Source organism: Ambystoma mexicanum, chromosome 2p (assembly GCF_040938575.1).
Source record: "Ambystoma mexicanum isolate Mex_15411 chromosome 2p, UKY_AmexF1_1, whole genome shotgun sequence".
Lineage (NCBI taxonomy): Eukaryota > Metazoa > Chordata > Amphibia > Caudata > Ambystomatidae > Ambystoma > Ambystoma mexicanum.
Genome location: NC_090923.1, coordinates 159,602,315 through 160,755,747, shown reverse-complemented (window position 1 = coordinate 160,755,747; position 1,153,433 = coordinate 159,602,315). Strand labels below are relative to the sequence as shown.

The window sequence follows — 1,153,433 nt, the reverse complement described above, 5'->3', positions numbered from 1 at the left end:
TTAATAATACATTTCTGGCATCAGATTGATAATAGCCAATTAAACACAAGGTTGGAATAGCAAGGTGCACTCGCGCATCAGGTTGATCAGACATGGGCTTTGAATAGCTAGAAACAGATTTCTGGATAATTAAAGTCACCTTATTTCATTTTCACACATCATCATTTCCGTTATGCACAACTCACAGCGCCATTCGCTACGAGCAGGAACTACATTAATTGTACAGACATTTCTGTACAGGTCATCGCGCTCTACGCAATGATGCCAAGTTAAAAGTAGGAAACTGCACCCGCAGCGTCCTGTTACCATTGGCAACGCAGTCGCCGGATTGCAGCTACACTGGGAAAGGCAATAGCGAGCAAACAAGATTCCGGCAAGTAAGTGACGACCGGTAGTGATTATACAGTGAAGCGTGAGTCTTCAAAAGGGATAGGGATTTTAAAATATGCATTCTTACCCACAGGTTTGGGGGCACACATGGATATATATGCCGGTGAACTCTTGGGCCACGCCACAAGTATGCTACGCACTCACAGCGCTTCACAAGTGGAGAAGATTACTTCATGTTTACAAGGTACGCTTTGGGTATCACTTTTTTACCAGACTCGAGAAACTACAACAGTTTCTAGTAAAACTGCATTCTTTTTGATTACAGAACCACTATCAGCATGTGCAGCAAGTGTGGAAGACACAGAACATACATGATAGAACATACATGATAGCTTTCTTGTTCTTGAAGCTAGTCCATGAACACAGAATACACATAAAGTAACAAGCCATTTGACACATATTGGCAATTGTAACTTGTGTACTGTTTGTGAAGCAGATTAAACACAGACTGGTGACTGCAAGGCATTCTTTGAAGTGAGACACAGTATATTGAATAGAGATATTGTTACTGCAGGTATGTGTTATGGGAATTGTATCATAACAAACATTTGTGTTGTAAGATGGTATATGCTTAGCATGTATTGCCGGTGAGTATAACCCCTTATTTGTTAATATATTTTAGAAAACGCACTGAGGATGGACAGTAAGTCCAAAACGCATCGGCTGGGGCCTCTGCAAAAATGAAACAATTCAAATAAAAACATTGTTGAAAAACTTTGAAAACACGCGAAGAGCATCATTTCGTACAACCTGAACAGGTTGAAGTTGCAGTGTATTGAAGGATCAAGAATTCAAGTTTTACATTTGCAGTAGTATTTACTACACATCAGAGAGTCTAATTGAGCACACCTTTCCCTTACGTCTCTTGTCCGCCATTACGTTGTTGCTGTTGATGCTGCCCATTTTTAATCTTTTTTAAGGAAGGAAAAATCTAAATTTATTTGGGCACATCATGAAATATTCTGGAAGCTGCTGAATTCCCTCCACTAGCTCCTCGTATGGTCCTGCAAATACCATAATAAATTCACTCACATTTAAATATTGCATTCCTGGCGTTGAACACACTATGCCTTCATTAGTGAATGAAATTGTTATGTTCAATTTTGTCATTAAATCTCGATCTAGTATATTGACAGGTGTCTGCCTTGAATATAATAATGGCACAGACATGTCACAATCGCCTATAGGGGCTATGGAAATTTTTCAGTAAAATTAACTCCACTTGTAGCTCCTGTGAAACCTTAAGTATTCATGGCATTCCCAGACATCGTAAATTTCCCCTCTCGGATACATGGGCGTGTTGCATCCGTGTCTACTAAAAAAGAAAAAGATTTGCCTCCTATGTTGATGTCAGTGCTTGGTTCCTCTTGAGGATTGGGCATCACAGATAGAATCAGAAACATGAAGTCTCCCAGTGAGCTGTCCTATTGTGGATACATTCTCATCCTGCTACCTGCGAAAAGGATTCCCTCCATCGACAGTGACACCCCCTATTCTAGGAGTCATTAACTGTCCCATGCTTGTGCCTTGCTGTAACTGCATGGGTGAATGCTGTGACTGCCCTTGTGGTGGATTCATTGTTTTCTGCTGTGGTTGTAAATCTTGCTGCATTCTCTACACCTGTGTTTGCTGCACTGTTTGATTTTGGGCAAACCATTCCCCGTTCTGTTGAGTGTATGCCGGTGGGTTTGTGTTCCCTCTTGAGAATTGCCCTTTTTTGCACAAATTATTGACTTCTTCTTAACTTCTACATGTGCGACCAAAGTGCCCTAACATACCACATGTCCAACATATAGGAGGTCTCCTTATTTGTCCTTCATGCATGCCTTGACTACCATTCTGCGTGTTTTGAAACCCATCTTGGTTATTCTGGAAATGTCCCTGATTATTCTGAAAGCCTCTACCTCGAAAGCTTCCCCTTCCCCATGGTACGAATCCATTATTACATAGCTCGTACTGTCTTTGGTTATTCACCTTTGGCATGCCTGTTGTTTGCTGTGAACTCCGCTAGTCAACATTGACCCTTCAATGGAGTATTTTGACAATTTCATCAGCACTAATTTAGCCTCTTCATTTTTCCCAGCATCGTCTTTCTTTTGATTCTTCTGTTGGAACCGTCTCTAATAATGTGCAATGGTCAGTTGTATTTCTGACCATGGCTTCACTTCCATGCCCACCAATTTCTTGAGCTGCTTTTGCACAGACTCTGGCAGTCCTTGGCACAATATATGATAAAATACTGGTATAGATTTCCCCGAAACTTCGCATGTCTCCAAAGCCCACTGCTCTTGGAAATTCTGAATGTAAACAAGAGGATCATCACCTTCCGGCATCTTTTTCGCCATTATAGATCCCATATCTGATGTGTCTGGATACAGCACTTTAAGCGCTTTCCAGACCACTGGCCTACAGTTATTGAACTGTGCTCCATCATGCACAGTACTTAATGCATTAACACTCGAATATCTTGCGCTTGACCAAACGTCATCAGCTCTCTCCCCAAGGATAGCGACTAGGAGACCTTTAAAGTCCCCTATAGCTAACGTGTTTCCACCTGTCATTTTCTCTAACCAATGTATCCATTTCCCAGCACCAGATGTTAAACCCGGAAGTTTAGACCATAAATTGTCCTTATCCATCTGTGGCCAAGGTATATACTGTGGCCTGGATCCTCCTTTCTTTAACAAAGGAAACTGCGAAATCCAGGATTCACATTCGTCCCCCATCGTCTGTCTGGTCATAACAGGGGCAATGGCTCTGCACCTCTTCCTTCCTGCCAGTGACCTTAATCTGCTCACATAAGATGGTGAGTCCCCCCTCTCACCATGGGATCTCTCTTTCTTTCGGCCTACCCATTTCTGGGGCTCTGATGCCCGTGAGATATATTGGTCTGGATCAGACCATCTTACTTCCTTAGCCATTGAAAAACATCCTTCAGGACCACATGCATTATCTCCTTCCTCCCCTTGGAATGTGTCTCTGTCCTCGTCTGACAGAGCCTGTCCCCAACTTGTGTGGCTCCTCTCCTCTTTATCTCTATTCAGAGTGAGTCTATCTAAAGACAGCTCTTTAGGCTCAAAACTACATGAGCCTCCCTCTTTATCATACAACTGTGTGCTTTCGAGTCGATCGTTTTTATTAGTTCTCATCGCATGATAGACTTTATTGATTGCATCCCCAATGCTTCTAGAGTCAAACTCCTCCTCTGGATTTGCTCTAGACAGGCCTGGTATTGGTTCATGTGCTGGGAAGAATTATTCTATGTCCTCCCATGCTACAATTGGTTTAGGCTTGATTAATTCCTTTTCTATACGATCAATGTTGCGTGCTCTCAGCCTCCTTTTTTGTTCTATTTCATAATCAATCTCTCTTCGCTTCCTTGCTTCCTCTCTTACCCTATTTTCCTCCTTCCTTTTCATATCTCTTCTCTTGTTTGCCCTTTTCCTCTCTTCATCTCTCCATCTTTGCATTCTTTTATCCCTTCATTTCAGTTACTCCTTTTCCTCTTTCTTTCTTTCTAACTTTTCTCATTCTTCGATTGTTCTCTGTCTGTTGTCATATTTTCTTTGCTCCTCTGCTCTTTCCTGCTTTTTCAGTTGTTCATCTTGATACAACTGCTCCCATCTTTGTCTATCCTTTCTTTTTGCCTCATCTTCTTTCAATTGTTCCTTTCTTTCTTTATCCTTTTTGTCTTGCTCATCTCGATCTTCCCCTTGTCTTACGTCCTCGATGCTCTTACCTTCAGATTTGGGCAAAATCTGACCACCCATCCATTTGTTCTGTATGAGCGCTACCTCGTCAGTCTTATCTTTTTCCTCCTTTCCATCTCTTTATTTCCCATCCTATATCTAAGGATGTACTCAGTTGATCACTTCTCTCCTTATCGCATTCCTCCTCGTCCCTTGAGACCTTAGTGTTAGCATCTCTCTCAGTTATTTTTTCTGCACCCTCATCACTGCTTTGCGCAGGTGACTCATATGCCTGATTGCTGTACCCTGTCCTTGTTTAAGTTCTCTCAATGGATACAATCCGTCATCTTTCTTGCTTTTGCCGTTTATTTTGGGTGCGGCAGGGGAAGAGAAGGCTCCTCACCCCCCTCTTTGTATATAGTATCCAGTCTTCAGGAGGCGGTTCTTTCCTTTCCTCCTGGTACATTTTCCAGAGCTCTAAGCTGGTTAACCTTTTGTCTAACTTTTTTCCCATGGATGCTGCATGCAAATATGTCGTCCAATGCTGCAAAACTGCCTTCGATAGTGATCCTCCTTGTGGCCATGGCGTTAACATATGCTGTGCCCTTAACCCGTTCTGCACTGTACTGCCTATGTTTGGGTGCTTGTTTTCTCAATTGCTTGCAGACATGTGTACGCGGAGTAATATCCTCCATTTTGACTTGTCACACTTGACTATCAATACTCACCTTTACTCTTTGCACTTTTTCAAAAATACATTTCAAGAAAATAATACAATATGAGCGTGCAACAATCGTTGCAGCGCCAAACCCTCTATATCACGTTTTTACTTCAAGCTATTTATTCACTAAACACCATCAATTCAATTCCAACAAATAAATAATGCACTCTTAAATCTCGTGTTTTTCTTATTCACGTTTCTCAATTCCTGTGTTATTTCTTCACCATGTACAATCATATAAAACAAACAGACAAACCACAAATAGACAAACCAACATACTGAACCGTCCACATATATCTTAGTCTATATCCTCAAGACTTATCCTCTCTTGCCCCTAGAAAATACCCCAATTGGGATGTGAACCGTCTTCTTTGGATTGTCTTTAAACAAATCTGTAGCCTACGTCATCTGCAAATGGGACTCTAGATACAGTTCCTTTTGTTACATGCTTATGATGCAGGACACTGGGCGTACTCTTATTGTGGCTCCTTTCCTCTCGATTTCTCAATTCCATGCCCTCTCCTCAAGTCAATTACTTAATAACTCGACGCTCATTGTCTTGAGATGTTTTCACCCCAACCTCCATCGGTTACTTGTTTTCCCCTCATCACTTTCTCCACTCACTGCCCATTCACAATTTTGCCACCTCTCTCAGTTTTTACTCACCATTCGATTTTTCGACTTCCGACTCTCAGGATCGACAACCCTTTATCAGCTGCTTCAACCTTCCGTTCGTTCAGCTTCCTGTAGAAGTCGGGCAGGGATTTCATACAAACCGAGGGACCCGTCTCACCTCTCAAGCTTGATCTTAAAAACTGGTTCCACTATCTACAGGGAGCGTCACGTCTTTTCAGCCGAATGGCAGAGGACGTCCAATATCGCCGGGACCCAAAAGCTTACCATTTCAATGGGTTTTTAACCATCATCTCTGCCACCAAATGAACTTGGAGACCCTCAGCCCTTTAAGACGAGGTAGCAATACCTTTGAGATGAATGAGGATGCAAAAGTTACTCAAACATCAATAATCGAAACGACTTAGGTAGTTGGCAAAAAGTTATGTTTTAAGATCAATTATCTAAAACAGGGAGAACAACAGACATCAACGGACATCCCATCGCATGGTCTCTCAAAGCTTTTCATAAAAAACACCATAGTTATAGTAAAAACTCATCATTGATGACATTAACCTACGTATTAACTAACGTCATCCTATGTGGCAAACTACTTCTCCACCTACGTTAGCAGCATGCAGGCCCAGGTGCTGGTGAGCTGGTCATAAACATAGCTTCTCACCAATTAGCATATCATCCATCATCACCTCAGTGGTCTGCTTTCAATTAAGTGTTTTGAATTCGGCCTTGGAAATGTTCCTTGCTCTGGAGAATACAGTGGTGTGAAGGCACGCTCTGCCTCCCTGCGTAGGTGTGGTTTGTCATGTTTGTGCACCTTCATCCTTCCACATTACTGAAGACCACAAAATTAAGCTTTAGTGTATTACAATACTATTATTTAATGAACCTTCTGATGTTTTCCTTGTTTTCGTGTATGTCTTTTGAACAGGAGTTTCATTCCTTCACACAATTGTAACTAATTTCTGTTCTTCTCAGCCTGATATGAGCATGACTGCTTGGGGCTCATCCAGCCTCGCCCTTCTGAGATTCACTCCTGTATTCAATTGCTTTTCAACTGCGACACACTGGATAGGCCTTCTTTTCCTGGTCCAGCTCTGCTATTACAAGTAGTGGAGACATCCATTGTTTACTCACTCCTATATATATATGTATACGTTGGCGCTTGCCTCAAACTATTCACTTTAAAGCTAGCCTCGTGAATACTGTGTCTGCTTGCGATTCTTTGCATCTGTACACGTGTAAAATGACTTAATATCTTCATTATTTCTGTAGCATAAGTATTTTCATCTCGAGCCCGAGATGTCACTTTTCTTTGAAACTTTCTTGATGCATTTATAGAATATCTGCATTCTCTGGTCTCTGCATCTGTTCTGTGCAAATCAGTCTGGCTTCGTGTGACGTGACCAATCTTCTGTCTCATTCATTTGTCCTGTTTCTTCTGGGATTTCATTCAAATGGCCATCATACTGTTTTGTATGCAGGTATGGCTTTCTCGATGGGAACCTTGCTTCCAAGATTCTCATGGGTATCAGTATTTCCACTGGTACTATGTGTTTCACACTCTGGTTCCCAACATATAGGCAATATGAGTGAGGTGCTTGAGGTGGGGGTGCTTGGCTCCTTCTCTACAGACCTCATCCAGTGCTATGGGTGAGTAAGAGGAGAGTACAAGGGAATGTGAGATGGGAGCCAAGGGAGGCCTGGGAGCTGGGGAGGGAGGATGAGGGTAGTAGAGAAGAGTGAGGAATTAAGAAGTGGGAGGCCAGTGTCATACATAGGGTCAGAGATTGCAGGGAAGAAGTGGAGACTGCAGTAGGATTGGTGAGTTCCTTGCAGATTATAAACAGGTCCCCCGTGTTGTTAGTAGCCCCAGATATGTGGGCTTATATATGGGCCATCTTCTTCAAGCGGATGGAGAGTCTGTATTGCCTTTGGAGCAGGTGGCAGGCCAGTCTGTCAGAGGATGTGTCTGAAGCCACTTCCGCTCAGCAACTCAGAGAGGCTAGATCTGAGTTATACTAGGTGTTGTTCTTGGAGGCTTCATGTGGATCCTCATGGCAGGGTCAAGGATGTCCAGCGTGTTGGTGATTGAGAGGTGGAGATTAGCAAGGGCAGAGTCAGTGTGGAAGACCAGGGGTGGGAGGGTGAATGAAAGTGGTGGCAAAAGCAGCAACTGACACTCGCTTCATCAGTCGAATGACAGAGAATGAGGCTGGCAGTGCAGGCAGAGGCTTAGTCGTGGAACCTAAGAGATCTACGTGAGAAAACAGGAGATCATGGTCAGACCAGGAGAGGAGTGTAGTGAGATGGTTGGAGATAGGGACGTCTGCTGAGATGAGAGCATCCAAGGTATGTTCGGCTGGGTGCGTCGGACCGGAGGGATGAACGGGGAGGGAAAGAAAGTCACAGAGGCTCTGAAAGAGTCTAGTGCCGAATCAGGAGAGTCAAGGTGAATATTGAAGTCTAAGAGAAGGAGAAGCTTAGAGGAGGAGGCAAGAAGAGAAGAGGTGAGGTCAGACCACTCTGAGAGGAAGAGGGAGACTGAACCAGGGGTCCTGTAGATGGTGGCAAGAGTCAACAGGAGGGTTGGAGAGACACCAAGCCTGCAGACGAGGCATTCAAAGGAAGAGTAGTTCTGAATGGGAATGATAGTAGCAGGGACCCATTCAGGGAAGATCAAGGCCACTCCACCTCAAGACTGGTTAGGTCTAGGCTTAGAGAGGATCTTGTAGCCATCAGGGAGGATTGTTTCAAATGCATTGACAGTGCTGGCAGTGACAGAGAGAAGTTGAAGGTAGCAAGGTCAAATTCTTCAAGAAAGAGACATAACAGAGGAGTGTTTAACAGCAGAGCAAGAGTTGAGCATAGCAAGGTGAACTGGCTGCCACTTATGAAGGTCTTCCGAGGAGGGGTACAGGAATGTGGTACACCTGTCAGTGGTGGAGAAGGGACAAGAGAGGTGGCAGATGGAGGAGTGGCAGGAGAAGGGAGGAAGTTGATGAGAGACGGAAGATGCCTATCAAAAAGGAGGAGGCTGGGCTTAGAGCCCTGGGCCTTTACAGTGCTATTCTGATATGACGCACATATACACAAGTGATAGACAATATTGATGCACCTAGAGGATGAGACGCCTGCAAGAGTACTTCCTATCTGGAGCCACCATTAATGGGCGATAGAGAGAAAGGGGAGAGGACAGAGATCTGGTTTGTAGAGAAAAATACCAACCCTACCAAATCACTGATCTCCTACCTATCCATCATGCACCTCCAATGAATAGTAAAGTGGGCAACCCATGCAGCTGCACACATACTGGAGGCAATCTTCTTTATAAAAAAAAGCTAAATACAACAGCGCTCCAAGCAAACATTCTCTAAAGTGACCACCTTATTATACCTTCCATGATTCATGCACCAACAAGACTACTGGCCGCCGACAGAAAAATAACCCCAACTGAGAAAAGAAATTAGAAATCTCTCGACACCATGAAACTCAATATCATACTGCAATCCACACAACCACTCAACTAGCCTCTGGACACACCACCAACAGTAGAAGGAATCAAAGTTACCAAAAATGGATCACAGAAGTACTAGACTCCGTAGTACTGAAGAAACTCTTTTCCCCCTCCCAGAAGAAAATAGCTGCAAGATGGTTTGTACTGCACCTATGAGCCCTAAAGTAAACAAGCGGAACATTTGAGCAAACATGGTGGAAACATTAGAACCAACAGGACAGAATCACGTCCAAAGGCAAATATGGCCCCATAAAGCAGAAACCCAAAGAGCAAAGAAACTACACTGTGCCGAAGGAATCAAGAAAGCAAGAAATGCATTAAAAGAATGTTCAACATCATCAATGAGATAAGAAACCCAACATATTGGAATAACATTCCCACTCCATAGAAGAAAATCTGTGAACACCTCGAAAACCACTTTGAACACAAAATCATAAACTTCCACAAAGTCATCAACAAAATCACCAAGGACATAAGCAAAAATATCACCAACAACTCTACCCAGGAGGTAAACACAATAGTGAATTTCTTCCTTCCAATCTCGTCAGAAGACTTCCCATAACTAGTGAAGGAAATCATCTCCAAAAACATCCTCAGCAACGTGGCACCAGCAGAACAGTTCTGCAACTCTAATTACTCATGACTGATTTGTAGATGGTACATGCAGTCTTGAACAGTATCCTGACCTAGAGAAGAAGCCAATGTACTTTGCTTAAGATGGGGCTGATTCGGTCAAATTTCCATGCACCTTTAACAAAACACGCTGCAGCATGGTAGACTGCTTTTAGGGGTGCCAAGTGAGCAGCTGGGAGCTACATCAGGAGCCCCTTTCCCGCTTCAATGCGTGAGACCACAAGGGCCTGCACTTCAGTTTGGAAGTTCGGAGGTGAGATGGTGGACATTTGAATCCAGTACATTTGGGCCTTTTTGGCTATGTGTTTCTGCAGTCAATGCTGAAGGCTAAGGATTTTGCCTAATCCAGGAGTTGTGGATCAAATCCATCTAAGAGCATATCATTGAGCCATTGTTGGGCAAGTTGGTGTTTATTGAGGGGAACAATGAGGATGATTTCAGTCTTGGATGGGTTAAGTTTGATTTAGGCAGTAGACACTCAGGACATGATGATGGCTAGTTAATCGCAGAGAGGACTGATGTCCTGGGGGCTGTTCACTCTCATGTACAATTAAGCATTGTTTGCATGTTCGTGGTTGACTATTTTGGGATCTATAAGGAGAGTGCACAGAGGCTCCATGTAAAGATTAAAAAGGATTGATGAAAGGATGGAGCCTTGTGGGACTCCAGAGAAGACTGAGAGTCAGTTAGAATTCAACACGTTCATCTGGATGGCCTTGTGTCTCCCCGGGAGGTAGGAGGATCACCAATTCAGGACAGTTCCAGAGAATTGCATCATGTCAGTGAGGAGGGAGAGGAGTATGTGGTGGTTGATGGTGATGAATGCAGCCGAGAGGTCAAGGAGGACTAGGAGGCATGAGTCACCCTTATCCATGATTTGGAAAGCATCATCCACCATCTAGATGGTGGCTGTCTCAATGCTACACTTGGCGCAGAACCCTGATTTATAGTCATTTAGGAGGTGAAGTTGGTCAATTCCGGCGAGTAGTTGTGTAGCGACTACTTTTTTCAAGATTTCAACAAGATTTTGCCAGTAAACTGCAGGTTCCTAATGGGCCAGTAGTTGGCCAGGTCGTCTGGCTCTAGGAATGCAGATGAGACTCAAATCATCTACAAAATCAACATTATCAAGGACACAGACCTGACCACAGTCAATTGAATCTGACAGCTCAATGCCTGGATGAGCACCAACAAACTTAAATTAAATACAGACAAAACTGAAATCATGATCACACTGTACAACCTCCGTATACACTCGCATACACCATGGCCGGCTGTGATGATAACCAGACCCGAAGCCTTCAAAGTAGTCAAAAATTTCAGAATGTTGATGGACAATGTCTTACTACTGGAACATCAGATCAACCCAATAGTGAAGAAATGCTCTATAACACATTGAATGTTTAGGTATGTGTGAAATAAATGGGATACGGACCAGGGCATGTTAACTACTTGTGATTTCACTGACAACTATACCCGCTTATCCTCTTATTCTGTCCTTTCATATATAAGCGGCACACCAGTGGCTCCTAGGACTAGAGGCAGTGGTGCAGGGACAGATACAGTTGTGTGCTTTCCCTTTCTTTTGCCCAATCCCTCTCTCTGGGATTGGTGGTCTTGGTCTGATACATGAGCTATGAGAGTACTACATGTGTTTAATAATTGAACGTTGTGTAGACTTGTCTGTTCCATTTGGGTGTTATAATTCATGTCTTAGTCTTTGTTCACTGGGCAGGATGTCACCGTACTAAACTGTTGTCTTGTTTTCGAATTATGTATTATTTTTTCTGATCTTTGAATTAAACATTCCATATTTGATTAAACCAGCAAATACTAACTTCAAGTTATGTTCTCTGACTTTACAATGAGGAGCGCTTGCCTGTTGGGATTCATTTATTCAATTTGAGAACTGAAATGGATCACTGCTTTATGAATTTACTGTAATTGCTTGATTTGATAGGCCGGTCTACCCACATACAAAGCATTACAAAAGTACATTTTAGGGTTTATCAGGGTCCCTTCTACATTAAGCAGATTCTCAGTTTCAATGCATGGTGCTGCTCTGCATAAAAGATGAAGTTTAAAAAGGGCAGTTTTAAGTATGTGGTTAATCTGTTCTTCCATGCCAAAATCATGGTGCCAGGAAAATCCATTATTTTTTCACTTGCCAGGCAAATCCATAGGGATATAATACAGAATCATAATTGATGGTAAATTATTGGGAGAGTGAAATTTGGATTTAGGGCCTAGAAGAGTACTTTCAGTTGTAATGAGGTTTAGCTGTAGAGCATTGTCCAGCATCCAAGTTTCCCCTTCATCCGGACATTCCACCAAAGCAATAATTTTCGCATTAATGAAAACTAGGTTCAGATAAATCCTAGTGCCGTCAGTGTATGCATGACAACTTAATTTAGATTGTTCAAAAATATCTTACAGTTGTCTCATATGAATGTTAAACAGCAGCAGAGATAATGGAGAGCCCTGACAGACTTTGCATGACTTACATTGTCTAGTGTCCAAATGAGGACCATGTTTAACCTGTTGTGTCCTATCAGCCAAACCGGCTGTTAAGTCGAGCATAACAAACAAGGTAAAACTGACATCATCTGCCTGTTTGGGATTTCGTTCCAAACGTGTAGTAATGCCATCTCTGTTCCATGTCTAGGGCGAAAGCCGGATTGCAGAGGATTTAGAATAGAATTAGCTTCAACAATATCCTGTAAGTGGGAAGATACCACTTGCCCTAGTATTTTAGCGAGGCACGGATTTCCTGCAACCAGTCTGTAATTATGCAAAGCAAGAGGATCTAAGGAAGGCTTTTTTTAACAGAGCGCAATATTTGCTGAAGAACTGAGGTCTAGCAATGACATGAATCTTGAACCCAAACAATATCTGAAAATTACCTTCAGTGGATTAGCCTTTTCAAACATCAAAACTCTGAAACTCCCTTCTAAAGAGAATACGCACCATAGAGGAACACCTGGCCTTCAGGAAAGCAATGCAAACATGGCTTTTTGATTTGCTGACGTAACCCACCCAAGCATGGCTCCAAGTCAAAGAGAATCCAGCAGCTATATTGCAGAGATATACAGCACCAATGACTGATTCTCAAGTTAGGATTTCAGAGCTACGTAACCCAAATGATTACGGCTACCAGTCAAAGAGAGACCACTGGACAGGGGTCCCTGTTTACCGAACAAACAACCTGTGTGACGATAGCTCAATCCTACAATACAAGGATCAGCCTGCTCTTCCCATCAATCCTACTAGAACTCTCCATAATACTGCAAACACACTGCACACTTCACCAAATAAACCCTCTCACATGATTGTGGTTGGCTCAAGGGGAACATCTAAATATACTTTCTATATGGGGATGGGATGTGATAGGACATCGACTGTCAGGTGGACGACTTAAGTCCACCTCTAGTGCAAGTCATCTTCAACACTTATTAAGTACACAGTGCCTCATTGGCTTTCAAACTATAAGGCCCTCAGTTATATGGCCTTCTACAATTGGTTGACACGCTCATGCAAGTCTGGAACATTTGGTTCACTTAGCAGCATGTGAACTCAGACACAGATGCCAGGAGGTGGACATGACTTTACCTCCCCACCCAATCAGCTCAACGTCTCTCATCACACATGCCTTCTGCCATGTAGACTGTCTTTGAATGTGACCTTGCAGTGTACTCTTGTCTCTCGGAATATAAGGGAGTGTGAGCATGTGCTTATCATAGTTCTGGAACTGCATGCCCAACTCTATTTCCATCCTCGGCTCATGTGACAGGAGACCGCAATTCGGCCTGGTTTGCAGCATTTAATTGTCTTAAATGAATACAACTTGGCACTCATGGTGTTCTTTCTCTGCACCTTGACAAGGAGCAATTCAGCTTCTCACGTTTGCTGCCTTTGAGAATAGATAACCGGCCTTGGCTTGCTCAAACTTTGATACCAGGCAAAACAGATTCATCATTCGAGTCCACGATCTTCAGCTAATTCTTTCCTGTGACACACATCTTTCAATCCTTCGTTCTCTGTGGGTCTAAACTTACTAAGGTTGTGACACCGATGTCCAGCTTCTATATAATGGCACTTTACCTGCAGTCTATTCACTACGTATAGCTAGCTTCTGTGATCACTTAGTCTACTTGCGTTTCTGCATCTGTACATTCATTTGAAAGGCTTGCATTTTCTGTAGTGCGTCACACACATGTAATCTTCTTTCCGCAAAGAAACGTTCACTCGGTTCTTTACTTCATCATCAGCTTCTATAAGGTCCATATATACTCTTCTTCTCATCTTCTTAGTGTGTCACTCTTGTTTCTTGTGACACCACCAGCTTCTCTTTCTCTCATTTTCATACTCCTATGGGGATTTCCTCTAAGAGATTTTCATCTATTTGGGCATACATCTGTCAAGCCTTCTTTACAGATACCTTTTCTCGAAGACTCGACGCACAATAGTCACAACTGCTGGTGTCAAGCATGGTACAACTTCAGGTTTCCAACATACAGGTAGTAGGGGGGTGGGACTTCCTGCAGAGGCGTTCGGCTGCTCCTCTACACTTATTGACCCTTCCGTGCATTGAAAAAAGCTCATTAGAGCTATGTCCTGCTACAGAATCCATTTCCATCCCCAAATAGTGAGAGACGTGGGAAGGTGTAGGCTAGGCCTCGGGGGTACCTGCATATGCATTAGATAAATCTACAAGCTCAAAAAAGCAACTTTAAAAAGGAAGATTCCTTTACTACACAATGCCCCACAAGGGTCACTGGGAAATAGTTATGTCACATTGCAACACACGTGATTTTAAGAGAATTCTCAAGGAGCTTATGTTCACCACCCTCAAATTCCTGACTAGCGGCCTTGCATCAACCTACAAAAGTAGATGCCAACAGATGGGATGTTGTGAGTGCCCCTTAGATAGAAAGGTTGTTTGGCTGCAGGGTTTTGATTTTGTTTTGTGAGAGTAACCGAATGTATGTTATCCTGGTGCTAGCACAATGAAGAAGATTAGGGCTGTGAGAAGACTAGTATTGTGCTATCGGAGTTGATGCCGTTCTAACGTAGAAGCCTTTGTCAATGTTAGTGGAGTTGTTGCAGTTAGACTTCTTTTTCCTCTTAGATTTCATTGGTGATTTGACCATTGGATTCCTCTTGTCCTCTGACGAGGCCTGTACCTGTGGCATTCCTACGAAAGTGAGTGGCTAAGCCATTTCCATTGCCCAGGTGTCATTGCTGGCATGTAGCTGAGAGAACGTACACTAACTATCGACACCAAGTGGTACATGTCTCTTTAACGTGACAGGTCAATGCTCACAAACAATCCTTACCTGTTTTTTTGCATGTAGCAGACTAAAACACTCTTACAAACACTCTAAAACCTACATAATTATTAGCCCTGCCCATATTTTCTCCCCTAATGATCCCTTCATTCAATAACTCTCCTCTAACAATTTCCTAAATAATATAACATTTGCTTTAACTGTATCTCATAGTCACACCTCAAAAGCCCCACTCCTGCCAAGCCCAACTGCTCCGAGGGCCAGCCTGATCATACCCCTGCCAGAAATACTTGTTCCTCCCTGAATTCCACCAATCTCTACAAACCACCTATAACAATGAGTAGCACAATTTAACTTGCCCCTTTGGGCCTAGAGTGAATCCCTCCTTAAATGTTCCTGCTCCCTACCTTACCCAAATAGGGACAGAACACTCGTTTTATTTTAGTCCCCACACCATTCTAACAGCATGTATTCACCAGACCCACCCGTTGCAGTCCCCTCTCCCCCAGTCCTACAGCATAGAACACATTCCTCAGTCCTGATAAAATCATAGGAAATGCCTCCTCATTAATACAATTCTGAACCAAAGCATCAATGTGCCAATGCTCGCAAAATGTCTCCATCCCTTCAATTATCTCCAGCTGTGTTCTGTGACTGGCCGTAAAATTCCATGTCCATTAACCACATCAGTGCAGTAGGAATACCCTCCACATGATCTTCTGTAATCCCAGCCACACTGCCCCTGATGCCAAATCCTTCTCCCTCAAGTGTAAAACCACAACATGGGGATCCGCATATCTTCCATGTTGTGCAGAAAGCATGGACAGGAACTGTCACCACAACATTCCTTCCAAACATAACAACATCGACATTCCAGCCCTGTAGCCCAGCTACAACTTGCAACCAAAGGTCCTCCTTTCTCTGTGCTGGCCTGCCCACTTGACAGTAGTATGTCTGCAGGTCCCCACTTCTGGCACATACCCTCTTTCATCTCACTAGAAACTGCATGGTCAAATGAAGGGGGGGATTAATGCAGTGACCTTTCACTCAAATGCCCTGCCCCAAAACCTACTGCACATTCAACCTGAAACTGTTACATTTCCACCACCACAACCTTTGCAACTATCCCCCAATCAACCCAACCTGGCATGATCCGTTGCCACCACAATCCTGGATGAATGTGCTCCAACCTTCTTCACCCCCAATCCTAACTAAACTAACCCCTCTCACAACATTGTTAATAGCCCTAACTACATCGACATGAATAAATCACCTGTTCTCCCATTCCCGTCCTCCTTTCTCCATGCCACTTTCTCTCTCACTTTGCACCATGCCGGCGTAATCCATATTCCTCTCCAAACATCCACTTGCTCAGGTGCAGGCCAATAAACGACTCACTCATCATCACATCACACAATATCAACCAACCCCCTTCCTTCATCCCAAGTAACTCAGACACATAGCATGACCCATAAACCAACAGAAATATAACATACCAGCCTTCGCTTTCCTGTTGGACTTCCATAGCCCTCCCTACACCACTAAAATCCCCCTAGGAATAATCAGTAATTGCTTTGTTAAACCCTTCCATCTGCCGTTTTTGTTCTGCCAAACCTTCCAACATTCCCATTTCTCTTGCCGGCCACCAGGACCATTTACCATATACTACTGGCTTGTCCAATGTTCCTGATATCCTCAAATGCAAATTGAAAAGCACCACACCATCCTTTCTCAACTCTCATGCTGGACTTCCTTTGTATCTTGTACTCATGGTGGCTCTGAATCATGCTCTTCCCATCTTCATCTTGTATCCTGGCTCACAACATGTGTTACTACTGACATCTGCAATTGTATTCGCTCTCCCCTCTTGCTTCTCCACTCTTTTTGACTGCTTACTCTCTGTTCTCCCCTCCTCTCCCTTTATCCCTTCCTATCTCCTCCCCTCCTCCCCTTTCTTTCTTCTATGCACTTACTCTATCAGAATTGTCCCCGGGCCTAGCATGATTGCAACCTTGTCTGTCTCCCCTCCCTTCCCCTTACCCCCAAACCCCTCCAGCACAATCTGAAATGTTCAGGCCTAATACGATAGTCGCTTGTTTTTTCTGCACCCCTCTCTCACCTTTTGTTTTTCTCCAGCTCTACCAGAAATGTCATCAGGCCTAGTACGGTAGTCACCTGTCTGTTTCCATATCCTTCCCACTCTCCCCCTTCCTTCCTCATCTATGTCTTAGCTCTTGCACTATCTGAAATGTCGTCAGGCCGAGTACGATAGTTGATTTCACATCCTTACTGTTCATGGCCTGTAAGAATGTCATTATATTCCCTTATTCCCTCCCATGCCTTGAAGCGCTTTGAAACACATTGTGTATAGGTGCAATATAAATAGACTATCATATCACATCATATCATAAAAAGCCACCACTCCCTTCTCACCCTGACACCAAAACTGTCATACGGACCATCCAATAGTTTCTCAACATCAATGTCAGCAAGGACTTCTCTGCAAACTGCATTTTCCTCATTCCGCAAGGGACCACATATCTGTCATGATGCCTACCCCCGAGCATCCGGATCGAGTCCATCAGCCCCGGGAGCAGGCATCCAGATACTTATTAAAACCCCCAACAGCCCCGGCTGGGGGCTGTTTGGATTCAGTCCTGGCGCCATAGGAGCCAGGCTCATAGACTTTACTTACCTTATGCAGACCATGCTGCAAATGAGTCCAAGCCAACGTGAGGCCTGGATGGGACTATTTTATTACAGGGACTATTTTTTACTCGGTTGTGGTTCTGGGGAACTTCTTACCTGGGACTACTTTGCAGGCTATTTAAACCACGCCCGAACGGCAGCTCATGCTTCGTGTTATTCTGCATCCAGCAGCGTAACACTCACCTTGTCTGCAAGTCAGTTTCCAGTCTTCTGCCACGCCCGCCTCGAATCCGGAGCTCCTAGACAAAAGGAAAAGAAAGGAGAAGAGGTAAGATCACTGACATTATTTGATTCCTTACCTGATTCCGGACCCAGCACATCTCCGAGCCTGGAAAGGACATTATTTCAGCACACGTCGCTTCGCCAGCAGCAGTGCCGCTTTATACTCACCAGTCCACCGCATCTTTCAACTCAGTGCTGCCTCCATCATTTTCTTCGTCGAAACCCAGCAGCTACGGGGAAAACAAAAAGAATAACAAGGTGAGCCGAGAAAACCGACAAAGACAATCTCTTTGCCACCATAGGCTTACCTGCTTTACCACTGGAGGTATTATCCTTTAATTCGCCGCATCTTTCTATGCCGCACCTAAAGGGCGAGAAAACAGCAAGTTAAACTCATGCAACTTTTACCGGATAGTGGCCCTCATTACGACCCTGGCGGAAATCGAAAAACGATGGCGGAAATGCAATACCGCCATCGAATACCGCCCGTTGCGATTATGACCCGTCACCGTAAAGTACGATGCCATTAGCGACACCGTAGTGAACGCCAACGCTAACTGCACCAAGTACGCGCACGCGCGCACTGCGAAACCGTAATCACCACCATGGCGCAACGGTACGGGAATTCTGACCCTAGCGGACATGTACCTAACGCCATCAAGCATGGCGGAAAGTACCATTCCGCCATGGTGATAAGTACGGCATCGCAAACCAACCGTAAAAGGCCCTACTGAGTGCCTGTACACCACTCCCTGGCCACATTGCACAACTCCTCGTAGGTGCAATGAAGTCAAACAATGCAACCAGTCAAATGTACAAGTCACCCATGCATGCCAACGAACAAATGAATGTAGGGGCTCCAAGTGCCTTGTGAGTGGCCATCCATATTAGCCATGGCACCATTGCCGTACTGATGCAGCACAGGCATGTGAAGCTCCAAGTACAGCAACATGAACTGAAAACTGAGACAAACAAAAACAGGCCCCTCATCGCTTGACACCAGTGCAAGGCAACATACAAAGCAGTATCCTGAGTGAGACAGCACCAGCCCTGTACTCCTGCCAGTAAACAAACCAACCAGCAGCATAAGCACGTACCACACAAGTTGGCAGAGTGACTGAGCAGCCAGGCACATCTCAAGAGGGGCCAATGGGAGCAGCAGGGCACATATGGCACGAATACAGAAGCCATTCCAATGGACATGACCTCAGTCACCCTCCAAGAAACGCACGCAAACACAGGCACCTGTGACCAGCCATATTCTGAAAATCACATCATTCCACCAATCCACCTGGCCGACCGGCATCTGTTACACAAAAGCCAATCCCCCTCCCATGAGCATGACATCATTAAAACAGTCATAATGGCAGCCCCTATCCCTGACCTTTCTGGCCTTCGTAGGCAATCGCGCCCAGTACAGTACCACGCAACTATGCTCAGAAGGCCGAACCCAAAGCAGATCTCCTCACAATACATCGCTCCACAAATAGGAATATGCTACATTACTTGCAAAGAATAACGCTACAAGGTCAATATCATAATCAAAATTTAATGCACAACAAAATCACCCGGGCCATACAGCTATTAGGTCATGAACTCCAAATCATATCTCATAATTGTGGGCTGCATCCGCAATAAATGACCAGCTTCTTCTTGTGTGACGCCCTGTTCCTCCATGGTACACAGGGGCTACATCCACGTTCAAAAAGGCAACATGGAAGCGCCTAGAACCGCAGGGCCGTCCCATTAGGTAGGCACTAGTCCAGCTGAAAGCTCGAAATGTTGCTCCTAGCCACTAGTACTGCGTAAGGGCATGTGGGCCATTGGCGATCGTCCCATAAGATCGTAATGGTGCTCCACTGATTAACACGAAGCAGCAGGTGTCGGGAGTAAAAGCCATCTGCAGGAGTGGCATACAGATGGCAGCGGCAAAAGGGGAGGAGATACCTGTCACCCAAATGAAACGAAAAAGAATAGTATGGGCATCTGAACTCCATTTGAATTACTCACTTCAAAGATCACACTAAATCCACAGCCATATGCATGCTAGCCCACTCAAAAGGATTATTCGCACCCAATAATCACTTGCGAATCATAACTATATAAATCGAGGTGAAAACACTATTACAAACGAGTGTTTGTGTGCATGCGTCTGTTAAAACAGAATCCATTAGATGGGATTAGTAACGTGCATAGACACAAGTGTTTGAAGGCGCGTCGAGACAGGGAGGGTTCAACAAGGGCAGATAGACAATGGTCCCACTATGGCAGCCCTGCATCACATAGCGCAGAGGAAGTTGATAGATTCCAAAAACCCATGTACATGGCAGACTCTCTATTAAATCATCTGTCCATGCATCCATACATCATTCCCTCATCCCGGTATAAAAACGCCTCATTATTTACTCACATAACATTAGAAATTTCCATTGAAACTGTGCTTAATGCAGTCTGCAAAATCCACTGTGCTCCAGGCCGGAATTCTAGTGTTGTGAAGTAACATGTATTTGGGAACGTCCTGCCTTATCCTCCACTACGCTATTGCGCATCCCATACTATTCATATCAATCATTGCATTCTCGGCATGGCCCCTGTCCCAAGGACATTAAACAATAGAACTTTCTATCTGCAGTCAGACCTGTGGCCGTCTCCTCGCCGCTAGCTGGAAACCGAAAGCGCTGTCCTTCGAATTCCTCATTTGCAACATCACGTCGAAAAGGCATCAATGACCGCTTGAAATCACAAATCCATCCATTTAGTGCGGCAGTGTGTGAAAATGGCAACTGGCTACACTCACAAATGGGACGCCCCGCCCGTCGGTGAACCGCGGTACAGAGCTGCATGAGGGTCCACCGTTAATCGAGTACTACATTCCACTGACCCTTCACAAGTTTGTTCCCGACTGCAAATATAGTATGTGAAACAATGGGAGCATAGCAGAATTAACATATGAAGCGATATCTCACTGCCATCGGGATGAAATACATGATTGTAATAGCAAGATGCCATGCGTCGATTTGCAGCGTTGTGTGCGGGACGTGCTCGCCCAAAGGGGATTGCAGCTTGCACAGGTGGAATGAATCACCACAGGTGGAGGCTATACAGCTTGGAAACACATAAATTGCACACCCAACCCCCTCCCACAACCACACCCACTCCAAAATGCTGCCGGCAGGACTTGCGATGTTGGCCCTGGGGGACCTGATAGCACTGCAAGTACTCCAACTTCAAGAAGAAGACGAACACCAACTACTACAACAAACGGCCGCACAGAGGAGACGCAGGAGGAGGAGGAGGGCAAGGCAGGGCCAGCAAGGCCCACCAGCACAGCCACTACCACCACGCAGGCAGCCCGCAATCCCACGCCTCCGAGCACATCCGTTCAACCTCACTGATGAGCAGATCCACACCCTCTACCGTTTTGACCGGGACACCATAACCGTCATTGTGGACATGACACACGCTGACCTTGTCAGCATGATAGATAGCCCAACCGCCATCCCACCCCTACTGAAGGTGGTGTCTGTACTCCACTTCCTGGCCACAGGCACCTACCAGCACACAGTCGGACAGTTGCATGGCATTTCACAGCCACTGTTGTCACGGACACTATTGCAAGTGCTCGATGCCCTCCTGAAGCACACAGACGACTACATCTCTCTACCACGCTCGGAGCAGGAAATTACGAACACAAAAGTGGGATTCCATGCACTTGCCGGCATACCGGGTTGCATTGGTGCCATCGACTGCACCCATGTGGAATAGGTTGTCCCACATGCCATGGAGGCCCAGTACCGCAACCGAAAACAATATCATTCTCTTAATGTACAAATGGTGTGTGACTCAAACAGGATCATTACACATTGTTGTGCCTGATTTCCTGGATCAACCCATGATTCCATGGTCTTACGGAACTCTACAATACCACGCTACATGGAGCGACATGCAGGGAACAGATCCTGGCTACTCGGTGAGTCTCATTTCATGCATGATAATGTGGGGTATGTGATGCGGCAATGACCTGCCAGGAAGGGGGGGGGTGCTTACGTAGCAATGTCATTCCTCAAACATCCTTTATTGTCCACATACAGGTGATGCCGGGTATCCACTGAAGAGATGGCTCCTTACACCACTCCGGAACCCACAGGACCAGCATGAGGAGGACTACAACCATGCCCACTCACGTACCCGTGTAGTCATAGAACAGGCATTCGGCCTACTGAAGGGTCGTTTCCGCTGCCTCAGCAGGTCTGGCGGGGCACTCCTGTACCGCCATGAGAAGGTTGCTAAGATGGTCATGGCATGTGTCATGCTACACAACATGTGCATACGTAGAAATGTGCCCATGCCCCCTGACGCAGAACTGCAAGCACCAGAATATGGTCATGATGTGGGTGGGGATGTGGCAGAACCTCAAGGAGTCCGCGAGGCACAGGAGGGCCGTGAAATTCGTCAGATTATCATAGATTCATGCTTCTAGCACTCACGCCTGGTGGTTGATACATGGACACGGGAGTTGTGGCACTGTGTGTGTCTGGAACATGCACAATATGGACTGTACGCCTATGATGGCCTTGTACACAAAGATCAATGTCCACACATCTCATTGGATGATTGTGAAATGTTTATAGCATATGTGAAATTGTGTTACACACCCCATCGACCCGCCACCCAAGTAAGCCCAACACACCCCCTCCACCCTCCTACCTCCCCCCCGAACACCAGTGTCCGAAGATGCTCATTGTCAGTGGACAGACGCTATTGCAAGCCCCCTCTCCGGGTATCAGGGGCACCCCTGCCTGTGGAGCGCAGGTTCCTCCCAGATCTACGTTGGGGGCTGCCCTGGACGGAACTTGCAACGGATGATGTCTCTGCCTGCTCACGTCCATGCATGTCCCTAAGGGTTTGTGAGAGCTCAGTGAGCACACGGCGCACAGCGGCAAGTTCAGCACATACGTCTTTGGACGTCACATGCAGTTCCCCCCTCAGGCTCTCGGTGCTTCTCTCCATTTGTACTCTCAGGCTCTCGGTGCTTCTCTCCATTTGTAATCTCAGGCTCTCGGTGCTTCTCTCCATTTCTGCCCTTAGTGTCTCTGTACATGTTTCTATGGCTGCCTTGGTACCCCCACATTCATCAGCATGCTCCTTGAGGAGCGTGGCCAGTTGCTGCTGTTGCTCGATCACCTGGTCGAGGGACTGTTGCCTCTGCTGGGCCATGGCCATTTGCGGTGGTGTCACAGAGGGGCTGATCACCTCATGTTGCCTTGACACAGGGCTTGTGGGGGATGGCCAGTCGTCGTCTTGTGAGTGCCCCTGCGTGGTATCCTCATGTTGTACGGGATGAAACAAACAGGGGGATTGAGACAGGTCATGGATGGATTGTACATCGACATCACCGTTTTCTGTGTCGGAGCATGCTGCCATTAATGCAGTGTCACCTATGGTGCTGCTGCCACCAGAAGCAGTGCCTTCTGTGGCATCCATTGGGGGGGCCTGTGGTGGTGGTGGTGTTGTGGCCATGCTGGCTGCTGGGGTGCCTGTTGAAGTCCCCTCCTGTGTGCTGCCACTTGATTTGTGCTGCAGCCGTGTCTTGATGCGTGCAGCTGAGGTGGAGGGTCTTTGGCCGTTGGTCTTGGCCCTCTTTGCAGGTGTGCTGGTAGGGGTGTCCTGGAGCTCGTCGTTTGAATCGGACCCTGTGGTGGAGTAAAGGAGGACGAGCGTTATTAATGGGTCTGTGGAAATTGGAATGGCAATGTATCACATGCATTGGGGTGGTACCTGAGGGTGATTTGGGTCAGGGCCTTGGAGGTAGTTTCATTTTTGTGTGGATTGAGGGTGCAGTTGTATTGCAGCCTGCAATTAGGGGGTGCCTGCTGCACGTGTAGAGGGTGTTTTTAGGAATTTTAAATATTTATTTATTTAATTTGACTTTTAATGTCCGCTATCAGGCCAATGTAAGTGGACGTTCTCCTGGACATGTGTTTCTGTTGCACTATGTGGACACATGGTACTTCACATGATAGAACATTGTGGTTTTAGCATAGTTTTATTTGGGCCACCTACCTGATTCTTCGGATGTCTGCACTCCTTTCTCCATCCCTCCGACTCCCTCTATGGTCTCCATTCCAATGGTGGAGGCACAGATTTCTTCCCAGGGGGTCAGCTTGATGGGTGATTCCGATCCTCCCCCGGTAGCTGTGGCAATGTTACGGTTGGCGGATAGTATGCTCCGTACGCGTATCCGCAAGTCGTCCCATCGCTTTCTGCATTGCTGTGGGTTGCGGGGTGCGGTCCCCACCGCACTTACCCGCTGTGCCACCAGGGCCCATATGGCCTTCTTGTTCGCAAGTGCCGTCCTGGTCATTTGCGTCGAGAAGACGACGGCAGCATTCTCCTGGAGGGTCTCTGTGAGCACCGTGAGTTCCTCACGTGAGAAGTGGACCTGCCGCTTGCGGTCGCACGCTTTTTTCGCTACTTTTCCCATTGTTTTGGTTTCACTAGGGTGGATGACGGGTTGGCATGTCTCTCAGGGTAGTATTTTTAATGGTTGTGTGAATGTTCTGATTTTATAGGTGTACGGCGTGCTGTTTCCCGTTCCGGGACCATGTTTTTGCTTCCGTTTCCGTATATTTACGGTCACCGTATTTTCCGATTGCCGCTCTTTACGGTGACCGCTATGTCCGGTGGCGGTATTGCACCTAGGTCGCCGTACGACGGCGGTGAGGGGCGTTTTGGGGACATTTCCGCCATCGCGGACTTTGCACTTCCGCCAAGGCGTACTGCTCGTGCCCGATGGGTCAGAATTAGCCGCACTTTACTCTGTCGTGCCATGGCGGAAACGCTATTTACGCTATGGCGGTCAGGTCAGTTGCTTTCCGCCAGGGTCGTAATGAGGGCCAGTGTTTGGTAATACAGACTCTTACCTGAACGCCATCAGCTGCCTCCAGGCAGTATACTTTTGGACCCAGCTGCAACCTAACGAGGGAATGGAACAAGATTGAACATCGGACATATTGAACTTTTGAACTTTATAGACACTGGAGTCAATATTCCTCCGGAACTCCTCCAGTACCTTCAAACCAGTTAAGTAACTGGTATCTACGTGCCCCTGCATGCCATGCAGGCTGGAGAGCTCATCATTTAAAAACATAAGGTGAGGTTACCAAGAGGGGATATCGGAGGTGATTAGTGGGGAGAACGAGAACAGTTGGGGGGGGCCATCACTAAAGTCCACAGGTGGCTAAATCCCTTTCTCCACTTGCAGGAGAATACTTCTACGAGTCCAGCAGACAAGATTAGGCGGGCCAGTCCAGACTGTCATCTCTTCACTACGCATCACGTTGGTGGAGACCACAGCTGTCCGGGTCCGATCAACGCCCCTGTGGGAACCAGGTGAGCGTAACAGAACACGAAGCCTATCTACAAATCCCCACCCAGGCGTAATGGAGACCTCAGAAACCGACCAATTAGCCAAATTGTTAGGAGAACTTAGGGCAGAAGTGCACTCCGCACGCCAAGAAACTAATGCCCTCAGGAGAGAACTGATTGTGTCAAAGGAGCGCACTGATGATCTTGCCAGACAACTGCTGCAAAACCAAGTCGGGCAAACACCACTACCTGGACTTGGGGGGAATTCAACCCCTGTTTCATCGAGCAGCCCTGTGCAAGTGGTTCTACCAGGGAGCATTCCTTTAGCTCCACCTAAACGCTTTGCTGGGGACCCGAAAAGGTTCGCCGTGTTCATGAACCAATGCCGCTTGCACTTTTTATGCAGACCAGGAGCTTTTCCAAACAACTTAGTGGTCCAGCTAGACCACCGACTTCAGAATAGAAAAGCTGATCGAGCTAAGTTCGAGAATCGGGTATTGGTTAAACCCAATGTTACTCCCCAAAGGAGCAGATGCATCAGAACCAATGCAGATGGGGGGGGTGGGGTTAAGGGACCCTTAACTCAAAAAGAAAAAGAAAGGAGATGACAGATGCAGTTGTGTCTGTACAGTGGGGCCTCGGGAGATTTTCTACAGGATTGCCCTATAAAACCATCCAAGAAAGTAGTCGGAGTTGCTGATAGAAATCAAACAGAGCCTGATTCGGGAAACGACCACGCCCGACAAGCGTAGAGGTCCGCTTGCCGAGCTTAAAAAAGGACACTCAGACCTTGCACCTAATCATACCAATGGTCCTTATTGATCCAAGGCATGCAGTTACCTCAGGAATATCAAGAATTCCAGGATGTTTTCCAAAAAGAACAGGCAAACACCTTACCACCTCATAGATCATACGATTGTCAAATCGACCTCATACCCGGTGCCCAACCTCCATGCAGTAGGATCTACGCCCTTACGGAACCCGAAAACCGTCACCTACGACAATACTTGGACCAATACCTTGCTAATGGCATCATTCGTCCATCTAAGTCCCCTGCATCTTCAGCTTTATTCTTCGTGCCCAAAAAGGAAGGTGACCTCAGAACGTGCATAGACTACCGCGCATTAAACCAGATCACGGTGAAGAACCGATATCCATTGCCTCTGATCCCTGAACTACTAGACCAAGTAAAGGATGCTTGCATCTACACTAAATTAGATCACCGAGGGGCATACCATCTCGTACATGTAAAGAAGGGCGACGAATGGAAGACCGCTTTTTGCACCAAGTACGGATTATTCGAATATCAGGTGATGCCCTTCGGGTTGTGCAATGCACCAGCAGCCTTCCATTATTTTATGAACTATGTCCTTCGTGAACTCATTGACGTCTGTGTTGTCGTATACATAGACGATATTCTAGTGTGCTCCTCCTCAGAATCAGACCATGCTAAGCGCGTTCGTGCTGTCCTTGATAAACTACGCCACCACAAGTTATATGCAAAATTGGAAAAATGTGCTTTTCATGCTCCAGAAGTTGAATTCCTTGGATTTATCCTGACTCCAAAAGGAGTCCGAATGGACTCTCGAAAGGTGGACGCAATTCTCAAGTGGCCATCACCCAGTTCAGTTAAAGGGGTGCAAAGCATGCTTGGATTTGCTAATTTCTACTGCAGATTTATTCCTGACTTCTCATATGTTGTACACCCCATCACAGCACTTTTGCGAAAAAACAAATGCTTCTTGTGGACCGAAGAGGCTGAAAAAGCCTTCAAAGAACTGAAATTGAAATTCACGTCGGCACCTGTCTTAAAGCATCCACGCCCGAGCTCCCATACATAGTTGAAACCGATGCATCCAGTTTAGCCATGGGGGCTGTCCTGTCCCAGAAGGATCCGGAAACCGGTCAACTTCATCCATTTTGGTCCAGAAAATTCTCGGCCCCCAAATTAAATTATGTGGTTACCGATAAAGAGTTGTTAGCCATCAAATCTGCCTTCAAGGCTTGGCGGCATTATCTTCTCGGTGCCAGGCATACCATTACTGTAATCGCCGATCACAGGAACGTGCAGTATTTAAAAACAGCCAAGGCCCAATCACCGCGTCAACTTCGATGGGCCTTATTCCTTGCCGAATTCTATTTCGTGATCACTTATCGACCAGGTTCTAAGAATGGTAAGGCAGACGCTTTATCCCGAATTGGGATGGGAGAAGCATATTCGAACCCGGAACCAGTGCCTATAATTCCTGAACAAAGATTTCTTGGGATAACTACTCTACAGAACTTAGAAGATATTCATTTAAAGATCCAACAACTTTTCGATTCAGCAGCCCTGCAGGACTGGGTTAAAAAGGGCCCAGATTATTCAGTTTTCAATGACCTAACTTACTATCAAGGGCATCTATTTCTACCACACAAGGAACTACAAGAACAAGTCATCTCCAATTACCATGAAGCTCTGATGGAAGGGCACCCAGGTATTGCAAAAGCTGAAGCTAAAATTAAAAGACAATTCTGGTGCCCCTCCTGGCAAAAAAATGTAAAGTCATTTGTACTGTCTTGTGGCATCTGTGCCCAGAACAAAAGTCAAAAGAAGAAGCCAGCTGGTCTTTTACAACCTTTAGATATTCCACCCACACCATGGCACACTTCGTCTTTAGACTTTATTACAGATCTACCGCCATGTAATGGATTCAACACCATTCTAGTTATTGTGGATCATTTTTCCAAGATGGCCCACTTTATTCCTTTAAAAGAATTAACTTCTGCTTCAATCTTGGCCAAGGAATTTCTCAAAAATATTGTTTGAATATATGGATTTCCTTCCGTATTGACCTCTGACCGAGGTAGTCAGTTCATTTCGCAATTTTGGCAGAAGTGTTGTCAATTGGCACAAATCGACGTAAGGTTATCAACCAGTCACCATCCCCAAACCGATGGTCACACGGAGAGAACTAACCAGACTCTTGAACAATACCTACGTTGTATGCTCCACCAAACCAAAAGTAATTGGAAGGACATTTTATGGATTTCTGAATACGCATACAATAACTCTGTACATTCAGGAACTGGACAAAGCCCCTTTTATACCATATATGGACATCATCCTCGAACCTCAGAACTCGATTCGCCCCAGCATTTAGAAATGTCGGCAGTAACTCATCTGCATTCTACTATTACACAAGCTTTTAAAGAGGCAACAAAACATTTGAAACAAGCAAAAGAGAAATACAAGAAAAATGCTGATCAACATAGAAGTGAGATCCCACCATATTGAATCGGAGACCAAGTTTGGCTGGCTACAAGACATATATCTCTGAAAGGAACTCAGACTTTTAATCCTAGATATTTGGGACCTTACACCATTAAGGCCATTATCAACCCGGTGGCCGTCAAATTAGAATTACCCTCTAATATGCGGATTCATCCTGTCTTTCATGTTTCACTTCAAAAACCAGTTCAACCTGGGACAAGATTAACCAAACCACTTGACCCCATCCTAATAGATGGAGAACCTGAATTCGAGGTAAAAAACATCCTGGACTCTAAAATGGTTAAATCAAGACTTTTTTATTTAATCGACTGGAAGGGTTACGGACCACAAGAAAGGTCATGGGAACCTAGTGACCACGTTCATGCTCCTCGATTGGTGAAAAGATTCCATCGGGACTTCCCAGACAAGCCAGGGCCAAGGGGAAGAACAACTTTAGGAGGGGCCTTGGGGGGAGTGCTGTCATGATGCCTACCCCCGGGCATCCGGATCGAGTCCATCAGCCCCGGCTGGGGGCTGTTTGGATTTAGTCCTGGAGCCTTAGGTGCCAGGCTCATCATAGAAATCCGTCCTGGCGCCATACGCGCCAGGCTCATAGACTTACCATATGCAGACCATGCTGCAAATGAGTCCAAGCCAACGTGAGGCCTGGATGGGACTATTTTATTACAGGGACTATTTTTTACTCGGTGTGGTTCTGGGGAAATTCTTACCTGGGACTACTTTGCAGGCTATTTAAACCATGCCCGAACAGCAGCTCATGCTTCGTGTTATTCTGCATCCAGCAGCGTAACGCTCACTGTGTCTGCAAGTCAGCATCCAGTCTTCTGCCACGCCCGCCTCGAATCCGGAGCTCCTAGACAAAAGGAAAAGAAAGGAGAAGAGGTTAGATCACGGACATTATTTGATTCCTTACCTGATTCCGGACCCAGCACATCTCCGAGCCTGGAAAGGACATTATTTCAGCACGCGTCGCTTCGCCAGCAGCAGCGCCTCGTTATACTCACCAATCCACCGCATCTTTCAACTCAGCGCTGCCTCCATCATTTTCTTCGTCGAAACCCAGCACCTGGGGGGAAAACAAAAGGAATAACAAGGTGAGCCGAGAAAACCGACAAAGACAATCTCTTTGCCACCATAGGCTTACCTGCTTTACCACCGGAGGTATTATCCTTTAATTCCCTGCATCTTTCTATGCCGCACCTATAAAGGGAGAGAAAACAGCAAGTTAAACTCATGCAACTTTTACCGGATAGTGTTTGGTAATACAGACTCTTACCTGAACGCCATCAGCTGCCTCCAGGCATTATTCTTTTGGACCCAGCTGCAACCTAACGAGGGAATGGAACAAGATTGAACATCAGACATATTGAACTCTTTGAACTTTCTAGACACTTGAGTCAATATTCCTCCGGAACTCCTCCAGTACCTTCAAACCAGTGAAGTAACTGGTATCTACGCGCCCCTGCATGCCATGCAGGATGGAGAGCTCATCATTTAAAAACATAAGGTGAGGTTACCAAGAGGGGAGGGCCATCACTAAAGTCCACAGGTGGCTAAATCCCTTTCTCCACTTGCAGGAGAATACTTCTACGAGTCCAGCAGACAAGATTAGGTGGGCCAGTCCAGACTGTCATCTCTTCTCTTCACGTTGGTGGAGACCGCAGCTGTCCGGGTCCGATCGACGCCCCTGTGGGAACCAGGTGAGCATAACAATATCCTGCAGGAACTCCTCTGCTTCGAGTGCCAACCCATAACACATCTGCCACTTTGAATGAGACAAAGAATCGCCTATGGCATTCTTCATCCCTGCAATGTGCTGGATCCTGTAAAATATTATTTTACTGGATGTGATGCTTTGCACTGAAATATCAAATCCTTAATGCTAGATATACAACACAACATAAACAGAGAAAACACGCTATGTTGTGGGCTTTAATGAAAGTGAAATAATGAAATGCAATGAAACATTTGTGTTAATGATGCCATGTTTCCTAAGGAAAATAAATCAAATGTAAATGAACATCAGAATATTTACATAACACCAGATGTATAATAATAATAATAATAATAATAATAATAATAATAATAATAATAATAATAATAATAATAATATTTGTATTACATGAACACATTGTGATCATATATTATTAGTAAAAGGATAGCTTGAGTTGACTGTTCCACCTTTCATTAAATGGGATAGAAGCTAATATAGACCCAACTGGAATGTTCAACTTAGTGGAAACTCAAGACCTGTTGTTGCAGAACTCTTTCTTGAAAACAGGAAAGTCCAGACACCAGTACCAATCTGATCAATGTATAGAAGATGTTAAGATGAACATAACTTTTCTGAGACCACCAAAGTAAGGATGCATCTTATGATAACTGTAGGGTGATAGTCTTGGGGATGTTTGGAAAGCATTTGTCTAAATTGTAATTATTGGTAATCTATATTATAGACAATGTTGAATACAGTTGTCGCTTAATTTTGTGGTGTTTTTCAACTCAATAAAATATGTTAAAAGAATTAGTGGCCCATCTTTGTGTACGTAGGACAAAGGCACTTTTTCCAAACTACAATAAATACATCTAAATGTGGGTTTATGTTCAGAATCAGGCTAAAACCTGGTCCCATCTTTCTAAGCTAATTTAAAAGTCAACAATTTCAGTGTATTAACTTCTCGAGCGCCTTATCAAATAGATGCTTACACAGACATAGAATTCAGCTGAGGTGTATGAAAGTTGACTCACTTCTCTCCTCCATTTTTCCTCTATCTTCTTATTTTTCCTTCCAAGTGACTAATCTTAATTGTTGAAGACTCATGGCTCTGCCCTTATCATTTTATCTGTTATTGTACTTCCGCTTTCAGCACTCCAGGCTATTTCCTTGAACTAATTTTTCATTCTCTCTTCTCGAATCTTCTATTTTAGCTACTTCCTTTTATTCTTCTGTTCGTTCTCTCATCTTTTTTTTTTCTTTTTCTGCTCTAAAGCTCACTTCCCGTCCCACTGTTTCATCCTCCTCTCTCACTTTTTCTTATTGTAATCTTAAACCATTTCACACGCTTACCTTTATCCTGTCTCACCCTCTTTCAACATTCTCCTCTCTGTCAGCTGACTCAGCTCTCATTCTTCTCAATTCTAATCTTTGTTTACATCTGATTCGCTTTACCCGGCCTACCCCTTTTCTTCCTCAACCTCTGTACAGCTCGTCAACGGTGGCTTACTCCCAGTCTTCTTTATCTACGTTCCTCTCTTTGCTGTGCTGAAAAGCGTTGGAAAAAATCCTGTTCCTCTCTAATGTCAATTTATTTTCATCCCTACATTCATCTTTTGACAGTGCTCAATTAGCTGCTAAGAAACAATACCTCTCTGACCATATTCTTTCTTATTCGACCAGTTTTTACAAGACCTTACTTTTTTTACCACATTTCACCAAAAATGTAGATGGGGTTTGGGATTAGGTATTTAAAAAGGTGGGGGGGTTGTGGGGGAGTTTGTGGAGGATCTCCCACTACATTTATTCTGGTGAAATGTGGTAAGAAAACTTCAACAAATGTGTCTTAAGCAAATTGTTGTGAGGAAACTTCATAGATCCACTGATCCTGTTTACTTTTACTCTGAAAAAGCTGCTCAACTCCGTTCTTCTCTTGAATCCTCATCTACTCCCTCATTGCTACCCAACACTCCTTCTCTTCTCTCACTCTTTGGCTTCCTCTTCTGTCTAATTCTGACACTAATCATCTTCTTACTCATGCCTTCCAACTTCGTCTCTCGTTCAATGGTCTTTCCATTCTTGACCTCCATTTTTAATTTGTTATGCTCTACATCTACTTTCACCAATAATTTTTAACATGATATAATTCTCAAAATTCTAAAGAAACTGTCCTGAGATACATCTCTTCCCTCTAATATCCGTTCTATCTCCCTTAATCCATTTCTATCTAAATTACTGAAGCAAATTGTCTATACTCACATTTCTTCCTACCTTAATCATCATTTTCTTCTCTCCCAATATTGGCTTTCAACAGAAACTAAATCACGTCTTTGTGCATGTCATTCTAAATTATCTTCTATTCTTATTCTTTTGGATCTCTCAGCAGCTTTCAATAGAGTCATTTACTCTACAATTCTTAGCACTCTTTTTTCCATTCCGTTCTGCAATGATTTCATGCTTACCTGTCGTAGCAAGTTGTCTCTGTTTTCTATGCCGATACATGGTCCTTCCACTTCCTCTTCAAAATGGGGTTTCACTGGGCTCTGTCTTGGGTATGATCGTTTGATATGATCGTTTATTTATATAGCGGAAAGGAGGAGAGAAAAGAGAGTAAGCAGTCAAAAAGATTGGAGAATCGAATACAATTGCAGAAGTCATTAGTAACACATAATGTTGCAAGCCAAGATACAAGATGAAGATGGCAACAGCATGATTCAGGGCCACCATGAGTACAAGATGCAAAGGAAGTCCAGCATGAGAGTTGAGAAAGAGTGACGAACCGTGAGGGCCACCTTTTTTCACTTCACCCTAGTCTTCTTTCTTCTCCAACAGCCTTATTTGGTTATTCCTATAATTTCTGCTGATGACTCCCAGATCTTTGCTTCATTCTCTACACGTACATTTACTTTCAGATTATCTTTTGGCTATCAATTCCAGGGTGCACTTAAGTTTCCTATATTTCAATGTTTCTAAAACGGAAGTTCCTTTCTTACCTTCCTCTATCATTTTCCCCTTCCCTCCCACTTCTTTCCTTTCCACCCCGGCTCCATTCTTTTTCCTCCTCTGCATATAAACTAGCCATCCTTTTTGATTTTTTTCTTTCTTTTTCTTTACAAATGTCCAATGTGTCTTGGTCATGTTACCACCTATTCAGCAGTCACAAAATCCACTTCTTTCTCACGTAATGCTTCTAGTTATTTATACTCTTGTTCTTTCCAATCAGGACTACTGTTCTCCCTACATATCATGTTGTTCCTCTTCACTTGGTCTTTACTCTGCCATTCACGAACTTCTCAGTCTTTCTGTGTCATTACATTTGCTCTCCTTCAACCCTTCAAATCCTGTCTTAATTTTCACTTCCTCTCTATTGTCTTAGCCGTTCCTTTCCTTTCCTGCATAATCTATGTTTATTCTCCCTCATGCACTTTAGTTTATCAATCCATATTCCTCCTTGCTGCACCCAGACCTCTCTGTGACTAGTTATCCTTTCCATTCTTCATCTTTACTTGCTCCTAAGCAAGTAACTTGTTACTTCTTGTTACTTCTTTTTATTCATTCTTCTTCCACTTTTGTTCTGTTCCGCTTCTGCTAGAAACCCTATTAGCTATCTTAATCAGCCTAATATAATTTTGATATTATTCATTTCTCCTGTCATATATAGGGATTTGTCAAAAGCGCTCTATAAATAAATAAATATAAATACAAATACAAATAGACAAGATCACCTTTAAAAGAAATGCTTTTAAGTGACTATAGGAAATACAATTTTTGGTTGTAATTTCTGAAGCATGAGTGATCCGAAAACGGATTAAGATTTGGATTCAGCAGAACAACAACAATCATATACAAATAAAAAAGGATGCATTATAATCTGTGATATATGCAAATTAATAATCCTGTTAAATTTGGATCTCACTCACTAAGGAGGGGGGCTACATAGTAGCTAGCAACCCCCCGACCCTCTTTTGACTCAGAACATTTAGTACAATGTTGTTACAGCGTCAGGCCTTTTTTGCTGAGTTTTTTGCTGAAAATATTTGGGTAAAAAAACTAATTGAAAAATATGGGGGATAGGTAAAGGGGTATATGGGGGAGGGGTGTGTAGTGAATAGGGACTAGATAATAGGAAAGGTGGATTGGGGAGGACCCACCTCCTCAAATAAAGACAATAATTCAATGATTTTTTTCATCAGAATAATTTCTGCAAAAAACTCTACAAAAGAAACTGCTGATCTTAGAACATAGAACCTAAAATTCAACACTGCAAGGAGGAGGGTCCTAGTGGGTGTGAGAAAGTGAAGGGAACTTCCCAAAGCAGGACCAGATTGCTTGAGACAGAGTTGGGAGCAAGTGCACGGAATGGAAGGAAGACCTTACCTGGCGGAGATGCCTGAGGTCAGTCTGTGTCTTTTACTTTCTTGGCCCTTGAAAGACAAAGAAGAAGTGAGTGCCTTTACAGTGATTGTAAAGTGCTTCAATGCTTCCTGAATCTATCATGATATGATATGGCATTTGTAACGTGCCTATACACAAGTGTTTCAAGGCACGCCAAGGCAAGGAAGGGGGAACAGAGGGAAGACAGAGACAACGATCTTAATAGGCCAAGTGACATTGAGATTGTGCAATTGCGGGGTAGCGGGGAGGGGTAAGGGCCAGAGGAAAGGGGAAGGGGCAGTGCTGTACATGGGATCAAAACAATAACAAGAAGTGCAGGTGCAAGGGTAAGTGCAGACTGGAGGTGTCCAAAAGTGCAGGTAGGGGGACTGTAGGGTTACAGATACAGTAAAATAATAATAATGTGATCCTAGATGATTTAGACAAATTTCCCAAGAATGAATGAAATCCCAGATAACAATTATAATTATTTCTGGGCTATATCACTGAAAGGGGTAAAATAGTGCAAGCGGTATGTGCTTTCTGATGTATAATTAAAATTGATACTCAATGTAGCCTCGCCATAATAGGACTCTCCTCCTGTAACATCCCAAATTGAAATATGCAATAAGTCCTTTATTTAGTGTCTGTTATAGTCAATCACAACTGATAAAAGTGAGAGAATGAAGTGCTTTTGTGCCTGCATTTCAACAAGAAGCAGAATTCTGTGAACCCAAGCCTTTACGATTATTTCTAACCAATTCCACATTACAAAAACTATTCAAAGGTATCTTTGTGTAAGTTAGAGACCACTATTTTGTCACTGATAATTTCCAGCATTGTATATTTTAAACAGCCCAGTAATATTTCTCTAATGCCAATACGTATTAATAATTTCAGGGGAGAAAAAAGTAAATTGTCCCAACTTTATTCTGCGAACTGCTTAACCTTTTGATATGGAAGGTGTGTTCAAAGCTATTTTCTAGTGCTTGTTATTTATAATAGTCATTTACACTGTTTTTTTCATATCTGGATATGTGTGCGAATTGAAATGAAAACATCCTTGAGACAACAGCCGGCAAGTTGCATTTTCCTTTCTATAAAAAGGCTGCCAGTGTCCATCGTTCATTCTGTGATTTATTATTTTAAATAAAACAACATATTCAGACTAAATCAGCCTGTTTTGCATCTCAGGTTGCTGGGTAGAATTGCTACCATGGAGGGGGAAGTAAATGAGTGTGATTCCTACATTAAAATAATTTCTATAAAAATAAATATTTTTCATGGATAAAGTCATTCCACTCCTAAAAATGTACTGTTGTCTAAGCAACACAGATTCACACCCTCAGCTATGTCCAAACCTTCTTATCCTGTGCTGACATCATGCTCACAACCTGCACTACAATAGTATTGTAATCATTGAAATTCAGACTCTGGTTAACCAAAGCTTCACCCCACGAAGCCGATGCCACCACCAAAGGATACCATTCCAGAAAAGCAATACTTCATTTCCTCTCCTTCCACTCACTGTTCCGCACACCACTTCCCTTGCAAAAGCACATTAAAAAAGCCTGTGCCCCTCACAGCATTCAAGCGAATCTGAAGCGGGCATGCAACCAGGCCACCTGTTAGAATGACTTACCTGGAAGTCCTCCCTCACTTCTCCCAACATTCAACCTCTCCCATGATGGCCTGGCTGATATTCCTGTGAAACATCCAAACTACCACCAAAACAGAAATGTTTAGATGATCCTGCACAACCTGAGCTCTCTTCCTTCCTGTGTCCTCCCTTTTCCAGTAAAGAAAACCTTGCTTGGTCACGCTGGTGCCTATAGCACAACTTCACAGGCCTAGCTCTCAATACCCACATGAAGTCCCTCCCCCAATGCCTGACAATGTCTGCAGCAAACTTGCTTCTGCTGGGTCTCTAACCTATTGTTAGCTTTAACATGATTGAATCAAGGGAAAAGGTGGGCCCCAGCCACACATTATTTGCTGAAGCGAAGGGATAAAGGGAGCAAGGTGGGTGTGTTCAGATAGAAAATGAAGAAAGCGGCCCCACACCAGTTAAGGTGGCGGTGCTATTGAAGTAGTCAGAGATGTTTCTGGACAGGGAAGGGGTAATGCTGTAGTGAGAAGGTTTTCAAGAATAGTTCATTTTGGAATAAAAGGGATCTTATTTGTGGCAAGGGGCCGGGAATCTGAGTTCAGTAAAAGACATGCTGGAGGCAGTGTGAGGGTGCTGTTGCAGTACGAAGTGTTGGTGGGCCTTTTTACAATTTGGACATTGGAATACCTGGTAGTGCACCCACTGAGAGGGGGTAGCACTACACGATGAGGCTGATCAAGTGTTGGCTCAAGCATCACTTACCTTGGCCTGAGGGTTACTCAGTAAATGACTGGGTAGCAGGGGGGGGGGGTGGGGGATGTAGAGTGGCAAAAGGTTAGGAGTGGTTTCAAATTCCGATGTCCCTATTTGGGGGTGGGGCATGCTGATGGACTGCTTTGTGTCAGGATCTTTTTTCCAACATTGTAACACATCTGCAGAGTGTGTAGCTTGGTGCATGATGGAATGTGCACTGTACTGCATTGCCTGGATGATTTCCTGTATGCAATGAGAGGAGAGGCAGCTGGTAAGAACCAGCCACCTCTCCTATCGCTGCAAACAGGAAATCATCATGCAGTTGGCTGCAGACAGTGTCATATGCCACTTCCTATTGCGTAGGATGCTCCTGAAAAGGCTGGGAAGGCAGCAGAAGCCCAAAGCCCACTTCTGATAGTGGTACCAGTGGGAGCTACATATTGTAAACACAGTCACCTGCAAAGGCTTCACTAACCTGTCTGGGAAGCACTCACAATGGACGTTGTTTAATTCTCTATGAAGTCTTAATTACAGATCATTGCTGGCCCTATATGTCTCTTGGCCAGTTCCTCTTCTTCATGCTTCATTCCATGTTTACACTCAACCCCTCTATGCAACAGCTTAGCGATTTCAACAAACTCCTCTTTCCATATCCTTTCTTTTGTGGCTGTAGTCATGTGATCGCCATACAGGCATACATCTTTCTGTTTTCCTCAATCCGTTCCTTTACCACAGTCCCCATTACCAGACCGTTTCCACTTTCCTTTGATGCTCTCACTTTTCCTTTTGCCTTCACATGTTCAACAGTCCCCTCAAAAGCGGTCTCAAATGCATCCATGCCGGCTCATTTATACCCGCTAAACATTTGAAGGCCTACCCCTACTGACAACTTCCTCATCCACCCTCCACACCCCCTACTCCAAACTGTCAGCAGCCCTTCAACATCTTCATCTCACAGCAGTCGGCAACCGTCGTCAGCCACTCTCTTCCTTTGGCATTCACAATCCTGAGCCATCTTTGCTCGCCACTTAGGTTTGCTTGCTCCATCTTCATGAGCTGGTCCCTCCACACTCGCTTAGTGTGACCTAATACTACTAGAAAACTCCTCTATATTCATTGCACACTTGGCCGGGTCTTTCATGAAATACTCACATCTAGGTCCCATTACCCAAAGCTGGTGCACCTAGGTTCCTCTCCTTGGCCATTCCTGACCACCCTGATCTCGCATTCTTCTAAATTGTCCTCACAAGGTCCTGGGTCTACTGACCCTCCTGATTAGTAGCACTAAAACCTACTTGAATAAGATTACAGCATCCCCATCATTCCTCTCCAGCCATGCAACTCCTCATGTGGGGTGAAATATAGCCCCTGAATGCCAAAAATAAAGAGGTTCGAGTGATTTGTAAATCGCATTGAGATCAGCACAGAAATGGTGATGTCAGACATAAGATAGAAGCAGATTCTCAAAACATGACATACGTGATGCCATCATCAAGTACGGATACACAGGTAATCCAGGCTTCTCTCATCGCTCATTACTCCCTATTGCACCTTTCACTATATTGCAAGCCATTTGATTTGTCATCAGCAGCCTTAGTGTTCAAGAGACTTAAAGACTGAATGTTGAGAGGCCCAAAAAACATCTTGTACTTTCAAGATGACATACTCATATATAGTGACAACAGAGAAGAGCACAAGTCAGCACGAGCCAAAGTCCTTCTCAAGCTGTGAGAAACAGGAGCAACATTTAAGAAGGAAAAATACATCATTGAGTCAGGATCCATTGAGTACTTATGTGAGAAAGAGTTGGGCTCTAGTATCCGAAAAAACTCTTGCACTTCGCTCAGGTTTATTGTGGTCCGGTTGTATAATTGCTAGGTCACTGGTGGTTGGAGGTATTGGTATAGTTAGGAAAAAATTGGTTCACGGATATCTCAAACTTTGTTTGTGGAAAAGGATAAATATCCACACAGTTTTGCTAGTTTCCATGATATTTTATTAGGAAGAAGACATATAGGGCCTCAATATGAGTATGCCAATCCAGTAACAACAGTGCTGGTAAGCTACCGGCACTGTTGTTACCGGACCAGCATATTCTGAGTTCTGCGAGCGGGTGCCTTACCGCCCCCCAAGTCTGACCTGGCAGGCCGAACGGCACTTCCTCGCAGAGCTTGACAGTAGCACCGGCACCATTATGAATGGTTCTGGTGCTATCATCCTCCCCATTCCTATTGAGTTCTACGGGACTCAATGGGAATGGGGAGTTCGTTTTCTGGTGCCGTTTTGCCGGCACGGCTACCGCCGGACTCATAATGAGGCCCATAGTCTTTTTGTGGTCCTGTTCGATCTGCGGACAGACATCTGATTGGCCAAATTGGGGACGTGAAGTCCGCGGACATTGTGCATGCCCGCTGATTGGATGGGGGAAAACGTGAAATGCGTCAGTTTTCTTGAAATGCTCGCCATGTTGGATTTGCTGACTTTTGCTGGTGTCTGCAGACACCGCGGCGAAAAAAAGAGAAAAAAACGCAACATTGCACTTCTCAAACTCAACAAACAATCTCTAGGGATGTGCGGGGATGAGGATGGGATGGGATATGGCCATAAGAAGCCAAAGAACAGGTGTTTTTCATCCCCGGAAGTCCGCAAACACTGAGATGTCCTGGGACAGTCCTGTGTCCTAGGACATCTGTACCTATTTCTGCATTAGAGGGTTGGTGAAAAGCGGTTTCTGGATGGCTTATAACTTTGGCGCCACTCATTGAAATTGCAAGTAATTTTGGAATTTCAATCTGGACCTAGTTCTGCATGGTTTTGAAAAGTCTTGTGGGATTCTGTCAAGAGGGGGCAAAATTAGAGGGGGGGTCCCAAAATATTGTAAAGGCTTACAAATATGGTGCCATTTGACGAATCTGCACAACAGTTGTCAAAACGATTTTGGATCTCCATATAAATGGTTTTCTAAAGTTTGATGGGATTCTGTCAAGAGGGGGCAACATTAGAGGGGGTTAACAAAATAATGTAATGGCTTATAAATGTGGTGCTATTTGATGAATCTACACAAAAGTGTGCAAAAAGATTTTAGATCGAGATATAAATGTTTTTGTAAATGTTGGAGGAATTTCCTCAAGAGGGGGTGAAATTAGATGGCTTATAACTTTGCTGCCGTATGACGAATGTGGACAAATGTTTTCAGAAAGATTACAGACCCAACCTTCAATGTTTGTGTAAAGACTGAATGGATTTTGTCAAGTTGGGGCTAGGTTATATGACTATTGTATGTATGTGCATACAATTTGACACTTTTGAAAAAATAAAACTAGGGCGGATTTCAAGAAAACTCATGCAAGGAGCATTGGCAAGGACATTAAAGCATGGTTTTACAAATGTGCCTGTGTTTTATTTTTTGACAAGTGTCATAATGTAGGTACAAAATAAAGTGATATACCTTTGGTGACTGAGGTATAGCCTGTGGCCATGGGCAGTGGCCAGATTGTCCGGATTATGGTATAAGGTCATGAAGCGGACAATTTGGATACTGGCTAGGACCGCGAGGGACAAAAAATGGTGTTAAAGTGGCCATGTCCACCTGGGACCGTCTATGTGGTAAAGTAATTCAAAAGTAGGATAGGTTTGAAAGGGAATAAAATGTGCTTGTGGTAATATGGTCATAGGATTCTGCAGGCTGCCATGGAAAGGGAAGAGGGGATCTGTACGAGGCCCCACCTTCTCTTTACATGGTGGCCATCTTGGAAAATCCTTCCTTCCTACAGCGGGACGCGTAGGAAGAAAAATCTATTTTTTAGCACCCCATGTTCCTGCTTTGGGAACCAGGGGTGCTAATGGACTTTATCCCCCATTGAAAGTGAATTGTTGTATTATTTCTTTATTTATCCTACTTCCTTCCCACCTTATCACCATTCTCCCTCCTACATGGCCTGTAGTCTCATGGTTCGCTTTCATAGAAATCTGAACCTTCAGTAATTTCTCTATTCCACAGCCAGGCGCCATCTGTTGGACATCTGGAAAACCAACTCCCATCACATCTTTCACTCTACAAAAACTCATCCCTCCACTTTATTCCTCCTCAAAATGTATTACTGCTCTATTCTCCAGCTGGGGCTCCCATCTTCTCTTTTGTTCCTGTCGACACTTTTTAAATTGTACCACCTGCACATTCTTCTGTCATCACCCACCTTTGTACACTGACTTCTTGCAGGATGGCTATCTATGAATAATTGCTCTGCTTCGAAACCAATTTCTAGGGATCCCTTTATTGATAACACCCTCACCAGGTGGATGCAGTCTACGTATATTCTCTGCCTCGCATTCCTCACTGATAACCCCTCTTCAACCTAACCATTGCCGGCCCCTGAACCCCTGCTCATTTCCACGTCTTTGCTCATTTAAATTCTCACAATTGCAGCTCGCACGATTTAGCAATCAAGGACAGGCTAATATTATGTGGCTTTGAGAGCCCCCTCAAGAACCATCTACACTCTCCTCCATGACTATATCACTAAGACAATTCCAATATACCCCACTGCACCACTGTGACTATTAGACTGTATGTTTGTACATAGCTGGAAGTCTATATTTTATATCTACCTTATCACGGTGCTTCTAATTGCAATATTTCTTGACAGAAAATCCTACCTGTTACTGCACTGAGCCATTCATAAATTAGTTGAAAAACTGGTGAACGTATGTTGTCCCCTCTTTAGAAGTATGGGATGCTATCGACTGGGTGTGGGCATGTGGTCTGTATGCTGAACCAACTGGCTCAGGGGGAGAGCTACTTGCAGGTTCCATTAGATGATAAAGTGTGTGGGAGGACGTGTGCCTACACCTGCAAAGTACCTACTAATGCTAGATATATTATTATACATTAGTACCCAGCGAGGGACAATCAGATTGTAACATGCAATCTGATTGGCCCTCACCAGCGCTTTACCTGACCGGGAATCGCTCTCCCAATGTTCCTTTCCTTTCTGTTCCCGGCGGGGGTGTGGCAGCCACTCAGCCAATGAGGAGGCTCAGAACGGGTAATCCCTGTTCCGAGCCACCAGGTGGCTGGAGGCTGCCATCTTCCCCCCCGGGGATCGAGGTAAGTGTTGCCCCTCCATCCCTCAATCCCTCCCCCAATCCAAACAATCCCCTCCCTATCCTCTCAACACCTCTTGCCTTCTTTTTGGCCCATTTTGGGAGCAGATGCGCTGGTAACACTTCTGTCCCCAGTGCATCCGCTCCCGATCGGCGGCAGGCCGTCATGGGAAGGAAGGAGGGACTATGGCGGCCATTTTGTTCGTTTACATTTTCCCTTTGTTTTAAAGGAACACCATGGAAAGGGAGAAGGGACTACTACATGGCAGCCATTTTGTGTTTAATGCATTATACAGCACAGTTTCTGAGAATAATTGGCTAAAAAGCCACAGTGATTGTAATTGTTTGTAGGGTAACACCAGTTCAAAAATCCAATTGCATGCAAGTCACCAACAGTGCACAGGAACATTCATTATTTAATTAATTGAAAGTTTTTTCTGTTAAAAATGTCATGCCACAAAGAAAACATGTCCAACTGGCTTCACATTATAGACCAGTGCAGGCCACATTTAGACATACCTAGACTGGTTGCACCAAAATGCCAGTTGAATCAGTCAACCATGCCATCCTGCTCAACTGTGTCCGTGATAACCTGGGTACCACTGGTCAGGCTCTCGTGTGGCTGACCTCTTTCCTCTCCGACCGACCCTCCCAGGACCAACTTGGATCCTTCCTCTCTGCTATCTTTTTCTCTACCTGTGGTGTCCCCCAGGGGTCTAACCTCTCTCCCTGGCTGTTCAACCAATACCTGGCACTCCTGGCCCACCGCATCGCCGCTCTGTGGCCTAACCTTTAGTGCTATGCGGATGACACCCAGCTCATCTTCAGGCTACCCTCGGTCTCTTCCTCTACTTCCCTCATCTCTGACTGTCTGCCTGCTATCCAGGAGTGGTGTGCCACCAATGACCTTTACCTTAATGCCAGTAAGACTGAGAGTCTCCTCATCAGCACACCCGCTCCCTCCTTTCCTGTAGCTCTCTGGCCGGCCTCTTTTGGCCTTCTTCCTGCTCCCACTGCGAGGCTAAAAACGTTGGGGTAATCTTCTACTCTGCACTCTCCTTCTCTCCTCACATGTCTGACATCTCTAAGAAGTCACACTACCAGCTGCACCTCTTCAGATGTATTCTGCCTTTCTTCTCCTTCCCCCAGAAGCTCACTGTCTCCAGAGTTCTGGTTCTCTCTAGGCTGGACTATTGCAACAGCCTCTTTCTAAATCTGCCTGCTTCTACTCTCCGCCCTCTGCAACTTATCCAGAACAGGACTGCAACACTTGTCCTTGGCCTCAAGCCCAGGGATCGTATCTCTCCAGGAATGAAATCTATGCACTGGCTCCCAGTGGCTGCAAGGATTAAGTTCAAAACCCTCTGCATTGTCCACAAGGCCTTCTGCGGCCTGGGGCCTCAATACCTTCAACTCTCTCTTCCTAAATACCTTCCTTCTCAAGCTCTTCACTCTTCTGCCTCAAACTCCCTCAGGGTCAGTCGTTCTCCGAGCAACAATTTGGTGGTAGATCTCTTTTCTCGGCTGGGTCCTCCCTCTGGAACAGCCTCCCTGCCATCCTGAAACTTGAGGAGAATCATCTTCTGTTCGGGAAGCACCTCAAAACCTTTCTCTTTGCTTCTGCTTTTTCTCCTCCTCTCCCTTGCTGACTCCTTGGCTGACACTGAAACTACACTGGTTACCTGGCCACCCTGTGATCTCAGGTCCTGTTTTCCTCCTCTTCCAGTTGCACTCCTGCACTGCCTTCCTGGCAACCCCCACACTTGGGGACTGTTATCTGTATCCCTACAGCCCCACTACCAGCACTTGACACCTGATGTCCGCACTTACCCTTGCATTTGCCACCTGCTGGCCGTACTTTTACTTATTGTTTATTTTTTCTTATCCCATGTACTGCACTTTCCTCTCGCATTTCCCCCCCGCACTTTTCCTCCCTCCACGTCCCATGCACTTGCGCGATCTGAATGACACCTGGCCTAGTAGGATCGTTGTCTGGCTTCCCTCTGTTCCCCCTCCTGCGCCTTCAAAAACTTGTGTATAGGTACGTTATAAATGCCATATCATATCATATCATATCATGTTAACACTTATCATGGTTGTTTTATCAAAGATGCCCTGACAATATACAATGTCACAATAAGAAATGGCTAGACTGGCAGCACCCAAATGCCAGTCTAGCCAGGTAATTACACATAGCAGGACTGCTTTATCAGAGATGCCCAGTTAAAAAAAAAGAAATCAAGCCTCTCTAGCCAGCAAAAGGGGGGCCCAATTGCTTCAAAAAGAAACGACCGAGCTGGAACATAAATAATGTCTTTATGAAGGCAGAGTGACTTCAAGAAACTATTGATTTTGGGGGGCGCTGTTGAGCGCGATACAAGATGGCCGCCTAGAGCGCGAGCTCCGTTCCAACGAACATCCTTAACAAAACGATCCTAACTTGGAGCACCCCGCGGATGATTTTGAAGAGTGGAGGCTGCAGCGGAACAATCCTGCACTCAACGGCAGAAATCCTGAAGAAAAACGCTATTGTTGGACGGAAATAGAGTGCATGCAACTGTTGGCGGTGAAAGTTGGGAACGCGGGCCGCCTCTCAGATACACGCGGGCAGTGGAAGCAACCGCAGACGCTCTAGCCGGTAGACCATAGAGGTCCAGCGATCCGACACCGACAAGCGAACGAACCAAAGACCACTTCCCACAAGCTGAGGCGACCAATGTGTCTGTGGAGGGAAGAATAACAGTGAAGGTGCGGCAGGAACGGGTGAGAAGTGTTGACGTCACAGTAATCCAAGCGACACGTACCGAACCCGCCATTAAGCTACGTATTGTGAGTGCTTCGGGAAGGAGACGGTGCGATAGAGACTGCTGGCCCTGGCCGCGAGGACAGCACTGATGCCTGATAAACCGACGAAAGGAGCGGGTGCTAGGAAAAGGGGCCCAATGGACTCGTTCACCAACAGCCAAGGAACGGAGTCGATGGCAGAAACATCCGCCGCCCCTAACATCGGAACTGAAGCTGTAAGTGAGGTCGACAAGTTAACCACGATTGTACAAAATGGCTTCCTCGCGATAACCGTGAAACTGGACGATATTGTCTCAACTATTGGGTCATTGAAGGCAAGAATGGATAAAGAAAGCTCCAGAATAACAGAAGCCAAAGGCAGAATCAGTAACAACGAGGACACTATTGCAAGCCATGCTCGAGACACAACGCAACTAAAAAACTACTTTCTCCGAATACAATCTCGCTCAAGAAGAAATAACATAAGAATTGTTGGGGTGTCTGAAAAATTCGGCAAGGGAGCTATGGAACAACAAGTAGAAGATCTCCTACAGACCCTCTTCGGACCTGAAACTTTTTTGGAACACTTTCTGATAGAAAGGGCACATCGCACACTGGCTCCAACATCAAAACCAGGGGCGCCACCCCGCACGATCATAGCGCGCCTCCTAAATTACAGGGACAGAGATACAATTCTTAAAAAAGCCCGTGAGCAAGGCATGCTACATTATGAGGAGAACCGCATCCACATATACCCGGATTTCTCGGCAGGCGTCCAGGCCAACCGGGAGAAAATGGACCTTTAGTTGAAAAGTTGAAAAGTTGTTTTGTTGAAGGTCGAACAGATAATTGCGCCATGCACGTTGTACGGCATTTGGATAACACTGTAATAATGAGCAGATACGATGGCGGGGGGCACTGACAATGGCAAGGGGATAAAAATCAGACTGCTGTCGTGGAACGTCAGGGGGCTGAACAAACCCTCCAAAACTAGGAAAATGGGAACTTACATTAATAGACACTCACCCCATATAGTCATGTTACAGGAGACACATACACAAGGCCCCGGCAACACAAGTATACTGGCCGCATGGGGCAAGCAAAGATACCACACAGAATATTCCACTCAGGCACGAGGAGTCATAACCATACTACATCCATCACTGGGATTCCAGACCAAAGGAAATAAAGAAGACCCCCTGGGGAGATATGTACTGATCTGGGGAGAGGTTGCGGGGAAATCGATCGCGTTGGTTAACACCTATGGCCCCAATATAGATGACCCAGACTTTTATCTCAATATACTGGAATTACTGATTACACTAGATACTACTAGTATTATCTGGGGGGGAGATTTCAATTTAATACTAGACCCAAATCTAGACAGATCCTCCAGAGCCAAGCGGGTGCGGTCTAAAGCGTCTATAATCCTAGATCAGGTTATGCCACAGCTGATTCTACGAGATGCCTGGAGGGCGCTGCATCCGGATGCGAAGGAGTACACATACTATTCAAGCATACATGACTCGGAATCTCGTATAGATTATTGGTGGGTGTCGGAAGACATGTTGGGAGGGTTAGAAAGCTGTGAAATATACCCACGAACATTATCTGACCACTCCCCAATATCCCTGGACTTGATGTTTGGGGATGTGCCGAAACCGCAGATGAGATGGAGAATGCCCACTAATATACTCAAAGACCCTAATATCGCGGAGGCACTACATATAGAAATGGAAGAATTCTTCAACAACAATATCGGAACAGTGAATAGATATTCAACATTATGGGAGGCTTTCAAGCTCTGGGTTAGGGGATCCCTGATCTCCAAAACCTCGGGGCTGCTTAAAGTGGTGAGACAGGAACTAACTGAAACAGAAACGCGGCTTCGGCAATTAGAGAGCTCTTATAGCGAGACCCGAAATAAGGATACGTTAGCTGACATAAATCTGACATAAATCATCTCCTAAAGGAATTTAATAAGCTTGCCATGAGAGAACTGCAATACATAGCAGCCCCAACCAGGGCACGTAGATATGGGGAGGGGTACAAGGCGGGAAAAGCTCTGGCCAATATCATCAGGGCGGATCGCCAACACACTCCGATAACATGTATTGAAAGCACGGAGAGTAGAATGGTGACCGGGAGTAGATCCATTAATCTTGAATTCCTGCAATTTTACCAGAAACTGTACTCAAACGCAGACGAGAAAACTGTATCGGAAATACAGGCATACTTGAATAACCTTGAATTCCCGACCCTCCCACCAGACACAAAAATGGCCCTTGATAGCCCAATCACAGAGGAAAAAATCATAGAAGCCATAAAAGCATTGCATTCGGGAAAGGCCCCGGGATCTGGCGGGCTGGGGGTGGAGCTATACAAAGAATGTGAAAAGGAACTTGCCCCAATCTTGTTAAAAGTATGGGAGGAAGTGCTGGAACTTGGGGAGCTCCCCGGATCCATGCGAGAAGCTGTAATAACAGTTTTAATGAAGCCCTGCCGTCCCCCACAAGATATGTCATCGTACAGACCATTATCACTCATCAACGTCGACGCTAACATTTTCGCCAAAGTCCTGTCAAATAGACTATTACCAAGCATGCCGTCACTGATTCATCCAGATCAGAACGGATTCATCCCTACAAGATCCACTGCGTTCAATTTGCACAGACTGTTTGCAATAATGGCACAGATCGACCCAGAGGCTCAAGCTGTGGCGGTGTCACTGGACGCCGAGAAAGCATTTGATTCAGTGTCCTGGGTGTACCTATTTGAAGTACTAGGAAGATTTGGAATAGGTCCCAATTTCATCAGCTATGTTAAATTACTGTACAAAAAAACTGGGGCGAGGGTCCTTACAAACACTGTGATCTCTGAATTCTTTGCACTGGGCAGAGGTACCAGGCAGGGGTGTCCATTCTCACCAATATTGTTTGCACTGACCATTGAACCAATGGCCATAATGATTAGGCTAAAACACTGGGATAAAGGAATAAGAATGTCCGGCCCACCCCAATCGATTTCTTTATATGCGGATGATACTCTATTATACCTTAGGAACCCTGAGACTAATTTGGCACCTGTAATGCAAGATATAAATGAATTCGCTAAATACTCAGGATATAAAATAAACAACGAAAAATCCGAAATACTAACACTGACACCTCAAACCACATGCCCGGGATCCACGGGAAACCTTAAGTGGGCAACCTGACACATCCGATATTTAGGCGTGCTAGTGTCCCGTGACAAAAACACACTCTTTGTAGACAACTATGGAACGATAATGCAAACGTTGAAGGCAAAATTGCAAACATGGGCCAAGCTACCCATATCCCTAAATGGCAGGGTTGTGATCCTTAAAATGGTCATGCTCCCTAAGTTATTATATTTATTCACTAATATACCAATCTGGCCAGGCAAAACCTTCTTTGAGAAAATAAGATCAATGGTGGTCTCCTTTGTGTGGGACGGGAAAACCCCTAGAATGAAATGGGAAAAACTCACTGAACCTTATTGTACAGGGGGGCTAGCCGTGCCGGATTTCGAGCTATACTATCTTGCAGCGCAGGCGCAGTTTGCGAAACATTGGTATGACCCCGAGGATAGATCGCCCCATATATGGCTTGAGAAGTTTGCAGCACATCCCATAGACCTCCGTTCTATAATATTTTATTCTCAATATAAAGATCCTTGTCCCTTCGATCCAGTCGGGACCACGGTACGTGCATGGAAGGCCTTATATAAAAAATTGAAGATAGATACCCCATATGACCCAGATGTACCCCTTTGGAAATACCCCGGCATACCACCCACATTGGATAAGACATAACAAAGACACTGGGACCCAGACAGGAAAATCCAAATGCGGGACATGTTCCCGAATGGCAGATTTGTAACGCTCGAGGAACTCAGGGAGGCGTTAGGAGGGGAACCAACCAAAACACTTGAATACCATAGGATGAAATCTGCATTTAATGCACGCTGGCCACTCTTCTCGGCCGAGCCACCATCCCATCCCTGCATACAAGCTGCCACATCTGGTACGGGGCTGGGAGTCTCTAAACTTTATGCACTGGTACAACTACACACACCCACCACAAACCAGGTAAAAGCCAAATGGGAGGAAGACCTGAACTTGAATATCCCGGAAGAAAAATGGCCGAAATACTGTATGCTTACCAAAGCTGTATCCATGAACGCAGGGCTCAGACTTATTCAGTTCAAGATCTTAAATAGACTGCACTACACTCCTGCAAAGATGGCCAAGTTCTCAACGACCCACTCGGGGGACTGCCCTAAATGCAAGGCTACCCAAGCGGGAACATATCACATGTATTGGGAATGCCCCCCAGTTGCTACATTCTGGAGAGAGGTGGCGGGGATACTTGAAGACATTACGCAGGTCCCTGCGGACATGCATCCACCGAAATACTTGTTCGGAGATATAGGAAAACAAGGTGAAAAGATCAGACAACTATTCAATATAGCCTGTGCTGTGGCCAAACAGTGTATACTGAGATGTTGGACAAGTACCTCTCCGCCAAAAACTGAACATTTTATTCGTGATCTGGCCTACATAAACGAATGTGAGGAACAATACACCATGACTGTGACAACGAGATGTCGCCCCAAGGACATATGGGCCCCGCCTCCGATGAGGAACCGCCTGTGTGAATTGTTTGTACTATCTCTGATCTATGCTTTTGACAATTATTGAAGTGCATGTACCAACGTATGCGGGTGCAATGAGTTTAATCTGTGTTGATCTTCAGTAACAATAAAAAGAGTTTAAAAAAAAAAAAGAAACTATTGATTTTGGAAGTCATCGGGCTCCCCCCATACCATGACATGGAGGCCTCTAGCCTGTAGGCTTCCACGTTAGCGGGTGGGAGTGCCCTTGGACTTCATAAAAAATAGTATTTCTAGTCAATCTGCCTTCATTGTTATAGAAACAATGTCTTTATTAAGGCAGAGTGACGTCAAAACAAAAGTATTTATCAGTTTTTTAAAAAACTAAAAAGAATTTGTCTCAGGGGCCCACTCCCAGGACATGTGAGGGGCCCCTGCCACACCAGTTCAACCACCACTGCTGTATAGGAGTATTCCGAGCAGCACAAACGGAATTAACTTGTTTGCAGTAATTATTGGGATCCTGTCACGGAAGACACAATGGGTGATGTAAAGGTTTTGAAGTGTTTCATCCATGCGACTGGGAGTCAACAAAGGTGTTGGAGTACTACTCGTGCGATATATTCCCAAATTTCCACTCTTGGATACAGCACTCTGATCAGTGTTGTTCTCTTTGTAGGCAGTTCAGTGGGTGTTCCACTGCGGTCATGACTGCCAGCGTTCCTTTTAGCGAAGGTCTGCAATGACATCTTGTGACAAATGATTCTTTGATAAAGGAAGCCTATTTTTGTATTTTGTGGCTGGATGGTCCGAGGCCTATCCATGCATAATCCAATGTTTTTGATGGATATGTTAATTTCCATGTTGTCCAACCACTATTTAGCTGTGGATTATGCTGTTTTGATGCTGTGGAGCATGAATTCAGTTTTGTGTGGGTACAGTTTGTCATTTGGTTGTCATCAAAGTCTATTTGCGCCTTGAAACACGTGTGTATAGGCGCGTTATAAATGCCACATTATATCATATCATTCATAGTAGGTAGCTGGCAATATCTGGTTTATTTATGGTTGAAGCTTGTGTTGTTTTTTCAGAAAATGAGTATAATAGGTGTCATTGTGTCAGATGAGCAATATGTTTCTGAGAAGGTCCAAGAGTGAGGTCAGGCTGATGTAGAAAGGCAGGTGTAACCAGGTGAGGCCCTTTGTTGCCCTGCAGGTTCTCTTGCTGGGCAGGAGTGGGGATTTGAAAGGAGGCCTGCATGTCGTCTCTGTCCTGTTAAGGATCATATAGTGAAGTATAGATCCCTCCATTCATTTGTCCTGTTTTTACAGTCTCTTTGTGTTTGTGTTCTGCGTCCTGATGCCTGCGGGCTTTGGCACACTATTAATAAACAAATAAATAAATAAATAACATATATCCGTAAGTCTTGGAAGTAGGATTTCATGGTGGCGAGGGTGCTTGGTTTCTTAGCTTCAGTGCTGTTCTTTCGTGTTTACCAGATGCTTTGAGAATTCCCTTTGAATGGTGTTTTCTGTTTGGAGATTCCTGGAGGACGGAGTTCACAGAGTCTTCAAGTCACAGAGACATGATGACCAACTAAGGAGGCAAACATGAGGGATGCCAGCCGTCACAACACATGGGAACATGTTTTCCAGGTTCAGCCAGTTGGAGAATAGTTCAGGATCGCAGCGCCAGAGGTTCAAAAAAAGGACACCTCTCCAACTAGGTAAACCATTCTCCCAACCTTCTAACTACAAAGTCCTGGTGCCAAACTAGTGAAGCCTGCACGCCTTTAAACCTGAACAACTCCTCTGGTTTTCAAGAGTGTGGACAAACTTCAGGCAGATAGGTGAACAGCGTCATCCAGTTTGGGAAGAGGATAGCATTTTCAGTGTGGCCAGATCCATCAGGCTGAATTTGACACTACTCCCCAATGGGAGGCAGAGAGACTAGTAATGAAAATGGGACCCAGGAACCGTGGGAAAAACAGGTGATAACTGCGGTTCTGCAGCAGGAGAAAAAACATAGATTCTACGCAACCATTTTTCTTGTGCCAAAACCTAATGGGAAAGTCTAGTTAGTTCTGAACCTGACGAATCTGAATCAGATTGTCGATTTGCATAAATTATAGATGGAAACTGTGATTGGCTAGCATTGATACATCCCCTGGGTTCATATAATCACATTCACATACACAGCAGTCATCAGAGGAGCTTCAGGCCTGCAGTGAGAGGTTCTCTTTGGCAATTCAAGGTGCTTCTATTTGGACAAAAACGTCTTTGAGTGTCTTCACAAAAGTCTTTAGCCCAACAATGGCAGAGCTACAGAGGTAGAGAATCCATGCGTTCTCGTATCCATTGGAAGAACAGAACAGCATCAAGACATCACGGACATGGAGCACACAGGTGCATTCATGCTAAAAACCCAAGGTCTGCTGTTAAACCACAAGGGAAACCAATGTATCTCTGTCGGAACCTGACATTCGCTGGGGCCAGATTCTGTACAGCAGGGAATCGATCCTTCTTTCAAAGGACAGGCCACCGAATATGCACAATCTGATGCAGGGGGAACAGGCCACTGGCAGGAAAATGCACCAGGTGCAGGGCCATATGGAAGCTTGTGTGTTTGTGGCCCCCATGTCCAGGCTCCACATAGGGCCCCTCAAGAACCACCAGCTCAAGCATTGGGATCCAGGGTCACAGGACCATGAGCCACAGATCCCCATTTAGACATTGCTAAGGGATTCAATAGTGCAGTGGTTGGCGTAAGGAATCTCCACAAAGGGTTCTAAAGGCGCAAGTGCCCCAGGATGGGGAGCTACTATGGGGGAAGGCTGGTGGCAGGAGGAATGTAACCAGCAGGAGGCAGATGGGCACTGCCATTGGAGGCAGCTGACATCAATGTTCATGGCACTGTGAGTTTGTGTACCAGCATGTCAAGGCACATCGGTCATAGTAAGGCCTGACACTATAGTGGCATGTGTGAACAGGCACACGGGCACACAATCACAATCCCTGAGCAGGGTTGTTGCTTTCAGTTGAAGCTGCTCTCAAAGCAGTCCATATCAATGGGGTGGACACTTTTAAGGTGGATGAACTGAGCAGGCCTCTTCTATCCTGGGAGTTTGATTTAGAGAGACGAGTGTTTCAGAAAGTCTGGAAGAGATGGGACATGCCAATCCTAGTTATTTTTGCCCTGGTTCCACTTATCTGTTCTAGATTCCAGGTGGTGGATGCACGGATTGTGGATGTGATGACAGCCAAGCGGACCAAAGGGTTATTGATCCGCCATTGGGGGGTTTGGAAGTTGTGATATGGAGATAGAAGAGACAGGGCTGCACGCGGTGTATTTCTGTATTGTGTGGTTTAATGGACCCATCCATCCTTAAAAGCTATGGTATATCACAACTAAGTACTGCAGCGAGGAAGAGGTTTGGACCCGTTACATGCCTCACAAGTACTTTGATGAGGAAGAGAAGGACTAGGAGCAATGAAGATTACCAGCAAGTAAATCCCAAATGTACAGTTTTCGTAGCAAGGGGCTACCGACCATCTCGATATTTGAACAAATATAGAAATAATGTTTTTCGTCTGCACTTTTCAGACATAAATGGTGACCCGGCCGCAGGCTATATAATGCATTACATCACTGCAACATACAGCTGTTCCTTGACTGTATGTCCATATGAAAATTAAAATATTAACCCAAGTACCCGGTACCCAACCCACCCCTTTCCCCTGCACTTTTCCCCTTCCCTCCAATGGGTCCCTAATGGGACCTAGATGTGAGTATTTCGTTCTCAATGTCACCTGGCCTAGTTGGATCGCTGTCTCTGTCTTCCCTGTTTCCCCTCCCTTGCCTCGTCGCACCTTGAAACACTTCTCTATAAGCGTGTTATAAATGCCATATCATATCACATCATACATGTAATCCAAATCTTCGTGTCACAGCACATATTAGATGTAGACTATTGCTCTTGTTCACAATCCGCTTTGCAGACAACATTTAGGGCATCATTTCGGTAAAACATAATGATTGCATGCAGGGGCCCACCAACGCCTGCATTTACGTGTTGCTGGTCGCATGCATGCAATTTGTAACACTCCCAAAGAGGAGTGTACAAAGTAAAGACATTTTACTTTTACTCCCCACTTTGAGAAAAATGAAACTGCCTGCAAATACGCTTTGCAGGCTGTGTTCTGGAATTGATTCCAATGGGATCCACCTGCCCGTTGGTGTAAAAGCAAGGCGTGTTCCATTGGGATCTTTGCTTTTACGCCTGCGTGAACATCCCCTGCAGGTTTAAAGCCAAATGCTCTCTTGAGACGTGAGAGTAAAGCAAGACAGACATGCAGCATGCGTGCTTTCCTATTGAGAGTAAAGCAAGAAAGACATGCAGCATGCGTGCTTTCCTATTGAGAGTAAAGCAAGAAAGACATGCAGCATGCGTGCTTTCCTATTACGCTCCACGTTCTTTTAAAATTATTTCTAACTCCATTTGTTCTTCTCGTCTCACATGAACACCTGAGTGCACCTGCACTGCAATTTAGACAATCGGGGTTTAACTCATAGGGGCATCATTCCGAATTAGGCAGAGTGGCAAAAAAGTGGTGGTGAGCTTCAGAAAGGGGGGGAGGGGATGCTATTATTTTTAAATCCGCTCTTATACTGTCTAACTTTCATTGCTTTGACTGGGAACAGTAATCCCAAGTCTACACATGTACTGTATCCCTCTTACCAAAGTAGCTCTACCTTGGTTTCTGAAGCTCGTCAACATTCTAACGTATTCATTTTCGGTTGTTTTAGCATTTGCTGTAATATTTCTGATAACCCAGAATGTATTAAGATGAATGAGATATGTCATTATTCCGTCTCTCACAACCTCGGACACTGTTTGGACCTCGTTCTGTCCAGAGGGCTTATTCTATCTCATCAAGTAAACACTTCAGTTACATGGTCTTATCACTCTGTTGTTGCCTTCTCCCTTTATTGAATATGTGGCCTCTCCCAAAGTTCCCCCTGCGACTATTACTTTCTCACGTTGAAGAAAGACCTTCATACCATTAAAAGCCCACAATTAGTATCCGAACAAATACCTTTTCCTCCCTGACCTTATTGGCAGTGATGACTATCAAACTAACATGTCCATTCTAAAGAGTTTCTGTGATCTGAAAGTACCACTGAAACTCAAGAAAACAATCCATTGTTTTTAGACTCCATTAAAATCTGAAAAGATCTCCTCGCAAGAAAGAGAACATCTGTCACAATACCAACGATCCTATGGATCGTCAGACTACTAAATCAGCACTGGCGACCTACAAGATAGGAATTTTAACTGCAAATTCTCTGTTCTTTCAAGAACAAATTGACCTTACGGAAAACAGGTCTGAGGAACCTATTATCACATTAAAAAACGTAACGTCCCCTGTGTGTGTTTGAACTATGGTATCTCCAGCCCTTAATCTGGCAAATTAATTCAATTCCTTTTTTCATAATAAAATCAACTCCATTAGCTCAAGCATTAACACACAATTTTTGAATTCTCAAACCTCCACACAAAATCTAGAATCTCCATCTCTGTCTTTGTGACGAATCAACTTTGGGCACCAGTGGTCCAGTGATGAATATCGGTTTCTAAACCATCAATCAACCCCACATCACTAGTACACCAGAAGGGATTCAAACAGATTGGAATACAAGAGAATTATAAGACTTCCTTGTCAAATTTTGGCAACGTGGACGGAATGGCAGGCTTATCTCTGAAAGGTCGTGGATAGATGGTTAGTTGCAACACTGCAAAAATACAATTATTACCTAATGATAAAAGGGAATGTCCATTCAAGGTTGTGTACAAATATCTACTTTATTATTACTACAACAGACAGTTTTAGCACACTACCATTATAACCCACACTGTAAAGGCACACAGATGCCAGACAGTTTCATGAAGGAAAGGGATGCACTCTGGAAACTGACAGGAGGGTAGTTGGTAAAGTAATCAATCGTATAGTTCAAGATTATTTGGTTCCAACACCAAAGGGGCAAAGGGTTCTAACTTTCTCTAGGGGCCTTCGGGAAAAGGACCAGGGGGGCAGAACCACAATGTACCTGGTGCTGAAGAAGTTCTTGGTGCTCAACAGTGTTGAAGCGGTTCCAGGGCGCTTCACAGCCCTTGAGACAGAATTAGTGGCAGGAGTCAGCTGTGGGTACCAGGCGGCATAAAGTTTGGCAAGCGGGGCTAGGCAAAAGTCTGCATGGCGGCTCATGGCCAGGAATCGTTGTCTTGGTGCTGGTTGGCGGATCTTGAATGCTGGTCGAGGAGTCTCAGACAGCTCTTGTGACTGTGGCGTGACAACAGTCAGGGTTGCAGCCGGAGGCGGTTCGAGGACTCAAAATTGTCCTTAAAAAGATGGACGCTGGATGATGCTTGTGTGGCACTCCTCCTAGCTTCGTGTCCATTCAAGGCGGTCGTCCCAAAGCTCAGGAGGGTGCTAGCAGGCAACCGCCTTGTCCTTTGCCCAGAGACTCTCCAGTACTTCCCACCTAGGAAGCTTGCTGTCAAAACATAGCAGGTCACGGTGTGTGTTGGCTGGGTACCGGTTCTGAAGTTGCTGGACGGCTCATCTTCCTCTTTTCCCTGGGAGATGTTTAGGGGAGGGATCTTGCTTCCCTCTTGGAACTCCTAGCCTTCCTTCACTGGCAGAAGATGTAAGGTAGACTGTACCTTCAGCCCATGTCCAAATGAGTCCTTCTTGATACTCCTTGAAAAGTCTTCAGATGATCTACTAAGTGAGGGGTTCAGCCCTCTTTTAAAGTCAAATGGGCCCCAGTGATTGGTGTAGTCTAAGCCTACCTTAATGAACCAATCCTGAGTTCACACCAACAATCTTCTGTTATGCATGAGGTCAGGACCAGAGTGCTCTGCTGACCCTGACGTCTATGGAAACAAGGCGAGTCACCACACACGATAGAGACGCCAGACACGAGGTTGTATTCCCAAAGCTAGGGTTTATTGCAAACAAAAGTCTCAGTTGGCCAACTCGGTCTCGACGCCCCGCGACGTGTATCTCTAGACCTTGTGGGACGCAAGAAAGCGAATTACGTACATCAGTTACATATATACAAAATGCATATCAAACAATCAGCTATGTCATGGTTAACACCCCTCTTCATTTGGTTTCTTTGAACTTGGTGTGACGATGGACATCTCCGGCCACTATGACACCTTCAAACATCTATTCTAGTAACAATTTGCAATTTTGAGTGCGTAGGCATCTTTTGGTTATTGAAGAGAACATGGCGCTTCTGTTCTTGGAAGCGAGCTACATGCAGAGGGGGTTACATTCCGGACCTTGCTATCTATCAGGTGCTATTCGCGTCCTGGGAGCCGACATGCTCTTAGAGGGCTCAGCAAAGGGGGGCCGTTAGAAAAGCATAATTCAAGCCTTTAGCGGTATTATTCTAACGTATTCTACCATATAACGAGACTGGCTAGCAGCTGTGAAATGATTAAATGCCCTGCGGTTCTGCTTCAAGGCTACATTAAGGAGGGAGCCGGGCATTCTTCCTGGCGCTGCCTACGTTTGTGTTTCAGCGAAACTTTTGTTATCCTCTCGGCCCTGTGGCCTTGTCCTTTTCATATACAGACAGCATTGTTCCTCAGTCAAGCAGTGTAAGCGAAAAATATACTGCAAAGCAATAGGAACAGAAAGCAATGAGCAATGGTTAGAAAACAAAATGGCGATTCTTGTTACATCAAAATGGCTGTTCATTAGAACTCTCGAAAACCTATATTCTGTCGTATCGTGCATGAGACGGTTGGCCCACGGCCACCAAAATACGTTTGCGGTTTCAAATTAGATTTCTAGACTGACAAACCCTCCTTTGGCCGTATGCCAAACGTTTCATCTATTTATTGAAACCTCCTCTAGTGATGATGAATCTGAAGTACTTATGTCTGAATCTCGCATGCTATCGTGGTCATCATTGCCTTCAGTAATATCTATTGCCATCAACTCTTTCATTACTCTCATCTCATTTGGGTCTGGGCTAGTACGATCATGAGGTTGTTTTTTCTTTGTTATCATTTGCATGCATCCTTCCGTACATCCCTCTGTTACCTCTGTACAAACTATGGGTAAACAATGTATACAACAGCAACACGTTAGGAATATTCCAAACACCACTACTAGTATCCAGATCAGCTTCCATCCCCAAGATCGTAGTATTCCCCAAAACCAAGATCCTATTTCCCAGTTCCCTTCTCCCGTGGGGAGTTCAGAGCTTAGAACGTGCATTTATTTTCTTTGCTTCAAAGATCGTGGGGGAATAGTCATCGACAAAAACGCAACATGCTGATCCCACTATTTTGCAAATTCCTCCACGATCAACCAGGATTACATCGAGAGCCATTCCCAATGCCTGTGCACCCGCGCGCGTACCCAAGTGGACCAAGTGCCTGGCTGTTTGGCTGTTTGGCTGGCGGCGGCGGTGCTGCGGTGTGTTGCCTTTATTGATTGATTGATTTATTTATTTATTTATTTATTTATTTATTTATTTATTTATTCCATCTTTGTTAATAGGGGAGCCGCTACTTTGTGGCTTCAAGTGTAAATATGAGGAAACTTAAAATTCAGCAGTGAGCACAAGACGAGCTAGTCTTGCCCGTGCTGCTGCCCTACCTTTGCCTGAAGTTAACGATGAGGAGGTCGAATTGCTGCAGTGTGCACATGAGTGCTCCCTGTTGGGTAAACAGAATGGGGGGTCATAGACTCCTCTCAGCCATTATTTGGGGATGAGGAGATATCTAATATTATGGGTGATAAAAGCAAGGCTTTGGGTTCTGGCATTGACTCTGAGCTGCAGATACCTGATAATGACAACGGTTTTCCTAGTGATTTTAACTATGATAATTTGCTGGATTTATCTAATCAATTTCCAAGCCATGCTCTGAAATCCGCTACAAATATGCCTGACACATCGGCATCTGATTTCTCTATGATGATGAGTCTCTTTAATCGGCTCATACTTACTGAATTGCGGAATCAAACGAAATCTATTGGGGATTTAGGCTCTGAAATTTCTTTGCTCCCTGGTAAATTATCTGATTCATTGAGTAAAATTATGACGATAAGGCTGGATGACAATCTCAGGCCGAATGCTGTTAGCTCTGGACCTATAAAGTCTCTCTCTGTTCAGTCAGTAGATGAGATTATTGTTATACCTGCTACTCAGGATTCTGCTGTGGGGATCGGCATGGGTAGTACCAAGTCCGATTCCGCGGATAAAGCTCAATCTGAGCAGGTGGGGAATGTTCCCGGACAGATAGAGGAGCGGGGTATAAATGATTCCAAACTCTCTAAAAGACAGGGGAAAAAGTTGGCCAAATTGAAGAAAAAAAATAATAATGGTTATAAGCAAGGAGGGCAGATGAAGTCTTCTAGAAAATTCCTCAGAGATCTCACTTACGATGAGGTTGCTGAAGTACAACTAGTCGGTGTAGAGAAAAAATTGTAAAGCAATAAGTCTGTAGGAATGAAAGACCAACATTTAAAAAAAAGTAGAGGTATTGATCAATTCACACAGAGTTCCTATTCTGAAGGGGACAATCTACTTTGTGATATTCTGAAAAGGAAAAACCACTGAGATGATCTATATGAGATCTTTAATTCTGCCTTGCCATTTGTATCCTCTGTGGAATCACAAAGTCCTCTAGAGGGCGAAGATATTATTCTGGCTAACGAAAAAGGGTCTGTCATGCTTGAAACAAAGACTAGTAAGGAAGGTGTACTCAGTCATGAGTCAATCCCAGTGAGGAATCATGTAGCTATTTCGGTTAATACTGGAATGGGTAGTTACGATTGGAAAATCGTATCGGGTAAAATACCTAATGACATAAATACTGAAGCAAAAGAGAGAGAAAGCGCTGTTAATCCTGTAAAGTCTGTCAGACATGTCTCCAATATGAGTAATGAGAGGGACATCAAACAGATTGTGAATAATGACACCTTCTATGAATCCCTAATAAAAACACTTAAGGAAAAACACTCTAAAGACCTGTCTAATATGCTGGCAGGACAAACATTGGGTACAAATGATGTTGAAAGCTACGAGGATTACTGTGCTGATCGGGGTGAGGGGAGGTCTGGAATGATTAATCCTAGTGTCCAAGAAAAGGGTATCGAACAGCCACTGGATTGCCCGATGCTTGACCTAAAAAAACCTGTAAGGCCGGAGCTACCGGGGCTTGTTCTGACAACACTTTTTAATGACCCTACTATGCCCTAAATAGGCCATTTATACTATCATTATTGGGCCAAATTCCTGAACTTAGCCTGATCACTTCTGCCGACATTGACTTAGTTGACTACATACATAGACAACGTCTCGATTACGTTCGTCTAGTTATTCCATCACCTTTGGTTAGAAATCTTCTCCTGAAAGAGGCAGAACAGCTTCAACGAAGAGGCTATGGCCTCTTTGAATATGTATATGCTCAACCATTAGTAAAACAGTCGCTCCTAACCAATAGTGGTCAAGCGAAGGGATTGTACCATAATAACGTGGTGGGGGGATCTGTGCCTGTAACTGAGAAGTCGGATACACAAGACTGGAGGTGGCTTGCCCTGACCCTACGTGAATCTATTGATACTCTTAAAAAACTGGCGAAGCCCCTTTAGTAACTGGAAAAATAATTTTGAAAATACTAAGCTGGAATTCACGAGGATCTATGCATCTGCTACACAATTCCAGCCTTATGAACGATCTAGCCCGATATGAGTTTGTCGGCATTCAAGAAACCTGGTCTAGGGCTCACCTTTGCTGGGAGGGTTTCACGGTTTCGTCACTAACCGCAAAAGGGGGCAGGCGTGGTAGACCCAAAGGTGGTCTTATAACGGAAGTGAAAAATGTCATTGACCCTAGAATCACGGGTGAATGGGCTTTTTCGGACCACTTTTTAGTGGTGGCCTACATATTAAAGTTTAATGCGGTGGATACTGCATTTCTGTTAGTGAATATATATTGGAACCAGGCAGATTACTCTGATAATCAATCAGGTTGGAATTGTGGAATTTGGGCCCATTACTTGAAACCTGGTTGGTTGCTAATCCTGGGGGACACATTGTGATTGTTGGCGACCTAAATGCTGATATTCCCGCTGATTCTCCTCTTGGTGACCTGTATACTGGTAACTATGAGACCGTATTACCAGTAGTTGACAACCCCAAGGGTCGAGGCAGAATTTGGTCGCATTTTTTTGAGATCTGGGGATTGGTAGTTGTAGCTAATCCTCTTCCTACTTGGAAAGCGCAAGGTTACAAATCCAATATTGATTATATTATTTGCTCGGTGTGTGTGTTCAACTGTACTGGAAGGCTGGACATCATTGATACTAATCTCAGTGACCACTGTATGCTCTCTCTTGAATTGGTCACTGTGGGTCACTCAAAATCAAAAATGATGTATAATCATCCCTTGGAAATTAATCATCCGGGGAATAGAATTAAGTGGACTGAGAAAAAAAACTGTTCATTCACTGCCACCATGATTAGAGATTATGAGACCTTTTCTGATACTCAACGGGTCGATACATACTCGACTGTTAAATTTACAGACTATATTACTAGATCTCTTAGAAAAATGGAGGATTCCTCTGGCAAGAAGAATATAGGCATTAATTTTTCGACCCATTATTTTGATGGGGCAGTGAAGGACAGGAAGTGTCAAATGAGGAAAGAGATCAGACAGGCTTGGAAAGTGGGGTATAATATTACTGATACTGTGGCTATGGTAAAGAAAATAAAGCAAAACTATAAAAATTGGTCCATTCAACATCGCATGGTTAAATATCAGAGGGATGGTGAAATTATGTTAAATTCCCTACGAGGACATAACTCCAGCAATTTCCGGAACTTAATTAACAACCTTGAGAAACCTCAGAAAGAGTTACTTCTCAATCCTATTAACAAATCTACTTGGCTGGGACATTTTGCCGATCTTTATCACACTAAAAATCATGATGTAAAAGATGCACTGAATTGTGGATCCCAATGGCTCTTGAAATTTAGTACGTGGGACATTGTTGATTTAATATCTAAATCTAAAAATTCGGGTGCGCTTGGGCCGAACAACCTTTCCAATAAAATTTTCAAACGTGAACCTCTGATATGGGCAAAACTACTCTTTAGTTTGTTCAATAATATACTACAACCAGAGTTCTTCCTCTGTCATGGAGGGTTTCTATTATTATCCCAATTTTTAAGAAGGGTTCCCGACAATGTCCCCTAAGTTATAGGCCAATTGTAATTTTGGATCCAGAATCCAAATTTTTTGCTTCAGTTGTATTGAAGGAAATTCACAAGTGGATGCTTGATGAAAAAATTCTCGACATTAGACAAATCGGCTTCAGAAAAAATATGGGAACCAAATGTGGAGGGATGATACTTAGCTGCCTGCGAGCTGAAGCAATGAAGAAGGGTGCTTTACCTGTCTATGTTGCGTCCATGGACTTAAGCTCCGCTTTTGATTTGGTGGACAGGACGACTCTCTGGCAGAGACTGAGAACATTAAATATGCCTACAATTCTGTTTGATGTAGTCAGGGCTATATACTCAGATACAGAAATAAGGGTAAGATTGGATGCTGAGGGTACTCTTTCTGATGCACTGACTGTACACAACGGTCTCCGTCAGGGCTGTAGGTTGGCACCCACAATATTCAACCTTTACGTGAGTGGTGCAAATACTGCCCTGTCAAATAAAGGCCTCGTAGCTCCCAAAATACAGAACATCCGTTTAGCATGGCTAGCGTACGCTGATGACTTCCTCCTTATCGATAACACAAAGATCGGTCTTCAAAGATTGCTTAAAGCCTTTGAAGAATTTATTTCTTCTCTACTGCTGAAGATTAACTCGGCTAAAACTGTGATAGTTCGTTTGGGCAACAGAAATAAGAAGCTGGACTCACTTACCTGGTCATGTGGTAATTCCCGTCTTAGAGCTCAGCCTGTGTTTAAATATTTAGGTTTTGTTATATCAGGGTCCAACTTAAGATCAGTATTTATAACGCAACTTAGATTCAAGGCGGACATTACAATCCGTCAAATGAGAGTAATCGAGTCCAGATATGGCAGATTCACAATGAGTCCTCTGAGAGAATTCTACACGAAAAAGGTCATGCCTAGATATATTTATGGGGCGGAATTACAGTCTTTAAAATACGAGGGCGATTGGCTGTCCACGGAGAGTTACATTTGGAAATCTGTTTTGTATTTTTTACCTAAATCAATCCCTTTTGAGTTAATTCTGTATGAATTTGGTCTAAACTCTTTATTGGCTTACGTAACCTGTAAAAGGCTAAGGGGTCGATTCATGGAATTAATGTGCGCCGAAAATTCCCGCGCAGAGGTGCCAAAACGTGCGATTCACAGTAAAAGTGCGAAAATCGCAATGCAAGTGCGAAAATCGCAGGGAAACCAGCGCACACCGATTCATGGAAGTCTGTGCGCGAGAAAAACATTGGATGTGCGCTGAAAATGTGCGCTGCGTACGCCGGCGCACAGGTCATCCAACAGCGTGCGCCACGGCCACTGCGAAATCGCACATAGCGCGGCGCACATCACAAAAGTAGGCGGAACACGGGGCGTAACACTCGGAATGGGGAACAACGCGTGAAAATATGGGCGTCACGGGGGAAGTACAGGAGGCAAGTGCGCGGAACGCCCACACGCTCCCCTACAACCCGTATTCATGGAATCGAATAGGGCAAACCAGCGCACGGTCTAAGACGCGCACAGAGCCAAACAAGTACGCCACAAGAAAGCAGGCGGTAGCACCCCTGTGCCTGAAAAAAATGTGCGCCAAAATGTGCGCTAACAAAAAGCACCCATATACAGCCATGATGAATGGTTCATACAGTGGCCCTCTAGGACAAATGAGGTGCAAAGGGGTACCGACAAACACGGACACCCGCCGTGTGAAAAATAGCGTGTGCGTGTGTTCCTGGGTGTGCGGGAAGTTCCACACGCGATTGGCCTGGGTACGTGTACTTCGGGGTGCGCGGGAAGTTCCACATGCGATTAGCCTGGGTACGTGTACTACGGGGTGCGCAGGAAGTTCCACACGCGATTAGCCTGGGTACGTGTGTTTCGGGGTGCGCGGGAAGTTCCACACGTGATGGGCTTGGGTACGTGTACTTCGGGGTGCGCGGGAAGTTCCACACGCGATTGGCCTGGGTACGTGTACTTCGGGGTGCGCGGGAAGTTCCACACGCAATTAGCCTGGGTACGTGTACTACGGGGTGCGCGGGAAGTTCCACACGTGATTAGCCTGGCAGCCCACACCACAGGGGACTACCTTGCACCCCTGCTCATGTCCCACAGGCAACCCATCTACCATGGCCATGCCCACCAGCCAACCCACATGTCACCTTGCACTATTGATCACCAACACATGTCTCCCAGCACCCCCACCCCCCAGCATCCAGGCGCACCCTCCACCAGGCCCCCATACATGTCTCCCACCACCTCCACCCCGCAGCAGTGCAGGGCACCCTCCACCAGGCCCCCACTCATGTCTACCACCACCCCCACCTCCCAGCAGTGCAGGGGCACCCTCCACCAGGCCCCCACACATGTCTCCCACCACCCCCACCCCCCAGCAGTGCAGAGCACCCGCCACCAGGCCCCCACACATGTCTCCCACCACCCCCACCCCCCAGCAGTGCAGGGCACCCTCCACCAGGCCCCCACTCATGTCTACCACCACCCCCACCCCCCAGCAGTGCAGGTCCACCCTCCAACAGGCCCCCACACATGTCTCCCACCACCCCCACCCCCCAGCAGTGCAGGGCACACTCCACCAGGCCCCCACACATGTCTCCCACCACCCCCACCCCCAGCAGTGCAGGGCACCCTCCACCAGGCCCCCACACATGCCTCCCACCACCCCACCCCCCAGCAGTGCAGAGGCACCCTCCACCAGGCCCCCACACATGTCTCCCACCACCCCCACCCCCCAGCATCCAGGGGAACCCTCCACCAAGCCCCCACTCATGTCTACCACCACCCCCACCCCCCAGCAGTGCAGGGGCACCCTCCACCACCCCCCAGCAGTGCAGGGCACCCTCCACCAGGCCCCCACACAAGTCTCCCACCACCCCCACCCCCAGCAGTGCAGGGGCAGCCTCCACCAGGCCCCCACTCATGTCTACCACCACCCCCACCCCCCAGCCACCAGGGGCACCCTCCACCAGGCCCCCACTCATGTCTCCCACCACCCCCACCCCCCAGCAGTGCAGGGGCAGCCTCCACCAGGCCCCCACTCATGTCTACCATCACCCCCACCCCCTGGCAGTGCAGGGTGAGCCTCCACCAGGCCCCTCACTCATGTCTACCACCACCCCCACACCTCAGCTACCAGGGGCAACCTCCACCAGGCCCCCACACATGTCTCCCACCACCCCACCCCCCAGCAGTGCAGGGGCACCCTCCACCAGGCCCCCACTCATGTCTCCCACCACCCCCACCCCCCAGCATCCAGGGGAACCCTCCACCAGGTCCCCACACATGTCTACCATCACCCCCACCCCCCAGCAGTGCAGGGGCACCCTCCACCAGGCCCCCACTTATGTTTTCCTGCACCCCCACCCCCCAGCAGTGCAGGGGCACCCTTCACCAGGCCCCCACTCATGTCTCCCACCGCCCCCACCCATCAGCAGTGCAGGGCACCCTCCACCAGGCCCCCACTCATGTCTACCATCACCCCCACCCCCCAGCAGTGCAGGGGCAGCCACCACCAGGCCCCCACTCATGTCTCCCACCACCCCTACCCCCAGCAGTGCAGGGGCAGCCTCCACCATGCCCCCACTCATGTCTACCACCACCCCCAGCCACCAGGGGCACCCTCCACCAGGCCCCCACTCATGTCTCCCACCACCCCCACCCCCCAGCAGTGCAGGGGCAGCCTCCACCAGGCCCCCACTCAAGTCTACCATCACCCCCACGACCCAGCAGTGCAGGGTAAGCCTCCACAAGGCCCCCACTCATGTCCCCCTGCACCCCCACCCCCCAGCAGTGCAGGGGCACCCTCCACCAGGCCCTCACTCATGTCTCCCACCACCCCCACCCCCCAGCATCCAGGGGCACCCTCCACCAGGCCCCCACTCATGTCTACCATCACCCCCACCCCCCAGCAGTGCAGGGGCAGCCTCCACCAGGCCCCCACTCATGTTTTCCTGCACCCCCACCCCCCCAGCAGTGCAGTGGCAGCCTCCACCAGGCCCCCACTCATGTCTACCACCACCCCCACCCCCCAGCAGTGCAGGGGCAGCCTCCACCCGGCCCCCACTCATGTCTACCATCACCCCCACCACCCAGCAGTGCAGGTTAGCCTCCACAAGGCCCCCACTCATGTCCCCCTGCACCCCCACCCCCCAGCAGTGCAGGGGCACCCTCCACCAGGCCCTCACTCATGTCTCCCACCACCCCCACCCCCCAGCATCCAGGGGCACCCTCCACCAGGCCCCCACTCATGTCTACCATCACCCCCACCCCCCAGCAGTGCAGGGGCAGCCTCCACCAGGCCCCCACTCATGTTTTCCTGAACCACCACCCCCCAGCAGTGCAGGGGCAGCCTCCACCAGGCCCCCACTCATGTCTACCACCACCCCCACCCCCCAGCAGTGCAGGGGCAGCCTCCACCCGGCCCCCACTCATGTCTACCAGCACCCCCACCCCCCAGCAGTGCAGGGGCAGCCTCCACCAGGCCCCCACTCGTGTCTCCCACCACCCCTACCCCCCAGCAGTGCAGGGGCAGCCTCCATCAGGCCCCCACTCATGTCTACCACCACCCCCACCCCCCTAGCCTTGCGATTTGCCTGGGTACGTGTATTCCTGGGATGCGCGGGTAGTCTCCCATGCGATACCAGCAGGCTACTTGTATTACGGGGTTCGCGGGAAGTTCCACACGCGATTGCCCTGGGTACGTGTATTTCGGGGTGTTAGGCGGAAACCTGTGCAGTTCCCTCTGGGACCACTGCAAAAGATTTAGGACTACAGGTGTTTGGCAGTAAACCCACTTGGTAGCAGTCTGTACCACACAGATTCACTTGGTAGCTGTGGCTGAGCAGTCAGACTTCCCTCAAGAAGAGTCAGGCAGTATGTGGAGTATACAAAATAGGGCAATCTACACAGTAGAACAAGCAAACACGGAACAAGGCTTCAGTGTAAAGATATAAAGGTATTTATTTATAACGACACATCTATAGAAAACACTCTGGCACTAATACGGCAAACACTTCAATTGCAATTACTCTACGCAGAAAAAGATCAATCCCCCTAACAATAGTTCGACAAGTCTAGGTTTGTCAGCATCACTTATTTGCAGACAGAGGTGTATGCTTTAATCTAGATGGCACTCTAGTATTCGTTAGGTCGGGAGAGAAAAATAAGCAGGTTATGAAATCAACACGGTTCCAATACTTTACGGACAAATGCAAGGCAAGAAGACAAGAACCACTGTAGATCATAAAGTACAGAGGCCAGGCCTACTCGGAGAGAGGCAAGGCGATATGTCCCAAAAAAGTATCTTTGTGGAAATGCGTTCGAGTCTTTGTAGCAAATTGTTATCGGAAGATCAGACCAGTTCGGAACAACACACTAGAGAAAGCTTGGAGGCGACCCTATGGAGAGGCGAGGATTAAGACACCTCACTCTATCCGGCAACAAGGGAAGCCAGGCGGACACAGTACCTTGATTGTGGAGAGACAGCTCCGGCGGGGGCAGTTGTTCCTGGTGGTGGATGCACGTCCGGTCTTTGCCAAGAGAAGAGATGATCTCGTCGTCGAAGGAAAGCTGAAGATCGGTGCACCACCAGGGAAGAGACCAGCCGCGGAGTGCTCCGTCACAAGGCACCACCTTTTGGTCGCGGTACAGGGGTAGTGGCTATCCGGTTGCCGAGGTGTTCTGCACGGGCAATTCGACCACTGCGTCCTGAGGCGTAGAAAAAGCAAAGGGGACTGGTTGTTCCCACCAGTCAGGGGAAGAGACTCTCCGGCAGGGAGATCTCCTCTGTCATCGGGAAGTGGTGAATCGATTCCGCAGGGCTCCACCGGAGGTGTCATCGTTGCAGGTCGGCTCAGCTTTACCCTCGTTGGATTCTTAGGTACTGTGGCGACTTCTGAAGATCCAGTCCCAAAAGCCCTGCTTTTATGCAGAAAACCCCCATTCATTCAGCCTAGCTGTCAATCAACACACGCTAAGTGGTGAGCGGGGAGGCTCACCACTTGGGCCAATCACACCAGAGTGCGACCGGAGTTGGCAAGGCAACTCGGTCCAGGGTGCCTAAACCCCCTCCCACGCCCCTGTGGTAACCCAGACAGAATGGCACCACTTTGGAGGGTCTCTGTACAGAAGCCCGCCAAAAGTGGAACAAAGGGCTCATCCTTTGGTTTAGGAGTCACAGAGATGAACACAGACGCCATTTTAAAAAGCTGAGTTCTGGCAGAAAATACCATCTGATAGACTTATTTAAGATAAGTAGACCGGTGGTATGTTAGAGATTAACGAGAAAAAGTATCAATCTCCAACAATGAGAAGAATCCCATAGGGTTATATTCGGGGTCGAATATAACAAGTAGTTTCCACTGCCACCAGCCAAAACTCAACGAGGGTGGACGGGACAGTGCCTCCTCGAATAACAGACCTAGGAGTAATCGAATTACCCCTACTAGTACGTCCACAATAGGATGGTTTGTACTAGTTCTGTTAGTAAATTTAGGTCTAGTAAAGCCAATGGTGACTTTACATGCCCGGGGAGACAGTAGTCAGTCCCCGGGTATGGAGTCTATGATGGAGGTCCGCTAGGACGCCCCAGTGTTACGGCATGGAGGGTGCGGTGTAACACACATAGCAAAACATATGAGACCCTATGGAGTAAAAGACCCCATAGCCCATAGAACACTTTGACATTCAAAGGAATTACACACATTCATGTCCAAGAGTGGGAAAAAAAGAGTCTCACTCTTGGCAGGATGGAAAAATACAAACTCCAGAAATCCAGCAAAGCTGCTGGGTGTCTCACTAGGTTAGGAAATTCAGCCTAAACAGAGAATTCTCCCTAACATGGGGTGCGCGTGAACTTCCACACGCTATTGGGCCTGTGAGAGTGGGGTACGTGTATTCCAGGGGTGGGTGGGAATATTTACTCGCGACTGGGCCTGGGAGAGCGTGTTATGTGTATTCCTGGGGTGGACGGGAAGATTCACACGTTCGCCTACAACGAGCCGAAAAATAAATGGTCCAATCCTGAAACACTTACACCAGCATGAAGCAGGCGTACGTCGACCCGCGCAGCATAAAAGTGCACGCAAACAACAAACAAGCTCAGATGCCAGGATGAATATACCGTTCCTAGCAGCAGTGGCTGTGAGTTACCAAAGGAGGAGGAGGAGGATAGTGAGGGCCTGAATTTTCACTCCCAGAACCAGCCTTTTTGGGATGCCTGATGACCAGGTGTATGGGAGGTACAGGTTTCCACCACACATAATACTGGACCTGGTCAGTGAGTGGGAGGATGACCTCACATCACCCACCCTGTGCTCCCAAGCACTCAGCCCCCTGGAGAAGGTCCTCAATGTACTGCACTTCTTGGCCACAGGATCATTTCAGCGGACAACTGCCATAGTGGGTGGGGTGTCACAGGTCACGCAGTCACGCTGCCTACACCAGGTCTTGAACATCATCACTGCACGCCCATCAGTCCGTAGGCACATATACCTGCCCAGGTCACCTGCAGAAAGGCAGGCTGCCGCCCTCAATTTCTACGGTGTGGCACAATTCCCCAAAGTGCTAGGTGCCATTGACTGCACCCATGTGGCACTACGTCCCCCCAGGGCATCTGAGCACATCTATAGGAACCGCAAGCACTGGCATTCCATCAAGGTGCAGGTAGTATGTAATGCCAAGGGAATCATCACCTCAGTATATGCCAAATGAAGCTGTCCAGGGTCCACACACGACAGCTTCATTTACCGAATGTCTACCCTAAGCCGGGACCTAGAAGCTGGGCGGCATGGCAATACATGGCTGCTTGGTGAGTATGAATGCCACTGCACATGCATGCATGTCAGATGCAGAGTTATGTCACTACCCCACTAATGATACCCATCACCTCCTCACCAGGGGACAGTGCCTACCCTCTGAGCACCCACATGATGACGCTAATTCGGAACCCCATCACGCCTCGTGAGGTAAGATACAACACAGCCCATATTGCAACCCGGGGCGTAGTGGAGCGCACATTCGGAGTGCTCAAGTCACGCTTTCGCTCCCTTGACCGTTCTGGCGGGCAGCTGTTATATGCGCCCCCAGTAGTGTGCAGGATCATAGTGGCAGCATGTGTCCTGCACAATGTTGCAACACGCCGGGGCCTGGCTGTGGACATGGTGGTGCCCCGCATCCCCAACCACATGCACGCCCGCTGCGCATGGGAGGGGAAAGGGCACGGGGTGAGGCAGCCCGTACGCAGCTGGTGGCTAATTACTTCACATAGAAATCACACCCCTGTGGAGTGCACACAGCCCTGGCACATACCATCTGATAAGCAATGATGACTCGACCTGACAATTATGACGAACAAAGGGACAGTCAACTGTCAGAACCATAGCAGCCTGCGCTTCAGGTCATTCCAGCGCTTGTAGCATTCAGTAGCTGTGCGCCTCACGATTCCAAGGGCACTTATGATGTCCGCAATGGTCTGCCAGTGTGCCTGACGTTGTGCAGGTGTGGTCTTGAATCCTGCAACAATCACCATTTCACGGTCATGTGCGGACACATACTCTACAAGTGCATTCAGTTCGGCCTCATTGAAGTTGGGCTTCCTTGACGGGCCGGACTGTGTAGCCGTGTCTGGGGCATCAGCCTCTACTGGACGAGCACTCTTCCTCTTCCGCTTGGAAGGTGGTGGGGATCCTGAGTGTCCTACGCTGCTCTGGACACTAGGGGCAGGAGCCCCGGTGGACTCTGTACTAGGAGTGTGGGATTGCACACTCAGCATGGGAGTTGGTGCAGGCATTAGCTCAAGTGTGATGGTGTCAGGGGGAATGTCAGCATGATGGACTTGGACCAACACTGTCCTGGCTGGGTGTGTGAGAGGTGGGGTGGATGGAGCCGCAGCTGCCCCTGCAGCCTCCCCAGCCTGCCTACGCGGGGCAGCAGATGACCTAGCTGCCCCTGATCCAGGTGGCCTGATGACACCAACATGCACCGGCGCACATGGCCTAGACCTGCTGACCTGGAAGTCAGCCATGAGTCACCCTGTGCCAGGTCTGGTTCCACAGTGGGCTGGTCCAACAAGGGCTGAGCATGGATGGTGTCAGCCACGTTAACCTCAACCAGGGGGGGGCATGGGTGTCCCTGACTGCTCCTCCACACATGGGGGGCTAGGGGCACCCTCCCTGCAAGTCACGGCCACGTCCCCTACCGGATCCACCACGGCCACCACTTGGGGCTCGACCACCTTTGCCACCCTTACGGCTTGTTCGCCTCCCATCCATGGCACTGATGTTATTGTGCGTATGGGAGTCGATGTGAACTATTGTCCTGGGCAATTGGGGGTCAAAGGGGTTGGGTACCAGATGGTAATTGTACCCTAGTGCTCTAGCAACGCACAGGCACCCCAAAAAAGGGAGATAAGGTGCACGCAACCCCTCCTAGACCACGTATGTGGAAGAATAAACCTGCACTACCCTGTGGCACCCAGAAACACAAGAATGAACGTATGCGTGTCACACGCAGCCTAGAATGACCTCTGAAGGGGTACGCGACACACGGGGCAAGCACAGATGTTAAATACGTGCGCGACTCACCGTCTGCCAGGAACAAAAGCGTGAAAAATATGCGCGTGTGCGCGTTGGCAACACCCCCGCCAAAAGAAGAATTGTACGCTGTGTGAGGAGACAGGACAACAGTAGACGGGAACACTGTTTGAGGAAACAGGCCCAGGAAAAAGAGGAAAAGAGAAAAAGCTGTCAGAGGTAACAGGGAGTACAAACTTGAAACGCCGTGAAGTAAATCGCGTGTGAACCGACAAGAAGTACAGATTTCACCCACTCGCTCTCCACGAAAAGCACGTACAAGGAAATGGCGTTCTACACGTACCTTTTATACACACGTCACAGACGCGCATACGCGATGATGCCATTTCCACCAATTACACGCTTTGACACTCGGATGTGTATCTTTTTTTTTACACGCGCCATTCTCTACGGCCATGCGCGTGATGTCACAGCTGCGCATGGGGGCCTTTGGGCCAATGAAATCACGTATGCATGCAGACGCGCTTACGCGCTAAGGGCCTTTCCTCGAATTACACGCAGACGCGCAGGACTTTTCACGTGCCAAATCACTCCGTATCAAGCTGGCCACGCGTAAGCACACGGAAGACGATGCTCCTGCCCAGAAAGCCGATTTACTGCCCCCCAGAGCCCCGAGCACGCTCCCACCTGCCATCTGCTGCTGCCTGACTGCCTGCTGCCCACGTGCCCTGCCATTTGCTGCCTGCACATCAGCCAGGGGTGCTGTTGCTGTGACCACCCCTGCTGGAACCGAAGACTCCCGACTGGGATTGCATCACTCACTCCACAACCCAGCCCCAGTTGCCCACCCACTCCTGCCTCTGGGGTTGTCATGTCGGGTACTGCAACATCTGGCACCACTGACAACCCCCGGCCAGAGAGGCAGAGGGGCACCCGCTTCAGTGCCAGGGAATTTGCTGTCCTGGTGGAGCAAGTCCTGGGGCAGTATGATGCCCTCTACGGAAGTGTGCGCGCCGACAAGGAAGGACGGACTCGGATCTGGACGGACATTGTGACTGGCATCAACGCAGAGGGGGTGGCAGTCCGCGACTTCCAACATATCAAAAAGCGCTGGGAGGACTTCAGGTCCAGGACCCTCAACAAGGCCCGGCGCCTCTTGAAGGCAGCGGATGCTAAGGGGCGCCGGGGCCACTTGCCGGAAGATCAGATGAGGGTCCTGGAACGCATATCCCCAGCGCTCCACGTCCAGGTCCTTGAGAGGCAGACCCGTCTGGAGTCGAGCGGTAAGTGTACATGCATCATGATTGTAAACTGTGCGTGTGGTGATGTGCCAGTAGTGTGCCGGTTGCACATCTGTTTGTATGGGGAAGAATAAACCCATACAGTATGGGTGGGGGTGTACAGGACCATGAGGCTAACACATGCGAGGGCTGTCATGTGTGAGACATGGATGGTGCTTGTGTGTGTAGGCTTGCATGCCAAATGCAGTTGTGTGGGCACACATGTTTGGATGAATGTGTATGTAAGTAGGCATGTTCGTGATGTCACGCATGTATGTTGTTTTCAGCTGCATGTATCAGCACTGTGTACATGTGCATGTGTGTGTATTTGACAAGGGTGCAACAGTGATGCAACATGGATGCATGTGACAGCGGGATGTGGAAGCCTGATTGGCAGATGTGACATGGATGCCCATCGGAACACTGCGACAGTTGGCTGAGGTGTACACATGCATGCAAGTGTGGTGGTGTGCGTGCATGTGTGGTGCACTCCCTGTGTTGCATGTGATGTCTGGCTCACCTTTGCCTGCTCATGCTTTTGTATGTGTATGGATGGTGCTGGCAGTTGCGATGTGGCTGTGGTATGGCTCATGTGTGCAAGTTGAAATGACATGTGTGTTGCCAATTGTGATGGCATGTCTGAGGTTTGCCAATGCCACTCATGTGCAACTGTCATGTGTGTATGTGTCCATTGTACAGCGCCCTGATGCCTGTGTTTTATTTCTCCCTGTCTGCAGCGTCAACTGATGAAGAGGGCGGAGAAGGTGCTGTGGAGCACAGCGGCGGGGATCGCACCGCCAGCCGGAGACGCAAGGCCCGGCTCCCCTCCCAGGTTGTGATCTCGTCGGGGAGTGAGGAGTCTGGTGCCGTGTCCCAGGCCGCAGCTGCCGGGGGGAGGTCCAAGAGGCGGAGGTCGGAGTTGGACTCCTCGGCAGCAGAAGGGGCAGCTGGGACACCACAGGGCCCAACGGGGGAAGATGGCATGGGGTCATCCAGGTTGGTGGGGGGTTTGGTGGAGGAGGAGGCCATGCAAGCAACAGAGACGGGGTCTGGAGGTGGGGATTCCACTGGTGCTAGTGGTGCAGTGCAGGACCAGGGACTGGAGGCATCACAGGTCGCCGCGGAGGTGCCTGTGTGCAATCCTGTCCCTGATCCTGTCACTGCATCATCTTGCACCAGCAGGGATGCCTACGTCCAGACCCGTTTTCAGGCAGGGGATGAGCTCACGACAACTGGCCTTCCTCTGCCTGCAGACGTGGCTATCCGGGTTCGGGTTGAGCCTGTCCTGACTGGTGTGATGTTGCGTCAACGGGCCATGCGAGGTGACCTGCAGTCTTTTCATGAGGAGACTGCACGTCATCTCAAATGGCTCGTTGACCGCGTCGGCCTACTGGGACAGGTCACCCAGGCCGGATTCCTCCGTTTGATGGGGCTTGCTCAGACCCCCTCCTCAACTGAACCCCCTATACGCCAGTCGTCCTCCGTGTCATCTTCCCACCCATCAGTCACCTGGGTGCCCTGTGGAGCTGCCTCTGACGGTGTGGCCAGGCTGGTGGAGGAGGAACCCCTGCCACAGTCGGGAGTCGGACGTCCAGCAGGGGTGGCCACATCAACGACTGCACCCCAGCCAGCGGAGGATGTGCAGGCAGCAGGAGGCAGTGCACGGGCAGAGGCACAGCAGCAGCAGCAACGTGGTGGGAGCCATGATGGCTCGGGGCCTTCGACATCGGAGGGGCAGGCATCGGCCGGAGGGCAGGAGGACCCAGGACGGGAAGTGTCTTCCGTGTGGCAGCGGTTGGGCCACGCCATAGATGCGGAGCAGCAGGGGGCGGAAGAGGCACGGCTCACGATGGTCAGGGCGGAGAACTCCATGCGGAGGACCCTGAGGCGGGCCGAGTGCCTCGAGGCAATCCGCAGGGAGTTTGGGGTGAACATGTGGACGGCCCTGCGGACCCTCTGGGCCATGGAGGAGGACCGCCTCTGGGACATTGAGCAGGAGTTCGATGATGCCCTGACCCGGAACATCCCGAAGTGAGCCGTTGGACTAGCCCGCTGCCCTTTTAAATAGTTCTGTAGTTAGTGTTAGGTTTCCTTTGGTTTAGCATTTTTTTTGGACCTTTTGGACAATGGGCCACATTTTTGTATATATATTTTTTTTTTAGGTAGTGTTATTAGATAGGTTTCATTTCTTCGGTTGGGATCATGGACCCTGGATTGTTTATCTGTATATAGTTGACTTTTGGATTTTCATTTTTTTTTTATGATTTCCCCATGGAGCAATAATGGTTTTCGATTTTAATATTCCATTGGATTTACTTTTGCGGACTGTGACTTTGGACACCTTTCCTTTGCATTATGATTTGTGGTTTTGCATTATTTCACGTACCTGCTGTTTTTTTTATTTTTATTTCCATTATTGTTTGTTTATTTTTGATTCAATCTATGTTGCTTTTAATACATATTGTTTCATCAAACTTCAATGTGTAGTATCATCTCATTGGTTTCATGCATATCATGATATGGGTTTTGACATTTACTGACTCCCATTGGGTGTATGTGAGGGACATGTGTTCATTTCCAAACTTGCAATTGGGGTTCTATCATGTTTTTGCCGTTTCTAAGTGGGTGGATGCAATACTCAGGTGGGTGTTTGGCATTTGGAGGCTGACCATAAGGGCCTGGGATCTAGATTGTGGTGACATTTTGGCTGGGGGACATGAGTGGGGGCCCGGTGGAGGGTGCTACTGCACTCCTGGGGGGTGGGGGTGGTGGGAGACATGAGTGGGGGCCTGGTGGAGGGTGCCCCTGGTGGCTGGGGCTGGGGGTGGTGGTAGACATGAGAGGGGGCCTGGTGGAGGCTGCCCCTGCACTGCTGGGGGGTGGAGGTGATGGTAGACATGAGTGGGGGCCTGGTGGAGGGTGCCCGTGCACTGCTGGGGGGTGGGGGTGGTGAGAGACATAGTGGTGGCCTGGTGGAGGGTGCCCCTGGATGCTGGGGGGTGGAGGTGGTGGGAGACGTGAGTGGGGGCCTGGTGGAGGCTGCCCCTGGATGCTGGGGGGTGGGGGTGCAGGGAGACATTAGTTGGACATGAGTGAGGGCCTGGTGGAGGGTGCCACTGCACTTCTGGGGGGTGGGGGAGATGGTAGACATGAGTGGGGGCCTGGTGGAAGGTGCCCTGCACTGCTGGGGGGTGGGGGTGGTGGGAGCGATGAGTGGGGGCCTGGTGGAGGGTGCCCCTGGATGCTGGGGGGTGGGGGTGGTGGGAGACATGAGTGGGGGCCTGGTGGAGGCTGCCCCTGGATGCTGGGGGGTGGGGGTGCAGGGAGACATGAGTTGGACATGAGTGGGGGCCTTGTGGAGGGTGCCCCTGCACTGCTGGGGGGTGGGGGTGGTGGGAGACATGAGTGGGGGCCTGGTGGAGGGTGCCCCTGGATGCTGGGGGGTGGGGGTGGTGGGAGACATGAGTGGGGGCCTGGCGGAGGGTGCCCCTGGACTGCTGGGGGGTGGGGGTGGTGGGAGACATGAGTGGGGGCCTGGTGGAAGCTGCCCCTGGATTCTGGGGGGGAGGGTGCAGGGAGACATGAGTTTGACCTGAGTGGGGGCCTGGTGGAGGGTGCCCCTGCACTTCTGGGGGGTGGGGGTGATGGTAGACATGAGTGGGGGCCTGGTGGAGGGTGCCCCGCAACTGCTGGGGGATGGGGGTGGTGGGAGACATGAGTGGGGGCCTGGTGGAGGGTGCCCCTGGATGCTGGGGGGTGGGGGTGTTTGGAGACATGAGTGGGGGCCTGGTGGAGGCTGCCCCTGGATGCTGGGGGTGCAGGGAGACATGAGTTGGACATGAGTGGGGGCCTGGTGGAGGGTGCCCCTGCACTGCTGGGGGGTGGGGGTGATGGTAGACATGAGTGGGGGCCTGTGGAGGGTGCCCCTGGATGCTGGGGGGTGGGGCTGGTGGTAGACATGAGTGGGGGCCTGGTGGAGGCTGCCCCTGAACTGCTGGGGGGTGGGGGTGGTGGTAGACATGAGTGGGGGCCTGGTGAAGGGTGCCCCTGGTGGCTGGGGGGGGTGGTAGACATGAGTGGGGGCCTGGTGGAGGGTGCCCCTGGATGCTGGGGGGTGGGGGTGGTGGTAGACATGAGTGGGGGCCTGGTGGAGGCTGCCCCTGGATGCTGGGGGGTGGGGGTGGTGGTAGACATGAGTGGGGGCCTGGTGGAGGCTGCCCCTGCACTGCTGGGGGGTGGGGGTGGTGGTAGACATGAGTGGGGGCCTGGTGGAGGCTGCTCCTGCACTGCTGGGGGTGGGGGTGATGGTAGACATGAGTGGGGGCCTGGTGGAGGGTGCCCCTGCACTGCTGGGGGGTGGGGGTGGTTGGAGACATGAGTGGGGGCCTGGTGGAGGGTGCCCCTGGATGCTGGGGGGTGGGGGTGGTGAGAGACATGAGTGGGGGCCTGGTGGAGGCTGCCCCTGGATGCTGGGCGGTGGGGGTGATGGTAGACATGAGTGGGGGCCTGGTGGAGGGTGCCCCTGGATGCTGGGGGTGGGGGTGGTGGTAGACATGAGTGGGGGCCTGGTGGAGGGTGCCCCTGGACTGCTGGGGGGTGGGGGTGGTGGGAGACATGAGTGGGGGCCTGGTGGAGGCTGCCCCTGGATGCTGGGGGGTGGGGGTGCAGGGAGACATGAGTTGGACATGAGTGGGGGCCTGGTGGAGGGTGCCCCTGCACTGCTGGGGGTGGGGGTGATGGTAGACATGAGTGGGGGCCTGGTGGAGGGTGCCCCTGGTGACTGGGGGGTGGGGGTGGTGGTAGACATGAGAGGGGGGCTGGTGGAGGCTGCCCCTGCACTGCTGGGGGGTGGGGGTGATGGTAGACATGAGTGGGGGCCTGGTGGAGGGTGCCCCTGCACTGCTGGGGAGTGGGGGTGGTGGGAGACATGAATGGGGGCCTGGTGGAGGGTGCCCCTGGATGCTGGGGGGTGGGGGTGCAGGGAGACATGAGTTGGACATGAGTGGGGGCCTGGTGGAGGGTGCCCCTGCACTGCTGGGGGGTGGGGGTGATGGTAGACATGAGTGGGGGCCTGGTGGAGGGTGCCCCTGCACTGTTGGGGGTTGGGGGTGGTGGGAGACATGAGTGGTGGCCTGGTGGAGGGTGCCCCTGGATGCTGGGGGGTGGGGGTGGTGGGAGACATGAGTGGGGGCCTGGTGGAGGCTGCCCCTGGATGCTAGGGGGGTGGGGGTGCAGGGAGACATGAGTTGGACATGAGTGGGGGCCTGGTGGAGGGTGCCCCTGCACTTCTGGGGGGTGGGGGTGATGGTAGACATGAGTGGGGGCCTGGTGGAGGGAGCCCCTGCACTGCTTGGCGGTGGGGGTGGTGGGAGACATGAGTGGGGGCCTGGTGGAGGGTGCCCCTGGATGCTGGGGGGTGGGGGTGGTGGGAGACATGAGTGGGGGCCTGGTGAAGGCTGCCCCTGGATGCTGGGGGGTGGGGGTGCAGGGAGACATGAGTTGGACATGAGTGGGGGCCTGGTGGAGAGTGCCCCTGCACTGCTGGGGGTGGGGGTGATGGTAGACATGAGTGGAGGCCTGGTGGAGGGTGCCCCTGGATGCTGGGGCGTGGGGGTGGTGGTAGACATGAGTGGGGGCCTGGTGGAGGGTGCCCCTGGATGCTGGGGGGTGGGGGTGGTGGTAGACATGAGTGTTGGCCTGGTGGAGGCTGCCCCTGCACTGCTGGGGGGTGGGGGTTTTGGTAGACATCAGAGGGGGCCTGGTGGAGGGTGCCCCTGGATGCTGGGGGGTGGGGGTGGTGGTAGACATGAATGGGGGCCTGGCGGAGGCTGCCCCTGCACTGCTTGGGTGTGGGGGTGGTGGTAGACATGAGTGGGGCCTGGTGGAGGGTGCCCCTGGATGCTGGGGGGTGGGGGTGGTGGTAGACATGAGTGGTGGCCTGGTGGAGGCTGCCCCTGCACTGCTTGGGTGTGTGGGTGGTGGAAGACATGAGTGGGGGCCTGGTGGAGGGAGCCCCTGGATGCTGGGGGGTGGGGGTGGTGGTAGACATGAGTGGAGGCCTGGTGGAGGCTGCCCCTGCACTGCTGGGGGGTGGTGGTAGACATGAGTGGGGGCCTGGTGGAGGCTGCCCCTGCACTGCTGGGGGGTGGGGGTGGTAGTAGACATGATTGGGGCCTGGTGGAGGCTGCCCCTGCACTGCTGGGGGCTGGGGGTGGTGGGAAACATGAGTGGGGGCCTGGTGGAGGGTGCCCCTGGTGGCTGGGGGGTGGGGGTGGTGGTAGACATGAGTGGGGGCCTGGTGGAGGCTGCCCCTGGATGCTGGGGGCTGGGGGTGCAGGGAGTCATGAGTTGGACATGAATGGGGGCCTGGTGGAGGGTGCCCCTGGATGCTGGGGGGTGGGGGTGGTGGGAGACATGAGTGGGGTCCTGGTGGAGGCTGCCCCTGGATGCTGGGCGGTGGGGGTGCAGGGAGTCATGAGTTGGACATGAGTGGGGGCCTGGTGGAGGGTGCCCCTGCACTGCTGGGGGGTGGGGGTGATGGTAGACATGAGTGGGGGCCTGGTGGAGGGTGCCCCTGGATGCTGGGGGGTGGGGGTGGGGGTGGTGGTAGACATGAGTGGGGGCCTGGTGGAGGGTGCCCCTGGTGGCTGAGGGGTGGGGGTGGTTGTAGACATGAGTGGGGGGCTGGTGGAGGCTGCCCCTGCACTGCTGGAGGGTGGGGGTGATGGTAGACATGAGTGGGGGCCTGGTGGAGGGTGCCCCTGGATGCTGGGGGGTGGGGGTGGTGGTAGACATGAGTGGGGGCCTAGTGGAGGGTGCCCCTGGTGGCTGGGGGTGCAGGGGGACATGCGTTGGTGGGCAGTAGTGCAAGGTGACATGTGGGTTGGCTGGGGGGCATGGCCATGGTGGATGGGGTGCCTGCGGGACATGTGCAGGGTAGGCCCCTGTGGTGTGGGCCTCCTGCAGGGGCCGTGGAGGGTGTAGAGGGAACACCTGGGAGGACCCACACATGCAATTCACGTGTGGTGCTCCTCGCCCACCCCTGGAATACACGTACCCTGATGGAATCGCGTGTGATACTTCCTGCGCACCCCTGAAATACACGTACCCTGCTGCTTTTGCATGTGATACTTCCCGCGCACCCCTGGAATACACGTACCCTGCTGCTTTTGCGTGTGATACTTCCCGCGCACCCCTGGAATACACGTACCCTGATGGAATCGCGTGTGATACTTCCCGCGTACCCCTGAAATACACGTACCCTGCTGCTTTTGCGTGTGATGCTTCCCGCGCACCCCTGGAATACACGTATTCTGCTGTTTTTGCGAGTGATACTTCCCGCGCACCCCTGGAATACACGTGCCCTGATCGAATTGTGTGTGTTACTTTCCACGCACCCCTGATGTACACGTACCCAGGACAATCGCGTGTGGAACTTCCCGCGAACCATTAAAATACACGTTCCCCGCTTGGCGTTTGCTGTTTGGCAGCCCTGTGAACTGGTCCAGGGTTAGAGCAGCCCTTTGTGATGATTTGGGGATTTTGAAGGCTTTTCCTTGCGCGAGGGCGTTCTTGGGGGCGTAACTGGCATTGCTGCAGGGTCGCTGCGCCACTCTGCGCCACGGCTGGTTTCGGAGGCTAAAATCCATGAATACGCTGTGCGATGAAAAGGATTTTTTCGCACGCAGCTGGCGCAGTGTATCGCACGGGGACACTGTGCGCCAGCCGCGTGCGCCATTTTTGTGCGAATTTCTATGAATTACCCTGTAAAGCTGAGGAGGAAATCCATGTCTAGTGAAATTAATACACTCCACTGTTGTGTAGGTCAGGACATTGGTAACCCTTTTATACAAGAATTGAATGCCGAAACTACAAAGACTCTGAAATCTCTAGGTATGTCAGTAACGTCTCTTAAGAATAAACCCACACGGGTGAAGGAAAGTGTGATAGGGTTTGACTGGTTACATACAAAAAATAAAATCCTGGACTCTAAACTCTATCATTAAGTATGTGCATTGAATAAATGGTTGCCAGTCATGGAACAGTATTTAGCCAAATATCCCAGTAAACGGATAAGAAATGATTTTATGCGTTTTAGATTTAATGTCATTGCTACAAACCAGGTCAATTCCATTAGATCGACTGTGAAAGGGTCTTGGAACTGGTGTAGATTCTGCTGTGTAGAGGGAACGGTTGAGAATCTACAACATATCTTGCTGGTGTGTCCAGCACTTAAGGCCAAAAGACTTAAATACTTCAGTCAATATGTATCGAATACTGCTAATGTGGATAGGGATTTCATCTGGTATAGAATGCTCCATTGTAGCAAAGGCAATTTAAACATTAGGGTTGCAACGTTCTTGAGAAATGTTTGTGATCTCTTTTAAAGGGTATCGACTGTATTTAATGGGAGAGAATGTTAATCCTATTTGGTGACCTCTGTCTTCTGCTGTTTTTTTTTTCTTTTTTATTTGTACTTGCTCTTTGTACTTGATTCTGCATTTTTTCTTATGTGATTGGTACTTATTTTATGTCAAAGTTGTGTAAATACGTTTGAGAAAGTGTGTTCTTTTAAATATTTTGTAAGGTTTATATAAACCATAACAAATAAATAAATAATACATATCTGTTGTTGTGTTTATTGTATTCTTTAGGATTCTGGACAATTGCCTTATATTATAGGAGTTCACTATCTGTCCTAAGAATGGAACGAATGATTTTGCTACATCAGTTTCTATCAAAACACCGTCGTCAGTCCTTTTGACTCTAGTTCTGGATAATTTGGCTATGGCTGCTGTTTCCAAGAGGAATACTCCTGGGAACAATAGCCCAAGATAACATGTACCTCCCCAGTTTCTGGGCAACCAAGGGTATACTTTCTCTCCACATATAAAATAAACTGGATCACCTACTTATACTGGTTCTATTTCCCATTTTAGTACCACCGTATTCATACAACCAGTATATGTTCCGACCGAAAAAGATCCTTTCTTTTTCAGGCAAAACGCGACAGTTCTTGGGCTATAATTCACAATGTAAGATGGGGAATCGCATCTTTGTTCCCTTCTGTTCTTACATCAAAACGTCATTACAGATGTTTTTTCTGGCGGGGACAATCTATCTCATCTATTTTGTCGTGTTATTTTACATGTGCTTGTCCTCGTGGGCTCTGGGGCTATTACTTGTGCTTTATGGAAAATGGAACAACCCACAGGCTTCATTATTATCTCCTCAAACTCATTCATGTTGGTTCTGTCCAATTGACCCGTACTACTCTCATTCCATTTCCCATAGAACATTGCACCTAAAGATGCACTACATGCAGAACTTAATGGTAACGGCTGCACATACCACCCTATTCCTTTCCCAGCGTGCTGTGGTAAATGGGCACATACCCAGCAGTTTGTTTTCGTCAGGATTGCATGTGTCATGTTCATGATTAATAATAATGTATTATTCCCAAAACCTTCCCTGTGTTCTTCTTCCATTGGGGGTAGGGTATAAGTGATCACCTGAACCGGGCTTTCAGTAGCGGATATATTAATTATTGGTAAAAACATTTCTAATGGGCGTATTGTTTCTACTCACCATAATATTAGGGCTGTTGATATTGGTGCTACCATGCTCATAAAGCACATCATTATCGTTAGTGTCAGCATACAATTTGTTTTACCATGCGTTTTTCTTAAAGTTATAGGCCCTCATTACGACCCTGGCGGATTTCGCGGTGCTAAATGCACCGCGGAGCACGGCGGAAAGCCGTTGAAAGCGCCATGGGGGTTGGCGGATTTACCACCCCATGCCGACCTTGGCGGAGCGGTAAATCCCCAATCCCCATTCTGCCCTTCCCCATTCCCATTCTTGCCCCATAGGGTATAATGGGAGTGGGGAAGGCGTTAATTACGCCACCGTGAAGTACGGTGGCGTAATTAACAACGAGGTCCCTTAGCGCCATGGATTTCTCCGCCCGGTAAAACCAGGCGGAGAAAGGCTCCATGGCGCTACGGGAACTCGTAGTAGGGCGGACGGGTCCGCCGCGAATAACGCTGGCGTAAACCCACTCCGCCAGGGTCGTAATGAGGGCCATAGTCTTTATAACTGCCTCATTTTCAGCAGTGCTGGTGCAGGAGGAGGCTGGAACCGGCCCTGGCATGTTTCTCTTCGTCCTTCTTTTTCCTTATCACAGTTCGTTGTGGATATCTCTCTTCGTCGCGTTTGCTCTGATGTCTATAAATTCAATGAAATTCTCCCAGTTCAGTTTTGCCTGTCCTTTTTTTTTCAGCCTGGATTCGATTATTCGTTTTTAGGCGAGATCACTTGTCCCTTCTTATACTGCTCAGAGGACCTTTGATCAGTTTTTGCCTCAGTATCATGCGCGCCCAGCTTGTCCGCTCTGGTTCCTGACGCATGTACTGTTAATCAATTATCTCACTTGCCATAGTACCATGTGCGCCCAGCTTGTCCGCTCTGGTTCCGGACACATGTACTTTTATGATCGCACCGAGGAGCCGCGAGTCTTGAATTGTCCGACTTGCACAATTCTCACGCTTCTCTCCTCTACACCCCTGGTTCCTGCTCTGTCCATGAGCTGAACCAGAGGTTGACATAAACACCAAAAGAAAAAGAATGCAGATCACCTTGTCTTCCGAGGCCGCAGGTTGTATCGCCTTGCTCCTGGTATCGTATGATCTGTGGACAGTGCCGGTGCACTTTCAGATTCAGGCTTGAAGTCAGCCTGCAGCGTTTCTGCAGGTGCTGGTGTGCGCTGCGCCAATGGTGCAGATTCGGTCTTTGGCGTGCTGGCAAGTGCTGGTGGGCGCCAAAGGGGTACACGATTTGTTTCTGCTGGTATTTGCAAGGCAGATTTCACGTCGGTCAGCAGTGATGTCGATTCTGCTGGGCAACGTTGGGGCACTCTTTGCCCTTCCACCGATTTGGCAATCGTCTCAGGCTTTGTTTCGAGTTTCACTTCATGTTTTGGCAGATCAGGTGGCAGCTTACTGGTAACAGTTTCTTTTGTCTCTGCGACCGCTGTCTCTTTCCAGTCATCGGTGTCAGGCAAGACTTTCAGTGCAGTTGGAATCTTCTTGGCATGGGTGGTATGGATCCAGGACTTCCTTCCATCCACCCTGATTGCCGTTTGCATCGCCAAAAGTACTTTATAGGGCCCGCACCACCTGGTTGCTAATGATGATTTTCTTTCGAAGTTTTTTAGCAGCACCCATTCACCTGGCTCCAGCACGTGCCCCGGACCGGTATACCGCACGGGTAATGCCTCCTGCACCTGCTGATGAATCAAACGCAATTTCTGCATTATAAGGACACAATAAGTACTAAGCACAGGATGTTCTATCTCACTCAGTCGTTTTGGCTGAGGTGTGCACCATACATTTGCCGGCCTCCCCATTATGATCTCGTATGGGGAGAGCCCAGTTTTAGCCTGTACAGACACACGCATGCATAATAGTGCTATTGGTAATGCATCCACCCAACTCAACTTGCTTCCCGCACAAATCTTGCTAATCTTTGATTTAAGGATACCGTTGTGCCTCTCCACAAGACCGGCAGAACTCGGATGCCTTGAACTGTGGAATCTCTTATCAATCTGGAGACCAGCACATATCTGTAATACCACTGCACCCACAAAATGTGGTCCATTATCGGACCATAGGACACGGGGGAAGCCAAATCTGGAAAAATACTCCTTCAACATTACTTTTGCCGTACTCATTGCTGTGTAGTCTTTTAAAGGATATGCCTCCACCCACTTACTGAATGCACAGATTACCACCAAGACGTGTTTTAAGTTTTGGCACCTTTCTATCTCTATGGAATCAAAATGAACTACCTCAAATGGCATGGAGGGCGGGCCAAAACTTCCTGTTGGTGTCACTGTTCCCTTTCCTACATTGTGTTGTAAACACGTGATACAGTTTTGCACCAACCTTTCTGCATTCTTTTTTATGTTTGCATTCTGCCATACTGTAGAAAGGTGCTGTATCAATTTCTTGGCACAGATGTGCGTAGGACTGTGGGCCATTGTGACCATCGCAGTCACATATGAATTTGGCAACATCCAGTTTCTAGTTTCCTTGTCCACCCAACAACCCTCCAAATCCAACTCAGCAGATCCCTCTGCCCATCCCTGTATTTCATTGGCCGTAGCCTCGGCCTGCATTTCTTTGATAGTCACAACTCCATCTTCTATCATACAGGGTACTTCCTCTGTCTGAACAGTCATCATCTTAGTATTTAAATCAGTGGCAGTTTGTTTTGCAATCCTGTCTGCAAATGCGTTTCCCTCTCCTATTTTGCATGTTACTTTTTTATGTACCTCGCATTTCACTATTGCTAGGCGCTTTGGAAACGTGAGTGCAGACAGCAATCGTACAATCAAAGGGGCATGTTGAATTCTGGCACCATGTGATGTCAGAAACCCTCTCAGAGACCAGAGTCATCCAAAATTATGAACCACTCCAAACGTGTACTGACTGTCAGTATATATATATTCACGTTCAAATTTTCAGAAATCTCGCAGGCTCTGGTTACTGCTATTATTTCCGCAGCTTGTGCTGAATAATAGGGGATTCTTTTACTTTCTACAACACTCTCTAGGGTAGTGATAGCGTATGCGGCAGTTGTCGTGCCATCTGGTAATTTAAAACATGAGCTGTCACAAAATAACTCTCCATCCGGCTCTTTCTGTGGAATATCACTTAAATCAACTCTCCCCTTGGTTTCTTCCTCAGTGACCATTAAGCAATCGTGGGGGGGTGATTCATTCTTCCCAATTTCTGTTATGGTTAATGGCATTAATTCTGCAGGATTCAAAGCGCTACACCTCATAATTTGGATATGGGGCGCAAACAGGATAATCTCACATCTTGTCAATCTAGCAGAGGTGAGGTGTTGCGTCTGTGTTCTATTTAATAGAACGTCTATGGCATGTGGCACCATCAGAATTAGAGTGTGCCCCAATACCATCCCTTCCGTTTGTTTCACTGACGCAGCAGCCGCCGCGGCAGATCGCAAACATCGTGGTAGTGCGCGCGCTACGGGGTCCAGCGCAGATGAAAAATAGCCCTTCTTTTTGTGTCTTTGGAATAGGCATACAAGAAATACTTTCTATGCGTTCTGGCGTTAGTCTTCTCCCTCCTTTCGAAAGTAGGTAGCCCGAATAAAGTACCTCCTTTCGATTATACTGAAATTTCTTCAAACTAGATTTATGGCCATGTGTCGCTAGGTGTGATAGTAGTAATACAGTCCTTTCTTTACAAATCTCCTCTGTCTCTGCAGCTAGTAATAAATCGTCTATGTATTGCAAAAGTACACAACCCACGGGTAATTCCAGCATGTCTAGCTGCTCTTTTAATGCTCCACTGTAAATTCTTGGATTTTCCGTGTAACCTTGTGGAATCTGTGTAAATGTAAATGATCGTCCTCTTAATGTGAACGCGAACAAGTATCTACTGTCCTTGTCAACTGGAATACTAAAGAATGCGTTCTTCAAATCTATTACACTAAAATATTCTGCTGAAACAGGTATCATTGTCAATATTGTAGTGACGTCTGGCACTAAAGGAAATTGCGGATGTACTACCTTGTTTAATGCGCGTAGTTCAATTATGAAACGGTATGGTACCTCATTACCTCCTTTTTTATAAACCCGAAGGATCGGGTTGTTACATGTACCGCCTGTGATTTCCTCTATTACCCCTAATTTCATCAAATCGGTAACAATACTCTTCAATCCTTTCTCACCTTCAACCGAAATTTTGTATTGGGGTATTCGCGGTAGGGTAACACCTTCTTTTAAAATAATCTTTACTGGCTCTATCTTTAAACATCCAACATCGTTGTCATGCATTGCCCATATACAGGATGGCACTTTACTTAGTTCCCTGGTAATGCTTCGGACATGAATTCTGACACAGGGGCATCGTGTGGCCATATCGTTAGAAACACTCCGTCTGCCGTGCAAAGTATAACAGAACCTAGTTTTTTCGACAAATTCAATCCCAACAAATTTTCTCCACAATTTTCTGTTAGAAGGAAAGGACAATGTTCAGTGAATGGTCCTGTGGTAACTGGGACTGGTTTGGACACTGGGTTTATGACTGGTGTACCTGCGAACCCTACAGAAATATTCTTTTGCCCTGACAGTGGTATATTCGGAACCAAGTGATGGTCTATTGAACACTTCTGTGCTCCTGTATCTACAAGAAAGCAGTGTTCCTCATTCCCGACTCTCATTTCTACGTAGGGTCCTCTCTGATTCACAGGAATAGACACTGGTTCCGACCCCTGGTCTGGGCTGTCCTATTGGGGAAATAACACATCGTCCGATGTGTAATCATTACTATTACTGTAATACGTGTTTGGCTGTGTATCAAAAACATTTCCACTCTTCCCTCTAATTCCCCCATTCTGATTTCCATATTGTTGATTTTGCTGTCCCTGACTCTGGTTTGGGACATTTTGGTTTTGGCCTTGGTTTTGATTACCTCCATTATTATGATGCTGCTGCATATTATTCCTATTTGGTCCATTCGCTCCTGGATGTCCTCTATGCTGTCTCTTTTGACCAGACCCATTTCTGTTCTGTAAATGCGGGCATTGCGCTCGCCAATGTCCTTCATCTTTACAATATGCACACTGATTCGGCCCCACTGTTCCCCATACATATTCGAACTACTCCTCGCTTGTGCGTTCCCTCGCCCTCTATTATGTCCTACTACTTGCTGCATTAATACCCGTCTCTTGATTAGACATTCCTTTAAGTCTGCCCCCACCTGTTTTAGCAACGATAATTCGTTCACCATCTTCTTCTGCTCCGGCGATGGTAACTGCTGCCGTTTATTATGCGACCCCTTTTCCTTCTTCCCCGGTCTCACGACTTCCCTACTCCTGTACCCCGGTGCAGTAAACACTTTGATAGGTGCAGTAAATGTTTTGACATAATCATTATCTAATTCATCTCTAAGCTCAAAAAAGTCTATACACATGTTCTCTTACTTCATCCCTCTTCCTACAGCGTGCTAATGCATTCAGATCTAACAATCGCTGCGATGGTAATTTACCAATTAGCTGTTTCCATCTCTCCACCAAATATTCACCCATGCATTCCAACACTACCTGTCTTTCGTTGCTTCTACGAATTTCATATATCGAAGCCAATGTTGCCGTCCCATCATTCCCGTCTATATACATCTCTGCCTGTTGCTGCAATTCCACCTTCCTCTCCTTGCTGATTGCACTGCGGGTTACCCTTGTGCACTGCCGTTGGTCAGTCCCGCCTCTTGCCCCCACGGTTTCAACTTCAACCCCGGGAGGAACGGACGGTACCGAGTCTGTGTCTAAGGTGGGGGGTGTGGATGGGACGATGGGAACAGCGAGTGTCTGTTGTGGGCCTGGTTGGCTAGTAGGAAGTGTTACGTGTGTGGTCTGTGGCTGTGGGAGGGCTTGAGCTACCGGAGGGGGAGCTTGAGCTACGGGCGGGGTCTGGGAAATAGTTACTAACGTATCTAGTCTTTCTTCTGATCTTGGGCCTTGTTTTGTATGAGTCAATATATTTTCTATTAATTCATCTGTCATGTGTAATTCCTGTTGTGGGTATATCTTTTCTATATTCAACTGGTCACGCCTGCCTGCCGTTCTTAGACTCTCAGTCCACTCCTCCTCTTCTTTTTCTTCCGCTTCCTCACCCTTTGATTTATGCCTGCGCGCATGCTTTGCTCTGCTTTTAAATCGGAGCATTGCTTCCCTTCTCCAGTCTTTAATAGTTTCAAATGCCGCAGGGCGCGCTTTCTTTCTGATCAACACCCTTTCCAAGTTATCTATCCTCGCCATCTCAAAACTACCATTAATCGGCCACTGGTGGTCTTGTTGCTTTCTGGTTTGCCTATGCCAAGTCTCACAGAATATTATCGCACCCACTCCATACTTCACATACATCTCATACGCCGGCGTTCCCCAAGGTGGTACAATTTGGACATCTTCCAAAGATTGTCTACCACAACGGAAAAACCCTGCTAAGGTGGGCAATACCCCAGGCATGTTTCAACCTTCCCCTTGGTTAATCAACCTTACCTAGGGCGTTTGATTTTGCAAAGTCAACTCTCAACCAATATCAGGATGCTATGAATCAGGGAATGACTCACCTGATAAATCAAGTCGTCTGTATACTGACGCACCAAAGGACGTTGTGTCTGCGTTTCTTGGCTTCCGCCTTGTTTCGGGACCCTCGCCTCCTTGTTCTCTAGCCAGGCACGTTGATCAGGGATCAGATGTGTGCCGATCTGCAAATGAGTCTCTCATCAGTTTTACAGGGCGCCCCGAACACCTCTTGATCCCGGCTCGATCGTCCCATCCTCGCCGATCTCTGCCTTTCTCAATTACAACGTTACGCGAAGGAACAAGTGGGAGAGGGTCCCTATTCGGGCGCCATCTTGAAAGGGGCTCCTAGGGGACCCTGACGTCTATGGAAACAAGGCGAGTCAACACACACGATAGAGACGCCAGACACGAGGTTGTATTCCTAAAGCTGGGTTTATTGCAAAGCAAAAGTCTCAGTTGGCCAACTCGTTCTCAATGCCCCGTGACGTGTATCTCTAGACCTCGTGGGACGCAAGAGAGCGAATTACGTACATCAGTTACATATATACAAAATGCATATCAAACAATCAGCTATGTCATGGTTAACACCCCTCTTCATTTGGTTTCTTTGAACTTGGTGTGACGATGGACATCTCCGACCACTATGACACCTTCAAACATCTATTCTAGTAACAATTTGCAATTTGTGAGTGCGTAGGCATCTTTTGGTTATTGAAGAGAACATGGCGCTTCTCTTCTTGGAAGCGAGCTACGTGCAGAGGGGGTTACATTCCGGACCTTGCTATCTATCAGGTGCTATTCGCGTCCTGGGAGCCGACATGCTCTTAGCGGGCTCAGCAAAGGGGGACCGTTAGAAAAGCATAATTCAAGCCTTTAGCAGTATTATTCTAACATATTCTACCATATAACGAGACTGGCTGGCAGCTGTGAAATGATTAAATGCCCTGCGGCTCTGTTTCAAGGCTACATTAAGGAGGGAGCCGGGCATTCTTCCTGGCGCTGCCTACGTTTGTGTTTCAGCGAAACTCTTGTTATCCTCTCGGCCCTGTGGCCTTGTCCTTTTCATATACAGACAGCATTGTTCCTCAGTCAAGCAGTGTAAGCGAAAAATATACTGCGAGGCAATAGGAACAGAAAGCAATGAGCAATGGTTAGAAAACAAAATGGCGATTCTTGTTACATCAACATGGCTGTTCATTAGAACACTCAAAAACCTATATTCTGTCATATCAAGCATGAGACCGTTGGCCCACGGCCAACAAAATACGTTTGCGGTCTCAAATTAGATTTCTAGACTGACACTGCAACAGAACAGACAAGGGGGTGACAACATATACCTATGAACCACCCATCTTCCTCTATGTTGTAGATCAAAGTATCTCTCTGGTTAACTGAGCCCTCTCTAACTCTTGATTAAAGTGCATGTAAAGTGCCCTTGAAGTATATTCTTGGAGCAGACTTCCTGTCTCCCCCAAACTACATACTTCTCCCCTCTGAAAGGGGTCAGCTCTGCAGGGGATTGTTTATGGTAAATAGTGGACCCAGGCATGCATTTTATTGCCTTTCATACAGAGGCGTGGGAACTAGCTTCAAGTTGACACATTTCACACCAAAAGGGTGTTAGCCATGCCTTCCTGTTGTCACTCTGGCATTCAAGCCCACTTGGCAGGCCTGCCTCATTTATCTCTCATTAGTATGCACTGCAACCAGCCTTAGAACAAAGGAATGCTTATCTATGGAGCCTTTGATATTTTATTTAGGCTGGTCATGGCTGGAGCAAGGTGTGCCTTCCCCCTTCTTGGAAGGCTTTGATTACCCATGGCTGTCACATTCCATGTGAATATGACAGTAGAAGATGGCGCCTGTAGGCTGTGTCTTCTCAGAGGACAGGTGACTATGTGTTTGGTGTGGGAAGCAGATAAGATGGGTGTGGAATGTACGCCCAGGCAAGAGCACTCTCCCTTTGCAGATGGTCAAATTCCCAACAGTCTTCTTCAATACTTTCTAAATGTATGTTTACTCCAGTTAAAGTGGGTGCTATTGAAACTTTGATTCAAAAACTCAAACCCACAAATCCAATCAATCACTTTATTAACTGTAAAAGACCATTAATGCCCACAAATTATGATTATGATCCTATGCAGGCCTATCTTGCAAGGCAACATGCTTCACATCATAAAGGCTTTCTTGCTGCCTTTGTTACTGTTTCACTAACCCAGGGCTGTGTGCCCCAAGATGTAAAAAAAAAAAAATGTTTTGACCCCTTTGTTGAAAAAGCCTTCCTTAGATTATAATGTGCTTTCCAATTACCGTCCCATTGCCGACCTGGCTTGGCCATCAAAGATCTTAGAAAAAGCTGCAACAACACAACTCTAGAATTGTCTAGAGTAGAATAATATCCTTGACACCTTTCAATCCGGGTTCAGATCTGGACATGGTACTGAAACAGCCCGAGTGGCTGTATTAGATGACATTCTCAGGGCCGCTGATGATGGAAACATGAGTTTGTTGGTCATGCTCAACCTGTCAGTGGCGTTTGATACTGTTGATTCTAAAATGCTTCTGTCTAGACCTATTGAAGTGGCTCTCATCTGGGAAGAATCGTTGAGGTGGTTTTGCTCTTTTTTATCAGATTGGGTCCAAGTTGTCAAACTGGAAACTTATTATTCTGACAACCTATCTATTTTCTGCGGGTCCCAGGTGTCGTCTCATTCCCCAGTGTTGATCAACATTTACATTGGACCATAAATAAACATTTTGGCTGAGTTTGACCCGAGTTATCACTCATATGGTGATGACACACAGATTTATGTCAGACTAAAATCTCCACCAGAAGCCACTAACCAAAGTCTGGCACATGCAAATGCAATACAAAGTTGAATGCTTGAAAATGAGCTCCAACTTAATCCATCCAAAACCAAAGTTATTGTTTTTGGTCCAAAAAACCCATTGACAGACTTCCATTCTAGGACCCTATGTCCTGTCTTTTTTGACGTCCCAACCTCCTTTGCCTTTAAGGTAAATCATTTAGGTTGTATATGGCAGGAATCTTTAAGATGTAATTCTCATGTCACTTACATTGTTAGATTTGTTTATTATCAACTGAGATTGCTGAAACCTGTCCTGTCACTTATTACCAAACCAGATTGCTCGGTAGTTGTTGGGCCAATGGCTAGTTCCAGACTTGATTATTTTGGCACTCTTCTTCTGGGTGCCCACGCTGGCCAGTTACATTGCCTTCAAATTACCCAGAATGTTGCAGTTCGGTTTATACATAATCTTCCTAGATCTACCTCTGTGTTTTTGCACCGGGGAAAGCTACACCGGCTGCTGGACTAACAGAGGATTGAGTTTAGGCCCCTCTGTTTAGTATTCAAATGGATTTAAAGCATTGCTCCCAGCTACCTGGTTTCTAAAATCAACCCTTATCATCCTTCGCGCTCCCTTCGATCCACTGAACAAAATCTGCTGATTATTCCTTTCTCTCATTTTGTGTTTCGGGAGATAGGTGCTTTTCAATCAGATTTCCCTCCTCGGAAGTCACTGCCTGCCCAACTTCTGAAGTTAACCCCTCTGACCCTCTCCCCAAAAAAGTTGAGAACTCATTTGTTTCAATAATTTTACAGTCTCATGGTTCTTCCACGATTTGAACATCTGCACCTAGGTGGAGGTGCTGCCTGTTTCCTTATGGATTTGCACAATATAAATCCAAAATCATTCAATCTTTCACCATAATTACTGCTCCACCAAATCCCGAGTTTGGCCTTGAAGTGGAGGATTTGGCTCCAGCAGCTTGCTGTGCCCCATGTCAGTGAGATTGACCAACTTTCTGCTCGTCCTCTTGCCATTTTTTGCCCTATTGTACTTCCCCGCTCCTTATCCCTCCCCTGTTCATTATCCCATCATTCACTCCCGTTCTCCTCTTGTGACCATAACCACCCCCTTTGGCTTTGTTACCATCTTTTCACTCTTTCCCTTTTCCCCTCCCCACTCAGGGCGCTTGGTCCCTGGCCCCTACTTGCAGTGGACCAGACAGTTCCCTGGCCCCTACTTGCGGTGGACCAGACACTGCACTCTCTTTCACCTTCATGCTTTCCTTTCATGCTGCTGCACAGGTTCTCCAGTATGTAAGTGTTTGTGATACACCACTGGCCTCTGGGCACCACAGGGTGTGGTAGTTTCACATAATGTTTTTTTACCAACATTGACCAGTGATTTTATGCCCCTTTTACTCCTGTATGCATTTTCTAACGTCACGCCTCAGTATGAGCTTTGATGCCACGCCTCAGTATGAGCTTTGATGTTGGTTTCTCTTGAAACACTCATCTACGGCTCACAGCCTCCTTATTCAGTGTGTGACAAGGCTCTCAGCCTCCCTATTCAGTGTGTGACATTACTGAGGAGGCAATGGTAAAAAGACATCTATGTGTCTGTGCTTATCTGTGGAGACTCCATGACACTGAGGCCCTAGTGCCACTCACACTGTGTCGCTCAGCGCCAAACACGGCATTGTCCCCCTATGTTGTATCGGATATGGATCACAAGTAAATCCCCTAGGGTTTGCATTCTGTTGCTACAGGTACTTTAATAAATGCTTTTTTGCTTCGTAATGACTGGGAGCTTAAGAGCGGGCCTTTTAACCAGACCTTGATGACCTCTTATATAGTCATTCCTGGGGCTACATGTTCACTGGCTCACTAAGATAAAACAGCTATTATTATTATTATTATTATTATTATTATTATTATTATTATTATTATTATTATTATTATTATATATACTTTCATAGCACAAACCTAGTAACAGGAGTACTGTGCGGGTAATAGAGCAAAGCATTGGTAGCGAGAATTAAACAAGTTATCAAGTAAACATTAGTAATAATTACTAATAATTAGAGCTAAACAGAGGGGGGTCTGGGAAACTCTCTACCAGCACGAACACAGCCCATTGACTTGTTCTTGGGTGGATGGCCCCTGGGAGAGTCTCAACCAAGTCTTTAGCTCACTGTTCTTTTCACAGAGAAGACATTTCCCTGAATATCAGTCTTTGCCCTGCCCAGGGGCAGTCCAGCACCGAAATGCTAGGTAATTCTCCTCTGAACAAGAGTACCACAGCAACCCCATACATGTGTTTCAGCCTAGTTGGGCATCATCAGTGAGGTGAAGCTGTGCCTCTCTAAGAGCAGTGAGTAAGGGGTCCACGTCTGGTATTTAAACCTTGGGGAGTGTAGGGGAGGACAGGCCTTGAGGGCCCCCCCCTCTCCTGCATTATCCTCCCCAGGTGAGGACCATGGCTCGATGAGCGTCCCCTCATGCCACCCGGGCCCAGGTGGAGGAGGGCTCGCCCGCCGATGACATTGCCCCCACGTATCCATCATACACACACACACACACACACACTAAAGTTTAGATAGGCCTAGAAGCCATCGTGCCCAGCAAAGATGGCGTGAGTTCAGCACTCTGTAGCGCGGCCCCCACCTTTGGAGGGCTTTCCAAGCATCCCTGCCGCCGCAGCACCATGGTAGATCCGCTGCGAGCGCGTTCCCATGAGAAAGCCGGGTATGAGCCAACCCGAGATGCTAACACTGTAACATTTCGTCGTTCACAATGTAATACTGCACCCCGCATGACCTGGCCCGCGAGGCCGGGGCGACGGGGAAGAAACTGTAGCATCACTATCTGAAGAAAGTAGAAAATAATTCAAGTATTGGTATTAATGAACTACCTCTTTTTAAACAGGTTCTGTAAACTGTGAATTGATCATAAAGATGTAACGTTTATATGATGTCACCCCAGGTCTGGACTAATGCTGCTATAACCACAGAGAAAGATGTCGACGAAACGTATAACCTTTATATGTATAAGTGTTCTTTCAGTTTTATGTAGAAACCTGAACTCGTATATGTTTTCTTAGTCCCCCGTAGCGGCTAGTATCAATCTCTGTAGGCCATAACCTAGAACTACCTCATGTAACGTCTAATGTACATAAAATAACCAAACAGTGAATATAATGTTAGGTAACGAAAAGGTACTCAGACTGAATATATGAACGAAATGCTCAATGAACTTGAAGTATATATGTATGGCACCGTAGTTTAAGGAAGACAAATGATATAGAAGTTTTTGTATTCAAAATTCAGCAACACACGAGGAAAATACCTTTTGTGAATATATGCAAGGCCATTCTCCCTCCCACCCTACGAAGCCTGCCAAATAGAAGAAAGCTAAGGCCTGTGCCGTGCTCCCCCACCTCCCCCGACCAAGCTGGAACCGCTTCAGAGAGTCAGAGGCCCCAACACAGCATCCAAGGCCACCGGCCGCCACCTGTGTTATTTACAGCACGGTAATAAATTCACGTTTGAATCCACTGATCTACCAGCACCCTCTCGTAAATCCCACAATCCCCCAGACCACCCCAAGAAGTCTGACCCCGCACAAACACTACCCCCGACAATGGGACAAGACACAGAGCCCCCTTCATAGTAGCCTCTAACTTAGTAATAAAACATGTACCACCCGGCCCAAGCCCCCAGAGCCCAGCCCCTCGACCTGAAATACCAGACGTCAGAACACCGGTAAATCCAATAGATGACCACCAGACCCCTCACAAGGTGCATTCCTCCTGTGTTGTATTTCATTGATTGAAAGATTTACTGTAGAAGTTAGATATGAGGTTTTAAGTAACTGCAATGTGCATGATCTAGGGCACCCAAGTCAGGGAAGGTATTCATCTTTGTCACAGGCTGCCCCAGCGAACCAACACCGCCCGGATGACCTCAAGCCGGCCTGCCAGGCCCAACCCTACCCACGAGGCTGACCAGTGACGTCCTCCCACCCGGACCAACCAAGCTGCAGCAACACCTATAGTTAGTCGACGCCACCCAATCCCAATTAACTTGTGCCCCCTATAGTGTGTAGGTTCTGATGACGTTTTTTGTATTAGAAATACGCCTGCCTTTGCGATTGTCAGGCAGAGCGCTCTCGGAGGTTGCAGAGTTCTTTGCATGCCATATTCTTTTGATAAACTCCCACTTACGCTCACCCGCACTCTGTCTTGGCCTTATTCCCATTACGGGAGTGTCCATTATTGTCTCCCATTGCGGGGAGGATCGTGCTAACTTGGGGGCGCTTCCACTCAGTGGTGACCCCGATAGCGTGATTTTTCCAAATTATTTTTCCTGAACTCCTTTTAACGACCCCCTTTTGGCACGAGAATCTCCGGTCAAAAAGGGAAACGCACGGTGAGCCGGCTCCGGGAAGCTACCCGCCAATGGCGACCGGTACGCTTAGAAGTGCGCACTCAAACTAGAAGGGGTACGGGATCCCGGTTGCAAAATCCCCTTTGAGTACCGCTCGCCGGAGCCGGGGCTGACTGTTGAGCAGAAAGGCAACACCGCCTGGACGGACCCAGTTTCGGAGACTATCGGTTCAAGACGGGCACGTGAGTACCGAGTGCGAGCGATCATAAAGGGAGAGGGAGGGGAACTTGTGAACAGGAGAACGTGGGCAGATAGAGGAGGGAATCACGGGTGTCTACTAAAGACAGGTCTTAAAACTTTCTTTATCTTTTCTTTGCATATGGCCATTAGGAGTAAGAAGTAAGTGAAGAAGTAGAAGTGACGGAAACCTAGCTCCGAAAGGGGGTGGAAGGCGGCGCCGCATAGTGCTATCTAAACTAGTACTGGGAATATATGAAGAAGTAAAAAATAAGTTATTGGTGTCTAGCAAAGGGAGACACTTAGGATACTTTTAGTGATTGCTACTCTTTCTATTTCTTTTGTTTCCGTTCCACGGGGTAAGGGGTGAAAGTGAAAAGGGTATAAGATAAATATACTTGTAGAAGAACTATAAAATAGGGAGCACATTTGTAGGAGTGGGGATTAAGTAGTGGCACGTACAGACGTGAACACAGTAACCTTAGCAGAAAAACAGGGACAGCTGGCCAGGGAGGAAAGGGAGGAAAAAGACGAGGTGTGAATGGGAAAGTACTGTGAGGGGTGCGCGCACCGTGTGAGTATTGGAGACGAACGGTTGACCGCGAGGGGGGTGCCAGAGAGTGTTGGCCATAACTAGTAGTTGATTAGTTGTAAGTGAAATCACATGAGAGTGTATGGGAATGGGAAGGAGATGAGTTGTGGTGAGTGAGAAAGGATTTGCGCAGTGAATAAATTTGGGTGATATCGTTGAGACGTCCGCTCTTGTCTGTGCCATAAAGGTATACATACACATATCTACACCTACCTAAAGGTAAAGGAGGTGGACACGGTCGTTGCTAGTGATTTAGAATATGGGGGCAGAAACTCCCTTGTCACATATTTGTAAGAGCCTACCGGGGTACGCTGAACGAATAAATAAATATCACGATCAATGGGTAACAGAATTAAAAGGGGAGGGATTGCCCCAGATTTGGCCCGAGGGAGGGTCTTTTGACAAAAGCGTTCTTGATATGGTACGAACATGCATTAGCCTCAAGTACAAGGGAAAACAATGGCAAAACAGGAAGGAGATATTAGACCTCTGGAGACTGTTTGAGGAAGTACCCCCACCCAAAGATCCGGCACCAAATGTCGATCTGCCGTCCACAACAGACAACCCACTCATGATCCCAAGAGGGGAAAAGGACCAGTTAAGCACAGAACAACCAACGGAGGTGATTAGTTTGTACCCAATATTGAACAAGCCAGCCCCTGCAGCAGGATATAGTGATCCCACTTATGTGCCTCCCCCCACAACTGTTACACCACAACGACCAACAGCCCCCCCACCATATGAAAGCACTAGAGAACGTGCCCAGGCAAGCACACAGAGAGTGAATATAGAAAAGCTAACGAGTGACTTAGAATCGAGGCTTTCTGTGGCCAGGGATGAACTTTCGAGAATAAAGGATATATGTGAGCGCACAGCATGCGCCCCTACACTGTCAGGACATACGTCTAGAGCGTCAAGCGAAGGTAGACATATTGAGGACGGATGGAAAAAGGGGGAAATACTGTTCAGAATTGAGGAAGAGCCGACACGAATAATAGAGATGGGAGCAACAGAGGGGAGCATTGGTGATGTATCGCGGCAGAGAGGGATCAGAGAGGACTTGCTATGTGATGTTAGAGGAGAGGTGGACGAGAGTGATAGGTTGAGCATGGCAGTAGGAGGGGAAAGCGAGGAGGTGGACGGTGCATGCTCGCTAGGGACCATAGATGATGAATGGATGGGACGACTAAGAAATAGAGTGGGGAGGGTGGCGTCATTGAAGTCAGCAGCGACCAAAGTAGGGGAGGGTGCAACTCCAAAAGGGAAGTTACAACTTCCGTTGATACACAGAGGGGGGGGGAGACCAAACTATATACCCTGGGCCCAGATGGACAAGGCCAATTTAATGAAATTATTGCCCCCATTGTCAGGAGGGGCGAGCAAGTGGATATATGCATTTGAGAAACATACCGCCGGGATACCGTTGGCAGTAGGCGATGTGAAAAGCCTACTGGTATCCGCAGTAGGAGATCAAGCTGACAGAGTATGGGTTAAGGCTGGTTTCCCGGGCGTGACGTTGGATTGTGATCGCCATGACGGGGCTTCCTTTAATACAGTGCGAGCAAGGGTGTGGGACGCACTGCGGGAGACATTCCCAGATACCCCTGATTTACAGTCAGTAATGCAATGTACAATGAATGACGGGGAAGATGCTATGGATTACATTCTCCGGGTGCAGGAGATGTGGAGAGCGGAAACGGGTACGCCCTGGCATCAGTCAACGTCTCTGTTTTATTTTATCATCAAGAGAGGGCTCCCAAAAGAGGTGCAGAAGGCACTCGACAAGATAGCAGGCGTTGAGGCGAAGGGGTGGCCAGAGATCCAAAGCATAATAGTACACCATTGCAAAAGAATAAAAGAAAGAGAGAGGGAAGTAGCACAGAAAAGGTTGGCAGACGAAGCGAAGCTGGTACAATCAAAGCTAGTGAAGGTTGCAGCAGCGGTAGCCGGGCTCCCACTCATGAGGGAGGGAGACGAAGGGGAGGAGGGGCAGATAGCAATACAAGGGAGAATAGCAGCTAATTGGGCCGGACAAGGCCAGCGACAGTGGAACGAACAAGAGCAGAACGGAGGTCTAGCGTGGCAAGAGTGGGCCCCACGAGGGGGAAGAGGTGGGTACAGGGGCCGAAGAGGAGGACAAGGGTATGGAGGAATGGGAGGAAATGGGTGGCAGGGTCCCAGAGGTCCACAGGGGAGCTGCTGGAATTGTGGGAGATGGGGACATTACTCAAGGGAATGCAGAAGCAGACAAAACAACGGGTTTCAGGAGACAGAGCAGTACGGTCACCCCCACCCAGGAAGCCCATACGGCCTCCCCATGGGGCAATACCAACAACCAGAAAATGCAGGACAAAGAAGTAACGCACAACTACACGGACATCAGTACAGAACACAAAACCACCCACAGAATAATGACAATATACAATACACGCCAGGTAACACTTTCGCCACAGTAGCTAATGGAGCGCCTGCCCCCGCACCTTATAGCGGCGTGTCAGTAGTTTCGGGGAACATTTTTGATCAAGGGGGGGCAATGAGACACCCCGCATAGGACAGCCCACAGAGAGCACTTGCGTGTCCAGTACTATCTACGACCCACAATGCATCAGAGGAACCATTGATAGGAGCGCAGATAGGAGACAAGCAATTCATATTCATGGTGGATTCGGGAGCGGAAAAATCATGTATTAAAGAGGGCCGGTTCCCGTTATCTAATAAAACGTTAGAGACGCAGGGGTTCTCTGGGGCTGTAATTGAAGTTCCTTACACAGAGGCATTGGATGTGACAGTGGGGGGTAAAACAGTGAAAGCACCCTTACTGTATTATGAACGCTCTCCCATTAATTTGCTGGGGAGGGATCTCTTAAGCAAACTAAATATGACAATATCATTCACCGAAAGTGGTATCGTATGTTCAACACCTGGCATATGTCCCCTCCGCATAATGGCAGTGATACATGGCCACACAATCATGCAAGAGATCAGAGGGTTACCAAGAAATGAGGAGATGTTTATTGAGGGCATGAGAACATTGGCTCTTATAGTACCAGAACTAAAAAGGATGGATTGGAGGATCCCAGCCGAATTCCTTTTCCGCCCCATAGTGAGCCCCGACACAGCTCCCGGGTCAGTGCTATCGTTGGATTTACACGCAGTACACGTGTCAGCAAACAGAATATGTGTGATTGGTATTGACATGGAAGGATGCGAATGGCGGACAGTACTGTGTACAAATGCAAGTATCCCACTGCGGGAGCTATCGGACGAGGAGCTATTTTCCGACACTGAGACAGATGGCGAAATAGTGATGGAACTAGCAATGCCGTGCGACATTGTAGTTACAGCCAGAAAAACTCAAGTTGAATTAATGGCAGTAGTAGGAGCACCACATACATTTTTTGATGACGACATGAGGGTAGTACCAACTAACATATGGACAAATGGCCCCCACGATGTGGGGTTACTACATGGGGTTCAGCCTGTGGTAATAAAACTGAAACAGGGAGCAATTCTACCCAGGGTAAAACAATATCCATTGTCACGCGAAGCAGAAGAAGGGATCAAAGAGACAATAGATGCACTGCTAGCGCAAGGAATAATAGTGCCCTCAAACTCCCCATGTAACACATGCATTTACCCGATTAAAAAGGCGAAGGGAGGTTCCTGGAGGATGATACAAGATTTACGCCCACTCAATGATGTGATTCAGAAGGAGTTCCCTCTAGTGCCGAACCCGGCGACAATACTATGCAGTATTCCAAAAACGGCGTCCCACTTCACGGTCATTGACTTGAAAAATGCATTTTTCTCGATTCCCTTAGCAGAAGAGAGCAGGTACTTAACAGCGTTTACACTAGGGGGGAGGAGGTTCGAACATTGCAGACTACCACAAGGATATTGCGAGAGCCCAAGCATATTCAACAGGATACTACATGAAGACCTGGGGAACTTGTCTGTAGAAAGCACGGTGATTCAGTACGTTGATGATTTATTGGTTTGTGCACAAACTGAGGAAGAGTGTAGAAAGGATTCAATAACACTCCTGATATTATTGGCCAATAAAGGGTACAAAGTGGACAAGGGTAAGTTACAATACTGCCTGACAGAGGTCCTATATTTGGGACAGCTGATATCAAAGGATGGCAAGCGGATCATACCAGACAGGGCACAGGCGATTAGAGCAGTTGGGGAGCCCAAAACAGTAAAAGAGATGCAGAAATTCCTGGGTATGTGCAACTACTGCCGAGCATGGATATTGGATTATGCAGCATACACAAGGCCCTTATTACAGGCACTCAAAGAAGCCCAGCAGGAAAACAAACACATAGAATGGACAGAAGAAATGAACACATCATTTAACTCACTGAAAGAGCTGATATCAAGCGCTCCAGTACTGGCAAATCCAGATTATGGGCGCGAATTCTTCTTATTTTCGCACTGCAAAGGAACACTGATGACAGCAGTGCTGACACAAAAGACATCGTTAGGGCACAAGCCACTGGCTTACTATAGTGGCACTCTAGACGCAGTAATGCAAGGTCATTTCGCGTGCGAGCAATCCCTAGCTGCAGCCGCGTTCGCTATTGAAAAAAGTGCCACGATAGTAATGGGCTGTCCTGTGACACTATTTGTGGAACACTCACTCTTTGCAATATTAGAGCGATCAAAGAGCACATTGACAACACAACGCGCCACAGCATATGAAATAATATTGTCCAGTGCAAACATCCATATAGTAAGATGCAAAACAGTGAACCCAGCCACATTCATCACAGAGGCGTGCACCATAGAAGACATGCAGAACCACAACTGTGCAACATACACAGGTGACGAAGGTCAGGACCAGGTGGTTTTTGAGAATGCCCTAAACGAGGGAGAGGTGTATTTCGTGGACGGGTCAGCCTCAATAGACATGGAGACAGGAGAGAAACATGTGGGTATGGCAGTGGTACGATTAGAGGAAGGTGAATACGAAACACTAGTGCAACACCGCCTCCCATCACACTATTCAGCCCAAGCAGCCGAACTAATAGCACTAATAGAAGCATTGCATGCAGCTAAGGGATGCGCAGTGACAATATATACAGACTCAGCATACATGACAACAACAGTACACGGAGGGCTGGCACGGTGGGGGCGGAGAGGGTTTCGACGAGCAGATGGAACACCGGTTCAGCATGCAGAATTATTGAAAGAACTGATTGAGGCCCTGCAAGACCCCACGGCAGTGGCCATCGTAAAATGCCAAGCCCACACTACCAATACAGATCTTATATCTTTGGGGAACGCGGCAGCAGACGCCGCCGCCAAAGAAGCTTCATATTTTCAGAAAAGTGAGGTAGGAGGGTACATGTTGCACCACACAACAAGCCAAGAGGTCCCCACAGGATACAACATGATGCCCACACAAGAAATAATAGAGCTGCAAGAGGGAGCTAGTGCAGAAGAAAAATTGCTATGGACTAAGAGGGGATGCAGCAAATCGCCGACAGATTTATTGTGGCGACAAGAAAGTTCAGGAAAAGCCGTGATGCCAGTCACATTGTTAGAAATAGCATTTCAACAACTACACTTCCCCGCACATAACGCAAAACAACACATAATGGCGGAGATACAAGAAGATTGGTTTGCACCTTGCCTCCAGGAACACATCACAAGGCTGACATTGGAATGCACGACATGTCAAATTTATAACTCAGGTATGACATTGCGCACACTGAGAGGTACGATACCAAAACCAAATGGCCCATTCAGAGAGCTCCACATCGATTATGTAGACATGGGAGAAAGATGTAATGGGGCTCGCTACATGATTGTGGTTGTATGTCCATTTTCGAGGTGGGTGGAGGCAGGTCCCTGTGCGCGTCCTGATGCGAAGGGCGCCGCAAAGTTCCTAGTACGGGAAGTATTCCCACGCTGGGGAATTTGCGAAGTCATTCGCTCAGACAACGGAACACATTTTGTTAATGAACTATTCAAAGAAGTGACTACGTTATTGGGAATAAAGCACAAATTATGCTCGATTTATCATCCTCAAAGTAATGGCGTAGTGGAAAAGATGAACGGCCTGTTAAAAAGCAGATTGTCAAAACTGTGTTTTTCCCTTAAAAAGACCTGGATGTACTGCCTACCTTTGGCCCTGTTCGAATTGCGCAATCAGCCAAGTAAAGACCACCATTTGTCCCCACATGAGATCGTCACGGGAAGGAGAATGCACACAGCGCACTCGCCTCTCCGTGAGCGTTCTGATGCACACAGAAGCGCAGCGATATTGGGAGAGGAGTTCACAGAGTACTTGAAAAAACTAACACGGGCGGCGCGCATAATAGCGAAGCAACTCGCCCCCCCCTCTACAAGAGAGGAGGGGAATACAACAGAAACAGTAACACTACCTGACAAACCATTACAGCTAATGCCCGGTGACTTTATATATGTCAGAAGTTTTGTGCGAAGGTGGAATGCGCCACGTTTCCATGGCCCTTATGAGGTAGTGTTTTGCACGCCCACAGCAGTAAAGGTGAAGGGCCTAAGATACTGGGTGCATTTGACAGACGTACGCAGAGCCTATAGCGCCGTGGAAGGTGAGGTGCAGGACGAGGCACAGGCAACAGCAGACAGTGGTGTTATGGAGAATGAGTGAAGGTGATTTTGTGTATGTGCAGCGATTGACAATGAATGCAACTGATGACATGGCATTCGTACGGAAAAAGAAAAACCTTTTTTTTATTTTTTATTTTTTTTTTTGTGTTCTCTCATTTCTTGAAATTTTTCTTTCTTTTGAAGAAGATTTTATATATATTATACAATGATCTAAACGTATTGATTGCAAATACCCTTGTCTGTGGAAACAAACCCTTCCCCTACCCACGTCCATTCTTTATGAAAAAAAAAAAAAAAAGTTAATAACGTCATGGAAATGTTTACATGTCTGTACTTAATGCACTTTTGTATCTCAAACAGGAATTACCATGACATCTAATGGGCAGCCTGCAACTAATAGATTTGTTAGGATTAGAGAAGTGTTGATAGATAGACTTACATATTCATACGAATGCGGATTGTCAATTTGTGTTATTGTGTTCTTCCTATCAATATTTTGCCTGGTGACATATTGGTTTATAGCGTTCATCTCTATCGAGATGACCGAGGGGGGAGGGGGGAGTAACATCACCCGAGCTCCTGGGAGCAATACAACCACAAGTGTAAATATAAAAGAAGGTGATTTTTTAGTATGGGATGGATCACACTTTGTATGGGGTTACTACACTGAACCACCAACTGTCGCCCTGTCAAACTCAAGAGGTATACAAACAGAGATGGAAAACAACACAATGTCCACACCTGAAATGTATAGCAGCCCCACTACCCTCCCCACCCCATTAGAAGAAAGTGATTTGTTGTTTATTGAGGAAGATGGGAATGTTATAACTATGACAGAACATAAGGAAACATATCAGAAGATTGACAAGGGGGGTGGGAAGGAGGAAGGGGGGCCCATTGTTTCATTTACCAAAAGCAGACGTAGGAGAAGCAAGGACAGTAGGCGGAGAAGAGAGACAAGCAGGAGGGGGTATGATGAGTACTATGGGTTAGGCTTAGACAAAATGGAAGACCCTCGGCACCCCCACCAAGCAAATAAATGGTATGCTGATATGAGTGCCACAGCCAAACAAACGACAAATGAGAGCTGTTATGTCTGCTCGCTCATTCCCCATGCATCAGGCACACCTAAAGTGTTGTTGCCCAGAGAATTGCCCATTGTAGATGCCCAGTGTCTCCTTCATCTCACGCTATGCCGAATAAAAAACACCTTCCAGGCACACGACGTCACTTTCAAGATTATACAGACGGAAAAAACGTGCTACCCAAAAGCAGCTGGAGTGGTATGTCTCAAAGAACCATTTTTTGTGATACAAGGGACACTATTTTCTGAAAACAAATGGAAAGATGAAGAAGTACTGTGCAAAGCGGAAGCACTGAGAAGTGTCCAACCAGCCAGAATGCGATGGATAGAAGAAACATGCACACCAGTATGGAAGGAGCACATTTCCAAACTGACATGGGTAACAGCAATGGAGAAACCCTTCAAACTACAAAGTGAGATCAAGAACGAACTATGTTTTAAGGGAGAAGGAAAAGTGGCAATAGGGACGAATAAAAACTGCAACAAAACTCTCACCATCCCAGACATGAGAAAAGGAACAGCCGCATTAATGGACACATACTGGGTATGTGGGAACCAGGCCTACTTGCACCTTCCCCAGGCATGGAGCGGCAGCTGCTCGATGGCCACTCGAGACTCGGCCCTAATGGTGATTCCAGAAAGCCACGTTGATGAAAATAAAAGGACGCCAGGGAACATGCACCAGGGTGCGGTTCCTCCCACTGCAAAATCACACCTCTATGTCCTGTCCTCCGGAGGGAAGGGAGAAGAGCTATCACGGAACAGACGGGCATCAAATTACATATCTCAAGCTTCATCCGATTTATTGGCACAGATCCCAGACAGGTACCGACTGTTCAGCTCTGTAGAAACATTCTTTGCCTCGCTGATTTCAAGTGTCCAAGCAAGGGCAAATGCAAAATGGCTCCAGATAACACGGTGGGAACTAATTCAATTAGCCAATGACACTGAAGAAGGGTTCAACATAATAAAAGTAGAACTGCGAGCTCTACGCCTGATGACCATGCAGAACAGGTATGTTCTGGACCTGCTGACAGCGATGGACGGAGGTGTTTGCCGAAAAATAGGAAGTGCCTGCTGCACTTTCGTACCTTCTGAAGACGCGGAGAATGGTTCCTTATCCCACGTGATCGAAGCAGTACACAATCTGGGAGAGAAGATGAAGATGGAAGGTGGAGCAGAAGCCAGCACGTGGTTCGACAATATCTTCTCCTGGGTTCCCTCTTGGCTTGGAATGACGATGAAATTTCTGGTACCAGCTGTGGTGTTTCTCCTCGTGGCGTTCTGCCTGTGCCAGGTGGGCCTCCGATGTTGTGCAAATGCGGTCCCTAACGGCGCAATGATGATGGTGACAATGGGCAACTCTGGTGGTACAATGAGGGCAACACAAGAAGTACAGGTGCAGACAGGAACAGACAACACCCCCCAGTACCGGTTAGTGCCTATGTACCGTGACAAGTACATAGTAGACAAACTATGGCACACCACTATCAAGGAACCCCGAGACGTGGAATTAGAATGGTACACAGAGGTCTGGGTAGATTTGAAGGAAAGTGGTGACTGTATATATTTAACGTGCACACCAGACGAATATGCTAGAAGAGGGGAGAGCTTGAGGGGGGTGTGCAGGGCATGGATGCCCATCAAGGGAACACCTGCATGGGATGACGCAGTAATAGAGGAACAAGAGTGCAGAAGGTTGGAAGGCCTGAAGAATTCGTTACTTTAGTAACGAAAGGGGGGAAATGTAGGGGAGGACAGGCCTTGAGGGCCCCCCCCTCTCCTGCATTATCCTCCCCAGGTGAGGACCATGGCTCGATGAGCGTCCCCTCATGCCACCCGGGCCCAGGTGGAGGAGGGCTCGCCCGCCGATGACATTGCCCCCACGTATCCATCATACACACACACACACACACACACTAAAGTTTAGACAGGCCTAGAAGCCATCGTGCCCAGCAAAGATGGCGTGAGTTCAGCACACTGTAGCGCGGCCCCCACCTTTGGAGGGCTTTCCAAGCATCCCTGCCGCCGCAGCACCATGGTAGATCCGCTGCGAGCGCGTTCCCATGAGAAAGCCGGGTATGAGCCAACCCGAGATGCTAACACTGTAACATTTCGTCGTTCACAATGTAATACTGCACCCCGCATGACCTGGCCCGCGAGGCCGGGGCGACGGGGAAGAAACTGTAGCATCACTATCTGAAGAAAGTAGAAAATAATTCAAGTATTGGTATTAATGAACTACCTCTTTTTAAACAGGTTCTGTAAACTGTGAATTGATCATAAAGATGTAACGTTTATATGATGTCACCCCAGGTCTGGACTAATGCTGCTATAACCACAGAGAAAGATGTCGACGAAACGTATAACCTTTATATGTATAAGTGTTCTTTCAGTTTTATGTAGAAACCTGAACTCGTATATGTTTTCTTAGTCCCCCGTAGCGGCTAGTATCAATCTCTGTAGGCCATAACCTAGAACTACCTCATGTAACGTCTAATGTACATAAAATAACCAAACAGTGAATATAATGTTAGGTAACGAAAAGGTACTCAGACTGAATATATGAACGAAATGCTCAATGAACTTGAAGTATATATGTATGGCACCGTAGTTTAAGGAAGACAAATGATATAGAAGTTTTTGTATTCAAAATTCAGCAACACACGAGGAAAATACCTTTTGTGAATATATGCAAGGCCATTCTCCCTCCCACCCTACGAAGCCTGCCAAATAGAAGAAAGCTAAGGCCTGTGCCGTGCTCCCCCACCTCCCCCGACCAAGCTGGAACCGCTTCAGAGAGTCAGAGGCCCCAACACAGCATCCAAGGCCACCGGCCGCCACCTGTGTTATTTACAGCACGGTAATAAACTCACGTTTGAATCCACTGATCTACCAGCACCCTCTCGTAAATCCCACAATCCCCCAGACCACCCCAAGAAGTCTGACCCCGCACAAACACTACCCCCGACAATGGGACAAGACACAGAGCCCCCTTCATAGTAGCCTCTAACTTAGTAATAAAACATGTACCACCCGGCCCAAGCCCCCAGAGCCCAGCCCCTCGACCTGAAATACCAGACGTCAGAACACCGGTAAATCCAATAGATGACCACCAGACCCCTCACAAGGTGCATTCCTCCTGTGTTGTATTTCATTGATTGAAAGATTTACTGTAGAAGTTAGATATGAGGTTTTAAGTAACTGCAATGTGCATGATCTAGGGCACCCAAGTCAGGGAAGGTATTCATCTTTGTCACAGGCTGCCCCAGCGAACCAACACCGCCCGGATGACCTCAAGCCGGCCTGCCAGGCCCAACCCTACCCACGAGCCTGACCAGTGACGTCCTCCCACCCGGACCAACCAAGCTGCAGCAACACCTATAGTTAGTCGACGCCACCCAATCCCAATTAACTTGTGCCCCCTATAGTGTGTAGGTTCTGATGACGTTTTTTTTATTAGAAATACGCCTGCCTTTGCGATTGTCAGGCAGAGCGCTCTCGGAGGTTGCAGAGTTCTTTGCATGCCATATTCCTTTGATAAACTCCCACTTACGCTCACCCGCACTCTGTCTTGGCCTTATTCCCATTACGGGAGTGTCCATTATTGTCTCCCATTGCGGGGAGGATCGTGCTAACTTGGGGGCGCTTCCACTCAGGAGTCAGAAAGACACCCTTGTGCCACTGCACTGAAGGTGCTGTGTGACACACAGAAAAAGATTATGCCTATGGAGTTGTTTTAAAACTCCATAACCAAAGACCTGTCATGGGTGCCGGATCCTGGAGGCAATGGCACAGGTATAGGTGGAGTGGCCATTACCTATCGCATCACGTCTATCCTTCATCACATAGTGGCGACCTAGTCTTTTTCACGGCTCAGTTTGACGTGCGGACTGCCGGGAAGCATTTAGCTCCTTCGCTCCCGCCATTCCACGCGTTGCAATGTCGGAGTTTTCGCTTGCCGATTGTTCTTGTGCTTCGTTACAGCGCTATCACTATTGTATTTTTTGCACTCTCGGTGCTACCCCCCTTGCTAAGCCACTCCACGGCAGCTTTCTGTCTCATTCCACTCTCTCTTACCTGGCCTTCATTTTTCGTGGTTGTGCGATCGTCTTTTCCTGCGTCTGCACAACACTTGGTTCCTTCTTCTATTCTTGCTTTCCCTTTTCCTCCTCCTCCGCTCTCGGAAGCTCCTTCCGTGGTCCTTCTGAGCATTCTGCTCTGTTTGCTTTCCTTCCGGCTGTCTGCCTTTTGCGGTCGTCAGTTTTCCCTCTACAGCTAAGAACTTGTTTACCTTTTTAGCTGACAATCACACCGGAGCCAGAGTTCCTGCGAGACTGGTACCAGAGTTCGTTCTGCTTCATCATTCTGCTGCGGAATTCCTAACACCTGCTCCTGCCCTTCCGTATACTCTTCCAAGACCTGACACATCGAACTTCAGGGTTTTTTGTAGCCTAAGGATTTTTCCATGTTTATATTTACCTGTTTCGGTGGTTGAGTCACAGGAATCCACGGCTCACCGGTGGCAACTGTGGCTTCATATCGAGGCAGGTTTCAATCACCTTCTTCATTTCAATATTGGGAACCTGCAGGATACAGTACGGAGTCCAGTTCCACAGTTGAGGAGTCGGAGGAGGGTAGCGGGTCAGACGAAACTGAAGTGTTTTGTGATAGTTGTGACAGTTTGCAATGCCCACCAGAAATGGCCTCATCAGAATAGGTCCAGGAACTTATAAATGTAGTGCAGTCACTCTCGCAGGAAGTACAAACCTTGAAGAACGAAAACTGAATGCTTCAGCAGATTTCTCAGGAAGTCCAGACCTTGAAGGCAGAGAATGTCGTACTGAAACAGATGGTCACTCATCGGGAACGCCAACCCACACCTGAACTACCCCTGATACCCTTATCATCGGGAAAGTTTGATGGTACATCGAAGAAGGTTAAGGAATTTCTGGATGCCTGTAAAATATACTTTACCTTCAGACCCCCCTTATATGCTACAAACCAAGCCAAAGTAGGATTTCTTATTTCCAACATGACAAGAAACGCTTTGGCCTGGGCTACCCCTTTGGTCACAGGTGAAGATGCCATTCTTCTAGACTTTGATGGGTTTCGTACACTCATAAAACAAACCTTCGAGAGATCAGAGATTACGTTCACCACATGCAAAGAATTGCTAGACGCCCTTCAAGGTGCCATGGATGTGCTATCTTACATTTCGGTATTCCAAAACCTGGCAGCCCAGGTGGGATGGCCTGAGCAGGCTCAGTACGCAATATTCAGATGTGGTCTTAAGGAAGAGGTCAAGGATGAACTGGCCAGAATTCCAAGACCGTCCACTTTCTCTGAATTATTGTCATCCGTTCTTCAGATTGAACATCGCATTCTTGAAAGACGAAGTGAACGTAGACAGATCAGAAATACATTTCTTTTTGGACCGATACCCTACACTCCGATCCCCTCCTTACCTGTAAATTGAGATGAACCTATGCAGATCGGAACTACAAGAGGACCGTTGTCAGCATAGGAGAGAAGACGCAGAAGAGAAAGAGGACTGTGTGCATATTGCGCACCAGAAAACCATTCAATCCAAAACTGCGAGGAGTTACCATCTCGTAAGTCGGGAAATGACAAACCTCGGAACTAAGAGGGAATAGTATCCAAGGGTCTGCTGATATCTCAAGTCCTTATGTTTCGTTATCTGTTTCTCCTTCAACACAAATCAATGCTGAAGATTCTCGACTCATGGTGGTATCCGTACAGGTGAAGAACAAGGAAAGCTCGATTGAGGCACTAGCCTTATTGGATTGTGGAGCGGCTGGAAACTTTGTCGACATCCATTGGGCTTAGCAGATGGGCATTCCACGAATGAGAGAAGACGGAAGATCAGAAGGTAGAAGGCGTAGATGTTACCCCATTGTCCTCCGGACCTATAACTCATATGACCGATGCCCTTCACACGAAGATACTACAACATTCCAAACTCATCTCTTTTGACCTAATCTGCGCAGCCCACTTTCCGATCATCTTGGGAATCACCTGGCTATGCAAACACAATCCTCAAATTGACTGGGCTCGCAACCAGTTGGCTTTCGTTTCTGACTATTGCACAGACCATTGTCTCTCTCAACCCAACGTAGTCAAAGTTCAAGCTTCTAACACTCTCCAAGGCAATTCAATAGGGATCCATACCTTACCCGTGGAATACTCTCAATTCCAACAAGTGTTCTCCGACCAACCCTTTTTGGAGCTCCCTCCACACAGGCCAGAAGACTGCGCAATCGAGCTGGTGCAAGGGGCCTTGGTTCCTTTTGGTCGCATGTTTTCCTTGTCTCAACTGGAAAAAAAAGCCCTCCGCAACTATCTGCACAGCAACATACAGAATGGTCTCATTCAACTTTCTAAGTCCCTTGCTGGGGCTTCCTTGTTTTTCATCCCCAAACGGGATTCAGACGAATTAAGACCATGTATAGAATTTCGTGGGCTGAATCAGGTGACAATTCGAGACCGGATCTCCTATGCCACTCATCACGGACATTCTGGAGGCAGTGCAGGGAGCTAAAAGGTTCACTAAGTTGGATCTTCGTAGCGCATACCACCTACTACGAATTTGCCAGGGAGACGAATGGAAGACAGCGTTCCGTACCCCTTTAGGCCAATATGAATATCAAGTGATGTCCTTTGGCTTAGTCAACGCTCCCGCCATCTTCCAGAGATTTATGGACAGAGTTTTTTCAGATCTAATGTTCATTATGGTTATCATCTACTTAGATGATATTTTAGTATTCTCCAAGGATCCATCTCAACATTCACGTCATGTATCAGAAGTACTTCAACGCCTCCAGTCTCATCACCTTCTGGCTAAACTGGACAAATGTGAATTTGGAGTCCAAAAGATACAATACCTAGGTTTTGTCCTTTGCGAATATGGAAAAGCTATGAACAAAAGGAAGGTTGCCGCCATCCTTGAATGGAAGACTCCCACCTCGGTAAAAGAAATTCAATGATTCTTGGGTTTGGCTAACTTTTATCACAGATTTATCCCTAACTTTTCAGAAGAGGTGTTGGCCATTACTTCTCTGTTAAAGAAGACCTCGGGCCGTTCCATTGGACCAATGAAGCCGAAAGTAGTTTCCAACATCTCAAAACTCTATTCTGCTCAGCCCCCATTCTTAAGCAACCGGACCCATCCCAACATTTTATCATAGAGACAGACGCATCCGCCTCAGCCATTGGGGCTGTCTTACTCTAGGAAGAAGCTGGAATTGAACACCCTATCACCTACCTTTCAAAGACATTGAATCCCAGTCAAAGAAATTATTCCGTACTGGAAAAGGAGTTACTTGCCATGAAGCAAGCGTGTGAAGAGTGGCGACATTTACTTGAAGGAGGTGCTCAAACCTTTACTATCCGCACAGATCACCGCAACCTCAAGGTGCTATAATATATGGAGTGCATCCATTCCCGTCAGGCTAGATGGGCTCATTTTTTTAAACAATATGACTTCCGAATCTGTTACCACCCGGGTAAAATGAACATATTGGCTGACGCTCTATCCAGGAGAGAGACCTCCGGGGGTCACCTAAGTTTGTTCCAGAACCTATGTTCCCCAAAAAGGTGATTGCTTCAGTAGATACCTTCTTACCAGGAGATAAGGCAAGCCACTGCTCGAGAACACAAGGAGCATTAGGTAATACCAACAGGCATCAACAACGAATATGGGCTCTGGTTTACGAAGGGTCTTATTTACATCCCGGAGGGCAACCTACGCAAACTGGTGCTAAACTGGTGCCATGATCTGCCAACGGCAGGACATCACGGAGTAGCAGGTACCTTGGACTTGCTACAACGTTCCTATTATTGGCCCAATTATAGAAAGGAGGTGATTGACTACCTAAGGAATTGTCCCACTTGTGCCATGAGCAATCCATCCGGCAAGCCGAACAGACTCCTTGAACAATCTTCCCTTCCTACTTGTCCATGGAGTATAATCACTACGGACTTCATTGTGGAACTGCCACCCTCTGAGTCATGCACCTGTATTATGGTCACCATAGATACTTACTCCAATATGGCCCATTTCTCTCCATTACCCAAACTTTCCACCGTGGAAGAAATGGCAAGTGTGTTTCTTTGAGACATTTTCCGCTTACATGGCTTACCGGATAAAATAATATCAGACAGAGGAACACAATATACTTCACGGTTTTGGAAGGCAGTATGTCAACAACTAGGGATCGAGAGAGCACTTTCATCTGGATTCCACCCACAAACCAATGAGCAGACAGAAAGGGTGAACGCCACCCTGGAACAATATCTCCGCTGATACTGTAACCAGCAACAAGATAACTGGTGCAGTTACTTCCCACAGCGAATTCGCATATAACAATGCCAAACACTCCGCCATAAATATGTCTCCTTTCTATTGTAACTATGGGATGCACCCAAAACACCTTCTCCTTGTGCCAAGAAGACCAACTAATTTACCTGCCATTGAAACTATCATTGACAGGATGAGAGAAGCACACTGGACAGCCAGGTCTAGGTTTAGAGTTCGCTACACAAACCTATAAAAGACAAGCAGATAAACATTGCCAGGAAGGACCGGATTGGAACATGGGTTCCAAGGTTTGGCACTCCAACAAATACCTCCCAAGTTGGGCTCACCCCTCTAAACTGTCACCTCGGTTTCTCGGTCCTTTCCCTATTATTTCGAAGCTTAACCCGGTGGCCTATAAACTATGGTTACCACACAACTAGAGATGAATTCACCCTGTCTTCCATTCCTTTTTGCTCGAACCTTAGCTTCCCATTCTAATGACTGCTCAACCTCCAATTACAAACACTTATTGGCTGATTCGGAAGAGGAATATGCATTCCTACTCTCGGAAGCTGCTTGCGCGGTCCTTTCAAGCTTTCTGCTCCGTTTGCATTCCTTCTGGCTGTCTGCCTTTCGCGGTCGCCTGTCTTCCCTCTGCTAAGGACTTGTTTACCTTGTTTACCTTTTTACCTGACGATCACACCGGAGCCAGAGTTCCTGCTACACTGGTACCAGAGTTTGTTCTGCTTCATCATTCTGCTGTGGAATTCCTAACACCTGCTCCTGCCCTTACGCATACCCTTCCAAGACCTGGCACATCGGACTTTGGGGTTTTTTGTAGCCTAAGGCTTTTTCCCTGTTTATATTTACCTATTTCGGTGGTGGAGTCACAGGAAGCCACAGCTCACCGGTGGCAACTGTGGCTTCATTTCGAGGCAGGTTTCATTCACCTTCTTCACTTCAATACCGGGAACCTGCAGGATACAGTACGGAGTCCAGTTCCACAGGTGAGGAGTCGGAGGAGGGTAGCGGGTCAGACGAAACTGAAGTGTTTTGTGATAGTTGTGACAAGAACACAAAAATAAAACACTCACAAAATACATGGTAGAGTGGGGAAAAAAGGCTCACACTAAATCCTAGAAATCCAGCAAAGTTGCTGGGGGTCTCAAAAGGTATGGGAAATTAGCACATTTTGAGAATCCTCCCTAACACTCATCCCCCCCAGACTAAGGGACAGGAAGATTTAATCCACTCCTGGATGAATCTCCTTACTCTAGTCGGTCAAACATCCTGGAGAGACCATCAGCATTTTGGTGGTGACACACTGACCTGTGTTCAATGGTAAAATCAAACCCTTGCAGGCTGATTGACCATCTCAGTAGTTTGGGGTTTTCCCCTTTCATTTAAATCAACCCTCTCAAGGGTTGGTGGTCAGTCTGAATCACAAAAGTAGATCCATACAAGTATGGTCTAAACTTCTTTAGTGGCCACACAATAGCAAAGCACTCACGCTCAATGGTTGCCCACCTTTTTTCTGGTTCCTTCAGCTTCCTGCTGATATAGCAAATGGGGTGCTCCCTACTTTTCTCATCCAGTTGACTAAGGACTGCACCTATACCTGTATTTGAAGCATTTGTCTGCACAATGAAGGTTTGGTTATAGTCAGGAGCTCTTAGGACTGGAGCTTGACAAATGGCTTTCTTTAGGCCTTCAAATGCTTGAATGCATTCCTCATTTCACCTGACCTTTTTAGGGAATTTGGGAGAGGCGACCACATTCAAGGGAGAAGCTATGGTCCCATAGTTCTCTATGAAGTTTCTATAGTACCCAGTGAAACCAAGGAAGGCTCTCACCTGGGTTTGAGTAGTAGGGGTGGCCAAGTTTTGTACAGCTTGTACTTTGCTAGGCAATGGCCTGATTTCACCTCCTCCTACCTCATGTCCAAGGTAGACCACTTTGCTCTGACCAATTTGACATTTACTAACCTTTATGATCAGATGGGCCTGCTCAAGAGCTTGAAAAACATGTCCTAAGTGGTCAACATGTTCTTTCCAAGTAGGGCTGAAAACTTCAATGTCATCCAAGTATGCCATGCAGAAGTTCTACATCCCATTCAGAACTTGATTAACCATCCTTTGGAATGTAGCAGATTAATTATTTAGTCCAAAAGGCATTACCTTAAACTGGTAGAGGCCTGCTAGGTTCGAAAATGCAGTTTTCTCCTTGGCATGGTCTGTCAGTGCTATTTGCCAATAGCCTGAAGTGAGATCAAATGTACTGAGGTACTTGGCTGGACCAGGTTTATCCACCAGCTCAGCTGTCCTTGGTAAAGGGTGGGCATCAGTCTTTGTGACTGCATTAAGAGCTCTATATACCACACACAAAATCTCAACTCCTTTGATCCTGCCTTTGGTACTAGAACAACTGGAGGAGACCATGGACTGGTAAAGGGCTCTATTGCCCCGAGATCAAGCATCTTGTTGACTTCCTCCTTTATGTGGGATCTTAAATGGTCTGACATCCTGTAATCTCTGCTTTTACCAGGTAAACAGTCACCAGTGAGAACATCATGCTGGCCCCAAGGGGTCAATCCTGGTGATAGTGAAACAGGGGGGCAAAGTGATTTAACAGAGACTTGCACTCATCCTGTTGTTCAGGTGTCAAGTTAGAAGAGAGATTAACTCCTTCTATGTTCTTGTCTAAAGGCTGGCCTCTGAGTAGGTCAGGTAGAGGTTCACTCTCCTCCTCCTCTTGGGCTGAAGCTAGAAGCAAAGCTCCCACTTCTGGTTTTGAGACATAAGCTCTTAAACAGTTGGTGTGAAAGACTCTGGGAGCCTCTTTAGGATTGCCTACGTCCACCAGATAGTTGACCTCTCCAAGTGTAGGGGTCCTATCCATTTGTCTTGTAAGGCCATCTGCCTTGTAGGTACCATAACTAGAACTAGCTGGTCTTGAGAAAACTCAACCATCTTGGCCTTCTAGTCATGCCAATGCTTCACCAGAGCCTGACCTGCTTTCAAGTTATCTGAGGCTTCTGCCATCATGTGTGACATTCTCCTCTGGAAACCTATCACATAGTCAGTGACTCTCACTGGCTTGGGGGAAGGAGCACTCTCCAACCCCTCCGTAATTAGGGCCAAGGGGCCTCTAACTAGATGGCCATAGAGAATTTCAAAGGCACTAAATTCAACTCCCTCCTGATGGACTTCTCTATAAGCAAATAGAAGGCATGGCAGTACAAGGTCCCACTTTCTCCTAAGGGGTTCCTCTAAAGCACCTATCATGATCTTCATTGTACGGTTGAACCTCTCTACCAATCCATTTGTCTGAGGATTGTAGGCCGTTGAGAACTTTTAAGTTACTCCACAGTTTTTGCACATGGCCTGCATGTAGTGGGACATAAAATTGAACACCCTGACAGAGATAACTTCCTTAGGAAAACCTACCCTGGTAGAAATAGCAAATAGGAGCTTAGCAACAGCCTGATCTGTAACAGTCCACATAGGTATAGCTTCAGGATACCTAGTAGCATGGTCTACTACAACCAGGATAAACCTGTTTCCTGAAGATGTGGGAGGGTGTAAGGGCCCAACAATGTTGATTCCTACCCTCTCAAAAGGAACTCCCAACACTGGGAGAGACACCAAGGGTGCCACATTCTTGGCTCCACTCTTGCCAGAGGTTTGGCAAGTGTGACAGCTCCTACAGTACTTATCTACTTCAGACTCCAACTTAGGCCAGTAGAAATATAAAGAGAGCCTTTCCTTGGTCTTCTTAAAACGTAAGTGACCAGCCAGAGGTATCTCATTGGCTAACTGTAGGAACTGGAGTCTGCTTTCAAGAGGCACTACATGTCTTCTTTAGTCCCCTGGGATAGACTCAGTCAGTTCACTGTAGAAGAGGTCATCTTCCCAGTACAACCTATGCTTCCCTGGCTCTTGCCCATCCAGCTGGGAAGCTGCTTGTTGGCGAAGACCTTCAAGAGTAGGACACTCTCTTTGACCTCTGCTGAAGTCTGCCCTACAGGGTCTACCTTCTGCCAGTAAAGACTGCAGCTCAGGTCTGCAGGATCCAGATCTCCAACAGGAGCAAGGTCCTCTTCCAACTCTGATTCCTGAGCAGCTGATTCAACCACACAAGGTTATTCCAAACACTCAGCCTCAGCTGGTAGAGGAGTCACAGGTGGGACTTTGGAAAGTCCTCTCAGGGATGTCCTATTGGTAGCACAGGAGTGCTGGCTGGTTTCTTCCTGGAGGGTTTGGGATCCCCCTTTTCCTCCTTTTTCTTTGACATTGAAGTCAGTAATTCCTGTGGACTAGGAGTTATACTTTCTTCTATAATCTCCTCTTGAGAGCCTTTACAGGTACTCTCTCTGGCCTTCCTAGTCTGCTCCTGTTTCCTTTTGCTGGGAGGCCTGGGGTGCTTGATACAACTCCAAGAGTGTTTAAGTCATTCCCCAACAGGACGATCCCAGGTACTTCACTCTGCACACTTACAGGTATCTTGACAGTCATGTCATTGCACTGGAAGAGCGCTGGTAACTGTGGAAGCATTTGGACAGGGCCTCCAGCAAGCTTAGTTAGGAATTTGAGTGCCTTAGCAACATCCTCAACCTTGAAAATTGATTCATCAACTATAGTTATGCTGGCCCCTGTGTCTCTGATGGCAGGGGTCTCCTGACCATTCACAAGAACACTGTCTTTGTAATACTCTCTAGTGTTGTCTGGAATAGAGTTATACACATCTACATTCTGCTGTTCCCACAGACCCAGGGATACTAAGAAAACACTGGCTGAGACTTTCATGGGTTCCTCAGCCAGTAAGGGAAGGTTTCTACTTTCCATTGGTACTTCATCCTCTGGGGAGAAGGCTAAGGAGACAGTGTGGATCCCTGAAGGTTTACCCCTTACATCTGGGATCCCCTTTCACATGGTCAGTTGATCCACAAGCATAACATTTTCCAAATGTCTTTATGAATGGGGGTTTCTTCTGACCTCCTTCTGGTTTGGCACCAGGAGGTACACTAGCCTGATTCGGTTTCCCTGGTGGCTTACCCTTGTTATATTTAGGGCCCTCTTTTGGATTGAAGGTATTAGAATCCTCTTTGGGATCTTTCTTGTGCTGCTTCCCCTCATCCTTCTTCTGAGTTACCCCAGAATCCTTGTGAGTGGCCCTGTTGGCAACCCACAAGTCAGCAGCCCTTGCTAACTTCTTTGGATCAATTTCCTTAGAGTCAGCCAAGTGCTGTCTCAGCTCAGGAGAGCAGGCATCATAAATAGATTCCAGCATAAACACATTTCTCATACCTTCATAAGTGTTCACTCTGTAACCCTTAACCCATCCATCTAAATTTTCAAACAATCAGTCACCCAGGTAGCCCAAAGTGTACCATCATGCTTTTTGATGGTCCTACACCTCTTAAGATACTGAGAAGGTGTCTTCCCAAATCTATATATCAAAGCTAGCATCACAGTTCCATACTCGTTTCTGTCTATATCCCCCAACTCCATTACCACAACAATTGCAACATGGAGTAGCCTAGAAAAAGCTAAGGAATCAGCTGATTCCCTGTAATGTCTTGAATCCCATGTTTTTTTTCAAAAGCAGCCAACCAATCCAAAACATCAATCTTAACCTCATACATACTTACTGCATCTTTGGGCATGTGAGGCCTCTTAGGACTGGAAGACCTAGAAACTCTGGGAGAGAACAGGTTTCAAGGGACAACTTTTTCATTTCAAGTGCATGGCTCAACTCCATTTCTCTGAAATTAAGTTCTTGATGTTTGCTTTCAGTTTGAGCTTGGATTCTTTTCAACTCTAACTCAGGTCTCATTCTTTCTAAAGAGACGCATTCAGGACTTATTGTTGGACCTGTGGGGTCCCTGTGGTCAAAGGCTGAGGCCTATGATCAGGTAGAGGTCAAACAGGGCCTACATTGTGAGACTCTTCTGCCTCATTTAACTCATCCACAATATTAGAGCTGGGCTCTGACATATTATCATCCTCATCAACATTTTCCACATTTGGTGCAGGGGTGTGGCTTTCAGACCCACTCCTCAGATTTTGGTATTCTAACAACTTGTCTATCAATTCAACCTTTTTGCCTTTTACAGTGAGATTCCAAGCTTTACACATATCTCCCAATTGATCAACTGTTAAAGTGACTAGGGTCTCCTGTCTGTAGCTTTCCATATCAGTCATGATAAAACAATTGCTCCTCTAGTGTTGCTTAGCCTTGTGAGGATTATTTGAACAAAGGTAAAAGTAGCACTCTAAATGTAACAAGTATACTTTATCCTCACCGAACAGTACATGCAATTAAGACTACAAGTGTAAGCACAATTTCACCTTTGGTACAAGCCTGTAGTACACAGTAAAGTGGTAGTGATGGCTGAGCAGCCAGACTTATCTCAAGAGTTTAAGTGAGCAGTAGAACAAGTTACACAAAGGACTAACTAATACAGTGTCTCAAACAAACACTTACTCAATGTTTCTTGGTAAAAGAATATACATGTATTTACTCAGTCAGTTTGAAAACATTACACTAGCAAGAGTAGCTCAATATCCCGCGCTGATAAACCACAAATACACAACCGGTAAGTAAATGAACAAGTTTAGCTCTCTTGAAGTGGGAGCAAAATGGCACTTCATATACTTTTAAAAGGGGTAAAAAGACAAGGTTATAAGAATCAACAGCACAAATGCATTCATCGGCAGGGCAAAGGGTTTCAGTAAACTACAACCATCAATTCATCTCATAGGCTTGGGCCAAAGTCAAATGGTTCAGAGTCTTTGTTTTGGATAGCACAGTTCTGGTAGTAACGGTAAAGTCTTTGCCACGGTTTTTAGAAGAATTTGGGTAGGCGAAAAGTTTGACGAATGTTTAGGGAAGGACAAGCCTTCGAAGTCGGTAAAGTTTCATGCACTTTCTCGGTGGCCGAAAAGATTTCCGGTCTGCGTTTGCACAGTACCTTGTTAGTGAAGAAAAGCTGTAGCTGAGGCAGTTGTTCCTCGCAGTTCGAGCAGATCTCGCTGTTCCTGAGCTTCAGTCGTAGGGATAAGAAAGAGGACGTCGGGAGGTTCCTGCACTGCCCAGGGATGAGGTCAAAAGCTTAGCAAGATGTGAGTGCCTTAAAGTCCACGAGCTGGTTTCCTTCCCTCTGGCTATCCGGTTTTCAACAGCACTCTGATGAAAATCCGACCAGATGGGGACGGTGTCCAGATGGCTTGCGAGTTGGTTGTTCTCACAAAACTCAAGGGAAGAAGGTAACCTTGAAGGGCTTCTCTGTCAATGCAGTTTCAGGCAATTCAGACCTGCAGCACGGCTTCACCAGTCGTCCAGGAGTTGCAGCAGTCCTCTTCCTTCAGCTCGTCTTCCCTTCTTTAATTCCAGTGGTCGACTCTGCTTTCCAAGTCCCAGAGACCTGCTTTTAAACAGTTTTCCCCCATTCATTCCAGCCTGGCTGTCACTCACACAGCATGGTGGCTGTCCTTGCCGGACAGTCAGCCGGCCAATCACACCAGAGTGCATTCAGGTCTCCTAGGGGAATAAGCACAGGGAGTTTTGTGCACCTCCCTCACATCCTGTCCAACCCAGACACTCAGGCGCCAGAGGAGGGCTTCAGCACTGAAGCCTCCCAAAGGCCAACAAACAAAGGCACCAAACCTGGTTTGGCGCACATAGAGAAACACAAGAAGGACTTTTCTTAAAAGAAATGGCGAAAAAAAGATGACCGGAGTCTGTTTTTACAGATAGGACTTGGGCGCCATATTGAAAAACATGGCTGACCCGATTTTTAACTACCATTGTTAGCTGTCGTGAAAAATCACGGTAGTTGATCTAAACCACTGCCACCAAATGAAGCCATTTAAAGGAGGAAAAGGTAACATTTGACTGTTACATGAGTGGTTTGACTCAGGGGAAGCTAGGCAACCCCTCCAGCACTCCATAGGAAGATAGGGTGTGCTGGGTCAGTAAATTTAAAAAGACTAGTAAAGCCAATTTAACTATACATGCTCTGGGACACAGTAGTCAGTCCCAGAGAAGATATTTAAACCTTGGAGAGTCAGAAAGAAACCCCTCTGCCACTGCACTGAAGGTGCTGTATCACACACAGAAAAAGAGGATGCATATGGAGTCGTTTTAAAACTCCATAACCAAAGAACACAAAAGTAAAACACACACAAAATGAAGAGTGGGAAGAAAAGGCACACACTCTTCCCAGGTAAAAAATTAAATCCTAGAAATCCAGCAAAGTTGCTGGGGGTCTCGAAAGGTAAGGGATATTAGCACATTTTGAGAATTCTCCCTAACAGAGCTAAAAGACCAGGAAGGTTTTTACATGGGGATCAAAAAACATAGATAGGGAGGAGCGAGACGGTATATACAAATGGAGACAACAGATATAGAAAGGCAGAGAAGACGGAAGCCAAACTAGAACTAGCAGAGAGACAAAGAGAGGAGAGCTGGAGAAACAGAAGCACATGGAGGAAGAGCAAACAGTAGTAGAATTGCAGGTGGAGTGAAGATGAGCAAAGTGATAGGAGGGGAACCCAGTTAGAACAGCAGACATATAAAAGGGACAAGAAGAGAAGTAATACACAGTTTAGTAGCATGATCCAGGGGTCTCCTGCATAGAAGTGACAGCAGATCCCAGAGGAAACAACAATAGAAGAGCAGGGAATAGTACATTGAGAGAAAAGAAGAGGTCCAAGGACTTGATACATGAAGCCCATGGGCATACTAAACATACATGGAAGTATCATGGTTCAATGGAACCATAAGAACCTAATTGCCATTGACTCATTCATCCCGACTTCAACAGTGAGCAATGCAGTTCTTCAACAGAGTCCAGCACTTGGAGGGGTGGCAGGGTCTCTGACTTGTTTTACCACCTGTTCAGGCACTCTCCTCATGCCCTACATCATGACAACATTCTTTCAATAACTCGAGGCACCCAACTCTGGTTCGTGCACCTGCTCCCACTGCCCACGGGCCAATCAGTCTGCCTCTCGATCAAGCTATCTCACACCCTGATCCTTCTTCCACATAGGCACCTTAATTGCTAGGTTGGCTGACAGACATGTGGCTGACATCAATGTTATCTTAGGAGAGAAGGACATTGATGTCTTAGGAGCAACAACAATATGGTTTCCAGGAAACTCGCCCACTGTAGTCGACATTTTACTCAGACTGTGATGCAGAATTCACACTAGTAAAACATTAAATAAAGCTGTAGGGTGAGGGTGCCCTCAGCCCAAGGGATAAGGTCTCCATACTAGGGTTTACAAAATGGACACTAGATCTTTTGAGGGTATGATGTCTTTTTACCTCTTACCTTTGTATGCATGTTAAAAAGATTGAATTTCAGATGCCGCCTCTCTTGTCCACCCACTGCAATGTGCAGCAGCACCCAGAACCATGAAATCGCTGCAGGCGGGGAGCAGACATTAGCCATGGTAACTGTGGGGGGAAGCGTGAAGGTGTGTGCAGGAATCAGGGGTGATCACCCCCATGGCAGATGGGTGGTATTTAACTTACCCTGGTCCTGGGGGTAGGAGGTTGGGCAGGGAATAAGCTTATGGGGTTCAGGGGTTTAGACCGCCGATGTATCATGACAGACTGAGGGGGTTGGAGGATAGGGATTCAGGGGTTCTGGCAAAAGGCCGCCCTCTGAAGGTTTCTCCTAATCGGCCTAAGAATCGCTGTCTTTTTTGGATGTGGCCTTCAGCAGGCAGGATTTCGAACTTTGCCAACCTTTATTGAACTTTTTTGATAGTGTGGCTTGTAAATGCCTACTTGACCCCAACAAATTACTTACTTTACATAGGCCTTTACATGGGGAGGGAGGATAGCTCAGGGGCAGCACGTTTGTCTTAGAAGCAAGTAAATCATTACGACCCCGGCGGTAAGCGAAAAACGATGCCGGTAAATGATTACCGGCATCGTTTACCACTAGGTCCGATCATGACCCGTGAAAGTGCTATTAGCGGCATCGTAGTTAATGGTGCCGCTAACAGCACCAAGTTCGCGTGCACGCGACCTTCCATGCCGTAAGTACCGGCATTGCGCAAAGGTAGGCAAATCACGAACCAAGCGGACATGCTCTTAACGCCATCGCAAAGGCCGTTAAGTACCTTACCGTCATGGTGCTAATTCCACCATCGCGAACCAAACCGTAAATGGCCATGTGCAGTGTTCCCAGCTGCTACAGGTGCACAGAATCAGCACATGTGGAGGCAATACAGACTCACCAAGTACAAAAAGAGCACACCCCATCCCTTCCCACACCCAGTCACACTCCACAATGATTCCAATACGACTAGCAATGTTGGGGCTGGAGGACCTGATTGCAATGCAAGTGCTACAACTACAACAACAACAACAGGCAGAACAGAGGAGACGCAGGAGGAGAAGGAGGGCAAGGCAGGGCCAGCAAGACCCACCAGCACAGCCAGTGCCACCACGCAGGCAGCCCCCAATCCCACGCATCCGAGCCAGTCCATTCAACCTCACCGCTGAGCAGATCCATACCTTGTACCGTTTGGACCGGGACACCATCACCACCATCGTTGACATGATACACAACAACATCGTCAGCATGATAGAAACACCCACCGCCACCCCCCCCTACTGAAGGTAGTGTCCGTGCTCCACTTCCTGGCCACAGGCACCTGCCAGCACACAGTGGGGCACTTGCATGGCATTTCACAACCATTATTCTTACGTACACTGATCCAAGTGCTCGATGCCCTCCTCAAGCACACAGATGACCACATTTCCTTGCCACGGTCTGCCCAGGAGATTGCAAACACCAAAGTGGGTTTCCATGCACTAGCCGGCATACCTGGTTGCATTGGTTCCATCGACTGCACCCATGTGGAATTGGTGTTCCCACATGCCATGGAGGTAGCGTACCGCAACCGTAAACTATTTCCCTACATGCAAATGGTCTGTGACTCCAACAGGATCATCACACATTGTTGTGCCGATTCCCAGGATCAACCCATGATTCAATGATCCTGCGGAACTCCACAATACCACGCTACATGGAGCGACATGCAGGGCCAAGATCCTGGCTAATCCGTGAGTCTCATGTCATGGCCATGGAAATGTGAAGTGGGTAGGTGATTGATGTACCAATGCATACTTTACCTGGCTGAAAGGGGGGGGGGTGATGCATACTTTACCTGGCTGAAAGGGGGTGGGGGAATGATGCATACTTTACCTGGCTGAAAGGGGTGGAGGAATGATGCATACTTTACCTGGCTGAAAGGAGGGGGGGTGATGCATACTTTACCTGGCTGTGAGTAGCAGAGGCAATGGAGCCAGCTCATACCCTAAAGCAGCACAAACGTCAACTGACACCTGTACACATAATGCCCGATGTAAGCAGCCATACCATGTGAATGAAGGTGTGTCTCAACCATGACACAACCATCTGCAAGTGCATTGTACCGATTCGGACCACATTGACTTCAACGAAATGCACCGACATGCAATGACTTTAGCCAATACACGGCACCAAACACCATCAACTGAAAGGCCAGTCCCCTATAAATGCGAACAAAGGAGGCACATGACGGACAAAAACATCAATACACCACTACACAGACACTAAGGCCCCAAAAAATTCCCTATCAACATTAGTAGTGCTCAGTGGGGTCATCATGAGGCTGACAGCAATGTTGCCATGATGAGAGCGTTGATATCACAGGACACCTGCCAGGTCACCAAAACAAACGCCATGAACAAACACATACATTGGTTGATGGCATGCAAAACAGTCCATGAGAGGAATACACATATACCGGTCACATAGTGTGAATCCATTTGTGCATGTGAAAGTGGTACAAAGTAACAGTTGAATGCATGCCATGGCGGCACGTCATGTTTGGAATTTGATGTCATGACTGACACATACATTGTTGCCCACATACAGGTGATGCAGGCTATCCCCTGAAGAGGTGGCTCCTTATACCAGTCCGGAACCCACAAAACCAGCACGAGGAGGACTTCAACCGTGCACATACACGTACCCGTGTGGTGATTGAGCAGGCATTCGGCCTACTGAAGGCACGGTTTCGCTGCCTCAGCAGGTCTGGTGGGGCACTCCTGTACCGTCATGAGAAGGTGGCAAAGATCATCATGGCATGTGTCATGCTACACAATATGTGCATCAGACGAAATGTGCCCCTGCCCCCTGATGCAGAACTGCAACCACCTGACGATGAGGATGAGGAGGGTGGGGATGGGGCAGCACCTCAGGGAGGCAGCGATGCACAGGAGGGGCGTGAAATGCGTCGGACTCTGATCAACCAATGTTTCTAGCACACACGGATGGGGGGTGTCACATGGAGATGGCAATTGGGGCACTGTGTGTATCTGGGATATGGACACTGTGGACTGTTCACCAATAAATCATACATACGCAATGAGCAATGTCCACAAATGTGATTTGTGATCAAGAAAAAATTGTATTGTAAATGTGAATTCAATTAACACACCCACTCCCCCCTCCCCCCTCAACTCCCCAACTCACCCACTCCCCCTTCCCCCCTCAACTCCCGAACTCACCCACTCCCCCCTACCCCCTCAACTCCCCAACACACCCACCCCCCCTCCCCCCTCAACTCCCCAACACACCCACTCCCCCCTCCCCCCTCAACTCCCCGCAAAAGTACGTGGATCCCTGTGTCGAAGTGCCTAATGTGGAATTGATCCACTGGGTGGGCTCTACTGGCAGCCCCTCTGCCGGCCCCCGGGGCACCCCTGCCTTTACTCCGCAGGTTCCTGGCCGACCTGCGGACGGGGCTGCTTGTGGCAGAACTGGCAGCAGAGGAGGTACTCGGCTGCTCGCTAGGACGCATGTCCCTCATTGTCTGTACAAGCTCAGAGAGCACGTGCCGCACCGCGGCAAGTTCGGCACAGATGTCCTTGCTGGAGGATTGGATGGCTGCCTTGACAGTCTCGGCACATCTTTGCATTTCAGCACTGGCACCTCCACAATCGGCCACATGCTACATGAGGAGTGAGGACAGTTGGTGTTGCCTTGTCAATATTTGGTTCAGCGACTGTTGGTATTTTGGGGCATTGAATGAGGCAATTGCCGTGCTCATTATGCTACTTCCATCCTCCACACCTCCCACTGGGCATGGAGTGGCTGGCCAGGAGTTATCAGGGGATAGCCCCTGTGTGTTATCAGCGTGCAGGCTACATGGGGACAGGTCGGGGGAATGAGGGTGGGCAGTGGGGGGACATTCTATGTCATCCTCATCATTCCCCACATCACTATCAGAGCAAGCTGCAATGGCAGCAGTCTCCCCAATTGTACTGCTTCCTGCAAACACATTCCCTTCAGTGGCCACCAGTTGTTGCATGTCTGTTGCTGGTGGTACCATGCTGCTTGCCTTGGGGAAAATCGCTGCCCTGGGCTGTGTTGTGGCAGTCAATTTTGGCTGCTGTGGGTTTTTTTTGGGTCCAGCAGAGGTGGAGGGTTGGTGTGGTGTTGCCTCTGGCCTGGCCTTCTTGGCAGGTGTGGTGCCAGTCTCGTCTTCGCCGGGGTCCGAATGGGAGCCTGTGGTGGAGCAAAGGAGGGAAAGTGTTATTGATGGGTCTGCGGACATTGAGCAGGCATTGTGATGACTGCCATGAATTTGATGAATGGATGGTGCACTTTGGAGGCAGTGACATACAGGTTGTCTCCCTTTTGGGTGGGTTAAGCATGCAGGAATGTGGGTGCCTACAGTGGAGTGTGCATACTGCATGTGTACAGGGTGTAGGTCAATGATGCCTGTTGGCAGTCTTCTGCTGATGTGTTGCGTTAACCCTATTGGGCAACATTGTGATTCCCATGTAAGTGGACTTCAGGGAGTTTAGCATGGCTTAATTTGAGGCACCTACCTGTGTCACCTGATGTCGGGGCTCCTCTTTCCATTCCACCCCCTCGATGCTCTCGATGCCAATCGTTGTGGCGCATATCTCCTCCCACGGCTCCATTTTAATTGGTGAGTGTGCTCCTCCGCCAGTCGCCATGCCCATGTTTCAGTTGGCCGACAGTATGCTCCTTACACGGAGCCGGAGGTCGTCCCACCTTTTACGGCACTGTTTGGTGGTGCGGGGTATTGTTCTACTGCACTGACCCGTTGTGTGACTAGTTCCCATATGGCCTTTTTCCGTCCTATTGCCGGTCTGGTCATTTCAGTGGAGAATAGGATGTCCACGTTTTCCTGGAGCGTTTCCGCCAACATTGTAAGCTCTTCCCTACTGAAGCGCTCCTGCCGCTGCCGATAGCAAGATTTGTTTTACAACTTTCGGCATTGTGCGGATGCATGGATGTGGGTGAAGTTTTGTGCCAGATCTCGGGGTCAGATGTGCACTGGTTGTGGAGGACTGCAATGGATTGTGTTTTTAAAGATGGCCGCCGTGCTCTTTCCCGTTCCGGTGCGATGGCGTAAGTTCCGGATCCGCTTCTTTACGGTCACCGCTAATAGTGATCACCGCTAATAGCGGTCACCGCTATTTGCGGTGCTCGCTAATATCGGTGGGTAGGGTGGCGGTGAAGCAGCTTGCACGGCATACGATGCCGTTAGCTGACGTTTTTGGGACATTACCGGCATGGCACAGATGACATTACCGGCATGGCGCAATGCTCGTGCCCGAGAGGTCGTAATATACCGCTTTTAACGGTTCCAGACCAGCCAGGACACGTTAGTTGCGCCATGCCGGTAATGTCCATTACTTACCGCCGGGGTCGTAATGAGGGCCAATGTGGTGTAACACCAGTTCAAATCCAGATCCTGCACTTAAAATACACTCCCTGGTAATAAGCGCGTTATAAATAAACAATAAAATAAATTCCATTATTTTTATCCTAGTAGATGGTCTGACTTCATGGCGAACCTGCAGTCCTCATCCTTTGGTATTTTAACGTGTGTTTGGACTTACTAGAAAATATTTCGAAGGCCATTTCTATGAATCACTGCATGCTATGGCTATCGCCATCCAACCTTTTATGGCCACCCACACACGCGGTTAACCTCAGACATTTTTTCTTCCTTGAGGCATGCCCCCTGCAAACTTTCATGTCATATTGCAGAGAGCACCATTTGCATGTGTCAGACTGGCCAGATCTGGACAATGAGCTTTTGTCAGACCTATGCATCGAGTTTCTAAAACCGTCTTTGTTGAAACATCAAAGGGAACATCTGTCTCCAGTTGCCCTCCTGAAGTAGCACTTGCCAGACTACATGATGCGAACATCAGAACACTTGACCCCCCTTGCTCCTACAAACATCAGAAAAAGAAACCTCCACCGAAAAGACAAAACATGTTCGATACTAATTTGGCTTGGACGAGAAAAAGGCTACAGAACATCTTAGGCTTAATAGTGATGTGCAGGAGGACACAATTAACTTGAGAGGCCTCCACTAGACGAGATGATTGAAGGAACAAGATTTCTGCATAACCAAACCTCTCTGGGAAAAAACACGTCTCCTGTCGTTTTCAAGTTTTCCAAAGAACCTTGTGTTCTCCAGAAAGTATTTCCATGCCTGCTTCCTCCAAGGAGCTGGCTGACCACTAATTTACCTACTTCCACGATAATGTGAGGTCAGTTCCTGCTAACATTACTAGTTATCAGCATTCCTTTCCCCTTCATCAACATGCACACAGCGCATACCATCTTCAGCACTTTCAAACATGTTACTCCTGTGAAGCTTGCTAAAACAGTACAAGAAAGGAAGGCTTAATCTGATCAGTCCTTCCCTTGTCCTGCCTCTACTATTGTAGTGAACAATTCAACCCTCTGCCCTGGTTAATAACTCCTTAGCTTGGGCTGTTTCTCTCAGAACTTGAAGAAGACCCATTTGCTCTTTTGAAGAAACCAATGACCCCACGATTTTGCCCAACATACCTTTCTTGGGTAAAATCTTGGATAAAATAGTTACCCAACAATTGCTGATGTACAGTGAGGCTAACAACCTACTACACGACCACCAGTCAGGTTTCTGACCCACCAGAACAGGGGCCTGCATCATTTGGCTCAAATTATGTTTTGGACAACTACTACCATCGGCCCTAGACATCATAGTCAGTTGTGAGGGATCGTGGGAGTTGTCGTCCAAAACTGCACGGGTGCCCCAAATTGCAGACCCATGCAGAAGAGGGACTGAACCAGCCTGACTATTTATAAAGGGTCAGTACTTGTGCTTATTTGACATTGATACTCTAGTTCAGGGGTGTTTCTAGGTCTGAAAAAAATCTGGGGCTAACTAATGTCGGGACTGTCGGGACTTGGGGCTAGCTACCATTTTGGTTGTAGTCCATGAGCTTTTACATGGAGCTACAAGCAAAAGACCCGAGGCTATAACCCACTCAGTGCTCCCCTTGCATCGCCTCTGCCCTAGATCTCCTTACCCTTCTTCATTAGTGAGTGGCAGCTGACATGGTGAATTTACATAATCTGCAATCCGCCTAAGATTCCTCTATGGCATCAATGGTAGGGCACTAGGTTTGATTGCCTTCTTTCTCCAAAACAGAGAATTGCAAGTCAGGTCTGTGTCCTTTCATTCTAAGCCTAGCTTCCTCAACTAAGGAGTCCCCCAAGGCTCTGCTCTTACTCCTTGGACCTTCAAAGCCCACTTAAAGTAATTTGTTGCACCCTTCTCTACATTCTTCCAGGACTTCGCTGATGATGCCCAGACTGCTTTTAAACATTGCGACTCCATTTCAAACCCCATTGCCCATATTGTCCCGAGTGTCTCACATCAGTGACTGCAGGACTGACTACAGTGAATGCCTCAGGGCATCCAAAAACTGAGATCAATTACTCTGGCTTCTCTATCCATGCTGTTCTCATGGCTGCCTACCAAGGTTGCATTCCCCCCCAGCTTTTGCAAGTCTGGCCAAAATCTTGTAGCCCGTTGATGTGTTTTTCTCATTTGCTCCACAGTTGTATTCCTTCACAATATGGCTGACTCCGACCTGATGCTCTGAGACCACAGAAGCCAAGCCCTTATAACTCTTCCCTGGCTCCCACTCCACACACATCATTTCAAAATCTCTCAGTAACATACATTTGACTTAATGCAGAGTGGGGCCAGTATATATCAAACAGAACTTCACTAAATACTGTCCTGACAAGCACATATGATCCGCTGGTTCCTTCTCATTTCAGCAAAGAAATTAACAAGAAAGGAAGAAGACTATTGGGAGAAGATTTCTAGGGACTGCTGGAATAGCATTATGGAACAACCTACCCATTGTTAAAAATGATATAATATTGTTTCGTCCTCATCGTATATGTTGGCCTATGCCCAGTCGCTTTGCGAGGAAATCCGTATTGCAAGGTCGAGACCTTAAGTGAATCAAGCCTCCATTTTAGGTTAAAGCTGCCATTTTAGTTTATCGTGCAAAGTCACCCTGTGGCCTAAAATGGCCGACCTGTGTTCTCTTGTTCTTACTTTAACCTCTTCAACCTTTGTAGGAGAGTTAATGTCCAACCTGCCTGCAGGCTACATGTTAGGGTCATGTAGATCTTGTCCTTTGTTGACCTCGGGATCAGGGGATTACTTGAATCAGCGATGTTAACCTACAAGTATACAAGAACAATAACGCTATTTAAACATGACATGCGAAACATTTGTTTGACCTGCATTAAAGCAAATATGTAAAGAGAGTAAAGTCAAACCCAGAGAATAATAGTGCTTGTTGGTAAATGTCTTAAAAAGTATACCGCATGCACGAGATATGTAAATTAGGAATGAACCTGGCGCGAACCCTAGCCCAGTACATGATTAACTTGTAGGAGGCTGGACATCATTATATCGGTATAAATATGCTGATGTCCAGCTAGCAATCCCTGTTCACTGCTCACATTGAACCTTCTGGTGGTCTCTGTGATGTACTGATGGCCAAATAGCTTTTTGTGTACTTTGTTTTGTAAACTGTACAGTATTGCAATAAAGATTCTTTGGGAATCTTTACAAGCCTGTGTTGGTGTATTTCTCTTTGCATGGTGTAAAATCCTTAATGTTGAATTTTCTGATTCCACAGATGAAGCCCGAATAGGGACCCTCAAGATTGACTTCGTCTCATTGAAGGTTGGCTCGGCTATCGGACCGGGATCGGACGGTGCCAACAGAAATGGCCCCTCTGGACGAGAAGTGAATTCCTCGACAGAACCGCACAATCCGATCCCTGGACGGTGAGCTGTAGCCCGAGACGACGTCTTGACGAGGGTCCATATATCGCGGTGGGTAAATTTGCCAAAATCACCAGACACGTGGGTCCTTAGAATTGTCCTTAGTAACCCGATCGGGCCTCCCAGTCCTTTGGTAAGGTGAATCGTGACCCGGTTCTTAATTTAACCCTGACAATTTGAATTTGGCGCATTGTACTCGCGAGCACAATTATTTGACCAGGTAACAGCAGAACTCTGATATGCCTGGGAAATTGTCTGCCTGCTTCAGGGCATTATTCCGCAGCGACAGACAATCTTTGGAAGAAAGCCGTCCCGCACCACAGGAGGGGTCGCCGGCATGTACTATGTACTGTAAGAAAGGCTTTGGTAGTATAGCATTTAATGACATTTGGCACAGACAGACCAGACATAACTCTAATCCTTCGGTGGCCAACCAATGGTAGCTTTGAAATCCCTCATATAGAATATTTAGAGTCTGTATTGGTAAAGAAAAAGGCTATACCTGCAGCATTTGACGCATTGCACAATTGGAAAACAGAAGCTTGGCAGCAACAAAAGAGTAGAGAGAAACATATGCATCGACATATGATGAGTGGCGAAAAGGCACGGTTATATGATCAAAATAAACAATTGGAATCAGTTAGGAACATGGACGGAGCATTTCAATTAGGCATTCAGAAAATGTACCCTTCAAAAGATTTTCATACGTCCGATGAATTGATTAACAAACTTTTGCATGAACGAAGGCCCGATGCCTCTGCACCACCCCCGTACGTCCCTTCTCCTGGTGCTTTGCCCCTTCCTGTTGTTATTCCTCCTCCTATAGTTCCTCCGGTCCTCCCTGTTGTTCTTCCTATTGTTCCTCGAGCCGCCGCTCCTTTGCCTGCCCCCTTGCCTACACCTGTTGACATTCAGAATGTGCCTACTCTTCCTCTTTCAAGTGATTCCGTATCGCTTGTAGTAGAACAGGGAGCAGGATCAAAGGTTGTGACTCGTAATACTGTATCCCCAGATAAAAAGAATGAATTGATTGCTTGGGCTAAACATTGTATGGAGAAGATGAACAAGCTGATGTTTTTTCCACACTCGAAAATGTAAAAAGTATTCCTGAGAAAAATGTTTTTATTGAAGGGTTGGGGATTCATTTGAGTATAATGTGGAATAGATTAAACAATGTAGATCTCCCACAAGGGTTATGGGATTTGAACGCCTTAGCGTTGTCTAGAGATACTGCGGAGCAAGTATATGAGCACGTCAAGAGGATTTTTGTGTATAGGAAGGAGTTGGAAGAGTTACAGAATGAAAAAGCAGATGGTGATAGTTTAGGTACTATGTTCTTACAGAAACGGTTTCCTCCTCGCCGTGAATTGATAGGTGAGGAAGCGCGAATTTGTACAACGGATGCGATAAGATGGATTTCGGATTTGTCGATAACTCCAGATGAAGTATATGACACGTATGGTCAGTATACGTTAGAAATGCAAAAGAAAGTGATACAGGTTATGGTAGAATACCTGTAGAATTACTGTGTAAAAGAAAGATTTGTTGTCCCGCAGAATTGTTGAGTGTTTATAAGAGAGCCTTTTTGATTGATACTTCTTCGACTGCTTTAGCGCTTGATTTGGCTCTGTTGCTTAGTAAGCGTTCAGAGCTACCTACTTCTCAGTTGCCTATGAGAGAGGTCCCTCCGACATTTGTCCCGAAAGTTGAGATTGTGGCCGATGCCGCACGAGGAATAGTCGCTGTAGATATTCCTGCACATTACGTATCGCAGTTTGTTCACGTCCCGACAGGAAGTGAACACCATAAAGCAATCTATTCCTGATATAAGAAAGAATCCGACGGGGTTCTATAAAGAAATAGAGTCGGTTTTACAATCATCGGTATTCACTTAAGTGATATTGATTTATTATTTCCCGTACTCCTGCCAGTTGATTTGTGGAAACAGATTAGGACTGTAGATGATGTACCTGGGTTAGGAGATACATGGGATAACATGGTTAGGCTCGACAGAGAAAGACCAACTGGTGAGCGACCACCTCAAGTGATTTTAACTTTGCCTGATAGGATTATTGTAAAATTAAAAACTATAGTTCCTGAAAAAAGAATCATTTGGGACAAGCTTACAGCCTGTGTCCAAGGAAAATCGGAGGGTGCTACCGAGTTCTTCAATCGGTTCGAACAGGTATTTTCAGATTTCAGTGGAAAAGACAGATTATGTCCTCCGAAAGCGCTTGGCAGGTGTAGTCTCAATCAGAAGTACTGCACATGGCTCAGTACTATGAAAATCGTGTGAATGATGAAAAGGAAAAACGAAAAAAAAAGGGGTGACCTGAAAACAAAAGTACTATTGCAACAGATCGTTATAAACCCTAGAGGGGGTAATCAATTTAGAAGTCAATACATTCCACAGGAAAGTATGCCCCTGGCGCCGGTAACCATTAACCAGTGAGCCTATTGTCGACGGAAGGTCACTGGCGCGCACAATGTCCGACCTTGCAGCAAAGGTCATTTGGGAACATGGGTAGACGATGCAGAGGTCGCCCAGGTGCAGGGGGCCCTGGCAGAGGTCAGTTTGCGCCAGAAGCACATCAACCTTCTTCACAGGATAAACTAGTTTCAAATGTGAATAATAGAAACATTTTTGAAAACCCTTCTGCCGCTTACCTCTCTGAAGAGCTTCCTTTTGATGACATTCTGTTTCGTTAGGATTGCCCGAAGCAGGATTTGGGACCAACGCCTATTCCCGTTCATCAGAAAGGCCCCTACGTTGAGATGGCGGTGGGAAATAGGAAGCATCTATTTTTAGTAGATATGGGAGCACAAAAGTGTTCCATTGACCATTCACGGGTTCCAAACATTCCCCTGTCAGGGCAGTCCAACGTTTCCGTAGAGGTTTCAGGCACACCTGTAGTTTGTCCAGTCTCTTTGCCGGTACCGATAACACTGGGTTACTTCACGGAGCAGTGTCCAGTTCTACTTACTACAAACTGTGGGGAGAATTTGCTGGGGTTGAATTTGTTGAAGGAATTGAATGCAGTAATATATTGCTCTCCGGACGGAGTTCGGTTAACAATTTCACCTCAGCAATCACTCGCCTCTCAGTTTTTGACTCAACCTTTACCGCCAGAATTCAGTAACATTCCGGAATGCTTATGGGCAATTGATGATAATGATGTGGGCATTCTTCAAATTGAACCTGTTAAAATTATTCTGAAACATGGAGTAAAATTGCCTCGCATCCCACAATATAAGATCTTGAAGGCAAACAGGCTTTGAAGTGTATAGTTTCTGATTTTGTACATCGTGGAGTAATTGAGGAAATTACAGGTAGTTTGTGTAACAGCCCGATTTTGCTACTTTATAAAAAAGGTGATAATGCAATTCCTTTTCGTTTTATAATTGATTTGCGTGCAATTAACTAAAATGTGGCTCCTCAATTTCCCTTTGTACCTGATGTTACAACGATACTAACTATGATTCCGGCATCTGCCACTCACTTTAGCGTTGTTGACCTCAAAAACGCGTTTTTCAGTATTCCTATACATAAAGATAGTAGGTATTTGTTCGCGTTTACCCTAGGTGGACGCTCGTTCACATTCACTCGTGCACCACAAGGGTACACTGAGAGTCCAAGTATTTATAGTAGAGCATTGAAAGAGCAACTCGATACTCTCGAGTTGCCTACTACTTGCACGTTACTACAGTATGTAGATGATCTCCTCTTGGCTGCTGATTCTGAGAGTGCCTGTAAAGAAGGCACTATGTTGTTGCTTTGTCATCTAGCAAAACATGGCCACAAAGCTTCACTCAAAAATTCCAATATTGTTGTCAGGAGGTCACCTATTTAGGCTATCTCCTGTCAAAGGAGGGAAGAAGGTTGACACCTGAACGAATAAAAACTATTTCTGGCATGTCTGTCCCAAATACGCAGAAGGAAGTTAGAGCCCTGATAGGTATGGCTTCTTACTGTAGATTGTGGATCCCTAACGATTAAACCAATGCTGGCTTTTACAAAGAAGGGCATTTCTTTGCCGTTGCCATGGACTTTGGAACACCAGACAGCATTTGATTTGGTCAAAACCGCGCTGTGTTCGGCGCCGGTTTTAGGAACTCCAAATTATGAAAAGGTCTTCGTGTTGTATGTGCATGAACGTGATGGATGTGCTTTGGCTGTGTTAACGCAGGAACATGGAGGGTAGAATAGGCCGTGCGGCTATTTCTCATCCGTCCTTTATCCTGTTGCATGCGCTTTGCCGAGATGTTTGAGAGCTTTCACTGCTGCGTCTGTAAAACAGAGTGAGGGAATGGTCCTGGGTCATGCGTTAAACCTAATGGTACCTCACTCTGTAGATATTTTATTGAATAGAACTCAAACGCAACACCTTACTTCCGCACGATTGACAAGATACAAATTGATCTTGTTTGCTCCCCACATTCAAATTCAGAGGTGTTGTGTATTAAATCCGGCTGAACTTTTAACTGTCCTGCAAGATACTGTTGATGGTGATGAAACGTCACACGATTGCCTTTACACTACAGAACAAGAGACTAAAGGTAGAATCGATTTGAAAGACATGCCTTTGAATAGCCCACAAGGAGAGCTATTTTGTGATGGCTCTTGTTTCAAACTTCCGAATGGTACATCAACGGCTGCTTATGCCATCACTACTTTAAGCACGATTGTGGAAACCAAAAGAATTATGCATAATTCCATGCAGACCGCAGGAATTATAGCATTAACTCGAGCTTGTGAACTTTCTGAAGGGCTTACAGTAAATATATATACCGACAGTCAGTATGCCTTTGGGGTAGTTCACAACTTCGGTAGACTTTGGAAAGAACGAGGTTTCTTGACCTCACATGGCCCAAAAATACAGCACGGCACTTTAATAGTGCAATTACTTTCAGCGCTCGCACTCCCTGTTCAGTTAGCCATTATAAAATGTACAGCACATCAAAAGGTTACAGATGATATAGGAAAAGGGAATGCTTTCTCTGATCAGATAGCTAAACAAACTGCCACTGATTTTAGTTCAGAAATGTATGCTGTAAGAGAAATTGTAAATGTTTGAACTTTTGGTGAAAGTATCGATTCTGTAAAAGACATTCAAGCAGATGCTACTATAGAGAAGACCAAGAAATGGGTCGAGGGTGCAGGGAGATTGGATGGTGGGGGTGTTGGGTGGACAATGTTGAAGGAAAATGGTTACTCCCTGACGCCTATATTACAATGATGGTCATTATGGCTCATGGTCCGACCCATGTCTGCGCGCGTAAATTGACTAAAATGTTACACAGTGTATGGGCCAATGATAAAATTTTCAAAATTGCGGAGTGCTTTGTCCAAGGGTGCATGGTCTGCTTGCAGCACAATGTAGGAAAAGGTACCTCGACTCCTAGAGGAAGTTTCGCTCCACCTTCTGTTCCGTTTGGTTATCCACTTTGATTTTATTGAGATGGAACGTTGCAACAATCTTAAATATGTGTTGGTTGTCATTTGTGCATTTAGCAAGTGGGTTGAGGCCTTCCCTGTTAGAGATGCAACGGCCATAACCAAGGCAAAAACTCTGTTGAAAGAGTTCTTTCCTAGGTTCGGGCTGCCGAGAGTCATCTGGTCGGATAATGGGCCACACTTTATCGCTGCTGTAATCCTACAAATATGTGAAGTATTACAGATTGATAAACGGTTCCATTCAGCCAGACATGCCCAAAGTGCCGGATTAGTGGAAAGGCATAACAGCATTATAAAGAACAAGCTCGCTAAAATGTGTGTTGGCACCAAGTTAAAATGGCCGGACGCCTTACTGATCGTGTTGCTGTCGATGAGAACAACCCCTCAAACTAAGACTGGGCTCTCTCCCTTTGAGGTGGTAATGGGGAGGCCTGCTAATATTTGGGGTATGCCAAAAAGTCGCTCGTTGCGGGATGCAGAGAATGTGCTTCTTTCATATTACTGTAACCAGTTCACTAAAAATCTATTTTCAATTTATCACCAGGTGCGAGAGGCATTACCTGTACGGTATGAGGGACCCGGTCACAGTCTACGAACGGGGGACTGGATCCTCACGAAAGTTTTCGAGAGGCCGTCTTCCCTTGCATCTCGGTGGAGGGGTCCCTACCAGGTCCTGCTAGTCACCCAGACTGCTGTGCGGGTAGCCGGGCGAAAGAACTGGATACATGCAACACAAACCAAACGGATCCCGCAGCCCGTGCCCTACAATACAGAAGACACAGAATCCCTTTCCACTGCTGTAATCAACATGCCCGAAACAGCAACAACCGACAAGAGAGTATCGGAGACCGTTCTTGAATTCGTAAGGCCAGACAAAACGGCCATCTTGCCTCTGCACCCTCCAACAGTGGTACTTCCGGATCAATCATTTTCTGATCCCATTTCCGTTCACTCGCCACCTCCAGTGGGAAGTGACGACATACTTTTTTCTGACCCTTCAGCACCGGAAATTGTGAAATATAATTTACGTCCAAGAAGATAGACGTACGGCACGGTTTGACTGTGTGATTGAGGAAATCATTTGAGGGCTTGCCTTTTGGCCCGACTGTACGAAAGGATTCTGTTGGCTAAGGGTTGTGGGAAAGACATTAAGAAGACGTGCGACTGGAGTCGCCAGCAAACGAACAATTGGTGTTTTTCGATTGAAGACTACAATGCCTGCACCCGCTAACTCTCGCACTGAACTTTTAGATAAATATGTGACTAGCAGAGACAATGATCAAGCGTGTAAGGGGACCCCAAAAATGTATTGTTGCCTTTTAGTAATAATAACTGGGTTTGTAGTAACTATTGGTTTTTGGTTATGGTACCTTTTTACCTGTTGAAAATGTATCTGTTTTCCCCACTCCTTCCGTGCAATTGCATACCTTGTCGCCTAGAGATTCTTCGCATAGACAGAACTATCAGAATAATACTCTTCTGTTAATAATGAATGCCACTCATGCAATTTTTAATAGGACCAACTGCTGGATCTGCTCGCATCTACCGCAACATGGGGATAAGGGGCTAGGTTGGTACATTCATCCTTTACCTTTGACAACTGCTTGTTATGCTTCTCTTAGAGCACTATTCTTTGGACGATGGAATGACAGCATCTCAGGGAGCTTTGATGGTACAAATTTGAATAGCTTTGAAAAACGTGTTTTGATGCCCCTGGGATGCTCACTGTTTGCAAATAGGAGTATGCCAAACGTTGCTTCTGTTAGGCCCTCTGATAGATTGTCTTGTCCTTTTCAGTCTTTGATCTCTTTCAAAATGGCTCCTATAGGCAATAAGGATGCCACGCCTCCATCTTATTCTGTTAACCATAGCCCCAATTCAGTTTCCTTCTGCATACAGAGGAATGCAACACGGTCAATGGGTGATTTTAGAAAATGCGCCAACGTTGCGAATTTGACTAGTGGGAACAGACCTCTGTACGTAGGTGAACCTGTCTATTTCGTTTGCGGTAATGTGGCATTTCCATGGTTGCCCAGGGATTGGCAAGGAACTTGCTATTTAGGGATTCTATTACCTGGGGTATTTATGACCAGTACTGCAGAAATTTCGAAGACTCGTCCACAACGAGATGTGAAGGGGGATACTCCAGCGCAAACTCTAGGAGACATCATGAAATCCTTTGTGCCATTTTTTAGGCAAATTATGAATTCAGAAGATATCAGGGGACTAGCGAGAGTACTGGAGAGAACCATCAACCGGACCACTGACATACTCTATAATATGACGTTAGAACAGAAAGCGATAAGATTAGTAGCTCTTCAGAACCGGATGGCATTAGATGTCATTCTGGCAGAGTGTGGAGGAGTATGTAAATTGGTGGGGTCCGCTTGCTGCGTTTACGTATCAGACTCCTCTCCAACGATCTTTAGGGCAATCCAAAATCTACATTTTCTTAGTTCGGAAGTACATGTTCCTGAGGGAAATTGGGAACTTAGTGCTTGGTTTTTGGACCTCCTACGGTCGTGGGAATGGAAGTTGTTTTCGGCCCTGCTGATTATCTTGGGTACTTTTCTATTCCTTTGTTGTTGTATACAGTGTCTCCCTGGTATATGTTCGGAATTAGGGGGGTGTTGCGCGCAAGCAACAAGTGTATTAGGGCATAAAATATACGCCCCAGATAAGGTTTCCAAGGAGTACGTGTTGAAAGAAACTCTAGTGTCTGATCTAATGGCAATAGATATGTCTGATAATGATTCAGGGTGTATAGACGTTGAAATGTCAAGTTAGTTGCAAAGTGATTGAAGGTTGTTTAGCGCTTGGCATAGGCCAAAAGGAGGTTTTGTTAAAACTGATATAATATTGTTTCGTCCTCATCATATATGTTGGCCTATGCCCAGTCGCTTTGCGAGGAAATCCGTATTGCAAGGTCGTGACCTTAAGTGAATCAAGCCTCCATTTTAGGTTAAAGCCGCCATTTTAGTTTATCGTGCAAAGTCACCCTGTGGCCTAAAATGGCCGACCTGTGTTATTTTGTTCTTACTTTAACCTATTCAACCTTTGTAGGAGAGTTAATGTCCAACCTGCCTGCAGGCTACATGTTAGGGTCATGTAGACCTTGTCCTTTGTTGACCTCGGGATCAGGGGATTACTTGAATCGGCGATGTTAACTTACAAGTATACAAGAACAATAACGCTATTTGAATATGACATGCAAAACATTTGTTTGACCTGCATTAAAGCAAATATGTAAAGAGAGTAAAGTCAAACCCAGAGAATAATAGTGCTTGTTGGTAAATGTATTAAAAAGTATACCGCATGCACAAGATATGTAAATTAGGAATTAACCTGGCGCGAACCCTAGCCCAGTACATGATTAACTTGTAGGAGGCTGGACATCGTTATGAAGAAACTGTATAAATATGCTGATTTCCAGCTAGCAATCCCTGTTCACTGCTCACATTGAGCCTTCTGGTGGTCTCTGTGATGTACTGACGGCCAAATAGCTATTTGTGTACTTTGTTTTGTAAACTGTACAGTATTGCAATAAAGATTCTGGGAATCTTTACAAGCCCGTGTTGGTGTATTTCTCTTTGCATGGTGTAAAAGCCTTAATGTTGTATTTTCTGATTCCACACCATCGCTAAACCCTGTAGATAATCCCTTACTGTTCAGTTAATAACTCCACCTGTTCGTACAGCACTTAGAAGTGGGGGAATCCTCAGGAAGTGCTACATAAGAGCTCACATGAATAGTGTAATTTGTACAGTGACCATCCACCTTAGAAAAGGTATATGTGTGCTTGTAAACCGGGCCAAAGGAACAGGTGAGATACGCCATTGTCCTTCCTTGGCAAGTGCGGCACTTTGTAAGGAATCCCTGGTTTACTGATGTTGCTGTGCAAGGACATTTACCATTGGTGGATGGCTGTGCCTACGGTGATTAATGGTTGCCGAACTAATCACCTATTGTTTCGTGCATTGAGTAGATGCAATATTGTTTTTGTGTAAATAGGATCAGTGCTTTCTTCTTTTGATGACATATATGGCAGCTGGAGGCAGGCCGCGCCGAGGTCTTGTCAGTGGTACTGGGAGATCAGAGTTCTTGGCTTCACCGTGGGGGAACGCTCTGTGATACCAGGCTAATCTTCTCTTCTTCCTGTGCGTCTGTTCCGTTACCTTCACAAAATGACAATACTGGCAAATAGAACAAGTGCTGACATTAGCTTCTATGTACAAAAAACTGAAAGGAGCAGGAAAACACTAGCCTCTTGACCAGAGTATTATAATGTCATCAATAAACTGAAAAAATATGTCCAGAGAAAGAAATATTTATAGTGCTGTATCAAAATTTATTTAAAGTGATACAAAATTGAAAACATTGTGACTAAATCACAAAGTATTAAACACTAATCACTTAAACATAGCAAAACAGCAACTACAATATGCCTAAAATAGGCTAAAACATCATCACACATACTTGCCATTCATGGTGCAACATTCAAACACAACTCATCATACAGTGACAAACATCCAAAATGCTAAAAGACAAGAAAACCATACTAAAAACATATGGGGAAAAGGAATTCATAACTGTTCCCCACAATAACAAACATTATTATCGTGTTCACAAGCAATAGAATCAATTGACAATCTATTGTCAGGGTGGATCAAACAAAGTTCGCATCCCTGTAAAATGTACAAAGAACAAAGCACAAAGATCGCATCCCTGTAAAATGTATCTCGACCGGTTTCGACGTATAGTGGTGGTTGACACAATGGGCCTCATTCCGAGTATGGCGGTAAGGGATAGCGGCCACCGGTAACGAGACCGGTGGCGGTGATCCCTTACTACCATACTCCGAGTTCCCTTTGCGCCCTCGCCCTTAACGCCTGCTTACAATACAGAAGACACAGAATCCCTTTCCACTGCTGTAATCAACATGCCCGAAACAGCAACAACCGACAAGAGAGTATCGGAGACCGTTCTTGAATTCGTAAGGCCAGACAAAACGGCCATCTTGCCTCTGCACCCTCCAACAGTGGTACTTCCGGATCAATCATTTTCTGATCCCATTTCCGTTCACTCGCCACCTCCAGTGGGAAGTGACGACATACTTTTTTCTGACCCTTCAGCACCGGAAATTGTGAAATATAATTTACGTCCAAGAAGATAGACGTACGGCACGGTTTGACTGTGTGATTGAGGAAATCATTTGAGGGCTTGCCTTTTGGCCCGACTGTACGAAAGGATTCTGATGGCTAAGGGTTGTGGGAAAGACATTAAGAAGACGTGCGACTGGAGTCGCCAGCAAACGAACAATTGGTGTTTTTCGATTGAAGACTACGATGCCTGCACCCGCTAACTCTCGCACTGAACTTTTAGATAAATATGTGACTAGCAGAGACAATGATCAAGCGTGTAAGGGGACCCCAAAAATGTATTGTTGCCTTTTAGTAATAATAACTGGGTTTGTAGTAACTATTGGTTTTTGGTTATGGTACCTTTTTACCTGTTGAAAATGTATCTGTTTTCCCCATTCCTTCCGTGCAATTGCATACCTTGTCGCCTAGAGATTCTTCGCATAGACAGAACTATCAGAATAATACTCTTCTGTTAATAATGAATGCCACTCATGCAATTTTTAATAGGACCAACTGCTGGATCTGCTCGCATCTACCGCAACATGGGGATAAGGGGCTAGGTTGGTACATTCATCCTTTACCTTTGACAACTGCTTGTTATGCTTCTCTTAGAGCACTATTCTTTGGACGATGGAATGACAGCATCTCAGGGAGCTTTGATGGTACAAATTTGAATAGTTTTGAAAAACGTGTTTTGATGCCCCTGGGATGCTCACTGTTTGCAAATAGGAGTATGCCAAACGTTGCTTCTGTTAGGCCCTCTGATAGATTGTCTTGTCCTTTTCAGTCTTTGATCTCTTTCAAAATGGCTCCTATAGGCAATAAGGATGCCACGCCTCCATCTTATTCTGTTAACCATAGCCCCAATTCAGTTTCCTTCTGCATACAGAGGAATGCAACACGGTCAATGGGTGATTTTAGAAAATGCGCCAACGTTGCGAATTTGACTAGTGGGAACAGACCTCTGTACGTAGGTGAACCTGTCTATTTCGTTTGCGGTAATGTGGCATTTCCATGGTTGCCCGGGGATTGGCAAGGAACTTGCTATTTAGGGATTCTATTACCTGGGGTATTTATGACCAGTACTGCAGAAATTTCGAAGACTCGTCCACGACGAGATGTGAAGGGGGATACTCCAGCGCAAACTCTAGGAGACATCATGAAATCCTTTGTGCCATTTTTTAGGCAAATTATGAATTCAGAAGATATCAGGGGACTAGCGAGAGTACTGGAGAGAACCATCAACCGGACCACTGACATACTCTATAATATGACGTTAGAACAGAAAGCGATAAGATTAGTAGCTCTTCAGAACCGGATGGCATTAGATGTCATTCTGGCAGAGTGTGGAGGAGTATGTAAATTGGTGGGGTCCGCTTGCTGCGTTTACGTATCAGACTCCTCTCCAACGATCTTTAGGGCAATCCAAAATCTACATTTTCTTAGTTCGGAAGTACATGTTCCTGAGGGAAATTGGGAACTTAGTGCTTGGTTTTTGGACCTCCTACGGTCGTGGGAATGGAAGTTGTTTTCGGCCCTGCTGATTATCTTGGGTACTTTTCTATTCCTTTGTTGTTGTATACAGTGTCTCCCTGGTATATGTTCGGAATTAGGGGGGTGTTGCACGCAAGCAACAAGTGTATTAGGGCGTAAAATATACGCCCCAGATAAGGTTTCCAAGGAGTACGTGTTGAAAGAAACTCTAGTGTCTGATCTAATGGCAATAGGTATGTCTGATAATGATTCAGGGTGTATAGACGTTGAAATGTCAAGTTAGTTGCAAAGTGATTGAAGGTTGTTTAGCGCTTGGCATAGGCCAAAAGGAGGTTTTGTTAAAACTGATATAATATTGTTTCGTCCTCATCGTATATGTTGGCCTATGCCCAGTCGCTTTGCGAGGAAATCCGTATTGCAAGGTCGTGACCTTAAGTGAATCAAGCCTCCATTTTAGGTTAAAGCCGCCATTTTAGTTTATCGTGCAAAGTCACCCTGTGGCCTAAAATGGCCGACCTGTGTTATTTTGTTCTTACTTTAACCTATTCAACCTTTGTAGGAGAGTTAATGTCCAACCTGCCTGCAGGCTACATGTTAGGGTCATGTAGACCTTGTCCTTTGTTGACCTCGGGATCAGGGGATTACTTGAATCGGCGATGTTAACTTACAAGTATACAAGAACAATAACGCTATTTGAATATGACATGCAAAACATTTGTTTGACCTGCATTAAAGCAAATATGTAAAGAGAGTAAAGTCAAACCCAGAGAATAATAGTGCTTGTTGGTAAATGTATTAAAAAGTATACCGCATGCACAAGATATGTAAATTAGGAATTAACCTGGCGCGAACCCTAGCCCAGTATATGATTAACTTGTAGGAGGCTGGACATCGTTATGAAGAAACTGTATAAATATGCTGATTTCCAGCTAGCAATCCCTGTTCACTGCTCACATTGAGCCTTCTGGTGGTCTCTGTGATGTACCGACGGCCAAATAGCTATTTGTGTACTTTGTTTTGTAAACTGTACAGTATTGCAATAAAGATTCTGGGAATCTTTACAAGCCCGTGTTGGTGTATTTCTCTTTGCATGGTGTAAAAGCCTTAATGTTGTATTTTCTGATTCCACACCATCGCTAAACCCTGTAGATAATCCCTTACTGTTCAGTTAATAACTCCACCTGTTCGTACAGCACTTAGAAGTGGGGGAATCCTCAGGAAGCGCTACATAAGAGCTCACATGAATAGTGTAATTTGTACAGTGACCATCCACCTTAGAAAAGGTATATGTGTGCTTGTAAACCGGGCCAAAGGAACAGGTGAGATACGCCATTGTCCTTCCTTGGCAAGTGCGGCACTTTGTAAGGAATCCCTGGTTTACTGATGTTGCTGTGCAAGGACATTTACCATTGGTGGATGGCTGTGCCTACGGTGATTAATGGTTGCCGAACTAATCACCTATTGTTTCGTGCATTGAGTAGATGCAATATTGTTTTTGTGTAAATAGGATCAGTGCTTTCTTCTTTTGATGACATATATGGCAGCTGGAGGCAGGCCGCGCCGAGGTCTTGTCAGTGGTACTGGGAGATCAGAGTTCTTGGCTTCACCGTGGGGGAACGCTCTGTGATACCAGGCTAATCTTCTCTTCTTCCTGTGCGTCTGTTCCGTTACCTTCACAAAATGACAATACTGGCAAATAGAACAAGTGCTGACATTAGCTTCTATGTACAAAAAACTGAAAGGAGCAGGAAAACACTAGCCTCTTGACCAGAGTATTATAATGTCATCAATAAACTGAAAAAATATGTCCAGAGAAAGAAATATTTATAGTGCTGTATCAAAATTTATTTAAAGTGATACAAAATTGAAAACATTGTGACTAAATCTCAAAGTATTAAACACTAATCACTTAAACATAGCAAAACAGCAACTACAATATGCCTAAAATAGGCTAAAACATCATCACACATACTTGCCATTCATGGTGCAACATTCAAACACAACTCATCATACAGTGACAAACATCCAAAATGCTAAAAGACAAGAAAACCATACTAAAAACATATGGGGAAAAGGAATTCATAACTGTTCCCCACAATAACAAACATTATTATCGTGTTCACAAGCAATAGAATCAATTGACAATCTATTGTCAGGGTGGATCAAACAAAGTTCGCATCCCTGTAAAATGTACAAAGAACAAAGCACAAAGATCGCATCCCTGTAAAATGTATCTCGACCGGTTTCGACGTATAGTGGTGGTTGACACAATGGGCCTCATTCCGAGTATGGCGGTAAGGGATAGCGGCCACCGGTAACGAGACCGGTGGCGGTGATCCCTTACCACCATACTCCGAGTTCCCTTTGCGCCCTCGCCCTTAACGCCTGCTTTGAGCAGGTGTTAAAGTCGAGGGCGCAAAGGGGCCTCCAAGCCAATAACGGTGACCGTAATGAACGGTCACCGTTATTTGCATCTTCCCCATTCCCATTGAGCCCTATGGGGGCTCATTTGGGAATGGGGAAGAGCCTTGGTGAATGGGGAATTACCGCCCCGCCAACCTTGGAATGGGGCGGTAATTACGCCATCCACCAAGGCGCTGCCGGTCCGGGTACGGCGTCAACCAAGGCATTAATAGCGCGATTGGTTATCGCCGTACTCGGAATGAGGCCCAATGTCTTCCTCAGGAGGTAGATGTTACCATTCTGATGACTACCAGGCTGTTGTAAAGGCCAATGTAAGATGGTGAAGCCAGCCTCTCTTGAGATTACAGGACTGTAACCTGAATCCCGCTCAATAGGGCTTAAAGAGATCCAAAGCTGCATATGTCAAAGAGCAGCACAAATTTACCGAAAAGATCACAGCCGTCTGTTTTTGCTTCATAAGACGATTGCCATGTCTAGCAATTGACAAGTAAAGAAAAGCTGTCTCTTCGTCCCGCAGTAACTTCAAAATGGAAATGCTAATCATGCGTGTGGAGGGCCTACACGAAAAAAGCTTCTATGTAGCCACATAAAATGGGCAGTCGAATTGCTGGCTTCTACCACTGACAGCCTGCCTGCTTTCATGGCTTCTTGAAGGATGAGAATACGTATTTAGACTACACGAGGGGCGGGCTCCAACCGAGGCCATTTGATCCTCCGCTGTGTAGTGTGTCGCGCCCTGGCTCCCCTTTGTTAAGCGTGGTGTGCCATGCGTTTAACACTATTTGCACTCTTTCTTTGGCATTGCTTGTAATTCGTTTTATAAGCATCTTTGGTGAAATTCACACTGATTATCATTTGCAATTGTGGCCGGCCTCACATTTCCCAAAATGAGTTAATGGTTTGAATGCATTTTATTTTTGTCTGCTATTTTGCATTCTCTTTCTGGAAGTCTAAATCGGGCTATCAGCAGTACAATTCAATTGTTGCAAAGACAGAGTGAAACAATTGGCCTTGTAATTCCATCGCTAAAAGGGTACAGTGATGTTGTTTGCAATGCTGGCATCTTATTGGCTGGCTCCCCTCTAGATCTGAGACTCCTTCAAAAACACTTCTATTTTTGAAGTCCGTGTAATGGCATAGAACGCTTCTGTTGCAGAGAGAGGGGTTGCCTGCTATTTCCTCTGCATTGATAAATAGAAGCCTGCATCTTCTCTGCTGGGGTGAACAGCGCTGTATATCTGCAACCATATCCCAATCACAATCTCCTGTGTGGACGGCTTCTCAACTGGCAATATACCTTTTGGCTTGCAACTTGCGATTGTTATCTTTCATTGGTGGTGATTTAAAATGTGGGATACTTCAAGCAGTCATTAGAAATAGGCTCTCTCTATCAGGAAGACTGGACATCACACAACTGAATGAGTGGGAAGAGATGTAAATGTAAGAAATGGGAAACACTGTTTGATTTCAGCCATACATACCATTTGAGCAGGGATGAGTGTCAACATTGTGGCCTCTCAGTCAAAGCATTGGGCCTCATGACACCTTGCCGGTATCCTGGTGGCTAGGCTGTTACCGTTTCTGGCACTCGGTCCGGAGACATTGCCGCCGATTTACGAGTGCCTGTGGTGCGGTGCAAATCCACATTCATGGAGTCCCATTGAACTCCATGAGGGAATTTGCTGTCATTACCGCCAACTGGCATTGCCAGTGGCGGGAATGAGGGATTTTATTGCCGGTAGTCTAAGGTGCTCCACTGTTACCTGTATTCAGGTGGTGTGGTAAAGTGTCGGTATCTGTGGATACCTGCACCTTTTTACCAGACCGCCTGACTCGGAATGAGCTCCATTGTTGTGGCACATTTTGCTCCTTTACAATGGGGCCTGATTTTCTGATTACAGGGTAATTGGGACTCAAGCAATTACCGCCAAACTTGAAGGAATTTTGAAGCAAATATTTTAAGCAGTAATTTTGCTGCAGTAATTCCTAAAGTTCTTGGTCCTAATTTGGAGAAAATACTCCTGCCATGAGGGGGAGATACCTCCTTCACATTTGCACCCAAACTGGTAGAATGGTGGTGTGGTAAAATTATAAAGAATACTATTACTTCCACGTATTCAATGTTCTGCTATACTGTTGTCACATGGGGTTCCCATTGGTGAGGCACCCTATGCTTCCTCCTAGAATGGCCTTGCCATAGAACCAGTCTTGTCTATAACAGCTTAAAATGGTAGAAATTGCAGCAAATGTATGGGCCACATAATTATTGCGTGATACTAGGAATCAGATGTCAAAACTCTCAATATGACATTTGGAAGACAGATCACGTGGGCATCGACATCCTTTGCAATTAAGTATTTAAGAGCACTTGAGAAATGTAACATACTGCTTTGTACCAGTGAGCAACAGCAAATGCACCTCGTGAACAGTTTAGAAATATCCTGCCATGGTAATGAACAGACGTTATACAGTGATCAAGGACAGCACCACCTCAGAACGTGGGCATGACGGTAACCCACTCAGGGTAAAGAGAAGAGAGTTAGTCGGGCATTGGAACTAAGGATGAGACAATTAAAGGAGCCCTTGAGGCAGCGATCCCACCGGAGCCCTTCCTGTTTCTCCAGGGCTCGGAGGCTAAAATAGTGGGGCAGATCAGCAGACAACGCAAATAAGTGGTGGCCAGGGAATGTCTAGGGGCGCTGATGAGATAAGGTTTCTAAGGATAACACTATAGTGAGTGACATTGGCCTAATAATTGGCCTGATTGTGGTCAAGCAAACAAGGAGAATTGTGCACACCTGAAACCACTTGAAGCGGCACATGTGTATAAAAAGAGGAGAGCAGCAGCAGCAGCAGTGGCGGCGGCAGCTGGAAAGCCAGTACAGCTCGTGGAGCACCAGAGGAGAATGGAACGCTGAGATGCTAGAGGAAGGCATTGTGCGGTAAAGTGTAGATATGTAACGAGGTAGCTGTCTATTCAGGAAGTCAGAGTACGAGAGAAAGAAGGGGGCCATGAAGTTGGGCAGTCTTTTTCATATGGCAAAGAAGTGCTAGATCCCCTGAATGGAGGCGTACTTCAGGGGTGACTGAGGGGCAGGCGATGAGACCCTGACCTCAAGTCCCAGAAAGCAGCTGACTGCAGCTAAGAATGTGGCAACCAGTGAGTTTCAAAGAGTTATGCTGAAACCCGGTACATGTAAGCTAAGCAAAGACATTACAATGTATCAGGAGTGCTCGCGTGCAGTCGGCATGTCTCAGAAAGCCTCCACATGAATTTGATTGAAAAGCAAATGTACTACACTGTATCAGGAGAGTTTGCATGCAGCCGGCATGTATCCGAAAGCCTCCAATTGAAATATACTAAAAGCCTTGAAGTTCAGGAGTGCTTGCGTACAATCAGCACGTCTTTAAAAGCCTCCAATTAAAATTAACTATTAAGACGCTGGCAGTTAAATGTGAAGGCGAGGAGAGCTAGCAAAGTGGGAGCAAAATGCTGAATGAATAGGTTTATGTTAAAACAACAAACCCACATTAAAGCAAAAGCGAGAGACCTCTCTCTAAGAAGACATTGTGACCTTTTGAGCTTAAATGCATTTCCATGGTGGCAGGAAGTGGGGCAAGGACTACTGGTTGCATGACCTGTAATGGGTGGGCTGTGTGGCTCATAAACAGTGCCTAGACAAGGGAGGTCCCAGCCCATCCAAAAGGAGGGAAGGGAATCCTTGAGCCCTTATGACTTTTATGTTATGAAGCAAGGTGGGAAGGTTAGGGTAAAACCCTGAGCACCCTTGGAACTGTGTTCATCGTGTACCCAGCTTGAAGAAGAGCCTTGAGCTCCTTTGGAACTGTGTTTATTATGCATCCAGCTTGGGGTAGAGCCTTGAGCTCCTTTGGAACAGTGTTTATTGTTCATCCAGCTTGAGGAAGAGTCCTGAGCTCCTTCAGAACTGTATTGTGCATCCAGCTTGGGAAGAGCCCTGAGCTTCTTTGGAATTGTGTTTATTGTGCATCCAACTTGGGAAAGAACCCTGAGCTCCTTTGGAAATGTGTTTATTGTGCATCCAGCTTGGGGACGAGCCCTGAGCTCCTTTGGAACTGTGTTCATCATGTACCCAGCTTGGGGAAGAGCCTTGAGCTCCTTTGGAACTGTGTTCATTATGTAGCCAGCTTGGGGGTAGATCCCTGAACTCCTTTGGAACAGTGTGTATTGTTCATCCAGCTTGAGGAAGAGTCATGAGGTCCCTTGGAACTGTATTGTGCATCCAGCTTGGGAAGAGCCTTGAGCTTCTTTGGAATTGTGTTTATTGTGCATCCAGCTTGGGAAAGAGTCCTGAGCTCCTTTCGAACTGTGTATATTGTGTATCTTGCTTGGGGAAGGGCCTGAGCTCTCTTGAAATTATATTAATTGTGCATCTGAGCTTCAAGCTTGGGGAAGAGCCCTGAGCTCCTTGGGGACTTTGTTTATTGCACATCAGAATTTGAAGCTTGGGGAAGGGGAGCCCCAGCCTCTTAAGAACATTGTCCCTTTGAACTGTATCCTGAATGTGGAAAAGGGAGCTAGGGATTGCTCCAGTCTTTTACTTTAAAACACTATTTTGAGTTAGACTATCCCTGTACTACATTGAGGTGTTGAATGTGAGGTCAAGCATAGGTTGTAACATAATTAGGACTTTTAGACACTGACACTCTCTAGTTTCTTTAGGTAGGGCAATTCCCATGATAGCTATGGAGCAAGTTAGGCACTACATCCATCTTGATACTTTTATAAACGTTTTTGAAACTGTTACATTTGTTGACTGTGTCATCTCTTGATACCATGCCTGTCTCACACAGTACACCATTAGTAATGCCATCTTATCAAGGGGATACAAAAACAAATATTTGATAAACCCGATGTTGTGTAGCTAAAGAACAGATGTTGATAACAAATGATGTGTCATCGGTTATGTTAGTAGGAAAATAGGCAGAATTGCAGGTGGTGGGAATTTTAGCATAACAAAACCCTTGGAATTCAGTGACAAAAACTTTAGTTAAGGGACAGTAAAGGTGAATATGTTCAGTGCAACAAAACCCTTGAAAAATGGTGAAAAAAACCCTTAGTTTAGGTGACATTAAGGACCCAATTTAACGTCACAGACCCCTGGATTTCAGCATGGGCTTAAAGCTACACCACCTTGCCTATCAGGCCCCCATTGTGCAGCCTGTATGCACCATGATAATATCACAAATGGCATCACTGATGATATCAATAGCAAGGCTTTATTTGTCTCGACACTATTAAAGTGCAACAAAAGAACAAATATACAAATTAGTACAGCTTAAGATCATTATTAGATATAGAAAAGGACAATAAAACAACTTAATGGAATAAGCACATGATAATATCATTACAACGTATACCAATATGGATACATCTAATGAATTTTATACGGGTATGTTTGATATAATAAGCACATTTAATTAAGAAGAGAAAGATCTTCTGTTGCACATTATTGGGTAAACCATGTATATAATCCAAAGAAAGGAAAAGAAATAAAACGTTAAACATATAAATGCCCTTCTTGTCATTAATTGGTTCAACCAGCTTGCTTGTTGGTAAGTTCAACGTACAGCTAAGTAAATGGCATCAGGCATATTGGTTATGCATGACCTTCCTTCTGATTAAAAATGCAGTATGCAGATAATTAGCTAACGCAAGGCACAGTGGCTTCGAATTCCATAGCTTTAAGAAGCCCAGAGCGTCCCCAATCTGCCTGAATCCATTTGCCCTTGGAGCTGGTTTAATCCATTTGCTTCTTGACGAAGAATATCACTGGTAGACAAACAAAATGGTGGGGATGTCCAATGATAATTTTGCAATTTGGGCAATTCATTTGGTTCTCATTGATCCCATGAGATGTATGTTTGGTCACCGGTAATATGTCTGGGTGAAACATTGTTATTAGTGGTCTCTGTACTGGCGTTTCCAGCCAGTACAGGTGATCGTCAGAGTTCCAAGTCAATCTAATGGTCAGGTATTGTCTCGGTTTAATACCTAGAATGTCAGGATATAAAAAAGGGGTGCGTTCCTTATTATAAAATGCCAGGTTTACTAATTCTTTTGTTTTGCCATCCATAGTATCAGGCTCTTTATACAGATGGAGGAGGTCTAAGCTGTTATAATGAACTTTACCCATTTCTAATTGCTTTCTGATAAATCCTGGGCTATTGCCCAAAATACTTTTTTATGTAGAGACAATTCAGTGATTGTGTTCATATGAACACAGAAAAGGAGGGGTTCATTGTAGTTGCATAGAATATTGGGCGTATAGCTACTTCCATATCTGCCTAGATTGCACACTAATTGTCTATCAATGCATTCCCATCGCTTCATTTGATCTCACCAGTGGCTGTTGTCCATGATACGGATGCATAAATAATTGATTGTGCAAACTAATTGTACAGTTTCACCATTCAAAGAAAAGAAGGCTTTCACTTTCTTGGCCTTTGGGTGTTGGCAAACCATGGCCACTGTTTTTGTGTTGTGAATTTTCATCCTAAAATCTGAACTAAACTATTCTTAAACCATAATCTGTTTTCTAATGCCAGCTGGGGTTTTAAAAATAAGGGCACTATCATCTGCATAGAGCAGCAGACCAATTATAGTTCCATCAATGGAAACAGCATAGCAAGAAACGTTTTGGATCATAGCCGCCAAGTGATTAATATATATTGCAAATAGAAAGAGGGCAGGGACACATCCTTGCCTCATTCTGCTATTGGTCAGAGAGGGATCAGTGGTCTCGCTGTATTTTCCAAATCTAATACTTGGTTTGTTTTGTGATCAAGGGACTGAAGTCCTCTTAATAATGGAGTTGGCAAGTCTAAAACCTTTACAATTTCCTATAATGTTGTTCTATCAACAGACAGTATCATAAGCTGTTTTGAAATCAATAAAAACTGGTTCCCTTTTTACATATAGAGATTTAGAAATGAAGCCTGTTAATAAAAAATATTGCTCAACTGTACCCTTGCCCTTGATAAAACCCCATGAAATAATACAAATTTGTCTGCCCACTTTTCCAGGCGTGCCAAGGAGATTTTTCCATTCATTTTCGCATAGGAGTCTAGTAAGGAAATGGGGCCATACTTAGTGGGGGAAGAGGAATTACTTTTCTGAAAAATTGGTATTATTGTTGCACTTGACCAGGAATGGGGGGGCTGTGTGCTTTAAGATAATAGTGTTAAAAAACGAAGTGAGGAAGGGGCCACATATTCCTGGTTCATTTCTGTATATTTCAACCGGGCCCATATCTGGTCCTGGGGGCCTTATAATGCTTCAAGGATGTTATTGCTTTCCCTCCCTCAGATATATTAAATGCCAATATATTGTTACCTGACCCATTTTTCGCTGGGGCTCTGCCTGTTGATGCCATACTACCATCAACCATATTGACGAAGTAGAGGTTGCAGAAACATTCAGACAATTTCTCAACAGAAAAAATTGGTGTGATTTCTGGGGTTTTTCCAGCATTGTTTAGTTGGAACACTATTCTCCAAAATATGTTTGGATCTTTATCAAGTGGTGCTTTAGTTAGAGCTTCCCAGTGTTTTAGGGATAGGGAGCCATACCTTCTCGGAAGGGAGCCCATGTATGACCTGCTGTATGACCACACATTTGTCATCTGGGAAGTCGCAGCCTATGGCCATCTCCCGCAGCCGACCATGGAAGTCGTCAATACTTTCCTGTGGGTGTTGTCTGGCCTGGCTCATTTTAGACAGCTTGAAGTCTGCGCTTATCTGGGGATTGAATTTCCTCGTGAGGACAGCCTTCGATGTAACATAGTCGTCTTCTGTGCCTCGATTTGGGAGTGCGTTGTAAAGTCTCAGCATCATGATGCCGAGGTTGAGCATGAGGAATGTCCTCTTCTTCTCGTCAGCAGTGATGTGACGTGCTTTTAGGCTCAATTCGAATTGCTGCACCTATAGCTCCCAGCGGAGACCTGCGCAGTGACCAAATGGCTCGAACGGCTTCATAAAAGCACCTTGCTTGGTATCTAACCATGTGCTGGTGTCTGGATTATGGTACTGTTGCCTGGGCTGTAACTTTGTCAGGTTTTCTGCCATGTATGGATTCGGGCAGGCGTCGTGGTGTGGGGCGCTCAGGGAGGCACGCGTGCTAGTTGGGGTTCGTGACCCACCCAGGTGTGCCTTGGGCTGCTCTTTGCAGGCTTTATTTGTGTATTCCAAATGCTGGGCAGAGCACTGCCTTTGATGTCCTTGCTGGGTGGTTGCTGGGCCTGGCCAATGATGGGGTGTAGAGCTCGCTGCAGCACTGTCTGTGGCTGCTAGCTTGCAGGCTGCCAGGGCTCAAGGTTCACTGCTGTGACAGTGCTGTAGCCTGCAGGCAGGCAAATGCTATAGTTCAGGTGTGCCAATGCTTGATATTGGCCTGAACGTGAGGGTCTGTAGGCCAAATATGACTCCTGAGGCCTTGGGTGGCCTGTGGGCTTGAAGCAGTGCTGCTTTCTGGGGCCTTGTGTGGCATGTGGGCATGAAGCAGTGCTTACAGACTATTAACGCCACACTCCGTTTGTTTCTTAGCCCGGAACTGCCTCCCATCTGTGGGGGCGGGGCTTTTATTGAGATGCCCTGCTTCACCGCGTTACGGGACGCAGGGCGGATACAACATTCCTCCTTTATTTCAACTTAACTTAACATTAAACAAAACATGTCAAATACCGTTATGCAACTACTTAAACTACAAAACCCTGGTGCCTCCCCTCTTGTAGTTCTAGTGGGGCAGGCTACCACACATAGGGCCTCATTACAAGTCCGGCGATAACCAATGGCGCTATTAGCGCCATGGTTGCCGCCGGAATCATAACGAGTCCGCCATTGGTGAATGGGGAAATACCGCCCCATTCCAAGGTTGGCGGGGTAGTATTTCCCAATTCACCAATGGCCCTTCCCCATTCCCATTTTTGCCCCATAGGACTCAATGGGAATGGGGAAGGCGCAGGTGATGATATCCTGATCCATGCTCAGGACAGAGGAGAACACTTGAGGAGACTACAGATGCTCCTGGGCAGACGACTAGAAGATGCTGGGTTTACTATTCAGAAAGAAAAATGTGAATTCTTCAAAACAGAAATATCATTCTTTGGCTACAAGTTCAGCAGCACTGGCATTTCCCCGGACCGCCAGAAGGTTGCCGACATACAGGCTGCGAGTCCGCCCATGACACCCACTGAAGTGCGCAGCTTCCTGGGGATGGCCACATACTGTGGGAGGTTCATCCGGAACTTGGCCACTCTCTCTGAACCCCTTCGAGAGCTTACCAAGCTTAACACAAAGTGGGAATGGGGGAAAGCGTATCAGGAAGCTTTTGAAAACATCAAAGAGTCGCTGTCCGTGGACACAAAAATGGCATACTACGACACTGAGCTCCCAACTGAACTATTTGTGGATGCTAGCCCTGTCGGCCTAGGGGCCATCCTCATGCACGTCACCAAAGAAGGTGAGAAGAGGCCCATTACATACACGTCAAGAACTCTCACAATGACAGAGCAGCGATACTCTCACATTGAGAAGGAGGCAATTGCCGTACTTTGGGGGTGTCGTCACTTTCATCTCTATCTGTATGGCAGAAGATTCACGGCAGTTACGGATCACAAACCCCTGTTGCCAATCTTCATGGGCACATCCTCTCACCCACCGGCCAGAATAGCCAAATGGCTGTTACACCTCCAGCAGTACAATTTTGAATTGGCCTATCAGCTGGGAAGTGGAAACCCAGCGGACTTTCTCTCAAGATACCCTCGAGCGGCGACTCCACAGGAAATCCAAGTAGCCGAAGAGACTGAAGAACACATCTGCCAGGTTGTGCATGCCATGAGACCAAAGGCTGTCAGCATCGATGACATTGAAATTGAAACACACAAAGACCCATGCTGCGACCTGGTGAAGGATGCCATCATCTCAGGCGACTGGAAGTCTTTCATGAAGAACACCCACAACAGGACAGCGGATGCAAAGGCGTTCCTCATAGGGATATTCACCATACGACAGGACCTGTCGATCCCCGAGCAAGGATTGCTGCTCAGGGGAAATCGCATCATCATCCCGCTGAGCCTCTAGGACAGAATAGTGGCGCTAGCCCATGACGGCCACCAAGGGATGGCTCGGACGAAGGCTCGAATCCGGCACCGAGTGTGGTTTCCACAGATAGATGAGAAGGTCGAAAGGCTAATCAAAACCTGTCTACCATGCCAGGTAACCGGAGCTCCACCGGATCCAGAACCAATCCAGTCAGCAGAACGAGGTTTTGGCAGATGGGATGCAATCAGCATCGACTTTTGTACACTGCAAGAAGGCCTGTACCTCCTGGTGGCCATTGATGATCACTCCTGATATCCCGAAGTCGAGGTAGTTGAATCCATGGCAGCGGAGGTGGTCATCCCTGCCATGGAGAAGATGTTTGCAACACATGGACTGCCCACAACAATCAAGAGTGATAATGGCCCCCCATTCCAAGGGGAGGAGTTCAAACAATACCTGCAGGAACTAAACATAAGATACCATCACATCATGCCAAGATGGCCCCATGCGAATTGTGATGTTGAACGGTTCATGAGGACACTCAACAAAGTGCTGAGGTTATCAAGAGCAAATGCCAGCCTGCAGAAAGTCGACCTGCAAAACTACCGGGCACCCCTCACAGCACGACTGGTGTCCCGCCAGCTGACCTCATGTTTGGCACAGTCATAAAGTCTTCCATTCCACATCACCCCAGCAGGAGCCCGGACAGATTTGACAAGGAGCGCACCGAAAGAAAGAGAACGGGAGCCAACGCACACATGAGTGCCAAGAGGAGGTCGAAACCATCCGACCACCAGGTGGGCGACCAGGTGGTCATGCTGCGGAACCTGACAAGGTCCAAACTGGACTCCCGTTATGAGTCGCTCCCATGGACTGTCAGTGAGAAACAAGGGACCATGATAACTGTAAAGACAGGATGCCGACAGGTAACACGAAATGCGTCGTGGTTCAAGGCGGTGCCACGCAACCTGTGGACTGATGGCGAATGTCACCAAGAAGATGAAGAACCCCAGTCGAACGAGGGAGACCCCGCTCACCTTCAGGATAAGGAAGAAGTGGGTGACAGGACGTGGGAGCAGTGGAGCGAACCTGACATGGGTGAGCTGGACATGGAAGGTGAGGCACCCAGTGAGACAGTGGGGCCCAGCCCCAGAGGGGGCGATATGTTTTAAGAACTGCCACCAAGCCGCCCCCGCTCAGCTCAAAGACTATGGGCCTCATTACGACACTGGTGCTAATGGGTTAATGGTGCTGTAAAAGGCTGCGGCGCCGTTAACCCATTAGCGCCTGATTACGAGGTCCCTTTGCGGGACCCGACCTTAATGGCTGGTCTACACCAGCTGTTAAAGTAGGCACCCGCATAGGGACCTTAGTGCTAAGTACAGTACCGCAATTTGCGGTACAGTACCGCAACTCTTGACCCCGTGAGATCAGCCAAAGTCTCGTCGAGAGTAGGTGTGATGTGGCGCTCCCGCTTGATGGCAGTGTTCGGAAGATGCATGTCTATACAAATCCGGACTTTTCCCGCTGTTTGGGTTTTTTTGTGACCACCATCGGGGAAACCCATGGTGTCGGCCCAGTTACCTCTTCTATTATGCCAGCTTCTTCCAATGCTTTAAGTTCTTTCTCCACGCATGTGGAATGGGGTCCTCCTGTGTCTTACGGCCTTTGGCTGGACCGACTCGTCTATGTGGAGCTTGATTGTCTTTCCTTTCAAACACCCTATCCCTTTTTGCAGGTTGGGATACTGTGCCAGGATCTTCTCAACCTCTTGTGCTTCCTTCACTTGACAGATGAACTTGACTAGCCCTAGGTCTTCAGCTGCATCCCCACTCAGAAGGCATTCGATCCCCGCATTTACCACATAGATTTTTGACGGTAACCTGTTTTCACCATGGCTGAGGGTGGTGCAGAATCTGCCAACCACCGGTAGGGGCTTCCTACAGCCATACGCAAACAGTAGAGTGTCTGTGTTCTTCAGAACCGGTCGTGGTTGCAGTGTTTGAAATGTACTTGTGGGCATAACATTTACGGATGCTCCCGTGTCTATGGTCATCCATACCTGTTGGTTTTGGAGAGTGCCTGGCATTTGCGCCTCCGGAGCCCTTTTTTCTGCGTCGCGTGTCCATGATCCAGGGCTGACACCAGGTAGACTTTTCTCCCTTTCTTCCACTGTTCCCTGCCAGATTCTTGTTGGGTCCCTGTGACGTCATCCCCTTCTTCCTCAGTCAAAGAGTTTGTCGTTTCGACTCGCCTTGCACTCGCTTGCTTCTTTTTCTTGGTCCCGCTCTTCTCTTGAGGATTATTTGGGGGCGGTAGTGGGGTAACCGATGAATGGCACACCTTAGCATTGTGGTCTTTTCTGCAACATGCCCCACATGTTGTTCCTTGCGCCGGGCAGTTTCGCCTTGTGGTGACGACATTGACAGATTGGCCGCAAGTCTAGAAGGTGTGCCGGGCCTGGGGGTGGACGTGCCAGTCGCCATTGCAAGGCCTCACTGTGTCTTGATGGGGTTTGTTCCCCTCACCTTAATGCGTGTCCTCAGGTGACTGTGCCCCTCCGTGGTTGAAAGTCTCAAACTGTGGTGGATGGGCCAGCTGCCTTGATCACACGTGTATGGAGCGAGTGTGAAGGCCTCCCGCGTTGCGCCATGGTGCATCTGACCGCTGGAAGGCAGTGGGTGGATGTTGCACTCCTTTGTGGTTATTCTTTGGGACTGTGTCCCCTCCAGCCAGCTGTGACCCGTGTTGAAAGGGCAGCTCGATGGGCAGGGAAAAAAGAGAAAAAGAAATGTTTTTCTTTTTTTGGGTGGGGGGTTTTGTGTGCCCCCGCCCCCCACTGGGTGTCCAAAAATGTTGCGTGTCGCTGTATATTAGAAACAGCTGGCATTGCGTCAAACGTGTGGGGAGACAGAACGTGGATGGCCTTGTCAGTAGGCCGCAGTGGCGCAGCTCCGGCGGGAGCGAAATAAGACACGCCACACTCCGTTTGTTTCTTAGCCCGGAACTGCCTCCCATCCGCGGGGGTGGGGCTTTTATTGGGACGCCCTGCGTCACCGCGTTGCGGGACGCAGGGCGGTCACAACACCGACATGGGATTGACCTGAAAGTGAGGGATATGCTTACCGCGGGCATGTGGCGCCTTTCTCCACTGACTTGAATGCTCCATTGTGTTCGCCGTGTCCCAGGCACCATGATGGGGGAAGGGCGCGACTCTGCAGTGAGTCTGCAGGCCCTGGGGTGCCTAGAGCGCAGCAGTCAGCTGCTGTAGTGTTGCCTGATCAGGTGGGGGCCGCAGCGGGTCTGCTCTGGTTCTCTGCTTTGTCGCCAGTATGATGAGGGATAACTGAGGGACAGGTGGGGCCTGCAGGCGGGGCACACTGCGTGGTAAAGAAATTAGGGACACAGACGCGCTCTGCTGTGGTGTCAGAGCGGTGACTGCCTTGTCGAGCTTTCTCGCTCTCTTTTATTCATTCCTCCCATGTGGTCTATCCTGACCCCATCATCACGTGTCACGTGGACATCACATTTAGCAAGAGCGCAAATAACCCACACCAACCTTAGCTGCACATGGACTTGTCATTTGCTGAATACAAGTGAAATCACATATTAGTGCAAAATCTCTCGTCGCTCAAAATGGTAACTGTCCAAAAAGGCTCCTTATTCAAACCTATACATTTGTACACCAGACTTCAGTACTTTTTGGGACTGCAGGTCCTAAACCATATAGTAAATATTATAAATTGGGCATATGGGAGGACAATACCCACCACTTAAAACTGACCACATGTGGCAGTCGCTGTTATTTCCAGTTGTAAACAAGAGTTATTCACAGACAAATGGTGGCCTCTGGGTTCTGGTGGTTTGCTACATGAGTGCCATATAAAAGCGGGCAGCTTATGCCACCCTTGGCCATTGTGCACACGGGCCGCAAAAACTCAGAATAGCACTCTTCTATGAGACTAACTCGATTTATTTTCAGATCAAGGGAAGGCCGTGGCAGTGGCACTGGTCATATCCACCCAACTATTTGGCCTTCCCTTGATCTGAAAAGAATCGAGTTAGTGGTTCAGACTTCTGAACGACGAATGTAGGCAAGCACGTCACAGTTAACTTAACTAACTTTACTTACCTAGTTGCTGGCAGGCCATGCACGTGGTGGGCCTGTTCTAAGGGAAGCTCTTCTCCAAATCTCCAAACAGCCAACCAAACTCAGCAGTACGTTGCACCAAAGTGAGTGGCAAGGACGCATCTCCATTGTGCGCTCATTGACCATCACCCAACTCACACTCAATGTGATTGGCTGGAAAACAGCCAATGCAATTCCGAATATTCTTTTTGCTATGGGCCTAACTGTAGGTCAGATTTTTGGTGTGCTTTTTGCGCACATATTATGTACTGGCAGGGTCCTCCCGCTAGCACCCCGCCATCAGTCCAGATTGTCATGGGTTACGTAGAGCGTGTGGAGCTACGTGCTCCACAAACTCTACAGTACAACAAAAGATCTGTAAAACAGGATGCTCCCCCCCTGTGGCAGCCGGCCCCGGGCCCAGACAGCCATTGAAGATGCAAGAGAGCGACTGCCGGCAGATCGTTATTTATTTATAGTGTTATTGCTGCCATGTCACGCTCCTGCATGCAGAACAGGTTCAAAACTTCAGAATCTGTTCTGCAGTCGTTCAACATCTCGCGCACTCCCCAGGGGCACTGGCTGGGGGGGGGGGGGAGGGAGCACTATGAAACCCTTCACCCTATGAAAGCAGCCGCCAATGAAATTAGTGCTAGAATTAGCATGTGTTTGTCCCAACTGTCTTTGGTAAAGACGCCTCGTCGTGAGTTTGCTGGTAAAGGGTCTGCCAAATCACAGGCTTGGCAGATTTTGGCTCTGAGCTGGGGGAAAATCTGTGGCGATTTTGCCGATTTTCGGTGCTATTACTGCCAGTGGTAGTACCGCCGGCGGTAATAGCGTCGAACATTCCCCATTGACCTCAATGGGGAATGGGAAATTCCTGAATGGGCCCAATGGGGAATGGGGACTTACCGTTCTGCCAAACCTGTGATCCGGCACTAATAACGCTGGGGGGTTTGGCAGTAGGGCTAATAGCACCCAACTCGTGATGAGACCCTATATACGGGCACAGGGTCAGTGTTTCAAGCTTACTTCCTGTGTACAGTGCTTGCACTTGGCAATTGCATGGGTTTGTCAATTCCTGCACCCTTTTCCGCTGTCTCTAGGTCAACCTTACTATGTATTGGCTTTTATCCGATTAACCCAGTAATGCAAAGGTGGCCAATACTCTTCTCATTATGTACACAAGTACACTCCCATGACCTTTCTTTTAAGGGTCTTTCCTCTCCCTTGCTCTAACCTACCCACACAGCCCCCCTCAGCATCCAATTATCAGATCTATGACCATGGAGACCACAGCCACAAAATGAAGCGCTGTGATAGTTTTGTTTACGTAAACAGGCCGTAGTATAGCCTTTGCTTGCAGACAAGGCATTGGCCTGTTACAGTAAATGTTACAGTAAATACAATTGGAATCTCTTGGCTTGATCCAATATTAAACCGGTGACTGGGGCTCTGTTGATAGCAGCTGGACCGACCCAATGACACACAGCTATCTGTGTTTAGCCTATTAAACAATGCCGGCGCCAGAAGGAGAAAATAAATGTTTTAATTTCTGACCCTAGGGTATGCACACTCAGGGCCCGATTCATGGATTTATTTGCGCAGAAAGTCCCCATTTGTCGATTCATGGAACACCATGCGCGGGATTTACCTGGGACTTTGAAGAAATCTGCGCCAGTCCAGCACGTCACTGCAACACCACAAAGACGTTGCATGAGACTTCAAGTGAAGGGCCGGCAGGGCCTGAGCAGCCACCTAAAAAGGGGGCAGAACACGTGGAATGAGGAAGAACAAGTGAACATGTGGCCATTACAAGGGGCGTTCCACTGTCAAATAATCACGCCGCACATACGTGCGCAAAAAAACTATATTCATGGAATTAAACAGGGATTGCAGGCGCGTGAAAAAGTACCCGCAAATCCCCAAACACCTACGCCACGCATACACAAACAAATGCATAAAAGGCATGCACGATCACACAGCCACGATGAATGCATCATTTGTTGCAGAAGTCATCCTGGGATACCACAGGAGGAGAAGGGGGAGGATGGCCAGGGCCCGGTTCTTCCACCCAAAGACCAGCCTTTTTGGGATGCCTGATGACCAGGTCTATGGCAGGTATAGGTTCCCCCCATATCATCCTAGACCTGGTGACGGAGTGGGAAGATGACCTTACATCACCCACCCTGTGCTCCCAAGCACTGAGCCTCTTGCAAAAGGTGCTCACTGTACTGCATTTTTTGGCCACTGGCTCATTCCAGCAGACCACCGCCATAGTCGGTGGCATTTCACAGGCCGTGCTGTCTACACCAGGGGTTGGCAATAATAACTGCACGTCATTCTGTCTGCCGGCATGTATTTATGCCCAGAACACCTGCAGAAAGACAGGCTGGGGTCCAGGATTTTTATGCGGTGGTGCACTTCCCAAAAGTGCTAGGTGTCATTGATTACACCCATGTTGCTCTATCTCCACATTGGGCAACAGAGCACATCGACCATAACCAGAAACGCTGGCACTCCATCAATGTTCAGGTTGTGTGCGATGCCAAGGGCATCATTACTGAAGTGTATGCCAATTATCCTGGTAGCACACATGATAGTTACATCTTCAGGATGTCCACGCTACACCAGGCCCTGGAAGCTAGGAAGCATGGCAACACATGGCTCATTGCTGAGTATGAATGGCCATGCACATGCATGCATGTTACACACAGACAAATAGAGAATGTCAACAAATGGCAATGACAACCATTCTCACCTCTACAGGGGACAGCGCCTACCCTCTGAGCACACACATGATAACACCAATACGCAATCCCAACACACCTGCCAAGGTAAGATACAAAACTACCCATGTTGCAACTCAGGGCATAGTGAAGCGCACATTTGAAGTTCTCAAGTCAGGTTTCTGCTTCTTGACCACTCTGGTGGTGTGTTGATATATGCATCACCAGTAGTCTGCAGGATCATTGTGGCAGCATGTGTCCTGCACAATGTTGCAACACAGCGTGGCGTCCCGGTGGACATGGTGTTGGCACTCCATCCACACCCACAGGCCCATAGCTCGCATATGGCTGGGCAAAGGGCACGCAGAGAGAATGCAGGTACCCAGCTTGTGCAATCATATTTCACCTAAAATCCCTCCCATGTGGAGCGCACATGATCCTGATACATCCCAGGTGCCATTCAATGATTACAATGGGCCAATCCACTGTGCCCACACAAACACCCTGAGAAAAGAAAGTGCTAAATTGTGTGCATCCCTTACAACTAAAACACATTTCATTTTGTGTTTCCAAAAAAAAACACATTGAAGAGGGAGTATGCCACTACCACCATGCCTCCCAATCAATTAAATCATCTCTCTGTCACCAAAACCATCCCATATGTAATGTAAAAGGATAATTATACTGTGCACCATACCCACTGTAGTGGTCTCCTCCTGCTCTGTTGGATCTGACTAACTAGCATACCGGTCAAATGTGTAAGCATCAATAAATAAAGAAACATCATGCCTGAGCTGCATGCCATACATGGCTTCAGCTATTCACATGTACACGAACTTCAACAAGCACAATTACTAATATAAGCACACATGTCCCAGATTGTGCATGATTCACACAAACATGTCCCTATTGTGGGGTGTACAAAAGAAGTGCAGTATTGACCCACAAGTTCAACATTCCATAACGATCAATGTAATGAACATCTTACCTGTCCCCTTGGCATACAGTTGACAGCCAAATTGCATCCCATGAAATAGCCATCATTCCCTGATGGAAGGATCTGTAGACAAAGAACTAAATGAAACATAGTGCAGCTAACACATACATGCCACAAAAACTGAAGACCCACCGGCACCCATCAGTAAAATACCACACATGCAAACAACTCACAAGACAACCATCAACATGTGTCCAAGCACACATGCACAACCACCTGCACACCACATGCAAATCAAATATTAAAACACACACACTGACAAACAACATTCCCCATACTGCCTGTCCCCCAACATATCCACATTCATTAGTCAATGGCACATACACAATGTATGCATCAGTCAACATGCTGCATGAAAATGTGAAGACATCACAAATGCAGATAAATTATCCCATCAAAAATCTGGTACACCCCTAAATGACTACCAATGACTTAATAATGCATTATATCGCCTGCATAGTATTGAGACAGTGATCTGAACACAGTCACGGGAGCACATTATTAATAAACTCATGTATTGGTCATTTGTTCGGCACTCATACAAGTAGCCCACATTTTTCTAAGTGCACACAGGGCAACAGGGTGGGGACAGGGGAAGGTAGCCAGTAACAGATAAATAATAGATTCAATATTACAAACAAATCATGAAAATAACTGGGAGGGGAGGCAAACCCACTACGCTTTGTGAGTATTCCCAACGTGCAAGTGTACAGGGGAGGGTGATAAGGGAAAAGATCCAGATTTGTTCATGGAGAGCAGCTCGACATGAAGTGCTAAGTAAATAAAAGATAAACATAAGTGCAACCTCCCGTGATGATGCTGAGCGTGAGCAAGTGCAGTATATACACAGTTGCTTTGATGATACATGTGGGGTGTCAGGGCCCCGAGGACACATAAGCGACCTGCACATCAGGCACGCTACTGTATGATTAGCATGGAAGAGAGGGGGAGAAAGAAGAGGAGAAGAGAAAGGACTTGAGGCCTATTGGGAACTTAAGGAGGTCCTGCTCAAGATGCAGAGGGAGAGCGAGGCTATTACACAGAAGGCAGCACACAGAGGAAATGGACACACCAACAGCCTTTTCTATACCAGAGTGTTTCACATGCAGGGAGTTGTTGCCTGAGGAACGCAGGAGTCTAGAAGGGGAGTATTTGATCAGGAAGCGTTGAAGATAGAGTGCTACCCAGCCCCAGATAGTCCTCTGGATGATACACATGGATTACAATGTAATCTGTGCTGAGCCTGTGAGCCTCTAAAGGCTTTTTTAGTGCATGAGAGATGTGGTACCTGGGCCAGAGGACAATGATAAGACTTGCTGCCCCAATCTGGGTAAGCTGGAGGGGTCGCAGGGTGGACCAAGGAATAATAAGGAGGAGGCTGTTGCAGTAGTGTAGCCTGGAGAGAACCAGAGTACAGGTAACATTGATTCTCTGGGCTGAAGTGTGGAAGGGTACAGTTACTATGAGAAGGAAGGGCTAAAAGTGGGCCTTCTCGACAATGTGCAGAATATGAGTGATGAGGTAAAGGGGGGGAGTCGAAGATGACTCTAAGATTCCTGGCTTCGGATGAGGAGGCAGGAGAGGAGCTCATGGAGGAATGACACAGTGAATGGAAGAAGTAGGCTGCAGGGGATTCAATAAGGAGACTTTTGCTTCGGATGGCAAACAAGTCGAGGTCATTTGCAGTGTACCAGACCAGGATGACGGAGAGGCAGTCAGGGTGAATGAAGGTGCAAGTGTGTCAGTAGGAACTTTGCTGAAGAGTGGTGTGTCGTCAGCATAGCACTTTAATTTGTGGGAGAATGTGGCAATGAAGCATTGCAGCAGGGAACTGTATATGTTAATGACGCAGGGCAAAATAATGGAGACCTGAGGAACGCCACAGGTGGAGGAGGGAGTAGGGTAGGAGAAAGGGCACAGAATGGTTTTGTAGGAATGGTTGGTTAGGAGGGAGCTAAGCAAGTCCACTGGCTGCTCATGAAGCATTTTAATGAGGATGGAAAGATTCACTGTGTCAAATGCAAATGAGATATCAAGGAGGATGAGGACAGCAGGGGATTATGAATTGAGGGATGCTAGCAGTTCTTCATTGGTGTTCAGGAGAGCAGTGTCTATGGATCAGGAAGGTTGGAATCCACACTGATGTACATGTACACTTCCAACAAGTGCGTCCTGGGCGTCCATATGTGGGAGGGCAAACTTCTCAAAACAGTTTCCTCAGGAAGGCAGTGATTGAAATGGGGTGGTAGTTGGCTGGGCAGAAATTCTCTGCAGAAGGTATTGTAAAGATGGGATGCACAAGGGAGTGCTTGAGCGAGGATGGGAATGAAACTACAGCAAATGAGTGGTTACAAAGGGACTGGGAAGGAGTAGGTTCAGAAGATACAGTGGATGGGTTGGCAAGTTGGCATCACATTTTGGAGAGTGCAGCCGTGATGCAAACCGCTACAATGCAAGTACACAAATACTCAAATCTTCGCCACTCACGGCAGGACCATGCTTTATGCATAACTGCACAGAGGCCGAGGTCCCAATGGAATGCTGGCCACTGCGGGAACTGTTATGGAATACATAAGCAGACAACACAAAGCAATGTGATACATATATCAAGAATAAATGCATCCTAAATGTAGGATGCAAACCAAAACAGCATGGTGAATGCAAACTTCATTGTCACAGCATACAATTGGTCAAATACTGCATTCAATCGAATGCAGCAGTACCATGCACCCAGCTGTGGTGAACTTGAAGCTGCAAACAACATTGTGCAGCATGCATGATACATGCAGGAGAAACCACCAACACCAGTAACCCTAATGTGCTGGTACACAACATAGCATCCCACAAATGTGTATCAATACCCACATGTGTGTGGCTTTCAACTGGTGCTGCACACCGTAATGATTGATCCATAATCAAGACAGCTCAAATGCGCTGATGATCCATAAACCCACAAACATGGCAAGGGATGTGAAGTGTCACTCATTACACATCACCAAAGTGCCATGAGACATACATCAGAACAACCAGCAACACCTGTCAAAGGCCAAACAGGCGGCCATGGTACCCACTACCAAACACCCGTGAAAGGCCTACATAGTTAGAAAGCCCTTAATGTATCATTAGAAAACAGTGGCCCCACCAATCCATCGAAACTACACCATACCCAGACCCATCATCAGAAGCACACCCTGTGAAACATGCACCCATTAAGAAGTACTGAAGGCCCACAAGACAAGTCAATCCCAAGTGAACACACACAGTGCTAGACTCCCATCCTTCTTCCTTTCTCACTTGACTTCCCTGGTGGAAGTCCTACTTCACCTGCTACCTGCATCCTTCTACACTCTTCATACAAGCTGGACTCATTCATTCTGGGGTAAGTCTGGTTCCTGCTTACAACAATGCACACTTTGGCGTGATTTATTTAATTATTTACCAGAATTTATGCGCAGATGCTCTTTAATACCTGCTAACTTCCCTCGTCATTCTGAATCAGCTGGAAGTGCAAAGTATGAGTTTTCTCATGTCTCCACAACAAAGATCCACCATGCTTTTACCATTTGCCATTTCCCTCAAGTCCTTGCAAGATGGCCACATTGAACCAGAAACAGAGTTATGGACTTTTGCTCCCACTGCCAGCCCCCACTGTGATTGGCTGGCCTGGCCCATTTCAGCCAATCCCAGCAACCAAGAGGCAGGAGAGGCCTGTTGTACTAAGGCCTGAAACAAAGGCCCTGTCTATCCCTGTCTACAACGGCAAGCGCCAAGCTGAATAACCGACTTGCCCCATCTTTCACTTCGCATTAAGTCCATCTGCGGGCTGCCTTTGAACACTGTGATTCTGAACTCATTAATCTGCCAACGATGGATCCGCAGCTGCACTCTTTGAATCAGTAACGCCTCAGTGCAACATCACCACATTTCCAAATACAGCGTTTCGTGACTTTAATTTGTACTTGGCTAGCCGTTATCTGCATTCTCTATAATGTACGCAAGATACATTACCTCCCTACCCCACTAAGGGTTGACTTCGTATGACTGCCACATCCACTACCATCTACTCTACACGCACTCCGAACCTGTCCCTCCCGTGCTGTGATCTTACAACAGATCTGTTATCAACCTTTCAGTGCTATCGTACCTTTCCCTTACTTCACTTCCTGTCCCCTCGCGCCATTGTTAACCTAATGACAGTATGTCTGTGCTGGCTGCCTTATTTTTGTTGTAAAAAGTATTGCTGTATTCTTTATACCTAGTTCACATCCATAGGTCTTCCATCCTGCTGTAACATTATATACTGATGTAGCACCCGTAGCTTGAGGTGTGGGTTTCTAAATGTTGCACTTTAAACTTAGGCCACACTCTACGTACTTGTAATAGCATGTTTTGATGTATCACCCCATACCATCAGGTGGGGCTTTGCAATTTATGCATCTAACCTTATGTCACACTCTACCTACTTGTAATAGCATGTTTTGATGTAGCACCCCTTACCATGAGATGAGGCTTTCCAATGTATGCACACTGGACCTATGTCGCACTCTACCTACTTGTAATAGCATGTTTTGATGTAGCGCCACGTACCATGAGGTGAGACTTTCCAATTTATGCACACTGGACCTATGTCTCACACTACCTACCTGTAATAGCGTGTTTTGATGTCACACCCCGTACCATGAGGTGAGGCTTTCCAATTTATACACACTGGACCTATGTCTATGCCGCACTCTACCTACTTGTAACTTGTAATACCATGTTTTTGATGCAGCACCCCGTACCACGAGGTGAGGCTTTCCAAACTGTGCATCTAAGCTTATGTCGCACTATACCTACCTGTAACAGCATTTTAATGTAGCACCCTGCAATAGGAGTGGAAGCTTCTCATGTAATGACTGTAACCTGACATTCATGGAACCTCTTTAACCGACATTTTAAGCCAAATGCGCCTGGACACCTCTGGGTTTTGTGCACTTAATAAATGACAAATAAATACAAATAAATAAATACAAAAAGAGTGTCTGCTAATGCCCTTCACTTACCTGTACAGGCTACACACCTGCTTGCATACGATGCACACCATCTGGGGACTCTACCCCTAAATGCAATAACATGAATAGTAACAACAGAAACAACATGCACATCCATGACAACACATGATTTGCTACTGGAAATATGCAGAGACCACCCACTGCAGGACCAACACAGGGTGCCAGAGGGTGACAGGAAATAGATGGTGATCAGACCAGGAGTGCAGTGTACCAAAACAGAGAGAGGAAGAGAGCGTGACACTGAGAGGGAAGCCCAAGGAAATCCCACATCAAGGAGTGCACATGCTAGATTGGAGATGGGCAATGAGATGCTCTACAGCACAGCACGTTCATCCATAGAGGACTTCCCCAAGGTAGGTAACACAGTGACATGAGCACCACTTAAATAACCATACCAACATGTTAGCAGCTAAGTAAGACATGCAGCACCAATGACACATGCTCAACATGCAAGACAGTGCTCATGGTTACCCATTGACTGCGCCGGCATGGTGTGATTCCCACATCACCTTCACACGGAGCTGTACCCCCTAATCAGGTACAGGAGGGACAGTGCCTGGTGGAGGGCATGGGGATCTTGGACGTCAAAGGGTGCAGTGTTTCTCCCCAGTACAGCAGTCACCGCCAGATCACGGTTTACTAAAACAACATGGGAGAAGACATTACAACAAGCATAGTGAAGTACCATTCACACAGCACACATGTGGAATGGAACACAGAAACCAGATATACCTGCAGATGCCATCCTGTGCACCACCATGCAAACAATCAAGTTGACCTCACTATGCATGCCTGCATGTCCACCACTGCAAACATTATGGCCTTGAGATGCTAACAGCACACCTCAAGGAAAATATAAGAACAAAAATAAAAACATGAAAGTGCAAAGAAAAAAATACAAAATACAAAAATTAAAAATGTCCATCGTGGACCGGGGGGTTGAGGGGGGTCGCACCCAGGAAGGGCAGTGTCAACTGGAGGTAAATAAAAACTCCATGGGTTCACGTACCACACAGCTATGGTGGACTGGGAGGCTTGTCTATGCTGGCACCACCATCCTGCGATGAATCAGAAGGTGGTAGTGGTGCTTGAGGCTGACTACACAGTGCCCTAGCCTGGTCCCCGGTGGCTGCGGCCATGCGTGATACTGATGAATGCACCAGCACACCGAGGGCTTGGAGTTCACCATGCACAACATCACAGTGTGCACGGAGTGCCGCCAAGATATTTATTTATTTATTTATATTTATATAGCGCACAAACAGCCCAAGGGCATTGAGGCGCTGTTACGTACAATAGCTTAGTTACAAGGACACAGGAATAGTAACATTCAATGGCACATTCTGAATACAATAAGGCATAATACTGATATTAAGACTGGTACAATTGGTCATAACATTCCTGCATATGCATGGTGTCAAATGAGAGGTATTCAAACTGGTGAGACGCCCCTTATGTAAAGAGGGTGGTTTTTATGGCTATGCGGAAGGCGCTGAGGGAGGCCTCACCTCGGATAGTGGAAGGTAGGGCGTTCCAGTGAGCAGGTGCGAGGTATGGGAAGCTGGATCTGCCCGCTGTGGCTCTTTTTAGTAGTGGCACAGAGAGCATGTTGGTATATGGTGATTTGGTTGGCCTTGTAGAGGGGACGGGGTGGATCCTTTGAGAGAGGTAAGCAGGAGCAGTGAGGTGAATGCACTTGTGGGTAAGTGTCAGTATCCTGCCTCACTGTTATCATCTCCATTTGGAACAGTCTTCTGTTTTCTGCCTCTTCCTCATGGACTGCAGATCTGTGGGCCAACAACTCTTGCCTCAGGGCTTCCCTGTGTGACCAATACTCTGCAAGCAGGGAGACCTGCAGAGACCTCAGATCTGCCCGGCGGCTCCTGCTATTGGCCTCCATGCAAAGCCTGTGGGAGCGACATGTGGACCGCATTACCTACAGCTGTTGCGCCACCTGTGTTGTTGGTGGGATCATGGAACTGGCCAACCTATCCATGCCCTCTGCCAAACTATCTAAGGCAGCACGCTGTTGGGTGCAGAACGCAACATCTGCTGCTCCCACACGGTCTGCCCGGGCTGCGCACCTCCCCCACGTGTGCAGGGCCCAGGCCTGCCTGACCCAAGGGAGCATGACCATTGCTGTGATGCCACTGTCTCTGGCTGCAGGACTGCAACCCTCCCTTGGACATTTGGCCCAGGACCAGAAACCAATACATGGGAGCATGGCCTTGCATCTGTAACCACTAAAGACAGCCCTGGCACCACTGACTGGCATTGTGAAGGCACCTGACCCCCTGCAGACTCACGGGCCCCAGCTGTTCCATCATTTGGTGCACTTACCTCCACCAGCATTGAGGACTGCACATCTGATTCAGCGACAGAGCTACTCAAGTCCCAAGACTTAGTATAGTATACTGAAAGTCCCAGGATGGTCTGTAGCACCAGTGGATTCTCATTGCCTGCCACGACACGTTGTCCACTGATGCTCTGGACCGACACAGACTCTTTTTCCTCCTCTTCCTCCTCCTCTGCATCTTGTGCCTCCTCACCTGCACAAAGACAGAAATGGACATGAGGAGTCATGTGCAACATGTCTACAGTAAATATCTGTATCACATTGCTGTCATGCAACAAAAAGCAGGACATGTCACCATGAGAGAAGCAGCATCCACACACTATGTACAAGAAGCTATCTGAGCATGGCATATGCAGACTGGCAACAACTTTACATGTTCAGGCCCATGCAGCCAGTGGACACATTGGCAAACAAACATGGTTCTTAGCAAGCACATTATGGCACATGGCACTGCAAAATATTGACTAATACCAGTGAAATGGGCATGGTCATGTGGCTCGGTGGCATGCTATTACATGGCATGTCAACAGGTAGACACACATATTGACACCAGCGTACGCATCCATCACATGCCACACCAGTGTTGGACTGGCACAGGGACTGCACACAATGGGAACATGCCCTAAGTGTGGAAAAAAGGAAACAGTCCCAGGTATTTATTTATTTATTAGAATATATAGAGCCCACAGCAGCCCTTAGGCATCGTGGCGCTGAAGTTGAAGTATGACTGCAAGAGTAGCATCTAGCCAAGGTCTGTGAAGTGGAGAGAGTAATTAAATGCAGTTGGAGATAGGAAGAAGGTACAGTGAACCACAAGAGGGACAGGGGCATGGACCCATGGAGTGTGTGGTGAGTGTGGCGGGGTAACAGGTATCAGGCCTCACAACAAATCAATTCTGGAGTCATTGCCATGGCACGTTGTTGTTTCATGTTTCAGATATTGGGTGGATATGCTAGTGGGGGATGAGTACTGTCACATGGCCATGTGCAACTGGTGTACAACACATGGGTTGTATTCACTCTTGAGTACACTGGACAGGAGTCAGTACACCACTACATGCTTCAGCCAAGGCAGGCATTCAAATGCAGGCAGAAGCGCAACACAATCATACATCTTTGAACCCTTATGGTCCTTTTAATTAAGGTAACACATCGTACGATGGATGGGATGGAGAATAACTCTCACATCAAATAAGAAGACCGACGCTGGAAGTTAGCAAAATGTCTGTTTTATTCTCAATTGTCTAAAACAGGGAGTACAACAGACATCAACGGACACCGCACAGCATGGTCTCAATGCATTTCATAAAAACATTAATTTTATAGCAAAAACTCATCATACGTGAAGTCATACTACGTGGTACACTTCAAAAACCTACACAGGATTGTGATTGGATTAAGGGGAGTATCTTGGTATACTTTCTATAAGGGATTGGATTGTGATTGGGTCTCTATAGTCAGGTGGGCAACCCATGCCATCCCTTAGTGCAAGTCATCTTTGACAGTGATTAGAAGCACAATATATCATTGGCTCTCAAACTATAAGGCCCTTTGTTATATGGCCCTCTGCAATTGGTTGGCATGTTTGTACCATTCTGGAACATTGGATTCTCTGGCAGCCCGTAAGCTGGTACCTCAGGTGCTGGTTGGTGGACTTGACCGTACCTTGCAACCCAATTAGCCCATCATCTCTCATCACTCATGACTTCTGCCAAACAGATTGTCTTTGAACTTGGCCTTGTAGTAGCTTTTCTTCCCTGGAAATATAAGGGAGCGTGAGCATGTTCAGGCTTGCATGCCCACATCTCTTTCCATCTTGGCTCAAGTGACAGGAGACCGCGAATCGGCCCATTTTATAGCATTTGATTGTCCTGAATAAAGAAACTTGGCACTCATGGTGTTCTCTGTTTGCAACTTAACAAGGGATGCATCAATGTCTTATATTCACTGTTCTACAAGGACTGATAACCAGTTTTGGCTGCTTTAGCCTTTAGCACCAGGCCAAGCAGTCTTCCTTTGGTCCATCTTCAAGCTTCTGCTTATTTCTTTGCTGTGACACACACAGCTATCAATCCGCCTTTCTCCACGGGTTGAGCTTACTAAATTTGTGACATTGAATCCCTAGATTCTACATATATATATATTGGTGGCACCGCCTGCAGTCTATTCACTACGTATAGACAGCCTTTACGATTACTTAGTCTACTTGCGTTACGGTATCTGTACAGTTAGCTCAGGAGTCGCCTCGGGAGGATAGCTCAATGGCAACATGCTCACCTTGGAAACAAGACGACATGGAGCAACATAGGTTCGATCCCAGGGTCCGCACTTAGAAACCTCTTGATATTAAGCATGTTATAAATAACTTATCATATCATAAAACGACTTGCATTTTCTGCAGTGCTTCTTAACACGTGCAATCTTCATTCCGTACATGAAAGTCTTCTTAATTATTTACCTCGCCATCAGATTCTATAAGTTCTATGCCTTCTCTTCCTTGGTCATCCTTCTCAGTGGGTCACGCTAATTTCTTGTGATGTCACCAGCCTCTCCTTTTCACATCTTCACACTACGTCTGGGAGCTCCCTCATGAGACTGTCATCTCTTCGAGGATACATCATATAGCGTTTTTTAACTGGATAGCTTGTCTCAAAGGCTCTTCGTGGAATAAGTACAATAACTGGTGTTGCACATGTCGCAATTTCCGGTTTCCAACATATAGGCGGAATAGTAGTAGGATGTACTGCAGAGGTATTCAGCTGCTCCTCTACATCTTTGTTATCGTTCAATACACGTATTCAGGATACACAAGCTTGGTCACTCATCGGATGTGCCCTTGTAATTTGGCAGGCCTCCCACTCCTTGCACCTGCTCCGGTAGAATAAATTGGCTCATAGTCTCCTCATGCGGGTGTGCACCTCCTTCTCTGGTGACCCACCCTCCAGTTGCTATAGCAGAGGCAAGGTTGGCACCCATCTTGAACTTGGTGTGACGGCTGAGGTCCTTCCGGCACTTTATGACCTGAGCAGCAGTGTGCTTCTCATATACTAAGGTGTTTATCTCATCCTTGACATGCTGCCAATGCACCATACGCTGAGCAAGTATATGTGTGCTCCCTGGTTGCAGGCACATGTCATGGTGGAGCTCTGTCACATAGTCCATGAGTATCTGGAGTTCTTCATCATCAATGTTTCTCTTCCTCAATTGCGTGGCACCCCAGAAATTGCAGTATTCCACTCGTCAGTCTACTCCCCTTCGCACGTATGGTCAGAGTTGCTTCTATGCGTACTTATGTATCCCCGAATCTGGCGTGCTCAATGCCAGCGCGCAGCGCATGTCACATAAGTTACGGGCCTTTCCTCAGATTTTATGTGTCCATGTGAATTCCTTACGCACAAAGTCACATGACTCTGTTTCCGGCTGCCCACGGAATAATACATGGAAGACCCATGCTCCTGCCTCCGAGCCGTTTAACCTGCATACTACTGCCCTGAGCTGCCTCATACCTAGCCAACTGCTGCTGCCTGCCCAGTGGGTGTGCCTGCTGCCCACCTGCCTTGCGTTTTGAGTGTCTGTTGTCCAGCCATTGTCAGTGCTCCTGTCCTTGGCTCAGTGACCACCTTAGCTGCTTCATTGGACTCCCAGTGTGCCATACCACCACCAGCGGTCCGCAGCCCATCTCTAGGACCACTTTGTCCACCCACACATGCCTTGGGGGTTGCCATGTCTGCACGGTCATCTTCAGACAAAAGTGCCAAACTCATGGCAGTGAGGCAGAGGGCTGTCAACTTAACTGCCAGGAAAGTTGACATACTGGTGGAGTAGGTCCTGGAGAATTTTGATGCCCTCTTCAAGCCACAGATGCAACGTGGCAAGGAAAGATATCAGTGGATCTTGGACAAGATAACAGATGGCATCAACGTGGAGAGGATGGCTTCCGAGACCTTCAAGTCTGTGCACAAGTGCTGGGAGAACCTAAAATCCAGGGCCCACAGCAAGGGTCTGTACTTCATCGAGGCTGGTACTGCCGCAGAGGTGCACCATGCATGCAGGTGCCAGCTGTCCATTACCAACATGCGGGTCCTGGAGAAGTTTTACCCAGCGCTGCACACCCAGGTCTGCAAGTTGCATCAACGGCTGGGATCGACTGGTGAGTATCCATGGGTTGCTATGCTCTACAGTGCATGTGCATGTTGCTGCATGTTGGGAGTGAGCCCCTTAGGCTTGCAGCAAGTATGCGTCTGATACAGATGTCTGCGTGCATGCCCCAGACAATGCTTTCCATGTGTGCATTGGACCATATGTATTTTAAATGAGATATCTCTTGCATTGTGTGTTGTACTGCTGCTTTTCAGAACGTTTACATGTTTTGTTACTTGTGTCTGATACGTGCCCGTGTGACAGGTGCGACAGTTGAGGTAGTGTTGCCAGCATCATGTGCATGCATGATGTTCATGTGTATGTGGCAAAGATGGAAATGTGCGACTGGCCATCACTCACACCTGGAAGTAACTCTTGCATTTGGATTTCTGACGTTGTCATGTAGCGGGATTACAGTTAACGGGACTCTGATGTGATGGCTCATCACACTGCTTGTGGCCTCTCTGTTGAAGTGTGTGCATGACATATGTATGTGCACATGATGCATGTGCGTGTAGCATATGCAATTGATTGGTCATTAGATGATGTGAGTTTCTGGAGTTATGGGCACGCATGTATCTGCATGGATGTGGATTGTGCATTTTCATGTGTGTGGGGGTGGAGGATGATGGTTGTTCACTTGACTAGTCAAGTTTATGTGAATGTTGGTATTGCCACACATACATTGGTGCAGTACACTGATGTTTCTGTTCTGTGTCTCCTTTTCCACAGTTGCATCTGATGAAGAGGGCGGAAACAGTGCTGTGGAGCAAAGCAGCAGGGATGGCTCCACAAGCCAGAGGCACAAGGGCCAGCCACGCCCCCATGAGAACACATATTTGGGGAGCGAGGTGGGTGGGGCATCGCTGGGAACCATCAGACAAAGCTGCTGGGGGTAAGTCCAAGAAGGTGAAGTTGGGAGTGCACTCCTCAGCAGCGGAGGGGACAGGTGTTGCCACACAGGTGCCATCCATTGCAGAAGATGCCCCAGAGTCATCCAGTTTGGTGGGGGTGGCCATTGAAGCACAGCCCATGGGGTCATGTGGGGGTGTTGACGTGGTTTTACCTACAGCAGTTCTGTCACTGGGGCATGAGGCTGTCAGGCCACCCTGGTGGTACCTGTGCAAATTCTTGTCCCTGGGCGAGAGGATGCAGCTGTATGCACCTGCCAGGATGCCTCCACCCAGACCCAGCCCCTGGTGTCGACTGTGTCCACACATACTGACACCCCCTTACCATCTGCTGTTGCCATCCAGGACTATGTGCTACCCCTGCAGGCCGGGGTGGCGAGGTGTACAGCTGTCATCTGCGATGATGTGCAGGCTACACGTAAACTGCTTGCACGTCCTCACAATGAGGAATGTCGCCTCCTCAGCTGGCTTGGAACATGTTCCGGTTTGTGCTGAATGAGCTGTTCACTAATGTGACCCTCTCCTCGTCTTCCTCCTCTCTGCGCAAGTCATCCTCCGGGGTGCCTTCTGGCCAATATACCACGAGGGCCCCATGTGCACCGGTCGCATTCACATTGCCCAGTGTGGTGGAGCCAACATCCTGGCCTGAGTTGGGAGTCGAAGGTCAATTAGCTGATGTGGTCACCGACAAGCTCATCGACAATGGAGGGACAGCAGGTACCCAGAAGAAGGGCAGGGGCCATACTACACCCCAGGGTATTGTGAATAAACAAATATTGGTCCTCTTGAAATTATTGTGAAGATTACCAGTTATGAACATTACCATATAGTTTCAGGTTGTAGTAATATCACTCTTAAATTTTCTTTGCAGATATACCGAAATCGTATTAAGAAAACAACCACTATTAGAATGAGTTGTAAGAAATTCCTCCTATTAGAATTAGTTGTAAGAAATCCCTCCTAAAACATGTTGATACATACCTTCCCCTAGAAAACTATACCTATTGACTGTCTAGTTACAGTACCTTGAGTGTGCAGGGGACGCGAGGGGTCCACAACCTGTGGATACCCTCTCTTCCTTTGTTTTCTAAAACTCACAACCTAGTGTCAGGGTTGTGGCTCTCTCCTCTGCACCTCTTTACTAATCAAAAAACTATCAAACAGGTCATTTCCTGAATGACTTAGGTGTGCATATGTGTTCATTTCTTCTCTCATGCGTTGGTCAACCTCTACCACTGGAATGCAGTAGTGGTACATAGTTGATATTCCATAGTTGCTGCACAATTCACCAGTCTCTGTGAGTCATGTTCTCTCTGACTGCCTTCCCTTTACCCATGCATGGACCAGTCATGTTATAGTTCCCTGACATGTATTTTGCCAACCAGCTCATTCATGCTCAGGCTGTGACATGCCTGGCCATTGATTGTGGATCTTGCAACAAGTTTTGGTATATTTGCTTCTGTTGTTGGGCACACATTCTGTCAGTGTGCTTTGATGCCATGGTAATGTGGCATGGGCAGCATGCACATGTATTTGTACTCACTTGTCACATGTGCATGTTGGAGGATTATTAAGGCCTGGAAGGGTTTGTGAGCAGATGCTCCACTCTTGGGTGGACCCCCGTTGATTGCAGCTGTTTGGGTTTGCAGGATACATGTTCATGTTGCCATTCATGGTGCTGTCACACCATGGAAGATCAGGTGAGCAACAGACATTCACTGCAGTGGTGATGTGTCAGACTGTCAGGGTACTGCCTGTGGGGGGTGCCCCATCTGTAGGGGGTTATCTGTGGGGAGTGTCGCGTCTGTAGGGGGTTGTCTGTGGGTGGTGTCCCGTCTGTAGGGGGCTGTCTGTAGGGAGTGTCCTTTTGGAGGGGGTTGCCTGTGTGGTGTGTCCCTTCCAAAGGGAAGTGCCTATAGGGGGTAGCCCATCTGGAGAGAGCTGCCTGCGGGGGTGTCACAGGTGAGGGGGGCTGGTGTGTGGACTACAGTGGTTCATGTGCAGTAGGGTGGTATGTGGTTAGGATGGGTGCTGAGGGTGTAGGGTTTTTAAAAGGAGTGTAGCATGCACTTACGAGGGCGCATGTGAGTTCGCTGGGGTACGGGCTGGGCTTGCAAGGGAGGGCACGTGTTTTCTCTGGGAAGAAGCCTGGGTTTGCAAGGATTTGTCGCCTGATTTCGCTGGGGTACAGGATGGACTTGCGGGGGAGGGCACGCGTTTTCTCTGGGGTGCAACCTGGGAATGCAATGTTATGTCGTGTGATTTTGCTGGGGTACGGGCTGGGCTTGCAAGTGTGGGCACGTGTTTTCTCTAGGGTGCGTCCTGGGATTGCAAGGATTTGTCACTCGATTTTGCTGGGGTACGGGCTGGGCTTGTGAGGGAGGGCACGTAATTTCTATGGGGTATGGCCTCGGATTGAGAGGTTTTGTCATGTGTTTTCTCTATGGTACAGCCTGAGATTGCGATGTTTGTCACACATTTTCTCTGGGGTGCTTGATGCTGTACCAGGGACGGCACAGAGGCTTGCGCCGTGTTATCCTTTAACTTGCTTTTTGGTCTGCGTGTGGGCGTTTTGGGGGTGTTCCTAGCACAGCTTGTAGTTACTTGCACGACGGCTAGTAATGCGTCTTGAAATCCATGAATACATGTGGTGCGCAACTGTTTTTCTACACCGCGGCTCGCGCAGGTTCTTTCTTGCTGTGCATCCCTTGTGCCATTTCTGTGCCAGATTCCATGAATCACGCCCTCAGTGTGCTGCAGGTCCAATATCATACTGATGCCCTGGGTTTACTCAGTGGTCAACGTAAGCTGGAATGACCGGTAGCAGTGTTCCACTACCTTTATTTTTTACTGTTACCAGCTCCACTACTTTTTACAACCATTTTAACCATCCCAGAACTGTTCTATATGAAGTTAAAGCACACTTCTCCACTTTACGACTGAATATCAGTTATAGCTAAACTGATATCTATTTCAACTCAATTGGCTGTCAAACAGATTGATGCAAGTCTTGAAAAATGTGTTGCACGTTGCTCCTTGCCTTCCTTCTCTGTCCCCCACTGGAGTCAAAGTTCCACTACTTATTTGGTACACTTTCATCACTGGGTTTACTTTGCAGTATCAAGCAAATGACCTGCAGTCACTTGCAGGAATAGGTCTGGCTTCAATACACACAGGTGAATTGGTCATAAATGGCAGGCATGGGGCTGCCAACGTATAAAACATGTGATTTTGAGTGAGCTGATAGGTATGGAATGTATACAACTTCTCCAATAGCATACACATGCGGTGCGTTCAGGAATGAGGTTCAAGGTTTTCAAAATAACAAACGTGCTGTTTTATCAGTTGGGGGGTCTGGGACTGGATCAATATAAAAAAAAGGGCATTCCGATGGACAGCCTGCAGGCAGTCCTTCGCATGCCTACAATTGCACAGCACGAGACGTATTCATGGATTAGATTGCTGGGAAATGGCCCCCGAATTCCTTGATACGATCCGCCACCCGAAGGCAGGTGTAAGTACACTTGTGCATTGAATTTTCAGCAAAGAGGTGGGGTTGCATGTCGGATTTTGGGTTGCGTGTTTGCAACCGGGGTTCCAGACATATTTAGGGGTGCTCGTAAACAGTGTAGCGGGGTGCAGGAACGATTTACTGGAGTTCGCACGCAGATTTTTTACTGAGTTCAGACCAAGTTATGATTTTTCATACTGAGGTTGTCGGGATGCCAGTAACTGTTATGGGGGACCCTGCACAGGGATGTGGGCCTGCTTGTGGAGGACCCACAAACTGTTTGAAGGGTGTGTGTATTCGTGCCCAGGACAGCACGCAAAGATGGCTAATCTAGCTGTTTATGCTCTGTGTGTGGACATTTTGGGGATGTTCCGGCAGCAACTTGTGAATATGGCTACTTGGTGCGAACAATTTCATTAATACGCACGGCATGCATTTTTTTATCTGCACGCAGGCTCGCACTGTGTCCTTCTCGGCATGCATCCCTGGTGGGATTTTTGTGCACATTTCCATCAATCGGGCACTTAGAGGCTGGATTCGGGCGTAACTGGCAATTTAAAAATAAATAAATAGGTGATCTGGTATACGTTGATTGGCATGGGCCAAGTCAAATATTATAGGGATGCCATAGAGTCAGCTGACTCACATAAAACTAGCCAAATGCCACAAAGTGAACCTTCTCTACTGCACACACACATAGCGTTTTTATATAGCTTGAACCTACACTGGAAAGAAAGCAACGGAGTACTGCACAAGAAGGGATTGCATTGATAGGTTAGACTAATATGGACACAATAAGAAGGATACAATATGATGATTATGTGTGATAATCCCAAGAATAGAAATCGGTCTTTTTTTGCATGCAGCCTTTAATATTCAGGGTTAGCACATGGAACCCAGCATTCTGATAAAAAGAATTGCACAGTATATTGATATTGTCTGTTGGTTTGTGCTTCATGTTTGTTTACATATGTATTGTATCAAGACTCCTCTTGGCACAATAATTATGTAAAGAAACCAGACTTTAAGGTGCTCTCTGGAGGGCTGCATCTTTGTACGTTGAGAGTTGGGCTGTTGAGTAGCAGGGACCCCCAGTGGCCCTATGTCGCAATTGTTTGTTTGATGTTGGGTGGATCCAAGTTTACTCAGGCTATCTGGAACAAGCACAATAACACGTGTTAGGGTCGTTGGAGCAGCTCTGCAGATGTTTTTGGCTATGACTTGTAAAGGTGCAAATGTGCAAGTCCGACACAGTGGTGGCAATGTCCACCGTCCCATGTCCAAACCTATTTCTGTCCCTTACACTCTAGACTAACTAAGGAAAAACTGGGTATCTTCTTGATCAAGAAGAAGGTTTCTCGCATCAAAATTCAATTCTTGATTAGCAAACACAGCGCGTTGTGTTTGAAATGAATGGTTTTTGATGTTAGATGCTCCTCTAAACATACCAAAAACAAGATGAATAAGGGGAATACCCTGCCCTCCTCTTTTCTTTCACAGTCTGTCTTATTTCACAAAGAAACACAGTTCCTAAGTATCAGAGGGGGAGTATCTTCCCCTGTTCTTTCTTCAGGTTCACAAATGTAACATCAAGTCTGGCTCACTAGCCTGCCAGACTTGACTGTATATCTTAGTGTTCCAGAAAATGTCTTTTCTTTTGGCAATTGGTCCTTGACCCCTATTTTTACTTCTCACACTTCTCTCTCTCTCTTGTGTGGGTCCAAGACCTCTCTGGGTTCTCTATGGATCTTCCCAACTTGTTGTGTGACTTTGCTCTCTTTTGTGTTGGTTCCAGACCCCTCTATCTTTTCTCGGAACATCTCTGACTTGTTGTGGGTCCCAACACCTTGGTTGCATACTTCTTCGGGTTTAAATGGGTCCCTGACCCTTGAGCTCTGCTGTTGTGGGACTTCCTCAACTTTGTATGGGTCCAAAACCCTGGTGTGCCGCTCTTGTGGGGCTTCCCCCCGCCTGTTCATGTGTTCCAGACCCCTCTCTCCGGATTATGGCATGTTGTACCGAGGTCTGGTTCATTAACCTGCCAGGCACTGTTTCTCATATGTAATTTTCCCCCAAGTACTCATACGGTGGAGATGGGGTTCTTCAGCCTTCCCCAACTGTCTCCTCCATTCTCCCTTATCTCTACCACTGGCTACAGCAACCCAGATACCTTTTGTGTCATTACCGGCTTGCTCAGGTGGATTCACAGAACTATGTATTCCTGTTGCGGGATTCCGCATGCCTTCCAGCAGTCTGTGAATGTCTTCACATTGTTCCCAGGTCTGCTCTCTCTGTGTGTCTGCTTCTGGATCCAACCGCGAGTTCCGACTCCTGGTTTCTCACGGACCTCTGATTCTCCAATCTGGGCAATGAAGAACCCAGGGTGTGTTTGGCCAGGTTCCGTCAGCCTTTCCTGATCTCTGCGGCGAGGCTCTAGCCTACTCTTGGTTCCTACAGGGAGAATCTGACAAAGTACACAATCCTTCTTCCTTTTTTATGTTTGGCTCTGGTTGACTGTACCCCAATGTTGGTTCCACAGTGTGCTTTTCCCTCCTTGTCTGTTCTTCTTCGTGTCAGTGGTTGTATGAACTCCATCTGCGTAGCCCTTACTCGTCCTCGTCCCAGTATGGTCTATATGGTTGCGGGTCTTCTACCCTACAGAAATACACAGATGTGAGGGGGACCTCAATGGATTGAGTGGGGTGAGAGGAAAGAGGGGACAGGGATGGAGGAGGTGCATACCGCGTTCTCCCAAGGCAGTCGTCACTGGTCCCATAGAGAGTTTCCCTCCCCAAGAGATCCACCCGCTGAGTGCCACCCCCAGGGGGACTAGCGGTAGCGGCCTCACCTCCCTGGCCTCATGGGAAGGTGCTCCCCCTATGGGAGCAGTGACAATACCCTGGGATTCGTCACAGACTCCCATGCTCTCTCATCATTGACCATGATGGCTAGAATTGATGGGAACTAGTCTGAAACATCTAGAGAGCCAGAGGTTGCAAAGCCCTTATTCATGCGGCTTTGCCGCCCGCATGTGTTCCTAAATTGCAAATGCTGACTTTTTTTTCTTTAACTCAGACCTATCCCTTGTATTTAGGGGATTGCCCCCCATACCTTCCACTAAATAGGACTGATCCCTGAAGTAGATGCAGCTGAGCATCTCAAAACAAAAATGCTGTTGGTGCGGTGCATTTCAGCGGTCTGCGCGTTGCATGCTACATGTTAAAATAAGGACAGCCTATGAATCATGTCTAGCGCTGTGTATGTTAATGTGCTGCTGAGTGCCAAGAGTTTGCATATTACATTTCAATACTTTATTAAAGGTATTGCTTCCAGACAGATCCGGGCCGCCTGCTGGTGGCTCGGCGCGAACCCTGCGCTGGTTCCATTAAAAATTGCCACTTTTGCAATAAAACGTCTTCTGCAGAAAAGAACGATTACCTCTTTATAGAAAAGGACACGAATCATTTTTAGCTCTTGACACGCTGCTTTATAGCTTATCCCTCCCCGAACTACCCCCCGCCCCCCACCCGCCACCCCTAGAGGTAGGCGAATGGCAGAGGTTTTACGAAGCAATGTTCTGACCCCCCGCAATGATAGAGCCTCAGGTTAAAAATACACTGAAGCTTTACATGAAGCGAAGGGACGTTTCAAAATAATTACATTTGTTGAGGGCAATACTTTCTGGGGACTTCTGACTGCCAGTCATATTATATGGAAGGGGCGTGTTGTTTTTATGCTGAGAACCCCCACCACACACTCCAACTCCTAGTGACACTCCTCCAAGTGTTCTCTGGAAGTAATTGTGTCCCACTGTTCCACTCGTGGACAAGCTTTTCTGAACTGTGTATGAGTAAAGCGGCGTGAGGCTGTTTCGAGCTTATCTCAACAAAAGAGATTGTAATCATTTTGAATGATCCGAATCATGTGAAGCTGAAACTTTAAATGATTCGAAAGATATGACCTGCTCCAATACATAGGTGTAGTTGTTGGGTCCACATACCTCGATTATTTAAACATTTTTTTCTGTTTTCTTTTAATTTCCTTTGCTGTGGTTTTGTTGCTAAATTGGTTTCAAGAGCAATTATTCTGATATTAGCTTTTTGTGGGTGATTTGAAGTTAATTTAATTTCAACCACTGGGTGAGTATGGTTTGTTCAAGAGATGTGTTTAAATAGCTGCACAATTTCCATCAGTCTAAACCACAAACGAGGCCAATTGGTCCAAATTGCCGCACACGACAGCTCTACAGTGACTGAACTGATTGAAATGTATTCAAGGCATTATGCTAATGCTTTGTACTGTAATTTGAGTGAGTACTCCAGCAGTGACCCAAGGTAAGAGACATGCTCCTTACAGAAGCTCAGCTCCATTCCGTGCAGTAATACCCTCTAGCAGTTGTTCGTACTGAGCAAATACTGAAGGCTGAGGTGTGCTACAACGAGAACACTTCTACGTGGGTTCACTGTTACAATATTCAAAGAGGTAAGTTTCCACACCACACCCTACCTGAGACGGGGTGATCTGATCCCCACTGTTTCCTCCCCTGGTTACTTGTAAATCCAATGCTGGCTATTGCCCTCCCTCCCTCCTTCTCCTGTTGTTAGATCCCCACTCCCTTGTTTCTCTGATCCCTAAACGTATTCTTCCCCCCATGATTGTAAAGCTCTCCATTGCTTCACTAAGCTAGGTCTGTGATCAATAAATATAATAATAATAATAATAATAATAATAATAATAATAATAATAATAATAATAATAATAATAATAATAATTGGTGGAGTCTGTTTGATTGTGGAATTGTCAACCTTTACCCTTTTTTGATTGTGGGGTTTTCCCCATCCTTCCCAAATCACCCCTCCCCCTTTACTGACATTTCTGGTACACAATCCAGCTATGGAATGAAAACTATCCCACAGTGAAAATAATACATTGAAACAATACTGCACGTAAAACAGTCAGTACAATTGAAGACTGCACTGTTAACGTGTTATTGTCTAAACAAATTGACCTGAATCGAGTGAAAAGAAACATTTCAAAGTTCATAGGTCGCAGCAGTTACCATTTCACATTTGCAGTGCAAGGAACTTAAATCACAGGCAGTCCACATATAAAGTCAACTACACCTAGATGGGGCCATGAGAAAGCTAGCAGTATAAATGAAGCAAACACAATGTAACTTTAAAAAACAAACATTGGCAAAGCCAATAGTTTTGGCATTGGCAAAGCCAATAGTGTTGGCGTTTACTGCTGTCCTTTGCATTTTGCATTTATACGCACCAGGGTACAAACAGGATAGTGCAAAGTTTAAAAGGAGGACGTGATAAGGGGTGGAGGTGTGGGGGTAGAGATCAAGGGGGTAGGGAGGGTGTGTGGGGTAGCGTGCATGGGGTAGTGTGGTGGGTGGCAGGGAGTAGGGAGCGTAGTGGTAGGCTGCGAGAATGGAGATAGAGAACAGCAGGTGGACGGCTGGAGGTAGAGAGAGAGGGGGAGAGTTGGTGGTAGGGAGTAGAGAGTGGGGTAGCGAGGGTGGGTGGGGTAGAGGGAGAGGGGGTAGGGTGGATGGATGGAGGTACAGAGAGTGGTGGTAGGGTGAGTGGGTGGATGGGGTAGAGACACTGGGGGAAGCATGGGTGGGGTAGAGAGAATCGGGGAAGGGTGGGTGGCAGGGGGTAGAGAGTGTAGTGGGAGGTTTGGTGGTTGGGTTGAGGTAGGGAGAGTGAGGGTAGGGTGGGTGAGTGGGGGTACAGAGAGTGTTTGGAGGGTGGGGTGGACAGAGTGGGGTAGGTTGGGTGGGTAGAGATAGGATGGATTAATGGGGGTAGGTTGTGTGGGTGGGTGCAGAGAGAGTGGGGATAGTGTTGGAGGGTGAGGTATGCAGAGTGGGGTAGGATGGTTGGTTGGGGGTAGGGTCAGTTAGTATGGGATAGGGTGGCTGGGTGTGGGTATACAGAGTGGGGGTGGGGCTGGTGAGTGGCAGTAGAGAGTGTGGGTGTAATGTGCATGAGTGGGGTTAGAGGGAGTTGGGTGGGGTCATTGGGGTAGAGAGAGTGGGGGTACGGAAGGTGGCAGTAGAGAGAGTGGGTTGAGATGTGTGGGTGGGGCTAGAGAGTGTGGTGGGTTAGAGAGTGTGGGGGTGGTGAGTGAGGGTAGAGAGGGTGGTCAGTGGGTGTGGTAGATAGAGTTGGGTGGGCAGTTGGGGTAGAGAGAGTTGGGGAAGAGAGAGTTGGGGTAGGTGAAGGAAGAGAGAGCAGGGTCAGGTGGGTGGGTGAGTGTAGGGTGGGTCAGTGGATGTAGAGAGAGTGGGGTAGGGTGTGTGGGTTGGGGTATGGTGGAAGGGTGTAGAGAGGTTGGGTTAAGGTGGATGGAGATCAAAATGGTTGTTTCCATTCCAGGATGATTACATCAAGACTGCACAGATGGAAAAGGAACCTGCATGGAAGAGCAAGATGCTTACATATCCGGAGACAGGACTGGAAGAGGTAACCATTGCAGAAATGAAGAGGATGAATGACCCCGATCAAATGGATGTAACCAGATGGCCTGGATGTTGGGAACAAACTCAAGTTTTAGTGAATGGTTTAGTGAAATCCAAGAAGAGATGGGGAGATGGTCTGATGTCCTGTACAGCACACTTACTAAAGGCAGAATAAGAACGAGCAGTAGATAGACTGAACAATGGATGCTTTAAACCATGGGCTAAACATGAGTCAGATCCTAGGATCATGATCCCATTGGCGAATGAGACATTGTGCTTCCGGAGAAAAGGGAGAATTCATGTGGGAGATAAAAAAGACTGCAAAACTACAGTTGATGTCTCCAGAATGGGAGCAGGGACAGCCGTCCTAATGGATCATTATTGGGGTTGTGGGTTCAGAGCCTGCATGAAGCTGCCCAAGATTGGGGAGGAATGTGTTCCTCAGAGCTCATCCATGTTCCAGTGATAGTGATTCCTCAGAGTGACCTGAACATTGGAGAATTTCCAAAAGTAGATGCTCATTTAAGAAGCAGAAGCTCACTTGAATTTCTCAATTGAATTGAGAGAGGGAATTATTTCTCAGCAAATTTAATAGAAATCTTTGAGGATATTCCTTATGAGCACAGATTGTTCATCAAGACTGCTTCAGCATTCACCAGTATCTTTATGCCTGGAATCCAGACGATGGCCAATGCCAAATGGTTGTAGATTACCAGATGGGAACTTCTGCAGACCATCAATACCACCATAAAGGGATTCAATTCTATCAGAGAAGAGCTCAGAGCCATAAGATGGATGACCATACAGAACAGATATGTTCTCGAAATGATCACAGCAATGGAAGGAGGTGTTTGCACCAACATTGGGCCATCATGTTCCATGTTCATACCTTATCACGATGACGGAATGGGACCTTGACAGAGGCAATAACGTTGCTGACAAACCTGCACAACGAGATGTAAGACGAGACAAAAGACATCATAGATGATGGATGGCTCACGTTCATTTTCTCATGGGTCCCACAGTGGATGGTGAACATCTTCAGGTTTCTTGGAGCAGTATTGGTGATGGTGATATTTGGATTTTGTGTGATCAGGATAATAATTGCACAGTGCAAGAAGACAACAAAGAAGTTGGTAGGAATTAAGATCATGATGGATGTCAAAACAGTGTTGACCCAAGGAGTTAACAGCTGAAGATATCAGAAAATACATATTGGCCAGCATCATAGCACCTTAGGGAACCTAGTTCCTATATCCGAAGAATCACAAGAAGTATGTGGGATGATGGGTCTATTCTAATCCGAATTGACAGTTCAGTTTCATAACTTGGAGTCTTGATGAACATGTAAAATCAGCAGGATCCCTAAAATGAGTGATGAAGATCTAGACCCTGAAGAAGCACTTCTTTGAGAGAAGAAATCAAGATGTGGAGCCCGATGAAGGTGTGGTTGATGGATCAACCAGAGGGTGGGAGTGTAGAGGAGCAGCAAACTGCCTCTGCAGGATGGCCCACTCCCCTACTGCTTAGATGCTGGAAGCAGGAAATTGTTCCATGTTTGACGCCAGCAGTTTTGACTATTCCACGTCAAGTCTTCGAGAAAAGGTATCCACTAAGAAAACCCTATTAGCCATATCCCAGAAGAGATGATAATCTCTTGGAGGAAATCCTTGAAGGAATAGGAAAAAGAGAGAAAAGGAAGTTGGGGCATCACAAGAAATGAACATGAAGCACTGAGAAGGCTGGCTGAAGAAGAGAATGTTTGGACCTTATATAAACTGGTGACAAAGTAAGGAATCGAGTAAACTTTCATGTGCTGAAAGAAGATTGCACGTGTGTAAAGCACAGGAGAAAATACAAATAATTTTTTTTATTTTGTTTTATTTTTATTTTTTTATTTTTTTTAGTTGAAATTAATCAACCTTTCAAATATAAATACAAATACATACACATGTAAAAATTGGTAAACAATTATACTTGAAAATGAAAAGGAAACAAGACTATAACAAAGGATAACAGAAATACATGAATAATCAGGAAAAATTAAATAATAATCAATAAACTCCATAAAATGGTTGAGTACTTAGACCCCATTCACTTCACTTGGGCTCTAAGTTTAGACTTAAAAGGAAATTTACAGTAGCAATCTGTAATGTCAGATACCCTGAGCCCAAAATAAGAAACCAGGACAGGTCTTGAGTTGCGAGCTGTAGATAATTACAATGTCGCGCAAAATGTATTTCGCGCAATGGGCAAAGTACTGAGCATTCTGTAATGAGATGCCTCATAGTTTCCCAACTGTTTAATGATGTGCAAAAGCGGCAACAATTTTCCAAGTGGCTCAACAATTTCCTTTTGCAAAGCAACTCTCTAGTGCTCCATAAATTGAAGCGTAATTTCAAAATGTGGTGGCGATAATTTGGAGATGGACAGCGTACTAAGTATGATGGCAAGGTACGCATTTTTTTGTGTGGAAATCGATTAGCATCAGCATCATGATATGCAAGACATCCATGTCGAGTAGCCATCCAGTCTGTATAATATACTTTTGCTTTTGCTTTGTCTGGATTTTGTATCAGTAAATCTATTGATACCTCTGCTTTGATTAGTATGCAATAAACGGACATTAGCCACGATTTGATGAATGGATGTTTACTTGAAAAAATATATGATGAAATATATTTTAGGAGGACTTGCGAAGTGGTAGATATCAAGCATTTTCTAAAGAAGGCGCATTTGCGCCAATTAAAGAGGGCCTGTAATGAGATCAAACCAAGCTCATACCTTAACCAGGCCACTGGGATGCAATTTGGAAGATGCAAAATATGACGCCAATATTTTGCCTCCCATTTTGCCAACTGCAAAAATGGGATGTCTTGAAAGGTTTCTAGGCCATAAAGTAACCCTGGAACTGTTTTTGCAGTCCAAAAATGCCATGCAGGTAGTACTGAAAATTTGCCATATTTATGCATTAAAATGCTGGCTTGTGATGTAAAGGATGTTAGTCTTGTTTCCAGACGTACAAGATGGCCTGGCCTGCTGGATGTTTCACATTCTCAAACATGATGCCCAAATAATTATAGAAAGGCACCCTGTTAATCGGAAGGTTGTTCTTTGACCATACGTATGAAATCGGGCTACGCCTTTTGGACAAAAAACTACAATTTGGGTTTTAGTAAGATTCACTTTTAATTAATTGGTAAAAGTGTAGTTATAAAAGGTGTTTAGTAGTCGCTGTAGTCCTACTTGTGTCCTGGAGATTAAGACTAAATCATCTGCATAAAAGAGAGTTTGAATTGAATGGCCGTTCAGTTTGGTCGAGTCTGAAACAACTTTTGAAAGGTCATGTCTTACATCTTGGATAAAATAATTGAAAATGGCGGACGCTAACAGACAACCTTGTTTAAGGCCTCGTGAGGTTGGAATTTGTTGTGACAACAAGCCATCTAGGGATAAGCGGACTTTAATCGAGGTGTCTGAGTGAAGGCCGTATATGACATCTACCAGAGTTTCTGGGCATCGATCTCTTTGTAATTTTGCCAAAAGGAGCACCCGACTGACAGAATCGAAAGCTGTGTTAAGATCGATGAAGGCAAAGTATGCTGATTGTTTTTCCTGAAAACATTGCAGTTTAATAGCGTTTAGGGAGAATAAATGTATTGAAGTCCCCATACCTGCCACAAATCCGGTTTGATGGGGATCACGCAAGTGGGCGTGAAGGGTCCAGGCATTGAATTCAGCAAGGATGATTTTTGCAAATACTTTCCCGGGGGCGTCAAGAAAGGCGATCGGCCGATAGTTTGCTGGAAGGCAACGATCGCCCTTCTTGAAAATCGGGATTATAATGGAAGTTTTCCAAGAGGTAGGTATTTTGCGCGTAAGAAGAATTTTTTTAAAAATGAGGTATAAGATATGTGCCCATTCTTTTGGAAATGTCTTAAAGTTGGACAGCCCGTCTGGACCTTGAGCTTTTGATGAGCTGATTTGTGTTATGGAGGAAAGAATTAACCCTTCTGACAGTTGGAGTTGCCATGAAGAATGGGTAGCCGATGTGTATTCCAGGTTGTCAAACGCCGGATCGGCATATAAGACCGAAAAGTGCGTGATCCATTCCTTTTCAGCAATGCCGTTAATTTGGGCGTTACCCTGTAAATTGGTCTTATGATTATTTAGCATCTGCCACATTTGTGCCGAGTTTTTGTTCCTCATAGCAGCGAGCATGGAGATGCTATCATGCTGAAACTGTAGAGATTTCCTCTGTCTGAGCCAGTTTTTGTAACGGCATTTAGCAGTGTTCAAAAGTTGTTGACAAAACGGACCATTCTGGGAGAGTATTTGTTTCCTGATTTTCCGGTATTCAGCTTTTAGATTTTTAATTGCTGGATCGAAGATATGCGGGTGGCAAACACGGTTATGCTGCAAATTGGTGATATTTTGCATAAAGGCTTTTAAAAGTTCTTTGCAAGACACCCCATTATTGCACCACTCATTATCTTCCAGAATGGTCGTTAGAGTCTGTATCCTCTGAACGTTCCATTTAAGTCGATTTCTCGCAGTATTGACAGTTGCCATGGCGTTGTGTGCCTGACGTCGCAAGACGTGTGCAAATGACCATGCCAACTGTGCGACTTAGAAGCAATGATCGCTGTTTGGATGAGGACGAATAGAAAGGCGTTGGACTTTTTGGAACAATATAGGGCTCATGTATATGTAATCCAGTGTGCTGGTACTAGCTCCCCGATGCCAGGTATAATTTGATTGCATGTCCCCTCCACTGATCCATTTAACCTGTATAGATTTCTGTCAGACATCAGGTTTGTCCATTTTAAGGCCGATGGAGAGGGGTTGGATATGTCGCGACAGTCCAAATTAAGATCCCTTACAACAATGATGTGAGTAACGGACTTTCTGGAGAATGTAAGATTCAAAATTTCATTCATACCATCGAAAAAATCTACGTCACTCATAATGAGGGGATTACGATAAATATTTACTAAGGCTAGTTCTTGGGAGTGGCCCCAAATGAGAACTAACTGGATCTGGGCACCTACTGAAGCCCAAGGAGCGATAGAAAAACCACTGGCACTATGAACACCCACTAATAAGCCTGATGAGGGACGTCCTCTACTTGGTCTGGCCGGAAGGAGCAAGATTTCATAGCCATCCCACGCCGAGCGAGTGATTAGCCAGGTTTCTTGTAGGGCTATTACACAGTAGTGAATTTTTCAAAGGTGGAGGGTAGATGAGAATGCCCCCTCGTGTTCCAACTCAATAGATGAATCTCATCTGTCTCGTCTACTATTAGTGGTTACTGATGATTAGCGCCATCGGTCTGGGCGCCGGAGGGGTTTCGCAGAGCTCCACAATAGATGTTGGATTTGTGCCTGGGCTGGTGATTTTTCAAATCGTTTAAATAATTGTACAGATGCAGCAACACAGGTAGACTAAGTGATCCTAGAAGCATAGGAAATAGACTGTAGGCGATGCCGCCATTATACAGAAGCTGGACATCGGTGTCACAATTTTAGTAAGCGCAGACCATGAAGAGAAGGCTGAAAACTGTGTCGAAGCAAAGAATTAGCTGGGAGCAGGGAAGAAGTGAGAAGGTCTGTTTGTCCTAGTGTCAAGACTGAAGGCAGCCAAGAACTGGTTATCTATCCACAAAGAAGAGTGAAAGTGAGAAGCTAAATTATCATTCGTTAAGGTGCAAAGAAAAAACCGTATGAGTGTCAAGATTTTTTAAATCAAGACAATGAAAAACTATAGAAATGGGCCGAATTGCGGTCTCCTGTCACGTAAGCTGCGATTGGGAATAGAGTTGCCAGGCAGTCCGGAACTTGATAAGCATGTGCCAGTACTCTCTTATATACCCGGAGACGAGAAAACATTGCAAGGCCAAGTTCAAAGACAATCTGCATGGCAAAAGGCATGGGTGGTCTAAGCTCACATGCTCACATGCTGCTAAGTGAATTGAATGTACCAGAAGGGCACTAGCGTACCAACCAATTGTAGAGAGCCATATAACGAAGGGCCTTATAATTTGAGAGCCAATAGAGTACTGTGTCTCTAACAACTGTTGAAGATGACTTGCACTAGGGGTTGGCATGAGTTGTCCACCTGACTGGAGAGACCCAACCACAACCGATCCCTTATAGAAAGTATAGTTAGATATCCCCCTTGAGCCAACTACAATTCCCTGTAGGTTTTTCTTATTTGCCACGTAGAATGACATCACTTATGATGAATTATTAGTATATAAATGTGTTTTTATGTGAATTTCACTGAGAACTTGAGTGAACGTCCGTTGATGTCCGTTGTAACTCTCTGTTTTAGATTATTGATAATAAAACAGTAAAAAGACTTTGCCTTCTTCCTGAGTTGGTCTGATTATTGGAGTACGGAGTTATTCTGTTTCCCATCACCTGCATGACACGCTACTTAAATTAAGGACCCAATGATCATTACCCTCCACGAGCACACCAACTCTCACATTTGGAACATGTTAAAAGCAGCCAGAAATCCATTTTATATGGCCATTACAATTCACTATGTTGTAGGTGGAGGAATTTTATATTACCGAAATCGCCTGGAAATGACCTAATAATTTACACATCAATCAAAATTAGTGTGACATATGGTTGCTGAGAAAAAGCACTAAATGATAACAGTCCTTTTAAATTAATAGCACATCTTTAGGATATGCAAATTGAGGCCTCCTGTCTCCTGCGCCATTTGCCTCTCTGGGCCAGTGTTTTTAATAGTCTCTTTGTTGTTTGAGGTGTAGGGTGCAGATCACAAATGGGGGATGACATCTGGCATCCTGTCTTCTCACCTTTTGATCTGAAAAGCTTCTATTTTCTTGTATTGTTTTTCTTTCCAGGGTTCATCATTGATTATAGCCCCTGTGTTCACACCTCCCCCCTACATTCCAGTCATGCACCAGCCAGAGCATTTGTCTGCTCCACACTGCCCTTAGAGACAGCAAGTCTGGCGAACACTTGGTTTTCAACACCCTTAGCAGGACACACTTTATTGCAGTTGTAAATGGCTGGGGCTTGTAAAAGCCAGGCTTGCCGTGGCAGAGTTCTTTGTGAAGTTTGCCCACCAACAAGCCAAAAAGGTCTGCCTTGGGTCTAAATTAAATCTTCATGTGACCCATAGAACAAAGTTGTTCTTTTCCCTTGTTGTTGGTATTTTGCATGTGAAGCATAATATGTATTACATCTTATTTACACACACCATGCATTTTCCCTGACCTCTTTTTGTTGGCAGGGGAACATGTTTCTCATGCCTTGCTTTAACTAACTTTAAAGAAAGGGAAAGAACTGTAATTACTTTGTCTGGTGCTGCAAGCCACTGAGCGGCCTCGTTGCCTTCCTCGCTTGCCCTCACCTTGTCCCTCCTCCTCCTCTCTCCATGGTCCTGATTGGGCACTAGGCCCTTTTATCTCCAGCAATCAGGGCAGCCATCGGCCCGGTGCAGCTCTATGGCAAAGGACCCCAAGGCTAAGGACAGCTCCAGTGTGGAGCCCCAGATGTTGTCTGCCGGTGTCCGCCGAGGGAGCAAGGAACCTGCAGCCATCACTCTGCTGCAACCTATCAAGTAAGGGGCCAGGTTGGTGCTGAACCCACCTTCTAACTGGTCCACTCACCTCCAACTCCTGGTGAATACATATCCGTACTCTAGCATCTTAGTAACCTGTTGATCAGACCTACTATACTATTCCCAGGATAGATATCCTCACTTTCTGCTGTGTAAAAAGTTTACAGTTTATTTGCAATCTTTTGAAAATTGAATCTGGGTGTTTTGCATTGCTGCTTTGTCAAAAGTTGACTATTTTTAGCAATCTTTTGAAAGTTGAATCTGGGTGTTTTGTATTGCTGCTATGTGAAAAGTTGACAGTTTTTGGCAATCTTTTGAATGTTGAATATGGGTGTATTGCATTGCTGATGTGTAAAAAGTTGACAATTTTAAGCAATCTGCTGAAAGTTGAATGTGGGTGTTTTGCATTGCTGCTGTATGAAAAGTTGATCATTTGTAGCAATCGCTTGAAAGTTGAATCTGGGTGTTTTGCATTGGTGCTGTGTAAAACGTTGACTGTTTTTAGCAGTCTTTTGAAAGTGAATCTTGGTGTTTTGCCTTGTGGGGTTATTCCTGACTGACTATTTCACATGCCCCCCCTGTGCGTAGCCCACTGTGTGACCCTCCCCCTCCTGCACGTCCTTCACTGCAAACTTTTCTGCCTCCTTCTCCTCTTACCTCATACCACATTATATGGTGCTCTCCTATCTTCTCCAACTGCTACTCTATCTCCTACCCAATCCCTCTTACTAAGTCTGAAAAGACTAAGTTCAATGGGGTATTGTGGTCTCCAACCCAAGCCTCCCTATCGCTGATACCTACACCAGTGCTTCCTCCAGACTCTTAACAAAATTCTCTTTGTTGTTCTCTCTCCTGACCTATGGACCACTCATATGGTCTCTGTTCTCCCTCCTTTTTTCTCTTCTCCCATTAATGGTGGCACCCATGTGGAAGGTCTTCTTTGCCCCCTTCCACTCCTCCAATACCATTAGTAATGACTATCTGAATGGTACCATCTTGGTCCAGGGCCCTCAGCAACAATCGCCTCCTTTTTCATAGGCGCTTCCCATGTCTTGTCAACTTCCACCCTTCTCCTGATATTCCTTCTGACACCTCTCTGGCACCCTCCTCTTCCTCCTCTGTCCATTTTCAGGCCTCTCTACCACCACCGTAGGGCATATCTCAAGCCTGTACCCCGCCACAGAAGTCTTTAAAATGTGGCAACATGCTCCACATCGCTACTCTAAATTATAGATCTGCTGTAAAACACTCCTCTGACATCTGCAATCTCCTTGAAAATCTCAACCTCAATGTCCTTGTTCTAACTGAGACTTGGTTCACATCCAGTTCTGTCACAAGTTTTAACAATCCCCTTCCTGAGGGCCACAGGATCCTCTCCGTACCCAGAACCAACCGCCAAGGAGGTGGAGTAGCCTTGATCTTTCCAGAATGGGTCCCTGTCTCAATCATCCCTATGAAGTCCTACTTCTCCTTTGAATGCTTGGACTGCAGGCTCTCTACCACTCCTGGCCTCTCTCTGATGGTGGCCACCATCTACAGGTCAACTGGCCCGGTCGCCCTCTTCCTCTCAGAATGGCCTGACCTCTCATTGCCTCTATCTCTCAACTTCTCCTACTTGGAGACCTCAACATCCATCTGGATGCTTCCAACCCCTCCTCGGGGCTCTATTTTACCCTCTGGCCTGACTCACTCTTCCGGGCACACCGTGGATGTAGTCATCTCTTCTGACATCCCTTTTCCAACCCTCTCACCACTCCTCTCTCGTGGACCGACCATTTCTTGCTTTCCTCCCATCTGTTGCTTTCTGTCCCCCAGGTGAAGCCTACCCCAGCACTGCCACCAATCTTCTCTGTCATCCAGACCATGAAGTGTGTGTCAGTGGAGGACTTTGCCACTACATTCTCTCCTCCTCCTACACTTGCGACTGACTCACACTCTGACACAACCCGCTCAAACCTGCATCTTGCTATCACTAAAACTCTTGATGTCCTTGCCCCTGTCATGAGAATCCGTCTGAAGCCTACCCCCAATTGCAACCCTTGGTATGACTCTTACCTTGCCACTCTAAAAGGAGGGCATTGGGCACATCCTCTGACAAACTAGCCTGCTGCCTGCTCAAAGTCAATACAGACTCCCTGTCCTGTCTAAGGAAAGAGCCCACATCCAAGCCAGTGTCTCTGTGGTCTCTAGCAACATTGCAGAGCTCTTTAAAATCTGCAAGGAGCTGGCCAATCCTGTTGCAGTCTCCATCTCTCCTGTTCCCTCCCAGGACTTCTGCACGGCTCTGTCCTCTAACTTCACCACTAAAAGTCAGGACATCCTGCACTCTCTCTTCCCCTCTTTTTCCTCTTCCTATCCCTCTACCTCTCCGGGCCTCCTGCTGACTGCCTCAGCCTCTCCTCTTCCTTTCTCCTTTTTTTCTTTGATCACTCCTGATGACATTTCTAGACAAGTCCAAGCTATGAAAGTGTCATCAAAGCAGGTGCTCCCTTGCTCCAGCCATGGCCTATTTCTGCAATCACCGATTTCCCACTGGAACTTTTCCCTCCCCATTAAGCACTCCCTTGTATACCCCTCTTGAAGATAACTTCTGGTGATCCTTCCTTTCTGGCAAACTACCGTCCGATCTCTGAGCAAACTCTTACCAAAGCTGGCCATCTCCCAGCTGACCCACAACACTTAATCTGTTGGTTGTCTCCATGATCATCAGTCTGGCTTCAGAGCAGGGCATGGAAACTGCGCTCCTGAAAACCTGTGAAGACCTGCTCTCCAATCTCGACTCTAGACTTCCTTCTGTCCTCATCCTCCTCAACCTTTCCTCTACGTTTGACATTGTCAATCATGCCATCCTGCTCAATCATCTCTGTGAGAATCTGGGCATCACTGATCAGGCCCTTGCATGGTTACCCTCATTCCTCATAGACTATGACCTCTGATCCAAATGGGTTCCTTTCTCTCCTCCACCTCTCTCTCTGCATTTGGCATTCCCCAGGTCTCCAACCTCTCACCCTGGTTGTTCAACCTCTACATGGCTCCTTTGGCTCTCCTCATCTCTACCTTCTCCTCTAACTTTCAGTGTTATGCAGATGACACTCAGCGCTTCTTCAGGCTCCCCATGACCTCCTCTCCTGTCTCACTCATTCCTGATTGTCTTTCCCGATTCAGGAGTGGTGCAACTTCAACAATCTCTGCCTCAATGCCAGCAAGACCGAGATCCTCCTCATTGAGTCCTCTGCTCCCGCTTTCCCTCTTTCACTCTGTTCACCCTCCTTGGGCCCTCTCCCTGTGCCTTCTTGTGAGGCAAAAAACCTTGGGGCCATCTTTGACTCCACTCTCTCCTTCTAGCCTCACTTCACGGACCTCTCCGAGAAGTCCCACTACCAGCTGCTTCTCCTCAAAGGTAGTCTGCCCTTTTTCACTTACCCCAGAGGTTCAGCATCTCCAGAGCCCTGGTTCTCTCTCTATGCTGCACTACTACAACAGTCTCTTTCACAACCTTCCTTCTCCTACTCTCCACCCTCTGTAACTAATCCTGAACAGGACTGCGAGAGTTGTCCTTGGCCTCAAGCCCAGGGACCGTGTCTCTCCGGCCTTGAAAACCTTCCACTGGCTCCTGGTAGCTGCAAGCAATCAAGTTCAAGACCCTCTGCAGTGTCCACAATGTGTTCTGGTGCAGGGCCCAGCACTACAATCAACTCTCTCTTCCTAAACATTGCACTTCTCGAGCCCCTTCGCTGAGCTACCTCCAACTCTGTGATGGTCAGACGCTCTCCAAGCAGAGAGTGGGAGGTAGATCTCTCTCCTCTGCAGGGGCTTCCCTCTGGAATGGCCTCTCTGCCCCTCTCAAAATCAAGCAGGACCACCTCAGATTCTGGACGCAGCTCAAGACCTTCCTATTCGCTTTTGCTTTCTCTCTTTCTCTCCCCTGCTGACCAACCTGTCTGCTGTGCTGACTGGTCTCTTTGCTCCCTCAGAAACTAACGGGCACCAGGCTCCTTCTCTTCTTGCAAGAACCTGCCCTGCCTTCAGGCCTCCGTGGACTTTGGGGTTGTACCTGTAACCTTACAAACTCAAGAAGTGCCTCCTTGCACTACCCTGAGCTGGCCCCCGGCTGCACTTACTCAGAGCATTGCTGCCCTGACCGCATTTCCCCCTTTCGCTCCCCTGGCACTTCTCCTCTGCCCCCCCCACTCTTGCACTTGCACGATCTGATTGACACAAGGCCTAGTAAGATTGTTTGTTCATCCTCCCTCTGTCTCCCTACCTTGTCTTGTTGTGCCTCCAAACACTTGTATGCAGGCATGTTATAAATGACTCATCGTACCATATCATATCAAGAGTTTACTATTTGCATGAGTTTGTGACCTGGTGACAGTGGCAAATTAGATTTCCCCCAGCAGGGTTTCCGTTTCTATGAAATCTTCCTCCAGGTCTCTGGTTTTAGCCAGTTCATCAGCCAGGTAATTCCCAGTCTTATCTGGCCCCTCTATTTTGGAATTACCTCTTATCTTCTTCCAATAGATGGTCATCTCATTGGAGATCACCAAATCGTCAATGCGCTGTATCATATTAGCATGCTTAGGGGGTTTATTGTTGGCACAAAGCATACCTTGATTCTTCCAGTTAATCAGGTGCTCCACAAACTCATTCCTAACATAATCAGATTCAGTGATTATGACCATTTCATTGAGTTGGCGGTGCACTACAGTGAGGTTGGCTTGATAAATGGGCATGAACTCTGAAACCTGACTACTTTGGGGTCCTATTTTTTCAGGGTATCATTCACCCAAGCATTCTCAATGCCAGCCACCAGTTATTTTTCCCTGTTGTTGTCAACATGGTATGAACACCCATCCACATAACCTGGGGGTATCCCCTGGCAAGTTTCTTCTTCATAGACCTTGTGTGGGGAAGTTAAGTACGCCTCCAGGTTGTTGTTGGTCATTAGACTTTCAGCCTTGCCAACCCTTGAGCTAGGGACTCTTCCTGTTTTGGCCATTTCTGACCTCCACAAGAAAGACTTGCATGGACAGAATCCAGGAAGTAATTCTGGAATTACTAGCATTCCCCGCCCGGATTCTGTAATCTTGTAGATATTGCAAAGGTTGGTGAAGAGTCTCGACAATGATGTGCTTCCCCTGTTGGAATGGGCAGTAATATTTTAATGCCCACATCGTTGCCAGGAGTGCCTTTTCTCAGTTATTGATTTTTTCCTCCACAGAAGACAAAGTCTTGCTCGCGTAGTAGATGACTTTGTGGACCTTGTCGTGTTTTTGATACAACACCGCTGTTAGGCAAGTATCAGAGAATCCCGTCCTCCAGAAAAGCTCCTTGTTCTTGATGGTGTAAGCCAAACAAGGAACCTGGGAAAGGCTTCTTTTATAGTTGTTTAACTGACTCAGCTTGTTCCGGATCCCACTCGCACTGGACTCTGTCCTTTAATCAATGGACCAAGCAACAAGTGACCTCTGCATTGTCTTGAATGAACTTCCAACTATAATTAGTGAGTCCAAGAAGGCTTCTTAATTCCAACAGAGTAGTATGTTTTTTAAAAATTTCAATAAGGCTTCCACTTTCTTCACCTGGGGATTAAGGCCCTCAGGGGTGATCTTGTGCGTAAGAAGTTCACTCAAGTATTACACCACTGTGCCTTCTTAAAGGATAGTTTGGCTCCAGCTTTCTGCAACTGGGTGAGAACATAGCAGATTTCTGCTATATGTTCCGCACAATTGAGCTCTTGATCAGAACATCATCTACATAGGCCAGGTTTCCCGTTTCGCCCAAGTCGGGCATAGCCTTATGTAGAAAGATGTTGAACTCATTGCTGGAGATTATGTATTAAAAGAGGGTTCGGGTCCACATGTATTGCTGCCCCTCGAAGTTAAAGGCAAGCTTGTACTGGTCTTCCCTATCACGGGTACTGTCCTGTATACATTGGTCAGGTCAATGCGATGTACACCTTTAACCCCATGATCGATGTAGGGAAGTGGTGATCATGACATGTGGACCCGTTTGTTCAACTCCCTCAGGCCTGCACATAGGTTTCATTGGCTGTTTGGTTTGAGTACACCCAGTACCGGGTTGTTGAAGGTACTATGGATAGGACAAATTATCCCACTGGATTCTAAGTTCTAAATAATCTCTGGGAGTGGCAGATGGACGTGAGAGGTAACCAGTATTGTTTGACAAGTACTGAAGCCATCTCATGGTGTGTGGGTATAGTGGTTGAATTAATGGATGTGCGTCCACAGTTGTATGAGTCCACTGAAAGAATATCTTGGAAGACCTGTTTTAGCTTTTGTCTTTGCTCCTCAGTTTCACGGGCATCAGCAAGATTGATCCTTTCCTCAGCCATCTGCTTGAAACCTGGAAAGATCTCGGGCTTGGCAATTTCAGCAGTATCCTCCCGTCGGTGGTGGATCTTTTGATAGTGTTGACCTGGATAGGGAATTCAAGGAAGTGGTCCTTGACTCTGAACACTACCTCCTCCCTTGTAATGTCACAGATCATCTCTTCCACCCCAAGGGAGTGAAATAGTACACTATGAAATTCCCCCTATGCCAAGTAAAAATCTTTTCTGGAGGAATACGGGTGCTGATGCCGAAGCAGTTGTTTAGGATTGGTCCCATGATTTCATTACCTAAATCAATAGGGTAATGTTGGGCATCAACTGCCATTCCAATAAAGGTGCCTGCACCCAAAGTGATACTTCAAGGGCTGCTGTTATCCACCAATATTCAAATGTTTTTGTGTTATAGGTCTACTAGAGGTGTCGGATTTAAATACAAACCTGGTTGTTGGCAATGGGAATTGAAATGTATATCGGCGTACTGATGTTTGAGGTTCTGTCCTTGTTTAATTTTGAGAGAAATAGTGAATTGCCACACCTGTCCCGCGATTTTAACCTCTTCCTGCACTTTATCTTCAACGCCATAAGGCAGCAATTGATCTGACCAAAATGATTTTTCCATGTTGTCAAACTCCAGTCGGGACCAGACTTTATTATTAATTAGGTCCAAATTGATTACGAATTGTTTGAGAATATCACTGGCCAAATAAAAGGTGGAAGGAATATCTTTCATGACCCAACAATTATGTTCTATGCTTTTATTGCCAATGTAAATCTTTAGCATACACCTGCTAGGGGTTTCCAGACCTACTTCCCACTTGTCAATCAATTTAAATGTGGGAATGGTCTGATCTTTTGGGAGTTTCCAGAATAGTTCTACGCTGATGAAGCTCCTACCATTATTCTGGTATACTCTGTAGAGCACCGGCTCCTCCCCCTCATTTAACTAAATGGGGACAAACAACTGTTCACCCTTTTTCTCAATGTCTGAGCGAGTTCTTCCTTGTCTGGTTTCATGGGACTCAATGTTTCTTCTGATTTTGAACTGGTGTAGTATTTTAGGGTGGCCTCTTCCAGTGTGGATTGCCACTTACAACTGGGAGAAAGGCTGATTTTCAAGAATGGAGAAGGGTTCCCATCACCAGTTTCTTCTCCTAAAGAGATGACAGTGATGTCCGGAACTTGGTTATTCTTGAAATGGAATTCTACATTGACCAATTAAAGGACAGGCACCATTCATGCTTACATAAATGGTACTCATTTTATAGGCCGGTTAGTCTGGGTCCAGTGGACCCTGTTTACACAGTCGATCACAGGTGATAACCTCCTCAGGAGATTATTCCCCAGTTAACAAGGTGTGCCCTCTAGAATCACGACTATCACCGGATGTTTCAGGCGATGTTGCCCAATTTTTATTTCCAGATCTGCAGTCCCTTCAACAGAAATATCATTCCTGTAGAAATTTTGGAGTTGTCCAGGAAGTGGTGTGTGGGGAATTTGGTGACTCTCTCCCGTCCTTAATTTAGTTGGTCAAAGGCCTTTTTGGACAGGAAGGTAGCTTGGGATCCAGTGTCCCTTAGAGCTGATAATTCACACCAACCCTGCACACTGACCGGTGCATACACTTGGCCTTCTTTCTCCTGCAAGGTGCAAAGCAAGTGTGAGTTATTTGACAGTCCGGTGGTCTTTTCTTAATATTAAACTCCGACACTGTGTGATATTGGGCAATTTTCTGTGTCGGAGATAGGGAATCTGTAAATACAATTGTGCAACTAACAATGAGTGGATTTGAGCAGTCCTCTTTCTCATCTGATTCTTTGCTGTCCCCCTTTTCATGGGGGTAGTTTTAGATCCTGTTTGGGAAAAGGACACACCCTCAGTTTCAATTCTGTCGGGCTCGCCTTTTGGGGGTTAAAGAGTTTCTTGTTCTCAGTCGGGCTCCACACGTACCTTGTCCCACTCAGGGTCTTTTGGGGCCCATTTTTCTTTGGGAGGGATCCCCCGTTACTGAAAGAGAAGATGTCCTTACCTGAAACCTCCAGGGACTCATTCAAAGCAAATGATCTGGAGCTTCTCTACAAGGTGGGTTCTCTTTTGACTTTTCCTACTCCCTCTGTTCTTTAGGGTCCAGCTTTTTGGGGGTTAGATATTCATATTCCTGCACAGAGGTTCCCAGGTTTTCGTTCGGGTGGGAAAGGAAGCTTGCTCTAGGGTTTGGCAACTCCCTTCATCCTGGTACCCCTCCTCAGGAACCTGTTGGTTGTCGGAATTTTGCTTCCATCAGTTCCCCCCCGGGGCATCAGCCACAGGTGTTGGGGTGTTCTGGGCAGCAGGTTCCAGCTGAAGGTTCGACAGAGCCCTCAGCATGTGTTCCAGATCATTTATCAGATGCTGGACCTGTCGCTCTAGTTGGGAAACATTTTATAAGTTGAAAGGAGGTCTCTGGTCATACCTCTGCGCTGCGCTGAAAACCTGGGTATCCCTGATCAGGCTCTGGCCTGGCTGACCTCTTTCCTCTCAGATCGGCCCTCCCAGGTCCAACTTGGGTCCTCCCTTTCATCTATCTTCCTCTCTACCTGTGGTGTTCCCCAGGGGTCTAACGTATCGCCCTGGCTTTTCAACCAATACCTTGCTACGCTGACGACACTCAACTCATTTTAAAGCTGCCCTCTGTCACCTCCTCTCCCTCTCTCATTGCCTTACTGCCATTCAAGATTGGTGTGCCGCCAATGATCTTTGTCTGAATGCCAGCAAGACAGAGATCCTCCTCATCGGCACACCTTCACCATCCTTTCCCCTCCCCTCTGAAGCACTCCCTTGTGCATCCTCTTCTCAAGAAACACACAGCTGATCCTTCCTGTCCAGAAAACTATCGCCCAATTTCCATTACTCCCTTTCTGAGCAAACTCCTGGAAAAGCTGGCCATCTCTCAGCTTAACCTTCATTCAGATTCTGTTGGTTGTCTCCATGACCACCAGTCTGGCTTCAGAGCAGCCAGAAGCACGGAAACTGCTCTCCTCAATATCTGTGAAGATCTGCTCTCCAACCTTGATTCTAACATTCCCTCTGTCCTCGTTCTTCTTGATCTCTCTTCTGCCTTCGACACGATCATCCACACCATCCTGCTCAACCGTCTCCGTGATAATCTGGGTATCACTGATCAGGCTCTGGCCTGGCTGTCCTCTTTCCTCTCTGATCGACCCTCCCAGGTCCAACTGGGGTATTTCCTATCATCTATCTTCCTCTCCACCTGTGGGGTTCCCCAGGGCTCTAACCTCTCACCCTGGCTTTTCAACCACTACCTGGCAACTCTCACTCACTGCCTTGCCATTTTCTGCTCAAATTTCCAGTGCTACGCTGATGACACTCAACTCATTTTCCGGCTGCCCTAGGCCACCTCCTCTCCCTCTCTCATCTCTGACTGCCTAACTGCTATTCAAAATTGGTGTGCCGCCAATGATCTTTGTCTGAATGCCAGCAAGACAGAGATCCTCCTCATCGGCACACCTTCACCATCCTTTCCCCTCACTCTCTGTCCGGCCTCCCTTGGCCCTCCTCCTACCCCCACCTGCAGGCTAAGAACCTCGGGTCATCTTTGACTCCAGCCTTTCCTTCTCCGCCCACATCTCTGAGGTCTCTAAAAAGTCAAATTTCCGACTGCACCTCCTCAGGTACTCTGCCTTTCCTCTCCTTCCCCCAGAAGCTCATGGTATCTCAAGCTCTGCTTCTCTCTAGCTTGGACTATTGCAACAGCCTCTTTCTAAATCTCCCTGCCTCTACTCTCCGCCATCTGCAACTAATCCAGAACAGGACTGCGAGACTTGTCCTTGGCCTCAAGCCCTGGGATCGTATCTCTCCAGCTCTGAAATCTCTCCACTGGCTCCCAGTGGATGCAAGGATTAAATTCAAAACCTTCTGTGTTGTCCACAAGGATTTCTGGTGCCTGGGTCCAAAATACCTTCAGCTATCCCTCCGCAAATACCTCCCCTCTCGAGCTCTTCGCTCCTCTACCTCCAACTCACTCAGGGTCAGTCGTTTTTCTAAGAAACGAGCTGGGGGTAGATCTCTGTCTTCGGCTGGGGCCTCCCTCTGGAACAGCCTCCCTGTCACTCTAAAACTTGAGGAGAACCATCTCCGGTTCCGGAAGCACCTCAAGACCTTTCTCTTTTCTTCTGCCTTCGCTCCCCCCCTCCCCTGCTGATCTGTTCTCTCTTGGCACCGTGCACCTGGCCACCCTCTGTCTTTTGGGCCCAGGTACCTGCTCATCCTGCCACCCTCCCGCACTGCCTCCGGGCCACCCCTTGCACTGGGGTCTGTATCTGTACCCATACAGACCCCCTTTTTCTTCCTGCACTTATCAGACCTACCCTGTCTGCTGCTTTAAACTTAGCACTTGCAAATTGCTGGCTGCATTACCACTGTTTGTTGCCTTTATTATTTATTTATTGTTATTTATCTGTTTCTCCTCTGCTTCGCACTTTCCACCTCTCCCCCCTTCCATGCACTTTTCCGCTCCCCCCTCTCCCATGCACTTGCGCGTTCTCAATGTCACTGGGCCTAGTAAGATTGCTGTTTTGTTCTCCCTTGCCTTGTTGCGCTCTGAAACACTTGTGTACGAGCGCGATAGAAATAAAATATCAATCAATTAATCCTGGAAAATGTAACTGTCCCTTCTCCCAGAATAGTTCAGGTATTGGAAGTTTCCCCCATAATTTTCCAGTGGTATTTTGGATCTCCCAGGACACAATGGTCCGACCACCTTCACCTCTGCTTGGTATAGATGAATATTTCAACCTGGGTCTCCCTTCTCCTGGGCTTGGGATCTATTTTCCTGGAAGCGGGGAGAGAGAGGATTATTCTGGAAGTTCTGGTTTAGGGAGTACCTGGAGAAAAATCCAGGTTGGGAGGTGGAGTAATACATTTTTCCTGAGGGAAGTTTGGAGGGAAGTGTACCGGGGCAGTACTTACCTAGTCGCCCCCTCCCTGTGCTTCGGGAGTGTATACATACCCCAGGATTGACCTATTACCCTTGCATCTTGGACTTACATAGGTGGCAGGGTCAGATGGGTCACCATTCTGGCACCCCGCCTGACTGTCATTCGATTGAGCTGGGTCAGAGGGTTTCCTCTGCTTTCATTCTGCTTGTTGGCAGAAGGAGTATTTTGTAGGCCCCCCCATCTCCAGATCCAATGGAGGGGTCGTTTTTACCCCGGGCACCTTTGCAGCGGCAGGTGTAGTAAAGGGTTTAGGTGTTTTGGGGTTGTTTTTACTCTCAGTGGGCTTCTGGACCTTCTAGATCCTGGTGGACTGTTCAATCCCAAATTTAGGGTCCAGTGCTCATGAAAATCCTGCACCAGCTGAGTCATGATGTATTTGGGGAGTGCATGGAAGTAGGTGGACACAAACTCCCTACTATTGGTGTTCATATGTTTTGAAGTCTGCACAAATGCTCATTTTAAATGCTGCACAAACTCCCTCGGTGCCCAGTCTTCCCCACATTGCAAGTTATATGCTGCCTTATGGGCCTCTTGTGCTTCCCGGTGTGTGCAACAATATTTCAATATGGCCAGCTCTTAGGTGGACCATTTGTAGTGATCCTGATCCTCTAGCCCTGCAAAGAAGCTGGAGTAGTCGGGGGGAAATGTCCACTTGACAAACTCCATACAATTTACATCATTTTTTATTCTGAATGATGTCATAATTTACTCATAAAGCTCTAAGTGCTTCCATACTGAATATTTTGCATTCTTGTGATAGGGATTCAAAAAGCTCTTTATGGCCTTTATCTGTCTAATTGGCTCTTTAACAAAACCATTCTTCTGTTTGGCAGCCTTCTTTGCCTCTGCACCTGAGTCTACCCACCTTCTGACTCAGAGCTGCTACTGTTTGTAGTGCATTCCCTGTCCTCTATGCGCTCCCAATCTCTTTGAGTTTGGGAATGCCTCTCAGAGTCAGAGGGTCTGGACTACTCTCTCCTATGGTGCCATGAACTCTCAGGGTCATTTCTCCTGTGGTCTGCTTTTCTGGGCAAGAGTGCACCCATTTGCTTCACTCTCCTTTACAGGTAGGCTGGGGGAATACCCCCATCCCTCTGAATGTGCAGAGGATTTCAGAATACTCTTCCTAGGCCAAAGCTTTGAATCTTCTGTTTCTACCAAGCAGACTGAGTCGTCCCTCTGTACATTTATTTTCTGCCAGTGCAACTCCCGGATTTTCTCATCATAGGAGTCTTCATGGTCAGAAGTACTCCCAGTGGTATTTTGGATTTCCCAGGACACACTGGTCCGGCCACCTTCCCTTCTGCTTAGTATAGATGAATATTCATCAATATCTAATAATGATTGGCTTTCTGGCTCATTTGGGCCAGGCCTCATGTTTCCCAAAAGGTAGGGCATGTATGAGGTTGGTTGCTGTCGGGAAATATGAAGTTGTGGCTATCTGGCTTGGGGTTCTTGGTAGAGAGGGTGTCACCCCTTTATCAGTGGGCGCTTTTCCATACTCTGACTGGTCAGGGTGCCTTAATGATTCTTTGTATTTTTCAATTTCACTTGTCAAACTATCACACATGCTTCTCTCTGTTGTGATTTCTGGATGGTATTCAGAGAGCTGGCTTTTCAACTCTGAGACCAAGGCCTGTGTAGTCTTGAGCACCCTGCTCTGAGCCATGACTCGATAGTTAATTTGCTGTAATTCCTCCTGAAATGCTTCATTTTCTTTCTGGGTGTCCTGTATGATGTGTGCATATTCCAGGCACTTGTCTTTCAAGAGACTGATCTCTTTCTCCAATGCGCCCCTACAATTTGCTGCTTGTGAGAGGTCAGCCTCTATTTGCTTCACATGCACCACAAGATCCCTGTGTTCCTCTCTAATTCTGGTCAGCTCCTGAGAGTCTGACAATTCATTTTCTGCATCATCGTCTTTTACCAGCTGCAAATTCTGTTGCTTCAGAGTATTTACATTCAGAGGCATTTCATCAAGCTCTTGTTGAGAGTCCATCTGTTTAATGATAAACAGACGATTTTCCTTCTCTAATTGCCTGACTCCTTGTTTGAGGGCCACACGGTCATCTAACAGCCCTCTATTATAAATAGTATGAACATTTACCTTATGTTACAGTGTGCTTATATTTTCCACACACTCTTTATGCGCATCTTGCCATGCAGAAAAATGCATTTCACTCTCTGCGCTCTCTTGTTGCCACATTGTGTGCTAATTTTTCAGTTGCTCAAGGAGACTTTCTTGGTTTAATTCTAAGATGTGGCTCTGTTGTGCTTATTTTCTAACTGTTGAAGTTCTTGCTTGGTCTCTTTCAAAACCACAGTCTGATTCTGCACACAGGCCTCACTCTTTGGGAATCGTTCTTCCACTAACTGTAAATGAAAGTACAGATGCACTGTGAACCCAGCCATTTTAATCTGATCATCACGAGTTGTTTGTGTCATGCTAATGTCTTTTGAACTTGGTGTAACAGACCATTATATTGCCGAATGTCAGCACTTACAGAAGTAATCTCCTGAATCATTCCTGTTTGTCAAATGTCATGTTCTCCCTCATTCCATTCCCCTCTAAGGAATATTTTGGATAGGAGATGCTTCCTGGCATCCTTGACTTTAATTGTGCTAATTTTTACAAATGGCATTTTTGCAATTTTTGTAGAATTCCCTTTGTGCAGGTGCAAAATCACTCTGTTCCCGTTTAATTTCCACTCACAATGCCAAATCAAAAATCAATTCATACTCAGTTTTAATTTATCACCTACATCTCCCTGGAACTCAGGGTTCAAGTACTCACGGCACTTTAACAAAACAAAGATGACTTTCCCTCCACCTAAATGAAATTACATCAATATGAATAGTCTGTCACAATCCACTATCACAATGCACTTGTCATGAATCAAAAATAGCCAGCCAAATCCCGGCCATGAATCCTCTAATTTGTAATTTTTTATTGATGGTAATTCTTTTATCCAATCATATCTCAGCCTCATGTCATGCCCCGTGGGTCCGTCCCCCTGAGCTACCAATGAGCCAAGAATCAGGCCGGTGTGCAGTAAATGTATTTATTTATTTGAATTATAGGTAATAGAAATCACACTAAACTACACACACCATCTTCTTTGTGACTCACAATTAACTTCTTGTTACAAAAATAAATCACACCAATGGGTTGGGAAAATTCAAATCACAATGATTTACTTCATACAAATTTAAATGCAAAGAACACTATGCACTAGTCAATTAACAGAAATAATGATGTGTGCAATGCTGTGCAATTTCGATTTTCCCACCTGCTTAAAAGGCTAGCAGTTCTGTGGACAGATCTGGACAAATACATATGGCAATTATGATTTCACCCACATGTTTTCCTTAAAATAAACACATGGTGATTTAGCAGTGTGTTTTTGAGACCCCCCCCCCTACTTTGGTCTGTGTCGGGGAAGCCACACAGAAAAAATTGGATGATTTAAGAATTTGGGATTTCAGACACTCCCCACTTAAAGACCTGTGTTGGGGAAGCCGGACCCATAGGATTAACCAATTAAATTACAGTCTATAGTTTTCAACACACACTGGCAAGGAGCTTAGTTGATTTAAAATTTTAACAAGAATCGCCTCGTTCTGCCAAGGGGAATTAATTAAATTAATTTTTTTAGTTGAATAGGCTAAGTATCTACACAGGTTTTCACCCTTACCTCCCCCCGCCCAATATAAAGGGAAATGATTTAAGGCCAGCAGTTGTCCCTACCTTTTGGTTGCAAGGAGTTACATTCTACTTACACAGAAACCCTCTGTTTAAAGTTCAGGAAAGCCAGCTTCATGTCAGGACTCTCTGGAAGGACAAGGTGGGTCTTGCCACTCCACTCTCAAGGATGACCTCCAGCTCTCCACCACAGGCCTCAGAAAGCATTTAAGCCTTCCCAGAAATAGACAGCTCCACTCAGAGGCAATCTCTGCAAAATCTCCTATGGGTATTTCCTGCAGCTGTCAGATGGTAAATTTCGGCAGCTCTCTCCCCTCCTCATAGTGCATCCATTTTATATAGTAGTGATGACAACATCAAGTTTACAATCTTGGGGAGTATCCTGCAAGAGTTCTCGCAAATAGGATTGGACAGTTACCCTTCTCTCTGCTTCTGAATCCATCCCATCTATAAGGACAGTTTTAGGAGTCTGGAACAGACATATGGAAATTCCCATTTGTTAACCCCATGTGTTCTCATGTCAAGTGTTTGGCAAAAACGAGCTATGTGTCAAACACTTTGTGATTTACTAGTAACTGCCATAATATATATATATTTTCAGATTCAGCTAATTGGGTGAATTTAATAAAACAACATCCGGGTCTGCACCATGTTGCACTGATGTTTGGCAATTCTCTGCTGTTTTCACAAAAAGCATAATCATTAGGAACATGCAATTAATTCCCATTCCTAATTTTACCCTGCACCAGCACACCATCTCTCACATTCAGGACATGTTAAAAGCAGCCAGAAACCAATTTTAGAGCGCAATCACAATTCCCTAAGTTGCAGGTTGAAGAAGTTTATATCTACAAAATCACCTGGAAATTACATGAAAATTGATATATCAATCAAGAAAGGTTGACTTATGGTTGCTGGAAAAAAGTCCTAAATGATAATAGTCCTTTTAAATTAATAGCAAATCTATGCCTCGCTGGGCCAGTGTTTTTATTAGTCTTGTTGTTTGAGGTCTAGGGTGCAGATCGTAAATGGGGGATGCCTTTGCTACACAGTGATCCCCCGCTTACACTGTGATTAGGTTTAATGGATATTCACCATTAGAGTTTGCCTCTGTAGACCCTCCTTGTGGATTAGAGCATCCATTCTGTAACGCTCACCTGACTCCCAGGGAGACGCTGACCAGGTATGGGCTGCTGCGGCCTCTTCTAAGGTGATGCGCAGGACTCGGAACACCAACTGGGCCGGACCCCCAAACCTTGCCTGTCTGATGCGTAGGAAGGTCTTTCTGTAGATGGGGAAAAGGATTTTAATCACCTGCGGAGTGACGAGTCGAACCCCTCCTTTCCCCTTTTACTCTCTCTTCAACCACCTCTGAACCTTCCCGTTAATTCTCACCTTAAGATTTGAAATGACGAGCTCTCCATCCTGCTTCTGGTGCAGGGGTGCGGTAGAATCCAGTTACTTCACTGGTTATCGGACGGGCATTCAGGTCCAGTTGCTTCACTGGTTTTTTGGATGAATAAGGCGCTTTTGTAAGTATATGACTTATCAAGTTCAAGGGTTGTTCTCCCTTCCTTTTTGGCCTTTATTTTCAATGGACTGCTTTTAGTCTTTTAGCGCAGGTGCAGAGTGAAGATTCCACGTAGAGAAGACAATTCGCTGTGGATAATTCAGGTGAGCTTATGTTGGGGTGGTTTTTCTAATGTCTGTATGTTCACCCACTAATGCGCGTGTTCTTTTTTCCCCATAGGGGCCGGGGTGTGGTACTGCCAAAAGGCGTGCCGACCCGAGATGAGGAAGGATTCTCCCCCACCAATCGCCAGTTAAGCCTTCTGGCAAATTAGTTTTTTCCCAATGTTTTCTCTGGCTCACCTTTTGTTCTTCTCTTTTCCTTCCTAGGTGCTGGAATGCAGCGAAACATGCGGATGGTCGTAGGAGTACGGAATTCCTTGTGGACAGGCGAGTTGAGCGCAGCGCTGCAACGAGCAACGCAAGGAATCCAAGAATAATGTCTTTTCCTTTAGGATCGTCGGCGTGTTGGCTCCGGATCCCATGCAATATCAGGTAATGTCCTTTATTCACCTTCTCTTCCTCTCTTCTTCCTTTTAGGTGTTCCAGGACTGAAGCAGGCGTGGCTGGAGTCAGGATGCAGGAGCAGACACGGTGAGCGTCCAACTGCTAGGAGCAGAGCAACGCGAAGAGTGAGCTGCTGTCTGGGCGTGGCTTAAATAGCCTCTAAAGAAGTCCCAGGTATGTATCCTTCCCCAATCAGGTATGTATCCTTCCCTGACCACGCCCAAGTGGCAAAACAGTCCCACAGGTAAAGTAGTTCCTTTCAGGCCTCAAAGAGGTCTGGATCTGGCAGCATGGTCTGCATCAGGTAAGTCCACCAAAAGCACTCCCTTTATGAGCCTGGAGCCTACGGCGCCAGGACTGATGTCCAAAAAGAGCCTGGCGCCTACGGCGCCAGGACTGTGTCCAAAGGGCCCCTATTTGGGGTTGCTGGACCTTCCCTTGGGTACCTGATGTGTGCTTCCGGGGCTGCCGGTCTTGGACTGGCTCTCCGGGAGTATGCATCATGACACATTCCCAGCTTCCTGATTGGCTGGAAGCTGTGACAAGAACAAAGGAGAAGCATAGAATGTGTGTTTCTACTTAGGCAATAAATTTGGACATGTAGGGGCATTACCACGTCAAGTTATGGGCAATGCCAAGGCGAGGAAGAGTAAATGATGTTACCATCTGGCAGGCTAGGAGAGGGGCAGCTCCCCCCACGCCTGCTCCTCTCCCCCACAAGTGCAGAGACAGGCAGTCTCTGTCACACAAAGCCGAGGAAGGGTGAGGTGCGAACAAACGCCTCACCCTTCCTCCAAACAACAAGGTGCTAAGCACCTACGGAAAACCAACAGGCACGCAGGGCCCAGGTTCAAAGACCTGCCCCCTCCTCAGGGGGCCAGACATGTCGGCTATCCGGCCGGGGGCTGGCACACAGCCCCCACTACTATACACATCAAAGACCCAGGGCTACCCCGGGTCTTATAAATAAGAGCAGAATGCTCTAAGAGAACACAATCTGTCTGTGGACCCTGAATGGGAACCCAAACTGACAGGAGGTTCGCTGTTCACTCAGCGTCTTCCACACTTTGCTTCTTTAGTAGTCTTTAAAAGTTCACTGCTTACGCAGCATCTTTTCTTCCCTCCTTTGAACATTGTACTGTTCAGAAAACGTTCAACTACAGGCGAACAGCGAGAAACCACGCTGAAACAGAAGACACCCCGGGAAGAACGCGTGTAGAAGCAGGATCCAAGGTCGGCACGAATGAGCGCGGAGGAAAAACTATTTCAGCTTTGCAGACCTAAAAAGACATGGGTCCCAAGCGAAAACCACGGGAACCTCCAGCACCGTCACATGAAGCGAAATTACCCCACTTGCTAGCAGCCATGGAGGCAGCGGAGCACTACGGCTGGGCCTGGATCAGAGAAAATATGCACGGCTTACCAAAAGAAGGGGTCCCCATACCAACCAGTCATGTGGACAAGACGACACCGTCAAAAAGAAGGAAGTCTGCGGAAGGCATGAGAAAAGGTAACAAAAAACAGTCTAAATAGTCTGAGAACATGAGTGAGATGCAGCAATCATTACTAGAAATTAGGGGCAAACAAACACTTCACACAGCCGAGTCAAGGCATGCAGACCCCACCTCACCACTAGTACCGGACATCACAGTTACCACCCCCACACCAGCAGCAGCTGCAGCAGCACCAATACCAGCAACACCAATAACACAGGTGCCAACAACACCAACATCAGCCGTCACAGTTTTAACTACGCCAACTACGACAGCTCCTGACACAATGGGTGCTTTAAAAGCATGGTCAGTCCCCATTACAAATACCCCAGGACAGTCTGGAGCAAGCAACAACAACCCATCAGAAACGGTTATGATTAGTAGTTCCCAATTAGATCAAAAACTTAAATCTTTCCAAACAGAAATATTGAACAGATATAAAAGGTGTCTAGCATGGAACATTGACACAACAATCAAAGAAGCCATATGGGCGAAAGAGTTCATTGAGATCTTTTCGTTGATAGAAGCCCAATGCAAAGAACGCGTGTAGAAGCAGGATCCAAGGTCGGCACGAATGAGCGCGGAGGAAAAACTATTTCAGCTTTGCAGACCTAAAAAGACATGGGTCCCAAGCGAAAACCACGGGAACCTCCAGCACCGTCACATGAAGCGAAATTACCCCACTTGCTAGCAGCCATGGAGGCAGCGGAGCACTACGGCTGGGCCTGGATCAGAGAAAATATGCACGGCTTACCAAAAGAAGGGGTCCCCATACCAACCAGTCATGTGGACAAGACGACACCGTCAAAAAGAAGGAAGTCTGCGGAAGGCATGAGAAAAGGTAACAAAAAACAGTCTAAATAGTCTGAGAACATGAGTGAGATGCAGCAATCATTACTAGAAATTAGGGGCAAACAAACACTTCACACAGCCGAGTCAAGGCATGCAGACCCCACCTCACCACTAGTACCGGACATCACAGTTACCACCCCCACACCAGCAGCAGCTGCAGCAGCACCAATACCAGCAACACCAATAACACAGGTGCCAACAACACCAACATCAGCCGTCACAGTTTTAACTACGCCAACTACGACAGCTCCTGACACAATGGGTGCTTTAAAAGCATGGTCAGTCCCCATTACAAATACCCCAGGACAGTCTGGAGCAAGCAACAACAACCCATCAGAAACGGTTATGATTAGTAGTTCCCAATTAGATCAAAAACTTAAATCTTTCCAAACAGAAATATTGAACAGATATAAAAGGTGTCTAGCATGGAACATTGACACAACAATCAAAGAAGCCATATGGGCGAAAGAGTTCATTGAGATCTTTTCGTTGATAGAAGCCCAATGCAAAGGGAAAGATGCTTTTAGGGGCCCCAAAAAGATAGAGGAGAAAGCCATAGTCAGAAACGCCCAGGTAGAACAGAATTGGGACAAATGGCTACAGGCTTTCACCATCTTGGCAACTATTTATGAAGAAAAATTCCCCCACGATGGCAGAAAATTATGGGCATACGTGGACAAAATCAGAGAAGTAAAAATCGCTCAAAAAGTGAAAACCTGGCTAGCACACGACATTAGATTCAGGAGAAGCATGTCAGAGAGGCCAGCCATAGAATGGGACGAGGTCCAGAACGACTTATACATGTTAAACGCAGAGCCCCTTTCAGAAGAAGAGATTGAGCAGATAACCACCAAAAATAGCAAAAACTCACAGGGTCCCAGACCCTCCGACAATGAAAACCACAAAAAGGGGGAGCAGCCCTTTCGGAAGAACCAGCCATGTGGGCCTAAAGCTAATACCCACAGGCAGTACAAAATCCATTCTCAGAAATCCAACACCCCTTGTAAAAACTTTGGGAAAAACCAGCGGACATGGGGAAAAGAATGCTGGTACAAACACACGTGCACAAACTGCAACGGTGATCACGCAGCAAGTAACTGCACCAGACTACCAGCCAAAAATACAAAAGAGTAGCATCAGATGAATCCTGCCAACCCAATGCCTAGCCCCGGGCTGCTCACCCATCAACCAGACAATTTTAGAGAGGCCCTCAGGAATTATCCAGACAAAGAAACCAGAGAAACTATCCGGCAAGGGTTTTGTCATCCCGTTCAAGGGCATCAGGTCACTGAATGTTCCAAACAACCTGAAGTCAGCCAGGGATAACTCACAAATGGTCGAAAGCAAAATTGAGAAGGAATTATTATTAGGCAGGATTGTGGGACATTGGGACCGCATGCCTCTCAAAGAGTACATAATATCGCCTCTAGGACTGGTCCCCAAAAAAGAACCTGGGAAAATGAGGCTAATTCATCACCTATCGCATCTCAAAGGCCAACCACTAAACAACGGCATTCCGCACACGGAATACGTGGTATCATAAACACACTTTCAAGAAGCGGTAAGACTCATACAGGAATGCGGCACAAATGCCCTGATGGCCAAACTGGACATCGAATCCGCTTTAAGATTACTGCCAGTTCATCCAGACTCACAGCGATGGCTAGGTTTCACTTTTAAAAACAAATTTTATGTAGACAGGTGCCTTCCAATGGGATGCGCAGTATCTTGCGCCCTATTGGAACAATTCAGTTCCTTTTTTCAATGGGCCTTTCAAAGCAGAGACCAGGGTCCAGGATAGTACACTAACTTGATGATTTCATGGTAATGGAGCCAGCAAACTCTGAAAAATGCAACAGAGCCCTGGCAACGTTAGAAGAAAGGCCGCGCAATGGGGCATCCCCCTGGCAGCCGAAAACATGACCAAGCCAGCCACCAACATAATCTTTCTAGGCATTGAAATAGACTCCGCAAAGGGCCTATGCAAAATTCCAGAAACAAGAATAGCATAACTCCTGGAAAAAATATAAAGCTTAACAACAAAAGACAAAGGCCCAGTGAAAGAAATCCAGTCCCTAGATGGAAGCCTCAACTTTTCAGCCCGAATTATCCCTCAGGGGAGGGTATTCTCCAGAAGTCTGGAACTAAAAATCAAATCTTACACCAAACCCCACCTACACATCCGACTAGGCGCAGAGGTGAAACAAGATCTGGAAATTTGGCGAAATTTCCTTAAAGATTTTAACGGGACAACACTTTGGCGTACGCCATTGAACACATCGACAAAAGCAGTTCTTTTCACCGATGCAGCCGGGAGCAAGGGGTTTGGAGCCATACTAGACACAGAATGGGTGGCAGGACACTGGCCCATAACATGGCAAGCTGCAGGGTGGACAAGAAACATCACCCTCCTAGAAATATTTCCCATCTGGCTTACTTTACACATCTGGGGCAGGCAGCTAGCGAACACGGAACTCTTGGTCTGGTGCGACAACATGCTCGTGGTAGGCTCCATAAACAGAAGATCCACTAAATGCCCTTTAGTGCTGAAAGTCTACGAGCCATTACAGCGGTCGCACTACAAGAAAACATTGTGGTCAAAGCAAAGCACATTGCAGGAGCAGACAATAATATTGCAGATGCTTTATCTCGCTTTCAGTGGCCAAGATTCTGGGAGCTAGTGCCGCACGCCCACGAGCAGACGACGCCAATACCAGCAGAATGCTGGGCAATAATGGGAACCAAAAAATAACGGCATCAAGGCCAGCGCCAAAGAGCAATGGCCGGGTTGCCCAACAAGAACCAGGCATCTCAAAAACGGGTGCCAACAAAATAACGGCATCAACGCCAGCGCCAAAGAGCAATGGCTGGGGTGCTCAAAAAGAAACAGGCACCTCAAAAAGGGGTGCCAACAAAATACCGACATCAACGCCAGCGCCAGGGAGCGCAGGCTGGGATGTCCAACATGATACAGGCACCTCAAAAACGGTGCCAACAAAATAACAGCATCAACGCCAGTGCCAAAGAGCAATGGCCGGGTTGCCCAACAAGAACCAGGCATCTCAAAAACGGGTGCCAACAAAATAACGGCATCAACGCCAGCGCCAAAGAGCAATGGCTGGGGTGCTCAAAAAGAAACAGGCACCTCAAAAAGGGGTGCCAACAAAATACCGACATCAACGCCAGCGCCAGGGAGCCCAGGCTGGGATGTCCAACATGATACAGGCACCTTTAAAACGGGTGCCAACAACTCGCTGCCCATAGAAAGTTTGAATCCTGGCCAAGGGTTCTTAATAGAGATGGCAGAGAGAGCACTGGCAAGCACTACTGCAACTCCATACAGTAAATGCTTACAAACGGTATTTAGAGCCACAGGGTTAAACCATGTCGAGTTAATAACGGTTAAAGACATAGAAATATTCTTAAAATGGGCGCATGAGCAGGGCTTTAAGAGGGACTGGGCAAAAAGACACCTAGTAGCAATCTCATATTTCTCAAAATTACGTGGTGACTCAGATCCCACCCAGAACGCCCTCATTTCCTACGCTATGAAAGGATGGGCCAGAGTGGAAGGGCCCCAGATAGACACTCGCCGCCCCCTCAATTTCCACAAACTGGTAAAAATAGCAGACCAGTTGGAAGCCATATGCTGGCATCCATATGAGATCGTACTATTCAAAACAGCATTTTTTCTGGCCTACTTCGGGGCCTTCCGGGTGGGAGAGCTCATTGCCTCCAGCACCAAGGCCACAAACGATTTAGGCGTCATGGAAGTCAGGGTCAGACAAGACAGTGTCAACATAGAAATACAAAAAACAAAAACTGGGGCCAAAAGAACCATTAACATTTGTTACATCGACGATGCAATAAACTTCCCAGTATGTATCACCAACCTTTATTATGCACAAAGGCCCCAGGTTGGCGGGAGGTTTTTAATCCACCGAGATGCCTTGGCACTAAGCCGCTACCAATTTAAAAGGGTGCTGATGAAAGCGATCTGCAACGCGGGATGGGACCCACAGGACTTTGGTACCCACTCCTTCAGAATAGGTGCCGCCACCTCGGCGTGGCAGGGAGGCCTGGCTCCAGCACAGCTAAAAAACATAGGGGGATGGAAGTCAGATTGCTACAAAAGATACATCAGACCACAGCTAACATAGTCATCCCCGTTTCGTTTTCTTCCCAAACCCCCCCTGCAGAACAAACAGGCGACGGGAAGACCTCGCTCAACTCAGCATGGATTGTCGGCCACTCATTCGTCTTCAGGACAGGCCGATGGGCGGAAGAAACCAAAGAAGAACCGCTGTTTAAAAATACCATCGCTTCATGGTGGGGTTACAGGGGCCTACGGTGGGCCGACAACCACGAAACACTAGCAGAGCTGGTCGCATACAGAGACCCGCCTGAATTTCTCATAATACACTTGGGGGGCAATGACCTGGTGAACTCAGGAAGGAGAAACTTATTTGAGGAAATCGCTCCTCCTTGACGGGCATTTCCCACAGCTGGAAGGAAATGGAAATATATGGCTGGGGGCGAACTGTTACAAATCCGTAGACATTGCTAGAAGAAAACTCAACAGGGGAATAGAGAAATTCTGTGCAGCAAGAGGGCTGGGTTTCATAAAACACCCGGCCATTACCCTGGGTGATCCAGATCTTTTTCACAAAGACGGCACCCACTTATCAATCCAAGGCATGGAACATTTCTTTCGGGAAATCTCGGCAACTCTCGCATCTAGAGGCTGTTACTAGGAGATACTTTCGGGGGAACACAGCCAGCCGGTAACCTGCCGGTGTGTGGCGGCACGGGCCAGAGGGGGTAACCTCAGGACCCGGTGCCCAAAAGTATGATATTGTTATATGTGATTATTTGTTTATCTGTATAACCATATCTGTACAATAAAATCCTACAGACTTTTATTGCCAACACTTGACAAAATGTTGTGAGACAAATAATTTTGGGTGAGGGTCGGGGTTCGGCTTACAACGATGCATGCATATGGGTTCATCAGTTATGGCAATGCCGCAGGGCCACCCAAAGCGTGGCAGAGTAAATGATGTTACCATCCGGCAGGCTAGGAGAGGGGCAGCTTCCGCCCCCACGCCTGCTCCTCTCCCCCACAAACACAGAGACACGCAGTCTCTGTCACACAAAGCCGAGGAAGGGTGAGGTGCGAACAAACGCCTCACCCTTCCTCCAAACAACAAGGTGCTAAACACCTACGGAAAACCAACAGGCACGCAGGGCCCAGGTTCAAAGGCTTGCCCCCTCCTCAGGGGCCAGACATGACGGCTATCCAGCCGGGGGCTGGCGCACAGCCCCCACTACTATACACATCAAAGACCCAGGGCTTCCCCGGGTCTTATAAATAAGAGCAGAATGCTCTAAGCGAACACAATCTGTTTGTGGACCCTGAACCGGGACCCAAACTGACAGGAGGTTCGCTGTTCACTCAGCGTCTTCCACACTTTGCTTCTTTACCACAAAACCCTCCCACCCTACAAATAAGGGAGAATAACAAAGGAAAGAAGTACAGGGCACTGTACGGTGTCCACAACGAGTCGTGGGACATGAGAAGGCGGCACGGGCCGGGCCAGAGGGGGTAACCTCAGGACCCGGTGCCCAAAAGTATGATATTATTATGATATGTGATTATTTGTTTATCTGCATAACCATATCTGCACAATAAAATCCTGTGGACTTTTATTGCCAACACTTGACAAAATGTTCTGAGACAAATCATTTCGGGTGAGGGTCGGGGTTCGGCTTACAACGATGTATGCATATAGGTTCATCAGTTATGGCCTGGAGCCGAGTTACAGGTTTGAGCGAAGCACCGGGCCATTACAACAGACTGTGGCAGACATCTGACATTATGATTGGTTACTTGTTTATCAGGATCATGTAAGGCAAGTGCATCAATGCAAAGATTGTGGAACTGACAGGAAGAATTACAGATTTGGGTAAACAAAGTGATGTTTACCATGCACAATTCTAAATTTAAAGTAACAGGCATTTATACTAAGCCCACTTACATTGTAGTCATCCATCAGCACAGAGAATCGTCGGAGGGGATACTGTATTTTAAGCCGACACTTGGACTCATCACACTACCATCTACACCATATGCTTTCTTTGCAACCTGTTCAAATGCACTACAGAGAGGGAGCCACTATAATGGGGAGAGAGAGAGAGAGAGAGAGAGAATATAAAACCATGCTTGGCCCACCTGTGACCTGCAGTATATTTGAGCAATCGTGTTATCCCTATTCACACTGCATGATAAAGAACATGCCCAGTGCTGTCTACAATCCCTGCCCAAATCCCCAGCTGTAATTGAAAGCAAAGCATCGGAGGCGTTTCTTCTGTAGTGTCTTTGTTGGTGCTCTGAAGGATGTAGTCGAAGGCACACAACGGAAAAGCGTGCGAGGCTTTGCAGCTTAGGTTTACTGCCAACCGGGCAGTGATGCCGAACGTGGAACACACAACCACTATTCATACGAAATCCCAAGATTAGAGGGCTGCAGGGGGCTCTGCAGGACAGCAATCCCCCCATCCAAAGGGTAAGTCGCCCGGCTTCATCGCGGGTGCCGGCTATCATCATAGCCAGTCACTCTTAAATGTCGAATCCCTCGGCTTACCAGCAGAAAGTTCTCACACTGGCTGTCTAAGACCCGGTGACTTTCCTATGCACGCATAGGCGGCGAGTGCAGGGGGTGGTGGGGCAAAAGGGGCTCGTGTCCCCTTAGCACCACGGGCCAACAATTCACTTTGCTCACAATAGCTGTGCCAACTGTGGTAGCTGGATGTTTTTAACCAGTAAAACAATCCTGGGGGCGGGGAAATAGGAACCCTTTGATGAACATCAGATACATGCGGGATAGGAGAGGCTCTGCACCGCAGGTAACACTGGTATAGCGTGTGTATTGTTTTCGGCCAGGGATGTGTTTCTGCAAGCTGTAGACACACGCCAGTCATTTGCAGCCAGGTGGGAGTGGAGGAGAACTAGTTACACCTGAGTGTATTTCCCTATGGCTGTAGTGCACTCGTGTTTGCTCAAGTGGAGGCTTGCAACAGTTTAATCACATATATAAGGCCTCGATAGGAGTTGTGTGGTGACGATAACACAGGCGGTGTTTCAGAATACCTCCTGTTTTAAGTACTGTGGGTTTTGCATGTGCTCAATACCGCCTGCTTGTTCATGGTGGCGCTATCTCTACTTACAATGGTGGCTTTGTCCTATATGGCGGTAATATGGTAATACAGCTTGTCGCCAATGAGTTCCAATGGGACTCCGATATGGGGAATGACAAGAGAACCATAGGACTCTAATTGAGCCGCTAAATGACTTTTATGCCATACAGTAAAAGTACGTTGGCGATATTACCTGTGGTAATACCGCCAACAAGTACTGACGCCCATAATCTCCTAATCATGTGTTGTTTTTAGCTAACACAGTATTCTAGCATTTCTAAAGGAAAATACTGTTACAAAGTAGACCCAATGTAGTAAAATGAAAATCACCAGCTGGTTTCTGTAATTAACTATGCATTAACTATGCATCGTGTTTTTCTGTGGGACTGTAACTGACATTCACATTGAGCTTAACAGTAAGATGCGTGGCTGCAACAAATAATGACTAAGAGCAGGTGATGTTATATTATGCTAAAAAGTGTTAATACTGCGCCATGTCACCATTGAGTGGTTTCTTACGGGAGAGGCTTGGCTGGAAGTGGTCGTATTGTGCCCGTGATGGGGTCCCAAGGCAGAAGTCTACGAAGGAAAGAAAAAGCGAATGAGTGAAGTCGTGGGGGAAAGATGGTATAAAGAAAACAAACGGGGGGTGGGGCGAAGGGAAATGGAAGGACGATAGTGTTTATAATTGCGTGGGTGCTCGTTGATCCATCTAAAGTTAATCACAAATCTGGATTTCAGAAATTCAGGGGGTCAATTCTCAGGTGTCTGAAGCAAAGGAGATTATTGATTTGAGGGCAGATTCGGAGAGATGACTAGTAGCTTCCTTAAATAGTGTGAGGCTTTGTGATGGCCTTGCAATTTGATTAAGCCGATCCTTTAAGTAGCCCCCCTTTCATCGCCCCAATGCACATATATCTCCAGACTGATATATAATATATATATATATATATATCTATCAGTCTGGAGAGATATTAATGGCATCTTGAGTGGTTCCGTGTAAAGTGTAAGAGGATTCGCCATTCCAGGATAATAACATGACAACTCCTGTACAAGCCAGGGCTTGAAACATGTCTCATCCCTTACTTAGCACATCTTAGTCCAAATGACACGCCCAAACGTATTGATGGCCTGAACCTGGGCCCCACGCCATCAGTAAGCAGTATTGCCCCCCCCCCACTGAGGGTGTTACAGCTATTAGCAGCCCATCAGGTGTGCAGTAGTGCAAATAACTTTTTATTTTTAAAGTTGTGCAATGGCGCAGAAGCCTTTTCACAAGGTTAAAAATACTACAAAAACAAAAGATGCATGAAAAATAATGAAAGGAAAACTACTCCTAGTCCTTTCTACCTTTCCATGGTAGTCAACATGGACCGCAGAAGGGGGTGGTGCAGGAAAATGGAGAGAAATGAGCAAGGCAGCCAAGAAGGTAAGGGATGGGCAGTGTGAGAATTAGGGAAACGTGTAGCAGAGGGCCAGGCTAGTGGGGTTGTGTGCCTGGGAGGGATGGAGGCTCAGAGTGGGGCTTTATCAAGAGTTAAAGCCTGCATTATGTGCTCACTGGGAGGCCAGTTTATGTCTGGGCAATGCCGAAGGGCCGCCCAAGGCGAGGCAGGGTAACTGATGTTACCATTCAGCAGGCCAGGAGAGGGGCAGCCACCGCACCCATGCCTGCTCCTCTCCTCCACAGCTGCAGAGACACGCAGTCTCTGCTACACAAAGCCGAGGAAGGGTGAGGTGTGAACAATCACCTCACCCTTCCTCTAAGCAACAAGGTGCTAAGCACCTAAGAAAAACCAACAGTCAGGCAGGGCTCAGGTTCAAAGACCTGCCCCCCTCAGGGGTCCAGACAGTCGGCTACCCGGCCTGGGGGCTGGCGCACAGCCCCCACTACTATACACATCAAAGACCCATAAATAAGAGCAGAAAGCTCTAGGAAAACACAATCTGTTTATGGACCCTGAACGGGGACCCAAACAAACAGGAGGTTTGCTGTTCACTCAGCGTCTTCCACACTTTGCTTCTTTAGCTATCTTTAAAAAGTTCTCTGCATCCGCAGCGCCTTTTTCCCCTCCAATCCGAACATTGTCACTGTTCAGAACTTTCCATCATGCAAGGCGAGCAGCAATCGTGGACGAAAGAGAAAGGGTCTCTGGGATTTACGAGTAGAAACAGGACTCCAAGGCAGCCCGAGCAAGTGAAGGAAAAACAAACAAGGCATAGACGGCCATCACAATTTGAACAGTTTTTTGGTGAGCCACTATGCTGGGTTGTGAGGGAGGGGAATGTTATTGTTACAAAGCGGACGCTAGTATAAACATTCCACGGGCAGCAGGCGAAAAGAAGATCCCAATCGCCGCAGAGCGCCTGTTTTCTCTTGTCAATTGCAAAGTAAAAGTAGAACGTTTTTCAGCCCCCGGCAGCCGCCGAACGCACGCCGTTTTTTTGTCAATTACTAAAGTGAAAGTAGCAAGTCTTTGAACCATGCCACTTGGGATTTAACAGTGTAAACCTCTCGCATTAGACCATAACTACACAATAAAAAGGGCCCTGAGCAAGAATAAGCAGCGCTCAGATGCCCAAGATCTCATAGCACTATATAAAGGCAGAAATGTTAAAAACCAGATAGCCATTGCCCTGGTCATTTGAGCTAATACATGATTTAGGTGACCACGGAAAGGGTCCAGGGTAAAAATAAGCAGCGCTCAGACACCCAATTATTGTTATAGCATGGCAAATAAAAAGATTTTGAGCTTAAGAGGGCTTCCAAGGGGCGACAAAGAGGCTGGGAATCAAGCCAGCTCACGAGCAACAGGGGTCCAAAGCTAGCAACCACCATACAGGGCAAAAAATAAAAAATGCACAAGGGCACAGGGGCAGAACCAAAATTACTGGTCATGCCAAAGAATTTTTTGTAATCAGACAGGTCAAAGAATCATGGGCCCCAAGCGAAAATCATAGGAAGCTCCAACACCTGCCCAGAAGCCCAAATCACCCCACCTATCAGCAGCCATAGACGCAGCTGAGCACTATGGCTGGGCCTGGGGCACAGAAAATATGTATGGCCTACCAAAAGAAGGGGTGCCCATACCACCTGATTTGGAGGACGACACAACACTGCCAAAGAGAAGGAAGTCAACAGAAAACACGGGAAAAGGTAACAAAAAACTTTCTAAATTATGCGAGAACATGAGTGAGATGCAGCAATTATTGCAAGAACTCAGGGGCAAACAAATACTTCCCACAGCCGAGCCTAGGACCACAAACCCCACCATACCTCTAGAACCAGACATCATGGTGACCACCCCCCCACCAGCAACAACTACAGCAACACCAGCCCCAGCAACACCAGTAGCACAAGTGTCAACAACACCAGCAATAGTCACCACATGTTTATCTGCGTCAGCAGCGGCAGCCCCAGACACAACAATTAAAGGCTTGGTCAATTCCCAATACAAGCACACCGGGGCAGACAGGGGCGAGCAACAACAACTCACCAGACATGGTAATGCTTAGCAGTACCAAATTAGACCTAAAACATAAATCTTTTTAGACAGAAATACTGAACAGATACAAAAGATGTTTAGCATGGAATATTGATATTACAATCAAAGAAACAATATGGACCAAAGAGTTCATCAAAATCTTTTCACTTATAGAAGCACAACGCAAAGGGAGAGATGCTTTTAGGGATCCCAAAAAGATAGAGGAAAAAGACATAGCCAGAAAGGCACAGGTAGAACAGAATTGGGACAACTGGCTACAAGCCTTTGCCACCTTGGCACTATATATGAAGAATAATTCCCCAATGATGGCAGAAAACTATTGCCATACATGGTTAAAATCAGAGAAGTAAAAATCACTCAAAAAGGGAAAACCTGGCTAGCTTATGATATTAGATTTAGGAGAAGCATGTCAGAGAGGCCATGCATAGAATGGGACGAGGTCCAGAATTACTTATACATGCTTATGCCGAGCCTCCAACAGAGGAAGAGGCAGCACAAGCAAACCCCAAAAATAGCAAAAATACACAGGACCCCAGATTTGCTGACAATGAAAAGCACAAAAAGGGGGAGCAGCCCTTTCGGAAGAATCAGCCATGGACAGCTAGGTCCAACAACCACAGACAAAACAAGAATCACTCCCCAAAAGCCAACATCCCATGCAGAAACTTTGGAAAAAACCTTTGCACCTGGGGGAAGGAATGCTGGTACAAACACACTTGCACAAACTGCAGCGGTGACCACGCAGCAAGCAACTGCACCAGACTCCCAGCCAAAAATACAAAGGATTAGCACCAACCCCGCCCCGCTAACCCCACGGTTAGCATTAGGCACAACCTCCATCGACCCAAACAATTTCAGAGAAGTACTCATGAGCTACGCAGGCAGAGAAACCAGTGAGGCAATCCGGCAAGGTTTCACCAAGGGTTCCACCATTCCTTTCAAGGGCACAGGGTCTCAGAACATCCCCAAGAACCTGAAGTCAGCCAGGGACAACCCACAAATAGAGCAAAATCAAGAATGCAGGACCCTGGGACCACATGCCCCTCAAAGATTACATAATATCACCACTAGGATTGGTCCCCAAAAAAGAAACCGGAAAATGAGGTTCATTCATCACTTGTCCTATCCTAAGGGGCAATCACTGAATGAAGGCATTCCGCACACGGAACCTGTGGTATCCTAGATGCATTTCCAAGAGGCGGTAAGACTCGTACAGGAATGTGGCAGGAACGCCCTGATGGCCAAACTGGACATTGGATCCGCGTTTAGGTTACTGCCAGTCCACCCAGACTCACAGCGATGGCTAGGTTTCAATTGTAAAAACAAATTCTATGTAGACAGATGTCTCCCCATGGGGTGCGCAGTATCCTGCGCCCTCTTCGAGCAATTCAGCTCGTTTTTCCAATGGGCTTTCCAAAGACAGAGACCAGGGACCAAAATAGTACACTACCTTGATGATTTCATGGTAATGGGGCCAGCAAAATCTGAAGAATGCAACAGAGCCCTGGCAAGGTTAGAAGAAATGGCCGCACAGTGGGGCATCCCCCTGGCAGCCGAAAAAACAACAAAGCCAGCCGCCAACATAATCTTTCTAGGCATTGAAATAGACTCCGCAAACGGCCTGTGCAAAATTCTAGAAACAAATATAGCATAACTCCTGGAAAAAATACAAAACTTAACAACAAAAGATAAAGGCACAGTGAAAGAAATCCGGTCCCTAGCTGGAAGCCTCAACTTTGCAGCCCGAATTATCCCTCAGGGGAGGGTATTCTCCAGGAATCTGGAACTAAAAATCAAATCTTACACCAAACCCCACCTACACATCTGACTAGGCGCATGGGGGAATTTCCTTAAAGAGTTCAACGGACCGCACTTTGGCACATGCCATTGAATACCTGGACAAAAAGGGTCCTTTTCTCTGATGCAGCCGGGAGCAGGGGGTTTGGAGCCATACTAAACACAGAATGGGTGGCAGGACACTGGCCCCATTCATGGCAATTGGCAGGGTGGACAAAAAACATCACCCTACTAGAAATATTTCCCATTTAGCTAACCTTACACATCTGGGGCAGGCAGCTAGCGAACACGGAACTCTTGGTCTGGTGCAACAAAACGGCTGTGGTAGGCGTTCGCGAATGCGGACGGATTTGCACCGGATGCTGTGCCGGAATGAAAGAGGATGGGATTGAACCCATGATATTGTTTGACTTGCTGAAAAGCTTCGTTACAACTCATAAGATAATACCATTTAGCCCTGATTTGAAAAAGACGACTGCGATCGTCGAAACACGTGTCATCAAAAAGGGCACTTGCATAATATAAATTCACAATTTAAAAAATCAGACGCTGACTAAAGTGTAATCTTTTCGTTTAAAAACGGGTGTATGAATGTTTCCAAGTAACCCCCTTGTTACCTTTGTTTTCAAAACAGAGTAGAGGAACCATTTTTTTCTCCGATGTTACACAATTCATGCGACCAACACTGAAACCTTTCATAAAGAGACAAAGGGGCGCTGAGGTCTACTTTAACAAGTGTCCGTTGTCAAAAAGGTTCTTCAACTGAAATTGATTTATTTAACTAAGCCTGCCACAAGTAACAGGCCGCGATGCCCCTGGGCTGTATGTGTGCTATAAAAATGGAAAAATGGATAAATAAATAAAAAATTGAGGGAGGAGCTATCTTACAAAGTGAAACTCGACTCAACAGTGTTCCATGTAGGCACACTAATATGGGATGCTTTTCAAAACCTCTCTTGGTAAGACGTGAGTGATGCTCCAACTCATCTCTTCATTTGATCCAACCTGCCTCACTCAAAATGTGAGCATATTTGACGCATATATTCAGGTGACCTTTCCAGCACCAAGTGGGCAGCGCTTGCAAACACAGAAGTGGAAGGGGTGTTTTCAGACATTTTACAGGCGCATCTCAATTTGCAAATGGGATGAGCGGTGCAATGCATGGAAAACAAATTCATCAAAATGAATTTGTTCGGAACAGGCACAGGGAGATATGCAATGACTAGAAGCATGTGTTCTGACCTTTCTGCGCATTTCTTTTTAGAGAAGCTATGCAACTTTTTCTTTTTTTTAAATATATTTCACAATGATGGACCAGTTAATGGAGAAACACGTTCCCAAACCCCGCAAAGGAGCAGGAAGCCTATACTACATTACTGTAGGGTGCATCTAACCAACACTAAAAGAGTCAAATAATTTGTCCAGTAAACTATTTGCATAGCCATAAAGCCCCTGAGCAGTGTGCAGGCCACTTTTGAGAATGCAAAAGATTGCTTGATGCTTTGAATCAGACCATAATTATACACCTGGGTGAAAGTTATAAAATTAAAAAGCAACAATGTATGTTACTCCCAGGAAGTGTGAACGTACTAATTAACAACAATGTTCCACTATGCATCTCTTGTGATAGTAGTTCACTTTAACCCCTGCTTCCAGACTAATCAAATGTTCTGACCGCAAGGCTGTACATCTTACCATCACTTGCAAAGGAAAGAGCTACAAATTAGCTGAGTTTACACATGGACACAATCTCTCTCTCACACACACACGCAATAAATACACACACCAAAATAAACACAGGTCCCCACAAGACAAAGTTGTAAAAATTGGCATAGGTGTTGTTTAAGTTGTTTTAAGTCATTTGGAAGAAATTACCATGTGGGGATTTGGGTTTAGGTCCCCACAGCGAAATCAAGTCACCACAGTGTGTGCGTGTTTTCATACCCAAGTCCCAACAAGGATAGTAACACACACACAGAAGTGCGCGCACGGACACACACACACACACACACACACACAGATCTGATCCCTTTATGCATCTTCCAGCTCCCCACACACAGCTCTGTTTGTTTCCCTTTATTAACACCAAACCGTAAAGATAGTGAGGTGTATGATGGCTGGTATTATGTTTTGGGAGGATAGTTCAGGGGCAACGTGCTCCCATTGGAAGCCGACACAGAGCAAGACAAGTTCGATCCCCGGGTCCGCGCTTAGAAACCTCTGGGTATTAAGCAAGTTATAAATGACCATTCATATCATATCATGTTTAAGAAGGCCTATCTGATTTCAATGGGACGCTGGAGGGATTGTGCCATTAAAACCATAATGTGTTCACACTCCTTGGACCATGCACCTGTTATTACGGCCAGGCATTTCTTTCATTTCTATAATTTCTAATGTTCCTGGTTAGCAAGTAATGGCAACACCTGGGCACACAGATCAGCCTCTACCCATTGATCAGCTTTGAGCATAAAGCGGAACAGGACTAGTGACAGGTCTGTGATCAAGGAGCCTCCTAGATCCTGCTCCAGACTTTTCCCTTCATTTGAATCAGGGTGGAGAATGCGAGCACCAAGGGCAGGGCTATTCCGCTTCATTTAGCGCCCTGCCCAGTGACTGCCCACATGGTACATGAGAGAAGTCTATATGTGGCATAGAGCTGCATCTTTGACACATGCACAGTTACGCTCAGGGCCAACCAAACATTTTGGTAGCTCCTTGTGTGGCTTAATTAAAGGCACCTATGTCCCCTTTAAAGGTTGGGGTGGGAGGGAGAAGGAGAAGGTTGGATAGTGACCAAGAGAGCATGAAAGAGAGAGTTATTTGGAGGTGTAGAGATGCACCCCGCTAAATGAACCAGCCGTCATTACAAACAAATATTACTTGTGCAGTGCTTAGTCAAGCTCCATTTCAAAATATCATGATTACTCTGAACCTCACTCCAGTCCCAGCCCAAAAAAGACAATGGAAGACAATCATGAGCCTCATTACAAGTTTTATGGTATCTCTGTGGTAAATTCGCGGAGATACCACCAAATGGAATTACCATTACCGCCACCTGGTCTGGCGGTATTACTGCCGGATTACAAGAGGGGGTAGGCGGTGCTAGTCCCCATTAATTAGAGTCCATAGGACTCTATGGGGGATTTCGGCAGAATTACTGCCAGCAGTAATTTTGCCGAAATGTATGTACTGTGGAGGAAAACTCCACCTCTCTGTCAAACTCGTAGTTGGGCAATGCATGTTACAGAATTGTCTCAAAGTGAGATACATATGGCTGAGGCCAAGACCATACTGCTTCATTAGGGAAATGAAAACACACAGATTTGTCATAATTCTGTACAGGGAGGTGCATGGCGGCACTGTGAGACTCTATGGAGTGTGGGGTAAAAGGACAGCCCCAGAGCGACAGAGATGGAGAGCCCATGCTAGGCCCCATTGTGAGTGTGAAGCTGGTTAAATGCAGAGTTCAATTGAAATACAAAAGCCAGTACAAAACAGTGATTTCAACATGAGGCCTAGTGAATGAGCGTGAATGGGCCTCCCTCCATTTTGTTACAATGTTAAGGCATTCAGCCGGAAAAGAGTGAGACTTAGAACTGGAAATTTGTTAACTGCGACCGATGGATACCAAGAACATGTGGTATTTCAGATGCTTACTTTGTGTAAATGCCCACTTTGACAGATTCAAAACTGCAACAGTGCACATGGAAAGAAAAATACCTTGGAAATACTGTGCATTTGGAAGCTAAAAAGGAGGAATGATGCCTTACCTTTGAAAAGTAACGTCGAAAGACAAATTAACTTCATGAGAAATAAAGAGACTTAATTTCAGCACATGAAAATGACAATATTTATAAGGAAAGGCCTATTTGGTTTTTGCAGAAATGAACACTGGCTTCTTATGTAACTGTGGCATCTTTGTGAAGAATACCAAGAGTGAACTTATTTCTCTTTATATAGCATATAAAGAAAGATTATATGTGACCAACAGGCCCTGGTACAGTATCGAAAGTCACATGTAGAGAGTGGGTAAATGCAATATGCTAGTCTTTAAGAATTGTGAACTGCAACTTGTTTTTCTTTCTGAGCTGAGACTTTGACCCCAAGACCTTTGGGGCTGGGCCCACCAAGGAAAAAGGTCTGGTTGTCAATTTAAATGCTAAAATATATAAAGAAGTAGATTGAAATTATGTGACTTAGAGATAACATGACCAAAAGAAATGACCTTTTAGGTCAGGTTTAACATAAAATGTGCATTAGCTCTCAACAAAAAGCCTTTCGAACCTCAGGGGGAAAGGGTAAGTGTTGCGAAGTACTTGTTCGGGAGTGTGTTTGGTAAGGAGGGAGATGTGTTGTGAAGTGCTTGGTTAGTCTGATGTGGTTTGTCATATGATTTATGATGTCACCTGAGTGCCTGTGGAATGTTGATGTATGAGTGGGAGAATGCTGTGGTGAGTGTTCCATGTTGAGTCAGTTGGGCCCTCCCTGCCTGGGTGATGGGTGCCGGTGTTTTTATGTCTTATTCCTGATGTCCAAATCCTGTAAAATGTAACTGAAGAAACTGAAGTAAACTTACTAAGAAGTAACCTAAAGCAGCCTGGACTGTGCTTTATTACAGTAAGATAAACATTGGCCGAGCAGATGGCTGGTCACATGCCTCAGGAGAAATGGAAACTGGGAAGAGAAATAAAACTACCTCTCATAGAATTCAGTGCCATTGATTAAACATTGAACACACTTTCCTAAGTTAAAAGTGCATTGTGTGCCCTATCGAGCCCACCTGGGGTTCCTTTTAAAGGGGATAAAAAGCCAGTTGGGACCATGGAAAAATAATTTTTGTGATGTACATAATTCCAGTTATGATCACAATTTTGATTGTGGTATTTTCATAAATCTGAGGTACTGGAAATATTGATAGACTAATAGACGGTGAAATTAATGTTGGAAGTATATAGTGTCAGAGTTGTAACTATTTCGGCACAGTAGCAAACCGCAAAACATGGTGGCTCTGCCCAGGAAAGCAGTGCCAAAATAAAATTAGTATTGTCCGACCCGCCATAAAATATAGAACTCAAAAATAAATATATTCATGTGGTTATCTGAAAGATCAAGGGAGTTGCCACATTGTGAGATTTTTCAGAACACAAAATGTAAAACCCACATGTCACTTTGGGATGACAAATCTTTCTCCTCCCACAGCCTACATTATACATATCTCCCAAATGCAGGTCCTATCAGCAGCAAGTGTTTGTCTTGATGGGAGTGGAAGGGAGAGAGCTAGCGCATCCTTACTGTGGGAATTATGTCAATGTTGGAGTGTCATCCGCCCTACAAGAGGGCATGTTTGCATCAGAACAGGGCTTTTTCACTTTATTTCGGGAGACAGCATGCTGACAGACTCTTCCAAGGAACAACTAACAGAGACACCTCAATCCTTGCATTGGAGACAGTGACAGAGAAACCTAGAAGCCAACTGGAACCCAAACCAGAGGAGCCAGAAGGAGTTGGGTGCAGACGGAAATCCTTGACTGAAAGCCCTTAACCAGATCTGCGCTGTCCTCAGAGGAGCCCTGCTGTTTTCTCTGACTCCAAGCCTCCAATGTAAGTAGACCAATCCAAAAGCCATCAATTGGGTGGGGTGCTACCTGGCTTAGCCCTTTCCATTAGTGGGTAGGCGGGTGAAACTGAGTAGGCCCTTGGCACATTGTATTAATCCAATTCAAATGAATTCCACTATAGAAAATCACCCTATCCAATTAAATTGTATTGGGCCTCATTACGACCCTGGCGTTGGACCATGGTGCAACCGTAAATTACGGTGCCGTAATTAGCACCAAGGTCCCTTAGTGGGTTGGACTTTAACGCCTGCAAAAAGCAGGCGTTAAAGTGTGAATCGGGCGTTAAGGGTTTAACAGCGCCGCTGCCTTTTACGGCGCCGTTAACCCCTTAACACCAGGGTTGTAATGAGGCCCATTGTGTTGGGAAGAGCCCGACTTAATCCTTTCCATTAAATTGTGGGGTGGGAGAAGCTGTGTAGATCCTTAGTGCATTGAAATTAAATCAAATAATTCCCATATAGAAAATTACGGGATGAGTGATGTTAGAATTTGGAACTAACAAAGTTCATGCCCAGTGTGTTAGAGCCGGTATATACCATAAAGAATTGGGTGACTGTCCTTCCAAAACCCCTGACTCCTGTCTCAAAGGGAGGTGTCCATAACCCAAAAATAAGTCATCCTAAATGTTACCTTTCAAGTGAATGTAGAGGGTTCAAAACAAAACTTCTTATTTATTACAAGTGATTTCAAAGTCAGAATTACAAAGCCTTACATCTCTTTTGTATGTGTGTTGCAAACCAAATTTCCCATTTATTCCCTTGTATCCCAAACCAGAATTACCAAGCATTGCTTCTTATTTGAATGTGTGGTGAAAAACCATTTCCCTTTGAGTACCTTTTTCCAGTCTTGCATTTTAAGTGAAAGTTGAAAAACAATGTCCCCATTTGAGTTCTTTAATCCCAAATGTGCCTTTCAAATGAAAGCTTAAAAACAACATTTCCCATTCATTCCCTTGCCTCCCAAATAAGAATCCCAAAGGACTGCCTGTCCGTTGAATGGGTATTGCAAAAGATTTTTCCATTGTATTGTGAATGGTGTCTATTGGTAAAACTGCATTTAAATCTGTTGTAAGTTGTGACTGCATGTTTCAAAATGTTACTTGTGTCATATTGAAACTGTCAGTCCTCTAAACCTGTGTTAGTCAATTGCTGCAAGACATTTGGATTTGTGATATTATGTAGTGCCAAAGCATTGGTGGCGGACATTGGCTGCTAGTCTTCTTTGTCAAACCTTAAATAAATAGACAAATATATATTCTTACTATACAACAGCCTAGTTCCTAGTCCATTAGTGACATAAGGTATTTGTGCGGTGGGTGCGAGACGGGTTGGAGGCCTCACCAAATTGAATCTGTAATACCACTTTATGTGCGTGTCACCTTGCTTTGGGGGGAAATGAACTCCCGGACTTGAGTGTGACCGCATAATAAACTGCAACAAAGCTGGGGGCTCGTGGCCCGGTTTTGCTTGAGAGTCTTCACTTGTGACAGTGCAGTAGCAGCAGACTATTCATTTGGGTGTAATTGCATTGCAGTGGATGGAAAATTGTGTTGCATTGTGATGGTGCTGTTCAGACATGTACCCTGGGTTCCAAGGCGGTGTATAGAAACCACAGTGTTGATATTGAGTTGTTATTGTGAGTGGAAACTAAGCAGGAACAGGGTTGAGATTTTTTGCCCTTGAATTGAGAGTATGTCAGGGGCAAAACACATTTCAGAATGAGCTCTGCAGAAATCAATGTGGCCATGAAGTACCTCCTATCCAAATTGTTTATTAAAGGTGAATCAGTAGAACAAGAACACAAAATATGGCAAGCTAGAACGATGCAGGAGGTTACCCCTGCGAATGTTGATACATGGCAGGATAATGGGTTGTTACATTAAGCCTTGACAAACTTTTACATGACACAGACCAGTAAAGATGAGCAAATTAATATTGCCCAGCTCACAGCATATATGTACTTCCATATGACGATCATGGAAGAAATATACCAGGATAGTGTGGCCTGTGTGCAAAACCAGTCTGAGCATTTGAATCAAACCCAGAGAGAGTTGAATTAATTAGAAGAAAAAGCGCAACAGAGCAAAAATTCAGAGTCAAAATTAGAAAATATTATTCAACAGCTAAAAGATGAGTTAGTGACACAACTGCAAGCGAATGCAGAGCAAGAGGCTCAATTTTCTGCACTGCAAGGGTAGTATCAAGAATGTGCTGAAAACCTGAGTGCAAGTCAACACAAATTAAATAAATAGGTTGTTCACAATAGAACTTGCTTAGAGGACATTTTCTCATTTCAAGCACAGAATAAAAAACTGAAAGCTGAAAACAGCGAGTTAGTCATTAGGGAGGTTAATTCTCACGGTGAATTTGATCAGATGCACCAATATCTGAACATTTTAAAACAGCAGAGAGAGCAGTTGAAGGAAGAAAATTACAAATTAAGTCAAGAGAGTAGATCCCTTTTTCAGGAAGTGCGTCAGTTAAGGACGGACATGGAGAAAAGTGAGTTATGCTCTCAGGAACTGACTGACATGAGGCTAAAAAATGCAAAATGAATGGAACATGTGAGGCAAGTAGAGATTGCCATAGAGCAGGCAACACAGTGTCAGGGATGGCACTCCATTAAGAGTGGCACAGGACACCCAAAAAGGGTTTGGGTGGTTGTGCCTAAATAAAGTGGACAGAGAAGCATACACACAGCAGAAAGGAAAGAGAACGAAGAGTAGGCAAGAGTAGCAAGGAAAGGTACAGAATGAATTCCCTCTTGGGGTGTATGCAGATATAGGAAAAGAGTATTCCACGAACCTTAGGAAATACTCAAGCCTTCTGCACAGTTTGCTATAACAGAGGCCCACGCTGTTTGCTCATGACTTGGAACAGCAGCTATGAGTGTCTGTAATGTAGAAACGAGACAAGGGAAAGGGCAGAGGTTGACTGATGGGAACCAAGAGACAAGCTCTGTACAAAAGGGTCTACAAACAGGACAAGAGAAGATACTTACAGACAAATCCAGGAAAAGGAGGTTGATAGCAAACTAGCAGAAGGAAATGAAGGGAAAGTCGTGTAACAGGATAGGATAGCAGAGGACAGTAAGGAACAAGGTTGAGAGCTCAGAGGAGCAGGAAAGCAATGAGCAAGCCCACAGGAGCAGGGCTGTAAGGTAGAGAGCCCAGAGGGAAAGGGCTTAGGGCAGCAGAGTAAAGCAGGATGCACGGCAAGGAACCCAGAAGGACCGGGCAGCAAGGAGTGAGCCCTGAGGGGCAGGGCCGCTGACCGTAGAAGTTTGCAGAGGACTGTAGAGGGCTGCTAGGCCGAGAACCCAGCGGAAAAAGGTAGGTAGTAAGCAGCGGAGCGTGATCAGCTGCAAAGTAGGAAGCCCAGAGGACAAGGGCTGTAGGCGGCCGGAGTGAGGCAGGCTGCAGAGCAGGGAGCCCAGAGGACAAGGGCTGAGACTGGAAAGCAGCAGAGCGTGATCAGCTGCAATGTAGAAAGCCCGGTAGGGCAAGGGCGGAGGCTGGAAGGCAGCAGAGCGTGATCGGCTGCAATGTGGAGAGCCCGGCAGGGCAAGGGCGGAGGCTGGAAGGCAGCAGAGCGTGATCAGCTGCAATGTAGAAAGCCCGGTAGGGCAAGGGCGGAGGCTGGAAGGCAGCAGAGCGTGATCGGCTGCGATGTGGAGAGCCTGGCAGGGCAAGGGCGGAGCCTGGAAGGCAGCAGAGCGTGATCAGCTGCAATGTAGAAAGCCCGGTAGGGCAAGGGCGGAGGCTGGAAGGCAGCAGAGTGTGATCGGCTGCAATGTGGAGAGCCCGGAGGAGCAGAGCTGTGAGGAAAAGAGCCTGGAAGGATATGGCTGTAGGCAGCGAAGAGTAACAGGCTGCAAGGCAGGAAGCCCAGAGGAGCTGGACTGAGGCAGGGAGCCCAGAAGGCTAGGGCTGTAGGCAGCAGGGTGTAGCAAGCTGCAAGGCAGGGTCCAAGCAGGAGTGATGGTAAACAGCATACAAAGATCCGTAGAAAGACACGAAAGGTGGAGGAAGGTCTCTCAATGCAAGAGGCTGAGCCACTGCAGGCAGCAGCCTTTTATACTGCCTAGCCCAGCACAGAGGCAGGCTAATTGGTTGCACCTGGCTAAGCACACCTGCAGACAATCGGCCACCTCCCTCTCTGTTCCTGAGTTGGTGGAAGCAGAGCCAATCCCTAGGGCTTCTGGGGGGTGTAGTTCCTTTGATGACCAATAGGAACAGCCAGGAATCGATGCTTATAGCCAAGTGCATTGTGGTATGCGTAGTTTGTTGGAAAAAATAATAAAGCACCAAAGTCTCGCAAATGGGAAATAAAGTCCCCAAAGTAAATATAGATTGATCCAAGAGTCTGTTGTAAATAAATGATAAACAAATAGTCCATATTGAGCGCAAATGGATGCGCCCATGGTGCAGGCATGACAGTATGCCCCTCTCCAGGCCCCTCTCCAGGCTCCCTGAAGACCGACCTACAAGAAGAATGTCTGTCACACCGTGCAAGAGTCTTAATCCAAAAAGGCACATCATGAAGCACCAGAAACGGTTTAAGGTTGCAAGGTGAGAGTCTTGAATGATGGAGACAGTACAAATGTTGTGAACTTTAGATGTAGAAATCAGAAAAGACAAAGTCTTTGGAACACAAACCCCAACTGTGTGTGCATGAAGAGAGGAACTGCGAAAAACTGCTGCAGGCTCCATGATAGATTTTGCTTTGACGGGCAACAGTATGATGTTGGAAGGTGAAGACATGATAGATTTTGCTTTGACGGGCAACAGTATGATGTTGGAAGGTGAAGACATGGGTACAGCAGAGTTGGTAGCTTTAGGAAGTTTTTCCAAGACATCCGGAGCAGCCATGACAACTTTAGGGTTAGCCGCAGAGAGTTCAGGAGTACCAGCGGCGGTTTCCCCATGATTAGTAGACAGTTCAGAGGTTACAGCAGCAGTGAGATCTTGAATGGCTGTAGAGAGTATCGAGGCTGTAGCAACTGGGTGTGTGGGTGCCATGAGAGAACCAGCGGGCTGGAACGCACCTGAGACTGGTAGAGTAGAGTCTGGCAGTCTTAGTGCTATAGATACACCAGCAGGAACAACTGGAGCAGTAGTCTTAACAGGGAAACCCTTCGCTGACTTTGCAACAGTTAGCATGGTGGATGTAGGATCAGGAAGAGAAGGTGCTGCGGGATCAGGTTGTGTAGCAGAGGATTCTGCTGCAGCTAGCACAGCTGCAAAGGAAGTAGAAATCTGGGCATCGGGAGCATCAGAATTAGCAGTAGCTTCAGGAATCACAGTAGCTATAGCAACCTCAAGATTTGCAGCAGGGACTTCAGGAGACTCAAATGTGGCAGGGAGTTTAGGAGCCACAGCATCAGGAAGATCATGAATTGCAGTTGGAAGTACGGGTGCTGTAGCAGCTACAGACAGTTCAGGTGTTGCAACCACTGGTAGATCGGGTACCACAACCACTGGAGATTCAGGGGGTATCAATGAAACTGGAGATGTTGATTGCTCAGGAGTGTTGTCTGATAGCACAGCCACACTTTGGCAAGCCCCGCTTGCCAACTCAGCATGCTCGGTGTGAACTGCGCCAGTCTCCTCAGCTGACGTTGTCATTCCAGAAGAGGTTGTAAGTGTGAGTACTGGACAATAGGCAAGGGTGAGGGCGGAACCATCCTTTGACTCAGAGGGATTTCCAATCAGAAGACCACCCTTGTTTTGTGGTGTAATGGCTGTGTGAGTGATTTGACCCACCGGAGGAGTTAATTCTTTTCTGTCAGTACAACAACCTGAGTTTCTGTGGCTGGAAGGTGAAAGAGCTGTGTCAGTCTTTAGAAGGGATACATATGCTATATTTAGGTCTTCCATCTGCTTGGTATAAGTCTGTATACTTTTCTGCATGGCAATTCCAGGCCTTATCATGTCGATCTCTAAAGATAAGATGTCAGGTGTTGGACATAGTGTCAGATGGTCTGGTGACTTGTGTCCCTTCAAAAGATTCTTATAATGCAAATAAACAAAGTCATCATAGAGGTCTTCGGTCTTTCTTTTAAGGCGTAGGAGTTGTTTGTGTAGCAGGTAAGTATCATTAGTTTGATCTAAAGCTTCAGAAGCTGGTGTGGCAGAAAATTTGGTTGTAGCAATGGGAAGACTGACCTTAGGGTTATTGTGGTTAGTAGATACTGTGGAAGCATTAAGACAACCGATGGTTAGTATAGGTCTTTTGTACCCAGGACCAGATGCACAAACCTCAGGATAATGACTGCCTTGTCCTGTCAAATAAGGGTTTCCAGCATTCTGGGGAGCTTGCCAAGCTGATCTTGCGCATATCACTCTGGCAACAGCGCATTCTGGTTTAGAGTCTCCCACAATGAGTGCTATATCCTTGGCTGTTGCGGTGTTAGAAGGCTTGTCAGAAGACGCAGGAGTGTTTTTCACTGTTTGGTTTAACAAGATCTATAAGAATTCATTATCTTGCTGTAGCTCTGCAACAGATAAAGACTGCGGATCATAGTCGCAAATGTCATAATAATTGTACATGGAAGAAGGGTCAGCTAGCCAGTGAGTATAGTACCGTGCTTGTAAATCTTTGTGTTTACTAAGGCGAGACTGTCCTTTAGACTAAGGTTCTTGTTTGCTGTCTTTAGGGAAACCATAGGTTTATGCAAAGGTTTCTTAACCCGAAAGGAAAGCATCTTTGGTCTGTGTGTGCCTTTCCGGCCTATGGAACAAGACATTTTTGGCTCTTGCATTCTGTCAGGGATAGCACTCTATTAAGAGTGGCACAGGGCACTCAAAAAGGGTTTGGGTGGTTGTGCCTAAATAAAGTGGACAGAGAAGCACACACACAGCAGAAAGGAAAGAGAACGAAGAGTAGGCAAGAGTAGCCAGGAAAGGTACAGAATGAATTCCCTCTTGGGGTGTATGCAGATATAGGAAAAGAGTATTCCACGAACCTTAGGAAATACTCAAGCCTTCTGCACAGTTTGCTATAACAGAGGCCCACGCTGTTTGCTCATGACTTGGAACAGCAGCTATGGGTGTCTGTAATGTAGAAACGAGACAAGGGAAAGGGCAGAGGTTGACTGATGGGAACCAACAGACAAGCTCTGTACAAAAGGGTCTACAAACAGGACAAGAGAAGATACTTACAGACAAATCCAGGAAAAGGAGGTTGATAGCAAACTAGCAGAAGGAAATGAAGGGAAAGTCGTGTAACAGGATAGGATAGCAGTAAGGAACAAGGTTGAGAGCTCAGAGGAGCAGGAAAGCAATGAGCAAGCCCACAGGAGCAGGGCTGTAAGGTAGAGAGCCCAGAGGGAAAGGGCTTAGGGCAGCAGAGTAAAGCAGGATGCACGGCAAGGAACCCAGAAGGACCAGGCAGCAAGGAGTGAGCCCTGAGGGGCAGGGCCGCTGACCGTAGAAGGTTGCAGAGGACTGTAGAGGGCTGCTAGGCCGAGAACCCAGCGGAAAAAGGTAGGTAGTAAGCAGCGGAGCGTGATCAGCTGCAAAGTAGGAAGCCCAGAGGACAAGGGCTGTAGGCGGCCGGAGTGAGGCAGGCTGCAGAGCAGGGAGCCCAGAGGACAAGGGCTGAGACTGGAAAGCAGCAGAGCGTGATCAGCTGCAATGTAGAAAGCCCGGTAGGGCAAGGGCGGAGGCTGGAAGGCAGCAGAGCGTGATCGGCTGCAATGTGGAGAGCCCGGCAGGGCAAGGGCGGAGGCTGGAAGGCAGCAGAGCGTGATCAGCTGCAATGTAGAAAGCCCGGTAGGGCAAGGGCGGAGGCTGGAAGGCAGCAGAGCGTGATCGGCTGCGATGTGGAGAGCCCGGCAGGGCGAGGGCGGAGGCTGGAAGGCAGCAGAGCGTGATCAGCTGCAATTTAGAAAGCCCGGTAGGGCAAGGGCGGAGGCTGGAAGGCAGCAGAGCGTGATCGGCTGCAATGTGGAGAGCCCGGAGGAGCAGGGCTGTGAGGAAAAGAGCCTGGAAGGCTATGGCTGTAGGCAGCGAAGCGTAACAGGCTGCAAGGCAGGAAGCCCAGAGGAGCTGGACTGAGGCAGGGAGCCCAGAAGGCTAGGGCTGTAGGCAGCAGCCTTTTATACTGCCTAGCCCAGCACAGAGGCAGGTTAATTGGTTGCACCTGGCTAAGCACACCTGCAGACAATCGGCCACCTCCTTCTCTGTTCCTGAGTTGGTGGAAGCAGAGCCAATCCCTAGGGCTTCTGGGGGGTGTAGTTTCTTTGATGACCAATAGGAACAGCCAGGAATCGATGCTTATAGCCAAGTGCATTGTGGTATGCGTAGTTTGTTGGAAAAAATAATAAAGCACCAAAGTCTCGCAAATGGGAAATAAAGTCCCCAAAGTAAATATAGATTGATCCAAGAGTCTGTTGTAAATAAATGATAAACAAATAGTCCATATTGAGCGCAAATGGATGCGCCCATGGCGCAGGCATGACACACAGGCCGAAATTGCCCACAGGGAGGAGATTAGTCTCCTGAAAAAGACGCACTCTGAATATTCGCAGACAATACAAGCCTCACAGAAGGAAAATTAGTCCCATTGTGAGGAGAACAAGGGACTAACAGACCAATTAATGGCACAAAATAAAATGCTAGAAGCCACTCAAGCACTGGTGTCAGAATTGAAAACTCAGGCCTCTGTATATCACCAAGAGAAAGGGGCTGAGAAAAACAAAGGTGAGAGGTTGGAAAAGGAAAAAAGCCAAATATAAACAGTCTTTGAGGCACCCCGACCAGTCAGGGTATCGAAAGGCACCCTCCGATCACGGAGTGTTGACCTCTCTACCAGGGGCCTTAAGCCATCTCACCACCTCATATGGAGATCTGGGTTTGTTTTACCGCAGATTAAATGTCAGCGATGGAAATGACTGCATGAGTAATGTACGTTATACAAAATTGTTCGTACGGATTTCAATCAGGCAATACACTCTGCTCTCGGCCTAGTGTACAGCGCAATGGAAAAACTTATTTGATATATAGATTCAATTATTTGAAAGATGTACCACTCGTATCACACCCCTTATTTAAAAATACCCCGGGTCACCCTGGACCAGGAATCAGGCTGGTTTGTAAAAGGTATTATTGATTTATTTAAGATCAAAATCACAATATATATTTTAATAGGTAAAAAACAATCACCAATGGGGTGAGAGAGCACTGAATAATATCTTTAATACACTGGGAAGAAGTAATGAGCAAAACAAATGCAGCACAGAAAATAATACTTTTGTGTTGGTCTCAGATCAGATAGCACTATGGTTAGAAATTACCCCTGAAACACTCATCAACCCCCAATAGCCAATGCAAAGAGATGGAAGGAGAGAGCAGGCATTCGGGAATAGTACAGATCAAACAGTGTCTCACTTCCCTCTTCCCCCCTTACACAGAAAGAGAAAAATGAAGTATGCTTTTCAACTGTCAGTATGACTTTTAAAGTGGCTGAGCAAGAACTCTAAATGTGTGGAAATATGGTTACATTATTCTAAATTCCTACGGGAGCCGCTTGGAACAGTTGCACACAAGCATAAACAATGATTTAGTCAGCAGAAAACATTTGCAATCTTAAAATCCAAGTCGGAAACAAATGGAAGCTATTTCACACGTGTAAAAACTTCTCAAAATGAAAACTTGCTGCAAACCTTTCCGTGCGCGATATTCGCCATAACGGGAGAATCGCACTGTTTTGAAATGCGGTTTTGGGTTCTATGGATAGCTATGGATGTTAGGAACATGTAGGAACTGAGGGAGCTATAGAGGTTTTAGTGAGCGTCGTATTTCAAAAATATAGGCGCGGATTTGGACAGAGGCTTTAGTATTAAAATCAGAAAAATATTGACTATGGACTAGTGCATCCAAGCTAAGCCACCAGGGCGGCACAACGTAAGAGTAAGGAGTGATTTGCGACTCAATCCTGGTTCCTCACTGTCCAGCTTGGAGCGCTAGGCTGGTCACTCAAATAAAATTAATAGATCAAAGTTGACAAATGACTAGGAAAAAGATGCTTTTACAGATCGACAGAATACGAATTCACTACGGATACTGATTATGGAAGTAAGGATAGTTCAGAGGTTAGGAGGGGACAAGATAATGCATGGGAATCAACAGTTTCTAGCTTTCACAAAACAAAATGGATTTAAAATTTTGGACCATCAGGATTCTGAACCGTCACGATTCTGGACCATTGAATCAGATCTATCAGGGACTGACAGCTGGGCACATCGGACTGGACAGGGTCAGCAAGGTGCTCTGGTCACAGCACGGAACAGGGCGGCACGGGATCAGCCCTTCTTGGTTCTGAGGATATTTCAATTCAGAAGGCAAGCATTAACAGCACGCCCAGCTGTATCATGATGCTTCCCCTAGGCTTTTGGGGTTCTTTTCTAGAATCTGAGGCCTAGCTGAGAATGGTTCAGCTATGCAATAGGCCTTTGCTTAGCCAAGTTTCTGGAGTCTGGAACAAGGAAGATGTAGATTTCAGCAGCAGGGCGCTCAGCCAGCAGACAGGAGAGTGAGTGGATCAGTCTGGGTCCCTATGTGTTGTCAATTTGTTTCTATATATCCTTTAAAAATGACATCACATAGAGGGTGTAGGGGCCGGCTTAGCTAAGCTTGCCCTTTGAGCTGGGATAGGGTCAACACTTCATCTCCGCCTTGCATTTGGGGTGATTTGATCAAGGCCGGCTGATGTCACATTTTATGATTTTCTTTACAGTCCTCAGAGACCTCCCTTTAGCCACTGGTCTCAAAATCGGATTTTACACTAAACACTCATTTCTACATTAGTCACTTTAAAACAAATTACACACAAAGATGCCATATTTTGTGAAGCATCTTTTCATCAAAATCTCGCAGCTGTAGGATCTTGTTTTAACTTTCCACGGAATTTTGTCCTTTTCGCTATGAACATAATTTCCAATTGTTATGGAACTTTCCACAAATGTGTGTGTTTAACATGGGAATGAGTGTATAAAGTTCCCAATTCTAGCAGAAATGCAGACACCATTAACCCACATTTCTTGCCATCCCTGTTCATAATAAGCTACATGGTTGTGCTAAGTTTTCAAAGGTAGTGCTAAAATGTAGGTTAATTAATCTGCCATTTTTAAATTTTGTACCCCTTTTGATAATAAGTTATACATTACATATCCTGTTAACACCAAATGGTCAGTATTTGTCATTCCTTGAAGCATGCGGTGGCCCCCTCCTTTGGGATTTGCTTCTGTCAGCCAGGAGTTTTCTGGACTGCAGCAGTTTTACGGCCTTTCACACCTTCAATCTTCTGAGTTGGAGGATGTCCATTGTTCCTTACCTCTCTATAGACAAAAGTCTGGGCTACCCAGCGATTAACACCTCCCCGTGAGTTTCTACTGAGAGGAAGGCCCTCCTACCAGGAGAAAAACCTGCTTTTCCAGTTCTGGCAGCCCCATTCAGGCTAATTAACTTTTAAATCCAGCAAAACCAACTTTGTTGCATCAAACATAAGTACATTATTTTCTTAGCCTTAAAATCTGTGGGATATAAACACAACTAATATCTATATTCCTTCTTGGCAACACTCCTTTTTCTGTTTGCTAATCCAGCAGGCTTTTGAGTTTTAGCTCTGTAAGCGACTTCAATTCAACACTACAGCTAAGTCAATGCCTAGTCTGGGATGCTAATGGAAGCCCTTATTAATGTATTTTTATGTCCAGTTCATTTACTCTGGATGACAACCCTTATATAACACCCCTCTCTCAGAATCCCCCCGACCCCGCTGAGCCAAGAAGTAGGTTTGTTTTGCAAATTTAAAAGGTTTATTTGAAAATTAAACAATATATATCTATCACAGTTTTATAGTAAATTAATATTTGATATCACACTTGAGAATATGATGTTGATCAACAATGGATAATGTTATAGTGGTACACTCTTTTTAATGGCTTAGAAGTTGATATAGAGAGGATAAAGTAGCTGAGAATGCTTTTATGGCTTCACGGACAATGCAATGATGAATGAAATTGCAGTACAGAAAATAAACTTGATATGACTTCAACAAAAGACAATGTAATCACTTTTCTTTGACAATTCACCACCCCCCCCTCTATGCAAGGTAAAGAGATGGAAGGAAAGCACACAGTTCTCAGGAATGCAATCAAATATAATTCAGTTCCCCCCTAGCAAGCTTAGAGGAAAACAGGTAGGAGTTTTAAATACAGGCAAAATCCTTTTATGTGGTTGCAATTAAGTGAAAAATATGCTAAAAAGGAATTTAATTCCCTATAGAGGTTCAGGGTGGGTGAGAGCTACTTATATTAATTCAGGATCACTTTAGCAATGCTCTATAAATCATTGTCAGGTTGCACACGAATTTCAGCAAGGAAAGCAAGGACAAATATTTTTACACGTGGCTGAAATTAAGGAAAATGTCAAATTGCGGCAAATCTAGTCGCGTGTGCAATTACGGAGGCACTATAAGGTCGGTTTTAGGTTTGTTGGAATGCTTAGAATATTAGCTTTAAGATGACAGTTAAAACTCGCTCCTAGCACAAACGGTTCCGGAGATACGGCCGATTTAGTAAAGGTAGTTTTTCGGATTTGGAATTTTAAAGCTCAGAATAACAGATTACATTATTTTAAACTAAGAGATTGGTTTTGGCACAGTGCTAGCTGGGTACTCACACTAGATTTTGGACAGGAATGCGACTTCGTCACCGATCGGGTCAGGATTGGCTGGACTTCTGCTAGCAGTTCTTCACAGCGATCTGGTCTCTGGTTCTCTCTGGTTCCGGATACAGCACTGCTTTCTGGTTACTGCTACAGATTCTTGCAAAAGTTCTTGGCAACAAATTCAAACAGCTCGCCCGGCTGTTGAATAGTTTGGTTGGTTTTGAGGCCTGCTGAAGAGGATTCATCTTATGGATTCAGGCCTCTCTGCTACAAATTCTGGAGTTAATTTCTGGTCTCTGGAGATTGATGGATTTGAAGTCTGGAGTCTCCCGGCAAAGCGTCCCGCAAGAAAGTGGAAAGTGAATGTCTCTACCTGGGTTTCAATGTTCCTTATACTTGTTTTGAAAATGGGAAAATGGGTGTGTGCCTGGGCCTAGCTAAGCCTGCCCCTCTCACTTATCATTGGCCAAGCTTTCCTCTCTCCCTTGATTGGGGGAGAGAAATGGAGTGTCAGAGTGATGCTGTAGGTTTTATGGTCAGAGGAACCTCCCCTTGTTAAATTGCACACAAATCTATTTCTGACCCAAATACATATTTATCTATGTACCATTTTTCTAATATTATAGGTCCAGTTAACATATTTTCTGTAGCACCAAACCATCCGATCCCTGTCTTTGTACGATGTTGTGTCCACTTATGACAGAATTCTCCCTTTTTCATCCAGATAACAACCTCTAAAACTTTCCAGATTTTACACAAATGTGCACCAGGGATATGGGTTTCAGATGATAAAGTGTCAGATTTTTAGCATGCATACATTTGGAGTAACATCCTTTTTTCTGCTACTATCCCCAAGAACATGCCACAGGGTCCTAACACCTCTTAAAATGTGCACAGAAAAATCCCAAGAATGATGATGTTATTTATATAATTTTTACAAGTCCGCACTGTGAATTATCCATCTTTTTAAAATCATGCTCTGGCCCCAAAGGGGTGGTGGAATTTCTGGTTTATCCACTTCCCCCAAGCTCAGCTTGCTTCTCACAGGCACTGCCCCTCCCAGTTTCTCCCAAGAGGAAGCCATTTTACGACCCCCCCAATATAACATTTGCCTGAGTCCAGGACAGGGCTTTGTTCAACTTCCTGCAGTCTGCAGGTACCACTCCCCTAATTCAATCAGAGAGGTGTCACCTCCTTTTGGTGGGGGCAGCAGGATGCAGCCAGGCCTGGGAAGAGTTGTTGAGCCAGTTCAACTCCTGTCGGGGGTAGTTGTCAGGCAGAATTCAGCTAAATGTCACTTTAGTTCCCAGTTTTCTACATTCAAATCCAACTTACAATTTATGCACATGCAGCTAGAATGCTGATTCTAAGTTCAAAACTATGACATTTAAACAATTGCAACCTATGTGACACTCACAAGTAGGTCACTAATTTATTCTAAACATTTCGATTTTAGTGGCTTTAAACCCAACTTCACTTAAGCTGCTGACATCCCCAGCTATTTTTTATATATACATTAAATAATGACTTCCTTCAAGTCATTTCAGAATATAGTTTTACATTGTATCCACCTCTTAGCAAGTCTTTCCTTGGCCTGGTTTGGGTTCATTTGTTCAGTTTTACACAAAAGTCTGGTGGTTTTAAAACGCCGGCTTTCTGATAGTGGTGAGCACCAGTATTGCATCCATTTTTGACATTAAGAAAATGAATTCCCCACAGTTCGGGGTTGCTTTTGGCAATCAGCATTGCCATTCCCAATGGTTTCAGGCTACTGTGTGTGTAGCCCAATGGTGGTTTTAGGCAGTGCCCTCCTATGCTCACAACATAGGCAAAAATGGGTGGCAGCCTATTCTTCATGTTTTCCCTGTGCATTCTCTGGGGAGTTCTGGCCATCATGATGTTTTCAATGCCAGTACTGCACAGTTTTATGGTAAGGCTTGGACGCATGGGTAAAAACATCCCACAAGCCCCCCCCCCGCTTGCGATGACCATTTTGACCTTTCACTGATGGAACTCCCAAGATCTGGGATGTTCACCTCATCTTCTTCCAGTTCCGTAGATGGCACAGTTCAGCATCTTTTCCTCCATCCGGTTGGATCGATCGGTTCTCCTTGCCTGTCCTGATGGGAATATTGGCCGGTACCCTCGGATCTTTGCTCCCTGTCTCCGGGTCGTTCTCCTTGGTCAGTCTCCGTGGTTTCATCTCTCCTAGGATGATAAAGCAAAAGCGGCAATACCTATTCGTAGACATTTCTCCACCACTATTAATGGTGGGGCGGCATATACATTTTATACATCAGGATACATTTTTCAGTCTTATTTTAAAACAAGATATAACATGAAACATTTTTTTTCCAATCATAATATTTTAGAGACTATATGTGGGATATTTTAGGATGGGAACTGAATTAATCTGGAGCGGTCCCCTCTGGTATTGCAGAGGACCCCTCCAGTTGCTGCAGCGTGTGCCTGGGATGGCAACACTTTAGCTGATTTATATGTAGCCACTTGTCTTCCCCCTCTGCCGAACTGCCTTTGGGGATGCGGATCTTGTAAGCTACAGGGGAGATTTTGTCTATAATTTCAAACGGTCCCTTCCATGTAGGCAAACATTTTCGCTGTTTGGCCTGGTTCCTTTGGAAATTGTATAGGTAGACCCGGTCTCCCACAGTATATTCCTTCCTGGTGGTCTTCAGGTCGTAGTGGGTTTTCATGCTATCAGCTGATCTTTCTAGATTCCGCTGAGCATAGGCAAAAGCATGCTGAAGGTGTTTCCTTAAATTCTACACATACTCATGAGTTGTGGAGGCATTTATCAGTGTCTGCTCTTGGGTCCTGTAGAGCAAATGCTGGGGAAGCACCATCTTGCGTCCGGTCATCAACTCAAATGGTGACATTTTAGTTGCAGATGAAGGGGTAGATCTGATGGCCATTAGGACCAGAGGTAATCGGATATCCCAACTTGGCCCAGAATCTGCCACAAACTTTTTTAATATGCTCACAATGGTTCGGTTGTATCTCTCTACTGCTCCAGAAGAAGCTGGCTGGTAAGCAATGTGTAGCTTCCTTTTAACCCCCAGTATCTCCCACATCTTTGTCATTACCTCACTGGTGAAGTGGCTACCTCTGTCTGACTCAATCTTTTGAGGTAGACCAAAACGGGAAAAGATGTGGTTAATCATCAGGGCAGCTGCTGTTTCTGCCTTGCAATTTGGGGCCGGAAGACATTCCACCCACTTGGTAAACAAGAATGTGACGGTCAACATGTACTTGTTTCCTCTAGACGAGCGAATTACAGGGCCTACGAAGTCGATTTGCAAATCTGACCATGGCAGTGTCATCCCCCTCTTTTGGAGAGGTGCATGGTATGTGAGGGATGATGGCTGAAATTGTGCACACACCAGACACCCCTTCAAGTATTGGTCGAGGTCCTGCCCCATGTGTGGCCAGTATGCAACCTCTCTTAAGATTTCCAGTGTTGTGTGAAACCCCCTATGACCGGCGGTGGCCGCATCATGGGCGTGATTTAACATCAGGCTTCGGAATGAGGTAGGGACCACCCACTGATCATGGCCAGCTTGGGATTTCCTTACCAACAAACCGTCTTGGATTCGGAACCTTTTTGGACATTTCATCAAAACTCTTAGGTCCTCTTTCCCAATGTAATCGGTACCCGTCAGGGGAAAGTTCTCAGGTTCCTCAATGTGTTGGTAAAACTTAACAATTATTGGATCCCCCTTCTGGGCCGTAATTAAATCAGCATCAGGGGCCTCCTTACTCCATTGTGCAGTTGAAAGATCATTGTGAGCATTTGTCTGGGACCTAGTGATACCAGTGACCTGGATTTCCCCCAACAGGGACTCTATTTCTATTAGATCCCGTTGGATGGCCCCGGTTTTGGCCAGCTGATCAGCTAAGTCATTTCCAGTTTTGTCTGGTCCCTCTACTTTGGAATGACCCTTGATCTTCTTCCAGTAGAAGATTTTGAATTAACTTCCCATGTTTCAAAGGTTTGTTATTAGCACATAACATGCCTCTGGTTTTCCATTTGACCAGGTGCTCCACGAACCCGTTCCGTACATAATCCGAATCTGTGATTATGACCAGTTCGTGGAGTTGATGTTGGACAGCAGTGAGGATGGCCTGATGCACAGCCATCAACTCTGCCACCTGACTACTTCGGGGACCAATTTTGTATCCAGCGGATGGTTCTGGAAACTCCTTCACCCATGCATTCCCTACGCCGGCCACCACTTCTTTCTCCCCGTTGTTGTCAACATAGTAAGAGCATCCATCCACATATACAGTGGACATTCCCTCACACTTGTCTTCTTCAAAGACTTTGTGGGGGGAATTAAGGTATGCCTCCATATTGTCCTTGATTTTTAGACTTTCGTCCTCGAGACAGTTTCCTCTGGCACAATCATGCAAGTCAGCCAGACCTTGCGCGAGGGGACTCTTCTTGTTTTGGCCATATCTGACCTCCACAGGAAAGCCTTGCATTGACAAAATCCAGGAAGTAATTCGGGAATTACTCACATTTCCGGCCCGGATTCTGTCACTTTGGAGATATTGCAGAGGCTGGTGTGGAGTCTCCACTATGATGTGTTCCCCCTGGATAAACGGGTGGTAATTCTTCAATGCCCACACCGTTGCCAGGAGTGCCTTCTCACAATCATTGAATTTCTCCTCCACAGAGGATAAAGTTTTGCTCGCATAGGAGATTACTTTATTGACCTTGTCATGCTTTTGGTATAATACTGCCGTCAAGCATGTATTAGAGAACCCAGTCTCCAGGAAGAACTCCTTGTTTCTGACAGGGTAAACTAGGCAAGGCGCTTGTGAGAGGCTTCTCTTGAGTTGTCTTACTGCCTCGGATTGTTCTGGACCCCATTCCCACTTGACCCCCCCTTCAAGAGATGAATCAGGGGTCTGGTGATCTCTGCGTAGCCCTCAATGAACTTTCTGCTGTAATTAGTCAGTCCAAGGAGGCTCCTTAGTTCCCGCAGAGTGGTGGGGTCTTTCAGTTTCTGAAGTGCTTCCACTTTCTTTTCCTGGGGACAGAGACCTTGAGGAGTAATCTCATGCCCTAAGAAATTAACACGGGTTCTACATTACTGTGCTTTCTGAAAGGAACATTTTGCTCCGGCGGCCCTCAACTGTGTCAGAACATAACGGATCTCCGCTATGTGTTCCCCCACAGATGAACTTTTGAAGAGGACATCATCTACATAAGCCAGGTTACCCCTCGCACCCAGGTCGGGCATGGCCTTATGTAGGAAAATGTTGAATTCATTGCCGGAGTTGAGGTATCTGAAGGGAGTCCGGGTCCATGTGTACTGTTGGACCACAAAGGTAAAAGCCAGTTTGTATTGGTCCTCCCTACTGACAGGCACGGTCCAGCATCCATTGGTCAGGTCTATTGCTGTGAATACCTGTGACCCCTGAATCTGCGCCAGCCCTTGGTCAATGTAGGGCAGAGGCCATCGAGAAGTGTGGACCCGTTTGTTGAGCTCCCTAAGGTCGGCGCAGAGTCTCCACTGGCCGTCTGGCTTCAATATTCCCAGCACCGGATTATTGAAGGTGCTGTGTACTGGACGGATTATTCCCCGGGACTCAAGGTTCTTAATTATTTTAGTAAGGGACTCCATGGATGCGAGAGGCAAGCGATATTGCTTCACAAACACTGGAGTCATGCCCGGGTCCGTGGGAATTGTTGTTGTGTGGATGTCGGTGCGACCACAGTCATATGAGTCTACCGCAAAGAGATCTTGGAAATCCAAGAAAACTTGTTTCAACTTTTGCTTCTGTTCCAGAGTCACACAGGCATCAGCTAGGTTGACTCTTTCTTTCACCATCTGCCTGAAGCCTGGAAAGATTTCTGGTTTGGCTATCTCAGCGGCCTCCTCCAGCTGGGTGGAGAAGTCCCTGGTCAGAGTGCTGATTTGGACTGGAGGCTTCAGGTGGGAAAGGCAGCCCTCATGGACCTGGAAAATCACCTCATCCCTCCTGAAGTCACAAGTCACATCTTCCTTACCATAAGGACAAGAAGTGTACACCAGGAAGTTCCCCCCATGCCGGGTGAAAATCCTGTCTGGTGTTGTATTGTCATCACTGTCACTGTCAAAACAGTCCTTGGGGATTGGTCCTAACAGTTCATTTCCTAAATCAATGGAGAAATGTCGGTCATCAACCGCCATTCCAATAATGGTGCCTGCGGCTAGAGTAATACTCTTTAAGTCGCTGTTATCCACCTCTATTGGAATGGTGTCATGTTCTGTGTTGACTAATGGTGTTGGGTTTACCCCTAATCCTTGCTGTTGGAGAGAAGCATTTAGATGAATATAAGCATCAGGGTTTTTCAATTTTTGTCCTCTTTTAACTTTCACTTCCATGGAGAATTGTCGGGTCCTTTCTGGGATGGTGACTTCCTCTTTAAGCTGAATTTCAACTGCATAAGGTAGCAATTGAGCTGACCTAAATGCCTTTTCTTGATCATCAAAGCCCATGGGATTATCCGCTAATCGGGACCAAGCTTTGAAGTTTATTAGGTCCAAACTAATGGCGAAGCGATTGAGAATGTCACTGCCTAAGTAAAAGGCGGCAGTGACGTCTCGCACGACCCAACAATTATGGACTATGCTCTTGTTGCCAATGGAGATTTTGAGCATACACCTGCTTGGCAGGAGATGTTTGGAATTGGGTGTTTCCAGATCGATTGCCCATTTGTCTATCAGTTTGAATGTGGGAATGGCTGGATCTTTTGGGAGTTGGCGGAACATGGCTTCGCTGATGAAGCTCTTACCGTTGTTCACACACACTCGAGCGAGAACAGAGTCCTTCCCATCATTTAACTGAACAGGGATGAACAACTGCTCTCCAATTTGCTGAATATCAGCCAGGCTCTGAGCTGATTTATCATCTTTCTGCACTATGGGAGTGGGAGTGTCTGATTGTGGATTGGTAAAGATTTTCAGAGTATTTCCTTCCAGTGTGGAATACCACCTTAAACTGGAAGGAAGGTTGATTTTCAGAAATAGAGAGGACTCCCCATCACCAGTCTGTTGTCCTACTGCTATTGCTGTCACGTCTGGAATTTGGTTGTTCTGGAAGTGAAATTCTACTTGGTCATATTTTTGTTCAACCATGTGGCAGGTGCCATTTAAACTAACATGGTTGACACTCTGTTTTAATTTTATTGGTCGGCTAGTCTGGGTCCAGAGGACCTTGTTTACACAATCTATTAGGAGTGACAACCTTCTCAAGAGGTCATTCCCTAGTAAACAAGGGGTGCCCTCTGGAGTCACTACTATGACCGGGTGTTTCACCTTGTGTCGCCCAATTTTGATGTCCATATCTGCAGTCCCCTCGACGGGAATTTCCTTCCCATCAAAGTTCTGGAGTTGTCCAGGAAAAGAGGTGAGAGGAATACGGTAATTCTCCCCCCTTCCTGCATTTAGTTCATCAAAGGCTTTTTTGGACCGAAGGGTAGCTTGGGATCCAGTGTCCACCAGTGCCAAAATTGTACCCTGCCCCTGTACTAGTACTGGGGCATAATATCTTCCCTCCTTCTCCTCAAGGGGGCACAGATAATGCACATTTTTGGACAACTGGTGGGCTAATTTTCTGGTTTTGGACATTGCTAGCAAAGAGATTTGGGCAGAATTCTGTGGAGAGCCTGGGGAATCTGAAAGAAAAAGTTGGCAACTGGAAATGGTTTCGGGTTCTGGGCCGCCCCCCCCTTTTTGGAGGCAGTCATCAGGATGGGTTTGACCCATGGGATTTTGGTATTGTTGGTTCTGGGATAGAATGATGGGCGGCGACAGCTCAATCCCCACATCTACCCAGTCTGTTGATTCGGTTTTAGGTTCCCCTGGTTCCGGTTCTGGGCCGCCCCTGCCTTTTGGGAGGCAGTCACCAGGATGGGTTTGAACCAGGGGTTTTTGGTTTTGTTGGTTCTGGGATAGGATGATGGGCGGCGACAGCTCAATCCCTGCATCCACCCAGTCTGGATTGGAATCTCTTGGGACCCATTTTTCCTTGGGAGGAGTTCCCCCATCTCTGAAGGAGAAGATCCTTTTCCCAGGATCTTCTGAGGATCCCTCTCCCTCAAATTGGAAGACCTGTACCTCCTCCACAAAGTGCGCCTGTTTGGGTCCTTTGTTTCTCCTACCCCCCTCTGCTCCTTGGGAGGCAGGCTTTCAGGGGCAGGAGATTTTGTTTCTGGTTCCTGGTTTTCCAGGGGCTGTTTACAGGTTGGGAAGGAAGCTTCCTCCAAGGCTTTACACCCCTCTTCCCCTTGTGCCTCCTCCCTGGGAACCGGTGGGTTATCGGGGTGCTGCCCCCGTCATTGTTCTGGAGCACCAGGTCCAGAGTTTGGGGCATTCTGCGGTGGCATGCTCATCTGAGAGTTCTGTTGAGCCCTCAGTATGTGACCCAGATCCTGTGCCATATTTTGGACCTCAAGTTGGGAAACCCGCTCAGGTTGATACAGGGTTCTGTTTATTCCCCTGGGCTGATCCCAGGAAGGGTAGCTATCCCTTCTCTGGTAATACCCCAGGTTGGGAAGATTTGGGTACCCCTCCACCCTTGGCCTCCCCTCTCCTGGATTAGGATGTCTGGGCTCAGGGAATTGGGGAAAGAAGGATGGATTGTTTTGGGGCTGGAAACCTTGTGGATACCTGGGAAAAAAGTTCTGCCCAGTGTTTGGGGAATTTCTGCCCTCCTGTGGGAAGTTAGGAGGGAAGTTCCCTGGGTCAGGTGCTTGGCTGGATCCCCCCCTTTGGCTGGAGGAGTCCACACATAACCCAGGATTGGTCGGTTTCCCTTGTAGCGGGGACTTATATAGTCAGGGGAGCGGGACACCCCATTTGTGGGACTACCTCCTCGACTCCCTGTCTGTGACTGGGCCGAGGGCCTTCTGGGCTGTGAATTATGTGGTGCAGGCAGGTTTGTAGGCCCCCCCATCTCCAAATCTAAAATGGGGGCAACCTTTACCTCTGCCACCTTGGCAGCAGCAGGGGTGCTGTTGGTTTTGGGGTTTTTCTGCGCATTACTTTTATTTTCTATGGGCTTCTGCACCTCATAGATCCGGGTGGCTTGCTCAATGACCCAGTCTAAAGATCTTTTCTCACGAAAATCTCTCACGAGCTGGGTCATTATGTACTTGGGAAGAGCATGGAAAAATGTGTTGATGAATTCTCTGCTGTCCGTGCGCACCCTTCTGGTGGTCTGCGCAAAGGCACGCTTCAATTCTTGCACGAATTCTTGTGGGGCCTGATCCTCCCCACATTGCAAATTGTAGGCTGCCTTGCGAGCCTCTTGTGGATTTCTATGTACAGAAAAATGTTTCAAGATGGCCGCCCTATCTGTGGACCATCTTGAATGGTTTTGGTCCTCCAGCCCCGCAAAGAAACTGGAGTATTCAGGGGAGAATGTCCATTTGACGTACTGGATGCAGCTACTGCTGTCTTTCAAATGGAAAGTCTCCATCATTTGCTCATAGAACTCCAAGTGTTCCCAAACAGAATACTTGGCGTTCTTATGATAAGGCGTAATAATACTCCTGATTGCCTTAATCTGTTTTAAGGGGTCCTTAAGCAAGGCCCTTTTCAACTTATTGGCCTTTTTGGTTCGGGTAACCTGGGTCCATTCATCCTCTGATTCAGGAGCACCGCTCCCAGAGGTGCCCGTCTGATCTTCCAGGTTTTCCCAGATTCTGCGAGCCTGGGAATAGCTGGCAGAATGTGGGGACCTGGTCTCCTGTGTCCTCTGATGCTCAGAGGAGTCTTCAGATCCCTCCTTGCTACCAGGATTTAATGGGTACCCCCCCACTGACCTAACTGGGCAGAGGTTTTCAGGATGCCCTTAGTGGGCCTGCTCTCCTGGGGTTCCCCACTAAATTGCACTGTACTTAGGTGCCCATACCCGGATGCCCGCCCATCCATTCCTGGATGGTACTGGCCTATGAGCACCATCCTTTTAGCTGGGTAGTAATCTGCCATCCCATTGGCCCTGTGCTCATGTGCGCCAGGGGACATGGGGGTGGCAGAGTCCAGGGACTGAGAGAGATGAAGGCCTCTGGTACTAGGGCTTCTGAGGTTATGCTCAGGTGTTTTCCTTTTCCAGCGAACTTCATCTCTGTCAGCCCCTGCTCCCTGTTGCAATGCAAGAGCCTGCGCTTTCAGTTACTCAGTTAAGGCCTTACTAGACTCTATCAGTATCTCCTGCATGGCTACCTGTTGCTGGAGCCTATCATTGTGCTGACAGAGAGCCTCATTTTCTCTCTGTGCCTCCTGATTGGTCCTGAAGTACTGGGCCAGTCTTTGCTGCAGGAGGGCTACCTCCTGAGTCCCATCCCTACTGGCCTGCTCCTTTCTTGCCAGAGCCTCTTCCACCCTCCTGGTGTGCTCTAACAGGTTCTGATGCTCTTTTTGGAGGTCACCCAGCCCCTGGAGGGCCAAGTGATTTTCTTCGTTTTTCTTTTTAAATGGCAGACTTCCTGGCCTAAGGTGTCCCTTTCCTGACTAAGAGTCTGCATCTGTGCCGCCAGGTCGTCCCTTTGCCTTTGAAGGGCACCAGCTTTCTGGCACTCCTGATCAAACTCTGCCTGGGTATCCAGGTCTTTCAGGATCAGTTTATTGCTCTCTGCCTTTTCCCTATCTAGGTGGCTTTGCAGGGTGACTACCTGCTCAGCACATGCCCTATTGAAATCTAATTGTTGCTCCAGCTTTTTCTGGCTCTGCAATAGGGAGTCCAAACCTTCTTGGTACCCCTTCTGCAAGGCCAGAAATCTGGTATTCTGGTCAGACTTTTCCTGTTGCAGGATACACATGTCCTCTTTGATTTTAATGAGATACTGTCTGCTCTCATTTTCTGACTCCTGGCTTCTGTGCATCCTCTGCTCAGGTCAGATTGGGCCTTCTCTAACGCGATCTGTTGCCTATTTGCCTATTTGCCAGATCTTGGCCTTCAGCACATTTGTCCTGCATGGCTCCCATATATAGATACAAATATGCCGCTATCCTAACCATCTTGTCGTGTTCATCTTTAGCTTTAGGAGCCATGTATAGTTCACTCAGGGCCACATGTAAGGGACCCTGATCTCTCCAGATATCTAACCCAGTTGCCGTGACCTGTCGTGTGATTGCCTGCAACCACGCATCCTGGCCCTGCTCAGTCCATTCACCTCTCACAAATAGCTTATGTAAGAAGTGCTCTCTGGCTATTTTGATGTCTACCAGTGTCGTCATTCTGGAATTTGAGTTCCTGCCTGACTTACAGAAGTTTGTATTTAATTCTGCAAAACAGACCGTTTCCTTAGAGCGTTCCTTTGAGGGGTGCTTTCACAGTGTAAAACAGCGTGGTGATCTAACCGGATATGTGTATCCGGTCAGTTGACACACTGTATTAAGCTGCACAAGTGGTAAACCTAATCCGACCAATCCCGGACGAGCCCCCACTTTGTAAGCGACTTCAATTCAACACTACAGCTAAGTCAATGCCTAGTCTGGGATGCTGATGGAAGCCCTTATTGATGTATTTTTATGTCCAGTTCATTTACTCTGGATGACAACCCTTATATAACACCCCTCTCTCAGAATCCCCCCGACCCCACTGAGCCAAGAAGTAGGTTTGTTTTGCAAATTTAAAAGAATTATTTCAAAATTAAACAATATATATCTATCACAGTTTTATAGTAAATTAATATTTGATATCACACTTGAGAATACGATGTTGATCAACAATGGATAATGTTATAGTGGTACACTCTTTTAATGGCTGTACTAGTACTGGGGCATAATATCTTCCCTCCTTCTCCTCAAGGGGGCACAGATAATGCACATTTTTGGACAACTGGTGGGCTAATTTTCTGGTTTTGGACATTGCTAGCAAAGAGATTTGGGCAGAATTCTGTGGAGAGCCTGGGGAATCTGAAAGAAAAAGTTGGCAACTGGAAATGGTTTCGGGTTCTGGGCCGCCCCCCCCTTTTTGGAGGCAGTCATCAGGATGGGTTTGACCCATGGGATTTTGGTATTGTTGGTTCTGGGATAGAATGATGGGCGGCGACAGCTCAATCCCCACATCTACCCAGTCTGTTGATTCGGTTTTAGGTTCCCCTGGTTCCGGTTCTGGGCCGCCCCTGCCTTTTGGGAGGCAGTCACCAGGATGGGTTTGAACCAGGGGTTTTTGGTTTTGTTGGTTCTGGGATAGGATGATGGGCGGCGACAGCTCAATCCCTGCATCCACCCAGTCTGGATTGGAATCTCTTGGGACCCATTTTTCCTTGGGAGGAGTTCCCCCATCTCTGAAGGAGAAGATCCTTTTCCCAGGATCTTCTGAGGATCCCTCTCCCTCAAATTGGAAGACCTGTACCTCCTCCACAAAGTGCGCCTGTTTGGGTCCTTTGTTTCTCCTACCCCCCTCTGCTCCTTGGGAGGCAGGCTTTCAGGGGCAGGAGATTTTGTTTCTGGTTCCTGGTTTTCCAGGGGCTGTTTACAGGTTGGGAAGGAAGCTTCCTCCAAGGCTTTACACCCCTCTTCCCCTTGTGCCTCCTCCCTGGGAACCGGTGGGTTATCGGGGTGCTGCCCCCGTCATTGTTCTGGAGCACCAGGTCCAGAGTTTGGGGCATTCTGCGGTGGCATGCTCATCTGAGAGTTCTGTTGAGCCCTCAGTATGTGACCCAGATCCTGTGCCATATTTTGGACCTCAAGTTGGGAAACCCGCTCAGGTTGATACAGGGTTCTGTTTATTCCCCTGGGCTGATCCCAGGAAGGGTAGCTATCCCTTCTCTGGTAATACCCCAGGTTGGGAAGATTTGGGTACCCCTCCACCCTTGGCCTCCCCTCTCCTGGATTAGGATGTCTGGGCTCAGGGAATTGGGGAAAGAAGGATGGATTGTTTTGGGGCTGGAAACCTTGTGGATACCTGGGAAAAAAGTTCTGCCCAGTGTTTGGGGAATTTCTGCCCTCCTGTGGGAAGGTAGGAGGGAAGTTCCCTGGGTCAGGTGCTTGGCTGGATCCCCCCCTTTGGCTGGAGGAGTCCACACATAACCCAGGATTGGTCGGTTTCCCTTGTAGCGGGGACTTATATAGTCAGGGGAGCGGGACACCCCATTTGTGGGACTACCTCCTCGACTCCCTGTCTGTGACTGGGCCGAGGGCCTTCTGGGCTGTGAATTATGTGGTGCAGGCAGGTTTTTAGGCCCCCCCATCTCCAAATCTAAAATGGGGGCAACCTTTACCTCTGCCACCTTGGCAGCAGCAGGGGTGCTGTTGGTTTTGGGGTTTTTCTGCGCATTACTTTTATTTTCTATGGGCTTCTGCACCTCATAGATCCGGGTGGCTTGCTCAATGACCCAGTCTAAAGATCTTTTCTCACGAAAATCTCTCACGAGCTGGGTCATTATGTACTTGGGAAGAGCATGGAAAAATGTGTTGATGAATTCTCTGCTGTCCGTGCGCACCCTTCTGGTGGTCTGCGCAAAGGCACGCTTCAATTCTTGCACGAATTCTTGTGGGGCCTGATCCTCCCCACATTGCAAATTGTAGGCTGCCTTGCGAGCCTCTTGTGGATTTCTATGTACAGAAAAATGTTTCAAGATGGCCGCCCTATCTGTGGACCATCTTGAATGGTTTTGGTCCTCCAGCCCCGCAAAGAAACTGGAGTATTCAGGGGAGAATGTCCATTTGACGTACTGGATGCAGCTACTGCTGTCTTTCAAATGGAAAGTCTCCATCATTTGCTCATAGAACTCCAAGTGTTCCCAAACAGAATACTTGGCGTTCTTATGATAAGGCGTAATAATACTCCTGATTGCCTTAATCTGTTTTAAGGGGTCCTTAAGCAAGGCCCTTTTCAACTTATTGGCCTTTTTGGTTCGGGTAACCTGGGTCCATTCATCCTCTGATTCAGGAGCACCGCTCCCAGAGGTGCCCGTCTGATCTTCCAGGTTTTCCCAGATTCTGCGAGCCTGGGAATAGCTGGCTGAATGTGTGGACCTGGTCTCCTGTGTCCTCTGATGCTCAGAGGAGTCTTCAGATCCCTCCTTGCTACCAGGATTTAATGGGTACCCCCCCACTGACCTAACTGGGCAGAGGTTTTCAGGATGCCCTTAGTGGGCCTGCTCTCCTGGGGTTCCCCACTAAATTGCACTGTACTTAGGTGCCCATACCCGGATGCCCGCCCATCCATTCCTGGATGGTACTGGCCTATGAGCACCATCCTTTTAGCTGGGTAGTAATCTGCCATCCCATTGGCCCTGTGCTCATGTGCGCCAGGGGACATGGGGGTGGCAGAGTCCAGGGACTGAGAGAGATGAAGGCCTCTGGTACTAGGGCTTCTGAGGTTATGCTCAGGTGTTTTCCTTTTCCGGCGAACTTCATCTCTGTCAGCCCCTGCTCCCTGTTGCAATGCAAGAGCCTGCGCTTTCAGTTACTCAGTTAAGGCCTTACTAGACTCTATCAGTATCTCCTGCATGGCTACCTGTTGCTGGAGCCTATCATTGTGCTGACAGAGAGCCTCATTTTCTCTCTGTGCCTCCTGATTGGTCCTGAAGTACTGGGCCAGTCTTTGCTGCAGGAGGGCTACCTCCTGAGTCCCATCCCTACTGGCCTGCTCCTTTCTTGCCAGAGCCTCTTCCACCCTCCTGGTGTGCTCTAACAGGTTCTGATGCTCTTTTTGGAGGTCACCCAGCCCCTGGAGGGCCAAGTGATTTTCTTCGTTTTTCTTTTTAAATGGCAGACTTCCTGGCCTAAGGTGTCCCTTTCCTGACTGAGAGTCTGCATCTGTGCCGCCAGGTCGTCCCTTTGCCTTTGAAGGGCACCAGCTTTCTGGCACTCCTGATCAAACTCTGCCTGGGTATCCAGGTCTTTCAGGATCAGTTTATTGCTCTCTGCCTTTTCCCTATCTAGGTGGCTTTGCAGGGTGACTACCTGCTCAGCACATGCCCTATTGAAATCTAATTGTTGCTCCAGCTTTTTCTGGCTCTGCAATAGGGAGTCCAAACCTTCTTGGTACCCCTTCTGCAAGGCCAGAAATCTGGTATTCTGGTCAGACTTTTCCTGTTGCAGGATACACATGTCCTCTTTGATTTTAATGAGATACTGTCTGCTCTCATTTTCTGACTCCTGGCTTCTGTGCATCCTCTGCTCAGGTCAGATTGGGCCTTCTCTAACGCGATCTGTTGCCTATTTGCCTATTTGCCAGATCTTGGCCTTCAGCACATTTGTCCTGCATGGCTCCCATATATAGATACAAATATGCCGCTATCCTAACCATCTTGTCGTGTTCATCTTTAGCTTTAGGAGCCATGTATAGTTCACTCAGGGCCACATGTAAGGGACCCTGATCTCTCCAGATATCTAACCCAGTTGCCGTGACCTGTCGTGTGATTGCCTGCAACCACGCATCCTGGCCCTGCTCAGTCCATTCACCTCTCACAAATAGCCTATGTAAGAAGTGCTCTCTGGCTATTTTGATGTCTACCAGTGTCGTCATTCTGGAATTTGAGTTCCTGCCTGACTTACAGAAGTTTGTATTTAATTCTGCAAAACAGACCGTTTCCTTAGAGCGTTCCTTTGAGGGGTGCTTTCACAGTGTAAAACAGCGTGGTGATCTAATCGGATATGTGTATCCGGTCAGTTGACACACTGTATTAAGCTGCACAAGTGGTAAACCTAATCCGACCAATCCCGGACGAGCCCCCACTTTGTAAGCGACTTCAATTCAACACTACAGCTAAGTCAATGCCTAGTCTGGGATGCTGATGGAAGCCCTTATTGATGTATTTTTATGTCCAGTTCATTTACTCTGGATGACAACCCTTATATAACACCCCTCTCTCAGAATCCCCCCGACCCCACTGAGCCAAGAAGTAGGTTTGTTTTGCAAATTTAAAAGAATTATTTCAAAATTAAACAATATATATCTATCACAGTTTTATAGTAAATTAATATTTGATATCACACTTGAGAATACGATGTTGATCAACAATGGATAATGTTATAGTGGTACACTCTTTTAATGGCTTAGAAGTTGATATAGAGAGGATAAAGTAGCTGAGAATGCTTTTATGGCTTCACGGACAATGCAATGATGAATGAAATTGCAGTACAGAAAATAAACTTGATATGACTTCAACAAAAGACAATGTAATCACTTTTCTTTGACAATTCACCACCCCCCCTCTATGCAAGGTAAAGAGATGGAAGGAAAGCACACCGTTCTCAGGAATGCAATCAAATATAATTCAGTTCCCCCCTAGCAAGCTTAGAGAAAAACAGGTAGGAGTTTTAAATACAGGCAAAATCCTTTTATGTGGTTGCAATTAAGTGAAAAATATGCTAAAAAGGTGTTTAATTCCCTATAGAGGTTCAGGGTGGGTGACAGCTACTTACATTAATTCAGGATCACTTTAGCAATGCTCTATGAATGATTGTCAGGTTGCACACGAATTTCAGCAAGGAAAGCAAGGAAAAATATTTTTACACGTGGCTGAAATTAAGCAAAATGTCAAATCGCTGCTAATTTAGATGCGTGCGTCAAGCGCAATTACGGAGACACTATAAGGGGTAGGTAGCTTTTAGGTCCGTTGGAAAGCTCAGAATCTTAGCTTTAAGATGACAGTTAAAACTCGCTCCTAGCACAAACGGTTCCGGAGATATGGCCGATTTAGTAAGGGTAGTTTTTCAGATTTGGAATTTTAAAGCTCAGAATGACAGATGACAGTTTTCAGTTTTAAAGATGATAGAATGACCCGATTCTAGGAGGCAGTTCTAATAGGCTAAAATAGTTTGGATTACATTATTTTAAACTAAGAGATTGGTTTTGGCACAGTGCTAGCTGGGTACTCACACTAGATTTTGGACAGGAATGCGACTTCGTCACTGATCGGGTCAGGATTGGCTGGACTTCTGCTAGCAGTTCTTCACAGCGATCTGGTCTCTGGTTCTCTCTGGTTCCCGATACAGCACTGCTTTCTGGATACTGCTACAGGTTCTTGAAAAAATTCTTGGCAAAGAATTCAAACAGCTCGCCCGGCTGTTGAATAGTTTGGTTGGTTTTGAGGCCTGCTGAAGAGGATTCAGCTTGTGGATTCAGGCCTCTCTGCTACAAATTCTGGAGTTAATTTCTGGTCTCTGGAGATTGATGGATTTGAAGTCTGGAGTCTCCTGGCAAAGCTTCCCGCAAGAAAGTGGAAAGTGAATGTCTCTACCTGGGTTTCAATGTTCCTTTTATGTGTTTTGAAAATGGGTGTGTTCCTGGGCCTAGCTAAGCCTGCCCCTCTCACTTATCATTGGCCAAGATTTCTTCTCTCCCTTGATTGGGGGAGAGAAATGGAGTGTCAGAGTGATGCTGTAGGTTTTATGGTCAGAGGAACCTCCCCTTGTTAAATTGCACACAAATCTATTTCTGACCCAAATACATATTTATCTATGTACCATTTTTCTAATATTATAGGTCCAGTTAACATATTTTCTGTAGCACCAAACCATCCGATCCCTGTCTTTGTACGATGTCGTGTCCACTTATGACAGAATTCTCCCCTTTTCATCCAGATAACGACCTCTAAACCTTTCCAGATTTTACACAAATGTGCACCAGGGATATGGGTTTCAGATGATAAAGTGTCAGATTTTTAACATGCATACATTTGGAGTAACAACCTTTTTTCCGCTACTATCCCCAAGAACATACCACAGGGTCCTAACCCCTCTTAAAATGTGCACAGAAAAATCCCAAGAATGATGATGTTATTTATATAGTTTTTACAAGTCCGCACTGTGAATTATCCATCTTTTTAAAATCATGCTCTGGTCCCAAAGGGGTGTGGTTTTCCAAAGCACATGGTGGAATTTCTGGTTTATCCACTTCCCCCAAGCTCCGCTTGCTTCTCACAGGCACTGCCCCTCCCAGTTTCTCCCAAGAGGAAGCCATTTTACGACCCCCCCCCCATATACCATTTGCCTGAGTCCAGGACAGGGCTTTGTTCAACTTCCTGCAGTCTGCAGGTACCACTCCCCTAATTCAATCAGAGAGGTGTCACCTCCTTTTGGTGGGGGCAGCAGGATGCAGCCAGGCCTGGGAAGAGTTGTTGAGCCAGTTCAACTCCTGTCGGGGGTAGTTGTCAGGCAGAATTCAGCTAAATGTCACTTTATTTCCCAGTTTTCTACATTCAAATCCAACTTACAATTTTTGCACATGTAGCTAGAATGCTGATTCTAAGTTCAAAACTATGACATTTAAACAAGTGCAACCTATCTGACACTCACAAGTAGGTCACTCATTTATTTTAAACATTTCGATTTTAGTGGCTTTAAACCCAACTTCACTTAAGCTGCTGCCATCCCCAGCTATTTTTTATATATACATTAAATAATTACTTCCTTCAAGTAATTTCAGAATATAGTTTTACATTGTATCCACCTCTTAGCAAGTCTTTCCTAGGCCTGGTTTGGGTTCATTTGTTCAGTTTTACGCAAAAGTCTGGTGGTTTTAAAACGCCGGCTTTCTGATAGTGGTGAGCACCAGTATTGCATCCATTTTTGACATTAAGAAAATGAATTCCCCACAGTTTGGGGATGCTTTTGGCAATCAGCATTGCCATTCCCAATGTTTCAGGCTACTGTGTGTGTAGCCCAATGGTGGTTTTAGGCAGTGCCCTCCTGTGCTCACAACATAGGCAAAAATGGGTGGCAGCCTATTCTTCATGTTTTCCCTGTGCACTCTCTGGGGAGTTCTGGCCATCATGATGTTTTCAATGCCAGTACTGCACAGGTTTATGGTAGGGCTTGGATGCATGGGTAAAAACATCCCACAGCTCACTTTTATATAGTTTCATTAGTAACTTCTCTGACAGCTGTCATTCTGGCGGCCCAGGGTACTGCACCCAGATTTTGGCATAGAGGCTGTCACTTTTCAGACTTTTTTATGTTTCACATGCATGTTTTGCTCTTCATATTAGGACTTTGTATGTTTACAATGCTTTGTTAGATACCTGAATTTTAGCACCAGGCAAGATTTTAAATGTAAAAGTGTAGTGTTATAGGCGTTTTGGAGTTTTTAGCAACAAAGCAAATGACATTTGTAGGCACATTTTGTGGTTTCACTTGCACAGTTCTGCTTCTCTGTCTGCACTCTGTTTGCTGGTCAGGGGAACCACTGGCACATTTCTGCAGGGTGTGCTCTATTCCACCAGGCATGCACCATGGGTGGCAGGTTGTGCATCCCTCTTTTTGTGTGCTGAAGCACATGGTTTTGATAGTTTTTTGTAGGTTTTGGGCACGCAAAATGGTTTTGCCGCCATTGTTGCTGTTTCTTTCCCCATAACTGGCATGGTGATGCCGCATAGCATGACGGAGTGGGTCAATACATCCCACAGAGCCTGCCCTACCGACTTGTTTTTGACTGCCCGTCAAGGGGAAGTCGGGGATATTGAGATGTTCTTTTCTTTTGTCCATGTGGAGAAAGTCAGCTGCTTCTCCCGTCAGTGCTGGAGGCGACCCACTCTCCTTGCTGGTTCTGGTCAGGAGTATTGCTGGTTCTGGTTGGGAGTATGGAGCGGCACTCTGGGCTCCTTGGGTCTTTCCTCCCGGTCCCCAAATGGTCCTCCTTGCTAATCCCTTTGGATGATTCTTAGTCCAGATGCTAGAAGATAGAACATAGCATGGTTATGGATATTTTCCCACTATTGTGTACACACGTCATTTGGGGATGTCAGCATTGGGAAAGACAAGTGCATGGATTATAATCGACAATATTCCCCATCTATGTTTACTACTGGTCTTAACACTCTTCTTGCACATACATGGTGAACCTTTAGTGATTCTTCTAGGTTTCTAGGTTTTCCCCCTCTGGGTTTCCGGTTGGCTCCTCTATTTGCCGCAGAGTATGCCTGGGATGGTAGCTCTTCAGCTGGTTTATGTGGACCCACTTGTCTTCCCCTTCTGCCAAACTGCCCTTTGGGATGCGGATTCTGTAGGCGAGTCCTGGGATGGTCACCTCTCCTCCATTTCTGAAATGCCATTAATAACTAGGGTCCAAATTAATATCCAGTTGGTTGAGGAGGTCCGGCTCATTTTAAAGGTGTAAGGAACACCTCGCACAACCCAACAAGTATCTATCATGCTTTTGTTATTCCTAGAAATTTTGATCATACAACTGCTAAGAAGAGGATGTTTGGAGCGGGGTGGTTCTAGATCCCTTACCCATTGCTGCACTGACTCTACGGTGGGCAGGGGCTGGTCTTTTGGGAGTTTTTTGAATAGTGCTTTGCTGATGAAGCTTTCTTCCCTATTCAAGTCAACTCGGGCGAGGACAGACTCCTTCCCGCCATTTAACTGAATCGGTAGGAAGCGCTGTTCACCCTTTTTCAGAATGCCAACTAAGTTCTGAGCTGGTTTGATGTCAATTTTGGCTATGAACTTGGGATTTTCGGATGGTACCTCAGTGTAAAATTTCATTGTATTTCCCTCCAGGGTGGAATGCCACTTGAGACTGGAAGGGAGGCTGATTTGCAGAAATGTTCACCTCACCGTTTGGTGGTCCCATAGCTATGACGGTGATGTGGGGTGTGTCATTGTTCTGAAAGTAGAACCTAACTAGGTCCGGTTTTTGCTGAACCATGTGTCCACAAATAAGGCCGTAAATCTATGTTTTTGTCTCCCTAGCTTTTCCCACTGTTCCCTTTTACTGTTCTCTTTGGTCCCATTCCCTTTTCACCCCACAGACCACATTCTGGCTGCCACCCGGTTGTCACAATTTGCCTCTATCTGCATGGACAATAATTAGTACCTTAAAACTTCTTTGGAGGTGTTGTGAGCGCAGTATAAGGACACATACCATAACATGTCAAGCATTTGCCAAGCTGGGCAAAGTGAAACAGCTCTCTGATTTGTAAAATACTATTGGAGTAACATGAATATAGTAAACCCAAATCCTGGCTTGTGTTCCATGCTCGCTAGAGAACATCAAGCGAGTCAGTACTAGGCAGGAGCATGGCGCCTATTCTAAGTGAAACAGCACCCTGGGAATTCTGGGATGCGTCCAATATTAGGCAAAACCAGCAAAAGACCCGCATTTCCTTGCATCTGTTCTGTTTCTATTTCTTTATTAAAAATGCAAACTGTTGGGTCTAGATGCCCTGTACAAAGGCCACATTAACAGCTTGAGTAGACCATTGCTGGGTGCTTTACAAAACCTTTACAAAATCATAGTTAATACATAAATCCACCTGGAAGTGTTGGCTAATGAGCTGGAAACATTACATTAGGGCAGCACAATGCAGACTTTAACTACGTCTTCAGTAGCTACCGATACATATGGATATTGATTTGTAAACATTTTTTCTTTTTGAGTGCATTTTTTTTTAAGGGCCGCCTTGTTGTATTGGGGTTCCAGCATGGCGGAGGAGAGGGTGAAGTATGCCAAGGTCAGCACGCTCCCGCCCTCCACCAACTAGAATGTTCTGGTGTGGGAATGAGCAGTGTTCTGCTGTGCTCCTGACCCTCCCAGAATCTGCATATCATTTTTGTGGATAAGGTGATCTACACATTTTTAAAACGCAAGCACCGCTGCACAGCGAATCATGTGTGGTTAGTTTGGCATATTGGCCGATGCAGTACACACATATGAATAAGAACTGCAGTTGCTACTGCCATCTACAGGCGACTCATGGAAAAGCTCCATCTGTGCTTGAGGATGCTTTAAACGCCTGATTTATAGAGTTGTTTGCACGGTTCAATGTGACTTTGCACTGCCAACAGAAACCCTGATTCATGGAACTGTGCAAAGTGTATGTTTGCAGTGCAGTCAGTGCAAAGTCATGTTGCACTACAAAAATGACTCTACTCTTTGCACTGACTTTCCACTGCAAAAATACACTTTGGACAGTTCCATGAATCAAGTTTGAGTCGGCAGTGCAAAGTCACTTTTCAGCCGTGCAAAGTCACTTTGAACCGTGCAAAAAAATCCCTGAATCGGTCCCTAAGAGGCCAACCAGGGAACCTTAAGATCAGGGGCTCAGTGGACTAATGCACCCGAAAGGTACACACCGCCCTCTCCTGGCGTGAAGAATTATAAAGCTGCATGCACATCAGTGGTGGTTTAGGCTTGTGAATACATCTTTATCGAAAAGAAGTATACCCATGTGGGCAACATCCAGTTACAGCTGTTCTCCATCACTCCCATACTAAGATAGCTCGGTGGGCTGAGAGCCTGCATATCACCACATGTTCAAGTCTCAGCAGGCTGGACTCAGTTTTAATCACTCTGTGGTCAATAAAATGAGTAGCATACAGCTGGATAGTCTAACACCTCTTGGAAAATAGCAAGACGAGACGTAGTGAATATTATACACAGTAGATATTATTTCCAGTAACTACCACAGATTGTATGTATGCATTTATTTATTTATTTATAGATGTAGTGAATATTATAAAAAGTATATATTATTTCCAGTAACTACCACAGAACTGCAGCTTTTTAAGGGCCTGTAGTGTAAAGGTTTCTGCAATGCAGCACCATGTTTTTGGTTAACAGGATGAGTATCAATGTATTATTAACATTATTAGTATTATATAATTATTATTATTATTATTATTATTAATATTATTATTATTATTATTATTATTATTAATATTGCTGTTATGTTCAACATCGTGATAGGTTTTACTGTTTGCAGTTTGGGAGCAGCAAATTTGCCTCAGGCCGTATTTTTATGTTATACAAGTAATGAAAACCTATTGCTTTCATTTGGCAAAATACTTTATAAGCAATATTTTTGAGGTTATGGGCTTTACATTATTGAGGTCCCATGGCCCCCATAAAGCAAACATGCCGAAGTATTTTTTAGAAGCTCATGCTTGTGTATGGTTACTTATGATGCCACCAGCGCCCCCACGCATTGGAATTAGGGGTACTCCATATGCCCCAAACTAAAGCATGATGCCTTTGCACACCCTAAGTCCCAGGGGCGCCGAGTATGGGGGGGCTGCGGGGCCCAGGCCCCCCCCCAGCAGAATGAAGTCGGGGCTGACACCCCCTGCCCCGCAGGCCGCAGAGAAGAGACACAGTATGGATGGCCCTTTGTTCCATCCACACTGTGTCTCTCTCTGGCGGCCCGGGTAAAAGCGGGGATAAACGATGTTTAGAAATTTTGGGACGGATGCAAAGCAAGAGGCTCTTGCTTTGCATCTGTCCCTCAATTTCTAAAAATCGTATTGGGTTGGGTATACTTCAACATCTGTGCACCAGGGTGCACAGATGTAGAGGTACACCCAACCCAAAACGACTTTTAGAAATGGAGGCACAGATGCAAAACAAGTCTGTCCCTCAATTTCTAAAAATCGTTTTGGGTTGGGTATACTTCTACATCTGTGCACCAGGGTGCAGAGATGTAGAGGTACACCCAACCCAAAACGACTTTTAGAAATGGAGGCACAGATGCAAAACAAGTCTGTCCCTCAATTTCTAAAAATCGTTTTGGGTTTGGTGTATGTGTACATCTGTGCACCCCTCTTGGCAAGAGGGGTGAACAGATGTAGAGGTACACCCAACCCAGAAGGAATTTTAGAAATAGAGGTACAGATGCAATACGAGGGAGGGGCAGGGAGCAGGGGCGGGGAGAGGGCAAATGAGACTGTTGTCATGTCTCTGAGTGTGCACGTGGTGAGGGTGAATGCTATGGGCGTGGAGCAGAGGCGTATGAGCCAGCACTTTCTAGTAGAGCAGCCATATTTGAAATGGGGCAATGCTGGTCCTCGTCAGTTAGCTCGCTATACTCTTGATGGGATAGTACTGCTGTAACAGGGCTTCTATAATTGTTGAATCTTCTCAGGGATAATACTATGCTTTTGTTGAGGCAATGATAGTTCATCTTAGTGGGGCTGCTATACTTTTGATGGGATAACATCAACACCTCTCAGTTGAGCTGCTACACTTTTATTGACAAGGCCCCTGCACTTCTCAACAGATGTATTTCTTTTTATTTTAATTGGTTATTTATAATGCGTGTACTACCCAGAGGTTTCTAAGCACGGACTAAGGGAGTGAACCTGTGTTGTGCGGAGTGAGGGAGTGAACCTGTGTTGCGCGGATCGAGGGAGTGAACCTGTGTTGCGCGGACCGAGGGATCGAACCTGTGTTGCTCTGTGTCGTCTTGCTTCCAAGGCGAACAAGTTGCCCATGAGCTATCCTTCCGATACTCTAAAGATCTGAAGTACATTTAATGATACAGAACCAGAACTATTGAGCAAGTCTGTCATCCTCAGAATAACTCAACACTGTTGTGGTTATACAAGAGCTCATATATTTAAAGGGATGGAATTACTCAGAATGTAGCAGTGCCATTCAATAACCCAAAGTTCTTAAGCATAGATAATGGAAAAATACTACACTTCTCACCATTGGGACAGTACTGCCACTTCTCACAGAGGCTTCTACACCTTTTATGGGGCAGCACTGGTCCAGCCTACTGCTCACATGCTCAGAATTGTCATTTCTCAGCAGGACTGCAACACTATACCAACACTTGAGGAGAACCATCTCCGGTTCCGGAAGCACCTCAAAACCTTCCTCTTTGCTTCTGCTTTCTCTCTCCCTCTCCCCTGCTAAAGTCTCGACTGAATCTGCACCGAATCTGCAACTGGGCCTCTCTCACCGACCTCGGTCCTGGTCCCAGCCACTCTCCTCTTGCACTGCCTCCCTGGCAACCCCTGCACTGAGGGACTGTCTCTGTATCCCTACAGCCCCCCCCCCTTTCCCAGCACTTGTCTGCACTTACCTTGCACTTGCCACCAGCTGGCCCTATTTATTTACTTATTCTACTTACTTGTACTGCACTTCCCCCCTCCCCTTCCCCTTGCACTTTTCCCTTCCCCCTACCCCTGCACTTGCGCGGTCTGAATGACACCTGGCCTAGTAGGATCGTTGTCTGTCTTCCCCTTGTTCCCCCCTCCCTGCCTCGTCGCGCCTTGAAACACTTGTGTATAGGCGCGTTACAAATATCATATCATATCAGTGTGTTCTGTATGTTGAGTGCTTCTTCACCACCAATGTGGATTCATGGCTCTCTCCCAGTGTCTAAATAGTAGATCTGTCTACATTCAATTGGCAACAGGCATGTCCGGAGCGGCCTGCTGTCCATAAACTGCCGCTCAGGATGTTGGGAGCGTGATGGGGCAAGGGATAGAAGGCTCAAGCCTGTCGGATAGCAGAATCAGCAGGGTCTTAAAACCTGCTCACTCCTTCTGGAGGGGCCATGGGGCAAAATGAGGTTGATCCCACATACAGGGGGTTGTTACCCCTTTATCTCTCTTGAATGAAATGAGCTCTCTCAGACACAAGTTATCACCCCTGCACACACATTGAAGGAATATGGATCTATAGATCGAGAAAACTGGAGTGACAAATAAGAGTGTTTTAACATAAATATAATTGTCTTCCCAGACTGGAGACTAACTCCATTAATATACATGGGGTCACTGAGATGACCAAGAGTGAAACTGTACGTTCAGTTGTGAGATTACCAGCAACGGTTGATACTATGCTCAAAGGAGTGAGGTGCCCACTCAATATATCCAGGGGTGGACTGGCCCATAGGGAACTCTGGAGAATAGGTGTGAGACCCATCCTGAATGCTTGCCCAAAGAGCCTTGGCCAGAGTTTCACACTGAAGAAGTGAGCATGTGATCCGGGGTCAGCAGCCCACACACACGCAGGGGATTCCCATGCTCCCACTTGCGAGATTTGCACCAAATTAGTGAGATTGTGCTCCAAGGTAGGAGGCACATGCACAATCTTTGCTCTGACGTTTGACACACTCACAGGTTGGGACGGCATTTCGTTCTCCCATCCTAGTTGTGTTGCTCTGCCTTTTGAGGCCAACTACAACCTGCATGATTATAGAGGGGTGGAGTAGGGGCAGTGATGGCCTACTGGAATGTAACTCGAAGGCTTAAATCTCCTTCTTACTTGACTTTAGTATATGCAGTACATGCTAGCCAATGTTTCCACTGTTCTGCGCTGTTCGCGCCTCCATTCCCCCAGCGCGCCGTTGCACCAAGTTGGCGACTACATGCAAATTTGCGGTCCTATAACTGCCAGTGATGTCACTTCCTGTATTTGGGCCCCAGTCCCCCCCGCCCCCCCCCAGGAAATTCATAAATCTGCTCCCCTGCTAAATCCAACAACTGAGAATGTGAGCTGGGGCAAAGCGAACCGGTATCACATCCGCGGCAGTCTTATTTGGGGTCATTCTAAATGGCGCCCGCAGACTAGCTTGCAAACCATGGGTATTAATAACCTTGTGCACGTATAAAGCCTCAATGTGTGTTGGGCACCACCCAGGGCTAGACTGGCCTATTGGGAACTCTGGAGATTTCCCCGGAGGCCTCTGCATCCTGGGCCTCTTTTTTGTTGTAACCTATTTTATTCCCACATGTTCTCACAGGAAAAGGGTGGGGCCTGCTGACAATGTGCAATCAGGGGCCACTTTGAACATTATTTTGGTTGCCAGTCTACCCCTGGTATGGTCTTTGCTGACAATCGTGGTAATTCCCCTTTTTCCCGGAACGTGCCACTGTATACCACATCCACAGTGGTGCATGCTCAATGGCATGTATCTCGCCTCCGCTCATGGAATCAAACAGTCACATGACATGCGTCATGCTTCGAATGTAATGCTGCAGACAACTTTATTCTGCAGAATACCCATTTGCGAGGCCTGTAGACACCTTAAAAGGGAATGTTGTGTGGGTGAGCACCTGGTGTGGGGTGGTGCAACACACTCCCTAATATTTTAAGTGATTTCAATCCACTGTGAATAATCATATATTGTCATATGTGGTGGTACGACCTGTGAGCCATCTATGTTATGTTATGTCATGTTATGTTATGTTAAAGGTTTTTGTACCACGCATGGATGCAAATACAGCTCCATCTGATGGACGTGGGCCTCTGCACCCACCCCTGCAGGTGGGGGTCTTTGCGTTGGATTCTGATCCCTCATCACACCGAAACGAGATGGAATATGATTCCCTTGCTACTGTGCAGTGAAACGCATGGAAATCCAGGATCAGCCTTGAGGATAGCCTCAGTGTGCGCATGCGCCTGGAGTAGATTATCAATTGTGGCCGTAGCTGCCACATTGTAAATGGATCTATGGACTGCGTCAGCTTTTTCATGTGGTAATAAACAAATAGGCACAGTCCGCAAAAGTCCAACTTCTCTGCAGGGAGTCAGAATATGGAGCCACTGGATCGGCTTGATGGTTACTTGCACACTGTCAGATTCAGAGTTCCTGCCAGGTGTTCACAACCATGCAGCCAATCCTCCTAAAACCATCAGGGCCTTTCAACCTTTTTACTTGAAATGGAACCCCAGCTTCAGGTAGGCCCCAATCAGCTGCCCCAATGTTGGCAGTCTTATAACACAGCAACATACTTCTTTAATTCAGGACACCTTCCGTGGGCAACCCCTCGTTATTTGATTGATCTATGGACCATCGCTAGAAGCGGAGGATGCACTTTTTGGACTTCTGTTGGCAATGGAGTCCATACCAAAGTGCTTTGTGGTGGTGAAGACATCAGGCATCCTCGCGTCTAGAAACACTTGTGAACAGGCACGTTACAAATGACTTATATTATATCCAAGGCTGTGGTGAACTTCGTCCCCTAACCATACCCTGGCAACAGTGGGGTGACTGCTACTGTACCAAGGCCTCTCTGCTGGTTGCACTGGAACAGGCTCCTTTTCACTGGAGGTGGAGTATCCCCTTTAAGTGGCAGTCAACCTCCCTGGAGTTGGAGTGTAAAACAGAAGCACTCCCCTTGTTCTGGAGCACCTGAATTGGAACTCCCAGCAACCCAAAAGCCTTGACACAGGTGGAATCCTGTTTTGCCCTCTCAAATTGCTTTTGCCCCATATCAGTCGTACTTGCTTTCAGCTTCTGGAGAAATCCAGATGCTGGCTTGACCCATTGCTGTGGACTGTCTCGAGCAACTTCACCTCAGGGTGGGCCTTCTGCGGAGCAACCGATACAAGCTTGCTGATTCAACCTGCTAGAAGTCATCGAACTTGCCATCATGAATGCTGAGTCGTCCCAGCAGAAGAGATCTTCTCAGCTCCAACTTGACAGCTTTTGGACCATTGGAAGACATTGGCCCTCATTAGGAGTAAGCCAGTCTGGGATAAATACCGGTAAAACAGCCGGTACTACCGGCATTTTTCCCAGACCAGCAAACTCCAAGTCTGCCGGTACGGGCAGTGAACTACTGGCAGGCCTGACCTGCCAGGAGTTCAGGCCCCTGCCAACAGCGTAATCACTGAATCACTGGCACCGGTAATAGTAAGGCGAGTCTACCGGTAACCTGCCGATAGCACCAGCGGGTTACCAGCAGACTCGTATGAGGGCCATTGACTTACCACTTCGAATCTCCTTCACACCCAATCAACAGCCCTTGCCTGCTGCATCTCAAGCCATCCAGATGCTGGCTTGAACCATTGCCATGGACTGTCTTCAGCAACCTGACAGCAGGCTGGATCTTTGTGGGAACAACCAATTTGAGCGCCAACACCATCTTCGTGACCATCATGAATTCTGATTCAACCCAGCAGAATCCATCATCTTCCATCCGACTCGACTGCTGCTTGAACCACTGAAAGGGTACGACGTCCTTTTATCACGGGATGTTTTTTTCACTGGGGTTTCACCGCAATTTTTTTAATGAAAAAAACTCATCTGATTTTTAGGGGGTGTAGGCAAATATATATATGGAGTGTGGGTGTTCGAGAATAGCAAAAAAATTAAAGGGCATGGGAGTTGAGGGGAGAAAACCCAAAAATAAAAAAAAATAAAAATGCGATGAGTTTTTTTCATTAAAGAATCTGCAGTAAAACCACCAGCGAAAAAACATCCCACAATGAAATGACATGGAACCACTGAAAGACATTGGGCCTCATTACACGGAAGGCGGTAAGTGTTAACGGTGACCGGTAAGGGTACTGGTGACCGTTAACCCTTACCGCCTTACTACGAGGTCCCTTTGCGGGAACCGACCTTAACGGCTGGTGTAAACCAGCCGTTAAAGTTGGGACCCGCAAAGGGACCTTGGTGCTAATTACGGTACCGCAATTTGTGGTACCGTAATTAGCTCCTTCCCCATTCCCATTATGCTCTATGGGGCAAAAATGGGAATGGGGAAGGGCCTTGGAGGAAGGGGGAATTACCGCCCCGCCAACCTTGGAATGGGGTGGTAATTCCCCTTTCCTCCATGGTGGTACCGGTATGGTACCGGCGGCAACCATGGTGCTAATAGCACCATGGTTTACCGCCTACCGTGTAATGAGGCCCATTGTCTCGCCATCTCGAATGCAGAATCAACATTTCGGGAGCCAGCACCGCTGAACTAACACATCGCTGTCCACCAGTGGGTCCACATCAACACGGAAAATCTCAACATTGGCTCAATAGCAGCTAGTAAAGTGCCAAGAAGCCTTGCTCAATGCTGTCAAGCCCCAATACAACAAGAAGGTACTGTGAATGTATGCTATGGCATGTGAAGGTATGCTATGTCAAATAAACTGAATGGTATCCGGGAATCTATAGTAACCAAAAAAGTACCTCTGATACCCTGGTCACCCACACAGGTATTAACACCTTTATTAGGGACCCTAATATCCCTATCTTTGACTTTACTCCCATAACAGAAGAGGAGTTAGCATCCATTATCAATAAACTCAAGGCAATCAATTGTACAGGGGATCCTTGTGCCTCGATAATTATCAAAACATGTCCCCCCACTCTTGTTCAAGCCATATGTAAATTTGTTAATGATTCATTGCAGAACTGTACAGTCCCAGACGAGTTGAAACAAGCGTGGGTTACGCCTTTATTGAAAAAACCCAACTTGGATCAAAATGTCCCCGCGAATTATAGGCCTATAACTAATACCCCTTTCTTGCTTAAGATACTGGACAGGGTAGCCTATATTCAAATAGCGCAACATCTTAACTCCCATCCTATTCTCAATCCCTTCCAGTCGGGGTTTAGACAAGGCTTTGGTACTGAGACCTCGGTTCTGGACCTTAAGTCACAACTTCTCCATAGAATGAACTCCCAAAAGGTCTCTCTTCTGATCTCTTTGGACCAATCGGCAGCGTATGACCTTGTCGACCATGCCATATTAGCAGATAGGCTCATGTCTGTAGCCAACTGCTCACAGGCAGCCACCAACTGGTTATTATCATTTCTGTCCAACAGATCTAGTAGGGTTTGTGCCAACAATGCCAAAGCACCAGCTATTCAGTTACTATTCGGAGTGCCACAGAGCGCTAGTCTGTCGCCATGCATTTATAACATTTTCATGTCTCCATTTTTTGCCCGCCTTGCCCAGGAGGGCATTCTCTTTTCCAACTATGCCGATGAAACGCAATGTGTCATCCTTCTTACAGGCCAGCATGATGAGGACAAAAAAGAACTCAATCGTATCTTTGCCATCATAGAACAATGGATGATGTTGAATAATCTTGCCCTTAATCGCGCAAAGACAGAACTCATGGTTGTTGGATCTGATAGCATTGTAGCTAAATTAGACCCAGTTTACAAACAATTCCAACTGGGAGACGCACTAATCCCTACTTTGCCCATGGTAAAAATCCTGGGCGTGGTCTTCGATCAATCACCCAACATGAAATCCTATGTGGCTAATACTGTATCTTCTGCCACCTATTATAAAAAACTGTTGTCTCATCTGCGACCTTTCATTTCTCAATCCAATGCAGATACCATCGCCCCAGCCATTATTGGCTCCAAACTGGATTATTGTTGCAGTCTATTAGCAGGCTCCAGTAAAAAAACTATTAACCGTCTTCAGGTGGTCCAAAATGGAGCAGTTAGAGTGGTTTCTGGTCTTGCATACAGTGCACATGTCTCTGAGGCACGGCGAGCGCTACACTGGTTGCCGGTGGACTCTAGAATCTCCTTTAGACTTATGGTTATCACTTTCAAATGCCTTAAGGGCATGATGTCCTACTATCTTCAAAGCTACATTGGAATAAAATCCTCGATTAAAAATCTTCGATCTAACAACCAGAACCTGCTCCACCAGCCCAGAGTTAAAAGCAAAAAAGCACAATGCGGGGCCTTTGCCTATGTGGCGCCGGCTCTTTGGAACACTCTGCCAGATCATTTGAGAAATTCAACAGCTCTGACTATCTTTAAGAAAGGCCTTAAAACTTTCCTCTTTAAATAGTTACCCTCTTTCTGCGGTTCCTTTCTCATAAGATTTCCCGGCCTTCTCTCTTTTTTGTGTTTTGTCTGCACCCTCACACCCATGGGTCTATGGTCGCGCTATACAAATGTAATAAAGTAAAGTATGAAGAGATCTTGTCCACCTGGTCCATTTTTAGGACCACAGTGACTTTTTAAACACTCCTTTCTCTCCCTTTTCCTCTACGTTTTCCTTTCCTGCCGAATCTGATTGCTTAAATAAGCGAGCACACCTACCCAGAACGCCCTTTCTCAAAAGTCTGCATTCTCATAGATGCAGCTTAGCTGCAGAGGTTACTTCTAGTTTTTTTTCTGATCAGTTGAATGCATTTATATATTTAATTAAAAGCCTACATTTTTATAGAACCTTGATTGGATATGCATTTATTTTGGAGCCATTGTACGTAAGTTGTTTGAGTTGCCTCTGTCATCAGCTCACATCACCAAAAGAAGCAAAGGAGGAGTACCTTTTGGGCTGTGCCTGTTTCACCTGCATTGTTGGGGTCGTTGACCGTTTAGTAGTAGTGTGGGGCTGAGTTGGCGGTTCAGCCACTACTTATTCCGAATACTCCCGCAGAGCAGTAGTCATTCCGTCCAACGAAGATGTAAGGGAAGGCCTTTGTTCGGCTCCATTCTCCAGAATCTGTGCCTTCTTTCAAATTATAAGGGTACAGACTCGATTTATGGGGGGGGGCTAACAGTGTCAGGCATCTACTGAACTATTAAGTTCCAACTGATACCATCTGCATCTGCGATCCAGTGTCCAAACACCAATGAGACCCAAAAGAATACTGTAGTAGCCCTTTGTAATTGGTCAACTGGACTATCCGGGAACTGATTGGCACCTGAGTTTGTGCACCTGCTGCAGCGCAATCCATACAACCTGCAGGACAATGGTTCACTCCCGACTATTTCATATGGCTTTGGTGATAATGGCATCTACGTATGAGTGTAGTATTACATTTTACGTATATAGGGTCATGAAGTAAATACTTACAAAAAAACATGATGTTATGTACAACGCTCGTGGATAAAACGTGTGTTATCCCGTTCCAAAAACCTGCTCGAAGGTGATATATTGGGCTGAAATGATGGGGGTGTTTCATGAACATCACTTTTCCCTCTCTCCTCCCCTCCGCAAGAAGCTGCTTTATTCCAAAAGCATTATAAGTATTAGCGCAGTGTCACCACCCTCAATTATTCACAGCAATAGACGCGGGCATTGACAGAGCACGCAGGCATTAATGCAGTGCAGAACTCTGGCGGTGGGGGCGGCGGGGGCGGCATGGAGCCTGCTAATTTATTATGGCTGATTACGCAGACCAGCAGAGACCCAGGGACTGGACTTAAAATAAATGCGCAAAGACACCATTCATCAACCGGGACCATAAACTGCCTAACGTGGTCCTTCAGTCTCCCTGGGACTTGAGCAGGCAGCCAGGAGCGGAGACAACTCTGAGCGCCAGCGAGCCCGCGAGCAGCAGAGGTGACGCCCCTCCTCGCTGCCCTGCGCAGATGCAAAAAGGAGGCTTTCAGCACAGATAGCTCAGTGGGTTGAGTGCGTATTGCCAAAATCGGTGTCCAATCTTACATTTATATATTCGGAAAACATCTGTTCTTACCCTAGGCATACAATGGACCCTTTCAGTTGGTTTGATTACCGATGACAAAACGGGCGATGCTTTTGTTAATATGGGCCGTGCGTGTAGTCAATATCAGTCTTGTTGCGAAGAGTTTATTTCCACATCTCCCCCAAAGCAATACGGGGTGTAACTAGGTAGTAATGCCAACATAGACAAGCCTTTGCTCACATTAATGAAGGGGACTCGTGGATACTGTGGTGACGTCTAAAGGAAACAAAGCAGTTTAGGTATTTTTTTTTAATCTCCCATTGACTAGTATTAAATAAACATAATTTTTCTCTTTGTAAAAAGTGTTTTTAAAATGGTACTTGATTGGGTATGAAGAGAGGGCCCCTGGATTGCCCCTCTTCGCACCCATAAGCATGACAGCACAAAGAGCCACACATGCAAGATACCAATCACAGTTTGGCCAGCCCCCAGGAGGGCCAGTGACATCCACACATGCAAACAGATACTCTCCCAGACAACCATTCAAACCTTATCCAGCTGACGTCTTCCTGGATACAGGTGCCTCATTGATCATGGATGGAGGTGCCTCACTGGACCTCATCGACTAATGACACATGTCCTTCTGTGCTGACGTCATTAGAGACACCACGACATAGTAACGTTAGCTATAAAGCAAACTCGCATCCATGCACAAAGTTACACAGACACACACATGCACACACGAAGAACAGGCTTACACAGTTCTGTAGATAGAGGACAGATACATATATATACTGTCACAAGCCTTTATTATTTTCTCTCATTAGCCAAATTCAGAAACTCAGAAATGCAAGGAACCAAGAGATGCAGAGCAAGCTTACAGAGGCTTATTGCAACTAACCATATGGAACAACAGGATCGTGTAATGGACCTCGACGAGCCAAAATACTACTAACCTATAAGAAGAATAGCACCATATAGACATATAGCAATTATAGCATAACTATAGTAAAATTACATGAAGCCACATGCCTCAGAACGAGAGGCAAAGAAAAGCAGAATTAGGCTGCACGAAGCACCAGGGCGCTCGCAGCCAAGTTCAGACACGGGCCGAACCTTCCTAAGCCTCAGAAACAAGGATCCAACCGGCAAAATAGCAGAATAAATCCTCACTAATTGCAGACCAGGAAGCTCAATTTTGCAGTCTTCACCCACGTGGTGCAGCCGAGCCGAACAATGGCCATTGACTCGTGGTGGGAAGAAGAGCAGTTCTCAGCAAAGCAGACACGAAGTGATACATGTGTTGTTTTACAGTGTTGCAATCCGGCAGGCACTCTCTAAGGCAAAGTGGTAGTGCTGATGGCAACAACAGGGACACATAGGCCCCGATTTACAGAGCATTTTCCTGTGGGATTGTGCCATTATAAAACGCTCCTGTGAATCAGGCCCATAGTCTTTCTCATCACCTTGAGAAGGTGCAGGGATCGATGAGAACAGAGCTGGGTCCAAGGCTTGAGGAGACCAGCTCCAGCCAATCAGGGAACATAAATCCAGGGGTGGATGGCAAAGGGCAAGGGCCAATGGTAATCCTGAGAGCCTGCAACAATGTAATAGATAGTTTCTGGGGAAGGTTCAGAAAAGCCACCTGACATGAGAGGGCCAGTTAGATAACATCTATATGTGCTGGCCAATCATGCATGCTCATAGGTTTTAGGGGAAGAGCCCGGACATGTGACTCAGACCTCGACAAAAGTCTTTGACACGAGTTAAGGAGCCCTGATTGCTGGAGAATTCTGTTTCTCCTGTATGATCCCTGTCTGTTATGGAAAATAAAGGACAGTTCTAACTTGCCCTTGGCTGAGGCTTCCGTCTGTTTACCGGTGGAGGGTTCGTTGGTTCGTGGGTGCTCTGAATGGTGAATGCGTGGTGTGAACCCCGGTCCTCTCCGGTATACCTAAACAAGAGGTAAGACCACTTGCATAGCGCACAGTGTGACTGAATTCCCCCTACGTTAAGGATTTAGCAGAAAGCATGTGACCGCCGAGTTCCCACATACATGGCACCTCTCCAAATACGAGGGGGTGGGAGGGGCCGGTACCTCAGTGTATTTCTAAATGAGATCCCTTTCTTCAAAGTAACTCAATATGCTAATAAAAATATCTCTGTTTCTTTCTGGCCCCTCTCTACCATCCCACTTTGACTTTTGGGCTATCCTGTCTTTCTATATCTGATATACTGCACCCAGTACTGCTAGGTTTGATTCTGCATTCTGGGACTAGTAGTTTTGCTGTTCCAGTTATAAGTGACTACGTGCTGCAGAATGCATAGGAACATCAGAATTGAATAAACTGCTTCAACTAGCCTAATTTTGGACAAGCGCATAGCTCAATGACTCACATATGGAGCCGCATGTGGTCATTATGAGCACTCCAAGTTAGAAACTGACTGATATTCCGAGAAGTTTTCCCAGTTAAACCAGAAAGCCTGCAGGTGCAACCATACCTGCCAACAGTGCAACCAGGGGTGGACTGGCCTATAGGGAACTCTGGAGATTATACGGGTAGGTCGCTGCCCCCTGGCCCGCTTTTCTGTGGTAACCTATTTTATGTTCAAATGTCCTCATAGGAAAAGGGCTGAGCTTGCTGAAAATGTGTAGTATGGGGTCACTTAGAACATTATTTTCAAGGCCTCTTGTCGTTCCCAATCCACCCCTTACTACAACTTTATCCATTCCATTCTGGACTCCCTAGTTCACTACTACATTTTGGGACGTGTAGTCCTAGGAATATAATGAGTAACTACAGGACTACAAAACCCAAAATTCAAAGTTAAATGCAGGACTGGGCTAGCGTATCCCAAATGGAAAATGGTTGCAGGTCTATTACATGTACCTTAGTCACGATAAAATGAAAAGGTAATATGATATGACCCGGGATTCGAACCTGTGTTGCTCTGTGTCGTCTTGCTTCCAAGTCAAGCATGTTGCCCTGAGCTATCCTCCAAAGAGGGATGAGGTGGTGTATGGACTTGTCTGGTCTAGGCATGGATTCATAGAGCTACACACTGGGATAGAGGGATACTTGCCAACATGGCCCATTCCAATCTGTAGGTGCTTATCCAGTCCTGTTTTGGCCTTTTGCATTCTGTGATTTGTAGTTCCACAAAACCCATTATAAAACTCGGACTACAAATCCCAGAATGCAAAGAATAAAGTAAGCACCTATAGATTGGAACAGGTCATGTTGGCAAATATGTTTTTTACGGGCAGACTGAGGTCTGATGACGCTATTCAAAGGACTGTAACTGTCCCTGCACTCTCTGTTCACAAAAACAAGAAACCAGAAATGAAAACAGGAGCGGGTGGGGGCCAAGGAAATACAGTTGACACAGGGGCCATAGATTATGCGTCGTCCTCGTCCTATTTTTATCAGCTTGTTATGAAACTTGTTGCCATTAGCTCTGGCCGGTCTTGTGTTTTTAAAGGTAATCTGATATCATGAGTTCATTCCTTACTCCTCCCCCTCCCCACAACTCACTCCACCACCTTATCACAGTGTCCTTCTTCCCTGTCAAGCATGCCTTGCTGGCGCGGCCGCACACTTCCTGGCGCGACCCCGGCACTTCCTGCTTCACCTAAATTTGAAGTTGTCAGGCAGGAAGTAAGCCTTCTTGTAATCTTGCTGGACCCTGGTGATCTGCTGCCGCAGGTCCTTCTCGGTGCAGCCGTATCCGTTGAACGAGGAGCCCCCGAAGATCAGCTTCCCCCCTCGGTACATCTGTTGACAAACACAACAGAGAACAAAAAAACATGGTCAACAAAAGCAGCACAGTGTCTGGGAGGAGTGAGGAGGGCGCCTGGCACTTCCTGTTTTCCACGACTTGTGTGAAATGTGCGCGGGCATGGCGTGTGAATTCCCTCTCTTTGCTAGCACAGGACTAGCATTTAACATGGGTGTGAACACATTTTAACAGGCTAGGTGAAATTGGACTTGCAGCCATTTAACATCGGAATGGGAGTGGTTTGGTCATCATTGCTGCAGAACATATTTCATAACATGACCCATTCCAATGTGTAGATTGTATCCAGTTATGTTGTTGTTCTTGTTTTTTGCCTTCAGGGATTTGTAGTTCTACTTTTCTCATTATAAAACTCGGACTACAAGTCCCAGAATGCAACAAAAAAAACAGGTCTGGATAAGCACCTACAAATTGAAATAGGCCATGTTGTCAACTATGACATTTAATGGAAAAGAAGGTTTCCTCATGGCTGCGGATTAATGAGAACATTCTGGGCAAACATCGCCTGAATCACCACTTTTGCAAACAGAGCAAAATTGGTAATGTCAGGCCTTTTCCTGCCCAAAATGTAATTTTCTTTCAAAGACATTTTGACCAATTAAGAGCTGCAAAGCATTTCTGCCGGATTTGGGACACCTTGTCACATGGCCATTTTTGCTGCATTTTCCGCCGTATTTCTGATGTGGGCTAGCCCTCCTTATCTCCCACCCACGCAGGTCCACCTTGCACCCCATCCCTCCAGTAGCTCAAAAATCATTTATAACTGTTCCCTAACCCACCCCTATAAAAAAACATTGCAAAGCCGCCATTTCACCAAAAGCAGTGAAATGGCTACAACAAGGTGAACGGGTACCTTTCTACTCTATTTGACTGAGGTTTTGAGCGGTAAAGGGAAATTCACTCAAAAAGTAATCTGGTAAAATAAAATACATTCGACCCGTGAAGCGAAAATGGGGGTGCATTTCACCGATTTCACTTCACTGCGGTTACTTTTGCCCGCCCCTTCACTGCCGTTACTTTTGCCCACCCCTTCACTGCGGTTGCTTTTGACCGCCCCTCCACACCAGTTACTTTTTTCCGCCCCTTCACTGCGGTTCCTTTTGCCCGCTCCTTCACTGTGGTTACTTTTGCCCTCCCCGTCACTGTGGTAACTTCTGCCCACCCCTTCACTGCGGTTACTTCTGCCCACCCCTTTACTGCGGTTACTTCTGCCCACCCCTTTACTGCGGTTAATTTTACTTCTGCCCACCCCTTCACTGCGGTTACTTTTGCCCGCCCCTTCACTGCCGTTACTTTTGCCCACCCCTTCACTGCGGTTGCTTTTGACCGCCCCTCCACTCCAGTTACTTTTTTCCGCCCCTTCACTGCGGTTCCTTTTGCCCGCTCCTTCACTGTGGTTACTTTTGCCCGCCCCGTCACTGTGGTAACTTCTGCCCACCCCTTCACTGCGGTTACTTCTGCCCACCCCTTTACTGCGGTTAATTTTACTTCTGCCCACCCCTTCACTGCGGTTGCATTTGCCCGCACCTTCACTGCGGTTACTTTTGCCTACCCCTTCACTGCGGTTACTTTTGCCCGCCCCTTCACTGCGGTTACTTTTTCCCACCCCTTCACTGCGGTTACTTTTATTTTTGCCCACCACTACTGTCATAAAAGGTGGCTCAATAAATAGCACGAGTGAACAGCTCAGTAAAACCAAACGTGGGCCCATTGACAGCACTGGAGGGTCCTAGTGACAGCACAGTAGGGCTCATTAATCCCACAGTGGGCTTTGCCGACATCTCTGTAGCCTTCAGAGGTCGTATAGTAGATGTCCATGGTATTGCTTTAAGATGCAGTGATAGGCTGGGAGGATATCTCCCGGGCAAAGTGTTTATCTTGGAAGGAAGACAACGCAGAGCAACACAGGTTCGAATCCTGGCACCTTGCTTAGAGACTCGATTTCTGGTTTTAAGCGCATAATACAAGAGTAATTAATTAATTAATTAAAATAGGGGCCAGAAGGGCTACATGGCATATCTTTAAGTCAAATTGGTGAGATAATAACCCTAAGGGACATTGCAATAACGCTTATTGGCAGCACAATGAATGACAATAGACATGGTGGCGGAATAAAAGCAGTGGGGTCAACAATTTCACAACATCATGGGCCTGCAACCTTCCGCAATAAGGCTCGTGTATTCACAGTTGGGCCAATAACATCATATGCCTGGTGATAGAGGGGGAGGGCTCAGTGACATTGTTGAAAGGCTCAGTAATTCTACATTAGGGGTCGGAAACATTGTTGTAGTGCTCAGGGATTGTACAATAGAGATCTCAGATGGGCTCAATGGCATGAATTGAATGGACCCTGATGGGCAGGAAGGATAGCTCAGGGGCAAGACAACGCAGCGCAACACATGTTCGAATTCCGATCCTGCGCTTAGAAACTACTGTTGTTGGCATTAAGTGGTATAAAAGAATAATTATAACAATTATAACGTAGCACACTGAAAGGATTTAGTGACAACACGATGAGCCTAGTGACTGTAATAGCACTAAATGTAATAAAGACTTAACAAATATCACAACACAGCAGGCTAATTGGTACCAGTAGATCAATGAAGTCAAAAAACGACTTCAGTGATGTCATGTGTAGGCACAGTTAGACGAAATGATATCACACGGAAACAGGGTGAATGCCAATGACCTCGCATTAGGGATGCAATGACACCGGAAAGAAAAATCTTCAATATTATTACAGAACTGCATAAGGCTATATAATTCAAAGACAACTCAGCACAGATATCACCGCACAAAAGGTTGAAATAACAAAGGTTGAAATAACATCACAATTGTCCTTACACTACATGACGCTGGGGAAATGACATCCCACCAGAATGAATAGGACCTACTGACATCCAAATCCGACACAGCAAGCTCTAACAATATCATATATTGATCAACAACATACATCAAGCTGCATTGCCCTTAGTTGGATTATATGTTTCAACAAATCAATACCATATGTTTCATTAGAACACACAGGGCCCCACAGCTGTTCAAACTGCTTGAAAGACCAGTTGCACCTACTAGCATAAGCGAAAGGTACGTGTTCCTTCGAACCTTCGGCCTCACTGCACAAACCCTTGCACACTCCGTCTTAATTTGCCCCATTCCCCAAAAGAATAAATTGAATGATATATCTACCCCTACGCCACGCCCATGCGGAATTGCCCTTATCCCGGCTGCCATTTCATTGCCAGCAATCTTAAATATATTTTGTGGGGGTGAAAACATGGGTCGTATGCTCATCTCGACCAGTTTCCTCACGCAACAAATAACCATGGGGAATCCAAGTCATTTAGCCAAGGGTGTTATAAGCTAAAATGATGAGTTTAGGGAAGTGAGGGGAGGGGGGGCATATCAGCTGCTCACAGCCTGTTGCCCTTGTTGAAGGCCTATGTGCAGTGAGGACTTACTAACTTTGATGGGAAGGCTGTTAGCTCCACTGGAGTGTTCAAGAGCTCCTGTAAACAATGGGGAGGAATAGGGCCTTAACCACTGTTACAAGGCTTGCTGTTTCTCACACAACATTCCTCAACAATGGTCAGAATCTCCCTCAACAAACATTCCACCATGGGCAATGCTGAATCCAATGTTCTAAGCGTTTTCTCCATCGGCTTTATTTAAGCAATATGCCCCAAGCGGCGGGGGCATTACCCACTCCGGTAATGCCCGGGGCCCATAGTTATAAGGCCGAGCGAAGCGAGGGTCTTAACGAAGGCCCTGGGGCATTACCGGAGTCGGTAATGCCCCCGCCACATGGACCATATAGCTATTAGTACCCCAGGCCACAAGATCTGCATGACTGGGGCTCTAAAAGCATTTCTTTTGTCCCGAAACGCTGCAGCGGATGTGTATATTGCCATTAGCACCCCAGCATGCTCTCTGGGGAGCTTATAAGGTATTTTATTCAGTGGAGAAATTGTGCGGTTGATGTTCCTTTACTTAAAAAACAAAACAAACCTATGGCCTCCATGGACGTAGGGAGAAGGGAACTACAGGTAGTCTCTTCCGGTGGCGGGGAAGCACTGGAATAGTGAGTGTTCCTGCCACCAGCGAGCAACAAGTCAACCGTAGGGGTTGGGGTGGGAGAACATGTGTGGGGGAGGTGGACATTTGGGGAGGCAGGGGGAAAGGGACATGGGAAGACTTAGCTTGTGCCGAGCAGGGAAGATGGCCACCTCCCGCTTCGGAGGAAGCTCACAGCAGTGCCATGAGTTATAGCCTGAATTCCGAGCTTCCACACCCCACGCCGGTATAACCTGTTCTTATGACTTCTTGCCATTGTATAATGGCATAACAGGCCTGGTGTGAAGACTGTAAAATATGACATAGTCCTGTACTGATGTTATGCTCCCTCAGCTTTACCACTAGCCCATAACTCTAATATAGACTGATTACACATTCACGGCCATGCCACAGCTGGTCTGCGATACGATGGAGATACTAGGTCCTCTGGCTAAATAACAGAAAGGAGAATGATGTTGTAGGTTAAGTAAGAACATGGGAAGACTAGAGACTTTACACCATCTGTTTATTACCTGGAAATCTACACTAGCTTGGAGGCGAGGTTTTTTTCTTTTCTTGATTTGTGAGATATCTGGAGTTTTTAGACTCAAAAGCTTTCTGAGTACATTTGTTGAGTGTGTTTTAAACATCCTTAATTTTACACCTTGTTTTTCCTGGTCGTGGTTTATGGGATTAATAAAAACCAACCATGGAAATGAGGGTTGGAAATGCATGGATGACACAATGTACATTTTATATTATGGATGAGATGGCTTTTATTGTATGATAAACCTTAAGGTACCTGGTTGAGACCCTTTTCTTCCAGGCATCAAAGCATACACAACATAAACAGGTGACCAGGAGCTACAGTTTCAGATAGACCTGGGTACTATAGTTCAATAATATGAGACCCACACAACTTAATACCAAAAAATACAAATTCAGTTTATCAAATGAGGATAATTAAAAACACATTTTCCCACATATTGCACATAAGCAAATCAAACAGGACTCTAAGTAACTATAAATCCGGCAGTGAATATACAATAGAATCACCAGCCCACATACTGGAATACTGGACACTATACATGCATAGGAAACACTAAACCACATGTGTGGTAGTTTGCAAGAAACAATGCACTTGATTAAATTATAAATCAGAGGCCCTCTCTTATTTACAGCTTTTCAAATATATTTCTTATTTGCATATTTGTGCCTATTTTACAATATAATTATTTCTTTGAAACCAAAATATACATGCTGTGTTGCGGCCTAAAAATTAACAGTTCGTATGCACCGAGTATGGAGTGCTTTCATCAGGACTGTGGAGAATCCGATTGCATTCCCCCCCAGGAACCTCTCATGTGGCAGGGGAAGGCAAGCACTCACTGATCCCGACCTTGGAGATGGTGTACTGTGGTAGGATCACATGGGTGGTGGTCAGACCGGGAAGTCTGCGAGGAACCCCTTTTAACTTTCCCCATAACCCTGCCATTGTGATGGCCTTTGGCCATTTTGAAGAAGTAGGCAAACCAAATTTCTCTAAAATGGACCACATGACCCATAGTCCCTCGGGGACTGTGATGAAGAAGAGGGCTGGAGAGGCATGTAGGAGGCAAAGACAGGCAAGCAGCCCTAATAGCTTTTGGCAAGGTCAGGCAATTAGTTCTAAGGACATGTACCTGAAGCCAATTAACCCACCTTAGGGGCATTAAAAGCTGCCATAGGAAGGAACAGTAGAATGAAGCTGGAGAAGGAGCTGTAAGGTCAGCAGTAGTAGCCGATGAAGCAGAGTATGAGGCAGGCATTTCACTAGGAAGTGTGATCACTGAAGGGACGCCGGAGCAGAGGAAGATCAGATTTCACCTGCAGGCTCTGCGTTGGCCATGTGCTCACAAACTCTGTTTGACTGTGGTTGCATTGGAAGAGACTGGAAGAAACTGGCAGTCTTTACAGATGCATCTAATTGCTGTGAATGCAGAGCTGAAGTTGTGCATCCACCCGAGGTCCATGGGCAGAAGCAAGCTGATAGAAGCTGGAGAAAGGAAGACTCTCCATTATTGAGGCCAGATCTGAGACACCCATGAAGCAGATGGGGTTTGGGTTCCAAGAGTGCTTGTAGCAGTAGTAGCTGAAGAAATTAAGTCAGGAAGTAGAAATAGCCTGCAACGTAGTCGGTGAATGAAGCTCCGGAATCCAAATCATCAGGAATACCTTGCCGGTAACTGTATCCAGTTTAATTGTTGCTCACGTTTAAGTAAAGGTGAGTAGAAGTTGTTCGCAGCCATGGGAAGTCATTCTAACAAGGGAACTGTATCACACACTTATCTCACCGAAGTTAAAGTACCTGCATGAAGATAAAGCATTTCTTTTTCCCATTGTTAGATTTAAAGTGTCGACAAATGGCCACGTGTCTCCGATTAAGGAGTACGTTGCCGGTAATGTTTATGAAGTAAAAGCTGTCTTTGCCGCAGTCTTACAAGCCTATTTAATGTCAAAGAGAGGTTGAGCATTTGAAACCGTGTTTCCCGATTTTTATTGCAGCATAATGCTGCTTTACGTTGAAGTTTGTCATCAAAACGTAGTCACGGGTACCTAAATTATTTTCTACAGAGAAGTTTGATTCTTGTAACATATTGAACAATTATTTAACAGTCGTACAAGTTGCTGAAGGCAGTATAAGAACAAGCATTACCCATGCCAGTAGAAAAAACCCTTTTAAGGTGAAACTAGCCAAAATAAAAACTGAACACCATTGTTTGAGTGTTGTTGAAGCTGTTGTAAACCCAGAGTCCTCTTATATATGGGTGACAAGTGTAAGGGAGGCATGGTATCACAAGTATGACACTGACACAAAAGGTACACGTTTCAAAACCTTTATTAGATTCTTGGGTTTGGAAAAACTCCTATGTTGCCCTATAGCTAAGATGATAATAAAGAAAACACAGTCCTAGTCAGTCTATGTCAAATCAAAATGGCCTATACTAACAAAACCTAATGCCTGCCCTATCTCTTATACAAAAAGTGTTTAAAGGGGATGTGTATGCAAAGAAAAGTCAATGTTATAACATAAAAGAACAATGTCATTGAGTCAGCTCTCCTCCCCACGTTCGACAGCATGGAGTAAGGCGACCCACGTAAACAGGATGACACACTCTGGCTCAAGTTATCAAAAAGGGCAGTTCAAAACGTGGGTCGAGGCCCGCTTGGCCTGCAACATAAACGTCACTTATTCCAGCTTTCCAAAAGTTCTGTCACAGTTCAACAATAGTTGCTGGAGTTCTCTTTCTAAATGGCTCGGACCTCTCAAGGTATCACTAGTTCACGTAGGCCTCCCTCAGTGAGGCTCAGACCTTTTATTCAAAAAGTACCTGATTAAAACCTAGATCTGTCTCAGCTGGGCTCGGACCTCGCAATCACAGAACTTGCTTGGGTTCCCTCCCCAAGTTTCATTCACACTCTTTAGGGGTACTCTTTCCCTAACATATTTCATGTTTCTAGTCTCCCTCTGCCGGGCTCGGACCTTTCACTGATGTCGAAGACTTTCGAATGTGCAAGGCTTTCACCATAGACTGCGCAGGACCATTTGAACTTTCACTTGAGCTTTCCATTATTGTTATTTCCCACAAATTCTCTTGGTATTGGTAGTTCTATACCTCAAACAGAAACGTTCAAAGAAATCTTCCTCTTCAAGCAATCACCTTTTAACTTCCCCTTTCGTTGGGGTTAATTTTGACCATTGCGCATTTCAGATTGTGTTCACTTTGCCACTTTATGACAAGACATCAAACATTTCTCTGAGACTTTCAAGTGTGCTATTTCCTTTCCCCGGAACCTTCCGCTACTCTGTATCACTGGCTTCACAGTTATCTGTATCTTACAAGTTCCTCAATGGTTTGCTTTCTTTCGCATCTCATCAGCACATGCGCAACCTTCAATCATGCGATACACTTTTAGGACTTCAGTCTTTCTTGACACAAACCAGTCTTTCATTTCTTCCTCTAACTCACCAGTTGGGTCCATTCCTTTCTTGTCTTTGCAGCTTTGATTCAAAAGTCAAGGTTAATACTACAGGTTTGGCCTTACCTCCATAACTGTATCGTTCACCTAAGCGGGTCGCTGGCGTCTATGAAACACAATGCAGGCTACTTCTTCTCTGGGATTTGGCTTTCTCTGCGTATCATTCATGGTTTCTCGGAGGCAACGACCTCCTGCAGGGATCTTCATTGCTTTCCTACCACTCGCTCTGGTCCCCCGATCGGTCGTCCTGCTCCAGTGGGGTCGCCTTCTCCCCTGGAAGATCTGCACCTTCTCGTCACTCACCTTTCTGTGTGTCTTTATGTTCCACCTTTTATCTGTGTAGGGGGGAGATACTGGGTTTCAGATGAAGGTGATTAAGATCAAATGCCGGACTTTGCCTGACCTGATTAACGGGACATGTCCAATGAGCTATGTAAGGGTTATCCTCTTTAGTCTCAGTCGCCCTCTTCCCCACCCAGTGTTTATGTAGAAAGGGGGTGTTGGGACATTGGAGAATCCTAAAACATAGGATGGGGTATGGGCACAGGAAAGGGTGGCATCCCAAATCTCACCATCGGTTGACACACCCCCACTCCTTGAAGATTCCCCACCGAGGTGATTCTCCTGCACGGGTCCACCTCCAGGGTCTGGATCCAAAGGCGATGGCCGTGCCCTGGCCACCTGAGAGAGAGATCCCCGGGGACTAGCAAGTGAGACACCCTTTGGTTTCTCATACAAGGTTATCCAAGGATGGAAGAGTGGCAATACAGCTTTTGGGTAACCACTGGAGACAAGAAGGTGTACATGAAGCTGGGGAAGTGAGCTGGGTGCTTCTTATAAGAAATCATTTCTAAATCTGTAGAGCTTAGACTGTTCAAGTCAAGACAGAGAAGCAGTCTGGGAGCTAAGACAGATTTTGTGATAGCTGCAAGACAGAAGGAAAAGCCAAAGAGACTGCCCTTTCTTACCACACAAGAAAGAAGAGTGCCTTGCCAACCTGTAGAGGTGAAAGAGTCTTGGTAAAGTTGCCCAAAACACTAAGTAACAATGGAAGTAGTTGAAGCTGTCTATACTGTTGTCATGACATTATTATCTGAATTTCGTAGGAGCAGAAGCAGACTGTGGGGCCAAGAAGCCTCCTCTCACAGTATCATTGCCAGAAGGGAATTTCTAGAGAGAGAGCAAACACTAAAAAGAAGCATCCTGACAAACTACATTCAAGCCGATGCAGAAGTTACAAGAAGAAGAGTTGTTGTTAAGCAGAAGTGGTACTTTTGTCCTAAACATTTTCCATTCTTTCCTGGAAAGACGTTATCCAGTAATACCATTGTTGTTTTTGTTTTCTTTGTGGAAATTGGAAAGAGAATCTTTTCATCAAGCGAAGAAGGAACTATTACCTGTGGATTTATTCTTGTGTGAACTTTTGTTTCTTTGGAACTTTTCAAAAACTGATTTAAGACTTAATTTTCCTTGGGCAAAAAATGACTTTGGGACATTCCTGGGGAGCAAGATCTGGCGAGGCCAAATAGAAGTCATCCCAGACACTGGTTATTTGATAATCCTTTATTTATGTTGTTTATATGTTACTTTGAATGTTTTGTTGTTTAGTGTGAGGGTTAGTTTTGTGTATTCTATGAGGTTTTCCCTTAGATCCTAGACTAGGTAGGGAATTCCCTGGTAGTGTAGGTTTAGTTAGGGTTTACTTTATTTTTTTGCTTAAAATAAAATGTCAAACCTTGAGAAAACTAAACATAGTTGTGAACCTCACATTACTGACCCTCACTGTACAAACATATATTTTGATAAAGGCTTCCTGTGTTCCTAAATCCCAGTGATAAAAACGACACACTTCTGTGAGAAATAGGGGTCCATCTGAATTTATTTATGTAATGAATTAATCAAATTATAATTTAAGAGATGAAGACAAATATAGCAAAAAACCACCCTCCTACCTTGAGTGGGCTGCTCTTAGGACTTTGCAGTTTCTTTTAATATGAGACGGTATGAATGTACTTTTTCTGAGTAGACAGGTCTCTAAATGACCCTATAAATGAATAAATACATAAAGCTTAAAATATTTCTGTCTCCAAGCAGTGAAGCATACATTAGTTCATGATATAATTATCATCATTAGAAATGGAGACATGCTCACCTTCTCCTTAAATTAGGAACAAGTGAGACAGAATTGGAGGTTCCTTGTATCTCTCTTATGTTTCTGTGGGAGATGTTATATAGACAAAGAGCCCAATTCATGTAATCGGGCGCACAAATGGCACAAGGGCTGAGTGCCGAGAAGGACCCTGCGCGAGCTGTAGCACAGAAAATTGTAGGGCGTGCCATGTGTATTCATGGATTTAAAGACGCATTACTAGCCGTCGCGCAAGTAAAAACAAGGAACACCCACAACACGCCCACAGGCACACCAAAGAGCAAGCAAAAGGACAAAAATAGCACAAGCCTCTGCGCCACCCCCGGCCCACCATCCGGTACCCATGGGAGAAGCACGCTTCACCTCGCAAGTCCATACTGCACCCCAGTGAAATTGCGCGTCTCACCTCCCAAGCCCAGACTGTACCCCAGCGAAAATGCATGCCCTCCCTCGCAAAGCCAGAATACACCCCAGCAAAATCACGCACCTCACCTCGCAAAGCCCAGGCTGTACCCCAGCGAAAACACGTGTCCTCCCTCGCAAACCCGGGCTGTACCCCAGTGAAAACGCGAGTCCTCCCACGCAACCCATACTGCACCCCAGCAAGAGCGCTCGCCCCACCTCGAAAGCCCAGGCTGCACCCCAGTGAAAATACGGGTCCTCCCTCGCAAGCCCAGATTGCGCCCCAGCGAAATCGCAACCCTCACCTCGCAAGCCTAGGCTGCACCCCAACGAAAATGCGGTACCTCCCTCGCAAACCCAGACTGCACCCCAGCAAAATCGTGTGCCTCATTATAATTTGACTAATTCGTTATCTAAATAAATTTATGTAGACCCCTGTTTCTCACAGAATTATGTCTTTTTTATCACAAGAATTTAGGAACACAGGAAATCAAAATATATTTTTGTCCTGATTCGGCATCCATACTTGGTGCATACAAAATGTTCTTTTTTAGGCCGTCAAGTGTTTATTTTGTTTTCAAATAAATAATTACATTGTAAAATAGTCACAAATATGAGAATAAGAAATACAGTTGAAAACCCATGAATAAGAAAGGATCTCTAATTCATGATATAATCAAGTGCATTGTTTCATGCAAACTAACGAAAATGTGGATTCGTTTTCCTGTGTACTTATAGTGTCCAGTAGGTGGGCTGGTGTATGTGTTGTATGTTCACTGTCCCATTTATGTTTACTTAGAGTCAGGTTTGATTTGTTTATGTTACTATGTGCAATATATATGTGATTAAATATGTTGTTAATTATCCTCATTTAATACATTGAACATTTATTTTTTTATATGAAGTTGTGTGGGTCTAATGTAATTGAACTATAGTACCCAGGTCTATCTGAAACTGTGGGCTCTTATCACCTGCTTATGCTTTGTACTGTATTGTATGATATAAATTAGATGTTTTAAATGGAGTATATTAATATATATTTTTTATTATTGTGATATAACACATTGAGGTGCAATGGGTATACGTCATTTTGTATGCGTATTTGTGAAAGGTTTGTTTCACACTAAACATTAAAAAGCAACACTAAACAGTTAACATAAATGTAAAACTCAAGGGCATTACAACATGGCGTGATGTTATAACAGTCAGGCTCTATTAAATCATAACACAATAGGACTTGATAACTTCATTTGGCTTGACAGTGGGGGTCATTACGAGGTTGGAGATAGCCATGGTGCTATTAGCACCATGACTACCCCCTTACCGCATTCTGGGTCCGGGTTCCCGAAATAGGGACTTACCGGGTCATTCCAACCTTGGAGGACCCGGTAAATCCCCATTCCGGGAACCATTCGCCATTCCCATTCAATCCCCCATAGGGCTCAATGGGAATGGGGATGGAGCTAATAACAGTACCGCAATTTGCGGTACCATTAAAGGGTACAACCAGGCGTTAAGGAAGGGACCTGCTAAGGGACCTCTAAATAGGGTGGTAAGGGATTACCGGCACTGGTGTCCTTACCGGTGCCGGTAATCCCTTACCACCTACCTCGTAATGACCAGCTAAATAGGACTAGACTAGACCTCAACGATACCATTGGAAGGTGAAATTGAAATAAAACATGCCTAAATGACATTACAAGCAAGCCCAACATCCCTCCATTTATTTATTTATGCATTTATTGCAGCACACAAAACCCTCGGTATCGCAGTGCTAGTTACATTGGGGTGCATTAGTTAAGTACATTAGTTATATTGGGTTAAGAGAGGTGCATGAAAAGTTACATTTTACAATAGAAGAGGAAGTTAAAAGAGGGGTGTGGGGCAAGGCAGAGGGGGGTGCAGTAGTCTTAGGTGGAGTACAGTCAGTTGAACAGCCACGTCTTCAGGTTTCAAAGGAAGGTCCAGTAGGCCTGTTCATTCTGAGAGTAGGTGGCAGATTGTTCCAAAGTTTTGCTGTCATGACCGGGAAGCGCTTGCCCCCTACTGAGAGGTGGTTGAACTTGCGGGTCCTCAAGAGGTCAGAATTGGACAATCTCAGAGGACATCATAGTGACATCATAGTACAGTTTGATAACATCACAACAATATGTCCTTATGGCATCTCAGAAAGCATGCAATGGTATTTAATACATACAATTGTGTGATTGCTAGGATGAAGTTCCCTGCCTGCTCCTAAGGACCGTTGAGGGGACAGGCTTCCAAACCGTGCCAGTAGATATTGACCCCAGGTTTGGAAAGAGGAGGATTTCCTGATCACCTATCTTTGGGGCCCATCACAATACAGAATACAACCATGGTAACCCAGTACGGGACAGCCTTGGCCCTCCGCTGTACTCCAGCAGTGCAGTACATAGCAGTATGGGTAGTATTCACCCTTTCATGGACCCCGGTAGAGCATCCAATGGCAGACACAATAATCATGATCCTCCCCAAATGAGTCTGATGCTTGTTCTAGGCATTGCTAAAGTCCAAGCGAGGGAAAACAAATTCTTCCATTCAATCACTGTCTGTTTCATTCAAAGGATGGAAGCAGTGTTGGTTCTGATTCTGTGATAGTCCTACATGTGGTGTCAGAGAAGTAATTGCAGAACCCAAGTGAGATGCTCTGGGAGCTCCAGAGATCTATGCCTGATACAGTTTTGCAAGTCTGTGCATCTCCAACCATAGATTTTTCTGCCTAAGAGCAATGCCGTCATCTCACGGTGCCGTGACAGCAGATTTAACCACAGCACGCACAAGAATCTTCTAGCAGAGGGTTCCCTCACTGGAGATACAATCTTGCCAATTCACCACGGGCAACATTCTCTAGATATTTAGTGATTTTAAACACCTTACCCAGCATTTTGTAAGCCTATATTTAACATGCTAAAGGAACAGCAGCCCTCGATCATGTACAGGCAGCCATAGTGTGGTGGATAAGTGCAATGCAAATGTCAGCCAGGCCCGATGAAGGCTTGGTCCGGCCCTTTAAGCCCAATGCATGGCCAGGTGCACCCAAAAGCAGCAGCTAAACTCACCCCTGCCCCAATAACAAGACATAGAGACTGCATCTTGCCTTAAGACCAACCCAGGAAGGAGAACACGATAAAAAGCATAGATCCTAGTCAGCAAGTGTGGTTTGGCAGAGCATGAGTCTGGCAGTGGCTGGCGATTGGCGAGAGTTGAGCAAGCAGGTGCAGGAGGAAGGTTGGCCAGCTGTAGGAAGTGGTGAGAGCTAAGAGATTGAACAAGGAGATGGCATGACTCAGGGTTCAGGAGAAGGTGGCACCATCAAGTAGAATGGGTTGTAGTCACGAGGAGATGGTAAGAGCATGGGGAGAGCATGGAGAGAGTAGGCGGTGGTAATATGTGGCGGTGAGAGTGATAAAGAGGTAGTGGAGGTGGAAATGTGAAGCGATATAGAAAAGGGAGAGGTAGGCATATCAGGTGGTGAAAAATGTACATAGTAGGTGCTGGTAGGAACATGAAGTGGTTACAGTGGGACAGAGGAGGGGCTGATAGCACCATGAGGTGGAGTAAGAGATGGCCCCTGAGGTGATACCACCAAGAAGAGACAGTAGTAGTTTGTGAGATTTACACCAGGGGGTGCAAAAGCTAAGTGGAGGAGGTGGCATCAAGGGAGGAGAAGGATGAGCTAACATCAGGAACTGAAGGTGGTACAGAAGAGGAGGAGGTGGCATCAGGCGAGAAGGATGAGCTAACATCAGGAAGTGCAGGAGGTGCAGAAGAGTAGGAGATGGCATCAGTGGAGGAGAAGGACGAGCTAACATCAGGAAGTGATGGTGGTACAGAAGAGGAGGAGTTGGCATCAGGGGAGGAGAAGGGCGAGCTAACATCAGGAATTGAAAGTGGTACAGAAGAGGGGGAGGTGGCATCAAGGGAGAAGGACAATCTCACATCAGGAAGTGAAAGTGGTCCTGAAGAGGAGGAGGTGACATCGAGGGAGGAGAAGGATGAGCCAACATTAGGTAGTGAAAGTGGTGCAGAAGAGGAGGAGGTGGCATCAAAGGAGGAGAAGTATGAGGAGGTGGCATCGAGGGAGGGAGAGGACGAGCTAACATCAGGAAGTGAAAGTGGTACAGAATAGGAGGAGGTGGCATTAAGAGAGAAGCAAGACAAGCTAAAATCAGGAAGTGAAGGTGGTACAGAAGAGGAGGAGGTGGCATCGAGGGAGGGAGAGGACGAGCTAACATCAGGAAGTGAAGGTGGTACAGGAGAGGAGGAGGTGGCATCAATAGAGAAGAAGGACAAGCTAACATCATGAAGTGAAAGTGGTCCAGAAGAGGAGGAGCTGGCATCAAGGGAGGAGAAGGATGAGCAAACATAAGGAAGTGAAGGTGTTGCAGAAAAGGAGGAGGTGGGGAAGGTGAGACTGAGAAGGAGGATGAGAACAGTTTGGCACCTTATATTGACGTCTCGACATTGCTGGTCCCTTTATGTGGGGAGAGCGTCACTCCCCTAGGACAGCAGCATTAGAGGCCTGGATTGAGGTCCCATTCTTCCTTCACTCGCTATCTTCACTGAGTGCCCATCACTCCAGGTGCCTGACACAAGGAAGAACAAGTCAATTAAAGGACGGCCCTGTATCTGCACGGACACGAGGCAATTTACATTCAATTAAAAAGTGTTGTTTCCAAAAGACTGATTATGTGTGTGGGGGTGGAGAGTGCAGAAAACGTCCCTACTCACAATAAATGGAGGAAAGAGCATGGGATTAATACAATTTGAGCTGGAATGTTGAATCAATGGACTGTGTTATTGTGTGGGCCGTGGCGCATTTATTGTACAAATATTCAATAGCACTCATTAAAAAATTAAGAAATGATAAACCTAATGTTAGATACCAAACAGAGTATTGTAGAAATAGAAGACAGACTTTGTTGATAGAACCCCCTGGTCGCAGTTTACATTCTGTATTGTTGCATTGCTGTTGGAGTAGACCTAATGCTAAAGTAATGAAGTACCTTTGTGTGAAGCGTGTTTGAGCTTACGTGTGCAATGACAATGGAACACTAATCAATAAATATGGGGTACTCATGGAATAGCTTACTTCAAATCACTGGAAAACTTTGTGGACTTAAAACCTCTTATGATTACGGATGATTAGCCTAAGGGGAAGGATGGGGTGTCACCCCCCATCTGAACGTTCACAATGGGCGCTAGTAACTGGCACCTGACCTTTTATGTGCTTCCTAAGTGACCCAGAAGCTGTTTAAGTGGTCCTTCCTCGTTGTCATCTCCACAGCATCTCCTAAGGGTGCTCCTCTCTCATTTGTCGACCGTGGCGGCCATATTGAGTGTGTTTGTTTTCCTTTTACAAATTGGATTTTGCATGAATGGATAAGGTGTTGCAGAATTAACAACAACACATACGCTAAAGTGAAAACAGTGTTAGCACCCTCGGTGACAAGAACGCTGAATACGCGTTTGCTCTGGGTCCCAGACCTGCCACAGGATAGGCCAATTGCGTGAAAGTCCCAACGGCACTTTTCTGGGAGGACACAATTAAAGTGCAAGTGCTATACATTTGGAAGGTGCATGGCACTCATTCAGAGGATGGCGTAATCGGGCAACAGTGAGAGGTAATGGAATTACTGCTATTTCTACTGTTCTGACATATTGCAACATTGGAGGCATGTTGGAGTAAATACCTCTAACATTTGTCTGGTGGTATGAACTCCAGAGGAATTAGGGAATTATTGCTGACACATTTACTTCTGGAGGTAATGTATCCAAAAACTTAACACTGTTTCATCAAACCAGATCATTTGTTGAATTTTCCACCAAAATGGGTGGCGATCCAGGATCCGAGGTTGGTGGAATTACTAGAGCTAATTAGACCAAACTGGAAATGTGGTCCCATTCCAGCAGGTTATTGTTTTCAATGCTATTATCTTTATTACTGCAGATTGTGCACATCTTTTTCAGTATTGAAATGGAGTGTGTGAGCCCCTCTACTGAGAATGAACATGCATCAAATACCCTGTTCTATGGGATTCCTCCACTCAGGGAGGGTCTACAACCACGTTTTATCTCACTGCATCCTTCACAGAGGAGAAATAACCATTTGCATGTCAGTCTTTGCCCCATCCACAAGGGCAGTCCAGCACCGAAATGCCAGGCAAACCTCCTCTGAACAAGAGTACCAACAGCAATCCCAGACATGATTTTGGGCCTTGTTGGGCCTCCTCGGAGGGGCGAAGATGAGCATCTCTAAGCACTGGATTACCCTTGGTTACCTATGGTGAAACCCTAAGTTTTACAAAATTCAAAAGGCAAGTAGGAGCCCCTCTACAGGGAACAAACATGGGTCAACCACTCTGTTCTATGGGATTTCTTCTTTTTCAGTATGTGTGTGAGAAGGGAGGGAAACGGTTGAGAAGACAAGCATTGGTATCATAGCACTCAAGTAATCAGTGCTTGAAAAACATAGCACATACCTGTTTTAAATTGCCACCACCTATAAAACAAACTGGTACTGTTCATTTATAAGCATGGAAGTATTTATGTGAAGTGGTAGTAGACTCTGACTATACAAATACATGTCCTGCTAATAAGTGCTTGAATGGCCACAATGTAAGTTTACCTAAGACATGCTTCTAAGTGTCTGTGATATGGCCGGCAGTCTTCCTGGAATTTTCTTCTTGCATCAGTGCCATTGTAAGTACAGGAGTCCTTATTGTTTTGTTATGTTATCCATTTCGTACTGAAGTACAGCGCAACTGACACCAAAAGACAACCTGGCGCTAACAAGACTAAGAAGACACCGACGGCCGGTCGTGGGAGATCAAAAGAGCAGAGTTTTAAGGCACGTCTGAATTGCAGATGGGCCACCATGGACCGAAGTGCAATGGGCAGGACATTCCACAGCTTGGCAGCCCTCACTGAGAATGAACGGCCACCAATTCGGACAAACCGAAATCTGGGCACAGAGATGATAAACCTGTCCCTCGAGCGCAGAGAACAGCTAGGAACATAATGCCAGAACTTATGCTGCAGGTACTCGGGCCCCACAGCATGAAAGGCCCTTTTTACAAGACACAGGGATTTGAAGTGCACACGCTTGGCCACAGGAATCCAATGAAGAACACGCAGAATAGGGGAGATGTGATCCCTGAATGGAGTGCCGGTAGCCAGCCGGGCAGCAGAATTCTGTAATATTTGTAAGTGTTGTACCAGATAATCTGGTTGCGCCAGATACAGGGAGTTGCAGTAGTCAATGCGACTGAGAACTAAGGCTACAACTATCGGGGCCCGACGATGACTGGGGATAAACTGCAACACCTTTCTCAGAGTCTTCAGCTGGAAATGGCCGCCTGGCACACTGAGCTGATCTGGGAAGACATGGAGAGCGAGACAGAGAAGTTAACACCAAGATATTTAACAACTGTAGCAGGGACAGGGAAAGAACCAATAGATGAAGGCCAAAAGGAGGGAGTCCAGGGAGGTGGCGGAGGCAGATCCCACAACCAACACCTCAGACTTACCCCCATTCAATTTGAGCCAGTTGTCACTCATCCAGCTCCCTACAGCCTGCAAACAGACCCTCAGCCGAGTGGCATGGGAAGGGTGGAGGAGATCTAGCCGTACTATGATCTGAGTATCATCCGCGTAAGAGTATCATCTGAAGCCATGGGATCAGATGAGAGCAACAAGAGGCTGGATGTAAATATTGAACAGGGCGGGCGAGAGGGAAGAACCCTGAGGAACCCTACAAAGCAAGTAAGATAGAGCCGAGAGGAAACACTGAAGATATAGTGACTGAGAGCGATTGGAGGGGAAGGAGTGAAATCAAGAGAGAACCGAACCAGAGATCCCAGCGGCAGAAAGACGACAAGATCAGGATGGAGTGGACGGCAGTATCAAAAGCAGCCGACAGATCTAACAAAATCAATGCTGCCACTCCACCCTGGTCAGAAATCAATGTCAAATCACCCATCACAGAGACCAAAACAGTTTTGGTACCCTGACCAGGTCTAAACCCTGACTGAAAGGCATCAAACAAAAGCGTGTCTTCACAGAACCTCCCAAGCAGGGGAGCAACCAATGATTCTAGCAGCTTCAAAAAAAAGGAAGATGCGAGATCAGTCGAAGATTAGCCGGAATCAAAGGATCAAGAGAGGGTTGAGCAGAGGAATAACCAAGGAGTGTTTAAGCTATGAAGGAATTGTACTTGTAGAGCAGGAGTGGTTGATAGCAGCCACAACATTGGGTACAATCAGGGGCAGAATTTCTTTCACTATTTTCAGAGGGACGGCATCAATAGGAGAGGCAGATTTCATTCTCTCCACAGCCGAGGAGACGTCAGAAGTCGAGAAAGAAGGAAAAGAGTCCCAATGGGATGCAGAGACAGTCAGAGTTACAGGAGTCTGCAGAGCTGCTGGGTGGGTGGAGAAGTGCAGGGGGGGGGTATTAGAGGTACTAGTACAGTCCCAATATAAGTAAACAAGTCCTTATTAGAAGTGCTAGAAAAGTTCAATCATAAGTAAAGGAGTCCTTATTAGACGGTCTAGTACATCCCCATCATAAGTACAGGGGGCCTTATTAGATGTTCTAGTATAGTCCCATCAAATATACGGGAATACTTAATAGAAGTGCCAGCGCAGTCGCACAATAAGTGCAGGAGTCCTTACTGGAAGGGCTAGTAGAGTCCCATTATAAGTACTGTTTGGCCACTAGAACGCAAGGTCTATTAGTCTGGGGCCATTTGGTGGCATGGCCGCCCGGTCAGGTCACCTTTATTTTGTGCAGTCGTAACTTTGGTTACTTGACGTTGTTTAAACTTTGGCTGCCCGGCTGTGTCTGTGCTCTAGTGGTCAATTATGCGTGTGTTGCGTTTTGCATCATACGCCTCTGACCTCCCGGCGCCATCTCAACGCCCCTTAAGGCTCCTCTAGTTCTCCCTTTTTAGTCATTTAGGGCCCGATTGATGGAATATTTGCCCAGTTCAAAGTGACTTTGCACTGACGACACAAACCCTGATTCATGGAACCGTGCAAGGTGTATGTTTACAGTGCAGAATCCGGGCCAAAGGGTATCAGGTTATGAGATACCCACCAATAATATCGCCATATACATAGTCGTCGGGAAACGGCATAGGCAATCTTATTGATGAGGTTAATATTAGGGTTGAATCGGAGCGGGAGATGCAGGGGTGTACCCTGCTACCTTTAAAAAATATGTGAGTTGCAGGGGTGTCCCGCGCGGGTTCCATAGGGTAATATAGCGGCAAAAATATGGTGCCATTCTTGTATGGCGATATTTTTGCAGCGATATTAACACATGGAACCGGGCAAAGTCAGCGCATTCATTTTTGCCGTTCAGAATGACTTTGCCTGGACTTTTCATGGCAAAAATACACTTTGCACAGTTCAATGAATCAGTGTTTTTTTCAGCAGTGCAAAGTCACTTTTCAGCAGTGCAACTTCACTTTGAAACGGGCAAATATTCCATGAATCGGGCCCTTAGAGTTTTTAATCGCATTAATCCTGCAAAGTTTCATTTGCTTGACCCTCATTTGAACGGTATTGGCTTACCTTTACTCTTTCATCTTTTATGGTGGTCTTCTCTCTTTTCTCTTCCATTCTCTTCAGTTGTCAAGTTGTCATCAAAACTATTATTGTACCAATTCATTAATTATGTACAATGCTTAGGTGTAGGCACTTTAAAAGAAAATACAAAAAAAATACAACTACGAACTAAGGGATCCATCCAGAAGAATGATGGTGCAGACTCGTCATAAGTAATACTGCCTCACTCAATGGTGCAGTGAAGCACTCATTATATGCACACCGATCTTGCTGAGGTGTGCTACTAGAGTCCATTAGTAAGCATTGTGGCCCTGCTGGGAGGTTCCAATATAGTCCCATTACAGGTATGGCAGTCATGCTGAAAAACGATGGGCGCTGTCTGAATAAAATAGCCTGCTGGAAAGGTCTATGTATACCCCCATTAAACAGCGTAACCCCTATTGAGAGCTCTGGACTATCCAATTAAAAGAATTATGGTCCTGCTGGGAGATGGTGGAGCTGTCTCATAAACGAGTAAAACAGCCCTGCTGAGAGGTACCGGAATTGCCCATTTAGCAGCATTCGTGCCCTGCTGGTAAGTGTTAGCACTTTACTATTAAAAATATGGCCGCTTGTCTGAGAGGTGCTGGTATTGCCTCCACCAAATGATTGGATCAGACACAGTATTGCTCCCTTCGATGACATGCTGGCACTGATTCTGCTTCGATGACATGCTGGCACTGATCCTGCTTGAGATGGAATCTTTTCTGGACCAGTTCGGTATGAAAGACACACGTGATTTTATTTCGATGATGAGGTACAGATATGCAGTGCTGGAAATTGACAAAAAGTACATGTGCAGCCCCCGCCACTTTGTGTGCGAGGCTACAGGGGGCTTAGGGCGGGGCTGGGTGTCGATTAATGTGGGTTCCCAGAATGCCAGGTGCTGGGTGATTTGCATAAAAACGAGTTCATTTTGGGAACAGCAAATATTTCAAACGTAGTTATTCAAGCATGCATTCCTTCTGAGAATGCAAAGCAAACTGGGTACTGTGCTCGTTTCATCTATCAGACTACTCACCATAACTGCGAAATCTGTGCGAAGGACAAGATATATATATATATATATATATATATATATATATATATATATATATATATATATAGCTTTGGATCGTTTTTCTGCACGGGCTTGCACGGCGCCAGTAAAAACAGGGCAACTACAGCTGCGCAGTTTCCTACATCACAGCGTTCAGGTGAGTTAAGTGGGCGCAGAGGGTGTTTGGGCCTCGGCTCTCCAGGAAACTGCGCCAAGGCAAGACAATTCTTGCCAGAGCGCTGCTCCGTCTTGTTCCGGCCCAATTCCTTCCCTACAGATGTGCAGCAAGAGTATCTTGACTGAGAATGAATTGCTGTTTTTCAGACATTTTAAATGTACTGGGCACTCCCTCAATTCTGCTCAAAGAGCCAGTTTGGTTTCATTATGCGATAAGAGGGGTCACCAGCAAAGGCTGTAGTAGAACTGATACATGCAAAGCCCTGTTGATAAAAGCCATCGGGCCTCATTACTACTTCTGCGGAATGCGTTTAACAGCGCGGGTAATGGTGCCGGCGCTGTTAAACGCATTCCGCACTATTACGACGTTCCCTCGCGGGACCCGAGGTGGTAGTCTGGTAACGTCCAGAGAGGGTCCCGCGAGGGGACCAGGGAGCTAACAATGGGCCAGTCGTAATGTTAGCTCCCGCACCCATTCCCATTGAGCCCTATGGGGGCTCAAATGGGAATGGGGAAGGTCCGGGCCCGGGTTCCTGGAGGGAGGAATTACCGGGCCCTCCAAACTCGGAATGGTCCGGTAATTCCCCATTCAGGGAACCTGGAACCGGACCCGATTTTGGAGGCAGCCATGCCCACCTCCAAAGTCGTAATGAGGCCCGATGAACTTTAATTTCCGTTGACATCTTTCCTTTGACATCTTTACTGCCAACGTTTTTGGTATTTTGCATCAGATGTGTTATTAGCCAACTCAATGTTACCTATGGCCTCTTACAGATGAAAGGCTGAGTCGGGTCCACTGGCATGCATACCCATGTATGACGTGAACTAGAGGATGGACATGGATCTTAGCTGTGAGCTGATATCTTACCGAGCTACCTTTCCAGCCAGTAAAGGCAACCATATGTAATTACTACTCTAAGAATTGAAGCTGGAAGGTTTTGTCTAACTTTACAATTCTTGGATAAAGTAGTGTTCTGTGTTGTTATATCTCCCTCTAGCGTCCAAAGAGCGGGACAGCGTACGTATATTAAATATCAAGTTATCAGCATTGGAGCAGCAGTCATTGTGCAAAAAGAGTCAATTCTCACACCCCATCACGGGGCTCATATTTTTCAGCAACGTTATTTCCGCATCAGACAAGCGCCCTGACTCTGCTTGTGCTACTCAGTGTATCTCAACGGCAGGGTAAACGTAGACCAGCAAAGCACTCAGCTATCACCCCACGAAGAACCCCGCTGTAGATCCCCGAATCCCAGGAACCTACCTATCACTTCCCCAATCTTAAACGTATCTATGTGATTTGTAATACAACTATACATCGAACGTTAAACGCTGAATTCGTTGGGTTCTGAAGTAACTCTCTTTTTGTCTTCTTAAGTTTCATGATGTCATGGGTGAGTAAGACATCCAGTCCTGTTTTTTCATGGAATCCTATCACTAGCTGTTTTCCTAAATTTAAAATGGGAAAGAAACACTTGCAAGATTCACAATTCAAAGAAAGAAAATAGGACTGATAACCGAGTGACGTATGCATTGGGAAACTTGACAGCTGTAGTAATGGGGGAGGAGGGATGGGCGACCACCCCCACTCACCTACTGTGCTCCCACTTTTCACTTCCTCCCAACTATATTATCCCCGGGACACTACGCACAGCCCCCCCGCCCCCTCATCCCAGTCCCACCCCCTCTCCCCCCAATCCCTCTCCATTTTGTTCGGGTTATTTTATCCAAACGAAATGCATTTTAAATGGGGTTTGCTTTAGTTCGTGCTATTTTCTGTTTTTCCCACATGTAACCCACCCCCACCTTCTAAGCCACTAGAGCACATATTTTACAAGCACCACTTCATGTGCTTCAAAGTATGCCCCACTACAGTTCTTTCAATCGGTTTATCGCGTGCCTATTGCAACCTATATATTTATAGTTTCAAATAAAATCCTCTGGCAATGATGTGTCATTTCACCGAATAAACTTTGACTTCAGACATCCAAGCAGAGGATTCGGTAAAGCTCTTGATTATACATGTCAATTATTTCAAGTGTCTTGTCGTTCCTCCCCATGCAGACTAAGCAGCGCAGAGGATGTGCTGTTTTTACGGGCCCCATTTTTGGAAATGTGCCGGGCACATATTCTCAAAGGTGACCTGCGCATTTCGGGACTATGTTCTAGTGTTCCATCCTCCGTGCAAGCTTTCGCGCTGGGGGTGCACCCCTGACACTATGACAGGCTCCCAGAGCACAGTGCAATTCACAATGACAGTGACCTAAAGAAAAACCGAATTCTATGCCTGTTTCAGGGTGAAACTGCTTCTGCCCCCCTGCCCTGTTAAACTCTGCTCCCTTGTTTCTCGGCTTCCCTCACTCTGCCCCCTCCCCCCATGATTGCAAAGCACTCTGTTGCTTCCTGAAGATGGATCCACGCTCAATAAATGCCCTAATAATAATAATAATGCACAGCAGGATCTGGAATGACCCGGCCATGCATTGCACATCCCCCTGCACCTGCTAGTTGCAAACAATTGCGGGGGATGTGTTTCATTTCTGCACATTTTAAACGCATCCCATTTTTAATTGAGGATGCACAGAAACACCGTCTTGTTGGTGCATGTGATGCTGGAAATGCATCGGAGGGACAGGGCCTCCGTATCCTTGTCCTTTACTGCTTTTTATTGTGTGTTCTGTCATGTTTTCCGCGCAGGAGTTCATGTGGGACTCCTGGCAGTGCAGCTCTCTCTCTTTTGGTTTGGTGAACAGACCCGTGGGATACCCTTATGGCACCCATGGGTAGGGTTACCACCCTGTGCCCCTAGTGTATGTATTTGGGCACCTGTGTGTGACCCACAGAGCAGGGTACGGGCTGGTGGCAGCTCTGTGCTGAAATGACTGGTGCCCTGAGCGTCCTCCATTTTGGGATGCCCAGGCCCTGTCATTGGAATCGGTAGATTCCAGATGGAGACAAGATGGCCCCCATGGCCTCTTGCCTTCCATCCCCTATTACCTTGATCTTTCCGAAGTCCCGGGAAGCCCTGCCTCTGTCCCTTCCACCTGGCTGGCTGTTGGGTGGAAGTTCGGTGGAAGTTCTGTATATGGTAGTGTGGGGATGTGCCGACCAGACTGGCTGGATCCTTCTCACCGACCGTATGTTGTCGGTATGCCTGTGGGTGGGACCTGGGTGAATGGAGTGTGTGACGAATATGCATTCTATGTTGTGGCCGTCTAGTATCTGGTGTTTGACACAATGGTTGAGACAGCCCTGCCTGAAACCGGTATGAATGCAGCTTGGAGTGTTGAATGGCTCGGTACTTGTCCCAATACACATAACTTGTGAGTGTCTGGAGAGGAGTGAATGGCCTGAATACCTTGTGTGCCTGATTGGCTGCCTGCCTGCATGAATGCCCGTAGTCGTGATTGGATGCTTGAGTATGACCCAGCGGAATGAATGGGAGATAAACAGTATATCTGGGGACCTATCACTGCTAGGAATCGTGTTCATAAGATGAAGTCCACTACGACGAGTAACTGGAGTAACTGAAGCTTAACCTTGAGCCCTGCTGGACGAGAAGAATTGCTGTTGCTCTCCTTCGCAATCTGAAAGCTGCTGTGCCTCAAGAACTGACCCAGAGAGGACCTGGTAAGGCGCCCTCTTCCCGAGCTACGAGGATTGTGCACTTTTGATCTTTGCCTAACCTCCCTGGTAGACAGATCTTCAGCAGGCTGCCGACCTGATACAAGGATTGCTGCGGAACTCCAAGTAGAAGCGCCCGGACTGTTGTCCACCACTGTTGCCGACCGCCATCCCGGACAAGGAGCCGCCATGCTCCCATTGCCTAAGAACTTCATTGATCCAAGGATGCTCTCGTCCGCATCGTCGCCGCTGTATCCTGCCGGAGAAGGCCTGACCGTCGACGCACCGAGGAGCATCCACCGGTGGGTTTCCCGCCACCCAAGGACCACAGAGACGCCGACGACTCGACGCCCTTGCTGGGCCACAGTTCTACAAATCTTTGCGGTCCAGACCTATTGACATCGAGGTGCCCCGCACGCCTCTTCCTTGCAGGACATTTACGCTTCCCCGTCAACGAGCACCGCTAGGAACGGCGCAGCCACTTCACCGTCGTAGCTCGACCTGTTCTCCGTCGGACGTTCGCCGACCCATGACTCCTGTCTTAAAGGGAGGGCACTCAAGAAGGGTTGTCGATTTCCCCGATGAGGAACGCTACAACCATTGGTACTTTGGAGTTGCAGAACTATTGGAAAGGCTAGTGGGAGCAATATATGGACTGGGCTTGTATCTTTCTTCTACAGGTTGCCCAGGTGGGGGGATCTCCACACAGAACTGTGTTTAACAGTAGTTACCAGTATTCTGCCAATTGTTCCACCATATTGCTTTCCTTCCTCTCTCTACTGCTGGTTTCCTCTTTATTTTGATCTGTGTGTCATTCTGACCGTATGCACTTCCATGAGATCTAATAATGTTAGTGGCACCACTTTAGAATTGTACATATCTACCATTGTTGATTTCCAGTGTATAAAGTGAGTTATCGTGATCGTGTATATGACTTTGAATATTAATTATATAAAGACTGTGTTTTAACTGATACAGTGTGTGGACATTCCTTTGTGGGTGCTCGGGGACTACACTGTACTTAAGAACCAGCTCGCATCACCTCCCGAGAAGCTAGGCCTTGATTGCTTGTCCATTGCTACCGTAATAGAGAATCTTGGCAGGGGTATCTGTGCCTCCCCTCCACCATATAGAGAGCGGAAGTGCAGACCCCCCCTCCGGTCCTTACAGTGCACATCTTCAAAGGGGGTAGGCAAAGGGCATGTAAACGAACACTGGCAGAATGAACGTGACTGGTGCCCTTGTGTTCCATCACATTCTATGAGGTCGATTCACAAGCTCGATGCTATGAGTTATCCTTCACTTACCTCTAAGGAGGCCTAATGGATAAGTTACAATGAGTAACTCTAGACTTACTCCTGGAGAGGGCAATTGGCTTCACAAAGAAGTCACTATGAGTAAGTCAGGAGTAGCGCAGGAGTAGACCCTTTGTCGTGATTTGGCGGAAATATTTGGCATTTCGATAAAAGTCGCAGAGAGCAGGTTTCGAGCATTGGTCATTCAGATTGTCTCTGTGGTGATCTCCCCCAAGCAGGGCTCAAGAGAATGATCCTGCCATGTTGTGCTATTGTGATTTATACCGTGCGCTGCTGCCATTTTCATGGTTGCCAGGCGCTCCTTGCCGCTGGGCACTGGTGGACTCCACTCACTGCGGAGGCAAAGTGAAAGCTTGTGTCTGTTATTATTCTTTCCCATGTTCTTAACTATCCTTTTGTGTGACACCGTCTAAATGACCAGCCCGGGGTTTGATCGCTGTTTTCTCTCCTCCATGCGTTGCCCGTTCCTAGCAGTGTCACAGCACGACTTACGTTGGCTCCGGTAACTCAAAAGCCTCACCAGCGCCCACACATTTAAGTCCTTACACGCCATGTTGCATTAGGCTGGGGTCAAGTCCTAAAAATTAAAGTGGGGGGACTCATCAACAAATGCAATGGGATGTGACGTCACCAGAAATATGCACATTTCATTAAATTGGCTTTGCATAACCACCCAAATTGCAAGGGACGAATGAGATCTGCCTTTCATAAAATAAACATGCACACACAATCAAAGGAGGATATTTTCTTCTAATAGTGTTTTTGAAAACGTTAAAAGGTGTTTATGTTTTAAACTCCAGGAAAAAATACAAATGTTTTCCCTGGAACATGCAGTACTGAAATGCGACATTTCACCTTTAGTTGTTTGTTATTTTTCATCAGGTTATATAGTACAGCCGTGAAATGCCCAGCCTGCAAACCTGACGAATGCAGCTGGATCCCCGAGGTCTGCTTTAATTCATAAATTCAAAGAGGACATTGAATGTTTCTCAATTCAGCTGGGAGGGGACTGAGTCCACCATGTAAAAAAAGTGGGTGGACTCCGTCCCCCGTATGTACCCTCGAGTTGAGCCCTGCCATTAGGCCTTCGTGTTTAGCTCTTGCAAGCCTAACGACTACCCAGGAGAGAAAAACATGGCACTTTCTTATTAGTCCCAGCGAATAGCTGGCACTTGAATCTTCTCTACAGAAAACTTACGTCGGTGTCAAAAGCGGAACCGGTTGGGGAGGAGGTATTGTGAAGTAGGACAGGGATGGAGGAAGGGGACGGGGCTGTCAGCAACAAGGTTATCAATTTTTGCCACCTTCCACCACTTTGACGGTGACCTCCATTGCGACATCCGTGTTTGTATTTATCTGCGTGCCGATGCTGCGCGGCAGCGATATGATCGACGGCTGAAAGGTGCCGCAGTAAATGAAAAAGTAAGCTAATGACAACAGCGTAATCCATATGCTCGTCAGCCAGATGAGACAAAGCAGGGTCTACCGCCACATCTGTGATTTACAAGGTGGCCAACGAGGCGGGAAGGAGCACTCAGTCAAAGGCAGAGTGTGAATGGCGCCACGTGCGATTGGGACGCCTGCGCGAGCCGCTTCAATTGTCTAGGCCTTTGTTCCATTGAGTCCTAGCGAAATTAATCAAAAAAGGGGCACCCGATAAGTGGCGCACAATCGTGAGTGACCTCGGAAAAGACTAATTGTCCTGTCGGATCCTGGCGATGGTGTCAGCGGCAAACAATTGGATGGGCAAGGAGCAATGTCTCAGGTAGTGCTGGAGCTGGCAGGAAGTAGGTCGAAGATCCCGGACACTGTGATGGTTCCGCTTTACATTTATCTGGTGGCTTTCATCCTGTCAAGTCTCATGTCACTCTAATTGTAGCGGGAAACCCGTGCGAGGCTCTTCCTGACTGGATGGAAGCCTGGCTGGTTGTTCCCTGTTTTGGGTTCCCACTTCCGGACCAATATGCATGACCAAATAAATGATAAATTAACAAAAAATGACAAAAGGCGTATATTTCCCACTTTATTACTACGCCTCCTGCCCCGACTGTTGATACATAGGTATGATATGATAGGTTATTTATAACGTGCTTAATACACAGAGGATTCTAGCGCGGACCGGGTATCGAACCGAACCTGTGTTGCTCTGGTCGTCCTGCTTACAAGGCGAGCACGTTGGCGATAAGCTATCCTCCAGAGACCCATCAAATCGAAACATTCCGATCTCCGGGACCTTCAATAATAAAAACAGCAGGAGCGCTCTCGCATTTTGGGTATGCACTCATTTCCATTCAAGGACAATCGGATCTGCGTTTATCAAACCCTCAGAATTGTAGAAGGTCATGTTATTGTTGTCTAAACCTTAAAAGTTGAGTAGGGGGTTATTCTAGTGGTCTGCAACCTTTGCCTCTCAAGATGGTTTTGGACTAAACCTACCACCAGCCCTAGCGAGGGATCATGCAAGCTGAACTAAACAATAATTTACAATACTAACAGTTTTGTGTAGGCATTGGAAATACATTTACCACGCACTGCTGTAGTGGTATTAAGTGGCCATCAATAGTAGCAGCTGTAAAATGGTGTGAGCACCTGGGCATATATTAGCAGTGCCTGGCAAATGCCTAATACTTATACAAAAGCCAAAACTGCTGACTTTGCCAATGCCTATTTTTAACAGAATGTCTGTGAAGGACATGAATAGCACTAATACATTGAGTGGCTGAAGGCAGACCTGGTTAAGACATGTTTATTACACCAGTAGCGCCTTTACAGCTCCAGTTAAGTCATTAACTATCAGAAGACTTCTTAGAAAAAACATTTGCAGGCACTTCAAGCATAAAGTATGATGATACCTGGGAGGATGGCTCAGCGGCAACGTGCTTGCCTTGGAAGCAAGACGATACGAAGCAACACAGGTTCAATCCCCGGATCCGCGCTTAGAAACCTCTGGGTATTTAAGCGCATTATAAATACTCCGCGCTTAGAAACCTCTGGGTATTTAAGCGCATTATAAATACGCAACTAAGACAAAAAAAACAATTAAGCAACTAAAAAACAAACAATTCCTGTAACAGCACCTCAATCCCCGCGGACTGTGTGAGCGCTTTAAAAAAATGCAAAAATAAAATAACAAATAAATACGGCTTGATAAAGATAGCTCAAAGAAATCCTGGAGGACGTGTTTGAGGTGGGGCAGGAAGTGTGTGGGAATGGCCATAGCGATTAGCATGATCATGGGTGGGTAAATAACCAAATAACACCTACAAGCTGCGCGTCCCTCCTCATATGCCATTTCTCCCTAGTTGTACTCTAATGCAATAGCTTTGGCTTATAGGTTGTGCTTTATTAGACAAAACTAAAAAAAGGATCTTGAAAACCGCAAATCGCAGACACACGTTCTAGTAGAAGGATATTTATCAAATGGTCAGGAATGAGACAGAGAAGGGCCATGAGAATTAATAAAAAATACACATAAATGGCCTGAATCACAAAGTATGCAATGGAGCAAATCAGTGGATGCATGTCAGCATTTCAGATTTGCACCTGCTGCAAAATACATGACAAATCCTAAAACCAGAGAAAATCCAGGATTCCTGAAGCATTTCTGAGAGGCCCTGCAGCAAATTGTCGTTCATCGTATTTGCAGTTAAGCAGCAGATAAGTGGCATGGAAAGTGGTCTGCAGGGAATATTTCTTTCCTGTCTATTGCTGGAGGTGTGTCTTTTGCCTGCTGGAGAGAACACTGCATCTACAACTCCCCAGTACACAGCGGAACACAGAGTGGATAAGTGGCACGGAAAGTGGTCAGCAGGGGGTGCAGCGGTAGCAGCATCAAATCGGGAGCCTTGTTTCGTTTCGCTGGGCGTTGAGTAAAACCGCACGGAAAAGTGCTTCCTGAAATTTTCATAACAAGATACAGCGCACCAGAAGTAAGAAAGGAAAGGGAAGAGTTCCTAACCCTGCAGCAATCGCAGCACGGCGCTGTGCTTCTGTTTATTCATGTTATGATTAACTTATCTACACGCAGCTTTTTAGCAGTGACTGTGGGGATTCTGCCCTTTGAACCGTGTAAGTTAGCGCTATAAACGGCGAGTGCGGGGCATCCGCCCTTTGAGCCGTGGTGGCAATTGCAAAAGATTTGCATGCGACAATACATCAAGCAAGACCTTTTGCAGTAGAAAATAACTATTACAACGATGAAACATCACTCTTCCCGCAAATCCACTCTGCGCAGCTCTACTGCCCGCATTCCATGTATCAGTAAAAAACAAGGCGCACTGTTAAAAACAAAGTGTGCTGCAAATGAGAAACCACAACTCAAGCAAACACACCTTTCTCAATCCGCCTTTACAGGCTTTTCTGAAGCCAAGAACTCCAATAAAAGCAAACACTCCTCTATACCCTCGACTGAAATGCTAGATAACACACTTTCCCATGCAATAGACAATAATAACTCCCTTTTGAAGATGGCTGCCGGCCATCAGAGTGCATCCATTGGAGGCAGAAAAGAACCGCCCAACAAAAATAACGAGGATGATTTTATTGATATGGAGTTGACGAATTCTTCGGACTTGGCAGCTTTTGCATCGTCCACAGGTTCCTCAGATCTCTTTGAAACTAGTTACGAAACCAGGTAACTAACGCACCAGTAAATGAGGACATATGGACAAGCATAGCGCCTGATTCTAATGGCATAAACATCATTGGGGGTCATTCCGAGGTTGGAGGTAATGGAAAAACGATGCCGGTAAAGGATTACGGGATCGCATACCGCTCTGGGCTATTCTGACCTAAGACCCCGCTATTAGAGGCACCGTTAATAACGGTGCCTCTAATAGCAGCATGGGCGCGGGCACGCAGCCCATCATACCGGCAATACCGGCATGCCGCTAATGGGAGGAAATCACAAGTCAGACGGACAAGCAAATACCGGCATCATGAAGGCAATAATAGGGGATACCGGCATGCCGTTAATACTGCCACAGGTGCACACAATCAACACAGGTGGAGGAAATGGAGTCTGGGCCAGTACAAAAGGAGCACACCCACACACCTTCCCACACCAAGATGATTCCAGTAGTATTAGCAATACTGGAGCTGGAGGACATGCTTGCATTGCTACACCAGCAACAACAACAATAGCAACAGCAGGCACCACAGAGGAGACGCAGAAGGAGAAGGAGGGTGAGACAGGCCCAGCAAGCCCCACCAATGCAGCTAGCAGTATCACACAGGCAGCCCCCAATCCCTCACATCAGAGCCAGTCCTTTCAAACTAACCCCTGACAGATCCACACCATGTACCGTCTGGACTGGGACACCATCACCATCACCGTGGACATGATACACAACGACATTGTCAGCCTCATTGAAACACGCACCGCCATCCCCCCTCTACTGAAGGTAGTGTCGGTGCTCTACTTCCTTGCCACAGGCACCTACCAGCACACAGTGGGGCACATGCATGGCATATCACAACCCTTATTTTCTCGCATTCTGAACCAAGTGCTGGATGCCCTCCTCAAGCACACAAGGGACTACATATCCCTACCACGGACTCCCCAGGAGATTTTTGATACAGAAGTTGGCTTCCATGCACTGGCAGGCATGCCAAATTGTATAGGTGCCCTCGACTGCACCCACGTGGAGTTGGTGGTCCCGCATGCCATGGAGGTGGTGTACCACAACAGCTAGCAATACCACTCAATCAATGTGCAGATGGTATGCGATGCCAGCAAGATCATCACACATTGTTGTGCCCGATATCCCAGATCAACTCATGACTCTATGGTCCTGCGGAACTCCACGCTACCACGCTTCATGGAGCGACATGCTGGACGATGTGCCTGGCTGCTTGGTAAGTTGCATGACAGGCACATGCACTGAAATGGGGGGAGAGCTGCAAACACCACCATGGTGTCAATGTTGATGTGACAGCACTATGTGCACATCACTAAACAGTGTGCCCCAAAGCATCCCAAACAGAACATGACACCAAAATCCCATAGGAATGAAGTAAGGGCGACACCTATCACAACATGACAAACAGTAAACCACCCAACATCCCACAACATGTGCACCAATCATCAGCAGACCTCACCCTCCATAACACCATCCAGCAGCATGCAGTGAATATGCACTATGTTGCTGTCTCCAGCAAATCACCACACAGGACAAGCATCCATGGGAGTGCATTGAACAGGACCACCAAGGGAATCCATTGTCTGTCACAGGGCCGCCACAACCACAGGAATGTTACATGTCACCATGGGAAAAATCAGCGCTAAATGCCTAATATTGCAGAGCCTACTGCCAACGCTCCCAGTCAGAAAATCATACAGAACACAACACATAACAAATTTGACTTGAACACCACTGTATGCGTACACAATGCATGAGCAACAAGACGGCAGTGCACACCGTGTATCATCTTGAAGATGCAACCCACACCATTATTCCATGGGTACAGGACACATTGAGGGTCTAAAAATGGCGTGCATACAACTAGGGACATGTGCGTGTGACCAACGATAATCTGCAGGCATGTGTGACTAGTACAGCTGTCCATCATGAATCGACTGACATATACCTTTTTTTGTCTCCCATGCAGGTGACAGTGGCTATCCCTTGAAGCCGTGGCTCCTCACCCCTGTCCAAAACCCACAGAACAGGCACGAGGAGGACTACAATTGATTCCACACCCGTACCCGTGTGGTCATTGAGCAGACCTTTGGCCTGTTGAAGGCACAGTTTCGCTGCCTTAGCCGGTCGGGTGGGGGAACTCCTCTACAGGCATGAAATGGTGGCCAAGATCATCATGGCATGTGTCATGCTGCACAACATGTGTAGCCGACGGAACGTGCCCCCTCCCCCTGACATTGAACTGCTACCACTGGTGATGATGAAGGGGATGAAGAATATATGGCTGCACATCATAGCGGTGCTGATGCACAGGAGGGACGTGCTGTGCGTCAGTCAGTGATTGCACAATATTTCTGACACACATGGCTGCAGAGGGTGACATGATAGTTGGATAGAGGGCACTGGGTGTGGGGGTACATGTACACTATGCACTGTATATGAATAAATGACACATGCGCAATGATGAATGTCCACTCAAGTAATTATTTATAACACAACCGGTGTATTGAAATGTCCAATGAAGATGAAAGTGCAGTAACCCTCCACCACCCTCACCTCCCTCACCCTCCCCCCACAACTCCCCCACACACCCTCACACCCCTACCCCCAACTCCCCCACAAACCCTTCCGCCCTCCGCCTCCCCCCCCAACTCCCCCACACTTGTCCCAACAAGCGTCTATTGCCTTCATCAGGCTGGGCAGTCTACTTCCTGCCACTCCCTGCACCTGGTGGCGGCATGTCCGGCGGCGCAGGGTGTGCGCTGACCTGCATAGTGGGCTAGTCTGTGTGGAGCTTGAGGACGATGGGGTGGCCGCCTGCTCCCTTTGGGGGGCGGACGCTGAGCCTCCATTGCATCAGCAAAGCGGCTGAGGACCTGCCGCAGGGCTGATACCTCCTTGCACAGTCTACTTGTGTTATCGGCAATGATCTTGCCCAGAGAGGCGGTGTTTTCGCACCACTCCTGCCTTGCTTGGGCATTGTCAGTTACGAATTGTTGCACCAGGGCAGTTAGGTCCTCCTGCCACAGCACCCCCGCCGGTACACCTGTAGAGGTAGAGGGTGCTTGGGTGTCATGCACAATTTCGTTTGGCTCCCCTATGGGACTCATGGCCCCTTGGTTGTACTCCCCCCCCAGACTGCTCTGGGGTGGTGGCGTGGTCAGAGTCTACTGATGTCAGCTCGGGGGATGGTGCCGGACTTGGTGTGCGAGGCAGTTCGGAGGAGTCGTCCTCCACGGGCACCCACACCTCTTCCTGCGCCTCCTCCTCAGCCAAGGGTGCTGTAGCTGCAGCTTCCCCAACTGAACTGGACTCTGCTTAGAGTGCAGCTTCAGCTGTGTCCTGTGCCAGTGTGACTGGAGTTGCGGGGACTCTGTCGACAGCCCTTGGTGGCACCAGTGCCGTGGCATCCGGAGGTGGTTTCCTCTGTGGTGCACGGCGAGGCTTGTGTTGGGCTTTTGAGGTCGAAGGCCTGTTGCCCTCATCCCGGGCCCTCTTCCGGGGTGTGGTTGGCTGTGGGGGTGATTCCCGGGCCTCGCTGTCATGGTTTGAGCCTGTGGGGGTCGAAGAGAGGGACGGTATAAGTGATGTTTTGAGAAGCATCATGCATACATTTGTATTATTGCTCATCTACACAATATAGGGTAATAGGCAGTTGAGTTTAGATGATCATGTTGCTTGCTATATGGGTGGGTAATGCAGGCATACGTAGGGGTCACTCATGTTGGGGCAGACCTATGCTATGTGACATGCATATTTGTTGTGGCCTGCATGCAGTGTGACTTATGCCATTAACATCTTAGTGTGGTTTGTGTAAGGTATGGCATTGCCTTGCTGCAGGCACCTGCATGTGTCTGTTCTGCGTACGACAACGATGCTGGGAATGTGTGTGTATTGGGCCATGGCTTGCCTCTTTAGACAGACATATTGGTAGACTATCATCAGACTCTGCATCACAGTGTTCCCTTAGGACACTCACCTCCTTCCGTCGATGAGGTGGCGCCACACTCCATGTCTCCCACGCCTTCAATGGCCTCCATGCCGATCAGGCTTGCACATATGTCCTCGCACCGGGACAGCTTTATGGGAGAGCTTGCTCCTCCGCCAGTTGGCATGGCCTGACTCCTGTTTGCCGAGAGGATGTTGTGGACTCGCAGGCACAAGTCATCCTACCTCTTCCTGCAGTCCTTGGTTGTGCGTGGGGTGTTGCCACCCGCGCTTACTTTTAGCGCCACTAGTGCCCTGATCTCCTTCTTTCTGATGACAGTCTCCCTCTTGAGGCTTTGGGCAAACACGACATCGGCATTCTCTGCCAGGGTCTCTGCCAGCATGGTGAGCTCATCTTCGTTGAAGCACTCCTTACGCTGGCGTGAGGCACCCCTTTTCACATCCTTGGGCATTGTAGTGTTGTAGTGGAAAGAATTTGGCACAGAGCAATATTATACAGGTCCTGGCTGCTGAGGATGGCAATGGATTGTGTTTTTAAAGATGGCCGCCATGCTCTTTCCGGTTCCTGTGGGATGATGCTAATTCCGGTTCTGCTTAGTTACCTTGACCATTATTAGCGGTCACCGCTGATAGCGGTCACCGCTAATAGCGATGGCCGCTAATGCCATCTTGATTCATGCCGGTAGTGCAATCTGCGCTTTACATGATGACCCTAAGAGCCTTTTTCAGGACTTTTACGGCATGACGGCAATGTCGTTACCGGCATGGTGCAAAGCTCTTGCCCGCAAAGTCGTAATAGCCCTCTATTAGCGGGCTCTTACCTACATGGACAGAGTATTTGCTCCATGCCGCTAAGGACAGTTACATACCTCGAAACTCGGAATGACCCCCATTATCTCGAAAGTGGATGCCCTATCAATTCTATTAGCCACTATAACCAAGGATCAAACGTACCTCAAAACTACCCTTACAAAAGTGATTGAAACAATAACATTGCTTGCAAAAAATCTACCAAGAACAAAAAAGAGGTAGAGCCAAGGCTTCTATCTAGCTAGGAAACAATGAAAACCTAAAAGGAGTCAGATACACAAAACCGAAAACAGTGTGCCCTATTGCAATTGTAATGGATTGAATTCAGACCAAGAATGTACCATGTGATTTTGTAATAGATTCAAGTTGTTTTCTAAAGTACAGTTTTAATTTAAAACATCCTAAACAAGCATACGATCACATTATTATGTAAAACAACCAATCTGTTCATAACTTAGAGCACAATTGTTGCTCCCACACCCTCTCATCTTTCTCCTCCGCAAACCTCATCTCATGTAAGTCACACACATACCATACTTTCAAACATAAAAAGGAAAACACAATAAAAAAAACAACATATGAAGAACATTTAAATAAAAATATATAGAACACAACAAAGATTTGTCTTCAATTTCCAAAATTCATGAATTGGATTGGAACCATATTTAAGTAAGGCCTCCATCCTTAATAACCGATATGTTCAATTTGCATTAATCATGTGTCCTCTGGCATCGTCAACTCGAGTTTCAGCTACAAAAAGAGGGTCCTAGATGTGTAGCGGAGGACTCAAAGGAACTCCTCCGATTGGTGAACACTTGTATTCAACCCATGCGGATCTTGTGGCTGCTACTAGGGACAAAAAATTGCTGATGTGATGGCAGTTCACTGGGAGGGCCGATCCTCCTATATTTGAAAGGTACTGATTCAAAGTACCCGCAATGCTACATTTCGGCTGACCGGGTCTCGAGCTGTAAAGAGAGAATTCTATTCAACACACTAATGAAATCTGTAGATCGAAAATCTATCGGCTGATCCAAAATTAAGGAAATGAGAAATGACCACCTTACATTTAGTCCTGCTCAATGTCCTTGAATTAAGGTTCACCAACCAGAAGACAACTTTCATTGAGCCTACAGAGTTCTTTTGTATTATGCTTTTTTTACTGCTCATTCTTATAACTGTCTGCGGATGTCATTCTTATAACTGTCTGAGGATGTCTGTAAGGTATTCTGCATGACTTCAATGCTACTGCACTCCTGCCCAAGTTCTGACTGTCAGGCAGAAACCTGTGCAGTTCCCTTAGGGACCACTGCAAAAAGTTTAAGACTACAGGAGTAAGCAGTAAACCCAATTGGTAGCAGGCCGTAGCACCCAGATTTACCTGGTAGCTGTGGCTGAGCAGTCAGACTTCTCTCAAGAAGAGTTAGGCAGTATATAGAGTATACACAATAGAGTTAAAAATACAGTAGCACAAGCAAACGCTGACCAGAGCTTTGGTATAAAAGTATATAATTATTTATTTAGAAACACACTTGTAAAAATACACTGGCACTAATATGTCAAGAAAGTTCAAACACAGTCACTATAAGTATATACATCTCCCTAGTTAATTATTCGACAAGTCTAGGTTAAGACACCACTTATTTAGCGAAACAGAGGTGAGCGTGTAACCGTAGATGGCACTCCAATAATTTTTTTAAAAAGGGAGAGAAAAGGCAGAATAGGAAAATCACACAGTACCAACACTTTTAAGAAACCACAGCAAGTCAAGAAAGGCATGGTCTACTGTAGAGCAAAAAGTTCATAGGCCAGTCCCACTCTTGGAGAGAGCAAGGCGGAATGTGCCCAAGATCACACAGTAGAAATGCACTCAAAGTCTTTGCAGAAAAGTCAAAAGAGGTTGGATCAAGTCAGAAAGGTAATGTTAGCAGGTCTGACGTCACCCCAGGATAGAAAGTCAAGGATTTACGGGACACTTTGGACAATCTGTTGCAAGGGAGATCAGGCGGGACACAGTACCGGAAATGGTGAGAAAGCTCCAGCGGAGGCAGTTGTTCCTGGCAGCGGGTGCAAGTCGGGGCTTCGTCCAGAGGAAGAGATGATCTCGACGTGGAGGAAAGCTGGTGGTCGTTGCACTGCCAAGGAAGAAACCAGCTGCAGAGTTTCCCAGTTAAAACGTACAACCCTTTTATTCGGAGTAGTGGTGAAGCGTGACTATCCGGCCACCGGGGTGCTTGGCACGGAAGATTCAACCACGAGACGATCCTGGAAGGCGAAAAAGGTGAACTGGTTGGTCCCACCAGCTCAAAGGAAAGAAGACTCTCCTGGAAGAAGATCTCCTCTGTCGTTGGGGAAGTTGTGAGTTCGTACAGCAGGGCTCCACTGGTGGTGTTGTCGTTGTAGATGGCTCGGCTTCTCCCCTCTTCGGATTGTTTAGGTCCTGTGGTGACTTCTGAAGTTCCAGTCCCCAAAGACCTGCTTTTATGCAGCAAAACCCCCATTCATCAACCTAGAATGTTTTGCGTGGTATTCACTGCCACCAGCCAGAAACTCGACAAGGGGGGACTGGACAGTGCCCCCTTGGAAAACAGACCCAGGGGCAATCGAATTACCCCTACCAGTACTTCCACAATATGATGGTTTGTACTGGTTCTGTTCACAATTTAAGACTAGTAAAGCCAATGGTGACTTTACATGCCCTGGGAGACAGTAGTCAGTCCCAGGGTATGGAGTCTATGTTTGGGGGTCACTATGACACCCATGTGTTACTGCACTGAGGGTGCTGTGTAACACACATACCAAAAACACATGAAGCCCTATGGAGTAAAAGACCCCATAGCCCATAAAACACATTACATAGTCAAAGGACATTCTCAAATCATGCCTAAGAGTGGGAGAAAAAGAGTCTCACTCTTAGCAGGAGAAAAAAATAAACCCCAGAAATCCAGCAAAGCTGCTGGGGGACTCACTAGGTTTGGGAAATCAGCCTTAACAGAGAATTCTCCCTAACACTGACTACTTGGTTTCTAAGCTGAAAAAGCCTCCATACTGAAAACGGCGCGCAAATTGGAAATATAGTCTATCATGAAAATATGCAAATGCTGAACATGCCCCTGTTCTGAACAATCCTTAAGTTGAAATACTCCATGCCGGAAGTGGCCCTTGTTGCTCTATGTGAAATTCTTTTCTACATTTTTGACATCTTGCTTCGATCTTGTTTGCTCTGACCTAGTCCATTCTTTAAATAAAAACAAAGAGGTGATGGCTGGAAGGTTTAGAATGAATCTTGCGTTGCTCTGGGCAACCTTCCAGGCCATCATTTTCCCCTTCCAAGCCATTGCATAAGGGGAAAGACCATGATATAATATGATATGATATGATAGTTTATTTATACAGCGCCTATACACAATGTGCTCCAAAGCGCTTCAAGACAAGGGAAAATACAATGACATTCTTACAGGCCATGAACAGGAAGGATGTGAAATTAACTATCGTACACGGCCTGACAAAATTTCAGATAGTGCAAGAGATAAGAAATAGATAAGGAGGGGAGGAGAAGGAAATGGAAACAGACAGGCGACTACTCTACTAGGCCTGCCAACATTTCTGGTAGAGCCAGAGAAAAATAAAAGGTGAGGGAGAGGGGGGCAGAAAGGGAGGGGAGGAACACAACAAGCGACTATCGTACTAGGCCTGACCACATTTCATATAGTGCTGGAGGGGGAGGGACAACTAAGGGGAGTCGGGAGGAGACAGACGAGGTTGCTATCATACTAGGTCCAGGGACAATTCTGATAGAGTAAGTGCATAGAAGAAAGTAAGGAGAGGAGATAGGAAAAGGGAGAAAGCGAGAGAACAGAGAGTAAGCAGTCAAAAAGAGTGGAGAAGCAAGAAGGGAGAGCGAATACAATTGCAGAAGTCAGTAGTAACACATAATGCTTCAAGCCAGGATACAAAATAAAGATGGGAACAGCATCATTCAGGGCCACCATGAGTACAAGATGCAAAGGAAGTCCATATGCATATCAGGCTTAGCCCACCCGGAAAGGAGCAGTCCAGCCCGAACGCCAGGTCACATCCCTTCTGCACGGGACCACAAACATCCCCAGACATGTTTCGGCCTTGTTGGGCCTCATCAGTGAGAAGTAGCTTAGTTATCTAGGCCTAGCAGGCACGGCGCCCACATCTGGGCATACCTGTCCAACCTGGGGTGACAAAGCAACACAAAGAGGTGATGGTTGGTAGTTTTAGAATTAATCTTAATCTCTGGCATTGCTCTGGGCAACCCTCCAGACCATCATTCTTCCCCCGCCAAGTCCATTCTGTCCCTGGGCTTTCCTGATATCCTTGCCTGAGCTTCCCCTGGTTATTTAGTAATATAACTTAACCCTTGTTGGACCTTTTGGGCTTGGACATCAAGACAAAGGAACACCCTCAAAATCCCAATAAAGTATTGTGATGAACAAGCTGACTCCTATGTCAGTTTGAATAAAGAATGTTCCTGCCCCAACCTCCCACTCAATGATCTGGTCAAACTCCCTGTTAATATGATTGTTACAATTCTATGGCAACTTGTAAATGCCTTGGGCCCTGATAAAATACTGTCCCTCTCTTTCCTTTTCTTGATACCAAAAACCATCTGCCGAAGTGTCTGCAGATGTTATAAATCGGCTGTATTCACGCATATTCGGCTAATGACTTTGGCTTGGACATTTTGCAAATTGGAGTATACATTTTTTGGGGTGTATGCACTGCACTGCACAGAGCAAGCACAAACCATTTGCTAAGTGAAAGAGATACAGTGTACTGCTTTCACTACACTTGCTGAGTCACCAGAGACCAGGGGTTGTAATTTGCAGCACCCTTGGTACTGGTGACTGCTCCTCTGATCCATGCATTACACTATGAAGCAGTTTCACCATTTCGACCCCTGTCCATTTGAGATTGCAGGATCACAACAGCTGGTTGAGTCCAATAAAAACCAAGAGAATGAAGAATGGGCCAGTGGTGAACAGTATGCAGGGTTTTATATCCTTGTACAATGGGTTTCAAAACCATGACCTAACTGATAATGGCGTGGACCTCTGAACCCAGGCCCAGGCTCCTGCATGTCCAGTTGCACCTCGCACTGCCCCCGGCTCCCCTAGTACTTTTGGTCTGTATCTGCAACCCTTCAGTCCCTTCTCTCTGCACTTGTGAGCCACCCGCTGGCGGCAATTGTGAGTTAACTGCACTTTCCCCTTCCCCCTGGCACTTCTCCCATTCCTTCTTTCCCACACTTGCGCAATCTGAATGACACAAGACCTAGTAAGATCCTTATTTTTTCCAGCCTTTGTTTCCCCCTACTTGTCTTGTCGCGCCTAGTAACACTTGTGTACAGGCGTGTTATAAATGCCACGTCATATCATAATTATTAGCCAGATAGCTGGATAGCACAGATATGCAATCTGATTGACACAAGGTCTAATAAGATTGTTATTTTGTCCTCCCTTTGTCCCCCCCTCCTTGGCTTGTCGTGCCTAGAAACCCTTGTGTACAGGCGCGTCATAAATGACACATCATATCATATTTATTAGCCAGATATCTGGACAGCATAGATATGCACACCTAGCAGTGGGCAAAAAATATTGCAAATTGCAGATCAGTGATGTGTAATGACAGCATTGGCTCATGATTGGCGACAATGGTAGTCATTGGTGAATTGGTGAAAAGGTATATACTCAAGGTGGGCAGAGCTACTATTGGTCATAATAAGATAGAGTACGCTGGAGGTGGTTTGAGACATGAAGTTCATGCAGCTCAGTGATACTTCAAACACATATGATGTAATGCATTGTACGTGTTGGGAACTGACAGTCATATAAAAAAGGCAAAAAGACAATCTCAATTTTAGGCACTACAACTGCTTGAAATGTGCATTTCTTGTACGTGTGAGTAAACAAAACACTTGCGCTTCTAGGCTCACAATCATTGTCATCTATGTTTCAATAGAAGGCAGTTTTACTCACAGACACAAAAGCAGGATATGCGGTTTCTACCACATCCACTGTTACTTAGGTTGCTTGCCAAGTAAGAAACTCCTCAGCATATCCACAAAGACCAAAAAGGGACCTAAGCAGGGTCAACCATGTGTGATTATAAACAGTCTTGCAACCTCGGTTTAGGGCTTGATGTGCTCATGGTAGAGTGGTGACTCACAGAAAAGTGCATGATATGCATGCATTTGAAAACCTAAAGGAAACCAGAGATACTGCTGTGGTGCGATCAAAACACAAACCTATTTACATTATTCATTTAATGCGTGATTAGAGTGCGTCCACTTACAAAACAATGAGTACACATGGAAGAAAACATGCATCAAGCTCTATGTGGTAGCTCCGTTAAACCCGACTGCATGCAGGGACATCATTTGGGTGTTGCCAGGGGTCGTGGCAGCAACCTCTGAGGTATCCCTTGTAACACCCAAACCTTATTTTTCTTACGAATGGAAGCACATTAACTGTGGTCAGCGCCATGTGGCTCTTTGTTTCTGGAGTGGCTGGCTTTCTTGTTCGGGCCTCTTAAAAAAAACAGGTGGTTGCACAAGTGTAACCCTTTGAGCAGTGACCCTAAATCAGAAAGAATAGGAATAGCAAATAATGTATCTTTCTGAAATTCTATAGAATAATTGCTCGACTCATTGAAGGTTTATTTCAGGCACACTACAGGGGGTGAGTCACTGATTTAGTCTGTTCTTAAACACCTCAAATTCACAATGCAGACAAACACTTCCAAAAAGCATTTAGAGTAGAACAAGCATCCATTTTGAACTACGTATTTTGCTTTTCGCAAGTTGCAGTTATAGCATGTTTATTTCTGCTGTTACGATCATCACAAGACATTTCATCTCAGTGTCCTGGTTCACTTCACAAAATCCTTGTGACTAAAAGCTTGTGTGCAGTGTAGAAATATTTGACCATAGCACGATAAGTGGCTCTTGATTCCATTGTGCCACAATTAATGTTTTGTTGTAATATGTCTATCTTTCCTATCTCCTTGGCATGCTGTTCAGGATGTTTGTTTGCATGTATCAGGGAAAGAGTGCCCAGAGTGCGGTATGCTATGTGGGTGCGCTGCATTTGCTGCACTATTATACATTCAATTCGTTAATACAGTGTTATGAACCCTCCCAATGGTGTGTATTTTGTCAACCTCTGAAGCCTGAAAAGTAGATCCACGCAGGCTTCACATGTTACCAACGTTGCACCAAACCTGCAGATGAACCGGCCTGCTGTTAAATCTCAGTTACTTAGTTTAATGATTTCCGCTACAAAGATAGCTATAGCCAATATCAGTGGGTTGAGTGCTCTCTGCTGGGGGGGGGGAGTGTGTGTGTGTGTGTGTAGAAAAAATTGTTGCTGTGCCAATTGTTAAGATAACTGTTCAATGTCAACCTCTATCTATCCAGAAAGTAAGTTTGTATTCTGGAATTAAATAGTTTACTATTTTATTGAAACCAATCACATTCAAACCTATTGACAAAGAGAAAGAAACAACATAAGGAAGAGAATTCTAAATCAATCTGTATTCAATCTAGTAAGCAGAATAAATGGACATATATATTACAATAAACCAAAAACAACATCAAACATTCAAAGACATGTTTATAATAAATGAAATATATTTTTAACATACAGCTAATGTGTGTAAATGAATAAAATTGTGAATTGATTCAAAAACAAACAGACCTAAATATGTGTTGTACAAATAATCATCATAAAACATTGGCCTAAAAGCAAACACATAAAGAGGAAGGAAGGAGGAAGAGGGGGATGATGGGAGTGGGGCAGACAATTGAGAAAAACAAGAATTGGCAATCATGTAAACCAAGGAAAACTGAAATTAAATAACACTAGGATTGGTGGGGGAGAGAGGACAGGAATATTCAATCCTTGCCTCCTGGTGGAAAAACCACTAAAGCTAAACGACAAACTTGGGCTAAGTACTTCAAGTGTGGCTCATCTTGATGATTGTCACTAGTCAACCGTACGCCTCAGGGTCAACTCTATTTGCCGAGGTTCAATCTGCCAACGCAGTGGGGGAAGAATTGAAATAAATGAAGAGTCTAATATACTGGATGTGCTCCAAAGACCTGTAGGCCCCACACAAATCTTGCGTTTCGGCAGGAAAAAACCCAGAATACAGTAGGTAAATGGTAACGCCTTCCTCAGGGCAGCAGTCATGAGTTCTGCAAAGAAAATAGAAAGTCTAATAAAGAGAGATGAAATGTAACTTAATTTGTTAACTAAGTAGATGTTAAGCTCAACCTGTCAAAGGTGAATTTAACTAAATAGAGAAAGATATGATTTTATCTCTACAAGAAACAAGCTTATATGTGCAACTCTGTATCTTACATGTCAGAGTTGAGGTGTGCTTTATTTCCTTGTTGTCACCCATGCATCGAAAGAAAGAAAAAGAGGAAAAAAACACCACACGTGGACCTAACTCATACACTGGTCACCATGTGTGTTAGTATGCCATATTAAAAAGGAGGTTCGTGGGTACCTCTGTTCAAAATAGGTATATTGGCGGTGATCCTAGCACATAGTCCTGTTTGCTAGAAAAGTTCCATTGTGCCCATCCTCGGGTGTGAGAGTGGCATGGACGTCAGTCCACAATGGTCTGGCATCGGGCGAAACAGTAAGGCACTGCCTGTCTGGAAAGACTGTTTCAGCATCTTCAGGTAGGGGTACCCGGGCCATAAGAGAGGAGAGGAAAGGAAAAAGAAAAAGAAAAGAAATTAGCCGACTGAAAAAAGCTGTTTGCAACATATGCTAGTGCAAATATGCCTATAGGAAGGACCCGGGAGTTGTGTAGAGTGAAGGATAATTACCTTGAATACAATCGCCGTCGGTGCCCCTCGACACACTGGTGAGGCTCCCAAGTAGGTGGATTATGGTGAGCGGCACAGGGCGTGGTGCACTCGCTGTCATGTTCCTATGGAAATACAATTGCACCTCGTTGTCCGGAACTGACGCCCGGTAGGAACAAAGAAGGAAAGGAGACGACAGGAAAAACAAAGGGAGAAAATCACTTATTAGTTGCTGGCATATGATTCCTGTTTCTGAGAGAAAAACAGGAAGGAGTCACAAACGTTCTGTGAGAGGTGTACGTGGTACCTGTGCAGAGGAGACTGAGCAGGCACGCTTAGGCAGCTAGCAGGTGCTACTGACGGAGATCGATTTCTCCTGGAGCTGGGGATCAGTGTGCTCTGGACAGAAAATAGTCCAGACTGGCTTTGGCTCGTGGTTGCTATTGGAAGAGGGATGATGCGTTTATCGCTAGTCCATTGGAGCGTGTGCTGGACACGGCGGAGTTGGCTGGGCGTGGTCTCCTCCACCAATGTTTGGCGTGGCTGTGACGTATGTGGAACAAAGTGAAAATGATATCCAATGGTTGCCAGCTCAAACAGGAGGAGAGGGGCTTGTCCCAAACCATTGTTTACAGTGGTGCATATAATCGCAGAGTTGGGCAATGAGAAAAGAAAAAGAAAAAGTCTTCATGTCAAAAGCACAACGATGGTGCTAAACTCGAACGGGATGCAAAGGGGGAAGGCGGAAAAAAACGGCTTGCCCGTGCAGTCCTAAATCCCAGAAATGTGTCACGTTGAGTTACCAAGCCTGCAGATCGGGGAGGTCCCCAACCTTCAGTCATAAGGTAAGGCCCAGGGGGGAGGCGGTGAGCGTCTCAGTTGGTTGACTCCCTGTTATGATTTAGGTGCTGCTTTTTGAGCATGCTCCTGCCCGTGTTCGCGTGAGAGACACCCTTGTGGTAAAAAAGCAGATATATGTTGAATCCAAATTTTGCTGTGTGTGGGATTGGCCTATGTTGAAAGCACAAGCTAGCGCCTTGGGATTGCATAATGGCAGGTATAAAAGTGGTGTTTGCTAGGGGTCCAAACTTCACCATATTGCATTTGGAGCTAAGATGCATGCACCAAGTCTGTGTACAACACAGTCTCTGGTGTGCCTGGAGCGGGGGTGATTGTGCACTAAAACCCACCTCAGACATATGTTGGTGTTAATAAGGTCACATGTATGGGTAGTGATGTTCATGTCTGGGGAGTATACTTCTCGTTCAGGCCATTCTCAAAGGTATTTAAATGATAGATCCACCTGCTTTCCAAATTTAGAAGTCTGGTCTGGATGTTGGGACCAAGATTAATTTTTTCTATAACCCACCACTGGAGGTCGCCGGCAGTGTGTCGGGTCTCCATGTAGTGGGCTACTAAGGGAGATGGTGTGTGTTTGCATCGAATTCTAGAGCGATGCTCTGAGATTCTGGTCCCTACTTTTCGCATGGTTTGACCTACATATCGGTACCCGCATGGGCACTCGATACAGTACACCACCTGACTGCTCTTACAATTCGAGAGGTGTTTTAGGGTCCATTCCTTTGCTCCAATGGGGAAGGTTTGGATTTTCTTAGTGAATCTGCAAACAGTGCATGACCCAAAGCCCCAATTGTGGGGTGTCTCGTACATACATGGAGTGAACTAAATGCTCCTTAATATTTCTTGCTCGCTTGAAAGCGAACTTAGGTATCAGCTCATCTGGCAGATCTAGTTTGACTATTGGCCAGTATTTGTAAATCACCTTTTTGATCTTAAAGGAGAAAGGCCCATGTGTTGTCACACATGTGATTCTGTCTGCCAGGTTTGAATCCCGGCAAAGCAAACTCAGCCTTTCTTCCTTCTGAGGTCGATAAATGAGTACCAACACAGGTTGGGTGATATTTTATGTATATTTGTTCTATATAAATCACTTAAGCGGGAGTGCTATATACTAACACATCATTATCATTTGGCCTTGGACGTTTGCTTGTATTCACAGTAATTTGGTGATATGGGCATATACACACGGATATTAACGATACATATAGTGATCTATTCTAGTATGAAATGTATATCAAATTACAGCAATGTTGTAACCATATTTTTCGTAGTGTACTTAGGAACAATAGTATGTGATGTCACTTCCTGTTTTGTCAAGGGATGAAAGGTCGTGTTCCATCACTTCCCATGATGCCTCTTTGGGGTGTGGTCAAATGACATCACTTCCTGTAATGTCATCAGAGGTAAAGACTGCATGTAAGCTTATAACTGTGCTATGCGTCTTTTTCTTTTTTTTTACACAGGTTATCTTTCAAGAGGGCAAGACAGCATTACAAAAATTAAGAGGTGAGAAGCACAAAGGGGCATGGCAGGAGGTCTAATTGGGGGTCGCGCTGGTGAGAAGCAGAAAGGGGCATGGCAGGAGGTCCAATGCGGGGTCTTGCTGTTGAATGGCTTGAGCGATGCCGTGGCTGGTGCTGCGTTTCAACTTGTGCAGGCGGCCTATTAAGAAGATAGACAGGGCTTTCGGCTGCCAAGGCCGCACGGAGTCGTGATGGGACACAGAGGGCAGGTGCGAGAGGAGTGGGGAGCCAGTACAGCTTCGCAACAAAGGCTGTGAGAGCTATCTTGAGTACCGGTAACCTCCTGCAGCCTGGAGAAGTCCTGGTACTCAATGTTATAATTAAGTAGAAGCGCCGGACCTAAGAGTGTACCAGGTAATAAAGTCCCATACATAATGTCGCTGGGAAAAGCCATTGGTTAGTACCGGACCATTTAAAGCACTGGAGACAAGAGTTTTCATCCTGGGCACGGGAAGCGGTTGCAGGAACTATCGGCATGGCGCAGCCTCTTCTCATGTTTTAGGGAGGGACTAAACACATTTCTGCTGCTTTGATTAGGCATAGGGGCCATTGCGTCTATTAGCTGACGTCCTTTCCATTGTTTCGTTCTTGAGTTCAGGTTAGCCGGGGATGCTTCTTTATGGGGTTGCTTGCAGCTTCACAGGGTTTTCTATTATTAGGAATTATCTGTATTAGTCGTGATGATGCTTTGTAGTTATTGCATATGTTATCCTTTTGTACAGTGTTCCCAGACGGAACTGGGCGAGGTTCACTCTATATCTAACATTTAAAAATATATATAAATACCTGTATTGCTATTTACTGTCTCCCTAGCCCCCACCATGTCATGCTTGTTTTGTGTGTGTTTTGATCAGCAAGTACCAAAAATGATATATGCACCGCTTTTGATAAATGGCATGTCGAAATGAGATGAAAATAAAGAAAATAAATTGCGTTAACCAAATTTTCCGTTTCTGTATAACGCCATTGAAAAGTTACATGGTTGCCTTAGGTCTGAATTATATAGCCATGTGATTGGGTTAGTCTAAGATTAAATGAGCACTCTGTCACTTTCTCTTGCAGTCCTCAGATAGGGACGACATTAAGGGGTCGCCAAAATTATTTTTTTTAATTGTGGATTCTGGGCTGTGGCCAGCAGCATGTGGCTCTGTGGGCCAGCCGCATGTGCTTCTTTGTTTCTGGAGTGGCTAGTCTTCTGATAGCTATAGCCGTCAACATAGCTCAGTGGGTGGAGTGCTCGCTGCTGCAATGTGTTTGTGATCTACAGGTTGCAGGTTCGGCTCCTGACAAGGTCAACTCAGCCTTTCATCCTCTTGAGAATGATAAATGAGTGCCAATACAGGTTGGGTGATAATGTATATTTGTTATATATGAAGCGCTTAAGCGTAAGTGCTGTATAATAACACACTATTATCGTTTGGACGGCTGCTTGCATTCACAGTAAATTGGTAAATTGGCCTATACGCGCTGATATTAACGATACATATGGTGATCCATTCTTGTATGAAAAGTATATCACTTTACAGTAATATCGTAACAATAATTTTCATAGTGTACTTAGAAACAATGCTATGTGATGCCACTTACTGTTTTATCAAGGGGTGAAAGTTTGTGTTCCATCACTTCCTGTGATGTCACTTTGGGGTGGAGATCATATGACTTCACTTCCTGTGATGTCAGAGAGGTCAAGGGTCATGCAATGTCACTTCCGCTATCCCTGGCATTTTGTTGAAATTACATCACTGCCCTCAGAGGGGTTGTTCTTAACAGCAGCTTGGTGAGTCTTGTTTCTCTTCCGATTTTTGCAGAAGGCAGCACTGGATTAACACCAGATGGGGAGCATTTTCCATTAAACAGCATCCAAAGTAAGCCTTATGTCAACGATCCAATCTATCGTTAGCATGCACCACAGACATTCCAAAGATAGTGGCTTAAGCAGAGCTGCTGCAAGCATAGGCAAGCTAGGAGCTTGCTTGGAGCTGCACAAAAGAGGGTGAATCATGTCTGTCATATTTTCATGGGTGTATGTGGTTGAGATATGCAGTCATGTTATGCTATGTTAAATTGTCTTGTAGCACTCACCGTTACCATTGGCATAGACTCTAGGCACTCGCGGTTTTCCATGAGAAAGTGTATTGGGTTGGGTAGGTTAGTGAGGGAAGTGGGAGTAGGATAGGGGTTGTGCTTTTCTGTTGGTGACTGTAGAAACAGGAGGAGCTGGTGTCTAGTGTGGGTCTGCTTTCTAGGTGTGTTTAGATTGTGTGCAGTGGGCTATTGTGTCCGGGTGGGCAGTGTCCAGTCATAGGGTGTTTATTTGCAGCAGTTAGTTTTGTGGCAGATGTGTTTTAGTGAGATTAGACTGATCCGAGCGATTGTGTGAATTAAGTGTGGAGTATGCTGGAGAGGAGTTGGAAGTGTGGGGGTAGTAGTGGGTGTCTTTTCTTTGGTCCCCATTGGTTTTGCTGGCAGTGTCTAGTTTGTGCTGGACATTGTGAGTTTAATAGCCATGTTGGGGGATGTATTGACCCACTCTGCTATACTATGCGGCCTCACTCTGCTATCTATGGTTCGAGAAACAGTAAAATGGTGGCAAACCTTTGTGCGCGCCAAAACCTCCAAAACCGCGTTTTTCAACACACAAATAGATGACTGCACAACCTGCCACCCATGGTGCATGTTTGGTGGAACAGAGCACACGCTGCAGAAAAAGTGCCAGTGTGCTCCATGACAAGTAAACATAGAGTGCAGAGGGAGAAGCAGCGCTTTGCAACTCCAAAATTTGTCTGTAAAGGACATTTACTTTGCTGATGAAACTTCAAAATGCCTGTACATAACAATTTCCAACACTCAAAATGTTGTTTGGTGCTAAAATTAATTTAATCTAATGAAGCACCGTGAATTTACAAAGTCCTGAAATGTTAAGAGCAAAATACCTTCTCAGCAAAACTGGATTGCCTGTGAATGACAACTCTTTTAAAAAATCTGTGTGCAGCCACACTGGGCTACCTGTGAGTGACAGCCCCTGTCAAATGGGCTCTCCTGATTAAACCTTAAGGTTGTCTAAACTAAAGGTCTGCCGGATTAGCAAATATAAAAGGACTGTTGCTGTTGCTGAAAGGAACACGGATCGCAGTTGTTTGATCCCACAGGTTTAAATCAAGAATGTAAATTATATATGTTATTTGATGCAACAAGTTTGTTTTATGCTGCATTTCAGGTCAAGAAATTAAGAATTAACCTAGGCTGGCTGGACCTTCAAGGGGTTGAAAAACAGGTTTCCACCAAGGGGAGGGCATTGCTCTCAGCAGATGCTCACTGACACATGATAATTGTGGGGTATGCCAGACTTGTGTCTGCTGCCAGGGACTGAACAATGGCAGATTCTCCAGGCCAGGAAATGGACGTGTGAAGAGGTCATAAACTACGCTTGCATAAGGAAATCCCAAAGGTGAGGGCTGCTGCTTGCCTCCAGAGACAGACAAAAGGCTGACCATTTGCTGCTAAAGAATATGTAATGAACATTTTTAGAGATGTATAACTCGCTATCAGAAGTGGTGAAAAATATAAAACGGGCAGATTTGTTCATCTAATTTTTATCCCTACATTTGAAAAGTTGGTGGAACTGTGCAGCATATTCTGAACAGGAATGGCAATATATGTGGTTTTATGGGAACTGTATTTATGCTAGAATTGTTAAACTTTGCACACACATTCCTATGGTAAACGCGCATATTTGTAGAAATTTGAAGACATTTTGGAAAATGTTTTCATGGCGAAATGGACAAAATGCTGCAGAAAGACGAAACAAGGTCTCACAGCTGTGACATTTTGATGAACAGATAATCCATAAAATATGTAATCCTTGTATGTGATTTTTGTAGAGGTTACACATGTATAAATATGCATTTAGGACAAAATTTGATTTTGATACTAGTGGCTAGGGGAGGTTTCTAAGTATTGTAAAAATCAAACCATAACCCTGACATCATCTGTCTTTGATCCAATCACCTGGATGCAAGGCGGAGATGAGGCTCTGATCCAATACCATTTCACAGGGGCAAGTTTAGTTAAGCCGGCCCATGCACCCATTTGGTGATGTCATTTAACAGGATAAATAGGACATCTGACAACACATACACACACTGTCTCTTCTGATTCCAGTGAATCATTTTGATCCAGCATTCAAAAGAAAGCCTTCAACATCCTTCTAGATCCAGATGCCAACAACCAGGCCAAGCAGTAGCTGAACCATGTTCAGCTAGGCTTCAAGCCTCAGCTAATCCTCACAACCCAGTGCGGCGCTGTGGTGGGGGGAAGCATCCTGAAACTATTTGGCTTGCTAACATAAATTCTTGCCTGCTGAACTCGCCATCCCGCTGATCTGAAATATCCAGAAACAAGAAGGGCAGATCCGGCCTAGCTGATGGGCTGTCCTTCCCTGATAGACACGATCCAATTGACCAGACCTTTGACAGTCCAAAAAGCTTAAATTCCATTGGATTGTGAGTATTAACAGGATGCTAGAGAGCTATTGCATACCTTGCCTTATCTTGTTCCACACTAATCTCTGAACTCTCCTTACTTTCATAACCAGTAAAAGTGTCAAAATCTTTAGTGCTATCCTATCCTGTCTATTTGCTAAAGCATCATTTTCATTGTTATTTTTATTTGCGTAACTCTTATCCATAAATCACACTTTGAGTGCTTGGACTGGTTGCGCCGGGGAAGGCGCTGGGGATCTGTTACTGAAGTCATGAATCAGTCTCAGAGCTTACTTCATCCCAACCTGGTTGTCTAGTTTGAATGCTCTAGTTTTGAGTAAAAGCATAATCCATATTTTCTGGTTTTAAACTGAATTTGCGTCTTTATTTCGAAAAACACCTCTCACTAAAACCTCTATAACTCCCTCCGTTTTAAAGATAGAAACACAACTCCCACTGATACCTAACATCCTTAGCTATCGCCACAACTAAAAACTGCATCGCGGAACAGTGTATTTGACCCGTTTTTCTTCAATATCGCATAGTAAAAGTTTGCTGCGAATTTGCAATTTCAGCCAAAGTACACGTGTCTTTTGCCCATTTCAAAGTGATTTCTCCATCCCATCCTGATCTGAAGTATATCTTGTGGTTCATATTGTAGCCCATGCATGTTAGGACCTGATTTGTGTTGCTTTCTTTAGAATTTGTCTCCATTTTAGCATTTTGACCATTTTGCAGTATTTCACCAAGCCATTTCACCTGTCATTTCAAAGTGTCATTTGCCAAAATAAGGTTTTCTCTCTTGTATGGGAGGGAGGATTACCTATAACTCTAGACATTTTATTTCATTCCCGAAAACCTGCTGATTACTCACATTGTGTAGGATTGCTCATTTGTATTTATACAAAACTTTGCAGGGTTAACATGAACCTAAACGCTATCTGTGTGCAAAACAAGACTGTTCTTTTTCTCTGTGTTTTCTATTTTAACTCCTTATAAGTGAATTCAATTGCTTGACTTATATTTCTGAATTGTATTGCCACCTTTTGGGTGATTGTTGCCCCATATACCTATCTATAGTAAACCTATGTGTGATTTGAATATTAAATAAATAAATAAATATTTACCTTTGCAAACTAGCCTGATTTCTGGTTCAGTGTGACCTGGGGGGTATTTTGAGAAGGGTGTGATATGACTGGTATATCATGCAGAATATTGAACTTACAGACAAAAATAAACAAGGGTTTCATTTGCGCACAACATGCTGGACGAGACTTGGGTTTGTGCCTGATTGAAATTGCTTACAATATTTTCAGTCATTTTAAGAAGGCGAGGTGGTCTTCTGTCATTCTAATTTTCTTCGGTAATATTAGCAATTAGACGTGAGAATGTGGTTCCTCTGAATTACCTTTTATCGTATTGTTTCATTTGATTTTGTTCGCTATATCTTAGGTCTCTTCCTGGTTCGTAGTGGTTGATTTTGGCCAGAAAGAATTCACCTCCTTGCCCATATAATGATGTGTGGGCAATGCAGAGGCCTTTTAAGTAAATGTGCTTTTTTGCTAGCGGTAGCTGTGAGAAACCTGAAGGTGTCTCACCCGCTAGTCACGGGGGATATGTCATCCAGGTGGCCAGGACACTGCCATCACTTTTGGATCCAGTTCTTGGGGGTGGCCAGTGCGGAATGAGCACCTGGGTGAGGGGTCTTCGGGCAATGGAAGTGTGGGGCACTGGATGGTGAGATGCAGTATCACCTTCCCTGTAACACCTTTTCCCCATCCTTCCAGGCAGGATACCTAGGAACTCAAACCCCCAGCCCCTTTCATGACACAAACACTTTCTCGTGGTCAGTTCACCATAATTGACAATGGACTAACACCAGCGCCATATACCTGACATGTCCCAATATCATGGTCAGCCAAGGTGAAGCAATTACTGATCATTACACGCACCTGATTTTCACCACACTTCCCCCACACAGATCAAATGCGGAGCACGAAAGCACTCTCTGAGCGAGGAAAAGCACACAAAGAAACAGCAGTTCCAAAATGCTCATATTTTAGATGGTCTGTTGCATTGTTTCCTTTTTTGTTCTAAGGTAGTTGGTGATGTTGTCACATAGTGCTTGTGATGGGATGATGCCTTTGTTGCAGGATGTAGGGTTTTTGATCTCTTTGATGATTCTGAAGAGTTCTTTTTGAGGGTTTATTGCTGATTGGATTATCGTGGTGTAGTATGCCTTCTTTTTGCTTTGAGGACTGCCGATTTGTATATTCTGAGTTGTCTTTAGTACTTGATTTTGTCAGATTGAGTGTAATGATTTTCCCCCAGTTTTTCCAGTTTGCGTTTTGTTTTTTTAAGTTCTCTCAGCTCTTCAGTAAACCACCTTGCTGCCATCTCCCTTTGCAGGGGCTTTGAAAGGTTCTGCTGGTGCTAGTTGGTCTACGGCCTTGGTGATCCAGGTGTCAAATATTTTTTCCATTGAGTCCGGTGTCATTCTGTTCAGCTCGGTGGAGCTCAGTTGAGTCGATTCCAGCAGATCTGTTAATGATTCCAAGTCAAGACTCTTCCAGTTTCTTTTCCTTGTGGCGTGTAATGTTGCCGTTCCGGCAGTATGCAGGTTTGAAGTTTGATGGAGAATGGTATCAGGTAGTGATTGCGCCTTACCATTGGTGTCAGTGAGTTGGAGGCACAGAGTCCTTTTCTGCAGTAGATTGCACCCAGGGTGTATCCAGCATTGTGATTGGACCTGTTTACTATTTGCTTGAAGTGGAGTGTTTCCAGTAGGGCGCAGAGTGAGTATGCTGTGGTTTCGTTCTCTCTTTCAATCCAGATGTTGCAGTCACCATGGACTATTAAGTTATCATGGTAGGTGGAGAGGTTGGTGATGGAGTCAGTGAGTTTTGTTGGAAAGTTCGGGTTGTAGGATGGCGGCCTATAGATCAGAAGGAACACTATATTGGCTTGGGCATTGAGTGTGATCTTGACAAGGAGAGATTTGCAGTATTCTATGTCTGTTGATTGGAGTGGTGCGGTGCAGATGTATACTTTGTGCCCCCTTGCGTTTCTGCCTCCTCTTTGGTTTTCTCTGTTGGCGTGAATTAGTTTGAAATTGCTTGGTATGGTTCCACGTGGGATTGTGTTGTAGTTGTCTGATAGCCATGTTTCTGTAAAGAAAAATGCGTATGTTTCTCCCTCGCGTAGGAGGTCATATATTTCTGTTTTGCCTTTCTCTATAGATCTTACGTTGAGAAGGCTACAGTGCAGTGTGTCTATATTCCCTTGTTGGTTGCTGTCTATCCTATTGTGGGTCCCAGCCGGTGTGGTGTTGGTCAGGTTTCCATTTCTTGGGATTCTCTCTTGGGTGTTTTTGTGTACTCTGTTTCTTTGTTGAGGAGTTCAATTAGGTTGATGGCAGTGGTGCTCAGTTCTGCTTTGTGGTGGTTGTTTGTTTGTGTATGGGGACTTTCTTCCAGTATTTGGTAATGTAGGGGTTGTTAGTGGTTATTGACTCGATTCATATTGGGGTTTTGATGATGGTGTTTACCAGATATCTGTGTATTGCGTTTTGGTGTTTATTTTGGCGTCCTGTTGGAGTCCAGGTTTGTTTGGTTTCTTGCTTGTGGGTTCTTTGTCGGTTGTTTGTTATCCATTGAGTTCGAGTCGCACGTAGAGAAGTAGCGTGAGATGTATTCCTGTTTGCTCTTTTCTTGGTCGGAATCCAGGATTCCTGTGCGGTGTGAATTCTGGAGCATAGGTTGCATTCTCGCTACTACTTCTGTTTTCCTTTCTTGTTTCTTTGTCTTTCTTGTACCAAGACATGTTGGGGGTATATGTTTATTGTTTAGGGTTGAGTTTGTGATGTCTGTCAAGTTGCCAGATGGTAGGAGGTGACGCAGCAATCCTCCCACTGGGCACAGTGGTCTGCAACCTGCAGCTGTCCAGATGTTTTGGACTACAACTCCTATGCTCACTCATCATTGAATATGCAGACTAAGGTTCATGAGATTTTTAGTGCAGAAAACATGGCGAGCAAAATGCTACAGACCCCTGGCATAGAGCATATAGTTTTCCAGCTGCACTGGACTGGGTTATGCTAGTGGCATTTTGAGTAGGCTAAGGACACAAACTATAGCAGAGCGAGCGCAGAATTTTAGCAAGCTTAATGTTTGCACATGTCCCTTGGCTGTCTCATGAGTGTTAAAAATGCAGACACTGCCACTGGTATGGGAGATGCTAGTGACATTTTGGGTAACCCCATGGACAAAAACAGAAGTGGTGCAGGCTCAGCACATCTATAGTACATGCTTGATTGTTGCACATCTCCATCTACTGTCTTGTGTGTGGTGTGGGACCCTCACAAAGGTATTGCAGCTTTAAGGGGATGTGTCCCTCCCCTGTGTGTTGCTCTTTGATGCCCTTTTAACATGAGCCATGACTGTGTCATGGCCAAAGCTAATAAAAGGAGCCCCTGCATGTCCATGACAGGCCACCCACAACATGCAGTGTGTGCTAGATCACATGAGGGAGTAGAGGAAGGGGTGCTTCGTCAGCTCAAAGCCGGACATTTCGGCACAGGCCTTTCAGAGCTGGGCGTTTGCCAATGCAGGTTTGGCCAAGGCAGTCACACGGGGGGACAGGGGGGGCAAACTGCCCCATGCCTCACGCTCAGGGGGGGCCTCGCGCAGCTGCTTTGCAATGCAGACTGACACTGTTGTGTGCCTGCGGCGCGGCTTTTTATGAAAAAAACAGTGTTGTATGTTTTTCTCTTGGTATCCGGCCGGCGGCGGCGGCCCGTAAAACAGAGTGACTGAGTTGCACTGCCCTTCTCAGCCCCTTGCAAAGTTAACTTGCAATTTGCTTTTGCCCGCCTACGCCGCCAGCAGCCAGGATGGTTGGCGGACCTGAACTGTATCTGCTATCAATGCAGGGGGTGGTGGAGGGGTTGGGCTGGCTGGGGCCAGGGGAGGCAGCATAAATGAACAAAGCAAGGTAACACTCATTGTTACCATGCTTTGATTTGCAGCATGCATGCATGATGTGTGCATCGTAAATTATGATGCATGCATCAGGCAGCATATATGCAAACCAATTATGCAACAACAAGAGGGCCGGGGTCCGGGGGCAATGGACGGTCCGTCCGGTGCTCAGGCCCGGCTTCCGCTCCACCTCTGTCGGCTCACAAAGAGACAACAAGTGTTTCTTTGCAATTGCAAAGACCTATCGTCTCGATGTGCGATAAGATTCACAGCTGGCCTCCTGAGCTGGGCAAGCGGCGTGCACATGAAAATTGCTTTCAACTTTGCACTGCCAAGCAAACAAACAATTTTTTTTTGCACGCGGCCACTTTGCGAAGTTGAAAGCAACTAAGTAATGAAAATGCGGCGCCAAGAGTCTGTGCAGCCACCAGCACTTTATGCCTGCGTGCCCGCCCGCCCCTATATTATGCTCTGACCCTGCCTTCTGCCCTGACAGACTAGTAGCTGGCAACAGGTGCTAGAGGACTGGGCTGCAGAGAGCAACGCACATTGACAGATCGAAGGAGGAGGACCAGTCACACTCACCAGTGCCGTCTGCCAGGAGTCCAGGACAGACCACACCAGGGACATGGCCGAGGACTCGAGTCAAGGACAACTTGGTGGTCCAGGAGGACAGGACCAGCCCAGGTCGAGGGGGAGGCTGGCCAGGCTGGGGAGTCCGCCAGGAGTCCGGGCCCAGAAACCTTCGAGGAGCAGTGACACCAGTGTAGCAGCCAGAGGGCCGGCCGCACGCCCGCCACCTCCCCCTTACCCCCCCTGCCAGCCCAGGAGTGCTGAGGGCATAGAGAGCGGCACTCAGGCAGCCACCCACACTGAGCCAGGCGGCCGGCACAGGCGAGGCGAGGGCGAGGTGACAGTGACACTTGGAAAGGTAAGAAGAAGTTAGGAAAAAACGTCTGCCTGCATCTTTCCAATATAAAATGTTTGTTAACTTGTTTTGCAAACAAACGGTAACATACAGTGCGAGTCAAATAGATGCACGCACTGGCAGCAGTAACTACATCATTAATATTATTGACTGCCAGGGCCGTAACAAAGGGGGGTCAGGGGGATCAAACTGCCCCGGGCCTCGCGCTCAGGGGGGGCCTCCCGCAGCTGCTTTGCAATGCAGACTGACACTGTTGTGTGCCTGCGGCGCGGCTTTGTGCATTTTATGGAACATCACATCCCAGTGACTCTGACAACACCAGAACAGTGTTGTTTGTTTTTCTCTTGGTGGCCGGCCGGCGGCCCGTAAAACAGTCAGAGTGACTGAGTTGCACTGCCCTTCTCAGCCCCTTGCAAAGTTAACTTGCAAGTTGCTTTTGCCTGCCCACGCCGCCAGCAGCCAGGATGGTTGGCGGATCTGAACTGTATCTGCTATCAATGCAGGGGGGTGGTGGAGGGGCTGGGCTGGCTGGGGCCAGGGGGGGGGGAGGCAGCAGCATAAATCAACAAAGCAAGGTAACACTCATTGTTACCTTGCTTTGATTTGCAGCAGGCATGTATGATGTGTGCATCGTAAATTATGATTCATGCATCAGGCAGCATGTATGCAAACCAATTATGCAACAACAAGAGGGCTGGGGCCCGGGGCGACGGACGGTCCGTCCGCTGCTCAGGCCCGCTTCTCCGCTCCGCCTCCGTCGGCTTACAAAGAGACAACAAGTGTTTCTTTGCAATTGCAAAGACCTGTCGTCTCGATGTGCGATAAGATTCACACCTGGCCTCCTGAGCTGGGCAAGCGGCGAACACATGAAAGTTGCTTTCAACTTTGCACTGCCAAGCAAACAACCAATTTGTTGTTGCACGTGGCCACTTTGCGAAGTTGAAAGCAACTAAGTAATGACAATGCGGCGCCAAGAGTCTGTGCCGCAACCAGCACTTTATGCCTGCGTGCCCGCCCGCCCCTATATTATGCTCTGACCCTGCCTTCTGCCCTGACAGACTAATAGCTGGCAACAGGTACTAGAAGACTGGGCTGCAGAGAGCCACGCACAGTGACAGATTGGAGGAGGAGGACAAGTCACACTCACCAATGCCGTCTGCCAGGAGTTCAGGACAGACCACACCAGGGCCGTGGCCGGGGACTCGAGTCAGGGACAACTTGGTGGTCCAAAAGGACAGGACCAGCCCAGGTCAAGGAGGAGGCAGGCCAGGCTGGAGAGTCCGTCAGGAGTCTGGGCCCAGAGACCATCGACGACCAGTGACAGCAGTGTAGCAGCCAGAGGGTCGGCTGCTCGCCCGCCACCACCCCCTTGCCCTCCTGCCAGCCCAGGAGGGCTGAGGGCATAGAGAGCGGCACTCAGGCAGCCACCCACACTGACCCAGGTGGCCGGCACAGGCGAGGCGAGTTCGAGGCGACAGTGACACTTGGAAAGGTAAGAAGAAGTTGGGAAAAAATGTCTGCTTGCATCTTTCCAACATAAAATGTTTGTTACCTTGTTTTCCAAAAAAACGGTCACATACAGTGCGAGTCAAATAGATGCACGCACTGGCAGCAGTAACTACATCATTAATATTATGGACTGCACAAAACCCGCCGTAAGAGGCCATTAGCAAGCCCATACACACATTAGCCTCACTCTGACTACGAGATGTGCTGGAGCGCAAAACTGAAGCATGACAGCAATCACCTTGCATTTCTGCTTTGATTTTACAATGCCCTCATTCGAAAATGACCTCCCTCAATGTCCTCATCACATGAGCCGTAGTAGCACAATTACAACTGCCTCGGTAAGAGTTTCACTGAAGTGCAACACAACTCTTGCAGCACCGCAGTGGCTAAACAGTCATGCCCCCCTGTTCTTTAGGCATGCTTTGTGGCAGTGTGCTGAGTGCTATCGCGTCTATGTTGTGCGTCAGCCCTACCAAATATGAATAAGTCCTGACCGCCAGGTCTCCAGCCATCTATATTTACATAATAAATATGCAATTTATTTGTGCGCTTCCAACAAAGTGCATATCTGCATAAATATCAGACCTGCTGCCCAGATCTTACGTGCTGACTCTATCTCAGCTCAGAGGAGATCTGTCAGAACACACGATTATTAATGGCACAATGTCCGATTTAACCACCATGTCCTCGCATCCTTTACCAGCCAGTCATCAGCACCCTTTTACTTCCCCACCTTTCTATGTGTGCTGTCCCTCTCTCCAGCAGGAGGCGCCCCCCCATGCTCTCCTTCCAACATGTTGCTCTGGAAGCTGAACCCAGTACTGCTGTACTCATCATAGGTGGGGTGGTAATAGTAATATGGCGGTTTTTTAAATGTTCCTTGTTTTTAAAAAATCACTTGAGAAGAACTGACTACTGCTCTACAGGGGTAGAGGGGTGAGTAGAGGCTGAACCGCCCACGATGCATACAGCCCTGGTAATATAGGTTGCTAATACAAATCCAGGGGAGACACACAAGGGGGGGTCAGTGGGGGTCTGTGGCTCCGCCGCTTCGGCATCATGACTCCTTACAACACGGGCCCGCCCATCACCGCTGGGCCCAATATCTACTTGACTACTTCTAATTGTATGCATTGTTTGCTTTGCACAAAAAAAAAGATTCCAGGCAGCAGCCTTGAAGAGATGCGCCTGTGCGGGCCGCGGGGTTGAACTAATTTTTAAGGAATTGAAAGGACTGCATTCCGTGCAGCTGGCACATGATGTCCTTGGGAGATGCTTGGCGTGTGGTGGCCTGGGGGTCCCAGAACCACGTTGGGGTGCTGTGCCCCCTCCCCCACGCCAGAGAGCAGGGCAGGGGCAGAGAAATCGTTCTGCAAACTTGGCATCAACGTCCAGGGGATGCGCGGGTGTTGGAAGATGCGAGGTTTGATGCACTGGGTTTGAAACTCTGGCAGACTTGGGTGCATCTGCCTCACTCAGGGCATGAGCTGTGGAGGGAGGCCCCAGCCGAAGAAAGAGATCTGCCCTCAACTCTTTGCTTGAAAAAGTGACTGACCCTCAGAGAATTGGAGGTGGCGCAGTGGAGAGTTCATGCCATCTTATATATATTTATTCATATGATACAAAAGTTAGTCTGGCATGAACCTTTCTTCAGTAGAGAAATCTAACTTTGCTGTAGTTGATTTGGCGTTGTATTAATAAACCATATTTGGGATCCTGCACACAAACTCAAGGGGAGATTTCTCGAGTCTCCTGTTTGCGGAGGTGCCGCCGCTGGCCGAGTGCAAAAAATTGTAAGGGGGCCTCACCAAATGTTTTGGCCCGGGCCTCACCACATCTTCTGACAGCCCTGCGTTTGGTGCAGGCCCTCCTTCAGCATGCCCTGTTGGCGACGGCCAGCAGGGCACAGAGAGGGGGAACCTAACACCAGCACCGTTTTTTGCATATACTGATATCCAAAACACTAATAAATGTAGTTTTCTGGATGACAGTATATTCAGGGAATGCACGCGGCCCGCTCAACAAGCGAGGATAACCTGTCAGCCTGACTCGCTCAGCCGGCCGTGCACTCATCCAGAAAACTAGATGTATTAGTGTTTTGGATGTCAGTATATTCAAGGAACGGTGCTTGTTAGGTCTCCCTTTGGCGTGCCCTGGTGGCCACGGCTAACAGTGCATGCTGAAGAGGTACCACAGCCACCGCCAAAACATGTCGTTACGTCATCGTCAGCTGCTTGTGCTCTGTAATCGGTGATGCTCTGATTACTTACTGATAATCTTCATTACTTCTAGTCCTACTCTTCCTCGTCACAGTACTTACTTCATGAGGCCCCTGCCTCTGACACAGGACCTTCTTCTATTTCTTTAAATTCCTATAACTCCTCCCCCACATCCACGTCACTCAGTTTCATATTACCAAGCCGGAGCATGGGACCTTCCCCGCAGGGAGGGTGAGGAGGGTCGTCAGTAATGTGACGAGGAAGAGTAGGACTAGGAGTAATGAAGATTACTGGTAAGTAATCGGAGCATTACCTCCACATCCACTCTTCCTCGTCCCAGTACTTACTTCATGAGGTATACCAAAGCAGCAACGGGGAAAAGGTCCCAATGAGACACAGAGCTAAAAACACTGCAGCAAACACACCCACAATAACTCTTAATTCACATCCCCACAGACAAAACTCCAACCACGAAGGAACCAACCCCCCCGAGTGGGAGAAACTGAACCCATAGTGGTTGATGAAAATGCCTAGACCAGCCAAGGCGGTAGCCATACAAATCTCTTGCAGAGAAAAACCCTCCTTGCATTGGCCCACGAAGCCGCCAAACCCCTGGCGGACCGCCCCTGATCGTGCGCAGGCACAGGCAGGCCAGAAGCCACATAGGCCCAGGAGATCAGAACCCAGAACCACCAGAAAATGGAAACCACAGATGCGTTATGCCCAGCCCCAGCCGGACCAGAAGCAATCAGAAGACTATCAGATTGGTGGAAAAAAGCAAACCTAGCCAAATACTCCAACACGTCCCGCCAGACATAATGTTAAGCCAAGCCACCTCCTCATGCATTCTCGGATCATGAAAGAAGTCAGGGAGAACCAAATCCTGAGAGGTGTGAAAACCAACTTAAGGGAGGAACTTCGGACCACACCTCAGCACCACCGAGTCTGGCAGCACCCTCAGGAAAGGAGGGTGACATAAGAGAGCCCCAATCTCCCGAAGCCTACGGACAGAAGCGGATTTCAGTGTAAGATGTTTGATATCAATCTCGGAAAAAAGGCTCAAAAGGAGGCCCTTGATGGAACCGTAATACAAGAGGGAGATCCCAAGGGGGAAGCCCTTTATCAGCCCAAGGACGGGAAGAAGAAAAACCCTGGAGCAACTTCCCCACCAACACCTCCCCATTCAAGTGACCATCAGAGCCCCCCAAAAGGAATTTCATGGAGGCCCACTGAGAGCAAAGCCTGGAAAAAAACTGCCAGGCCCCTGTCAAAAGCCCTTCTCAAGGAATCGAAGGATAGCAGAGAGGCCAGAATGCAGGAGAGGGATCCCAGACTGGCCATACCAGTCTCAGAAATGGCTCCAATGCCTGCCGAACACCTTCAGAGTGGAGAGTCTAAGAGCATCCATTTTGTACTCAACTACAGGATTTGAGAACCCCTGAGCTATCAACCTAGACTGAGCAATAGCCACACTGCCCATTGCATCTGGTGGAATTCCAACCGCAGATCCCCTTGAAGGGGACACGGCCACCTCAGAACCAGCCAAGGTTCCTAGGACTGAAGCTACAACAGAGAGGGGAGCCAACTCTGGCGGGACCAGAACTGAGCTAACAACAACACAATCACCCTGGACACTCTGATGCGCCAAACCACCCGGGGCAGAAGGGGAATAGGCGGAAAGGCATAAAGGAAAACCCCAAGGCCACTGTACAGAGAGGGCGTCCATCCTCCAATCCCCCCAGCCTGAAACCAAGAGGGGAACGTCTGCTGAGGCCGGGGATGCAAACAGGTATAGAACCGGGGACCACAATCTGACACAGGTCACCGCAATGACCTGGGCCAACAGGACCAGTTCCGCAGAGGAATGAAACCAGCGTCTGAGAAGATCCTCTTGAACATTGTCCACCCTTCTGATACGTGAGGCCACCGAGAGACACCAGATGTGATTCCTCCCAGGTGCCTATCAGTGCTGCCAGAGCATTCACGGAGCGGCCGGAAGCCCTTTTGCAGTTGACATATGCCAATATGTCCAGCAACTCCTCATAGTACACCAGAGCTTGGACAATGGCACAACTCTTGCCAATTGGATGATCGCCAGCTCTCCCCAGATCTCACAACCCTTGAGCTGAGAGGACCCCCAATGTAGACCCTTTCTGCTGGCGTTGGTAATAAGAGAGGCCACAGGAGGAAGGAGCATGCACACCTCAGTCTGTAGACCTGAAACCCCCCGCCCCCATAGCAGGGAGACTCGCAGCGCTGGGGACACTGAAAACAAAACTACGAAAGCCGAGACGTCGGGAGCCAGTGGGAGAGACTATAAGACACCAGGGGACGTAACCGAAGACGGGCTCAAGGAACCCGAAAACACGCAAGACGCCACGTGCCCCGTAACTTCAGCAACAGGCGAGCCGAGACATACTGCCTTCTGAGAACCCAGCCCAGACCAGCCAGCAAGCGCCCCCCCCCTGCTCAACATCCAGAGTACGCTCTCCCCAGACGTCCGGACAAGCAGTGCAGGGTCTTGAGACCCATAAGCATGTGACACATGCTAGAAGGCATACGGACCAGGAACACCCACAAGTAGAAAACTTGACCCTGAACAGGGAGAGGAACGGGCAAGACTGTAACCCACAACAACCGTTCGGAGAGAACGGATCCCATGGCCAACTACTTGGACCATGAGCTGTGTACCAAAGTCCTAACCATGCAAACCTGGACAGGAGAAGACAGGAACGACAACTGATAACCCCCTCCGGAATGTTAGGGAGAATTCTCTGTTTAGGCTGAATTTCCTAACCTAGTGAGTCCCCCAGCAGCTTTGCTGGATTTCTGGAGTTTGTTTTTTCCCATCCTGCCAAGAGTGAGACTCTTTTCTCCCACTCTTGGACATGTATGTGTGTAATTCCTTTGCAATGTCAATGTGTTCGATGGGCTATGGGGTCTTTTACTCCATAGGGTCTCATATGTTTTTCTATGTGTGTTACACCGCACCCTACGTGTCGTAACACGGGGGCGCCCTAGCGGGTCCCCCACCATAGACTCCATACCCGGGGACTGACTACTGTCTCCCCGGGCATGTAAAGTCACCATTGGCTTTACTAGACCTCAATTTACTAACAGAACTAGTACCAACCATCTTATTGTGGACGTACTAGTAGGGGTAATTCGATTACTCCTGGATCTGTTACTCGAGGGGGCACTGTCCCGTCCCCCCTCGTCGAGTTTTGGCTGGTGGCAGTGGAAACTACTTGTTATGTTCGATCCCGAACATAACCCTATGGGATTCGTCCCATTGTTGGAGATTGATACTTTTTCTCATTAATCTCTGACGTACCACCGATCTACTTATCTTAAATAAGTTTATCGAGTGGTATTTTCTGCCAGAACTCGGTTTTAAAATGGCGTCTGTGTTCGTCTCTGTGACTCCTAAACCAAAGGTTGAGCCCTTTGTTCCACTTTTGGCGGGCCTCTGTACAGAGACCCTCCAAAGTGGTGCCATTCTGTCTGGGTTACCTCAGGGGTGTGGGAGGGGGTTTAGGCACCCTGGACCGAGTTGCCTTGCCAACTCAGGTCGCACTCTGGAGTGATTGGCCCAGGTGGTGAGCCTTCCCGCTCACCACTTAGCATGTGTTGATTGACAGCTAGGCTGAGTGAATGGGGGTCTTCTGCATAAAAGCAGGGCTTTTGGGGCTGGATCTTCAGAAGTCGCCACAGGACCTAAGAATCCGACGAGGGTAACGCTGAGCCGACCTGCAACGACGACACCTCCGGTGGAGCCCTGCTGAGCCGACTCACCACTTCCCGACGACAGAGGAGATCTCCCTGCCGGAGAGTCTCTTCCCCTAACTGGTGGGAACAACCAGTCCCCTTCACTTTTTATTCGCCTCAGGACGCAGTGGTCGAATTGCCCGTGCAGAGCACCTCGGCAACCGGATAGCCACTACCCCTGTACCGCGACCAAAAGGTGGTGCCTTGTGACGGAGCACTCCGCGGCTGGTCTCTTCCCTGGTGGTGCACCGGACTTCACTTTCCTTCGACGACGAGATCATCTCTACTCTTGGCCAAACCCGACGTGCATCCACCACCAAGAACAACTGCCCCCGCCGGAGCTGCCCTCCACAACAAGGTACCGTGTCCGCCTGGCTTCCCTTTCGTTCGGTTCGAGTGAGGTGTCTTAATCCTCTCCGTTCCGCTGGGTCGCCTCCAAGCTTTGCTCATTCTTTGTTCTGAACTGGTTCAATCTGCCGATAACAATTTGCTATAAAGACTTGAATGCATCTCCACTAGAGACTTTATGGGACATCGCGCCTTGCCTCTCTCCGAGTAGGCCTGGCCTCTGAACTTTATGATCTATTGTGATTCTTGCCTAACTGCCTTGCATTTTATCCGCGTAGGATTGAACTGTGTTGACTTCATAACCTGCCTATCTTTTTCTCTCCCTTCCTAACTAATATTCGAGTGTCATCTAGGTTGAGGTATACACCTCTGTCTGAAAATAAGTGGTACTGGTAGAACCTAGAGTTGTCGATATTTTGCTAGGGGGATTGATCGTTTTCTACTTCGTAGATTAATTGTGTTTGATTTGTTTGCTGTGATTTGCTTTAGTGTTTTCCATAGATGTTGTGTTATAAATAAACACCTTAATATCTTTACACTAAGCCTCCTTGCGTGTTTGCTTGTCTTGCTGTGAAGAATTGCCCTATTTTGTATACTCCACATACTGCTCAACTTTTCTTGAGAGAAGTCTGACTGCTCAGCCACAGCTACCAAGTGAATCTGTGTGGTACAGACTGCTACCAAGTGGGTTCACCGCCAATGCCTGTAGTCCTAAATCTTTTGCAGTGGTCCCAGAGGGAACTGCACAGGTTTCCGCCTAACACTGGTGTACAGCAGTGGGATTTGTATCGAGTATACAGTTTAGAGTGCTTTTCGACACTGTAGGATAACTAACCACAAAGCCTAGCACTAAAAAGCAAACTTTAACAAACATGTCTACGATGGAAACTTACAGTCAAGAATCCTTGTCAGGTGAAAATACTGAGAGTCTGCGAGCTCTCTGTAGGCAAGAGAATCTTTCTGTAAGAGGCAAGAAGTTAGAACTAATAGAGAGATTGCTGGTGAACCAAAGTCTGGGTACTGGTTCAGAGGAACCACTCTCCCCAGCGAATGTAGACGACAGTAATGGTGTTGATCTGAATCGTAATTCTGATAATAGCGATGAAGAGGCTGACGAGGACGGAGAGGCTAACGAAACTGTCTCCCCCGCTCCTCTACCTGCCTTACCAGCTGTGCCTACGGGGCCCATACCAGGTCCCACAAGTAACCCTGCTTATTTTGAACTTGAAAAAATGAAGCTCGAATTAGAATATAAACGGTTCTTGGCTCAATCTGAACGAAACCAAGAACTCGAGTTCAGACGGATGAATGCCCAGGCTGAGCAGAAGCAAGCTGAGTTAAGACTCAGAGAAATAGAACCTAATCACGAATTAGAGATGAAAAAGTTGTCTATGGAAAATGCTTCTCTCTCCTCTGGTTCGTCTAGGAGCTCCAGTCCCAAAAGACCCCGGATGCCGAAGGAATTAGTGGGTATGTATGAACCGAGATTGGATGTGTTGGATTGGTTGAAACTGTTTGAATACAATTATGGGCTCCAGGACATCACCGGGAATGCGTTGCTTCCCTGGTTGTTCTCTAGGCTCCCTCCTGTTGCGACTGATGTGGTAATGGAGTTGGGGGAGGCGGATAAGACTGATTACGAAAGTGTGAAACTAGCTTTGATAGCTAGATTCGGGAAGACCCCTTCCCAGTATCTTAAGAGGTTTAGAACCCTCAAAAAGCATGATGGTACCCCTTGGGCTACCTGGGTGAGTGAAGGGTTGAATAACTTAGAGGGATGGATTAAGGGTTACAAAGTGAACACTTATGAGGGTATGAGAAATCTTTTTATGTTGGAGTCTATTTATGATGCCTGTTCTCCTGAGCTCAGACAGCACTTGGCTGATTCGAAGGAATTGGATTCCAGGGCACTAGCTAGGGCTGCTGACTTGTGGGTTGCCAACAGGGCTACTCATGAGGATTCTGGGGCAACTCAGAAAAAGGATGAGGGAAAACAGCCTAAAAAAGACTCAAAAGAGAATTCGAATAACTCACATTCCAAAGAGGGCCCCAAACAAAACCAGAAGGATAAGCCACTGGGAAAACCACAGCAGAATAGTGTGTCTTCTGGTGCCAAACCGGAAGGAGGTCAGAACAAGCGACCATTCCAGAAAGCATTCGGTAAATGCTTTGTTTGTGGCTCGACTGACCACGTGAAAGGAGATCCCAGATGTAAGGGTAAACCTTCAGGGGTCCAGCTTGTCTCCTTAGCCTTCGCTCCAGAGGAGGAAGTCCAAATGTCAAGTGGAAACTTTCTACTGCTAGCTGGCGAACCCATTGGAGTCTCAGCCAGCGTTTCTTTAGTATCTCTGGGGTTGTGGGAACAACAGAATTTAGATGTCTATAATTCTATCCCCGATAATACTAAAGAGTATCATAAGGACAGTGTCCAGGTGAATGGTCAGGAGACTCCTGCCATTAGGGACACTGGGGCCAGCATAACTGCGGTGGATAAATCGATTTTTCAGGCTGAGGATGTTGCTAAGGCACCCAAACGCCTCACCAAGTTAGCTGGAGGGCCTGTGCAGATGCTTCCCCAATTACCAGTTCTCATCCAGTGTAACGACATGACTGTGAAGATACCTGTCAGCATACAGAGTGAGGTACCAGGACGCGTACTGTTGGGTAACGATTTGAAAACTCTCGGAGTTGTATCGCATACTCCCAGACCTCCTAGTAAACGGTTACAGGAGCTAACCAGACCCGCACGAGAGAGGACCATGCGCGGTACTCTCCAGGAGATGATGAAGAAAGAAATCACTCCTGCTCCACTGGAATTGTCGGCCGCTGTCTCAAAGAAATCAGAAGCAAAGGGGAAACCTAAGAATTCTATCCCGAAACCAGCCACCAGCATTCCAGTGCAGCCGACACGGACTTCCCCGCGGTTGTCCAACGTCACACCCGTAACTCCACCTCCAGCCGAGGCTGAGAGGGAGGTACAACCCTGCGTGGTAGAATTAGACTCTGAGGAAGAGCTAATGGAAGGCCAGGAACTCATTGGAGATCTGGATCCTGTTGACCATCCTGAGCTGCAGTCTTTACTGGCAGAAGGTGGACCCAGCAGGGCAGACTTCAGTAAGGGACAGAGAGAATGTCTAACTCTGGAAGGTCTTCGCCATCAGGCAGAAGCTCAGGCTGAAGGGCAAGAGCCTGGGAAATACAGGTTGCACTGGGAAGATGGCCTCTTTTACAGTGAACCAACCGAGTCTGCACCTGGAGACTACAAACGCCTTGTAGTACCCCAAGAGAACAGACCACAGTTCTTGCAGTTAGCCCACAAGATTCTTTTGGCTGGTCACTTGAGTTTCAAGAAGACTAAGGAAAGGCTCTTGCTCTACTTCTATTGGCCAAAGATGGGGGCCGAAGTAGAAAAACACTGCAGGAGCTGCCACACCTGCCAGATCTCTGGTAAGGTTGGATCCAAGAACGTGGCACCGTTAGTGCCTCTCCCGGTTGTGGGAGTCCCATTTGAGAGAGTAGGGATTGACATCGTTGGTCCCCTTGATCCTCCAACCTCCTCAGGCAACAGGTTTATACTTGTTGTAGTAGACCATGCTACTAGGTATCCTGAGGCAATTCCTTTGAGGACTGTTACAGCTCCGGCTGTGGCTAAGGCCCTCCTTGGTATTTTTACCAGGGTCGGCTTTCCTAAGGAAGTAACTCTGACAGGGGGTCAAACTTTATGTCCCACTACATGAAAGCCATGTGGAAAACCTGCGGAGTAACTTACAAGTTCTCAACGGCTTACCACCCACAAACCGATGGGTTGGTAGAACGGTTCAACCGAACCATGAAGAGCATGATAGGTGCTCTAGAGGAACCCCTTAAGCGTAAGTGGGACCTTCTATTGCCATGCCTTCTCTTTGCTTATAGAGAAGTCCCTCAGGAGGGAGTAGGTTACTCTCCCTTCGAACTACTCTATGGTCATCCCGTCAGAGGTCCATTGGCCCTGATTAAGGAGGGGTTGGAGAGTGCTCCTTCCCCCAAGCCAGTCAGAGTGACTGACTACGTGATAGGTCTCCGGAGGAGAATGTCGCACATGATGACGGAAGCAAGCGATAACTTGAACGCTGGACAAGCATTGGTCAAGCACTGGCACGATCAAAAGGCTAACATGGTTGAGTTCGCTCAAGACCAGCTCGTTCTCGTTATCATCCCAACAAGGCAGAGGGCCTTGCAAGATAAGTGGATGGGACCCTACCGAGTAGTGGGTAAACTCGGAGAGGTTAACTATCTGGTGGACTTGGGCAATCCCAAGGAGGCTCCGACAGTCTTCCACACCAACCGACTTAAAGCGTATGTCTCATGACCTGATGTAGGAGCGTTGCTTCTAGCATCATCCGAGGAAGAAGAAGAGAGTGAAGCTCTTCCGGATCTCCTCAGAGGCTTACCTTTAGATGAAAAAATTGAAGGAGTGAATCCTCCTCCAATCTGACACCCGAGCAACAAGAAGAGTGCAAATCTATGTTGAATCAGTTTGCCTCTCTGTTCTCGCTTTCACCAGGCTTGACCTCTTGGGGCCAGCACGACATACTCACTGGTGACTGTCTGCCGGTCAAAAGCAGAGGATACCGCATGTCAGAAAACGTACGAACCCACATCAAAGGTGAGGTCAGCAAGATGCTTGATCTCGGGGTAATAGAGCCCTCTACTAGTCCATGGTCTAGCCCAGTTGTGTTAGTACCAAAGGCCGGATCTAAAGAACTTAGATTCTGCGTGGATTATCGAGCTCTTAATGCAGTCACCACGACTGATGCCCACCCTTTGCCAAGAACAGATGAGTTGGTGGATAAACTTGGCGCCGCCAAGTTCCTCAGCACATTTGACTTGACGTCAGGCTATTGGCAAATAGCCCTGACAGACCATGCCAAGGAGAAAACTGCATTTTCTACCCCCGTTGGCTTATACCAGTTTAAGGTAATGCCTTTCGGACTGAAGAATGCACCTGCTACGTTTCAACGAATGGTAAACCAGGTTCTGAATGGTATGGAGGACTTCTGCATGGCATACTTGGATGACATCACAGTGTTCAGCAATTCCTGGGAAGAACATATAATCCACCTGAGAGATGTTTTGCAGGCTCTTGGACGAGCCAATCTGACCATAAAGGCAAGTAAATGCCAAATTGGAGAGAGTAAGGTAGTCTATCTTGGGCATGAGGTAGGCGGTGGAGAAATAAGGCCTTTGCTCAATAAGATTGAAGCTGTGCAAAATTGGACAACACCGACTACTCAAACCCAGGTGAGAGCCTTCCTAGGACTCACTGGGTATTACAGGAATTTCATAGAGAACTATGGGACCATAGCTTCTCCACTGAATGTCATCTCCTCGCCCAAATTTCCTAAAAAGGTTAAATGGAACGAGGAGTGCAATCAGGCTTTTGAAAACCTGAAACAGGCTCTTTGCCAAGCCCCAGTAAACAGAGCTCCTGATTACCGCCAACACTTCATTGTGCAGACAGACGCTTCCAATGTAGGGATAGGTGCTGTACTCAGTCAACTGGATGGGAAAGGTAGGGAGCACCCCGTTTGCTTCATCAGCCGCAAGCTGAAGGATCCTGAAACAAGGTGGGCAACAATCGAAAGAGAGTGCTTTGCTATCGTGTGGGCTCTGAAGAAGTTTAGGCCGTACTTGTATGGTTCTACTTTTGTTATTCAGACTGACCACCAACCCTTGAGATGGTTAATGCAAATGAAAGGGGAGAACCCAAAACTATTGAGATGGTCGATCTGCCTGCAAGGGTTTGATTTCACCATTGAGCACAGGTCAGGGTGTCACCACCAAAATGCTGATGGTCTCTCTAGGATGTATGTCATCGACTAGAGGTATGAGATTCATCCAGGAGTGGTTTAAATCCTCCTGTCCCTTAGTCTGGGGGGGCGAGTGTTAGGGAGAATTCTCTGTTTAGGCTGAATTTCCTAACCTAGTGAGTCCCCCAGCAGCTTTGCTGGATTTCTGGAGTTTGTTTTTTCCCATCCTGCCAAGAGTGAGACTCTTTTCTCCCACTCTTGGACATGTATGTGTGTAATTCCTTTGAAATGTCAATGTGTTCGATGGGCTATGGGGTCTTTTACTCCATAGGGTCTCATATGTTTTTCTATGTGTGTTACAACGCACCCTACGTGTCGTAACACGGGGGCGCCCTAGCGGGTCCCCCACCATAGACTCCATACCCGGGGACTGACTACTGTCTCCCCGGGCATGTAAAGTCACCATTAGCTTTACTAGACCTAAATTTACTAACAGAACTAATACCAACCATCTTATTGTGGACGTACTAGTAGGGGTAATTCGATTACTCCTGGATCTGTTACTCGAGGGGGCACTGTCCCGTCCCCCCTCGTCGAGTTTTGGCTGGTGGCAGTGGAAACTACTTGTTATGTTCGATCCCGAACATAACCCTATGGGATTCATCCCATTGTTGGAGATTGATACTTTTTCTCATTAATCTCTGACGTACCAACGATATACTTATCTTAAATAAGTTTATAGAGTGGTATTTTCTGCCAGAACTCGGTTTTAAAATGGCGTCTGTGTTCGTCTCTGTGACTCCTAAACCAAAGGTTGAGCCCTTTGTTCCACTTTTGGCGGGCCTCTGTACAGAGACCCTCCAAAGTGGTGCCATTCTGTCTGGGTTACCTCAGGGGTGTGGGAGGGGGTTTAGGCACCCTGGACCGAGTTGCCTTGCCAACTCAGGTCGCACTCTGGAGTGATTGGCCCAGGTGGTGAGCCTTCCCGCTCACCACTTAGCATGTGTTGATTGACAGCTAGGCTGAGTGAATGGGGGTCTTCTGCATAAAAGCAGGGCTTTTGGGACTGGATCTTCAGAAGTCGCCACAGGACCTAAGAATCCGACGAGGGTAACGCTGAGCTGACCTGCAACGACGACACCTCCGGTGGAGCCCTGCTGAGCCAACTCACCACTTCCCGACGACAGAGGAGATCTCCCTGCCGGAGAGTCTCTTCCCCTGACTGGTGGGAACAACCAGTCCCCTTCACTTTTTATTCGCCTCAGGACGCAGTGGTCGAATTGCCCGTGCAGAGCACCTCGGCAACCGGATAGCCACTACCCCTGTACCGCGACCAAAAGGTGGTGCCTTGTGACGGAGCACTCCGCGGCTGGTCTCTTCCCTGGTGGTGCACCGGACTTCACTTTCCTTCGACGACGAGATCATCTCTACTCTTGGCCAAGACCCGACGTGCATCCACCACCAGGAACAACTGCCCCCGCCGGAGCTGCCCTCCACAACAAGGTACCGTGTCCGCCTGGCTTCCCTTTCGTTCGGTTCGAGTGAGGTGTCTTAATCCTCTCCGTTCCGCTGGGTCGCCTCCAAGCTTTGCTCATTCTTTGTTCTGAACTGGTTCAATCTGCCGATAACAATTTGCTATAAAGACTTGAATACATCTCCACTAGAGACTTTTTGGGACATCGCGCCTTGCCTCTCTCCGAGTAGGCCTGGCCTCTGAACTTTATGATCTATTGTGATTCTTGCCTAACTGCCTTGCATTTTATCCGCGTAGGATTGAACTGTGTTGACTTCATAAACTGCCTATCTTTTTCTCTCCCTTCCTAACTAATATTCGAGTGTCATCTAGGTTGAGGTATACACCTCTGTCTGAAAATAAGTGGTACCGGTAGAACCTAGAGTTGTCGATATTTTGCTAGGGGGATTGATCGTTTTCTATTTTTTAGATTAATTGTGTTTGATTTGTTTGCCGTGATTTGCTTTAGTGTTTTCCATAGATGTTGTGTTATAAATAAATACCTTAATATCTTTACACTAAGCCTCGTTGCGTGTTTGCTTGTCTTGCTGTGAAGAATTGCCCTATTTTGTATACTCCACATACTGCTCAACTTTTCTTGAGAGAAGTCTGACTGCTCAGCCACAGCTACCAAGTGAATCCGTGTGGTACAGACTGCTACCAAGTGGGTTCACCGCCAACGCCTGTAGTCCTAAATCTTTTGCAGTGGTCCCAGAGGGAACTGCACAGGTTTCCGCCTAACACGGAAGGAGCCCATTATCCAGGAAGCCAAACCCCACCGGTCCCATACACCTCCGAGAAGATAGAGACGAGGAGCCAGGGAAAACCGCCAGTCACTGCACTTGCACCAGAGGAAAATCTCAGGACGTTGAATCATGCCTGTGCCACAATATAACAGCATGCTTGTCAGCCCACAAAAAGATCCGACTTATCAAAAGGAAGATACAGGACAGCCCAGAAGTCCAGTAGACCATGGCCCCCCCAGCCGACAGAGGAGCCACCAGGCTGGCGTCAAAAGGGCAGAGTACTGTCACAAAGCGGGGCAAAGCAATCCATCCCGGATAGCAGACATCAAAGGCAACCCCCCACCTGGGGTATGCCTACATTGGAAAAACCCACTGAAGTGACATCCCCCTCCACCGGCACCAGCGGCTCTGAGAACACCTCTAAGCACAGACATGTGCCACCATGTGCCATATTACTTCCCACAAGTCTGAGAGGAGGCGTGAAAACAACACGTCGGCACCGGAGGACCTAGGTCCTAAAAGAAGAGACACTGGGAACCCTCTGAATGGCCATTACGTCCATGATGCATTTTCTATAATTCCATGCCGGACAAGGGAAAAGAAAATCATCTCCTTTGACCTTCCCTCGTGCAGGTCAGAGGAAGAGGACAGGACAAGGAGTCTGCGTCCATAGCTAGCACAGACCCAAACACACCACTAACTCGCCACATGACTGAGAGGTGGCTTGAGCCCTGTATCCAGTAGCTGGTAGCCCCAAGCTCTAAATTGTTCCAATGCGTCGGTCTAGGAAGGATGAAGGGCCGAGTCAGCACCGTAGAGACTCGAACCCGAAGTGTAGACTATGTCAGGCCGGTACCCTTCCGGCCACTTGCAGACATGTCCAAATCCACGCTGTTTTCACAGGCTGCACGCAAAGAATGCAGCCAACATCCGGTGCATCCTGGGCTGCGTGTGTCTGAGGAGCGAGTGGTATGTGACATGCCTTTGACAGAACAGAGCACCCAGCACTTTCAAAGACTCTCTGCCACTGTCACCCCACGACAAGAAGCAGAGAGGCCTCACAACAAAAAGGGAAGGCTAGCCCATACTGCCAAGTGCTTGCCATCATTTCCAATATAGATGTGTACACAGAGCACGAGGAAACGGCATGTCGAAGGAGTCAAGATGGCCATACCAGCAGGAGAGGGGAAAAATATCAAGCACATTCCTCCCCTCTCCTTACCTTCCCCCAGAGAATGCAGCTAACATCCGGTTCATCCTGAGTTGTGTGTGTCTGAGGAGCGGGTGGAATGTGACATGCCTGTGACAGAACAGAGCCCCCGCACTTTCAAAGACTCTCTGCCACTGTCACCCCACGACAAGAAGCAGAGAGGCCACACAACAAAAGGGAAGGCTAGCCCATACTGCCAAGTGCTTGCTATCATTTCCAATAAAGATGTGTACACAGAGCACAAGGAAAAGGCCTGTTGAATCAAGGTGGCCAGAAACAGGAGGAGAGGGGAAAAACATCAAGCCCAGTCAACCCCTCTCCTTACCTTCCCCCGGGCCGTGCAGGACCCGGGACACAATGCTCATGCTGCGGTCCGGAGCCCAGCAAAGAACTGAGCGAGGCAATCCCGCTCAACTGGGACCCCAAGCCCCGCAGGTGGCCCAGGAGCAGCGCCGCACCTGAGGGAGCTGAGGGCCCCGCCAGACAGCCCCCCCAGGGGGCCAGCAATCGGTGCTCCCCAGTGCCCCGCACCATGAAGAAAAAGTCCAACATGCCGGAGGCAGGAAAAATTAAACTGAGTGACGTGGATGTGGGAGAGGAGTTATAGGAATTTAAAGAAATAGAAGAAGGTCCTGTGTCGGAGGCAGGGGCCTCATGAAGTAAGTACTGGGATGAGGAAGAGTGGACGTGGAGGTAATGCACCAGCGCCGCCTCGAGGCCTTGGCTGGAATTTGGCAGCAGTGGCGCCTGTGCTGTTGGCTTCACTGCACTGGCAGAAGAGGCAGGCAGAGAATTGGCCTTTTCCAGTGCCAATAGCGGGAGTATTCTCCCTGGCCACTGCACTGGCTCTGCAGGAATGAGCAAAGATTTGTAGTGAGAGCAACGCAGCGTCAATACACAATCTGGAAACAAGGGCTTAAATACATTCTGCACCCCTGGCCCACCGCCTCAGGAAGCCCAGTGCATTCACTATTTATTGTTTGCTCTTTTTGAATGTAAGAAAAACAAAGCAGTCAAATTGCCATGTGTCATGTGTGATATCTTAATCCAGTCTTCCTTTTTCCATTGCATGCTCACAATTGTAGTTTTGTTATTCCCATTGTAATTATGGGACTACAAATCCCAGCATGCAAAGTTGAGTCAGGAATGGCTCATGGTATCACGCAAGACATAGGTCCCCCTGGTAGCTATGACAACAGTTTTGTTTAATTGAGAGGGATTTTACAGCACACGCTACCACGGTCCGGTTAACACCCTGGGTGGGGTCCCAGTTCGCGACCTCTACAGTGGTGATGTGCGCAGTATAAAAGCCAATTAACATAACATAACATTCTGCTTGTCATTGTAATATCAGTTTCCGTTGATCTGTTTGTGAAATTATCGTTAACAATCAATTAAACATCAATGGTATTTAAAATGTATAATCTATCACTATTTGTTTATCAAAAAGGGCACCTGGTTGATGCCTTGCTCTACCCAGGTGGGTAGTCACGTATTAAAGAGCAAAATTGAGCAAGGTCATAGAATAACTGGCTAATTAATGAAGGGTGAACACACACCTATGGGGGTTACACCTTGGTAAGTGTGTACAAGTAGCCATGAATGACTTCTGACAAAAAAATATCAGGACAGTTAAGGGTACTGCAGTTGGATTTTTAATAAAACTGCAGTTTACGTGTTTTTAGATGCACTTGATAGAGAGTAACACAAGATACAACAGTATTTACACATTTTGAAGGTATAGTAACCAGTTTGTGAGTGACAAATTTCAAATATTTGTAACGTCTTTTCAATGCTTACACATCCACTGAGTGGTCCTTTAGTGAGGTGATAGCATGTGATAGTCAGCACATATACATCAAAACAATGAGGGGTTGAACAAGGACAACGCAAACAATATAACAGTCAACACGACAGTGTTTCGGCCAGAAAGTGAGCTTGGATGAGCTCTGATGGTGTGGCCTTCATCAGGACGAGATATTCCAAGGCGGGAAGTATCTTGTGAGGTCTGTTGAAATAAACAGACGGGGTGTTATAGGAGTGGGCACATTCGTTGGAAACTAGCACAGGTAGAGGTATCAATACATGAAGGACCGGTGCTTACCAGAACTTCGGAGCGCAGTGGCTCAGGGAGCTGCAGTGTCAGCAGTGAGGATTTTCGAGGTCCTAGAAGTGGCCATTCCTGTGGAAATAGGAAGGGCATGGAGGCTGTATTTAGCCGTATGGAGTAGTGGAGCAACTAAGGATAAAAGGGGTAAGAGCAAGCTTACCTTGAGGGCCTGTTGCCGCGCATAATATGGGTAGAACAGACGAGCGTGATTAGTATGCTGGAGTCAACCGCAAGCGTGAGGGTCTGCGGAAAGAGGGGAAACACGGGGCTAGGATAAAAAAGCCTCGGAGTATGTCAAGTGTCAAGGTGCAAGTGAGGGTTGGTGAGACGTGCAGGTCACAGATAGCCACGAACCAGGTGTGGCTGATGCAAGCGTGTGTGTTCTAGTGTGATTAAAAATCTAACTGCAGTACCCAGAACTGTCCTGATATAGGCTTGCTCTTACCCCTTTTACCCTTAGCTGCTCCACTACTCCATACGGCTGAATACAGCCTCCATGTCCTTCCTACTTCCACAGGAACGGCCACTTCTAGGACCTCGAAAATCCTCCAGTGTACTGCTGACACTGCAGCTCCCTGAGCCACGGCGCTCCGAAGTTCCGGTAAGCACCGGTCCTTCATGTATTGATACCTCTACCTGTGCTAGTTTTCAACGAATGTGCCCTCTCCTATAACAATCCGTCCGTTTATTTCAACAGACCTCACAAGATACTTCCCGCCTTGGAATATCTCGTCCTGGTGAAGGCCACACCATTAGAGCTCATCCAAGCTCACTTTCAGGCCGAAACACTGTTGTGTTGACTGTTATATTGTTTGCGTTGTCCTTGTTCAACCCCTCATTGTTTTGATGTATATGTGCTGACTATCACATGCTATCACCTCACTAAAGGACCACTCAGTGTATGTGTAAGCATTGAAAAGATGTTACAAATATTTGAAATTTGTCACTCACAAACTGGTTACTATACCTTCAAAATGTGTAAATACTGTTGTATCTTGTGTTACTCTCTATCAAGTGTATCTAAAAACACGGAAACTGCAGTTTTATTAAAAATCTAACTGCAGTACCCAGAACTGTCCTGATATATTTTTGTCAGAAGTCATTCACGGTTACTTGTACACACTTACCAAGGTGTAACCCCCATAGGTGTGTGTTCACCCTTCGTTAATCAGCCAGGTATTCTATGACCTTGCTCAATTTTGCTCTTTAATACGTGACTACCCACCTGGGTAGAGCAAGGCATCAACCAGGTGCACTTTTTGATAAACATTTCAGAGTACAGCCCGTGGCTGTGGGCTTTTGCAACCGTTCCCTACTCTCCAGGAAATCCTTGCAACTTCCTAAAACAAAGAAAGAAACAATCCAGACAACATGACACTTTCTCCACCATCAACCTACATCATGGAGAATGTCAACATCTTGTCTTATTCAGATGATTATTTTAAAAAACTTCTGGGGACCACTTCCACTCTCAGCAACCCAGAAGGCATACTCACCCTTGGCCTCGCCAAAGACGAATTAGAAAATATTAATCAAAAGAAGAAGAAACTAATACTCACCGAAATGCATGGTAAATTTATGCTACAATATTTCAAAGCAGGCATAATACCAGAGGGTTTACAAGTGAAAAATATACCACGTGTCGTCACCGACAACCCCAAATTCAACAAAAACTTCTGCGGGGTCAGTAATAAATGCAGCCGTGATTGGCTGATCCTTGTCATCGACACAGCTGATGAGGAATGTAAAAAACAAGGCACCGAACTCATGGAAATGGAAAAGAAATTCCAAGAGGACGCCACCATCAAAGACGCCAAACTTAAACTTGTGAAGCTAGGGACCGAAATCGACAAATTCAAAGCCATCACCGTCGAAAGAAAGGCACAAAAGTTCAAGAAGGACTTACAAAACTATCCCGAGGACAAAACGTACCCTTACCTCCGAGAGAACTACTACTTAGAAATCCAACAACAAGGCACCTTTAACAGAAGAAATCGCGGTGTCACTTTTTCAGGCAGTTCGTCCAACAGCAGCAGAAGTGCCAGTGGAGGCTCAGGCAATCAACAGCACCCACAGCAACCTTTTTTTCCCAGAGGCATGCAACGAGGACGCCCCAAGAGGAGATCGACACAACAGGGACCACAAATGCGCACCTGACAGTGGTACAACAACCAAGGACAACAACAGAGAGGATTCCCATCTTGAACCTATCCAACCACATGATGACGACCGCAGAAATAAACCTCCTGGAAAAGGGCCTATCATTTCTTCCTGTGGCCAAGGCCCAAGCATTCCACACAGAGGTCGAACTCAAACGCTTTTTTCGCAACATTCGCCTCAAATACTTCTTTGAGGTATACTTACCTGAACATTCACCCTCTGGATCCAACCCCCTGGAAAGGGATAAAGAAAACATCACAGGATTAAAAATTAAATCCACATTCATGCCACCACCGCACACTATCCCCTGTGAATTCGACACTTATGAGAAAATGGTGACCAACGCGATCCGGAGAGGTCTCTCCAAAAGGAATTTCTATTCGGATAACCTCTCGACAGAAGAAAGAAAGGCCCTCTCCTCACTTAAAGCCAATCACGATATTACCATCAAACCGGCCGACAAAGGCGGGGGTATTGTCATCTCCAATACCACGGACTACGACATGGAATGCTTACGTCTGTTGAGCGACGCCAATGCGTACTCACCTCTACACAGAGATCCAACCAAAGAACTGCAGGAAGAAATTTTGAGCCTAACAAAACCGCGCTCTACAAGAATCCTGGATATGCGACGAGGAACATCGATTTTTGAACAAAAACCACCCACGCATTCCAGCATTTTATATACTACCGAAAGTGCACAAAAACCTCACCAATCCACCCGGTAGACCCATTGTCTCCGCTTGTGATTCTATACTTGAACCCCTTTCGGTTTATACCGACTTTTTTCTCAAACCCTTTGTCAACAAAATGGACTCCTATCTAAAGGACAGCACATATACCATCCTTATACTGAATGAGATTGATATGAAACCTGAATACATCCTGGCCACCCTGGATGTGGAAGCTCTGTACACATCAATACCCCAGCTAGAAAGCTTGGAAGTACTGAAACTTTTTCTCGACACCAGAAGCAACATCACGGCAGTCCCCACTGACTTCATCTTGGAGTGTGTCAGATTGGCCATGACCAAAAACGTTTTCTTGTTCCGAGACCAATTGTACATACAGATCAAAGGTCCTGACATAGCGAACCTATACTTGGCCCATTATGAAACAGAACACATCTTGTCAGCACACAATCCCTACCAACAGAACATCATCCTTTGGAAGAGATATATCGACAACGTTCTTCTCATCTGGAAAGGCAACCCTGAAGATCTGATGGCTTTCCATGGATGGCTCAACCAGCGGAACCAACACATCAGATTCACCATACATTGGGATTTCCATGAGATCGATTTTCTAGATCTGCACATCTACAGATCTGGCAACCATTTCAATACGGAACTATTTCGCAAAGCCACCGATAGAAACACCTTGCTTCATTTCAACAGCTACCTCCCGGAAAGCATGAAGTACAATTTACCATACGGACAATTCCTTTGCATCAGAAGAAACTGCACCGAACACACCTCGTTTGACAAACATGCCATTGACCCCCAAACCAGACTTGCCGATAGGGGGTACCCCAGGAAAGCCATCAAGAACGCCAAGAAGCGGGCCGCCAACACCGACTGCACGATATGTCTCACCAAAACAACTAAAAAGGAACTTGACAGACTGGTATGCGTCACTACGTTCAGCCCACTCAGCGACCTCATCAAAAAGACCGTCAAACAACACTGGCCCATCATCAGAAACACAGGATCACTACAAAAAGTACCACTATTTGCCTTTAAGAAAAACCGGAACATCAGAGAATCCTTGGTACACACCTTCATCGAGCCCACCAAGTCCACAAGCACCCTATGGAATCTTCCACCCGTACAAGGCCACTACCGATGTGGCAAATATACGTCTGCCAATTTACAGAGAGTACCAAAAAATTCAAACACAATGACATCAATTGGACTCTGCAGGACCACACGAATTGCAATACAAAGCAGGTCATATATGCTATAACATGCCCATGTGGACTCATGTATGTGGGCAAAACCATGAGACCAGTGAAGACCAGGATATGCGAGCACCGCTCGTGTATAAAAAACAAAGTACCTGATAAACCACTGGTAGATCATTTTGTCAAGAAAAACCACACCAATATGGACGTTAAATGGGTGGTAATTCAGAAAGTTTCTGCCACCATCAGAGGGGGAGATGTCGACAGAATCTTGACCCGTTTAGAACAGAAATGGGTTCACAAATTAAACTCTGTCAGGTCAGGTTTAAACATTTGTGTAGAGTGGAAACACTTCCTGTAATTGAGACAATGCCTCCACTCCTATTTGACTTCATGTGGCACTGCTGGACTCTGTAAATGCCTCCCCACTGGGTAATATGTGCCTTCTTCTGTGTCAATGATAAACATAACCACCATCAATGAGGCATATCCTGTTCTACCCATATTATGTGTGGCAAAAGGCCCTCAAGGTAAGCTTGCTCTTACCCTTTTTACCCTTAGTTGCTCCACTACTCCATACGGCTAAATACAGCCTCCATGTCCTTCCTACTTCCACAGGAACGGCCACTTCTAGGACCTCGAAAATCCTCCAGTGTACTGCTGACACTGCAGCTCCCTGAGCCACTGCGCTCCGAAGTTCCGGTAAGCACCGGTCCTTCATGTATTGATACCTCTCCCTGTGCTAGTTTTCAATGAATGTGCCCACTCCTATAACATCCCGTCTGTTTATTTCAACAGACCTCACAAGATACTTCCAGCCTTGGAATATCTCGTTCTGATGAAGGCCACACCATCAGAGCTCATCCAAGCTCACTTTCTGGCAGAAACACTGTCGTGTTGACTATTATATTGTTTGCGATGTCCTTGTTCAACCCCTCATTGTTTTGATGTATATGTGCTGACTATCACATGCTATCACCTCACTAAATCCACTGGTTTCCACCCCAAGGACCACTCAGTGGATGTGTAAGCATTGAAAAGACGTTACAAATTTTTAAAATGTGTCAATCACAAACTGGTTACTATACCTTCAAAATGTGTCACTACTGTTGAATCTTGTGTTACTCTCTATCAAGTGTATCTAAAAACATGTAAACTGCAGTTTTATTAAAAATCTAACTGCAGTACCCAGAACTGTCCTGAAATATTTTTGTCAGAAGTCATTCACGGTTACTTGTACACACTTACCAAGGTGTAACCCCCATAGGTGTGTGTTCACCCTTCGTTAATCAGCCGGGTATTCTATGACCTTGCTCAATTTTGCTCTTTAATACGTAATCTATCACTAAGACACCCCCATGCTTCTATTCATGGTCAGTTAAAAACCTAGACAAAATTGGGGCAGGTCTGCAGGGCCCCCATCATTTTGCTTTATGCCATCCTCTGGATACATGCCCCTCTTAAAAATGTAATTTTAGAGGTCGATGACTAGGGATGTTATGTGGGTGCAGCAGTACCTTACACGCCGTAGTTGGGGAAATTGAACGGCAGGGATGATGGCAGACAGAAGGGAGTAGCAATTAGAAAGGCGCCTGGATGTTCAGCTTCGTGGAGGTGTTAAGTTCAGACAAGTGCCAACCTTTGACTTCCACGACATGGGCATACATTCCCCCCCACCACACATGAAAGGGGCAGACACCTCTCCACCACTCACAACAGGGGCAGACATTCCCCTCACCCCTCACGACAGGGGCAGACATAACCCCCACCCCTCACGACAGGGGCAGACATTCCCCCACACCTCTCACGACAGGGGCAGACACCCCCCACCCCTCACGACAGGGGCAGACCCCCCCACCCCTCACAACAGGGGCAGACATACCCCCAACCTCTCACGACAGGGGAAGACATCCCCCGCCCCTCACGACAGGGCCTGACATCACCCCGCAGACATCCCCCGCCCCTCCCGACAGGGGCAGACATTCCCCCACCCCTCACGACAGGGGCAGACATTCCCCCACCCCTCATGACAGGGGCTGACATCCCCCCCACCACTCACAACAGGAGCAGACATTCCCCCTCACCCCTCACGACAGGGGCAGATATTCCCCCTCACCCCTCATGACAGGGGCAGACATCCCCCCACCCCTCACAACAGGGCCAGACATTCCCCCCACCGCTCATGACAGGGGCAGACATCCCCCCGCCCTTATGACAGGGGCAGGCATTCCCCCACCCCTCATGACAGGGGCCGACATCCCCCCACCTCTTATGACAGGGGCTGACATTCCCCCCACCCCTCATGACAGGGGCAGACATTCCCCCACACCTCTCACGACAGGGAAAACATCCCCCCACCCCCCATGACAGGACCAGACATCCACCCCACCGCTCATGACAGGGCCAGACATCCCCCCATCCGTCACAACAGGGGCAGATATTCCCCCCACCCCTCATGACAGGGGCAGACATTCCCCCACACCCTTCATGACAGAGGCAGACATCCTTCACACCCCTCATGACAGGACCAGACATCCCCCCACCCCTCACGACAGGGGCAGACATCCCCCTGCCCCTCACGACAGGGGCAGACATCCCCCACCCCTCACGACAGGGGCAGACATTCCCCACACCTCTCACAACAGGGGCAGACATCCCCCCCACCCCTCACGACAGTAGCCGACATCCCCCACCTCTCATGACAGGGGCTGACATTCCACCCCACCCCTCACGACAGGGGAAGACATTCCCCTACAACTCTCACGACAGGGGTAGACATATCCCCACACCTCTCACAACAGGGGCAGACATCCCCCGCCCCTCACGACAGGGGCAGACATTCCTCCCAACACCTCACGACAGGGGCAGACATTCCCCCCACCCCTCACGACAGGGGTAGACATTCCCCCACACCTCTCACGACAGGGGAAGACACTCCCCACCCCTCACGACAGGGGAAGACATTCCCCCACACCTCTCATGACAGGGGCAGACATCCCCCCATCCCTCACAACAGGGGCAGACATCCCCCCACCCCTCACAACAGGGGCAGACATTCCCACACACCTCACAACAGGGGCTTATATTCCCCCCACCCCTCATGACAGAGGCTTACATTCCCCCCACCCCTCACGACAGGGGCAGACATTCCCCCCCGCCCCTTACGACAGGGGCAGACATTCCCCCTCATCCCTCACGACAGGGGCAGACATCCCTGCACCCCTCACGACAGGGCCAGACATTCCCCCACCGCTCACGACAGGGGCAGACATCACCTCACCCCTCACGACAGGGGCAGACATTCCCCCACACCTCTCACGACAGGGGCAGACATCCCCCCATCCCTCACGACAGGGGCAGACATCCCCCCGCCCCTCACAACAGGGGCAGACATTCCTTCACACCTCACGACAGGGGCAGACATTCTCCCACCCCTCATGACAGGGGCTTGCATTCCCCCCCACCCCTCACGACAGGTGCAGACATTCCCCCTCGCCCCTTACGACAGGGGCAGACATCCCCCCGCCCCTCACGACAGGGGCAGACATTCCCCCCAACACCTCACGACAGGGGCAGACATTTCCCCCACCCCTCACAACAGGGGCAGATATTCCCCCAACCCCTCATAAAAGGAACAAGTACTCAAGTGAAGGGCTGGCAGTTCAATGCTTCCTCAACAGGTTCTTGGGCGAAACATTCAATTAAAATAATGTAGGCGAAATGGTGGACTTAACTGGACATCTGTCAGAATACACTGGAAAATCGCCTTATGATTCATAAGCAGTTTTGAACACACTATATATTCAAATACTTCAGATATCAATTGTGGCAGTGCAGGTGGTGAGAAGAGTGAAGAAAAGGGGACTACAATCCTAGTGTGACCTAACATCCGGGGTGTCTGAAGACTAGAAATGCTAGTGTCATCAATATATAACCAAACAAGTATTTAGACCATTGAATAAGCGTCATGAACTGTTGCAATGTATCATTTATTTCACTCGACTGTGATAGAACAATGCCTCAACAGTGATATTGACATGAGGGACCAAGCACACTTTTCGGATTATACCATGCACTTTATAAATGAGTATATATTATAATTATATTTGGAGCAGAATGAAAAAACTATTGAACCATAGATGAGTCAGTCATTTTATATGGCAAACACTGAACTTAATCACGGGTGAGAGAGTCTCAGTCTTGGCATTTAAGAAAAATATGGTAAAGTGGAGTGATTTGCTCACAATCACATTGCAGCTCATGTCCCATATGTGTCTTACGTTAATGGAAAGCTTAAAAGCCTTGAGTAAGGCTTTAACTCCTACCATTAACGTCAAGCCACATTTTTTTAAAATTTTATTTATTTTTTTTATTTGAAAGAGACTACAGTTTAAACACAAGGAACAAACTTTTGTTTCACGGAAAAAGGAAGAGAGACAATTCATCCAAATCCTCCAAAAACCAAAGGGAACATGTTCCAAAGCAAAAATTCTTAACGTTCACTCTCTCATTTCTTAACACTAAAGTCTCACAACTCATTATGATCATTCTTGGCATGATCACGAAGTCATTCAAAAAGACACAATTTTAACAATAGTGAGCTACATTAAACATCTACTTTCAAGACCATGTAGTTCACAATTGCATAGACGAGTTTTATATTGTTTCCGGAGATGCTCCTAGACCACCACCCATCCATATCTTCGTCTAGAGGGGCAAACTTTACAAGAGGTAGTGAACGTTGGTTAACTGTCTGTTTGCACTCAATTAACAGATGTTTAGAGGTTTCAACACACATACCACAAAAACGGCAAAGATTATCTTTTATATATGTGTCATTCCTTTGCCAAAGTATTTCTTTTGTTTTCAGGATGTTTGTCCGAAACCTAAGAAATTGTTCACGATGATGGTGAGATGGGCAATGCAATAGGTATCGTGCTTGTTCATTTAATTTTTTATGTTCGCATCCCAAGAATTTTATTGATTGCAACTTTTTTCGTGATTCCTGATTTACAATCCAAGCCCAATTTTCGAATTTCTTTTTGGCACATTGTGGGCGGTTTAAAATCTCTTGATTGTTTATGTCAGCTGCCGTCAAAAATGACAGTAACTTGCAAAACCATAGGTTAAGTAGATTTTGGCTATTAGGAGCATACTCATTGTTAAAAATGTAGTATGCCGGTGCCGGTGACTTTAAGGCCATCTTACGCATTTCGCAATTGAGTTCCAAACCACTCTGATGTGCAGCAAATTTATGGCTAGTTCGTGTCTCAGTATCGTCATTGATGTTGTTTGTGGCAACCTCAACACATAACGCCAAAAACGCCCTTCCAACAATTGCCAGGTTTGTTCGCTTATGTTCCACCCTGCCTGAGCACCGAAAGTTATAACTGGGACAACTTTTTGCAAGTAGAATCTGAGGACAGGTTCCAATGAAAACTTTCCATAATTCTTATTGATTTTCGCCCCTTGGAGGGCAAGCTTCATCATTTTTGATTTTAATTCTTTGACCCATTGTTATTCGCAGATGGAATTGTTAAATTGGATCCCTAGGTATGTATCCTATGGTATCAACCGAGGAGATATGGGCTTCGGCGACTTTCCACCTAAATGCTTTGTATTTCTTATTTTTTACGTTTCCAATTGACACAATTTTTGTTTTTGATGTATTTATTGTCAATTCATTTGTGACCATATACTCCTGCAAACTCACAAGAAGGCGCTGAAGTCCTATTTGGGTTGTGTCCATCAGCACCAAGTAATCCGCATATATGATGCATTTGATCGATATTTGATTTATCGTTGGTGAAGAAAACAAGGAACATGTTCGAGGTGGTTTGGCAGGTCAGCCAGAAATAGTTTAAAGAGCTCTGCAGCAAGTGGACAACCTTCTTTGACACCTTTATGTGTCAAGATGATGTTGGATAACATGCACTGTTGTTTAATCGCACTCTGATAGATGTTTGATCATGGAGGGCAATAATTGGTTCAAGAATGGTTGCCGGACATCGCCATTTTGACAATTTTGCCCAGAACAGGCCGCGTTTCACACTGTCAAATGCCTGTTTCATGTCTATAAATGCAAAATTAATTTTTCCATTTGCCTTTAGCGTTTCCAGTTTCTAGATGGTTACAATTAGCAGATTTACATCAACCCCAATACCCTTCGTGAATCCGGTTTGGCATATAACCGCAATCTGCGAAACCTCAGCCCAGTTTGCAAGTTTTAATCGAAGACTTGACCCAAAGATTTTACCAATCGTGTCAAGAAGAGCAATTGGGCGATAGTTGTTTGGATGATCCCAATTGCCCCTCTTATGAATTGGCACCACTATAGCAGTGGTCCACGATTCAGGCAATTTTTTTTGACACTGCAATTTTGGTGAACAAGTTTCCAATAAAGTGTGCCCACTCACTTGGATGTTTTTTTAGAGCCACATTAGAGATCAGATCAGGTCCGGCCGCATGTGAGTTTTTTTAGTGCATTTATGGCTCGGACATCTCAACGTCCCACTGAGTGTTGGCAGCGATAGTCATTGACAATGTCGAAAATTCAGACTTCTGAAAGACCATGGAACAATGCGTGTCCCATGCGTCTCCTGAAATGTTATTTATTAGACTTGGAGTACATTTTGAGAGGTCCATGTCCAAAATCCGCCAAATTTCTCGTGTATTCCTTGTCATGAGCACATGTAACATTTGGTCAGCACAGTCCTGATCAATGACAATAGCATGTGACTTTGCCCAGTTTCAATAGAGCGCACATCTTGTTTTTACCACGTCTTGAACTTCTGCTCTTGGTAGGCACCTTCTTATTACTCTCAGATCTTTTCGGAATGCATTTTTTGCTTCATGTTGCACCTTGATGTATAGATGTCAATGAGACCGCCCATAATACATAGACGATTTTGTAGCAATAGTGAAATCTGTCAGCAGTGGAATATAATCAATTCCTTGTGTGGCTGGAATATTCATTAGCCTCATCCCAAGACCTTGAATCTGATGTCCATTTAGTCGAAGACGGTTTCCCCTAGAGTTTGTTTCCAACACGTTCTTATATCAAGCGACAGGAGGAGTCGAGTCCATCATACAACGAAATTGCAGAAGGCTGTGGTCACTGTATTTCATTTTCAGGATTTGTAAACTAAGATCTTTGATTCGATGTTTCTAGATACCCATATATAATCGAGTATACTATGTGTTTTATCACGATGCCATGTTGGTTTTTCGAGGGGCATCTCCTTTTACAGTGCCATTTAACATGGATAAATCGCACATCTTCACAGCGTTCTGCCATCTCTGCCCTCTTTCCTCAACAGCATCATCCGGCAGTCGCTTGTAAGTCTGCAAAATTTGTTCAAACTGGAACCAGGAGCAATTTATGTCTCCACAGCAAATAACTGACAAGTTGTTATGAGCTAACATGGCATCATCTATCAGCTCTGAGATTGCATTTATGAAGACTTTTGTGCTGATTTTTGCTGGATTCCAGTATCCGTTTATGATCAGTAGGTGCTTCCTGGCTTGGATGCTTTTTTCCATCTTATGGATTATTGTACCTTGCACATATGGATTTGGATTTACAAAAGCAGGAACTGACCATGTTTGTGTTATTCTCACCATTGTTATTAAACCTGAACTTCGACGCCCTTTAGCATTTTTTACAGCAGGATTTAATAAGGTGGTGAACCCATCACACATTGGAGTTTTGCATAGCCATGTTTCCTGTAGACAGATGACAAACACACGTTCCAAGGGGATTTCAAAATCGTTAAATAAATGTTTAAATCCACGTGTGTTCCAGGATAAAAACAGAAATGTACACTCATGTTCTGTCAGTCATGGCTATTGCTGGGCCCAAGGCCTGTTCAGGTTTGCTTTTTTTTGTTGATAAGTTTTTTGGCAAGTTTCGTTCTGGTCTTAAGTTCTGGGAGATGCTCATAGACTGCCGTAACACTTCAGAATCAACAGGTTTCAATTGGTGTTGGTTTGCCTCTATTACTTTGTCATGTTGTGATGATTCTTCCTGGTCAGGTTCAGAAGAGATCTCAAATCTAAAGAACAGCAGATAATTGCTGGCTCTTAAAAGAGTACTACGAACACCTGCTGAGTTGATATGTAGAAGCACCTGAGCCGAGGATTTTTCAGTTGCATTTTCAACAATCTTTATATCATCTGATTCAATTTTGCGCAGCAATGGAACGCACATGAACAGTTTCATTATGTTTGTTCGATTTAAGTTTACTTCTGTTTCTTCACTTTGAATATTTTGGAAACGTAGTTTACGGCAATGATGTGCTCCTTTACTTGAATTTGTTCTCATGAACCATTGTTTTAAAGTGAACACGCTTGCGTTGATTTGACGTAGTAAATTTCGGATTTATCTGAGGGTCAGCACCAGACGCAAGATTTACCTTTGCTGTAGCGTCAATATTTATTTGAGAATGCTCAGCCAAAGATTTCATTACAATAGGTATCACATTATTTGATTTCTGAGAGTGTGCCTGAGTTATAGCTGATTGATGGCAGCTAGTAGAAATGGACACGTCTTGTGCCTCATGAATTGAATAAGTGGATAAATCACATAGATTTATTGAAGTGGATGCAGTTGTAGATGCAGTTGTAGCGCCGCTTATCTCAGAGTCAGAGATTCTTCTTCTACGTTTTAAAGCTGGCTTTTGTTTGCCTTGGACGATATGAACATGGGTATCCTTTTCTGTGGCAATTTCTGGCGTTTTCTATTTTGTGCCATCATTACGTTTGAATAAGCTTAATCTTGGCGGAGAAGATAGATTTATTACAAATTTCTTGGTCTTTGCGTGACCAGCCAATTGGTCTTTCTTTGCCAATTTCCGAATTGCGGCTTTATCTGATGTTTTGTTCGCAACCATAAATGTTGTATGTAAGGTTGTCTTAGCCACACCAGTAAAGATACCAAAAGACGAAAAGTGGTTCTCAGGCACGGCCATTCGTGCTTGAATATTGTCCTGGATGTCTACGTCTCTTGCACCTTTGGTTCCATCATCAATATTTGAGCTCCTTAGCTCACTAAGAGGTTTTTCATTTCCGTTTATGGTTTCCTGCGCCAGCGAGGTTTGAGAAAGATCTTCTCCAACGGCCGTATTGAGTTTATTCAATATCTGTCAAGGCTCAGCCGCACCTACATTGGTCAGAATGGCCTTGTCAATCAAGATTAAGTTCTGATCTAGATCAACAGGAACTTGCAGCACGTTTGATACTTTCATTTTAGCTTCCATTGGGCAGTTTCCAACACAGCCACCAGAATCAGAACATTGGCTCTTACGCATCAACTTGATAGCTTCCAGCAAGCCTTAAACCAGATTCTCATTTTGGCAACGGTGTCGGGTGGCCAAGTCACATTGCCTCTGTTGCCACTCCACGGTAAGGTCGGCCTCTGCATGTATTTTTTCTTTTAGATACACGTTAAACTTTTCTATTTGTTCAATTTTTTGGTTCAAATTTGACAACATTGCTCTTTGATCCTGAATCCTTTCATTTAGGGCGTCATAAAGTTTCACAAATGGTATCAAGGCTAAAGATGATGCAGCCAAGACATTATTATGAATTTGCATAGCGGCAGCTGAGGAAAGACTGGCCTTTGCGGGTGTATGGCCGGGATTTTTAGCCCCAATGCTCGAATGACTCGAAATATCCTGAATTGGCAAGTGGGCTTCCACTGTGTGCACTTACTTTGTGCTGACCCAGACCTTTTGGCACTATTGATTTTCCTCATGGACGCCATTGGCGTACTCGTATTTGTCTCGGCATGCTCTAGAACTTGAGAAGGCAAAGTAACTCTCAATGATTTCATTGTTGACGCATGCGTGTTATTTGATTTTTCCGGCCATGCTACTGCAGATAAGGTTGGTGAGTCCGGAGCTGTAAACTGGACCAAAGGGTTCCATATTGTGACCCTAAGTTTCCATCATCTTGCAAGACAAGTTTAGACAGCGCCATGGATGTGATGACCTTGGAGGTCTGCATACAACCAAGGTTGTTCTTTCTATGCGGGGCGTCGGCAAATTCATGGTTCACATTAATTTCATCAGACAACAATTCCGACAGATTTAAAGTTTGTCTTACAGATTTGTCATAAATATTGTCGCTGGGCATGGCATGATAGCGTAGCACTTTTTTCCCATTTGGTGCCTGGCCTCTTGAGCAGCATGTAGTTGAATCAATTGAAAACCTTTCAAAGGAGCACTTAAAGCTCCTTGCACACTACCAACGCAACCAGATATAACATCAGAGTTTTTGGCTAGAACACTAAATCCATCTGTTCATGGAGGCACTGATATCGCTTTCAGCTGCTCTACACACTGGTTGTAAGCATTGCATTGAGGTCTCACACATTTTTGGCCATGAGCCATTTGGGCTTTTCAGAGTGGTTTGTTCAACTTCATTTGATGTAAGTGCATCATTTGGAACTGCCATCAAATCTGCATCAGTAATCTCGAATGGCGAGTAAAAAAGCTAGAAATGGTCTCCCGTAATTCGCAGATCAAATTAGAGACAGGTTCCAGATTGTTTAGCGATAGCATAGGAATTTGAGAGGGCACTAGCAAGGGAGACGCAACATGGCTTACTAGTTCAATCAGATTTCCCGCATGAATCACAGGTCCGCAGCTGCTGCTGCTGTCATTTGCAGGCAACGTATCGGGAATTATCAGTACCTCAGACGAGTCTGCCTGTAAGCTAATTTCCATTCTGGCCACAGCCGCTGCAGACTTTGCAGACTCTTCAGCCGTGACCCTGGTTAACCTGGCAGATTTGTCCATCGGCAGAGCAACAATCTGTTTGCTTACCTTACCGTCTGTAGATTCTGCTTGTTCGCAGCTGTCCAGGGGTTCAACATACGGCGCTGCTGCAATGTTTTGTGGCGAGTCTGAGGCCCAGTTTTTTTTTTGAGACAGTCTGCCATAGATGCACCCTGTAGCGGACTGGGGCAGACTGGGGCAGACTGGGAACTCAGTGCCGGAACTCCGCGCCCACAGTCAGTTTTAATAATGAACACAAAAGCTGGACTTCAACATGTCGTGCAGCTCCTCAGGCAAAAACACGTAGCAACTGGGGCAGACTGGAAACTCGGTGCCGGAACTCCGCGCCACGCTCCGCGCCCACAGTCAGTTTAAATAATGAACACAAAAGCTGGACTTCAACACGTTGTGCAGCTCCTCAGGCAAAAACACGTAGCAGACTGGAAACTCGGTGCCGGAACTCCAAGACACATTTTCAATCATTTGTATGACTTCCCTTCTGCCATACAAATGCTCAAGCATTTGCGCTGCTATGCATTCTCATGCCGGCGCAAATGCTGGAGATCACTATAGGGTCTGCTGGCTTTATGCACTATCTTATGCACCATACTTGCATGGCAGGCTGATTGTACAATTACAATTAAACGCTGCCCGACATCCATGTCAGGCAGCGCTTTATTGTAATTGTGAACGCTGCTTACCATGGTAAGCAGCGTTCACATTTGAGAGTAAATGCTGCCTGGCATGCAATACACCATCTTCCGTTCCATCACCAGTTGAAGAATCAGCATGCAATGCGTTCTATGTAGTTGTCTTTCAAGAGTAAACTAGTACCCTGTTCAGTAATGCTGACTTGCAAAGCACAACCTTGCATTCTAAATCCTCATAACAATATATAGCAAATCTAATGAAAACCGGCTTACAAAAACAAAGTCTTCCGAAGAAATAACAGGGAGTTGGTCACTCCAACAGGGATTCAAACAGGCTCAATAGCAAACAACTTCCAGACAGATCAGAACACTAGGGACTCAACCAAATGAGCTACCTTTCCAGCCTCGCAAATCATCACTGAGTATATTTGGATCCAGAGATACTGGCCAGTATCACTGCATTAGCATTAGTCAGAGTCTCTGTACATTACTTCAATTAAAAATAGCATTTAAAGTTGGACAACTTCGACTCTGTCAACAATCTCACTTAGGACTTTCAGTCAGAAGCCGAAAACTGTAAACATCTCTATGAGGGCAAAGTGAGGTTAGAGTCAGAAACTGTAAACGTCTCTATGAGGGAAAAGTGAGGTCAGAGTCAGAAACGGTAAATTGTAAACATCTCTATGACGGAAAGTGAGGTCAGTCAGAAACTGTAAACATCTATATGAGGGAAAAGTGAGGTCAAAGACAGAAACTGTAAACATCTCTATGCAGGAAAAGTGAGGTCAGACTTGAACATCGAAAACCATTAACATCTCTATAAGGTCAGAGTCAGAAACCGAAAACGGCAAACATCTCTAAGCGGGTAACGTGAGGTCAGAGTCAGAAACCAAAAACCATGAGCACCTCCAAGCCAGCAAAGGGAGGTCAGTGTCAGAGGAAGCAGTTTCCCCAATTACCCAGTGTCCATGCTGACGGTGCTCACACTCAATGTACGCTAAAGGTGTGAGACTTTAAATTCGCATTCCAGTGCCTTGAGAACATGTATTAACCTTGCATATCAAATGCAGGCTGGCCAGGAGCATGCATGTTTTACTGCTATGTTTTGTAAGCCTATCAGAGAACCTCATGCCTTTGGGGGGATACAATGGCACAGCCGGAGCTTTTATTGTTCTAATGATTGCAGTCTGGGTGTTGTAGTCTGGCGACACTTCCGTTGAATGAAATGGACTGAAGAAATACTAAAGTCAAAGTAATCTCCAATGCAGGATGGAATAGTGTCCCTGGAGCTCTGGAGTCATTGAGTAGCCTGAGTGCTATGTACCTGAGCTCAAAAGGGAATGTTCTTCTCTCCAGTATCCAGTTAAAGAAATGGCTAGCTCCACTTTGCTGTAGAGGACACCACCAGCCAGTTCTGGTTTTGCACATTGTCTGCTGGGATTTATAGTTTCATTTTTAGCATAGAAAAACAAAGACCTACAAGTCCCAGCAAGCATCGTGCCAAAGCAGAATTGGCTTAAGTTGTCAAGTAGCTTGACATGGAGCCTCTTTGCAGTAATGCAATGTTAATAGGTTCCAGACTGAGTTGTATTGGCGCTCTTGCCCTGGTTGCTACCAGCGTCCCCCTCAGGCCATGGAAAGGGGTAGCAAGTGTGATGTCAGGGTGATTTAACGAGTGTTTCCTGAGACACCCTTGTTCTCTGCTGTCCTGTGCCCCACAAACATTCTCTCTAAATCTGTCTCACAAGTGGCCAATGGGTGGGAGTACAGCAAATAGCACGTGGAGATGGAGGCATTGTGCTGCAATGCAGCCATGTGATCTTTGGCAGGCATTCTGAGTTCTTCTTCATACATGAGTATGACGGCATTTAAAACACGTTGTTAAATAATATCGCGTAATGTAGCGAACTACATTTTCTGCTTTAAAATTAGACAAGCTGAAAACAATCCGAGTGGCCACTTCTCCATTTTAGCACTGATTTATAAAACTAACCATTTAATTTTGTTCTCTTGCTGAACTGAAAACTTGTCGCCCAGGACGGAAAAAAGTATCTATACCAGGTGCCAACAACCTGTGGCTTTCCAAGGGTTTTGGACTTCCACTCCCATGTTCCCTCACCATTGAATATTCTGTCACGGTCTGATGGAACTTGTAGTCCAAATATCTTGTGAGCCGATGGTTGCAGTGCCCTGATTTATACTGTATGGCAACCATGGATTTCTGTACAGTGCTGTGAGTTGAAGTGATGTGAACTCATCTTTTTGACTAACTATGTGCTCTTGGACATATCTCAGCGGTACGCTGCCCCTGAGCTTCTTAGATTACTGGCATGTTGTGCGGGAATCGAAACTTCATTAAGGCAATGGTGGTGGGATGTACATGTTGTCATTCCTTTCTGTTCTCTTAAGAGAAGTGACTCAAGGACTTACCAAAACCATACCGGGTCTGGCACGATTTCGCCCAACTAGCAGAGGTGGGTCAGACATCAAAGGGCTGTGTACATCATACTGGACAAAGCGATGCGGGTCACGTAGGCTCTGCAGAGGAACAAAGAGTGATGAATGAATGAAAAGCCCATAAGTGCAAATAATAATCATAATAATAGCATACGGATAGTATGTAGCACGTCTGATTGCTCCCATTTCTTTGTGCTATAATAATTTATGTTCTGATTACATTCGAACACACTGTACAGCTTGACACACTTGTGTTGTTTTATTGAAGCATTCACTTTCAAGTGCATTTCACTTTAAAATGTATGAATGCACAGGTGTCATGTCTTAGCATGTACATTCCAGTCTATCTGATTAGGCGTTGCCTCCTAGGTGTCACTTTAGTAATACTTACTTGCAAAGGGAGCAGAATACACCAGTGCTTTCGTAAAGGGCCAGTGCGCCCTCCTTTTCTATCTTATGCTTCTGGAAATGTGATTTGTTTAAAGGTGAGCATTCTGTGTGGTGTGCCATAGTTGCAGTTGGTTGATCTAATTGGTAATCTCTAGGAAAAAACATTATGATATGATAGGTTATATATAACGCGCTTAATACACAGAGATTTGTAAGAACGGACTCGGGGATCGAACCTCTATTGCTCCGTGTCATCTAGTTACCCCTGCGCTATATCCCCGCGACAAGAGACCCACATGTCTGAGACTTGTGTTTTCTTTGATCTACTTTTCTTTCTCAAAGAGTGTGTGCATTTGGGCGTGCTTTTTTCCAACTTTAATGATTGTTATCACTTGTGAGCTTTCTTGCTAAGGACTTGGCATGCAGTGTATTTGGGCATTTGCAGCCGCACAAGACTTGTGCTAGCTCTGCTTGAGCTAACAGAATTAACACTCGCGACACAGCGCACATGCTGCACCAGTAAGCAGAAAATACGTGTTTAGTTTCTGAATCCAAATTATGTAACTCCTTACCACAAACACTCAGCGGCGAAATAGATCTCCAAATCAGTCAATGTAAGACCACTCAGTAGACAACTAGTCATGCCACATCCTGCACACGCACACTAAGTATTGATGCCAAACTAGCTAAAATCAGTTTAGTATCTTTCGATTTAAACATATTTTGCACGGTGCAAAATACGTTTAATTGGTGCAAAGTGAAAACACGCTGATTAATGGAACAGTGCAAAGTGTCTTTTTACCTTGCAAAGTCACTTTGCACGTCAAAAATACACTTTTTATTCTGTTCCATGAATCAGAGTGGAGCAGTGCAAAGTGTATTTTTACAGTGCAAAGTGACTTTGCACGACAAAGACTCTTTGCACTGTTCCATGAATCAGGGTGTTCGTTGGCATCATGGAACAGTGCAAGCATAAGCACATAACATAGCGAAGAGGCGAGTGGCCTGAGTGTAAAGAATGAGCAGTCTATAGACATTGCCAGCCAGTTCGTAGGTGGAGGAATGACAACAGTGTGGCTTATGGCGAGAGGGCCGGGGCCTCCAGTTCATGAAGCCACAGTTTGGTTTTTGTTTTGAAGGAGTGGATGTGAGGGACATTTCTGAGAGCATTGGGTAGGGTGGTCCAGAGCTTAGCCGCAAGGACTGGGAAGCTCGAGCCTCCGGCTGTCTGCAGCTTGAAACTAGGAATAGTCAGTGTGTGAACCTGAGCCGATCTGAGTGGCCTGATTGCTGTGTGTTGAGTAAAGCACGTGGATAAATAGGCAGGGACGGCATTGTTCTGTGCCTTGTGAGTTAGACCGAGTGCTTTGAGTGAAATGCGATGCGTGACGGGAAGCCAATGCAGGCTGCGTTTAGTGTTAGAGATGTGAGAACGCCTGGGTATGTTGAGGGCTGCCCTTATGGCATTATTCTGGGTGACCTGGAGTTTATCAAGGTTTCTTTGACTGGTCCCAAGGTAGAGAGCATTACAATAGTCGATTTTGGACATGTTGAGGGTTCTGGCTAGGATCAAGCAGTTGCCCAAAGTCAAGAAGGGGCGGCACGCTGTGATCAGTTTACAGGTATAAATTGACGCTGAGACTACAGCATTGGTTTGTCTATTGAGGGACAGAGTGGAATCTAAGTAGATTCCAAGTGTTTTAGAGACGTTGGAGACTTTGATGTCATTCCCGTTGATAATAAAGGATTTGTATTTGGGGTCAAGTTTAGTGAGTTTGGCATGAGAACCTAGGATGAGTAACTCTGTTTTTTCATCATTGAGGCAGAGCCCATGATGTGCCATCCAGGCCTTGATGACTGTGTAGACTGCATTGAGGGCTTTGACATCGGTTACATAGTCGTCGTGATAGGGGTGAGTATCTGGGTGTCGTCCGCATAATTAGTGTAGGAGACACCCAGATAGTCAAGTATATCAAATAGCGGTTTAGTAAACACGTAGAGTGTGGGAGATACACAAGATCCTTGTGGGACTCCGCACGGGACGTGTGCTGGATCAGCTGCAGCTAAGGAAGAGAACACCCTCATGGTTCTGTTCACAAGGAAAGAGCTGATCCAGGATGTGGCTGCGTCGGAGAAGTCAGCAGCAATCTTGAGATGGTGGCAGAGGATTTGGTGATCCACCAGATCGAAGGCAGCAGAAAGATCAAGGAGGAGCAGGAGCGCCTGTTTGCCCTTGTCTTTCAGGTCCTCGATTTGGGTTTTCAAATCAATTAAGGCTGTCTCAGTACCGTGTCTGGGACGAAAACCGGATTGTCTAAGCCCTAACAGATTGTTGGTTTCGAGGTAGCCCTGGATTTGGAGATATGCTGCACGGTCCAAAATTTTGAGAAGGCATGACACCGTTGTAATGGGCCTGTAGTTGGCGGGGTTGCTGGGAGCGAGATTCGGTTTTTTGATTAAAGGGATGACCCAGGCATCCTTGAGGTTGTCAGGTACAGTGCCCGATTTGAAAGAGGCATTAATGAATGATGTAATGAATGGGGCAAGATCATGTGCGGCTTCCTGTATGACCGGTGCTGGGCAAGCGTCACATTGGTAGTTGGAAGGCTTAATCTTCATGATAATATTTTCAACTTCCTTAATGGTAAGGGGTGTGAAGCTAAAAGGTTTGAAGGAGTGAATCGGTGAGGGTTTTTGTGGGATGGGGGGTTACCTGTTGCATCAGAGAGGTGTTTTTTTTCGTATTAATTTTGGCTTGGAGCAGGGCAATTTTAAGTAGTAGTGCCTTTTGAATGTTAGAGCACCACTCAGTGGACTAGAGTTAATGGATAATAGTAATTTGTGATGATCAGACTAGGCGCATGGAGACACAGAGGTTACGTTAAGCACACAATTCATGTCTGCAACCCAGTCAAGAGTGCGACCCTTGATATGGGTAGGCTCACTAAAATGTTGGATGAGGCCAAAGTCGTCCTGAACACTCGCTAAGTCAATGGCTTTGGCCTCCACGAATGAAGAGGTAGGGCCAGGGTGCCTGCAGATGAGATGTACTGTGGCAGTGTGATTGGGTGATATTGGCATTTTGATGGAGAGTAGTTCCGCTGAAGGCAGCTGCAGGCTGTTGACAGGTCTGAGGTTGAGCGAGCTCTCAAATATGAAGGCTAATCCTCCTCCCTTCTTTTGATTGGTGTCCCTGTCACACCTGATAATGGAGTACTTGTCAGGAATGGCCAGGGTCAAGGCAGGGCCAGAGGCCACATGCAACTAAGTTTCCGTAATTGGGAGAAAGTCAAGGTTTTCCGTGACAATGAGGTCTGCAATATCTAGGGCATGCGCGGGGACGGAACGTGCGTTGATGAGCGCCCTTTGAGTTTGAGGGGTTTGTTGGTGTTGTGGGCAAGAAGGGCAGAGTCACTTTTAGGTGCTTGGAGGGCAGGGGTTTTGTTATCGCTAGCGTTGGAAATTCTGTCAACAGTGGGGTTGCACAGGTGGTAGAACCAATGATGACATCTGTAGGCTAATCTTTGGTGTCTAACTGCGGTGATACACGGTTGACTGGATAGGTTCGGTGATGTAGGTATGGTGCAGTGCAGCAGTGGGGGACTAGTAGCAGCGGCGTGTGCCTGAGATAGGGAGGAGTGGGAGCTTGCAGCAGTGGGCACAGTATAGTGTCTGGCTGGCGTAGCTATGTTGTTGAGTGTAGTAGATTGGCGGGGGTGGTTGGTGGCGCAGGCGAGCCTGGAGTTTCTAATGGGGGTGGGGTATGGTTGATTAGGGGTAGGTTTGGTGGCGAAGTGAAGTAACCAAAGAGCCGGCGCGTTTAGATAGGGATTGGGGCCTGTCATGAGGAAGGCGAGAGATAGATCGTGTGGTGATGTTGTGCAAATTGTGGGAGAGGGCGAGACATGGTGCTGGTCGGTGAACTGGAGGAGCGGAGACCAGGTTAGGGCCTGAATGGTGAGCAGTTGGTAGGTGGCAGAGAGTAGAACGGGAGTATAACGCATTTTAGAGGCTAAGTCCGTGGTGGAGTGAAGTGGGAATAGACTGGGAGCAATCAACCTAATCAGGGGTCAGTACGGTGACCAGGTGAGTGCAGTAAAATACACGATAGAATGGCATGGAAGGTGCCGCTATAGTCAAGGAAGGGCAGCCTATAGAGGCACAGTGCATAGGCTATGCAGAATGCACTACAATTACAGGTGCAACTATCAAATGGCGGTAATGGAATGGTGGGCTACACAAGGATAAAGTACTAACAAATGGAGGCAATCAAATGGAGGGCTACACATAGGTTAGATGCAACAATCCAATGGCGGTAAATGGCGGAAAATCCATGTTTTACACCTGCATGTGTGCCAATTCCGCAGCAATTGCTCGAGAGAAGATATCCTCTGAGAAAACCCTATCAAATGAGGAGGAGCTGGTGACATCACAAGACAAGAGACGAGAATGACGCCCAGAGAATATTGGCTGAAGACAAATGCATGGATCATACAGAAACTGATGACAAAGTTAAGAATCGAGCAAACTTTAATATGCAGAAAAGAAGATAGCATGCACACTGCAGAAAATGCAACTGTTCAATGACTGTACAGATGCTGTAACGCACGTAGATTAAGTTATCTTAGAAGCTGGCTATTTGTAGTGAATAGATTGTAGTCAAAGCCGCCATTGTGCAGAAAATGGACATCAGTGTCATGAAATTAGCAAGCCAGGAACCATGTAAAAGAAAGGCCGAGAACTGTGTTGAAGCACGAATAAGCTGAGATCATGGAAAAGAACGAGGTGGCTGTTTGGGCTGGTGTCAAAGCAGAAGCAAATCAACTCTGATTATCTATTCTTGAAGATGGTCAATGTCAGAATCTGAATCATCCCTTGTTAAGGTGCAAAGAAAAAACACCAAGCGTGCCAAGTTTTAATAATTTAAGATATTCAAATGATGCAAAATGGTCTAAATCGTGGTCTCTTGTCACGTGAGCCAAAGATGGAAATAGAGTTGAGCATGGAGTTCTAGAACGATAGTGAGTGCCTGCACTCCCATATATTCCCACAGACAAGGATACTTTCCAAGGTCAAGTTTAAAGACAATCTGCATGACAGAAGGCTTGGGTGATGAGAGATGAAGGGCTAATTTGGTAGAGAGGTGAAGTCAAGTCCACCTCCTGGCACCTGGGTATGAGCTTACGTGTTGCTAAGTGAACCGAATGTTCCAGACATGGCACAAGCGTGCCAACCAATTGTAGAGGGATATATAATGAAGAGCCTTAAAGATTGAGAGCCAATGATATACTGTGTACTTAATAGTGTTGAAGATGACATGTTTGTAACGCTCACCTGATTCTCGCAGAGGCGCCGGTCTTGACTGGGCGACTACCGTATCTTCAAAGGTGATGTGTAGCACCCGGTTGGCTCTTTGGGCTGGACCTCTGTGCACTGTATGCCTGACGTGTAGAGTAAGATGTCTGCAGATAGAAAATATGGGGTTAATGAACTGGGGTTATTGGGGTGTCCCTATCTCTTTCCTCTTCTCCTCTCCTGTAGACCCCCAAAGGTTAACGCTCTCACCTTAGGTAAGTGAATGCCGAGCTCTCCATCTGCCTCGGGGCAGGGTGCTGTAACCAGTTTCTTCACTGGATAGGTAGCGCAGGCCTCTTGACTTCAGAGGACTGCTGTCCGTCGTTTACTGCACGAACGGTAAATTTCGAGTCATTCAAATGTCTTTAAAGTCTTTAGTAATGATGTCTCTTGTTTTGCAGGGTTCCGGCGATGGCGGATGACAGGCTGAAGTGAGTTGAAGATGGAGCCCGTGTGATGAATAGAAGCGCCTGGAAGCACGTAAGTAAGCGCTTGTTGCCTGCTTCACGATGCGCTCTAACTGTCTTTTTATTTTGCAGGTTTGAGTTCGGAGCGGCTGCAGGGTGCCGGAATACCCACTGGATTAGATGTGGAAAGGAGTAATGGCACGTGAGTATTAAAGTTCCCCAATGTCTTTAAACGCACCTTGTTTTGTCTTTCAGATGCGGGATGCAGCGCCGAAGGCCTCCGGAGCGTGCGAAGAGTTGGTAAGATTTTGCCTTTCAGATGCCGGAATGCTAACCTGTTCTTTCTTGTCTTTATAGGTGTTGCTGAAGACTGGATTCAGGATGGTAAGCCTTTGCCTTTCAGATGCCGGAATGCTAACCTGTTCTTTCTTGTCTTTATAGGTGTTGCTGAAGACTGGATTCAGGATGGTAAGCCTTTGCCTTTCAGATGCCGGAATGCTAACCTGTTCTTTCTTGTCTTTATAGGTGTTGCTGAAGACTGGATTCAGGATGGTAAGCCTTTTTCCTTAGGCCCAGGACCGGATGCAGAAGACACGATGAGCGTTCTGCTGCAGAGGTTGCAGAATAACGCAAAGCAAGATTCATCCACTGGGTGTGGTTTAAATAGCCTCCTGTAGTGCTTAGGTGTCTCCTTCCACAGCCACGCCTAAGTAAGAAAAGAGTTCCTGGTAAGAAAAGAGTTCCTGCCTTCCAGAAGAGTTCCAGTGTTCTGAATCTAGGGAGTGGCTCCAGCCCCACCCAACAGGAAAAGTAGTTCCAAACAGAAGAGGATCAGAGGCTCAACTGGCAGACAAGTAAGCAGCATGGTCTGCTGAAGGTAAGTCCACCCAAGCATTATGAGCCCGGCGCTTCCAGCGCTGGGACTGGGCATATTTATGAGCCTGGTGCCACTGGCGCCAGGACTGGGTCCAAAAGGTCCCAATTGGGACTGGTTGGCACTCGGAACCTGGGTTATGGATCTGCTTCCAAGGGAGTTGGGAAAACCCTGACCTTTTGGAAGCAGAGATCATGACAGTACCCCCCCTCAAGGCCCCTCCCAAACCGGGCTTCTCCGGGGGTTTTGGCTTGTCAGGAAATGTTCGGTGAAATCTTTTGATTAGGCGAGGAGCGTGGACATATTCAGCAGGTTCCCAGGATCTCTCTTGGGGGCCGTAGCCTTTCCAGTCAATTAGGTAGAATAGTTTAGATTTGGAGATCTTGGAGTCCAGAATGCTTTTGACTTCAAACTCGAGTTCTACATCCACTAGGATAGGTTTTGGAGATTTGGTTAGTCTGGTTTGAGGTTGCACGGGTTTTAATAGAGAGACGTGGAAGACCGGATGTATCTTCATGTGCGGGGGCAAGTCCAACTTGACCGCTACTGGGTTTACTATGGTAGTGATGGAATAGGGACCAAGGTATCTTGGGTTGAATGTGCGTGGCCCTTTTAGAGATAGATATTTGGTGGATAACCAGACTTGATCCCCTACTTGATAGTGAGGGGCTTCCTTCCGATGTTGATCTGCTCCTTTCTTGTATTGTTCTTTAGCCCTTTGAAGGTGAAAAACAGCTTCCTTAAAGGCTTGGGTGATTGTAGAATGCAGGTAGTCTACTGCTGGTGTTTCAAGATCTTGGAGGGGATCCAACTCCGAGGTTCGAGGGTGACTGCCGTACAAAAGAAAAAACGGGGTTTTCCCAGTTCCCGAATGGACAGAGTTATTGTAGGCATACTCGGCTATCCAAAGGATATCTTTCCAAGTTTTTTCAGTTTGTTGCAGCATGCAGCGTAAATACTGTTCCAGAGTTTGATTGGTCCTCTCAGTTTGTCCGTCGGTCTGAGGGTGGTGACTGGTCGATAGTCTCACATCAATTTGAGCCGACCGACAGCAACTTCGCCAAAAATGAGAAATAAATTGACTACCTCGATCCGAGTTTAGAACCGAAGGAAAACCGTGCAGTCGGACGATGTTTTCGAGAAATTCTCGGGCCAGAGTTGCTGCTGTTGGCAAGCCTTTGAGCGGAATGAAATGCGCCATCTTGGAGAATAAGTCCACGATTACTAGAATCGTATTGTATCCGGAGCATGGAGGTAGATCGGTGATGAAGTCCATAGAAAGCGTATGCCAAGGGCGAGGTGGGATGTCAATAGGGCGTAAGAGGCCTGCTGGTCTTTCCTTTTGACTCTTGTTTTGGGCGCATACTCCACAGGACATTATAAAGTCTCTGATATCTTTTTTCCAAGACGGCCACCAGAAGTAGCGCTTGATCTTTTCTGAGGTCTTGGCTATACCGGGATGACCTTCCATTAAAGAGTCGTGATAACAAGAGATTACTTTTTTCTGTAAATCTGTGCTGGGTAGGTATAATCGTTCTTGGAAATACAATAAGTTGTCCTTTACTGCAAAGTCCTTTCCCTGCAGATGCCAATTCTGTATGTCTGCTGGAGTTACAAGTTGCCTGGCTTTATCCTTAACTTCCTCTATGGATTCTGTGGCGATTACACCCAGAATTCTTTGTTCGGGAATGATTGGTACAGGTTTAGGGTTGACCAAGTGTTCTTCCACTCCCATCCGAGAAAGGGCATCGGCTTTACCGTTCTTTGTACCAGGTCGATAGGTAATTATGAAGTCAAACTCGGCAAAGAATAATGCCCAACGGAGTTGTCTAGAGGATTGGGCTTTTGCGGTCTTCAAATATTGCAGGTTTCGGTGATCCGTAATCACAGTAACGGTGTGTCGGGCCCCCAGCAGATAATGCCGCCAAGCCTTAAAGGCAGACTTGATAGCCAGAAGTTCCTTGTCAGTAATCGTGTAATTGATTTCAGGAGGCGAGAATTTGCGGGACCAAAATGCCACGGGATGCAACTGATTGGTTACCGGGTCCTTTTGTGATAGAACTGCCCCCATGGTAAGGCTTGAAGCATCAGTTTCCACGATGTAGGGGAGTTCGGGGCGAGGGTGTTTTAAGATTGGTGCAGAGATAAATTTAGTCTTCAAATCCTGGAAAGCTTGTTCCGCCTCGGTAGACCATTCAAAACGTTTGTTTTTCTTTAACAAGGCAGTGATGGGCTGGACTATTCGAGAGAATTCGGGGATAAACCTGCGGTAAAAGTTAGCGAAGCCTAACATGCTTTGCACACCTTTTACGGAGGATGGTGATGGCCATTTGAGAACTGCATTGACCTTCTTTGAATCCATACGCACTCCGCCAGGTGATAATATGAATCCCAAGAATTCAACTTCAGTCACGTTGAAAACACATTTTTCCAACTTAGCGAAAAGTTTGTGTTGACGCAATCTTTCGAGGACCATTTTCACGTGTTTCCGATGTTCAGATTCCGATGAAGAATAAACGAGGATGTCGTCGATGTAAACAACAACACATACATCTATGAGCTCTCTGAGGACATCGTTCATAAAATATTGAAAGGCGGCCGGGGCATTGCAAAGTCCGAAGGGCATGACCTGATATTCAAATAGCCCATACTTGGTGCGGAAGGCCGTCTTCCATTCATCGCCCTCTTTTACTCGTACCAAGTGGTAAGCTCCTCTAAGATCCAGCTTTGTATATATGCATGCTTTTCTGACTTGGTCCAGGAGTTCAGGGATCAAAGGTAACGGATATCTATTCTTAACGGTGATCTGGTTCAGGGAGCGATAATCGATACAAGTTCTAAGGTCTCCTTCCTTTTTTGGAACGAAGAACAAAGCTGAAGAAGCAGGGGACTTGGAAGGACGAATAAACCCATTTGCCAGGTATTGATCCAGGTATTGTCGAAGGTGAAGGTTCTCAGGCTCAGTGAGGGCATAAATTCTACTACAAGGAGGAGTAGATCCAGGTATCAGGTCTATCTGGCAGTCATAAGACCTATGAGGAGGTAGAGAGTTAGCCTGATCCTTCCGGAAAACATCTTGGTATTCTAGGTATTCGGGAGGTAACTGGGGAGTCTCTGAAGAAATTGCGGCCAGTGCAACACCAGGTGGAGGGTGACAAGTAGAGACACATTCTGGAAACTGGACCGTTCTTGCTCGCCAATCGATCAGAGGATTGTGTTTCTCTAACCAAGGTATTCCTAGAATAATCTGAAACTGAGGGGCCTTGATCACATCGAACACGATCTTCTCATGGTGTCCATCTTGACTTACTAGCGTCACCTCTTGAGTGGTATGCGTTACTGGCCCGGAGGCTATCTCCGTACCATCCACCGTAGTAATGACGTCCTTTACAGCCTTGGGACAAAGAGTTAGATTCATCCTCAAAACCATTTCATGATCCACATAATTGCCGATGGCACCGCTGTCGACGTAAGCTTCAATTGCATGTAATCGATCCGGATTATCAGGGCTAATGAGGACCATAGGTATCACGAAATGCGAGGTCACGGAACTGGTTTTCACGCTCGGCAAGAGGACCTCTATTCTTGTCGGGCGAGGTCGTTTCCCTGCTCAGAGTTTGTAACTTTGGTAACTGCAGCTCCTACTGCCTTCTTGGCAGGTTTCACCGGACAGTCTCGAAGAAAGTGCCCTGAGTTTCCGCAATATAGGCATAATTGCAACTGTTTCCTCCTTTCCCGCTCCCTTTGTGTTAGAGGACCTTTCAGACCCCCTATTTGCATGGGTTCCCCGGAGTCTACTCCTTTGGAAGGAGTTGGCGGTTTGGAAAATACTCGAGCATCAAACTTGGAACGATCGGCCTTCCTGTTCTGCAGCCTGTGATCTATTTGAACGACCAAGTCTATATAATCCGAACAGTCTTGTGGGGGATTCACTACTTGGGCTAAAACGTCTTTGAGCTCTCCACGTAGACCTCTATAAAACAGCGTAATCCTTTTGTCCTCAGGCCATTGAGTTTCCACTATTAGTCTATTGAAAGATGCAATATAAGCCAAAAGGTCTTGATTACCCTGTCGCAACGAAAGAAGCTCATTGTCCAAGGCCTGCCCCTGTGAATGTCTTGCGAACAGTTTTTCCATACTAAGCTGAAAGGCTTGAAAATCATGGAGAACCGGATCATCTTGATTAACTAGAGGGATCGACCAGTCTGCCGCATTGCCACTAAGGTACGAAAGTACAAAAGCTACTTTTGCTTGATCAGTTGGAAAGGCTGCTGGCCGGCATAAGAAGTGCAACCGGCACTGATTGATAAATACTGCAAACCTCTTTGGGTCACCAGAACATCGTTCGGGCGGAGCCAGAGGTACATTCCCAGGTAGGTTGATCTGCACTGGATTCATAGAGGATGTTGAAGGAAGATTTGCCCCTGATGCGGGTAACGGGGTCTGTCCGGCATGTGACTGTAGCACTTGTCTAGCAAGATTGTCTGTTCTCTCCTTGGAAATAATTAGTTCCCTTCTTAGAGCATTCGTTTCCTGACGAGCTGCATGCACTTCTGCCCTTAATTCCCCAAGTAACCGGGCTAGGGGGTCAGTATCCGAGATTTCCATAGCGCCTGGGCGAGAGTTTTGCGGTAGGCTTTGCGTTCTGTAACGCTCACCTGATTCTCGCAGAGGCGCCGGTCTTGACTGGGCGACTACCGTATCTTCAAAGGTGATGTGTAGCACCCGGTTGGCTCTTTGGGCTGGACCTCTGTGCACTGTATGCCTGACGTGTAGAGTAAGATGTCTGCAGATAGAAAATATGGGGTTAATGAACTGGGGTTATTGGGGTGTCCCTATCTCTTTCCTCTTCTCCTCTCCTGTAGACCCCCAAAGGTTAACGCTCTCACCTTAGGTAAGTGAATGCCGAGCTCTCCATCTGCCTCGGGGCAGGGTGCTGTAACCAGTTTCTTCACTGGATAGGTAGCGCAGGCCTCTTGACTTCAGAGGACTGCTGTCCGTCGTTTACTGCACGAACGGTAAGTTTCGAGTCATTCAAATGTCTTTAAAGTCTTTAGTAATGATGTCTCTTGTTTTGCAGGGTTCCGGCGATGGCGGATGACAGGCTGAAGTGAGTTGAAGATGGAGCCCGTGTGATGAATAGAAGCGCCTGGAAGCACGTAAGTAAGCGCTTGTTGCCTGCTTCACGATGCGCTCTAACTGTCTTTTTATTTTGCAGGTTTGAGTTCGGAGCGGCTGCAGGGTGCCGGAATACCCACTGGATTAGATGTGGAAAGGAGTAATGGCACGTGAGTATTAAAGTTCCCCAATGTCTTTAAACGCACCTTGTTTTGTCTTTCAGATGCGGGATGCAGCGCCGAAGGCCTCCGGAGCGTGCGAAGAGTTGGTAAGATTTTGCCTTTCAGATGCCGGAATGCTAACCTGTTCTTTCTTGTCTTTATAGGTGTTGCTGAAGACTGGATTCAGGATGGTAAGCCTTTGCCTTTCAGATGCCGGAATGCTAACCTGTTCTTTCTTGTCTTTATAGGTGTTGCTGAAGACTGGATTCAGGATGGTAAGCCTTTGCCTTTCAGATGCCGGAATGCTAACCTGTTCTTTCTTGTCTTTATAGGTGTTGCTGAAGACTGGATTCAGGATGGTAAGCCTTTTTCCTTAGGCCCAGGACCGGATGCAGAAGACACGATGAGCGTTCTGCTGCAGAGGTTGCAGAATAACGCAAAGCAAGATTCATCCACTGGGTGTGGTTTAAATAGCCTCCTGTAGTGCTTAGGTGTCTCCTTCCACAGCCACGCCTAAGTAAGAAAAGAGTTCCTGGTAAGAAAAGAGTTCCTGCCTTCCAGAAGAGTTCCAGTGTTCTGAATCTAGGGAGTGGCTCCAGCCCCACCCAACAGGAAAAGTAGTTCCAAACAGAAGAGGATCAGAGGCTCAACTGGCAGGCAAGTAAGCAGCATGGTCTGCTGAAGGTAAGTCCACCCAAGCAGTATGAGCCCGGCGCTTCCAGCGCTGGGACTGGGCATATTTATGAGCCTGGTGCCACTGGCGCCAGGACTGGGTCCAAAAGGTCCCAATTGGGACTGGTTGGCACTCGGAACCTGGGTTATGGATCTGCTTCCAAGGGAGTTGGGAAAACCCTGACCTTTTGGAAGCAGAGATCATGACAATGTTTTAGAGGTAGGCATAAGTTGTCCACCTGACAGTAGATATCCAATCACAATCCCACACCTTATAGAAGGTATACTTAGATGTTCCCCTTAAGCCTATCACAATCCATTGTAGTTTTTTCTCATTTGCCACATAGTATGACGCCATATGTCATCTGCCCTTTCCCAAGAATAGCTGCCAAGAGACCTTTTATGTCCCCTATGGCCAACGTATTCCTCCTGTAATTTTAAGGGGAACATCTAAGTATACTTTATATAAGAGGTGGGATTGTGATTGGATATCTACTGTCAGGAGGACAATTTAGATGTTAGATGAAGAAGAATTTGATGCAGAAAGCATCAGGGACAAGATTGATAAGGTCTACCAAGAATTAAAGGAAGGTAGCAAGTATGGAAGTCGAGGGAGGAGGGACCAATCCCTAGTATTTCAATCACAAAGCGAAGAAGAAATTCTGTTCAGTCACGCATGTAGAGCATTGTCCTTAAGCAGACTGAACCTAGAAAAAGGTGAAGAAGGTAATAGTCGCACTAGTTGGGGACAAGACATGACATGACAGATGAGGAAAGAGAATCTACCCTCGAGGCAGGAGGAGAAAGCGTGTGTGCCCCTGAAGGAAGCCTGCAAATGGACAAATAAGTAAGATGGTTGGATTTAGAACAACCTAAGGATAGGACGCCAGAGCCCATACCATATCCAGAGCATCCCCGGGGACAATCGTATAGTGAGAAGGGATAATTGCCACCATATGTGAGCAGGTTAAGATCACTACCAACAAGAAGACAGGCGGGGACAATCGTCCCTGCCATGGAAAGACTGATGATGGGATCTGACTGTGGGGTGGGGATTACGCAGTTTCCTTTATTGTAAAGCAGGAGCATGACTGCAGTATATTCCATGACCGCAAATGGATAAGGATAATTTAAGGTGTGAACTCCTTGCTGGGAAATGGATATATGAATTAGAAAAAATTACAGGAGGAAATACGTTGGCCAAAGGGGACATAAAAGGTATCCTGGCAGCTATTCTTGGGGAAAGGGCTGATGAGATATGGAGGAGAGCAGGATATTCAAGTGTGACAACACAGCGCATGACGGAGCACCGTTTAATAATTGTAGCGCATATGTCTGGAGGGCTCTCAGGGTACAGTACCCCGATACATGAGATATGGGTGAAATTATGACACGTAAGATGAAGGAAGATGAAGACCCTATTGCTTTTTTTCAGGATATTCAAGAAAATGGTTGCCTGAGCTAGAACAGAGGCAGATGAAGAAACAAGTGGGAATGGAGGCAAAGAGCAAATAACAGGGGTAACAAGGGATAACAGGCTTATCTCAGTTCTATGATCTGAACTGTACAGAACCAATATTTACTTTTACATAAAAGATCATAGAACTACTGAGTCCGTGTTGGAGAGTTCAAGTGTGTACACGCCTATACAACCTTAATTGCATACCTATACAACATAAAGGGCCAAATGTCCGTCTACAACAAATGCATGAGGTGAAAAAATTCAATTCAACTCACTGGACACAATGAAATAGTTAGCATTTTTATTCATATATCGAAAAAATATAAAAATCATTTAATCTGATCTAAAATTCATCAGCAGTGCCACTAACAATACTTTTCCAGATTCGATTTTTGAATAAATAACCAATCTGGTTGGGCACAACATAATCATAACATCCCACAACAAATACACCAGGCATACTTCATTCATACACAATCAAAACAATCTCACATCAAAAATGTAATACATTCAAATTTTAACATTTATATCAACAATATAAAACAACTGTGTAAAATACAATCACTATTCTTTGTCACTAAGAATGGCGAAATCTTGACGAATCGACAACCACCAGATGGATAAATCAATACTGCTGTTGTGATATAATCTCATCAACAAAGGTGTTGAACACAGTTTAGGATTCCCCAACCCAGATTCAGCTGACGATAGTCCATCATTGTCCGTTATTACAAGAGAAAAATAGGAAGAAACATCAGACTAGGAAAATTGAGGAAGCCAAATTAGTTGATAAAACATTGTCTACATTTGCCATAGAAGGTGCAGTAGTGACAAGTGGAGAAGGATTGGGAGTAAAGTAAGCAATGGGTTCATCACAGGCAAAGAATCAATGCCAGATGTATCAAGGTGGATATGGGTTTGAGGTATGGGCTACAGAGCTAGAGAAGGTGGATTTCGAAATAATCAAGGTGGGTTTCAGAATACACAGATGAAAATCAGAATACCCAGGGAGGAAATAATCAAGGAGGGCTTGTCAGATGGACATCATTATGTTATGTAATGTTATTTCATTTATAAGGCGCCAAAGCCCGAAGGCATCCAGGCGCCGGAAGAAAAGAAAGTAGGCCCTATCTAATACACATAGGTAGCTGGATCAGAAATTATGAGAAGAGGAAAGTCTTTAATTGTTTCCGAAACATCAAAAGATTGTTTGTATTACGCAGAGACACCGGAAGGGCATTCCAGGCCTGTGCGGCCTGTACATGAAAGGCGCGGCCATTGCCACAAGCTCTTTTCACTCGATCTACGTATAGAGAGCAGGTTTTAGCTGAGCGAAGAGATCTGCTAGGTACATATATCTTCAACCTATTCTTGAGATATATGGGCGCATCACCATAAATACATTTATGGCAGGTTGTCAAGAGCTTGAATTGTATTCTAGCTGAAATTGGCAGCCAATGGAGACTCCTCCTAGTTGCGGATGTGGGCTCTAAGCGCTTCATCAGAAAGACAATGCATACTCCAGAGTTTTGAATCTTTGGAGTCTTTGTAAGTCAACTTTCTTCGCCCCTCCCAAAAGAGCGTTACAATAGTCCACTCTAGGCAGTATTACGGCGCGGACACATTTTTTTCGGTCCCCAGTATGTTAGACTTGTGGGATGACAGAGCATATTGCGCGCATATGTGGGAGTCAAGGGAATGTACAAAATGGCCAATTTTCAAGAGGGGGGACAGCTTATCCTCCACCATATAGTACACAAACTAGGGAAGGGTTTGCCCAAGATCAGAAAGTGTATCAGCCACAAGCGCCATGATTACAGCAGGTACAGCAACAAGAGCAAGTGCAAATTAATCCACCACAAGGGCAGTCGCAACAAGCTCCCATGCAGACACAGCAGTATGGGAACACAGGACAAGTACTGACACCCAGAATAGGTCACTGTAGTAGGTGGACATTCTTTCACAGGGATGGGGATGAGCCTGTACCCACAATAGGACAGCTCACATGGTGACTTGATGTATTCAGTACTATCTGTGACACCAGACCCCCAAGAGGAACCAAGGGTCGATGTGACGATAGGAGGCAAATCCTTTTCTTTTCTAGTTAATACTGGAGCAACTTATTCATGTAAACGAGAGGGAAAATCTCCAATGTCGGGAATTGCCATTCCTGACCTCTCTCCCAATGAACTGTGGTGACAGTTCCCCCAGTAAACTTTTTCCATTTCCATTTGCTCACACCTGACCAAAGCAGGACATAAAAGTGTTGTAGGCGAGCAGTTGGGTTATATGATGCACTCCTGACTACAAAATGAGCAGATAGCATGAGCCTGCCCCATTTGCTGATAGCTTCTTGTGAGGCAGATGGTATACATGAACTAGTTCACACCACATACATTGAGCCCCTTTTCCTGGGGACACAAAGGACCACTATCCCTTTTAGGGAATGAGCTTTGCACTGGCATGTAAACAGGGGAGGACTGGTAACATTTGGCCTGGGGGTCAAGTTTACTTTTCTGGCCCATAGTGCTATGACCCAAGCCCGCAGTGCAGCGGCCCCAACTTCCAGAACAAGTAAACTCAATACCAGCCTCTCCCCCCTCCCCACACATTCTCAAGTATATATAGTTGACATTACTGACATTACTTTCCTTTTGTACAACATATTTTTTAGTTCTGTTTGTGGTTTCTAAAAGACCTGGACCACTGGAAATTCTCCCACTTACCAAAACGTTACATTATTTCACCAGGATAATATGGTTGGTGAAATGGAAAATCTGGGATTTGAGTTTTCAATGTGTTACAATTTGTAATTTGACAGCAGGCTACATCCCCTCCCATCTTATCTTTAGTTTTAGAGCACTGTAAAGAGGAGGCAAAACTAGAGAATTCATTGGTCGAGTAGAGCATTGCTGAACCGGGGGTCTGAGTTTGCTCTCAGAGTCAAGCATGACAAAAGACCCATCCCATACCTGACTTCCTGCCTCCCTAGCCCACAACACAAAACTCATACCTGCACCCTGTGTACCCACAACCCACAACCTAAGACCCTCATTTGACATCCTGCCTCCTCACCAGTATGCTTCCCATAGATTGATAAAAGTATTTATAGAGTAACACTATAGAGAATAAACCCATATGAGTGAGACTTTCTCTACAGATAGTTAAGGAAAATAAGGCAGAGTGATGAATCACATAATGGATGAAGTGGGGAAGGTTGGGATTTGGGCCCTGTCTTCCCAGTTCCACAGTTTCCAATTCAGAAAGCAGGGGAGACTTCATCTTCTCCTATTCTATCTTCAATATTAGAAACGCGTTCTGATACATTTTTATCCAAGGGATAAACTAGTATATTGTTCACTAAACATTGTTTTCAAAGCACCAATGTATCTGCAAGGGGGAAGCCTAATAATCACCTGTATCCTGAGGCAAATACATTTGAGAAACAGAGTAAGATTATAATTATAATGAAAACCTACTACAATTATAATTAATCAACTGTGTATACTTTCAATGCACCAACTCACATGATAGAGCAACCTGAATAAATCGAAGAGAAGTAGTAATTGAAACATATGTCATAAAGCAAGTATGCATCACATGATCAAAAAAAAAGAAATGGGGTGAAGCCAGTCCCACAATCATGTGCAGTGGCATATAGGTAAGACAAAGCACCACATTCTCAATGCCTCCAGTTTCTTACAATTAACTTTAAGACCTCTGTTCTCCTTTCGCTCTATCGTTTAACTATTGATTCAATCCCTTTCCCTTGTCCACATTGCTCAGTCACCAATTTGTTGCCACTCAAGCCCTTTAATTGCCCATCACACCAAGCCCATCCCTTGCCCCTCACAACCATTGTTCCCTTGACTTACAGTAAGACAATAGAGCACCTTAACAAAAAGCTGCGGTCAGGGTCTTGCTGGTGATTGTGGCTATGGGGTCTGCACTTGGATAATGCAGAGCGAAAGAGGACGAAGTGACGTGCCTTTATTGTGCTCCCAAGTTGAACTTTCTTTGAAAGTTGGCTGCATATTCAACTCACAGAAGCAGAGAGAAGTTGAAGGGGAATACGGCTTGGATCTTGTGATGGAGATGAAGCAAGAGCAAAGTATTATATTTATATGTGTTTTCAAATAATGTGGAGTGTGTGTGTGTGTATGGTTCAGTTTATGTGTTTGAGTGTATTTGTGAAAGTGTAAAGTATAGGTGTAAGGATTTATATCTCTTCATGTGACTTTGTATCTCTATATCTGAAGCTGCAGTTGATTTGCATGTGTGTCCTTTGTTGGTCAAATACAAGAAGAGTTTTCTGAACAAGACATTTAGGCGTTAAAAACCAACCCGCAAAGGGACTGCGGCACCATAATTAGCGCCTTCCCCATTCCCATAGAGACCTATGGGGCAAAAATGGGAATGGGGAAGGGCAATGGGGGAAGGGGGAATTACTGCCCCACCAACCTTGGAATAGGGCGGTAATTCCCCTTTCCTCCAAGGCGGTGCCGGTATTTTACCGGCATGGACCAAGGTGCTAATAGCACCTTGGTCCTCCGCCTACTGTGTAATGAGGCCCAATGAAAAATAATCACAGACTTAGGGGGTCATTTAGAGTTGGGTGGTAACAGTAAAATCATCAGTATTTGGCAAATACCATAGATTTTACTGTCCACCCAATTCAGTGGTTGATTAAATATCATCAATGGTATTCGATGGAATATTGGAGGTGGTATTTTAGTTAGATTTTTTGCAGATAATCCACCTATTTTGACATCCACCTTGCTGTTGGAGTTAATACATCCAAACTGTCCCCATTTTGTTTAAATCTTTTTGTTTACTGTACATAACGGAAGCACAAGTGCTTCCCCTCAACACAGTGAAAACAGTTACAACTCGCCATGTTGAGGGCGTAAAAAGGAGGGCATCTCTTATTGGCTCCTCTCACCGCTTAACCCATATAATGCATGGAAGGGCCAGATTGTACCCTTTTGTGCATAAAGAAAATCAACAGTAGTGATATGAGCCACTACTTACATAATCCATTTCCCCCTTCACAATGACGCTGAAATAAAAGTTAAACTTTTTTTTTTAAATGTTCATCATTGGAGGTGCTATTTCTGAAATAGCACTGGAGTTATTCCAGTAATAGCACCTCTCCTGGTGGTAAACTTTGAGTAGGCCGGATTTCCAGAAATACCAAGGTTGGAGCTGGTAACTTTCTTCAGCGGTATTAAGAAATCTGCCCAACTCTGAATGGCCCCATTAGTTTGTAGTCTTCTAATAATTAATACCTGATTATTACACCTTTCTTTGTATGCTTTTCAACTGTGTCCAAAAGTAAGTAACACAAACAGCTCAACAGGTGTTTCTACAACCACTGTATCAGTAACATCCATAGGAGTTATTTAGGGTGCTATTAAACTCTTTTTGTATGAAAACATTGGCAATCAAGAAATTCACCCGAATAAAGGGGAAGCATTCACATAGAATAAGCCGAGGACAAACTCTAACACGATATGGACGCTTACGTCATTTGCTAGTAGGAGTTGTGATAAGCTGCTATGGATTGCAACTGACCAATGATGTACAGGGAGCAGTGGTGTCAACATCGCCATCCAGGGTCACAGAATCTTATTTGAATGCAGACATTGCCACTGGGTGTTGTGAATATGCCCCTGCAGCTTATACTCCTCTCCATCTCTCTCACTGTGAAGGCCCATGTTTGGGGACCATCCAGGCACATAACATTGCTGAAATCAATGTCTCGGGAGGATAGCTCAGCTGCAACGTGTTCGCCTTGGAAGCAAGACGAGAGGGAGCCACACAGGTTTGATCCCCGGGTCCGTGCTTAAAAACCTCTGGGTATGAAGCGCGTTATAAATAACCTATCATGTCATGGCAATGTTTCACCCCTTTTACACAGCATGGCTAGATTCTGAAGGATTTCATCCTTTTTAATTATTTCTTTTACATTTTGAAGCTCTGGCGCATAGGGCAGCGGCCCATCCAGCCTTAGGGGACATTTTCTTTTTGGCCCCCTTGCCAGTCTTCCCCTGCGTGTAAAAATAAGAACCACCACTGAAAAGAGGATTTGATGTGAAAGGTATACGTCAGCACTGGCAATCTGTCTGGCACAGGCACCCGGGCCAATGGCCCTCCCTGGGCTGAATAATTCATTGCTTTATGTGGAGTAATCACATTTCACAGTAAATGTTTGCAGAGCAAAGCAGTTCCAGACACACAAATGGAGGATTCGGATCTATCAGACGTGACACCGCTGCGTTTGCAGCCCGTCCGAGGCAGCGCCTTCGCCACGGCGCCAGGATTTAATACCCGTGTTAAATCAAATCTTGGGGAGGGGTCAGCGGTCGCTCCGATTCTCAATTTGTCTCTTTATCCAATGAACTTCATCATGCCCTGTAATGTCATGTTGCAAGGCCTGTGCGGATTTTATGCCACACAGTGTCACAGTGCAGCCATTTTCTTTCTCTACTTCTGTGATATGACAGCAATAGATACGTCATGCGCAATAGGCGCTCCATAACAGCACCAGCGTTTCGGGACAGAAAAAGATTGCTTGTAGTACCCCGGTCACGCAAACTTTGCGGGCCGGGATACTAATAGCAATAGAACCCTCGTGGCGGGGGCATTACCGACTCTGGTAATGCCCCAGGGCCTTCGGTAATACCCCCGCCACTCGGGTTCTATTGCTTAAGTAAAGAGTATTTTGCTTCCTACTTTAGCCAGTTGGTAGTATAATTATATTTTAAGGGGTAAAAACGTAGGGCCATGTTCACTAATTATACTAAATTCGGGCCTAAGTTGCACGGATACACTGAGTATGAGTACCTACATGAAAAAGCCGTATTCACTGAGCCCATCACCAGGAGGATCTTACACGAGGAACAAAATCGCATGTACGTCATACCTGATTCACTAAGAAAAGACAGTACTGCCGTTCCATCAGCCAGACCCTTACTAGCCGACTCTGCCCATCCACTTGGAAGAAAGAAAACACTCCCAAAAGTTACAAATACCACGAGCAAGCACGAAAAAGCACTTTTTATTTTATTTTATTTACTTTTTTAAACATTATTTTTTAAAAAAAATTGTTTTTAAGAGGTTATGTTTGTGAGGCCCAGCTCACTGCTCGTGTACTTTGTAGATCCCACCGGACACAGAAACAAGTCCCCTTCTCTTGGGCTTCACCAGGAACAGAACACAGGCCTCTTGACTTGGGGTTACACAGAATATACTCAGGATAGCTCTAGCGCAGATCACGAGTGGATGCGAACAGCAGCCGCAAACCCCATCCACCACCTCAGCCTCCCACACTCTTGCTGGGATTACAGCCGCGCGCCACCACGCAGAAAAAGCACTTTTACCAGATCACCCATACATCAACGCCACGCATCCACCTCAGAAACGTCTATCATGCACTGAAACAGCTCTTGCATCCCTTACACCATCATTTTTGTACACTGTAATATGTACTGCCTTCTTAGCGCCGCGATACCTCTGGGTCTGGGTGCTACCAACAAATACAATAAATGAATAAAATAAAAAAATGTTGCTGTCGCGTTACAACTTTGGCAGCACCAATATTTTCGTGAACCACAACCAAACAACACAATCAAGCACAACAAAAAAAAACACTTTTACAAAACACTTGTACATCTACTCAACATATTCAGTAGTCAAACACCTCTGGCACCACACAAACACCATCAAGTTGCTCTTGTGAGATATGAGAAATGAGAATCCCTTTGGGACCCCCCAATATTTCAGTGAATCGCAACTAACTTACACTTGCCATCGACACACCCTCAATTTCATGCAAACTCCTCCAGACACACCTAATATTTTTTAACCACCCACCCCGATACAGCCTGAAAATCCGGAATAGGGTGCAACCGTTCCACCAGAGGGACAGGCATGCCAGCATGGCCAGATCCATCTCTACCAAATGAAGAAACTGACAATTCACTTTTATGCAGCAGATACATATCAAGGTAATTGGCCCATACAAATGTGAACATCAAAGGCTGGTGCTATCATGCAGTAACAGCAACCCCTATGACTAGTGCTCTTTCTACCAGCTGCTAAGTAATTATAAACAGTATTAAGTGCACACAGACCTCTCACACAAATGTATTTAGAACAGAAAACACCGCATATTTTGATTTCACTATTTTATGATGGCCAGTGGAGGGCTCCCCAGAAGCCTACATGAAGGTTGCACAACTTCAAGTGTCGATGGAGGTCCTAGTGTGCTTTTGTCTGCAGCACATCGTGTAAATCCACCAGCCTGCCAGAGCACCAGACCACCATCAACAATAGGGCTGTTCTCTATGAGAGGGTCACAGGAGGATGTCAATGCCATGGCCAACGTGGGCCAGAGATCCGAAGAACTGGGAAAGTCAGTGGAGTAACTTTGCTGAAAATGTTGGGGCCAGGGGGCATGGCATCTAAAGGCAAAGGGCCTGTGCCTAATGAGGGGGACAAAAATTTGTGCCCTGAAAGTTGGGGGAACAAGCACCCTTGCCCGCTGCTATAATGACGCCCATGGCAAAAGTAATTGAACAATGAGTGGGAATGTTGTATCCAAGAACATCAGGTCCCTCACCTGTGAAGGAAAAGACGGATCCTCAGACTCTGCTATGGAGATACTCACCCACTGCGAGCAGGCCATCCCTGCCAAGAGGCAACAAGAATCACAGACCAGGAGAGGAGGATCAGAATGCCAAAAGCAGCTAAGAGGTAAGGTCAATATCTAGGCAGTAACACCCAAGGGCCTGTCACACATCTCACTGTGGGCACAATCACCAGACACCACAGCCATATGGGAACTATGGAGTGCAATGGGATGGGATGGACTGTACAGCCCTGAGGGTACAGCAGATATTTCCTATGGCCTACTCACACAAGTGAACATGAAATGACAAGTCTGGTCCTGCCTGTGGCATGATGACATCAATGGATTTAGGATACATGTGCAATGTCACAAGAACAGTCTGAAATTCCTACAGTACATAAAAGGGAGGCATCATAACCCCTTGCACTGTGCATGAAGCCCTCAAGGGATGGTCGGGGGTGGGGAGTGCACTCTTTCCACTGACATCCTCGAATGCAGGACCAGGTTAAGCACAGCGTAGCAAAGGTCAACAGAGTGTTGACAGTTCACTAGTTCTATTAGGGATGATTTATCACATTATTTTATTTATTCATTTATTTATTTAATTTGTATTTTTAAAGCGCTCACACTGCTCGCGGCGCTGTTACAGGAATTGTTTGTTTTTCAGTTGCGTAATTGTTTTTTTTGTTGTCTTAGTGCTTAAATACCCAGAGGTCTCTAAGCGCGGACCCGGGAATCAAACCTCTCTTGCTTCGTGTTGTCTTGCTTCCAAGGCGAACACGTTGCTGCTGAGTTATCCTCCCGAGACATTGAAACTGCCCACCCCTGTCTGAATGTACAATTCTGTGTATCACAATACTATAGGTGGCAATAACAGCCTGCCACACAAACTATTATATGCACTGGGAGACCAAATGAATCATGGGTAGATGATCCACACGCAAACACAGAGGAGATATCAGTACAACATCCATCTAGTGGCGGCCCGGCCATCCCATGTTCAAATACATGCCAGACATGAGCCTATATCACTTGCCACACACCTGTGTCCATGTACCTCATCCCTTGGGGACAGAAAAGGCATGTAGATTGCACTCACTACCTTTTCAAAGCTCAAGACACTTCTGCACCAGGCCCTTAAATGTCAGGGTCACTTCTCCAATGCATCAACGTGCCCCTAGGGCTGCACACCACATAACTGGTGTGCATTGACCCCCCCCCTCTTTCCTGGGCACATTTATAAATCCCAGTACCATCCACCCCTGCCCTTTACATTGCTAAAAGTTGCAAAACATCCACAACCATGTTCATCCTCACTCTGTGCTCCTCCTGAAGCCACACCAAGGGACCCCTCCCCAGTCACCCTCACACCCCATCCCATTCACCAAAGACAACACCCTCCCTCTATAACACCTGCCACCGCCTACCTGACAAGCTCATGCAGCACATTTCAAATGAACCGTGTGCATATCCACTGGTGCCACTACAAGCAACAGTGCATGGACATCCCTGCAGAACACTGTCCAGGAAGCATGGCTGAGACGTGCAAAACTCTACCTGGATCCTAAACTACAACATCCTTCACACAACCAAAAGGTCCTTTCCAAGTAAGGGCTCGAAGCACGTGTGCCCAGCCACCACACTCTGAGGATACACAGCAACCGCAAGAATACCAGCATGCAGCTAGGTCCCACACTGGGCGGTGTGAAGATACAGGAAGGATTTGGCTGTATTGCAATCCTTACCTTACTCCATGTCAATAGAAGACTGGAAAAATGCACATTGAATAACAGACATGTAGTAGTACCCTAACACACTAATGGTGTCTGTGAATGCTTCAGACCATTGTGAAAAGATTTGTGAAGATCTTGTCACGTGTCTAAAGCAATATTTGTGTTTTGAGGGGTGCCCTAACAGAGCACTGGAGCACTCCCACCTTTCTGATGTGCCATTCAAGTATTTTTGTAGAATTTTACGTCGTTTTTCTTTATGATTTTCAGAGTTTTTCGTAAGTTTGGTGTAAGGTTGGCAGATGTAATTCTGTCTTTTGCTGAATAGGGTATATGCCTGTTGAGGAATCAGAGTAACATATACAAACGTATCTTTCGCCATTTGTCATGACATATGTCCTACTCAGTCATTTACCCAAAGTGATTTGGTTCATTAGTTCTCACTCCTGACTGGCATATTTTTAATCTAGTAAAATATGTTGTCGTTGTTTGTATTTTTTAAATAGCACTTTTACTTGAAATTCAAGCAGTATTTATAGCTTATCAACTCTCGTAAATGAAACGAAGAATTATTACTGTAGCAAAGGTCTTCTTTGCGAAGGTGCTGTTAATGCCACTGTTTTGAACACATCACCAAAGCATTGGCGGTTACATAAAGGGACAGGCATGTGCTATGTTAATATGCTTTTATACTGCCCCAAGTCACTACCATAGTAGTATCCGAGGTCTTGTCACGGGAGTGCAATTAGTAATTGGTTCACAGTGTTTAGGAAATACAGCACCAACCCTGTCTGAATGGGGACAATTGCACTATTTCTGTCAAAAGTCACAGAATCACCGTTAAATAATAAGTAACTCTTGTGCTTCATCACACATCATAACACTCCTTAGTGAGAGCACCCCCCAAAACACAATCATAATTCTCAGTGTTTTTGATTGAAAAAGTTCATTTTCATTCCTTCACCAAATCTTGTTATATTGGCTGCACTGATGCCGCACCAACTGGTTTTATTTATTTCCTTATGTCCTTCGTCAGATCCCACTTTTCACCAGAAATTCGTGGTGTGTTTCTTAGAGAAAGTACTTTCTCCCCTCAATCCTATAAGTTAAATTTAAAAATTGCTGGAACATGAATTCCCATTAGCCTCAAGATCCTGCTCTTTACCCTTGTACACTTGTGGGCTTTAATGCCCTCTTCATGACATATGTTACATTCCAGTAACATATGTCAGATGAACTGCTATTTCAAAATGTAGCGGCTTTCCGCGTGTCAGTGGTGTGGTTTACTGTGCCCCCTGCAGGAGTATTAGCAACATATGGAAGTGTGTTAGCTTATTTTCCCTAGCATCTCTATACTTTGTACTCCAGGTCCAGAAAATTAATTATGTGATTGCCAAACCTGAGCTAAGAGTGGCACACTCAAGAATAGACTGTATGTAAAGTTGAGGTTTGTTGGTAACAGACGATAAGGAAATGAAGTGGTCAAACTCAGAGTGCAAAATTAAAAAGACTTTGCACCTTGATGTCAAGAATGTTAATGTTAAGATTGTGTTCCATGGCATGTCATACTGGACTTTATTTTAGTTTGCTGTGAGACAGGGTGGTGCCTTACTTGGAAGTAGAATAGGTAGAGAAATACTTACTCTTCTACAGGGAGCTCCCTACAAAGGATGTGTTCATTAGACTATGGGAGAAGTGGAGGTGATTGTGGGACCAGACAAGGTAGGTAGAGAGAGTACAGACAGATGTCCATCTTTCTGTGTGCTGTGCAGTGACAGACTGTCATGCTACTCTCATATTATGTTACTATGATTTCACAGTTAATGTGAGGGTTTTGCAAGCTTTGTGCATAGCTTAATGCCACAGAATGTCTGCTTATCTCTCAAGCTTCTAAATAACCCAGAATCTCTCCTGAAGAGTATTTCACATTTAACGGGTTTAGACCTCTTGTATTCTTTTACTCTTTTCTTTGTGTTTTCCTAGAGTTGTTTGACTGTCTTTTACTCCTCAAATGTTTCTCAATTTCTCTGCTGAAAATTCACCTTGCTTCCGTGCTTCTCGCTGTGCTATGGATGACCTTGCACACTGCCGTGTCCGGATAGTCATACTTGCGCTCTCCTTGACAATCCATCTAGTAACTTACCCCGCCCGGCACACTTCTCTTTTATTAAAATTGTTTTCTATTCACTGTATAACTGCGCTCCCGTTGTCAAGACACAACTTCTTTACTGGTGCAACCTGTTAAGGTATTTAAAAGGCAGGGTACACTCCAGACCAGGACTCTTGCTACAAGCCCGAGATGCAGCACAAAATCAAAATACTTTTATTTTATTTATTATGAATTCAATTTGAGAAGGCACCCAACCCGTCTCACACCCACCTTTACAAACACCCCGGGTCACAATGGACCATGAACCAGACTTGGGAAGGAAAAACACAGTGCAGCCAAATCACACGTGGAGAAAATGCATTTGCTTATTTTCACAGGTTTAAAATGACAAAACATCCTGAAAAATGGGTTAAACAGACAAAATCGGAATGCGGTTTTGTTGCTAAGGCACAAATGAACATCACAGGTGTAATATGAAAGTGAAAGGGTAACTCTGAATGGTTGACAGAATGAGATCCTTAACGGGAAAGGAAACTCGGTTTAAAAAATGGAGGCAGTTGCACAGGGAAAATCGGTTTGGAAAGGAAATGACAAGTTTTACTGAAACTAGATTTTAGTGGTTAGAAAAGAGGAACGCCACCTGTAAAAAGGTTAAGCTGCAGTGTCAACCCCCTCACACTGTGTGCCTCTTTATGGGGAAAATAATTAATTTATTCAAAATAGTACTAAGGACTTACACAAGGCCTGAAATGAGTTCGAAAGAATGGCGCTAACAATTCTGATATTTTAAGTATTTTTAATAGGTCACTGCACACAGCGGTGGCTCTCCCCAAAGGGGGCGGCTGGACCTAATCTGGTCACTGGACAGAAAGGTGGATCAGCTGGGCAAGCAGGTAGCAGGGCAAAAGCCGGCCTGGTCACAGGATACTCCCAAAAGGGTACCACAACTTTTTCCCCTTTCTCCCTGAATTATTGGGATTTGTGTGGGGGTTTTCTACATCAGTGGCTCTGCCTGAATAGGGTCAGCTAGCTCTGGCCTGGCAGTGGAATTTCGAATCTTGCAGGGTGAATCTGGAATGTCTTGATCTCTGGATGTGGGGGGAGGCAGAAAAGTCAGAAGAGAGTCTAGAGCTCCCGATGCCCCCCCTTTGTATAAGGAGCATGACATCAGAGGATTTTACTATGGGGCTGACTCAAGCTAGACACACCTCTTAGAATCAGATAGGTCAGCCTGTAACTGTTGCCGCCTCCCTGTAATCAGATTGGACTGAAGGAGGTGACTCAGTTTTATGGTGGGTGTTTTTACAATGCGCTTTTTTCTACCAAAGTTACTTTTACCAAAATCAGTTATGGAACAAAACACTCATATTTACAAATGCCATCATCAGGAAACTTATTTGGACAGACTATATATCTTACAAGACACATGCTGATCCAAATCCCAAGACGGTATAATGCTTTTTAGTCATTCTGGTAATCTTTCGCCATTTCCATGGAAAATAGCTCACCTAAAATTCTACAATTTTATATATGTATACATATTATCACTGGCCATGTTCTCATTCATTTTCAAATTTGTACCATGTATGTTTTCCCCATAACTCACATTGTCCTGGGGTTTGCGTCTCCAACATGCTAGGAAAACCTACAACATTCTATTTTAATGGAGCAAACATGACATTTAAATGGTCATAATTTCACATTAATATGTCTTTTGGTTACTGAAATAAATGACATAACCTGCATAGTCTCTGAAATCAACTGGGCTGGCGTTGTGTTCCAAATATGGGCATTGCTTTCCAGGCCACAAGCACATGTCAGGCTCTGGTCAGTTTAGCCCAGCGTTGTCAAGGATTCACCTTTGAAGCCCTTCAGCTTGAGTTGAGGGGAGGTGTCACCAGGAATTCACACCTATGTATCTTGGCAATCCATTGTTACATTCTTTTAGATGCTTCCTCTTGGCCCATTCATAGTTTCCAGGGGCTGGCCACTTGGGGGAAAATGATCCTGTTCCCAAGAAAGAGAGGGCCCTTTGAAGTCAGGGCCTGTTAAACCAGTTCTGCTGGTTTCACAGCAATTGTATTTATTTATTTATTTTTCCCTTAACCAAAAAGCAAGTCTTTTAGAAATAAATATTATGTATATGTTTAAAGCAAGCCCCCATTACATTTCTATGCAAGCATAGGGCCTTAGTTTAACATTTCACTTTTTAAAAAGCATGTTCTTGTTTGTCAAAAGCACCCTCTAACACGTGGTTTAATTCTTCTGGGATGTCACTTTCACTAATGCGGTTTTCTCTTGCATCTAGATTCTGAACATTATTTATAGCCCTAGTCAATTTCTACTACACAGGAATCTGTCCAAGGCATTGAAACTAACATAAGCAAAGAGAGAGAGGGCTTCTTATGAAGGGTTTGTCTGGGTTATTTTGTTGCAAAAAGTAAAGCATTTGCCATACGGCCTGGAGTGGAGCTCCTGCTCTTTCTCAGATGTTGTCTGACGCCATTCAGTGAGGAATGCTGCCATTTGCTGGTGTGCACCCTGAATATGGGTGTACATGAATGTTCTTACTGGAAACAAACTGGGTAATGTTGAAAAGATGAAAAGAGCATCAGTGCGCAGTCATTTTAAATGCCGGACATTTTCTTTTTCAGTGGGGAGTTTTGAGCTGGCAGCATAGCAGCGCTGCCTTTGAATTATTTTCTTCGGTGCACATAAGGAAAACACTGGCAGCCATTCTCACAGTGTTCCATGTTCCACCTCGCCCCATATGTGCCTGGTAAAGACAGCGCAGCCATTATTTTGGTGACTGCAAAACACAGTTTGGTGCAAGGCAATGGTGCTCACAGTCCTCGCCAGGGCCCTCTCATTGCTTGGGCCTGCCATGGCAATGGCTGGCGGGCAGTTACTGGCCATGTCAGCACCCCGCCGCGGGGGTGAATGCCACATTCTTGGAGCTACAGTAACTGCAACCTCACAAGTCAAAGTCCTGGAAGAAAGACAGTTTCGAATCTTTTCTCAAGATTCTATGTTAACTCACACCTGCCTTTTCTTTTATTAGTGTGTCATAGTTTACAATAAAACCTTTCACACAATACAAACACGAAAATACAAAAAAACAATACAACTGCAGAAATACCATAAAATAGATGTGCAATTCATCCTCAAAGTGAACTAAATACCATATAACATTTCATTAATACTTTCACTAAAACGCTTTCCAATTCTATTAATTCATTATTTTAAAATAATCAAATTAATACTAGATAATAGCAGCTAAAGTTCATTTCCTGCCACTAATTGCTGCCAAAATGCTTGCTTGTTTAGCCATTCGACATCCTCCACAAATTTGCCCCAAATATGTCTTCTTAACTGTTTAGGTGACAGACATTCTATTACCAGGTGGACCAAACATTCACAAGTACCTAACATGTCACAGTGTTTACAAATTAACTTCCCACTTTCACTTTTCCCTCTAATGTTATTAATTTCCCCAGTGGGAAGCACATTCCTCCTAAATCTTACGAATGATTCACGTCAATGTGAATATGGAATTGTACGATATTTTGAAATAACTCCTACTCTTCTAATATCCGAGAAAAGGCGCTGATATAATTTGTATTTACCAAATGGGAAGGGGAAGTAGATGACACAAACACATGGAGAGGGAGATGTTGTCATTTTTCTTTTTATCATCAGATGGGTTGTACATTTAAGGCCAAACGTGATGCTCCTATCTCATTTAATATATGCCTCACTTTTTTTTACAAAATCACATAATGGTTGCTGCCTCTTTTGTTCTGTTTTTTAAGATCAAAAACATCATATAAAGAATTTTTTTGTGGGAGTAAAAGTTTAGCATAGAATATGAGTAACTTCCATTGATGCAAACCCAGCTCACACCTCAGATTATAGCTGGTATACAGTTGCTTAATCTCAAGACCTTTTTCCAAATCAGACCTTCCACGTTACTAAAATCTATTCCTCCTGACTTGAAGTTGATTTCAGTCCCATATAGAAGGGGTGTGGTGACTTTAGCCTTGTAGAAATTGATCTTAGCTGAATTGAAAACTGACCATATCAATGGTTTATGTTTCATTTGAGAAATTATGTTATTTGCCTTTTCTAGCAGGTTGTTCATCAATATTACTCTTGAGGGGTCAGATCTCAATTTAACACCTAAATAAATAAGTTTTCTTGTGGTTGCTAAATTATGTTGGGGTGGGACCAAGCCTGATTTGCATGTGGTCTTTCCCCTTCTGTAATGGCTTGGCAGGCTGAAAAACAATGGTCGGGAGGGTTTCCCAGAGCCGTAACTGTTATTATGAATAATGTAAAACCTTCCAGCCATCACCTGTTTTCCTTAAGTCACCCTGAGTGGGACGGGTATGCCCAGAAGTGGGACCTGAGCCTGCTGGGCCTAGAGACCCAAGCTACTACTCATTGATGACGCCCAACAAAGCTGAAACATGCCTGAGGATTCTGTGGTCTCGTGCAGAAGGGATGTGACCTAGTAGTTCATGTTGGACTGCCCTTTTTTGGGGGGGGGGACCAATACCGATTTGCATATGGTATTTCTCCTTCTGTAATGGCTTGGCAGGCAGAAAAACGATGGTCGGGAGGGGTTCCAAGAGCTGTGCCCATGGTTATGATTAATTCGAAACCTTACAGCCATCACCTTTTTATTTTGCTAAATTACATTAGCCAGTTCTCCATGTGAAACCATATTTTGCCCTTGGATTCTTAGAGAATCTTATTATTTTTGTCCTTACATTTTGTTAAACTGAGGCCTTTTCTCCCACTATCCAGGAATCTCAAATAAAGGTGTATTTCTGTCACTGCCTGCCATTTTGTTAAACATAGGCCTTTTTCCCCACTATCCAGGAATCCTAAATCTAGGTCTATTTCTGTCACTGCCTGCCATTTTGTGAAACAAAGGTCTTTTCTCGCACTATCTAGGATTCTCAAACCGAGGTGTATTTCTGTCACTGCCTGCCATCTTGTAAGGCGTAGGCCTTTTTCTCTCACCGTCTAGGAGAATATAATCTGGGTGTGTTTCTGTCACTGCCTGTCATTTTGTGAAACCTAGGCCTTTTTCTCCCACTATCCAGGCATCTCAAATCTAGGTGTATTTCTGTCACTCCCTGCCATTTTGTGAAACTTAGGCCTGTTCTCCTACTATCTAGGAATCACAAACTGAGGCATATTTCTGTCACTGCCTGCCATCTTGTGAGGTCTAGGCCTTTTCTCACACTGTCTTGGAGTATCAAATGGGTATACAGTCTTTTCAACGAAAAATGTTTCATTGAAAGATGTTTCATCGAAAATGTTTCCTTGAAAGATGTTTTCATCTAAAAAATCTTCCACTGAATTGTTTTCTATGTAATATATTTGTATGTATGTTTGGGTGGGGTAAAGGCTTACATTTGGAAAACAGGGGTTTAGTGGGGGACCCACCAATAAAAAAATAAATTAAAAAATGGGAATGTTTGGGGTGTTTTAAAGGGCAGAAAATGGGTTTGGGGGGACTCCCCAATTAAAAAATGGAAACATTCGGTAGGTTTGGTATACAGTTTTTCGATGAAAGTGTCATTAATTTACATTAGATGAAAAAGTTTTCAAAGAAACATTTTCGTTGAAGCATTTTTTCGATAAAAAAAAATTTGTTAAAAAGACATGTAACTTCTAAAATCTAGTTGTGTTTCTGCCACTGCCGGCCTTTTTGTGAGGCCTAGACCTTTTCTCCCACTGTCTGGGAGTCTCAAACCTAGCTGTGTTTCTGTCACTGCATATAATGAAATAAAGTGGGCACCACACTCTGTATGCTAATATTAAGAACTCAAAAAAAATTGAGTCAAAAATAGGACCAAAGCTCAAATGGATGCTTACAGGAGCTGGCTGCAATAAGTCTGGAGACACCCTGACTCATGAATGCAAGAACCAAAGAAGGCTAGATAAGAAATCTAGTCAAACAGCCGCTCTCCGTACATACCCTATACGGGTGGTATAGTTTAAACTTAGATTGAAATGTAAGTTCTCTTCTTCTTATGCATAAGTTCAATAAAGAAACACTTGAGCGAAAGTAGTAGTGAGAGTAATATGTTTATCAAAAACATATATTTCGAACAATGAAAAAAAGAGAGAGAAAATCACTAATTCTGTCTTAGTGAGGATACAGCTGCCACTTCTCATATTTTAAATAGACTTTGTGTACCAATGCATTTCGGAGCAAATAACTCCTTCATCAGGGTGAGTCTAATCTAATAACATAGAATTGGAATATATAACACATGACATATAAAATAACGTAAAAAATGGCGCAATATACAACCATAAATCACAATAGAAAAAGAAGGTAATAAATTAAAAATCACATACCAAAAAGTAGATGAGGGTTCAGGTCAAAGTAGAACATGTAATGAAATGAAGTAGACAAAACCAAGAGTCAATAGGTGCAAGTAACGGGGGAGTATAACCATGTAAATGGAGGGAAAAACAATGTAAATGGACTCTCGAGAAGTGTTTGGCCTCGTAGAAACAAAAATCTACAATCACAAGCAGATTATTATATGTGATCTGTTGTCGGTAACAGCAGCGTGCAGAGTGCAGCCAAATCGATAAAGCTGTAAGAAGCAAAAGTGTGTTTTAAGCGGAGTCAGGGACCCTGATTGTCTTCCAGGTAATCATTGGAGACGACTCTTTCTAATCACAGCGCTACAGCGCCTCATTGACTCCGCTTAAAACACACTTTTGCTTCTTACAGCTTTATCGATTTGGCTGCACTCTGCACGCTGCTGTTACCGACAACAGATCACATATCTGCTTGTGATTGTAGATTTTTGTTTCTACGAGGCCAAACACTTCTCGTGAGTCCATTTACATTGTTTTTCCCTCCATTTACATGGTTATACTCCCCCGTTACTTGCACCTATTGACTCTTGGTTTTGTCTACTTCATTTCATTACATGTTCTACTTTGACCTGAACCCTCATCTACTTTTTGGTATGTGATTTTTAATTTATTACCTTCTTTTTCTATTGTGATTTATGATTGTATATTGCTCCATTTTTTACGTTATTTTATATGTCATGTGTTATATATTCCAATTCTATGTTATTAGATTAGACTCACCCTGATGAAGGAGTTATTTGCTCCGAAATGCATTGGTACACAAAGTCTATTTAAAATATGAGAAGTGGCAGCTGTATCCTCACTAAGACAGAATTAGTGATTTTCTCTCTCTTTTTTTCATTGTTCGAAATATATGTTTTTGATAAACATATTACTCTCACTACTACTTTCGCTCAAGTGTTTCTTTATTGAACTTATGCATAAGAAGAAGAGAACTTACATTTCAATCTAAGTTTAAACTATACCACCCGTATAGGGTATGTACGGAGAGCGGCTGTTTGACTAGATTTCTTATCTAGCCTTCTTTGGTTCTTTCTGTCACTGCATGCCATTTTGTGAAACCTAGGCCTTTCTTGCAATATCTAGGGATCTCAAATCAAGGTGTGTTTCTGTCACTGCCTGCCATTTTGTGAAACCTAGGCCTTTTTCTACCACCATCTAGGAATCTAAAATCTAGATGTGTTTTGTCACTGCCTGACATTTTGTGAAACCTAGGCCTGTTCACTCACTATCTGGGAATCTCAAATCTAGGTATATTTCTGTCACTGCCTGCCATTTTGTGAAACCTAGGCGTTTCTCCCATGATCTAGGAACTCACAATCTGGGTGTGTTATCCCATTGCCAACCACTCTATGAGATATAGGCTTTTCCACCCATTATATCTAGGTGTATCCTATCAGTCTGCCATTGTGTAAAACCTAGGACTTTTCTCCTACTATCTAGTAATCTCAAATATAGCTGTATTCTATCATTGCCTGTCTTCATTGAATCAACGACCCCCCGTTATCCAAGGAACACACAGCAATGACAGAAAGCTAGTATCTGAAGCTAGATCACTGCCCAAGCTATCCACAAACCTGTAGTTGACCTCCCATACCCAACTGTGCCACCCCTCCCAACGCATAGTATCCTGCTTAGACAGTCCGCCCACAGATATAAAAAAAACCTGAACCTAACCCACTAAGGGGACAACCTCCCTTAGAGGGCATCCAGCGATCACATAGCAAGAGTATAAAACCCACAATCATCCAAACACAAGACCCTACAGGTGGTCTACTGCCCCTATAACTCAATACCAAAGAGAATGAGAACAAGAACATATCCACATCCTCAACCTCCTCCAGTAGAAGCTGTTACAAATACAGAACGCATCCCCAACAAACACTACAACAGAACAAATAGCATAAGATAAAAAGCCCTATACCTTACAACATACCTCGCAACAACTGCAGACCCATGAAACTTCAATGCCACCAACATGTCCAGACATGCTGAGAACCTATTGGAAACCCGCAAAATAGATGAGAGGACCCAAGAAGAGAAAAGTATGATAACAACGCCCTTACTCCATATATTACAAAAAACACAAGGGCACCGCCAACGACCACAACTAAACACAATAGATGATGAAGCTGTAGAATTCATCAACCCAACTATCAATCTAATGGACCGCCTCAACGACAAAGCAGACTACACAGAACTCCAACCAAACCTCAACATCAACACAGAAACACTCCAACCATACATCCGCAAGACAAAACAAGGATCAAAAAACAAACCTAACCACGTCAAAAAGATCCACTGCAATCTAATCAACGCTAGGTCAATGTCCAAACATGACACTGAGATCTATGACCACCTATGCGACGGAGGTATCGACATCCTATTCATAAATGGCCCATGGCTAGACGACAATTACAAAATCACACTCCATAACTGCCTTTCTGCAACTTCAAGTGCTCACAAGCAAACAGAAAAAAACAAAAGAGGAGGAGGACTAGCAATAGCATACAAGGAACACCTGAAAAGTAAAACAGAAGACCCGTTAAGCATACAAAACTGCAAATTCATAATCCTTTTCCTATCAACAAACCCCAAACCAAATCTCAATTTCATTCTGATATACAGAGCACCAACATACGATGCAACCTTTGTGGACACCTTCACGGAAGCAATCAGCAACCTAGCCATTGAACAGGAACACCTGTTAATCCTTGGTGACTTCAGCATATGGTTTGACGAAGAAACCACAAGCACACAAAAATCACTAGCCAAACAACTGAAGACAATGAAACTACATCAGCTAGTCAAAGGAGCAACTCACGTGGCGGGACATACACTAAACGCAATCTTTGCCAACAAAAACCTCATTACCACGGCACCAGCAATACAGATCCTACCAAGCGACCATCTCATTATCCCCTTTGTGATCACAATTGCCACACAAACAACCAAACAACCGGAGAAACTGCCAACTATCATGAAAATAATCTGGATGTCAATCAAAAATAGCAACCTAATTGAACTACTGAAAATCAACAACTCACCAGCTCCAAAAATGGATGGAGCTGACCTTGACAACAGAACTACTTCACAAATGGATCAACAGAACAATAGAACAATAGTCAAAATGTACGTACATAAAATAATCGTATAACTTATCTCCCTGTTGACAAAGTTCAAACTTTCCAGAAAAATGCAATTATGCGTCTATAATCTTTCTAAAATCTTCTGTGCACATTCGTCAAATGGCAACAATGTTATAAGCCATCAAAAAATATTGAAACTCCCCTCTAATTTTGCTCCTTCTTCACAAAGTCCCATCAAACTTCACAAAAATATTCAAATCTGGGTCTTACATCATTTTGCAAACTTGTGTGCAGATTCATGAAATGTCACCAAATTCATAAGCCTTTATTTATTTATTTATTTTAATATTTATATTGCGCCGGTAGCTCGCGAGCCTCAGGGCGCAGAAACAAGGACATGAGAACGGACGGACAGATAGTGATTAGACAGAGCGGACGGGACAGTTACACAGAATTAAGCTAACTGAGGTATAGGCAGTGATGGCCGTTTATTTGAAGATGTGGGTTTTTACCTGTTTGCGAAAACGCGAGTAGTTGTTTTCCAGTCTAAGGTGGTCTGGTAGGTTGTTCCAAAGGTTGGCTGCAAGGGTTGGAAAGGCTCTACCTAAGCCACTTTTGAGTTTGTGTGGTGCCGTAGCAATTTTACCAAGTTGGGATGATCTCAGTGTTCTATTAGGAACGTATGGTTTGATCCTAGTTTTTAAGTAGGTTGGAGCCTTTCCGTAGATGTATCTGTGAACGATGGTTAAGGTTTTGAAATGCACCCTATCTTCGATTTTCAGCCAATGAAGCTCCCTTCTGGAGTTGCTGATATGCTCTGTTTTAGTTTTGAGCTTGACAATTCTTACCGCGTTGTTCTGTACAATTTGGTAGCTTTGTAGGCATTGCTTGGAGGCACCCAGGACTAAAGTGTTGCCATAGGCAAGGTGCGACAAGATGGTGGCTCTTGCTATGGTCGCGCAATTTTCCTCACATATGAATGGTCTGATGGCTTTTATTAGGCGGAGGTGGTAAGCACAATTTTTTTTGATGAACTGTACTTGGGCGTCCGCACCCAACAATGCTTCTAGCAGCATACCTAGGGTTTTAACCTTGCTTAGAACTGGAATGGTGGTATCTTTAATGTGGAAGGATGTGTAGGATGAGGGTAGCTTAGCACGAGCAGAGGATGAGCCGAAAATCATGAGTTCCGTTTTTTTTCCGTTTAGGCACATCCAATTGGAGTCCATTGGAAATATTTTGGGACCCCCCTCTTCTTGTGCCCCCTCTTCACAAAATCCCACTAAACTTTGCAAAAACATTCAAATCCGGGTCTTAAATCTTTTTACAAACCTTTGTGCGGAGATCACACTGTCCCCCTGGCCAATCGGAGGTGTGTCCGTGGATCGAACATGGATGTGAAACCCACGGGTCTAGCCCTTGTAGTCTTTCCCTGCTTCCTGTTGAGTTGCTTGTCTCTTCCCTTTGGTGGAACCTTAAAGTCATTTTATTCATTTATTTATGTATTTATTTGTTACTCATGGATAGACGCCTACACAACAAAATGGTGTTTCCAGGCACCACAAGGCAAAGTGAGGGGTGGTGGGACAAGGTGAGTAATTAACAATGGCAAATCCAGTAAATAAACAATTGTGGTGCTACTAGGCCTTGTGGTATTTGGACGTGCAAGTGCAGTGAAGAGAAGTGCAGGAGATAGGGAAGCTGGGAGGGGGGGCAAGGTATGGGCAAGTGCTGGTGGTGGATGGGGGGAAGTGCCAAAGGGTGCCAAAGGAGAAGGCCACTGGCTAAGTGCTATGGCAGAGCAATCCCAAGGGTGGGATGCACAGCCACCAGGCAGAGGGCCCACAAGAGCAGTGTTGATGGAGGGGGGGTGCTGGTGTTGACTGGGTAGAAGGTCTGGTAACCTGTGAGTTTCATGAGGGACCAAGCCACCAGTCCCAGTGGTAGTGGGGTGATTAGCAGAGAAGGTGAAGAGGGAAAGAGGTAGAGAAGAGCAGAGTTTGAGGGGTTTATGCAACTTAAGGAGGTCCGGCTCAAGTCTGAGAGGGGCAGGGAGGCTTCTGTAAGAGAGAGACCTGTCCCCCACTCTCTGCTTGGAAAAGCATTTGACACGCAGAGAGTTGGAGTTAGAGAAGCAGAGGGCTTAAGCAGGGGAGTATTTAAGGAGAGAAAGTTGGAGACAGCATGGACCCAGTCTCCTTCATCCCTCACATCTTGGACCTTGCCAAGAAGGCCCTCTTCCAGCTCCCCCTTCTTAGAGGCATTCTCCCTTTCGTGGGGAGGAAAGGGGTAGATTGAGGAAGATGATGTTGCAGTAGTCCAGCCAATAGAGGACCAGAGCTCTGGTGACATTGAGCTTCTGGGGAAAGTTCAGGAAAGGGAGAATGCCTCTAAGAAGGGGGAGCTGAAAGAGGGCCTTCTTGACAAGGTCCAAGATGTGAGGGATGAAGGAGAGACAGGAGTCGAAGGTGACCCCAAGGTTTTAGCCTCACATGATGGTGAAGTTAGAGGGCCCAAGGAGGGTGGCCAGAGGGTATGAGAGAAGCAGGTTGCATGTGTCCCAACAAGAAGGATATCCATCTTACTGGCATTAGGACAGAGGTCATTAGTCGCACAACATGTCTGGATGGCGGTCAGACAATCGGGGATGAGAGGAGAGGAGGAGGTGGTGGAGGGAAGTTTGAATGAAAGTTGTGTGCCATCAGCATATCATTGGTAATGAGGAGAGAAGGAGGAGATCAGGTGAGCCAGAGGGGCGAGGTATATGTTGAGGGGCCACAGCGATCGGATAGAGCCCTGGGGGATGCCGCAGGTAGAGAGTGAGATGGTGGAGGGGAGTAAAGGGCCCAGTTGCAGCTGGGATGGGTAATTAGTGAGTAAAGAGGTCAGCCAGTCCAGGGCTCGGTCTGCGATGCATTGTATTGCAGTACACACCTTATAAATTAACAATGAACAAACAAAAAAAGTAGAGCCTTGGAGCATGGTGCAATGCTGGGATATTTGGGAAATAGAAGAAGCGGATAGTTCAGAAGTGGAGGCCCATGAATAGATTTAAAACTAGAAGAAGACAATTGAATAGGGATCACTGATGAATAGGAAGGTAGCCAGCACGTGGCAGTGGGCAGAAAAAGGAGAGCAATAGAGGTTTTAAAAAGTGTGATTTGAAAATTCGAGCCTTTTAGTAATGGGTTGAGAGTTAAAGGAATATCACAGCCTCAAGTAAGGAAAATTACTTCTTTACTTAGGTTGTTGTTACAAGTTCAGGATGGTAGGAACACAGGTAAGTACATTAGGTAGGAGAGATACAGAGAAACCCACCAGAGCCCTCTCATCCAATCTGCTCACTTCCAATGGACACTTCAGAGAACACTCAAAGAAAAACACTCACTCAGCATTCTGCATCCCACATTCCACAAGCAACCACGGCCATTCCACAGCTCACATGCTCACAGCACAGGCGCAACTGACTGGGAGAAGCAGGTTACAACAATTGAGGCTTAGGAGGAAGCTGAAACAATCATCAAGCCTGCTGAACAGAATGGGGCTCCTTGATGCATGGTCAGAATTTCGTGCCAAATATATTACATAAGGAGAATGTGTGCGAAATAATATGCTGGAACACTGACATCTTTATGAACGCTTGGAAAATGTCTGCTAAATCAAATCCAAAAGTCCTAATATGCTCATGTGTCTAATGTAACAGTCCTGATAATGATTCTGTTGTGTTTTGATACTGTTATTGGAAAATATGTGTGACTGACAAAGGCAAGAATTCCTGTATACACTGTTTTTCTTATTTTCTCCCACATGATTTTCTGCCGAAAATGCTTGTAACTGAATGTCAAAACTTTTACTTTAAAATCCAATAAAATTGAAATTAAAAAAAAAACTGTGGCACGTCCATTAGTGCCACATTTTTCCAATAGCTGAATTACCACCACTTTTATGGCTCCACCTGTGATAATTCCCCAGAACCACCTGTGGAGTCTTATGGACTCCATTAATGGTGATGAAACCCTGTCATTGCCACACTTGTGATCTGTCACTGATTCCATCAGACTGAGTGGTGTTAACAGTAAATGAATCTGGCAGACATACCTCCAGAATGTCATTATCAAAATGTAACACTCAGATCATGTAAAACAATAGCAGAGTTCCTCGGCTTGGCTTTCACTGGCGTTATCTCTGGTCTGAATGGATCTATGTGATGTTGGCAGATCACATTTATCATCCTTGCCTCCACCACTCCTGCACCCCCTCCTTTTCCTTACACTCCTCACTAGTCTATTGCCACCCAATGCACACTTGTTCCATCCACTTTCGGTTCACCCTTTGAAATCAGTAAAAGAGGAAGGACCTGCTGGAGCGATGTCACACATGCCATACCGTCATGCTACCACTGCAGGCAAATTGAATGGGCAGTATTTTTTATAATCATGATTATTAGGGTATTTGTTGAGTGAAGACCTAGCTATGGGAAGCAACAGAGCTTTACTAGTCACAGCGGGAAGGAGACGGTGAGGGAAGCAAAGATACAAGGGGGCAGGGAGCTAACAATGGGTGAGGAGGAGAGCCGGCGATCTGGCAGCAAGGACTCTACAAGCAACCAGAGGAGGACACAGTGGGGAGCAGATCACCCAGAGTCAAGCTAGGAAGGGAGTGGAGGGTGTGTGGGCAGGAGTATTGCACCGGCGTATTTGGAGCTCAGTGATTTTTAGAACGTATTTTCACTGGGTATGAATATGAACGGTTGTAGGTCATATGGTCGAAAACAAAAGGATCGAATGCCTTTTGATCGACACTAAAATGATCGGAAAAAATGGTCGTTTTTTTAAATTTTATTTTACGGGGGGGTTCCCCCAAACCCCCAGTTTTCTTTATTAAAAACATTTTTCTACCAACCCAAACTAAAAAATATATATAAGTAATTAAATAAAAAAATTCAACCTTTTTTTCGACCATTTGACTGTCGATCAAATGGTCATTCGATCCTTTATTTTCGACCATTTGACTGGACACCATCTGAACACATCAACACTGCAGTGCAAGGGGGCAAGAGTGTCACACACCTGACACCTGTTACACACTATTGTTTTTGTTAGGCAAACCTTTCTGAAACACTGCAAAGACCTGTTCACACATGATCATGTTGAAGAACATAACAGGGCTTAAACATAGAAGGGAAAGGTACACCGTTAACAAAAAACAGAACTTGTCAAAACTAGGAGGGAATTTACGACACAGGAGCAAGTAAGAAATAGAATACAGAATGGGGAAAAGTAACATTTACAACTAAACAGCCTCTAATGCACCTTTACCACATTGTTATTATTCTTGCATGAAAATCAATTTTTGAGAAATGAACTGCGCACCTGAACACAGGGCGACCACCTGTTCCGTTGTTCTGCTTGGTACATTTCATACGTGATCGCTTCCAGCTTTGCTGACAGCTTTGGCATCAGCGAGGAGACGATGACAACCAGCAAGGTCTGGAGAGGCCCTGCCTTCCAAGCTTCTAGGAAAGTATCGTACTCCAAGTCGGTGACACTGGGTATCCCAAGGATGCATTGGCAACGCAAGCGTTCCCGACATCCGCCCAACCATTTACGCAGCATATCTGGGCATTTCAAGTACAGCGGGGTCGCCATTGCGGGATCAGCGTGGAACCTGGAAAGACAAGCAACTCGAATCACAGATCGAACAGAAGGAGAAAGACAGGAGATACTTTGGGCAAAGTAAAAGAGCTCATTGTATATTAGTACCAGCCAATGAGGAGCCTCATAACAGAGCTAGAGGCTGCTATCTTCCCCCGGCAGATACCCCAGCATCCCCTTTGCCCAATCCCCACCCATCATTTCCACATCTCCTCTCCCCCACTCCACTTACCTGGGCTTCTCTGTCCTTCTCTGTTCTCTGAACACTAGTGATCCCGGTGCATCATCGCCCGGCAATAGCCGCCATGGAAAGGGAGAAGGGACTACATGTAGTCCCTTCTCCCCGTTTCATGGCAGGCATCTTTTTTTCACCTCCACTTTTCAATGACTGCCATGGAAAGGGAGAAGGGACTACTAAAGGGCCTGTCAACAAACCATATAGGAATTCAGCTGGCTAGCCCTTATCTTGATACTCGCAAATTATTTTTTACCCGCTAAAGTGTTAACCATGTTAAACACACCTGTTAAGCCAAATTTGCCTCACACAAGTATCTCTCTACAAACTATCTTCTTCCTTCATTTTGTCAGACTGTTGGTCAGTTTGATGTTCATAATGGGTTAACTAACATCCACTTGAGGACCTATCTAGTAAAAAATTCATAACTCAATAACGATTTCCCACATCTGGAACCTTTCAAGAACTACAGTGACTGATTAAAAGCTCTGAATCAAGCATGACCACTTGAAATTTCTCTTGGCAACTTTCTCCCACAGCCAAGGCCTAGATTGCTGGCTCTCTATTAGAAATAGAATGAATAATGAATAAGATCCAGTAGACCCTAGAAATGGCCATTGCTAGACCATAAAGAATTATTCAGATGTGGTTTACACCTGAACGAGCTGTATCTAAGTGCTTTAATCAACATATAGAGTGCATATGGAGATATGCCTATTGTATTTATTCGAGATCAAAATATAGAAGTCCATAATGGTTTCTGTCGTTTTCACTGCCCCGTCTGTCTAAAGGGCTATTCAGAGTCGCTGCAGATTTGCTAATCGGCTCAGCCATAGTGACTGACTAGACTCTTGCCAGTTTATTTGAGAAGGTATCTGAACACAAGGTTCATGAAAGCACTGCACCCAAACTTACCAACCCTTAAGCAATGTTAATGCCCGGTAGCAAAGAGCTGCTTTTCAGGCTCTTTCGATGGTCCTTGCCCACATAATCGGATTAAAATGCGTGGCCCACTCGTCATCTCCTCAAATAAGTTAGTCAGTCAGAATTAATTAATTTCAGATACAAAGATCCATAAAAAGCAACAGCAATTAAAAATGATACAAGCATATATACAGAAACAGCAAATACAATAGTATGTAGTCCTAAATCCCCATGAAACAGGCCGCGATCACCACTTGTGGAATATGGCAACTCTGGATCATTAAGATCTGGTAAATGACTGCTCTCTTACTCAATCAGGGCCCAATTCGTTTCGGTAATGAAGACCTATTCTGAAGTTGGCGCGTTCTTCCGAAGTCGGTATAAATGCGCCACTTATGGAATATTATGTGGCGGTTGCTAGGATGGGTGGGAAACCAATCTAGCAACGGGCAAATTCTTTACCAGCCACTTAAGACAGGTATTCTTGTAGCACTCCTCCACTTTCAAATGTGCGCTAAAGTGGCACACAATTACGGTACTATTTTGGTGCCGGTATTGTGGAGGAGTGCCACAGGAAGCCGATCACAGTGCCAATGGGTGGCCAATTATATTGTTTGGGGGGTGAGATAGGTGGGACAGTAATAAAAAAAATGTAAAAAATATAAATATATTACATAAAACAAATGTGCTGCGCAAATACAGCACAGACAAATGTCCCATTCCATGCTGCAGTACTGTGGTGGAAGGAGGGAAGAAATCTCTCCTTCGACCAGAGTACTGCAGCATGGAATGGGACAGTACACTGGCAGAGCCATGAATTCTGGAAATAAGGAGCTCACACTAGTGAGACAACATGATAGCCAACCATGTGGAAGACACGTTTAAATCCCAATGCTGTTAATGAGGTGAAAGAGGAGTGTACTTTTCTGGGCAGCAATTTCATTAAATAATGAATATGTCGATATTTAAGGAAGGTGCTCATGCATACCCGTCTTCTCGGCAGCACTTTCGTAAAATAATGATTATGCTGTTATTTATCGAAAGTGCTGCCGAGATTTCTCTATTGCGCCAGTTTTACCAAAAAACAGTCGCAATGAAGGTGGTGCACTACGAGGATGCCTAGGCCCACTTGAAAATAGTGGTGGAGTGGTGGAATAGTGGTGGAGCCTAGACCTGGGCATCCAGATTTGGCACAATCTGTGTTTAAAGATTTGTTTAAAGTGCCATGCCTGGCTGAGAAATTCCAGGTTTAAGCCCGAGAATCGTGCATCATTGATTAACAAACCCGTGGAAGATTCCAATCTGTTTGGGAAAGCAGTGGACGATGTACTGGAGACTGCCAAAAATGAACATGGGACCCTCGAATCTTTGAACCATATTACACAAAGACCTTTTCAACAAAGATGGGGAAGTTCTCGCCGCTCCTTTCGCAGACAATCGTATCAATGTTCCCCACATAATCAGTATGACTCAGGGAACAATTGGTCTTCGGGACAAGGTTCTAACACCACCACTTTCCCTCCAAGAGGACCACGTCAGGGAAGGGGTCGCAATGCCATCCCTAGAGGGTCCCTGGCCTCTGGCCAAAAATGACTCGCGTCCGGGTCAATTCCCATGCCTCTTCAGTCGGGGGACAATTAACCTCATTCCTGCATGCATGTGAGGGGATCATATCAGACCAGTGGGTGCTCAAGACCGTCACTTATGGGTACTGTTTAGAGTTCAGCCGGCCACCTCCTCGTACAGACCACCAAAATCCAGGCGCCTGAGGTGCAGATCCTGCAGGATAAGTGCGCTAACAAAGTCGTCCCTGTTCTACAGGTAAACAAGGATATTTATTCAGTGTACTTCCTTGTTACCAAAAAGGATCTAACCGTGCACCCTGTTCTAGACTTGCACCCAGCGAACAAGTTTGTCAAACCCCTAAAGTTTTGTATGGTGACGCTGCAAGAAGAAATTCCTCTTCTCATAAGGGTAGTACATGGCAACATTGGACATGAAAGATGCATACTTTCATATTTCAATGTTGCCCGCACACAGAGTACCTAGTGCTTGCCCTCTATCATGAGCCCTATCGGTTCAAGGTCCTTCCCTTCGACATTGCCTCGGCCCCAAGGGTATTTACAAAGGTACTGGCAGAGGCTCACCCGCGCAGGCAATCCATACCAGTTTATCCTTACCTCGACGACTGGCTCATAACAGCGGACTCCTACGAAACATGCCTAGCAAATACTCAAAGGATGGTCAACCTTTTATTCAGTCTGGGATTCTCCATAAACGAGAAGAAATCCAGCCCCAACCGCAGCCAAGTCGAGCAGTTTCTAGGGGCTCTTATTCAGACAGAAGACGACTTGTCTTCCCCTCCAACGAGAGGGTGCAAAACATGCTGTTTCAAATCCCTCAGTATGTAGTCGGACGCGAGGGGACGGTACGCAAGGCCATGTGACTGCTAGGTATGATGGCGTCCTGCATTTACTTGGTTCCTCACGCGCGTCTGCACCCCATGCAAGAGTGGCTAAACAGCCAGTGGTCAGTCCAGCGGACTATGGGACGATCTAGTGGTTGTCTCGGTAGCCCTTGTTCTCTCTCTGAGGTGGTGGTTGAGGGAAAACCTCTTGAAGGGGGAAGACCTTAACCACCCCCGCAGTAGAAGCCACACTCACGACGGTGGTGGGGGGGCTCACATTGATCAGACGGTGCACAGGGTTTGGCCCCCAGTGGTAGCTTCCAACCACTTAAACCTGTTGGAGCTACTAGCAGTGTTCAAAGCACTGAAAGCCTTTCAGTCGCAGCTACAGGGAAAGACAGCACTGGTCCTCAAGGACAGCACCACAGCCATGTACTATCTGAACAAGCAGGGGGGCAATCATTCTCCAGGGCTGTCCAAACTATCTTGGAACATTTGGAAGTGGGCTCTCAAAATCAAGATGTTTCTATTGTCTGAACACGTTCCAGGGGAACTCAATCTTCTGGCAGACTTGCTCAGCCGGGACTTCCCACTGCCCTTAGAGCACGAATGCCGACTACATGAAGACATAGTCTCCAACGTGTTCGCAGAATGGGGTTTCCCAGAGTTCGACTTGTTTGCAACTCTGGAAAATTCACAATGCCCAGATTACACCTCCAGGTGCCATCAGAACTAATCCAAGGGGAACGGTCTCTGGATAACATGGTCAGGGAGATTTGTTCACGTTTCTCCCCCCACCATCCGCCACCCAACTCCCCTGCTCAACAAGATTGTGCACAAGATGCACCAGGAACCAGTTACTATGATTCTTGTGGCACAGTTATGGGCACACCAACCCTGGTTCTCCCATCTGATGGAAATGTCTTTCCTCTGAAACTGCCTTGCCCTTACAACATGTTTTCTCGGGACAGGGGGGAAACGCTCCATCCATGCCCTCGAATGCTCAAATTAATGGCCTGGCTGCTGAAATTGGGCATCTCCAGCTTTCTCAGAGATGCATGGATATACTCTGAGGCAAGGAAACCTAACACGGACATTTCTACTCCAATAAATGGAGTATTGTCATATGGTGTAATACCAAGGGCATCAATCCGATTGAATGTTCCTCTTCACATTGTGTTATACCCGACTCAATGTTATACCCGACTCACCTGCTGTACTCGGGTCTTGTATTCAATTCACTAAAGGTTCACTTAGCTGCACTTTCAGCCTACACTATGTCCCAGCAGAAAGTGTCTTGGGGGACGATCCCAGTTATTAAAGAGTTTTGGGCTCTCAAGTCAGTCCTTCCGTCCCTCAAAGGCAAAGTGGTGAGGGTCTTCACTGACGATACCACCACAATCTTTTACATCTACAAGCAGGTGGGCACCAGATCTACGGCGCTTTCCAGAGAGACGCAGGAATTGTGGCACTGGGCTGTAGCCCACAGGATGTACTACAGTGGTACTGTTAATCACAGAAAGAGTGAACAATTAACATTCAGTGTTATAGCTAAAGTGGGTCGTTGTGAACAAAATTTTTCCAACCTATCTATATCACAGTAAATAACCCTGAGTGCACCCAATCCGTCAAGGTCTGCCAGAAGCGACACCCGTGCACCGCCCAGCCCTCCTGGCAGTCCTGCCTCCCGTCCCCACCCCCCAAATCATCCCACCCTCCACCACATCCCCTACCCATCCCCTTTCCAAACAACAAGCCAGAGGGGCACGATGGAGAGCCAACCACCCTAAAACCACTGCTCCTCCGAACCCCTCCACCGATCAGCCTACTATGATCATACCCGCTCCCCTCACTAGCCTACCAGGCACACCCTGCACAGCAATCATGCACCCCCCGCTTTTCCCATCAACCCCCACCATCATCCCCCCGACCGCACCCTTTCCCCTCCCTAAAAAGGGCACGCCTAGCCCTAGCAAGAGCAGAAGCCTCATCCCTCTCCCCCTCTGACCACCTACCCTCTCGCACACACCAATCACAACAAAGACACTAAAGAGGAAACGTACCTGGTCCCCCTCAATCGCTCAGCACTCATCGCCTCCCCTGTCTCGACCCACCACCTCATCCCCCCAATCACCACCCTCCCCCCACGCCTCACCCTGCCTAAAGCCCCTCTCCCTCGATTTCTCACCGACCACAACTGAAACTCCTAACCCCCCCACACCCCTCCTTCAAATCCCCCGTGCCAAACCCAATCACCCTAACACACGCATCCAGCCACTCCCACCCGAAACCCACCACCGTTTCTGCTCGACCACTCTTCCCATCCACCATCAACCACCCCAACCTCTCGCTCTCCAGTTTCCACCCTCCCCCAACCCCATCTCTGCAGCTACGATGCCAACCTAATCTACCGAAGTGAATTGCATCCTATTTAATGCCCGATCCGTAACAAAAAACAGACACAGCATCTTTGACCTCCTCACCTCTGACAAATCAGACCTGGTCTTCATCACCGAAACCTGGTTCTCTGACGACTTCGCCCCTATCACCAATGAAGCCTTCCCCCCTCACTACTCCCTCATCCCACTGAACCGTCGATCTAGAGGAGGAGGAATAGCATTCGTCTTCAAGTCTCACTTCCATGCCTCAATCGTCGACAACCAACCTTCCATTCCTTCCTGCGAATTACTCCTCGTTAAACTATCCCTTTCCCCTTCGTTCTCACACAGCTTCCTAATAATCTACAGACCCCCTGGCTACGATAGACAATTTGCAAACAACCTCTGTGACTCTATCGCCACCCTTCAACTAAACCATCCCAACCTCACCCTTCTAGGAGACTTCAACATATGGCTCGACATTCCCACCAACCCTATGACACACTGTCTGGTTGACGGCCTAGATGCAATTAACCTCCAACCGCACATAAACCGCCCGACTCACTATAAAGGACACACTCTTGATGCCATTTTCAGCTCCCACAACCGGATACATCTAAACCCCCCCCACCCCTATCATCTGGTCTGATCACTTCATGGTTTCTTACGCCATTCTCTCACTCGACCCGCTTGCCGTACCCGAACCCGAACCTCCAAATCTACGCAAATGCTGGAAGAAACAAATAATTCTTCCTGACCTAGCCAACGCACTCCTCCATTCTTCTCCGCCTCCCTGCCTACTCAATAATCAACTATCCCCCAACGCCTTTGACTCATGGCTCAACACCTCACTAATGCCCCTCACACCCTCTTGCAAACCATCAGCCCACCGTGGCCTTTTCCCTAGTTGGTTCACACCTGAATTGAAGACCAGTAAACAACTATATAAATACCTAGAACGCAAATGGCAGAAAGACAAAACTCCCCTGAGCAGATCCACCTTGGCACGGCACCTTCATCAGTACAAGGCCGAAATCTGGAAAGCAAAAAAAGCCCACTACAACTCCCGATTCCTAAACTGTAAAAACCCCAGCAAAGAACTTCACAAAATCATCACCGAATTCACCAAACCGAATTCACCGTCCCGACCCCCTCACAATCGCTGTGTGACTCACTCTCCCTCCACTTTTACACCACAGCTCTCGAAAGAACAAAGGCCCTAACCAACAAACAAGCTCCCCTACACCCACCAGGCAACCCACCACCCATACCCCCCATATCAGCCAACCCACCGCCGGCGACCACTACCCAACCGACGTTCGACTCCTTTAGTCCAATATCACCCGACCAATTCCTCAAACTTCTCTCTGCCCGCAAACAGTCCGGCTCTCCGCTGGACCCTTGCCCGGCCACATCCCTCAAAGAAATTTTCACTTCTACCTGCGCAGGAGAACACGCAAGATCCATCATAAATGACTCCCTTTCCTCAGGAATTTTTCCCGACGCATTCAAAACGGTTCATGTCTAACTTTTAATAAAAAAACCTTCCCTTGACCCTCTCGAGCCCAAAAACTACTGCCCCATCTCAAACACAAGGTTCCTTGCCAAACTCATCGACCGAACCGCCTACTCCCAACTAAATGCCTTTGTCGAAGCCAACAATCTCCTAGACCCCACGCAATCAGGTTTCAGAGCCCGACACGGAACTGAAACCACCCTAACCTCAATCTGGGAATACCTTAAAAACACGGCAGACTCCGCGGGATGCACCGCATTAATCCTTCTTGACCTATCTTCTGCCTTCGACACAATCAATCACTCAATCTTCCTTGACCGCCTCCACTCCCTAGGAATTCGTGGAACCGCTCTCAAATGCATAGCATCCTTCCTCAAAAATAGGAACCAAATAACCCTACTCTCCACCTATTCCTCCCAAGTCCGACCAATTGACACAGGAGTTCCACAAGGAGCAGCCCTCCTGTTCAATCTCTACATGGCCACCCTCCCACGTATAATTCGTTCACACAACATCCTGTGTTACAACTACGCTGATGACACTCAACTAATTCTAAAACTCCTGAACTCAAAGCCCAACTGTCGACCTGACCTTGCTTCCTGCCTTCTCGACATAGAGCTCTGGATCACCACAAATCACCTCTTGCTAAACCCCTCCAAAACCGAAATCATGGTATGTGCCAACTCTGAACTTCTTCCACACCCACTACCCTGGCCATCTGCCATGGGCAACTCACCGACTCCCTCTTATTCAGTAAAAAACCTTGGATGCGCCCTAGACTCTGACCTAACACTCTCGCCCAAATTCAACACCGTCTCAAAGTCCTGCCACTACCACCTTAAAAAAACATAGGCACATTTTTCCATACCTCTCCTTTCCCAACAGACTCTCTGCAGTCCAATCAATTGTTATATCAAGACTGGACTACGCTAACCCCTCTACCTCGGAGTCCACGCATACCAACTGACTAAACTACAAAGAGCACAAAACGCTGCAGCCAAACTCCTACTAGCGCTCGCCCGAGAGACCACATCTCCTCAGCCCTGAAAACTCTGCAATGTCTCCCGGTTACCCAAAGGGTGACCTTCAAAACCTTATGCATTTCTCACCGAGCACTGCATAAAACCAGACTTCAATATCTTCAAGACAAACTAAAACCCTATCACCCTCCACGTACTCTAAGATCAAGCTCAGCTGGCCTCCTAGTCATACCTAAAACAAACTCAGTCAGGTTAGGTGGATCATCGTTCTCAGCCATGGCCCCCACGCTGTAGAACGCACTCCCACCCCACATCCGACTCACTGAAGACCTCATGTGTTTCCGCAAATTACTGAAAACTTGGCTCTTCCCCTAAAACCGACCCGAACTCAAACTAACCCAAACTGGATAACAGCATCTCAATGACTTAACCAAATACTAGATCATAAATAGCAATGCAGCATCATGATCAAAGCGAGAAGTCGAAAACCAATTAATCACTATTTTTTTTTTTTTTTTTTGCTTATAACCTCATAGGTTTTTTTTATTTTTTTTTTATTATTGTTTCGGTAGTAAATTTACTTTACACCTTTACAAATATTAATAAACATAAAAATACATTAAAAAAGCCTATTATGTACATAAAACGAATACAACCAAATTTCATTTACTCTAAAAAGACATTGAGATAAAACCTTTCAAGTATACCAAGACACTGTGTGTACAATCATAAGACCTCTACAATATACTCTAGACGTATACATCATAACAGGCCGACGTCCACTCAAAACACCCTTACAGATAATAGGGCAAAAGAGAAGAAAGAAAGAAGAAAGCCGCAACAAGCAATCAATCAAAATTCAACAACACAAAAAAACAGAAACAAATACGGCAGTAAGTACAGATACCAACTAATTATAACGTTCAAAATTTCTTACCTATGCGGGTGGGCCAAACCTATGCTGTTAAAACTTACATAATTCATCGGCAACAGCTGTTCTTCAATCAATGTAACAAGTCTAAGAGTTGCTAAAATAATGGCATTCGAGGATCCCTGCATGCATCTTATCCATATTAAGTTGGCTTCAAAGCTCGAGTAAGAAAAGAACAGAGAAGCCAAACAGTACAATCTTTGATTCGCAAAAAATTTACAGTAAATAAATAGATGTTCTAGCGTTTCATTTTCAGACCTATTCAGACAAAATCGACATCCATGCCTCTTTGCCAACTCCCCATACCCGGCCCAAGACCGAATGCGCGCTCCCGTGTGGATAAGATCCAAACGGAACCGCATATAAGTCTGTCTGGCCCTTTTTTCCGGAAAACATAGGATATAGGGCAACCTTGGAATAACAGCGTGTCTAAACATTGCATAGGTCGTGAAGGAGGAGTAACCCCCAATCTTGTCAGAATTTTGAGCCCAAGAGTTGCAAAAGAAGCGAGTTCTAACTTTACTTGGAGTTCTAGTCAAATCTTTCATAGTCATATTAAGCGACTCCAGAGTCTCCATTATTTCTTCCTTTGCTTCCCGAACCGAAGCCGGGCAATTTTTTTCCAACATTATCTGAAACTCCTCATAGAGTGAGTTAGGGGGAGGCAAAAGAACTTTACAAAAGGCATTTACCTTCCTCCAAAGATATTTGTCGGCTAAAGAATAGAGTCCCAACTCGTGTAATATGATGGAATTTGGTAGATAACTTGGTAGCCCTAGAATTTTCTTCCAGAGTTGACCTTGAATCTGGTTTAACAAGGGCCCCAACTTCAGCAGGCATATATCAAGAGTATAAAGCAAGATGGGCTCTATTTTCATCGTGTAGAATTGAATGAGGGGCAAGAGAGAAAAGCTACAGTATTTAGCGTAAATTATTCGCATTTGTCCCATTAGCGGGCCAAGCTTCGCTTTCAACAAGGCCCGCCATCCCTCAAGTGAGTTCCCGTTAGACAAGTGATAGCCCAGGTAAATGACCGCGTCCTTCCTAGCAATGGACTGCTGATTGATAGTGAATGTAAATCTAGGCAGTTTTTTTTAGCCGTGAAAATCATAATATGGGATTTCGCCGGGTTAACTGTCATGTTATTCAGCAGACAATATTCGTAGAATGTATTTAGTTTGTTCTGCAGACCAAAAGGGACTCTGTCGAATAGAATAATATCATCAGCAAAGGCTAACCAATGCAAACGCATGGTACCCAGTATTACGGGAAATGAATTAGTCTCTTTCCATAGATTCTCAATATCTGCGAGATATAGATTGAATAGAGTTGCGGCCAGATTACATCCCTGTTTGACCCCTATTCTCGTAGGAATATTAGCAGAAAGGAGCCCCTTAGCATTAATCCGAATTTGACATGAGGTGTTTGTATGAAGGGCAGCAATTAGGGCCACCAAGGTGGATGGAATGCCATAAGCCAACATCTTGAGCCAAAGGCGAGCTCGAAGGACATTGTCGAAAGCACATGTGAGATCAATGGCAGCCATATAAATGGTGCCCTTAGATTCTCCGTGCACAGCTCTCCTTAAGTGTGCTAAGATTGAGGCATTTAATTGGGTACCCATTGCCCTACGAAAACCTACCTGAGCTTTAGACAAGATATTAAGGTTCCTTATATGATTTTCTAAATCAACCAAAATTAGTCGTGTAAAAATTTTCGCCGCGGTGTCGATCAAAGCAATAGGTCTGAAATTCGCGGGATTGCTTAACACCCCCTTTTTATGTATGGGAATGATAATGGCTATAAGCCATGATGCTGGAATGATCCCGGTGTGATTAATCGACTGATAACATGACAGTAAATACCTAGCCCAAAAATGGGGATCGGATTTGTACACACAAGGGGGCAGCCCATCAGGGCCGGCAGCTTTTGATGGATTTAGTTGCTCAATTGCCCATATAATATCCTTTACTTCCCAAGGACAGATCACCGGAAGAGACAAGTGCACCGGGATGCACTCTGATTCAGTATACCTATCCGGTAGAGAGAATTTCAAACTAAAGAACCCCTCCCATTCTGGGCCTAAAATAACCGCCACCATACGAAGATCGGCTTTTCCTACAGGATTTCTTAAAATGGCCCATACGTCTCGGACTTTTTTTTTACACAGCAGGCCAATCATGTGTTGGTTGGCTAGAATATGGGCTGCCCGACGCAACAGGGTTAGCTGTTGCTTATAACGCGCCTCAATCATGTTTTTTTGGCGATTGTATGCATACTGACATATAATGCGCTTCCTTAGTATGCGAAGATCGCAGTTTCTTTGCTTTTTTAGACATGCGACCTGGATAACATTGATCTGGGCAATCCCAATATTCGACTTTCCCAAGGGATCTTTCGCAACATCTACCAAATGCATATGGATCATTTTAGCATTAATTGCGTTAATTTTGGTCGCATTCTCTGTGGAAACTTTAGCGTCCCAATTCACTAAAATATCCCTACTTACCAGAAATGACACCTTCCTGCAGCTGGCAGGATTCCAATTGACAGATATTTTATTTCTGTCACATGACACTAGGGCTGCAGGGGCCGAAGCTACATAACATTCCCCCCCCATATGCAAGCGAGAATATAGCATATGATGATCACTCATATCCAGATCTAAAATCTGTATGGGTTCAAGCAGCCCAGAGCATGCTTTCGAGGCAAATAAATAATCAATAAGTGAGGTGGATAGGCCTCGCTGCCAAGAGAACTGAATGGAATGAGAAGCCAATTGAATTGGATAAATCCCCCATGAGTGGAAGAGCGATAATAATTTCTGGCCTCTGTCCTTGGCCTGTTGCGTATAGGCCGAACTACTAGAAGAGGGACGTGTTGTATTCTTTAGATATAGATAACAATTCAAATCGCCTCCGATCATGATTTCATAGTCAGGCCATTCCCTAGCTGCATAGTTCACATTCCCTGTTGCGCAGTTTGTTTACTACCTAAGGACACCACTCCTGAGGACTCCTTTCATTACTCTAGACTCGAGAGCGGGCTTAACGTGGGTGCCTCCTCAGGGGCTACCTGGAGGCTCTTGCAATTAGGCCCATTAGCTCTTTGCAGGGCGACAGTCAAAAATTTTGCGGCTGTTCTGGACCATTTAGCCGAGCCCCCGGCTATCAGCCGTGACCAGGAGGTTTCCTCATCCAACATCTTGGCTTCGTTGAAGAGTGGTGTCAGGTAGGATTGTCTCTCATAGGATAATGCTGGACAAATCATTAACAGATGTCGGAGTGATTCTCGATTGTCCGGCACACTACATAGACGGCACTCCGCTGATGGGGACAGCGCTCTACTACATAGAATTTCTCTAGTAGGCAGTAAGTTCAGCCGTGCCCGCATAAAAGTTCGTCTTAGATTTTTTTCCGGCAACTTGTCACAGTACTTTAAGGGTTCCTTTAGGCGATTGTGCGAAGGGGGTAGGTGCTTTAGTGATTTGAAAAGAAGAGCTTTTTCGTTTGTACAGATCCAATCTTGCTGCTCTAGCTTAGTTTTGACACGGCATGGGTTTGAAATCAGTATTTCTTCATCACACACTACCGCCTCCATAGCGATCTTGATTTTTTTTCCCAATTCACCAAGGCTTTGCAGTTCCGTCCTTGTAATTCAGCCGCCACGATTTTGAAAATTGGGGGGGAGCTTTGGAGCAGGATTTTCCTGTATAGTTGCATTGCAGATATGGTCACCACCGCTCCAAGAGATAGCAAACCTAAATCTCGACGGATTGCTGGAAGGGGAGCTGACTTAGGCAAGCCTAATACTGATTTCCAAATGAAGCCTTCTAGGCGCGGCCATAGTTCATCCGGGAGATTGAGGTTTGCCGCCATGCCATAAGTAATGGTTGGAACTACTTTAGTTTTGTAGAATTGTAGGGCGGGGAACCACGAGAATTTTCCAAATTTCCCATCGACTGCCCGCATTTGAGAAGTTAGGTTTCGCACTTTCGACCAGAGTGAGTTTTGGAGTGAGTTTTCACGGAGCGTGTTGTCAAGCATTACTCCGAGATATTTATATTCGGTTATGACTTCGATTTTAGTTTGTCCCAAAGTCCAACTGAAGGTTGATTTTGTGCTCTTTGTTGATTTAGAGAGTATCAGGATTTTGGTTTTGGTTTTGTTGATTTGCAGATTGTTCATGCTCATGTAGGCCGCCACGTTGGTCAACTGGCGCTGAAGGCCGATTGCTGTTTGGTCCAGTAGAACCAGGTCGTCGGCATACCAAAGCCTGGACACTTTCTCCCCTCCTACTTTAGGAGGGAATGCTCGCACCATTTTCTCAGACTCTTGATAGTCCCCAATAAATGCAATAAACAGGGCCGGGGCCAGGGGGCATCCCTGTTTGACTCCCCGTTTGGTGTAAATCATGTCGGAGAGGGCCCCTTGCTGGTTTAGACGGACCCTTAACGATGTTTCCGTATGGAGCGCCAGGATGGGGTCGAGAATTGGTCGCGGACAGTTCCATGCTGTCAGTTTGGCCCATAGCTTATTACGATCTACTGTATCGAAGGCCTGCGAGAGGTCTATTAGTGCCATGTAAACTTTAGTAGCTCTTCTCTTTGCGTTGGCCTTGATTATACTCAGGATCAGAAGATTAATTGCCGTTCCTGTACCTTTTTGGAATCCTGTCTGGAAACAGTCCGTGGCTGGGGAGATGGCGGCCCAGTCCTTGAAGTGTTGTAACAGCAGCGAGGCAAAGATTTTACCAATTATATCTAGAAGTACAATCGGTCTGTAGTTAGCCGGTTGGTTTCTATCGCCCTGCTTAAATACTGGTACTAGAATTGCCTCTGTCCAGGATTTTGGAACTTGCCTCTGGGTCTGGCATTGGGTAAAGAGTTCGGAGATTGCATTTGCCCATGCTGATGGATACTTTTTAATATCCACATTTGTCAGTCCATCCGGGCCCGGTGCCCTTGAAGTTTTTAACTTGCCAATTGTTCTTAAGATGTTTTCCTGATTCTCTAAATCAATCCATGGGTATTCCCCTCCTTTTTGAATCTGGTGGGGCGAGTCCCCTGGTCCGCGGTATAAGTCTGAGTAGTGGGAGATCCAGTTTTGTTCAGATACTGAACTCGAGAGTGGTGGCGCTTTTTGGCAATTTCTATTTCTGAGCAATGTCCAAAAATCTTTGGTCTTTCTCGTCGCCCCAATTACCAGCATGGCTTCCGCATCCTTCTGGTACAGTGTTTGGCGATGATGTTTTAGCCAAGCCTTGTAAATCTTCTCGCCAGTGCGGTATTCAGTCCATGCCTCCCTCTTCCCTGCCTTGATCGCTTTCTTTTTTAGCTTTCTCAGCTCCAGTCTTTTTGTCACCACCTCTTGGTTGAACGTGTGGACATGATTTGGAGGGTTTTTCACCTTGCCTCCAAAACTTGTTTTGTAGGGCACAAGCAGCGATACATATTCAGGTCTTCCCTCTGTTAGATTTTCCGGCGGGGCCCCCCCTTTTTGCTTTAGAGCAATTTCCAACCCTCTCACGTTGTTAGATGAGAGACGAAGTCGGTTTTGCTGCATATTCGAGCTTACCACTGGTAGGTAGTGCCTTCTTGCGACCACTACCCAACCGACGTTCGACTCCTTTAGTCCAATATCACCCGACCAATTCCTCAAACTTCTCTCTGCCCGCAAACAGTCCGGCTCTCCGCTGGACCCTTGCCCGGCCACATCCCTCAAAGAAATTTTCACTTCTACCTGCGCAGGAGAACACGCAAGATCCATCATAAATGACTCCCTTTCCTCAGGAATTTTTCCCGACGCATTCAAAACGGTTCATGTCTAACTTTTAATAAAAAAACCTTCCCTTGACCCTCTCGAGCCCAAAAACTACTGCCCCATCTCAAACACAAGGTTCCTTGACAAACTCATCGACCGAACCGCCTACTCCCAACTAAATGCCTTTGTCGAAGCCAACAATCTCCTAGACCCCACGCAATCAGGTTTCAGAGCCCGACACGGAACTGAAACCACCCTAACCTCAATCTGGGAATACCTTAAAAACACGGCAGACTCCGCGGGATGCGCCGCATTAATCCTTCTTGACCTATCTTCCGCCTTCGACACAATCAATCACTCAATCTTCCTTGACCGCCTCCACTCCCTAGGAATTCGTGGAACCGCTCTCAAATGCATAGCATCCTTCCTCAAAAATAGGAACCAAATAACCCTACTCTCCACCTATTCCTCCCAAGTCCGACCAATTGACACAGGAGTTCCACAAGGAGCAGCCCTCCTGTTCAATCTCTACTTGGCCACCCTCCCACGTATAATTCGTTCACACAACATCCTGTGTTACAACTACGCTGATGACACTCAACTAATTCTAAAACTCCTGAACTCAAAGCCCAACTGTCGACCTGACCTTGCTTCCTGCCTTCTCGACATAGAGCTCTGGATCACCACAAATCACCTCTTGCTAAACCCCTCCAAAACCGAAATCATGGTATGTGCCAACTCTGAACTTCTTCCACACCCACTACCCTGGCCATCTGCCATGGGCAACTCACCGACTCCCTCTTATTCAGTAAAAAACCTTGGATGCACCCTAGACTCTGACCTAACACTCTCGCCCAAATTCAACACCGTCTCAAAGTCCTGCCACTACCACCTTAAAAAAACATAGGCACATTTTTCCATACCTCTCCTTTCCCAACAGACTCTCTGCAGTCCAATCAATTGTTATATCAAGACTGGACTACGCTAACCCCTCTACCTCGGAGTCCACGCATACCAACTGACTAAACTACAAAGAGCACAAAACGCTGCAGCCAAACTCCTACTAGCGCTCGCCCGAGAGACCACATCTCCTCAGCCCTGAAAACTCTGCAATGTCTCCCGGTTACCCAAAGGGTGACCTTCAAAACCTTATGCATTTCTCACCGAGCACTGCATAAAACCAGACTTCAATATCTTCAAGACAAACTAAAACCCTATCACCCTCCACGTACTCTAAGATCAAGCTCAGCTGGCCTCCTAGTCATACCTAAAACAAACTCAGTCAGGTTAGGTGGATCATCGTTCTCAGCCATGGCCCCCACGCTGTAGAACGCACTCCCACCCCACATCCGACTCACTGAAGACCTCATGTGTTTCCGCAAATTACTGAAAACTTGGCTCTTCCCCTAAAACCGACCCGAACTCAAACTAACCCAAACTGGATAACAGCATCTCAATGACTTAACCAAATACTAGATCATAAATAGCAATGCAGCATCATGATCAAAGCGAGAAGTCGAAAACCAATGAATCACTATTTTTTTTTTTTTTTTTTGCTTATAACCTCATAGGTTTTTACAAAACATGTTTCGAAGTTCACATTCCCTGTTGCGCAGTTTGTTTACTACCTAAGGACACCACTCCTGAGGACTCCTTTCATTACTCTAGACTCGAGAGCGGGCTTAACGTGGGTGCCTCCTCAGGGGCTACCTGGAGGCTCTTGCAATTAGGCCCATTAGCTCTTTGCAGGGCGACAGTCAAAAATTTTGCGGCTGTTCTGGACCATTTAGCCGAGCCCCCGGCTATCAGCCGTGACCAGGAGGTTTCCTCATCCAACATCTTGGCTTCGTTGAAGAGTGGTGTCAGGTAGGATTGTCTCTCATAGGATAATGCTGGACAAATCATTAACAGATGTCGGAGTGATTCTCGATTGTCCGGCACACTACATAGACGGCACTCCGCTGATGGGGACAGCGCTCTACTACATAGAATTTCTCTAGTAGGCAGTAAGTTCAGCCGTGCCCGCATAAAAGTTCGTCTTAGATTTTTTTCCGGCAACTTGTCACAGTACTTTAAGGGTTCCTTTAGGCGATTGTGCGAAGGGGGTAGGTGCTTTAGTGATTTGAAAAGAAGAGCTTTTTCGTTTGTACAGATCCAATCTTGCTGCTCTAGCTTAGTTTTGACACGGCATGGGTTTGAAATCAGTATTTCTTCATCACACACTACCGCCTCCATAGCGATCTTGATTTTTTTTCCCAATTCACCAAGGCTTTGCAGTTCCGTCCTTGTAATTCAGCCGCCACGATTTTGAAAATTGGGGGGGAGCTTTGGAGCAGGATTTTCCTGTATAGTTGCATTGCAGATATGGTCACCACCGCTCCAAGAGATAGCAAACCTAAATCTCGACGGATTGCTGGAAGGGGAGCTGACTTAGGCAAGCCTAATACTGATTTCCAAATGAAGCCTTCTAGGCGCGGCCATAGTTCATCCGGGAGATTGAGGTTTGCCGCCATGCCATAAGTAATGGTTGGAACTACTTTAGTTTTGTAGAATTGTAGGGCGGGGAACCACGAGAATTTTCCAAATTTCCCATCGACTGCCCGCATTTGAGAAGTTAGGTTTCGCACTTTCGACCAGAGTGAGTTTTGGAGTGAGTTTTCACGGAGCGTGTTGTCAAGCATTACTCCGCGATATTTATATTCGGTTATGACTTCGATTTTAGTTTGTCCCAAAGTCCAACTGAAGGTTGATTTTGTGCTCTTTGTTGATTTAGAGAGTATCAGGATTTTGGTTTTCGTTTTGTTGATTTGCAGATTGTTCGTGCTCATGTAGGCCGCCACGTTGGTCAACTGGCGCTGAAGGCCGATTGCTGTTTGGTCCAGTAGAACCAGGTCGTCGGCATACCAAAGCCTGGACACTTTCTCCCCTCCTACTTTAGGAGGGAATGCTCGCACCATTTTCTCAGACTCTTAATAGTCCCCAATAAATGCAATAAACAGGGCCGGGGCCAGGGGGCATCCCTGTTTGACTCCCCGTTTGGTGTAAATCATGTCGGAGAGGGCCCCTTGCTGGTTTAGACGGACCCTTAACGATGTTTCCGTATGGAGCGCCAGGATGGGGTCGAGAATTGGTCGCGGACAGTTCCATGCTGTCAGTTTGGCCCATAGCTTATTACGATCTACTGTATCGAAGGCCTGCGAGAGGTCTATTAGTGCCATGTAAACTTTAGTAGCTCTTCTCTTTGCGTTGGCCTTGATTATACTCAGGATCAGAAGATTAATTGCCGTTCCTGTACCTTTTTGGAATCCTGTCTGGAAACAGTCCGTGGCTGGGGAGATGGCGGCCCAGTCCTTGAAGTGTTGTAACAGCAGCGAGGCAAAGATTTTACCAATTATATCTAGAAGTACAATCGGTCTGTAGTTAGCCGGTTGGTTTCTATCGCCCTGCTTAAATACTGGTACTAGAATTGCCTCTGTCCAGGATTTTGGAACTTGCCTCTGGGTCTGGCATTGGGTAAAGAGTTCGGAGATTGCATTTGCCCATGCTGATGGATACTTTTTAATATCCACATTTGTCAGTCCATCCGGGCCCGGTGCCCTTGAAGTTTTTAACTTGGCAATTGTTCTTAAGATGTTTTCCTGATTCTCTAAATCAATCCATGGGTATTCCCCTCCTTTTTGAATCTGGTGGGGCGAGTCCCCTGGTGCGCGGTATAAGTCTGAGTAGTGGGAGATCCAGTTTTGTTCAGATACTGAACTCGAGAGTGGTGGCGCTTTTTGGCAATTTCTATTTCTGAGCAATGTCCAAAAATCTTTGGTCTTTCTCGTCGCCCCAATTACCAGCATGGCTTCCGCATCCTTCTGGTACAGTGTTTGGCGATGATGTTTTAGCCAAGCCTTGTAAATCTTCTCGCCAGTGCGGTATTCAGTCCATGCCTCCCTCTTCCCTGCCTTGATCGCTTTCTTTTTTAGCTTTCTCAGCTCCAGTCTTTTTGTCACCACCTCTTGGTTGAACGTGTGTACATGATTTGGAGGGTTTTTCACCTTGCCTCCAAAACTTGTTTTGTAGGGCACAAGCAGCGATACATATTCAGGTCTTCCCTCTGTTAGATTTTCCGGCGGGGCCCCCCCTTTTTGCTTTAGAGCAATTTCCAACCCTCTCACGTTGTTAGATGAGAGACGAAGTCGGTTTTGCTGCATATTCGAGCTTACCACTGGTAGGTAGTGCCTTCTTGCCTTCATAAGACCGCCCCAGGACATCTGCAGCTGATTGTGGTCACTTTTTGGTGTCCGGTATACTGTGAAGTCCGTCAGATACGGGATCAAACCTTCGGTGATGAAAATGTAATCGAGAGTAGCCTCCGCACCCGGCCTTTCCCATGTTGGAATTTGGGATTTATCCTCCACCAGTTCTGCCACATTGTACAGCTTACGTGATTTCATTAATTCTGACCACGCTTTACCTCTTTCATCGGCCACGGGATAGGAAGGCTTATCATTTTTGTATTTGCCGGTCACACATTTTGCATTCAAGTCGCCGCATATTATTACGTGGGGGACCTTTAGGTCGATTGTAATTTTATCGATGATATTCGCAATCTCCGTACAGAAGCCCTCAGTGGAGACTCTATCCGGGTTCCAGTATAGGTTGATTATTGCTACTTCTGATGTAGCGTCTATGGCTAGATCCCGGGGACGGTGATTCCAAGATACTAGAGTTGTTAACATGCCATAATCTTCAGCTATCTTCTTTATACCCGAGATTCCTGAGCCTACCCGGGTTGCCGTCAGTAGGCCAGCCGATGGTCGCCCCTGTAAGGACCTTGTTGCTGGGGAAACTTCAATTTCGTAGCCGTCTAACGCCGGTTTTCCCAGGAGCCAAGTTTCTTGAAGGCAAATAAGATCGAAGGCTCCTAAGTTAGTCTCACTTTCGGTCATTAGATGGCGATGACCTCTTGTGTTCCACGATGCCATATGAAGGGGTAGTTCTTTTTGCTTAGTGGGCGGCATTTCCTCCCGTCCCATAGTGGCGTTGGAACACGATGGTGATTGCTATGCTTTGGAGGGGCGGGCAATAAGGTCTTGAACCCACTTCCACGGTTTCAATTGAGATCCCTCTTTGTTCTGCACTGTTTTCGTCTGTTTGCCTAGTTCTTCCTGGTATTGCTTCTCGTCACTTATTCCTTGAGCTTTCGGTGGATCTGTGGGTCGACTGTTCCTGTAATTACTATGTTCTTTATTTTCATAATGGTTAGACGGCCTGAATTCTCCCCTTACATTAGTCCTTGAGGACCACTTGGGTTTATACGGTGTCTTTTCTGCGATGTATTTTGCGGGATGATGTAGGGTCGCGCCATTTTTCTCTCTCTCGTGGGTTTGGTGTAAGGGCATTGGGATTCGAAGTTTTTCTATTTTCAAGCCCATACGATGGAGATCCTTTACAACTTCTCTGGAGAGATCAAAGGCTGCCTTACTCTTCACATGGAGGTAGGCTTTGGCTCTGTGGTCCCGGTGGTATGGTTCCACAAGTATAAGATCAGCTGATCTTAAATTCCGCAACGTGCTTATCTTTCGCAGCAATTTCAGGACTGTGCCTCGGTTCAATACTAGATAAGTATCCTTTGCAGAGGTTTGCTCTAATTTGAAGAGTGTTGAGTCGCGTAACTTTTCTTGTATCTTTTCCTTTGGCTTTCGGTAACTACCTATCGATTTATGGGATTGTAATCGAGTTTTCTCCTGGTGCTGCCGTTGATTTGGCCCGCAGCTTGTATCTTGGTCTGGTTTACATGTTCTTGGTATTTCTTGTTCTTTAAGGGTTTTTAAAGCCTCCAGGGCGATGCTTGGTGAATTTGCCGGTGAACTATGAGTACGAGACCTTCGGCCCCCCCCATTAATGTTTGTTACCTTATTCGGTTGTGGGGTCGATTTCTCCGACGAGGGTTTTTGCGAGCTTGTCGTTGGTGCGCTGATTTTTTCCGATGTTGAGGGCCTCGCCATTTCACCGACAGAGTGTTGCGAGATGTTCAATAGATCCTGATCGGACTCATTCCCACTACTTACATCGAGAATCAGAACTGGTCTCAAGATAGTTGAAGGTTTCTCTGGCTGTACGACGTTATTTGGTTGAGGTTTTAAGCTCCCCTCATCTCGGCTTTTCTGTGATTCTGGTAGTTCCCTTTGAGTGGTCTTTGCTTTTTTGTCCATTTCCAGTACGCTTTTCCCCTTTGTTTGTTTTAGATTAGTCGTAAGCCGTCCGGCTATGACCTGTTCCTGGTCGTGGTGTGCAGTTTTTTTTACTGACTTTTTAAAAATGGGGGCGGTACCCATGCTGCTGCCACTTTCTGTTGCCTGTATAGCCTTAGAAGAGGAAGTGGTCCGGCTGTTTTTTGCTTCTAACTCGCCTCTCAGTAAGTCAATTTTCCCTTCAAGGTTTGCGGCAATCCTATTTGAGTTCCGCTCAACGGTCGTTAGATATCCTTCGATGAAGGTTAGTTTTTCACTCATTGTACTTATCATAGACGAGTTGTCCTTGAGTGCTTCATGAATTGACTCATACAATTTGCAAAAGGGGTTTAGGGCTATTGTCACCGCCGACATTATTGACAGTAAATCAGCTTTATTTTTAGAGGGGGTGTCTTTCTCTGTCATGCTTGGAATTTCGCTTAGGCGCCTCGATTCCTTGGGGGTTTTTGTCTCTCTCTCGATTATGTGATGAACCAGCCTTTCTGTTGTCCTTCTCTTTGTTGGTGGCGGTGCACCGAGAGTCATTGAGTTGCTTTCTCCTAGTGGCCTCCCTGAATTTCCTAGAATGTGTGGGTGTATCCAAGCATATTGGTCATTCGCGGTAGATGAAGTCTGCTCTTCTCTTTCACTAGGGGTGGGTGGGCCATCATCCCGAGGTTTTGAGAGAGCCTCCTCTGACTGTAATGCTTTTTGAGATTCATGCACTTCACCTCTCTCAATCGCTTGGTGAGCGGAGGTTTCTTTAGCACTTTGCTTTGTCCTTTGATGGGGCGAGATGTTTTCTAAGTCACTGCTCTCCTCGTTGTCTATAGGTGGGGCAAGGTTCGCTGAGGTGCTATTTGCGAACCCTTGAGGGATGCCCTCGATTTTCCTAGATTTCAGTTTTGGGGAGGATTCCGTGATAGCCTCAAGTATTTCAGCGTCTGAAAGTTCCGGCTCCATCTCGTGTTTCCTTTTGTGCTGTTGGATGAAATAGTCTTTGAGGGATGATGATATCAGAGGAGTTGCTAAGCGATTGATTCTACCCTGTACTCGTGCCGGGGCTTTGCGGGATTTTTTCCCTGGCACCTTTTCCAACCTTGCTTTTGCTGTTTTTCTTTGCTTTGGTGGAACTGTTCTGCGTGGTACTGGAGATTTTACAAGTGGGTCATACGTTTTAGGGATCTCGTACTGATAGGCCAAGTTCTGTTGGCTGGGGCCTCCACTGCCACTTTTATGTAGTTCCTGTATTTGTTGCATGGGCTGTGGGACCTTCTCTAGTGTTTTCACCTCAACTGCTGCGGATGGGGTGTGTTGGTCTGAATTTTCGCAAAACGAGTCATCCTGGGGTGTAGTTGGCTCCTCCTCGGGTACTTCAAATACTGAGTAATCTGATTGGCTGCCACTCATTGCTGATTTTTCAGCTTCAGGGTCAGAGCTCTCAGCCAGGTCTGAGCTGTTTGCCCTACTTTCAGTTTGGATTGCCTTGGTGATAGGTAGATTAGACTGGTTGGAACAGCCAATAGGTGAGTGTGTACTTTTCAGTGATTGGTGCATTTGGACGGTAGTAGAAACTTGGGAAATTGGAATAACTTGGTGATTGGAGGCGCCCTCCGCATTCGACTTCCGGACGACTGCGTGAAAGCGCACTCCTGGCTCTGTAAGTCGATCAGCGGTTCTTCTGTCTCGAGAGCATTTTCGTGATGATAGATCAGGGCGTATGGATTCTTGCCTCGCCCATACTCCGACAGTCTCTGCCGGGAGATCACTCGCCATAGTGGTTGGACCACCGGGCGTTATGTGCTCCGCATTTTTGAGAGGGCTCCGTGTGATAGTAGGGGGGGGAAGGACCCCCTTCCAAACTGCACCGTTCTTCGCCTCCCCTTCCCTTTTGTCGCTTTGATCTGCTACTGGTAGCGAAGGACCATCCAAATACGTGGGGTCCACAGAGGGACTCTTGGAGCCGCCTAATTTCTTTGGCCTGACGTCGGCCCGATGCCTATACAGGGATGAGTTCATTTGCGTAGAAGGCACGGGAGGTGAGGGGTGTGAGCAGGGGAGATGTACGGGGGAGGAATTACTCCCAGTTTGTGGTTGCCCCTCTCGTGGCAGCGCTCTCTGTGTTTTCAGAGAGTGTTTATTTAACAGCGTGTGCTCCTGGCACTCTGGGGAGACAACAGTGTCGAGTGCCAGTTTGCTGCTGCGCAGACGGCGACTTATGTCATCTTCCGACGGGGGTGGACAAGCCATCTCACACTGGGAGAGTTCGTGAGTGGTTGGCACACCGCTTTAGGGCTAGGTGGGGGAGGGGCTTTCCACGTATGCCACGGAAAGATGTAAGTAAGTGACTTAACGTCTGTTGCTTCCCAACACCCTACCGCACACTTGCCTATTCCTCTCCAGGTACCCGCGCCGTCCAGAGCCGAACAGCAGCCAAACAGCTCTTTACGTGTGAAATGCAGTGCCCTTTACTCCGCAGTCGGGCTTAACGCCGCGAGGGTGTCTGGGGCTGCTTTTTAAAGTTGGTAGAAGTCACGTGACAACACACGTGACCGTGGCAGAGCTCCACCTCCTCCAGGAAGTGGGTGAACGCCGGCAGGATACTCGGCGTGTAGCAGAGGTGAGTCAGGATGCAAGCGTTCAGGATAAACACCTAATCACTATTTGTTAACTAAAAAAGGACAAACAAAATAGAATGAGTAAAAAGGATCAAACCTGCGAAGTAGATATAAAGAATACGTTGTACGAGAGCGGTAAAGTGGCTGAAATTAAGGAAATGGACAAAGTAAATGTAATGGACAAGAGGATCAATGTGGACGTGAAGATTAAAGTGGATAATAACAATTCAGTTAACCCAAAGATCTCAAATAACAATAAAACGAATAACAATACAACATCAAGATCCAAGCGAGAAATCGACAACCTCTAATGTAAACTGAAAGGACAAACAGAATAGAATGAGTAAAGTAGATCAAAGCGGTGATGTGGATAAAAAGAATAAATTGTACGAAAACAGTAAAGCGGTTGAAATTAATGAAATGGATGTAATGATCACAATGAACGAAAGGAACAAAATGGACAAAATTAATAAAATGAAGAGGTGGAAAGATGAATACAAGAGACGGATGAGTACACAGACAGATGGCATGGAATGTATGAGTGCATGGTATAAATGAAAAGTACAGAATAGACGATTCGAGTAAACGAGACGGGGTAGTGCATGGGACAGATGGAGAGCACCGAACAGATGGAGTGCGTGCGACATGGGCTGAAGCGATAATGCAGGATGAATGAACAAAGTGTGTGGAGCGGTTGAAGTCGGTAGAGTGAATGAAGCGCGTAGAGTGAATGAAGCACGTAGAGTGAATGAAGCGCGTAGAGCGGATGAATGTGCTGAGCAGATGAATGTGCAGAGCGGGTGAGTGTGTAGAACACATGAGTGTGTAGAATGGATGAGTGTGTAGAACGGACGGGTGCGTAAGAGCGGATGGGTGCGTAAGAGCGGATGGGTGTGTAAGAGCAGACGAGTGCGTGGAGCGCATGTGAGCGCAAAATGAATTGAGGACATGGAGCAGATGAGAGCGTGGAACAGATAAGAGCGTGGTGTGGATGTAGGTTGTGGTGTGGATGTAGGCTGTGTTAGTGGATAATAGAGTGGAGAGGATGTAGGGTGCCGAGCAGTTTTAGGGTGTTGGGTGGATGCAGAGCGTGATGTTGAGCAGATGTAGGGTGTTGAGCGGATGGAGGGTGCGGTGGTGTTGAGCCAATGTAGGGTCATGAGCGGTTGCAGAGTATGGTGCGGGTGCAGAACGGGTGTAGTGCGGATGAACTGGGTGGAAAGGATGAACTGGGGGAACGGATGTACTGGGGGGAATGGAACGGTTGAAGTACATGGATGGAACGGGTGAAGTACGTGGTTGGAACGTGTGAAGTACGTGGATGGAACGGATGAACGGGTGTAGAATGGGTGAAGTGGGTGGACGAACGGGTGATGTGTTTGGAGCGGACGAAGTGGATGGAACATGTGAAGTGGATGGAATGTGTGAAGATGACGTATGTGGATGGATGATGCATGGAGAAAGTGTAATGTGGGTAGAATGAATAAAAGGAGCATTGCATAAAATGGCTGGAGTGCATAAAATGGCTGGAGTGCATAAAATGGCTTGGGGTGCATGGAACGGACTGGAGTGCATGGAATGGACTGGAGTGCATGGAACGGACTGGAGTGCATGGAAATAGAACGGTATTGAGTGCTTGAAATGGTCATAATGCATGGAACAGTCAGAGTACATGGAACGGATGGAGTACATGGAACTATATGAGTGGGCCTGATCCCAAACACCTAAGGTAAACCACCATATCACATCTCCACGCTTACTCTCTTCTTTACACCACCACTCAACTAGAACACAGCGATACTATGACACCATTCGGTATAGCTGTTCTCATACCATCTGCCTCATACTCCCATCACCCAAACTAAACACTGCTGGTTACACACCCTCTAGCCTAGGCGTTCTCCTCAGGCCTAACGCAGCCAGAATCAGTTTGGATAAAAACCTGCCAGAACGAACACATACTCTTGACCTCTCAACTGCTAAGAAGCAGCTATCACACGAATACCACACCAGCTGCAAACAAATTCCGGTGCTCACACGCACCTTTGAATCTCTCTATTCTCTCTACTGACATGAACTTCGGTTCCTGAGGGCGTTCAACCTACCAGCACCTCGAGACCATACCAATAGTACATAAGGCGCTATATAAATGCAAAGTAACATAACATAACAGTGATTTTTGCTCTTTAGTACATTCACTTCGTCAATTTACAATCGGCCCTCAGATTCTGTTTCCATTTTTGGCGAAAGTCATAACGAAACAAATACAAAAGCATACAGGATATGTTAATTATAGCCTGGCTAATTCCAGTTAAGCCTTAGACAAGGAGGAGACACTGGGTCGGTGTTTGTAATTGTTTGGAAAACCTAAAAACAGGTGATTGATGTTGCATAGTTGATGACTTGGTTGAGTTAGATTTGCCATCAGCATTCAACGCAGTCAACCATCAGAAACAAACACTCAGCCTCCATAACTCGCCATCCATGACTGTACGCCTCAGTGGGTGCAGCATATCCGATTAACAGGGGTCAACCCATAATTATTGCCCAGTGAATTTGTAAAACACTTGTGGCTGTTCTTTTCATCCTTCTTTCCTTTCCATCTGTCTTTCTACCTATTTCCACACAAAACCCTTCACCTAACTCTCCCTCCTGCCTTCCCTTTTTCTTCCTTTTCCCGATTGCTCCCTCAATTTTTCCGCATTCTTTCACACCCTCTCAATTTCATTATTTTCCTTTGTTCCTCCCATTTTATTCCAGAGACTGATGTGTGCACTTGTGTGCGTGCCATTTATGGATCATCCCTCACTCCCACAAGCACATCTTATGTTTTGAGGCCATTATAAGGAGTGCCAAACAAATTCTAAATGGAGTACACTATCGTTTAGAAGCCAAAGTAATTTTAAATAAAGCTCACAATCGAATTCGACGAGCAGCATAAGATGCCTGTTGCCCGGCTGTCTAAGAAATTACCCAATAGCCTTTTGATGTGGCATTTTGTGCATGTTAAAGACGTGCCACCACAAGAGAAGCACTATGCACTGACTTTAAATGTAAGGAAGCACAACAAGAAGAATTTTACCAGGGAAGTCATGTCTCCTCCCAGTCGACGTGTCACTATAGCCCCTAGATTAAATCCAGACAACTATATAGCTGACCTTACCTTGCCAATGCGATTGCATAGACCTGACAGTAGACTATGCAGTAGATTTGTACCATTCACCAGTCTCACTGATGCTGGAGTTCTAGAGGAGCTTCCATCCAGTGGCCAGAGTGTGTCACTGTCTCCAAATACTTCATGGGTGCAATGGCAATCTGGCTGAGACGTCCCGCTTGGAAGCTGACCTGATCTGTGGTTGATTATTTAGGGCTGGAGGATCGCTCATCAATGCTCTCCCTACCTACCTGTCGGGTACAACTACGGAGAAGCTGCACGCAGCAAGCGCGTTGCAAAGTGCTTTGTAAGTGCAATTGCAGTCTGTGTGGACTGCGGCGGATAAGCATATATGCCAATCCTCCCGATTTAGGCAGAACACTCCCGACTTTTCAGTTAAATATTTAGCTTTTTGTTCATGTTCTCCTAATAAATTAAATAAATTATAGCCCCAAATAATAAATAAATTATAGCCCCAATGCATTCCTATGGCAAAATGTACATCTCTCTGATGAAATCTCCGTCCAAGGTGTGTCTGAATTTTGGCATGTATGGATAAGCCAGAATAAGTGAGGTAATAGAAGGTGACCAGCTGGTGGAAGTGTGGCCTTCGGGTGACGGCGAGTGCCTTAACTGTGCTAGTGGTAGACACTTTTATTCCTTGAAACACAAGAAAAGCGCCTACAATCTTCGCTGTAGAAGAGCGTTAGAAAACAGTGCAGCAAGACAGTCAGTGGACAATATGGCTAATGAAACACTGCACTCTGTAAATGCTCACGAGCATGCTACCCAATCTTGCTCAAGATAACCCACTACAATGAGGAAAATTACCCACTTCTTTTGCTCAGGTGGAAACCTTAGTTAGGCCATTAACAAAAGCGCTGACGGGGGTGAACACAGTGAGGCTCAGAATTCCAAATCCACTGTTGGGTACAATAATTCATTACTTAACCTGTGTTACTCCCTCCAGACTGAAATCATTGACAACTTCTGACAAGAAAAGGTGTTGGCAGGCAGTGGACCTGGTGAACCGGAATTAGAAGTACGTGTGAACACGTGACAGTCTTTAAAGGATAGTCTGACAGTGACTCCAGATCTATTTGCTGATAGTATCAGTGAGAACAACGATGGCTCCATTCCAGCAAGCTCCAGGATGACGTCTTTTCACCCTACAATTTGCAGTTAAAATTGTATTAAAATGATTTAATAAGATACATGACGACATCTGTGCCCACGCGTAATCCACCAACGAATGTAAAAGAACCTGAAGAAATCAGGGGACCTGCATGAACAGGTGGTAAAAAAATAGTACGATAAACCAGAAGAGCAGTGGGAATGTGGCTTCTATAGAGCTGGTAGTTATCAGGAGAGATATTGCAATCATACCAAATATAACAGAAGGAATGACATTGAAATGAAGAAGGAGATCATACTACAGGATGGTAGGTTTCTCAGAAGGAAAGAAGGAGATTGGAAAAAGTAGATGTACAGATGAGGCATCAGCTGAAAGTTTTGTTGAGGAAACTCAGAGCTCAGGTACTACAAAGAAGGCGAGGAGAAAAGCTAACCACCGCCTATAAAGAGCAAATAAGAAGGAGGGCACCTTAAGAAGCAGGGTGTTAAAAAAACGAATGTTTACGAAAATAAGAAGACTTCCAATGTGAATGAGGTGGAACCTTTGACTATAAGTGCAGATTTAAGCCAACAGGGTTTGATAGACAGATGTTCCACTCCTGAGTTGGTGGTTGCCATTACTGCTCCTGTTGGACATTTGCAACTGAAAGCTAATGATGGTTACGTGAATCCAGAAAGTGATATTAAATCTTAGGTTGGCCTACAATCTTTCACAATTAGTAGTGTATTCCATGAAACAAATGGTGCATGGATTAACCGTTCACGTGTACTACATGTATTCATTCCCTGTTGATTCCAACTCAATGAGTGTTAGATACTAGAGGTATAGATTATATTGGGTTTATGACAAATGCCAGCAACAGGGCCATTAAGGTCCAATGCTATTCAGGTAACAAGGTTCAGTTTATTAGAAAACATCTGCCTGACTTTCTCAAAATTGGATATGATCTGTTCGTCCGAGGTGGGCCTAGTGGTATGAAGGATGGAAGACAGCCGCATATGCGATATACATATTTAAAAATGTCCATGCCTATTGGATGTAAAGGCTCCAGTGTCAACGGCATGGATTGTAGAAGGGCCCTTAGGACATTGGGTTTGTTTTTCTTTTGGCACTCCGCACATTGGTGACAAAAGCGTGTCGCCTGTCCATATACCCCTGGCCAAAATAATCTTCCAAGTATTTTCTGTATTGTTTTCTCGGCTTCCAAGTGTCTCTCTCTTTCACTTGCAGGTGCACTTCCTCCAGTTCTGTGGATCGATACTTGGCAGATAGTATCAATTGTCTAACGGACCCCCCTCCAGGTTTAGTCAGAGCCCGATAATATAAACCATTACTTTTAACAAGGACTGACTCCCTTTTGAAGATAATTTAACCAGGGAATTTGAGTGCAAACATCCAACGTCAGCAGTTCCTTAATAAAGTGATGTGTCAGGGGTAGCTTTGTATTTGACCAAAGTGTAATCCAGAATAATAGCAGTTTAAAACTAATTTGTTTGTTTATGTAATCTAAGCCAGTTTCCTGATGTAGCAAATATAACGAGGCACATTTAGCCACTCCAAAAAGCCTGCGTAAGGAGAGATTTGTTTTCATTTGGATTGGCGACACAGGAGACTACCCCCAGACTTCAGCACCATAAGCACTGATTGCAGTTGACGTAGCTTGGTAAATGGGGAGAATTGAACCAAAGGTCAGACCTCCAGTGGCCATCCCAAAGTTAATAATAGCTCCATGTGCTTGAGCAAGTTTAGTGGCAGAGCAGTTTATGTTTATTCCCTCCAATTCACTGCATTATTAAATACAATTTGCAAGTATGTACATTTAGAAACCCACTATAATTTACAAACAGATGCCTTAATATAAGGTAGGTTACCAGCGTGGTCACCCACACACATTAAGTTAGAATTGTGTGCAATCAAAACCAGATTGATGGGAGCCATATAACTAAAGTATCCATTTACACATTTTTGCATGGCATTTGGTTTGCAGCCAATCCGACAACACCATCTGTGTAAGACAGGACAGGGATATTTTTGCCTGCCATTCTGGGCATGTCCTTTGTTACTTTGTTTAGGTCAAGTGATAATGTATTTACATGAAGATTAAATAATAACAGGGCCAACACACACCCTTGCCTCACTCCACACAGCACACAGAATTATTTGGGAACCCTGACCATGCCCTTGTTGTCTAATCTCACCTTAGTCGTAAGGTTGTATGTAGTGAAATTAGTAGGTTATGAGTGGCCCAGACACACCAAACAAAATGCAAAATAGACCACAATTTGCCCGTTCATATTATCGAATGACGAACTTTGGTCCATAAACCCTAGGTAAATTGAACCGCCATAACCCAGGATACATTTGTCCAACAATAACCCTAGATTGAGGGCCTGTGCGACAGTCCCCACTCCTTCTCTGAATCCAAATAGTTCCTCATAGAAAATGTTGCTAGTATGTGTCCAGTCATTTAAACGACTTGATTTACTTATGTTGTGAGCCCCCACGAGCACCACAAAGGTAACTACAACCCATCGTCTGGTACTCTTGTTTCCCCCTAAGGGGAACTTGACAGATACTCCCTAGCTACTTCCAAGCTCCTTATCTGTCCTTCTCCTTCTTTTTTTATCTACAGGTTGCACATGTACTCTATACTGTTCCACTGACATAACAGTGTATGATTTTAATTTGGATTTTCGTGATTTTTATTAACTCTCCTGATGCAAGTTCTCTGAGTAAAGCTACCAAGAACAGAAACATGTCGAGACAACGTCCTGGATGTTTACAGGATTAGACCAACTGAGATTATCAAATAATAATCAGAAACTGTACTACATAGCTATTAATTTTCTGAATGTATTATATATCTATGTGTCACCTTACCATTTGTTGGAAATTGACGAAATCCTTTATTAGATGTTGATCTTAATAGAGTTTATGCATAGGAATTTATGCTCTGATATTAGTGGTGTGATTTAGAATTTTTTTGTGTATTAAAGATTTATTAAGTATTTTAGATACCTGATGGTGGTGTACGACCGGTTATTGAACTCTGTCTCCTATTATATATTGACGTTTTCCCCTTCCGGGTATAGACAGAGTAGTTTTTTAATTCCACGCCCAAGTGGATAACTAACTACCGGGATTCCTCTTTAACTAATCATAATAAGTTTGGTGAAGCCATGGACATTTAAAGCTGTGATCAGGCACACCATGTTATTTGAGCCAGGACCCATTTATAAAGGAGAACTTTAAGCTCTACTCGACAGATAAGTGCTACTCAGTAGATGATTGCCATGGTTTATCAAAGCTCCTATCCAACAATGTTCCAGAAAAGGGGGCACGAGTACAGCATGTGCACCCACCTAAACTGATTAGACTATCCTTTGAATACAAGCTATTGAAATGAAAGAGAAAATAATGAGACTTCACATGTTCCTGGACCTTGAAACACTCTTCCGTCTGTTCCTGTCCAGTTGATTCTGTCTTCTTGGATGACCCAAACTGGAGGATCTCAAGGAGGCTTTCAGTTCACGCTCAGTCCCTTCCGGACATTCAGGTTTTATCTTTTGGCCCGCTGGCCCAAGTCCAGACACAACAAGGCATTCCAAGAGCCTCTTGTTGCTCTGCGGTTTCGGCGAGTGATCCGTAGAAAATGCACCTTGCAAGAGAAAGAAACATTAGCACAGTCAAACGTCATGCCATGACTGAAGCATAGCAATGCACAAGTGATGACACATTCATTAAAGTACTAAACATAAAACAGTCGCACACTTAAAAAAAGTAAACAAAATGAACACGTTTTATCTAGCCTGGACATCAGGGACTCTCTCCAATAAAATGACAACAGAGGAAATCAATTGCAACTGAGTCACCCACAGAATGGTCAATTTCAGCAAATCACAATGCCAGAACTGTACAAAAGGAAGGAGTAATGCACATCAGCAAGGCGGACATGTATTCACCCACGCTTGCCACAGACTCCTAGCCATAGCAGTACTATTAGCTAATCTTGATGTCTCTATGATAGAAAACCTACAAATGGCATTACAGCCTATTAAATAGATACATGAAAGAGGCATGGCAAATTCACATCTGCCATGTGGTCCTTTGTCATGTAGCGTTGCCACTCGCCCGGATTTAGTTTCAGCTGCTCATTCCATGTTTTTTTTTTTTGTATATTAGTTTTTATTTTTATTTTGACAGGGTCAAGCATCAGTTCAGCGTAATAACATGAGGAAGATACCCTCCAAAAATAGCCAGTGTCCTTTTACTTTGGCAGTTAACGGTCGAAACTGTGATCTAAACTTGTAAGGCCTGGACCAAGTGGGCTATTACAATGTAAGCTCGGTACCTTTCGAGCCTGTGTCACTCCTCTCATGTTTATCATTTTGCCGGGCCGGTCCTTTCACTGAAACATATTATGAAACTGCGACCATTCCGATTCCACTGAGGAGCTGCCCCTGTGGATTGCTGCAGTAATCTTTTCCATTAGGTAAATGTCCTTTGCTGTGGTCGACCACTCTGGCAGTGTGGAAAGGGACCCCCTTTTAGAGAATTTGGCCCGACACGCACGTGCTGCCAGTAGGAGAAAATGTACCAAGGATGAGGGGGCATCCCATATATCCTCACCTTGTTCTAAGCCAAAAAAACAATAGCATCAGGTTCAACCTGAGCACTCCCCCACCTGCGTCCCCTATCCAACCCAGAACACCTGCACCCTGGGGCAGTCCCACCACATGTGCCAGTAGTTGGCCCTGGCTCCACATCCATGCCAGCAGTGAGGATTGACCGCTGCAAAACATTCTGGAGAGGCGCATGGGGTCATACTGCCAGCAATGGAGCAGCTTTATAGCATGAAGCTTTTACTGACAGGAAATTGATGTTTTAAATGCCCGCCTGCACATCTGCCTCCACAAGTGGTCTTCCAATACCATGCATAAGTCTCTCCTCCAGCGTGTTCGGAGCCGCTGTATAGACCTGTCCCTAGACTCCAATAAAGCTCCATAAAGGCAGGAAATGAGTCCTTTCATATCTGAATGCTCATCCAGGACCTTCTCAACCAGCATGAGGTCTCTCCATGTTTTAACTGTTCCAGGAGTGTGATGATTCAGATGCCAAAATCTGAGATGTCAAGCAAAAAGGGTTAGCAAAAGCAAAGAATGGAGAGGGAAAATGAGGGAAGAGGGAAGAGTGAAGAAATCAAAATAAGAGGAATGATATTTAATTGTAAGGAGGCGCGTGAAAAGGACAAGTGAGAAAGATGTGGACGGGATAAAGATTAGAGAGGGCAATACAGGTGACAGAAAAGACAGACTCAGAGAAGGAGCGAGAGTGTGTTGTAGAGGGACTTCAAGTGAGAATGAAGAGCATTGAAGGTGGGAATAGGACTGGTAGTGAGGGAATCTGCAAAAATTAGTGTGAGGAAGGGGATCTTAAGTGAGGCTGCAAGAAGAATGGGCAGAAAGAAATAGGGAGACAAAAAAAAGACATGGGGAGAGTTAGTGAGATGAGAAAGAGGGAGATGGCCAGAGAGAGTAGACAAAGGAGAAAGAAGGTGGCGAAGAGGTTGAAAGACAGGAAGGGATTGGTAATGTAAGAGAAAACGAGGCCGTGTAGTGGGAGAAATGTGAAAGTGGGAGCGAGAAGGAGCAGATACGACGAGGGGGGATATGTCAGACTACCAGAGTTAAAGGAAGGCAGATGACATGGTCGTCCGGAATATAGGGGGAGCGAGAGTGAGACAGAGAAAAAAACCAGGGAAAAGGAGATAAGAAAAGGAGGCGAGAGAGAGGGTAAAGGGCAAAGGAAAGTGGAAGAGTAAAAAGAATGGTTAAGCGGTACAGACTAACGGTAAGGTGAGAGAGAGGCAAAGTGAAAAAGACATTGAGGGAGGCAGAGAGGAGAAAAAATGGAAAAGAATAATGAAAGGTAGCTACAGAGTGAGGAAAGGGAGAACACAAGAGGGTAATTTGAAATGGCTAACACTTTTATTAAATAATTTATAAACAAAAGATGCTGCAATGGGGTGTGTCCATGGCATATTGGCGGGTCTTCATTTCCAGGTGTTTTCGTTAAGCAAAGGTGGTGAGACCCGAGTGTAAAACATTCAGGTATTTCTGCATTTTTCGCCAGCGTCATTTTGATTGGTGAGATTTCGATGCTCTGATTGAAACAGAAAAAACAAAACTACAAGGGCCAGAATACAAAGTACTAATCCCTGAAAAATAGGACTCGCACAAGCTGCCACACATGACATGAGGTCAACTCGAAGCCATGTGCAGTCCACAAGGATTTTATAAAGCGGTCATGCTGTACATTTCCGATATGAGTAATAAGGAAGAACATATCCAGTGTTTTGAGCATAAACACTGTAAACATGAGTACCAACGACTGAATTATATGTCGAGACAGAAGGCGAGGTATTCTTCTTTATTACTGCTCCAACAGCATTTCAACTCAAACACATTTTTTAAAACTTGAGAACACATTTTTTGTTTCCTCTGATCCTTTCTGGATGCTAAAACACAAAAAGTGGTAATAGAGTTTTAAAGCCAAGGAAAAATGTCTCTAGGAACTACCAATCCCCATAATCCCTGGGTTTTGAGTAGTCCCGGGCTGCCCCACTGCTCTACAGTGATGCTAGGCCCAAACTACAAGGCCATTGCGGGAGGTTTAACTACACCCAACATGTGACATTATTTACTGTCTGGTAGGGTTCTATGTCATTCCATCTGCAGAGTTTTTTTTGCAATTTATGGCTGAGAAAACGTATCAAATGTTTTATTTTTGTATTTGGGGGATCCCCCAATCCTCCACTTCCCAGTTATGTACTAACTATTCCCCACACCCCATACCGCTTATATCCCTTTACCCCTCCCCCCCGCTTTTTTAGTATGTTTTTTTCCAGCGGCAATGAATAAAACCTGGCAATGAATGAACGTCATACCGTCTGGTGGTAGGGGCCATTAATACCAGTCTAAAGATAGTTCCTGACTCTTTGAAAAAAAGAAATTAACCCTGTGAGCTTAGTTTTATTTTATTTTCAGGGGCTCGGTTTTAAAAAAAAAAATTAAAATTTAATTTGTGTTTTAAATGTCCTAAAATTAAAGCATACTGATCTAATTGCACACTAACATTTTTCATGCACAATTGTATAAGCAAAATATGTAAAATAAGAGGTCAATTATATGTATATGATAGGTTATTTATAACGTGCTTAATACCCAGAGGTTTCTAAGCGTGGACCCGTGTCGTCTTGCTTCCAAGTTAAGCACGTTGCCTCTGAGCTATTCTCCCAAGGGAAGTGTCAAAAGAAGCCAAAACAAGCCAACATCTTTGCCTACGCCCAAGACTATGAAAACTGCTCGCCTTTAGCATCAGATTCGCCCCCAGGCTCCTACAAATCAGAAAAGAACTCCAGACCCACCTCTTCAAGGAATCTCTCTGCATCAATACCTAGGTTCTCATATCGCCCCTCGTACCACCTGACTCGCTAGATGCTGTCCGCCCTTCTCCTCCCCGATACAGCTGTACACCTCCTCTGTGCCCCTCTGTACCCTACACCCACTGTATATCTGTTCTGTTGTTACCGCTGAAAACTGCTCTTTTATGCATCTGTACTGTTGTATAACTTTTCAAAGCTCTCCGTTGCTTCGCAAGGCTAGCTCTGCGCTCAATAAATATAATAATAATAATAATGTTAACATCAGAGCTAGGTGCAAACCTCTCCACCGCTGCTAGGCTGCTTTGTTTCATAAGGCTGTGTACATGATTGTTTGGTTTGATGTGGCTTTTCAGACCTGAGTAGACCTGTTGTGATTCCTTTCTGCCTCAGTAGCTCACATACTACTCTAATACTGATTTGTTTGTTTGTTTGTTTGTTTGTTTATTTATTTGGTAATGCGCACCAAACCCTTGAGTAACCGGGCGCAGCAATGTACATGAAGACTTAAGATTGTTACAATATTTGGCATGAATATGGCGAACACAAGGCAAAAAGAAATATATACAGTAATACAATATTTGGCATGAGTATACCGAACACAAGGTAAAAATAAATATATACAGTAAAGTATACAAACATGTGTGCAAGTACAAGACATGGCTTAAAGGAGTACGAAGCATTCTAGCAAGACTATCTAGTAGCTGAATATATGATTAAGGTCATAGGTCAAACTATATCATATACTTGTAGGTGGGTGTTAGTCAGGTTATGTGTCATTGGCTAGGTATCATATACTTGTAGGTGGGTGTTAGTCAGGTTATGTGTCATTGGCCCGCAACCAGTTAATTATTTTGTGTCTATATTTAGGGTACGGTTGTTCAGTTCTAAGGTCGAGAGGTAACTTGTTCCAACAGTGAGCAGCTTTGACTGGGAAGCTAGTTGCTCCCGCGGTCAATCGCTTAAACCGGGGAGTTTCTAGTTTAAAGGTGTTGGCCGATCTCATGGGTCGCGTGGAGGTTTTCCTCGTAATTTTTTCCATAAGATACGGGGGCTAGGTTGTTCAGACATGTAGAGGTGATGGAAGCTGTTTTGAGTAAGATTCTGTCTGTTATTTTTAGCCAATTAACCATGATGCAGGCAACCTGCTGATATAAAATCGGGTGCTAACCTCCTGAAAAATGCATGGTACATGGAGGTTCATTAAACTCTAGGAACTTGCATAGAGCTGCATCTTGCAACACGTGGGTACGAGCGCGAAATAAATAAAATATCAAATATCAAAAATATCAAAATTTCAGATGTGTGATTAGTGAAGCTCCAAGCCCCTATTGCTCGACTGAACCCTGTGCCCAATGAAACTATTATACTCCAATCTGAAGAGCCTCCCACCCCATATGTCCGATGAAGTATGTTTTTGGGGGCAACTTTCTATCTTTGTGCATACACCTGCTCGGGAGGATAGCTCAGGGGCAATGTGCTTGCCTTGGATGCAAGATGACGTGGAGTAACACAGGTTTGACCCCTGCGTCTGCACTTAGAAACTTCTGGATATTAAGCACATATAAATAACAAATTATAATTACAACTCTTGAGATACTAAAACCTACTGCACTCTCAAGTTTTCCCGTTTTGTGCAATGCCTGAAATGGTCAGGTAGACTGAAGGGATGCTGATAATACCGTTAAAATAATACAGCAACAGCTCGACTCGTGGTCGGCTATCTACTGGCACATTGGGAGGAAAGGTCACAGACAGAAGAAGATTAGTGCTGGAGCGCCTCATGTAGGAAGATGGGGGCTATGCTGTATTGGCAATGAGAAATCAAATATCCTGCATGGGTTTCAAGAATAACATTGACTTTTGTTTTGCCTTACTGTACATTGATATACCTGTTTAAAATCATTGAGCATCAGCTATAATCTTCAAAATAAGAAACACGAAAAATAAGACACAGAGCAAGGACACATTTCAGAGTAGAAAGCAAATGGTAAAAGGCAGCGTTCAGCCCTAGCACAGGGCAGCTTACACAGGACTGAAAGAAATCATAACATGGCAAGCACTGGCCCCACAGCATCTCAGTTTAGGTGGAAGTTTAGTAGCCAGGGAGTCTGAGAAACAACACAATCGGAACAAAACTCAGCAGACCAAGACATAGGTGGGAGCTGAAGAAGGCAGACAGGGCAACTTGATGAAAACCAAAATGGCTGTCCTAACTCTTATAGCCTCCATTTCATTTGACACACCTCCAGGGGTATCAGCCTCAACCAATCACGGCTGAGTCATCCCCACAAGGTACAGATGCAAGCAAGCAGTTTGGGAGCCAGCACAGACGAGGGGCAAGAACACAAGAAAAAGATGAATAGGCCAGCTTATTTGGTAGAGTGCTGTAGAGACGATTGGTTATGTTTGGAGACAGCTGGAGAAAAGGGGAGAGAGTGGAATGGAGTAAGTAGAAAGGGAATTAAGGAGCAGAATGGGGGAGCGAGTTAGTGAGACTTTAGACGGGGAAAAGAGGTTAGCGAGCAGGGTACTATATCCCTGAGTGAACAGGGCACTATATCTCTAAGGGAGTTTGAGGAGGACTTTTGGGGGAAGTTGGGGGAGATTGGTAAGCCCAAGGAGGAGGCCGGAGGGGTGTTGGGTGTGGTTGCTAAAGTTAAGAAAGGGGTTAGAAGGTAGTTGGGGGGAGGTTGTGAAGTTTAGGGAGGAGGTTGTAAAATGTAAGTACAAATGTTGTTATAGGAGGCTGGTGAGCAACCGTAGGAAGGAGGGGTATTTAGAGAAGGAAGTGTAGTGGAGTGGGAAGTGGCTCAAGAGTGTATGCCAGAGGTAGTTAAATATCCTGGACTGAATAGGAAGACGTAAAAGATCAAGAGGTGGAAGGGGAAGTACAATTTGGAGTGGAGATATTTACATAAAAGGAGGACAGAGGAGGGATGAAGGAGATAGTGGTGAAAGAGGGGATGGAGGCCCATTATCAAAAATTAGAGGAGGATGAGGATCAGGAGAGAAAACCATGCAGGAGAATGAGGATCAGGAGAGAAAACCAAGGAATGTTGAGAGAGAAAGGAAGACCTCAACTGGCAGGGATGGGGTAAAGGGAGAGGCCCTGATCTGAAAGGGCCAATGGAAGCTAAAAAAATGAGGTTCAAGCATAAAGCACTGAAGAAAAGAGGGTAGGTCTAATGCTTGGTCTGTCGGCCATCCCCCCTACACTCTTCTGAAACAGAGTCCCCCTCCTGGAAAAGACCAGGGAGAAACCACATGGAACAACAGACTTTACTGGATCTGGATAGTTTCTAGGCCTCTTGTGTACATGTTAGGGGAATACTGATCAGGGGATTTGTTCATAAGGAATGGACTCATATGCCTCTATTTACTTGGCTGAAAAGTAATTCTCTCTTCTAGTCGATTGAGAAATTCAAGAGATCTTCTCCTTCTCAAATGAGTCTCCACTGAGCATCCACTTTTAGAAATTCTCCAATGTTCAGGTCACTCTGAGGAATCACCAATGCTGGAACATTGATAAGCACCAAGGAACACGTTCCTCCCCAAGCTTTGGGCAGCTTCATGTAGGCCCTAGGCCCGATCCATCAGAACAGCTGTCCTTGCTCCCATCCTGGAAATGTCAACTGTAGTTTTGCAGCCTATGTTATCTCCCACATTCTTCCTTCCTTCTCTTCGGAAGCACAATGTCACATTTGTGAATGGGATCACAACCACTTAACCTGATTCATCTTCTACCCATGTGAGCAGTTTGACATACTTATCCCATGACTGCAAACCAACGTTCACTCCCTGCACCTCAATAAATGATCTGCACTGGACATAAGCCCTTTTTCCCTTCTATTTTATCAGGGCAGTACATTCTCTTCATCTCTTTAATGATCACCTTTTCCTGTCCTGCTGCAGCATACACAAGCATTGTGCTCTTCCATTCAGGTTCCTTTTCCATCTGAGTAGTCTTGATATAATCATCATGGTATGGAAATAACCATTTCAATCTCCTTCGCAAAGTGGCCCAACTTCCCTGGAATTGTCTTCTGGTCATGCATGCTTTAAGATGAATGAGGCATCTGGTATTGTGTTCTGGAACTTCTCTGGAGATGAAAGTTCACACTGTATTCATGGCATAGGGTATGAGAGCGCAGACGTAGCAACTCTCCTTAGATGTTCTCTTGCCCACCTTTCTCAAGTGCTGATACCTCATAGTATTACCCAAGTGTGCTGCATCATCTAGAGAAGTATTTATCCCCTCATTTTCTTCCTCTGCATTTCTCTTATGTCTCACAAATTCAAAGTTTGAATAATACTTATGAAGTAAATCAAAAACAGTTCTCACAGTGGAGGGAACCATAGAAGCCTCTGCCTCAGTGGAAGTAAGCAAATCAAAAGCAGTTACCATATGTTTAACTGCTTACAACAGGTATGCACCATGAAATGAATCTGGATACTGATCTCATTTCCAATTTCTAATCAAGAACTGACTTTTAGGCATAACTTTGATACATCAGTGTGTTTCTAAAGTTAATCTCCAAGCTACTGAGATTTGCTGCAAGTCTTTGCACTCCTACTAAAATATCTATAAGGAGTGTCCTTGTGAATCGCAGTTCAGGATAACTCCATCATCCACTGGTAGTTGCTTTATCGTCCTTATTTGTCACTGATTGAGTCTGCACATGCTGAAATTCTTCTTCTTGTCTTGCTTCTGGATTGACAAAGGTGGGAGGGAGAGTCTCACTTTTGCAGACTTTCACTTCTCCTAAGTGAAGCCAAGCTCATCTCCCTTGGACCTTCACAGCTGAAGGATTAATATTTTTAATGCAAAAGGGACCATTAAAACGTGGTTTATGCCACTTTTGGGTAAAGTTCTTGATGAGGATCAGATCACCAACATATAACTTAGGTGGCAATAAAAGTTCAGTTGAGTTGGTTGTTGAATTGTCTTCTTCTGTGTTCTGAGACCGACCCCCCTGGTGCTTGACTTTATCTGAAATGAGAGAGATGCTAGTGGTCATACATGTCAAATAGTCATGCAATTCATCACCTAAGGTTTTAGCTACACTTTGGGCATCACCTCTACTACTAGACAGAGGTGTAAGAGGTGTTCTCATTCACCTACCTGTCACTAGCCCATGAGGGGTGAGGTGATGGTCTGAACCTGGCTGATTCCGAAGGGCACATAAAGCTAAGAGGAGGCAATATAGCAATCCCTTCTTCAAAGTCAATTTAATCTTGGCTAGACTTTCTTTAAGGAGGCCGTTGAGTCTTTCACATTTCCCATTCACTTGTGGGTGATAAGCAGAGGAAAACGTGTGTTTTATTTTCCAGAGAAGCCCTATTTATTCAAATAGCTCATTAACTAAATGTGCCCATTGTCGGATCTGAAATCGATCGGTTGGGACTTCGCGTTCGCAGGCAAGTGGAGTGTGTACACACACTACATTGGGCATATTGTACTCTGGTGTCCTCCAGCTAGTCGACACCACAGAATTCCAATTTGGTATTGCTGGGATTTGGCTTCAGGCATTTTTTGTACAACCCCATTTGAGGGGGAATATCTTACACATCTGACTTTTGGTCCTGAGGAAGGCGTTGTTTGTTTAGATCTTCACACCAAAACGTATTTGACCACACCTGACTGACCTTCTTTGGCTGACAGCGGTGGACACTGTGTCTATACTAGTTAGGCCAGATCTTACATACGTAGACCTGAGCAGCACTGTAAGAAGTGGTTGGCAAGTGTAAATATATAAACTAAGTTGACACTAGCCATATATTCCCAAACCCTACAAGGAATAATAATTGCTTTTTCTTTTCCTGGGCACCCATGGAATGTACATTGGTGGACTTCCATAACTAAAATAGGGTGAAAACTGAGTAATCCTATAATATCTTTTTGACATAGGAGAAGAATTTAAGTCCTGTGATACTCAGAGTTCTTGTTCAAATGGAAAGTTTTTCTTTTTTCATTTGTTTGTTTTTTCAAACTTTTTAGTTCTTATTGCTTTTGTTTTATTTGTTTTCAAATTATTATTGTTTTCTATGGTGCATGATTCATTCAGATGCTGTCAATTTGACTGTAATATGTTATGTATGTAAAGTTGAGCCCGTTTTCAGAAAACCTTGTAAAATGTTATTGAGGCTCATGTACAAAAGATTGTTTTATGCTTTCTATTAAATAATGAGAAATATCGTTTCGCTTATGGTTAGATTTCATATCTACTCAAGTGACAAAATTAAAGCAATGACCTTTCCATAACATAAATGACATGATTACATGCAAATAAGATGTGAATGTATAGAGATAGAGAAAACGAGGACACCGTCTGGAATTAGAGAGTAGCATACCCAGACAGGAGTGATCCTTCTCTGAAACAGTTTTGTGCAAATCCTGCCAGGATACCATCTGGAATTAAGGAATAATATATCCAGACTGTGATAATCCTCTTTTGGAATAGTTCTGTGCAAAAATTGCTTGTCCTTTGAGGTCAGAGAAAACGAGGTGAGCATCGGTAACGTGTATACCGCATCACTACTACTTTATACCCTGTGGGGACATTATTTGTTGTTTTTCATTGTCGGATCTTAGCACTTCACACACACCCCATCTCAGGAAGACTTTGCACACTAACAACGTCACTCGTCACTGCGCAAGTGGCATCAAGGTGTGTACATGTACCTGCCTTGATCCACCTAGAAAAGGGACATACCACCACTAATAGATACCTATATCCATTACACACCTGCAGCATATCAACATGTCAATATGTAAATACTGAAATGGACCATTCAGTCGAGGTATTATCCCTCTAATTGTTCTGAATGTATGCCCAGCAGTAAACAATTGACACACAATGCAGTTTATCATAAAGAGCACAACATGTTCCAACAAACTTGGAATGAACCGGTATTGTGCAATTGTAGCAGCAAGACTCTCCCTAGTTACATGCACAGGGTAATTCAGCTGTTCAAGCGTGACCTTCAATAACGCTACTGCAATCACCGGCTTTCCAGTGCTATCTTGCCGCCATAAGGCTTCTGTGGGGGATAAAGAACACCCCCTTCGTTTCCATAATTCCTGTTGTGCACTCCCTTGAATCTTCATTAGTTGGGTTATCGATAATTTATTAAGCCCTTCTTGCATTAACATGGTTGTAACTACTCTCTCTTTAATATTCTCAGTATCAAAAGTCGAAATATCTGTAGAATATGCAACCCTTTTAACTTCTACATCTGCAGCTTCCTTCCCGCAAGAGATAAAATCTGTTTGCATTGAATGCACAGCACATTTAATGATCTCTATGGCCCCTGGGAGTAATAGTTCCTTAATAAGCCTGTCTAATATGTATGCGTGCTGCACCAGAGTACCGTCTGTACAGAGGTAGCTCTTTTTTTTCCTCCTTTTTCAACGCGCTAGTCCTGCGTGTACGTTTGACATCACATAGGCGGAGTCACTGTACACTGTCACTTCCTGCCCTTCGTGTTTCTCAAGCGCGACAATAAGCGCCACCAATTCTGCTGCTTGCACTGAAAAGTAAGAAGGTAGCCTTAAACTTGCTACAACTTCAAATTCTCCATTTAATCTGTCTCTCACTACTGCTGCGCCTGAATGTCTTTCCCCACTAGTCTGATCCATTTTCGAAGAACCGTCAATAAAGAGAATTTCTTCTCCTGCTAAATCATTTTCCTTGACACGGGGTAAATCATCATAAAATTCAACACAATTAGCTCAGTCATGCACATGCTCACCTTCTTCCACTGGCTCAGCTATAAAGGTAGCAGGATTCACTATTTTACATCTCACAATCTAAATTGTTGGATTCAAATTTATTACTTTATAAGCTGAAGCTCTTTAGGATGACAATGTGCCTTTGGGTTTCTCTAAAATGGCAAACAGGGCATGCTCCATGATGAGAGCCATAGAGCAGCCCATAACAATACTTGTAGACTTCTAAATTGTGAATGTGGCAGCTGCCAATGATAGTTTTCAAGGAAAGTGTTCTCTCAGGACTGGGTCTAAAATCCCACTGTAATATGCTAAAGGCTTGTACCCCAATGTAGTTCTCTGTGCAAGCACTGCTGTCACGACTGTCCCATTTGTGTGCGAAAATAGATAAAATTCCTCTGCATAATTGGGCATTCCCAAAACAGGGGCGGTGCAAATTGCTTTTTTCAACTCCTCAAACCCTTCCTCCATTTCCTCAGTCCATTCTATTTTTACTTTATCCACTTGTGCTTTATTTAAAGCTTGCAAAAGGGGTCTTGTGTATGAACTATAATCAAACACCCAGGCTCTAACATAGTTGCATAATCTCAAAAACTGTGTCATCTGTTTCACTGTATTTGGGTTCGCAGTTTTTATAATCGCATCAGCTCTTTCAAGTATCACCTTCTTTCCTTAATGCAAAATCAACTGCCCTATTTATACCACCTCTTCCTGGCAGTATTGTAACTTCTCCTTGCCTACCTTATATCCCTTGTCTGCTAGAATAGTCATCAGCTCAATAGAATCTTGTCTGCACTCATCTTCCATGGTGCTACAAATTAAAATGTCATCTACGTATTGTATCACTGCACTCTTAAGATCAATATTGCCTAAATCCATCGGCAGGACTCTGTTAAAGATCGATGGGCACTCACAGTACAAAGTATGTTTCAGTCGAGTTTGGCAGAAAAGAAAGGAAGCAAAGTCTTGTGAGTTTTTGTGCAACGGAATCGCGAAAAACAGATGTTTCAAATCGATCACCGTGAAATATCGAGCTTCCACCGGATACTGCACAGTAGCGTGGCCGGAATAGGAACTAAAGGAAACTCTGCATCTACAATCTGGTTAATCGGTCTCATATCTTGTATAAATATCCACAATCCTCCCTTAAATTCCTTGATCGGATTCACTGTGGTATTACACAATGATTCTGATGGCACTAGAATCCCTTGTTTCATCAATGCTGAAATAGTTTGAAATATACCCTCATCAGCCTCTCGAGACATGGGGAACTGTTTTGCTCAAAGTAAACTCACTCCTGGCTTCAGTTCTATTTTAACTTCCCCCATTCCCTTCAGTAAACCTATGTCGTAAGGGCCTGTAGTCGGAAGGACACTTGGCACCTTCTCCAAGTCTTCCTCAGAAAATGCTGGACGCTGCCATATTATCGCCATTCGCTGTGGGACTTCCCTCTTCTCTATTCTTAACTAGTATGTGATCCTCATAAAGAACAACACTTCATAGTCTGTTTGGTATACCCTAAACATATAATCATCAGTGATGTCAATCAATCTATACCCTTCTTCGAGATCTATTACTGTTCTCCATGGTCTACCCTCATTGTCTACTCCTTCGAGCATTGCCATTTCCCTTCGGACTATGGCTGCTTCTAATTCGATAGGGATCGTCTGTCCCCCCTCTTCATCCATGGGGATTCGTGGTCTGAACAATAACTCATCAAGTATCCTCACAATCTTTCTCACTAAACCAGGTCACCATGTCAATAGAATGATCAATCCATACAGAAAAATCTCTGGATCTACTGGAACGCCCCGCAGAGCCACTTGCCCTGTGAATGCCAGTATAAATTTGCCCACATTTAAATAGTGTATTCCTGGAGTGGAGCACATTATTCCTTGATCAGTGAATGAAATTGTCATGTTAACTTGTGTCATTAAATCTCTTTTCAAAATGTTAACCGGTGTCTGTCGTGAATATAACATAGGAACAGACATGTCACACTCTGAAATAGAGACTGGTAATTCATTAGTAAAAGGAATTCAACTCATAGCCCCAGAGAACCGTTGAGCATTCATGACAATTCTCGACATTGGACATTTTCCCTCTCGTATGCACGAACAAGTAGCCCCAGTGTCTACTAGAAAAGAAAAGGATTTGCCTCCTATCGTCAAATCAACCCTTGGTTCCTCTTGGGGTCTGGTGTCACAGAGCTATCCTATTGTCGGTACAGGCTCATCCCTGTCCCTGAGAAAGTATTTCCTCCTACCACAGTGACACCTCCTATTCTGGGTGTCAGCACTTGTCCTGTATTTGCATACTGCTGTGTCTGCATAGGAGCTTGTTGCAACTGCCCTTGTGGTGGATTTATTTGCACTCGCTCTTGTTGATGTACCTGCTGTACTCGCGGTGCTTGTGTCTGATACATGGTGTGATCTTGCATAAACCCTCCCCTTGTTTGTGTGCTATATGGTGGAGGATAAGCTGTCCCGCCCTCTTGAGAATTGGCCATTCTGTACATTCCCTTGGCTCCCACATACGCGTGCAATATGCCCTGTCATCCCACAAGTCCAACATACTGGGGGTGTTCGTCTGACAAGACCCCCTTGGTTAAATATTCCCTGGGTACTCTGATTCTCGTTTTGTGCATTCTGAAACCCACCTTGATTATTTTGGAGTCCTCCTCCTCTTCCTCTATAGCCCATACCTCTGCCGCGTGGCACAAACCCATATCCACCTTGATCCATCAGGCGCTGATTATTCACCTGCGATTTACCCACTGCTTCCTGTATTTCCAATCCTTCTCCACTTGTCAATACCGCTCCTTCGATGGTAAATGTTGACAGTTTCTTCTGAACTAGCTTGGCTTCCTCGATTTTCATACTCTCATTGTTCTTATTTTTCTCTTGCAATAGTCGACAGTGATGCACAATCGCCAGCTGTATCTCAGCCCATGGTTTTGCTTCCATTCCCACTTGTTTCTTCATCTGCCTCTACACTGGCTCAGGCAACCCCTGGCATAAAATGTGGTAAAATAATGCCACAATTTCTTTGCATAGCTCACGAGTTTCAAGTTGCCCTTTCTCTTGAATATCCTGTCCTGAATGTAAGCAATAGGGTCTTCATCTTCCTTCATCTTACATGTCATAATCGCACCCATATCTGATGTGTCAGGATACTGTGCCCTGAGAGCCCTCCACACATCTGCTCTACAATTATTAAATGGCGCTCCATCATGTGCAGCGTTTTGTGCTGTCACACTTGATTTTCCTGCTCTCCTCCATGTGTCAGCAGCTCTTTCCCAAGAATAGTTGCAAGGAGACCTTTTTATGTTCCCTAGGGCCAGTGTGTTTCCTCCTTTCTAATTCGTATATCCATTTCCAAGCACCCGAAATGAAATCCAGGAGCTTACATCTTTAATTATCCTTGGCCATCTGCGGCCATGAAATATACAGTGGTCTTGCTTCCCTTTTTTCCAATAAGGGAAACTGCGTACACCCTAACCCACAGTCAGCTCCCATCGTTAGTCTATCCATGGCAGGGACGATCGTCCCTGACCATCTCCTTGATTGTAGTGATTTTAACCTGCTAACATATGTCGGTAATTCTCCCTTCTCACTATATGATCGTCCTTGAGGATGCTCTGGATATGCTATGGGATCTGGCATCCTATCCTTAGGTTGTTCCAGATCTGACCATATTATGTCTTTAACAAATTGCAAGCCTCCTTCAGGGGCACACGCTTTCCCTCATTCTATCCCAAGACTGGATTCTCTTTCCTCGTCTGATATGTCTTGTCACCAATTAGTGTGACTATCATCCCCTTCACCTTTATCCAGATTCAATTTACTTAAAAACAATGACCAGCAATCATCACTGAACAGGCTTTTCTCCTCTCTTTGTAATCGAGGCATTAGGGATCGATCATCGTTCCCTCGAGTTTCATGCTCGCTATTTCGTCTCAACTGTTCCTAGGCCTTATCGATCCTCTTTCCTATGTTTTACTCATCAAATCTTTCCTCGTCCAACACAACTCTAGATGCCCCTGGCGTTACTTCCTTTATCGGACAGAGCTATTCTGTTCTGTCCCATCGTATTTCTGGGCTTGGTCCTACTGGTTCCTTAGGAATAAGACTGGTATCAAGACCCCACTGCCTTCTTCTTCGTTCTATTTCTTCATCTAGTGCTCTTCACTTTCTCACCTCTCTCCTAATTCTTTCTTCCTCTTGCCTTTGTTCTTCTCTCCTTACTCCTACCCTTCTTTCCTCTTCTTCCCTTCGTCTCTGTATTTTTTTGTCCCTTAATTTCTGAACTTCCTCCTCTTCTCTCTTCCTTTCTCTCCTATGCCTGTCTTCTATTGCTCTCTGTCTATTGTCATACCTTCTTTGTTCTCCTGCCCGTACTTCTTTACTCTGTTGCTCCTCCTGATACATTTGTTCTCGTTGTTCCCTGTTCTTCCTTTTCTGTTTGTCTTCTTTTAATCTCTTCTCTCATTCCTTCTCTCTTTTTTCTTGTTCATCCTTATCTTCTCTTTGCCTAACTTCCTCAGTGCTTTTCCCAACTATTTTAAGTAACATCTGTATACCCATCCATTCATTTTGCACAAACACTATCTCGTCAGCTTTATCATCCTCTCCTTTCCATGTCTTAATCTCCCTTTCTATTTCTGTCGACAGATTTGACCGCTCACTCCTTTCTTCCTTGTCCTGTATGATCTTACAGATCTCTTCTTTTCTTTACTCTCCTCTGGACTATCATCGCTGCTATAAGTGGGAGGTTTGTATATTGGATTACTATACCCCGTCACCACTTTCAACTCCTTTAAAAGATACAACCTATTTCTCCCGTATCAGCACCTTTTACTTCAAGCAAGGTGAGGGGAGTTGAGGGCTCAACACCTTACTCTTTATGCTTACTGAGCATCCACTCTTCAGTGGGTGGATCCTCCCTCTCTTCCTGATACATTTTCCAGAATTCTAAAATCACTAATCTTTTCTCTAATTTCTTCTCCCTGTACGCAGCATGCAGGTATGTTGTCATGTGTTACAATACCACTTTTGACAATGATTCCCTTTGTGGCCACGGCACCAACATCGTATCTGTCGTGCCTTTCACCCATTCCTCACTATACTGTTTAAGTTGGGCATGTGCTTTGGCAGTGTCTTGCATAAGTGCATAAGAGGAGTGTCTTAATGATGACAAGTCTCAATTGACTGTCAATACTTACCAGACTTAAGAAATAACCTTTATACTTTTACTTAAATCATCACTTTTTGAAAGCCTTTAAAACAACAAATATGAGCGTACACCCTCAATCGCCGCTAAAGCCTCTGATTTCTTAATTAGCTATCTGTACCTTTGATTGGTACCAACCTCTTTGCTATGCTATAGCTCCTCAACTTTTCTTCAATTACTTCACAACTTTTATCGCTCTTCAATATTTTTACTCAACACACATTTAGACAGACTAGTCGACTCTACACATTAATACACAGGAGGAAGCGTGTCGGAAGCGGCCTCTTGGATTGCTGGTTCTGACCTTTGCTACGTGCTTCCGCGGACTGTGAGGTGCGGCTTGACACGGCTTGACACATTGATTAGGGCCCTTTCCTCTGAATATTGGGCTCTGTGAACGCAGTGGCTGAGACGAATTGAGGAGACCTGGTTCAATGTTTTTTTTTCTTCTTCTTTTTTTCTTCTTTTCTTCCCGACCTGAAATTTGTGGGCTGTGCGCTGTCCCGGGTGCCGGTAGTGGCGTGGATACTAGCGCTGTGATTTGGCAGTCCCCGGTGACTGATTTGCTAGGAGATCAGCCTTGATGTTTCCGGCTGACCGGGGGATTGAGGAGCCGAGAGCCCTGTTACACACCAGTGAGTACTATGGTGTGCTCTGTTGCCTGCGGCCACTTAAAGTGAACATTGCACAGCCCATTGCCTGGTGCACTGAGGGGAGTGGTTTTGTAGGGTCTTTACTACTTACCAAGTAGCAAAGATTATGACAGTGTTTGAAAGACTTAAGGAAAAATCTGCTCACAACACCGCTTCAGAGTAGGTGAACACTCACATCTTGGGCGAAGTTATCACAGAGTTTCCCTGACAAGTCCATTGTAGGTGCTGGTCCAGTGGAAAAAGAAGGAAAAGGAATAAACATGGGGACTGCAGGCAGATTACCTTTGACCTGTATATGCAGGTAATATCAGAGGCTATAAACTGTGAATACGAAGATTCTAGGCCCCCAGGCCTGAGGCCCAAGGAACGTTGAAGTTTGACCCCTTCTCCTCCTTTTGCCCACTCTCTAGGAAACGCCGGGCTGTCTATCCATAACAATGATGCGCAAAGGGCATTTGCGGAAAGCTATTGCCCTACAAAACGCCCAAACCTACGAAGCGGCAACAAGTATGATGTACTAAATAAATTCAAAAATTGATCAGCCCTCCCAAGCTGATATCACAGCTTTTTTTGGAGCACAAGATATGCGCCTGCACAGACACTCATCTGAGGCTCGAGAGGCAGACAATAAATTACAGAGAGCATCACTGGGAGGAGAGAAAAAGTTGTCAAACATAGAAAGTGTGGAAGATAATGAGGGCATTAGTCTGTCCTACTCTCCAGATATGACAGTCTTCGCCTCACATTCTGACTCTTCTGATACATCTTGTAGGTAACTGAGTCGGTTACAGTAGGAGTTACATCTATGGTTGATGACCTTGTCACAAAGAACCTGCCGATGGCTATGGAATGCAAGCTAGATGCTCAAGTCGTATTAATGGCTACCATAAAGGAGGAGTTGGGGGCCAGACAAAAGTTCTCAAACAAGTTGCTAGATATACTAACAGATCTGCACAAAAAAGTGGATTGCATCATAAATGATAAAGCCAAGCAGGTAGAAAGGGAACGAGGAAAAGAGGACATTATAATTGGAAAACATAAAGGGCAGCAAAAGCAAGGTCAATTGGATAGAGATATGATACAGGAGGACAGGGGGCGTATTGGTAAGGACAAACCAGATTAGGATTTCGAGGAGGTCCGAATCTCCCCACCCATGGAATTAAAGAAGGCTCTAAAAAATAAACAATTGCCAAAGGAGATATATGCAATACCTAAATTGAAAACTTTGGCACCTCAAAAGCAGCTTAAGATGTTTGAGTGTAAAGCTCTTGGTCACCAGAAAAAGGAGGGTCTAGACCTAAAGGCGAAGAAAGGACCTACAGGTACAGAGGAAATAAGGAATAAGCAAATGGCACAATCAACAGACACACTTAAATGCGACCAGAAGATGGATAAAATATTGCTCCAAAATCAAAATATAATAGAATTGGATGGGGAAAGGAAACATTTGCCAATCGCTAAGGACATTGTATATAGTAACTCACCGGGGGCACTAGCACAGATCGAAGATGACTACAAACTGCCAATTATACATCCCGGTGCATTGAAAGATGGTGGCACATGGGTGATATTGGAAGAAAATGCACCCACATAAAAAAGCCCATTTTTAAATCGAAAAACTCTTCTGGCAATTTTTAAACAACTGAGATACCTGGACTATATACAACCTAGAGATATTCTGCAAATTGAGCTGACGGAAAGCAATAGTGAGACAAATTGGGCATTGATCGAATTTTGGTCACCCTTAGTGGTGGCCTTATTGAAAACACTCTGAAATGTATTGGCAGGCTGGCAACACTCTAATTGCATGTCAAATAACAAAAGGCACAAAAGTGGTACAGGGTGACAATGTAAGGAATGGGTGTACTACCTTAAATTTACCAACAGAAAGAGATGCAATGACAGCGTTACAAGAACAGAACTTGCGGATAACGCCCAAGGTCATTACTACCACGCTATGGATGCCTATGAATGCATGTAGTGGGGCCAATTGACATGTGAAAGATACTGGAAATCTGTTGTGGGCCTCTTGGAATACAAGAGGTCATATTTCATTCATAACACATCCAATGGTCCAGCTCCTGAAGAAGGAAGTGGACATATTTTTTTCCAAGAGACCTGGTGCATAAAAAATGTCTATATAGATGGGTACCAAATCCTGTACAAGAAGGCCACAAAACAAAACAAAGGTAGGGCTAGTGTGGGACTGGCTATAGGGGCTATGGCATATCTAAAACTAGAACCCTGGACAACGACAAAGGATTCTCCTAGTGTGCAATACTCCACTTCGGTGCCAGACGATAACATCCTAATTATCAATATCTATGACCACACGGGGGGGTTGCTGTACTAAATTAATACAAGATATAATAACAGAGGCCATCACTTGTTGGACGGAGAACACCCCTGGGGTAGAATCAACCTGGCGGGGGATTTTAATAGAAGATTGTTCTCTGCTCCAAATGGCCCCAAAATGAGGCAAAAATACAATTGGCAATCATTATTTGAATTTTTTTATTTGGAACCCATGGGAATGCAGCCAATTAAGGAGACTGAACCAATCTATACATGGTCAACTGGCATACTCAAATCCTTAATCGAATATGTGATTATGGATAGAAGGACGCACAAAATCTCGAGCTCCATAGTGTTATCCATAGTGGAGTTAGTGATCACGGTATGCTACGTTGAACATCCATCCAAAACTAGGGGCAGAAAGAGTGGGAAAAATGTGTAAATGTCCTCCCAAAAAAAGCGGGAAATATATTACGATGGGCACAAAAAAAGACATAGAATGTTTAAATTAAGTTTTAAAAATAAGCGAGGTAAAATTAAATTGCCTATTTACCAACACAGAATAGAATCTAGAAGAAGTAATCAAAGTTATTATCCCAACATATGTAAAAAAAAATTAAAGGGACCATCAAAGTAAGAAGAAGCGTATCTGAGCACATTGGGTCTTGATTTGAACGCTATATGTGAACGACTGTATAATGTTTTTGTCATCAAAAAGAAAGCACGCGAAAGGGACATGATATCGGATATTGACTATTTGAGTAAGCTCCCCAGATACAAAGAGTACTCACATCAAAGTTTTGAGATTGGTAAACCCAAAAGCTACTTAACAAAATGGTCAAACCCATCACTTAGGAGGTTTACTTTGCAACTAAGATTTAACATTCTGTGCTCTAAAGAATACATGAATAAGTGGAACAGAGTAGCTCAAATGGGCCAAGATGTTATGTGCAGGCATTGATCCATAGAAGTTGAAACAAGTAGACATTTATTAACTTCATGTACTGCACTGAAACCCCTATATATCAAAGTATATGGGGGCATTGGGTCTTCTATAGAGTTTAAAAGTAGTGATCAATTTTGGTCAGATCTGATAGGGGCGGAACCAGTAGTATACAATGCTGCGGCCTATTATATATGGAATATGGTGATTGGATAGATCAATTGATAATACTAATCATAGGTTACGGTAAAAGGCATAGCATGTACAAACTAAAAATGAACTAATAATGTCAAAATATTGGTATTTGAGATTATTATGTTTTGCTTGATTTGAAGTAGCATAGAAAACTACTTTTTTAAAAATGTGTGTTTTGTTATATATGCAAAAGTTGTTCGTTACTGATTATAAACTAAATGCATAAATAAAATATATTAAATAATAAATGAAAAAAACATGAATAAACACTGTGATCACCTTTTCATCTCTCGCCTTTACTTAAACCCTGTACATGGTTAGAGACATTACCTTACACAAACCTGTTTGCGCATTATACATTTCACTCTACTCCCGTTGGAGTTTGAAATGTCTCCTTCTGAAGCTCCCTTGAGCCAGGAGTCTAGGCGATTTTCTTCTTCACTCAATATTTCCCTGTTACTCAAAAAGTATCACAACCCCATCCCCTTCATTTGCCATTCCCCTTAGTCTACTCGCCATTTGTTCGTTAATTGACTCGAGGCCTTCGGTATTGATGCCTTCTCCAATCTGACCACTTCGCCTGCCATCCGCAGTGCGCCCGTGGAAACCGGGCAGGGATTTCTGCTACTCCTACTAGCACCTCTCTGGCTCAACTGCCACCTCCTCCCTTGGCTGCCTCTCTGGCCCCTCCCTCCTCCTCTTTGGATACTATCCAACCTCCTGCTACCACCTTTGCCCACTCTCTGGCCTCTCTCTGACTGTGGCCACCATCTACAGGCCTCCTGGCCAGGTTGCCCTCTTTCTCTCAGAGTGGGCTGCCCTCTACTCCTCTCTCCTTGCCTCTACCTCTCCTCTTCAGTGACCTCAACGTCCACCTGGATGGGTCTAATCCCTCCTATGAGCTCTTCCAGAACCTCTGCGACACTCTCTCTCTTTCCATTCTACCCTCTAGTCCGACATACTCTACAGCACACAACTTGGATGTTCGCATCTCCTCAGACATCCCCCTCTCTAACCCTCTCACCACTCCTCTCTCTTGGACTGAACACTTTCTGCTTTCCTCTCACCTGAACCTCTCTGTCCCTCAGGCAAAGCCCACCCCAGCACTGCCACCTACCTTCTGGGTAATTCAAGCCATGAAGCGTGTGTCAGTGGGTGCCTTTGCCTCTACTTTCTCCTATTCCTGCAGCAGACTCACACTCTGACACAGTCCTCTCTAAACTGCATCTTTCTATCTCCAACGCTCTGGACATCCTTGCCCATGGCATGAGAATCCATCTGAAGCCTACTTCCCAGTCACATCTTGGTATGACTCCGAACTCGCCAACCTGAGACGCAAGTGCAGGGTGGCTGAGAGAAAATGGAGGGATTCAGGTGCAGCCTCTGACAAACTGGCCTGCTGCCTGCTACAAAGGCAATACAGACTCTCTGTCCTGTCCAGGAAGAGAGTCCATATCCAAGCATGTGTCTCTGTGGCCTCTAACAACATGGCCAAACTCTTTAAAATCTGCAAGGAGCTGGACAATCCTTCTGCAGTCTCTACCTCTCCTGTTCCCTCCCAGGGCCTATGCACAGCTCTGGCTTCTCACTTCACCTCTAAAACCCAGGATATCCAGTCCTCACTCTCCTCTTCCTCTCCCTCAAACTCTCCTGGCCCCCCTCTGGTCGCTTCCCCCTCTCCTCCTACTTTCTCCTCTTTCTCTCTGACAACACCCGATTGTCAGGATTTCATGATAAATTAATGGACATCAGAGATAATGAGGCCCACAATGAATTATATGGGTGTTCGCAATGGTAGGTACGTTTGGGAGTACATTGCACAGCCCAACAGTCGTTTATAGTTTTCTTATTTGGTAATCCGCGGAGCCGCAAAACTGAGCTTGATTTGAAAACAGGTGTAAAAGTAGTTTTGCAGTGGATGTCAAATACCCTTGGTTGTGTTATTTCTTCTTGAGAGGGGTGTTAGGTGCGGGCAGGGGGATTAAGGGGATAAGATATGATGCAAATGGTTGTTTAGCTTGTATGATGATTCTATTGTGGCTTGTGTATCTTTCTGTGAAAACCAATCTAAATATTTATGCTGACAATAATCAGCCAGACCGCCTTTCGTGTCAGAAGCGGCTGTACGGAATACGAGTTCAGTGTTCTCTGCTCTTGTGCAGTGAGGCTTGACACATCCTGTGAATCACATCGGTGAGACCTTATTCTAATGGTTTTGGCCGTTTTGCCCATTTTGGAGTTGGAGTTGGCGTGACAAATCATTACAAACCACTACCAGCCTGTGCTGTCATGAGCCTCCAGTGGCCTGGTGGGGGTGAGTAAGGTGTGCACGGGGTGAGCCAAGACCGACTGTGGCAGTGCTGTACTGTGCTGCACCGTAGCTGTGCCGTGGCTAGAGGCTAGAGGAGGGAATACGACCACGTCCTCACTCCAGCCATCACTTCAGTGATAGCAGATCATTTACAGGCTTTAGAGCTCTAGAGCAGCAGTGACAGAAGGATATGCAGATAACCACGAAGACTCTATGAGCGTGCCCGTAATACTCTTAAGTAAGAAGAGATTTTTTTTTGTGGATCCTGAGGAAGGGCGGTCCCTGCGGGAAGCTGACTCCTTTTACCTCCTTTTGCTCTCTTTTGTCCCCAGCTTGTTGTCACAGCTCTCACATCTAACTGCGTGTCGCTGTGGTGCAGTAGGTTTTGCAAATGACTCTTGCAATTAGTGGATGAGGTAACCGTATGGGACCCCTGCAATAAGCTATTCGGTCCTGCACTCTGTTAAGGCTGTGTACATCCAGGAGACTGTGGGGCTTTGCCCTTTGATCATGGGGACAGAGCAGCCTCGATAACTTCACACTCTATTTCACATGATCCTGATGACTCCGATCAGACTTCAAAGGACTCTGTAGTGGACCACATGAAGTTACTGCCTAGGTTGGTGCTTGGTGCTTGGTGCGGCAGTAACCTTCGGAGACTGTAGGGCTCGGACCTTTGATCCAGGAGGTAATCCGGTAGGTGAAGCAGCTTTGGAACCGCTACTGGTAAATGAGGACCAGGACTGGAACTGTGCTATATCTATAGGTGTATTTTGGTTTTATAGGAGAGTAGTAGTGGTAATCTCCAACTACCACCCAATAAGTCTTAACTCCCACCATAAGCTGCTGTAAGTTTCTGCAAGTTGCCGGCCGCCTTTTGCTTACAAATGCCACAGGGAAATTAATCTAAAGAGTGTAACTGGGAGACTGTGGGATTTTTTCCTTTGATCGTGGTTGCATCGAGTAAGAAGAAATTGTTTGCTTCTTGTTACTTACACAACACAGATTAGTTTCCTGGTCTGCCAGATCCACGACTCTTTGTTCTTTTTTTCCTGTTGGGCCATTTCTGGAAATGGACCGCTTGAGTGGAAATTTTAGTCCTTCCCGGATGGCCTTCATTACAACATGAAGATGCCATTCTACAAGAAGGGTCCACAATATAACTATAATGTATGAAAACAGAATGGCAAAGTCTGTACGAGAATGGCCGACAGTGCCATGGGCAATAGTAGAACGAAAAAGCAAGTGCCAGTTAGCAAAGGTGCAATAACAACCTTTTTCCCCACGAAGAAGAACTCGACCGTACTGGAAGAAACTGAACCAATTGGACATAATGACAGTAACCGCCAAGATGTGACTAACTATGGGGATATTGATAATAATTCTCTTTTAGAGTTATGTCTGTACATGCAAAGATCGATGACTCCAGCTCCAGTGCAACCTTTGGAGAACAATTCCCAAGGACTACATGGCGAAGAACGTCCTCTCTTCTCAGCACCATCATATATACCCTCAGCCTCTCATAATTTAGCTATAAATATAGAAGTGTTAGCGACCGGAATAGAAACAGAGGCAAATGAAGCTTTGTTTCCATGTCCTTCTGCTACGGTGGAATTGCAATCTACAATGGCTTTGTTACAATTTCCATTGAAATTATTGTTAAAAATGTGCAGTTGTATTCTGGAGACCACATTGAATATTGCTCCAATGAGTACCACTAGTGAAAACACTAAAGATGAGGGTGAGTGTAACCTATCTGAAGCTGTACGGAATCTAGCAGAGGCTGCTGTGAACACGGAGCCTGAGCTGAATACCATGTATATAAATCAACAACATTCTTCTCACGAAAACAACAGCGATTGGCGAGAAGGGCAGCTATGAGCAAATGGGCATGTACTGTTCCGTCTCCACTCGCTGAAACTGCTCTGCTGTAAAAATGCACAAAAAAGCTAAAAAGAAAGCAGCAATAGCAAAAAAACTTTATTCAAATGGAGTGGGTTGGTTGACTAGTTTACTTATCCCTGACAAAGATAATGAGTCTTCCGGTGAAGAGGAGGAACTGCCAGAACCAGTGCCTTAACCCTGCGAGGAAATGAATAAGATCTCCGCTACCCTAAATAATTGCTTATAAAATGGCCCCTTAAACAAGGAAAACACCAAAGTCTACTTCAACGGATAAAGCTCATCTTGCTGGACAGGCTGGCAACAGAATTTGTGTTATTAAGAATTTATATCAAATTGGTGACCGTGACTGCCTCACAAGAACACAAATTTTGGTCAGATTACATTCAGTACCACAGTTGCGAGTCCTGAGATCAGAGGACTTTGAGTTTGTTGAGCCTCTAAATAGACAACATTCAAATGTATAAGCAATCCATTGTAAGTTTCTAGCGACAGCGCAAATGTTACGCAGCTACAGGGAGAGTCTGTTGGAGTCTGATGTAGAAATTGATGCTGATCCTGAGAAAGAAGACCTTAAATGGCCTAAGAAGGACACAACGGAGCACAAGAACACGCTTAGTGTGCCCCTACTACTGATCGGGAAAGAGGTTCAGATGGTAGATGTTCAGAATATGTTAAAATGGCTTGCATAATCTCTTCCGGTGGTTGTGCAAAAACAGTGAAATTGTTCGATTATCTCCTGGAACTGTAGAGCTTTTAGCCACTTGTTGTCCCCATCAGGCTCACTTTCCAACATCATTAATCATACATACATGTATCTGTAAAACTGAAATCTGAAACTTGGTTAACCTCATGTATTGTACTGAATGGTTATTCGATGTATCAGTCCCTATCAAAAAAGGGACTTCGAAGAAGACCTTATGGGGGATTATTATTGGAGTATCACACACTGTAAAATCAAGTCATAAAAATACATACCTGGATGACAATCTTATTGCAGTTGAGATGGAAAGTTACCATGGAGACACCATGGAAAGAATCCTGTTACTTAGCCTATATAATCCAGTGGTAGCCAATCTGAGAGAGTGTATTCAGGAGGCCTTACACAACAGCCTTATTCCATGGACGTTGGTCCCTGGGAATAAAGCTATTATCGTCACAGCTGACTTTAACTGTCACATGAGAGGGGACAAGGGAACCTCCATTAACCCTCACGTTACAGCTAGGAGTGAAATGATTCACTCTGTGGAGGACCCCGAGGGATTGTATTGGCTAAATATTTTTGGTAGCTGGGACCTCCAAATGGTAAGCAGAAGGACTCTTAGCGACTATCCTGGCAAAAATACCTGGAAAAGTGGCAGCGCTCAAAGTACGCTCAATTATATGTTTGTTAGTCGTGAAACAGGGTCCCGGGTTAAGGACATGGAGGTAAGCTCAAATGAGTAGAGCAACCATGATTCATTAATACTAACATATGCATTCAATGATGCCCACTAAAATGTTAAGCCTATGGGCAATTTGAGGGTAAACCACTCTTCGATCCGCATTGGGCTGGTTGGGAAGAAACATAGATAAAGCAGCACATGCAGCGTCTACAGAGTCTACTTCCAACTATAGACTATTTAAGGAAATGTGGGTGAATGATATTGTGAAGTGGATTTCTGCTTTTGAGAGCGCCCACGCTAGCTCTACTGAAGGGATGATAGCCATAGATACTGCTAAAAGTAAACCCTATGACAGAAGAATAAGAGATGTGAAAAGGCAACTTATATCCGAAATCCGTAAGGCTTAAAAAACCTGTATTACTTTAGCATCCTATCATTCTACTGTTAGGGCGTTTAAGAATAAATTCAGATCTTGGATTAAACTAAAGAGACACACGAAGAAGACAACTCAATGGCAGGAAACGGTTCAAGTGTTGTGCTCTAAAAACACCCGAAGTATTTGTGCATTACTGGGGGAAGCCAGGGGTAATAGAATAACTCCCATGGTTAACCCTATTGGTGCCCATCAATGGGAGAGTTTCTTGGAAAGTCACTATATTCCCACCTGTGAACAAGGTACGGCTGTAGCAAATCCTGCTCCGCCATGTTCTCCCTTCAGAGTAACTATTGACCTGCTACTTTCCAAGATTAAAAACTTAAAATCCTTCAGAGCGCCAGGACTTAATGGTCTGGCCAATATTGTGCTGAAGAATAAGCCGGAATTTTGTGCAGGCCTACTTAAAATCCTATTAGAAAAAAAGATACTAGTAGAAGAACACATACCTGTATCTTGGTAGACTGCCATACTAATCCCGGTACACAAGAAGGGTAATAAGATGGAACCGGGAAATTATAGGCTCCTATCTATGCTAGATTGCACAGGTAAACTCTTTGCAGCTCTTCTATGGCATGAGTTACAAGAATGGGTTGACAAGTCAGGGCTGCTTAATCGATTCCAAAGTGGATTCAGACAAGGCTATTCAACAACGCACAACCTTGTTATCATGGACACTCTGCACGAGCACTGGGAAAAAGGGTAACCCTCCATTGTATGCCCTTTATGTGGATTTCAAAGCAGCATTCGATCTGATGCGCAGAGAAAAACTGTGGCAAAAGTTAGAGTCATTAGGTTGCCCTGAGGGATTGCTGCATTATTGTCATGATTCCTGCCCCTCATGTCCCCAGCCCTCCAAGATGTCAGGCTGGAGCCAGGCCACAATCACCTACATGGCCCTCATGGGCCTCTCCATCCCTCCAAAGACCCACTTGGAGTCAGACTTGGCGCGTGTGGCACCAGACTCACTCCCATAGGATAACATTGGGGATTGGACTTGTAGTGCATTGATGGGGAAATTATAGGCTCCTATCCATGCTAGATTGCACAGGTAAACTCTTTGAAGCTCTTCTATGGCATGAGTTACAAGAATGGGTTGACAAGTCAGGGCTGCTTAATCGATTCCAAAGTGGATTCAGACAAGGCTATTCAACAACGCACAACCTTGTTATCATGGACACTCTTCGCACGAGCGCTAGGAAAAAGGGTAACCCTTCATTGTATGCCCTTTGTGTGGATTTAAAAGCAGCATTCGATCTGGTGCGCAGAGAAAAACTGTGGCTAAAGTTAAAGTCATTAGGTTGCCCAGAGGGATTGCTGCATAATTGTCATGATTCCTGCCCCTCATGTCCCCAGCCCTCCAAGATGTCAGGCTGGAGCCAGGCCACAGTCACCTACATGGCCCTCATGGGCCTCTCCATCCCTCCAAAGTCCCACTTGGAGTCAGACGTGGCGGTTGTGGCACCAGACTCACTCCCATAGGTGTAACATTGGGGATTGGACTTGTAGTGCATTGATGGGGACAAGATGGATGCCTCCACATATTTCGGTTCCCAGAACTGCATGTGGGGTCTAGTCTTTTGGGTGTGGTTCAGCCCAGAGACACCTGGGATACCCAGAGACTATTTAAGCCACGCCCAGGTTGAGAAACATGCTTTGTGTTTTCTGCACCTGCAGTGTGACACTCAACATGTTCGGATTGGTCTCCAGTAGGCCTGCATCTTTCTTCTGCACTCAGCTCCTGCAAGAACAAGAACACTGTTAGGAGCAGCCTTACCTTGCAGCGCTTCTGCCCATCATTCATCGCTCCTTCTGTTCTGGGCATCTTCGGCGGTGTCATTCCCATCCCGGCATGCCGCTTCCTAAGGAAAAGGGAAAAGAACAGAAAAAAGGCATTAGTAAGCATTCTGCAAACCTTTTCTCATTTTTAAATACTGTACGAGCTTCAAACGCTTACCTCAATCCCAGCCACTCTGTGGCAACTCTGTCTCCGGAACTTCTCATCCATCTGCAAGGGGGAAAAGACACTCCAGGTTAGCGTGGAAACATCTAGAGGCGCTGCATACCGTGCTTACCCACCGCATTTGTTCTTCATAAAGGCATCCACGCTGAAAACATTGCGGCACCTAAAAGACAAAGAAAAATAACTCAGTTCAATGCAAATACAAAAGGGGTGCAACGCGCATCACGCTCTCACTCACCTTCAGCGCTACTCATCTCAGCAGCACGCCGCCATCCCCGGACGCCGGCCATCATCTAAGGAAGGAAAGGAACAAAGTTAGAGAACTGTTCAAAAGACTCATTATACTTACCTGTCGGACTCTTGTCAGTGAAGTAACTAGGCAGCAACGAGTCCGCATCAATCAATGTGCCCCTGCGCTGAAAGCAGGATGGAGAGCACACTATCCAAGAAAACAAGGTGAGCTATGGATCAAAGGGAATGGTTGGACCCCGGGGAAGAAGGGGTTCAAGCACACAGAGACAATAGGGAGTTAAACTCTACTAATCCTGTGTTTCAGGCCCAGTCTCCAGTCGAATAGCCTCCAGGGAAGGGTTTGAGGTCGTAAGAGGTCAGAACAGGCTGAGTGACGTCCCCGTGGATACCAGGTGAGCGTTACAATTATTTGAGGTTGCTCCACCAAAATATCACTGTGTCCCTTAAACATGATTCCTAGGGGACTATGACTAACCAGATAATACAGAACAGAGGAGTCAAACAGGGTTGTGCGGACCCATTACTTTACAATCTCTTTGTTGATGATCTCCCTGTGGCTATCTCAACAGTTCACAATTGTCCCCCCTATAATTGGTACAGACAGAAGATTGTCCAGTACTAGCTTATGCTGAAAATTTAGTCATCCTGAATCACAAATTCAGTGGGCGCCATAGATCCACTGAAGCATTATGGGCTTATGCGGAAGACAACGGATTAACAATAAACCGTGAGAAAACTCAATGGATGGTGATCACGGGCAGGAAGATCACTCACCTTAGATTAATGGTTCGAGATCTGGAGATTTATTATACGCCCCAATATAAGTATCTAGGCATTGAGAAAGATGTCAAGGGAGACTATATTACCTGTAAACATGCTTGTATAGCATGGGATGCTCAAATTACAGCATTGGTACACCGATTCACTATCAACCATGGTGGATACACTATCTGGGGGGCTCGTCAGCTGTACCTACAGGTATTTGTCTCGATGGTAATCTATGGTCTTGAATCACTCCTGTCAATTGATCTAAAATAGCTACAAGTAGTAGAAGGTACATTCTGGAAGAAGATCTTATGTCTCCCTACATGTATACCTTTGACCATAGGTATACACGTATACCTATGGCCTATTGCCATCATTAGGTTAGAATTGGGACTCTTATCATTAAGATCCCCAGTAGGCATTATAGAGAGAGTTAACTTGAATAAATTGGATACAATCCCAATTTTTTAAACGAGTAAAGAAACTACTGCTTGCCTAAGTGGTTTCAACTGCTAGGGTTGAAGCATTTCCCACTATATTACTTCCAAAAATAACAGTATATATATATGGATTAAAAGAAAATAATGTTCAGTTAGAAAATGAAGAACAACTTCAAATGTGATAGTCTGTGAGCGTTGGAATGTGGAGGGATGACAGTATCTCAATCATACCAGCTCGGTTTTCTTTGCGGTTTTCTGGAGTCTGGGCAGAACGGGGCAGCAAAACAGCACTTCAGAAGCACTTCCATTGATGTGCGTGAGCAGTGAGCAAATGTGTGCGCTGTGCTTAAATGGGGCTTCTGCGTAATGTGGGCAGTGCTTTGCAGGGCTCTGGAGTCTGGACAGTACGGGACAGTGAAACAGCACTTCAGAAGCACTTCCACGAATGTGTGCATGCAAATGTCCACTCGCTGTGTTTAAATGGGGCTTCTGGGTAAAGTGGGCAGAGCTAAAGAATTTTTCACTATAATGCTTCCAAAATTAAAAGTATATACCAGCTTGTTTTTCTTTGCAGGTCTCTGGAGTCTGGACAGCACGGGACAGTGAAACAGCACTTCAGAAGCCCTTCTACGAATGTTTTTGGGATTACCCTTGTCACCCCCAAACATCTCATGCTACAGAAATGTAGGTTTACCTTTTGTAGAGGACCAATACCTTGTATCCCATTTCCTTGTGAAAATGCTTGCTAATTCAAAGGGCCTACTATTGCAGTCTATAATTAATGATATTCGGTATAGTGACCATATATTTTCTATTCATTGAATTAAGAATATAATGAGGATTTTGGGGAACATTTATCTTCACTTTTACCCAATTGTCTGCTGTAGTGTCAGTGAATAAGTTGAGTATTGCAGCCCAAAGAGCCTGGTTGTTGTTAGACTACACCACAACCAGAAAATGTTTAAACTTGATGAAAACCTGACTTAAACAAATGTCATGAAGCTATTTCATGTAGTCCTGGTGCTCAAGCTTCATTGCAATTGGTCACCGCATAGCAAAGATTGTATACTGATAACGAGACTAAGATTTTACTGTTGGGTCTGAATTCTTTTAGATGTCACCAGTCAGCTTTTTAGGGTGTCTCCAGGTTTTGCCCTTTTTGTATTTTTCTGAATTAAGAAGAAACATGCATTTCCTGTTTTCCAGCCCAATTTACGATTTTTGGTGGGTAAGATATTTCTTATCCCAATTTTTCGGATTCTTCCATTCAGGCAATGTCACCCTGCACTGTTAGTTTTACTTTAGGCTCATTATTCAATTTGTACATGTTCTCTTTTACATTTGATTCAAAAAGCAGTTGCCATGAGACTCAGAAATGTGCAGCACAAGTAACTTTTTTTATTCATATAGTTTCTATATGTCTGTCTGTAATCATTTAATAATGAATTGTATATTTTTGTGATTGTAATATTGTATGCCCTCGTTGTATCGCTGTTAGTCCAAAATAAACTTATTGAACTCAAATTACAGAATTTGATTTCAGACCCCACTAGATCATGGATGGAGTAGGCTGCAGAATGGAGAATATCCAAAGTACGATAGTATCGGTATAGCCAGATCAATGATATGGTCATTTATACTATTTCCATTACTCTCAAATTTTTAAATGTGTTTCATATTATTATTTAACGTGCTGTGTGGAAGGTTTTATGTTAAGCCATATCACACAAAATAAATACAATAAAATGCAAAGAAAAAATTCAAAAGAGGATTCTTGTACTGAATGTTTGGGCCATGGGCAATGATTTTCTCATCCACTGGCCTTCCAAAGCTGAAACGCAGGGCGTGACCAGGGAGTAGTCACATAGTGTAGCCCCTACCTGCAAAAATCATCAGTGTCCTGACATACTGTGACACCGTCTGCTGGAAAACTCTCTTGATGCCAGATGCTGCTGAGCGGTCGTCATGGCCTCCCTTTTCCATAGGTTTCATGGAGAACATCTATAAGAAACAAAAGAAGAATTTGACTGTTTCCACTGAGACCTGCTGAGAACCCATCAGAGCTATGCCCTCACCTAACTATCTCATTCATTACATAGTCTCCCGCACTCTTCGTTTGATCCACACCGTGCTTGAGAACTTGCATTGCAAGCTCCAGCTACTTAGATTCTGTCCAAGAATCAATCACCATCACAGCACAGACTACTCTATCAATGCAGTTGGTCTCTGAGCCCAAATAAATCATTATAAGGTGCATCCAAGGCGTTATTTAATTAAAAGTGCATACACAGGCTGGCACTTACATAAAGCTTAGTGGGTAAAAGCAGAATGGGTAAAGGGAACATTTACTATCCGCGCAGAATGGTGAATTCTACTTCATCAGAATTGGTGACTCCCTGTGTAGCAATCGCTACTGAATTCTTGATTCAATTAAAACATGTGCTTATTAATACATCTCCCTAAATACATAAGAAACATTTTAAAACGTAATTGCTTTGTTAATAGTCTTTTATTGGCATTCCATCTCCCTTCTTTTAAAAATTCACCGGTGCATTTCAGACTAGAACAGAAGCTAGAAGCTAGAACAGAAGCTGGCTACTACATGGTATCATCAAGGGGAATTGTTCTTCCATGGATGTGGCAGGCTACTTTACCAAGTACTCCAGTTACTAGCAAAAGGTTTGTGGTGATGTAAAGTGTATTCATTAGCTGATATAGCCCTGAGGATGGACTGTTCTAGTCCGAAATGCATTGGCTTTTGGGTTCTGCACCTGTACATTTTTTTTAAAGAAGGCAGATGGAAGGCCAATAAAACACTATTAACAATCCAATTACATTTTACAATAGTTCTTATGTACTTATGGAGATTTATTGTATTAATAAGCACGTTTTAATTGAATTAAGAATTAGTCACCAGTTCTGATGAATGAGATTCACCAGTCTGCTCGGATACTTATTACCCTGGAACAGTGCATTACAGGTTTGGTTGCCCCCAAATACTGTTCATGTTTGATCAAATCTGATAGCAATGTTGTGCTCACACTACTCACATAGGGGAAACATTTACCTCATCTAAGACTGCTCTTGTGCTTCCACCCATATGCTATTAGAGACAGAATGCCACAGGGAAATTACAGCCTAAACCTTATCATTCAGAAATTATTCTATTAAATGAATATCTCCTGTCGGCACTGTTATGTTTCGGAAGATTCAGAAGATTTATGAAATTATATGTGAGAAGAAATAGTTTGAAATCAAATGAATTCAGATCTGATTTTAAAACATAAGTTTGGTAACACATGTCTATGATTTAGCCAGGCCTCTTAACGTACGTAAATTAAGTCAAGGTAACTCGTATGAGAGTATAGCAAGGTTTCTGTCTAAAATGATGTTTTTGGTCGTTCAAAACACTGGCAACATATAATATTGTGAATGTGTAGAGGAGCTCTCCACAGATGGTAAAATACCATCTGTGGAGAACCTTGATCTGCAGTTCTCTATGCTTTGTTCAGATGGACCCTTTCCATGCACTACGGTATACCCCGTCCCACTCTTTAGGCGTAAGGATCCTCCCCAATTCTGTTTCCCATTTGTGCTTGATTGGCCCACCTCGTCTGGGCAGGGGGTTCGACAAGCATCCCATTAGTTTCCCTAGAAGCCCTTTCATCCCGCCTGCTTCCAAGAGTTCTCTCTAGCACTGTGTGGGGGGTCTTGTCACCCATGCTTTCATAGCCGGGTTTTGAACCCAATGTTGAAGCTGGTGGTAGCAGAATCATTCCCCCTCACCTAGCCCAAAGAAGGACTTGCAGTCCACAAACTCTTTAATGGTCTCCCCTTGTGCCAGGTCCCCTATCTTTCCACAACCCTCCACCTACCACTTGTTAAACCCTCTATCCCTGATGGATGGCATAACATCTGTATTGCCATGAATGGGTGTAAAGTGTTCAGGGCATGTTATTTGGTTACTTCTTTTGGAGATCATGCCCCATGCTTCCATCATGCCCCTAGAGATCTGTTTAGGTACACAGGCTTGACCCTTTGAGTTCTAGTCAGCCAGGGCTGTTTTCATAAATGATCCCCAGCTATGGCTTGTTCTTTGAAGAACCAGTGCTATATAGCACTGGTTCCCATTGGTGAACAAGCGCTGTGGAAAGCGCGAAACACGTCCATCCTGGATTGTTCTTTTGGTGTCCTGCCTCTGTTGTTTTTGTTAATGGTCGCTTCTTTAAAATATGTATTTTTTTGTACACAATAAACTTGCAAGTATTTATACTTCGAATTTCTGGCTCACTTTTTCGAATGAACGGGGCTCTCTGGTTTCTTGTTTCATGGCCTTGAGTGCGGGCTAAACTGTTCCATCTTTGATGGCAGTTTTCCTCTTGTTTGTTTTTCTGATAATTGCATGCAGCGTTCCATGCTCAGCTTGCACCGGGAGACGCTTATGCTTTCCGGCGCATTCAGTCTCACTTGGCTTTGTGAGCTGTTCTGCTGTTGCTGGTGACGCATTGTTTGTCCATTGGAATTTGGCAACGACCCCCATCTGAGTGCTGGACTGGAAGCATCCGACCTTTTGTGGCTGTTCTACCTGTGCCGGAGGACGCGTACAGCACGGTTCACAGGTAGGTGTGGTTTTTCATGTTTGGTTTTCCCCGATATGTACTAATGGGTATAGTGCTGTTTGCCTTTTCCGCACCAGCGTTCTTCTCTCACACCAATCCTTATTGGCATTAGTTTGGTGAATTTATTCTCCTACAAGTTTGGTTTTGTCAAGCTGTGTTGCCAGTTGCTCTGTTCATTTTTCTAGCCAGCTTCTTCCAATATTTTTTTTGGTTGTTTATTTTTCCGCCATTGACTTTTACAACATGCAGGACACCAGAGAGGCAGCTTGCCTATTAGAGGCAAAAGATTTATTTAGTGAGCAGCAAACATTGCCATCAGGTGTTAATATTATTAATGCCAAAAAGAAGAAAGAAGATAATATTAGTCAGGAATTAACTTTACTTAAATACACAGAAAAGTTATGTAGAAATATCGAAGTGGTGGGAGGAGCATTCCCTGCAAAATTACTTGGACATTGGTTGTGTACCTAGAGGTCTGCATATTATGACAACACCGTCATTTGAGGACCAGGATGCAGAAATGCTCGAAGAATGGGGCGGAGCTAGCAAGGACTGCTCTGGTGAAATATGCCAAAAAAGATTGATTAACTGCATTACAACATCTTGAAAAAGCTGAAAAGGAACTGAAAGAAATTCCAGTTACTGATGAGGGTAATAAACTGTGTGCCAAGAGTGATGAGTCACTAATCAATTATGAAGATGATATTAAACAAAGGAAACAAAGAAAGTTCATCAGGGATAAGCTGGGCTACAAATCTGGCAGGGTATTCTCATTTGCTAAGCGATTCGACCCTCAACGCAAGAGTACCAAACAACAACCCGCAGCACAGGAGCCTTTGGATGCTGGAGTCATCTCGTCGGAATCTGATGTTTCAAATTCAGAAAGTGAGGAGCCTGTAGTAAGGTTGAATTTTTTAGAAGAAATGCGACTCCTGTGCCAAGATGGCAAAAATGAAAAACGTGGCATGGGTCGCGGAAGTGGCACAGGAAGAGGAAAAGGTTACAAAATACCGGCGGCAAGAAAACCCGCCGAGACCAGCGTGGGAGACGGCTCAAAAACCAATCAACAGGGCAGATCAACACATTTTGGAGCAAAACAATGAGACCCACCATGAATAAATGCCAAATTATAAATCTCTCTTCCCATGTTCAAACCAACTCCCAATTGGCACTTTTGTCCTTGGGTCTAAACGTTTGCCCTACTACCTTTGTACAATCATGACTTGACTTTGATAAATTCTTTCGGAAGATCAAATTAAACAAGTTTTTTGCCATGAACCCTACCAACAGTAGGCCATCTCCACTACGCACAGGTCGCACTGATCTTTGTATTTCGGATGTTCCCTCATTGGTCAGTTTGGATTCACTTTATGATGACTCTGTTGATCCCTCCAATTTTGACTTTTCAGACTTTGACATTGATCCAAACTGAGATGTTCGTACCAAACTTAAATCGAAATCCAGATTTAACCCACCCATTCCGGATGGGGGTTGTATTGAAGCTTTTCACGATTTATGCGTCAGTGATCTCCGAAAATTACGCAAAAGCTCTATGTTTCATCATAAACAAAATCTCACCCTGCCCCAATGCAAAGCTATGTCTGAGATGGAGAACTTGCTCAATATAGTGATTAAACAGGCAGACAAGGGGTCTAATATTGTATTACAGGAGTGTGTCAGTTATGTGGCAGAAGCAAACAGGCAACTTCATGATCATTTATGTTACCTCCCTTTACCTGCTAACCCTTTTGCAGAGATCCAGTTGAAATTGACGTCACTGTGTACCAAGTGGTTGGAGCATGGTTTACTAGATGAGGATTTGTGCAAATTCCTTGTCCCTTCTTGTTTCACCAGGACACACAAATCTTTAACGCATCCACCTGGTAGACCCATTGTCACTTTATGTGGTTCATTGTTAGAGCACTTGGCACAGTTTATAGACGACTCTGATTTTGTTTGTTTCAGTTTTACCATCTTATTTACGCGATACCAAGGATTTTCTGCAACATATTAGTGACATTCCATGGGAAGAGTGTCTTATTTTAGCCACTTTAGATGTTGTTTCGTTATATACCTCCATCGATCATGATATAGGGTTGAGGGCCTGCAAGCATTTTATGGATTCACGTTCTTCAAACTTATTGAGTCACACCACTATGGTTCTGGAAATGTTATTTTTCTGTTTGACCAATAATGTTTTTTTTTTTTAGGGTTCTTTTTTCAGTCAGATGAGAGGCACTGCGATGGGCAGCACATTTGCGCCCTATTATGCCAATCTCATGATGGGATGGTGGGAGGCCACATTATTGTCTGATTTGATTTCTGCTCACTTTCCCACACAGATTATTGCATGGTGGAGGTAAATTGACGATGTGTTTGTTATTTGCAAAGGCACTGAACACGACTGGTTATCATTTGTCAGACACATAAATATCAATCAGGTGAATTTTATTTTTACTGAAGCACATAGTGTGACTGAAATTGTGTACCTAGATGTCAATGTTAGTCTAGACATCTTTGGTATTCACACTTCCCTTCATAAAAAAATCCTCCAACACCGGTTTACCCCTGCATGCCAGCAGCAGCCATCCACCAAGCTGCAAGAAAAGTATCCCATATGGGGAGTTCATCTGCTACCATTGGAATTGCACTGAGGTAGGGCAATTTGATCATTTTTGTGCCTTAGCAGCAGTAGATTTTTGGAATCAGGGATATGCCAAAACTGTTATTGAAACTGCTTATAACAAGGCACGTGCCCTGTCCAGGGATGCATTGCTGCATGGCAATAAACCCATTAAGTCTGCCTCCAATGACGATCCATGCCTTATTATCACCTATGACAATTCATCTGCCCATGTTAGGAAAATCATCCAAAATCATTGGCAGGTTTTAAGGCTGGATAAGGACCTTCTTTCGGTTCTACCTACACGACATACTCTAACATACAAAAGAGCTTTGTCTCTTAAAGACAAACTGGTATCCAGCTTTTTGTCTCCTTTACCTAATGTTTCCAAGGCTGCCAAATAGCTTGCTACTCCTGCTGTGGGGTTCATAAAATGTTCAAAATGTAAAGTTTGCACACATGCTGTTATACAGAAATTCTTAATTCGCCTGTGACTTCCATTCATTACGACATTAAGCCTCTTATGGCCTGTGACACTGCATTTGTGGTTTATGTCTTGTGCTGCCCCTGACAGAAATGGTATGTGGGGAGCACCTCATGCACATTGAAACTTAGAGTATTGCAACATCTGAGGCTATAAAAAATTTGGACCCAGCGTACCCTATGGCTAAGCATTTTAAGGAGAAACATGATAATGACTTTCGTTTGCTAAGCTTTTTTGCAGTGGCACGAGTCTTAAAATTACGACAGCTTGAAATCAAGTACATTCTTGATTTTGACACTAAGATACCCAACGGCCACAACATTGACGAAGAGCAGTGTAACTTCTTGGGAGTCTAGATTGTCTGTTACAAGGGATTTTTCTGTGTTTTGATATAATTCTTTTTGTTTCAATTCATTCTTATGCTTCTTTGATTTTTTCATGTACATACATATTATTTTCTATATTTTTTGCTCACGATGCTCTGGCAGTTGGTCTAGATCTTAACACTGCTAGTATGAGGGTTTAGTTTTCCTCATATATACCTTTGTTTTTTTTACATTGGTTGCTGCTTTTTTACTTTCTTTGGGTCAATGGGGGTCTCTCATGGTGTATTTTCATTGTTTATGGGTTTTTTTAAGCATTCAGTGTTTTTCCCTTGGTCTGTCTCAACGTAATGTTTATTTATTATGTTGGCTGGTAAGCGTTGATATTCTACTATTGGGCATTATCGTTATTATCTTTTTTTCACAATCTGTTCAGTCGTCGCATTGTATTTGCATTTGCACTTTTGGAGTGCTTTTTGATGTTTTTATTAGTCGTGTATTTTTACCCATCTTTATATTGTGTTTTAGCATTGTATTTCAGTGTTTGCATTGTGCTGTTATTTTGCTGCTATTTTGACTGATGTAATTTTACTCAGTCATTGATATGCACTTGCACTTTATTCTGATTTTAATAACTGCTATACAATATTTTTGCACTTTGCCAATATCTTGCTGCTCCAAACATTCGACTAATGCATTCTTGCTGAGTCATCGATATGCACTTGCACTTTATTGCAATTATAATGTTGCTATATAATGCCTTTGCACTTTGCTAATACTTTACCGCTTCTTAAAATCGTGCATTGTGCTTTTAATTTGTGATGTTAACACTGTATCTGTTGCATTTGGATGGAAATACTGGTTCAGTGTTACATCTTTAATTATGTTGCATTTCAGCCGTTGTACCATGTATGTCATAATGTTGCTATTTATCATTAGCATTTAGACTGTCATTTATGCGTTCATATTTTTATTGATTCATATGGACGGACTTGCTGTTTTTTTTCATGAATAACAATGTGGCTTATTTTATTGCCATTTTTCGAATTAACTCTGGTTGCTCTTTGCTGCATTTTCTGATGCATTTTAGGTTTTCAGCATGATGCAGGTATGTGGTTTTTACGTTACAAGATGTCTGCCGCCAGCATTACCTTTAGACATATACCTCTATTGGGTCACAGACACTATCAAGGGACTTAAACTGCTACTTATACCATGTTTAATCACTCCCCCCCATTGGTGAACAAGCACTGTGGAAAGCGCGAAACGCGTCCATCCTGGACTGTTCTTTTGGTGTCCTGCCTCTGTTGTTTTTGTTAATGGTGGCTTTTTAAATATATATATTTATTTGTACACAATAAACTTGCAAGTATTTATACTTCGAGTTTCTGGCTCACTTTTCCGAATGAACGGGGCTCTCTGGTTTCTTGTTTCATGGCCTGGAGTGCGGTCTAAACTGTTCCATCTTTGATGGCAGTTTTCCTCTTGTTTGTTTTTCATATGTCTATATATTATTCAGTGAAACAACTTTGTTAAAGGGACGTTATGATTACAAGTAAAACCGAAAACCCTCAGAAATTCACCAGTTATGGTAAGCTAAGCAACCATAACTCACGCCACCACCATGCACTGCTAAGACTAACCCTCAGGACTTCAAAGATGACATCACAAATGTCATTGATGACATCACTGATGACATCACAAATGTCATTGATGACATCACTGATGACATCACATATGACATTAATTTGGATGAAAAGTCCCTAAAAGGGGTTGCGTTTATAATGTTGGTAACAAGATGTCAGGTGTGAAGAATGTACTCATCTAAACAAAACATGGCCACATGCTATACCTATACCTCAGTCACCAAAGGTATATTTCTATATTTTTTACCTACATTATGAAACGTTTCAAAAAATAAAACAAGGACACTTTTGCAAAACCATGCTTTCAGGTCCTTGCCAAGGCTCCTTGCACAAGTTTGCTGTAAATCCACCCAGTACTTTGGGCTGCAGCCGCAAGCAGAATTATTTTTCCCATTTAAACCTAGAACTTCGGCCATGCTGCATGATCCAATGAGCAAATTAGAGTACACGAATAAGAAGTAATTGCAGGGTGGTAGAATGGGTAGATCACTGCGCTTGATCTAGTACTGTAACCAGATTACCCTGTTGCTGGTGATGGGGTTCTTCCTTCATCAAGTGTTAGGTTTGGAATAAAATAGTAAGCCCTGTTCACCTGAGCGCTTGGTTGTTTAATAAGTAACTGTTGTCGTAATAAAGCAGTTTTGAAAACTATTGTTGGTGCTGTATTTATTGTTAGTCAGCCGACATGTGTTTAGACCCTCTAGGGTCTTTGTCAAGGCGTGTGGATTGTGGGCCTGTCATTGCTGCGAGTTTGTGGAAATGAGTCTGGGATGCAATCCCAATATATTTTCCCAGTATGGTCGCAAATAAGGATGGTTCATGATGTGGAGGGATTGCCTGGTAACCACATGGGCTCCTGGTTCGGTGTGCTCGGTAATGAATTGCTGATTAGCATTTATCTCTGAGCCTATTTGGGGTTTGCAGTATATGCAGTGGTAGTCATGGTGATCTGTTGATGCAATCCTTAGAGGCTGTAGCCAATGGCAGAATCTTTTTGTCCATTCAAACCTATCCCGATTTCGAAAAACGTTACCACATAGCTACTCCCTTGTGGCCATTTGCATTTTAACCCCATTGCCTGTCCCTTGTGGTCATGGCCAGTAGCCAGGTTGTCTGAGTCATGGCCTTTGGACATGACTCTAACAATATGGCCACTGCCTATGGCCCCAGGCCAAACCTCAGTCACCAAAAGGTATATCACAATTTTCTGTACCTACATTATGACACTTTTAAAAAAAATCAAACACAGCCACATTTGCAGAACCATGCTTTCAGGTCCTTGCCAAAGCTCCGTGCATGGGTTTGCTGCAAATCCGTCCATGTTTTATTTTTTGAAAAGTGTCAAAATGCACAAATCATATCACTAAGCCCCCAATTGACAAAATCGATTCAGACTTTGGACGGACATTCAATGTTGGGTCTATAATCTTTCTGAAATATTTTGTGCACATTGTCAAATGGCAACAAAGTTATAAGCCTCTAAAAATGTTGCAACCCCGCTCTAATTTTGCGCCCTCTAGACAAACTCCCAGAAAACTTTGCAAAGCCATTCAAATCTAGGTCTAAAATCTATTTGCAAACTTTTGTGCTGTTTCGTCAAACGGCACTACATGTTTTCTCCCGCTTGGCGAAAAAGCACCAAACATTGCAGAACCATTCAGAGCTAGGTCCGACATGATACTGCAATATTTTAAGTAGTTTTATTGAGTGGCGCCAAACTTATAAGCCATCAAAAAACTGCTTTTCACCAGCCCTGTAATTCAGAAATATATATGGATGTCCCCCAACATCGGAGATGTCCGGACTGTTTGCGGACTTGGGAGATGAAGAACCACCTGTTTTTTGGCTTTTTATGGCCATATCCCATCGCATCCTCATCAACCCTCACTTCCCCAGAGATTGTTTAATTAGTTTGACAAGTGCAATGTTGTATGTTTTATTATGATTTTACGGCGATGTCCGCGGACAACGGCGGCTGTCCACAAATCCAACATGGCGACCGTTTCAAATGTTTTTGATGTACCTCACGTTTTTTATTAACCAATAAGCGAACACGTCCGATGTCCGTGGACGTCACACTGTCCTATGGACCAATCAGAGGCCCGTCTGCAGACCGAACATGGAAGTGAGTCCGCGGACCGAACCTAGATATCATTAATTGATTTGTACCTACTTTTTGGCCATTTAAAAAAAAAACTACTGTACGGATTTACACCAAATGTACTAAAGCACGCTTTCAGGACCAAGCTGCTGCACCTGGTGCAAATTGGTAAAAATCTGTCCAGCGGTTTGGGCCGTAGGCGTGAGCAAAGCTTTTTTCTCTCAGTCTGGATATGCACACCTCACTGGTAACTTCTAATAATCATCCACTGTCTATACTATGGCAGGCATAGCTTTCTCCTAGCTTTGACTTGGTCACCTGTATACCTGTTTGAGCACTTTTGTATTTTTGTTCAGAGGCAGCTAATGTGACTTGTCTGTCGATTCTGGGTTATGTGCACCTTTTTCATATAATTTGTGTCCAGCCTTTCTATCAGCCTTTATATCAGCCTTTATATCAGCCTTTATAGTAGTGTACTGCTAATGTTGGCCTAATGCAACTTGATTATCATTATGATTACAGCACAAATGATGAGGGTAAGGAGAGTGAAAGGTAGTACCCGTGCTTATTTTCATCATGGTGAGGCAGTATTTCAAGATATGGGTTGTGATCGCAGCAAAGGCAGCGCAACCAGATATTCTGGATCTCTTACTTCCATTGTTTTGCTGTAGGGGGGGCTGCAAAGGTGTATGTGGCTGGGCTCGGGCCCCAAACTTGCTTAAGATGGTGCTAATATTACTAGACTAATCAGCAGCCCTTGACACAGTCCACCATGCAACCATCCTTAAAAGACTCCAAGAAATAGGAATCAGCAGCATTGCCATTGCTATAGTTAAAGATCTTCCCAATGGAAAGAACAGAAACAACCTGGATAACCCCTTTCAAATCAGCACCAAACACACCAACCTGCAGAGTTCCACAAAGCTCATCAATCACACCACTGCTCGTCAACATCCACAAGATCCCATTCATCAACCTCATCAAAAAGACACAGACTCACCTGCTCCAACTACATAGACGACACACAAATCATCAATAAAACAAAACTAGTGGAGATCCATCCGAAACCCTTATCAACTGCCTCACAGAAACAAATGAATGGATGAACACCAACAGCCTTAAACTCAACCTGGACAAAACAGAAATCATGATCATGCCCAAAGACTCGTTGAACAAACACCACATTCCATAGCCTAGCAGCCTGGCCAACTGTCCCGCTTTCCTGGGACTGCCCTGCATCCTTTAAGAGCCGCCATTCTATCGCACTGAACACACACATTTGCCCCAAGTCGACGCATGATTGATGCCGGGATCCTGCACGATTCTACTTGCCCAAACTCAGCCTGATCAGCTCACATCTATGTTCGACCACCGGGTCTGACTGCGTCAGGCCACCAAGAATTGAATGCAGGTACTGTTTAGATACCGAGGGGCCTGGCCCACATTTGCAAATGCAAGAAGCGTGATTGCGGAAGATTGCTTTCCTACTTCCCCTCAAAATGGGGGAGCCAGCAAAAGAGACATTTGCAGTTCATAAAGAAAGTTAGTACCTTTGTTCCCTCATGCATACCACCTTCGCTTGCTTCATACAGACTGACCATAGTCTTTGGACCAGCCTTGCCTGACCAGCAGGTGAATGATACAGAGCCACGTATGCATTGTTAGTCTGGCCAATACCAAAAGGCTTTCAGTATAAAGGTATTTAAAATGGTACTTAGTTTAAAAAATTAAACCGTGTTAAGCACTAACGCGCATGTTCTTCAATGTCTCACCCTCCCTCCCTTACCTTCTGTCTCTCCCCCCCCCCCCCCGCGTTTCATCCTTCCTACCCCCTGCAATTTGAAGTACTCCTGCATGCAGCACTTTAAACCATGGCACGTATTAATATGACATTGCATAAGCTATAGCTACATAACCTAAGCTAACACGTACTAACATGAATTATCAAGAGATAACATAACCAAAGACAGGAGTCTACTGACTGCGGATCTCCATATTTAAAGGACAATGACTCCCATGTTCCCTCACCATTGACTGCACTGACTAAGGGTGTTGGGAGTTGTAGTCTAAAACATATAAACAGCCAAGGTATGCAGACCATTGATCAAAGTGATCATAACAAAAAGGAGACTTGAAAAGTAAATGCTGGGTGCAAAGTTCAGATATTTGTTTTATAAGCGTGATTGTACCTCACAGTTTTTAGCACGAGGAAACACGAAAGCATTTCTCACATGAGTCCTTTCCTTGTCTGCAACGGTTAACCCTTTCCAGACATGGAACAAACTGATGGCTCAGCTATTCTTTAGCAGTAAATGATACATGAATGCATAAAGCAGTGGGGGCAATGGGAACACGGAGACGTAAAGAACACCCAATTAGCGTCAAAGTTTAGAGGAGCGTGGCGCCCCATCAGCCTCCGGGGCCATCCCATGGGGGCATAAAGCATTTTAATTGAAGTACCCCTTTGTGGCAAAAGAGCGGATGCAATATAAATATTCTGGAGTGAACCAGGAAAATGGGGCGTGGTTTCTGAGGCGGCGAAGGGTAAGTCAGGCAACTCTGGGGTTCTCTGCAAAGGTCAACGGTGCTCTCGGGAAGCAATTTGAGAGTCCAAAGAGTCAGGGAGTGGGGGTGGGAATAGGAAGCAAGGAAAGGATTTCCCTGTTCTAATGTTCTTTAATGTCACATGCTTTTGCTGACAATGAAAAAGGCGCCTGTGGAATTATGAATAGTTGAAAGGTCACTGTCGTGCTACGGAAACAAATGGTGCACAAGTTTGAAGCGGTTCCTGTCAAAGGAACACTTTGTCTGAGCACATGGTTTTTTCCATACATTTTTTGCTGCAGAGAAGAGTAGGGATAATAAGCAAAGTGGGGGAAATCAGATTATGGTTAAATATACTTTGGATATGGAAAAGGGAGGAGAGATTTAATTGTGGTCTGACGTTACAACTTTTGGGACAGAATTCGCCCGAGGAACTCTCAGGAGGACGCGGAAGAGAACTGTTTTTAGTTTTTCACTCCTTAGGGTGATGCTGTTATCACATGTAAAGAATAGACATATGTAGACAATGCTCTGTTGATAAACAACATGTCAAACACTGCTCAGCCATTCATCGTTTTCTCACTGGGCTTCACGCTCACGTCTCCAATCAACAGTGGGGTTATTGGTGGAGCATCTGGGGCAGTTACTCCATTTAGTTTTGCACTCATTCTGTTTTCATCGAGTTATGATGTGCTGACTGAACTTTGGGCAGCGGCGGGTAGGCTACTAGAGGAAACACAGAGAGCTCTGCAACATGTTGCTTATGAATGTAGAGTCTGTTGCTAGAATATAGTTGTTGGGTCCTTTCTAAAGGTCTTCACTGATAGGGAGTGGACGACCCTTCTTGTGATCACCATCCCCATAGCTTTGTCACAGTGGCGGTCTTAGGAAACAGGGCTAGTGATTGAGTGAGCGGGAGAATCCATAGTAGCTTTATACATTCCGACAGAATGAGGTGCGTCTTCAAGTCTCTATGAGAACCCGGAACCTTACGTTAAGATTTAGAGTTCCAGAGGTTGAAGCGTAGGGCGTGGTGTGTTCAGGAACCTAATCGTTGGAGGCTGGACTCTGGGTTCACGTTGGCAGCTAGGGCTTGAAGATCTTAAAGCTATAACAGGATTGCGAAGACATACAGAATTGCAATACATGTAAACAGATTACATTGTGGGCTTTCCTTGATCTTTAGCAAGTGGACAAGTCTCCTACTAGATATGATATGATAGGTTATTTATAACGCACGTAATACCCAGACGTTGCTAAGAGCGGACCCGGTGATCAAACATGTGTTGCCCAGTGTCGGTGTGCTTCCAAGTTGTGCACGTTGCCCTTGAGCTATCCTCCCGAGCTATACTTCTTCCTTGTCATGTGATACTTCTAGCTTTCCATCCTTCTGTGTCAGTGATAGTCTACAGTGAGTTTGAATTCCCCTCAGCGACTGTTCTGTCCCTACCGTGAGTTTCTCTCCCTCCATTCTTAAATCTCACATTCTGGACTCAGCTTAGAAATACCCTCCGCTTTACTTTCTCCAGTACCTCCATCTGCTTCCTAATCACTGGCCCACTTTTAGTAACTCCTGTAAAGCGCTTCAGCAAAAACGCTACACAGATTCAAGGAAATGAATACACATAACTAACAGCAAGAGAAGCAAACTAAATGGGCCAACTTCAAACAAATGGTGCCCTGACCAGATTTCCAACTCATGCCACAGCTCACCATAAACCAGACCAGAACAGGGAAGGATTGACTAAATATTTTCAAACATTTTCTAAATAAATCCAGGTATTTGAATGCAGAGGAAAAGGGGCTCCACAGTTGCATCAGTAAGAGTGTGGCCAGTTGATACTTGACTCATCTAAAGGTGCACTTAGGTGGTTAATCAAGTTTTAGCTTCCTGTGCAATACGTATACCTTTAAATATTAGTCTGGTCCCGCCCACACAGACAGTCCAGCCCTGAAATACTTGGCAATTTCCATCTGTAAAGAGTACCAGCAGCATCCCCAGACTTGTGTTTGGGCCTTGTTGGGCATCATGGTGCAGCATCTATCCAGGCAGCGAGAGCAAGGATTCCATCCCTGGATGACCCTTACCAACTCAATATGAACTCCCAAATCTGTGAAAGCCCCTTTACCAGATTTTGCAATCTCATCTCATTTTGGGAATGGGCAGGACTTTTTTTTTCAGAAACTGGCGTTCCTAGGTCCAGGGCATAGGGGTTGGATGTGGATCTGCGTGTCCTAAAATATGTGTTAAGAATACACAGAGCTAAATGTTATGCTAAGGAAGACTAGTGGTTGTGTAGTGATTGCCTGATTGTCTGCACTGTTGCTAATTAAATACGGCACTTTGATCTGGAAAGCATATCTTACAGGCGAAGCATATAAATTACACAGAGACAGAGACAACAATGAATTGTAATTAAGGGAGACCTGAACATTAGACCTCTGCATTGTGGTTCATATAGCCCTTAATCCCCTGAATACGCTCTAATTTGACCAAGCTCACGGTGTCAAACCTCTTTCAAGGTTCTAGCACACAGGTTTGAACCAGGGTGACATCGAGACTATATAAGGCCCCCAGCCTTTAGGTTCATGATCCGTTGGTAGTGGTTGCAACCTGCCAACCTCCAGATGCGTTAGCCTACAAATCCCATCATCCTTAGGCAGCATAATGAGTGGTGAGGAATCAAGGGAGTTGTAGGCCAAAGGAACTGGCCGTATGAAGGTCTTCAGCATTTTGAAACGCTCGTGGCTCCTTGGACATGTAGGAAAACGGAAGGGTTGGAATTGCATTTTGAGTGAGGTAGTCACAATCACTGCCACTTACCTGAGTGATATCACACCATGCCATTTTTTGGTGGTGGGAGTAGAAAATCAGGGGCTTGTAGGACCCCCAAATGATGTTTTTGATTTAGAAATCAGAAAAGAAAAGTGACACGTGACCGTAGTTACACAGTATGCGCGTGACTTTTTAAAGGTGAGGGTGAGAGAAGAAAATCAGATGTCTGACTTGAGTGTGAGGCCAGCACGTGATTTGTTTTGGGTGAAAAATAGTAGTGAGTGGAGTATGGCAGCCGTAACTGACGGGGACGTGTGCCTTTAGTGTATAACATTACACACATGATCCTTTGAAGAGAGGGCGCGTTAAGCCTGCAATGTGCTACTTACAGACCAGCTTTAACATCTAAGGCCAGTCGGCATAAGTTACCCAGAAGGTCATGGCTGCAGCAGAAAGCAAATGTAATCTCTGAAGATGTGCTATAAATATTGATAGGAAATCATAATCTAATGGCCACTTGAGAATACCGAAGCAAACCAGCAACTGCTGACACTCTGCAAGCCATTAAGAATATGACTCACTTGGAAGAGCGGATGGGATATTTAAATTAATAGGAGGCATGCATCTGTCCGTAATATACATATTGATGTCACACTGAAGCATTGATTAGTGAAGGATCCGGAAAGGTTAAGGTTAGTGTGTCTGTGGGGAGGCACTCCATGCACATGTTCTCCTGCACCAATGGCTGCATTTCTGTTGTCCTTTTCTAGGGTTTCGAAGATGACATGAATGTTTTGCTAAACAATCAAGGTATGTGGAACGACATTGATGTGTAGGTGGACATATTGACCATGCATTCGTTTGTTAAGCAGTGACTTCGCCAGTTAATAGTGTGGCTGTGCTGCATAGCATCAAAAGGTATAAGTATAATGTGTCATAGAGTGTGCTTTCAAATATCCCCTACAGCACAAGTCACATACCTTGTGCCCCGCCTTCTCCAACCCCAAGCGCAAACCCTATCCCTGGCACCTTGCCACTTCACACTCCCACAACACAAACAACCTAACTGGCATCTTGTCTCCCCTGACCGCTGCAATACAATAGCAACATCCTCCAACAACAAAATGCATGTAATGACCTAATTTGGTCGGATAAGGCACAGTGAGATGCCAATAATTTGCCCAGGATCACACAATTTAGTTAAGAGGGGAAGCCAGAAATGTGTATTTGAATTTTGATTTATTTGACTAACACAGAGGTCAATATCGATCAGAAATGACTTACAAGAACACATTTACATTCCCACGAAAGTTGACTGTACAGTAGCATATTTAATGAGAGTGCAAAAAACTAGGACATATACGAGGGACAAAACAAACAGAAACAAACTGTATATAAGAAAACAGATGACTTACAAAGGTAACATTAACCTAAGGGGGAAAGTTCTTCAAATTAAAAAGTACTCCTAATGAAATATACAACATTACATTCAGTGTCACTGGAAGCAGTGGTGTGGTCAGGTAGGGAGGATGAGGGAAAGGCCAGGGGTAGCTCCCTCTTTAGCAAGTAAGTGAAATTTAAGCCAAACTTTAAAGAGATGCACAGTTGGGCTGGCATTGATTGATATGGGCAGCAAGGTCCAGTGGAGTGGCGTGAGTAGGGAGAAAGCGTGGAAACGAGAGGGGGTACAGGGAGAGTATGAGACGCTGAGGTTGAGTGCCGAGGAGGATCAGATGGTGAGTGAACTGAGATGCAATCCAACAGGCATGGAAGAGCAAGACCATTGATAGCTTTGTAGACTAGGAGAAGGACATTGGAAAGAGAGAGGTTGTGCATGAAGAGCCAGCCAGCATGTTGTTGGTAGGTAGACATTGGGGAGGTTCTGGGTAGGTTGTAGGGCGTGCAACTAGCAAAGCCAAGGACTGTGTTCAGTGGGAGCTGTTATGGGTACCGTGTGCTGTAGAGGAGCAGCCGAATGTCTCTGCAGGAAGTTCCGCCCCCCTCCTACCTATATGCTGGAAGCCAGAAATCGTACCATGCACAACACCAGTGGTTATGACTGTCCAGCGGAGAGTCATCGAGAAAAGGTATTCATTAAGAAAAAATTGGGCTTCATTAGAAGTTTGGCGGTAGCCTTGCTGGAAAAACCGGCAGGCTGCCGCCAAACGTCCGAAATTTTCTGGCACCTGCGAATGTGCAATTCCGGGTCATTATGGCCCTGCGGGACCCGGTAATTGACCATTTGCAGGCACCAGAAAAAAAGATGCTACCCATTCCCATTCAGCCCTATAGAGCTGAATGGCAATGGGGAGATGGGATGCACCGGCACCGTTAGCAATGGTGCCGGTGCGTCAGACATGCTATGCTCGCAGGTGCCTTTCTGCCTTCCAGGTCTGACCTGGCAGGCGGAAAGGCACCCGCGAGCTCAACTCGTAGTTTGCTGGTCCGGGAACTACAGTACCAGCATGCTTACAGGTACAGCAGTTTCCGCACCGGCAAACTTATATTGAGGCACATTATCTAATGTATCCCCGTAGAGATGAAAACCTGTTGGAGGAGATCCCCAGAGGAATATGAAAATGAGAGAAAGAGAAATTGATGACATCATAAGAAATGAGTGTGAAATGAGTGTGACCCACAGAGAAGATTGACTGAAGAAGAGAATGTATGTACCGTATTGAAATTTATGAGTAAAGAATCGGGTAAACTTTCATATATGAGATAAGGATTGCATGTGTGAAGAACACTACAGAAAATGCCAATCATTCAATAACTGTAAGATGCAGTAATGCAAGTAGACTAAGTGATCATAGAAGCTGGCTATACATAGCGAATCAACTGCAGGCGAAGCCGCCATTGTATAGAAGCTGGACATAGGTGTTACAATTTAGTACATTGAAACCCATGGAAAGAAGGCAGAAGCTGTGTCGCAGAAAACAAGTATCTGATATCGTGGAAAGACCTGGAAGAGCTGCCTGGACTGGTGTCAAGACTGAAGCAGCCAAGAACTGGTTATCTATCTTTGAAGAACAGTGAGCGTGAGACACTGAATCATCCCTTGTTAAGGCGCAAAAATAAAGAACACAGTGATTGTCAAGTTTATTCATTTAAAATGCTAGAAAAAGAGATGACTTGCGGTCTCCTGTAACGTGAGCCAAGGATGGAAATAGAAGTTGGGCATGCAGTCCAGAACCAAGATAGCGCATACTCACACTCCCATATTTTCTCCAGAGCGCAAATACTTTGCAAGTTCAAAGTCAATCAGCATGGCAGAAGGCATGGGTGATGAGAGATGTTGGGCTAATAGGGTGGAGAGAAACGGTCAAGTTCACCTCCTGACACCTGGTGTATGAGCTTACGTGCTGCTAGTGAGCCAAATGTTACAGGAAGACACAAGCGTGCCAACCAATTGTAGAAGGCCATGTAACAATGGGTCGTATAGTTTGATAGCCAATAATGACTATGTGTCAAATAACTGTTGAAGATAACTTGCACTAGGATGGGCTTGAGTTGTCCACCTGATAGTAGACGTCCAACCCCAACCCGACCCCTTATTGAAAGTATACTTAGATGTTTCCCTTAAGCCAACCACAAGCCCCCAGAGGATTCTGTTTATTTGCCATGTAGTATGACATCACATGTGATGAGTTTTTGCTACAAAAGTACAATGCTTTATTAAATGCTTTGAGAGATAATGTTGTGCGACATCCATTGATGTCCTTTGTGACTCCCTGTTTTAGACAATTGATAATAAAACAGTAAATGCACTTTGCCGGCCTCCTGAGTGGTTTGATTATTTGGTGTAAGAGTTACTCTGCATCCCATCTACTGTACGATATGCTACCTTTTTAAAGGGTCATGAGCTCTCTTGGTAGCAGTGGGTACGCTTTAATAAACCTAGCACAATTGTAGGTCACAGAAAAATATGACACCAACACAGAGCTGGGAGAATTAAACCTCTTCTTAATTCTTCTCCTTCTCACGTACTGCCCCGCCTCTTCCTGTCACATGAACACATCCCATTGCCCAGGATTGGCAGACATAGACATGGGACAGTACACTACATATCCCCCTTACCTAAGTCAATACATTTCACATTATTCCATTTCCTTATTCCACCTTAGTGGTTTTCTAATTGCTCTCTTCGATGGACTCTGTGACACTGTCACTTCTGTGACTCCACTGCTACAACTGTCATCACTATCTATGTCATCATCCATACAGTCGGAGCAACTCCCTTGTGAGCTGGCTACAACAGTCGGCTCTTCATGAATAGGAGTGCCTTCTGCAAGTTTCCTGAAAAACTATGAGTTTCTGATGATGAAATTATCAGAACCTCCAGCCAACACTGTGGAACCTTGATCTGATGTCACAATCAATGACTTTGGATCAAATGCAGAGACATCTTTCTGCAACTGAGGTTGACATACTAATATAGAGTCACCTACTTGTATATTCATTTTCCTGGCTTTTCTCTGACCATCTGCATAGCTCTTCATTTTTATTTTGCTGACTTCATCCTTCTTACGAGCACGCTTTTTCAGATCTGGGCAGACGACTGGATCAACCACTTGTGCCAAGCGAGTTTGCACAACCCGGCCAAACATACTTTCTAAGGGACATACCCCCGTAGATCTATGTGGTGTGTTCCTGCAATCCTGCAGCAACGTGCAGATGGCTTACGTGAAAGACCCTTGGGTGATGGCAAATACCTGAAGAGTCCACAAAGGGGTGATCCTGTGGTGTTGCAACCCCAAATATTCTGCGAACATAGAAAAATCGTGCACGCTGAATGACAGACCATTATCCCACTTAACAGTTGAGGGAATACCATAATCGGCAAACATTTTTTCTAAAGCTGGAATCCCTGCATCTATATATTAGTCAATGGTCCAGACATGTCAATAGTCACTTCATCCCACACTTTCAGTGGTAATGTTGTCATTTTTAGAGGTACCAGGAAGTGCGAGGGGCCACTGACTTGCAGATGACACAATTCTCAAGTCTTCTGTATGTTGTCGTCCATTTTTTTCCTGAGCTGTCTCTAAGTGGACTCAATACCTCTTTGCTCCACTGTAAGGAAATATTTTAATTTCTGGGTAATGTTCCTTCTAGTTGTGAACCCCCCTACCGTTTGCTGTTGTCTGACCATCCTAGTCTGACTTTTTCCAGTGGAGACCAGCCTTCTGCAGTACTCTGCTGGACTTTTGCTCTTTTTGTTATTGGGAATCTGAAGTGCCCTTCAGACTGTCAGTACTGAGAGACTTTGTTTCCCTTAGTCTTTCACTTTGTTGCTATTTCTTACCAACATTTTATCAGTACCCAATGTACCTTTCAGTACAGAGCGCTGGGGTGCCTTTTTCTTTTTTAAGGCCCTAGACATACTAGACATCCTCGAATGATTTTTGGTGAATGTACAAGTGTGCCCAGAAAAGAGCTGGTGGCATCAGTTACTTTTAAAGGTCTAACCCAGGCGGGCTGGATGGCACCTGACCGCAGAGCCATACTTTGCCGGTTCAATAACAACGGTGCTGGTAGGCGTACCAGCACCGTTGTTACCAAACCGGCACAGTCGTAATGAGGCCCAATGGCTTACCTAGGTTCGTACACCTAGCATTCCTAGGTCTGGAATTAGGAGATTCTGCCTGAACCCGAGCATACGCTGTCACCGTTTCACCCCGCTGTGGTGACAAACATTGTGGGTGCCAGGCTGCTATGCCTCCCTGTGCTCTAAGACAAGCAGCAGTGGAACTGGCCCGATCCCTTCTCCAGAAGCGGAGAAATCTCCACTGTCTCGCCACAGACTGAGGTCCCAGAACGCAGACCCTGAAAGCCGCTGCGACACGCAACTACAGGTTTGGAACAGGCGAACAAACTGGACTTGACTGGTGAAGTTTGGTCCGGAATGCATCGAATGTCGGTAAATACTTGCATCCCTTACTGGTGGCCCTTGCGCATCCACACATTTTTATGCCTGAGTTTCCTCTGAGGGCCACTCTCATTTTTGAAGGTAGCCTGTGCTACCAAGCTATTCCCAATTCTTGGAATTCACTCTGCCCTCTTGTGGAGACCCTCCAAGAATCGTGGACCTTATTCTTCATCAACTCACTCAACTTCCTGAGCCCGTACAGCCCCCTTAAGAAGACCGGTTTTGAACTTAGCCCCACGGGCACTGAATGTACTTTTGAACGCACGGCTCCACACGTTTTAGGGACTAGACTGTCTATTAGTTAGGGTTTGATTTGTTGAAGGACTGCTTAAAGTATGGCTCTCTACTTCTGTAATATTCCTTTAGGCACGGGTTACTGTATATATGTTTCCTAGTTAGTGTTGTGTTAGTTTTGTTAATATTGCTGAGATTAACTTTGTGTTTGAGATAAAAGGCCTGTAAAAATGTATTTTTTATATATACACCTGACTGAGAGTCATTTGTTCTGTCGTTTACAGTGTGTTATCATTGTAGGCTTTTCGATCACCCTCAACATTCCTGAGACCTATTCTTCACCGCCGCCAATGCTACCTTGATTGGTCTGGCTTGTCCAGAAGGTTACCCTGTTCCAAGAAACTAGGCAGGCTAGCCTTCTGAACCTCTGCCCACCCGCTTAGAGTTCAGAAATCCATCTTAACACCCACATGCGCAAGTCCAATTACTCTACCCTGCAGAAACAGAGGAATGACAATTCTGTTTTCCTTCAACAATAATCCCTGCTGGAAACGTACAACACGTACTTCATGAGATCAAACGTCTTCAGCAACTACTGTTCATTCTCTGAGAATGTTTCTTCAACACTACATGAGTCATGCCACCTCCCTGACATCACCTTTTCTTTGACTCACGTCAAAACACTGTCTTGGCTTGACACCTTGACAATCTCTGGAATAGTCATTGATTTTGGAAGTGCATTGTCGACTATGTAGTTATTGTACTGATCTGCCTTTGAAGAATGTCCTCTTACTTTGCCAGAAGTGTGTATCTGGACAGACAGGAAATTAGCTGGATTGTTGTCGTTCCCTGGCCGGTGTATGATAGCAAAAAAATATTCTTGCAGTCTGAGTCCCCAAAGTGCAATCCGCTGAGGCATTCGGTTTGCCATATATTGTTGCAAGCGTCTGATGATAGGTGACAATGGCGAATTTCTTCCCATATAAAAACAGGTGACAATGTTCACATGCCCACAATACAGCCAGGATCTCTTTCTCAGGCTGAGAGTGGGCACATTCAGCAGCGGATAAACCTCGACGTGGATATCCAAATATGCGTCAGGGCGAAGATGAGCCTGGTTTGAAGTGCGCTAGTATGGCTCCTAAGCCTACAGGACTTGCATCCACTGTCAGCTCTGTTTCCAAGTCAGGATCCTAGTAAGCCATGCTAGATGCTGACAAGATGCATGATTTTAGCTCACTAAAGGCTTCTTCGCACTCTGAAGACCACACAAATTCCTGTCCTTTGCTAGTAAGGAGTTGCAACAGTGTACTGACCGAAGAAAAGTCTCAGAATGTATCTTGTACAGTAACTGTCCATTTTCAGAAATGACCACACTGCTGACGTCGATGTGGGGGTGGATATAGCAAACCAGGGTTTGCACCTTCAATGGATCAAGCTGTAAGCCTTCTCTTGAAAATATATGCCCAAAGAATTTCAATGTCGAGTTACTGAAATCACATTTGGCCATATTCAGTGTCAAATTATCATCCTCAATCGCAATACACACTCATTGTCGAGTGTCATCATGGGCCTCCAGTGTGGGCTCCATCGATAATGTTGTGTGATGGGCTTAACATCTGTGGTGAAGTGCAGCTTAATCTGCTTCTCTTTTAGTTTTCCCAAACACATGAACAGTGAAGGGAACATCTTAGCAACCATGTCCTTTGGGGTTGTAGTGTATGCTGACATTATTTGATACATGATATGCCCTAGCTCCATCTTCATGGCTGATTTGAAACTGAGGATACTTCCTCCTGGTACTTTCCCTTTCGCAACATAAATGGTCAACTTCTCTGACTTGTCTTTATTTGAGCAGGTTGCTTCAAACATCCGTCTGCATTTGAGTGGCATACTAGATCCGTAGGAATATATGCCAATGCCAGGAGCTTGCAGTGTATTTGAGCCATTAGTACGTGTCTTTGTTGATCACATTCAAACAAACATTCTTGTGCACTTCCATTTAGTTGAAGGAACAGTGTTCAACTGTATTCGACCACTGTCTTGTTGCCTATGCCATAGACATGACCTCTCTTGTGATCACCACACAAAGTTGAATCAGAGTCCTCCTGACATTTGGGAGAGGATGCTATGTACCTTATCTTCTGTCATGTATGCTTCATTCTCTTTTCTTCCGGAGTGGATACTCTTCGATATTCATTTAATCTTCCTGTGTACCTTCTGGCCCTCTGAGGAGATTCCCAACATCTTTCCGCAGAACTTCTTCGTCTGGGAGTGTAAGACTGCTGTTACTTTCAGCAGGAATTATCTGTGCTCCTTCTTGGGTTTCTGTGGTCCACTGATCTCAGGAAGTATTTAATATTTTTGCACATTCACTGGAAATGATTCTCACCTCCGCAGGCATCACACAAATGACCAATGGCTGGACACGGTCCAACATGAGGGAAATTAGATCCACAACGTTAGCATTTGCGTTGCTCTTTATCGACCTATTTATCGGTCGTCTGGACCTGACATATGGGTGCAGCAGCCGACGTATGTGATATTGCCCTTGAACTCTGCTTGCAAGGAAATTGCCATGTCAGTTCTCGCTAGCATTAAGATTTCTTCGAGAGGTCTGGTTTTCTGCAGTAACTTTTTCCAGAACTCTGCAGACTCATAGTCTGCTATCACTTGTGATTATAGGGCTTCATATGTCGACTAGTAATTGAAGCTACAATATTTAACTCTCTTTCTTAACCTCATCACAATTGTGTCCAGAGTTTTGCCTTTCTCTTGTGTGGTTGTGTGATATAAATGGCTCTCATAATCAATATTCCTATATGGAGCAAAATAGGTGTTTAATGAATCAATTATTCCTTAAGATGTGTCTGTGGGAGCATCTGGCATCTGAAGACAATGAACCTCATTAGGAGTTTGGAGGCAGCCATGCCCTTAATAAGGGCATGGCTGCCTCCATACTCGGGTCCGGGTCCGTGGCCCCTGAATGGGGAAATACCGGGCCATACCGACTTTGGAGGGCCCAGTATTTCCCCATTCAGGGAACCCGGACCATCCCCATTCCCATTGAGCCCATATAGGGCTCAATGGGAATGGGGAACATGCTAACAACGGGCCTGTTAATGACGTGCCTGTTGTTAGCATGCTGGTCCCCTCGCGGGACCCACAAAGGACGTCTGGTCTGACCAGACGTCCAGAGAGGGTCCCGCGAGGTGACCTCGTAATGAGGCGGTACAGGGTTAACACGCTGGCACCTTTACCGCCGCCGTTAACCCCTTACTGCCTCACTTGTAATGAGGCCCAATATATTGTACTGTTGGTGCCCTACAGAGTATATGAGTATGCCGCACAATCCTATTTCTTCTCTTACCCCTGTGGCATCAATATAGATGTATACTTCCTTAAACCATTGTGGTGCAAGACTTCTGGTGTCTGAGATGTCAAATGGTGGTACAGCTTGTAGCTGCAGAGACTCATGACCCCCATCCACTCTACTTGTTAAGATGGGCGAGAATATAGACGGGTTGGCGCTGGTGCTGTCGCTGGCTGAGTCACTTTTTGACATGATGAGTCTTTATTCAGGTTCTACTAGCAGTACTGGCCTGTCTACTGGCCTTTCTTAATGTGGCTTGTTCATGTAGACCTTTTCTCCCCACTGGGCCTGCCTTTCCGGGCTTTCCTGATGGGGAGTTTGAACAAATGTGCTGTAGGCCTTCTCCCCCAGCGCACCAGCAGGCAGATGCTGCAACGTGTGCACATGCTTGTTAAATGAGGCACTGGTGGCTGGATCATATATATACATGTCTCTAGAGGTGGCTCGACAGGCTCGACATTCCCCTTTTATTGCGATGCACCACCTGGCAGTCGGAGCTACAGCTGAGCTGCTCTGATGACGGCCGCTCTAACAGATGGGTGTAGGCACACCCTGCAACATGCCATGACAACCGTTCCAATGGGCCTGCAGGAGAACACCTGCACATGATGGCGGGTTGCGGCCTGGCGCGACACTCCGGATATTATCCGATACTACGCTGCCCACCTCTGCATATAACTGCAGGCACGCAGTTCACTCCTTCATCGCCAGTGTTATGCGTACAGGGAGCGTACACTTGAATGAACCTAGCACAAGTGTAGGCCACAGCAAAATATGACGCCAACGCATATATGGGGAAATCAAACATCTTCTTTATTAATCTCCTACTAACGTGCTGCTTCCACCTCTTCCTGTCACATGAACACATCCCACGTCCCAGGATTGGCAGACATAGACATGGGACAGGACACAACAGGAGCAAGTAGTAGAGAGGAAGGTCAAGGAGTAGTCAAGTTTGCTGAGCACAAGAGTGGAGGTTAGAGTTTTTTAAGTGAGGTTAGTAAGAAATTGACATATTGTCGGAATGTCAGCGAGGTTAATACGAGCAGCAGAAGTGATAGCAGTGATGAATCATTGCAGTTGTAGGTCACTATCAAAAATTACCCCAAGATTGTGAGCCTAGGGTGAGGGAGCAAGAATGTCAGGCGAGAATGAGATTGGAAAGGCGAGGGAGGGATGGCAATGGAAGATGGGAGAAAGATGACTTCAATTATTGAAGTGTTCCGCATGAAGCAGTGAAGAGCCATCCAGTGATGAATTAAACTGAGACAGTTTGCAATGTATTCTGAAATGGCTGGGGTGAAGGAGGGAAAGGAGAAACATACTTGAGTGTCATCAGCAATATGGTGATAGTGAGAGCCAAAGGATGAGATAGGTCTTGAGCCCAGCCGGCAATTTCAACACTGTATTGACCACATATCTACTCAGCACTAGCAGAAAAACATGTCTTAATGTATTTCTTTAGAAGCTAAAATAATACTTTGCTTTAAAGAGAGTATTTTAAAGTACAGAAACAGGTTTATGAACCAACCTGGCAATTAGACAATTTACATGCAATGTAAAAGGGGCATGAGTGCACCTTTATTTTCCACATCCCGAATGGAAAACTATTGGATGAAGAAACTGAATCTGAACATTCAAGACTAAAAAACACACAACAATGAATCTGTGTGATAAAGTCACCTTAAAGTCACCTGATAGTAGTCATTGAGGGTGGGACACAGACATGTAGCTTGTATTATTCATAGTTTGATGATAATGTCAAGTTCTACAAAGAGGCGAATCCTTTTTTTTTTTGCCTGTCAAACCAGCAGACCTTGCGGGACTGCACTAAACAGTAGAAAAAGGGTTTCTATTTTGTGACTCAGTTTGTCTTGGAAGAAGGCACATTGTAGCTTTGGGTTTCATATAAAAGGGGCTTGTCGGAAATAATGTTCCATTCCTAAATTGCCACTGCATCTGCTCCCGTAAGCCTAAAAACCTCCCCTTTAAAAGGTGCAGGAGAGAATGAGACAATGTGACAATGTGAAAAGGGGTTGCAAGTCCCAATGGAAGGCATCCTTTTATGACAAAGCTGGTGGTGATCAATGCCCGTCTGAATATAAATGTGCTGGAGTGTAGGTCAGGATGTCAGGGTGTCAGGACATGGCAGGTGCTATCAGTGGCCAGCATCCTGAACCTCGATTCAAGCTCAACCCAGCAACCTGGGTCAAGCCCTGCCCGACTCATCTACCTCTAATAGCAACAGTGTGAAAAGTATTCCCCTAAAAAGACTCCTGTTCAATAGGTACCTCAGCTGAGAGTCTGAATGACAAACGTCTGACCTACTGATGCTGCAGGAAAGCTGACAGCCATTAAGGATTGCAGGGGCAGTGTCAGGAACAGAAGCAAGCATGGCCCTTCCCGAGACATGTTTATTTCCTGTTCCCTTTGTCCCTTATCCTTGCATGCCTTCCTACCGTTCCAGCAGTAACTTGCAGGTTGCAAGCAGACAGCAGGGCAAGCCTCCACCAGCTCCCCTTCCTTTACAGCCTGCTCTTCCACTTGCAACTTTCCTGGGGAAAAGGGATGGATGGAACCTTAGATGAGGACTTCTTTTCCTGACTTCTGTTCCTTGAAGTGCGTCTTGGGAAGGCTCTCATGCTCTTCATGTTCATCTGCAGGGGAGCTGACATGATGTTTGAGATGCCGGGATGGAGGAGCAATACCATTCTCTCCCAAACACTGGCTCCACCAGGACCTACAACAGGCCCGTTGCCCTTTTCCCCCACTCAGGAGCTGGCCTGATGAGGGTTGGCTAGGGTGTGCTATATAAGTCCATTGAGGATATGCTGAGCCTAATCAACTCAGCCTATATTGATTGATTGTTTATTTATATAGCGCCTATACACAATGTGTTTCAAAGCGCTTCACGGAGGGAGGGAACATAGGAAAATACAGTTACATTCCGTTAAAGTCCTTGAAACAATACAGAATGTGAAAAATAACTATCATAATAGGCCTGTCGACATTTCTGATAGTGCAAGTGCATAGACAAGTAAGGCAAAGAGGGAGGGGAAAAGAAGGCGAACAAAGCAAGCAGTAACATTACTATGTCTGACGACAATTGATGTAGTGCAGGAGGTATACAAGAGGAGGGGTGGGAGAGGGGGTACGGGGGGATACGAGTAGGGAGAAGGAGATGAACAAGGCACGCTACTGAGCACATTTGTCAATGACACATTTAAAAAGCAGGGGTGGGGGGAGGAGGGAGAAGAACAAGGGGGGAGGAAGGGAGACAAACAAGCTGCTGTCAAAAGTCAAGGGAACAGATGATAGGAGTAACTTCTAGGAGGGGAAAGGCTGAGAGGGAGAAATAAGTAGGAAGGGGAGTAGGAAGATAGTAGAATAGGAGGGAATAATGGAGGGGAAAGGGGTAGAAGGCAGGTAAGGGACGGTGCAGGGGGGTACACAGAACCAAAAAGGGGGGGAGCAAGGCAGGGTGGAGGCACACAGACACTCACGGGGGGCTGGGGGTATACAGACACTCACAGGGGGGGCATGGGGGTACACAGACACTCACGGGGGCATGGGGGCACACAGACACTCACGGGGGTCAAGGGGGCACACAGACATCACGGGGGGCATGGGGCACACAGACACTCACGGGGGGCAAGGGGGCACACAGACAGTCACGGGGGCATAGGGGCACAATTTAGAGGCAGATTGTATATTTTACCATGATTCATGAAAAGTCAATCCTTACCCCCAGCAGTGTGCGATTTGATGGGGAGTCCAGCGCAATGGTGTCCAGTGCTGGGGGGCAGTGGGAAGGGGCTCCATCAGGGTTGAGGGAAGGCAGAAAGATGAGAGGAAATGGAGGCGGGCCCCGTTGTGGGCCTCAGGTGGTGTGGCCGGCTCCCACCTCCCAGCTTCAGCCACTGGCTATATATGTAACTAACTCTAATATTAGGCGTTAGTAAACAGTAATATCTGATGTACTCCTGGTTCGATAGAAAAAGGCCACCCAGCGGATGTTGTAGCATTTGGACATCTAATCAGCATTGGGACCAACTGATTACAAGGCATTTAGAAGCAGTACATTAGCCTTGAAAAAGACCTGCATTAGTCGAAACATGTGTTGACTGTGATGTCACTTTTAATGTAGAAAACACCAATAATAATAAAACATTTCTAAGATGGTTAGCCACCAGCTTTTTCTGTATTCACCTGGTATACAATATTATATATTGGGAATGCACGTTGGCCAGGACAATAATTTGCTTGTTTTAAAGCTTTGTGGCGGTTGGGCGTCGCAACACCCATGTCCAGACCTGTGCCGTCCACCTATCAACCAATTACTTTTGAAAACCCTATCCGGAATTGCTCAAACCTACAGGAGCCCATTTTTGCATTAACTGTATTTATGAGGTTGTCCTTGGAATATTATATCAGCCCCAGACATGCAGGGATGACAAGCATGTAGTGATCTAACCTGACAAGTGAAGATATAATTGGCATATGATGGCAGTACCTGGTAATATGAGGCATAGAGTCATGTGTGCTGGCTTAAGAGGCAATGCCCAAGGTCTGTGATGTCTATAATATGACTGCCTCAAGCGTATCATGATTGCACCCAGGGCATATTAATGCAGTACTCAAGTTAATACATAGTTGGTAACTGAAATAACCCCTTTTCTGCTTCAGTAGCTCTTTGGTTTTCTAAATCCTATAATAACAGCATTTTTCACTTGGACCAATAACGTCACTTATTAAGCCTCATCATTAATGGGGCGGAATGGGAAATGGAGACGTGAATGTGGTGCATAGTGCATGTATGCCTCCATAACCTGTTCTTCCCACTTTTAGTGCTGACACAAGTTGGAGGAATCGTACAGAGCAGAGATAGACTCACGTCGTGCTCACCTTCCCTGTCCTGTGTGAGCACTTTATTTGCCGTCTGCGTGGGATTTTCATGCAGAATGGAGTCCCATGGAATCCGCTCCGGTTTTGCTCCTGCTCAAAATCGGGCATATCCTATAGGAATCCATTATTAAACACCAAATGAAAAGCGTAATTTTCAGGTGGCACTTGTCCATTAGAAGGAGAGGATAAAGAAAGAGTAAAAGAGAGATTGCTTTGCTTTTAATTATTCATTTTCCCCTTCGCCTTGTGGGTGCTCAGAATTGCACAAAGGAGAGCACTTAAGTGCTGACATTGGTAGTCTCCTGCATGCAACATAGATTTGTTGTAAACTGTGGCTTTACTGTGATGTCACAGTGGCCAAATATGCATGATGTCACTTCCTTTAACATCACCTAGATCAAAATCATGTATTGGCATTTCCTGTTATGCGTATTTGAAACAACAAAGGATTCGGGGAGGATTAAATGTCTCCTGTTTGTTTCCACACATGCACCTCTACTCCATTTAAAAAGCTTGTATCTCCTATGAGTAAAAAATATACCAAAAACGGGAACACATACAATAATGTAGTCCAAAAAACAAATGTTTTTCATGAATTAACACAATATTTTTTGGAGATAATATACAACTACTGCACCGTCTCACTACTATGGCCGACCCCTAAGGCTCGGCCCTGCGTTGGTTTAAATAATTTCATACAAAGGGTCAAAATTGAAATTTTATCTCCAGCCCAGCGGTACTGGATTGTGGAGTACTTCAGGGGTCCACACTTTCACCTAATTTGCTTAGTAGTTATATGAGACCTTATCTCTCCGTGATAAGTGGACCTAAAGTTTTGTTTTCATACATACGCTGGTGACACGAAGGCTTAAATGTATGTCGGGAGGTTGGAGGAAGCTTTCAATCCAGCTTACTAGCCATATGGAAAAATTAGAGGTTATATGAACTCTAGTGGTTTAATACTTAATAAATAACAAACAATATGCTTAGGTCCACATCATCTATTTCATGCGCATAATACAATTCCAGTGACAGCCAGCTATATCATATGCCACCAAAGCAGAACATTTGGGAGTCCGATTGAAAGCTGTACTGGGACTGAAGACACAGAGAAATGCTGTGAACCAAGGTGCCTTTCATAGAATATTCCAACTTTTGTGTCTTGGTCAACTCAAAATTGGATTGAACCGACACCCCATCTACCATTTTTAATGGAGGCAACTATCAGCTGGGTGGTCAGTCAGTCGCAAGTAACCAAAAGGCTAAGAACTGTCGACCGGCCACACCAGGCTACAGTTTTTATAGACAGAAACCACACAATTACAATATATATTCCAGAAATTAAGTAAATGCAAATCTCTATTCTCCTACTGGATCTCACCATTTACAAACCTACAGAACAACATGCATTACCTACTATTGGTTATTATATTACACAATGTTACAAATCTGTCCTTGTCCAGATGACCTAATTGGGCAATTAGTAAAAAAGTGAAATCGGCACCTCGTGGCAACAATAGTAGATACACTAACATCCTTTCCCATGACACCAGACATCTTGGCACCCTAGACCATCCCCAGATCTTGCAGCTTCCTCACTTTGAAACATATCTTTGCAACAACCACATTGATACATGTTGCTGTCCCCATTACTCATCCTTCTAGCTAGGCTAAAGCCAGAAACTGTTAGTTTGCAGGATGATCATATCACTTGGGATAGAGAGATCCTCATACAAAAACAGGTAACAGAGGCCCCACTTTCGAGAAGTTATTCCTTGTATTAGTTGTGGTACCAAGCCAATCCGCCACAAACTTGGCAGTACTAAGACTTCAGAACCACATGTTTGAAACAATAACTAAAATAATTAATATTTGCACTGCCTTGCTATCCAGCCATCTACTTGGCAACTTGTAAAAAGTTCTCTTGAATGCAGCAGAAATAAGCCCCAATCCAAAATGGCTGAGACACTAATACAACATGACATAAATACCCACATTACAATGGCAGAAATACTCACTTTTTTACTATTCTTGCAGCCCTTATTTCCCTTTACATTTATGGTGCTGGATTTGCATATTAACCTCTCCCTCTAGTTAATTTATTGACTAAAACCGCACTCTCTTTCATCTTGTCAAAATGAGTTTTTGGTACCCACATTTTAATAACATTTTGCACATCTCTTCCATATTCTTCAGGGCTGCATGGTAAAACAACAGCAATCCCCATCCCCTGTGTAATCAACATAAGTTTCAATATAGATTTCAGGGTAATTTGGAGAACAAATCGTGTTCCTCATAGACCAATTGGATGCTCTATTCTAACCAGGCAATGCAGATCTTCGCCAGTCCATTGTTCTGTTTGTGGCTGAATATTTTTCAAAAGGGGCGTGTCATTGACAGGTTTCAGTGTGAGTGACATCATGGGCATTGTTTTGAACATTATATTCTTGGAGCAAAACAAGAACAGGAATCAGTAGTTTCTAAATATTCCTCATCCATGAGGGAACCCATGACAAATCTGACGTGAACCAGGCATTTTCCTTCACCCCACCCTCCTTTCTTCTGGTGCACACAATGTGCATTGCATGCACTGCCTGTGTAAGAGTGCCATTGTCTGTGTTCTTGGAAGTCTAAAGTACAGAAGCAAAAGACAGACACAGGAGTGGGAAGTCTGATGGCATAAACTTTTATTCAAAAGAAAATAAGGTGAAACCTACCCAGCCCTATTACTAAGAGGGGTTTCCCAGCCTCAAACCAAATACTAAGGATTCTGTCAGGATGTCTGTAGAAAGTATACAGTCAACCATCCTGTGTCCAAAACCTATTTCTTTCCCTTACCATATCAACTAAACTAGAAAGAATGTGGGTGCTCTTGATCCAGAAGAATTAATTAGAGATCCATTTGTAGGTGGGATCTTTGCCTGAGAGAATTACTCCCATCCCCAGGTCTCAGTTCCTTTTCCAATTAGGGTTCAAAATTGGGGAAGACAAAGGGCCTCGTTATGAGTGTGGGGGTCAGAAACAAGTTAAGCTTACCAGCACCCTTTTTTCTGGACCGCTACACTACGAGTCTGTCTGATAGGGCCATCGCGCCCGGAAGGTCTGACCTACCAGGAGCAGCGCCCCCAGTAGGCGGACTTGTCACAGAAGCTCTGGCACCATTAGCAACTGTGCTGGTGCTTCCGTCAACCCATAGTCTCCAATAGGACTCTATGGGAATGGGAGTTACAAAATCCGGAGCCTGACTTCCCGCGCCACCGGGACTTGTAATGTCTCAGGGGCACCAGGAAGTCAGGCACCGGATTCAGTGTTATGGGGTTGGTGGCAACCCGCTGCTCCCACTGGTGAGTTACCACCAACCTCGTAATGAGGCCCAAAGTTCAAAAGTGCAATGACATAAAGTTCCAAATTGTACAAAAACAAGTTCAAAAGTAGCAAAGTTCTCTGGCTCAAGAGAAAGCAAATTTCCAACTTAAAATGTTGACAGCAAAAGAATGGTCCCTTATCTTTGTCTCACTCAGGCTTCTCACTAGGGTTACAAAAACCAGGGGGAATGACTCCTTTCCCCCAGCTTTCTTTACGCTCCTTGCAATGTCAAGAGAATGCTTTACTTCTCTTGGCTTCTCTCATGCAGTTCTCAATGTCCAGGGGAATTACTCTCTTGCCCTCGTTTCTTTCAAACAGTTCTCACAACACCAGGGAGGATGATTCTCTTCCCCTGGCCTCCTCTTCACAATACCACAGAGGATTCTTCCCTTCTCATGGTCTCCTTCTCACACATTACCAGGAAGCACGCTTCCCTTCCCCTTGTCTTTTCTTCAAAATACCACTTAGGACGCTTTCCTTCCCTAGGTCTCTTCTTCACAATACCAGGGAGGATGCTTAACTTCCCCTAGTCTCCTTCACACACATTACCTGGAGGATGCTTTCCTTCGCCTGGTCTCTTCTTCACAATACCAGGGAGGATGCTTAACTTCCCCTAGTCTCCTTCACACACATTACCTGGAGGATGCTTTCCTTCGCCTGGTCTCTTCTTCACAATACCAGGGAGGATGCTTAACTTCCCCTAGTCTCCTTCACACACATTACCTGGAGGATGCTTTCCTTCGCCTGGTCTCTTCTTCACAATACCAGGGAGGATGCTTAACTTCCCCTAGTCTCCTTCACACACATTACCTGGAGGATGCTTTCCTTCGCCTGGTCTCTTCTTCACAATACCAGGGAGGATGCTTAACTTCCCCTAGTCTCCTTCACACACATTACCTGGAGGATGCTTTCCTTCGCCTGGTCTCTTCTTCACAATACCAGGGAGGATGCTTAACTTCCCCTAGTCTCCTTCACACACATTACCTGGAGGATGCTTTCCTTCGCCTGTTCTCTTCTTCACAATACCAGGGAGGATGCTTAACTTCCCCTAGTCTCCTTCACGCACATTACCTGGAGGATGCTTTCCTTCACCTGGTCTTTTCTTCACAATACCAGGGAGGATGCTTAACTTCCCCTAGTCTCCTTCACACACATTACCTGGAGGATGCTTTCCTTCGCCTGGTCTCTTCTTCACAATACCAGGGAGGATGCTTAACTTCCCCTAGTCTCCTTCACACACATTACCTGGAGGATGCTTTCCTTCGCCTGGTCTCTTCTTCACAATACCAGGGAGGATGCTTAACTTCCCCTAGTCTCCTTCACACACATTACCTGGAGGATGCTTTCCTTCGCCTGGTCTCTTCTTCACAATACCAGGGAGGATATTTCCCTTCCCCTGGTCTCTTTCTCTCACCTTGTTTCACATTGCTTTCAAGTCTCTGGGTTAATGGTTCCAGACCCATAGAGTTCTTTCGTGATAGTGAGGCAGACCCGGGTCACTAGCCTGCCAAGTGCCATGACTCTTTCTTTCCTGATAGTATGGCAGACCTAGTTCACTATCCTAGAAAATGCAAAAAGAAATTGCACACCCTATGTTTTCAATAAAATGTTAGTCTAAATTCAAAAATTCAAAGCTCCAATGGCTTGTCCTATTGTTAAGTACTCTTTAGGGGTGCGGGGGAGAATAACAAACAATCTCGGTATCAAAGGTCAGTAATATCATGGAAAAAATGGCATTCCTATTGAGAATAGGAACTCCCGTCCCCTGCACACCTCTTGATATTGGACCAATAGTCCAAACAGAATTTAAACAGATGTTACAATTTTCACTCATTTTTTGATTTTCAAACTATTAAATTCATCACTCATTTAATTTTGCATTACTTAATAGAAAGACAAATTTCAATACACAAAATGTTGTCTGAAGAATATTTATGAACATAATATTTTTTAGTAGTACTTAATATTAACGAAAGTCAGAGTTCAATTCACTCAAAGATGTGGAAAATACAAAAACATTCTCAGTTCAGAGCTCTACGCGTTTCGAGAGTGTGCCTCTCTTCTTCAGGAGCAATAACTATTCCTTTGAACACCGTGTTTCCTAATGATCCTGGTAATTCAAAAATATTCTAAATGTAAGTTTCAACGAATGATTTCTGTTCCAAACACAAATCAACAGTATTTTTCTTTTCTCTTGTCTTTAAGACTTCAAAAGCCCATTTTGATGTGGAATTGTGGAAACGTCATCTAATGAGACAGTTTTCTGGTGTTCTGTAAATAATAGTGATATGTGCATTAGATAGCAGTTTAACTCCAATAGTCAATGTGGTGTTATTAAGGTAAGTTTCATTATTCCTACCTGTGTGTTGTTGTCAAGGCCTGTGCATTTCCGAATTCTGAAGTAAACTGTTTATCGTCGTGTCTCTCAACCATAATGCCTAGTCAGCTTACATTCTACATAAATCATAGTAATATGTGTCAGACTACAAACATATGCTTTTCCAATTCTGCAGATTTAAGTTAGTTCTCAATATAAAAGTCAATGTATTACCTGTATGTCGCAGTATGGATGCTAAGAATATTGACAATTCCTCGCCGTCCCAACCCAGGAGTTGATACCCGTTTAAGAAAAATCTGCACGAATGAGAACGTGTATAAATATTTCTAGTAATCAACTGAGTCAAGGTCAATTAAATAATTCCCCGAGCTCCTTCTTACCTTTGTAAAGGAATTCCCTCGCTTCGAAAATGTCCAGCAGCCTCTTCACAGGTAACATAGTTTGCTAACCATCTATGGCTATTTAGGGGGTAATTCATAGAATTTAGCGCACAAGTGGCGCACACGGTTGGCGCACAGTGTGCACGTGCGAATCTCTGCACCAGCCGCGTGTGCTAAAATCCTTTTCCGCGCACAGCGTATTCATGGATTTCAGCTTCCAAAACCAGCCGTGGCACACATTGGCGCAGCAACCCTGCAGCAGCACCAGTTACGCCCCCAAGAACGCCCCTCGTGCAGGGAAAAGCCATCAAAATCCCCATTCCAGCGAAAGGGCTGCACTAACCCTGTACCAGCACGGCAAGCGGGAAACGTGTATTACTGGGGTTCACGGGAAGTTTCACACGCGATTGGCCCTGTGCGAGCGGGGTACGTGTATTACTGGGGTGCGCGGGAAGTTTCACACACGATTTTAGCAGGGTACATGTATTTCAGGGGTGCGCGGGAAGTTTCACACGCGATTTCAGCAGTGTACGTGTATTACTGGGGATCGCGAGAAGTTTCACACGCGATTGGCCCTGTATGAGCGGGGTACGTGTATTACTGGGGTGCGTGGGAAGTTTCACACGCAATTTCAGCAGGGTATGTGTATTTCAGGGGTGCGCGGGAAGTTTCACACGTGATTCCAGCAGTGTACGTGTATTACTGGGGATCGCGGGAAGTTTCACGCGCGATTGGCCCTGTGCTAGCGGGATACGTGTATTACTGGGGTGCGCGGGAAGTTTCACACGCAATTTCAGCAGGGTACATGTATTACTGGGGTTCGCGGGAAGTTTCACACGCGATTGGACCTGTGCAAGCGGGGTACGTGTATTACTGGGGATTGCGGGAAGTTTCACACGCGATTGGCCCTGTGCGAGCGGGGTGCGTGTATTACTGGGGTGCGCGGGAAGTTCACATGCAATTTCAGCAGGGTACGTGTATTACTGGGGATCGCGGGAAGTTTCACACGCGATTGGCCCTGTGCGAGCAGGGTACGTGTATTACTGGGGTGCGCGGGAAGTTTCACACGCGATTGGCCCTGTGCGAGCGGGGTACGTGTATTACTGGGGTGCGCGGGAAGTTTCACACGCGATTTCAGCAGGGTACGTGTATTACTGGGGATCGCGGGAAGTTTCACACGCGATTGGCCCTGTGTGAGCGGGGTACGTGTATTACTGGAGTGCGCGGGAAGTTTCACACGCGATTGGCCCTGTGCAAGCGGGGTACGTGTATTACTGGGGTGCGCGGGAATTTTCACACGCGATTTCAGCAGGGTACGTGTATTTCAGGGGTGCGCGGGAAGTTTCACACGCGATTTCAGCAGGGTACGTGTATTTCGGGGGTGCCGGGGAGTCCTACACGTGATTTGGCAGTGTGGGTCCTCCCAGGTGTTCCCTGTACACCCTCCACAGCACCTGCAGGCAGCCCACACCACAGGTGACTACCCTGCACCCCTGGTAATGTCCCGCAGGCAGCCCACCCAACATGGGCATGCCCCCCAGCAAAGGCACATGTCTCCTTGCACTACTGATCACCAACTCATGTCCCCTTGCACCCCCACCCCTCAGCAGTGCAGGGCACCTGCCCGCAGGCACCGATACATGTCCCCCAGCCAACAGATCATCACAATCTAGATTCCTGGTCCTTATTGGCAGCCTCCACATGCCAAACACCCACCCAAGTATTGCATCCACCCACTTAGAAATGCCAATTACATGATACAACCCCAATGGCAAGTATGTAAATGAACACATGTCCCTCACATACACACAATGGGTGTAAGTGAATGTCAAAACCCATATCATGACATGCATGAAACCAATGAGATGATACTACACATTGAAGTTTGATGAAAAAAATGTATTAAAAGCAACATAAATGGAATTAAAAATAAACAAACGACAATGGGAATTAAAAACGAAAAGCAGCATGTCCGTAAAATAATGAAAAACAACAAATCATAATCCAAAGGAAAGGTGTCCAAAGTCACAGTTCAAAAAAGTAAATCCAAGGGAAAAACAAAATGGAAAACCATTGCTCCATGGGTAAATCCATGTCAGGTTTCCTTCCCCTATTCAGGCTATTTTCCCTTATTCAAGTTTCCTTCTCATTATTTCTCTTTATTAATCCTTTTTAGATTAGCCTTATTTGGGTGGGAAGTTTTCTATTGTAGTTGGTGTGGCCTTAACTTGCTGATTCAGAATCCTGGTTCTGACCCAAGGCAAAATGGAGTCTCACAGTGACAGCTCTGATTGGTTAGAAGACACTGCAGAACAACAATGAACATTCTAAACTGTCACTCTGTGCCTTTCATCATCTAAACCCCAGCTGAGAGGACGTGTTTAGTGGCTGCTCCTGCTTTAGACTTGGGCCTGGTGGATTTTATCCTTCAGGCGTTAGCAGTTGAGCGGCTACTTTCTTGGGGGTTTCTGGAGAAGCTATCAGTTGTCAGGAATTTGTTTTTGAAGACAGGAAACTCTGAAGATCCTTATGAATTCACTCTGGAGATGTGACTTTGTTTGTACTGCAGCTCTGTTCATCTTAATGACATTTCCTTGAAAATTCGTAAAAAGTTATCTTTGTACTTGTACTATTGAACTCCCTGAGTGCGCTTGAACGCTATTTGAAAATACGCGTACTACTTGTAATCTGAAAATATCGTTTAACCTTTGCGCGTGCGAGTGTATTCATCTGCGCGTGTGTTTGCCAGCGCGTGTGCTCCTTAGCGCGAGAATCTGTTCGTCGCGTGAGAATTCAAGAGCGCGTGTGTTTTCCAGCGCGGGTGCTCCTTAGCGCGAGAATCTGTTCGTCGCGTGAGAACTCAAGAGCGCGTGTGTTTTCCAGCGCGGGTGCTCCTAGCGTGAGATTTATTCGTCGCGTGAGAACTTTAAAGCGCGTGTGTTTCCAATGCGTGTGCTTCCTTGCGCGAAATCTGATTGCCGCGTGAGAACTTTATAGCGCGTGTGATTTCAAGCGCGTGTGCTTCAGCACTAGAACTCAATTGCGCGTGTGGTTTCTTTCGCGTGTCTTTTTAAACGCGTGTATTCGATTGCGAGTGAACTCATTGCGCGTGGATTATAAGGCGCGTGTGAATAGACGCGGAAGTTCATCAACACGGAAATTTTTTAGCCCGTGTGTTTTTCTGCGCGTGTTCTCGTTTGCGCGTGAATTCTACTTTACGTGGTTAGGCAAGCGCGTGTGTTTTCTGCACGTGGATTTTGCTTTCCGTGCGCGTGTTCTTCAACGCAGGAAGGTTTCAACGTGAACTTCATCTGTATGGAAATAACCCGCGTGTGAGTTTAACACGTGTTTCTTCAAGAATTCACAAACTCAATGGAATTGTAAATAGTTTGAAAATACAAAAGAAAAGTTTGAAAGAAAAGGAAAGAATAAATAAAGACAATTTAACTGGACATCTAATGCATTTTGGAAAAGAGACAATGAACTATACTTTCCAGATTTGCCTAAAGTAAGAAGTGTCTGTGAATTTCAAGAGTCTCAAGTAAGAGAGATTTTCAGCTTCTTAACAAGCTTCTCTAAGAAATTTCAAGAGAAGAGCCAGGTATGATTCTTAATTATTAGTTAAGGATTTAAAGTCTTTCCCATTCCTAAGGTTAAGTAAGTAAATAAAGGAATTGTATCTGCTTTTCTTATATCCTCTGCAGGTTCAGCTCTGGTTAGCCTTGACGCAGTCTGCCTGGTGTTGTTTTGTTATCCACTTCCCCCTTTCCCTTTGGGGTGTAGTTTACAGAGCTGAATTGAAATCTAGTTCTGGGAATTACATTTCAGGGGGATCGTTGGGGGTTCAGCAGCTTCCGCAGACACAGGACCTCTTAGCCTGACAATCCAAAAAAAAAGTATAATCCAACAGTCAACTATATGCAGATAAACAATCCAGGGTCCATGATCCCAACTGAAGAAATGAAACCTATCTAAAAATACTACCTAATAAAAAAACTATTTACAAAAATGTGGTCCATTGTCCAAAAGGTCCAAAATAAATAAAAAAGCAAAGGAAACCTAACACTAACTACATAACTATTTACAAGGGCAGCGGGCTAGTCCGACGGCTCACTGGTTGATGTCATGGGCCAGGGCATCATCAAACTCCTGTTCAATGGCTTGGAGGCGGGCATGTTCCCTGGTCCCGAGGTCTCGCAGGGATAATGCGAATACCCTCGAGGCACTCAGCCCACCTCAGCGCCCTCCGCATGGAGTTCTCCGCCCTGACCATTGTGAGCCGTTCCTCCTCTGCCCGCCGCCGCTCTGCACCTATCTGCTGGCCCAACCGCTCCCACACGGAAGACACTCCCATTCCACGGTTCTCCTGCCCTCCGGCCGATGTCTGCCCCCCTGATGTTGATGGCCCCGAGCCATGATGCCTCCCACGTCGAGCCTGCCGCTGCTTCCGACGCAACTGCCTGTGCCAGCACGACGGCATCCAGGCTGATGGAATCCACCGACGCCGTCGTGCACGTGCCCTGCCCGATGATGCCGTCACATCCTCCATCTGCTGGGGTCCAGTTGCTGGTGTGTCCACCCCTGCTGGACCTCCGACTCCTGACTGTGGCAGGGATGGGATCCCCACCGAGTTGGCTGCGTTGGTCGGGGCAGGTCCACAGGAGGCCCTGGTGGCATCTGGGCCGGAAGACGGCATGTAGAACGACTGGCGCATAGCCTCCACAGAGGAGGAGAGGGTCGCCAGAGTGGCCGACACATGTACAAAACCCCCCACCACGGCCGCTACCAACTGGGCCATGTTGGCACGGTGCTCTTCGTGATGACGTGCGTGCTCCCCCCGGGAAGCACGCACGTCATCACGAATGACACCCGTGCGCAACGTGACACCAATCAGGACCTTCTCCATACGGCCAGGGGTCCCCTCGTCCGCAGGTGGAGGGGAGTCAGATGACATGGACATCCCCCCTACCTGCGGACGGGCGTGGGATGGGGCATCCCTGCTGGTGCATGGTGGTGCAGTCACAGTGTCAGGGACAGTGACATGCACAGGCCCCTCCACGGCGACCTGTGCTGCCTCCTGCCCCTGCCCCTGGACTGCACCACTTGCACCAGCAGGGATGCCCCACCAGGCCCCATGTGCGGCTCAGTAGCGGCCTCCTCCTCCTCTGTGGAAACCACCAACCTGGATGGCTCCACCCCATCTTCCGCCATTGCAAGCCCCTGTGGGGGCTCATCCACCCCTTCCGCTGCAGCCGTGGGGGCATCCCCGCCGCTTTGCTCCACAGCGCTGTCTCTGCCCTCTTCTTCACTTGGCGCTGTGTACAGGGAGACATAGATCACAAGCATCAGGGTACTGTACAATGGTCCCCTAGATAGGAAGCAATAGCAGATGAGTGGCACTGTCAAAGATCACTTCCTCATGTCCCTCCACAACACATGGGTCAGTGCAGGCAAAACACATGCAGGAACAGGCATGGCGCATGCTATGGACATTAGCATACATGTCCAAGGAACTCTTGAAACATACAATGTTGTTTTGGAACTCACATGCATCATGGGTCATGCCCATCACATGCACACACTTCACCGTAGTTTCATCCATCTGGACTCGTACACCCCAGACACAGTGGATGCAAGGATAACTAGGCTGCATCAGTGATTCTGAACATTGTCACAGACATGTGCCATGCATCCATGGCATTCACAAGTCACAGACACGCAGGTCAGACACACAGACATGGACACCATACATGTACATGGCTTCAGCACCCATCCCTCACCCCCACCCATGTCCAGGAACAGAGACTGGCATGCTCTCATGTGTCCATTCCGCATAGGGCTCCCCATGTTGCATCTAAACACATACACCAACCGTGTGCTTCACACATTACTGGTCTCACATGCATGACCATGATGTCCCTGCACACACACATGCGTACATGGCCTATGTCACACATACAGGCAAGTATCAGACAACCAGCACACTGCAACATGCCCTGTCTCACACAGCAATGCATGGCCACTTACCGCTCGACTCCAGACGGGTCTGCCTCTCAAGGATCTGGGCATGGAGCGCTGGGTGTACGCGTTCCAGGACCCTCATCTGGATGGTACTCATGCTGCCCCGGCCCCCCTCCACGAGGCGCTGGGCCTTTATGAGGGTCCTGGACCTCAAGTCCTCCCAGCGCTTCTTGACTTGCTTGATGTTGCGGGTTGCCACCCCCTGCGCATTGATGGCAACCACAAAGTCGTCCCAGATCCTGTCCCGTCCTTCCTTGTCGGCATGTGATGATCCGAAGAGGGCATCATAATGCCCCAGGACAAGCTCCACCAGCACACCAACTTCCTTCTGACTGAAGCTGGTGGCCCTCTGCCCCTCTGGCTGGGGGTCGCCAGTGGTCTCAGATGGTGTTTGCCCTGACATGGCGACCCCCGAGGCAGGCGTGGGTGGGCAACTGGGTCCTGGGGCTGGGCTGTGGAGCGATGGTATCCCAGTCGGAGTCTTCTGTTCCAGCAGGGGTGGGCACCGCAACTGGACCCCTGCAGATGGCTGATGTGCAGGCACCAAATGGCAGGGCACAAGGGCAGCAGGCAGTCAGGCAGCAGCAGATGGCAGGTGGGAGCGTGCTCGGGGCTCTGGGGGGCAGTGATTCGGCCTTTTGGGCAGGAGCGTGGTCTTCCGTGTGTTTTCGCGTAGCCAGCTTGATACGGAGTGATTTGGCACGTGAAAAAATTGCACGTGAGCGTGTAATTCGAGGAAAGGCCCTTAGCGCGTAAGCGCGCCTGCACGCATACGCGATTTCATTGGACCAAAGGCCCTTCAAGCGCACGGGCGTTTCAGCGCGCATGAAAAACTGCACGTCCGCGCGGGAATGCGTGTAATCCGAGGAAAGAGCCCATGCGCGTAAGTGACGTGACGCGCGCGGGCGTTTCCCTCAGCACGGGTTAAAGTTGAGCGGGGGCAGCTGTTCGCTGTACGTGCCTTTCGTGGAGACCGATGTGTGTTGCTGCTTCCTGTTGTTTCGCGCGCCATCACAACTTCACAGCTATCAAGTACGTATCTCTTCTTTTGGCGGGGGTATTGGCTACGCGTGTTTTTCTGCATCGCACTAGTCAGACGGTGAGTCGCACACGCTATTTTTCCCACTGTGGGTGCCCCTGTGTATCGCACCCATTTTCGAGGTCATAGTAGCCTGCGTGTCCCACGCGTACGCGTTATTCGTGTTACTGGGTGCCACTGCGTACTGCGGGAGGTTGATTCCACGCACGTAGGCTGCAGGGTTGCGTGCACGGTTTTACTGCAGTTTTGGGGTGCCTGAGCATTGCGTGACCCGTCACTACATCACCGTGGTCACATACAGCCTTGCAGGTGCAGGGGGCTGTTAACATCTTGCTTCCCACCCCCTTCACCCCAATTGCCCAGGTCAATTGTGGTGTACACCTCCCATTGGCACTACTCCATCTGTGCCGGCACTACTACATCTGTACCATGGTTGGGAGGCCACCAAAGGTGAGGGGCGCCGCAGCTGGGCGTACTCCTCATGGCGGGCGTGGTCGGGGACGTGGCCGTGGTGACCAGGGAGTAGGGGGACTCCAGGTTGTCCAGGGCAGCCACAGAGGGGGAAGAGGCAGGGGTGCGCCACTTGAGCACATGTTGTGCCATGTGTTGGTGCAGTCATGCCACCACCCCCTGTGGTTCCGGGGGATGCAGTTTCTGCATCTGGCACTGGCGACTGTGTGACCCGGCAGTCCGTTCCATCAACTGCCATGGGCCCAAGGGTAGTGGTAGCTGCAGGTGCAGCTGTGGGCACCGCCACCCAGGCTCAGGGTCTGCCAGCGAGGCTGCGTTGGCACTTGAGGAGCCCTTGGTAGATTTCCAACAGGCCACAAGGGAAACCATAGGGGCACGTAGGGCTGATCTGACCAAGATACGTGTCCCTGGGGCAGTTATGTCATCTGCTGCCCCGAACAGCCGGGTGTTGGCAAGTGCAAGGGCAGATGCACCCAACAACACCCCGGTTGTGAATCTGCCAACCAGGACCGTTGCGGTCAATGACCCTGCCACAGCGGATGTTGCTGCGCAGGGTCCATTAGAGGGCACCCAGATGCCACTGACACAAGTCAGGCCTTTGGTCGTCCCACCACCTGCCACTCCCTTGGCTCAATCCACCGAACCCACTGGCCATACTGGTCAGGGTGGCATTAGCCAGCCAGGGTCTGCGCACAGTCCGAGAGGAGGAAGGTTGCACCTGCAGCACAGGCTGGGACCCCACACACAGCCACAACCTCCTGCACGTCGAGGAAGAAGCCTTTCTGCAAGCAGGAACTTGACTTCCTCGTGGACTACGTGCGGGGCCACAGCCGTGACATGGTAGTGGGTGCCAATAGTCAGACTACGGCTGCCCACCGTGACACCCACTGGAAGCATGTTGCGGAACATGTCAGTTCATTCGGCCATGAGGTGCGCACGGCGCAAGAGTGCAAAAAGCATTTGAATTACCTCAAACGCAGCGCTAAGGCTAAGCGTGCCTCAAATTACAACTTGACTCTGGTGACTGGCGGTGGGCCTGCACCAGAGGAGGAAGAGCTCACTCTGCATGAGTCACTCATTGCAGAGTTCATACCACCTGAATCGGTCGAAGGAGTGGGAGAGATGCTGGACTTTGATGCCCAGTCCAGTGAGTGTTGATGTGTGTTTGTTGAGGACGTGTGCGTTTTACTTGTGGGATGTGTTGTGCATGATTGCCACTACATGTGACGTGTACATGGTTCTGATGTTTAAGTAATGCAATGCTTCCGTGATGCATGTCTGCTCTGCTGGATGGTGGACATGTGGAGCAGACGGGGACTGTCCGCATCACCACTATTGCACCCTACTCTCATGCTGGTTACCAGTATACCCCTACGGTCCATGTTCCAGCTCACTGGCCCTTCTGCATGTGGCGTGGGGTGACCTTCCTCTCAGCCAAGGCACAATGCCATAGCATGACTGACGTGCATGTGTCATCTGCCTGCATGTGGGGACTCCATGTAGGCATGCTCCCTTGCCCCTCCTCCGCCACTCTGCACCCCAGTTCCACCTTTGCACTGGTCTGCTTCAATCTTGCCATTGTGTACTTTCCTGTTCATGCGTCCTGTCTACATGCTAACTTCCAGCGTACAATCTGCCAGACATATGCTGTGTGGTACAGCCTTAGTACTTGATGCAGGGTATCTCACTTGTACTGTGCATAGGTCAGATGCCCCGCAGGGACATGAGTGCCCATTCATGCTCCATGTGCATTGCACGCATGCCCCTATGTGTCCTTGACTGGATGATCACTGTAATACAAGTCCTGGGTGACATACATTGCATGGCATCTCATCAACCTTCCCATGTCAACTGTGGCTCAGTACTGCGTTGCACGCATGTTTAGGGTCTGACAATCTGTGTGGGTCACAGGCCTCAGCCTGTTTAATGGCCAATGACTCTGTCCGACTGTTGTAGTGTCTTCTTCACACGTGGGTGGCCTACAGAGTTTTCATCATGTGTCCTGCTTACTGTCCCATCATCATTTGCAGTGTTGTCATTTGAATCACATTAAGCTGTTGATGCCAGTCAACACTGCCTGTCAATACACAGGCCTATGGTCAGCCTTTTGATACCATGCTAGGCATCCCTGCTTTTGTACTTGGGTGGAGGGGTGCTTTGCTTGTAGATATGCTACCCATTAAATGCACAGTGCACGTGATGCCTGAATTTGACCTTGCACTGCCTTCACATTTCCTGACACACACCATGGAGTCCTTGTACATGTAGGTAGTGAGTGACATACACATTTGCTGCACTGCATAGACCCATTTCTATGCAAACTGCCACCTTTCAACAGGTCTGATCACAGAAGCAATTTAAAGTTGACCCAGCATGCATGCCAGGTTCTATTTTGTGTGTCACATGTCTGCCTGATGTGTTTGTTGTCGGTGTGTGTGTGTGTTGTGTGCTTCTGACATGTGTAGTGACCTTTTTTCTCTCTATTTTTTAGGTGATGACGTAATGGAGGTGAAGGATGGTGTTGTCATGCCAGACACAGGGTTGTTACCACTACATCAACCCGGCACAAGTACGGGTCGGCGGGTGCCACGAAAACTCCAAGTGCTACAGTCCATCTTGTCTCTGGCTGCATATGAGTCCAGCCCTGATGACGACTCTGACATCCATGTCGAGTTGGATGAGCATCAAGTCCATGAGTCAAGGGTGAGTGATTCTGATGTGGACACTCCTCTGTCCGCAACACCTGCACTGCGGGGTCAGACAGTCTTGGTTCCTCCGCCCGTGGTGGATCGGGACGCAGGGTCACCCTCCACACCAGTCACTGATGTGCCTGGGACATCACGTCGATGGGGGCATGTAGTCGTGCAGCCGCGGGAGGTGCCAACACAGCGAGGACACCCAGTCCTTGGGTCCCGCAGGGGTCAAGCCCAGCAACGCGGTCGCCGCGTGCAACCGCAGTTTACTGAGTGGGAGCAAGACATGACTGCCAATTCAGAACGGCAGGGGGCAGCAATAGAGAACATCACTGAGAGCATGGAGCGTGTGGCCCGATCTGTGCTCCCCCCTGCTAGGCAGGTGCTTCTCCAGCAGCAGGCGGCACGGTCCACGGCCCGCTCGCTCAGGCTGGGCATGGCAGCCTCAGACAGGGCACGCCAGGCTGAAATGTCATCTTTGCGTAAAGCAATTTCTGCTCACGCAGAGGCGCACATGGATGCCCTGAGGGAGGAGTATGCTTCCCTCAAATCCACTCTGGGTGTCCTTATGATGTCCCAGAGGCAGCAGGCAGAGGAGAGGTTTGCACAGCTTGAGCGTACCATCTCGGCTGAGCTACAGGCTTGCCGGGAGGTGCAGCGGTTGTCCAGCCAGGCCTTGCAGGAGGGACTCTGTGTTACACATGCTACCTTGCAAGAGGAAGCACGTGTATCACGTGAGGTTCTGCATACAGACCTACGTCACATCGCCACACAGAACCAGGCTCACCCGTCCAGCTGACTTGCTGCCGTCGAGGGGCAAGCTGCACCTAGGCGTGGCCAGGCTACTGTGCCACGTCCTCCTTTCCAGGATGAGCCAGACTCGGACGACCATCTATCTCCCACATAGGTCGGGCTGTGCAGGCGTTGAGCCCATGGAGGTTTTTTTTTTTTGGCTCAGCATCATCACATGTGGGTGTTGAGCAGCACCCTGTACCTCCCCCCTCCTGGGTGCCTCCCCTCCCCCCCGGGTCGTATGTGGCCATTTTTGATTTTTCTTTTAGTTTAGTTAGTTAAGTTTCTGTTTGATAGTTAGTTTAATTAGGTAATGTGGGTTTTTCATAGTTAGTGTAATTAGTTAATATAGTTTAAAATTGCTTGTCTATTGTGCTTTCATGTGACGGTGCGGTGCTTTGTGTCTTTTGAAAGCATCCACTGTCTGTTCCAGCTGGGCCCTTCAGGCTTGTCTTGTGTATATGTTTGCTGCATGGGGTCCTTGACTCATATATGCCACTCCTGCCTCCTTTACCCATGGGCTCGCAAGGATGGTTCAGTGTAACAGCCTATTACACAAGGGCTTTGGACTGTCATATCTGTGGCATGTCTGGTGCTGTGTAACTTGTGTTAACACCCCTAGTTGGGATGATTGCGGTGTTATTGACCACTGTTCTGCTTTTGCTAGATGGGGTGTTTCATGATTAATGTGTACATTCATTGCTATGCATTGTGTAGTATGTTTCTTATCTTTACTGTACACGTGCTTGTTGCGATTCATGCCATAGATAGTGTGTTCCACACTTTGGATGTGAAAGACGGACTGATGGTGTGATTTCTGATGTACGTCTCTGACATGGTCCAGTAATGAGATGCCTGAAGAGACACACACAGATGACTTTAAAGCATTAATCATGTGTTTCATGCCCTTTCTGCAGGGGGATGAGCCTCCAGACCACCTTTGCCAGCAGACATGGCCCATTGGACGTCTGGACACGTTTTTTGGTGCCGACATGCACATGTGTGCGCAAGCAGAGGCACAGGGATTGCAGACATACATCCTAGAACTGCTGACATGTTCCAAGGAACTCCAGGCAAGTTGAGCAGCAGAGGGGGGCCACAACACAGCAAAGCTTCCACTAGGCCAGTTGCACATGCAGGCTTAGTAGCAGCACTGAGGATGAGCTTGGACGAATATTGGTGTTGAAGCACACAATACAGCTCAGATGTGTTGGTGGACTGATGGCTGTTGATTGTAAGGTTGTCTGGGGCACCTGCAGGGGCAGTGGCACATACCCTCCGGTCCACCATGGGCCATTGAGGCACTTGTATCACCCATGTAGCCTTCCGAGACATGGAAAGGAGCAGCTCACAGGGACATAAAGCAAGGGACAGACTCGGGTGCAGTGCATTTCATTTCCATGTCCATTTTGAAACATGCACTGCCTACTTTGTTTCGGTCATGGTGGAACACGACTTGTTCTGAAGTCATACCTTGCTATATGCGTCTGTCTGCTTGCCCAGGGAACATTGCATGTTGTGTGAATTGTGACACATTGGTGTTCCATTTTCCACGCACACACCGGCGGCTGACTTACTGCATTGACTGTGTATGACCCATCACAGGGGTAATGTTACATATGGGTACGAAGCATCCACACCAGATTGTCTGTTTGTAGAGTAGTTTGTTGCTATGGGGCATATTTGGTGGTGTGTTTTTGTGTTATGGGCACGCACAGATTATTAACTGTGGCTCTCTTTGCAGCATTGAAGTGCTCCTGTAACCGGACCTGAGAGTGCGCAGGCAGGAGGCCAGCACTCAAAACCAGAGCTAAGTGTCTTGTTGTTTTTCTTTCAAACTGCTCTGCATAGGCTTGCAGGGGGGGTGCAATAATGCATGGATGAATGTGTAATTCAATTTGGTATGTTTTTTTTTCCCTAATCACCCCGAGTCCTATCCAATTCTAAACCCTTTACCCTCTACCCGGTGTTCCTGCTTCCCGTACCTATCCAACCAACGTTCCCTAACCCTCTTTCCCCGCTGGGGTTGTGTATGCATGTGTAAGCCCCAAGCTTGCAGGAGCCGAAACCCTAGAGGGGGCGGTTGGTTTGTGCCACTCCTAAGCCTGGACTCCGGAAGGCCCTGACAATGATGTACAAGTTTATTAGGATTGTGTATGTGTTCATGCAGGTAGTACATTTTCGTGCATTCCCTACTTTCACGTGTCATTCCTCCTCCCCTCTCCTGCCACTCATTCCAGTTATCCAGTGTGCCAACGCCTGTCCCGACTGCATATCCCTGACCCTCCTTCCCCACCAGGGTCTCAGAGGCCTGTGTGAGTTTGACCTTGCAGGCACCCGGGCCACGGTGGGGGTGGTTGGTTTGTGCCACTCCTGCGCCTGTACACGGGAGCTGTGACAGTATACATCCGTTCGTGGTGCATCATTCTATGTTATGTACCACACATGGTTCACATCCTGTTGTGACATTGTTTTACTGTGCTACCTGTGCACATCATTCTGGTAGTACTTGGCCTTTGTGAGGTACTGCTACATCAAGTCATCTACTGGAGGCTGTTCTGGTTCGTTTTTCTGCCTTGGATTTTGTGTTTTTGCAAATCAAGGAGGACTCTGAGGGTGCAGGCAACTTTTTACGAACAAGGTGGGAGATTGTGACGAAGGGGAAGGGTGATCCTGTGGCCAGGTGAAATTGAGGGTTGAAGGCTCCATGACCCAGGTGCAGTTGTTCAGTGGGTCATGGTGATTTGTGAGGGAGGGGGGGGGGGTGTTTTGTTGTTGATAGTTGCCTTGCCCTGCAGTGTGATGGGAACCCTGTCATTGTAATTGTGGTATCCTATGTACATGATGTGTTCTGCTGATCAATGCCTGTTCATGTCTTGTGTTTACCTTTCAGGTGTGAGGGGATAGTTGTGGTTTGACATGCTGGGGTGTACACATGGTGAATGTTCACATGTGATGTGTAGAGGACACTGATGGCCACTTGATTGCACATGCATATGTTGAGTGCATGTCCTTACTAACCCACACACTCGCACTATGATGCACTACATGTACAACCACCCTTGGATATCCACGTGTACACTCTGTTTGCCTTCTGGTGCCCACTGTGTCCCTGCAGCACATGTTCTGTGACCAATTATGGATCCTGTACATGCCTAATTTGCTTTGTGATGTGGTTTGTCGCTTAGATGTGATGCTCAGGGTGTGCATCACACACAATAGCTGTTCACCGTGCTGTGCGCTGAGCAGTGTGTTGCAGGAGTTGGACACAGCACACAGAAGCTGCAGTGTTTATTTTGCAATGCACAATGTGCATGTAGACAGGCATTCATTGTTATGTTACGGCTACAACTTTTGCAATGCATTTGAGAATGACTTATTTTGGGTGGGAAGTTGTTGGTCAGTCATTTCATCTGATTCCATGTCAGGCATCATTGTCTGATGCCAATGTACATTTTTAACATGACAATGTGTACTTTATTGGTACTGTGTTGGTGTATGGCTATTGCTTGCCATGTCATGTTGTGGTTTGGGAGGGTTTGAGTGACATAACAGTGATGGTCATGGCCTGTTTCACAGGTGTGTGTGATTCACACCTTGCATGTCAGGGTCAGCCGCTTCTCGAAGCAACGATCTGGGGGTAGATCTCTCTCCGCGGCAGGGGCCTCCCTCTGGAACAGCCTTCCTGCCTCCCTGGAAGTTGAGGAGAACCATCTCCGGTTCCGGAAGCACCTCAAAACCTTCCTCTTTGCTTCTGCTTTCTCTCTCCCTCTCCCTTGCTAAATTCTTCACTGAAACTGCACTGAATCTGCAACTGGGCCACTCTCACCAACTTCGGTCCCTGGCCCAGCCACTCTCCACTTGCACTGCCTCCCTGGCAACCCCTGCACTGCAGGACTGTCTCTCTATCCCTACAACCCCCCTTCCCAGCACTTGTCTGCACTTACCTTTGCACTTACCACCAGCTGGCCTATTTATTTTTTTTTATTCTACTTACCCTGTACTGCACTCCCCCCCTCCCCTTCCCCTTGCACTTTTCCCTTCCCCCTACCCCTGCACTTGCGCAATCTCAATGACACCTGGCCTAGTAGGATCGCTGTCTGTCTTCCCTTGTTCCCCCCTCCCTGCCTCGTCGCACCTTGGAACACTTGTGTATAGGCACATTACAAATGCCATTTCATATCATATCATATGTCATATGTGTGCCTTTTGGTCACACAGGATAGCTTGTGTTTAAGTAGCTAGGGATGCAGACAATGTGGCACTTCCATGGCAACAATCTCAGGGTGGTAAGGTTGTGACAGTTGACTGTCTCTTTTTCATCATCGATTGTCACCTGGTATGTGCCAGGCCTGTGTGCACTCCGCAGGGGTGGGAGTTTAGGTGAAAAATGTGGCCACAAGCTGGGTCCGGGCTTCCTCGCCACGTGCCCTGTCCCCTCCCATGGGCAGCGCCTGTGCCTGTGGTTGGGGATGTGGGGGCACCACCATGTCCACCGGTACGCCCTGCCGTGTTGCAACATGGTGCAGGACACATGCTGCCACAATGATCCTGCACACTACTGGGGGTGCATAGAGTAGCTGCCCGCCAGAGCGGTCAAGGGAGCGGAAACGTGACTTGAGCACTCCGAATGTGCGCTCCACTATGGCCCTGGTTGCAATATTGGTGGCGTTGTATCTTACCTGGGGTGGTGTGGTGGGGTTCCGGATTGGCGTCATCATGTGGTTGCTCAGAGGGTAGGCACTGTCCCCTTGGGAGGTGTAAATGGTTGTGATTATTGAGGGTTGTGTATTTGTGTGTGTGTGTGTGACATGCATGCATGTGCAAGGGCATTTGCACTCACCTAGGAGCCATGTGTCGCCATGCTGCCCAGCTTCCAGGGCCCGGCTCAGGGCGGACATTCTGTATATGAAACTGTCATGGGTGGAGCCAGGGTAGTTTGCACAGACAGAGGTGATGAGTCCCTTTGCATCGCATACCACCTGTACATTGATGGAATGCCAGTGCTTGCGGTTTCGGTAGATGTGCTTAGTGGCCCTAGGTGGACGTAGGGCCACAATGGTGCAATCTATGGCACCGAGCACTTTGGGGAAGTGTGCCACCCTGTAAAAATCCAGGACAACGGCCTGCCTTTCTGCAGGTGTTCTGGGCATGTATATGTGCCTGCGGACTGAGGGGCGCGCTGTCATGATTGCCAAGACCTGGTGTAGGCAGCGTGACTGCGTGGCCTGTGAGACCCCCCCCCCACTATGGCAATAGTCCGCTGAAATGACCCAGTGGCCAAGAAATGCAGGACACTGAGCACCTTCTCCAAGGGGCTCAATGCTTGGGAGCAAAGGGTGGGGGATGTAAGGTCATCTTCCCACTCCCTGACCAGGTCTAGGATGATATGGGGTGGAAACCTATACCTGCCGTAGACCTGGTCGTCAGGCATCCCAAAAAGGCTTGTCCGTGGTGCGAAAACGCATACCCTGGCTATTCTCCTCCTCCTGCCGTGTCCCACGATCAGTGCTGCGACAAATGGGGCATTCATCATAGCTGTATATACGTGTTTGTTGTTTGCGCGCACTTTTATACTATGCGCGGGGACGCTTCCGCCTGCCTTCGTGTGGCGGACACGTTGACGACTGTGTGCGTCTTTTGCTGTGCGCGGGTTTCCCGTATTCGAATCCATGAATACGGGTTGTTCGCGTGCGTGTAGGCGTTCCGTGTAGTTCCCTGCAGTACTTCCCCAGTTACACCTTATTTTTCACGCGTTATTCCCCATTCCGCGTGTTACGCCCACTTTTCCGCCCACTTTGGTTGTGTGCGCCGCGCTATGTGCTCTTGCTGTGCGCGTAGTGCACGACGTTTGGTGGTGTGTGTGCCCGCGTGCGCCATGCAAGGATTTTGCGCACGGACAGGGGGAAACATGCGCAGCGTCTTCCTTGAATCGCACGCGTGCGCTGGGTTTCTCACGCTTGTGCCACCTTGCGCCTGCTTGCGCTGGGATTTTCGGTGCACGTTTGTTCCATGAATTGACCCCTTAATGTCATGTGACATGAAATACGATCTTGGTCACATGATTTCCAGGATTTCTGGGAATTGAAGTGCCCACAGGCATACAAATTCCTCAATGGTTAGGTAATATTGTTGGAAGACATATCGTCATAAACGGGTGCATTTGCTCTATTAATTTCTTTGTTATTTTGTCACACTTGACAGAATAAGTTCCTTCATTTTCAAATTCTCCTACCGCTGTCTCCCAGATGAAACGATTCACTTAACTTATTGTCATATGACATATAGTTTCAGTCATGTGCTTTCCTGAGCTTCTGGGAGTTGTAGGGCCCACGGGCAAATAACTCACTAGATCGTTAAATAATATTGTCAAAGCATGTACATTATAAAGTTGTCAACGGGTGCATATATTCTAGATGTTATCTCTCATTTTATCACACCTAACATCCGTCAGTCCATCTTCTTTAATTATCGTGATATTCCATCTATAAGTATGGAATTCTGGGAAATGTAGTGTTTTTCACTATGTGGTGTCTCAATCCATATTCATTATTCATACTGCTCTCTTGCAGCAATGTTCATAATATATGTGGGTTATTAAACTATAGATTATTTCACCTTGATATTTCTTGTACAACACTATGAAAACAAATATGAAAACAAGTATTGGTAACATCAATCAGTCTTTCTCACAACAACAAGGACTCATTTCATCGTTATTTTTTTATATTGTTCATAAGAATGAAAACATGAAAACAAGTATTGGTAACATCAATCAACCATTTTCCAAGTAACAAGTGCTAATTTCATCGCTATTTTTAATATTGTTCATAAGAATACATTCAGAGAGTACTCTTCGTTCATGCCTCCGGGTTCTAGGGCATCTAATTTGTGTACCCAAAACATCTCTCTACGGGATAGGATTTGTTGTAGATTCCCTCCTCTAGCTGGTCGTGTGAGGATTTCAAGAACTACAAATTTGAGTTGTGAAATTGTATGTTTAGAATCTCTAAAATGTCTTGTGACTGGTGACTTCAGATTTCCTGTTCTTATGTTAGACTTATGTTCCGAAATACGGTCTTTTACCCGTCTCAGAGTCTGGCAAACATAATACTTGCCACATGGGCAGATTAGTGCATATATAACACATTTGTTCTCACAAGTGGCAAAATGTTGTAAGTTAATCTTCTAAACCTGTGTATCGATGTTTGATTATTGGACCTTTTTGTACATTGTTACATTGGCTGCAATTTAAACAAGGAAATATTCCTTTTTTGGCTTCAACAAAAACTGTTGTTGTGTTGTGCTTGTTCTCTCTGCCTTTACCAGTGAGTCCCGTAGGTTTCTCCCTCTAGTATAGGCCATGAGTTGTGAGTCCAGTCTAGTAATTTTCCAATTTTTATATAATGTCCTTTTGATTTGTGTATTCTTGGTGGAGTACTGTGACAAAAATATTCTAAATTTAAGTTTCAACGAATGATTTCAAAGTTTCAACAAATGATTTCTGTTCCAAACACAAATCAACAGTATTTTTCTTTTCTCTTGTCTTTAAGACTTCAAATGCCCATTTTGATGTGGAATTGTGGAAACGTCATCTAATGAGACAGTTTTCTGGTGTTCTGTAAATAATAGTGATATGTGTATTAGATAGCAGTTTAACTCAAATAGTCAATGTGGTGTTATTAAGTTAAGTTTCATTATTCCTACCTGTGTGTTGTTGTCAAGGCCTGTGCATTTCCGAATTCTGAAGTAAACTGTTTATCGTCGTGTCTCTCAACCATAATGCCTAGTCAGCTTACATTCTACATAAATCATAGTAATATGAATTCGGAAATGCACAGGCCTTGACAACAACACACAAGTAGGAATAATGAAACTTACCTTAATAACACCACATTGACTATTTGAGTTAAACTGCTATCTAATACGCATATCACTATTATTTACAGAACACCACAAAACTGTCTCATTAGATGACGTTTCCACAATTCCGCATCGAAATGGGCATTTGAAGTCTTAAAGACAAGAGAAAAGAAAAATACTGTTGATTTGTGTTTGGAACCGAAATCATTTGTTGAAACTTACATTTAAAATATTTTTTGAATTACCAGTATCATTAGGAAACACTGTGTTCAAAGGAATAGTTATTGCTCCTGAAGAAGAGAGGCACACTCTCGAAATGCGTAGAGCTCTGAACCGAGAATGTTTTTGTATTTTCCATATCTTTGAGTGAATTGAACTCTGACTTTCGTTAATATTAAGTACTACTAAAAAATATTATGTTGATAAATATTCTTCAGACAACATTGTGTGTATTGAAATTTGTCTTTCTATTAAGTAATGCAAAATTAAATGAGTGATGAATTTAGTAGTTTGAAAATCAAACAATTAGTGAAAATTGTAACATCTGTTTAAATTCTGTTTGGACTATTGTTCCAATATCAAGAGGTGTGCAGGGGACGGGAGTTCCTATTATCAATAGGAATGCCATTTTTTCCACTAGTTCACTATCCTGCCATGTACTGCAACTATGAAGATGACGGATGATGGTAATCTTCATTGGGTGCTGGTCCCAGACCCGTTTTCCTTGTTTTCTTTTTTGGGGGCTCGGGAAGGTTACTTTGCTTCTGATATTTTCCCTTCTTCCTTGTTTAGCTGAGGAGTCAGGGTATCCCACTGCTCCCATCTGCCCCTACCAACTGTCCCTGTCACCGCTGTACTTTTAGTGTCTCTCCCTGTAGCTTGTGGTCAGTCTTGGGGTCTTTCTGCTTCAGTTTTGGGCTTCTGCAGTCTTCTCCCCTTCTCTGGTGTAGAGCGGCAGCTCTGCAGCATGTGGTACCTCACAGAAAGCGTGTCACCTCTCGACCGCGCAGTCCCCTGGCTTTGCCAACCTTGACTGCTGCTTCTCCCTCTAGCTGGATGGTTCTTCCACCTTGGACCGCTTGGGAGTGCCTCTGCAGCGTCAGAAAGACACTGTTATGAAGCCCTTTCTGTTTGTCTGCTTCTCTGCCAGTTCCTCCAGGAAAGGCTTGAAAACACTTCCTGGTTTCCCTCTTTTATTTAAACTATAGTCAGACCAATCAGAAGCTGGCAACCACTAGAATGCTAAATGCAGTTCACTGGAGTATTCTTCATGCCTCCTCCTCTTCATCACAGTACTTGTTCGAAGTTGTCTGGACTGCCCATGTTGGTGCTGCGGGGCACTCTGCATTGCTCTGCGCATCTTCTTCATCCCAGTAGTGAGATTTTCACTCGTCACTAAGTTGTCAGTGTTCTTCCTCATCTCAGTCTCTAAAGGTGATCTACCTATGTGACCCTTACTCTTGCTCGTCTCAGCACATCCCAAGGACTGTGTGTTCTCTATCATACAGAGGTATGGAAGTGTGAAGGGAAGATGCATCTTGAGTGGGGTAAGTGGATTTTAGAGGGGACAAGGTATGAGGGACATACCAGGTTCCCTCCAAATGGTTGTCTCTAACCTCATAAGAAGTAGCCCCTCCTTTTGAGCAGTGACAATGCTTTGCTCTTTGTCACAGAAGGTGTATAAGTACAACGTTTAGTACCCAGTTTCATGCAAACTCTGCCTACTATTGTACTTAGTAAATCTAAAACATAGCGATTCTAAAGTGTGGTCCGCCTAATCGCTTTCAGTTCTTCCATTATGGCATTCAGCCCATTTTCGGTTTCATTTGCCATTTGTATCAATTCCCACCTCTTTATTTGGAGACATTTGACATTGGCCGATGTTTGTATCCCAGGAGCAAAATATGATGCAAAAACGTTTCTGCTTTGCTATATCATCTATATTCCTCAGCTATGTCATTGAGCTTATCAAACAGGTCCTCAGACAGGTAGTTGCTACGGTGGTGATGTTGGAAGCCCTAACAGCGCAAGACCCACTGATGCATTAAGTACATGGGCCTGGTCATCAGGAGTTTGCAGATTGCTGTGAGGTTAACTTCTGGGATTACTAACATGGGGGTGTGCAGTCTTGCTACTGCACATGTTCCTCTCCAGGATGGTGTAATTGCATATAAACCACCCCTCCACAAACCCAGTAAATGTACATGAGTGCTGCGGCACCCCCTTCGATGTCTGGGAGGTCAACCCTCATATTACACTGCTTGTTAGGGCCCACAAACACACTGCAATTGCCTCTGAACCACTAGGAGATTTATGTAAGTTTCATGATCATTGTTAGTGGTTTATATTGATCTTTCCAAGTCCACATTATTCCCAGACATTTAATTGTAGTACTGCATTATTTTGCAACCCAATCATCCCTCCTGTGTTACACCCAATCAGTACTTCAACCCATTCATTTTTTTTAGAAAACAGCACCTTTAATTTGTAACCAAGGTATACTTCTGCAGTGATGTTACCTACTGCATCAGAACACCGGAATCTAGGTTGTACCACAGAAACAACCCCATTCTTCCCCTCACCCTCTGTTTGATAGCTAAGAATAATATCCTTCAAGCTATCTCTCTCTATCATCTTTTTCGTTTTCTATTGTTTTCTTCATATACTGTTGTTATCAATTCTACCCACTGTACTAGAACCATGTGTCCTTGAATCATCCCTCTGACCGAACATACAGCCAGGTTCACTAAACACTGTACCACCGCTGGTGTGGTTCATCTAGGTGTGGCTGTTGCATACGGGATCAATGAACAAGCAAATCAAGGTTTGCTCGATTACTCTCTTCCCACAGCCCTCATGTGGCAGTACCACATGCTGTCATCTGCATGGTGATGCACATCCTTTGATCTACCTGAAAAAACACTTGGGTTAAAAATAATCCCTCCAAATTCTAGTCATAGAAACACTAATATTCACTGGTACATCTGCAATATTAATGCCATTATTGGCTCCACCACTAGAATGAAAGCATATGAATTTGACCATGAAGAAAGATAAAGACATAAGGCAGAATAGAAGAACAATGTAAGGCATATACATTGTAATATTGTCAGTAGTCTTTGGAGGCTGTGGAGAAACAATGATGTCCAACCGCCTAAATGGACGTATTTTGTTTCCTACGGTTAAAGGAATGTCACTCATATAATTATTCCCCCTTCTTCGTCCCCCTGCTGTTGGGGGCGGGTGGTGGTGCTCTTCTCTTTCCTGACATCGCTGATGTGGATCCATGTCATCTTGCCACTGACTTTGACGGCTGTGGGCGCGGCATAGATGACATTGGCCCTCATTACGACCCTGGCGGAAAGGGGTTTACGCCGGCGTAAACCATGGCGTACCTTTCCGCCCGACTACGAGTTCCCGTAGCGCCATGGTGATTTTTACGCCTGCTTTTTGCAGGCGGAAAAATCCATGGCGCTACGGGACTTGTCGTTAATTACGCCACCGTAATTTACGGTGGCGTAATTAACGCCTTCCCCACTCCCATTATACCCTATGGGGCAAAAATGGGAATGGGGAAGGGTAAATGGGGATTGGGGACTTACCGCCCCGCCAAGGTCGGAATGGGGCGGTAAGTCCGCCAACCCCCATGGCGGAGTTGGCAGCTTTGCGCCATGGACCATGGTGCAAATTGCACCATGGTTCTCCGCCAGGGTCGTAATGAGGCCCATTGTGTGCTCCCTCAAGTATAGGGTCCTTCCACTTGCACAAAAAGTTCTGTATCCAAATACAATCTCCTGGAAAGAGCTGTAATGGCTGTAGCTGTGACGATTGTGGCTGTTGCTGCGATGAGTTGGTCACTGGTCTTTTTGGTGGGGCCATACTGGCGAGATATACATCTGACAGATTTTTTTAGTTCCCTAAGATAACGCCCAAATTTATCACATAAATGTCTGCAGAATGATGTGCATCAGTGGCCGTGCGTGCGGGTGTTAGGGGTGTATGCAGCCTCCTATCAGTATCTTATGCACTGTAAGGTGATGATCAGAACCAGACTGTTTCTTAGTGCAAACAAGGCAAGCAGCAGACAGTGTAACCAGCTTGTGTGCAGAGTATTGCATAATTTAGCAAGTCTTAGTTTTAATAAAGCATTTGAGGGCTCCACTATTTCATTGGCCTATGGTGGTAAATTGAGCACAGTTTGTGCTTAATGCCCAATAAAGAGGAGATCTCCTTAAACATCTCATTGAAAAGGTGAGCCCTGTTGTCTGATCTCGGGACATCAAATTTCCCCACTGGGGGAATATTTCACACACTAAAACCTTTGCTGCCAATTTGGCATCGGGTTGAACACAGGGACCTGCTTCAAGCCATCGGGAGAATGGGCACACAACAACAATTAGATAACAAAAGTTACTGCACATGCTAACCATGTCCATTTACCCAATGTACAAGTGTTGAAAAGGCCTGAGGGGTAGGGCAATGTTGCTCTCAGGGCCCTGAGTGTGTGACCTGTGGTGTACATTTTGCACATGGTACAATTGGATATGAAATCATCAATGTGTTCTTGAAGGTTTGGAATGAGCTACTCTTCCTGTAAATATGCTGCAATGTCCTGTTTGGATGTGTGTGCAGGGAAGTGCAACTGCTCAAGGGAAACTGTAAGTAATGATTGGAGTATAACACGTTTCCCTGAAATATTCTGTCTCCAGTTAGATCTGTGGGGGACAATGTACACCCTCTCTTTGCCCATAACTCCTTCTCCTGCTGGGGAGCTTGTGCATGTAGTTCAGTAATTTGGGCCAAAGGGATTGCATTGTAAGGAACAGTGACTTCAACTTGCTGTAATACTACCTCATGTAATACTGCAGCATTGGAATTGTCTGAGTATGCTGCTTCTTTTGCTGCTAGTTCTGCTGCACTGTTTCCATAAGCAATTGGGTCTGTATTGTGTATGTAGGCTGTGCACTTAGCTACCGCCACTGCTGTTGGGAGTGCTAATGCATCAATTATCCTGCAGTGTCGAGCTGCATGCTGCACTGATGTGCCATCTGATTTTTTTTTTAACCATCTCCTACGTCATCTGGATAGACCTGAATGTACCGTAGGGCTGACATATGCTAAATCCATAAATGGTGGTAGGACACACTTGGGATAGTTCTAATGCTCTTATGAGTGCTACAAGATCTGCTGCCAGTGCAGTCATTCTTTTACTAACACCTGGTAGTTCCCTGATTCAAGGCTTACCACTGCTGCTTCATGTGTCTTTTTCCGTGCACTGATTGATTGTTGATAAACCATCACCGAAGAGTATCTTCTCCATCATAAGTGCGTCTTCTCTAACGTGGATAGTGTCATCTGTAATCTCTTCATTTGCAGCACAATAATGCACTATTTCATCAGGCTGTACATGCTCTGCAATGAATGTTGCTGGATTGACAGTGTGATACCTGACAATGTGAATGGAGAGGTTGGACAAAATTACCTCATACCCTGATGCTTGTTGTTTGGTGAGAGGGATTTCGATTTTTCTAATATTGGAAAAATTACCTGCTCCACATATAAGGGGACCGGGCATCCCATAGTGATGGTGGATGATTTATATATAGTAAAGTCAGCGGCTGCTAGAGCCTGCTCACTTGGGAAGTGTCACTGCATGACTTGGTCTAAGAGCCCACTCTTATAAGCCCAAAGCTTAAGTCCCATTGACTTTCATTTGGCGAGATCATGTCGTGGCCACAGGACAAGAACCACTGTTAACATCCCCTAAAGGGTCCAGTTGGATTCAGTCCTGGCACCTTTGGCACCAGGCTCATAAAAAAGTGTGCTCTGCAAACTTCTTTCCTTGGGCACGTGTTATTCCATCACTTAATGAACCTTCATGTGTATCTGGGCCGGTCGTGGCCATAGGAATACATGGAGCTGCACGTGTAGCATCATCTGGGAGTAGCAGGGTGGAACCATCTAGCAGAGCAAGGGGGCGTGGCCAGACCAGGCTATTTAAGTCTGCCCCACCCGCATGCCAGTGCTTCGTGTTAATCTGCTCATGCAGCGTAACGCTCTCTGCGGCCTGAAGAAGCATCTTACCTGTTTTCCATCTGAACCAGCAAAACCATCGCTGAGGCGCATCTTACCTGTTTTCCATTAGAACCAGCAAAACCATTGCTGAAGCGCACCTTACCTGTTTCTAGCGAACCCCTCGACCAGAGCGCATTCTACCTACGCTTGAAGCGCCTATTTCCAGCTTGCAGCGACTCCATCCACTGACTAGAGCGCACTTACCTGGCTCCAGTATACATCAGCCAGCGGTGTGCCTTACCTGATCCACAGCTCGGATTCCGACTCGGAAGGGTTCTACACAGTCAGGATCCTCACGGTTGCAGGCATAAATAATCGGCTGACAGGTCTTCTTATCGCTGATCCTCTCCAAGCGCCTCCAGGCCATACCTGCAGGGGAAAAGAACAACAAAGGTTAGAAACCTCATAAAGACATTCTCTAAGGTTGCGCGCCATATCTCCATCGTGCTTACCTTAAGACACCAACTTACCATCTATTTGAGAATACCGTGGGCTCTCCACCAGTATCACGGCTTCGCCGGGCCTTCATCATCTATTCGGCAGAAACAGATATTACTAAGGGTATGAACATTAATCATGTGAAAAGACATTGCTATGAATACGAACAATAATCGTCACTAAGAACTCTTACCTTCAACGTGGGTCGGTCACAGCTGGCCTGGGCCGCCACTTCCAGGGCCAATGAAGCAACTAGGTCCTCTTGAAGCGCCCCTGCTGATGAGAAGCAGGACAGAGAGTTCACCCTCAGAATACATCAGGCGAGCTTATATGGGTAAACGCTTACTCACCTCATTCTGGCACAAAGGGTTTGAGGGACGTCACGATACCACCACACCCTTTTCATTGCCTCTCATGTTCTCGCAGGGGCAGTGCCAACATCCAGAGCAGTCTACTTGGCAGCAGCTGGGGGAGAGAACAGATCCAAGGTAGCCTAATCCAGGGAGGGCTCCAACCATGCCCCAAAGTCCCCACAAAGACCAGGTGAGCGTAACAGGACAGCCGTCATTACTTGGCCATTAGAATCTGAGAACAGGAAGAATTCTCATTGTAATCAGGTGTTGCTAAAACTGTTGCATTACTGATTGCATTTCTAAGTTCCTGAAATGATTGGATCATCTCATCTGTCAAAACAATGGGTCCCTTAACTTTCTGTGCTTCCTTCAACCCATGCAATAGGGTTTTGGTGTAAGTTGAATAGTCAAATATCCATGTGTTCATAAGTCCATTTGCAATACTCTGTTAAAAATGCTAGGGGATTCACAATAACCTTGGGCCAAATGAGTATGTTGGAATCTCTGACCCCTATAAGTAAATGCTGGGAGGAATTGGGACTCAGGGTGTAATGGGATGGAGATCTTGTGATCTACTTCAGTGATAGTAGTTGCTTCTGTGGGGATGTTGCACAGGATGGTGGCAGGGTTGGTGACCACTGGGAATTCTGCCTCTACAATGTTTTTCAATGCGTGGATATACTGAACCATCCTCCAAGATTACGCATTTGCATTTTTGAGAGAGTAAATAGCTGTGGTACATGGTGATTCTGATGACTGTATTATGCCCTGCTGCCATAATGCTACAATAGTGTCATAGATAACCTCCTCTGCCTCTTTTGACATAATATACTGCTTTACTCAGGGCAACACTGCACCTGGTTTGAATTTGATGCAAATCACCCTAATGCCCTTTAACAGCTCTACATCGTGGAGGCTACTGGTCCATAACTCACAGGTACCTTCTCTAAATCTCTCTACATGTGTGGTGGTAATGTCTCGGCAAGGAGTGTAGTGTGGGGTACTTCTCTGTGATCTACAATTATCTTGAAAGGTATGGAGATTTCAAATATAATTTCTCCCTTGTCCTTGGTGTCTTCGAACAGCCGTTCGTTGGACTCATCCCTCAATCGCTATGTTGGGTCAATGTTCAATGGGAACTGTGCGTCATTTAAGAACTTCTTTATCAAAACCAGATAGGATTATAATGTCTGCCTTGGTGATCAATGATTCCAAATATAGCTTGATAATGGCACCTGGTGCCCATTCCTTGGGGGCACATGTTATGATTAGAAACTTGGCAGGTATGCGCCAAATCTTGCCTTTAATCCCTGGCATCCAACCTAATACAATTGTTACCCCGTAAAGGATCAAATCTAGATGGAGCGGTATGCCCTGCAGGGAGCTTTGGCTGAAGAGTGCTTGTATTATTGCTACAGCTCTTGCATGGTATGTGAATGGGGTAGAATACATTATACCCTCCTCTGTGAATGAGATGGTCATATTCAGCTTGCTCATTAGGTCCTTGCCCAAGAGGCTGACTGTGGCGTCTTGTGAATACAATAAAGGTACTAGCCCTTCTTGTGTGCCTACAGTGATGGGTAAGTCTTTTGTGAAAGGAATCAATAAAACAGACCTAGAAAATCCCAACATGTCCATTATTTTGTCCAACAAAGAGAACCTCCCTTCCCTAATACATGACTTGGTAGCCCCAGTGTCAACCAAAAAAAGAAAATGTTGATCTCCTATCTTCACTCCAACTCGGGGTTCCTCATCTGGCTCGGCAGTTACTGATAGTACTGGGCAGGTCAGAGCTCTCTCTGGGATGTCCTATTGTGGGTGACCAGTCATTTTGGGACTGGGAAAAGATTTCCCCCAAACATGCTTGTCCCTGTGTAGTGAGGTTTCCTCTCCTGTGGCTAGGGGTTCTTATCCTACAGCCTAGCCGGTGACAGCTGCATATGTGACTGGATGAGATTTGGTGCTAGGTATTGTACTGGCTACTACTGCACGAGACCTGGGCTTCTGAATCTATTGCGCTCCAAGTGTAAAACACCTATATCATCTCAACTGTAAAAAGGCCCAAAGGAAGACCAAGGGGAGGACTTCTAGTGTGGATTGATATTACACTAGTTTGGAAGGTGGTTGACTGTTGCACAAATTCACTGGACCTACAACTCCTCTGCATAATAACTGGAGAGGGATAAGGCATTGGGGTATGTAATATTTACCAAGGGCCCCTAGCACCCCAGGGAATGGAAATGCTCAAAGAGCTAACAAACTCAAGAACCCATCACACCTCACAAAGAAACTGCACACTTGTGGCAGAGGATGTGAATTTACAGATCGAACCATTAAGGGAAATAAAAGGCTTATGGGAGGACCAAGCTACGGCTTGGGACATAGCCACTTTGATGGCTGCTCCCCCAAAAGAGTCCATCGACTATTAGTAGAGTCAGCTAGTTTATTATTTAACCTACATTTGAGGCCATGTAATGGACGGTTACCCAAAGACCAGCCAGCTAACTTAACGTTTAAAGGATGTAATGGGTCTTCCCATATAGATTACATTTTTTTCAGGCAATGAGTAGGCAAGGGTCTGTAAATTTGAGGTGTGTGAGAGATCAGAAAGTGATCACAACTTCTAACAACTGGTATCTCAGGAATAAGGATGGCTATAGATAAAACACTTATTCCCAAATAAAAAAGTATTCAGTTATTGATAACACGCTTAATACTGAGAGGTTTCTAAGCACAAATCTGGGGTTTGAACCGGTGTTGTTCCATGTCATCTTGATTCCAAGACAAGCGTGCTGCTTCTGAACTATCCTGCCGATATTAGCACATTTGATCCCCTACATGTGATCCCCCACATTTCATTGCCAGGAGCTAGAATAAAGCGGAAACTAGTGACCAAAGCCAGCTGGTAAATTGGTGCCTGTGCTAAGGCTGAAAAGAAAACTTGTTTGCTTGATCTGATTTAGAGGTGGACAAAGCCAAGTTGTGCCTTCTAAGAGCTGATTATAGGAGCTTATTTACATCTAAAAAAAGGGACTTTGTTCTGGACCAGTGAAGTACTGGGGAAGGGGATAACAACTTATTTGGGGAAACTCATAATCAATAAGGAGCTGAAAGGTGATCAGACCCAACAGTGTTCTGTCACTGCTGATGCTTGGCAGCCCCACTTCACCAGCCTGCATAAGTGCCCAATGACGCAACATCCCTGACTCAAAATTGTGATGTGTCTATAATGACCTACCCAACAACTTCTTTATAACGATCCATGAAGTGGAGAAGGCACTGAGGTCCCAAAATAGCAGAAGAGCCACAGGCCCAGATCTAATACCGATTGACATTTAGAAATATGAGGAGGGGATATGGGCCCTAACCTTATGTAAAACATTTAATGCAGTAATTAGTGTAGGGATGGTCCCCAAATCTTGTCAAAGTGCAGTAATAATACCCATATATATATAAAGTGTGGCAGGGATCCCCCTGCAAATTACCGCCTGATTTCCCTGCTTGACAGTGCAGGGAAAATTTTTTGGGGGAAGGTCATCCTTGGCCACATACAAGAATGGGTGGACACAAATCATGTCATCGGTGACCTCCAGGCAGGCTTTCGGAAAAATAAGGGGAAGGTGGAGCAATATTTCTTGCTGTTCTTACTGATTTTCGGAAATACACTGCACTGTGGAAAATGAAGCTGTACGCTGCGTTTCTGGATCTGAGAACAGATTTTGATTCAGTTTCCAGTACATTTTATGGCAAACCTTGTTAACTTAGAATGCCCCCCCCCCCCACAGTTAGTTTCGATCATAAAGCGTTTATACACAGAGAACTATGCCACAGTGTGCTATGGCCTCAGGGGTGAGCAGATGCAAACCTTTGATGTTAACAAGGGTGTAAGACAAAGGAGTGTTTTGGAACCCATGCTTTTTAGCATATACATCCAGGAGATCATAGACACAGCCATCGCTATTGGATCCAGTTCCTGGGGGTGAAACAGTACGGGAGGATCACCTGGATGGGGGGTCCTCGTGAAGTGTAAGTGGGACACCGATGGGTGTATCCCCCTTCTTAGGACAACTTTTCCCCAACCTTCCACGTAGAATACACAAACACTTTACTCCACCCCTTTTCCGAAGGACGACGGACTAACACTCGAGCCATTTACCTGACATGTCACAACAAAAGGGTCAGGCAAAGTCAGGCAATTGACCATAACCACATCCACCTGATGGCCCTTTCCCTTCCCCACTGGGATAAAAGGTGGAGCACAAGAGCACAATACGAACAAGGCAGACCGCACGTCCAGGGAATAATTTTGCATGGCGGTTTAAGAGGAGGAGAAAGACGGTGCATACTGACGGGGTGACAAGGAGAGAAGCGACCTTGCCCTTTCCGACCAAGGCCCATGAGACCTCCACAGCAGGAATTATAAGACTGTGAACAATAGGCAGCGTGTGTTGCAGAACATGTCAACGTACACAAGACCCTCCTCTGCCGATGACCAAGCCGGGGAGAGACACTTGTCTCTGTGGTACCAACCTTGACTTCACAGAGGATGAAAGCCAAGCAGTTCATCACAGTCGATAAGAACCCAAACTGTGTTGAACGAAAAGTAGCAAATGGCTAATTGAACTTCGAAAGCATAAAGAGCGATTGATGGGAAAGGGGGAAAACCAGCAACAGGGGAGTCCGGCACCATGTGGGTGTCCACTTAGGAAACTGTGGGTGATTACCCGATTATTGAAACTACCATAACCAGAAGGCCTTGAGAAAGGTGAGAAGAGAGGTCAAAGTGGTCCTACAATGGTCTTGTAAAAATCCTCTGTACGGTCGAAAGTCTTTGACCGACAGAGGATTGTGAAGGTAGGGGAAGTGAATCCTGCATCATAAGAGTTGAAGCAAACTGCGTGATTGACAAGATTGGCAAGAGTGAAACTGAACGAGGGATGCCAATAAAGAGGGGCAAAGTCTAAAGTCCCGAAATACAGTGCGTTGACAAGAGTGAACCCGGCCGAGGGATGTCCACAGTGAACTGTTAAAAAAGACATTAAGATTTGTGTATGAAACACATAAGATAGTGTTGAAAGTCATAGTGAACCCGGCGGAGGGAGGCTAACAATTCAGAAGGGATCTGCGCACAGAAGAGGGGGATTGAAGGGTGAAAGGCATCACCCATCGTGCAAGCAGAAAAGAGCTCTTTTGTTTTTTATTTTGATACATCACATCCACAGCAGCAAGAGACTTTGGAGATTTAAGCACCGATTGCCCTGATTGCTGAAAGCTGAACTGTTAGCTCATGCTGGGAAAGCCCGAGCGTGTGCTGTGGTCCAAAGTCCTACCTTATCCCGTGCTGATAACATGTGGAAGGGAGACCTCAAGTACCACATCCTGACTTATCATTTGTGAACACTTCCTTCTTTCTTAAGAACATTATCCCATACTTCTTTTTGTATTCAGCGTAAGGACTGACAATACATTTTTCTTAGTATAGGCCCTTTTATTTGACACAACACCACTAGGACTGCCTGATTATTATTTGATGGTAGAAGCTTTCTGCCATCTTAGATTTAAGTTTAGATTAGGCATTTTTCCAACCTACCTTTGCAGTTTAATAAACACCCTTGAACTGTGATCATGAGAAATACCCAGCAATGTTTTATGCCGACAATGAGGTGATCCTGGCAACCATGCCACAAGGTTTGAAAAAGTCAATGCATGTTTTTATGTCCAAATATGAAGATGGACAACTCGACTTAAATACAGACAAAAGCAAGGTAACGGTTTTAAAGCCTCAATTCACCAATCAGTCAATAGAAGTGAATGAAATAAAACTGGAGCAGGTCAGACACTTTGACTATTTGGGTGTCAGGTTTCAAGAGTTGGGAGGCTGGACATCTTAGATGGATGGGTCAGGCACTACCTTAGGGATTAAATCTTTTTTTATTAGGCACGGCAGTGATGCAGTGTCGCGTTTACTTTACCTATATAAGAAACAATGGGCCTCATTAAAAGTCAGCCGGTCCGGAAACAACGATGGTGGTAAATCCGCCGCCACCGTTGTTTCCGGACCCGCTGATTCCGAGTCCTGCAGGCAGGAGGTGTCACTCCACCCACCTGCAGGTGGACATGGAAACACTGGCTGTGTCAAAGACGGAACCAGTGTTTCCATGGTCCTATGGGACTCCATGGGGATGGGGAGTTACAGAATTCCGCCTCCAGAATTACCAGGTCACCAGGGTTGTAATGCAACGGTGATTCCGGAATGGTATTACCGGTCTGGCAGCAGCCTGCCGGTTTTTCTGGCACGGCTACCACCAGACTCGTAATGAGGGCCAGTGTCTATCTGTATCCACCTATGGCTCTGAGCTGTGGGTTGCATAAATACAGGGAAGCTGGATACACCGGAGCACAAGTTCCTGAAAAAAATGGTTATGATTCCCAATAGTGCTCCATCAGAATTGGTCTATTTGGAACTTGATGTTAGTTTGTGACCTGGTTGCCCTCAAGCCTGCCCAATATTGGGTAGGACTTTGGAAAACAGAGGGTTTAGAGAAATACCGGGATGCTCTGATCTACCTAATGTCATTGGAAGGGTCAAAAGCTTCAAATGAGCTGTACACATAAAGAATGTTCTCCAGGGCCTAACAGCAAAAGGACTACGGGAATGCCTGGAGGGCAAAATTTAATTGGCTTCTAAGAGTTTGAAAAAATATGCAAAACAAAGAGCAAAGGAGCAGCTTGAGGTGAAAGCAACGTCCCTAAAACTTGAGGCAGATTACCTCATGTGTCGGATGATGCCTGGGTCTAACAAAATTGTACCAGCATATGAACGATCATTGTATATAAGCCTGAAGTTGGGAATATTTCAAACTGCTTCTTTCTCAAAATCATGGACCGATATGGGGATGGAAGCATGCCCCATGTACGTCACAGTAAATGAAACTATGACACATTATTTGTTGATCACCCCATGACCTTAAACCTTATTTGAGACTGGTCTTGAGGGAAGCTGTGATCCGCTTCACAGGTGAGGCTATGAAGTTTCTAAGATCCATATGGCTCCTTCACTATATGGATCAGGGTGGCCCCTATATGCTGATGTTGCTGGACCTTTCCGCTGCCTTCGACCTGGTAGACCACTTAGTTTTGGTCTCCAGGTTGAAGGAGGAGGCGGGTTTCTCGGCTCCGGCAGCCGCATGGGTCGCCTCTAACATCACAGAGGCTAACCCCATGGATCTGACGCAGGGAGTCCCGCAGGGAGCCTGTCTTTCACCGATTTTCTACAACATCTTTACGGTTCCCTTCCTTGACATTTTGGACAGTAATGACATAGAGTTCACCAATTACGCTGACAATACTCAGTGTATCATTCTTATCACAGGTATTTTCTCGGCTGACAAAACTAAAATCAACTGGATATATGCGCTGATCCAAAGCTGGATGTGTGTTAATAGATTGGCCCTTAACACCAACAAGACAGAACTTATGCTTGTGGGCACTGATCCAAAAATTAACAAACTGGAAGACTTATACTCCCAGCTTGTGATTGATAATTGTGTCATAAAGATAAAAACAAATTAAGACACTGGGGATTTACTTGGACTGTAATTTGAGCATTAAAGCGCAGTTCAGTAATCTCGTGTCCTCATCCTCTTACTATATTAAACTATTTTCTCATGCACGCCCCTTCCTCTCGCAAACCCGTAGAGAGACGTTCACCAGAGCACTGATTAGCTCTAGGATAGACTACTGTAGTAGTCTTCTGATCGGTCTTCCAAAATGTGAAGTGAATAGACTGCAGGTAGTTCAGAACAACGCTGTCAGGGTTGTTATGTGTGGGATGTTTTTACCCATGCATCCAAGCCCTACCATAAAACTGTGCAGTACTGGCATGGACAACATCATGATGGCCAGAACTCCCCAGAGAGTGCACAGGGAAAACATGAAGAATAGGCTGCCACCCATTTTTCCCTATGTTGTGAGCACAGGAGGGCACTGCCTAAAACCACCATTGGGCTACACACACAGTAGCCTGAAACCATTGGGAATGGCAATGCTGATTGCCAAAAAGCAACTCAGAACTGTGGGGAATTCATTTTCTTAATCCCAAAAATGGTTGCAATACCGGAACTCACCACTATCAGAAAGCCGGCGTTTTAAAACCACCAGACTTTTGTGTAAAACTGAACAGAGGAATCCAAACCAGACCAAGGAAAGACTTGCTAAGAGGTGGATACAATGTAAAACTATATTCTGAAATGACTTGAAGGAAGTAATTATTTAATGTATAGGTAAAAATTGTAAGTTTGATTTAAACTGGGAACTAAAGTGACATTTGGCTGAATTCGGCCTGACAACTACCCCCGACAGGAGAAACCTGCTCAGCCACTCTTCCCAGGCCTAGCTGCATCCTGCTTCCCCACCAAAAGGAGTTGACACCTCTCTGATTAGATTAGGGGAGGGGCACCGCAGGAGGTTGAACAAAGCCTTGTCCTGGACTCAGGCAAATGTTATATTGGAGGGGCCGTAAAGTGTCTTCATCTTGGGAGAAGTGGGAGGAGAAGTGCCTCTGGGAGCCACCCGAGCTGGAGGCGGGGGCAACAGAAGCTTCCCCCATTTGCTTTGGAACCTAAACCACACCCATCTGGGCCAGAGGATAATTTTTAAAAAAGATGGATAATTCATAGTACGGATTTGTCAGAATTATTTAAGTAATATCATTATTCTTGTAATTTTTCTGTGCACGTTTTAAGAGGTTTTAGGACCATGTGGTGCATGCTGGGGGGTTGCTAGCGGAAAATAGGGTCTTACTCCAAATGTCTGCATGTTAAAAATCTGACACTTCATCAATTAATGTCCATACTCCTTGCGCACATGTGTGTAATTTTTGGTAAATGTCCGATACTGGTAAACCAGTCAAACCACGCACACACCCACTTCCAAAACACATAAAAAGAGACTGCTGGGACAGGTAGAGACATTCAATTCCATTTTCTGCGGGACGCTCTGCCGGGAGGCTCCAGACTTCACATCCATCAATCTCCAAAGACCAGAACTTTACTTCAGAACTTAAAGCGAGGGCCTAAACCCACAAACTGAGAACTCTTCTCAGCAGGCTCAGCATCCTTAAAATCATCTGCAAACTATTCCACAGCTGGGCGAGCTGTCTGAATTCTTTTGCCAAGAACTTTTGCCAGTACCCAGAAAGCAGTGTTACATCCAGAATCCACTTGATCCGGACCAGAAAGCAGAGCAGTATCCAGAACCAGAGGCCGCTGTATCCAGAGAGGCTAGACCAGCAGAGCAGAGCTGAGCAGAACCGGTGCCTGACTGACCCGCCGAGCAGAGAGAACCGCCGCTGGACGTGTTGACCAGATCCGTGACGAGGCCTATTTCAAATTTATATTGTGAGTACCTAGCAGAACGGTGCAGAACCAATCTCTTACTTAAAATAATCTAATCCAAACTATTTTAACCTAAGTAGAACTGCCTCCTAGTAATCCTGTCATCTGCCATTCTAAAGCTGCGAGCTGTCATCTGTCATTCTAAAGCTGCAAACTGTCACCTGTCATTTTGAGTTTTACTTTAAATCCGAAAATCTACCTTTATTAAATCGTCTATATCTCCGGAACCGTTTGTCCTAGGAACATGGTTTAACTTTCATTTTAAAGCTGTGATTCTATGCTTCCTAGACCTCCTATGCCGTATACTTTTCCCGCAATCGCGATTTACGCACTCGCGAAATTTACTGCGATTTGCGGTTTTGGCTCAATTTCTCCACTTGTCAAAATAGAAGCTCCATTCCTTCCTTTGTTAAAATCCGTTTGCAACCTGGTAATAACTCATAGAGCATTGCTAAAGGGAGCCTGAACTAATACCAACAAGCATCTCTCACTCACCCTGAATCTCTAGAGGGAATTAAAATCAGTTAGCACATTTTCCCATCCATTGCCATCACAGCTAAAAGCATTTTGGGCCTGTGTTTCACACTTCTACCTGTTTCCTCTAAGCTTGTTGGGGGGGAACAGAATTTCGTATTGTATTTGATTGCATTCCTGAGAACTGTGTGCTCCTCCTTTCATCTCCTTCCATTTCTTACATTACATAGGGGGGGGGGGTGAATTGCCAGGGAAAAAGTGATTACATTGTTGTTGGTTGAAATCATATCAAGTTTATTTGCTGTACTGCATTTTATTCCACCTTGCATTTCCTTGAAACCATAAAGCATTTTCAGCTACCTCATCCTCTATACTACTCCTAAGTAATCAAGTGTCCCACTGTAACATTACCCATTATGGATCCACATCATATGTCTCAGTGTACTATCAGATATTAATTTATTATAAAAGTGTGATATTCACATATTGTTTAATTTTTCAAATAAGCCTTTTAATTTGCAAAACAAACCTACTTCTTGGCTCAGTGGGGTCAGGGGTATTCTAAGAGAGGGGTGTTATATAAGGGTTGTCATCCAGAGTACATGAACTGGACCTAAAAATATATAAATAAGGGTTTTCCTCAGCATCCCAGACTAGGCATTGACTTAGCTGTAGTGTTGATTGAATATCGCTTACAAAGTGGGTGCTCGTAACCGGAGATTCTGGGTTAGATCTATCACTTGTGCAGATTAATACAGTGTGCTAACTGACAGGAGACATACATCCGGTCGGATCACCACGCTGTCTTACGCTGTAAATCACTCCTCAAAGGAACGCTCTAAGGAAACGGTCTGTTTTGCAAAAATAAAATACAAACTTCTGTAAGTCAGGAAGGAACTCAAATTCCAGAATGACGACACTGGTAGACACCAAAATAGCCAGAGAGCACTTCTTACATAAGCAATTTGTGAGAGGTGAGTGGACTCATCAGGACCAATCGGTCTGGTTGCAGGCAATCGCGCAACAGGTCACTGAAACAGGGTCAGATATATGGAGAGATCAGGGTCCCCTACATGTGGCCCTGAGTGAACTATATATGGCCCCTAAAACCAAAGATGAACATAATAAGATTGCCAGGATAGCGGCATATTTGTACCTATATATGGGAGCCATGCAGGACAAATGTGCTGAAGGCCAAGATCTGGCAAATAGGCAACAGATGGCGTTAGAGAAGGCCCAATCTGATCTGGACTCTTCTGAGCAGAGGCTGCTCAGGGGCCAGGAGTCAGAAAATGACAGCAGACAGTACATCACTAAAATAAAGGAGGATATGGATGTGCTGCAACAGGAAAAGGCTGACCAGGATACCAGATTTCTGGCCTTACAGAGGGAGTACCAAGAAGGTTTGGATTCCCTACTGCAGAGCCAGAAAAAGCTGGAGCAACAATTAGATTTCAATAGGGCAGGTGCTGAGCTGGTAGTCACCCTGCAAAGCCACCTAGATAGGGAAAAAGAGGAAAGCAATAAACTGATTTTGAAAGACCTGGATACTCAGGCAGAGTTTGACCAGGAGCGCCAGAAAGCTGGTGCCTTCCAAAGGTAAAGGGATGACCTGGCGGCACAGATGCAGGCTCTTAGTCAGGAAAGGGATACTTTAGGCCAGGAAGTCTGCCATTTAAAACGGAAAATGGAAGAAAATCACCGGGCCCTCCAGGGACTGGGTGACCTCCAAAAAATACACCAGAACTTGTTAGAGCACACCAGGAGGGTGGAGGAGGCTCTGGCAAGAAAGGAGCAGGCCAGTAGGGATGGGACTCAGGAGATAACCCTCCTGCAGCAGAGACTGGCCCAGTACTCAAGGACCAATCAGGAGGCACAGAGAGAGAATGAGGCTCTCTGCCAGCACAATGATAAGCTCCAGCAACAGGTAGCGATGCAGGAGAGACTGATAGAGTCTAGTAAGGCCTTAACTGAGGAACTGAAAGCGCAGGCTCTTGCATTGCAACAGGGAACAGGGGCGGATAGAGATGAGGTTCGCTGGGAAAGAGAAACTCCTGAGCATAACCTCAGGAGCCCTAGTACCATCTCTCCCAGTCCCCTCGCGCACATAAGCCCAGGCCCATGGGGATGGCAGATTACTATCCAGCTAGAAGTATGTGGCTCATAGGCCAGTACCTCCCAGGAATGGATGGGCTGGCATCCGGGTATGGGTGCCCAAGCACAGTGCAATTTAGTGGGGAACCCCAGGAGAGTAGGCCCATTAAGGGCATCCTGAAAACCTCTGCCCAGTTAGGTCAGTGGGGGGGTACCCATCAAATCCTGACAGCAAGGAGGGATCTGAAGACTCCTCTGAGCATTACAGGACACAGGAGACCAGGTCCCCACATTCTGCCAGCCATTCCCAGGCTCGCAGAATCCGGGAAAACCTGGAAGATCAGACGGGTACCTCTGGGAGCAGTGCTTCTGAGTCAGAGGATGAATGGACCAGGGTTACCCAAACCAAAAAGGCCAATAAGGCAAAAAGGGCCTTGCTTAAGGACCCATTGAAACAAATAAAGGCAATAAGGAGTGTCATCACGCCTTATCATGGGAACACTTGGAGCTCTATGAGCAAATGATGGAGACTTTCCATTTGAAGGACAGCAGTAGCTGTATCCAGTACGACTTTCTCACCAGAATACTCCAGTTTCTTTGCAGGGCTGGAGGATCAAAACCATTCAAGGTGGTTCACATACAGGGTGGCCATCTTGAAACATTTTTCTGTGCACAGAAATCCTCAAGAGGCTCGCAAGGCAGCCTACAATTTGCAATGTGGGGAGGATCAGGCCCCACAAGAGTTTGTGCAAGAGTTAAAGCATGCTTTTGCGCAGACCACCAGAAGGGTGCGCACGGATAGCAGAGAATTTATCAATACGTTTTTCCATGCCTTACCCAAATACATAATGACCCAGCTCGTGACAGATTTTCATGAGAAAAGATCTTTAGACTGGGTCATTGAACAGGCTACCCAGATCTATGAGGTGCAGAAGCCCATAGAAAATAAAAATAATGCGCAGAAAAACCCCAAAACCAACAGCACCCCTGCTGCTGCCAAGGTGGCGGAGGTAAAGGTTGCCTCCGTTTTAGATTTGGAGATGGGGGGGCCTAAAAACCTGCCTGCACCAAATAAATCACAGCCCAGAAGGCCCTCGGGCCAGTCACAGACAGGGAGTCGAGGAGGTAGTCCCACAAATGGGGTCCCCCGCTCCCCTGACTATGTAAGTCCCCGCTACTAGGGAAACCGTCTCATCCTGGGTTATGTGTGGACTCCTCCAGTCCAAGGGGAGGGATCCACCCAAGCACCTGACCCAGGGAACTTCCCTCCTAACGTCCCCCAGGAGGGCAGAAATTCACCAAATCCTGGGCAGAACTTTTTCCCCAGGTATCCACCCAATTTCCAGCCCCAAAATCATCCATCCTTCTTTACCCAATTCCCTGAGCCCAGACAACCTAATCCGGGAGAGGGGAGGCCAAGGGTGGAGGGGTACCCGAATCTTCCCAACCCAGGGTATTACCAGAGAAGGGATAGCTACACTTCCCGGGATCAGCCCAGGGGAGAAAATAGAGCCCCGTATCAGCCTGAACGGGTTTCCCAGTTAGAGCGCCAGGTCCAAAATATGGCACGGGATCTGGGTCACATACTGAGGGCTCAACAGAACCCTCAGATGAGCATGCCACCGCAGAATGCCCCAAACTCTGGACCTGGTGCTCCAGAACAATGACGGGGCAGCACCCCGATAACCCACCGGTTCCCAGGGAGGAGGCACAAGGGGAAGAGGGGTGTAAAGCCTTGGAGGAAGCTTCCTTCCCAACTTGTAAACAGCCCCTGGAAAACCAGGAACTGGAAACAAAATCTTCTGCCCCTGAAAGCCTGCCTCCCAAGGAGCAGAGGTGGGTAGGAGAAACAAAGTACCCAAACAGGCCCAGTTTGTGGAGGAGGTACAGATCTTCCAATTTGAGGGAGAGGGATCCTCAGAAGATCCTGGGAAAAGGATCTTCTCCTTCAGAGAAGGGGGAACTCATCCCAAGGAAAAATGGGTCCCAAGGGATTCCAATCCAGACTGGGGAGATATGGAGACTGAGCTACCGCCGCCCATCATCTCATCCCAGAACCCACAATACCGAAATCCCCTGGTTCAAACCCATCCTGGTGACTGCCTCCAAAAAGGGGGGGGGAGCCCAGAACCAGAACCAGGGGAACCCACAATGGCTCTGATCTCCAGTTGCCAACTTTTTCTTTCAGATTCCCAAGGCTCTCCACAGAATTCTGCCCAAATCTCTTCGCTAGCAATGTCCAAAACCAGAAAGTTAGCCCACCAGTTCTCCAAAAATGTGCATTATCTGTGCCCCCTCGGGGACAAGGAGGGAAGATATTATGCCCCGGTACAAGAACAGGGGCAGGGTACAATTTCGGCACTGGTGGACACTGGATCCCAAGCTACCCTTCTGTCCAAAAGGGCCTTTGATGAACTAAATGCAGGAAGGGGGGGAATTACCATATTCCTCTCACCTCTCTTCCTGGGCAACTGCAGAACTTTGACGGGAAGGAAATTCCCGTCGAGGGGACTGCAGATTTGGACATCAAAATTGGGCGACACAAGGTGAAACAACCGGTCATAGTAGTGACTCCAGAGGGCACCCCTTGTTTACTAGGGAACGACCTCCTGAGAAGGTTGTCACCCCTAATAGATTGTGTAAACAAGGTCCTCTGGACCCAGACTAACCGACCAATAAAATTAAAACAGAGTTTCAACCATGTTAGTTTAAATGGCACCTGCCACATGGTTGAACAAAAATCTGACGAAGTAGAATTTCACTTCCAGAACAACCAGATTCCAGACGTGACAGTAATAGCAGTAGGACAACAGACTGGTGATGGGGGGTCCTCTCTATTTCTGAAAATCAACCTTCCTTCCAGTTTTTGGTGGTATTCCACACTGGAAGGAAATACTCTGAAATTCTTTACCAATCCACAACCAGACATTCTCACTCCTATAGTCCAGAAAGATTTGAAATCAGCTCAGAGTCTGGCTGATATTCAGCAAATTGGAGAGCAGTTGTTCATCCCTGTTCAGTTAAATGATGGGAAGGACTCTGTTCTCGCTCGAGTGTGTGTGAACAACGGTAAGAGCTTCATTAGCGAACCCATGTTCCGACAACTCCCAAAATATTCAGCCATTCCCACATTCAAACTCATAGACAAATGGGAAATGGACCTGGAAGCACCCAATTCAAAACATCTCCTGCCAAGCAGATGTATGCTCAAAATCTCCATTGGCAACAAGAGCATAGTCCATAATTGTTGGGTCGTGCGAGACGTGACTGCCGCCTTTTACTTAGGCAGTGACATTCTCAATCGCTTTGCCATTAGTTTGGACCTAATAAACTTCAAAGCTTGGTCCCGATTAGCGGATAATCCCATGGGCTTTGATGATCCAGAAAAAGCATTTAGGTCAACTCAATTTCTACCTTATGCAGTTGAAATTCAGATCAAAGAGGAAGTCACGATCCCAGAAAGGACCCGACAATTCTCCCTGGAAGTGAAAGTTAAAAGAGGAAAAAAATTGAAAAACCCTGATGCTTATATACATCTAAATGCTTCTCTCCAACAGCAAAGGTTGGGGGTAAACCCAACACCATTAGTCAACATAGAACATGACACCATTCCAATAGAGGTGGATAACAGCGACTTAAAGAGTATTACTCTAGCCGCAGGCACCATTATTGGAATGGCGGTTGATGACCGACATTTTTCCATTGATCTAGGAAATTAACTGTTAGGACCAATCCCCAAGGACTGTTTTGACAGTGACAGTGATGACAACACAACACCAGAATGGATTTTCACCCGGCATGGGGGGAACTTCCTGGTGTACACTTCTTTCCCTTATGGTAAGGAAGATGTGACTTGTGACTTCAGGAGGGATGAGGTGATTTTCCAGGTCCATGAGGGCTGCCTTTCCCATCTGAAGCCTCCAGTCCAAATCAGCACTCTGACCAGGGACTTCTCCACCCAGATGGAGGAGCCTGCTGAGATAGCCAAACCAGAAGTCTTTCCCGGCTTCAGGCAGATGGTGGAAGAGAGGGTCAACCTAGCTGATGCATGCGTGACTCTGGAACAGAAGCAAAAGGTGAAACAAGTTTTCTTGGATTTCCAAGATCCCTTTGCGATAGACTCATATGACTGTGGTCGCACCGACATCCACACCACAACAATTCCCACTGACCCTGGCATGACTCCAGTGTTTGTGAAGCAATATCGCTTGCCTCTCGCATCCATGGAGTCCCTTACTGAAATAATTAAGAACCTTGAGTCCTGGGGAATAATCCGTCCAGTCCACAGCACTTTCAATAATCCGGTGCTGGGAATATTGAAGCCAAACGGCCAGTGGAGACTCTGCGCCGACCTTAGGGAGCTCAACAAACGGGTCTATACTACCCGATGGCCTCTTCCCTACATTGACCAAGGGCTGGCCCATATCCAGGGGTCACAGGTATTCACAGCAATAGACCTGACCAATGGATACTGGACCGTGCCTGTCAGTAGGGAGGACCAGTACAAACTGGCTTTTACCTTTGGGGGCCAGCAGTACACATGGACCCGGACTCCCTTCGGAAACCTCAACTCCGGCAATGAATTCAACATTTTCTTACATAAGGCCATGCCCGACCTGGGTGCGAGGGGTAACCTGGCTTATGTAGATGATGTCCTCATCAAAAGTTCATCTGTAGAGGAACACGCAGCGGAGATCCGTTATGTTCTGACGCAGTTGAGGGCCGCTGGAGCAAAACTTTCCTTTCAGAAAGCACAGTGGTGTAGAACCTGTGTTAATTTCTTGGGGCTTGAGATTACTCCTCAGGGTCTCTGTACCCAAGAAAAGAAAGTGGAAGCACTCCAGAAACTGAAGGATCCCACAACTCTGCGGGAACTAAGGAGCCTCCTTGGACTGACTAATTACAGCAGAAAGTTCATTGAGGGCTACGCAGAGATCACTAGACCCCTGATTCATCTCCGGAAAGGGGGGGGTCAAGTGGGAATGGGGTCCAGAACAAGCCGAGGCAGTAAGACAACTCAAAAGAAGCCTCTCACAAGCGCCTTGCCTAGCTTACCCTACCCTGTCAAAAACAAGGAGTTCTTCCTGGAGACAGGGTTCTCTAATACGTGCTTGACGGCAGTATTATAACATGACAAGGTCAATAAAGTAATCTCCTATGCGAGCAAAACTTTATCCTCTTGGGGGAAAAATTCAATGATTGTGAGAAGGCACTCTTGGCAACGGTGTGGGCATTGAAGAATTACTGCCTGTTTATCCAGGGGGAACACATCACAGTGGAGACTCCACACCAGCCTCTGCAATATCTCCATAGTGACAGAATCCGGGCCGGAAATGTGAGTAATTCCCAAATTACTTCCTGGATTCTGTCAATGCAAGGCTTTCCTGTAGAGGTCAGATATGGCCAAAACAAGAAGAGTCCCCTCGCGCAAGGTCTTGTTGGCTTGCATGATTGTGCCAGAGAAAACTGTCTCGAGGACGAAAGTCTAAAAATCAAGGACAACATGGAGGCATACCTTAATTCCCCGCACAAAGTCTTTGAAGAAGACAAGTGTGAGGGAATGCCCACTGTCTATGTGGATGGATGCTCTTACCATGTTGACTACAACGGGGGGAAAGAACTGGTGGGCGGCGTAGGGAACGCATGGGTGAATGAGTCCCCAGAACCCTCTGCTGGATAAAGAATCGGTCCCCGAAGTAATCAGGAGGCAACATTGATGGCTGTGCATCAGGCCATCCTCACTGCTGTCCAACATTAACTCCAACGACTGGTCATAATCACAGATTCGGATTATGTACGGAACGGGTTCGTGGAGCACCCGGTTAACTGCAAAACCAGAGGCATGTTAGGTGCTAATAACAAACCCCTGAAACATGGGAAGCTAATCCAAAATATTGATGATCTGGTCACATCGAATGGGATGACCATCTACTGGAAAAAGATCAAGGGTCATTCCAAAGCAGAGGGACCAGACAAAACTGGAAATTACTTAGCTGATCAGCTGGCCAAAACCGGGGCCATACAAGGGGATCTAATAGAAATAGAGTCCCTGTTGGGGGAAATCCAGGTCACTGCCATCACTAGGTCCCAGACCAATGCTCACAATGATCTTTCAACTGCACAATGGAGTAAGGAGACCCCTGATGCTGATGTAATTACAGCTCAGAAGGAGGATCCAATTATTGGTATGTTTTACCAACACCTTGAGGACCCTGAGAACTTTCCCCTGACGGATACCGATTACATTGGGAAAGAGGACCTAAGAGTGTTGATGAAATGTCCAAAAATGTTCCGAATACAAGAGGGTTTGTTGGTAAGGAAATCCCAAGCTGGCCATGATCAGTGGGTGGTCCCTACCTCATTCAGAAGCCTGATGTTAAGTCACGCCCATGATGCGGCCACTGCCGGTCATAGGGGGTTTCACACAACACTGGAAATCTTAAGAGAGGTTGCATACTGGCCACACATGGGGCAAGACCTCGACCAATACTTGAAGGGGTGTCTTGTGTGTGCACAATTTCAGCCATCATCCCTCACACACCGTGCGCCTCTCCAAAAGAGGGGGATGACACTGCCATGGTCAGATTTGCAAATCGACTTTGTAGGCCCTGTAATTCGCTCGTCTAGAGGAAACAAGTACATGTTGACCGTTGCATGCTTGTTTACCAAGTGGGTGGAATGTCTCCCGGCCGCAAACTGCAAGGCAGAAACAGCAACTGCCCTGATGATTAACCACATCTTTTCCCGTTTTGGTCTACCTCAAAGGATTGAGTCAGACAGGGGTAGCCACTTCACCAGTGAAGTAATGACAAAGATGTGGGAGATACTGGGGGTCAAAAGGAAGCTACACATTGCTTACAGGCCAGCTTCTTCTGGAGCAGTGGAGAGATACAACCGAACCATTGTGAGCATATTAAAAAAGTTTGTGGCAGATTCTGGGCCAAGTTGGGATATCCGATTACCTCTGGTCCTAATGGTCATCACATCTACCCCTTCATCTGCAACTAAAATGTCACCATTTGAGTTGATGACTGGACGCAAGATGGTGCTTCCTCAACATTTGCTCTACAGGACCCAAGAGCAGACATTGATAAATGCCTCCACAACTCATGAGTATGTGGAGAATTTGAGGAAACACCTCCAACATGCTTTTGCGTATGCTCAGCGGAATCTAGAAAGATCAGCTGATAGCATGAAGACCCACTACGACCTGAAAACCACCAGGAAAGTATACGAGGTGGGGGACCGGGTGTATCTATACAATTTCCAAAGGAACCTGGCCAAACAGCGAAAATGTTTGCCTACATGGAAGGGACCGTTTGAAATTATAGACAAGATCTCCCCTGTAGCGTACAAGATCCGCATCCCCAAAGGCAGTTTGGCAGAAGGGGAAGACAAGTGGGTACATATTATTCAGCTGAAGTGTTGCCATCCCAGGCACACTCTGCAACAACTGGAGGAATCCACTGGAATCCCAGAGGGGGCCACTCCAGAGTAATTCAGTTCCAACCCTAAAATATTCCACATATAGCATATCAAATTCTGTGATTCTTGTATATATATATATATATATATATATATATATATATATATATATATATATATATATATACATGTTCTTGTCTCCTAATTTAAAAAAGAAAATGTACATGGTCATATCTTCTGATTTATAAAATGTATATGCTTGCCACACCATTAATAGTGGTGGAAAAATGTCTAGGAATGTGTATTCTCGCTTTCCTTTGTCATCCTAGGAGAAAGAAAACATGGAGACTGACCACGGAAGGCGACCTGGGGACCGGGAGCGAAGATCCAAGGGGCCCGGGGTACCGCCCAATCCTCCCATCAGGACCAGCAAGGAGAATTGATTGATCGACTGGAGGGAGGAAAAGATGCTGAACTGTGCCATCTATGGAATTGCAAGAAGAGGAGGCGAACATCCCAGATCTTGCGAGTTCCATCAGTGAAAGAACAGAATGGCCATCGCAAGAGGGGGGGCTTGTGGGATGTTTTTACCCATGCATCCAAGCCCTACCATAAAACTGTGCAGTACTGGCATGGAAAACATCATGATGGCCAGAACTCCCCAGAGAGTGCACAGGGAAAACATGAAGAATAGGCTGCTACCCATTTTTTCCCATGTTGTGAGCACAGGAGGGCACTGCCTCCATTGGGCTACACACACAGTAGCCTGAAACCATTGGGAATGGCAATGCTGATTGCCAAAAAGCAACTCAGAACTGTGGGGAATTCATTTTCTTAATCCCAAAAATGGTTGCAATACCGGTACTCACCACTATCAGAAAGCCGGTGTTTTAAAACCACCAGACTTTTGTGTAAAACTGAACAGAGGAACACAAACCAGACCAAGGAAAGACTTGTTAAGAGGTGGATACAATGTAAAACTATATTCTGAAATGACTTGAAGGAAGTAATTATTTAATGTATAGGTAAAAATTGTAAGTTTGATTTAAACTTGGAACTAAAGTGACATTTAGCTGAATTCGGCTTGACAACTACCCCCGACAGGAGAAACCTGCTCAGCCACTCTTCCCAGGCCTAGCTGCATCCTGCTTACCCACTAAAAGGAGTTGACACTTCTCTGATTAGATTAGGGGAGGGGCAACGCAGGAGGTTGAACAAAGCCTTGTCCTGGACTCAGGCAAATGTTATATTGGGGGGGCCATAAAGTGGCTTCCTCTTGGGAGAAGTGGGAGGAGAAGTGCCTCTGGGAGACAGAAGCTTCCCCCATGTGCTTTGGAACCTAAACCACACCCTTCTGGGCCAGAGCATAATTTTAAAAAAAGATGGATAATTCATAGTATGGACTTGTCAGAATTATATAAGTAATATCATTATTCTTGTGATTTTTCTGTGCACGTTTTAAGAGGTGTTAGGACCCTGTGGTGTATGCTGGGGGGTTGCTAGCGGAAAATAGGTTCTTACTCCAAATGTCTGCATGTTAAAAATCTGACACGTCATCAATTAATGTCCATACTCCTTGCGCACATGTGTGTAATTTTTGGTAAATGTCCGATACTGGTAAACCAGTCAAAAAGCGCAAAATGTTGTCATTTTTGAATGCAAGCCCCAGGAAGATCCAAGGCGGACAAGCATGGACCATAAGGAATATATAATGTGTACATGTAATTTCAACAAATTGTGTATCTGGGAAATATGTATTTGAATCAAATATAGATTTGTGGGCAAATTGACCAGGGGAGGATCCTCTGACCCATAAACAGACCTCATCATGATGGCAATCCATTTCCTTCTCATACCAACAAGCATCTCTCACTCACCCTGAATCACTAGAGGGAAATAAAATCATTTAGCACATTTTCCCATCCATTGCAATCACAGTTAAAAGCATTTTGGGCCTGTGTTTCAAACTTCTACCTGTTTCCTCTAAGCTTGTTGGGGGGGAACTGAATTTCGTATTGTATTTGATTGCATTCCTGAGAACTGTGTGCTCCTCTTTTCATCTCCTTCCATTTCTTACATTGCATAGGGGGTGGGGGGGTGAATTGCCAGAGAAAAAGTGATTACATTGTTGTTGGTTGAATTCATATCAAGTTTATTTGCTGTACTGCATTTTATTCCACCTTGCATTTCCTTGAAACCATAAAGCATTTTCAGCTACCTCATCCTCTATACTACTCCTAAGTAATCAAGTGTACCACTGTAACATTACCCATTGTGGATCCACATCATATGTCTCAGTGTACTATCAGATATTAATTTATTATAAAAGTGTGAAATATATATATTGTTTAATTTTTCAAATAAGCCTTTTAATTTGCAAAACAAACCTACTTCTTGGCTCAGTGGGGTCAGGGGTATTCTAAGAGAGGGGTGTTATATAAGGGTTGTCATCCAGAGTACATGAACTGGACCTAAAAATATATCAATAAGGGTTTTCCTCAGCATCCCAGACTAGGCATTGATTTAGCTGTAGTGTTGATTGAATATCGCTTACATATGGCAAAAGGAGATCAGACCATATCTTCCTGTCTAGAATGGAGCTTCATTGGATTCCTATTTAGGAACGTATTCTCTTTCGCCTCTTGTCCATTTCCTTCAACTGTCTGAAAAACTCTGGTCCTACTTACCTTAATGACAAACTTAGGCTTAAAGCCAGCAATTATAGCCTCAGATCTAATGGTCTCCTTCAGCTAATTGTCCCAAAATGCAGATTATCTCAGACAAAGGTTGAAGCCTTTTATTATGTGGCTCCCATTGCTTGGAACACCCTTCCATTGAAACTCAGAACTGAAAATTCTAACAGAGTGTTCAGGAAAGGACTTAACACCTATCTGTTTAATTAACCTCTTCTTCTGTCCTGAGATCTTGCCTTCTGGCACTACTTTTATCATTGTTGGTAAATTCTTTTGGACGTCCTGTTTGTTTCTATATGTTGTTTAGCGCCCTTAAGCCTTAGGGTTAGTGGATTTGCGCTATATAAATTAAAAAATAAATAAATAAGACAGTTCACGTGTCCTCTTGTGTTTGCAACAGCGCAATATACACATAGGACACGGTTATAAAGAATAAAGGCTGTGAAACAGAATTCAATACAACAAAAGGTGATCAATGATGATGCCCCTAGAATTGCAATGTATGTTATTATGGGATCTGTGTAACTCTGATGTATTATGACATTTATTGCAAGCATTGTAATTAAAAAGAGATAATCCAGGAATGGTATTAGGAAATGGTATTATGTGTCTGCTACAGTATGCCTTTTTTATCACTCTGTTAAATAACAAACCCGATTAATCTTGATAATTGTAATTTAGAATAACCGGCCTCATGATCCCCATTCCGCAGACTTGACTTCTCTGAAAACCTCTGAAAACCTCCTCTTCCCCTCTGGAAACCACCCTTTTCTCTCTACCAGCTTTCGGCCCTTCTGCCTGGGGCTATGTTCAGCTTACCCTTCCATGGTGTTTGTTAGTACCGCCCCTTACATGCTCAATATAGTCATACATGCTCAACATAGCATAGTTTATTCTGCACTAGCTTTGCTTTTGCCGTCTGGGTTTGCTCTGCCCTATCCTTGTCCTGCTCCCGTTTTTGTCTGCAATAATGTGTTATGTGTGCCTGTATCTCTGGCCATCCCTTTGTTTCGAACCCAACCACCTTATTCAAATCGGCTTGTACCTCTGTGGGGAGACACCTGCATAACATGTGATAAAGAAATGGCAATCATTTTATCCCAAGCCTCTCCTGTCTCTAACCACCACTTCTCTTGTAGCTGTTGGATATAGAGTGCAGGGTCCTCATCTACCTTCATTGTGCGAGCCATGATAGAATGTCTCTCAAAATGTTCCATATTTGTGCATGAAAGTTGTTAAACAGAGCACCATCATGGGCGGTCTTGCCACCCACGGGATATATTGTCACTCCTTGTACACCGCCCTTTTCCATATATTATCAGCCTGCGCTCCACACAGGGAGATGAACAAACTCTTTAAATCTCCTACAGCTAAAGTGATTTCTGATGTGTGCTTCTCTAGGACATAAATCCACTTGTCAGCTCCCGTGGTGAGGAAGGGCAAGGTGCGCATTAAGTTGTTCCAATCCATGAGGGGCTAAGGTACATAATGAGATTTTCCTGGTCCCTTCTGCAGCAACGGGAACTGTGTTCCTTATTTTTTATACTAATATCCTTCACTTCTTACCTTTGGCTAGGGCTATTCAACCAAGACTGTCTAATACTGCGGCCCCATGGTGTTACTTCCTCCAGTTCCTCTATCTCCCACCTATCGTCATCGTCCTCCATTTCTCTGTCAGTATATACACTGAGTCATAGTCTACACTGTTGTTGCGCTCATTCATATCTGTGGACCCCCCGTAGCCTTCCCTAAGTTAGGTGCTTCCTCCCTTGCAACTATCTGAGGATCTTGCATAGCTTAAATATCAATCTTAAAAATAATCTGTGTTGCCTCCATTGGTCTGTGACTATCGACACACACTGCCCCTTGTCTTGCACCTGTCTGCTTTTGCCAGCTGCTCGTCTGCATTCTATAATGCTGCTTCTAATTGTTGGCGAGCCTTATTCTCTATTTCTAAAATCAATAGGTCTCTTGTGGTGTCTCTGAGTTTCCCTAATGTTCCCTATGTGTCTTTGGTTGGGGTGAGAACTGGGTTTTAGTGTATACTATGGCAGGCTGTAGGGGCTAGGACCCATAAGGGCGAAAGGCATTGGCCTGACTGTGCACCTGACTAGATCCTCCTTTACTATTTCTGGGGCATTTCTCTTCCTCTACAAATAATTTTCATAGATCAAGTATGATATTTCTATTTTTCAACGGTTTCCCTTTCTTTGTTGACAATAAATACTTGTGGTTATGTTCTAGTACATTCTTATTTTGCGTGCCCTCTCCGGGCCATGGTCCAAACAGTTTACCCACTGGTCTCTGCACCCATTCTTTTCGGGACTTTAAAACATTTTCCTTATATTGTGGATGTGCTTTATGCATTTTTTTAAAAATATTTTTATTGATTTTATTTCAACAAACAATACACACCAAACCTACAGTGCAAATTATAATTTGAATATACATTGCTGCATACAAGTCCACTGTTTCTTCCCTTCCCACCCCGCCTCCTAGCCTACTTCCCCCCATTTTCCGTTGCTACATCATGCAGTAGGGATTCCTTTCCATCAGTGCCTGTTGAATCCCGATCGCTTCACTCGTCATACGTGGGCCCAAATAGTTCAGCTATCAGTTGCCTCCAGCTTAGTAAGGCTCCGGCCTCTTCCTCCACACCACTACACGCTTCTTGCCACTCCATGGTTTCTGCCTCTGCCTCTGCCCATTTTTGTAGATCTTTCCACCACGTTTCCAGACTGAGTCTATAACATGCTTTCCACCCCATAGCGATTTTTCTTTTTGCTAGAACATACGCCAGATCTTTCAATTTGCTCACATGCTTAAGTTTGTGTGTTCTAGAAAACCCTCCTATCAGGCGAGCTCATGCTGCATCCACCTCTATTTTGACCCCCTTTTCTCTCTATTGTTGGACATGACCAGAACATATGCACCATTCCAGCGTTTTCTTCATTACATTTGGGGCATGATTGTCGTCCCGCGTTTTTGAATTTGGCTATCCTTTGGGGTGTCATGTACGCCCTATGAGTTATATATAAATGTATATGTTGTAATCTGGCATTTCTTGACACTTTTTTATGATATCCTTGGGCTCGCTCGACATCCTCTCACTCATCAGGGCACCCACTTCCTTTTCCCAGTCCAGTCTGAGTTGCAACACTTCCTTCCCCACTTTGGTCATTATCATCTCATATAATCTAGTTTTTTCATGTCCCCCCTCTGCAATATCATATATCGTGTCTATGGTGGCATCCAGTTATTCTGCTAGTACTACTTCGGACCAGGTCTCTTTAATTCGCTGCACCACCCCATGATATGCGATATACTGCCCCGCGTGTAACCCCGCTTCCTCCACCAGCCCCTCAAAATCCCATATATTCCCATGCTGCCACACATCACCCATTGTTGCTATCCCAACCGGTTCCCAGTGCTTCCTAATCATTAGTTTTAGTTGCTTTTCTTTTCCTGCCAAAGCAGCCAATGGAGACTGCGGGGAGCACGGGGTTGGATTCTCCATCAACTGACTGGCTCTCCGCCATATCTCCCACCTGAGCATCATCATCCTCGCACGTCCTTCCATCTCTGACCTGGGCAACCACATCACCACCACCAACCATTTTCAACCAATACCTGGCAACTCTCGCCCACTGCATTGCCATTTTCTGCTCATATTTCCAGTGCTACGCTGACGACGCTCAACCCATTTTCAGGCTGCCCTCTGCCACCTCCTCTCCCTCTCTCATCTCTGATTGCCTAACTGCCATTCAAGATTGGTGTGCCGCCAATGATCTTTGTCTGAATGCCAGCAAGACGGAGATCCTCCTCATCGGCACACCTTCACCATCCTTTCCCCTCACTCTCTGGCCAGCCTCCCTTGGCCCTCCTCCTACCCCCACCTGCGAGGCTAAGAACCTTAGGGTCATCTTTGACTCCACCCTTTCCTTCTCCACCCCCATCTCTGAGGTCTCTAAAAAGTCAAATTTCCGACTGCACCTCCCCAGAGGTACTCTACCTTTCCTCTCCTTCTCCCAGAAGCTCATGGTATCCCAAGCTCTGGTTCTCTCTAGCTTGGACTATTGTAACAGCCTCTTTCTAAATCTACCTGCGTCTACTCTCCGCCCTCTGCAACTAATCCAGAACAGGACTGCAAGACTTGTCCTTGGCTTCAAGCCCTGGGATCGTATCTCTCCAGCTCTGAAATCTCTCCACTGGCTCCCAGTGGATGCAAGGATTAAATTCAAAACCTTCTGCATCGTCCACAAGGCTTTCTGGAGCCTGGGTCCAAAATACCTTCAGCTAGCCCACCACAAATACCGCCCCTCTCGAGCTCTTCACTCCTCTAAACCAACTCCCTCAGGGTCAGTCGTTTTTCTAAGAAACGAGCTGGGGGTAGATCTCTGTCTTCGACTGGGGCCTCCCTCTGGAACAGCCTCCCTGCCACTCTAAAACTTGAGGAGAACCATCTCCGGTTCCGGAAGCACCTCAAGACCTTCCTCTTTTCTTCTGCCTTCGCTCCCCCTCTCCCCTGCTGATTTGTTCTCTCTTGGCACCGTGCACCTGGCCACCCTTTGTCCTTTGGGCCCAGGTACCTGCTTATCCTGCCACCCTCCCACACTGCCTCCGGGCCACCCCTTGCACTGGGGTCTGTATCTGTACCCATACAGCCCCCCTTTTTCTTCCTGCAGTTATCAGACCTACCCTGTCTGCTGCCTTAAACCTAGCACTTGCAAATTGCTGGATCCACTGTTTTTTGCCTTTATTATTTATTGTTATTTATCTGTTTCTCCTCTGCTTCACACTTTCCACCTCTCCCCCCTTCCATGCACTTTTCCCCTCCCCCCTCTCCCATGCACTTGCACGTTCTCAATGTCACTGGGCCTAGTAAGATCGCTGTTTTGTTCTCCCCTATTCCCCTCCCTTGCCTTGTCGCGCTCTGAAACACTTGTGTACGAGCACGATAGAAATAAAATATCAATCAATCAAACCACTTTTAAGAAAAATGGGGCGCAGTCCTGTCGGAACAACATGGATTCCAAGATTGGTTCCTCAGAGAGCCATTTAGCTACATATTGTAGTTGGCTTCCTATATAATAAATTTCGTAATGTGGTAATTTTATGCCTCCTTTCTCATATGAGTTCTGCAGCTTCCATAGGGCCACTGTGTTCCTTGTCCCGTGCCATAGGAATTCTCTACATATGCTGTTTAACCTGTCAAAGAATCTTCTACGTATCAAGCATGGGATGTTCACAAACCATTGCAACAGTCTCGGCAGCACCACCATTTTGAGCATTGCCCCGTCCCATCATCGCCAAGGGGAGCTTTACCCAGAACCTCATACTATTCTCTATTTTCTTAACTGTTTCCTCTGTATTGTGTGCATGTTCTGCTTTTCCACCGTATGATATATGTCTATCCCAAGATATGAGAACGTGTGACCTCCCATGGTATCTGCAGGATCGGCAACTGCTCCAGCGGGATCCCTCTATATCTGCCCAGTGGAAATACACAGGATTTTCCGGGGTTCACAGCTATGCCTGAGAGCTTTGCAAATTGCTCCATCACTTCTAATATGTATTGGAGGTTCTCCTCCGGATATCGTAAGTACAGTAACATATCATCAGCGTACAAGGAAATTAGATGCGGTTTCCCTTTTATGGTGATGCCTATTACATCATACTGTTGCCTCAGATATATTGCCAGGGGCTCTAGAGCCAGAATGTACAGCATGGGGGACCATGGGCATCCCTGCCTAGTTCCTCTACTGAGTTGCTATCTCTCTGATATTATCGCTCCTGTCTTAACCCTGGCTAGCGGTGCGCTGTAGCCCATATATTACATTTAAGATATCCCGGCCCCACGCCATAATTGGCCAGGGCCGCAATTAGCCAAGGCCATTTGACCGAGTCAAAGGCCTTTATTGCATCTAGCCACACTATCGCCAACTCTCCCGCGTCGCCGCTTGCATATTTAATGACTCAGTGAAGTCTCCTGAGGTTGTTAGATATGTTCCTATTGGGGACATAGCCGGTCTGATCGGGATGTATTAGCTTATTGATGACCCTCCTCATCCTGTTTGCCAAAACCGCTGTTAATATTTTACTGTCTTGGTTCAACATTGGGTTTGGGGAGTGGTATAATAATCTCTTCTCGTAGGGACGATTCCCTACTTCATATGCCTCATTAAGCACTCTAATGGCGGAGGGAGTACCTCATCTTTATACAATTTATAGAATTCGCTTGGGCGTCCATCAGTCCCCATGGTCTTACTAGTGGGTAGCTGCCTCACTACCTCCTCCAATTCCTCTAGAGTAATCGGTGCGTCCAGCTCCTCCCGCTCTTCTGCACTTATTTGCGGCAGACCAATATTCTCTAGCGTTTCTCCTATCTCCTTGCTGTCGCTTCCTTCCTCGTCTCCGTACAGGCACCGATAATAATCTGCAAATTCCTTATTAACTCCCTCTTGAGTATCTACTATGCTCCCATCTTCCTTCGCTATCGTTCTAAGGGGTCTAGGGGTTTCGTTTTTATATAGGCATGCCAGAACTCTCCCTGGTTTATCCCCTCCTGCATGCTGTCTCTCTATATACTTCTTGTAGTTGAGGTTGCATAACCTTTCCCAGTATCTCGCGCATTTCTATTTCAGCTCTAGTACTGCTTCATTATCTGCTTTGGTATTACCCCCCCCCTTTTCAAAGCTATTTCTAGCTCCGTTTCCGCTTCTTGCAGTTCAGCCAAGATCCCACCTTGAAGTCCTTTGGACTTAGCTATGGCTATCCCCCTCACCACTATCTTAAAGGCTTCCCAGAGTGTGCCCGCTGTCTCTACACTGCCAATATTTATCTCAAAATAACTATTTCCTCTCGCATGTCCTCCCTAAATACATTGTCTTTCAACGCCTCTGCTCTCAGGCGCCATGTCGGTATCTTGGCTCTCGGGGGCCGATATTGCCATACTAGCGTCAGCAGCGAGTGGTCGGAAAGGCCCCTCGCCTTGTACTCGGCATGCACTATTTCTATCATAAGTTCATGTGTAACAAACACATAGTCCAGTCTAGTATGTAGGTTCTGAGGGGCTGCATAGTGCGAGTATTGTCTATCCTGCGGGTGATGTGCCCTCCATGCGTCATCTAACCCAAAATCTGCTAACAGTGACTGCAACGTCCTCGTAGCTGGAGTGGGTCTATCTATCTTGGTGTCCGATCTATCTATTTTTGGGTTTAATACACAATTAAAGTCTCCCCCCCAGATCACTGCCCCCCGCCCCCGAAGCTCCCACTGAGTTTACCATATAGGGTTCTGAAGTATGCCGCTGTGTCCTGATTTGGGGCATATGTGTTTAGAATAAATATCTCTCTGTTTTCCACTAGCCCCTTCATTACTACCATCCTCCCATCTGGCTCCACTGTAGATTGCAATAGCTGCAACCGGACATGCAGTGCCACCCAAATAATTACCCCTATGGCATAGGCTGTGTATGTCGCTCTCACAACAGTCCCCTTCCACTTTTTCCGAATCACTTCCAACTTCTCTTTCGTCAAATGGGTCTCCTGCAGCAAGGCTATGGGGGTCTTTACGAGTTTGGAGGTAACCATGGCGCTATTAGCGCCATGGCTGCCTCCAAACCTATACCAACCCCGCCCTGGTGAATGGAGGTATTACCGCCCCATTCCAAGGTTGGCGGTGTGGTAATTCCCCATTCACCAGGGCCCTTCTCCATTCCCATTTGAGCCCCCATAGGGCTCAATGGGAATGGGGAAGGCGGTAATAATGGTACCGCAAATTGCAGTACCGTTATTACCTCCAAAGTCCCTTTGCGGGTCCGTCCTTAACGCCTGGTAAAACTAGGCTTTTTTTGTCCCTGGTCGTATCTTAGTACTCTGGCTGCAGCTGCAATTTCCTTTTGTTATAGCCTCATTTGATGTCTCATGCTGCGCCTCCACTTGCCCCACCACTCTCCTGTTATACCAGTTCTTCCTGGTGCGTAGTAATTACAGGCTTGTTTGCCCTAATGTCCACTACACCGTTACAGGAGTGTTGCACTCACTCACTCCGCTATGTGCAACCTCTCAGGGGGGGCGGACACACACACCTCTGCCTCCCCTTTCAGGAGACCTCCTTGCCTACCGACCTCTGGGGGTTAGGAGGAGGCCCATGACTGTCCGCTCCCGTTCCCCACTAATCACTCCCCGCTTCTTACTTGACGGCTTATCTCTAAGCCTCTGCGTGGGCACAGGCAGTCCTGTGCAACAATCGTTATGTTATGTCACCCCTTGAGCTCTGTTCCTGGGCTTGACTGCCTCCGGTTGCTGCCTGTGCGGTGCACAAGGTTCCCACAGCCTCCGTATACAGCGGTGCGCACCCAGACTGCCTCCCTAGGAAATGTAACACGGCCCGTCGTGTTACTCAATTGTTCTAGAGGGCATGCCTTCCAGATCGCATGCCCTCTGCTTCTTGCCTGATACAGGTAACACGCGCAGCGGTAGGCTTTACTTCCTCCGATGTCCGCTCCTTCTCCAGCGTTACACCGACGGCTCGCAAGCCGCAGGCCCCGCCATGCTGCTGTTCCAGCGGGGGTCTACGCCGTCAGCTGTGCACATCATGCGCTTGTTCGCTCCACCGTTCCCGCTCCAGGAGGGCACCCTGAGGCTCCTAGTGTTCACAGGGGCCAGGGTCTGCAATTCGTTTCATCCGCCCTCAGCTACCGTCATCTACGCGCTTTGCCTGCTGTGCCGCGTAGCCTCCAGCAGTCTCTGCTCGCCCTTGGATACCATGATTTCCGCCTTCTTATTTGCGGGCCAGTGCAGGCCAGTGCAATTATGTTTATATTGTCCCTGTGCACGTCTTCTCATGGCAGCTTATGTAGTGTGCCTCCTCCGGCAGTCCGTTCCACTTTTGCTACTTATGTCATTACAGGTCATTACAGGTCCCTTTGTCCCGAAGACGCTGCCATCTTGTTGTTGTTGTATCCTCTCTCGGTCCGTGGCACAAAGTGTCGGATCCTGCGTTCCCCTGGGATCATTTGCTCGCAGATACTTGCTTATTGTTCCAGTCCTCTTCATGCATCCATGATTTTATTTTGGTGCCGTGGTCTGCTGTCAGGCAGCTCACACTTCCCAGAATCACTTGCCGGATCACGGAGCTCAGTAGAGATGCAGCCTACTCCATGGCTTCCAAGCCACGCCCCCCGAAGTGCTTTACACATATGCTCCAATGGAGTATCCTTATTAACACAAGGTTCCATCCTCACTCGAAACAAAAATCCACAGATACCGGACTATCAGTGCCTTACTTCCAAAACCAATTACTCACATAACTGTCACAAAACAAACCCTACACTTGTGCAATTGCCATACACTCCTTACTCACAGCCACCTCTATTTGCACAATGTGCTAACAATGCCTCACAACGAATACCTCTATTTACACAATTATTTATTACATATTTCTTTACACAATGATGTAGATCCTTCTTCTGCCCCTTTACCTCGAGGCAAAGGCACTCAACCCTCCTCAAGTTCCCTTGACTTCTGGAACTCAGGGATAACCTTTCCTTTCCTCATAGGACCATTACTTTGTATACAGCCCTGTTTCCCCCGCTTTTTAACAGGGGCTGCCCCACATTAATGCATCACTTTGCATCACTTTATGATGTCATCTTTCCCTGCATCCCAGGATCATCTCAACCCTTTGTTAATACTCATGCAATATTGTAAAACGTTGTCTTTTCTTGTCTAGAGGAGTTTTCCCTTGCTATTTCTTCAACTCATAAACAACAGCAATTCACAAGCAATAATACAAAATTTCAAGAACACTGTGTTTCATACAAAATGTGCATTCACTTACTATGTGTCCTCTGAGGCCCCTCAGTGACATAAACAACAAAATTACAATATATATTCCAGATATTTCGTAAATGCAAATCCCTACTCTCCAACTGGCCCTCGCCATTTACAAACCTAAAGAACAACATACACTACCCTACTCTATTGGCCATTACTCATCCTTCTAGCTCAGCAGTCCTAAGACTTCACTAGAGGGCAGTAGAACCAAAGCCTGATTCAGAATTTTAGCAGAGCCTCAACCTGAGGCTTAGTTCACACCAGGACACCTATTTGGCAACTATTGTATTTCCGTCTGACTGATGCTAAAAAGACATAAATCATAATTATTCCATGTGCTCAGATTCCCTGTGAAAAGCTTCATGAGAAAAGATAACAGGAACTTTATCTTTGAAACAATAACTAATATGATTAATATGTGCATTGCCTTGCTTTCCAGCAACCTACTCAGCAACTTTAAAAGTTCTCTTGGATGCGGCAGAATCAGGGCCACATCCAAAACGGCTGAGACACTAACACAACCTAACAACAATACCCGCATTAAAATGACAGAAACCCTCACATTTTTTGCATTCTCACAGCCTGTATTTCCCTTTAAGTTTAGGGTGTTTCACTTTCATATAAACATATATACAATCTCCCAATAATAATGTGTTAACACATGAACAATAATAGTTTTTTGTACTCCACAAATATGTATGTGTTCCAGGTTTTTACGATATGTGTTTACTAATTGTTTACCAATTGAATACAATATGATACAGTTTTCCTAAGTTGAGGAGAGGTGTGATTGGAACGAATAAGATGCATTTTTCGGAAATATTTCTTTTAGGTGGATATTCGTTCTCTGCCTGTCTCATCCAGAAACACATGTATTAACCCATTATTCAGATAGAGTACCGGTTGCTCTGTTTTTTTTACTGTTATGTCTGCTGACACTGCTGCCACATCATATTTTCCTGCCATTTTTGGTGAAATGTTGTCACCAAAAGGTCCTTCAAGTATATACAGCCCCTTTCATGACTAGGTACCATGAGTCTATTTTTTTACCCACTGCTTTAAAAGAGACGTAGTTTTCAGAGAATGCACAAATATAAAAGTGTAGAAATAAAAGAAAGACACAAGTGAGAGAAAGAAAACAAATAACAGAAAACAAGCAAAACCGACATTGATATAAAAGATATAATATGCAAAAATGTGTTAACTCATTTTACTGTGGGTCTGACAGGTATATAATATGTTGATGTGTTATATGGTGTACATAACATGAAGTGTTCCACCATTGAGTTTTCTTGAATGTCCTTCTCAGTTAAATGTATTTCTATATGGATGGGTATCCTAACCTGGTATCCTGCTCTGTGTATCTGACGCAGAATTAGAACACAAAAAACAAAATATAATTAATGGTTCAAATAATTGTTTAATGATCTCCAATGGTTCAAATACTTGTTTATAGTGTATACATCGTTGCTGAAATTGCATTTACACATTCTGTTAGTCAAAAATTAAATAATGAACAACAGTTAAGACATTAAATAACATACAGCCAGGGGACAGTATCCTTGGAAAACAGAAAATGAAAAGGTGAAAAAAAGAAGAAGAGAACGTACACTGGAAGGCCCAAACTATATTGATGGCCTAAATCGTTGCCAAGTCTTCCTCAAAGTAGAATTAGTACATGAATAAATAAAGAGCAGGAAAAGACTGTAGGGAAAATTAATGTTTAAAGAAAGAGAATACAGATATTTTTTGTTCCTTATTTTGCAATTGTTTTTAATTGAATATTATGCATAGAACTGTTTCTGTTCACACTCCATCAAATGAAAAAACATGTTCTATTTTGTATAAAGTTCACTATATGCAAAGGGTCGGATGGGTTTTTTGGTTCCACGTTTGTTTAACACATCATTTTTTACCACTGTTTTCTTACCGCAACTTTGTTATGTTTTTGTTTTAACTGAATGGGTGAGTGTGTTCCTCTTGCACCTGTCACTAGAATCCCACCCACTCGTGCACCTTCTCCCACACCAATATTACTTCACCCACACCTACTCCCTGTACTTTACAGAACACAATTCTGTAATACATGTTCAGTCAAATAAATCTAGGTGAGATTTGAGTGGTAAAAAGACTGGATTTGCATTATTTTGCCAAAAAAAGGATAAACCCTGCAACAAAAGATAATATTAAAATTGCACACAATTTCGTTTTTCTTTCCATAATCTACACGTTGAAGTATTTCTAAATTAAGTCAATGAATTACATTTCTATAGGAGGTCATTGCTTTAATCTGCATTAAAGAAACCCGCAGTGTGACATTTTAAATAGCAGCACTATACATCAAGAACATAATTAGCACCCTTGCATAAACCCACAATTAGATGAGGCCAAATCTTGGACAATTTCAGGTTTCTCTCTAAATCAAGGTCAGGCCAGGGGGGCCTTTCATTGTGGGCCATGTGGTACGTATAGCATAAGCACTTCATTCTTTTAGGTGAACTCTATTCCAGCCTAAGAATATATTAACCAAAGTCACATGGAAAACACAAGGGCTGAATCTCTGTAGCAAAGCCTGGCCAGATGCCAAAGCTGCTCTAGATATTGCTCTAGATATTGACAATTTCACCCATGGCCTCCCAAAACTCTTAAACAAAGTGCAAGGCCTCTTACCGCATGGGCACCAAACTTTGAGTAATGCGTTGACAACGGCAGTTCACTGACAGAGTCATCTGGACTGGTAAACAGAAGTGTCATCAAGCCAGTACCTTCAATATGGAGTAGTAGGTTTGCATTGATCTACGAAGGAATGGGCAGAGAAGTCAGTTAAGTGCCGGTACACTGAGCTGCAACGTTGGCAGCTATGCATCAGAGCTCAGTCAGTGGTACATTTCTCCATCTATAAACATAGTCACACAGGCGGAAGAAATAAGAACATGGGTTCTAATGGTTACATTGTCAGCCAGACAACTGTAGACAGAATAGTTTTAATCCGGGTTTCTCCAATTGAGCGTTCCACAGCCCCATAGTCAAATCCCCTTTGTGTGCCTATACCTAATGGGCCTCATTCTGAGGTCAGCAGTAACCCGCTGGTGCTACCGACCCATAAACACTGAATCCGCCGCCTGACTTCCCAGTGCCACCGGGACATTACAAGACCCGGCGGAGCGGGAAGTCAGGCGGCAGATTCGGTAACTCCCCATTCCCGTGGAGTCCCATAGGACTCCATGGGAGTGGGGAGACGGAAGCACCGGCACCATTGCTAACCGCTCCTGCCGAGCTCTATGGCCCCTACAGGCAGACTCGTGACCTTACTGGCACCCTTGTGTCCAGACAGCCACACTCCGAATGAGGCCCAATGTCTTTTATTTACTATAATATGAGAGCACTTAGAGACAGTCTAAATCCTAGTAATACAATAGTGCAGGAAGAGAAGGGAAGGAAGGAAGGAAGGAAGGAAGGAAGGAAGGAAGGAAGGAAGGAAGGAAGGAAGGAAGGAAGGAAGGAAGGAAGGAAGGAAGGAAGGAAGGAAGGAAGGAAGGAAGGAAGGAAGGAAGGAAGGAAGGAAGGAAGGAAGGAAGGAAGGAAGGAAGGAAGGAAGGAGAAAGGTAGGAATCTGAATTAAAAGTGCTAGCACATAGATGTTATATAAGTTGTTATAATCAATGTGCTGTTGATTATAACTACTAGTGCAGAGGTATGCCGTGGGGCATAAGCGCAGCGCTCATAATGTTAGATTGTAGGGCCTGCAGTAACTTTAGCTGTGGATAAAAGGAGACCCAGATCAAATCCTCCACCTGTAAGAATGCAGCCAGCAGCCATACCACTAGTCTCAGCACCATGCAGCTTTCGTTGGGTCACAAGGAATGCTGCCAACCACTTCACCACTAGCAGCTGCAGTAGCCTAGCATTCATCGCACTGCTAGGCTTCGTCTCGCAATATACAGCATCACAATGCTGACACTTTCTGCTAAGGGGGTAGCGTCTAGGCTGATGCAGTTATATGTAACATCTCCACGTCATCATACCCATCCTAGAGCTTGCCAAGTTGTCTCTAAATGAAAACCTGAGATGTCTTTCTGTTCTGTTGTTATTTAATGTGAAGTTGCAATATCTGCATGAAAGGCTGCGGCATACGGGAAGAGCATTTCCCCTTCCATTATGCATTTTGCCAGTTTCTTTTGTACCAGTTTATTTTCTGCTTTGGCAGCCTTATCTGATGCCTGTCTCTCACTTTCCTGTTCTTGTTTGCAATAATGCACTATCGTTGCTTGTATTTCAGGCCAGACCTTAGCTTCAATGCCCACAATCCTATCTAGGGATGTGTGTACTTCTGTCTGCAAACCTTTAATCAATATGTGATAGAATAACGTTATGCATTCATCCCAGGACCTTCGTTTCTCTTATGTCCATAAGTCTTGCACTCACTTTATATAGTGTGCCGGGTCATCGTTGTTTTTCATTTTATGGACCATTACTGTCCCCAGGCCATAACTGTCAGGATACATACTTCTTAGGTCGTCCAGATGTGCGCTCAACAGTTGTTAAGTGGAGCCCCGTCATGATCATTTGTGCTTAATTGTACCCCTTTGTAACCTGTCTGGTTCAATATTTCGTCTGACTGCTCTCCTATGATCGTAGCGAATAAGCCTTTCGTGCCCCTGATCGCTACTGTCACCCCACCACCTTTTTCTCCAGTGCCTGTGTGCATTTACGGGCCCCTTCCACAAAGGAGGGCAGGCTGCATATTAGGTTGTCTCGGGCTGTTGTCTGCCATGGCACATTGTGCTCTTTCCCTCGCCCTTTCTGTAGTAAGTGGCACCTGCACTACAGGGAGGGTTTTTCTGCATGAAACATATGGCAGCAAGGGAGCTAGATGCAGCCGCAATACATGCCACAATGGGGAACACAACCACAAAGGAATAACATGAATGGGGGATGTTTTCCTATGGGACGAGGATACAAGCAGCGAGGATGAGGGGGCGATAGAGGATCAGGGTATAGAGTGTTCGGCCCATGTGAAATATGCCGGCACTGGAGAAAAAGATGGCGGTGGTGACATTAGCGATCTGGGACATGAAAAGTTTATTTGCTGCGACCATAGGTGAGCAGTCAGACAAAATATGGAACCAGGCAGGTTACGAAGGGGTACAATTAAGCACAAATGATCATGACAGGGCTCCATTTAACAACTGTTAAGCACACATCTGGGAGGTTCTAAGAAGTATGTATCCTAACAGTTAAGGCCTGGGGACAGTAATTGCCCATAAAATGAAAAACAACGATGACCCAGCAGACTATATAAAGTGAGTGTGCAAGACTTATGGACACAAGAGAAACAAAGGTCCTGGGATGAATGCATACCGTTATTCTATCACATATTGATGAAAGGATTGCTGACAGAAGTACATACATCCCTAGATAGGATTGTGGGCATTGAGGCCAAGGGCTGGATTGAAATACAAGCAACAATAGTACATTATTGCAAATGAGAACAGGAAAGTGAGAGACAGACGGCAGAAAAGGCTGCCAAAGCCGAAAAAAAACTGTTGCAAAAGAAACTGGCAAAATGCACAATGGAAGGGAAATTGCTCATGCCAGCAGCTGCAGCAGTGGCACCTTCACCACAGGGAGGGTTTTCCGCATGGAACATATGGCAGCAAGGGAGCTACATGCAGCCGCAATACACACTACAACGGGGAACACAACCACAGGGGAATTACATGAATGGTTTTTTTTTCTATGGGAAGAAGATACCAGCGGCGAGGAGGAGGGTGGGAGATAGATGGTCAGGGTATAGAGTGCTCGGTCCATGTTATATATGCCAGAACATGGGGCACGTAGTGCCTACCTGTCCTTTGGTGCAGCAAGCTCTGCCACATGTGATACAAGTGGCACAACAACAGGGGTACAGCACAGTAAATCCACAATGGCAGCAGATACAGCATCTCTATGCACAACCACAACAAGCACCGATACCCACAAAGCAGGGTGGGACGCAGATAGACAGAGAAATATTGGATGGTGGGAAAATAGCGCAAGCAGTGACACAACCTCCAGCAGTGGTGGCAAGGACTGCAGTGGTGCTAGGACAGAACACTGTGTGCCACCATATCGGGGTCAGAGTCGCAGGGGAAATTCCTTTCCCACTAAACAACATGCAACAATAGGGGAGCCTGAGTGTGTCCAGATCTAGCGGTAACTGATGACTCCAAAGAGAAACCCGAGGTGGCAGCGAAAATAGGACAAATAGAGTGTTCCTTTTCTTATAGATACAGCAGCAAGCAAATCCTGCATCAGGAAGGGGGTCTTCCCATGATCAAACAAGGTGATGGATATGCATAGCTTCTCTGGTGCGGTGGTCACAGTTCCAGTTACAAAAGATTTACCACTAAAAATTTTGACGCAACAAATTGTAGCACCACTACTTTATTCTAAAGACACACCTATCAATATACTAGGGAAAGATTTGCTCAGTATGATGAATGCAACAATATCATTCACAGAGAAAGGGATGGTATGCACCATGCCAGGTATATATTACACACGCGTGGCCACACTCCTCTTGGTGGTGCACGCACAGAGCACTCTGCAAGCACAGCCCTTGTACCCAAGCCTGTTCCTGTATGTGGTCGAGATCTTGCTAGGTTGGGTCCTGGGGATACAGGGGAAGATGTTTAGATTGGCCTCTGAATTCTGTTCAGACCACAGTGCCAGAAGGAAGACATAAAGGGGACAACAGTCGTACTACAACTAGAGGATATGTAAAGACATGGTGATCCTGTGTGGGACAGATAATGACAACATGGAATGGCACACACTGCTATGCATCGACACTACACTGACAATAACAGGAGTATCGGATGAACAATTGTTCTCCGATGAGGAGGAGGGAGGATAGATGGTATTTCAGATGCAGTTAATGGAAAAGCTGATACCAATACTAATGCAGCTAGTGATAAAAGGGAACAAACACTCAGAGTATGGAAATCGATATAATATTGTGACCCCAATCGCATTGTTTGAATGTATGTTGGCCTACGCCAAGTTGTCTAAAGAATACTATGTACATAGGTTCCGCGGCAAGGTCTTGACCTTATTGTATTGTGTAAGCCGCCATCTTTGATCTAGCCACCATTTTAGGTACTCTTGCAGTGTGGAAGTCACCCTGAATCACAAAATGGAGGCCGAATGACATCTTGAGTAAGACTCCGGCCATGGTGACCTCCGCACACGTGAATAAATAATATGTCCGCAGGCTACTTGTTAGGGTCACGAACTAAGACCTTGTCCTCTCTTTAACCTGTGTGTAAATATATAACTGTATCAGTGGAACTGATCAAATTATGTAAATTGTGTGTTTGACCTGGCTACGAACCCTAGCCACAGTTCCAAGAATGGTTAACTTGCGAGAGGGCTGGCCAATGCAGGACAAAACGTATAAAAACCCAAGCATCCCGATGATCGGTCTCTACCACTTTCAGTGCGAACCTTACGTTGAAGGTTCGCGTGTTAGTCAGAGGGCCGAATAGCTATTCGAATGTCAATTGACTTTGGTAACTTTGTAACTTTGAAATAAAGCGCTTTGTATGTCCTTTGTAACCTGTGTTGGTGTGTTTCCTCTTGGGCTTCCCGGCCTCATATCAATTTCTCTGTTTCCACAGTTGGCGCCCGAATAGGGACCCTCAAGATTGATGCCGGATCATTGAAGGTTGACGCAGACTATCGAATCGGGATCGGACGGTGTGATTCTGCGGGCCCGACCGATCGAGACGCGATACCTCGGCAGCGCTGCACGATCCGATCCTTGGGCGATAGTCGTGCGGTCTGACACGGCATCTTGACGAGGGTCCAAATCCGAGGCGGGCAGATTTGCCGAAACCACCGAACGCAGGTAAAAATTCGTTAGTTGAAGTCCTTTGTAAACCGTACGGTCCTCCTTAGGTTTGGTCAAGTGCAGTCGTGACCCGGCTCTTAATTTAACCCTGACAATTTGGCGTATTGTATCTGCAGACACAATTATTGGACCAGGTAACACCAATTCTTTGAGAAATGCCTGGGAAATTGTCTAGCTGCTTTAGGGCTCTGTTCCGCAGCGATCGACAATCTTTTGAATTTAGCCGTCCGGCACCACAGGAGGGGTCGCCGGCGTGTACTATGTACTGTAAGTATGGCATTGGTAGTATTGTATTTAATGATATTTGGCACAGACAGACCAGAAATGCCTCTGAATTTCAGTGGCCAATCAATGGTAGTTTTGAGATCCCCCGTATTGAATACTTAGAATCGATCTTGCTTAAGAAAAAGGCTAGGCCAGCAGCCTTTGATGTGTTACAAAATTGGAAAAAGGAAGCATTGCAGCAGCTTAAAAGTAGGGATAAACATGCACGTCGTCATAAAACAAATGCTGAAAAGGCATTGTTGTATGACAAGGAAAAACGATTAGAAGAAGCCCAGAAAATGGATAGAGCTTTCTCGCTCGGGGTCCAGAAAATGTACCCCTCTAAAGATTTCCATGTTTCCGAGGAGTTTATTGAGAAAATATTGAACGAACGGAGGCCTGATTCTTCAGCGCCACCTCCGTAGGCTCCTGTTGTGGGCACCTTGCCCGTTCCTGCTATTGTTCCCGTTGCTATTCCTACTCCCCCTGCGCAGCCTACTACTCCTAGTTCTTTGGTTGTCGCTCCTCTGTCTATTACCCTGCCTCTCTCCCCTGCACCCTTGTTAAGTCCACCTACACTTTCGATTCCGGGGAGTCCTGTGTTCGTTAAAACAGATCCCGGTGCAGGGTCAACAATTGTGACTCGTAGTACTGTTCCTGCGGGCAGGAAACAGGAACTATTCGCTTGGGCTAAGCATTGCATGGAAAAAGGTGATCAAACTGAAGCATTTTCAACATTATCTAATTTGCTCGATTTTCCCGAGAAAAATGTTTTTATTGAAGGACTGGGGATTCACTTAGGTGTAATGTGGGGTAGATTGCAGACTTCGGATCTCCCACAAGGGGTGAGAGATCTGAATGCTTTGGCACTTTCGAGGGATACGGAGCAGAAAGTATGTGGACATGTTGATAGGTTGTTTGAGTTTAGGAGGGATTTTGAAAAGTTACAAAACGAGGATGATGAGGACGATAGGATATATGTACAGAAACGGTTCCTTTCGTGCCGGAGATCAGCACCTGAGGAAGTACGACTTTGTACCAAAGACGCAATTCGATGGATCTCGGATTCATCGATACCGCCAGATGAGGTGTATGACACATACAGTCAATACACGGTAGAGATGCAAAGAAAGGTAATCCAAGTGATGGTACAGCACTTACAGGAGGAATGTATAAGGAAGAAGGTTGGTTGCCCCATAGAGTTATTAGATATTTGTAAAAGAGCTTTTTCGCCCGACACTTCTACAGCTGCTTTAGCGCTCGATTTGGCCCTATTGCTCAGTAAGCAGTCGGAGGTCCCTATATCTCAGTTGCCTATGAGAGAGGTCCCTCCAACCCTTGTCCCAAAAGCAGAAATCCCCACCGACGCGGCGGCTGGTACTCCCGCGGTGGATATCCCTGCACATTACGTATCGCAGTTTGTTCACGTCCCGTTCTCTCGACAGGAAGTGAACACGATTAGACAATCAGTCCCTGATATTAGGAAAAACCCGACAGGGTTTTATAAAGAGATAGAATCCGTCTTACAGTCTTCTGTGTTCACCTTAAGTGACATGGACTTATTGTTTCCAGTGCTTTTGCCAGTTGATGTATGGAAACAGATACGGACAGTAGATGATGTGCCGAGGCTTGGGGATACATGGGTAAATCTGATTAGAATAGATGGGGAACGGCCAGCTGGTGAGAAACCACCCCAGGTAATACTTACCTTACCCGATAGAATAGTTGCTAAACTAAAAACTATAATCCCAGAAAAAAGGATTATTTGGGACAAGCTTACGGCCTGCGTCCAAGGGAAAACTGAAGGTACTACTGAATTTTTTAATAGATTTGAACAGGTGTTCTCTGACTTCAGTGGACAGGATTTAGGCACAGAGTCGGGGAAGAGGTTGTTTGTGGACAAATTTGTACGTGGATTGTTGCCCGACATCCAGTCACAAATTATGTCCTCAGAGAGCGCTTGGCAGGCAAAATCTCAGTAAGAGGTTTTGCATATGGCTCAGTATTATGAGAATCGGGTTAATAATGAAAAAGAGAAAATCGAAAAAAGAAGGGGCGATTTGAAGACTAAGGTATTGTTGCAGCAAATTGTCAGAAACCCCAGAGGAGGTACGACACAGACTAGAGGTCAGTACATTCCAAGAGAAAATACTCCTCTGAATTCTATAAATATTAATCAGTGTGCTTATTGCCGCCAGGAAGGTCACTGGCGAGCACAGTGCCCTGCCCTTCGTCAAAGGTCAGGAGGCACATTTGGAGGTATGGGTAGGCGACCAAGGGGCCGCCCCGGAGCGGGGGGCCCTGATAGGGGTCAACTTCTACAAGATCCACAACAACCTTTTTCACTGGAAAATCAGACTCCGAGTATGGACTCGAGAAATATATTTGATCACCCCTCTGCTGCCTATCTTTCTGAAGAACTTCCCTTTGACGAAGTTCTGCCTTACTAGGATTGCCCGAAGCAGCGTTTGGAACCTTTACCTATTCCAGTTATTCAGAAGGGCCCCTACGTTGAATTATTGGTGGGGAATAGGAAACACCAGTTCTTGATTGACACTGGAGCACAAAAGTGCTCCATTGACCATTCTAGGGTTCCAAACATCCCACTGTCAGAGCAAACAAACTTTTCTATAGGGTTCTCTGGTATACCAACTGTTTGTCCGGTTTCTGCGCCGGTATCTGTTTCTTTGGGTCCTTTCACAGACCAGTGCCCTTTTCTTCTTACTTCAAACTGCGGAGAAAATTTGCTAGGGTTGAATTTGTTAAAGAAACTAAATGCAGTGATTCATTGTTCCCCTGACGGAATAAGATTAACAGTTTCACCACAGCAACCCTTTAACTCCCAGTACTTGACCCGACCTCTACCTCCCGAGTTTGACATTGTCCCGGAATGTTTGTGGGCAATAGACGACAATGATGTTGGGATATTGCACATCGAGCCTGTTAAGATAGTCTTGAAACATGGGGTTAAGCTACCGCGCATTCCGCAATATAAAATTTCAATTGAAGGTGAGCGTGCTCTGAAATGCATTGTCTCCGATTTTGTACATCGTGGAGTGATCGAAGAGATTACAGGTAGCTTATGTAATAGCCCGATCTTGCCAGTATATAAGAAAGGCGACAATGCAATTCCGTACCGGTTTATAATAGATCTTCGTGCTATTAACCGGGTGGTAGCCCCACAATTTCCAATCGTGCCTGATGTAACAACGATCTTAACAATGATCCCTGCTACGGCTACACACTTTAGTGTCGTAGATTTGAAAAACGCCTTCTTTAGTATTCCGATACATGAGGAGAGCAGGTATTTGTTCGCGTTCACCTTGGGGGGACGCTCGTTTACATTCACAAGGGCACCTCAAGGGTATACTGAAAGTGCTAGTATCTATAGTAGAGCCTTAAAGGAGCAGCTCGACACCCTTGAATTGCCACCTACTTGCACGCTGCTTCAATATGTAGACGATTTGCTCTTGGCTGCAGACTCTGAGAAAGCTTGTAAGGAAGGCACTATATTGTTGCTTGTTCATTTAGCTGAAAATGGTCACAAAGCTTCACTTAAAAAATTCCAATATTGTTGCCAGGAGGTTGCCTATTTAGGCTACCTCCTGTCAAAGGAGGGGAGAAGATTGACACCTGAACGAATAAAACACATTTCTGGCATGTCTGTCCCAAAAACACAGAAGGAAGTCAGAGCCCTGATAGGGATGGCATCCTACTGTAGACTGTGGATCCCGAATTTTGCCCTAGTGGTAAAACCGATGTTGGCTTTGACGAAGAAGGGCATTTCTCTGCCACTGCCATGGGAATCGGAACATCAACGATCATTTGAGCTTCTCAAAACCGCGCTGTGTTCAGCACCGGTTCTGGGTACACCAAATTACGATAAGGCCTTTGTGTTGTTTGTGCATGAATGTGATGGATGTGCTTTGTCTGTGTTAACACAGGAACATGGAGGGAAGAATAGGCCGTGCGGCTATTATTCCTCCGCCCTCGATCCTGTTGCATGTGCTTTGCCGCGATGTCTGCGCGCTGTTGCTGCTGCAGCTGCGTCTGTAAAACAGAGTGAGGGGATGGTCCTAGGGCACGATTTAATTCTGATGGTACCTCACTCTGTTGATATTCTATTGAATAAAACTCAAACGCAACACCTTACCTCTGCCCGGTTGACAAGGTACGAATTGGTCCTATTTGCTCCTCATATCCAAATTAAAAGGTGTTGTGTTCTCAATCCGGCTGAACTCTTACCTCTCCCGCAAAATATTGTTTGCGGTGATGAAGGATCACATGACTGCCTGTATGCCACCGAACAAGAAACAAAGGGCAGGATAGACCTCTCAGATACTCCTTTGGAGAATGCGGAAGGGGAGCTGTTTTGCGATGGCTCCTGCTTCAAACTTCCGAATGGCACATCTACAGCTGCTTATGCAGTTACTACTTTGAACAAGATTGTTGAAACTAAAAGGATTCCGCATAACTCAGCGCAGGCCGCAGAGATTATAGCGTTGACCCGCGCTTGTGAGCTCTCCCAAGGGCATAGAGTCAATATTTATACGGATAACCAGTACGCCTTTGGGGTGGCTCACAACTTCGGAAAACTGTGGTCGGAAAGAGGGTTTCTGACCTCACATGGGACCAAGATTCAGCATGGTCCCTTAATAGTACAACTACTTTCAGCGCTCTCACTCCCTGAACAATTAGCGATCATGAAATGTGCAGCACATCGCAAGGTCATAGACAATGTGGGCAGAGGAAATGCTTTTGCAGATTTGATAGCTAGACAAACAGCCACAGACCTTAGCACAGACATGTACACCTCAAGGGAAGTGAGAGATGTTTGTATAGTAGATGAAGGCATTGGGTCTGTGCGAGACATGCAGACTGATGCCTCAGTTGAAGAGTCTAGGAAGTGGGCTGAAGGCATGGGAAAATTGGATGATGAAGGGTGTTGGGTGGACGCATCCAACGGGAAATGGTTGCTTCCTGATTCTTATGTGTTAGCAATGGTTACAATGGCACACGGTCCAACGCATGTGTGTGCCCAGCAATACGAAGATATTACAGCAGGTTTGGGTGAATGATAAAATTTTGGAAACTGCAAAGAGACATGTTCAGAATTGCATGATTTGCCTGCAGCACAATGTGGGTAAAGGGACAGTGACTCCAAGGGGAAGTTTCGGGCCCCCCTCTGTCCCCTTTGAAACCATTCACCTTGATTTTATTGAAATGGAGCGATGTAATAACTTGAAATATGTTCTTGTCATCATTTGTGCTTTTAGCAAATGGGTCGAGGCTTTCCCTGTCAAAGATGCTACCGCTATGACCACCGCAAAGATCCTGGTGAAAGAGTACTTCCCTCGATTTGGGCTCCCGAGGATAATTTGGTCGGACCACGGCCCCCATTTCATCGCAGCCGTAATGTTGCAAATATGTGTTGCCCTAGGGATTGAGAAACGTTTTCATTCAGCTAGGCACCCTCAAAGTGCGGGGTTGGTAGAGAGACACAACGGTATTCTGAAAAACAAGCTTGCAAAAACATGTGCCGACACTAAGCTAAAATGGCCCGACGCTTTACCTATTGTGTTGTTAGCTATGCGCACCACACCCCAGACTAGAACTGGGCTCTCTCCGTTCGAGGTGGTAATGGGAAGGCCTGCTAATATCTGGGGTCTCCCTAAACCTAAAGCCCTGAGTGATGTGGATAATGTATTGCTCATAGATTACTGTAATCAATTGACTAAAAATCTGTATTTCATTTACCACCAGGTGAATGCTGCCTTACCTGTACGGTTTACAGGCCCAGGACACGATATACCACCCGGTAGCTGGATCCTGGTGAAGGCCTACGAGAGGTCTTCCTGTCTTGCGCCTCGCTGGCGCGGACCCTACCAGGTATTATTGGTCACCAGGACGGCAGTGCGGGTGGCAGGAAAGAAGAACTGGATACATGCAACGCACGTTAAGAAGATCCCTCACCCGACGCCACACGCTACAGAAGAAACAGAACCCCTCGCTGGTGCTACAATCTCTGATCTCGGAGTAGCAGGCAGCATTGTGAGTGCGTCGGAGAAATTCTCTGAGCCTGAGGAGCTCGGGGAGCCGTCCATTTTGTCTCTGCACTCTCTTGATCAATCACTTCCGGAAAATCTTGTTTCGAGCTCTGCGACTTCCGTCGCCACCGACACGATGCTCCCCTCAGGGACCGACGATACTTTGCTTTTGGATTCAACAAACTTGGGTACCATCAGGTACAACCTTTGACCACGAAAATAGAACTACGGCACGAGTATCGTGCATCTGGAAGGAAAAGAGTGATTGAAGTACTGTTGTCTTTCTTTTTTTCGAACAAAAGAAAAAGAGGGTTCTGTTGGCTAGGGTTGGGAAGGACTAAAGAAATCGCGCGGCCGAAGTGCCGCCAGCAACGAACATTGGGGCCGTCGATCGGGATGACCATGATGCCTGCCGCCTTCACCGCTGCTCCCCGTATTGAACTATTAGATAAAGAGGTGACCAAATCGAACAATGAACAATGTGCCTGGGCCCCGAAAACGTACTGTTGTGTTCTCGTTCTGATTATTGTTACTTTTGCAACTGCTGCCGTGGGACTTTGGTATTTTGAAGAAATTTATCCTTTGAAGCCTCTGTTACCGACCAAAATCGTACCAACTGTTTTGACTCCCTCTGTACACCTTCACACTCTGTCCCCTAGGGACTCTCGGCATAGACAGAAATATCATAATAACACTTTGATGATAGTGATGAATGCTACGCATGCTATTTTTAATAAGAGTAATTGTTGGATCTGCACTCACTTACCACAACATGGGAACAAGGGACTGGGATGGTATATACATCCCTTACCTTTAACAACTTCTTGCTATGCCTCTCTTAGAGCACTCTTCTTTGGCCGATGGAATGATAGCATCTCAGCGAACTTCGATGGGACTAATTTGAATGAATTTGAAAAACGTGAATTGACTCCCCTGGGATGCTCGCTTTTCGCAAATAGAAGTAAACCTAACGTCGCTTCTATTAGGCCGTCTGATAAACTATCTTTTCCTTTCCAAAATCTAGTTTCTTTTAAGATGGCTCCGATAGGCAATAAGGATGCCATGCCTCCTTCTTATTCTGTGAATCATAGTCCTGATTCAGTTCCCTTCTGTGTACAAAGAAATGGCACTAGGCCAATGGGAGACTTCGAGCCTTGTGTAAATACTGTAAATTTGACTGGGGAAAATAGGCCTTTGTATGTAGGGGGACCCGTTTATTTTGTTTGTGGTAGTTTAGCTTTTCCCTGGTTGCCCAATGATTGGCAGGGGACTTGTTATTTAGGGATATTGTTACCAGGTGTATTTATAGCCAGTACCTTAGAGGTATCTAAGGCTCGCCCGCGACGGGATAGTAATGGAGACACCCCTGGACAAGTGTTCGGGGATATAGCCAAATCAGTAGTGCCCTTTTGGGGACAAATAGCAAATTCAGAAAACATTAGGGGATTAGCGAGGGTGTTGGAGAAAACGATCAACCGGACCACGGACATACTTTACAATATGACCTTGGAGCAAAAGGCGATAAGATTGGTAGCACTTCAAAATCGAATGGCATTAGATGTCATTTTAGCCGAACGAGGTGGAGTATGTAAATTAGTGGGGTCCGCTTGTTGTGTTTTCGTACCAGATTCTTCGCCAACAATTTTTAAAGCAATTCAGAATTCACACACTCTCAGTTCTGAAATCCATATCCCTGTAGGAGACTGGAACCTTAGTACTTGGTTTTGGGATTCTTTACGTTCTTGGGGGTGGAAGGTGCTTTCTGTCATTTTAGGTATTTTAGGGATTCTGTTAGTTCTTTGCTGTTGTTTTCAATGCCTCCCGAGTATATGTGGAATGATGGGGGGATGTTGTGCTCAGGTAATGAGCGCGATAGGGCATAAGATATACACCCCGAAGACAGCATCTAAAGAGTTCATGTTGCAAGAAGTTCTTATGAACAACTTTATGGCTATTGACATTTCGGACAATGATGCGGAACCTATGGATGATAATGCTTTCAGTTATTTTCGAAAGCATTAGGAAATGATGTATTAGCACTTGGCATAGGCCAAAAGGAGGGTCTGTGGAAATCGATATAATATTGTGACCCCAATCGCATTGTTTGAATGTATGTTGGCCTACGCCAAGTTGTCTAAAGAATACTATGTACATAGGTTCCGCGGCAAGGTCTTGACCTTATTGTATTGTGTAAGCCGCCATCTTGGATCTAGCCACCATTTTAGGTACTCTTGCAGTGTGGAAGTCACCCTGAATCACAAAATGGAGGCCGAATGACATCTTGAGTAAGACTCCAGCCATGGTGACCTCCGCACACATGAATAAATAATATGTCCGCAGGCCACTTGTTAGGGTCACGAACTAAGACCTTGTCCTCTCTTTAACCTGTGTGTAAATATATAACTGTATCAGCGGAACTGATCAAATTATGTAAATTGTGTGTTTGACCTGGCTACGAACCCTAGCCACAGTTCCAAGAATGGTTAACTTGTGAGAGGGCTGGCCAATGCAGGACAAAACGTATAAAAACCCAAGCATCCCGATGATCGGTCTCTCCCACTTTCAGTGCGAACGTTACGTTGAAGGTTCGCGTGTTAGTCAGAGGGCCGAATAGCTATTCGAATGTCAATTGACTTTGGTAACTTTGTAACTTTGAAATAAAGCGCTTTGTATGTCCTTTGTAACCTGTGTTGGTGTGTTTCCTCTTGGGCTTCCCGGCCTCATATCAATTTCTCTGTTTCCACAAGAGGAGGATCTAAAAAAAGTGCCAGTGAAATTATGGACGAATGGGCCCCATGATGTAGGGGTACTGAAAGAAGTGGGGGCTGTAAAGATAAAACTAAAGAAAGGGGATTTATTGCCACATGCAAAACAATACCCATTGTCCAGAGAAGCAGATGAAAGAATATTTTACTTTACATGCACTATGGCAGCAGGGCATTGTCCAGACCTCCACATCACCATGCAACACAGCAATATAGCCGATAAAAAAATCAAAGGGTGGATCATGGCATTTCATCCAGTATCTGCGCCCTTTAAACAATGTGGTTGAAGCAGAATTTCCTTTGGTCCCGATCCCCGCCACAATATTGTGCAACATCCCGACAAAAGCGAAGTATTTGCTGTCATTGACTTGAAAACCGCATTCTTTTCTATTCCTTTGCACCCAGACTCAAGATACGTAACTGTGTTCACCTATCACAGGACAAGATTCAAACACACTTGTTTGCCTCAGGGGTAGTGCGAGTCACCTAGCATTTTTAACAGGGTGATCCAGATGGACCTGTGCAATGTACAAATGACAAGCACATTGATTCAGTATGTTGATGATTTGCTAATATGCAGTGAAAAGGAGGAAGAGTGTAGAACATAGTCAATACACCTTTTGGCATTGCTAGCAGAAAAAGGATACAAGGAGGACAAGTGAAATTGCAGAATTGTCAAAAAGAGATTGTGTATCTGGGACATGTAATATCTGTTGAGGGGCTGTAGAGGAGCTGGTTGACATGTTATCCCTGGCCCCTTGCCACTCAGGCAACCATACCGAATGTTCCCTTGCACTGAAAGGATATCTTCACACACCAGTGGACATCATGGATCGTTGAGTGAAATCTGATGAGGGCAGAGTGACGTCATGAAGGGCTTATATGGAGACGTACTGAAACAATATAAAAATACTCAAGAGCAAAGATGTAACTGAAGTAACAATACTTGTAATTAAAGATGAAGAAATCATATATACAAAGAAGATAAATTAACTTGCTGACTAATAAGTGTATATATGCAGAAATGCAAGGTAGATGAGACATATAGAAGCATGCTGCAGAGGAAGACATAACGTGGCTAGGAAGGCCCTGATGGAATGGTGGATGTTGAACTTGTACTAAAACCAATCGAGCTCCATCCGAGACAGACCAGGGATGCAGATCAGGAAATGTTGAAAAATCAGCTTTCTGTGAGAAATAAAGAGGAGTCTATTTGGCCTGGGATCAAGGATGCTATTTCAAGAGATAATTGCAAGGCACAAGGGGAGTCAAAAAGATAAGCAATGTACGTAAGACATATTTCTCTTGGATTGAGGAAAGAAGAAAACATCTACAATAGCCAAGCATTGGACAATTAAAAATACGCAAAGCCTATACAAGATGGAGGGAGCCAGTCTCGAGAGGCAGAGAGGTGTAATGACACCCAGTATAATTTAATCAAATAGCAGTAAAAAAAAGCTCAAAAAGGACACTTTTGTGGACTCCTCACATGTGATTCAGAAGTCAAAAACAATGGTTATTCATTAAGCTTTATATGAAGATAGTGGGTGCCTACACTCCCTTAAATATCCTAGAATGAGATACCTTGGCTTGTGGCTGGACTGATGAGAGACAATGGACTAATTGGGAGTAGTCTGACGTTACTCTAAGCACCTGGGGTACATTCTGCTTACATGCTGCTAATGAGCCGAATGTCCAAGGTTGGGACAGCATGCCAATTAATCACAGGGTCTATGAAGCAGCGTGCTATTCAATGTTGCATAGGCCAACACGCTGCCATTTTTCTGCTAAGTCAGTATTATACATATTTAGAGGTGGTTCGAGGCATGCCTGGCAGATAAGGGGCAACCAATGGTGTCATTAACACTTATGTATACTATAGGTAGATATGTTCCCTTAACCTATCCCTCCCTTCAATAGATTTTATAGTTTGCCATCTAGGATGACATCATAGATGATGTACATTGAGATATAAAACCTCTGTATAAACAAGTTTATGTGTGAGTGTGTGGACTTCAGCCTGTTGTTCACCAAATTGCCCTACTTCATTCTATGTTATAATAAATGAGTACTCTGCCATATTCTTTGAGTCTGTCTGGTTATTTGGGTCTGAGATCTTTATTGGTAATTCCATCTAGCACAAGTAATGCTTCATGGTGCTAGAGCACAGGGCGCAGGAAAACACCAGAGAGGGTACAGGCGGCTCACTCCACAGCCCGCCCATGCACGGTGAAGGAAATGTAGAAGTTCCTGGGACTCTCCAAATATTGCAGGACATAGGTGTTTGATTACAAAACCCCTTATGCAGGGCCTTAAAGAGGCACAAAAAGAGAAAATGGAAATAAAATAAACATCAGAAATGAATGAGAACTTCACAGAGTAAAGGAAGCACTGGGCCACGCTCCACTGCTGGCCATCCCGAATTGCAGATAAAAGTTCTATTTAGTCTCACATTGAGATGGTTCAGTGATGAAGGCAGTCCTCATGCAAAAGAAACCCCAGGGACGCAAGCCCATGGCATATTACAGCAGTATTCCAGACCCAGTAATACAGGGGCACTTCCCCTGTGAACAAGCGCTTACAGCTGCGGAATTTGCAATAGAGAAGGCAGCAACAATAACCATGGGGTGCCCCATAGTATTGTACATGGAATAGTAGCTATTTTCCATTCTCCAAAAAATCAAAAAGCACATTTACAACTCAGAGGGCATCAGGTTACAAAGTCAGGTTGACTACATAGCCCAGGGGTCTGCAACCTTTGGCTCTCCAGATGTTGTGGACTACAATTCCCATCAGTCCTATCCAGCATAGCTAATGGTGAGGGATCATGGGATGTGTAGTCCAAAACATCTGGAGAGCCAAAGGTTGCAGACCCCTGACATAGCCGAACCTGTACAGAAAGGTGAATATATACACGATAGTGCATCACACATGGACAAAATGGAAGGGAACATACTAATGAAAGAGGAGGAAAGAGCAGAGGTAGACATGGTTTATATTGATGGGTCACCAAGTATTGACCCGGAGACGGGGAGGAGACATACTGAAGCGGCAGTGGTATGCAGCATAAATGGGGAAAATGTAGGAGTATCGCAAAAAAGGAGTACACTCCCAATATTAAGCACATGCAGCAGAGTTAGTGGCAATGGCCAGTGCATTAAACATGATGGAAGGACATGCGGCTAACATTTCTTCCGATTTTACCTATGTCGCATCAGCAATACATTCAGTACTGGCACAATTGGAAAGGAGAGGGTTCAGAAGAAGTGACGAGTCCCCTGTAAAACATGCAGAGCTACTTAAATAGCTTATTGAGGCCCTAATAGTATCAGTGGAAGTGGCAATAATAAAATGTGCCGTCCACACAGGGAAACAAGACAAAATCTCATTAGGAAACAAAATACAGACAGAGCAGCAAAAGAAGTGGCTAATTTCCCTGAAGAAAGTTTAAGAAGGTACCCAGGGGTAATAGAAAAAGACCCACTTATGGCAACAGAAAGGAAAGTGGATGGGGAGGGAGAGAGATAACACCCATTGTCCAAATTATAGAGCTGCAAGGCCAGGCACTAAAAGAGGAAAATGACTTGTGAATACAGCGTGGGTGCTCACTCCCACCCACTGATTTGATTTGGTGACAGAATAGCACACGGAAGCCTGTGATGCCCACAAAATGGCTAATTATGTCTTTAGAACAGCTACACTTCCCCACCCATGCATACAAAGAAAGTATAGCGGCAGGGCTGAATGAAAGGTGGTATGTGCCGAATTTGCATGAGAGAGTGCCAGAGTTTTTGGGAATCAGTATAACCTGTCAACAATCTTTTTCTGGTCACACTTTAAAAACAATAAGTGGATCAATACCACGGCTGGAAGGGCCCTTCGGGCACTTGCATATTAACTATGTTGACATGCAAAAAAGATGTGTCTCCTATGCTACATGCTAGTTGTTGTTTGTCCATTTTCAAGTTGGCTAGAGGTAGGACCCTGTGCAAAGAATGATGTGAAATCTGCAGCCAAATTCCTGGTGAGAGAGGTGTTTCCAAGATGGGCAGTATGTGAGGAGATAAGGTCGAACAAAGGCTAGCACTTTTCCAACAACCCTTTTGATGAGATAACACATCTCTTGGGGATAAAACATAATCTTTGCACAGTGTACCAGCTACAAGTAAACAGGATTGCTGAATGGCTTACTTAAAGAATGCTAGGCAAATCTAACCACTGCTCTGTGCCAAAACTAGCTTTTTTGGCTCCCCTTTGCTCTTTTTGTCCTTCAAAACACACCCACTGAGGATCACCACTTGAGTCTGCACAACATGGTAAAGGGTAGAAGGATGCATGTGCCTGTTCCTCCTACACATTCAATTTCAGATGCTAACCCTATCTCAGAGATCATTGGAGATGAAATGAACCTGACAGAAATGATAAATGTGCTTCGCTGCATCTCCTGCCAGGTGCAGCGACCTACAAGTCGGCCGACCAACGTTGAAGAGAGCACAAGTGCCATCATGGGAAGGACTGTAAGAGTATTCAATTCAACACTACAGCTAAGTCAATGCCTAGTCTGGGATACTGAATGGAAACCCTTATTGATATATCTTTATGTTCAGTTCATGCGTTCTGGATGACTACCCCTATATAACACCCCTCTCTTGGAATCCCCCTGACCCCACTGAGCCAAGAAGTAGTTCTGTTTTGCAAGTTAAAAGGTTTATTTGAGAATTTAAACAATATATATATATATATATATATATATCACACTTTATAATAAATAATAATTGAATATCGCACTTAGTCTGAGCAGTAACCAATAATGGATAGTCTGGCACTAGCACACTTCTTTATAATCAATGATGAGTGGTTATAGGATGGATAAGATAGCAACAATACTTTATGGTTTCAAATGGATGCAAGGTGGAATGAAAATGCAGTACAGAAAATACTCAATATGCTTTCAACAAAACAATGTAATCACTTTTCTCTAGCAATCCCCTCCCCCCTTTATGCAATGCAAGGAAATGGAAGGAAAGCACACAGTTCTCAGAAATGCAATCAAATGTAATTCAGTTCACCCCAGCAAGCTTAGACTACAGACGTTTGAAACACAGGCCCAAAATGCTTTTTATATGTGCTGGCAATGAAGTGAAAAATATGCTAAAATGCTTTTAATTCCCTCTAGGAGGTTCAGGGTGAGTGAAATATACTTGGGGTGAGTTCAGGCTCACTTTAGCAAGGATCTAGGAGTAACTAGCAGGTTAAACTAATTTTTGGCAAATGAAAGCAAGAAAACTGCTGTTTTCACACGTGGAGAAATTTGCAAATCGCGGCAAATTCGCTGATGCGTTTTTCGCGATTGCGGCAGAAGTGTATGGAAAAGGAATACGGTTCTAGGTACGTTGAAAATCCAAGATTCTCAGCTTTCAGAGGAAAGTTACTGCAAGTCTCTAAGACAACCGGTCACGGAGATATGAGCAATATGGTAAAGGTCGTTTTTCAGATTTGAAATTTTAAAGTTCAAAGTGACAAATGACAGCTAGCAGCTAGAAAATGACAGGTGACAGCTTTTAGGCAGTTCTACTTAGATTAAAATAGATTGAATTATATTATTTTAACTAAGAGATTGGTTCTGCACAGTTCTGCTAGGTACTCACAATATATTTTTGAATTAGAATGGGCCTCGCCACGGATCTGGTCAGGTTTTAGACTGGACTCTGGTCTGGTCTCGGCACTTCACAGTGATCTGGGTCAGCTCTGCTCTGCTGGTCTGGTCTGGGTCTCTGGTTCTGGATATTGATAGATTTGAAGTCTGGATCTTTCTGCACAGCTTTCTCTAGAGATTGATGGAGGTAAAGTATGGATTTTCCCGGCAGAGCGTCCCGCAGCAAATGGATTTGAAGGTCCCTATCTGTCCTGTCTGTCTGCTTTTATGTGTTTTGAAAATGGGTGGAGAGGCTAGCTTCCTAGGCCCTACCCCTCTCCACTTGTCATTGGCCACTTTATCCTCTTCCCCTTGATTGGGGAATGAAATGAAGTTTCATCATGATGAGGTCTGTTTATGATACAGAGAACCCACCCCTGTCAAATTACACACAATCTATATTTTGACCCAAAAGACATATTTGCACAGGTACACATTTGTTTAAAATTACATGCACCCATGACATATCACAGGAGGTATACCCTGTCCAAATCTGCTCTTCCTGGGAGCTTGCATTCAGAAATGGCAACATTTGCACTTTTTAATCAGGTTACCAATATCAGATTCTTACTCAAATTTACCCAAATGTGTGCAAGGCATGCAGGCATTAATTGATGAAGTATCAGACTTTTCACATGCAGACATTTTAAGTAATACCCTCTTAACTGCTAGTTTGCCACCAGAACATCACACAAATTGGAGTTTGGGCTTGAATTGAAGGTACATTTTTTAAATTAAGGCTCTCAAAGTTATACATTTCTGTCATTTGATTACAAAGAGTTATCAGTGTTTCTGTAAAATATATATTTTGCTTTCAATTCAGTTCTCAGAGTGTTGGAGTCCGCCTCCAAGACTTGGGTGGGTCAGTCACATGTGTCTTCTGGCAGGCAGGCCTTTGTTGACAGGAAACAGTCAAAATCAACATATCCTATTCAATTGCAAGAGCCTATTGTGTGGTCTCCAGGAGGCTCCCAGCCAGTCTGCCTTCTATCAATCAAGAGGTCATGTGAGATTCTAACTCCTGGTGTGAATCTCTAGAGGTGAGAGGGTTTCCCAGTCTTCAGGCCTCTGGGAACAGCAGGTGGCTAATTTTTAATTAAAATGCAGCCTTTGAAGTCAGCTGAGTCAAATCCCTTTGTCAGCAACTGCACTCAGTTCTCCTGTCAGAGTTTAGACTGCTAGCGCCGCCTTGAGGATTTTGTTGGTACTGCATGCAATTTTGGGATCTTTCTTGGATTAATGCATTCTAAACAGGAATGGTTCTTACATGGTAGTAAATCCTTGCTTAACATTGTTTTGATGGGGCTCCTTACAGTAAGATGGTTATGTGGAACCCCACAAAAGGGTTGAATCTTTAAAGTGGTCCAATGAGCCACGATTTCAGCAACTTTTTGACATCAGTAACAGTGGATTTTGTTAACAAAGATCTTTCTTTACACTGGTGGGTGGCAAGTTAGGTAACCATTTTGGTGTGTGCACAAACTGCGTGGTTCTCCTGGATTCTGGCGCACTTGTGGGCTTTTTGGCCATCTTGGATTTTCTAAGCCCACAGCACCAAATGTTGCAGCATGATAGTCCAAACGTGGGTCAGGACACCCAACAAGTCCCCCCACGTGACTGCCCTTTGAATTTGAGTCGATGGGGAGTCGGGTGCACAAGGGTTTTGACCCACGCACTGGTCTGTCCGCATAATCTTCTTCCAATTCTGCAAATGGCACAGTTCAGCATCTTTTCCTCCATCCAGTACTGATCGATCGGTTCTCCTCGCCGGTCCTGATGGGAATATTGGGCGGTACCCCGCGTCCCTTGCGTCTCTGCTCCCGGTCTCCGGATCGTCCTCCTTGGCCAGTCTCGAGGTTTTCTTTCTCCTAGGACGACAAAGGAAGAGCGGCAATACCTATTCATGGACATTTCTCCCCCACCATTGATATAGTGGGGTGGCATATAAATTTATAGTCAAAATATGGACATGCACATTTCTTTTTGCATTCAAAAACGAAAACACCCACATTGAGAAACTCAGAATTTGATAGGCGATATGTAGGATATTTTAAGTTAGAACTGAATTAATCTGAGACAGTACCCTCTAGGATTCCAGAGGATTCCTCCAGTTGTTGCAGAGTGTGCCTGGGGTGGCAACACTTCAACTGGTTAATGTGGACCCACTTGTCTTCCCCCTCTGCCAAACCGCCTTTGGGGATGCGGATCTTGTAGGCCACAGGGGAGATTTTGTCTATAATCTCAAAGGGTCCCTTCAATGTAGGCAAAAGTTTTCGCTGTTTGGTCTGGTTCCTTTGGAAATTGTATAGATAGACCCGGTCCCCCACCTGATATTCCTTCCTGGAAGTCTTCAGGTCATAGTGGGTCTTCATGCTATCAGCTGATCTTTCTAGATTCCGCTGAGCATAAGCAAAAGCATGTTGAAGGTGTTTCCTTAAATTCTCCACATACTCATGAGTTGTGGAGGCATTTATCAGTGTCTGCTCTTGGGTCCTGTAGAGCAAATGCTGAGGAAGCACCATCTTGCGCCCAGTCATCAACTCAAATGGTGACATTTTGGTTGCAGATGAAGGGGTAGATCTGATGGCCATTAGGACCAGAGGTAATCAGATATCCCAACTTGGCCCAGAATCTGCCACAAACTTCTTCAATATGCTCACAATGGTTCGGTTATATCACTCTACTGCCCCAGAAGAAGCTGGCCGGTAAGCAATATGCAACTTCCTTTTGACCCCCAGTATCTCCCACATCTTTGTCATCACTTCACTGGTGAAGTGGCTACCTCTGTCTGACTCAATCCTTTGAGGTAGACCAAAACGGGAAAAGATGTGGTTAATCATCAGGGCAGCTGCAGTTTCTGCCTTGCAATTTGGGGTTGGGAGACATTCCACCCACTTGGTAAACAAGCATGTCACAGTCAACATGTACTTATTCCCCCTAGCAGAGCGAATCACGGGCCTACAAAGTCGATTTGTAAATCTGACCATGGCAGTGTCATCCCGCTCTTTTGGAGAGGCGCACGGTGCATGAGGGATGATGGCTGAAATTGTGCACACACAAGACACCCCTTCAAGTATTGGTCGAGGTCCTGCCCCATGTGTGGCCAGTATGCAACCTCTCTTAAGATTTCCAATGTTGTGTGAAACCCCCTATGACCAGTGGTGGCCGCATCATGGGCGTGACTTAACATCAGGCTTCGGAATGAGGTAGGAACCACCCACTGATCGTGGCCAGCTTTGGATTTCCTTACCAGCAAACCGTCTTGGATTCGGAACATTTTTGGACATTTCATCAACACTCTTAGGTCCTCTTTCCCAGTGTAATCGGTATCCGTCAGGGGAAAGTTCTCAGGGTCCTCAAGGTGCTGGTAAAATTTACAAATTATTGGATCCCCCTTCTGAGCGGTAATCAAATCAGCATCAGGGGTCTCCTTACTCCATTGTGCAATTGAAAGGTCGTTGTGAGCATTTGTCTGAGACCTAGTGATAGCAGTGACCTGGATTTCCCCCAACAGGGACTCAATCTCAATTAGATCTCCTTGGATGGCCCCGGTTTGGGCCAGCTGATCAGCTAAGTCATTTCCAGTTTTGTCTGGTCCCTCTACTTTGGAATGACCCTTGATCTTTTTCCAATTGATGGTCATCTCATTCGAGGTGACCAGATCATCAATGTTTTGGATCAACTTCCCATGTTTCAAGGGTTTGTTGTTAGCACATAACATGCCTCTGGTTTTCCAATTGACCAGGTTCTCCACGAACCTGTTCCGTACATAATCCAAATCTGTGATTATGACCAGTTCGTGGAGTTGATGCTGGACAGCAGTGAGGATGGCCTGATGCACAGCCATCAATTCTGCCACCTGACTACTTCGGGGACCAATTTTGTATCCAGCGGAGGGTTCTGGGGACTCATTCACCCATGCATTCCCTACGCCGGCCACCAGTTCTTTCTTCTCGTCGTTGTCAACATGGTAAGAGCATCCATCCACATAGACAGTGGGCATTCCCTCACACTTGTCCTCTTCAAAGACTTTGTGTGGGGAATTAAGGTATGCCTCCATGTTGTCCTTGATTTTTAGACTTTCGTCCTCGAGACAGTTTTCTCTGGCACAATCATGCAAGTCAGCCAGACCTTGCGCGAGGGGTCTCTTCTTGTTTTGGCCATATCTGACCTCCAAAGGAAAGCCTTGCATTGACAGAATCCAGGAAGTAATTTGGGAATTACTCACATTTCCGGCCCGGATTCTGTCACTTTGGAGATATTGCAGAGGCTGGTGTGGAGTCTCCACTATGATGTGTTCCCCCTGGATAAACGGGCGGTAATTCTTCAATGCCCACACCGTCGCCAGGAGTGCCTTCTCACAATCATTGAATTTTTCCTCCACAGAGGATAAAGTTTTGCTCGCATAGGAGATTACTTTATTGACCTTGTCATGCTTTTGGTATAATACTGCCGTCAAGCACGTATTAGAGAACCCCGTCTCCAGGAAGAACTCCTTGTTTCTGACAGGGTAAGCTAGGCAGGGCGCTTGTGAGAGGCTTCTTTTGAGTTGTCTTACTGCCTCGGCTTGTTCTGGACCCCATTCCCACTTGACCCCCCCCTTCAGGAGATGAATCAGGGGTCTGGTGATCTCTGCGTAGCCCTCAATGAACTTTCTGCTGTAATTCGTCAGTCCAAGGAGGCTCCTTAGTTCCCGCAGAGTTGTGGGGTCCTTCAGTTTCTGAAGTGCTTCCACTTTCTTTTCCTGGGGACAGAGACCCTGAGGAGTAATCTCATGCCCCAAGAAATTAACACGGGTTCTACACCACTGTGCTTTCTGAAAGGAAAGTTTTGCTCCGGCGGCCCTCAACTGGGTCAGAACATAACGGATCTCTGCTATGTGTTCCTCCACAGATGAACTTTTGATGAGGACATCATCTACATAAGCCAGGTTACCCCTCGCACCCAGGTCGGGCATGGCCTTATGTAGGAAAATGTGTATTGCTGGCCCCCAAAGGTAAAAGCCAGCTTGTATTGGTCCTCCCTACTGACAGGCACAGTCCAGTATCCATTGGTCAGGTCTATTGCAGTGAATACCTGTGACCCCTGGATCTGGGCCAGCTCTTGGTCAATGTAGGGCAACAGCCATCGGGAAGTATGGACCCGTTTGTTGAGCTCCCTAAGGTCAGCCCAGAGTCTCCACTGGCCGTTTGGCTTCAATATTCCCAGCACCGGATTATTGAAGGTGCTGTGGACTGGACGGATTATTCCCCGGGACTCAAGGTTCTTAATTATTTCAGTAAGGGACTCCATTGATGCGAGAGGCAAGCGATATTGCTTCACAAACACAGGAGTCATGCCAGGGTCCGTGGGGATTGTTGTTGTGTGGATGTCAGTGCGACCACAGTCATATGAGTCTAACCCAAAGAGATCTTGGAAATCCAAGAAAACTTGTTTCAACTTTTGCTTTTGTTCCAGAGTCACACAGGCATCAGCTAGGTTGACTCTCTCTTCCACCATCTGCCTGAAGCCTGGAAAGACTTCTGGTTTGGCTATTTCAGCGGCCTCCTCCAGCTGGGTGGAGAAGTCCCTGGTCAGAGTGCTGATTTGGACTGGAGGCTTCAGGTGGGAAAGGCAGCCCTCATGGACCTGGAAAATCACCTCATCCCTCCTGAAGTCACAAGTCACATCTTCCTTACCATAAGGGCAAGAAGTGTACACCAGGAAGTTCCCCCCATGCCGGGTAAAAATCCTGTCTGGTGTCGTATTGTCATCACTGTCACTGTCAAAGCAGTCCTTGGGGATTGGCCCTAACAGTTCATTACCTAAATCTATGGAAATATGTTGGTCATCAACCGCCATTCCAATAATGGTGCCTGCGGCTAGAGTAATACTCTTTAAGTCGCTGTTGTCCACCTCTATTAGAATGGTGTCATGTTCTATGGTGACTAATGGTGTTGGGTTTACCCTCAACCCTTGCTGTTGGAGAGAAGCGTTTAGATGTATGTAAGCATCAGGGCTTTTCAAATGTTGTCCTCTTTTAGCTTTCACTTCCAGGGAGAATTGTCGGGTCCTTTCTGGGATGGTGACTTCCTCTTTGATCTGAATTTCAACTGCATAAGGTAGCAATTGAGCTGACTTAAATGCTTTTTCTGGATCATCAAAGCCCATGGGATTATCCGCTAATCGGGACCAAGCTTTGAGGTTTATTAGGTCCAAACTAATGGCAAAGCGATTGAGAATGTCACTGCCTAAGTAAAAAGCGGCAGTGACGTCTCGCACAACCCAACAATTGTGGACTATGCTCTTGTTGCCAATGGAGATTTTGAGCATACACCTGCTTGGCAGGAGATGTTTGGAATTGGGTGCTTCCAGGTCCATTTCTCATTTGTCTATCAGTTTGAATGTGGGAATGGCTGGATCTTTTGGGAGTTGGCGGAACATGGCTTCGCTGATGAAGCTCTTACCGTTGTTCACACACACTCAAGCGAGAACAGAGTCCTTCCCCTCATTTAACTGAACAGGGAGGAACACTGCTCTCCAATTTGCTGAATATCAGCCACGCTCTGAGCTGATTTCACATCTTTCTGGACTATAGGAGTGGGAGTTTCTGATTGTGGATTAGTAAAGAATTTCAGGGTGTTTCCTTCCAGTGTGGAATACCACCTTAAACTGGAAGGAAGGTTGATTTTCAGAAAAAGAGAGGACCCCCCATCACCAGTCTGTTGTCCTACTGCTATTACTGTCACGTCTGGAATTTGGCTATTCTGGAAGTGAAATTCTACTTGGTCAGATTTTTGTTCAACCATGTGGCAGGTGCCGTTTAAACTAAAATGGTTGACACTCTGTTTTAATTTTATTGGTTGGCTAGTCTGGGTCCAGAGGACCTTGTTTACGCAATCTATTAAGGGGTACAACCTCCTCAGGAGGTCATTCCCCAGTAAACAAGGGGTGCCCTCTGGAGTCACAACTATGACCGGGTGTTTCAACTTGTGTCGCCCAATTTTAATGTCCAAATCTGCCGTCCCCTCGATGGGAATTTCCTTCCCGTCAAAGTTCTGGAGTTGTCCAGGAAGTGAGGTGAGAGGAATTTGGTAATTCCCTCCCCGTCCTGCATTCAGTTCATCAAAGGCCCTTCTGGACATAAGGGTAGCTTGAGATCCCGTGTCCACCAGTGCCAAAATTGTACCCTGTCCCTGTACTTATACCGGGGCATAGTATCTTCCCTCCTTCTCCTCAAGGGGGCACAGATAATGCACATTTTTGGACAACTGGTGGGCTAACTTTCTGGTTTTGGACATCGCTAGCGAAGAGATTTGGGCAGAATTCTGTGGAGAGCCTTGGGAATCTGAAAGAAAAAATTGGCAACTGGAGATCAGAGCCATTGTGGTTTCCCCTGGCTCCGGTTCCGGGCCGCCCCCCCCCTTTTTGGAGGCAGTCACCAGGATGGGTTTGAACCATGGGATTTTCTTGCTGTTGGTTCTGGGATGAGATGGTGGGCGGCGGTAGCTCAGTCTCCACATCTCCCCAGTCTGGATTTGCATCCCTAGGGACCCATTTTTCTTTGGGAGGAGTTCCCCCCTCTCTGAAGGAGAAGATCCTTTTCCCAGGATCCTCTGAGGATCCCTCTCCCTCAAATTGGAAGATCTGTACCTCCTCCTCAAACTGAGTCTGTTTGGGTCTTTTGTTTCTCCTACCCCCCCTCTGCTCCTTAGGAGGCAGGCTTTCAGGGGCAAGAGATTTTGTTTCCGGTTCCTGGGTTTCCAGGGGCTGTTTACAAGTGAGGAAGGAAGCTTCCTCCAAGGCTTTACACCCCCCTTCCCTTTGTGCCTCCTCCCTGGGAACCGGTGAGTTATCTGGGTGCTGCCCCCGTCATTGTTCTGGAGCACCAGGTCCAGAGTTGGGTGCGTTCTGCGCCGGCATGCCGATCTGAGGGTTCTGCTGAGCCCTCAGTATGTGACCCAGATCACGCGCCATGTTTTGAACCTGGCGCTCTAACTGGGAAACCCGCTCAGGCTGATACGGGGCCCTGTTTTCTCCCCTGGGCTGATCCCGGGAAGGGTAGCTATCCCTTCTTTGGTAGTACCCCTGGTTGGGAAGATTTGGATACCCCTCCACCCTTGGCCTCACCTCTCCCGGATTCGGTTGTCTGGGCTCAGGGAATTGGGGATAGAAGGGTGGAGGATTTTGGGGCTGGAAGTTGGGTGGATACCTGGGGAAGAAGTTCTGCCCAGGGTTTGGTGAGTTCCTGCCCTCCTGTGAGAAGTTGGGAGGGAAGTTCTCTGGGTTAGGTGCCTGGCTGGATCCCCCCCCTTGGGCTGGAGGAGTCCACACATAACCCAGGATGGGTCTGTTTCCCTTGCAACGGGGGCTTACATAATCAGGAGAGCGAGGGACCCCATTTGTGGGGCTGCCTCCCTGGCTCCCTGTCTGTGACTGGCCCGAGGGCCTTCTGGGCCTAGCATTATTAGGTGCAGGTAGGTTTTTAGGCCCCCCCATCTCCAAATCCAAAACGGGGGCAACCTTTACCTCTGCCACCTTGGCAGCAGCAGGGGTGCTGTTGGTTTTGGGGTTTTTGGGCTGGTTTTTGTTTTCCACCGGTTTCTGCACCTCGTAGATGCGGGTGGCTTGTTCAATGACCCATTCTAAAGATCTTTTCTCATGAAAATCTCTCACGAGCTGGGTCATTATGTATTTGGGCAAGGCATGGAAAAACGTATTAATAAATTCTCTGCTATCCGTGCGCACCCTTCTTGTGGTCTGTGCAAAAGCACGCTTTAACTCCTGCACAAATTCTTGTGGGGCCTGATCCTCCCCACATTGTAAATTGTAGGCTGCCTTGCGATCCTCTTGGGGATTTCTATGAACAGAAAAATGTTTCAAGATGGCCGCCTTATAGGTGGACCATCTTAAATGATTTTGGTCCTCCAGCCCCGCAAAGAAACTGGAGTATTCCGGGGAGAAGGTCCACTTTACATATTGAATACAGCTTTGGCTGTCCTTCAAATGGAAAGCCTCCATCATTTGGTCAAACAACTCTAAGTGCTCCCAAACAGAATACTTGGCGTTCTTATGATAAGGCGTGATGACGCTCCTGATTGCCTTAATCTGCTTTAAGGGGTCCTTAAGCAATGCCCTTTTTGTCTTATTGGCCCTTTTGGTCCGGGTAACCCTGGTCCATTCATCTTCTGACTCAGAGGCACTGCTCCCAGAGGTTCCCGTCTGTTCTTCCAGGTTTTCCCGGATTCTGCGAGCCTGGGAATGGCTGGCAGAATGTGGGGACCTGGTCTCCTGTGTCCTGTACCGTTCAGAGGAGTCTTCAGATTCCTCTTTGCTGCCAGGATTTGATGGGTACCCCCCCCACTGACCTAACTGGGAAGAGGTTTTCAGGATGCCCTTAATGGGCCTACTCACCTGGGGTTCCCCATCAAATTGCACTGTGCTTGGGTGCCCATACCCGGATGCCCGCCCCTCCATTCCTGGGTGGTACTGGCCTATGAGCCCCATGCTTCTGGCTGGATAGTAATCTGCCCTCCCTGTGGCCCTGTGCTCATGTGCGCCAGGGGACATGGGGGTGGCAGAGACCAGGGACTGAGAGAAATAAAGGCCTCTGGTACTAGGGCTCCTGGGGTTATGCTCAGGAGTTTCTCTTTCCCAGCGAACCTCATCTCTATCCGCCCCTGCTCCCTGTTGCAATGCAAGAGCCTGCGCCTTCAGTTCCTCAGTTAAGGCCTTACTAGACTCTATCAGTCTCTCCTGCATCGCTACCTGTTGTTGGAGTCTATCATTGTGCTGGCAGAGAGCCTCATTCTCTCTCCGCGTTTCCTGATTGGTCCTGGTGCACCGGGCCAGTCTTTGCTGCAGGAGGGTTACCTCCTGAGCTGTGTCCCTCTTGGCCTACTCCTGTCTTGCCAGAGCCTCCTCCACCCTCCTGATGTGCTCTAGTTCTTTTTGGAGGTCACCCAGTCCCTGGTGGGCCAGGTGATTTTCTTCCATTTTTCTCCTTAAGTGGCAGACTTCCTGGCCTAAGGTGTCCCTTTCCTGACCAAGAGCTTGAATTTGTGACGCCAGGTCGTCCCTTTGCCTTTGGAAGGCACCAGCTTTCTGGCGCTCCTGATCAAACTCTGCCTGGGTATCCAGGTCTTTCAGAATCAGTTTATTGCTCTCTGCCTTCACTCTATCTAGATGACTTTGCAGGGTGGCTACCTGCTCCGTGCATGCCCTGTTAAAGTCTAATTGTTGCTCCAGCTTTTTCTGGCTCTGCAGTAGGGAGTCCAAACCGTCTTGGTACTACTTCTGCAAGGCCAGAAATCTGGTATCCTGGTCAGCCTTTTCCTGTTGCAGAATGTCCATATCCCTCTTTATTTTAATGATGTGCTGTCTACTCTCATTTTCTGACTCCTGGCTCCCCTGCAGCCTCTGCTCAGAAGAGACCAGGTCAGATTGGACCTTCTCTTACGCCATCTGTCGCTTATTCGCCAGATCTTGGCTTTCAGTACATTTATCCTGCATGTCTCCCATATATAGGTACAGGTATGCCACTATCCTAACCATCTTGTCTTGTTCATCCTTAGCTTTAGGAGCCATGTATAGTTCACTCAGGGCCACATGTAAGGGACCCTGATCTCTCCATGTATCTGACCCTGTTTCCGTGACCTGCTGCGTGATGGCCTGCAACCAGACCATGCGGTCCTGGTGAGTCCACTCACCTCTCACAAATAACTTATGTAAGAAGTGCTCTCTGGCTATTTTCATGTCTACTAAGTTCGTCATTCTAGAGATTGGTCTCTGTCCTGACTTACAGAAGTTTGTATTTTACTTTTTATTTTATTTTTGCAAAACAGACCTTTTCCTTAGAGCGTTCCTTTGAGGAGTGCTTTACAGCGTAACACAGCGTGGTGATCCGACCGGATATGTGTATCTGGTCAGCTGGCACACTGTATTAATCTGCACAAGTGATAGATCTAATCCAAACGTCCGGCTCAAGCCCCCAATTTGTAAGAGGATTCAATTCAACACTACAGCTAAGTCAATGCCTAGTCTGGGATACTGAATGGAAACCCTTATTGATATATCTTTATGTCCAGTTCATGCGTTCTGGATGACTACCCCTATATAACACCCCTCTCTTGGAATCCCCCTGACCCCACTGAGCCAAGAAGTAGTTCTGTTTTGCAAGTTAAAAGGTTTATTTGAGAATTTAAACAATATATGTATATATCACACTTTATAATAAATAATAATTGAATATCGCACTTAGTCTGAGCAGTAACCAATAATGGATAGTCTGGCACTAGCACACTTCTTTATAATCAATGATGAGTGGTTATAGGATGGATAAGATAGCAACAATACTTTATGGTTTCAAATGGATGCAAGGTGGAATGAAAATGCAGTACAGAAAATACTCAATATGCTTTCAACAAAACAATGTAATCACTTTTATCTGGCAATCCCCTCCCCCCTTTATGCAATGCAAGGAAATGGAAGGAAAGCACACAGTTCTCAGAAATGCAATCAAATGTAATTCAGTTCACCCCAGCAAGCTTAGACTACAGAAGTTTGAAACACAGGCCCAAAATGCTTTTTATATGTGCTGGCAATGAAGTGAAAAATATGCTAAAATGCTTTTAATTCCCTCTAGGAGGTTCAGGGTGAGTGAAATATACTTGGGATGAGTTCAGGCTCACTTTAGCAAGGATCTAGGAGTAACTAGCAGGTTAAACGAATTTTTGGCAAATGAAAGCAAGAAAACTGCTGTTTTCACACGTGGAGAAATTTGCAAATCGCGGCAAATTCGTGAATGCGTTTTTCGCGATTGCGGCAGAAGTGTATGGAATAGGAATGCATTTCTAGGTTCGTTGAAAAGACAAGATTCCCAGCTTTCAGAGGAAAGTTACCGCAAGTCTCTAAGACAAACGGTCACGGAGATATGAGCGATATGGTAAAGGTCGTTTTTCAGATTTGAAATTTTAAAGTTCAAAGTGACAAGTGACAGCTAGCAGCTAGAAAATGACAGGTGACAGCTTTTAGGCAGTTCTACTTAGATTAAAATAGATTGAATTATATTATTTTAACTAAGAGATTGGTTCTGCACAGTTCTGCTAGGTACTCACAATATATTTTTGAATTAGAATGGGCCTCGCCACGGATCTGGTCAGGTTTTAGACTGGACTCTGGTCTGGTCTCGGCACTTCACAGTGATCTGGGTCAGCTCTGCTCTGCTGGTCTGGGTCTCTGGTTCTGGATATTGATAGATTTGAAGTCTGGATCTTTCTGCACAGCTTTCTCTAAAGATTGATGGAGGTAAAGTATGGATTTTCCCGGCAGAGCGTCCCGCAGCAAATGGATTTGAAGGTCCCTATCTGTCCTGTCTGTCTGCTTTTATGTGTTTTGAAAGTGGGTGGAGAGGCTAGCTTCCTAGGCCCTACCCCTCTCCACTTGTCATTGGCCACTTTATCCTCTTCCCCTTGATTGGGGAATGAAATGAAGTGTCATCATGATGAGGTCTGTTTATGATACAGAGAACCCACCCCTGTCAAATTACACACAATCTATATTTTGACCCAAAAGACATATTTGCACAGGTACACATTCGTTTAAAATTGCATGCACCCATCACATATCACAGGAGGTATACCCTGTCCAAATCTGCTCTTCCTGGGAGCTTGCATTCAGAAATGGCAACATTTGCACTTTTTAATCAGGTTACCAATATCAGATTCTTACTCAAATTTACCCAAATGTGTGCAAGGCATGCAGGCATTAATTGATGAAGTATCAGACTTTTCACATGCAGACATTTTAAGTAATACCCTCTTAACTGCTAGTTTGCCACCAGAACATCACACAAATTGGAGTTTGGGCTTGAATTGAAGGTACATTTTTTAAATTAAGGCTCTCAAAGTTATACATTTCTGTCATTTGATTACAAAGAGTTATCAGTGTTTCTGTAAAATATATATTTTGCTTTCAATTCAGTTCTCAGAGTGTTGGAGTCCGCCTCCAAGACTTGGGTGGGTCAGTCACATGTGTCTTCTGGCAGGCAGGCCTTTGTTGACAGGAAACAGTCAAAATCAACATATCCTATTCAATTGCAAGAGCCTATTGTGTGGTCTCCAGGAGGCTCCCAGCCAGTCTGCCTTCTATCAATCAAGAGGTCATGTGAGATTCTAACTCCTGGTGTGAATCTCTAGAGGTGAGAGGGTTTCCCAGGCTTCAGGCCTCTGGGAACAGCAGGTGGCTAATTTTTAATTAAAATGCAGCCTTTGAAGTCAGCTGAGTCAAATCCCTTTGTCAGCAACTGCACTCATTTCTCCTGTCAGAGTTTAGACCGCTAGCGCCGCCTTGAGGATTTTGTTGGTACTGCATGCAATTTTGGGATCTTTCTTGGATTAATGCATTCTAAACAGGAATGGTTCTTACATGGTAGTAAATCCTTGCTTAACATTGTTTTGATGGGGCTCCTTACAGTAAGATGGTTATGTGGAACCCCACAAAAGGGTTGAATCTTTAAAGTGGTCCAATGAGCCACGATTTCAGCAACTTTTTGACATCAGTAACAGTGGATTTTGTTAACAAAGATCTTTCTTTACACTGGTGGGTGGCAAGTTAGGTAACCATTTTGGTGGGCGCACAAACTGCGTGGTTCTCCTGGATTCTGGCGCACTTGTGGGCTTTTTGGCCATCTTGGATTTTCTAAGCCCACAGCACCAAATGTTGCAGCATGATAGTCCAAACGTGGGTCAGGACACCCAACAGGACTTTCGACAAGCACAGCCGTTCTATCCTGGTGACAGAGTTCTAATCCACAACACAGCGAGAAAGTGGAAGAAGCCGATGTTTTGTGTCCCCTTCGAGGTGTTCTACGAAACCCCAATTGAGGTGACCATAAATGAGAGATGTGCATGGGTCCATCTTTCCGACGTCTGCAGTGACAACGGCAGCACTACAGAAAGAGAAGAAAGAATGGGAAGTATACACCACCTGTCATTATCTCTGTGTGCTGTCCGGAGACTGTATAAAAGGCCCACTACTGGAGAATAAGAGGGTCAAGAGACTAATGGGGGAATGGGAGAAAAAGAAAACCCTATGTAAATATGATTCGGCTTGGATTGTTTTTTCTTTCTGGTTTATGTCTATTTTTACTCTTTTGGTTTCTAATGCACAAAGGAAGTATGGGTACACCAGCAGATGGTGTAGGGGAGACACAAACTAAGAGAAGTCTATCGTGTATTGAAGAATTGTACAGTGCTAGTGAGGAAGGAGGGCAGCTCGCATCAGAGAATGTCTGGTACAGAGAAATGAAGAAGGTGGGGAGGAGAGCACCAATGACACATGTTACGTGTGCTCAATCCTCCCACACCTAACTTGAACACCAAAACAATTTCTGGCACAAGGTGTATCAATAGAGGAAGAGGATGCCTGATGCATATGCCACTATGTAAGACAAGGGGGCTGTTCCAGGGACACACAGTAGAAGTAGAATGTATAGATGAGGAGTAGGAGGTGTACACAGACAGCTACATGCAACTGGAAAGCATGGCCTAGGGAGAGACAGCCACATGATACTAGATAGACGACAGGCACATGATACTAGAGTATAAAACCAAAGAGGCACAGATAGGAAAACAGGTGCTTACAGCCCACAAAAGAATATTCTGTAACACTTCAACTGGACACGATATACCATGGTGCCACACCAGGCCCTTGATGCAAATCCAGGGTTTGGTGCTTCACAATCGAAAATGGGAAAGAGAGATTGTACAGTACCGTGCAGAAGGGCTGGTAGGGTTTGAAGAGAATGTGGTGAAGAAAATAGATGCAGAGTGTAGGAAAATATGGAACAATAATGTACATGCCTTAACATGGATAGATGAAAAAAAATCACCCATTTTAAATAAAACCACTCACTCAGTATTCATTGTGTTTCAGAGCAAACGGGACGGTGGCATTGGGGATGAACATCTGCTGCAGGGGAAAAATGAGCATTGCGGGTTGCAGGAAGGGACAGTGGATTTCTGGTGGGCCTGCGGAACAACAGTGTATGTCCAGCTACCACCAGGTTGGAAAGGAGGTTGTTCACTTGTGACCCTCCATAGCCCTACATTGGTGGTGTCTCGCACAGAGCTGATACCATTCCATGAATTTTCCACACAGACGTTGAAGAATAAAAGAAAAGATAAAATTGAAATACAAAAGTAACAACCAAAGATAACAAGGAAAAAAGATCGAGCAACTATATCTCAGCAGAATCCACCCAAAGCCTAGACTCAATCTCACCACACTTTAGACTCTTTACAAAAGTGTCTGTGTTCTTTAGCTCACTCCTGCTACCTGAGGTGCAAACAGCTGCCAACGCGAAATGGATCCAGATCACCCGCTATGAATTGGTCCAATTGGCTAATACTACTGAATGGTGGTGTGAGAAGAGCTCAGAGCCCTACGATTAATGGCCCTACAAAATCGCTATTTTTTGGACATCATCACTACAATGGAGGGCGGTACATGCTAAAAGACCGAAAGTACATGTTGCACTACGATACCTGTGAATAATGCAGACAACGGGACACTCACAGGAGCTGTTGAGGAGATACGAACAATACATGCGAGGCAACGCTCGAGAAACGCTCGATACCACATCAAACTCCTGACTGGACTCACTGTTTGCCTGGGTCCCTGAATGGCTGGAAGCAATGTTCAAAATAACTGTCCCTGTGTTCGTTGTGATGCTGACTGACTCCTTGTCAGTTGAAGGATCATTGGGTGGTGCCAATGCCACTGGAGAACAACAGGTTATATAATGACAGCAAATAAAATTGAGCACAGTAACGATTTAGATGAGGGGACCCAAGGTGTGAATGAGAGTGAGACTGATGAAGAAATCATTTTTGCACCACCAGATTTAGAAAACTGTGAGGCAATCTGGGCCGAATTCTCACCAGATTGATGGAAACAAAATATTAGTGTTTGGAGAACACCTGGAAGGGTACGAAAAGGATGGGGATATGAACAGGGTAACACGGGTCACTGTGCACAAGGACAGGGGAAAAGTGATGCGTGGGAAAGAAATGTCATTTGAAAGATCGATCAAAGGGGAGAATATATGAAAGGTGCTACGGAAGCACCCGATAGGTGGGTGTGCTTACCACCTGTGGGAGTAAGCAAGACTGGGATGGGGCACCACTTAAGGGGGACAAACACAGGCACACAAACAAACTGTAGTTACACCATGAATGAAGGCCTCACAAAGAAATATCAGGGAGGGGTCACACTGTGTTCTGTCATTAGCCCAGGGAGCTTATGTTCACTGTTCTGAAACAGGTAATACCCTGGGTAAACACACTGAGCAGGGAGAGCCCCCAGGTGGGCCTCACCCTGGGAACCATGTCCTAAAACACATGATCAACGCACCATGAAATTGGGAGGCGGGAAACAAAGCTCAAGATGTGCAGCATGGGCAGAGTGAAACAGCTGAGAAAGCACTGGGTGATTTAATTGCAGGGCTGCAAGCCGATTCAGCAGTCACATGTGGGTAGAGGGGAAGTGTACCCGCGCCAGTGAACCGGTCACATAGCCACAAGTGCTCATCGGCAGGTGGCTATGGGAAAGGAACACTGGACGGAGTGGTGTTCCTGGGAGGACCAAACAAATGGTAAGTCACTGCATTCCTGGGAGGTGGCCAGCCTTCAGAGTATCCACCACAGGGATTGTGAAGGCCTCTATCCAGCAGGTACCATGTGAATGTCTCCCTTCCCACCATAAGCAGGGTGTCCCGTGTTCTGTTCTCAATGGTGCTGACCAATTGCAGCATAATAAAGTTCTGGCGGTCAGCACAAATGTTATTTTACTAATTGTAAACAGTTTGTGGAAGGGGTGAGAATCAATGTGTTGCCACATGGAGAGGCAATGAGTTGGGATACAGTTGAACTGTTTGCACCAATCATGCTTCACTAACATACGTCCAGCACTAAGGAAATTAAGTAGCCTAGCCAATGAGATTCTTGGGAAACATCAAAAAATGACATACTAAATAGCAAGCATTTCTAAGTGTCTTGACCATTGTATTTAATAGTATAAAACTAATGTTCACTCTATGAACAGATGTCAGATCTCATCAATCAGTTCTAGTCCACTGTGCTGTTTGATTTGTGCTTACCCAGCTGTAATAAACAGCGTTGCTTCATGCCCGGTGTGTGCTCGTTTGGGCGTATGAGTTTTATATGGTGGGATTGGAGGACCCTTAAGTGCAAGAATACTATTGCATGTTGTCATTACACTTCAAAAAGAGGCGGCAGGCTTGAGAGTTCACAATAACGTGTTGCTTTATTAATACATTGCTTCAGTAAAACTTACAGGATCAGTAGCAGTCATCTCAGGGGAGCAGCTACCACACTATCCAGGGCAGGCATTCAGGGACACCTGACTCTCTCAAAACACTCACCACAAAAGCCCAGGGTTACTTGCACCATCAGAATCAGGTAGAAAAAATACACCATCTCTGGTGGTGAGTGCATCACCAGAAGTCAGGATCTGGCCAGACTAGATTGAAAGAATGCAAGGAATAAATTCCTCATCCATGTCGCAAAGCTATGGAATCTCATTCCCATCAACATCAGACTTGCTCCCACCCATATGCAATTGAGAAAAATCTAGACATTAAACTTCGATGAGCACATTAACTCATCCTGTAAAATGCGCACCAACCAACCCACACAATCCAGTAGCCCACACGATAACCGCCCTTTACAGTCCCTGGTCCACACCATTTCAGCCCTGCTAGATGTTCCCCACCAAAATGCAAATGTCAACTATTCACTGCTAACCTAAATGTTATGCTGCTTACAAATGTTATTTCATAAGGACTGGTCCCCCTGGAAACCATATAATCTATGCCTGCAACCCCTACTGATTTACAGAGCTCTGTCTCTTTCCAAAGATAAGTTCACGCTAAATAAATACCCTAAATAAAGCAATACATACAAGAATACTCTTGAAGCAGCTAATGCACAACACAACTGTGCAGGTTCGCAAATGGGGATGCACTGCAGGAATGCTGTCAAAGGAACAAGAGAGTGTTAAACAGTGTAGTTCAAGAAACAAGAAAACACTGCACAGCACGACTTAGAACTTCGGTAACCAGAGTGGCAATCACAAAACAAACATTCCTTCAATAAACTGAAGTAAACTGGTGATTCTAGAGTGCCCAAGGATATGATATGATATGATATGGCATTTGTAGCGCGCCTATACACAAGGGTTTCAAGGCGCGATGAGGCAAGAAAGGGGGAACAGAGGGAGGACAGAGACAACAATCTTACTAGGTCAAGTGACAATCAGATGGTGCAAGTGAAGGTTAGGGGGGGATAGTACCAGGGGAAAGAGGAGGGGGAAGTGCTGTACATGGGATCAAAACAATAACAAGAGGTGTGGCCAGCAGGTGGCAGGTGCAAGGGTAAGTGCAGACAGCAGGTGTCCAAAAGGGCAGGTAGGGGAACTGTAGGGTTACAGATACAGTCCCAAGTGCAAGGGTTGCCGGGAGGCAGTGCAGGTGTGCAACTAGGTGGGCAGGGGTATGGGCCCAAATTCAGAGGGTAGCCAGGTGACCAGTGCAGTTTCAGACAGGAAATCAGCAGGGGAGAGGAAGAGAGACAGCAGAAGCAAAGAGGAAGGTCTTGAGGTGATTCCGGAAGTTTCAGAGAGGCAGGGAGGCTGTTCCAGAGGGAGGACACAGCCGAGGAAAGAGATCTACCACCAACGCGTTGCTTAGAGAAGCGACTGACCCTGTGGGAGTTGGAAGTGCAGGAGCGAAGAGCTTGAGTAGGAAGGTATTTACGAAGAGAGAGTTGGAGGTATTGAGCACCCAGTCTCCAGAAGGCCTTGTGGACAATGCAGAGAGTCTTCAACTTAATCCTTGCAGCCACTGGGAGCCAATGCAGAGATATCAGTGCTGGAGAGATATGATCCCTGGGCTTGAGGCCAAGGACAAGTCTTGTAGTTGTGTTCTGCATGAGTCGCAGAGGGCGGAGAGTAGAAGCAGGCAGATTTAGAAAGAGGCTGTTGCAGTAGTCCAGCCTAGAGAGAACCAGAACTCTAGAGACAGTGAGCTTCTAGGGGAAAGAGAGGAAAGGAAGAATACCTCTGAGGAGGTGCAGTTGGTAGACTGACTTCTTAGAGACATCAGAGATAGAAGGTGAAAAGGAGAGTGTGGAGTCAAAGATGACCTTGAGGTTCTTAGCCTTACAGGTGGGAGCAAGAAGAGGGCCAAGGGTGGCCAGCCAGAGAGTGACAGGAAAGGAGGGTGCAGGTGTGCCAATGAGGAGAATCTCAATCTTACTGGCATTAAGGCTGAGGTCACTGGCGGCCCACCCCTCCTAAATAGCAGACAGACAGTCAGAGATGAGATAAGGAGAAGAGGTGGCAGAGGGGAGCGTGAAAACAAACTGAGTTTCATCTGCTTAGCACTGAAAGTTGGAGCAGAGAGATCAATGTGGTGGGAGAGAGGTGCCAGGTATTGGTTGAACAGCCAGGGAGAGAGGTTAGACCCCTGGGGAACACCACAGATCGAGAGTGAGATAGTCGAAAGGAAGACCCCAAGTTGGACCTGGCAGGGTCGATCAGAGTGGAATGGGGTCAGTCAGGCAAGATTGATCAGGGTGGCATGGTTGACCGTGTCAAAGGCAGAAGAGAGATGGAGTAAGATGAGGACAGCGGGGAGATTAGAATCAAGGTTAGAGAGCAGGTCTTCACAGATGTTCAGGAGAGCAGTTTCCGTGCTTCTGGCTGCTCTGAAGCCAGTCTAGTGGTCATGAAGACAACCAACAGATTCAGTGTGAAGATTAAGCTGGGAGAGAGCCAGCTTTTCCTGGAGTTTGCCCAGGAAAGGAGTGATGGAGATCGGGCGATAGTTAGCCGGGCAGGAGGGGTCGGTTGAGGTTTTCTTGAGAAGAGGGTGCACAAGAGAGTGCTTCAGGGGGAGGGGAAGGCTCCAGTGGCAAAGGAGTGGTTGCAGATGTCAGCCAGGGCAGGAGTGAGGGTGTCAATGTGGTCCTTGATGGTTTAGGAAGAACAGGGAAGAACCTGTTTCAAAGAACGGAATTGTCTAGAAACCTCGTCAGGGGAGAACAGAGGAAAGGAAGAGAAAGAGGGAGGAGAGGTGGCCACAGAGGGCCATAGGCAGAGAAGAGAGTAGAGGGAGGAGGAGGAGAGGACGAGAGGGTGGACAGGATGTCCTGGGTTTTAGAGATGAAATAAGAAGCCAGGGCCATGCAGAGGGTCTGGAGGGGACAGGCTAGGTAGAGACTGCAGCAGGATTGGCCAGCTCTTTGCAGATTTTAAAGAGTTCAGCCGAGTTGTTAGATGCCGCAGAGACATGGGCTTGGATTTGGCTCTCGTCTTAGTGCAGACAGAGAGCCGGTGTTGCCTTTGGAGCAGGTGGCAGGCCAGTTTGTCAGAGGATGTGCAAGAAGCTAGCCATTTCCTCTAAACCACCCTGCACTTGCGTTTAAGGGTGACAAGTTCAGACTCATACCAGGAGTTGCACTTGGCTTTGGGCTTCAAGCGGATCCTCATGACAGGGACAAGAACATCAAGAGTATCAGAGATAGAAGAGTGCAGCATGGAAAGGGCTGTGTCAGGATGTGAGTCAGCCAGAGGAGGAGGAGGGGGAGAGAAATTGACAGCGAAAGCCACAACGGACACACGCTTCATGGGTCGGATGACTGAGAAGGTAGGTGGCAGTGCTGGAGTTGGCTTGGCTACAGGGGTAAAGAGAGATGGGAGGAAAGGAGAAAGTGATCACTCCAGGATAGAGGACTGGTGAGGGGTATAGAGAGGAGGAGGTCTGAGGAGATCAGAACATCCAGAGTGTGCCCTGCAGAGTGAGTTGGGCCAGAGGGGAGAATAGAAAGAGAGAGAGTCGCGGAGTCCAGAGGAGGGACAGGAAGCATCCAGGATGTTAAAGTCTCCAAGAAGGAGGAGTTGAGTGGTAAAGGCCTGGATGGAGGAGGAGAGGTCCGCCCACTCACAGACGAAGTAGGTTATCTGTCCAGGTGGCCGATAGATAGTAGCCATGGTAAGAGAGTGGTCAGGAGAGAGAGAGAGAGCCTGCAGGCAAGGCATTCACAGAGGAAGGAATCCACTCCGGGAAGATCAAGGCTATACCCCCTCTGGAACGGTTGGATCTTGGAGCCATCAGGGAGGAGAGTATCAAAGCTTGTGACAGAGCTGGCCATGAACAAAGTCTTGGTGAGACCGGGGACATCGAGGTCATGTTCTTTCAGGGGGCGGCAGATGTCAGAGGACTGTTTGACAGCTGAGCGAGAGTTGAGAGTGGCAATATGGAGAAGGTTGTCAACCTTGAAAGACTTCCGGAGAGGGGAACAAATCAGAGGTACACCCTGTGGAGGTGTAGAAAGAGCTTGAGGGGGCAGAAGATGAAAGAGGAGAGGGCAAGGTAGCCAAGGAGGAGGCAGGAGGGAGAGACAAGGAAACCGAAGAAAGGAGAGAAGGGACAGAAGGAGAAGAAAGGTAATTAATGAGGCACAGGAAGCATCTATCAAAGAGGAGAAGGTTGGCCTGTGGGCCTTGGACCAAGACGGTGCCTTCAGGTAAACTTTAATGATGACCTTAAAGGAGTGGAAGAGGGCCAGGAGGGCCTCCCACCGGGTGCCACCATTAATGGCAGAAGAAGAGAATGGAGAGAGCACAGAGACCATATGAAGAGTCCATAGGTCTGGTGAGGGAACAACAAAGAGGATGTCGGTGAGGGGCTGTCTGGAGGAAGCACTTGTATAGGTGTCAGCAATAGGGATGCCACGATTGGAGACCAGGATATCCTTTTTGAACTTCATCCTCCCGGGCTTAGTGAGGAGAGCAGGATAGTCGATAGAGAAGCAGTAGAAAAGATAGGAGAAACCAAGAGCACCATAGAGTAGGTGGGGGACGAGGAGAGAGGAAGAGGGGTGGAAGGGAAAGGTGACACTAAGGGAGGAAACAAGGAAGGGTGCAAGCAGACGAGACAGAAAGTGACAAGACAATAGTGGATGATTGACTAAGTAGACAAGAGTTCAGATAGAACAGCAGGCAGAAAACAAGGCAGTCCGGTAAGCAAATCGGTTACCAGGGCATCAGGAACACAGCAGTCATTAAAAAGAGAACCTAGAGGAGGGTAGAGCGCAGCAGAAAACAGAACAATATACAAAAGAACAAAGCGGTCGACAAATGTAAACTTAGAAGATGGAAGAATGCCGCAGAACACAAAGCAATGCAATGCAAAGCAGGGGAGTCAGTGAGGAAAAAACACAAAATAATATACAAAGAGCAGAGCAATCAACAAATGTATACCTAGAAGAAGGAAGAATGCAGCAGAACACAAAGCAATACAATGCAAAACAGGGCAGTCAATGAGGAACAGCAAAGGGGGCACATGGGTGCAGGAGGCTGGAGAAGGGGGGCATGAGGCATACGCGATAGTGAGTTGCGATGGAACATGCAGTGAGGGCGGCAGTGCTGCGAGCGAACCACACACACACGCTGCGGCACAAGAATACAACTTCTTCTAATGCACAACTTACTGTGCCTCGGAGCACCTGTCCTCACCCCAGCACCGAAGAAATTGATGTTGCCGTTGTCTCATGATGGTGGGGATGGCTTGTGGGAACAGAGGGAGTAAACACATGTTGGTGCATACTTACAAGCTGTCTGAGCAGGGGTTCGAGGACCTGGGTTGTCTGGCGTCTGAATGAGGAATTTCCCTTTTCTTCATCTGCTCCTAGCTTCAGATGCCCAGGCAAGAGACGCCCTTGATCTAAGAGTTAAGAGCAGAAAGGAATAGGCAGGGCTAAGAAGGTAGGCGGGACTTAGGCCAGGTGACTTAGATCCACTTGCATCTGCTCCACATCTGCAAAGGAAAAGAGGCTGGAGGGCTCCTTAAGTAGGGAAAAAGAGCGGCAACCAGGAAGGCACCAGTTGGGCGGGGCTTAGGCCAGGTCACCTAGATCCACTTGCACCGGCTCCCCATCTGCAAAGTAAAAGAGGCTGGAGGGCTCCTTAAGTAGGGTAAAAGAGCCTCAACCAGCAAGGCACCAGGTGGGTGAGGCTTAGGCCTCCTTAAGTGGAGAAAAAGAGTGGTAACCAGTAAGGCTCCAGGTGGGTGGGGCTTAGGGCAGATTACCTAGATCCACTTGCACCTGATCTCCATCTGCCTCAGTATCACCTGCCTCAGGTATGATGGACATTAACACCTGGCATCTACCAGTGTTTAGCCTCCACATCCCATCCTTGGCCATGCAAGGGTGGAGACATTCTATAGATGGGGACGATAATAAAAGGGGTGAATTGTAACACTGTTCCAATACATGAAACACCTGTGTACGAGCGCGATTTAAATAAAACATCATATCATATCATATCATACATTAAGTTCAGAAATGGACTATGCATCTTTGCAGTGGCCACATGAATCCCTTCCTGGTTCGTTGCTGTGAAAGAAAACAGTGGCATTGTCTTATCTTATCGGAATGTATAAAGCGCAGGCGCAGCCTAAGCCCGAAGGCAACATGGCGGTGACGCTGCAGAGAAAAGGTCACTAAGGAACTAAAACAAAAAGGGTTTCAGAGCCCAACGGAAAGGCAGATGTTCCTCAATGATATGCAAAGAAAGAGGAAGCAGGTTCCAGGTTTTGGCTGCTGCCATCGAAAAAGCACGGCCACCAAACTGGCAAGTCTGGCCCTGGGAGGCTGGATGATTTTCAAGGCTTCAGAGCGAAGTAACCTGCTGGGTATGTAGAGGTGGAACTTTGCTTGAAGGAATTCAGCTCCAATTTTATAAAAGGCTTTATGAACCAAACACAAAGGCTTAAAATTAATGCGCTGCTCAACAGGAAGGCAATGAAGTTGGCGCAAAAACTGTGTCATATGGGCACCGAACAGACGGTGAAGTACAGCTCTAGCTGCCATATTCTGCAATCGCTGAAGATGCTGAAGCAGATGCCGCAGGATGGTTAAATAAAGGGCATTGCAGTAGTCAATGTTGCTGATGACCAAGGAGGACACCACTAGAGCATGGACTTTCGAAGGAATGCAAGGAAGCACTTTCCGAAGGGTTCACAATTTAAAATGATCCTTCTGACAGACAAAATAAACCTGATCAGCCACAGATAGTGAGGCCGAGGTTTTAAGCCCAGATCCTTCACCACAGAGGAAGGAAGGGGAAATGGGGCAAGGCTCTCTGGCCAGAAGTCGGTGGTCCAGAACAACGAGGGCGAGGTGTTTCCCACCACCAAAACCTCAGTTTTCTCACCATTCACTTAAAGCCAATTCAAGGCCATCCAGTCACCCACTGCCTTTAAGCAACTCCTCAACCGACCAGCAGTCTCAGAATGAGTTAAATCCAACTGCACAATAATGTGTGTGTTATCGGCATAGGAATAACACAAAAAACCATGTGCGTGGATTATACCAAGAAGTGGTTGAATGTATACGTTGAAAAAGGTAGGGGACAATGAGGAGCCCTGGGGAACCCCACATAACAGGGGGATAGAATAAGAACAAAATGGAGAAAGGGACACAGATTGAGAACGCTCTGCTAAAAAGTAAGAGAACCAGGCAAGAACTTGACCGGAAAGGCCTGCCGAAGAAAGGCGGGCAATCATGGTAGGGTGGTCAACAGTGTAAAACACTGCTGTCAGATTAAGCAAAATCAGTGCCCCCCCCGCAACTCTAATCCACCATACGGGCCAAGTCATCAACAACTGAGATCAGCACTGATTCCATATGTTGATCGGGGTGAAACCCTGACTGAAATAGATTTTTTTAAAAACAGATGTTTCCAGAAAAGTGCTCAGAAGAGGGGAAACCAAGGACTCAAGCAGTTTCATAGGAAAGGGGAGGAGTGAGATAGGGGGAAAATTGGACAAAACCGCAGATTCCAAGCCAGGCTTCTTCAGCAATGAAATTACCAGGGCATGGTTGAGGTTATCAGGGAACACACCTCTTGACAGCATTGGTGAGCTAAGAGGCAATGTCGGCAGAGATACTCTTCAGTATTGGAAGTGGGATGGGATCGCTGGGAGAGAATGATTGTCTTTCATAATGAGAAAGGCCTTGTCATGAAACCTAATACTTCAAGGGACAGCTCTCATCAGCAGAATAACAGTAGGGAGAATGGTGCCTAGACACCAAGAAATGCTAACAGCGCTCCCATGAGCTCCACAGTTAGCAGCAGGGCGGAAAAAAGGATTTTTCCAAATGCAGTCGCTCAACCATAGCTTTCCAACTTTGGCATTCTCTCAATTAGTATTAGCTAGTACTTTAAAATTCCATGTGTAGTTCAAGGCTTTCTGCATCGCTCCTTTAATGTCCAAGGTCCCCAATTTTTAAACTGTGGTGTTTCATTCACGATACGTACTCATAAGTCGTCAACACTGTTTCAACTGGTCGCCCTGAGATTTAACAAACTAATAACAGGAGGTTGTGCCGCCCCATTCTGGACCCCGGCTTTTGGAACACAATTCCAAGTCAATGAAAACTGGTGAAGAACCATATTTGTTTCCAAGACATCTCAAGACTGTCGTTTTGTCTAAGTAGATGTTTCCAAACTATCATTTGTGCCATTGTTTCCATAAAAAACAAGCTATCAGTTGTCTTCGTGAAATGCGGCACTTCATAAAATATTACACCCCGTCTATATATAAAATCATCAAACAACAATTGTGTGTAGACATAAAGAATCAAACCCCGCCTAATGGGGATGAGTAACCGCCCACCAAAGAAGCGTTCTCACCAGCCAATTGGAAATACTGGTAAGGATGCAGAGGGATTGAGGGATCTGGAATCATTATCTCCTTAGGCCCATCAATGAATGGCCCACATCCTAGGCAAGAGGTGTTCCGGCACAGAAGGAGAAGGGGTCAAGCAGCAGAGAGCTTTCCTGGAACTAAAAGCACCAGAGGCTCCGTATGTGCTCGTACCAATGTAGCGGTCAGAACGACTCCTATTGGAAGGAACCTAGGTGCATTCGATGGACGAGTGTGTGTCCAATACGTTCCATAAGAAAAGTAGAAAGTAGAAGCTTGGAATGGTAATTTTAGGTTCCAGCAAGTTAAATTCCACATGACCTACTGACCTCACAGTCCATGCGAGTGTGCAGACCACGGCAACTTATTATTCCTGCTAGACCCCCCTATGCTCCCAATGGTAAGGAGAATTGGATAAAATAACAAAGATTCGGCTCTCACTGGTTTCCCATGCAAAAACTGTAAGAGAACGAACACATCTTAATTACGTAGCTGTACTTTCGCCCTTCATATACTGCTCTGTCTAGACCCTAGCTGTACTCGATTGCCTTTGCGAAGAAGTGAAAGTTCCAAGAGTTTGTTTCATTTTCTGGAATGTCTTTGCAAAACGTCAGCTTTGATTCCATTGATTTCTATGAGGGATTCAACTACAGTCTTGTTTTCACTTCTTGGTTTGGAATGTATCTACTATTGTAGCCCACGCAAACCTATTTTCTAACTAAATATGAGTGTAAAATTGGCCAGAGACTGAGTTCCTCTACAATAAAAAATTGTAGTTTATGTGGAGTTTGCAAGCAGCTTTCCTGTTATAGACTGCACTGCGTCCGGTGAGGTCCCTTACTCTGAGGCATTACTGTACCATGCATGCCCACACTACAAGGCTTTGTTCAGGAAACCTTCTGAGCTTGTCTTAAATGAGTCTCTTGTACACACACATTGCATCTTCTTACGGCTCGCGTACGCCCAACCAGATGCTTCTCCTTAACCTTCTCGGCTCACAAGCCCAAAAGAAGAAGCTACTTGCCTTCTCCCATAGCTCTCAACTTTTTGAGTCCTACGATGGCTGACAATAGAAGATTTAATTTTGGGTGGGGTGGAGTCCATTGAAGTATATGAATGGCTAAGTGTCTTGGCAGGAAATTAAAGTGATTCCATGGCAGGTGATACCCACCAAAAGCGTGTGAGTTGAGGGATATGCTCTCCCAACGCATGACTGAAGGTGCAGGCATGCAAACGAGGTGCACTGATGATCATGCAAAGGAGCGTTCAAGAGGCTTTCACAGTTCATGCGATGCAGCTGAGAGGGCATGCACCTAATGACTCGTGCACATTTCTATAATGACGCGCTAGTAGACCACAAGTTCTGCTTTACAGCCACTCCAGGTAGAGATTGTTCAAATACTATTTACAGTTTGATTTTTAAAAAAGATCACCTTCAAACCGTTCAAATGAATATTTCTGCCAAACTCAGAAATAACTGGTGATGGGAATTGGCTTCTCATTTTCCTACTGGCTTTTCTTAACCTCCAGTACTCAGGATCATGCTCCACAGAGAAAATCACAATTCCAACCAATCAGAAACTCAGATCTTGCAGACTCATTAAGGACAATTTTAAAGCTGCAACACCCAACATGCACACCCTACATCTTCTGCGCAGAACACTCCCAAAGTGCTCATGTCTCTATTTCAAGAGTCCAAAACACCATCCTATTTTGTGAACAACAGTCACGCAACACAATAGCTACTGAAGTACTTGCCAGAAACATACAACTACAGCTGCTACACAACTATAAGTGCAGTATCAAAACAACCACCATCAAGCCGGTGGATGATGGCCTCAAAATCACAGATAATGGTGACGCATGCCCCTTTGTCCTCCAACAGTCGCCTCACCGTCGCCCGTCCCTTCATAGGCTCAAGACTAGACTTCTACACAGGAACAACCAAGCAAAAAATTCACAAACTACAAGTAACACAGAACAATGCCCTCTGCTCAGCACAGAACATCCCCAAGGGTGATCACATTATTTCGGCTAGGATAAAGGTACATTGGCTTCCCATACAAGAGCGGATCACAAATGCCTTTCCATCACAGCCCCTCCATACCTTGCTCAAAAATTAATCAGAGCACAACCCTCAAGACCAACAAGATAAGCCTACACCAACCACCTCATCCAACCAAAATGTAGAATTAGCAGAGCGGACAGGCCAGCTGCCCTGTCGCCACAGTTAAACTTTGGAACACCCCCCCACCTGCACTAAGAGCGGGACAATTGTACTGGACATTCTGGACATTGCACAAACAGTTGAACACTTGACTCTTTAAGTAGTTTTTTGAAGTCTTAAGTCATGCAACCTTGAATGTCAATAGGACCTTGATACCTAGGGGTTTAGTCCGGGATATACGTTTAAACAATAAATAAATTAATATATATATATTATTGTGACATTGGTTTATACAAGTAAACCTTAAACAAATCAGTCACATACAGAACAAATTAAATTATCTTAATTCAAATGCAGACTTTAAAATGATTCGTTTAGCAAGCTAGAATAGTTGTTTTAATAAAAAGTGGGTGCTTATAACATGATTAGTAAAGTGCATTAATAAAGTGCAAATACTAGTGCAAATAAATGCAAAAATGCTTACAGTGTAATAGATAATAAAAACACATTCATGACAGCTGCATTCAAATTTCATTCATAAAAGACAAAATCAGCCTACCATCTATTAGCAAATACATAGAAATAAAACAGAGGTGGACTATGTGGCTCGGCCAATGGTCTAATTACCGTCACAAAAAAGTATACCTGACCTTAAGGTGTGGACCAACCCCTTAGGACAACACCTCTATGACAATCATTGACGCAATATAACATTTACTCTCTATTGGTCTGTCCCATAGACATCAAGGATATAATGGGGAATTTGTACATATGTCACTGTCATCACTCTATTAGGCTTCAGAATATTAACGCATGATCAAATACAAGTACCTTCACGTCCAAAGATTGCAATGGTTCATCTACAGAATCCCAATCCCATTGATGTGCCACCCAGCCATCGACATCTCTAAGAACACCTCCATCAGCGTTCACCATCAAAGCCATGGAACACCTAGAAGAAAAACACCTATATGTATTAAAGGTTTGCCAAGCAGTATATTATCCAACTTCTGAAATATAATGCTGCCATTGGGACCTTTTAATTGATTCTTAATAAAATGTACAGACGCTCTTTGAGAACGTTGCATGCCTTTATCAGTAAACAATAGAACATGTTGGACATTGTTAGAAGAATGCCCATAATAAATGCAGATTGAGTGCAGATTGATGGCTCATGTGACCAATCTCTCTCTTTTGGAAGTAGCAAGGCACCTGGCTATATAGTACAACATAGATCAATTTCTTTATCTCCACCTTACCTTTCCATCCTATCCTGATAAATAATTTGCAAGTTCATATCAAGTTGAATTTGATTGCAGTTAATTATGTCGAGGAACATGCACTCTGACCATTTGCCTGAAGTATAATTTTATCTGATGAAAGGTAATGCTTTCTATTATATATATTATATATTGAAATTCAGAATGTCTATAGACTGACATATCATATTATCAATGTTAAACATAAGAACAAATGTATTACTGAAAATTAAATTAGCTAATGTAAATGTAATGTTCTGTATTATTGGTCCAGGTAGCAGGGCAGTGTATTCATATGTGTGTTTGACATAATGGCCTTATTACCGGCCTGCCGGTAAGCCTGTCAGTGCTACCGACGGGTTAAAGCTGGACCCGTAAAAATGTACAGGCGCCTGACTTCGCAGTGCAACCGGCTCATTACGAGTCCGGCGGCCGGGAAGTCAGGCGCCAGTAAATCTGTTAATCCCCATTCCCATTCCCATAGAGTGCTATAGGACTCTATGGGAGTGGGGACACGGCAGCACTGGCAACATTGGTAAAGGTGCCTGTGCTTCCGTGACAGGTTTGCTTACCGTGAGAGGTGCACTCGGCAGGGTCAGACCTGTCAGGCTCAGCAGCTCTGGCAGGCAAAAACATAGTTTGCCAGTCCAGAAATAAGGGTGCCGGTGAGCTTACTGGCACCCTTATTTCCGGACCGGGAAACTTGTCATGAGGCCAAAAGTGTATTACAAATCATCTGATAGATCGAGTTAAATCTGTTGATAAACCTTCACTTTATTAGGCTACCATTACCAGTAAATAAGTGACACAAGTATAGCATTTTCCTTTTACATGCAATAGGAAAATGATACCTTAATTACACTGTGCATTCATGCAAGTGTCCCCTTTCTTGAACCAGGAAGGCACTGATTCATTATCTTCAACTTTGAGTTATTTGCAGAGCTGCGTTAACACGTGGCAAAGGCCTTTGCTGTAAAGGTGGAAATAATAGGCTAAAATGAACATCAAAATCAGGATTTTAATGGTCCTTGGTTTGTAAACTTATTTGTAATCCCACTTCGGTAAGAAATTAAAGGATGCATTGTCAGTCAGTAATTGTGATTTCAAATAATCAGATCCAATAAACAGAGCCTGGCCTCTGTCCTGGCAGAGCAATAGGGCCTCAAGAAGAATGTTTATATTTCACAGCAGCCTTCTAAAATGGTACTTTGCTTTAAAGATGCAAAATGCTTCTATTGATACCTAGGGGAGAAACACATGTGATTCAAAAGTAATTTTCACAGTAAAATGCACTGCACAAAAACTAGGTATTTGAAGGAATAAATGGGAAGTATATCTTTGGCTATGACACTACAATCCTTTGTCTGATTTAAAAAATAAAAATAGATCTGAATTCAGTGGAACTAGGAGAATTACATGTGAAAGGATATATTAAAAGGTGTCATCTAGTAGTAAATCCACATATTTTAATAGCTCTGCTTAAAAAACATAAAGGATGTCTCCAGATTTAGAATACACATATCTGAATACATAAAGCTTATTAACATCACATGTACATACCATGAATTATAAAGCAAATAAATATGCCTTTCCAATTTGAATTTCACATCTGGTGGTGTATTAAGGCTTTCTGCCACCCTAGGCCCAATAAAGTGAATGCAGCTTGCCAACTTTAATTAGCCTCTTTGTCAGACTCTGCACTGTTTATTTTAAAGACATAGGGCCTCATTACGACTTTGGAGGTAGCCATGCCCTTAATAAGGGCATGGCTACCTCCAAAGTCGGGACGGTGTTCCTTGAATGAGGAATTACCGGGCCATTCCACCCTTGGAGGACCCAGTAATTCCTCATTTAATTTACTCATCCCCATTCCCGTTTGAGCCCCCATAGGGCTCAATGGGAATGGGGAGGGAGCTAACAACGGACCCGTTGACAACAGGCCCGTTGTTAGCCCCCTGGTCCCCTCGCGGGACCGGCAAAGACATCTGGTCTGACCGACGTCCAGAGCGGGTCCCGCAAGGGGACCTCGTAATAGGGCAGAATGGGTTTAACAGCTCCGGCACCTTTACCGCCGCCATTAAACCCATTCCGCCGGCCTCCTAATGAGGCCCATATTGACTGTAATTTGGTGGTAATACCACTGAATTACTCCCAAATGGTATTACAGGTACCGTGACTTGGTCCCGTTGGTTTACCATGGGTCTACAAGTGGTGGTAGGTGGGGTAAATCCCTATTTTTCCATTGGGGATTTTTGGTGGTATTACCTCCATTGGAATTAACGGGTGGTAATTCCGACGGTTTTTGGAGGTAAAGTGGAGGATTTACATGGAGGGAAATACTCCACTTTACCTCCAAAAATCCGGAAAATTACCATTCAGTAATTTTGCCAGAGCTAATACATGTTGGGAAAAATGTAGGTAACAAAATTAACTCCACTTTATTCCCGCACAGCGAAACTCGCAATGAAGCCCCTATAGGAACCAATTATCCATGTCACTTTTTAATTTTTAGGTTTAAGTTTTTCTAAAACCCATGAAGAAAGAAAAGAGCCAAGAGAAGAGGTATAAAGAGAAAAGAGAAGAGGATCAAGCACTGACCCTTAAGGGACACAGTGAAGAAGCAGGAAAGTAGGAGAAGATTGACCAGCCCAGAAGACAGAGTACGGTCTGTGAGGTAGGAATGAAACCACCATTGGACTGAGTCCAGAAAACCTAGATTAGGAAGGTAGAAGAGAAGAATAGAGAAAACAACCATATCAAAAGTGGCAGAGAGATCAAGGAGGTCAAGAACAGATGAAGGTTTGGAGTGACTAGGCAGACAAAAGAGAATTACTAAGAACTAAAGTGAAATTTCCATACAATGGCGAGGCAGGAAACCAGACTGCAAGGAGGGTAACAAGGGGCGTGGCTTGAGCAGCCATGGAGTAGGACGTGCTTCCCGTGTAGCTCCGGAGGATCCGACAGATGATCCGAAAAAACTACCTTTGAAAATGCGCCACGGGTTCCAGAATTGATCACACACGCACGGGAATGTATGCTCTGCTCATTGTGTAAAGATTGAGAGAATCGTAAGCAGGGAGTCTGGAGGGATTGCTCGACGAACGACGGTGGCAGTTCGGTCCATTGTCACACAAGATGGCCGACAACAAAGGAAACGACACTGGGGTACCTGAAGAGGACGAATAGAGGCGGCGGCCACCGGGAAAGAACGGCAATGGCGAGGTGAAGACAGAACAAAACCCCTGGTGGCTGTGGGTCTTGGGTCGTGGAGGCTTGGGGGCTGGTCCGGACGGCAGGGGCCCGAGGGCAACAGAGGTGTGAAATGCAGGCCGCACCACGACAAGCACGAGCAGCGCTCGCTCGGCATTGATCAGCAACTAGCAGCGTTGAGAAGATGTCGCGACTGCCTTGAGATCACCACGACGGTCGGTGAAGAGCAGGAATTACAGTTAGGACACTCGGACGCTAGGGAGACCCAACGGAGACCGGAATATGGTGGCGCGAGGGGCCGTGGGCAAGAATAAGAACAAACAACCCACGATGGATATTTTTGAGAAAACACAGCAGTCTCCTGCGGCCAGCGCAACCAAAGGCCCGGTGGCACAGGCTGAGGGTGCCACAGCGGCTCATAATCATCAGATTTTAGAAGCCATCACAGAGTTGAAGGAATCTTGGGGGGTTGCGATGATGGACCTACGCACTTCCCTGGAAGCTAAAATCGAAGCAGTGGGCATCGAAGTCTCCCTGCTGAGACAAGATGTCAGGGGACTGGCGGAATGCACAAGCTGCCTGGAGGGTGCGGTGAAATCTAACACGAACACCAGCACCAACAATGCAAAGGAGATCCATGTCCATAAACAACAAGTGGCCAACTTGGAGTCTCGAGCAGAAGAAGCAGAGGGGAGAGCGAGGAGAGCGAGGAGAAACAATGTTCGCGTGGTGGGCTTGCCGGAAGGCGAAGAAGGCCAGGACCCGACTGATTACATTGAGAACTTACTCCTACAAGCAATTGGGGCCGGTACACTCTCGCAGGGTTTTGCGGTGGAGCGCGCACATAGGGCCCTTAAAATACTCACATGGAATGTGCGGGGGCTTAACAGCTATTTAAAAAGGAACAAGGTTATGCTGTATCTGTGCAGGCAGAAAATAGACATTGCATTGCTGCAGGAAACCCACCTCACACGTGAGAGGATGGACATGATTGCGGGAAAGTGGAAAGGGGTGTTGGTGGGCTCATCTTACTCGGCCTACGCAAGAGGAGAACTTATATGGGTAGCGCCACATGTCCCGTTTCAGCGGTTGCAAGTGGTGGCTGAGACAGACGGGAGGATGGTTATGCTGAGGGGATTGGTATAGAACAGGAAGATAAGTATTGTTAACACGTACGCCCCGAACGAAAACACAGCGGCGTACATTAGGACACTGAGTGCGAATCTGAGCGGGTGTGTGAGTAGCGCGGTGATCTGGGGAGGGGACTTCAACTGCGTACTGAACCCGAGGGTGGATAGATCGGATGGGAAATTAGATAAACCGGCCCTTGCAGCCAGGGCGCTACAGACACTGCTTGATGACTTTGGGCTGGAAGATGCATGGAGAGTGTGGCACCCTGGGGAAAGGCAATATTCGCATTACTCAGCCCTACAGCAGTTATCAACGAGGCTGGACTATGTCTTTGCATAACCTGACATGATAGCGAAGATGGCATACATAGAGTACAGGGCCAGAGTCCTCTCGGACCACTCGGCCCTGATTCTTGCATGGCAATATTACCCCCCGAGGGTGAGGATCCCGACATGGGGCCTATGAGCGGAGGCGTTGAGGGACCCCTTCTTCAGAGAGGACTTGCGGGAGGAGATAGTAAACTATTTTGAAACCAACACTGGGAGTGTGGACTCGGCGGGGACATTATTGGAGGCCCTTAAGGTTGTTATGAGGGGGGCGGCCATGGCGAAATCCAAGGGCCTACAGAGGGGGGTTTCGGCTGAACTGAGGGAGACGGAAGTAAAACTGGAAGAGGACTTAAAAGCTGGGGATGATACAGCGGAGAAACTAGATTTGATACTTAAGCTACAGCAAAAATATGCAGAATATTGGGAGAGGTTGTGTAACCTTAATTATAAAAGGTACATAAAGAGACAGCATGTGGGAGGCGATAAACCGGGGAGACTTTTGGTGTGGTTATATAAGAGTGAGAGCCACAATTAGAACTATAGAGAGGGAAGATGGTAGCATAGAGGATACCCAGGAGGGAGTTAATCAAGCTTTTGTGGATTACTATAAAGGGTTATACGGGGAAGACGGAGAAAGCAGCCACGTAATGATAGAGGAAACGCTGGAGGATATGGGGCTGCCCAAGAAAAGCGAGGAGGAAAGAGAGGAATTGGACTCCCCGATTACCCTGGAAGAACTGGGGGAGGTGGTGAGGCAGTTGCCTACTAGTAAGACCCCGGGGACAGATGGGCTCCCAAGCTAATTTTATAAGGTATATATAGAAGAGGTCCTCCCCTCGCTGTTAGAAATGATAAACAACGCATTTGAGATGGGCCGCTTACCAGAGTCACTGAGAGAGGCTCTCATAGTACCTCTCCCTAAACCAAATAAAGCTGGGCGTAGCTGTGGCTCCTTTAGACCTGTGTCGATGCTGAACCAAGACGGCAAGATACTGACTGCAGTCCTGGCGAATAGACTGAAGAGGGTCATTAGCAAGATAATACATACAGATCAAATGGGCTACGTCCCCCATAGAAACATTACCAATAATCATAGGTGACTCCAGAGGATCATTGAGTTTGGCAGAGGAAGGGATGAGGAAATGGCAATCGTGTCCTTGGATGAGATCAAGGCCTTTGACTCCGTCAAGTGGCCGTGGCTGCTGGCGGCCCTGAAACACTATGGGTTAGGGCCTGGCTATGTGAGGTGGGCGAAGATTTTGTACAGTGAACCACTGGCTAGAGTTAAGACAGGATCTGCGATTTCAGAGAAGTGGCAGCTTAGCAGGGGTACTAGACAGGGATGCCCGTGGTCTCCTATGCTCTACATACTGGCAATGGAACCTCTTGCGATCTATCTGCGGCAACAATATGACACTATAAGCATTGAGGTGAAAAGGGAGCGGCATCTGATTTCCCTATATGCAGATGACATGCTGCTGTATCTACGATTCCCAGAAGAAAATCTCCAGTACATCCTAGAAGTGATGGAGAGATATGCTGTGTTGTCTGGCATAGCAGTGAATCCCCAGAAGTCCAGCATGTTCCCATTTTGGGGGTACAAGGGGATTTCATCGGAGTGATTACCTGTATTGCAAGTGCCATGGGCGGTTCGCACGTTTCGGTACTTGGGAATTAATATAAACCACACTGTGGAAGAGGAGCACAAGTGTAACACAAAAGTAGCCATTAGAAACATCGAGAAGTGCATGTGGTTTTGGGCGAAGCTGCCTCTGGCGATGATGGGACGGGGAGCGATGCTAAAGATGGTGGTCCTGCCGAGGCTCCTACATTACTTCGGGAATATACCTTACATGATTCCTAGGGGGTTTTTCACTAAACTAAATAGCATGTGTAGGGACTTTCTGTGGCACGGCACGCGAAACAGAGTGGCGTTGTGGAAGCTTCAGAACTTCCATGACAAAGGGGGAATTAAGCTGCCCAACTACGAGGCGTACTATTTGGCGAGCCAGTTGCAGTATGTTGCCAAATGGCTATCTGATGAAGAGACCTTCGAACACAGGTTGCTTGGGCGGGATTGTACACCTTTTTATTTGAAAGAAGTCATGTGGGCACCCAGAGCGGAAATGGGGGGGTGCCCTAAAATGATGCTACTAGAGTGGAAGGTGTGGCGCAGGGCATGCCAAATGATGGGGGACCCATCCCCATGCTTTCCGCAGATGCCATTGGTAGTACTGACAGGGGCGGATGCTCAGCTGCGACTGATACTCCGGACCCACTGGAAACCGGCTGGGGTGGCAACGATGGGGGCCATCTGGCATGAGGGCTCTAGTGTTACTTTTGAGGGGCTACAGGAAGTAGCTGGGTTGCATGAAGGCCAGTACATTACGTACCACAGAATGGTACAGAGGATTAAGAGAACATGGCCTGAAACTGTGCTGGGGGAAGAATTCGACGCTGCCATAGACGTGATATATGATATAGCTGAGGGGGGTCATAAGATTTCCAGACTGTATGAGATGTTGATGTCGAAAGTGGGGAAGTAGGTCACGCAGTTGAGGATGGACTGGGAAACGGAGGTTGGGGCCCAAATGGGAGATGGGATGTGGAAAAGGGTGCAGGGGTATCATAAGAAGGTGTCTAGAAACGCAAGGCTCAAACAGATACAATTGTACATAACACACAGGGCTTACATGACGCCTTGGAGGATATCGAGGTTTGAGAATCCAGGTCGGCAAGCATGCCCCAAATGTGACGAAGAGAACGCGGGCATGGTGCATATGTTCTGGTCATGCCCGATCATAGAGAGGTTCTGGAGGGGTGTAAAGGAGAAACTAGAAGGAAAGGGGTCAAGATGTTAGTGGATACGGTGTGGGCATGTCTGCTGGGGGGGTTCCCAAGACCACAGAAACTCAGGCACGTAAGCAAACTAAGGGACCTGGTTTATGTGCTAGCAAAAAGGAGTATTGCCATGGGATGGAAGTCATGCCATGTGCCGAGGATAGAGGTGTGTTGGAAGGACTTGCAAAAATGGGCAGAAGCCGAAACCACGGCATGGCAAGAAGCGTGTTGCAATGGGTTGGGGGGGGGGAAATGAGTCCCTGATGGCCTGGAAATCACTGATAGCTGGACTGTTTGGGTCATTGGATGACCCGACTGAGCCTGTGGAGGAGGTGACCGAACCACAGGGTGTGGAAACTGAAGGTTCAATGCAATAGACTCGCAAGGGGGGTGGTGTAGAGGGAGTAGTGATTAGGAATTTTAAAAAAAAGTGTATTGAAACTGTTGGAACATGCACAATTTGTTTGGTTTATTGTTTGTTTGTGAAATTTAATAAAAACTTTTTTTTAAAAAAGGAGGGTAACAAAGAGTGTGCATTAATGAAGGAGGAAACTTGAAGATTAGCAATACGCTCAAGGAGTTTACAGAGAAAATCAAGAAGAGAAATAGGGCGAAAATTAGAAGGCCCTTAAAAACCTAGAAACGCTAAAAACAGAATACATCCTCAAGAAGTTCAAAACGAATATGCAAAAGTGGCTCCATGAACAAAAGATCTAACTAAAATATGCCTGCACACATTTACTAAATAACCTTCCCTCCCCACCCATGACTCCTATACTTGACTCTACCACACTTCTACCTTGTGACTAACTTTCGCCCCAGGCTACGTCTAGATATTACCAGAGAACTTTGGCTATGCCTGCTTTGAGGCTGCGAAAGGTTACCAGACCCGTACCTACAAAAACTGGTTTTAGGTTTGTTGCAATATGATTAAAGTTAAAGCAAGAAAATGTCTATGACTCATGATCTCTTAGCAAAAGTGTCACCCACACTATGTAACCCAGCTGTTAGCTGAAATATTGTATGACAGACTGTAAGTAAGTAGGATAATTGTATCTGTAATCTCATCCCATGCTGCCTATTCTTTATGCATATGTCACACAAGCACTTTGAAGCAGTACCCTTGAAAATGACTCTCTACGGATTTTTAGTAGGCTCATGTCATGCTCAGCATCTCCTTCTTTGGCATTGCTTGCATCCGCCTAAAAATGACGAGCAACATTGCAATTAAGCGATAATAATGCATTGCTGGGGCTGAAACGGGTTGGTACGGCCCTGGGTCCGAGTTAATAGGCCTGAATGTAACCCGGGATGCAGATAGCCATGTGTTTTGTATGAATAAATGGGAAGTCTTGCAGCGTCCCATATATTCCTACAAAAAAATGATGCAAGATGGCCACCACGGAGCTGGAACACAGGGATCCCAGCATGGCAACTCTTCCATTTTCAAGACCTAGTTGCAGCAGCGGGGGTGATGGGTGCACCGCCGTGACTGCTGAAGGCATCAGGTAAGTGGGGGAAGAGAGGGATGGGAAATAGAAATGGATGGAAGGTGTGGAGAAGATGGCAGGGCAAGTGAAACAGCTCTCCTACCATGTGCACTGAAAAAGCTCCTAATGCCTCCACAGTATGTATCCATAGATATTGTAGCTTCCAAATGATGGTTGGACCAGCTGAGGTTCTCAGAGAATCTTATCCCCAAGTAATCATATGAGGACACCTGCTCCAGGACATGACCAGTAACTTCAATATTTAGTTTAGGACATTTAGCAGACCAAGGCCTAAACACCATAGTTTTAGTTTTTTTCCATGTTGAGCACAAGACACAACCCGTTGCATTTGCTCACAAAGATGGCTAAATTATGCTTATGGCCCATAGGTGTAGCAGACAAAATCACTGCATCATCAGCAAAGAACAACACAGGAAACCTGTCAGATCCCAATTTAGGGGGGTCACGACACAACGCCAATAGCTCAGCAATGATCTAGGGCACACAGCCCTGGGGAACCCCCCCTTTCTATGTCCAAACGTTCAGTGCGCTCTCCTCCCAGTCCCGCCTAACTGCAGCCTTGTTGTTAGTATAGAAAGATCTGATTTTAGCCATTAAATTCCTAGGAATACCTTTTTCCGAAAGAACATCCCATAATATTCTTCTTGGTACGCAGTTAAACGGCATCCGTAGGTCAACAAATATTGCATAGACTTTAACTTGACTAAGTGTAATATACTTGGAAAGTATCAAGCCAAGCCTAAAACACTGATCTGCTGTGATTACACCCCGCTAAAAACCAGCTTGTAAATGACTGATGGCGTATCAGTTGCAAGCCCACTTTTTCAAATGAACAAGCAACGCCTTTGCATATATTGTGTCTGCAGAATCCAGAAGGGAAATTGGTCTATAATTTTCTGGTTGAGTCCTGTCACCTTTTTTTGGGCACAATTTCTGCCTCCCGCCACAATTGGGGAGTTACCATTAAAAAAATGTCTTTCCCCTTAAAATCCTTGCAAGGTCGATCATTAATATTAGTACCCGGCGAGGGACAATGAAATTGTAACATGCAATCTCATTGGCCCTCGCCGGGGCATTATCCGACCGGGAGTCCCTCTCCCCATAAAGTTCCATCCTCCTTTCTGTCCCCACATGGCTGGAGGCTGCCATCTTCTCCTGCCGAGGATCAAGGTAAGTGATGTTCTCTCCCCGCACCCTCCAATCCAAAGAATTCTCTTTACGCCCCCCTAACCCCACTTACCTTCTTTTTTGTCCTTTTCAGGAGCGGATGCACTGGGAACACTCTGCCCCGATCCGTGACAGGCCACTGGAACTTAGTAAAGAAGTTCACTTCCCTTATCTGAGTATCAGACCTTTTCATTTCACCCCGCAACACTATTCCACTTAGCTACAGGGCTGGTTTTGTGGAAGTGTTGTCACAGCTATATTCACAGGACAGTGGAACGTAGATAGTAAGCAGAGGCACAGGAATTCTGGTCATCATATTCTGTGGTGCAGTTATTATGATGCAATTATCATCATTACACGAATGATGTGAGGAATGCTCTCCTGCACATTGAATTACTTCATTGAAGTGCTCTTATTGGCATGTCTTCTGACACAGTCCTTTAGTTGTCATTATTCCATCTGCAAATGCATTCTATCTGATGTTGTTTGCTAGCCACATCAGTTATGATAAGTGATATTTGTTTTTTGTAATACACCTGAGTGTTTTTTTTCAAATGGCATGAGACACTTTTGCGTTGTAGAAATGTCAACAAATGAATAGCCACAACTGACAGGCCGATTCATGGAATTAATGTGCGCTGAAATTTTCTGCGTAAGCGTGCGAATCGCAGCGCAAGTGCGAAAATCGCAGTGAAACCCGCGCACATCGATTCATGGAAGTCCGTGCGCGTGTAAATCCATGGATGTGCGCTGAAATCCTGCGTGGCGCACGCGGGCGCACACTTCACCAAACAGCATGCGCTACGCGCACAGCGAAAGCACACATAGTGCGGCGCAAACAACAAAAGTAGGCGGAACATGGGGCATACCACGCGGAATGGGGAACAACGCGTGTAAATGTGGGCGTTACGGGGGAAGTACAGGAGGCAAATGCGTGGAACGCCCACATGCACGCCTACAACATGTATTCATGGAATCGAACAGGGCGAACACGTGCGTCAAAAAAGACGTGCTAATCCGGAAACACATACGCCAGCAGGAAGCAGGCGTACACGGACCTGCGCAGCATAAAAGTGCGCGCAAACAACAAACAAGCTCAGACGCTACGATGAGTATACCGTTCCTCGCAGCAGTGGTCGTGGGATACCGGAGGAGGATAGTCAGGGCCAGAATTTGTACACCCAGAACCAGCCTTTTTGGGCTGCCTGATGACCAGGTGTATGGGAGGTACAGGTTTCCAACTCACATAATAATCGACCTGCTGAGTGAGTGGGAGGATGACTTCACATCACCCACCCTGTGCTCCCAATCACTGAGCCCCTTAGAAAAGGTGCTCAATATACTGCACTTCTTGGCTACTGGGTAATTTCAGCGGACAGGTGCCATAGTGGGGGGGTGTCACAGACCACGCAGTCATGCTGCCTACTCCAGGTCTTGGCCATCATGACTACACGGCCATCAGTCCGCAGGCACATATACCTGCCCAGAACACCTGCAGAAAGGCAGGCTGTTGTCCAGGATTGTTACGGGGTGGCACACTTCCCCAAAGTGCTAGCTGCCATTGATTGCACCCATGTGGCTCTACGTCCTCCCAGGGCATCAGAGCACATCTATAGAAACCGCAAGCACTGGCATTCCATCAACGTGCAGGTAGTATGTGATGCCAAGGGAATCATCACCTCAGTATATGCCAACTATCCAGGGTCCACCCATGACAGTTTCAAATACAGAATGTCAACCCTAAACCGGGACCTAGAAGCTGGGCGGCATGGAGATACATGGCTGCTTGGTGAGTATAAATGCCACTGCACATGCATGCATGTCAGATACTGAGTAATGTCACAACCCCACTAATGATACCCATCATCACCTCCCCAGGGGACAGTGCCTACCCTCTGAGCACCCACATGATGACGCCAATTCGGAACCCCACCACACCACCCGAGGTAAGATACAACACAGCTGCTCATATTGCAACCCGAGGCATAGTGGAGCGCACATTCGGAGTGCTCAAGTCGCGCTTTCGCTCCCTTGACTGTTCTGGTGGGCAGCTGCTATACGCTCCCCCAGTAGTGAGCAGGATCATAGTGGCAGCATGTGTCCTGCACAACATTGCAAGATGCCGGGGCCTGCTGGTGGACATGGTGGTGCCCCCACACCCCCAACCACATGCACGGCTGCTGCGCATGGGAGGGGAATGGGCACATGGTGAGGCAGCCCGTACGCAGCTGGTGGCTAATTACTTCACCTAAAGTCACACCCCTGTGGAGTGCACACAGCCCTGGCACATACCAGCTGACAATCAATGATGTTGACATAAGGAACAGTCAACTGTCACACCATACTAGCCTGAGATTGGTCACCTGGAAGTGTTACATTGTGTGCATCCCTACCTACCAAAAGACAACCAATGCTGTGTCATTAAAAGACATACATTCATGCTGCATGAATGACTACCCCCTAGCAAAATACAACATGAAAATAGCACCATGTCACCCAACCCCTGCCCATCTCCGCCACCCAACACACGATGCATGTCATGCAATGTGAAAGCAAACAAAGCAATGCACAAGACCTGACACAAGTGTCACAAAGTGCACTGTCCCAAATGGAAACAGCCCACAGACAATATGCTCCCAGTATTCAATAACAAACAGCACACATGACCAAATACTTACCACCAACACAATACAGCAACACAGTATGAAACATTGCAAAAACATGACAGTACAAAGTCAAAGTAATGGTAGTCTTACAACCTGAATAAGCCATCACATCGACCCCTTCCAACTGCAGAGTGTTGCTGCCACGCAAAGTGTCAGTGTACTGCATACAACATGAACTCCATCTGCAAAGGAAACGGTCTTGTGAAGACATGAAGAAGGTACCTGCGAATTTTGAGGAAGACATGGATGCACAAGCACATATCAATACACCATGCAGTGTTCAATACAACAACAATACCCACTAGGGATGTCCACACAGTATTGACTGCAGACTGCCCACACAGCTCATGGGAGCCCAATGTCACCGTGTAAGTCACTGTCACTTGGTCACACTTTTTGCAAGCCCATGGAAATGGGAAGCAGGAGGGGTGTGTGTGTCACGAACCCAAGCATCTAATCCAAACTCAGGACAAGCCTGCATGTGCCCAGCCGGAATACACAGTGGATGCCCACGGGAGCCACACAAGGCAACACACTGTAAAAAAAAATAATAATAAATAGAAAAAATCAAAAGTGGGGGCCAGGGGAGGAGGCCACCCAGGAGGTTCGAGGACAGGGTGCACACCAACTCCCACCTGCGTGGACATTGCGAAAAAAAAATACCTACATGGGCTCATGGCCTGCACGGCTATGCCATTGTGGAGAACTGGTGTTGGTCTCTTCACCCTCTACTGCTGCATCAGTAGTTGGTGGTGTTATGGGAGGCAGCCCACGCAAAGCCCTGGTATGGTCCTCCATGGCAGCAAGCATGCAGGTCTGGAAGGTCTGATTCTGGAGGATGATAGTGCAGAGATCACAATGCAGCACCTCATGGGTTACCGGCATTTCGGCACACATGGCCTCGCGTGATGCCCGGATCTCCACACGGGTTGCCTGCAGCTCAGCTGAGAGCGAACGTGTGAGCTGCTCCGGCTGCTGTTCTGCCCTAAAATTTCAGGAAGCCTCAAGTTCAAGCGGAGTCTCCCTGACGTTATGGAGTTCTACCCTCAGGGCTTCCCTGTGGCCCTGTGACTCTATTGATATGGCTTCGCGCAGAGTCTCCAGTGCCGCCCGTCTGTCCCTGTTGGACAACAACATGTCTTCCCTGTGTGATTGGCAAATGGAGTCTGTTGCCTGCTGTTGTTGCTCCATCTGCCTTTCAGGGGGGATAATGGAAGTGGCCACCCTCTCCATTGCCTCAGCCATCATTTCAACTGATGCTGCCTGTTGGGTTGCCATACCGTACATGGAGTTTTCCCATACAGTATTGGTCGGTGGCACACGGCCACCGCGTCGTCGGGCACTACACCTATTTGGGGCAAGGCGATCTCCACCTTGCTGTGCTGGCACTGCCTGAGGCTGCAGGACTGCATTCCCCCTCTGATCTGCTGGCCGAAGAACAGGATCAGATGTTGTGGAGTGTGACCCTGCATCCGTAACCGCCAAAGGCAGACCTACCAACACTGACATCCCCATAGAGGGTTCTACCCCTGGTGCAGGTGGGTTGGACAGAACAGAATCCCTGCCAGAAACACTCACCTGCGACAGCACATAAGTCTCATCATCCGATTCAGCACCTGAATAGAGGTCTGGGGAGGTGCACCCAGAGACACCCCTGGACAGTATGGTCTGCAGTAACAAAGGGTTTTCACTCACCACCACACCACGTCCTCCACTGGTGCCCGGTTGTGGCTGAGATCCCTCCTGGGTCTGCACCATCTCCTCAACCTCACCAGCATCAAGTGCATCATCACCTGCAAAAACATGAAATACAACAAATGGAAACAGGCATGAGCACCATAGCACACACATAGGCCTGACAAGACAGAGATCCTGTACATGATTTACACATGACCCACATGACTATAACCCTGGCATGCATGCACTGTCAATGAGTTGGAAGGGGAGGCAAAAAGCAGACACTGAGGACACCAAGATGGAAAAGCAACACACTTGCACATGGTGGGTAGCACTGGCATCACACATTAGCCTGTGAGTGGCATGTCCAATACATATACATGACACATGCCAGCACACAGATGGCATGTAGCATAGCCATGGTACATTAGACAACTACAGCGATATGTCAGTGAATGAGTATTGTCACCCATCCATGTGAGACATGATGAGATGAAAAATCCTAAATAGTGTGGCAAAATATGCATGTGCAACACACCCAGTGTACAATAATACAGTGATTGTTGGCAGATGTACACATCAATGGTTGGTCACTTTAACATGACAGGAAACAACTATCATGTTCCACATGCAAACAGGCCCTAAAAATAAATGTGAGCAGGCCAATACTCTATCGGCCTGAATGGTCTAATCATGCACATAACCAGGTAACAAATGTGGCCCAATTTGTGGTGTAATCAATGACAGAAGCATGTCACACATGTGGCACTAGGGCTGAAAAATGCATAGCAAAAATGGGAGAATTGAAACAATCAGCCTGAATGAACACTGAAAAAATCTGAACAATGTTGTTGCAAGATGATAGTTCAAGGGCAACTGCAGTAATGTGGCGCTAATTGGCTACTGTGGGCAGAAGGGATACTGTCATACCCAAATCCAAGGCACATGAATGTATTGGAGGAAGCACATGGGTGACCCATAACACTCAGGAGTACACACCCTCACCTGGCACTCAATCAGAACTCGTGCCCCCAAACAACATACACATGGATTACACACACATGCATGGATACCCACCGGACAATGCGTCGTAATCAGGTAGGTCTCCCACACCTTGGATCTGTTCCTCTGTGACGAAGGTCCCAGCAACAGACTCATATTCAGTGAGTTGGTTGTCCTCTGGTGGAGACCCAAGCCAGTCACCAGAGTAGAGGCATGATTTGAGGCCAGCTTGTTCTTTGCTCTGCGTTTCAGGTCATTCCACCACTTGTAGCAATCATCAGCTGTGCGCCTCACAAATCCAAGGGCACTTATGTGGTCCGCGATGGTCTGCCAGTGTGCCCTACGTTGACCAGGTGTGGTCTTGCACCCTGCAGTCACCACCATTTCGCGGCTACGTGCCAACACATAGGCCACAAGTGCATCAAGTTCGGCGTCATTAAAGCTAGGCTTCCTTGACGTGACGGAGTGTGTAGCCGTGTCTGGGGTCTCAGCCTGTAGTGCCAGAGCACCCTTCTTCTTTTTCAAACGTGGTGCGGATCCTGAGTGGCTTACGCCGCTCTGGTCAGTAGGGGCAGAAGCGCTGGTGGACTGTGTACTAGGAGTGTGCAAAGGCACAATGACCATAGGTCTTGGTGCAGGCATTGGCTGCAGGGTGATGTTGGCAGGGCAACGTTGGTTTGATGTTCCTGGACCGGCACTGTCCCGGCTGGGAGACTCAGAGCTGGGGTGGATAGAGCTGCAGCTGCCCCTGCAGCCTCCCCACCCTGTCTACTTGGGGCAGCAGATGACATTGCTGCCCCAGATCCACATGGCCTGGTGACACCAACTTGCACCGCCACACGTGGCTTAGACTTGCTGACCTGGAAGTCAGCCTGGGAGTCTTCCTGTGCCAGTTCAGGTGCCACAATGGGCCGGTCCAACAAGGGCTGAGCTGGGATGGTGTCAGCTATGTTTCCCACAACCATGGGGGGTGGGGCATGGGTGTCCTTGATTGGTCCTCCACACATGGGGGTCTAGGGGCACCCTGCAAATCCTGGCCACGTCCCCTACCGCGCCCACCACGGCCACCTTTTGAAGGTCAGCCACCTTTGACTCCCTTACCGCTTGGTCGCCTCGCAACCATGGCACTGTTGTTGTTGTGCGTATGGGAGTAGCAGTAAACTATTGTCCTGGGCAATTGGGGGTGAAAGGGGTAGGGTACTAGATGGAATTCGTACCCTAGTGCTCTAGCAATGCTGTCTGTGACCCCTGGGGGAAGATGACGGGTCACGCAATGCACAGGCACCCCAAAAACAAAAATGAACGTGCACGCAACCCCTCGTAGACCACGTGCGTGGAAAAATGAACCCGCACTATACTGTGGCACCCAGATACACAAAAATAAGCGTACGCGTAATACACGCAGCCTACAATGACCTCTGAAGGGGTACGAGACACACGGGGCAAGCACAGTTAGTAAATACGTGCACAACTCACTGTATGCCTGGAAAAAGAACATGAAAAAGACGCGCATTGGCAACTGTCATGATGCCTACCCCCGGGCATCAGGACCAAGCCCATCAGCTCCGGGAGCAGGAATCCAGACACTTATGAAAACATCAACAGCCCCGCCTGGGGGCTGTTTGGGTTCAGTCCTGGCGCCCCAGGCACCAGGCTCATCATAGAAATCAGTCCTGGCGCCATAGGCCTGGATGGGACTATTTTATTACAGGGACTATTTTTTACTCAGGCGTGGTTCTAGGGAACTTCTTACCTGGAACTACTTTGGAGGCTATTTAAACCAAGCCCGAACAACAGCACACGCTTCGCGTTATTCTGCATCCAGAATCGTAACGCTCACCATGCCTGCAGTCTGCATCCAGCCTTCTGCCACGCCCGCCTCGAATCTGGAGCTCCTAAAACAAAGAGGAAAGAAAAGGACAAGGTTAGAAAACAAACTTTTTTCGAATTCCTCACCTGATTCCGGATCCATCTCGCCTCCGGACCTGGAAAGAACATTATTTCAGTACGCGTCGCATCTCCAGCTGCAACGCCGCGCCATACTCACCAGTCCTCGCAGCATCTTTCGATTCGGCGCTGCCTCCATCATTTCTTCTCCGAACTCCGGCACCTGAGGGACAAAAGAAAACAACAAGGTGAGCCGAGAAAACCAACAAATATAACTCTTATCACCATAGACTTACCTGATTTACCACCAGAGGCATTATTCTATAACTCTCCACATCTTCATGTGCCGGACCTGCAAAGAGAGAGAGAACAACACATTAAACACGTGCAACATTTACCGGACAGCGTCGGGTAATACAGACTCTTACCTGATCGCCCCAGCTGCCACGAGGGCATCTTCTCACGATCTCAGCTGCAAGACAAGGAAGGAAGGGGGGACAAGAGTGAAACATCGGACATTTTGAACTCTAGGAACTTGATACTTATTGGACCTTGCCAGGAACCTCAGAGTCAATACTCTCCGGAACTCTCCCATGCCTTCCAACCAGTGAAGTAACTGGCATCAACGCGCCCCTGCAATCCATGCAGGATGGAGAGCTCATCTTTCAAGAATATAAGGTGAGATTGCTGAGAGGGCACTTCAGAGGTGATTAGTTGGGAGGACTGTGGGGGGTGCCATCACTTGAATACACAGGTTGCTAAATCCATCTCTCCACTTGCAGGAGAATACTTCTACGGGTCACGCAGACAAGATTAGGAGGGCCAGTCCAGTCAGTCATCTCTGCACTACGCATCACGTTGGTGGAGACTGCAGCCGTCCGGATCCGACCGACACCCCTGTGGGAGCCAGGTGAGCATAACAGCAACACCCCAGCCAAAAGAAGAATTGTACGCTGTCTGAGGAAACAGGACAAAAGAAGAAGTGAACGCTGTTTGAGGAAACAGGCACAACAAAAAAATTGAACGATGTCAGAAGTAACAGGGAGTACGAACTTGAAACGCTGTGAAGTAATCGCGTGTGAACCGACAAGAAGTACAAAATTCACCCACTCGCTCTCCACGAAAAGCACATACAAGTAAATGGCGTCCTACACGTATCTTTTAAACCGGACCACACGTACGACGTCACTTACGCGTGTACGCGCTAAGGCCCTTTCCTCCAATTACAAGAGCTGACACTCGGACGTGCAGTTTTTGCACGTGTACGATGAACATGCACCCGTGTTGAAGGAAACGCCCTTGCGCGTCACGTCACAGACGCGTTTACGCGCTAAAGGGCCTTTGGTCCAATGAATTTGCGTACGCGCTGTGTATTCACGTGCTGATTCACTATGCACCCGTCACAAGGGAAACACCCGTGCGCATAATGTCACAGACGCACCGCGCTAAGGCCCTTTCCTCGAATTACATGATGACGTGCAATTTTTTCACATGCCAAATCACTCCTTATCAAGCTGGCCATGCTACAACACACGGAGACCACGCTCCTGCTCAGAAGGCCGAATTACTGCCCCAAAGAGCCCCGAGCACGCTCCCACCTGCCATCTGCTGCTGCCTGCCTGCCTACGGCCCACGTGCCCTGCTATTTGCTGCCTGCATGTCAGCCAGGGGTGAAGTTGCTGTGACCACCCTGCTGGAACTGAAGACTCCCGACTGGGATACCATCGCTCCACAACCAAGCCCCAGGACCCAGTTGCCCACCCACACCTGCCTCTGGGGTTGCCATGTCGGGCACAACACCATCTGGCACCACTGGCAACCCCCAGCCAGAGAGGCATAGGGCCACCAGCTCCAGTGCCAGGGAAGTTGGAGTCCTGGTGGAGCAAGTCCTGGGGCAGTATGATGCCCTCTTTGGAAGTTTGTGCACCGACTATGAAGGACGGACCAGGATCTGGATGGACATCGTGACTGCCATCAACGAGGAGGGGGTAGCAGTCTGTGACATCAAACATATCAAGAAGCGCTGGGAAGACTTCAGGTCCAGGACCCTCGACAAGGCCCGGTGGCTCTTGAAGGCAGCGGATGCCAAGGGGCACCGGGGCCAACTGTCCGACCACCAAATGAGGTTCCTGGAACGCATAAACCCAGCGCCACAGGTCTTTGAGAGGCAGACCTGTCTGGAGTAGAGCGGTAAGTGTACATGCATACTGGTTGGACGCTGTATGTGTCGTGGTGTGCCAGTAGTGTGTAGGTTGCACATGTGTTTCTGTAGGGCCATGTATGGATGTGTATGTACAGGGGCGTGAGGCTGACACATGCGAGTCCGCTCATGTGTGAGACACATGGATGGTGTATGTGTGGATAAGCATGCAGGCCAATTGCAGATGTGGGAGCACACATGTTTGAATTACTGTGTATGTACGTTGGCATGGTTGTGGTGTCACACATGGATGTTGGTTCCAGCTGCATGTATCTGCACTGTGTACATGTGCATGTGTGTCTATTTGAGAAGTGTGCAACTGTGATGCAACATGGATGCATGTGGCACTGACATGTAGAAGGCTGAATGCCAGATGTGACATGGATTGCAATTTCATCACTCTGACAGTTGGTGGACATGCACAAATGCATGAAAGTGTGTTGGTGTGTGTGCATGTGTTGTGTACTCCCCGTATTTCATGTGACGTCAGGCTCACTTTGGATGCTGATGCTGTTGTATGTGTATGGATGGTGCTGCCTGGTGCAATATTGCTGTGGAATTGCTCATGTGTGTGAGTAGAAATGACATGTGCAACTGTCATGTGTGTATCAGTCCATTGTACAGTGCCCTGATGCCTGTGTTCTATCTCTCCCTGTCTGCAGTGTCAACTGATGAAGAGGGCGGAGAGGGTGCTATGGAGCAAAGCGGCAGGGATCGCACCACCAGCCGGAGACGCAAGACCAGGCTCCCCTCCCAGATTGTCATCTCTTCGGGGAGTGAGGAGTCTGGTGCTGTGTCCCAGGCCGCAGCTGCCGAGGGTAGGTCCAAGAGGCGGAGGTTGGAGATGGACTCCTCGGGAGCAGAAGGGGCAGCTGAGACCCCACAGGGTCTGACGGAGGAAGATGGCATGGAGTCATCCAGGTTGGTGGGGGGTTTTCAGGAGGTGGAGGCCGTGGAAGGGACACACATGGGGTCTGGAGGTGGGGATTCTACTGTGTGTAATCCTGAACCTGATCCTGTGACTGCATCATCCGGCACTAGCGGGGATGCCTACGTCCAGACCCGTTTTCAGGGAGGGGATGGGCGCACAACAACTGGCCTTCCTCTCCCTGCGGACGTGGCTATTCGGGACCGGGTTGAGCCTGTCCTGGCTGGGATAGCGTTGCGTCAAAGGGGCATGCAAGGTGACCTGAGGTGTTTTCGTGAAGACATTGCACGTCATCTCGGATGCCTCTTTGACCGCTTTGACCTACTGGGACGGGTCACCAGTGCTGGAATCCTCCGTGTGCTGGACCTTCTTGCAACCCCCTCCTCACCTGAACCCCCTACTCGCCAGTCGTCCTCCATGCCATCTTCCCACCCATGTATCACCTGGGTACCCTGTGGAGCTGCCTCTGACCCAGCGGCCAGGCTGGTGGAGGACACATCCCTGCCACAGTCGGGAGTCGGACGTCCAGCAGGGGTGGCCACCACGACAACTGCACCCCAGCCAGAGGAGGACGTGCAGGCAGCAAGAGCCAGGGCGCAGGCACAGGCACAGCAGCAGCAGCAACATGGTGGGAGCAATGATGGCTCTGGGCCTTCAACATCGGAGGGGCAGGCATCGGCCAGAGGGCAGGAGGACCCAGGATTGCAAGTGTCATCCGTGTGGCAGCGGTTGGGCCATGCCATAGATGCAGAGCGGCAGCGGGCGGAAGAGGCACGGCTCACAATTGTCAGGGCGGAGAACTCCATGCGGAGGGCACTGAGGTGGGCCGAGTGCCTCGAGGCAATTCGCAGGGAGTTGGAGGTCAACATGTCATCGTCCCTGCGAACCCTCGGGGCCATGGAAGAGGACCGCCTCCAGGACATTGAGCGGGAGTTCGATGATGCCCTGGCCCGGGACCTAAAAAAGTGAGCCATCGGACTAGCCCGCTGCCATTGTAAATAGTTAGTTAGTTAGTTAGTGTTAGGTTTCATTTTGGTTTTCATTTTTGTTTGGGGCGCTTGGACAATACCCCACATTTTTGTATATAGTTCTTCATTAGTTAGTGTATTTTTGTAGGTTTCATTTGGACAGTTGGGCTCATGGACCCAGGATTTCATGCTTGTAAATAGTTGGATTTGTCGGCATTTTCTTTTTTGATTTTTCCATGGAGCAATGGATTTTACTTTTTCATTTCTGTTTGGATTTGCTTTGTTGGAAGGAGACTTTGGAGACATTTTTGATTTCATATATTTTGGATTCTGATTTCCTTTTTTTATCATTATGTGACATTCTGCATTGTTTTCCTTGTATACATTGTTTGGTCTTTGGATTTCTTTCACCACATTTTTTGTTCAATACATTTGTTCCCGTACTTCAATCTGTGGTATTCTATCATTGGTGTCATGCATGTCACAATGTGGGTTTTCACATTCACTGGCACCCATTGTGTGTGTGTGTGACGGACATGTGTTGATGTACATACATGCCATTTGGGTTATTTCATGTAATGGGCATTTCAATGTGGGGTGTATGTTATGCTTGGTTGGTTATTTGGGCAGGGGTGGCGTGCCGTGGGATTTTGGTGGCCATGAGGGCCATGATTGTGGGTCATGTTGACATGTTGGGGGGGCATGAGTCGGGGCCTGCTGGCAGGTGACACTCACTGCTGGGGGGTGGGGGTGCCGGGGACATGAGTGGGGGCCTGCTGGCAGGTGCCCCTCACTGCTGGGGTATGGGGGTGTTGGGGTACATGAGTGGGACATGAGTGGGGGCCTGCTGGCAGGTGCTGCTCACTGATGGGGGGTGGGGTTGCAGGGGGACATGAGTGGGGGCCTGCTGTCAGGTGCCCCTCACTGCTGGGGGGTGGGGATGCAGGGGGACATGAGTGGGGGCCTGCTGGCAGGTGCCCCTCACTGCTGGGGGGTGGGGATGCAGGGGGACATGAGTGTGGGCCTGCTGGCAGGTGCCTCTCACTGCTGGGGGGAGGGGGTGCAGGGGGACATGAGTGGGACATGAGTGGGGGCCTGCTGACAGGTGCCCCTCACTGCTGGGGTTTGGGGGTGCTGGGGGACATGAGTGGGACATGAATGGGGACCTGTTGGCAGGTGCCCCTCACTGCTGGGGTGTGGGGGTGCTGGGGGGCATGAGTGAGACATGAGTGGGGGCCTGCTGGCAGGTGCCCCTCACTGCTGGGGCATGGGGGTGCAGGGGGACATGAGTGGGGGCCTGCTGGCAGGTGCCCCTCACTGCTGGGGGGTGGAGGTGCAGGGGGACATGAGCGGGGCCTGTTGGCAGGTGCCCCTCACTGCTGAGGGGTGGAGGTGCAGGGGGATATGAGTGGGGGCCTGCTGGCAGGTGCCCCTCACTGCTGGGGTATGGGGTTGTTGGGGTACATGAGTGGGACATGAGTGGGGGCCTGCTGGCAGGTGCTGCTCACTGATGGGGGGTGGGGTTGCAGGGGGACATGAGTGGGGGTCTGCTGTCAGGTGCCCCTCACTGCTGGGGGGTGGGGATGCAGGGGGACATGAGTGGGGGCCTGCTGGCAGGTGGCCCTCACTGCTGGGGGGTGGGGATGCAAGGGGACATGAGTGGGGGCCTGCTGGCAGGTGCCTCTCACTGCTGGGGGGAGGGGGTGCAGGGGGACATGAGTGGGACATGAGTGGGGGCCTGCTGACAGGTGCCCCTCACTGCTGGGTTTTGGGGTTGCTGGGGGACATGAATGGGGGCCTGTTGGCAGGTGCCCCTCACTGCTGGGGTGTAGGGGTGTTGGGGGGCATGAGTGAGACATGAGTGGGGGCCTGCTGGCAGGTGCCCCTCACTGCTGGGGGATGGGGTGCAGGGGGACATGAGTGGGGGCCTGCTGGCAGGTGCCCCTCACTGCTGGGGGGTGAAGGTGCAGGGGGACATGAGCGGGGCCTGTTGGCAGGTGCCCCTCACTGCTGGGGGGTGGGGGTGCAGGGGGACATGAGTGGGGGCCTGCTGGCAGGTGCCCCTAACTGCTGGGGGGTGGGGGTGCAGGGGACATGAGTGGGGGCCTGCTGGCAGGTGCCCCTCACTGCTGGGGGGTTCGGGTGCAGGGGGACATGAGTGGGGGCCTGCTGGCAGGTGCCCCTCACTGCTGGGGGGTTCGGGTGCAGGGGGACATGAGTGAGACATGAGTGGGGGCCTGCTGGCAGGTGCCCCTCACTGCTGGGGGCTGGGGTGCAGGGGACATGAGTGGGGGCCTGCTGGCAGGTGCCCCGCACTGCTGGGGGGTGGAGGTGCAGGGGGACATGAGCAGGGGCCTGCTGGCAGGTGCCCCTCACTGCTGGGGGGTGGGGGTGCAGGGGGACATGAGTGGGACATGAGTGGGGGCCTGCTGACAGGTGCCCCTCACTGCTGGGGTTTGGGGGTGCCGGGGGACATGAGTGGGACATGAATGGTGGCCTGCTGGCAGGTGCCCCTCACTGCTGGGGGTTGGGGGTGCAGGGGGACATGAGTGGGGGCCTGCTGGCAGGTGCACCTCACTGCTGGGGGGTGGAGGTGCAGGGGGACATGAGTGAGACATGAGTGGGGGCCTGCTGACAGGTGCCCCTCACTGCTGGGGTTTGGGGGTGCTGGGGGACATGAGTGGGACATGAATGGTGGCCTGCTGGCAGGTGCCCCTCACTGCTGGGGGGTGGGGGTACAGGGGGACATGAGTGGGACATGAGTGGGGGCCTTCAGGCAGGTTTCCCTCACTACTGGGTGGTGGGCGTGCAGGGGGACATGAGTGGGGGCCTGCTGGCAGGTGCCCCTCACTGGTGGGGGGTGGGGGTGCTGGGGGACATGAGTTGGTGATCATATTGCAAGGTGACATGTGGCTTGGCTGCGGGGCATGCCCGTGGTGGATGGGCTGCCTGAGGGACATGACATGGGCTGCAGGGTAGTCCCCTGTGGTGTGGGCTGCCTGCAGGGGCCATGGAGGGGGTAGAGGGGACACCTGGGAGGACCCACACTGCCAATTCATGTGTGGGACTCCCGCGCACCCCACTGGATACACATAACCCACTCTGACAGCGAAATCGCATGTGAAACTTCACGCACACCCCCGAAATACACGCACCCCGCTCTGACAGCGAAATCGCATGTGAAACTTCACGTGCACCCCCGTAATACACGTACCCCACTCTGACAGCAAACTCGCGTGTTAAACTTCCTGCGAACCCCAGTAATACACGTACACCGCTTCCACAGGGCCAATCGCGTGTGAAACTCCCTGCGCACCCAGTAATACACATACCCCGCTCGCACAGGGCCAATCACGTGTGAAACTTCCCGCGCACCCCTGAAATACACGTACCCCACTCACACAGGGCCAATCGCGTGTGAAACTTCCTGTGCACCCCCGAAATACACGTACCCCGCTCGCACAGGGCCAATCGCGTGTGAATCTTCCCACGCACCCCCGAAATAGACGTACCACGCTCGCACAGGGCCAATCGCGTGTGAAACTTCCCGCACCCCCCCGAAATACACGTACCCTGCTTGCACAGGGCCAATCGCATGTGAAACTCCCTGCGCACCCCCAAAATACACTTACCACGCTCGCACAGGGCCAATCGCTTGTGTAACTCCCCGTGCCGGGGTGTACATGTATTTGGAGGGGTGCACAGGGATTTTTACATGCGTTTTCGTGGTTGGGGGGCTGTATGCTGGTCCAATGGCCTGTGTGCCATGTACGGGATTTGTGCGCTGTGCATGGCACAGGGGGACGGGTTGGGGGCGTAACTGGTGCTGCTGCATGGTCGCTGCGCCACTCTGCGACACGGCTGGTTTTGGATGTTGAAATCCATGAATACGCTGTGCACGGAAATTGATTTTAGCGCACGTGGCTGGCGCAGACTGTCACACGCACACACTGTGCGCCAGCCGCGTGCGCCACTTGTGCACTGGATTCTATGAATTACCCCGTAAACCTTTTGTTTGTACTGAGCATGCAATGCTTTTTTGGTGCATACACATTTTTCTCTGCAATGCAAACTTTTGCAAGTTACTGTTGCAGATTTTGAAGTCTTGGACCAGTGATGAGCTATCTTTATAATCACATATAAAATATTTGTTTTTTTAACCTATATCCTTAGAAAAAGTGTTCTGCGATGCACCTTTTACACTAATTTGTTAGGATTTGCAAATCCCTTCCAAACTCCCTTCAGAGATGATAGCGCACTAGCTATGCCACGTGGTTTATCTTGATAGTCTGTTGCACACACGGAAAACAATGTGCTCACAAAAGCCAAACATTTGTGCCCTTAGATAAAAATAATTAGATGGACCATTGTTATTTCCTTGCTCTTGCAGCAAGGTGCACTCATTTCTGAGTGCAAAAATAAAACTGTTTTCCAGACTTGACATTCAAAGTACACAGATCACATTATGAACTAACTGATGAGTACATGATTTCAGACTGACACAGCATACTGGGAAATGTAGTCAAAGTCAGAAAGTGTTCAAAGGAGATCGATGGGAAAGAGCCCTGATGCTCAATTCTGGTAAACTTAGGATCAATTACCAAAGCGTCTCTCAGACCTTGCATGAGAGAGAAAGGCATGATCCTAACTTTCTGGGAAATATCGTGAAAGTAGGAAAGCACTGAAAAGACTAAGGACCAGATTTACAAAAGCGTTTCACTATAACACACTCCCATTGAAAAACGCTTTGTAAATCAAGCCCTCTGTGAGAGAGTGGACATAATACTGAGCCTGTGCATTCTGGAAAAATGAGTGGCTATCCAAAAGAGGCACCAAGACACTAAGAACAGAAGAAACAACCTACTGACAACAACACTGTTTCTGTTTCAGAAAGTCCATCCTGCAATATGAAGTTAAAATAATAGCAATTACAACATTCAATACTAATGCATAAATAAAGAACACATTTGTCTTTGCTGTCAAAAAGCATCCCCACCGCTCTACACAATATCATCAATTGCATTTACAAAATGGACATCATTGTGCACGCAGAAAATTGTATGGGTGACATCTTTGAAATACACAGGAGCGTGCTGCCCCTAGTGTATAAAGTTATGTATGTTTACATTTTGGCTGGTGGTTGAAGCAGTGAGGCGCCAACAAGTTCTGATGCTAGGCATACACTGGTCTCTGTGGTCACCTAGGTCCCCAAACCCACCACCCCTGTGCGGCCCTAGACTTTCAAATGCACTTTTTAAACAAGCATGAGCATCCAATTGGTCCCTAAATAAGAAATGTGGATGCCGGGTGATAAATAAAAACAAACAATAGTAGCATGTATGTGAAATCCAGGCACAGCTCACGTTGCCTACTTAAAATGTGCTTTCTCTCATGACACTTCAATTTTGTCACAAAATATAACCCTTTTTTAAACCCTTTTTTAAACCATAACCTTATTTCGTTGATGTATGTTTGTTGGAACAAAAAGGATTTGCTCCTTTTATAGAACTTCAAATTTCATAATAATAACTACGAGAAGGTAACTTTATATGCTGCTTTCTATTGCCTCTGCTCTGGTTGCTACACGTATGTATTTATCAGTTTGGTTTAGTATGTGATTTGTGTAAAACAGTATTTTAGCTCTGGGAAGCTAATCATTAATACGCATCAGACCCAACCTAAGCCTGGTAGATATGTCATCAGGTGCCAAAATCACACCTTGGTTCAAACCTTGGCTTCACTATGTATGGTCATGGGCAAATCATTTTATCTCCCTATTTCTTATCTGGAAGGGCTAAATAAGGAGGTCCTAAAGTTAATAATGTTCACAGAGTAAACATACTATACATACAGTATATTTACCATCAGTAAATATACTGTACTTTGGGTCCATATATAGAAATCAACTGTCCATTCATATATTGCACATCATCAAATTATTTTTCTCTTGGTTTATGACATGTAAATATATTGTAATGTAACTTTCCACAATACCCTCGAGTATCAACACTTCATATCACTTTCTGAGCTGCCACTTGAAGTGATGTCAAAGCTTTTGCAAATTAGGAGGCTCAATTAGACCCGGTCCTTGTGCCAAGACACATTACATGTTTGAGAGGAAAGAACCTGAGAACTACACTATTTGCATGCTTTGAAGGCTCAAATGCAGCCATCTGCATTGAACAAATTAAAAACATCCTTGTAGCTTTCTCAGCATATGGGTAAAGAGGATTCCTTGCAGTTTAGAAACGCTCAGATGCTGTGTGTAGCGACTTCAAAAATGCAAGAGGATTGCAGAGGAGCACAGGTGAAAAGTAGGAAAATTATAGTTGCACAATGATGCAGGGGGGTTAGAAGCTCTCAGATCCCAGCCAGCATGCACTGCCGAAGCAAAATGGAGCAGAGGGAAACTTAGAAATCAACCCTAAGTGACAAACCCACAAACAGTTGGTTCCCAGTTAGAAAATTGGATCGTGTCCTTTCCCAGTGCTAGCCATATGTGGAATACACGCACCATGATCAGGAACATATTGAGCAGACTATTATCATTTTAAACTGCTGCAAGTCCTATGTATGCAGGGAACGCCTGGGGTACTTCGGATTGTAGCTAATAAGTATCTGCAAATGCTAGGTTTGAGGCCTTGACCATTGAAAGCGTAGCATGCTGCTGGTGATTTGCTTTACAAATAAAAGGAACGCTAAACACTGCTCACAAAAACAAGGACAGAAACAAAATCTGTGCAACAAACAAAGGCTTTAAAAGTCTTTCCATCCGACAGCTGCTTGTAAAGGAAAGGATTTGTGTACATTACAAATCAGTAATGTACATTACATCTAACTTCTAACAGAACAGTCTGCTGGGACCCCTGCCCATCTTCCCTCCAGTCTTCATTCAAAATCACAGATGCACGGCAGTCCTGGCCAGAATGGAGCCTGCACACAGGAGGTAAACAGAATAATGAACTCTGGCTGCTCGTGATTTAATTCAGTGCGTCACCTGCTGCAGAGTACATCATGCGTAGTTAAGTCACTTACTGATATTACAATCACATTGTAGAACACAGTAACAGCCCCTACCTCCGAGAAGGACAGTCAATTTGAGTTATGGCTACCTCAAAAGCCACCACATGCTCTTATGAAACAGACAATACTAAGGACCAATGTAAACAAGGAGGGGGGCACTGGGGTGTGAGTAAGTGAAGGGAAACTATCATAGGCTCGTTCCAATCCAAGAAGCTGTGCCAAATGATAGGTGGAGTTTGCTGGACATTAAATCTCTAACACATAGGAAGAGAGGAGAGTTTGGGGAAAGCAGAAATTGAAGAGAGTCTGTTTTGAAGGAGAAACATTGAAGTAACTGATGGAAATGTTCCTTAAGACGGCTTTTTCTAGCTGGGACTGCATGCAGAGGCGTTTTTGTAAGACAAAACAAGAATACCTGAGAGGCATCCTGGCACAAAGTCATCAGACTGAAAAGAAGAGCCTATCTGGCAGAGATGCTGGAAGCCGGTTGATGACCCTACTTGTCCTAGATCTTTGAAAAACAGACAAACCAAAAGTGAATGCAATAATCAGAAAAATGTCCCAAGAATAAATGAAATCCCAGATAGCAATTAAATGTGCCGCAGAAAGGGGCAATAAAGTACGCTGTGTATGTGCTGTGTGATGGATAACTAAAATGGAAACTACAATAAAGCTGTTTGCTACCAATTATGCATCTCTTAACCCCAACATGAAATTTGGAATGACAATCTTGTGTGACTGGTCTCGGCCAGTGTTGAGAGGGTTACCCTGTTTCCTAGAGAATAGTGAGGGAGTTAGGTACTACTGTTCCAGCAAAGAAACAGAATTTCTGAAACCAAGATTTTTAAATAGTAATCGAAACATGGGTGGTGTATACGGTTTATTCACCCCCTCAATCCAATATATGATGTTTTCTCAAATTGTTTGTTCCAAATTATAAATGGACTAATTTTGTGTGACCAGTTTTGCTGTTTTTACCTTAAAAGACGGAGGAGACCCCTACATCCTTCTCACCCACCACCCCTTTCTACATACCTTTCCCAAACCTACCATCTATCTTTATGGCAGTATAAATGCAGCAAAATATGAGTTGGCCAAATGGTTGGTCAGAGTAAATGGGGAATACACCATCAATTGGCACGCCAGGAGGACATGGATGAGGGGTCAGCAGGGAGACACAAGCAATATTCTCCAAATCAGACCCCCAAGAGCAACTTTGTAAGAGAAACTGATGTGTGTTGGGCAATGCAGAGTTGTGATGCGAGAACCTTTTACAGTCATCGTGAGGGTCATCAAACTGCTGGCAGACCTGGTCTGGCCTCCACAATTTTTCCCAGATTGTGGTGTAGTTATTACTGATTACCCAGCCAATACCCTCTGACTTTGGAGGGAATGAGAGAAGGCCTCAGGTTAGCAGAGACTGAGGGGCAGCATGCAGTTTCAGATGAAACAAATAGCTATAAGAATGGGAAAGTCAGCACAGGCCTGAGAGAAAAAATGTGACCCAGAAAGTTCCTGGACCCAAAAGTGCAACAATGACTGCAGTCAGGGAAACATGAGGCTTGCCTAAAGGATCTACTCAAGATGTTGGTGTGCCTATAATGGACAGACCTACAGGAGGTGGCAACAAGTGGTGTGCATGGCAGGATGGATGCAGCAAGGCAAATGCTGAGGTGTTGGTGGGCAGATTACTATGCAGAAAAGGTAGCGGGCACCCCTGTCTAGAAAGAAGATGGCACGATTACCTGATCTGTAGTTTTTTCCCACTTTGAGAGTCTGCCGCCATTGCTTGTAGCTCACTGTACCTTTCACAAAGGAGGAATATCCATTTGCATATCAGTTTTTTCCCACCCACAAGAGCAGTCCAGCACTGAAATGCCAGGCAAACCTCTTTTGAACAAGAGTACCAACAGCAACTCCAGACACGTGTTCATCCATGTTGGGCCTCATCAGTGAGGTGGAGCTGTGCCTCTCTGAGCACAGTGAGCAAGGGGTCCACATCTGGGTTCCTCCAGGAAATCTAGGGGGACCAACCTCAAGTTCCTTACAAAATACAAAAAAGGTAGCAGGTGTCCCTCTCTAGAAAGAACATGGCATGATTACCTGTTCTTTGTTTTTTCCCACTTTGAGAATCTGCAGCCTCTTTTTAGCTCACTGTACCTTTCACAAAGGAGGAATGTCCATTTGCATATCAGTCTTTGTCCCTCCCTCAAGGGCAGTCCAGAACAGAAATGCCAGGCAAGCCTCCTTTAAACAAGAGAACCAACAGCAACCCCAGACACATACTTAAGTCTTGTTGGGCCTCATCAGTGAGGCGGAGCTGTGCCTCTATGAGCACAGTGAGCAAGGGGTCAACATCTGGGTCCCGCCATGTAACTTAGGGTGACCAACCCCAAGTTCCTTACAAAATACAAAAAAGGTAGCAAGCACACCTCTATAGACAGAACATGGCGTGATAACCTGTTCTGTGTTATTATTTTCCCACATTGAGAGTCTGCAGCCATTGCTTTTAGCTCTGTACGTTTCACAAAGGAGGAATACCCATTTGCATATCAGTCTTTGTCACGCCCACAAGGGCAGTCCAGCACCGAAATGCCAAGCAAATCTCCTTTGAAAAATATTACCAACAGCAGCCCCAGACACGTGTTTCAGCCTCTTTCGGCCTCATCAGTGAGGTGGAGCTGTGCCTCTCGGAGCAAAGTGAGCAATGGTCCACATCTGGGTTCCCCCAGGTAACATAGGGTGACCAACCCCAAGTTCCTTACAAAATATAAAAAAAGGTAGCAGGCGTCCCTCTCTAGAAAGAACATGGCATGATAACCTGTTCTGTGTTTTTTTTTCCCAATTTGAGAGTCTGCAGCCATCGATTACTATGCAGACCTCGTTTTGGAAGCAACAGAAGAACATGCTGGAACATATTTTAAAGACAGCTGTGATCTACTGTATCTTACCAATGATTGGCAGGTGTTCACCCTCAGAAAGGCCAACATCATTGACAGAGTTCAGCAGGGACTGGAATAAAGCTTAGTCTGAAACAACAACCTGTTGGTCTACTTCTTCAACCTACGAAATGGTGCACCCCAAAACCCATTTCATTTACAAGAATAAAAGCAATGGGTCCCACGTAGAGGACAAAGGAATGGAGCAATGTGCCACATTTCCATCTGCTTGGCAAGTATTCAGTTTTACAAAATTGCAGGAGCTCATGTAAATGGATTCTGCAAGAAAGTCAGTTATGATATGATAAGTAATTTATAACGCGCCTGTACACAAGTGTTTCAAGGCTGCTAATTGGGTTCACTTTCATAATGCGCTCTGTGACTTCACAAGTGTTGCTAGTGGATTATGCCGAACTGAACCACAAACATCCATATATAAGACACCTATGCATACCTTGTGCTGTGCATTGAGTATTTGGCCACATAGGTACCCGGCATTGAAGTATAAACAGCAGGGGGAATATCCATATGACATGTTTAAAGCAGCATGCATGAATTAACCTTTGAAATGCTACTAGTGTTAGGATAAGTGCATTGTAATATAGAGTCGTCAATTGGCACTCCTGATGCTTGCTTCACTAAAGCTACTGTTAGAGAAAGTTGGCATTTACTTTAAACAACTAGTAAGCCACAAACCAGGATAAGCAGAATGGGGTTTAATTTAGCAGTACAGCACCAAAAGTAAAACATGGGGCCTCATTACACGGGTGGTGGTAAGGGATTACCGGCACCGGTAAGGGCACCGGTGCCGGGAATCCCCTACCGCCCTACTATGAGGTCCCTCAGCGTGTCCCGTCCTTAACGTGTGGTCAGACCACACATTAAGGAAGGGACGCACTGAGGGACTTCAGAACAAATAACGGTACCGCAAACTACGGTACCGTTATTAGCTCTTTCCCCATTCCCATTGAGCCCTAATGGGGGCTCAAATGAGAATGGGGAATGGTATTTGGCATGGGGACTTACCAGGTCTCCAAGGGTCAGAATGACCCGGTAAGTCCCCATACCGCCAACCCGGACCCAGAGGGCGGTGAGGCCCATGGACTTGTCGTTCTCTGGATTACCTCCTAGGAGTGTGCCGACAGCCTAAATGTCATGTTTACTTTTTTTTAAAATGTGCAGATAAAACAACGTCAATCCCATTTTCTTGTTCATACTCAGGGCCTCATCATGAGTTGGCCGGTATCCAGGCGGTATTATCGGCATGATGCTGCCTGGGCTAATAGCATTACCGCCAACCGGTCTGGCGCTATTACCGCTGGATCATGGGTTTGGTAAGTAATGGTATTCACCATTGGGTCCATTGGACCCAATGGGGTATTTTTGGGGCAATTAGCGCGCGCTTAGAGCTGGGGGTAAATGCTGCCAGACTCGTGATAGGGCGGATCCTTAAATGTGGCAGTGATAGCATTACCACAGCATTTAATGGCTACCGCCCAACTCGTGATGAGTCCCTCAGTGTTTTTTTCAGGTGACTGATATACCGTCTGACCAGATTCTGGTATTTTATGAAGGGGGAGGAGGAGCTGGATTACCGTTAAAATACATTATTGTTTAACTAAAGATGGATAGGGTTGCAAAAGGGAAATTAAGTTATGGAATTTATGGAATTTGCTGTTGAACATTGTTTGCCTATTTTCTCGACTGCTAATGGGCCTCATTACAAGTTTGGTGTTCCGGAAATAAGGGAGCCAGTAGCAAAGTACTGGCACCTTTTCCGGACCACCAAACTATGGGTTTGCGGGTAGGAGCATGGAACTGCTGGCAGTCCCGATCTGCTGGGAATTCAGGCCCCTACTGGCAGTGTTTTCAGTGAAGCACCGGCCCTGTTAACAACGATGCCGGTGCTTCAATGACCCCATTCCCTTGAAAGGACTCCACGGGAATGGGGATTGACTGTTCCGCCACCGCCGCTCATGCTATCCCGTTGGCACGGGGATGTCAGGCGGCAGAAACAGTGTTACGGACTCAGCGGTAGCCTGCCGCCTACCGCCGCGTTGTAACACTGACATCGTAATGAGGCCCAAATTGATTATTCAGATGAAACGACATTTGCTGAATGCATTCCTCTGGTCAGAACTGCATAGATGGTCCTGCTACAACCAGGAATTCCTTGGTTTGTCTCCAGACAGAACGTAACACTTCAACCGTGTGTGGAGAGGATGAGTTCCTGGGCAGGTATTAACCATGCACTCTTCAAAGGGAGCAGCTAGTAGAAGTTGAGCAGGCTTAAAGAAGAGGACTCTTTAAGTTGCAGGAGACAGGAGTTGAGGGATGTTAGGAGTAGTCAGGAAAACAAGTGAGACACAAATGAAACATTCTCTCATTTTAAGAATACTAATTACATCACTTCCTCCTACCCACAAATAACTTCCTGCAGATTTTGGCCTCTGGGTAGGACAATGAAAGAGGAAGGACACTTTATTAAGAAATGGCGGAGGTTGGCTTTTAGCAGAGGATTTGAAAATACACCAATCCCCTGCTTGGACTCAGCTATATAAACATTTAGTACATTTATTTATTTATTTGTATAGCGCCTTATAACAAGCCCTGTGTCATCAGGGTGCTAACATACGTAAAGGACAAAACAACATAGAGCACAGGGACAGACACCTATCTATTCACACAGTTCGCGAACGCAGAAGATCTTACTAGCTTAAAGACCGGATCACAAGAATGACATTTGTCAAGGCGCGTTTGAATGCTGTCAGGAAACAAGAACCCCAAAGCTCAGGTGGTAAAGCATCCCAAAGCTTAGGGGCAGCGTAATCAGCTTACTCTGATGAATTCTTGGAGGAGGTTTTGACAACTCAAAGTCTTCTTGCATAGAGGTAGTGATATCATCAGAGGCGAAAGGAGGAGGAAATCAGGGCACGTGCAGCTGGTGGATCTTGCATCTAGAGTCCCACTGCATGAGTGACGGCCCTCCTCCCCAGGCTGCAACAAGGCAGCTTAAGAAGCTGGGCGTGCAGAGGGTTATTGGGACTATTGATTTTTTATTAAATGAGCCCGAAAAGTAAAACAAATGGGGTGCATCTGGCACATCTGGGAGAGGAGGAGAACGATCAGTTGGAGTGAGGTGGTGGCAGCCCTCAGAATTGAGGACCTCATCAGCCTTTCATCCTTCAGAGGTTGATAAATGAGTACCAATTTCAATTGGGTAATAGTAATGTATGTAAATATGTCCTATGTAAAGCGCTATATGACAAACTAATTATTATTATTAATAAGAGTCATACTCAGCAAAGCTTGCACCCCGTACCCCAGCAACCGACACTGGGAGTGAACTCTTGGGAAGTCAAGGGGACTCTTTCCAGAGCATTATGCTCCAAGCTGGGCTGCCTCAGTTGATCCTGTGATGTAAACTCATCTATCCTTGGTTTCAGGAGCACCCTAATCCTCTACACTTATTGCATCTTCAACAGAACAGGTGGCTACGACTAGCCTGGCCGAAATTATTACTAGTGCAGACATCTCGTGAGAGTACAACTCCAATCAAATGTTTGTAATATTATGTGTTTAACTACCAGAGAGGCTTCCCATCTCCTGTTGTCATTTTCTATATTGTTGGCTTCACCTCAAGTACCCCACTCCCTGGGGGGCACTGTTGAGCAGCCTGCAATATGGCTGCCTAGCACTGAAGCTCCTTGTTTTACCGACGAACATCCGACAATAACAGTGGAATCCCTAATGGTAGAGCCCTGAATTCTCTGGCAGTCATTGCCTTGGGCGCAGGGAATACTCATCTCTGGTCTCGGAACAAACCGAAGCCCCAGGACCAAGATACAGCCGTTGGCATCTACGGACGGCTGATCCAGCGTCGGCCTGCCCGCGCGGGCGGCGTGATCCAAGTCTTGCGCTAGCCCTGGTGCAATCTCCCAACATGTGCGGGCCCCCACCCGGATGTGGGTGTACCCCCACCCCGATGCAGGTGAACCCCATCTGAGGAGTCTGGAGCTGTCGTCGTCCGACCGGGGGCTGCGCCTGGGGCAGTGCTCAGGAGCCTGAAGCTGGTGCAGAATACGAGACGGGATCAGCCTTGCCTGAGCGGCTCGCTGTGAGCGTCGCAGGCCTCGGTGTGTGGCGTTTCCTGGAGGTGGGCCCACGTTGGCTGGCCCGTGCCCCCGTGAGCAGCACCCGGACAACCTGCAAGATCCAAGTAAGCAAGGGGGGGGGGGTGAGATGTCTCTGCGGGGCGCCGTGGCTGATCGTAGCTAGCTGGCCTCTGCTGGCCGTACCCCGTAACACGAGCAGTGCCGGAGGCCCCACCACCGCCACTCACCTGCTCCCCTGCCACTGGTGGGATGCGGCTCCTGTTGCTCCTACCTCCCTGCCCAGCTCAAATACAGATCTCGCCCGAGCCGCGGACTTCAGCTGATATGTGGGCTGATCCCACGCTGCATTAACCTGCGCCTCGGTGGCTGGGGCCGGCCGCGGGTGTACCCGCCAGGAACATAGAACACTCCATTCGTAGCTGGCTGTGGGCCGCGCCACCAGCGTGCCATAACATCAAGCTCCTGCTGCGCTGCCTGGACAAACATTGAGCTGTAGGCCACCCAGCTCCTCCTACAGCTGTGGCAACGCTCAACAATCTGGGCCCCATCCACGCATCTCGGCTCAGCCAGCTGTCACCTCTGTTGCCCTACAATTAAGCCTGCTAAATTGCTACTTGAGCAGACACTGCCACTCGGATTCTAGGCTGCCCCCCCGGGGGCTCTGGTCAGCACAGCCGGTCCTTGCCAGCCGCCCTACTTCATGTGGAAAACGCAGCGCGACAGGCCCACATACCCCCTGAATCGCGGCCCTGATGTCGAACATTGCCCTATATGAACCTGCTGCAGCGACCTACCTGGTCATACTTGGTTCCCCTAGACTGGAAACGCCGCTCTCCCCCCACGTTTGAGATGTTTTTAAGGACACTTACATGGACACAGATATGTGAGGAGGAATACGTCAACTCCCTCCTGGCGCATTCCCGGCCAAAAAAAGTGTAGTTGTACTTCTGCAGCTATCTCAACAGCAAGGAGGACGCAGGGCCTGACTCTCCTCCACCGCCAGGTATACAGGGCTAGCATTGTTTCTGCGCTCTGGGTAAGAGACTAAGTGAATAGCTCTCCCCATTGAACATCTCCCAAATGTACTGTAAGAGGAAATAGTGTGATTGTAGCTGTTTGTGTACTGTGTTGTGTACCTGCCACTACTTCTTGCCAATAAAGAAAAGTTTAAAAAAGAAAAAAGTGCCCCCCTGCCCCTAGGACCTGACTCAAAGCGATTTGCTGGAAAGTGGCACAAAACACTATAATGAATACAAATAAATAAACAAATTGACAAGGGGGGTCCTGGGAGTCTCCCTGCCAGACATTAGTCCTGGGTATGAGAGACTTACCCAGAGTCTTTAGCTCACTATCTTTCACAGAGAAGAAATATCCCAAACATATCAGTCTTTGTCCTGCCCTGGGGCAGTCCAGCACCGAAATGCTAGGCAATTCTCCTCTGAACAAGAGTACCAACAGCATCCCCAGACACGTGTTTCGGTCTGGTTGGACCTCATCAGTAGGGAGGAGCTGTGCCTCTCTAAGAATAGTGAGCAAGGGGTCCATGTCTGGATTCCCCTCGTAACTTAGGGTGAGACCCAAAGTTACATAAATATGCAAATTGACAAGGGGGGTCCTGGGAGTCTCCCTGCCAGACATTAGTCCTGGGTATGAGAGAACTTACCAAGAGTCTTTAGCTCACTATCTTTCACAGAGAAGAAATATCCCAAACATATCAGTCTTTGTCCTGCCCTGGGGCAGTCCAGCACCGAAATGCTAGGCAATTCTCCTCTGAACAAGAGTACCAACAGCATCCCCAGACACGTGTTTCGGTCTGGTTGGACCTCATCAGTAGGGAGGAGCTGTGCCTCTCTAAGAATAGTGAGCAAGGGGTCCACGTCTGGATTCCCCTCGTAACTTAGGGTGAGACCCAAAGTTACATAAATATGCAAATTGACAAGGGGGGTCCTGGGAGTCTCCCTGCCAGACATTAGTCCTGGGTATGAGAGACTTACCCAGAGTCTTTAGCTCACTATCTTTCACAGAGAAGAAATATCCCAAACATATCAGTCTTTGTCCTGCCCTGGGGCAATCCAGCACCGAAATGCTAGGCAATTCTCCTCTGAACAAGAGTACCAACAGCATCCCCAGACACGTGTTTCGGTCTGGTTGGACCTCATCAGTAGGGAGGAGCTGTGCCTCTCTAAGAATAGTGAGCAAGGGGTCCACGTCTGGATTCCCCTCATAACTTAGGGTGAGACCCAAAGTTATATAAATATGTAAATTGACAAGGGGGGTCCTGGGAGTCTCCCTGCCAGACACTAGTCCTGGGTATGAGAGACTTACCCAGAGACTTTAGCTCACTATCTTTCACAGAGAAGAAATATCCCAAACATATCAGTCTTTGTCCTGCCCTGGGGCAGTCCAGCACCGAAATGCTAGGCAATTCTCCTCTGAACAAGAGTACCAACAGCATCCCCAGACACGTGTTTCGGTCTGGTTGGACCTCATCAGTAGGGAGGAGCTGTGCCTCTCTAAGAATAGTGAGCAAGGGGTCCCAGGACCCCCCTTGTTAATCTGCATATTTAAGTAACTTTGGGTCTCACCCTAAGTTACTAGGGGAATCCAGACGTGGACCCCTTGCTCACTATTCTTAGAGAGGCACAGATCCACCCTACTGATGAGGTCCAACCAGACCGAAACACGTGTCTGGGGTTTCTGTTGGTACTCTTGTTCAGAGGAGAATTGCCTAGCATTTCGGTGCTGAACTGCCCCAGGGCAGGACAAAGACTGATATGTTTGGGATATTTCTTCTTTGTGAAAGATAGTGAGCTAAAGACTCTGGGTAAGTCTCTCGAAACCAGGACTAATGTCTGGCAGAGGGACTCCCAGGACCCCCCTTGTTAATCTACAAATAAATAAATACATAATTACATTGTTCTACTTTTGTTTAACCTTGCATAGCCCTACAGATAAGGGGTGTATCAGACATGTTTACTCATTAAAAATAGGCAAATACTCCCAAAAATATAAAAATAGGGAGTAAAAATACCCCCAAACAAAAATTGGAAAACAGACACATATGACCTTGTGCCCCTGCTTTCACTCACACAGCTCCATGCATATGTTTGTACCAGCAGTGCATGTAGTACCACAGAAAGAAATGACCAGCATTATTGCCTGATCGGAAGAAGTAAACATGTATCTTTGAATGTGTATGAATAACTAGGTGCAAAGAAATTATTATTACAAAAACAATTCCGTTTCCCAGTTAAAACATATTTTTACTCGCTTATGCTTATGTTTATAGTTATTGATTTTATATAGCGCTTTAAGCCAAAGCACTATAAAATGCTCCCATTGGGAATTGGACTTACATTTTTACTCACTAAAAAATAATTTTACTTCCAATTTTAAAAATAGAGAGTAAAATACTTCCACTTCAAAATCTCATCTGAAGCACTTGGTACAGCCATTAAACACCTTTTCAATTTTTATCTTACTGCAGATTTGCAAAAACTGTTATTTGTAGTTTTGCAATTGCTGTGCCTGCTCAACTTGTGATGGGGCAAGTTGCAGCTACCCTGCTAGTTACCATCTGTGTTTATACTGTGGAGCACCTACCCTGTCCAATTTACTAGGTGAAACAGACTCAACTACACCATATCACACACAAGGGGTGAGGATCCCTAGGCCAACCACTACAGACTTCGTTGCTTAGCAGAACGTGCAAACGACGATGCCTCCCCCACCCAAAATGTAGTGTTTCTGACTGTGTTAGAAGGGCCAGACGCTTCTTTCTGATTATTCATGGTGACTTGTAGGGGTGGTCTAAAGTTCAGATTCTCATCATAACACATAGCAAAATGGCGGCTTGTGAGCAAAATGTTCCCAGGAAGAAATTCTCTCTGCATTCTGAGTGGCTGAAACGTCTGGCATTTCAACCAATTAAGCTCATTGAAAATGTGTGCTTCCTATTTGCCTGAAATGTGTGCCTTTCTACAGCTGTCCATGCACAGCAAAAATAGAGACCAGACATTCTGTTAATTGCAGTGCTTAATTGGTTGGGGTGTTTGGCATGGCTCAGCCCTGGCACTTATTTCTGAGCCCGGCACTTATTGTCGCAGACCAGAATTGATTATGAAGTGATGATAGCCAGAGCATCCATCAACCCCAATGTGCATGTGTGAGCTGCAGTTTAACCCCAAATGTGTTGACACTGTGGAGAGTAGCTGTCGGTGGTGGCTGCAATGGTGGGGAACTGCCCACCCGCAGTGTCACAAGTGTGCTAAAATATATCTGGGCCCTGGGACTTATTTTCTTACAAATTAAGCACTGGTTAATTGCATGAAGAGCAGAAGTGAAATATGAGGCTCAAGTCACCATTTCCACTACATCAGCAGTAATTTCACCAAACCCTAGTTACCTGGGATTTCAGGGCACCTACCTCAGCTAGTGGGAAAGAGTGATGAGCTCTGGGTTAGAGTCATGGTGGGCAAGCACAGATCATGCGAGTAGGTGGCAGTGTCCCTGGCACTGGAGAGATGTGGACAGACACACATATAAAGGAAAGTGCCTCATTTGAGAGGGAGTATGAAGTGTTACCAGATAGAAAAAAGACATAAAAAGCTGCTGTTTCAACAGGATACCCCCAGACTCGGTTCCCTAATGGGGCCCTCTCCCTGCAACTAGCAGCAGAACCCCAAATCATTCACTCTAACTAGAACCAGCTCTGCTGACATGTCATTTATCCCTTGTTCATTTTACTTCTAGATAGTAAGCAATTTATGATGTGAAATTAAAACGCCATAAGATCATGGACAGTAGAAATAGCCCCACAACAACAATGTTGCATGAACTATTGCATTGCATGTTTGAAACAGGGATCCCCATATAAGCATGTGTGCCCCAACAAAAGCAGATTATCTATTTCAGATAAACAGAAAGGGGGAAAGCAGGCACCAATCAAATGGAACAAATATGGAAACAGACTTTTTTTTAAAATAAATTATCACACTTTCAATTGATTTACAAGGGAATTCTTTTTCTTCTTCGTGTGTGTTTCATGAGTGTTTGCTTTCATGTCGGTGCACGGTCGCCTAACAATATTAGTATGACGTTAATGAAATGTAAAGTGAAAAAATCTTAACAGCATAAGATTCAAATTAGCATGTGTAAGTGCACTGTGAATTATGGCAGGAATGTATTAATTCATGTGGGAATGAAAACATAACTCAATGTCATTGTTCAGCGGTGTGTGGGCATGCAACTAGGCTCTGCTTGGGAAACAAAATATGCATTTGTCATCCTAGTACCAAAGGTCTCACTTCTGCCATGCATTGCATAAGGCATATGTAACCCACACACATTTCATAATGATTGTGCTAAAAAAAGATTTAGAAAAATCAGATTTTCGGGAGGGGGTGGAGTCATAAGGGTACCTTTGGAGTTAGGCTGCAATTAATTTGAATTTTAGATGGACAGAGTTTTGTAGTTGGATTTCCTTTGAGTGGTTGCTGTGAAACAGTAAATAGGATTTTTGCTTTTCGAAAAAGACATTGTATTCTGAAATATGAACACCCCGCCACATAATAATGTTTCACAAGATGAGCAAAATCAAAGATCCATGTCCATGGATTATGAACACACTGCTGCTAAATTACAAGGAACAATAAAAACATGTTGAACTATAAAATATAACCCTCCTCATGAAATCCAATGAGCAATCAGCCTAGTTTGTGTAGAAAGGTAACTTCTGTACTCTTGTGTACTCTTAGGTAGGTTCAACACTTAAGCTTTATTCTAAGTTACATCAAGCTGTTACAATAGGAACACAATAGGAATACCACTGGGTCCCATCACCCAGGCTGGCTTAGCTTCAACTGACACTAAGCAGAACCTTGACATACACTCACAGGACAACATTCCACACTAGCACTCCAACATTCTCTCAGCTCATGCATTCACAGACAAGCACTGTACAACAGTTTGCTACAAAGGAAACAATATAAAAACGAAGGGCACACAAACAGAAAATCATATAAGAACCAGTGACGTCATTTCACCATAAGGCAAGGGGGAGCAGAAGTGACATCACATAACCCTCGACCTCTGATAACATCAATGGAAGTGCTGTAATTTGGCACCGCCCCCACGTGATATCACAGGAAGTCGTGGTACACAACCTTACACCCCTTGACAAAACAGCAAGTGGCATCACATAGCATTGTTCCAGTACACTAAGAAAAATATGGTTACATTATCACTGTAATATGATATACATTTCATACAAGAATAGATCACCATATGTAGCATTAATATCAGTGGCGTAACACAACAGTTGGGCCTCCCCTCCCCCGCTCCAAGCTCCTGAACAAAGCACCAGCTACACCACACTCCCCTCAAAGAAAATGTTTTCAATAATGGGTTAAAATGGCACATTAAGCAGCACACGCTCTTTGAAAAATGTGATAAAAAGACAAAAAGGTTGCATTCCGTTTTGTACGGTAACTTATGAACAGTAGACAGGACCATTTTCAAGCACATTTGTGTGATTGCTTTCACCACAATAGATGCCAGTATAAAAACATGTTCACGCTGGCTGGCCCATACATTTCCATGCTTGTTGAAACAATATATTTGAGTTTTCCCATATAAGAACATACTCATGTTTGCTTTGCACATAATGCCAGAAATGATACTGTAAGAAAATCTGTCCAAGCTGACTTCTGCAGCTACTTTTGCTGGATTTATGATTAAAAATAGCAATTACAAAAATAAAATGCCCAAACTGGCAATTCCAATATGGGCCTATCTAGACATGTAATAACACTTATCATGGTTGCTTTACCATAAATGCCCCATAAAAAATGTCATGCACATTAAAATATTGACAAACCGGCTGTACCAAAATGGCAGTATCGGCACAAAGTAACACTTATCATGCTTACTTTATCATAGATACCTAGTAGAAAATGTCATGCCATAGAAAGAAATGGTTAGAGTAGCTGCACCGAAATCCAAGTCCAGTCATGTACGAAAAATGATCATACCTGCCACATCATATATTCCAGTAAGAATGTCATGCCACAGTAGGAAATGGCTAGACTTGCTGCATCAAAATGTCATTCTACCAACATAACACTCATCCAGTTAATTCTGCAGAAATAAATGTCAGTAACACATGCCATGTCACTTTAAGGAAATGTCAACAATTCAACAATGCTCCAGTGCCATAGTTACGTTTCATTCATGACGCGAAGAAACAACCAAAACCTTTGATAATTCCAGGGATGTGAACATGAGGTGAAGGGGGAAGTAGAAATTTCAATTTCTAGTTCACAGGAATGTGTAGTTGCCCCAGTTAACTGAACAGCGAGGTCCTGAACAAATGGAAAAAAGCCCTCCAAATCAGGGCTTCTGATTTTTGCCTCAGTCATCATCTAAAATCACTGTTACATGATGGACAGAATTGACAGGGCAGCAACAGGGACAAGGTCAGAGATGGGATTGGCTGTACTGTTGGGACAAACTCCCAGGTATGCCAGAGGGCCACAAGGAGTTTGCGGACTCTCGGAAGGCCCAACACCTTCCACAGGACAAACAGAAGACTCAGTCAACGGCAAGTTCAAACTGCGGTTTAATGCAGACAAAACCAACAGGGATCAGCACAGGGACAGAAGAAATCCATGGGGATCTCAACTTCTCCTGGCTCGCAGGCCAGTTTTGTACCCTAATGACATTAGAGTGACGCTATGTCATGTCCTCTGTCATATCATATAGCTCACCTACTACTGTTCCTTGTTCTCCCACACACTCACCGGCTACTGTTCCCCGTTCCCACATGCATTTCCAACGGCAGCGACAGCAGCAGCGGCACAGCCTCAGAGGTTTCCCGGCTGGTGGACCAGTGTCTTTGCGCCCCTTTGCACGGTGGCGGTTGCCATGGCGACTCCTTCATGCTCCGTGGCGAAACAAGGGCGTATGGAAACCCACGCGTCACATGCCCGGAAGACGCCCGCAACACCAATCCCTGTCTGTGTTGCGTTCCACGTGACATGCAGCTGCGGTCATGTGACCGCGTCACATGACCACGCTCGTATTTGAAAAAGGGCAAGCAAACGTGGGAACATTGCTTCACAGCTTCTTCACTGAGAACTGCTTGGCGTTTTTGTTACTCTTGTTATTCACGTACTACCTCGATCACGGAACGTTTGCTTGGACTGTCTTTTGGATTTTCCCTACCTGGATTTCGGCGTGCTCTCTGATCACCTGGATTTTTGACCACTGGCTTGGATACTGGACTTGGTACTTGGATTTCCCTTTCTCCAGTTCTGTCTTTTGGCTTCTGACCTCGGATTGTGTTTTGGATTGATCACGGATTACGTTCTTTTTCCATACCTAACTCAGGTGTCTCCCGGAGTGCCATCAGAACACCTCAGCCTGCTGCTGCTGTCTACGCCTACAACTTGCCACCTGCCCACTATAGGTAAGCTGCTGTTACATTGTCACTACTGTCCCTACCATTGTTGTCAATTATCACTGCTTAACATAACTCTTCATTGCCTTACAATGGTCAGGGGATTCTTCCGGCGTTCCCGGTTCCAGGCTGACGACACTCTACATCAGTGGCCTCAAAGATTGCCCGAGTAGTGTTTTTGCTCTTACTCGTGTGGTACTTGGGGACGGAGGTATTATTTATCTACATGACCATCAAGTCAGACCAGACTGTGAAGCCTTGTAGTCATCCAGATAATGGATACCTCAGCCGGGGACCCTGTGACTGCTCTAATGCAAGCAGTTACAACACTCAGGACTGACATGGCCGCCACCACCAGTGCACTCAGGACTGACATGGCCACCACTACTACTGCTATACATCACCGCTTTGACACTCTATAAAGCTCCCATCATCCTCTGCCTGCAGATTCCGAGTTTGGGGATCCTTCCCCGTCACAGAACCCGACTCCTGCCACGCCACCCCCTACATCAGCTGTCCCTGTGGTTATTCCAATGCCATTTCCTCTTGCAGCCCACGAAAGATATCAGGGAGACCCCAGAAAGTATCGCACTTTTCTAAACCAATGTAAACTCCACTTTTTGTGCTGACCTCAGGCATTCCCTGACTCCGTAACTAAGGCTGCACTTCTGCTTTCCCACTTATCAGGTGTGGCAGCCACCTGGGCTAACCCTCTGTTAGAGAGTGTTCACCCTGCCCTTTACGATTTCGATCTATTAGTCAGTGAAATGGCCAGGGTTTTCCATACTAGGTGCAAGGTGCAGTCCCGGGATATGGAATTGTTGGACCTCACCCAGGGCAGACAGTCGCTCATAGAATACATTACTCGGTTTAACCAACTCTCCGCTGAAACCTCTTGGCCCGAAAACAAAAAGGCAGTAGTGTTTTATCGGGGTCTGTGTAACACCATGAAAAACCCAGGCTGAACGAGAACATAGGGGAACAGACAATGGGCCTCATTCCGAGGTTGGAGGTAAGTACCGGTCGTTTCCGGCATGGCGTAAAGTACGACTCCGGCAAGGTGACAGACCGCTAATTGCGTCCCATTCCGACTTCGCGGACACGCGCTTTTCGCCATGCCGGAAAAGTACCTAGCGGCATGCCGCAAAACCCCCCGAAAAACCCCTACCGGCCTGCTGCGACACGTACATTACAACACCGCCATGGAAGCAGCAGCGACAGTAAATAACGGGGACCGTAATTTACGGATTCCGTAAATTACGGTCACCGCAAAACAACGGAACCGGAAATTACGTCATTGCACAGGAACGGGAAGGAGCGCGGCGGCCATCTTTAAAAACACAATCCATTGCCATCCTCATCAGGCAGCACCCTTGGGAGCAATCCGAAGTTGGGGAAAGGATCAGGAACCCAGGAACTATGCCTAAAGCACCTAAGAAGTCTGCGGACCGGCTCCGCAAGAAGCGATTCTGCCCTGATGAGCTCCAGGTCATGGTGGACTACCTGGCAGAACACGCTGACGTGGTGTTCAGCCCAGACATGCGGAGGGACTCCACTATCCGCAAAAAGAACATCTGGGAAGAAACCGCCCAAAGGGTGAGCGCTGTAGGCTCCACCCCTCGCATCCCCAAGGACTGCCGCAAGCGGTGGGATGACTTGCGGGTGCGGGTGCGGGGACTCCTCACTGCCAACAGGAGTCAGGCCATTCAGACTGGAGGGGGCCCAAGTTCCCATGTGCAACTTGAGGCATGGGAGGAGACATGCGACGCAATGATTGGCACGGAATGCATAGAGGGCATCGGTGAAATGGACTGCGGGGCAACGTCGTCTGCCGATGGAGGTGAGTGTCCAAAGTCAACACTGCCAATGGCAATTGCATGATGTAGACTCCCCCAAGGGCCATAAAAGGCACCTTGTCATGTAGCCACCCCCCCATCCAACTAATGCAGAGTCAACTGCAACGCAATCAAGGGCCAAGTGCAAGTACATAACACACATCAGCCATAGTGCAGTAACTTGCACATTCCATCATGCACATTGTGCATCAGGTTCGGCAGTGTGTGTGCCAGACTGCACATTACTATGGCAGGATGAGTCACTCCGACACATGCGTACACATGCGTACATACAATTCACATTCATATGTACCAGTACTGTTGCAACGGCCATAGGGCCACAAACCCCAAATTACAGAAATGTGAATGCAGCGATCTATGCAATTAGCCCATCAAACAATCACTCATGTTGTCCCTCTCCTCTACCCCCACAGGCACCGATCATGACAGCGGGGATACCCAGACGACCCGTCCATCCACCTCCACGTGCAGAGGCCGGTCCCGGAGCATTCCCGCACGGAATAGGAAAACCACCCAGGCACCACAAACGCCAGTGGAGGATGCACCACCACAATCCCTCCCTGCCTCGGCACCTGCCACATTAGACACCCCAAGGTCGGCAGATTCAAGCATTGCTGGGGAGTTGGCAGCTACGGCCACCCAGGAGAATGTGGACAGCCCCTTATCGATCTGTGGTGCCACTGAGGAGGACTTTTACCCCACAGTCCACACCCCGGAGCCCACCAATGTCCCCCTGCCATCAAGCAGTGACTCTGTGGAGCAGGAAACACCTGGCCGTAGTGCTCCGGCAGATCCTGGACCTATTCCACCAGGTGAGGCCATGCCAGGGCAGGTAGGCCCAAGTCTCGCCAGGAATGTACCTACATACATTGATGAACCACGTGCACATCAGCTGACGGACCTCATCAATGTGTTCATGGAGGACACCCGCCAGGGCAGGGTGGAGTGGGTGGATGAGCTAAGGCAGATGCGTCAGGCGGTCACTGACAGCAGCAATAGGTTGTGTGCGGTCCTGGGACGCATCGCGGATGCCCTGGAGGCTGCACCTCCCACACGACAGCCCCAGCGGGAGGACACACCGTCACAGTGCTCCTCCACCCAGACCAGCCCGCTCCGACGCTCATTGCGTACATTGCGCCGGCCCAACATGGATCCCCCTGGCTCTGGGGGCACGCCTTGAACATGCTGGCACACACATGTGGCCTATGTTGGCCTTATGGCACTATTCTGGGGTTGTTGTGGGTGAGGGGGAGGGGAGTGAGGGTGTGTTTGGGAGTTGGGGGGAGGGAGAGGGTGGTGGAGGTTTTGTTGTACACGTTTCATGACAATTATTCAATACACTGGTTGTTCATAATGTAAAACGGAGTGGACATTGATCATTGCGCAGGTGTCATTTGATGTCTCACAGTGCATGGAAGGCAACATTTGCATCCTGGGGAGTCCGTGGTAGGTATATGTAGTCCCTTGTGTGCTTGAGGAGGGCATCCAGCACTTGGTTCAGTATCCGGGTAAATAAGGGTTGTGATATACCATGCATGTGCCCCACTGTGTGCCGGTAGGTGCCTGTGGCAAGGAAGTGGAGCACAGTCACTACCTTCAGTGGAGGGGGGATGGCAGAGCTTTATTCAATGAAACTCACTATGTCGTCATGTATCAGGTCCACTATGGTGGTGATGGTGTCATGGTCAAGCCGGTACAGGATGTGGATCTGATGTGGTGTTAGGTTGAAGGAGGTGGCTCAGATGCGAGGGATTGTGGGCTGCCGGCGTGGTAAAGGTGGATGCACTGGTGGTGATTGCTGGGCCTGTCTCACCCTCCGTCTCCTCCTGTGTGTCCTCTGTGGTTGGGGCTGTGGTTGTTGTTGTTACTGCCTTGCAAGCAAGGCCTCCAGCTCCAGTTGTGCCACTACTATTGGTATCATCTTGGTGTGGGAGAGGGTGTGGTGTGTGGGTATGCTCATTTTGTGCTGTGCCAGACTCCATTGGCTACACCTGTGCTGATTGTGTGCACCTGTGGCTGTGGAAACCACTGCTCTGTGTTCTTAACTCCTTCTCGGAGATGCCTGTATGTACTCCATGCCGGTAAGGTACATTACAGCCTTAAGGAGACCGTTATTTACGTGTGCTCCTTACTTGCGATCAGCTCCGGTTTACGCCATGCCGTTGATTACGCCATGGTGGTGTGCGCGCGCGACCCAAGACCGTAAATTACGGCATTGTTGTTTACGGTGCCGTAATTTACGGTCTGAAGGGTCGGAATGGCATGGAGCGGAAATCCATGCCGGTAAATCATTACCGGCATGGTTTGTACCTTACCTCCAACCTCGGAATGAGGCCCATTGCCTGTTTTTACTGCGGTCTCAACGGTCATTTCGTTAAAGAGTGTCCCCGTCCCCCAAAAAATAAGACTTCCAGTTTTCATAAGACTCGCCCTTGAGATCAGGGGTTGGGGCGAGTCCTTCACAAAACCCCTCTGGCCCTGCCTTTGGTCCTGTCCGGACCATGATTGTCCAGGCTTCATTGAATCCTACCACAGGCAACACGCATCCAGTGCAAATAGTGATTGATTCAGGGGCTACAGGATGCTTCATAGACATCGCACTAGCAAACTCGCTAAATCTACCATTGATATCCAAAAGACATCCGGAGCCGGTTCAGGCGGTTGATGGGACGTCTCTCGCTTCAGGTCCGATTATGCAACAAACAGCCCCGCTGGAGGTCATAATCCAAGAAGTCCACAAGGAAACTCTGTCTTTTGATATCATTGCTACTCCTCCGTTTGGGATTATCCTAGGCATCCCATTGTTAAAGAAGCACAACCCTTTAATCAACTGGGGCACAGGCCAGGTTTTCTTTGAGTCTGAGATATGCCAACACTATTGTCTAATAGAGTCCCCTTCTATCTCCAACCCGGCGAATGCTCTTGGGGCAGTAGCTTCTTTGGCCCTCGAGGATGATTCCGTGTCTTTGTGTCTGCATGTGGTAGGAGCGGTCATGGCAGGAATCCCCTCTATGTACCATGACTTTCAAGCTGTGTTCGACAAGGGTTCAGCGGAAGGTCTTCCTCCAGATAGGCCATACAACTGCCCCATTATCTGGTCCCCGAGGCCCCGGCTCCAAAAGGCAGGATCTACTCTTTAACACAGGCAGAAGAACGAGCCCTACAGGAATATATTCAGCAAGCTTTACATTTGGGCCACATCCGCCCTTCGACTTCTCCAGCAGCGAGTCTGATCTTCTTCGTCCCGAAGAAGGAGGGGGATCTCCGTCCCTGTGTGGACAACAGGCAGTTGAACTCCATCACTGTAAAAAACCGTTATCCCATCCCTCTCATCTCTACGCTGCTAGATAAACTCACCCATGCTTCTATTTACACTAAACTGGACGTCAAGGGGGCGTATAACCTGATTTGCATGCGTAGTGGGGATGAGTGGAAAGCGGCCTTTTTTTTGTCCCGACAGGGATTGTTCGAATATACAGTGATGCCATTTGGCCTCTGCAAGGCCCCAGCCACGTTTCAACGTTTCATGGATGACATTTTCAGTGACATCCTGAACGTCTACGTAGTGGTCTACTTAGACGACATATTAATCTTTTCCTCTTCTCTGGAGGAACATATTACACATGTCAGGGAAGTGCTGTCCCGACTCCAAAAAAACGTGTTGTTTGCCAAACCTGAAAAATGTCTTTTCCACACCAGTCAGGTCGAGTTCTTGGGGTTTCACATATCACCTGGGGGTCTGTCCATGAATAAATCCAAAGTCCGAGCGATCAGCGATTGGCCGGTTCCAGCGAACTTGAAACAATTGCAATCATTTTTGGGGTTTGCCAATTTCTACCGGTGATTCATTGCTGGTTTCTCTTCTATTGTTGCCCCTCTCACTGCCCTGACTAGTCCTCTAGTCCCTTATTCCTAGTCCGCAGAACAGCAAACTGCTTTCGATTCCCTTAAGGCAATATTCAATACAGCACCAGTGCTACAACACCCTGACCCAGAGCTCCCATTTGTCTTGGAAGCGGATGCTTCTTCGTACGCATTGGGTGCTGTCCTCTCACAACCTTGTCCTACTACAGGTCGACTGCACCCCGTGGCATACCACTCACGGTAGTTCATGTCAACCGAACTGCACTATACAGTCACAGAGAAGGAGCTTTTGGCCATTAAAGATGCTTTACAGGTCTGGAGGCACCACTTTCTGGGCACGAAACATCAGACTGTGGTGATCTCGGATCATAAAAACCTCCAAGATCTTGCCTCCCTCAAGTGCACGAACAGATGACAAGTGCGTTGGCATCTTTTATTTGCTGCATTTGATTTTGTGATTAAGCATAGACCTGGAGTGATTCACGGGAAGGCAGATGCCCTGTCTCGCTCCCCTGGTGGGGAGTCCCTCCCGTCTTTTCCTGATACCCTACTGGGAAAGGGGCATATTGTTTACGCCTGTACACCATTGCGTTCCATGTTGTTTCCCATACGTCAATGGGCCTCTCAATATCCGCACACGGTAGCAGACTGGGATCCGGCTATGCAAGACGGGCTACCTTTCATACAAGGGAAGCTCTACTTACCCACGACTGAGACACAAAATCAGGCACTAGAATGCTCACATGATGCTGCCATTAACGGTCATCCTGGATAACAACGTACCCTAGACCTCCTCAAACGTTGGTGCTGGTGGCCAACCATGAAACGCGATGTTGAGAACTATGTAAACACCTGTTCTGTTTGTGCCCAGGGTAAATCACGTAGGGGTCGCCCTCTAGGTCTTCTTCAACCTCTTCCCATTCCCCCAAGTCCCTGGCATACTGTTTCAATGGATCTGATCACCGACCTACCCGGTACTCAGGGTTATGACACCATCTGGGTGGTGGTTGACTCCTATACGAAGGTGGCACGCTTTATACCATGTAAAGGGATACCCTCAGCTCCAATGTTGGCCAAGCTATTCTTCAAGTCCGTGTTTTACCGTTTTGGGTTACACCATGTCTTTGTATCCAATCGTGGGACGCAATTCACATCCCGATTCTGGCGGGCCCTCACCAGACTACTTGGCATCGATGCTCGATTTTCCTCCGCCTACCACCCAGAGAGTGATGGACAGACAGAAAGGATTAACCAGGCATTAGAACAGTATCTACGCTGTCTGTCCCTCCAATTCCAAGACACCTGGCTCAATCTGTTGCATCTTGCTGAATTCGCATACAATAACACACTACACTCCTCCACTGGTTTTTCTCCTTTCTTCGCCCTTTATGATCAACATCCTCGTACCCTTCCTTTTCCAGATTTTTCTTCTTCCGATACCCCTGCGGCCACGGCTTGTGCCTGTGATCTGATTTCAGTCCATGCCCAGACGCGAGTCCATCTGTACGAGGCACAGGAGTCCATGAAAACAGCAGCCGACAGAAAACGGGTGGATGCCCCTAGCTATCGGGTGGGGGATCGGGTTTGGCTTTCCACTCGCCACTTGCATATCCCTGGTTGTCCCAAGTTGCTATCTCATTTTGTGGGTCCTTATCGGGTTTACAAGATCCTGAACCCAGTGGCCCTACGCCTGGCGGTTCCATCCTCCTGGCGGATCCACCCAGTCTTCCATACTTCATTGATCAAGCCTTGTTTGGGTCCCACCCGACTCGTTGCTCCTCCCGCTCCTGTATCTTTCTCCTCTCCTGATGTGTTTGAGGTACGCGCCATACTGGGTTCCCGTGTCTTCAGGGGTGGCCTGCAATACCTGGTGGACTGGGTGGGCTACGGTAACGAGGACCGCTCATGGGTTCCCTCCCAGGATGTCCACGCCCCTCGGTTGCTGGCCCGCTTTCACCGTGACCATCCTTCCTGCTACGGGGTCGTGGGCCTTTGGGGAGGGGCTCTGTCATGTCCTCTGTCATATCCAATAGCTCACCTACTATTGTTCCTTGTTCTCCCACACACTCACCTGCTACTGTTCCCCGTTCCCACATGCATTCCCAACCGCAGTGACAGCAGCAGCGGCACAGCCGCAGAGGTTTCCCGGCTGGTGGACCAGTGTCTTTGCGCCCCTTTCCACGGTGGTGGTTGCCATGGTGACTCCGTCACGCTCCGCGGCGAAACAAGGGCGTATGGAAACTCACGCGTCACATGCCCGCAAGACGCCCGCAACACCAATCCCTGTCTGCATTGCGTTCCACGTGACACGCAGCTGCGGTCATGTGACCGCATAACATGACCACTCTCGTATTTGAAAAAGGGCGAGCAAACGCAGGAACATTGCTTCACAGTTTCTTCACGGAGAACTGCTTGGCGTTTTGGTTACTCTTGTTATTCACGTACTACCTCAATCACGGAACGTTTGCTTGGAATGTCTTTTGGATTTTCCCTACCTGGATTTTGGCATGCTCTCTGATCACCTGGATTTTTGACCACTGGCTTGGATACTGGACTTGGTACTTGGATTTCCCTGTCTCCAGTTCTGTCTTTTGGATCTGCAAAAGCTTCTCAGCTCTTGGTGTACATTTTCAAGGTAATGAGAATGACTATTTGTCTGCATTGTAACTTGTGTGTACCACCTTAGGCTATGAGAGTGCTTGTTCGCTCCGTGCAACACTTGTCTCACATTGTAATATCTTAGTTGTGGTTCTCTGTCTTGTAGCGTGAGATCGGCTCTCTTTCCCAGCGCAGGTCACTGTCCATTGTCTGCGGCGAGCGGGTCAGGTGTTCGGAGACCATGAGTTGGAGCTGTGCAGCTCTGAATTATGAGGAATGATTTGTATTTATTGCAGCTGGTGCTACTGTCGTTCAGGGAATGAAATGTCATCCGTATCTTGTGGCCTTGGCAGTGGGCCTTGTCCCACACCTTTTGCTCTCTACTCAGCCTAAATTCAGCTCAGCTCAGCTCTTGCTGAGAGGCCTGTGGCCCGCTGTAGTTTTCCTAAACCATAATGCGACGTCTACAGTGTTTGTGCTGTTCTATATTCTCGATAGGTTAGTCACACTTGGTTCTGTCAGGTCCCATAGGTGCTCCTGCAGTTCCATAAGGTTATTCGCATGTAAGCATCTGCAAGCTTTACTCAGGATCTCTTGCTTCTTGCGGTTTCTGCGTGTCTGCATTTAGCTAATGGCAAAATAATAAAAGTAATGACGTGTATATATATGTATGTGTCCTCTATAGAACTGTACGCTTGTGCTGTTTGTGTATTCGAGTGCGTGCTTCTGTCCTGATGGGCAGATGGCACTTGTGCTTCATGTCTAATCCTGCTAAGGCGTGGTGTCTCTAACGACGTCAGCAATTCATGGCTTCTTAGTGCTTTAATTGATACTGTTGATTGAGGTGTCTTTGGTTGCAGCCTGGGGCTCCTCATCTACTCTGGGGCAGATTTGTACCATGCCTGCCCTATACGGCTGGCTGAGGGAGTACCTCTAGACATATTTGTCAAACACAGGTCCGTTGGGAATTCGTCAGAGATAGTATGGATGATTGCGTTGTTTCCTGGTCTTCTTCCATGTCATTTATTTCATAGGAGGGGAGAAGGGGTTAGACTTCTGCATCCCTCTTCAGTACATTTTCACACACACGAGCACCTGACATGAATGTGCATAGAGGCGTGAGATACCCGAGAATGTACTGGTAAAACCACACCAGAGGCAAACCAGGGGTTCTTACTTGACTCTAATAGCCAAACAAGATCTGAGTCGACCAGAGACTCATACCTGGCACCCTGTCTCCCCAACACCAAAGCACAAAACCCATACCTAGCATCCTGCCTCATCACACCCTCACGACACAAAAGTCAAACATGGCTTCTGCCTTTTCAACCCCACAACACAAGAACATACCTGATGTTATGCCTAACCATGACACAAAGGCCTTACCTGCTTCACTGGCCCCCTACTCCTACAATGCAACCGTCCATTCAGACTCCTGTTCTCCACCCCCTTAACACAAGTGTAGAGATTTATGTGTAGCTTCGCTGCGGTCACGCGCACTCGCGGGTCATGGTTAGAACGTGAGCCGCGTGACCACAGGAGGCAGTTGCTGGATATTTTGAATATAGTGAGGCCAGAGAATAAAGAGGGCTCCGGGGAGCTCCATTAATAAAGAACTCACCAGAAATCTCCTTTGCCGTCTACTTCTTTCATTGGTGACGAGGAAGAAGAAGAGGCATACGGAGCTTGCCACGGAGCCGGCATTCCTCCTGAAGTTCGTTGGGGGACGCCCACAGCACAGCGGTCACGACCTCAGCAGTGCAGGCCGGACTGAGAGCGGAGAGGTGTGGGGCCGCAGGGGACTGTCTCCGCAGTGCCAAGGGAGCGCGGCGCTGCAGGAGGAGGCTTCCCCACCCCTTCTGCGAGCAGCCACAGGGGGACTGTCTCTGCGGCGCCCAGGGAACGTGGCGCTGCAGGGGGGCGCTCTCCCCGGCTCAGCTCCACGGCCGCTCGCTAAAAAGAAGCCGGCGCAGTTGTTCCTGTTCCTGGTTGGTGCCGCCCACCCCGGCTCCCATTGGGCATGAAGGTGAGGAGCAGGGGGGTGGGGCAGGGCACAACCAGAAGGGGAGGGCCAATTTAAATGAGAGGAGTGGCAACCACAGGCCATACGCCCAAAGTAAAGAAAATAGGGAAAGTGTTTGGACTGAAGAGCCGGGCACCAAGAGAGGTTTTAATAAAGTGCAAGTAAAAGAGGATTTGAAGACTGGCAAAGGAGAGCGCAGTAAGCAGAAAAATAAGAGAGTGTAAAATTGAGGAAAACGCAATAAAGGACAAAAGAGTATTGGTGAAACCGGTGCAATTTAGTGAGACTAGAACATTAGAACTATACAAAGATGGCTGCAGCAAGTATGTCACCACCGCCACCGTTTCTGCCAGAACCTGGTGCTCCACCAATAAGGTGGGACAGGTGGAAAAAGTTATTTGACACTTATCTGATTGCCATAGGAGGAGATAAGTTTGCATCGGCAAGGAACGAAGCAATATTACTCCACAATTTGGGAACTGAAGGCAGAATTGTTTATGATGGGTTGCCTGATCTTCCACAGCAAGGCCAAGGAGACGTGGATCAGTATTCCATGGCAGAAAGAAAGTTAGAAGTCCATTTTGAAGCTAAGAAGAACATAACGTTTGAGAGGCACAAGTTCTTCCAGAGGGTACAAGATCCACAGGAACCAGTGGAGAACTTTATTGCAGCGTTAAGGTCCCTTAGTCATACGTGTGAGTTTGGGTTAATCACAGACTCTCTTATAAGGGACCAATTGGTCCGCTGCACGAATAATGTGAAAATACAAGAGAGGCTACTGTCAAAAGATGCATCGCTGGAGTTAGCCATTGACACGGCAAGAAGCATGGAACAGACCCATAAATACATGACTACTATGAAGGGAGACAAGTCGGAAGGAGAAGTGACCGTAGTGAGGGGATTCCGCAAGGGGGTTCCGAACAAAGAAATAAGATGTTACAAATGTGGGAGTAACCGCCACATTTCAACAAGCATGTTTTGTCCGGGCAGGAATATTTCGTGCTTGAAATGCAAGAAAAAGGGTCATTTTGCGAGAGTCTGCCGTGTATCGGGAATGTTGCAGAACATTGAAGCAGGAGGGCGAGTACCTGAACAAGAAGAGGATCATGCAATGGGAATGAGCAGCCAGGCAAAGCATGTACTAGAAGTATCGGAAGTATCAAGCAAAGGTGGTGCACCAACGGATGTGTTCATGATCAACGGGAGAGTAGTGACAATGAAGGTGGACAGTTGTTCAACGTGGACTTTGATGTCGAAAGCAACATTTTTAGGTTGCATGCAGGGAGATGTAAGGCAGTTGAAGGAACACGATATTGAACCCTATGCATATGGGAACGTGAGAATTGAAATTGTAGGGATGTTCCAGGCTTCCACTTATTCCAAGTATAAAGGGAGAATCTGTGAATCTGAGATATATGTTACTCAAGAAGGTTTGTCACTCCTGGGATGGGGTGAACAGTGGAAGTTGGGAATCAGAATCCAAGCGAATGCGGAAAGGCCTATTGATGTGACCGAGCAGAAGGATAAATGGGAGAAGGAATACCCCAAAGTGTTTCAAGATGAATTGGGAATGTTAAAGAGATTTGAACATCAAATTCAGCTGAAGGCAGGCGCTAGTCCAAAAGTGCACAAGGTGAAGCCAGTGCCTCATGAATAGAGTGGAAAACTAAAGGTAGAAGTGGAGTCTCTACTTCAAAGAGGAATAATTGAGAAGGGTGAAAGCTCTGAATGGCTGTCGCCTGTGGTGGTGGCAGCGAAGGCAAATGGAGACATTAGACTGTGTGTAGACCTGCGTGACCTGAACAGGAATATCTTAATAGATGGACATCCCCTGCCAAATATTGGTGACAAATTATCTGTGTTGAACAATGCCAAAGTATTTTCAGTCATTGATCTTTCTCAGGCATACAATCAGGTTCCACTGAAGGAGGATTGTCAACATTTGACGGCATTCATTACAGTATTTGGAACATTTAGGTATTGCAGGATGACATTTGGACTCGCCTTGGCGGCAGCTGTATTCCACAGAGAGTGATGGAGACAGTGTTGAGCGGAGTAAAGAACATTATTGTGTTCCAGGATGATGTTCTGATATATGCTAGTTCCACTGAAGAGCATGATGAAGTGTTGAGACAGGTGTTGAACAGATTGGGTGAGGCAGGGTTGACAGTGAAAAGGAGCAAGTGTAAGATTGCGGTGCACAGGGTAGAGTATCTTGGACATGAGATAGATGAACAAGGGGTGAGGCATAAGAGAAATTTGGTGGAGGCAGTGAAAGGTGCACCTGTGCCTGAGAATAAGGAACAAGTGAAATCATTTTTAGGATTGGCCGAATATTACCATAAGTTTGTGAAGGATTTTGCCAAGGTGTCCATTCCTCTTAGAATGTTGCTCAAAAAGGGTGCGAAATTTGAATTGTCAGCAGAATGTGATGTGACTTTTGAGTGTATCAAGCAAGCGGTGAGTGGAGCGCCATCCATAGGTAGATTCGATCCTAAGGATAAGATTGTTTTGGTGGTTGATGCGAGTATGCTTGGGCTGGGAGCAACATTGGTGCAGTATGACAGGGACAATACAGAGAGAGTTATTGCATTTGCGTCTAGGACGCTGAGAAGTGCGGAGTGCAAATATTCCGTTATCGAAAGGGAAACCTTGGCCATGTTCTGGGCTGTGAGCCTTTTTAAGTATTTCTTATGGGGAAGAAGATTTGTGGTCAGGTCAGACCACAAGCCCATGGTTCAGCTGTTTGAGAGTGGAAGATGGTCTTTGGGTTCCCCAAGGATTAGCAGGTGGGGTTTGGGACTCCAAAATTTTAACTTTGATGTAAGCTATTTGCCAGAAAAGAAAAATGTGGTGGCAGACTGCCTGTCAAGACTGCCAGTAAACAGTAATATTGTGGAAGAAAGGGAGGAAGAGGAGGAGTCAGTAGTGGCAGAAGTACAGAATGCGGTTAGGAAGGAAGAGTGGACACAGGAAGAAGAAGTAGATGAGGATCTTAAGCTAATAAAGTGTTGGACAGTGAGAGGTTGGCCAGCCAAAAGAGACCTTGACAGTAAATTTAATACCTGGTGGGAGATAAGGGATGAGTTGAATTTGTGTGAAGGCAGGCTAAGGAGGGGTAGGTGCATTGTTCCCCCACAGTCACTGAGGTCAGTTTTGGTGAAGCTGGCACATCAGGGACATCCCGGAGAAGCTGCCATGAAAAGGAAATTGAGGCAGAATTATTGATGGCCGGGAATCGATAGAAGTGCTGAAGGGTATGTCAAAGATTGCATGACTTGTCAAACTAGTGACAAATGCAGAGTGATGAGAGAAGCTCCATTAATACCTAATGTGATACCAGACCAGCCTTGGAGCAAGTTGGCAGTGGACATCATGGGTCTTGTAGCAGGGCTGGGAGAAGGTCTTAAATTTCTATTTGTGGTGGTAGACTTCGGAAGTCACGGCTAAGGAATTGATTAGTTTCTTGGAGAGAGTTTTTCTTAAGGAAGGTGTACCTGTTGAAATTGTGTCTGATAATGGGGTACAGTTTGTATCTGCGGCAATGAGAACATTTCTGGCGGCCTATAGCATAAAACATACGAGAACAGCGTTGTATAACCCCAAGGCGAATGGTCTTGTTGAAAGAGTCAACAGGTACATAAAAGGGGGCCTGCAAATGGCCATGAAATCCGGACAGCCATGGAGGGAGGTGCTAAGGATGCTAACATGGAATTATGTTACTACGCCACACTCTGTGACTGGTGTACCTCCATTTGTGTCTATGAAAGGTAGGGAACCTGGAACAAGGTTTTGTCCAGGATGGCTAGGTATGGCCAAAGTGGTCAATGTTGATCGGGATCAAATAATGAAACTCATTACTTTGAGTCAAGAAAGGAATAAGGAACTGTTTGATGACAGGATGAGGGTGAAGGAACAAGAATGGAAGATTGGAGAGATGGTATATGTTAAAAATCCCAGACTAGTAAACAAATGTGTGGAAAGTAAGTTCCTGGGACCGAAGAAGATATGTGCAGTAAAAAGTAATGTGGTTATCTTGGAAGGAGGAGAAGACTGGTCTAAAGGAAGGTTGACAAGAGTGGGAGATGGGAAAAAGAATGAGTTGGATGAGCAGTCGAAAGGAAGGGAAGTGAATGTGGACAATAATAAGAGATTGGAAGAGTAAATGAAAGGAAGGACGTTAGGTGTGAACAACGATAATACTTGTGTGAGAACTGGTGAAGATGTGAGAACCGGTGAAGGAAGTGCGCATAGGTTGAGATCCAAACCTGTGTGGATGAGAGATTATCAAACTTGATATGACAGGAATTGCATGTAAAATTTTGATGCACTAACTTTACCATTATCTTTTGCTGCTTTAATCATTTCTCTTGTAACTGAGTTTGTTACAATGGTTATGTTATGTAGTTCTTAAATGTTTTCTTATTCATATACTTTGTTTAATTTTTTTCCTGTAAAAGGGAAAGATGTGTAGAGATTTATGTGTAGCTTCGCTGCGGTCACGCGCACTCGCGGGTCGTGGTTAGAACGTGAGCCGCGTGACCACAGGAGGCAGTTGCTGGATATTTTGAATATAGTGAGGCCGGAGAATAAAGAGGGCTCCGGGGAGCCCCGTTAATAAAGAACTCACCAGAAATCTCCTTTGCCATCTACTTCTTTCAACAAGCTTCCCCACACACAAAAACCTTGAACCTTGACTGTCATCACTCCATCACCCTGCATGATCATGTAGGTGTTGTCACGCTCTTCATTACAATCCTTTTTTTTAAAATGAACATGTTTATTAAATTTATAAACATAAGAAAGAAAAACAATATCATTAACATCAATACAATCAAAGTCATCACACTTGGTATCTTATCACCCACCACCCCCCTCCAAAGGTTAAATTTACCATGTCATCACAGGGACTTAACAGAAAACAACTAAGAGACATCAATATCACAACTCCAAAAAACGACCCCACATTTGATCAAACAGGTTCATCTTCTTATCTCTGTGAAGAATTATTTTCTCAAATCTGGACACACATTTCCATTTCCTCAAAATGACTTTCTTTGCAGAATTTGCTGCCCTGAAAAACCAGCACCTCTGTGGGTAAGTAAGCTCTTCCACCATGTCGTCCTCACCCAAGATAACAGTATTGTAGTCGAAATCTTCATGCAACATTAGGATCTCATTCATCCTCATGGTGACCTTGCTTCAGAACGACCTCAATTCGTAACAGTCCCAAATCATATGTTCAAAGGATCCAACAGCATGTTTACATCTCCAACATGCATCCGAATCAATCATACCTCTTGCATGAAGCCTCTGGGCAGTCCGAAAAACCCTGTTTAGAATTTTAATGTGGTGGCTTTGCTCTCCCAGATTTAATGATGTCAGAGCCACCGTTTTGCATATATTCCTCCATCTGCCCTCAGACATGTCTGAATTATCTCTGAACGTTTTGATAGCAAGCCTTTATTTGGTTCACCGTGTTGGATCAGATTTGTATACACTTAAGACGCCATACCTCCTTCAGATTTTTATTCTGATAGTCAGATCTGCCAACCTTTGCCTCCATCTGCAGATTCATTCTGTAGAACTTTCTTCAACTTCCTATACTCTCCCAGAGTGCAGTCCTTGAGGTCTTTTGTGCAAGCCATTTAAAACTGCTCCATTTTCAATCTTCAATAGCCACTGTACTCCCCCAGCAACCAGTTTGGCCAAAAAAGTGGCTTTCCATTCAACTTTATATCCGGATTCAACCAGATTGGGATAAAACTATTGTCTAGACATGTGGTTCCTTTTATAGAAAATTCGACAGATGTCTGCACATTGTCTTCATTACAATCTTGAATGTCAGCATTGTACCCATTGTACTCAGTGAAGCAATGTCCGGTGTAGGTTGCTGTCCTGGATAGCAACCTATACCGGACATTGCTTCGTTAAGCAACAGTCTCATATAGGACCCAAGATTGGGAACATACAAATTCAGCTCATCCTTAACAAGAACACCACCCAGCAACACAGATCCCCCCCAAACTTGAACCAAAGCCTTGATAAAGACAATAGAGGTCCAAACACGTGTCCGCTGACCACGATACAGACTAAATGTCTTCCCCTAAATAAATTGACACTGTACCTACCCAACACCGTGTGGATATTCATCCTTTCCAATATACCAGTGCAAGGTACCCAGGATCTTCTTCCCAACTATACCAAAGAGGAGTGGGCGTCACCTTCACCAATCTGTGACCTTGCACTATACAAACACTAGAGCACCAGAAATTAGAGCATAGCGCTCAAGTGTTCATAGCCTAGGGCCTACCTTTCCTCCATATGTTTTTATTCTGGACCAATATTTACATCCAAACGAAATAGGCAAGACAAAACCTTGCACACACAATATGTTATTTAATTAACCCTCTTAATTTGATGAAATAATGGATTTTCCATAAATGTGTCTTTACAGGTGATCAAGGTACGTTAGTGTTTTTCTGATATGTGTATTCGGAATACCCTACTACTTTCTCTGCAACAGAGAGCAGGGCTAGAAGGGGCGCGGATCACAGCACTGAGGAATTACCTCAGACCAGTGTATGAATATTGGTGTGAGTTCACACATTTAATTTAAAAAAGAAACCAGGGCTTTGGGGAAATAAAGGCCTCAACTTAAGATTACAACTTGTGATAGTGCTGGTGTGCTGATATTAAAATAATGATCTCTACAAGAGAGTAATATAGATCTGGAAGTGTGGTATCATTAAAAACATCACAGTGTGTGTTAAAATGATTTTTCTTTCACCTAGCTTCTCTTGTAAAAAACATTCTGGATGGTTTGTTCCTTTTAGTCCCTATACTCTTACTATGATGTACAAAGCCTAATTTGACAACAAAGCACAGGTGCAACCATAAACAAAACCTCAAAAAGTGTGTTTCAACATCAATAATTAATCACAAAAGAGTACTGGCAATATAGCCTCTGACCATACCGTGATGTGTGCTTAGGTCCTACAATGTTGCCTTCAAATTCATGGTGCAAATATATGGTCGGGAGCAGGGCAGCACTCAATGCACACATGCCTTCTCCAGCAAGCACAGCAGAAAAACACATTCATTTCAACTTAACGTCATGTTACCACTTTCTTTTTTTTCTTCTGCAGTCGGGATGCAAGTTCTGCATGGGAAAAGCCAAGAACATATCAGCTGTGGGGATATCCCACTAAAAAGGGATGGGGGTTGTAGTGATGGCTGCATAGGTTTATGCATCAGGCTGGAAAATGTCCCTTCTTAATTGTGTTCTAACTAAATAATTTACAAATAATAGGGCTTAAACTGCAGGTATGTTTGTGGGACATAATTAGATTTAGTCTTGAAAACAGGCATGGGTGCTCTCGTTGATGAGAAAATAGATTTGCCCTTTTATTAAATTGCCTAGCAGTAGTGGTGTTTGCACATTGAAGAACGCACAGGCCTAGGCTCCTGCAAGAAAAACTAAACAGCTCTCGATACATTCGAGGTCAGGAAAGGAATCTCATGGGTGCCACAGAAAGGCATCAACTGTACAACCATTTTATAATTCAGCATAGATGTTCTGAAAACTGGTCTACTGACAGTTTCAAAAATCCCCATGGTAGTTTTCAAATCACCCCTCAGCACATGGCTCAAATGGTTCCTAGGCTTCAACATTAAGTCCATAAGTTGTTAACAGTTCAAGGCTCATGTGCTTTCATGATCGATTGCACTCTCATGGGAAAATTGTGGAGATGTCCGGCTGCAGATGAATTAAGTTCTGTGGTCATCTGTAATGTCTCAATATTTTGGCACTATGATTTGGGAACCGTGGGTTGGACTGTGACGTCATGGCTCGGGTCGAGGGTGGTGTGGTTGTTAAAGTATATATTTAGCTCACAGTACCTTTGCATGAACGCATCCAGCGTTCGACCCTGATTGAATGCAGAAGCAGCATTCCACACAGAACACAAGAACCATGAGACTTTTAGTCACAAGGCCCTGAAGAAGGAGTTTAACTCCGAAATGCATAGGCATACATTGTTGACTACTTTCAGTCTCAGGAAGTTCTTCCAAGTATAATATGACAACTTTACTGTTGCGAAATGACTACTACAATATAAGCTACTTATTAAAGAACATCTTTTTGTTTAAAGCAATGAACAGAACTCAATTCTAATTCTTACAAAGGAATAAATAATCATGTTGCACTGAATTCCAAAAGTATTTGAGTAAACATATAGCTCAGATTGAGCACCCGTGAGAGTACCAGACTTAGCTGGGTAGTGCTATCCAGCTTCATTTTGGAGGTTTGCAGTTTGTTTTGGGTCCAGGTGTCATGGGACCATCACACAGCCTGGTTGCTCCACTGAAGACAAGTCAAATGTTATGCATTCATCTTCAGATTTAAATTTAGGGACGTGCCCACCTCTCATCACGTGTTCTGTTAAAGTATATTTCACATAATAGTGCCTAGAAACGAACATTGGCCTGAGTACATTCGCATTGCATTGAAAATCGCATTTGAATGAACCTGAATAAAGCTGACGACACCGCTATTTTAAAGTCATCTGCCATTTTGATTAACTCCTGCTTCCTGTCTCATGTTGAACTTTATGTTTTTGGCTCCAGCAGGGAAAAATGAACGTTGTACTGTGTCAACTTAGATAAACATGTTGAGGCTGCTGAAAGTGGATTGTTTGTCCTGCACTAAGAAACCTTGGAGCTAAACTAGAGTTGAACTGAAATGTAATTTAGATGTTCTCTGTATCAATAACTTTGTCCTCGTTCAAACAGTTGAACAGAATGTTGGATAGCTGAAACCGTGTGCCTTTGCAGAAATCTGTGTGTTCATTCCTTGAAACTGGATTAACTTTAAGCTTGAAAACAAATGTTACCATTGTATCGTGTGTGCAGAAAAACATGTCTAGTGTTTGAGGAAAACATTGAACAATGTATAGTTATTTGAATCTGTATTCGTTATGTGAACTGGCTACGAACCCTAGTGAATGTGTAACACGAAGAGAGGCTGTACGATGAGTTCGGGATTATGAAAAAAGTATAAACACAAATGTCTTTGTAATGTCCAGCTCTCTCTCTCTCCCCTCATGGTGTCTGCTGGTACACACTGTGAGGCATTCAGAGCCAGATAGCTATCTGACCAATAACTGTACATGTACTTTTGAACTCGTGACTGGCGTATTTCATTTTTGGTGGTATTAAGCCTCAGTATTTTTTTGATCTTTCATGGTAAGACTTGTGAGACCCAATATTGTTTGGCTAATGTATGTCCCACTATAGGGGAATAACATAGCTTTGGCAATAAGCTCCATTTGGTGGAATTGACCTGATGTTGCAATGTGTTTTGAGGTAAATGGAGTTTGTACCATTATAAAAGTTTTCATTTTGGGGCGTAACTTGATAGCGCATTTCTTGCAGTTCTCTTCCGCATTTTGTTTGAATTTCACTTTCCCAGGTGTAACTGAGCCCAGAATATATTGCGTTACTACTTGTCTGGCGTACACTCCTTTTTTGATTACTTTTGTAACTTTTAGTGGTGAGTTTCAAGGCAACCCGCAGTACATTTTTGGTGGCCCGTACGTGGATGGTTCAACTTTCCTGACTATATGTGAGAATTCCAGACGTACTCCCAGAAAGGTGTGGGACAGCGTGCGGACCAGTCTTAAGAGCACAACACTGAAGAAGCTCAGCAATGGCTGAGTTTGAAACGGTCTGCCTGGTCCGAACGCCACCTGCTCTCAGAAGGGGGTACTGGCCTGTAAGGGGAGACTCCCGAGTCACGAGGACTGGAAATACAACAAAAAAGGATATGTGAGTTTACCTGTGCACGAATGGACAGGAAGAGGCAGGGATTATTTATTATGGTGTATACGACGCACCCTCAAGAGGTGGAGAGCGACTGGCCGTAGTAGTCGTAGATCTTAGGTCGACTCACCTAATAGGGAGTGAGTAGGCAGTGGCACCTCTGCATTAGAGCAGAGGGTTGTGTGGTAAGGTGGCGGACATTGTTAGACAAGAATAACACATAGTGTAGGCAGTTGGTATGGTCGCATCATTTATTATTTTGTACAGGGAAAAGAGTATTGAAGAATTGTGAAGTAAAAGAGAAAAAAAAAGTAAAAGGATGTTTTGTTAAAATGTTAGCAGCTTGTCGTAGCAAAGCACAGGTCGTGTGCTGTTCAGTTTATTGTGGCTGTGGGCAAGGCGGAAGGGCCCTGGACAAACTAATGTGTAAATATTGAAGAGCTGGAAAGCGCGTGCAAGAGGCATGGCTGAACGAGGGGAGGAGCAGCCAAACCTCCAGCACACTAACATAGTGCATATTTGTTTAGGTGATGGGCCTGCAGAAAAGGCTGTTGAAGTACTAACTGAACTAATGAGTCAGGCTGGATATAGGGACGTTGTGTGTGTGGTGTGAAAGGGTGGGGTCTGAGAAGGCCAGTGTGGGTGAAATAGGGTGAACGAGCGAAGGGATAGGTATAAGAGTGAATGAATGAGTGTGAATAAGGGGAGTGAAATCATTTTGAGATATAGGGTACAGAAAAAAGGGTTTAAAAGAGAAATCTGAGAGGTTAAAAAATGGGTGCGATAATGACATCATATTTGATAGAGGCCCCTCTTGATCATATGTGTACAAAGTTGCCCCACTAGAGGGGCACAATATAAAAATATAATTTTCAGTGGGTTAAGGACACAGTTGGCAAGTGTTATATGGAATGGCCTGGGGAGGGAACATTTCAGGAGGACATAATAGACAGTATGTACTCATACTTTTTGACAACATATAAAGTGGCAAAATCTAATAACAGAAAATATATCCTGGGTCTTTGGAAACTAGCCGAAGAAATTAAAGTAGTGTGAGAAGGAAGAGTGAGATGAAAAGAAAGTAAGTGGACTACCCCCTGCTTATGCATTATATCCATTATTAACACCAGCTGCAGGATATACAAACCCTGAGCGACTGTCCCCGGATAGGGAGAAAACAAAAAAAAACCAAGCAGAAACAGAGCCAGAAACTCATTCAGGGGATAAGGAAGAGAAGGGGAAAAAGAAATACTTAGCAGACATTAAGAAAAACACACCACAAGAACAACTTCACTCGATGTTTAGAGAAGCAGAAAAGGTAATGGAGAGAGAGATAGAGAGAAAGGAGAAGGAGCAGGGGAAGAGGGAGGATAAAGAGGGATGGACAGCAGGATGCATACAATTTAAAATTGATAACTGGGGTAAACATGGAAGAAGACGAACAAGACATAACAGAGGGTGATCATACAGCTTCAGACTGTGAGGAAAGCAGCAACAATGACACCAGGGACGAAAGAATTTGACACATGCAAGCTACCGAGTGGGAGTAGAGGAAGGAGGAGAAAAGAGGGGGATGAAGAGGCAAAAGAGGAGCCCACAGGGGACTGGGTAAATCGGCTTTGAAGCAGGAAAGCAAGGACGGCGGTAGTAAAAAGACCATGACGGGGGGCTAGGCACCAAGCGCGGACACAGTTGCCCCAGAAGACAAAAGGGGAAGTGCATTATGTACCCTGGCAGACAATAGATAGGGACAATCTGGTTAACAGTTTACCTTCACTAATGGCAGGAGCCAACAAATGGATGTACGTATTTGAGAAGGAGATGGCAGGGATACCATTAGCAACATGGGATATTCAGAGCTTGCTGGCAGTATTGGTAGGGGAAAGAAGTTATACAATTTGGCAGCAAGCCAGATATGCAGGTGTGAAATTAAGCTCCAACATAAATGATGGGGTACCTTTTAATAATTACCAAGCACACGTCTGGAAGACTCTGAGAGAGCTGTGCCCAAACACATCAGATATGGCATCAATATTATCACGAAAAATGAAGGCAGATGAGGACCCTGCAGAGTACATATGATCAATACAAGAGATGTGGTCTTAAGAGAATAAACAGTCATGGGATGATAAGATACCTTTATTCTATCATGTTTTAGTGTGGGGACTTCCCACAGACGTACAAGCTTCCTCAGAAAAGGTGGTTGTGGTTGAAGCAGTGGGATGGCCTTAGATACAAGTGATTATTGTACATTATTGCAAAAGGAAACAGGAAAAAGTCAAAGAGGCAGTAGCCAATGCAATAAAAGCAGAAAACAAACTTTTGCAGAAGAGATTAGCAATAAATAAGCATGGAAGGGGCCGTACTCACAGGAGCAGTAAGAGTTCCACCCGCCCAACAAGGGGGGCTCCCAGTGACCGCAGCAGTGCCACAAGGGGGATGCACACGAGTACTGTATAATCCGCAGTGGGGGGTGCAGCAGATACAGCAGCAGCTCAACTTCATAAACACACAACAGCCCGGATTCGCACATGCAAGGGGAATGAGCACGTACATGGTACAATATCAGATGGGAAGGGGATACTACCTGAGTGGAAATGGAGATTTGGATATAGGGTTATAAGTTCGATTTTGAGCACAATACTTTGTTTGTAGGAATTTTGGTCACTTTGCACGAACATGCCTTCTCATTCCACAAACGGGACAGCAAGATGGTCTGCAGCCACAACTGCAAAACAGACAGATGTATGCACAACCACAGCAGACACAAATGGTGCCACAGCAACAGATGCAAGTGCAGCCCATGCAGACACAGGTCATGCCTACGCCAGGGCAAGGATTGACCCTAGAGGGATCAGGAGCACACGGTATGGCGAGCGTATTACAGGAACCAGGGAAGGCGATGATATTGGGGCAGAATGAGGTGCCTCATTACACAGGAGGGGCAGTGGTGGAAGGAAATCACTTCACATCTTCAAGCAATACACTTTCCCAATAGGGTTGCCCACGGGAAGTACTAGTGTGTCCGGTCCTAGTGGTAATGGAAGAGCCCGAGGAGGAGCCTGAGGTAGCAGTGCAAATTGGACAGAGGGATTTTTTCCTTTCTAATAGACATGTGAGCTACTAAGTCCTGTTTAAAGGAAGGATGATTCCCATTATATAACAAGAAATTGGACACACAAGGCTTTTTGGGGGGACCATCCAGGAGGATCCACTGACCAAAGAATTAGCATGTACAATAGGGACGTATCATATAGTAGCGCCATTATTGTATTTAGAAGACACACCCATTAACATATTGGGAAGAAATTTAAGTAAATTGAACGCCACAATTTAATTTTCCAAAAAGGGGACGGTGTGCCCCATCGCTGGGATGTACCGAAGCAGGGTGGCATTGCTGATACAAGCCTACTATGCATTCAGTACATTGCAAGGAATACACCCACACACAGAGGTGTTCTTGTATGGGGTATAGGTACTGCTAGGATGAATACCAGGATACAAGGAAAGGTTTTTTGTCTACCAAATGAATTCTTGTTCAGACCATGGTGCCCCTCCATCATTACATCAGGCACATATGCAATGCTATACCATGAGGAGGTAGAAGTGAGAAAAGACATGATTATGCTGGTTGCTAACGATGACAACAACATGAAATGGCAATCAATAATGTGCATCGATCCCACAATAACACTGACAAGAGTGACTGACACAGAATTGTTCGCTACACTAGACAGGAAAGATGGGGAGATGGTGTTTCAGCTGAGCATACCCTGTCCAGTGCAGATAAAGGAAAGAGCAGTGCCCCAGATGAGTCAATTGGTGAAAAAAGAGACGGAATACATGCAGGAGGATTTGGCGAAAGTATCAAAGAATTTATGGACAACAGGGTCTCATTACGTGGGAATACTAAAATGGGCGGGGGTAGTTCACATTAAGATAAAGGAAGGAGCACTGTTACCATAAGTAAAACAATAACCCATTACATGAGAAGCAGACAATGGCGTATATGAGGTACTGCACGCCGTACAGCATCAAGGTATTATACAGGAGTCTACCTCGCTATGCAACTCAGCAATTTATCCAATCAAAAAATCAAAAGGAGTGGCATGGCATTTCATACAGGATTTGCACCCTCTTAATAACATTATTTGTATTTGTATTTTATTGATTTATAAAGCGCCTTACGCCAAAGCGCTGTACAAACAACAACATGATACATAAAACATGAACGATGAACTGTTGAAGCATAAAAATATGAATCAATCAGACAACAAAACAATGGAAAGAGCAATTAACTGAAAGGGGAGGGGGAAATGGGAGAAGGGACAGGTTGGGGGTGGAGTGAAGGAGGAGGAGGGTAAGAGGGGGAAAGGGAGGGAGGAAAAGGAGGTAAGGAGGGGAGGGAGAGAATCAGGGAAAGAGAGAAGAAGGGGGCATTATAGAGGCAGAATATACTCTGGTTCCAAACCCTGTGACAATCTTCTCTAGCGTCCCAGCAGAGTAACACTACTTCACAGTAGTGGATTTCAAGTTTGCCTTCTTCTCTATATACTGCATCCTGACTCTAGGTATCTCAGCTCATTTACGTATCGCGGGACGAGATGACAAACAAGAACACCTCAGGGGTACTGTAATTGAAAGGACCAAATCAACATTGACAACTCAGAGATCACCAGGACAAACCATGCAATAGAGGTGGTAATAGAGGTGGTAAGATGCAGGATTGTAACCGCAGCAGAATTTGTTGCAGAACCAATTGAGGAGGGAGATTATGTACATGATTGTGTGGCATGTATAGACTGGAGTGACGGAAACGCCCTGGTAAAAGAGTAAGTGATTGAAGGGGGGGACATGATATTCATTGATGGAAGCTCAAGAATTGACCCAAATTCAGAATGGAGGCATTCTGGGTCAGCAGTGGTGGGACATAGGCACGGAATTCATAAAGAAGGAGAATTGAAAGTGTTTTCCCAAACACGACTGCCAGCCACTATTCTGCACATGCAGCAGAATTGGTGGTATTAACAGAGACGCTCAACATGTCAGAAGGGCATGCAATAAATATCTTTTCTGACTACACGTAAATAATACCCACCATATATTCTGGGTTAGCAGGGTGGGAAAAAAGAGGATTCAGGAAAAGTGATGGAACACCAGTACAACACGCAGCACTTTTAGGTGAATTATTGGAAATGTTGACATTCCCAGTAGAATTGGCAATAATAAATTGTAAGGCAAACACAGGAGGGCAGAATTTTATTTAATTGGGTAATGAAAAAGCAGACAGAGTAGCGAAAGAAGTGCATATCTGCCAGAAGGATCACATGTGCTGCTCACTGGCGAGGAGTAGAAAATACCATGTGTAGCATTGATGAAAACAACTAAAGGGAAAGATGGACCACCAGAAGGCTTTAATGCAACCCAAATAGTGCATATAATAGAATTACAGGGGGAAGCTATGGGGGAAATGGGGTTGCTCTGTGTCAGAAACTAATTTAATTTGGGGCATGATAGCACAGGCAAAGTGGTAATGCAAAAAAAGCTATTGAGTGTGGCTCTGGAACAGCTCCACTACCTGGACCACATGTCGAAAGAGCACGTGGCTGCAGGGATTAGTGGGGACTGGTTTGTATGATTGTGTGTCTGAATTTGTACATGACTGCATGGGTTGCCAGAAATGGCTGCCCGGTCACACTTTAAGAGTGGTATGAGCAACATTACAGCGGCCGGAAGGGCCCTTCCGGCGCTTGCATATCGAATCTGTCGAAATGCACAACAGATGTATATCTTATAGGTACATGCTTATGCTTGTGTTTCTGTTTTCGCATTGGCTTGATGCTGGTCCATGTGCACATAATGATGCCCATTCAGCAGCTAAATTCCTAGTGTGAGGGGTGTTCCCGAGGTGGGGGACCCCAGATGAAATTTGCTCTGACAATGGTCAGCACTTTGCAAATGATTTGATTAAGGAAATAACTACCAGTTTGGTGATAAGATATAAATTATGCACAGTGTACTGGCCGCAAGCAAACGGTTTGGCTGAGAGAATGAATGGGCTACTAAAGCAGCGCATGGCTAAACTAACACAAACACTCAGCAAATCATGGCTGTATTGTTTGCTTCTTGCCCTTTTTGCCTTACTCAACTCGCCTGGAGGAGATCATCACTTGACTGTTCATGAAATTGTTACTGGTTGGAGAAAGCATTTGCCTATATCTTAAACAAATACAATTTCTGATGCTAATACTGTTGCTAATAGTCTGTGGGAGGAATTTCACATGTACCTCACAGAACTTACAAAATCACTTACATATATCTGCCAACAGATAAGACCAAGAGTACAGACTGAGCAAACTGACAAGCAGGAAAAGGACTTTCCACAAGCAACACCTCTTTACCCTGGAGACAAATATGTAAAAAAACCACATCAGGAAGTGGAAAGATGGCATATTTTCTGGACCATACACCATTGTCTACACAACTCTTACATCGGTTAGACTAGAGAATCGCAGAGGATGGGTCCATCTCACAGACGTGCACATAGGCAAGAGCATTGGCTCCAGCGGAGAAGAAGGGCAGAGTGCAATGTGATAGGAAGTATACACCAACTTTCATTGACTTTCTTTTCAGCTATAAGGTTCAATAGGTGACCACCAAATGAGGATGGAGAAAGGAATGTGAAGAACAGTGTTCTTATTAACAAACAAGTGTTCTTATAAACAAAAGACAAAAGATATATGCTTTCCTTTTGGAGTGTGATTACACTGATATGCATTAGTATTGGAGTGATATTAGTGGTATGCTTTTTTAGAGAAAAAGATGATTTACATGTAAAAGTGGGAGTGAAAAGGGGCAAAAGGCATTTGCTAAATGATGAGGAATTCCATCATGACACTGAACAAGGGCATGGAACATCACCAGCGAACATATGTTAAGTTGAAATGTTGGGGGTGGGAAGAGAAAGATCAAACGGCACATGTTGCATTTGTTTTGTCATACTACACGTAACAGGGGCAACCAAGATTTTCCTGCCACAGACTGTAACATATGAGGAGGGAGGGTGTTTAATGCACCTGTCCATCTGTAAAACAAGGGATCACTTTCAAAGAACAAGTGTCTCTGTCCGATGGGTGGCTGAACGAGAGAAGGAATACAGTGATAATTATGTGCAGATGGACAGCATGGCGAAAAATAAAGAAAAAAAAAAGAAGGTAGTAGAATGTATAACAAAGGGCTCTATAAGGGGAGTGCAAATAATAAGTTAACACAAATGACTTCAATGCACAGACAAAGAAGGGCACAGCATTCCCTGGTGTCACACAAGGCCACTAATGAGAATAAAATGAGCGGTGTGGTGTGGTGGCAAATGGGATGGGGAATAATGCAATGTCGGGCTGAGGGGTTGGTGGGGTTTGAACAAAACGTGATGGCCAAAGTAAACGAAAGCTACAAGGCAGTGTGGGGAACAAATATACTAGAATTAACGTGGATAAGTGAAGGACCTTTACATGATTCCCTTTGTGTTTCAGGTCCAGTGGGTCCATCCATTTGGGTACTAATACCAGCTGTGCCAAAGTGATGAAGAGTGTGGTGCTCACACAGGAGACAGCCGACCTAATGGATTTGTGGTGGGCATGTGGATCGAAAGCCTACGCCCAGCTTCTTCCAGTTTGGAATAGGGTTTGTGCAATCATAACTCTGCACAGGCCTGCTCTGGTGGTGGCCAGAAACAGCAGCAACATGAGGCACTTATTAAAAGAGCAGCATACCATACTGAAGGAAAGGGGGACCAGCAAAGCAAGATGAAAACACTGCAGAATAGAAAAAGATGATCAAATAATTACTGGTTGGAAAAGAGTGCCGAAAATGTGGCTTGAATCCCAGCTGAGTTCCAAATGTTCTCCAAGGCTGCAATTTTTTCACATCTTTGTTGCTTCCGGGTGAGCAGTCCGCGGCTAACACAAAATGCCTGCAGCAGACGCGCTATGAGTTACTGCAGCTGGCCAAATCAACAGCAAAAGGCATGAATGCAGTAAAGGAAGAGTTAAGAGCACTGCGTCTAGTGGCACTTCAAGATAGGTTTGTTTTCGACGTTCTAACAGCTATTGAAGGAGGAGTGTGTACCAAGTTCAGTAGTAGCTGCTGCACTGTCGCGCCCGATGGGGAAGCTTCAAATGGTACTTTGAAGGTGGCTATAAGTGAAATACAGACACTCCACTAGAAGATGATACATGAAGTTAGTGGGGTCCAATCAAATAGCTGGCTTGATGTGCCAGCTTGGCTTTCCGGAGTATTTAGAGTGACTGTCTCATTACTGGTCCTCATACTCCTCACCTTCTGCATTGGCAACCCCCTGTTTACACTTTATACTAACCCAAAGAGAGGAACATTCCGGTTGATGGGGTAGAAGACAAAAATGAAAATACTAACCCTGTAACCAAGGACGAAAAGGCTGATTAGGATACTGATTGGGTAACAAAACAACATAAGGATCTCAAAAATTACACTGCATTCTGGATTTCATGTGATAAGGATGGGCATGGATGCATACTAATAGAGGGGCCCTTGGAAAACTGGGGAGATGATGGGGTGATATGACCAGACTAAAAAGAACATGGATACCCAAAACAACAGTAGCTGAATGCGGAGTGGTGGGGAGGACGAGTTAATTATTGATAGATCAATACCAGGGGGAATAATGTAGTATGGATACAAGTTCTGTGTGGAGAAAAGGCATGTACTTATCAGCTGCAGGAATGGCCCACTAAAAATGAAGGCGCTGTATTGATGGCCAGATAGGGTTATGCATCAGGTTGGAAAATGCCCTTTCTAACTAAATAATGTACAAATAATAGTCTTTTACATCACAAATATGGAAAATTCTCCTTCAAACCTATCATCACCTATGACAGACATAAATTCATACCTACTATTACCTATGGTAGAGAGGCAATGCTCAATGCGGGTTCCGTAAAATGGACAAAGTATGAAGCAATCTTCGGGTGGAAAATTCTACATCTTCCACCATCGTATCTCATGCCAAGAATCAGACATGAGATGGAAACACAATCATTGGACTCTATTGTACTCTGGAAGCGACTGTACATATTCTGCAAGATACTGTCCGATCAGAAAACTCTAGCCATACAAATCCTGAGGTTTCCTCCGAACACATTCAACAACGGAGTTCTCCAAGATTGGAAACAAAAACTCCAGCAAGAAATGGCTAACAAAGACATATCAGAGGAACTCTTAACTTTCCGACCTCAACACGCTAAAATCAAACTTATGCGTAATGATTGGATAAATACAATTCATCTCAAAAATACCTACCAACAGAGCCTCCCTTGTACTACAGACATCCGAGCAATACATGAACTACCTAAATATCGGACAATTTTTCCAGGCATTAACATTAGAACAACGTTCATGAGAGTACGACTAAACACCAAACCAACAAGATCCAACCTGGCCATTGCTAGACTGATACCCTTCACAGATCAACACTGCAGCTTCTGCAAAGACCAAGGTACACCCGAAACTTTATATCACCTCGTGATGGAATGCTCGCTACTTTCCACCCAACGGGAACACTTTGGTGGCTTCTTCAAACTCTCAGTGCAACAAATGGAATCTGAGGAAAGATGGACTATGCTACTGAACGGGCAAAACAACAAATACATCTACATAACTGCCCTGTTCCTTCAAAGCATTCTTGAACTTAGCAAATAGAATTAGTGAGAAACTCAATTCTTGAGCCCACCAAATCTCTATCTTCATAAATGAAAAAGTTTATAACTAAACTACAACATTTTTATTTTAAAAAAATCATAATAATTATAAGGCTTACACTGCAGGTAAGTAAGTATGTGGGTAATAACATTCGATGTAGGCATTGCAAACAGGCCTGGGTCCTCTTGTTGACTTGAAAATAAATGTGCACTTTTATTAATTTGCCTAGCAGTGGTGGGATTTTGCAGCACATTGCAAAACACACAATACCAGGCTTCTGCTCTCGATACATTTGACGTCAGGAAACAAAGCTCATGGGTGCCAGGGGAAGGCATCAACTGTTGTTAGAGCGCTTTATCTAAAGTTCTACCCCCAACATCACCGAAACCATTCATCTGAGACAGTACAAGACATAAGGCTGTACCACCTGAGTTTGTTGGTAGCGTAGACAGAGCAGCCAGGCTTATTTTAGGAGGGAGAGAAGGCTGTAGACAGGTACAAAGAATCTATAGCGCATACATGAATCGATAGAAACACTGACAACCAGTAGTATTATACAAAATAAAGCTTTATTTTAAATACAAATAGGCCAAGTTAAGTCGTGGGGTAAGTACCCGTCAAAGTAATAAACACATTATAAAATAAAAACAACACAATGCTTGAAGGTACTCAGACCAAAGCATGTAACTGTTGTATCGTGCCTGAGTGTGTTTGTAATTGAGTCTGCCTAGTCTGGTCATTTGCTCAGAGATGTCATGCAAGCATCAATTGGAAAGTTGATGTATGAGTGTGAGAATGATGTGGTGAGTGTTCTGTAACTGGTCAGTTGGTCCCTCCCTTCCTGGGTGATGGGTGCCGGTGATCTATTGTCTTATACTTGATGTCTTGTCTTGAAACATGTAACTTAAGGAACTGAAGTAAACTCATTAAGAAGCAACTTAAATCAGCCTGGAGTGTGCTTTTATATTACAATGGCGACAAGGATCTCTGGAAGAAGAACCCTGGTGAAAGGAAAGCTGGAAAGGAAGGTGACTGCAGAGACCTGCTGCGGGGGATGCAGGAACCATCAGGACAAAGGAAAGAAGAAGACATCACCGCCCCCATCCCCAAGTAAGCATACCCATCACCCAGGGTGGATAAGGGAGGAGGAGGACCATAGCAGATTGGACCAGCAGTCCATAGCCGTGAGAGTGCTGGGTCCTGGGGCATAAGAAGTGAAAGGGGTCTATACGAGAAGGGTGCCCCTAGAGTGCTGGGTCCTGGGATATAAGAATAAGAAGATCCGTTGATCCGCTTTAGTAAAAGTATTCCTGGACTAATTTGGATGGACCAGCAGCCTGCTATCTAAGGGAGTGCTGTGTCTGGAGCCATAAGGAACTTAAAGGGACTGCAGAAGTGATGAAAGGCTCGCCAATAAGATGGAAGGGTCCCTTTTAATTTGAAGTGAAGCCTTTCCTTTGTGTGCACGCAGTGAAGAGTCCCATAAACAGAAATGAAGTAAAGAAAGGATAATTGTTTCTTTATGTGCTTCATAACGGAAGGACAATTGACGTAATATATATGTGCCAAGTATGTTTCCTGAGACTGTTCAGTGCACAGATGATCAGTGCTTGGGGAGTTTGAGCGGATCTCTTTTCAGTGGGGCGTGAAGAAACAGCGCGTAGAGCAGAAAGCACAGGAGCTCAAGTGACCGTTGGTTTACTAGAGAGCACAGGAGTACCTTCATGCACTACTGCCTATTTGAAAATGATGACGTATTTCACCTGTAAGGGGGAGTTGGCGGTGTGATCGAATGTTCCGTTCAATTAGTTCTTCAACTGAACTCCATGAAGAAAGGCATCACCGCCTACTGTAAGCGTGGAGGGAGGTCGTATCTTCTGCGTAAGGGACCTTGCGCTTTGAACGTAGCGTCGTGTTCAGTGACCCGGAAGATTTATTTTTTTTTAAATTGGATTTGGATGGAACGGAGACTAGGAAGGGAGAAGTGACCCCGCGTTTCGGAAATGTGCTCTAATTTTACTGTGTGGGGAGGAACGCTGTACTGCTCGCTACGCAGCAAACATGCTCCGCCCACGAGGGGTACGATGTAGCGGGCGACGTGGCGAAGTACTGTGGAAGGCATCCTTCGCTCATAAGGTCGGGTGCAGATAACGCCGCTCCGCCTCACTACCGAGGCGCTATGCAGCGGCCAACATGTTGGTAAAATTGTTGTACTTTGCTACGTGTATGAGACTGTATAATGCTTAAATGCATGTTGAGATGGAGTTCATTTCGTTTTGCATTTAGGACAAGAACTTAACTAATGCAGTGCTGGTTAATGCTTCACTGGTGTTACAACTGTGAGCATTATCGTGAGCTTTAGTGGAAACCGCTGTATGTGAAACACTGGTTTTGGGCGAGCTAAGTTAAGTTAAGTTAAGTTAAAAACTTAATGCAATGTTGGTTGATGTTGTATTGGTAATATGACTGAGCAATAGTGTGGGTTTTGGTGAAAAGTGCTGGTCTGATGAGAGTGTGTATGGAAAGGGTTAAGTCACTGCTGTTAGAATTTAACCATTTCTTTAACATTTGCAGGTTTATGGACTTTTTACACATTTTACCGAGAGCTGCATAATTAAATGCAATGTGATACGGTGTGGAGCTCTTTGTGTGTGAATGAGCTAGCATAACCTATTGAGGATTTTTAGGTTCAAAGTGTTTTATAGACTTTTGGACTTTTAGGCATTTAGGATTAATGCAGGACATGGACAAGCAAAGGAACTATGTAGGAAATGTTTTTTGTCATCTGTGAAGCCTAAAGAAAAGTCAATTGTGGTATATACATTGTACACAAGGTTGACTGTGAATCTGAAACTTAATGGATATGTATCTGGTTATGAGTGATGTGAGCTTAGTTCTTATTCAAATCACTTTGGGTGCATTATTCCGATGGGTAGGTTAGGAGGCAGGACGGTTAGTATTGCCATCTATGAGTATTTAGATGGGGGTAGCGCTTTTGTTTAAATACACTGTATTGAGGTAGCGCTTTTGTTTAAATGCACTGTATTGAGGTAGCGCCTCATTTAGGTGTAGTATTGAGATGGAGGTAGCGATTTTATTTAAATTGACTGTATTGAGGTAGCGCCTCAATAAGGTGTCAATTGGTTGGCAATGGACACTTTCTTTAAGATGTCTAAGTGTTACTGGGAGGTAGGATCCACAGTAGTTGTGGATTTTAATACTTTGTATACGGAGGTAGCGCCTTTGTATAGTTAACCATGGTGAGTTAGTTCCTCTTTTGGTTATGGGGACGTGTGAGGTAAATCCTGGGGGTTGCGCCCTTCCAGGTGTAGGAGTGAGGGGTAAGTGGAGAAGTGCACTAAGGTTAGTGGGAGTTGTGGTCTGGTGATTTTAGGAACAGTGGTAGTGCACTGTTTGAAGAAGTTGACTCTTATCTGTAATGGACAGGTGGTTTTGTTGGATGAAGTAGTGGTTCTCTTAGAAATACCTGTTGTACTGGTTGGGGACGCCCTCTGGTTAACATATTGGCTAAAGGGAAGTGTGCTGTCCAAGATGAAGAGTTGTCTTACCAGTTGTTTTCTTTGTGTGTTAGATGTAAATTCTGGCCAAGGTACCCCAAGGTCAGCATCATGGGACTTGTAGTACTGCCATTGGGATGAGCGTTTAGGCCAACCCCATGTTTTGTTGGTGGTCTTGGAGATGGCTGGCCAGCATCTTCAAGTGTTGCAGGATCTGTATACCTTGGTGTGGTTGAGTGGGCTCCATGGCCTAGTCCATTGATGATCTGTGTATGTTCGTGATGTAGGCATAGTTGGCGTTATTTCAACAGTAGTTAGCGGTTTTATGAGTTTTCCTACTAGGTGTGGTGATTTTGTTGTCTTCTTGGGTGTCTAGGATTGCGCCGGGATGACAAGCTGTGCTCCAGGGTGGCAGCCTGGAGGCTCGCTTGTGGCGGGGGCGGGCAGAAGGATATATGTTATTTTGGTGGGCATTTGGTTTGTAGGGTAGTTTTAGCCTTGTGTACGGGTTGGCTGTGTCTAGAGTGAGAGTCTAGAGTCTATCCGTGGCAGGGATGGACTGAAGGTGATTTGTGTTAGTATTGAGAGTGACATGAATATGTAGGTGAAGTTTGGAATTGCATAGCTGTGGGAGTACTCGTGAAGTAGTATGGTGGATGGTGATGTGACTTGCCTGTATGTAAAGTGCTTATTGTTTGTGTATATGTTTCGGTAAGGAGGGAGATGTGTTGTATCGTGCCTGAGTGTGTTTGTAATTGAGTCTGCCTAGTCTGGTCATGTGCTTGGTGATGTCATGCAAGCATCAATTGGAATGTTGATGTATGAGTGTGAGAATGATGTGGTGAGTGTTCTGTAACTGGTCAGTTGGTCCCTCCCTCCCTGGGTGATGGGTGCCGGTGATCTATTGTCTTATACTTGATGTCTTGTCTTGAAGCATGCAACTTAAGGAACTGAAGTAAACTCATTAAGAAGCAACTTAAAGCAGCCTGGAGTGTGCTTTTATATTTGGAACTCTTAACAGTAGTACCATGATGCTCAGCAAGAAATCACAACTGGACAGGATATGTTTTGTGAATAGTGGAAAACTTATTCTAGGTACAGTAACAACCTATAACTACATTTGTGACAACACACAGTTATTGTAGGTGAGTAAAACATAAGGATGTAATATTCAATTATAGGTGATGCTGAGATCAGTGTAACTTATTTTAGGATGGCACACAGCTGACTCAAGGTAAGTAAAACCAATATACTTTTTTCAAGGATCTATCAGCAATTTGGGGCAGGTATATACATAAGACTGTTTTTGTGTCTGTCTAAAACAGAACAGGGAAAGTAAAACCCAGTGTTAGTCTGTATAAATGAATCAAGGTTATTCTAGGTAGGTTAAACCTAATGCAGACTTATTCTGGACAGGCTAACAGCAAGTCAGGGAAGCAAGACCCAGTTTGGGGACACACATACAATTATTCTAACAGGAATAATAAAGTTAAACCAATAGCATTACTTTTGGGGAAGAGGCAGAACCAATTCACAGGTGAGTAACGTAACCTTATAAATAGTTTTCAGAATAGTGCAACACACATTCAAGTCAGGTAAAACTGTTGTAACTGTTCACTCTCAGAGTTACAGTTACCAACCAACTTCTTTTACACGTAAGTAACTTTTAAACATGTATTCTCTTTTCTAAGCAAAAGGCCCAATCCTTTAAAAGTCTTTCCCTTATTCTTGGAGCATGATTGTTCTCAGTGGCAGAAGAGGGCTCACTAGGGTCTAGTGTCCAACAGGCAGTGTCAGGATAGGTTATCAAGGAGCAAACGTCAGAGTTCCTAAGGAATACTGTTTAAGCAGGTGAGTATTTTACTTTAAAGTTAGTTGGGGGTCGAGGGGCTTCACAGAACACACCCTAAGAGGATTTCAGCAGTGAGCCTGGGTGAAATGGATGAGAGGCCTCCCAATCACAGAAAACACCCCAAAACTACACATGAATCACAAGAGACCTAGGGTAAATAAATACCCAAGTCAGCACAGTACCTCAGCATAGAAGAAGATTATACAGCAGGAAGACTTCAGAGTCTGTAGCCAAAATCCCGGTCGGTGGATTCCTTGTCGTGGTGACTGAAAACAGGACCTTGGAAGGGACTTTGTAGCAGGGATCCAAAGGGAAGGTTCTAGTCAAGGTTTTCCTCATGGATAGATGTGGCTCTGTGGAGTTGACGCCTTTTCAGGAGCATGGAAGAAGACAGAATATCACTGGTCGTATTCTCGTTGTTACAAAAGTCCAGCACTCTGGTCAGGGGACTTTGAGGACTTAATTCATATCTCTCGAGATCCAGCACGATGTCCAGGAAGTTTAAGTGAGATTCGAAATTTAAAAAACTGTGCACCGCACAATGGGTCAGGGTCCCAGGGTATTGCAGCCCTGCAAGGTCGCAGTATGGCATGGGATGGCTCATAATGCTGGTGTTCTTGAGTCTAGTGGGTCTCACTAGGTTCTGGGTTGGGGTCATCATTTTCAAAGTCACCAGGTTGATTGGAAGGAAGGGCTACAGTAGGCTCCAGTTACACAGAACGCTCGCCCGTCGCTGGAAATTGTCTCAGCCACTTTTCCTTCATCATCCTCTTTGATTATAGTTCCAGTGGTCGACTTGTCTTCAGCTTCCAGGTTCAGAGTATTTAACAGGAACTACAGCACAGTTTCTGAATTCTCTCCCTGCATTGTACAGCAAGGGGTGGTCTGGTTGTGCAGTCAAGACAGACAGCCCCCCTGTGGGATTTGTCCCCATTCAGGCAATGATGATGACAAAGGGATGTGGAGTTTTGGACTTCTCCCTCGCTTTCAGCCTTCACAGACAGACTGGAGCCTGGGTGGGGAGACCATGGAACTACCGGAAAAGATGAAAATCCCACAAAGGAATTTACTGCCCTGGTTATCAGGAGAAGGAAGAAGGAAGGACAAGAAACACTAAAATGACAAAAAACAAGACAGGGGCCATTTTGGTAAAATGAGCACCCTTGGGTGCCTTTACTGCAGCTGTGAACACAGCCCACGGTAAAGGTGCACCAAATTAATAAAAGGTATCACTGCCAACAGCCATTAAAGGTAAGCTTGTCCCTGTAACAGAATTGTTACAATTTTAGTGTGAAAGGGGATACATTGTATCTCCCCAGCACTCCACATAAGGTGGGGGTGTGCTGGTTTCACCAAATAAAATGTAAAAGGGTACCAATTATCCTTTCTACCCTTGGGAACAGTAGTTCTTTCAAGGTTAACCAGAGAAAGTTAAAAGGGGAGCACCTCCTAGGGCAACCCAGCAACAGGCACTTATTGCCAAAAAGTTGTCAAAGAGGATAACTTTTAAAAGACACTATGAAGAGTCTAAAAAATGACACCCATAAAAAAGTAAGAGATTCTGTGAGAGTGGAAAAAGGTTCCCACTCACTGAGGTATAAGGAAAAATAACCCACCAGTAAAAAAAAGTTCTGGGATTGACACAGGTCAGGAAGATTTATCATTACTATGAAAATCTTACCTAGCAACTGTACAACCATTTTATAATTCTGCATATTAGTTCTGAAAACTGGTATATTGTTTCAAATCACCCCTCAGCACATCTCAGCCTGGGATGTGGCTCAACGAGTTTGTAGGCTGCAATATTAAGTCCATAACTTGTTAACAGTTCAAGGCTCATGTGGTGTCATGATCGATTGCGCTCTCATGGGAAACTTGTGGAGATGTCCGGCGGCAGATGAATAAAATTCTGCTGGTCCTTTCTAATGTCTCAATGTTTTGGCACTATGATGTGGGAACCATGGGTTGGACTGTGACGTCACAGCGGGGGTCGAGAGTGGTGTGGTAAGACTTGCAAACCCAATCATTTCAGTACGTCCCCCTATAGGGGAATAACATAGCTTCACCAATAAGCTTAATTTGGAGGATTGACCTAATGTTGCAATGTGTTTTGATGCTAATTAGTTTGTATGATTATAAAAGCTTTTGTTTTTGGGATGTAACATTGACAGCGCATTTCATGCAGTTCTATTTTGCATTCTTTTTGAATTTTGCTTTCCCAACTGTAACTGAGCCCAGAATAAGTTGTGATACTTCTTGCTTGGCATACACTCCTTTTTTGATTACATTTGTAATTTGTACTGGTGAGTTTCTAGGCAACCTGCAGTAAACTTCTATAGATATTTAGTTTTGCTACATGAGTCTTGGCCTTGATTTAGCCAGAAGATGGAATAACGGTGAAACTAGGCTCGACCGAGAGCTTGCTGCCCTACCCGGGCTGTCTAGAGCCTTGCCTGGTTCCCCGACGTCTAAATATATGGATGTGAGATGCACACTCCTTAAATGCACGGTGAAAAGTTGAAAAAGTGCAGGTGAGGTGAGCTGAGGCCTCCTTGTGGCACAACCCTTCTGTTACGTACATCGATGCTGTTATACAGACTCCAGGTGGGAATAACACATTCTGAAGCACACGCACACCTGGAAGGAGGGGGTACCACTCAGGGCTTCCAGGCACTTTGGGTGGCCCTTTACAGGCCACTGTCAATCAAGGAGAGTGGGGAGGATGCTGACTGAATGCTGCAGCTGCCTTGTACCTGTAACATTAGTGCAATGTAAGCAGGACTTTTGTGGCGAGTCAGTGGGTTGGGAACGCTGCCCTGTATGCAATTACAGATAATTGGTGTCCATTAAGGATGTTGTTAAAGATAAAGGACAAACAGCTTAATGTTTTGAATGTCCGTGATAATTATGGATGGGTGCTCACCCTAATGGGGCCCCCTCTTGGACATGGGGTGGCAGGGACCCCATCACAGCAGGGGCTGTCGTGACCCCTGCCACATCAGTGCGAAGGGCCTGAGGGCTGCCCGCAACCAGTTTAAAATGAGAATAATACACATTTTGGCCTGGGGTAGCAAGGGAGACAAATGATGTCCTGATAAGAACATCTGAAAAGTACAAAAGTTTTCATTCATTGATTTATGCAACCTGACAGTATGCTTTATCAGGCACTATTTGATGTGAAAATAGTTTGCAATATAATTGCATCGTATGCATTGTAGTAAAAATTGAAATATAAAAATGAAATATTCACTTTGTCATTTAAGATTTAATATGCTTAAATAATTGTTCAATATTAAGTCACAGATCATGACTATATGGCAGTAAAATTGCTTTGTTGGAACCTGAAGAAGGCTGAGGACAAAAGATGGAATTGACATAAGCCGTAACTCAAGTTGATCGCTTGAAAATTATATTGCACAGTAACATATCATGAAATAGTAGCTGACAAAACATTCATATGTCAGGTTACAAACAGCAATTAAACACATGGTTTGCAAAATATGTTTTTATAGTAGATGATTTGTGGAGTTTGGTGTATGAGCAGGGTTGCTTGTCCATTTCCAAGGCAACACGCTACGTGTGCCAGGTAAACTACAGAGTGCATTGTAAATTGTACTAGAGCAGTATTTTAGGCAAACTTGATTGAAGATCAGCGTTGGTAGACTGCTGGTAAGCTAATTCCATCTGTAGAAACACTAAGCACACCCGCGATGTGAATTCTTTAAAGCAGCGTGTTGTTTAACTATGCGTTCTGTGCATATTAGTAGCTAATTGGGTTTAAACATCTCACCACCATAGCATCAGATTGGGCTTGAATGTTTGTCTTTGTCCATTGGTTTTGAATACTGCAACATTGAGTATTTGTACACGGTATAAGAATGATGTGCTTACATTAGCAGAGGTTGGATCTAGGTAGCACTTGCTACTAGCATCATTACCTCAGGGACTCCAAGTACCAGAACACCCGGCTCAGCACAAATCGAAACGTCAGGCGATTCAGCGCTGGCGCTTCCATAGCCAAGCCGGTCTTTGCCGGTGATCGCGGTCCCCGGCGTTCAAGGCCCACAGACTGTGGTACTTCTACAGTAGATATTCTTGAGTACCGTATTCCTATGACAGCGGTAAGAATGGGCCTAAAAACGGTAGGAAGCCTGTGGCACGACCTTTGCGGCCATCTTCACATGGAAACTGTGAAGCAAATAGCACATCAAGCCATGGAAGAAAACAGACCTATGACACACGGAAATCATTCACAGTCTTACATTCAGGGAACAGCACCCCTTGGTGCTCACAATCAAAACACAAGGTTATTCTCAGAAGAGAAGCAGGAAAATGTCTTTTATGCCATTCATGGCTAAACCAGCTCACAAGGGAAAGAAAACTAAAACACTTAAGGTGTGTTTAGTACATACTCCCTCCCTGAATAAACACGCACAGAATATCCATGATCTGATACTGGAAGAAGACTTGGATATTACATGCATCACTGAAATATGGCTGCAGGACCCTATTGGACCCACTTGCACCATCGCTGTCCCAGCAGGATATATCATTCACCATAAAAACAGAGAGACTGTGCGGGGGTGTGGGGGTCGCCATCATAGTCAGGGACTCCATTCACATCTTCCCCTTCACAACGATATCTACTGGATGTCAAATCCTACATCTTAAACACACCCTCACAGATAACAGCAGCATCAACATAATCTTGATATATAGACCTCCGTCTCTTACATCAGATTTTAATGAGTAAATTACGCAACCCATCCTGATGGGCACAAACACAGCGACATTGGTGCTGGGGATTTCAATAGATGGCACGGTAATTCCAAAGATAAAGACGCTATTAACCTCGAGAAGGCATTGAATAACATCGATTTCAGGGTCATGAATACTGATCCCATTATGGCAAATGGGAACCAACTTGACTGGGTGGTCACGCATAACCTAGAGACCAGTATATCCACACTGTGCATTTGGACAGACCACTTCAAAGTGTCGTTCACTTTGTCCATAAACGACCTGAAACAGAAAAATAATTGTAATGAGCAGAAGAGACTACAAAGTAGGAACTACAAGAAAATTGAAACCGCACACCTGGAACAATGGATAAGGTAGGTTTTGAGGGATTCCAAAGAGGAGGATTCATGTGATGAACTCATCGCAAACTATCTACATCATGTTAAAGAGCTGGTGGACCAGAGGGCACCACTAAAGACCAAAATAGTTAGACCAAATAGAAACCATCAAAAATGGTTTAACTCTACATTAGTAGAGCTAAAGAAAGAAAAAAGGAAGAGAGAAGGCAGATGGCAGAAGAACCCATTAAAGGCCAATAAGCAAAGTTGGAGAGAAATTGAGAAAACCTACAAAAATTGTATTTGCGAAGCAATAAATAATTACTTCAACAAACAAATTGGGTCAGCTGCAAATTCCACTAGTAAGTTATTTGGAATACACAATTCCATTGAAAAGCCAAAAGCATTAGCATCTACGTTTACACTGTCCCAGGAAGATTGCGATAAGGTGCAGGCAGCCTTCTCAAACAAAATCAAAAAAGCAAGGGATCGGATAATAGACACTCAAACAACATCTAAGACCCAGGTTGACTGGCCCACCATGAGAAAATCATTGACTCACCAGGAAACTTTCAAATTCCATAATGTTACAATTGAAGACATGGTTAAAACGCTGCCCTCAATGAAACCAACATCATGCGCTGAGAATGCCCTCCCTTGTAAGTTGATTCTCGAGAATATAAACATCTTTGCCTCACTGCTCACTAAGATTGTCAATGCATCCTTCCACGACAGAGTAGTGCCAACAAGCATCAAAACAGTAACCATCACACCTTTGGTGAAGAAACCAGCGTTAGATCCAAGGGAACCGGGAAATTTGAGACCTATCACCAATTGTAATTTCCTCCTCAAAGTGATGGATTAGATCGCCATGGCTCAACTGCAGTCCTATGTTGAAGCAAACGAGATCCTGCAGAATCGACAGTTGGGTTTCCGAGCTGCTCATAGCACGGAAACAGCAATGCTTGATTTACAAACGCATATGCTGAGCATAATAGACAAAGGGAACACGGGGCTACTCATAGTCTTCAATCTAAGTGCTGCATTTGATCTTCTGGACCATGAACAGCTCCAAAAGGCATTCAAGAAGGTGGCCAATCGCTCCAAAGAAGCAATCAGCTGGCTGATGACATCTTTCATTACAGACAGGAAATCGTCCATTGGCGAGATCAATTTTCCCATGAGACCTCTTATATTCTGTGGGTTCCCACAAGGTGCAAGTTTATCACCGCTCCATTTCAACCTCTGCCTCAGACTCCTCTGCATAGTTTCAGATAACATCGGTGCACATTTCACCAACTACACAGACGATACCCAGCTGGTGGTAGAGTTGAGTGGTAATTACTTACAGTATAGTGCCAAAGTGAAGACACTATATAAAACAATTCAAACCTGGATGCATAACAACTGGATGTATTTGTATTTAGTTTATTTGTAAAGCGCAGCCAGGTCCGTGGGCAACCGGGCGCACAGTCTTACATACACAGTTACAGTACAATACAGTAAAGGGTCAGCAGCAGGAAATTCAAGCTCCCCTGGTTTACAAAGATATAGGGGAATAAAAGGTCTTGTAATAAAATATATATAATACTTTATTGTGGTATAATCCAAGAAATGGATTTTACACAACACATTTTAAACACATTCATTGATACATCACTTATCCATATATATAAAGATTTATACTAATATAGGATATATAAAGAAATAAGTAAAATAAAATAAAATAATATATGCAATATAAAATGTATCAAATATATATCAAGTATAAAAGAGATAAAATATAAAAGCACAGAACAGCGTAATATCTCAACAGTATACTACAATACAATTAGAATCACATTTATAATCATAATTAAAGTAGAAGAGGTGCGTTCTGATTCTACTGATGTTATTATTATTATTATTTATTGTTATTGATGTCCATATTACTGCTATTCCTGTGTCGGTGATAGTAAGGGCATAATTTGTGTCCATACTCTAAAAAGAGACAGCTGCAAACTAAGAGATTCAGTATTTAAACACATGTACCAAAAGTCATCCTCCATAATTGCCTCATAGTTATGGACCCATTTAACATATGCATTCATATATATAGGGCCCAATTTAGGGCACAGGGTTAACACATGTCTAGAGGTTTCTAATATTCCTGCCCCCTGACAGATACGGCATATCCTGGCCTCCCCAGGTATTTTCAGTCGTGGTCCTATGATAGTCAATACAGGCAACTGATTGATTCTTAATCTTAACAAGAAATTTCTCACCTCAGGGGCCGGGCATAGTAGCAGATATGGCTGTACTTTTAAGTATCTATGTGAGACATATCTAACCGCCTCATATCCCTTCAATTTTGACAAGTGGTCTAAATTTGCACACCAGTCCCATTTGTTCAGCTTGTCCTCGAATGCCTTTTTTTGATGGATATATGGTAGTTTGCTCAGGTTAGCATAGGACCAATCAATTTCCCTAAATAATGTTTCATTCAGATCTTTATAATTAGCACCACGTAGGTGCCTTTCTGTATCGTAATTTTTTCCTGCCAGGCCCAGTAGTTTACAGTGGGGCTCTGCGCGTGATTTTAGGTAGAAAGCACCTTGAGCCCGGAGTGCTCTACCTCTCAGGGAGATGAGGCCCAGTTCTAGGCGGAGATATTGTATCGAACACGAAGGTCCCAGACCCAGCACCATACGCCAGAAGTGGCCTTCCAAAGTGTTTAGCCAGGTTAGATCTTGCATGGCCAAAGCCTCCAAGCCATAGAGAACTGCCGGCACAAAACATTGCAGGTAGAGTTTCAATATACCAGCCATACTGAAGCCAGCCGTGCCCTTTGCGAATTTACACGCCTGGAGTGTAAGTAATTTCGCTCTCCGTGTCTTGTGTCTTATTATGGCATCATAGTTTGTAGGTGCTTTAAAATCCAGGCCCAGGTAGGGATATTGTTCTACAACCTCAATTTTACCCACCTTGGTATCTATACCCGTACGATGTGGTCCCTTTCGTGCTATTGTCATTATTTTTGTCTTTTCCACGTTAATTACAAGTCCTATCTGGGTGGCATACTCCCCTAGTTCATTCATCATATTCTGTATGCCGGACATCGTGCGATCTAGGAGAATCAAATTGTCCGCATATAGCATTCCTATTACAGGAATGTTTCCTAATTTCGGGGGGCAATTTGATTTTGTAGCCATATGATCTAGCAGGTCAGCTATATATATATATTATATAGCATGGGTGCAGTTATGCAACCTTGCTTAACTTCCATGTTGGTATTGATATTATCCGTAATATCACCTTGATCGTTGTGCGCACCCTGGTAGAGGTATTGCTATATAAGGCAATTAATATATTTAGAATCCACTTAGGACATTCCAACGCCTTTAATTTAGACCATAAGATGTTCCGTATCACCAAGTCAAAGGCGCTACTAAAGTCTACAAAAGCGATGTATAGCGTGGAGTCTTTACTGCTCGTGGTGTTATTAATTAATTGGTCCAATATCCTGATGTTGTGTGTAGTGCTAGATCCCGGTCTAAAACCCGTTTGTGCATAATTTAGAATGCAGTTTTCAGTAACCCACTTTTCTATTTCGTTAAGAACCAGGGTATTAAAGATTTTACTGGTAACATCCAGCATGGAGAGTTGCCGGTAGTTAAAAGGTATAGTCCGCTCCCCCTTTTTATATATCGGAATTAATATAGATTTTTTCCAGGAAGTCGGTATCTGACAAGTTCTACAGATTCTTGAGTACAAGGTGAGTAAAAGTTGTGCCCAGTTATGTGGGTCTTTCTTCAAGACTGCGTTAGCTAAGCCATTAGGGCCGGGGGCATTTGATGTTTTTAGGTTAGAATACATTGTTTCATAATCTTGTAGCTAAGGGGGAGGGGCCATATTTTTACACCCCCCAAGCTATTAGTGATGTTCATGGTCTCTTTATAAAATTTGTTAGAGATGTATTCTACCCACGTATCCCTTGCGATAGGATTGAGAACTCTCATTTTCTGTTCACCCCCCACCTGGGCCAGTATCTGCCAAACACTACGGCTATTCCGACTACATAAAGCTACTACAAAATTCTGCCATTGTTTTCTTTTTTGAGTTTGCCGGTACATTCTAAGCCATCTCTGATATTTTCTTTTTATTGCAGCCATCTCAGCCTTGTACTCCTCTTCATTACTTTGGGTGGCTTTATGCGCTCTGATACTTCTAAAGGCTCGGCGCATAATACGTTTTTGGTCTCTTATGTTAATATCAAAGTTTGGTTTTGCCCTTCTATTCCAGCTCAATCCTGGGCCCTGGATAGCCTTAAACAATGAGTGAGTCAGATGTGTAATCCAACATTCAATGTCTTCCGGACTCTTTCCCCTCAATAGCTGTTTAATGTTAATACCGTTTGGGAAGGTTATACATGTCATCTTTTCGATATTTCGTTGGGACCATCTGATCTTATTTCCCGCCTCGTTAGGTCTAATTTCACTCCATGTGCCTCCCTCTGCCAAGTCTCCACCACCCTCCATACTTAATGTTAACATGCCATGATCGCTAAAGTTATTCAGGGTAACCTTTAACTGCAGAGCGTGATTCAGCAGGCCCTCAGAGGTGGCTATATAATCCAGGACAGAGCGCTTTTTTCCTGCCAACCAAGTATCTTTACCTGGTATATCCCCCCTTGGCCGTCCATTTAATATGGTAAGATTCCATTCCTTAAGTATTTCTAGCCATAGTTTGCCTTTATTATTACTCTGCGGTAAAGGTATCTCGCAGATATTCTGTACAAAGGGATAGTTCCCACACCCTTCTGTATCACAGCATCTCGCATTTATATCACCTCCCAAAAGGATAGCGGCTCCTTCTTCCCCCAGACTCCAGGTGGTTAACAGAGAGTCCAACTTATCTCCCAATGCTTCAGTGATCGCTTCCCCAGGTGGATCATAGATATTTACTATCAGGACCTCCTTTCTTCCTGCCCAACCACCTGGTGGACTTATTTGAATTGCTAGAATATTACCTCCAGGGCCATCCTGATTGATCAGTTTAGGGTTGTATGCTGTTTTGACACTAGTTAATAGTCCCCCTTTCGGTCTTCCCCGTTCTCCCCTGATGGCCATATTTTGATAAGTTACGTATCCATCAAACTCCAAGTCAAAGGTTACCCACGTTTCTTGGAGTAAGAATAAGTCATTGGCCAGGAGTAGTTCCCGTGCAGGGCCCTCACTCGTCCAGTGACTAAATCCCCTTGTATTCCAGCTAGATATTATCGAGGTTCACCCACTTTTTTTCTGCGCGAGCCTTTCTTGAAGCCATTCCCAACCTTGCTCATCACTAAGCCTTTGAGTGGTTTTTGTTATTTTTGATGTTAGAGGGCTAGTTGAGCATGCACACTTGCATTTTTGGCAGTTTTCATCAATCGTCTCTTCAATAATAGGTACGTCCAACTCGTATCCTAGATATTTAATAGATGAATGATTAGCCCTTATTATAGCAGCAGTTTCCGGGAGGTAGCAGTGGATGGTTGTATGTTTCCCTTCTTTACTGTGTGAGGGTTCAACAAAATCCACGTCATCAGAATTTAGGATTCTTAGTGACGGTATTTTGGCAAATAAGGCAAAGAGTGTAGATCGATTCAGCTGTTTGCCAGTTTTGCCATTCTCAACAGGGGATATAATCACGTTTTTAATGTCCACCTTAGGTGGCTCAACGCTCCCACTTCCCTCCATGATTTCTCCTTCTTGTAGTGGGCCCGGTATGGGTTCCAGCTCGGGTACTGGTTCTGGCCTCCTGAGGGATAAGTCCGGGTCAGATGAAGTAGAGGAGACCGACTGGGCTGCCAAGTTCTGATTTGCGTGTGCCGATTGTTCTTCCATAAGCCAGCTCGTCAAAGTGCCCACTGTTTTGGCAGATCTTCTTTTCCTGCGCTCCGCACGTTTGCGCTGCTTCTTAGAAATATTTTTTTGGGAAATATTTTTGTCCGGAGGGGGGCAAGGAGTGGAGTTCCGGGGAGGGGGGGGGGTTACTTGTTTTCTCTGCCCTTTTATTCGCTGCTCTTTTTTGTTTCCTGCTTAATTGACCCACTATTTCGGGTTCCTCTTCCTGTTCTCCCACTGATCCCTTCTCATCTCGATCATTTGGCATCTTTTCCGCCATCTGGGCTGGGTTTACTCTATCCAATTCTTCATGTAAATCTTCTAATGTCGGTGTGCCTCTCCGGTCTATACAGGGGGTGCTCGGTATTTTGTTAGTTGTTTTTAGGAGTTTATGTAGGGCTAAGATCACCCTCCCCTGAGCTTTCAGGTCCTCATGCATCGTTCCACAGAGTTTTAATAGGATTTTAATGGCAAAATTCAATGTAGCGTTTCCAGTTTGAGAAGTTTCATGTATACTGAAATCTGAATGTGTGGGATCTTCTGTTGGGTTTGCTGAATCAAAAACCATATTGGGACTCACTGATAACCGTGGTGCCTTTGGTACAGGAGTAGTTGTGGCGGCAGGTATGGAAGCGTACGGGGTAGTTTCAGTTTGTGATGCAGAGGATATCAAAATGGGAGATCCATTTCCCCTTAGTACATGACTAGCCACCAACTTCTCATGTACGAGCACCCGTTCTATATTTTCAGCCGGTTTTTCCACTAATGAGTTACCGATTAGTGGATACTCCAACAGTTCTACTTCTAGTTGGTTCCCTTCTTGTGTTACCACTCGTTCTTGTAGTGCATAGCACAATTGCAAGAGGGAGTCATTATCCAAGTCCAGAGGGAGATAACTTCCTTCTGCCTCCAATTGTGCAGCATTGTTTTTATTCCGTGCAGCATCAGCCTCTCCTTCGCTCGTTTTACTTGGGAAGTAGGCATCTAGCGGTCCCTTTTGTGGAGCCTCAGGCTTATCTCCAGGTTCTTTTAGTCCCCCACGTTCCAGAGACTTTTTATTACATGTGTCCACGGTCTCTTTGTTTGAACGTAAGCCATAAGGTTTCTTCGCTCTGGCCGCCACAGTTTTATTACGGTTTGACGCCTTTCCCGGCATTTTGGGCGATTTACACCAGAGCTTGTGATTCCCTTAGTTATATACTAATAATCTATTTTGCACTCGGCCCACAAGGGAGTCAATTGTCTGAGGTTCTGAGGTAGATTAAGTACAGACCGAGGGCTATGGTAGAGTATCTATCACACTCCCAGGGTCTGTACAATAGTCTGTAGCGGATTCAAGGGCTGTGGCAATAATAACTGTCTCACTCCCAAGCTTCCCTTCCCTTAATCAGGCAAGTCCGCTAGTCATTTAATATTTGCCGTATATAGTCCAGCAGAAGCAAGCGTTTTTAATGGACTGGTTTCGTGTGTTTCAAAGAAGATTTTCACAGTACCTGTGTTAGTCGTTGGTTTTCCTGGTGTCCTGATTTCCACTCCTTCCTCGCTCCCCGAGGAACACGAGAAACACACTGCGCACACCGCGCGCTCTGCGTACAAATGCCTATTTGAAAGGCCAGTCCGCCCACTCCAGTGAGAAAACCAAAGGCACTGTAGAAAGACTGCCGTTGAAAATGATCCTTGCAGGAAACACGAGAAACACACTGCGCACACCGCACGCTCCGCGTACAAATGCCTATTTGAAAGGCCAGTCCGCCCACTCCAGTGAGAAAACCAAAGGCACTGTAGAAAGACAGGAAAACATGAGAAACACACTGCGCATAATGTAGTATGGATACAAGTTCTGTGTGGAGAAAAGGCATGTACTTATCAGCTGCAGGAATGGCCAACTAAAAATGAAGGGGCTGTATTGATGGCCAGATAGGGTTATGCATCAGGTTGGAAAATGCCCTTTCTAACTAAATAATGTACAAATAATAGTCTTTTACATCACAAATATGGAAAATTCTCGTTCAAACATATCATCACCTACTACAGACATAAATTCATACCTACTATTACCTATGGTAGAGAGGCAATGCTCAATGCGAGTTCCGTAAAATGGACAAAGTATGAAGCAATCTTCTGGTGGAAAATTCTACATCTTCCACCATTGTATCCCATGCCAAGAATCAGACGTGAGATGGAAACACAATCATTGGACTGTATTGTACTCTGGAAGCGACTGTACATATTCTGCAAGATACTGTCCGATCAGAAAACTCTAGCCATACAAATCCTGAGGTTTCCTCCGAACACATTCAACAACGGAGTTCTCCAAGATTGGAAACAGAAACTCCAGCAAGAAATGGCTAACAAAGACATATCAGAGGAACTCTTAACTTTCCGACCTCAACAGGCTACAATCAAACTTATGCGTAATGATTGGATAAATACAATTCATCTCAAAAATACCTACCAACAGAACCTCCATTGCACTACAGACATCCGAGCAATACATGAACTACCTAAATATCGGACAATTTTTCCAGGCATTAACATCAGAACAACGTTCATGAGAGTACGACTAAACATCAAACCAACAAGATCCAACCTGGCCATTGCTAGACTGATACCCTTCACAGATCAACACTGCAGCTTCTGCAAAGACCAAGGTACACCCGAAACTTTATATCACCTCCTGATGGAATGCTCGCTACTTTCCACCCAACGGGAACACTTTGGTGGCTTCTTCAAACTCTCAGTGCAACAAATGGAATCTGAGGAAAGATGGACTATGCTACTGAACGGGCAAAACAACAAATACATCTACATAACTGCCCTGTTCCTTCAAAGCATTCTTGAACTTAGCAAATAGAATTAGTGAGAAACTCAATTCTTGAGCCCACCAAATCTCTATCTTCATAAATGAAAAAGTTTATAACTAAACTACAACATTTTTATTTTAAAAAAATCATAATAATTATAAGGCTTACACTGCAGGTAAGTAAGTATGTGGGTAATAACATTCGATGTAGGCATTGCAAACAGGCCTGGGTCCTCTTGTTGACTTGAAAATAAATGTGCACCTTTATTAATTTGTCTAGCAGTGGTGGGATTTTGCAGCATATTGCAAAACACACAATACCAGGCTTCTGCTCTCGATACATTTGACGTCAGGAAACAAAGCTCATGGGTGCCAGGGGAAGGCATCAACTGTTGTTAGAGCGCTTTATCTAAAGTTCTACCCCCAACATCACCGAAACCATTCATCTGAGACAGTACAAGACATAAGGCTGTACCACCTGAGTTTGTTGGTAGCGTAGACAGAGCAGCCAGGCTTATTTTAGGAGGGAGAGAAGGCTGTAGACAGGTACAAAGAATCTATAGCGCATACATGAATCGATAGAAACACTGACAACCAGTAGTATTATACAAAATAAAGGTTTATTTTAAATACAAATAGGCCAAGTTAAGTCGAGGGGTAAGTACTGGTCAAAGTAATAAACACATTATAAAATAAAAACAACACAATGCTTGAAGGTACTCAGACCAAAGCATGTAACTGTTGTATCGTGCCTGAGTGTGTTTGTAATTGAGTCTGCCTAGTCTGGTCATTTGCTCAGAGATGTCATGCAAGCATCAATTGGAAAGTTGATGTATGAGTGTGAGAATGATGTGGTGAGTGTTCTGTATCTGGTCAGTTGGTCCCTCCCTCCCTGGGTGATGGGTGCCGGTGATCTATTGTCTTATACTTGATGTCTTGTCTTGAAACATGTAACTTAAGGAACTGAAGTAAACTCATTAAGAAGCAACTTAAATCAGCCTGGAGTGTGCTTTTATATTACAATGGCGACGAGGATCTCTGGAAGAAGAACCCTGGTGAAAGGAAAGCTGGAAAGGAAGGTGACTGCAGAGACCTGCTGCGGGGGATGCAGGAACCATCAGGACCAAGGAAAGAAGAAGACATCACCGCCCCCATCCCCAAGTAAGCATACCCATCACCCAGGGTGGATAAGGGAGGAGGAGGACCATAGCAGATTGGACCAGCAGTCAATAGCCGTGGGAGTGCTGGGTCCTGGGGCATAAGAAGTGAAAGGGGTCTATACGAGAAGGGTGCCCCTAGAGTGCTGGGTCCTGGGATATAAGAATAAGAAGATCCGTTGATCCGCTTTAGTAAAAGTATTCCTGGACTAATTTGGATGGACCAGCAGCCTGCTATCTAAGGGAGTGCTGTGTCTGGAGCCATAAGGAACTTAAAGGGACTGCAGAAGTGATGAAAGGCTCGCCAATAAGATGGAAGGGTCCCTTTTAATTTGAAGTGAAGCCTTTCCTTTGTGTGCACGCAGTGAAGGGTCCCATAAACAGAAATGAAGTAAAGAAAGGATAATTGTTTCTTTATGTGCTTCATAACGGAAGGACAATGGATGTAATATATATGTGACAAGTATGTTTCCTGAGACTGTTTAGTGCACAGATGATCAGTGCTTTGGGAGTTTGAGCGGATCTCTTTTCAGTGGGGCGTGAAGAAACAGCGCGTAGAGCAGAAAGCACAGGAGCTCAACTGACCGTTGGTTTACTAGAGAGCACAGGAGTACCTTCATGCACTACTGCCTATTTGAAAATGATGACGTATTTCACCTGTAAGGGGGAGTTGGCGGTGTGATCGAATGTTCCGTTCGATTAGTTCTTCAACTGAACTCCATGAAGAAAGGCATCACCGCCTACTGTAAGCGTGGAGGGAGGTCGTATCTTCTGCGTAAGGGACCTTGCGCTTTGAACGCAGCGTCGTGTTCAGTGACCTGGAAGATTTATTTTTTTTTAAATTGGATTTGGATGGAACGGAGACTAGGAAGGGAGAAGTGATCCCGCGTTTCGGAAATGCGCTCTAATTTTACTGTGTGGAGAGGAACGCTGTACTGCTCGCTACGCAGCAAACATGCTCCGCCCACGAGGGTACGATGTAGCGGGCGACGTGGTGAAGTACTGTGGAAGGCATCCTTCGCTCATAAGGTCGGGTGCAGATAACGCCGCTCCGCCTCACTACCGAGGCGCTATGCAGCGGCCAACATGTTGGTAAAATTGTTGTACTTTGCTACGTGTATGAGACTGTATAATGCTTAAATGCATGTTGAGATGGAGTTCATTTCGTTTTGCATTTAGGACAAGAACTTAACTAATGCATTGCTGGTTAATGCTTCATTGGTGTTACAACTGTGAGCATTATCGTGAGCTTTAGTGGAAACCGCTGTATGTGAAACACTGGTTTTGGGCGAGTTAAGTTAAGTTAAGTTAAGTTAAGTTAAGTTAAGTTAAGTTAAGAACTTAATGCAATGTTGGTTGATGTTGTATTGGTAATATGACTGAGCAATAGTGTGGGTTTTGGTGAAAAGTGCTGGTCTGATGAGAGTGTGTATGGAAAGGGTTAAGTCACTGCTGTTAGAATTTAACCATTTCTTTAACATTTGCAGGTTTATGGACTTTTTACACATTTTACCGAGAGCTGCATAATTAAATGCAATGTGATACGGTGTGGAGCTCTTTGTGTGTGAATGAGCTAGCATAACCTATTGAGGATTTTTAGGTTCAAAGTGTTTTATAGACTTTTGGACTTTTAGGCATTTAGGATTAATGCAGGACATGGAGAAGCAAAGGAACTATGTAGGAAATGTTTTTTTTGTCATCTGTGAAGCCTAAAGAAAAGTCAATTGTGGTATATACATTGTACACAAGGTTGACTGTGAATCTGAAACTTAATGGATATGTATCTGGTTATGAGTGATGTGAGCTTAGTTCTTATTCAAATCACTTTGGGTGCCTTATTCCGATGGGTAGGTTAGGAGGTAGGACGGTTAGTATTGCCATCTATGAGTATTTAGATGGGGGAAGCGCTTTTGTTTAAATGCACTGTATTGAGGTAGCGCTTTTGTTTAAATGCACTGTATTCAGGTAGCGCCTCATTTAGGTGTAGTATTGAGATGGAGGTAGTGATTTTATTTAAATTGACTGTATTGAGGTAGCGCCTCAATAAGGTGTCAATTGGTTGGCAATGGACACTTTCTTTAAGATGTCTAAGTGTTACTGGGAGGTAGGATCCACAGTAGTTGTGGATTTTAATACTTTGTATATGGAGGTAGCGCCTTTGTATAGTTAAGCATGGTGAGTTAGTTCCTCTTTTGGTTATGGGGACGTGTGAGGTAAATCCTGGGGGTTGCGCCCTTCCAGGTGTAGGAGTGAGGAGTAAGTGGAGAAGTGCACGAAGGTTAGTGGGAGTTGTGGTCTGGTGATTTTAGGAACAGTGGTAGTGCACTGTTTGAAGAAGTTGACTCTTATCTGTAATGGACAGGTGGTTTTGTTGGATGAAGTAGTGGTAGTGGTTCTCTTAGAAATACCTGTTGTACTGGTTGGGGACGCCCTCTGGTTAACATATTGGCTAAAGGGAAGTGTGCTGTCCAAGATGAAGAGTTGTCTTACCAGTTGTTTTCTTTGTGTGTTAGATGTAAATTCTGGCCAAGGTACCCCAAGGTCAGCATCATTGGACTTGTAGTACTGCCATTGAGATGAGCGTTTAGGCCAACCCCATGTTTTGTTGGTGGTCTTGGAGATGGCTGGCCAGCATCTTCAAGTGTTGCAGGATCTGTATACCTTGGTGTGGTTGAGTGGGCTCCATGGCCTAGTCCATTGATGATCTGTGTATGTTCGTGATGTAGGCATAGTTGGCGTTATTTCAACAGTAGTTAGCGGTTTTATGAGTTTTCCTACTAGGTATGGTGATTTTGTTGTCTTCTTGGGTGTCTAGGATTGCGCCGGGATGACAAGCTGTGCTCCAGGGTGGCAGCCTGGAGGCTCGCCTGTGGCGGGGGCGGGCAGAAGGATATATGTTATTTTGGTGGGCATTTGGTTTGTAGGGTAGTTTTAGCCTTGTGTACGGGTTGTCTGTGTCTAGAGTGAGAGTCTAGAGTCTATCCGTGGCAGGGATGGACTGAAGGTGATTTGTGTTAGTATTGAGAGTGACATGAATATGTAGGTGAAGTTTGGAATTGCATAGCTGTGGGAGTACTCGTGAAGTAGTATGGTGGATGGTGATGTGACTTGCCTGTATGTAAAGTGCTTATTGTTTGTGTATATGTTTCGGTAAGGAGGGAGATGTGTTGTATCGTGCCTGAGTGTGTTTGTAATTGAGTCTGCCTAGTCTGGTCATGTGCTTGGTGATGTCATGCAAGCATCAATTGGAATGTTGATGTATGAGTGTGAGAATGATGTGATGAGTGTTCTGTAACTGGTCAGATGGTCCCTCCCTCCCTGGGTGATGGGTGCCGGTGATCTATTGTCTTATACTTGATGTCTTGTCTTGAAGCATGTAACTTAAGGAACTGAAGTAAACTCATTAAGAAGCAACTTAAAGCAGCCTGGAGTGTGCTTTTATATTTGGAACTCTTAACAGTAGTACCATGATGCTCAGCAAGAAATCACAACTGGACAGGATATGTTTTGTGAATAGTGGAAAACTTATTCTAGGTACAGTAACAACCTATAACTACATTTGTGACAACACACAGTTATTGTAGGTGAGTAAAACATAAGGATGTAATATTCAATTATAGGTGATGCTGAGATCAGTGTAACTTATTTTAGGATGGCACACAGCTGACTCAAGGTAAGTAAAACCAATATACTTTTTTCAAGGATCTATCAGCAATTTGGGGCAGGTATATACATAAGACTGTTTTTGTGTCTGTCTAAAACAGAACAGGGAAAGTAAAACCCAGTGTTAGTCTGTATAAATGAATCAAGGTTATTCTAGGTAGGTTAAACCTAATGCAGACTTATTCTGGACAGGCTAACAGCAAGTCAGGGAAGCAAGACCCAGTTGGGGGACACACATACAATTATTCTAACAGGAATAATAAAGTTAAACCAATAGCATTACTTTTGGGGAAGAGGCAGAACCAATTCACAGGTGAGTAACGTAACCTTATAAATAGTTTTCAGAATAGTGCAACACACATTCAAGTCAGGTAAAACTGTTGTAACTGTTCACTCTCAGAGTTACAGTTACCAACCAACTTCTTTTACACGTAAGTAACTTTTAAACATGTATTCTCTTTTCTAAGCAAAAGGCCCAATCCTTTAAAAGTCTTTCCCTTATTCTTGGAGCATGATTGTTCTCAGTGGCAGAAGAGGGCTCACTAGGGTCTAGTGTCCAACAGGCAGTGTCAGGATAGGTTATCAAGGAGCAAACGTCAGAGTTCCTAAGGAATACTGTTCAAGCAGGTGAGTATTTTACTTTAAAGTTAGTTGGGGGTCGAGGGGCTTCACAGAACACACCCTAAGAGGATTTCAGCAGTGAGCCTGGGTGAAATGGATGAGAGGCCTCCCAATCACAGAAAACACCCCAAAACTACACATGAATCACAAGAGACCTAGGGTAAATAAATACCCAAGTCAGCACAGTACCTCAGCATAGAAGAAGATTATACAGCAGGAAGACTTCAGAGTCTGTAGCCAAAATCCCGGTCGGTGGATTCCTTGTCGTGGTGACTGAAAACAGGACCTTGGAAGGGACTTTGTAGCAGGGATCCAAAGGGAAGGTTCTAGTCAAGGTTTTCCTCATGGATAGATGTGGCTCTGTGGAGTTGACGCCTTTTCAGGAGCATGGAAGAAGACAGAATATCACTGGTCGTATTCTCGTTGTTACAAAAGTCCAGCACTCTGGTCAGGGGACTTTGAGGACTTAATTCATATCTCTCGAGATCCAGCACGATGTCCAGGAAGTTTAAGTGAGATTCGAAATTTAAAAAACCGTGCACCGCACAATGGGTCAGGGTCCCAGGGTATTGCAGCCCTGCAAGGTCGCAGTATGGCATGGGATGGCTCATAATGCAGGTGTTCTTGAGTCTAGTGGGTCTCACTAGGTTCTGGGTTGGGGTCATCATTTTCAAAGTCACCAGGTTGATTGGAAGGAAGGGCTACAGTAGGCTCCAGTTACACAGAAGGCTCGCCCGTCGCTGGAAATTGCCTCAGCCACTTTTCCTTCATCATCCTCTTTGATTATAGTTCCAGTGGTCGACTTGTCTTCAGCTTCCAGGTTCAGAGTATTTAACAGGAACTACAGCACAGCTTCTGCATTCTCTCCCTGCATTGTACAGCAAGGGGTGGTCTGGTTGTGCAGTCAAGACAGCCAGCCCCCCTGTGGGATTTATCCCCATTCAGGCAATGATGATGACAAAGGGATGTGGAGTTTTGGACTTCTCCCTCGCTTTCAGCCTTCACAGACAGACTGGAGCCTGGGTGGGGAGACCATGGAACTACCGGAAAAGATGAAAATCCCACAAAGGAATTTACTGCCCTGGTTATCAGGAGAAGGAAGAAGGAAGGACAAGAAACACTAAAATGACAAAAAACAAGAAAGGGGCCATTTTGGTAAAATGAGCACCCTTGGGTGCCTTTACTGCAGCTGTGAACACAGCCCACGGTAAAGGTGCACCAAATTAATAAAAGGTATCACTGCCAACAGCCATTAAAGGTAAGCTTGTCCCTGTAACAGAATTGTTACAATTTTAGTGTGAAAGGGGATACATTGTATCTCCCCAGCACTCCACATAAGGTGGGGGTGTGCTGGTTTCACCAAATAAAATGTAAAAGGGTACCAATTATCCTTTCTACCCTTGGGAACAGTAGTTCTTTCAAGGTTAACCAGAGAAAGTTAAAAGGGGAGCACCTCCTAGGGCAACCCAGCAACAGGCACTTATTGCCAAAAAGTTGTCAAAGAGGATAACTTTTAAAAGACACTATGAAGAGTCTAAAAAATGACACCCATAAAAAAAGTAAGAGATTCTGTGAGAGTGGAAAAAGGTTCCCACTCACTGAGGTATAAGGAAAAATAACCCACCAGTAAAAAAAAGTTCTGGGATTGACACAGGTCAGGAAGATTTATCATTACTATGAAAATCTTACCTAGCAACTGTACAACCATTTTATAATTCTGCATATTAGTTCTGAAAACTGGTATATTGTTTCAAATCACCCCTCAGCACATCTCAGCCTGGGATGTGGCTCAACGAGTTTGTAGGCTGCAATATTAAGTCCATAACTTGTTAACAGTTCAAGGCTCATGTGGTGTCATGATCGATTGCGCTCTCATGGGAAACTTGTGGAGATGTCCGGCGGCAGATGAATAAAATTCTGCTGGTCCTTTCTAATGTCTCAATGTTTTGGCACTATGATGTGGGAACCATGGGTTGGACTGTGACGTCACAGCGGGGGTCGAGAGTGGTGTGGTAAGACTTGCAAACCCAATCATTTCAGTACGTCCCCCTATAGGGGAATAACATAGCTTCACCAATAAGCTTAATTTGGAGGATTGACCTAATGTTGCAATGTGTTTTGATGCTAATTAGTTTGTATGATTATAAAAGCTTTTGTTTTTGGGGTGTAACATTGACAGCGCATTTCATGCAGTTCTATTTGCATTCTTTTTGAATTTTGCTTTCCCAACTGTAACTGAGCCCAGAATAAGTTGTGATACTTCTTGCTTGGCATACACTCCTTTTTTGATTACATTTGTAATTTGTACTGGTGAGTTTCTAGGCAACCTGCAGTAAACTTCTATAGATATTTAGTTTTGCTACATGAGTCTTGGCCTTGATTTAGCCAGAAGATGGAATAACGGTGAAACTAGGCTCGACCGAGAGCTTGCTGCCCTACCCGGGCTGTCTAGAGCCTTGCCTGGTTCCCCGACGTCTAAATATATGGATGTGAGATGCACACTCCTTAAATGCACGGTGAAAAGTTGAAAAAGTGCAGGTGAGGTGAGCTGAGGCCTCCTTGTGGCACAACCCTTCTGTTACGTACATCGATGCTGTTATACAGACTCCAGGTGGGAATAACACATTCTGAAGCACACGCACACCTGGAAGGAGGGGGTACCACTCAGGGCTTCCAGGCACTTTGGGTGGCCCTTTACAGGCCACTGTCAATCAAGGAGAGTGGGGAGGATGCTGACTGAATGCTGCAGCTGCCTTGTACCTGTAACATTAGTGCAATGTAAGCAGGACTTTTGTGGCGAGTCAGTGGGTTGGGAACGCTGCCCTGTATGCAATTACAGATAATTGGTGTCCATTAAGGATGTTGTTAAAGATAAAGGACAAACAGCTTAATGTTTTGAATGTCCGTGATAATTATGGATGGGTGCTCACCCTAATGGGGCCCCCTCTTGGACATGGGGTGGCAGGGACCCCATCACAGCAGGGGCTGTCGTGACCCCTGCCACATCAGTGCGAAGGGCCTGAGGGCTGCCCGCAACCAGTTTAAAAAGAGAATAATACACATTTTGGCCTGGGGTAGCAAGGGAGACAAATGATGTCCCTGATAAGAACATCTGAAAAGTACAAAAGTTTTCATTGATTGATTTATGCAACCTGACAGTATGCTTTATCAGGCACTATTTGATGTGAAAATAGTTTGCAATATAATTGCATCGTATGCATTGTAGTAAAAATTGAAATATAAAAATGAAATATTCACTTTGTCATTTAAGATTTAATATGCTTAAATAATTGTTCAATATTAAGTCACAGATCATGACTATATGGCAGTAAAATTGCTTTGTTGGAACCTGAAGAAGGCTGAGGACAAAAGATGGAATTGACATAAGCCGTAACTCAAATTGATCGCTTGAAAATTATATTGCACAGTAACATATCATGAAATAGTAGCTGACAAAACATTCATATGTCAAGTTACAAACAGCAATTAAACACATGGTTTGCAAAATATGTTTTTATAGTAGATGATTTGTGGAGTTTGGTGTATGAGCAGGGTTGCTTGTCCATTTCCAAGGCAACACGCTACGTGTGCCAGGTAAACTACAGAGTGCATTGTAAATTGTACTAGAGCAGTATTTTAGGCAAACTTGATTGAAGATCAGCGTTGGTAGACTGCTGGTTAGCTAATTCCATCTGTAGAAACACTAAGCACACCCGCGATGTGAATTCTTTAAAGCAGCGTGTTGTTTAACTATGCGTTCTGTGCATATTAGTAGCTAATTGGGTTTAAACATCTCACCACCATAGCATCAGATTGGGCTTGAATGTTTGTCTTTGTCCATTGGTTTTGAATACTGCAACATTGAGTATTTGTACACGGTATAAGAATTATGTGCTTACATTAGCAGAGGTTGGATCTAGGTAGCACTTGCTACTAGCATCATTACCTCAGGGACTCCAAGTACCAGAACACCCGGCTCAGCACAAATCGAAACGTCAGGCGATTCAGCGCTGGCGCTTCCATAGCCAAGCCGGTCTTTGCCGGTGATCGCGGTCCCCGGCGTTCAAGGCCCACAGACTGTGGTACTTCTACAGTAGATATTCTTGAGTACCGTATTCCTATGACAGCGGTAAGAAAGGGCCTAAAAACGGTAGGAAGCCTGTGGCACGACCTTTGCGGCCATCTTCACATGGAAACTGTGAAGCAAATAGCACATCAAGCCATGGAAGAAAACAGACCTATGACACACGGAAATCATTCACAGTCTTACATTCAGGGAACAGCACCCCTTGGTGCTCACAATCAAAACACAAGGTTATTCTCAGAAGAGAAGCAGGAAAATGTCTGTTATGCCATTCATGGCTAAACCAGCTCACAAGGGAAAGAAAACTAAAACACTTAAGGTGTGTTTAGTACATACTCCCTCCCTGAATAAACACGCACAGAATATCCATGATCTGATATTGGAAGAAGACTTGGATATTACATGCATCACTGAAATATGGCTGCAGGACCCTATTGGACCCACTTGCACCATCGCTGTCCCAGCAGGATATATCATTCACCATAAAAACAGAGAGACTGTGCGGGGGTGTGGGGGTCGCCATCATAGTCAGGGACTCCATTCACATCTTCCCCTTCACAACGATATCTACTGGATGTCAAATCCTACATCTTAAACACACCCCCACAGATAACAGCAGCATCAACATAATCTTGATATATAGACCTCCGTCTCTTACATCAGATTTTAATGAGTAAATTACGCAACCCATCCTGATGGGCACAAACACAGCGACATTGGTGCTGGGGATTTCAATAGATGGCACTGTAATTCCAAAGATAAAGACGCTATTAACCTCGAGAAGGCATTGAATAACATCGATTTCAGGGTCATGAATACTGATCCCATTATGGCAAATGGGAACCAACTTGACTGGGTGGTCACGCATAACCTAGAGACCAGTATATCCACACTGTGCATTTGGACAGACCACTTCAAAGTGTCGTTCACTTTGTCCATAAACGACCTGAAACAGAAAAATAATTGTAATGAGCAGAAGAGACTACAAAGTAGGAACTACAAGAAAATTGAAACCGCACACCTGGAACAATGGATAAGGTAGGTTTTGAGGGATTCCAAAGAGGAGGATTCATGTGATGAACTCATCGCAAACTATCTACATCATGTTAAACAACAATGCACTACTATTCGGGGCGAATAAGTGGTGCATAGCAAAATGCCAAGTGATCCAGAACAACACAGTTAGAATTGTGAAAAAGAAAACCAGGAAAGAGCACATCAGCAAAGACAGAAGAGACTTGCACTGGCTGTCTGTAGAAGACAGGATCCAGTTCAAGGCCTTGACCCTAGTTCACAGATGTCTACATGGAAAAGCCCCAGTTTATCTTAAGGAAAAGATCACCCGCTATGTACAAAGGCGAGCCTTGAGATCAGAAGAACAAGTTACTTTCTTACCTGGTAACGTTCTTTCGATGGGATGGTCTGACGACGTATTCCATATCTATGACAGGTAATCTCCACAGCTGTGCTGCTTTGGAATATTTTTTGGCATCTGCGTCCTGCGTCAATGATGTCGATACCCTGTCCTCGAGGGCCTCCGTCGAGCCGACGTCACCGGATTTTATAAGTAGGACGCACATCGCCCGTAGCCTCAGTTGTACTTTTTTCCCAGAATGTGTGGCACTAATCTTCTGCCAGTATGACCAGAGAAAGCCTTGCAGAAACGAAAGCTACAATAGCATAAGAAATTCTGAAGCGGGGCAGGCTGGGAGGGTACGATATGGAATACGTCGTCAGACCATCCCATCAAAAGAACGTTACCAGGTAAGAAAGTAACTTGTTCTTCGAAGGGATTTGGGTCCTCCGATGTATTCCAGATCTATGACAGACTCCCAAAGCAGTACCAACGTATGGAGGAGGGAAAATAATTTAGACTTTAGAAATTTAGAATGCCCAATCAAATTGCAGAATAGAGGACCGCCTTGCCAAAGGCCAGATCCTGCCCATGGATAGAATCTAGGGAGTAGTGTCTTACAAAAGTATGGACCGAAGCCCATGTGGCTGCTTCACAGATGTTACGAATAGGAACACCCCTCTGCAGGGCAGTAGAGGCAGCCACACCCCTAGTAGAATGGGCCTGTAAGCCTACCAGAGGGTCCTTATCCGCCAAGCGGTAATATTCAGAAATTGCCAATATAATCCATCTAGACAAAGTCTGCTTAGTAACAGCTTGTCCTAAACACCTTCCAGCGTATCCTATAAATAGCTGATCATCCACTCTGACCCGGGACATGCATGAGATGTAGAAATTTAAAGCTCTCCTAGGATCCAACCTATGGAGCCTCTCCTCTTCTTTACCAGGATGTGGAGGAGGATAGAATGTCGGAAGAATGAATTTCTGGCTTAAATGAAATTCCGACACAACTTTCGGAAGAAAGGAAGGACAAACCCTAAGTCCAACCCTCTCCTTATGAAACACCATGAAGGGTGGCTTAACAGAAAGTGCCTGCAACTCACTCACTCTGCGAGCAGAAGTAACCGCAACTAAATATACAGTATTAAGAGTTAACAGTCTCAAAGGACACAAATGTAAAGGCTCGAATGGAGCACCCATTAGGAATTTTAGAATCAGGTTCAAATCCTAACCGTGCACCTGGAAAGTTGACGGTGGAAACACATTAGTGAGCCCTTTCAGAAATGGAGAAATTAAAGGAATTTTAAAATAAGAACACTCCTCAGACGAGTGCTTAAATATGGACAGCGCCGCCAGGTAACCTTTAATGGTATCCACTTGCAGGCCTTTGTGGGCTAAGGAAAGCAAAAAAGACAGAACCACAGGAATGTCACATGAAAAAGGATCTACATTCTGAACCCTGCACCAGTCGCAGAACTTTCTCCAATGGCAACGGTACAGGGACTTTGTTGCAGGCCATCGGGCTAAAAAAAAAACACCTCCATCACATCTTCAGGGAGGTCCCAATCCTTATACCTCAACCTTTCAGAAGCCAAGCGTGAAGGTTGAGAGATCTGACCTCTGGATGGAGAACTTGACCCCCCTCCCGTGAGAGCAGATCATCTTGGTAGGGAAGACAGCGTGGAGGGCAGATGGACAAGTCGAGAAGGTCCGGGTACCACATTCTCCGGGCCCATACTGGAGCAATGAGGATCATCAATGAGGATCATCCGGGAACATAACCTCCGTAACCTCTGCAGCACTTGCGGAATGATGGGGACTGGAGGAAACGTGTACAGCAGTGGGAAGGACCACTCCACCACAAACGCGTCCCCTAAGGCTCCTCTTGGAGGAAATTCCCGCAAGCAGAACCTTTCGCACTTCCGGTTGACACGGGGGGCGAAGAGATCCACTTGTGGGGTCCTCCAAAGGGCGAAGATCTCCAGGAGAATCTCCTGAGCCAGCTCCCACTTGTGAGAGATCGTGCTCTGCCTGCTCAGAGCGTCCGCCGTCTCGTTTTCGTCTACGGCCGAGATCGAAATTTCCTACTGGATGGCCCAGAACCAGAGCTGCATCGCCTCTCTGCACAGAGAAAGTGACCCTGCCCTCCCTTTTTGTTGATGTAGAGCATGGCCACTGAGTTGTCTGTCAGAATCAGGACATTCTTCTCTCACACAGTCGGCAGAAAAGCCTTTACGGCAAGCCTGACGGCCCTCAGCTCCAACAGATTGATATGGAGTCTGGACTCAGACGGAGACCAATGACCACTGAATGTCAACTCGTTGGCATGAGCTCCCCATCCCATGAGGGATGCGTCCGTCACGATCGTCACCTCTGGCCAGAGTAGCCAAATGGAGCCCCCTTCAACATATTGCCTTCGACGGCCCACCACAGAAGGTCCTGGGTGACCGAGGGCGGCACCTGAACGGGGTCCGGCATCCTGCCTGGAGGACTGTGACCACTGCATCTTGAGAGCCCACTGCAGAGATCTCATCCGCATTCGGGCCTCTGGCACCAGAAGAATGCAGGATGCCATGAGGCAACCTCAAGAACTCGAACGCAGGAAGACTCTGGGCATGTTGAAACTTGTGCACCATCTGCAGAATGTGATGAGCCCTTACCTGGGGAGGGAAACACAGCCCCAGGGATGTGTTGAGCACTGCTCTGATGTACTGGAGCCGCTGTGTTGGCGTCAAGTGGGACTTCTTTAAGTTGAGGGAGAAGCCCAGCCTGTGAAGGGAGTGGCAGGTGACGGACAGATGATCCAGGACTTGCTCCGGAGAGCGCGCCTTGATCAACCAATGGTCCAGGTAGGGGTGGACGTGAATCCCCCTTTCCTAAAATACGCTGCCACAACAACCATGAGCATGGGGAAAACCCTCAGGGCGGAGGTCAATCCGAACGGCAGGTCCCTAAACTGAAAGTGTGAGTCACCAACCGCGAACCTCAGGTACTTCTTGTGCTTGGGATGGATCGGGACATGAAAATAAGCATCATTGAGGTCTAGAGACACCAACCACTCCTGAAGTTGAAGGGCCTGGAGGACTTGAGAGAGAGTAACCATCTTGAACTTGTCCTTCCTGAGGAGCTTGTTCAAACCACGCAAGTCCATGATGGGTCTCAATCCCCCATCTTTCTTCAGAATCAAAAAATAAGGGGAATACCATTCCTTGTTCCTCTACGCTATAGGCACCAGTTCTATGGAACCTTTCTCCTACAGGGATTTGATTTCCTGCGCAAGGAGCGGATCCAGACTCTTCAAAGATAGATTCCCTGGTGGATTGTCGTGAGGCCTCTGCCGGAAAGGAAGACAGTAGCCATGGGCAATGATCTCCAAAACCCACACCCGCACGCCATTCTACAAGATGCTGCGCCAGCCTTCCCCCAACCGGCGAACCATGGGACATGGCCTCATGACTGACCTGAAGCGGCTGCGGCAGTGCCTGAGGGCAAAGAGGCAACTGCTCGAGCAGCCTTGGCACCTCAAGTACCCTGTTTTCCACCTCTGGTACTCCTACGTTGGCCTCTTTGACTTGCAGCTCCCCTCGATTTACCAAAGGTCGAGTAATATCGAAAGGAACCTCCCCTCCATTGCTGTCCCCTAGGACGAAAAGGCAGAGGTTGGCGAACTGCAGCGCTCAACGACTTTGCTGAAGACTTCGAGGTCTGCAACCTCTCAAGCCTCTCGTCAGCCTTGCTGCCAAAAAGATGGTGACCATCAAATGGCATGTTGAGAATTAGGGCTTGTACATCTGGAGCAAACCCCGACTTCGGCAACCATGCAAATCTGCGCATCACGGTGCTCACCGCCATGGACCGGCTGACACAGTCTGCCACGTCCAGACCTGACTGAACGGATTCTCACATGGCATCCTTGCCATCCTGTACAAGGGCAAGAACGCCATTGCGTTCCTCCCCTTCGGGAATATGTTCCGCCGCTAAGGAAACACAATTCCACAGAGTATGAGTGAAATGTGCTAAGACACTCACAGAGTTGACTGCTTTCAAAGCCATACCCCTGCTTCACCCAACCGTCAAAACGCTTGTCCCTATCAGGAGGGATGGTAGGGTACAACGCCTGTTTAGCCTGGGCCATAGCCGCCTGCACCTCCAAACTCTCCGGAGTATGGTGCACGGACAAGAAGGCGGGGTCGCCACTGGCTGGGTGGTATTTTTTCGGCAAAAGACTTTGACACTGCCGGGAGAATCTCCAGAGCAGTCCAAGCCGCCGCCACCCCTCTTTGCAAGGCCATATGGAATGGCAGAACCGGGTCAATTGGTGGACCTAGGTCTAGGATATCTGTCAGGTCATCCTGCAGAAAATCCACTTGGGGTGCAGACCACCCCAAGTACTCCGACACCCTTGACATAAGCCGCCGGTATGAAGACTCGGCGTGCGTGCCAGGCTCAGGCCTACCAAACTCCACCTCCGGGGAGGTGTCCAGGCCACTGGTGTTGTGCAATGACTGACGCAGGTTGTCAATCTGGCTATGACCAGACAATATTTCGTCAGGTACCTCATCAGGAACCAAACTTTCCTCAGACCCTCTTCCACCACAGAAATATAATCCAGAGGCTGGAATGGGGGCACAGAAAAAGGGAAAAATACATTATTGGACTTGGCAAGAGCCTTTTTCGGGGTCTCCACAAGTATCCGGGGTACTTCTGACAATGCATCCTCGAAAGGCGTTGAGGGCGTCGATAGAATCGCCGTTGACGTCGAGCTTGGCGTTGACGGCTTCGACACAGGCCTCGAGGGTGGTGCCCTGAGCGTGTCCTTCGACGACCTCGGCACCGATGGCGTCGAGGGCTTCCTCGAAGCCAGAGACTCGAGGGAACCTATCGACGGACATGGCACCAATGGCGTTGACGTCTTCAAAGAAGACCTCACATGCTCCGAAGGTCTCGAGGGCGTCGAGGACCGGGACCTGGAGCGGGCATGGCTAGAGCAATCCCCCTTGTCTGACCGAGACTTCAAAGGTTCTCAATGATCGTGCCGACCACCCGAGCACAAAGGCGTGTGAGTGGTGGCTCTAGTGCGATCACGACCGGCTTCTCTCGAAGGCGCGGATGGACCGGAGCCCTGTGATTCAAAAATCATCAACATTTTGTAGCGAAATTGCGAAATGCCTCCCATTCCGCAGGAGTCGAATGCTTGTCGGGACAAGCAACCCGTCGTCGGGCAAAGTCCTCTGACGAGGATGGGGAAGGTGACCGGTGACGGCGCTTCCGCGAGTGCCTCGACGAGACAGAGGAATGGCGGGAACCACTCTGGGACCGAGACCCCCTGGATCTACGCCGACGATGCAGAGAGTTGCCCCTCGAATCGTCGGTGGAAAGTCCAGTGGACCTCGGCTTATGGGGTTTGGAAACCCAACCTACCGAAAGCTTCTTCTTCCGCTCCCGCAAGGCCTTCGACATGAGTGACTGCCATTCATCACAATCGTCCGTAGTGTGTTCCTCCCCGAGGCACCAGAGGCAGGCATTGTGCGGGGCGTCAGCGACATCTTGGAACCCGACAGCGGGACAGAAGAAGAGGAAGACATGATACAATCTTACAAACCAAGTTCGAAGAACTGATAGAAAACTCAGAAGAACCGAGGTGCGCCGAGATCTCCGAAGCAGACACGTTAGTGGAAAAAAGGGAACTGAGGCTACGGGCGTCGTGCATTCTACTTATAACATCCGGTGACGTCGGCTCGACGGAGGCCCTCGAGGACAGGTATCGACGTTATCGATGCAGGACGCAGAACATTTTTCCGAAGCAGCACAGCTGTGGTTTGGTTGGTTTGGTTTATTATTTGTAATGCGCCGGAATACCCTAGGGTAACAGGGCGCAGCAGATACAAGAATTTGCGAAACTTAGCTACAGACAGTAAAATATATACATGGCATATACACAGTAGTAATGTAGGAGAGCAAACAATATATACATATATACAGTTAACAATTGTGTGTCTGGATAAGGAAGGAAAGGTGTCCTGGCTCAGTATGTTTAGATAGAGGCTGTCTTCAGCCAGGACATCATCTTGGAGCGGAAGTTTTGGTAAGGTAAGTCCATTCTAAGAGTGGGTGGTAGGGAGTTCCACAGTTTCGCCGCTTTCACTGGGAAGCTGTTACCTCCTATGGTAGAGCGTTTGTAATTAGGGACGGAGAGGCAGTCTCTGTATGCTAACCTTGTCGGTCTAGATGATGTCAGTCTGTGAAATCTGTCGATCAGGTAGATGGGGGCCGGGTTAGTAAGGGACTTGTGGGTAAGTGAAGCAGTTTTAAGGGAGATTCTGTCTTTGATAGGGGCCAGGTGTTCTGCTGGCTGTGTGCTGTGATGTGGTCTCTTCTGGAGATGCCCAGGGCCACTCTGAGTGCATTATTCAGGAGGGTTTCAAGCTTGCTAGTAATGGCTTTGGAGGATCCCAGATAAAGCGCGTTGCAGTAGTCTAAGCGGGATAGTATGAGGGCTCTGGCCAAGGTCAGGCATCTGGTGACGGATAGGAAAGGTTTGGCTGTGCGGATCAATTTGCACGTGTAGCCGTGGAGGAGGCTAGTGAGTTCACTTGTCTATTAAAGGAGAAGTTGGAGTCCAGGTAGAAGCCCAGAGTTTTAACTTTGTGTCCCACTCTGATGGTGTTACCATCAATCATGAAGGATGAGTAGGCTGGGCTCAATTTCTTTAGGCTGGCCGTAGTACCCAAGGTGATGAGTTCAGTTTTATCATCATTCAGGCATAGACCGTGGGTGGCCATCCATGCCTGGATGATGATGTAAGCCCTATTCACCAAGGCCAAATCCTTTCCATAATCTGCAGAAAGCGGAAGGAGGATCTGAGTATCCTCTGCATAGTTAGTGTAGGTGATACCGAGATGATCCAGATCATCGAAAAGGGGCTTGGTAAATATGTTATACAGTGTAGGGGAGACACAGGAGCCCTGAGGTACGCCACAGGTGATGGGTATAGGGTCTGCAGCATCTATAGGCGAGAAAACCCTCATGGTTCTGCCATCGAGGAAGGATCTAATCCATGTAATGGCCTCGGGGGAGAAATGGGCAGTCGTGTGTAGGTGAGTGCAGAGGACAGAATGGTCAACCTGGTCAAATGCTACACAGAAGTCGAGGAGGAGGAGTAATGCTGCTTGGCGATTGTCTCTGAGCAAATCAATCTGTGTTTTAAGGTCGATGAGAGCTGTCTCAGTCCCATGTTGGGCTCGGAAGCCTGATTGTCTGGCTCCTAGCAAGTGGTGTTCTTCCAAGTGCTTCTGTATTTGAACATAGGCTACCTTGTCCAGGATTTTCAGGAGGAACGGTACCGTTGTTATGGGTCTGTAATTCGTGGGGGTGGCCCGGTCAAGGGTAGGTTTTTTTAGTAAATGTAGAACCCAGGATTGTTTTAGGTTGGTTGGGATGGACCCAGTGGAAAAGGAGGCATTGATTAACTTTGTGATAAATGGGGAGAGGTCACGGGCAGCGTCTTTTATAAGCTGTGCTGGACATAGGTCTCCCTGGCAGTTAGAGGGCTTCAGTGACAAGATGATTTTTTCAACTTCAAGGATGGTCACTTTTGTAAAGTTGAAGCGGGTATGTTCACTAGTAGTCTGCTTCTCGGGTAGCTTGGACATGTCAGGGTTATTCAGAGATGCTTTTTGCAAGATATTTTATTTTGTAACGTGGCGATTTTGTTGGCTAAGGCATTTTGGACGTCGGTGCACCAGTTCTTATCTTTAATGCAGGTGTCTGGTGGTGCTATGGGGGTTTCCACTTCTTTCAGAATAGAGAATAATTCCTTCATATTTGAACTGGCTTGGGAGATACGGGAGTCAAAGGATGTACGTTTGGCTAAGATGATTTCTTTTTTATACATGGCCGCTAGTTTGGTGAATTTGATTTTGTTGGCTGCTGATGGGTCTCTTTTCCAGATAGTTTCACAATTTCTTTTTTTCTGTCTTAAGCTTTTGAGGAATGGTGTATACCAGTTGTTCAAGTGTGTTTTGGGCTTGCTTGGCCTGAGTTTGAGAGGGGCGATTAAGTCCAAGGAAGTGGATATAATTTTATTATATTCCTCAACTAGGCTCTCAGGATCCAGGTTGTCAGGGAGTGAGTTTAGTGTAGGGAGTAGGTTGGGGATAAGTCTCTCCACCGTGATGCTCTTTTTGTTTCTCGTGAGAGTGGGTGGGGCCCTACTGGACTGCATAGGAGGGTGTCTAGTGGTGGACAGTAGGAATGATACCAGGTGGTGGTCGGTCCAGGCTAGAGGTGAGATGTCAGTAATGTTAGCTAAGCAATTATAGTCAGCCACCCAGTCAAGTATTCTTCCCTTGTCATGGGTAGGTTGTAGGCTTCTTTGAATAAATCCTAATTCAGTCAGGGTGTTCAGCGTGGTGATGGCGGCTTGGTCTTCGGGGTCGTTGAAACCCATATTGAAGTCTCCCAAGGTGAGCGCCTGTGTAGAGTTTTTTTAGGTTAGTAGATAGGATAGTGTTAAGATCCTCATCGAATGTACCTAGTGGGCCTGGAGGGCGATAAATCACATGTATGTTAAGGGTTTGAGTATTGGTGATGGGAACTTTGGGTGAGAGTAGTTCGCAGGACGGGACACTGATGGTGGTAGCTACTCTTATAGGAAGGCTGCATTTATGAATGATGGCAACACCACCTCCTCTAGCGTTAGGTCGGTCTTGTCTCAAGATAGTGTAATTCTCAGGGGCTGCTAACATAAGCATGGGGCCTGCTGCCGGATGGAGCCAGGTCGCTGTAATAGCAAGGAGGTCTAGGTCTTCATTGATAATTAAGTCTGCAATTTCGGTTGCGTGAGCTACTAAAGATCTAGCGTTGATTAGAGCTCCCTTGATTTGGGGGCTCATTAAGGGTGTAGTGGTAGTAGGGGCTGACAACTTCTGTATGGGTTTAGTAATTCTATGGTTAGTGGGGTGCGGTGGATGTTTTGTATGGTGGTTCAGAGATGATTTAAGTTTGAAGTTGTTAGGGTTGGTAGGAGTGGTGCTAGGTCTCTTTATGGTAGGCACGGAGTGGGCAAGTGGCTCATGGATTTTGGCTAATCTAGCTCTGAGTCTAGTGTTCCTGTCTATAGTGGGGCAGGGGATGCTAGCTGGTGGCACTAAGGGTGCCTCATTTCTCATTGGTGGTAAGCAATTGGATGAATTGGGGTTAGGAAAGGTCATGCACGTGGTAGTTGGATGTTGAGGCAGCATGTTGGACAGTATGATGGTAATTAAGAGGAACAGGGAGCATGCAATGCAATTAATAAGCAGGGGAGGCATGCTAGATAAATTCAAGGATGCAAGATGCATATGTGGTCACAGTTCACCTCTTATAGAATTCACGCTAGCTTTAGTATGTCTGTGCAGAGAGGGCTCACCTAGATACAGAATTCACACTAGGGCTAAAGATGCATGTGCAGACAGGGCTCACCTAGATACAGAATTCACACTAGGGCTAAGAATGCATGTGCAGGCAGAGTTCACCAAGATACAGTATTCACACTAGGGCTAAAAATGCATGTGCAGGCAGGGTTCACCAAGATACAGTATTCACACTAGGGCTAAAAATGCAAGTGCAGGCAAGGTTCACCAGGATACAGAATTCACACTAGGGCAAGAAATGCATGTGCAGACATTAGTATTCTGTAGCGTCAGGCAGCAGGCCATTATTATGTGTAACAACATGAGTCTAGCAGATCTGGTAGAGTTGGGTGCGTAATAAACATGCGCTGTACTGTGGGACTGGGCAAATGCCACACATGATGAGGACATGATTTGTAGTTGGAGCCAGAAGGGCGATAAATCAGGATAGACAAACAGTGAGTAATGAGCAGGGTATAAGGAGAGCATATAATATAGGCTAGATGGAGAATTAGCAGTAAGTTTAATGATTGCTGTGTCAATTGTTCAAGTAGGACTGCCCTCGGTTTCCTAGAAGTGATTTCTTGAATGGGACAGGTGTGGCATCGTTGATGATTGCACATGGACTACCAATGCTAGTGCAGGCTGTAGGCCAGTGAGGCTATGTTGCCGACAGGCAGCTGGTCAACATGTTAGGCAGTGCCTCGTTGCACGTAGTGCCGCCATTTTGGAGTGGCAAAGTACAGTGCAAGTACGATAACTTGGCAATCACAAGGCCCGTGGATGGGGACAGTTTCAAAGCAGCACTTACTTTTGTTCTCACCTTAATGGTATTGCATCAGAGTATGTGACCAACGTGTTTGCAAATGGGAGGAGGATTGGGCACCGAGCGCCGACTGCGCTCGGTCAGCTCAGTCAGACTTCTTCCTTGGCCTTACTCCGCCGGCCGGCTTCCGCCTGTCGGTGGTTGGCCAGTGGTGAAGGAGGAGGCTGGGCCAATCGGCGAGGACTGTGTGCCTGGTGTCTGGCGGACAGGGTCAGGCGAGGCGAGGTATCACGGTGGTGATTACCTGTCGTAGATTCGGAATACGTCAGAGGACGCAATCCCCTTGAAGCACAGGACCAGATCACCGTTGCACCTCACAAGCGAACGAATGGCTTGGGTAAAGCTTTCCCTATAAAGGCTGCAACCAAATAGAACAGCCTACTGTTAGGGAGAATTCTCTTTTAAGGCTAATTTCCCTTACCTATAGAGTCCCCCAGCAGCTTTGCTGGATTTGAGGGGTTTCTTTTTTTCTCCTGCTAAGAGTGAGACCCTTTTTTTCCCACTCTTAGACAGTTTGCTAGTGTGCGTTTTAGGCTATGTTTTTTGCTAGTGTGTGTTTTAGGCTATCTTGTGTGCTTATGGTCTATGGGGTTTTCTTCACCCTCATAGGAATCATCTTTTTACATGTGTGGTACACAGCACCGTGCCGTGCCACAAGGGTGTCGTAGTGACCCCCAAACATAGACTCCATACCCTGGGACTGACTGCTGTCTCCCTGGGCATGTAAAGTTACCATTGACTTTACTAGTCAATAGTTATGAACCAAACCAGTACAAACCATCTTACTATGGAGGTACTGGGAAGGGTTAATAGTTTTTCCCTAGTGTTAATTTTTGAAGGAGTACCGTACAGTCCCTCTCTCAAATGTTTATGGCTGGTACTACCGTAAATATTTGACCGCAAATATTTTCCTATCGGATTTTTCCATTGTTCGAGGCTACCATTTTTACTGACAGCCTCTAATATACCACCGGTGTATATTTATATTAACTTTGCTCAGGTAGGTTTTTATTGCCAGAATTTTAATAATATTTCTTTCTCGTGTCTTCCTCTGTAAACCTAACCCAGGTCGGGATCCTCTGTTGGTCCTTTTGGCAGGCTTCTGCACAGAAGCCCTCCTCTAGGCGCCACTGAGTCTGGGGTAGACAGGATGTGTGGGAGGAGGAATAGGCACCCTGGAAAGGGTTGCCTATGCAACCCGAGTCACACTCTGCCCTGATAGGCTGGGGGGTTCTCCCACCAGGAGAGCCACCCCACTGTGTGAGTGACAGCTAGGCTGTATGAATGGTGGTCTTGCTGCATAAAAGCAGGGTCCTGAGGACTGGAGGACAAGACGTCGCCACTGGAACTGAAAAGCTGAAGAGGAGAGAAGCCAAACACATCTGCAACGACTGAACCACCGGTGAAGCCCTGCTGCAGATCCTCACCACTTTTCTCCAACAACTCGAGAAGATCTTCACTTGCAAGAGTCTTCTTCCCTTAATAATAATAATAAAGTCGCATTTATATAGCGCTACGATCCCTCAGGCATCTGAGCGCTGCTTATTATTACCCACGGAGTGTGGTGCTCATTTATCGACCTCAGAAGAATGAAAGACTGAGTTTGGCCCTGCCGGGATTTGAACCTGCGTTAGCAGGCTCTGCACGGATGTCAAAGCAAGCGCTCTACTCGCTGTGCCACTTGACTGGCATACTTAAGCTGGTGGGGCCAACCAGTTCGCCAATCGCCTTCAAGGACCGGCCTTGGTCGAATCGCCAGTGCCAAGCACTAGGAGACCGGATAGCCAGGCACCCGTCCACCACAACCGTGATTTAAAGGAGTGTACCTTTTTTTATTTTTTTTATTTTATTGGTTTAAAATCAAACCTTTAAAATGTTACACAAACAAAATCAACAGAAGTAAAAACCACAAAGTCCAGTGACCTTTATCTTTTCCCCCCCAATTAGACCTCCTCCCTTCTCGCTGCCCAAACAGAAAAGTCACATTGCCAGATCTTATTTTCCATGATCAACCTTGAAAGCACTTAAACTCATTCAGGCATTCTCACAATTGTCCGGTTTGATCTTTTAGTTTGTCATCAATGACGGCCAGGAAGGAGGTCAGGGGCAAGATTAATTTCATATCCAATCCATTCCACATTCTCCTCCACCACTCGTCTGCACATGCAGACTGATTTTCGTGATACCACCGGCCCAGATGAATTGATCTTGCATCTTTCAACGCTGAGCAAAAGAGGACTAAGTGTTTAAGGGACTCCAACTCCTTATTACAAAAGGGACAGATAGAATTTAGTCCCACATTACACGCCCACTGGCCGGTGCGCTCTTTTGTTTTCATTGCATTCAGCCGAAACAGCATGTATAGTCTTCTGGCTTTCGAATTTGGGAATCGAGTCAGATATTTTTGAAGGATGTTGTAACCCCATGATCCAGCAGGAGAATTTTTCATCACATTGGCGGCTAAACGCTTGTTACAAGTATTTATCCAGTCAGCGCGCCATAGGGTCACTTTAGCAGCGTAGGATTTGTGTGAAGAGTTTTCAAGCTAATGTTGTTAAATGCTAAAAGATCTTCACATCTTTTTATCCATTGAGAGAGAATATCTGAGCCTCCCGATGGAGCATTGTGGAATATCTGGAATTGGAATATTCCTTCCTCTGATCTAATTTTTCGAAACAGTACTAGTTGGTTCCAGCATATCCTAGCGTGCAGTGAAATTAAAGCTAATTCGTATCGTATGCAGGCTGATGCAATTCCAGGTGGTAAGTTTAAGGTTTTGGTCCAGAACATATTTTCTAATGAGTTCCAGTGTGTCGCCGGGCAACCAAAGGCATTTTCCGCGCCGTAAGCCAGAATCGACACAACTTTTTGTTCATAGAAATTATGCAGCGGTTGCAATGAAAATCGCCCATATTTTCTATGCATCACCGAGCCCTGGCAGGCCAGCTAACCACATTTTCGCTTTGAATCGACCACCCAAGGGTCGTCACAAATGCTGGAATTTATATTCATGCCGAGGTATTTTACGCTTTTTGAAAGCTGCAGTTTCATTTGATTTAGAGACCATACATATTTTAAGTGTCTTGAGTAACGACTTGTTTTTAAATTTTCGAACACCAGTATTTCTGTCTTGGTTATCTTGATCTTCAATTTATTCTGGCAAACATATTTTTGAACAGCTTTGAGTTTGCGTTGAAGACCAATCGGTGTTAAATCTAGAATTACCAAGTCGTCAGCATACAACAGCCAGCTTACCTTCGATGAATTGAGTTTTGGTGGAAAAGATTGCACCAATTGAATTGCGTCCCCAATATCAGAGATAAACAGGCAGAAGATTGCAGCTGCTAATGGGCAACCTTGCTTGACTCCTTTACATGTCTTGATTTGAGCTGACAACGTCCCCAATGTGTCCAGCCGAACGGCAAGTGAGGTATTAGAGTGAAGCTCTTGAATTGCTGCAAGTAAGCCAACCGGACAGCCCCACAGTTCCAACTTTTGCCACAATAGTTCACGATCAATCATGTCAAAGGCCATGGAGAAGTCAACGAAAGCAAGATACACTCTCGTGTTAGTTCTCAAAGCTTCCATTTTCAGCAGATTTAGAACCAGCAGGTTTAGTGAACACCCCACAAATTTCACAAAACCTGCCTGTCTTTCATCTACTATTTTCGCTGATTTAGCCCAAGTGATCAGTTTTACTTGCAACAGGGATGAGAAAATCTTGCCCAGAACGTCGAGCGGGGCCACCGGATGATAATTTTCCGGTGATGCTCTGTTTCCTTTCTTAAATATTGACACGATTATCCAGTCTTCCATGAGGCTGGCACTTGCTTTTGCAAGTTGATTTTCATAAATAGATCAAAACACAAGTCTGTCCATAGATCAGGAAAATGTTTGATCATATAGTTAGACAACCCATCGGGGCCGGGGGCCCACGAGTTTTTTGCTCTCATGATTATATCTCGGATATCGTCCTTTGTGAAATGTAAATTCCATGATGTTAGATTGGTAGTTGACATATTTGGAGCAAGATCTTTAAAGTATAGGGCTGTGAAGTGGTTTACCCACTCTATTTCAGGAATAGGGCAAGCTTGCAGGGCCACTTGCGAGGTTTCCATGTAGTTGATAGTTCGCCAAAACTCGCCACTATTTTTATTCGTAAGGATCTTCATCATTGCTTCAGCATCGTTTTGATGTAATATAAATCTATGGCTTTTGATCCAATTTTTATAGGCTTGTTTGACTATTTTGTTTGTTACTGCTATTTCACTCTTTGGGCCTTTATTATTTTTTCGAATTTCAGCTCCCATTGTTCTTTTTCGTTGTTTTACCATAAGATCAAAACTATGTTTGTTCACGAAAGACCAGTTTTTCAGACCAATATTTTTAATTTTAAATTGAGATAAAATTGGCACATATTCAATCTCGTCTGGCTTTGACTTGAATTGTTTACATATCTTAGCCACGTCATGTTCTTCCAGTTTTAGGCGAAGAAGATTTGTTTCCACTGTGAATTTAGTTTTCCACTTTTTGATTTGCGGACTTTGTGTGTCTTGAAATCGCAATTCTAGCATTTCATGATCGCTATTCTTCATGGAACGAACTTTCATGGTCTTGATTTTTCCATGCAGCGTGTCAGAAACAAAAATATAATCAATGATGGAACTTTGACTTTCACGCTTCCACGTGGGCTTAGCCGGTATGTCACCTTGCATTCGACCATTTAGCATTGAGAGTCCTCTTACTTCCATTTCTTCTAACCATAATTTTGACAAATGACCTTTGGAGGGAGACTGGGGATTGAAAAAATCAATGTTTAATTCGCCACAAACTATCAAAGCACTTCCAATGTTTGATTCCAACAAATTATCAAGAATTGCGGTAACCTGATCAATAAATGGAAGTGACCCAGTCCGTTGGTGATTCCAATATAAGTTGATAATATAGATCATGTCGGAAAGGTTGAAGGAAGCGGCAGTTTTGCGTAACTCACAGACTTGGATGTAGGGCGTATATTTCATCGAGTTCTGCAACCGGTATCCCGATGACCTTTTAATCAATGTCAGGAGACCTGCTACTGGGCGGCCCTTTTCTGCCTTTATGGCTGGATTGATTGCACATTCATAGTCTGTGATTGTTGGTAATTCACAGATCCAGGTTTCTTGTAAACAGATTAGTTGTAACTCGTGTGCCCAGTTATTACTTAAGAGATGTGAAAAACCACGCGTATTCCATGAGGCAAAAGAGCATTCTTCATCCACATTAAGCTTCGGGCATTAGCTCTTCAAATTTGCATTTAGTGTCGAGGCCATCCAGTTTCAGTCTTCTACAGGGACATGTTCTCTTTGAGTGCTTGTTTTTATCAAAGAGGATTTTTCAGTTTGTCTCTCATTATCTATAGTAATCTTAATTCTTTCCATTGAACTTCTTCTGAAGCTCATGACGTCTTCAACCGCCGCAACACTTTGGTGAGGCGAAGCGGCTGAATGCGCACTGCTAGTTAGTCCGTTCAGGTCGGACGAGGATCGCCAGGTTTTCTCACTATGATCCAACTTTCTCACCACTTCAAAAGGTTTAGAGGTACACTTATTAGAGGGACAAGCTTCTTGTGGCTGGTTTAACATCTCTTCTTTTTCGCATCGTTCCGGGTCCCTCACTTTATAAGTGTCGAAACCCATTGATAACAGCTTTTCATTTGCATCCAAAATTACATTTGAGATTAGATTAGAGTTTAGATGTAAAATCACCTTATCAGTGCACCTTTCCTCTGGGAATTCAATAGTTTTCAGATCTTTCGACTCTAAAGAGCGAAGACGGGGTACATGATGAAGTAGTCGTAGCACATTAGTTCTGTTCAGAATAAGTTTATCCGAGCCCTCCAGTCGCTCTAACATTAATTTAATCAGCAATGATGGCTCTGCCGTTTGTCCGGCAGGCATCCTGTTCTTGTTTTTCAAATTTTGCGCTAACATTTTGGGCTTAAATAAGTCTGATTTCTGAAACTTTTCTACTTTGGATCTAGAGGTGTTTTCGCGTCTGATCCCAATTATTTCTCAAGGTACTCCTCATATAAGTTGCACTGACTTGAGTGAACAGAATTGTGTGCTTTCAACTGACCTTGTATCCTTTGTCTTTCTCTTTTAGCTTATAGTGTCTGGAATTCCGGACTCCTTGGAACTCTACCCTCTTCCTTCTCCTCTACAACTGGCGGAATGATCTCGCACAGTCTGTCTCTCAGTACACGTCTTGGACAGGTTAATGGAGCTTCGCCCTTCTGTGACTCATTCAGGGTGCAATTTTGTTTCTCGAATGATGTAATCTTATTATCGCTGCTCGATTTTGTTTCCAATGCAGATAATGCAGCTTCTTGAATGACGCGTACTTCCGCAACAGTTTTAGCCGGTTCAACATCGAGTTCAATCTTGTCTTCATAAACTGATAGATCCATTAATTCAGCTTGTATTGCCAAGTCCTCTTAGTTGGGCAAACTCTCCATCGCATTAGACTTTGGATCGTCTATTTCCAGGTGCACAATCTGAGTCTCCTTTATTGTGTCCGCTAATTTCAAACTGGTCGAAATAGCCTTGTCAACTATTTGAAACATATTTAAATTCCGTAAGAATTTTTGGGCTCATTTTTGTTGCGATTTTTTTCGAGCAGGCATGTTCTTTTGCTTTTTCATTAGAGGATGATTTTTCTTTGAACCCACAGTAGAAGTCGGTGGCACTTCTAGTTCTAAACTTTGAAAAATAGGAAACAACCCGCAGACTTCACTGTTGCCACCGACACATTCTGTGGGTCAGAAACCCCTTCTATAATTTTCTGAAGTGGAGATGAACCGGAGGCCATTTGAGGGTCCACTAAGGCTGGATTAGATGCATTTTTTGCTTGCATAAAAGCTGTATTAAACGAAATATCAAGAGCTTTTCCTAAGCAATCGTTTTTAGAATGTAATTCATCAACAAGCTTTTGCTTGCACACCTCAATTTCCAACAGAGCAGCGCTTTCTTTGGGCCCCTCATTCGAGATGTCAATCACTTCTATTATTGAGCTTCCTGGTGACTTACTATGCAGGAGAAATTGCGTGTCTGGTTGGACGGGCTGTAACTGTGGATCAGGCATCTTGGCCAGTTTTGAAGAGTTTACGCAAACATTCGAATTGGCAGCTAAAGCTTTACTTCCCAAGTCTTTCAGGTTACCGTCATCCCGTAGTTCATCTTTTTTTTTTACTATGGCTGTGTGTAATTTATGAAATAAGGAAGGCTTCTTTTGCAACCTCTGCAAACAGCTTTTTGTCAATCATATCATTCTTTTTAGCCTCATTTGTTGCTAGGATGCCCGCCATAATTTGATGAGTCATCTCTTCTTGTTTGTGTCTATCTCTACCCTGCATTGATTCTAGGTGAACCAATTTTGAATTCATCAGAGCTAGTAAAGTTGTGACATCCTTCACGGTCTCATTTAAGGATTCATATAACTTTGTGAAGGGTGTGAGAGAAATTGACATTGCCGATGTAAGAGCTATTTATAGATCATTAGAGGGCACATGAACACAAGGAGCTGGCCGATCACGTTCCACTCTCCCCTCTACCTTACGTGGAATGTGTCTGGAACATGTCCCTTCCCTCCTAATCTTAGGAAACGGACGTTCACCAATCGAAGAGTCCGACGTATCAGAATCATCAGATGTCTCTTCACAAATTGAGCTTTCACTTCCAATGATGTAACGTCTCTTGTTGCTGGCCTGACCAGTCTTGGGTGGAATAGGCAATCTTTTCTGTGAATCGGCCACATTTCCCTCTTGTGACGGCTCAAAACTATCAGAAGACTCTGTCACGCCTGGTTTACTTCTTTTATAGTTACCAATTCCCCATATATCTGGATTTGAGTAAGTGACACTCATACAAGTCCTTTTCTGTGGGGCTTTGGATAATAACTCATGAGGTAGATTAGATACATCCGACCGGTTACAAGATCTGGATTTGTTTAAACTTATTAGATTCTGTAGGACTGCAGAGACTACCTCTAACGAGTTTCTTTTGTCATTGTTTAGTAAACCATTTCCTGTAGCATTTTGAAGAATCTGTGTATTTTCACTATGCGATGTTGTCTTCAAGCTAGAATCCTTTAGGGGGATCTCTGTGGGCTGTGAACATAAATGGGGCTCCTACCGTTTTGAGGGGCGGCAAAAGAATCACACAGCGAGGCATTTACAGGATTGCTCAGCGACATGAGAGAATCGGTAGTTGTACTTACAGTGTTTCCGTGTCCATCGCCCGCGCCACCTGTCCCGCTGGGCGAAGCGGTTAGCCTCATATTGCAGTCAGGGGGAGGGAGCGAGGCAGGGCCCACTTCAGCATCCGCCAAATCCACCAGGCGCTGCACATTCCCCGCCCCACTCAGGATCCCCGCAGCGGCGCCGGGCTCGCCCGCGACCACCGGCCACGCCCCCTGGCCCAGCCCGCCAACGTCAACAACGGCCGCCACGGCAGGGGACTTTGTGGCATCCTCCGCTCTCCACTCCTCGGCAGCGTCCTCGCATACCGGCACAACACCCGTCGAGGCGACAGTCTCCGCTCCACTCGGCGACAGCGGCATATCGGCTCGACCAATCCGCGAATCAAGGTCGATATTACTGTTCTCTTCTATCTCGATAGCACTTGACTTTACGTTCTTCATATTATTCATATTGGTTTTTTTGTTGGTCCTTTTCACTTGGTTTGAGAACGTTGAGACCATGTCCCCGTCCCCCTCTACTTGTTTTACTTGTAAAGGAAGGGGAGGAGCAGTGGGGACGAAAGGCTTGAAATAGCCTGCGCATGTAAGCTAAGGGGCATGAACGTGCCACGAATAGGTGGTAGGCCAACATCCGGTGTTTTCAGGGGTTCAAACACATCTTCCAGCGGCGTTACAGATGCATCTTCAGCTAAGTCAATATTGTCAGTTGCTGACCCACAGGAAAAGTATTGACTTACTTTTTTGGTTTTCGATTTTTTCGACTGTAGTACTTCTAAGTTTGCTGTTTGTCTTACTTGAGCTCTAGTTCTTAGCAGCACATTAGATGTACTGAGATTGGATGGATCCATTTCTTGCAGACTAATATTGTCCGATTATTTGCCTTGCGCTTTGCGCCACTCGCCAAACAGCAAACAGCGATATCCTCAGCCCTTTGGTCCTCAGGGCTTAGCACCACAAGGGCGGAAGAGGCGGCCTTAAGTACCTTTTTGACCAAGGTCAGGTGACCAGGTCAGTTGGTGAATTAAAGGTACAGGCACACGCACCTCAGTTTTCCTCTCCTCTCCACCCGGTTGAAAATAACACTCGCCACAGCAAACAGCGATATCCTCAGCCCTTTGGTCCTCAGGGCTTAGCGCCACAAGGGCGGAAGAGGCGGCCTTAAGTACCTGTTTGACCAAGGTCAGGTGACCAGGTGAGTTGGTGAATTAAAGGTACAGGCACACACACCTCAGTTTTCCTCTCCTCTCCACCTGGTTGAAAAAAACACTTGCCACAGCAAACAGCGATATCCTCAGCCCTTTGGTCCTCAGGGCTTAGCACCACAAGGGCGGAAGAGGCGGCCTTAAGTACCTGTTTGACCAAGGTCAGGTGACCAGGTCAGTTGGTGAATTAAAGGTACAGGCACACGCACCTCAGTTTTCCTCTCCTCTCCACCTGGTTGAAAAAAACACTTGCCACAGCAAACAGCGATATCCTCAGCCCTTTGGTCCTCAGGGCTTAGCGCCACAAGGGCGGAAGAGGCGGCCTTAAGTACCTGTTTGACCAAGGTCAGGTGACCAGGTCAGTTGGTGAATTAAAGGTACAGGCACATGCACCTCAGTTTTCCTCTCCTCTCCACCTGGTTGAAAAAAACACTTGCCACAGCAAACAGCGATATCCTCAGCCCATTGGTCCTCAGGGCTTAGCGCCACAAGGGCGGAAGAGGCAGCCTTGAGTACCTGTTTGACCAAGGTCAGGTGACCAGGTCAGTTGGTGAATTAAAGGTACAGGCACACGCACCTCAGTTTTCCTCTCCTCTCCACCTGGTTGAAAAAAACACTTGCCACAGAAAACAGCGATATCCTCAGCCCTTCAGTCCTCAGGGCTTAGCACCACAAGGGCGGAAGAGGCGGCCTTAAGTACCTGTTTGACCAAGGTCAGGTGACCAGGTCAGTTGGTGAATTAAAGGTACAGGCACATGCACCTCAGTTTTCCTCTCCTCTCCACCTGGTTGAAAAAAACACTTGCCACAGCAAACAGCGATATCCTCAGCCCATTGGTCCTCAGGGCTTAGCGCCACAAGGGCGGAAGAGGCAGCCTTAAGTACCTGTTTGACCAAGGTCAGGTGACCAGGTCAGTTGGTGAATTAAAGGTACAGGCACACGCACCTCAGTTTTCCTCTCCTCTCCACCTGGTTGAAAAAAACACTCGCCACAGCAAACAGCGATATCCTCAGCCCTTCAGTCCTCAGGGCTTAGCACCACAAGGGCGGAAGAGGCGGCCTTAAGTGCCTGTTTGACCAAGGTCAGGTGACCAGGTTAGTTGTTGAATTAAAGGTACAGGCACACGCACCTCAATTTTCCTCTCCTCTCCACCTGGTTGAAAAAAACACTTGCCACAGCAAACAGCGATATCCTCAGCCCTTTGGTCCTCAGGGCTTAGTATACCTTTTATTCGTCGGGCAGCACCGCGGCTGGTTTCATTCCTGGACAGTGCAGTAACTCGAACCTTCCTCTACGACGAGAGCTCTCTTCCTCTGCTGGATCTCCCGAACTGCAGAACAGGGCCACTCACAAGGATTCAGGGGTCACTCAGAAAAAGGATGAGGGAAAGCAGCCTAAGAAAGACAACAAAGATAATTCAAATAATTCCAATTCCAAAGAGGGCCAAAAACAAAATTCTAAGGGTAAGCCACAAGGGAAACCTAATCATGCTAGTGTACCTCCTGGTCCCAGACCAGAAGGAGGTCAGAGCAAACCACCTTTCATAAAGACATTTGGGAAATGTTATGTTTGTGGTTCAACTGACCATGTGAAAGGGCATCCCAGATGTAAGGGTAAACCTTCAGGGATCCACACGGTCGCCTTAGCCTTCACTCCAGATGAGGAAGTACCAATGACCAGTGGAAACTTTCATCTAATGGCTGAAGACCCCATCCGAATCTCAGCTAGTGTATCTTTAGTATCCTTGGGGTTGTGGGAACAACATAATTTAGATGTGTATAATTCTATCCCAAATAATACTAAAGAGTATTATAAGGACAGTGTCCTTGTGAATGGTCGGGAGACCCCTGCCATTAAAGACACTGTGTCCAGCATAACTGTGGTGGATGAATCTTTTTTCAAGTTAGAGGATGTTGTCTAAGGCACCCAAATGCCTCACCAAGTTAGCTGGAGGCCCTGTGCAGATGCTTCCCCAGTTACCAGCTTTCATCCAGTGCAATGACATGACTGTCAGAATATCTGTTAGTATCCAATCTGAAGTACATGGAAGGGTGTTGTTGGGCAATGATCTGAAAATCTTGGAGTAGTATCCAGTACTCCGAGACCTCCTAGTAAGATATTACAGGAGCTTACCAGACCTGCAAGGGAGAGGACCTTAAGAGGCTCTCCTGAGGAGATGATAGAAAAAAGATTTCACTCGTACTCCACCTGAGTTACTAACTCCAATTTCTAAGCAACCAGAAGCAAAGGGGAAACCCAAGACTTCCAAAAAGAAACCAGCAGCCAGCACTCCAGTGCTGCCAACCAGGAAATCTCCTGGGTTAGCAAAAATCACACCTGTGATTCCACCTCCAGCTGAGGCTGAGAGGGAGGTGCCACCCTGTGTGGTTGAACTAGAACCTGAGGATTCAGATCTAGCAGAAGGCCAGAATGTTATTGGAGATCTGGGCCCTTTGCACCATCCTGAGCTGCAGTCTTTACTGACAGAAGGTGGCCCCAACAGGGCAAACTTCAGTAAGGGACAAAGAGAATGTCCAACTCTGGAAGACCTTCGCCACCAGGAAGCTTCTCAGCTTGACGGGCAAGAGCTTGGGAAGTATAGGTTACACTGGAAAGATGGCCTCTTCTATAGTGAACCAACTGAGTCAACCCCTGGAGACTACAAAAAACCTGTAGTGCCCCCAAGAGAACCGACTCCAATTCGTGCAACTAGCCCATGAGATACCTTTGGCTGGTCACTTGAGTTTCAAGAAGACCAAGGAAAGGCTCTCTCTCTACTTTTATTGGCCTAAAATGGGGGCTGAAGTAGATAAATACTGCAAGAGTTGCCACACCTGCCAAACCTCTGGCAAGAGTGGATCCAAGAACGTGGCACCTTTAGTGCCTCTGCCTGTGGTGGGAGTACCATTTAAGAGGGTAGGAATCGACATTGTCGGTCCTCTTGACCTCCAACCTCTCCAGGCAACAGGTTCATCCTTGTTGTAGTAGACCATGCTACTAGGTACCCTGAAGCAATTCCTATGAGGACTGTTACAGCTCAGGCTGCGGACAAGGCCCTCCTTGGTATTTTTACCAGGGTTGGGTTTCCTAAGGAGGTAATATCCGACAGGGGATCAAATTGTATGTCCCACTACATGAAGGCCATGTGGAAAAACTGTGGAGTTAGCTACAAGTTCTCAACAGCATACCATCCTCAAACAAATGTGTTGGTAGAAAGGTTTAACAGAACCACGAAGAGCATGATAGGAGCTTTAGAAGACCCCCTTAAGAAAAAGTGGGATATTCTACTGCCATGTCTTCTCTTTGCATATAGAGAAGACCCTCAGGAGGGAGTGGGTTACAGTCCCTTCGAACTTCTCTATGGCCATCCAGTCAGAGGTCCATTGGCCCTGATCAAGCAGGGGCTGGAGAGTTCTCCTTCCCCCAAGCCAGACTATGTGATAGGATTCTAGAGGAGAATGTCACAAATGATGGCTGAAGCAAGTGATAACTTGATAACTTGAAAGCAGGTCAGGCTCTGGTTAAGCATTGGCATGACCAGAAGGCCAACATGGTTGAGTTCGCTATTATCTGATTGGCTTAGGCAATCCTATGGAGGGTCCCAGAGTCTTTCACACCCACTGCCTAAAAGCTTATGTCTCGAGACCAGAACTGGGAGCTTTGCTTCTAGCTTTAGCTCAAGAGGAGGAGGAGAGTGAACCTCTGCCTGACCTTCTCAGAGGCAAACCTTTAGATGAGCAGATAGAAGGAGTCAATCTCTCTTCTAACCTGACTTCTGAACAACAGGAAGAGTACAAAGTTTTATTAAATCAAGTTGTCCCCTTGTTTTCACTTTCACCAGGCTTAACCCCTTGGGGCACGTATGACATAAACACTGGTGACTGTTTACCTGTCAAAATCAGGGGTTACATAATGTCAGAAAATGTAAGAACCCACATCAAAGGAGAGGTCAACAAGATGCTTGATCCCGGGGTAATAGAACCCTCTACTAGTCCATGGTCTAGCCCAGTTGTGTTAATACCAAAGGCAGGATCCAAGGAGTTGAGATTCTGTGTGGACTATAGAGCTCTAAATGCAGTCATTAAGACTGATGCCCATCCTTTGCCAAGGACAGATGAGCTGGTGGATAGACATGGTTCAGCCAAGTTACTCAGCACATTTGATCTCACGTCAGGCGATTGGCAAATAGCCCTCACAGACCATGCCAAGGAGAAAACTGCATTCTCCACCCCAGTTGGCTTATACCAATTTAAAGTTATGCCTTTTGGCTTAAAGAATGCACCTGCTACATTCCAAAGGATGGTTAGCCAGGTTCTGAATGGGATGGAGGACTTCTGCATGGCATTCTTGGATGACATTGCAGTGTTCAGCCCTACTTGGAAAGAAAATGTTGACCACCTAGGCTATGTTTTGCAGGCTCTTGAGCGGGCCCAACTGACCATAAAGGCAAGCAAATGTCAAATTGGTCAGAGTAAAGTGGTCTACCTTGGACATGAGGTAGGAGGTGGGGAAATAAGGCCTTTGCTCAGCAAGATAGAAGCTGTGCAAAATTGAACAACACCTACTACTCAAACCCAGGTGAGAGCCTTCTTAGGTCTCACTAGGTATTACAGGAATGTCATTGAGAACTATGGGACCATAGCTTCTCCACTGAATGTAATCTCTTCTCCTAAATTCCCTAAAAAGGTCAAATGGAATGAGGAGTGCAATCAGGCCTTTGAAAGACTAGAAAGAGCCCTTTGTCAAGCTCCAGTCCTAAGAGCACCTGACTACCACCAACCCTTCATTGTGCAAACAGATGCTTCCAATACAGGTATAGGTGCAGTCCTTAGTCAACTGGATGAGAAAGGTAGGGAACACCCCATTTTCTTCATCAGTAGGAAACTGAAGGAACCTGAGACAAGGTGGGCAACTATTGAGAGAGAGAATGTTTTGCCATTGTGTGGTCTCTGAAGAAGTTTAGGCCATACTTGTATGGTTTTACTTTCACCATTCAGACCCACCAGCCCTTGAGATGGTTGATGCAAATGAAAGGGCAAAACCCAAAACTGTTAAGATGGTCAATCTGACTCCAAAGGTTTGATTTTACCATTGAGCACAGGCCAGGATGTCACCACCAAAATGCTGATGGTCTCTCTAGGATGTTTTTAACCGGCTAGAGGGAAGAGACTCATCAGGAGTGGATTAGATCCTTCTGTCCCTTAGTCTGGGGGTGGGGGGGCGAGTGTTAGGGCGAATTCTCTATCAAGGCTAATTTCCCTTATCTATAGAGTCCCCCAGCAGCTTTGCTGGATTTGAGGGGTTTATTTTTTTCTCCTGCTAAGAGTGCAACCCTTTTTTCCCCACTCTTAGACAGTTTTCTAGTGTGTGTTTTAGGCTATCTTGTGTGCTTATGGTCTATGGGGTTTTTCTCACCCTCATAGGAATCATCTTTTTACATGTGTGGTACACAGCACCCTCCGTGCCGTGCCACAGGGGGTTCGTAGCGACCCCCAAACATAGACTCCATACCCTGGGACTGACTACTGTCTCCCTGGGCATGTAAAGTTACCATTGACTTTACTAGTCAATAGTTATGAAGCAAACCAGTACAAACCATCTTACTATGGAGGTACTGGGAAGGGTTAATAGTTTTTCCCTAGTGTTCATTTTCGAGGGGGTACCGTACAGTCCCTCTCTCAAAGGTTTCTGGCTGGTGGCAGTGGTTACTACCATAAATATTTGACTGCGAATATTTCCCTATGGGGTTTCTCCATTGCTCGAGGCTACCACTTTTACTGACAGCCTCTAACATACCGACGGTGTATTTTTATATTAACTTTGCTCCGGTAGGTTTTTATTGCCAGAACTTTAATAATATTTCTTTCTCGTTTCTTCCTCTGTAAACCTAACCCAGGTCAGGGATCCTTTGTTCGTTCTTTTGGCGGGCTTCTACACAGAAGCCCTCCTCTAGGCGCCATTGAGTCTGGGGTAGACAGAATGTGTGGGAGGGGGAATAGGCATCCTGGACCGGGTTGCCTATGCAACCCAAGTCGCACTCTGCCCTGATAGGCTGGGGGGTTCTCCCGCCAGGAGAGTCACCCAACTGTGTGAGTGACAGCTAGGCTGTATATATGGGGATCTTGCTGCATAAAAGCAGGGCCCTGAGGACTGGAGGACAAGACGTCGCCACTGAAACTGAAAAGCCTAGAGGAGAGAAGCCAAAGACATCTGTAACAACTCAACCACCGGTGAAGCCCTGCTGCAGATTCTCACCACTTTTCTCCAACGACTCGAGAAGATCTTCACTTGCAAGTGTCTTCTTCCCTTGAGCTGGTGGGGCCAACCAGTTCGCCAATCACCTTCCAGGACCTGACTTGGTCGAATCACCAGTGCCAAGCACTAGGAGACCGGATAGCCAGGCACCCGTCCACCGTGACTGCGATATAAAGGAGCGTACCTTTTATTGGTCGGACAGCACCACGGCTGGTGTCATCCCTGGGCAGTGCAGTAACTCCAACCTTCCTCCATGACGAGAGCCTCTCTTCCTCTGATGGATCTCCCGAACTGCAGGAACTGCCAGGAACTACCGCCACCGCAGAAGCCTCTTCCACTATTAATGTACATTGTTCTGCAAGGCCGCCCTTTCAGTTGGGTACTGTTAAAGGTGTTTTAAATCCTTGTCTTACCTTCTGGGTTGGCCGCCCCTATCATCTAACTTTGTCTTTCACCTTCTCCAACCGCCTTTTCGAATCGTTAAACGAAGACTTGACCGCAGCGACTAGAACATTTTGCTTCTGGGCACTTTTCCTTGTACCACTGACAGGCCGATTGACTCTTGCTAAATCTGTTACCACTGCCTTCTCTAGATTGCTTCTCACCTAGAAATGTGTTGGTGCAGCTAACTCTTATAACCCCCTTTTCCTTCCCTCTTTTTAAACCTGTGAAGTGCCATTTTGCTCGGTTTTCACCTCAGTATTGCATATGCTAAAGTACTGGCTTGCCTAACTTGTTTACAGTATTCTTGGGGAAGTGTTGCTGGTGTGTTAAAGAGTATTATCCTGTATAACTTGTCCTTTCCCTCCCTTCTGAGAAATTGTTAGAGTGCCATTTCTGCTTGGTTTTCATTGTGCCATTTTGCTCTGTTTTCACTCTTGCTCAAACTTTTCTACAATTTAAATAGGGAGTTGTGTATACTTTTCTAGATTGATTTTAACTTGCTTTTACAATAGTGATTTGTGTGTGAACATCAGACTGTGTAAAATAAATATATATTATTTTTGATACAAAGCTTTGGTCAGTGTTTCCATTTCCATCGTAATGTAGTCCTAATATGTAAACCCTGAATACTGCTCATCTCCCTCTTGAGATAGTTCTGACTGCTTAGCCACAGCTACCAACTAAATCTTTGTGGTACAGACTGATACCAAAGAGGATTTCTTGCCTATACCTGTAGTCTTAATCTTCTGTAGTGCTCCCCAAGGGAACTGCACAGGATTCTGCCTAACACCTACCACCACAACTAAGATTAGAGTCCACAAACACTGCTTTTAGAAAGAAACTTAAAATGCACTTCTTTAGGTGAAACCAGGTGAGGATTAGAATAGTCTAGTCAGTTAGTGCCCTTTTATGTTTCTTGTTAATGTCCTGTTTTCCTGTAAGTCCCAGGTCTTTGTCTGAGTGTTGGCACGCTGATGCCTGTGGGCTATCGGCGCGGTACAAGCAAATAAATAAATAAATGTGATATAAAAAGAGCAATCATTTATTTCATCTGTGATCTTTCTTGATTCATTATCTTTAGGTTTCATCACAATTGTTTGGTTTGTTGTAAATAGTGTACTTGACAAACCTTTTACATGTGATTGTTTATTGACTTTAGCTGCACGTTAATTCCTTAGAGGTAGTTCCAACTTCTAGACATGTGTATAAAAAGTAGTCTGGGTATTGGAGAAAATCGCGAAACCAATCTTGACAGCGCAGATATTTTTGAGGAAAAAGCTCCTGGGAGACAGCTGGCAATAGGCCTCATTACAAGTACAGTGGTGCAGTATAAAACGGCAGTAACGTGACAGTATATCCGTAACTGCCATTTTACAGCACTGCCATACTATAGGTTTGGCAGTGAGGTGGGGGATTTTCTTCTAACAAACAGCTGGAGGAGAATCCGCTGCATCACCACCGACAAAATCAGCAAAATCGACAGAATTACCACTGGCAGAATTATATCCAAAGGTAATTCCACCGAAATCCCTATGGAGTCCTATGGACTCCAAAGAGTAGGGACTTACACCACTTGCCACCACTTGCAATCGGGCGATAAATCCGCCAGACCAAGTGACGGGTACAGTAATTCTGTTTGGCGGTATTTCGAAGGATTTACTGCCGGAATACCACCATACTAGTAATGAAGCCCAATATGTTTCTCCATTTGCATTAGCCAATACCAACTGCCTAAACCAGACTTTCAACGTCGGTAGGGAAGGGTTCATCCAGTGCAGGCCCACTTGTTTGCATGTGTTTAAGAGCACCACGGCTACAAAGTGACACAGAGCATGTGTGAAGCCAAACAAACAAAAAATAGGACCAGGAGAAATAGTTTCTTCAGTGATTATAATTAACTAGCTACGCCCAGGATTTCCATTTTCAGATTTTTAAATCTCTGATCTCTAAGTCTCACTCCAGTTTACTTAACCACTTCATTGCTTTGTTTTTTAGCAGCACTAATTCACTTAACAGGAAGTCATGTTTCAGTTTCTCCAGCAGTTACGTTGTTTTGTTTTTTAGCAGCACAATTTCTCTGATTAGTGAGTCTTGCTTCAGGTCCTTCAACACTTTCATTGTTCTGTCTCAAAGCAAGATGAATTCTATCAGCTTCATGGTCTTGAGATCTTCATTCTGAAAGTATGATGATAATTTTTCAGCTTTTGATGTTTTGTTTTGATTCGGGTGGGATTAAATACTGCTAAAGTTTTTCGTGGCATTGCTGTAAAACTATATTTGTAGGATGAAAGTATTAATGAAGGGAGAGCATACAGAAGAAAGAAGTATTTTGGTTAAACATGGAACCTGATTCAAATCATCTGATTCAACAATGTCATCTTCAAATTGGAGCAAAATTCCATTTGATGTCATGAGGGTGAAGAACCTGTTCTTCACACAACTTTGCAATAGGAATGAATCAGGTGTTGATTATGTTTCAGCTTCGATGCGCAATGACGAGCACTTTCTACAAATGACCTATAGATGGTGGTGTAACACCACAAAACGTAAAGTCAAAAAACAAATCTGGAAAACCAAAAAGATGTATTATCTCGGGAACGGGGTGGCCTACTGAGCCAGAAATAGTTGCATTAGTTTGCCAATGGAATAAAGAATATTCCATGCAAAATTCATGACACCAGACCTCAGCGTTCATGAGGAGTTACGTCCGCAAGAAAGCCACATACATACCAATAAACCCAAAAACACAACGTTGTTTTATATAAAGATTTCCGGGTCAGCCACTTGTAATAACCTTGCCCTTATAAGCAGGACAACTGTATGAAATCTGAGTACTCTCTTTTGCATTTGTACCATGTTCCACTGGGTATGGGATAATTTTATTTATAAAGCGTAGATTACAGTTCAGGGAGGAATTTAGAGTGCAAAAGGCGATGTTTACTATTGAGCGATATGCCCTTTTATCAAACACATATTTTACCCACACATCGCTCATAGGGCTTAGTAGTCGCTAGCAGGTCTTGCACAAAGGAACACCGTTCTGGTCTAATTCTGGTCTCCCGGGAGGATAGCTCAGGGGCAACGTGCTCGTCTTGGAAGCAAGACAACACGGAGCATCACAGGTTCGATCCCCGGTCCGCGCTTAGAAACCTCTGGGTATTAAGCGCGTTATAAATAACCTATCATATTATATCATAATTCCAGGCTCTATTGTTTGATTCCCTGCCAGCCCACTAAATCAGCAACGGCAAGAAGAGATGTCATCAACATTGAACGCCACTGAAAAAAGACACTATTAGCAGCCATGTAGAAAACTACATGGTGCTAAGGTGAGGAGATAGGGGGAGCGAGGAAGTGAAGGGGTTATACCTTAGAATAAAGCGCGTGTTTGGAGCATCGTGATTGGTCAGCATCCCTCCCAGGGTGTTAATGACTTAATTGGAGCTGTAAACATGCTACTGGTTTAATAAAAATGTCTAACGAGGTCTGCATTCAGCCATTCTGATTTATAAGCACTATGCTTTCCCTGCACTGAAATCATGTTAGAAACAAGCATTGGCAAAGCCAACAGTTTAGGCTTGTGTATAGGTGTTAGGCGTTTGCCAGGCACTGCTATAACCTGCGCAGGTACTAGCAACATTTTGCAGCTGCTATCATTGATGCCCAGTTAATAGCACTGCGGGAGTGCCTGGCAAATGCCGTTCATGTGCCTACACAAAAGCCCACACTGCTGGTATTGCCAATACGTGTTGTTTGGTGGTCCTATTGTGTTCTGTGCTTTCTTTTACTTTTTATGGGTGCCCAATCCATGATGAGGTAACTTTACCCAGCATACTAACAACGCTACTGCTCAGTCCACAGAGGTGCATTTTTTCATACGTAAATCAAACAGCAGCACTTTCAGAAGAAACACATTTAAACGCATAGATATGCATTTAAAAACTTAATAGCATGTTACATTTGCATTTCCTCCAAAAGCTAAGGTACTGCTTAATCATTCTATAGAAAAATATGACACGGTGCAATAGTTCCATCAGATGAAGGAAGGAGTTTGATAGATGGGCATAAAAAAAAAGCTGTGGGTAGGTAACAGGTCACAGGATCCCATTGCCTGCACTCATGTCGACTATGTATAAATACAGTTTAATATGCACTCACCTGCGCCGATTGGTGTAGTACACACACCCAAGGCCATCGTCTATGAAAGAAGCCACCATCACTAGATCGCGGGAGTCCTCGAAGAGAAGGGTGTAGGTCCGCCCATGCCCAAGGCAGCGGCATATCTGACAGACGGCGATATTGCCCGAAGGATAACTGATGGCAGCCAGTCAAGGACTTGTCAACTCCAATGATACCTGCCCATAGATCATCAGTGCCTGGTGTGAAAGCATTGGAAACTGAGAACCTACATGGAGACAACATTCATAACTAAACACTGCACATGGAGTAAATATTTAGAATATGAATTTTGTTTTACAATTTATTTATTTATTTATTTATATATTTATAACGCGCCGAAGCTCGCAAGCATCAGGGCGCGACAACAACACAAGAGGACAGATCACAGGACAACATGAAAAAGGAGGACAGGGGACTCAAAGGAGTCCATGCTGAATATGTAACGAATTATCGAAAGAGTAGAGTTTTCAGCTGCTTCCTAAATAGCAATGTATGTCAATTAAAAGAGAAGGTTGTTGATGATCTGCCCGTAGCCATATTCTGCTTCATATTCATGCTCTGATTGGTTGGAATATGAAGATATAAAGAATGGCTGATTCGTTAAAAATGTGAATTCTTCACAACTGATTACATGATTGTTTATGGCTGTAGGAATAGAAATAGTCAATCGACGAATGAAATTGCTTAGTATGAGTCACAGGGGAACAACCAATCGTATTTCTTTTTTCTACTATGATGGTCCTGATTGGCAAATGTAGTCTACTTACACCTCTTTGATCTAAAGCATAGCATCCCTCTTTCTGCCTTTCTTGACCTGTCTTCCCTCTTGCACTGCAGGTTCCGCTATCATATATTAGCAACAATAATCAGAACCGAATGACAAATGTAACTATTGTCCCAACATCTGTGAAAATATAGCAATTTTGAAAAAATGTTGTCCATCTGATTTGAACGTATGGAAGAGGTGGTTTTTTTCCTGTTTTTCGAAATTTTAATGTTGCTTTGTATTATCTTTATTAGACTGCTGGCCATGTATCTCTGTGGGCTTGTCTCAATTTTGAAAAAAGCCGAGAGGTTGAGAATAATTTTAAACTCTAAAGGAGAGAATGTTTACTGGTGAAAGTTTGATTGAGAAACCACCTTACACCTGTGGATGTTTTGCTGAAACATGTTCTTGGAGATGGAGATTTGGGGATTTAAATTGTGTATCGTTAGTTGCATCGTTGTGTGCGATGAATAAATCATTAATTCTGGTACTAATATATCTTATATACTAAATATATATTATAGGGAGGCAGTCACCACCCTTTAGTGAACATAAAACCAATTTGCATTGAGTTGAATTCTATTGTTAATAACTTTTGGCTTACTGGACGGATCACACTAAACTTTTCCAAAGGTCCTGTCTACCACGGGTCCATAAAAACTGGAAATTGTGGAGAAAATCCATTACATAGCTCAAATGTTCTTAGCCAAAGAAAATAAGCTATTAACGGCCTACTCCATTTAATTTTCCAATCGACAGAAATGGTGCTCGCATTGATCATTCACTCTCTGACAACCACTGGATGGATTTGCACCAAAGAAGAAACAAGTTGGGCACAAAGCATCAGATGTTCCTTTTTTTGTTTGGTGTAAATACGTCCAGTCATTTTTCAAAAATCTGAAAGAGGTATGACTGTCCCAAAAAATCATTTATATATCTCCCATTGTGCATTGCAACACTGAAGCAAAACAAAAGAGATGTTTGATGGCTGGAAGGTTTTGAAATAATCTGAACCTCTGTGGCATTGCTCTGGACGACCCTCCAGACCATCGTTCTTCACCTGCCAAGCCATTACAGAAAGGGGAAAGCCATATTCAAATCAGGCTTGGTCTCAACCCATGACGGACAGCCCAGCCCAAACTGCTTGGTCACATCCCTGCTGCATGAAACCGCAAGCAACCCCAGACATATTTGTCGGTATCATTGGGCATTCTGAGTGAGGTGTATATTGGGTCTCTAGGCCCAAAAGACACAGGATCCGCATATGTGAATACCTGTCCATGGTCGGGTTGACTAAAGCAAAACAAAAGAGGTGATGGCCGGAAGATCCTGAATTAATTTAAGCCTCTGGCATTGCTCTGGGCAACCCTCCAGACCATCATTCTTCAAGTGCAAGCCATTAAAGAAAGAGGAAATACCATATGCAAATCAGGCTTGGTCCTGCCACAGAGGGACAGTTCAGCCGGAACTGCTTGGTGCATTGCAACTCTAGCTTTTTTCAGAAATGAAAGGTCAGCATTTTGTATGTTCGGCTAGACTGAAGTTATTCCTGTGATGAAACCTCGGGAACGCGAAAGAGTAATGTGCTCAAAATGACATTTAAAGTAGGGAAAAGGGTGTTTTCACGTCAGAGTAGTGGTGGAAGTGTTAAAGGGGACAATTTGCTTAGGTGGACCCTTTGGGGAAGGCCGAGAGCCTGTTTTTTATTTGACTGGGGGATTCCTGTGCGTTTATCATAAAATGTAATCTGAAAAAAACTGCAGAACAGGAAACAGCAGTGGGTGAGGGTTATGGAGAACTAACATTTAGGAGATGTGCACATTGAGAAGGCGTGCACACTGAGTGTAGCAGTGGGGATGGGGTAGACTTTTTAGTTTCCAAGTGTTTGCCAATTACCACAGTAGTTGTGGAACGCTTCGTTTCCACAAGAATAATCATCACAGCAATACAAGGCAGCACCACAGTGAGAATGTTACCACAAATACTGAGGTAAGGAAATAGAGAGAGAAAAAAAGGCGGGCATCGGCCATAGCCAGTGGCCCATCGTCTTTGAGCCTAAATGGTGCAAAGTACCCATGGCCGGTTGGATCTTGTCAGTGTGTGGGCTATTGGCCACAGCCATAGGCCATGACCATTGGACATATATACTGTGCCACAGTGTTTAATTCTAATTATTACAGCAAGTACAGTGGTCGAAGGCCACGCACTGCCAATGGGCATACCTTGTTAAAGTGAAACAATTTACTGCAACAAAATACATGAAATTCAGCAGGTGTCAGAAGTTACAACAAGCTTAACTCTGATAGCCCCATTGATGTCATCTGTGATGTTTTTATAATGTCCCTGCTGATGCCACCATGCATATGCTCATTCACTAAGCAATTGGGGGTGGGGGCTACACTTTGCACCAATTAGGGTAAAACACTGTGACTCAATGGCCCTTGCCATCACATATGGCCAGTGGCTATGGCCTTTGGACTTGGTCGAGATCACTTTGCCCCAATTATGGTCGAAGAACATGGCTGACTAGCCACGCCTATGCCTGTGGTCCCTAGCCCCTACCATGTCACACTTCCCATGACTTTTGGCTACACCTTCTGTCGCTTTGCACCTATTTGCCACTTTCCACCTATGTAAGCAAAACACTTTGACCCACTACCCAGTGATTCCAATTTTAGTTTCCCCGTTTTGCATTTGCGCAAGATTTTTTTCCTGCGCTAATTTCCCACGGGAATATAACTGTGGAAACATTTGCGCAATGGTTCCCGTGGAAACACAATGGAGCTCATTTTGAAGCTCCTCTTAAATTGGCGGAAGGGGCCTGTTATGTTTACAGTGAAATGTAAACGCGTCTCCGACACCAAATTTGCACTCCAGGGTGCAAACTGAATGAATGCCACCTTCCATGTATGCGTTGCAAGCAGCATTTTCAAAGGATCCCTATGGAGTGTGCCTGCTTTTTAAGGGGACAAAAATCCGGCGGACTCCAAACGGATCCATAGGGAGCCTCAGTATTTGTGCCGGCATTAAAATACTTGCTGGCGCAAATGCTGGAGTATTTGTATGCCAGAGAGTAATGGAGCTGCGGTGTCATGACTTACGATGGGTGTATCCCTCCGCCATACAGATGAATGAAAATGCTGCATACTGGAAACGCAATGCTGAAAGCCTTACAGAAGGTTTTTGCACATTGCGTATTCTGGCACACTCGGCTCAAAAGGAGCCCCATAGGTCTTTTCATTATCACAGTAAGATGCAATCACCTTTAACGAAAAGGTCTTCTACAGTCCCACTAACTCTACATGTGCACCCTTCCTCCTCTTTTGCTCTGCCCAACTTTCTCCTACAGACTAAGGGCATCCGGATTCACTCCTGATCTAATTTCCCCCATTTCTTCCTGTGACACAAGTCCCACTTGGTTCTCTGGATTTACTCCCATGACATCCCTCTGGAAAGACGAAAATGTTATAACTGAAGAAGGTCTCTCTAATCCCTCCCACCCAAAGTTACAAATCCACCATTTGGTTCTCTTTCACCCACCACACACCCTCTCTCATGTCAAACTTTCCATTCCCCTTCTTCAAATATAATTTTATGGGGTCTTCTTTTTTCCGTTCCCACAAGATTATAAGGAAAACAATGGTGTTTGTCCAATTCTGAAAACCTTAGTGTTGCAATGCACCATTAGAGATATATAAATGGAGCCCATGATGTGCAATCTGTAAGTGCAGTCGAGCACGGGTGTTGCTGTGGTTCTCTATGCTATTGTGGAATTACCACTACCTGATTGGTTATTGGATTGCCTTGCTATCCCAGCTGATAAACTATGTAAACCTGGGCGCAGCGCGCCGGCGCGCATGCGTGAAACAGAAGATGTAAATGTAGTCGAGCGGTCTGGTGGAAGGGTGCAAAGCGGTAGCAGGTCGGAGACTAGAGGACGCCGCCTGTGTTTGTGTCTGGCGGTAAGAGAATATACTTTTTAGCACGCTGTTGGTATTTATTGATCAATATATATTGTTTTTATTGAGGTAGATTAGAAATTGTAAGTATATAAAAGTGCATGGCTACAGATGCCCCAAGTTAATAATCTGCATAGCACCAAAGTAAATAACACAGATGAAACAGCTTTTACTTTTTGTTAGGGGTGGGAGGGTAAACATGTGGGAGATAGAGAAAGGAGGGTGACAGGATGCCAGGAAGTGCTTTGTTTATTTGAATGTTGGGGGAAGCATCAGGGTAGTGAGGGAGGGTGTCAAGAGGACAGATATTCTAGTGTAATGGGACAAGTAGGAGGTGAAGGTGTTGATTGGTGTAGTAGTCCAATACAGTCTCCACAGTGCTGGTCAATGGTGATAGCACAGGGGGGGGGGGTGGAAAAGAGACAAGAGAGGGACGTGCACGACATAAACTTGTAGACTGGTAGCTATCAGGTACGGCATACATTCCACCTCAAGGTTCAGTGGGACATCATATCGTGAACCCAAGCTTCACTGCCATTGTTCATCAAATGTCACTCGCAAGCACCACTCAGTGAAGTATATAGTTGACAGCTGAACTGAAGCACCATCCACTAGACAAGAAGGGAGTACACGACCCCATGACACATTGGCAACGGTCACACAGCCAGGCAGAATCAATGAAAGATCAATACAGAAGGTTGCAAATGTAATAGCTATAGGTGTATTAGAGATGGACTTGAACATTGTAGCATTTTAGGAAAATGTGGCATGATAACAGGATGGATACAGATGCCTCTTGGTTCTGTTACTCTCGATTCGGGGTACCGTCCCGGGATTTATTGTTCACTCACAGTCCTTCAAAGACTGAGATTTTGAGTGTCCCCTAAATACCTTCTTGCCTCCTGTTCCTTTGCTCCAGGCCTTCTCATCCTGGACTAGAGGAACACTCCTCTTCCTGGGCCATGAACAGCGCTTGTTCCTGCAAATTAGGAAAGAGTTGCTGAAGAAGTTAGGGCTGAGTGCCATGGCTTCCATAAAGAGGCTCTGCCATCTATGCTGGTACAATGGCTCTGGCTATGGTTTACTACTTCCTTCCTAAAGGTGTACCTAAAGGGTACAATGAAATCATATGTTCCCTCTAGACAACTCAGATTAAGTACAGGTAACAGGCTGCTGGAACTTAGGATAAACAAATTTAGAGGCTTGGGCCAATCCTTCTATACACTCTCAGCCCAAGTTTGGGATTCCCTGCTGACAAAATTGAGACTGGCAACCAGACAGCAGGTTTTTAGGAAACACCTCAAGACACATTTTTTTGAAAGATACCACACCAGGCTCTCTGCTGACCAGATACGCCTGCGCCCCTGAAAAATAAAAATTAAATTAAAAAAAGTTATGTTGTCCTGTCTCCTTGTGTCCACCGTGTGTCCTCTGTGTGTTCTCTGTGTATCCTCTTTGTATATGTGGCGTCCTCATCCTTCAGGGTTTTGGCGCTTTATAAACATATTAAAACTTCTCTTTTCTTGTCTGAGAAAAAACTCAGAGCAGCGGCCTAGATCCTTCACAACCTGATAGACTGTGTACGGAAGAGCACCCACTTGACATCGAAATACCAACTATTGAAGCCATGATTAAGAGACTTAAAAACTCGAGAGCACCAGGCCCGGATGGGCTAACCAATGCCCACCTTAATCAAAATCCGGGGTTGTGGGCAATCTTTCTGCACCATTTATATAAGAACATACTCGCAGTGGCACAGATCTCTTTGTCCTGAAAGACGGCGGTAGTTGTCCCAATATTAAAAAAAGGACTTTGATCAGACCCGAGCAACTACCGCCCAATTGCTTTGCTTGATGTCACAGGCAAAGTCTTTGGGTCCATTCTGTTAAAATCTCTATCCCAATGGAGCAGGAAAACAGTACATCCAGATCAGTGGCAAGCTGGGTTTGTGAAAGGCATTGGCACCTCAGTGAACATCTTTATATTAAGGGGGTAATTTAAAGATTTCAGCGCAGAGGCAGCGCACGCGAGCAGCGCAGAGAGGGAGCATGCGCCAGCATGTGCCAGCCGTGTGCGCTAAACAGCATTCTGGCGCACCGCGTATTCATGGATTTTCCAAGCCATTTTGAGCCCTTGCGCAGCGAACATCCCGCAGCGCCAGTTACGCCCCCAAGAACACCCCTTGCACAAGGAAATGCCATTGAAATCCCCAATATGGCGCAAAGGGCCGCGCTAACCCTGGACCACCTTACAGGGCCGCTACACTGTAATCGCGTGAAAAAACTACATGTACCCCGCTCAAGGCAGCCAAAACGTGTGAAAATGTACTTGCACACCCCTCAGAATATGTGTACCCCGCTCGCACCAGGTAAATTGCGTTGAAAAAGTCCCCCCTGTGGTGTGGGCTGCCAGCGGGGCATGGCCAGGGTGAATGGGCTGCCTGCGGGGCATCGGGAGGGTGAATGGGCTGCCTGTGGGGCATGCCCAGGGTGGATGGGGTTCCTGCGCGTATTCCAGGGGTACGCAGGGATTATCACACGCGATAGGCCTTGCGTTAGCGGGGTACGTGTATTCCAGGGGTACCCGGGGATTTTCACACGCGATAGGCCTTGTGCGAGTGGCATGATAACCTGAGGTGAAGCTGATAAGCAATATCTATTTGCATATCAGTCTTTGTCCCGCCCACATGGGCAGTCCAGCACCGAGCAGTCCAGAGAGGCACAGCTTCACCTCACTGATGAGGCCCAACAAGGCTGAAACACGTGTATGGGGTTGCTGTCGGTACTCTTGTTCAGAGAGGAATTGCCATAGCATTTCAGTGCTGGACTGCCCATGTGGGCGGGACAAAGACTGATATGAAAATGGATATTTCCCATCTGTGAAAGGAACAGTGAGCAAAAAGAGTGTGCTGCAAACTCTCACCTCAGAACAGGTTATCATGCCATGTTCTTTCTGGAGAGGAGCGCCTGCTACCTTTTGTGAAATATGTGTAAGGAACTTGGGGTTAGTCACCCTGAGTTACCTGGGGGCAACCAGACGTGGTCTCCGTGTTCACTGTGCTCAGAGAGGCACAGCTTCACCTCACTGATGAGGCCCAACAAGGCTGAAACTGGTGTATGGGGTTGCTGTCGGTACTCTTGTTCAGAGAGGAATTGCCATAGCATTTCGGTGCTGGACTGCCCATGTGGGCGGGACAAAGACTGATATGCAAATGGATATTTTCCATCTGTGAAAGGTACAGTGATCAAAAAGCGTGTGCTGCAAACTATCACCTCAGAACAGGTTATCATGGCATGTTCTCTCTGGAGAGGAGCGCTTGCTACCTTTTGTGAAATATTCTTTCGTATTGTCCAGAAGTATAACATGGCTAAAGGTTTTCAATTCTGTAACCATTTTAAGTCATTAATAAAAAATAAAAAAAGAATAGGTATGACCATTCAGGTTCATGCCCTGTCATCTGACAGGCTCAGGCTGTCTGGCCAGAATACACATCACCTTCCAAACCTGAGTTGGTTCTCAGGAGCTGAAACATGTATGATATCAACGATTACTGAAATGTAACCTCTGTACTGCAGAGACTTGGCTGTCACTGCAACTCTCAAATGGGCAACTGTGGCCTCTGAGCGTGCTTTGTACCACAAGTAGAGCAGGAGTTGCAAATCAGGATACTGATGCAGCATGGCAGAGATACCCACTATGCATTTGGCGCAGAACTTATGAAAGGGGATTCTAATCAGCCGATTACCCTTTCAGAGACGGAATTACCCACATCATTTTATTATTCCCTCTGCAGTGTTATTATAATCACCATCTCTTCATATGGGCCCTAATGCCTCAGTTGTGACTGTGTACAATATATATTAGTACATGCCTCACCTGACATCTTCATTCCTCATGGTGATATCGTAAACCCTCTCTTTATCTATCTTGCATGGCATTGTTATTTTATGCAATCTCATGATCTGTCTTTTCCTGTGTTGTTTTGGTATGTAGTGTTTTACATTGTTATTTTATTATCTTATACATGTTCATGTTTTACATTGTTGTTCTACATTGTGATGAAAAATACAGTATCCTATCTTCTGAAATGTTATGTTGTAATACGTGTTTTGTCTTAAAGAGCCACATGCTCTCAATGATATGACATACATGTGACATAATGCAAAGGTAGGGATGGGAGAGTACTAACGTGCAAGCCTTGAGTGAGATGATACATTTTACCGATCTATGGCATAGTTTTATTTTGGGTGCCATAAGAAAGGCAGTTTGTTCCATAGACTCTGGCTCTACAATCTGAAAAGCTACAGCTGCCAGATTTACGTTTGGTACATTGTGGACTGTCCTCTAGTGTTAGGTTTTCTGATCTCAAAAGAGGTTGTCAAAAGACAGATAACTTATAGTTTCGAAGTTAATCAGACGGAAGTTAACCAGATGTATACCCCCTCAAAGCTTTGTGCGCAAGCAGTGAGTTCATAAATCTGTCCTAAGCCACTGGGAGACTTGCAGGCCTGGCTTGATATCAACCCATTGCATCAGACAGAGGATGGGGCCTTAGTCAATTAGTCATTTCTTTCTAAATCCTTTGTACTGAGATTTCATACAGTCAATGCTAGCTCTTCTCGCTTTCTAGTAATCTGCAACTAACATGCCACCCACCTTACTGCTTATAAATAATTATTCTTTAGCTGGTGTTCACTGGGTGTTGTTGTAGTTGTTTTCAGATTGATCATTTCTGATTTCCTGACCTTTGTGCCATTTATTGGTGTACTACTTATTGTGTTGATAATTTGTGTTTCTTTTGCTCCTTCCTCTTGGAACAGAAAGGATAATACAAAAATTGAATTGAATGCTTCCAAAGAGAATTCCAGTGATTAAGAAGCATTGGCTCAAGTATTTCTATTCGTCACTATTTCCTCTAATCCAGTAACATGTTATTTTTCATTTATAGACATAAAATGCAGTGACTATGTTTTGTCTTTTTCTGCGTGTTGTTTGCTAGCTATTTTGAACCGTTCCAATATTTTTATGCTTTCAAATAATTAGTCTCTTTCTCTTTCTTTTTACCTTTCTCTCTCACTTTAACACACCAGGATCAATAACAATACAAGGTCGCCACAACCCCCCCCTCCCCAAACCCAATTTCTCCCTATTCACTATACTACTTTTCTGCCTCCTTACCATGCACTAGTATCTCATCCTTTCTGGTCTCCACCAACCATTATACTCTTCTGGCATGTGCACATTATGTCAGTGGTCTCCAAGGATGTGTTGCTCTCCTTCTGTCTCCTCTCCCAAAGTTTTGATATCATATGATTGGACTGGCTGGGTTTTAAAGGTTGATCTCTCCTGTCCTTGCATGGTGCTTACTTTTGTAGTTTACACCCGGGATTTGTGGGCTGGGCTGACCTGTAATTGGCCCCTGTGTCTGAGGTCATGTGGTTGTTGAGGAGGAGTCAAATATCCCACCAGAAGCACCACCCCCATGTTGCCTATATGTTGGGAACCGGAAATTGCGACACGTGCAGTTCCAGTGAGGATGCCTGTATCACAAAGAATTTTTGAAACATGGTGTCCATTGAGAAAACCCTATATGCATGAACGAAGTTAAAAAGTTCTTCTTGAAGAAGTCCCGGAAGAAGTATGAAAATGAGCAAGAAAGAAGACTGGTGATGTCATGCAAAGTGTAAGTGACGCACCTGGAAGAGACATGCAAGACGTAAAACTATAGGTAAGATCTGAAGAGGAGGTGTCGAAGATAAACAACATTTCGGGATTGAAATAAAAATGCTCATGTGAAGAATCATTGAAGAAAATGCAAAGTCATTTTACAATTGTACAGATGCTGAAACACAAGTAGACCAAGTAATCTTGAGGCTGGATATGTAGTGAATAGATTGCGGCACTGCAACAATGTATACACATAGGAATGTATAGAACCTGGATGTTCCACAATTCACTTTAACAAGGCTTGAAACCCCATGATTGGAAAAGTTTTCAGTGTGGTGCAGTTGGAAAATACCTTCCCCACAAGAGGTTTCTACAGAAGTCCGATCTATGAACGTCTCATCAAAACAGGTTCACCCATGCTCCTCCAAAACTATCAAGGACCACATTGACATCTTGGCCCCTGCTCTGTCTGACTTCAGCAACCACTCCTTCACCACTGGAGTCTTCCCTTCCCCCTTGAAGCACTCCCTTGTGCACCCTCTTCTTAAGAAACCCTCTGCCGACACGTCCTGCTCAGCTAACTATTCCCAGTCTCCATCACTCCTTTCCTGGGCAGACTCCTGGAAAAGATGGCTATCTCCCAGCTTAATCTTGACACTGAATCTGTTAGTTGTCTCCATGACCATCAGTCTGACTTCTGTGCTGCCAGAAGCACAGAAACTGCTCTCCTGAACATCCGTGAAGACCTGCTCTCCAACCTCGATTCCAACACCCCCTGTGTTCTCATCTTACTTGATCTCTCTTCAGCCTTTGACACGGTCAACCATGGCATCCTGCTCAATCATCTCCGTGATAACCTGGGTATCACTGATCAGGCCCTGGCTTGGCGGACCTCTTTCCTCTCTGATCGACCCTTTCCGGTCCAACTTGGGTCCTTCCACTCCTCTATCTCTATCTCTACCTCTACCTGTGATGTTCCCCAGGAGTCTACCCTCTCTCCCTGGCTGTTCAACCAATACCTGACATTTCTTTCCCACTGCATTGCCGCTCTCTGCCCCAACTTTCAGTGCTATGCAGATGACACTCAACTCATTTTCAGGCTCCCTTCCACCACTTCTTCTCCTCCTCTCATCTCTGACTGTCTGTCCGCTGCCAGGAGTGGTGTGCTGCCAATTATCTCTGCCTTAATGCCAGTAAGACTGAGATTCTCCTCATCCGCACACCTGCTCCCTCCTTTCCTGTCACTCTCTGGCTGGCCACTCTTGGCAATCTTCCTGCTTCCACCTGCGAGGCTAAAAACCTTGGGGTCATCTTCGACCCCACACTTTCCTTCACTCCTCACATCTCTGACGTCTCTAAGAAGTCACACTACCAGCTGCACCTCCTCAGAGGTATACTTCCTTTCCTCTCCTTCCCCCAGAAGCTCACTGTCTCCAGAGCTCTGGTTCTCTCTGGGCTGGAATACTGCCACAGCCTCTTTCTAAATCTGCCTGCCTCTACTCTCCGCCCTCTGCAACTCATCCAAAACAAGACTACAAGACCTGTTCTTGGCCTCAAGCCCAGGGATCGTATCTCTCCAGGACTGAAATCTCTGCACTGGCTCCCAGTGGCTGTGTGGATTAAGTTCAAAACCCTCTGCATTGTCCACAAGGCTTTCTGCGGCCTTGGGCCTCAATACCTTCAACTCTCTCTTCCTAAATACCTTCATTCTCGTGCTCTTCGCTCATCCTCCACCAACTTCCTCAGGGTCAGTCATTTCTCCAAGCAACGAGTTGGTGGTAGATCTCTTTCTTCGGCTGGGGCCTCCCTCTGGCACAGCCTCCCTTCCTCCCTGAAACTTGAGGAGAGCAGTCTCTGGTTCTGGTAGCACCTCAAAACCTTCCTCTTTGCTTCTGCTTTCTCTCCTCCTCTCCCCTGCTGAACTCCTGACTGAAACTGAAGCTGTACTGGTCACCTGGCTTCCCTCTGATCTCGGGTCCAGGTGCCCTCCCCTGCCAGTTGCACACCTGCACTGCCTCCCTGGCAACCCTTTCACTTGGGGACTGTTTTCTGTATCCCTACAGTCCCCTACCAGCACTTGACACCTGATGGCTGCACCTTTTACTTATTGCTTTTATATGTTCTATTTATTTCTACTGTCGATCCATGTACTGCACTGCCCCCTCCACCTACCCCCGCACTTTTCCCCTTCCCCCTTCGCGTGCACTTGTGCGATCTCAATGTCACGTGGCCTAGTAAGATCGTTGTCTCTGTTGCCCTCTGTTCCCCCTCCCTTGCCTCCTTGCGCCTTGAAACACTTTTGTATAGGCGTGTTATAAATGCCATTATTGTGTGTTAGCATAGTAGGTTTCCCACGCCATGGCTGTGATTGGATTAGCCAACAGCGCATCTTGTGGAGCCTCCATTTGATTTATTATTGCCCATATTGCTGCTGTGTTCCTTGTCTTGATATTCTCTATCATCCTTTGTGCATCTTGATTCACCACACATTTTTATGAATTTTCAACCAGTTGCAGTATTTCTGTTTCAAGGTATGTATTGCCTCTGCATTGTTCATAAATGTACTTCGTATTTAGCACCTTATATCTTTCTTTAATTTTTTCTTCTTTTCTACAATCTGGTTGTAATATAAATGCTTATGTTTCATTATTGGCTTCTGACCGCCTCCCCGGTGTCTAATCGTAAATTCCTGAAATAACGGGGTATCATTTATACATTGCCTTATTTTACCGTCCATAGCCATTTCAATTGATTGGGTTAATTTTTCGATCAAGTTTGGCATGTCTTTTCTTTGAATGGATAGTCTGTTTCTGCACGGGTTTATCATCAGATTTACTTCAGATCTCACTGCGGATTCCTGGTTGATATTATGGCAGACCATTTTTAATTGGTTGTGATCACTTTTTGTCGTTGTGCACTGTGATGCTGGAAATGCATCGGAGGGACAGGGCCTCAGTATCCTTGTCCTTTACTGCTTTTTATTGTGTGTTCTGTCGTGTTTTCCACTCAGGAGTTAATGTGGGACTCCTGGCGGTGCAGCTCTCTTTCTTTTGGTTTGGTGAACGGAAACCCGTGGGATACCCCTATGGCAGCCATGGCTGGGGGTACAACCCTGTGCCCCTAGTGTATGTTTTTGGGCACCTGTGGGTGGCCTGCAGAGCAGGGTATGGGCTGGTGGCAGCTCCATGCTGAATTTGACAGGTGCGCGGAGTATCCTCCATTTTGGGATACCCCGGCCCTGCCATTGGGATCAGTTGATTCCTGATGGAAAACAAGATGGCCCCGGTGGCCTCTTGCTTTCTATTACCCATTACCTTGTGTTCCCCAAGTCCTGGGAAGCCCTGACTCTGTCCCTTCCCCCTGACTGGCTGTTGGGTGGAAATGCCATATATGGTGTGGTTGTGAAGGTCCGGCCAGACTAGCTGGAGCCTTCACGGTGATGTATGTTGTGGGTAACTCCTGTGGGTGGGACCTGGGTGAATCGAGTGTGTGACGAATATGCATTCTGTGTTGTGGATGTCTAGTATCTGGTGGTTGACACAATGACTGAGACAGCCCTGCCCGAAACCGGTATGAATGCAGCTTGGAGTGTTGAATGGCTCGGTACTTGTCCCAATACACATAACTTGTTGTGAGTGTCTGGAGAGAAGTGAATGGCCTGAACACCTTGTGTGCCTGATTGGCTGCCTGCCTGCATGAATCAGGCCCGGCTCCAGCAGGGGGGATATGGGGGCCAGGCCCCCCCAAGGTTACCTCTGGGCCTCCCCAAGACAGGGGGCTTTGCCATTGGTTTTAAACACCACTGAGGGGAGGGTGGCAGACTGGGGGATTTCACTCTAAATGTGCTGCAGCCATTACAGAGCGATTAACATTCTGAATTAACATTCCGCAAAAAAGGAGCAATACGGGCTGATACCAGAAGCCCAGGAGGTGGGTCCAAGAGATCCAAGGAGTCAGTGTACTCTCTGCAGTATAACTGCACTTCTGGCGCAATTCGCTGGGGATTTGTTTGCTTGATGTATGCCTCACAGCCGTTAATGCAGCAATTACAAGGGAGATGGAGGGCCATTCACACCTCTGAAGCACACCCATTTAAGCAGGCTGCATATAATTATGAGAGAAGATCCTGTGTTGCTATTTTTAAACTGCAAGATTCATCTTACTTACGTTCCAACGCTCAAAAAGTTGATTTCTGTAATTTAAAGTATCTTTATTTTTGTAGGAATATAAATTTATTCCCATTATGCTTAATAACATGGTTAACTGTATTAAATAATAAATGACAGGTGATGTTGCTTGCACACAGATTTATGCAGCAGGTGCATCCATCAAAGGAGGGCAATTACAAATTACATTCAAAGTATACATTCTGTTGCATTAACTACTTGAATATAAGTGAAATCATGAGATTTGTAGCGAGGAAATGTCATTCTTGAGGGGGGAGTGTACTCAAATCAAAAAATGATAGATACAAGGCTTTGAAATAAACATTACTACTATCATTGCTGTCGACAGCTTTCCATGCCATTATTCTTTAGTATGTCTGTGCAATTACAGTAGGAAACATGCCATTAGTAAATACATCTTGGTTTGCCACCAAAAGATGCAGTGTAATCTCAACTGCTTGGCCAGGTCTCTTCTGCACTGGAACACAAGCGGTCACAGGCATTTTTATGTCTTGTGGTCTAGCAGTTTGGGCAGGGCTGCTCACCTTAGAGGCATGGCCAAGGCTGATTTGCAAACATTGGTGTGGAAGACAGACCTGTGCAATGCCAGTGGTTATTACTTGTTCAGAGACTTACATCCATCCTTTTTTAGTTTTGGCTATTAAGTGTAAGCCAGAACTCTTGTATTGGATCCAGATGAAATGTGAGGAAGCACACATATCCTATGGGCACGTTTGGTAATTTATCCACTCATTGACTGCACATTGCCATGTTAATCCCTAAGGCGTTCCCATCAACTACCTGCCTCACCCTCCCAAAACATACCCTCTTCGGAACTGTTTGAGCATGCACTATCACAAAGTAACACAAACCATACGGCATAGGGCCTGTCAGTGTTAGTAGTATACAATGATACCTTTCCTCATCAAACGAGCCTTGACAGCTTTCCACGCCCCTTTAGGGTGGGATATCCGGTCCCTATGATGTCATATACTGGGTGTGGCCCCCTGGGGCTTCCCCCGGAAGTTCTGCCTGGGCAAAATCCTGTCCCGGAAGTGATGTAGATGTGTTTAACAGGCCCCGGGTCCTTAGCGGGGGTGTCCCACCGGATGTGACATCATGGGGGCTATCGGGAAGGTCCCCCCAAGGGTTGGGGCTCCAAGGGGACTTCCTCTGGATGCCCCCCAAAGAACCGGAAGTGTGGAGCGGGGTTTTGAAGGGTGGGGCGTGGCGTGCAGGTGTATATATATAGCAGTGTTTTGGCTGTAGGTCCAAGCCAATCCTGAGGACCGGGTTGAAATTCTGATTAAACAGCATCAGCGCGACCGGGCAGGTGCGGTAAGGTATACATAAGATTGAAGCTTTGGGCGTTGACCAGGGGTGGCTGTGTTAAAGAGGGTCTTGAGTATAGGGTGGCAGGGTGTCTACACTTATAATAAGACAGGTAAGAATTAGAAAAAGAAAAAATAAAAAAAAATTAAAAAATTCGAAAATACATTTGTAATTATATCAAAAATGGGAAATTATTAAATATAATTTTTTTATGATTAGAAAAATTAATATTTCATAATTTTCCGGCCGGTTATGCTGGGGAGAAAACATTTTTTTTTAAAAAAAATAATAATTTATGAATAATAATATTCATAATAAATGTTGGGGTGATGGGTCTGAGTCCAACAGGCTTGTGAAGCAAGACCCTATGGTTCTGCAAGGGTCCATTTGTGAATACTGGGCCATCGGTGGAGGTCTCTGTCCTTTTCAAGGCACTCAGGCTGCAAAATGACATGCACAAGGGTCTGCGCAAGCCATGTTCCCCCCACACCCCTGCCAGCCGTCTATATATATAAAGAGAGCTCAAAAGAAGATGTTGGGCCCATCCCTGTGGTGTTACAGCTGTAATTCAACAGGAACAGGCCCAGCGGACATGCTGTTGATCTCTGAAATTCCAGGGGAGGCCGGAAATGGCCTCGGTGTCCGCATGGTCTGTTCTTGCAGCCGTCAGCAGGATGGGTGGGGTGGAAGTGCTGTGGTCTGAGCTCCGAGGGGCAGCTCTGATGGATCACTTTGAATTTCCGGGGGATGTTGCCACACCCATGCAGCCCCAGGCGGTGGAGGAGACCTTGAAATTTCCGGGAGGATGCTATCCGGCTGACCATGCATCCCCCAGCCCTCCCCTTGCCCCAACACCCTTAGATCCGGTCTCAAAGTCCTAGGGCCTTATCTTGAGTGGCAGAAGCTGGTGACCATCTGGAGTTAATTTCACAGATATCTGCAAATCCCGCCACTTTTGAGATACCATTATAAAGAGGGGTGGCTTAACTGTTGTCAGCCCTTGTGCAACGCCTGTTAAGAATTAAGCAGCTGCAGACCCAGTGTGTGTGTGAAGTCATCATGCTCGTTACAGCTACCATGCAGGAGCAGGATCAGACAAACTATCAGGTAAGGGGTCTATAAACTCTGACATGCTGCAGCCTCCATTAGTTTTATGTAAAATGCTAACTTTTCCTAATTTATCTACAGGACCTCTTCCCAGACCTTTCACTAGGGGCTGTGCTAGATTTTAGTCCTGCCCCAGGTACTATCTTTTATATTCAATTATTGACATGCCACTGTGTTTAAAAATATATACATGTGCATAGGTACAAAATTTGTTTGTTTGTTAGACTCTGGGGTAAATGCTGGGGGCCGCTATGTTTAAAACAATGGTCAGCGTGTGGTGCTTTAAAGACATATGTGTAGTTGCACCGTATTAGCTTTTTAAAAAACAATTGCCAGTCTGGCCTGTCTTTTGAAAAAAAAAATAATAATAATAATGATAATAATAATGTGGCCCTTTGTATTGTGCATGCATAGCCATGGGACCCGTGGAGGGGTGTGCTGAGGTGCCCCGGTTTTGCGGGTGTCTTTGTCTGTATTTGGGGCTCTGGTTCCCCTTTGCCATGATTATGCGCCCATTGGAAACTGCAGTGTTCCCTGTTTTATCTTGTTGCTGTAGTAAGGTGGCATTGGCAGGAATGCACAATCTTGCACATTCTAAATGTTTATTTTTTTTTACAATTTAAGAGCATTTTAGTCTGTGATGAATGAATTATAATGGGTGTTCCTTTGTGCCATAACACTTAAACCCCACAGTCTCCTCCAAATGGTCCTTAGGTGTAGCGCCTAGACACCCACTTTTTAAGAGCTATGCCTGCTTTTCATAAAGAGCCGGCATAGCTCTTGAAAGAGGGTGTCAAGGCGCTACGCCTAACGACCATTTGGAGGGGAATGATGGTTTAAGTATTACTTCTCAAAACATCATTCCCCTCCAAATGTTCCTTAAGTGTAGCGCTTTGACAGCCCCCTTTCAGGAGCTAGGCCTCCTTATGAGGTCCTGGGGGCCCAGCTCCCCTAAAGCTCTGTGGACCAGGCGCCCCTGATGCAGCCCGCACCATCGCAGGCTATTTACATTAAGATGAGCGTGGTTTGCAGTGGTCATCCGCACCATGTAGCTGCATTAGCATCTACATGGTGCGGATGACCACTGCAAGCCGCAGACATCCCAATGCTGATACACGTTTTTCGTTTTAAAAAGAAATGCAGACTTGTATCCGCATTAAGATGACAGCTGCAAACCGCTGTTATCTTAATGCAAATACAAGTCTGTATTTCTTTTTAAAACGAAAAACGTGCATGAGGCGCCCGGTTTGCCTCTGATGTTGTGCTGCTGGGGGCTGGTGAACAAAGACCCCGCAACTCGATGCCAGAGCCCCAGGCAAGCGCTTTTCAATAGATAAGATAATCCTTATCTATTGAAACACGCTTGCCTGGGGCTCTGGCATCGGGCGGCGCTGAGGCTGTTCACTGTGCTCGTCCTGGAGGGGTGAACAGGGCCTGGCCATCCCTGTTCACCCCTCCAGGACTCATTTCAAAATGGACCCCTTCCTGATCCATGGGGGGTGGGGGCCTGTGTGCCACATGTGCTCTGGTGGCCGGGGAGCTGTGGAATTTCGCAGCTCCCCGGCCATTTAAAAAAAATAAAAAGTCATTGGTTCCTGCAGGGGTTAGCAGCACAGGCTCTGCTCCCCTCTGTTTTTGGTTTACAGCAGGGGTCAAGTCCTAAATGGGATGTGACGCCGTCAGAAATTAGCATATTTAGGTGAATTATGCACATTTCATTAAACTGGCTTTGCATAACCACCCAAATTGCACAGGACGAATGGTATTTGCCTTTCATAAAATCAACACACTCAAAACCAAGAGAGGATATTTTCTTCTGATAGTGTTTCTGAAAACGTTAAAATGTGGGCATGCTTTAAAATCCAAGGCCGAATACAAATGTTTTCCCTGGATCTTGCAGAACCAAAATGGGACATTTAACTTTTAGTTGTTTGTTATTTTTCATCAGGCTGTATAGTGCACTGGTGAAGTGTCTGGCGGCAAGCCGCCTGATGTTTGATCCACGAGGTCGACTTTAACTCATAAATTCAAAGTGGCCAGTCAATGTTTCACATTTACCCTGACTTGAGCCCTGGTTTACAGTCTCTATAAAACACACGTGAGGAATACCGTATTCATTTTTAAAAGACATGCATGTTCTTTTAAGACAAAAATAAATAAATAAATAAAGGTTTACAGAAGCGTTAAAGCACCCGCGGGTTACAGGCATTCATTGAAGTATACACCCTGTACTTTATAAATCAAAGGGATGATGGCACACCTGGTTTAGGCATTTTATTTTATAACAGTCGCATATTTACTGCTCCAATTAAGCCATTAACTTTCAGAAAGCTGTTTTGAAATAACTCTGGAAGGCATTTGCACTATGTTTGATGTTATTGTTTGATAAAGCTAGCACAAGGAAACACCACAATGGGGCACTTTGGGTTTTTAAATAATATTTATTCATCAACCCCGGTCAAAGCGACTAGCCCCAACCCAGAACCATGGGTTGGCTGGGGTATGCCTGGGCCATAAGAGTGTCTCAGTCACCAACGAAAAAAGTATTCCACATTTGCAAAATGGCCATTCATTTCTTTTGTGACCCGCACACTAGGCATAAGGGTTTTTTTGGTAAAATGTGTGGTATATTGTACATTTTAAAGAATGTTATGCATCAAAGCTGGGCAGAACTATTAGCCTCCCCGCCCAGGTCCCCATCGAGTTGATCCCCAAGGGTCCACAGTTAATAAGGGCCCCAAGCAGGGGGTGTTGTGCTTCTTGTGTGTGCGGGTGTCTGTTGCCCCAAGGTTTGGGCATTTGCAGTATGGGAGACCCGAGGCTTATTTATTTATCTATTTATTTTATTTATTGCTTCCAGCAGATGGCTATGCTGCATGGGATGCCTCATCGGAAGACGCATGTATAAATTCCGAAGCACTTATCGACCTCTTGGCAGAATACGGAATTCCTAGTATCGATACCGCCGGTGTGTACTTTTAATACAGATGTTATTAGTAACTGTTATTAATATACATAATGTAGTTTTATGGCATGAGCATACGATGATTATAGTTATTTAATAATGGGTATTTACAATAACATATGTTGTTTCCTTATTTTCTAGCGGTGATCCATGCGGGCGCCGCTTCTGCAGCTGTGCGAGAGGCATCGGCTCTTGTAGCAGGTAATTATTATAGGTGAACCCTGTAAAGCATGTATGCGTTTTTTTTTATAGGAGTCCTGATGCTTTCCACAAATTGAGTCTTTAGTGTAAAACATGATTATGTATTTGAAGCATAGGTCTGCCATGTGACGATTTGATGTAGAACCTGGTGGTAACTGCTTTCTTTGATTTTTATTGCAGATACACCCATTGTAGGACCAACGGCATCACAACCCTCCTCAGATCCCCAGACCGCTGGACCATCAACATCTGATGCCACCCCCAGGACCCATGCCAGATACCCAACACCTGCGGCAAACCCGTCATTAAAAAGGAAGCACCCTGGCTGGGGTACAGGATGTAAGTATGCTTAAAGGATCACTGAGAGCTACTCTTTTTTTTTTCCATAGCAGGTGTCGTTAATATTTCAGCGTGTCTTTAGAAGAACATGATGGGTCCGTTATGTGGTTTTACAGAGTGCTGCACAGGCCTAATTTTTATCAACCAGTTTCTTTTAATATTTTAAAGGGGTTCGTATACCTTGAGTTTTACCTGAACAATGTGCCGTAATGTATTACTTGGTCTTTAATATAAAACTAAAACTGTTTTTTTTCTTTTATTTTAGGGGCGTGTGCTGCTGTTGAGAAAGAAGTTATAGCGCAGCCGTCCACTGTGACCCCGACAGCTCGAACCCCTCCAGTTGCAGGTCAGCCGCCTACACCGCTGTTGTATAAAGCCGCTGTTTGTAATGATGTGTTAGATGGGGCAGTAAAACTCCTTTTAAATGAAAAGCAGGGCTTAGTGCTTAAAAGGGGGCGGGTGTCTCAAGGGTCTGCAAACAAGTTCATTTTAAATAAAAACAGGGGCTTATCGGTTGAAAGGGGGCGGGTGTCTCAAGGGTCTGCAAACAAGTTCATTTTAAATAAAAACAGGGGCTTATCGCTTGAAAGGGGGCGGGTGTCAAAAGGGTCTGCAAACAAGTTCATTTTAAATAAAAACAGGGGCTTATCGCTTAAAAGGGGGCGGGTGTCTCAAGGGGTTGCAAACGTTGTAGTACCCATTAACCCCCAATGTATTATTGTTCCCACAATCATATACCACTGCCTATTGAATCACTCATACCTGTAGCACATGTGAATGCTGTATCTCCCCAGGAGACACAGACAGGGGGTGCGCTTATACCGAGCCCGGGGCTCCCGGTAGTGGGCTCCGAAAACCTTTTAGACAGAGGGACGGTTAGCCCACGTCCGTGGACCCCCAGCTGTGGTGAGAGCCCACCCCCTCATTTGTACTCCCCAACGATCCCCAACCGCATAGTCTATGATAGTCCGCCACAGGGGTCTCCGGCTTGGGGTGAGATCACCCCGCCTCCTGTGTACTCTCCAGCAATCCCCATCCACATAGGCTCTGGTCATCAGCTCTTGTGGCCCCCGGGCTGTAGAGATATAACACCACCCCAGGCATACACACCTACGGTCCCTAACACCGAGAGATCTATTAGGACTTCTGAAGCTCTAGAAGGTGGGGGTGTTCAACCTAACACCAGGGTCGTCCTAGAGGTGAAGCCATTTATAATCATTTCAGATTCCCCCATAAAAATAGGGTCTCAAAACTGCGGATATGCATCTGTCATCCGTGAAACAGGATATTCCCCGAAACCCCTTGATCTGTCCTACAGGGGGCCCAACGGTATAAACCAACAAAGACGCATACCCGTCATTTATTGTACAGATTCGAATATACAACCCTTAAATATCCCAGCGCCTGTGAATCTCAACACAGCCAACAGTTTTGTAAATATACGTGCTTCTAAAAAGGGGCACGTTGTAAAAGAGTTATTTCGGGCCCCCGGTTTAAAAAAACTGCGAAAGGAAAAACACTTATCAGGCCCGCATAACAGCTCTAGATTATGACGCCAGGCCTGGCGCTTGAGACATCTGTTTGGTAAAAAACCTCTACTAGACATGCGTAAGCGCGTGTCTAAGGCCAAACAAGCCCTTTTCGCTAGGGATTCTAAAAATATGGTGAACACCATAGCTAAAAAAAGGATGAAAAAGAACACACCACCAACTCTTAAAAACAAACTTGAAAAGAAATGGGTGCTACAAAAGCATATACCGCCCCGGCCTGGTTTTGCAGAACCCCCAGAGCCTTTAAGCACAGGGGTGGACCCTGGGATGGGTACATCCGAGTCCTGCTTAAATGCTGCGCCCGAAACACTGCGGCCAGTGTTGGAAAACACAAACACCCCCTCAAACCCTGTTAAAAAACGAAGTATCTCTTTAAAAGATTTACCGGCACGCCGTTTAAAATGGCTTCAAACCCTCAGGCAGCGGAAAATGTTTCTCAAACGCCTCAGAAAAGCTAAAATGATTATCATGCAGCGAGCCCTTAAAGATTTAGAGGCTCAACCCCAAAACACAGCCCCTCCGGATGAAACTGACATGGTTTTCTTGCAGAGCATGGGCACATACCAGCGAGATCTACCAAAGTTTCGAAGCATTGAACACTATGCAGTGTTCCGCTTTATAAATCTGGATAGGTTAAGATCAACCGGTCAAGGTCTCTTAGTGATCACAGAAACTACTGAAAGGCTCATCTCTCAGATTCTTGAAACAGTTGGGCCTAACGATTTTGTCCAGATACGCCTAGACAGCACTGTTTTAAACAGGCCTCTTTTCACCAGGCGATCGTTTCGGCAGACCTTTGATGTTTTGCAGTTTCTAGAAAACATTGGAAAACTGCTACAAAGTAAGGCGGAACTGGTCGTAACCGAGCCCTTGAGACTCGTGTCGGTGGTTGTCAGGGCTAGAGAGGGTGGTGTGTACAGACCCCTGAAGAAAACCCTTTACAGTATGGTGGTTTCCAAGAAGAAATGCTGGCTCTTGGATTTTAATTACGGGGGCCTGAACATATGTATGGCTGCAAGCATTATAGGCCTGCTAGAGCCTAGAACCGTTACGGATGGATACATTCAGGCAAGAGCTATGGAGGTTCACAGCGTATTGGGTATACCGCCTGATGTTATGGTTGGTTTTGATGATCTGCGTTTATTTGAGGATCACTTTGGTGTGCCTATCAAAATCCTGTATAATGAGGACAGGGTTTGGAAATACTTCCCGGCAGGTGACAATGTGAATAAGAACACTATATATATTTTACACCACGAGCAGCACTATTATGGAATCTTAAACCTTCAGAGTTTCCTAGGGGCTCGCAATTTATGCCCGCATTGTTGTCACATATACAGCAATAAAACCGCTCAAAGGTGCCACTTACACTGTAACATGTGTCAGGGAGACGGTTGCGTGGTGACCAGTGAATCAGGCTTTAAATGTCCCCGGTGTAAAACATTTGCCCGATCCAAAGACTGTCTTCAACAACACGGTGAAAAGACGGCTCAAGGTACAGTCGTATGTCATCTTAAAACAGACTGCAATTCCTGTGGTCGTTTTATAAAGGACAATCATGAATGTAAGGGTCGGATATGTCCCCGCTGTGATGTAGAAGTGGTCTCCGTGGATGAACACCAGTGTTATATGACACACCCGAAAGAAATAGCCAAAAACGAGAATTACATAATCTTTGATATGGAGTGCATGCAGGAGACCGGCATACACATACCCAACTATATCTATGCCAGGCATCTGACTCGTGACGACAGTTGGTCATTCGCTGGAATTGACTGCGTCAGCCGCTTCATTACAACATTTCTGACAAAAAAATTCCACGGGTATAGCTTTTTGGCACACAACAGTCAGGGCTACGATGGCTTCTTCATAATACAACAACTGATTAAAGAGAGAGTCGACGTCAAGCTGATAACTCAGGGTGCAAAGTTGAAACTCCTCGCTGTGCCAGACCTTAAAATCCGCTTTATCGACAGTTTGAATTTTCTACCCATGAAATTAAGCAAACTGCCTAAGGCTTTTGGCTTCCCTGTGTCCAAAGGGTATTTCCCCCATTTCTTTAATACGGTACAGAATCAGAACTATGTGGGAGCCAACCCCCCTATGGAGTGTTATGGGTCGGAATACATGATGCCTGATGACAAGGAGGCGTTTCTTAAATGGTATACGGAGCCCGAACACAGGTTTTTGATTTTAAGAGAGAACTAAAAACCTATTGTCGTGAAGACGTCAATATTTTGAGAACAGCCTGCAACAGTTTTCGAGACGGCATCATAGACATGACCCGACAGGTCCACACTATGGATGATCCTGAAAACCCCGAGATGAAGATACATTTTGTTACATATGTAGATCCCTTTACATTCATCACCCTGGCTAGCATGCGTATGCATATATACAAGCAACTGTTTCTAAAGTCTGAAACAATAGACATGTATCATGGACACCAGAAACGATTTTCCACACCCTCCATCCAGTGGCTAATGTATATGTCTGAACAGATCAAGACACCTATACAACATGCCCTGCTCGCAGGAGAGAAAAAGATCGGACCCTATTTTCTAGATGGCTATGCGTCTTTAAACGGTGTGCAGATGGCCTATGAGTTTAATGGGTGTTTTTATCACGGGTGTCCACAATGTTATAAGAAAGATGACTATAACACCCTGACGGCGTGTACGTATGATCATCTTTACAGGAGAACTCTTTTAAAAAAGAATTTTCTTGAGACCAGGGGTCTGCGCGTTATTACGCTTTGGGAGCATGAGTGGACCGAAATGTTGAAAAAAGATTCTGATTTAAAGATTTTTCTCAAGCATAAGAATTTACCAGAACCCCTGGAACCGCGTGACGCTCTTTTTGGAGGTAGGACTAATGCCATCAAGCTCTACCACGAAACAGCCCCTGGTGAGAAGATACACTACTTAGACTTCACCAGCCTCTACCCCTTTATCAATCATTCAAAACCCTATCCTTTAGGACACCCACGGATCATCTATGAAAATTTTGGGGATATTAAGCAGTATTTTGGACTGTTCAAATGCCAGGTGTACCCCCCTAAGAAGCTTTATTTTCCGGTCCACCCTCAGAGGATTTCTGGTAAGCTCATGTTCCCATTGTGCATGGCTTGTGCAGAGTCAAAACAGACTGAAAAATGCACACATAGCGATGAGGAACGCTCGATCACGGGTACCTGGTGTACCGTCGAGTTAGAAGTAGCCTTGCAGAAAGGGTACCATCTGGGGAAGATTAATGAAATATGGCACTTTGAGAACATTACGGTAGAACTCTTTTGCGAGTACATTCGTATGTTCCTGCGGAGCAAACAAGAAGCTTCAGGATACCCTGAGGGCTGCGATGACCCCGCAGCCCGCCAGAAGTACATAGATGACTATTACACACATCATTGTATCCATTTAAGACCAGAATTAATCGAGAATAACCCTTCCAGACGGCAGCTAGCCAAGCTGTGCTTAAATTCCTTATGGGGTAAATTTACTCAGAGAACAAATTTACCAAACACATCTATTATAACCGACCCTGATGAGTTGACAGACTATCTTTGTGACGCAGGTTATGACATTTCAAGCCTGCAGTTTATAGATGAGGAAACGGCATGCCTCTGTTGGAAATACGCTGAGGAGTACCCTACGTGTTTCAACAATATAAACATATTCATCGCCTGTTTCACAACAGCTCATGCCCATCTGGAACTTTATACAGTCATGGATGCTCTCCAGGAGAGGTGTCTGTACCACGACACCAATTCGGTCATTTCTGTTAGCGCCCCCGGCCAGGAGAATCCCCCACTGGGTGATTATCTGGGTAATCTAACAAGTGAATTAGCTCCTGGTGAGCACATTATAGAATTTGTTTCTGCAGGGCCCAAAACATATTCCTATCGCACATCCTCAGGGGCGGTCTATATGAAAGTAAAAGGCATCACTTTGAACGTCAGCAACAGCTTGAAGATCAATTTTGACAGTTTGAAAGAGCTGGTGCGTGAGTACACTTTAGAAAACACCATCAAATCTATTGTGGTGCAGCAGCCATCCATAGTGCGGGAGAAAAAACGCTGGGAGATCAGCACCCAGACACTGCAGAAGACTTTGAGGGTGGTGTTTCATAAAATGGTGCTCACAAAGGACTACAAAACATTACCCTACGGTTACTGAAAAGGAAGCATTGTGTATGATGGACATGCGCCTTCAACACCCTTTTTCATGCATGCTAGCGGGTCCTTCCAGCTGCAGTAAAAGTTATTTTATCAAACAGCTCCTAGAAAATGCCCGCACCACCATGTAGGCCCCACCTGATAATGTCATCTGGTTTTATTCGTGCTGGCAGAACTTGTATAATGAACTGTCCTCTAAAATACTGCATCTGAAGTTTGTGGAGGGATTACCAGAGACTCTGAATGATGATTGGTTGCTACCACCAAACCTTATTAACATGATTATCGTAGATGATCTCATGATGGAGGGCGGTCAGAGCCCCGAATTGGAAAAGGCTTTTACTCAATACTCACATCATAGGAGCCTTAGTATCTGTTACATTGTACAGAATTTATTCTACAAGTGCAAGGGCAACCGCTCGATAACTCTAAACGCCAGTTATATCATTCTGTTTATGGACCCCAGAGATAAACAACAACTCTCGGTTCTAGCATGCCAGATGCATCCGGGTAACAGCCGATTTTTCATGGAGGCCTTTGAAGACGCTACCCGTAAACCTTATGGCTACTTATTGGTGGATTTAAAGACAAACACCTTAGAGGACTACCGACTGCGCACAGGTATTTTCCATCCGGATTTACCGGTCGTCTACATACAGAAGCCCTCTAGAAAAACCCGGTGAGGTGCAAAACAGACCTCATTAGTACCAGCGACCGACCATCATGACGGCACGTATACGCCGGAACTACGCTCTCCTTAAAATGCTAGTAACGGCACCGCCCCAGCAACGCAGGGCCATTCTGTGCTCGGCTTCTGATGATCTAGTATCGGCTATAGCCGAGATTGCCTTCAATACCGTCAGGGGGAACATACCGCTATCCGGCCGTCAACTAGGTGTCTTAAAAAAGAAGAAGCTAATCCTCAAGAAGCTGGGTAACAAGCGGGCCTCCATAAAAGTTAAAAGAAAGCTTTTAAAACAATCCGGAGGTTTCATAGGAGCACTCCTAGGCCTTGCATTGCCTCTGATCACCAGGCTTCTAGGGGGCGGTTAATGGAGCACAGTCAGAAGATGTATCTGGTTGACAAGCGTCAGCTGGATGGTCTGAGCACCCATAACAGGGAAGAGCCTGATATTCGAAAATCAGCAACCCTCCGGATCGATTCTGAAATGCAAGATGTCCTACGTCGGCATGATTTATCAGACTACGACAAGGTTACCCTCTATTCCGCGATTCTCCAGAAATACGTAACACATTTTAGACGAGCCGCCAATGAGAAGAACAAGCTAACATTGTACATGCCCCCTGAAGAGCCTACGAGTCTCGGCAACACAAGTCCCGGACACCCCGTTTCTGATCCCCTGGTCTCTGAAATCCTGAATACCATTAACCCCCGCTATCGTAAGAATGCGGAATTATTGTTGAACAAGATGACCGGTGAGCAGGGGCTGGTACCCTGGAACGCAAAAGGGGAGTTTGTATATAAAGGTATGCCTGTCAAAGGTTCAAATATCCATGATTTAGTTTGCAGCATTACCAACCCACAGGCCTTTGGAAGACACAAAAAGCCTACAGGCTGGGATCTGTTCATGCAATCTGCTGCGGACTTAAACATTCCTGCCACTTTAGTGGGAAACATGGGGCATCGCGAACTGCTTGAGACATTGAAAGACACTGGTGTTAAAACCACGTCCGAGGATGTTGAGTCCCTAGATATTTCCGTAAAGAGAAGAAGAAAGAAAAATAAACCCAAACGCGAGGCCTGGTTTAGTGTGTAACTGTGTTTTCTTTTAATTTTAAGAACAGTTTTTAACCTTTGTCATATGTATATGTATATGGTTTATGTATCTGTTTTTTATAAGTATACGCACACCTTTTGATTAAACAAATGCGCTGTTTGTAATAAAATATGTGTTTATGTAAATGTCTTTATATCTATACCCACTGCAGCCTGTATAAACAAAGGTTCTGTTTGTAATAAAAGAACATTATTATTTATACCAACCATACGTTTTGCGTCTAATTATTTCAAGCATGGCTAGTACATTTTGTTTGTTTAAAAAAAAAAAAATATATTAAACATGACACAAGTAAGAAGGAGATGGTTGTTTAAAAGTACAAAATGTTTTTATTTAGCCCTGTACACATATCTACTGATTATTAACACACTTACATTTCTGGCAAAAACTATATACATTTACAGGTGGCCGGCGATATTTACGTTTGTTCACAAAAGCCGTCACCATCCGATCATTCTGCCTGAGGTCAAGAGAGTAGGTTTGCATAACAGCCCACAGTGCCTGTTTCTCAGACATTTTAGATACAAAGTAGCAAGCATGCTGCCCACATGTCACGGCTTCAGAATGCTGCACCTGGGCTCTGGTATAATGTACTATGGGTGCTATATGTTTAACATAGTCCAGTAGATCGCCGTCATATATAGGGTGGCTTGGGAAACACCCCAGACTATCAAAAACAGTTATTGCAACAGTGTCTATAAACATAGCTATCCAATGTGTTCCTTCTTGATGCTGGGGGTCGGTGTTCACAACAAAGCTGATGGGCAGCTCCCCCGGTATACCCCGGGGAATGTTATCACACAAATACACGCCTCGAAATGTTTTCACAGCATGTTTGTCTTTTCGCAGGAAACGCATGATCTGGTAGGTATCCATTACATATCGTACAGCACCTGTCGCTGGTTGTTGAGTTCTATGACAGAGTCAAATAGGGCCATAATAATGAGATTCACAGTACTTGGTAAATTTGCAGCAAACTGGACCTCAAGTCGTAAATTACCATTCCTAATCAGATTATAATGTCCTGATGATGCATTATCGGATCTCAAATCAAAAGCCAGCAAGGTGTAGCCACTATCATAGTCGTCACGTGGTATCACAAATCCTTTATCGCGCATGTGCTTGCCGCTGATGGAGACTAGTCCCAGATACTCCCTAATTGTATTTTTCTGTTGAAAACTAGGGCTGTAGGCTTTGGCGGGGATGACGACCCCATCGTTAAAAAGGGCGGCGTAGTTAATATTGTAATGTTTAAAATTAAAAGGATTGCTTGCGTAATCCCCTGAGAAAGCGGTGTTATCCACAAAGCCAATAACGATTATTTTAGGAAGCTGTCCCAAGAATAAGTTATCTTGACTGGCGACACGGCTGCCCGCTGGTACACTGAAGATTTTCAAAGAGGTCCTCTCCACAGGGTATTTCAAGTTACATACTTGTAGAGCATCAGCATGCGCGAGTCTGACCGTCGGTGACACGTTGACCCTTTTAATGAATAAACTCACTGATACTATTACCAGTTTGTAGGCTTCGGCATCATCACTGTTCAAACAGAAAGCATCTTTATTTCGCGAGAGTTTAATTTTCAGATCAACACCATTCACCATCAGCTTCTCCTGGAAAAACAGATCCGAGTGTAGACGCCCTAGTAAATCAAAGTTTCTGCTATCTGTCGCATACGCTGATCTCTTTATAAAGCCTTTGTTGTTTCCATTTAGAGCATAATCCTCCATATGCTCCGCCGTGTCCTTATAAAAAAGCCCTGCAGTCAGCTGGGTGTCCAAAGTGTCATTGTTGTAGTTCAGACCACTTTCGCTCTGTGTAATCATGCGATCACCTAGAGTGATGTCCACCTGGTTGAAAAGGGTGGCCACCGGATAGGCAATCGTGGCCACCTTCGCCGCTGCACCGATAGCCGTCCCATCCTCTTTTGTTATTCTGCAGGTTAGGTAGAGCAAGGTGTCATTCAAATCCAGGTATGTCTCTGTTGAGCCCGATATGTAAAACTCGATGGGGGCTAATGGGGATAGTGCCGCGAGGGGCGCAACTTCCATGAAAAAACTGTTTTCGATGCTTGTCTGTGTGGGGGGAACGACAAACAGATATAGTTCCGATTTCACACATTCCCCCGAGGCACAGTGGATAAAGGCCATCTTTTAGAAAATATTGATGTTTTTATTTCGCTTGACCCGTCTGTTCTTTGACGTGCGTTTTCTCTTCTGAGCGGCTTTGGTTGTTGTTCATTGTTTTTTATGTGGCTTCGGAGGCCCCCACCGGTGCGAAGCTTGCCTTTTTCTTTTTGCAGGGCTTTTACCCACGTAAACCAGACCAGAGCCCTCTTGTGCTGGTTGGTTGAAACGATTTGCGATGGAAGTTGTTGCAGTAGACACCACATCCTTAGCAATGTTTGTAGCAGCTGTTTTCATATGCGGCTTGGCTAATTCAAACCCTTTGCGCAGGAAGGGCATGGCTCTCCCAAAAAGACTTCTAAAAATACTTCCTAGCCCCTCACCATACATCACAGGCGCACCTTGGAAGTAGGGCTGATTTCCATAACCGGCCTGTCTGCGGTAATAATCCCTATAAGCGTGCGGCTCCCCATAATTCTTCATGATTACCATGTTCTAATTGTCTCTCTCGCATCTAGGGCGCAGGTGTAGTTTCACCAGGACCTTCCCGTATTTAAATGAGACCAGATCTCCCTGATCGTCCCTTATCTGGATGTTGATGGTATCAAAATGACACTTAGAAACAGGAATATAATCAGGCTTCATGTATTGTATATTAACAATGCCGTTATTTTCGCCCTTGACTTGTGCGGTCCGCATCAGGGGGGCGTATGAATCACCAACCCTTTGGTATTCTACTATATCGCTGTAGATCATGAGGCTGTAAAATCCACCATCAATATCTGCACGTGTTTTGTCCATATTTTTAGTATTATTTTTTATATGCTGAACGTTCCCCAACACCATCGAGAGTTTCCCGCTACATATAAACTCCACGGTAAGATCGGGTGATCTTACCAATACTTTACGGCGTAAGTTATTTAGAAACAGGTGTATATCTGCATAGCGCTCGAGACTCGCGATTGATTTGTTGATAGTATCTAGCAGCGCCTGTATTGTGGGGTAGAAGCCGTGAGGAAAACCCACATTTATCAATTCAGCAGGTTCTCCACGTCTGATGGTATACCAGGAATCTCTTTTGTCCAGGGTGTCCCAGGTATGGGGGTACTGAATCTCCATCAACCCCGCTTCCCACGGACCTTGTAAATTAACGGGTTTAGCCAGTTTAACAGAATAATCCGATATTTTGTTTTTGCGGAATATATCTAAAGAGGCGTTACTGGGCAAGGTGATATAAAAGCCGGTGTTTTCCATCTTCTTCTTCTTCTCAGGGATCGTCTCTGCTTTTTAGATCCTCTAGAGAGGCCGCGTTGACCCAACTGTTGAATTTCTCAAGCCATCCGTGCCATTTTACCAGGTGCTGTTTCTTAGACCCCTTACTTTTACTCTGAATAATTTTCTCAACCCTATAAAGACGCTGGGGATCGTCGATCACCTTTTGTAACTCCTCTGTGTAGAAATTACCGCTTACAACTTCACCAGCATAATCATTCAGCTGATATATGTATACCCCCTCTTTCACAGATGCTTTTGCCACTATGAAAATTTCGTCAGTAAAGGACTGTTGGTAGCCTTTTGTAAAGACACCTTTTAACTTGGATACTCGGACGTGGTCCCCTACGCGAAAGGATGCTTTCTTGATCTTCTCCGATAGCTGTCCAGCATCCAGGTTTCGCCACGCTGATAATGAGTTTTCAGAGGTTACAGCCCGGGGAGGAATTTTAATAGACCGGTGGTAGCTGTCATTATACACATCGATAAAAGTCTGTAATATATCCACATAGCGTTGTGTATTATAGGCTGTGAAATATCTCCATAGTTTAGATTTTAGGGTTCTATTAAAACGTTCAACAACCGCCGATTTAACTTCCATGTGGGTTATAAAATGATGCACGCCGTAGTGCTTTAGAAGGTTTTGCAGGGGCCTATTCAGAAATTCCTTACCGGCATCAGTTTGTAATTTTACAGGTACGCGACCCTTGCTGAAGATATGTTTGAAGGCCGCCGCCACTCTTGAACCAGTCTTATCCCGCAAGGCCTCTGCAAATGCATATTTTGATAAAACATCTATCACCGTCAGAATGTACCGCGCACCATCGTTCTGCTTTTCAAGGTTAGAAACATCCGCCAGGACTGCCTGCAACTGCATACCTTCCGACGTGACAATGGTCATTCTTCTTTTAAAACGTTTTCTAGCATTTTTATGAAGGGTATACGTCTGATGGCCGGATAGCCATGTCTTAATAGCTCCACGCGTGATGGGGTGTTTATCACGCTGTAATTTTCGATAAAGCGCATCAACACCCCCATAACTCCCAACACCAGATTTATCATAATAGCATTCATGCAATCTTGAACGTGTGTTGTTAGCCATTGATGCACTACAAAAAAATAAGCAGACGCAGGGTTGGTGTATGGCGTTTTATTTAATTTTTCTTTATACTGTTTGGTATACATGTACGGGGTGTCGAACAGTTACCACCCCTGATATTTTATTGGACGCATCATATAACAGGCTATACACATCAACGTGGTTACCCCGCCTGTAACTCTTTAGACACCAGACACTTGTAGCATTTAATAGTTCAGATAGTTCAGAGGCCTGTAAAACAAGACCTTTAAGGCGTAGGAATCTTGCATACGTGGTGCCTCAAAACAGTTCTAGGGCCCATGTATAAAGAACCCCAGTTGTATCGGAATACAGAACCGTATTCATCACACGCTGACATCTTGATGGTGCTACAAATTACACTTTGACACATCCGTGCATCTTGAAATCTCGGTACATCAAAACGCCACAGCAGGGGTGGGGTGTTTACCGCTATTCTCGCCTTCCGCATAGCGTATAAAAGTTTTTCCCGACACAGTCGTACAGGCATCAGATAGCTCTCCACACATCCGGTTTTTCCTCCAGAAACGTTACCCTAGAAACAACGGTACACATATAAGGAGCAGTATTATTGTGTTTTCATCTTTTTAAAAAACAAGCTTTTGCGGAACCGGACACCTCTGCGGGTTACTCCTCAGCCTGTACAGGTTAGAAAAGTCTCTCTGTATTAAACGGGTTATATGGTTTCTAAAAATCACGGGGCCTGCCAGGCGTAAAGATTTCATTTTTTTCTCAGGCTTGCGACACGTTTGAATTTCCAAGATTGTTTTTGTTAGCAGGCCACCCACACTCGCATGTACACGCATACCCATGGTTTTATAAACCCTTTTAAGCATCTGATAAACGTTATATGCCTTCAACATCTGACATATCGCCCGTATTGCTACAGATTGATAATTCGGGAGTAAACAATCATGAGCATCCTGTTGCGGGTATCCGTATTTATGCCCTTCACACCAACGGTAATAGCCCCGCTTCAAACACGTTTTCACAACAGCCGCCGCAAACGCTTGATCCGTTACAGTCTCCAAAAGGGTTATATTATCTTCTTCTTCCTCATCAGAACTTTCAAAACGTTTCAAAGTATTGCATTTCTTACACTTATCACCGACTGGGAATGCTGAACTTTCAATCCTTTTTGAACAGCACACGCAATAATAATTGACGGCGTTAAACGAGTTGTTCAGGCCCACAGTTCCGTTATGGTTATCTGGCGTTTTCTGCAATTCAAAAAAGAAAGAAGTTTAGCTCTTGAGCATGTGTTTTCACAGGTGCTTTTTTTTTTTTTTTACACACACAAACACCCACTTCGTCATACTTCATTACTTACCATAGCCAATGTTTCAGAACCAACAACTTCCAGCATAGAGGAGGTAGTAACGTCCATAAACAGCTTGTCTTCATCGGATGCTGTGTCTACCGTCGAGGTTATTGCGGCCTCTGGAAACAGTTCCTCTAAAACATTCAGATCTTCATACGGGGTCTCCTCCAGAGCCTTAACAGCCTCATCCATATCCACATAGTCTGCATCGGTGTAGGCGTCATCCACACCAGAGTCGATGACACCCGGCTGTTTCCCACTCCCAAGATTCAACATATAAAAATGCTCACATAATGTACCCATAGCCGATGCGTCATCAGGACCCCCATCGACGGTTAGCGCCGGTGCCGGCGGACTTTCAGGGCTGTAATATTTTTGAAGGGTTTTCAAATCCTCAGCAGCTGTATTGTCCTTAGAGTAGTAGCTGTAGCGCTTCATAATTCCTGGTATTGAGGTCTTTTGAGTTTTCGTTTTTTTTTTCCAAGACTTCAGGAACAGCTTGTACATCCCCCAATACGTATCTGTATATATACACCCTGCACGCCACGCCCCACCTTTCAAAACCCTGCTCCACACTTCCGGTTCTTTGGAGGGCATTCAGAGGAAGTCCCCTTGGGGCCCCAACCCTTGGGGGGTGTCAGGACTGGCTAGTTTAATAACAGGAAGAGTAACAAGATTAACATTGTGCCTTTAGAGCTGGCTGGGTTAGTTGTGCTTTCAGAACTGGCTGGGTTAGTAACAGGAAGAGTTTGTTCATAGAATTAACATTGTGCTTGCCCAAGTCAAGATGGAGCGAAAGAAACTTAATCTGATTGGTTAAAGAAACAATGATATGTTTGGTTGCCTGATTGGTGGAGAGGACAATGGGTTTGATTCTTGGGAGATGAGCAAGATTCTAAACTGCCTTTCATCCAGAGAAATTCAGTGGCTGGTTGTATATTAGTTAAGCTCCTTAAGTAAGGCCTTTCCAGAGCTCAGAAAATCTACCAAAGAAGTAAGAATATCGTTTGCTGATCCAATTTGAACAAGAAGTCATCAGGTGGGATCGTTCTTTTAAAGATTTTGAGATTGTCACAGTGAACTTTCATTTTCTTTTATAAGAAAACTTAAAGAGTAAACAAGTTTCAAGTTCATTTGAGAAAAGAGATATTTACAGTTAAAGTTATTATAAGGAAATCAAGCTTGAAGATTGTGCGTAGGATTTAAAAGTTGATTAACTGCGTGTAATGTTCTTCAAGACTGTTTAATGTGTGCGCGAGCTCGCAAGTTGTCGTTTGCGTGTTTTTTTTAAAGCGCGTGTACATTTTTTACGTGAAAGACGTTTCCTGAAAAAGCGCGTGTGGTTTTGCGATAGAGCGTGTGCCCAAAAGAATTGCGCAAGTTAACTTTAGCGCGGGTACATTTTTTTACGTGAAATACGTCTCAAGAGAAAGCGCGTGTTGGGTTGCGATAGAGCGCGAGTCCATTTTTATCAGCGCGTGTTATTTTTATCGCGTTTACGTATTTTTTACGCGCGCGGGTTTTGTAAAATAATCGCGTGTGTATTTTACACGCGAAGACAATTCTTCACGTCTTCTGATTTCACGTGTTTATCGCACACGCTTGTTAAGGAAGAAACTATATGTTCTTTGTGTAAATGTGTAAATAAGGAAAACAATTCACATGCAGAAAGAAAGCAGTATTCCAGGAAGTTAAAGAATATAATCTAAAGTAATCTATGCAAATAGAACTCAATGTTTTCAGAGAAAGACTGCAATTTATGTTAGCATTGAAAACTACATAAGGTCAAAAGAACTTTGAAGTAAGAAGAATATCTAATTCTGAAAAGATGTTGCAAAGGCCATCACTTTAGGATTCTAAAGAGACTAGATTGGCTTGAACTATTTGCACAACACAAGATATATTTACAAGATATTCCATAAAGATTACTAACCTCTAAGTCTTTACTGAGGTTTAAGAGGTAAAGAGTTTAGAGTTTATTTAGCATAAGTTTAGAAAAGAAGTTTTCTTATTATATAAGTAACCAGGTGTATTTGTTTACCACAGATACCAGAGCCTACCAGACGGTTGAAGGGCAGCAGTGTCTCCGTTGTTATTTTCTCCAAATTCCCCTTTCCCTTTCTTGGGGTTTTCAGCTCAGCTTATATTTAAGGGTTGAGAGGTGAACTCCTGGTGAGGGTCTGTGGGGCCAGCATCAGCTCCTGTGGAATTCAGTCAAGCCGGACCCTGACAGGGGGACCTTCCCGATAGCCCACCTGATGTCACATCCGGTGGGACACCCCCGCTAAGGACCCGGGGCCTGTTAAACACATCTACATCACTTCCGGGACAGGATTTTGCCCAGGCAGAACTTCCGGGGGAAGCCCAGGGAGCCACGCCCAGGATATGACATCATAGGGACCGGATACCCCACCCTAAAGGGGCGTGGAAAGCTGTCAAGGCTTGGTTGATGAGGAAAGGTATCATTGTATACTACTAGTGTTCTATCTAAGCATACTTTAGAGTGTTTAATGACTTCATTGCTTCTGTATATGAGCTCCTGGTGTCATAGAAATATCTTAAAAATGTGTGCCATCAGCCAATTGATTTATAAGCAATTTGTGTGTCTTTGCATCTATTCATTGCACTAGTGTCCTGTCTAAACCGAGCACTAGCAAAGCCAACAGTGTTGTCTTGTGTATAGTATTAGACAGACGTTTGCCAGGCAATGACATCATATGCCCATGTTCTCGCATGATTTTCCAGCTGTTCCCCATCTTAGAGCCAGGTGGTACCCTCATGGCACAGTGCCTGGCAAATGCCTATCCAATGCCTACTCAAAAGTGTGTTTGCCACGATGTGGAGGCCATGCTAGCTACATCTAGAGAATCAAGCTATACCTCACGCTGTAGGTCCAACAGGACCCTACCTGAACATGTCAAAGATGGCAAGTGTGGACCATTTTTTGATGATCTTCACATGCATACTTAGCAACGAGATTCCGACTAAAATAGAATGTATCTTTGTCTGTGCGGAACCTTAGCATACCCTGCCAGAAACTTTCATGATTCGAACTGATAAGTACTGACTTGATAACCTCATACTATTTGAGTAACTATTTACAGAGTTTGCATGCAAACAGAATACATGATGTGTATTGTGGGTCCTGTTTGGAAAGTATGATGTAACTCCTGGGTGCTAAGGGTTTAGGCAGGACTGGGAATGGACATGATTTACTGTGGGATCCCACTAGTGCTGGGGAATGGGGGGGGGGGCTGAATGGGAGCAGTGTTCCCCACCCGCCCCCGCCAATAAACATTTACCTCTCAGACGAGTAATCATGAACATCAGGAAAATAACACAAGAATAGAGCATTTCAAATAACATCTTTTAAACCTAAAAAAAAATAGTATTCAATAAATATTTTCTGAAGAGCGCAATCTGAGTTGGATTTCACAGTCTGACAAAGGGCGTAGGTCCATCAGGCCCCTGCTCTCCTTCACTCGCCTCAAAGAAAAACAGCTACGGCTCCACAGGACCTCCCAGCGAGCTCTTATCTTTTTAACCTGTCTCACCAGCAGAATATTTACAACAGGAAGTGGTTAGTGATCAGAAAATGTGACTGGTACTGACTAATGCTGTGGCACTTTTTCTTAAAATTATATAAGGTTTTAATAAGCTATTTAAGTGTGATTGTTGGGTGATTAGAAATAATGGGGAACAGAACAAACTGTGTGAAACAATGAGCTTGTCATGCATTTTATTTCATTTTTTGTCTGTATGATATTTTTTGTAAATTCTTACTACTTTGCATGCTGGAGCTTTTAGGCTTCAGTGCAGGATGGGGAAAAAGCAACAATCATAGGGGGTAATTTTCCAAGTCCAGCGAAGAGGAAAAAGTTGCACTAAAAGCATTTACTGCCACTGTTTATGCACGGCAGGATTTTTTATGATTTGGCAGATAAAGTTGAATAGCAGAGCAGACGTAACACATTCACTTGTTCTTAAAAGTCACCCTGTCCAATGAGATTGTTTTCCATCAGTATATATTTTTATGCTGGCGGAAAGCCAATACATTCCTATGGAATCCACCTGACTTTTACACCTGGTAAAAGCAGGCAGATTCCAAAGGAATCTATTGTAGATGGCTCCCACAATTGTTAATTGTGGAAAGGACTTACACTTTTCCAGACACGTAGTGGAAAAGTGAAGAGAAAGTTATTTTGCCTATGTTTTACTATTTACTTTTCCCGTAATTGGTAGAATAAATTGAAATGGCACTTCGAGGCCCTTTTACAAAAATGGGCATACAGGAGGTATCCCTTCCATGAAATTCAGGATTCAAAAGAAAATGACCCCCTTACTCGTTTTCATCACCACTTAACCAAAGTGTGTGATCTTGGGCACACCATTTGATCTCACTATGCCTTACCTGCCAAAATTAGGTGACCCTAGAAGTCATTCAATTCACCCTATAAGCTATTCCAAAAAAGTCTCATTCATGGTTGATCAGATAGGCAACGCAGGGGGTCAGGGCCCGCCAAGGAGGCACCCACACATCCTTCTTTGGAAAATATAAGGCTGCATTTTCTGAACAAAATTGTTACATTTAATAGAAAATCAACAAAAACATATCAAACAAGAAGTTATCATGGACAATTGCATATTATAAACAGTATGTATCACACAATGATATATAGGGGTGCGACACAAGAGCAGAGACCCCTCCTCTGTGCCACGCCGCACCAGGAACAATAACAGGAGGCCAGAAACCTCTCAACTTGTATTGCTTGCCTCCTGATTCCACACTCCTTGACCTGGCTCTCATGCATGGTAGCATTCCACCTCCTCCCTGGTCTGCTGGGAGTTCAGTGTTCTGGGCGGCATTGTTGAATAGACACCATCAGAGATGGAATAAGAACTGGGAGCCTCGTTCCTACGCCCTCGCAAAGGAGGAGGAAGCATCATCCTCTATTCTCTTTAGCTAGGCCAAGTAGACATGGTGGGAGTAGGTCGAGTTTTTGGGTATGATCTAAATGGGAATGGAGGTCAGGGAGATAGGACAGATGCTGGAAATTCATCCCTCCTCACCAAGGGGGAGCCACCCCTTTTGGGACTAGGAGGGTGAGCTCTCTATGCAAGACCCTTGCTAGGGGACAAGGCAAGCAGGATCCCATTGGGGGTGATGTCCCTTTTGCACCTTCCTTTACTTCAAACTCCCAAGTGTTTGTTGGTCTAATGGAAATACAGAGAGGTGTCCAGAGCCCCTTTAAAGTGAATGGCTTGGTTTCTGACCTGTATTTATTGACGCCCATTTCTGAAGACCGGAACCAATGGAAACTTCCCTTCAGTTCCAGGGATGTACATAAAGACAGCTGGACACTAGTAGAAGGAGCTAGAATCAGCGGGAGAGCGAGAAATGCCAGCTTGTGTGAGCGTCCAGAAGAGGAAGTCTCTCCCGCGCAGGCAGAGCTGAGCCGAAGAGACATGTATGGTGCTGAGCACCCAGGGCAGTCTATATTACGCTGCCACTTCGACAAAGGCAGGGAGCCCGACAAGCTCTGGGCTGCGGAGGAAGGAAGCACAACCAAGCCAGAATAAACGCACTAGCGTCCTGCCTTTCTGACACCATGGTCCCAGAGAAGAAGAAGGGACACAAGGAAGTCGACTGTGCAGGGCAGAGCCAGGCTGAGTGCAGGGATCCGTGCTGGACACAGAGACCACCTCCACGAACGAGCACCACCACTGGACAGAAGGTCTAAGGCGCCGCAGGAGGAGCAGGTGGAAGGCTGTGAGGCCACACCGTAGCGCACACATAGCTAATAATTTGAACACATCAGAAAGGGGTGAGAGAAGCAAGAACCAAAACAGTGCTGAGCAAGCTATTAGCCCACACCAGGCTATTCATCTGAATACCCCAGGAGGAGATGATGGAAGCCAAAATCAAATAAGGGCTAAGCTGGCCCAAAACCCACACTGGGCTAAAAATCCAAATAACCCAGGACGGGGTGAGAGAAACCACAACCAATGCAGGGCTCAGCATGTCCGTAGCCTATCAGAGGATGGAAGTAGAATATCCCACCAGGGATAAAGATAAGGTTTTGTTTTTGTGAATAATGACCTATCCAGATCAGAAGCACCTGTTAAGTTTGATGAGAATACAGGAGAAACTAGAAACTGTTCTGACTGGCAGATAAGGCTATGGCTTTGCCAAGAGGAAACTGAGAGACATTTATTTTGTTGCTGGTTCTGCTACAGCAACCGGAAGTCTGAGAAAGACTTTGAGAACTCTTTGATGGGGGTCAGAAAACCAGCCACCACTAATCTACCTAAGGGTGAGTAACCTAATCCAAAATTATAACTTATTTTGTCTTTTTCTTTCATAGTGGTAGGGCAGATGTTAGGTTAGAATAATTTGTGACAGAGGATTCTTTGTAAGACGTCCTCATGAGCACCCGTTTGTTGTTTTTTAAGAATAGGGACTACATCCTAGAAGTAGGGTTTAGAGCAGGAATGTTCTTTATTTTAAATAAAACGCCTTGTTCAAACATGTCTTCCGGTCCATCTCCTATGTCTGACTTACCACAAAGAGCTTATGGAAGGTGACTGGGTGAAAGGTGAAAGAGGCATGGATTGAATAGAAAAGGGAAAGGGGAAAGCAGATGGGAAGGGAAGATAGGTAGATTGATATTGTCACACTATTTTTCTTGCTTCTCTTTTGCTCTGTAGTGTAGCTAAATAATAGCACTTTTATTTTTACTATTTAAAGGGCAGAACTAGGTCGAGAGCAGCGGACCACTGTATAAAATGTGGGTAGCCAGCATTTGGACTGGCATCTTTTAACAGTAGCGAGGTACTGTGAGGTCTGTGCGTCGGTATATTCATACATTGGAATCAGTCCTTGGTCAGGTGTTGTTGAAAGAACAATGTTTTGAGAGATTTGTGAAATTGGAGAATTGTGGGGGCATTCCGAGCTGACACCGGGATAGAGTTCCAGAGGGTGGGTGCAAGACAAGAGAAGGATTGTTTGCGGGTCCTCCCTTTGTGAAAAAAGAGAAAACAATATATAGTTTTTGAGAGCAGAAGACTTTATAAGGGGTACTGGAGAGCATGTGATTTTTTAAGGGATCGAGCGGGAGAGCAAAGTTCCCACTTGAACAAATTGAGTGTTTCTGGACAAATCACGTTGTCAGCAAAACCTGGTGAGGTGACCACGATGTGTAGCAAACCTAAACACACAACTCCAATAGTAGAAAAAGAGAACAGCCATTAACTTCCTCCACCCTAAGACCTCACCTACCCAGAGCCTTCCATCAGTTGTGCCCAGCCCTTTGCTTTAAATCTGCCACTAAGTGTAATTCTGCCACTGGGTGTAATTCCAGCAAGCCACCTGATCCAAAATTCATGTTGGTTTATGGTACGTGTCTCATCCCCGGTCCTAACAACCTGGATTTGCATCCAGGCTTCTGTATCTTTTTAAAGCAGTCCAACAGACTAAAGAAATGCAATGGTGTGAATTGTCCTGGGAGGATAGCTTAACGGCAACGTGCGCGCGTTGGAAGCAAGACGATACTAAGCAACACAGGTTCGATCCCCAGGTCTGCGCTTAGAAACCTCTGGGTGTTTAAGCGTGTTATAAATTCGCACCTATGACAAAAAAAAACAATTATGCAACTGAAAAAATGAACAATTCCTGTAACAGCACCTCGATGCCCGTGGGCTGTATGAGCGCTTTAAAAATGCAAAAATAAAAAATAAAAATTAATTTTTGCACATCAAGGAAGACATTTTTGCTGGACCATGCATCTGGGAAACATGACTCAATGCCAGTACTTTCTTTAGGGTACTCCTACATACACCCATTCCCAATGGAAATTGGGTCCCCCTGATCACAAACCTGGCCCCCCCCAGATGTAAATTCCTGGAGCCGGGCCTGGCATGAATGCCCCTAGTCGTGATTGGATGCTTGAGTGTGACCCAGCGGAATGAATGGGAGATCAACAGTATATCTGGGGACCTCTCACTGCTAGGAATCGTGTTCAGAAGCTGAAGTCCACACTACGATGAGTAACTGGAGTAACTGATGCTTGACCTTGAAGCCCTGCTGGACGAGAAGAATTGATGTTGCTCTCCTTCGCAATCTGAAAGCTGCTGTGTTTCCAAGGACTGACCCAGAGAGGACCTGGTAAGGCACCCTCTTCCCGAGCTACGAGGGACCATCGTGCACAGCTGATCTTTGACAATGCTCCCTGGTAGACAGACATTCGACAGGCTGCCGACCCGATAAGGGGACTGCTGCGATACTCCAAGGAGAAGCACTCGGTGTCATGATCTCTGCTTCCAAAAGGTCAGGGTTTTCCCAACTCCCTTGGAAGCAGATCCATAACCCAGGTTCCGAGTGCCAACCAGTCCCAATTGGGACCTTTTGGACCCAGTCCTGGCGCCAGTGGCACCAGGCTCATAAATATGCCCAGTCCCAGCGCTGGAAGCGCCGGGCTCATAATGCTTGGGTGGACTTACCTTCAGCAGACCATGCTGCTTACTTGCCTGCCAGTTGAGCCTCTGATCCTCTTCTGTTTGGAACTACTTTTCCTGTTGGGTGGGGCTGGAGCCACTCCCTAGATTCAGAACACTGGAACTCTTCTGGAAGGCAGGAACTCTTTTCTTACCAGGAACTCTTTTCTTACTTAGGCGTGGCTGTGGAAGGAGACACCTAAGCACTACAGGAGGCTATTTAAACCACACCCGGTGGATGAATCTTGCTTTGCGTTATTCTGCAACCTCTGCAGCAGAACGCTCATCGTGTCTTCTGCATCCGGTCCTGGGCCTAAGGAAAAAGGCTTACCATCCTGAATCCAGTCTTCAGCAATACCTATAAAGACAAGAAAGAACAGGTTAGCATTCCGGCATCTGAAAGGCAAAGGCTTACCATCCTGAATCCAGTCTTCAGCAACACCTATAAAGACAAGAAAGAACAGGTTAGCATTCCGGCATCTGAAAGGCAAAGGCTTACCTACTCTTCGTGCGCTCCGGAGGTCTTCACACTGCATTCCGGCATCTGAAAGACAAAACAAGGTGCGTTTAAAGACATTGGGGAACTTTAATACTCACGTGCCATTACTCCTTTCCACATCTAATCCAGTGGGTATTCCGGCACCCTGCAGCCGCTCCGAACTCGTACCTGCAAAATAAAAAGACAGTTAGAGCGCATAGTGAAGCAGGCAACAAGCGCTTACTTACGTGCTTCCAGGCGCTTCTATTCATCACACGGGCTCCATCTTCAACTCACTTCAGCCCGTCATCCGCCATCGCCGGAACCCTGCAAAACAAGAGACATCATTACTAAAGACTTTAAAGACATTTGAATGACTCGAAACTTACCGTTCGTGCAGTAAACGACGGACAGCAGTCCTCTGAAGTCAAGAGGCCTGCGCTACCTATCCAGTGAAGAAACTGGTTACAGCACCCTGCCCCGAGGCAGATGGAGAGCTCGGCATTCACTTACCTAAGGTGAGAGCGTTAACCTTTGGGGGTCTACAGGAGAGGAGAAGAGGAAAGAGATAGGGACACCCCAATAACCCCAGTTCATTAACCCCATATTTTCTATCTGCAGACATCTTACTCTACACGTCAGGCATACAGTGCACAGAGGTCCAGCCCAAAGAGCCAACCGGGTGCTACACATCACCTTTGAAGATACGGTAGTCGCCCAGTCAAGACCGGCGCCCCTGCGAGAATCAGGTGAGCGTTACAGAACGCAAAGCCTACCGCAAAACTCTCGCCCAGGCGCTATGGAAACCTCGGATACTGACCCCCTAGCCCGGTTACTTGGGGAACTAAGGGCAGAAGTGCATGCAGCTTGTCAGGAAACGAATGCTCTAAGAAGGGAACTAATTATTTCCAAGGAGAGAACAGACAATCTTGCTAGACAAGTGCTACAGTCACAAGCCGGACAGACCCCGTTACCCGCATCAGGGGCAAATCTTCCTTCAACATCCTCTATGAATCCAGTGCAGATCAACCTACCTGGGAATGTACCTCTGGCTCCGCCCGAACGATTTTCTGGTGACCCAAAGAGGTTTGCAGTATTTATCAATCAGTGCCGGTTGCACTTCTTATGTCGGCCAGCAGCCTTTCCAACTGATCAAGCAAAAGTAGCTTTTGTACTTTCGTACCTTAGTGGCAATGCGGCAGACTGGTCGATCCCTCTAGTTAATCAAGATGATCCGGTTCTCCATGATTTTCAAGCCTTTCAGCTTAGTATGGAAAAACTGTTCGCAAGACATTCACAGGGGCAGGCCTTGGACAATGAGCTTCTTTCGTTGCGACAGGGTAATCAAGACCTTTTGGCTTATATTGCATCTTTCAATAGACTAATAGTGGAAACTCAATGGCCTGAGGACAAAAGGATTACGCTGTTTTATAGAGGTCTACGTGGAGAGCTCAAAGACGTTTTAGCCCAAGTAGTGAATCCCCCACAAGACTGTTCGGATTATATAGACTTGGTCGTTCAAATAAATCACAGGCTGCAGAACAGGAAGGCCGATCGTTCCAAGTTTGATGCTCGAGTATTTTCCAAACCGCCAACTCCTTCCAAAGGAGTAGACTCCGGGGAACCCATGCAAATAGGGGGTCTGAAAGGTCCTCTAACACAAAGGGAGCGGGAAAGGAGGAAACAGTTGCAATTATGCCTATATTGCGGAAACTCAGGGCACTTTCTTCGAGACTGTCCGGTGAAACCTGCCAAGAAGGCAGTAGGAGCTGCAGTTACCAAAGTTACAAACTCTGAGCAGGGAAACGACCTCGCCCGACAAGAATAGAGGTCCTCTTGCCGAGCGTGAAAACCAGTTCCGTGACCTCGCATTTCGTGATACCTATGGTCCTCATTAGCCCTGATAATCCAGATCGATTACATGCAATTGAAGCTTACGTCGACAGCGGTGCCATCGGCAATTATGTGGATCATGAAATGGTTTTGAGGATGAATCTAACTCTTTGTCCCAAGGCTGTAAAGGACGTCATTACTACGGTGGATGGTACGGAGATAGCCTCCGGGCCAGTAACGCATACCACTCAAGAGGTGACGCTAGTAAGTCAAGATGGACACCATGAGAAGATCGTGTTCGATGTGATCAAGGCCCCTCAGTTTCAGATTATTCTAGGAATACCTTGGTTAGAGAAACACAATCCTCTGATCGATTGGCGAGCAAGAACGGTCCAGTTTCCAGAATGTGTCTCTACTTGTCACCCTCCACCTGGTGTTGCACTGGCCGCAATTTCTTCAGAGACTCCCCAGTTACCTCCCGAATACCTAGAATACCAAGATGTTTTCCGGAAGGATCAGGCTAACTCTCTACCTCCTCATAGGTCTTATGACTGCCAGATAGACTTGATACCTGGATCTACTCCTCCTTGTAGTAGAATTTATGCCCTCACCGAGCCTGAGAACCTTCACCTTCGACAATACCTGGATCAATACCTGGCAAATGGGTTTATTCGTCCTTCCAAGTCCCCTGCTTCTTCAGCTTTGTTCTTCGTTCCAAAAAAGGAAGGAGACCTTAGAACTTGTATCGATTATCGCTCCCTGAACCAGATCACCGTTAAGAATAGATATCCGTTACCTTTGATCCCTTTGAGGCCATCATTAATGTCTACGCTAACGGGACCGTCTTGGTCCAAGGCCCTCAGGCCAACCTTCACCTCTTCGATAGACGCTTCCCACACCTCATCAACTTCCTCTCCTCTCCTGCTGTCCCCCCTCCTCTATCCTTGGCTACCTTGCCTCTACCCTCCCTCCCTGCCCCCTCTCGTGCTCCTTCTTCACCTCATGCTCGTGCTCCTTCTTCTTCACCTCCTTCTTCAATACCTCCGCAGGGCGTACCTCTGATCTGTACCCCTCCCCGGAAGTTCTTCAAGGATGGCAGCCTTCTCCACATTGCCACACTAAACACTCGCTCCGCCATCAAGCACTCCTCCAATATCTGTCACCTTCTTGAGGAACTGGACCTCGACGTCCTTTGTCTCACTGAGACATGGTTCACAGCCAGCTCTGCCACCAGCTTTGACACACTCCTACCTGACGGTTACAAGATCCTCTCCGTGCCCAGGCCCAACCGTGCAGGGGGTGGTGTTGCCCTTATCTTCCCTGAGTGGATTCCTGCCACTGTCACTCCTACGCAGACCTACTCCTCTTTTGAATGCCTTGTCTGCCGACTCTCTCTCTCTCCTAGCCATTCCCTTACCGTGGCTACTATCTATCGGCCACCTGGTCAAATTTCCTCCTTCCTCTCTGAGTGGGCTGACCTCTCCTCCGCACTCCTGTCCTCAACCACTCAACTCCTCTTTCTTGGCGACTTTAACATCCACCTTGATGCCTCCAGTCCCCCCTCTGGTCTCTTTCGTGACCTCTGCGACTCTCTCTCACTCTCTATTCTCCCATCTGGACCTACTCACTCTGCTGGGCACACTCTTGATGCTCTGATCTCTTCTGACCTTCCCCTCTCCGTCCCTCTCTCCACTCCTCTCTCCTGGAGTGATCACTTTCTCCTATCCTCCCACCTCACCCTGCCTACCCCACAGGTAAAGCCACCCTCATCACTGCCACCCACCTTCTCGGTCATCCGACCCATGAAGCGTGTGTCAGTTGAGGCTTTCGCTGCTACCTTCTCGCCCCCCCCTGCCCCTTCGGCTGACTCCCACCCTGACACAGCCCTCTCCATGCTCCACTCTGCTATATCTGTTACTCTTGATATCCTTGCCCCCGTCATGAGAATCCGCCTGAAGCCCAAAGCCAAATGTAACTCCTGGTATGACTCGGATCTCGCCACCCTAAAACGCAAGTGCAGGGTTGCAGAGAGGAAATGGCGTGCTTCATGTTCATCCTCTGACAAACTGGCCTGCCGCCTGCTCCAAAGGCAGTACCGGCTCTCCGTTCTCACCAAGAAGAGAGCCCTTATCCAAGCCCGCATCTCTGCGGCATCAAACAACTCCGCCGAACTCTTTAAAATCTGCAAGGAGCTGGCCAACCCTGTTGCAGTCTCTACCTCTCCTGTCCCCTCCCAGGCCCTCTGCACTGCACTGGCCTCTCACTTCATCTCTAAAACTCAGGACATCCTGTCCTCGCTCTCCTCCTTTCACCTCCCTCCCTCCCTACCCGGCCCTTCCTCTGGCCCTTCTGCGGTCACCCCTCCTCCCTCTTTCTCTGCCTTTCCACCTTTCTAGGCTGACGAGGTTTCCAGACAAGTCCGATCTATGAAAGTCTCGTCTAAACAGGTTCACCCCTGTTCCTCCAAAACTATCAAGGACCACATCGACTCCCTGGCTCCTGCCCTGGCTGACTTTTGCAACCACTCCTTCGCCTCTGGAGTCTTCCCTTCCCCCCTCAAGCACTCCCTTGTGCACCCTCTTCTCAAGAAACCCTCTTCCGACCCCTCCTGCCCGGCTAACTATCGCCCTATCTCCATCACTCCCTTCCTGGGCAAGCTCCTGGAGAAACTGGCCATCTCCCAGCTTAACCTCCATGCTGAATCTGTTGGTAGTCTTCATGACCATCAATCTGGCTTCAGAGCTGCCAGAAGCACGGAAACTGCTCTCCTGAACATCCGTGAAGACCTGCTCTTGAACCTTGATTCCAACACCCCGTGTGTTCTCATTCTGCTCGATCTCTCCTCTGCCTTTGACACTGTCAACCATGCCATCCTGCTCAACCGTCTCCGGGAAAACCTGGGTATCACTGGTCAGGCTCTGGCATGGTTGACCTCTTTCCTTTCAAATCGACCCTCCCAGGTCCAACTGGGGTCCTTCCTCTCCGACATCTTTTTCTCCACCTGTGGTGTCCCCCAGGGATCTAATCTCTCTCCCTGGCTGTTCAACCAGTATCTGGCACTCCTTGCCCACCGCATCGCCGCTCTCTGCCCTAATTTCCAGTGCTATGCGGACGATACCCAGCTCATTTTCAGGCTACCCTCAGCCTCCCCCTCTCCTTCCCTCATCTCTGACTGTCTGTCTGCTATCCAAGAATGGTGTGCCGCCAATGACCTCTGCCTTAATGCCAGTAAGACTGAGATTCTACTCATCGGTACTCCCACTCCCTCCTTCCCTGTAGCTCTCTGGCCTGCCTCCCTTGGCCCCCTCCCTGCTCCTACCTGCAAGGCAAAAAACCTTGGGGTCATCTTCGACTCCACACTCTCCTTCTCTCCTCATATTTCTGACGTCGCCAAGAGGTCACACTACCAGCTGCACCTCCTCAGAGGTATTCTTCCCTTCCTCTCCTTCCCCCAGAAGCTCACTGTCTCCCGAGCCCTGGTTCTCTCGAAGCTGGACTACTGTAACAGCCTCTATCTTAATCTGCCTGCCTCTACTCTCCGCCCTCTGCAACTCATCCAGAACAGAACTGCGAGACTTGTCCTTGGCCTCAAGCCCGGGGACCGTATCTCTCCAGGACTGAAATCTCTACACTGGCTCCCAGTGGCAGCGAGGATAAAGTTCAAAACCCTCTGCATTGTCCACAAGGCCTTCTGGGGCCTGGGTCCTAAATACCTTCAACTCTCTCTTCCCAAATATCTTCCTTCCCGAGCCCTTCGCTCATCCGCCTCCAACTCCCTCAGGGTTAGCCGCTTCTCGAAGCAACGAGCTGGGGGTAGATCTCTCTCCGCGGCAGGGGCCTCCCTCTGGAACAGCCTTCCTGCCTCCCTGAAACTTGAGGAGAACCATCTCCGGTTCCGGAAGCACCTCAAAACCTTCCTCTTTGCTTCTGCTTTCCCTCTCCCTCTCCCCTGCTGAACTGCTAATTAATTTTCACTGAAACTGCACTGATCCTGCAACTGGACCACTCTAAACGGCCTCGGTCCTGGGCCCTGCCACTCTCCACTTGCACTGATGCCCTGGAACCCCTTTGCACTGCGGGACTGTCTCTGTATCCCTACAGCCACCCCCTCCCCCAGCACTTGTTCTGCACTTACCTCACACTTGCCACCAGCTGGTCCTATTTATTTATTTATTACGTACGCCACTTACCTTGTACTGCACTTTTCCCCCTCCCCTTCCCCCTGCACTTTTTCCCACTCCCCTACCCCTGCACTTGCGCGATCTGAATGACACCTGGCCTAGTAGGATCGTTGTCTGTCTCCCCTTGTCCCCCCCTCCCTGCCTCGTCGCGCCTTGAAACACTTGTGTATAGGCGCGTTACAAATACCATATCATATCATATCATATCATATCATAACTCCTGGACCAAGTCAGAAAAGCATGCATATATACAAAGGTGGATCTTAGAGGAGCTTACCACTTGGTACGAGTAAAAGAGGGCGATGAATGGAAGACGGCCTTCCGCACCAAGTATGGGCTATTTGAATATCAGGTCATGCCCTTCGGACTTTGCAATGCTCCGGCCGCCTTTCAATATTTTATGAACGATGTCCTCAGAGAGCTCATAGATGTATGTGTTGTTGTTTACATTGACGACATCCTCGTTTATTCTTCATCGGAATCTGAACATCGGAAACACGTGAAAATGGTCCTCGAAAGATTGCGTCAACACAAACTTTTCGCTAAGTTGGAAAAATGTGTTTTCAACGTGACTGAAGTTGAATTCTTGGGATTCATATTATCACCTGGCGGAGTGCGTATGGATTCAAAGAAGGTCGATGCAGTTCTCAAATGGCCATCACCATCCTCCGTAAAAGGTGTGCAAAGCATGTTAGGCTTCGCTAACTTTTACCGCAGGTTTATCCCCGAATTCTCTCGAATAGTCCAGCCCATCACTGCCTTGTTAAAGAAAAACAAACGTTTTGAATGGTCTACCGAGGCGGAACAAGCTTTCCAGGATTTGAAGACTAAATTTATCTCTGCACCAATCTTAAAACACCCTCGCCCCGAACTCCCCTACATCGTGGAAACTGATGCTTCAAGCCTTGCCATGGGGGCAGTTCTATCACAAAAGGACCCGGTAACCAATCAGTTGCATCCCGTGGCATTTTGGTCCCGCAAATTCTCGCCTCCTGAAATCAATTACACGATTACTGACAAGGAACTTCTAGCTATCAAGTCTGCCTTTAAGGCTTGGCGGCATTATCTGCTGGGGGCCCGACACACCGTTACTGTGATTACGGATCACCGAAACCTGCAATATTTGAAGACCGCAAAAGCCCAATCCTCTAGACAACTCCGTTGGGCATTATTCTTTGCCGAGTTTGACTTCATAATTACCTATCGACCTGGTACAAAGAACGGTAAAGCCGATGCCCTTTCTCGGATGGGAGTGGAAGAACACTTGGTCAACCCTAAACCTGTACCAATCATTCCCGAACAAAGAATTCTGGGTGTAATCGCCACAGAATCCATAGAGGAAGTTAAGGATAAAGCCAGGCAACTTGTAACTCCAGCAGACATACATAATTGGCATCTGCAGGGAAAGGACTTTGCAGTAAAGGACAACTTATTGTATTTCCAAGAACGATTATACCTACCCAGCACAGATTTACAGAAAAAAGTAATCTCTTGTTATCACGACTCTTTAATGGAAGGTCATCCCGGTATAGCCAAGACCTCAGAAAAGATCAAGCGCTACTTCTGGTGGCCGTCTTGGAAAAAAGATATCAGAGACTTTATAATGTCCTGTGGAGTATGCGCCCAAAACAAGAGTCAAAAGGAAAGACCAGCAGGCCTCTTACGCCCTATTGACATCCCACCTCGCCCTTGGCATACGCTTTCTATGGACTTCATCACCGATCTACCTCCATGCTCCGGATACAATACGATTCTAGTAATCGTGGACTTATTCTCCAAGATGGCGCATTTCATTCCGCTCAAAGGCTTGCCAACAGCAGCAACTCTGGCCCGAGAATTTCTCGAAAACATCGTCCGACTGCACGGTTTTCCTTCGGTTCTAATTTCGGATCGAGGTAGTCAATTTATTTCTCATTTTTGGCGAAGTTGCTGTCGGTCGGCTCAAATTGATGTGAGACTATCGACCAGTCACCACCCTCAGACCGACGGACAAACCGAGAGGACCAATCAAACTCTGGAACAGTATTTACGGTGCATGCTGCAACAAACTGAAAAAACTTGGAAAGATATCCTTTGGATAGCCGAGTATGCCTACAATAACTCTGTCCATTCGGGAACTGGGAAAACCCTGTTTTTTCTTTTGTACGGCAGTCACCCTCGAACCTCGGAGTTGGATCCCCTCCAAGATCTTGAAACACCAGCAGTAGACTACCTGCATTCTACAATCACCCAAGCCTTTAAGGAAGCTGTTTCTCACCTTCAAAGGGCTAAAGAACAATACAAGAAAGGAGCAGATCAACATCGGAAGGAAGCCCCTCACTATCAAGTAGGGGATCAAGTCTGGTTATCCACCAAATATCTATCTCTAAAAGGGCCACGCACATTCAACCCAAGATACCTTGGTCCCTATTCCATCACTACCATAGTAAACCCAGTAGTGGTCAAGTTGGACTTGCCCCCGCACATGAAGATACATCCGGTCTTCCACGTCTCTCTATTAAAACCCGTGCAACCTCAAACCCGACTAACCAAATCTCCAAAACCTATCCTAGTGGATGGAGAACTCGAGTTTGAAGTCAAAAGCATTCTGGACTCCAAGATCTCCAAATCTAAACTATTCTACCTAATTGACTGGAAAGGCTACGGCCCCCAAGAGAGATCCTGGGAACCTGCTGAATATGTCCACGCTCCTCGCCTAATCAAAAGATTTCACCGAACATTTCCTGACAAGCCAAAACCCCCGGAGAAGCCCGGTTTGGGAGGGGCCTTGAGGGGGGGTACTGTCATGATCTCTGCTTCCAAAAGGTCAGGGTTTTCCCAACTCCCTTGGAAGCAGATCCATAACCCAGGTTCCGAGTGCCAACCAGTCCCAATTGGGACCTTTTGGACCCAGTCCTGGCGCCAGTGGCACCAGGCTCATAAATATGCCCAGTCCCAGCGCTGGAAGCGCCGGGCTCATAATGCTTGGGTGGACTTACCTTCAGCAGACCATGCTGCGTACTTGCCTGCCAGTTGAGCCTCTGATCCTCTTCTGTTTGGAACTACTTTTCCTGTTGGGTGGGGCTGGAGCCACTCCCTAGATTCAGAACACTGGAACTCTTCTGGAAGGCAGGAACTCTTTTCTTACCAGGAACTCTTTTCTTACTTAGGCGTGGCTGTGGAAGGAGACACCTAAGCACTACAGGAGGCTATTTAAACCACACCCGGTGGATGAATCTTGCTTTGCGTTATTCTGCAACCTCTGCAGCAGAACGCTCATCGTGTCTTCTGCATCCGGTCCTGGGCCTAAGGAAAAAGGCTTACCATCCTGAATCCAGTCTTCAGCAACACCTATAAAGACAAGAAAGAACAGGTTAGCATTCCGGCATCTGAAAGGCAAAGGCTTACCATCCTGAATCCAGTCTTCAGCAACACCTATAAAGATAAGAAAGAACAGGTTAGCATTCCGGCATCTGAAAGGCAAAGGCTTACCTACTCTTCGTGCGCTCCGGAGGTCTTCACACTGCATTCCGGCATCTGAAAGACAAAACAAGGTGCGTTTAAAGACATTGGGGAACTTTAATACTCACGTGCCATTACTCCTTTCCACATCTAATCCAGTGGGTATTCCGGCACCCTGCAGCCGCTCCGAACTCGTACCTGCAAAATAAAAAGACAGTTAGAGCGCATAGTGAAGCAGGCAACAAGCGCTTACTTACGTGCTTCCAGGCGCTTCTATTCATCACACGGGCTCCATCTTCAACTCACTTCAGCCCGTCATCCGCCATCGCCGGAACCCTGCAAAACAAGAGACATCATTACTAAAGACTTTAAAGACATTTGAATGACTCGAAACTTACCGTTCGTGCAGTAAACGACGGACAGCAGTCCTCTGAAGTCAAGAGGCCTGCGCTACCTATCCAGTGAAGAAACTGGTTACAGCACCCTGCCCCGAGGCAGATGGAGAGCTCGGCATTCACTTACCTAAGGTGAGAGCGTTAACCTTTGGGGGTCTACAGGAGAGGAGAAGAGGAAAGAGATAGGGACACCCCAATAACCCCAGTTCATTAACCCCATATTTTCTATCTGCAGACATCTTACTCTACACGTCAGGCATACAGTGCACAGAGGTCCAGCCCAAAGAGCCAACCGGGTGCTACACATCACCTTTGAAGATACGGTAGTCGCCCAGTCAAGACCGGCGCCTCTGCGAGAATCAGGTGAGCGTTACACTCGGACTGTTGTCCGCCACTGTCGACGACTGCCGTTACCGACCGGAGCCGCCGTGCTCCCGCTTGCCTAAGAACTTCAATTGATCATCGGACGCTATCGCCTGCATCGTCATCCGCTTGTCTCCCGCTGGGGAAGGCCCGACCGTCGACGCGCCGAGGAGCATCCACCGGTGGGTTTCCCGCCACCTAAAGACCACAGAGACGGCGACGACTCGACGCCCTTGCTGGGCCACAGTTCTTCATCATCTCTTTGCGGTCCAGAACTATCGTTACCGAGGTGCCCCGCACGCATCTTCCTTGCAGGACGCCAACGCTCTGTCGTCGACGAGCACCGCTAGGAATGAAGCTGCCACTTCATGCCATAGTTCAACCTGTTCACTGTCGGACGTTCAACGACCCGTGACTCCCGCCTTAAAGGGAGGGCACTCAAGAAGGGCTGTCGATTCCCCGACACCAAACGCCAAGTTCCCCGACACCTCTCGATGATCCGTGGCTCCCACCTGAAAGGGTGGCACTCAAGAAGGATCGGTTGACGCAGCGTCGGAGAACTCTACTCCACCAGGTACATTGGGGGGTAAAACCTTAATAGCAGGAAGTAAGACTATTGAACATATGGACTGGGCTTGTGCTATATATCTTTATTTACAGGTTGCCCAGGTAAGGGGATCGCCACACGGAACTGTGCCTAGCGGTAGGGGTAAGTATTCTGCCTATTGTTCCAACCATTTTACATTTCTGCCTATCTCTATTGCTTGTTTCCTCGTTATTAATCTGTGTGACATTTTAACCGTGCCGTTGATGCACTTTAATGAGATTCAATAACATTAGTGGTACAACTTTAGAATTGTATATATTTATCATTATTGACTTCCGAGTACAAAGTGCGTTATTGTGATCATGTACATACCCTTGAATATTAATTATATAAAGACTGTGTTTTCAGTAATACAGTGTGTGGACATTCCTTTGTGGGTGTTCGGGGACTACACTGTACTTAAGAACCAGCCTGCATCACCTCCTGAGAAGCTAGGCCTTGATTGCTCGACCACGTACCAATAATAGAAAATCTTGGCTGGGGTCCTCTGTGCCTCTCCTCTACCAAATAGAGAGCGGAAGTACAGACACCCCCTACCAGTCTTTACATGCACACCTCCATGCTATCTATCAGCCCAGTCATGTTTGAAGAGACAGAGATGTAATCCAAGATGTGTTCACTCTTGGTGCCCCTCCAGGTTGCTTTTACTGTGATATCTCCTCTCATTATCCCCTTCAAAATTACACAATCTCTAGCCTGCAAAGACCTCCCCCATGCTATCCCTCTTTTCTTTTTTATTGGACGAGGTCTATACTTCTTCTGTAATCGGGTTATTATGTCCGTCGAGGCAAGAACAGTTCAGATCACCTACAATTATTATTAGTGTATCCTTCCATTTTAATCTTTCCTCATCAATTAAGGTGGCCTCATCTTCTGGCATGTTCTTTTTTCTTACATCTACGGGGTTGCAATAGATATTCACAATTATCAGGGTTCTGCACTTCGCTGATTGGTCCTTTGAGAGTGTCATTGCAATAAGCTGCACAAACGGCATGCAGTGTATTTTGTACAGAATGGTCAATTCAAAATAATGTTTTACTGCTACTAATAACCCAGTCATCGGGCGCCCCAACTGATTTTTGTAGGACGGGTTTAGAAACACCCCATATCCCTCCATTAGAAGGGCTTCGAGCAGCCATACTTCTTGGAAGCATATTATGTCGGCTTCTATGATTAAATCTTCATTCTCTTGAAATAAATGCATCGCGCCTCTGGTGTTCCAGTTCTGTAACACCCATTCTCTTTTCCTTGTGGGTATTTGATGCTATTGTTTCTGCATTTTACCGCCACAAGCCCCGCTAACCATCTCCAATTAGCTTTGTCTCCAACCATTGTAGGGTTGTTATTGCAAAGGTTTTTAGACTTCTCTTTCCATGATTTTCCCTCCTTCGTCCCTCTTTCACCGTATTTAGCTTATGATGCATCATTCTCTCTTGTATTTTTGCCCTCTGGTGTTCTTTCTCTCAGGTCGAACCCCATGGGACAAAGGTGTTGGGCTTCCAACACCTTTGTTGCTGTTTCACCAACTTGGAGGCACGGTGAAGTATCACCTTGTCAGTCTCTCTCTCCTTCGGGAACTCGACTAGATTAATATCTTTAGTTGACACTAATCCCAGTGTTTCAATATACTGAAAGAGCCTTATCACCTTTGTTCTATTCATTATCAAGCCATCTTCAGAATACAGAATTATCTCTAAGCATAGGATTACATCTTCCTTTTCCCAATCTTGGTTGTCCTTATTTTATATTTTTGATGGGAGTTTCAAACACACTTTTATCTTTGGTTCAACTTCGATTTTTTCCTCTTCGTTTTCACAGTTAGGTCCACTATTGGAGCTCTTGTGTTTCCACCTCTGTTTACTTTTCTGCTGCCCCAGCTCCTTTTCTTTCAATTTGAACTTTATTCCTACCTGGTGCTGATTCCTCACAAGTTCCTGCTCCATCACTTGTTTGTTGAATCTTACTGTCCGCACAATGGGAATTATGCCTTTTTTCTGAGTTCCATCTCTTTTTAGGGCCCCCTCCCTAGAGGAACTAGCCATTTGCGCCTGAGCTTTCGAGCTATCCTCGTCCGTGTCCGAGTTCTACGGTTCTGTATTTTCTTCCACACTCGATTCTTTTAGTTCTACACTATTCACCATCTGAGTGATCTCTTCTTCGGAGATGCTATAGGTTGACATATTCATCAAATCAATTTAATCAACATCCTCAATACTTTTCTCTTCCAATGCCTTTCTTGTATCAATATTGCTTTTATCCATAGTTGCTGCATTTATCTGCATGTTACATATAGGGGGACCCCCTGTGGGCAGGCTAGGAACTGAGAGATTTTTAATAAACGATTGGCTGTAGTTTGATTTTAGTTTAGATAGAGTAGTTTGATTTTTTAAATTTTTTGTTTGTTTCCTTATTCCTGGGGGCTACTTCAGATTTTTTCTCTGACCCCACCCTGCCTGAACTTATAGTTCCTATCCCTTGTGAATTCTTTGTGAAGATTTCACAGATGTTCCGTGTTTGGTTGTTAGTGTCAGTAAGTTCCTCTCCCCTTAATTCTTTTAGTTTTTCAGAATCCATCACTGTATTTCATTCTTGGCTCCCCGTGGCGTTGGTGTCGCTTTGTACAGTTACATCCACCAGGTCTTCCTTCTCCTTTGCGATTCTCTCAATATTTGAGCCTGGCTCCTGCCCAGGTATTCCCATTGTATTTGCATGCATGGCAATGACTTGCCTGGGCCCAGCAATGTCTTTGTCTCTGGCCTCTATTTGTTGCATACTACAATTAATGTTTTGGCCTGATGGTAACGATCCTAGAGTGACTGGTATTGGTTGATTACCTGCGCTCACTTGAGTCGAGACCTCTTCAAAGGGATCCAAGCATCTGTCCCCTTCGTGCCTGACAAAACCAAGACCAGTTGAAGATCTCGATTTTCTTGAAGTTGAAGATCTTGATTTCTTTCTGTTTTTTCCCTTATTATGGGTTCCAGGATGTTGTGTAATAGTTGGGTCACGCCTGCCGATCTATTGTATTCATTTTTCTGAATAGCCGTAATGAACCCTTCCACAAATATCATTTTGGAATTCACCATCTCCAGCATTGTGGAGTGATCCTTGAGAGTTTTGTCCTGTGATTCGTAAGGTTTCATAAACAGCGCTAAAATCACTGTTAAAGTTGACACTAAATAGAAGTCTTTATTTTCGCTGGCTTTCAAGGTCCTATCTGGACCTGGTTGGGTCACAAATTCCTCTTGTAAAGTTGTGGTCATAGATCCAATTTCTTTTGTCTGCGGCTGCTTCTCTTTACCAACCACCTCCTCCTTTTCCACCTCTAGGGTTTGCGTACCAGAGGTTTTTACAATGTCTATGGTTTTTGACCATTTCTCTGTGGAAAATTGTTTTTTAGTAGTGATTAATATATTCTGGGTATCATATACCATCATATCTGAAGATTCTAAAAGGACCTCGTCCGGTATTTCAAAATCTGTCCTGCCACTTCGGGTGGAATCCAGTTTGTTTATTATTTTCCCAGACTTCGGCCAGTTCGAGTTGAAAAAGAATCGCTTCCCACTTAATGCTTCTCCCAAAGCCTAGCTGGGAGGTTTACAAATATTTTTTTCCACTGGGAACTCTCCTCGTTATGTTGTTTCCTGTCATGCCCAAATTGAGATTGCTGTGCCAAAGTCCCAGCTTTCCCATTCAATCTGGGAATTGGTGTCCATCGGGCGCTTTGGTCTGAGTATAGTTTTGCTCTTTTTTCGTTTCCAATGCATCTTTCCCCTCCCGTGGTCACTTGACCTGACTTTATCAATTTCTCTATTGGGGATTTTCCACTTATGTTCTCTTCCTCATCCCAATTTTTCGTCATTTTTCTTTTATCCTCTTTTTTTCTACTACCACAGCGGAAGTAGGGGTGCTGGTTACTGGATATCTCGCAATATTGCTTTGCCTATCCAGCACTGGTTTCTGCTTTTGTTGAGCATCCGACTTCACGGACCCCATCTCTTCTCTGATCGTTAATTGCATTATTGGTTGCTCTGTCTGATCAATTTCCAGGATGCTCAGTTGTTTTATTGTGTCCAGATGTCTGAGGCTTCTCACATTCACTAGGCATTCCTCTGGGTTTATATCATTCCCTTTAAGGTTTGGATTTGATTGGCTATTGGCAGTTTCCCCCTACTTTCCCCTACTACCACTTTAAGTGGTTGCGAAAGGGAATGTTCCAGCCTCCCCTTTTCCGATTTTCTCCCCTCCTTTACAAAGTCCGAGTACCCTATCCGACACAGGCCATCACGGCACGCACATCTCTTTTCCTGATGCATTCCGGGCCCGGCCTACTTTCCCATTGTATTTTGTGTTTGTATTTATTAAATTTATATATCGCTTTACGTCAAAGCGCTTTTCATTACAACAACAAGAATACATTAGAATATAATAAAATAGAAGCAAAATTACAAAACATGAGACAAACCATCAAAAACAGTGTGTAGAACAATTTACATAGGTCAATAAATGAGAAATAGAACAGAGGAAGAGTAAGAGGGAAGTAATGAGGGAAGTCAGGACGGGGGATGAAGAAGAAGAGATTTCAAGGAGGCGAGGAAGGAGGAGTAAGAGGAAATGGAGCGGAGAGAGGTAGAGTTCCAGTGTTGGGGGGGAAGGAGCTGAAAGGATCGGAAATGAGAAGAGGCACAAGGAGATGTAGGAACTATGAGTAGGAATACATTGTCTCCAAATTAATTTCGTGGACTCCTGTGTTAGCCGATGAAAACCTACCAACTTCCACGATTACATTGAGTGGTATCCTTCCAATCATTTGGTTATCCTCCTTTGTCATACAAGTGATCGGGGCCTCGGCAATCTCAGCATCTTTTAGCGTCCCTGTGTTGATATCTGTATTGGTATCTGTATTGGTATCAATTTCCAATGCTTTTTTCTTGGCTGTTAAATCCATACTTCCCCTGTCTGCCAAAGTGTCACCTCTCTCCCCTCTCTCCACTTTCTCCTGATTCAGTCGTTCTGAGGGTGGTTCTAAGGGCTGTTGTTTTAACCCCTGCGGGGACAGATTAGTGGGTGACACTTGTGCTAAAATGGGGGGATTAAGTTCTGACATCCCTGTGATATACTTAATATAGTTCATAGGTGCACTTCTCTCTGTCGAGTGTGTTGTTTAAAAATAAGGAAAAAGAAGGACATGGCAAAGGACGAGACAAAGGAGTGGGCTCCAAAGCGAAAAGGATATGTTGTGCCACAACAGTTGACCCCCCTTGACTCACCACACTCTGACTCTGACTCCATCTAGTTCTTACGCTCTTACGTTTCCAATACCCAAGAGTACGGAGCCAGGCATCCACCGAAGCCCTTAGAGCTTAAACAGCCGCAGCTGCTGCCACATCCACCGGTCCGCCAGTCCACCCGTGCTTGTAAATCTGAGCCCTCAGCACCTGAGTCCTCCACTGCATGCTGCTCGCTGCATGCACGGTTCTCACTGCTCGCTGCCTACCGCAGCCAAGTGGGTCCCTCCTCATACCACACACTTCGCACCTACTTGTTGGAGGAAAGGACCTCACAAACAACAGCCAGAGAGCCAGAGAGCATCAAGCCGTACTGTACAGAGAGACTCACAGACTCGTTTCACCTCTTCTTTGATCTCTTCCTGAGGGTAGGTAACACCCTCCTACAGGGAGTGCCGCACTACAGGCAGTTGGCCTGGGCCCAGGCATCAAAGGAGCACGCCATCGAATACAGTAGCCTCCCACCAGAGTGCTACATTTCTAAAAGCCTTTGATCCTAGTGAGAAGGGAAGCATGCGTGGTTAGTGTATTTTATTTTTATTATATTTCGAGAGCGCCTTCGCCAAGGTACTTAACAAAAAAATAATTGGTATAATATTCACATATGATGAAACCAGTCAAGTTGTAAGTCAAGTAACCAAATGAATAGTTACAAGACATAAATCCAGCCAACCCCAACCAACAATATTTGGTATCAGGTAATAATGTTGCTATGAAAAAAGGCGTCAGGTTGGTGACTTTTTAGAAAAAATGCATTAATGATGCACGCTCCAGGCTATCAAACACTTTTCCCAAATATTCTAGGACTGGAGGTAATGATATATAATTATACCCCTCCTAGAATATTTGGGGAAAGAATATTGGTAGCCAGGAAAAAGTCTTGACGACTGACAACTTTTTCACAGCTACATTATTACATGGAACCTAATATTATTTCAGCAAAATTAAGAGCTTTAAAAGTCCAACGATAGGGTCTCCCCATCAGAGCAAGTCCAGGGCTAGCAACCAAAGTTTTGTCCAATGAAGACACAATGACAACATCCGACACGAGGAGAGACACCAAAAGCGACCAACAAAAGACTATCACAAGAGCTGCCAGACTCCATGCAGAAACACTGAATACACCAGCACTACAGGCAATAGAGGCCATCGACAGCTCCCAACAGCCCCAATCCTTTCATGCATTGCCCCAGCCTCCACCAGTGGGCTGTCCAAAACAAGGCAATGGCAGTGACAGTAGCGGCACAAGGGCACCAGGCAAGCCACCCATTGCCCTCCCATCTGCCAACCACGCAGGCAGTGTAAAACAGTACAAGACCAGGAACAGGCAGCAGCAACCCCTAGCTCCACCGCTTGGCCCGTTGGCCTACGTCCATGTCCACGTCTCACACATGCCGCCCCCTCAGACTGCAATGCCTCAGAACCTCCCAGGCAGCAGCTCCTGGCCTCATCAAGCTGGTATCGAAGCAGCACCAAACCGCTGGCCACAGCCATTGCAGCAACACTTGCAGCCACCGCCATGATGGAGTGGGTGTGTGCAAGTCTGAAGATTGTGTAGACAGCAGATCTCTGTACAGTGGAGGAAGACTTCTACCATCTTGTTTATCTCTACCTCTCTCTCTCTCATGCCTGTCCTCTCCACTTCTTCTAGAGCAAAGTACTTGTGTATCATGTCAGAAGGACAGAAGGACAACGTCCACTTCTTTAAAGAACAGGGGTTGGACCACTAAGGCAGTCTAGCTTTAGTAGAATCACTGGTGGACCTTTAGCTCCCACCACTTCTCTAAATCATCTTTTGTACTCCCAACCCTTGAAGTAGATTTTGTTTGGATGCTACTGGGGGAGCAGTCCTTTCCAGAGTCCTCAGGTTGTGTGGTGGAGGCAGATGTTTCAAGACAGAGGTGAGCTCTGTCCCTAACCATCCCCATGGACCATTGGGGGTTAACCTGATGCTGGAACTAGACCTGCCTCTCTGTCAGCCACAGCTGTACAGGGCTGCACTGTGTTGAAGGACCACAGCAGTTGTGTGCCAGCCTACCCCGTGTTTGGAAGCCAGAGAAAAAGGACTAATCTTGTCCCTAAACCCGGACTCAAGAAATCTGGTTCGGCTCTGCTGGACCACAAACAAATGCAAAAAGTTACTATTGACTGCTAATTGCTTCCCTTGGTCCATGTCTGGGCTCTAGAGACTGGTTAGGTCACTTTAATTCATGTTCCCCCCAAGAGCATCTCCTATCTGAACATTGTGGGTTTTATTTGCCTTTCTCCCACTGTCTCATTACCCAAAGTACTGTAGCTGCTACTTGGCATATTCTGAGTTCTTTCTTCCAATTTGATTTTTTAGTATTTTCTAGTTATTTAATACTGTACATGGTGTGTTTGATTAAATTATATACATTTTTGAAGAACCTTGGTTGGACATTCCTTTTATTTTGGACTGCTATACTTCGATTTTTGGGTTGCTAATGAACCACATTCACAGCCCTCTTGAGAGCATAGCCTTCCCTCCGCCTATGTTACAACACAAGGCAAGGAGCTACATCTCTTGACGGTGACTGTTTTACCTTTATGATTGTGTTGGTTCTTGCATTGCAGAAGTGTGAGGGCTGAGTAGGCGCTTCAGCCTCTGCTCATCCGTGTATTCCTGCAGGGCAGCAGTCACAGTTTCACTCTAATATTTAATTGTATTAGAGCTGTGCCATTGGAGTCCACTATAAATGCAAATGATGGTAACTTAATCAGGGGGCATTACTGTTATCAACAACTGTGCTAAATGAGATGTGTTTATCTATTATCCCAATTACAAGTCAGCATTAGAAGAAAAAGCGTCAAGTTCTGCATCTCTTTCTGCATACGGCTGATATGCACAGAATTTGCAGACCTAGTAGCCACATCACCTAATTATAGATGCATGGCCACGGCCAAGGCTAGGCTCACTCCGAAGCAGACTGCAGTACTATTCCATCTTGGTGTGATTCATTTGTAAACATAAAATAGGTGCAATAACCAAACATTCTCCCCAGAAGGTAGTCTGACATGACACGGCAGGACAAGCACCGCTTGCATGGAGAACTAAGGGACAACACTACATGTATTTGTGTCTGGAATCCTGTGGTTAGATTAATATTTGTTACTATATTTCCTAACATGTGTTTGAGAAACTATGATGGTTACTATTAATATTATTATTTTTAGTAAGGTATTTATTGAGCGCAGTCCAAGCTCAAGGAAGCAACAAAGTGCTTTACAATAATAGTGGTAGGAACATGGTGAGGGAAGCAGAGGAACAAGGAAGTGAGGAGTTAACAAGGCAAGGGGAGGGCAGACACTTTGGGAGAAAGGGATCTACAAGCAATCAGGGTAGGAAACAGTGAGGAGCAGATCAGCAAGTGTTAGGTAGCATGCGGAGTGGAGGGTGTGTGGACCTAGGAATTAGGGAGGAGCCACTCATTATACAAGAGGGTCTCGAGCTTGCACAGTTTCTTCCAGTAATTGAAGATTTTTTTTTAAAGATGTGTTAGTGTTTTGTAAAGCACATAAACACAAACAAATCGTTTCACAGCACAGTAAAGAAGGAAAAGGAGAGAACAGGGAAGCAAAATCCAGGCCAGCAAGTGAGACAGTGCAAGGGTGGACAGTTGGCCAATGGTTGTTGAATACACAGTCACAACTTCCTAGTGAACAGATCAGCAATAACATCACATAGAAAGGTGAATGGAACAAGGGTGCGAACACAAGAATGGTCAGACCATAGAGCTGGGTTCAGTAGGAGGGGTGGGGTCCTGATGCAATTGGGGAGTGTCTCTCTTAAGAGCTGTGAATACAGGAAGCCTGCACCAGGTGCAGGTTAAGAGGAAGGAAGGGTGAGCAAACTAGCAAGAGGGAGACTGTTGATGGTGAGCTCTCAGAGCGGCTACAGGGAAAGGGAGGCCTGGAGTAGATGGTTGAGTAACCAGTTGATAAGAACATGTTGCTTTAGAGGAAAGGCTGCTTTGAGGATGTGGGTCTTCTCCACATGTTTGAACCTAGTATTCCCAAAACATTTGGCAGAACATTGCAGAATTTGTCAGGGTTGGGCGTAAAGGATCTACTCCAGCTGTTCTTTCGTTGGTATTGGTATAAGTGGCCCAGAGATATTCTCAAACTTGGATTTTAGCCATCAGCTTAGAGGTTATTTATCCACTAAATTAGCTATGTACTGAGGTCCTTCCTTAGGGAGACCGCTGTGGGAAAGACGCTGTTCGTACTCAGGTGTTATCTCTCCCCCTTTTCATCTCACCCGCGATGGTGTTTGACTGTGGAGTTCCTCAGGGCTCAGCACTTTCCCCCCTGCTTTTTAATCTTTGTATGGTGGCTCTTGCTAGGCTCATTGCTACTTTTGGTGTGCATTTCTTTATGTATGCAGACGACACGCAGACCTTTTTTGTGTAAATGCCCAAAGGGATTACCCCTCTAAGCTTTTGAGAGAGTGTCTCTCAGCTGTGCACCAGTGGATGTTAGCAAACTGGCTAAAGCTGAATGGGGAAAAAACAGAGATACTGGTTATTGGCCAGGACCTTGGTAGCTGGACCCCTGAGTTCTGGCCGGTCTGCTTGGGACCTTGCCCGAAACCCTGCACTGTGGTGAAGAGCCTCAGAATAAAGCTCATGTCCTCAGTCTCTAGAGAGGCCCGGATCTCAGCGGTATGCCAGTGCGGGTTTGCAAAGCTGAGGGTTTTGAGGAAGGTGCTTCCGTTCCGCCCTACTGAGGCTAGGTGCAAAATTGTCACGTCGGCCATCATGGGTGCTATTGATTATTCCAATGGCATTTATCTTGGCCAGCCTTAAGCACTCCTCCAACGCTGTCAGATCTTACAGAATGCAGCAGCTATGCTCGCTCTTGGCACCCCGAGACTCTCCCATTCCCACAACCTCCTCCAGTGCCTCCATTGGCTACCCGTGAGAACTCCGGTAAAATTCATGGTCCTGTGTACAGTCCATCGGGCTATTCACTCTGTGGGGGGCGAGTTTTTGCAGACTAAGCTCTCACGTTATCAGCCCATGAGAATTCTTCATTCTTCTAATCAATTCTTGTTGGATGTTCCACGTTTCCGCGGATGTTGTGCGCGAGGTAGATCTTTTTCTGTACTGGCTCCCTCTTTGTGGAACGCTCTCCCCTTTCACATTAGGAGCACTGACGTTCTGTCCATCTTTTGCAAACAGTTGAAAACTTTTCTGTTCTAAAAGGCTTTTGTTCCTCTCTCCTCTCCGGTGATGTTTTTCCCGCTAGCGCCTTGATGCCTCCAGGACTTTGTTGATTATTATAAATTCTATTACATTACATTACATTGAGTTGTATACAATATTTCACAGGAATCAGGCACAATGCTTTGAAACATGATGTGGGCATGTTTTTCAAGGCCCTGAAGCAGTCTAGCCATATGATTCTGTATTGAGCTGGGTTGAAGCATTTGTATTTGGTTAATATCTAGTTAAAGTCAGGTTCAATACTCCTTTTCTTTTAACTATGTGTAAGGCTGAATATGAGCAACCAATATCACAACAACAACAAAAAGGTCACAAGCACGTTTTTGAGCGGCCGTGCTGCAGCACAAATTATGCGCTAGTCAGCCCCCTTGCTTTCAATGATGTTCCCAATACAGTCATCATGAAAGGCTAAAACAATACAAAAGAGTGTTTGTATACCTGTTTAAGGGCTACATGTGCAAGAGGGGCAGCAGGTGTTCATACCGCTGCTGTCCCACCTTAAAAATAAATGCATGAAAGAGTCATAAATGACCCTCTTCTGCATTTCGCATCACCCGCAAAACCAGTGCAAGGCAATGTTTCTGTTTTCTGTGCATTGCAAAGTGCAACACATTTGTGAAGTCAGGATGTCCTTTGAAATGTGCATAAACACCCCCTGAGTTGCACAATTGTGTTAAGGGATTGAAAAGGGAGTGATGCCCCCCCTTCAGATGCCATTAGCGCACTTTGGAACAAGTGAATGGTGAACGGGTTATACTAGAGCATCCCACCACTTGCTCCAAACAACTTTTCAAATCACGCCGAAAAACTAATCTAGAAAGAAAGGATCCACTAAAAAGCACCATTTATGGTAGAATATGAACATTGTCATTCCTAATCACTCTCCATTTCAACTGTATGCAGTCTGTGGCTCCCACTCTCTGAGGTACTGCAAAAATGACTCTGTACTCACTTTGCACTGCAAAAATACACTTTGCACAGTTCCACGAATCAGGGTTTGTGTCAGCAGTGCAAAGTCACTTTTCAGCATTGCAAAGCCACTTTTAACTGTGGAAAAAAGTCCATGGATCGTGCCCTAAGTCTAGCAAGTCAGCTAGAGAAATGTTAACTTAGATTGTTGCTGTATTGTGACACCAGTTTTGTAATGGTTTGTAAAGATGACATCCAAACTGTGGCTGAGACAGGACCAAACTGTATTAACATAAAAATGACCACTTTTCAGCGGGCTATGCCAAAAGGGGGGTTAGAAAAGTGCCACCCCCAATAAATTAAAAACATCAAAAAAATACTCACAAAAAAAACCATCGAAATAACGACCGCTGATGAAATGACATAGAACCGTTTATCAGTCACAGTGTGGTTTTCATCCTAAAAGAGTTGTAAGACTGACATGCATTACACAGTAAAGGGACCACATGAGTTGACGGTTATGCAAGCACAAGGTTAATCTTTCAAGGGCAGATGGTCATGTTGGTTCCTCCCTATTTTCTGAAAGAGGACAGAATCACCTACACAGGAATGATAGGCCTCTTGGATTGTACTTCTCCTTTGGACCCATGCATTCATTTGGCAAGTCTCCCTTAAATCAAGATACTCTGTAAAATGTCCGCTCATGAATAACTCATTCTTCAAGGCCACTGTCTCAAATGCTTTATCTTATATGGATCATTTTCTTAGTCTGTGCATTAAGAATTGAGGGCATGCACAGTCCTCCTTCCCTTCAGCATCTGGCTGTGACATCACTGACGCCATTGGGGTCCGAAGGGCGGCCCAGTACTTTCTATCCTTGCCTCCAAATACCAAGCCTGAAAGAATTGATTCATTTATACCAGTTGGTATAAATGGTTCAATGCTGCACATATTTGAATGTTGGCATGAGTTCTGTGAACCATGAAATGTGCATCAACCTGTGTGTGCAGTTCCTTAATGATTCAGGCACACAATCTTTTTAGCACAGGTTTTGTGTAAAATAAAAATCAGTGGTCATTCTTATTTGCCCAAAACTCTCTTTGATATTTTGCAAAGTAGGCTGAAACCCTAACTGCTTTTTGTACCCCCTTTCATATTAGGCTATTTTGGTAGAGCACAATAGGAGGTGACTAGATTGTCAATACTAGAAAGATAACCTTATATCAGAAAATAATGTACACGGGTATTCTATCTTTTGATATAAATTAATTTTATTTTGTTGGCATTTATAATGCGCCTATACAGCAAATGGTGTTTAAAGGTGCAACAAAACAAAGAGCGGGTCGGGGGGACAGGGATGAAGAAAACAAAAATGGTCCTTCTAGGCCTTATGTGATTCGGGTTTTGTCCGAATGCAGTAACAAGAAGTGTGGCAGAGAGTGCAAGGGGGGGAGTGCTGGTCAGAGTGGAATGCTCTAATGCTAAGGAGGGAAATGAAGTGCAGGTCAGAGTGGCGAGTGCGTAATAGCAGGGAGGGAGGAAGGGTGAAAGGGTCCATGGGTTAGGCGAGTGCTAAGGGGAGGCCAGGTGGATATGTGCCAGGGGACTGCAGAGAGTGCAGGGGAAAAGAAGGACCACAAGCTAAGTGTGAGGAACGGGCTGGATGGGCTTGAGTGGTGCAGGCCCAGCCAGGCTAGTGCAGGGGGGGGAGTCTGGTAGGGCAAGTACAAGTAATGGGGGGTCAGAGGAGACCAAGTGCAAGGGCAGACTGGTCGTGGAGGGCTTGGTGCCCTGTATGAATCTGAAGGAACCAGGCAGCCAGTCAAAATGAGGGGTAGAGGGAATGAGGAAGAGAAAAGGATGGTCTTGAGAAGCTTCCCGGAACTTAAGGAGATCCGCCTCATGTCAGAGATGGGCAGGGAGGCCAGTCCAGAGGGAGGAACCTGTGGAGGAGAGATATCTCTGCTTGAAAAAGCGTCTGATCTGCAGAGAGTTGGAGCTAGAAGACTGAAGGGCTCTAGCATGGAAGTATTTATGGAGAGAGAGTTGGATGTAGCAGGGTTTCAGGCCCCAGAAAGCCTGATGATGCAGAGGGTCTTGAACTTGATCCTCGCTGCAATCGGGAGCCAGTGGAGAGATTTTAGGTCTAGAGAAATGCTGTCCCTGGGCTTGAGGCCAAGGATAAATCTTGCAGTCCTCCTCTGGATTAGTTGAAGGAGGTAAAACAAGGAATTAGGCAGATTGAGGAAGAGGCTGTTGCAGTAGTCCAGCCTAGAGAGGGCAACAACTCTGTAGATATTGAATTTCTAATAATTGGCTTTGTTCGGTAAGATAAGTCTAAAGATGTTATCATGACTACAGAGTACTGGAAGTGAACATGTAAAATTAAAAAAGGGCCAGTTTGCAATGTTAGCACAAATACATGTTTTAAAATACTCTAATGAGCCTAATTCACCTACCTCTTTTGAGTATGCACCATTATTGGTAAACTTCATTGTTTCTGGGGGCTCGGGTCATAGGAAGGCATTTGCCCACAGAATTTGCCCACATGCTGGCCAATTTAAAAAAAGATTCACCAAGTTGGCAAAAATTGGCTTAGGTCCCATAAAACTATGAAGCTCAAGGAAGATGCCTAGAATATGTTGCGAAAAATCTGCGATAAGAACACGCAAGAAATTTGGCAACTAATGAACTCTATGGGCACTTCGCAACAGGTACTTCAATTAATTTCTCGTCTCAGAGGAATATTGGGAGAAACATTTCTCCAATTTGTTCGACAATCCAGTCAAGAATCAAAGAGGTGGAGGTAGAATGGTCTTTTGACTATGATAAAGATGACCTTATGGCATTGATAAAAAGGGCCAGTAACTGAAGGGCCCCTGGACCAGATGGAATTACGAGCATAATGCTAAAAGAAGAACCCGATGTGTGGGTGGAATTCCCATTGGTCCTATTTGCACAGAGCTGAAGTGCATATCGCTCTCATGGAAAACATCAATTGTGCTCCCGATCTTCAAGAAGGGGGTTAGGCAGGATCCTAAAGGTTTCTGCCCTATCGCCCTTCTTGATGTGGTGGGGAAGGTGTTTACTTCTCCGCTTTTGGAGAAGCTGTCTGACTGGGTATCAAGGTCGGGGCAATTTGACCTATATCAATCAGGCTTCGTAAAAGAGGTTTGTATGAGCCTAAATGTTTTCCTATCAAATCATTTGAAGGCATGCTCCATCATGAATAAAGGAAAGACTTATTTCCCCTTCATCGATCTCGAACAAGCATTTGACTCAGTGGTCAGGGTTTTACTCTGGACCAAATTAATGAAATGGGGATGCCCATTGGGACTGGTGCAGGCCATTAGGGCTCTTTATACAGACATCTCCAAGAGGGTAAGGTTGAATGGGGCTTGCCGTTTATCATGGTCAATAGAGACTGGGCAAGGTCTGAAACAAGGATGCCCCTTGGCCCCAGCCCTTTTTAACTTATAGATTCCTGACTCGGCTGAGACATTGGGAGAGTGTAGAGTGTTCCCACCTATACTGAACAGCAGGGCATTGGGGCATCTGTTGTATGCAGACAACCTAGTCCTTCTGGACCAGACACCAATAGGCCTTCAGCACCAACTAAGGGATTTGAAATTCAATTTAGAGAACAATAAATTAAGGATCAATGTGGCAAAATCTAAGATCCTGGTTGCCCACTCAGCTGTTGGCAAAAATAGCTATAACCATTGCTTGGTCTCTCAATGAAGAGCCAATAATTAAAGTGGAGTCCTTTATTTATTTGGGTATGCTACTGAATATTAGTCAGAATGACACACCAAGGGTGGCCCAATTGAGGTCTAAAGCAAAAAATATAGCATCACAGGGCTCAAATTTGTTGAGAAAGGTTGACCATTTTCCTTTGATACCAGTGTTGAATTTGTATAGGTTGAAGGTGGTCTCCATATTTGCCGGCATTTGTTTTTCAACCCTACACCCTGTGTGGTCTGTGTTGGAGGGCCTCTTTTGGATGAGCATCTTGAAACTCCCTAGGGTGACACTGATACAGGCTGTGAAACATGAGCTAAGTCTAATCTTTCTTTACACAATGGTAATATGGAAATCCCTCTCTCTGTATCGTAAATGTATAGCCGAGCGATCCACGAGAGGCTTCAAATTGATAAAGAGTGCTCTAAATAATCGCAGTGAGCCAATACTTGAAGAATAGAGAAAATAGAGAAAACCATGTTACTCCTATGGGAAGTGATCCATTTACACAGGATGTGAAACACTAAGCTGAAGTTGAAATATATGCATCGTCTTATTCCCATACATATAATCAAAAAAGTGATGGGTCTCCCTGTGTGCGAGAGGGTATGCCCAGGCACGGGTCCCTGCAACTCACTGATGAGGCCCAACAATGCTAAAACATGTCTGGGGTTGCTTGCGTTTCCACATAGAGGGGTCCAGGCCTAACGGTTTGGGCTGGTCTTTTCCTATTGGTGGCAGTACCTGACTGAGTTGCATGAGGCTGGACCCCTTTTGCAATGGCGCAGACAGGATAAAAAAACGTGGTATGGAAGGTTGCCGAGAGCAGTGCCAGTGGTTCAGATTTATTCAACACCTTCCACCCATCAATTTTTGGGTTAATATTCCCAGACTTATGAAGTTGAGACATAAAGTGATGCACTCTTTTTTGGGGCATCTGATGAGATGCACATGTGTCTGCCGTAAAGTGATGCTCATTCCAACATCTGCATATATTAAAGTGGGCATCTGACAATTAGGCCAAGAACGTGCAAATCTAATCACATGCGCCATTAAATGCCCACTTATTTGCATCTCTTTTGCACAAAATTGTGCGCACTTTTATGCACTGGCCATGTTTTGATGTTTCCTTTGTGAATTTGACACCTGCAATGAGATGCGCAATGGCGCATGAGTATATTCTTGCCATTGCGCAACTCTTGAAGCTGCCCCTGTTTTTGAGAATCTACCCCATTACATTTTCAAATCCCAATTAACACACATAGACCACAAGAAAAAACAAAATCCAGCCTAACCCCTCAAAATGGCTCTCATTTTCCTTCTCCTAGTCTGGATCCGCCCTGCCTCGACTTCCTGCAGCCAAAGTCAACTCACAAAGTAAACAGGAAGTTGCTGGTTCTCTATTTAAAAACTAACCTAAACCTAAAAACATGCCCGAATTCAGCCAAATCCTCCCGCAATGCCCAAATACCTTACAACATTCTCGGATCTCATCCAAACTCACAAGGTAAATTCAGACATCACCAGTCTACTGCAGGGTCCAGCGGATTGACCCAAACCTGGAGATTGAGCACGCAGGGATTGCAAGTAAAAGGGATTTGGGGACATTTGTCCAGAATCAGTAGGTAGTATGGGGGTGTGCAGATGAGAAACTCAGCTCTAAACAAACAGAGGCAGGATGTTAAAAGTAATTGCAGCTCATCATGAGGCTCACCAAGAGAGACCAACACTTCAATGAGACACCATCCCAGCCTCTGTTTCTGGCATAATTGGGACTAAAAATAAAAAAATAATAGGAGGACTCCTTCCACTCCTGTGCCCCTTTAATGTATGCCTTATTGATTGAAACCCCTGACAACAGCTCTGTAGAACAAACCTAACAAGAAATATTGGCCCAATTCATGGAAAAGTGTGCCTTGAGCCCACAAAGTCCCCGCTCCTGCGAGCATAAGAATTCGTGCGTGCTCTGCGTATTCATGTGTAGTTTCCCGCAAAGTAACCCTATGCGCAATTAGCAGTCGGAACTCCCCCAAAACGCCCTCATGCAAAGAAAATCCAGCCACATACACCTACCTTTGTGGGCTCCGCAGCCGGAAATCTCATGCACCCCGGTAATACTGCGTGGGGTCTCTCGCAAAGCAGGCAGCACCCCTGTGACACTGCATGGGCTCCGCCGTCACTGTTAAAAACACCCCAACAATTTGAATATCATTTTACGAAACTCAGGTAATGGAGTTTGCACCCCACTACTCTGCATAAGCTCACCCTTAACTGCGAACGGCACCCGAACTGTATGTATCCACCCCTAAAATCCTGATCGGAACTTACCTTTGTGTGGTGATTCCTTCGCGATTGGGGCCTACTTTCATGTGGAAATGTGATCTGGATCTTTGCATACTGATTCCTCTGACATGATGTCGTGTGGTCAGATCTATGCATACGATTGTTCTTGCATGGTGCTGGGAGTACGATTTCCTCACGCAGGCCACCCCTCGATAGAGCCTTGTAATGCTTTGTTCTTCCTCATTCTGCGTGGAGAATGGGGAATATGCATGTTCCGCCCCCTATTTAGATCTCTTCGCACTCATACTTTACATGAAGCCTTGAGCAAGGGACTCGACTGCTCGCAGGGGCATGCCAGACCTGCACGAAATCCCCACAAGGTACGGAAAAGTCCTGCAAAGTTGATTCCATGAATCGACTGAGTGGCGGTCTGCTCACTGAATGGCGGCAAAGTCCCTTTTTACTGTTGCAAAAAAAATCCATGAATCCAATGTGGCCCAATGTGTTTTAGTTACCATGTTATGGCTAAGATGGCCGACTCCATCTATTGGCTGGATGCAAACTGTCTTTATCCATAGATGCAGTCTGTGGTTCGTATTCAATTACCTAAGATATCCAATGGTAGATATGAAACAAACTATTACATGTGTACATTTAACTTATCCATATGTATATGTTGTAACCAGCGCCTTGATGCCTCCGGGTTTCGAGCGCTCTATAAATGCATAAATAAATAAATAAACTATCACACTCAATCTAAATTCCTCTTTGTAACAGATGGCTTTCAAATAATATCAAGTAAAGTTGATTGGCATCACATGAATCAAACATAGTCCACTGGCCTTATGCTTGGTGCGCCAAGATGTGATTTAAGTTATGTAGTGTGTGGTCTACAAAAAATAAACATAAACAACAGCCCAGATGTTTATTTTCGCATCAGCCTCTGAAATGCTAGGATTGATGATGAAGCAAATGCGTCAATATCGCTCCCTTTTCCCTCTCTTAAGTTCATTCACCTCCTACCATCGCTGGAGCAATTGAACTACTGAATGTGAAGCGTTACAAACAACAACAAAACTAAATAAACAAAGAAAGTAAACAATCATATTATTGCATACACATGCCCATCCTGGACATGCAGCCCATGATCACCTACCCCTGGAAGGATACTAAATAAAGATGGTGCCATCAGGAAGTCCCACACAGAACTTGCCCATTTTGGTCTTGGAGTTTTTGCCTCTGGGTACAGGTGTTACAGGTGGTGCAGGTGGTGCGGCGGGCGGTTTAGTGGTTGCTGCTTTTCCAGATATCGATGCTGCACGAGGCCTCGGTGGCGGTTTGCGTTTTTCTACGTAATGGCGGAAGACCAAGGGTTTGTCGTGGCCCTTAGCTTTAGAAGCCTGCTTCTGGGTGTCTCTGAAAAACAAGCAGCATGAATTTAGGATTGACCTCAGATGATAGCACGCATTACAGAATGCATAGTATCCACCAGGATGAACATCTGTTTAATCTGGCAGATGCTGTATTTAACAAAGTAATCCCCACTGTGCCCAGGTAATTACAAAAAAGTTCTAGACCAGATGAAGGCTGGTCCAATTCTAAGCAGCATTTAGCATGCCAATACCACCATTGTTCTCCCGAATTGGGAGTAGGCCATATATGTATGGGTAGAGTAACATGCAAATACAGACTATTACGTGTTGGGATTTCTGCAGATTAAGGCCCAGCACTGGTCGTTGTTCTGCAGAACAGAACAACCGCATAGTAACCAAGACTACATTCTGCATTCTAGACAACAAGGCTCATGGTGTCAGTCCACATGGACAGTGCCCATACAGGGCAAATTAGATGTAAAGGTGTATTGCGGTTGGAGGATGTGAACAGCCTCTAAGTAGTTTCTGTACCAGACATATCCGGCTAGCACCCAGTGAAAGTAACATCCAATAAATATCATACAACATTTACATATTTTAGTTGTTAAAGACCAATCATCATATTTATTATAATTATTATTAGTTCTAGTATTAACATAAGAGAATAGTAAAGCATCATTGCCACAAGCTATTTGTAGAATTTTTTAAAAAGGTTTTTGACAACAACTAGTTGTGTAGTTTGTCTGAATAACAATTCCACAAATGTTTTGATAAAAGCTAAGGTCGGTGGTTCATTGATTCAAATTGAATGTATTCTGGATTTGAACCATTGTAGCTGCCATTTAATAGCAGTATCCGATCCATAAAGGAGATTTACAAATATTTCTAATTTATATGGCGTTCACAAAAACTTAATTGTATCTTGCCACTTGTCCCACTCTTCCATTTGACTATAAAATAACATCACAATTTGCACGAATAACAAACAATCTCATCAGATGTCCCGTATATATCTATGTATGAATGTGCTGGTCTGGTGTGTGAGAAACCTGAGGGTATTCTCCCAGATCGACCTCAAGAATCCCTTATTCAGGTGGCTAGGGAAGGGCTGGCCCTCTCAGGTTCCAACTCTGGGGGTGGACGAGCGAGGAAGGATTACCTGGGTAGGGGAGCCCGGGCGGGGTTGTAATTCTGGGAAATGCCCCAGGTGAGACGCGGTATATTACTGAGGAAGAAGAAGAGGAGGATGTGATCCCTGAGATCTTTGTAGGATACTTCAATTACAAAACCCATCCTCCAATGAATCTCCTTTATCTGAAGCCAATAACCCATCCGTCTGCCGTGTACCCTTTAAGAACCCAAACCCTGGTGCCGTGGGAAACTACATCTCCCAGAATCCCTGTCTTTCTGTTACGTGCCCGACTACTCCCGATCTTTCTTTTCCATGTCCCTCTGATGATTCTTTTTCAAACACCCAGTCTATCAAAACCAGGCACTACCATTCCCACAAAAACCCCTGTCCATCTCACAATAATAATCTTGGTCATTCCTGTCTGTTTCACACACCCTACCAATCTTCCCTTTCTAAGGTCAACAACCCTCCTAATAGGAGGGTTGTAATTCCCTATAACACCTCTTCCCCATCCTACCCCGTAGGATATTCTGAAACGTCAACACCCCCACCACCCTTTTCCGACACAAACACTTTTACACACCAATGACAAAAGACTAACATGAAACCTGTTTTCCTGACATATCCTGACACAACAGTCAGGCAAAGGCAGGAAATTGACCAAAGTCATACACACCTGACAGCTCTTTCCTTTCCCCACAGGGATAAAAGGTGGAGCAAGAAAGCCCAGTTGGAGAAAGGCAGACTGCACAACGAGACAGCTATCCAGACCCGGCAGTTCAAGAGAAGGAGAAAGGTAACAAAATCGAGAGGCTGATGAGGAGAGACATGACCTTGCCCTTTTTGACAAAACCCTGCAAACCCTCTGCTGAAAGAAACTTAAGATTGAGGACAATTTCCAAAGTGTGCTGCAACAGATGTCAACGGTACACAGAGTGTATCGACGCTGATAAGCTGGCGCGAGGGAGACTATGCTTCCGGGGTACTGGCTTTACTCCAGTAAAGAGGAACGCTAAGCAGTTCATCATAGCCAGTGAGTCGAGGGGAAATCCAATAAGAACCGGGCTGTGGTGAATGAAAGTCGCAAGTGGCAACCTGGGAACTGTAACATTGTAAAGGGGAGGCCAGCTGCAAAAGAGGACGGTACCACGTGGGTGCTGCTCCGAGAAACCCTGTTCAATCCCTGTCTGAGTGAAACCACAGATGCCAGAAGGCCGAAGGAGAGCCGCCAAGATCGGTCAAAGTGGACATTCAGGAGATCAAGCATAAATCCCTGTACAGTCGAAAGCCTTTGACCTAAGAGCTATAATGGAAGTAAGGGGGAAAGAGAATCCAGTGAACATTGAAAGAATGAGTGAATGTGAATTTGGAAAGAGTGAACCCAGAAGAGGGATGCTGATGAGAAGGGGGCAAATCTAAAGTCCCAAGAAAGCGTGTGTTGACAAAAGGGAACTCGGCTGAGGGATGTCCACTGGAACTGTTTAAAAAGACATCAAGATTAATGAATGCTGGAAAAGCCATTGTGAACACGGTGGAGGAAGGCTAAAAGCAAAGAGGTGTCAGCGCCCAGAATAGGGAGACCCAGGGGGAATCTATCACTCAAGAAAAGCCATAATGAACCCGGTGGAGGAAGGCTGAAAGCAGAGAGGGGGTCTGCGCCCAGAAGAGGGGGAGCAAGGGTTGAATCCATCACCTGAGAAAAGCCATAGAGAACCGGTGGAGGGATGCTGAAAGCCGAGAGGGGGTCTGTGCCCAGAAGAAAAGGACCCAGGGGTGAAAGCATCACCCGAGAAATACGTCAAACTGAACTTTGTCTTTGCAAGTTAGGTGTTTTTGTAAACCTATCAGGTCCTCAGAACCAGGACACCACAACCTCCAAAGGCCTTGACATCGAAAGGCACTATTTTAGGATCTAAGCTTGAAAGAGGGAGATCCAGGGGGTGAAAAGCAATCACCCAACACCACAAGGAACAAGGGTCAGCACCCGGAAAAATGGGACTCACGGGGTGGAGAGCCCTCACGCTAAGTAAAACCAGAGAACAAACTTTCATTTTGTTGAAGGAACTTTTGTTTTTTTATTTGAACACGTCAGGCTCTGAGACTTTCAAGGGAAACGAGACTTGGACATCGAGGCCCCTGTCACGCTCACCTGATTCCCACGGAGGCGCAGGTCTGGCTTCGAGTGCTGATGCTTCTTCAATGGTGAAGCGCAGGACTCTGAAGATGGACAGGTAGGGCCCCTCTACTCTGGCTTCTCTGGCTCGTAGGAATATTCCCCTGTGCGTGAAAAGGGAGTATTACCTACTGACGGAATAATGCTCAAGCCTCCCACTTCCTTCCAACCCTCCACGATACCCTTCCACGATTCCCCGTGAAGTCTCACCTTAGGGTCTGGAAGGATGAGTTCTCCATCCTGCTTCTGATGCAGGGGCGCGTTGAAACCCAGTTACTTCACTGGATTGAGGTTTGATGGAAGTTCAAATAAGCTTGACTATTCAGGTAAGGCGCTGTAAGAGTTCTGTTGCAAGTTCAAAAGTTCAAGCTTAATAATAATGTTCATTGTCTTATTGCAGCAAGCGCTAACGCTTATGTCTTTTTCCCCTTAGGGGCCGGGGTTCGAAATGCCGGAGATATGGCGCCGACCCGAAGTGAAACGTGCAGTTCCAATAAATGACAGGTAAGTTCTGGATGAGCGTTCGGGTAATGTCTTTGCATTCACTCATTCAATGTCTTTGTCTTTTTTCCCCATAGGGGCCGGGGTCCGGAATGCCAGGAAGCGGCAGGACCCAAAATGAAATGGGAATGACCCAACTGGTAAGTCTTAGAAGGAAACTGAGCTTTTCCTATTCCCTTCCTTCTCTCACCTTGTGTTCTTGTCTTTTTCTCTCTAGGCACTGGGAAGTGGCTGCGGATCCGGATGATCGCTGCTGAAGATGGAGGTGCCCAGGAAAGGTGAGTGAAATGCAGCGCTGCAGCGATCGAAACGAAATGCTTTTAAAAATGATGTCTTCCCTTTCAGGATCGTCAGTGTGATGTCTCCGTGATACAGCTTTAGCAGGTAAGGTCTTCTTTCTGACCAATTCTCTCTTATCTCCCTTTGCAGGTGACCCAGGATGCTGACAGGCGTGGCTGAAGTCCAGATGCAGGAGCTGACACGGTGAGCGTCTAGCTGCGAGGAGCAGAACAACGCGAAGCAAGAGTTGCTGATCTGGCGTGGTTTAAATAGCTTTGGAAGAAGTACCAGGTATGTATCCTTCTACCGATCAGGTCTGTATCCTTCCCCGACCACACCCAGGTGGAAAGTAGTCCCACAGGTAAAGTAGTTCCATTCAGGCCTCAAGAGGGCCTGGATGTAGCAGCATGGTCTGCATCAGGTAAGTGCACATTGAAACACTTGAACACATGTATAGCTTTATGAGCCTGGCGCCTAAGGCGCCAGGACAGGGGTCCAACAGGAGCCTGGCGCCTAAGGCGCCAGGACTGTGTCCAAAGGGCCCCAGCTTGGGCCCGCTGGCACTTCCCTGGGGGGGAATGATGCCTGCCTCTGGGGTTGCTGGGTCGGACTCGGCTCCTTGGAGGTAGGCATCATGACAGCTCCTGATAAACTGGAACAGAACTGTCGACTTGTGCTGAGGACACTCTAGTGTGTAATGTGCTCCACAATCTCACCTTACCCCATGCTCAAAATGTGGGGAATTGAAACCCAAGCTACGGCATCCTGACATATTATTTGCGAACACGTCTTTTTTTCTTGAGAACTATGCCACACCCTTTTGTATTAGTTGTAAGGTTCAGCAATCGGTATCTTAGTCGCCCTTTTTATTTGATACGACCACACGAGGACTGCCTTATTTTCATTTGATGGTTGACGCTTGCTCCCATCTTAGATTTAGGTTTAGATTAGGCGTTTTTTCAACCTGCATACAGTTTAATAAACACCCTTGAACTGTGATTACTTGTGTCTGTCTTTACTATTGCCAAAATGAGCTCCTGGCAGGTGCCTGAATGTACCCAGGCACAGTTTGTGCGCTTTGGCTTTGAGCAGAAGCACCGCTACCGCCAGGCATCCCCTTCTGCTTCCAACAGGCTGTCCTCATAACAGAGGTGATTACCTAGTGCACTGGGCTACCTACTCGGACAAAGGGTATGCCTGTCCTGCTTTTTACCCCTGCACAAATACCCTACAAAATGCTCACATACCAGAGGTGTTCCCCACAAAGAGTTGGAGGTTTTAGCGTGCGGCACATGAAGAAGGATGATAGAAGAGCCAGTTACATTGTTGAAACCTTGACGGGATATACATACCGTTTCATACAATAGTTTGGGGATTCTAGGTTAAGGACATTTTGGGGGAAGTGATGGACAAATTAAGCATTTGGAAAGAAACAATGAACAAAAGTTGAAGGTATTTGAATGAGACCTGTGCAAAGTTTGCAGTACTTCGGCTTCAAAACCTCCTGACGTTAAAGGATAGTTCCGGGACTTTTTTTTTATTGTCCCTACGGTTCGGCCATGTGTTTTTAAGCATAAATCGGTGGATCGTAGAAAACTTTCCTATGGACCATACCCGACTTTTCGTCCATTAACGCACTCGAAATCAGCCGCCATTTTCTGATAATCCTCTCACTTGCCGCATCGCCCTGGCTCACCTGCTTTTGCGGCACTAAATCAAATCCCCCGCCCCTGAGCCTGACATCAGCAGACGCGTACCGCCCATTTCCCAACGCCAAAGCATGTTTCGTGTCAACAATCGCTGCGCCTCAGCTAATGACGTGTCGCCATGGAAATGGCAGGACGCCTCTTTCCTCAATAAGTATAAACACACCGTTTCACAACACACAGCAGCTGATTTTCGATTCCATTATTCTCTCTGTGTTACTTTGAGTATTCTGTGACTCGTTTCTGTGCTCTGGTCAGCTACCTTCGCCACTTCTAGGCCTTGTGAACACCTGTACCATCTCTGTAAATTATTTTACTTTCTTTACCACACAATGGCTACAATAATGCCGTATATGTACGAGCCCGAGTACACTGAGGAAGAACTACTGGAAAGGCAAGCACGCGAAAACGATGGGGATTCGGACGGCCGTTGGGAGGACCAGTCAACGGATGAAGAGCCTGGACCATGTCACATGGACGGCGTCTCCACCTTGTGCACGTGCAATCGGTGCGAGCTAATGCCAACTGAGGAGGAGAACTGCTGCTGCCGGGAAAATTCCGGGTGCTTGGCCTACATTTCGGAAGGCGAGCCAAGTCCGCAATGCATCACCGAGCTGCCAGAGTTCAGGGAAGCCTGCCTCTCACGGACCGTGTTGAGGATGATGATGGTGCTTATGCACGAACTTCGCGGCACTGTTCGTCCGCGTAATCCGAGTAACGAGTAAGTATACTCTGGTTTTGATGTCAGTGATGCCACTACTATGTCATGGTCGTCTCCCACATATAAAATTACATCTACATATCATTCGAATGCATGTAAATTGGGTCCATATTGTGCATTTTCTAGATAGAATTTTTTTCAAAGCAAAATGATAAGAAAGTTTTGTCATTTTAATACAGTTTGCATCTTTCATTTTCACAGGTGGTACAGGCTGGTGGCCTATCGTTGCTTCACTTGGTGGCTTCACGGGAGGCTCGGACATCGCGTTCGGAGAGTAATACCTGCCTGTGCGGTACTTGCCATTAGACAACATTTCCCAAGCGACAGTGGACAATACCGCGGATTTTCCCTGGATGTGCTGCAACCGGAACTTTACAATGTGTAATGTTTATTATTTATGTTCAATTGAAATTAAGATCTAAAATAAAACCCAACATATATTTTAACAATGGTTGTTTTCATTTTTTAAATGAATCTAGTGTGTCTCCATTGAATAGTCTTCCTGTGCCTTGTCTTGTCACACCACATGTCTCCGGCCAGCATCCTCCCTCACGCTGGCCGCCCACCTTCAATCCACATAACCTTTGCACCCATATATTCTCCTGGGAGGGTGAGGTATTTATAAAGTCACCCCCCTGCCTTCCATTTACTAGATCCTGCAGCCTGCCTCTTACATGCAGTTAGATGGCCTCTCCTTGGTGAGGCCCTGCAGCAAACGAGTCTTGTCTGCACGACCACCGCCCCAATCCACCCCCCCGCCCTATCAAAGGCAGTTCGCACCGGGGTACTTGTGCTGCCAAGTGGAGCTGTCAGGGAGCGATAAAGGCCAAGAGGTGCCAAAGACCATGTACACTTCAAAGTGGTCTATAGAGCATGGGTTGTTGTTCCCATGTCTACCTCCAGACCCCGTGTCTACTGCCAAGCATCCCCCCTCACGCTGGACGGCCCCCTGCAATCCACATAAGTGTGTCTCCATTCACGAGTCTTCCTGTGTCTTGTCTGCACGACCACCGCCCCAATCCACCCCCCCGCCCTATCAAAGGCAGTTCGCACCGGGGTACTTGTGCTGCCAAGTGGAGCTGTCAGGGAGCGATAAAGGCCAAGAGGTGCCAAAGACCATGTACACTTCAAAGTGGTCTATAGAGCATGGGTTGTTGTTCCCATGTCTACCTCCAGACCCCGTGTCTCCTGCCAAGCATCCCCCTTCACGCTGGACGGCCCCCTGCAATCCGCATAATGCCACGACATATAGACGTCATTCATTCACAAACACACCCCTGTTTCGAATTCTTTATAACCCACTTCATATTTCTAATGAGCACTTCTTTGCGCTTTGCTAGTCAACCCGTGAAGGTGCTGGTTATCTGCTCTTCGTCTCTGTGAACTTCCGTGACCACTCCGAGGAAACTCCTCAGTTTGCAACCGGTGAACTGCTCCCTGTTGTACGACAAGAAAGTACTCTGATCCCTGCATCTAACTGTTTGTTCGTCAAGGTAAGGCCATGTACCATAATCATTTTGCGTCCAATTTCTTTTTGTTCAAGACAGTACATGCAAGGAACTAGTCACATGTTCTGAGTTTACATTGGTATTCATAGAGAATTGTTGATCTTTACTTTTCAGAACTTTCCACAATGCCTGCCTGTTCCATTGGCGGTTGCCCTTCGAAGACCCATAATAAATCTGAAGGTACTATAATGCATGTTTTCCCTATGACAATAGATCAGATAAGAGAATGGGTCCGATATTGCGGATATCCACCGTCTGAGCTTGAAAGTAGAGTCCTAGAAGTCTTTGCGGACAAGAGGGGTGATCGATACCGCATCTGCAGCAGGCACTTTAGCTCAGACATGTACTCCACATCATTGCTAATAAAGAAGAACACACCGCGAGCGAGGCGAAAATTGCTCTCAAACGCTATTCCCACTCTATTCGTCCACATCCCTCCACTGGTGAGTCAAGTTTACGTATTTATCTCTCTGCCTTGCGGTAGTGTGTAGCATTAGCTAACAATAATTTCCCCATTTATGTATCCACTCAATATGAAGGCGGAAGATTCTCCATCCGTGTCGTTATTGCAGTCATCAGCCACTTCAAGCGCCTATCGGGTAATCTTACTTGGCTATTCTGCCACTGACTTTTTTTAGGCATGTAAATCAATAGTTTTAATTTATCGTGTAATTATTTTACCTAATGGTACACCCTTGTACTCGTCCTCTAGTCTTTGGTTTCAGTTATAATTATTGTTATCCAAAATAATGCAAGTACTGTCTTTCAGGGAGATGCTGAGGAGTCCAACGTATTGACGACAACCGTTGATGTCACTCAGATGCTCGAGGTACGTTTCCGGACAGTTCCATCGATGGAGATCATCAGATCTTGCATTCTTGTAGCGTGATTGTTACACACAATGTTTCTTTAGTTTTTAGCCATTGATATGTCCTTCTGTCGTCGCCCTCCTATGTGTCTTCTTTTTTCAATATTGTGTTCATTACTAATGAAAGTCCTACGTTTCAGGGAGTCGATGGAGCATTAGTCCAAGAAGAAGGGGGAGCATGCAGTTACGGGTCGGCGCAACAGCTTGCAGAAGTGTGCACCGCAGTTACATCGTCCCTTGATGTTCTTATGCATTTCGAGGTATGGATACTGACAGTTCGATCAAGCGAAATCATATGACGTGATTACATCCGCTATACTTCCATCTTTATTAACGCAAGTACTATGTTTCAGGGAGATGACGGAGCTTCTTCTACAAGGACATCACCCCTAGTAGTTGATGCAGATCTCTGGGTGGTGACACTTCCAACGATCGAGCAAATCGAATCATATTTACATATCCATTATTTATTTTAGACAACTGATCATTTGTGCAGGTCTATTTAGATGAGCCGTTGACGCCTGCACAAAGTTTCTGTTCTTTTTATCAAAATAGAAAACCATACTAATGCAATTTCTGTGTTTCAGGGAGTCACTGAAGCATCATCTTCAATAATATCATCAATCGAAGTCTATGAGGAGCCCGAGGTATGGATCTTGACAGTTCCATCTAACTAGATCAACAATGCGTGAATAATTGTCGTTTGAATGTTCTACACAAAGCGTTCATTCGTGTTTTGCTATTGAGATGTACGTGGGTATTGGTACCCAAGTACATTTTGTGTTTTCGATATTATTATACATACTAATGAAAGTTCTATGTTTCAGGGAGTCGATGGAGCGTCAGTGCGTGATGGATGTGCTTATCATGAAAATATAGTCGTTGCAGCGCAAGAGGAAGTGGAGACATGCACACACGAGTCGGAGCAACAGCGACCTGATGTTGAAGTTCGAGGCAAAAAAGTTTCTAAGAAAACAAAGCAAAAGAAGGTTAGTGTTCTGGTCACTATATTATGTTGTTTTTCACTGTTAATAGTTCAATACTGTAAGTTGTGTTTAAACTGAACATCCCTTTTCCAATCTGTCCTCTAGTTGTGAGTGGGTGTACGAACTAGATCTACACAGACAGTGAAGCGAACGAGAGATGTTGCTTGTCAAACCTTTTGGCAGGGACTTGAGACTGGAGATGCATCGTGCCAATGGGAAGAATATGAAGTGATTGACAACGGAGCTATACCACATCCAGCCATTGATAGTGAATGTCCTCCTGGTAGTTCGGATGCAGTCGGAGATCAGTTCACAGAATCCACACCCGCAAAAACTAAGACCGCGAGAAAGTTGAAGAAATTGTCTTATTCACCCATCGCCGTTGAAGGAACAGATGTTGCAATGGAAGAGAATGAAGTGGACGACAATGAAACACCATCAATATCACTGAACATAGCGGAAGACGATATCATAGATTCTACCTTTCATGTGAGTGACATGTCCTCAACGTTACAGGCCGAACCAGCTGGGATGCAGAGTGACAGTATAAGGAAAGAGGCCAAATTCATTGTATTCGATAGTTGTTTGATTGATATTATTATTCGGATGAAATGTGGGCATTCGGTTGGTGGGGAAGTATGTGGGGAGCCATTGATCAATGTGACTCGTGCAATTCGAGGCACTAACCTTAAAATACATGCCACCTGTACAAAATATCATCCTTTCTCATGGTCTGCACAACCCATGCTGGGGCAACTGCCAGCAGGCAATCTACTTTGTGCAGCGGCTGCACTTTTTAGTGGTTCAAGTTTTAAAAAGTTAGAGTCTTTCTTTCAGTTTGTGGGAATCCATTTCATTGCGAAAACTCAGTTCTACAAATACCAAACCGATTATCTATTTCCAGCCATTAGCGAAGCTTGGAGAATGGAAAAAATGTCTATTGATAGTACATTCGCGGGCAAACGGTTCAGGCTAGCCGGTGATGGACAGTGCGACAGCCCAGGATTTTCAGCCAAGTACTGCACCTACCACTTTCAGGACATGGAAAGTAAGAAAATTGTGAGTTCGGTGGTCGTGCAGGTGTCACAAAGTACATCCTCAGTGGCCATGGAGAAAGTTGGCTTTGTAGCATCATTGCAAGAACTACAATCGCGGGGAATGGTGATCGACCTGATAGCCACGGACAGACACGTTTCAATTGGCAAGACAATGAGAGAAGAGTACAAAAATATAAATCACCAATTTGACGTTTGGCATCTTGCAAAAACAATCAATAAAAAAATGTCTGCTGCAGGTAAAAAAAAGAAACGCAAGGTATTTCACAGTGGTCCAAGTCAATCAGCAACCATCTTTGGTGGAGCTCAAAAACATGTGGAGGGTCGTTGGAAATTCTACTGGAAAAATGGCGGTCAGTAATGCTACACTGCACAAACGTTCACCGTTGGAACACAAACCAACATTTCCAGAATTGTGAACATGGCCATTTGTCCACAGAGGAGGCACGGAAGAAGAAGTGGTTGATTCCTTCATCACCCACTCACAAAGCCATTGAAAAGATTGTATTTGATAAAACTATAACAAGAGATTTGAGGGGACTCACGGAATTCTGCCACACAGGAGATTTGGAGGTGTTCCACAATATGTGCCTAAAGTACAGGCCAAAACGATTGCATTTTGGCATGGAGGGCATGATAAATCGGACTCTTCTAGCGGTCTTGGCACATAACCATAATGTTGGACGTCAACAAAGTAGGACGACCGGAACTTTAGGGATGCTTCGCTACAATAAGGCCTTCACTAAAAGAAGTAAACAATGGGTGATCAAACCAGTGTTTGAATATATGCAATATGAGTTTATTGAGAGACTTATTGTTGACGTCCTAGATAGGCACATAAATGGAGTTGTGAACGAACCTGTGCAGGGGACAACTGCATTGCCACCCAACATTGCCTCTGTTCCATGTCCACCTAAAGAAGAGCTCATTGAGAAATACACATCACGGTTTAAATGATTGTAATTCGATTGTCTGTTCTCTCGAGTCTCCTCATGTCGCAGGCCCATTGAATATGTGTATCTATGTAATGTGTAAATTAAAGTGATTGCTCAGTGTACATGCAATGTGTCTATCCAACCTTGTTCATCTGCGCATTAAATTAAACCAAACAGTATTATAAATCATTTTTCAAAAAATATAGAATGTCTCCGTATTTATGGTTCTCTGGGGCTGCAAAGCACGCAGACAAAATGCAAAAATGGAGTGTAAATTTCAAGTCCTGTGAGATGGCCTTACACTGAATGTTGCTAAATAGGAATGTGCGCTCGTTCGAAGTGAAGGTCAGCTGCTTTGATTGTTTGCTCGGGTGCCGGAATGGCCCACGACTCAGTATAAGGTTGTATTGTTATTTGACCTTGACAGGCCGGGACCATCCAGAAAGACTTCTTTTTGGGGGTGTGGGGCAATAACGTAAGAAACGATAATGAAGCCATTTCATGTGTAACGCTCACCTGATTCTCGCAGAGGCGCCGGTCTTGACTGGGCGACTACCGTATCTTCAAAGGTGATGTGTAGCACCCGGTTGGCTCTTTGGGCTGGACCTCTGTGCACTGTATGCCTGACGTGTAGAGTAAGATGTCTGCAGATAGAAAATATGGGGTTAATGAACTGGGGTTATTGGGGTGTCCCTATCTCTTTCCTCTTCTCCTCTCCTGTAGACCCCCAAAGGTTAACGCTCTCACCTTAGGTAAGTGAATGCCGAACTCTCCATCTGCCTCGGGGCAGGGTGCTGTAACCAGTTTCTTCACTGGATAGGTAGCGCAGGCCTCTTGACTTCAGAGGACTGCTGTCCGTCGTTTACTGCACGAACGGTAAGTTTCGAGTCATTCAAATGTCTTTAAAGTCTTTAGTAATGATGTCTCTTGTTTTGCAGGGTTCCGGCGATGGCGGATGACGGGCTGAAGTGAGTTGAAGATGGAGCCCGTGTGATGAATAGAAGCGCCTGGAAGCACGTAAGTAAGCGCTTGTTGCCTGCTTCACTATGCGCTCTAACTGTCTTTTTATTTTGCAGGTACGAGTTCGGAGCGGCTGCAGGGTGCCGGAATACCCACTGGATTAGATGTGGAAAGGAGTAATGGCACGTGAGTATTAAAGTTCCCCAATGTCTTTAAACGCACCTTGTTTTGTCTTTCAGATGCGGGATGCAGCGCCGAAGGCCTCCGGAGCGTACGAAGAGTAGGTAAGCCTTTGCCTTTCAGATGCCGGAATGCTAACCTGTTCTTTCTTGTCTTTATAGGTGTTGCTGAAGACTGGATTCAGGATGGTAAGCCTTTGCCTTTCAGATGCCGGAATGCTAACCTGTTCTTTCTTGTCTTTATAGGTGTTGCTGAAGACTGGATTCAGGATGGTAAGCCTTTTTCCTTAGGCCCAGGACCGGATGCAGAAGACACGATGAGCGTTCTGCTGCAGAGGTTGCAGAATAACGCAAAGCAAGATTCATCCACCGGGTGTGGTTTAAATAGCCTCCTGTAGTGCTTAGGTGTCTCCTTCCACAGCCACGCCTAAGTAAGAAAAGAGTTCCTGGTAAGAAAAGAGTTCCTGCCTTCCAGAAGAGGTCCAGTGTTCTGAATCTAGGGAGTGGCTCCAGCCCCACCCAACAGGAAAAGTAGTTCCAAACAGAAGAGGATCAGAGGCTCAACTGGCAGGCAAGTAAGCAGCATGGTCTGCTGAAGGTAAGTCCACCCAAGCATTATGAGCCCGGCGCTTCCAGCGCTGGGACTGGGCATATTTATGAGCCTGGTGCCACTGGCGCCAGGACTGGGTCCAAAAGGTCCCAATTGGGACTGGTTGGCACTCGGAACCTGGGTTATGGATCTGCTTCCAAGGGAGTTGGGAAAACCCTGACCTTTTGGAAGCAGAGATCATGACAGTACCCCCCCTCAAGGCCCCTCCCAAACCGGGCTTCTCCGGGGGTTTTGGCTTGTCAGGAAATGTTCGGTGAAATCTTTTGATTAGGCGAGGAGCGTGGACATATTCAGCAGGTTCCCAGGATCTCTCTTGGGGGCCGTAGCCTTTCCAGTCAATTAGGTAGAATAGTTTAGATTTGGAGATCTTGGAGTCCAGAATGCTTTTGACTTCAAACTCGAGTTCTCCATCCACTAGGATAGGTTTTGGAGATTTGGTTAGTCGGGTTTGAGGTTGCACGGGTTTTAATAGAGAGACGTGGAAGACCGGATGTATCTTCATGTGCGGGGGCAAGTCCAACTTGACCGCTACTGGGTTTACTATGGTAGTGATGGAATAGGGACCAAGGTATCTTGGGTTGAATGTGCGTGGCCCTTTTAGAGATAGATATTTGGTGGATAACCAGACTTGATCCCCTACTTGATAGTGAGGGGCTTCCTTCCGATGTTGATCTGCTCCTTTCTTGTATTGTTCTTTAGCCCTTTGAAGGTGAGAAACAGCTTCCTTAAAGGCTTGGGTGATTGTAGAATGCAGGTAGTCTACTGCTGGTGTTTCAAGATCTTGGAGGGGATCCAACTCCGAGGTTCGAGGGTGACTGCCGTACAAAAGAAAAAACGGGGTTTTCCCAGTTCCCGAATGGACAGAGTTATTGTAGGCATACTCGGCTATCCAAAGGATATCTTTCCAAGTTTTTTCAGTTTGTTGCAGCATGCAGCGTAAATACTGTTCCAGAGTTTGATTGGTCCTCTCGGTTTGTCCGTCGGTCTGAGGGTGGTGACTGGTCGATAGTCTCACATCAATTTGAGCCGACCGACAGCAACTTCGCCAAAAATGAGAAATAAATTGACTACCTCGATCCGAAATTAGAACCGAAGGAAAACCGTGCAGTCGGACGATGTTTTCGAGAAATTCTCGGGCCAGAGTTGCTGCTGTTGGCAAGCCTTTGAGCGGAATGAAATGCGCCATCTTGGAGAATAAGTCCACGATTACTAGAATCGTATTGTATCCGGAGCATGGAGGTAGATCGGTGATGAAGTCCATAGAAAGCGTATGCCAAGGGCGAGGTGGGATGTCAATAGGGCGTAAGAGGCCTGCTGGTCTTTCCTTTTGACTCTTGTTTTGGGCGCATACTCCACAGGACATTATAAAGTCTCTGATATCTTTTTTCCAAGACGGCCACCAGAAGTAGCGCTTGATCTTTTCTGAGGTCTTGGCTATACCGGGATGACCTTCCATTAAAGAGTCGTGATAACAAGAGATTACTTTTTTCTGTAAATCTGTGCTGGGTAGGTATAATCGTTCTTGGAAATACAATAAGTTGTCCTTTACTGCAAAGTCCTTTCCCTGCAGATGCCAATTCTGTATGTCTGCTGGAGTTACAAGTTGCCTGGCTTTATCCTTAACTTCCTCTATGGATTCTGTGGCGATTACACCCAGAATTCTTTGTTCGGGAATGATTGGTACAGGTTCAGGGTTGACCAAGTGTTCTTCCACTCCCATCCGAGAAAGGGCATCGGCTTTACCGTTCTTTGTACCAGGTCGATAGGTAATTATGAAGTCAAACTCGGCAAAGAATAATGCCCAACGGAGTTGTCTAGAGGATTGGGCTTTTGCGGTCTTCAAATATTGCAGGTTTCGGTGATCCGTAATCACAGTAACGGTGTGTCGGGCCCCCAGCAGATAATGCCGCCAAGCCTTAAAGGCAGACTTGATAGCCAGAAGTTCCTTGTCAGTAATCGTGTAATTGATTTCAGGAGGCGAGAATTTGCGGGACCAAAATGCCACGGGATGCAACTGATTGGTTACCGGGTCCTTTTGTGATAGAACTGCCCCCATGGCAAGGCTTGAAGCATCAGTTTCCACGATGTAGGGGAGTTCGGGGCGAGGGTGTTTTAAGATTGGTGCAGAGATAAATTTAGTCTTCAAATCCTGGAAAGCTTGTTCCGCCTCGGTAGACCATTCAAAACGTTTGTTTTTCTTTAACAAGGCAGTGATGGGCTGGACTATTCGAGAGAATTCGGGGATAAACCTGCGGTAAAAGTTAGCGAAGCCTAACCTGCTTTGCACACCTTTTACGGAGGATGGTGATGGCCATTTGAGAACTGCATCGACCTTCTTTGAATCCATACGCACTCCGCCAGGTGATAATATGAATCCCAAGAATTCAACTTCAGTCACGTTGAAAACACATTTTTCCAACTTAGCGAAAAGTTTGTGTTGACGCAATCTTTCGAGGACCATTTTCACGTGTTTCCGATGTTCAGATTCCGATGAAGAATAAACGAGGATGTCGTCAATGTAAACAACAACACATACATCTATGAGCTCTCTGAGGACATCGTTCATAAAATATTGAAAGGCGGCCGGGGCATTGCAAAGTCCGAAGGGCATGACCTGATATTCAAATAGCCCATACTTGGTGCGGAAGGCCGTCTTCCATTCATCGCCCTCTTTTACTCGTACCAAGTGGTAAGCTCCTCTAAGATCCAGCTTTGTATATATGCATGCTTTTCTGACTTGGTCCAGGAGTTCAGGGATCAAAGGTAACGGATATCTATTCTTAACGGTGATCTGGTTCAGGGAGCGATAATCGATACAAGTTCTAAGGTCTCCTTCCTTTTTTGGAACGAAGAACAAAGCTGAAGAAGCAGGGGACTTGGAAGGACGAATAAACCCATTTGCCAGGTATTGATCCAGGTATTGTCGAAGGTGAAGGTTCTCAGGCTCGGTGAGGGCATAAATTCTACTACAAGGAGGAGTAGATCCAGGTATCAGGTCTATCTGGCAGTCATAAGACCTATGAGGAGGTAGAGAGTTAGCCTGATCCTTCCGGAAAACATCTTGGTATTCTAGGTATTCGGGAGGTAACTGGGGAGTCTCTGAAGAAATTGCGGCCAGTGCAACACCAGGTGGAGGGTGACAAGTAGAGACACATTCTGGAAACTGGACCGTTCTTGCTCGCCAATCGATCAGAGGATTGTGTTTCTCTAACCAAGGTATTCCTAGAATAATCTGAAACTGAGGGGCCTTGATCACATCGAACACGATCTTCTCATGGTGTCCATCTTGACTTACCAGCGTCACCTCTTGAGTGGTATGCGTTACTGGCCCGGAGGCTATCTCCGTACCATCCACCGTAGTAATGACGTCCTTTACAGCCTTGGGACAAAGAGTTAGATTCATCCTCAAAACCATTTCATGATCCACATAATTGCCGATGGCACCGCTGTCGACGTAAGCTTCAATTGCATGTAATCGATCTGGATTATCAGGGCTAATGAGGACCATAGGTATCACGAAATGCGAGGTCACGGAACTGGTTTTCACGCTCGGCAAGAGGACCTCTATTCTTGTCGGGCGAGGTCGTTTCCCTGCTCAGAGTTTGTAACTTTGGTAACTGCAGCTCCTACTGCCTTCTTGGCAGGTTTCACCGGACAGTCTCGAAGAAAGTGCCCTGAGTTTCCGCAATATAGGCATAATTGCAACTGTTTCCTCCTTTCCCGCTCCCTTTGTGTAAGAGGACCTTTCAGACCCCCTATTTGCATGGGTTCCCCGGATTCTACTCCTTTGGAAGGAGTTGGCGGTTTGGAAAATACTCGAGCATCAAACTTGGAACGATCGGCCTTCCTGTTCTGCAGCCTGTGATCTATTTGAACGACCAAGTCTATATAATCCGAACAGTCTTGTGGGGGATTCACTACTTGGGCTAAAACGTCTTTGAGCTCTCCACGTAGACCTCTATAAAACAGCGTAATCCTTTTGTCCTCAGGCCATTGAGTTTCCACTATTAGTCTATTGAAAGATGCAATATAAGCCAAAAGGTCTTGATTACCCTGTCGCAACGAAAGAAGCTCATTGTCCAAGGCCTGCCCCTGTGAATGTCTTGCGAACAGTTTTTCCATACTAAGCTGAAAGGCTTGAAAATCATGGAGAACCGGATCATCTTGATTAACTAGAGGGATCGACCAGTCTGCCGCATTGCCACTAAGGTACGAAAGTACAAAAGCTACTTTTGCTTGATCAGTTGGAAAGGCTCCTGGCCGGCATAAGAAGTGCAACCGGCACTGATTGATAAATACTGCAAACCTCTTTGGGTCACCAGAAAATCGTTCGGGCGGAGCCAGAGGTACATTCCCAGGTAGGTTGATCTGCACTGGATTCATAGAGGATGTTGAAGGAAGATTTGCCCCTGATGCGGGTAACGGGGTCTGTCCGGCTTGTGACTGTAGCACTTGTCTAGCAAGATTGTCTGTTCTCTCCTTGGAAATAATTAGTTCCCTTCTTAGAGCATTCGTTTCCTGACGAGCTGCATGCACTTCTGCCCTTAGTTCCCCAAGTAACCGGGCTAGGGGGTCAGTATCCGAGGTTTCCATAGCGCCTGGGCGAGAGTTTTGCGGTAGGCTTTGCGTTCTGTAATGCTCACCTGATTCTCGCAGAGGCGCCGGTCTTGACTGGGCGACTACCGTATCTTCAAAGGTGATGTGTAGCACCCGGTTGGCTCTTTGGGCTGGACCTCTGTGCACTGTATGCCTGACGTGTAGAGTAAGATGTCTGCAGATAGAAAATATGGGGTTAATGAACTGGGGTTATTGGGGTGTCCCTATCTCTTTCCTCTTCTCCTCTCCTGTAGACCCCCAAAGGTTAACGCTCTCACCTTAGGTAAGTGAATGCCGAGCTCTCCATCTGCCTCGGGGCAGGGTGCTGTAACCAGTTTCTTCACTGGATAGGTAGCGCAGGCCTCTTGACTTCAGAGGACTGCTGTCCGTCGTTTACTGCACGAACGGTAAGTTTCGAGTCATTCAAATGTCTTTAAAGTCTTTAGTAATGATGTCTCTTGTTTTGCAGGGTTCCGGCGATGGCGGATGACGGGCTGAAGTGAGTTGAAGATGGAGCCCGTGTGATGAATAGACGCGCCTGGAAGCACGTAAGTAAGCGCTTGTTGCCTGCTTCACTATGCGCTCTAACTGTCTTTTTATTTTGCAGGTACGAGTTCGGAGCGGCTGCAGGGTGCCGGAATACCCACTGGATTAGATGTGGAAAGGAGTAATGGCACGTGAGTATTAAAGTTCCCCAATGTCTTTAAACGCACCTTGTTTTGTCTTTCAGATGCGGGATGCCGCGCCGAAGGCCTCCGGAGCGTACGAAGAGTAGGTAAGCCTTTGCCTTTCAGATGCCGGAATGCTAACCTGTTCTTTCTTGTCTTTATAGGTGTTGCTGAAGACTGGATTCAGGATGGTAAGCCTTTGCCTTTCAGATGCCGGAATGCTAACCTGTTCTTTCTTGTCTTTATAGGTGTTGCTGAAGACTGGATTCAGGATGGTAAGCCTTTTTCCTTAGGCCCAGGACCGGATGCAGAAGACACAATGAGCGTTCTGCTGCAGAGGTTGCAGAATAACGCAAAGCAAGATTCATCCACCGGGTGTGGTTTAAATAGCCTCCTGTAGTGCTTAGGTGTCTCCTTCCACAGCCACGCCTAAATAAGAAAAGAGTTCCTGGTAAGAAAAGAGTTCCTGCCTTCCAGAAGAGTTCCAGTGTTCTGAATCTAGGGAGTGGCTCCAGCCCCACCCAACAGGAAAAGTAGTTCCAAACAGAAGAGGATCAGAGGCTCAACTGGCAGGCAAGTAAGCAGCATGGTCTGCTGAAGGTAAGTCCACCCAAGCATTATGAGCCCGGCGCTTCCAGCGCTGGGACTGGGCATATTTATGAGCCTGGTGCCACTGGCACCAGGACTGGGTCCAAAAGGTCCCAATTGGGACTGGTTGGCACTCGGAACCTGGGTTATGGATCTGCTTCCAAGGGAGTTGGGAAAACCCTGACCTTTTGGAAGCAGAGATCATGACATCATGTTCGTTCATTAGAAGAAATAACGTCGGCATAGAAGGAGTGGTATTTCGGGGCTGCCCTACGCACAGACACAATGGAAAATGCAAATATAATGTAAGTAACTCTTTAGATGAGTTTATACCGCAATTTAATTACTATACAGTAGCTTTAAAGACGGGTTAAGTTGTACTTGTTCGTTCTATGTGGCATATTGTTTTGTACCGCCACTATCTTGAGGAGAACCATCTCCTTTTACGGAAGCACCTCAAAACCTTCCTCTTTGCTTCTGCTTTCTCTCTCCCTCTCCCCTGCTACAACTGGTCCACTGTCTGCGACCTCGGTCCTGGGCCCTTCCACTCTCCACCTGCACTGCCTCCCTGTCAACCCCTGCACTGGGGGACTGTCTCAGTATCCTACAGCCACCCATTGATGTATAATACCCAGTTGCACTGTCCTAGCTATGAAATAATTTCCCGACCTAATATATAAAATGAATAATTTTAATAAAGATCTGATGGTGAGACTAATTTCATTTTTTATGTTTTTCAAACAGGTACATCATGCATTACTGCATGTGTCACGAGTACCAGACACCGGCGGATGGGTTTTTTAACCGCCAGTTGCTTCTCCGTGTGAACAACGTTACCACCCTGACCATTTTATGGGACGATCGCCAAGTACAAGTATGCCCTTACGCGGTACTAACGGCTAGATGCAACATACAGACCGTTGTGGTGGCCTAGTGCCTCGTTGTTGGAACAGCCATGCGATTATCAGTGCGACCGAAGAGCTTATTTTATCGTAAACCAACACCCTGTGTACTGCACACGAACATCGCTTGCCTCAAGACGAACTATTTTGGATCGAGAGCAAAGAAAAATGCAAATCCCAGAATATTCTCTAAACATTTGATGTCGAATAAATGTACTTTGCCAAATGTACAATCTTGCCGTTTGCTTTTAAACCACAGTTTCATATTCCGAATTGTGGCGCTGTATTGTGAGATGATCTAAGACCCTGTGTACAGCAAAGGAACATCGCGTGTCTCAAAACGAACTTTTTGGAACGTGAGCAAATAAAAATGAAAATCGCTGAATATTCTCAAAACATTTGATGTCAAATAAATGTACTTTACCAAATTTACAATCTTGAAGTTTAATTTAAAAGTACAGTTTCATATTCCCGATTGTGGCGCGCTGTGTTGTGTGAGCTCATCTGTGTTGATTTCCGGGTTCTGTGTGGAGTCGCGTAGAAGACGCCTGGGCGCGTTTGCCTACGCAGCTCAGTCACGTCACGGATAGAGGCGGGGAATATGAATGTTTTGATAAAGTCTGTTTCAGGGGCGGGGGATTTGATTTAGTGCCGCAAAAGCAGGTGAGCCAGGGCGATGCGGCAAGAGAGAGGATTATCAGAAAATGGCGGCTGATTTCGAGTGCGTTAATGGACGAAAAGTCGGGTATGGTCCATAGGAAAGTTTTCTACGATCTACCAATTTATGCTTAAAAACACATGGCCGAACCGTAGGGACAATAAAAAAAAAGTCCCGGAACTATCCTTTAACTGCACAACTTTGCAAACTTCATGAAGTTGCAAAGATTTCCATAGGCACCATTTGAAAGCCACAAATCGGGTTGTGTTGTTATTTAGGTACGCATGTGCTACATTAGTACAATACATTGTGGCTGGAGGTGCTGCATTATGTCATCCAAAAACATCTGTAACCAAATAACTAATTATGCTAATGTATAACACGTGCCGAGACAAGAAAGAGGGCGCAGAGAAATATTCCTGACAGATACAGATAGGGATGCATGGGGAGCTCAAAATTAAACTACACCATGATAGAACAATCATTGGAAGGTGCATATGAATTAAACATATAAAAGTAGTTTGTATACAGTTTTAGAATTGTTGTAACTATGTAATAGAACTAGAAATACAAGCCATTTACTTTATATGTGTAAACGTTTCTATGATTAATAAAAATAGAAAAGTATATCTGATTTTCAAACAGCTTTTTAGTAATAGTATTTTCAAAGGGTTTGTGTGCCCTAATGTAAAAAAGTATTTTTTTTTATTATTGACATAATTGTGTTTTATTATTTATTAATTTATTTTTTAATACATTTTTATTAACATTATTTATGTAATATTGTATTTTTGTATTCTATTATTGCTATTTATGTTCCGTCTTGATTAGACATTTTGATTAATAGTTTTTGAAGAGACGGTCCCAGGAATGCCTCCCTTATCCCCATGAATGTGACATCAGGAAGAGTCACTCACTATTCGGACAGCCCCCAGGAGAACCAGTGACTGACACGTATGCAGAGAAGTACGCTCTCACACAGCCATTCAAACATTATCCAGTGAATGTCTTTATGGATAAAGGTGCTGCAACGGTGGACATGGATAGATGACGTTGACTAATGCCTAGAAAACACTGTGGTGACGTTATTAGTGACACCACGACATACCCACGCTAGTCATGAAGTACACTTGCAACCACACACTTGTATACATGAAGAACATACTTGCACAGTTCTGTTGATAGAGGACAGATATATATATATATATATATATATATATATATAAATATATATTCAATGAAAAAACTTTTTAAAGGGATCTTATGGTTAAGTTGCACTAATAAAAACCTATGAAATTCAGTGAAAAAACTTTGTTAAAGGGATGTTATGGTTACAAGTAAAACTGAAAAACCTAAGAAATGTGTGCGTTATGGTAAGTTAAGCAACCATAACTCGTGCCATCACCGTGCACTGCTAAGACTAACACCCAGGACATCAAAGATGACATCACAAATGTCATTGATGAAATCAAACTCAGCATGATGACGTGTCTACGAAGGTGTCTGCACTTTTCGATCGGGTCCATGCTTCAAAGACTGTTTGGAACTTTCAAGCTCAAAATGTACCCTTGCACAGCTCCTACACCTATACTTACTCATTATCCATTAACAATCTAGTGCAAAGCACATACTTGGAAGAATATTAGGAAAACTGCTATTTCTCTTAAAAATGACATCAGTTATTGCCCTACCTCCTCCCAAGATGGCCACCATGAAAAGAGAAGGCAGTGCTCCGTACAGAGCCCCTCATCCACATTCATCAAATGGCAACAAAGTTATAAACCATCTAAAAATGTTGACACCCCCTCTATTTTCGCCCCCTCTTGAGAAAATCCCACCAAAATTTTGAAAACCATTTATATCTAGATCCAAAATCGCTTCGCCAAATGTTGTGAGATTCGTCAAATGACACCACATTTATATGCCTTTACAATATTTTGGGGACCCCCTCTAATTTTGCCCCATCTTGACAGAATCCCATGAAACCTTGCAAAACCATTCAGGATTAGGTCTAGATTCGAATTGCAAAATGACATGCAGTTTCATTGAGTGGTGCTAAAGTTATAAGCCATCCAAAAACTGCTTTTCCCCAACTCTGTAATGCAGAAATAGGTACAGATGTCCTACGACATCTGAAGTGTCTGCAGACTGTCAGGGGTGAAACAACACGTTTTTTGGCTTCTTATGGCCATATCCCATCCCATCCTCACCCCCCACCTCCCCAGAGATTGTTTGTTGAGTTTGACAAGTCCAATGTTGCTTTTTTTAAATTCTTTCACCGCGCTGTCCCCGTCCCCAAAAAAGTCAGCGAATCAAACATGGCGGGCGTTTCGCTGAAACCGAGGCATTTCACGTTTTCTCACACACAATCAGCAGCTGCGTCCCAATGTCCGCGGTCCACGCAAATGTCTGCACATTTTTCTGGTCCTATCAGAGGCCAATCCACGGACCGAAAAGGGAAGTGAGTCCGCGGACCGGATAGATAGATATCACTAATTTTTTTGCATTACAGTTTGGTCATTTTAAAATAAACTACCAGACGGATTTACACCAAATTAACAAAAGCATGCGTTCGGGACCAAGCCATCACTCCTGCTGCAAATTTGGTGAAAATCCGTCCAGCGGTTTGGGCTGTAGGGGTGAGCAAAGTTTTTTCCCATTATGTCTATTGAAAAAAAAGACATTTTGGGATGCCCCTATAACTTTACCCCCTCTTTACCAACCTTACCAAACCTTGCATAAAAATTCAGAGTGGGCCATATACATTTTTTGCAAGGTTTGGTGAGGATTCGTCATGGGGGAGCAAAGTTATAAGCCGCCAAAAAAAGTGCTCTTCCTATGGTTTTAGCAACTTAACCATAACTACTGGACTGCTACCGCAGGCCCAGTAATATACTGTCAAAAGCTTTTATTATTTCCCTCATTAGCCAAGTGCAGAAACGCTGAATGCAAGGAAACAAAGAGATGTAGAGCAAGCGTGCATATGCTTATGACAACTAACCCTATGGGACAACAGAGTCACATCAGGAGCCTGGCAGAACGAAATAAGACTAACCTATAGAAAATATAGCATGATACAGATGTGCAGAATTCATAGTATAAGTATAATGAAGATCACATAAGGCCACAAGGCTCAAGAGATGAGGGAAAGCAGAACCAGCCTGCACAGAGCAGGAAGGCCAGGACTCACAGCCAAGGTCAGAGACAAGCAGCACATTCCAAACCTAAAACAACAAGGGGCCATCTGCAGAAAAACAGAATAAATCCTCATAATTTCAGACCAGAAGAGCTTGATTGTGTGGTCCTCAACCAAGCTAGACAATGGTCATTCACCCATGGTGGGAAGACGAGCAGTTCTCAGCAACACAGGCATGAAGTGAAACATGAACAAGTTAACAATGTTGCAATGTGGAGAGCACTCTCACAGGCAAAAGTGGTGTTGCTAACAGATACATTGGCAACACATAGTCATTCACATCAACTTGAAAAGGTGCACTGAGAACAGAACTGGGTCCCAGGCCTGGGGAGACCAGTTCCAGCCAATCAGGAGACAGAAATCTAAGTGGGAGGGGCGGCAGGGGGCAAGGGCCAATGGTAATCCTGTGTCCCTGCAACAATGTAAGAGATAGTTTCTTGGGCAAGGGCCAGGCCAGCCACCTGACATAGGACCAATTGAGTAACATCTATAAGGGCCATCCATTGTGTAAAGCACTCCAAGCACCTAACTAAAAAGTGTGATAGGTTTTTCGGGGGGGGGCCCATGTTGTGACAAGATTCTGTATCAAAAAGGGTTGACATGGGTTTGGGAACGGAGACTCTGGAGATTTTTTAATGTCCTGTATGATCCCTGTCGGTTTTTGTAATAAACAACAGTTATAACTTGCCCTTGGCTAAGTCCTCCGTTTGTTCTGGGAGAAAGGTTATTGGGCCCTTGGGAACTGAACGGGTGAGCTCGTAGTAACCCCTAGACCTCTGGCATACCAGACTTTACCAACGTTTTTAATTTTTTCATTTTTTACTACTATCCTGGTTTTTTGTTATTACTACAGATCAACAACATTTTTATTTTGTATAATTTAGTATTTCCTTGATGTTTGCACTGTTTATTTGAAGTCATCTTGATTCATTAGTTTTGATTAATTTCAGTTTGTATATTTTATTTTCATGAATTAGTATTGTTATTTGTTTAATCCCAATTATTCATTTTGAATGCCAGTTATGCTTAATATTTCATTTATTACTATTTTGTTGGTCTTTTTTACAAATCTTAGTTATTAATACGGATTGATAATCATTGAATTTGTTTGAATATGTTTTTATTAATTAGTCAATTTTATTGTATTAACCTTGATTAATTTTCATTTGTAATATTTTATTTCTAATGTATTACTCTTTTTTATTTGCATTAATGGGTACATTTTGTGGCTGGAGGTGACATAGTAAAAGGAATCACAAGGGATAATGGCAGAAAAGAATAAGAATATATTATGCAATATCGTCTACCACCATTTTGTGGTTGGCTTACGCTGATGATATTGTCCTATTTCATAAGAACCCTATCGGTCTACAGCAATCTTTGACATCGTTACATGGGTATTCCTTGGAATACAACTTAGAGATAACTGAAGCAAAGACCAAGATTATGACCGTAGGAGACAGGAGTTGTCAGCAGGCGTTTAAGTGAAAGTACAGGTATTAGAAGAATTGGAATCCTATGTTTATTTGGGTGCTCTACTGTCCTTGTCACTATCTCCTAAGTTACTGCAAATGAATGTGACACCTAAACCTTGTTCAATTTTGTGGCTGTTAAATCGTTTGTATTACATAAGAGTGGTCAGTCTATTGAAGGAATGCTCACAGTGAACAGAATGAGTGTGGTACCTGCGATGACGTACGGAGTGGAGACTTTCACAGATAAATATCTATGTTGGCTTGATGTCCTAGAAGGGAAATAGTTTGCTCGAAATATGGGTCTTCCTCAGTCATTACCAGTGGCAGCTCTGCGAATGGAGCTCAGCCTGGTCAAATTAAGATCAAAATATTTAAAAAAATCTGGGTCTCTCCTGCTGATTCTGTGTTTTCCTTATTGAAAGATTCAATTCTCAACACTAATTCTGAGGTCATATCAGCTTGGGCCAATATTTGTGATCGAATCTTATCTGGTCTGGGCGTGACCAGGGATGATTTAACTGAATCGCACTGGTCAGTCGGTGAAGGCAACGCAGGTGGAAGAAGCAGCAGCGCAAGAGCCTGTGTCAGGAGAGCGCAGGCAGCAGCGAAGAGCATGTTAACGGCACCGGGTGCTGGATCACGGGGGTGGGTTTGAGGTGAGCGCATGCAGCCTCTGTGGCTGGGAAGGCAGCCGTAGCACTCTCAACTTTCTGATGGTAAGTTACCTGCACAACTGCTCGGATCATGTCCCTGGAGCCATTTCTGAAGGCTCCTGCAGTTGATCCTTACTATGAAAGCACGCTTGCCATGTATATGTGCCCTACAAATGTGTGCTGGCTGCCGCAACGCGTTCCCCTCTTTTCCAATACTGTGTAATATTCTGCCTGCCATGCTGCTTTGCCTCGGTGGTGGAAGCAGAGAGGTCCTGGTTCTCAGGTGGTGTTACTTGTCCCGTCCACTGTAGTGGAGCTGCGTCACGCCTTTGAGTGTGTATGTTTCAGCTGAGGGCTGGCATTTAGCAAGAGTTGTACGTGCCCCGAGGCTGCCCTGATCTGGGATTATCTTGATATCTTGCTCAGAATGGTAGTGAATGAGGTGCACAGAAAAGTGAATGACAGCAGGTAATCTACATGATCCTAATACACGGAAGGAAAGGTACCAATTCTGATGCAGCAGACTAGAGACAAAGGATACATAAAAAGTGCAAGGAAATGACATTACACAAACGTCTACACAGCCACCAGCATCAAAGTGGTAGCAAATCATGAAGACCCATTTCAAATGATACACAGTGTAAAAGGTGCATCAGATCCAAAGACACACAAAAAAAGAAAAGCCCAATGGTGAGGTGAGACCCTGATGTGAAACCTCTTTGGATGGTTACTGACTCTGGAACAGACCTTACTATCATATCAAGGGACACCTAAGACAAATTATAGAACATTGGCTCCAACAAGCTATATTTGATGGACCATGCCTGTTCATCTATAAGTTAGAACGAATCATTATGGTGGGGTACATGAAATGAGGAATGAATGTCAAAGGTAGATGCACAAGTGGAAAGTATGTCTCCAAGATAGGCAGTATCCCAGTATTAGGCAGGACACACCAAAAGACCAAACTGGACCTGAATGCCAGCAAACACGTCATGATGATACAAACAGGTAGCTACCATGAGATGCTGTGAAAAATGTATTAGTGTTTAAACCAGCAACAGACAAGCTCTAGTGTTACACCAATGATATATACCAAAATATTTAACCATGCCAGTAAACAAAAAAATATAAAGAGTACCTCACAACAAAAGGAGAACTTGAGGCTTCCCTGATGAATAAGGTAATTGAACCAGTAGAGGCCACAAAGTGGCTAACCCTAATTGTCATAGTCCTGGCGGTTGAACAAGAACCAATGAGACTAAGGGATACCGGTCACCGTTAACAAGACCGGTGCCGGTAATCCCTTACCGCCACATTCCGAGTTCCCTTTGCGCCCTCGTCCTTAACGCCTGCTTTTAGCAGGCGTTAGGAACGAGGGCGCAAAGGGTCTTTTAAGCCAATAACGGTGACCGTAAAGTACGGTCACCGTTATTTGCAATTTCCCCATTCCCATTGAGCCCTATGGGGGCTCATTTGGGAATGGGGAAGAGCCCTGGGGAATGGGAAATTACCGCCCTGGTCAACTCGGTAAGTTCCCATTCCACCAGGGCGGTGCCGGTACGGGTCCGGCGCCGACCAAGGCGCTAATAGTGCCATTGGTTAGCGCCAGACTCGGAATGAGGCCAATGTGTTGACGTCAGAAGCAGAAAGTTCTTACGTGTCAACATTCCTCTTCCAAACATATCAAAGTTGGTACTATGGGGCAACACTGGACATGGGAAGCACCTACCTTCAGATCAAACAGCAGTGCAAAACTGCATCTGTTACCCCTTTAGTGGTCGTCCAGTAGATTAAACTACCTTTTGGCCTGTTTTTGTTGGCCTAAGCCTTTCAGAGACTCCATACCGTCGCCCTGAAGTGAAGAAGTTAAGTACTTTCAGGATAACATCATAGTTAATGAGTGCACACTGAATAGAGCTTTGTCTTGAGGAATGAAGATTGCAACGCTCCATGGACAAATGCAACTTCATTCAGCCTGCAGACAGAGAGCAGCTGAGATCCATTATGTACATGATTTGGTACTATTCCAGAATTCTTAAAGACTTTGCTATTACGTAAGAGTGTCTCAGAGCTTTCATGGGAAAAAAATCATAGTGGTGTGAGGAATGTAGTGCAGGATTCATCAAGCGGAAGAAGTAAATAGACTATGTGCCTGACTTGCGCCTGTTTTGTAAGCAAGATCACCTTATCGGTTGATGCTGGTGTGTATGAATTTCGAGAAATCCCACACTAAGAAGGGGTTTCACAGACACTGTTGATTCCAAGGCACCAATAAACAAGTTAACAATGTTGCAATGTGGAGAGCACTCTCACAGGCAAAAGTGGTGTTGCTAACAGATACATTGGCAACACATAGTCATTCACATCAACTTGAAAAGGTGCACAGAGCACTGAGAACAGAACTGGGTCCCAGGCCTGGGGAGACCAGTTCCAGCCAATCAGGAGACAGAAATCTAAGTGGGAGGGGCGGCAGGGGGCAAGGGCCAATGGTAATCCTGTGACCCTGCAACAATGTAAGAGATAGTTTCTTGGGCAAGGGCCAGGCCAGCCACCTGACATAGGACCAATTGAGTAACATCTATAAGGGCCATCCATTGTGTAAAGCACTCCAAGCACCCAACTAAAAAGTGTGATAGGTTTTTCCGGGAGGGCCCATGTTGTGACAAGATTCTGTATCAAAAAGGGTTGACATGGGTTTGGGAACGGAGACTCTGGAGATTTTTTAATGTCCTGTATGATCCGTGACGGTTTTTGTAATAAACAACAGTTATAACTTGCCCTTGGCTAAGTCCTCCGTTTGTTCTGGGAGAAAGGTTATTGGGCCCTTGGGAACTGAACGGGTGAGCTTGTAGTAACCCCTAGACCTCTGGCATACCAGACTTTACCAACATTTTAATTTTTTCATTTTTTACTACTATCCTGGTTTTTTGTTATTACTACAGATCAACAACATTTTTATTTTTTATGGAATGGACAGCAATAATATTATGGGTCTCTCTATAGAATAGCAGACCGAAGATTCTACCTCCTTCTGTAAACCGTGCTAGCATTGCCAATGGGGCACAGCCTTACCTCAACCTGCCACACACCACCTGCTGGCGCCACAGCTGTATGCCATACGAGAGACATGCACCAATGGCGAGAGCTGCCCCCCTTCAAAATATGAATGGCAAGGGGAAGTCTTGAAAAGGATCAGTGTAGTCCTCATAGGCTTCTTGGAACACATATGCCAATCTCAAAGGTTCACCATTTCACACAGTGAATACACGTCAGAAGGACGTAAGTGAACTTCTGGAGCAGATAACAATAGCATTTCCATTCTCTTTGCAGATGTGTATCAAAGGGACGCCCCACAAAGAAAGTGGCAGACACTTGTGTACAATTTCTATCAGCAGAAAAGTAGGCCTTTCAGGGACGGAATGGTTCTCTACCACGCCAAGGGAATGCACAAGTGGAAAGAATGAACAACTTAATCAAAAGCCCTATTCAAGTAGCATTGGTTGCACGATTCAATTACAAGGAACAAATACCCATTGCCAATGCAGTGCAGTGAAAGAGAACAGACTCTGAGATGGGCATGCCCGTGTTTTTCCCTGGTGAGTATTGAACAACACAAAGCTGCATACACCACTGAGATCAAGGATAGAGTACACAGACATTGGAGTAAGAGAAAAGCTTTTCACAATCCCAGAATGGCAACAAGGTCCCATAGGTTTGCAGTAGGAAGCTGGTTGAAAGTATGCTTGGCACACAGAGGCAGAGAAATGTTATTCAGATGTGTCCAACCCATCCAGATCTAGCACATGCACCACAATGCATTAGAAACCACCAAAGAGTTGCTTTATACCAAAAGAGCCAGAGAGCTGGATGGGTGGAGCATTATGAATAACAGTTCAAGTGCTAGCAATGGCACAGAAGAAGAAGAATTGAAAGCAGCTGCAATAGTACCGGAGATAGATACTGAGTTTGTGACCCAAATGCTGTCGACAACATCTGCTGAAGGACAAAAAATACGTGGAAGGCAAGGTCTTTCTCCCGAGGCAATCCCAAAGAACAATGGGAGAGCCAAGAAAGTACACAGAGTTTGAATTGTGTGAGCCACAGAGTCATTAGACTCCCCCACCCTTGATTCCTTAGTAAGGGAAACGATGTAGTGATCATAGGAATCCCCACATAGTAAGACTACTATTGCGGTGATGAGCGCTACACCACAGCTCCTGAACATTAAATAGCAGTCTAGAGTGGTTCAGAGAAAAACCTTCCTTCACTGGCGTATGCATTAGCCTCTGACTCAGAGTTCTTTCCTCAAATAATATGAAGTTGCACTACTCATGGATGGCCATCTCTGCTGCTAAAGTGCCCTTGTTGCCCATAATTGTGAAAATGTCCTTCTAGCTAAACATGTTACACTTATCAATCACTAAGTGTAATAATGGCCATGCTGTTTCTCTGGGTCTACTTCACTCTGGATTAAGATTTACACAGACTCTTCTGACCAGGGATGTATTTATCATTGTTTCCCCTTCTCAAATAACAATCATGCAACCTCTACACACATAGGCCCTCATTACGACCTTGGCGGAGATCCATGGTGCTATTTGCACCATGGTCCATGGCGCTAAGCTGCCAACTCTGCCATGGTGGTTGGCGGACTTACCGCCCCATTCCGACCTTGGCGGGGCGGTAAGTCCCCAATCCCCATTTACCCTTCCCCATTCCCATTTTTGCCCCATAGGGTATAATGGGAGTGGGGAAGGCGTTAATTACGGTGGCGTAATTAACAACAAGGTCCCTTAGCGCCATGGATTTTACCACCTGCAAAAAGCAGGCGTAAAAATCACCATGGCGCTACGGGAATTCGTACTCAGGCGGAAAGGGGCGCCATGGTTTACGCCGGCGTAAACCCCTTTCCGCCAGGGTCGTAATGAGGGCCATAATCTGTTGAGCCCCCTGGCTTTTCAATGAATCTTTCCATCAACCTATTCGTCAAAGGGTCTTCTTGAATTACTTGTGTCCACGAGATGTGTTATCTCCCTTGTGTCATGATCAGCTGTCTGTTTGATGCACTGTCTTCCAATACAGATGCTCCCAGACCAACATTCCCTTTACCTCATGCCCGTCACATCGTGCCAATTTTTTAGTTCAGCGTGTGCCTTTCCACTTCCGTGGTAATCAAGTATGGTGGTATTAAAAGGGGTTATGCTCCTACAGAAACCCGTGTAACATCTCCTGCATACACCATTATAAAAGGATGTTCGGTAATGCAGAGGAACATACACATGAGTCAGTAGACGTAATCCAACATAATCCTGGAAAAAGACAACTTTGTGAATCTGATGTAAGGGGATCAAGTGACTCATATGCGAATGCATTTTAGCAGATGTTGTCCAAAGGTGGTATGTGGCTAATTTGAAACCAAACTGGGGGTGCCCTGTCTGGAAGGAGATACTTGTGAAGGAACCACTCCCTAATCCTGAAAACTGCATCATGCATATTGTAAGGCAGAGGTTCATGTGGCAGGGATATCTGCATGGCTACCCCCTCTGGGAAAGGGGGCAGCTTGAGTTAAGGGCAGGCTGAAGATGGGCTACCCAAACATAAAAGTAGATGCACTTACATATGTCTGATGATTTCTCGCAGTTTATTCCTCGTCCAAATGATCAAGGAGTCACGGTCATTGCTTGAATGAGGTATACCTGCGATGCAAATCATGGATAGTGAATTAAAGCAAAATAAAGGCACACTCCCACCCCCTATTTGCCACTTTTGAAGAAATAACGTGAACCATGTAACATAATAGAACTAGTCGCGAGCTCCCAACCCCCATAAAGCAGAAGTCAGACATTGCGATCATGAAGATGTCTGCAAATGATCCTTTCTTGTCCATTCTTCTAGAGGTGGAGTCGTCATTCTCTATTATGTAATTTGCTTCAACATATATAAATCATTGGCACCCCTCTGCCTGACAACAAGAACACAGACTGCAGACCCCACCCACCTCAGTGCAGCATGTGAATGACATACCGCAGAAACCACAATAGCACACCTTTCTGGGAGGACACCTACAGACACCATAGTATCACACCTATCTGCGAGACAGCAGACTCCGGGCACCCCTCTGAGCCAGAGAAGACTACAGAAATGACAGTGAAAAGTCTGCTTGATAGACAGGCAACAAGCATGCCAACATGTCTGTCAGAGAGAGACTGCAGACCTCAAAACAACACAGTCTGAGAGGTAGACTGAAGACACCATGGAAACACATTAGTCTGAATGGCAGGCTGCCAACACCCCAGTTTCACATCTGTGTGAGAGGCATGCTGCGGTGGATACCAAAGTAACACATTTATGAGCAGCATGGTGCGGACACCACAGTTACACATCTGTCTGAGAGGCGTACAACAGATGCCAAAGTAACACATTTATGAGAAGCAGGCTGCCCGCACCACAGTTACACATCTGTCTGATAGGCACAGTTACATATCTGTCTGATAGGCATACTGCAGATGCCAAACTAACACATTTATGAGAGGCAGACTGCAGACACCACAGTTACACATCTGTCTGAGAGGCGTACTACAGATGCTAAAGTAACACATTTATGAGAGGCAGACTGCAGACACCACAGTTACACATCTGTCTGATAGGCACAGTTACATATCTGTCTGATAGGCATACTGCAGATGCCAAACTAACACATTTATGAGAGGCAGACTGCAGACACCACAGTTACACATCTGTCTGAGAGGCGTACTACAGATGCTAAAGTAACACATTTATGAGAAGCAGGCTGCCCGCACCACAGTTACACATCTGTCTGATAGGCACAGTTACATATCTGTCTGATAGGCATACTGCAGATGCCAAAGTAACATATTTATGAGAGGCAGGCTGCAGACACCACAGTTACACATCTGTCTGATAGGCACAGTTACATATCTGTCTGATAGGCATACTGCAGATGCCAAACTAACACATTTATGAGAGGCAGACTGCAGACACCACAGTTACACATCTGTCTGATAGGCACAGTTACATATCTGTCTGATAGGCATACTGCAGATGCCAAACTAACACATTTATGAGAGGCAGACTGCAGACACCACAGTTACACATCTGTCTGAGAGGCGTACTACAGATGCTAAAGTAACACATTTATGAGAAGCAGACTGCCCGCACCACAGTTACACATCTGTCTGATAGGCACAGTTACATATCTGTCTGATAGGCATACTGCAGATGCCAAACTAACACATTTATGAGAGGCAGACTGCAGACACCACAGTTACACATCTGTCTGATAGGCACAGTTACATATCTGTCTGATAGGCATACTGCAGATGCCAAACTAACACATTTATGAGAGGCAGACTGCAGACACCACAGTTACACATCTGTCTGATAGGCACAGTTACATATCTGTCTGATAGGCATACTGCAGATGCCAAACTAACACATTTATGAGAGGCAGACTGCAGACACCACAGTTACACATCTGTCTGAGAGGCGTACTACAGATGCTAAAGTAACACATTTATGAGAGGCAGACTGCAGACACCACAGTTACACATCTGTCTGATAGGCACAGTTACATATCTGTCTGATAGGCATACTGCAGATGCCAAACTAACACATTTATGAGAGGCAGACTGCAGACACCACAGTTACACATCTGTCTGAGAGGCGTACTACAGATGCTAAAGTAACACATTTATGAGAAGCAGGCTGCCCGCACCACAGTTACACATCTGTCTGATAGGCACAGTTACATATCTGTCTGATAGGCATACTGCAGATGCCAAAGTAACATATTTATGAGAGGCAGGCTGCAGACACCACAGTTACACATCTGTCTGATAGGCACAGTTACATATCTGTCTGATAGGCATACTGCAGATGCCAAACTAACACATTTATGAGAGGCAGACTGCAGACACCACAGTTACACATCTGTCTGATAGGCACAGTTACATATCTGTCTGATAGGCATACTGCAGATGCCAAACTAACACATTTATGAGAGGCAGACTGCAGACACCACAGTTACACATCTGTCTGAGAGGCGTACTACAGATGCTAAAGTAACACATTTATGAGAAGCAGACTGCCCGCACCACAGTTACACATCTGTCTGATAGGCATACTGCAGATGCCAAAGCAACACATGTATGATAGGGAGACTGCAGACACCACACTTACACATCTGCCTAAGAGGAATACTGCAGATACCAAAGTAACATATTTATGAGAGGCAGGCTGCAGACACCACAGTTACACCTCTGTCTGAGAGGGGTACTACATATTTCAAACTAATACATTTATGAGAGGCAGACTACAACCACCAAAATTACACATCTGCCTGAGAGGAATACTGCTGAAACCAAAGTACCACATTTTTAAAAGGCAGACTGAAGACACCACAGTTACATGTCTGTCTGATAAGCATACTGCAGATGCCAAAGTACCACATTTATGAGAGGCAGGCTGCAGACACCACAGTTACACCTCTGTCTGAGAGGCGTACTACAGATTTCAAAGTAATACATTTATGAGGGGCAGACTGCAGACATTACAGTTACACATCTGTCTGATAGGCATACCGCAGATGCCAAAGTACCACATTTATGAAAGGCAGACTGCAGCATAGTTAAACATTTGCATGAGAGGAGAACTGCAGATGCCAAAGTAACACAGCAGTCTGAAGACACCACCATGACTGCTATGTCTTACAACGAGATTCTAGTTACAACATTAAGGGCCTCATTACGACCCAGGCGGTAAGTTACCGCCTGGGTCGTACCTTTACCACCATGGCGTAAACTACGTTTACGCCATGGTGGTTGGCGGACTTACCGCCCCATTCCGAGGTTGGCGGGGCGGTAAGTCCCCAATCCCCATTTACCCTTCCCCATTCCCATTTTTGCCCCATAGGGCATAATGGGAGTGGGGAAGGCGTTAATTACGCTACCGTAAATTACGGTGGCGTAATTAACATCAAGGTCCCTTAGCGCCATGGATTTTAACACCTGCTTAAAGCAGGTGTTAAAACCTCCATGGCGCTAAGGGACCTCGGAATCAGGCGGTAAGGGTCGGCGCTGTTTAAGCCGCCGTCAACCCCTTACCGCCTGAGTCGTAATGAGGCCCTAACACACCAGAGTAACATTTTGCAGACTGTAGACATCACAGTAGAACATCTGTCCAGAAGGCAACATGGATAGATACCACATTCGCCTGTTTCTCTGGCAGGAAAAATGCAGACATCACAGTAACTGTGCGAGAGAAAGACTGTGGACACTCAGTTGTAATTTCTTAGTAGCGCACTGCAGATAGCAGAGCTGCACGTTTGTCCGAGAGGCTGATTGTACAACCCGGAGTAATGCTTCTGCCAGAGAGGTAGACTGGAGACATTAAATTAAGATATCACTCTGAGAGACAAGCTGCAGGTGCAACAGTAACACTTCTGTCTGAGAGGCAGGGTCCAGACAGCCCAGAAGCATGGCTGTCGGAGTGGTAGACTGCAGCCACCACAGTGACGCAACCGTCTGAGAGAGAGATAACACGTGCACCAAGTTGACTCCTCTGGCTGAGAAGGACATCACAGACACCAACGTGGCTCTTCGTGTGCCCCACATGAACAATTGTGCTTTTTCTGGCTAACAGCAGACCTTGCAACGCGATAACTTGATAAGAGATAGAGTGCAAACATCAAAACCACATTGATATCTGAGAGTGGACACTAGAGAGACACAACAGGCTGAGAAGCAGACTGCAGACTCTACAGGCTCTTCTGGGCGAGAGGAGGACACATACAAGAGCAACCCATATGTGCCAGGCTGTCCACATCTAAAGCAGGGAAGCAACACCTGACACATACTTATACTGGTCGAAACATCCTAGACATCTGAAAAGAAATATTGTAATCATGGAAATGTCTTCATATATGTCTTTCTCTTCATATCATTCATGCGTGTCGTCGTTATTACCCACTTTCTATATCAGATATAAGACACAGAGACACGTCTGACTGAGAACAAGAGCATAGACTGCGGACACTGCAGTGGCACCTCTGGGTGACATATTGCAGACCACACAGTAAGACTTCTGAGTGGCCAACTGCACAAGCTGCATTATCAAATCTGACAGAGATGCAGAATCCCTGCGGCTGGGTTCCAGGCTACAGGCTGCCTTACCTGCTATGCAGTCTCATCGAGGCCGCAGGCGCTGTGGGTGCTGCCACAGTGATTGGTCAGTTGGAGAATACACATTGCAAACCTACCGTGATCACCTCTCCCAGATCCTTAACTGGACTTGGTTGAGGTTAGCCTTATAACATCTAGTTTCCATGAGGTGTCTTAGCACTTATTATTTGTTTCTGTCTTCCACTTCAGCCCTAGAGAGCTTTGTCGCAGTGGGTGCATTAATAAAGAGCAATATATACATATACATAAATAAATAAGTAAATATATAAATATTCAATGTACCAGGAGACAAGGGATTTAAACTTGGACTTTTGGGAAAGCCTAGACTATCACTGCTCCAGGCCTACAGTAGCTCTTATTCTGAGTGAGCATTGGTAAAGTGTAGTCCTGAAGAAGTGTAGCAGCCCTGTGGCATGCATGCATACATGTATTGCCCTGGTGGTTACTTAACTTACATGGCAACATGTCCTTTGCGATTATAGTTGCAAGTGAAAAGCTCAGACAGGAGCCAATCGCCTGATGGACCAGCTGGACATGGGAGCAGATCATTTCCGGCGCCCGGGTTGAAGAAGGAGCTGCATCGATAAAGGGAAATCAATCAGATTAGGATTGCAATAGGTGACGTCATCAAAGGTGATCATTCATGCTTTATCATAGCATGCATCTTTTTTTTTAGGATTGGTGATAGCAAGATCCTCCTTTCATCAAAGTATCAGAGCAGAAATCAGTCTCTTGTACGTATGGTCATCAAGTGACATCATTGGTTAAAACATATGTCTTTTATACAGTGTTCTTTCTCAACATTCTCAACATTCAGTTAAAAGGAGGAAAGGCAGAGGTCTAGATGGGCCTTGCAGCAGAACCTGCATGAATGTCATGGGTCAGTAGCCATGTGCATGGAGAGAACAATGCCTTCTGACAGTAATCCCTGCTCGTTCATGCATTTACACGCCAATCCAATGTTTACTCTCCAGAAGTCATGGAAGCGGGCGAGTTAAGATAAATAATGGATAAACTTAACCAGGTAAGAACTAACATATTTAGGGTGCAGGTGAGAAAAAATGGAATGTAATATCTAAGGTGATATAAATTAAAAATACAATAACCAAGTTTAGAAAATGATTACTACGCCTAAGAAAATACCCCTTCTAAATTTAAAGTCATTCGATGATGATATTGCTGAATGGAATGGAAACTACATAGACAAAATGACCCCCGCCACCCCTCAAAAAAGGTTGTCTTAGAGCAGGGGTCTGTAAACGTTAGCTCTTCAGATGTTTTGAACTACAACTCACATCAACATTAGCCAGCAACGTCATTGGAGAGGGATCATGAGAAATGTAGTCCAACACATCTGGGGAGCTGCAGGTTGCAGTTCCTTGTAGAGGGTAAGGCACACGTTTCAGAGATTGTGAAATTGTGACCAGAACAAACCAATGGAACTTTGGGTGCCAACTTCTAGACATGGAGCTAGAGTGTTCCTAAACCCTGCTCGAGTGCCAAACAGGATTTTAACTTTGACGAGGTTGAAGAAAAATAGCTTGGATAAACCCGGGAGGCAGCAGCAAGTGAGACAGCACAACTGTGACTGGCGGTTGCTCCTGCTTAGATCGTGGGGTACTGGTAGGATGCCATTGGCAGTCGCTTTGGCTTATACTTCAGTGAACATCAGGGATGCCATTGGCCGCCGCTCCAGTTTATGATATAGTGAATTGGAACAACCCCACTAGAAGACGCTTCTGCTTATGCTATGGTGAAATGGAAGGCTGCTCTTGTCATTTCCTCCTGCCTATGCTATCATCCCAGCAGATTAGTTCTTCTAGCAATTATTTAAGTGCAGATCTGGTACATTTCTTCTCAATCTGTCAAACACACAAACCCCACAATTCCAACATAGGTTATTTCTGGCTCAATGAACTCACAAGTGGCTTATCTGAAAGATAAGTCCTACCTTGTAGGAGTTCCCAAATTCCAATGGGGAATTGATTAACAACTCTGGAAAGCAGAATGTCTTCACCGCCAGCATCCTCACCAGTAGCACAGCACTCAAGTGTCGTTGCCCAAAAAAGGTCAACACTTAGCCAGACAAAACGTTATGCCCATTGAACCATCAAACACGTTATCTGTAATATACTTTACAACATTTTCCAACCTAGCCCTAACTTCATTTGTGACCAGGGATGAATGTTATGCACTTTTTTGAAGGAAAGCAATACTGAATGCCTGCACCACCTGGCCATAAATGAGTCCTCCGAAAATGCAATGGATCTAACTCTGTGTCCCTGGAGAGCTGCCACCGTACACTTTGCATAACACAGCTCGTTCACAAATGTGTCACCAAACATACCTCCATTGTGCCCCGTCCAAGTTCACAAATATTTCTGATCTTTGCAGAACAGGCAGCACCACAATAGAATTGCCTAGAAGAACAAACACTATCTGGATTCATCATGTTAGTTCTGCTACATCATCAGGGTTCATCCTGGCAGTTCCACTACATCAACAGGGTTCATCCTAGCAGTTTCTCTACATCAACACGGTTCATCCTGTCAGGTCCCTACATCAACAGGGTTGATACAACATCAATCCTGTTGATGTAGTGGATCTCCCAGGATGCACTACATCAACAGGATTTATTCTGGCAGTTCCGCTACATTACCCGAGTACTTTCTGGCAGTTTTACTGCATCAACAAGGTTCATCCTGTCAGTTCTCCTACGTAAAAGGAGTGCATCCTGGGAGTTTCGCTACATCAGCAGGGTCCATCCTGGCAGTTCTGCTACATCACTGGGGTACTTCCTGACAGTTTTGCTACATCAACAGGGTTTGCCTGGCAATTCTGCTACATCAACAGGGTACATCTTGGCAGTTCTGGCTACATCAATGCGGTGCATCCCGGCAGTTCCGCTACATCACTGTGGTACTTCCTGGCACACATCAAGAGGGTTTATCTTGGCAGTTCTGCTACATCAGCAGGGTACATGCTGGCAGTTCTGCTACATCAAGGGTTTCATCCTGGCAGTTCCGCTACATCAAAAGAGTGCATCCTAGGAGTTCCACTACATCAACGGGGTTCATCCTGGCAGTTCTGCTACATCAGTGGGTACTTCTTGGCAGTTTTGCTAGATCAACAAAGGAATGTGTACTCTAGCTTGTCTAGAGGACTGACCTAAACTTGTATCCACTCTCTTCCTGGTCACATTTGTCTAAAAAAGCAATCCCTTTGAGCTCTAGCTAATAGAGCCTGGGCTCATTCAGTGGCAAGTTGGTGCTAAGTAGAAGAAGTCTCTGCAGGAGGCTGCTGTGTGTGTCCGGTAATCGCTTGCTTTGGCCTGAGGATTTGGCTTTCTATTCACTGGACTGCTTTGGAGCTTTATATTCATCACCTGTGTGCGGGAGCTAAGGAGCAGACCATAGTGTCCGGATCAGCTACCCTGCAAGATATCGTGATTGGCATCATAGATACCTTTATGTGTGAGTAGACTTATTGTACATCACACTGAGCATTCGCTTTTCAAGTGCATGAACTTTGGCTCATGCCTTCGAAACAAAACTATAACCTGCGTTAAAACAAAACAAGCTAAAACAAGGTTACGTGGCTCATGGTGATGTTTCAGCTGAGGTTGGAGGGCCAGCAATTAGTTCAGTGCTGGCGGTCCAAGTGCAACCGTATATGTCACCCCACCATGTGGGCTCCAAAATCAGTAAATATTTCAAGGCACCAGCAAAGTGCTGCGATAGTTCGTTAGATACATTTGACTCTGCTTCGCATTGGAGCACCGGATGTTTTGGAAAGTCTGTCAACGGAAATTGACAACAATTCCCTTTTGAAAGTGTGCCTCTCTTTGCAAGTCGAAGTGCAGCAGCTCCCAATTTCAAATAGTTTTAAGGAGCCTGAAAGCTTGAGTGCTGACAACTGCGATTCACAAGAGGGTCTCTATTTGCCTTCATCTAAGCAAGACTTTCAAGCTATCCTGGCTTAATAGAGGATTCCACTAATGAGGCTTCGGAGCAAAGTGTGCAGCCGGAGGATCAAGATGGGCTACACAGCTCTACAACCATCCGGGAGAGCGAAGGTCCTAACCTGCGTAACGAGGCAACACATTTTGCCTAAAAAGTATTGTTAAAACTTTGTCATTATATATCCAATGAGTCTCAAAGGCCTGCTCATTTGTTGTAACAGCTGGATATACTGACAAAGGCAAATTCTGAGGCAATTCTGAGACAAATTCTGAGCGGGATTCACCTGGTCATATCGAGAAAGAGGCCAGCCAATAGACCTGCAAAAATAGTGGCACAACTTTACTGCTGTTCGTGCTGGTGCTGATAAATAAACATCCGCTGGAGTCCAGATTAGCAGAGAAACCTGGGAAGCGGAGGAATTTAGAAGAAGAGAACAAGACAATCTACTTCTCGGTTCTATCCAGGAATAAGGGAAACAAGTTTTGGAAGGGCAAATTAGAGACAGTGCATGAAATGATACTTATACTGGAAGCTCAGGAGAATACCCAAAAGGGAGTGCTTTTACCAAAGAAAGCACGCAAAAAAGCGGCATGCTAATTGATAAGAACAAATAACAAGAATGGCAGTTTAACTTCCTGGTTATCAAATTATGAAGTAAAAAATCTGAAAAGGCTAGACTTGTTCCGACAGCTCAGAAAATGGACGAAAACAAGACAGTACCATGTTGGGTGTCCTGACCCACGTTTGAGCTATCATGCTGCAACATTTGGTGCTGTGGGCTTAGAAAATCCAAGATGGCCAAAAAGGCCACATGTGCGCCAGAATCCAGGAGAACCACGCAGTTTGTGCGCACACCAAAATGGTTACCTAACTTGCCACCCACCAGTGTAAAGAAAGACCTTTGTTAACAAAATCCACTGTTACGGATGTAAAAAAGTTGCTGAAATCGTGGCTCATCGGACCACTTTAAAGATTCAACCCTTTTGTGGGGTTCCACATAACCATTTTACTGTAAGGAGCCCCATCAAAACAATGTTAAGCAAGGATTTACTACCATGTAAGAACCATTCCTGTTTAGAATGCATTAATCCAAGAAAGATCCCAAAATTGCATGCAGTACCTGCTTTTGACTGAGGGCGGCGCTAGCGGTCTAAACTCTGACAGGGAAACTGCAAGTCAGGAGTTGCAGGAGAGGCCTTTACATCAAAGGCTGGGAGTTAATTAAAATCTTAACCACATGCTGTTCCCAGAAGACAATCTGATTTAATTAACAGGCCAAAGGCTGGGAAACCTCTCACCTCCAGAGATTCACACCAGGAGTTAGAATCTCACATGACCTCTTGATTGATGGAAGGCAGACTGGCTGGGAGCCTCCTGGAGACCACACAATAGGCTCTTGCACTTGAATAGGATATGTTGATTTTGACTGTTTCCTGTCAACAAAGGCCTGCCTGCCAGAAGACACATTTGATCACTGACCCACCCAAGTCTTGGAGTCGGACTCCAACACTCTGAGAACTGAATTGAAAGCAAAATATATATTTTACAGAAACACTGATAACTCTTTGTAATCACATGACAGGAATGTATAACTTTGAGAGCCTTCATTTAAAAAACGTACCTTCGATTCAAGCCCAAACTCCAATTTGTGTGATGTTCTGGGGCAAAACCCTGCTATTTATGTATACTACAGACTCTGTGTTTAAGCTAGAGACATGGGAATTTACTGGAGTATGTATGGACAGGCCATGTATATGTGTATAACTTTTAATGAAGAACCAAGGTTGCATAACCCACAAAATCGAAAATAAGTTGCCATTTTTGAATGCAAGCCCTTAGGAAGAGCAGAGTTTGAACAGAGTATATATACCTCATGCGATAGGTAATATGTACATGCAATGACAAACCACTATGTATTTGAGAAATTTGTATTTTGATCAAATATAGATTTGTGGGCAAACTGACCAGGGGAGGGTCCTCTGACCCATAAAACCTACAGCATCACTCTGACTCACAGTTCCTTCCCCAATCATGGGAGAGGGGAGAATTGGGCCAATGACAAGTAGAAAGGGGCAGGCTTAGCTAGGCCCAGGCACACACCCACTTTCAAAACACATAAAAAGAGACTGCTGGGACAGGTAGAGAGATTCAAAACCAGTTGCTGCAACGCGCTCTGCCGGACCATACAACATCCCGAAGATACCAGATTCAACACTTAGACTTTAAAACTCCAAAGAACTTGATTCAGAACTCAAAGCAAATGCCTAAACCCACAAACTGAACTCTTCTCAGTGGGCCTCAGCATCCAGCAAACCTAACAGCGGTAGCAGCATCCAGGAGCCGTGCAGATCAGCGCTGGGTCCAGAGAAAGCTGTGCAGAAAGATCCAGAAGCAGTGCTGTACCCAGAGAAAGCAGAGCAGTATCCAGAACCAGAGGCGAGAGATCCAGAGTGACCAAGACCGCTGTTAGCAGAACCAGAGAGCTGACCCAGATCACTGTGAAGTGCTGAGACCAGAACCGGAGTCCAGTCCAAAACCTGACCAGATCCGTGGGGAGGCCTATTTCAAAATATATTGTGAGTACCTAGCAGAACTGTGCAGAACCAATCTCTTAGTTAAAATAATATAATTCAATCTATTTTAATCTAACCAGAACTGTCACCTGTCATTTTTAAAAGCTGTCACCTGTCATTTTCTAGCTGCAAGCTGTAACCTGTCGCTTTGAACTTTTAAAATTTCAAATCCGAAAAACTACCTTTATTTAATCGTCCGTATCTCTGGAACCGTTTGGGCTAGGAACTTGGTTTAACTTTCCTCTGAAAGCTTAGAATCTCAGCTTTACAACAAGCTTAGAACCGACTTATACGTTTGCCGTAATCACGAGTCTCGCATTCACAAATTTTGCCGCGATTTGCGATTTGGCCCGATTTCTTTACTTGTAAAAAGAGAGCCGCTTTTGCCTGAACTGCTAAATTTCGTTTGCCTCTTAAGAACCATCCCTGAATCATTGCTAGAGTGGGCCTGAACTCATATTAACTAGATACCACTCACCCTGAACCTCCTGAATGGAATTAAAAGCATTTTCAGCATATTTCTCACTGCATTGTCACCATATTCAAAGCACTTTTGCCTGTGTTTCAAACTTCTGTAGTCTAAGCTTGCTGGGGTGAACTGAATTACATTTGATTGCATTTCTGAGAACTGTGTGCTTTCCTTCCATTTCCTTGCATTGCATAAAGGGGGGAAGTGGATTGCCAGAGGAAAGTGATTACATTGTTTTGTTGAAATCATATCAAGTTATTTTCTGTACTGCATTTTCATTCCACCTTGCATCCATTTGAAACCATAAAAATATTGTTGCTATCTTACCCATCCTATAACCACTCATCATTGATTATAATGAAGTGTGCTGGTGCCAGACTATCCATTATTGATTACTGCTCAGATTAAGTGTGATATTCAATTATTAATTTATTATAAAGTGTGATATATAAATATATTGTTTAAATTCTCAAATAAACCTTTTAACTTGCAAAACAGAACTACTTCTTGGCTCAGTGGGGTCAGTGGATTCCAAGAGAGGGGTGTTATACAGGGGTAGTCATCCAGAACTCATGAACTGGACGTAAAAATATATCAACAAGGGTTTCCATTCAGTATCCCAGACTAGGCATTGACTTAGCTGTAGTGTTGAAATGAATCCTCTTACAACCATCAGCTCAGTTGGAGGATGAATTGACAAATCAGTCGGACATTGAATTGTGTGATGATGCAGAAATAATGAGTGTGTGCAATTGGGTTTTGGAAGTCCCTTTGGAGGCTAAAACGGGCCAATTGGAAAACACGGAGCAGCTTCTTTCTACATCATTTACTGTCACAAGACACTGTGCAAATGGCAACTATCCCATAAATTGGAGTTCTGTGCTGGAACCTTCTAGCCGCCTGCCTGCACTGCGTGTGCTACAAAGTGGAGAATTTGAGTTTGTTGAGCAGTTGGAAGGGTATAGTATGCTGTAACGAGAGTTCTTTGTATTGACTCAGAAATTAAGGCCTTAGTACGTGGAAATGCATCATCCTGTTTAAAGTGGGGTGTCGATTGGATCAAATAGCAAGTTTGAAAGTAAAACAGGAGGATACCACTGGAAAGTCATTAGTACAATACCAATCACAGTTGGAAACCTTGAGTAAACCTGTAGCAAAGCTACCAAAGTATCCAATGGCCAGGCAAGACGGAGATCTGACTGTGAAAATGCTTTGTGAATGGCTTCTATCCATTTTGCCAGCTCGAATCAGTGTACCTGAACGCAGAGTATCCAGAAGCACTTGGAATAGTCCAATGTCCAATAGTCCAATGGTCATGGCCATCTTTTCTCTGATAAGGGCTCTTAAATCCGTGTTTTCAAGCCAATTTCAAACAACAGATATAATATTATTCAAGAAACGTGTGTTAGGGAGAATTCTCCAGAATGGCTAATTTTCCTTACCTACTGAGTCCCTCAGCAGCTTTGCTGGATTTCTAGGATTAATTTTTTTTCACCTTGTAAGAGTGTGAGCTTTTTTTCCCACTCTTAAATGTGGTTTGTGTTAGCTAACTTTTCTGCGACCAACTTCGTCTTGAACTCTTGGCAAAGACTTAACCGTGAACTACCCTGAACTGTGTGATCTTGAGCAAAGAAGTTTGTCCATTGATGTTGGGCCATGCCCCTTTAATTTGATTTCCTCACTGTAGTTCCTTTTTCTAGATTGCCCTGCTTACTTACTTGTTGCTGCTGTTCAATTTCTGTCTAACTTTGTCTTTCCCTCCCTTTTAAATTGCTGGAGTGCCATTTTGCTCACACTTCAATTTGAGCCTAACTTGTCCAGAATCTATTGGGTGCGGTGTAGTGTATTGGTAATGTGATTTTTCTACTGCTTGATAACAGCGAAATATTTTACAACTGATGTTTAAATAAATGTGTATTCTTTTACTCAGAAACCTTGAGTCAGTGTTTGTTTTAATCATAGCAATTACTGTCCTTTGTGTAACTATTGATACTGCTCACTTACTCTTGAGATAGGTCTGGCTGCTCAGCCATTGCTACCACTTTAATATGTAGTACAGGCTTGTACCAAAGGTGAATTTTTACTGTCATTTGTATTCCTAATTGTGTGTGGTGTTCTCAAAGGGTACTGCATATAATTCTGCCTAACAGTGGTGTACAGCGGTGAGGATCAAGTATAGTGATTACACTTAGAGTTCTGCTATTACCTTGGATCAACTAACCACAAGGCTAAACATCACTCAAAAGCAACATTAATCATGTCTAATATGGAAAGCTACAGTCAGAAGACCCTCCTTAGTTACACTGTGGATTATCTAAGAAACCTGTGTAGAGAAAGGATTCTCTCTGTCAAAGGCAAAACGTCTGAATTGATTGAAAGGTTGTTAGAGAAACAAAGTCTGGAGGGTGGGTCTGAAATACCTGACCCCTCAGCAAATGTGGAAAATAATGAGGATGATAATGTGTCTATTATTGATGAGTTAGAAGAGGCAGAGCTGTCTCAAAATGTAGCCCTCACTGCTCCCTTACCCTGCTCAGCAACCTCAACCTTTGTCCACTGGGACCCCTACAGGTCCTACACTCAGTCCTGAATGCATTGCTCTAGAAAAGATGAAGCTTGAATTGGAATTTAAATGTTTAAATGCTCAAGCTGAACAAAAGCATCAAGAACTTAAGCTCAGAGAAATGGAGATGAACCATGCCTTAGAAATGAAAAGGTTGCCTATTGAAAATGCTTCTCTCCCAGAGTCTTCTAGGTCTTCCAGTCCTAAGAGACCCGTATGCCTAAAGAAATTGTGGGTATGTATGAGGTTAAGCTTGACATTTTGGATTGTTAGGCAATGTTTGAATATAACCATGGGATTCAAGGCCTTACAGGGAATCAGTTGCTTCCCTGGCTCTTCTCTAGGCTACCCACTGTTGCATCTGATGTTGTGATAGAGTTGGGGGAACTGGATAGGATGGATTATGAGTGTGTGAAGCTAGCTTTAATTGCTAGATTTGGGAAGACCACTTCCCAGTACCTTATGAGGTTTATGACCCTCAAAAAGCATGATGGTACTCCTTGGGCTACCTGGGTATGTGAATGTTTGAAAAACTTAGATGGTTGGGTTAAGCGTTACAGAGTAAACACTTATGAAGGTATGATAAATCTTGTTATGTTGGAGTCAATTTCTGATGCCTGCTCTCCTGAGATCAGACAGCACTTGGCTGATTCAAAGGAGATAGATCCCAAGAAGTTAGCTAAGGCTGCTGACTTGTGGGTTGCCAACAAGGCTACTCACAAGGATTCTGGGGCAACTCAGAAGAAGGAAGAGGGAAAGTAGCCAAAGAAAGATAACAAGGAGAATTCTAATACCTCCAATCCAATAGAGGGCCACAAACAGCAACATAAGGGTAAACCACAAGGGAAACCGAATCAGGCTAGTGCACCATGTGGACCCAAAACAGATGGAGGTCAGAACAAACCCCCATTCATGAAGATATTTGGGAAATGTTATGTTTGTGGGTCAACTGACCATGTGAAAGGGGACCCCAGATGTAAGTTTAAACCTTCAGGGGTCCACACTGTCTCCTTAGCCTTCTCCCCAGAGGAAGAATTACCTATGGCAAGTGGAAACTTTCACCTACTGGCTGATGAACCCATGCGAGTCTCAGCTAGTGTTTCTTTAGTGTCCCTGGGCTTGTGGGAACAAATTAATTTAGATGTCTATAATTCCATCCCATATAATACTAAAGAGTATTATAAAGATAGTGTTCTTGTGAATGGCCAGGAGACTCCTGCCATCATAGACACTGGAGCCAGCATAACTGTGGTGGATGAATCATTTTTCAAATTGGAGGATGTTGCTGAGGCACCCAAATGCCTCACCAAGTTAGCTGGAGGCTCTGTGAAAATGCTTCCCCAGTTACCAGCTCTCATCCAATGAAATGATATGACTGTCAAAATACCTGTTAGTGTGCAGAATGAAGTTCCTGTGAGAGTCCTGTTGGGTAATGACCTAAAAACTCTTGGAGTAGTGTTTAGTACCCCCAGTCCTCCCAGTAAAAGGAAACAGGAGCTCACTAGGCCTGCAAGGGAGAGGACCTTGAGAGGCTATTCAGAGGAGTTGATAGAGGAAACTATCACTCCCACTCCACAGGAGTTGCTCACTGCTATTTCTGGAAAGAAGGAGGTAAAGGGGAAACCCAAGACCTCAAGGAAAAAGTCAGACAGCACCCCTGTGCTACCATCAAGGACATCACCAAGATTGTCCAAGGTCACACCTGTGACTCCTCCACCTGCTGAGGCACAACCATGTGTGGTTGATCCAGTTTCTGCGGAATCAGATCTGGAGGAAGACACTGTTTTGGTTGGAGATCTTGACCCTGTTGACCATCCTGAGCGGCAGTCTTTACTGGCAGAAAGTGGACCCAACAGGGCAGACTTCAGCAGAGGACAAAGAGAGTGTCCTACTTTTGAAGGTCTTCGACAACAGGCAGCTTCTCAACTTGATGGGCAAGAAGTTGAAAAGCATAGGTTAAGCTGGAAGATGGCCTCTTCTACAGTGATCCAACTGAGTCTATCCCTGGGGACTGCAAAAGAATTGTAGTGCCCCTTACCAACAGACCCCAGTTCCTACAGTTGGCCCATGAGATACCTTTGGCTGGTCATTTGAGTTTCAAAGATACCAAGGAAAGGCTCTCCTTATACTTCTACTGGCCTAAGATGGTTTCAGAAGTTGACAAATTCTGTAGGAGCTGTCACACTTGCCAAACCTCTGGAAAGAGTGGAGCCAAGAATCTGGCACCCCTGGTGCCTCTCCAGTGGTGGGAGTTCCTTTTGGGAGGGTGGGCATCAACATTGTTGGTCCCCTTGACCCTCCTACATCTTCGGGGAACAGGTCTGTCCTGGTTGTAGTAGACCATGCTAAAGGATACCCAGAAGCAATACCTATGTGGACTGTTACGGCTCAGGCTGTGGCTATGGCTCTAATTGGTATTTTTACCAGAGTAGGGTTTCCTAAGGACGTGATATCCGACGGGGTACCCAATTTTTTGTCCCACTACATGCAAGCCATGTGGAAAAACTGTGGTGTCACTTACAAGTTCTCTACAGTCTATCATCCACAGACAAATGGACTGGTAGAGAGGTTTAATCGAACTATGAAGAGCATTATAGGTGTTTTAGAGGAACCCTTTAAAAGAAAGTGGGACCTTCTACTGCCATGCCTTCTCTTTGCTTATAGAGAAGTCCCTCAGTGCGGAGTTGGATACAGTCCCTTTGAACTTCTCTATGGCCATCCAGTCAAAGGTCCATTGGCCCTGATTAAGGAGGGGTTGGAGAGTGCTCCTTCCCCCAAGCCAGTCAGAGTGACTGACTACGTGATAGGACTCCGGAGGAGAATGTCACACATGATGGCAGAAGCTAGGGATAACTTAAAAGCAGGTCAGGCTCTGGCCAAACATTGGCATGACCAGAAGGCCAGCATGGTTGAGTTTACTCAAGACCAGCTTGTATTAGTTATGATGCCAAAAAGGCAGAGGGCCTTGCAGGACAAAAGGATAGGACCCTTCAAGGTTGTGGGCAAACTTGGAGAGGTGAACTATTTGGTGGACTTAGGCAGACCTAAGGAGGCTCCCAGAGTCTTTCACACCAACCATTTTAAGGCATATGTCTCGAGACCAGAAGTGGAAGCTTTGCCTATAGCTTCAGCTCAAGAGGAGGAGGAGGAGAGTGAACCTCTACCTGACCTCCTCAAAGGCCAACCTTTGGATGAGAAAATAGAAGGAGTCACTCCCTCTTCTCAACTGACATCTGAACCACAGGAGGAGTGCACAGTTCTGTTAAATCAGTTTGCCTTCCTGTTTTCACTTTTACCAGGCTTAACCCCTTGGGGCCAGCATGATATTCTCACTGTTGACTGTCTACCTGTCAAAAGCAGAGGTTACAGAATGTCAGAAAATGTGAGATCCCAAATCAAAGGAGAGGTCAACAAGATGCTTGATCTCGGGGTTATAGAGCCCTCTACCAGTCCATGGTCTAGTCCAGTTGTTCTAGTACCAAAGGCAGGATCCAATGAGTTGAGATGCTGTGTGGACTATAGATCTCTAAATGAAATGCCGTCACAAAGACTGATGCCTATCCTTTTCCAAGGACAGATGAATTGGTGGATAGACTTGGTTCAGCCAAGTACCTCAGTACATTTGATCTGACGTCAGGTTATTGGCTAATATCCCTGACAGACCATGCCAAGGAGAAAACTGCATTCTCCACCCCAGTTGGCTTATACCAATTTAAGGTTATGCCTTTTGTACTAAAGAATGCACCTGCTACATTCCAAAGGATGGTCAATCAAGTTCTGAATGGGATGGAGGACGTCTGCATGGCATACTTGGATGACATTGCAGTGTTCAGCCCTACATGGAAAGAACATATTGATCCCTTACGATATGTTTTGCAGGCTCTTGAGCAGGCTCATCTGTTCATAAAGGCAGGCAAATGTGAAATTGGTCAGAGCAAAGTGGTCTACCTTGGTCATGAGGGAGGAGGAGGTGAATTAAGGCCACTGCATAGCAAAGTACAAGCTGTACAAAACTGGGCCACCCCTACTACTCAAAACCAAATGAGAGCTTTCCTAGGTCTCACTGGGTACTACAGGAATTTCATAGAAAACTATGGGACCATAGCTTCTCCCTTGAATGTGATTCCCTAAAAAGGTTAGATGGAATGAGGAGTGCACTCAAGCCTTTGAAAGCCTGAAGAAAGCCCTTTGTCAAGCTCCAGTCCTAAGAGCTCCTGATTATCACCAACCCTTCATTGTGCAGACAGATGCATCCAATACAGGTATAGATGCAGTCCGTAGTCAACTGGATGAGAAAGGTAGAGAGAACCCCATTTGCTTCATCAGTAGGAAACTGAAGGAACCAGAAACAAGGTGGGAAACCATAGAGCGTGACTGTTTTGCCATTGTGTGGTCTTTGAAGAAGTTTAGACCATACTTGTATGGATCTACTTTTATGATTCAAACTGATCACCAACCCTTGAGATGGTTAATGCAGATGAAAGGGGAGAACCCAAAACCTCTGAGATGGTCAATCTGCCTGTAAGGGTTTGATTTCACCATTGAGCACAGAGGAGGATGTCACCACCAACATGGTGATGGTCTCTCTAGGATGTTTTTAACCGACTAGAAGTAGAGATTCATCCAGGAGTGGATTAAATACTCCTGTCCCTTAGTCTGGGGGGTTGGGGAGAGCGAATGTTATGGAGAGTTTTCCAGATTGGCTATTTTGCCTTACCTACTGAGTCCATCAGCAGCTTTGCTGGATTTCTAGGATTTTTTTTTCACCTGGTAAGAGTGTGAGCCCTTTTTCCCATTTTTATATGTGTTTTGCTGTGTGTATTTACCATTTTCTTGTGTTCGTAGACTGTGGAGCCTCACCTACTCCATAGGCATCATTTTATCACTTTGTGTTACACAGCACCTTTAGTGCAGTGACACAGGGTTGTATTTTTCAGACTTCCCAACTCCGACTCCATTTTCTGGGACTGACTACTGTCTCCCAGAACATGTAAAGTTGCCAATGACTTTATTAGACTCTTTTGAAACTCACAGACCCAGTACAAACTATCTTAAATAGAGTTCTGGAAAGGGTTAATACTTATCCCTTTTTGTCTATTTCTCTTCGAGCATTGTTTTGCTCCCTTTTCATTAAGACTTGGCTGGTGGCAGTGGTAACTACCCTATTTTTCCTACCGCCGTTATCTTAAATAGCCCTGATATTGTTTTAGGCAATCTTGGAAACCTCGACCTTAAACCCGCTGGACCATATACATTTTTATATGGTTCCGGCTGGGTTTATTCACCATTTCTTTTTGTAAAAGTCTTTCTCGTGTTTTATTCTGCGCGCCAAACCAGGTCTGGTTCCTTTGTTCGCCGTCCTTTCGCGAGCTTCTGCATAGAAGCCCTCCTTAGGCGCCTGCATGTCTGGGGGGACAGGATGTGAGGGAGGGGTTTAGGACTCCCTGCACAGGGTCTCCTTGGAGAACTAGGTCGCACTCTGATCTGATTGGCTGTGGTGACTTTCCCTGCCGGACAGCCACCCAGCAGTATGATTGACAGCCAGGCTGTGTGAATGGGGGAAGACTGCATAAAAAGCAGGTCTCTGGGGCTAGAAAGGAAGAGTCGCCACTGGAAGGAGAGAACTGAAGAGGAGCTGACAGAAGAGAACCCCAACCACGCCTGAACCTCCCTGTGAAACCCTGTTGCAGGTCAGAATCTTCAGACTCCAACGACAGGGAAGATCTGCAAGGAATCTTCTCCCCTTGAGCTGGTGGGAGCAACCAGTTTACCAAACTGCTCGCCAGGCCTCCCTTCTCTGGTTAAATTTGCTGTACAGAGCTACAGTAAACCTGATAGCCAGGAGGAACGGACCCTGCTTGTGTTTTAAGAAGCGCACCTTTTATTCGTTGCTTTGCTCTGCAGCTGGTTTCTTCCCTGGGCAGTGCAGGACCCTCCAGTCTTCCTAATTCGTGTCAGTCCGACAGTCGCTTCAGTACCCGTGAGCCTGCAGGACCTGCCAGGAACATCCGCCTCAGCTACAGCCTTCTTCTCCATTTAAGGTACTGTTCAAATCCAGTTGTTTGTTACGTCCAGCCGCGGTGAAAATGTCTGAAACCTTTCGCAAATCTGAGGGCTTGTCCATCTCCATTCTTTAAGCTAACTTTTCTGCCGACCAACTTCGTCTTGAACTCTTGGCAAAGATTAAGCCGCGAACTACCCTGAACTGTGTGATCTTGAGCAAAGACTTTGGTCCATTGACTTTGGGACAGGCCCCATTAATTTGATGTCCTCACTGTAGTTCATCAATTGAATTGAAATTCATTAGGTGAATTTGTACTGTCACTTGTAGTCTTCATTGTGTGTGATGTTCCCAAAGGGTAATGCATATAATTCTGCCTAACAACCTGGCTGATGGTGGCTGTTGTATTCAGCCAGAAGAGGTGATATAGGCCGCCTATCTGGTAGTCTATTAACCCTTTGCTCTAATGGTTTTAGTGCTAGGGACCCTAACATTTTGGTAGTATAGGTAGAAATGTGTACAAATTTCTGCATTTTAATAGTAAATGTTTAAGATTCGTCTTGTAGGGGATGCACTGAGGTATTGCAATTGTCCATATACAAACTATGATCCCGAGTATAACTATGTCCCCGATGTTGATATCCTAATCAGCGCCATCTGAACTCACCTTGTATTGATTGTGTTATGAAAAAGAAGGGGGTATTCCAATTAAATGCAGTGTGTGATCGGCGAGTCAAAGCAATTAGATCTGCTTGCCTATGGGTAGAATTTTTCCACCATCTTGGAGTATATATGATGAATGGGTCCATTAACGGGCCTATAGCAGCTGCCAAGACATGGAGAAATGGCAATAAGCACTCCACCATAGACTTTGGGCCTCATTACGAGGTTGGAGGTAAGTAACTGTCCTTAACTAGTAACTACTGCCATCAATAGATCTGGCATTAGCGGTGACCGCTATTAGCGGTGACAATAAATAAGCGGATCCGGAAGTAGCGTCATCGCACAGGAACGGGAAAGAGGACGGTGGCCATCTTTTAAAACACAATCCAGTGCCATCCTCAGCACCCAGGACCTGCATCAGCACAACAGCAGCCCCAAATTCACCTAACACTCCATCAGAATGCCCAAGGCCCTGAAGAAAGGTGCTGCGCGCCAGCGCAAGGTCTGTTTCTCCGTGGAGGAGCTAAATATGCTTGCCGACACACTTGCCGAAAATACGGAGGTCGTGTTTGTGCAAGACATGCGGCGTGCTGGTCAGATGAGAAAGAAGGAGGTCAGTGCGGTCGGTACCCCCCCGCACTGTAAAGGACGAGCGCAAGTGCTGGGATGACCTGTGCCTATGTGTCTGGAGCATTCTTGCAGCCAATCGGAGTCAGGGCATGGGAACAGGTGGCGGAGGAGGCTCACCGATCAAGATGACACACTGGGAGGAGACATGTGCCAGCACAATTGGCATAGAGACAATTGAGGGAGTGGGAGAAATGGAGCGTGGAGCGCCGTCATCGGCTGATGGAGGCGAGTGTCCACACAAACCACTGTAAAGCAAAGCATGATGATGTCCCCCAAACGTGACAGTGAAATGAGCCAATGCATGGGGAATCACACACACATGTACTCAACCCTGCCTATAGGCTATCCACAGCACCATCACATCCCCATGCATGCAGCACCTCATACATGTGTCACCCAGACGTATGCCTGCATGACCCACCCATATGGCAAGCAACCTGTATGTCACAACTCAAAGTCCAAATAGCCTCAAATGTAGAGAACTGCAACAATACCAATATATGCATGATGCACGTAGAACCATCTCCGATGCTGTCCCTCTCTTGTCCCCCACAGGCTCACAATCTGACAGTGAGGACCAGGACTCTGCGGCACAGGCCATAACACCCATGAAGAAGGCCAGGGGCATGGAAGGAGGCAACGTCAGCAAGGTGTGAAAGGGGCACTGACACCGCAATAGCACGCACACCAGCCGCTACCACCACACAGGAGCCAGTGGCAGAAGGCTCACTGTCCGCTGCCAACAGTTCGGTTGCAGAAGCAGCTGCCACGGCAGCCCTGTCGGATGAAGAGGGACACTGCCAAACACCCGTAAAACATGGCACACCCATCCCGCAGCTGTCACCTCAACTCACCCAACACCCCACATCCAATGCCAGCTGTCATGAGCTGTCTGGTGGTGAATCATTGCCAGCGAGATGGAGCCCCAGGGAGAGCTCACCTGTTGGGTGACCCATGCCGCACTCTGCGTCAACATCCACCGGTGTCAGGGACAGAGACCAGGGAATCAGCCTCATCCAACAGCGCCAGGAGGAGCTCACTGCGCTGGTTGGCCAGCACATGAGCGAAGGTGCCCTGGCAAGGGAGGAGTGCCATGAATAAGCTACGGCCATTAAACTTGCAATAGAAGCGAGTACCACACGCATCTGTGATGAGCTGGCAGCTGTGAGGCAGGTCCTCAGGCACATCGCGGATGCCATGAGGGACTGGAGCAACCAAGCACCTCCTCCTCGGCCAGCTCCAGGCAGACCAGTCCCCTGCAGACCAGGACCTTGCGGCGGCCAGACATGCAGCCACCCAATGCTGGTAGAGGACATGGGAAGTAGGGGCAGCCTGTCATTGGTAACTCTTGCAGACTAATGCTGCACTGAAGTGTACACCATGTGTGGGGGATTTGTGGGGGGAGGTGGAGGGGGAAGAGGGTGTTTGGGGGAGTTGTGGGGGGAGGGGGAGAGGGGAGAGGGTTAATGCACTTTATATACACTTTATGGTTAATACAACCGTTGTGTCAAGAATAATCACATGACTGGACATTGGTTATTGTGTATGTGTGCTTTATTGGTGAACAGTGCACAGTGTCCATGTCCCTACCACACCCAGTGCCCTGAGTCCCACCTCCATGGCACCCTCCGCATCCATGTGCATTAGAAATATTGGTCTATCAATTCTGGCGCACGGCACGTCCCTCCTGTGCATCGCCAAATGCCTGACGTGCAAGGCCATCTTCTGTCTCCTCAGCCTCACCAGGCGGTTGCAGTTCAATGTCAGGGGGCAGAGGCACGTTCCGTCTGATGCACATGTTGTGCAGCATAATACATGCCATGATGATCTTGGCCACCTTCTCAAGCTCGTACAGGAGTGCCCCACCCGACCTGCAGAGGCAGCAAAACCGTGCCTTCAACAGGCCAAAGGTCTTCTCGATCACCACACGGGTACAGGTATGTGCACGATTGTAGTCCGCTTCGTGCCTGTTCTGCGGGTTCTGGACAGGGGTAAGGAGCCACCTCTTCAAGGGATAGCCAGCATCACCTGCATGGGTGAAACATTGGTTATGTGTAAGTGATTTCATCAAATGGAACCTCTACCTATCACTCACAAGCCTGCAGTTATTTGTTGCTCACATCCACATATCCCTGCATGAATGGAGATGTTCAAAGTAACCCCAATGTGTGAAGTGACATGGTCCGCAGGTGTGGGTAGCATCGTCTAGTTGATGCAGGGTGTCCTATTCCTTGCCTACGGCAGTTGTTGCCATGATCTATATCATGTGTAGTAATCGTATGCATTGATCCTGTCACTGTTGGCACCAGACTCTTAATTATCTGCCATTCCACGCTAGATGTCCTCTTGCTGGCATGCTGCACTTCTGTGGTGGTGTGCCAGTGACATTCTGTATATTGGCTTTGTGGGATTCTTTTGTGTGCACTCATGGACGCATGTCCGGTGTGATGCTGTTCAGCGGTCATTTGCATTGGGCATACTGCCAGCATGTTGCGGCATTGTGTTGCAGAGGGTACGGTCTGATGAGGTGCAGTGTACGTGTTGATGGATATGGTATGGTTGCAGTACTGGCATGTTGTCATTGTTGTGCAGCTTACGTCTTGCAAATTGGTTTCAGGTGTCAGGTTCAGTCTGGGATGCTTTGGGGCACAGTGTATTTCAGTATGAGCATTGTCCAGTCTCTCAACTAATACTACCCAGGTGAAGTATGCACCTCCCCCCTTCTCACCCAGGTGAAGTATGCATCTCCCCCCTTCTCACCCAGGTGAAGTATGCATCTCCCCCCCTTCTCACCCAGGTGAAGTATGCATCTCTCCCCATCACACAGCCATGTGCTTGTCATGCAACTCACCAAGTAGCCAGGCACGTTGTCTGGCATCTCGCTCCATGTAGCGTGGTATCGTGGAGTTCCGCAGGACCATTGAATCATGGGTTGATCCGGGAAATCAGGCACACCAATGTGTGATGATCTTGTTTGAGTCACATACCATTTTCACGTTGATGGAGTGGTATAGCTTACGGGGGCGGTACACTACCTCCATGGCATGTGAGACCACCAATTCCACATGGGTGCAGTCGAGGGCACCAATGCAATTTGGCATGCCTGCCAGTGCATGAAAGCCAATTTTGGTGTTGGAGATCTCCTGGGCAGTCCGTGGTAGGGATATGTGGTCGCTTGTGTGCCTCAGGAGGGCATCGAGCACTTGGTTCAGCGTGCGTGAAAATAATCGTTGTGATATGCAATGCATCTGCCCCACCGTGTGCTGGTAGGTGCCTGTGGCCAGGAAGTGGAGCACGGACACCACCTTCAGTAGAGGGGGGATGGCGGTATGGATGTCAATGAGGCTGGCAATGTCGTTGTGTATCATGTTCACAATGGTGGTGATGGTATCCCAGTCCAGACGGTACAGGGTGTGGATCTGCTCAGGGGTTAGGTTGAATGGACTGGCTCTGATGCAAGGGATTGGGGGCTGCCTGCGTGGTACGACTGCCTGCACTGGTGGGGCATGCTGTGCCTGTCTCACCCTCCTTCTCCCCCTGATCTCCTCTGTGCTGCCTGTTGTTGTTGTTGTTGTTGTTGTTGTTGTTGTTGTTGTTGTTGTTGTTGTTGTTGTTGTTGTTGTTGCTGGTGTAGCAATGCAAGCATGTCCTCCAGCCCCAGTATTGCTTATAGTATTGGAATCATTTTGGTGTGGGAAGGGGTGTGGTGTGCTCCTTTTTTGCTGGCCCAGACTACATTGCCTCCACCTGTGGTGATTGTGTGCACCTGTGGCAGTTGGGAACACTGCACATGGCAGATTACGGGTGGTTTGCGATGACGGCATTGCCGGCATGCCGGTATCCACTTGTAGCGCCTTCTTGATGCCGGTATTTGCATGTCCGCCTGACTTGTGATGTCCTCCTGTTTACGATATGCCGGTATTGCCGGCATGAAGGGCCGCGTGCCCGCGCCCATGCCGCTATTAGAGGCACCGTTATTAGCATTGCTGGCATGCCGGTATCCACTTTTAGCGCCTTCTTGATGCCGGTATTTGCATGTCCGCCTGACTTGTGATGTCCTCCTGTTTACGATATGCCGGTATTGCCGGCATGAAGGGCCGCGTGCCCGCGCCCATGCCGCTATTAGAGGCACCGTTATTAGCGGTGCCTCTAATACCGGGTTCTCAGGTCAGAATAGCCCAGAGCGGTACGCGATGCCGGTAATACTTTACCGCCATTGTTTTTCCCTTACCTCCAACCTCGTAATGAGGCCCTTTGTGTATGGAAATGAATCACTATGTGCTAAGGTGGAATTGATGTCTCTGACGTTTCTGATTTTAGCGACCACGCCATCTTAAATATGAACTTGATGTTGAATCATGTTGTAACGTTTGATTTTGACAAGGTGGTTGAGGTATAAGTAAATAATGGCCAAATCGGGTTGGCTGGTCAGATAGAAATCTGGAGGCCATAACATAATATATGGGGAATCTGGATAGAGTGTATGAAAGGTTAAACTGCCCAGAGAAAATCTTCAATTGGATTAGCTCTACTAGCACCAAGTTTCTAATGAGAAGCAAACGTCTGGCATTTAGATAGAGTGTAAAGCATTCACGCCCCTATGACAAAGTAATAACTAAAGAAAAATGCAGCCTAAAACAAGCAATTAGGCAAAAGCTAAATCTTCCTGTTCTCTTCAATGGATTCTTTCGGGTGTCCCGTGCCTGTCTTTAAACACTTAAACATGGCTGAAGCGCTTTCCAGCTAAACAGCTCTGCTTCACAGAGCTCTGGGAGAACTCCCTTTCCCAACCTTTGTATTTCTCTGTCACAATGTTTACCTGTCAGAGACCTTCACAACCGCATAGTATTATCACCCCCATGCGTGACCGTTCCGACAGCAGGGTCCTTATCATTATCGCCTTGCATGAGAGTTTCGCAACCACACAGTATTCTCACCCCTATGCGTGACCACTCTGACAATAGGGTTAGTTTCTCAATGTCCGTGCCTCTTGCACTTGGTTTCGCAGAACGGGCCCTCGGCCACTCTGTTCATTATTTCACAAAAACATATAGTTCATTAGGAAGGTCCCATTGCCACTCTGTTCCTTGTTTCACAAAACTATCCATTCACTTTCATCTTAGCCTTTCGGGATCTCTGCATGTTTTCTTTCCTTCATGCCCTTCCCTTCAATGGCTTTCAACACACTTCACTTTCATTATTCACTATTTCATTATCTTTCAAGAAGCGTTTAACAGCGTGCCTTCTCACATGGCACTGCTGCATTACTTTGTTTCTCATCGGCTCACTCACTGGTTAAATACATTCAAGCTTTCAGTTCAATGTCTTTATCCTCAACATGTAGCCTTGCGTGTAACACTGTAGCTTTCCACAATTTTACGTATCACAAACCGGCTTTCCCTTTCTTTGAACTCACTGGCTGTGATTGCTTTCGCGAAACCTCTTTTCAGCTCGTCAAGGTCAGGGTCTTGCCCACCTTCCCCTCAGTCATTCCTGGACAGCCTCGTAGACCCGGGGAGGAAACTAGCAGTTTGCTAGCGCATGGAGGCAAGGGGCTAGCCGACTCCTCAGCTCCTTTCTTTGAACTCTCCCTCGCCATGCTTTCTCCTGCCTCAACTTTCAGCCTGTCATCATCTCACCGTCCCATTGTCCCCAGCCTGGTTCTCGGTAGCTCTCTCTCTCAGCTGCTCCTCCGTCTCGCCATCCATCTCGCATTCCTTCATGGCCCCAGTCGCGCTGTGTCTTTCTGTGCTCAACCTTTTATAGTTTTGAAAATGCTCCATGAATTTTAGATGTGTGTGATTATGACTGAGTGCTTGACATTGAGAGACCTTATTAGTGGGACAAGACCAGTTCATCTTACTAGTGATAATCTTCCTATTCTCAGTCTCCCTCTTCCTCAATTCAGTAGTTGGGCTGACAAGGAAAGGAGAGGAGTTATGGGAGTTGTAGTATCCCATAAAGGTAGAGGGAATATGGTGTAAATAACTGTCAGGAAATGGGAGATATCATGTCTCACCTTCCGTTGTGTCCTCCCCTTCCCCAAGGACCTCTTCCCAGGTGATCCTCCCTCACTTGTCTACACATCCAGGGTCAGGATCCAACAACGATGGCCATTCCCGGACCACCTGAATAAGGGCACAGAACACTGAGGTGACTCAGAATATTGTTTTTATGTACAGTATGGGATATTTGTTTTCGTATAGCACATGGCCACACAAGGTCAATTCCTTTAATTACTATTCTCTTGCTTAATCGAATGTGTAAGGACTTCCAGTTTTTGATAAATGTAGAATTGACTTGGATCAATAAATTGCATGAAAGTTGCACAAAAATAGTTTAAGCCAAAAAAAAAGTTACATCCACCTAAAAACGGTTTTATGGTTTAAAAATATATATGACACACAGATATATTTTGTTAAATCCAACAGTGCACGCAATAACAATACTACCATAAACAGTGTCTTATCAACTAATGACAGTAAAGGGCCATGAAAGCCGTATTAGAAGAAAGACATTTGAAACGCTGGTCACAATTTAGTTAATTGCTATTGGAATACTGTTCTTTGCTGGCTCACGCGGCTGACATTTTATGCTACCAAACTACTGTAATAAGATATTACAGTTCGCCAATTGTGTCATTTTCTTATTACATGTGAGTAGTGATTTCAGAACTAATCTGTAATTTAAGAAAAAGTACGCTTTCATACAGATATTGTATTCTTCAATGTTCAATAAAAGCACTATGAGTTAGGAGTTTATTAGGTGTCTCTTTGGTATTCTTGAATAGTATGTGGATTAATCATAAGACCCCACCTCCACGCCTGTGGGACATTGGCCCCGAGCATTTCCTTATGAGATCCTTGCTGATGGTCTCCTCTTCAGCAGTTACAAAATTTGACCATTCGGTAGATTTCGAAGTCCTGAAGTGGAACATATCCACTACAAGGCACATTGGTGACACGTCTGCACGACTATGAACTACTCTGTGCCAATAACTTCTTGTTCACCTTTTTGCCCTAAACACAGATTTATGTTACTGGGGATTTTACTGCCCCACCACACAGCCTGGGTGTCTGCATTATGCAGAAATGTTTGCTTCACAAAGTTTCTCTAGTGGTCATTTTGCAGGTGAGGGAGATCAGAAAACTTGGCGGTAAAAGGGCGGACATAATACATCTGCCTCCAATTCCTGCTCTGCCTAACAAATGCTGCTGCTTTAACGCCAGCACAGATTTTGATGGTGACGGTAATACAATGGATTCCTGTGGAATCCGCCTGAAATTGACACTTGGTTAAAGTAGGTGGATTCCATAGTGATCTATTGTAAACCCCCCCCACAATCGTTAATTACATGAAACATTTACTCTTTTCCAAACTGTAAAAAAGTGAAGGGTATACGCAATTGTGCCTGTATATTTTTTGAACTACTTAATTATGATCTCATAAAACTTTTTTTGATACAATTTAACATACTTATTTTTAAGTTAATGTGGTTCTCTTTCCTTCTTTTCCCTTCCACTGAGTACTTTCTGTGCAACTGTTGCATTTCCGCTGCTCACACTTTCCCTGAACCATGCTCGTGATTAGCGTTCTTCACACTCTGTCCTGAATTGTCCATTCCCACCCCATGATACAAGACCAGAGGTAGCTTTGTGGGGAAGCTTAGTGCTTGCTAACCATTATTCTGAACTTGCACACATCTGTGATATCACTGTAGTTCCGGATGGTGTGCGTGTGGCTGCAACACATGGGGCCTCATTACGAGTTTGGCGGTAAGTGTAAAAAGTGACATTAACAAAATAAACAACACTTTTACCACCAGCCAAATTAATGTTTTTTGAGGTCAGAGGAAGCCTTTGAGGGCAGACTGCGAATCAGTGCTCAGAGACTAGGAGCACAGGTCATCCAATCCATGGGCCAATCAGGTGTTGAGACTGGGATACAAGATAGAGTTCCAGGCTCCTCCTCTCGGTCAGGGCTGATCATCAGTTGTGGCTGTTGGGGAAATGTATCAGTGTTATGCTTAATCCCCTCTCCTAGTGAAACCCCAGCACTTTTTGCTGGATTTCTGGACCTTTTTCTTTCTACCCTGAATAATGGGAGCAGGGGTCAAGTCATTTAAAAGAAATGGGAGTACTCATTAAAAAACTCAATTGGATGCAACGTTGCCTGAAATTAGCATATTAAGGTGAAATATGTACAATTCACTGAATTGACTTTGGATAACCACCCAAATTTGCACAGGACAAATGGCATTTGCCTTTTGTAAAATCAACACATACAAAACCAAGAGAGGATATTTTCTTCTAATAGTGTTTTTGAAAACGTTTAACGATGTGGATGTTTTAAACTCCAAGAACCAATACCAATGTTTTTCCTGGAAGATGCAGTACCGAAATGGGACATATCACCTTTAGTTGTTTGTTATTTTTCAACAGGCTATATAGTGCAGTGGTGACGTGTCCACCCTGTGAACCTTAAGACCGTGGTCCCGAGGTTGGTGGGAGGGGGGGCTGAATCCACTCTCTGAAAAAAGTGGGTCGACTCCGTCCACCTACGTGTACCGTCCACTTCAGCCATGAAGGGGAGCCTTTTCCCCCTCATTCAGTCTTATGTGCTCTGATTTTTCAGGAACGTATTCTTGTATGAACTTTTCTTATTTGAATCTGATTTCCTCCACACCTCTTAAAGGCACCTGTGTAACACTTTTGCAGCACACAGCACCCTATGTGCAGTTTTGCTGGGAAACCTTTGGGCTATCCTGTTTATATTCTTTGACTATTGTGAGGGAGGAAGGGTCTCCCAGACCCCCCTTCATTTCCAAGCACGCACATGATATGCTCATTCTGTGGTTGGCAGCACCCTGTGGCCAAGGTGTGCGGCCACCATTGAATGACCCATAACTGTGCATGGCCTATGAGCCACGAGACTCCATTTTGTTTAGTCACTGACTCCATTTTCTACTAGGCCGCATAAAAACGCTGAATATAAGCCGGCACCATTCCTATTCATTGTTCGCCCACAGCCAGTCAACAAACCCCCTACCTCCTCCCCTCTGCCATCCCTGTAGTTGTCCTGTTCTCACCGAAGATTGGGCACAAAAAGCTACAAACTAAACACTGCATCTCTTGCCTTCCTTTTTACATCACTGCCCTGTGAATGACCGGGCCAGAGCCTGGTCCTGGAAAAAACCACCCGTCTTCACAAATCTGCCTCTGTACTAGAAGACCCCATCTAAGAGAAATACAACCCGCAAGCCTCCTAACCTCGCACCTCTTTTTGATGTAACAGATGCATGCGCCTCAACTGTGTGTCACCCCAGTTCGTCCCCTATCACTAATCCTAAGTGTGGTCATATATTCTCCTTGTACTAACAAACTACGAACCACCTTCTTTGTAGATGTAAGAACATAGTTGATGAGTGTATCATGTGAATTATTGTGTTCGATAACACACCTGATCCTAGGTATCCCAACTTTTATTATCCAGGTTAAGTGTCAAGTGATGTAGATATTCTTTGGTAAAATGTATAGACAATACTATGAGATGTGTGGCCGAAAGGGCAAATGCTAGTCAGCTTAAATCATGGCAACATGGACATCTTCTGACCCTGCACCCCTCCCAGATGAGCTCAACTGACCCGCGTGATCTATGAAGTTGCCAGACCGTCACCAGGCAATCCGGCAGCATTGACCCTACAGCAACAATATAGTCCTGTCCCATTTTCCCAATGAACTCTACCGATTGTATTCCTTATAGCACACGTTATAGGTGACGTGTTTTTGTAATATAACATGTATGTCTTCTGTATTCTGGCAGAGCACTCTCGGAGTAGCAGAGTCCTTTGCATGCCCCATTTTTACTTTATATCAAACCTATCTTTTACTTCACCCGCACTTGGTCCCGGTCTCATTCCCTACTGGGGTGTGTCCATTAGTGTCTCTTATTTGGTTATTTTATGATGATTGTGGGGAAGACCAGCTTTCACTATCCTTTACAACTACTGTTCCTACGGATATAGGGATACTTTGTACCCTTCCTAACACTCCGATTTATGAGAGATTTGCACACATCACATTATGTGAAGTTCTAAGGGGATACCTAGTATCCCCCTGCTCTCTGCTCCTCTGATTTTCTAGTCACAGTAACAACCCTACAGTTATGGCTGGTAGCAGTGGCATGTTCTACCAACTATTGTGCTATTTTCTACTGCAGACTGTATTCACAGTCTTGGTTTTGCACAATAAGATCACCTATGTTCTAACATAGAGGCGCCTTTCTTTTGTCGCAGTTTCTTGCATGGTTGTCCTTTGTTAGCCCTTCTTCTAACATTCTGGGAGAGGGAGGTCAGTGTGTGAGTTTTGCCTTTGGTGGGAACCCTTGGCTGTCCCCTTCAAGGCTCCAGTGTGTCTGTGAAGGCAGGAAAGAGGAGTTTAACACTCCCCTGTACTTTGTCTGCCAGAGTGCCTGAATGGAACCCGTTGCCACAGCCACCCACCCCTTTCTGTAAATTGCTGGGAGAGTTTGCAGAGGAGTGAATGGGAAATCCGAATAAAAGGTAAGTTTCCTGAGACAGAAGTCAAATCAACCACTGGAACAGAAGATCTGGATCTGTAGATGGCCAGAGATGCCTGAAGACTCTTCCAGTAATTGAGAAGCGCTCACTGCTGTCCTGACCCCATTTTCTTATCAACAGAGGAGCTCTGAAGAGGACGACTCATTCACTTTGGCTTGTGGGACCAACAAGCTCCAAGACAAACTGCAGATCGAGCCATCCCCTGAGGTGCTGTGACCTTCAAGATTTGCATACCGCGAATACAAGGGGACCTCCGACCCATTTGCAGTGCAACATCTTTGCATGGACAAATCCGCCCAGAACATTGGACCTGCAGAGGCACGATCCCACTCATCCAAGTCCCCTCACCAGAGTGCAAGACTTCAGAATCAAGAAAGACAGACTGGGCAATACAGTCCTTTGTTGGAGCTGATAAAAAGTCGCCAAAACTGCAGACCGACACTAAGGGTCCTCTCTAGTGACTCCTGCCAATAGATCCCATTCAGAGTCCCTCCTTTTGTCACCAGACCGAGGAATCAGGAGACTGGGTCCATCGCTGCTGCACAGGGGAAAAACCAGCTACATTTGCTTCTTCTAACCTAAGGTAATGTGGGGCTAAAGGTAGAACTTACCTTAAGCTAATGAGTAGCTCCAGTGTGACTGGAGTGCATTACAAGTTGTTTGGGTATCCACCCATACCTCTGGCCCAGGCTTTACAGCTTGTGTCCTTTAGGGTGTCCTTTGCAGGGCTCACTATAACCTATGTTATTTTGCTAAGCATTGGTATTCTAGTGACTAAAGTAGGAACTTTGCCTTTCCAGCTGAAACATAAAACATGTTGTTCCCCTCCTACACTGACTTTTGGCTAGTTAGGGATTGGATTTACAAAGCATTAAAAGCCTTGAGAACTGTTACTAGAACGTATAATCTTGCTCAAGTGTGAACAACTGTCAGATACCAGATTTGCCCTCGTAGTGTAGCCGATGAATTCTTCTTCCCAATGTACCCCTCTGGTTTTGACTAGAAAGAACCAGAGCGATCTATTGGAGAAAAGAATGGATGCCGATGGAAATCCTGGAGTCTCCGTGGAACAACTCGGGTTGAAATGCGGGATGTCAAGGAGACTTGGATAAGGGTATCATGCAGCAATTCGGAACCAAACCTGCATAGGTGAGATAACAACACACCACAACCACAAGATTTGTAAAATGTGATACCGAAGATATACCATGCAATGCAAAAAGGAAGGTTTTGTAATAACAACTGCCAGTAACAATAAGACAAAGACCACCCCCCTCCTTCTACCCAGTCTTATCAGTAAAAGGTTAACCGCTTACCGGTGTTTGTGTCCCAGGAGAAGGATAGTATTCGCAGGCGGAATCCAAGCAATCCACAAGAAGCAGTCCAAGACTATCCCGACGGCACGAGGACGCCTAATAACACCCTGACCCGACGGCACGAGGACGCTAGTACACACAGGAAGTCTCTAGTCCGTGTACCACTACTACAGTTCAAAGTTCCAGAAATCCCAAGAACAAAATACTGAAGAGGAAGAGGTCTGACCTGAAGAAAACGAGGTATCCAAGGAGCAGGCTAGAGAGGTCCAATAGCAATCCGAGATCAAGAAACCAGACGAGGCAATTCCAGGCAAGGCGACAAGAAAAAGGCAATCCAATAAACAGTCCGCGTCGAGGAGCCAAGGTGATATATCACTGTGGAGGAAAGAACAGGGTAACAAGGACAGGAACGGGGAGAACAAGAACCAGATATGGGTAAACAGAATTCCAAACGCCACTAATCTGTGATCAGAAGCACCGAACCAGTAGGAGGAGGTGCTAATAAGGAAGCAATTCACGTGACAATCCGGCGCACTACTCGACGTGGTCCGAGGGAGGAGTAGATTGGACGCCAGCGTTGCCATGCCAATTTCCAGGTACCAGGTTTCGCCTTCCTTAAAGGGAAACGAGCCCGTGGTTTAGCGAGGAACGAGTGCCCATACATAACAACAACCTTCCTTTTCCTTCCCGCAGGGTTTGCCTGCTGCGACTTTATTATCTGAATGTCATTACCATTTTGCTGTAATCTATGCGAGTGTGCGGCACTACTAGTAATGCGGGAGAACTGTCATTAGTGTAATTCTCTGTAACAATTGTAGCCGCGAGCAACTACAATTGAAGCAGTCACATATGAAAAGTATTGTGAATAATTCTTATGTGTATTCTTTGCTCTAGAAGAGTATTTACTTACCTGCCTTGTGCATATAAAATAAATATATTTTAATATAACTTTCAGTGTGTAGCTAGCATCCTCCTCAAAAGATAAGCCTGGCTGCTCTGCCATACTACCAAATCCTTTGGGTAGTACAGACTTATACTAAGAGTTGGCGAGCTGTGTGCTAAGGGATAGTTTTATAGAGTCTTATCTCAAGTGGACTTTAGGAAAACTCCCCTAATAGTGGCCAAAGGGAAATCTCATGATTTGGCTCTTCATCAGGGTATACAGAGGTTGGCCCTTCATCAGTGTATCCAGAGGTTAGCTCTTAATCAGGGTATCTAGGAGTTGTTAGGCAATCAGAAGCTTTCCCAGAAAAAGTGGTGGTTAAGTGTTCTACTCAGTTATCGTTCTAGTGCCCCAAGGTTTGGGCACATTTTGGTATGTGCTGGACTTAAAAACATCTTAACTGGTATGTGGCAAGATGCAGATTCAAGATGGAGACACTGCAGAGGAACATTAGTATTGTAAGGACAGTGGACTATATAGCTTCGATCGACCTACAGGATGAGTTCTGACAAATCGTGATAAGGCACCCTCACTGAGCATCTGTGCGTAATGCAATGCACACAAAAAATTATACTACTGCAGAGCGGGAGCCAACGTAGGGCTTTGCTGGCCGCAGTCACATGGTCTGATCTTCATAAACCCTCAACAATATGCACAGCATTATTTTGGATCATCTGCAGGCGAGTAAGGTCTCCTTTGGCAGGCAATACCTAACAAAAGACTTGAACAATAGTCCAATTTGGCCCCTATAATATCACGCGTGATGGTGGCACAGATTACCTTGAGTCTGTCACAGCAGTTCACACCAAGAAGGTGTACAATGAGGCTGTGGACAGACTTAATCAGCTGTTGGAATCATCCCAAGAGATAGTTCTTGAGCAACACATTTTCCAGAAGATTGTTTTGAGGTTTGGCTCTCCATCCATGGAATTCCCTGCCACTCCAGGGAATGCCCTGCTTGATCTCGGTCATGCACCAGGTTCCGGATCAGGGATCATGGCTGGGGGATAGTATTTCAATGGTTTGTTCAGAGGGCCTCTCGTATGCATCTCTGATTCTGCTGGTCCTGGCAGTCCTGAGCAAACTCAGGGATGGCGGGTTGGACATGATTTTGGTGGGCACCATTGATCCTGGCAAAGGCACCGGAGTGAATCCTGCTGAAGTACCTATCTTTGCTAAGGGAGATCCATTCATGTTCTTAGCGCAATGGTCAGTATAGAAATTGACGTGAGTGGATCACAGAGGCTAGCCCTCATTGTGTAGGCGCACTCTATTCAGCAATCCAGAAGGCCCGCAACCCTGAAATGCTATAGAGGGCACTAGAACCATTTTGGTTCCTGGTGCATAAAGAATGAGGTGCAAGATTTGGCGTGTGACGTTACTGCTGTACTGCATTTTTTTGTGGATGTGTTCAATAAGGGGGTTGTCCTCTCTCCACTGATGGCACAGTGGTCAGCAGTTAAAGTATTCAGGAAACCTTAGTCAGTGTAGCTCTGAAGGCAAGGTACACTTGTTCTCTCTTCAGAGCTGTGGATTATTCAGGAACTCCCCTTATGAACTTCTTGTGCTATGCTATGATATGATATGGCATTTATAACGCGCCTATACACAAGTGTTTCAAGGCGCGATGAGACAAGGGAGGGGGAATAGAGGGAAGACAGAGACAACGATCTTACTAGGCCAGGTGTCATTGAGATTGCGCAAGTGCAGGGGAAGTGGGAAGGGGAAAAGTGTGGGGGGCTAAGGGGAGGTGACAGTGCAGTACGTGGAATCTGTGTTGTAGAATGATGTACCCGGTCTATATATGGCATCCGTTTGAGCTTCTGGAAGATATTTGTCTGAAATTGCTGACTCTGAAGCATGTGTTTTCGATTGCTATCACGCCAGAATGTAGATTGGAGAGACTGTGGCCATTGTCTGTATATAGCCATTCCTGAGGATTCTGCTTGAGGTGTTAGTGTTTTATGATGACACTGCTTTTCTCCACGAGGTAGCTTTCAAGTTCCGTAGGCCAAATACACTTGTTCTATCGGCCTCCCATCCAAGAGAAGGAGGAAAAGCATAGGTTGGATGTCCGTAGGGCGGTGCTGATGTACACCCAGAAAGTGGAAAGTTTCGTCATGAGTTTTGGGGCCTCAGGAGCGGACAAGAGGTGGTTTCCATCAGTCAGTAGCTACCTATCGATAATAGATTGGCCTATGTTCTGCTGCTGGAGAAGATCCAAGGGAGATCGAAACAGGGTCATAGCCACATCCAGACATAATTCACATATGGGGCCACATTACAGAAAATATGCACTGGTATAGCTGCACAGTATTAGCACTAGGGCAAAGTTTGCTCTGTTTCTAATAACACTTGCATATTTTAATAAACCATTGCACCATGACAAGTCCGGTTTGGCATGTTACAAGCGCCAGGGCAAAAATTGCCCGAATGTAAAAAAGCTAAATTTTCACTGCATGTTTGCAACAGGGCAAGGTTTGCCCCAGTACTAATACGGAATGGTATTAGGCAAAGTTTTCTCTGATTCAAACAAGCATCGAAAATATATCTTTTTTGCACTAGAACACTTTTTGCCCTGGTGCTTATACCATGCCAAACTGCATTTGTCATGGTGCAATGGGCCCTTATTCACAGAGTGGTTTCCAATGGTAATTGGTGGGGTGTAACCAAAAGGTAGGTGCGCTGGTCTCCTGATCATTAAGGCTGATCACTGGCACTGGCGACAGTAAGGGAGGTACGCCAGCTTACAACGGGCCACGCGGGATCCTTCCCACTCAACCTGACATTCTGGGTATTCGGACCCTATAAATTGTGAGAAAACTGAACTTGACTTAATTATCTACTGACACAAGGGAACTAGCCCAGGAGTCAGACACAGAGGCACTGGGTCATGTCACGCTCTTTTGGAGAGCACCCATCTATACCTTGTGACCTTATTTAAGGAGAAGCTATCAGGAATTGCTTTTCAACACATTGTAGAAATATTCAGCCATCCTCTCCTATTTAGGAGAAGTCTATATGGATACCCACCAGAACCTCAATTATATATAAGGACATATGTGAATGTCCTAAAGCAAGTACCTTGAGGACGACCGTGCAAGTCGAAACACATGTCTGTTGTTCAGCTTTTCAAGATTAAAAACAAATTTGAGGAAACTCATCTTGATAATAGTTCTGGACAATGGCCCTCATTACGACCCTGGCGGAAAGTGACTGACCGGACCGCCACAGCGTAAATAGCGTTTCCGCCATTGCACGATGGAGCAAAGTGCGGCCCATTCCGACCCATCGGGCACGAGCACCACGGCATGGCGGAAGTGCAAAGTCCGCGATGGCGGAAATGACCCCAAAACGGCCCACACCGCCGCCGTACGGCGCCCTAGGTGCAATACCGCCACCCATCTTAGCGGACACCGCAGTGAGCGCCAACCGGAAAGTACGGTGACCGTAAATATACGGAAACGGAAGTAAAAACATGGGCCCGGAACGGGAAACAACACGCCGTACACCTATAAAACCACAAAATCCACACAACCACTAAAAACACTACCCTGAGACACATCCCAACCCGTCATCCACCCTAGCGAAACCAAGAAAAATGGGAAAAGTAGCGAAGAAAGCGTGCGACCGCAAGCGGCAGGTCCACTTCTCCCGTGAGGAACTCACCGTGCTTACCGAGACCCTCCAGGAGAATGCCGCCGCCGCCGTCTTCTCCACGCAAATGACCAGGACGGCACTTGCGAACAAGAAGGCCATATGGGCCCTGGTGGCACAGCGGGTAAGTGCGGTGGGGACCGCACCCCGCAACCCACAGCAATGCAGAAAGCGATGGGACGACCTGCGGATACGCGTCCGTAGCATACTTTCTGCCAACCGCAACATTGCCACAGCCACCGGGGGAGGATCGGAATCACCCATCAAGTTGACCCCCTGGGAAGAAATCTGTGCCTCCACCATTGGAATGGAGAGCATAGAGGGAGTCGGAGGGATGGAGAAAGGAGTGCAGACATCCGGAGAATCCGGTAGGTGGCCCAAATAAAACCATGCCAAATCCACAATGTCCAATCATGTGAATCACATGTGTCCACATAGCGCAACAGCAACACATGGCCAGGAGAACGTCCACACACATTGGCCTGATAGCGCACTTTAAAACTCACAATAAATACATAAATAATTAAAAACCCCAAAAACACCCACTACACGTGCAGCAGGCACACCCTAACTGCAGGCTGCCAAACAACTGCACCCTCACTCCACACACAAATGAAAGCACCTCCAAGGCCCCGACCCAAATCACCCTCAGGTACCACCCCAATGCATGTGATACATTGCCATTCCAATTCCCACAGACCCATTAATAACGCTCGCCCTCCTTTACTCCACCACAGGGTCCGATCCAAACGACGAGCTTCAGGACACCCCTACCAGCACACCTGCAAAGAGGGCCAAGACCAACGGCCAAAGACCCTCCACCTCAGCTGCACGCATCAAGACACGGCAGCAGCACAAATCAGGTGGCAGCACAGAGGAGGGAACATCAACAGGCACCCCAGCAGCCAGCATGCCCACAACAGCAGCACCACAGGTCCCCCCAATGGATGCCACAGAAGGCACTGCCTCTGGTGGCAGCAGCACCATAGGTGACACCCCATTAATGGCAGCATGCTCCGACACAGAAGACGGGGATGTCGAAGTCAGATCCATCCATGACCTGTCCCAATCCCCCTGTCTGTTCCATCCCGTACACCATGAGGATACCACGCAGGGGCACCCACAAGACGACGACTGGCCATCCCCCACAAGCCCTGTGGCAGGGCAACATGAGGCGAACAGCCACTCTGTGACACCACCGCAAATGGCCATGGCCCAGCAGAGGCAACAGTCCCTCGACCAGTTAATCGTGCAACAGCAGCAACTGGCCACGCTCCTCAAGGACCATGCCGATGAATGTGGGGGCACTAAGGCAGACATAGAAACATCAACTGAGACACTTAGGGCAGAAATGGAGAGAAGTACAGAGACACTAAGGGCACAAATGGAGAGTAGCACCGAGTGCCTGAGAGTACAAATGGAGAGTAGCACCGAGAGCCTGAGAGTCCAAATGGAGAGTAGCACCGAGAGCCTGAGAGTCCAAATGGAGAGAAGCACCGAGAGCCTGAGGGGGGAACTGCATGCGACGTCCAAAGACCTATGTGCCGAACTTGCCGCAGTGCGCCGTGTGCTCACTGAGCTCTCACAAACCCTTAGGGACATGCATGGACGTGAGCAGGCAGAGACATCATCCGTTGCAAGTTCCGTCCAGGGCAGCCCCCAACGTAGATCTGGGAGCAACCTGCGCTCCACAGGCAGGGGTGCCCCTGATACCCGCAGAGGGGGCTTGCAATAGCGACTGCCCACTGACAATGAGCATCTTTGGACACGTGTTTTCGAGGGGGAGGTAGGAGGGTGGAGGGGGTGTGTTGGGCTCACTTGGGTGGCGGGTCGATAGGGTGTTCAACATGATATCACATATGCCATAAACAATGCACGATCAACCAATGAGATGTGTGGACAATGATCTTTGTGTACTAGGCCATCATAGGCGTACAGTCCATATTGTGCATGTACCAGACACACACAGTGCCACGAGTCCCGTGTCCATGTATCAGCCACCAGGCGTGAGTGCTAGAAGCATGCATCAATGAGATGCTGACGAATGTCACGGCCCTCCTGTGCCTCGCGGACTCCTTGAGGTGCTGCCACATCCCCACCCTCATCATGACCATCTTCAGGTGCTTGCAGTTCTGCGTCAGGGGGCATGGGCACATTTCTACGTACGCACATGTTGTGTAGCATGACACATGCCATCACCATCTTTGCAACCTTCTCATGGCGGTACAGGAGTGCCCCGCCAGACCTGCTGAGGCACCGGAAACGAGTCTTCAGTAGGCCGAATGCCTGTTCAATGACTACACGGGTACGTGAGTGGGCATGGTTGTAGTCCTCCTCATGCTGGTCCCGTGGGTTCCGGACTGGTGTGAGGAGCCATCTCTTCAGTGGATATCCGGCATCACCTGTATGTGGACGATAAACGAATTATGTGGAATGCCATTGATACGTACGCACCCCCCCCCCCTTCCTGCCAGGTCATTGCCGCATCACATACCCCACATCATCATGCATGAAATGAGACTCACCGAGTAGCCAGGATCTGTACCCTGCGTGCCGCTCCATGTAGCGTGGTATTGTTGAGTTCCTCAAGACCATAGAATCATGGGTTGATCCAGGGAATCGGGCACAACAATGTGTAATGATCCTGTTGGAGTCACACACCATTTGTACATTCAGAGAATGAAATTGTTTTCGGTTGCGGTACTGGGCCTCCATGGCATGTGGGACGACCAATTCCACATGGGTGCAGTCGATGGCACCAAGGCAACCCGGTATGCCGGCAAGTGCATGGAATCCCACTTTTGTGTTGGTAATTTCCTGCTCCGAGCGTGGTAGAGAGATGTAGTCGTCTGCGTGCTGCAGGAGGGCATCGAGCACTTGCAATAGTGTCCGTGAGAACAGTGGCTGAGAAATGCCATGCAACTGTCCGACTGTGTGCTGGTAGGTGCCTGTGGCCAGGAAGTGGAGTACAGACACCACCTTCAGTAGGGGTGGGATGGCGGTTGGGCTATCTATCATGCTGACAAGGTCAGCCTGTGTCATGTCCACAATGGCGGCTATGGTGTCCCGGTCCAAACGGTAGAGGGTGTGGATCTGCTCATCAGTGAGGTTGAACGGATGTGCTCGGAGGCGTGGGATTGCGGGCTGCCTGCGTGGTGGTAGTGGCTGTGCTGGCGGCCCTTGCTGGCCCTGCCTTGCCCTCCTCCTCCTCCTGCGTCTCCTCCGTGCGGCCGGTTGTAGTTGGTGTTCGTCTTCTTCTTGGAGTTGGAGTACTTGCAGTGCTATCAGGTCCCCCAGGGCCAACATCGCGAGTCCTGCCGGTAGCATTTCGGAGTGGGTGTGGTTGTGGGAGGAGACTGGGTGTGCAATTTATGTGTTTTCAGGCTGTATGGCCTCCACCTGTGGTGATTCATTCCACCTGTGCAAGCTGCTCTCCCCTTTGGCCGAGCACGTCCCGCACACAACGCTGCAATTCGAGGAATGGCATCTTGCTATTGCAATCATGTATTTGTACCCGATGGCCGTGTAACATTGGTTGATATGTTCATTCGGCTATGGTCCCATTGTTTCACATACAATCTTTGCAGTCGCGAACAGACTTGTGAAGGGTCAGTGGAACGTAGTACTCGAGTAACGGTGGACCCTCATGCATCACTGTACCGAGTTGCAACGACGGGCGGGGCGTCCCATTTGTGAGTGAAGGCAGTTGCCATTTTCACACACAGCCGCACTAGATGGATTAATTTGTGATTTCAAGCGGCCACAGATGCCTTTTCGACGTGATGTTGCAAATGAGGAATTCGAAGGGCGGCGCTTTCGGTTATCAGCTAGCGGCGAGGAGATGCCCACAGGTCTGACTGCAAATATAACGTTCTATTGTTCAATGTCCTTGGGACAGGGGCCATGGCGAGGATGCAATGATTGATATGAATAGTTTGGGATGCTCAATAGCGAAGTGGACGGTGAGGCCGGACGTTCCCAAATACATGTTACTTCACAACACTGGAATTACGGGCTGGGGCACAGTGGATTTTGCAGGCTGCATAACGCACAGACTCAATGGAATTCTCACATGTTATGTGAGTATGGAAACAGGCGTTATCATTACGGGATGAGGGAATGATGAATGGATGCATGGACAGATGATTTGATACAGTGTTTGCCATGTACAGGGCTTCTTGGAATCTGTCCGCCTCCCCTGCGCTATGTGATGCAGGGCTGCCATAGTGGGACCATCGTCTATCTGGCCTTGTTGAGCCCTCCCTGTCTCGACGCGCCCTCAGACACTTGTGTCCATGCATGTTACCAATCCCATCTGATGGATTCTGTTTTCACAGACGCATGCACAGGTACACTCGTTTGTGATGGTGTTTACACCTCGATATAGATAGTTATGAGTCGCAAGTGGTTTTGGGGTGGTGATGATCCTTTGGAGTGGGCTAGCATGCATATGGCTGTGGATTTAGTGTGATCATTGAAGTGAGTTGTTCGAATGTAGTTCTGATGGCCATTCTGTTCTTTTTCTTTTCTTTTGGTTGACAGGTATCTCCTCCCCTTTTGCCACTGCCATCTGTATGCCACTCCTGCAGATGGCTTTTACTCCCGACACCTGCTGCTTCGTGTTAATCAGTGGAGCAGCATTACGATCTTATGGGACGATCACCAATGGGCCACATGCCCTTACGCAGTACTAGTGGCTCGGAGCAACATTTCGGCCTTTCAGCTGGACTAGTGCCTCCCCATTGGGACGGCCCTGCGGTTCTGTGCGCTTCCATGTTGCCTTTTCGTACGAGAATGTGGCCCTGTGTACCATGAAGGAACAGGGCGTCACACAAGAAGTAGCTGGTCATTTCTTGCGGATGCAGCCCACAATGGTGAAATGTGTTTTGGAGTTCATGGCCTAATGGCTGTATGGGCTTGGTGTATTTGTTGTGCATTAAATTTCTATTCTGATATGGGCCGTGTAGCGTTCTTCTTTGCAAGTGATGTGGCATATTCCTATTTGGGGAGCGATGTATTGTGAGGAGATCTGCATTGGGTTCCAGCTTCGGAGTATAGTTGCGTGGTACTGTGCTGGGCGCGTTTGCCTACGAAGCCCAGTGAGGTCAGGGATGAGGGCTGCCAATATGACTGTTTGAATGATGTCATGCTCAGGGGCGGGGGATTAGGTTTTGTGTAACAGATGCCGGTCAGCCAGGTGGACTGGTGGAATGATGTGATTTTCGGAATATTGCTGGTCACAGGTGCCTGTGTTTGCGTGCGTTTCTTGGTGGGGGACTGTGGTCATGTCCATTGGAATGGCTTCTGTATTCGTGCCATCTGTGCCCTGCAGCTCCCATTGGCCCCTCTTGAGATTCTTTTGTTCGTTGGCATGCATGGGTGACTTGTACATTTCACTGGTTGCATTGTGACTTCATTGCACCTACGGGGAGTTGTACTATGTGGCCAGGGAGCGGTGTACAGGCACTCAGTGGGGCCGTTTAAGGTTGATTCGCGATGCCGTACTTCTCACCATGGCGGAATGGTACTTTCCGCCGTGCTTGATGGCGTTAGGTACATGTCCGCTAGGGTCGGAATTCGCGTACCCTTGCGCCATGGTGGTATTTACGGTTTGGCATGGCGCGCGCGCGCGTACTTGGTGCAGTTAGCGTTGGCGTTCACTACGGTGTCGCTAATGGCATCGTACTTTGCGGTGACGGGTCATAGTCGCACCGAGCGCTATTCGATGATGGTATTGCATTTCCGCCATCCTTTTTCGATTTCCGCCAGTGTCGTAATGAGGCCCAATGTCTTATTTATATAACATTTTCAGTCAAGTAAATTATCTGGGGTCACCGCACAGCATCCAACCCATTTTCAGTCTGGTTTCCAATGGTGTTTTGCCTTTATAAAAAAACTACTGTGAATTAGGCCCCAAGTGTTTTTAGAAATAGGTCAAACTTTGCCCCAGTGCTAAAACTGTGCAATTTTATGTTTGAACTGGTGTACGTTTTCTGTAATCTGGCCCCTGGTCTCTCTGCAGGAAATGTGCAGACCGGCTATATGGGCTCACCGAAACAGGTTTTTCAGATAGTGTAGGCTGAATATGACCGGTTTGTTTGGTATTGGTGTACTGATCTCAGGCATGCACTGAGGGAAGTGGGTGTCAATAGTCTGTTAATACAATGGTGGTGTGCTGTGCAGCAGCATACATTGTGCCTTATGTGGTGTTTCATAGGACCTATTATCGCTGAATTTGGTTTTCTTCAAAAGTACTGGGACAAGAAGGAGGGACCCAGAGGTAATGATCAGATAACTAACTGGTAATAATCATTACTCTAAGCCTTAATCTTCCCAGTGACAGTACTTATGACCTGCCTCCCAATCCCACAGAGGGATGCTAGGGTCCATGATCCGATGTGGGAAAAAGTACAATGAAGTTGGAGGGGTGGGGGAGTAAATGTTATGCTGCCAGAGGGTAGGAGTGCAAAATATTATTTGGAAAGAAAGATTCCTGTCATGAAGGCTGGTACTTTAAACGTAAAGTATTGTAACAAGGAAGAGTAGGACCAGAAGTAATGAGGATTATGGGTAAATAATCTGATTACTAATAAACAGCGTCAACAACAATCAAAGCACAGGTGCAATTCCAGATCCTGGGGTCAGTGTGAAGTCTGTTATGAGAGGGTCGTGTGAGCCGCACCACACTACATGCGACAGTTGAAGGGCATTGAACAACTGCAAAGCTAGCCGGGAAAACGGGACATTGTTGTTAGTGGAAGTGAACCCTGACCCGGAAGAAAATCCTCTAGAAGTGACCTCAAAGCAGGAAGAAAATTGTTATGGAAGTGGTGTGTAAATTACATTGCATTAGTATTTGACAGCTTTATCACAATTTCAAATGCTTATTTAATGAATCTCCCAAATGTTGACTCAAAATAACGTGAAATTAACCTGTGTCCTGCTAATTTCCTATACTAAACTGTTGCATTTTCTGTCTGACTTTGGGTGGTAGGATGACTATGCTTGGATTTTCTTTACTATGTAAATCTATGTTACCACTAAACCATGAAAAATATCACTGCGTGTTATATTTTGTTGTTGCTGCATGTATATCATATTGTGTGCAAATACATTCTAAGAGGCAGGAACTCTGAAAAAGTTAAGTGTTAGGACATGCGTGTGGTCAAAATCGCCCTGGATGACAGGAATTAGGGTGTGATGAGGGATTGGTAGAAAAATAGCATTTGATTTGCACAATTCTAAAGGGCACATATTTATCTTGCATACATTTGCACAGTACTGAGAGTGATTTGCATACAAAGAAATATTTTGGGTATCAAAGCAGGATTTGCTACCCACATGTCTACATCCAAGGTGCACAATTGAACCACATATTTCTGGGCTCACAAAGGTGACAGAGGTTTGTATTGGCAGGCAGGCACCAGCGAGTCAATGGTACACTCAGGTCAATTCAAGGCACAGGGAACACCACCACGAATCGCTTCATGAAATGGCACAACCAGCCTCTACTCACATTGCTTCAGGTTCTTTGCTTGTTGTTTGGTGTCTGATTCTCCTTTCGATTTCTTTCCTGCAAAATAATCAGATGATGTTAGCATGTGCATCATTAACACAGGCCGGAGGTCGAGGAAAATAAACATGTGTTCAAAACTGCCCAAATTAGGGTTCGAAATTGCTGGGAGTCTTTTAGATTCAGGTTATAGTCTATCAGAATTTGCTTGCTTGACACAAACGCTACCATACAAACACATCTATATGCAATGAAAACACTTTAGTTAATGATCAGTTAAGGTAAGAAACCCATCGCAACAAAACCCCTGAAATGCAAGACATTGGGGAACTCAGGAACGGCTTAAATTCCCGTTAATCTCCACTATAATACTATATCCCCCATAATGTCATTTTCTATGGCATTGTTAATCCCTTCAATTCTAATAAATATGTCCTCTTGGGCTTTGCAAAGGGGACACACTGAGTTAAGCCGGTCATGAATTATCTAATGAGCTGAACTTCAGGGGTTTTGTTGCAATACGTTTTTTTACCTTAGCTGATCATTAGCTATGTTTTGTCAATGAATTTTAGGGGTTTTGTTATTTCATAGATGTTTCCGCACCACTGGCCATGGCCTTTCCCAGCCTCACTCACACGTGTGGCTTTCAACAATACTCTGCTTTATAAAGATATATTGTACACATACCATGGAGTAACTCAAATATATAAATCCTTATGGAACTATGTTTGGCAAAAAGTGTACAATTGTGGCATTATTCCCCCATCTTGACTGGGAGACTACAAATACCAGAATGCAATTCAGCAAAAGGCAAAACAATTGTCTCTCAGAGATCACTGGGAGCATAGAACATCTTTAAACCATATTGGGCCATTATATATATTACACAGCCACGTTAGTGGACGTGTAGTTATGGTTAAGTTGCTGTTTCCATAGGAAGAGCACTTTTTGGCGGCTTATAACTTCGCTCCCCCCTGGACGAATCCTCACCAAACTTTGCAAAAAAAGTATATGGGCCACTCTGAATTTTGGTGAGGTTTGGTCCAGGGGGGGCAAAGTTATAGGGGGGGTCCCAAAACTTCTGTTTTTCCCATAGACTGAATGGGGGAAAAACTTTGCGCACGGCTGCAGGCCAAACCGCTGGATGGATTTTCACCAAATTTGCGGCAGGGGATTGGTCCCGAAAGCGTGCTTTTGTAAATTTGGTGACCTTCCGTGCAGTACTTTTCTTTAAAATGACCAAAAAGTAGGTCTCAAAAAATTAGTGATATCTATGTCCGCTCTGCGGTCACACTTCCCTGTTTGCTCCACGGACAAGATACCGATTGGCTAAGGGGCTGGCGTCATGACCGCGGACACACGACGTCTCTGCCGATTGGCTGCAGCGAGACGTATTCTGCGTCAGATTGTTTGGATCGCGTATCACACGCTGTTGTTACTCGTAGCAGACTTCACGTCTGCCACTGACTCTGGAAGATTTAATTTATAGGTATGCTTTCTTTTCCAGTACTTGTAGTAAGTACATTAGAAATTCTTGTGGATCTTCTTGTGAGTTTATAGTGAATCTCACCATTCCAGCACAGTAGTCCAATTCTTGTCTTATTCCGTGAACACGGTACATGTTGTCAGGATTGTTTATTGCGTTTCTATGAAGGACTAACATTTGCAAACACAATTGGTCTGTACTGTGTAAGTAAATATTGTTAACAATTGGTGGCAATTGAAATAGAATATTCATTGCTACATTTGCATAGCAACTTACACCAGTTTTATTTGAAAATTTGAATGGACCAGCTAGTTCTGTATCTGAGTGCATTTTCCTGCGTTTCTGTTCCTTCTTTGAAGAAGTACCTGGTTTACTTTCCCTAATAGGTTCTTCTTTGCTTGTGGTAATTGATGAAGCTTTAGCTTCTTTTGTTTTCTTTGAAGGATTTGCTGTCAGATTCTGTTGCATTTCTGTTTGAATTAGCTTTCTTTTACCACGTTTTACTTTTTCTGGAACAGGATATTGTTTCAGATGTGGGGTGTACAGTGCACGCAGTCTATTGTATTCTAAAATGCAAGGAATATCAGCGTTCACTTTACTTGCATCAAAGTTCATTAGAAGTGTACATAAGCGTGATAGTCCTACGTAGCTCATGGCTTCTTTAAAGACTGTGTTTCCTATATCTATCAATGCTTTGTCTAGGGTAAGACCTTGGTATTTATGAATGGTGACTGCATATGCAAGAGTTACAGAAAATTGTTCTCTACGTACATATATGTCTTTGAAGAGAAGGTATCGAGTAGTTGAGCTCCCTATCTTTTTCACTTCTGAAAGTTTGACAAAGCGAATATTAACAAACTGAATGTTGTTGTCACGTGGGTATGATTGAAAGCCAACAACTTTACCCAGTGCCCCATTAACTAGCCCTTGCTCCACGTCAAGGTTACGTTTAAGCATTACTCTACAATTTAAGGATAATTTCAATATTTTTTCCAACCCAGCTGTGTTGGAGAATGAATTTTCTAAGCTATTTAGTCTTGTTGTGGCTTGCTCACACATGGGTAGTGTCATACTGTTAGGCAGAATCCTGTGCAGTTCCCTCAGGGACCACTACCCAGGATTAGGACTACAGGTGAGAGCAATAAAAGCCCTTTGGTATCAGTCTGTACCACAAAGATTTAGTTGGTAGCTGTGGCTAAGCAGTCAGACCTATCTCAAGATGGAGATGAGCAGTATTCAGGGTTTACACAATAGGTATCACAGTACTATGGGACAAGGAAACACTGACCAAAGCTTTGTATCAAAAAGAGAATATATTTATTTTATACACATCTAATTCAACACATAAATCACAGTTAATAAAGTAAGTTAAGTTCAGTCAAGGTATATACAAAAAGTATATACAACTCCCTATTCAATTGTAGACAAGTTTGCGGTAGAAAAACTGAGCAAAACGGCACAGTGAAAACCAACTAGAAATGGCACTCTATCAATTTAACGAAAGGGAGGGAAAGCACAAGTTAAACCAAAATATCTTCAGAAACCCCCTAGCAACACTTCCCTGAAGTTTTGTGAACAAGAAATGCACAGTGACACTTTAGCAGAAAAATAAATGAATGGAAACTGAGCAAAATGGCACTCCACAAGTTAAAACAGTAGGAAGGAAGAGGGGTTTAGAAGATTCAGGTGCATCAACACATTTCTTATTGAAAATCAATCTAGTGAGAGCAGCTCTAACAAATCAGCCAGAGTCAATAGGCCTGAGCCAGAGTCAGTGGTACAGGACCAAGAGCTTAGGAGCAAAAATGTTCTTGTAGCTGCAGTCAAGTCTTTGTTAAACGAATATTGAAAAGGTAGATGCGAGGTGAAAGACAATGTTAAGAGAGAGGGCGGCCAACCCAATAAGTAGATAAAGGATTTTAAACACCTTTAGGGCTACCATGGGGAAAGGGAGGCCTGGCAGAACAATGTACCTTAAACGTGAAGAAGTGGCTCCTGCGGTGGCGGTTGTTCCTGGTAGTTCCTGCAGTTCGAGGGGTCCAGCAGAGGAAGAGAGGCTCTCGTTGTGGAGGAAGGTTCGAGTCACTGTACTACCCAGGGATGAAACCAGCTGCGGTGCTGCCAAACAAAGTTTAAAAGGTACGCTCCTTTTAATCGTGGACCGGGCCGATAGCTGCCTGGCTATCCGGTCTCCAAGTGCTGGGCACTGTTGATTTGACCAAGGCAGGTCCGGGGTAGCGATGGGTGAACTGGTTGTTCCCACCAGCTCAGGGGAAGAAGGCTCTTTTGATGAAGATCTCCTCTCGTCATGTGGAAGAAAAGTGGTGAGACGATCCGGCAAGGCTTCACCGGTGATGTAGATGCTGAAGATGTTTGCGGCTTCTATCCCCTTCGGTTCCGTAGTTCCAGTGGCGATGTCTTGCTCTTCCAGTCCTCAGGACCCTGCTTTTATGCAGAAAGAGATGCAGAAAGAGACCCATTCATACAGCCTGGCTGTCACTCACACAGTGGAGTGGTCTACTTGGCGGGAGACCCTCCAGCCTATCAGGTTAGAGTGCGACCTGAGTTGCTGCGGCAACTCTGTCTAGGAGTTATACTCCCCCTCTCAAACAACAGACCCACCCCAGACTCAGAGGCACCGAAAGGAGGGCTTCTTGGCAGAAGCCTGCCAAAAGAGCAAACAAAGGATCCCCAACCTGGGTTAAGAGTTTAGAGTAAGACACGAGAAAGAAGTTATATTAAAGTTCTGGCAAATAAAACCTACCAGAGTAAAGTTAATAATAAAATAAACCGGTGGTATGTTAGAGGCTGTCAGTAAAAGTGTTAGCCTCGAACAATGGGAAAATCCCATAAGAAAATATTCACGGTTGAATATTTTTGGTAGTAACCACTGCCACCTGCCAGAAACTTGAGAGAGCGGGACTTTAAGGTACCCCCTCGAAAATAAACCCAAAGGAAAAACTATTAACTCTTCCCAGTACCTCCATAGTAAGATGGGTTGGACTGGACAGCAAAGCTGCTGGGGGACTCTCTAGTTAAGGGAAATTAGCTATAAAATGAGAATTCTCCCTAACACATACCATGTACGTCTAGTTTGTCTGTGGCACTAATTTCCATTATTGGTTGCATTTCTTTATTTAACATTGTTTCATTGAATTTGAAACAGCTTGCAAGAGTTGGCATTAAGGCCATACAATTGACATTTCTGTGCACGAATTGTTCCATAACATCAGTAGCACATGCATTATCACCATAAAGTGCATGAATGTGCCGGTTTTTCAATATTGCCTGTGCTTCTTGCGACAGTACACCAACTCTAATACTTTTTAAGATGTTGGCATAAGTGAGATCTACAGATTTCTGCATGTTTTCTGTTAATTCTCTGTATTGGAAATGTTGCCAAAGGGTGACATTTCCTATGCTGCCAACAATTTTAAGGCAGAGTTTGTGGCCTAAGATTTTAAAAATAGATTCACCTTTCACTGGTGTCAATTGTAGAAGATCTCCGAAAATGATAATGTGTTTGCCTGCAAAGAGTTCTTCGTAGTTTGTTTTAAGTACTTCTTGCAATCTGAGGTGAATCAAAGCCAGCATTAGGTTGGAGACCATGCTCACTTCATCTATTAGTAGCATTTTCATTTGTTTTAATACTCTGCATAGTTCCATTGCAGCTTCTGCAGAAAGTTTGTAATAGTCTAATTTGTTTTGGTGCTCAACTGGAAGAAGTAGTAATCAGTGTAAAGGGACACCGCCTATGTTGTAGGCAGCTAAACCGGTGGGGGCAGTTACAACAGCTGACAGTTTGTTGTTTGTCAATTGTTGAAGGAACTTGCTGATGATTTTGATTAAGAATGTTTTTTCGGACCCAGCTTCACCACTGACGTACAACAGTATAGGTTTGTAATTTTGGCAGGTACATTCTTTATTTTCGTGTTGTACACCATGTACAATTTGTTTTGTTACGTCTTCAAAAATGGTGCGCTGATCTTTGTTAAGTTTTGCTTGCTGTACAGTTAAGTCTTCTATATCTTCTTGATAGTGACACATGGTGTTTTCCACTTCTGTCATAGCTAATTCTGTCTCATTTGCTATTAGTGGCTGTCCTACTCGGTCTTGGCTTCCTGTTACAGAAGGTTGACTACTGTCCGAAGAGTCCTTATCTAGTTGTGCCTGAAGGTCTTCTTCGTGTTGCTGCTAATTGTGTAACATTGTTTTGTACAGCGTAAAGTTCACATCGGTGATAGCGCTTTCATTTGCTTTGAAAGCATCTTCATAGCAGTCATAGTTATCTAGTATATCTTCCTCTTTTCTCCATGGTTTAAAAAGTTGTAGCAGAGACATGCAATATAGTTATTTTTGTTGAGGAGTTTTTAATGAAAATTTAACATGATTAATTAAGCTTCATTTGGTAAGTTTCACTAAGCTGCCTTCACAATAGGTCACGCTATATCTACTTTTGCTTTCATCGGGTTTTATATTATTTTTGTATGCAAAGTTTTGAGCTATGTGGTATAGACACATGCTTTCCAAAGTGCTACTCCTGTTTGGATAGTATGTGTCCAGTAAATTGTTTTTTAAAATGTCTTGGCTGTTGGGATCCTTTCTGGCAATTGTGTCTATGTCCGCATATGATATCAGCACTCTTTTTCTAGATTTAGCAGGACCAAGACTTAGCTATACTATGTTATCTGATTTTCCATACAAAGCGGTACTGGTTAAACAATCTGCTGCTTCATAGATGCCACATTCTCTATGAGAGAGAATTTTTCTGCCTAGGCTGTACAATTTCTGCGATAGTGTTTTGTCTGATGCTAGGTCATCCCAGAGGTCTTGAAGCTCTGTTTTTTCTGCTTTTGTTAAGTAGGCTGTAACATATCGTGCAACAGCAGTAGAATTGTCTGCAATGTACTGCACATCTATGTCTGCATTCCATAAGAGGGCAATGATTGCATTGTAATCATTGATATATTTTGATTCTTCTGTTCTTTTTATGGAATGCGTGTTCTTAGGTGATTTACCTTTAACACTATGTCGAACTGAAGACATGAAGTTGTTCACTTCACCTGTTTCTGTAACTGGTCTAGGGAAACAAAAGTGGCACTTGGTGTAGTATTTACCTTTGTTTTTGTATTTGCGACGACAATATTTGCCACATTTGTGTCTTTGAAATTGTAAAATCTGCCCATGCAGATCACTATGTGTCCGTTGTTGAAGGGATTTCACAAGTGACATATTTCTGGATGAACTGCAAAACAGTGACAACGGTGACCAAATTTAGGAGCATCTTTGATCCCTAAAAGTATATGAATATGCAGTGCTCCTCTCGCTTGATATTCTTTTCTCCAAAAGAAGTATTGCACTTCTCCAAGGGGAGGAACAGTTCATCTTCATTGTCTTCTATTTTGTATGCTATGTCTATATTTTTTGCGTTCCTTTTGTAAAATGTTCTGCGGCAACACACACACACATGGTTTGGTACTTCAGCCGATGCACTTTTAAATTTTAGTATTTCTTTTTGTTATGTGTATAATAGAAGGTTGCTATGTGCAGAATTGTTGCTACTCTGTTCTAAAACTATTGCATTTTGTAAGTTCCAAAATATTTTGTCTGGATACGGTTAATTTCGTCTTGTAGGTATTTGGATGTACCATGCAGAAGAGTGTTACTTAAAATTGACTAATTCTGAAGCTGGACTTTTAGCGTACTATATTTTATACACTACATTTCTTACATTTGAATGATGTATTGATATCCTTTTGATATCATGGAAGGTGCTTTTGCTTATAGGTACAGAAATGCAGACTAATGAATGTCCTTGTAGTCCTGTGTATTTGCGCACTGGACAGATATCTATATTTTGCAGCACTTTCATTTTAATTTTGTCTTTACCTTTTACATACTGATTGAGGAACTAATGTAAAGATTTGAAAGATGTGTTAGGAGTGGTACACATTGATGTGCACGGCCATTTGTATATTGGACGGTCTGGTTCTGTCAAATCGAAAGGTAATTCTGAGTTTTCAAGGATACTTTTCTAAGCAGGGTTTCTTGTTCCATGATGGTATAATTGATTTTTTCATACCCTAGTCCACTGCTATGGATGACAATTGTGTTTGTTTGATTTTGTTTGTATGTTTCGTCATTAAAATATGGTTCTGTGGTTGTCGTGTGACTCCATTCACCTCCACAAATATGTAAAAAGTTATGTTTGTTCAAATTCCGTTTATTGATAAGTTTCTTTTGTAGCTTGGTACCTAGTTTTGTTAGTGGTTTCATCCTATTTAACACTAATATAAACAACTTCCTTTTGAGAAGGATTGCACTGTCTACGACAGCTTGTAGGATTAATTTTCTATGGTAGGTTTTAAGGGTTGAGGATGATTTCGGTCCCCTTCTTATTAGATTATGAAGGACTCTGTGGCGAAACATTTTTGCTAAAATACTTTTTTTTACTATGGGTTCTTGTTACTATAACAGGATTAATAGAAGCAGTGTTAGCAGTACTGGTAGCCAATTTTTTGTGAAGATTTTTGTGTTTTGTGCCACATTTTGATGGAGGAGGTAAAGTTTCGGTAGTTGAAGCTTTCTTTGTTTCGCTAAATGACTGTATTAGCCTGTTTGTTCCAACGTTCTCTACAAACTCTACTACAGATGGATGCTTAGGTTGGACACTTTTATTTTTATTTGCTCTACTTCTGCGTTCCTTTCTATGGACTTGCTTTTTGGAAGGCATTCTTTGTGGTCTGTTGAAAAAAAGAAGACATGGTTTGGTCTGTTGTACAATGTATGTGTGCTGTGTGCATGCGTGCCAGAGTTTGATGGGGAAGCTCTTTGTGGTGGTGTGTGAATGTGCATTGGCCTCTTACAATGATTTGGGAAGGCTATTTTTCTGTTTGTATACTACTACAATGTGCTTCAGATGAGAGTACAAAGTGGGCTAGTGGTGCGGAGAAGCATTAATAGTAAACGTAATGGCATAAAATTGAAACAGCAATTTGTTTTCTAGTACTAACATTCTAAGGATTCTGTATGTTATTTGAGTTCCAAACACACAGGGATTTGTGAGGGATTTAGGAGCCATTCTGCCTGTTATTCTTTGTTTAATAAATGGGGATTTGTGGGTAGAATGGTTCAGAAATCAATGTTTGCTTTGGTGCGCAAATTAAATAGATAAACCACACAGTCTCTTTGAGGAATAGTTAGAACATAAAGGTAGTACTGTACTTACTTTCTTTTGCGAAATGACCAGGTTTCTTCAGATATGTCGTTTGCAGTGTAGATGCTGTTAATTTTCAGGAGAGTAGTCTTCACTGCGATTGTAAAAAAAAGAAGTTAGTAACTTTGTGTGTTTAAAGCAGTGATGTTACTGTACATGTTAATTTTGCATCTTTCGTCGGAGTATTCTCCTTTCATAGTTCAACAGCATGTGTGCATTTCACTTCACTATCTGCTGCCTTTGTATGTTATTTGTAATATGTTAGTTGCACATGCTTCAGACATGAGTACAATTTTTAGGTTATGAAAATGCCTTGTTTTTCTAAAGCTGTATTATCTATAGGAGAGAGGTTTGTAAGCGATAGGTCATTACAGTAGATGGGAAAAATGTCTCTACTTTCATATTATAAGTACGATTCCGAAAAATCGGGAGACCCTCAGAGGGAGCTGTCACCACAGCAATCGGGAGCGCGGGCACACAATTTCGATGTGAGAGGAGTGGAGGTGGTGTGGAGCGCTGAGAGTGATCGCAATGTTGCGGCAATTCTGCAAGTTTGCAGAGACATGCGTAGGATGACTACTCCTCATGTCGTACTTTTGCACTACGGTGCTTGCCATTTGGGCTACGTGAGTTAACGTAATTTGTAGGAAGATTTGGAACAGTTGGTTCAAGCAGTCATGAACATCTTTTCAACTGCAAAAGTAATTTTTTCTGGTTTAATCCCTAGAGGAAAATGGGACAACAATTCTGTTTTCTGTCCGGATCAAAGTATTGGGAGGTGTAACATCAATCGCGTAATGCATGCTTTCATGTTACGAGCTGGTATGTTTTTCTGCAGCCACAATAACATTGTTCCCAGTAATGTGGATTATTTTGAAGCAGATGGTGTTGCATTATCTTCTTTGGGAAATGCCATGTTCTTTTGGAATGCAAGGCTTGCTTTAGAGAAGGTTCTGTAATGGTTGGTGGAGTAAAGTAAGAACAAAAAATATTTTAAAAAAAACAAAATAAGAAGTGTCTGTAAGGCATCTGCCCAAAAACACACAAAAAATGCTCTTTTCAGAGCCCACCTTAAAGGGGAAAAGGGGAACAATACTTAAACGCACAGTCGTCACTCTCTGATCCTGTACGTGTCCGCAGACATGACAGTAGTTTGCAGGCAGGCCTATTACCAACGGGGAATCAGGGGTGGAGACGCATGCAAATGAGAATGAGCGGAGCTAGGGATTGGTCAGTAAGGTTCAGTGGGTGTGTTCTGAACTGAGAGATTTAGTGAGACCGTCTTCTCCCTGACAGGAGACAAGACAGCCATGGCTATGTGTGTTCGAAAACAGATTATATGGATTTTGGGAGACTCATGGATACATTGGTTAAAGGTGCATGCAGAAAGTTGCCGTCTATCTGCAGATCTTGGATTTCCTCATGTGGAAGTGCACTGGCATGGCGTGTGTGGAATGAGGTGGCTGGATGTGATACCTCTCTGTGTTGCTTTACTGACAGAGCGTCATCCTGATATACTTATCATTCATTGCGGAGGAAACAGTTTAGGCCATGTCTCTGGAATTTCTTTGCAATTTGCAATGAAGGAAGGACTTGCGAAGGTCATGGACATGTTTGCAAATTGCCAAATAGTTTTTCCCGTATTGCACAAAGACAAATATGGCTACATTCTTCTGCATTTGGTCCATAAATGGAGAAAGAGAGGCGCAATGTGAATAAGGCTGTTTGTGGCTTTCTGCGAGATGTTGGCATGTCCTCATTCCACAATGAAAACATTTTGTTTCGCAGCTCTTTCATTTTTCGCAAAGATGGAGTCCATCTCACATATGCTGGCAATCAGATTTTTCTTTGCAATGTACAAAATGCCTTTTTTTGGATTCACAGTAACCTATTTAACAAAACGTTTTTTCCAATCTACAGTTTTTGAAGCACACAAAACACCACCAAAGGCTCTTTTCGAGCCACCACCTACTCCCAGTGTAAAGTCCATTGGTTTTGCTCTGTTTGCACCCTCCATTTGTGTGTGTCCTATGACTGTCCGCAGACTTTTTCAAAAATGCGCGGAGGCCTACAACGTTCACTTGATAGTTCTATTGTTAAACTGAGAAAGGCGGCTCTGAAGAGAGCCTTTTTTGTATTTTTTGTTCTTTCCCACTTTACTGCTTTTGGATGAACGACACACTAGGAGAGGAGGGCAAAGGAGGGCAAGGAAGAGACACCAACCACAGGGATAAGAAGGGGCAGGTGGAGAGAGAAAGATATAGGGTGAGCTTTACTTGGGTAGAAGGCAGTTCTTCTGGTGCTCCATGACCGTAGCCTCAAAAGCACTCTCCCCCTGCAGAGTACTGCATCGCAATACACACACAATATTTTCACCTTCGAAAGGTAAGGGTCAACAGCATCGCAAATGGCTTGTGAGGCAGCGGGAGGGATCCACTCCCCCACAGGAGTGTCACTTGTGGTGAGAGGATTGGACACGGAGGATGCTGTGGAGGAACTCAATCTACTACGTTCTTCACATGGCACCACCTTGCGAATGTCCGCACTATGGAGCGAAGTTAGGTGTCGCTTCATGGTTGTCGTACCAAAGCTGTACGCACCAGGTCGCCCGCGACTCAGCACCAACTGGCACTGATTACACCTGACCAGGTTCGCACATGCTTTTGGTACGTTCCCACAAAGGGAAAACAACCACCACACTCACGACTCCCAGCGAGTGCTTGTAGTGCAGAGTTCCTCCACCTCATTCTCTTCTTCCTCTCCCTCCTCGATCTCTACATCCTCACCCGTATTACCCTCTGCAGGCTCTTGGGGAGGTGGTGGCAGTAGAGGGTTTGGGGGTGGTGCTGAGGCTAATGAAGCAACAGTAGCCATGGATGCCATAACGATTGGTTTCCTATTGGTCGCTACAGCAGTAAAGGCAGCACAACTTAATCTGCTATAGCCAGAAGCACAATGAAGATGCGCTCGGGGGTGTGGCCATTTATAGGGGTGGAGGGGTGTGGCTCATGACCATCTTGATCACTCAAAAGCGTTCCAAAAATGTTAAACAATACGTCCACAAGTACAGCTATTGTATGGGACATGTGAAATGATGATTTTATACTGTGAAATAATTTCCCTTATGTTTATAAGTTCTATTGTAATGTTGCGGAAGCACACAAACTGTGCAAATTAGTCCACAGGCTCAGCGTGGGTGCGGTCACATGATTACGTCCTGAACACATCCGCAAGGGAAAAGGGTGCCCGCTGGACAGCAAATGCAGCCTAACAAACGTGCGCATGCGCGCAAGTGTACTACGGACAGTGTTCGGGTCCTCCAACTAATTAAAAGTGCGACATAAGTGAGACGGACAGTTAAGGACAGGCGCGATGTTCGCTGTACTTATGGGTGTACTGCGCATGTGCATGCATAATCTCATGACTGTACGGACAGGTCCAGTGTCCTTAGGACATCTCCATTTTGTTTGACTACGAACATGCCGGTCACCGCGCCTGTTCTATGGACGGTTCTATCCTGGCTGCGGACGATACGGACAGGTATAGTGTCCTTAAGACACTCCCATTTTGCTCATTTACAGACATCCCGGACACCTGATGTGTTCTAAGAACATGTTTTATCTCGTTTTTGAGCTGTACAGAGAGGTATAATGTCCTTAGGACACCCCATTCTGTTTATTTACGCACAACTTGCACAGATGGTGCGTTCTAAGATCAGTTCCATCTTGGTTGGCATTGGTACGGGTATGATATGATATGATAGTTTATTTATATAGCACCTATACACAATGTGTTTCAAAGCGCTTCAAGACAAGGGAGGGAACAAGGGAAAATACAATGACCTTCTTACACCCACGAACAGCAAGGATGTGAAATTAACTATCATACTCGGCCTGACAACATTTCAGATAGTGCAAGAGCTAAGACATAGATAAGGAACGTAGGGGGGAGTGTGGGAAGGAAATGGAAACAGACAGGCGACTACTGTACTAGGCCTGACGAAATATCTGGTAGAGCCGGAGAAAAACAAAAGGTGAGGGAGAGGGGTGCAGAAAGGGAGGGGAGGAACAAAACAAGCGACTACCATACTAGGCCTGACGACATTTCAGATAGTGCTCGAGGGGGGAAACAGTAATGGGAGGGTGGAGGAAACAGACGAAGCTGCCCTTAGAACATCCATATTCTATTGCTTATGGATAGCTCGAACAGGCGCGCTGTTCGCGGAACTTTTAAGTCTTTTTTAAAAATAAAAACATTCCTCAAACTCTTCTACCTTCCACTTCAACTAATATACAAAAACTTTCTATAAACACACACACTTCAATCAACAGAAATACAGGGGGAAGCAGATACTGACACGAATATAGGGGAATTAGGATTCAACACGGGCTAGTTGTGAGGGGAAGAATTGTGAGGGGAAGAAGGGATGGATGTTTCATCAAAACATCTATTTTCTTCTTCAAGGTTTGGGGATGGTTCACTAGGGAATGGAGAAGGGGGGCAGGTACAGGTGGGACAGGGATAACGTATTTTTCCTTTCACTAACTCCTCCACAAATTCCCTTAAACTTTTAAAATTATCATTTAGTGTGTCCATTTTCAGTTCTATCCTTTTCAGCCTGTCTTCCTCTGTGTTGTTTGTTGGCCTTTCATCTTTTTTTTCCTGGTCTGTTAAAAATAAATATATATATGTTAAATTCCCATAAAATGCTGACCATTATTTTGCTTATGCAGAGCAGTGTGTACCATTATTATCGCTATCTTGGGACATTACTCCATAAAGAAAATTCTCCTCCAGCCTCTCCAAAGTACTGCACATTTCTGTGTCAAAACAACAGAAAGAAATTATTTTTTCTGCCCCACATACCAAAGAAAGTACACACACATATAAGAAAAATGAAGTTCACTTACTATTTTGTTGTAATTTGCCTTTGTTGTACTGCGTGAGTCTACTGTCGGTCTTGGCTGCAGAGTTTCTGTGAGGTAATTACGTTGGAGGCCTACCTTTTTTTTGTTATGGTATAATCCATTTCATTCAATACAGTCATTAAATGCATAGTTTTTATTTCACACGTTTAGGTTTCCCTATTTATATATAAGTACTTATTATGGGGGTCATTCCGAGGTTGGAGGTAAGGAATTACCGGCACCAGTAAGGGTGCCGATTACGGTAATCCCATACCTCTGTATTCCGAGGTCCCTTTGCGTGTCCTTCCTTAGCTCCTGCTTTTAGCAGGAGTAAAGTACGGGACCCACAAAGGTATTTCGGAGGTAATTACGCACCGTAATTTACGGTGCCGTAATTACCTCCTTCCCCATTCCCATTGAGCCCTATGGGGCAGAAATGGGAATGGGGAAGGGCAAAAGGTGAATGGGGAATTACCGATCCCTCTAACCCTGGAATGGACCAGTAATTACTCCATTCACCATGGCGGATTTGGGACGGTTTCGGAGGCAACCATGGAGCTAATTACTCCATGGTTAGCTCCAAACCCGGAATGAGGCCCAATGTCTTTATGTCTCCTTTTTCCAAGTTGAGCATTTTTTGTGTAAGACAATAGTACAATTTCTGATACCCCCTGACTGTTTGGGTACTGTTGACCTCGTCCACGCCCATCCGCAAACAGGCGCTCAGTCCGTGCCTTTCAAATATCAATAGTGAGGGCAACCCCGAGCGCATCTTCATTGTCCTTCTAGCTATAGCAGATTGAGGTGTACTGTCTTTACTGCTGTAGTGACCAAAAGGAAACTAATCGGTATGGCTTCCATGGCTGCTGTTGGTTCATTACACCACCCCCAAACCCGCCACCACCACCACCTCCCCAAGGGCCTGCAGAGAGATATATGGTTTAGGATGTAGAGAGCGAGGAAGAAGAGGAGGAAGAGAATGAAGTGGAGGAACTCGGCACTAGCAGCACTCGCCAGGAGTCGTGGGTGTGGCGGTTGTTTTCCGTTTATGGGAACGTACCAAAAGCACGTGCGAACCTGGTGAAGTGTAACCAGTGCGAAGTGGTGCTGAGTCGCAGAAGACTTGGTTCATACAGCTTTGGTATGACAACCATGAAGCGACACCTCACTTTGTTCCACACTGCGGACATTCACAAGGTGGTGCCATGTGAAGAGCGTAGTTGATTGAGTTCCTCCACAGCATCCTCCGTGTCCGATCCTCCCACCACAAGAGACACTCCTGTGGGGGAGCGCCTCCCTCCAGCTGCCTCACAAACCATTCACAATGCTGTTGATCCTTACCTTTCAAAGGTGACAATAGTGTGTACGTATTGTGACGCAGTACTCAGCAGGGGGGAAAGTTTTCGAAGTGCTTTTGAGGCTACGGTCACAGAGCACCAGAAGATCTGCTCCTTACCTAAATAAAGCTCACCCTATATCTTTGTCTGTTCACTTGCCCTTTCTTATCCCCATGCTGGTGTCCCTTCCTTACCCTCCTTTGGCCTCTTCTCCTAGTGTGTCGTGTGCTGTGAAGCAATAAACGTGAAAACAACAAAAATTACAGAAAAGGCTCTTTTCAGAGCCGCCTTTCTCAGTTTAAAGACAGAACTATGAAGTGACGGTCGTAGACCCCCGCGGAGTGGTGGAAAAGTTTGCGGACAGTCGTAGAGGAAAAAAGGGAGGGTGCAAGCGGAGCAAACACAATGAAGTGTACGCTGGGAGTAAGTGGTGGCTCTGAAAAGAGCCTTTGGGTGGTGTGTTGTGTGGGTCAAAAACTGTGGAATGGAGAAAACGGATTGTCAGATAGGTTAGTGTGAATTCAAAAGAGGTTGCAATGCATTTTGTACATTGCGAAGAAAAATATGATTGCCAGCATATGTGAGGTGGACTCCATCTCTACGGAAAATGAAAGAGCTGCGAAACAAAATATTTTCATTGTGGAAGGAGGACATTCCAACATCTCTTAAAAAGACACAAACAGCCTTATTCACATTGCGTCTCGCTTTCTCCATTTGTGGACCAAAAGCAGAAGAACGCAGCCATATTTGTCTTTGTGCAATACAGGGGAAAAGTATTTGACAATTTGGAAACATGTCCATGAGCTTCTCATGTCCTTCCTTCATTGCAAATTGCAAAGAAATTCCAGAGACATGGCCTAAACTGTTTCCTCCACAATGAATGATAAGTATATCTGGAGGACGCTCTGTCAGTAAAGTAACACAGAGAGGTACCAAGTCCAGCCACCTCATGCCACGCACGCCATGCCAGTTCACTTCCACATGAGGAAATCCGAGATCTGCAGATAAGCTGCAGCTTTCTGCATGCACCTTCAACCAATGTATCCATGAGTCTCCCAAAATCCAGATAATCTGTTTTCAAGCATGGAAAGCCATGGCTGTGTGGTCTCCTGTCAGGGAGAAGACGGTCTTACTAAAGTGCGCCGTTCAGAACACACCTACTGAACTTTATGGACCAATCCCTAGCTCCGCTCATTCTCATTTGCATGCGTCTCCACCCCTGAATCCCCGTTGGTGATATGTACCGCCATGGTCGCGGACATGTATAGGATCAGAGCGTGACGACGGTACATTAAAGTGTTATTCTCCTTTTCCCCCTTTAAGATGGGCTCTGAAAAGAGCTGTTTTTGTTTCTTTTTGGCCAGATACCGTACAGACATCTGTTATTTTATTAATTTTTTTGTATTTTCTGTCCTTGCTTTACTCCTACAACCATTACAGAACCTTCTCTAAAGCAACCCTTACGTTCCAAATGAACATCACATTTCCCAAAGAAGATAGCACACCACCATCTGCTTCAAAATAATCTGCATTGCTTGAAGCAATGTTATCGTGGCTGCAGAAAAACATACCAGCTCGTAACATGAATGTACGCATGCCGTGATTGGTGATACACCTCCCAATACTTTGATCTGGACAGAAAACAGAATTGTTGTCCGATTTTACTCTAGGGAGTAAAGCAGAAAAAATGACTTTCGTTGTTGGGAAGATGGTCATGAGTGCTTCAACCAACTGTGCCAAATCTGCCAACAAAGTACGTGAACTCACGTATCCCAAATGGGAAGCACCGTAGTGCAAAATGATCACATGAGGAGTGGTCATTTTACGCATGTCTCTGCAAACTTGCAGAATTACTGCAGCATTGGCATCAGTGTCAGCGCTCCACACCACCTCCACTCCTCTCACATCGAAATGGTGTGCCACATCCTGATTGGCCTGTAGCCACCATTTCTAGCCAATGCATGCCGGCAGGCTTCTAAACCGGCCCACCACCGAAGGCACACAGCCAAATGCTTCCCCCTGTCGTGAGCCTGGAGGATCATTTACTTCCCCACTACAGCCGGAGCTGGAGCTCCCTCCTCCCACTGCAGGAGCAGTGCCTGCCAGGAGGATGGCCCCCACCTGAAGGTAGGCAATCTGCCTCACGTCGAGGTCCCTACAAGCCCGCTTCACTCTTTGGAGAAAAAAAAAATATATATATATTTTTTTTAATCATCTGAGCCCCTCCACAATTCGCCATTATAACGTCCGTGTGTTCTATGACACTCGTTGCCCATTGTGTCTGGCTCCAGCATCTCGGAGCTTAATTTCCTCCATAGACGACCACGAGGACTCCAGCCACTCGAAAATGGCCGCCGAGCATTCTTGCTTGTAGTCTCCACATGAGGAAACTCTGCATGCCCAGTGCCAAATCCCGATTGGCCTGTAGCCACCATTTCTAGCCAATAGCATGCCGGCAGGCTTCTAAGCCGGCCCACCACTGAAGGCACACAGCCAAAGGCTTCCCCTGTCGTGAGCCTGTCAGGAGCCGGAAAGTGCCGAGTGCCAGAACCCCTGCTCCTCATGGGACCCATCTACAACATCCTGCCTATGCATGCACCTATATCAGGGTAAGCAGCTTGCAAGTGCTTATGCCCAAACTGCTATTGCAACCTTATTGCACTGCCTACGCCGCTAGTCTGTGGTTTACAATATTGTAAAGATTTGTTTAAAGCCACTCCTTCCTGCTGCCTGTGCCCTGGACATTGACATTTGCGCACTGTTGCCCAGCCTCACAGTTATCTGACATCCTGTGGGCTTTCATTCCGCACTACGTTTGCATTGCTTATATGGACATATCCACTGTGCCTCTGTGCAACTTAGTCATTGCCTATGCTGATCTATGCCCACTGCGCCTGTGCAACTTAGTCATTGCCTATGCTGATCTATGCCCACTGCGCCTGTGCAATTTAGTCATTGCCTATGCTGATCTATGCCCACTGCGCCTGTGCAACTTAGTCATGCCTATGCTGATCTATGCCCACTTCGCCTGTGCAACTTAGTCATTGCCTATGCTGATCTATGCCCACTGTGCCTCTGTGCAACTTAGTCATTGCCTATGCTGATCTATGCCCAATGTGCCTCTGGGCAACTTAGTTACTGCAGCCTATTGTGCCTCTGTGAAACTTAGTCATTGCCTATGCTGATCTATGCCCACTGTGCCTCTGTGCAACTTAGTCATTGCGTATGCTGATCTATGCCCACTGCGCCTGTGCAACTTAGTCATTGCCTATGCTGATCTGGTATTACCCAAATTGGTCGTTTACAATTGTTCGAATGAACAATTGACCGAATTTAGAGGGTCACAATTGACCTTTTCACAATTGACCGAATATATATATATATATATATATATATATATATATATATATTTATATATATATATATATATATATATATATATATATATATATATATATATATAATGGTTTGGTAATATATATATATATAAATATATATGGGTTTTGGGGGGTTTGGCGTTGGGTGGGGGGTTGTGGGGGGTTTCCCCCCAAATAAATGGTCCAATTGACCTTCACAATTCGGTCAATTGTGAAAAGATCAATTGTCATTCGAGCAGTTGTAAAACGATCAATTCGTATACAACCGCTGATCTATGCCCACTGTGCCTCTGTTTATTTTAGTCACTGCAGCCTACTGTGCCCCTGTGCAACTTAGTCATTGCCTATGCTGATCTATGCCCACTGTGCCTCTGTGCAACTTAGTCATTGCCTATGCTGATCTATGCCCACTGTGCCTCTGTGCAACGTAGTCATTGCGTATGCTGATCTATGCCCACTGTGCCTTGTGCAACTTAGTCATTGCTTATGCTGATCTATGCCCACTGTGCCTTGTGCAACCTAGTCATTGCCTATGCTGATCTATGCCCACTGTGCCTTGTGCAACTTAATCATTGCCTATGCTGATCTATGCCCACTGTGCCTTTGTGTGTTTTAGCCACTGCAGGCCACTGTGCCTCTGTGCAACTTAGTCATTGCCTATGCTGACCTATGCCCACTGTGCCTCTGTGTAACTTAGTTAACGTAGCTTACTGTGCTCAGGCTATTTGAACTTAGTCATTGCAGCTCACTGAGCCTATGCTACCTCTGCCCATCTGAGGCTGCCTACCCAGCCCACTGTGTTTACTGGAATTGTAGTTCCACATCATGGTTAGCACACCTTGCAGCTTGCTATTGTACTCACTTCTAATTATCCTCCACCATAGACAGGACAGTTGCTTCCCCATAGTGTTCATGAGACCCCTAAATAACTCTACCATGACCATCCTCTCTACCGATACCAGTATGGAACACCTGGATCTGAGTCCCTCAAATGAGTTTCCTAGCAACCCATGCAATCTACTCTGCAGAACTTCCAGGCTTAGAGCTAGTCTCTCGAAACTCCCTGAGCCTCTGACTAGAACCCTACCTCCTACTAACAAAAGATCTAACACCCAGAAGGCCAATATTGCCCATCTCAATAACAGGAGACTTTCTCCTACCACCTATACTAAAATTGAACTGTCTCCTCTGATAGACCCCCCACTCAAAGGAGGATTAATAAATGCCAGATCCTTGACAGCACAAGCCACAGACATCCACGATTCGATAGTGCTCGATAACTTGGACTTCATCGCTATCACAGAGTCTTGGCTGCACGACGCAGCAGGACCCCTACTCTCCTTAGCCATCCCAGAAGACTTTACTATATTCAGGCAAGATAGAACTAATATACGCGGTGGCGGTATTGCTATAATCGCAAACACTAGTTTAGGTATGAGAACCTCACCCACAATAGCATTCGATTCATGTGAATACATTGACTATCATTGACTATCCACCTCATCTACAGACCACCTGGTCCCCTAGGGACATTTGAGGAGGATCTCCATAACTTACTCTCCAACAACCTTAAAACCTCCTCCCAACTACTTGTCCTAGGTGACTTCAATTTGGGCTTCAATGACCCTTCAGACAAAAATGCCACCATCATTGCCAATTCCCTCTCCAATCTGGGCATGACGCAAAAAACTCTAGAACCCACTCACAATAAAGGAAGAATCCTCGATTGGCTAGTAGATTACAACTGCACTGCCAATATCAAAGCCATTATCCCTCAACCTTGGACAGACCATTTCTTCTTGTTATTTGAATTATCTACCTCCAGACCACCTCCATCAGCTTCTATCATGGCCCCGCCTTGCCTAACAAGAAATAAAAAGAGCATCACCAGAGATAAAGAGATCCCGGCTATTCTACATACCCTCAACGGATTAGAGGATCATTTAGACCCAGAAACATTAGTCGAGTATAACAAAATTATGTTAACCACCCTTGACAACATCGCACCTCTGAAACTCAAAGTAAACCCAAATCTCACCTAAACAAATGGTTTACCCCTGAACTAAAGGATTTGCGACTACTTAAGAGGAGTTGCGAAACAGCATGGAGGCTTACCCCTTCAGTAGATCATAAAACGAAACTAACAGAAATCTCCTCCCAATACAAAAAAGAAATCCATTTGGCCAAACAGAACTCTTTCAATAAGCGTATTTCCAATGCCAATTGAAGTATGAGGGAACTATTCACCATCCTCAAGGAACTAGAGTCACCCATCCCCATTCCGGATATATGCACCAAAGACAAAACTTGGTGCTCCGACATTCAGCAAGCCTTATCAAATAACATTTCCTTACTCCAAACGAAAATAGCCAAAAAGAAAGCCTCCCTTACACAACCATCTAAGACCAACAATTCCACCGTAGACCGTGCCCCAAAGGCTCAGGACCCAGCTATACGGTTCATGTTCACTAAAACCTCTATCCTTGAGGTGGAGAAAGTCATCCTCTCTCTTAAGCCGTCAAACTGCCAGGGCGATTCCTGCCCTGCACAGCTTATAAAAGATGCTGCTAGGGATCTCTCCCCGTTTATCCTGGGTACTACCACTACTCAAAAAGCAAATGCTAGACCCTCTAATACCCACGAACTACCGTCCCATTACGACAGTCCCCTTCCTGCTTAAAATCCTGGACAAGATTGCCTATAATCAAATCCAAAGTTTTCTGGAACAACATAAACTTTTAGGAGAGCGCCAATCAGGATTCCGTCCCCAACACGGCACAGAGACTGCCCTCATTGACCTAAAGGCTCAAATAGATGAACTAAGAGACAAAGGAAAAATGGCTCTCCTCTTGCTGCTGGACCTCTCGTCGGCATTCGAACTCGTGGACCATGGGGTACTTTGCAGCCACTTAGACTCTGCCGCACATTTCTCCAGAGAGGCCATAACTTGGATCGAATCCTTTCTTAGTGACAGGACCATGAGGGTGTTCTCCCCATCGGCAGCGGCTGACCCAATCCCTATCCGGTGCAGAGTCCCTCAGGGTTCATGTGTCTCCCCGACTCTTTACGACATATTCACGAAGTCCCTTTTTGATGATCTGGACCATCTCGGTATCACCTACACTAACTATGCAGCTGATACTCAGATTCTCCTCCCACTTTCCGGGGATTACAACAAGGATTTGGCCTTGGTGAATAGGGTGTATATCATCGTCCAGGCATGGAGGCAACCCACGGTCTATGCCTGAACGATGATAAAACAGAGTTGATCATCCTAGGCACACATTCTAACATCAAAAAACTTAGCCAGGACTATACCTCATTTAAAATTGATGGAAATATCATCAAGGTATCTAAAGACGTGAAGACACTTGGCTTGTATCTGGATGCCACACTTTCCTTCGACAAGCAGGTGAAGTCATTGGCTTCGGCCACCGCCTATACATGCAAGCTCATCAGAGCAGGTAAGCACTTTCTCTCTGACAACAACTGCCTTATCCTTGCGAGAGCACTCATCCTCTCGAGGCTTGACTATTGTAATGCCCTCTACATTGGAGCAAACAAATCTATTACCCACCGAATCCAAATTCTTCAAAATAATGCCCTACGAGCCGCCCTCTGTGTATCTAAAAGATCGCATATTTCAAAGATCAGGCGTCAAAACAACTGGCTGTCCACCCAAAACAAAATCCATTTAAAAGTAGCGTCCCTTGTTCATAAAGCCCTGAACAATGCCGCACCAAGCTATCTCTGTAATAAACTCACTAAAAGAAACCACACGCGCCCTGCCAGAACTTCAAATGCCAATAGCCTCATTATTCCTAGATTCAGGTTATTAAGGCAGGGGGCCGCAGCTTCCAAGTTCAAGCGTCCCAATTATGGAACTCACTGCCAAACCCTCTACGTGAGGAGCAGCCTTTTCCGAAATTTAGAAGCAACTACATTAATCTGCTGAGGTCTGCCAATGATTAGCCCATTGGCGCCTACTTATCCTTACACAACACTACCACCTGGCTGATGAACTTAGCGCCTGTATATATACTGCCTTTATTGTATTCTGTACTAATTTTCCATATATTTTGTGTGTAATTTGCAATTGCCGCCTACCTGTGATTTATTGTATTTTGTATTTGTATACTGTATGTAACCCATGACCCCACCCTGTAACTTAAGCTTCGCATTTTCAGTACTGTTGCGCCTGGCTACCTTCAGGTCTTGTGCGCATTATAAGTGAATAAAACAAACAAACAAACAAACATGCCTACTCTCAGCATAGTGTTGTAAGCCTTGCACAAAAATTTCGCCAAGCACCAAAACCCTGACCCTCTCCACCTCTGCCATCTTCAGTGTACGCACCGTCTTTCGACACAAAACAGTAATGTGAACATCTGATTGGCTGATGCCTACAGTCCCCTTTCCATGCAGGATTTGCTGTAGAAATCCATATGTGACACGCCCTACCTGCGGACAAGCGTTGCCTACGTGCGGCACGTAACTCTTACCAGAGCCTACGTGCGGCACGTAACTCAGAAACCAGGAAGAACCTCCACTGGTTATCAGTCTCCCAAAGGATCTCCCTGAAAGCACTGGCACTCACATACAAATGTGTAAATAACTTGGCCCCCATTTACCTAACCTCACGCTTCACCCAATACATTCCCACTCGGACTCCGAGTTCGGTCCAAAATCAAGGGCTATTGATCCCCAGATATAAGCTGCAAACAGCTGGAGGAGTAAGATTCCCAGTCCAGGCAGCCAAACTCTGGAACACCCTGCCACTCACCATTAGAAATGTACCGTCATTCAACTCATTCAAACACAAAGCAAAGCTCTGGCTTACCACTTCGCATGAACCATTGGTTACAGCCTGACTCCCAACATGACTATGGGAACCATAGGATCTAGTACTGATCCGATTGATATTGCACTTCTGTATAAATTATTTGATACGTTAACTGTAACCTTGCCTAAATGTAACCACTCGTCTAACTATGTGACATTCCTGTAATTTTAACTGTATGTATGTAACCTACTGTTCAAGATAGGCGCCCGGTTGCCTTCGGGCCTGGCTGCGCTATACAAATAAAACAAATACAAATACAAATTACCCAGTCCTTCCACCCTTTCCACAGTGGTAGCAAGTCGAGTCCCTCATTGGACAAAATTAAGCAGTCACACAACCATCCACCAATCACATTGAACATCGCTAATTCTAACTCCGTCATCAACATTGCGCACTTCAAAATTACTGTCGATGATTCTGAATGGAAGTCGCATATCATTGCAAAGCACCTACTTCACAAGCTACTGTGCAAGTATTGCGAATTTCTACGTACAGCTCCATGCATGCGCACATGCATGAGTATAGAATACAGGTATGTATATTGTAATCAGAGAACATGTGCAACCCTTATGATTTAATTTAGACAAATTAATGCCGCTAAATGTGCATAGGCAATACATACCAACGCTCCCCCTTTTAAGTGCAAGATGTCCGATTTATCATTCACAAACTGCACGACTGCTTACTGTCTTCCGTATAACCTATACACACGTTGCAAGCATGCCTATTTAGGGCGGAACTCAATTTTGTATGTAAAAATGTCGAAGTTGTGTACTGTGTATGGCCTACAGTAATGCTACTTGCAATGTAATTGTATGAGAAAAGTAAGCGCTCCCGATTGCTGTGGTGACATCTCCCTCTGAGTGTCTCCTGATTTCTCGGCATCGTGCTTTTAATTTGCAAGTAGAACATTTTTCCCCATCTACTACTGTGCCCTATCACTTACAAACCTCTCTCCTATACATAGAACACCGTGTAAAAAAAGAAGGCATTTCCATAAACTTAAAATTGTTTGCAATTTTGAAGGACTTTCAAGTACCATATTGTAAATACCATGCAAAGACTGTCAAGGAGTTCCCCCCCTTCTCACCTGAGTTCGATCTTTGCTGGATTCCTTGATCGATGCCTTCTTGCGGACTGATCGAGTCTTGAATAAGGCTGCACGAGTCTCTTCAGACTCCAGCCTGCGTTCAAAGTTCCAGGATGCAAGGATCCAGGAATACGGGAAATTAACAGAGTGCGCTACTGGCACACGAGTCCACGAATCAAGAAAGGAAGGAAAGGGACTAAGAATGGGGTGGGCTGGATGAAGCAAGGGAAACAATACCGCGAGCTACGGAGCACACGTCTGGCCGCTACTTCGCAATAGCATTGAGACGCGCGGAGCCGCGGGAGGCGTGGTCTATAAATAGAACATGCTACGTCCAAGGTGTAGAGCGAGGAAGGTGTTTCACAGTGGACGGCCATGTTGGAAGTACAAGGGAGTGTAAGCCCAGTTGAGACAAGGACCAGGAAGTCCAAAAGGCGCGTGTTCTGTAGTTCATGACAAAGACTGCACAGAGTGAAGTGAAATGCACACATGCAGTGGGTTGAAATATGAAAGTAGAATGCTGTGATGAAAGAAGCACAATTAATGTATGTGTGCAGTATCATCACTGCTGTAAACACACAAAGTAATTGATTTTGTTTTTTTGCACCGCAGTGAAGACTACTCGCCTGAGAATCAACAGCATCTACACTGCAGACGACATATCCGAAGAAACCTGGTTATTTTGCAAAAAAAAGTAAGTACAATACTACCTTTATATTGTAACTACTCCTCAAAGAGGCTGTGTGGGTTATTTGTTTAATTTGGGCGCCAAAGCAAACATTGATTTCTAAACCATTCTACCTACAAATATCCATTTATTGAACAAAGAATACTAGGCAGAATGGCTCACAAATCCCTGTGTGTTTGGAACTCAAATAACATACGTAATCCTTCGAAGGTTAGATTTAGAAAATAAGTTGCTGTTGCAAGTTTATGGCATTTCGTTTATTAATAATGGTTCTCGAGCCCACTTTGTACTCTCATCTGATGCACATTGTAGTAGTATACAAACAGTAAAGTAGCCTTACCAAATCATTGCAAGAGTCCAATGCACATTGACACACCATGACAAAGAGCTTCCCCATCAGACTCATGCACACATGCACACAGCAAACATACATTGGACAACAGACCAAAGTATACCTTTTTTTTTCAACAGACTCCAAAGAATGCCTAACAAAAAGCAACTCTGTAGAAAGGAAAGCAAAAGTAGAGCAAATAAAAATAAAAGTGCCCAATGTAAGCATCCACCTGTTGTAGAGTTTGTAGAGAATGTTGGAACAAACCAGCTAATGCAATTGGTTAGCAAAACAAAGGAAGTCTCAACTACCGAAACTTTACCTCCTCCATCAAAATGTGTCACAAAACACAAAAATGTTGTCAAAAAAACAACTACCAGTACCGCTAACAATGCTCCTAATAATCCTGATAGTGTAACAAGAACGCATAGTAAAAAAAGTATTTGATCAAAAATGTTTCGTCACAGAGTCCTTCAAATCATCCTCACCCCTTAAAACCTACCGTAGAAAGTTAATCCTACACGCTCTCGTGGACAGTGCAATACTTCTCAAAAGGAAGTCGTTTATATTAGCGTTAAATAGAATGAAAGCACTAACAAAACTAAGTACTAAACTACAAAAGAAACTCAGCAATAAACGGAATGTGAACAAAAATAATTTCTTACTTGTTTGTAGTGGTGAATGGAGTCACACAACAACCACAGAACCATATTTTAATGAAGAAGCATACAAACAAAATCAAACAAACACAATTGCCATCCATAGCAGTGGACGAGGGTATGTGAAAATCAATACTACCATCATGGAACAAGAAACACAGCTTACAAATCTATTCCCTGAAAACTCAGAATTACCTGTCGATTCAGCAGAACCACACCGTCCAGTATACAAATGGCCGTGCACATCAATGTGTACCATTCCAAACAAAGCGTCCAAATCTTTACGTCAGTTCCTCAATCAATATGTAAAAGGTAAAGACAAAAGTAAAATGAAAGTGCTGCAAAATATGGGTATTTGTGCACTGCGGAAATACACAGGACTAAAAGGACATTCATTAGCCTGCATTTCTGGGCCTATTTGCAAAAGCACCTTCCATGATATCAAAAGGATATCAATACATCATTCAAACACAATTGCCATCCATAGCAGTGGACGAGGGTATGTGAAAATCAATACTACCATCATGGAACAAGAAACACAGCTTACAAATCTATTCCCTGAAAACTCAGAATTACCTGTCGATTCAGCAGAACCACACCGTCCAGTATACAAATGGCCGTGCACATCAATGTGTACCATTCCAAACAAAGCGTCCAAATCTTTACGTCAGTTCCTCAATCAATATGTAAAAGGTAAAGACAAAAGTAAAATGAAAGTGCTGCAAAATATGGGTATTTGTGCACTGCGGAAATACACAGGACTAAAAGGACATTCATTAGCCTGCATTTCTGGGCCTATTTGCAAAAGCACCTTCCATGATATCAAAAGGATATCAATACATCATTCCAATGTAAGAAATCTAGTGTATAAAATATACTATGCAAAAGGTCCAGCTTCAGAATTAGGCAACTTAAATACCACTCTTCTGCATGGTACACCCAAATACTTACAAGAAGAAATTGACCGTATTCAGAGAAAGTATTTAAGAAGTGAGAGCCACTTACAAAATACAACCATTTTAGAACATAGTAGCAACAATTCTGCACATAGCAACCTTCTATTAAACACATACAGAGAAAGAAATAGTAAAAATGTAAAAGGTCATCGGCTGAAGTACCAAACCATGTGTGTGTGTGTGTTGCCGCAGAACGTATTACAAAAGGAACAAAAAAATGTGGACATAGCATACAAAAGATAAGACAATGAAGATTCTAAATGGTTTGAATTAGCTCTCTACCTTTTAGCAGAAAACAAATATGAACTTACTGAATGCCTAATATGTAGCAGTTACTGTAATACAAAATTAGACAACAACCACACTCCTTCACGTGCTATTACAAATAATTTGGAATTGTTTCCATTACCAAAAATCCTGCAACAGCTCAATTTGTATGAGAGCATAATAATTCAAACAGTTCACCCATTTCAAGCAATTATACGCCTTCATCCAAAACCAGCAAAATTACCTTCCTCTGAATTGGTGAAAGGCATTTGTGGCAAAGTAGTTTATTTGCCATTAGATCTAACGGAAAATGTACACACTCTAGGAGTGGAACGTTCAATAGAGCATTCTTTAATAGTCTTGGTAAATGGAGTACCAACAAAGGACAAACAAATTTGGCAACAATTAGTGGACTTACACAAAGTTAGCCAAGCAGTGCAATATCTAAAAGACAATAATGAGTACTGCAAGGAAATAAATATTGATGAAAGCTTAAGGGAAACAACTGAAATAATTCAAGAGCCATCAGAAACGGGACAATTCGAACTTCTGGATCCTGCTACAGTATCCACTCTTTTGGACCATTACACAATTCATCCATTGCATTCCAATGAAAGCATAGGTGATGCACTGGAAACTTATCAAATGCGACAAACCAAAGGGTCACCAATGAGTATATGGGAAAAAAGTATAGAAGCACGTGCTTTTCCACTGCAATTTCCTTCTGGCAAAGGAGGAAGATACGATGATAGACCCACTCAGATTGGGGCATCAGAATACCGTTCATTACGAATGTATTCGCAAGATACCAGATTTAGACAAAATGTGGAATACATATTCCACCTACTCTATGAAAGTGAATTAGCAACACTATGTTATGGAGTTGCACACATTCTTAAATCTGGTACCCACTTTCAAAATATGTCAGCTACGCAGTTAATACAAAAAGTACAGGAAAAAGATGAGGTTTTACAATCAAGTATAACAAATTTGTTTGCAAACATGCATGGTACAAAGGAATACTGGTTCCGACGGCACAGAGACGTGCATTGTATGATCAGAAACCTTGGACCACTAACTTGGTTTGTTACGCTAAGTTGTGCCGAATATGCATGGGAAGATTTACATGAGTTCCTACGCATAGCAAACAGCAACAAAAACAACATAGATATATTAACACCTGGAGAACTTTGCTCTCTAGATCCAGTTAATGTGTCAAGATATTTCCATCATCGTTTCATTGCCATGCAAGACTTTATTTTCAATAAAACTGTTCCTCCCCTTGGAGAAGTGCAACACTTCTTTTGGAGAAAAGAATATCAAGCGAGAGGAGCACCACATATTCACATGCTGTTATGGATCAAAGGTGCACCGAAATTTGGTCACGACAGTGACAGCACTGTTTTGCAGTTTATCCAAAAATATGTCACTTGTGAAATCCCTTCTCAACAGACACATAGTGAGCTGCATGGGCAGATTTTACAATTTCAAAGACACAAATGTGGCAAATATTGTCTCCGCAAATACAAAAACAAAGGTAAATACTACAGCAAAGGCCGCTTTGGTTTCCCTAGACCAGTTACAGAAACAGGTGAAGTAAACAATTCATGTCTTCAGTTTGACATAGTGTTAAAGGTAAATCACCTAAGAACATGTATTACATAAAAAGAAGGGAAGAATCAAATATATCAATGATTACAATGCAATCATTGCCCTCTTATGGAATGCAAACATAGATGTGCAGTACATTGCAGACAATTCAACAGCTGTTGCACGATATGTTTCAGCCTACTTAACAAAAGCAGAAAAAACAGAGCTTCAAGACCTCTGGGATGACCTAGCATCAGACAAAATATTATCACCGAAATTGTACAGCCTAGGCAAAAAAAAATGCTCTCTCATAGAGAATGTGGCGCGTATGAAGCAGCAGATCCTTTAACCGGTACTGCTTTGTATGGAAAATCAGACAACATAGAATGGCTCAGTCTTGGTCATGCAAAATCTAGAAAAAGAGTGCAAAAATCATATGAGGACATAGAAACAATTGCCAGAAATGATCCCAACAGCCAAGACATTCTAAAAAACTATTTACTGGACACATACTATCCGAACAGGAGTAGCACTCTGGAAAGCATGTGTCTATTCCACATATCTCAAAACTTTGCATACAAAAATAATGTAAAACCTGATGAAAGCAAATGTAGATATAGAGTGACCGATTGTGAATGGAGCTTAGAAAAACTTACCAAAAGAAGCTTAATTAATCAGGTAAAATTGTCATTAAAAACTCCTCAACAGAAAGAACTATATTACATGTCTCTGTTACAACTTTTCAAACCATGGAGAAAAGAGGAAGACATACTAGATAACTATGACTGCTATGAAGATGCTTTCAAAGCAAATGAAAGCGCTATCACCGATGTGAGCTTTACACAGTACAAAACATTGTTACACAATGAGCAGCAACAGGAAGAAGAACTTCAGGCCCAACTAGATAAGGATTCTTCTGACAGTAGTCAACCTTCTTTAACAGGAAGTTAAGAACCACTAGAACAACCACTAATAGCAAATGAGGTTGAAGTAGCTATGCCAGAAGTAGAGAACACCATGTATCAGTATCAAGAAGATACAGAAAACTCAACTGTACAACAAGCAAAACTTAACAACGATCAGCGCACCATTTTTGAAGATGTAACAAAACAAATTGTACATGGTGTACAACACGAACATAAAGAAAGTACCTGCTAAAATGACAAACCTATACTGTTGTACGTCAGTGGTGAAGCTGGATCAGGGAAAACATTCTTAATCAAAATCATCAGCAAGTTCCTTCAACAATTGACAAACAACAAACTGCCAGCTGTTGTAATGGCCCCCACAGGTTTAGCTGCGTACAACATAGGCAGTGTCACTTCACACCAATTACTACTGCTTCCAGTAGAGCATCAAAATAAATTAGACTACTACAAACTTTCTGCAGAAGCTGCAATGGAATTACGCAGAGTATTGAAACAAATGAAAATGCTACTAATAAATGAAGTGAGCATGGTCTCCAACCTAATGTTGGCTTTGATTCATCTCAGATTGCAAGAAGTACTTAAAAGTAACAATGAAGAACTCTTTGCAGGGAAACACATTATCATTTTTGGAGATCTTCTACAATTGACACCAGTGAAAGGTGCACCGATTTTAAAAACCTTAGGCCACAAACTCTGCCAGAAAACTGTTGGTAGCATAGGTGATGTTAACCTTTGGCAACATTTCCAATATAGAGAATTAACTGAGAACATGCGGCAATCTGCAGATCTCACTTATGCCAACATCTTAAAAAGTATTAGAGTTGGTGTATTATCGTAAGGACCACAAGTTGTATTGAAAAACCGGCACATACATGCACTTTATGGTGACAATGCATGTGCAACTGATGTTATGGAACAAATAGCACACAAAAATGTCAATTGTATGGCCTTAATGCCAACTCTTGCAAGCTGTTTCAAATTCAATGAAACAATGTTAAATAAAGAAATGCAACCGATACTGGAAATTAGCGCCACAGACAAACTAGACATACATGGTATGACAGTACCCATGTGTGAGCAAGCCACAACAAGACTAAATAGTTTAAAAAATTCAATCTACAACACAGCTGGGTTGGAAAAAATATTGAAATTATTCTTATATTGTAGAGTAATGCTTAAACGTAACCTTCACGTAGAGCAAGGGCTAGTTAATGGAGCACTGGACACAGTTGTTGGCTTTCAATCATACCCACGTGATAGCAACATTCAGTTTGTCAATATTCGCTTTGATAAAGTTTCAGAAGCGAAAAGGATAGGGCTCTCAATTGCTCAATTCCTTCCCTTCAAGGACATGTATGAACGTAGAGAGCAATTTTCTCTAACTCTTGCATATGCAGTTACCATTCATAAATCCCAAGGTCTTACCCTAGACAAAGCATTGATAGGTATAGGAAACACAGTCTTTAAGGCATCATTATCACGCTTACGTACACTTGACGGTCTATTGCTAATGAACTTTGATGCAAGTAAAGTCAAAGCTGATACTCCTTGCATTCTAGAATACAATAGATTGCTTTCACTGTACACCCCTCCTCTGAAACAATACCCTGTTCCAGATAAAGTAAAGCGTGGAAAAAGAAAACTAAATGAAACAGAAATGCAACAGAATCCATCAGCAAATTCCAGAAAGAAAAGAAAAGAAGCTAAAGTTTCATCAATTACCGCAAACATAGAAGAACCTATTAGGGGATGTAAACCAGGGACGTCGGCAAAGAAGCAACAGAAATTCCAAAAAATGCACTCAGATACAGAACTTGCTGGACCATTCAAATTTGCAAATGAAAGTGGGGTAAGTTGCTATGCAAATGTCGCAATGAATATTCTATTTCAATTGCCACCAATGTTTAACAATATTTACCTGCACAGTACAGACCAATTGTGTTTGCAAATGTTAGTGCTGCATAGAAATGCAACAAGTAATCCTGACAACACATACAGCGTTCATGGAGTAAGGCAACAATTGGACGACTGTGCTGGAATGGTGAGATTCACTATGAACTCACAAGAAGATCCACAAGAATTTCTAATGTACATACTATTAGTATTGGAAAACAAAAGCATACCTGTAAATGAAATCTTCCAGATTTCGTACATGTGGAAACATACATGCACTCTCTGTAGCAAAGTGATATGGGAAGAAATCCCAAATGAGCGATTTGTGTATTTTTCCATACCAAATTGTGAGAGCATTCCATTTCAGCAACTTGTACAAAATGCAAACCATGGCAGATTATGTACTATTTGCAATTTAGACAATCGCTCCACCTTACTGATACAATCACATAGTGCCTACATAATACTTATGCTTCTACGTTATAATGCAGATGGCACCAAAAACAACTGCAAACTGACTGGATTCACACACGGTCAAGAGTCACTTGGAAAGAAAACCTTTACAACAGTAGGTATAATCTACCATGCAGGAGCAACAACCAATGCAGGTCACTACAGTGCATACATTAAAAATAATTGTGGTTGGTTTGAATGTAATGATAGCACCATTACTCTAAAGCAGATATTGCCAGCTAATCTTACAAATGCGTATTTAATGTTCTTAAAGCCAAAATGTACGAAATAATGTGTACTTCAAGATTTTTAAGAAAATGTATTTGAAAAACTACAAAAAGTTAGAATACGCCAACAGGTATCTAACTACCCAAGAGGATGTAAGAATGACACAAATAAATGAATATCACAGATCGTTGGGAACAAATGCACAGGTAGAATACGCTTACAGGTATCTAACTGTTGTTAATAATCAGCAGGAAGGCAACAAACATAACATTAATGGGAAAGATGAAGGAAACAGGATATAACAACGACACAAATGAATAAATATCACAAAGCTGTAGGAACAAATGCACAGTTAGAATACGCCTACAGGTATCTAACTGTTGATAAAAATCGGCAGGAAGGCAACAAACATAACATTAATCAGAAAGATGAAGGAAACACTCAAAGGAAACAAGGAAGTTGTCAGTAACATAGTAAATGAAGTTTTTTTTAATCCAACAAGGATTTTTTTTCCCCAGACCCAAGGATTAGAAAAGCAAACACAGAAACTGAGCGCAATACACAGTACACTGGTTTGTAAACTAAATATGAGGGTAAAAAAAAGGTAAACTGTCTATTAAGCAAAGTAGTACATTTTCAAAAAATGCAAAGACTAACATACCTGTTTCTTTTATCACAGAAATGGAAAAAGGGATACTTCCGCCAAGTACGATAAGCAATTCAAAATTGTATGTGGATTCCGAACAAAGTAAGGAGTAAGTATATTGGCAGTCATTTTCTACACATGCGAATCTACACGTCTAATCTATGGTACTAATATGCTGCAGTGCCTGTAGGCTGGCCCTTGCATCTTCGGTGTGTAACCTATCACCTACGCCTTACGACCAAGGTACAAGGAGTATAGTTCCTAGCCACAACCATCGCTGTATATCAAGACCATGGTCCTTGTAAATTAGCTACTTATAAATGTACTTTTCGGACCATCGTCTGCAGCCATGCAGGCAAGGCACTAGGGCGTCCACACAACTAGCGCATTACCCCACACCCATATTCACTTGTAACTCCACTGCTCATGACTTTAGTCTTGGGTGCATGGCCTTTGGGCATGCAGTCAAGAGTCTGGATCCTGGCCAGAAACACCACAGCATATCGGAACCATTGTGCCCTCCCCACAATCATCTTAATGATGTTGCATAGTACAAGTGTACCAATAGCTGTGATATGGTACAGTAGTTTGTAGCCACAGGCTACAGAGGTAAGTTTGAGGCCATAGCATTATGAATGTATGGGTATACAGTATTTAAAATATATAGTTACTTACAACTGCAGTGCTTATTACTTTGTTCAAATACTCTGCATCCTGCCACTACCGCCACACCATATGACATTCATTGTGGCATATAAGTACACTACGAACAAATGTACATTTAGGGGCATGGCCTTTGTCCATGCATCCATCATTGCAGCCCCTCCCCACAGCCGCCAGAGTGATGCACTACCACACCATATCGTACCCACTGTGCCTTGTAAGTACACTACATATAACTGTGCTGTTGGGTGCATGGCCTCTGGCCATGCACTCATGACTGCAGACTCTCCCCACAGCCACCTGACTGATGTTCAATACTAGGGGTGTCTCTGTAGCTCTGAAATGCTGCACTGTTTGTGCGTAGGGCCTAAAATGTTAGGTGTATGGCCATACATTTCAATATATGATTGTGAAGTCTATTATAACTCGAGTCCTTACACGTTTCCTGTTGGGTGCATGCTTGGGTGTATGGCATACAGCATGCAACCATGCACCCAAAAGTACACATCTTGTCCACAACCACAGCACTACATGAAACCCATGTGGGCTTGCAAGTGTAAAGGTTATAGCTTTGTTGTTGGGGGCATGGCCTTCAGCCTTGCACCCAAGAGTACACACACTCCCCACAACCAGACAATCGATACGCATTAGTAAGGGGGTATCCATGGGTGTGACATGCTGAAGTGTTGGTGGCCAGGGCCTAGAGTTTTGGAAGTAAGGCCTTTGGCCTTCGGCTGACGGCCATTCATCCAAGATTTTAGGCCCTGGCCACAACCACCGTAGCATGTGCCACCCATGGCGGCGTACTGATGAATACAATAACCATAGGAAAAAGTATTGCAATTACGACATGGTGTCAATTTCAATGTTCCCTAACATCACACGTGTCCTTACAACTGTTACAAGTTCCCGTGCACTGCACAGACTGAAATACTGCCCTTATTGGACCCCTCATTTCCTGTGCGTACAAGGAGGCCATAGAAAATACATCATGAAGAAGGTATAAGTGTGTTATTGGGTGCATGGCCGAAGGCCATGCACCCAAGACTGCACGCACTCCCCACAACTTGCCAATCGAAACGTAATTCTACGGGTGTATCCATGGGTGTGACATGCTGCGGTGGTTGTGGCCAGGGCCTACAGTCTTGGAAGTAAGGCATTCGGCCTTCAGCCGACGGCCATGCATTCAAGACTCTAGGCCGCGGCCACCACCACTGTAGCATGTGACACCCATTGCGGCGTACTAATGAATATAATAATAGCCATAGGAAATAGTAATGCAATCATGGCATGTACTCAATTTTAATGTTTGCTGCCACTAAGCGTGTCCTTACAACAGATACAGTTCCCTGTGCACTGGATGGACTAAAATACTGCCCTTATTGGACCCCTCATTTTCTGTGAGTACAAGGTGGGCAAAGGAAATACATCATGAAGAGATCATAACTGTGTTATTGGGTGCATGGCCTTTGGCCATGCACCCAAAAGTGCAGGGTCTCTCCACAACCACCTCAGTGATGTGTGGTACTGGGGGTTTTTCCATAGGTGTGGTATCCTTCAGTGCTTGTGGCCAGAGGCTTCACTCCTAGCTGTATGTCCATAGATCTTACATGGGACGGGTGTGCAGTGGCTTCCACGTCTAGTACTTATAACTTTGTTCTTGGGTGCATGGTCTTCGGCCATGCACCCAAGACTACACGCACTCCCCACAACTTGCCAATCGAAACGCAATACTACGGGTGTATCCATGGGTGTGACATTCTGCGGTGGTTATGGCCAGGGCCTACAGTCTTGGAAGTAAGACCTTCGGCCTTCAGCTGACGGCCTTGCATCCAAGACTCTAGGCCCTGGCCACAACCACTGTAGCATGTGACACCCATGGCGGCGTACTAATGAATATAATAATAGCCATAGGAAATGTTAATGCAAACGCGGCATGTTGTCAATTTTAATGTTCGCTAACACTACGCGTGTCCATACAACAGTTACAAGTTCCCTGTGCACTGGACGGACTGAAATACTGTCCGTGTTGGATCCCTCATTTTCTGGGCGTACAAGGTGGGCATAGGAAATACATAATGAAGAGATTAAAACTGTCTTATTGGGTGCATGGCCGAAGGCCATGCACCCAAGAGTACAGGGTCTTTCCACAACCACCTCAATGATGTGTGGTAGTGGGGGTTTCTCTATAGGTGTGGTATCCTTCCGTGCTTCTGGCCAGAGGCTTCACACCTAGCTGTATGTCCATAGATCTTACATGGGATGGGTGTGCAGTGGCTTCCACGTCTAGTACTTATACCTCTTTGTTCTTGGGTGCATGGCCTTCGGCCGTGCACCCAAGACTGCACGCACTCCCCACAACTTGCCAATAGAAATGCAATACTACGGGTGTATCCTTGGGTGTGACATGCTGCGGTGGTTGTAGCCAGGGCCTACAGTCTTGGAAGTTAGGCCTTCGGCCGATGGCCATGCATCCAAGACTCTAGGCCCTGGCCACAACCACTGTAGCATGTGACACCCATGACGGCGTACTACTGAATATAATAATAGCCATCGGGAAAAGTAATGCAATCACGGCATGTTGTCAATTTCAATGTTGGCTACCACTACGCGTGCGTTTTCAACAGTTAGAAGTTTCCTGTCCACTGCATGGACTGAAGGGCTATCGTTATTACACCCCTCATTTTCTGTGCGTACAAGCTGTCCATGGAAAGTACATCATGAAGACCGACCCCCATAACAAATGCATTGCTCGCCCATGTCTTACTGTCTGAACCTTTCCCAACGGTCTGTGACACAGCAAAAGAGTTTTATAAATAGAGCATATGTACGCTGGTTGTTGCTCCACTTTCGGCGGATCCAAGATGTCGGGCGCATCCAAACAATCTGACGCAGAACACGTCTCGCAGCAGCCAATGGGCAGAGACATCACGTATGCGTGGTCATGACGACAGCCCCTTAGCCAATCGGTATCTTGTCCGTGGACCGAACAGGGAAGTGTGACCGCGAAGCGGACATAGATATCACTAATTTTTTCGGACCTACTTTTTGATAATTTTAAAGAAAAGTACTACACGGAAGGTCACCAAATTTATAAAAGCACGCTTTCTGGACCAAGTCCCTGTACCTGCCGCAGATTTCGTGAAAATCCGTCCAGCGGTTTGAACTGTAGCCATGCGCAAAGTTTTTCCTCCATTCAGTGTATGGGAAAAAAATATGTTTTGGGACCCCCCCTATAACTTTTGCCCCCCTGGACCAAACATCTCCAGACTTTGCATATGAATTCAGAGTGACCCATATACATTTTTTGCAAAGTTTGGTGAGGATTCGTCCAGGGGGGGAAAAGTTATAAGCTGTCCAGAAAGTGCTCTTCCTATGGAAACAGCAACTTAACCATAACTACACGGCCACTACCATGACTGTGTAATATATATATATATATATATATATACATATATATATATATATATATATATTTATATTCAAAAATTGAAAGGCGAATGAACCGCCATTCCTCCGAGCAGCACTCCCAAACGCGGATCAATCAAAATAGCAAGCGGAAGAACCGACAAAAAAACTGCTGAGGTTGTGAATTGTAACAACCTTTATTAAATCGTTGCAGTTTAAAAACACAATCTTGGTTCCCCAGTTATGTAAGTGCCAGCGAGGCATCCTGCGCGTTTCACCACGTACTTGAGCTTGATCACAGTGGCTCCTCCCAGAGGGGGAAGCCTAGTTCAACACACCAAAGTGATAAACAGTGAAAAGGTGACGTAAGTGGCATATTGCACAGCGTTCAGCAATGTTGGTAAGGACTTAACATCATGTGTATAATGCATTATTGTTGACATTTTCATGATGATACAACCTGCAAGATATATATCATTGTGGTTTAAGCCCGGCAATGTAACTTAGTTCTATTAACGCATTGCAGTCATATGTGTTGGCAGTTATTCTTTTGTTTATAAGCACATAGTGCACTTCGGCAATCAAAGCAACTTCACATTTTGTGAAGAGGTAAGCACATACAATAGGTATGTATATATATACATTCACTGAAAGAACTTTGTTAAAGGGTTGGTATGATTAGGTTGCTCTAATAAAAACCTATGAAATTCACTGAAAGATCTTTGTTAAAGGGACGTTATGGTTAAGTTGCAACTTTATTAAAGGGTAGTTATGATTATAAGTTAAAACAAAAAACCTGAGAAATTCATCAGTTATGGTAAGCTAAGCAACAAAATTACAGACATAACTCACGCCACCACCATGCACTGCTAAGACTAACACCAAGGATATCAAAGATGACATCACAAATGTCATTGATGACATCACTGATGACATCACATATCTGGGTCACATGTGTTTGTTCACTGATATATCTATGCCAGGTGGTTTTGTTCACTGACAGTCAGAATATTAAAATTCAAAAGGTGCTCTATAGCTAGACGTTAAACTTGTCGTATTTTCTTAAAGCACTTTCCTTAGGGATTGGTCTCAGCTCATGGTGCACATATATGAAGCAATAAGCAGGCCTCAAACACACAATTCATTTGTATACATGAAGATGAAATTTAATGCTATTAATGTTATTAACATTTTCTGTTGATGCTGTTTTTTTCTTCCTTATTTTAGTTTCCCTGTATGTGCCTCTGATTTGTATGCATTGTGGGTCTTCATATCTATTGTTTGTACTAGCACAAGGGTGTAATAAGTCTTGAATTGATAGCTATTTATTACATGTTTAACATTACTCAAAACTCTGATAAGCATTCATTATTTTACTATCCACAATTACAAGATTAAAAATATTGTAAATCTATGGTGCATGCTGCAGCCATTGCCTATGTTTATGTATGATTTGGTTCCTAAAACAATGTTTTGTTTAGATGAGTACATTCTTTAATAGATTAAGTAGTTCATGATAGGTTTCCGATCATCCCTGACATTTTGTTACCAACATTATAATCACAACCACGTGTAGGGACTTTTCATCAAAATAAATTTCACATGTGATGTCATCAGTGACATGTGTGATGTCATCTTTGATGTTCTGGGTGTTAGTCTTATCAGTGCACAGTGGTGACGCGAGTTATGGTGGCTTAGCTTACCACAACTGGCGAATTTCTGAAGTTTTTCGGTTTTACTTTTAACCATAACGTCCCTTCAATAAAGTTTTTTCATTGAATTTCATCGATATTTATTAGTGCAACTTAACAATAGCGTCTCTTTAACAACGCTTTTTCAGTGAATTTCATAGGTTTTTATTAGTGCAACTTAACAATAATGTCCATGTTGTATTGTGCCTGTCTGAGGTGAGGTAGTGTATGATGTCACGCGGAATGTTTATGAGTGGATGATGGAATGTTCTGAGTGAGTGTTCTGTGTAGTGGCAGTTACAGCTGGCTGGCCCTGGGTGATGGGAGCCGGTGTTTGTCCACTACCTATGTCCGTTATGTCCTCATGTGGATTGTAACTATTAAGCTGGAAATAAACTTACATGAAGTTAATCTGAAGAGCTTGAAACCTGCCTTTTAACAATGGCGACGAGGATGGGATCTGGTAACACGCGTGCCACAAGCGGCGACGAGGAGGTCTCTGGTAACACGCGTGCCACAACCTGAAGGACTGGAGACCCTGCTGCGGGGGTTGCAGGAAGGACAAGCTGCTGGAGAAAGACAACACCGCCCCCAGAAACTGTAAATCCCATCACCCAGGGCAGGGCACAGGGGGAGCCAAAGGGAGAAGGTTCCATTGTCGTGGGACCAGCGATTTTGAACTGTGGGCATGCTGGGCCCCCCAGGGTGTCTTCAGGGAGAAGCCCAGTCATCCCTCCCCAGTGCGCATGGAAAGGAACAGGGATGGTGCCCTATAGCAAGTGGGATTACCAGCTCTACAGGTGCTGTTAGAGCTAGGTCCCAGGGGCTGGGGTCGCAGCTGGGAAAGGAACAGATAAAGAAACCTCCTGTGAAAGTGCCCCAGTGGAGGGAGGGGCCAGCTGCTCATTTAAATTGGAGGCCCTTGCTGTGTTAAAAAAGGGTGAAGCTGTGCTCTGTAGAAACAAAATGGATGTACGTGATGTGCTATAAACTGACTGGTCTAGAGGTGCCTGTAAGGCTAATGTCGGAAGTTCTGGGCCATAAAGTGATGTGGGAGAGGTATAGGACATTCAGCTGCACAGCCAGCTGTGATGAAGCCTGATTTGGAATGTGCGATGATTCGTAATGTGCGACCTCCTGTGAAAGTTCCTCCTGTGAAAGTCTGTCCCTTCTATCAGTGGTGCCGAGTATGCAGAACGGTTGGACAGCTGAGCTCAGAAGGGCTCTGCTATTGTTTTGTGACTGATTACGTCACACTAGTTACAGGGGGTATTGGCGAAGCGATGGAACTGTGTGCTCCAAATTCCATGAATGGAATTATGTCGTAGCAAAGGCGTTGTGTGTTCTGGAAGCTGAGCTCTCGATGGTGTGGGAGGATTCCTGTTCAGATGGAGAATCTGCACCTTCCAGTAATGGACCTTTAATGCAACAGTGCCCATGCCGGCATCACGTGGTCGTATCAGGAAAGCCGGAAATTGTTACTGCGAAGATGGATGTAAGGCGCTCCGCCCCATGTTGTAGGCATACAGACCCCGCCAGAGAGTTTCAAGGTGTATGCAGCTCGCCTGAAGATCGGCAGTGGGAAGCATTCAGTCGTGGTGAAGCAGGGCAAGTCATTTTGCGGGGGGTGCGGCGTGGAGTGAAAATGCTACGTCCGACCGAGAAATCGGGAAGTGAAGATCTGAATTGGTAGTGTCCTCGGTGACAGCTTTATATGTTGTGCAACTTGGAGTCGAATCCAGCATTTTTTTTTGTGTCGATACAAGCTATGTTTGCTGGAGAAGACGCTTAACTTTATCCCTTCTAAAGTAGGCAGTGAATTTGACGCATTGTTTCTTTTGTGTTTAAACATGTGTATGACGATTTAGCGTTATATTGCATGCTGAAACATTTATGGGAATATGTTTGCGGTACGTCTTAAAGAGTAGTCGGGTGTTGGGGGCTGCTCCGGATCACCGGGCAGCCCCATGCTCGGGTCGGGTGGCACCCGACAGCACACACGCTTCGGCGGCGCCCATGCCGCCTACTCAGGGGTGGGGGTTCCGCCCACCCCGCTCCAGAGCACCGGAGCCCCGCACACGTGGCCAGGTCCACCTGGCCACCGCGGCCCCGGCTCTGGGGGCACCCAGGCCGGGGTCGCCTCCCCAGCCCGCCTCACATGGCTGGGGGACCCACAGGGACGGCGTTGCCCGGCAGGGACACCGTCCGGACGGCGTTGCCCGGCAGGGGCACCGTCCTTAAGCTGGGCCCCGTTCGTGGGCCCAGCACCAACAGCGCAGCACCAGCCTGGTGCAGCAGGAACGACGCTGGAGCCAGGATGGGAGTGACTGGCCAGCCGGAAGCGGCTGGCTTCTTTTTTTATGTTGGTCACGTGGCTACTGCCACGTGACCCATTACAACATCCTGGGAGCTACCATGCTCCCAGGAGGGGTTCACATGCAACACCACTCCATTTTTTAATAAACAACAAACAAACACATCCCGCTAACTACCCACTACTACTCCTACAACCACTCTACTAATACACCCTTTATTAACCTGGGTGAGTGGCTCTCATGTCCCTGAACGGCACCAGTGAGGGCTACTGGCACCACATAACATTACCCACTAACCGGGCCATTTTAAGCAAGTCCGTGTCACAGCAAAGTCACAAAGACCGGCAAAGCCGCACCTGGGGAGGCCCAGGGGCCACATCGGTCAGGTCCATAGCCTGGAGAGGAGATCGTGGCAGGGTGGCAGAAAAACCCTGTTCCTCCTTCCCGGGGCCTGGGCGGGCAGCTTGCATCCATCTTCCCATCGCGCCCCGGTGGAAGTCGGGCCCGCCTCACCTTGCTGCGGCCCAGGGCCGCCAGGCACCTCATGGCATCCGATGCCGCAGATCTCCCTCGACTAGGCCCGGGTTGAGCCTGGGCCATGCACCGTTGGGGGGGCAGGCAGCTCACTCTCTCTCTCTGCCCACTCCTCGGGGCATGCACTCCATTGTCTTTGCGAGCCTAGCTGGTGCTGGGCCCGCCTCCTTTGTTTCCTTTGCAGGCCCGTTCGATTCGGGCCTGCACCATCCCTTTTTTTTCCATTTTTTTTTTTTTTTTTCCGGGCCCAGCTGATGATGGGCCCGCCTTCCGTTGGGGGCCGCGTCAGCTGTTGGCCGGCCCTACCCCAACTCCGTGCCACGGCCGATGCCGCTCCTCTGTCGGGGCCGCCTCAGCAGTTCCGCGGCCCCTCGTTTCCCTCCTCCCTAATGCCGGGGAGAGGTCCACGATGGGGGAGGGGCGCAGCCACCCACGCGGCCGATGCCGCGGGCTTCTTCCGTCTCCCTCGGGGGACGGGCGGGCCGCTCGCCCACCATGTTTTCCTTGCGGGCCCAGCTGGTGTTGGGCCCGCCTGCGCATCCACCCACGCGGCCGACGCCGCGGGCTTCTTCCGTCTCCCTCGGGGGACGGGCGGGCCGCTCGCCGACCATGTTTTCCTTGCGGGCCCAGCTGGTGTTGGGCCCGCCTGCGCATCCACCCACGCGGCCGATGCTGGCCGCTCCTCGTTGCGGCCGACGCCGGGGCACCCTCCCTCCCGCCGGGGAAAGAGGCAGCCCCCGCGTTCTTCACCGCGGCGCGGGCCGCACACTTCTCCCCCCTCTCGCGGCCGACGCCGCAGAAACTTCTCTCCCCCCACGGGGATAGGGGGGGAAAGTCGTCTCCGCCCCTCCACATCGCGGGCCCAGATGGAAATGGGCCCGCACCATATCTTCTTCGGGGCACGCGGGGCCCCTCGCTTCGTCGCCATTGTTGGGGGCAGCTCCGGATCACCGGGCAGCCCCATGCTCGGGTCGGGTGGCACCCGACAGCACACACGCTTCGGCGGCGCCCATGCCGCCTACTCAGGGGTGGGGGTTCCGCCCACCCCGCTCCAGAGCACCGGAGCCCCGCACACGTGGCCAGGTCCACCTGGCCACCGCGGCCCCGGCTCTGGGGGCACCCAGGCCGGGGTCGCCTCCCCAGCCCGCCTCACATGGCTGGGGGACCCACAGGGACGGCGTTGCCCGGCAGGGACACCGTCCGGACGGCGTTGCCCGGCAGGGGCACCGTCCTTAAGCTGGGCCCCGTTCGTGGGCCCAGCACCAACAGCGCAGCACCAGCCTGGTGCAGCAGGAACGACGCTGGAGCCAGGATGGGAGTGACTGGCCAGCCGGAAGCGGCTGGCTTCTTTTATTATGTTGGTCACGTGGCTACTGCCACGTGACCCATTACAACATCCTGGGAGCTACCATGCTCCCAGGAGGGGTTCACATGCAACACCGGGTACCTCTCTGCATGTCGGGCATTTAGATGAATATGTTCAAGGGATCTGTTAGTGTGGCGCTTAAAGTTTTATTGCTTGTAGGAATGCTAATGGGGACGTTAACTGTGGTTTCATATTTTGTATGGATCTGGATGGGTGTGTAAGATGTATGCTGTTAGTGATTTCACTGTTAGCAAGTAATAGTAGTGCTTAACTTCTTTTGAGGATTTGCAGCGTTCAAGGTACTGCAGTTGTGCAACATCGACTTTCATGTGCATAAGCTGCTAAAGTATGCTGATTAGAACTAATGTTCCCACACGATGTGCAGCAATGAGAGTTGCCCGAAGCAACGTTGACTGGTAGGGTCGGTAATGGCACGTTTACAGTAGTGCCCATTCAGGGCTCTGAGCATTTAGGTTTTCTTTAGAGCCTACATATGGCTATGGACTTTTAGGTTAATTAAAGTGTTAGTTTTGCTGTTTCGTTTCATTTTCAGCAAGAGTTATGCTCATGTCATTTAATGGTTAAAATATGAATGTTTTGCTATTTTGTCTGGTTAACAGCAAGTCATAAGGTTATGTCATTTTGATTGTGAAATACATACGTTTTCTATCTGGCTCCAATGATATACAGGGTAATTCATAGAATTTCCAGAAAAGTGTCGCAAGCGGCTGGCGCAGAGTGTCCGCGTGCGATTGACTGCGCCAGGCACGTGCGCTAAAACCGATTTCCGCGCACAGCGTATTCATGGATTTCAGGCTTCCAAACCAGCCGTGGCGCAGAGAATCGCAGCGACCCTGCAGCAGCGCCAGTAACGCCCCCAAGAACGCCCTCGCGCAAGGAAAAGCCATCAAAATCGCTAAATCATCGCAAAGGGCTGCGCTAACCCTGGACCAGTTCACCGGGCTGGCAAACAGCAAACGCCAAGCGGGGTACGTGTATTTCAGGGGTGCGCGGGAAGTTCCACACGCGATTTCATCAGGGTACATGTATTTCAGGGCTGCGCGGGAAGTACCACACGCGATTGGCCCAGTGCGAGCAGGGTACGTGTATTTCAGGGGTGCGCGGGAAGTTCCACACGTGATAGTCCCAGTGCGAGCAGGGTACGTGTATTTCAGGGGTGCGCGGGAAGTTCCACACGCGATTTCATCAGGGTACGTGTATTTCAGGGGTGCGCGGGAAGTTCCACACGCGATTGGCCCAGTGCGAGCAGGGTACGTGTATTCCAGGGGTGCGCAGGAAGTTCCACACGCGATAGTCCCAGTGCGAGCAGGGTACGTGTATTTCAGGGGTGCGCGGGAAGTTCCACACGCAATTGGCCCAGTGCGAGCAGGGTACGTGTATTTCAGGGGTGCGCGGGAAGTTCCACACGCGATAGTCCCAGTGCGAGCAGGGTACGTGTATTTCAGGGGTGCGCGGGAAGTTCCACACGCGATTTCATCAGGGTACGTGTATTTCAGGGGTGCGCGGGAAGTTCCACACGCGATTGGCCCAGTGCGAGCAGGGTACGTGTATTTCAGGGGTGCGCGGGAAGTTCCACACGCGATAGTCCCAGTGCGAGCAGGGTACGTGTATTTCAGGGGTGCGCGGGAAGTTCCACACGCGATTTCATCAGGGTACGTGTATTTCAGGGGTGCGCTGGAAGTTCCACACGCGATTGGCCCAGTGCGAGCAGGGTACGTGTATTTCAGGGGTGCGCGGGAAGTTCCACAACGCGATAGTCCCAGTACGAGCAGGGTACGTGTATTTCAGGGGTGCGCGGGAAGTTCCACACGCGATTTCATCAGGGTACGTGTATTTCAGGGGTGCGCGGGAAGTTCCACACGCGATTGGCCCAGTGCGAGCAGGGTACGTGTATTTCAGGGGTGCGCGGGAAGTTCCACACGCGATAGTCCCAGTGCGAGCAGGGTACGTGTATTTCAGGGGTGCGCGGGAAGTTCCACACGCGATTTCATCAGGGTACGTGTATTTCAGGGGTGCGCGGGAAGTTCCACACGCGATTGGCCCAGTGCGAGCAGGGTACGTGTATTTCAGGGGTGCGCGGGAAGTTCCACACGCGATAGTCCCAGTGCGAGCAGGGTACGTGTATTTCAGGGGTGCGCGGGAAGTTCCACACGTGATTTCATCAGGGTACGTGTATTTCAGGGGTGCGCGGGAAGTTCCACACGCGATTGGCCCAGTGCGAGCAGGGTACGTGTATTCCAGGGGTGCGCGGGAAGTTCCACACGCGATAGTCCCAGTGCGAGCAGGGTACGTGTATTTCAGGGGTGCGCGGGAAGTTCCACACGCGATTGGCCCAGTGCGAGCAGGGTACGTGTATTTCAGGGGTGCGCGGGAAGTTCCACACGCGATAGTCCCAGTGCGAGCAGGGTACGTGTATTTCAGGGGTGCGCGGGAAGTTCCAAACGCGATTTCATCAGGGTACGTGTATTTCAGGGGTGCGCGGGAAGTTCCACACGCGATTGGCCCAGTGCGAGCAGGGTACGTGTATTCCAGGGGTGCGCGGGAAGTTCCACACGCGATAGTCCCAGTGCGAGCAGGGTACGTGTATTTCAGGGGTGCGCGGGAAGTTCCACACGCGATTGGCCCAGTGCGAGCAGGGTACGTGGATTTCAGGGGTGCGCGGGAAGTTCCACACGCGATAGTCCCAGTGCGAGCAGGGTACGTGTATTTCAGGGGTGCGCGGGAAGTTCCACACGCGATTTCATCAGGGTACGTGTATTTCAGGGGTGCGCGGGAAGTTCCACACGCGATTGGCCCAGTGCGAGCAGGGTACGTGTATTTCAGGGGTGCGCGGGAAGTTCCACACGCGATAGTCCCAGTGCGAGCAGGGTACGTGTATTTCAGGGGTGCGCGGGAAGTTGCACACGCGATACCAGCAGGGAATGTGTATTTCAGGGGTTCTGGGGAGTACTACACGTGAATTGGCCGTGTGGGTCCTCCCAGGTGTACGCTCCACAACCTCCACGGCCCCTGCAGGCAGCCCACACCACGGGGGACTACCCTGCACCCCTGCTCATGTCCCGCAGGCAGCCCATCCACCATGGGCATGCCCCCCAGCCAACCCACATGTCACCTTGCAGTACTGATCAACAATGCATGTCTCCCACCACCCCCACCCCCCAGCAGTGCAGGGGCAGCCTCCACCAGGCCCCCACTCATGTCTCCCACCACCCCCACCCCCCAGCAGTGCAGGGGCAGCCTCCACCAGGCACCCACTCATGTCTCCCACCACCCCCACCCCCCAGCAGTGCAGGGGCAGCAGGCAGTCAGGCAGCAGCAGATGGCAGGTGGGAGCGTGCTCGGGGCTCTGGGGGGCAGTAGTTCGGCCTTCTGGGCAGGAGCGTGGTCTTACGCGTGGCCAGCTTGGTACGGAGTGATTTGGCACGTGAAAATCGTGCACGTCAGCGTGAAAACCGAGGAAAGGCCCTTAGCGCGTAAGCGCGTCAGCACGCATACGCGATTCTATTGGACCAAAGGCCCTCAGCGCGTAAGCGCGTCTGTGACGTGACCCGCACGGGTGTTTCCCACACAGCACATGATGACAGAGCACACGTGGAAAGACTGCACGTCAGAGTGTCATCGCGTGTGATTGGTGGAAATGGCCCTACACGCAGAAGTGACAAAGCGTGTAATTGGTGGAAATGGCCCTAGCGCGTACACGCCGCGTAAGTGACGCTGGACGTGTGGGCCTGTATAAAAGGTACGCGTAGAACACCATTTCCTTGTACGTGCTTTTCGTGGAGAGCGAGTGGGTGAATTCTGTACTTCTTGTCGTTTCACACACGATTTACTTCACGGCGTTTCAAGTTCGTATTCCCTGTTACCTCTGACAGCTTTTTCTCTTTTTACTCTTTTACTGGTTTACCTGGGCCTGTTCCCTCAAACAGTGTTCCCTTCTACTGTTGTCCTGTCTCCTCAGACAGCGTACAAATCTTCTTTTGGCGGGGGTGTTGCCAACCAAACGCACTCCTTTTTCACATTCTTTTACCTGGCAGACGGTGAGTCACGCACGTATCTAATATCTGTGCTTGCCCCGTGTGTAGCCTACCCCTTTAGAGGTCATTCTAGGCTGTGTGTGACACGCATACGTTCATTCTTGTGTTACTGGGTGCCACAGCGTAGTGCAGGTTTTTCTTTCTGCACACGTGGTCTAGGAGGGGTTGCGTGCACGTCATCTCCCTTTTTTGGGGCTCCTGTGCGTAGCGTGACCCGTCATCTTTCCCCAGGGGTTACAATCAGCCTTGCAAGAGCACTAGGGTACAATTACCATCTGGTACCCAACCCCTTTGACCCCCAATTGCCCAGGACAATATTTTACAGCCACTCCCATACGCACATTAACATCAGTGCCATGGCTGGGAGGCGATGATTCCGTAAGGGTGGCAAAGGTGGAAGAGCCACAAGTGGTGGCCGTGGTGGATCCGGTAGGGGACGTGGTAGTTACTTGCAGGGTGAGCCTGTCCCCCCATGTGTGGAGGACCAGTCAAGGGCACCCATAATCCCCCCCCCTCCCGTTGAGGCTGATGTGGCTGACACCATCCATGCTCAGCCCTTGTTGGACCAGCCCATTGTGGCACCAGACCTGGCTGACTCCATGGCTGACTTCCAGGTCAGCAGGCCTATGACACGTGCGGTGGTGCACGTTGATGTCACCATGCCACGTGCATCTGGGGCAGCAAGGTCATCTGCTGCACCAAGTAGGCAGGGCGGAGAGGCTGCAGGGGCAGCTGCGGCTCCATCCACCCCAGCCCTCACACACCCAGCCCGGACAGTGTCGGTCCTAGTCCATGCTGCTGACATTCCCCCTGACACCATCACACTAGAGCCAATGCCTGCACCAACTCCCATGCTGAGTGTGCAATCCCACACTCCTGATACAGAGTCCACCAGGGCTCCTGCCCCTAGTGTCCAGGGCGGCGCAGGACACTCAGGATCACCACCACCTTCCAAGCGGAAGAGGAAGAGTGCTCGTCCGGCACAGGCTGATGCCCCAGACACGGCTACACAGTCCGGCCCATCCAGGAAGCCCAGCTTCACGGATGACGAACTGAATGCACTTGTCGAGTATGTGTCCGCGCATGACAACGAGATGGTCATTGTTGCAGGATCCAAGACCACACCTGCACAACGCCAGGCACACTGGCAGACCGTTGCGGACATCGTAAGTGCCCTTGGAATCGTGAGGCGCACAGCCAATGATTGCTATAAGCGCTGGAATGACCTAAAGCGCAGGGCAAAGAGTAAGCTGGCCTCAAGTCATGCCGCAACTCTAGTGACTGGAGGTGGGTCTCCAGTAGTAGACATGGAACTCACTCCACATGAGTCAGTCGCTGGGACCTACGTCACGGAGGAACAGATCCAAGGCGTGGGAGATTTGGCTGATTACGAGGCATTGTCCGGTGAGTGCACATGCATGTGTGTGTCATCCATGTGCATGGTGTGTGTGAGGGCTTCTGTTTGTGTGACAGGTGAGAGTGTGTGCGCCTGAGTCGTATGGGTCAGCCATGTGCTTCATGCAATACATCCTGCGCAGCTGCATTTGGCCATAGCAGTATCCCTTTTGCCAACAGTAGACATCTAGCCCAACTGCACGCCAGTTGCCCTTGAAGTGTCACCTTGCCACAACATTGTTGCTTGATTTTTCACTGTTCATTTAGTCAGATTGTTTGCATTCCACCACTTTTACTAGGCATGTCGCAGTCCTCTAGTCACATGTCTGACATGGCTATGGTAAAGTGGAGTGACTCTGTTACCGGGATATCATTTGTTCAAACATGTCCCTGTGCAATTGCACCATTTCGGACTGGCAGCTCCAGGTGAAGAATCTGACCTGTTTGAATTAGAAAAGCTATTACATGCGGGAACTGGACTGAATGAATAGGTGCTGCCCTCCTCTCCATCTTCACTCAATAGCAATGGTACATGCCATCTGTGTGATGGCATGTGTGTTTCACCTGCCAATCACAGGCCAATGTGTGATGCCACTGCCAGGCAGCATGCAGAAAATGTGTTCATCTTCCATCTTGGTGTCATCAGTGTGTGCCATTTGCGTGCCCTTCATACGCAGTGAGGGTGCATGCATGGGAGGGTTTTAGTCATGTGGGACATGTGTCAAACAAGTACTGGTTCTCTTGCTTCTCAGCCCTCATTGTGTGCCATGGTGCTAATGCCTGTTTCCATTTCTTTGTTTTTATGTCTTTGCAGGGGAAGACGCACCTGATACTGCTGGGGTTGTGGAGATGGTGCAGACCCAGGAGGGGTCCGAGGGCCGACCAACCACCAGTGAGGGACGTGGTGTGGTGGTGGGTGAGAACCCACAAGTGCTGCAGGTCCTGCTCTCAAGGGGTGTCTCTGGCTGCACCTCCCCCGAGCTGTACTCAGGTGTTGATTCGGATGAGACCTACGTGCCGTCGCAGGTGAGTGTTCCAGGGAGGGATTCTGTTCTGTCTCACCCACCTGCACCAGGGTCAGAACCCTCAATGGGGATGTCAGTGTTGGCAGCTACGCCTTTGGTGGTTACGGATGCAGGGTCACACTCCGCGACATCTGATCCTGTTCCTGGGCCAGCAGATCAGAGGGGGAATGCAGTCCCGCAGCCTCAGGCAGTGCCGGCACAGCAAGGCGCAGTTCGCCTTGCCCCAGACAGGTGTGGTGCCCGCCGACGTGGTGGCCGTACGTCACCTGGCAATACCGCATGGGAGCAATCCATTTACGGTATGGCAACCCAACAGGCAGCATCATCCGAGATGATGGCTCAGGCCATGGATAGGGTGGCCACTTCCATTGTCCCCCCTGAAAGGCTGATGGAGCGACTAGAGCAGGCAACCGACTCCATCTGCCAGTCACACAGGGAGGACATGTTGGGGTCCAACAGGGACAGGCGGGCGGCACTGGCGACTCTGCAGGAGGCCATCTCCATTGAGTCCCAGGGCCACAGGGAAGCCCTGAGGCAGGAGCTCCTTCACCTCAGGACGACTCTTGTTGAGCTTGAGGCTTCAACACACCAAAGGACAGAACAGCAGCTGGAGCGTCTCACCCGTACGCTCTCAGCTGAGATGCAGGCAACGAGGGCGGAGGTCCGGGCATCCCGTGAGTTGTTGCATGGGGACCTCCGCACACTCATCCTCCAGAACCAGACCTACCACACCCGCATGCTTGCAGCCATGGAGGAGCAGACTAGGGCCTTGCGTGGGCTGCCTCCCATAGTGCAACCACCTCCGGATGCAGCTGCACAGGGTAATAATAGCGACAGCAGTGATACTCCCACAATAGGGTAGCCGTGTGGGCCATGAGCCCATGGAGGTGTTTTTTTTTCCCAGGATCCACGCAGGTGGGTTCTGGTGTGCATCCTGTCCTCGGACCTCCTGGGTGGCCTCCCCAACCCCCCCGGGCCCTTCAATGGCCATTTTTTTTTTATTTTTTATTTTTATTTTTATTTTTATTTATTTTATTCCCAATTTTTTGGGGACGATTTGTTGGCTTCCGTGGTTCCTGTGGGCATACGCTGCATTGTGGCTGGGCACATGCAGGCTTGTAATGTATTTGGTTCAGATGCTTGGGTTTGAGTCACACACACCCCTCCTGCTTCCCGTTTCCATGGGCTTGCAAAGGGTGTGCCCAAGTGACAGTGAATTACACAGTGACGTTGGACTCCCATGAGCTGTGTAGTCAATACTGTGTATACATTCCTAGTGCATATTGCTGTTGTGTTGTACACTGCATGTTGCATTGATGTGTAACTCATCTTCTATGTCTACCTCCCAATTTGCAGGTCCCTTCCTCATGTCTACACAAGGACCTCTAGTCTGGAGATGTGGTCCATGTTGGCAGCAGTGCACCTACAACTCTACATGGCGCCAACACTGCACAGTTGGTAGTGGTGGGAGTGCAGGCATTTCCAGGTGGTGAGACTACTAATATTTGACATTAGTGATGTCATGTTAATGGTAGTACGTGCTCAAGTTTGTTGTTGGTCCGGCATTACTGTGAGCATTTCAGGTGTTGCAAGTTTCTAATAGGGACACTGTACATTGTGAAACTAGTGTCATGTTGTGGGGATTACTTTGTTTACCTGCAAATAGCATGACATGGCACGGTGTGTGGTGTGGCGGTGCTGGGGTTGGGTTGGCTGACATGGCACTGTCCTCTTGTTGGATTTTGCAAGTGGGTATTCATTTTAGCTGCTTGAATGTGTAACTTCACAAAACTGCATTGGTGGTGTCTGTGTGGGTAGGGATGCACACATTGTGACACTTCCAGGTGAACAATCTCAGGCTGATATGGTTTTCACGGTTCTTTCTCCAGACATTCAGGATCAGTGTCAGGTTGAGTCATCATTGATTGTCAGATGGAATGTGCCAGGGCAGTGTGCACTCCACAGGGGTGTGATTTCTATGTGAAGTAATTAGCCACTAGCTGTGTACGGGCTGCCTCCCCCCGTGCCCTTTCCCCTCCCATGCGCAGCGGCTGTGCATGTGGTTGGGGATGGGGGGGCACCACCATGTCCACGGCCAGGCCCCGGCGTGTTGCAACGTTGTGCAGGACACATGCTGCCACTATGATCCTGCACACTACTGGGGGAGCGTACAACAGCTGCCCGCCAGAACGGTCAAGGGAGCGAAAGCGTGACTTCAGCACTCCGAATGTGCGCTCCACTATGCCCCGGGTTGTAATGTGGGCTGCGTTATATCTTACCTGGGGTGGCGTGGTGGGGTTCCGAATTGGCGTCATCATGTGGGGGCTGAGAGGGTAGGCACTGTCCCCTGTGGAGGTGGTGATTGGTATCATTGGTGGGGTTGTGACCTTGCTCAGTATCTGACATGCATGCATGTGCAGTGGCATTCATACTCACCAAGCAGCCATGTATCGCCATGCCGCCCAGCTTCTAGGTCCCGGCTTAGGGTGGACATTCGGTAAATGAAGCTGTCGTGGGTTGACCCGGGATAGTTGGCATATACTGAGGTGATGATTCCCTTGGCATTACATACTACCTGCACGTTGATGGAATGCCAGTGCTTGCGGTTCCTATAGATGTGCTCAGATGCCCTGGGGGGACATAGAGCCACATGGGTGCAGTCGATGGCACCTAGCACTTTGGGGAATCGTGCCACAGCATAGAAATCCAGGGCGGCAGCATGCCTTTCTGCAGGGGTTCTGGGCAGGTATATGTGCCTGCGGACTGATGGGCGTGCAGTGATGATGTTCAAGACCTGGTGTAGGCAGCGTGACTGGGTGGCCTGTGATACACCACCCACAATGGCACTTGTCCGCTGAAATGATCCAGTGGCTAAGAAGTGCAGTACATTGAGGACCTTCTCCAGGGGGCTGAGTGCTTGGGAGCACAGGGTGGGTGATGTGAGGTCATCCTCCCACTCACTCACCAGGTCCAGTATGATGTGTGGTGGAAACCTGTACCTCCCATGCACCTGGTCATCAGGCATCCCGAAAAGGCTGGTTCTGGGTGTGAATATTCTGCCCCTGACTATCCTCCTCCTCCTCCTTTGGTAGGCCACGCCCACTGCTGCTAGGAACGGTATGTTCATCCTGGGTCTGAGCTTGTTATTTTTTTAGCGCGCTAATTAATGCGTTGCGTGTGTTGTAGGCGAGCGTGTGACCCGCGCACCCCTGAAATCCAGTACCCAGTCCAATAGCGTGTGGAAATTCCCGCGCACACCGGGATACAGGTGCGCTGACGTTCTTGCGTGTGTAAGTGTCCGCGCACACCTGATATACACGTACATAGGCCAATCGCGTGTACGCGCACTTTTGTCCAATTACACGCGATGAGACTCTGACGTGCTGTCCAATTACACGCGATGACACTCTGACGTGCAGTCTTTCCACGTGTGCTCTGTCATCACGTGCTGTGTGGGAAACACCCGTGCGGGTCATGTCCCAGACGCGCTTACGCGCTGAGGGCCTTTGGTCCAATAGATTCGCGTATGCGTGCTGACGCGCTTACGCGCTAAGGGCCTTTCCTCGGTTTTCACGCTGACGTGCAGGATTTTCACGTGCCAAATCACTCCGTACCAAGCTGGCCACGCGTAAGCACACGGAAGACCACGCTCCTGCCCAGAAGGCCGAACTACTGCCCCCCAGAGCCCCGAGCACGCTCCCACCTGCCATCTGCTGCTGCCTGACTGCCTGCTGCCCCTGCACTGCTGGGGGATGGGGGTGGTGGGAGACAAGCATTGTTGATCAGTACTGCAAGGTGACATGTGGGTTGGCTGGGAGGCATGCCCATGGTGGATGGGCTGCCTGCGGGACATGAGCATGGGTGCAGGGTAGTCCCCCGTGGTGTGGGCTGTCTGCAGGGTCCGTGGAGGTTGTGGAGCGTACACCTGGGAGGGCCCACACGGCCAATTCACGTGTGGTACTCCCCAGAACCCCTGAAATACACGTACCCTGCTGAAATCGCGTGTGGAACTTCCCGCGCACCCCTGAAATACACGTACCCTGCTGAAATCGCGTGTGGAACTTCCCGCGCACCCCTGAAATACACGTACCCTGCTGAAATCGCGTGTGGAACTTCCCGCGCACCCCTGAAATACACGTACCCTGCTGAAATCGCGTGTGGAAATTCCCGCGCACCCCTGAAATACACGTACCCTGCTCGCACTGGGCCAATCGCGTGTGGAACTTCCCGCGCACCCCTGAAATACACGTACCCTGCTGAAGTCGCGTGTGGAACTTCCCGCGCACCCCTGAAATACACATAGCCTGCTGAAATCGCGTGTGGAACTTCCCGCGCACCCCTGAAATACACGTACCCTGCTGAAATTGCGTGTGGAACTTCCCGCGCACCCCTGAAATACACGTACCCTGCTGAAATCGCGTGTGGAAATTCCCGCGCACCCCTGAAATACACGTACCCTGCTCGCACTGGGCCAATCGCGTGTGGAACTTCCCGCGCACCCCTGAAATACACGTACCCTGCTGAAATCGCGTGTGGGACTTCCCGCGCACCACTGAAATACACGTACCCTGCTCGCACTGGGCCAATCGTGTGTGGAAATTCCCGCGCACCCCTGAAAAACACGTACCCTGCTGAAATCGCGTGTGGAACTTCCCGCGCACCCCTGAAATACACGTACCCTGCTGAAATCGCGTGTGGAACTTCCCGCGCACCCCTGAAATACACGTACCCTGCTGAAATCGCGTGTGGAACTTCCCGCGCACCCCTGAAATACACGTACCCTGCTCGCACTGGGCCAATCGCGTGTGGAAATTCCCACGCACCCCTGAAATACACGTACCCTGCTGAAATCGCGTGTGGAACTTCCCGCGCACCCCTGAAATACACGTACCCTGCTGAAATCGCGTGTGGAAATTCCCGCGCAACCCTGAAATACACGTAACCTGCTCGCACTGGGCCAATCGCGTGTGGAAATTCCCGCGCACCCCTGAAATACACGTACCCTGCTGAAATCGCGTGTGGAACTTCCCGCGCACCCCTGAAATACACGTACCCTGCTGAAATCGCGTGTGGAAATTCCCGCGCACCCCTGAAATACACGTACCCTGCTCGCACTGGGCCAATCGCGTGTGGAAATTCCCGCGCACCCCTGAAATACACGTACCCTGCTGAATTCGCGTGTGGAACTTCCCGCGCACCCCTGAAATCCACGTACCCGCCCAAATCGCGTGTGAGACTTCCCGCGCACCCCGGTATACACGCACACGTATTTTTTGTCAGCGGGTGTCCGTGTTTGTGGGTACCCCTTTGCACGTCATTTGTCCTGGAGGCCCACAGTATAGAACATTCATCATGGCAGTATATAGGTGCTATTTGTTGGCGCACCTTTTGGCGCACATTTCTTACAGCCGCAGAGACGCTACCGCCTGCTTTCTTGTGGCGGTCGCGTTTGTGCCTGTGCGCTGGTTTGAGCGTGCGCTTTTTTGCCCTATTCTATTCCATGAATACGTGTTGTAGGCGAGCGTGTGGGCGTTCCGCGCACTTGTGCCCTGAACTTCCCCCGTGACGCCCACGTTTTGGCAAGTTGTTCCCCATTCCGAGTGTTACGCCCGTGTTCCGCCTACTTTTGTTGCGTGCGCCGCGCTATGTGCGAATTTCGCTGTGGCGTGTGCGATTTTCGCTGTGACCTGGCGCACGCTGTTAGATGGCCTGTGCGCCAACGTGCGTCGCGCACTTTTTTATCGCACATCCGCTGGTTTTCTCGCGCACGGACTTCCATGAATCGATGTGCGCTGCTTTTCGTGCGATTTTCGCACTTGCACTGCGATTTTCGCTATTCCACTGCGATTCGCACGTTTTTGCCCACTTGCGCCGCGCTAATTATTCCATGAATCGGCCTGATAGTATATTATATGCAACTGTTCGGTGTTGATGGAGAGAGAATCAGTGAGAGCACTGTGAGCATGATAAATCTGTGAATGTCTTGTTGGACATGCGAGGTAATGCATGGGTTGTGCATGGTTGGTGTTGCATGGGCAATGTAGTCCGGGGGAGGTATTGTCTTTCGGTTTGGGTATTGGTCTGTTATGGAATTTACCTGATTTGGTAAAAGTTGACGGCCAGGCGGTCGTTATAGAGTGAGGTAGCGCCTCGGCTCTTTGATTACTAGGAGGTTTGGTTTTTAGAATTTGGGTGTGAATATTAGTCTGGTTTATGGAAATCTTTATTCTGGTAAGGTTTGAACAGCGATGTGGTTGTTCTAAGGGGAGTTAGCGCCTTCCCTAGGGTTTTTTATCCTTCTCATCTTATAAGACAGTTAGTTGCTGGTGGTAAAGGGGTAGCTGGGGACGCCTAGTAATGACCCGTTGGTATTAGGTGTGGTGTGTCCTGAGATGATGAGTACATTATTTTCCATGTTATTCGTGGCATTTATTGTAGATTTCGTTTTGTCTGTGGGTTCAACAGTCAGATTTGTGTGATGATGCAATTCTTCCAAATAATACCATTGTGATTTTACCAGTCATTGATGGTGGCATTGGGAGTGCGTGGCCACTGCTCCCAATGTGTTTGGAAGGTTTGTACAACGTGGTCTGGTAACGTGTGAGGTGTTGAGTCCACGGGTGTGTGTGTGATCAGTGATGTTGTTTGTTTCCACCCGGTGAATCCTTGTTGGAGTGTGGTTGTGGTTGTTTTTTTTTGGAGGCTTTAGGTCTCAGCTCTCTAGAGTGGCAGTTTAGAGGCCTGCTGGAGATTCCAGGGTGGCAGCTTGGACACCCGCATTGTTGTAGGCAGGGGCAGGTGGTATGAGGTGAAGCAGTTTGTGGTGGTTAGGAATGTAGGTGATGTAGCCCAGTTTTAGGGTTGGCCAGGTCCTGGGGTGAGAGCCCAGTTGCTTGTTTGTGGCAGGAACAGGCAGATGGATGATAGTATTTTTGGTGATTGGTACATGGAATGTAGTTTGTCAGGGTGTGGTGTTTTGATGGTTGGGTTTGGTCGTGGAAGTGTCCGTATGCCAGTTGAGTGTTGTGTGTGTGTATGTATCTTGTAAGGTGGCAGTTATGTTGGACTGGTATGTGACTTGTTTTGTGTACGTTTGGCTTTGTAAAGGAGGGAGGTGTGTTGTATTGTGCCTGTCTGAGGTGAGGTAGTGTGTGATGTCACGTGGAATGTTTATGAGTGGATGATGGAATGTTCTGAGTGAGTGTTCTGTGTAGTGGCAGTTACAGCTGGCTGGCCCTGGGTGATGGGAGCCGGTGTTTGTCCACTACCTATGTCTGTTATGTCCTCATGTGGATTGTAACTATTAAGCTGGAAATAAACTTACATGAAGTTAATCTGAAGAGCTTGAAACCTGCCTTTTAATAGTCCATTTAACCAAGTTGTTTCAGTGAATTTCATAGGTTTTTATTAGTGCAACTTAACCATAACGTCCCTTTAACAGAGTTTTTTCAGTGAATTTCATGGGTTTTTACCAGTGCATGCTAATTTCCTACTACTTACTAATTTCATACTGACCCCAATATAGCAAACTTTGTGTCCAATTTACAAAGTTTCACTTTAAAACTATGCCATTTCCCACCTTCTAGCATAATTTTTTAACACTTCTAGACACTTTTTGCAACTTGTTCCAACTGTTTTTGCGTCCGTCGTCGTCTGCGAACTTCTGACGTTATCGCAGAATTTCCGGACAGCGTCACATGACCTTGCGTGCGTGGAATTATGACGTCTCCTCGACCTCGTCAGCACTTCGCAAACGGGTCCATGTTTCACGAACAGTTCGGAACTGCATTTTCAGCTGATCTAGGAACTTTGAAGCTCAAAATGTACCCTTGCACAATTCCTACATCTATTCTTGTTCATTATACATTAACAATCTAGCACAGACCACACACTTGCAAGAATATTAGCGAAACTGCAATTTATCTTAAAAATGGCATCTGCTTTTGCCATCCCTCCCCCTAAGATCCACCACCACCTAGAGAATCTACAAAACAAAAAAAGTGCAGTACTTCCAAAGACAATGACGAGGACCAAGAAGATGAGGTAGAGGAAGTGCCTACCTCTAGCACCAAGAGAGAATCATGCGTGTGGCAGTTCTTTACCACTGTTGGGAATGTCCAAAGGCTAAAGCTACGAAAGTTAAATGGACTGAGTGTACTCAGTCGCAGACTACCTGGACAGTACTCCTACGGAACAACCTCCATGAGCCGCCACACCCAATCCAACCACTGCAATGCTCTCAGAAAGGCTGTTCCTTTCTTAGCAAGTAGTAGGCTGTCTTCCTCCACCTCATCTTCCTCAACCAATACTGTAACCACACAGCCTATTTCTGTGGGACAGAAAATGGCACTAGCTACCTCGCAAGAAATAAACGAGGCTGTTGAACCATATCTTTGGAAGACAACAGTACTCTGTATATACTGCAACACACCACTCTGCAAGGAGGAGCAATTTCGAAGTGCTTTTGAAGCTGTAATCAAGGAGCATGAGAAACACTGTCCCCTACCTTAGATGTATTTAGTATTTAGTATTTTATTTATTTCTATAGCGCACCAGGCCCAGGGGCAACCGGGCGCTTAACTTAGTTACAACAAGATGAAGGCAAGACAAGGCATGTGACAGAGTATTACAGGAGTATTACAAGAAGTTTTACAAAATTTACAAAGTATACATTCAAGCGCATATAGATAAGGCAGTGATATACAGGATAGTTAATAATGGATGCAAAGTAGGTCAAAGTGCAAGTAGGGCAGTAAGCTGGTATTAGCTGTCTTGGGAGGATAGCCAAGCTTTGGTAAGGTGTTTGAATTTCAGGAAGGAAGGTTCTGCTCTAAGGTCATTGGGGAGTGAGTTCCAAAGTTTGGCTGCCAGGATGGGGAAGCTGGTTCCACCTGATCTTTGGAGATTAAAACGCGGGATGACAAGGCAGTTGGCTTGGGCTGCTCTGCGAGGTCTGGTTGAATTGTGGAAAGAGAATCTGTTTGCCAGGTAACGAGGGGCTTGGTTGTGGAGGCATTTGTGTGTGAGAGCCAGGGACTTCAAGGAGATGCGATGTGGGATAGAGAGCCAGTGCAGGTTGCGCCTGGTGTCGGATATATGCTGGCGCCTAGGAATGTTAAGGGCCGCTCTGATCGCATTGTTTTGGACAATTTGTAGCTTGTTTAAGTTGCGGAGATTAGTACCTAGGTAGAGGGCATTACAGTAGTCGACCTTGGATAGTACGAGGGTCCTGGCCAAGGTTACGCAGTTGGCAGTGGTTAGGAACGGGCGACAGGCGGTGATGAGCTTGCAAGTATACGCTGCTGCAGATGAGACTGCGTTGGACTGTCTAGTCAAGGATAGGGTTGAGTCGATGTAAATCCCTAAGGTTTTCGTGTCCTTGGCAATAGGGATGGTGTTCCCATCAATGGTGAAAGACTTGAAAGCAGGGTCAAGTTTAGTGAGTTTTTGTGGTGAACCAAGAATGAGGAGCTCTGTCTTTTCATCGTTTAGGCAGAGGCCGTGTTGGGCCATCCACGCTTGGATGACCTGGTAGATGGCGTTGATGGCACGGGAGTCAGTTGTGTAGTCTCCTGTGATGGGGATTAGTATCTGTGTGTCGTCAGCGTAATTGGTATACGTGACGCCCAAATGGTCCAGAATATCGAAAAGGGGTTTGGTAAACACGTTATATAACGTGGGCGAGACACAAGACCCTTGGGGCACACCACAAGAGACCGGAGCGGGTGGTGCGGCCGCAAGTGGGGAAAACACGCGCATAGATCTATTATCCAGGAAGGATCTGATCCAAGTAGAGGCATTTTCTGAGAAATGTGCGGCTGATTTGAGGTGATGGCAAAGAATTTTGTGATTGACAAGATCAAAAGCAGCAGAGAGGTCCAGGAGAAGTAATAACGCCAGTTTGCCTTTGTCTTTGAGCTCTTCGATCTGCGTTTTTAAATCGATAAGGGCGGTCTCAGTGCCATGGCGAGGCCGGAACCCTGATTGCCTGAGTCCCAGAAGTTTATTAGATTCAAGGTATTCCTGAATTTGTAGGTAGGCCGCGCGGTCAAGGATTTTTAGTAAAAAAGGTACAGTGGTAATTGGCCTGTAGTTAGTGGGTATGCTGGGATCCAGGGTAGGTTTTTTCAGAAGCGGGATGACCCACGCATCCTTAAGATTGTCCGGTACAATCCCAGAGCTGAAGGAGGAGTTGATGAGCGTAGTGATGAATGGTGCTAGGTCGTGAGCTGCTTCCTTAATAATAGGTGCAGGACAAAGGTCACCCTGACAATTGGAAGGTTTAAGGCTAGTGATGATCTTTTCCACTTCGAGAATGGAGAGAGGAGAGAAGCTAAAAGGAGTCAGAGAGTCTGTGCTAGAGAGGTTTGTGGTAGGTATAGGGATCTGTAGAGGGTAGGATTGAAGGCTAGATTGTTTGTTGTTGATTTTAATTTGGAGAGTGGCAATCTTACCTAGGAGAGCTTCTTGGATTTTGGAGCACCAGGTGCTATCTTTGGTACAAGTGTCAGGTGGAGTAGCAGGAGTTTCAAGTTCTTTTAAGATTTTAAACAATTCTTTGGTGTTAGATTTGGCTTGTTCGATACGTTTGTTGTATGTGTCTTTTTTTGCCTGGAATATAGCTTCCTTGTAGTTGAGGGTGGCCAGGAGTACGCGTGATTTATTAGCTGGCGAGTGATTGCTTCTCCAGTGGGATTCTGCAATTCGTTTTTCTTTGCGCAGGGCTCTGAGATGGGGTGTAAACCAAGAGTTTAGGTGGGCTCGAGGTTTAGGTTTTCTCAGTTTCGAGGGTGCGATGGTGTCTAAGGCTATAAGCATGGCCTGGTTGAATGTGTCGATCAAGGCCGTAGGGTCAGAGCATGAGGGATCCCGGTCATTGAGAGCTGGAAGGAGGAGGGGGAGGAGTCTATCGCAGGTAATGTTGCGTTTGTTGCGAGTGGCCATAGCCGGTGCAATGTTGTGAGGGAGGCTGATAGGTTTGGACTCAATATTGAATGTAATTAAGTTGTGGTCTGTCCAGGCACACTGTTGGTTAGAGGTGATGTTGATGGGACAGTTGAGGGCGGCTAGCCAGTCAAGGGTTCTGCCCTTGTTGTGGGTGGGTTGGTTTAGGAACTGAGTGAATCCAGCATTAGTGAGGATGTTGTCAATAGACGAAGCAGCAGTGTCCTTGGGGTCGTGGAGGCCTAAGTTAAAATCCCCCAGTATCAAGACCTGGGAGATAGCTTTGGTGTTGTGTGAGAAGATGTTAGAGAGGTCCTCCGCGAAGGTGGATAGTGGGCCAGGTGGCCGGTAGAGTAGATGGAAGGTGATAGAATGGTTAGGTGTGACAGCTAGTTTAGCTGTCAGTGCTTCCAGAGTGGAGGCGTGATGTGTGGCTGAGAGGTGGAAGTTCAGAGCCTTTTTGTGGATGATGGCGATGCCACCTCCTTTAGATTGGATGGAATTACGGTCATGTCTGATAATGTTGTAGCCTGGAGGGATAGCGAGGGAGAGAAGAGGACCTGAAGCTGGGTGGAGCCAGGTTTCAGTGATTGCTATAAAGTCGAGGTCAAGGTTGATGATCAAGTCAGCTACTTCTAGGGCGTGAGCCGGGAGTGATCTGGCGTTGATTAGCGCGCCTTTGATATTGTTTGGGTTAGGGGAGTTGGAGGATGGTGGTAGATTAGGTGAAAGTGTGGGTGGTGACAAAGGGAGAGGCAGTTTGATGCGGTGAGCTAAATGATGGGAAGCGTATCACACGCGCAACATCTTCTCCTGTCCACCTGCCCCTCTAAGTTAGTGCTTGGTGTCTCTTCCATCATTTCCCTCCCCACCTTACTTTCTAACCTCTACTGCAAAAAAATAATAATCAAGAAATGATAAAAAAAGGTTCCCTTGGTAACCATCTTTTCACAGTTAAAAAATAGAACTAAAAAAATAACATATTGGGCCTCATTACAAGTTTGGAGGTAGCCATGCCCTTATGGCTGGCTCCAAACTCGGGTCCGGGTCCGTGGTCCCTGAATGGGGAAATACCGGCCCATTCCGACTTTGGTGGGCCCGGTATTTCCCCATTCAGGGAACCTGGATCCGGACCATCCCCATTCCCATTTGAGACCTTATAGGGCTCAATGGGAATGGGGAGGGAACTAACAAAGGGCCCGTTACTCCTGTCCTTCTAAAACCATTAAGAACAACATTGACTCCCTCGCCCCAACCTTGGATGATCTCTGCAATCTTTCCTTTTCCACTGGAATTTTCCCACATGCCCTTAATTTCTCCCTTGTGCACCCCCCGCTGTTTATGAAACCCTCTGCCGACCCCTCCATTCTGGCAAACAACCACCCTATCTCCATCACTCTTTTTTGGGCAAACTCCTGGAGAAGTTGGCTATCACTCAGCTGACCCTCCACACTCAATCTATTGGCTGCTTCCATGACTATCAGTCTGGCTTTAGAGCATCCAGAGGCATGGAAACTGCTCTTCTGAACACCCGTTAAGACCTGCTCTCAAATCATGACGCTAACTCTCCCTCTGTCCTCATTCTCCATGACCTCTCCTCTGCCTTTGACATGGTCAACCACAACATCGTGATCGCACGTCATTGTGACACCCTGGCAATCACAAGGCAGGCTCTCGTGTGGTTAATCTCCTTTCTCGCCGACCGCCCATTCCAGGTAGAACTCAGAGCCTTTCTCTTGAATATTGCTGTCTCTACCTGTGGCTTTCCCCAGGGATCTAACCTCTCACCCTGGTTTTTCAATGTCTATATGGCTGCCTTGGCACATGTGATTGCCACTTTCACCTCTAACTTCCAGTGTTACGTCGATGGCATGCAACTATCTTTCAGCCTACCCTCAGCTGCCTCCTCCTCCTCGCTCATATCTGACTGTCTGTCCGCTATTCAGTCATGGTGTGCTGCAAATGACCTCTGCCTCAATGCCAGTAAGACTGAGATTGTTCGCTTTGGGACTCCTGCGCCTACATTCCCACTTCACTCTGGCTGGCCTCCCTTGGCCCTGCGCCCCCACCCACCTATGAGGCAAAACACCTCAGGGTCATCTTTGACTCCACTCTCTCCTTCTCCTCTCACATCTCTGACATCTCTAAAAGGTCTACCAGCTACACCTCCTCAGAGGTACTCTACCTTTCCTCACTTTCCCCCTGCGACTCACTGTCTCTAGAGCCTTGGTTATCTCTAGGCTGAACTATTGCAACAGCCTCTTCCCAAACCTCCCTTCTTCTGCCTGCGCCCTCTGAAAATCATCTAGAACAGAACCACAAGACCTATCCTTGGCCTCAGGCCACGGGCCACATCTCTCTGGTACTGAAATCCCTTCACTGGCTCTCCGTGGCTGCAGGTATCAAGTTTAAGACCCTCTGCATTGTCCACAAGGCTTTCTGGGGTCTGGACGTTTCCTAGCTAAATACTGTCTCTCACGAGCCCTCCGCTCATCTACCTCGAACCATCTGTGAGTGGGCTGGTTCTCCAAGCAGAGATTTGGAGGGAGATCCTTATCCTCAGCCAGTGCTTCCCTCTGGAATAGACTCCCTGCCGCCCTCCGTCTTGTGCCTGACCTTCTTAAGTTCCGTAAACTCCTCAAGACCTTCCTCTTCTCCTCTTCCTTCTCTCTTCCTCTTACCTGCTAACCTAGCACTCTGCTCTCTCCAGCTCACCCTCCTCTTCCTTACAGGTTGCTGACTGGCTGCCTTGAGTACCTCAGAGTTTCCCCACTCCAGGTATCCCCTGCCAGTCCTCTCTCGCACTTGCCTCAGGGCCCTACACCCACCCACCCTCACTGCACTTAGAAATAACCCAAGAGAGTGGCTCTCTCTGCACTTAACATGGGTGACCAATGCAGTTTCAGTTTCAGCCAGGAGTTCAGCAGCGGAGAGGAGGAGAGAAAGCAGAGGCAAAGAGGAAGGTTTTGAGGTGTTTCCGGAGCCGGATAAGGTGCTCCTCAATTTTCAGAGAGGCAGTTCCAGAGGGAGGCCCCAGCCGAAGAAAGCGATCTACCACAAACTTGTTGCTTGGAGAAGTGACTGACCCTGAGGGAGTTGGAGGTGGATGAGTGAAGAGCTTGAGAAGGAAGATATTTAGGAAGAGAAAGTTGAAGGTATTTAGGCCCTAGGCCCCAGAGACTTTGTGGACGATGCAGCAAGTTTTGAACTTAATCCTCGCAGCCACTGGGAGCCAGTACAGAGATTTCAGTTCTGGAGAGCTACGATCACTGGGCTTGAGGCGAATGACAAGTTTCACAGTCCTGTTCTGCATGAGTTGCAGAGGGCGAAGAGTAGAGGCAGGCAGATTTAGAAAGAGGCTGTTGCAGTAGCCCAGCCTAGAGAGAACAAGAGCTCTGGAGAAAGTGAGCTTATGAGGGAAGGAGAAGAAAGGAAGAATACCTCTGAGGAGGTGCAGCTGCTAGTGTGACTTCTTAGAGACGTCAGAGATGTGAGGAGAGAAAGAGAGTGTGGAGTCGAAGACGACACCAAGGTTTTTAGCCTCACAGATGGGAGCAGGAAGAGGGCCAAGAGTGGCTGGCCAGAAAGAGACAGGAAAGGAGGGAGCGGGTGTGCTGAGGAGGAGAATATCACTGGCATTAAGGCAGTGATCATTGGCGGCACACCACTCCTGTATTGCAGACAGACAGTCGGAGAAGAGAGAAGGAGAAGAGAGAAGGAGAAGAGGTGGCTGAAGGGAGCATGAAAATTAACTGAGTGTCATCCGCATAGCACTGACAGTTGGGGCAGAGAGCGGCAATGTGGTGGGCAAGAAGTGCCAGATATTGGTTGAACAGCCAGGGAGACAGGTTAGACCCCTGGGGAACACCACAGGTAGAGATGAAGATAGAGGAGAGGAAGGATTCAAGTTGGACCTGGGAGGGTCGATCGAGAGGAAAGAAGTCAGCCAAACCAGGGCTTGATTAGTGATACCCAGGTTATCATGGAGATGGTTGAGCAGGATGGCATGGTTGACTGTGTCAAAGGCAGAAGAGAGATCAAGTAAGATGAAGACACAGGGGGTATTGGAATTAAGGTTTGGAGAGCAGGTCTTCACGGATGTTCAGGAGAACAGTTTCCATGCTTCTGGCAGCTCAGAAGCCAAACTGATGTTCATGGAGACAACCAACAGATTCAGTGTGAGAGTAAGCTGGGAGATGTCCAGCTTTTCCAGGAGTTTTCCCAGGAAGATAGTGATGGAGATTGGGCGAAAGTTAGCCGGGCAGGACGGGTCGGCAGAGGGTTTCTTAAGAAGAGGGTGCACAAGGGAGTGCTTCAGGAGGAAAGGGAAGACTCCAGTGAGGAAGGAGTGGTTGCAGAAGGGAGCCAGACCAGGAGCCAGGGTGTCAATGCGGTCCTTGATGGTTTTTGCGGAACAAGGGTGAACCTGTTTTGACGAGACTTTTATAGATCAGACTTGTCTAGAAATCTAGTCTGGGGATAACTGGGGAAAGGGAGAGAAGGATGGATGAGAGGTGGCTGAAGAAAGGCCAGAGCAAGAGCAGGGAGTAGAGGGAGGAGGGGGAGAGGAAGAGAGAGAGGACAGGATGTCCTGGGTTTTAGAGAAGAAATAAGAAGCCAGAGCCGTGCAGAGCGCCTGGGAGGTGATAGGGTAGGTAGAGACTGCAGCAGGATTTCCCAGTTCCTTGCAGATTTTAAAGAGTTCAGCCGATTTGTTAGATGCAGCAGAGATACTGACTCAGATGTGAGCTCTCTTCTCGGTGTGGACAGATTGCCTTTGGAGCAGGCGGCAGGCCAGTTTTTCATGTACCGGAAGCACGCCATTTCCTCTCAGCCACCCTGCACTTGCATTTGAGGGTGTCGTACCAGGAGTTGCACTTGGCTTTGGGCTTCAAGCAGATCCTCTTGACAGGGGCAAGAACATTAAGAGTATCAGATATAGCAGAGTGGAACATGGAAAAGGCTGTGTCAGGATGTGAGTCAGGCAAAGGGTGGGGGGTGCGAAAGTGGCGGCGAAAGCCTCAACTGACACATGCTTCATGAGTCCGATAACCGAGAAGGTGGGTGGCAGTGCTGGAGGTGGCTTGGCCTGAGGGGTAGAGAGGGTGAGCTGGGAGAAAATTGGAAAGTGATTGCTCCAGGAGAGAGGAGTGGTGAGAGGGATGGAAAGGGGAAGGTCTGAAGAGATCAGAACATCCAGAGTGTGCCCTACAGAATGAGTCGGGCCAGAGGGGAGAACAGAGAGTGAGAGAGAGAGTCGCAGAGGTTGCGAAAGAGTCCAGAGGAAGGACAATAAGCATCCAGGTGGATGTTAAAGTCTCCAAGAAGGAGGAGTTGAGTGGTCGGGACCAAGAGGGAAGAGGAGAGATCTGCCCACTCAGAGAGGAAGGAGGAGATCTAAACAGGTGGCCGATAGATGGTGGCCACAGTAAGGGAATGGTTAGGAGAGAGAGAGAGCCTGCAGATGAGGCATTCAAAAGAGGAGTAGGCCTGCATAGGAATGAAAGAGGCAGGAATCCACTCGAGGAAGATCAGGGCTACACCCCCTCTGGACCGTTTGAACCTGGGAGCGGAGAGGATCTTGTAGCCATTAGGGAGGTGAGTGTAAAAGCTTGTGACAGAGCAGGACGTGAACCATGTCTCAGTGAGACCGAGGACATGAAGGTCAAGTCCTTCCAGGAGGCAGCAGATGTCAGAGGAGTGTTTGACAGCTGAGCGAGAGTTTAGAGTGGCAATATGGAGAAGGGTGCCATCCTTGAAAGACTTCTGGGGAGGGCTACAAATCAGAGATACACCCTGCGGAGGTGTAGAAGAAGTCTGAGGGGGGGTAGAAGAGGAAAGAGGAGAGGGCAAGGTAGCCAAGGAGGAGACAGCAGGAAGAGGCAAGGAAGAGAGGGGACAGCAGGAGAAGGAAGGAAGTTGATGAGGCGCGGGAAGCGTCTGTCAAAGAGGAGAAGATTGGCCTGAGGGCCATGGACCAAGACGGTACCATTCAAGTAAATATTTATGATGACCTGAGAGGATTTGAAGGAGGTCAGGAAGGCCTCCCACCTGCTGCCACCATTAATGGGAGAAGAAGAGAGAGGAGAAAGCACAGAGACCATATGAAGAGTCCATAGGTCTGGCGAGGGAACGACAAAGAGGATGTCAGGGATGTTTGCCTAGAGGAGGCACTGGTATAGGTGTCAGCGATAGGAAGGACTGGGTTGGAGACAGGATGTCCTTTTTAAACTTCTTCCTACCAGAGTTAGTGAAGAGAGCAGGATAGTCGATAGAGAAGCAGTTGGAAAAGATAGGAGAGACAGAGAGCACCATAGAGTAGGTGGGGAGAGGTGAGAAGAGAAAGGTGGGAAGGAGAGAGGGTAGGGGCACAAGCAGACTAGACAGAGAGAGACGAGACAATAGAACAAGACAACAGGCAACACTCACCTACTCTGTTTTTTGCAATTGCTCGATCCAAATGCAACTTTGCCTGAAGATCGTCTGTCTGTTCTCCCTTGTCTTCTCCCCTTAATTACACTAGGCAAAACAGCAGAATCGCTGTCAGGCCTATTTGCTGTGTCTCAACTGTTCATTGTATTTTGCGCACTTACCCTGCCTGCGCAGACTATTATCGTCTCCGAATTTCAAGGGCTCTGAGCGACTGTTGTTTTTTCCCCATATCCCCACCCTCCTTGAGAGCTTTCAAACACTTCCTGTGTATAGGCGCTATATAAATAAACAATACAATACAATACAGATTGTCCGAGTCATGACCTTATGCCATGACCCAGACAACGTGGACACTGCACATGACCACAGGCTACACCTCAGTCACCAAAGGTATATCACTATTTTTTGTATCTACATTATGACACTTGGCAAAAAATAAAACACAGACACATTTGCAAAACCATGCTTTCAGGCCCTTGCCAATGCTCCTTACACGAGTTTGCTGGAAATACGCCCATGTTTTATTTTTTCAAAAGTGTCATATAGTCATATAACTTAGCCCCCACTTGACATGATCCATTCAGACTTTACACAAACATTCAAGGTTGGGTATCTAATCTTTTTGAGAACATTTGTCCACATTTGTCAAATGGCAACAAAGTTATGAGCTGTCTAAAAATGTTGGAACACCCCGTAATTTAGCCCTTTCTTGACAAAGTCCCACCAAAGTTTGCAAAAACATTTATGTTGAGATCTAAAATCTTTTTTGCAAACATTTGTGCAGATTCAATAAATGGCACCACATTTATAAGCCTTGACAATATTTTGGAACCCATCTCCCCCCACCCTCTAATTTTGTTCCCTCTTGACAAAACAGCATCAATCTTTCCATAGCCATTCAGAATCCGGTCTAGAATCAAAATTCCAAAATTTTATGTGGTTTCATTGAGTGGCGCCAAAGTTATAAGCCATCCAAAAACTATTAATTCAACAAACCATATTCCCTGACCAGTCTTGTGTCTCTGTTTCAGCTATCTATTTATACTATTTTATGAACAATTCAAACATTACAAGTGTCATACTATTAAATCTAACAACACTGAACACAATACAATTCAAATTGCATACGCAAAACTCTGTATTGTTTAATTTCATTGAATAGCATAAGGCAACAGAGATCTCTGAATGTCAGTTTTGTGGTGTATTACATATAGTTATGGGTGCTGCGGATCGCTAACCAGTGTAGAGCCACTTCCACAGGGAAACAAGAATAGAACTAGATCACTACAAACATGAAAGAATACCAGAGCAAATATGCACCAGCAGGGCCAAATCTCTTGCAGTACAGTGTCTGATATGGGAGGGTCTGGTGAAGGCCAGTGGTAATTAGGGGGTTGAATCAGGAAATCTAGGAAAAAAGGAAAGCTTGTAGTGTCGTGCAGAACGGATGCGACCTAGCAGTTTGGCCTGGTCTGCCCCTTTTGCTGTGGGACCATGCCTAATTTGCATATGGTTTTCCCCTTGTCTAAGGGCTCGGCCGGCTGAAGAATGATGGTCTGGAGGGTTGCTCAGAGCAATGCCAGTGATAAGGATTCATTCCAAGCCTTCCACCCAGCACCTCTTTTGTTTTGCTGAATTCCGTGTATGTCAGGTTGGTTCAGGAAATTCCAAATGATCCTGCTCCCAGAAAAGAGATGTAATGTCATGCCCTTAATTAAGTAGCCGTCACTTCTTTTACTGTTATAAATCACCCATGTAAAAGATCAGTGTGGGGAAGTGTGTTGGTGTGCTGGGGTTCTGAGGGTGAATGGGGCAGGTTGCCTAAAACATTCCCATACGGTTCTCTCCCCAAAGATTCATTATGTAATATTTAAATCCATCTATCACCAATTCCTTACCATTGCAAGAGAGCTGCCTCTCTACCTCCAGTCGCTGCAGTGCCCGAAAGACTTTCCTTGTCTTTCGACGATAGGCGAGCAGAACCTGCCGGGTTTCGCTGCCCAAGGATATGCGATGCGCTTTCCAAGGTTCTCCAGTAGATGTTTTTTTTTGTTTCTCCTGTCCAGCTATGGCTGAAGTTGGTTTGCTGCCGGTCTCAAGACGTATGTCGTAGGAGCCAAAGTTTGGTATACTTTCGGGCAAAGCTGGTAACTCCTCCCAGTTGAAATCAAAAAAGGTCTTCATGGCAGGGGGCAGCCTGCCCCCCCTGTCTCGGAGAGCCTTCAGCTGCTCTCCAATTTCGTTCAGCAACTTTGGAGCCAATGCTATGCACTCCTCAAAAGAGTGGGTCTTCTCTAAGCTGAGTTCCATTGCAGCCATTAAGTCATGTTGATGACTGGGTCTTTTTTATCATGTCCTTTAAGAAGAAACATAAACATATTAACATCTACATCTACATTAAAGAGCATTCCTGATGTTGGAATATGGATTTTGGTGAATGATATAACTACGTGCGTTAGAATCTATATTTTCTTTGATTTTCATGTATTTGAACTGGGACATTGAAAAATAGTCTAGTAGCATTTTGCAGCAGTACAGAAAAAGGACAAACAATCAAATACACTCGACAAAGAGAAAGAAATACTTCATGAATATTGACAACAGAGGAAGGGGGTTTAAAACATGCTCTTATGGAAATTATCCTTCCCTCTTGATTTTCTTCTCCTCCCCTTCTGGTCTTTGATATCTACGGACAACCAATGGAACCCTATTGGACCCAACCCGAGTAATAATTCTGTATATCCCGAGAGTTAACTTACCAAATTTGATCGAAACCAGGCATTGAACAAATCTCACTGCCCCATTGATTTTTTGAGGGTGTAAACTTATTTTGCCATTAGCCCTCCATTACGTCTCGCCCTTCAACCCCAATGATTGGTGTTAGCTGTTCTTTCGTTCAATGTAACTTCATCCACTGGAATAAACTTGCACTGACATCACATGAAGCAAATGGCAGCACCAGCAAATACATAGAGGCTTAGAATGCCAAAAGCTAATTGCAGATTTCTGTCTTTAAAAAGCAAAAATAAAAGGAAGCAATTCTGAAAGAAATACACAGTAGGTCATGTAACATCTGCGATCTTATAACAGATCTGGATGGTAGAAGAGTGCAGTGTTTTCATTACTGATTAAGCAGTGTCCATAATCTCTGCATTGGACAGTTCACTGCATCAGATTACATGGCATAGAATACAGTAGCCGAGGATTAATTAAAGTACTTACTATGGTTATAAGATTTTAGTGGAGCAGATTTTGCTATGAATTGATATACAAAAGCCCTCAGGATATTAAATGAAAGAGATGTAAGTTGATATCATTCCTATCTAAATATCATCACATATCATTGTTGTCTACATAGTCATGGCATGATTCTAACAAATCAAAAGGGGGAACATTCTTTGATGGCTGCGTTAAGGTAGGGTGGGAAGGATCAAGAAAGGTGGGGAAGAACCTGGGGTATCAAAGCTGGGTTTGGGCCATGAATATACAGACCTTTCACCGTATAAGTTATACCGCAGAAGTCTGTTACCGTTTGTGTCTGATTTGGAAATGATGGCAAAACATGTGAATGAATACCCTTGCCCGTTGATAAGGCGTGCTTATCTATTGCTGAAATTCAATCATTTGCACACATTTGAAGCAAAGGGAGCTTGATTGAAGGTACCTCGGCAGGAGCGGATCTGTAAAAAATGTAATAGCATTGGTAAGTTTGAAACAACTAAACATCTACTGCTAGATTGCTCAGGTCTGGCGCATTTGAGGCATCAAAATATGAGCAACTATTATATCTTGAAACTTGATGTATTAAGTAAATTATGGTATATACTGATGAAGGGGGTAGATCAATCGGTCATTATTATGACAATCAAAATGTGGTACGAAATAAGGAAAATGATAGCAGCATGAAACATATATTTTGTATCATTCTATTTAACCCTTCTCCTAATTATACCCAATGTTTTGCTTGTTTTTGAATGTTTTGTATAAAGATGTTGATCGTATGTACAGATACATTTATAAAAATGAAACATGTGCGGCACAAGCAACTAGGATGGCATGCCCATGGTTTGGTGATCATGCCAGTGAGCTCTGTGCCTCAGACCACAAATAGCTAATCGAAAACAATCCTGCCCAACTGAAAACAAAAACCTCCATAACAATCGGTAAAAAATATTTAACAATTCGAACTCAGTCAAATCTGGAGGAGAAGGAATTAAAAAACACATAATAATGGACATGTGTATTTCATGGTCTTATAACAAAACAGACATTGTGAGAAATTTGGAGAGCAAGGGCACGCTATTGTGAGGCAGAAGAAGGTACACAATCAGCACAAAATTCTTAGAAAAACAACCATATCATGCGTATTATTTAGAACTCGGTTATAGCCCTAGAGAGCCACGTGAAAAGGAAATTAGAGTCATCATTGAAATTGACATACAAAATTAATTTCTTGCTATCAACTAAGGTGTCCTCACCAAACAAAACAAACCCAAGACTCTGTCATGTACACATCATCCCAGCCTGTGACTGTCTGGTGTAATCATATGTGCAATGTGGGATTTTTCATAATAATTTGTTGTGTCTGAATCCTGTAGCTGGCGCACTTGCAAGAATTTGAATACAATTTCAGGATTGGGTTTTCAAGATATCGATGTATTTTGACTATGAAATGTAAAAGGCACATATATTGGTGTGCCACATAATATCAGTGTAGAAACTTAGACGAGTAGTGACTGGTGATTTCATTAATTGGAGGGGAGTAAATATTCCCCACAAAAATTCCAGAGCAACAGAGCATAGCGAGGGATTCCGAATCAACCAAGGGGCTTTAAGAAGGGTTCTTGCCACAAGAAAATATTTTGGAGAATGGGATAAAATGGTTTACTTTACAGCCCAGTTTCAGTGAAAAATTGGGTAAAAAGCCAGATAGTTAGTATTTGGTTTTACCCGTAGGGGTGGATTTCCTGAGGCTTGTTGACGTCGGCATCAGTGCTGGGTGGCTTTGAGTGGCTTTAAGCACCAAGTAGCGGAAGGCGCTCTGACGGGAGGCTTGTCCTCGGTGGCTGTCTGGTCGCCTACCAAACTCCTCAAACTCTTTAGAGTCAAAAGTCCCTGCAAGGCTTGGAGGCTGAAGCAAGTGGAAGTAAGTGGGTGGCCACTTGCTCCTCAACCTGGCCTTTTTTCTTTACCTCCTTACCTTCTCCTACTTTCATTGTCTAGCTGTCTAGCTGGTGATATCCCTCACAAAGAGTTGGGGGTGCTGCAGAGCGACGGATCTGCGGAGTAACTGATTTGGTCAAGGAGCCTTTCTCTGCATTGCCCTTGTTTTTACCTTTCTACCCAGAGCTACTGGTGTTGGCAGTGTACTTCAGCTGTCTACCCCAGCATTCCTTAACACTCCCTATCATCTCTCATCTCTCTAGCGTTCAATGATTTCTCCAAGACCAAAACTTAAGAAAGCTGGCCCAGCAAAAAGTAGGAGAGTAAAACCATGGTTATGGATTATAAGGAGCCGGGGGTAGAATAGGGAGTAGATAATAGGGCAGGGGGAATTGGGAGAACCCCCCCCCAAAAAAGACAATTTGCGATGAGTTTTTTTCAGCAAAAAAGCTGTCTGCAAAAAGCTAATTGAAAAAAAACACTGCAGATGTAGCGACATATAACCTCCTGTAAAGGGACCAGAAAGTTTGAGTATAAACAAGAAGACTGCAACCATAGTGTAATCTGTGACTCCATGAGGATCAGATGAGGTCAAACAACATTCACCACAACAGCCTCTGGTCTCAGAAGAAAGCTTAAGCAGGATCTCGACACACTCCAAAGAAATCAAAATTGAGACGGAAATTTTGGATTTGGGAGAGGCTTTAGAGAAACCACAGCCTCCTGCTCAGGCAAACCATTGTGCCAGTATGGAACCCAGCCAGAAGTATAACTGATCATGTAATCGCCAGACCCTGTGATAGATCAATCCTGGAGACATTGGAGCGTTCAATTGAATGGCTTTATGCAGAAAATTGCCAAGAGGACTTGACTCCCCACCTCTTTACATTGTGTGGCCCCTCGGCAGCTGAGGCTGACCTTTTTGAGTTTCCCGGAATCCAGGAGGATATATGCACGACATCCAGAGGCCATAAATATAAAGAGACCACCTCACCCGCGCCTTGACACAAATTTACTGCAATCACGCTTTTGATTAAATTATTAGAGAGCACTCACAAGCAAGGAAATGTGAGACCCTGCCACTCCAATCGCCCATACAACAGGCCTCAGACGATTGTCAAGTCCAAACTTACAGGGTCCTTGGAGCTCCGAGCTAGGTGATAGCAGCTACCCCCCAACAGCAAATGCTGATTCACCGTACCTTTAAGGAGCTTGGAAAGGGCAGTAAGTGCTCAAAACGCATACAGCAAGAAACAAAGATCTTGCCCGTTTTGACAAATGTACTGAAATCATCAAATGGCTTTTGAAAAGCTCAAACAGGATATGTGGGAGGGAGTCAGCAGTGAGTGACCAAGCAATTGGATGCTAATAGAATGGCAGAGAAAGCCTGTATGACCGCCATGATGGCTTCTTACGAACTGCCCAATACTTCTGCAGAGCAAGTGGTCTTGGATGTGAAAACCTCTCTGAACTTAGTAGGGGTAGTGTTGAAGGTATGCATCCCGGCCCCAGACACCTTGATATGTGGTTATCAGTGTACAGCCAAAGAACAGTTGGGGTTAACCACTGTCATTTCAAGACCCTGTAAAACCACTGCTTGCCAGAGGCTGGACATTCCCATTTCCCCATGGAAGCCGTCCCTAAATCAAACGAAATTTGTGGTGGCATCACCATCGAAAGCAAGGCACAAGACAGACTTGGTGGGGAACTGAACACACTAAAATGATCGGGCCAACTGATGCATGTTCTGTGGGGGCTGTACCATATGTTTTGGGTTAGCAAACTCATATATTAGTTCCTGCCTTATTAACTGCGAAAATGCCTTAGATGCAAAACTAGTCAAAGTGTTTTCAGAGTCAAATTTCAAATTCACACGATTCATGGCGGGAACCCATCTCTGGCATGTCCTTTTCTCCCGAGACTGCCTCTCAGCCCACTTCTCAAATCTTCCAATCGATTGTCAACAGGACCCCTTAGGGTCTGAAATGCATCCCAATAGCAGCAGAGAGACAGTTGCATAGAGACATCCACAGAAACACAAAAGAAAGTGTTTAGCGGTGCATCTCTTTCACTCCACTAACTTACGTTTAACGAAATGCCAAAGTGCAGCGGGATGATTCCTGTGCAGGCGGTCACTGAAGGGTCCTATCTGAGAATTGCGAGTTGGAACATCGCAGGCATTAAAAACAAGCTTTTTGATGTATTGTGAGATGCTTAAGGGGTTCTCTCGATTTGACCCAGAGAATCCCTTATTCACGTGGCATGGGAAGGGCTGGCGTTCTAAGATCCCAACCCTGGGGTGGACGAGCGAGGGAGGATCACCTAGGTAGGGGAGCCCAGGGTTATGCTCAGGGGAATGAGAGATGCAGTACTACACCGGGGAAGAGGACAAGGAGGACGAAGTCCCTGAGGCTTTTATAGGCTGCTCCAAATAAACCTCCCTTCCACCCAATGCATCTCCCTTACTAGAATCCACCAACCCCTCTGCATCTGGTAAATCTATTAGTTACCCAAACCCTGTTGCAGTGGGAAACTACATCTCCCAGAATCCCTATTTTATGGTTGCCTAACAAAGTACTCCCAGTCATTCTCCTCCATGTCCCTCTGATTATTATTTCACGAACTCCCAGTCTGCTTTAACCAAACACCACAGTTCCCACAAACCCCCCTATTCATTTCACAACAATAATACAGATCCTTTCCTTGACAAACCTTCAAATTATTATTTTGCAGATTTTTCCCATTCATTTTACAAACCCTATATGTTTCACCCTTCCAAGTTTACCAACACCCCTAAAACGTGGGTTAATGAGCTAGGAGTAAGAATGAATCCCCAGAGGAATATGAGGGATATAATTCCTTATAAAAGCCTGCCACGGTGTCCCAGTTTTGAACCAGGATGGACTAACCCCAGAGCTGTATACGTGATATGTCCCAACACAAGGGTCAGGCAGAGTAAGGCAATTGCCGATAACTACATACACCTGACTGCCCTTTCTGTTCCTCATAGGAATAAAAGGCCGAGCATCAGAACACACTCTGAGCAAGGCCGAACGCACGAGGAAGCAGCTACTCAGGGACACCAGTTCAAACAGAGGAGAAAGCCGGTGAGACGTGAATGGACGACCTGGAGGGAATTGCCCTTGCCCTTTTCAACCCCCACCTGCGAATCATCCAAGAAAGGAAACGTAGGATTGGGAATCGCAGCTGGCGAGTGGTGTGACAGATAAGGTCTTTGTAACGGAAATTAGTACCAGAGACAGAGTGGTCTGGCACAATGTGGGTGTTCATTCAAAGGACTCTGACGGGTAGCCTGCTCCTGAACAAGGAGAGTGAAGCAAGGCTCATATTGTGGAAAATACAAGCACCAAGAGGCCTTGGGGGAGGCCGGTGTGCTGTGTCAAAGTGGTCATATGAGTGTCAAGCCAAACCCCTTGTACAGTCGAAAGTCTTTGACATGTTGTGGAAGTAAAGTGAAGCCTGACTGGAGGCTTAAGGGAAAGCCTGACTGGGCGCCCAAGCGAAAGCCTGACTGGGGCCTGAGACCCGGACTTAGGAAAAGGGAAGAACCTAAGGGGTCTTGAATGACTTTTTGTTGAACTGTGAACTGTGGCAAGTGTGAACCCGACAGAGGGTTTCAGAGGGAAAACTAGGGGAAGGGAACCCTCCGCATTCTGATGAGCCTATGAAATTGTGAACTGTGGCAAGTGTGAACCCGACAGAGGGATGCCAGGAAAAAGTTGAGGGGAGGGGATCCCACCTTTTTAAGAAAGCAAAGTGAACTGTGAGATAAGGGCAAATGTGAACCCAACTGAGGGATGCCTGTGAATTGGGGTGAATCGTGATACACCCATGAACATTGTGACAAGTGTGAACCTGACTGAGAGATGTCCACAGTGAAGTTGTTGGTCTAAACCTTACTGAGGGCGGCTATCGTTGAGAGAAGGATCGTAGCCGGCTGAGGGGGATCCAATGGTGAAGAGTAATCACCTGATGTGAAGATTAACAAAAAGGAACTTTTGTTTTATTGTATTTGCCATATCAGGCCCTCTGATGCAAGAGACGTTGCATGAAAAAGACTTGGGCACAGTAAGCCCTGATATTGAGGAAAGGAACTGTAAACTCGAGCTGGAGAAGTCCAAGATTGTTCTGGGCTCAAGAGTCCCACCTTGTCCTATGCTCAAAACATGGAGTATCGTACACCCCAGTCATAACATCCTAACTTTACATTTTGTGAACACTTCTTTTTTTCCTGTGAACATTATTCCACACTATTTTGTAGCATAGCAGTAAGGATTGGCAATAGTTTTTTTTTAGTATAGGCCCTCTTATTTGACTAGACTCTACTAGGACTGTATTATTAATATTTGACGTTCGTAGCTTGCGCCCATCTTAGATTTAGGTTTAGATTAGGCGTTTATCTCACCCCTTTTACAATTCAATAAACTCCCTTGAACTATGATCACTTGTGTCTGTTTTCCTTTGATACCATGCTTTCCTTAGAGTGGCCTGGATTCCGTGGCTTAACCTGTTTGGCATAATCTACCTGCAGGAAACGTGGTTAGTTGACGAGACCTGCCTTCATGACAGGTTTATAAATCATAAAAACATTTTGGTAAAGGCAGAAAGATCGAAAGTGGGCTGCTGCGAAAGATCCTGGTGACAATAGTAGGGAAACCATATGCCGCCCATGCGATCGAGAGGAACTCTCATAATCATGTATTGCTGGTAAAGGGGTGTTTCCATCAGTACAAAAACTAGTGGTTGTAAATACCTACATTCCACCCAAAATTAAGTGAATAAACACCATCAAGGAGGAATTATTCCTCCCAGCGGAGAGGCTAAATGCTGTGGAAAATAGCACTATTTATTTATTGGTGATATTAATGCAAAACTAGGAAAGACTCCTTCATGTCTGAATACCATTTTTTAGAACTCAATGGCAGATGAAGGGGGGGGGGTGCCCTGTCAAATCTTACTTTCAAGGAAGGTTTGAGGAAATATTTCAGAGAGTATTGTCTAGTTGACTGTTTTTCTTTTCACAAAGCCAAGTGCTTTGAGGTTCTGGATGGAATGGACAGCGACCATAACCCCATGGTTTTAGAGTGGTATGTGAGTACAAATAACCCCTCCCAGAACAAGCAAGATCTGGCTGCGGTCCACACAATGAGAAAAGTCATCAGAGACAAGATCTTTAGAATGCTTCAAGATGGTGACATTTTGAGCATTCGAGAAAAACTCCTTGGAGCCCAAGTCCCATACGAGGTAGTGCATTAATGCACAAGAGGTAGTGCATTAATGTGAACCTCTGCTGGCTCAAATGTATAGAACCACACCACTTACCAGGGGAACAACAGTGAGCAAGACAACTGCACTAAGGGATAAGGCCCCCTGGTTTGACGCTGAATGCAGGCATGTTAAAAGGTTGCTCCATCTGGCCACACAGGGGACATCAGCAAATGCAGGACAACTCAATGCTTTGAAAATATCCTATACAAACCTACTCAAAATAAAGATTGGGATATATAGTCACAATGGGACACACTCGTCAAGGCAAACGGGGAAAGAAAGAAAAAGATTTTGGAAGCTTGCAAGGAGTTTTGACAAAGCTCAGAAGTGCAATGTGGTTTCAGTCCCCCAGGAAGCCTGGTTATCCCACTCCAAGAGGTGCTCCTCAAAGTAGGGACTGACGTGTCATCAAGCTCTAAAAAGGGAAGTAAGGACCAAGATGACATTGATTTTTCTGGGGAGGAAATTGCCACTCAGTTGAAGACCTTACAAAAGGGCAAAGCCGCTGGTATGGATGGCCTAGGACCCCAAACTGGGTTTTTAATTAAATTGCACAGGCCCAAATCCCTCAGCTTTCATGGAAAAGAAGTCTGATTATCCCATTGCTTAAAAAGGGTCCATGGCAGATCCCCATTGTTATGTGATTACGCTCCTAGATGCCTATAATAAGATCTTCGAACGGTGTCTGGTGGCGAAAATGGAAGAATGCACTTTGGAAAATCATCGTCTTCTGGAGACTCAGGCCAGCTTTTGAAAATGCGTCTCCACTCTGGACCAATGTTTCCACTGAACATCATATTGGAGCAATAAACTCGACGGAGAAACAATCATATCTTTACTGCCTTCTTGGATTTGACAAAAGCCTTCCAGTCCATAAATCAAAACCTTCTTTGGAATAAGTTAGTCCGGATCTGGGTCCCTGCTGGGCTTCTCCAATTAATAAATCTGGTGTATGAGGACACCTCAGTTGCAGTCAGATGCTCAAGGACGCACAAGTTCTCAAGGGACTTTACCACAAAAAAGGGCATGAAGTAAGGGCATCCACTAGCCCCACTTGTATTCTCTTCATTTGTATTAGATTTTAATCCTCTTAATTCCCTATGAAAACTAATTTCCCTCCTTTTAAATGGAACCAAATTTAGCACCCTGCTTTTCGCTGATGATAATGGACATCACACCGGGAAGGTTACAACGGAATTTAAGCTATGCTACCTCCTTTTTTAAAGAACACAGGCCGAAACTGAATCTATCTAAAACCAAGATTTTGTTTTTTGGCAAGCGAGATGTGAAAGCAAGCTAGATTCTCAACAATGACAAAATAGAGGTTCAGTGACTATAAATATCTAGATCTGACCTTTTCCAAAAAAGGAAGTTAGCAGAGCTATGTAAACACAGCAGCCAAGCAAGACGCTTTTGGCTTTAAAGGGCTGCTTTGTTTTTATTACTGATATGGTGGGAATTGGCTTGACAAATGCCTCCTAGTGATTGAGGCTAAAATCCAGACGGCTGTTCTATATGGCATTGAGATCTTGGAGGCTTCCACATGTGGATGCCTGGAGGTAATGCAGAACTCCTTCCTACGGAAGGTCTCATGGTTCCCGCCCAGCTATAAAATCTCTGGCATGTCGCAGGATTATACTAATGGTTAGACTAAATGTCCTCCCATTGAGAGAAGGATGTGCGGGTTAGGTTTAGGTAGGGTATGACATGTGTTTCAACCAAATCTGGTCTTTATCAAAACTGGGCACTGGTTCTTATAATGTCTTTCCACTCAGGAGGTGTGTGAACTCTGTATGTACACAAAATTATAGGTTGGAAATACATTATAAGAACCAGTGCCCAGTTTTGACAAAAACCAGAGTTGCTCAAAACACATGTCAACTAAGGGGTACACTTACAATAAAAGGTACTTTTGAAGACACATATTTAACATTGCGTTGTACATCATTTGGCACCAGTGCCATACTCGGGTACCCAACCCTATTCATGCAACTAAGATTAAGGTTTGGGTATACCAAATATTAAATGCCATCTCCAGAACATTTGCCTGGTAACAGAACATATGGTGTCATATAATGTTAGTTCCGTGGCATCTGAAAGTCGCTCTCTCTATGACACCTGAGAATGCTGGTTGTCATGGCACAGGTTCTTTGACATTAGGGTGGCAAGGGCCATTTATGACTCAGTTCCGCCACCTGGAGTAATTACAGCTACTTTTATCAATTTAGTCAGACTGAAAGACTCCGAAAGTTCAAATTTCCATCCCATTTGGATTATTTCATGAGCAGACCATTGCGCCAAATTAATTCTGTTAATTTATAAGGCATTGGTCTGGTCTTATCTTTGAGAACAAAAACAAAACATTTGGTCCTTTGCTGGATTCCAGAAAGCTTCAACATTTTATAATTAGCATCAAGGCTTGGCTGCATTTCCATGGGAGAAAATATCCCCCACCTGTTGTTGCGTTGTTGTGGCTACAGGGAAAAAATGCAATTTGGCTGTCCAGGCCATATTGCTTGCTGGCTTTGCTAACAAATATAGCCTTTAAAAGTCATTTTATTCCCCATGGTTTACATTTTCACAAAACCTGGCAAAACTGGAACATTTCTTTGCAATCAAACTCATATCAAAGACTTATGTCTTAATACCTGTTAGGGTTTCACACGAGAGGCTGGCTCCCATTAGAAAGCGTTGGGGTATTTAGAAGGTCTACTTATCAGTCTTCGTATACTTTTTGTCATTCACAGGTGTGAACTCTCTACCTCTCACTGAACTAAAGTGAAGAGCATTGCCACAGCAGGAAAGAGCTGTCTGCAGCCACTCCTTGAAAACTCCCATCCGACAAAAAAAGGTTTTTGGCCGGGTTTTAAATTTTTCAAGTGAAAATATTTTTAAATAGGATTTTTTTGTGTAGCCCTTTAATTGACAATGTTACAACCCTTGTGAACTGTTTTTAGGTTAAAGTGCATCCCCCTGATAAATTTCCCTGTACTTGTGTGTGATGAGAATGAGTGAGGAATGAAACACGTTGGGTTGAATGGGAATGAAGTAGCGTGTGATTTATTGGTTAGTTGATAATTTAAGTTTTGATTTTGGTCAACCTTACACCATCTTAGTTTGACACTAGACTGTGATTTACCACATGTCCTTGTTTGTAAACCTTCCCTGTCCTGGTTTATACATATTTTCTATTCTTGTGTGCATTTTTTGCTTTTTCTGACTGCAGTTTGCTCCACATATTGAGAAATTGTAGTAATTATTAAGGCTTATTTTATAATTGTACATTGTTAATGAATGTGAACTATAATAATAAAACTTATTTTAATATACATTATTTTTCACTCTGAGTGCGATTTAGTGGTTGGTTTAATTTCACACTAGGGTGCATTTAAATCAGTATTGAGGGTTGTAGGAACTCCTTTTATCCTCTTTTTTAGCCAGGAACAGCGAGAGAAAGATCCCCACCTGTGATAAGACACTGCTCACCAAACTTTTTCGTATGTATTTTACAGGGTTGCCTATGCTCGGGGGCCTATTTGGTGTAGCAGTATACATATTTCCCCTTACCTCCTTTGTGTTAGAAGGTCCCATTAGAAATGCCCCACACATGTATGGGCCGTTTATGGCAACCCAGCTGGACTAGGAGATATGTCCTGGCAATGGGGTTTAGAGGACCTTCAATTCATAAGAATTCTCAGGACGATACGCCCCACTCCAAGATGGCCTCTGGGGTGGGATGGATACTGCTGGATCTTAGCTCCCATTCCAAGATGGGTGCCGCCGCTACACAGGAACGTTGTTCCCTCTGCATCATCAGGATTCTCCTCTACGCCTTAAATGGAGGAGTAGGAGCCACGCTCCTTGTCACACAATCTGTGAGACTCTGGAGGTCAGGATTTTCGCCATGTTATGTTGATTAGCTTAGGTACTTAGATTCATGTTTTCGTTTGTTTTGTAATTTTTTTTACATTTTTGATTCATGTTTGGGTGGAAAAGCGCAAGACTCCCTTGAATTAATGATAGACAGGGGCTATCATAACTGAGACTGCCCAAAAGGCTCAGTTCTTTAACCTGTTCAGAAAAGGTGTGCTGTCTGTGTAACTTAACATGGACCTATCCTAATGGTGGTTCGAGAAAGACTATGCAGAACACTAGGTACACCACCTTGTTTATTACGAAGGTCTCTTCATGACCAAACGGGAAGGGGGGTCCTCTTGACATTACCTTGTGTTTAATTCCTTCGGTTCTCTCATCCCCTACAGCTCCTGGATCGAGGTACCCTGAACACCAGGGGTCACTCTTGCCTGGGAGAGAGACTTCCTTACCTTACTGAATTTCAGAAAGTAGGGTGGAAGACTCTGGCCCTGGTTTGAGGGAGGCTCCGACGTGATTCCCAAGAGATGACAGTTTCAACCTTGCCAGGCTTGACAGATCGCAAGACTTTTGTATTCAATCTCTTTGAATCAGGGAGGAACTGTTGAAAGAGTGTGCCTTTGCCCTACAAAAACTACAGTCCGAAGTTTCAGCCTCCCGACGTGGTGTTATTCCAGACTATGGTCCAAATTACAGTTGTGCCGGAATACCAACGGGATACCGCTGAAACGGCCTTACCTTCTCCACGGCCCAATATCCCAGTAGTACAGGGATACTACGAGCAGTAGAAACAATAGTAAGTTCCCATTTCATGGCGTCCCATAGAACTCCATGGGATAGGATTGCCTGAATCACCAGAACCAGTATTACCAGTGCCAGTGAAGTGATTGAGGCATTTCTTTGCTGGTAGGGGCATGATCTTCCGGAAGGTCAGGCCTGCTGGGAGATTTGTGGCACCCACCGGCAAACTTGTGTTTCGCCGGTCCGAAAAAAACCCTTGTGCCGGAATTATCAGCATTTTTCTGGACCAGTAAAGTCATAATGAGGGCCAATGTCTGCCTTTCAGGGAAAGGTGGAGCAGCTTTCAGGAAAAGTCCCGGGGCTTGGAGATCCATGGGGTTTAGTTCGAGGGGCAGCTGCTGTGCCTTCCTCCATTCTCACTTCCTTTTCTGATACTCTGCCATTACTAACCCCGGCCACCCTACCAGTTCCTTTGTTGGGACACAATATCCCTTCACCACCCATGCCAACTAAGTTTAATGGAGACTAGAGAGACTTCAGGGCATTCTGCACTCAATGTAGAATTAATTATTTGAATTAGCCAGCCATATACGCCAACAATCAATCCAGAATTGCCTTCATGCTGCTAAATCTTGAGAAAGCGGCCCTGCCATCGGCTACGTCACTTATTGATAGCATGACCCCATTTTAGGGAACTAAGACCAGTTCCACAAACCCTTCCAAAGTATTTTTGAGAGACAATGTGCCCCCCAAACGGTCCAAAATAATCCAGTAGGCATTCATCAAGGCAATAAACATTTGCTGGATTATATAGCTTGTTTTCATAGTTTGGTGGCTCAAACATAATTGGCGGAAGACCCGCAATTAACAGTATTCTACCGAGGCCTGACTTAAAACATGCCATGAGCCAAGTAGTTTCTCCCCTTGATACATTATCTGCATATATATCCCTAGTGGTGAGGTCAGATCAATGGATGGGAGAATAGAGAGGCGAAAGAAGATACCATCAACCCTGACATTATACCCCCTGCATGGAAACCGAACATAACCCTAAACATACCTAAACATACCAAGATGAAACCCATTCAGTTAGGTAGTAGTCGAGGGCCCTTAACATTGGAAGAAAAAGAATGCAGGAGGAAGCTGAACCTTTGCTTCTATTGTGGTGACTCTGGACATCCAGTTCAATTTTACAACAAAAGAAACCCTAGGCAAGGGAGAAATAATATGTATTTATTTATTTATTTATTTATTTATTGTTTGTTTGTTTGTTTGTTAGATGCTTATATATGTGCTTATACAGCAAGTAAAATAGTGTTTAAAAGCGCCCATCCCACTCATCAGTGATGGGGAAGGAATTGACAAGCACTTCAAAATTTCTTCCCTGCAGTACATCTCTGAAAGTGTCTACTCAAGCTCCACATTTATACCTCCAGGTAGAACTAAAGAGACCAACCCAGGAATGGTCGGGAGTACAAGCTCTTGTAGGCAATTGGAGCCACCAGCAATTTTATAGATCTATCTTTTGCCACTCGCCAAGGGATTCCACTGATTCATCTAGAAACCCCTCAACCCATATTGCCATTGGATGGCTCTGCTCTGACTTCGGGTCCCATTTCACAGAGAACCCTTGCTCTCTGTCTAGCATGTGAACCTGACCATCAGGAACATATTAGCTTCAATGCTATCACAGCACACCACTTCTGGATAATCCTTGGAATCCCATGGTTGTATTTTCACAACCCAGTGATATATTGGGCCCGTCAAGATGTAAAGTTCAGGGAGCCCTAGAGGTAAATCTTAACTCACCAAGGTTGGAAAACAGTCCCACTTCTGGTTGTCCCACTTTCGGGAACTCGACTAGGTAGTCAACCATTGAAGAAGAGATTCCTGTATGATTGTCCGATAGAACTACTTCCAGGAGCCAGTATTCCCTACCGAGGGACCTATGCCCGCTCAGAGAAGGAGAATGCCAACCGCAAAGAATATGTAGAAGACAACCTTAAGAAGGGGTTCATTTGACACTCTACCTCTCTGCATAGGCACCCATATTTGTCATACCAAAAAGGGGTGAATCCAAACAAAGGCCTAACACCATCACAGTCAAAAACCGATATCCCCTTCTGTTGATTCATATCCTCATCGACCAAGCTGGGAACAGCAGTATATAAACAAAACTTGATCTTAAGGGTGCCTACAACTTGGTAAGAATCTTTCCCGGTGACGAATGAATGGCAGCCTTTCATATGCGTTTTGGGCATTATGAGTATCTTGTCATGCCTTTTGGCCTTTGTAATGTGCCTGCAGACTTTCAGCACTTACTCAAAGATGTCTTGGACGTGTACATCGTGATCTACCTAGACAACATTTTGATCTATTCTACATCCCACACTGATCATGTACGTCATGTAAAGGAAGTCTTACGAAGGCTGAAGGAACATGTTTTTACGCCAAGTTGTCAAAGTTAATATTCCACAAGGAACTAATGACTTATTTAGGGTATATCCTATCCCCCCAAGGAGTAGAAATGCAGCTGCAGAAGATCGAAGCCATCCTGAATTGGCTGGCACCCGAACAGTGAAAGAATGTCAATGTTTTTTGGGGTTCACACATTTTTATAGATGATTCATCCAAAACTATTCCATGGTGATAGTCCCTCTTACTCAACTCCTCAGAAAAGGAAAGCCATACATCTGGTCTGCAGATAGTGAAGAGGCTTTTCAGTTTTTGAAGGGCAGATTCATCTCAGCATCCATCTTTCATTTGCTGGATCCTAGTCAACCTTCTTTGATAGAAGCAGATGCTTCAGACCATGCTCGGGGGGGCCTTACTGATACAAAAGGACCCTGTTTCCAAAACCTCACACCCAGTTGCATACCACTCTGCCCGAACAACATTATAGCATCTTTGCTAGCAATTGAAAAGGACCTCCTTGTCTGGCATCATCTATTGGAAGGCGCTCGCTGTACCCCCACAGTTCTGACCGACCACTGTAACCGAGAAGGGTTGAAGACAGCCAAAGCGATGAATCAAGTACAACATGGCTGGACACATTTCTTTGCTCATTTAGACTTCATAGTCACATATAACCCAGGACATGGGGCCATGACTTTCATGGAGCTGGGCATTTTTGTATCCATAAAACACAGGTGAAATTGGAATGTTATGTCTGGTGGGAATTCTTGCGAAAGGATGTATAGGATTATCTCAAGGAATGCAGTGTATGTGCTAGAGCTAAGACACCTTTTATTAAACTGGTAGGTTTTTTACAACCTCATCCCATAGCTGAAGTTCCTTGGTATATTTGCTCAATGGACTTTATTACGGGTCTTTCCAAGATCCATAGCAACTACGTAATCTGGACAATAGCGGACTCCCTAACCAAGCTTGGACATTTTATAGCATTGCCCCAAGTGCCTACAGAACCCAAGTTGGCTACTGCTTTCATCCAAAAAATGTTTAGACTTCACAGAATCCCCCAAGACATTATCACTGATCCGGGATCTCACTCTCTCTCCGTCTTCTGGAGTTCCCTTAGTAAGATCTTTGAGTTAGATCAATAATTTTCCCGTGCCTATCATCCCCTGAGTGATGGACAGACAGAATGTGTGAATCAGACACTAGGGCAATACTTCCATTGTTACATCACTGAGTATGCAGGGTTTGGGTTTCATTGTTGCCTGTCGCAGATTTTGCATATAATGACACGATTCATGCTTCCATAGAGGATTAACAATTCCATTTAACCTATGGCCTACATGCTAAGTCGATTCCCTTGATGTTGATTCTACCTTCTGAAGTCCCAGCAGTACAGACCCAATTGCATAATCTTAAGTATGGTCCAAAGAGATCACATCTCCATCTACAGAAGGCTCAAGACGACACCAAATGGTTTGCAGATAAACGAAGAAGCCCTGGCCGGCCTTATGCCCAAGGAGAGTTAGTTTGGTTATCTACCAAGAACATACACATTCCATCCTGTGTCCATAAACTCAAAACCCTTCATATCTGCCCTCTCCCCATTCAGAAAGTGATCCAACGATAGCCATGCGATTACAGTTGCCCTAAGCTTACAAGATCAATTCAGTGTTCCATAACTCGCTCCAGAAATTGATGGAACGCTCGGTACAATACCCTGATCATGTAATGTCCAAACCTGCTGCTGTAGGGCCAGATGACAATTATGAGATGAGTCACATCCTGGATTATCTCCACCTCAGGAACCTGGTTTAATATCTGGTAGAGTGGAAGAGGTATGGATCCGAGAAATGGTTGTGTGCCAAATAGAGGGATCTTCATGTCCCTAAATTACTCAGGCTTTTCCATTAAAAGAACCCTAGTAAGCTGGGATGGGACACACCGTGGATCTCGGGGGGGAGTCTGACTGGGGGACATACTGTTAGGGTTTCCCACAAGAGGAGGGCTCCCATTACAAATGCCCCACTCTTTTTAGGCCACTTATTTCAACCCAGCTGATCTAGGCAGTATGCCCTGGCTATAAGGTTTAGAGTACCTTCATTTCATGAAGATTTTTAGGATGATAAGTTCCAATCCATGATGACTGCCAGCGGGAGAGGTTGGATCTTGATGTCCTCCTTTATCGTGTCTCAGATTCCAAAATGGTACTCATTGTCACTGACCCTAAAACAAACTTGTTCTAAGAAAGCAAAACAAGTTATATGATAAACCCCCGAAACTATGTTGTAGTGCGTTACTAAAGCTACCAACCTCTGTGCTGCCTAGATAACAAACAATATGGCACAATATATCCTGAATCGGGAAATAGACGCTACAAACCTGTTCTCCCAAAGAGGAGATACAACGCATGGATTTTCATCCTCTGTACCTAGAAGAGAAGATTTACGATATAAGTTCATCAAATTAGAAAGAATTTCAAAAAAAGAAATTGACACATTTTGGGAAATTATATCTTTGAAGAACTATTTAGAAAACGGATTTATACCTCGTGGCCTAAGGATACGCATCTTCCCCGATTTCTCAAAAGATGAGGACAAAGACCTACCGGAAGACTGGGAAAAGAATTTGAACACAAGCTCTACCAAAATGCTAGAAATTCTTATCGAACATGCTACAAGGGAACAGAAACGAGCAAAGGAACAAATAGATCCTATCACAAAAGAAAACAAAGGAAACACAAGCACTTCAATCAACAAAAACTTTAATAAAATGCACGAAATACTTATGGAATACCAGGATGAGATCAAGATACGTAAAGTACGTAAATTCTACAGAGATGAACGAGACTACCGCGAAGATAAAGTATACACTTTCTAAGAAAAATATAATAAACTGTCCAAACCACTCTCCAAAGAAAATACACCCAACACCTCACCAGGTAGCTCTGATGTCGATTCAGAGACAGACAAGGAGGAAACGAGGGAAGTAGGATATAATATTGAAGGATCAGGTTTCTTGAATCAGATCAGACGTTTTAAAAAGGGAAGTGGATTAACTAATACCGAGCAAGTCCGTTTTCAGACAACTCCATCCACAAACCCCCAACAAGCTTCACCAGGAGGAGAGGAAGGAGGGGGAGGGGTACAAGACAGCAGAAATCCAGATGCTCTGGAAGATTACAGACATTTGACAAGAGCCAGGGCTCGGCTAGCTACAGGAACAAAACAAGCAATTGACCTTGTTATGAACATCTCGTCCAAAGATTTGACAACAGATGAAATCAAATTACTCAACAAAGGCCTGTCCTTTGCCCCTACTTATAGATACGACCATATCCAAACACAGATTGATCTATTCAAATTCACAAGGAAATTGAAATTAAAAAAGTTCTTCACCACCCAAGTTCAGCAATATCGACCAAGACAAGAAAAACCAGTACCAAGTACTTTTTCCATTCAAGATATTGAGAATATTGACTTATTACGAACCCTTGAAGCAGAAGACTTGGAGTTGCATGAAACTTTACATGATTTAAGAATACAACCCATCAGTATCCCACCTCAACAATTGAAAATTAGATCCAAATTTACACCACAGTTTGCCCAAGAAAATATGATTGATGCTTTTCATAAAGTGGTTCAAATGGATATCAATAATCTTTTCGAGCGCCAGAACAAACAAAGCAACAGATTGAAGACCAAAAATAACAATTTGACCTCGGTGGAAATTAAAGCCTTGAAAAATCTACAAATGGATGAGTACATAGTTATTAAGGAAGCCGATAAAGGGGGAAAAATAATCATCATGGACTGTGCGGATTACATCCAGATGGCAGAGAATCATCTAGCAACCCCCTTTTGTTATGGTGAACTCCGGACTAATCCCACCTTGGAAATCAAAAATCGTATAATGGAACAGGTCCAAAACTGGGAAAGGAAAAGCCTAATTACCGAAGATGAAAGAGCCTACATGTCTGTCTCACACCCTGTGGTCCCGACTATTTACTTTTTACCTAAAGTGCACAAAATATTCAATAAAATTCCGGAAGGGAGACCAATTGTTAGTGGTATAGGCTGGGTCAGAGAAAAAAATCAGTGAATTTATTGACAATATACTAAGCCCACGAGTGCCTGAAATTAGAGCTTTTTGTAAAGACTCCACTGATGTCATCAAAAAACTACAAACCATACATTGGAAGGCCACATATAAACTTGTTACCTGTGATGTCCAAGCACTGTATACATCTATTAAACATGAGTCAGCCATTGAAACCATAGAGTGCATATTTTGTGGGGAAACAGCTTCACACTACCACTACGTAACTATGTTAAAGGAAATGTTGACAACAACTTTGGAAAATAATATCTTTCTGTTCGACAAAAGATACTTCAAGAAACAGGGAGTAGCAATGGGCATTAAATATGCACCTGCTCTTGCAAATCTCTTCATGAGTATGTTCGAAGACAAACACGTATACACAGACTAAAATGCACAAGACAAGATTGTGATGTGGACCAGATTTATTGATGATATTTAACTAATTTGGAATGGCAATGAACAAGAACTCATCGAATTCAAAGACCGCTTAAACAACAATGAAGAAGGGATTTTCCTGACAGGACCATCTAGCAACATTAGATTAGACTTTTTGGACCTTACAATATATGTGATGGACGACAAACTGTTGACCAAAACTTTCCGCAAACCCACAGAAGCAAATTCAACCCTATTTGCAACGAGTTGCCATCAGAAATCAGTGATTAATAACATACCAAAAGGAGAATTTGTAAGAGCTTAAAGAAACTGCACTAATACTACTGACTTTTTACAGGAATGTGACTTACTGAAACACAGATTTCACCAAAGAGGCTACAACAAGAGATGTATAGAAGTGGCATATGGAAAAGTTAATACGAGGAATAGGGATGTAACTCTCACACCCAAACACCCTAAACGAAAAGAGGAACATAACAAAGTGAGCCTTATTACAACCTTTTCTCAAAACAATTTTGAAATTAGAAAAATATTGAACAGAAACTGGCATCTGCTCAAACTGGACATGCACCTCAAAGAATGTATTGATGTAAAGCCCAAACTCATTTTCAAAAAGCCAGAACCTTGAAAACAAGCCTTAGCCCATCCTCACTCCCGAAAATACCAAAACCAAGACCAGAACTATAGTTACCTATTGCACCAAAAGGAATCAGGAAGTGCGAATCCTGTGGCATGTGCAAATTAGCACACTCAAACACTGAGACTTTTACTGACTCAAGAGGAACAATCATCACAATCACTGATACCATCAATTGTCGAAGTAAATATATTGTATATGCCATCATATGCACATGTGAATGAATATATATTGGAAGCACTATAAGGGAACGTAGGTTTAGAATACGTGAACACTTTTATGGCATGAGTAAACCAGATACAGAATTGCCACTTGCACAACATTGGCAAACCAAGCACCAATTGGATGATAAAATGAATTTGAGGTTCATCGGACTCAAACAGGCAATTTTGGGTGAGAGAGGAGGAAATAGAGAAGCCCTCCTCTGCCAGATGGAAGCCCGCCTTATTTGCAAGTTTCGAGCAATGGAATTTGGCCTAAATCAAGACCATGAGAGGGCCTATTTTCTCTAAACCTGATCTTAAGTGACTACAACTGTATTACATTTAATACGTACTAGTATTCCACGTGCCACTTTTTGCATGACCAGTATATGTATAGCTATGTACAAACTCATTGATCTGTCCGGGTACACCAAATATAGACTGTTTACTACATGTACCATTGAACTGTCACCTAAAGGCAAATAAGTGTGTGGTAACGCTTTGACCAGTTGTGCCTTAATAGCGTATAAGGTATGAGTCTAGCTTGTCCCCCTCCTTAATAAAGACGCTTTGTCGACATTTTTTTAAATGATCTATGGCCATTTTAGCTATCTGGCCATGCAATAATGTAATATATCTATGTCTCACCTACAATCTGAAGTGAAAACCATGCGGTGTAATTTACCGCACAAATTGTTTACATGCAGAATTTAGATATTTAATATAAGATTACACCTATCTAACTGTAACGATACGATGTAAATAATCGTAGTTTGCAAGACCATGGGAACTTGCCGGGTGTTTCTTCAGTGTGCGCTATTCGAAATACAGCAAGCGAGCCCAAAACATGGCACTCGGCTTCCTACACGCAGAACAGGACGTCAACCAAAATAGAAATAGCACTTGGGTTGCCACGACAACCCTTGTATACACCAGGTAGTGCTGTCAGTCTCCGCACCCTACGGCAGAAGATTTTGAGTAACTCTAAGGTAAGCCCTAACATCATGCCCGACTAAGCGGGCATGTTATTTTTAGACAATACTTTACCACGGACCCTCGTGTATAGGTGGTAATACTTTTGTAGCATTCGGGCACATGCAACCGTAGCGATACAAGCATACGGCTGAAAACAAATCAGAAATTCTTTCAAGGTCGAGTATGAGCTTGCGTTGAGTCGAGTTGAAATTAGACCATTAGCCCATTGAAAGTGACAGACTCCAAGTTATCTTGTATGTTAGACTATCACCCTTCAAGTAGACATACATTTGTGTATCCTTGTCAGGCAAATATTATATGGCTTAGCAGACGCCAAAGGCTTTTTTCTAAATAAATGATGGCTAAGTGCTAAAACGGTTATTAACTCGTGATTTCTGACCTAATTTTTAATAGGAGGATTCATCCCGTGATATTTTGACTCATCGTATTGGAACCCTAGATTTGGAACATAGGTAAGGCTCCCATGGGTGCAACTATACATCATATATCAAAATGAACTATTACGTCACGTTCATATGACTTGTTCACTTTAATTGAAATACTTACATGCTGTTCTTTTTATATTTTTCTCCCCATTTTTATTCTCTCATGTCCATTTACCTTAAACCTCCTCCCCTTTCACCCCTCCCAAGCTGTCTGTGATTTTACAACATAAATATTATTATTTGGATTTTGTATCTACACTAATGTGATTATACATTGCATTTTGATTTGTTACGTACACTTGACTTGTTGATATCATTGTATGAATGTACTAAATACATTATGCAGCTTTGATATTAGATGATTTGAAAAGGACACAGGTGTGTCTTCGAAACACGTGTTATCCTAAAAGGGCAATGCAACACATACTAACCAGTTCACTAGCACTAAGTGTGGCGTAGTTCCTTCAGTGTGTAGCAATACTCTCTACTAAGTTATATGATAAACAAATACAGGTTATAAAAACCATATGCATCTACTAAAAGCTGCTACCATAATGAATAAAATTGATATAATTAAGATCCATAAATAATGACATTACATACATATAAGACCTGGCTGCATTATAAATAAAATGAGGGCCAAACATGCCCTTCTGAGATCCTTCAGGGGGAGAACATTTATCCTAATCATTAAAACAATCCTTCTATATTTTGGTGATGTAATCATTCCTATATCAGCATTCCCATCTGGGCCTTGGAGAAAAAGGATGAATAATTTCAGTGAATGGAGATCAGCAGCTCATTCTTTTAGAGAGGAGCCATAAAATGGATGATCAGATAAATTCACCAACCTCAGTGTGAGGAAACCAGAAAGAGACCACCTTCTGATCAATTTGTGTTTTGAAATATATGTTCCAATGGTGTGGCGTGGAGTTAAACATTCTTGTAAAATTCCCATAAATACACCAGGTGGCCCTGATATCGATCTCGATCCCTGTGACAATTTCCTAAACCCCAAGATTTTAGGAAAACCTCTAAATCCATGACGTCTCAGAGGAAGGAAGTGCAGTTTCTTTGTGAAACCCTTTAACCCTTTCCAGTCTTATTGATCCTATCCACTATTTGAGGTGAATGACTTTGCAAACCTGTTCTGCCGCACTAAGTTCATCCTACACTTCAGGTGAAAGGCTCTCAATCCATGTGCTAACCACTTTAGCTTATCATTCCATGGAGGGGATCCTTTGTATCCATGTGACAGTTCTCTGGACCATCCAGCCTAATATTTTAACAGGTTCCCTTGTACTAGATCAAAATTAATGATGTTGTGTAGCACAGCCTGCAGGGCCTGCAATAATAGGGGCTACTAGCCATGTATTCAGACTGAATTTGTAGACTTCAGAATGGCGAAGGGCTTAGCTGGCATTTTGATCTTGTGTTGTCAAGGCTGTGAGGGGCAAGCACTTTACTCGCAAAACTGTCTTATAGGCTTAATGACCAGAAACCAACCTTTCTGCATGTGACTGGTTCTCCATCCCCTGAGTGACTCCTCTCTTGCCTATCTTTTTTACAAGCAAAGGTCACTGTCTCTGAAGAGAATGTCCAGACCCATTATTTCTGCAGATGCCTAGAAGTACTTTGAGGAGGCACTTGGTGTGTGCTGACTGTGGTTGGTTGAATAGGGAGGACACTCTTACAGTTTGTTCCTCGCAGAAAGATTTTTAAATGTCCCCCGAGCCTGTCCTTCCTGCAGGTGGCCAAATTATCTGTCTCTGTTAAATCCCCCAAATACCATCCCTCTCACAAATTACTAGGTGATTATCCTGGGGTCACTCTCAAGAACCAATACTTTCTTCCAATATTGCGAACTTGTGTTTGTATAGAGCTTACTTGCACAGCTTCATATTTAATTACAGGTCCTCTGTTCACATTCCAATCTCCAGAGCCAATTCTTCCAACATGTAGGTAATTCTTTTTCCATGGGGAAATGCACCACACATTCCCCTTTCCTCCTCACACCCCCACTACCCAAATTCATGATTCTTCATCACAGTCTCCTGCTAACCCAACACACTCCCTTCCCATCACAGTTCTCCACTATAACCATCTCACTCTTCCTCATCACGGTCCACCACTACCGGCACCTCACTCTACCGCATCACAGTCCCCCATTATGCCCACCTCACTCTTCCTCCTCACAATCTCCCAGTACCCCACCTCACTCTTTCTCATCCTCATCACAAACACCTATTACTCCCACTTTACTCATCCGTGTCACATTCCCCCACTATCTCCATCTCACTCTTCCTCATCACAGTCCCCCACTTTCCCACCTTACCCTTCCCACCTTACCCTTCCTCGTCACAGTCCCCCACTAGCCCACCTCATTATTCCTCCTCACAGTTCCACATTACTCCCACCTTACTCTTGCCCATAACAAGACCCCAAATACCTCACCTTAGGCTTCCTCGCAAAGTCCCCAACTACTTGTGATGAATATGGACTTTCCCCTAGAGGGGAGCCACCCCATTTAATGCTAGGGAGGTGAGCCCACTCAGCAAGACCCTCCTAGGGGCCTGGGCAATGGGGATCTCACTGGGAGTGACTCCCCTCGTGTGGATAAGGACTCTCATTCTGGTAAGAAACTCCCTGTACAGAACACATCTGACTAAATAGGAATCAGAAAAACTGTTGTTGACAATGTTTTGTATTTACCCATTAGTGACATCTCTTGAATCTCTTTGGCTTCAGGTAATGCTAGTTCCTGTTTGAACTCCCACAGTCTAAGAAAAACAACACACCCCCTTTGTTTGTACATAAAACCACGAGGAACATGGAAGTAGTGGTAAAGAATCCTATGTAGCAGAGAGCTTCTTTTGTGAAGGCATGCTAGAGGGGCAGAGCCATGCTAGACCAGTGAGCCAGCGGTAACGTGGAGAGCGAACGAGATGCTCGCAAGACGCTGGAATGCTGGTATCCTGACCTGCAAAGAAGCCTGGGTGAAGAAGGAGATAGGGATGGTAAAGCGAGCGTCTCGTCTGGTGGCACGACCATATGTAAGCCATGGTGGGCCTGGGTCATGTTAACTGATGCAGAGATCAGACTGCGGCAGAGATACCCGAGCTCCGCACGAGAAATGCATTAGCTGCCGAGCAGCAGAAGGGAGGTCAAAGCTCCTGAAGAGGTAATGCTGTCCAGAGGGGCAAACAGTGAGAATAGAGCCTGGAAAAGCCACAAGGGTTACAGGAGCCAGACAAACCCGACTAGCGGAAAAGCAAGCCTATCAAAGGGCCATAGGGATTCGGAGAGCACAGAGAAAATGAGAGAGAGTAATATTCAAGTTTGGGAAAGACACAATGGTTAGGGAAGCCATGAAAACCCAAATGAGCATACGTCCACTGAGGCCCCACTGAAATAAGCCTGTCTGAGGGCCAGAAGACTATGGTGAGCCAAGGAAACATGAAAGATGACAAGTTGAACTGGGGAGGAAGAAAACTTGCAGGGTTTCAATCATTAAGCACCAAATCAGAACACAGAAAGTACCAAGTAGGGAACAGTGGTATCGCCTTAAGAAAACCTTTTCTTTGTGGAAAGAGGGAACTGTGTGTAATTAAGACTGGTATGCAAATCCTGAAGGGTGGAGAACTGTATTGAGAACAAGTGATGAACCTTTAAAGAGTGAACTGGTGAAAGAGATCCAAGTGATTGGGTCAGGCAGAAGCTCAGGACAGAGGCTAATGCTCAGGCATCCTTTGTCTGTTATATTTTCTTAAGTGGTAGTGACCAGATAGCTGCTAGAATCTGGACTATTTCATTTGGGCTTTGACAAGAACCCTTACTTTTTAGTTTGTTATGCAGGGAACATAGCAGTATGACTAGATAATCATTTTCTTTGTATTTAAATAAAGCATCCTTAACATGTTAGTCCTAGTCCTTCTTCTGGTTCACACACACCACACTTCATTCTTCCTCGTCAGTCTCCCACTGACCTAACCTCATTCTTCCTCATCAGAGATCCCCACTAAACATACCTTGTACTTCTTTGTCGCATTCCCCATTACTCCCACCTTCCTGTTCCTTGTCACAGACCCTATTATTTCTACCTTACTCTTCCTCATCGCAGTCCCTGAGCACACAACCTCACTCTTCCTGGTCACAGATCCCCAGTTCCCCACCTCACCTCCTTGCAGTCCCTAACTACCACAACTCGATCTTCCTACTCACAGTTCCCACCTCACTCTTCCTCGTCACAGGCCCCAGTACCCCTGCCTCACTCTTCCTTGTCACGGTCTTACTACCTGCACCTTACTGTTCCATATCATAGTCCCCTATTATGCCCACCTCACTCTTACTCGTAACAGTCTAACCCCACCTAGCTATTCATTTTCCTAGTAAACCATCAGTAACGCAATGTGATGATGGAAATGCCTTATGGAGGGTCAGAGCCTCCTGGTCCTTGTCCTACCACTTCTCTGTGTGTGTTTTCTCTGTTTTCTGCCACTGAGGTCCAGCTGGACCTCTGGCAGTGTAGCTTTTCATGTTTATCTTTTGGTGAACAACACCCATGGGATACTGTTATGGCTCTGATGGGTGGGTGTACCCATTATGTGTGTTTTAGGCACCTGTGTGTTTCCCAGAGAACAGGGTATGGGCTGGTGGCAGCTACATGCTGGCTTGGCAGTGGCTCTGAGTGTCCTCCATTTTGGGACACCCAGGCCCTGCCACAGGAACAAATGGATTCCGACACAAAGGCAAGATGGCCACTGTGGCCACTTGTTTTCTTTTGCCTTTTACCTTGTTTACCAAAGTCCTGGGAAGCCCTGTCTCTGTTCCCTTCCTCCTGAGTGCATGACATCCCTGCCACCATCACTGCCCATTTTGTCCCGCTGGAGAGGGTCCAGCATCACTGAGTTCAGAGTGAGGTCTGTCAGTGGGTTTCCCACCACCAGAAGCTAACGAAGATGTCCGGAGGGTCCAGACTTTGTGAGGGTCTGAGGTCCACTCCAGGTTGCCAGAAGCCATACAGAGGGCTGTGCTGCAGCTGCATCGCCAAAGAACCAAAGGTTGGAAAACCGTGAAAATCCGGCACCAAAAGTGACCCATGCACTCGTCACCGCTGGAAATCATAGAAGGGTCCAAGGGGTCTTAATCTCATTTGCTAAGCCTTTAAGGAGCCCACAGAAAGGTTGATCTTCACAGGACTTCTACAGTCAGAGAAATCGTCGACCAAAGGAGAGCACTGCAAAGACCAAAGCTGCTGCACTACAAAAAGACTTTGGTGCCATTCTTTTTCTTGGACTCAGCATCCCAGTGGCTCCTTCTTCCCAGGGGGTCCATCCTCTGAGAGAATCGTCGATTGAAACCGAGAAACCATGCCACTTCGCCTGCCAAGGCACAAAAGTTACTGTGAAGAGGAAGAGCATCTTCTAGCTTCAGGAGTCGCCCACGGGTCCCAGAGTTGTCTTGGATCCTGTTCTTCTGTGGCCTCTCAGGTACTTTGGTGTGGTAGAACCTTTTAAAGAAAGCAGAAGGTTATTGAACATTACGACCCGGCAAGGGTCAATGAGCTTGTAAAACAAAAGCTCATTGCCCCACGCAGTGCTTTACCTGCCCCAGAAGGCTCGGAGCTCTGTGAAGCGCAGAGTACTTACCGCGACTGGCCACCATGGAAAAGGAGAAGGGGCCACCTATAGTCCCTTCTCCCTTTCCATGGCGGGCATTATTTTGTTTACTTTTTTGCTTCAATGTACTTCAATGGCTGCTATGGAAGGGGAGAAGGGACTACTGGTAGTCCCGTCTCCTCTTCCATGGTGGCCATTTTCTTTGTTTACTATGACTGCGATGGAAAGAGAAAACGGACTACATTTTCTGTCCGCAGCGGCCATTTTTGTTACTTTTTCAACTTTTTTTATGGCTACGAAACACAACATGTCTTGCAGCAGCGAAAATAAAACATTAGTACCCCATTCTAACAAGCCGGGGTACTAATGGCAATATGCGCCTCGACTACGGGCCCCGGGGGCATTACCTTATGCGGTAATGGCCTGCAATCTGTCAGGTCTCTGGTCAAAGACAGGTCTCTTAGAAATAAAAGATAGAAACCAATGTAGATTCCTGTGAAATAATAAAGTTTTAATATTTTATTTCTGACTATTTCCTTCTATTACTTGGTTAGGCCTTAACTTTAGTTTCCAGAGTACAGTCGGGAGCCCAAGCCAAAATGGAGGAGATGAGCCAGAGCCATGATTGGTTGAGAGAAAACAAAGGCAAAACTTTAACATTCTAAACTGCCTTTCATTTTGTGTTTCCTGAAAGCAAGTCATGTTTTTGTGTTATCCTGTGTTTTTTCTGGCCTAGTGCCTTCTGAGGAATAGTCAAGGTTTAATATCCTGTTTAAGATCCTTCTAAACTTTAAAGAAAGAAGATATCGTTAAATTATTGAAGACTGAAGTTCAGCAACGTTCAGCAACTTGAAACTCAAAATCAGAGATAAGTACCACATCTTAAATATAGTGGAAACTTTTGAAAAGAAAATATCTTGCTTAAAGTACTTCATTTTCTGTTTTTAAATTACAGACAATTTTAACTTTTTGAATATTTTTGACTTTTGGCGTTTTTTTTATTACGTGGTATTCTTCTTGCATTTTAAGTTGTTAGCATTAATTTTATTAGTGTGATAAAAAGTAGTTTTCTTTAACTTGTTTTTTCACTTACCTTTAGAGATTCCTTTTTTTCCCGTTGTTTGGGGTAACGTTTGATGCTTCTTGAGTCGCGTGTGTCAGCCGCGTGTGACGGAGTTGGTTAGAACGGATTCAGCATCGCAAGTTTGCTCGTATTCTTTGTAAGTCCTTTCTGGGTTTGGACTTGAAGATAAGGTAAGCGATTTTTTTTTTGTAGTTGCGTTTTTTCTTTATTTTTTCTTTTTGGCTACGCATACGTTCAGTTCTATCGTTAGTTTGTTTACATTGGATTTAAACTTTACTACACATGCGCGGCGACTGAACAGCTAGACAGAGACTTTCCAGCTGAGGGAAAATTATTTTTTTTGAAAGCGCTCTTCTATGTTAAATACAAAAAGACTACTCTGAAGTGAATTTTCTATGTTGTGAACTAAGTTTGATAAACAGCACTACAGAACTATTTTTAAAGCAAGAATTCTTTCTTCAAATGCAACTAATTTCTAAACACAAAAAAGAAAAAGAAAATATTACAAAGGTCATCTTTTGAAAAATCTTCAGAGGTAACCCAACTTTTACAGTTCTTAAAGAAATAAGGATTCCAGCTCAGTTATCTCTTTAAAGGTCCATTGTGCACAAACTTTATAATTTAAATTACTGAATGACTAATTCTATTTATAAGTGGTGACTTCATGGCAATCTAAAGAACTCTTTAACTTTATTTTTTATTGAGTCTAAAGAAGTCCTGAAAGAAGAAGAAGTTTCAAGTTAAATTAAATAGTGCACATTCCATTGTATTAGGAATATGAACACTTGCTGAACTAATTTCATTTTAAGTGCTATTCTTTTTAAAGAGAAATTTATACCAGAGAAAACTAGAAATATAATACAAATATTATCCTCTTGACATTTGCAGAGGATTATCAGGTAATTGAGATTAATGTATTTATTTTGAGTTTCAATTACACTTTAAAGTACTTACTTATATTTGTTCCACCTGTTAATTTCTCATTATGCAGATACTAACCTCCTAAAGGAAGTTCAAGTTCCAGTGTCTGATGTTGTTATGTTATCCAAATTCTCCTTTCCCCCTGGGGTGTCACGGGCTCAACAGTGCTTTTTAGTTAGTTGATAATGATACGCTTTGGTGGGTCTGTGGGGCTCAGCAGCTTCCGCGTTGAATTGAAGACAAGACCTGACAGAATGAAAGGCCCAAGTAATTTACTTCGCCCAAGCTGCTGAGACCTCATTAGACCACCATGGAAGCAATTGAGGAAATGATAAAAGGGTTCAGAGAGGATGAGTTGAGGGTTGTGATAAATGAAAATGTTCTTTTAAATAAAAAGGTAGATGAAATGAGTATTAAAATGAATAGTATTCTAGAAGTTACAGAAGAGAGAATTTCAAGTAATGAGCTAGTACAAGATAAAGAGAATCCTCCTCCAGTTTTAATAAGAGAGGGTTCAGTGGGTAGAAGTGAATCTGAGTCAGGTGCTGTAGGTGGTTTGAGATCTCTGATTTTGCCTGTACCTCTAGCTCCACCTGTACGTTTTAATGGTGACTCTAGAAGATTTCAAACATTTAGTACTCAATGTGAGTTACATTTCTTGAGCAGACCAGAGGTATTTATTTCTGACTCTTCAAAGATAACTTTTATGTTATCATATCTCTCTGGAGAGGCTGCTAGTTGGGCGAGTTTGTTAGTTAAACAAGACAATCCGGCCTTGTATAATTTTAAACTTTTTAAGGATGAATTCAGTAAACTTTTTGATAAAAGACAAATGTCTCTTCAGGTTGATGGGGATTTGCTTGAATTAAAGCAAGGTAGTAGAGATTTAGTGAGTTATATCACCCAATTTAAGACTTTAGTTTTGGAAAGTCAATGGCGAGAAGAGAGCTTCTTTATTTTATAGAGGACTAAAGGATGAATTAAAAGATGCCTTGGCAACTGTTGTCGAAAGACCTTCATGTTGTGAGGCCTTGATGGATCTAACCTTGCAATTAGATTTCCGTCAAAATGAAAGAAGGCAGGAGCGTAGGAAATTTTCAGGGGATTTAAGGTTTAATTCAAGAATTGAGAGACCAAGACTAGAATTTGTAAATAAGGATTTTAAGGCTGAGACTCCAGAGACAGTTGGGAAGGTTAGAGGGCCTCTATCAAAGGAAGAAAGAGAGAGAAGACGTGCAAATAATCTCTGTCTTTATTGTGGTAGAAGTGGTCATTTCCTGGGTAACTGTCCCTTTACTCCAAAAAAGAATCAATCTACTACTAATCGGACTCATCAAGTGGCAAATACTCTACAAGCGGCTGTGCCACATATAACAGTAAATGTATCCTTATTCTTTGATAAGAAGTTGGTGGGAAATGGTCCAGTGGTTATAGATTCTGGAGCTACTGAAAATTTTATGGATTGGGAAGTGGCAAAAGACTTGGGAATCCCTTTGATAAAGAAGGATTTTGTTGAACAAGTAAATTCAGTTGATGGATCAATGTTAACCTCAGGTCCAATCACTCATGGAACTTCACCTTTAACAATGGTTATGGCAGGTAGTCATGGGGAGGAGTTGATTTTTGAAATTATTTATACACCACAGTTTAAAATCATATTGGGAATGCCTTGGCTAACATTTCATAATCCAATGATTGATTGGGGAAGAAGAGTGATTGAATTGAAGTCTGAATTTTGTAAAGAACATTGTTTTACCTTTTCTTCACTAGAAAGTTTTCAGGCTCATGAAGATTCTGTGGTTAAGGGATTAGGTGGGGTTGGAGTTCTTTTACAATCTCATTCAATTGGTGCTGTAATGGGAGAATTGCCTGATTGTTACTGGGAGTTTAAAGATGTTTTTGATGAAGCAATTGCAAATGAATTACCTCCACATAGATCTTTTGACTGCAAAATAGATCTTGAACCCGGAGCTAATCTTCCATGTAGCAGAGTTTATGCCCTCACAGAAAAAGAAAATGATTATTTAAAGGAGTATTTGACTGAAAATCTGGCAAAAGGATTTATTAGAAATTCTCAATCTCCAACTGCGTCTCCATTATTTTTTGTCCCAAAAAAGGAAGGAACACTTCGAACTTGTATTGACTATAGAGCCCTTAATAAGGTAACAATAAAAAACAGATATCCGCTACCTTTAATTTCAGTGATGCTTGATCAAATTCAAGGAGCAGAAATCTTCTCTAAATTAGATCTTCGTGGGGCATATCATCTTGTCAGAGTTCGTGAAGGAGACGAGTGGAAAACAGCCTTCAAAACTCGATATGGACTCTATGAATATCAAGTTATGCCTTTCGGATTGTGTAATGCTCCTGCTGCCTTCCAGTATTTTATTAATGAGGTTCTTAGAGAATTTTTGGACATTTTTGTGGTGGTTTACATAGAGGACATATTGATTTATTCTAAGAATCTGGAACAACATCAAGTTCATGTCAAGACTGTTCTTCAGAAATTACGTGACAATCATTTGTATGCTAAATTAGAGAAAAGCCAATTTCATACAGAGTCAGTTGAGTTTCTTGGTTTTGTAATATCACCTAAAGGTCTTGAGATGGATTCAAAGAAAGTTCAAGCTGTGAAAGATTGGCCTTCCCCGACAAAGGTAAAAGAGGTACAAAGTTTTTTGGGTTTTGCTAATTTTTACAGAAGATTTATTGATGGTTTTTCACAGATTGTTACCCCGATTACTAAACTTTTAAGAAAAGGAGAAAAATTATTTTGGAGTCAAGAAGCAGAGGAAGCCTTTCAATCATTAAAAATTCCTTTACTTCTGGTCCAATTTTACTTCATCCAAATCCTATTAAACCATTTTTTGTTGAAGCAGATGCTTCTAACTTAGCCATGGGGGCAGTTTTGTCACAAAGACATGAGAAGACTGGACAGTTACATCCAGTTGCATATTTCTCCAAAAAATTCTCTTCAGCAGAAATTAACCATACCATTAAGGACAGAGAACTTTTGGCCATTAAGAGTGCCTTTGAAGAATGGCGACATTATTTAAAAGGGGCAAAACATACAGTTACAGTTTTGACTGACCATCGTAATTTGTTATTTCTAAAATCAGCAAAAACATTAACACCCAGAGAATTACGATGGTCTCTATTTTTTGCTGACTATGATTTTGTGGTAACTTTTAAACCCGGAAAATTGAACGGAAAAGCTGATGCTTTATCCCGGAATTTTCCTGGGTGTGAACAAGAAAAAGAATTGAATCAACAACCACTAATTCCTTCTGAGCGCTTCATTGTGGCAGGTATTTCTAATGAGGAAAGTATTTTTAAAGAAATTCAGGAGTGTATGAATCCAGAGCAGTTAGATAATTGGAAGAGACAAGATCCAGTTAGAGAAATTAAATGTGGATTACCTTATTTTGATTCTAGGTTATATTTACCTTCAGTGAAGCTTCGTGAAAAGATTTTGACTGAGTGTCACAAATCAATACTTTCAGGGCATCCTGGATTTCGAAAGACTTTGGAACTAGTTAGGAGACACTTCTGGTGGGAGACAATGAGAATAGATACATTGAATTTTGTCAAGACTTGCGAAATTTGTGCTAGAGCTAAGCCTCAGGTGGGAAAACCATTAGGTCTTCTTGAACCTCTTCCTATTCCACCTCACCCTTGGCATACTATTGCTATGGATTTCATTGTAGATCTAACTAAAGATCAGGGTTATTCGACAATTTTAGTGGTAGTGGATTTGCTTACAAAGGAAGGACATTTTATTCCTGTTAAAGGGGAAGTTTCTGCAGAAAAATGAGCGCAAAGTTTTTCTCAAGGTGTTGTGCGATTGCATGGTCTCCCTAATCAGGTGATTTCAGACAGAGGTTCACAATTTGTGTCAAGGTTTTGGAGAGCGTTCTGCAAGAGTTTGGGTGTAGAGATAAGATAAGAAATAAAAGATAGAAACCAGTGTAGATTCCTGTGAAATAATAAAGTTTTAATATTTTATTTCTGACTATTTCCTCCTATTACTTGGTTAGGCCTTAACTTTAGTTTCCAGAGTACAGTCGGGAGCCCAAGCCAAAATGGAGGAGATGAGCCAGAGCCATGATTGGTTGAGAGAAAACAAAGGCAACACTTTAACATTCTAAACTGCCTTTCATTTTGTGTTTCCTGAAAGCAAGTCATGTTTTTGTGTTATCCTGTGTTCTTTCTGGCCTAGTGCCTTCCGAGGAATAGTCAAGGTTTAATATCCTGTTTAAGATCCTTCTAAACTTTAAAGAAAGAAGATACCGTTAAATTATTGAAGACTGAAGTTCAGCAACGTTCAGCAACTTGAAACTCAAGATCAGAGATAAGTACCACATCTTAAATATAGTGGAAACTTTTGAAAAGAAAATATCTTGCTTAAAGTACTTCATTTTCAGTTTTTAAATTACAGACAATTTTAACTTTTTGAATATTTTTGACATTTGGCGTGTTTTTTATTACGCGGTATTCTTCTTGCATTTTAAGTTGTTAGCATTAATTTTATTAGCGTGATAAAACGTAGTTTTCTTTAACTTGTTTTTTCACTTACCTTTAGAGATTCCTTTTTTTCCCGTTGTTTGGGGTAACGTTTGATGCTTCTTGAGTCGCGTGTGTCAGCCGCGTGTGACGGAGTTGGTTAGAACGGATTCAGCATCGCAAGTTTGCTCGTATTCTTTGTAAGTCCTTTCTGGGTTTGGACTTGAAGATAAGGTAAGCGATTTTTTTTTTGTAGTTGCGTTTTTTCTTTATTTTTTCTTTTTGGCTACGCGTACATTCAGTTCTATCGTTAGTTTGTTTACATTGGATTTAAACTTTACTACGCATGCGCGGCGACTGAACAGCTAGACAGAGACTTTCCAGCTGAGGGAAAATTATTTTTTTTGAAAGCGCTCTTCTATGTTAAATACAAAAAGACTACTCTGAAGTGAATCTTCTATGTTGTGAACTAAGTTTGATAAACAGCACTACAGAACTATTTTTAAAGCAAGAATTCTTTCTTCAAATGCAACTAATTTCTAAACACAAAAAAGAAAAAGACAATATTACAAAGGTCATCTTTTGAAAAATCTTCAGGGGTAACCCAACTTTTACAGTTCTTAAAGAAATAAGGATTCCAGCTCAGTTATCTCTTTAAAGGTCCATTGTGCACAAACTTTATAATTTAAATTACTGAATGACTGATTCTATTTATAAGTGGTGACTTCATGGCAATCTAAAGAACTCTTTATTTAATTTTATTTTTTTATTGAGTCTAAAGAAGTCCTGAAAGAAGAAGAAGTTTCAAGTTAAATTAAATAGTGCGCATTCCATTGTATTAGGAATATGAGCACTTGCTGAACTAATTTCATTTTAAGTGCTATTCTTTTTAAAGAGAAATTTATACCAGAGAAAACTAGAAATATAATACAAATATTATCCTCTTGGCATTTGCAGAGGATTATCGGGTAATTGAGATTAATGTATTTATTTTGAGTTTGAATTACACTTTAAAGTTCTTACTTATATTTGTTCCACCTGTTAATTTCTCATTATGCAGATACTAACCTCCTGAAGGAAGTTCAAGTTCCAGTGTCTGATGTTGTTATGTTATCCAAATTCCCCTTTCCCCCTGGGGTGTCACGGGCTCAACAGTGCTTTTTAGTTAGTTGAGAACGATACGCTTTGGTGGGTCTGTGGGGCTCAGCAGCTTCCGCGTTGAATTGAAGACAAGACCTGACACAATCTCGGGGCATATTGCCTAACTATTGGATGGGCCGTAAAATACAAGATAAGTTACACCCCAACTTTTCCCTTACAGGTTGCCCAGGTGGGGGATCTTCACACAGAATTGGATATCTAGCCTAAAGAAAGCATTCTGCACTCTACAAAACTAGCCTGTCTTTCTTCCCTATTCTATGCTGATAGTCCTCACTTAAGAATTCACATGTCTATTTAAAACTGTCTGCAGTTAGTGTATTTTTTACTGAATTTAAGTATTGTGTGGTACCACATTGAATGTATATATTTGCCGTTCTTTGTATGAGTATTTCAAAGTACAAAGTGTTATTATTTAAATGTATATATATTCCTGAATCTTATTTTATATTAACAAGTTTGTAATCACATAACATAGTGTGTGAACATTCCTTTGTGGGGGCTTTGGGGATTCACTGTACTTAAGAACCAACCTGCATCACCTCCTGAAAGCTTAATCCTGGCTGCTCATCCATTACTACCAAAGTGAGAGCCCTGGCTGAGGTGTTCTGTGCCTTTACCCAATCATATAGAGGGCAGAAGTACAGATATCCCTCCAGTCTTTATTTATTTTATTTATATGTTTATATAGCGCTGCATCCCGCAGGCATCAGAGCTCATTCCATGTAGACAGGACTTAGTGACAGGACAACAATAAAATGTGGTGGCTGTTTTTAGAGGTTGATTTTAGCAGTGATTTATTTGAAGAGCAAGGTCTTCAGTTTATTTTTGAAGCAATGGAGGTTTGTTTCAGCTCTTAGTGTCTTTGGTAGTTTGTTCCCTTTGGCTGTTGCTTTAGCCGGGGAAGGCCCTACCTAAGCCTTTTGTCCTTTTGGTTGACACAGCTTGTAAAAGATCTTTGTTTGTAGATCTGAGATTTCACCTTGGTTCATATCTCTTGAATTGTTTCTTTAAGTATGTTGGAGCGTTTCCATATAGGCAGCGGTGGACCAGTGTCAATGATTTGAATGTTATGTGTTTCTCTATGGCTAGCCAGCGAAGGTCTCTCCTCTCTCCTGTGATGTGCTCCCTCTTTGTTCTGCCAGTTATGGTTCTTATGGCGTTGTTCTGAATTACTTGGCACTGTTTTAAGCATGTATTACTGGCACCCAGCAGCAGAGCGTTTCCATAATCTAACCTTAAGAGTATGGTAGCCCTGGCAATTGTTGTGCTGTTTTGTTTGTCTAGTAAAGGTCTGATTTTCCTTAATAGTTTCTGGTGGCATTGGTAATTTCTTTTGAGATAGGCTACCTGGGCTTCAGCTCCCAGTGATGCCTGCAGATAAATGCCTAGCGTTTTAACTTTTTCCAATACTATGATAGAAGTTTCTTTGATGTTAAATTTGGAGTAGGATGGGCTACGTTTTTTTTTCTGGCATGGTATGAACCAAAGATCATAAGCTCTGTTTTGGAGCCATTAAGGCACAACCAATTACCCTTCATCCAGGATTCAATGGTGTTATATATAGATGCTACCTGTCTTGGTTGTAGTCTCCACTGAGTTCGAATACCAGTTGAGTATCATCAGCGAAGTTGGTGAAGAATATGCCGAGATGGGTCAACAAGGTGCATAAGCACCGTAAGTATAAATTGAACAGCAGTTGGGAGAAAACTAGCTCCCTGAGGGACGCCGCAATCCACTGGTTTGGATGATGATGAATAATTTCCCCAGATTATTTTGGATTGTCTATCTTGAAGGAAGGATGTCACCCAATCAATGGCTCCTTCGGAGCAGTTTCCAGCTAGATCTTTGGCCTCTCGGAGCTTCCGATGAGCTGACAGATCGAAAGCTGTCGAGAGGTCCAGGAGGATCAGCAGGCCTGCTTTTCCCTGGACCAAAGTCCCAGCATCTCAGTCTGTAAATCAATTAATGCTGACTCTGTGCTATGGCTTGTCTAAATCCTGACGGTTGTGGGTGGAGTAGATTGTTACAGTCTACATACTCTTATAATTGTTCTGTGGTGATCTTGTCAAATATTTCAGTAAAAAGTTACAGTTGGTGATGGGTCTGAGATAAGAGGGGTCTTGTTGGCTTAGTTCAGGCATTTTGGCCAGAGGAGTGACGTGACTGTTTTTATGGTTGCATGTACAGTATGGTCCCTAAAGGAAGCATTTACCATTCTTGTGAGGAATGGAATGAATATTTCTGGGTTGTCTAATATCAGTTTTGGTGGCAGTATGTTTTCTGTACAGGATATACAGTTTGTGTTAGTGAGTGTTTTCCTCATATTGTCCATTGTGAATGGTGTAAACTGGAATTTAGGGCTGTGATTTTTTTGGGTTTCTTCTGCGGTAGAGGTAGATTGGGGGAGGCTAGTTGTCTTGCATTTTGTTATTGTTTCCCTTGCGTTAAGAATTTTGTTTTGAAAAGCCGTTTGTACCCTTTCGCAGTCTATGTAGGTTGGAATGGTGGGGAGAGGGCTTTTGGTTTCTCTATGGCTTTTAATAGTTGGAAGAGTTTCCCTGTGGAATTAGAAGTGGAGGCAATTTGTTCATTATAGTGGTTTGTTTTTAGTTTGTTAAGCTTGGGCTTGTATTTGATGTCTGCGTTTTTCCAGATGGTTTTGTTGGCCTCGGTGGGGTCTTTTAACCATTTTCTTTCAGGCCTCCTTTTTTCTTGTTTAAGCACTATGGATTCATCATTAAACCATTTTTGGTGGTTTATTCTTGGCCTAACTTGTTTGTCTTATACGGGAGCTCCTGAAAGTGCTTGTTATAGGTTTGTGTTATTTTGTCACACATTATCTGATGTAGTGTTCATGATATGACTTATTCCTTGAGAAAGAATAGAAGTCGTGATTTTCTTTAGGTTCCTCCCTTTGACTTTGTTTGGGATATTATTTGGTTTGTCAATTTTTTGTTTGGGAGTTAATGTAGTTTCAATTTTATGATGGTCTGACCAAATACATGACAAGTTTTTGGGGCTGCCGTCTCCACATTGTTACTTATTATCCAGTCAAGTTGGTTTCCTGAGATGGAGGTAGGTTAATTGTTTACACCTTATCTTTACTTCCACCTACCTCTTCTTTGTCCAGTTAGAACATTAGTAATATGTGCATTATCCCCACACCTTCTTCCTTGTCCCAGTAGCCCAATTGTAATCCGTGACATTACACCCCATCTGTCTTCCTCATCACACTACGCCATTAGTAATCTAATCTAGTGAACAAAAAAAGATCAACTACTTGATAAACCCAAATTTGCGTAGATGAAGAACACATATTGTTAACAAATTATATGACATGAAATATGTTATCAGAACAGAAGGCAGAATTACAGGTAGTGGGAGATATATCATAATCAACCCCTTAGAATTCAGTGAAAAAACTTAAGGGGCAGTTGAGGTGAATTAGTTTACTGTAACAAAACCCTTGAAAGATGGTGAAAAAACGTTAGTTGAAGCACCATGAAGGTGTAACAATATAGTGCAATGAAACCATGAAATTCATGGAAAAACTTTAGTTGTAGTGACATTAAGGTACCACATGCGACAGATGGGGAGCAGGTGCAAGTGGATCTAGGTCACCTGGCCTAAGACCCGCCCCCCTGGCACCTTCCAGGTTGCCGCTGTTTTTCCCCACTTAGCAAGCCCCGCCCACCTGGTGCCTTCCTGGTTGCAGCTCTTTTTCCCTACTTAAGGAGCCCTCCAGCCTCTTCCCTTGCAGATGGGGAGCAGGTGCAAGCGGATCTAGGTCACATGGCCTAAGCACCACCCACCTTCATAGCCCTGCCTCTTCCTTCCTGCTCTTAACTCTTAGATCAAGGGCAACTCACCCAGGCGTACGAAGCGAAGGGCTGACGAAGATAAGGGCAATTCCTGTTTGGACCAGTTCAGACCAGGAGGACCCAGGGCCCAACCCCCTGCTCAGACAGCAGGTAAGCACCCCCTGCTCAGACAGCAGGTAAGCATGCACCAACATGTGTCCACCCCCTCTGGTCCCCCTGTGATGTTACCTTGTGCCCCCCACCCTTCTCGCACACAGGTGTTGCCTATTTTGCTTGATTCTTCTACCCTGCTCCCCCTCCCACCCCTCCACCCCCTCAGCTTACTTTTGCAGGAGTCTGTCCTGATACATTCTGGTTTCACCATCACCGTCTTGTGGCCAATGCTGGTTTTGACTTCATTGATTCACGGTGTGTCAACCTTTCTCGACTCTCATGCTGGACTTCCTTTGAATCTTGTACTCATGGTGGCCCTGAATCATGCTGATCCCATCTTCATCTTGTTTCCTAGCTTGCAACATTATGTGTTACTACTGACTTCTGCAAGTGTATTCGCTCTCCCCTCTTGCTTCTCCGCTCTTTTTGATTGCTTACTCTCTGTTATCTCCTCCTCTCACTTTCTCCCTGTTCCGATCTCCTCCCCTCCTACCCTTACTTTCTTCTATGAACTTACTCTATCAGAATTGTCCCTCGACCTAGTATGATAGCAACCTTGTCTGTCTCCTCCCCCCTCCTTTTTGCAGGTGTTAAAACCCAACCCGCAAAGGGACCTTGGTGCTAATTACGGCACCGCAAATTTGCACCTTCCCCGAAGCTAAGCCGGGTCAGTGCATGGATGGGAGACAGTCCACAGTCCCAGATGCTCTGTGTTGTCTTAGTTTTAAGTTTTAAATATCTCCTAACAAACAGAAAACACATGGCATCTGCATTTTTTTAAACCATGCTCCTATCAGTCCTAAAGTATGACACTCTAAAGATCAAGCTGTGATTAGGCCCACATGGGAGCTGCTAATATGCTAATACATGGAGAATTCGCAAATCCAGTCTGCACGTTCGAGGCAAACTAGAATAACCTATATATATATAAAACAATCCTCTTCCCCTGGTGCTCGCCAACGCCAGGGGATCTCCTGGTTCCCCCTCCCATGACCCGACCCTGCACTGAGACCAGAATACTCCACCGATTACAATTAAGGCAGGTAAGCCCATCGGGCATTGGCATGCCTTGTGATGTTGTACACTACTCAAAATAATATCCTGCGCAGCAGCACTACCCTCTGCCATCCGCACTCCGAATTTGCACTGATCTGCCCTGAATTGTCCCTGCCTCACATGTGTGCAGCACCAGCTCTGTGGTATCATTTAGTTTGTCAGCATGGCCGCCCTATTCCTCGGCACCAGAGTTTCTCAGAGGGTAACCATGCCAACGGAGTCCTGCTGCTCCTAATTGGCTGAATCCTTCTTTTTTGGCGAACCAGGAGCCGGCAGGCGAGGAAGCCGGCCCCCAGCACCAAAGCCCACACAAAGGCCTGGGAGGACTTGTGGGGGACCACATCTCCTCCACTACAGCACCTCACGCTACATCACCTTCCACCTCATGGAATAGTCCCCCAGCATACAGCCAGCTACTCCAAGATCTTCTGGCTCTCCTGGAGTCTGGTTCTCCCATTGCAGAGCATTTGTGAGCTATGTTCTGACTACCTGATGTCTACCCACTAACTCACCAATGTTGAATCAAGCTGTGCCATAAGCCAATTTTCTGCTGTTTCCCCTATGCCTTCTATACCTCTTTTATTTCACTGCATTTGTGTGCTGTTTGGGCAATTTTGATTCAAGGTATGTTTAACAACTGTACACCCTCCATTTTGCAATGCATTTGTGTGCAGTTTGGGACATTTCGAATCAAGGTGTGTCTAACAACTGTGCACCCCCAATTTTATACCGAAGTCGTTTTACTGCATCTGTTTGCCCTCCTTTTCGGCTACTATGTTAGAATATAATAATAATATGCATCTTTCTTAGCCCTAAGCGAATGCCTTTTTCTTGATCAAAATCCTTTTTTTTTTAGTAATATTCAAAATGGGGTCGCATTTGGCTGTCATTTGAGTAGAAACAAAATAGAAATGTGCTCATGGCTTCCTCTGTCAGTCATTACAAGAAAAGGCATGGTCCGTGTAGAGGGCACGTATCAGTCACCTGGCCTCCAACGATAAACCTAGGTTAAATAACATTAAGGACAGGTCCTCATATTCTGCGAAGTAAGAAAGGCTATTCCAATATGGCTCTATTCTCTTAGCTAAATGTTATGTAAAGACTGGCCACACTAAGCAGAGGTTAATTACACAATGAGTCACAGTGTTCAGCCCTTCCACTTTTTTAAACGCACAAAAGGTATCTTTTAAAGGTTGTGCAAATAGGGTGACCATTGTTGGAATGGAGGGCAAGTGGATTCTGTGTTGAGGCCTCAAACATAATTCACTGTCCGTGAACTGGCAAAAGAGCTTGTAACCAAAGCCATAAGCAAAGTGAAGACTTTTGATATAAAAATAACATCTGTTGAATATGCAATTTGTTCTGGCTTTTGGGGATTAGGGGATTATTGTGTATTTAGTCTGAACATATTTGTGTTGTTATCTCTTGCAAATGAATAGCAAATGACCTATGCTGATGCAGGATTCATTTTTGAATAAAACAATATGCTGTGTATTATTCAGGCACTTCACTTCTCCACTCTGCATGAAATACTGGTCGTGGATGAACCTAAAGTCCGCTCAAGTGGATGATATGCGCAAAATAAATCTTACCTTGTAATTTTGAAACGCTGTCTCAGATACTCTACTTTGTCTGAAATATAGCGCTTAGAAGTATTAACTGATATATGATTGGTTATTTATAACGCGCTTAATACCCAGAGGTTTCTAAGCACAGACCCGGGAATCAGGCGTGTCGCCTGCTTTCAAGGCGAGCAGGCTCCCCCTGAGCTATTATCCTGAGGCAACTAGGCTACCTTGTGAGTTTGTGCTTGTGCCATGCAGTTACTGCTTCTATCCTCCATCCGTATCTCTCTGCCACACCTATGGCACTCACTAGCTCGCCTATCTATTATCACTTATCCTCCTTCCTTCACAAAGTCTGGAAGAGAAAAGTTTAAAAAAAGAGTTCCTTACCACCAACCCTGGTCTACCCATTGCAGAAACCTACATCAGTGCAACCTCCAGACAGAATGTCACTGATATACTCTTTTCTGTCCCCTGTCAAGACCTCTGGACCCCTCATCTTAACTCTGCTCTCTCTCCTATCCTATACTCACCCATTAATGGTGGCACTAGATGGGAAGTTCTCTTATCCAGCTTCTCATCATCCAGGTGTATCATTAATGTCTATCGCAATGGCCCTATCATGGCTCAGAGTCCTCAACCCAACCTCCTCCTCCTCCTTGACCAGTGGCTGCCGTCCATAATAACATTCCTTCATGTGCCTGCTACTCCTTCCCAGTGGTTGAAGTGTACAAAAAGAAGTAGTGGCGCTATGTTCCCTGCCCCACTCCCCACAAACCCCATCGCTGCGCCTCTCCCACACACATTCCAAACCCCAAAAATAACACACCTTTTATTTAAGGGAATGTTCAGTGCAGTGCAAGCTTCAACTTCTTCCTACACTTTTATTTTAAAACAAAACCGTTCCGGAATTGTTTCTTTTTAAAATAAAAGCATAGGAACGGTGAAACTGAAAAATAAAAAGTATAGGAGCACCGCTCCCGACCGCTCCCGCCCACTTTGACCTCTGCTCCTTCCTCCTCTCTCCCTGTCCCTCTTCCCCCTCCTCCGACTGGTGTCCCACACTCCTGTACCCCTCCTCAGAAAACCTTCAAAGGCAGAGACCTGCTTCATCTAGTTATGCTTAATGCTCGCTCTCCCATCAAACACTCTGCTGACATCTGCCTCCTACTTGAAGACATTTAGCCTCATTATGACTCCGGCCGGCGGCAGCCGTGCCAGTAAAACCGGCACGGCTTCCGCCAGAGATATTATTTTTACGCCGCCTGGGAATGGCCAATTATCGGGGCATTATAGCCCTGGCGGACCTGGTAATTGCCCAATCCCGGGCGCCAGAATAAAATTCTCCCCATTCCCATTCGAGCCCCATAGGGCTAAATGGGAATGAGGAGGCCGGTGCATTCAACATGGTCTGCTCGCGGGTGCCGGTCTGCCAGCCAGGTCAGACCTGCTGGTCGAAAAGGCACCCGCAAGCAGACCTCGTACTTTGCCGGTCCGGTTTGCCGGTCAGGCAGGCCTCAGAGATGGGCATCCATAGCCCTACCTCTTTGAGAAGTACACAGTCCTGGAGCTGCTGGCTCAATTCCCAAGGCTGCTTCACAGAAGCAGCCAGTCAGTTACGAAATGTACTTGATTTCCTCTCTTCGGCGAAATAACCGGTTGTTATGAATACGTACGGCTAATGGGAGGAGATTAATATGTAGCTTTGCATTGTACATAGTTATGAGCTGGGCCTGGGAGGAGTGAGAGTCGATGCAGCCCTCCAGAGCCTGGTGTGTGTGTTAACATTACAGAGCTTTTACACCCAAGCTTCTGGGTTTGTGTATTATTTGTGTCTGAGTGCCGAGTGCCTGGAATGCCTGAGACGGTGCAAGGGAGCTAGATGAGCACTAGAATTGGGGGGGGCAGGACAAACGAATGTAACAGTGCAATGTATCACACCAGTCAGCAAGAGACCGGCCATAAAATAAAAGGTTTGTAGCACGGTGCTTAACCAAAATGTGTGATCCTTGGCAAATAATTTAATCTCACTGCGTATTGCCTAAAACAATTGTGAGTTCTCAAAGCCTACCATCTTTTATACATAACAATACCACTGTCAAAACAGGTCAAAATCAGTCCACGACTGATGAACGTCTTTGAGCAATGCGTTGCAAGTGTTTTCAAATATAAAGTGGCCACGGCTGAAGGCTGTGCCCGCTGGCCATGGCCAAAAGCCATGGCTAGTGGTCTGGTAGTGTTTCGGGCCATTCGGCCATGGCCAGTGGTGCGGAAACGATCTATGAAATAACAAAACCCTTGCAATTCAATGAAATAAATGTAGTTAATGATCAGTTAATGTAAGAAACTTATCACAACAAAACCCCTCAAATTCAATGCATTGGGGAAGTCAGGAATGGCTTACCTAGGTGTGTTTCCATCGCAAAGCACAAGAGGACATATTTTTCAGAAGAGAAGGGATTCACAATGCCATAGAAAATGGCATTATGGGGGATATAGTATTATTGGGGAAGTTTCATGGGAACGCGCAAGTGTTTTAAAATATAGAGTGTGCACGGCCAAAGGCTATGGCCGATAAACATGGCTAGTGATCTGGTAGTGATTTAAAAAATACAGTGGACGGGGTCGAAGGCCATGGATAGTGGTCTGTTAGCATACTAAAATGGACATTGGGCACAGCCCACTGGCCAGGCTGAAGGACATGGTTAGTGGTCTGGTAGTGATTTGAAAAATGTAGTGGACGCAGCCTCTGATTGGCATGGCTAGTGGGTTGGTTGTGTTCTAAAATGGACAGTGGGCACGGTCGAAGGCCGGATCTACTGGCCATGGGTGAGGGCCATGGATAGTTTTCTGGTAGTGTTCTAAAATATCCAGTGGAAATGGCCAAAGGCTGTGCCTACTGGCCATGGCCAGCAGCGTGGAAAAAATCTATGGAATAACAAAACCCTTGACATTCACTGAAAAAAGCTTTAGTTAATGATCAGTTAAGATTTTTTAAAAACTGGAAATTCAGCAACAGCATGTGGGCGGGAAGTTAAAGTGGCTTTTGCTGAATTTCCAGGGTTTTGTTGTGATAAGTTTATTACCTTAACTAATCATTAATTAAAGTATTTTTCATTGAATATATATTTAAGCAATATGACCCTCGCGGCGGGGGCATTACCGACTTAGGTAATGCCCCCGCCGCGAGGGTCATATTGCTTTTAGTACTCCGGCCCGCATTATGTGCGTGACCAGGACACTAAAAGCATTTTTTTCTGTCCCGAAAAGCCGCTGCGTTTCGGGACAGGAAAAAAAAAACTACCAAGAAAATGGCCGCCGGGAAAGAGAAAACGGGAGTCCGTTTTCCCTTTCCATGGCAGCCATCGGGAGCGGACGCGCTGGGAACAAAGAAGGTAAGTAGGGTTGGGAGGGCGGGAGGCAAGGGAAGGTTGAAAAAAGAAAAAAAAAAACTTACCTGCGTCCCTGCTAGGGGACGATGCAAGCATCCAGCTGTGTGTCTCCACACTGCTGGAGCCTGCATCGTTCCCCAGCGGGGGACTCAGCAGCAAAAAGGTAAGTGGGGCGGGAAGGGCAGAAAAAAAAAAGCTTATCAGAGTCCCCAGCGGGGGTGAATGCAGCCTCTCAGCCGGGGAGGCTCGGAGCGGGGATGGCCCCGCTTCGAGCCTCCTCATTGGCTGAGGGGCTGCCACGCCCCCCGCCGGGGACAAAGGCCGTGGGATCCCGACAAAGGGATTCCCGGCCTGGAAATGACTCGGCGAGGGCCAAGAATGGCTCTTGCATTCTGATTGCGCCCTCACCGGGTACTAAATATACATACACACACTTGGATAATCTTTATTGGACATTCTTTTGTCTTGGAGTCTTTTTACTGTTGCTGTTTCGGTTGCTTCACCGCATTGATACCCCTTGCAAGAATATAGCCTACCACGACCCACATTACCACGAAAGGCAAAGGAGTTATACCCGTCGGACTGTGCCTGTTTCACCATTATGACTGGGATCACTACTAGTTTAGTGGTCTCTTCCCAGTATAAAACATGTACACCTCAACAACAGAATTACATTTAAATTCATGAAAAAGTACTCTCAAAATCCCGTTTTAAAAGGATTGCGATAAAACGAAGATGGAAAAAAAATCAAAAGTATTTGTCGTCGTGAATATCATAATTTTAAAAAGTAACTGGAAGACATGTTGGATCGTTCTTTAAGAAGCTTTTTAGATTAGAAGTTGTTAAAACTCACTTGTTACTTTGACCGCCTTTGCTGGGACATGACAATTACTCAATGCGTGGGATGGATGCCTTACTGCGAGTCCGAGGTGTGGGGTGCAATGGGGCTTGGAGGGAGACGGTGAGCACGCCTCAGCGTAACCAGCCACAGCAGGCCACTCTGCAGGGAGGCCATCGCCATGGAGACTGGAGGCTCCATTGTGAGGTCACAGGGGCCGTTCTTTATCGCATCTAGACATTGAAAGTGATCCAGTGGCTGTGGTGCAGCTCTGGCCTAGACATGCTCTGCCCCGAAGCCTCATTTAAACCTGAGAAGGAAGTCAAAGGAACCGGCCTTGAAGCATCAAGGGTCTATAAGGAAGAAAAAGAAGCACCGTTTTACTGTACCGCTCCTGCCCCTAGAGAAACGGAATACAAATAGTCCCATAAAATTAAGCAGTGGGCCCATATTAATGTCAGCGAATATAGGAAGAAATAGCAATGTAACGGTTTGTAATCCAGGATATTAAATGCTGCTCTCCTAAACGCTCCTCTGAAGAGTATTTGACTGGATCGTTTTTGTGGGGAGCTGGATGGGGAAACTGGACCATCATCATTTTAAGGCTTTTAGGGTCAGTGGCATTGACCAATTCGCGCCCCAGCCGCCCCTAACCCAATACATTAAGAGTACAAGTTATGAGCCAAAGCTGCCTTAGTAGTGAAACAATAAGGACGCGATCGCCCCCTGGCGTTCTATATCTGCGTTCCAGTCAGAACAATAAACACACGCCATATCAGGAGCAACCTTAGCAGTGCAAGATAAGGGGATTTGCGTTCGGGCACAGGCTAGTACTGGAAGATATTGCAGAGATGCAGGACAGAGCAGCCGCCATATAAAAAAGGTACACATATCCCAGTATACCTTCGGAACTCAGGTTAGCACCCTCACAGAAGGTGCCGGTGTTCCAGCATGGAAGCAACAAGCATAGATGGACGAAGCTACCAAGATGGTGCAGTTTCTGAAGATATGTTTAGATCAGAATAAGAGTGTATGGGTCTGTGTTAGAGCATGACTGTCTGTGAGAATAGTGTTTTGCACATTGCGCTGTTAACATCAGTGTTCGCGGGCGGGCTTTGCCATTAGGAGTCTGTCTTCCGAACCAATGGTTGGGCTGTAAATGGCCAAGACCGCACGTGAAAGCATGTTTTGACCCCCCCACAAAAAAACCACAACATTCACTTTAATGATGGGGCGTGTGTGGCTGTGTGCCCCATTCATCAAAGCAAAGGTTTGCCAAAGTAAAGATGGCCGCCATAGAGAGGCAACAGGGGCTTGGGAGTGAGTCCCTTGTCACTCTATATGTTGGTCAACTTTCGGGCAGATGGTTGCAGCGTGTGTGGTGGCAGGTGTCTCTCCGACTTCGCCGGGAGCAGCATAGTACAAGATGGGGTGGGTGGAGGGTAAATGCTGCAGAGGGAGTCAGATGCCTTACCGAAAATGGCACCCATATTGTGGGGGAGCCAACCGCTCCCTCCAAAACAAGGTATTTGACTAGCCATTCTCATCCGGGATTGAAGGGAGGTCATTGGCTGGCTCCACTATGCTGGGAGCTAATCCATGGTCTATGGAATGGCCTGCATGAATGCAATTGTGGATGGCTGTTGGAATGCAGAATGGATGATGCGTGCATGCCTGAGTGAACGTTCTAGGAGTGACAATAGAAAGAGAGGCTGCTACTGGATGGATGTGGCGGTTGGTCTATGTATGAGTCCTGGCCCTAATTATTAGTCTGCCGGTAACCTTACTGTTTCCTCTACCCTATATCCTGGTAATACTGAAATATTACGGGCAGCAGAGGTACGGTAATGTTCCATTCCCATGCAGTCCCACAGGAATGAGAACACTGAAGGACCGGCACTGTTAGTGACAGTACCAGTGCTTTAGCAAAAAAAATCTGCCGGAACGGGTCAGAACTACCAGCAGGTCAGGCCTGCTGGTAGTTCTCAGCCCCTACTGGCAGACTTGTAGATTGCCGGTCTGGAAAAGGTGCTGGTAACCATTGTTACTGGCACTTTTTTCCAGACCAGCAAACTTGTAATGAGGGCATTTGATTATGTACTTAGCATAGAAAGATGACTAAGTAGCCCCTTCTCCCTTTCCATGGTGCCAGTCCAGAAAGGGACGCGGCTGAGACCGGTGCGACAAATGTTTTGTCGGTCTGTTTATGACCTGCTGAGGGTCAATCATATTGCTTGTTGCAGACTGATTGCCCCTCGCCGGGTACTAATACCATAGATGAAGCAACATTAGGATGAGTGAAGGCGTATCATGAGATCCAATGCTAAAGGGCCTGACAATTTTGACTAGCTAAGTACTTTGACAGATCAGTGGTAGACCCAATTGACTAAAGATATTTTTGAATTAGGTGCGACACCATGTATAATGGTGTAAGCCACAAATAGATAAGTGACTTCGATTCATCAACAGGCATAACCCCAATTCATGTGGAGGCTCAGGGAGATCCACAGAGCATTTGCCTATCTTAAATTACACCTAAAAACAAACTGAAAAGGCCAGAACAAAAGAAACTTCATACAGAAAAATCCCCAAATTCCCCTGAAAATTGATCAAAACTCACACAAAGACACATCTGAATTGTTAGAGTGGCAGAGTACCTGGGTAGTAGCAAAAGTCCCTATAACGCATTAGCAAAGTTTGCATTTAGGATGTCTGCACATTCACGCTGAACCCCTCATCCCCCACATGATTACACCAGAGGGATGGACTGGCATCCCCCAAACTTTTTGCGGTTGTTTTACACCCTGATCTAGACTTTGCCAGAGAAGCGCAGCCTTCCGCCGCACTCATCTGGGCTTTCGCTCAATTCTTATGGGGAAGCTGACATGCCCTGAAGACAGTCAGTACCGGCTAGCTATCACCCCTTTTTTGGCAAACTCATGAAGAAACTGGTCATCCCTCAACTGACCCTCCACACCGAAATTCTGACTGCCTCCATGACCACCAGTCCAGTTTCGGGCGGCCAGAGGCACATAGACTGCTCTCCTGAACACCTGTGAGGACCTACTTTCTAACCTTGGTTCTAACACTCCCCCTGCTCTGATCCTCCTTGATCTTTCCTCTGCTTTTCACACAGTCAACCACTCCATCCTCATAAACCATCTCCACGATACACTAGGCATCACGGGCAGGACACAGGCATGGCTGACCTCCTTCGTTTCAAACAGACCTTTCCAAGGGCAAATGGGTCATTTTCTCTGTGCTACCTCAATCTCTACCTGTGGCATCCCGAGGGCTCTATTCTATCACCATAGCTCTTCAACATCTACCTAGCCCCTCTGGCCCACCTGATCTCCACTTTCTCCTCTAATTTCTGGTGTTAAGAAGATGACACAAAGCTGTCTTTCAAGTTGCCTTCTCCTACCTCCTCCTCCTCCTGTATACCTGACTGACTGACTGCTATTCAGGCATGGTGCTCTGTCAATCAGCTCTGTCTTAATGCCAGTAAGACAGAGATCCTTCTCATTGGGATGCCTGCTCGTTGGTTTCCCCCCACTCTCTAGCCAGAATCCCCGGGTCCTCATCCTTCACCCACTTTTGAGGCAATACACCTTGGGATCATCTTTGACTCCTCTCTCTCTTTCGCTCCACAAATCATGGACCTTTCTAGAAAGTCCAATTTTTTGTTGCATTCTACCTTTCCTCAACTAAGCTCAATGTTTATTACCAATGTGAAATGTACTCGGTAACTCGGTTTACATCTGTAAACACATTCCTATGCTTGTGTTCATGACTAAGTCTGCTGTAACAGCGCCACGATGCCCCAGGGCAGTTCTGTGCGCTTTATAAATGCAAATAAATAAATAAAAATAAATAAACTCTCCCCAGAAGCTCAACGTCTCCGGAGCCCTAGTTCTTTCAAGGTTAGATTACTGCAACAGACTCTTCCTCAACCTGCCTCTTTCCTCCCTTTGCCCCTTCAACTAATCCAGAATAGGACTGCGAGAATCATCCTTGGCCTCAAGCCCAGGGACCGCATTTCTCCAGCTGTAAAATCTCTCCACTGGCTCCCGGTGACCACAAGGGTCAAATTCAAGACCTTTTGCATCATCCACAAGGCTGTCTGGGGCCTGGGACCTCTTTACATCCAGCTTTTCCTCCCCAAATACCTCCCGGCTAGAGTCCTTCGGTCGTCGGCTCCAACTCTCTGCAGGTCAAACATTTCTCCAAGCACAGAGTGGGAGGTAGATCGCTTTCTTTGGCGGCTCTTCCCTCTGGAACGTCATCCCTCCCTCAGACTTGAGCCAGATCTTCTTCAGTTCTGGAAAGTTCTCAATACTTTACTTTTCTCCTCTTCCTTCCCTCTCCCCCTCCTGTGCTGACTCCCCATCTGCTGCTGTGACTGGGGTCTGGTCCCTTCAGAGTCATACAGTGGCTAGACCACCCTCTACCAGTCCCCCCTGCATCCTTTCATGCACTTGCCCTCATATTCCCTTTCCTGGACTCGCCCAACTGGGCCTGCAATGTCCACTGCACTCATCCCCCCCCCTATTCGCCTGTCACTGCCGCCTTGGCCCACCCAGCACATGCCCACCCTTGGGGTTCCCCAATCCTCCCCCTTGCATTTACCACCTTTTTCATGCTCTTGCACGGTAGGATTGTCACAAGGCCAATACCACTGTTTTTGTTCCACTTTTGTGATTCCACCGCCCCCCCATCTTGTCTTATGGCGCATGGAAACACCTGTGTTTAGGCGCCATACAAATGTCCATTAAATAAATACATAAATAGAAGGGGCAGTGATCACAGTTTTGCATGTAGGGCATGTATAACCACATATGGCGCAGATGGAAATGAGAGTGGTGCCGGAATGGACAAGAGGACATGAAGGCTATTCAGACAACTCAGGTTACCAGGGGGTTATTCAAGAGGGAGAGGGGAATTCCAAGGATTCTGAAGAGTTAGAAGAGGATTTGGAGAGATGAGTCTGAGATTTGGTGGACCAGGATCGTGCGGGCAATGTGTAAAAATTGGCCAATTGGCACGAGAGTCTAAGGGTTGTCAGTCAAAAGGCCGAAAAAAAAATCTCGAATAACTAAAATCTCGAAAAAAAAGGCCGAAAAAAAAATATTGAATTTCTTTTTTTTTTTATATATGTAATTTTTGGGTCAGGTAAGTAAAAAAAAGGCTTAAAATAAAAAAAAATAGAAAAAAGGGGGGTTGGGGGGGAACCACCCCATTTCGAAAAAAAAACGTCATAAAAAAAAATTCGATATATTTTTTTTCGGCCTTTTTTTTCGAGATTTATACGTTCGATATTATGACTATAAACCGAGTCTAAGAGTAGGCAAGTGGATGTGTATGATCCCTGTGCATATCCCAGCAGACCAATAACCCCGGTCATGTAACCCCAGCAGTATGGAATGATGCCCCCAAGTGCCCTGTATGTCATGGTGCCTATGCAGGTGCCCCAGCAGCATCAACAGCCCCAATACCAATATCAGGTACCCGTATCACCACTGATGCAACCCCCAGCACCCAATGGTGCGCCAGTATATGCACCGTAACCGGCACAATAGCCAGCACCCACAAGCATGGGACAAAAATGCTTTGCCGCATGGCACATTGATGCAATATCAAGGGGCGAGAGTAGTGGGTGGCAACCCCTTTGTGTTTCCAGGGCCAAACACCTACCCATATTAGGACAGCCCACAGAGAACTTTGGCATGCCCAGTCCCATCAGTTACTGCCGACCAGGAAGAGGAACCCCTGGTAGGTGTCGAAATAGGCAACACATGATTTGCTTTTATCGTGTACACAGGTGCAACACAATCAGGTATAAAGGAAGGTCACTTCACCTTATCAGGTAAAGTTATGGACACACAAGGGTTCTTTGGGGCAATACATTTGGTTCCATTCACAGAAGACTTACCTATCAGGGTAGGTAACAAAGAGATGTTAGCTCCACTATTGTTTTCAACTGCAACTCAGATGAACTTGTTAGGCAGAGATTTGTTAAGTAAGTTGAACATGACAATTTCATTTTTGGAAGAAGGGGTAATGTGCTCAACAGCAGGAATGTGTTATGCTAGAGTACGGGTGATAACACAAGCATTGTATAGTGGTGGCACCACTAGAGGAATACATTTGCACACAGATTTGTTTATGTATGGAGGAACTGTGTTGTTGAGTTGGGTGCCAGGTATCAGAAACAAGACATGGAGGGTGCCGTGAGAATTATTCTTTCGGCCAGCAGTGTCCCAAGAACATAGTTTGGGTACCATCATCACGTTGGATTTGGAGGGGATGGTGATTGCATATTATAAAATAGTGCTTATAGTGACTGATGAAGAGGGAGATGAGTAGTGTACTTTTTGTGCACTGACCCCACTCAACCAATGAGTGGGGTGTCAAGTGGGCAGTTGTGTGAGGATGCTGACAATAATGGTGAAATGATTTTGGAGGTTTGTATCCCATGTCAAATAATGATCCAGCATAGGAATGTCCCTTGTGACAGGTCCTAAGCACTTTATGGATGGACTACCCCCATGATGATTGAAGAGCATAGGGGCAGTATGTGTCAAGTGGAAACAGGGAGCAGTGTTACCCAGAGTACGACTGTACCCATTGTCAAGAGAATCAGATGAGGAAATTCATGAGACAATTGTTGCACCATGGCAGCAAGGGATTATAGTGTAATCAAAATACAAGCCCAGCGTGGTACAAAGGAACACACTTAACAGCTTAGAGAGTAGCGCTATGAAAGGGGAGGGGGCATACAGGGTCTGCCAATGAAAGAGGAATATATGACATTTTATCATTCAAAATCATTTATGAAATGTGACTTTCTAGTGTAGCAGGCAAGACCCATGGCAGTTTCAAATTACCCACAAACCATTTTCCCTGGGAACAGGGCTAGAATGTTCCAAATATGCAACAATTATTCAATAATTTATCTGTGGGTCAAGGCTCTGATGGTGTCGTGGTGGGTAGCCATTCCCATGAGAGTCTGGAAGAGGTGACCAGGGCAGAATAATAAAGTTCCGCTGGACATCTCAAATGATTCTATCATATAATTTTGTGTTGTGGGAATTGGGGTGGATTGTGACATCACATTACTGTGATGGAGGGTTGCGTGGGAAGGTTCATGGACCCAATGATGGATTGTAATACATGGAGTTCTATATGAATCCAAAGTGCAAGGACCAATAATTTAATGTTAATTATTTTGCATTCTATGAAAGTTTTCATTTCGAGGATGGTTCTATTTTTCATGCAGTTCTGTTCTGCATTCTGTTAGAATATGCTGTCCCAGTTTTGCCTAGGGCCCTGAATAAAATTGTGTTACTTCTTGCACTGGGGTACACCCCTTTTTGACTACTTTTGTAATTTTTTGTTGAGTTTTACCAGGCGACCCCTGACACATATTTGGAGGCCCCAGCGAGTTATCTTTTCCGTTTGACCGAGGCATGAAGAATTCGAGCTGTGCTCCCATAGGAGTGTGCGGGCAGCATTCGTCGGCCTGTATAACGAGCTGAAGAGAGGTCTGTGGCACTTCCCAAAAGTCAGCCTTGTCCGGTGCTGCCTTCACTTGCAGGCCTTTAAAGGGAGACTTTGTGGTTGAAAGAAATGGGTAATCCCCTAAAAGGATACGTGAGTGTAACCATGCATGAAAGCGTAAAGGGTGGGAGGGACACTTTTATGGTGTATAGGACGCACCCTCGTTAGTGGTGAAGAGGGTGATTGACCGTGCTAGCATTAGATATTATGTCAGTCGCTCTGATAGGGAGTGGGTAGAGAGTTGCACATGTGCACTAGTGCATAGGGTTGCATAGTAAGTGGCAGACCTTGTTAGACATCAGTTGCATATAGTCCATGCAATTGGTATAGTTGGATCATTTATTTTTAATGGGGAAGAGTTTATTTGGGTATATGCGTGCACGTGTTTGTTAGTAGCAGCAGTTCGTATTTCAGTGCAGAAGGCTGTAGTGGACGAAGATAGTGCTAATGAGAAAAGTGATACATTTAAACATTGTGTGAGTGGGATTGCTTGAAGAAAGAGTGACATTTTTAAAAGTTAAAATTTTAAAAAGGAGGGAAGAAGGTAGGAGAGAAGAATATTTTAATAAGGAAGAAATAAGGCAGAGGCAATGGCATCCTACTAGATGGATACCCAGTTTAACCATATTTGTAGGACTATGCCTAATACTGCGATAAAATATCAAAGTACCATTTTGAGTGGGTACACGACACAGTGGGCAAGTGTTATAAAGAGTGGCCTGGAGAGGGATCATTCGATAAAGATACTATAGAATTAGCCACTGCATATAAAGTAGCAAAACTTAAAAAGAGACAGGACCTTCTCAGGCTTTGGAAATTGTCTGAAGAGAAAGAGAAAGAAATGTAAAAAGGGGAAAAGGAGGAGAAGCAGGGAAGTGCACCACCACCCTATATGATATACCCATTATTATGAACAGCTGCAGGGTATATACATCCAAAACAAGAGTGTTTAGACGAGGAAGGACCACATAAAAGCAAGATGGGGCAGTACAAGCATTATCAGCAAGGACAAAAAAAGCAAGAGGACATATTTAAATTACATAAAAAAGAGTGTGCAGAAACAACTTGACAGTGTCTTCAAGGAGGCAGAAAAAGATATGGAGCAGAAAGAAAAGGAACACGAGAAGGGAACAAATGAACTGGGATGGACAGCAGGATGTATCAGATTTAAAATGGACAAGTGGGGACAGGTCTCTGACCACAGTGAAACTGACATAGCAGACGAAGGGCAAAACATATCAAAATGGGAAGACAGCACCAACAGCGATCAGGGGGAGGACGAAAAAGACGCTCACCCTTTAACCGATTGGAGACGGTAATGGAGAAGGGATGAAAGAGAAGAGGAGGAAAGGGAAGAATCATTAGGTGACTAGGGAAAAGGTTTGGCAGCAGGAAAACCACAATAGTGGTAGCAAAAAGACCACAACATGGAAATAAATACAAAGCACGCACACAAATGCCACTTTTACAGAAAGCAGGGGGTAAGGTTCATAACATACCATGGCAGACAATGGACAGGGATAATTTAGTTTACAGTTTACCCTTGTTGATGGTGGGGGTGAGCAAATGGATTTATGTTTTTGAAAAAGAGACAGCAGGCATCCCATTGGCCATAGGAGATATAAAACGTTTATTGGCAGTATGGGTCGGGGAGAGAAGTGACAAAATATGGCAACAGGCCGGGTATGCTGGGGTAAAATTAAGCTCTAATATGTACAATGGAGCGCCCATTAACAATTATCAAGCACATGTTGAAAGGCTCTGAGGGAGCTCTATTCAGACACATCAGACATGGGTTATGTACTGGATCCTTAAATGGAGCCTGTTGAGGACTCTGCAGAATACGTATGATACATACAGGAAATGTGCACAGAGGAAAATAAGCAGTCATTGGACAAAAGAATACCTTTGTTCTATCATATCCTAGCGAGGGGGCTCCCTGCAGGTGTACAGGTCACTTTAGAAAAGATAGTGGGAATTGGGGCAAAGATAGAGGTGACAATTGTGCACTTTTGCAAGAAAAAAACGGAGAAGGATACAGAGACAGTAGATAATGCTACCAAGGCATAAAACAAATATGTACTGGCAGAAATACACATGGAGGGAACAGGACTAACAGGGCCAGTAGTGGTTCCTCAGGCAAAGCAAGGGGGCTTCCAGTGGCGGCGATGATGCCACCAGGAGGCTACACACAGGTGCCACCCAACCAGCAGTGAGGGATGGTACCAATGCATCAATAACCTGCATTTAAAAACATGCAGCAGCCAAGGTTATTCAGGATGGTGGGGGAGGTGCATACATGGGACAGTATCAGACGGGATAGGATACTACACACGTGGAAGGGGAATAGGATACAGGGGAATGACTCCACATTTCGGGGTACAATGTTACGCATGTGGGAATTTTGGACATGCCGTACGAACATGCCCACTAGTTGCACAGGGAGGGCAACAGCAGACATGCATACAGCAGACACCTCAGCAGGTGCAGGTCATACAACAACAGCAGATGTACATGCAGCAGAATACACAGCAAGTGCAGGTAATACCACAGCAGCAGTATAGATACAGCACAAACAAACACAAGGCATTGCTACCTAAGGAAAAGTGCAGGTACAAAATGGGGAAATAGCTGGAACTATAGGTACCGTGAATGTACTTCAGGTACCAGCGCAGACACAGATAACCAAAGGGGTAACAATATTGTGGTAGAACACCATAACGCAATATACTGGAGTGACAATGGTGGATTGTAACCCATTTGCTTAATCCGCGAATACTTTTCCCCAATAGGGATGCCCACGGAGAGTGCAAGTGTGTGCTGTTCTAACAGTAACTAAAGACCACGAAGAGGATCCGGAGGTAGCAGTTCAGATAGGACAGAAGGGATTCGCCTTTCTTATAGATATGGGGGCAACCAGATCATGCATCAAGGAAAAAGGATTTTCTTTATCTAACAAAAGTTTGGACACAAAAGGCTTTTCGGGGATGATTTTGAAAGTTCCTCTGATGAAAGATGCACCCTTAACAATAGAGACCCAGCATATTGTAGCAACTTTGCTGTATTCCAAAGCCACTCCCATCAATATTTTAGGGAGAGATCTACTTAGCAAATTGAACGCCACAGTTTCATTTTCAGAAAAAGGGATAGTGAGCGCCACACCGGGAATGTACTGTAAGGAACTCATGGTGGCAAAAGAGGGGTTAGAAGCTTGATGATTACGTTTTTGAAATTGTAGGGTTCCACAATTTGTTTCAATTGACTCACATCCCACCCCTGACACCATATGTAAGGAACTCATGGTGTCAACAGTAAAGACAGACACAAGTGATCACAGTTCAAGGGTGTTTACTGTATAAATGGGTGAGAAAAACACCCAATCTAAACCTAAATCTCAGATGGAAGCAAGCTATGTCCATCAAATAATATTAAGGCAGTCCTAGTGGCGCCTTGTCAAATTAAAAGGGCCTATACTAAAACAACGATTGCCAATCCTTACTGCTAAGTGACAAAATAATGTGGGGTAATGTTCACCAGAAAAGGAAGAAGGGTTCACAAAATGATAAGTCAGGATGGTATTGCTGGGTTCTCCCTTCCCCACGTTTTAAGCATGGGGCAAGGTGGGACTTTGGAGCACAGCACACTCCTGGACCTTGCCAGCACAAATTTATAGTTTGTTTTAAAATATCAGGGCCTTTTGTGGCCAAGGCTATTTTACACAAAGTCTCTTGCCTTAGAGGACCTGAAGTGCCAAAGCAACCAAAATGTTCCTTCAATATATGTTCCACGTTGGGCGATTACCATTTGCTTTGGGATCCCCCACTATCGGGCTTTGATCCTTTTCTCAGTGTCGGCTTCCCTCTGTCGGGTTCACTACAGCCTTTTAATCACAAGTTCAACAATCATTCTCTATGGACAACCCTCGGCCAGGTTCACTCTTGTCAACACAATTTTCTTGGGTGCCTTAAGCTTCACCCCGATTCCCAGGCATCCCTCATCCGGGTTCACACTTGCCAGTTACACAGGTCCACTTGCTTTATCACAGTACAGGATTCACTCTCGTTAGCTTTCCCCTTGGCATCCCTCCGTTGTGTTCACATAGCCTTTTACACAGTGCACAATCTCATCAGAAAGCGGGGATCTCCCTTCCCCTAGCTTTCTCTTGGCAACGGGTCCGAGACTTTTGATTGTACAAGGGATTTGACGTGACCCTTGTAGGACCATCCTGACCCCTCACGTCAGGCTCTCCTAGGGCCTCCTGGTACTGGTAGGTCCAACAAAGGGCCAGCCAGAGTCCTTCGAATGAGAACTCCTGCATCGCCTGACAGCTCTGTAGCTGGCCCTTCACTGAGCTTCCCAAAAGTTCAAACACACACCACAAGTCCTATGTTCGCAAGTCCTTGCATTCACAATATGTTTCAGATTTCAACCTTCAGTTCAACACAGTCCGGCTTACTATCAGGTCTCTCAGACTCACTGGCTGTGTTGAACTGCCTGGCATTTCTTGTCTCTGGAGTCAAGGATGGTACCACGGTAGCCAACATGCCTGCCCGCCTGGGCTATCAGTGCGGGAGGCCCCCGTACACTGTTGACATCCGCACACCAGCTGTATATCACGGTCTTATGATTCCTTTCATGGAGGCTTTGTGGCTTTGATTTGAAAAGTGCAAGGAGATTTCCCTCCTTGTCGTCCTTTCGGGTCTTGTCGCTTTTCTTCTCCGTTTGAACTGCCATCCTGGAATAGCTGTCTCCTTGTGCGGTTGGCTTTGCTCGTATTGTGCTTTCGTGCTTCGCCATTTAGCCCTGTGGGGAAGGGAATGGGTTGTCAGGTGTGTGTAGTTGTTAATTGCCTGACTTTGCCTGACCCTTGTTTTGTGACATGCCAGGTAAATGGCTCTGGTGTTAGTCTGTTGTTTGTCATAGTGTTGGAAAGGGTATGTGTTGGAAAAGGGGGAGGGGTGGAGCTTCTAGATATCCTACAGGGTAGGATGGGCAAAAGGTGTTACAAGGAAGGGGGTACTGAGTCTCGCCCGTCAGTGTCCCACTTCCACTCCCCGAAGACCCCCATCCAGGTGATCCTCCCCCACTGGTCCACCCCAGGAACAGGATCCAACAGCGATAGCCGTATCCTGTCCACCTGGATGACAGATCTCTGGGGACTAGCGGGTGAAACACCTTCAGGTTTCTCACAGTACCCAGCCCGGGTGGCAGTACTGATTCAGGCCTACCATGCATACAGTGCAATGAGAGGGATACCCACACACATGGAGGTGTTTGTATATTGAGTGCACGCATTACTGGGATGGTTGCAGGGATTGAGTGGAAGGTGTTCCGGCTGTCCAACAAATTTGCGTTCAGGCCTCAGTATCCCTCCTCAGTTAGCTCAGACAAACACACACTACTGTACGTATGGAAAGACATGATTACAATGGTTGCTAATGATGAGAACAATGTGGAATGCCGATCAATATGTATTGATCCTATACTGACATTGACAGAGTAAGTGACACAGAGTTGTTTGCAACAAAAGAGAACCAAGAAGGAGAGGTAGTGTTCGCACTGAGCCTTCCTTGCCCAGTTTGTGTAACAGAAAGAGCAGTGATCCAGATGATCCAGATAACAAAACAGAAAGCACAATTTCTACAGGAAGATTTGGAAAAAGTGCCCAAGAGCTTGTGGACAACAGGACCCCATGATGTAAGAATACTTAAAGGGGCAGTGGCAGTACACATCAAGTTCAAAGAGGGTGCACTATTGCCACGAGTAAGACAATACCGCTATCAAAAGAGGCAGATGAGCGCATATATGAGACATTGGATGCCCTATGGCAGCAGGGCATAATACAGGTGAGTTCATCCCCTTGCAAAACTGATATGTATCCAATTAAGAAAACAAATGGAGGGAAGTAGCATTTTATACTGGATTCATGCCCTCTGAATGACATTATTAAGGCAGAAAATTGATTGGTTCCAAACCCTGTGACAATTTTTTGCAGCATTCTGGCGAAGACACACTTTTTCACAGTGGTGGACTTAAAGAATGCTTTTTTTCTCCATTGCACTACACCCAGACTCCAGGTATCTCACTGCCTTTACGTATCGCGGCACACAGTTCAAACATACTAGAATGCCTCAGAGGTACTGCGAAGGCCCTAGCATCTTCAACAGAGTGATCAAATGGACCTGAGCAACTTGCAGGTTGCGAGCACAGTGATACAATACGTTGACGACTTGTTAGTGTGCAGCACAACAGAAGAAGAGTGTAGAAAGGACTCAGTGACACTACTGACAAAGGATACAAGGTGGCAGGGAGAAAATGCAATACTATCAAAAAGAAGTGGTGTACTTGGGTCAGATTGTGTCAGCAGATGGGAGAAAAATAACACCAGAAAGAGTAGAGGCCATACACAAGACTCTGTGACCCAAAACAGTGAAAGAGATGCAGCAATATTTGGGCTTGTGCAATTATTGCAGAGCATGGGTTTTTGATTACTCCACATCTACAAGGCCATTGTTGCAAGCACTAAAAGAAGCACAGAAAAACAAAACACACATAAAATGGACGGGCGAAATGGGCGAGAATTTGGATGGGCTGAAATGTGAACTAGCACATGCACCATTGTTAGCAACTCCCAATTATAAGCAAACATTTCACCTGTTTTCACATTCATATGGAAAAGTAATGACAGAAGTAATGAAACAGAAAAACGGTCAGGGACACAAGCCACTCACATATGACAGTGGGTCATTCATGAAGTTATGCAGGGCAACTTCCCATGTGAGCAGGCGCTTGCAGCTGCTGCATTTGCTTTTAAAAGGGCTTCCACCATAACTATGGGGTGCCCAGTAGTTCTGTACGTGAAACATGCATTATTTGCAATACTTGATCAAACAAAATCAACACTGAGGTCTTCAGGGTATGTGGTAATACTAACCAACCCAGCAATAAAAGTGGTGAGGTGCAGAACAATAAACCAAGCAAAGTTAATTGCAGAAAAGGTAGAGGAATAGGATTATGTGCATGACTGTATATCATGTATTGACTGAAATTAAGGTAACCCCCTACTTAAAGAAGAAATGATTGAAGTAGGAGCATGACCTTCATTGAAGGGAGCTCCAGCATTGATCAAACCACGGTATAAAACACACTCAGGATGTGCAGTTGTAGGGTATGGAAGGGGAGTGTAGAAAGGGGAGGAGTTATTAGTGTACTCACAAACATGATTGCCAAATCATTACTCTGCACATGCAGCTGAATTAGTGGCTCTAATTGAAGCACTGAACATTTCTGAGGGCCAAGCAGTGAACATCTTCTCAGACTAAGCTTATGTCACCTCTACAGTACACTCAGGACTAGCAAGATGGGAAAAGAGAGGGTTTAAAAGAAGTGACAGTACTCCCATTCTACATGAAGCATTGTTGAGAACTATTGGACATGTTAACACTCCAAGTAGCATTAATAAAGTGCAAAGGCCATACAGGAGGGCAAGATTTTATCTCACTAGCAAATGAAAGAGCAGACAGAGCAGCAAAAGAAGCATTACAGCTGCCAGAGGGATCACATGTGCTGTACTCTGGCGAGGAAGAAAAAATACCCGCAATAGGAGTACTGAAAGTAAGAAAAGAGAAAGATGCTTTGCCAGAAAGTGTTAATGCAATCCCAATGTTACAGATAATTGAGTTGCAAGGAGAAGCATCAGATGCTGAAAAGGATCTGTTGAAGAGGAGAGGATGCTCTCTGTCTCTGACTGATCTGGTTTGGCAACGCGATAGCACAGGAAAGGTTATCATGCCAAGGGATCTGTTACAATTAGCATTAGAACAGCTTGCCTATCCTTCCCATGTATCAAAAGAGCATGTGGCTGCAGGGATAAGTGAAGACTGGTTTGTGCCAAATTTATATGAATATGTTTCTAAATATGTGAGTAATTCTATTGTGTGTCAGAGGTACTTATCAGGTTACATCTTAAGAGTTGTCCAGGGAACATTGCCCTGACCGGAGGACACCTTCTGGCACTTGCATATTGATTACCTGTATATGCAAGAGAGGTGTACTTCATACAAGTACCTTCTTGTAGTAGTGTGTCCGTTCTCATGTTGACTTGAGGCAGGTCCCTGTGCCCACAATGATGCCTGCTCTCCGGCAAACTTCTTGGTGAGGGAGGTGTTCCTGAGGTGGGGGATTGCATACATAATTCGCTCTGATAATGGGCAGCACTTTGCTAAAAAACGTATAAAGGAAATAACAACTCTCCTGGGGATAAGACATGAACCATCCTCAAGCCAACTGTTTGGTAGAAAAGATTAATGGACTGCTAAAAATGCGACTGGTTATGCTTACACAAACACTTGAAAAATCATGGGTGCACTGCTTGTCACTTGCTTTATTCACTTTAAGAAACACACCTGGAGGAGATCATCATTTGACTCCTCATAAGATTGTTACAGGGCAAAAATGCATGCGCCAATTCCGCCGTCATGTACAATCTCTGATGCTCATTCTAATTCTACTATTCTGGCGGGGGGAATTTGATCTGTACCTCAAACAACTTACCAAGTCCCTTAAATACATATCATTGCAGAAAAGGCCTAAAAATAAAGGTGGACAATCAAGTGATGCGAACTGACATTTCCCAAAAGCAGAACCTTTTTTTCCAGAGACCACGTCCTTGTGAAGAACCACGTAAGGAACTGGAAGGTGAAACATTTCACTAGCCCGCATAACGTTATTTACTCAACACCGACTACAGTGAAACTACACAAATCCCGCAGATGTGTCCATATAACAGACGCTCGCAGAGACAAAAGTACTGTCTACAAAAGCACAACATGATGGGAAGTATAACAGAGTTCTCTTTTCATTTTCTAACTAGATGTAAAGAAATTCAGAAACCAGCAAAAGAGGGCGCACAGAGGGTTGTACTGCAAAGGCAACAACCAAGAAAAAGAAATTTTCAGGTTATTGGAGTGTTATGATGTTAATATGTTTTAGTATAGCTTTGTAGCTTTTATTTTATATGTTTGTCAAAGAAAAACGTGAAACAAAGTTGAATGCAAAAAGAAAAATGGGAAGGAGGAATGTGATGGATGGGGAGGGCATCCAACAAGATGCAGAGGAAGAGCATAGTCCATTAACAGTCAAGATCTAGTTTTCTAGAAGGTTGTTTTCAGGTCAATGTTATGAATTGCTATTGCTTTTTGACTTTTGCATCACACCTTTTCTGCCCCCTTTTATTGATTTATTTATTATTATTATTTTTATTATTTTTGTAAATATATATATATATTTATTATATATTTTTATTTTTTTATTATTTTTAATGAATTTTATTAATATTTTTTTTCTCAATATATTTTTCATTATTACTGTATGGATAATTGTCTATTGTATCTCTTTGTTATACTGATTTCTTCTGTTAATATTTAATACATTGGTTTTCAAAAAAAAACCAGTCAAGGTCTGGTATGATGAAATTATGCGTCTGGGAAGGGAGAGAGTAAATGGCACATGCTACGTGTGCTCTTTCATTCACACATAGTAGGGATGCCCAAGGTTCTTTTTCCCCAGGCTATGTCCTATGAGGTGGCTGGATGCCTGATTCACCTGTCTCTTTGTAGAACTCAAAGTTTATTCCTGGGAAACAAAGTAGCTGTTCACTAGGTGGATGAAGGGGGAAATGTTTATGAGGATAACTATGTGAAATTAACGAGAATGCTCCAAAATCAGTATACAAAGCACAAAGTGATAAAGTATAAAGAGGGAGAATTACAAATAGAAGTTCATTAACAAATACGTTGCACAACTAAATAAGGCTAAAGTGTCCCCTGCTGTCATAAGAGACTGCAGATGGAGAGAGCAGTGTGGTATGGGAACAAAGAGAAGGGGGAATAATGCAATGTCATGCTGAAGGTCTGGTGGGGTATGAGCAAAATATGAGAGCCAAGGTTAATGGAAACTGACAAGTTATTTGGGGAAAGTATGTTCATGCCTTACCTTGTGATTCCCTTTGTGTTTCAGGTCAAATGGGTCAATTTTCCTGGGAGCTAATTCGGGCTGCGCGAAGGCTGTGCAGAACACAGAACTGGCGCAGGGTACAGCAGCACTGATGGATCTATGGTGGGCCTTCGGGTGCAGAGCATATGCCCAGCTTCCGCCTGACTGGAGTGAAGTGTGCGCCCTCATCACTTTGTCCAGCCCAGCACTTGTGGTGCATCGAAACAGCAGTGCCATGAAGATCATACTGCAGGGGGAATATGTCACATCAAAATGAGGAAAGAAAAACAGTGAGGAGAAGAAAAAGGGAAAGCAAACCCTGACAACCTGGCCACTATCACAGATGTGTACTGCCTGTTCTCTTCTCCAGCAACCTTTTACACCTCATTGCTACTTCCAGGAGTGCAGGCTGCAGCCAATGCAAACTAGCTGCAGCTAACTCACTATGAGCTATTTCAATTTCAATCAAACAAGAGACGAGGGCCTTGCAATTGGTGGCCCTTCACTTTGTCCTGGACCTCCTAAAAGCGATTGAAGGTGATGTGTGTGCCCAATTTGAGTCAAGCTGCTGCACAGCAAGACCTGACAGTGAGGCCTCTAATGGAATTTTAAGTGCAGCAATACAAATGATAATGACACTCCAGGGAAAGATGGCAGTCAAGGTGAATGGAGTACAAGCAAAAGACTGGTTGGACAGAGTATTTGCATTGGTGCCCACCTGGCTTTCTGGACTGTTCAGTGCTGCATCTCCTCACCTTCTGCATCATTAAGAACACTTTTAAAGTATTGAGTATTGATAAAAATAGCATTGAAATGAAAAGCAGGAAGAAAGTAATGGGGGAAAACAAAGGGGATGATCCTGATGGATGGGTGTTTACACAGCCTGATGATGTCGAAAATGATAACCAATATTACATCCAATGCCTAAAAGATGGGACAAGGTGTGTCTGGGTTGGAGAAGACCTCAATGGCTGGGAGGAGACTGGGGGAGACATGACACAGCTAGAGAAAATATGGATCCATAAAAATGATTTTGCCAAAAAAGAGTGAGAGGCCAAAAATGATGTAGTTATTAATAAATTAATGAAAGGGGGAATAATGTAATAAAAATGCAGGTCCAGCGTGCTATGAGGGAACACATGTATTGTGGGATGTTTTTACCCATGCATCCGAGCCCTACCACAAAAACTGTGCATTACTGGCATTGAAAACATCATGATGGCCAGAACTTCCCAGAAAATGCACAGGGAAATGCATGAAGATAGGCTGCCACCCATTTTTGCCTATGTTGTGGGCACAGAAGGGCACTGCCTAAAACCACCATTGGGCTACATACAGTAGCCTGAAACCATTGCAAAAGGGGCAATGCTGATTGCCAAAAGCAACCCATAACTATTGGGAATTCATTTTCTTCAGGTCAAAAATGGCTAAATTATGGGCACAAAATTATTTTACTGCAGAACCACACCAGTGCCATGTGCTGAACCTGGATAATATACTTCCATGTAAAATCTCTTGTTTGAAATGCATTAATTCAAGACTGATCCAAAAAAAATGCATGCAGTACCCGCTTTGGACTCAAGGCGGCGCTAGTGGTCTAAACTCTGACAGGAGAACTGCTACTTCAGAAGCTAATCAGCCTTCTGTGACAATTCAATTGGGACTTCAAAAGACTGTGGGTTAATTAAAAATCTAACCACCTGCTGTTCCCAGAGACAATCTGATTTGATTAACAGGCCAAAAGGCTGGGAAGCCTTCTCACCTCAGAAAGCCCAGGATATCACAGGATCATGATAACCAAATGCAAAGTGGCCCCCTGGTCTGTTGACCTCAGCTTGCTGGAGCCCACACAAAAGACCTTTTCCCTTGAATAGGATATGGTGATTTTGACTGTTTCCTGTCAACAAAGATCTGCCAGCCAGGAGAGACATGTGATCACTGTCATCCCCAAACTTTGGGGGCGGACTCAAAAACTGAAGTACTTTGAATCGAAAGCAAATATATATTTTACAGAAACACTGATAACTCTTGGTAACCAGATGACAGAAATGTTAAATTTGGGGATCCTTAAAATGAAAACTTTGCCCACAATTCAAGCCCAAACTCCAATTTGTGTGATGTTCTGGGGCAAAACCCCGCTATTTAGTGATACTACAGACTCTGTGTTTAAGCTAGAGACATGGGAATTTACTGGAGTATGTATGGACAGGCCGTGTATATGTGCATAATTTTTAATGAAAAACCAATGTTGCAGAACCCACTAAAATCGAAAATAAGTTGCCATTTTTTTACCCAAGCTCCTAGAAATGCCAGAGTCGGAACAGTGCCTACCTCATGTGATATATGATGTGTGTAGGTGATGTAAAAACAACTGTGTATTTGGGAAATATGTATTTGGATCAAATATAGATTTGTGTGTAAAGATGACAGGGAAGGATCCTCTGACCCATAAACAGACCTCATCATGATGACAATCCATTTCCTTCCCCCAATCATGGGAGAGGGGAGAATTGGGCCAATGACAAGTAGAGAGGGGCAGGCTTAACTAGGCCCAGACACACACCCATTTTCAAAACACATAAAAAGAGACTGCTGGGACAGGTAGAGACATTCAATTCCATTTGCTGCGGAGCATGCTGACCGACGACTTCACATCCAGAGATCCAGACTTCAAATCCATCAATCTCCAGAACCTGTAGCAGAAATTAACTCCAGAATTTGTAGCAGAGAGGCCTGAATCCACCAGCTGAATCCTCTTCAGCAGGCCTCAAAACTAACCAAACTATTCAACAGCCGGGCGAGCTGTTTGAATTCTTGCCGAGAATTTTTGCAAGAACCTGTAGCAGTACCCAGAAAGCAGTGTTACATCCAGAATCCAGAGAGGCTAGACCAGCAGAGCAGAGCTGACCCAGATCGCTGTGAGCAGAACCGGTGCCTGATTGACCCGCCGAGCAGACAGAACCGCAGCCGGACGTGTTGACCAGATCTGTGACGAGGCCTAGTTCAAATTTATATTGTGAGTACCTAGCAGAACTATGCAGAACCAATCTCTTAGTTAAAATAATGTAATCCAAACTATTTTAACCTAAAACTGCCTCCTAGAAATGGTGTCATCTGTCATTTTTAAAGCTGCACAACTGTCACCTGTCAATTCTGCAGCTGCAAGCTGTCACCTGTCATTTGGAGTTTACTTTAAATCCGAAAAACTACCTTTATTTAATCGTCCTTATCTCTGGAACCGTTTGGGCTAGGAACAAAAAGCTTAGAATCTAGGCTTTCCAACGAACCAACTTCCTACTCCCTATACTTTTCCCGTAATCGCAAGACACGCACTCGTGAAATTTACCGTGATTTGCGATTTGGCCCGATTTCTTCATCTGTAGAAATCAGCAGCTTTTTTGCTTCTCTTTGCTAAAATTCGTTTGCAATCTGCTAATCATTCATAGAGTATTGTTAAAGTGAGCCTGAACTAATATAAAGTAGCCATCACCTACCCTGAACTTCTAGAGGGAATTAAAAGCAATGTTAGCACCTTTTCACTTCCTTGCAAACCACATTAAAGTAATTCGCCTATGTTAAAAACTCATCCCTGTTTTCCCTAAGCTTGCTGGGAGAACTGGAACTGTGTAATGCATTATAAAGTGTGATTTGTTGGGATTCTTGAAGACTGTGTGCTCTCCTTCCATTTCTGGTATTGCATAGGGGGGGAGTGAATTGTCAAAAGAAAAAGTGATCATATTACATTTTGCTAAAATCATAACAAGTTATTTCTGTACTGCATTTTATTCCACCTTGAGTTTCCTTGAACCATATATAGCATTCTTTCCCACCTTGTTCTTCTGTTCCTATTCATAGTTACCTCTTGCTGATTACTGCTCATATTCACAAACGTAATATCCATTATCAATTTATTTATAGAAGTGTGATATATATATTGTTTAAATTTTCAAATAAACCTTTTAATTTGCATAACAAACCTACTTCTTGGCTCAGTGGGCTCAGGAGGATTCTAAGAGGGGGGTGTTATACAAGGGTTGTCATCCAGAGTACTGAACTGGATATAAAAATACATCAATAAGGGTTTTCCTCAGCATCCCAGACTAGGCATTGACTTAGCTGTAGTGTTGATTGAATATCGCTTACAAAAGTGGGGGCTCGGAGTCGGGATATTCTAAGTTAGATTTACCACTTGTGCAGATTAATACAGTGCGCCAACTGACCAGATACACATATCCGGTTAGATCACCACGCTGTTTTACACTGTGAAAGCATCCCTCAAAGGAACGCTCTAAGGAAACGGTCTGTTTTGCAAAAATAAAATACAAACTTCTGTAAGTCAGGAAGGAACTCAAATTCCAGAATGACGACCTTGGTAGATATGAAAATAGCCAGAGAGCACTTCTTACATAAGCTATTTGTGAGAGCTGAGTGGACTCATCAGGACCAAATGGTCTGGTTGCAGGCAATCGCGCAACAGGTCACTGAAACAGAGTCAGATATATGGGGAGATCAGGGTCCCCTACATGTGGTCCTGAGTGAACTATATATGGCCCCTAAAGCCAAAGATGAACATAATAAGATTGCCAGGATAGCGGCATATTTGTATCTATATATGGGAGCCATGCAGGACAAATGTGCTGAAGGCCAAGATCTGGCAAATAGGCAACAGATGGCGTTAGAGAAGGCCCAATCTGATCTTGACTCTTCTGAGCAGAGGCTGGTCAGGAGTCAGGAGTCAGAAAAGGACAGCAGACAGTACATCACTAAAATAAAGGAGGATATGGATGTGCTGCAACAGGAAAAGGCGGACCAGGATACCAGATTTCTGGACTTGCAGAAGGAGTACCAAGAAGGTTTGGACTCCCTACTGCAGAGCCAGAAAAAGCTGGAGCAACAATTAGATTTCAATAGGGCATGTGCCGAGCAGGTAGTCACCCTGAAAAGCCACCTAGATAGGGAGAAGGCAGAGAGCAATAAACTGATTTTGAAAGACCTGGATACCCAGGCAGAGTTTGACCAGGAGCGCCAGAAAGTTGGTGCCTTCCAAAGGCAAAGGGACGACCTGGCGGCACAGATGCAGGCTCTTAGTCAGGAAAGGGATACCTTAGGCCAGGAAGTCTGCCACTTAAAAAGGAAAATGGAAAAAAATCACCTGGCCCTCCAGGGGCTGGGTGACCTCCAAAAAGAACACCAGAACTTGTTAGAGCACACCAGGAGGGTGGAGGATGCTCTGGCAAGAAAGGAGCAGGCCAATAGGGACACAGCTCAGGAGGTAACCCTCCTGCAGCAGAGACTGGCCCAGTACTCCAGGACCAATCAGGAGGCACAGAGAGAAAATGAGGCTCTCTGTCAGCACAATGATAGGCTCCAGCAACAGGTAGCGATGCAGGAGAGACTGATAGAGTCTAGTAAGGCCTTATCTGAGGAACTGAAAGCGCAGGCTCTTGCATTGCAACAGGGAGCAGGGGCTGATAGAGACGAGGTGCGCTGGGAAAGGGAAACGCCTGAGCATAACCTCAGGAGCCCTGGTACCAGAGGCCTTCATCTCTCCCAGTCCCTGGACTCTGCCACCCCCATGTCCCCTCGCGCACATGAGCCCAGGGCCATGGAGATGGCAGATTACTATCCAGCTAGAAGTATGGGGCTCATAGGCCAGTACCTCCCAGGAATGGATGGGCGGGCATCCGGGTATGGGCACCCAAGCACAGTGCAATTTAGTGGGGAACCCCAGGAGAGTAGGCCTATTAAGGGCATCCTGAAAACCTCTGCCCAGTTAGGTCAGTGGGGGGGGTACCCATCAAATCCTGGCAGCAAGGAGGGGTCTGAAGACTCCTCTGAGCATTACAGGACACAGGAGACCAGGTCCCCACATTCTGCCAGCCATTCCCAGGCTCGCAGAATCCGGGAAAACCTGGAAGATCAGACGGGCACCTCTGGGAGCAGCGCTTCTGAGTCGGAGGATGAATGGACCAGGGTTACCCGAACCAAAAAGGCCAATAAGGCAAAAAGGGCCTTGCTTAAGGACCCATTGAAACAAATAAAGGCAATAAGGAGTGTCATCACGCCTTATCATAAAAACGCCAAGTATTCTGTTTGGGAACACTTGGAGCTCTATGAGCAAATGATGGAGACTTTCCCTTTGAAGGACAGCCAAAGCCGTATTCAATATGTAAAGTGGACCTTCTCACCAGAATACTCCAGTTTCTTTGCGGGGCTGGAGGATCAAAATCATTCAAGGTGGTCCACATACAGGGCGGCCATCTTGAAACATTTTTCTGTGCACAGAAATCCTCAAGAGGCTCGCAAGGCAGCCTACAATTTGCAATGTGGGGAGGATCAAGCCCCACAAGAGTTTGTGCAAGAATTAAAGTGTGCTTTTGCGCAGACCACCAGAAGGGTGCGCACGGATAGCAGAGAATTTATCAATATGTTTTTCCATGCCTTACCCAAATACATAATGACCCAGCTCGTGAGAGATTTTCATGAGAAAAGATCTTTAGACTGGGTCATTGAACAGGCTACCCGGATCTATGAGGTGCAGAAGCCCATCGAAAATAAAAATAATGCGCCGAAAGACCCCAAAACCAACAGCACCCCTGCTGCTGCCAAGGTGGCAGAGGTAAAGGTTGCCCCCGTTTTAGATTTGGAGATGGGGGGGCCTAAAAACCTGCCTGCACCAAATAATTCACAGCCCAAAAGGCCCTCGGGCCAGTCACAGACAGGGAGTCGAGGAGGTAGTCCCACAAATGGGGTCCCCCGCCCCCCTGACTATGTAAGTCCCCGCTACAAGGGAAACCGACCAATCCTGGGTTATGTGTGGACTCCTCCAGCCCAAGGGGGGGATCCAGCCAAGCACCTGACCCGGGGAACTTCCCTCCTAACTTCCCCCAGGAGGGCAGAAATTCTCCAAACCCTGGGCAGAACTTTTTCCCCAGGTATCCGCCCAACTTCCAGCCCCAAAATCATCCATCCATCTTTCCCCAATTCTCTGAGCCCAGACAACCTAATCCGGGAGAGGGGAGGCCAAGGGTGGAGGGGTACCAGAATCTTCCCAACCAGGGGTACTACCAGAGAAGGAATAGCTACCCTTCCCGGGATCAGCCCCGGGGAGAAAATAGAGCCCCGTATCAGCCTGAGCGGGTTTCACAACTTGAGCGCCAGGTCCAAAATATGGCACGGGATCTGGGTCACATACTGAGGGCTCAACAGAACCCTCAGATCAGCATGCCACCGCAGAATGCCCCAAACTCTGGACTTGGTGCTCCAGAACAATGACGGGGGCAGCACCCCATTAACCCACCGATTCCCAGGGTGGAGGCACAAGGGGAAGGGGGGTGTAAAGCCTTGGAGGAAGCTTCCTTCCCAACTTCTAAACAGCCCCTGGAAAACCAGGTACCGGAAACAAAATCTCCTGCCCCTGAAAGCCTGCCTCCCAAGGAGCAGAGGGGGGTAGGAGAAACAAAGGACCCAAACAGACCAACTTTGTGGAGGAGGTACAGGTCTTCCAGTTTGAGGGAGAGGGATCCTCAGAAGATCCTGGGAAAAGGATCTTCTCCTTCAGAGATGGGGGAACTCCTCCCAAGGAAAAATGGGTCCCAAGAGATGTCAATTCAGACTGGGGAGATGTGGAGACTGAGCTACCGCCGCCCATCATCTCATCCCAGAACCGACAATACCAAAATCCCGTGGGTCAAACCCATCCTGAGGACTGCCTCCAAAAAGGGGGGGTGGCCCAGAACCCGAAACCATCTCCAGTTGCCAACTTTTTCTTTCAGATTCCCAAGGCTTTCCACAGAATTCTGCCCAAATCTCTTCGCTAGCAATGTCCAAAACCAGAAAGTTAGCCCACCAGTTGTCCAAAAATGTGCATTATCTGTGCCCCCTTGAGGAGAAGGAGGGAAGATACTATGCCCCGGTTCAAGTACAGGGGCAGGGTACAATTTTGGCACTGGTGGACACTGGATTCCAAGCTACCCTTCTGTCCAAAAGGGCCTTTGAGGAACTAAATGCAGGAAGGGGGGAGAATTACCAAATTCCTCTCACCTCTCTTCCTGGACAACTGCAGAACTTTGACGGGAAGGAAATTCCTATCAAGGGGACTGCAGATTTGGACATCAAAATTGGGCGACACAAGGTGAAACACCCGGTCATAGTAGTGACTCCAGAGGGCACCCCTTGTTTACTAGGGAATGACCTCCTGAGAAGGTTGTCACCCCTAATAGATTGCGTAAACAAGGTCCTCTGGACCCAGACTAGCCGACCAATAAAATTAAAACAGAGTGTCAACCATGTTAGTTTAAACGGCACATGCCACATGGTTGAACAAAAACCTGACCAAGTAGAATTTCACTTCCAGAATAGCCAAACTCCAGACGTGACAGTAATAGCAGTAGGACAACAGACTAGTGATGGGGGGTCCTCTCTATTTCTGAAAATCAACCTTTCTTCCAGTTTAAGGTGGTATTCCACACTGGAAGGAAACACCCTGAAATTCTTTACTAATCCACAATCAGAAACTCCCACTCCTATAGTCCAGAATGATGTTAAATCAGCTCAGAGCCTGGCTGATATTCAGCAAATTGGAGAGCAGTTGTTCATCCCTGTTCAGTTAAATGATGGGAAGGACTCTGTTCTCGCTCGAGTGTGTGTGAACAACGGTAGGAGCTTCATCAGCGAAGCCATGTTCCGCCAACTCCCAAAAGATCCAGCCATTCCCACATTCAAACTGATAGACAAATGGGAAATGGACCTGGAAGCACCCAATTCCAAACATCTCCTACCAAGCAGGTGTATGCTCAAAATCTCCATTGGCAACAAGAGCATAGTCCATAATTGTTGGGTCGTGCGAGACGTCACTGCCGCCTTTTACTTAGGCAGTGACATTCTCAATCGCTTTGCCATTAGTTTGGACCTAATAAACTTCAAAGCTTGGTCCCGATTAGCGGATAATCCCATGGGCTTTGATGATTCAGAAAAAGCATTTAGGTCAGCTCAATTGCTACCTTGTGCAGTTGAAATTCAGATTAAAGAGGAAGTCACCATCCCAGAAAGGACCCGACAATTCTCCCTGGGAGTGAAAGTTAAAAGAAGACAAAAATTGAAAAACCCTGATGCTTATATCCATCTAAATGCTTCTCTCCAACAGCAAGGGTTAGGGGTAAACCCAACACCATTAGTCAACATAGAACATGACACCATTCCAATAGAGGTGGATAACAGCGACTTAAAGAGTATTACTCTAGCCGCAGGCACCATTATTGGAATGGCGATTGATGACCGACATTTCTCCATTGATTTAGGAAATGAACTGTTAGGACCAATCCCCAAGGACTGTTTTGACAGTGACAGTGAGGACAATACAACACCAGACAGGATTTTCACCCGGCATGGGGGGAACTTCCTGGTGTACACTTCTTGGTGCCCTTATGGTAAGGAAGATGTGACTTGTGACTTCAGGAGGGATGAGGTGATTTTCCAGGTCCATGAGGGCTGCCTTTCCCACCTGAAGCCTCCAGTCCAAATCAGCACTCTGACCAGGGACTTCTCCACCCAGCTGGAGGAGGCCGCTGAGATAGCCAAACCAGAAGTCTTTCCAGGCTTCAGGCAGATGGTGGAGGAGAGAGTCAACCTAGCTGATGCCTGTGTGACTCTGGAACAGAAGCAAAAGTTGAAAAAAGTTTTCTTGGATTTCCAAGATCTCTTTGCGGTAGACTCATATGACTGTGGTCGCACCGACATCCACACCACAACAATTCCCACGGACCCTGGAATGACTCCAGTGTTTGTGAAGCAATATCGCTTGCCTCTCGCATCCATGGAGTCCCTTACTGAAATAATTAAGAACCTTGAGCCCCGGAGAATAATCCGTCCAGTCCACAGCACTTTCAATAATCCGGTGCTGGGATTATTGAAGCCAAACTGCCAGTGGAGACTCTGCGCCGACCTTAGGGAGCTCAACAAATGGGTCCATACTTCCCGATGGCCTCTTCCCTACATTGACCAAGGGCTGGCCCAGATTCAGGGGTCACAGGTATTCACAGCAATAGACCTGACCAATGGATACTGGACCGTGCCTGTCAGTAGGGAGGACCAATACAAACTGGCTTTTACCTTTGGGGGCCAGCAGTACACATGGACCAGGACTCCCTTCGGATACCTCAACTCCGGCAATGAATTCACATTTTCCTACATAAGGCCATGCCTGACCTGGGTGCGAGGGGTGACCTGGCTTATGTAGATGATGTCCTCATCAAAAGTTCATCTGTGGAGGAACACATAGCGGAGATCCGTTATGTTCTGACACAGTTGAGGGCCGCCGGAGCAAAACTTTCCTTTCAGAAAGCACAGTGGTGTAGAACCCGTGTTAATTTCTTGGGGCATGAGATTACTCCTCAGGGTCTCTGTCCCCAAGAAAAGAAAGTGGAAGCACTCCAGAAACTGAAAGACCCCACAACTCTGCGGGAACTAAGGAGCCTCCTTGGACTGACTAATTACAGCAGAAAGTTCATTGAAGGCTACGCAGAGATCACTAGACCCCTGATTCATCTCTTGAAGGGGCCGGGGTCAAGTGGGAATGGGGTCCAGAACAATCCGAGGCAGTAACACAACTCAAAAGAAGCCTCTCACAAGCACCTTGCCTAGCTTACCCTGTCAGAAAGAAGGAGTTCTTCCTGGAGACGGGGTTCTCTAATACGTGCTTGACGGTAGTATTATACCAAAAGCATGACAAGGTCAATAAAGTAATCTCCTATGCGAGCAAAACTTTATCCTCTGTGGAGGAAAAATTCAACAATTGTGAGAAGGCACTCCTGGCAACGGTGTGGGCATTGAAGAATTACCGCCCGTTTATCCAGGGGGAACACATCATAGTGGAGACTCCACACCAGCCTCTGCAATATCTCCAAAGTGACAGAATCCGGGCCGGAAATGAGAGTATTCCCGAATTACTTCCTGGATTCTGTCAATGCAAGGCTTTCCTGTGGAGGTCAGATATGGCCAAAACAAGAAGAGTCCCCTCGCGCAAGGTCTGGCTGACTTGCATGATTGTGCCAGAGAAAACTGTCTCGAGGACGAAAGTCTAAAAATCAAGGACAACATGGAGGCATACCTTAATTCCCCACACAAAGTCTTTGAAGAAGACAAGTGTGAGGGAATGCCCACTGTCTATGTGGATGGATGCTTTTACCATGTTGACAACAACGGGGAGAAAGAACTGGTGGCCGGCGTAGGGAATGCATGGGTGAAGGAGTTTCCAGAACCCTCCGCTGGATACAAAATTGGTCCCCGAGGTAGTCAGGTGGCAGAATTGATGACTGTGCATCAGGCCATCCTCACTGCTGTCCAACATCAACTCCACGAACTGGTCATAATCACAGATTCGGATTATGTACGGAACGGGTTCGTGGAGCACCTGGTTAACTGGAAAACCAGAGGCATGTTATGTGCTAATAACAAACCCTTGAAACATGGGAAGTTAATTCAAAACATTGATGATCTGGTCACATCGAATGGGATGACCATCTACTGGAAAAAGATCAAGGGTCATTCCAAAGTAGAGGGACCAGACAAAACTGGAAATGACTTAGCTGATCATCTGGCCAAAACTGGGGCCATCCAAGGGGATCTAATAGAAATAGAGTCCCTGTTGGGGCAAATCCAGGTCACTGCTATCACTAGGTCCCAGACAAATGCTCACAATGATCTTTCAACTGCACAATGGAGTAAGGAGACCCCTGATGCTGATTTAATTACAGCTCAGAAGGGGGATCCAATTATTGGTAAGTTTTACCAACACCTTGAGGACCCTGAGAACTTTCCCCTGACGAATACCGATTACATTGGGAAAGAGGACCTAAGAGTGTTGATGAAATGTCCAAAAATGTTCTGAATCCAAGATGGTTTGTTGGTAAGGAAATCCCAAGCTGGCCATGATCAGTGGGTGGTTCCTATCTCATTCCGAAGCCTGATGTTAAGTCACGCCCATGATGCAGCCACCGCCAGTCATCGGGGGTTTCACACAACACTGGAAATCTTAAGAGAGGTCGCATACTGGCCACACATGGGCTAGGACCTCAACCAATATTTGAAGGGTTGTCTTGTGTGTGCACAATTTCAGCCAACACATGCTTGTTTACCAAGTGGGTGGAATGTCTCCCAGCCCCAAATTGCAAGGCAGAAACTGCAGCTGCCCTGATGATTAACCACATCTTTTCCAGTTTTGGTCTACCTCAAAGGATTGAGTCAGACAGGGGTAGCCACTTCACCATTCAGTAATGACAAAGATGTGGGAGATACTGGGGGTTAAAAGGAAGCTACACATTGCTTACAGGCATGCTTCTTCTGGAGCAGTAGAACGCTACAACCGGACAATTGTGAGCATCTTAAAAAAGTTTGTGGCAGATTCTGGGCCAAGTTGGGATATCCGATTACCTCTGGTCCTAATGGGCATCAGATCTACCCCTTCATCTGCAACCAAAATGACACCATTTGAGTTGATGACTGGATGCAAGATGGTGCTTCCCCAGCATTTGCTCTACAGAACCCAAGAGCAAACGTTGATAAATGCCTCCACAACTCATGAGTATGTGGAGAATTTAAGGAAACACCTTCAGCATGCTTTTGCCTATGCTCAGCGGAATCTAGAAAGATCAGCCGAGAGCATTAAGACCCACTATGATTTAAAAACTACCTGAAAGGAATATAAGGTGGGTGATCGGGTCTATCTATACAATTTCCAAAGGAACCAGGCCAAACAGCGAAAATTCTTGCCTACATGGAAGGGACTGTTTGAAATTATAGACAAGATCTCCCCTGTTGCCTATAAGATCTGCATCCCCAAAGGCAGTCTGGCGGAAGGGGAAGACAAGTGGGTACATATAAATCAGCTAAAGTGTTGCCATCCCAGGCACACTCTGCAACAACTGGAGGAATCCACTGGAATCCCAGAGGGGGTCGCTCCAGAGTAATTCAGTTCCAACCCTAAAATATTCCACATATAGCATATAAAATGCTGTGATCCTTGTATATATATATGTTCTTGTCTCCTAATTTAAAAAAGAAAATGTATATGGGCATATCTTCTGATTCATAAAATGTATATGTTCGCCACACTATTAATAGTGGTGAAGAAATGTCTACGAATAGGTATTGCCGCTTAGCTTTATCATCCTAGGAGAGATGAAACCATGGAGACTGACAAAGGAGGACGACCGGGGACCGAGAGCAGAGACCCGAGGGGCCCGGGGTACCGCCCAATCCTCCCATCAGGACCAGCAAGGAGAACTGATTGATCGACTGGAGGGAGGAAAAGATGCTGGACTGTGCCATCAATGGAATTGGAAGAAGAGGAGGCGAACATCCCAGATCTTGCGAGTTCCATCAGCGAAAGGACAGAATGGCCATCGCAAGAGGGGGGGCTTGTGGGATGTTTTTACCCATGCATCCGAGCCCTACCACAAAAACTGTGCATTACTGGCATTGAAAACATCATGATGGCCAGAACTTCCCAGAAAATGCACAGGGAAATGCATGAAGATAGGCTGCCACCCATTTTTGCCTATGTTGTGGGCACAGATGGGCACTGCCTAAAACCACCATTGGGCTACACACAGTAGCCTGAAACCATTGCAAAAGGGGCAATGCTGATTGCCAAAAGCAACCCATAACTATTGGGAATTCATTTTCTTCAGGTCAAATATGGCTAAATTATGGGCACAAAATTATTTTACTGCAGAACCAAACCAGTGCCATGTGCTGAACCTGGATAATATACTTCCATGTAAAATCTCTTGTTTGAAATGCATTAATTCAAGACTGATCCAAAAAAATGCATGCAGTACCCGCTTTGGACTCAAGGCGGCGTTGCGATCTAAACTCTGACAGGAGAACTGCTACTTCAGAAGCTAATCAGCCTTCTGTGACAATTCAATTGGGACTTCAAAAGGCTGTGGGTTAATTAAAAATCTAACCACCTGCTGTTCCCAGAGACAATCTGATTTGAGAAACAGGCCAAAAGGCTGAGAAACCTTCTCACCTCAGAAAGCCCAGGATATCACATGGTCATGCTAACCAAATGCAAAGTGGCCCCCTGGTCTGTTGACCTCAGCTTGCTGGAGCCCACACAAAAGACCTTTTCCCTTGAATAGGATTTGGTGATTTTGACTGTTTCCTGTCAACAAAGATCTGCCAGCCAGGAGAGACATGTGATCACTGTCATCCCCAAACTTTGGGGGCGGACTCAAACACTGAAGTACTTTGAATTGAAAGCAAATATATATTTTACAGAAACACTGATAACTCTTGGTAACCAGATGACAGAAATGTGAAATTTGGGGATCCTTAAAATGAAAACTTTGCCCACAATTCAAGCCCAAACTCCAATTTGTGTGATGTTCTGGGGCAAAACCCCGCTATTTATTGATACTACAGACTCTGTGTTTAAGCTAGAGACATGGGAATTTACTGGAGTATGTATGGACAGGCCGTGTATATGTGTATAATTTTTAATAAAAACCAATGTTGCAGAACCCACTAAAATCGAAAATAAGTTACCATTTCTTTACCCAAGCTCCTAGAAATGCCAGAGTCGGAACAGTGCCTACCTCATGTGATATATGATGTGTGTAGGTGATGTAAAAACAACTGTGTATTTGGGAAATATGTATTTGGATCAAATATAGATTTGTGTGTAAAGATGACAGGGGAGGATCCTCTGACCCATAAACAGACCTCATCATGATGACAATCCATTTCCTTCCCCCAATCATGGGAGAGGGGAGAATTGGGCCAATGACAAGTAGAGAGGGGCAGGCTTAGCTAGGCCCAGGCACAAACCCATTTTCAAAACACATAAAAAGAGACTGCTGGGACAGGTAGAGACATTCAATTCAATTTTCTGTGGAGCATGCTGAGCGACGACTTCACATCCAGAGATCCAGACTTCAAATCCATCAATCTCCAGAACCTGTAGCAGAAATTAACTCCAGAATGTGTAGCAGAGAGGCCTGAATCAACCAGCTGAATCCTCTTCAGCAGGCCTCAAAACTAACCATACTATTCAACAGCCGGGCGAGCTGTTTGAATTTTTGCAGAGAATTTTTGCAAGAACCTGTAGCAGTACCCAGAAAGCAGTGTTACATCCAGAATCCAGAGAGGCTAGACCAGCAGAGCAGAGCTGACCCAGATCGCTGTGAGCAGAACCGGTGCCTGATTGACCCGACGAGCAGACAGAACCGCAGCTGGACGTGTTGACCAGATCCGTGACGAGGCCTAGTTCAAATTTATATTGTGAGTACCTAGCAGAACTGTGCAGAACCAATCTCTTAGTTAAAATAATCTAATCCAAACTATTTTAACCTAAGTAGAACTGCCTCCTAGAATTTGTGTCATCTGTCATTTTTAAAGCTGCACAACTGTCACCTGTCAATTCTGCAGCTGCAAGCTGTCACCTGTCATTTGGAGTTTATTTTAAATCCGAAAAACCGTTTGGGCTAGGAACGAAATTTAACTTTCATCTGAAAGCTTAGAATCTAGGCTTTCCAACGAACCAACTTCCTACTCCCTATACTTTTCCCGTAATCGCAAGACACGCACTCGCGAAATTTACCGTGATTTGCGATTTGGCCCGATTTCTTCATCTGTAGAAATCAGCAGCTTTTTGCTTCTCTTTGCTAAAATTCTTTGGCAATCTGCTAATCATTCATAGAGTATTGTTAAAGTGAGCCTGAACTAATACAAAGTAGCCATCACCTACCCTGAACCTCTAGAGGGAATTAAAAGCAATTTTAGCACCTTTTCACTTCCTTGCAAACCACATTAAAGTAATTCGCCTGTGTTTAAAACTCATCCCTGTTTTCCCTAAGCTTGCTGGGAGAACTGGAACTGTGTAATGCATTATAAAGTGTGATTTGTTGGGATTCTTGAAGACTGTGTGCTCTCCTTCCATTTCTGGTATTGCATAGGGGGGGAGTGAATTGTCAAAAGAAAAAGTGATCATATTACCTTTTGCTAAAATCATAACAAGTTATTTCTGTACTGCATTTTATTCCACCTTGCGTTGCCTTGAACCATCTAAAGCATTCTTTCCCATCTTGTTCTTCTGTTCCTATTCATAGTTACCTCTTGTTGATTACTGCTCATATTCACAAGTGTAATATCCATTATCAATTTATTTATAGAAGTGTGATATATATATGTTTTAAATTTTCAAATAAACCTTTTAATTTGCAAAACAAACCTACTTTTTGGCTCAGTGTGGTCAGGGGGATTCTAAGAGGGGGGTGTTATACAAGGGTTGTTATCCAGAGTACTGAACTGGATATAAAAATACATCAATAAGGGTTTTTCTCAGCATCCCAGACTAGGCATTGACTTAGCTGTAGTATTGATTGAATATCGCTTACAGTATCAGCTGAGAAATTAGCACTATGAAAGGGGCGCGGGGCTCATTATGATATCTGCGAAATGTAAAGCTTAATTAAACAAATCCATAAATCATGGGGCATAGGTAAGTATAATCAAACCTAGTGTAGAATGAAGGGTGGCAAATAGGCCCTAAAAGTCTGCTTCTACTTTAAACATGTGCAAGCATTTTGTTTGCGGTAAAGGCCACTGCAGCTGGTACACTAGAACAGGGCATGCGATCCCCGGCAAAGCGTTCAGAGAAGCGATCAGAAGATGTTATTTTTCGAGGTCAACTGATTAGAGAGTACAGGGTCTGCCAGTGAAAGAGGAATATACAACCATTGTATAATTCAAAATCATTTATGAAATTTGATTTTCTAGTGAAACAGGCAAGACACATGGCAGTTTCCAATCACCTGCACACCTTTATCCCTGGGAAGAAGGTTAGAATGTTCCCAATATGCAACAATTATTCAATAATATATCTGTGGGTCAATGCTCTGGTGGTGTCGTGGTGGGTAGCCGTTCCCATGAGAGTCAGGAAGAGGCGACCAGGGCAGAATAATAAAGTTCCACTGGTCATCTCAAATGTTTCAATCATAGAGTTTTTTGTTGTGGGAATTGGGGGTGGATTGTGACGTCATATTACTGTAATTGAGGGCAGCATGGGAAGGTTCATGGACCCAATGATTGATTGCAATATATCGAGTTCTAAATTAATCCAAAGTGCAAGGACCAATAACTTTTGTGTGGGGAGATTTTTTCCATGTCACACGATCACAAATGCTAATTGTTTTACTTTCTATAAAAGTTTTCATTTTGTTTGTTTTGTTTTTTTTATTTTGAGGCTGGTTCTTTGACAGCACTTTTTCATGCAGTTCTGTTCCACATTCTGTTTGAATTTGCTGTCACAGCTGCGTCTGGGGCCCTGAATAAAATTGTGTTACTTCTTGCACTGGCTTACACTCCTTTTTGATTACTTTTGTAATTATTTGGTGAGTTCTACGAGGTGACCCCTGACACAATAGTACCCTCAGAGTCCCTGTGTAACATGGTGATATACCCTCTCAAAAAAGCAAAAGGGTCACATTGGAGGATGATACAGTATTTAAGTCCATTGAATAACATTATTGAGGCTTAATTCCAAGTTGTAACAAACCCTGCCATGATCCTCCGTAATATACCAACTGAGGCCACACACTTTACTGTAATTAGGCCACACACTTTACTGTAATTGATTTTAAAAATGTCTTCTTTTCCATTCCATTTTCAATATCTGACCACTTTTACCTTTGACGGCAAATGTTCCGACAGACTAGACTTCATCAGGGGTACTATGAGTACCTCAGTATTTTAACAACGTATTACACATGGATTTCGGTTATTCAGTATGTAGATGACCTCTTAGTGTCTAGCACAGCAGAAGAATTGTATAGAGCAGATTTGATTACAGTGTTGCCATTGCTCTCAGACAAAGAATACAAAGTAGACTAGAACACAATGCAGTACTTTTGGGAAAAGGTAGTGTATTTGGGACACATTATATCATCTGAAGGGAAAAGAGGAACACCAGAAAGAGCAGCTGCAGTACAGATCACACCTGTCCACTAAAGTGACAGAAATGCAACAGTTTTTGGGATTGTGTCATTATTATAGAGCATGGATTTTTGACTATTCCACTTACACAAACCCTTACTGCAGGGACTTAAGGAGGCACAAAAAGTGAAGGGTCACTTATGTGGACAGGAGAAATAATAAAAATGTTCCCAGAGCTCAAAGATGCCATAAGCAAGGCACCAGTATTGCCAATTCCCTATTACATGAAATAATTGTATTTCTTCTGACATTCCAAAGAACAAGTAATGATGCTGTATTGGTTCAGCACACATCTCTAGGACACAACCCCCTTACGTGTTACAGCAGCATATTAGATTCAGTGATGCAGGGTCAATTCCGTTGTGAAAAGGCAGGAGTCCCTGCAGCTTTTACCATTGAAAAATCAGCAACAATCACTATGTGATGCTCGCTCATGCTATATGTAGAGCATGCAGTGTTCACAATTCTTGAACGATCTAAATCCACTTTGACTACACAAAGGCCTTGGTATTTGAAGCGATTTAACCAAGCCCATCCATTCACATTGTGAGATGCTGTACAGTGAACCCTGCCAGGTTTATCGCAATGCCAGTTGAGGAAGGTGAGGAACTGCATGATTGTGTCACTTATGAAGGCCCTGAAGACAATTTAATAAGAGCAAGACCATATGCACTTGAGGAAGGGGAGGGCCTCTTCATTGATAGGTTGTCAATGACTGATCTGGAGACAGGCCAGAGACACAGAGGTGCAGCAGTTCTTCGCTTGCAGATGGGGAATATGAGCTTCTAGTACAGAAAAGATTACCAACACACTATTCGGCTCAGCAAGCAGAACTGACTGCATTAATTGAAGCATTAGAAGCCTCTGAAGGGTGCTTGCTGACCATTTACTCTGATTCTGTGTACGCAACTACCACTACATTCAGGATTGCCCAGATGGAAAAGGAAGGGATTTCATAGGTCCGATTACTCGCTTGTACAGGATGCATTATTATTAGAGAGATTGTTTTATGCTCTGTCTCACTGAACACTAGTAGCGATTGTTAAATGCGCAGTGCAAACCCAGAATACAAACCTTGATTCTCTTGGTACTTGGCAATGATGCAGCAAACAGGCTGCCAAAGAAGCAGCGTGTCACAGGGACCCAGATGTCTCTGCTTATCCTGAGGTGGCATACCAACAGTTACAGTTAGCAATCACATACACTGCAGGACCGATTACACAAATAATTGAATTACAAAGTCAGTTGCACTAGGACGAGAAAGACCTTTGGGGCAAGAACGGTTGCTCAGAGTCACCAACTGATTTAATTTGGAGGCAAAACATTATATGTAAGATGGAAAAGTCACAGGAGTTGATAACGGTTGCCTGTGAGCAGCTGCACTACCCGGCACATATTTCTAAACAGCATATTGCTGCCGATATTCAGGATAACTGGTTTGTCCCCAACTTTCATAAATTCTGCATGTTTGTGGCATATTGCACAATGTGTCATCTTTACAACACTGGAAAGAGACTCAGGACATTGCATGGCACATTGCCCCGTCTCACTGGGCTGTTCCAGGAGCTTCATATCGACTACATGGACATGATTAACAGGTGTAGTAATTATCATTACCTTATTGTTGTAGTGTGTCCGTTACCTTATTGTTGTAGTGTGTCCATTCTCCAGTTGGGTTGAGGCTGGTCCCTATGCACAACCTGATGCAAAATCAGCAGCCGCATTGTTGGTATGCAAGGTATTTCCTCTCTGGGGGGTGAGTGAGGTCCCAAAAGCGGATAATGGAACTCACTTTTTGAATAATCTGTTTAAGGAAATAGTTTCTCTTTTGGGGATAGAGCTCAAACTGTGCTCGATCAATCATCCTCAGGCCAGCCTAATTGTGGAGAAAATGAATGGCTATTGAAGTATACATTTTCTAAGATATGTGTAACATTAAAGAGGAACTGGGTGCAGTGTCTCCCTCTGGCTTTTTTTAGCATGAGAATACAACCCAGTAAAGACCACAACTTGTCCCTGCACAAGATAGTGACCGGGAGATGAATGCACATGCCTCTCATACCTATATGCACAGAATGAGATGCTCACAGGGCAACGGGAGTTTTGGGGGAGATGTTTCAGCGGTATTTGCAGAAGTTAACAAAATGTATAAAGATTTTGTCTCACCAGATTGCTCCTAGAAGAGCTCCTAGAAGAGAAGATACAACTGCAGCATCAGTGGCAGATGACTTGAACTTTTTACAGTTGCAGTTGCTTCCTGGGGACCAAATAATTTCAGGAATTTCATCCATTGATGGAATGAGAAGAAGTTTCAGGGGACCTTTCACAGTGGTCTTTGCCACCCCCTTTGCTGTTTGGGTGAAGGATTTGTGCTATTAGGTCCACCTATCTGACGTTCAGAAGGCACCTGGCACTGTTCCATCTTCTCACATGACTGACCCACTTGCTGGCTAAGATTAGCAAGTGGGTCAGAGCAGCACTATTTTGCAGCACGTTTCTTTTTGCTATTGCAGCTGATCAATCCCTTTACCCTGATGAAGGATTTACATTGTTTTGCATGGGTGTCTTTTTTCTCTCTCTCTCTGCGGGCTCAACACTACAAGCTCTGTGTAATATATATGTTAAATTATGTATGTTTTCTTTGTGGAGCAGGTATAGTGTTTTTATGTGGTTATTTTATAGGGAGGGGGCATAAAAGGGAATATCAGAATGAAACAGGTGTATCTTTGGTGATAACACGAATTAGGAGGGAAACTGAAGAAGGGGTAGAGTACAACCAGTACAGAGGGGTTATCTTTGACACTGTGGCTGGTGTGCACCACCCTGAATCAGACATGATGTGGTATAATCATGTGCACAAAGTGGGGAGCGAGAGGTCAAACAAGATCTGCAAAGTATGCTCTTAATACCTCATGCGATAGGTGCACTTAAGTTGTTTATACTTCAAGAAATACTGCCTCTTATAGCCCAGTGTTTGGTACTCCTGGCACTGTGTACAACGTATTTCCCAAAGGCATATTTTCCAAGCAGTAATAATGGACAGAGATGATGAATAATGTGCCAAGAAGAAAGAATAAGCCTGGTGAAAAGTATGACCATTGCTGAAGATGGAGGGATCTTTGTTTTCCAACAATAAATGGGTGGCAGGAGTACTGCAGAACTGTGGCAGACCATGGTTTAACTACGTGCTAAAACAGACATGGTTTGAGCTACGCGAAACACCAGCCAAAGCGCAGAGGCCAGCAGAATATTAATTTTGCTTCTGAGGAAATGGCACTGTACCCATAGGGACAAACAGCCATTGTAATTAGACATTTTTCATTCCGGACCTGGCTGAAGGCACAGTGGTGTTGATGGATATGTACTGGGTGTGTGGACAATGCGCATTTCTATGCCTCCCACAATCATTTTGGGGTGTATGTTCGCTGGCCGCCCTGCACTCAGCATTTTTGGTAGTTCCTGCCTCCCATCTGTCAGTGATAAATATGCCGGCACCAGAACCAACTAAGTCCCATCTGATAAGCGTGCTCATCGCTCACTAAGAGTTTGTCATCAGAAGAGATCAAACTACCTATGTCAAGACTCCTCTGATAAACTAAAGGCGATCCCTGATCAACATCGATTATTTACAATAAAAGAGCCCTTTTTACCTCCCTCCTGGATCCAGGGCCAGGTATCCAGACTGCAGCCAACACCAAATGACTGCACATCACCAGGTGAGAGATACTCAGATGATGAACCAGACAGAGCAGGGCCTTAACTTGATGAATAGCGCATTAAGGACAACCAGGTTTATGACCCCTACAGAACAGATATGTTCTGCATTTGCTCACAGGTGTGGAAGAGGGTGTATGCAAGGAAATTGGTCTACATTGCTGCATGTGATGCTGCTCACCAAATGATGCAGATAATGGGTCCTTGTCTCATGCAATAAGGCCTTGTTCAATTTAAGGATTGCAATGGAGAAAGATGCAGGTGTCAATGCCAGAAATTGGTTTGATTACATTTTTTCATGGGCCCAGTCATGCTTAGAAATCGCTGTAAAAATGCTGGTTTTCCTGCTCATGCTCTTTTATGTCTGTGCCAGATGCTCCTGAGGTGCTGCACAAAGACGTTGCCGAAGTGTGCCATGATGTTGGTATCGATAAGGGCGGGTAGAGCTCCTCCTCTCACAAAACACAAGTACACCCAGACTGATAAATGGGATGGGGTTGTAAGGCCAAGGACTGTGAAAATAGAGCAGCCTTTTACCACACTGCCACCACACCGAGAGAAATGTGTTGAGCGCTTGGTTGATTTAGGAGGAGATCGTGGGGTACATTGACTCACTCAGCAAAATTCCCATTCATGAACAAGTTGCACTTCAGCAGTTAACAGCAAAATGACTGCGCTGGCTCCTTGGAGCACCATTGCCCCACATCCAAAACTGTGTTTTACAGCTACAAAATGGTGGCTGCACCATCTTGCCAAACAACTATTGGGCAAGTTGGAACAAGGAGCCCCCCGAGAAAGGCTGCCAGGGTGTGTTCTTGTGTGTACTAAAGAAGCAAAGTGAAAAGCTGTGCTGCTATGCTGCTAGCCCAAAGTTGCCCAGTGAATAAGGGAAATATTTTACATTTATCTGTTCTACACTATTCTGCTTTTATCAGTGAGGCCCTGCCATGCCCATCCATATCCAGATGGTGCTCTAGCAGAAGAGAGCATCATCCCTGCATGATAGGCTGTGTCAGGCCAGAACTGGGAAATTAACATAAGCTTTACTTTCAGCCACACGGGAAAACACTTGTCTTTTGGGTTACAAAATGTCAAAAATCAATGCTTCAAAGAAACCCTAGCTTTATGGGCCTATGTCAATTTCAGTGGATCTATGTCTTAAACAGATTGCTGCATAAAAGAAACTGGCTGGTGCTGCTGGACAATATTGGTCACAGAAATGGAAGAGAATCGGATATTATGAGGAAAGTGTACATGATGCCACTTTGAAATTAAATACTTACATGCCTTATGATAATCTATACCCATGTATAAAGTTGTACAATTTTAGGTTGAATATTTATCACGGAAAATGGTAAAACATTATCAGACGGACAAAACAAAGTCTTACAAACTAGAGAGTTGGGCTGTCATGCTCAAAATGCCACAATTGCGTAAATGTGGGATTTATGTGAAGTAGGATTTTAGCTAAAGTAACTGTGGGTTGATCCTTTGCATTGTAAAGCCCACCTCTAAAAGCTGACGTCTTGTCCCTAACAATCTAACCAGCTGACAGCAAGGCGGTAACAATCTCCCCTGACCAATCCAGTTGTTTAGAGCCTGCCCCACTGCATAATCCTATAATGTCACCATGCCTTATAAATAAGGGAGGCTGACAGAACTCTAGACACATGCTCTCCAGAATTTCCAGCCCTGTGTATCCTGATCTTCTACATTCATCTTGCCAGATTACAGATCCTACTGCCAGGCCAAAGCATAGCTGACCCTATCTCAGCAAGACCTAGATCCAGAAATCCCACTAAAACCCCTAAGAACAAAGGGGAAAAGCTGCGGTACCCTTTTGGGGAGCATCCTGTGACCAGACCGGCTTTTTGCCCACTAACTGCTTGCCTGCTGTACCCCTGCCATCCAGCTGTATTTGCTATCCAGGGAACAGACAGGCCCAGCTGTTGTTCTGCTCGGAGAGTCTGCCGCTACCTGGTGACCCGTGCCTTGGAGTCCAGAACCCGGTTGACTGTTCCTAATCCCAAATTCAAGAGCAGAATGTGAGTATTCCCCATCCCATATCAACATAGCCTACCACATCTTGACCCTTTGTCTTTGTTTCACTCTCTAGCAACCCTATCCATGCCTTGGTAATTTGTTCAACTGTCAGAATTCTTTGTGCATCCTATCCTTGATTCATAGTGCTAGCGCCATTCTTTCATGCACCCTATTTGTAACTCCTTAGTAATATTTTGAATAATTAAATTTTCACATAAAGAGAAACGTGACGTGGAGTGGGTTAATCCGGCCGCTTAACCTGTTTCATGGGCAGCGCTATCTTCTTGATAATCTAGTATAAGTAAACTTTGTCTTTTTCTTTCCAAACCGATTTTCTCTCTTTAACGGCTTTATTTTTCCAAAACCGTACCTCCTTTAATCTTGCAAATCTCATCCAATTCTTCAGTTATAACCATCCTTTCACTTCTATATTGTCCCTGTGATGTGCATTTGTTCCCAAGCCCAAACCCTGCATTCAGATTTGGAGTATTTCACCCGTGTTTCTTCAAAACCGTTTTTGACATTTAAAACTGCAATTGAGAAACTTGCAATTTTCCAACGTATGATTCGACTGCATTGTGTTCTTACTTTCCACTTGCTTGTGAACTATAGGTCTTTTGTGATACCTTACCTTAGTTGCTAGTGATATAAAATCCCTGATACTGTGATAAAACATATGTACATCATTATTTAACCACACATATAATTAATTATTTGTTGGAATCCAAGTGTCATTTTAGGTCATTGCAAAGGGTTTAAAATCCTCTTATTTTGTAAGGGAAGGATGGATTTTGATTCTGTTTGCTGCCTTATATCCCTGACTAGCTGATGCTCCTTTCTAGCCATTTGATTACTTTTGGGTTGAGGGACAATTGCAGGGGGAAACCTTAACGTGGGTGCTATCTATCCGTATTTCAAAACTGCTCCTATTAATTTGTGCTTTGGATATGTTCTTGTAGAAGGTTAACCAGTGGTTTTCATTGTACTTATCACCCCATTGGTGATTGCTTCCCAATATTAAAATGTGTGTGATTTCTTTGAATTTTAAAACAAATAAATATTGCAATCCCACCAACCGGCCACCAAAAAGGGGGGTGTGAGATGGGTTGTGTGCCATCTCAAATTGAATTCATAGAAAATAAAGAGAAAGCATTCCAATTGCGCACTACATCCAAGGCTAGGGGATAGGGGCAAGGGTCCTGGTCCGGTGTGTGACGCCCGATTGAAATTGTTAATAAGATGGAGGATGCTGTTTCCTCATTGGTACCCCAGTAGAGTATGCCCAGGGAGGGGTGTTTACATTATGTGTGTAAGGCATGGGTTCCTGAGGATTACAATGATAGAAGGCAGCAGCAGGGTTAGTTAATGGAGTATTAACTAAGGGGGGAATGTTGGGATGCATGTACAGCATCCCAGCCAGGCAAAAAGGTTCAGATTGAGAATTAGCATGAAATATTGCAGGCAAATACCGGTGGTTGTGCAGTAGAAGGCACGCGGTATCGATTCTAGTTAGGTTTGATACATATTAGATGCTTACATATAGCAAAATGGGAGGAGAAACAAATGTACTACTGTTGTGGTTGCAGAGATTATATGTAGGGCAGTATTATAGGCCCAGTGTTTAGTTGATGCATTCACAGTTATGAACGGTAGTGAAGGGTGGAAAGAGTTGAAGCAGGTGAAAGATGGAATTAGAACGGTACTATGTTAGAAGTGAGGCCAGCATGTTAACATGGCAGAAGTGTAGCCATATTGGAAGTTCAGGCCTGGTACACTTTGAACAGAATAGAATTCATGCTTTGATGTGGAGCTGCGGCACTTTGTAGCTCAACTCCAAAAACAAATCCCGTTTTACATTCCCCAGGAGATAAGCCAAGATCAGTGGCACCCGCATTGTGCAGATAAACGCTAATTGTATCCAGCTGCAGAGCCTGAATGGGGTGGGAATGGAATGTGAGCTGTGGGGAGAGCTGGTAGGGATGCGCCTTTTGAAGGACAAATACATGAGAACAGGCCATAAGGTTTTATGATGCCAATAGGCAAGGTGAAGATTCAGAGCACAACTGCTCGCCCCAATGAGCTGTCATCCCATATGAATTACAAGTAGACACACAACCAAAGCAAATAAATCCCTGAAATTCAAACTCAAGAGTGTTGCCACATTCACATCATTACTGGGCACTTGTGGTTAAAAATAGATAAGGGGTAGCCATGCTATTACATTCTGCGATTTGGGATAGGAGGAGCAGCTGAAAGGATGTCAGCCAAACTGCTTGCAAACTTTGCTGCCCAAACAGTACGAATGTGAAAAGCAAGGCAGGAGTGGTAGTGCCAAAACACTGCAAATGGACATGCATCTGCAAATGCTACCCTCACTTCTGCACAGCTTTCTTTTTCTGTTTCACTAGATGGCGGTAATAAACATATAGGACAAAACTAAACAATGGAGCACTGCATCACAAGCACTCTAGTTTGATTAGCTAGATAGGTTTCAAATGCTCTCGCATTCATACGTTAATGACTCATGCATGCTTAACTTCTAATCTAGTAACCTTTTATTATTCGGAATACATAATAGTGTCCAATTCAGAGAAAGTGCAATGCAATAAAAAGGCTGAAATAAACTTTATCCAAAAATCAATTGTTTACTGAAACAGGGCAATTTTCACTTGTACACGACCAAGAATAGGCCTCCAGAAAAACACTGAAACATGAATTTGAAACGATGTTTATTTGCAGAAGGTAAGTGCATGTGCCCTACATTGTACTGTGCTGCCATCAAGTGGCCATAAAAAATATCAGTTAAGACGGTCTGCACAAAATATTACCGTGGGTCAAACTTGAAGCAGGATCAACGGGACGGGCGTGCATCATAGCTACAATCACCTTTAGTATATTTGTGCATTTGGCATATTCTGCAGAAAACCAAAGCGCATATCATACTGGTCGTCTGTACACTGGGTATACACCACTGGGCCCAAAGCCGGCCAGCCACCTCTGTGTGGGGCAGGGGCGGACTGAGAAGCAAAATAGGCCCTGAAAAGGTTAGCGAGACCCAAAAGAGGCCCTGGACATGATTACAGACAACTAAAAGAGGACTTGGAAATGGTTACAGAGAACCAAAAGAGGCCCTGCAATAATTTTCTAAGTGGCCCCATATTACACATTTTCAGCAAGCCCAACGCTTTTCCTTTGGGAACATTGGAAATATCACACAAAAGAGGCCCAGTGTGCAGAGGCCTAATGGGAAATCTCCAGAGCTCCCTATAGGCCAGTCCACCCCTGATGTGATGTCTCGGTCAACGTACTCCCTGTTTCTACTGTTTAGTAGATTATAAGCCACAACTATTGGCATTGGGAGTGAAGCTGGCAGGAGATGTGCCTTCCCCCCTTCTGTGGCCATGTTTAAGTCTCCCTGCCCAAACCACGCCCATTAGCAGACTCTTGTGAATTCTTTGCACATTGCATTCCCATTCTAAATCGGTCCATCCACCACAAAGGTGTGTGAGAGTTTAATTCTTTGGATATGAATTCCTTTCCTGGTTGAAGCAGGGGGCTCGAGATGTCTCTGAGCTTTCAACAAAAACTTAGATACATGTACACGATGAAGGCAATTCCCCCAAAATGTTGCAGTATCTGCCCTGTGCCCCGGTTACACCTAGGAATGCACTGTGAGGAATAGGTTTATTTATTGATGTTTATGTAGCAAGGGACAAGGCTCTTTTGAGCAGAAAAGAAGGATCAGTGAGCTTCTTACAATGGGCGAATTTGAGCAGCAATCTGACCAGGTTGTGGAAGGGAGTAAATGCAACAGTCACTGGAGACAATTCATGGGTGAATATGCATTGATTAAGACCAATATACCTAGGATATGTTTCAGTGCAGGTAGGTGGCACAGCCAGCTGTGTTAGAGATATGACCATGATGGATGAAGTGCTAGAGTGGAGGCATGTGTGAAGCAACAGATCGAGGAATAACTGCACTGCTGATGTGATAACATTCATGAATGTGTCTAAAGATTGGATTTCAAACTATTTTATATTGGAGCATGAAGGCAAGACCTGTAAAAAAAAAATGAATGCCTGGAGGATCTTGATATAATCTGCCCATTGTTGTTTACAGGATTCTGCTGCTCAGTGGCATGAGAGAACCCCCTAATGACTGAAGTGTGGAATCGCCCATGTCCAAGACAAAGATTTAATGAGCAGGAGGCCAAGACTCATCCCTGTCGGAGGCATCGGTATGTTGTAATGTTTTTTTAGATGGCCCCCTGCTGATTCAATCTCACTCTGATTTTAACGTCTGAGTGTACATGCATTCGTATATCCAGAAGCCACTCCGGAATAAGCCAACTCCTTAATGTATTCCATCATTTTTCACAGCCATATTGAATGCCAATGATAGGTCGATGCACACCACAAAGAGAGGGGATGACTCTGTTGTCAAGGCTGATTGCGATAAGGCATCGATTATAAATCCATTCACTGTGACACTGACTCCTTTTCTAAAGCCCATCTGATGTTGACCTGTTGAAATTTCCCAAACCCTCAGATTCCGAAGCATCCATTGGAGTTATTGGTCTGTAATTGGAGGGACTTACTTTGTTTCATTTTTTTTATAGGTGGGAATTTTGCTAGATACTTTTCAGCTTTCTGGGACCCGCTTTTTAGTGAGGATATCCCTAAATACTATGAACGATATGGAAGCCCACAAGTCAGGTGTGCTATTAAAGACAGAATTACTAAGCCCACTTGGACATGGGGGCTCCAGAGCTAGACAACTTGCCTTTTCGAGTTCTGATGTCTTCAGTATCAAAGGATACCCATAGTTTCATGTTTGATGTTTTGAGGTTGGCACCTTGTAGAAGTCAGAATAGTAGGTTTCCAAACGACTCAGGTATGGGATGTAACTGTGCAATTTCTGGATGTGGGTTGTTTGACTAAAGTCAAAATATTCACTGCAGGATTGACTATAGTCGATTTCGCCGCAAATCTATTTGACCTTCAGTCAAACAACCCACATCCCTGTCCCACCAGCAGCCCTATACCAATCCCCCCCTACTTACCTTTTCACCAGCCGCGGTTCTCCTATACCCCTGCAGCATTAGTTCCGTCCTTTCAACGCGGGTTGGAGCTGGCGCTGCAGGGTCCTTTTTTCTTTTTTTTTTCTTTTTTTGAGTCCACCACTTCCAATGTCCTGGAAGTGGGGAACACAACCCATAACCCCCAAAGCCCATTATACTGAACATGGGGAGTAGGGGACACCCCGCTCCTCATGTTCAGTATAATGGGTTTTGATTTTTTTGTAGTGGCCGAATTCGTCGCAATTGTCCATATGGACAATTTTGTTTCGGTCAACTTGGATATTTACCAATTTCTATGGGACAATCCAGGTTTCTAATCAGGGACCAAAAGTTAAGCGATTGCTTCTTTGGAATTGCTCTCAACATGGATTTCTCCGTCTTCTTTGTAAAAGACTGCATCGATGGCTTTGAGACAGCTATTATAGCTCTGAGTGATCATAGACATGTTCAAATCCTTTGTATTTCTTACATTTTTGCTTACATTAAATCTGTGTCCTCTCTTAACCCATTGACTTTTTGGCTGGTAGTTTATTCCTTTCTTTTGAAATAAAAACAACAAAATCTCTAAAATACATGTTTTGACCTCTAATGTTGTGGTTTTAAATACTTTGGTGACATTCGTATTAAATATGTTTCTTATTATCGGTCACCAGGATGTAGTATCTCTACTAATTAACCAATACATTAGTTAATTCAGGTATGTCTGGTCTGTTTGATTTAGGGCAATATAAAAACAAGCAATTAGCATGTCATAATCACCAAGGCTGGTTTTTGAGGATTGCAAAGACTTTGCACTCACCAAATAGAACATTTGAAAAGAAAACTGTAATCAATACACAATGTCAAAAGGCCACTATGCCATGTACTCTTCCTCTGATTATCGCTCAGAAAATTCCCATTTTACATTTGGAGACCCCAGTTCTGCAGAAAATGGGACCACTTCTCACCATTAAGGTTTTTTGTATTCACTGGATTTATGTTTAAATTTTGCCCCAACCAATTAATCGTCTTTGTTACAAAGACAAGAATAATTAAAATCATGGTAACGATATAGTCACAAATATTTATCCACGAGATAGGCCTAAAATATTTCACTAATTTGTTCAAAATAACAGTCATTGTCCAAATGTGACGTTTTCCAGAATATGTTAATCAGAAGTACAGTTCTAGTCAGAATATGATTTTTTATTTTAATTTTTTGTGCCCCAATCCCACAAAAATTATCCGAGATTGGGAGTGATTCAAAAGGCAAATTATTTTTTATGCCAATAATTAATCCTACAGTTAGCCTACCACGGTTTAGACACGTAGCCAATTGTTGATATATTTTAAACCCATCAATAACTGGCGAAACAAGCTAAACCTCTTGCAAGAAACAAAATTCAATTTTTACTTAATTCCGAGCACAAATTCTGATTACAGAGTAATCCATGAAATGAAAGTAATACCTCCATTGCAATTCTTCGGTTTAAAGACATCGGGCCTCATTACGAGGTTGGAGGTAGCCATGGTGCCATTAGCGCCATGGCTGCCTCCAAAATCGTACCGACTCCGGTCTAGTGGATGGAGCAATTACCGGTCCATTCCGAGGTCGGGTGGACCGGTAATTCCCCATTCACCAGAGCCATTCCCTATTTCCATTTGAGCCCCCATAGGGCTCAATGGGAAGGGAGAAGGCGGCAATAACAGTACCGCAAATTGCGGTACCGTTATTTACCCCGGTATCCCTTTGCGGGTCCCGTCCTTTACTCCTGGTAAAACCAGGCGTTAGGGAAGGACCCGCAAAGGGAACTCGTAGTCGGGCAGTAGGGATTACCGGCACCGGTGCCCATACCCGTGCTGGTAGTCCCTTACCGCCCACCTCGTGATGAGGCCCATCCTCTCCTGTCACCATATCGAAAAATTCCCATTGATAGAATACTCAGTAACCACCACCAACCATCAGTCATATTCTTAACTGAGGGACGTGGTGGTGGTAATTAGACTATTGTTTGCGAGGATCGCGACACCTGACATCTAATTTTCAGCACACCAAAATCTGTGTTTCTTTGGTTATTTGTCACATTCTTTCTAATTAGGTTTTGCTTTAGGCCATCAAATGATATCCCATTGCCCTCAATACATCACCTCCCGTCAAAATAATTAAGAAAATAACCTTCAAATGAATCATTATAGAAACTATATCTGTCATATTAGCATCTATAAAGTAAACCATATCAATACCACTTTTTTGTGTTAAATGTGTCACTCTGTGACATAAGTTTCAAGAATAGCTGATTGGTTTCCTTTATTGCTGCTATAAGAGTCTTATGATCAAAGTTTCTGGATGAAATGTTGTGCCATGTTTGACTTATCTTTTCCTGGTGAGTCTTCTGTTAGATGCAAAGATCTCAGAAATGTTCGATTTCCTTTGGATTACTCCCTTGCTTTTCTGATTCTTCGACCTCTTTACCTGTTGCTCTATAACCTTCCCAACAGCAGTAGACATTTCTTATATTTTTTATGACTTTTCCCACAGTATTATTGGCTATTCCAGAAACCTCGATCTTTTGGGAACTTTTACTCAATGGATTTGTCTCTAATATTGGCTCCGATATAGTTTCACCAACAATATTTGGAATAATTGATGTTAAAACAGCTTTCCTATCCCATCCGTCCAGTTTCATCTTTATTTCACTGAGCATTAAGGTGTATTCTTTGACCTCCATATTAATGTTGTTATACAGACGGACAAAGGAGCTGAACACTTAAAGTACTGATACTGAGGGCGAGCTCAACTTTATTTTATTGTCCAAATCTCTCAGTTTTTGATGCAGTTTTGAGATTTCAGAATAACTACATGACAGGGAGGAGATATCTATTTTTGGATTGACTCCTCCCAAATAATTGTCCATTAGAAAGGATTGGGTATCCTTGGCGGTCTATATAATTACAAGATTTGCTGTGTCTCTCTCGATCTTTTCGCGTATAACTCTGAGGAGCAATTGTTTTTTCTATTTCGAGCATACAAGTCATTGATAAAATTCACATCCATAGGAGATGCTACTACTTTATTTTGATTTTTGGTTTTCAAATCTCTGTACTTGCCCCTGTAAAAGGAAACAAATCTGTTATTTTTCAGCTGGGATAGTTTTATTTGTTTTTTCTAAGGCAACAGCAGTTTCTCCATTCAGTGTCATTCCCAATAGTATCAGTATTATAAATAGCTGCATGCTCCACGGGTTCTATAGTTTCAACAGCAGTTTCTGTATCATCCACATTCATTCTCGGGGGACTTTTTACGATCACATTGTACACTTTATGTATACTTCTAATAGCGGACGCCGGAAGCTCACCCTGTTCGGACTTACGTGAATGGCCTCAGATTGCGCAGGATGCTCACTCTCAGTAATGCGGTGGCAGGATTGCCCTGCTGCTATACATTACAGTAGTCACACATATACAGAAGGCCTTGTTCTCTCCACTTGGTCTCAGCCTAAAGCCTCCTGCTGCACCTGGCTCTTCTGCCTTGCCCACGCCCTTCCTTAGCCCTGCGAGGTTCACACCCAGTGTCACCTTGCAAGACACGACACTGACCATCCCCCAGAGCCTCTCTATAGCTGTGCACAATATCACCTTATAAGGAATATAACAGTTGTTGACGCAAAAACTGTTTACCGTTATTTCAACATAATGACCTCTGCATGTAAACACAAGTCTACAGAACAACAGGCTGCTTTCTGCTATTACTAAATATCTACGAAAGTCATGGAATCATTAGGAAACTGTAATAATATACTGGCAATGATGCTTACGCCATGCTATGCAACATAAGCTCTGAGCCATTAGGGGCAGAGCGCTCTGTCGGGCAAGTGATCCACTCACTTGTCATTATCTATTGCAATTGTTGTATTGTACTTCCCAATAAGAACCTTTGATTTGCCTATCAGTCTCCTGAGTCTTCTTGCTGCATGGTCCTAAGGGTGGACCTGCCCCCATTGAGGGGCAAGCAGGACCAATTTTCCATCAGTAGTGTTGGAAACCCCATCTTCATGTGCCATACGTGACTTTCTGGTTGACTGTTCAGAACATAAATGGCCCAGTGAGGGGGGAAGAGATTCATGGAACAATCAAACTAACTGGAGGCTGATTTGTGCAGTCCTGAACATGACTGGATGGTTCCATAATGTCTCTGTTGTTCAATTTACTTCAAAAATGATACATATCACATAGAGTTATTAGCCATAGTAACTCACCCAGCCTTTACTGTCCTTTAACTGCCATCAACTGCACTCACTCGCACTGCTCCTCGCTGGCCTGATGATTTGTATTTATTTATTATTTTTGCATTTGTTAAGAACACTAAATCCAGAGGCATCAAGGCGCTGGTTACATAGGCCATGGCAGATGATACATACTTGAGGTACATAGGTTATTGGGTAGGTTCAAAAGGCAACAGACGCTGGTTGCGTGTGGTCATAGGAGATAATGCATACAGAAGGTACATAGTGCATATGGGCTGGCTCAGGACGACATCCAGGCGCTGGTTACCTGTGGCCATAGCAGATAATGCCTACAGCTAGTACCTTGGTTATTAAGTTGACTCAGAGCAGCATGTGCGAGGAGATGAGGAATGTCTTGACCTGTTCTCAGAACCCCCAGTAGGATTGTTCAGATCTCAATTACGTAGGAAAGGCGTTCCAGTTCTTGGATGCTTTGACCAGGAAGATGGCCCACCTTAATCTTGTTCAGCTGAATCTTGGGATAGCGAGTTGGTCAGAGAAGAATGTGCTTTGGTGAAATTTTGTGAAAGATACCTTGATGCTGTATTAGAAATGGATTTGTGCGTGACAGCTAGAGATTTGTAAATGATGCGCTCCTGGATGGGTAGCCGTTGTGTGCTTCTTCTATCTGCTGAGATTTTGATGGTAGTGGTGGAATGCAGAAAAGTCTTCCCCAGGGAAACACGAGTCATGAGAATAAAGTGCCTTAACTGCACTCACTCGCGGCACTTCACGATGGCTTGATGATTTTGAAGGTAGTGGTGCAATGCTGAAAGTCTTCCCCAGGGAAACACGAGTCATGAGAATAGAGTGCCTTCAACTGCACTCACTCGCATTACTCCGCACCAAGGTAGATTTGGAAAACTGTAGTTTGGTACGCAATGTAATGTTGGATGCATGAGGGTTCAAGAGTCTGCTCGGCAGTCCTGGAAGTTTGGTGGCTTATTTGCTTAAGTGTTTCTATATGTTGCGCAAAAGGTACAATTCCAGCATGTTAATTCTGTAAGTGGCGTAGTCAAGGGTAGACTCTGAATGGCAGGGGCAACTTTGTCAATCAGGGATGGCAAGCCTCCATGCCCAAGCTGCTGTCTTTTAACCCTTCCCTTACCAGCTTATGCAGGTAGTATATATAGCTCAGCAGGATACATTGTTCACATACAAATATTTTCTGTACACAGCGCTTAGGCAAAAGTGCCATAACAATATATATTAATCCTCCTGGGCATTATCTCTTCCAAACAGCTGCGTCCTGCTATTCTTGGATTCTCCGAGCTTGATGATATCTTCCCACAGGGCCAGTATCCCCCACTGATGATTGTGCACCTGCTGCAGGCACAACCATAGTGAATATAGAAGTCTATCAGCCATACTAGAGCCTGCTCTTTGCTTTTGCCTGCTCTCTGGCGCTGTTCATGTCTATGAGCATGTGTTTCTACTTGCACGGATATATGATATGATGTGGCATTCATCAAAGCACCTGTACACAAGTGTTTCTAGGCGCGACAAGACAAGGAGGGGGAAACAGAGGGAGGACAAAACAACAATCTTACTACGCCTTGTGTCATTCAGATTGCGCAAGCACAGGATCGGGTAGAAGTGCAAAGGGTGGCTGAGGGGGGAGAAGTGCAGGATATCCAAAGTGCAGCCAGCGGGTGGCTCAGTGCAGGTAGTCAGTAGTGCAGCCAACGAGTGGCTCATAAGTGCAGAGAGAGGGGACTGTAGTGTTACAGATACAGACCACAAGTGCTGGGGGAGCCAAGAGGCAGTGCGAGGTGCAAATGCACAGGCAGGGACTTGGGGCAAAGTTCAGAGGGTGCCAGGTGACCAGTGCGTGGAACAGAAGAGTCAACAGCAGGGGAGAGGAAGAGAGGAAGCAGAAGCAAACAGGAAGGTTTTGAATTGATTCCGGAACCAGAGATGGCTATGCTCAAGTTTAAGAGAGGCAGGGAGGCTGTTCCAGAGGGAGTCCCCAGCCGAAGAAAGATCTGCTACCAACTTTCTGCTTGGAAAAGCAACTGACCCTTGTCAGTTGGAGGTGGATGAGTGGAGATCGAGATCGAGATGGGAGATATTTAGGAAGAGAGAGCTTGAGGTAGTGGGGTTCCAGGCCAGAGAAAGCCTTGCGGCAATGCATAGGGTCTTGAACTTGATCCTTGTCACCACTGGGAGCCAATGAAGAGATTTAATAGCTGGAGAGATACAATCCCTGGGCTTGAGGCCAAGGACAAGTCTTGCAGTCCTGTTATGGATAGGTTGTAGAGGATGGAGAGTAGATGCAGGAAGATTTAGAAAGAGGCTGTTACAGTAGTGCAGCCTTCAGAGGACCAGATCTCTGGAGACAGTAAGATTCTGGTGGAGGAGAGGAAAGGAAGAATACCTCTGAGGAGGTGCAGCTGATAGTTTGACTTCTTAGAGACATCCGAGATGTGAGGAGAGAAGGAGAGGGTGGAGTCGAAGATGAGCACAAGGTTCTTAGCTTCTCAGGTAGGAGCAGGAAGAGGACCCAGAGTGGGCAGCCAGAAAGATAGAGGAAAGGAGTGAACTGGTACTGATGAGGAGGATCTCTGTCTTACTGGCATTAAGGCATAGATCATTGGCAGCACACCACTCCTGAACTGCGGACAGACAGTCAGGAATCAGAAGGAATAGAGGTGGCTGAGGGGAGCCTGAAAGAGAGCTGGTTGTCATCCGCATAACACAAAGTTGGAGCAGAGAGCAGCGATGCGGTGGGCAAGATGTACCTGGTACTGGTTGAACAGCCAGGGAGAGAGGTTAGACCCCTGGGAGACACCACAGATAGAGAGAGAGACAGAAGAGAGGAAGGACCCCAGTTGGATCTGAGAGGGTCGGTCAGTGAGAAAGGAGGTCAGCCAGGCCAGGGACTGATCAGTGATACCCAGGTTGTCAAGGAGGAGCCTCAGCAGGATGGCCTGGTTGACCGTGTTGAAAGCAGAAGAAAGATCAAGGAGAATGAGGACAGAAGGCAGGTTAGAATCAAGGTTCGAGAGCAGGTCTTCACAGATTCATGAGAGCAGTTTCCATGCTTCTGGCTGTTCTGAAGCCAGACAGATGATCATGGAGACAACCAACAGATTCAGTATGAAGGTTACGACGGGTGATGGCCAGCTTTTCCAAGGAAAGGCGTGAAAGAGCTCAGGCGATAGTTAGCCAGATAGGAAGGAACGGCAGAGGGCGTCTTTAAGAGGGGGTGCACAAGGGAGTGCATTTGTGCACAAGGGATACACAAGGGATAGATTTGTCAGTGTACATCTGTGGGAATGTGAACATGGGTGCGAGTCTGCTTTATTACGAATGGAGTGCTGGAACCTTTCATTCTGTAGCAAATGTTTATAAGGCAGGTAAAGCAGCATGGAGTACACTTGATGAAGAAGGTTTCCGTACCCTGCACATATGTGTAGTTTTGAGGCCATTTTACATTGGTGCACATATATGGTGTTAAGTGATGATTGCTCTGAGTGGATAATTGGGAGTACTTGAACCAATGATGTGAACACCTATCTTACAGTGGCAATTCCTGGAATATCATTGGAGAACCCAGTCATATTATTGCAATACTTGACCGCCCACAGGAGTACCTTGGCAAGTAACTCCACATCACCTGACAGACCATGTGGCAAAACCTGTCATGTTGTGGTAGTGCCTGGGCATTTGAAGGCTGTATCTGGCCAGTTGTTGCATTATGTGCAGACTATGGCCCTACCTGCCATACAGTGGGACTACCTAGGCATAGGTTTCACAGTGTGTGCCACTGTCTCATATGGTGGCAGACACCACAATCCTAGGAAATGCTGTGTGAGGGTGCACATACGCCTTAGAGGCACACGGCATTATGTGGTCATATGCTAGTGTGGGGCTGCTCCTGCATCTATGAATGCTCCTTACACACATGCCCTGTAGCTATCCAGCGATATCGCTGCATGTTTGTGCCACTCTTGTGCTTCCCTAGGGCATATTACGGCACACCCTGGTACAGTGTGAGCAACTGGCCAAATAATGCCCGTAGCTTTCAAGTTGTGGGTGCACATGGCCATATGGTGGCAGCACCTGGTCTCGTGATGATAATGCAAGACCATATAAGGATATACAACTGGGTCTATGATGCCTGGAGTGGGGTGCATGACACCCCACCTTGGCAAATGAAATTGAATGGCTGTATGGGCCCACTCATTTACTTCCGAGTCCCCCCCGCAGCCTGCGGTCCTTTTCTCCTGCACCCCATGCTTTTACTTTATACGTCCCTGTGCTCATTGCAACTTGCATTAGTTTCCATGCTTCTGAGACTCCTCTCCCCTCTCCGTCTCCCCCTTTAGACCCTGTCCTTAGGATTACATTACCTAAGTAACTGCACATACTATGGCAATCACTGTCAAATTGCAACAGTACATAGCTAATAGGTGGAAGCACCATGTGCACATTGTATGGAAGTACTTGGCCCAGAGTGCCATCATGTGGATATTACCACACTTCGTGGCACATTGTGTGGCTTTTGCGACCTCAACCTAGTATGTCGTAATTGTGACACATTGACTTCTGCCCTGCAGGAGTATAAGGATGAGTAGAGGCTAAAACGCCCACTCGGCCTTTGCAATTCTACAAATCAAAGGCCAACACAATCAAAGAAAAACTGGCACAGTCAAGAGATAATTTAATTTCTTTGCCTTTTGTGGTAACGTGGGCCGAGGGAAGGCTATATTCTTAAGAGAGGTCCAAAATAAAGGAATGTCTACTCAAGGTTCTATAAAAATGTATACACTTTAATTAAACACACCATGTACAGTAATGACTAACTAGAAAAACATTACACTAAACCCTCCCCTGAGGAAAGAACATTGAATAAGAAAATATAGTAGATGCAGCACTCTCGGTAAAGAGTCTGGGGTGAAAGGCAAGCAAAAGCAACAATGTTCTTGAAAAAGGATATGCATTTGTGAGCAAAAAGGGTTAAAACTGACCTAACCAGTTTCTAGGGCCCCGAAATGGACCAAGGGGGCTGTTAGCAGTCAATAGTACCTTCTTTGCAGTTTTTGGGTTCAGCAGCACTGACCCAGACTTCTTTGTGATGTGCGAAGATCAGGAGAGAGCAAAAGGCAGCAACGGAGGGTCCTGCTGGTTCAAATGTACTGAACAGTTTTTGAAACACACTCCAAGCAGCAGTTCAGTGGTGAAATACACTAAACACATGGCTGCCTTGGATCTCAGGGTGCTGTAAGTCACAATCCAGGGGCTCAGAGACAAGATGAGTCCTTTTCTCGTGCTCCCAAACACGGGGGAGACTGGCTCACAACTACAGGGGCCCTCCAACATGCTGGGGTTCTGGGTACCACTGTGGTTGGCAGAGAGGCAGTATTGCTCCAGCAGAAGTTCTCTTCTTTGGCTGCTGAGAGTTCCACTCCAGGGTCTTAGGGACACAATGGGCCCTTGGACTCGGGCTCCAAAGCAAAGGGGAAGCTGACAGACAACTGCATGTTTTCTCCTACACAATGAGGTTGTTGGCACCACTGTGGCTGACAGAGAGGTAGGCCCTGTTCCAGCAGAGCAGCCTCAATGGTTTCAATGTAAAGGTCAAAGAGTAGAGGCAGGAAGATTTAGAAAGAGGCTGTTGCAATAGTCCAGCCTAGAAAGGACCAGAGCTCTAGAGACACTGAGATTCTGGCAGAAAGTGAGAAAAGGAAGAATACCTCTGAGGAGGTGCAGCTGATAATTTGACTTCTTAGAGACATCGGAGATGTGAGGGGAGAATGAGAGGTTGGAGTCGAAGATGACAGCAAGGTTTTTAGCCTCACAGGAAGGAGCAGGAAGAGGGCCCAAAGTGGGCAGCCAGAGAGAGAGGAAAGGAGGGCGCAGGTGTCCCAATGAGGAGGATATCAGTCTTACTGGCATTACGGCAGAGATCATTGGCGGCACACCATTCCTGAATTGCTGCCATGCAGTCTGGTATGAGAAAAGAATCAGAGGTGGCAGAGGGGAGCCTGAAAGAGAGCGGAGTGTCATCCGCATAACATTGAAAATTGGAGCAGAAAGTAGCGATGCAATGGGCAAGAGGTGCCAGGTAGTGGTTGAAGAGCCAGGGAGGGAGGTTAAACCCTTGGGGAACACCACAAGTAGAGAGAACGATAGAAGAGTGGAAAGATCCCAATTGGACCTGAGAGGGTCGGTCAGTGAGAAAGGAGGTCAACCAGGCCAGGGCCTGATCAGTAATACCAAGGTTGTCCCGGAGATGATTGAGCAGGATGGCATGGTTGACCGTATCAAAAGCATAGGATAGATCGAGGAGAATGAGGACAAAAGGGAGATTAGGGTCAAGATTGTAGAGCAAGTCTTCACTGGTGTTCAGGAGAGCATTGATGTATTTCATTTAAACAAAACAAACATTGCCAACAGTTTTGTCCTTTGTATGGGCATGGGATATGCCACTGCCATAATGGTACTACCTAGCCATAATATAACACCTGATCACCTACTCTGGGGGTAGGGATAAGGGGGGCAAGTGTTAAGAAAGATTTACTTTTGTTCTGCTTTCCTCCCATAGACCTCTATAGACACCCTGTCTTTTTACTTTTTTTTGACTCCTGACCTGACTTTTTGGAGGTAAGTAAAGTCTTATGCTTTACTTCCCTTACGTTTTTCTCATTCTTATGGGGAAACTGATCAGTGAATTTGGGCATATATAATCTCAGTGCTAGGTTCAGCCCACATATTTCTGGCCCTGGCATGGGTGTACATTCCTTTTCCCCATGCCAGGCATGGACCACACTTGAACCAACCCCCACCCAGACCAGCTGGACAGGCAGAGGCCCTGAGCAACCTGCATTGTCAAGATGTTTGTTCAAAGAGATGGCCCACAAACCTGAGATCCTAATGGAAAAATAAGGTGAAGTACCGGCCAAAAAGAAATATAATTCAGAGTACTTGCTCACGCTCCAGACTTTCCCTCACACTGGTTTGCCCATTCATGAGCAAACTTAGAGGATAACCATTCGCACTCCTGGGCTGCTCCCGACATACAAACAGTGCTCTGGACACTACTGGACCACAGCCTGCATAGGTGTCCCAGCTCACCGGATCACTTGAGCCCCAAAAGGAATGCTCAAGGCCACAGTCCCTCTCCTTTCAACCCCCCTAAGGAAAACACAACCAGCCGCCCCTTTCTTTTGCTTTCTCCAATTGTTCTTTAATCGAGGACCCTTTGCTCCTGTCCTAGAATCTTCACAAAGGAGAGTCTATTGGTCCTGGCAGGGAAGCTTAAAGTGGATTATAAAAGAAATGGCGTGCAGAGAAGTGTTTACCTACATCTGGTAACATAGGTGACCTAGTGCAGAAACTGAAAGATCACCAGGAAACTAGGAAACAACTATACATATTATTAGTGGTGTTGAAGATGCTGTTGCAGAGCGTAGCAGTAGTAATGATCGTGTTGTTGTGGAAACCATAGAAGGCACAAGCAAATCTGAAGAGAGAGCTTCTCACAAAGAGGGGCGGAGGCTCAAGGACATGGAGATCAAATACAAAATAGCAAAGATGGAGTCAGATAAGATGGAGAAAAAGGACAGAGCATTCCAGGCGGTGTTAGCCATACTGACTCTCATGCCCTCCTGATTCTAAGCCTTACCACTTTGCTACTTTACCTTGATTGGGTTGGATAGACTTCAGTGTCTCCCTGTTCACCATAATAGATTGTCCTCTCAAAATCTACCACTAGGGTTGATTTTGGAAAACCATCTTAGCATTGATGGAACACAAGCCTGTATGTGTTTGGTACATAGGCCCCTTAAATGTTACCATGAATGTATTATGTATATAGGCAGCAGTAATAAATCAGCAGTTATAGTCGAGTTACACACACCAATTCAATCTCCTTAAATGCTAGGATACAGGCACACAATGATGGAGCTATGCAGAAGTTAATCAGGTGCAATGTGGGTTAATCTTTCATGCAGATGTTCTAAGCAAAGCACTATGACACAGGCTCGTAAGGTGCTCCGTTTGTAGGAAATACAAAGAATCAAATCTGGCGGTGCACTAGGTAGTCAAGTATCCGTATTAAGATAAAAAGCCAGTTGCTTTTGGACAAATTCCTGGACCTTAAGGTGCAGAGGAAATTGGTGCAGTTAATTGAACTATTGTACGATAACTCTAGGTTGAGGGTTCGCCTTACTAAGGAAGGGTCGGTGTCCAGGTCAATTTTGACTAACTTAGACCTTAGACAGGGTTGTACCCTGGCAGCGACCCTTTCCAATTTATATCTACAAGATATTGAAGATCTGTAGTCTACCCAACAAGTGGTCCTGGTTAAATTGGGGCATCTACAGCTTCATTGGTTGGCCTACACAGACGACATTATCATCTTTGATAGGACTCTGCGGGGCCTCCAAAAGAAGCTGCACATCTTTTCCAGTATACCCTCATAAACAACCTAAAGGTTAACGTACACACATCTAAGGGGGTGGTGTTTTCCAATAACAAAAAGCTTAAGACAATGTGGTTGTCCTTGGGTACTGAAAGAGTCGAACAGGTGGCTTCTCTGCGCTACTTAGGCTACAACCTAAGCAATGTTTCATCTATCAACATGTGGATGAATATGCTGAAGGAAAAAATTGTACCCTTGCTGTCTCATATGAAGATCATTTATAGGAAGCTATGCAGAAATTCTGGTCTTCCTGTCATAAAGTACTACTTGGGCAAGATCGAGCCCATCCTATTGTACGGCCTAGATATAGAACCTGTAAACCTAGGACACAACTTAGATTCCATAGAGGCCATAATATGGAAAAATGTGCTTGGGCTTTCGAGTGCCATTCCAGGGGCGATTTTGAGACATGAGCTCAATCTAATCTCCCTGAACCCAGATTTCAATGGAAACAGCTGCTGATCCTTCAAATGTCAATCTCCCCCCACAATTCCATTTTTGAGGATTTCAAATAAATCCTCACTTTATCCTCTTAAATCTGTTAACCTTTTCAGAGGCTCTCTGGATACACTGTTGGACCACATTGGATCCTCTGAGACGGAATTGATGGTAAATCCTGAGGCTGCGAAGAAAAAAATGTTTAGGGATGATTGGAGTTTGACCTCAGAGGCTTTGGGCACCTATTCAATTTACCAGGAATATGCAAGGTTTCCGCGAAGGTTGGGCAATCTCTGCATATACTTCAAATGCTTTCCATGTGTTAAGGGCCGTACGATATACAAGTGATTTAGGTTAAACCAATTCAAAACCAAAGAACGGATCAAACACTGGGACGAGGAATACCAATCAATGTCTTGTCGTTTCTGTAACATGAGCATTGGACTCTGGATTGCCCAAATCTATCCTCATTTAGAATACTATCATTTCCTAAAGAAAGCTACCACAGAGAGTTCAAAGGAGATGCTGTGGTCAAAACTCCTTCTCTAATTCTGGCACTTGCTCGATTTTTAACAGCCATGAATTGTACATAAATTGTAGAGAAATATTTAGGATTTAAGAGGTAACACCCAAATTGGATTATCTTTACTGTATTATACTGCATATTTTTATCATTTGTTTTTTCTCCTTTTTTGTATTAATATTGGTTTGATAAATTGTAACTTTTATTCTTTCCCTTGGTTTATGTGAAAACATTGTGTAAAGTTTTATTTAAACTAAATCACAATTAAACAAGAGATTAAAAAAAAGGTGTATGGTGAATGATGAAACTACAATTCGATCACGGTAAAGTCGTCTTCATTTATTACAAGAGACCCTCCTCTACTCCTTCCAAACTCTCAACCATCTTATTTATTTATGTATTTATTTTATTTCATTTGTATCGCGCACATACAACCCAGAGGCATTGAGGCGCTGTTGCAAGAACAGGTCAATTGGAAAGTCTAAGAAGTACAGTACTGGTGTTGCAATGCAGCACAGGCATAGGTACATGTACAGAGGTAGAAACAGTTTCATTGCTACAGTGTGAAGGACATCCAGTTTACTTATACGGTACATTAGAGTGGTAGGTGAGAAAGTTTGAGGAGTGGGCAGGAGTGGTAGGGGCTAGTAAGGGGTTAAGAGAATATCTGAGTTGTGAACACTTTGCATAAAACCCAGTAGGATTTCTCAGCTCTCAAGGTGGGGGTGTGGGGGGTTGTTCCAAAATTTGGTGGCAGTGTATGGGAAGCTAGAACCTCAGGCTTTGGATCTTTTTTATTTTAGGCACAATTAGGCGATCTGCATAGGGAGCCCTAGTGCGTCTGTTGGAATGAGCTTTGGTGACTCTTTGTGCGAGGTATCGGGGAGCTGTCTTCGAGAGGCACTTGCAGGCATTGGAGAGTGTTTTGAATGTGATGCGCTCTTGAATGGGGAGCAAGTGTTCTTCTCTTCTGGCTTTGGAGATGTGTTCTCTTTTCAGGATATTAAGGGCTGCTCTGAGAGCGTTGTTTTGTATGACTGGAAGTTTATGGATATTTCCAGTGGAGGTGACAGTGAATTAGGCATTACAGTAGTCAATTCTTGAGCCAATGATTGCACAGGCAATGGAAAGGCAATTATTTTTGGAGAGGAAGGGTCTGGCAGCATTAAGGATCTTGGTGGCATAAGCTGCTGAGGAGGCAATGGCGCTTACTTGTCTAGTCATAGTGAGTGAGGCTTCAAGGTAGACTCCTAGAGTCTTGACAGGCGGTAGAGACAGGGATTGTGCAGTTGTCGATCTGGAAGACGGTATATTGATTGAGGGCTTTGATGGCATTCGGGGTGCCGACAATTGTAGCTGCTGAGCCAAAGGTGATTTGTTGCCATCCAGGCCAGAACAGTAGCATAGATCTTGTTTAGGGTGTTTGAGTCATCTGTGTAGTTGCCAGAGAGTGGGATCAGGATTTGGGTATCATCAGCACAGTTGGTGTAGGCTATACCGATGGAGTATAGGATGTTAAAGAGAGGCCTGGTAAAGATATTGTAGAGCGTTGGGGCGATGCAGGATCCTTGAGGTACTCCACAAGTGATGGGAGAGTGAGAAGCGTTAGCAGTCTCCGAGAAGACCCTCATGACCCTACCTTCCAGGAAGGCGATGATCCAGGTGGTAGCTTGAGGGGGGAAGTTGGCATGGGTGGTTTGGTGGTGGCAGAGGATTTGGTGGTTGACCAAGACAAATGCAGCAGAAAGGTCCAATAGAAATTGCAGGGGTAGAGTTGCCCTCATCCCTGAACAAGTCAAGCTGATTTTTTAGATCGAGAATGGCAGATTCTGTGCCGTGTCTGGGGCTTTAGCACGATGGTTGCATCCCTGGGATTTTGTTGTCGTCCAGGAATTGCTGAACTTGCAGGTAAGCTGCCCGGTCCAGGATTTTTTGTAGAAAGGTCACGGTGGTGATTGGCCTATAGTTGGATGGAGTGGCATGGCCTAGAGAGATTTGTTTCTGGAGAAGGAGGTCCCAAGCTTCTTTGAGGCTAACTGGAACGGTGCTTTTGGCAAAGGATGCATTTATGAAGGCTGTGATGAGGGGGTCTAGCACGTCTTATGTTTATGTTTATTGAATTTATATAGCGCTTTAAGCCAAAGCGCTTGGTCTTCTTTTCGAATCTCTCTCCCACCAAGCTCCTACATTCTACTTCACCCACGTACGTACCATATGCAGCGCATCTCCCCCTTTACAATTAATTCAAAACCTCAAAAAAAAATTAACTCGTGAAAACTAATAAACAACGCAGAAAATCTATCCACATGATGGTTTCAGAACATTAACTATTTTACATTTAACTGAGTTAGACATTTGATTTTTCTTTAAATGTACTTAATGAATATAACTCACTCATTAGAATGAACATAATCAGACCATCCAGCTTATAACGATTTGCAAAATAAAAAAAGGAAAATCAGCTGGTGGTGCAATTGCCACTATAAACATCCTGCTGTTCCCCTCCACAAAATAACGCTCTGCATTTGTTTTGTGCTCATAACATTAGTCTCCAGTGACGGTTTAAAAAAATAAAAGGATACATCATGCTTAGTGTGTTCTTTTTTTTTAACTGTAACTGGATAGTTAAGATTATCAGCTGTAAAATGCAAAGCGTTCATCTAAAGAAAAGTGAAGGGGGACAAAGACAGGTCAAATAAAAGGATTGGGGAGAGAGAGGGAAAGGTTATGAACAATGGCAACAGGAGAAAGGAAGAGTGGGGAAGTGAATAATACATGGGAAAAGCAGAGTAGAAGCTACAGGGGAAAGCTAGGAATGGCAGGGAGAGCCCGAGGGAAAGTGAAAGAGACAAGAAAAGTGATAGGAATGGTAAGAGAAAAGAGTGTGCGTCAGAGGGGCTAGGAGAGACAGAAGAAAATAGACAGCAGGAGTAGACGGAGGAAATAGAACGGACAGAATCCTAGTGAGAGGGTGAACTAGAGTGAATAGGCAGGTACATAAGAGCAGAGAAAAGAGGAAGAGAAACAGTGAGGGGTCAAAAAAAACCTGCATTACGAGTAGAAGAGGGAGAGAGCCAGAAAGGGCAAGAGATAGAGGGAGAGAAAAAGAAGAGAGGGAGACACAGTGAAGGGAAGCAGAACAGAGAGAGAGTGACCAAGGAAAAGTAGAGAAGAGGACGACAAAAGAATAACGGGCTAGGAAGACAAAAGGGGAGAGTGGTAAAAGTACCATGACAAGGAGCCGGAAGGCATGTGGGAGAGAGAAAGAGGCGCGAGCCGTCTCCAAGTCTCTGTTGCAAAGCACAGGGATTGAGGATCCTGTAGGTGCACATTACAAAAATGTCACCCAGCGACAAAAATCATATTGGCAAACATCAATACAGTTAATAACCTAAAAAAGATATGTACTTAAAAAGAATGTAGCTCAAAACAAACATTTTTCTGTAAAGCGACAGGCATCTTGGAGTCTCTTCTATTGCACTACAACGGAGCCCCCATGGAAAATCCGCTAAGAATCACGCACTGACCCTCGCACACCCTTCATGTAATTAGAAACATGTGCTTCAAAAAGTACACCTTTATGCTGGAAATGTTCAGCTTCATGCCGCAATATGCTGAAGGGTCTGTATAATTCACTCCTCCAAACAGTGTGGCTTTCACACATACCATCATCTTCATCTCCTAACAAAAGCTTGTAATCGGATGGGTCTTCTTCTGCATTGTTTCCATTGCATTCCTCTCCAGGATTCTCCTATCCTCTCTCTCTGCAGTCCTTCATAACATCACACAACACATTTTTCATAATCGCCACTAGAATTGCCGTACAGATCCTGAAGCACCACTTCTCTACATCCTTCCAACCTGCTCTTCTCTCCGCCCTCCTCTACACTCCTGTCTCTAAAGGTAATCTGGCCCAAAAATGTGTCCCCTTATTCTGAACTCCAGGGTCATACTCCATCTGAAAATCATATTCCTGCATACAACCTGGCAATTCCTGGTGGCCCCCTCATCATTCCTTTCATCATCAACAGCTCCACCAATGGCTTGTGATCTGGGCATACCGTGAAACAACAACCCCACACATACCTCTAAAATACTCTACTCCCCACATGCCCAGATGCATGGCAAATACTCCCTTTCCCCTGGGATAATACTGTCACAATCCTTTCACACTGGCATTCTCAGTGATGATGGGCATCCTGTCCACATCAAACCCCCTACATCTGTGAATGGCTATGTTTATTTTTGGTGTGTAAGTTATCCAATTGTCTGTGTGCTTTTCCATACGCATTCCTGTCTCCTCCAGTTTGGTCTTCTGCAAAAGGGGGTCGTTTCCCTATATTTCCTCTGACTTTATGGGCCGAATGCAAAAAGATTTCTTCTTCTCACGGCTGAGATCTTGATGTTCTCCTGCATTCAAATGATTACCCCAAAATTGTTTCCATTCACCCTATATCTGTTCCAGATGCCTATATCACTTGACGCGTGTTTCGGCCTCACAAAACCCTTTTCCAAAACTGGGCTTTCGTTCACAATACAAGAAGTCTACCGAGGATTAGTGCACTACATGAGTCTTATTGGCCTCATTGTCCTATTGATTTCATGGATCGATTACAGGTAAGATGTTTACATTGTCAATAAAGGGGATTGATCTCCTGATCCTTCTTTTTACAGAAGTAACACGCAGCGCTCCACCTGTGACTGAATAAAAATGTTCATCTGAATTTAAACTTCTATGTCTATCACTTTTACGGTGTCTGGCGCACCATTGGAGTACATCCAAACGACTTTTATTACTTCTAAGGAATGGGTATACCTTACGGTAATAAGAAGGAGCGACGGGCAACTTGTAGTAATTAAGAGATTTGTGGGTCAGAGAGACAAGATATACCCAAGGTTTCTTCAGAACATTGTTTCCAATCACTCCAAGGTATTGTGGGTACTCCTGGACTTAGTAAAAAGGTTTCTGGTTGATGTACAGTAAGTGGCTTTTTAAAAAAAATCTAATCTGTGTTACGACAATGTTCCCCACTCTGCTAAATCTTGTGTGAAATTCTAATATCTCTGTGTTTCAACACCTCTCTAAGATATCTTTCGTATTCTCCATGTTGAACTTCCTTTACTTTAAGATGGCTGCCGAGTTGTGAACACTGAGAGGTGCTCTTTTTTAAGCCTCCCTCTTTCGTGACAATCGACTTCTGGTGCCTGCTAATTGGTTCGCCGCTCGCAGAGCGCCTCCCACCTCCACCACCCCTCTCTTCACTGTGTGGTGCTCACTAAACGATTGTTCTCCTGGCCTGCTTGAAGCACCCATGTCTTAGAAAAACATGAATCCAAAGTTTGTGCCCTTTTCACTGCAACTTCTGAATCCACCACTGCGGGCCAGCTGAGGTCTGTCATGTCGACCGTTGAGTTTGCCAGTTGCTAAAATGTTGTGTAAATCAACACAGCCAGGGCCTCCTACTATAAGAATATGAATGTAGAAGCCAACAACAAAAGCAGAGCCCTCTTCAAAGCAGTCAAGCACTGCGTCAACCCGCTACCTAAACCTGCCATACCACACTCCATCAAAAAAATCCACCGTCATCAACACCTTCTTCATTGACAATATCAGCAAGATTCGCCAGCAAATAGATGCCAGCTCTGCATCCACAGACCAACCTCACGTCCTACCTTGCAATATCTCCACACCCTCGACAACATTCAAAGACACCCTCGACAGAGGACCTGGTAGAAACCGTGGCCACCCTCAAAGCCACATTATATACAGATGACATCCTCCCAGCATCCATCCTCAAGATCATTCCCACAGAAGCTCTCCTTCCCTACCTGAAGATCATCAACAGCTCCCTAACTCATGGCACCTTCCCATCGACCTTAGAAACAGGACAAATTCTCCATCTACTAAAGAAACCCGCTCTAGATCCCCACCTCCTAACTATCGCCCCATCACCCATCTTCCCTTCCTAGGGAAGATCATCAAGAAAGCAGTAGCCACACAACTGCAGCAACACATCGACACCAACAATCTCCTCCAAACTTACCAATCCGGATTCAGACCCAGCTGCAGCATGGAGATACCAACCATACAGGTGGTCGATGATGCCTCAACATCCTGGATGACGACCACAACTGCCACCTGGTTCTGCTCAGCTTCTCTGCCCCTTTTGACCCAGTAGACCACAAGGCGCTTACGGACACCCTACATCAGCTCATGGGAACAGCAACCTTGTTCTATGCTCATTCAAGTCCTACCTCGCCAACCATAGGCAGTTTGTTCGATGGACTCTAGATCACCAATGCTAGCCGTGACCTGTGGAGATCGGCAGGGTTCCATCATCTCCCTAGTGATCTCCAATCTATACCTGGAGCCGCTGAGTGCCCTCCTAGCCACACACAACATCCACAGCTATACCTCAAGCTCAACCCATCAAAGACCGAATTCCTACCCTTCACCAACAACATTGAACACCCAGACATATAGATCTGGACATCAACCAAAAACTCGGAAGGCTTCACACCCAAGCTCACATCCTGTGCCAAGTCCATCGGGTTCCACATCGAAAAACACCTCTACTTCAAGAAACACATAGCTTTAAAAAAAACTCAGGCAGCTTGGTATCAGCTCTCCCTCCTGTGAAAAGTCAAGCCCTTCCTCCCTCCGGACAGCTTTAGATCCATCGTTCAAGCACTGGTCATATCCCACCTGGATACAGGCAATGCACTCCTTGAAGGCCTCCCGTCACCCTCCCTTGTGCCCATGAGAAGTGTCCTACGCAAGGCTCCATGCCTCAAAGGGTCTACGCAGATACAACATCATCTCCCCGGCCCCCGTCGATCTTCACTCGTTTTCACTGCAAGCAAAAATCACCTTCAAGTATTGCTCCATCATCTGTAAGGCAGTCGCCCTCAAGTCACCCAAATACCTTGCAGAGAAACTCTACATCTCCAGCAAACAGCATACCACCAGAAGCCAGGACACGTGCAGACTTGAAATCAGCCGCTGCAAAAAGGAAAAGACCAGAAAACAAGCCTTTTCTGCCTACACTCCAATACTATGGAATCTCCTCACAGTCGGCATCAGACACACCCCCATGCTCCTACAATTATGAAATTAACTCAAGACCCACTTCTTCAAGGAGTCTCTCCTCAACACCTAGGCCGTCATGCTGCTCCTCTCCTTCACCGGTACAGTTGTACCCCTCCTTTGACCCCTCGGTGTCCTACCACCCCCCCCGCTTTCTGTTCTGTTACCACTGTAAAGCACTCCGTTATACATCTGTAATGTTGTACACTTTTTTAAAGGGCTCTGTTTTGTATCTATATTTGTGTATACCTCTAAAGCACTCCGTTGCTTTTCAATGCTAGGTCTGTGCTCAATACATTTTTATTTATTTATTTCGTTTGTTACACGCCCAGACCCTTAGGTATCACGGCGAGGGTTACAGACAGTTTATAAAATATCTTACAGTGTTACAGTACAAACAATTAGAATAACCATGGGACAGATAACTCTAGGAACAGTGTAGTTGCACGATTAACAAACAGTGTGAATCTCACTAATGTTCTGCATGGTTAAAGGCTAGTCATTTAGTTGGTAATATACATCTGTCTGGGTTGGTGGGAGGGGGAGGGTCTAGACCGTCAGTATTGGTTAAACAACCAGGTTTTCAGTGATTTTTTGAAACTGGCCATGGTTTCCTCATTTTTGATTCTAAGTGGTAGGGAATTCCAGAGGGTGGGGGCCAAGACTTTGAAGCTATTCCCTCCTGCTTTGGTACTTTTGTGGCGTGGTATTTCTAGTAGTGCTTTATTGTTTGATCTGAGTGCTCTGTTGTTCTTGATAGCATTGTCGAGATAACTGGGGGCTTTGTTAGTGAGACATTTATATACAACACAATGTTTTGAATATGATTCTGGCTTTAATGGGCAGCCAATAATGTTCACGCCTTATATTAGAGATATGGTCTGATTTCTTTATACCTAATGCTGCTCTAAGATCTTTATTCTGTAGCAGTTGACGTTTGCTGATATTAGCCTTGGACGTTCCTAATAGGAGAATGTTGCATTAGTCGAGCTTGGTTAGTATCAAAGCTCTGGCTAGCGTTATGCAATTGGCGGGTGTAAGGAATTGACGGCTCAGAGCAATGAGTTTGGCCTTGTATGCTGTGGAGGATGAGAGGGCTGATATCTGTTTACCCATAGTGAGGTCGGCATCTAAATATACATCCAGGGTTTTGACCTGTTTGAGAACTGGAATCATTGTTCCATCTATATTAATGCGTGTGTAGTCTGGGTGGAGAGAGGCTGTTCTAGCTTAGGATCCTACGATGAGGACCTCAGTCTTCTCATCATTGAGACGGAGACTATTTATTGACATCCAGTTTTGAATGATGGCGTAGATGTTGTTAATAGTCTGGGTGTCTTGGGTGTAATCCCCGGTGATGGGGATGAGGATCTGGGTGTCATCTGCAAAATGTGTGTAGATGACACCCATGTTGTCTAACACTGAGAAGAGGATTTTTGTGTAGGCATTATAAAGGGTGGGGAGTGGCATGAGCCTTGCGGTACTCTAATGGGTACTGCAATGGGGTCAGCCGCATCTTTCCCAATGGCGACTCTGGAGGTTTGTTCAGCTAGGAAGAATTTAATCCAAAGGGTGGCATCCGTAGAGAAATTGAAGTATTTAGCTAGAGTGTCACAGAGTTTGTCAGGGAGTACAAGGTCAAACACTGCTGATAAGTCCAGCAGCAACAGTATGGCCAGTTTGCCTGAATCTATAATGGTGTCTATTTGTATTTTGAGGTCGGTGAGAGCGGTTTCAGTGCTATGATGAGGTCTGAACCCGGATTGTCTGGTGCCTAGAAGTTTGTTCTGTTCAAGGTAAGTTTGTATTTGGTTATATGCTATTTTATCGATTATTTTAAGAAGGAATGGGACCGTGGTTATGGGCCTATAGTTTGATGGGATTAGGGGGTCCAACAAAGGCTTTTTTAGTAACAACGTGACCCAGGCTTCTTTGATACTTGCCAGAACTAGGTTAGCGCTAAAGGATGCATTACGAAATTGGTGATGATAGGGGTGAGTGAGGGTGCACATAGTTTGACTAAATGTGCTGGGAAATTGTCCCCTTTGCAGTTTGATGCCTTTAGTTTGGCTTTGGTGTTAAGCACTACTTCTTGGGAGACTGGAGAGAAGTGGAAGGCTGGAGTGTTGCATACTACAGGGCTGGATTTAGGTTCCGTTTTTCTGCTAGTGTTTTCCTTTTGGTGGTGATTTTACTTTGTAGCATTTGGATTTTAGCGGTGAGAGCGTCTTGAATGGTGGTGCACCATTCTTTGCTTGGTTGAACGGGATTGATAATTGGCGTAGGGTTTTCTAACTCTTTGAGGATTATGAATAATTCTCTAGAGTCTGAGGATGCATTGCTGATGCTAGTATTGAGTGTGTTAGCTTTATGTGTAATGATAGCTTCTTTGTACATTTTATTTGCATGGTTAAAGGCATAAGTTGTTTCAGGGGTGGGAGATTTGTTAAAGCGATGTTCACAAGAGCGTTTAATTCGTCTCGGTGATACTAGTTCCTCATTAAACCAGAACAAGGTTTTTTTGTCCGATCGTCTAGATCTGGTGACACAAGGTGCTAAGGAATCTATTTTTGGGAGGCAGTTACGGTACGTGTCTGCGAGGGAGCATGGGTTATCACTTATGATAATTTTGTCTGTGAGCGTATTCTTTAGGATTGGATTGAGGTTTTCAGCTGATAGGTTCCGAATATTTCTGGTTACGTAGGAACAAATATGATGGGTTTAATAATATAATAATATTAAATACTATAATAATAAAAATAATCTGATCAGATTACCCTTTTCATAAATGCCATACCAAATGCATAGTGTGCATCTGTGTCCGGCTGAATCAGTATCATGATTTGCAGCACCTTCTCTACCAGTGGCAGAGAGCCGGTTCAGAGGTCACAGCTGTCCATTTGACATTTAACATATGCACCCTCCGTACCAAAACCTTATGATCATAAGTAGCCCATGATGGTGGCATGAGAAACTCTTAAAATCTACTTATGATCATTGCAGCCACATCCAAATTGAAATCACATGTGTCAGCTCAGCTGTGGAAGGGGATGTATATTCTGGCCAGACTGGCTAAGCCTGCCAAAAGACAGGACAGGAACTTGAATAACCAAGCCTCTTCTTTGAACTCTTTGTAAGGGGAGGGGGGTTACACCCTCCACCAGAGACAGCCGCCCACCAGACAGCTTCCCTGGGCACAGGCATCAAAGGAGCACACCAATTCAAAGGGAGTGGCCTCACACCAGGGTACTGCATTTTTAAAGTTCTTTCTAAAGAGCTATGATCGCAGTGAGAAATGAAGGGGCTGGGACAGATTAGCCGGGAGGGCTCTGTACAGTGGAGGTAGACTTGCACCATTTTGTTTCTCCAACTCCTTGCCTTGCTGTCCACTAAGCAGGCTAGCTTTAGTCCAATCAGCTGTGAACTTATATACTCTGGAACAACACAGGAGAATGATTTATTGGACAAAGCACTGGTGGGAGAGTTATACCTTCCAAACCCCTCAACCACTGAGGGCACATTGGGATCGATTCTAGATGTGGACCAGGACCTGACACATTGCTGTCCCAGCTTCAGGAGATTCTGATGCAGACCCTGAATAGACTCATCTGGTCCTTGAGCTCCTGAAGTGGCTCTCAAGCCATCTGGAGGACCAGATCAGGTAAAGATACCTGTTCTGCCGCCTCAACATCGGTTGAACTGACGTTGGCTGCTCAGATGCAGAGGGATCTCACCAATGAAGACGTCTGCGATTCCTATGAACCTTCGAACAATTATTTGCATGTTGAGCCTCTCAATGCTGCATCATAGCCTCACTGAGCGAGCCACCTGCTAGGCTTAAATCAACCACTTGCTGGAGGTGTTAGGGAGCATTCACTTACATTCACTAATACATCTTATGGGACTCCTACCCTTTTTACTTTTTTCCCCCCCTCTATTTTTGCAGGGGTTTCAATTTGCTTTGGTGGTCAGAGGGACGTCTGCTGAAGTCCCTCCTGCTGCTACATTCTTTTTTTCTATATTTAAGGTATTTCTGCCCTTGGGTGTTTCCATCACGCTACACTGGATTTAGTGGTGGCAGCTAATATTTAGTTTTGGCTTCACCAGGGTGAAAACTGATTTACTGCATTAGTAGCCCAATGTGGCTTTATGGTAGCCATTCGGATACTAATGGGGCTTTTTGAGTCCTACACTCGGCCATTTTGTTTTGGGGGATTCCTATGTTCAGCGAAACCATGATGCAGGCCTTTAAATTGCCGATTCGGCCCACATGGGCTCTTAGTAAGCCCAACATGGCAGGCTCCATGGCGGTTTGGCCTGGTTTAGATCAGTTCCTGCCACTGGGCAGGCCACTACACTTCCTTTGGCAGTGGGCTTGAGTGTTTGGCGTTTCTTGAGGCCAACCTGATTGGCTGGCCACCAAAAGTTTGGTTTTAAGTCCCCTAATGGGATTGCTGGGCTTGCAGAAGTCAGCCCCTGTGAGGGAACGAAAGTATAGGGGAGACCCTGTCCCTGACCTCAGAGTTGCTGGAATTTTGCCGTTTTAACACATTTTACTGCCATTTCCGGCCAAGACATACTGGCATAATTTTGGAAGCGGATGCTGCTGTCTGGAAAGGTGTTTGGTTTGTGCAGTTCCATTACATCTGCGTGCACTGGTCGTCACCACCATTGTCCTGCTGCTGGGGCTGTTTTTGTTGGTGTGCTGATCATGTTTACCCGCCAAGCCTCTGGGGTTGGTCGTGGGCAAGTTTCTCTGTCTTCCTGAAGCCATCTCTGTTATCAGTTCCACTTCTGGATGGTGGGTCCCACTCCACTGAAGGACGATAGTTCTTCTTTTGGGCTGTTGGGGTCATCATTGGCTCGGGGGGACAATCCCTGGCTGGTAACCTTAATTCTGCCCTTTAAAAAGAAGCTGTTAATTACCATGTTGCTTCTCCTTGTGGGAACCGAATTTCTGGACGCAACCACCTAAGCACTTGCCTCTGTACCCTGGGACGATGGAATATTCCAGATACTCCCTCTCAGGTCGTGGTCAATGGGTTCTGCAAGTCCCCTTCTACTGCCCTCCTCTAGTGGATAACATGTGGGCTGAATAATGCTGCGTTTTTCTGTTCCTGGTGCTGCTGGGTCTCGAACGTCCACTGATCTCCACTGGTGTTCCCTGAGGCCGATTGCTTTCTTCTTGGTACCTTTGGAAAGAAGAAGAGACACCTGGTTCTTTCCAATTGTTTCATATCAAGTGACACTGCACAGTACTCACCTGGACTATGACATTTTTCTAGTGTCCCCCTAAGGTCCATGGCATTCCTCACCAAGTTCTGGATCTTTAGAGACTACCCTCGATTAACTAGGAACTTTTAAATCTGTACATTACACTCAGGCATATAATATACATTGTATCACTGTGAGTTGTTATTGTGTCCCTCCTTGGAGTGTAATATGCCCTTCTGGGCCTATGGGCTGTGTATCTAAAAGGTATCCAGGACTTTGGTAACCTTCCAGGCTGTTTTGGACACTGTGTTCTCCGGGTCTCAACATTCAAGTGATGTTCTGTGTTATATTTGATTTGATACATTTTTATAGCGCCCTTGACAGACTTTAGGTGTCCGTATTTAGGTGCAGATATTGCAATAACCACAATGATAGCATGGCCAACTCAACTAGTGAAGAGGGCAACCTCTGGCTACTGTGCTCATCAGCTCTCTTTATTTAAATAGATGTGTTTTAAGGGCTTTACGGAAACTGAGGAAGAGATGTGAATGCCCCAATCTCCAGCGGGGGGCTGCTCCACAGGCAAGGGCCATATACTGCGAATTTGCAATCTCCCATAAATACACAGGAGGCAGATAGAACTGTCAAAAGCAGTTTGTCCGCTGACCAAAGCGCCCTGGAGGGTTCTGCTGATTTTGTCCACCAAATATGGTGGTGAAAGGTTGTTCAAACATGTGTATGTCAAACATACAGGACCTTGAAATTAATTCTGTCCCCAAATGCCAACCAATGTAGCGAACGGGGCAGTGCTGAGATAGGAGAGGACTTCCTCACTCCAAAAACCAGTGTTTTGTGCTCTCTGTAACCAGTGACATTGTGTGCACGGAATACCTGCAAGAAGACTTTTGCAGCAATCTAGATGCGAGTTCACAAAAGTTCCTACGAGTGTTGCATGATCGTCAATCAGAAAAAAAAAGGAGGGCTTGCTGTATTAGGCGCAATGAATAGTAAGTAGATCGCCTGCACCTTGGCCACTACCTGGGCTTCGCTACTCATATTGCCCTGCCAAATGCATACACGATTTTTGATCTAGGCAGCAAAGTTCAATTCAGTGTATAAAAAAAATAAAAACAGTGATGAGGGCACCTTTCAGAGTCAACGAGATGTTTAGGGCCAAACAGTGCTACCTCGATTTTGCTGGGATTAAAGTTGAAGCCATTTGCAAGACATTCAGTTGCTGACTTCACATGCATATGTTTTAAGTATAAAAATGAATGTAGAACATAATAGGAAGCACAGGCTAACTTCTGTTTGGTATCTTTGGATCCTGATCATGACCATCATTACAGTTTGTAATATTGTCTAGGGGGTTTTCTACTACCCTACATCTAAAAGCTTATATGTATAGAGCCAACCACCAGGCATGGGGCCTACATTTTAGGTTAAGGGTTGAGTTAGGCCTTTACTGGCCATTATTGTTTTTATTATCTACACTGTGCTAAATTTGTTCTGTGTAAATGCAGTGCTTATTTATTCCCACCCCATCATAAATGTGTTGTCTGTGACCTTATAATAAAGCGTTTATTTTATACAGTATGCCAATGTGGGGGTGTTCTTGTGTGGTGTCTGCTGGGATTCATTTTAACCCCCTTCCTAAAGTTGAGCTTGACTGCTCTGCTATGCTTGCCATTGGAAAGTCTGGTCTTTCCTTTAGGGAGACACGCTGTTCCACCATTAGGTTAGAATACATAGCCCTCACCAGAGGGTTGTGCAAAAACCTCCCTAACGCTGGGACCCGACTTGAACTGCTGGAGTCACACTTGCCGACTCTTACCAGGAGTTACACCATCACTGGACCCATCCTCGAACCACTGCTTCGCTGAAGCACCCATCGGCGAATGAGGGTGGCCATCTCGACAACCACCGGCTGCCCACTGAAACTGCTAGAGTGTAGTCATCAACCCTTCCCGGGGTTACAACACTGGCCTCACCTCGAAGAGATCCCGTTGAGCGCCCCAACCTGCATCGCCAAAAGCTGCATTCAAGCACAGAGCTACCACATTTGAACGTGCTAGGTGCATGCGTGTCACTTGGGATACCCCGATCCACCGTACCCAAACTGCTTGCACCATTGCCCAAAGCCAAGATTCAAAGCCGTTCAAACCGCCTAAGATCTGAAACAAGTTACTATTGACCAATAACTGCCCCCTTTGGACCTTGTTTTCACCGGAAGACACATCCTTTCTGTGGTTAAAAATGTGCCTCTCACCCCTGTATTCATACTCATTGATGCATTCTTCTGTCTGTAGCACCTTTCTGTCTTGCCACAGAGGTGAGTTTTTTACAGTGTTTTCTATTGCAGATGATGTGTTTGATTAAAGTGTATGTATTTTTTATAAAATCTTGATTGGGCATTCCCTATATCTTGGACTGTATTACCGTGTTGTTTGGGTCACTAATTGATCACATTTGAACCCCTCTGCCAACGTTACCACAAAAGGCGAAGTAGGTATCTCTCTCAATTGTGCTTGCTTTACTTACTGTGTTGGCTCTTGGTTTGCAGACGTTTAAGGGCTGAGTGGGCACTTTTGCCACTGCTCATCCTGGCACTCCTGCAAAGTGGAATCCAATTTGTCACAAGGGTCAAGCCAGATTGAGGTAGAGGAGCCAGGGAGAGCACAGGCTAAGAATCACTTTTGTACCTAGTGCTGTGTTTGGCAAGAAGGATGAATCCCATTGCAGTGGTGTTCAATTTGGGAAAGATGGTTGCCATATATGTTTAAATGCAGGACATGCATGCATTTATAAGGAAGAGGAGTTCTGACAACACGGTTGGCGGCTGTAGGCCGTCAAGTGTACTTGTTTGTGGATATTTCTTGGTGGCAGTTTAGGAAGTCTAAAGTAGACTTGGAAATGGAGGACAACTATTTTCTCAAGATTTCAGAAGACTTTGGTGAAAGAGAGACAGTGTCACAAACTGGTCTGCTTTAACTGGTAACACCTAGACCCTAGTCCAATTATCTTTAGTATTAAAAAGGTAAGAAGTCTTCCTGTGAAAGAGTAAGGGAAATACATTATGTACTGAGCTGTGAACTAAGCAGTACAAAGTTTGAGAAATAGCATTTGTCCAAGTCTACCAAAACAGTAGTGAGGATATGCCCAGTAACCCACAGGGACTTTACTGCACTACAACACTACTGCCGCAGTGCCTCCCCTCCACCCAATATGGAGAGATCACAAATCCCATACCTGGCATACTGCTTCTCCACTCCATGCACTCCCCAATTCAAATACCTAACATGACATCCAGCTTCTCCTTTGCTCCACCCTACCGCCCCCCAAGACAAACCCCCTACCTGACATCCTCATTCACAATTTTTTTTTAAGACTCCTGTCCAGACATTTGGAGCCTTCTGCTTTACCTCATGTCATTTTGTTCATTCTTATGGGAAACTGATCAGCCCATAAGACTATCAGCACTGAGACTGTCTCTCTTTGTTGATTTCTTGTATTTTTACAATTGCACGCCTCACCTTAAAGTGAAGTGCGGTTAGGATACTTTGTATATATTTTCCTATAACAGCTTTTTTGTTACTTTTACAATGTGCCTAGGATGCGCTGATGGCAGCCAATATTTTTTATACTGTGTTTTTGTTTTATTTTACTTGTGCACCTTTGCATTTATGGCAAATGGCTACAAAGGGTGGCTAGCACCTTAAGATGGCCGTGCTACAAGGTTTTTGCAGTACTATGGCCATAATGTTCATTGGCCTTCTTCCTACCTGCTCATGTCAGGAATTGCCATAAATGGAGCAGCCTTTCCCAGGGACAGCTCCTGCTATCCCAGGCTAAAAGGTGGTTTGTGTGTGAGCCCAGATGTGGTGACATCCAGGTACTTGGCAGATGTGAACAGTGGCTATCCATGATTGATTAGCCACTGCCAGTTTGAATGGTGCAGATCCTTGACAGTGGTGGGCTTGCCCAGAACAGCGCCTCGATGCCTGCGGGCTGTGTGAGCGCTTTATAAATGTAAAATAAAATAAAAGACCCCGAGACCCCCAGCTTAAATCTTGCCATTGTCAGCTGGATCCCACACAGGGAGGAGCCTCCACTAAACAAACAGTGAAATCCATTTTAAACAAAGGCCTCCATGAAGGCCATAAAAAGCACTAGGCCTGCCAGGGAATTTTAATTATTAAATGAAGGGCTCCACAAAGCCATTTATCCTACTAAACCACTAGAGACTGTATTATATTAAAAGGCCCCATGGAGGCATTCCAACATGCAACGTTCCTGGACCCCATAAGGGTCCACGTTGGAAAATAACAAGTTACTTACACCTGGTAACGTTCTTTCGACTGGATGTTCCTCCCACGTATTCCTCATCTTTGATATATTGAAGTCTGCTTGTAGCTTGTTTCTGAATTTTTTTGTCATAGGCTCAAGCATCATGCAGCGTCGAACCTTGGTCCTTGACTGCCTCCGTAGCGTCCTTCATGACGTCAACGCTGATATATATAGCTGATACATATTGGTACACGCAGTGACCGCTACCTCAGTTTTTCATTTTTTTGCCCTCCTTAAGTAGCATGCTGTGTCCAGGAGGAGAAAGTCTTGACGTTCCGAGAAAGGAATGCGTAAGCCACAGAAATTCTAGACAAGAGGGGATGGATGGGAGGGCGATGAGGAATACGTGGGAGGAACATCCAGTCGAAAGGACGTTACCCAGGGGGTAAGTAACTTGTTCTTCTAATGGATTGCGTCCTCCCACGTATTCCTCATCTTTGATAGACTCCCAAAGCAGTTTGAGTTTGGCGGAGGGTGCCAAGAATTTACTTTATTTGTTAATGTTATGGAGGACAGCTTTGCCAAATTTGGCTTCCTCTCCTCACAAGAGCCGATGAAGCAGCCACTCCTCTAGTAGAATGCGCTCTTAGCCCTTCCAGTGAATGCTTACCAGCTGATGAGTAACACTCAGTTAGGCACATAACAATACATCTAGAGATGGTTTGTTTTGTGACAGCTAATCCTAATCTATGACCAGCATGCCCAATAAAAAGCTGATCATCTTGGCGAATATTTGTAGTTTTGATATAGAAACTTACAACCCTCTTTGGGTATAAATGATGAAGTCTCTTCATCCTTAGATGGATGAGGAGGATAAAAAGATGGTAGTGCAATATGTTGTGCCAAATGAAATTCTGACGCAACCTGAGGGAAGAAAGATTACTTAACCCTTAAAACTACCTTATCCTTGGAGAAGGTGGTGAAAGGTTGATTGGAAGATAGCGCCTGTAGCTCACTTACCCTACGGGCAGATGTGAAGGCCAATAAGGAACAAGTTACTTACCTCTAACTGTTGTTCTCCAGCATGGGTCTGGAATGGACTTACATGCTCATTAATATTCCCTGTCAGGTTGGCAATCCTCGGTAAAAGAACAATCAGTTCAGTTTAATTTCTGAAGTGTCTTTCCCCTAAAACCCAATCACTAAGCTCTGGGTCATACTGCCCCCAGCCAATGACTGCCCTCCCCCTAAGCACCTCCTATGGCAGCCATTTTCAGATTTGGTAGCACGTAAAGTGGCAGCAGGACCAAGAGGAGAGCCAGAGTGGCAGGCATGAGGGTTTGCATGTGAATCCATGCCAGACCCCGGTTGGAGAACAACAGTTACAGGTAAGTAACTTGTTCCTTCTCCAGCATGGCATGGATTCACATGCTCATGAATAAAGAATACACAGCAGTACACACATGCACAACCACGGGAGGTGGCACGGCTCAACATAAGCATCTCTCATCTCCTCACCAGGCTCACCATCAAGCGAACAGGTTGAGCAGCACTGCTTGGCCAACTCCTCCCTGGAATCCCTGTCGACGCAGTAGAATTTCGTCAAGGTATGTGGTGACCTCCACGTAGTAGTCCTACAGATGTCCAGCAGGGGCACACCAGACAAGAACGCCATTGTGGCAGCAATCGTTGTGGTAGAATGGGCTCTCAGACGGCCAGGCAACGGTCGGTTTGCCAATCAATGACAATGGGTGATGCAGCAGGAGAGCCACCTGGAAATGGAACCCTTGGAGAGGGCCTTCCCATGGTTCACAGGACCAAAGTTCAGAAAGAGCTGTGACTTTTCCGGAAACTCTTTGTGCGATCCACATAAAACTTCAGCGCGCTAGCCACATCCAGCAAGTGCGAAGTCCTTTCAGCTGGCAACAAGGATGTCAGAAAAAACACAGGCAACACCAAGGGCTCGTTTAGATGAAAGTCCGACGGCACCTTGGGCATGAAGGAGGGGTGCGTCTGCCGCACCTCCCACGTCTCGTGGAAAGTTAAGTAGGGTGGCTTACAGGACAGGGCCTGGATCTCACCCACTCGTTGTGCAGAGGTAATGGCCACGAGAAAAGCTGTCTTCCACGACAAGAACTTGAGTGGAACAGAATGCATAGGTCAAACGAAGCTCCTATGAGCGTAGAGCGTACCACATTGAGTTCCCACACCGGGGCCAGAGCCTTCACCGGCAGGAAAGAACAGAATAGGTCCTAGATGTCACACTCACCTGTGTCTCTGCAGGAGCGATGGACAAGCCTCCCTTGACCACGAGTCTTCACTTCCCCTGTTTCACCCGGAGGAATACCGGTCAAATATAAGGTGTACACTCAGACCTGAATTCACCCGATTCCCCTGGCCCCTTCCTTTCTCTTTACTGTGTGCTGTGATGTCCCCCTATGGGCTTACCTTGATCTTTAGTAGGGTGTGCACTCCATCCTGCATTTGCAGGGGTGCAATTTACTCATGTGATTGGTGCCAATGTCTGTAGGCTGAGTTCAGATGCCAAATGCTGTTTTATGCCTTCACAGCGAGGCCGAGAGTTCAAGGCGCTAGTTTCTTCACTGGCTAGAAAGTCCTTCCCACAAGTGAACGTTGCGCTGAGAATGTTGAGTGTCCAAAATTGTCCGTATTGTCTTTGTTTGCCAGTATTTTTGTGGGTGAGTAGCGCTGCGTGTAGAAGCTAGCGGCTGGTAGGTTTGCGCAGCGCCTTCAATTCGAGCGCGCCTGGTAATGTCTCTTCCTTTCCCTTGCAGGAGAAATTATGTGGTATTAGCGCATCAAGTCCGGGTTCAGCACTAGTGGAGTCTTGGTGGTTAGGTAAGTTTGCACGGAGGCTTTTGGTAAGTATGCACCGCGTAGAGAGAGAGAGAGCGCAGTGAAATAAGTATCTGCGTCATTGGAGCGAGCGCTATGAATAATGTCTCTTCTTTCTTACAGGGGTTGTGCGCTCGTGCAACTAACCTGGATTCCAGCATCGCGGGAAGATTCGGTGAGTATGCGCAGCGTTACTGATGTGCATGTGTTAACGCTTTTCTTCTTTGTTCTTACAGGTGCCGGTGTGGAAGTCCCCTCTTGACTGGAGATAGCTGAGGCATGGAGTAAGAACCAGGTAAGCTGAAGCTGAATGATGCGGAGTGGGTAAGCAGAAGCAGGATGATCCGGAGCAGGTAAGCAGAAACAGGATGATACGGAGCAGGTAAGCAGAAGCAGGATGATCCGGAGCAGGTAAGCAGAAACAGGATAATCAGGAGCAGGTAAGCAGATGCTGGCTGATCCAGAGCACGGCAAGTGTGTTGCTGATACAGATCACAGTAAGCAACACGAAGCACTGGAAGAATCTTGGGTGTGGTTTATATAGCTAGCCACACCCAAACACTAGAGAACTCACGAGTTATCATGCACTTCCCGTTTGGCCACAGGAAGTGGTAACCAGGAAGTTGCTAAAAACACTAGGACGGAATGAAGGGAGGGATTTGTTATGGGTTCTTTGTGTGCCTATGCCAGGCCTGCCAAGCCTCCACCCAGCTTGCCCCCAACTACCTGCCTGATACCCATGACAGTCTTCCCACTCAAGACCGCTCCCAATGGTCTGTATGAGGGCTTTGGTTTCTCAGGATGGTCCCGATGGAATTTCTGCACCAATCGGGGGGCATGCACGTGTGTGCTGGATTCCCATGATCTTTCCTGGGGTCTGGTACCCCTTCCAGTCAATCAAATAATACAGGGTCTTTCATACTTGTTTGGAATCTAATATGTTCTTTACTTCATATTCTGGTGCTTCTTCACCAACTTGTATGGGTGCGGAAGTTTGGGTTCCTGGGTGTGCTGGTTTTAATAGTGACACGTGAAATACGGGATGTATACGCATATGTTGAGGTAACGCCAGTCTCATGGATGCTGGATTAATTACTTTTTCTATTGTATACGGGCCGATTTATCTAGGCTGAAATTTCTTGGGACCCTTTAAAGCAATGTGTCTAGTTGCCAGCCAGCCAGCCAGAGTCTCCCACATGATAATCTGGGGCTTATCCTCGATGGCGATCATTGTTTCTTTTCTGTTTCTTTGGATTGCTGTAGGTGCCTGCTGGCTTCTCTGGCTGCTTTCATGATGCTGGCATGTAGATTCTTTACTGTGGGCATTTCAATCTTTTCTGGCGCATCGTAGACCGACGTTCTGGGGTTTCGACCATATATAGTAAAGAAGGGTGTTGCTTGGGTTGATGAATGTGTTGAGTTGTTGTAGGCATACTCTGCCATCCATAGATTTTCTATCCAGCTTTGGCTTGTTTGGTGTAATAGACAGCGCAAATACTGTTCCATGGTCTGGTTCGTGCGCTCGGTTTGGCCATCCGTTTGAGGGTGGTGACTAGAAGACAGACGGATTTCTAATCTTGCCAGGGCACATTTTTTCCAAAAACGAGATAAAAATTGTCTGCCTCTGTCAGAAACGATTATGGTAGGGAATCCATGTAACTTGACGATTCGGTCTAGAAAAAAACTGCACCATGGTCTGAGCTGAGGGAATACCTTTTAGAGCAATGAAATGGGCCATTTTGGAGAAGAGGTCCACTACTACGAGGGTGGTATTATAACGTGAGTTACGAGGTAGTTCAGTGACAAAGTCCATTGATACTGTGTGCCAGGGCGCTGGCGGAATGGTGATTGGCTGAAGGAGGCCGGCTGGTTTATGCTTGGATGTTTTGTATTGTGCACACACCTCACAGATGCCTATGTAGGTGGCAATATCTTCACGCCAAGTTGGCCACCAATAAGATTTGCTTATTTTCTACATGGTTTTGGCTATACCCGGATGAGCTTCTAACAGCGAGTCGTGGTAGTCTGATATGATTGCTTGTTGCAGATCCTTAGTTGGAGCGTAGAGGCGTTTATGGTAGTATGGTAGTTTCTCTTGAATGGTGAACTGATCTCCCTTCGTGTCCCAAGCCAGTAGGTCTTCTTCAGACATATTTTCTTTTATTGTTTCCTGCAGAGTATTTAACAGAGATGGGCTGATGCAGAGGCTGAGAATTGTATGGCTGGGTATGATCTCCACCGGGTTAGGGGCATTGTAGACTTCCTCTCCTATGCCAATGCGGGATAATGCATCCGCTTTCCCGTTCTTAACTCTGGGGCTGTAGGTGATTACAAAGTCGTATTCCATTAACGGTGCTGCCTAGAACACTGAGCTTTTGCTGAGCGTGAGTATTGCAAGTTCCGATGATCTGTTATTATTGTGATGGTATGTTTTGCTCCTAGTAAGTAATGTTGCCATTCACACAGTGCACTTTTGATTGCTAGGAGTTCTTTCTAAGAAATTACATAGTTTAATTCTGCTGGGGAAAATTTCCTTGACCAAAAGGCAATGGGGTGAAGGCATCCGGTTTCAGGATTTTGTTGAGACAATACGGTCCCCATGGCAATGCTTGAACCATCCGTTTCCACGATGTACGGTAAATCGGGCTGTGGGTGTTGCAGAATTGGGGCTGAGGTGAATTGGGGTGCAGTGATAAGGTCGAATCTAATAATTTCTATGTGGCCATCTTGGCAGATTAAGGTGATGGTGGAAGTACACCGTGTTACTGGTCCCGAAAGGAGTTGTGTGCCATCCACAGCTGTCACGCTTTCTGCAGTGTCCTTACGGTAGAATGCTAATCCCAAGGTCTTTGCAGTATTTATGTACAAGTAGTTCCCAATAGCCCCACTGTCTATGAAAGCCTTGAGGGCATGCATTCGGGTGGGCTGTGAAGGGTCTACCAAAACTACAGGAATACTGAAATGTGAGATCTGAGTGCTCCGTTCCTGGCTCTACAGACCGACCACTACATCTGCCGGGCGTTGGAGTTTTCTGCTACCACACCTGTGTCTTCCCCTGTGTTATCTAGTACCAACATTGCAGTTCCGGAGGAAGTGACCAGATTGGCCGCAATATAAGCAAAGTTTTTCCTGACGCCTCCGTTCTCTCTCCGCCTTGGTGAGTGGTCCCCTGAGAACACCCAATTGCATGGGCTCTGAGCGTATTTCTGAGGCCTGTCGATGGGACGCTTCCTTTGGTCGGACATACACTGGTCTATGCTCTGATCTGGTTCGGTCGGCCTTGCGATTCTGTAACCGGTGGTCTAGTTGCATAGTTAGGTCGGTGTATTCACTGAAATCTTCGGGAGGATTAACTACTTGCGCAAAGACATCTTTTAATTCTCCTCTCGGTCCTCGATAAAATAACATTTTTCGTTTCTCCTCTGGCCAACCTGATTCGGCTATTAAGCGATTGAATGTGGCGACATATGAGATAAGATCCTGACCACCTTGTAGCAGAGAGAGTAGCTCATCATCCAGGGCCTGACCTCGAGTCCGATGGGCAAATAGTTTTTCCAGTTCACGCTGAAAACCTGGGTAATTTCTCAGTAAAGGGTCGTCCCTAAGCACTAACGGGACAGACCAGTATGCCGCCTACCCTACTAAATAGGAGAGGACAAAAGCTACTTTAGCTTGGTCGTGCAGAAAGGTGTCTGGTTTGCATATGAAATGTAGCCGGCATTGATTCATGAATGCTCCAAATTTCCAGGGGTTCCCAGAGAAGCGTTCCGGGGGTGCTAAAGGGATGTTGCCTGGAAGCAATACCTGAACAGGTGTGGCTGCAGGTGCCACGGTAGGCTGCCCCTGTGGAACTCCACCTGTTAGGGGTGCTAGACCAGCTTGGGTCTGTAGGAGCTGTCTTGCCAAATCATCTGTTTTGTCCCTGTTGACTTCCAGTTCGCGCCTTAAGGCTTGTGTCTCTGAGCAGGCTGCATGCACCTCGGCCTGTAGTTTACCTAACAATAGGGAATGCTCGTCTACCCCGGAGGTTTCCATCGCTCGGGCAGAGTTATAGAGGATGGCTTTGTGTTCTGTCACACTCACTTGTGTCTCTGCAGGAGCGATGGACGAGCCTCCCTTGACCCCGAGTCTCCACTAGATGAATTCCTTAACCAGACGTTGTGACCACAACGAGGGCCGTCCCGGAGATCTGGTGTAGCTGGAGATTCACGTCTCCAACCCCGTGGAGGAGCAGGAGCTCTCACTGACACTGCAGGAGCAGTGCCTCTGAGGATGAAAACGTATACTGCAACACCCCGTTGCAAGGTAAGCCGGATGGCTTCTTCCCACATATGATTTCTACAAGAGCATCTAATTTGCTCTGATGCTGCAAATCGCTGTGATATTGCCCGCACTATTCTACTAGCAATTGCTATCGTTCAGCAGATTGCCCTCTACGAGCTACGTCCATGTGAGAAACGACCCACCATTGCCTACCACAAGGCTTCTTACACTTTAAGATGGCCGCCCGCCGACTTTGATCACAGCCAGCACCCTTTGCTTCCTTAACCACAGCCACCTTGCCACTGATTGGCTGCTGCTCAGCCTTAAGTGCCCTATCACAACCAGCAGGCGTGAGCCGGCGCACCCCACAATGGCACAACCCACAAAGGCTACCCCTGTCCCGAGCCTGTCGGAGCCGGGAGGGGCGAAAGAAATAAGGTACGCCCGACCAGCCTATTAACTTGACCTGCTTCACTCTTGCATATCCTAGCCCTACTGCCAACCTCTCCAGTACGCACCTCACAATACAAACATTGTAACTAACGTCTGGCGCAGGTCTCAATCTGTAAAGCCTGCCACCCACGTATTCGAACCCTCCCTTATGCCCAATTCACCACAGACACTCTATTGAGACCCAAACAGCACCGTTCGCCGATATCGGTCTTCCCCACTTAAGATCACCCACTAGTTAACTAGATCTCGATTGCTATTGAAAGATGACCGCCTTATTGCAACATACTTTAATGTGATTAACTTGCATCGCAGGCCACGTAACTGCCTGCCACACTATCCGTGCCTCTTATCTACTCGCTCCCATTGCTCTTGAGAATTATGTGCCATCATTATGTCCATGCTTTAATGAGACAAGTCTACTTACCCATACCATTGTAAATGTGTCAAATGTATGCATCCTGATTGCTATGTGGCACACTACAATTCGAGACCACCTTTGCCCTGGCTAGGACCAAGCTAAACGGGATTATCCTATTACTCCACACTATCGCGAAAGTGCTCTAATGATTTGTGTAGTTACTACTACTTGTTTTTGCTACTTGTTAGATATTTAACAGTAATTTATTTTACTGCAGACAATCACCTGATCGCCCTCTTGCCTGACTAGACTCTGACACCTAGTATATACAAGTATGGAATTGTCTTTGCTGCTAAAAATGATTTGAAATGTTCTTACTGAATTGCCTTGAACTACTACTGCATTGAAGCGCCTCTTCTGAATTGCATTGCTCTGATGCACTTCTGCGCTAGACTTGCATGACCAGATTTTCCAGTATTACCATTTATTCTCAGAATGTACTTACCAGTTATTTACACAATCCAAGTGAGAGTAATTCTCCACTTAATCCACCTATCTGATCACTCAAGCCCAATCTTCACCTTTGCCTCCATAGGCACCCTACCGCCCAATACCATGACTCACACACACCCACCTACCTACCTACACCACTCACCCACCATATCTACACCACCATACCTGTCTATCCCTTGTAGTCCTTCCGCCAGAAGTTCCAGACTACGTGCCAGACTTCCCAAACCATACAAACCTCGTGCCAGGGACACCCCTCACCTTAAGCAGACTAACCAGACTATAACTGGGCACATAGACATCTGGCCCATGAGCAGACACACGCACAACCCAACACACACCGCTGTGAAGCACAAGCCTTACAACACAGCCAACACAGCCACTCCACCCACTCCCACCGTAACTATCACCTCTCCTATTAGAGGCGCCTTAATAAATGCATGCTTCTTAGTTTTTTTTTTTTAAATATTTTATTGATTTTATATTTTAAAAAACCAAACAGCACACAACACAATACGACTGTTACAACATGTCGTCATCGAAGCACCATATTACGTAACAAAAACACAAAAAATACGAAAAACTCCCCCCACCCCCATCAAGCCAGAGCCGGCTCCCTTGTATCATCAGTCGGGGCACCGTCGGGTGGAGCATTGTCCGTATGCCCATCATCCGAATTCTCAGATTCATCCAAACCCTGTTGTGGGTTGGTCATAGAGGCCACCAATTGTCGCCAGGCCAGCAAGGGCCCTATCTCCTCCTCGCCCCCTCTAGTGACCGCTTCGAACCACACCACGGATTCCGCCTCCGCCCACCTCACGAGGTCCGCCCACCATAGTTCCACTCTCGGCCTACTGGCCGCTTTCCAGTTCATGGCAATCCTGCGTTTGGCCAGAACATATGCCAGGTCCCTCATCTTGCTCAGGTGCCTAGAGTGTCTGGGCCTGGGGAAGATCCCAAGCATACACGACCAAGCCAATCCCACGTCCAACACCACTCCCCCACCTGCGAGCTTCATCTTAACCTCCTCCCAAAATCTGCACACTTCCGGGCAGGCCCAAAACATATGTAGCAACCCTGCATCCACCTCCCCACACCTGGGGCATTTTTGAGTGATCGAGCCTCCAAACCTTGCGATCTTCTGGGGAGTCAAGTAGGCCCTGTGAGTGATGTACAGCTGGAGTTGTTGGAGCCGTGCATTTCGGGACACCTTTTTATGATACCTCAGGACCCTCTCCCACTGACCCTCTGTCATAAGTCCTCCCATCTCCTCCTCCCATTCATGCCTCAGTTGGAGCAACTCTTTCCCAGCCTTCGCTCTAAGGAGTTCGTATATCCGTGATATTTCATGCCCGCCCTCTGAGACATCATACATAGTTTCAAGGGAGGCATCGGGGTCATCTGCCAGTGCCGTCTCCGGCCATCTCTCTCTTACTCGTTTCACAAGCCTGGCATAGGCGATATATTGGCCTCTATGCACCCCCGTCTCTTCCTGTAACTTTTGGAAGTCCAACGCCTCCCCTTCCTGCCATATGTCCCCGAGTGTGGCCAGGCCCACCGGCTCCCAATGTCTACGGACAGACAAACAGTTGGGAGTCGTTTCCGCACAGTGCCACCAACGGGGCCTGCTGAGAGAGCGGTTCCGACTCCCCCATCAATTTCCACGTCCTGTGCCAGACCTCCCATCCCAACCTCAAAAGCCGCCCTCTTCCCGTCAGTTTGTTCCGTTGTAGCCACACCACCTCTTTTAGGAAGTATGGGGCCATGTCCTTCCGCAGCAACCTAGATTCTGCCGAATCTTCATCAGACAACCACCTGGCCACATACAACAGCTGCCCCGCCAGATAATATAGTTCGAAGTTGGGCAGGCCTATACCCCCCTTCTCGCACGGGTTCTGGAGCTTCCACAGGGCCACCCTATTCCTGGAGTTACCCCACACGAAGCCCCTACACATACTATGAAGTCGCACAAATAGGTTCTTGGGGATCAAATACGGGATGTTCACAAAGAAGTGCAAGAGTCTGGGAAGGACCACCATTTTAAGCAAGGCCGCCCTCCCCATCATGGACAGGGGCAATCTACACCAGAATGCCATGCTGTTCCTGACCCCCTCTATGGCTCTCTCTGTGTTGTGCTTGTGTACCGCCTCAATCTGGTGGTAGATATTTACCCCCAAGTACCTGAACGTGTCGGTCCGCCATGGTTTTGGCAACACAGGCAGCCTCTCCAGCGGGACATCCCTGTACCTGCCCAGAGGGAACAAGCTAGACTTCCTGGGGTTCACTGATATGCCCGAGAGGACAGCGGAATGATCCAGTACCTCCAGTACATACTGCAGGTTCTCCTCCGGATAGCGCAAGTAAAGCAACATGTCGTCCGCATACAGGGATATTAAGTGACTGCCGCTGGCAGTGCTAATGCCCACCTCTTTGTATTGTTGCCGCAGGCATATCGCCAGCGGCTCCAGCGCGAGTATATATAACATGGGTGACCAAGGGCATCCCTGCCTGGTCCCCCTACAGAGTTGCCAGGCGTCTGAGACTGTGGCTCCTGTCTTGACCCTCGCCACCGGGCTGCTATATAACAACTGGACCCATCTGATATACCCAGGACCCATGCCGTATCCCTGCAGGGCCACTTTTAGCCAAGGCCATCTCACTGAATCGAAGGCCTTGACCGCATCCAGCGACACTACCGCCATCTCGCCCATGTCTTCCTTAGTATGGTCGATAACATGGTGCAGCCTCCTATGGTTGTCAGTGATATTCCTGCCTGGGACATATCCTGTTTGGTCCGGGTGGATCAGCTTGCCGATCACCTTCTTCAGCCTATTGGCCAGCACCGCCGTGAGTATTTTGCTGTCCCGGTTAAGCATGGACAGAGGTCTATAAGATCCACACTCAGCAGCCGGCTTACCTGGTTTCAGTAATGGGACAATAATGGCCTCACGGAGGGACAACGGAAGTTCTCCCTGTTCGTATGCCTCGTTAAACATGGCCAGCAGTGGCTGGAGCAGCTCCTGCACGTATACCTTGTAAAACTCACTAGGCAATCCATCCGATCCAGGTGCCTTACACGTGGGGAGGCCCCGAATCACCACCTCCAGCTCGTCTGAAGTGACAGGGGCGTCCAATTCCTCCCGCTCCAGGTCGTCTAGGGTGGGCAGACCAATGTCTTCAAGTGTGTTCAGGATGTCCTGACTCCTGTCTTCCCCAGTGTCCTCATACAAACGTTTGTAGAACCTGAGGAATTCCACGTTCACCCCGTCCTGGGTATTGCGAAGACAACCGTCCTCACCACAGATCTCATGAATAACCACCCGGGGGGCCTCGCTCTTATACAGCCAAGCCAACAGTCTGCCTGGCTTGTCGCCCCCAGCGTGCAGCCTCTCGGTGTATTTCCTGTGGTTCAATCTGCATAGCCGATCCCAAAGAGCACTGCACGCTACCTGAAGGTCCCTCGCCTTAGTCTTGTCCTCATGAGTGGCGTTCTCGAGACGAGCTAGGCTCTCCAGTTCCCTTTCGGTGTCCTGGAGCTCCCTCTCGATACCCCCTTGAAGCCCTTTAGATTTAGAGATGGCCACTCCACGCACCACTACCTTAAAGGCCTCCCACAGAGTTCCCACAGAGCGCACGCTACCCGTGTTTATCTCAAAGTATTCCCCGATGGCAATCCTCAAGTCCTCCCGGAACCCCTCATCCTGCAGTGCCTCTGACCGAAGCCTCCATGTAGGTACCCGAGGCCTAGGGGGTTGGTGTCGCCACTCTACCACCAGGGGCGAATGGTCTGATAATACTCGGGCTTTGTATTCTGCCCCCACTATTTCTCCCACTATCTCGGCAGTCCCAAACATGTAATCCAATCTCGTGTATGAGTCATATGGTGCCGCATAGTGCGAATACTGTCTATCTGTGGGGTGGAGTTTCCTCCACACATCTACCAGTCCCAGGTCTCCCAGCAATGTCCCGAGCGCCTTGGCCGCCGGCGACATTTTGTCTTTTGTATCAGCGGACCGGTCAATTCTGGGATCCAAGACACAGTTGAAGTCCCCACCCCACACCATCGCACCCCCTACCATGGGGCCTAGTTTGCCATAGAGGGATCTAAAGTAGGCTGCTGTATCATGATTGGGGGCATACAGATTGAGGATGTGCACTTCCCTGTTTTCCAGGAGCCCTGTTACCGCCACCATTCTGCCTTCCGGGTCCACTATTGAGTCAAGCACCCGGAACGGCACATGCGGCGCCACCCAGGTGATAACCCCCCTAGCGTACGCCGAGTACGTGGCACCCACCACATTGCCCTTCCACTTTCTCTTGACCACCTCCAATTTCTCCCTAGTGAGGTGGGTCTCTTGTAGCAGGGCTATATCTATCCGCATCCTTTTCAGGTATAGCATTACCTTGTTCCGCTTGAGGTAGCTATTGAGGCCTCGGACATTCCAGGTAGCTATGCGAAGATTATCCGATGCCATCAGTTCGGTCTGTACTCAACCCCGCCCTCCCTACAATGCTCCCTATGTCTAACTCTCTGCCGGCTCTCCCCTCCTTGATCCCCAACCCCCTTCCCTGTTTCCCAACTACACACCACAGCAAACAACCCATCCCACCCCAACCAAAGCCCAGCTCCATCCCTGGATCTCAGGCCCACCCGCGTCTGGTCTTATCCCTTATACGAGGGGTAGGACCCCGCGGGGCGTCGCTGATCTAACAGCGACCTAACTAACTAGATATGTTACTACTGGGGTCAAAAGAGGCCTCCCAGAGCTCCTAGCCATGTAACCAAAGGTAGGCACGCCCAATGGGCCAGCCAGTCAAAACCACATCACACGCACCATGTGCCGTATATATTCAAGTCCCAATGTCTCGGCCCTATTGCCCTAGGCGACACAGCCGTAAGCTACTTATCTTCCGTAGTCTCCGTCTGGATGCCCGGTTCCTGAGGACTGCCCAGCGTGTCCAGCCAGTCCATTGCTTCAGTCGGTGTTTCGAAGAACAGGGATCTGTTTCTGTAAAAAACTTTCAGTTGGCCGGGTAGAGCAGCATATAGCGATGGCCAGCTTCTCTCAGTCTCCTTTTCACCGACCCGAAGTTCATCCGACTCCGCTGTACTTGTAGCCTGTAGTCGGGGTAGGCCGTGATCCTGGCCGATCCTCTGTCAATCGTTCCCCCTTTTCGAAAGAATTCAAGAATCTTTTCGCGATCTCGGTAGTTCAGAATTTTTGCGATCACCGGCCGCGGGGGGCCCCAGGAGGCGGCCTCCTGGTTAGGGCCCTATGCGCCCTCTCGACTGCAAACCCCTGGGTCAGCACCCCGCCAGTAATCTCCTGCAGAAGCATGGATTCCACAAATTCCGTGGGGTCTGATCCTTCCGTTCCTTCAGGTAGGCCCACAATACGAATATTGTTGCGTCTGGCGCGTCCCTCTGCCTGCTCCGCTCTGTCCTCCAGGTTGCCCACCCGTTGCACAAGGGCGTGGAGCTCCCTCTTATGAGCAGCGCAGTCTGCCGTGTTCGTGGCCGTCTCCTTCTCAATGGTCCCCGTGCGCTCCGAGATCGCCCTCACATCCTGTCTTAGCAGGTTTACCTCCTCCTGGACGGCGCCGATCTTGAGGTCTAGGCCTTCCTGCAGCTCTTTCATGGCAAGGCCCAACTTGGTCTCCCATGACACTTTTAAGTCCGCAATCGCCGCCAGCACCTCTTGTATCGTGCCCGGCGACTCTGCGACCGCCACGGGGGTCTCTCTGTTCTTGCCTCCTTCCGCCCCTGAGGTGGAATTGGCGTAGGCCTCCATCGTGGGCTGTTTGGCCTTGGGTCTCACCCCTCTCATGGTCATACTGTTGTATGAGTCGGGCGGGAGCCCGTCCCGCCAGGCGCCGAAGGGAGATCACGCCACTCAGTGCGGGCGCAGAGCCTGGCCCACCACACCATGGGGCGCCCAACACTCCCAAAACACACCAGCTCTCGGGCCCACGGTCTCGTAGTCACAGCTACATCTGTTCGGCCCTCCAGCTCGCCGGACCACCGTGCGTCTCAGGCGGTGCTCATCGTGTAATGGTCCCCACACAAGGGGACCCGTAGGTCCTGCGCCCGTGATCGCGACGATGTCTTCACGGCCTTCGAAGTTCTTAAAGTGACGCCGCCATTTTGTCTTGCCCGCCTACTCAGGGCTCATCCCAGTCGATCGCATTTATTTCGGTTTCCGGGCCTCCCAGACATCACAAACTTTCAGCGGGTGTGGTGGTGGCATTCCCACACCTGGACATCGATTTCCAGCGTCGGCCGGCCCCCATGGACGCACCTTTCCACCAGGATCAAGACAGGATCAACGGAGCTCCTCCAGAGTGCGACCCTTTACATGGCCGTCCAAGCCACGCCCCCTCCTTAGTTGTCCATGCTACAGACATAGCAGACCTTATACTAGAAGAAGAACTGGACTTTTTAGCCATCACTGAGTCCTGGCTCCAAGCAGCCACTGGCCCAGCCTTTATGTTAAACATCCCGGATGAGTACACTATTTTTAGAGCAGACAGAACAGATTCCAGAGGCGAGGCCTCGCCATTATCGCCAAAACCCATCTCAACATGAGACTTGCCACCTCAGACATCTCTACATCATGTGAATTGCTAATAGCTAAATTGCTCATTGCCAACTCCCAAACCCTCACCATTCACCTACTCTACAGACCCGCTGGCCCCCTAGGCTCATTTGAAGAGGACCTTACAACCATCCTTACTAACAACCTAAAGAACAAGTCCCGGAGCCTTCTCCTAGGTGACTTCAACTTAGGCTTAAAAGACCCCAACAACCCTCAGGCCACCCTTATTGACAACAGCCTATTAGAGATAGGATTTAACTAAAGAGTGACCCTCCCTACCCACAATAAGGGGAGAACCCTCGACTGGGTGGTGGACTATAGCTGCTCGGCCTCTATCACCGCCATTTCGCACCAGCCTTGGTCGGATCACCATCTCCTCATCTTCTCACTTGGGCCTCATCCCAGACTACCTCTAATAATCCACTAGCCATAGCCATCCCAACGAGAAATAAGAAAAACATCACAGCAGAAAAACTCATCCCCCTTATTCTCCCGACCTTGAACTCGCTTTCAGTAACCTCCAACCCTCACTTCCTTGTAGATGACTACAACAAAATCATGAGATCAGCCCTAGACTCCATTGCTCCGCTAAAACTCAGAAAGAGCAAACCCAGAAAACATTTGAATACATGGTTCTCCCCTTACCTGAAATCTCTCAGACTAGAAAAACGCAAAAGTGAACAGGCTTGGAGACAATCACCTTTGGATAATAATAAGATGAACCTCAACAAAATAACTGCACTTTACAAAAAAGAAATCACAATCACCAAACAAGAGTCCTACAACTCGAGAATATCACAAGCTAGCTCCAGCATAAAAGAATTGTATACTATTCTTAAAGAGCTGGAGACCCCCATTCCAGTCCCTGACACCTGTGTGAAAGACAAACAATGGTGCACCAGTGTCCAAAATGCCCTCTCTAATAAAGTCGCAAGCCTACAAATCAAAATCAACAACAAGAAAGAATCTCTCATCGGTACAGCCTGTGTATCTAACTCTACCCCGCCCCCCCAAGCGTCACACCTAACCCCCCCCTTCGCTTCAGCTTCACCAAAGTTTCTAAGTTAGAGGTTGAAAAAATTATTCTCAGTCTCAAACCCTCGAACTGCCAGGGTGACCCCTTCCCCTCAAAAATCATCAAAGATGCTGCCAGGGACCTCACACCCTTCATCACCAAGCTCATCAACTCCTCCTTCTCCTCAAGGACCATCCCCAGCAATCTCAAAGCGTCTTGGGTCCTCCCTCTACTCAAAAAACCTTCCTTAGACCCCTCAATACCCACAAACTACAGACCCATCACCACCGTCCCCTTCCTTAAAATACTAGATAAGACAGCTTACTTGCAAATTCAACAATACCTAGAAAAAAAACACCTCCTGGGAATCCCGTCAGTCGGGATTTAGACCCCAACATGGAACAGAGACTGCACTCATCGACCTCAAGGCACAAATTGACACTCTTAGAGACAATGGGAAAACTGCTCTACTACTACTTCTACTTGACCTCTCAGCAGCATTTGATTTAGTAGACCACAAAATTCTCTGCAACCACCTAGCCCACTTCTCGCAAGAGGCCATTGGTTGGATTGAATCCTTCCTCATCAACAGCTCTATGCGTGTCTTCTCTACCTCAGCCTCTGCTGACCCTATCCCCATCACCTGCGGGGTTCCTCAGGGATCATGATTCTCCCCCACTTTGTACAACGTGTTCACGAAGCCCCTGTTCAATGATCTCGATGGGCTGGGTATCACCTACACTAACTATGCCGATGATACCCAGATCCTCATCCCGCTGTCGGGAGATTACGACATGGATTTGGACTTGGGGAACAGGGTGTACCTCATCATCCAGGCATGGATGGCCTCTCACAATCTATGCCTGAATGATGACTAGACCAAGCTCATCATCCTTGGTTCCACCCCCAACTTAAACAAACTGAATCACAAAAACGCTAGCTTTAAAATAGATGGCAATCCTATTAATGTAGCCAAAGAAGTTAAAACGCTAGGGTTCTATCTAGATGCCACCCTATCCTTCCGCAAAAAGGTTAGCTCCTTGGCCTCCTCTACAGCCTACACCTGTAAATGAATAAGAGCAGCTAAACCCTTCCTTTCGACCCAGAGCTGCACTACCCTAGCCAGAGCCCTAATCTTGTCAAAACTGGATTATTGTAACACCTTATATGTTGGAACCAGCAAATACGTCACAAACAAAATCCAGATTTTGCAAAATAATGCTCTCAGAGCAGCTCTGAGCATTTCCAAAAAAGAACATTACGAGGAAAGCCCACAACTGGCTCTCCACATCCGACAAAATCATGCTCAAGGTAGCCTCTCTGATGTACAAATGCCTCAATAATGCAGCCCCCGCTACCTTGTCGACAGATTTAAGACATACATAAACCCATTTTAAGGACACCTGAAACCTACTCCCACTTTAGGTGCAACTACATTCAGTGGATAAAGGGAAATAACCATTAACCTCACCCATGCTTGCCTGCCTTATGTACATTTTGTAAATTGCCTTTTTATGTTTCTGCCATGTTCTTGTACCTTTACTTACCCATGTTCACACCTGTAAATTACTATACACCGCTGTAACCAAGCTGTGAATATCCTTGTTGCTACTGCGCCCCGATACCCTTGGGTCTGGCACGCTCTACAAATGAATAAAACAAACAAAACAAACAATAGCCGCCAGATGAACCTTGATGGAGGCATGAGCCAGCCCCGGCTTGGCCAATGACAGTGACTCTCAGAGGGTCAATCTTCTGTGAGCGGCACCAAATGGCAAATCTCTTCCATTTGTGTCCTTAGCATTTTAAAGTAGACAATGCCCTGGACTTGGCAAGCACCTCCTTGCATTCCGCTGGGAGATCGTAACCCTCAAATTCAAATGCTGCAGGAGCCAGGCCTTCAGGTTCAGCGACGCTGGGTCGTGGTGCAGTATCGCGCCTCCTTCCCTGGCGAGAAGATCTGCGACCACCGGAAGCTTGAACGGAGGGGACACGGACATGCTCTGAAGGTCTGGGTACCAGATCTGCCTCGGCCACGCTGGTGCAACGAGGATCATTCTGCACCGGGACTGTGAGTCGATTGATGACTCGAAGAAGCAACAGCAACTGAGGGAACGCATACAGAAACAGGCCATACCATGGGAATTCGAATGCGTACCCCCATGCTCCCTGGCTGGGGAAACCTGCTGGCGAACCTCCGGCACTTGGTGTTCGTCGCCGTCGCAAATAGATCGCTCAGGGGATTGCCTCATCTGCCAAACAGGTTGTCCACTTGGTCCTGCCGAAGCTCCCACTCGTGGCAAGAGCGTAGCTCCCTGCTGAGAGAGTCAGTGACTGTTCTTTACTCCTGCCAGGTGAACTAGAACAAGGAACATCCTCTGGGCGACAGCCCAGTGCCATAAATCCTGCGCCTCTTTGGAGAGCGCTGGGGATCTGGTGACCACCTGTTTCCGGATGTAAAATATTGTGGCGGTATGGTCTGTGAAGATCCACACCACCTTGCGCTGCTTGGGGGACAGCAGGTATGACTTGAGAGCCCAAAACACTGCCTGTAGCTCCAGAACATTGATGTGCAACGTCTTCTCCTCTGGCAGCTACAGGCCTCTGGCATGAAGACCTCCGATGTGGGCTCCCCATCCTTCCAGGGAGGCGTCCGTCGTGACCGTCTCCTAGTGCGGTGGGGTCTAGAAATCCACGCCTCCGGTCAGATGAGAGGGCACGACCCACCACCTTATCGCTCGACAGAAATACTTGTCGAGCGCGATCCAACTTGCAAACTTCCGGACACTTGGATCCAACGGCGTTGAGGAACTCCTGCAGAGGGCACATCCACAACCTGCAGAGTCGGATGAGGTAAATGCACAACATCATGCCGAGCAGAGACTTGACGGCCCTCACCGTGGCAATCTTCAGTGCTAGCTGCCGCTGCAACTAGCCCAGGATGGCAGCTATTCTCTCTTCCGATGGGGACGCCAGCCAAGACAACGTATTGAGCCGGGATCCCAGAAACAGTATGTTCTGCAATGGAGTCAAGCAGGACTTTGCATAGTTCACCGAGAACCCCAGATCTGTCAGAAGGTGTACGGTCCTCGCCGTGTGGTCGACGGCAACTTCTCTTGATCTGGCCCGGAGGAGCCAGTCGTCCAAGTAAGGGTAGATGACTTCAGTCCAAAGGGGAGGGGTTTGAATTGGTAATGCTTCCCTTGAATGAGGAAGCGCAGAAACTTGCGGTGTCCTTTGTAAATGGGGATGTGGAAGTACGCATCCTCCAGGTCAAACGACGACAGAAAGTCTCTCTTCCAGCTGCCCGAGCACGTGTTGAAGAATGACCATTCAGAACTTCTGGTACTTTAAGTATTTGTTCAGTCGCCGCAGGTCGGGAATGGGCCTCCAGCCCCCAGTCTTCTTTCGTACAAGAAAGTACCTTGAGTACACTCCAGAGCCCCGGAGTTGCTTTGGAACTAGCTCTATTTCCCCTTTCATTAACATGGCCCGAACTTTCAGCAGCAGCTGAGGGACATAGTTTTCCTGCCGGCCAACGGTGGTATTCGGGGACACTTCCGTTGGAACTCTAGCGTACGTCCGTGGGCGAGAGCATCCAGCACCCAGCGGTCAGTGGAGATGGACTTCCACGTGCTGATGAAGTTCATCAGCCGGCCTCCCACAGGGGAGCACTGGTGGGAGCCCAACGTCCTGGCCGGTTCATTCCTGTTTGGAGGATCGGCGGGCCGCCCTGCAGTCCCTGACGACAACAACGACGTCCTCCTCCGAATGGAGCGGCCTCTGGTTGGCTTCTTGGGTCGAGGAGTGGGAGGGTTGGCTGTAAGAGGAGTCCCCGCCGAAAACTCCTCGAAGATCGGTTAGACTTGCCTCCTGAAGACCAAAAGGACGGTCATCGCTGCTGTAGCGTGCCCAGGGCATGTGCCGTCTCTGTATCCTCCTTGATAGCCTGTAGGGACTCATCCAATGTCTTCCCGAAAACATTATCCGCGTCGAAGGGCATGTCCAGAACTGTGGTTTGGACCTCCTGTCGAAAATTGGTGGCCTTGAACCAGCCACAACGGCGAGGGCACGCGCCATTACCTATCTGGCTGAAACCCGCGTCTGCGATGTCTGTGGCCACCGTGATGGCATTGTCCGCTGCCACTTCGCCCTCTTGCAGAATCTCCAAAGCCTATGCCCTCTTGTCATCGGGGAGAAATTCCAGTAAAGGTGCAAGCTTAAACCACAGCTCTCGGTCATGTCGTGCCACGATAGGGAGGGCGTTGGCGGCCTTGATGGTCCTCACCGCAGAGGATATCACTCTCCAACTCATCACGTCCAACTTCTTCCCCTCGTTGTCTAGAGGGGTGAATGCTGCAGAAGACGTTCATCCTGCCCATTTCTTCCTGCCCGCAGCATAAACCATTGAGTCCGGTGATGGTTGGGCCGACAAGCACTTAGGGGCAGAGCGCCAGTCCTTCATCCCAAATGTCATCCAGGAGCAGGACTAAAAGTATGGTCTTCCTCTTCGCCTTGCAACGCTGGTATAAGAAGCTCTCCTTCTCCTTCAGCGTGAGCTGGAAAAGCTCTGATGTCCTGGAGATCATCGCATGGAGCAATCCAATCTCGTCCGGCGGGGAAGATCTGGGCAGAGGCGACGGGAGGTACGCCATCGTCATCCGTGCCCATCATCGTTGCTGTGTCCGTCTCACCTGCGCGGGGTGGAGGAGAAGGTGGTGAAGGGTGGCAAGGAGACAGCGGGTGCGTCTTCCTCCTCTTGGCTGGCGGTCCTCCTGCTGCCAGCGGGACGTCCATCACTGGTGCTGCAGTTGGCGGCATCACCAGCATCCTCTTCTGAATGTCAGATACCAGTGTATGGATTGTCGAGAGAATGTTCATAGAAAAATCTCTAGGTGGTGGCTGGGGCATAGGGATAGGGTGGGGCACAGGAGCAGGGCCAAGGCCCTAGTCGTCCTGAGGCCCTCCGGCGTCTTCCTCGACAGTATCCTTGTCATCGCCCTGTCAGCGCCCTCATCATAAGGCGCGGCTCCGGTGTCTCCCTCGTCGCCATCGCCCTCCTGGATGGTCTGGAGATAAACGAGCTCCTCAGCCGAGGAGATATCCGTGCCTTGGAGGCCCTTAGCGTCTCCCCCCCCTTTCTTCCCATCCAGAGGGGATGGTCTCTGGGAGATGATCGGCATCCTCTTCTCTTGGGTCTTTTCAAAGGGTATAAACGATGCCTCCCTTCTGGGAGGAAAGGACACCCTTGCCATTGGAGGGGTGCCGTCCAGGTCCGAGCCCGCGGCCTTCGAAAGGGACACAACCACCACCTCGATGGAAGGCACTGACTTCATCTGGTGAACTTGGGCCTTCTTGGTCAGGCCAGGCCCCTTGTCCTGCTTGGCCTTCACGATCGCCCTGGACAGCTTGTTCTGCTTGGGCTTCTCCTTGGGGGTTGGGTCAGAACCTAGGCCTTCTCTGCCGACGGTAGGCCAGATGCCGTACCCTGCTTGGCCTTCTCTGGAGCCACTTTCAGCTTGCCCGGGTGATCCGATTTGCTCTTGGATGAAGACCCAGAGCGTTGACGGGAGCAGCGCTCCCAACGGTGGCAGACTCGCAGTGCTTGGCCTTTTGTTGGACCCCCATGGGAGGGGCGCCCTCAAAGGACTTACAAGCTCGCTCAGCTTTCCCGGATCTGGGATAGGCATGCTCCTAGGAGCCACTCAGTGCAGAGGCATGGCCTGCAGCAACTCTTCCAGCCGTTTACGCTGATTCTTCAACATGCACTTCAAGAGTTCACGGCAAAACGCACAATCCTCCTCCTTATGCGTTGGTTACAGGCAGTAGAGGCACTGGGAAAGTTCATTGTCCATGCAAACATTCCGTAATCCGCAGTCGGAGCAAAGCTTGAAAAGGGAAGGCGATTCCTTCTTCTCCGACATGATCCACACAGTGTAGGACTGATGAATCTTCTGGAAGCCTCCCCGAAGAAACTCAACGAAATCCGCCCTTGAGGGGAGTTGAAGAATCTGAAAAACGGGCCCCGTTAATTGAAAGTATGATCACTCGATTGACCGAAAAATAGAGTATAACTCTTCCAAAAAAGCAAAAGTCGCAGTAAAAGCTCGAGAGCCAAGCACAAGGACACCCAACACTTGAGCATGCGTAAAAATCTGAAGATGGCTGCCAGAGGAGGGGCTTAGGGGGAGGGCAGTCATTGGCTGGGGGCAGTATGACCCAAAGCTCAGTGATTGGTTTTTAGGAGAAAGACAGTTCAGAAACTAAACTGAAACTGATTTTCTTTTACCAAGGATTCCCAGCCTGACGACAAGCAATATTCATAAGCATGTGAATCCATGCCAGACCCCATGCTGGAGAAAAAGGCAGTTTTTATGGGGAGCATACTTATAGGGCACAAGTGTAAGTACTCAAAGTGAGCTCCCATACGACCTCTTAGTACAAGGTTTAGTTGCCATGATGGCACGATGAAAGGAGTAGGCGGAAACAAATTTGTTAAGCCTTTCAGAAATTGTGTCACATCAGTACTTTGACATATGAATCCACATCTGGAGATCTTTTGAAAATTGAAAAGTCTGCTAAATAGCCCTTCACCATGGCTACACTTGAATCCCAGAATGGGTCAAGCAAAGTAGGAACGATAAAACCTGGGGAAGTTTACATGAGAAAGGATCTAGTTTCTTTTCCCTGCACCAGCTGCGAAATCTATTCCAACGGCAGCGGTACAGGGATTTAGTTGCTGGTCTTCTCGCCAAAAGCAACACTTCCATTACGTCTTCCGGAAGGTCCCATTCCTTATATCGCACCCTTTCCGATACCAGGCGTGAAGGTTGAGAGTTCGGATCTCTGGGTGAAGACTGTGACCTCCCTCTTGCGAGAGTAGGTCATCTCTTTGGGGTAGACGAATTGGAGGGCAGATGGCCATTCACAGAAGTTCCGGGTACCACGTTCTCCTGGCCCAATCTGGGGCAATGAGGATCATGTTTTCCTCGAACTTCCTTGACCTCAGTATTACATGAGGAATGACGGGGACTGGCAGAAACACATACAGGAGTGGAAATTCCCAGTCCACTACGAACGTGTCTCCTAGAGCTCCTCTTTGGGGAAATTCCCTGGAGCATAACAGCTTGCACTTCTGGTTGACACTGGTCCCTAACAGATCCACTTGAGGGGTTCCCCAAAGGGTGAAGATCTCTAGAGGGATCTCCTGAGCTAGTTACCACTCGTGGGAGATTGTGCTCTGCCTGCTCGGATAGTCAGCCACTGTGTTCTTTTTCCGGCTAGATGAACTGCCAGAAGAGTTACTCCTTCTCTTAGTGTCCGGAACCCGAGCTGCATCGCCTCTCTGCACAGGGGCAGTGACCCTAAATCCCATCTTTTTTTGAGGTAATGCATAGCCACTGTGTTGCCCGTTATTATCAGGACACTTTTCCCCCGTATCGAGGGCAGGAAGGCGTTCAGCGCTGGTCTGATTGCCCTCAGCTCCACAAGGTTGATATGGAGTCCGACTCTGACTGGGACCAGTGTCCGCTTATTGAAAGCTCTCTCATGTGCATTCCCCATCCTGAGACAGAGGCATCTGTCAAAACTGTTGTTTCAGGCCATGGTTGCCAAAATGGTTCTGCTCTCATGACATTCTCTCGGCCAGCCCACCACAGGAGATCCTGGGCGACATTTGTCGGGATCTGTAGAAGGTCCGTCATTCTGCCGGAGAATTGAGACCACTGGGATCCAAGAGCCCACTGAAGGGATCTCATTCTCAGACGGGCTTCTGGCACGAGAAAAATGCAGGAGGTCGAGCAACCTTAGGAAGTCGTAGGCTGGAAGACGTTGGGCGCTCTGAAATTTTTGAACCATCTGCAAAAGATGTTGAGCCTTTAACTCGGGTGGCAAAGCTTTTCCCGAGGCTGAATCCATGACTGCTAAAAAACACGGAAGCTTCTGAGACGGTGTCAAATGGGACTTCTTGAAGTTCAGCGAGAATCCCAGCTCGTAGAGGAGGCGGCAGATCAGACTGAGATGATCCAGACACTGTTCCAGAGAAACAGGTCTGATCAGCCAGTCGTCCAGGTAGGGGTAGATGTGAACACCCACCCTCCTTGGACTTGCTGCCACCACTGCCATAGCTTGGTGAAAACCCTTTGGGCGGAGGTGAGCCCGAATGGCAGAACTCAAAACTGATAATGAGAACCACCAACCGTGAACCTCAGGTACTTTCTGTGCTTCTGATGTACTGGTACATGAAAGTAAGCATCCTGGTGGTCCAATGACACCAGCCAATCCTGGAGTCGAAGGGCCTTAAGGATCTGCAAAAGAGTTACCATCTTGAAGTTGTCCTTCCTGAGGAACTAGTTCAAGCATCTTGAGTCCAAGATGGGTCACACTCCTCCGTCCTTATTTGGCATTAGACAGTAAGGAGAGTACCAACCTTGGTTCCTCTCGGCTACAGGTACCAATTCTATCACACCTTTCTCCAAACGGGTGAAAATCTCCTGTTGGAGCAGCAGATCTGGAACCAAGGTTGATCTTGCTCTTGGGGGGCAATCTGGAGGTCTTCTCAGGAATGGTAGGCAGTATCCATCTGCTGTTTGTAGGACCTATGCATCTGACATTATGCTTCACCAACTCTGAAAATGGTAAGACAGTTCCTCCCCCTCCCCCCTACCACAGGTTTGTTGTTAAAGGAGTCATTTTGCTGTTCCACCTGCAGCTGGGGGTAACTCTGCAGGTGCTGAACCGGGAGTCCTTCCTCCTCTATCTCTTCCACAATAGGGTTTTCTTTGACCTCTTTGTGAAAACTGACCTCTTACTCTAAATATGGAGGAATACAAATGAAAAAAACGAACTCTCCATCCTTGACCTGTAGATTGAGATTGTCTTGTTGCCGCCCCCCAACACTTTGCTGCAACTCTAGATGTTTGCAATTTTTCTAGACCATCGGCCTTCTCCCCAAATAGAGAAGTACCATCAAACGGCATATCTAGCAGATATGCCTGAACATCTGCCGAAAATCCAGATTTTCTTAACCAAGACATACATCTAAGTGCTGTGCTGGTAGCCATGGCTCTACTGGTCGAGTCCACTGTATCTAAACTAGAATGAAGAGATTGCCTCAAGGCATCTTTGCCATCTTGTATCAGGCTTAAAACCCTTCTCTCCTCCCTCTGGTATGTGTTCTGCTGCCAAAGCAGCTACTGTCACGACTCTCGCCCAAAACCCCCTCTGGCAAACCCATTAGCCAGTTGGAGTCAGGACTCGGGCCTCATGCGGCCAGTCCTGGCGCCTATGGCACCAGGCTCATACACCATGAACAACAATGTGCTTGGGAACTACTTTATTGTATTGTCAGCCAACATGAAGGCATCCACATAGCTTGGTTCCTAAGAACCAAGCTATGCGGTCTAGTGTTTTGGGTGTGGCAGGCCTGGAACTACTTTCCCTGGTACTATTTTACCTGGGCTATATAAACCACACCCTGACTGCAGAACATGCTTCGTGTTACTCTGCAGCTTGCCACGTGACGCTCACCGTGTCCAGCTATTCCCTCGAACCTCAGAGAAGCAGAACCTGCAAGGAGACAAAAGGATCATCATTAGCAGCAGCATCTTACCTGCAGTCTTCATCTTTAAACACTCGCAGCTACTGAGAACAGCTTCCTCGAATCTGCACGCCTCCCGGACAGAACGACCTGAAAGAGGAAGATAGAGGCAACATTAAAGAAAGCTGTAGTGACATTTACAAATCACGAACTGCCCAAAAGGCTTACCTGGCTGGTCGCCTCTCGGCTGGCACCACTCCCGACATTCCACTCGAGCTGAAGAACACCGCGACCTACAAGGGAGGAAAACGCAGGTTAGCAAAGGCAAGACTTTGCAGCGCTGCGCATAACGCTTACTTACCGCATCATAGCGCTCTTAATGCGCCATCATTTACCAGCGGGACTCAACCAAGCCAGTTCGCCGCACTGAAGCTCTGCATACCTAATGAAGAAAAAAGAGACATTTTAAACAAAGAAAGGCATGCAGGATAGCAACAAAACTAAAGAACAGCAATAAGACCTACATGAACAATATCAAACGGGCCGGCGTCAGTGAAGTAACTGGACCGCACTCGCCCATGAAAGACAACCCGCCCCTGCAAAGAAGGCAGGACGGAGAGCACGCCTAATTCTACCACAATGTGAGGAGAGGGCGCCAGAGGGACTGAAAGCATACGGGGGTGGAGGGAGGATACTTACCCCAGTCGGTCAGTCTTGAACACAGCCCTCCTGTATTTTCAGGCAGAACCGTCCCCTCAGACCACATCAGGGCAAAGCTGAGACGCATACCAGCGAGTAACCCAGCTGGGTGGCGTCCCAGTGGAAACCAGGTGAGCGTAACAGAACACAAAGCCTACCATACAAATCCACCTGGGCGCCATGGAGACATCAGAAATAAACCAATTGGCCCAATTACTAGGAGAGCTTCGTGCTGATGTTCATTCTGCCCGACAAGAGACTAATGCCCTCCGGAAAGACCTAATAGTGACCAAAGAATGCACTGAAGAGATTAGCAGACATTACTTACAATCACAGGCAGGACAGACGCCTCCACCTGGAAGCAATCCAACGATGCAAAACCTTAACATACCACCTACTCCAGTACAGATCACATTACATGGAACAGTGCCCCTGTCACCACCAGAAAGGTTCTCAGGCAACCCACGGAAGTATGCGGAATTCATCAATCAGTGCCGCCTTCATTTTCTTTGTAGGCCTGGAGCATTTCCAAATGACCAAGCTCGGGTAGCTTTTGTCTTATCATACCTGAGTGGTAGTGCAGCAGATTGGTTGGTGCCGTTGGTAACCCATGACGATCCTCTATTACATGACTTTGAGGGGTTCCAGAGAGAAATGGAAAAACGTTTTGCTTGCCATACCCAGGAACAAGCAATAGACAATGAACTCTTGTCCCTCCGACAGGGGAATCAGTACTTGTTAACGTACATTGCTACCTTCAACAGACTGGTTGCCGAAGCTAGGTGGCCAGAAAACAAAAGGACCACGTTATTCCATTGAGGTTTACGAGGCGAATTAAAGGACGTCTTAGCCCAGGTGGTTGATCCACCTAGAGACTGTGCAGAATTCATAAATCTGGTTGTGCAGCTAGACCACCGGTTGCAGGACCGAAAGGCAGACCGGTCTAAGACGGACCCTCGGACTGTGTATGTTCGACCAAGGGAGAAAACACCCCGTGTAACTGAAAATGCTGTAGAACCCATGCAGATTGGAGGGATACGACCTCCATTAACAAAACAAGAGCAGGACAAAAGAAGACAACAACAGCTTTGTTTGTATTGTGGGAAACCAGGACATTTCCTGAAGCACTGTCCAGTAAAACCCCCAAGAAGAACAGTTGGGGCCTCAGAGAAGGATGAAGCCAAGGAATCGGGAAACTACCAAGCTCGACAAACGTAGAGGTCAGTTTGTCGAGTGAGAAGAAAGAGTTGCTGACCTCGCACTTTGCCATCAAGAATGCATGCTGTTGAAGCATACATCGATAGCGGAGCAGTTGGAAATTATATTGATCAAGAACTGGCAGCAGAGATGGGGCTTCCTTTGTGTTCCAAGCCAACTATGGACAAGGTAACCACCGTGGATGGGACAGAAATCGCTTCCAGACCAGTAACCCAGTGCACAGCCAGGGTAACCTTGCTGTGTCAGGACGGACATTGGGAGTCTATTTCATTCGATCTCATCAAGGCACCTCAGTTCAGGCTAATACTAGGGATGCCATGGTTGGTTGCTCACAACCCTTTGATAGACTGGCGGGCATGGAAATTAACCTTCCCCGGTAACTGCTCCTCTGCCTGCTATTACCAAGAGGAGAAACCCAACGTCTGTATCCCCATGACTCCCGGAGCGACAGTATCAACCCTGGGAGCAACTAATACCTTGCAAAGTGAATACCATGATTTCCAGGTTGTGTTCCGAAAGGACCAAGCAAATACATTGCCGCCGCACAGGCCCCATGACTGTCAGATCGACCTTGTTCCTGGTGCACAAATCCCTTGCAGCAGGATCTACGCTCTCACAGAACCAGAAAACCTTCATTTGAAATCCTATTTAGACCAGTACCTTGCAAACGGATTTATCCGTCCTTCGAAGTCCCCCACAGCCAGTCCTTTGTTCTTCGTACCGAAAAAGGAAGGAGACTTGAGAACCTGTACGGACTACTGTCTATTGAACCAGATCACTGTGAAGAACCGCTACCCCTTGCCACTTATCCCTCAGATGCTAGACCAAGTTAAAGATGCCCAGATTTATACCAAATTGGACATTCGAGGAGCATACCACCTGGTCCGAGTCAGAAAAGGAGATGAATGGAAAACCGCCTTCCGTACTAAGTACGGCTTGTTTGAATATCAAGTCATGCCCTTCGGGTTATGCAACGCTCCTGCGGAATTCCAATATTTCATGAATGACGTCTTAAAGGGATACTCTAGTAAAAAAATGTATTTCAAAAATAGATAGGCCACATAAAAAAAAAAAAAATACTAGCATCCTCCGTTTTAAAACTTCCTATGTAAAATTTTGAGATATTTAAGCTCAAAAGCAAGCACAAGGGCGCCGCCATTTTGTCAAATGGAGGCCCTCCTGTGCTGGCTTTAGCGGCACTAATGAAGGAAAAGCCAGCCAGCTGTAGTAAACAAAGTCTACCGCTGGCGCGCTGGGTGGCTTTCCCTTCATTAGTGCCGGGACTCGGAGGACGCGGACCAGAGACCAGAGCAGGAAAGCTGCAGCTGAATCTCGGTGCTATTTATTTTTTTTACAAAAAATAATTTTTTTTTTCTAAGTTTTCCGGGCTGGAGGAGCCCGGAAAACTTAGAGAAATAAAACCGCAGCTTTAAAAACGTTGTATTTATGTTTGCGGTCGCTTTTGAAGCGACCGCAAACATAAATACAACGTTATTGTGTTGGAAAACGCTGCGGTTTTAAAACCGCAGCGTTTTCCAACACAACCGTGTTGTGTCTGCCTGAATCTGCTTTTCCATTTGGGGCTCTCGGGCTCCCCCCAGGGAGCCCGAGAGCCCCAAATGGAAAAGCAGATTCAGGCAGACACAACGCGGCATGGCGGAAAACAACCGCGTTGTGTCTGCCTGAATCTGCTTTTCCATTTGGGGCTCTCGGGCTCCCCACGGGGAGCCCGAGAGCCCCAAATGGAAAAGCAGATTCAGGCAGACAACGTAGCATTTCCCATTTGGGGCTCTCGGGCTCCCCACGGGGAGCCCGAGAGCCCCAAATGGGAAATCAGCTGCAGGTAGAAACACTACGCGGCATGTAAACACAACCGCGTAGTGTTTCTGCCTGCTGTGGCTTTCACTTTGGGTCTCCGGTGCTCCCCTGGGAGCACCGGAGACCCAAAGTGATAGCCACAGCAGGCAGAAACACACGCGGTTGTGTTGGAAAACGCTGCGGTTTTTCTTTCCAAGTTTCTCAGGCTCCTCTGAGCCGGAGGAGCCTGAGAAACTTGGAACGAAAAACCGCAGCGTTTTCCAACACAATAACGTTGTATTTATGTTTGCGGTCGCTTCAAAAGCGACCGCAAACATAAATACGTTTTTAAAGCTGCGGTTTTATTTCTAAATTTTCCGGGCTCCTCCAGCCCGGAAAACTTAGAAAAAAAACGCAGCTAGTGCTTATTTTTTGTAAAAAAAATAAATAGCACTTACCGAGATTCAGCTGCAGCTTTCCTGCTCTGGTCTCTGGTCCGTGTCCTCCGAGTCCTGGCACTAATGAAGGGAAAGCCACCCAGCGGTAGACTTTGTTTACTACAGCTGGCTGGCTTTTCCTTCATTAGTGCCGCAAAAGCAAAATTTTTTAATGTGGCCTATCTATTTTTGAAATAAAATTTTTTACTAGAGTATCCCTTTAAGGGAGTTAATTGATGTGTGCGCCTTAGTGTACATAGACGACATGTTAGTATACTCAGCCTTGGAACAAGATCATGTCAGGCACGTTCTTTCAGTCCTCACCAAGCTCGGTCAACATCGCTTGTTTGCAAAGCTTGAAAAATGCTTTTTTCACGTCACCGAAGTAGAATTTCTTGGTTTTATCCTTACTCCAGGAGGCAACAGAATGGACATGCACAAGGTAGATGCCATTCTGAAATGGCCTTCACCAATGTCTCTGAAAGGGGTACAAAGCATGTTGGGCTTTGGGAACTTCTACCGCCGGTTCATCCCAGACTTCTCATGTTGTGCACCCAATCACAGTACTATTACAAAAAAACAATAAAAAGTTTGTTTGGACCGAAGAAGCAGAAAAAGCCTTTCAGGAACTTAAACAAAGGTTTACCTCCGCTCCAATCCTGTGACATCCTCATCCAGACATCCCTTATGTTGTTGAAACTGATGCGTCCAGTCTCGCAATGGGGGCTGTCCTTTCACAGAGAGACCCGGAAACCATCCAGCTACATCCTGTGGCCTTCTGGTCGAAAAAGCTCTCACCTCCAGAGATTAATTATGCCATCACGGACAAGCAACTCCTGGCTATCAAATCCGCCTTTAAAACCTGGCACTACCTTATGGGGGCCAGACACACCATTACAGTCATCACAGACCACCGAAACCTGCAATCTCTCAAAACAGCCAAGGCCCAGTCCTCGCACCAATTACGGTGGGCCCTTTTCTTCGCCGAATATGATTATGTAATCACATTTCGACCAGGAGTCAGAAACGGAAAGGCGGATGCCTTATCTCGCATGGGCATAGATGAAATAGTATATACAACTCCAGACCCAGTACCTATTATACCTGAAGACAAACTCTTGGGTATCACGACAGCCTTAACACAAGCAGAACTACGAAAAGAAATCCAACGGACAATGATTCCTGATGCCTACCTCGCATGGCAAACTCAAGGATAACAATATACCATCAAGGACCACCTACCCTACTTAGGGATCGCCTATATATACCCAAGAAGGAATTACAACGCAATATTATTTCAAACTCACGATTCACTGATCGAAGGGCATCCTGGGATCGCCAAAACCCTAGTTAAGGTGAAAGAGAACTTTTGGTGGCCTACCTGGCGTAAGGACATCATTCAGTATATTCAGTCCTGCGGTGTCTGCGCACAAAATAAATCACAGAAACAAAAAACATCTGGTCTCCTACAACCATTGGACATTCCTCCAGTTCCATGGCACACTCTTTCCCTTGACTTCTTCACTGATCTACCTCCAAGCCAAGGGTTCAACACCATCCTTGTAGTTGTGGACTTATTCTCGAAGATGGCCCATTTTATTCCTCTCAAAGGCCTCCCAGACGCAGCCACTTAAGCAAAAGTGTTCCTGGAGGATGTGGTTAAGCTACATGGCTTGCCTTCGGTTCTGGTCTCTGATCGAGGCAGCCAGTTTGTTTCAAACTTCTGGAACAAATGCTGTGCAATGGCGCAGATCGACGTTCGGCTATCTACCAGTCACCATCCCCAAACGGACGGCCAAACCGAGAGAACCAATCAGACACTCAAGCAATATTTACGGTGCATGCTGCACCACGAACAAAGGAATAGGAAAGACCTACTATGGATAGCCGAATATGCATATAAAAATTCTTTGCATTCAAGCACGGGACAAACGCCCTTCTATACTCTTCATGGCAGACATCCAAGTACCTCTGAACTACACCTTCCAGCCAGCTTGGAAATGCCAGCGGTAAAGACTCTACACACAACCATTACTCAGGCTTTCAAAAGGGCAAAGGAACACCTTATTCATGCCAAAGAGAGATTCGCCGACCAACACCGGAAAAAGGCCCCTGATTATCAAGTAGGAGACAAAGTTTGGTTAGCCGCTAAATTCGTACCCATCAAGGGAACCCGGACCTTTCATCCCAGATTCTTAGGACCCCATACCATTAAGGCAATTATAAACCCAGCAGCCGTGAAACTGGATTTACCACCTAATCTACACATCCACCCGGTATTCCATGTCTCCCTCCTGAAACCAATGCAACCCGGCACATGGATTGGGACACCACCTAAGCCCATACTTGTTGACGGAGAACAAGAATTCGAAGTCAAAGATATCTTGGACTCTAAATACTCTAGGACCAAGCTATATTATCTCGTCGATTGGAAAGGATTTGGACCACAAGATAGATCCTTGGAGCCAGTGAGAATATCCACGCACCACGTCTAATCAGGAAATTCCATCAGAACTTCGCAACCAAACCTGGGCCAGACAGAAGGAACACCATGGGAGGGGCCTTAGGAGGGGAGTGCTGTCACGACCCTCGCCCAAAACCCCCTCTGGCAAACCCGTTGGCCAGGTGGAGTCATGACTCGGGCCTCTAGAGCCAGGCATCCTCTTCAAAAGCCCTCATGGGGCCAGTCCTGGTGCCTATGGCGCCAGGTTCATACACCATTATCAACAATGTGCTTGGGAACTACTTTATTGTATTGTCAGCCAACATGGAGGCATCCACATAGCTTGGTTCCTAACAACCAAGCTATGCAGTCTTTTGGGTGTGGCAGGACTGGAACTACTTTCCCTGGTACTACTTTACCTGGGCTATATAAACCACACCTTGACTGCCGAACATGCTTTGTGTTACTTTGCAGCTTGCAACATGACGCTCACCGTGTCCAGCTATTCCCTCGAACCTCGGAGAAGCAGAACCTGCAAGGAGACAAAAGGATCATCATTAGCAGCAGCATCTTACCTGCAGTCTTCATCTTTAAACACTCGCAGCTACTGAGAACAGCTTCCTCGAATCCGCACGCCTCCCGGACAGAACGACCTGAAGGAGGAAGATAGAGGCAACATTAAAGAAAGCTGTAGAGACATTTACAAATTACGAACTGCTCAAAAGGCTTACCTGGCTGGTCGCCTCTCGGCTGGCACCACTCCGGACATTCCACTCGTGCTGAAGAACACTGCGACCTACAAGGAAGGAAAGTACAGGTTAGCAAAGGCAAGACTTCGCAGCGCTGCGCATAACGCTTACTTACCGCATCATAGCGCTCTTAATGCGCCATCATTTACCAGCTGGGCTCAACCAAGCCAGTTCGGCCGCGCTGAAGCTCTGCATACCTAAGGCAGAAAAAAGACATTTTAAACAAAGAAAGGCATGCAGGATAGCAACAAAACTAAAATAAGACCTACCTGAACAATATCAAACAGGCCGGCGTCAGTGAAGTAACTGGACCGCACTCGCATATGAAAGACAACGAAGACAACGCGCCCCTGCAAAGAAGGCAGGACGGAGAGCACGCCTAATTCTATCACAAGGTGAGGAGAGGGCGCCAGAGGGACTGAAAGCATACGGGGGTGGAGGGAGGATACTTACCCCAGTCGGTCAGTCTTGAACACAGGCCTCCTGTATGTTCAGGCAGAACCTTCCACACAGACCACATCAGGGCAAAGCTGAGAAGCATACCAGCGAGTAACCCAGCTGGGTGGCGTCCCTGTGGATACCAGGGGAGCGTAACAGCTACTCCCCAAAGGGTATGTGTATTTCGCTAATGCACTGGTAGCATGGGGCAGATTTTAATGCCATACCTCCTGCAATAACTATTTTTACCTGAAGAGTCAATCATCCTAACTTCCTTAAGGAAAGGCTGCAGACTTTAAAGATGCTGTTGCTGCTTGAACCACTAAGCTTCCAGGCGTTAGGTGCCTATTCAGAAACAGAGGATCTATGGAAGCAGTCTTGTATTTCTTTGACATATCGGAAGGAGGGCATGAGATTTCTAGATTGTATGAGATGGTGATGACTAAGGTTGGGAAGGAATTGACACATCTGAGACTGGATTGGGAAGAGGAGGTGGGGGCCCCGATGGAAGATCGGATGTGGGAACGTGCCCTTGGACATCACAAGAAGATGTCAAGAAATGCCAGACTAAAACAAATACAGCTGTATATAACGCATAGAGCATACATGACCCCTAACTGCGATATGGAAAAGGCTGACATGACACATATGTTTTTGTCATGCCCAGTAATTGAGTGTTTCTGGGGTGAAGTGGCACAAAAACTAGCAGAGAATGTGCTCACGCTCGCTATAGACACGGTCTGGGCCTGCTTGCTGGGAGGGTTCCCCAGACCACGGAAACTTAAACATGTTGGGAAACTGAAAGATTTGGCGTACGTGCTCGCAAAACAGAGGATTGCCATGGGTTGGAAGAAGTGTCATAAACCAAGGGTGGAGGTATGGTGAAAGGAGTTGCAGAAATGGGCCGAGGCTAAAACGATGGTATGGCAAGAGGCGAGCAGCATGAGCGGGGAGGAAGAAGTGGGTACCCTGTTAGCATGGAAATTACTAATAGCAGAACTGTTTGGATCAATATCGGATCCAACAGAATCCGAGGGAAGTGAGTGTAACGCTCACCTGGTTCCCCCAGAGGCGCAGGTCTTGATCTGGCGAGGATACGGTCTTCAGTGTTAGGCGCAAGGGTAAACCAAGGTATTAGTGGTTGGAAGGTTTGGAAAGTTCCTTGCCCCTCTCGCCCTTTCTTTCCCCGTGGAACTGGCACTCTTACCTAATATGAGATATGAGCCCGGCGTTTCCAGTGCCGGGACCGGTCACCATCATGAGCCTGGCGCCACTGACGCCAGGACAAGGTCCAAAAGGTCCCAATCGGGACTGGCTGGTTCTTGGGATCAGAGTTATGGGCCTGCTTCCAAGGTCGTGGGGCAAGTCCTGACCCCTTGGAAGCAGGGATCATGACAGCACCCCCCCTCAAGGCCCCTCCCAAGGTTGACTTCTCCGGAGGTCTTGGTTTGTTAGGAAATGTCCGATGAAATTTCTTGATTAGTCGGGGTGCATGTACATGTTCTGCAGGTTCCCAAGATCTTTCTTGGGGGCCGTAGCCTTTCCAGTCAATCAGGTAGTGTAGTTTTGATTTGGAGATCTTGGAATCCAGGATATTTTTGATTTCAAACTCAAGTTCTCCGTCAACTAGGATAGGTTCAGGAGATTTAGTCAATCGGGTTTCTGGTTGAACAGGTTTTAGTAGTGAAACATGGAAGACTGGGTGCATTTTCATGCGAGGGGGTAAATCCAACTTGACCGCTACTGGATTTATTATGGCAGTGACAGAGTAGGGTCCCAGGTATCTTGAGTTAAAGGGGCGTGGTCCCTTTAGGGGTAAATATTTGGTGGATAACCAGACTTGATCTCCTATTTGGTATTGAGGGGCTTCCTTTCGATGTTGATCTGCTCCTTTCTTGTATTGTTCCTTGGCCCTTTGAAGGTGGGTAGTAGCTTCCTTGAAGGCTTGGGTGATGGTTGAATGTAGGTGGTCAACTGCTGGTGTTCCAAGATCCTGAGGTGGATCCAGGTTAGAGGTTCGAGGATGATTACAATACAAAAGAAAAAACGGGGTCTTTCCGGTTCCAGAGTGGACCGAGTTATTGTAAGCGTACTCGGCTATCCAAAGGATGTCCTTCCAAGTTCCTCCTGTCTGTTGCAGCATGCAGCGTAGGTACTGTTCCAAAGTCTGATTGGTCCTTTCGGTCTGACCACCATCGGTTTGTGGGTGGTGACTGGTGGAAAGCCTCACATCAATTTGAGCCAACCGACAGCAACTCCGCCAGAAGTGGGAGATGAATTGGCTTCCTCTGTCTGAGATTAAAACTGAAGGAAAGCCGTGCAACCGAACGATGTTTTCAAGAAATTCTCGAGCCAGGATTGCTGCTGACGGTAACCCCTTTAGTGGGATGAAATGTGCCATTTTTGAAAATAAGTCTACGATTACCAGGATTGTATTGTATCCGGAACAGGGAGGTAAGTCAGTGATAAAGTCCATGGAAAGGGTATGCCAGGGATGAGGTGGGATTTCAATTGGTTGTAAGAGGCCTGCTGGTTTTTCCTTAGGACTCTTGTTCTGGGCACACACTCCACAGGACATGACAAAGTTTCTGATGTCTTTTCTCCAAGATGGCCACCAAAAGTGACGCTTGACCTTTTCCGAGGTCTTGGCCATACCGGGGTGTCCTTCCATTAAGGAGTCGTGATAACAAGAGATGACTTGATTTTGTAAGCTGGTACAGGGTAGATAAAGTCGTTCCTTGAAGTATAATAAGTCGTTCTTTACTGTGAGCCATTTTTGTATGTCTGTTGGAGTTACAAGTTGTTTAACGTGGGCTTCAATTTCTTCAATGGATTGCATGCCGATCAGACCCAGGATTCTTTGTTCAGGAATAATAGGTACGAGCTCAGGGTTAACCATGTGTTCATCTACTCCAATTCGAGAGAGGGCATCCGCTTTACCATTCGTATTGCCTGGTCGGTAGGTGATTATAAAATCGAATTCGGCAAAAAATAATGCTCAGCGAAGTTGTCTGGAGGATTGAGCTTTGGCTGATTTAAGATACTGTAGATTACGATGGTCAGTAATGACAGTGACTGTGTGTCGGGCTCCTAGGAGAGAATGCCGCCAGGCCTTAAAGGCGGACTTAATAGCCAACAGTTCCTTATCGGTAATGGTGTAATTGATTTCTGGGGCTGATAATTTGCAAGACCAAAACGCCACGGGGTGCAACTGGTTGGTTTCTGGATCTCTTTGTGAAAGCACTGCTCCCATAGCAAGGCTGGAGGCATCGGTCTCGACGATGTAAGGTAGTTCCGGGCGGGGATGTTTTAAAATCGGGGCGGAGGTAAATTTAGTCTTTAGCTCCTGAAAGGCTTGTTCTGCCTCGGTAGACCATTCAAAACGTTTGTTTTTTCTGAGGAGAGCTGTAATGGGTTGGACTACCCGAGAGAAGTCTGGAATAAACCTGCGATAGAAGTTGGCGAAGCCCAACATACTTTGAACCCCTTTTACAGATGTTGGTGAGGGCCACTTGATGATTGCGTCTACTTTCCTCGAGTCCATGTGAACTCCGTTAGGTGACAAAATAAATCCCAAAAATTCAACCTCAGTGACATGAAAGACGCACTTCTCTAATTTTGCAAAAAGTTTGTGTTTGCGGAGCCTCTCCAGTACTGCGGTGACGTGTTTTTTGTGTTCTGCCTCAGAGGACGAATAAACCAGAATGTCGTCAATATATACAACTACACACACATCAATGAGTTCACAGAGCACATCATTCATAAAGAACTGGAATGCGGCCGGTGCGTTACACAACCCGAAAGGCATCACTTGATACTCGAACAGTCCATACTTGGTACGAAAGGCCGTCTTCCATTCATCGCCCTCCTTTATTCGCACCAAACGGTAGGCTCCTCTGAGGTCCAACTTAGTATATATGCAGGCGTTTTTGACTTGGTCAAGTAGTTCTGGGATCAATGGCAATGGATACCTGTTCTTAATTGTAATCTGGTTCAGGGCACGGTAGTCTATACACGTTCTTAAGTCTCCCTCCTTTTTTGGCACGAAGAACAGAGCTGAGGAGGCCGGGGACTTCGAAGGACGGATGAATCCATTAGCCAGGTACTGGTCTAAATATTGCCTTAGGTGGAGATTTTCAGGTTCAGTAAGGGCATAAATCCGACTGCACGGAGGAGTGGATCCGGGAATCAGGTCTATCTGACAGTCGTATGATCTGTGGGGAGGCAAAGAATTAGCTTGGTCTTTCCGAAAGACATCTTGGAATTCCTGGTATTCAGGAGGCAGTTGTGGACTCTCAGAAACAGTTGCAGCTAGTTTGGTGGAGGGCTGAGGGTAGCAGGTAGAAGCGCATTCTGGAAACCGGATTGTCTTTGCTCGCCAATCAATTTGAGGATTGTGTTTCTCCAACCAAGGAACTCCCAAGATGACTTGAAACTGCGGGGCCTTGATCACATCAAACACGATATTCTCTTGATGCCCATCTTGGCTTACTAACGTTACTTCCATGGTGGTGTGAGTTACGGGTCCGGAAACTATTTCCGTCCCATCCACGGTGATAATGACGTCTTTCACCGTCTTTGGACAAAGAGATAGATTCATCCTGGTGGCCAGTTCACAGTCCAAGTAATTCCCGATTGCGCCACTATCAATGTATGCTTTAATGGCATGCATACGATTAGGTTGTTCAGGACTCACGAGGACCATGGGCATGATGAAATGCGAGGTCAAAGAACTGGTTTTAACGCTCGGCAAGCGGACCTCTACACTTGCCGGGCGAGGTCGTTTCCCGGCTCAGAATTCTCGGTACCTTTATCAGACGCCCCTACTATCTTCTTTTTGGGCTTCACTGGACAATCTCGAAGAAAGTGCCCTGAGTTTCCGCAATAGAGGCATAATTGCAGTTGTCTCCTCCTTTCTCTCTCCTTTTGGGTTAAAGGTCCTTTTACACCCCCTATTTGCATGGGTTCCACAGAATCAGTTCCTTTCGTAGAACTTTGTGGTCTTGAAAAAAGTCGGGTTTCAAATCTGGATCAATCGGCTTTCCGATTCTGTAGTCGATGATCCAATTGCACTACCAGATCGATATATTCGGAACAGTCTTGTGGAGGATTTACCACTTGAGCCAGAACGTCTTTTAATTCCCCACGCAGACCTCTGTAAAACAGTGTGATCCTCTTATCCTCCGGCCATCCGGTTTCCACCACTAGTCTGTTAAATGATGCAATATAAGTCAGAAGATCTTGATTGCCCTGTCGTAGTGAAAGAAGTTCATTGTCCAAGGCCTGTCCCTGATAGTGTCTTGCGAACAGTTTCTCCATACTGGCTTGGAAGTCCTGGAAGTTATGGAGAATGGGGTCATCTTGAGACACTAAAGGAACAGACCAATCTGCGGCACTGCCACTGAGATAAGAGAGCACGAAGGCCACTTTAGCCTGGTCAGTTGGAAAAGCGGCGGGTCTGCACAAAAAGTGCAAGCGACATTGATTGAAGAACACAGCAAACCTTTTCGGATCACCTGAAAAGCGTTCGGGCGGAGCCAAAGGTATATTTCCTGGTAGATTGATTTGCACCGGATTCGAGGAAGCTGGAGGAGCGTGGCCCCCACTTGGGGTTGGTAGAGGAGTTTGTCCAGCTTGGGCTTGCAGCAATTGTCTAGCCAAATCGTCTGTTCGCTCTTTGGAGACCACTAACTCCCTCCTTAGGGCATTTGTTTCCTGACGTGCAGCGTGTACTTCCGCCCTCAACTCCCCGAGTAATTGGGCCAACTGGTCTGTGTCTGAGGTTTCCATTGCGCCTGGGCTGGAATTATGTGGTAAGGCTTCGCGTTCTGTAACGCTCACCTGGTTCCCCCGGAGGCGCAGGTCTTGATCTGGCGAGGATACTGTCTTCAGTGTTAGGCGCAGGGTTCGTTTTGCTCCCGGACTGGGCCCTCTTCCCACCGACAGTTTAAGCTGAAGAGTGAGATGTCTGCAAGGGTAAACCAAGGTATTAGTGGTTGGAAGGTTTGGAAAGTTCCTTGCCCCTCTCGCCCTTTCTTTCCCCGTGGAACTGGGTTGATATTGCGCTTACCTTATATAGGTAAATGCCGGGCTCTCCATCCTGCGTCTTGTGCAGGGGCGCTGGGTCCAGTTGCTTCACTGGATGCGAGCTCTGCCTCTTGATAGCAGAGGATTTGCTGAGAGCGAAGACGCTGTTAATGCACGAGCGTGCCTTGTAAGTAATAAAGTTCCTTTTAGATTGTTCTCTTCTCTTTCAAAAGTCTTAAGTCTTTAAAGTCTATGTCTTTTCCCTTTTCAGATGCTGTGGCGATGAAGATTATCCTTCTTTTGGCACGTAAGTAGAAAGACTGTTCTAGCGCTGTAGAATGCACCGTAATGTCTCTTTTGTCTTTGCAGGTGCCGAGGAGCCGCGCGAACAGATTGGAAGCGAACGTAACACAGGTGAGCAGTCTTGTAACTAAGCGTTACTAACCGAAGTATCTTGCCTTGCAGGTGCCGGAATGCAGCGCGTGCTGAGTTGGTATGGGCGTAACACAGGTAAGCAGGCTCTGTAGTTAAATATTACTGACCGATGTTCTTTCTCTTTGCAGATGTCGGATGCCGGAAGAGAAAGGCAGAAAAAGGCGCTTCGGATGCTGCCGTTGGATTAGGTAAGTAGATTCGCTGCCTTTGCTTTAGCCTAACCTGTGCCCTTGTCTTGCAGGAGCTGCAGAAGACTGAAGAAGACTGAAGGTTGGATCCCAGCAGGTTATTAGTATTCACCGGATCTGGAGCTGGAGGTTTCCTGGAGCTGACACGGTGAGCGTCCTGCTGCAGATGCAGAATAACGCGAAGCACGTGAAACCAATCGGGTGTGATTTAAATAGCCTTCTGTAGTGCTTAGGCGTCTTCTTCCACGGCCCCACCCAGGTAAGAAAAGAGTTCCAGATTTCTAGAAGAGTTCCTGTGTTCTGCTTCCAGGGAGTGGCTCCTGCTCCACCCAGACAGAAAAGTAGTCCCAGGCAGAGAAGGATCAGGAGACCAGTTAGCTGGTAAGTAAGCAGCATGGTCTGCTACAGGTAGGTCCACCAAGCACTCTTACCTAATATGAGATATGAGCCCGGCGTTTCCAGTGCCGGGACCGGTCACCATCATGAGCCTGGCGCCATTGACGCCAGGACAAGGTCCGAAAGGTCCCAATCGGGACTGGCTGGTTCTTGGGATCAGAGTTATGGGCCTGCTTCCAAGGTCGTGGGGCAAGTCCTGACCCCTTGGAAGCAGGGATCATGACAGTGAGACCCTGCCACATGTAGGAGATACTGAATGAGAAGAACAAATAGGCTCATAAAGGAGGGTGTGACTGGGGGAGCATCGAAATGATGTTTAATGAAACTGTTGTAAATTGCACTGCGTGTTGGCTTTGTATTGTTGTTTGGTTTGAATAAAATCAATAAAAACTTTAAAAAAATAAAATAAAATAACACATGGAATATAATCTGGTTTCAACCAGTTCTCCATTACCTTTACTCTCAGGTCTGCATGGAATGGTAATACAGCATCCCTAATTGGTCCACTGTCTATGATGGCAGTGAGATCCTCAGTTTCTACAAGTCTGGACCGTCCCAGATATTCAGCTACTTTACCAATGACCATCCTGCAAGAAGGATCAGTATAACCAGATATCTCAACATTACCAAATTCCGTTTCTGGTGAGGTTTCCCCAACTACTGGTTTCCTTTAGTGTATCCACAAGATACTGCATCTTGGACTCATCTGAAATGAATTCTTCTAGAACATTTTGGGTTCCATATTCATACCCAAAAGGGGGCTGATCCTCTCCCTCCTCATCATATTCAAAGATAGAACCCATCTGCCTAAAGAAATCATGCCTTGGAATGGGTTGGAACTATTTCGACTCAGGAATAGATTTTACAGTCTTGGAGAGCGAAGAATTCAAGCTTTCAATAGTTTATTCGACAAATGCGTCAACACCTTATGTTGCTTCGAAGGCTCAATATGAATTATATGGCTAAAAGGTTCAGTTGACAAACACCAGCTTTTCTTGTGCATCAAGGAAGATTCCTTCGATTTATGTCGAGGAACCTCTCTTCTCGGGCTCTTAGGCGCATGAGAAGGGGACACATGGTACTCCCTACCGGTCTCAAGAGACGCCAAGGGGTGGCCCCTTTTCTCGGACTCCTTTAGAGGAACACTCAGAGGAGTGCGTCTTTTAAAAATGTCTAAACAGTAGCTGGAGTCGAGTTATTTTTTGGGCAACTAACTCTTTCAGAAGAGGAAGATGAAGACGGCGACAAGGACTTGCGACTCAGCGTCTTACACCTTTTTATGGGAAGAGGATGACGAGCGTCATGAACCGGACCTCAAATATCTATGTTTCAAACCTTTTTCAACATCTCTCTAGTCAGAGGAAGATTTCCACTTTGAAGGGATAAGGGCCGTAGATTTGGGAGAGTGCTTATCTGCATTGAGTTTCCCCTTCCTTTCCTGCAAGGCCTTAACCGTCATCGACTGACACGAGCAACAGTCATCGACCTTGTGGCCCGATCCCAAGCACCACAGACAAACATGGTGCAGGTCTGTAATCGACATCTTGGCCCCACAGTCCGAACACTGCTTGAAGCCCGTCTTTGGTGTGGAGGCCATTCTCGAAGTAAGAAGTAGTTTCATCGCTGAGGCAAGTAGCTCAGAAGCACGCAGCAATGCAGCAATAAACAGAACTGAAATAACGGTCAGCGCGCGTGACAATATATATCAGCGTCACGAAGGACGATACGGAGGCCGTCCAGGACCACGATTCGACGCTGCATAATGCTCGACCCTATGACAATTTTTTCGGAAGCAAGCTGCAAGCAGACTTGAATATATAAAAGATGAGGAATACGTGGGCGGACACAATCCATTCGAAGGGGAGTGTCTTACAATTATGAAGCCTCCAAAGCATTGGGAGCTAGGTAAGCTATTGGTTAATGTAAGTGGCCAATCGTTGGCGGGTATGGGGTATTTAAGTAGGTGCATGTGAATGAGTCAGTGTAGGTTAGGTGGGTGAGGACAGGAGGCGATGGACGTCCGAGAGACCAAATGAGGCGAGAGCGAAAAGGAGTACAGAGGCTATTTTAAGTAGGGGGTCTGTGGAGCGTTTGCATGTGAAAGTGGCGAGCGTGAGTAGTGGTAGATTAGGAGTAGCATAGTGGTGGAAGTAAGTAGTGGTGGAAGTAGTAGTAGTAATTGGGAGTAGAGACAGTAGTCCTCATAAAACGGCTCCACGATACCCTAGGTATCTTGGGAGTGGGTACTGGACTGGTTGACCTCCTTCCTCAGCGACCATCCGTCCCACCTTCTCCCCCAACTTCCGGTGTTATGCAGACGACACACAACTCTTCTTCATACTTCCCTCTGACCCTCTCCTTACTTCCTCCATCAATCCGGACTGCCTATCTGCCATCCAGTCCTGGTGTACTTCCAATGATCTATGCTTTAACGCCAGCAAGACTGAGATCATTCCTATAGGGAATTCTGCCCCCTCTTCCTTCCACTCACTGTGGCCATCTTCTATGGGCTCTCCCCCCTTCTCCATCATCTGAAGCCAGAAACCTTGGAGTCACCTTCGACGACCCTCTATCCTTCCTGCCTCACATCCTAGACCTTGCCAAGAAGGCCCACTTTCAACTCTACCTCCTCAAAGGAATTCTTCCTTTCCTCACTTTCTCCCAGAAGCTCAATGTCTCCAGAGCTCTGGTTCTCTCTAGGCTAGACTACTGCAAAAGCCTTTTCCTTAATATACTCTCTTCTTCTTTACAACCCCTCCAGCTATTCCAGACGTATCCTTGGCCTCAAGCCCACAGACCATCTCTCCAGCACTAAAAGCTCTCCACTGGCTCCGGGTATCTGCAAGGCTTAAATTCAAATCCCTCTGCATCATCCACAAGGCTGTCTGGGACTGGGGACCACACTATCTACAACTTGCTCTCACTAAGTATTCTCCCTCCAGATCTTCCATCACCAACTCTCTGTGTGTCAAACGCTTCGCTAAACAGTGAGCTGGTGACCGATCTCTTTCCTCAGCAGGCTCCCTCTTATGGAACAGTTCCCCCTTCCTCTTAGTCTTGAGCTGGGTCTCCACAAATTCTGGAAGCACCTCAAGGCTTTCCTCTTCACTTTCTCCTTCCCTTCCTCCCTCCTCTACTAAACCCCACAGTTGCTGAGATTGGTGACCAGAGCCCTTATGTGTCCTCCTGGGCCCAGGTCTCCCTCCCCCAATCGCCTTCAGCCTCCATCCACTCCCAGCACTTGCATCGGCACCCTCTGGCCTATGCCACCTCATGCTTGCACTTATTTATTGGCAGCTGTCCACTCACAAAGGCACTTATAGCTGCTCACCCCTAGCACTTTCCTCTTGTACACCTAGCACTTACCCCTCCCCACACCCTCTGCCCCCACGCACTCTCTCATCCCTCTCTCTCTGCAATTGGATGGTCTGGATGCTCACAAGACCTAGTAAGTCTGTCTAGCTTTTATCTTTATATTGATTTTCATTCCCATGTTCCTTTCCTGATGCCCTGTGGGCACTTTGAAACGCAATGTACTTGATGTAAAAGCTCCTTACAAATGCACAATAAATAAATAGCAGGAGTAGCGAGTGAGAGAACAGGCAGTAGGAGGGAAAAGAAGGTAACAGAGGTGGAAGTGAGATGGATAGTAAGAACAGGAATAAGAAGAGAAGCAAGATGAAAGGGTGTAGGTGGAAAGGCGGAGTGAGAGATCGGAGGGATAGTTACGTGGTGGTAGGAGAACATCTTAAGCTACCAGTATAGTGAAGGGTCATGTATGAGTGGGGCTGAGAGAAGTGAGAGTGACACCGGGTGGAAGAAGGCACTATTCCTAACTCCCTAGAACACCAAGTGTGATAGGAGTGGGAGAGTTAGAAGACCCCTAGGGAGTCAAGTAGCCAACTCCTTAGGGAAGCCACACGTGGCCCCAGGAAAAACGACAGGCAGTAGGGGTCACACTTGGCTGTAGTACTAACAACCCATTAGGGACCCCTTAGCTAGGGAGGCAGGTACAAGGCTGGGGTAGAGAAGATAGAGAGGGACGCTAGGCCCCAGACACCTTTGCCCAGGAGATACGGATAACCTGTCCGTAAAGATTTTTAAAGCAACACCCTTGGACTTGAAATTTGTGCGAGTGTGGTTATTTGTGGTGGGCCGCCCGTCACAATACTTACCTGTGTTGCACTGGCTGTTGAATCACACGCTTTCTTACTTCTCCTAAGGGTGAATGTATATATCTGGTTTATATTGTTGGTGTGACAATATTTGACTAGAAGTTTTAATTTGCTTAGTGTGTATTTTAAAGGTCTCATAAATCATTGAATATTTTTGTACTTACCTGTCTAAGACATGCATTACTCAACGTAATAGCATTTCTGATGATTGTATCTGCTTAGATTCACATGTTGTGCATATAGTCCGACATCTAGTGGTAATTGCAGAGTTTTGCATCTTTCTTTCGAAGATTGAAAGGAGACGTCAACATGGGCGTGACTAACACTATTTGTAACACTCTGTTCCCCCCTCTCCTCTCCCTTTTCCCATCTCCTCCCTCCCTCCCCTTACTTTCTTCTATGCACTTACTCTATCAGAATTGTCCCTGGACCTAGTATGATAGCAACCTCGTCTGTTGCTCCGCCTCCCCTTACTGTTCCCCCCCCCTCCCTCCCTCCCTCCGGCACTATCTGAAACGTTGTCAGGCCTAGTACAATAGTCACTGGTTTTGTTCCTCCCCTCCCTTTCTGCACCCCTCTCCCTCGCCTTTTGTTTTTCTCCGGCTCTACCAGAAATGTCGTCAGGCCTAGTACGGTAGTCGCTTGTCTGTTTCCATTTCCTTCCCATTCTCCCCCTCCCTTCCTTATCTATGTCTTAGCTCTTGAACTATATGAAATGTCGTCAGGACGAGTACAATAGTTAATTTCACATCCCTACTGTTCATGGCCTGTAAGAATGTTGTTGTTCCCTCCCTTGCCTTGAAGCGCTTTGAAACACATTGTGTATAGGCACTATATAAATAAACTATAATATCATATCACTATCCCTAACGTGACGTGTAGTGTACCCAAAATGCCTCACGCATCGAGGTCCCTCCGATTGTGTTTTTTCGGCTGTGAGGAAGCCTTATAGTCAGCGTGATTACGTAAGAGAGGAGGAGGTCTATGTTAAGCAGATATAATCATCAGAAATGCTGTTACAATGAGTAATGCGTGTCTTCTGATGCTTGTTCATCTGCTTAGAATCACATGCTGTGCATAGACTAGTGAGCAGTACCCAGAGATGGTGGTGGGATGTGAGAAGGAACAGTAGCAAACAGATGTCTTTGCACCGCTTGTCCCACCTGAGAATCAGACCTAGAGTGTGTATCTAGGCAGTAGTGTTGTGTAAAGATGTGTATAGAACTCCAGATTGTTGCTTTACAAATGGACTCAAGAGGAACATTTGCAATTAATGCTATGGTAGCCCCTGTGCCCGGTGTAGAAAATGCTCAAGGCATGAAGGGCAGATCTCTCTTGGCAAGAGTGTTACAGTGTGATGCAGTTCACAATCCACTTTGAGATAGCCGATTTAGGGACAGGCTGCCCTTCTCTACCAGCTGCCACCGAAACGAAAAACGGGTTTGTCTTTCTTAGTGGTTTTGTCTTTTCTAGATAATGGATTACCGCTCTCCTTAAATCTAGTGTGTGGAGGCTTCTTTCTGCCACGTTAGTGGGGATTTGGAAAAAGGTGGGTAGTTCTATGGACTGGTTCACATGGAACTTTGAAATAAATTTAGGTGCAAAACGTGGGTGAGTGCGCAGAACCACCTTATCCTTGTGAATCGAGATGAATGGGTCCGGAACTGAAAGTGCTTGCAGTTCACTAACTCTCCTTATTGATGTGATTGCTACCAAGAAGGCAGTCTTGTAGGTGAGTGCCTTAAGGTTAGCCTTGTGCATTGGTTCAAAGGGAGGCCCCATTAGTCTGGTAAGTACAACATTCAGGTCTCACCCAGACACTGGGTTGGAAGTATTTTTACCTCTTCCATAAATGCTTTAATTACTGGAATTTTCCACCACAAAACCTTCTTCTGGGACATGGTGTATGCTGAAAGCGCAGCTAAGTGGACTTTTAGGGAATTGAAAACCAGGCCTGAATCTAGCAGGTGAGTTAGGTACAGGACAATATGTGTTTGTGTGCATTGAATAGGATTGATGGGTTTGCCGTTACACCAGATGACAAAGCCTTTCCATTTGCTGGAGTAGCAATGTCTGGTATTAGGTTTCTGTGCTTCCCTGAGTATGTCCATACAACTTTGAGGGAGTTGGAGGTGTCCCAACTCTATAACCTCAGGAGCCAGGCTGCTAAGTTAAGAGTTTGAGGGCATGGATGTAGTCTCTCCCCCTTGTCTTGCGAAGGCATGCTGTAAGGGCATGGCAGATTCCTGAGGGGAGACTGACATTGCCATGAGATGGGAGAACCAAGGTTGGCGGGCCCACATCGGGCCGCTAGCATCATCCCGACTGGCTCTTGGTGCATCTTTTGCACTATCCTGTTGAGCAGGGGAATCGGGGGGTTGGGGGAAAGCGTAGACAAATTTCCCTGGCCATGTTATCCAGAGACAGTTCCCCCTTGAGCGGTTCTGAGGGTACCTGGAGGTGTAATCTGGGCATTGTGCATTCTCCAGATTTGCGAACAAGTCGTTCTCTGGGAAACCCCAGTCTGCGAAGACGTTGAGAACAATGTCTTCTTGCAATCGCCACTCGTACTCTACGGGTAGTGGTAAGTCTCTGCTGAGTACGTCCGACCAGACGATTGAGGTCCCCTGGAACGTGTTGTGACAGAAGGTACATCTTGTGTTTGAGAGCCCATTTCGATATGTTCAGTGACAGTTTGGACAGCCCTGGAGAGTGAGTGCCCCCTTGTTTGTTTAAGCAATACATGGCCGTAATACTGTCCGTGAGGACAAGAACTGTCTTCCCCTGGAGGTGTATTTGGAATGCTTTCAGGGCCTTAAACACTGCCAGCAGTTCCAATAAGTTTATGTGGTTGGATGCTACCGCTGGGGACCACATGCCATGCGCTTTTGATGAAGGAGGTGAGCCCCCCACCCTGTCAGAGATGAGTCTGTGGTGAGAGTGGCTTCTACTGTGGGGGTGGTGAAGGTTTTTCCCTGCAGGAGGTTTTCCCTTGACCACCACTGCAGACACTGAACGAGGGTTGCCGAGGCAACCACGAGATCCTCCCATTGTCCGCTGGCCTGACACCATTTGCTCGAAAGCCACTCTTGCATAGGGCGCATGCGCATACGTGCATGTGGAACCAGGTAGATGCAGGAGGCCATCATCCCTAACAGTCACATGGCTATGCGTACGGTCACCTCGTGATTGGCCACATAGTAAGGGATCTGGAAGAGCATGTTTTGAACCCTCTCATTGGAGGGAAAGACAAGGCTGTCTTTGGTCCGAATTAGAGCCCCCAGAAATTGTTTGACTTGGCTGGGGTCTAGACTAAACTTTTTCTCGTTGATCGAGAACCCCAGGTTGAAAAGGAGGTTTACCGTCTTCTGGGTATTTGTTAAGGCATGTTCCATACGAATCCCGTTATTAGCCAGTTGTCGAGGTAAGGGTAGACTGGGATAGACTGCCTGCACAGGTGAGCCGCTGCTACCACCAGTACTTTCGTGAACACCTGTGGAGCTGAGGCAATGCCGAAGGGAAGAACCTTAAACTGATAGTGCATGTCCTCTATCATGAACCTTGGGTACTTTCTGTGCGCTGGCAAAATTGAAATATGAAATATTGAAAGTATGCATCTTTCATACCCAACGGGGCTATGTAATCCATGTAATCCCCCTGCACCCAATTTTTGAGGTTTGACATATTTGTGTGCTGGGCGCAGGTCTAACACAGGGCACATGGTGAAATCCTTTTTGGGTGCAAGGAAGTACACTGAATATATACCCTTGTTTACCTGGTGAAAGGGGACAACTTCTACGGCGCCCTTTTCCAGAAGGATCTGCCCTTCTTCCAGCAGGATTTGCAGGTGTGCTGGTGATAGGCGTCTGCCCCTTGGTGGGTGATATCGAGGTGGCCGGTGGAACTCTTTGCAATTACGGTGGATGTCGTCAGCACCCACTGGTCTGATATGATCCCCTCCCATGCGTGAATGAATGACAACCGTCCCCCGATCGGGGAGGCATGGGAGGGGACCCGGACTGGCGAGTCATTTTGATGTGGAGGCCGAGGAGCCTTTTGGGGTGGAGTTGCTGCCTCTACCCTTGCCTATGCACCGTCCACTTTTCTGATACTGGCTGGTGCCAGATGAACCTTGACCGGAGGACTATGGAGTGCCTCCAGCACCATATTGCCCGTGGGGAGATTGGGAGAAGGACCGACCTCGAAAGTGACAAGAGTTTGATCATCCCCGCTGTTGGAAAGGCTTAGCTGTAAAATGGTTGAGGGATTTCAGCATCTCATGTTTTTTTAGCCATTTCCAAGGCGTCATCGATGGCCTTACCAAAAAAGCTTGACTCCTCTACAGGGTTATTTATCAGGGAGGCTTGAGCCTCCGGCTTGAAGCCTGAATTTTTCAGCCAGGCGTGTCTCTTGAGGAGAGTCCTTTGTGCCAGCGTGCTTCCTGCAGTTTCTGCAGAGTCTAGTGTGTTTTAAAAAATGTTATGGGTCACCTGTCTACCCTCAGAGACGACCGCGAGCAGGCGTGATCGCGTGCGTTCAGTGACCTCTTGGAGGCCTTCTTGGAGCAGGCCCCATTGTATGTCATCGTAACTAGCAAGAAGGGCCGTATTATTCTCAATCCTGGTTGAACAGGCCACAGATGTGGTAATGTTTGCTGAGGGCGTAGAGTTTTTTGCAGTCCTTATCTGGGTGAGCCTCAGCTATGGACAGTGGCACCCCTGCCCTTTATCAGGTGGTTGTAACAACCAGAGCCCGGTGTGGCATGACCTCGAATATACATAGGGTCAGATGGAGAGGGGTGAAACAGTTTCTCAACCCGAGGGTTGACAGCTCTAGTTAGGCAAGGAGACAAAGAAGGAGCGAGGCGTTTCTTTATGGAGCTGAGCAGAGGAATAACCTGACTAGTGGGATGTTTTTCTTTGAGAATGTCCTCAACGAAATCAGAGTCCTAAACAGCCTCCTTTGTAGCGGCTCTCTTTAGGATGGCATTAAAAACCATCTGGTCATCTATTGCAGATTACTGCCTTTGTTGAGGTGAAGCAGGCAGGTCTAAACAAATCATGTCTGGGTATGAGTGGGTGAGAGTGAAGGCCCCTGATCTGCTTGCTGGCTGATATTGTTCCCAGTCTGGATCCTGGTCAGCTGTGTTCTGATCAAAAGGATTGTCCTCATATTTTTCTTCTGGTTCTTAATACTCGAACACCTCCTCTGGATGTTTTTTTGACTGAATTGGAAACTTCTGCAGCTTTGGTGGAATGGAGCAGGAGGAGTCCTCCCTAGGTCTCTTGGGAGTAATGCATTTTTCAGAGAAGTCTATGAATTGGGACATCTTATCCATATAATTCTCAAACCTCTGCAAAGATGTATAAGAGGGGTCTGGAGGAGGGGAAGGCTGTTCACTAGTGGGAGATTTACCTGATAAAGCCCTAGAGAGGGGCTGGGGGCCTTCAGAGTACTCCTCTTGACGAGAGGGGGTGCTTCTTGACTGTTCTGCCACCAAAAACAATAGTCGCGAGGCTCTTGCGTATGTTCGCGGCTGAATGCTGGGTTTCAACGCGCCTGCAGGCGTTGTGGCAGTTGCCGACCCATCGAAGCCTTAGATGCGAGCCTGCCTTTGGACGGCTTATCGGTAGCAGTCTGCTTTTTTATGGGGATGCTCTTGTGAGAGGAAAGCCCAGTCGCATGGCGAAAAGAAAATTGCGGGGTGGGCACAGGACCGTTAGGTACGGCAGGCACCAAAGTTTTCGACCCTCGACAATGGGGGTGGATTTTGGCTACACTACACGCCACGTTAGGGATAGTGTTAAGGTCACGCCCATGTCGACGTCCTGTTTCGGCCTTCGAAAGAAAGATGCAATACTCTGCGACTACCACTAGATGTCCGACTATATGCACAGAATATGATTCTAAGCAGATTAACAAGCATCAGAACTGGAATTATAGGTGGCGTTCTGTGTGGTCTCATTGAAGACCTAGACCACTCTCACACCTCCCCTGAGTCTAAGCCTTGTCGCTCTCCTACCTTACCTTGACTGGGTTGGCTAGACGTGTCTTCTTGTTCAACACGATAGGTTGGCCTCTCAAAATCTATCCCTGGGGTTTATCTTGGAAACCCATCTGACCAGAGGATAGAATATATCATTTGAATGAGGAATGCTCTAATGTTGTTGAGGTCACTGGGCGTTAGTAGGTGGAATTAGTGGCAGAAGAAAGTGGGCAAATGTTACAGGAGAATGGTGTAGTTGATAGATTACTCTTTAGTTCTATGTTAAATCTGACTGTGTTGATTTATAGAAAGTCACACAGTATCTGTGAAATTTAGGTAGGGATGTTTCAGGTAAGAAATCGAAGCAGTGGGTGTTACAAAAAAGGCTTTGCTTTCTTTATTGGTCTGTGCTATGGTGCTCTGACTTAAATTTGACACTGGTTATTTCTATCAATGTTAGAAGGCTTGCCGATTT

At 45.9% G+C, this 1,153,433-nt stretch overlaps 1 protein-coding gene across 1 annotated transcript; it reads right to left on the bottom strand.

The window, feature by feature from the left end:
• Positions 1 to 279,857: 279,857 nt before the first annotated feature.
• Positions 279,858 to 1,025,887, bottom strand: C2PH3orf20 (chromosome 2p C3orf20 homolog). Its single transcript, XM_069643014.1, has 15 exons — positions 1,025,768 to 1,025,887; positions 980,894 to 981,081; positions 979,300 to 979,757; positions 910,681 to 910,737; positions 870,264 to 870,383; positions 865,227 to 865,305; positions 833,055 to 833,300; positions 760,745 to 760,900; positions 625,858 to 625,978; positions 577,091 to 577,216; positions 480,995 to 481,115; positions 448,614 to 448,830; positions 416,630 to 416,924; positions 374,820 to 374,927; positions 279,858 to 280,231 (listed from the first exon to the last, which is right to left on the bottom strand). Exons 3-15 carry the CDS (start codon positions 979,718 to 979,720, stop codon positions 280,085 to 280,087), a joined length of 2,214 nt encoding a protein of 737 aa, XP_069499115.1. The 5' UTR covers positions 979,721 to 979,757; positions 980,894 to 981,081; positions 1,025,768 to 1,025,887; the 3' UTR covers positions 279,858 to 280,084.
• Positions 1,025,888 to 1,153,433: the final 127,546 nt, after the last annotated feature.

Excerpts from the sequence above, each read along its gene's own strand:
- C2PH3orf20 (XM_069643014.1), bottom strand. The coding sequence starts at position 979,720 with ATGGCTGCAATGGAACTCAGCTTAGAGAAGACCCACTCTTTTGAGGAG. Across the intron at positions 833,301-865,226 it reads CGAGAAATCATCAGACATAT|AGACACCCAGAAGCAGGCTT; the intron begins GTAAGTGCATCT and ends CTTGTTTTTCAG. Across the intron at positions 760,901-833,054 it reads GATGGCACCATCTTTATTTA|TTATCCTTCGGGCAATATCG; the intron begins GTATCCTTCCAG and ends GGCTGCCATCAG.